Source organism: Felis catus, chromosome B1, assembly GCF_018350175.1.
Source record: "Felis catus isolate Fca126 chromosome B1, F.catus_Fca126_mat1.0, whole genome shotgun sequence".
Taxonomy (NCBI): domain Eukaryota; kingdom Metazoa; phylum Chordata; class Mammalia; order Carnivora; family Felidae; genus Felis; species Felis catus.
Genome location: NC_058371.1, coordinates 174,773,968 through 175,927,400, shown reverse-complemented (window position 1 = coordinate 175,927,400; position 1,153,433 = coordinate 174,773,968). Strand labels below are relative to the sequence as shown.

At 36.0% G+C, this 1,153,433-nt stretch overlaps 2 protein-coding genes, 2 long non-coding RNA genes and 1 pseudogene across 12 annotated transcripts; 3 read left to right on the top strand and 2 right to left on the bottom strand.

Annotated features, from left to right (window-relative positions):
• Window positions 1-452,896: 452,896 nt before the first annotated feature.
• Window positions 452,897-724,216, bottom strand: LOC123385089. The gene is made up of 4 exons (XR_006597153.1): window positions 724,105-724,216; window positions 713,885-714,013; window positions 627,949-628,043; window positions 452,897-453,027 (listed from the first exon to the last, which is right to left on the bottom strand). It is a non-coding gene; the product is annotated as an uncharacterized LOC123385089 (long non-coding RNA).
• On the top strand, window positions 713,714-905,619 carry LOC123385090. The gene is made up of 3 exons (XR_006597154.1): window positions 713,714-714,032; window positions 903,230-903,308; window positions 905,409-905,619. It is a non-coding gene; the product is annotated as an uncharacterized LOC123385090 (long non-coding RNA).
• On the top strand, window positions 717,588-718,337 carry LOC101097238 (annotated as a pseudogene).
• Window positions 760,619-972,281, bottom strand: ARAP2 (ArfGAP with RhoGAP domain, ankyrin repeat and PH domain 2). Of its 8 annotated transcripts, XM_045056485.1 has the most exons (35): window positions 972,188-972,281; window positions 965,613-965,706; window positions 950,408-950,457; window positions 935,757-936,821; window positions 926,571-926,629; window positions 925,377-925,453; window positions 924,558-924,649; window positions 922,540-922,893; window positions 906,329-906,398; window positions 899,005-899,125; window positions 890,239-890,417; window positions 878,348-878,463; window positions 875,318-875,517; window positions 871,941-872,026; window positions 871,025-871,207; window positions 865,703-865,877; window positions 865,110-865,244; window positions 852,069-852,213; window positions 849,922-850,024; window positions 849,063-849,261; window positions 848,813-848,876; window positions 829,180-829,343; window positions 824,819-825,031; window positions 821,453-821,558; window positions 815,660-815,807; window positions 814,095-814,163; window positions 811,505-811,579; window positions 808,617-808,734; window positions 799,503-799,631; window positions 785,476-785,615; window positions 777,736-777,818; window positions 776,627-776,662; window positions 774,627-774,690; window positions 769,170-769,304; window positions 760,619-762,837 (listed from the first exon to the last, which is right to left on the bottom strand). In XM_045056485.1, the coding sequence occupies exons 4-35, from the start codon at window positions 936,662-936,664 to the stop codon at window positions 762,454-762,456; spliced, it is 5,130 nt and encodes a 1,709-aa protein (XP_044912420.1). In that variant the 5' UTR covers window positions 936,665-936,821; window positions 950,408-950,457; window positions 965,613-965,706; window positions 972,188-972,281; the 3' UTR covers window positions 760,619-762,453. The 8 variants fall into 8 exon arrangements, 7 of the variants coding, with proteins under 7 accessions (XP_044912420.1, XP_044912419.1, XP_003985520.2 ...); XM_045056484.1 differs by lacking the exon at window positions 950,408-950,457; XM_003985471.6 differs by lacking the exons at window positions 950,408-950,457; window positions 965,613-965,706; window positions 972,188-972,281 and adding an exon at window positions 948,855-948,978.
• Window positions 972,282-987,045: 14,764 nt separating this feature from the next.
• Window positions 987,046-1,060,450, top strand: DTHD1 (death domain containing 1). 2 transcript variants are annotated; one of them, XM_003985470.4, is made up of 11 exons: window positions 987,046-987,438; window positions 989,908-990,523; window positions 994,240-994,567; window positions 997,332-997,511; window positions 1,000,041-1,000,285; window positions 1,011,531-1,011,695; window positions 1,013,659-1,013,948; window positions 1,020,927-1,021,171; window positions 1,048,196-1,048,253; window positions 1,051,636-1,051,994; window positions 1,059,639-1,060,450. In XM_003985470.4, exons 1-10 carry the CDS (start codon window positions 987,168-987,170, stop codon window positions 1,051,980-1,051,982), a joined length of 2,745 nt encoding a protein of 914 aa, XP_003985519.3. In that variant the 5' UTR covers window positions 987,046-987,167; the 3' UTR covers window positions 1,051,983-1,051,994; window positions 1,059,639-1,060,450. The 2 variants fall into 2 exon arrangements, with proteins under 2 accessions (XP_003985519.3, XP_019685217.1); XM_019829658.2 differs by lacking the exon at window positions 1,059,639-1,060,450 and having other exon boundaries at window positions 1,051,636-1,052,488.
• Window positions 1,060,451-1,153,433: the final 92,983 nt, after the last annotated feature.

Genomic DNA, 1,153,433 nt, shown 5'->3' with positions numbered 1-1,153,433 from the left:
GAAATGTTTTTATTTGATCAATTTATTTGCTCAATGAAACATAATTTAATAACCTCAACTAAGATTGAGGAGTGTTGGAAGATTGAGGAGAAAAAATATGAAAATAAAACTACGGAGAAAGTTAATACTATTTTGGGACAGTTTGGATGCAGGATAGGGGTAAACAGAGCCATGGAATCGAAAAAGTTTGGAGTTCTCCAGACGACCTCACTGAGAAAGAAAAAGGAAGATAAGTAAATGTTTAAGTTGGTAAGCATTTCCACTTATCAATAAAATGATCTAAGGGTGGCAAAGAAAGACATTACAGAATTGATAGATAACGTAAAAAGTCAGGATATGTACATGGTGGATAACTCAGTGAGTCAAAGGATGTTTGGAGTGGAGGTCCCAAAGCAAACAACATGGAGGGACTCAAGATGTGAGTCGAAGAGTGGATAGTTTGAACTATTGTGAAGGAAATATGGTGTGTTAATTTTTTTAATTGCATTTATTTATTTTGAGTGAGAGAGAGAGAGTGGGAGCAGTGGAGTGCAGAGGGAGAGAAAGAGATAATCCCAAGCAGGGTCCATGCAGCCCAGAGCCCAACAGGGGTCTCCATTACACAAACCGTGAGAGCATGACCTTAGCAGAAATCAAGAGTTGGGCGTTCAGCTGACTGATCCAGCCAGGTTCCCCAATGTGATTGTGATAATATAAATTCTAGTTAAATAAATAGATAATAAATAGCTATTAAATAAACAGATAATAAATTCTAGTTAAATCCGTTAACATTTTAAATACTTCATTGGCTTCCAATTAGGATTTGGATATAATCACACTCTTTATCATTGTCTACAACTTCCTATTTTAGTCTGACATATCCTAAATTTCCAATCCTGTTAAAAAGGAGAAAGAAATTGTCCTGCAGGTTTTCCCTATGAAATCCTGCATCTGTGTTACATTATAGCAGCTCTCAGCTTTAAGATTAAATGTGTCCGACATGCAGTAATTAACTAGACAGAGAGCAGGTTAGGTGTCCTGGTTCTGTGTCCTCTCTGTGCCTTATTTTCACCTCAAAATACCATAATCACATAACTTTCAAATTCTCTCTCTTCCATATATGTGTGCTTTGGTTATTGTTTCGCTCTTATAAAATAGGTTATATTTTTTCTTCAGCCAAGGGATACAGTTAAAGAGTTGGCAAGGCTACTGTTGAAGGTATTCTTTTAATGTAATAGATTTTCAACTTGCCCTTTTAGGTTTTGTGGCCTTCTCACAAATAAGATAGATATTTTAGAGACCTTTCATACAATCTAAGTAGTTTCATCACACTTTCCTAATACACAACCAAGCTAGGATTTTATTTGATCATTTGCATACATTTATTTCTATATTTTGATGGCCCTGAAAAAACTGAAAGAAAAAAGATAGACATTCAAACCACTTTTAATAGTGTGGAGAATTTTTCATGAAGAGTGTGATTGGATTTTTCCAGTCCATTCGCAACATGGACATATATAATATTGTAATCTGATTGATTTAGCATATTTAAGAAAAGTCATCCACACATTTATCAGACAGATAATAATGTACCATGTCCACATAAAGAAATTAAGCAATGCGTACTTATACTAAAAGTATGGTAAAATTTTGTCTTAATTTCAAGGAAGGTAATAGGGAAGAACCAAAAGCCATTGTTATACTATTCCATTGTTTATTACACCATGCATGGTATCTTATTTTGCTGGGAAATATTCAAGTTAATATAAAAAAATTAAAAAATAAAAAAGTACAATTTGTGAATATTACTTTTTATTTCTTTTTAATTTTTGTATTAAATGTGTTTTAATGTTTATTTAATTTTGAGAGAAAGAGACAGAGCATGAGCAGGGGAGGGGCAGAGAGAGACTCACACACAGAATCCAAACCAGATTCCAGGCTCCAGCCTGACAGCACAGAACCTGACGCAGGGCTCAAACCCCGAACCACAAGATTCTGACCTGAGCTGAAGTCCAATTCTTAGCTGTCTGAGCTGTGCAGGCACCCCTGTGAAGAATCCATTTTTACTATTGAAATTTGTTATTTATTTATTTATTTATTTATTTATTTATTAATGTATTTTTGAATGTTTATTTATTTTTGATAGCACAAACAGGAGGGGGAGAGAGAGGAGACAGAGGATCTGAAGCAGGTTCTGCACTGTGAATAGACAGACTGACATGAGGCTCGATCTCACAAACTGTGAGATCTTGACTTGAGCTGAAATCCAGAGTCAGATGCTTAACCGACTGAGCTACGTAGATGCCCCGAAATTTGTTTTTACATCACCAAAACTTATCCTAGTGAAGATGACAGATATCCTTGTATTTTAAGTATCTTTTTTATGTGATACTTAAATAAGGGTCACATATGAAAATGTGACTATAAACAATATAAAGCAATTCAATTGTGGAAAAAAATCTAAATACATAAAAATATAAGTAAGCAAAAGGGGCATCGCATGCGAGGCCACAAATTAGATGGACAAATTATGTTTCATGAGTTGAGGACTACTAGTCTCCATTTCTGCTACCATGTGTTTCTAGCCTTTTCTTTCTTTCTGTATTTAATATTTTTTGCATTTTAATCTCTTCTTCACTAAACAGTCAGATCTTCCATTTTATCTGTTTTACATTTTATTTGGTCACCATTGCATCTATAGAGACCAGTCAAGAGCATGGTACAAATATTTGTTCCATCAACTTGTACAGAAGACATCAATTCAGAGTGACAGTAGGGAAGTTAGAATAAATTTTAGAGGCACAACTGTTTAGGTATTTCAAAAAGAAGGGGTGGAAGAGCTAAAATGGCAGAGAGGTAGGGAGATCCTAGGCTTACCTCACTGACCAAGGTCCAAAGACTCCTCACTGCAGACAAGGAGAAACTCTGTAGAGGACTGACCTGAGGGAAAAAGCAGCCAAAACACAGCAGCAGAGTGAACACAGCATACATCAGAGACACTTCATGAAGCACCAGGCCCTGGAGAGCACATGACCTCTTCTTCATAACTCCATTACTTTCAGAAGCAGGAAAGCTAACAGGCTTCTGTAATACACAGAAGACAGACACCTAGACAAAATGCCAAGATGGAGGAATTCATCCCAAAAGAAAGATAAAGAAAAGGTCACGGTCAGGGATCTGATTGAAATAGATGTAAGTAATATGCATCATCCAGAATTTAAACTAACAATCATAAAGACACTAGCTGGCTTGAGAAAAGCATAGACCACACCAGGGAGTCCTTTACTGCAGAGATAAAAGACCTAAAATCTAGTCAGGCCAAAATAAAAAATGCAATAACCTAGAATAAAAACTGACTGGTGTAATGACCACAAGGGTGGAAGAAGCAGAGGAACAAGTAAGTGATATAGTAGATAAACCCATGGAAAATAATAGAGATGAAAAGAAGAGGGAAAAAGAAATATCGGATCATGAATGTAGACCTAGGGAACTCAATGATGGCATAAAGCATAACACTGGTATTATAGGAGTCCCAAAAGATGAAGAGAGGTAAAAGGGGACAGAAGGCTTATTTGAGGAAATTATAGCTGAAAAGTTCCCTAATCTGGGGAAAGAAACAAACATCCAAATCCATCAGGCAGAAAACTCCCATCAAAATCAATAAAAGAAGGTCACCACTAAGACATATCAGAGTTAAATTTACAAAATATAAATATAAAGAAAAAATCCTAAAAGCAGCAAGATAAAAGAAGTCCCTAACTTACAAGGGAATAAATTTAAGTTAGCAACAAATCTTTACACAGAAAGCTGGCAGGCCAGAAGGGAATGACATGATATATTCAATGTGCTGAATGAGAAAAATATGGAGCAGAGAATACTTTATCCAACAAGGTTGTTTTTTAGAATAAGAGAGATAAAGAGTGTCCCAGACAAGCAAAAACTAAAGGAGTTTGTGACCACTGAAACAACTCTACAAGAAATATTAAAGGGGACTCTTTGAGTGGTGAAGAAAGACCAAAAGTGGCAAAGACAATAAAGAAAAGGAGAAAATCTCCAGAAACAACAACAGAACAAGTAAAAAGGGGGCACTAAATTCATATCTAACACTAATTACTCTAAGTGTAAATGGACCAAACCTTCCAACCAAAAAACATAGTGTCAGAATGGATAAAATAATAAGACCATATATATGTTGCCCATAAGAGACTCATTTTAAACCTAAAGACACCTTAGATTGAAAGTGAGACGATGGAGAAATATCTATCATACAAATGGTACTTATGTCAGACAAACTATATTTTAACCCAAAGACTGTGAAAAGAGATGGAGAAGAGCATGACATCATAGTAAAGGGGTCCCTCCGACAGGAAGATCTAACAATTGTAAATATTTATGACCCTCAATGATGGCATCTAAATATATAAAACAATAACAAACATAGAGAACCTCACTGATAACAACACAATAATAGTAGGGGACTTTAACACCCCATTTACAGCAAGAGACAGATCATCTAAGCAGAAAATCAACAAGGAACCAGTGACTTTGGATGACACACAGAATCACATGGATTTAACAAATATATTCAAAACATTTCATCCCAAAGCAGCAGAATACATATTTTTTTCCAAGTTCACATAACATTTTCCCAGATAGATCACATACTAGGTCACAAATAAGGCCACAACAAGAACAAAATGATTGAGATCATAGCATGAATATTTTCTGAACAAAATGTTATGAAACTTGAAATAAACCACAAGAAAACATTTGGAAAGACCACAAATACATGGAGGTTAAAAAACATCCTACTAAAGAATAAATGGTTAACCAGGAAATTAAATAATAAATTAAAAATTCAGGGAAACAAATGAAAATGAAAACATGATGGTCCAAACTCTGTATGTAGTAATACAGACCAACCTCAGGAAGTAAGAAAAAAATCAAATACATAACCTAACCATACACCTAAAGGAGCTAGAAAAAAAAAAAGTGAATCCTAAAGCCAGCAGAAGAAGGGAAATAATTTTGATTAGGACAGAAGTAAATGATGTAGAAACAAACAAACAAAAAAATAAGCAAAAAACAGTACTGATCAACGAAACAAGGAGGTGGTTCTCTGAAGGAATATAATTTATAAACCCCTAATTAGACTTATCAAAAAGAAAAGAGAAAGGGCCCAAACATGAATGAGAGAGGAGAGATCACAACTAACACCACAGAAATACTAACAATTACAAGAGAATATTATGAAAAATTATAATGCAAAGAATTGGGCAATCTGGGAAAAAATGGATAAATTCCTAGAAACATATAAACTACAAAACTGAAAAAGGATGAACTAGAAAACTTGAATAGATTGTTGGCCAGCAAAGAAATTGAATCAGTAGTCAAAAATCCCCCAACAAACAAAAGTCCAGGGCCAGATGGTTTCACAGGGGAATTCTACCAAACACTTAAAGAAGGTTTAATATCTATTTTCAAGCTGTTTCAAAAAAATATATAAATGGAAGGAAAAATTTCAAACTCATTCTGTGAGGCCAGCATTACCTTGATTCCAAAACCAAAGACCCCACCGAAAAAGAGAATTAGAGGCCAATATCCCTGATGATCATGGATCCAAAATTTCTCAGCAAAATACTAGCAAATTGAGTCCAGTAGTGCATTAAAAGAATCATTCACTATAATCAAGTGGGATTTATTCCTGGGTTGCAAAGGAGTTTTAATATTTGCAAATCAATCAATGTGCTACATGATATTAATGAGAGAAAGGATAAGAATCTAATAATCCTCTCAATAGATATGGAAAAAGTATTTGACAAATACTGCCTCCATTCTTGAAAAAAGACCCCAAAACTTCAACAAAGTAGGGATAGAGGGAACATACTTCAACATCATAAAGGCCATATATTAAAGGCTCACAGATAATATAATCCTCAATGGGGAGAAACTGAGAATTTTTCCTCTATGGCCCAGAAGAAGACAGGGATGTCCACGATCACGATTGTCATATAACATAGTACTAGAGTCTTAGTCTCAACAATCAGACAAAAAAAGAAATAAAAGGCATCCAAATTGGAAAGGAAGAAGTGAAACTTTCACTATTCGTGGATGACATGATACACTATATAGAAAACCAAAACTCCACCAAAGAAATGTTAGAACTGACACATGAATTCATAAAGTTGCAGGATACAAAATCAGCGTACAGAAATCTGTTGCATATCTATACACCAATAATGAAGCAATAGAAAGAAAAATCAAGGAATCCATCTCATTTACACTTACAATGAAAACAATAAGACACTTAGTAATAAACCTAACCAATGAGGTAAAAGATCTGTATGCTAAAACTATAGAAAACTTATGAAAGTGATTGAGGATGACACAAAGAAATGGAAAAAAATTCCATGTTCATAGATTGGAAAAGGAAATATTGTTAAAATGTCTATACAACCCTAAGCAACCTACACATTTAATGCAATTCCTATCAAAATACCACCAACATTTTTCACAGAGCTGGAACAAACTATTGTAGAATTTGTATGGAACCACAAAAGACCCCAAATAGCCAAAGCAATCTTCAAAAAGAAAAGCAAAGCTGCAGTCTGGAGGCATCACAATTTCAGACTTCAAGTTACATTACAAAGATGTAGTGATTAATATATGATGATGATTGATACATGATGGTAGTGGCACAAAAACAGACACACTGATCAATAGAACAGAATAGAAAACCCAGAAGTGGTCCCACAAATATGTGGTCTTCAACAAAGTAGAAAAGAATATCCAATGGGAAAAAAGACAGCCTCTTCCACAAAGTGTGTTGGGGAACCTAGACAGCAACATGCAAAAGAATGAAACTGGACCATTTTCTTACACCTTACATGAGAATAAATTCAAAATGGGTTGAAGACATGAATGTGAGACAGGAAACCATCAAGCCCTAGAGGACAACACAAGTAATAATTTCTTTGCCATTGGCTGTCACAACTTCTCACTAGGTAAGTTTCCTGAGGCAAGGGAAACAAAAGCAAAAATGGAATATTAGTACTTCACCAAGATAAAAAGCTTAGGCACAGGGAAGGAAAGAAATCAACAAAATTAAAAGGCAACCTTCAGAATGGGAGAAGATATTTGCAAATGAATTACCTGAAAAACAGTTAGTATCCAAAATCCAAAAGAATGTGCCAAACTCAAAAACCCAAAAAATCAACCCAATTAAAAACTTGTCAGAAAACATGAATAGACATGTTTCCAAAGAAGACATACCGATGGCTAGCAGGCACTTAAAAAAGATGCTCAACATCACTCATCATCAGGAAAATACGAATCAAAACCAAAATGAGATACCACCTCGCACAGGTCAGAGTGGCTAAAATTAACAAGACAGTAAACTACAGATTTTGGCAAGGATGCTGAGAAAGTGGAGCCCTCTTACACTGTTGGCGGGAATACAAACTAATGCAGCCACTCCAGAAAACATTATGGAGGTTCCTAAAATATTTCAAAATAGAGCTACCCTATGATCCAGCAATTGCACTACTAGGTATATACCCAAAGGGTACAAAAATACTGATTTGAAGGGATATATGCACCTTGATATTTATAGGAACATTATTGACAATAGTCAAATTATGGAAAGAACCCGAATCTCCATCAACTGATGAATGGATAAAGAAGAGTTGGGGTGTGTGTGTGTGTGTGTGTGTGTGTGTATGTGTGTGTGTGTATAAATGGGTGATGGATATTAAAGATGGCTCTGGTTGTGATGAGCACTGAGTGTTGCATATAAGTGATGAATCACTAAATTCACTAAATGAATTACCTGAAACTAATACTACATTGCATGTTAACTAACTGGAATTTAAATAAGAACTCGAAACTAGAAACAAACAAAAAACCCCAGAAAACAGAAGAAGGGATACAGAGCACAATAGAGGCCCATTGAAGTATGTATGTGGAGATTGCGATGACATGTGGGTAAAATGGCATATAGATTAGATGGATTAAATGTTGAGATTCACATGTGGATGACCAGGAGATAAACCAGAAATGACCTGCTAAACCAACATGCATCACTGAGAATACATGCTTTGGGATTTGGATTAGACACAGAAATAATAAATACATGATTAGGGAAAAATGTATCTGATACAATAAATACACTATTTCCTATATAAAATGTCCTATTAAAGATACCTTCTCAATAAAAGTATTTAAATTTGAGTTATATTCTAAGTAAACTTAGAGTTTTGAGAGTGTGCTGCTTTCTTATGACTGAGTTTATGACTGAGCTAGTTTTTGTTTACTTCTTCTTCTTCTTTTTTTTTTTTTTTAAATCTAACGTCCTGGCTAAGCATCCTATTTAGATTTGCTGAGACAGCTAACTACCACTGTGCATAACTTCCAGAATGGGAAATTAGCCTGGCTAATTTAACCACCAGGATTCTAGTCTAATCCTGTTGATGTATTCCTGATAATTAACAATCTGTGAGCAGCTGCATTGTCCGGTATCCAATATACAGCATAAGGAAAATGATCATTTGTATATTGTGGCTTTGGTGGACTAAATGAAAGAGCACTTTTTTTATTAATAGCTGCACTTTTCATAAATTTTATGAGTTAATAAGGTTCAATTAATGTTGCCAAGTGGCGTGCTTCATACATATGTCTCTGGGGGTTTTGTGAAGTTGGGAAGAATGTATAATGAATGGTTGAGCAGTTCTATTGGTACCCTAGTAATTAGAGAACGAGTAATTAATGTGCATCTGTGTTAGGCTCCTGGGTACAGTCAACGACCCTGTAGTGTGCAAAAAAGAGAAATTATGAGCTTGGCAGGGGAATACAGCTTTTCTCTTTTTCTTAAATTTTAGATCTACATCTGTGTTTAATTAGAAGAAGAAATGAATTCCCATTAACACCATTAGGCAACATGCTATGATTGGTTAAAGCCTACATGGACTGTGAAACTGATCTAGAAGACTCAGGAGATTACAACAGGGTTTTTTAATCTCAGAAGGAATTTATATTTTTAATAAAATTAGAATACTGAGTAGTACACACACGGCTGTCTGCAGAATACCTTCTCCTTTCCACTTCTGGCCACTTTCTAAAACTATGTGTAATCCAAACAAAGATCTACTAAGCGAAAAATGACTTCCCACACACACAATGGGGTCAGACGCAGCCATCAGGGGTGAGATGTAATACCATCACCTGTGAGAGCCTCAGTATGCAAAAATGTCACAGATATTAATGACAGTATCACATAGTTTGCTGAAAGATAATAGTCACGGATGTTACGGATGACTAGCTATGCCGATGCTTTAGTTTCCAGAGAGATTCAAATTAAATTGCTTTTATCGCCTGAAGGAGAGTAACATTTCATATTCTACATGATAATGAAATGTATCCTTAGGGCAAGTAGTATGTCTGTACTTTTAAAATGAAACAGGCATGATTTAATTAGTATGCAAGAACATAGGCCTAGATTTTAAGAGAAAGATCACTCTCCTGAGTGTTCTTGTTCAGTGGCCCTCTAAAATTCTGCTTTTTGAGAGAGCTACTGAATAGCTGTATTTGTAATTAAACATTGCCTTTACTTAAAGTTTTGGTAGTATTCTGCCAAATATTCCATTGAGATATTACTTTGAAATGACAATATTCATTCATTCATATACAATTATGCTAGGAGCTTGCTATGCACTATTGGATATAAAGTTGGAATTTGGAGAAACAAATTCTGTATTGGACAGCAACAAATTATATAAGCAAATTAATAATGGTGGATAATTTCACCCACAGGAACGTTCAGTATTTGCATTTAGATGTGAGCTTTAAAGCAAAACACAAAATTGTTTGTTACTTCCTATTTAAAGATACAATGTTTCAGGAATATCTACCATAAGTTTTAAACACTTCCCCCACATTTGATGATTCACTTAAGATTTGAAAAGAGTTTCTTTTTAAAAAGTTGAAATATTGAAATGACAGTTGCATTTTAGTTTTCTATATTATGCAAGTACTGTACTTTAGAAACTCTGGAGCCAATAGGTCCAAGATGAAATTGCCTCTGGCTTACTAGGTAATATGACCTCGATTAAATTGCGTAGGTTATGTAATTTTCCTTTCTTATCTTGAAAAAGTAAAAATAACAATGTTTTTATCACAGGGGTCACCACAATGTAAAATGAGAATGAACATGCCTGATGAGGGTGACGATGATAATGAAGAAAATGATGGTGGCTAGTGTTGGTAAAAAGTATTATGTGGTACATTTCTCACAAGTAGGGCACCTGGGTGGCTCAGTTGGGTAAGCATCTAACTTCGACTCAGGTCGTGGTCTCACAGTCTGTGAGTTGGAGCCCCGCATCAGGCTCTGTGCTGACAGCTGGGAGCCTAGAGCCAGCTTCGGATTCTGTGTCTCCCTGTCTCTCTGCCCCTCCCCCGCTCACACTCTGTCTCTCTCTTTTCCTTTTTTTTTTTTTAATTTTTTTTAACCTTTATTTATTTTTGAGACAGAGAAAGACAAAGCATGAATGGGGGAGGGTCAGAGAGAGGGAGATACAGAATCTGAAACAGGCTCCAGGCTCCGAGCTGTCAGCACAGAGCCCGACGTGGGGCTCGAACTCACAAACCGTGAGATCATGACCTGAGCCGAAGTCGGACGCTTAACCGACTGAGCCACCCAGGCGCCTCTGTCTCTCTCTTTTTCAAAAATAAATCAAGATTAAAAAAAAGACAAAACAGATTTCCCACAAGTGAGATAGATTGGAGATGTTGGAGATGGCCTTACATTCTTTGCTACTTTCCTTTTGCCAAGCAGGATTTAATTCACTACTGCTTATGTATATTCTAGCCCTTGTAACTTCCCTGACCAATGAAATATAGCAAAAAAAAAAAAAAAAAAAAAGAGAGAGAGAGAGAGAGAGAGAGTTCTAGGACTACTGAGGTGGTACTGTAAGAAGCTTACAATTTTCATCCGGCCTCCTGGAAGGGCACTCACTCTGAAGATATTCCCTCCTGAAGTCTATCTGTCCTTTCTATGCCGCATGGAAAACCCATACATAGTCACTGTGTTCGGAAGTCCCAAATATGTGTCAGATGACAGCGACCAGCAACCGTCCACCCTGTGTATGGCCATTTTCAAGTTCAGCCCAACGGAGCCTTTAGATGACTACAGCCCCATTTAACTCACATTTAACTATTTCTGCATGAGTGACTCAACATGGTAACCAGCCGATTGAACCTACTCAATATATATAAAAGCAAGAGATAGTAATGAATTGTCATTTTAAGATTTACACAGCAAGAGCTAACTGGAACAACAAAAAATATCGTTAAGTGAACATTTTATTATGCCATTTACTTATTATGAAATCTGGGGTTCATAAAGTCCAGTAACTTGCCTCAGGTTACACAGTAAAGAGAACATAACAGCAATAGCAATGACAACAATAATAATTTTCAACGTTTAGTATACATCAGATGCTGTTCAATGCAGGTTGCATATGTCTTATTAGAGTAATGTTGCCACACAATGTGACATTGGTTTACCTGAAACCAATATATACCTGTACAACAGTGATTTGACCAGTCTCTACGTTACGGCGACGTTCATCACAAGTATAGCTACCATCTGTCACCATACGACCCTAATTACAATATCATTGACTATATTCCTTATGCCGTACCTTTCATCTCTGTGACTTATTCATTCCATAATTGAAACCCTGTACCTCCCACTGTGCTTCACCCTTAACATTTTACATATATTAACTCATTGGATCACCATATGATTAGTTTTCCTGGTATCATCTGCTTTGTTTTCTAAGTAAGGAAATTGAGATGCAGAAAGATTAACTTGACCAGCACACAATAGAACTGGGATATTAGATTAGTGTGAAAAGCTCCCTATCACCATAGTATGATATCTTTTTTTTTCATAGTATTTTGTCTTAAGCAGTTGATCTTGGACTTAAATCCATATGTGCTTGATTTTAAACTCCAGTAAATGTTATGTTTATATGTTGGTTTCCCTATCTCTCATACACCTTGTAGGAATATAGTCCAAGTCAGCTCATCTGGCTGAACCATTTATAAGTCTGACACTTCAACTTGAACCAATGACTGGGTTTTGTTCATTTTATCTTTCCTCTATCAGGTTATAAGATCCACAAGCACAAAAACTATCTCTCACTTGCTCACCTTTAAATCTCCAATGCCTAACAAACTTCCTGGCACAGACAGGGTTTTGTTTTCAAGAAGAATTTTTGGAATGGATGACCACAGGGAGATCTTGGCTACCTTGAGATAAGTTGAAAATATGAATATTGAGCTATCCTTTGAAGGGTTGACCCTGGAGCCAGATCAGCTTTCCTAGTCCCTACCCTGGCTTCCTTCTATTCCTCTTTCTCTCCTCCCCTCTCCCCCAATGGTTCTAAACATGGAAGCCCACAGAGAGAGAAAGCATTACTCTATTATCTAAAAAAAAAGTCAATTCTCATAACACTAATATATGAAAGTTTTAACTTGAAGATGACAATGATGTACAGCTATCTGAGGTAGTTTGAATTATTTTTTTGTGTGCTCATATAATAAATAACAAAACTTAATTGCCAAACAGATGTTTTGAAGACACAAGTCTTCATCAATTCAGTTAAAAGCATTATTGCTGGGGTACCTGGGTGGCTCAGTCGGTTAAGCGTCCAACTTTGGCTCAGGTCATGATCTCACGGTCCATGAGTTCGAGCCCCGCATAGGGCTCTGTGCTGACAGCTCAGAGCCTGGAGCCTGCTTAAGATTCTGTGTCTCTGACCCTCCCCCGTTTGTGCTCTGTCTCTCTCTGTCTCAAAAATAAGTAAAACATTAAAAAAAAATTAAAAAAAATAAAAGCATTATTGACACTGTCTTTCTAAAAAGAGATTTTGGATATATGCATGTTGTATTGAAAACAGGAAGGGGGGTTGCATTACTGTCCAATATCAATCCCCCTCATTATCATAATATCATAATTATCATCATCATAACTTCCTTCATTCTTTTCTATCTAAGATATTTAAAGTTAAATAAATGGAAAGAAGAGCTACTCCCTCCAAACAAACCACAGGTAAAATGTTCTAAGCAAACATGAAAATGTAGGCTGTTTTTGAGCTGTTAAACTCAGAGCCATCACAGCCAAGGATTGCCAATTCAATGTTTTTCTCTTGAGTGTCTTTGGAAACCATACTTTTCTCTTGTTCTGTATTGTTTCACTTTAAAATTATGACATGAAAATTTTAAAGTCCCAAACAAATTATAATCAAATAATTCTGTGTACTTGCTTTGTATCATGGAATGTATACGAATAAAATTACTATTTCTACTTAAGATCATAATAACTGCATTATTCTGAAATTTCGTATAATGAAAGTCAGCATGTTAATGAAATTGCAATTGTTTTCAGACAATAATTTTGGAGGAGAAAAGTTATTTATTACAAGCTCTGAATCTGCTTTTGCTATTGCTAGAGAAAGATTTCTGATTTCCACAGGAATCAATTTTGTGTGCGTGTGATAAATCAAGAGTGTAAAACATACTGAACCATTCTAAAAGAACTTAATTTGTCATAAGATTAAGTTTTATTTTCAATGAGTTTTAAAATGTCTTGCCAGAATGATACAGGAATAAAAAGTAATTTCACGAGGTATACCTTCACAGAAAACTCCATAAGAATTCCAAAAATAGGGGCGCCTGGGTGGCGCAGTCGGTTAAGCGTCCGACTTCAGCCAGGTCACAATCTCGCGGTCCGGGAGTTCGAGCCCCGCGTCAGGCTCCGGGCTGATGGCTCGGAGCCTGGAGCCTGTTTCGGATTCTGTGTCTCCCTCTCTCTCTGCCCCTCCCCCGTTCATGCTCTGTCTCTCTCTGTCCCAAAAATAAAATAAACGTTGAAAAAAAAAAAAAAAAGAATTCCAAAGATATATGTTTTTGTTAATATATTATTGCTTTATTATTTTAAAACAATTTTGCTACCATATTTTACATATTCATTTAGAAATAGCCACTTCCTTCAGGAATATGTTTTAATTTATTTTTATTCACAAGGAGGTTTTCTGTATTATTTCAAATAATATTAAAGACCTCAACTGGATTTTACATTTATTAAAGGGAGCACAGGGGCGCCTGGGTGGCACAGTCGGTTAAGCGTCCGACTTCAGCCAGGTCACGATCTCGCAGTCAGTGAGTTCGAGCCCTGCGTCAGGCTCTGGGCTGATGGCTCGGAGCCTGGAGCCTGTTTCCGATTCTGTGTCTCCCTCTCTCTCTGCCCCTCCCCCATTCATGCTCTGCCTCTCTCTGTCCCAAAAATAAATAAACGTTGAAAAAAAATTAAAAAAAAAAAAAAAGGGAGCACAGGTTTTAAAAGTCTGAGGTAGACCAATTAAAAAAAAAAAAAAAAAACTACAAGGGAAATTTCATGTCAGCTATCACATTTTGATTTAGTACTTGACTATGTGGCTAGAAATAATATAGTCAAAGAAAAATGTCTGATGAAGGCAATAGGAAATCAAAGAAGGCTATCCATTGAATTAGTTCATATTTTCTGAGCAGTGTCTGCCAGTGACTTAGTTAAGAAAGATAATTTCAAATGTATCAGAAGTCTTGAGATCTTGATTTTCACATAGCTTACTACAACCACCTGTGTCCAAAATTCTTTGTCATATATTCTACTTCAAACAATTTCGGATTACTCCTTCTCTTCCACGTGTTCTACTCCATTTACCCCTAAATTAGAGTTTCCCTATAACACCATTATTCTTAAAATAGAGAAGGGAGTTTTTAAAATCATTTCTTGCATGATTTACTTATCTTCTTATCGCACTGTCAAAGCTTTGAGGTATTTAGTCTCAGATCATTACATACCTAGTGCAAAGAAGCACTGTTCAAACACTAAAGAGAAATTCTCAATAAAATGTAAGTTCACTTACATTGAAAGCAAACAAAACAAAACAAAACAAAACAAAACAAAACAAAACAACAGAAGAAAAGCAGCTCCTAACAACCGTCTTAAAATCTCTTCTCCTCTCCCATTTACTTTTCCTGACCCCACAAGTGTCTTAAAGCCTTTCTTTCCAACTGCTCAATTCCCAAAGTCCCACACTATTCAAAGTACTTGCCTTTTTTTTTTAACCTCCCCCCTTTCTTCTTTAGTGTCTACTTGAGTAGTTTTTTCTACCTCCTATGGTTTCACCAAGGTACGGACAAGGAATCTGACAGAGTGTGAGAAGGAAATGAAGAAATTAAAGAAACAAATCTGAGTCTATTTACTTGAAAGGAGAGGTAAGGACACATGCCCTCACAAATTGTGATGGTGCTTGTATTTATCTCCTAGAATCAAGTGCAATGAGTCCCCTCAAATTCTTGCTGAAGTACATTTATGTAGGTAACTTAAAATCTGAAACTTTTCATAAGACTAAGGAATTGTAATACATTCAATTATTATAAGAAATAAAAACACACCAAAAACGTGGTGAGGCTACTGATCTCTTCCCCCAAATCATCTTCTCCCTAATAAAAATGAAAATCTTGAATGCTTATAGACATTTCTCTTATGTAACCTGATTAACTCCACCTATTAATCTATTACATATGTTTCTTTATATTTACTTTTTGTGATTTTAAAGAATAATATTTAAAAAATATTATTAGTTGTAAGGTAAAAACCATCAACATTTTATCACAACATACTTTTGGTAACTTTGGTTCTGGGGTTGATATTTTCCCCATGAATTCAGTCAGATATGTGAGTTGCAAATTTCATTAGCTTGTCAATCTAATTTTTCCCTCAAGGAAATGAACATGTTTATAATTTTTGTAATTATTAGTAACTAAAGACAAAAGTCACTGAATCAGCACATTCATGTTATTTTTGTTTAAATGATAAAAACCCACCTGATTAAAATTTTAACTGCCAATTAAGAAAACATGCACTAAACATCTCCCTCTCCTGACCTTTACAGAATGTTAGAAACAAATAAAATCTCACTTCTCATTATGTTAAAATGAATAAAATTGCTAAGATAAAATTGTATTGGATGTTAAGTAAGAAGAAATATGATTTATGTACCCCCTACTATGTTTTTAACATTGTTAGGTGTTTTTTTGAGCACGGTGTTTTATGAAAATTCAAACATAAGAGTTAGGAATGGCATTTTTATTTTATTAAAATTTTTAAATTTTTTTAAATTTAATTTTGAGACAGAGCGAGACAGAGCATGAGCAGGGAGGGGCAGAGAGAGAGGGAGACACAGAATCTGAAGCAGGCTCCAGGTTCCGAGCTGTCAGCACAGAGCCTGACGTGGGGCTCGAACTCACAGACTGTGAGATCATGACCTGAGCTGAAGTCACACGCTTAACAGACTGAGCCACCCAGGCACCCCTGCATTTTTATTTTAAACAGGAAAGTAGTAAAATTCAGAAAGGTTAAATTAAATTTCCACAATCACACAACTCTTAGGTTACAAGATGAGATAAAGATTTAATTTCAACTTAAAAAAAAATAACACATTTTCCAATGATTTAATGTATATATATATGTGTGTGTATGTTGCAAAATCACTGCCACAATAAGAATAGTTAACACATATATCAGTTCTCTTTCTTAGGAGTGTAAACAATTAAGATTTCTCTTAACAACTTTCAAGTACATAATACAGTAACCATAGACACCATATTGTACATTAGATCCCTAAAACTTCACCTTATAACTAGAATTGTGTACACTTTGATGAGCTCTCCCCATTTCCCCCACCCCAGCCTCTGACAATCACCATTCTACTCTCTGTTTCTATGAATTCAGCATTTTTAGATTTCATATATAAGCAAAATCATACAATATTTGTCTCTCTGTATCTAACTCCTTTCATTTAGCACAATTTCTTCAAGGTCCACCCATTTTTTCACAAATGGTAGGGTATTCTTCTTTCTCATGGCTGAATAATACACTGTTGTATGGATATATATATATATATATATATATATATATAGACACATATATAGATAGATATATAGATATAGATATAGATATAGACTCTCTCTCCCTCTCTCTCTCTCTCTCTCTATATATATATATATATAGAGAGAGAGAGAGACACTCAGATATATATATATATATATAGAGAGAGAGAGAGAGAGAGAGAGAGAGAGAGACACTTAAGTTCCATATCCTAGCTGCTGTGAATAATGCTGCAATGGACATGGGGGTGCAGAAATCTATTCAAGGTAGTGATTTTATTTACTTTGGGTATATCCCCGAAAGTTAGATTGCTGGGTCCATATGATAGTTCTATTTGTAATTTTTGATGAAACTTCCATACTGTTTTCTCTGGCGACTGCACCAATTTGCATTCCTATCAACAATGCAAAAGGGTTCCCATTTAAACATATTCTCACCAATACTTATTACCTCTTGTGTTTTTATAATGGCCATTCTAATAACCCACTGTATGAACTGAGATTTCATTGTGGTTTTGATTTTTATTTCCCTTGTGGTGAGCATTGTTGAGAACATTTTTATGTACCTGATGGTCATTTGTATGCATTCCTTGAAAAAAAAAATATTTGAAGAGACTGAGTCAGTAATCAAAAACTTCCCAACAAATAAAATCATGTGGTTTCACTGGTGATTTCTACCAAACTTTTAAAGAATAGTTAATGTCAATCCTACTCAAACTCTTCTAAAAAGTAAGGAGGATAAACCACCCTTAAACTTATTTTATGCAACCAGCATTACTCTGATACCAAAGCTACATAAGGACATTACAAGAAAAATACAGGCCAATATTCCTGATGAATACAGATGCAAAAAATTCTAAAGAAAATATTAGCAAACAAAATGCAACCGCACATTAAAAGAATTATACCCCATATTTAAGAGGGTTTTATCACTAGGATGCCAGGATGTTTCAATGTAAGAAAATCAATAAATGTGATACGCCACATTAACAAAATGAAGGATAAAAATGATATAATCACCTCAAAAGATGAAGAAAACGTATTTGAAAAAATTAAACATTTTTTTCATATTTAAAAAAATCTCAAAAATTATCTCAAGTAGTTGGGCATAGAAGAAACATTCTCAACATAATAAAAGGCATATATGACAAGCCTACATCATATTTAATGGTGAAAGCTGAAAGCTTTAACTCTATGATCAGAAATAAGATAAAGGTGTCCACTCTCACCACTCAGATTCAACACAGAGCTGAAGTCCTAGACAGAACAATCAGGTAAAAGAAAATAAATTTAAAAAAATTAAATTGGAAAAGAAGGAAAAAAGAAAAATTATCTCTACTTGCAGATGATATGTTCTTATATTTAGAAAATCCTAAAGACTCCATCAGAAAACTGTTAGAGCTAATTAACAAATTCAGTAAAGTTGCAGGATCCAAAATAAATATACCAAAATTGGTTGTTTTTCTATATACTAACAACAAACTACCTGAAAAAGTAATAAAGAAAATAATTGCATTTACAATAGCATCAAAAAAATAAAATAATCAGTATTAAATTCAATCCAAGAGGTGAAAGATCTGTATACTGAAAACTATAAGCCCTTGATGAAGGAAATTGAAGAAGACACAAATAAAGATACTCCATGTTCATGGATCAGAAGAATTAATATTATAAAAATGTCCATACTATACCCAAAGCCATCTAAAGATTCAATGTAATCCCTATCAAAATCCCAATGGCATTTTTCACAAAAAAGAAAAAGCAATCCCCAAATTCATGTGGAACAAAAGAAGACTCCAGAAAGGAAAGTGATCCTGAGAAAGAGGAACTAAGTCAGAAACATCACAGTTCTGATTTCAGACTATTATAAAGCTGTAGTAATCAAAGCAGTATGTTGCTAGCATTAAAAGACACGTAGACCCATGGAACAGAGTCAAGAGCCAAGAAGTTAAACCATCACATAAACAGTCAATTAACAGTTGACAAGGCAGTCATGACTGCTCAGTAAAGAAAGTAAAGTGTCTTCAATAAATGATGTTAAAAAAAAACTGGATGTTAATATGCAAAAGACTGAAATTGGATTTCTATCCAGTATTACTCATAAAGATTAACTTGAAATTGATTAAAGACTTCCACGTTAGACCTGAAACTATAAAACTCCTAGCAGAAACTGGGGAAAAAGCTCTTTGACCCTGGTCTTAGGGCGGTCACTTTTTGGATAAGACACCAAAAACATAAGCAACAAAAACAAAATAAACAAGTGGGATGAGCTTAAACTAAACAGCTTCTTCACAGCAAAAGAAACATCAACAAAATGAAAAGACAATCTATAGAATAAGACAAAATACTTGCAAACCATACATCTGATAGGGAGTTAATATTCAAAATATATAAGGAGCTCAATCTAAATCTACATCTCAATCTAAACAACAACAACAACAACAAGAAAAAAATAATGCAATTAAAAAACGAAGAGAATACCTGAAGAGAGTGCTTTCTGATGAGGTAATATTTGAGTAGTGACCTTGAGAAGGGCAAGTAATCAGCCAAGAAGCTATCCAGAGGAAGAATGGACCAGGCAGATAGAGAAACAAATGCAAAAGCCCTGAGGAAAGGGCATGACTTTCTGCTGTTTTTGAGGTCAGGAAGCATACCATTTTGGTTTGAGAGGAGTGGGCAAGGGCATACTGTAACAGTTTAAAGTTAGAACCATAGCTCGGAGATTGTTGGTAGGGCCTGGTAAAATATGGTAAGGGATTTGTATTTTATTCTAAGTGAAATGGGAGTTATCGGTAGATTTTAATATGAGCAATAACATGATCACAACTACATTTTAAAGGATCAGTTCAGCTGCTCTTTTGGAAAATGCCTGGGAGAGGTAAAGAGAAAAACAACTAGAAGATAAGGAAGATCACACAGGCAAAAGTGAGAATGGGAGGCAGTGAGGAAAGAGAAGAACTAAATTAGAGAGAAATCTAGTGGTTATTGATTTGAGGAGAAGGAGGAAGAGAGGCAGGAAGAGGGGGGGAGAAGAGGACAACGAGGAAGCGCAAAAGAGAAATCAAATGTTTCTAATAGGTTAAAAAGATAAAAATTGAAAAACAAGCATTGCATTAGCAAAGTAGAAAGTGGAAGTTATTGGTACTGATTTCTGTAGATTTTCTCAGTGAAATATGGAGCTAAATTCTCAGCAGAAAACGTGGAAGGAGAAAGTTGGTGTGTATGGTTTGAGGAGAGGCAACAGTGAAATGATCCTTTAGAAATCAGAGTGTGAATTGACTAAGTCAAGGTAGCATAACTGAAGGGCAGTTTCCCTCAATGCTCCAGCAGCAGGACTGAACGCTTCCTTTGGAGGAACGTTGCTCAGGCTTCCATGAACATACTTACCACTTTTACTAAGACTATTCTCCTCTCTGTCTCCTCTGCTAGACTATAAACTTCAAAGAATCACCATTTCCTACATTTTTAAAGAGCATATTTTTCAGAGAAACCACATTAAACGATGGAAAACAAGTGGAAACAGGAGGCCTAGAGTTAAGTGGCAGCATACAGTAGACAAGAACAAAGCAGAACCATGAATTTTAGCATCCCAAATCAGGCATACATTGAGAAACACCATCAAACTTTGCAGAATTTGTGCGTAGATGTTAGGCAGCACAAAGCCAGAGATCGTAGTGCAACTGGGGCAACAAAACAGGAATTCATAATAATCTATGGAGGAGAACAAGAGGTCTAAAGGGTTGTAAATCAATCTTAAGAGATAAGCCACATGAAATGCATTTTATACTGAGTTCACTACCCTGTATAGGATTTTCATATCATTTTTGCCTAACCTGAGAATTTTTCCAAGAGTGTGAATTGTCTTAGAGTGGAGGAAAATAAGGTCATCTGGTTAAGGTGACTCCAGTATTTGTTGCCACATGAAGCTGAAGACTCTTGAATAATATTTTCACTGTTCTCTAAACCAAAGTGACCTAACATATTGAAAAAAAGACTTGACAGAATTAATATAGATAACTAAATATAAACTTGTTCAAAATAATTAAATGTGTGTAGTCAGCCCAGGCTTAAGGATGGAGAATTATGAGAATTACCATTCTCATAATGATAATGGAAATTTTTAGTTAATGAAATGCACTGGATCCTCTTTGGATACTTTTCCGGATTTATTTGGCAGGGATTTCTACTCAGTGCTACTGATAATCTACCAGGGTGATTGCCTGGACATGAAGAATTTTTTTTCAGACTACAGATGGAACTTTCTGAGCTTCATCACTAATACGTGACAGTGGTCTTATAATTGTGTCTCTGTCTGATGGTCCTCTACAGCATCTGACACTTTTCCTGCAAATCACTTATGGAAACAACTGGCTGTGCCTTGGAGTGTACTTCCTGTTCTTGTCGTCACTGAAGGTAGAGACCCTGGAGTGTTCACTCACTGGACATTTTAGAAAACTCATTGCACATCCACCTCCCCCGGTGTGGCCTGCAAAACTAAAAGGCAAAGGAAGGGTGTGAGTGTTGCTGGCACAAGCCTCAGAGACTGCCACTGCTGTCTTGAGATGTGGTTTCCTTGGCAACTACCCAAAAACGCAGAATGCCTGGAAGTGCCTAGATTGGCACCCTGTGGGGTAAACTTTGACCGATGGGAGAGGAAAGCAAATAGAAAATTATGCTTTCTTTCTACTCTGAACACAGTATTCCACAAAAGAGTAGGGTCTATGAAAAGACATCCTGTAAAACAGAATAATCAGCCACACTTGTTATGATTTGAGAGCAGTGATGTACCTTATATTTGCTTCTCTTTCTTTGTCTCACCAAGACTGCACTCCACAATGAAGGATATATCCATCAATTCTACTTAGATTCTATTTTCCCTGGAACCTAGCATAAGATCTGATTTCTTTACACATGCATTCAAATATTTCCTAGGACATTTGTTAATGTCTAGCCTGGCTGTATAGGGAATAAAGGCAAATCTTGTTGCAGTTTCTCTTTATCTAATTAAAAAAAATCTCTTTTAAAAATGAGGGCTCTTCTTAAAAGTTAAGGTTAGGGTACACTTTATGAGACACGTAAGTCCCAGAGGAGTAAGAAAAAAGAATAACTTGGTCTCTTGATAATTCCTTGACTTTCCCATGAAATCAGAGGACCAGAACACTTCAATTTAACTCAGAGTTGAATCACATTACCCCAAAACGATTCATTCACTCATTCATTCATTTATTCATTCATGTATTCATTCAGTGCGCATTTCTTTGAATAACTACTATGTGTCAAGTACTATATCAGGTGCTTGCCAAACATTAGTGATTAAAAAAAGAAAAGTATTGGGGCGCCTGGGTGGCTCAGTCGGTTGAGCGTCCGACTTCGGCTCAGGTCATGATCTTGCGGTCCGTGGGTTCGAGCCCCGCATCGGGCTCTGTGCTGACAGCTCAGAGCCTGGAGCCTGTTTCAGATTCTGTGTGTCTCCCTCTTTCTCTGACCCTCCCCTGTTCATGCTCTTTCTCTGTCTCAAAAATAAATAAGTGTTAAATAAATAAATAAATAAATAAAAAGAAAAGTATGTGCTCTCTTGGGACTAACATTCTCCTGAATGGTCTTATGCAATAGAACATAATTAATAAACAAATTAGGTACTATATTACAAGGTTGTAAATTCTACTGGGGAAAAGGTAAGGGAGAGGAAGGTGGCTCATGTATATGAGCAGTGGTTAGAAGCAGATTGAAGTATTAAACAGACTGACAGGAATAGTCCTTGCTGAGTAATTGAGATTTGAAAAGACTTTTGAAAATGAGCCAAGTAAATATTGGGAGACAAATATTCTAAATGGAGGCATCGGCCCATGAAAAGACACTAGAGTTTGTCTAGAAATAACTAGAAGGCTCAGTATGACCAGATCTTACAGAATAAGAAGAAATAGTATATTATTCTTCTCTACAGAATAAGAAGAAATTAGTATATATCAGGCCAGTGAGGCAAGAGGCAAGATGTAAGATCTCTGGGCACTATAAGGATGTTGACTTTCACTCTGAGTGGAACAGGCATCCATCACAGTGCTTGAAAGGCAATATGATCTGCTTTATCTATTAAAAGTATATTCTGTAGGCTGTGTTGATAACAGGTTATCAATACGAGAGAAGAAACAGTTATGAAGCTAGTGAAGTAATCTAGATCAAAGACGCTGCTAGCATAAGCTAGGAAGACTGCAGTAGAGATGTTGGAAATGTTCACATTTCGAAAGTGAGGCCAATAGAATTTTCTTTTTTCTTTAAGTTTATTTATTTATTTTAGCAATCTCTACACCCAGTGAGGGGCTTGAACTCAGAACCCTGAGATCACGTATCACATGCTCATCCCACTGAACCAGCCAGGCATCCCAGGGCCAATCGGATTTTCTAGATGATTGGATATGGGGTGTGAGAGAAAGGAACAGTCCTAGCACCCTAAGAACAACTACAAAAAATATACTTGCTGTTCAGTCAAATGGGAAAGCTGACTGAACCTTTGAAATACATAGGGTGAAGAGATCAGGACTAGAGTCTCAGACACAGTGAGTTTAAAATCTCTATTAGGTATGCAAATGAAGATGCTATGTAAATGGTTGAACATACAAGCTTGCTTTTCAGAAGAGCAATTGGACTGGAAAGATTATAAAGGAGACCTGAGCACATACTTGACATTTTATATTATAACCCAAGACGACAAGAAGAGATGACTAGGTCTAAGTAACAAAGTAAAGATTTTGCTATAGATGAAAGATGTAAAGTTGGAGGACAAAAAACATCAAGGAGACTGGAAAGAAGTGTTCAGTGAGGGAGGAGAAAAGCCAAGAGTATATGGAATCCTGGAATCTTAAGCCCATTTTTAAAAAAATTGTTTCAGGGATGCTAATAATCTACCATATCAAATACTGCTGTTAAATCAATAAAGTGAAGAATTAAAATTTACCACTGAATTTAGCAGTGTGGAGGTTAATAGGTGACTTTGACAGAGGCAATTCCACTTAAGTATTGAGTGTAATCATAATTTGAATGGGTTTCGAAGAAAATGAGGGGGAGACATTAGACACAGTGAATAAGTATAAATTTCAAGAAGTTTTATTATAAAAAGGAGGAAATAAATGGCTTGATAGCTGGTAAAGGAAATACATAAAGAACATTTTAGAAAGATGAGTATAGATTCTAGCAGGTGGGTAGAGGTGTTGTCTGTGATTGGTAACAAATAAACTCTCATAGCCCACAAATATACCTGCTGTCTGGGATCTATGGCCCTGTGAAATCCTCCTCGATAAAATTAAGCACAACTTGTAATTTGCTTTTAATCAATAGCATGCAGGAAAGATAACAGGGTGTCACTTCCATGATTGTATTCTGTGAGATTATGAACTTCTGTCTTGCTAGTGAACTATTGATTCTCTCCCTTGCTGGCTTTGATGTCACAAGCCATCAGATAGTGAGTCCCAGACGGAAAAATTGAAGGTGGCTTCAGGCTGACAGCTAGCAAGAAGCTGAGGACCTCAAGTTGAGAACCCTCGAGAAACTGAATCCTATGAACAACTGTATGAGCTTGGAAGTGGATCTCTCCCCAGTAAAGCTTTATGATACCCCAGCCCTGGCTAACACTGAGGGCATAGCCTTATGAGAGACCCCGAAGCAGATTACACAGCTAAGCCATGCACAGATTCCTGACCCACAGGACCTATGAGACAATATATATTTGCTGCTGTAAGGCATTAAGTTTGTGGCAATTTACGACACAGCAAGAAAAAACTAATACTTGGTCTTTGAAGATTCTCCTCTGATTTCTTCAATTGTTTTCATCACTAAAAAAGCATGACCAGATAGAAGTGAGTATGGGGGAAAGGTATTTAGGGTTTGAGGTGTAGAAGAGGTGCAAAATAGTCTTCTAGGAGTTTGGAGAGGTGATGGTTTAAGACTGCCTAGAAGCATGAAGAATCCACTTGAAGTTCTTGGCCATTGCATTTAATCCTAGAATATTCAGTTTGGTTATATATTTTTCTCCAGTAATACCAAGTTTAGGTTTAGAGTGGGGCCATACAAAGGCAATGAACTAGAGAGATAACAGGTAGTGGCCTGAGAGCAGAATGCATGAAGCTGAGATTACAGAAATAACAAGGTCCAGATCATAATCATGGCAGCAAGAACGTAAAATACATAGAGGACAAAATTAATGGAAAAGAGTCATTCAAGGGGCTGAGAGATCTTAATTTCGAGGGAAATCATTCATATAAACATGGAAATAGTCAAAAATGAAGACAGAAATATTGTAGATAGTGACAGTGACCCAAGCAATAAAAATTTTGTAAGGAGAGTAAGATTGATTCAGGGTTTGGCAGATAGTGGTAACGATAAGTATGGTGGATAAGATAATCATGTGTCTGGAGGAGAATAGCGGAGGTAGGAAGAAGACTTGTCTGTAAGTAACAATATGGAGGTAGGGGATATCTTTTCAACTCTAGGCTCAATGACATGAGTATGGAGGAAGAACATCTACTCAACATTTGACGGAGCTTCAGAGGAAGTGATACACTCAAGGGAGATTATGACTTTACGATGTTCTACTCAGCTACTACATGGAAGGATGGCTCAGAGAAGATACTGAGGATATAGGAAATATTGCTTCTCATGGACAATGAAGCTGAGAGGACTCTGACGATACTCTTTGGCCAAAGACCACAAGCAACACGGGTATTTCAATACAGTTGGGTTTACTGACTCTTCAAAGCTTGTTGCACTAAAATGTTACATTAATTGTTACAATGAGAGCATGTTAGAAAGGATTTATTCTATTGAACGTGTGTTAGATTATTTGTGGAGAGTGTAAGAAAAGGGAGACTTGGTTCTGGATTGAGTGCTGTAAAGAAATGTAGTAATTATTCAATTGAGTATTTTAATAATTCCTATCCTACAAATCAGAAAACTAAATCTGATCAGTAAACACCAGTCACTTCTATTAGCTAGTATAAAATAAGATTTAGGCATTTTGGTGTTTTGGACAATATTTTTGCCTTTATTCGTGTTGAGACAGAGTGTTCAGTCACAGAGTGTCGTTTGTCTGATGTTGTTTTGCGCAAATTTTTATAGATAATGGGAGAATACATTGACCTGGTTGTGAGCTCAAGGCCATCCCCTCCTTATCAGGGGAGGCATTTCTCTTTCCCAGCTAGGGGGGTGGTCTACAGCCTTACAGGAATTAGAGTGTAAGAGATGGTAGTTAACATAAGAGTCTGAGGCTTCTTGTGATGACTGATGTAAATAGGGTCGACTAAGGGGCATGATTAAGAATAGTATATTATGTCAACTCATTCAGAGGACTATTTTATAACTCAATTATGATAACTATAAACATAAGAATGTTTTTAGTAGGTATAATTTCTTTAGTGCTTATTTTCATCAGATATTTTACCAAGTACATTAAGTACAGTTTAATAATTTACCCCAAGGTAAATATTTTTATTTTTATTTTTCAATGAGAAGGTCAAAACCCAGAAGTTTTAAGCCTCAAGATGACATCTTTAGTCCTGAATTCAAAACTATTAATTACTGTTATACTGTCAACCCTACTCATGATATAATGTTCAGTAAAAATGCAGACTAGAGAAATGCAGTTATGCTGAGGTTTTGGCAATATATAATTAATATGTTATATATATAAAGAAACTAAAAGAAAACTTTGAAAAAAGTGTTTGATTGATTAAGCAATGGAACCAGGGGATATTTATTTCTATTTTTCTTCTAATGTTGTTATAATATATTTTGTGTAATTAATAATAATGATAATATGTTTACCTATCATTGACGGAATGAAGATCATTTTAAATAAAGATTTTTCTATTGAATTTCTTAATAATTGCTTTAACTGATTTTACTTTCATGTTATGAATATAATTACATTAGAAGCTATAAGGTTTTTTTCCAAATTTTAATGGCTACTGTGAATAATTTCAGGTTAAATCAGGGAGATTATTTTACAAAAGATTTATTTAAATATCTATTTATAATTAGACAGTAGAGAGTATAATGTATTTCTTTGCTTATGAGAGAATTTAATTTGAAAATGAACAAATGTACATATATTTAAATTACTGCAATATATTACTCAATAAAGAATTAAAATCCAGTTGTTATGTATTCAGTATTCCTTTTTTTCCAAGTATGGCTTTCTTTCTTTCTTCCTCCCTTTCTTTCTTTCTTTCTTTTTTTTTTCTTTCTTTCTTTCTCTCTTGTTCTCTCTCTTTCTCTCTCTCCTTCTTTCTTTTTCTTTTTTTAAATTTTCTTTTCTTTCTTTTCTTTCTTTCTAAGTAACTGGTAGCCACAGATCTACAGAAAAATAATCAAGGACAAAGTAAAATCATTTCTTTTTCTCTTTTTTTAAATTTTTAAAATGTTTATTTATTTATTTTGAAGGAGAGAGAGAGAATGTGTGTGTGTGTGTGGGCGGGGGGGGGGGGGTCAGAGAGAGAGAGACACACAGAATCCGAAGCAGGCTCCAGGCTCTGAGTCGTCAGCACAGAGCCAGACGTGGGGCTTGAACCCAGAACCGTGAGATCATGACCTGAGCCGAAGTTGTACGTTTAACCGACTGAGCTACCCAGGCACTCCCCAAAGTAAAATTATTTCAATTAGAGAATCCATTTTGGATATTGTATCCCAATTCAAATGTATTTTAAATAAAATACATAAAATCACATATACATATTAAGTACAAATTAAGTATAATATCTAATTATAGATGTCATAAAAACTATATGCCTTGCTATATCAAAATCAAATATTGATCAATTGCAATGTATAAAAACTTAAGGGACAAGAGGTCTGGTCATGGTAACACTTTATGAGAAATAATCTAGTTTCTTCATCAAATAAATTACAAGAAAAAGAAAAACATGAGGGGGGGAAACTATGTATTACGAGAGCCTAAAAAGACTTATCAACCAACAGAAATTTTAGCTTTCATTTTGACCCTGATACAAATTAAAACATCATTAATTTCAAAAACAGGAAAATATTTTAAGTATATATTTACATGTATATTTGAGCACAAGATAATTATGATATAAAAGTTTGTTGTTACTTTTTAATTATGACAATGCTATTTTTTAATATTTTTTAAGATTCTTAACTTGTAAGGATACCTACGGAAATACTTATAAGTGAAACAATATGATATTGGAGGATTAGTGGATTGGGTACATATAAAACTATATTAATCATGAGTTGGTGATTATTAAAGCTTAGTAATAGAAACATGAAAATTTATTATATTTATTATTATGTATTATATTTGTCATATCTACATCTTATATTCTTAGGTCTTCTATCTACAAGTCATATTTGTTGAAATTTTTCATCTTCAAAATGCAGAAAAATAAAACTATGATATCACATGTATAAATAAACAATAACAGAAACAGACTACGCAGAAATCAGAGAGGGATATTTTTTCAAAATAACTTTATATATATTTATGTGTCTTCTTCACAAAAATTATACAATTTTTTAATATAGATCATATATTATTATCAAATTTATTATACATTTATTGTATATTTTTGTATTTTCATTTTTGGCCCCAAATTCCTGAATGTCTAATTAGTTAACAAATGCATACCAACTCTAATCACATAATTACTCAGCAGCACGACTGACAAATATTTCAATGTCAATATCAAAACATTCCAAAAACAGCAATGATATGAGAAATCACTTATTAAGCAGCTGCTTTACCTAAAAAAAAAAAAAAATTGTTGTGGACCATATATCTCGTGCTCCCTTTAATTAGCATATTTATTCCATTAACCTGGATTTTTATAGAAGGTCAGTCAATGCATGTAGATGGTTGGCTATTAGGATGAACGCATAGTGTGATAGATGGATAGATTAGTTGATAAATGAAAGAATGAATAAATAAGTGTAGTCTAAGAAACTCTAAATTGATATTTAGGTTTATAAAAATCACTTTATATGAGTAATATTTTTGAATTATGTGTTTACTCCAGAAAACCAAAAACTAAGTACAGACACTTTATTTACCTGCAAATATGGGAGGCTTTCTGCATTAGAACTGAAAGTAAACACGTATTTTTTTGCCTTAGGTAGCAGATGGAAGCTGCCTCTATGAGATTTATAGGACCATAGATGCTTCAACATAAGGAGAAATTAAATATTTGGAGATGTCTAGCAATAAATATGCTGCTTCTTAAACTAGTATGCTACACTAAATTATTGAAAAAAATGACTGCTGTCAAAGGTGCTATACAGATAATTTATGTGCCCCTGCTGTGAAGCCTGATGAAAAGGATCTAGTTTCAGTTCAACTCTATGCTCCTAAATTTTAAATTACTACAAAGGAAATTATGAAGTATAAATATGTATTTACTCATTCAGGAAATAACTTAATATTGCTAAATCTTGGATTTGAGTACTATTTATTATATAGGTTGTTCTGGGAAATCAGTGACCAAAAAAATCATAGTATGAATGAGAGCACATTTAAAAAACCATTGTCTTGTAAATGTTAATAAGGAATATTATGTTTGGAACAAAAGTTTCAACTGAAGTGTAACTGAAAAGCCCCTGATTCCAAGCATGAAGTATTGTTACTCCGCACATCTCCTAAGTTATTTCACAGAGTCCAGTTTGCCAATATTCATATCAGATTGTCATGAAGCAGACCAAACAACTTACGTCACATGCACTTCAACATTTGTGGTTGTTGAGTTTGTTTGTTTGTTTGCTTGTTTATTTTTAAGTGATCTCTACACCCAACGTGGGGTTTGAACTCATGACCCTGAGATCAAGAGTCACTTGCCCTTCCAAGTGAGCCAGCCATGCACCTTGCAGTTAACCTTTTATTTTTATTTTCAATGTGTTTATTTTATAACAAATACTAACATATGATCCATAGATCATAAAATTCATCCATTTAAAGCACACATTCACAGAGTTGTGTCCGATCACTACAATTTTAGAACGTTTAATCATGTAGAAACTCTGTGCCCAATAGCAGTGACTCCACCAATCTGCCCCCTGTCCCCCACCCCTGCAGCCAGTAAGCCCTAGGCAACCACTAGTATGCTTTCTATCTCTATAGGTTTACTATACTGGATATTCCAGATAAGTGGAATCCCAGGTATGCGATCCAATCATAATTGGATTGTTTAATTTAGAATAAAGTTTTTAGCGTTCATTCCTATTGTAGCATGTGCTGTATTAATATGCTACATTGTAGTTCTCTATTGATCCACTGGAGGACATTTTTGGCTGTTTCCATTTTTGCCTATTATGAATAATGATGCTATGAACATTAATGCACAAGTTTTCATGCACACATATTTTCATTTCTCTCAGGTATTTGCCTAGGAGTACAATTGCTGGGACACATTGTAATTTCTTGTTCACTGTTTTGAGAATCTGCCAAACCGTTTTCCATTTTTCCTTCCCACCACAAAATACAAGAGTTCCACTTCTCCACATTAATCCAATTAACCATAATTAAATCATTCTTATTATCCATTTTGTCAAGCTCTGCTTTTTTCCCCAATTGTCTAAATAGCTAATATTTTGCTAAATACTTACTAGAATAGCCAAAATTCACAATACTGATAACAGCAAAAGCTGCACACAGATGTTTATAGAAGCTTTATTCATAATTGCCAAAACTTGGAACCAATCAAGGTGTTCTTCAGTAGGTGAATGGATAAGTGGATTGTGGCATACCCGGATGATGGAATATTATTCAACACTAAAAAGAAATGAGCAATGAAATCATAAAAAAAAATGGAAAAACCTTAAATGTATATTGCTAAGTGATAGAAGCCAATCTGAAAAGGCTAGATACATACTGTGTGATTCCAACCATATGACATTCTGGAAAAGACAAACCTAGGGAGACAATAAAAAGATCAGCAGTTGCCAGGAGTTTTAGGCAAGTAGGATGAACAGGCAGAGCAGAGAGGATTTTTAGCACAGTGGAGCTCTATATGATACTATAATGATGAATACATGCCATTGTACATATGTCCAAACCCATAAAATATATCACACCAAGAGTTAACACTAATGTAAATTATATAACTTGAGTGAGTATTACGTATTAATGTAGGTTCATCAGTAGTAACAAATGTACCACCTTGAAAAGGTTTGTCTCATCAATAGAAATAGAAAATAGGCTCTATAGAAAAGGGGGATTGTGTGGGGACAATGGTGCACTTGGAATCTCTTCATCTTCTCAACTTTACTATGAACCTATAACTGCTCTAAAAATTTAAAGTTTTCCATAACTAATATTCAATGTAGTTATCAATAGGGTTAGATTTAGGTTTACCATTTTATTACTACTTTTCACCTCCTCTGTTTTTTTTTTTTTTTCATTTGTTTCTCATATCCTGATTTTTTAAAGTATTTTAGTATGGTCAGTATTTTATTTTATCTATTGATTTTTGTTGCTATTTCTTTGTATTCTTTTTAGTAATTGCTTTAGCTTTATGGCATATGTAGATAACTTTTCATGGTCTACTTAGGATCAATATTTTACTGCTTCATGTGAGGTATAGAAATGTTGCAATTAAGTCTTCCCTTCTCACTGCCCCCACTGATATCTTGTAATAGTTTCCAAACCTGTAGTGTTTAAATGTACTGACAGCCCCATCAGATGATGTTATAATTTTAATGAATAATCATGTATATTTTATAGTACTTAAGAGAAAAAAATAACTTTTAGAATTTATTCAGTTATTTACCATTTCTCGTGCTCTTTTTTTCATTTCTGAAGATTCAAATTCTCCTTTTTTATGATTTGTTTTAAATCAGAAAAACATCCCTTTTCACTGACATGTGCTGGTAACAATTTCTGTTAGTTCTCTTTAGTCTTGTTTAAATCACCTTCACTCTTGAGGAATATTTTTACTGAATATAGAACTCTAGGTTTTTGTTGTTTCTGTTTCTTTCATTATCTTCAAAGTGTTTTTCATTGTTTTCTGGTCTCCATGGATTTCCATGAGAAATCTGAAGTCCACCAAGTTGTTGACCTGTATGTGTTGCATTTAGTTTTTCTAGACACTTCCAAGATTTTTCTCCTTATGTGTGGTTTGTGGAAGTCTGAGTGCAATGTCACTATGCATGGTTTCCTGTGGGTTTAACTTATTTAAAGTTTACTGAACTTCTTGAATCTATAAGCTTAAGTCTGTCATAATTTAGTATGCCCTTAGCCATTATTTAATTAAAAATTTCCTCCCTATCTTCCTTCTTTCCCAGACAAATTTTATAGATGTTAGCTATTTTGGTGTTGTCAATAGCCCCTTGGACTTTGCTAATTTTTCCTTTATCTCCTTTTGTCCTCAACTTTACTGACTACTGTATCTGTTGTATCCATTCAGTTATCTGGTCAATCAAGTGAGTCTTTTTTTTTTTTTTGATATCACACTTTTAAATTCTTAGATTTCGATATTAATTAAAAAATAGTTTTGGTTTCTTTTATGAAAATTCTTCTTTTGGGGTGCCTGGGTGGCTCAGTTGGTTAAGCATCCGACTTCGGCTCAGGTCATGATCTCACGGGTCGTGGGTATGAGCCCCGCAACTGGGTCTGTGCTGGAAGTATTGGATATGTTTAGTATCTTGATTGTGGTGATAGTATTATGCTGATTTATATATGCTCGAACTCAGCAAATTGTACACATTAAATATGTACACTTCTTTGTATACTAATTATACCCCAATGACTCTATCTTTAAGGAAAAAAAAAAAGGATCATCAAAGAGCTGAGCCCAGGATACATTTAAAAAAGAAGAAGAAGAAGAAGAAGAAGAAGAAGAAGAAGAAGAAGGAAAACTTCCCTTTGAGAATTAGCTCTCCAAGTTAATATTCCTCCAAAATCCGCCAGCTTTGGTTTACATTTAAGTCTTATTTCTTTCATTTTGCCCTAAGTTTTAAGTTTTAACTAATTGTAAGAATGGCTCTTTTTGAGCTATATTACCATACTAAAACAAGAAGAAAGTCTGTTCCTTGCCTATGAATTTATTTTCCATTAAAGTTTCAGGTTTGTTCAGGTTTGTTTGCTTTTGTTGTGTTTTTGTTAATAGTATGTACTTGGAGAACATCAGAGGCTTGACCTTTAAGACACCTCTTTCTGCTTGTTGCTCATACTCTGCTACCTTCGGAAAGCTTTTGTCCTATGTTGTGGTCACACAGCACAAGAATGTTGAGACGTGAATGACATGGAAACTCTCAGACTTGCCTTTACCTGTAATTATTGACTCCATATCCTAGGTGACTGGGATTTTGAGTCACTCAGATGTAACCTGCAATATGTCTCTGGAAGCATTAATCTTCTCTTCTGCAGTGGCTAGCGTACAATAATTTGCTCAAGGGAATGCGTCTATGTCTGAGAAAAAAACAAAAACCTCAAATTTCTGCTTATTTGCCCCTCAAACCAGGAGACTGGCTCTCCTCAGATCTGTTGTTTCCTTTTCTCATCAGGTCTAATGGCCTTCTCTTTACTCAGATATTTCTCACCAGTGTTACTATCATTCTTTATAATCTTTATATTTTCCTCCAACCTCTAGAACATCTCCATAATTAGAATATGATCTTGTGCTCATTTTCCAGCTTGTCAGCAATAAACATATAAACACTTCCTTTTCAATATGTGATAAATATATTGCAATAAATGTGGTAAAGTGGTAACTGTAAAGCAAAATTAGTTTGTTGGAAAAATACTCAGGTGATCATTATATTTTAGCTCTAATGAGGCACTTTATTCTTTGAGACCTGATTGTTTTTATGGTTAGAAAACATCGCAACACAATACTTTCACTTAATTACAAAGAATTTAATTTTAGAGATGAATATACAAAAAACAGAGTCTATAATTATTGTAATAAACTCTCAAGAGATTTTAAGCAGGATATATTTTCTAACCAAACTATTTCTCTGTAAATTAAAGTTTAAAAATCAGTCTTTGATTCTACAAGGAATGTCTGACTAGGCTTTTATGTAAATCCTTTAAAAATATTCTTGATAGAACAAAGTTAACTATGGGCTGTTAGATCTCTATGCCATTAAGCAACAAAAGGTGTAGTTAAATTCTGGCAACTCCTAAAATAACTAGTCATAATTATGAAGGCTAAAAACATCAGAAAGAAAGAAACAAAGTAAATAATAATATATTTATTTTATAGTGTAATGCTCTTGGAGATAAATACTTCTTATAAACACAATTATAAAAAGAAAATGCCTGAAATTATATTCAAATTTTATCTTGTGAAATTAACTATGACCTTCAAAATCTCCTTTATCAAAGTTCATATTTTGTATTTTCATTCAAAAGATGGTGGCATGTATTAAAAGTATATAAAATACAACTCCCCGAATATCAATTATAGAAAAACATTCTAGCATGTCTATATACATGTATATAAGATTTTGTGTGATTAGATAACATATCACTCCAGGAACAGAATTGTTGGAGAATCTTCCCATCAGTGTTACATGCAAATAAATTTTAAATCTTCTTTAAAAGTAGTGTATTTAAAAAAAATATATCTCACACTAGCAATGTTGTTTTCTTTATGGTAAGCTTTTCCTTATTTTTTAAATTTATATTGCTAGGTTGCATTAAGTGTTAGGTTTACACTATTGGAAGCTGTGTACACATATATTAGACACATTTTATATCTTAAATTTTATATTTTATTAGGTGATAAATGCAAAGCTCCCATACAGATGCATATATGTATGCGTATATCTAAGTATTTGTGTGTATATATACATACATATATATATATATATATATATATATATATATATATATAGCATATGCAAACAATGAAAAAACTTCCCTTAACTCCATGTTAAGCTTCCACACTAATCTTTTTTTTCTAACTTTCATCTCTAGCTATATATTAGACTTTCGGAATATCTACATAGATCACTGTATTATTTTAAATGTCCTCCCAAAAAAATCAGAACATTTTGTTTCAGAGATTTTTTATTCGGTATTAGGTAAGCGATCTGAACCATTCGACCACAACAAATATACTTGTGCTAAAATATATCTGGATAAGCATAAGTGTAATGTGTAATTTATAGGATCTCAGTTACTAGCTAAGATATCTTGAATTATAGCAGAATAGGTAAATTGCCCTGGGTCTTATTAACAATGTCCCTTAAATGTCACTCTCCAGAAAATGAATGAGATAGCATTATCACTGCAATATCATAAAATAAAAAGATACAATAAGTACTAAATCATATAAATTTTACTTTTATCACTATTAAGAAAAGTCATTTAGGGATGCCTAGATGGCTCAGCCATTTGAGTGTGTGACTCTTGGTTTGGGCTCAGGTCTTGACCCCAGTTTTGAGGAACTGATTCTCCTGTTGGACACCATGCTGAGAGTAGAGCCTATTTAAGATCTCTCTCTCTCTCTCTCTCTCTCTCTATCTCTCTCTCTCGCTCTGCCACTCTCCCCTGCTGTCTCTCTCTCTCTTAAAAAAAGAAAAAAATATATAAAATATGACATAAGAAAAAGGTTAAACAGCATGTATTTTCAATGTCATACTGGGGAACTGTTTAACAAGCCCTAAGAATTAGCTTATTCTGTAGAATACCATACTTTTGTTCAATTTGCTATTTGCTATTTAACTAGAACCAACACACTATAAAGTTTATATGTTAGGATGTGCATCTTATTTAGTAGAGTTGCAGGAATTACTCTCCCATAGAAAATATAATATCAAAGGATATGCATTTTTGTTGCATTTTGTTTTTTGTTTGTTTTTAATTACCTTGTATAATTGCAAATATTACAAAGGTTTGAATAATTGCAAGGGATCTTGAGACTCTCCAGAACATATTCAAGGCTTGTAATAAAAGGAAACAATATAAGATAGCAAAGGAAAGTAAGTTCAGGCAACCTTTGGAGGGGGTCCAAGAGATATCAAGGCTTCCACTCCCTGAGGTCCTTTTTTATTTGCACAGAGATGTACATCATCTTTGGGTTGAACTTTAAAGATTTCTGCAATGAATCTTGGTTTCAGAGAGCTCCAGAAAAATGTTCCCAGGAGCGTATTTTACGTCCCTCTGGTCACTGAGGCAAGCCAAGTCATCTAACTTCTTATGTGAGGTGAAACCCATCCATAAACAAACTCTCCTTGCTAACAGAAGAGTTTCAGCATTTAAACATACATCACAAATTATCATTTGGTAAGGTGGGCCTTATACTGGCCAAAAGTGGAGCCATATATCCAAGCATCTCTAGATATAAGTACAGAGCTGCCCCCATCTAAGTATAAAATAACTCTACTTTGAATGAGAGAGAGAGAGCTAACAGAGGAGGGGCAGAGAGAAAGGGAGAGAGAGAGAGAGAGAATCCCAGGCAGTCTACATACTGTCAGCACTGAGCCTGAGGTGGGGCTCAAACTCAACAACCTCGAGATCATGACCTGAGCTGAAATCAAGTCAGCCGCTTAACAGACTGAGCCACCCAAGCGCCCTGGACATTAAACAGTTTATATCCAACACAGCATTTTTATTTTAACAATTTCTTAATGCCTTTAAATACTGAGAAACTCCAAATGTTCTTTGTAACAGCTTTTTGCAATTATATAATTTCTTCATTAATATGTTGATAATCATTGATATGATCTAAATATTCATACACCATTTATTTATTTTTAAAATTACATATGAAATTATATGTTACTTCATTCCAAAGTATTTTTCCTTTTACTACCACTTCTTTTCCCTCTATGGCTGTTTTTGGTTTGCTCTTTCATAGTTTCACTTTGTGTCCTTTCACCAGGAGAATGAGGTTCCCCAACTGTAATGTGATTCAGGGTCATAAATCCTATATGAATGAATTTCCAAATTATTGTTTTAACATCATGCAATTATAAGAGAGAACTCGGGTTATTGAGATGATTTTCTGGTCCTTGTCTAATTATGCTTCCACGATATTGAGAATATTTTACTCTATACTCTATCAAGAACCAAAATTTCGTAAAGATTACAAAAAAAAAACACTGACAAACTCTCTTGTGGTATTTCTATTTATAGTTGTTGCCTTCACATTCTCTCATCTGCTGTGTTAACCCATATGCTATTCCAAATGAATGACTTCAAAACTGAGGCAACCAGAATCCTTTCTTTTCACTTTAGCTTACTGCAAACAGGGAGATGCTTGCAAAGAGAACCTCTTTCTTTCAGCAAAATCTCTGGGATGTTTACTTTTTTATTTTGTGTTATTTTCCTACTAATAGATAGATGGAATATGGAAGTTAGCCCCAATCCTTTAAAATGATGCAAAATATAGTTATTTATTTTTTAATAGAATGGATTTGGTTTTAGACAATTGAAATATTATTTAATTTTGATGGTATTTTTAAAATATGTTGAATAATACAAAGTACATAAGTATACTATGACCTTGAGATAATAAATTTAAACAATGAAACCATTTTTGAAGTGGTTCCTACATGTAAGTCATTTTTTTAAGAGACTCTAGATGTAATATTGGGGAAAAAATATAAAACTTTTGCTCTCATAAAGCTTACAGTTACATGGTAGGAAACAGAAATGGAAAAATAAATATTTATTTATTCAAATGAGATTCATGAGAGAGAAATATGCTGGAGTAAAGAGGATAGAATATGTGGGTAGTGAGGGAAGGTGCTATTTTTTTATAGGCTTATGAATGAAGATCTTGCCTAATATAATGTGACATTTGAGCAGAAAGCTGAAGAAAGGGACAGAAGTTGTCTTAGAGTTTAATCCCATAGGAGAGTATTCCAAGAAGAGGGTAGTGCAGAAACCCTAATGCCAGAGTATGTTTAACATAAAGTAAGGTGGGGCAGGCAAGCCAAAGACTGGTAGGGAATTAGATCAGAAAGACAGCAAAGAACCAAACATGTAGTGCCTCATAGGTCAATTTGAGATACGGAAAGCCATTGGAGAATGTAAAATCTGGGTAACCTTATCTGATTTTAATTTTAAAATAATTCCTTTGGCTAACATAGAGAGAATGAACTTAAAAGGACAAGGAGAAGACAAATGGTAACTTGAACAAGAATGGTGTTGGTGTATTGGGGGCAAAGTTGTTGTAATCAGAAATACTGGGAAGACAAAGCCAAGATTTGCTGATGGTTTCAGTGTGGGGTATGAGATAAAAAGACCAGTCTAGCAAGATGAATTTAGAATTTTAGTTTTGAGTAATTTGAAAAATTAAGCTGTCATTTACTGAGATTGATGGAGAAAGTTTGGGCTGGGGATCTCAGAGGTACAGTTTTAGATAAGTTTTAATTAGATTAATTTCTCAGTAGAATATATTTTAATTTTTATTTTAATTTCCTTTTCTTCCAGAGACAGTGAGAGAGAAAGGGAGATTGAGGAAAGGCAGAAGAATGAGAGGGAAGGAAAAGATGAGAGACATAGAGAGTGAAAGAGGGAAAACTAAAGAAAAGTGTCATTGCTGAAAATAAGGATTCATAAGATAAATAACTAAAATTAGAAAGATGATTCATGGCCCATCAAAGTTGTTTTCCCAAGTCAATATTTATGGATAACCAGAGTTCCATATTCATGGGAAATTAGTTGATTTATTTGATTCATAAAGAGGCCTTATTTTTGTAGAACTGAATATCTTTTGATGATGTTTGAAGAGGCAATATCTTTAGGATCCATTTGACTGCCCTAATTTAATAACACATGGAATGGGTAAAAATAAATTCAGAAAAATTCATTTGACACTTACAGCGGTAACCTAGCTTCACCTCAGGTTTTATTTTGTAAGCTCATCTGTGTGTTGGGTAAAACTCATTTTCAGGAGAGAGGTGGTGGTAAAGAGAAAATAAGACATAAATATTTCCCATAACATCTAAGGACGTCTTTAGTATTATTGATGAAAACAGAGCTCTGATATTTGAGGTTATGAGTTTCTGAATTTGTACACCAGGAAACCAATCTCTAATGAACTGCATTTTTACTAACATCCTTGCAAAAAGCTCACACACAGTCACATAAAGGATTCCAGCTGCTTTGCTGAATTTTCACACATCAGCTAAAGTCAAGCACCCCACTAGTCACAGGTGACAAATAATGCTGGAACATCTGCTTGCTAACAATATAATCTGGCTCATTTACTATCATCAGTTTCCTGGTATTGTGCCCACAGGATATGTTCAATAAATACTGAATGAAATGCTTCTACCTGTTGAGAAGAATAAATAAACCTATGGGGTGGGGGAGTAATGACACCACAGCCTTTCTTTCTCTTTTAGAAGCAGTAGTTGCAGGCCATGTGAAACTTCCAAAATGCACTGGACATCACTGTGTTTGGAGAGCATGGTCTGAGTTTAGAATGAAGTCTAGTGCAGTTTAGCCAGGAAACCTAAAATAGGTCATGAGACTGTTTCTTGGTTTTAGGAGGATGATCATTTCAATTTCTGCTCAGTTTGTTTCCAGAGCAAGCAGTGATCCAAATGATTAAACTTGTACCGCTGGGGATAGTTAGGATTCAGAGTTTCAGCTAGCTATGAATGAGTCAACAAATGTAAGTGGCTTGGCGTGTTGCCCTTAAGAGCAGTTAGTTTTAAATGTTCTTAGATAAGGCACTGAAAATTCAATAAAATCAGGCATATTCTTGTTTTAAAGATATACAAAAGAAATTTTACATTGAAATGTACAATCTTAGAGTGTTACAAGTTATGTTCTATTCCAAAATTGTATTTAACATTCTCTAATATAAATGTTTAAGATCTATCAAAGTAAGATATTTTAATCATTTATAATTTAATTTAAAATTGTAGATATTAATGATGGTAACGTAGTATGCCCTTTCTTTTCCAACCTTCGTCCAGTGTATCTTACATATATATTAACTTCTCTCAGGCAGCTATTTCATAGCTTTCCTTGCTCTAAATCACTTGCTCTCTTTTCTTCTCTCTCTGATGATTATCTTGCTCCTTATTTCACTGAGAAAATAGAACTTCGCAGAAGTGAACTTTCATATTCTTGCATTACATTATCTAACGACTGCCTACATCGGTACCCATAATTTTTGCTTTCCCTCCTTTCAATGTCTTACTGCTTCTTAGTGCAATGGCCAATGATCATCGCATCAATAACATTGATTTGGCAATGATCCACTCTTTCATGCATCGCAAACAGCTCTCAATAAGAATAAGAGAAGGTTAGGGGAGACTGGGTGGCTCAGTCAGTTAAGCACCCGTCTCTTGATATAGGTTCAGGTCATGATCTCAGGTCATGAGATTGAGCCCCATGTCAGGCTCTGTGCTGAACATGGAGTCTGCTTGGGATTCTCTCTATCCCTTTCTCTATGCCACTACCCTGCTGGCTCTTTCTTTCTCTCTCTCTCTCTCTCTCTCTCTCTCTCTCTCTCTCTCTCTCTCACACACACACACACACACACACACACTAATAAAATAAACATTTAAGAATAAGAGCAGATTATAATATCTTCTGTCTTGAAAAATCCTCCTTAGATCCCTCCCACCACCCATTCCAACTCTATCATCTATTCTTTAGAGTAAAACTCCCCTAAATATCTGCCTATATACATGCCTGCCTTCTTGAGTCATTCCTGTAAGATTCTGCGTTCATATGTCCTTTGAAATTTTTATCTTATTGGGATCAGCAATGGCCTATGATAGGACATCCAAGAGTCAGCTTGGATGACATCCAAGAGTCAGTCTTTATTTTACTGAAATTTTTACCAGAATTTGATATAGTTGACCTTTACTTTCATCTATAAATATTTTACACACTGGGGTTTTGGGATACAGAAATTTCCTCATTTTCCTTTTTCTTCACTTTTCTATTTTGACCTGCACCTAGATATTGAAATAGATTTTGGACAAACCCCTTATACAGGTGAAAACTTAAGATTTAGAAAGATGATATTGTTCAGTGATTCTGAGTACGTGAAAAAAGGGCTCTGGAAGTATGTTTGGTAATAAAATGTAACTTAAGCAATTGAATATATGGACTGAATGTTCGTGTTGAATTTTTAAAAAATAATATTTTATTTTGAGGTGCCTGAGTAGCTCTTTGGGTTAAGAGCCTGACTTCAGCTCAGGTCATGATCTCATGGTTCATGGGTTTGAGCCCCATATCAGGCTTTTTGCTGATGGCTCAGAGCCTGGAACCTGCTTCACATTCTCTCTCACCCTCTCTCTCTCTGCCCCTTCCCTACTTGCACTCTGTCTCCCCCTCTCAGAAATAAATATATATGAAAAATTTTTTTAAAAATAAAAATAAATATATTTATTTATTTTGACAGAGAGAGAGAGAGGGGGGGATGGGGAGAGAGAGAGGGAGAGAGAGAATCCCAAGCAGGCTCCATGCTGTCGATGCAAAGCCCAATGTAGGGCTCAATCCCATGAACCATGAGATGATTACTTGTATAGATACCAAGAGTCAGTCACTCAACCAACTGAGCCACACAGATCCCCTTACATGGAAATTTAAATTTTGAATCTTAATTGATAACTTGGGGAACTGTGTTAGAGAAGATTGGTGGATATAGAATTTAGGGTGCTGAGGAGCAGAGGTCAGTAAGTAATCTTCCTGGTAGTTTCAAACTTTAGTGTGCATGTGAATTGCCATAGGACATAGTTAAATAAAGACTTTGACATATAAAATGACCATCATAGTATTCCCCTTGTAAAATAAAGATTTTGATTTTGTCTGGATGGGCCTGGACAATGTACATGTCCAGGAAGCACTCAGGTAAAATGATGTTATGTGTATGAGCCATGCTATGAATAGCAAAAATCTAGGTCTCTTTTAGTAAGTTTTGCCATCAAAATCAAATAGATGGGAGGCCAGAAGGGTCTTAGAGACATATAGTCATGTATAATTTGTTTTAAAGAGAATAAGGTAAAACTTTTTCATAAGCAATTTAGGATGACTTTTTTGAAAATCAGAAGGTAAAGATACATGAAAAGATAGGACAGAAGATGAAGGTTTGATGAAAAACAAGTAGGAGGTTTTATATATAAATATATATATATATATATATATACATAGACATATAATATACATAGATATTTACATACACATATAATATGCATACATATATAATATACATACATACATTATACATATAGTAGGAGATACATATCTATATATTGTGGTATATGTTACCATAAATTGGCTGACATAATTGTGGGGACTAGTTAGGCAGTCTGAAATCCATGGATCTATATCTTTAATCAGAACATCATTCTCAAATACACTACTATAATCCTAATAATGACTTTAACAAGTATCTTCAAATAATTCCATTTTTATAGTTGTTATTTTTATTTATGAGGTTGTAGTGATACCTCAGAGTGATTACACTTATTAATTTCTATAGAGTCAATAACATCTAACAAACAGATGAACAGTCAATGGGTAAATTCAATATTTTTGAAGAATTCTTGAAGCTATTTAGTAAATAGGAGAGGATAAAAAGGCAGGACTGTTCAGTGAATTACAGTTACCACTTGAAAATAATTTCTAAAATGGGTTCAGAATTTTAACCATAATAAGCCTCCATACCTCTCTTCTTGCCCAACCCTCATCCTAGCTCCCGTATGCTACTAGTTTTCTATTGCTGACTAACAAACTACATCTGAAGCCACACCTATTTATTATCTCATGGTTTCTGTCAGAGAAGTTCAGCTGACCTGAGGTCTTTGCATTAGGAGGAAAAAAATTGAAGTCAAGGTGTTGGTTGGCTGGTTCTTTCTGGAGTGCAGCATCTTTTTCAAGCTCCTGTGGTTGTTAGCAGAATTGAGCTTCATGCTGTTGTAGAATTAGGTGCTCTTTCCTTTTCGACTGTCATCCAAAGATCGCTCTCAACCCTTTATGGTGTTCCCCAGGGTTCCTTGCCACATGGCCCTCTCCACAGACCCTCTCACACTTCCATTCTCTGACTTCTCTAGAACTTCTTTAAAAAGGCACATCTGATTAGGTCAGGTATCCTCAGATAATCTTCCTTTAATTCAAAATTGATTAGAGCCTAGTCAAGTGAGAGATAAGCCATCATATTTATTATACCAGGGGGCTGGAATTCTGAGAGTCATCTTAGATGTTGTCTACCACAGTGGAAGCATCTTTGCTATTTTTTGTATTTTTACTTCCATCATTGGCACATTTGTTCCATGATACACTACAGGGAATATTAACTTTGGCAACAATTGGGTATGGGGTAAGGAGCTAAAATAGTTGTATTAAAATCATTAACGTTGTGATCAACGCATTAAATTATTTGTTTTGAAGTGTTGATTTGTATAATATCTCGCAAAAAAAAAACATCATAAGATGGGGTAGCTAGGTGGCTCAGTCAGTTTAGCGTCCAACTTTGTCTCAGGTCATGGTCTCATGGCTCCTGAGTTCAAGCCCGTCTGACTCTGTGCTGGCAGTGTGGAGTCTGCTTTGGTTCCTCTGTCTCCCTCCCAATCTGCCCCTCTCCCATGTGCCTTCACTCTCTCTCAAAAATAAACAGTAAAATAAAAAAATAAATTAAAAAATAAGAAGATGAATGTGTTTAAAGCAGAGCCACTACCTATGTTTCCTTGAAGTGTCCAGTGTTAATTTTTGTCACAAGTGATTGCTTTAAAAACCACCGTTGTAATCATATGATTATAAGAATCAAGTTAACAACAAAGAATGTTCTTAACCTTTGCAACACTGAGTGCTAATATTTTAGTTTATAATATATTTATATTCTTTTCTTTTTTAATTTTGTTAATGTTCGTTTATTTTTTTGAGAGAGAGAGAGAGAGAGAGAGAGAGAGAGAGAGAATGTGAGTGGGGGAGGGGCAGAGAGAGAAAGAGAGAGAGAGAGAGAGAGAGAGAGAGAGAGAGAATCCAAAGCAGGCTCCAGGCTCCAGGCTCCAAGCTATCAGCACAGATCCTGACTCGGGCCTAGAACTCATGAACTGCGAGATCATGATCTGAGCTGAAGACAGATGCTTAACCAACTGAGCCACCCAGGCTCCCCTATATTCTTTTCTTAAAGGGATTTTAAGACAAATTAAGTTGATATTCTTTTATGAATTCATAATATGGTGAAAAACCAATTAGTCTCTTTTTAAGGATATTCATTTTTTTTAAATCAGACGACCCTTAAAAATACCTTAAAAGGTTATGAAAAATAAGAATCAAATTCCTTCATTAAATCCCTCTCAGGGTTTGTAGAGAATTTTATATGTCAAAACAGATGGCATTTGGCTAGCGAATGCCTGAAACTTAGATGTGTTCACCAGAAGATCTTTAGAAGTATTTCCGAGTGCAGAAAGAAAATCCCTTGTTTACCACACACTTTCCGCCTTAAGATCACGTTAGTCAGCAAATCATAACATGAAAGAGTACTAACCAGGTTACTAAGAGCGTCTGTAAGCTCCCCACTGAGGAATGGGCTTAGAGGGGTAAGAAAGGCACAATGTATGTGGACTTTCAAAAGAGCTGAAAGAAAGTTAGTTGCTGTGTTTTGAATTGTAAGCAATTATTTTAAAGCAATCCTATTTGTTTCTACTTCTGCTTTTGCTCAAAAACCATATATATACCTGTTTGCTTTTACACTCAAGAATTGTTATTTCCCCTCCAGAATTGTGCAAAATTTGCATTAGCCTAAAGCGACATTTAATGAAAATGAAAACACTCCTAAGAATGTTCTGTTGGCCCATGTCTGTGTCAGTCAATACATTCCTATTCTCAAATACAAAATATGTTTATGAGAAAAACAATTTCAAATGCTATCTTCTTCGAAGACTGTATTTATTCTGACATATGGTACTTACACAAAATTGTTATGAAAAAACTAGAAAGTCATGATGATTTTAATATGTTTGCAGTTCTTAATTTACATAGAATACTCCCAAGCATATTTTAAATAATCTCACAGAATCCTCTAGGTCCATTCCAAATTCAGAGATAAAAACAATGGATATTAAAATACAACTTATAATGTGAATTATCCATGACATTTAGACATGTTTTTTGTTTTTTATCTCCAAACAAAAATTCATCTGATTTAAAAAAAACATTCTTAGACCAAAAGGATACTCATTCATAATAGTAATATTGAAAAATACAAGTCAAATGTAGAAATAATTAATACTTCCATTTTAGTCAATTAATAAACAAATCTCAATCAAATCAAAAGGGTTTATTTCCCTTTTCTTTAAAAAGGATTCTAGGAGCACCTGAGTGGCTCAGTCAATTAAGTGCCCGACTTCGGCTCAGGTCATGATCTCAAGGTTTGTGAGTTTGACCCCACATCAGGCTCTGTGCTGACAGCTCAGCCTGGAGCCTTCTTCAGATTCTGTGTCTACCACTCTTTCGCTGCTCCTCCCCTACTCATGCTCTGTCTCTCTCTCCCTCTCTCAAAATAAATAAACATTAAAAAACATTTTTTAAAAATAATAAAATGATTCTAAAAATAATATAAGTTAAAAGGCTGATGTATCAAGAATAACAAATCACTTTCTATGTATTTTTATCATATCTATATCTATATAATTAATTATATGTCAATGTAGATATAAGATACTTTTATACAGAATTTCGTGGCAATTCAAGTGAAAATAGTATTTGAGAATCTTACCAATCTTTTGCAAAAATTATCTATAATGTTATATAACATAAATATTCTTTTTACGATTTCGTGCATGAGGCACAAGATATCTATAGTAAAGCTCATAGAGTTTACTATTATTTTTTGAGATACCGTTTTTGTTCCAATTCTCAACTAATCATATGCATTCGATACTGTGAGGTTTCTACATGGCAGGCCAAGAGAGACGGCTAAACAAATCCAGTCCTTATCATGCTCTGAACACATAACATCTGACTCAGCCTTCCATGGACCGAACACTTCCTGAATGTAAATGGCTTCCGAATGTAGGAAAGTACTAGTTTTTTCCTAGATGAACAACAGCCTTCCATTTCCAGACTTTGGCTAACTGGCCTTCTGTTATCAAATACTTTTGCAAACACAGTATAAAATCATAATTTAAATTTCTATCAAAACCTGGAGATTCTTAGATTCAAAGTTGAGGACATAAATATTGACTGAACAAGGTCCATTGTATGGGAAATGTAAGTAAATATTAGAATAAGCTTATTGTAAGTAGATAGTCTATAGAAAATGCCATTGTCATTAATACCAAATATCCTTTATGCCATGTTTATTCTCTGCCAGTCTCTAAAAGAAGTACCTAAAACAGACTGACTCATGTATTCTTTAAAAGTCTATGAGGTAAATACTATTATAACCCCATTTTGCAGATGACGGAATTGATACACAAAGAGATGAAGTACTTCAGAAAGTTAAAGGCAAAGCTAGGTTTGTACTCAAACTTCATAGGCTCTCTACTTTGTCTAGCCAGCTCTTAGATATATTATAAGAATTTTTGTTTATTATTATTATTGTTATTATTTTACTGCCTTAAGAAAGCAAGAGAGATCTAAAGCTTCTAATAAGAGGGATTTTTTTTTAAAATCCAGGTTGCTTATAGGCAAACATCAGAGATCAAGGAGATGTTTGTAAATCTGTGGTTTTATATGCAGCTATCAGAGCAGGATCAAGCCTTGGCAGTGTAATTTATTGTGTTGTATATTTTTAAAAGTCCACCAGGGTAATAAATATAAGCACATATACATTTTTCCTTTTGGAAATTGAGCAGCTGTTTATATAACATTTGCTTGAGGAACACTCAGGTCCCTTAGGATGGGTAGCAGCTACTTCATACATTGGCTCCAGCCATATCTCACAGGATCATATGTATTGATCTCCAGGTCTACTCTTTGAAACCTTCTAAAGGAGAATCATACTCTTTGTTCTTCATTTATGTAAGATTTTACCTGTTCTTGGGAAGGCTCTTCCACATTTCTGTGTCTTAGAGTTTTCTAAAACATATGAGATCATAGAGGTGTCCTTCTGTCTCTAACTTAGTGGTGGCATTTATCATATTGCATTACCATTAATTCAACTGATATTTGCTGTCATTAATCTAGCTGGGGTGATGGAAGTAAAGATAAATAATTCCACTCCTTTAAAAGCTTAACATTTAATAGGGTGAATAAGGGTAAGCAGACCATTCGGGTTAAATGAGTACTCTAGTTAACTTGACATTTCTAGGATTCATGTGGAAATGGACCCATTAAGCTGTCAAACACTGATTAGTAATGCAATAAGATCACCCAACTAACTTCTTTTACTCAGACTACTACTCTGGTGATCTAATATGATTTTCTTTGATTTGCATCAATCAATCCCCTAATTAAAACTGACTTTTAATTTAGCCTTTAATGCAAGAAGCTAATGTACCAACCTAATAACTGAGGTAGGCCAGCAGGCATGGGCCAAGTACAGCGTTAAATCAAATCCTTTAACTTGGTATTTGTCAAAAATGATACTTTGTTCCCGATATGCCCTTTCTGTGTGTCATTCTTCAATGTATTCAGAACTGGAAAAGGAAGAGAGATTATATTTATTAAGGGTTCTAAATAATCCCAACACTAAAGCAATAAAAGTAAAAATGAGGTGATTATTTTCACAGGGGATTAAACTGATGAATTTGTAAAATAATAAAAAATTAAAAAGTAAAAAAAAAAGGCTTTAAGTGAGGTTGGATATTTGACCTGGAACTTGGATTTTTGCGGAGGATGGTGCATTTTCACCTTGGTACTATGTACAGACCAGGTTGATGAGGTTTTTACAAGTGAATTGAAGTGTAGAAAAGATATTTTAAATTTTGGGTTACCAAGTCTGTTGACTTTGGCTTTACCCACAGCTCAGTGGCTATTGCAATAGAGCAGTGGTGCCCTAGAGCAGTAGCGTCAGTATCAGCTGGACATTTCTCAATTTTGGCTTCACATTAGCAATACCTGGAGGCTTTCCAAACCACTTATATCAGAATTGTTCACGAAGGGACAGGCGTCAATAGTGTCCTAAAGCTCACCAGGTGATTCCAATGTTCCGATAAGATTGGGAGTCAATGCTGCAGGGGTATATGTTGAACTTTAAGCAAAGATGAGGACCTCAGGCCACTTGCAGGTATAGGTAGCCTCAGCAAAGGCAAAGATGACTGTGGAGGGAGCAATTGCAAGAAGCATAAATGAAGGCCAGAAGAGTGTCAGTTTCAGGTTTGGGGCGGAAGGTCTAAGTGTGATGGACTGCATGTTTGGATCCTTCCAAAGTTCATATTTTACCTATGTAGTAGTACTTGAAGGTGGGCCTTTCAGAGATGATTAGGTCAGGAGGGTGGATCCCTCATGAACGGGATTATAAAAAGGGCCCCGGGGAGCTCTCTTGTTCATTTTCCATCTCGTGTGGATACACAGAGATGTCTGTATGAGTGGGTTCAGGACATTTAATCTCTCTTTAAAAAACAAAATGAAATAAAACAAAACAAAAAAACAACAACCAATCAACCAAAAACAAGCCTGGAAGAGGACTCTCACGAGCCCCTGACCACACTGACATCCTCCTCTCAGACTGCCGGCCTCCATACCTAAAAGGAATACATTTCTACTATTTATAGGCCACCCAGTCTATGGTACTTTGTTGTAGTGGCCTGAACGGACTCATCAGTTAATGGAAACTGCTGGGACACATACTCAATACAGGCAGCATGGCCAGAGGCACTTAGCTACCTGAAGCTCCAAAACACAGGCTATGGCGGTTCAATATTCAGGTACCGTATTTATTAAATAATAGATGTGGCTTAGGCAATAGTTCAATTATAAAGACGTTCTGTGTCTCTGTAGATTTTGCTGCTTATTTTAAACTAAACTGCAAGCCAGCTCCATCCACCTTGTATTACTTCATAACTGGGTAGAGTTGCCAGGTTTAGCAAATAAGTGTGTAGCATGCTATTTAAATTTGAATATTTGGTAAAAATAAATGCTATTTTAGAATAGGTAAACAGGTGTATGTCCCAAATATTGCATGGGATAAACTTATACTAGAAAAAAGGTATTTGTTATTTTTCTGAATTTCAAATTTAACCAGGCCTCTTGTATTTTAATCCTAAAACCTTATATTAGTATGATTCAACATTTAAATTGGCACTATTAGACCTATGTGATAGAATTAGGTCAGCTGTTCCAAATTCTCTTCTCTGTCAAGAACCAAGATGGAAATTGAAGGGAATGTTTTAACACATGTAGCTTCTCCGTGAAATCAGGTGTTCCAAGTACTCAAAGAATTGCTTAGAGAACTCCAGGCCGGCTTGCAAGTATTGCTTGCTTCTTAAGAAAATATGTTTAAGAAATTTGTGGGATTTAAAAAAAAAGGAACATTTTGCCTAGCACATGATTGAGACTTTAATTCAAGAATCTGAGAGTAATTTTCCAGGTGAAGTGAAAATGGAAGGGGAAACCATGTTTTCAAAGTGCAGAATCATGACATTTCCTACAAATATAAACTGAACCTATGGCAATGAATCAACACATTAAAAAGTTAGCCATTAAGATGTGACAACTGATTCAAAGAGAATGCGAATAACACACTCACACACACACACACACACACACACACACACAAGGTACACTGAAATGAATTTGCTAATAGATACAAAGCTGGTTAATATCAGGAACATAAGGTAATAAAATGTACTATTTGGGGTTATATTTTCTACATGGTAAACATTTTGTTTCAATGAAATATATTTATTCGCATTTTTATTTACATTACCAGTTTTCCACCATTTAACATCCACACCGAAGAGATGTAGTAGAAAGAAACAGGAGTACAAAACCCCATACAGTCAGATTATCCTAGGAGGACACACTAACTGACACCCAACAGTCACCAAAAAGACTACCAGTAACATCTTTGGTCAGATTCTAAGTCTTCAAAATTTTTTCTCACAATAATAAGGCCAAAAGTTTCCTTATTAACAAGGCATATTTTTCTGGCCCTGGGACTTCAAAAATGCCTTTCACATAGATATCACTTTTCACATATCACTAGGTAGAGTCCGCATTCAATCCTAATTAACTCCAATTTTATGTTGAAATGATTCTATCTCTTAGTGTTACTGTAATCATTGCTAATTCTCTGCTTCTGGTGTCTTTGCTTTCTTCTAGCATTCTGATCCTTTGTTTTTGTTGCTGTAGTTACTTCACCACATATGGGCTACAATATTTTCAAGCTTTTCTCTCAGGTTTGCAATAGATATAAGTGTCTTTAGTTTTCAAAATTTTAGTCTCATCTTTATCTTGTGTAACCATTTTGCATAGTGGTAGAAACAATCTATAAAATTTTTTAAAATTTCAGCTTTCTGAGATTGTAAAATTACATTTATACTATATTTTCTTGGGGTGCCTGGGGTGCCTCAGTTGAGCATTGAATTGTTGATTACTGCTCAGACCATGATCCCAGGGTCATGGGATCAAGCCTGCATCAGGCTCCACACTGAGTGTGAAATCTCCTTGGCTTTCTCTCTCTCTCTCTCTCTCTCTCTCTCCTCTCTCTCCTCTCTCTCTCTCTCTCTCTCTCTCCTCTTCTACCCTGCCTGTGCACTCTCTCTCTCTCTCTCTAAAACGTAAAATGAAAAATAAATGTTTGTACTGTATTTTCATTCTTCTATCGATCAGTACTTTATCTCTCTGGTTTGTAACCCTGACATCTAAATTATAAGAATTTTTCGAAGAATGGTTTTGAGGGGGAGTGTTTGGGTGGCTCAGTCAGTTGAGTGCCCAACTTCAGCTCAGGTCATGCTCTCCCAGTTCATCAGTTTTAGCCCTGTGTCAGGCTCTGTGCTGACAGCTCAGAACCTGGAGCCTGCTTTGGATTCTGTGTCTCCCTCTCTCTCTTCCCATCCCCTGCTTTCTCTCTCTCTCTCTCTCTCTCTCTCTCTCTCTCTCTCTCTCTCTCTCTTTCAAAAATAAATAAACATTAAAAAATGAACAAAAAATAGTTTTGTGGCAAGACATCTGTGCTTCTTCAGTGTACGTTTTCATTGAGACATACTTTAAACCCCATTGAACATGGCCATGGCTCCACACTAGCATTTCTAAGGCATAATGGTTCCTACTCATGCAATCTATGATTCATTTACCGGTGGTGGTATCATTTTGTTAAAGATTCAAGCCCTGACTATGTTAGTCTGGTCTCAGTATCGTATTTATGCCATGTTTAGGCACATAAGTAGAGTTTGGTGTTCCAACATCCTTTGGGGAGGAACTCTATGAGGCTGCCTCTAGCCCACCAACTTAGGTATATAAAGTATCAAAGTATATTATTTTTCCCATGGAAACAGAGTTTTCAGGAACTTCTGCCTCCCATGAATGTAGAAGAGAAGCAGCACATAGCTTCTCTATGTTCTAGAAGCCCAACCTGTCAACAGGATCTATCTCCAATCCATTCCGCTGCCCCGTGGTCAGCTAGAGAGACAGACGTACAATACTTATCCAGAGCAGCACTTTAGCCTCTGATTTGTTGATTTCCCTTTTGATCTTTCCTCTCATCCCAAGCCAATGGGATCTTCCTTGGGTCTGGGCAGGTGGGAAAAACCTGTCTTATTACCGTGACATAAACTGGAGACTTTCAGGGTATTTCTGTTGAGGAAAAAAAAAATCCCAGATCATGCGAAGCAAAGAGAGCCTTTGTCTCTCAGGACTATTTCTCCAATGTCAATTTGAAAATGAAAGCTGAAAATTACTCTTTGTTCTCCCCTCTATATTTCTGCAATCACCATTCTACTCCATTTCAAATAGTAAGCCTGAGTTTCCCCCCCTCCCATGTTTCCTAGGGAGAAACAGAGAGATGCAAATATGCATGTGTAAGGAGGTGGGGTAGTGGAGTAGCCAGTTCTGTTTTCTGAGCAGGTAATCAAGTCTAATAACCAATGCAGTGAATTCTGGGGATGTATGCCCCTGCCCGGATTCCAGATTCAGGACCAAGACACTCCTTCCCCAGCTGCCTGGGCTGTTGCTGACCAAAGGCTTTCTCTCAGCTTAAAGAGCTGCCTTTAAGGGCACCTGCCCAGAAGCAGCCTGCATCAAGTAGAGATGGGAGAATAAAGGCCTAGACCTTGCCTCAATAAGATATTTCCAAAGGACAATTCCAGCTCCAAAGCTTCCAGAGCAATCTGCTAGGGCCTTTGTTATGAGTGCATTGCGCTTCAACATTTCTCTCTGCCCCGTGTTGCTTCCTTCACTTCTTGAAAGTACTATTCCAAAGAGTACTTCTCAATACAGTGTGCAAATCTCTATTCTAGGAAAACTGCCTTAGGAAATACTCTCTAGATATATTGTATCTATAAAAATGACTGGCTAACCAATACTTAGATATTTGTCACAAAAGGATGGATCAAGAACCAAAAGTTATCATTCTTAAAAAAAAAAATCCCTCAACCTCTCCCTGATTTCTCCCTCCTCACTTCATTCCTTCTGTCTTAACACTTACATGTTTCTCTGTATATGCCAAGAAAGTCTGATTTGCCTCAGTGAATAGAGTTTTGGAAGTTCTCTAGAGTCCCACTTTATTGATTCCCTAATTTTACTCTCCAAGGCCGATTTTAGAGAACTCCAAGGAATCCCAAGGTTCTGGAAAACATACTTTACAACATCTCACCTACTCCTTTAGGAAACAAAGATTTTATCAGCTTATTGGTAATGATCAGGACCAGTGCAATGGATCAGACGTTAAACTGCTATATCCACATATGCACATTGCCCAAGCATAGTTTTTAGCATGTTTTCATTCTAATGCTTATTAACTAAGTGAATTTATAATCTAATATTTTCCAATAATTTTAATTTTATTTAAGTACTTCCCTAATCCTACTAATAGTTATGAGATCAAAATCGTTAAAGAGCATTGCTGTTAAAGCTAAGACATAATCCTGTGCATTTGGTAAAATAATCTGTAAATATTTTAATCATTGGCCTTTGAGAAAAGAAAAACTGGGTTGATGATGGAATAAATTCTTATTATTTATTGGCCAGCTTTCTGCAGTGGAATAAATACATATATGTATATGTATGTATTTGTACATATATGTATATGTAATATATATATATATATATATATATATATATTTAAAATCCCTGGGCACCCAGCAGCCTTACTTATGTAAGGATAAGTATGCTGTGCCATATGTTTTTCTCCTTCATTATTGTACAAAAAGAATCCTGGAGTCTGTATTCCAGAAGTCAAAAGTGTTGATTAATTTTCTAGGAGGAGGGTCATTGCTATAATAAAAATTATGAAGAAATTGATAAAGATGTGCATTATCACATTACGAAGACACTCATATTTGCCACAGTCTGTGTCTTTCAGATACAATTGTTTGCTACTTAATAGCCACACCCATATCTCTCTTGCCAACAGAAACCCAATCTGTTTACCATCACACAAGTGAAACCTTCCTCAGAATAGGCTAAGCACCTGTCTGGCCCCATGTAGTGAATCCTGATGGATATAAACCAAACCTGGTAATCTTACACCCATTGCCAATAATTGGTTTAAGCATAAACATAGGTATGTGACACAATGCTTGCCAGATATTTTCAGAAATTGTTCCAGATGAATTATATGATATTTTTCAATTTAACACACACACACACACACACACACACACACACACACACACACACGCACACCTAGAATCCATGCTGGGCTCTGCACTGACAGCATGGGGCTTGCTTAGGATTCTCCTCTCTCTACCACTCTTCACAAATAAATAAACACTAAAAAAAATCTTGCTCTGGCTGCAAAGTGAATCATTTTTCTGTTTCTCTAATATTCTGCTTTTCTAACTTGATGTAAGCCTGGAAATCATATCACCAAAGAAATCAGATTAACATATAATTAATAGTAAATAAATGCTATGAGAAAGGCAAGGGCACTCCTCAATATTCGTAAAGCATTTAAACAGAGAATAAGTCTATACCTTTTGTATTTGAGACTAATATTTCACTATTGCATCCATCCTTCAGGTTTTATCCACTTTCTGGTTAGGTCAAGTTTCCTTGTGTTTTTCAGATAAATGAACTGTTACTAATCATATGAAGTTCACATGTTCATTATACTAGTATTCATTCATTCAAAAATGCTTATTTTCTAGGTACGGCTGCAGGCTCTGGGAATATTTGAGTGAATAACAATAACAAGAAAAATAAGAAAATAAAGTTCTTGCTGATATGAAGCTTTCTAATGGGAAAGTGAGGAAGTTAGATATTAAACAAACAGATATAAAATATACATAAATTAATCACAAGCAGTAGCAGTACTAAGAATAAAAACAAGGGAGGACAAGAAGGTGGGGAATTACAGGATCTTTAATTGAGATCAGGTGGCCAGGGAAGATGCTTCTGAGGAGGTGACTTTGGAAGAGATATGAATGATGTGAAAGTCAAAACCCCTCGATGACCCCACATTTCCCTCAGGATGAAATCAAAACTCCACGTTGTTGGAAAGGCCATTATTAACTATCTTGCTTCATCTTTTTCATTGCTTAACATAGTTAGGAAACTTTTAAAAAACATTTCTTACCAGGATCAGCATTTTACATCAGGAAATCCCAGAGATGACTTACTCTTGTAGTTAAAGCAGTTTAAACTTTGAAACACAGACATGTTTGCATAAGATTTTATTTAGTGTTTTCCTACTGTGAAACTTCTCCCAAATTTCAAATAGTCTATAATCACGAGCAACTTCTAAAACTACTATTTAAAACCCAACTTTCATGCAAACATAAATTCTGTTTGGTATACCATTTAAATACACACAATATAAACATATGTGTTTATTTTCAATAAAATTCATTTTAGCTATTAAATTAGAGTTAACATTTGAAATTCTATGCCTGTTTCTTTCTTTTTTAATCTCATAACATAATTATAAACCATAGTTAGTATTTTAACTTTTACAAATTCCAAAACAGATTTCTACTTCTTTAATATTCAATGATAGATGATGATACAGATAACAATGATAAAAAATGTCACATAGAGGAAATATGAAAATCCATCAACATATTCCAAAAGGAAACTGAATCTCTGTAATAGCAATTAGGTAAAATAACTTAATATGTCCACCTTGACAAGGCTCTTAAAATCAATTACATTAAAATGTTTCTGGAGAATAAAGTTAATTCTAGTCACCTCTTAGACACACATGTTTTCAATTATTTGAGACACAATTTAGCAAGGACAGAATGATTATACATAGGTCAAATGTGTACTCTGCTGACAAAGCAATACAAGGCAGGAAATATCAAGCATCTATAACAGCACCATCTTAAATTACAAAGTACATGACAGTAATGGGGCAAATTACCAGCAGAGGGATAACTTTTAACAACCACTTCAGCGTTATTCCAAGACTGAAACAAATAGGGAACCCCAAACACAGGCCAAACAAAATGTAATTAACATGAAGCCTACATAATAGTCCATTCACACAGTCACAGGTGCAGTGAGTAGCCTAAGATTGAGCTACATTACATGGGTCATGGTCGGTCAATAGTATAACAGTAATTGCAATGAGTGGTAAAATCATTTAATAATGTGCATTCTAGTAGATAGGATTTATCTAGCATACAGAACTTGTTCTGCAATTAAGTTTAGAAAATGGAGCACCGATTTTGGTGTGTATGTCTGTTGAAGGTAGGGTGAGGTTGATATAGATATTTTAATTATTTCAGATGTAAAGAGAAGTCTCTATGTTTAGAGTTTAGTAGAAGTTCTTGGATAAGGAAGGAAGCTGTTCCACAGAGCAGAGGAAGACTTATTGCATATCCCTCCCTAGCCCTACAAGCGTGCGTGCACACACACACACACACACACACACACACACACAGAAATGCCTAACCTTATCTGGTCTCACGCCGTGACTGCAGAGAACCGAAGGATATTAAAAATTGGTTGCATAGAGACTGTTCATTCCTTAGATAAGTTTGCAGTTTATTTTTGTTTTTGGAAACTATCCCTTTGTGGTAGTTGGCATGGGAAAATGGAAAGGGGGGCCATTTTGTCTCCTTGTGATAAGGTCTTGAGGAAGGTAAACTGTCCATTTAACTCATCATCAGGGTACACACCTCAGCATGTCTTGATGGTATGACACCGTGACCCTCCTCTGTTTCCCTCAGCTCCATACAAGGCCAAGGAGCCTCTCACCAGCTCCTCAACTCCCCTTGCCCTGTTGGCTCTTTCAACTTGTCCTGAACTGATTACCTTAAAGGAGCCCTTGAGTATAGGCTCAGCCTGTCGGTAATCACTGTTTAAATTTTTTTAGTACCTTCTCCCTTTTTTCTTCCTCTTTTTTTACTCTGGTTTAATAAGAGGACATCAGCTAACAGCTGCCTATGTGTGTTTAACCAACTGTTCACTGGTTGGTCTATGCAAGGAGCACAGCCATTTCTCACTCCCTTGGTGGACTCAGGCTAAGAGTCAAACTCCTGGGTACAGCAACTAGCTCAGTATATTCCTACACACCTCACTAGAGCGCTCTCCCGACTTCCTCCCCATCTGGTCTGAATGCGCTTCACCCTCACTACAAGTGTGACCTGTAGTGAGAGAAGAAAGCAAGAATGGAGAGGTAGGAGGATAAGATGGGAATAAGGAGGATAAGCCGTGAATTCACTATGCTACCAAATACTCCATCACTAATGATATTATTTCATGGTGAGATAAAGTCTTCAAAGGGATTAATATGGTTCTTTATATCATGGCACAGTGATAGCTCTATCACAGCAAAGGGTCACAACACATTTGTATAAACCGATAATGAGTAGAAATTATTAGAATCCATTGATTAATTTGCACTACAATTTAAGTTATATGTTAATTACTTTTTAAATATGCAGTTTGAATGACTTCAGCAAGAAAAGAAGATATTTTATAATTATTATTTATATGTTGATTTACATGTTTTATTACAGTACCGATTATTAAATATTCTGAATATTATTCACATACATAAAGTTAAGTTTTTAAAAAGTAGTTTCTGACCTTGATGTAGGTCCCTTAACAACTTCTAAAGGCATAGAGAAACATAAAATGTCAGGAAATCTGTCTCAATTACTGTGGGTAAATTTATCAATTCTTCCAACAATTTTGGAATAGCCAGGTTATAAGTGAATTGGTATTCTTTGACTACATAATGAGTTTCTATGTAATTAGTTTTTAGTTTAGTTTATAATAGTTTATAATAACTTATAATTTTTCTTTATCATTATGAAATGACAGTGTAAGCATCAGCATGTTTACTGATGTCAATTGAACTGAAAAAAATCTTGTCTCAGAGGGCATAATCAACAGATCTTAATTTCCTTAGATAATGGGAACAATATGCAAACAAAGAATGAAAGTGATTTTTCATAGTTTTTGCTTTGTTTACTCTTTTGTTTTTATATTGTATCTTTTTGTTCTCTTATTTCTAGTTTATATAATAACTTCAAAACTGAAAGAGACAGGAAAATAAATAGATATAGCTATAACCAGGTATGGAAGGTCTATTATCTAGAGAGTTTTAGAACAGGATGTTACTTGCATTTATCTCTCCATTTTTTATTTAACTTCAAAGTTTCATATTGGTGTGGACTCAAGGGAGAGGTCAAGTCTTGATTGAATACCTTTCTGAAATGGGTTGGTCTAAGGTCATCCATTGTTCAAGGATCCCTAGAGAATTTATTCTTTTCTCATACGAAATCTTGCTCTCTTTCTTTATGGTCGTAGTCACAATAACACATTTTATCCATACAAGCATAGGCTGGTTTTCCTGGACTAATTTTTCACCCCATAGATGTTGCACCTTGCCACCTTTATCCCAAGACCAGGACAGGTTATTCAGGCAATACTCACATATGACCTTGCTCCCTTTTTCTAGAGCACTTAAATTGTTTAGCATCATTATTTGTTTATAGTCTGAGCCTCCTACCAAAATGAAGTCAGTGTTTGCTACGTGAAATTCTCTGTACTAAGCATTTCATATGGATCAACTCACTTAATCCCATAGAATGATAGTTTTAACAGATAAGAAAACCAAAGAAAGGAGAGGTTAAGTCATTAGCCCAAGGTCATGGAACTGAGTGATGGGCTTGGGCTAGCTTTCCCAGAGCCAACAATGTTAGTCAACATGTTACAATGGCTCTGGTCCTGAACAGTCAGCTTCAAGGGGTAGAGCTTATCTATTCTTGGTTTTACTATATCCCCAGTATATAGCATACCCTGTACATTGAACACACAGTCAATAGACAGTCACTGCATGAGTTAATGAATAGTATTTTTACATTTTTCTAGGATAAATACACGATTGTTTATTAAATATTTTTGAACTCCTTAGGGAAAATCATGAGGTGCAGCCTAGAAAAGCAGTTAACAGTAAAAGATTCAGAGGTAAACTGACAGGGGTTGCATCTCCCTTCTACCAGTCACTTGTCAAGTGATCTTGTGCAATTTGTCTGTTTAAATATCTCAAATGTAACATGGACATGAGGATATAAATAGAACCTATGTCATAGGGCTGTAGAGAATAATAATGCTACAGTCTGATAGAGAGTTTATTCCCAATTGATGTGAAACATTAGTTATTAATATTTATACATTTTTCATAATTTGTTGCAGTAAAATGCTTCAATGAAGTACTTAGTGAAGTCTTAAAACTGTTCTAAGTTTTAAAGAAAGACAGAACTCTCTTTTGGTACCATAGCAAAGTAGAAGTTCCTACCAAAAGAATTTATTTGTAGGCATTTAGTGCAACTCTTTGACCATTTAATCTATAATATTTATCAACCAGTTATTATAGTTATGGGCATTTCTATTGTTACTGAGATACCAGAGAGAGAAAAACATCCCTCAGAGTCTAATGAGAAGAAATGTGAAGATCATTACAAAATTAGAGATATAGTACAGAGTAAGTACAGGACATTATAGTAAATGATCTCTATATATTTAAAGATATTATTGGCTTGAAAATAAAGATCTTATTGCCTTTATTCAATGATTCGTGAACAGGGCAGCATGCCATCTACCAGGTAGAAAGGAGCTCTAGTAAGTGTTATTTTAGATGAATAAAAATATATATGAAAAGTCACCAAGACCATAGAGTACTTATATTCATTCCCAAGTAGGAAAGAGAAGAATGACAATTTCAAAACAATTTCATCTTACAAGAAGCAGGGCCTGATCACTGGGCTCTTGTAACTCATGTAAGCAGTATTTACATTTGTTTCAAATGCTCTGGGGCACTAATAAAAGATGCCAAATCAGGGAGGAAACTGGGACCCACTCAATGCATATTTGCCCTGGAATCCATCTTAATATTAGTTAGTCCAATTAACAGAGCAAGAGACAAACAAGCCACATTGTTACAAATTGAAAATAAAGTACAATCATATGACTTGTTCATTGTCAACCTTTGAATGGTATCATTTGAATAAAATGCACACTTTCAAAAACTGTATGAATGTGTCTACATAACCATTCTCTTTATCTACCCATTCCAATTCTGTTATGGTGTCACATATGCCAATAAATGGACCTCAGGCATTTCTGTTTTCCAAGTGCTCAGCATATCAGTCCCCAATGGCCCAGGTGTCATTGCCAACCCAAATACTCATAGCTGCGTTATGGATCAAGTTTTCCTGTTTTTTGACCCCTTCTGAATTCAATAGCCAGTGTTTCTCTCCAGTGGCCATATACTTCCTCTTGAACTCTCCCACTGCAAACTTACTTGTTTCCTGGATTTATTACTCAGACCGATTCCACTCTTCTCCAAAATCTCCTGAAAAACTTACATATTGACAGCCACCACTACACTTGGCAAAGGAGGAACCCTCTCATTCCCAGTGCTGATTCCTTATAAATTAGTAAAGTTATAAATCGTAATTATTATACACTCTCATATTTGCACACACAGATTCACACAAAACACAGACCTGATTTTATTGTTTATTCAGTCGAAATGACTGTGTTGTATGTAAGTATATAGTAAAAGATTATCTATTGTCTTGTTATTAGAATAGCCTTTATTTTGTCATACTAATTATATGGGACTTTACATTTATATTGTCTTTATATTTTATTTTATTTCGTTTATTTTATTTTATTTTATTTTAATTTTATTTTTTAATGTTCATTTATTTTTGAGGGGGGGGCAGAGACAGAGGGACACAGAGAATCCCAAGCAGGCCCCACACCATCAGCGCAGAGCCCAGTGTGGGACTCGAACTCAAGAACCCATGAACCGTGAGATCATGACTTGAGCCGAAATCAAGAGTGAGTTGGTTAACCGACTGAACCACACACGCGCCCCTATATATTGGCTTTATATTTTAGTTTGAATGGTGGAAGTTTTTTTTTTTTGTAAGTTCTTAGAACATCTTAACATACATAAATATTTGTGAGAAGGGATTTGTTTAAGCTACTATATCAAGAGTACTCAAATGTAGCTACAGGGATTGCACAGACAGTTAGATAGATATTGCTCTGGAATAGCCCTTGGCTACAATCGACTAATTAGTCTGGCTAATGGATTACACTCTTCTAAATAGTTTGTTTTGTATCTATTTTATGGATTACAGAGTGTTAACACATTTGAAATAAAATTTGTTTTTCTTCAGTTCCAAGAAGTGTTTCATTGCATTAACCACCTCAGAGTATAAAAAAAAAAAAAAAAAAAAAAAAAAAAAAAAAAAAAAAAAAAGTAGGTTTTATCTAGGGAGTGATGAAAAAGAATACATAGAATTAACTATAAAGCAGATGCCCCATTAATCCAAACAGCTATCATTCCCAATACCCAGAGACACAGAGACAATTATTTTATAAACATCAAATTTTGAAATTTCCTCAATATATAGTAATGGCAAAAATGAGCTACTCATTTCCCAGAGGAAGCCCAAAGCTCAGGTAAAGTATAATCATGAACATTTTTATTTTTGTCACTAAATGTAATATAGAGAGTTTCCAAAACAGTGGTAAATGATTCTGACAGATCTTTCCCTTTGGAAAATAATATGCTCATATCATTCCTATCATTAAACACACAAAAAAACAGAAACCTTTAGTATGCCTTTTGCCCTCAGCTAATGCCACACACATCTCTCTTTTCCTTGTCCTTCTAATGGTGTTTTCTTCCTTTCTCGGTCTTCCCATTCACCCTTAGTTCATTACTACAGACATCTTCTTAAAAAAAATGTTTATTTTGAGAGAGAGAGAATGTGCAAAGCATGAAGAGGGGCAGAAAGAGAGGGAGAGAGAGAATCCCAAGAAGGCTCCTCACTGCCTGCACGGAGCCTGATGTGGGACTCTATCTCAGGAACCAGGAACCGTGAGATCGTGACCTGAGCTGAAACGAGGAGTGGAACAAAACTGACTAAGCTACCCAGGTACCCCCAGAAATCTTCTTTCTAAGAATTTCACTGACCATCTTATTGCTAATTTCAATAGATAATTTGGTTCTTTATGTTTTCATCGATCTGAGAATTAAAAATTAATTTACTTCTTTCTCCTTGAAACTCTCTTCCTTTTGTGGTAAAACTGTCTTTTGGCCATTCTCTTCTTTCTCTAGCTTCTCTTTTCATTATATTCCAGGGGCTTTATTTAAAATTATTTTTGCATAACATTTACATAGTTTTATGTAGATCAGTCCGTGGCTAATTGTTCTCATTCTACAATCTCCCAAAGTAAATGCCTCAATTGCCATGCATATGGATCCCCAGATTCTTTCTCTGCTGGGATATAGAACTTCATCCCCAGTTGCAACAGCATCCATATCCTTTTGACAACTTTAGCCATTTCTCAAAGTAACTTACCACCTTTGGTTCAATGCAGTCCATCCACCATTAAGCTGTAAGAATCATTTTGCAAAATTCAAGTCGCTTGATCAAAATTTTGTAGAATTTCATGCTCTTCAGACAAATTTTCACACCCTTTACCCTTATTCAAAGTTGAGCCCCTTTCTATCAGTTCTGCATAATGCTGTTTACCCATAATAAACTGTTTAATTAAATCACATGAAAGGTTTTTTCTAATTATATTACACTGCTATCTTCAGTCTTAAATTCAGTCTTAAATCTGCCAACCACCTTCTCTAAGCACTGGGCCTACAAAGAGGGATAAAATATAAGTTCTTCTTTCTGGGAACTCTCAGTCTGCCAGAAGAGGGGCACCTGGGTGGCTTAGTCGGCTGAGTGTCTGACTCTTGATTTCGGCTCAGGTCATGATCCCAGGGTGGAAGGATCGAGCCCCACATCAGACTTCTCAAACTCTGAGCTGGGCATGGAGCCTGCTTAGGTTTCTCTCTCTCCCCCTTTGCCCCTCTACCACTCACACACATGCTCTATCTTTCTAAAAAAATCAAATAAATCCTAAAAAAAGATAATCACAATAAAAAGTGATGTTATAATAATAGGTAGCTGTGCATATAGTATATATAAGAGGAGAACTTAATTCAGGCTACTCTGGGAATGTAGAGCTCCCAAAGGAGTGAAAATATATGTCTTGAGTCTTAAGGAATTCAAGATTTAGTCAAAAAACAAGGTAAGAAGGAGATATTTAAAGACATGGATCATTAAAAAAAACATTTTCTATCTAACTACTATCTAACTATATATGTTGCTCTCAAATTTTTATCCCCATCCTAAAATTTTCCCTGAATTACAGCTTTTGCTTTAGCTACATTCTTAATATCCCCACGCAGATCTTTAATACCCATCTAATATTCACCTTATTGCCTAATATTTAGTAACAATCTCTAAAAACAATGGTCCACAGATGTTCCTATGTCCTCCTTATACCATCCTTCTCATTGCTTAGGTCAGAAACTTCCATTGTCAGATTATATGTCTTTTAAAAGGCAGTCCTACTGAGAATCTGAAAAGTTAATTGAATTGTGGAAAAGCATCTTCCTATTATTCTAAAATGACTAAATAAATCAGACTTAAACCCTCCATTGATAGGACGTCTTTGGATCTTGTATTGCTTTCACTGGAATAAAAGGTATACTGTCTTTATCATCCCATATTAGTACTTTAAAAAAAAATTTAAGCAGGCACTATGTTAAACATTTTATACATCTTGTCACATTTAATTCTTGCAACCAGCCTGTGAGATAAGGTGGATCATTTCACTCAATTAAGGTTTAGAAAGCTTAAAAAATGTGGATAAATTGGCAGACAGAGAGATTTGAATCTGGGCACTCTAGCTCTGGAGTACATGTTTAATCTACTCTTCCTTGCAGAGTCTGGATGTAAAAGAATGGTTGTAATTAAGAGAAATTTATTTACCCCCTCAGATTAAAACATAATGTATTCTTCTAAAATCCAAATTCTGTAGAAAATAGGTTTTATAACCATACATCTTTTTTTTTAAACATAAGTACATTTGTTCTGGTATCTGGGAAAATAAAGAACAATTCTCTATTTTATATATGTATTTGTGTATATTAGATAAAAACATTTTCACATTTCTTTTGTTTTTTTTTGGACAATATTGTATAAGGATTTGCTATTTTTTAACTATTAAAAAACACATAATTGTCTAATGTAAGTACCCTCAGCCCTTCATTCAATTTTCCTCAGTAGTTTATACCAGTTCTTTGCTACCACATCTGTTATTAATTTAAAATGCCTCTAGTCATGTTCAACCTCTACTTTTTAGTTAAAAAAGAAGTTTTAATAGATTGAATTTAAACATTACTTTATAAAAATATTCAACATCTCTTTTTCTCTTTGTCTTTGTAATTCACCTTCAAAAAACACTTTGATAATCTCTGATGGTAAAGGTCTATTTATTTCTAACTTTGTTTCAAAGACCTGAACTGGTAGTCTCCTCTGGCCCAGACTTAATTAAATACAGGTATAATTTCTAATTTTCCATCAAACTGGTTTAGCAACGTTATATTCCCCTCTGGGGTATTCGGCTTCTCTCTCTGCCTTTTTTTTTTTGACAACTTGTGTCAAAAATTGATTCTGATTCCAAACAGATGGAATTTTTTCCTTTATTCCATGCCCTTAACTACCCAAAGACCTACAATAGACAAGATGCAGCTTACTCTCTCTTGTGATGATTCTTGTCTTAGACATTTCAAACAACAAAATTCCCTCCTGAGAAAATTATGTTCAGTCATATAACCTTTAAGTGAAAGGATTTGGCTTCAAATGTGTTGGTATTTTTTTTCTTCTTTGTGAACAGCAGATTATTCTCCTTTGTACTAAATTAATGTCTGAGGGAAATGAATGTCAGAAATTTGGCCCACACAATGCTCTATTTCCTTGTCAGTGTCTACCAGGTCTTTTTGGCAGAAACAAAAAGGAATAGCAAGCCACTTTGAATAAAATGTGCTGTATTAATCAAAGGGAAACACAACACATTAATTTTGCTTCTAAACTGTTAAATTATAGCCATGACAAAATATGGACTTAAAACACTGCTTTATAACAATGTCGTCAATAGGGCTAGTGCTTTACCGAAATGGTGCACACCTCATGCTTGTAATTAAGCTGACACACTTGTATTGAGTTACTCCAAATTATTTTTCATTTACAAGTAATACAAACTTTTGAATTACTCTTATTGAGTTTTCGCATAAGAAAAAAAAAAAAAAACACTAAAATATGTGGACACAGATGGCCAAGAATATTTTCGAGGCCAGACTAAAATAGTCCTAAGTCTCCCAAATGATCTACTCTTGTTAGCACTGTGTTTTTGTAGAGTATGTACTATGTGGGAGAGTGAGTTTATTCCCTTGTGGGCTGACTCCATTTTTCCTATTCAAGGACAAGTACTGGGATGGGGGTGGGGAGGGATGGTGTCTTTTCACTTCACTGGCTTTCACTGTCGTTCAGTATAAGGTATCATTTGGAGGTTCTAATCCATTGAAAAAAGGGTTGCCTTTTCAGGGTAGTTCAGAAGGATTGAGCAACCTTGAGGCAACCAAGGTGGACAGCAATTCACAAAAAAGTCCTCATCTCATGTATTTAACATAGTTAATGAATGATTACTCACTTGAATGGAGATGAACAGACTGGCTAAATTGGCTCATCTTCTATTAACAATTTGTCATTTGGGTTTTGAGACATAAAACCACTACAGAACTTAGTAATTTAAAACAATAAATATTTATTGAGTGGAAACCCTCTCCTTAATCTCACTGGCCCATCCCAGCCTCAGGCCAACTTCAAAGTTAAAAGAGGGTGGGATGATGATGTTGTTTTCAAGAACTGTGCAAAATGTGTAGATGATCAGAAGAAAGACAAAAGATTTGTAAATGATACACTGCGATCTGAATTTCACAAAAAGTTCATGGAGAAATATATTAAATAGTACAGTTTTATGTGCTTAATTAAAGACTGTAAAATGTAAACGATCATTCTGACTTTGTGCTGTTTTCTCTTTCCCCATCTACATTATGCATAGGCTTCCCTAATTTTAAGTTCCAAAATATACTCTCCTTTATGGATCCATTATTTGATAAGGACTTGGGAATTGGTTTAACCTAGTTTCCATTCTTGGAATATTTCCAGTCATATGTTTTCCTTTTAATATGGGAAAGGGAGCCTTCTTATACTAAATATTTTGAAAAATCTATATAACCAAATCTGTGTCCCCAACTTTTTTGTTGAAATGTATGCAGCTTTTAAAACATTGCATATTTTGTTTTGTGAATTGTAAAAAAATAAAAATAAATTAAAAAAAATAAATATTTATTTAGAACACAATTCCTGGAGTCAGCAATTTGGGTTGGGCTCATCCGGATGGTGCTTCCAGTTTCAGTTGAGTTTGCTCATTTGTGTGCAGCCCATCACCAACTAAGTCGGTGGGGGGGGCGGCTAATCCAGAAAGACCTGCATGCTCCCCTGGATTGGCATCTGACTGACTAGCTTGCTTACCTAGCAATGGATCTTCCAACAAAAAGAGAGTAAGCTCCAAGGCACAGACTCTCTCCAAACCCTGGATTGTCACGTTTATCAATGTTCCCTTGACCAAAGTAAGTCACACGGCCAAATCATAAGAGGAAAAGAAGCATCTGGACATTTTTAGAATCAATCCATTATTCCCTGGCTATGTCAATGTAACTGTAATCTGCTAGACTATCTAACTATAAATTCTAACCTTGCTGTCTTTCACAAGTAAAGTTCATCAGTTCATTCAAAGATAATCCTATGATTTACTCTAATCCTCCAAATCCTAGAAATATTCTTTTCTAATACCCTTTTGACATGCTCCATGGTTATCCTGAGGTCCATTTCCTCTTGCTATACTAAGCTGACAAATTTTAGTTTGTTTGACTAATGGTGTGTTCCTGGTGGGCACAGTGTCACTTTTAATAGTGGGCTTTATTAGTGTATGTTGATCCTCTATGAGGTGTTAGAATTTGTACTGGATTATAGGATTCAAACATACATAAGGAATGGTCTCTATCCTTGATAGTTTGACTGTCTACTTGGCAAGACTCTCCTAAAATTTAAATTCTGGATACTACACCACGGAGAAGATGTTTGTATGATACACAAATTAACATCTTTGGAGGAGTTGTTATTTAACTCATAACCAGAGGATTTAGGACAAATCCACAAAGGGAGTTGTCCAATTTTATGGGATCCTATTCCAAAAGCATTACTATATTCACATAATACAGTTTAAAGTCCTCAAAGCAGAGCCACCTGGGGGGCTCAGATCATGATGTCATCATGGTTTGTGAGTTTGAGTCCTGCAACCAGCTCTGTGCTGACAGCATGGAGCCTGCTTGGAATTCATTTTTTTTTTTGACCTCTCTCTCTATCCCTCCCCACCTCTCAAAAGAAATAGATAAACTTAAAAAAAAAGAAAAGAAAAAAATGACTCTCTTTAAGAGATAAAGGCTCAGAGATGCCCATTTATTTGCTCCCAATCCTCAGAAATCACACACTTTTCTTCATTCTTCCCTATTTTCTTTGTTGAGACAAGGAAAAAAACAGGGATTGTGGGTGGTGGTAAGAATTAGAATTAGTTCATCCCAGTCTCCATAAAGAGGGGTATCTTGTGCTTTCTTCTCAAATAATTCCAATAGCATTCACATGAATGTGGCTGATTTAATATGACATACCACTCATTTTATTCTTATCCTATGAAACTCTAAATAATTTCTTGTGGGTTTCCCTTAACTTATTATCTTTTATTGAGGAAATGTTCATACTTCACATCACTTTATTTTTTCAGGGCACAGAATAGAATATTAAACCTTGCAAGGTGCTCAATATCTCTGATGGTTACTGATTATGACAATGGTCAATAATCTGAACATCCTGATATGTAGAAAGTTACTTACAGCACAGTATGGAGAGATAAACATGGGGATGGGAAGACGGGCTTTGGTAAAAGTTTTAATCCTTGCTTCAGCATTTTTACTATATCTTTTTAACTTTGTTCTACAGGGAGACAAAATGGCAAATATACTTTAGTTCATTTCTTCCATTTCTCCATTCCTCTCTAAGTAACTGAGCTACTTGTGCTCCAGAAACATGACACCTCTTTCAAATTCTTGCAGAAGTAAATCAGAGACACAAAGGAGGGAAAGATGAAAAATCTGAGAAAGTACTCCTTTTTCTTGAGCTTCCCAAACAGCCAATGAGGGCTAACTCTTCCTATTAATTGTTTTCAGCTTTGGATAGCCAAAGCTAATATGGTTTGAATAGAAATGGTTCTCTTTACTGGAAGAATCAAGTTATGCCAAAAAAATAATCAAGGTCATATTCTAAATTAGATATTTTAATATCTTTGTTTCCATACACTATGACATGTTCCTGAGTCCTTGGGAAGATGAGGGTGATGATTTAGTTTCTATTTCAAAGCAGGCAAAAACAAAATCATAAGGGAGAAATTCTATGATTTGCTTTGATTCGTTGTTAAAATCAAAATAAGTGTACAAGAAGACAGATAAATTCCTACAAAGAATTTAAACTAATAAACAATGACAATAATAATAATATTATATATGCAGAGGTAACTCCTGATACTGTTTCTTGTTTAAAAAGACTTGTTTCAGAAAAAAAAAAATAAAAAGATTTGCTTCACATCATTAAAACACTTTACATCCAGATAATATTTGAACTTAATTATATATCTCAATCAGGAAAGAAATTACACAGTAAATCCATATTAATTCGTAAATGTTGAAAATAAATGCTGTAATATGTGCTCAAGTAATAGGTGTATTCAAAAAATACAGCCCATTCAGCGTAAAATGTGAATCTATGCATGTGTGGCAGAATTGCCAATGGGTAAATCTGACCTGTTACTAGAAATAGCTGGTTTGAAAGCTAATACTAGAGCTTGGTAATGCTCTTTCCTCAAAGCATAATGCAGATTTATCATGCTTTTCCTTTGGGGTAGATGAAGTGCTGACATAACAATTCATTGCAAGAATCAGTATGTTCAAATCCAAAAGGACAAACTTACTTCAGAAACACTTTGCCTCTTTAAAGACAATTTTCAGAGCTGTTGTTACCCGGGAACTTTGTCCAAACTATTTCCTACTTTAAGAAAGTGCTATAAATAAATCTATCCTGTGACCTTCAATTCTCATCCCCTCTAGCATTTATAGCTTGTTATTAAAGGAGAAAAAAATCTCCTTTCTTACTTAAAATTGTGTACATGTATACCATATCTACCTCATTATAATTTCTAATCAGCTGTCTAAAGTTGCTTTGCATATGACCTCTTTTTTGGAAAACACACAAAAAATCCATTTGTCTCCGTGTCCCTTGGAGAAAATGAGATTATTTCAAAAGCTTACATGTGCACACACACACACACACACACAAACACAGTTCTTTAAAATTATTCCCTCTGACATTATCCCAAGGCTAGGCCAGCATTTTATTTCCTTAAACTAAAGTATGTGGTTTATTTATTTTCTTGTCTTCACCAGTTGTTTAATCACTATCTTGAGTTCTCTAAACATGTTATATATTCTCATCAAAATCTTATCCAATAGAGTTGTTTTTGTACAAAGATATCACAAGGTGATGTTCTTGTTTACAAATTTTTGCTAATATAGCTATAGTTTCCTATTCTTTAAGTTGGCATTCAAAAGCCTCTATTTTTGGGGCGCCTGGGTGGCGCAGTCGGTTAAGCATCCGACTTCAGCCAGGTCACAATCTCGCGGTCTGGGAGTTCGAGCCCCGCGTCAGGCTCTGGGCTGATGGCTCAGAGCCTGGAGCCTGTTTCTGATTCTGTGTCTCCCTCTCTCTCTGCCCCTCCCCCGTTCATGCTCTGTCTCTCTCTGTCCCAAAAATAAATAAACGTTGAAAAAAAAAAAATTAAGTATTAAAAAAAAAAAAACCAAAAGCCTCTATTTTTGTTTTCCATACGTATCTCCTGAAAGGTAGTACTGTCTGGTTTTGGGGAGCTCAAGTTCTGGAACCTGGCTCACTGCACTAAGGCACATCTCTGATGCGTACCTATCTGTGAGAATTTGGACAGGTTATTCTACAGCCCTGGGCCTTGGTTTCTTCATCTCCAAAACAGGGATGCCATTGCATTTTTCTTGTAGAGCTGTTATAGTAATTACATGAACTAATATAGGTAAAACACTTAAATTGTGCTTAGAACATGGAAAGTGCTATTTCTGTCTATAATCTTCTTTTTATACACTACATATTCAGATCACACTGGTCTATTTGTTCCAGTTCTATTATACTCTCTCCTCTCTCTCTCTGTCTCTCTCTCTGTCTCTGTCTCTCTCTCTCTCTCTCTCTCTCTCTCTCTCTATATATATATATATATATAAACATGCAAAATATTTTATAGATATAAAGGGAATATAGGAGGTTGCAATGTCAGATATATATATATATATATATATATATATGTAATTTATTGTTAAGTTAGCTAACATATACTATATACAGTGTGTGCTCTTGGCTTTGGGAGTACATTCCCGTGACTCATTGCTTACATACCACACCCAGTGCTCATACCAACAAGTGCCCTCCTCAATGCCCACCACCTATTTTTCCCACTCCCCACCCTCATAAACCTTCAGTTTGTTCTCTGTAAGAATTTCTTATGGCTTGCCTCCCTTTATGTTTGTAACAATTTTTTTCTTTCTCTTTCCCCATGGTCTTCTGTTAGGTTTCTCAACTTCCACATATGAGTGAAAATATATGATATCCGTCTTTCTCTGACTGACTTATTTCACTTAGCATAATACCCTCCAGTTGCACAGTGTTGCAAATGGCAAGATTACATTCTTTTTAATTGCGAAGTAGTATTCCATTGTGTGTGTGTGTGTGTATATATATATATATATATATATATATATATAAAACCTCTTTATTCATTCATCAGTTGATGAACATTTGGGCTCTTGCCATAATTTGGTTATTGTTGATAGTCCTGCTATAAAGATTGGGGTACATGTGCCCCTATGAATAAGCAGTCTTGTATCATTTGGATAAATTCTGCATAGTTCTGTTGCTGGGTTGTAGGGTAGTTCTATTTTTAATTTTTTGAGGAACTTCCACACTGTTTTCCAGAGTGGCTGCACCAGTCTGCATTCCCATCCAACAATGCAAGAGGGTTCTCCTTTCTCTGTATCCTCGCCAATATCTGTTGTTTCCTGAGTTGTTAATTATAGCCACTCTGACCAGTGTGAGGTGGTATCTCAATGTGACTTTGATTTGTACTTCCCTGATGATGAGTGATGTTGAGCATCTTTTCATGTGTCTGTTAGCCATCTGGATGTTTTCTTTGGAAAAGTGTCTATCCATGTCTTCTGCCCCTTTCTTCACTGGATTATTTGTTTTTCGGGTGTTGAGTTTGATAAATTCTTTATGGATTTTGAATACTAATCCTTTGTCTGTCATTTGCAAATATCTTCTCCCATTCTGTTGGTTGACTTTTAGTTTTTTTGATTGTTTCCTGTGCTGTGCAGAAGCTTTTTATCTTGATGAGGTCCCAATAGTTCATTTTTGCTTTTATTTCCCTCGCTTTCAGAGATGTGTCAAGTAAGAAGTTGCTGCTGCCAAGGTCAAAGGGGTTGTTGCCTGTTTTCTCTTCCAGGATTTTGATGGTTTCCTGTCTCACATTTAGGTCTTCAATCCATTTTGAGTTTATTTTTGTGTATGGTGTAAGTAAGTGGTCCAGTTTATTCTTCTGCATGTTGCTGTCCAGTTCTCCCAGCACCATTTGCTAAAGATACCATCTTTTTTCCATTGGATACTCTTTCCCTCTTTGTCAAAGATGAGTTGGCTGTATATTGGTGGGTACAATTCTGGGTTCCCTATTCTATTCCATTGGTTTATGTGTCTGTTTTTGTGCCAATACCATACTGTCTTGATGATTACAGTTTTGTAGTACAGGCTAAAATCCGGGATTTTGATGCCTCCAGCTTTTCTTTTCTTTTTCAACATTACATTGACTATTTAGGGTCTTTTGTGGTCCCATATAAATTTTAGGATTGTTTGTTCTATCTCTGAGAAGAATGCTATTTTTGCATGTATCTTAATATGTTCTGCACCACACACAGCCAAGTATGGTTTCAACGTAAGTTCTCCAAATAATGAAAACTAGATAAACTTGAAAGAAATATCGTGAAAACTGTACCTGTTGATTATCCAATGGTGGTGAAAATAGATGATAAAAGAATAGTAACTGCTTATGATTATTGCACTTGGAACTCCATTTACTTGTTTGAAAAATTCTTTGAAATTTTAAGTGTCAATAAATTTTGCAAAAAAGAAAAAAAATATTTTTAGAAACTATAAAAAAATCATTAGGAAAGGAAGATGAAATAATATAACACCCCCCAAAGGTACTGAAAAACTACAAAGAACCAAAAAGAAATTACAGCAAATGAGAAGAGAGTCCTGTCTAGTCATGTAAAATGTAACAATTTGCAAGATATAATCAACTTTCAAAATGCAACTGAAAAATGCAACTTCAGAAATATTTATTATACTTTTGAATATTGTAAAGCAATGTCATTAAGAATAAAAGACAAGGAACCAATTCAATTATACTTCATTGGTCAATAATAGGCAGTGACATGCTAGCGACCTACCATTATTTATACATTTTTTCCCCTGGAATGCAGAATGACACATCATTTAAAAATATGAGGGGCGCCTGGGTGGCTCAGTCGACTGAGCATCTAACTTCGGCTCAGGTCATGATCTCACGGTTCTTGGGTTCGAGCCTCACGTCGGGCTCTGTGCTGACAGCTCAGAGCCTGGAGCCTGCTTCCGATTCTGGGTCTCCCTCTCTTTCTCTCTCTCTCTACCCTCTACTGCTCATGCTGTCTTTCTCTGTCTCTCAAAAATAAACATTAAGAAAAATTTTTAAAAAATATATGATTGTGTGTTTTGATTAGGCTGTGAGTTCCTTGAATATAGCATTTAACAATTTGTTGTTAATAAATACACTTAATGAAAACTTGTTCAATTAAATTGAATTTTAGTTTTTTGCTTACAATATATAAACTATCACTAAAAGCGCTGTACATAAAGTCAAAGGAGCTTGGTAGCATTGTACTTAAAGAGATCCACCCTCATAAAAGTTACCCATGAAGCTGAACTGCTACACTGCTCAACAGCAAATTGGCTAAGCAAAATCTGGAAGGATGTAAGGATATGAGTAAGTGATGTTGCCTTTTACAAATGATTCGTATAGTTTCTAATACTATCCTTTAAAGAGCGAGTCAGCTTTATTTTTAAGGTTTCCATTAATTTTAATTACTTGATAGTTGGGGAGTGATTTTGTGATTCTTTCTATGCTTAGCTTTTTCATTCATCTTTGTATTTTGTGCTATAACAAAATTAGAAAATGGATATATTAAAGAAAAGCGAAAGCCTTTTTCTCTCTCCCTGTGCGTGTGTGTGTGTGTGTGTGTGTGTGTGTCTGCGTGTAGGGGGAATTCTGCACGTAAAACTAGCACCTGTTTAAAAAAATTCTTGAAAGGCCCGCTAACATTTAATTGTCTGTATAACTTTCCATATACTAAAGTATCTGGGAACTACTGGCCTTTGATATTAATGTAACCTACGTAGCCAAATTGTTTTTTAAATAGCATTACAGTTTTCTAGCAATTAGACAAAATCTAGTTTTCTTAAGACTTTGCATAATGGTCTATATATTAACAAACTTAATAGAACTTGACTCTACTAAAGTAAAATTTTTAATCATCTTTGAGGAGCAAGAGACCAAATATCCCTGGATTAAGGTAATATACTTTTGTTGTTGGGGGAAAAATATATTTTTAATGAAATGTTTGATTATATAATTTCCATTCCTCTTTGAAAGCAATTCTTGTGTATCAACTCAAAATGTCTCTACTCTGTCCATAGTACTACATATTGTGTGGCATTTAGATCAAGTTTTCTGGGAGTCCTACCTTGATTGAACACATTTCTTCCAAATACAATGCTTTGAAGCCTGAGGAGTGTTATACTCATATGCCTTATATCATATATATGTTTGTGTGCATGTGTGTGTACACACACACACACACACACACACACACACATATATATATATATATATATATATATTTAACATTTTGACAATGATGATTTTTGGACAAATTTTAACATGAAATGATCTATGTCTTTGACAAATTCTTGTTATCTGTGTTTAAATAACATCTATACGTAAGGATCCTTATATAACCAATATTGCTTTCTTTTGATTATTGGAACACATATTCCTGTTATTACTTAAGTCACAATTTTGTTTTCTTACTTCCAGAGTCTAAGGAAAGCAAATTCTCCTTGGAAGTGGATCTTTTCTAATCTTTAGTCTATTTTTCCCATTTGTTTAGGCAGTTCTCCAACATCAAACCCCAATGGATATGTGTAAAACTGTAATTTTTGATGGATGTTCCAATGGGTGCAAAGAACTTTGTCATTGTGTTAAATACACACATTTTCTTTTCCATCCTTTCTTCTTTGAAATTCAAAAAACATTTCAGATATTATGATGCTTCCAAACTGTCTTCAGGGATCACTATTCTTATTGACAATTGTTTTTGAAAAGAGAAAAGGAAATTCAATGTGGAAAAGCTTTGCTAGATGAGTGCTTTTATTTTGTCTTCTATGTAGCAGAACATTAAATCTACCATTTAAGACTGTTCTGAGAATCTTATAATTGCAGCACTTAGATTTAAGAGACATAATTTATCATTATTCTGTTTGCAATTGCTGTAGTATTTCAGTCAAATTCAAAAGTACTTTTCTAATTTCATTTCTGAAGGTTATGTTGACCTTTCCTTTATGTTGAATAAATAATCTAAGTTCCTCTTTCAGTTGGGAAATTTAGTCTACATTACAAAGAAATGTGTTGGCATTTTTATTTCTTTTGTGTAGATTAATATACACATGTTATTGTTGATAACATATATTTTATTTATTACCCCTTTCAGCATGATGCACAACCATGAAAAGAACAACCACTTTCTGTGATCCTCGTTTTTATAGTGTATCTTGGTAACCCTTCTCTTAGAATACTTTAGATTATAACAGAGCTATATTTTATTAAACTTATGTTATTTTGTAACTATTGAAGTAGATGTTGTGTTACTCACATGGACTGTCTTACATGGCTTTGCACAAGCTGCCTTCTGATATAGAGATTCACAAACAAAGCTATTTATGCTTCCACATGTAGTTAACATCACATTGCCATTGCCGCATTACATTATAGATTCAGATTTCTTTACAATTGCTGACGGACTAGTTTCAAGTAGAGAGAGTGACATGTGTAAATCCTATTGTATATTTCTTTTGTTTGTATGTTCATCCATCAGACCTGTGTTTAGTAATGTTGCATCTTACCAAATTTTAATAAAATTTGCCCACTATGGATGAAAACTGACATCTACACCAACTAGTTGCTACCAAAACCATTTGGTTATCTACTTGTATTGCTATTCAAATTTTCTTACATTTCCATTCCATGTTTCAGCATCCTTGTTCATACCCTTCTTAGTTTTCATTCCTACAGGGTATTTCCCTTTTCTTTCACTCCAGTAGATCTTATAAATTTATCTATTAAAGAACTCTTACAATGAACTCTGATTGGAGCACCTGCCTGACTCTGTTGGTAGAGCATGTGACTCTTGATCTTAGGGTAGTGAGTTTGAGTGCCACATTGAGGGTAGAGTTTGCTTTAACAAAAAGACTCACAAGAAATAACACATGATTGTTACCAAAAGAAAAAAAAAGTCAGGGCATATGAATAATATTCATCAATGCCTGCCATTTAAGGGATTTCATATTCTGGTAACATCCAACTTTACAAAATTATAATTCATTTGTTTTCTATGTGTTCTCTAAACATCAGTCCTAGTCAAAAATGATGGTATCAATGTATTTGTTAAGCTTCCTTTACATTTTCATAGCAAGAGTTTCATTATAAAGGCACACTTTCTTGATTGATTTACATGCTGGAATAAACCCCTTATATCTTCAAGATGGTTACAAACAATTCTTGGACCAGTACTATGTCACAGAAGACACTTTCAGTTATTCTGCTTGTATTCTGGATTTGCTCATGGCTGCTTGTGGCTTTTCTTATTTCCCTAGGAAAATTCTACCTGTTATTTTGTGTATGCTGCTTTCTTAGACAAGGAGGATATAGTCTTTGGTCAAAATTTATGGTTGATCTAAAATGCCATTAAGAATATTTTATTCCTGGGTACCTGGATGGCTCAGTTGGTTAAGCATCTGACTGTGGCTCAGGTCATGATCTCACAGTTTGTGAGTTGGAGCGCCTCATTGGGCCCTGTACTGACCACTCAGAGCGTGGAGCGTGCTTTGGATTCTGTGTCTCCCTTTCTCCCTGCCCCTCCCCTGCTCACAGTCTGTCTCTCTTTGTTTCTCAAAAATGAATAAAGGTAAAGGAATTAAAAAAAGGAATATTTTATTCCTTCATTGAGTAATTTACTCATTCTATAATTTAATTGTTTTTCTAATGTTTCCAGAAACACTGCCAAATTTATGAGATAGAGAAACAATTCCTATATTTCTCTGGCTAAATAATGCTATTTTTATATCCTTTATATCATTTTATATCCTACAATTACTATTAGCCAGAAGAGAAGTAGTTTAATTTCACATGTGTACAAATATGTAGTCATTATTCTTTAGGGCATGATGGACAATTGTAATATTTTACATAATCAATGGTCCATCTAAGGGTTACTTGGGAAAGGAATAGAAGTGTTTAATATTTTCTGAAAAACTTCTGTCGTTAATTTATGATAATACCAAAAAAGTGCTAGGATGAATCTCTGGGGCTTGGAGAAAGTCCCAAGGGTATGCATGGAACACTATTTAAGAAACATTGTATGAACCACAATCTTTATTTTAAAGAAAAAAATATTGTTTGATACAGCATGGGCATAAATGATGTTGACTTGAAAAGTGATTAAAAGTAGATCTCTGAATGTAAAGACATTTCAGGGATATCATAACTTTATCTCACATATCTTCAGATACATACACAATTGGATAAACATGAACTGGATGCCAGAAACTTAAAGTGATGTTTGAAATCTAACTAATTTAATCAATAATGCTACAGGCCCCTGCAAATTTTACAGATAGGGATGGTAAAAAACACATATGGACTAATAAGCATGATGCTCCTGAAACAATGCCTGGCCCACATCAAGTGCTATATTATTATAATTATTTCCAATTTAGAGGTGAGGAATATGAAACAAATGAAGTTAATTAACCCTCTCAACCACAGCACATAGAAAATCTGAGATTAAAGTCCAAGAATTCTACTTTTTAATTGCCATTCTGTACTGCCTTTTAGACTGTTGAGTCACACAAATAGTCACTGCCTTTCTGTGTTGGCGATAGATAACTCAACAAACCTGTATACTGAAATAGATGAAGCACAGTGTGCTCTAACAGTTGTCATAGAGGTATACAGAACCTGTGTTACAACTCCTAGAAACCATCTTTACCAGACCTTGGTAAATATCAAAGAAAGCTTCCTGTTTGAGAGACTGCCTCTTGCAAATTTTGAAACAGGAATAAATTTAGATAAAAGCTTGATGGAATATGGGGAAAGGTTCTCTCAACAGTACTTTCCCACTTGCTCACCTCATTTTAACTGCTGTTAAGAGCCTTTTAAGCAGAGAGAACATCAAATGCAAATGTCTTGCAGTGGGAGCTTGCTTGGCATATTTGCGGTAGAGTATATATCATTATACTATATATTCTCCTTACTTAGTTTTATTGTTAGCCTCTTCCACTAAAATTTAAAAGAATAAGTGATGAAATTTTTGTCTGTTTCACTGCAGTATTTCCAGTACATGATGGAACTGCACGCAGTTCCATATTGCTTGATAATAGGATGTTTATCAGAGTCAGGGTGTGTGTGTGTGTGTCTGTGTGTTGTATTGGGAGTAGGTGGGAATGATTTTGGTCAGATAGGCAGAGAATATGGTAAACTATTTTTTACCAAATAATTTGGACTTCATTATTTTGGTAATGGAAAGAAATGTCATCACCAATTATTGCAGTGACATTGTATTTTTTTTATTAGAAATATGTCTATGAAGCCATTGGAGAATAAATTAGAGGAGCATAAGGAGAAATCTTGGACAGCATTTAGGTCACTCTTGCTATAATCCAGGCCATTAAATTGTAATAGTTAATGAGAACTATTGAACTGAGGTCCTAGATATCACTTATGATCCCAGTTGAATCTGGTTACTGATATTACACAAGAGAGGATTTTATGAGAGGAGTGGATGTAAGTCCTGTACCTTTATTTAACACCTTAGTCCAACAAGATTGCTCAGCTTGTGTTTAAGTGACTTAAAGAACTGAGTATACAAATTTTTTTTGATTATTTCAAGAGTGCAAAATAGATTATCACAATATTTAACTTTTGATTATAAAGATAACTATCCTATTAAAACTGTCACATATATAGTAGTCACATGCTTAATTTTCCAATTGATATTCTCTCTTTCATCCAAGCTTCTTCACAACATACTTTTCTTTTACCACGTTTTCTCCTATTTCTAGAACCACGTATTTTATCAGATAGAATAAAGAATTTTTTTTCTCCTAAAGAAGCAAATAACCTGCTTTGACCCATTTGTACTTGTAGTTCTGAACTTCCCAGATTTGTTTTGCTTAATGTAATTTGTATATAAATGCAATTATCTCAAAGCATCTTTTGATGCTTTCTTCACACACGACATTAACTCATAAGTTTTTTCTAGGCAATGACTTATGACCTAAAATATAGTGGAGTAAAGGACAATTTTGTTTTAGAGAATACTGTGTTATATATTTGTTTTAGAGAATAATATGTTATATACTTGAGATAAGCCATTAAATGCTATGAAAAGCTTGCAAGTGTCCTCATGTTTTCCCTAATGAATTTTAATTTTTATAATAATGTTTTGCTTGCACACTGCATATATACATAAAACTTATATAATTTAAGAAGTTTTTGAAGAACATTATTGTTTAGTTTTCTTTCATATGCTATGGATAATTAAATTATCAACAACTGCAGTCTGTGGCATTGGCACCGGGTTAGGCCAGTGAACCAACAGAATATGATAGAAAGCAAAGAAACACCTCTCTACCTATATGGGAACTTGGTATATGACAGAGGGGCAGGGCAAAATGAATATATTTTATTTTGAATGGGCTATTTGATAAATGGTTATGGAAGAATTAACAATTGATATGAAACAAATTGCTTTCTTTCCTGCTTGCTTATTTTTTAAGTTATGTTACTGCATATGTATGCAATATAGATAGTATATGGTATTTTATAATTTGCATTGATAGTATCTTACTTATTGATAAGGAGGCATTTCTCTGAGATTGATCCCTCATTAGCTGGAATCCCAGGAATGGAATTGACCTCTGGCAAAGAAAGAAGCTATAGCACAGTGTTCAACCATCCACTCTGGTTGGCTACAAAGTTTGGACCACAGTCATATCCTAGCCCAGTCCCTGTCATGAGGGGAGTGGTAAGGAACAGATTTCCCAACCATAAGCAGAGATGTAGCAAACCATGGCCCATCAAACAGTTGGGCCAGATATTAATCCCCAGACTTTGGATTATGCCACAGGTGGGGTTGATGTTGGGACCTTGGATTATGCCACAGGTGGGGTTGATGTTGGGTTGGGGAAAAAATAGGACTAGACCCAATGTTCTCTATGTTTTATTATTTTATTATCACTGATGCCTGACGACACCAGAGGTAGGGTCAGTTTTCCCTGTTTATACAGCTTCAAAGCCCACAGTCAAAATTTGGAGTCCCTTTATAAAGTCTCTTAAGTTTGATTTTTGGCCTTGCCAAATAGCTGTACAATGTTTCAAAGAGTGATATTCAATGGGTGCTGTATACACCTGCTATTGATACTGCCTATGAGGTTTCCCCAATCCATACCACTCTGGCAGGCCTGGTCCTAGGACTTCTAGGCCACTTGCCCCTGCTGGCTTGACACATGTTATATATACATAGCTGATAAAGTGTTCATCATTTACCTCTGGATGTCATATTGGAACAACATGATAATTGCAAGAAAATTTTGGTCGAAGTCATAATAATGAAGAAGGTGGTTTTATGAAAAAAGATGAGAGAGAGGAGCTTTACACAAAGGAAGTTTACACATACAGGAGTTTTTTTTTAAGTGAAAATAAATTTTCAGGAAATATTTCTTTAGCTACCGTGTAAATATACCTTGAACTGATATGACATAAGGACATATTTTAGATCTATAAATTGATGGAATTGTTTTCAGTTAAAGCATAACTTTTGGGAAACTGATTTAGTCTTATATTCATTCATGACACTAACATTTAATCAGGGAGCTGATGTTTAACCTCCAAATACATAAAAGAAAAAATGGATGAGTGAGAAAAAATGATGGAATCAGAGAGATGGATCAGCCTGGCCCTCTTTATGCTAGTGTTCAACAGCAATCTAGAAAAGATGTCATTTTCTGCCAATAAATTTAGTTTAGCACTGAAACCTTTTTCTTGGGAAATTTCCCATCTCTCCATAGATCTATTTAGGAGAACCATGTAAAAATAGAATGTCATTATTTAAAATATTTTTCCTCTCAAATCCCACAAAATCTGTTATTTTCCACCCAAATCTCTCATATCTGTTTGCCAGGCAGTTACTATCAAGATCCAGTTGTGGATCAGTAGTCATTAACATTTGGTGAGTAGTACAAAGCTAGTGTGAAATGAAAAATGCCATCTTTACAAATGTATTTTCACTCAGAAAATTCACATGCTTTGTGTGCCCTGTCCCAAGAGCGCTCATATTAATCCCATAATGCAAAAATGTCTAATTAGAGCCAATTTGATAAGCAGCCAGTTATCTGCATTAAACATATGTGTTACTATTCATTGTACAAGTAAACCTATTATTTCCAAGAGAAATCAGAGTCATTAGATCAGAAAGGCTTACTGAAATAGAACTCTGCTAAGCAAAATTAAGGATTTCTATTTTAGAAGAAAACATACATATCATTTCAAAGTAAATGACACATTAATAGACATAATTAGCACTATAAAGTGTTCAAGAGTCTTGAGAAAATTAATATGAATATTGAGTTTGAATGTGGTAGATTGCTTCAGAGGCCATCTACATATTCTATTATGAGTAGGTTTTAAGCATATTAATGCTTTAAACAGGCTTATGAAGTAACAGATATTCTTTGAAGCAAGAAACTGGAAAATGAATATAAGGAGAGAATTGAATTCCCCAAATTATCAGAGATTCTTTACTAACTAAGCTTTCTCGTTTTTGATCTTAGTGAAAAATTACTGACTCATCACACCAGAAAAGAATTCTTATCCCAAGTTGGGTTTGGTAATAATACCTTTCCGATCCTCAATTTCATGGATGTACCATGCTTTTAGTATTATTCAAGGATTATATACTCGATTAGTAAGATTTCAATGGAATGATAAAATTTTAATAATAACCGGAATTCTTGTGCCATTATTCACACTTCCACTGATGGTTAATGAGTACTATTTTAGTAACTTAATTGCCTCATGAAATAACTATTTTAAGCAATTTATTATCCTTATAAGGTTTAAAATAATATTTCATTTTCAGACAATGCAACTGCTGTCCATGTAGCTTCCAGGAAAAAGTTCAAACTAATTAGACAAGCTAACGCCTAAAATATTCCAGGATCACTGTCTTCTGCAATAATTTCTTGCCTTCACACACTCAAGTCTCATTCATTTCGGTTGTGCTGAAATTCTTACAGATTAAGCCATGGGGTTTGCTATCTCTTGAGTCTTGACCTTTGATGTTTACTTAATTTACTCTCACACATCCTAAAGGGTTCAACTCAGCCAAATTTTCTGGTATCTTTTCATCAAAATATAGAATTCATTAGATGCTATTTCTTTGTTTCCATTTTATGCTCTGCTTACCCTGTTATGCACTGATCACACCAGTGTAATTTCTGATTTATGTATTTGACTCCATCTCTAGATTCCAAAATCTTCCAAGATAAGAGCTCATTTAACTTTGTGCTTTCAGTATCTTTAAGTATGTAACATGGTTTTTGGTTCAGTGTTGCTGTGCTAAATGTTTCTACGTGAAACAACATCAATATTATTAGATCAATTATGCAAAAATGATACATGATATCAGAAAAGAGGATCAAGCCAAGAGTACTGATCTTAACTCTCACCTTCTAGTTTGAAATAACAAAGTGATGCAGATTATATCAATGCCTGGCTTATTGCCTGATTTATTTGTTATTCATTCATTTAACAAATATTTACTGAGGGCCTTAGGTATCTGACACTTTGTATGAGACATTATAAAAATAGAACCAACCTTAAAGAAACAACCAGATCCTGGTTTAGTCTAGTCATGTAAATCATGATAAAAAACTAAATCAGGTAAATAAAAATGTTGGAACAGAAGAAATTTCCTATGACTGGACTATACACTATCAATATAGACTATAGTGTGCCAATAGTGTATTAGTAGGGTGCGATCACTAGGGAAAAGTGATGGACCTGGTCTTGTATCTTTACCAGGAGTTGCCGTTGAGTCAATTGTTTTGCATATTGTTTTAGCCTTGCCTTCCTCTGTTAGAATGTCTAAGAATTCTTTTAGCAAGATATTCTTAAATTTGCACCAGGTAGTTTTATTCATTTGTTTTATTCTTCCTCAGGACCCAATTTCTCATACAGCCTGGCAGAAATTCTACATCCTTTTGTTAAAGGAGCTGATACTTCCTCAAGCACCTGTCTGAATGCTTCACATTACATATGTTAAAAGAATAATCAGCTTACTAAGATGGCGGAAACACTGAATGGAAAGATATCACATGATCCTGGGCAGGTCAATTAATGTAAAATAGAGGAAAGCATATCTACTTCATTAGACCTTGAGTGGATCAAATGAGTTAATACATACAACATTCTTACAATTCCTAGCACATAGTAAATGCTTTATGAGAGTAACTATATCACACACACACACACACACACACACACACACCACTCACATATATATCTGTTGGAATGGGTAAAGAACTAAGTGGAGATTATAGAGAAAACAGAGATCTAGAAATATATTTTTTAGAATTATGATAAAATATCCTGGTAATAGCTACATGTTGACCCTTCTGTTCACTTCAAAAGGATCATGATATAAAGACAGAATATTCACTGAATTTAATCTTCTAAATTTAGTAGTAATTGCATTTCTCTAGGGATTCAAGTTTTAAACAAATAGAAAAATGAATGACTATTAAATTCTCAAATAAGATTTTCAACAATTATAATAAAATTTTATACTGATAAATATTGGAAAATAAGAATCCATTTTCAATTTGTTACATTTGATCCAGAAATTAATGTCCCAAACAGAAACATAATTTTTCAGGACATAAATTTTCAAAAGTTAAAAAATATATTAAGGCAGTCATAGGGTGGGGGAGGGGCAATGACTGACACAAAACATAAATCTTAGAATGGAGGCAGTTAAATCAGGTTACATGCACAGATGGAAAAATCAGAAAAATCGGAAAATTATTCAGGTAAATCATGAAGTATTTCCCTTTAAAATTAATAAATGAAGAAAAACACATACAAAAGAAATATACATACAAACACATACAAATCCTGTCCTATTTCCCAGAAATTGAAACTCTATGTCATTATCAAAACCCCTCAAGAAAGAGAAAGAATGAAACATTCTTATGGAAAATGTCAGAATCGTTTGCCGATTTGGAAATAAAGAGATGGAAATATTTTTTATTAGTCCACTTAATAAACCCAGATCTGTAACACAGTATCATTAATCTTTTTTCCTCATTTTCCCCCATGTTTTAGCAAAAGTATCTTATTTGTTTAAATACAAAACTAAATTGTGTGTTGGGGCACCTGGGTGGCTCAGTTAAGCGTCTGACTTCAACTCAGGTCATGATCTCATGGTTTGTGAGCTCAAGCCCCGCAGTGGGCTCTGTGATGACAGCTCGGAGCCTGGAGCCTTCTTCGGATTCTGTGTCTCCCTCTCTCTGCCCCTCCACCGCTCACACTCTCTCTATCTCTCTCTCTCAAAAATAAATATTAAAAAAAGTTAAAAAGTAAATTGTGTGTTAATCTCACTCCCATACAAATTAAGCTTTACTCCCTCATCCTACCATTGAAATTATTCTAGTACTCTTCTTAAACTTTCAACATAAACCAAATCTGAATGACTTCTGTGTCTTCTAATGCAACTAGACTTGATTATGTTCTGCTAAATAGCACATCAACAGCAAAATTATTATTCCAAATTTTCACTGTGAAATGTGACATTTCAAAAACAATTATAACAACGAATAATTTGAGATTCTTTGCCATTCTCTGTTACTAATTGTCATGCTAAAATATCAGTAAGCATTTTAACTATCAAAATTTAAATTAAAAAATGGAAATACACCACACAATACTCAAACCTGAATTTGGGTATTGGTACATGCAAAATAAGTAAAGGTTACTCTTTCAGAAGAAAATCTATTATCTCCTAATTAATTCCTAAAAGAACATTCTACAAGAATGGATGCAAAAATTAACATTGAAAAGGTTATCAAGGGTAGAAATGACAGCATAAAAAAGATCAGTCTGGTTAGGCATTGTATTTATATGTCCCCACTTGATACTCATTTTTTTTAAATAATAGACTTTATTTTTTAAAGCTATTTTAGATTCACTAAAAAATGATTTTCTATTCATTTTCAAATTATAGATATGCATAATGCTATTAATTTCATTACGGTTGAGAAAGAAAAATGCTGAGGTTACAAAACCTTGTCAATGATGAATATATTAAAACATCAAATAAGTTTATGGGTAACAAATGGCCATGTTTCTAAGTTGAGAAATGAAAGAGGTTACATATAAAGTGATTTATGAAAACATTTCTAAGTAAACTCTTTAATTTTACATATATAGTCCATTTTAATGAGAGTATTTTTCATCCTTTCCTAAAACTTACTGATTTTCTTATAGAAAGTTTCTGCATTATATTAAGAAAAAGAGGCAGTGTTAACTTATTTGCTTCCAATGCATGGAAAAAATACCAAGTAACAGCTAAAATTAATAAATTCTTCATCAACATTTTACAGTTCATTATGGAACATAGAGAATCCAAAGAAACACGTGTGTGTGTGTGTGTGTGTGTGTGTAATTAAAATGCTTCCTTGAATATCAGAAAAATCTTTTAGCAAATACCACTAGCATTTTCAAGTGACATTTACAATAAAAATCACCTAATATTTATCTTCCTATACTATTTATCTAAAAAGCTGAAAATTATAACCTAGATACTCTCTATTTCTCTATTTAAAAAAAGGGGTGCCTAGGTGGCTCAGTGAGTTAGACATCCGACCTCAGCTCAGGTCATGATCTTGCAGTTTCTGAGTTCGAGCCCCGCGTGGGGCTCTGGGCTGACAGCTCAGAGCCTGGAGCCTGCTTCAGATTCTATGTTTCCCTCTCCCTCTCCCTCTGCCCCTCCCCTGCTCATGCTCTGACTCTCTCTGACTTTCAATAATAAATAAATGTTAAAAAAATTTTTAAATGTTAAAGAGAAATGACGTCCACTTTATTAAATTTAATTCAATTCTCAGATGTTTTACTGAAAAACACACAAAACAAATATATAACTTACTACAATAAACAGCTACCTTTTTGGCATTGTGTTTTCTTTTTCCTTGGGTATACCTAGAAGTAGCATTGTTGGATCATATGGTAGTTCTATTTTTAATTTTTAATTTCTTCAGGAGCCTCCATTTTGTTTTCCATAACGGCTATACCAGTTTATATTCCCACCAACAGTATACAAGGGACCCCTTTTCTACATATCCTCCATAACATATATTATTTCTTGTATTTTTGGTATAGATATCCTAACACGTGTGAAATGGTATTTCATTGTGGTTTTGATTTGCATTACCCTGATGATTGATTATGTTGAATATCTTTTTATGTACCTGTTGGTCATTTATATGCTTGTTTAGAAAAATACATATTCCAGTCTTTGGCCCATTTTTTAATAGGAGTTACTGTGTTGTTGTTATTGAATTGTTGCATAGTTTCTTATTGTATGAGTTTCTTGTATACTTTGTATATTAATTCTTTATCAGATATACATTTTGTAAATATATTCTTCCATTACATAGGTTACCTTTGCATTTTCTTGATGGTTTCCTTTGCTGTGCAGATACTTTTTAGACTGATGTAGCCCCACTTGTGTGCTTTACTTTTGTTTGTTTTATTAGTGTTGCCTTTGCTTCAGGTATCAATACAAAGAGTCATTGCCAAGGTCAGTGTCAAGGAGTTTATGCCCAATGTTTTCTTCTGGGAGTTTTATGATTTCAGGTCTTGTGTTCAAGTATTTAATCCATTTCGAGTTGCTTTTTGTATATGGTGTAAGACAGAGGTCTAATTTCATGGTTTTTTAAAATTTAATTTATTTTATTTTTTATAATGTTTATTTATTTTTGAGAAAGAGCACAAGCAGGGGAGGGGCAGAGAGAGAAAGAGACAGAGACACAGAATCTGAAGCAGGCTCCAGGCTCTGAGCTATCTGCAGAGAGCCCAACACAGGGATTGAACCCACGAGCTGTGAGATGGTGACCTGAACCGAAGTCGGACGCGTATCAGACTGAGCCACCCAGGAGCTGCATAATTTCATGGTTTTGTTTTTATATGTGGATATTCAGTTTTCCCAGTATCATTTATTGAAGAGACTATGTTTCCCCACTGTGTATTCTTGGTGCCTTTGTTGAAAATTAATAGACTATATCCATGGGTTTCTTCCTTGGGTCTCTATTGTATTCCACTGATCTATGTGTCTGTTTTCATGTCAGTCAATACCATACTGTTTTTATTACTATAGCTTTGTAATATAGCTTGAAATCAAAAGGTATGTTCTATATCAGAATTGTTTTGGCTATTTAGGGTCTCTTATGGTTTCATACAAATTTCAAGATTAGTTGCTCTATTTCTATGAATAACGTCATTGGAATTTTGATAAGGATGCATTGAATCAGTAGATTTTTTGGTAGTATGACTCTTATAAAAATACTAATTATTTTAACTCATGAACGAAAAATGTCCTTCCATCTATTTGTATCTTCTTCAATTTCTTTCATCATTGTTTTATAGTTTTCAGACAATTCACCTTCTTGGCTAGATTTATTCCAAAGTATTTTATTCTCTTTGATACATCATAAAACATTTTCATTTCTCTTTACAATATTTTGTTGTTAGTATTCAGAAATAAAACTGATTTTTGGATGTTAAATTTTTATCCTGTAATGTTATGGGATTTATTGATTAGTTCTAATAGTTTTCAGTACTTTAGCATATTCTATATACAACATCATGTAATCTTCAAATAGAGGTAAATTTTTTTTTCTTTTTTACTTAGATGCCTTTTATTTATTTTTGTTGCTTAATTTCTCTGGCTAGAACTTCTACTATTATTTTAAATAACAAAGTAGTGAATGTGGGTATCCTTGCTTTGTTTCTGATCTTAGGGAGAAAAAAAAGCCTTAAGCTTTTCACTGTTGAGTATGATATTAGCTGTTTTCTTACCATATACATCCTTGATTATGTTGTAGTACATTCAATCTATCCCTATTTGTTTAGAGTCTTGATCATGATAAGATGTTGAATTTATTAACTGAATTTTCTGCATCTATTAAGATAATCATATGATTTTTATACTTCATTTTGCTATTGTGGTCTATCACATTTATTGATTTGCTGATGTTGAACCATCCTGGCATCATAGGAATACTTGATCATGTTCTATGATTCTTTTAGTGTATTATTGAATTCCATTTACTAATATTGTGTTGAGAATTTTTTCATTATATTCATCACAGATATTGACTTGTAATTTCCTTTTCTTATAACATCCTTGTCTAACTTGGTTATCAAGATCATGCAGAGCCTCTGTAAATGAGTTTGCAAGTATTCCCTTCTATTTTGGGCAGAAGAATTTGAGAAGGATTGGTATTAATTATTTAAATGTTTAGTAAAATTCACCATTGAAGCCATCTGGTCCTGGACTTTTCTTTTTTGGGGAGGTTTTTGACTATTGATTTAGTCTCCTTACTAGTAATTGGTCTGTCCACATTTTCTATTTCTTCATGATTCAATCCTGGTGGGTTGCGTATCCCTATGAACTTATCTAATTTCTTTATGTGACTACTAGGTTATCTAATTTGATGATGCGTAATTGTTCATGGTAGTTTGATATGTTCCTTTGTATTTCTGTGTTATCATTGGTAATGTCTCTTTCATTTCTGATTTTTTGAGTCTTTCTTCTCCTTTTTTGTAGTATACTAAAAACTTGTTCACTTTGTCTTTTTTTAACAAACCTGTCTTTATTAATCTTTGATTTTTTTCCCCTATTGCTTTTTAAGTCTTTATTTCATTTATTTCTCCTCTGTTCTTTATTTCCTTCTTTCTACTAACTTTGGGCTTAGTTTGTTCTTTTTCTAGTTCCTAGATGTGTAAAGTTAGGTCATTACCTTAGATATTTCTTTTTTCTTAATGTAGGCATTTGTCACTATAAACTTCCCTCTTAGAATTGCTTTTGCTGCATCCTGTAAGTTTTGGTATATTGTGTGGCAATTTTAAGTTGTCTCAAGATATTTTTTGATTATCCTTTTGATTTTTGTTCTTGAACCTTTAGTTGTTCAGGAGAATATTGTTTTATCTCCACATACTTCTGAATTGTCCAGGTTTCCTCTTGTTATTGATTTCTAATGTCATACTACTGCAGTCAGAAAAGATGTTTGGTGTGATTTCAGACTTCTTAAATTTGTTAAGACTTGTTTGTAGCCTAAAAATTGATATATCCTGGAAAATGTTCCATGTGCCCTTGAGAAGAATGTGTATTATGCTGTTATTGAATGAAAGGTTCTGTATATGTTTGTTTTTTGGGTCCATCTAGTCCAATATGTAGGTTAAGTCTAGTGTTTCTTGATTTTCTTTCGGGATGATCTGTCCATTGTTGAAAGTGGGGTACTGAAGTCACCTACTATTATGGTATATTATTGCTTTACATATACTTATGCATACACAAGCCTGTTGGGTAAATAAGTATTTTAATTGTTATGTCCTTTGGATATATTGTCCTAAATCATTATATAATGACCTTCGTTGTCTCCTGTTACAATTATTGGTTTAACACTTATTTTGTCTGATAAAAGTATACTTATCTGTGATTTCTTTTGGTTTCCATTTGCATGGAATATTTTTTCCCGTTTCTTCGTTTACAGTCTACACATCCTTAAAGCTTAAGCAGGTCTCCTCCAGGCAGCATAGAGCTATTGACAGGGATGGAATTACCACTGTTATTTTGTTGTTTTCTGGCCGTTTCATGGTATGTTTGCTCCTTTCTTCCTCTTTTGCTCTCCTCGTTTCTGATTTTCCATACTGATGATCCTTGAATCCTTTTTCCTTATCTTTGGTATTTCTACTATAGGTTCTTGTTTTGTAGTTACCATGAATCTTATACAAAACATCTCATAGTTACAAAAGTCTATTTTAATCTGATGACAACTTAAGTCCAATGCAAACAAAATCTCTATATTTTCACTCTTCCCCTCAAATTTTATGATTTTGATGCAACAATATATATCTTTTTTTATATTGTGTCCATTAACGAATTATTATAATTATAGTAATTTTTAATACCTTTGTTATTTAACCGTTATACTGGAGTTGTAATTGATGTAGCTACCACCATTCCAATATAAGAGTATTCTAAATTTAACTACATATTTACCTTTGTCTGTGAGCTCTATCTATAGTTTCCTATGGTTCTTGTTACTAATTAGTGTCCTTTCATTTCAGCTTGAAAGACTTCCCTGAACATTTCTTGTAATGCCAACCTAGTGGAGATGAACTCTTTCAAGCTTTGTTTGTCGGGAAAACTCTTTACCTCTCTTTCAACTCTGATGGAAATTTTTGCTGGGTAGAGTCTTCTTGTTTGGCAGGTGTTTTTTTTTTGTTGTTGTTTTTTTTTGTTTTTTTCTTCAGTGCTTTGATTACATTACCCCACTCCTTTCTGGCCTACAAGGTGTCCGTTGGAAAAAAAAATATTCTGGTATTTCTAGCAATTTTTCTCTTGTTACTTTTAAGAATCTCTCCTTGTCTTCAAGTTTTCCCAATTTAATTAGAGTGTCTCAGTGTAGATCTCTGAGAAGCTGAAGATTTGGTTTTATTGTTGGAGGAAGCAGAGAGACAGTGCAAGGGAAGCATTGCCCAGTGACTCCTTGGGCTCCTGGGAGGATTCTATTCAGCACTTCAGTTCAGGCTGATTAGATGCAGGGACTCAGGCAGCAGCTGGGAAGTATGCAGTTAAGCCTTTTCTGGGGAGAACCTGAGCCTGGGTGTACAGCCATGGGAAGTGCTCTTGTGGCTGTTTACAAACCATTTTATTGTTGGAGTGCCTGGGTGGCTCAGTCGGTTAAGCATCTGACTTAAGCTCAGGTCATGATGTCCTGGTCCCTGAGTTCAGGCTCTCTGCAGACAGCTCAGACCCTGGAGCCTGCTCTGGATCCTGTATCTCCCTCCCTCTCTGCCCCTTCCCCACTCAAACTCTGTCTCTCTCTGTGTGTCTCTCAAAAATAAGTAAACACTTTTAAAAATAAAAAAAAACATTTTGTTGTTGTTGTGGCTGTATTCATGTGGGACTCATTATGCAAAGCCCTAGTGGCTGGGGCACCTGGGTGGCTCAGCTGGTTAAGTGTCTGACTCTTGATTTCAGCTCAGGTCATGATCTCACAGTCCTGAGATCAAGCCCAGCCTTGGGCTCTGCACTGACAGTGCACACACATGTATGCTCTCTCTCAAAAATAAATAAGCATTAAAGCATAAGCCCCAGTGGCTATCAGACCCAGATGATTTGAGGACCAATCCCTCAGGTGACAGCCTTAAAAGTTAGGGCACCATATGTGTGTTCCAAACCCTTCACTCCTCAGGGAGAAGCTGGGAATTGGGTTTTCCTTCCCAATTGCAAGGCTCTTTGCCTAGAGTGGGGTTTACAGGAAGACGGTATCTCATTCTTTCCCACTGATTTCAGTGTGGATATTTTCACAGTTGCCCTTTATGTAAAAGTCACTCAACTACTTACTGAATTTCTCCCAGAGGGAATTGATCCATATATATGTAGCAATATATTTGGTGTGTTTGGGGGAGAAGGAAGATTTAGGGGCCTCCTATATCACTATTTTGATCCTTTTAAGTTTCGTAGAAGCTTTCTTATTTGTTTGGGGGAATTGAATGGGTGTTCTATAAAGAACACTGCCATGGGGCACCTGGGTGGCTCAGTTGGTTAAGCATCCAACTTTGGCTCAGGTCATGATCTCGCTGTTCTGAGTTCCAGCCCTACTTCTGTGCTGACATCTCAGAGCCTGGAGCCTGCCTTAGATTCTGTGTCTCCCTCTCTCTCTCTGTCCCTCCCCCACTCATCTCTCTTTCTCTCTCTCTCTCTCTCTTTCTCTCTCTCTCTCTCTAAAAATAAATAAACATTGAAAAACACTGCCATAAATATTTTAGAGAAACTTTGTTTCGTGTGTGTGTACGCGCGTGTATGAGTGAATAACTGTATTCTTAGATGCCTTCAACATTTAGTAACATAAAACACACATTTATTCCTCATCATTTCTGAGAACTTAACATGGTTTTTACAATCACACACTCAGTTTTGCCTTGGATTACCTGGCTGTGCCCTAAATTTGGAATTTTCCCAGAAACTATTTCTTAATTTTAACATCATTTGACATCTGTCGAGAACAAGAATTTTTTTAAATCAAGTCCTGATTCTTTAATGTTTATGTTCCCTACTTTAGTGTAAATCTCTCCTTTCACACTTTATTATAACAAGAGAAGAAATCAGAGGGCATCTTCAACATCCTGGCTGAAAACTTCCTTAGCAAAATCCTCCAGTTCTTAAGGTGCATTTTCTGCTTTCCATATAACTGTTTGTGAATATGTTGCTGAAATGTTGCCACCACATAACAAAGATCCTTCTTCCTTCAGTTTCAAAGTAAACGTTCCTTGTTTCTCACTTCCCTTTAATTACTCACTGGTAGCCACCTCAAAGTTCAGATTTCTTTCTTTTTTTCTTTCTTTCTTTCTTCTTTCTTTCTTTCTTTTATTTATTTTTTTTTTTTGATGAGTATTTGATTTTACTAAGAAAGAGAGAGAGAAAGAGAGAGAGAGTGTGTTCAAACGTGAGCAGGGGAGGGGCAAAGAGAGAGGGAGAGAGTATCCCTGAGCCCAAATGTAGGGCTCAATCCCAGGAACCTTGAGATCATGACCTAATCTGAAACTAAATTGGACACCTAACTGGCTGAGCCACTGAAGGGCCCTTCAAAATTCAGATTTCTAATAACAGTCTTTTCAAGGCAATTTACTCTTTTTCTAATGTGCTTCCTAAATTACTTTTAGCCCTTACCACTGCCTGGTTCCAAAGCCTTTCCCACAATTTCAGTCTTAGTTACACCAGCACTCCACTTCCAGGGGCCCTTTTTTAGTTTTTGATTGCTGCATTGAGAATTGCCCTTAAAATACTCCAATAGAAATTAATTAACTAATTAATGGTATTATTAAAAAATAATTACCCTCAATGTTTAGTGTCATGAAACAACCAAAATATTTCTTTATTATTTCTTTGAGTCAGAAATGCAAGTGTGACTTATCTGGTAATGCTGGCTCAGGTCTTTTTTTTTTTTAATTTTTTAACGTTTACTTATTTTTGAGACAGAGAGAGACAGAGCATGAATGGGGGAAGGTCAGAGAGAAGGAGACACAGAATCTGAAACACGCTTCAGGCTCCGAGCTGTCAGCACAGAGCCTATTGCGGGGCTCAAGCTCATGGAGCGAGATCATGACCTGAGCTGAATTTGGCCACTTAACCGACTGAGCCACCCAGATGCCCCTGGCTCAGGTCTTTCATGAGAATACAGTAGAGATATTGGCTAGGTCTTTAATCTTCTGAAAGTGTGATGGGGGTAGGAGAATCCATTCACAAGATGGCTTGCTCACATGGCTTTTGGCAAGAGTCTTCAGGTCTTGAAGCAGTGGGTATATTGTTTTTCATGAGTTAAGATTGGAAATGACATAACAATCATTTATGTCATATGCTACTGGTCACACAGGCCAACTAAAGTACAATGTGAAAGTCTGTATATTCATGCCCTTGGCATGAACACAATGAGGAAGGGATCATTAGAGACTGGTTACCATACTAAGTAATTTCATCTTTAATTATACTTGTATGATAAATACACTCAAACTTATATCTCTCATATGGTTTCTCCCCTGACAGTAGAAATTTATATCCCATCATCGACTCAATAACTGTGAATCGAATTGAATTTAAACAGACAATGTAACATGTCCAAAACTGATCTCATTGATATCTCTTCTCCCTCAAAGACCTCTTTCCAGTCTTCCAATCTTTGGTCAAAAGCTTTAGAGTTAAATTTAATACACCTATTCTATACTTCACACCTAATCCAATAGCAAACATGCTTTAAAATGATATTTCTGAGGGGTGCCTGGGTGGCTCAGTCAGTTAAGTGTCCAACTGCAGCTCAGGCCATGATCTCACGGTTCGTGAATTCAAGCCCCACGTTGGGCTGTCTGTTGTCAGCCTGCTTCAGATCCTCCGTCTCCCTCCTCCACTCTCTGCGAAATGTAAACAAACATTAAAAAAAACAAAACAAAACTAACCATGCCACTTCTGATTGCAATATATGATTACTCCTCACTATCTTCAAAGCTCCCACCCTTGTCCAAACCTCCCAATGTTTTTCTCCTGAACTATAGACATAGCTTTTTACTTAGTTTTCATGTTTGCATCTCTGTCACATCTGAAGCCTGGTGGCTACACAATGGCTGGAATGATTCTTTCTAAATAACTCATATCTTATCCCTCTTCTCCTCCAAACCTCGTGACAGCTTTTTATTTCACTTGAAGTAAACTCGGGACTCATTAATGTGATTTAAAAGCCTCATGTGATGAATCTGGCGACATCTGGACACCCTGCCTTCTTTATTCTCCATTGCTCTCATCCTTACTCATTTCACTCCAAACACAATGGCCTTGTTCCTGTTCCTCAAACACTCCAGGTCTGGTCTCATCTCATGGTCTTCACGCCTCCAATTTCCTGAAGCTAGAAGCTTTATTTCCCCATCAAACACATGATCCGTTTTGTTAATCCTTGACTCATATGCTACCTTATAAGAGTAGTCTATTATGGCATCACTATCCAAAATATAACCCATGCTGTCTTCACTTTCAGACAGAATTTTTAGCTTTATTCAGCTTCATAGCAATTACTCCTACCTTAAATGTATGAAATAATATTTTAGGAATATAAGTTTACTGAAGACAATACTTTTTTTTAATTCCTCACCACTTTATTCTTGTGTTCAGATACTACAAACAGCAAATCCTCAAAGAATAATTCTTTTTTTATTTTTAAATTTTACTAAAATTCTAGTTAACATATAGTGTAACAATGATCTCAGGAGTAGAATTTAGTGATTCATCACTTACATATAACATTCAGTGCCATCCCAACAAGTGCCCTCCTTAATGCCCAACCTGCAACCCAACACCCCTCCAGCTTTTCTTGACTTATTAAACGTTGAATATGAAGCTCTTAAATCCTGCCAAATGAGATCATAGAATTAATTTGAGGAACCTATCAAATTTATTCATCTTAATAAAAAGGTACTTTGTAGATATAGTTATAAGATAATATATAAATATTTGATAATAATATGAAATGTGTATCAATTTATTTTTTATAGATAGGTTTTTATTTTTTTTAATTGCATTTATTTATTTACTTTGAAAGAGAGAGAGAGAGAGCACAAGTGGGAGAAGAGCAGACAGAGAGAAAGAGAGATAGAATCCCAAGCAGGTTCCACGCTCAGCTCAGAGTCTGACACCGGGCTTGATCATGAGATCATGACCTGACCCAAAATCAAGAGTTGGATGCCTAATCGACTGAGCCACCCAAGCTCCCCTCTATCAATTTCTTTAGAACTCTGGTTGTCAGTATTCCTGGAGAACACTTCAGGATTCATATTTCCTTTAGGCAGGATTGTTCCAAAAGTAGAGAGCCCAAAATTAGCTCAATCACACAACTAAAGGTTATTGTTTTGTTTCCTTTTGTTGTTTTTGTTCTTTTTTATTGGGGGCTAATATCATCACAAAGAGGTAGGGAGAAAGGTTGGGAATATTATTCTTTCAGAAGTGTCTTCACCTGGACATATTAGGCCAGAGAAAGGGAAGTGTGTCCTAAAATTCTTCAGCTCTCCTTCATGACCACCCCCACCCCCTTCATCTTAGCATTGGGCTTAAGCAACAAGCCTCTGCTTGCTAGATGTGTATCTTGTCCTTGCAGGGGAAAACAAGAGCGTATCAGGATGTCCAGTTACTTCCCTTGCTTTTATGAGGTAGCTGCCAAAAACAGCATCCTCTGCACTTTGTGTGTCCTTTTAAGCTGCTGATGTGCAGTTTCACTTGAACCACAGAAAGTCCTGCAATGACTTTGATGTCAATATTTCCACTCCAAGGTCTTGTAATACTCCATGATAGTAATTTACTATTATTCTATTTCCCATACTGCATTGCCAAAAATAGCAATTTAAAAGTTATACAATGAGGTAAAATCATATCATGGCTACATTCCAATAATAGTGTGGCAGTAATCTACAAATGCCCCAAGTTTAATAGTAATAATCCTTTAAAGTATGAAATAACCAGTGATATATCAAAGCCAAACATTCTATTTACTTGGGAATGTATGTTAACATTCCAATACTCAAGCATCTAAGTTGATGTCATAAGGAATTAAAAGCCATAATCCACCTACACAATTGCTTATAATATAATGCTTCCAATGGCTATTAACCATGGGTTCCAGCAATAGGCCAAATATATGGGACCTGTGGTTTCAGTGGGAGAACTGCAGTTGTGAAATGCTGTCTGTGAATGAATGTGTGTATTTCATTTTTAGATTATTGTGGCCATTCATATATTTCATGCACACGATTCAGCACTTATTTTTAGAGAGGGTGCACGTGGGGGAGAGGGACAGAGGCAGAGAAAGAGAGAGAGAGACAGAGAGGGACAGAGAAATCTTAAGCATTCCCAATGCCCCACTCAGCATGGAGCCTGATGTAGGACTGGATCCCACGCCCCCGGGATCATGACCTGAGCCATAATCAAGAGTCAGAGGCTCAATGAACTGAGCAAACCAGACCTCCCACCCCTGCCAATTCAGCTTTTATCAGAAATGAAATGTTTTGTTCCACATCTAACTTACATTTATTCTTTCTCAATTTGTTTTCAACATATATAATTCCAATGTGTGTGTGTGTGTGTGTGTGTGTGTGTGTGTGTCTGTCACACTTTTTATATATAATTGTGATGATAACCATAAGGACTGTGGGAATCAAATCATTAAATTCCGGTTTTGTCATTTTGCTTTTTCTAGTCCAGGAGAGTCCAGTCTTCTACTGGTGCCCACACCAAAATGTAGTAGATATTCCCTTATAGGTAACCACGATGTCAAGGAATTAGAGACCAGCAAATAAACTTCTTCCTTCATATCACCCTTTTTGGATCTGGAAAATGTTTTAGATTTAATCAAAGAGGCAAGTCAAATTTCAAGAATTCAAAATCGGATCATATTTATCACATTTAAAACAATTTATGCGTGTCAAATGAAATTTCTGTGGCTAAGCCCACCTCTAAAGTCACGGTACCTACTTGTACAATCTGCTTGTCTCATCTACAAAAAAAGACTAGACAGAATAATAATGCATCCATTTCAGAAAACAAGGATAGTCCTATATGTATGGCTTCCATCAAAGTGAAACATTAACCTCATTCAGAAATAGATTAATTCATCCAAGGAGCATTTGATAATTTTTATGAATAATTTACTCAGGCAGCTTTTAAAGTCATTCATGACATAAGTTTGCCTCTTTTGTAATTTACCAGATGAGTATGTCTTAGGATTTTGAGCCAATATAACTTATTTTTATTACTCAGAGATGGCATCAAGCCATGCCATCCACTTACTTATATGCAGACTAATGAGTTTTATGCATTGAATAAGTAATCAATACTGTATATTCAATTTGGCTCAGGGTTTTGGTGAAAATCAAGCAGTGCTGTTCAAATTATTTAGTTATTTTCCTTTCAAAAAGTCATTTTCTATAATAGAAAAGCTGTCCAAGAGTGTGATTTTCACTGCTGCTTATGGGATTATCATCAGGGATGATGTGGTAAAAGATTTAGATTGAGCTATAACTCAGAGATAATGTTTTTCTTTCATTTTACAATTGATAGATTGTATCTTGATTTCTTTTGAGGAGTAGTTAATGACCAGTGTTTTGGTACTGTAAACATTTTATTATTATGCCCTTCACTTTTTTAATCTATGACATTAATCTATTACTACTCATTTACATTTCAGCAAGGTAATCAATACTCGTTAATGCAATGTCAAAATTGACATTAACGACATTAATCCCTTTTTCAGAGACAGACCCTTTCTATCCCAATTTAGAATTAAAATTGGAATGTAATTCTTATTACTACGCATGTTGATATTTGCCTCTGTATCGGTGGAATATTTATTTTACTTTTCTCCCCAATCGACTCAGTAAGCAATGTCTACAGAAACCGGTGCCCCCAAAGCCACATGTGTTAAAATTATGAGCTGTTTAAAAAAAAGCCCGGCTGGTCATGCAGACTAATTATATATGGAAGGTAAAGCACATTGCGAATACACCTGCCAGAACTTGCCCAGCACTTGTTCACAGTACACTTGTTATTCATGTGCATTTTTCTATGCGATTTCAAACAACTTCCCTGCTCACATTACTTCCGTATGTCAAAATTGATTGTAGGTGCAGCAGATAGCCCCATTGTGGAAGTTAGAAATAGAAAAAAAATATATAGAGTTCTGGAGACAGGTGTTGTTTTTTTTTTTTTTCCTGACACTGTCAGAATAGCCAATTTTGTGCTTTTCATTCACTTCCAAGAGAGATTTTCCTCATGAAGCGAAGAACTATTGGTGCAGGGAAGCTTAAGTCTTCATTTAAAGACGCACAGATGCATTGAATCAAGATCATTAAAGTGCCTGGTCTGGTTGATATGAAGTGGTCCGTCTTCCTAGCATTTATCGGAATCATGGTCTCAGAGAAAACACTAAAAAAATACTGGTTAAGCAAAATTTAGTTCTACAATAGTCAAAACAGAAGAGGAAAGCAGTATGCGTATATTTCTGAAAAATGTTTGGATTGAGAACATAAGTCTTCAAGTGTTGAAGGGATTAATAGAGTAGAAGTCAGAGGATGTCTTCATAGATAAAGGAGGTGTAACTAGGACTAATGAAAGGAAGCTACAGACAGACAAATCTTAGACCGATACTAACAAGAATTCTTTGCTTCATTTTCTATGAGCTAGATTCGCTGTTATGTTTCCTAATAATCAGAAATTAAAAAAAAAAACATAAATGGCAACATAGCCATCAGTTACAAATTTTATCAGTGTGGTTCCTGAATTGGTGGAGGTTGGGAGAGATTACGAATCAGATCCAATTTATTTTCCAGACTCTATGATTACGCACTGTCCATAAGGCAAAATTAGCATATCCTAGGCTTTAAAGCAAGATGCATCAGAAAATCCTTGTCACTAGAGTGAGACACAGTGATGTCAACAAGAACGACTTAGTTTCTGGAGCTTTACTGTCTGGATTCCAAAATGAGCTCTACCACTTATTTAGATTCATGTTGGGCAAATAATTTAATGGTTGTAGGTCTCCACTTCCCCACAAAAATTAACTAGGATGTCCACACGAATTTTTTGAGTATCAAGTGAGGTGTTCTTCCTAAAATATTTAGCATCTGCTAAATAGAACATCAATGTTAATAATTATTAACATTAAATTCTAAATAATATTCACTTGTCTCATGTAATCTTCAAATATCAGTCTTGGAGTTACAATTTTCTTTTTTTTTTAAAGTTTATTTATTTTAAGAGAAAGAGAGAGAGTCGAAGAGAAATCAGGCAAAAACCTCTTTGATCTTGGCCACAGCAACTTCTTACTCAACATGTCTCTGGAGGCAAGGGAAACAAAAGCAAAAATGAACTACTGGGACCTCATCAAAATAAAAAGCTTCTGCACAGTGAAGGAAACAATCAACAAAACTAAAAGGCAACCAACCGAATAGGAGAAGATATTTGCAAATGACGTATCAGATAAAGGGTTAGTATCCAAAATCTATAAAGAACTTACCAACTCAACACCCCCAAAACAAATAATCCAGTGAAGAAATGGGCAAAAGACATGAATAGACACTTCTCCAAAGAATACATCCAGATGGACAACTGACACGTGAAAAATGCTCAACTTCACTCATCATCAGGGAAATACAAATCAAAACCACAATGAGGTACCACCTTACACCTGTCAGAATGGCTAACATTAACAACTCAGGCAACAACAGATGTTGGCGAGGATGTGGAGAAAGAGGATCTCTTTTGCACTGTTGGTGGGAATGTAAGCTGGTGCAGCCACTCTGGAAAACAGTATAGAGGTTCCTCAAAACACTAAAAATAGAACTACCCTATGACCCAGCAATTGCACTACTAGGCATTTATCCACAAGATACAGGTGTGCTGTTTCAAAGGGACACATGCACCCCCATGTTTATAGTAGCACTATCAACAATAGCCAGAGTATGGAAAGAGCCCAAATGTCCATCGATGTATGAGTTGATAAAGAAGATGTAGTGTATGCACACACACACACACACACACACACACACACAAACACACAATGGAGTGTTACTCGACAATCGAAAAGAATGAAATCTTGCCATTTGCAACTACGTGGATGGAACTAGAGGGTATTATGCTAAGTGAAATTAGTCAGAGAAAGACAAAAGTCATGATTTCACTCATATGAGGACTTTAAGAGACAAAACATATGAACATAAGGGAAGGGAAACAAAAATAATATAAACACAGTGAGGGGACAAAACAGAAGAGACTCATAAATATGGAGAACTGAGGGTTGCTGGAGGGGTTGTGGGAGGGGGGATGGGCTAAATGGGTAAGGGGCATTGAGGAATCTACTCCTGAAATCATTGTTGCACTATATGCTAACTAAATTGGATGTAAATTTAAAAAAATAAAAAAATAAAACAAGTCATTAAAAAGAGAAAACACTGAAGGAGCAGAGAAAGAGGGAGAGACAGAGTCACAAGCCAGCTCAGCACCATCAATGCAGAGACTGATGCAGGGCTCGATCCATGAGATCATGACCTGGGCAAAAATCAAGAGTCATAGGCTTAACTGACTAAGCCACCTAGGTGCCCCTGGAGTTACAATTTTCAATTGAGCTCACTCCGTCAAATACTCTACTAAACGTATAGGCTCTTAGTTCTCTTCATTGAGAAACCTCTTCAAAGACTGATTTGTGGTCTCTGTCTGTATTTCCTCACCTCTTTTTTTCCTAATATTTAAACTTTCAAAATTTCATTGAAGCCTAACTCTATGCCCAAATTTTAAAATATTGAATTTTCATTTCTATTCAGTTCCACTGCATTTCTAATTTTGTTTATGATTTATTCCTTTCCTGTGAATTTCTTAGAAGCATGTAGTTAAATTGCGAAGTATTTGGGTGGGTTTTTGGTTTCCTGTTTTTACTGACTTCTATTTTCAAACGATTGTGGTCTGAAAAACATACTCTACACCCTTTATTCCCATGTAAATTTATCAAAATTTTGCTTTATGGCTCGATATATGATCTAAATTAATAAAAGTATCACAAAGCCTCAAAAAAGAAAGAATGTGCATATTGTAGTCGGCAGTAATGTAGTATATTAATTATCAATATATTCAGGAGGGCTGATAGTTGGCTCAGATCTCTTATGAGTAGTTTTTAATCTAATTGTCCTATCAATTGCTTATAGAAGGATTTTATTCACTATTTATGTGAAATTGTAATTAGTCCACATATATTGGACATTAATTTTTTTATGTTTGTTTTGTGTTCCTGATGAATCACCCATTTACTATAATGAAAAATACAACCCAGGAATATCCAAAAGGAAGAGTTGCATAGAATAAAGTATGTGGGAAGGGACATGGACCTTTGATGCCTCTCTGGGCATGTTACCATCCTAGCACCTTGAGTGTTCACCCACCCGGAAGCTTTCCCACCCCCTTCAGTTAGGGTTTTTTATGGGGGCTTCATTATGTAAGTATGAGTGATAAATCATTGGCCATTAGCGATTAACTGTATTTTCAGCCCATCTCTTACCCCCAGAGTTCAGGGAGAGGGGCTGAAAATTCCACCCCTTTATCCACAGGGTTGGTTCTTCTAGCAACCAGCTGTCCTAAGTCTACCCAGCCATCCCAGCCAACAGTCCTCTCGTTTTCATACAAAACAACACTTATCACTTCAGACTTTCCAGTGGTTTTAGAAGCTGTGTGCCAGGAAAACAGAAGAGACTCAAATATACACAGTAAAACCTTGGATTGCAAGTAAGTTGTTCTGAGAGCGTTCCACAAGATGAGAAATCATTTCTAATAAATTTTAACTTGATAAATGGGCGATGTCTTGCAATATGAGTAGTACGTGATGGCAAACATCACAGGATCCCAACTGAGCCAATGGTTCCTGAAATTCGCTTTGATATACGAGTGCTTTGGATTCCAAGCATGTTTCCAGAATGAATTATGCTTGCGAAGCAAGGTTTTCCTGTATTTGTTGTATCACAAAGGGCTTTTGAAGACTCACATATGATGCCAGATGGGTGGTAATACTGTGCGGATCTGTGGCAAGTTCCTCCAAGTGCTGCGTCTATGAGTCCAGATCTACAGGTTCAGAAAGCAGGGGGTGGAAGTAAGAGGAACACCACTCACAATCACCTCTAGTGATCCACTGCCAAAAATCGTGCTTTCTTCTGTGGATCTAAAGATCTGAGTTCTAAAAAGAAGAACACTTCCACCAGGAGACACAACAGTTCCATTGACCTGGAAGTTTAGACTGCTACCCAGCCCCTTAACAGTCCTTGTGCCTCTGACCCAAAAGACAAAGAAGGGAGTTACTGCAGTGGCCAGTATGACTGATCCTGACTCCCAGGGAAATGGGGCCACTACTCCACAATAGAGGTAAGGAAGAGTATGTCTAGAATACAGGAGATTTAAGGTATCTCTTAGCATTATCAATCTCTGTAATTGAAGTCAATAGAAAACTGCAACAATTCAAACCAGGCTGGACTACTAACGGGCCAGAGCCTTCAGGAATGAAGGTTTGGGTCACCCCACCAGGTAAAGAACCATGACCAGCTGAGGTGCTTTCTTAACACAAGGGTAATATGGGGATGCCTGGGTAGCTCAGTTTGTTAAGTGACCGACTTCGGCTCAGGTCACGATCTCACCAGTTTGTGAGTTGGAGCCCTGCATCAGGCTCTTTGCTGCTCTCTCGGAGCCTGGAGCCTGCTTCTGATTCTGTGTCTCCCTCTCCCTCTCTGCCCCTCCCCCACTCACACTCTGTCTCTCTCAAAAATTAAAATTAAAAAAACAAAACAAAAACAAGGGGAATATGGAATTGGTAGTGAAAAAAAGAGAGTTATGAATACCAGCTATACCTATGTGACCTGTTACAGAAACAAAGATTGTAATTGTCATGACTTATTTCCTCCTTAATTTGTTATAAATATAACAAATTATGTTATATTATGTGTGTGTGTGTGAGAGAGAGAGAGAGAGAGATATTTATTATTTACCGTCCCTTTTTTATGTAACATAAAATGTATTGACTTTATATCATAGTATTTATAGGATATCAAGAAAAGTAAACATCATCCAGGACTTTGCCTCTTCTTATAGGAAATGTTAGTGCATTTTCAGTTCTATGCAGGATAGTTGTATCACATCAGATAAAAGAAAAGCCTTGTTATTGTCTTTTATTTGGAGAGTTGTGCGGTTTAAGAAAGTGCCTATGGCTGTCAAGTTGACACGGGGTGGACTTGTGATGGTTAATTTTTTGTGTCAATTTGGCTGGCCCACAGAGTTCTCAGATATTTGGTCAGACATTCTAGATGTTTCTGTGAGAGTATTCTCTGATGAGATTAACTTAAAAAATTAAAATATATATTAAAGAAAGTAAAAATAAACAGGTGACAATTCAGGATACAATTAAGCTCTACAGTAAGGTCTTTAAATATTTAGACAGTGAAACAGCAATTTTGGAAAGACTGCTCCTAACAAATGCAGCTCTTAGATCAATGTAATGAGTTTGAATTGCATTGTTTATTGGATTCCTCAGCAAAATGCCTGGCACTGAATAGACTTTAAGAAATATGGGCCAGTGTTGTCTCTTTAAGGAAAAGACAAAACAATGCTTCAATTACCTTGGCAGCAGCTTTTAATCTCCAAAGAAATTAGGATAATCTGAATTATCCCCCAAAGCCTTCTCAACATTTAAATCAGTGGACTTTGAGTAAATCAAGTGCTGTCTATAATATGGGTGGGCCTCATCCAATCAGGTGAAGACTTATGTAGAACAAAAAGATCAGCCTCACCAGAGCAACAGAAAATTCTCCAGCAGATTGCTTTCATCTTTTTTTTTTCTGACTGTACAGCAAACTATTTAGTAAGGCTACAATATCTGCACTCAAGTGTTTGTATGTAATATTGATATTATCTGGAACTGGGATGCTTATTTTTATATATGTCATATATAAGTATCTGGCTTATCTGAATGCTATATGTTAATATTGTTAAGGTGACCGGTGACACAGGTGGCAAATAACTGCACCAAGATTAGAGAAACAAGTGGGACAGAGTTTATTCACTTGCCAAGGAAGGAGAGAGGCCAGACATCAACAGAGATGTCAGCCAGTCATGAGCTTGTGTCACACCGGGCCTTTTAAGATTTTTTTGTTTGTTTCTTTTGTTTTATTTTAAGGTGGTGAGAGGGTTTCAGTTGTGCCCATGGTGGGAGTGGAATGGGGGTTGTTTCTTGGCCAGATAGAATAGGAGGTGGCAGGTTTCTCAAGGGGTTCTGTCTGGGACTCATCTGGGATGTGGGTTGTCTGGGATGTAGGGTTGTGGTCAGGCTAGTGAAGAGTATGTTTTGTAGTTGTGGTCAATTTCTCAAGAAGGTAAGGCCCCGTGACCTAGAAAAACAAAGTTAGGGCCAAGTGTAGACACCTGTGAGTTTTTTCTGTAAGCTTGGCTAGGGTAGGGAGAGGGCTTTAAATAGATTCCTTCCAAATATTATTTCTTATCAAAGTAACTAATTTGCTATAAAAACAGAGAGGGAGGCAAATCATAAGAGACTCTAAAATACAGAGAACAAACTGAGGGTTGCTGGGGGTGGGGAGATGGGGGGTGGGCTAAATGGGTGATGGGCATTAAGGAGGGCACTTGTTGGGATGAGCACTGGGTGTTATATGTAAGTGATGAATCCCTAGAATGTACTCCTGAAGCCAAGACTACACTGTATGTTAACTAACTTGAGAATTAAAAAAAAAAAAAGGAAAAATTCCAAAATAAATAATTTAATTAATTAAAAGTAACAAACTTGCCACAAACATCCTGCTTATCTCAATACAACAAGTTTATATTTTCTCACTAAAATGAACCATGTATTTCATTCTTAGGAAGCAAATATAAATATCTTTGCTAACTAATCATTTACTTAAAAATACAATCAATTCTCAGTGAGGAAAATAATGAATTTAATTCTTTGAGCAAGTTTTACTAATGAAATCACGCTACCCTTCTTATTAAAATCCTATACTTATTTTACATTTTCAGTTACCTTTTTGTAAAAATTCTTGATGGAATTTTAACTGTTATCCAATTTAAGACAATTTTCTTCTTATAGTAAAGTTTTCCACTTATGGTCTCTTCATGTGTCCTTTTCCAAGTATGTTTTGTAGATATTAACTTTTGAAATTTTTATAGGTAATCAGTTACATGCTAATTATGTAAGCAATTATAATAAAAGGTCGGCCAATCTCTTCTAATGCAGTAAAATAATATATGGCTGGGAGTCAAGTCTATTTCAGGGTGGGTAATTCATTAGGTAGGTCTGTTAATATGTATTCATAGTGACCTCTGAACCAACATGGTATGCTCTCAAATCAAATGTTGAAGTGGATTTTGAATTAGTTGAAATAAGGGCTAAAATAACTGTGCATAAGATATCATAAAAATTATACTAAAGGGGAGCAAACCTTTCAAGAAAACTTACAATTATGGACTAAAAATTTGTGTCTGAGTTTTATTTGCCTAATTCTTATAGGCAGCTCTGACCTTGTAATTTTTTTTCATGCACTAGGCTTCTTTAAGCAATACTGAGGAAGATATGGCAAAATAGAAAAGGTTGCATAAGCACTCTATACGTTTTATGCACTTGGAAAAACCACTGAAAGTATTTGAACCTCAGTTCCTTTATATCCAATATGAAAATAATTATGCCTATACAACAGATTGTTCTAAGGATTAGTGGAAATTCATTTGCATATCTGCACCATGCCTGTAAAGTTGATTTATATATAGCATGCGATTTCACACCATGTAGTATAACTCTACAAGATAGTTAACTTTCTCTAAAGAGAGTTGAGTAGAACTAGAAACAATCAAACAACAAACTACTCCATGTTTCTCCAATATACATCTGACTACTCTGGTTCCTTAATGACTAAAGGGAAAATGTAAAATTGACCATTTAAACTTATTTGTATTTGAGTACTTTGCCTATCAAAGGAGTCGTATGTTGTCTAAGATTCTAGAATACTGTTTAAATTATTTCTTATAAGTAGCCTTTCTCCAATACGGAATAGTAAGATTAAAAAGAATGGTGTTATCAGTAACTTTAATTTTTTTGACACATTGAGGTAAGCAAACTTCAGTGAGTAAAACTAAGACCCACAAGCAAAGAGAAGAAAAAAGAGTATAGAATTTCAAGAGCATCTGACATGATGGTTTTGGTTTTATCTGAGACCAAACTATATCCCTGGGATGTATTTACTTATTCATGTATTTATTTTAATCTTCTTTGCATGTTAGGAATAATAAAGGATTTTCTCCCAAACTATGAATGCTGAAAGTAAGCAAAAGCAGAACGAAGAAGGAAGATGTATAATCAGGTATAATTGCTCTGCTGAATGCATCAGAAATGTACACATCCACATCCACACACACATGCATTTATTTCCCTCTGTTGAAAGCATAGGCATTCAGAAACATCACATAGACTTCTCATTTGGAAGTACACATGGAAAAGTAGATGTTGGATTATTCCCTGCTAAGTACAGTTGGTACATTCTGTAGTGTTTTTGTCTTTATTTTTGCTTCTCAATCATTTGCCATGTACAATTAAAAAAAAAAAAAAGCAAAACAAATGAACAAAGAAATAGACCCATGAATACAAAGAATAAATTGATGACTGCAGGAGAGGAGTTGTGTGGGAAGGATGGGCAAAATGGGTGAAGGGGAGTGGGAGATACAGGCTTCCAGTTATGGAATGGATAAGTCACAGGGATAAAAGGAACAGCAATAGGGAATACAGTTAATGGTGTGGTAATAGTGTTGTGTGGTGACAGATGGTAGCTACACTTGTGATGAGCATAGTGTCATATATAGAGTTATCAAATCACTATGTTATACACCTGAAACTAACTTAATATTGTGGCTCAACTATATTCAATTAAAAAAAAAGAAATTTCACATACCCTAAAATTCAAACCACTCCAAGATGGGGGACAATTTTGCTTCTCGATGATAACTTCAGGACACAACACAATGCCTGGCACCTAATAATATTTCAACATATATTTACTGTATACATAGTTAAATCCATCATATCAAGTAAGGAAGGAAAGGTGCCCATGCATCAATAAATAGGTAGTGTTTGAGAGGTTGTATGGGGTCTAGAACTAGATTATATGGTCTTTGCTTGTCCTTGCTATTCCCAGAGTATTTGAATAAATGTGTTGGAATTGATGTTTTTCTCCAATAACCTCAACGGTAATAAATTTATGGTTGTCTCAGATCCTTCTGCATTAGTGGTTATGTAGGTATTAGCAACCATTCTTTACTCTGAAATGAACAATCCTCAACATATCAACCATGTTGGTAATCTCCCTTCCTTCATGACCAAGTAACCTGACACAGAACATCCATTCTGGGAATGGCAGTCAGAGAACATCAGAGGAAAGCATGAAGCTCCAGTTAGAAGGATGGCTAGATATTTTAGTAAGCCACGGCTCACTAGTGATTAATTCATGCTGAATGATGTTGTGCAAGCATTCCTTGGGGTTCATGCCATGTGGAACTAATGCATGCTAACTTATTTTCTTATCTTAAATTCTAAAACTGTGTCTAAAACTGTGTCATCTTATATGACTGTTAGTACTGCATACCTGTCACAGAAATGTGTAAGATTCCTCAGCATACCAACATAGTTCATTAATTACGTAAAGCCATGCCGCATAAGTAAATCTTTAATATGGAGTTCACTCTCACTTAATTTGTCTTATGCCAAATACCCAATTAAGTGGAGAATATGCAAAATTTCTATTACATGGTCCCACCTTTTATTTATTAGTACATTGTTCACTTGAGGCCTTCTTTTTTTTAAATTTTTTTTTATTTATTTTTGAGACAGAGAGAGACAGAGCATGAGCAGGGGAGGGGCAGAGAGAGGGGGAGACACAGAATCTGAAGTGGGCTCCAGGCTTTGAGCTGTCAGCACAGAGCCTGACGCGGGGCTGGAACTCACGGAGCATGAGATCATGACCTGAGCTGAAGTTGGATGCTCAACCGACTAAGCCACCCAGGTGCCCCAGGCCTTCTTTTTTTTAAGTACATATTTTTAATGTTCATTTATTTTTGAGAAAGAGATAAAGACAGAGCACGAACAGGGGAGGGGCAGAGAGAGAGGGAGACGCAGAATCTGAAGCAGGCTCCAGGCTCTGAGCTGTCAGCACAGAGCCCAAGTTGGGGCTCCAACTCATAGTCCAGGAGATCATGACCTAAGTGGAGGTCAGTCTCTTAACTGACTGAGCCACCCAGGTGCCAAGGCATTCTTAAATTCTGGGCTAATTTTGAGACCTTGATCAAATTCCTGAAATGTCCCCTTATTGATGAGGTTCAAACTGAACCAACTCTTATTTTCACACCTATGTCTTTATTTTTATTTTTCTTAGTTCTTGCCTCCCAATGTTACAAAATGTGCGTGCTTTTATTAAATATCTTCATTAATCCAGTAAGATAGATCATCTGTTTTTTTTTAGATATAACTTTGTAAATCAATGAACTGAAAGACTCTGCCTCTGAAATAAATGTCTCAGTTCTTAAATCAATTTTGGAATACGGTGGTACGCATTAAATTTACAAATTCTGACCAATTGAACTTTGTTAAAAAATATTGAAAATCATCCTAATGTAATGAGTGAGATTTAGGCTTTTCTTCTATGGCCTCATGCCAAAAATATTAAGGTAGAGGAAGCCATGTTAATCACAAATAATGTCTTATGAAAGATTTTGATCTTCCTGATATATATTCTCTCTATAAAATTTTATTCAATTCTCTAAAGAGATGTAGATAATAAGTCTTAACATTTATATTTATTCTGCCACAATACCTGAGGATTCTTTAGATGAGTAGTCTTATTTTGACAGGCTCTTAAAACTTATCTTTTATGCACCCATTGGCCATCATCAAATTTCATGAAATTTGAATGTCAGAGTTGGCTGTGGATTTGTTTAGAGTAAGAATAAAGAAAAGTAATGTGAACCTAAAGAATGTATCAGCATGTGCTGTGTCTGAAGGAAAAGGTATGAATTGAAGAAAAAAGTTCACCTGGCCAAATGCATCTCTGAGCTCAACTGATTCTTACTGAAAGGTTCAGGGTACTTTGAATCGCATTGTGGTATATGCTTCACTCAGGTAGAGAGGTCCAATCTTTGCTTTGTTATGTAGGATACTTTTTCTATGAAACTGTTCATCTTCTCCCAGAAACCTGAATGCCTTTAGTCTATAGTGGAGCCTCGATAATAAGTAGAATTCCTTTCAGAAACAGCCATTTAATTAACCTCCCAGCTGATGTTCATTACTTTAAGCAGCTGAGTCTGGAAAAAAATAATTGTTTGTTTATTTAAAATTTGTTTTTTAATGTGTATTTATTTTTGAGAGACAGAGTGTGAGCCAGGGAGGGGCGGAGAGAGGAGACACAGAATCTGAAGCAGACTCCAGGCTCTGAGCTGTCAGCATAATGCCCAATGTGGGGCTCGAACCCACAAACTGCCATATCATGACCTGAGCCGAAGTCAGACACCTAACTGACTAAGCCACCTGGGTGCCCCTGGAAAAAATAATTTTTAAGAAAAGATGGCAGTGGAAACTTTGGGAAATTTTCCCCACCAAAAACAGAAGCATCAGTACAATTATATTAGAAGCCCACTGGAATGCTTCCTGAAATAGGTACCATGTTCCTCATGGATTAAATGCTGTTCTCACAACTCTTCGTACTAACCCCAAGAGACCCTCTGATTATTGTTACAATAGAGCTAAAGAGGAAATGTGTTTCAGGGAAGAGAAGAGAGCTTTAAGGATGCCAAGAGTGCCTCTGAGTATCACTTACATTAATAAGATTTGTTTAGAAATCAATAAATGATTTGCTTAGAAAAGTCCCAGTTTCATTGCCTGTAATCAAATATAAATCTCAAAACAGTTTTACCTAAATTGGTATATTTGCATATTATTGCTAAGAATTTTGGGTGCTTGAGGTTGATGTAACTCTCTGAGATGCCATGAGGCTTATGGACTTAATACCTGAGCCGTTCGCTTTAATCCAAGTCAGCTGGGCAGAACCTGCAGACGAGCAGGTGCAGAGTAAACTCTACACCCACAAAATGGATGTGTCGAGAGACCTGGGGCGTCATCTTTTCTGTTGCCCTTGGGCCAGTGGCAGCCAAGTTGCCATCAAGAACCTATAGAGTTTTCTCTTGACTGTTCAAGTGGCTTAGGTGATGAGGATGAATTGAAAAGAAAAAAAAAAGAATTTTGCTACATCTGACAATAGTTCATATTATTCCAATCTCTATTTTTTAATCAATGTACATTTTTATTTGTATAAACTATTTTTATATAAACTATGTTCAAAAGAAAATATCTAGCATTACTGTAAAGTTAAATGCAAAGTCATTATCAACTAATATAAGATGTAGAAGTTTAAGGTAATGGTACCTTTGGCAATGGGTACTCTTAAAAATTTAATATATTGGATTTGGGGTGCCTGGGTGGCTTAGTCGGTTAAGTGCCTGCTCTTGGTTTTGAGTAGGGAAAGGGTTAATACTAGGCAGGGAGAGATAAAGGACCTTCAGGGAGGCAGGATGCAGCTACAAATGGGAGGCTGAAGAAGAGGGAACAGCAGCCAGGAGAGATTGGAAAAAATGAGGATAAGATAAAAGTGTTCCAGACCTGCCTGGGCTACATGCCATGCGTGGAGTCTCACAGACTTTCTGATAAGGTCCCAATAAAAAGTTAGGGACAAAAATCTTTGGTGGCTACCCATTCGGGACCCCTCTCCCTCTTGAGAGCTTTATACTTTCTCTCAATAAACCCTGTCACTTTGCTCACTGTCTGTTGTCTGAGACATTCATTTTTCAACTCCGTGAGACAAGAACCAGCGTCTCTCCCACCCTCCTGAACAGTTTCAGCTCATGTCATGATATCATGATTCATGGGTTTGAGCCCCACATCAGGCTCTGTGCTGTTAGCTTGGGATTCTCTCTCTCCCTCTCTGCCCTTCCCAATCTCTCTCTGTCTGAAAATATTTAATGAATTTAACAAATTTAAATAATAAAAATTCAATAACATTTTATAAAAAAAAAATAACAAATTGGTAGTCTACTGGTAGAACTAGTCTACTACTCAGTTCTATGTGGCTGTAGCCATACCCAACATAGACTTTTCTACACATTACTATTTTCTTTAAAGAAACAGCTCTTGGCTTGATACTGGTAGCTGGTAAAAATTAAATCTCTGTCCATGGAAGACTACATGACTATGAAACCCTAACTGAGTAATAGCTATTCCAACAAACCATAAATGTAGAGGTACTAAGCGACCATTCATTGGCAAGGAGAAGTGGAATATGAGACAGGTTTGAGTGGGTTTGGAAAACACAAGTTCTTTCATGAGGAGGTGGCCTCTGCTCAGGACATATTGTATTTATATTGTTGCCTCTCCCTCCATCCATACTTATTAATTCACCGTGAATCTTCTTTCTAGATCCAAAGAGAAGCGAAGAAAAAGTATTGGTTTCCTGCTGCTGCATTATTGCCCCAAACAGGAGTTGCTGAGAAAGATAGGAAATCTCCCTGTGGGCAAAACTTTAAGGAGCACATCTCAGGTTTCACTTTGAATGGATGGAGGAAGGAGCAAAGGTAAAGAAAGATCTAAATATTTAATGCCTAATGGTTTAAGGGGTTATCACAACTCACCAGGAACTTTAAAAAAGTAAGACTGAAAGTGTGAAAATTAATAAAGACAAACCTCACTAAAGTGGAGTCCAAAGTCTAGAAGGGCAGCTGTATTATTCCATGCCAGTTACAGGAAGAATTGTCAATTACAGACCCTCACAGAAGAATCAACAACAGGAAAGAATGATCAATTACAGTCCCCAACAGGAAAAGATATACACTGAATCTTCTGTTAGAAATCATCTACCCCTGCAACTCAGTCAGTGAAAAACCATAATCACCTTGAACTCTTGCTTCTCTCCAACGAACTTTCATTCAAAACAATCCCTCCTAACTTCCTTTTTCTTCTGCATAAAATAATGTTTCTCTACTTTGTTCGTTGGATTTTCCTATGGTTTTGCCATAGCTTGCACGTCCCGAACTTCAGTTCTCTTCTATTCCCAGATAAACCCACTTTTGCTGGTAACATAACTAACTGCTTTTTATTTTAACAGAAGATTGCAAAGGGAAGAATCCCAGTCCCTCCTCAGGCAGCTGGATACCAACAGCAGATGATTTTGCAGATCAGGGTCTCTGGTCGTTCAGTAATATCTGTGTGCCTCCAGTTTAATTGTTGTATTACCCAGTTTAATTGTTGTATTACATTTCTTTTGTTTCATTCCCCCACCCCCTTTTTGTTTTCCTGATGAAATGCTGACAAGCATGAAGAAATAAAAATATTTCAACAGAAATATTTCAACAGAAATATTTCAACAGAAATATTTTAACAGAAATTTTATTCTGTTGAATAAAAATTCCAAGAGAATTTTGTTTCTAGCTCCTTTCTCACCTCCCTGAATTAGCCGTCCTAAGCATGGCTTCTGAGTCGAGGGTCCTTGCAGATTAGATCTCCTGGTTCTGTCGTCCTGTGGTGTCATCCAGCCAGGGAGTACAGATGTTTCACCTATTAAGACCAGAAGTAGCAGAAGTTCTTTCTCACATTCTAGTATTATTTACATGGGAAATATAGAGCTGTACATAGGTATATAACTTGTTTAGAACTCTTACCACAGGCATACACAGCTCAAATAGTACACAACATGTATTCCCCCTGATCATATATAACGAACACTTTGAAATAAAATTTTATAACTCACAGAGATGCAGCACGAACTTGAATATTAAAACAATCATAGTGAAAACAAATTTGTGTGAACTTGACTTTCTTGAAAGACTGAAAATAGAATTTTTATAATAATGATAGGAAAATAACAGAGGCATTACCTTCATCCTATCCTTAAAACAAATCAGGGCAAATAATTAGTAAGAAGGCAGGATTTGATGGAATTTTAGGTCAGACATTTAAGCTATATGTCACAGATTATACATGTCCTATCCATTCAACAGGTTTCTGATAAGCATAACATGAAATAAAGTGTTTTAAAAGGTTGACATTTTAGTTTAGGAAAATTAAGAAGTATCAATGAATATTTCTGGATCTCAAATAGAGTTCATAAGCATGAGCCTTAAAATACTAAGTTTTATATTATATTTATTGTCTATACTCTGTTCTCCATTGTCCTTCACATGAATCTTACCACTTCTTCCTGCCCCCCATCTCCCACACACATATTAATTTGGCTTCCTTAGTATCTCTTAGGTTGAATTTATGATTTAGGCACTGGCATTTAAATTACACTTATGTATTTATTTTGGAACTTTATAGGAATTATTGCCACATAAATTCTCTGAATTGATAAAGGATTCTGTGTTTATAGAGACTCAGCTCAATACAGTCATGCTTGGCTTTTTCAGAAATCAGAGGCACACCCCCACCCCATTTCCCTCCATCACTAAACCAGCCGCAGTCTCTCTTCCTCATCACCTACATGACTTCAGAGTTGATTTTTTTTTAAGTGGCATCTGTATCTGACTCCTGTGATGATGAAGAAGAACTGTTTTCTGGATCATTGGATAAAAGGAAATTAAGCATATTTAACAGTAAGTTTCTGTTGTAACTAGGTAGGTTGAAAGTCTCTTTGGAAGCAGAAAAACTGTTCTGTTTTAAGACAAAAGGAAACAACAAATTTACCTTTACTTTTTTTTCTTTCTTTTTTTTTTTTAAACCAAGGAAGAAAAATAATTCTTCTCAAGGTGGAAACTAATTGCTTTCACACTTGTATGGCTGTGTCCAAATGAGAGCAGAGATTTCAAGCTCACTGTTCACAGATGAAGGACAAATTTGTTGCCTTCAGAAAAATAAAGCAAAATTGGAAGGTTATGAAACTAGTGAATTCAAGCAACTGAAATTGGCAGTCATAATTATTGAGAAAATCTCATTATAATAAACATTGAAATCTTGGCTACAAGAGTTTTGTTACCACGAATTTTGTTTTCATGCTTTTAATATTCTTGAAATTAGGAGAACATCAACTTTCAGTTGTGAGTTATTTTTTTTTATATAGCAAATGGTATGGCCATAAAACTCGGTGTACTTCAGAATTCCATTATATCTGCAACTTCTCATATGTCAAGTCACACTGTAAAATTAAAGAAAATAAATTTGAAGAGTTCATTATAGTATCTGAAAATTCATTGAATTCTAGTAAAATGCTTATTGTATAATCAGGTTAAAACTTCTCAGTTATTTTGAAAATGTGTTTCAATCATTCTGAATAACTTAACCTCTAAATGTAAGAGAGGCCAGTGAAACTTTGAAGAAACAATGGTGCTGCTTAGTGAAGATACTAGCTCTTTGGAGTAAGGTAAACCATTGATCAGCAAACAGAAAGGGCAGAGGTTAATTAAACCTTCAGTTTAGAAAAAAGAAAATAAAAATTATTTACAGTGTTAATTTACTCACTCACCTAGGTTCTCTCTTTAGGGATTGGTAGTAAATCCTCAGTCAGCTACTCAAAGGAGTCAGTATTATTGTGTCAGGGACACCATTTATTTATTTACTAAAGTAGAGCTTAAATAAAATACCCTCTTGCCATAGGATTCTGTTTTGTAGCTTATAATCAAAAACTCTTACCAAGGGTAGAATGACCACCCCATCCCATTCGACTCTTTCCTATTTGCAAAAAAAAAAAAAAAAAAGTGATGATGAACGAAAATGGAGTAAGAAACTAGTGTCTGCTATTGGTATTTACTGGAGTAATATCAGAAAGTAGGAGCTAAAGATGAAGATTTTTCCTTATAAAATAAATTGAGGTTGATGATGCTTCTATATAGACTAGAATAAGCAGATTGGGACAGAACCCACAAACTGATTAAAAGCCTTAAGTTTAGGATCTGCCTTATCTTTATATTAAAATCAATGAAAACTAATGGGATAATTGAATTAAGGCCATCTAGCCCAAACACCAACTTTGACAAGCGTGAGGTGATTTTCAATTTCTTCCAGTAGCTGCTGCCATGGGGGTTCTTGTATCAGCTTTGACACCTATAAGCAAGGACATGGTCTATGCATTGCTCTTCTGTTGACAAGTTCTACATAAGGCTTATTTTTTTTTAAGTTTTTTCTGCTTATATTTACATCTAAATTCTTCCTTGAACACAGAATAAAACTAACTTTACGACTTGACAACAATAATTATGCTCTAATATTAAACTTAGAGCAGTGATTTCCAAACACATCACATGCTTGAAATAGTAAGAGTGTTTTTTCAGTTACCGATGATCTGAGTCCCTCCTTTATGGCATTACATAGGCTATGTCTTTCTGACCTAACCTAGCCTATTTTTCAATTTTAGAAACATTCTATAGCAAAATGCAAATGCAGAGCACTACTTCGGCAAGGAGAAAGTAAAACATTTTTCTAAACTACGCAGGATTTCATGATGCTAGTGAAAGTGATGTTGGAGAATTGCAAAGCCAATTGCAATGAAGCAGTGATATTTACAAGCATGATGATGTGATTGGTATTTCAAAGGCAAATGATTTGAATATCAAGAGTGAATGAAACTGGGGGAATGGTTTGAGAGTTTACAAAATATAAATATATGTTTATGCCATAAAATTCAAACATAAATTAATTTAAATGACACTATGATATGACTTAGTAGGGAAAATTGTGCAAAATATTCAACATAATTTATTTCTGTAATATTTTTAAGATTTTACTTAATAGTTAAATAATAGCTAAGATTTTGTTCTTTTAGTTTTGTTTTCTAGATTAAGTTCTGGAAATACTATTTTTGAAATCAAACATTATAAGGACCCTCAGAAATAATTATTATTTTATGTAGACATACACATTTTGAGGTTTTATGCAGATATATATATACGTATAAAACATTTTTAAAAATTTTTTATAGCTGGAACTCATTTCTTCAGCTAAGATTTTATATGAAATACTAACAGAACACTTAAAAAAAGTCTCTTTTTAAAAATTATGTGGCCATACATGAATCACATAATCTTATACCTGGTAAGTTCATGGCACACAGTTTGAAAATAAATTAACAATATTTATTTATTTTGACATAGGTATAGTTTGCCTAGTAACACATTTATTTTGAGTATTATATATATAGATATACACACACATTTATTTATTTATTTATTTATTAACATTTATTTAGTTTTTGAGAGGCAGAGAGAGACAGAGTGTGAGCAGGGGAGAGGCAGAGAGAGAAGGAGACACAGAATCTGAAGCAGGATCCAGGCTCCGAGCTGTCAGCACAGAGCCTAATGAAGGGCTCCAACTCATGGACCCCAAGATCATGACCTGAGCCAAAGTTGGAGGCTTAACCAACGGAGCCATCCAAGCACCCCATTATTATATATTTTTAAATATTTATACCATCTGCAAGGATGCAATGAACTCCCTTCTCATCCAATAGGTGCACATATCTCTCATTATAGCCTATGTATAAAATATAAAAATAGAAAATATTCTAATAATATGAGAGGTTTTTTGGCTTTTGACATATATTAAATGACATATATGCAATACATATACACATAAAATTAAATATGTCTTACCACCTGTGTTTTATTAAATGATTGCTATTTTACTGCTCCTTAGGTTGTCCATTACTTTTCATCCCTAATTACAATACTTTAAGTTGAAAATTTTTTTCCTTCCATCCTTCCTTTCTTCCTTCCCTCCCTTCTTTCTTTCTTTCTTTCTTTCTTTCTTTCTTTCTTTCTTTCTTTCGTTTCTTCCTTTCCTCTCCCTCTTTCCCTCTCTTTTTCTTTCTACTTTGAGGGGAAGATAACTATTTTGTTTTTCTTCCATTCTTCTTAAAGCTATTTGTCCACATAATGACGATATATACATTACACAATGGCACTTATTATTATACCAACATTAGAATGTAAGCTTGATGAGAGCAGGGAACTGGGTTATCTTGTTTAGCTCTTTACCTGTCAGAAATACAGATGCACCTCACCTTGCACATAGTTGGTGATTAAGAAATGTTTAAATAATAAAAGAAGAAAACTAAAGTTTGAATGAGCAATGAAGCCTTTGCTTAAAAAAGAAGTTGACAAGCACTTTAAGGAATCTAAGAGTAATACAAATGTGGTCTTAATTTGCTTAGTAATATTCTTGTAATTAGAAATATTCCTTAATCCAGTGATCTAGCCAACAATCATCTGATTTGTTAAATTACTGACATAAAAAAATGACAAGCCTATGTCCTAGAAAGACATAAACATTACTACTTTGAATCGTACTAATATGCAATTGAGATAACCCCAGAGAACAGAAACTAAGGCAGAATTGTTACCAATGCTTAAAACATTCCATTGGGTGCTTAAAGCAGGGATCAATTTGACTTAATTATAAGTAGTATTTAACAATATAGTTTTCTTCCTACTTGAACCAAAAATATTTGTTGAAAAATATAAAATTCAGATTCCAGACTACAGATCATACATGTAGGATAATATTTTGGACCATTGTGCTAGAATTATGCCCTCACCCTGAAAAAGCAACTTATATTCAATACATTAGAATCCCTAACAAAAATGCCTTCTTGTCAATAGAAAATATGCATCAAAATTTCATAGATAAACAAACAAAATAAAATGCTTTAGGTAACAATGACATTGAATTTATTATTCTGTTTGTGTCTTTTAAGATGTCAGTGGATTGCTGATATTTTTAAAACTGCACACACTATGCTGATATTTATTATTATTATTATTATCTTTATTGTTGAACACAACAAACTCTTAAACATATGTATGCAGAAAAAATTCTGTGAAGTATTTTTTTCAACTATAAACTGTAAGTCACATATTATGGTTCCACTAAAAAACAGGTAACAATGCCAGTAAAAGTTTAATTTTAGCATTGCAATTTTTGTCTTTGACCTGATTTTAGAAGATGAAACTTTACAACAAATTTCTATAATGACTTTTTAAAAATCTGTTGTAATGCAAATCCATGGATCAGTATTTCTATAAAGAATTACCTAGAATAGATACCAGCTTTAAATATTTTAAACATTGTCTGCCACAGGTTTATCTTATTGTATTTTTTTACATATTTTACATATTAGTAACTGTAATTTTTTTTACATATTTTACATATTAGTAATAAGGAATCAATAAATATTTTTATACCCTCTATTTTAATATAATCTCTCAAATATAATGGATTTGAACTTTAAATTAAAAGGAAAAGAGGGGCGCTTGGGTGGCTCAGTCGGTTGAGTGTCTGACTTCGGCTCAGGTCATGATCTCACAGTTCGTGGGTTCGAGCCCCACATCAGGCTCTGTGCTGACCGCTTGCTCAGAGCCTGGAGCCTGCTTCAGATTCTGTGTCTCCTTCCCTCTCTGCCCCTCCCCCGCTCAAGCTTTGTCTCACTCTGTTTTTCAAAAATAAATAAATAAATAAATAATGAAAAGAAAAAAATCTGAAGACAATGATGAACAATGAGGACTGTGATTTGTGTAGAAGCATCCTATTGAGTCTTGTCTATGTGGTCTATGTGTTGGTTCCAACTCTGGCACTAATTTGCATTATGTGCTTGGGTATTTTATTTCTCTTATGCTCCTGGCACCTAAATATTTTCCCCTTTGAATCTTCACTTAATGCATTGTATCAGAATTGATGGCTCCTTCCTTTGTGATACCCTTAAAGAGCTTATATGCCTTCTGCTATAGTTAATACATTGCTATGCATGTATTTGCTCATTAATAAAAATAAACAGCTCAGTTCCTTGTGAGACACTGTAGGAACCAAGGGCAGGCTGCCCCAAGATGGGCCGTTTTGACATGTGGATTACTTTGAGCTAAAGGCAATTGAGATCCTGCAGCCTCAAGAGAAACTTCGCCCCTCCCCTAAATACATTGAAGAATCTAAATTGGAGTGTCTTTGCCGAGTAAATGTTATAACCAGAGATATATTTTATCTGAGTAATCCATGTATATGACAGGGCAAATATTTGTTTACCACATATTTACTCTTTTTCATCTTTCTTTGAAATGCTTTCCTTCCCTTTGAAGTCCCAGACATCAAACTCCTTCTCATTTGTTCAGAATGACATAAATACCTCATTTTGCCTGTCTTTAGAATTTCTGTGCCTGTGTGGACTCTCCATATGTACATCATTAAATTTTATTGTCTCCTGTTAATCTGTCTCATGTCAATTTGATTCTTAGTTCAGCCACAAAGACCTTTTAAGTGACAGGAATTCTTGCTCCTTGACAACATCAAAACAGATCAGCAATATCAAGGGAAATCTCTGGTTTCACATGGCATCTGATTGCCATCTCTATCATTCATTCTTCTCCAACTTCTCACCAAAGTTCCTATTGAGACAAAAAAAAAAAGCTAAACTATACTTATAATAACTTGGAAGATGCTGCTAATAAGATGAACAAAGTTGATTTGAAAAAAAAAAAAAGGACCATCTATAATTTGCTGCATGTAAAAGGCAGCCCAGTTTATCTAAAGGCAAGTAGGTAGAAAGACCTTAGTGCATTTAGTGCCTCCAAAGGGAACCATTTCCTATTATAGAGTACCATAAATAACTAGTTCTGAGAGTCTAGTAAACAGAACAGGAAAGCTTGTGGGGTTCCCACAGCTGATGGATTTCACCATATTTGCAGACCAAGATAAATGATCCAGGAAAGGGCAGAAGGAAGAACAGATCTCATCATTCTGAGTGCCGCTAATGACAGTTTTAGCAGGAACCAATATATTTCAAGTGTCCAAAACAAAAACAAAAGCAAAAACAAAAACAAAAACAAAAACAAAAACAAAAAGTGTGACTTTAGGAGTATATCCGGCTTTGGGACAAAAGAACTGTACTTGCTGAATATCCATCCGGCCAGTGGGGATAAGGTAAGGAGAATACCAGAGTCACCAGAGTGGCTTTTTAAAACACACAAACTTGCACTCCACCCATAACTCTAATTGCAGGAGACAATAATTTTCAACTTTTATTGTGCATCAGAATCATCGAGAAGAAACTATGTTAAATGTAGAATTCCAGTGTTCATACCCAGAAATTTTCTTTCAGTGAGTCTGCAGTAGGTTTTTGAGTTTTAATGGTGTGGATTAAAATACTTAAGGGGTACCTACTTGGTGCCAGGTATAGGTCTGAGTGTTCTCTGCCTTCGTGGAGCCTACATTCTAGGGGGAGGTATTTTTACTCTAAACAATAAATAAAGCAAATTACATATGGTTGAAACTTGATAAGGGCTATGGGAAAAAAAAAAAAACAGTGTAACAAGGTAAAGTGGGGCTGGAAAAGTCAGAGAGGTAAAAATTACAATAAAAATATGGTGGTTGTGGTAGATGTTATTGAAAAGGAGCATTTGAACAATTTGAACAACACACATAAGTTATGCAAATGTAAGTGGTCATGGAAGTTGGGAGAGGGGATTTTTTTTTAACCAGGAAATTTTCATAAGCCTCTTCTCCCTCTCTGTAACATTTATCTGCCTACCTACTTCAGAACTCTGAGGATGTTAGAATTTAATGAAAAAATAGACCAATTAATAATTTTACTGCAAAGGCTAGAGTAAAAACTCCTAACAGAAATGTTTTATATACAATTTCCTGAAGAAATCTTCCAGAATCTTTTCAGATCTACAGTAAAATAATCACGTATAAAAATATAACATTTATAAATTTAGAGCAATATATAAATAAGAGATTGAGAAATAATTATCATGGAAAAGATAGCTCAACATATAAATAAGCACTTGGAAAAAATAAAACTTTATTAACATCTAAAATAAAGTATTTAAAAAGCAGAATTGAAAAGTAGTGAACAAAACAAACCTGAGATACTTTTGAAAATGCTGAAAAAAAGGAAAGTGGAATTAAGGATGCAAATATATATATAATAGATATGTATATAATATACTGTATCTGACAGAATAGTGTGAGTTTTTTAAAGCAAATTTTAAAATCATTTACTACATTTAAAAGAAAACTAATATAAGTACATTTTTCAAAACCACTCAAATAATATAGAAAATAATAAACATGAGTGAGGTGACAAATCTCAAATATTAATTGCTTTGCATTTATTTTTATTGGTTGCTTAATACAAAGAAACTAAATAAGCAACTGAGAAAAACACTAATAACGCAAATACAAGAAATAATAAGATACTTGGAAAACCCAGGAAAATCAAGTGGAAAACACTGTACCTAATATAATGTATATATTTGTTAATTTAAAAATAAATGGAAGTACGATTTTCTTACATTCCACCAATAAACAGTTAAAATCATAATGATAAATAATCTTAGTAACAACCATAACAAAATATAGTAGCTAAGTATAAACTGATCAAAAATTTTGTGGTGCATATTTGTGTGTATATATATTCACATATACTTATATACACATATAGATAAATACATGGATAGATTAGATAGAATCCTATTTGTATTAAGTTTATGCTTTTTCATAAACTATATATGTATGTGTGTTTTGTTATAGATACATCTGGGCATCAATTTGCTATATTTATTACGTATGTGAATTAATAAACTGCCTATTTGTTTCATCCAGAAAATTTAAAAGAAGCCATATAATCCCAGAAAACGAGTGAAATACACCCTGAACATGAAGGACTGATCAACAGAAACAAATGACAAAAAGTACTCAAACCAGTGTTATGATATGATACACTGTACTACCAGAGTTCTGAAAAAAGCTAACTTAAAAAGGCAAACTCCAACTTGCGTATTCTGATATGCAGCCTTCTGAAAGAGAAGATCTTATTACTTCCTTCCATATTCTGTATGGAAGATTGGTAGGGTCCTAACAGAAAATAAGTGGCAAATACAAAGGGGTAACTGGGAAGAGTTTAATAAAGGCACTAGTTAAAAAGGTGTAAGAAAGTTTAAGGAAGGGGTGCCTCGGTGGCTAAGTTGGTTAAGCACTGGACTCTTGATTTTGGCTCAGGTCATGATCTCATGGTGAGTCAGGCCTGGGGTCAAGCTCTGTGCTGACAGAGTGAAGCCCACTTCAGATTCTCTCTCCCTCTCTCTCTATTCTTCCCCTCGCCCCCCTCAAAAATAAATAAATAAACATTGAAAAGAGATAAAGTTTAAGGAAAAACAATAAAGAAGAATGATAATCCAAGAACCAGTGGGAAAACTTTGTGGATAGGGTTGTCATCAAAGAATTTCATTTGTACTCTCCCTATCAGTCATCTATAAAAGCAACATAAGAATATTCATGACTAAAGGCTTAAAAAACATATCATACCTTAATAAAAATCTCCTCATATAAATTTCTCAAAACTAAGAGATTTATTAAAAATAAACCATCAAGATAGGTAATTTATGACATGGACAACACAGGTAATTTCACTCGAAACCTAGGAAATTCAAATTGAAATAGATCAAAGTCAAAATTCAATATTAATTCAGCAATAATATTTTTTAGAAGTTCTCAAATATTGGCAGTGATATACTCTGAGAAACTCATACTGGAATTACATAAAAATATTAACGTATGTTTTGTATAAAGTTTTAAAAGTGTTCCTTAATTTGTATTATAATATGCTTACATATTGCTTTTTAGTTTATTGTACAGTAGTGTTTTCCCCATCGGTATAATTATTTGTCTCACTTTTCTTTAATATTTTAATTATTCCCATGAGCACATAATTTTATTTATATTCTTGGGATTCTGGGTATTCTATTTTGTTTCGTAGGTCTTATTGTCCCTGAGATTCATGTGTGTGGAAAAATAATGACTTCATAGATAGCAAAATTTTGGCAAGGACTAACGCCAACAGATTATGTATTTAAATATTTTTCTCTGTGGAATTTGCATATTCAATATTTCCTCAATGTGGAAATATTCTTTTTAAAAAATGTCTACAAGCTCTATTGGTTATACTACTTTATTAATTATATCTATTGGTGTGTGCAAGATAGAGTGTCTATAAGAGAAAATCTATTTAATAGCTGTACAAATATATCATTCCACTTTTAAAATTCCTTCTATTCATGCTAGTGTGTGGGAGCAAGATTAAAGCTGAAACTTGTAAACTCCTATACTTCTGTATATTTTTTTAACAACTTTTCCAAGATCAGTTCAGTGAAATTCCAAAAATAAATGAAAGATTATTGTCAAGTGTTCGTAACAAGGCTCTTTAACCTCTGTTAGTAACAAACATTATTGCCCAAACTTTCCAGATAATAAACGGCTTAATTTTATTTGTTACATTAGAGAAAGAGAGAGAGAACACGAGTGGGACAGAGGGAGAAAGGGAATCTTGAGCAGGCTGCGTGCTCAGCATGGAACCCAATGCATGATTCTATTCCACGGCCCCAGTATCATGAACTGAGCTCAACCGACTGAGCCACCCAGGTGCCCAAGTGACTTTTCATCTTATGGATTTCAGTGGCATGCTCTCTCTCCCATTTTGTTTTAGTGTAACAAGACCATCCCTAGATGCCATATTTGTGAGCCGAGTGCATCTGTTTACTCTTATTTCTAAGTTCCTTTTGCTTGGAAAATTTTCATTTGTTCAACTTATACTACTTTGATGAGCTAAAAGCTGTGATTGCACCCTTAGTATACAACTGGAAAACCTTCTTATCTCTGATAGTGATATTACTAACTGCTTTATTTGATACACGATAGCATTAGAAATCCTAAGGTGTATATATTTTAAACATCTATCAATAATGTCAAAAACAATAAATAATTACAAATCGAGACCTGCAGAATGATGAGTCCTCCCTTACATGCTAGTAAGTGTATTCATTTCATTCTCATTTTTCATTTTGATCCCAAACTATGATTCCTATTTTTTAGACACTAGTAAAAACATCTCAACTTTTGAAAACTTTTGTACATCGGTGAAATGAGGTGGTGGTCTGTGGCCAGTTTCCTAGACAGTGCTCTATTTTCCACATTTGCCATCATGATTAGCGTTAATAGGTTCCATGGCTGGCAGCACTGTCAGAAAAGGAAAAGTTATGTGAGACTGATGCCCGAACTTCCATCCCTCCCAGAACTGACCGCTTTTATCCAGGACTTGGGAATGTGAGTAGGGCACTGGAAAGAGTCACTGCTGTAGGTTACACTCTGTGGGTCCTATAACTAGAGAGTCAGTTTTCTGTTAGCCTCCTCACTTGAGAGCTCCAACCTTATTGTTGGAAGTTACACAGTATTTTTGAAAGTTACGCAGGCTGCTTTCAGATATTTGCAAACATGTACCTCTCTAGTGCAATGAGAAATGGCACAAATTGGTGGTAATAAATATTGATGGATGTGTTATTTCATTATATAAAAGTTCAGGAATATTACAGTATATATCATTGAAGAAACACATGCATTTAGCCCATACAGAAGTCACAATTAGAGATAACAATTGTGCCCCACGTGTCAGCAATACAAGCATCATTTATCATTATAAACTGGTTCTTTTCAAGTAAACAGAATACTGACTCTTGCAGTCATAAATGCAGGTGGGTTGCTGTCTTGATCAGTGCCTTGCTCTGTGTCCTTCCAGCAAATCATGTCTCTGGATCCAGAGATTTTCTTCATCTAAATTAATTTATGAAAGGTTAGAATAATGAAAAATTAGAACTGGAAGAAAGGCTGTTAATGATCTACATGATACTGTAATCCATCTTACACGTATTGACCATGACACTTGACCAGAAAATGGAAGAACCCATAATGTACAGTAGGAGAGGAAGTATAGAAATGCAGTGATGTCAGTGGACTGGAATCCCAAGGAGATCAAAGTATGACAGAAAGACCTGGAATGATAGGAGGTGCTGATCAGAGAGTGAACTACAAAAGATGAAATTTTAGCAAGGACACAGAATAATGATGTGTTCAGGAAACTGAGAAGAGCTAAAATCTTCAGAAATAACAATGTCACAATGTCCAAATCCATAATGGATGTACAGATTCACCTGAGATATTGTCAAGTCAAGAGGAATAAGAATCAATAAATCATTATTGAAGGTTGAAGTGAGAAAATAATAATGCTATAAGGTGATAATCCCCCATTCAATGCATTTAATTGTTTCATATAAGATTTTTTATCTGTTATAGTTTAGATGTGAAAAAATTGGTTTCTTATTCCCAAGAGAGTGGATAACTTCTTATTTGTCAATATCAAATCCTAAATTTCTGCTTCAGAGTTCTTGCTCATACCATTCTCTTTTTCTTGCATAATTTTCTATCTCCTCTGTAGTTTCATATCTTTAAACTTCATGATAAAACAGCCCAACATTCTAGGAGATTTTTCCTAATAAACTTTACTGTACTCTGAATTTTTACTTTCTCCTCAGCATTTTGCCATTTGCACATGATTTTTTATTGCTTAAAATGTGCACATGTTAAGTTCTCTCAATGTTGATTCGATGCACATCTGAACCGTCAATCTGTTTATCAGCAAGAATGGTGTCCTTCCCCACAATGATCATTTATTATATAAGGTGAATATTTAACAAACAATCATTCCCCAGGTCTCCATGACTTCCAGGAAAATTGGGACTTTTTTGAACAAAATCATGTAAAAATAATATAATCACGTGATTAGACTGAAATTCATTAGACTGAAATTTCTCAGTCAGGAACCATTTTATTGTTCGACAGAATCACAAGCTAGAAATATGGGATTTCTTTCATTTTCTATCTTCCCACTTAGGAAGGTAATAACAATGTGTATCATATTTATTTTGTATCCATAATAACTAAGGCAATGCCTGGCTAATAGAAGTTAGTTACTCAATAGGTGCTGAATAAAATAAGAAATTAGTCTATTTTTTAAAAAGACTTGTGTGTGAGTTTCTGGACAATGACAGTATTAAAGTTGTAAATTACTAATGTTCACATTTTCCCATTTTCCTATTTATTGATATGAGTAGGTAAAATATAAAATATAGATAGGTAATGGCCACAGCGTATTAAGACTAGGAGAACACATCCAATATTTTATTAAAACTTGTTTGTAATAGCTTATTTCATTTATACTTTATCATTGCAAAACAACACAAAACAACAGAATGCTGTACACCATTTATTAAGAGAGGGTATACTGTGTCATTTTTAAGAACATGAACTAGGGAGGGTGGGAGATGACTTAGGTTGAAAGAATGATGAGTTAACACCTATAAAATGATTAGACAAGTACTTAGCACACATAGTGACCCTTTCATAAGTATTAGCAATTTGGTGATCCTTATTCATATTATAAAATACCTACTGAATATAAAAACAGTAAACTGAAAATGAGTAAATACAGCTAAAAGTCAAATAAGTGAGGCTCTATGCCTGTTTGCTAATCTGTAAATTTGATATAAATAATAGCACCTATGTGATAGTGTTTCAGTAATAATTAAAGCTATAAAATGTGCAGTAAACTTTTATTTCGTCGTCATCATCATCATCATCATCACTATTTACAGCTTGGGACATAAAGGGAAACAGACCTTAAGTTAAGAGAATCCAGCACCACCTAGGTACAAATCATCGCAATGATCCTGGATAATAAAAGTATCTAACACTATATTTATAAATAAAATTCTATGTGTCAAGTTTTATTTTTCAGGTTATTTTCCTCACATCTTTCTCAAAGAGCTTGTGGAAAACTGGGAGTCAGGTAGGTGAATAAATAAACGTCAAGATTGTGTGATGAGTAAAATAATAAAAGTATGTTTGTGGGAAAAGGCAACACAGAGAAAAGAGTTATTGGCTGTTTTGTAGTACAGGAAGGGTTTTGGAATATAGTGGCTGGTGGGCTAAGTTTTGAGAAATCAACCTTATCTGTATTCTGACATGCAGCCAATGTTTGAGTATACCTTGAAATATTATAGACCGACAAAACATTTGGTCTCATGGGCTGTATCAAGTTAATGCTCCTTAGTCAATTTTATAAGTTCAGGTAATAAAGATATATTATATTTGCATACTATTTTACAAACGAAATGGTTTAACTAACACTGCATATATTCAATATCCATAGGTGGAGAGCAATTTCCTTTTTTGCCAAAGAGAATAAAAACACAGAAGCAAAATAATATTTATGGGGAGAAAGTTAAAGGGAAAATCAAATGAACCCAACAGTTTTTGATTTAATAACTATATGTCTGTTCGAGATTTACTCCCACCTTGATGTGCATTAAGAAGCCTTAGGAGTGGATATACCACTTTGTGCGATACAGTAAATGATAGGAAGCTCTCATGATGCCAGAAGTCCAGGAAGGACTGCCATGGATCTTGGGGTTTCCATGTATTTTCCTCTCAGGGAAAATGTTTATAAATGAGAAGAATGACTTGTTTAAGAGCTATTTTTATTGAGGTGTATTTGACATTATAGTTATTTCAGCTTGCAATACGATTCACTATTTGTAAACATTGCAAAATAATCACCATAGTAAATCTAATTAGTACCTATCACTGTACATAGTTACATCTTTTTCTTGTGATAAGGACTTTTAAGATCGACTCTCTTGGCAAATTTCAAATATACAATACAGTATTATTAACTACAGTCATCATGTTGTATATTACATCCCATGACTTATCTATTTTATAACTGAAAGTTTGTACCTTTTGACCCTTGTTAACAAGGAGACTGCGGGTCCAAAATGGAGTCACTTATGCTAAACTCCACCAAGACCCAATACTTAACCTAACTGCAGCTTCAGTTTCTCCCAGAAATGTTGCCTTTTAACCAGCTAGACATACAATTTCCTGGTCAGCACAAGGAGGTAATCGGCTGATATACCCCTTCTATTTCCCTTAGAAAGGTGACCTTGCCTAAACAGTGCGTTCTTTGTTAATAATTTCCTTTTCTTTCCTCCCTCTTTGACTTTGAATACCTTTCCCTTTCTATAGCCCTTTGGAGCTCCTTTCTATGTGCTAGATGGGATGCTGGCCAAGTCATAAAATAAAGCCAGTTTGATCTTTAGCTTTACTCATATAAATTTTGTTTTTTAACAGCTACATTAAAAAAAAATGCCCTTCCCTATATGACTTAGATTGGGCTAATGGATGTTCCTGAGTTTTCCTAGAACAAAGCCAGACACAGACTCTCTGAATTCCCATTTTTTGCTTCCTGGTTGATTCGCTGAATTGCTTATCCTTGCTGATCAATTGAAACAAAAGTGCTTGCAAATTAAACTTTGGTTAAGATTCTCTCCTTCCCCAGACCCCGAACTGTGACCCAGCCTCAGCCTGAGGAAGCACACAACTCCTCTGTAATGATTCCTCTGCCAAATAGACTGACCTCGGGGTAAAACATTCACCTACTGTTCAATTATGCCTCCCTTGCTCATCCTACTTCCCCATGACCATATATCTAGCCTTGATTACACTCTCTCTCTCTCTCTCTCTCTCTCTCTCTCTCTATATATATATATATATATGTATCCCTGTTGACCTAACCTTTAAGATGCTTGCAGATTCCTCCTAATGTGACAGCCCCTTCTCAGCTTCTCTCAATTGTCATAGTCTTTTCTTCCCTCCTGCAATAATGTTTTCGAAAAATGTCTCTCCTTACCTAAGTCCAGAGTTGTTTTTTATTTGAGGAGAGAAAAAAGAAAACGAAACTACAGAAGCCACATGGGGACGCAAAGCAATTACTGACAATATTAAGGTACATTTCATGATTGCTTTGCTTATAGAAACATAAACAGAGAACCGGAAAACCTGAAGTTATTTCCTAGCTCTGCCTCTTAACATTTGATGTAATCTTGGGCAAGTCATAAAATTTCTGAGACCTGAATTTTTTCCCTGGTAAAGCAGGAATCACAATGCCTACCTCCAGGGATACTGCAAGGATTGTACGAGATAATGTATATAAAAGAGATTAGCAACTTGCAAAGTCCCTTCATATTGTGTTTATTACCTATATATGGCTCTCCTCCACTTACTGTAGATCACCCAAAACTGCTCCAGTCTTGTAAGGATGGTTTACAATGTTTGCAAGATTATCAACTGTGATCATTCCTGCAGAACAGAATAAAAGGTACATAGAGAAAAATAAAATTTAACCAGAAATAACTCCACTTAAGCCCCGTTCATTCCTTACCTTGGCCATAAGTGTTTTCCTAAAAGAACTTCAAGTAACACAGTGAGAATTCACACTAGACTAGAGAACACAGTATAATGAAAATGAAATATTCCAAGGGTTAAAAGAAATTCATTTTAAAAACGCAAAAATTTATGATTATAAAATATCACATAGAATTATTTTGTAAATAAAGAATTTGAGAAAAGTTTTTAAAAAGAAAGAAGCTTACTGTCATATAATCAACATGAAGCTAGACTGTTTTGCCTGAAGTTTAGGAAAGTGATACTTTCTTGAGGCTATAGAATCAGTCTTGCCATAAGATGTTTTTTAGTTATTAATCTTTAAAACTGACAACATTTTAATTTATTTTCTCTGGTGCAGAGAGGTAGCAGTTTGAATCGTTATTTCTTTTTTACCCAAAAAGAGATATCTTTTTTTTTTTTAATTTTTTTCCAACTTTTTTATTTTTATTTTTGGGACAGAGAGAGACAGAGCATGAACAGGGGAGGGTCAGAGAGAGAGGGAGACACAGAATCTGAAACAGGCTCCAGGCTCCGAGCCATCAGCCCAGAGCCTGACGCGGGGCTCGAACTCACGGACCGCGAGATCGTGACCTGGCTGAAGTCGGACGCTTAACCGACTGCGCCACCCAGGCGCCCCAAAAAGAGATATCTTTTTAAACTTTATTTCTTTAAATGTTTTTCTTTCTCATATTCAGTTACTTCTCCCTACCTGAATATTTCTCTTGCTCATTTCTTTAAATCAGAAGTTTTTTCCTTCATATTATTTTCCTATTTCATATATAGTAAAAAATACAAAACTAATTATTTTGGAACCAACCCCACTTATCCTGATTCATTTTGGCCAAGTACTTTTAATGCTTTTAAGTTTATTTATTTATTTTGAGAGAAAGAGAGAAAGAGAGAGAGAGAGAGAGACTAAGCAGGGGAGGGGCAGAGAGAGGGGGGAGAGAGAGTATCCCAATCAGGCTCTGCAATGTCAGCATCGAGCCCAATGCAGGGCTCAAACCTCACAAACCGTGAAATCATGATGTGAGTTGAAGCCAAGAGCTGATCGCTTAACCCACTGAGCCACCCGGTCGCCCCTAGTCAAGTACTTTAAAAGTTTTACACACTTTTTTCTGTAAGACAATATATACTATTTACATTTTGAATATTATGTTTTAGTAGCTTATTCAGGAACTGAACACATTAATTACTATATTTAATATATGCTGAGTGATGTCAAGGACTTATGTTTTTTAGCAATTTTTAAAAGTTTATTTATTTATTTTGAGAGAGAGAGATCCTGCACTGGGAGGCGGTGGAGGGGCAGAAAGGGAAAGAAAGAGAGAGAGAGAGAGAGAGAGAGAATCCCAAGCAGGCTGGCACGTCAGTGCGGAGCCTGAGCCTCGAACTCACAAACTGTGAGATCATGACAAGCCAAAATCAAGAGCTGGATGCTTAACCGAATGAGCCACCCAACCACCCTTGTCAAGGACTTTTTATGAATTTAATTTTATACCATAGATATGTTTTCAGTCTTGAGTGGGAAGAAATCTCATTTAAGTTATAAACCCTCATTAAACTTTAGAATGTGCTCATTGTTCATAACTCAGCCATTGATAGACTTACCTTTCATTTCAATTCTGGCCATTAGAAATATTAGCCCAAAGGTATCGTTTTGTTTTGTTTTGTATATTCTTTCTGCAAATTGTCACTTTGCAGAATAAACATTAACAGGAAGATATTTTTAAACAACAAAGCAGCAATATTACTGTTTTCAAATATTTTTCAACACTGAGAGACCACTGAACATCATCGAGCAAGGTGGAGTTGAAACTTTAAAACACCAGCAACCCTGGACTTAAATCTTGGTTCTATAATTTTGTAACAGACATCCCTGTTTTTTCTGATTCTTCCTTTATAAAATGAAGTGTGTAAAGCGGATATTCCATATAACCCCTCATAAAGCTCTTTTCCTAACACCCAGTTAAATTCATTTAGAGTGTTATAAAGTACAAGCTTTCTCTACTGAATCCTTTTTTTCACTAAATAAACTTAGTTTCTCAAATGTGAGACACCCAGCATGTATTATTTCTCACGTAAATAAGAGTAAAAAAAAAAAAAAAAAACCTATGATCTGCCCAGCACAATTTGCAGCGTATTGCACTGAATTTTGTAAACAAACAAACACCACCTTCACTTCTATTTCCTTCCTTCCCTCTTACTCCCTCATTCTACCATCACACTTGTTACCCAAATATTGTAATATGTTTTCTTGAGTTTTTTCAGCATTAGTGAAGGTGATACGCAGTGTTGTGACCCATAATTGTCCCCTGAAGACAACAAAATGTGCTTCATTACCTGTGTGGTTGTGGTTGTGCTGACCACCAGATCCAACTTATTGCAAACACATTTTGTTTGGTTTCGTTTTACAATCATAAACGTATACTTGACCCTTGAACAATGCAGTTTGAACCACACAGGTCCACTTATATGCATTTTTTTTTCTGATAATTACAGTACTGTGAATGTATTTTCTCTCCTTATGATTTTCTTGGTAACATTTCTCTTCTCTAGCTTACTCTAAGAATGCAGTATATAATGCATATATAAAAATACATGTTAATATACTGTTTCCATTATCATAACATAAGGTAAGGCTTTGAGTCAACTGTAGGCTATTAGTAGTTACATTTGGGGGGGGCTTCAAAAGCTATTCATAGATTTTTTTTTTTTTACTATGCTGGGGTTGGGACACCTAATCCCCATGTTGTTGAAGGCACAACAGTACTTATTCCAAAAAAAGATACTCCATTCAAAGGCATGTCTTGGGTGCCCAACTTTTCAAACTGAGCCTTTCATATTACAGAGACTGAACTGTGGGAGAGCCCAAATCCTAAAGTTTCCTTTCCTTTGACACCAACAGTGATTTACTCTTCAGTAAACCAGTTTACTTTTTGAGTCTCTCCTTGCTTTGCATGAGTTAGGGGATTATTCTCAGGATCAAAGGAACGACTACCTACGAAAATGCATTGTGAACTATAAAATATAAGATATTTTATTCAAACCGAAATGTCACTTTTTGGGGTGCCCTTTCTTAAACAGGTATTGTGAAAATGAGTAAGGGAAATCTCATTAAAATGGAGTGGGGAAGCCCAGGAGATCTCACACAGGAACCACTCTGCAGCCACATAACCAGCAGGAAGAAGGAAGAGAGTTATTTTGACAAGGAAGGAATTATTTCATATGAATTTTATCTCCTGGTTTTAGGGTAAAAAGAAGATCCCTCTGTTCCTCAGCAGCATAGCACTAACCACTGCTTGGAGCCCATGAAACACTATTGCGACCTCAAACGTGTTCTTCTCCAATGAACTTTCATTCAACAACCCTTCCCTGTGTTCTCCTCAAACCTAATAAAAGCTAACCCTCTCTTTGTCTCTTTGGAATTGACAATGGTTTGCTAAAGTTCGGCTTGTCTGTATTGCAATTCTTCTGCTATTACAAAAAAAAAAAAAAAAACCTTTTTGCTGGTAAAATAACTGGCCATTTTATTGTTAAGATTGGCACTATCATCTTCACTATACAAGCTATGGATACTTATAATTTGTATTTTAAAAGATGAGAATGGAACCATGTAAGTTTTCCATTTCAAAAGCTTACTGTTCAGAAATCATGTTTACATGTTCCTGCCTCTTCTGTTTTGATATTTTTTCTCATACAAAACTGCAGATAGCAGAAATGTTAGAAAGTTTGATTACAAATATTTTGTGAACATCCACTGTAGAGTGACTTAGGTACTGGAGGGAAACTTTCAATATTTGAAAATATTTAATACTTGGCATTAAAAACCATCCCCCAAGGTCCCTGGAAGCTTTCTCTTCTCAGGTAGACCAAATAAGCCCAAACCTTTTTGCCCATCTTAGAGTCACATGAGCTTGCCTTCCCAAACACTGATGATTAATACAAATACCGGTATTAACTCTAAATTCAAATAATCAGTTATAAAATTTGGTTAAGAAAAACTCTTAGAGTACGGGACAGCTGGATGTCTCAGTTGGATAAGTGTCTGACTCTTGATTTTGGCTCAGGTCATGATCCCAGAGTCTTGGGTTAGGGCTGTGTTGGGCTCTGCACTGAGCGTGAGCCTGCTTAAGATTTTCTCTCACTCCCTCCTTCCCTCCCCATCTCTCTCACGCTTTCTTTCTCTCAAAATAAAATAAAATAAAATAAAATAAAATAAAATAAAATAAAACTCTCAGAGTGAAAATTACCTTAGCTTGATGCTTATTTAGCTAATAAGTTATAGGTTTTCATTTGGGTGAAAGAACCAAAAATAAATAGGGTTTTTAAAGATGTGAAATCATTCAGTATTGCTAAATGCTAATGTGCTAGAACCAACAAGAGTTTCATAGAGTTCAAATCCTCTCACTCCAGACTATACATTTTCATTAACTGGAATGGTCAATTGAATTGCCCATACAATTTAAATGTGTTCCTCTTTGGCTTTTTGCTTTTTAACCAGTTCCACCTCAGCAAAACTCCACACTTGTCCCATCTCTGACATTTAGAACTGGTTTTTCCTCTTAAATGAGCCATGCTCTCAATTAAAAAATACGTCTGTCCCCTACTCTTTTCTTCTATTCCTTTTTTTTTAACTACCCGGATCATGATAACTCTGGCAGTGACCTCAGAGCAATAGAGATACAATGTACATCTTGGAAGCTGAAAGATGGTGTCCTCCCCACTCAAAAGAACTTTTTTTTTTTTTCAACGTTTATTTATTTTTGGGACAGAGAGAGACAGAGCATGAACGGGGGAGGGGCAGAGAGAGAGGGAGACACAGAATCTGAAACAGGCTCCAGGCTCTGAGCCATCAGCGCAGAGCCCGACGCGGGGCTCGAACTCACGGACCGCGAGATCGTGACCTGGCTGAAGTCAGACGCTTAACCAACTGCGCCACCCAGGGGCCCCACAAAAGAACTTTTCTGCAGGGTAGTTTCTTGTCTTACCCTTTATAAATTTCTGTTAAACTTTATCACCTGGAGTAACAAATATCCCCTTGTGACAAAATGTTCACCTTTTACCAAGTGGGAGTTTTGTCTATTTCATCTCTAGTACATACAGCGTGTTTATTTTTTTCAGTAGTTTCATATTATTTTTATATGTAATTTATTGTCAAATTGGTTTCCATACAACACCCAGTGCTCATCCCAACAGATGCCCTCCTCAATGTCCATCACCCATTTTCCCCTCTTCCCCACCCCCCATCAACCCTCAGTTTGTTCTCAGTATTTAAGTGTCTCTTACGGTTTGCCTCCTTCCCTGTCTGTAATTTTTTCCCCTTCCCCTCCCCGCTAGTCTTCTGTTAAGTTTCTCAGGATCCACATATGAGTGAAAATATACGGTATCTGTCTTTCTCTGCCTGACTTATTTCACTTAGCATAACACTCTCCAGTTCCATCCACATTGCTACAGATGGCCAGATTTCATTCTTTCTCATTGCCAAGTAGTATTCCACTGACATACGGTGCGTTTAAAGGCATTATCCTATTCCATGATGTTTATGATTGTGCTAACTACACTGCATCCAACATGGACTAGAGAATTTCCTTCAGATATGGAAAAGGATGTATTATTTGTTGGTTGCTGGCTACCTCTGGCATTTCTTGGCATTTAGAAATATTGCCCTGATCTTTGATTCATCTTCGTGTGATGTTCTCTTTGTGTGTATGTGTCTCCAAATTTCCCCTTTTTGAAAGGACACCAGTCACATTGGACTAGAGGTGTGCCTTACTTTGGTGTGGCCTCAACTTAACTATATCTGCAACAATTCTATTTCTAAATTAGGTCACATTCTGAGATACTGGGGTCAGGATTTCACCATAGGTATGGGTGGGTAGGGAGGACAATTCAACTCCTAACCTTGGTATTTAAAATATTTTGTTTTAAATGAACTACTGGGACCTTATGAAGATAAAAAGCTTCTGCACAGCAAAGGAAACAACCAACAAAACTAAAAGGCAACCAACGGAATGGGAAAAGATATTTGCAAATGACATTTCGGACAAAGGGCTAGTATCCAAAATCTGTAAACAGCTCACCAAACTCCACACCCGAAAAACAAATAACCCAGTGAATAAATGGGCAGAAAACATGAACAGACACTTCTCTAAAGAAGACATCCGGATGGCCAACAGGCACATGAAAAGATGCTCAACGTCGCTCCTCATCAGGGAAATACAAATTAAAACCACACTCAGATATCACCTCATGCCAGTCAGAGTGGCCAAAATGAACAAATCAGGAGACTATAGATACTGGAGAGGATGTGGAGAAACGGGAACCCTCTTGCACTGTTGGTGGGAATGCAAATTGGTGCAGGTACTCTGGAAAACAGTGTGGAGGTTCCTCAGAAAATTAAAAATAGACCTACCCGATGACCCAGCAATAGCACTGCTAGGAATTTATCCAAGGGCTACAGGAGTACTGATGCATAGGGGCACTTGTAACCCAATGTTTATAGCAGCACTCTCAACAATAGTCAAATGATGAAAAGAGCCTAAATGTCCACCAACTGATGAATGGATAAAGAACTGTGGTTTATATACACAATGGAGTACTACGTGGCAATGAGAAAGAATGAAATATGGTCCTTTGTAGCAACGTGGATGGAACTGGAGAGTGTTATGCTAAGTGAAATAAGCCATACAGAGAAAGACAGATACCATATGGTTTCACCCTTATGTGGATCCTGAGAAACTTGACAGAAACCCATGGGGGAGGGGAAGGAAAAAAAAAGAGGTTAGAGTGGAAGAGAGCCAAAGCATAAGAGACTGTTAAAAACTGAGAACAAACTGAGGGTTGATGGGGGGTGGGAGGGAGGGGAGGGTGGGTGATGGGTATTGAGGAGGGCACCTTTTGGGATGAGCACTGGGTGTTGTATGGAAACCAATTTGACAATAAACTTCATATATTAAAATAAAATAAAATAAAATAAAATAAAATAAAATAAAATAAAATAAAATAAAATAAAATATTTTGCTTTGCTTTCCTATAGGCAAGTACATTTGTTAGATTCTCGTTTGCAAGATTGAAAAATAACTGGCTAATACTGGGAGAGAGAGAGAATTCATTGAAAAGATAATGGGTACTTCAAGGATTGTCAGGAAGTTTCAGGAAAGCATGCACAGAGAAAGAAGACATAAGGAACTCTAGAAAACCAGAATCAGAGACAAAATCAGGCATCTTAATAGTTAAGTAAGAAGTACAGCTGTGACTGACACTGAATGCTGCCACCCTGTGCCTACGAGCACGGTGTAGGCACTCAACTTTGGAAGCTTACACTGCCTACCTTTTGGGCTGACTGCTCCTGATGATGCATCTTTAAATGCCTAGCTACAGATTCTAATTTTTGTTTCACCAAATTGAGCGCGAAGTCTAGACACTGTGTCTATACCCCCTGAATGGCTAGGTAAACCATTTCATCTTGTATAGTGGGTGGGAAGTTCTTTTCCCAATAAGCCCCACATACTGGAAAATTCTGGAAATATATTAATGGGGTTTATATGTTGGACAGTCTAGGACTGAAAAACGCCCTCAATAACTTGCTGTTATTTGTTTCCTCATGGTTTTGAGAATGTACTTAATATAAATAATAGCATATTAAAATTATCTGCAGAGAGAGGATGTAGAGAGGGTATGGTGTCGCTGTGGCAAACAATAGGAAAAGAATACTGTAAACATTCAAAGGTAAGAAACTTTCCATGAGCCCGAAACAGACACAGAATTGAGGGCTGGAACTTAAATTAGCTGAGAAAGAGGCGGAACTTCTACTAAAAGATGAGACACTGAGGGAAGAGGAAATAGGACATCTTTGGAATAAATATAATTTATAAATTTAGCTGGAGTGAAACATATTTTTAAGTGAATGATGAATTGATATAACGATCTCTGGACAGGTCATTTATGGCCTTGCATGTCACAATAAAGGGTCTGAATGTGATTCTAAAAATAATGACGTGTGTTTAGGAGAAGGGACAGGTGTATTTAGGAAGAGTATTCTAACATATGATGAATTCTAACAGAGTGGAGTTTTGCAGGGACAAAACCTGATAGAAGAAAATGCAGTAGTTGTGAAAAATGACTACAATCAATGTAGCATTTCGGAAATACAGCAAAATAGTCAAACTTGTGAAATTTTACAGAGGGAAAGTAATAGAACTTGGAAGAGAAATAAAGTACTGGAAGACAAATACATCTCTGAGGTTTTAAGCCTACATGACTACAAGAAATGCAGTTTCTTTGGCATATACGGGAGATAAGCAGGAAAACAATCCTGTTGTTAAATATTTTATACCCTTTAAATGTTCTGTTTAAAATGGTAGCAGAATATTCAATAAGAAACATGTCTGTACTGAGAAGAAACATGTCCACTCAGAAGAAAGGACAAAGCTGAAGACATGAACTTGGGAGACATTTCTAGAGACAAACAAGCCAAACTACTTGCCTCAGAAGATGAAAGATGCAGAGAAATAAACAGGCTTAAAACCATTAAACGCCATGCATCTAAAGTCAAGATGTGTTAGTTTGATGCTACTCATGAAAATTCTCATAACCTGAATTTTAAAAAATGGATCATTGCCCAGAATAATAATGGAGTATTACTTATCATTTATTTTAATTCTATGAAAGTTATTTTTATGCATTATATATAATGCACATCTATTAAATAATACATCTAATTCCCAAAATAATTCAGTATAATATTATTTAACTACATTATCTATGTGTATGTTCATATAACTTTAATTATGAACTATAACTAAAATTAAGGAGTTATGATGGTGCAGATATTCAATATCAACAGCTGTGATATAAATTATGTTAATTTTTTTCACTACCCATCTTCAGCGCAATTCATAGTTTGGTGGTGTGTGAAATATGCAGTAATTCTCTGGTTTTTTTTTTTGCCATTGTAAGTATCAGTGTGTTTAATTATGCAGCATAACCACCAAACTCACATTAAAAAAGGATAAATACATGAAATAGAAAAACATGAATTCAGAATATATTTGCATCTCAATTTCAATTTTTCTTTGATGAAGACTGTGAAAGCTACACTTGTTTATTAGTGCTTATTTTTCTGAATCAAAATAGGAAGCCAGGCCAAACTAGTCTGGCCAAATACAAGTCTCAAACAGTCTGTTACTATTTCTTTGTAGTAATAGTGGTGAACTGAAGACAAATCTTGACGGATATAAATGATAAATCAACCTTATACACCAGAAATTGAGTTGCTTATTTTCTGTTTTGCTTTTCAAAAGGAACTTTACACAACTAACCCCACTTCTCTGACTCCTATTTGCCCCCTTGGTAAAATGTAAATAATGATACTAAATTTACCTGGCTCATGGAATTATTGTAAGTATGAAACAAGATAATAGAAAAATGGCCTCTAAATTACAAAGTAGATGCGAGAGTTCACCAAAACAAAAATGTCTTAAAATACAGTTTTTTAAAAACAGAAACAAAAACTGTCCATTGACTTCATCAGAGGTCACAGAGATAAACTTCTATTAAAAATTACCGATATTCGGTTTCCTCACTTCTCACCTCCTTGTTGTAGTTCCGTCTACCCAATCCTGGCTAGTGTCCCCAACTTAACACTGAAACTGGTCTAGAGTCTAGGCAACATACCCAATGCCATTCTTGTTGCTAGATATCAACACACCGTTATTTCTTTAGAATTATAAGCAGAACTGAAGAAGAGTGGTCACATCATGGGAGAACTTGGGGAGATTTTAGCCCTGTCATTTTCTCTATCACTTCTCCTCAAGCCATAGTGAATGAATATGTGTGATTAAGTAAAACTATTTGCCTATCTGCCTGTCGCATGATTCCAACTCTGTTCTTAGAGCTCTCCTATGTAACAAGTGTAGAGGCGATACCAATAAACATCTTCTTCATGAAGTGCGTGTTCTTGCTTTTGGCAATACCACCATCTTCTCATCTTTCTAGGACAGGTCTGGCTGCTACTTTACAGGCACTTTTGCTACGCACACCTCTGTTTGGCATCCCAAGACTGGAACTCTTTGAAACTTAAATTTAACTCTTCTTCTTCCCTCTCATTTCTATTCTTTCTCTAGATGATCACATCCATTCCTTGATTGTCTGCGGGCTATATGCTGATTAGCCTCCAATGTATGTAGATAGAATTCCACCATTAATTTCTACTTCTTATTTGTTCTTTTTTATTGAAGTTCAAGTTATTTAACATATAGTGTATTCTTGGCTCCAGGTGTAGAATTTAGTGATTCATCACTTACATATAACACCCAGGGCTCATCCCAACCAGTGCCCTCCTTAATGACGTTACCCATTTAGCTCATCCCCCACTCACCTCCCCTCCAGCAATCCTGTTTGTTCTACATAGTCAAGAGTCTCTTATGGTTTGCTCCCTCTCTGTTTTTATTTTATTTTATTTCATTCTTCCTTCCCTTCCTTATGTTCACCTGTTTTGTTTCTTAAATTCCACATATATAAAATCATAAGATATTTGTCTTTCTCTAACTTATTTCACTTAGCATAGTACACTTTAGTTCCATCCACATTGTTGCAAATTGTAAGATTTCATTGTTTGAAATCTCACATGCATTTTAGTTTTTCATTTCCTAAATTTAACAGTTTTCTCGCAACACTTATTTCCTGCCCAGCTTTCTCATGCCAGTAAATGTCACTTCTACCAAAGTCAAACTACTGAGAATCTTCCATGACTTTTCTTGCTCACTTACGTTCAAAACCTATTCATCGGCAACTTAATTTGTTTGCACCGCCTAAAAAACAATCTCTAGTTCAACCATCTCTCACCCTTACTATTATTGCCAGCCACTCAGTCTCTACTTCTACTCTGACTTCTTTAATCAATTCCCCACAGAACAACCAGATGGTATATTGAAAATACCCTCTGCTTCTAATACGCTGAAGGCTTCCAATTGTCTGCACATGTTTTCAAAAGCCTGGGTGATTACCCCCTGCTTATCTCCCTTGTTTTATCTAGTACCATTGTTTTGATTCAGCTACAGAGGCTTTTAGTCTTCTAAGGGTATTAATGTCGTTCTTGCTCCAAGACTTTTGAACATGCTGCTGCTATTTCTGTTATAACAGCCAGCTATCCACATAGGTACCACCTTGCTAACATTCCCTTTTACCCTTCCCTTCACGTTTCCTTCATTTAATTCAGGGACCATCTTGTTACCTCCTATGAAAGACCTTCCCCCACTGTTTCAAATGTATATACCTTATACTGTGTCCTAAATTTGTGTATTTCTTGTGATACATGCTACAAATTGTCGGTCTACTTGTTCTCTTAATAGCTTAGTAACTGTTTTCACTACTTTAATTGTACACGGGAAGAGAACAGGAACCACTAGCCGCTGAACAGTTACTTCAGTGATGCATAGAATGTTCACCTGTCCAGTTTACATAGCAAAGAAAGTAATCAAGGATTTTTTTTTAAGTTTGTTTGCTGGTTTGTTTGTTTATTTATTTATTTAGAGAAAGCATGAGTGGGGCAGGAGCAGAGAGAGAAGGACAGAGAGAATCCTAAGTAGGCTCCAGCCTGTCAGTGCATAGCCTCATGTGGTGCTTGATTCCAAAACAGTGAGATCATGACCTGAGCCGAAACCAAGAATCAGACGCTTAGCCGACAAAACCACCCAGGTGCCCATTAATTGAGGATTTTAAATGATGCAGTTTAACTAATAATAGTTTATATTATAGGAAATATACAGGAAATATAGGAAATATATTGACACCTTAAGTTAAAGAAATCTTGGCCATTCATATATTCTCACACACAGTTTTATTTTACTTTTTTTGTACATTATCTTAAACACAGTAGTTACTAATTTATAAATATCTTTTTATTATTTATAGCAACCTGTTATGTATGTGTATATATATACATATATATATATATATATATATATATAATTACATTTAATTTGTAGATGACAAATCTAAAATTTACAATAGATGAATTTTTTTTTTTTTTAGATAATAAAATTAAAGAAGAGTCGAACAAGAAATCCTGCTCAATTCTTTGGATTCCATAAGCAGGTTGAAAACAAAAAAATCACCTCACGGGGTGCCTGGGTGGCTCAGTCTGTTGGTGTCCAACTTGGGCTCTGGTCATGATCTTGTGGTTGGTGAGTTCAAGCCCTGTGTCAGGCTCTGTGCTGACAGCTCAGAACCTGGAGCCTGCTTCGGATTCTGTATCTCCCTATCTGCTCCTCCTCCGCTCATGCTCTCTCTCCCTCTCTTTCCTCTCTTCCTCAATAATAAATAAACATTGGGCACCTGTGTGGCTCAGTCAATTAAGCATCTGACTTCGGCTTAGGTCATGATCTGTGAGTTTGAGCCCCGTGTCGGGCTCTGTGCTGACAACTCAGAGCCTGGAGGCTGCTTCAGACTCTGTCTCCCTCTCTCTCTGTCCCTCCCCGACTCGTGCTCTGTCTCTATCTCTCTCTCAAAAATAAAAATATTTAAAATAATTTTAAAAACTAATAAATAAACATTTAGAAAATAATAAAAAATCACCTCATATGAATACATTTCACAGAGATGACTCTACTCATCTGTTCATCATAACCAATTCTATCATTTCTTCATTAAGCACCCCTTAACTTCAAAATCTGACTTTTCTGCAAAATGGTCAAATCTTTCACTCCCTTCATTTGTACTGTCACCACAGGTCTGAGTGTAATATTATGTGCCTTGAAGGCTCAGACTGGAAGAGCACAGGGCTCAGGCACAAAGAAAAAAATGATCTTTTTTTTTAACGTTTATTTATTTTTGAGAGAGAGAGACAGAGAGAGAAAAAGAGAGGGGCAGAGAGAGAGGGAGACACTGAATCTGAAACAGGCTCCAGGCTTTGAGCTGTCAGCGCAGAGCCCCATTCGGGGCTCAAACTCACGAACCGTGAGATCATGACATGAGCTGAAGTCAGACGCTTAACCGACTGAGCCACCCAGGTATCCCAAGAAAAAATGATTTCTTAGGAGTTCTTTTATAAAAGTGATGTCACTGAGGTATTAATAAAATTTGGAGATTAGTAATAATGTCCTCATTAATTTGAAAAGCATATGTGCAGTTTAGCTGCAATAATTTTAAAAACCATTTATGATAAAAATAAAACTTCTAAACTCCCTTATAGAAAGAAGAAAACATTTCAGTCAAAGACACAGCAAAGGTATAATTCCTTGGATGTATGAATTGCTACTTGTGAGCACGGTCACATGTAACATACACCTATGGGCATGACATTCCACGTTCCGCATCCTTTGGAACTGAATTGGTGTGCAGCATCTACATGACAAAAATAAAAGCAATGCATTAATGTTAATTAATCTGAATAATGATCTCATGTTTAAGATGGGTCATAAACATCATTTATGATTTAATTTTATATAAATCAAGATGAATATCATGCATAAATGTTAGTTAAATGATGAAGAATAATATTGTCATGACTGCAATGAGTTTATTGTTGAGCAGATGAGGAGGAGAAAAATGGGAGTAGTTAGTTCCTGTAGCTCAATAAAACATATGGAAATGAGTGCTTTCATTAATTATTGGAGAAAATAACGACAAAAAATGTTCTCCTTCCCCTTGGAAAAGAGTATATCAAATACTTGTCTTTGACAAGGCCAAAAATTATTGAAGGGCTTTACCTCTGTAATATGCTCTGATTGTAAAGGATAGTTCATCTAAATCAAAGTACCTATCTCCATGTTTCCCTATTTTGTATATTACATATTTTATTTGCACTGACCTTGGAAAAACTCAGATAAAAAGTCAAGTTAAGGGGTGCCTGAGTGGCTCAATTGGTTAGGCTTCTGACTCTTGGTTTTGGCTCGGATCATGACCTCAAGGTTTGTGAATTTGAGCCCCACATCAAGCTCTCTACCTCTCTCTCTGCCCTCCCTTGCTTGTGTTTGCTTGCTCTCTCTCTCTCTCAAAATAAATAAACTTAAAAAAAAGTCAACTTAAGATAAAATGCGTGCCTTTTTGCCCTTTCAATGACCAATAATTTTCCACTTGACTTGTATCTCTTTCCATCCCCAAATCATTTACTAGAGATTGGATATCTTAAGACTGCTTACTCTCTTAAATTCACCTTTAAGAGTAAATTCTCTTTACTTTTTTTCCTATCCCCATAAACAATCAATTGAGTTAGTAATTAGTTTTAGAAAATATCCTTTGATTTAATTCAGTTCAAAAATTAACTGAAGGATACATGTTTCCAGCACAATATTTTCTGTAAGGACCTAAAGAAACAGGGCTTTCCTTCGAAGAATTGAGTGTGTAGTGAATCTACTGGAAGAATAAATGGAAGTGCTAGAATAGAAGCAAGGAGGGTTAGCAAGACTTTAGGAATGGTCCACAGAAGTGACCTGTGGGGTGTGTCTGGAAGGGTAAATTGTTTTTCTCCTTCTTTTTTTAAAGTCTATTTATTTATTTTTGAGAGAGATAGAGAGAGAGAGAGTCCCAAGCAGGCTCCACACTGTCAGCACAGAGCCCAACAGAGGCTCCAACTCATGACCTGGGAGATCATGACCTGAGCCGAAGTGAAGAGTTGCATGCTTAATCGACTGAGCCACCCAGGTGCCCCAAATTATTTTTCTATTCAGGAAAGGAAACGGTTACAATGGATGAAAGGGAACATATATAAACTTTAGAATAGTCTGAGTAAATACAGAAATTATAGAGAAATATGAAATGAAGGTTATTAGGGTGTGACTGTAAAAGATAAAACCGGAGATAAAATAGCTTCAGATTTAACATACACTTTTTTCCCCTGAATGCATTGGTATGGTCAATTAAATATATTTATATTTACACACACACATATATATTTATATATATAAATAATATTTATATAAATATATATATATTTATATTTATATAAATTTATATAAATATATATATTTATATTTATATAAATATATATAAATTTATATAAATATATATATAAATATATATATAAACATATATATATTTACACACACATATATATTTTAAGGAGCTAATTCTGCTAAAAATGTAAGAATATACTAGATTCAAAAAGAGTAAACACAGGCAAGAAGCATATTAAAAAAAAAAAAAAGGAAAAGAAAACTCCAAAAGGAGGCAGTGCCCAACAGCTTTACCTTTTCCTATTGTATGTATTGTCATAAAATAACTTTAACTGATATCTCTGCATTTCCCACCTTCTGCTTGCACATTCACGGCTTATCATAAAACTGTCTTATTTGGCCTTCTCACATTTTCCCTCTGCCATCACATAGTACATTGTTTACCTATATTAAAGAAATCACCATTATTTTACTAAATTGCTTCCCAATTTCTATTCCCATAACACATAACCTAAATTAGGAAGAGTAGGTAACCACTAAAAAACAAGTTCATTCTCATTTATTCTATACAGACATTTGGAATAGACTCACCAACAAGCTTTACAGACAAGTTTAGTTAAACATTACATATCGTGTATAATTTAGTCCTACAGATGGAACATATTTTTTTGATAACATACTTATTTCAAGTACCATAAGCATTGTGTGAACTAAGTCACATTGAAGATTAAAAGTCTCCTTACCTAAAAGATGTCATTGGATGGTTTCTCCCAATGAAACGATCTCAACTCACTTTGTAGCTTTTGTTTTCTTATCTTCTGGCATATCTATCTTTGTTTTGTTTTGTTCAAGGATCAATCTATCTGGAAAAACATGGTGTGCATTCTTTATACATATATAGTTTCACTTTCAGCATAATTTGGGTTTAAAGGTGTTAATTTAAGGGACCGAAATAAATTGAAAATCTGTCTCCCTTGCCTTTCTTTTCTCTGAAGAAATTGTCAAGAGAGGAAGGCATTCTATTTTCAGCTTTATTCCTTAACTGACTTTGATAGTCTGTTCCCACATGCAAAACACAATTATAGTACTTAGAAACTACATTAGCACTAATCTCACTAATATTATTAGAATTATTTTTTATGCTTTTTGTTTAAATTGTAAATGCAGACTTCTTCAAAATATCATCTTCCTTGGGAAATAGCAAAAGCATGACTTATCTTGTAGCTATACTTAAAATCACGAGGGTCATTTCAAGGGATGGCCCGGTAATTAAGTAGGTAAGAATAACAGAGTGCTTTATGTTTATTTTGTAATAATCTAAGAATATAATCTTTCCTATAGTTCCTTGGGCACAATTTTTATTACTATTTTCATTTGATAAATTATTTCAGACTACAAGTAAGATCACTTATTTTTGAATACAAAATGGAATATGCTATTGACATTCTTATTTTTTATTGTATTTTAGTTTGGGGGAAAAAACAGCCTTTCCTCATAAATACACTTACTACTCTTTCTATGGCTTTGAGAGCAGACATAAATCAAGAGCACATAGAATGTAAGCTATTTTTATGGGTATAAAATCACTATTCACTATACAATTTTATTGGGTCACAATATGTAAATATAATTCATGATACACAAAAGATTGCATAATTCTAACTGTGTTTCTACTCTTATTTCCAACCTGAAAATAACTATAAGTTAAGTAAAATGTCTTTCCTGTGTCTTTCCATTTCATGAAAGAAGTCATGAATTTGCTAATTATGTAAGCTGTTTACCAAAACAGATTTATCAATTGCTAACTATGCTTAGAGTACAAATAACATCATATTTTATTGTTTTAAATTAAATTTAGGTTGGCCTTCCCCATAACAACCCTTGCCAGCGATCCTGTTTCAGTAAATTTCCAGGTCTATCTTTCCTTCTTCCTAACGAAGAAAACTATTTCCATGAAAAAAATGCAGGACATGTGCCTGGCCATCTGTCTGCAAATTTTGGAAATCTGGATAGACCACTTGAAAGCATGTGGCTAGGTACGGCTTCCACTTCTTCCTATCTGTGAGATGTTCATCCAGACTCCCAATTGCTGTGGCTCCTAGTGGGCTGCCATCACCCACATCCCCCAAGCCACTGACAGGAAACCATTGGACATGTTCACTTTTCTGCACATGCTGAAGGGCATGGAAATTCGAACAACTTACTCAGTCTCTTGGAATCCAACATCCTTTGGTCAGACCTGCTGCCTCATTTCCCACCTTTTTATTTTTTTAAGTCTGTTTATTATTTATTTATTCATTTATTTATTTTTATGTTTATTTACTTTTGAGAAAGAGAGAGACAGAGCATGGGGGAAGCGGGGGGGTGGGGAAGGTCAGAGGGGGAGACACAGATCTGAATCAGGTTCCAGGCTCCGAGCTGTCAGCAGAGAGCTGGATGTGGGGCTCAAACTCAGGAACTGTGAGATCATGACCTGAGCCAAAGTCGGTTGTTTAACCGAATGAGGCACCTAGACATCCCAAGTTTATTTATTTTGAGAGAGAGAGAGAAAGAGAGAGAAAGCAAATGGAGGAGGGCAGAGAAAGAGGGAGAGAGAGGAAGGAGGCTTTGAGCTGTCAGCGCAGAGCCTGATATGGGACTATATCTCAAAAACTGTGCGATCATGACCTGAGCTGAAATCAAGAATCTGAAGCTCAACCACTGAGCCACCCAGGAACCACCTCCACCCCCTTGTGTTTCAAACTTTAGAATTTAAATCCTCCTTCTTCTGTTTAGACAGTTCAAAATAATGTTTTCTTTGGCTTCTTTCAAAGTACTAAGCAATGTCTAGAGTTTGTATTTGGGATGTTCCTACTTTCCTCTTTTATTCTGACATACACACAAAGTTAATCTACAGGGGTAAACTGAGGCTGAACCATAGAAGACAGTACTTGAGTACATCCTGGAGTGGGGTTGTAAATGGCATTTGATTTATCTTTCATTCATGCTCATGAGTCTGTATATTGAAAAGTGCCATATAATTTCTCAGTAGGTTTTCGAGCTACACTGAACTTGCAAAACTACAATCTTATTATATTATATTCTAAAATTGTATGTTTTTATGGACTTGGAGTAATATAAGTCCTGAATTTAAAAGAAATACCTGTTTACATAGTCGCTCACAATCCAAATGTGAATATAGGTATATATAAATATATATGTGCATGTATGTAAGCATACATACATATTTCTATATGTATGAGTGTGTATGCATATACGTAACGTCTACATTTGTACTGAATTAAGAAATAGTCTGTTATAACTTTTTTTTGCTGGTAGGAGAACTGGAGATGAGGACAACCTGGAATATTACAATAGATTAGATCATTTTTTGCTTTTTAGTCTCCTTTTTCCTTAAATCCTACCTACTTTTACAAAATTGACTCTCCTAAAAATACCACTCTATAGCTTCTGCACCTGGTACACATACCTCTATTGGCTTTCCTTTGCTCAATACAGAAGTCTTCAGCATTGTTTTAATTTTGTATGAAAATAACGGTGACAACAAATGTTTATTCCAATAAAATATGTCTATGACATTAAAGTTAAGATTTATCTGGATGGGTGTATAATTCAGGGCAATAGTGTACAATCACCCGTTTTTATTTTTTTCCTCTACGGAAGTATATCAGTATGCTAGTGAAGGACTATGGCTTGCAAAGGGGCTAAATTGAAACTCATTCTAATTTACATTTTTAAAATTTCAAATTAGGTGTCTACGTTAGTAATTAATTAAGGGCGCCTGTGTGGCTCAGTCAGTTAAGCATCTGACTTCGTTTCAGGTCATGATCTCATGGTCTGTGCGTTGGAGTCCTGCATCGGGCTCTGTGCTGACATCTCAGAGCCTGGAGCCTGCTTCAGATTCTTCTCCCACTCTCTCTCCCCTCCCCTGTTTATGCTATGTCTCTCTCTCTCTCTCTTTCTCTCAAAAATAAACCATTAAAATTAAAACTATTTTAGTTTTAAAATTAAAACCATTAAAAATTTAAAAAAAGAAATTGGTAACAAACCCTTTTCTGAACACTCTAATGTGTTACAACATCACAAAAAAGAATTACGACTTAAAAAATAAATTTCACACTCAAATTCTTGGTAAACGTCCCGGATAATGCAATCCCTACTTACTTCTTTACCCTAATTTTCCAATATCCCTATTCTATAAACATCTTTGAAACATATTTCTATTCATTTTATCTGGGAAACTTTGTTTATAATGTTTCCCCCCTTCTTCTTTTATTTATCCAAGTCCTATCTCCTTTTAATCATCCCTTATAGCAAATAGTTATCATGCATCAGGGTTAATAACAATTTGGTCACGTCTATGAAATTAAGTAGGACTTACACTTCTGGTAATACATTTTATTGGTTAATTTTATATGCTACCACAAATCCTAAATACATACATGTATGTGTGTTTGCGTGTGTATATTATAGATGATGTGTACAATATATAGTACATTATATTATATATACTGCACACATTCATATATGGGCACATACACATGTAGCATGTATCTTTTCTGAACTCATAAAATATGTATGTGCCTCAGCTGACGTCATCTTGTCCTTTAAGAGACATGAAATCACCTCAGCCTTTCTATAGAAAAATGTCAAACTAATATATCAATTCACAGGAACACACAATCTTGTGATTTTACGCTGTTCCTTATTGCTTCCAAATTTCACACACATATTGCCTCTTACTGCCACCACATGCTGTTACTTTCTTCCCACTGTGGCATAACTGTGTGCCACTTTGCACACAATTCAGTCGCTGTTCTCCATTTCAGAGAGAGAGAGGGAAATAGACTATTTTAACTGACCATTCTGTGTATGCCAAACTTCAATAAATTTTGGAGAAAATGATGGACAGGACTGAATGTAAAGCAAAAATACATTAAACTTTAGTAATATGCAAAGTGCCTTTTGACGTTCTTCAGCCACCCTACCATCAGAAATGTCATGTTGATGTTTCCTCTTACAGGGTCCAACCACTTACAGTATTGCCTATCCCTTTAACTCCTGTCTCTCTCCTCTCTTCTTTCGTTTATTTCTAAATTTCTCTATATTCTGTAGAGTTTCTTTGCTGTCTCTTTATTTGTCTTTATAAGACTTGCTATGGACTGACTTGTGTCCCCTGCCCCCCAAATTCATATGTTAAAGAGGCTTTTAGGAGATTATCAGGATTAAGTGAAGTCATAAGAGTCTGGTTCCAATCTGAGAGGATTGGTAGCCTTATAAGAAAAAGAGAGAGAGTTATATCTCCCTCCATTTGCACACACTGAGGAATGGCCATGTGAGGACACAGTGAGAAGTGGACATCTGCAAGCCAGAAAGAGAGAGCCCACCAGGAACTGAATTGGCCAGAACTTGGATCTTGGAATTTCCATCCTCCAGAACTGTGAGAAATAAATTTCTGACGTTGAAGCCACCCAGTCTAGGGTACTGTGTAATGGCAGCCTAACTGCACTATGATAACACCTGTTTTGAAATCCCTAAAATTCTATCTCCATAAAACTTTTCATGTTATTTCTTAAACATGGATCATTTACCCTAAAGAATAGATCTCACAGCAAGCAGATAGTAGGAAAAAATGTTGTTTCTGCACCTTGCTTCAATTAAATTCAGTCCATATGATAAAATTTGGCATTTTTGTTTTTCTTTGATGCCTATTAGAATGCCCTAAGCATGCTGGGAATGGATAAGATTGACAATAGATTGATAATAGCCATGACTAGCTTATGTACAGCCTGTGGACTACTGTCAAAATTATAAAATTAGGTAGATTAGAATTGATGAAACTAGTTAATTCTTTGTCCACTCTGTATTAACTGCTTTCATGTGTAATTTTTCTAAATCCATATATTTAACCTTATCATCAAGTAAAAGTCTTTTCTAGAAAATCCATTTAAAGCACAGTGTTTCCAGTCGACATGGCCTTTTAAGATTGTTGGTTTTCTTTAATTTTTTTTTCAACGTTTATTTATTTTTGGGACAGAGAGAGACAGAGCATGAATGGGGGAGGGGCAGAGAGAGAGGGAGACACAGAATCGGAAACAGGCTCCAGGCTCTGAGCCATCAGCCCAGAGCCTGACGCGGGGTTCGAACTCACGGACCGCGAGATCCTGACCTGGCTGAAGTCGGACGCTTAACTGACTGCGCCACCCAGGCGCCCCAAGATTGTTGGTTTTAAGATAGCTCTAGGTAAGTATGGACTAGGAATTTTTTCTTCTTTTACTGTAGTTTAATTTGTTGGCCAAGAAGAAAACTCATTCATTCCTGTTAGGCTGTAAGTCATCAGTCTTGATAATTTGGGGAATATTTTTCTACCTTTTGTAGACAATCTAAACTAAGACGAGGTTTATTTAAAAAGAGTAAGTTGGGGCGCCTTGGTGGCTCAGTCAGTTAAGCCATCAGGGCAGAGGGCTTTCTTGGGATTCTCTGACTCCCTCTCTCTCTGTCCCTCCCCTGTATGCAGGTGCATGCAGTCTCTCTCTCTCTCTCTCTCTCTCTCTCTCTCTCTCTCTCTCTCACAAAAATAAATAAACATTTAAAAAATTAAAAAAAGGGTAAGTTACATGTGTCTTCCTAAATACATCTGATAATATAGCTTAGTGATACCAATGTTGCTTTGAAACATTGTGTCCCTCAGTAAAATGCCAACTTTGATTTCAGTCTGGACAATCAACAGCATTAGCTCTGATGAGTTGAAAACATTCACCTTTCCTTTCATGGTGAAATTATTAAACATATTCTCACTGATGGAAAATTGTGAAATTTAAAAACTTAAGCTCTTTTATTTCATGAAAAAAAATATGAATGGTGTAACAGTTGTCTGGCTTTTAGCTTGAATGAAAACAAACCTATGGCACCAACAGCTTTTGATTTTCTTTTTTTCTTTTCATAATCCTCTAAAAATTATTGTTATTGAATCAGTTCAGTAAAGTAAATTAATGATCAGAAACAACATATACTTCAAGTAGTAATATAATGAAAATTACTGTTCAAATCTATGAATCTGTAAACTGAATCTGAACACTGAATCTGTAAACATTCTAGATTTTTCTCATGGCTGAATGATATTCCATTGTGTGGATACACACACACACACACACACACACACACATGCATATATTTCACATTGCCTTTATTCCTTCATCTACCATTTGCAATAACGTGGACGGACTTTGAGCATGTTATGCTAAGTGAGGTAGACAAGTACAATATGGTATCACTTATACGTGGAATCTAAAACACCCAAACTAGTAAAAACAGAGGATAAAACAGTGGCTACCAGGAAATGAGGAGTGGGGAATAGGACAGATGTTATTTAAGTATAGAAATTTGCATTGAGTAGTAGATAAACCCTAGAGATCTAATGCACAGTTCAGTGATTATACACAACAATATTGTATTACAATCATCAAACTTGCTAAGAAACTAGCAATTAATTATTCCAACCACTAAAATGAAATGATAATTAGGTACCATGATAAAAGTGCTAATTATCATTACCAATGCAATCATATTAAAATATATAAGTGTATCAAATTCATGTTGTACACCTTAAATTTAAATCAGTAAAATAACATAAATTTTTGTATTTAAGATTTAGAATATTACTGGCCATAAAGAAAATGTAATGCCTTCAAATTCAGTTAGTTATGGGTTTAATTTTTGCACAGCTTTCTTTATAATTCTGGCAACGTGGATAAGCTAGTTAACCTTCCTGAGTCTATTAAATAGTGATAACTATACCTAATGTGTGGAATTCTTTTGAGAATTAAATTTAAAAAATTATTAAATTGGATATTTCTTTCCATAATGTTTCTTATTTTTTAGGTATTCAAGACATACCATTATTATGATTTTTATAATCATTTCTATAAATGTAAATAAAAATAGTAAAAATTTAAAATACTGAATACAAGAAGTATAATCCCAATACTGCCTTTATGTTTAACCTGTGTCACTTCTTGGTAGAGTAAAAGATGAAGAGTAAGAACATTCCTTGGCACACAATGCAAGACATTTCACTTTCTGGCCACATTCTACCTTTGAAACTAGCAAGCCCTTGACAATTTTGACCTACTTCAAATCACCTTACATTCTCATACAATAGAGGTCTCAAGAGTCCCTGGACTATCACAGTCATAAAATTTCCTTTTGTCTGTACATCCTTCTCTTCTTCTCAAAAATGTTACTTAATGTCTAAGCATTCTTGATACATCTCTCTGCATTTCCCAGTTTGTGTAGTATTTCTTTGCCAATTCACAGAAAGCATTGCACTGATAATTTTATAACAGCAAACAGCTTGAAGAATCATCAGCTCTCTATTTATATATCTGCATCAAGACAGTGAGTTTCTTGAAGATCATTATCATTTACTAATTATCTTTATACCTCCAATGACTAGCAACAGGTTAAATTAATAACATGCATTCACAGATCACTCTCTTGACTTTTATGAAATGAAAGATGGAAGTATATTATGAAATAATCATCTAGCTCATCATTGATAATTAAAAGTAAGCTGTTGATAAAACACCAGTGATTAGCTTAGTCATATTATGTATTTAGGGAGTATATTGGGTCCTGGAGGCAGTGAGAGGTGGGTGGGTTGTGGGTGGTGAGAGATTATGGGATTTTCCTAGAGAGTCTCATAGGGAAGTACTTTCAGTGTAAGTAACCAATTCTTATTTTAACCACTAAGAAATAAAATAACATTCAAGGGTACAGTTCAGTTTTATAGATAATTTCATAATATGTAGTCAATATAAATTTAAAAGGTTCCAGATCGGACTAGTCTCAAAAAAAAAAAAAAAAAAAAAAAAAAGCATGGCCTTTTCAGTATTTTACAGTAAAGTTTTATTATATATTAAACTTCATAAAGATAGAGCCAATAAGTACAAATAACCCCCATATTTTCTAATGTGAAAGAAATATACATTTAGGATTGTGTTTTTTTTACCACTGCACTTGAAAAGAAAAGTTATACTTTGTATTTCAATAAGAAAAATAAATAAGGAACAACATAAGTTTAAGTTTCATAAAATTGTTGTCTGTAGGCCAAACACAAATGTCTGGATGACCAAAGTCTATTGTCTTTCATTCTTGTGGTTAACGTTCATGGCAACTTCACAATCTTGTGGAAGCTATCTTGATTTTGTTTCTGTTCTGTTTTTATTAAAAATCAGTGTAAAAATGCATCATGTTGGTTTGTAACTACTTGAGAAAGAGTACACACAGACACATCTCTACCTGTAGTAGAAATGCATTAAAGAAAAATTACACCATCTAAGTTATGAAATACACGATATAACTATTTTCCATTGGATCATCCTTTCTCCACTCTTCTCCCATCCTGCCCTGTGTCCCTAGAGGCTTAGTTTTGTGGGCTGTGGCAAGGGCTATCCTTGCCTTCTGACTGCTATTGGATTTGGCCAATGGGAAGCAGTATCATGAGCTCATGATATTTCTTTCTCTAATTTCATCAATGATATGTTTTTTTCTAAATAGGTTGATTTATATGACTATTTGCTCATGATTGTCCTGCTCTATAGTTTCACTCATTTTTTTAATATTAGCTAACTCAAAAGTATCAAAAGGAATTGGTTTCTCAGACATATATGAACAAAATCTATAAACTCATTAAAACTTTCTTCTTTTAACACCTTTAATAAAGACATATTTTTATAATCAAATGATATGTCTTCATTCTGAAAATTTAGAAAATATACATGTGTAAATATTAGAACATAATTTTGTCTTTTTACATATTGCAGCAAAGATGTTAATAAGTTAGTTAGCATTTGTACTATCATGATATATCAAGGATATAAAAAGTTCATTCTGTGAACACCCCAGTTAACAACTAAGCATTAGCTTGTGCTTATATATTTAGGGAAATGCATAATAGACAAAATGAGTATAACCAACTTTTCCCTTCAAACTCATAATTAACCAAGTGTTTATATTATTGTATTATTCTTTAAAGCAATGTCGTAAAAACTGATCCTTCTCCATTTTTTAACACTGTTCCTTTAAAATACCCCTGGCGCCTGGTGGCTCAGTCAGCTCAGCACCTGACTCGGTTTCAGCTCAGGTCATGATCTCAGGACTCATGAGTTTTGAGTCCCTTGTCTGGGAGCTGACCCTGTTGAGCCTGCTTAAGATTCTGTTTCCCTTTCTCTCTGCCTTTCCCTCACTTATGCTCTCTGGCTCTCTTGCTCAAAAATAAATAAACATTTAAAAAAAGAGAGAATGAGAAAAAAATTACTCAGTTTGGTGAGTCTGAATGTCACTGTCTGTAACAAATAAAAAAAAATATATTGCCAAATTTAGTTATTAAAAATGTTCCTTCATATGATGTTGTTATTGATATTTATAATTATCACTGTTTCTTTCTTTTTTTTACTTTTCTCAATTTGACTCCTCTTGAACTCTATAAAATTATATTTTGAACATACATTTTGTCACATATAATCCAGAGTCATACAGCTTTATGACATTCTAGTCTCTTTCAAGTTCAATTTGCATAAAGTCTCCTGATACACATGGCTCTCCATTACCTGCCTGGCCTCCAAGTTTACTTCTCCTTTCCCCTGTTATTTTATGCCCACTTCCCTGTTTTATAAGAATACTGTATCGATAATTACTGCCATTCCCTTGCGTGTTGTTCCGCACTTCCAAAATTAATCTTATTTCCCTACCAAATTTCAAGTCCTACCACTTATCTTCTTGTTCCCTGAATTATTGTGGCACCTTCAATATATATATATATATATATATATATATATATATATATATACATATATATATATATATATATAAAACTTAAGTTTTACTTAAATTCCATTGGTGAACATACATATTAGTTTCATGTACAATACAGCAATAGAGTGTATTGACACTTCCATATTTTTCCAAAGAGTCTGAGACAATTTTTAAAACAATAATACACCTCACATTCACATTCACATTGGATAAATATAAAAATTCTACAGGAGTTTTTAAAATCCCCACAAGAGAAAAAGAGAGAGCATTTTATTAGCCCCTAGAATAGAGGTGATTACAATGGTACATGTAATTTATATTTACATGTAATTGTATAATGATATTTAATGTCTATTAACGTACAATATGAGATGATTTAGTCTTTTGACTGCATTGTTAGCTCACAAAGTGCAGGGAGATTTAACACTTTCTGTATTTCTCACTGATATGATGCAGACTCTATAATATATGGTCATTTGTTATTAACTGACTAATTTATAGGGCCTTTAAATCTGCTTCATAGTGTGTGCTTACAGCCTTTATCACTGCTAATTTTATCACTGCAATTGTTCATCGTTTTGACCCTTAATTTTCCCTTAGATCAAAATCAGTCAGCCCATGTCTTTTGGCATGCCATGCCCAGGATGATCTTTAAACTGGTGCATCTGCTCTATGTAATATTTTAAGTTGTGTGAATCAATTTACTGTTTTAACCAAGACCAAAACTTTATCTCCCATGGTTGTGAAATGATTCTAAACGAACACATATACAAAGGCTATGAGCCAATGGAAATTCAAACACAGAATAAGAGAAACGATTAAAGAAAGAAGTTTTCCTTATATTTCATTGGACAAGAAGCATTCAATGTGATTTTTATTTATTTCTCCTATGTCTGTAACATCAGAATACTTTAGCACAACAGGCACTTCTATCTGTCCATTTTTAGGCTAGTGAAAAGAGACGAGCAATCTGTGTCAATGCACCATAAAATTCACATTCTAAATATTAAAACAGAGTTACACTGTGATCTTTATCCCATGTATGGCTCCTAAATTTGTTCTTGCTTGTTACAGAATGGCCTCTGGGGCTCCAGGCTGTGGAAAACTGACTTCAGCAGACTGGCAAGCCTTCTCTGGTTTTGAATTCCAAGGTTTTTGTCTATTAAGTAAATATTTTTGTTAGTTATAACAACAGCAAATGCTCAAGAAAAGCTATTTTGAAATTCAGGAAAAAAATAGAGCAAATTCTGGCAAAATCCAACATTAGGGTCTTCAAATAAAAAGTTTAGATTATATTTTGCTTAACATGAACACAAGACTTTTGTGTTTTCTAGTGCCCGATGCCCTTTTGTTTCTATTCTAAATTTTTAATTTTTTTTTACTTATGAATTCCTGTCCTATAATTTCAAGAAAGGAATTTTTCATAACAGCTTCTAATTTCCAATTTTGTTTAATCGCCCTCCTGTCCAGTTCCACTTTTGTTGTTGTGGCTGTTGTTTTGTTGATGATGTTAACAATGATGTTGTTAATTACTATATATTACTTTCATGTTTTTGTTTTTATAGTTTGCTAGAGAAAATATTTGAGTGTTTTAATGATGTGTTTTAAGTACGGTACATGCATACGCCTACAAATACTTCATTGCTCTCAAACGTGAGTGTTAGAATAACTGGATACCAAAATCTAATGGCAATCGAGTTTTCACTAAAAACACGGTAATTCATTCTTTTACACATGTGCCTTTTGATTCTTGGTTACATGCTTAATTATAATATCATTGTCTTTCTACCTTCTCTCTTCTAATCCCCATATGCAGAACACTAGATTTACGTAAATCTCGGTCAAAGAAATCTTTTTCAACATTAATTCTTTTGATCTCTTTCTTTCTAATAGCTTTGTTTTCTTTTTGAGAAATCCTTTTAGATATTGGATTTCCTGGATATTTATTATCTCTCAGTTTCTAATGTGAGTTGAAATTCACTAATTCGATTTTCACTACTTCGTACTCTGTGGGACATAGAAGAGACACAAATATTAAGAATCAGACAGAGAAGTGAGACACATTGCTTCTGCTCACATCTTTGGCAGACAGAAAAAGAACCTAGGAATGTAGTCTTTAGTTGGAGGTCATATGTCCTGCTAAAAGGATAGTTGAATAGATAGCTTTGATATCCAGCAATCCTCAATATCTCATACTTCTTGAAGATTCATTCTTCCTGATATATTTTTTAATTAAAAAAATTTCTTAACGTCTATTTATTTTAGAGAGAGATGACAGAGGTGAGCAGGGGGTGTGGCAGAGAGAGAGGGACACACAGAATCTGAAGCAGGATCCAGGTTCTGAGCTATCAGCACATAGCCTGATGTGAGGCTCGAACCCACGAAATGTGAGATCATGACCTGAGCTGAAGTAACATACTCAACCAACTGAGCCACCCAGAAGTACTTGATATTTGTGAATTGAAATGTTGGCTGAAACCTTCCTTTGCTTCAGAGGATAGCTTAATGTAATGGACTTGGGAGTCTAGGTTATCTGTGTTTCAGTCCTAACTCTATCCATTAATACCTGTCTCAAACAAAGGCAATTTATTTTCTATCTCTGTTTCATCATCTGTAGAAAAGGAAATAATATCATAGATACTGTAATAGATCTGGTAGCTTAATAATATATTTATTATGATAAATAAATGGTTAAGACACATAAAGGTCTTAAAACTCTTCCAAGAATATATGTTGCCTTTTATATACAACATATTTATGGTTGTTTATATGTATGTGAATGTACATATACCCACATACATGATTGGATTGAAACTTACTACCACCCCTGAGAAAGTCTTTGACTTTTCAGAGACATTTTTTCCCCAATGTTGCTTGTTATTAGAGATCTGATACTGTACCTAGAAATTTTAGGACAATGCATTTAATCTGCATTAAAGTTGACAAAAAAATGTGATTTTTCAGGGCATTATCCTTTAATCCCTTCCTGTTTTAATATAACAAGTATTTTCACCTTTGGTGATAGTTACTGTCGATACAGTGATGTAACAAGACAGAGAAGGTCTTTGCCTTCATGATTTACATTACAGTTGATAAGAAAATAAATATCAAATGAACAAATACACAAATTAGTTAAGTGTGGGTTGTGATAGTGCTTTTGATAAAAATAACAAGGTGCTGTAATAAAGAATAAAGGAAGATGATTACCTAGAGATTGAAGAAGTGAAGTTAAACTGATATTTCAATTTTGAGAAGTCAGCCATGAGAAAAGCCTAGTGAATAATTGTTCCAATAGAACTAACTCAAAACTCAAAAACAGTTATTACTAGTTTTTAAGTTGACTCTCACACCAAGGTTCCCTTTGGGACTCAGACTTGAGTGGCAGATTCTTAAAGCTGGGGGGTGTTCCAGGGGATGCCTGGGTGGCTCAGTCGGTTAAGCGTCCAACTTTTGCTCAGGTCATGATCTCACAGTTTGTGAGTTCAAGCCCCACATCGGGCTCTGTGCTGACAGCTCAGAGCCTGGAGCCTGCCTTGGATTCTCTCTCTCTCTCTCTCTCTCTCTCTGCCCCTTCCTGGCTCACACTGTCTCTCTCTCAAAAATAAATAAACATTAATTTTTTTTAAAAGATGGAGGGTGTTAGACAACCAGAGCAAATTAAAATTTAATATACTATTCTCCATTTAAAGTCCTTTTTTCTCCCTCACCATAATTTTTGATATTTTCCTCTCTTTTCTTCTGATCTCTCTTTCCTCTTCTCCCTTTAATTTCTGATTCTTGATTGTACAACTTAAAATTTGCAGAGTCTTATCCTTGCAGTGAGGATGATTTCCTCATCTCACGTTACTTGTATTGGCTCAGGTCATCTTTCGTAAATTCATGCTGAAATTAACAGTTACAAATTTCAACACAATATTTTTTCTCCGTAAACCATCTTTTCCAACCTACAGTTTTTGATATTACAATAAAAACACTACTTTGAAAAATATATTTTCCCAACTTCATGGGTGTCTTTTAATAAAAACATCTCATGTTATCTCTAAAGGTGGAATGATAATAAAATCAAGAGGTTTTCAGAGGCATCTTTAACAGCTACAGTATCTCAAACCCCAGAGTAGTTTATTTATTTTCATGACAGAGTGCAGTTCCAAAATGTCTCTCTAGTCTTGGTTTTTAATGCAGCATGTGTTGTGAAGAATCAACTAAGGCTCGGTTATTTTCCAAAAAAAAAAAAAAAAAAAAAATTTAAGATTCCAAATGAGTGAAATTAACAAAAATTTCTATAGGCAAACAAAATAGCAGAACATCATAAGCACGTAAATTTCACAAGACAATATCTATAAATCTGGATTCAATTTCAAATAAATCCAAATGCAATCTCAGTTCTAGAAGTATCTCATCAGATGCATGTTGTCATTAAATGTCAATGTTTTAAGAAGGAAAGACAAACAAAGTAAAACAGTTTTTTGAGCTGCTGTTTTATGTGAGGCACCATGATAGGTATTTGAGTGAATATATTCCTCAGAAGAATGCTCTGAGATAGCTACTACTCATGTATCATAAATAAAACCGAAGCTCAGAAGCATAGCATTAATTCATTCATTTAAAAATATGTAACAAGAACCTTTGGTGGGCTAGGTATTTTGGCAGGCACTTGGTTTTAAGTGGTAAATCAGGGCAGAAGGAACCCGGGTTCTCAGGGAGCTTACTGTATGGAGGGAGTAAAAAACAATGGTACTTTTAATTATAAACAGTATTATGTAGTATAAAATAAGTGTGAATAGTGCTATATGAGCCTGGCATTGTATGGGGGGTTAAGAAAGCTCTTTTAAGGAATAGGAAATGGAATTGAGAGATAAAGACTTATAGAATCCATCAATGTAAAGAAGGATGGCTGAGTATATTCCAGTCACAGTAACATGTGGAAAATGGCCACAATGGAAGGTAAACATGGTTTACTTACAGTTCTGAAAGAGATAATGTTATATCAGAGTCCAGAGAATGAGCAGAAAAAAGTTGAAGATTGCACAGGTAAAACATGCAGGCTCCCTATGCAATTTTTAATAGGATTTTCATCTTTTTCTTAAGAGATGGGAAATTAATTAGAGGACTTTGGGCATGAAAATGTCAGATTAACATGGAAAATCTTGTGTCTGCAATTTGGAGAATGGTTTGGAGGAGAATAAAATTGGAATACCAATTTTTAAGACAATCTAGGAAAAGTTGATGGTATCTTGGACTATGAAAGCAGCAAGGAAAGTAAATATCCAAGACACATCAGGAAAAAAAAATGTAGAGTTTGGGAACTAAAAGGTGAAAAAATCTGAGAAGCCATTTATCAGATATGACATTCATGGGTCAAGAACGTTGGATTATGGCATATTAGGCATCAAAGTCTTCAAAGGATGAGGTGTTTAGAAGTGGATGCAATGTACTAATGAATAAATAGAGAAGAAGAATTAGATAATGTAAATTTCAAATGACTAGAGATTTTAAGAGTGCCAGGGCTTTTAAAGGTTTACAGACCTAGTGCCCAATGCACCATGTCCTAGAGGCCTCTTATTCTCCACTCAGGCCAGATTCTGGCCTATTCTAAGTGATTGCCTCTTCTTTCTCAATGAGCCACAGTCTGCATATTCATTTGTATGCCCCTTTTATGACGGTACACAGTAAACACAGTACATACCAAAAATGATGTGAATCACTGTAATACAAGACTACAGACAAAGGTGCATCCTCGTTACCTTCAAAGATCTCATAATTAATTGTAGTATTTCTGAAAATTAAACGTGCCTGAGAATTCCCTTGGGAACTTATTTAAAATGCAGAATTCTGAGTCCTTTGTTAGCTGATTAAATGTTGCCAGCCATTGGCAGAAAAAAATCTGCATTGCAAAAAGTGCTTGAGTTGATTTCAAAGCTAGTGGCTCAGAGAAAATCCCAAATTAATGCATGATTCTCTCTAATGTAAAACAAACACGCAAAACATTTTTTAAAGCACAAAATGAATATTCTTCCTTCTATTTTGACCACAGTCTATGCATGTATTTTCTTCTCTTTCTGGATATAAGTCTAAGGTGTTTTAAGAATTTTGTTAAGATTTTGTGAATTGTTTCTACATCACCCACTCAGGGCCTCCCAAATTTTGTAACAGCCAGCTGAGCAAAAATTATTTCTCATACACAGTTGCTGGGAGTGATTTAAAAACTCAGTGGGTTTGGTTCAGTGGTACGAAAGTGATCCAGGTAGGACCAATAAGAGAGAATTGAGAACTAACTTTCTTCTTTCTTTCTTTCTTTCTTTCTTTCTTTCTTTCTTTTCTTTTTCTTTCTTTCTTTCTTTCCTCTCTCCCCTGGATGGAGTATTGTGCATTTCTGAATCCTGGAATATATGGACATTTACCATCCATGGATAAGTTTAAAATTTGTAGAGGGAGAGAGGCAAAACCAAGAGAATTTTATCTGATGTCTTTAACCCTGTCTTCAGTTAACCCTCCTATAAATCCCCTACAGTTGTTTTGTTTTGTTTTGTTTTGTTTTGTTTTGTTTTGTTTTTTTCCCAGGCAACTGTTAACTAAACTTGACAGGAAACAACAGTAACTTAGTTTTGGACTCTGATGGATTTTTATTATCTTGTGATTCTTCCGAAAATGAGAATTAGAAATGTTTACTCATAGGATACACCAAAGAACTGCTTAAATTATTTTTAGCTTTTTCTCATCCTTCCTTTCAGTCTTACTAACTAACTTCTCTTTTATAATTATAACCTACATTAAAATGCTAATAAAAATTAACTAGTCTTTTTGATCAAACAACAAAATGCTCCTTAATAGAATACTGTGATTTTTAAAATAATGAATATACATCTATTGTCCTATAGAAGAAAATTTTATTATGCTTATAAAACATAAATAATTAATCTGTGAGTGAAATAGGCATCCTGAATATAGATTTTATTTCTCCATAAATAGCTGTCTCATATTTTTATTTTTTGGATTAAACGTTATTTCCTTTTTTTTAAAAAATATATGAAATTTATTGTCAAATTGGTTTCCATACAACACCCAGTGCTCATCCCAAAAGGTGCCCTCCTCAATACCCATCACCCACCCTCCCACCCCCCATCAACCCTCAGTTTGTTCCCAGTTTTTAAGAGTCTCTTATGCTTTGGCTCTCTCCCACTCTAACCTCTTTATTTTTTTTCCTTCCCCTCCCCCATGGGTTTCTGTTAAGTTTCTCAGAACCCACCTAAGAGTGAAAACATATGGTATCTTGTCATTCTCTGTATGACTTATTTCACTTAGCATCAAACTCTCCAGTTCCATCCATGTTGCTACAAAGGGCCATATTTCATTCTTTCTCATTGCCACGTAGTACTCCATTGTGTATATAAACCACAATTATTTTATCCATTCATTAGTTGATGGACATTTAGGCTCTTTCCATAATTTGGCTATTGTTGAGAGTGCTGCTATAAACATTGGGGTACAAGTGTCCCTATGCATCAGCACTCCTGTATCTCTTGGGTAAATTCCTAGCAGTGCTATTGCTGGGTCATCGGGTAGGTCTATTTTTAATTTTTTGAGGAACCTCCACACTGTTCTCCAGAGTGGCTGCACAATTTGCATTCCCACCAACAGTGCAAGAGGGTTCCCGTTTCTCCACATCCTCTCCAGTATCTATAGTCTCCTGATTTGTTCATTTTGGCCACTCTGACTGGCGTGAGGTGATATCTGAGTGTGGTGTTGATTTGTATTTCCCTGATAAGGAGTGACATTGAGCATCTTTTCATGTGCCTGTTGGCCATCCGGATGTCTTCTTTAGAGAAGTGTCTATTCATGTTTTCTGCCCATTTCTTCACAGGGTTATTTGTTTTTTGGGTGTAGAGTTTGGTGAGCTCTTTATAGATTTTGGATACTAGCCCTTTGTCTGATATGTCATTTGCAAATATCTTTTCCCATTCCGTTGGTTGCCTTTTAGTTTTGTTAGTTGTTTCCTTTGCTGTGCAGAAGCTTTTTATCTTCATAAGGTCCCAGTAGTTCATTTTTGCTTTTAATTCCCTTGCCTTTGGGGATGTGTCGAGCAAGAGATTGCTACGGCTGAGGTCAGAGAGGTCTTTTCCTGCTTTCTCCTCTAAGGTTTTGATGGTTTCCTGTCTCACATTCAGGTCCTTTATCCATTTTGAGTTAGTTTATTTTTGTTAATGGTATGAGAATGTGGTCTAGTTTCAATCTTCTGCATGTTGCTGTCCAGTTCTCCCAGCACCATTTGTTAAAGAGAATGTCCTTTTTCCATTGGATATTCTTTCCTGCTTTGTCAAAGATTAGTTGGTCATACGTTTGTGGGTCTAGTTCTGGGGTTTCTATTCTATTCCATTGGTCTATGTGTCTGTTTTTGTGCCAATACCATGCTGTCTTGATGATTACAGCTTTGTAGTAGAGGCTAAAGTCTAGGATTGTGATGCTTCCTGCTTTGTTCTTCTTCTTCAAAATTACTTTGGCTATTCAGGGCCTTTTGTGGTTCCATATGAATTTTAGGATTTCTTGTTCTAGCTTTGAGAAGAATGCTGGTGCAATTTTGATTGGGATTGCATTGAATGTGTAGACAGCTTTGGGTAGTATTGACATTTTGACAATATTTATTCTTCCAATCCATGACCATGGAATGTTTTTCCATTTCTTTATATCTTCTTCAATTTCCTTCAAAAGCTTTCTATAGTTATCAGCATACAGATCTTTTACATCTTTGGTTAGATTTGTCCCTAGGTATTTTATGCTTCTTGGTGCAATTGTGAATCGGATCAGTTTCTTTATTTGTCTTCCTGTTCCTTCATTATTAGTGTATAAGAATGCAACTGATTTCTGTACATTGATTTTGTATCCTGCAACTTTGCTGAATTCCTGTATCACTTCTAGCAGACTTTTGGTGGAGTCTATTGGATTTTCCATGTATAATATCATGTCATCTGCAAAAAGCGAAAGCTTGACTTCATCTTTGCCAATTTTGATGCCTTTGATTTCCTTTTGTTGTCTGTTTGCTGAGGCTAGGACTTCCAACACTATGTTACACAACAGCGGTGAGTGTGGACATCCCTGTCGTGTTCCTGATCTCAGGGAAAAAGCTCTCAGTTTTTCCCCATTGAGGATGATGTTAGCTGTGGGCTTTTCATAAATGGCTTTCATGATGTTTAAGTATGTTCCTTCTATCCTGACTTTCTCAAGGGTTTTTATTAAGAAAGGGTGCTGGATTTTGTCCAATGCCTTTTCTGCATCAATTGACAGGATCATATGGTTCTTCTCTTTTTTTTTTATTAATGTGTTGTATCACGTTGATTGATTTGCGAATGTTGAACCAGCCCTTTATCCCAGGAATGAATCCCACTTGATCATGGTGAATAATTCTTTTTATATGCCTTTGAATTCGATTTGCTAGTATCTTATTGAGAATTTTTGCATCCATATTTATCAGGGATGTTGGCCTGTAGTTCTCTTTTTTTAATGGGTCTCTGTCTGGTTTAGGAATAATACTGGCTTCATAGAATGAGTCTGGAAGTTTTCCTTCCCTTTCTATTTCTTGGAATAGCTTGAGAAGGATAGGTATTATCTCTGCTTTAAATGTCTGGTAGAACTCCCCTGGGAAGCCATCTGGTCCTGGACTCTTATTTGTTGGGAAATTTTTGATAACTGATTAAATTTCTTTGCTGGTTATGGGTCGGTTCAAGCTTTCTATTTCTTCCTGATTGAGTTTTGGAAGCGTGTGGGTGTTTAGGAATTTGTCCATTTCTTCCAGGTTGTCTAGTTTGTTGGCATATAATTTTTCATAGTATTCCCTGATAATAGCTTGTATCTCTGAGGGATTGGTTGTAATAATTCCATTTTCATTCATGATTTTATCTATTTGGGTCATCTCCCTTTTCTTTTTGAGAGGCCTGGCTAGAGGTTTATCAATGTTGTTTATTTTTTCAAAAAACCAACTCTTGGTTTCATTGATCTGCTCTACAGTTTTTTTAGATTCTGTATTGTTTATTTCTGCTCTGATCTTTATTATTTCTCTTCTCCTGCTGGATTTAGGCTGTCTTTGCTGTTCTGCTTCTAGTTCCTTTAGGTGTGCTGTTAGGTTTTGTATTTGGGATTTTTCTTCTTTCTTGAGATAGGCCTGGATTGCAATGTATTTTCCTCTCAGGACTGCCTTTGCTGCATCCCAAAGCATTTGGATTGTTGTATCCTCATTTTCGTTTGTTTCCATGTATTTTTTAATTTCTTATCTAATTGACTGGTTGACCCACTCATTCTTTAGTAGGGTGTTCTTTAACCTCCATGCTTTTGGAGGTTTTCCAGACTTTTTCCTGTGGTTGATTTCAAGCTTCATAGCATTGTGGTCTGAAAGTATGCATGGTATGATTTCAATTCTTGTATACCTATGAAGGGCTGTTTTGTGACCCAGTATGTGATCTATCTTGGAGAATGTTCCATGTGCACTCGAGAAGAAAGTATATTCTGTTGCTTTGGGATGCAGAGTTCTAAATATATCTGTCAAGTCCATCCGATCCAATGTCTCATTCAGGGCCCTTGTTTCTTTATTGACCGTGTGTCTAGATGATCTATCCATTTCTGTAAGTGGAGTGTTAAAGTCCCCTGCCATTACCACATTCTTATCAATAGGTTGCTCATGTTTATGAGTAATTGTTTTATATATTTGGGGGCTCCCGTATTTGGCGCATAGATGTTTATAATTGTTAGCTCTTCCTGATGGATAGACCCTGTAATTATTATATAATGCCCTTCTTCATCTCTTGTTACAGCCTTTAATTTAAAGTCTAGTTTGTCTGATATAAGTATGGCTACTCCAGCTTTCTTTTGGCTTCCAGTAGCATGATAAATAGTTCTCCATCCCTTCACTCTCAATCTGAAGGTGTCCTCAGATCTAAAATGAGTCTCTTGTAGACAGCAAATAGATGGGTCTTGTTTTTTTTTATCCATTCTCATACCCTATGTCTTTTGGTTGGCACATTTAGTCCATTTATATTCAGTGTTATTATAGAAATATATGGGTTTAGAGTCATTGTGATGTCTGTATGTTTTATGCTTGTAGCGATGTCTCTGGTACTTTGTCTCACAGGATCCCCCTTAGGATCTCTTGTAGGGCTGGTTTAGTGGTGACAAATTCCTTCAGTTTTTGTTTGTTTGGGAAGACCTTTATCTCTCCTTCTGTTCTAAATGACAGACTTGCTGGATAAAGGATTCTTGGCTCCATATTTTTTCTGTTCATCACATTGAAGATCTCCTGCCATTCCTTTTTGGCCTGCCAAGTTTCAGAAGAGAGATCAGTCACGAGTCTTATAGGTCTCCCTTTATATGTTAGGGCACGTTTATCTCTCGATGCTTTCAGAATGTTCTCTTTATCCTTATATTTTGCCAGTTTCACTATGATATGTCGTGGAGAAGATCGATTGAAGTTACGTCTGAAGGGAGTTCTCTGTGCCTCTTGGATTTCAATGCCTTTTTCCTTCCCCAGTTCAGGGAAGTTCTCAGCTATGATTTCTTCAAGTACACCTTCAGCACCTTTCCCTCTCTCTTCCTCCTCTGGAATAACAATTATGCGTATATTATTTCTCTTTAGTGCATCACTTAGTTCTCTAATTTTCCCCTCATACTTCTGGATTTTTTTACCTCTCTTTTTCTCAGCTTCCTCTTTTCCCATAATTTTATCTTCTAGTTCACCTATTCTCTCCTCTGCCTCTTCAGTCCTAGCCGTGGTCGTTTCCATTTTATTTTGCAGCTTGTTTATAGAATTTTTTAGCTCCCCCTGACTATTCCTTATTCCCTTGATCTCTGTAGCAATAGATTCTCTGCTGTCCTCTTTACTGTTTTCAAGCCTAGAGATTAATTTTATGACTATTATTCTAAATTCGCTTTCTGTTATGTTGTTTAAAACCTTTATGATCAGTTCGTTAGCTGTTGTTATTTCTTGGAGATTCTTTTGAGGGGAATTCTTCCGTTTGGTCATTTTGGATAGTCCCTGGAGTTGTGTGGAACTGCTGGGCACTTCCCCTGTGCTGTCTTGAATAACTTGCATTGGTGGGCGGGGCCACAGTCAGACCTGATGTCTGCCCCCAGCCCACTGCTGGGGCCACCGTCAGACTGGTGTGTACCTTCTCTTCCCCTCTCCTAGGGGCGGGATTCACTGTGGGGTGGAGTGGCCCCTCTGAGCTACTTGCACACTGCCAGGCTTGTGGTGCTGGGGATCTGGCGTATTAGCTGGAGTGGATCGGCTAGGTGCACAGGGGCGGGAGGGGCAGGGTCAGCTTGCTTTTCCTTCGGAGATCCACTTTGGGAGGGGCCCTGCAGCACGAGAGGGAGTCAGACCCGCTGGAGGGATGGATCTGCAGAAGCACAGCGTTGGGTGTTTGTGAGGTGCAAGCAAGTTCCCTGGCAGGAACCGGTTCCCTTTGGCATTTTAGCTGGGGGATGGGCAAGGGAGATGGTGCTGGCAAGGACCTTTGTTCCCCGCCAAGCTGAGCTCTGCCGTCTGGGGCTCAACAACTCTCCCTCCCGTTGTCCTCCAGCCCTCCCCGTTCTCCGAGCAGAGCTGTTAGCTTTTAACCTTCCAGATGTCAAGTCCCGCTTGCTGTCCGAACACACTCCGCCTGGCCCCTCCGCTTTTGCCAGCCAGACGTGGGGGCTCTGCTTGGCCAGCGGGCTGCCCCTCCACCCCAGCTCCCTCCTGCCAGTCCGTGCAGCTCACACCGCCTCTCCGCCCTTCCTACCCTCTTCCGTGGGCCTCTTGTCTGCGCTTGGCTCTGGATACTCCGTTCTGTTAGTCTTCCGGCAGTTTTCTGGATTTAGGCAGGTGTAGGTGGAATCTAAGTGATCAGCAGGACACGGTAAGCCAAGCGTCCTCCTACACAGCCATCTTCCCACCAACACTCCCCCATTAGTGTTTTAGACTCAGCTTCTCATCTTGCCCAGAATAGCACCATGCTTCTTCCATAGGACAATTTAGATCTGTACCTTTCAGTCTTTAATGTGCATCAGGCTGGGAGTCAGTGGGCTGCAGAATGATGGGGCATAGCTCCTGGGGGACCCCCAGCAGAGGGGGCTTGGTCTCCAGGTACCTGGTGCTCACAGGTTAGTACCTACAAGATGACGGGTTTTCCATTCAGTTGGGCACCAGCCCAAAGGAAGAAAGGTTATTTTCAAATATGGTATGACTGCTAAAAATTAATTTTCAATAAATGTTCAGAGTTTTCTCATTTATTGATTGTATTAACGTTCTTGGCTTGCAAAAATGGCATCATTAAATATGAGAAGACAAAATATTTTGATATAAAAGAGCACTATCTTTCAAAAAGTGTAAATTAACTATTTTTTAAAATGTCAACAGTAGTAGTTATGAATATGGTTATTAAAATATTGATGAAGAAATTTTTTTCACCTTTGGCATTACTACCACTGAGAAGATAATTTTAACAGTTTTAAAATAAGAAAATATATATATATATATTTCCAAACAACACCGAGATCATAAACAGTTTAATTCTTAAACTTCCATTTTTTATGTCCACATTTGTAGAATCATTCTTATCTTTATTCTTTCATTTTCCCATAATTTTATTATCATTTTATCTGTGTGATATCTCAAAACATGGAGTTAATAAGAATTCTATCATTTTTCTATGAGAAATATCCAAATAATTTGAACCTGTCATTCTCAAATGAATCATCTAGGTAAACAACAAGAATTTCTCTTAATCAAAAATATGAATATGATTTTATATTTGATAAATGATAGAAAATCTTCAGTAATTAGACACCTTTGTGACTCTGGTATATATGTCCTTAAGCTATATATCTCAGCAATATTGAAGTGGTGAGTAGTTAAAAAAATAACTCACCACTATGGTTCTTCTCTCTTGGTTTTATGTACACTATCTTCTCTGCCATCCCTGAACTTATCTCCAAAACACAATGTTTGCGTGATTAAAGCCTACACATGAATTAAAATCAAATTCATTTACCAATTCTTTCAGAAAGAATTATTTAACTGTCTCCCAACTTTCAGAAAGAATTCTTTTTTTTTTTTTTTAGTTTTTTTTTCCAACATTTATTTATTTTTAGGACAGAGAGAGACAGAGCATGAACGGGGGAGGGGCAGAGAGAGAGGGAGACACAGAATCGGAAACAGGCTCTAGGCTCTGAGCCATCAGCCCAGAGCCCGACGCGGGGCTCGAACTCACGGACCGCGAGATTGTGACCTGGCTGAAGTCGGACGCTTAACCGACTGCGCCACCCAGGGGCCCCAGAAAGAATTCTTTAATTGTCTCCCAACCAAAAGGAAAAAAATAATGACTTAGACCTTCTTTATCTTTAAAATTCTGTAAGGAAAACTATAGTATTCCACTTCTATTAAATGTTGACCGGCACATCAAATTATATCTCTATTAAGTAAGTTAAAAATAGAGTAGTTATTGGAACCTAGGCTCAATTTTCCATCTTGTGTAGACAGCAGATGTTCATAGACTAAGAAAAAAGAAGATGTGGTTTGGAATTCAGGCTGGGTTCACAGCAGCTTGAGTACCCTTTTTCTGTTAGGATATCCACTGCAAGCTGATCTCAGCTCAAGTGGGTCTCTACCCTCATGACCAAGAAGGCAGTTGAGAATCTCTCTGTATGTAGGCTTGCCTTTCTCAACTTAAAAACTTAGGAAGCTATCACTCTCAAATCTCTACTCTGCATTTTGTGTGGCATTTAGTATACGGTAAAACTGATTCTGGACAGAGAATTGTTTTATTACACAATTTGGGGTAAAGGTGTTGGGAAGAAACTAAATACAAATTGCTTTCTTTTTCATGAACAAAGACATGGTGAGAAAACACATATAACAGGATCATACTTTTAAAAGTATCAACCAATATGAGTTTTTCATGTATTTGTTTTAGAAAAGAAGAAATTCAATTTACAGAGATTCATTTAGCTAAGCATTGCTTTCATAGCCTTAGGCAAGACATGAGGCAAGAAAAATGCAGAAGGTAAACAAGGTCAGTAATGATACAAACACAGTCAATGAATGGACCATAGTTTTAGGAGATCATCTAATGATTAAACTGTATACTCCTAGACTAAACAGAAATTTCCAAGATTGGTTGAGGGGAAGCACTGAGAGCTTCTTACGAAATTTTTCCCTAGGTTCTAAGAATGTCTGTTGATTAGCGTATTATAAAATCTTTCCTAAACCCTTCCATATGCATTATTTATTATTCTCAGTTTTAGCTCTTTAATGTTAAGCAGAATGTTGAAGAAACTTTCTATATCAACCTAAAGAAGAATCACTTAAGTGTTACGCTTTTTCTTGTCTTTTTCAGTTATCTAGAACCTTGATAGTCAAAGTGTGATTCATCACTATCACCTGGGATCTTATTAGAAAAATAAAATCTCAGATATTTTCCCAATACTCCTGAGTTAGAATCTACATGTTAACATAACCCCCTGAGTGATTTGTATGCACATTAAATTTTGAGAAGCCTTATGCTAAAGGTCTTTCCCAAATTTTATTCCTTAGATTCTCTAATTCAAAGGTGTGAAGCATTGTTTTTGGAAGTAAAATTAAAAATTACCTTTAAGGGGTTCCTGGGTGGCTCAGTTGGTTAAGCATCTGAATTTCAGTTTTCAGCTCATAATTTTGTGGTTTCATGAGTTCGAGCCCCTCGTTGGGCTCTGCACTGGCAATGTGCAGCCAGCTTGGGATTCTTTCTCTCTCTCTCTCTCTCTCTCTCTCTCTTTTTCTCTCTCTCTCTCTCTCCCTGTCTCTCTGCCCTTCCCCTAATCATGCTGTCTCTGTCTCTCTCAAAATAAATAAATAAAGAAACTTTAAAAAATTTAAAAACATAAAAAAATAAAATTCCTTTAAAACATTTCTCTATGAGAACTGCACAATATATGAATATTCTTTTATTATACTACAACATGTATATATTCCTAGTAACCCAAAATAATTCCAGTGTCTTACTTTGGAGCTTAATAGCCTACAAGATAGTGACTTAAATATAAATTGTACTTCTCAATTTTCACCTCCCTCCAAAAACAGTTTTTATAGTTATAATTAACAAGTTGAAGAAAACTAGTAAAGCCTTGAAGAAGATCGCCAACATTGGAAGCTGAACATCTGGCTACCCCCTGATAAACAGGTTCTGCCCTACAATAGATGAGCTGAGCCAGATTACCATTCAGAAGCAGAAGCCTATAGGTGTTAACACTTTTGTTTCACTTTGCTTGTCAACCACAGTTTTGGTTTTGTTTTTTGTTTTTTATTTCTTACCCAACTCAGTATCAGTCTTACATAACATGTTCCAAGATTATTATTGACTGCACCATTACTAATTAAAATTTACTACTTTGATTTGCACAAATTATATGTCATTAGTTTAGACAGGCAGCTTTGAACATTGGTCCCAAGTAGGTTTACTCTGAGGAATTTCTAATTTTGTAATTATTTACATGGGTATCATACCCTGAGAATACCAAATAACCACAAGGGCTCAAACACAGTCCCATACCCAAATACACACACACACACACACGTTAGAATTCAGTATAAAACCAAATTATATGTGTAACTGATGCATATTTTAAGGCACCAATATATTACGTAAGCATGTTCTAAAAAAATGGTATTAATTTCTGGGCACTTCCATATTTAACCAATAAAGCATTCCCATTTTAAATGTACAAAGAAAATATAAAAGAAAAAAAACTTAGAACTATTTTTGATTTTCAGTATCTTTTGTCAATTAAAAGATTAACAATAAAAATCAATTTGTTGACTACTATAACTTTAATTTTGAGCAGAAATTTAAAACCTTTCTATATTGGCTTTAGGATATAATGCTTTTAATTTCATGATTTTTTTTCTAATCTAATAGTTGCCTACCATCCTGATACCAAAAGCATGATAAAACTTTTACATTCATTATCTAAGTTAATATACACAAGAATTCTAATAGGCCATAGCATGGCTATCTTCAAAATACATTTTGTTTCTTTTTTTTAATTTAAATTGCAATTAGTTAACATTCAGTGTAATATTAGTTTCAGGTGTGCAATTTAGTGATCCAACACTTCCATACATCACTTCCGTATATCACCATATACTCATCACAATGAGTGCACTCCTTAATCCTCATCACCTATTTCACTCATACCTCTACCCAGGTTGTCTCTGGTAACCATCAGTTTGTTCTCTATAGTTAAGAGTCTGTTTCTCAGTTTACCTCTCTCTCTCTCTCTTTTTAATTTCTTATATATATTTTTTAATGTTTATTTATTATTGAGAGAGAGAGAGGGAGACAGAGTGCAAGTGGGGGAGGAGCTGAGAGAGAGGGAGACACAGAATCTGAAACAGGCTCCACGCTCTGGGCTGTCAGCACAAAGCCCGACCTGGGGCTCGAACTCACGAGCTGTGAGATCATGACCTGAGCCAAAGTCAACGCTTCACCAACTGAGCCACCCAGGCACCCCTTACCTCTCTCTCTTACTTTCCCTATGCTTCTTTGTTTTGTTTCTTAAATTCCATATGTGACAGAAATCATATGGTATCTTTTTTCTGACCTATTTCACTGAGCATAATACTTTCTAGCTCCATCCACATCGTTGCAAATGGCAAAATATATTCTGAATTCAATCATTTTTCTATACCTCCTGTCATGACCCCATTCCAAGCAGTTGTAACCGATCACCTAGACCACCTGCATAACCCTGTACCTGTCTCCTGCTGAAACCAGTTCAACTCTCCAGTCCTAATCTCCTCAGTGCCTGAAGCTGCTCTCCTTGTATTTTTTTTTGCTTGTTTGTTTTGTTGTTGGTGTTGTTGTTGTTTCTTTTCTAATTGAATCAGACCAAAATTATGCTCAAAAGATTTTAAAAGCTTTCCAACACCCTTAGAATAAAATTCAAATTATTCACCATGGTTTGGGATTATAAAATTTAATAAAGATTATGCTACAATTTGCACCATTTTCTTGTTTGCTAGATCCCAATCAACCATCTTTCTATTCCTTACATCTTCCAAGTTTTGTCCAAATTTTGAGCATTTCCACTTGCTGCTTTTTCTGGCTCAGATTTACTTATAAGGTTCTCTCCTACATTTTGTTCTAGTTTCTAGTCAAATGTCATTTTTTTTCAGAAAAGCCTTATCCAGCTACTCTAAAATGCCTCCCCCCATCAGTCTTAATCCCTTTGCTTTATTTTTCTTGAGACCATAACTAAAGTGCTAACTGAAATTATATTATATATTTATTGCAATATGTTGCAATTCTCTCTTTCTCTAAAAGGTGTCTATGAGGGCAAGGATTTGCCTCCTGTGTTCATTGCTATATCTTTCAGTTGCTAAAAGCATTACTATATATATTATATACATTGCCTTCAATTCACTAATATATATATATATATACACATACATATGTATATATATGAGTGTGTGTGTATATGTATATATATGGGTGTATATATGTATATATATGAGTGTGTGCCCAGGGACAGACCATCAGTCCCAGGTGCCACTGGCAGGTGTGGGACTAGGGACAGATTGTCAGTCCCAGACACCGCTCTTAAAAAAGAGCCTACTTTTAAGTAGGCTCCACATGGGGCGCCTGGGTAGCTCAGTCAGTTAAGCATCTGACTTTAGCTCTGATCATAATCTCACAGTCCGTGAGTTTGAGCTCTGCGTCAAAGGGATTATTTTCATAATCTGCAGCCTCTAAATTGGAGCCCGCTTTGGATTCTGTCTCCCTCTCTCTGCCCCTCCCCCTCTCGCACTCTGTCTCTCTCAAAAACAAACACTTTTTTAAAAATTGTAGGCTCCACTTTGGCTAACAGGGGGCTTGAACTTGTGACACTCAGATCAAAACTGGAACTGAGATCAAAAGCCAGAAGCTTAACTGATTGAGACACCCAGGCATCCACACACATGCACATTTTAACACTTAAGAGACCCCATGATAGCAGCTATCAGTTCTGAAACATACAAATTGTATGATTCTGGATTTATTGAATGCTCAAAAGAGCGACTTTATGAGCCATTCAACTGAATTTGTTTATCCCCCAAAGGGAATTAAAGTGTCCTCTTCCTAAACTCAATTAAGAGAATTAAATGTGAGGGATTACAGTATCTTCCTGCTAAACTTGATTATAAGGATTAGATTAGATAAAATAGTTCTTTTCCTATTTCCTAGAAAATAGTTGGGGCTCAATTAATGTCTTCTTCCTTCCTAGTTGACTAGAAACCTCACAATCAGAGGTCACATTCTTCCCCCCCCGCCTTTTTTTTTCTCCCACAACACTTATCCTGGACACAGAATTGATATCTAATGATGTTGAGTTACTGGAAAGAGTTTCAAACTTTACTGGGATGAAAACACAGAGTAAACAGCATTGCTGCTAATTACAAGTCATAAATTAGCACTTTGAAAGTCTGTTTTCTTATCTCAAGGCACATGTTTTGATGCTTCTTTCCAAGTGACTGCCTCTTAGGTTTTCAATGAAAAGGACCTGAAATTAGTGCAGATTCCCTTGAAACCAAATCAGCAGGATATATTTATCAAAGAATTCACTTTGCACGTAGTTCAGGTTTATTCACATGTATAGCTCAATCATTTGGTTAGCCTGAAACTTTAATGGGATCCTAAAGTAATTATAGCACAAAATCAAGTCTCAGATAACAAACAAGGTGTCAAGTTTACTCTAGGGCTATGACTATTTCATTTTCCAATTAAAAAGTCTGTAACAGCTCCATTAATGATCACATTGTATCTCTGACTCATGGTCTGAAACCTTGCGTTTTAATTTAAAAGGTATATCCTATGACAATTTTGTATTATGTATACAAAGAGATTATTATTTACACATTTGAATGTAATCTTAATAATAAATCCTATCACTGAAATTTATATTAATACTTATCAATATTCTCCATATTATTACATCTTTGTAAGGTGATCAAAACTTTTCAAACAAATCAATATTATGTAATTTTTAACTTGTAGCAACCCACTGAGCAGGAAGAGATTATTTTTATTTTGTAAGGAGAAGCGAAGTCAAAACCAGACTCAAATGTCACATTGAGAACTGTAAAGCCAAGACTGGAACACTGAGTCAACGTCCCTCATTCGGTACCTTTTTTTCTTGGTACACACTGTATTCTACAGACTGTGTGACAGAGGTAAGAGTGATATTTTTTGAAACACAATGGAGCTAATAGTTCCAGGATGAATCTGGATTAAAAAAAAAAAAAAACGATATAAAATAGGGGGGAAAGCTTGATGAGGTTACCAGAGAGAACCACAGCAAATCTGGGTAGCTGTGAGTATTTTATAGGGGCTAGAGTGGGACCGATCTTCCCAGGAGCAAGAATATTGCAGGAGCATACCCTCGGTTCCTAGGAATGGAGGTACAAGTCTTGGGGATGGAGTGGCCTTACCTGGGTCTTCCTTTTCTCATGAGGAAACTACAGTATGCTTTCCAGCAGTCAAGATAAATCCATAAAGTTCACATTCAATATTTTAAAGAAGATTACTCTTGAATCAATGAAGAGGTAGACATCAGTATCTCCTTGCTCACTAGACTGTGAGCTATTTGAAGAGTTCTATCAATACTACATAGTAGGCATTCAACAAATACTGGTTGAACAAGTGAATGCAGTGGCAAATACAAATAAATGGTGGATGATGACAGAAAGAAGAGACTGAAGACAGAACAGAGAAACCTCTTACTTCCTTCCCCCTCTAGATGATTATAAAAGGAGAGTCATTAGTTGTTAGAGCCTGTAATCACTCCATTTTCTTCTGCAAGATATATTTAAAATTAAAGAGATTCTCAGAGTCACGCACAAAAACACAATGGGTTAATTAATTGATAGTCCCATTGAATAGAATTCTTTCACATTTTTCGTATTTCTGAATCACGACTTCCTTTCAACGTTGTGAAGAACTTATCATATCCCACTGGTTACCCACAGCATGGAGCATTCTATTTGGCAGACTCACAATCAGGCTTTATCCCCGCAGAGGGACAAATACAATTTTTAAAGTGTGTGAGAACCAAACAATTCTACAGTGTTGCTCCAATTAAACCTCTATTTTAATGTAGCTCTCTGTAACAGAAAAGGTTCCAATTAAATTTCATTTATGATCAAGTCACTTCATTTAAACAAAAGTAGTTTCTTGTCCTTATTTTGAAGGTTCAGCAAAATGCATTCCCAATAAAATGGCGACTCTAGAATGAAAAAATGCCTTCACCAATTGTTTCTAATGTAGCATGCTATTATATTTCACATTCTCTTCCCTTCACACATGGCATGAATAGTATAATAAAAGGCCAATAAAATTTAAAAAATGGAAAGAAACAACATAGAAAAATATTGAAAGTCTACTTGGAATGAAAATGTAACAAAGCATTATACCATTTATGTGCAATTTAAAAGTATGCCACATATTCTTTATGGTCACTTGCATAACTAGTAAAATTATATATACTTGGGTGGAGGAAGTGCTCAAACACATTAGGATATTTGCTACTTCTATGAAGTGAAGGAGGGACTAAGATGGCTGTATTTGGAGAGACTTGTAGATCTTCAATACAATCTATAATGCTTTATTTTCCCCCAAATTAATCATAGTCATGGAAGCAAATAACTTACATTTACTAGATGTAGCACAAATGGGTTTCCTTGAGCTTGTTAAATACTCTATTTTCTGCTCTTTGACATTACTCATAATTATTAAAATAACCAAATCAGGGCACCTGGGTGGTTCAGTCAGTTAAGTGTCTGGCTTCAGTTCAGGTCATGATTTCATGGTTCTGGGTTCAAGCCCGCATTGGGCTCTGTGCTGACAGGTCAGAGCCTGGAGTCTGCTTCAGATTCTCTCTCTCTCTCTCTCTCTCTCTCTCTCTCTCTCTCTCTCTCTTTCTCCTTCTCTATCTCTGCCTCTCCCCCACTCACACTCTCTTCCTCTCTCAAAAATAAATAAACATTAAAAGATTTAAGAAAAAGATATTGACAAGATGGCATTACAAATGTAGACAGCTCCCTGCCCTATTATATTGGTCGGGGTTCTCCAATGGAAAAGAACCAATGGAATATCTGTAACTATATAGAAAGAGATTCATTATGAGGGACTGGCTCATGGGATTATGGATGCTGAGAAGTCTCATCATCTTCCATCTGCAACCTGGAGAACCAGGAAACCCAAAGGCCTGAGAATCAGGAGCACTGATGTCTGAGGGCAGGAGAAGATGGATGTCCCAGCTCAAATGGAAAACAAATTTATCCTTCCTCCACCCTTATGTTCTATTCAGGCCCTCAGTGGATAAAATGATTTCCTCCTGCTTTGGTGAAGGCAATCTTCTTTACTTTGTCTATCAATTCAAATGCTAGTTTCTTCCAGAAACACCCTCACAGACACACCCAGAAATAATGTTTCACTAGCTCTCCGGGCATCCCTTCGCCCAGTCAAGTTGACACATAAAATGAACTATCATATCTATTAACTAACATTCTTGTAGATAGGAACAAAATATACAAATAATAATAAAACACTGTCTTGACAATGTAAACAAGATGTACAAATCATTCATACAAAACATTGGATATCTGGGAGAAATTCTGCTAAACAAGTGACAGAGCATTTTAGTAGAAAGTAATAAAACATTCAGAGGGTTGGTGGGCTTTTGAAGAATATTTAAGAGAAAAGATTTTTCATATTAAAAATGGAAGAACACTAATTTTATAAATGTTCAAGCAGTTAGCTACCTCAGAAATAAATTTACTTCTGGCAAGTTTAAAAATGAAATATAGGTGACTCTTTGTTTTCTCAATAATATTTAGAAGAACATTTCACTCATGAAAATACAGGAGGCCTTCTAAAAAAAGATAAAAGTTTGAGACAAATGTCTCAGGTAAATGAAAAGCATGTTTGTATAATTTAAAATCATGGTGGAAGGGCTGTAGGTTTTAAAGAATTCATATTGGATTTATTTAAATGATGATATTTCAAGTGACTTTTTAAGATATTATTCCTGGCTACTGTATTTAAAGGATATTTTATAATAAAATGTATTTCTACAATCAGGCAAAATATTTTTTCTGTTGAAAGTAAATACCCTCCTTACCTATTTTTTTCTGAATATTGAATGAAATCAGGTTCATAAAAACTACTAGACTGATAAGAGATACCTGTTAAAAACAATAGTGAATAGCAGTAAAAAAATGGGGGGCTCTGTGGTTACAGAGAATTGAGTGTAAATGCAAACTCTACATCTTTCTAAATGCATTAACTTGGGCTAGTGACTGAATCTCTCTCATCTGCATTGGAAAATGAGTAAAACAACAGAATCCATCTGATACGGTTTGGTGAAGATTAAATAACTAATTTTCTTAGTATAGCGCTTGACCCAACTGAAATGCTTAATGCACAGTAACATTAGTTTCTTTCAAATGATACAAAGAGCTATAAACCCCCTAACAAACTATAGAATTCACCTCAAAAAAAGAAAAGACATTGTAAATTATTTTGTGACATGAAAGGTACCATCAGTCACATGAAATCACTAAACCCTGTGATAGATGAAATGGAATGCTTTAAGCCCACTTCAATTTAAGTTTCTATCAACTTTACATCATTTCCAGTGTAATGTTCCTTTCACTACTAGTCATTAGATGTGTTCATTTACACAAGCAATATTTCTCTCAAAGATCTCATGAATGAACACAAACCTTCTGAAGGCAAAGGCTTGTAACATTTGATAATTCTGCAGTCATATAAAAGGAAATTGCCTAAGTGGAAAACTTAAGTTATATATACAGCAAACTGGTTTTTTGCTTACACAAAGCACTAGGAATCCACTTGTATTAACTAATATTCATTCATATAGATATTTTCCACATGTATGCACACATGCACATATTTATAAGTCAAGAAATGTGTAGCAGTGTATATTGGATCTGTTGCTAATGAACTGCAAGCCACATTTTGTAATGAGGGAACTAGTTGGGGAACTAGAATCTTCCTGAAGCAGGGTAGCACTTTTTGTTGCTATTTCTGTTTGATTTTTTTCCCTTGCAACATCATGACCCAAGGAAGATATCAACTATATATATATATATATATATATATATATATATATATAGTTGTTATATATATAACAAATTTATAAGAAATAACCCAACATGAAATACATGAATTCCATTATTTATTTACCTGATATTATTCTAATTTTCAAAAATGTAGTCTGCAACCCACTAGACTGACTTCCTAAACCTGTAATATATCATGTCACATGAGGTCTGGATGTGTCATTGTGTTTAACAGGCTCCCAACTAAGAGGTGTGTCTTCTCCCTGGAATCCCTCTTGGCATCAGTGGATGTTCACTTATTTGCTCATTCAACAGACATTTACCGATCACTACTATGTGCTTGGGTCTAGAAGTCATGGATATAAGACCAAAAAAAAAATGTAGTATTTTCTTTAAAGATGTTTCCTATGTGTAGCAATTATATCTCTCATTTCTTCATCAAAAACACAGTATCAGAGTTAAAATATGTCAATTATATCCCAAAAAATCTGTGAAAAAAAGTAAAAAAAAAAAAAAAGTAAGTAAAAGCAGAAGCAAAATAAAACAACAAAAACAAAAACAAAAACAAAAAAACCCACCCAATGTCAGACTAAGATAGCCCTGATCTTAGAAAATAATGAAAAGTTTGGGGTGTCTGGGTGGCTCAGTTGGTTAAGCGTCTGACTTCAGCTCAGGTCATGATCTCACAGTCCCTGAGGTCGAGCCCCGCGTCGGGTTCCGTGCTGACAGCTCAGAGCCTGGAATCTGCTTCAGATTCTGTGTCTCCCTCTCTCTGACCCTCCCCCTTTCATGCTCTGTCTCTCTCTGTCTCAAAAATAAATAAACATTAAAAAAATTAAAAAAATAATGAAAAGTATGAAACTATTTATAACATATCCTACAGTGGAAAAATAAAAATGAGAGCTTGAATTTTTTCTTCTGGAAACAAACAAACGAACAAACAGACATACAAAAATTAGCTAGAATATAGCCCCTTAAGGGAAAGAAGGAATTATCGGCACCTAATTTTTCTGAAGTCATGGAATCAGAATTTTAATAGGGACTTCAGGCAGAAGAAGGATCCACTGACTTACCTCTTTTTTTTCCTCAGCTCAACCCTGAGATGCTTGGCTTAATGTTGATCAGTTCATTTACCTAAAATTGTCAGTTTGCTTAATTAGCATTCAGCACAAGAGCATGCATATAGTAAGAATATCAGGTGGCATTAGAATTACATTTGAGGGGCACCTGGGTGGCTCAGTTAAGTGTCCGACTCTTGATCGAAGCTCAGGTCATGATCTCATGGTTCATGAGTTCAAGCCCCATGTCAGGCTCTGCGATGACAGCGCAGAGCCTGCTTGGGATTCTCTCTCTCCCTCTCTCTCTCTCTCTGTCACTCCCCTGCTCACACACACACACTCTCTCTCTCTCTCAAAATAAATAAATAAACTTCAAAAATCTATGAAAAAAAGAATATATTTGACTATAAACTGTGACTCTGAAAACAGTTCTTAATCTAATATTCATACCATGTAATCATTTCTTTGACAACTTTAACAATTTGGAGGTAACAGTTGTAAGCACCATGCTGTGTGCTCTAATGTGTGACCTCATTAGCTATAGTAAAGCTTTTTATAGAAAAATGTTGGCAAGAGCCCAAAGTACTCCCACTATTACCACTCCTATCACTCCTGCTACTATTACTATTACTTCTATAATTTATCGAGTTCTCACGATATGAAAGCAATTGAAATGTACAATTTGTATAAAGTATAATCTCATTTTTAGACAAAAGTATAAATAGTAGCAAGTAACTTGTAGAATAACTAACATATAGGTGAAATGACAATAATACAGAATGGAGAAAACTTTTCAAACGTATGAAATATTACATTTAAGAATAAGAATTTAGTTTGGTTAAAAAAGATCACCCTATACAACAGATTGCACCATTTGAATTTATATAATTCCATCAGATAATTCAATTATGAAAATTCATATTTGAGTATCACTTTGGCTGAATCAGTGTAGCAGCCAAAAAATACTAACATTAAACAGTGAATGTTCTTTGCTAATAATGTAAAAAAAAAAATTATAGTTCATTTATTTTCCTTTAGTATGGACAAATAAACCTGTCATTAGTTTAATATTCTACTGTAAAACAGGAGAAATAGCCTAGTTTCCTTATTAAAGATATCAGAAAACCATTATACAATTTTGCAGCATTACTCAGTTTTACCTTGTTCATGTTTAATGTTCTTTTTATACAATTTTATCTGTTGTAAGAATGGAATTGTTTTATACATTGTATAGTTTGAGATAAAATTAGAAGTAATGCGTTTATTTTTTCATTTCAAAATATGCATATTGCTATCTTTTAATAAGAAACAATTTAGTAAAAATTATGTTCCTTGCCAGCTACTGATTATATTCTAAAAAGAAAATAGAAAAGAGGGGGGAATGCAAAAAATTCACTTTAGCTATTATTTCTCCCACCATGTCAACTGCTAACTTCAATTATCAAGGGAAACAAATACATATAATGAATATATTCATATATTCATATAATAATGGCACATGGTTTCCTCCCACAATTGATTACTATAAAAATTATTAAAATACAAGAAAATATAGATTGGCCTAAATATGCTTGTTACTAGTGGTTATAAATATATACTGTCTGTATATTGTTCTAAATGAAGACTCAGAATATTTACCCATTGTGGGTTTTTTACATATTTATTTATTTATTTTTGAGAGACAGAAAGAAAGAGAGCATGTATGCACAAGAGGGGGATGCGCAGCGAGGGGGGTGGACACAGATTCTGAAGCAGGCTCCAGGGTCTGAACTGACAAACCATGAGATCATGACCTGAGCCGAAATCAGATGCTCAACCAACTTACCCACTGAACCACCTGGGCACTCCTTACCCATTTTATACATTGATTGGTATTTCTTTTAAACACATGTAGCTTTATATTCCCCATTGTTTCAATATTCAATGTCTTTCTTCCTTTGGCATTCCTAGAGAAAGAGATACTCTCATTCTCTGTTGTCAAGAGTTCTTTAGCACGAGAGCAAACTTGCCATAGAGGCAAAGCAGGATGGCATGGATAACTTTTAAAAATTCCTACAACATTCTTCAGTGTTGATCCAAGCACTAGAATCAGTACCATAATAAGCATGCTGACATCTTTTATTTTATATATCCATCTAAAGTAAACTCAATGTGTTTTTTTTTCTAAAAGAATATGCACATCTTAGAAAACTAGAGTATTTCTTTAAAATACGGAATGCACACTTTGGAATAAGTAATAGCAACTGCACAATGCATATGAGCCGAATGAACACTTGAAAGAAATATAACCATGCGTTTCATAATGCTGTTGTAACAAGGCACCGGAAACTTTTAAAACAAACAAACAAAAATTGGTTATCTTACTTTTCCGAAGGTCTGAAATGAATCATGCTGGGCTAAAATCAAGATATCTGTATATCTACATTCTTACTAGAGTTTCTGTGGAAGAATCTGTTTCCTTGTCTTTTCCAGCATTCAGAGGCTGCTTCTGTTCCTTGGTTCATGGTACCATTTCTCCAACTTCAAGAGTGGCATTGCCAGTCGTTTTCATACTGCTATTTCTTTGTTTTGGTTTGTTTGTTTGTTTGTTTTTAGTTTTGTTTTTTCAATTCCTTTTTCCACTTTTAAGGACCCTTGTGATTACAATAGGACCATCTAGATAAATCCAGGATAATTTATTTTAAAGTCACTTGATTGGCAACCTTAATTCCATCTGCATCTTTAATTCCCTCCTGTGCCATGTAACCTAACTTTCACAAGTTTTTGGAATCAGGACATAGACACCTTGGGGGGAGTTATTCGGCCTACCATACCATAATACCACGTAATTAATGTAAAATGGCAGACTCTGTAAAGAAAGGTATCGTGAATTTTGATAAGAATTTTAGATTGTATCTCAAATGGAAACCAATTAAATAATTTAAGCAGGAGAAGCATCAATAATTCAACTTATCTATTTAAAAGATCATTTATGTGCAGTGTACAGAATTAATAGAAGGAATTAAGAGTTGGATGAAAGTTGTGAGATGAATTGAATGAAAGGTGTAAGAAAAAAGAAAAATTAGCAAAGCACAGATCCTAAACAATTTAAATCAAATTTTGGGTTCCCACTTAGTAAGCTGTATGGCCTTGTAAGTTTCTGTCGCAGTTCTCTCATGGGTAAATTGAGGATAATACTGGTTCCAAACTCTCAGTTTTTGTTTTTGTTTTGTTTTCTAATGAAACTAAGATAATGGATGAAAAAATATAAAGTGTTAGTACTTGAATACTTTACTAAATGTTAAGCTAATAATTATATTGGAGGTAGAATTTACTAAATGACTGAATGTGGGTTTAAGGCAAATATTCACAATGACTTCCAAGTTTCTGAAAATCGAGGCTTTTCAAATAATAAAGACTGGAGTTGGGGCATCTATGGCTAAAGTACCCACAAACTTTTGCTTATTTATATGGCGAACACAAGATGCTTGAAAAAAATCCAAGTACAAAGGTTGAGAAAAAGTTGCATATAACTTCAATTGCTTGACACAGGTTCAGAATTGAGAGGGGAATCAATATATGTCAATTCCAATTCTGTCTTTTTTTCACATAGAAGATACTATAGAACATGGGTGCATCACTATTTTTTGTATCACTCATAAAGAAAAAATTAACATTGCCAATAGAAATATGACATGCAATTAGATTACAGATGAATTACTGTTTTACGTTAAGATATTAAAAAATGTACAGAGTCAATAGGATAAAGTTTATTATTTTTGGCAACTTGTGAGGAGATTAAATCATCTAAGTCAGTAGTGTGGAGTGAAGAGTGAAGGCCTTGGGAAGATTTGATACAATAGTAGCAACTAAGAAATAGGAGATGAAGAAATGGAAATTATGGGTATAGTCAATACCTCTTTGAGGTCACTGTTATTTATTTTTGAGAGAGAGAGAGAGACACACACACACAGAGCAAACAGGGGAAGGGCAGAGAAGGAGACACAGAATCCAGAGCTGTCAGCATACAGCCTGAAGGGAGCTTGAACCCATGCGCTGTGAGATCATGACCTGAGCCGAAGTTGGACACTTAACCGACTGAGCTGTGCAGGCACCCCAAGACATGGTGTCTAAAAATACTCTTTTCCTTTCTTTTTCTGAAGATGGGAGCAATCAACACATGTTTGAGTATTGAAGAGGGATTACAAGGACCAACAGGGAGGAAGAAGATAATTATCTAAAAGAGAAATGTATCCACAACTACAAGAGGCCTTTGGTTGGAAGCCATTCATCCATCTCTTCACTGAGTATAGGAACCAGACAAATTTGTCCGCAGACCATGTTGACAAAGTGAACCTGTGGGTGACAATGTTCCCCCACCAAGTGCAGAAGAATCTGTCTCTGTTCGAGGCCTGGGCCTGGCCTTTCCAGAAGGAAGTGCCTACCAGCCTGGCCTATCTACCTGGATGGAAGGAAAACATTATGAAATTATACCCCTCACACAGATGCCACACTGAAATTGAAGTCAAGAAATGCAAAAGTAATTGAAGTGAAGAAATGGGCACATCTCAGCAAAGAAAGATTTGATTATAACTGAAGAAGATCTCAACACGTTTGTAGAAGAGAGAAAGTGGATGAAGCATGACAGTGAATGAAAGAGTGAAGGTATCTTTCAGACAGAATAGAAGCTGATCTCAACAACCTAATCCCAAAGAAACATGAGCATCTGAAAAATATGTAAAAACGTTATACCTGTTGTAAATTTGAACCCCATCCTATTGTATGCCAACAGTGTGCAGAACACAGACAGTATACAATCGATATCCATTAAAAATCTGTTTTAATTGTAAAAAAATAAATAAACACAAATAATAAAATAAAAGAAGATAATAAAATAAAATAATGGGAAATAGGAAACTGAACAATATCCTGTAGAAAGTCAATTGTATGTAAAGAAGAGGCTGTGGTCCAGAAAACCTATCGCATAAATTTTCCCTGATTGGCAGAAAGACAATCCTGTCACTGTAACAAGAGAAAAGGAGGGGGTACCTACAGAATTGCTACAGAGATTGTGGCAGGACCACGAGAGAGTTCCATTGGAGGGCTTTAATTCAGTCAGTGAAAACTGAGATGAGGTCATCCACTGAGTAATGGGACAGAGATTAGATTCAGGAATTCTGTTAGAGAAAATGGTATGCAAATCATTGTAGTGAAGAGTGAATAAGGGAACTCAATATAGAAATGCACCAATATGAAAAGGTGAAATTGAAACTTCCATTGAATGTGATAAAAAAATTCGCCCGAAGGATATTGGGCAGATTAACTGTTTGCCTTGGCATAAAGTAAATGAAGCTATTATTATTATCATGTAACAAATTCCAGATTATAAAATATTATTCAGTGACCTTAAGCTACATTAACACAAAAGAATAGCTGAATTTATTTAGGATTGAGATTTAGCAAATAGGAAAAATATCAATGGTTTTAGGAAATTTACCTAAGAGTGAAGACAAATCCAGATCATAGAATTCAAGCTAGACAAAGAGAAAAGTAAGAGTGTGTGTATCACTTTGTCCACGATGATGAACATGAATATACTTAAGATAATAACAGGAATCTGTTTAAACAGGTAAACTGTAAGTCATATGCTAAAATCAGAATAAACTATGGACTATGCCCAGAAGGACAATAAGTGGCAATACCGAAGTTACATGTTTGGTTAAATGGCAGGAACTTCAAAACAGTAGTATAATAAGAAGTTTTAAGAGTAATAGCCACTGGGCAGAAGTATGGATACTGTGACAGTTTAGCAACATTTAATATTTCATTTGATTGCAGTACCCAGGAGAATGAGGGAAAGGGATTCAACATGGCACTTTATGTCTAACCATGTATAGCTTCATATCATGTGTTTATCCTTCAGGCAACAGACATATTTAAACAATATGCTGGTCAATGAACTAGTCCTAGGAATGTTGTGAAGGACAGAAATGGCAAGTCTCTATCCTCCTCGGTCATCTGCCATGCTAGGAAGAAAAACAGGCTGGAAAAATGGCCATATCAGCCATGAGGAGACAGAACACACAAGATTTTTATGAGGCCACATAATGGTAGATCTTGAGTCCTTTTCAGATCTAAGGGTGCAGTAGATGTCAGTCAAGCATAAACCTCAAGAACAATGTCTTAGGGAGAGGGAACACTATACATAATGGCCATGAACAGAACAGAATGCTATATGTAAAATTAAAAGACATTTCTATCAGAGTGCTGAAAGGAAGAGAAATGAGTGTTCACAGATGAAGTTGGTGACGTAACCACAGCTCAAATGGCAAAGTATCACAAGTTTGCTCAAAACTTTGGCTTTTAAACCAAAACCAGGGGCACCTGGGTGGCTCAGTGGGTTAAGCGTCTGACTTCAGCTCAGGTCATGATCTCACGGCCCGTGAGTTTGACCCCCACGTCAGGCTCTGTACTGACAGCTCAGAGCCTGGAGCCTGTGTCAGATTCTGTGTCTCCCTCTCTCTCTGACCCTCCCCCATTCATGCTCTGTCTCTCTCTGTCTCAAAAATAAATAAACGTTAAAAATTTTTATAAATAAATAAATACTAAAACCAGTAGGAATTGTATTATCTTACACATGGAAGATATATGATGATGTTTCCAGTAAAAAAAAAAAAAAATGTATGGCACACTGGCTACACTCTGAAGAGAACCTAAGGGAAGTTGACTGTGGAAATACACTTTGGAAGTGTGGTCAGAGATAATAGAGATCAAGAAAAGAGGATGAAGCACATTGACGTGTTTGTGTCTGTGGTATGAATATACATGCAAAGATACACATGAGAAATCTCTCTCTCTCTCTCTCACACACACACACACACACACACACACACTCACACTCATACATGTATGAAGTTTAAGCAACAAGATGGTGCTTAATTGGAAGCACGAGAATAGATTATAACTGAAACAAATTAGACATGGGAGGCATTACCTGGTGCTTTAACCACAAAAATATTTACCTATGAAAATATTTATCTATGGTAAGTAGAACTAAATTAAAAGTAATACTCAATTAAAGATGTTTAAGCAGCTTTGAAAATATAAAGGACAGTGGTACACAGTTTGAGGTTAAAATCTGAGAAAAATTCCATGGCAAATACGTGAAAAATTGAGCACTTTATATGAAGGTGGTGAAAATGAAGAAACTATCTGGTATGCTGTAAAGAGACACTCTTCTGTCTTCATTGAAAAAAATAAACAATTTAATTTACTCAAAAGTAGCCTTTGAAAACAATGACTTTGCCAAAACAGTTGTGTCGCCGTGTCTTTCTTTACAGTACATTTTTAATACATTCCTCTACACCATTTAACTTACTGAAACATTTATTGACTAAAATACCCATAGAGATAACTTTTTCCATCTCACTTCAACTCATCCCACATCATGAGGCACTTTACTTCCAAAACGTGTTATGATACAAGAATCATATCCACTCATCCACACGTCTCATGCTTGGACAGAATCTGTTCTCCATCTCCCGTGGAACCCCGCCTCCTTCAATCTCATCAGGTGTGGCTATCAAGAAATTACTTTCAGCCTCATCTCATTTGGCACACCAGATTTTATCCTGAATTCTATCATCTAAATACATAAAAATAGCTTTCACTAGTTTGATAGACCCACGTGATTAAAACTATTCTTAAGAGTATCCAAACCACACATTTCATTGGTTTTGTCTTCCCTTCAGACTATGAACTAATGTTGAGAATCAAAACTTTACTGGATACAAATATATTCATAAAGTGTCAATACTATGAACCTCAATCCCTCAGCTACTTCTGTGATTTTCTATGTATTTTTCTTAATTCAATTAAAATTATTTTATTTTGATTAAAATTTGACATTGTATTAATCACATTTTATCATTCCTGCCACATTTCTTGCCAATGTTTCAAAATATTTCATGCAGGGGAAAGATTATCTTCATAGACTGAGTAGAAGAGTCAATAAGGCCCATCTTTTAAACTACATCACATTTATGATTCCTGAAAGACAGACAGGAATGGAGTGGCAGATTACAATGTTATCAATAATGCCAGTTGAGAACTGGTATAAAGCAAAGCACATAGTCAGTGAGAAATCTTGTGTGCTCCCAAGAAGGGGTTTTAAAAGTTTAGAAATGATCTTTGTGGTGCATGTTAATGAGTCTGATCATTCTGACATTACAATAGGGGTTCCTGAAAATGAAATGTACAGGATCTATCTATGTATGAAAGACCTAATCCATTTATGGACTGCAACAGTCCATTTACATTTTATCTAAAAGGTATGAGGGGCCAATTGAAACTAGTTACATCTGACAAGAGAATGGATTTATGTAGTAATTCAGATAGCTGCAGGAACAGGTTTTTATCATGGTTGACCTAGTGTGAACCAATACTTTCCTTTTAGAAATACTCTGATTTGAATTCTCATTAAGCCATGTAAAACATCACACTTTCAACATAGTATGTATTCTAGAAATAAAGGCTATTAAGTTTTCAGCAGCCATAGAAAGCCTATAATTTATATCTTAGATGATGAGTCTTCAGATGGCTTTAAAACTGATTACATTTACATTTTTTGATTTAATCTTTTCTGTTCCCATTACAGAATGATAGCACATTGTTATATGCAAGCAAAGCTAATCTTTCTGACTTAGGGGAAAAAAAAAAAATATATATATATATACTGGAAAGTTTCCCTGGGTTTATGCTCCCTTCTGTGATACTGCCAATACCAGACAGTTTATGCTCTCCATTTTGAAACTAGCATAATGTCTTTAGTCTTAATTTCAGTGCAATGACCATGAGCTTCAGAGCTCAGCACTACTCTTGTTATAAAATGATACTTTGATTTAGTACTCAAAACTCCATGGAACTGAAGACTGCAAAAGTAATTCATCACTTTGCAACTATGGTAACTCAAATAAGGGGTGCTAATTATGAGATATTGATTGTGTGGCACCAAAATAACATAAAGATTCACTAAATTGGTATTAAAAGTATAGATGGTATACATATTTTATCGATTTCCTAGAAAAGATAATGCTACATATAAACTTTTCATTGTTTTTTTTTCAGATGAGGGCATATATGATGATTTTCAAATTGAGAATGCATAACCAAGACGGCACAAACAAGAGCTATGGTGATTTTTTTTAAATGTGCATAGTTGTGATAAATGTTTCAGTCATACCCAGAAAATTGGCGTGCTTACGTTAATAGAATAATTATGTGCATTTACATATAAAATAAAACTGTGGGTGAGTCAATACAACAACATGAGTTTTCTCTCAACTCATGACGTTTTGAATAATAAATTTGATTCATCCTCATCTTCTTTCGAAATGAGATGAGATGTACCTTTTTTTATGTGTTATCAACCAACACACTTGATCGTTGCTCTGCCAGAATCACTTCATTATGCTGGACCCTTTGTAGCCAATGCACAAGAGATGAAGGGGATCAAATTTTATGTAAACTAGGTTGATAATTATTGTTTAAAATATTCCATCGGCTTCCTGTCATAATTAGAAAAAAAAAACTCATATTCTTTACCATCGCCTTTAAGGCATAAGAGCTTCTCCCAAGCAGATGTAAGTTGCTTACCATAACCACATGGCTAATAAGTGGTGTAGTAGAATTTTCATTCTTTTATTAGCTAAACCCAACACATTTCCTATTCATAACTCTCCCTCTCCATGTCAACTGGAGATGAAAATTTATCTGATTATAGGCATATACAATCCCTTACAATGAATTATAGATTTACCTATCACCAGTAGAAATATATCCATTCCCAACTGAGTGTACTCAGTTGAAGAAACACAGAGTAGCAGGAGGTCCTAGTCAGTGCCCCTGTCTCTGTTGAAGAGCACATTTGGACTAGAAGTGAAATGCTTCCTAAGCCAAACTAACCATATCATGGATTTCACCTGGGCAAACTTTTTTTTTTAATGTTTATTTATTTTTGAGACAGAGAGAGACAGAGCATGAACAGGGGAGGGTCAGAGAGAGAGGGAGACACAGAATCTGAAGCAGGCTCCAGGCTCCGAGCTGTCAGCAAAGAGCCCGATGCGGGGCTCGAACTCACAGACCATGAGATCATGACCTGAGCGAAGTCGGACGCTCAACCGACTGAGCCACCCAGGCGCCCCCAAACTTTTTAATAAACATAATATATTGTGTTTATTGGCATATTAATATTTATTATAAATCAAAATGGCTCAAGGGCAATGTTAGTTTCTGCAGAATCTATTTTTTAAAGTAACCAGAAACTTTTTCTTTCTTATCTTCATCTTGCTAATTTGCAAGCGTAATAGAGGTAGTAACCTCATGTTGTAAAAAATGCAAAACTATAATTTTGTACTCTCTGCTAAACATAAATATAGTAAACCGAGTGCCATATGGCTCATCATTATAAAAGTTAGTATTTCCACTTGCTTTGTAAATCTCTTCAATTTTATGGAGCATAGAAAGAAACTAATTCCTAAATGAGGTCATAGCATTCTCTCTGTGAAGCACTAAACATTCATAAGCTTAGTATAAATTTTTTCAGTAGAAAAGTAAATTATATTTGTAAATGGAGGCTATTATGATGTAATTACTATTTATTTCCCCAGCTTTTTGTGAGATGTATGTTTACTGGGCAGCTATCAAACAAATTTCATTACTGTCCTTTTTAGCCAAATAAGATGGATTTATTAAAAATATAATAATGAGACTTTTTAGTAATCCACTGTAAATTAGTTTTCATATAAATGAAGACTTTCACAGGACCAGAGCTAAACTCTTTATAAAATGAATAGAAAATGATTTAGTTAGGCAAGCATTATATTTTGTTTTAACTTTTTCTTAAATCAGCAATTAATTTTAATCTTAAAAATACATTTCTTTTGTAAGATTATTTTTCTGTTTGCCAATTTTATCAGTATGCACAGATGTACTGCATAATGAAGGAAATAATATCACATGCAGTGTTTGATGTAAAGCAGTAGAAACTGTTTCCATTGCTTACCATCATTAATGTGATTCTGCCTGAGTGTGGTCACAACAAACATCACATCAAAATTTTAGGAAAGTTTCAACATAACTTTTAAATACCAGGCAAATAGACTACTCGTAACTTCACACTTTCGTGGTGGTAGTGGTCTGTGTGTGGATGTGTGATGAACAACACTGGCAATGTACTCTTGCTTCGTCTGTAATTTAATGAGTGACTGTGTTTCAAGGATTTAGTATTGATTGCATGTCTTTTTAGCAAGAACTAATTTTCTAATATGACACACAAGACTGGATTAAAACTCCCTATTTTAACAGGGAATTATATACGTATTGCCCCAAAAGTATCTCTCGAATGGTAAGAATTCCTGCATCATCACTACAGAGCAATGAAGAAAACATATGGGTGGAAGGAATATAGCTGTGTTTGTTTATATCATTTATAACCAATCGCATTGTGTCACTTTAAACTCATACCTTGAACTCTAAAAGGCACCAAAAAAAATGTTTTGTGACTTTTAAAAATTGTTTTCTAGTGCAATTCTTAAATCTAATGCAACAAAATTAGAGTAAGATTTATCGAGAACAAAATAAATAAATAAATAAATAAATTATTTACACTCTAGAGCTACGTCCCATAGAACCTTGAAACCACCCTAAGGTGATCCTTCATAGGATCCTGAAACAATGCATTTCCCCCAAATTAAGACTTCAACTGGTTCATCACTTTTACCTACATTATATGTTTGAGTACTTCTCTCTGAAAGGTTTATCAGTTGCTCATAACAATTTTAAAAATAACTCTTATATTTGGTATATTATTATTATTGTGCTTTTGTGATAAAAGCTAGAATTGAATAAATGTTTATAATTGAATAATCATGTGGGATATTTTGACTTTCTTTTAAAACATGGAATGGAGGCATTCCTCAGTGTTTGTCATTTAAGCGTCCAATTCTTGGTTTCAGCTCAGGTCATGATCTCAGGGTTTGTGAGATCGAGTCTCACATGGGGCACTGTGCTGAGAGCACGGAGTCTGCCTGGGATTCTCTCTCTCCATCTGTCTCTGTCCATCCCAAATGGCAGATAAATAAATAAACTTAAAAAAATGACAATATGTGTTAAGACCTAAAAATTAGAAAACATTTAAAGATACTAAGTCAGATCTTAATATTGCCTTACATAGTTCCTATTCATACAGCCAGGAATTGTGTATTCTATTGAATAATGAATAACTGAAAATATAAATGTTAAGGGTCAGATGAATGTTATATATACTGTATTTTCAAAGTAAGATTAATCTCTCATCTCTAAGCAAAGAGAATTTCAGAGATTATTCTTTCTTCTATATAAGAAATGTTTACACAAATGTCTTTAGACGTAGGTGTTTTTGCATGGTAACCCACTAAAAAAAAGTGATATAGGGGAAATGTAGCCACTTTGTTCCCAAAAAGAAAAGAAAAAGTCATTAATTTCTTATCATTCAGCATTTATCATTCAACAAATATGCTGAAATTTGTATGGATTTGTCAAGCACTATTCTAGGCACTAAGTAAAATTATAGCACACAAGTTCTCTCTATATTGTCATAAAAAGACATAACTTGAATAATAAACTGATAGCTAGATAACATAATTTAAATTACTGATGAGTGCAGCAAGAAAATAAAGAATTTAACATATAAGAGAGTAAATACCTGAGATCTGAGACCTTAGATTCTGTAGCGTGGTCTGAGAAGACTTTATTTGTTTTTTTTTAAAAGCAGTCTATGACAATAAATAATAAATGAGGGAGAGACAGTTGTATGAACATCTGAAACCAGAGCAGAGGAAAGACCTTGAAGAAGGCAAGAGGCTGGAGAGAGTTGTATGAACAGAGCCATGAGCAAGGAAACCTGGGTTTATAGAAGCCAATGAGCCAGACTATGCAGGCTTCTGGGGCCTTAATAAAGAATTAGATTTATATTTTACATACGATAGGAAGATAATGGGAGCTGTTGAGATACAAGATAACATGATTTGCTGGGGCACCTGGGTGGCTCAGTCGGTGAAGTGGCTGACTTCACTCAGGTCATGATCTCACTGCTCATGGGTTGGAGCCCCACGGCGGGCTCTGTGCTGACAGCTCAGGGCCTGGAACCTACTTGGAGTTCTGTGGCTCCCTGTCTTTCTGCCCCTCCCCAACGTGTGCTCTGTCTCTCTCTCAAAAATGAATAAACATTTAAAAAATGTAAAAAGTAAACAAAACAAAAACATGATTTGCTTTATTATGTTTAATGAGGCTTAAATAGGTGATATATTAAAAAGGTTAGAATAGATGTAAGAAGATTTTTTTAGAATGGTCTTCAATATATTAGGTAAGAGATGACGGTTTTCACTAAGATGTTATTTGAGAAGATGAAGAGAAGCGTTTGACCTCAATGTGTTATGGCAATATAGACAATAAGACATGCTGAAGGTCTGGATGTCAAGAAAAAAAGCATGGGTTCAAGGATGGTTCTGAGGGTTTACCTTGGATACCTAAGAAGTAGAGGTGTGGGAATTACTGAGGGGGGGGTGGGGTGGGGAAGGAAGAGGTTTCTTCGGGGATGAGTTGTGAGAAAATATCAAGAATTCTGTTTCTTCCATTTAAGTTTATTTTTATCTATTAGATATTTAAGTCCACTTACATCAATTCTTTGTATTTATGGAAATGAAAAAGCACAACTAAAGAAACAGAAATATCAAACTCTAATTAACAGCAATGACTATTTGATTATTGCAGCTCTAATTCCCAATAATTAGTCAAAATGGACTGAACAAAATTTTGTCTATTTAACATTTCACGTTGTGATATTTGTAATCTAAATAATAATTTGAATTACAGTTTTAATTCCTTTTTAATTCCTACTCATTGGTTTTGATTTTCACATAGAAAAAATATTTCAAATATAGTGTTCTATTTTAATAGAATATGCAAGTGGCCACAAATTATTAGGTTTTATGTATTAATAATCTTGCAATGCGGTTTATAGTGCCTTTTATCAAAATGTGGAGACTTTTCCAGCCCTTGAATGTGGTAAGGCTTTGTCATTTACTTCGATTGGTAGGAAAGTAGCCACTTAGACACAAACAAAAGTGTTTAGTTTGAGGACTTTGAGGACTACCCTCTTACCGCTCTTTGAATCCACCTGCCATGAGGACAGCCATAGCTTCTATTATCCCAGCCCAAATCCGGCAAATTCAAAACGTGAATTAGGCCATCCTGCACACGTCAATCTCCAGCTAACCCGCCAACTGTAAAAAAGCCCATGAGTGAGCCCAGCTGAAATTAACTAAACTTGACCAAGAAGAGAAAAACTAGGCAGATCATTCACAAATGAAAATAGCATGCAAGCCAATACATTTGGGGTCTTTTCTCATACAGCAAAACTTACCTGGCACTGTTAGGTTGTCAGATATCTTAATAGAAACAAGCCAATTTATAGGTAATTCTACAATAATATGTAAGAGTCTGTTGCTGCCTTGCTCTGGAAAGCACAGAAGTGTTCTAGTTTGCTTTAATGCATCTTTACCTGTCTTATTATAGACAAAGAAATGTGGAGCACAGTACACTGAATCAACATACATATATTCTCAAATCATCTTGCTTGAAGGTGCAACTAAAACCACAAATTTTACTCTGATAATTAAACAATGACTTATAGTATTCACAAGATTTTTGGTATAAAATAGAGACTAAAGTTACCCTCTTCTATCAGTTTAGGAAATGAGAGGGGAAAGTGTAGTTTCTACACGAAGTAGTTATAATACACTGTCAAGTGAAGGGAAGAATGAGAAGGGAGATAGGAAGGAGTTGTTTACCTCGCACAAAGAGGAAATGATTCTTTATACAGAGCTATCCATATTTCAAAGCCTCATCATTTTAACACTAGTTAACCTAGTTCTTTTATTTACCTTTAATTTTCCTAACATTCGCTGTTCTATGTGAAATACAGAGAAATTAAAGCAGAGGTGACCAGTTGAAAAGAAATCTATAATCAGCAAGAAATTATTTTGTTTTTGCAAGATTGCATTTTCAAGTGTATTCTAATGTGCCTGAGACCTAGCGTCTACAAGACAGATTGAAGTTAGCTTGTGCTTTAAATTAGCGTAAGGTTATCTGGGACATTCTTTGAAGGCAATCTAATAGGACACCAAGTGTTTTGTTAGATCTGCAATAAGCAGTTTTATTTTACATCAAACAGACGTAAGTTTAATAGTTTGACCTAATTTCTTATGAACAGAGTTCTTTGTGTAAAACACTTGAGAAGATTTTGTTCTAGTATACTCAAGGACATTAAGAAAATAACTCTCTGTTATGGTTTTTCTTGCAGGTTCAGGAGTTGAACTAGCCTAAATGACCTGTTCTTCATAAAATGCCCTTTTAATTTGCTGATTTTGCTCCCAAGACATACAAGTCTGCTGATGTACTGATCACTAAGTTCTGTTGGGATAATTATTTCAGAATAATTTCCCTGAATTGCAAGACAGGTCAAGGGAAAAAAAAATTACAAAGTTTAACGCCTAAAGGAAGGGCACTGGTAAATGTTTTCAAATAAATGGTGTAGGCAGAACTTAAAAGGCAAGCTAACCCCAAATAGTAACTACATTAAAATCATCGCTTACTTCTAAATAAATACTTTATTCTGAGCCCCTGAAGGAAATGATCTCAAAAGCATTTAAATAAAATGTTTTATAAACCAACTTATGTGTAAAACTCAGTGGCAGAGAAATGTACTTCATCAACATGACAAGTCAGAGCTTGGAATGGACATGTTCAGTCTTAACATATTTTGTTAATGTCTTCCCTTCTTAGTCAAATGGAATGTGGTTTATAGACATGAGCATTTAATTAAAATAGTGAGTGAGATCTACCCGAGGCTGAATATCACCATTCTGTCTATAGTTTGCCTGCATATACATCGAGGAATTTGGTTATTAAAGCCCATTGTGCTTAGAATCTACGTATGTCTCTGAAAAAAGACAAGTGACAGAAGTAACTATCTAATCTACCTCATTTTAATGGAATATGCAAGCTTTAAATGGTTTCTGAAAAGAAATGAACCCCCCATTTGGATTCACTTATTATAAGATTTTATGCAAATAATGCAGCACTTTTCAGTCCTACTGAATTAAAATTAAAAAAAAAAAAAGAATTTAGCTACCTTTTTCCTCTCTATAATACCTGGAAGATAAGAATGTAGCCCAGGGGGCACCTGTGTGACTCACTTGGTTAAACATCCGACTTTGGCTCAGATCATGATGTCTCCGTTTGTGAGCTCGAGCCCCTCATCGAGCTCTCTACTGGCTGTGCAAAGCCTGGTTCAGATCTTGTGTCCCTCTCTTTCTGCCCTTCCCTCGCACTCTTTGTTCCTCTCTCTCAAAAATAAATAAACATTAAAAAAAAACTTTACTAAAAAAAAAGAATGTGGGGGCACCTGGGTGGCTCAGTCAGTTGAGCCTCCGACTTTGATTCAGGTCATGATCTCACAGTTCCTGGGTTCAAGCCCTGCATCAGGCTTTTTGCTGACCACTTGCTCAGAGCCTGGAGCAAGTGACACATTCTGTGTCTCCCTCTCTCTCTGCCCCTCCCCCGCTCACGCTTTGTCTCACTCTGTTTCTCAAAAATAAATAAATGTAAAAGAAAAATTAAAAAAAAAGAATGTGGCCCAGATTCATAAAAATTAACTAAATACTAGAGTATGTACAAATAACCCATATTCAGTGAATGCTAGTTTTCAAGTTCCTCTCTAGCCTTCTCAAAGGTCACATATGCTAATAGTCTTATTCAGATTAAATGATTCATTTAGTGATTTGAAGTATTTTTAAAAACTTCATATAAATATGATGACCCAAACTGTTCATATAAATAGGGATCATTAATTTGCTTTTTCGGTAAATGGTCAAATGGTTAACATATTCTGTTATATGAGGCACACAGTTTCCATAGCAACTGTGTTAGAGCACAAAAACAGCCACAGAAAATAGTGCACTAAAAAAAAAAAATCTGTAACTATGTTCTAATAAAACTTTACTTACAAAAATAACCTTAGCGCTTGGGTGGCTCAGTTCATTAAGCGTCTCAGTCAAGCTCAGGTCATATTCTGGTAGTTCATGGGTTCCAGCCCCAACCTGGGCTCTGCATGGACAGCTCAGAGCCTGAAGCTTCCTTCAGATTCTGTGTCTCTCCCTCTCTCTGCCCCCTCCTCCACTCACACTCTGTTTCTCTCTCTCTCTCTCTCTCTCTAAAAAATAAACATTACAATAAATAAAAAATAAAATCTTTAAAAATAAATAAATAAAAATTAAATTAAATTAAAAAAATGAAAATAAACTTTGCCCAGTTTTGCCAATCTCTGTTAATGAACAATGTCCTGAGAGATTTTAGTTGGTTAATGAAATACTTATGTTTTCAAATATGTTCAGATAATTAGCAAACTACAGCCGTTCTTTGAGTTCTATCACACAGTAGCATATCAAAAATTCTAAGATTAGTTTTAAGAAGTTTCTTTAACATAGAATTTATTCAAATTACCAATTATTTTACCTTTTCAAAAGAGAGTTTTCAGCTATTACTGAAATATACAAATGATATAAGTTATTCATGTTATCAAGTTAGCAATTATCATTTATACAATTTTAATAGTAATTAAATACATATACATATATAAAGTAGAATTACAGTAGAAATCCATGTCAGAATACCTTCAGCAAAGGAAAAGAGAAATTTCTTATACTGTCCAAGTAAAAAGTCTTCTCCTGAATGTATGTTTGTAGCAAAGCGAATGAAGAGCTCTGATTTGCAGAATCTGAGACACACATCTTTGGCTGATGTGGATCACAGAAGGTGACATCACAGGGATTCCAAGGATTGGGTTTCCTTACTGGAAAAACATATTTCTCCAAGAGTAGGGAGGTTGACTAAAGTTATAGTTACTCTGTTCCATTTCTAAACTCATTTTATATCCAGGGATTTTTCAATTATAATTAATACTCATCATGAGCTTCAATAACCACCGTTACGCTTCTTTCTAAGTGAGCTACATGAAAATCAATATGGATTTTATAGAAATCACTGAGTTATTCAGCCTTTTCCACATATATCTGGTTGAATTCTCCCACAGGTTTGTGCTAAGACCTCAGTTTGTGTTAAGAGAACAAATTCTACAGTAAAATATCATAGTAATACTGCATATACATACCCTCTAATCGAAGATTTTAAGGAACATGAGGTCAATGGAATGGAAGTTTTCTACAAAGAATTTGATTTCTGGGAGCCCAGAAAGTAATGGTGTTTCATTAGTTTCCAGTCATGATTGACAGCAACAAATTTTGACTGAGTGTATTGTATCATGACTTGCAGTCACTGTTGCTAGTAGGATCATATCGAAGCCCTACAGAAATAGATCAGGACCAACTTTCATGAAAAATTTGAATAAAACTTCTCCTCATCTCCCTTTTACCTTCAATCTTTTTTCCCTATGGTATCAAAATGGGAAAATTAAAGGAAAAATTGCATGATACGAGCCTGTGATATCTAAAAAAATAAATGTGTTGCTTCAATAGAGCACATTCCAGTTTTTCCTTTGAGTTCCAGAATCACCAGTCTATACTTTGGATAAATCTTAAATATACAATTGCTTCATTGTTCTTTAAGGTAGCTATTATGATGATTAAAAATTTTCACTCATTGAAAAATTAATTAAACGTATTGTTTCTTATAAAACATATTTTAATTATAAAATATATTATATATGGGGTGCCTGGGTGGCTCAGCCGGTTAAGCCTACAGAAGGAACAGCCCTGCCAACACCTTGATGTTAGCCTAGTAAAACCTGTGTTGGATTTATAACCTAAAGAAATTTGAGTGGGGTGCCTGACTGGCTCTGTGGGTTAAACATCCGACTTCAGCTCAGGTCATGATCTCACAGTTCGTTAGTTCAAGCCCCGCGTCGGGCTCTGTGCTGACAGCTCGGAGCCTGGAGACTGCTTTGGATTCTGTGTCTCCCTCTTTCTCTGCCCCTCCCCTGCTTGTTCTCTCTCTCTCTCTCTCAAAAATGAATAAATGTTAAAAAAAAAATTTAAATAAATAAATAAATAAATAAATAAAATATACAAAAGATTATATATTATATATAATTAAATATATAAATATATATTTAAGATATAACTATATATTATTAAAATATAAATATATATTTAAAATATAACTGTATATTATTAAATATATAAATATATATTTAAAATATAACTATATAGTATTAAATATATAAATATATATTTAAAATGTAACTATATATTATTAAATATATAAATATATATTTAAATATAACTGTATATTATTAAATATATAAATATATATTTAAAATATAATTATATATTATTAAATATATGTATAGATTATATAAAATATAATAGCATATATTACTTCTTATAATAAAATAAAGCACATTCATTTGTAGAAATCTTTTTTTTTTCTAAATTTACAATAGGACTAATTCTACGGTTTATTTTGAACAGGTAGTAGGCTTTCTCTTGCTTGGTCAGAAAATTGTTCTTAGTGTGTTACAAGATTCCTTTCTTCTAGCTTTGTCCTGTCAGGAAGTCTGGAACATGAAAATGGCTGAATCAATGTGTTTTGTCTTTCTTAAATACCTACTAACATATTTCAATAAGCTAGATTCTGTTGTTTTTTTTTTTTTTTGTGGTGACTCTGTACATATTTTATGCTACTGTGTTCCTGAAGATATACCATAAATAAGTTGAATTTAAAAATCCCACATATAGGGTTATTCTTTCCTTCTTATATCTTGCTCTAGTCTTTTTTTTTTAATTTTTTAAAGTCTATTTATTTTTGAGAGAGAGAGAGACACAGAGTGCGAGTGGGGGAGGGGCAGAGAGAGAGAGGAAGACATGGAACCTGAAGTAGGCTCCTGACTCTAAGCTGTCAGTACAGAGCCTGATGTAGGGTTTGAACCCATGGACCATGAGATCATAACCTGAGCTGAAGGTGGACACTTACCCACTGAGCCACCCAGGTGCCCCTATCTTGTTCTAGTTTGAAAACCATATCAAGACTATAAAAATGATCCACATGTAATCTATTTTCTCTATAGAACACTATTGAAGACTCTTAACCTTTATAATGATGTTTTCTCCAGTAAGAGGCAAAAGTTAATTACTAATCTCAACTCTTGGCAATGCTGTCAAATATTCATGGGAGATATTCGATTGAATATATGTTTTCAACTCAATATTACATAATCTAAATATCCAAAGACATTTTCTTTAAATAAATAGATAAGATTATATATTTGACAAACTAGTCATCTTCCTTTCTATGTATATGTTTTAGTAAAAAAATCTAGTTATTCATAATTGCTTTCTAAAAAGATTGCCAAGTTTTATGGGGCGCCTGGGTGGCTCAGTCGGTTGAGCGTCCAACTTCAGCTCGGGTCAAGGTCTTGCAGTTCATGAGTTCGAGCTCCGCATAGGGCTCTGTGCTAACAAACAGCTCGAAGCCTGCTTCAGATTCTGTGTGTGTCTCTCTCTCCCCCTCCCCTGTTTATGCTCTGCCTCTCTTTGTCTCTGAAAAGTAAATAAATATTAAAAAAAAATTTAAAAGATTGCCAAGCTTTGAACTATTGCAGAATTACTTTATTTTTTTCAACAGTGAGAAAACTACACAAAAGATATGAAATAATGGTTGTCATTGCACAACAAAGTATAGGACTATGGCCCAAGAGAGAGTGAAACAAATGTTATAATCTCTGTGCTATTCTGTTCCTCTGCCTGGAGGCACATTATGGATTTCTGAACAGAGCTGAAAATCCCAAGCACAGCACAGCAGTTGCATTGGGTGCAAGAGACAAAACTGATTTCAGACTTGATAGGCTAAAAGCCTGAGAAATACAAAAGTTGCAAGCCAGAAACCCAGAGAGGAAGGAACTATGCAATCAATCAATCAATATCAATCAATGAAATAATAATAATAACTCTAGAAATTTGCTTAAGGCTGCCTTTGAACCTTTGTAGAGTATAATGATGTGTGTACATATAAATAAAAATTACTAAGACTGAGAAAAACATAAGTGGGGAGCCGTGAGCTAACCGAGCCCAAGAATTCACAAATAGTTGATAATTTTGCAAGTTACCATAAGCTAGAGTGTGCACCAGGGTATTCATTAGAGACAAAATAAGTGTCAAATACTAATATAGGAGCTCAACTATCTAGAGTAAAAACTACTCTAGAACTTCCCCAGTAATGCTTTTTAAGACAAGACTTAAATCTAGCAAACTTAACCGGAAGCTAATTTTATTGCTTATCAGGTAAAAGACAGATACTGTTTAAAGAAAGATGTCAAAATCAAAATACTTAACAGTGTCAAGCAATGCCTATCATCAAGTAAAAAGGTAATAAGTGTGCAAAGAAGCAGGAAAATGTGATCTGTAACAAGAATAAAAATAAGTCAATAAAACCGGACCTAGGTGCACCTGGCTGGTTCAGTCAGTAGAGCATGTGACTCTTGATCTCAGGGTTGTAAATTTGAGCCCCATAGTGGGTTTAGAGATGATTTTCAAAAAATAAAATATTAAAAAAAATAGAACTAGACTTAGGCATTATATAGTTAATGGAATTAGAAGACACAAAAATTAAAACTGTTATTATTACTATGAACAATTCTTTATAGGAAGACATGAACAGTGATAAGAGAAATGCAAACTATAGAAGAGAACCAAAAGGAATTTCTGGTAATGAAAACTGTAATATCTGAAATCAAAACAATAACAACCACCATGTAGATTAGGCATTCTGGAGTAAAAGATTACTAAACATGGCACTAGATAGTAAAATTATGAACAGAAGGAAAACAGACACATAGAAAGAAAACATAGCTTCAGTGATCCATTGGAAAATGAAAGTAATCTCTGTAGCATGAATCTAAAATCTGTTACAATTTCAAATCATGTTGTGTTAACAGACACTTTGTTCCTTCCTTTAATAGGAAACCTTAATTTTTCATCATAACAATAAAATAAATATACTGTATAGACTGAGTCATAATAAAAGTATTGGTTAACTAATGGCTGGGGAATAAATATTTTCAAAGAGAGGTGAGAATTAATTTTATCAAATGACTTTCAGATATTATTATATGATTTGGTTTATTGTCCATTGGTAATTGAAAACATCCTTAATAATTTCATTATTTCCTCCCTAAGATAGTTAATCTGGTTTTGGTTAATTATCTTTTATTTTATTTTTGCTGTTGTTGTTTTCATTTAATTTGAGAGAGAGAGAGAACATGAGCAGTAGAGGAATAGAAAGGGGGACAGAGGATCTGAAGGGGACTCTGTGCTGACAGCAGAGAGCCTGATGGAGGACTCAGAGTCAAGAACTGGGAGATCATGACTTAAGCCGAAGTCAGATACTTAACCGAATGACTCACCCGGGTATCCCAGTAAATTATTTTTTAAACTAAAAGTTTAAGAATGCATCAAAGGGATATTTGGTAGAGAATTGTAGAAGAGATGGGCACAAGCAAATACCTCCTAACAATTAGCACATATAATAAAAAAATGTAGAGTGGGAGTTATTAAATAAATAAGAAAATGCTAATAAACAATTGGTAATAATCTAAGATCAATCTAAAAAAACAGAACATACTACTTTTAACTAATTTTGGTGTACTTACTTTTAAAGTTTGACCATGCAATCCAGCCCGTGTTTTTATGGTTTCTTCCATAAATTTTTAGAATGACAGCTAAGCCAAAATAACTTTCAATTTACTGCTGGTTTTTAACAGACTAAAAGTTAAAAGTACTTGTTATGCGGAGAAATAATTAAAACCTATGATTTACTTAAATGGACTAAAAGAGACTTCTCAGAGCAAAATGATGTTATACATAATTACGTAAACTAAATTAAATAACACATAACCCCTGAATTTGCAGCAAACTCAAATTACCACAAAGAGAACTATGAATTTCAATTTATGCTATCTTTAAAATCTCCTAGGTAAAGTTTACAGGCTAAATAAGCAGCTAATGTGATTAAATGTACCAGAATGTTTGGTAATGAGGCCAGAGATCAAAACTAATCATACGAATTATGAACAGGAAAGAAAGTGGAGAGCAATGATGACATTGAATATATAAAGAATTAAAACTAAAATTACATGAACTGTGGTTTCAAGAACAATAAGATAAGAAGAAGAAATACCTATGTAGTCTAACCCCAGCCACTGACACACTTAATTTGTACTTACTTATATTCATTCAGCTAACACTTATGTTATTGTACACTTACTGTGTGTGCTTAAAATAATCAGAACACTTAATGAGCTGGATCCTATAGACAGAAGCTTGAACCTGAACTCCAAAAAACTCAGGTGAATGGTTTTGTAACTCAGCTCATTTTTTCCTAAGAACAGATCTGTAAAAATTGTGTTAGGTTTCCCACTATATGTTCCCCAAGCTAAGGCTTTTGTGAATTACTCCAAGGCTGTCTCAAGTCTTCAAGCATCTTGTAAGCAAATGTCACATTCTCCCTCATTAGTCAGGGTATTTTTCCTATGTTTCCTTCTGCTTTTTCATCTTACCTGAGTTTCTTGGTAACTTTTATATCAATAGCTTGCAACTAATTTATTTTTTAATGATTCATTAAAATTGTATCATTATTGAAGAAGTAATGGTATTTGCTTGCACTCCATGAATGTTGTATACAGTATGATCACATTTTATAAACAACAAGGCTGTCTATAATTTTCATCTGAGGACATCATTGGAAAGAGGAACTTACTGAATAGACAAAGTTTATTTGCCAATCCAACACATTTGATTTAATATGGGATGTTGTTGCCAAATAATATTAGGGAAAGGAATGTCTGCCACTGGAAAGATGGTAATACTAATATTTACTCTGAAAATATACTGTCCTATTTTCCACACACATAATTACAAATTTTTAAGTCTATTTATTTTGAGAGAGAAAGAGAACATGAGGGGGGGCAGGGGTAGAGAGAGAGGGAGACTGAGAATCCCAAGCAGGCTCCACACTGTCTGCACAAAGCCTGATGTGGGGCTCAAGCTCATGAAATGTGAGATCGGGACCTGAGCGGAGATCAAGAGTCCAACACTTAACTGACTGAGCCACCCAGGTGACCCACACATAACAGAACGATGTATGAACTTCCCTTCCTTGATTTTTGATTCAGATATGACAAAATCTATCTTGGTTTTACCAAGAATTATAACTGTTGAGTAGTAGGAAATGTGACTTCTCAACTTAAAAACATAGTGCTAGCGGGGCGCCTGAGTGGCTCAGTCAGTTCAGCATCTGATTTCCACTCAGGTCATGATCTCATGGTTCATGAGCTCCAGCCCTGCTAAGTGCTCTGTGCTGACAGCTCAGAGCCTGGAGCCTGCTTCGGATTCTATGTTTCCCTATCATTCTTCCCCTCCCCTGCTTGCGCTGTCTTTCTCCCTCTCTCAAAAATAAGTAAACATTAAAAATAAAAATAAAAAAAAAAACATAGTGCTAGTTCATTTCCTGAGCATTCTATACTCTCTTCCCACCCCTCCAAGATGAATTAACCCTACTGATCCATATCTTTTCTGACGTTTGGCATTGTCAATTTCTAATTGCCTCTAATAGAAGGTGTATAAAATTAAAAAAAAAAGAAAAAAACTTTGATGTGCATGTCTTTTATTACTAATGAGGTTTAGCCTGTTTTTAAATTTTTTTTTAATGTTTATTTTATTATTGAGAGACGGAGAGCGAGCAGGGGAGGGTCAGAGAGAGAGGGAGACATAGAATCCGAAGCAGGCTCCAGGCTCCGAGCTGTCAGCACAGAGCCCGATGCGGGCCTCAAACCCACCAACTGCGAGATCATGACCCCAGCCAAAGTCAGAAGCTTAATGGACTGAGCCACCCAGGCGCCCCGATTTAGCCTTTTTCAAATCCTTTTTGGCAACTGGTGTTTCTTTTTCTGTTAGCTAACTGTTCACCACTTTTGTCTGGTTTTCATTTGTATTATCTATCTTTTGTATTATTGATTGTTAGGATTTTATAATTTATGTTATCAATTACTGGCATATCCTATCAGTTTAAATGCATAAAATATAAACATCAAATAAAAAATAAAGTATGAGAGGCACATGTAATTTGTGTACATATACGTGTGTGTGTAATAGTGTGGAGGTTCGATAGGCCGTTCTGTTGGCATCACTGTGCAAAGTCTTTCTATGCTACCATTAGTGCTGATCTTAAACATCTAAAATTCTTTAGGTAAATATGAATGTTCTCATACTTACAATTGCTATTTTTAATTTTTATTTTAAGTTTACTAATTTTGGGAGAAAGAGAGAGCATGAGTGGAGGAGGGGAGATAGAATCCCAAGTAGGCTCAGGCTCTACCCCATGCTCGGCTGGAGCTCCGGACCCTGAGATCATGACCTAAGCCGAGATCAAGAGTCGGATGCCTAACTGACTGAGCCATCCAGGCACCCCATAATGAGTCTTAATTTAAATTTTCCCTCTATTTAAAGTTCTTTGCTGCTAGTAGTAAAATATTTGCTAACTATTGTTGTGATTGACATAATGCTTCAGAATTAAAGAGACTTTAATATTACAGTAGACCACCACTTTCTTATGTTTTTATCAACTTCCATTTGTAAACAGTGTTGCTTTCATTTCTGTAAGAGATCAAATAGGTTTGCTGGATAATGTCCTAGCATACATAACACACACCAACTTCGCATGGGTTGGCAAAGAACATTTTCCTACACTTCAGAAAAGGTGGCTCCGGCATATTCATATTTTTTTTTCTTATCTGGCTAATATAATGTGAATTGTTCACCTTTCAAGATGTTTTATGAGTCTATAAGCCTTTGACCTTTTTATTACATTTTTATTATTACACCATCCCACACAATTATATTTCCATTGTCCTCCTGTCGATGATCTTCTTCACTCTGGTCATAAATCTTGCCCTGTTGAATTCTTTCCGTTACTGCTCACCTAGCACTGGAACTGATTCACAGATATTCATTTTCTTCTGAACGCTTATCAATACTTTCAGATTCTGAGTCCTTTAATGAATTAAGATTTCCTTAGAATTCGATTTCTTTTGGTGTCAAAATGATGATCAATTTTCTGGTTCATTTTCCTCTACAATTTCTGAACTTAAAGATTGTAATATTTCTCTTTCTGATATGTTAATCAAAGGCTGAAATGATTTCATTTTAGAGTAATCTATATCGGATGTTGAAAAAGTGTAACGTACAATTTTCTGTGAAGAAAGATTATTTTTGCATTTGAACAATTCCGTCTCTTGCTTTACTTCACACACTTAATACTTTTTTACCTTGTTGTAATCACTAGTCAGTTTTTTCTTCCCTCGATATACATTGCCTACAGAAATGCTGGAATTTTGTTTTGCTTTGTTTTTCTTTCTTAGTTCCTTAGTTTTGCTATAATTCCTATTGTTGCATTAGGGAAAAACATTTTGGAATATTCAATTTAGATTTTGCAAGCTGTATTGTCTTTATTTTTGTGGAAACGGTTTATATACTATCCAGAGAAAAAAAAAGAAACGTCAATTTCTCTAGCCGCCATAGTCTTCAATTTCCAGGGGTCATCTTACATATTCGTGGTTTCATAATTCTAGTTAAAAATCAGTATAAAACTATTTAATGACTCTATGTTTCAGAATCTTTGAAAGTCTGGACCGAACCCACCTCTCCAAAGTTAGCACACCAAATGTTTTCTTACACACTAGCCTCTTCTCCGAAAATCAACTCATATCATTGTCTCAACCTGAAATTGAACTCCCTCCAACTTTTGGCCTCAGGAATTTTGCTAACAGATTTGATTTTTATATACATTTACTAAAGGAGATAGTTCCTTAACACCCTAGAATTGTTGATTTGTGCTCTGAGATTCCATCACGGTTGTTTTATCTTGCAATAAAGACTGTAGTAAGATCAATAAATTTCACTGTAACTGACAATTTACCTGACTACCGTCCCACAAGATTTCAAGTTATCTGCAAATGTAGACTCTCTGTTAATTGTCTGTTTTTCATAGGATACCTTACCTCTAGTTAGACCTTAATAGTGAGTATTCTTTAGAAGCCGAAGCAAATCGGTATACATTTATAATTCCCGAGTAAACTCAACACTTGGGGCAAACAGAAAATTCCTGATAAACTCTGAAATGACCTAGTTTATGATCAAACACTTTAATTTGGAAATGATACCAACTTGCTTATAATATTTGAACTAGAATGTTTTACTTGTCAGATTTAGTTCTGCAGTCCTATATTTATTTGAGCTGTTCTTAAGAGCAATAGGTATTTGCCATTCAGTTAAATGAATACATTTTGATTATTAACTCAGTGCCCCTGCTGAATCTTTTCTTCCTGCTTAAAGATCTTGCCAGTTATCTCATATAGTCCTGCACTTTTTTCTGTTCTCTTTCTGATGGTGTAGAGTCATAAGTGTGAAATGCACGTATATACCATGCACTAATCCTAATGTAATTCTTTCTTTACTTGATTAAAAGGAAGGAAACCTTCTAGTTCTACCAGGCAAGGAGCAAACATTGTTATCTCCACTGTTAATTCTTTTCTTAATATTTTTAGGACTACGTGAGTTGACAGTTGAGTGGAAAAGGGCTGACTGATTATTAAATATAGAATGTAAACCTGTTATTCAGTTCTCTGGTTGTATTTCCCCATGACATACAAGACAATTGAGAAATATATTTGACTTAGAAGGGCATTTTCAAAGAAGTATGAGGAAGATTTAGCAAGGTAAAATTTGGTGAAGGTCAAATTCTACACAATGTTCTGCAAATGTATCCCAATTTGTTTTGATGAATTGCACTTGACAATTAATTAGGACCTTATGAATAAACATTGAAAGGTAGATTTCATTAAAGAAAACATGGCTCAGCCCTAAAAGCTCTATGCTTTTAGAATAATAACGCAGATTGCAACAGTTTCCAGACACTTAACTCACAAAACATTTCACATTCTATTTAAATTTCCCTAAGATAGCGGATATGTCAAGTTTTAACTGAAGGATATATTCCTTCAATGCAGCTTCTCAGTGTTCTTTGTTTATCTACCTCCCATAGTATTTTCCTTTATTCTCCCTCCACATATCTACTCCCATACTTGTCTTCAATTCACTATCACCCGTAACTTATACCATCTCTCAAGTTTTAACTTTAAGAACCACACCAGTAGGTGACTACCTCCTATACACTTGTATTCTAGGATTCCTCAATCCAATATATTTTAAATCTTTTCAAGACTCCCAATTCATTAACCATACTACTTTTATAAAACCAAATAACAACAACAAAAGCCACGATGACTTCTCTCACTTAAAATCTGTACCTGTACAAATTGCAAACTAGTACTGAGGAGCAAGGAGTTAAGAGTTGGCCTGTGATTGTTTTGCTTCCTTGGGAAGGGAGGGAAACTCCTTTGAGCAACAAAAGAAAAGAGAGCATGGATCTAGGCTAGTGTCCTTGTCAACTGCAGTTTTGGGTAAATACACTAATGATATTTATTAGAAGGAAGACCATAATTATAGGATGATCCCTGCCTAGAGGGTATCTTTTACTAAAAATGTTTGAAATTTCTAAGACATGGCTCATTGGATAAAGTCATGTAAGCTATGCAATTTCCTGCGATATAAAATATATTTCATAATCTAAGTATGTTTCATAAACTAAAATTCTGCCTGTTGTGTGAGGCGATCTGCAGACATAATTGGAGACTTCATTTATTATTCTGAGCTAGATAGTACGTGTCTAATATGAGAAGACAGGATCTAGGGAGCTGTTTTCAACATCCCAGATCTCTCTCTAATTCTTCTGATCGTTTTAAATGAATAACTACTTGACATTATTAGCAAATCCTTATCTCTGTTTCATGTGATTCTGGTTATGTGAATTCTTTGATTTAGCTACACACTCAATGTTTAGCAGGAATCTTCCTTCACTTTAATTGGTATGTTTACACTCTTAATTTCCAATACAACTATTCTGTACCTTCTCTTTCATCTTTCAACTTCTAACTCAAGAAGGAAAGCTGAAGGTTTTAGCTCACACTTGATGAAGAATAGGGATATGGTCAAGTGGGAGTTCCATAACCCTCCATATTCAAATTTACCAAACTAAATGCAACCGAAATTACATCCTCTCCTTTCCTCCTCTTAAAACGAATAATGCATTTCTGAACTTGTCTAAGGCTAACTCCTCTATGTGTTCCAGATTCAATATATTCTAGTCACTTAAAAATTTTGATCCAGGAGCACATGGGTGGTTGTTGGTTGAGCGTCTGGCTCCTGATGTTGGCTCAGGTCATGATCTCACAGTTTGTGAGTTTGAACCCTGGGTCAGGCTCTGTGCTGACAGCATGGAGTCTGCTTGGGATTCTCTCTCGCTCCCCCTCTGCCCATCCCCACTCACGTGCACCCTCTCTCTCTTTCTCTAAAAAAAAAAAGAACTTAAAGAACAATAATTTTGATCCAACAATTACTGCCTCTCAACTACATTATCAAATTAATTCTCTGCATGGTCATTTTCAACAGTTAACAATATAATCTCTTTTTTTCCCAATGTGTTCTTACATTTACCGGTGATTTCTCTTTAGCTACTCCTAACTCAGGTCTCTGCTCCTGTTCCAGACTACTCACTGAAAGAGTAGTCCCAACCAACTTCCTCTAATCCCCCACCTCCATGTCTCCCCTTAATCCTGAACAATCCAACCTCTTACCACACTGCTCCACATTCATCACTGAAATCCAGGTGGCAAACTCTCCTCTGTTCCTATCGTGCTTGACCATTTAATAGCTTCTCATACAGGTGATCTTTCAATGACTCTTGGAAAAACTTGTTTCCTTTTGTTTTTATGACAATACAATGCATCTTCTTCTGTCCCTTCTCTGTTTCTTCTACTGAAAAATTATTCAGCCTGATCTTAAAATTTGGAGTACCCCAACGCTTCTGCTTGTGCCCTCTTCTTTTCTACATTTCTTTTTCAGGTCCTTTCATTTCGTGTAGTCAATAAAATTAACATCATACACATAAGATGATTTTATACCTAAGCTCTACACTTGTATTTGTACACCTGTCCAATATCAAATTATTGTAGTTGACTTCCACTGAGTTCCTTTTTCCTTCCCATTAATCCTTACTAGAATTCACTCAATTGCTCAAACTGACATCATGAATTCCTTACTTTCTTTCACCAAGGCCTTCACTCTTCTAGTTCTCTCTTCTTTGAAAGCTCCCCACCCCAACCCCTGACTTAGATTGGCTAGAGATGCCTGCTCATTTTTCTTTTCTCAGTTCATGTGTTAACTCTGTTGAGCGCTGTTTACTGATAACCTCTATCTACCCTAAGCCTCCTTTCTTGTTATAATTTCTTAAATTACTTATTTTGCTTTCTTAAGAGAATTATCATTGTTAAAATTATATTGTGTCTATTAACATGTTTATTTCTGTCTCCTTACTAGAACATGAGAAGCATCAGAGAAGGTATCTTGTCTGTTTTGTTCAGGGATATTAACTAGCATATATCCATCATATAAATATCATTTTGAAATGAATTGATACATTGTCAGAAAATCTAAGTCTGATTCACAGCTCCACCAATCAGTAGGTTTGTGACTTTCTACATGTTACTGAACCATTGTGAACTTGCTTCCTGATATGTCAAAATAGAGATATTAATACATACAACTTTGTAGCATATTTCAGAACACAGAATATAATGCCAAGCACAATGTCTTGTATTTATGAAAAATGTACATATTTTCATTTCCTTCCCATTCCCCTTAGGCAAAATGTGCATAATATAAAATAGCTAGTTGAAATATGGATATAGCTAATCTATACTATTAGCTTACCATTAGAGATCATACAATATGTAAGACACTGTTCCAAGTGCTTTCCACACATTAACACATATATTCTTCATAGTAATGCTATAATATGCATCCTATTATTATCCTCATTTTACAAATTAGAGGAATTTGTGAGGTTTGGCTATTATTGAAATTAATTGTGATACTAAGTGATGAGAGTGGGTTTCCATGTGAGCAGTCTGTCTCAACAGAAAGTGCTCTTACCTATCAGGATAGATTACTTCTCTCTAGAAACAGAAAGATATTTATGCATCTCCATGCTCAATGTGTGTGTGTGTGTGTATGTGTGTGTATGTGTATGCTTGTAAGAAAAAAAAAAGAAAAAAGAAAAAGTGAAATTGAGAGAAATAAGCAAGATAAAATGAATAAGACTGAAAATCATCGGATACGTAACACAGTTTAGATTTTTCTTTCTCTCCTCTAACTTTGCTTAAGAAATGGTCATTGTTTGAGGGCCACTCTTATTCGAAAAGGACAGAAGACAAGTAGTAAAAACAATAAAATTTCCAGTACTGTGATCAGGAGTCACCTAACCAGGCCTTCATGTTAGATGTTGTATTCTCATTTAAATATTCATGTCATAAAACTATACTTCTTCATTTTATTACATGAGGTGAAATTAAGTGGTGCCAAAACTTAGTCACAACATCCAATTATGTGAAGCATGCTTTTTTTTTTTAAGTTTTATTAAACTGCTTTAGATTGTGCTTTTTGGTGCCAACTAAAGGCTTTTGAAAACACCAAATTATTTTTTTCCTTATTGAAACAAAATAATACCTAAATTGCCTAAGCAGTTTTATAGACATAACTAAATGTGCAAAGGCCTTCCTGGGGTTGTAACTGTGGGATTCCCATTATAGTCAGCGGGGATCATTGACTTTAACAGGAATCGTGTGGTGAGAGCCTCATGCAACACTTCACAAAATTTGAATTAGGGCTTTTTGATTAAAAAAAAGTAAAAGAAGAGTCATATTGTACTTTCAAAAATATACTGGGATTCTTTGTACTTTTTATGCATTGATTTTCTAGATGTATACCATTTTTAGACCATTTTTAGATGATGTAAAATATAAAGCAATTGATTTTGCTCTTTTTTTTCATAAATGTATGTCTTTATATGCAATGAGTATAACATTGTAGTAAAATCAATTCCTATTGAAGCTGATTAGATATCTTGTCAAAACCAAACATGACAAAATACAATAACATACCTTCCTCCGTGAAAGTCATTCAATAACATAAAATAAAGAAAAAATGTAATATAACTGTTTAATGAAACTGTGAAGCACTTACAATATATAAATGATGAGATTATGGCAAATCAGAACATATATATAGATTACTCTAAAACACACACACACACACACACACACACACACACACACACACACATCTCACCAGCATTGTAAAATGCTTCAGAACTAATTGACTTATCACTGAGTGATCCACCTGATATAGTAGCAAACATTTATATAACTGTCTTAACTCCCAAAGCAATTTTGTGAGTAATTTTGTGCATCCCTGTTGCAGTGGAAGAAATGGAAAAAGTTCCATAACTAGTTTAATGCGACACAGTGTGTTCACTTGTGTTCCCCAGAAACAGTCTAAGATGAAGACTCCTATGCCAGGGTTTATAAGAAAACAGTTAAAGGGAGAATCAGAATCTGTACAGAAGAAACAGAACAAGAGAGGGAAAATGCCCAGTGCAGGTGAGATTTTATGCAAAGTCCCTCAAAGGAAAGTTTCAGCCTGATTCCTCTCTTCCTTCTAGTCATTCCTTTGGGGAACGTGGGGATATGAATACCCAGAATTCCGGGGTCTTTTTGGATATGAGAGAACAAAGGCTCACGTTGCTTAAGAGTTGCAATCTCCCCTTTAAAACCAGAAAGCCTACTGAAGTTTGTGCTGCAGGGAGAGAAAAAGACAGATAATGGTAATAAGGAATCGAAGCAGATACAACCAGAATACTAACAATGTCAGCTAAGAAGAGCCAATAAGCAGCAAAACCAAGTTTTTAACCCAGGCATTCCATTCCCAGAGCCCAAATTCTAACAAGAAGAAGAAAAGAGAAGAAGAGTAAGAAGAAGAAGAAGAAGAAGAAGAAGAAGAAGAAGAAGAAGAAGAAGAAAGAAAGAAGAAAAGAGAAAAAGGAAAGGAAAGGAAAGGAAAGGAAAGGAAAGGAAAGGAAAGAAAAGAAAAGAAAAGAAAAGAAAAGAAAAGAAAAGAAAAGAAAAGAAAAGAAAAGAAAAGAAAAAAACGACTTAACTACCCTTACTTTAATAACAGACAGGGTTTGTGTGGAGGCAATAGAAAATTCTGTGTCATTTCTTCCACAATTCAAAATGGCTAGGGAGACTGTCATGATTAGCAAACATGCCAGTGTTTCACCTTTGCAACAATCCACAGTATTTTATACAAATGTATTTCTGGATACTGGTGGAGGGATACAAACTTCTTTATGATGTTGCCTTTGGTTTTTCATGTGCTAATAATACATTTTAAAATTACTAAATTCCCCACAAATAAGTCTTTATATCCAGTAGAGCTTCTTACTCCCCTTTGTTCTCAAAAACATTAGCTATTCTAGTTTTTTGGGAATTGTATATAAAATTTACTTTTAAAGTTTATTTATTTATTTTGAGAGAAAGAGAGTGTGTGAGAGAGCAGCATGAGCAAGGGAGGGGCAGAGAGAGAGAGAGAGAGAGAGAGAGAGAGAGAGAAAGAGAATCTCAAAGCTTATAGCACAGAGCCTAATGTGGGGCTCAATCTCATAAACCAGGATATCACGACCTGAACCAAAGTCAAGAATTGGACACTTAACCAACTGAGCCATCTTGATGTCCCATGAATTGTATATAAAATTTAGAGTCCACTTCTTTCCAAGTCTATACATATACCCATAAAAGTATACATAAATATGTTATTGGAATAACTTTGATTCTAGGAATCTGTTTTGTAATAATGAAAATAATAATTATACTTAATCACCCAAATGGAAGCATATTGTATTGCTACATTTATTTAGTTCATTTTCCTGTATATTTTCTCTGGACTATATTCTCAATAATTATTATTTTTTTGTATCTGTATCTCTTTTGCTATTACAGCCATCCTTTGAATTCTAATCTAATCACTATATTTTACAAAATTAGACATCCATTTTCTCTGCAAAATTTCTCTATCTTGCTTTTAACTCTTTGAGCATAGTGAAAAGTTATACTGAAGCTTGTTTGAAGAATTCCAATAACTGGACCCCAGTTCTTCTGTTTTTGTGGTCTGTTTCTTTCCTTGTGTTTTATTCATGCTATTTTATCTTCTTATATGCCTGGAAATTTTTACAGTATGCCAGATAATGGGATTGTGCAATTCTTTGTAATAAATAATTTCATGTCTAGGATAAATTTCTCTTCTATCAGGAAGAAGTCTACGTGTGTTTATGTATTTACCTTACCCCTAGGCTGAAGCACTTCCGAGTCCCAACCAAAAGTACTAGGTTTCACTGAGTTTCTCTGTAAATGCCTATCTCTCTGGGCCTTTGTCCCTGGAAACTTGGCCAGCATCCTTCAATATAGTCTTATTTCTTGCATGCCTTCAAAGGAAATATTGGTACTTATCCATTTTATGTAGTAACATTTAGTGGAAAAATTTGAATAAAATGAAACCAGACGATGCAGTATTTTGAATTTTTGAGAAAAATAGTGGTGTTAGACCAATTAGCTATCTATTGACAAAGAAAACATAATAATAAAAATATGTTATCTCACTCTTGTCTTCAACATATATTTCGAGTGAAGCATAGATTTAAATTAAATTCTAAAAATTAACCTAAATGTTTTAGAAAAATACAAGAGTAATACAAAGATGAGATTAAAAAAAAATCAAGTATTTGTAAATATCACTAGATATAAATTAGAATCTTTCCTATGATTAAAATATCACAAACCAATTTAAGTTAAAAAGTACTGGAGAAAATATTTGCAAGACATATTAAGAAATACATTAGCAACACCCAAGAGGTCTCCCATTTTGCTCTATTCAATCACTACTCATTCCTTTGTCTCCAAAGGAACTGTGATTCCAACTTATATTACCATAGATTACTTTTGCATGCTTTTGATATTTACATACATAGACTCACACAATATATGTTCTTTTTTTATCTAGCTTCTTTGGTTCAACATGTGAAGTTCATTCAGGTTGTATATACCTGCCATTTAATGATTATTATCATTTCTACCTGGAGGGATATTTGGTTGAATACTCTAATGAAACTTGTGGTATTTAGCTGATAAATATAAAATAGCTGATATCATAATGAAGTCAACCATTATAAAAATCCCCGAGTTTAGAGTTTTTGGAGTAGAAAAAACATGTGAAATGTTTTCTTCCTTGCAAAGCATATTTTTAACAAATTAGTTTTCAAACATAATATTGAGAATTCCACCTCTCTCTATGATAGAATAAACTGGAAAAGAATTATCATTTCACCTTAAAGAAGTGACAAGCTAGACAAAACATAAAAAAGCAACAGTTTTCAGAAACTGGACAATCAGTAATACAGGACATTAAATCCGAAGAGAAGGGAAACAAATGAGATGAGCCATGTAATTGGCTAAGCTAACTGCCTGCCGTTTCCAGGCTGTAGTGCAGGGAGAAGGTACACTAAAAATGACGAGAGGTTCTGCGGAGTTGACAAGATTCAGAACTCACGTAAACCCAGATGTCTAGAGATGGCACAGAGCATCAGAGAGAAGAGAATTGCAGAGAAGGCCCTGGAAGTCCACAGTGTTCCTCTCAACTCTTTGCTGAATACTGAATAGTACTGACACGTGAACAGCATAAATATAAATGAGGTCAGGGAACGTACCCCTGAATAAGAACAGGTAGAAAAATCCTCAGTGCTCACGGAAGGCTGCAAATACATCAGGTATATAACAGTCAGACTGGAAAGACCTCCAAACACAAAATGCAAGTGAAGTCCTCAGTTGGGTGTTGCCTCCAGGACAGCTGCAGATTTTGTCTGATCAGTAAACAAAGCTTACAAGCAAGCTTCTTAAGGATCAAAGCCTTTTCAGTAACATAGCTGAATTCCAGAACAGAGTTTAATAATATTTAAAAGAATACAAAGTATTCAGTATTCTATAATGTAGAATGCACTGTATCTGGTTTTCAATTAAAAAAAAATATATCACAGAAGCAAAGTAGTAAGAATATTCAACCCATAATAAGGAAATCAACCAGTCAACAGAAACAGATTTTGGAAAGATAAAGATTTTCAAGGTAGAGGCCAAAGGCATTAAAAGAGCTATTAAAAATACACTACATATGTTCAGGAAGGTGGAGGAAAACATCAGCTTGATAATGAGAGAAATAAAAGACCTAAAAATATACTAATTAATTTCTGGAACTAAAATGTATTTTCTGAAATAAAGAAAAAAAAAGCATACTTCAGTAAACATGAAAAGATCCCACATCATGTGTTAGCAGGAAAATGCAAATTAAAGCAATGAAATACTACTACAAATCTTTAACAATGGCCAAAATCCAAATGCTCCAGAAACAGGAATACTCCCTCATTGCTGGTGGGGACAAAAAATGATACAGCCACTTTCAAAGCCAGTTTGGTAGTTTGTAACAAAACTACACATACTCAGCAATCGCACTCTTTGGTATTTACCCAAGGGAGTTGGAAACTTAGGACCAACACACGAAACCTGGCCACAGATGTTTGTAGCAACTTAATGCATTATTTCCCAAAATTGGAAGCATTCAAAATGTCCTTCATTTGTAAAGGAATAAACTGTGATGCATTCAAACAATGGGATATTATTCAGCCCTAAAAAGAAACCAAAGACTCTTTAATTGCTCTCCTGATATAATTTTGAATTATCTCTCATTACTTATGTGATTATAGTTTTTGTCCAAATGGGAACTTTGTAGAATTATAATACTTATTTTTAACTACAGTTGATATAAACACTTTAAAATGAAAATTAGTATTATGCTATGGTTCTAAATGATGCAGCTCATTATGATCTAGTCACATTTGAGATTTTTTTCAGTTCTTTTTATTTAACAAATTATTGCTCCTATCAAAGCTCCCCACATTCTCTTTTCTCTTACATGGGTAACTCTGGCTCTCTCTTCAGACAACAATTCAAACATCAATTACAAATAGAATCTTTGTATAACTTTCCACCTCTGTTTAAATTGTTTTCTTTTTGCTCTCTAACAGGGTCTATTTTTTTTAATTTTTCTAAAAATGTTTATTCATTTTTGAGAGAAATAAAGAGGCAGAACGTGAGCAGAGGAGGGGCAGAGAAAAAGAGGGCGATACAGAAACCAAAGCAGGCTCCAGGCTCTGAGCTGTCAGCACAGAGCCCAACGAAGGGCTGAAACTCACAAACTGAGAGATCATGACTGAGCCAAAATCAGGAGCTGGACACTTAAGTGACTGAGCTACCCAACTTACTTTTAATACGAGATATAGATTTGCCTCCTCTGCCTCCATAGCTTTCTTCTTTCTTTTAACTTTTCTACCTATGGAGAAGTAATTTATTTCATTCTCGTATCGCAGGACAAAGAACAGTCTTCTCAGGTGTATACAAAAGACTATAAGGCTATTATATTTTCCATAGGTAGAGTGTTGAGCCTGAGATACTATGCTTTAAGCCATTTGTCTCTACTCTTGTGTCCATAATTAAATGGATCCCCAAAATGATGTCTGAGGTCAAGGTAGCCATCTGTAGGCTTGTCAAAGACATAGGAAGTAACTGATAGGAGTACGCTGCCCAGTTGTGGTCATACCGAATAATGAATAACAACTTTAAATTTATTTTCTTATTTTGGGAAGGTTGAAAGTGAACAAAGCATTTATTGTTTTTTCCAAATAAGGCAGATATAGAGATAATACTTGGTATTTCTTCACGCTCATGAGCACAGAATTCATTAAACTTTTTCTTTAAAATAAAATGGGAACTTTATAGAATTCTAAATAAAAATGTAAATTCTAGAGGTGCCTGGGTGGCTCAGTCAGTTAAGTCTCTGACTTCGGCTCAGGTCATGATCTCACAGTTCGTGGGTTCGAACCTCGCATCGGGCTCTGTGCTGACAGCTCAGAGCCTGGAGCCTGCTTTGGATTCTGTGTCTCCCTCTCTCTGCCCCTCCCTGCTCAGGCTCTGTCTCTCTCTCTCTCTCTCTCTCAAATAAATAAATAAACATTATTTTTTTAATATATATTCTAGATGCATTTAATAAGTGATTCTGATTCAGTTGGTCTTGGGTTCTAGAAGTCTGCGTATTTGGGAAGCATCCCTGGGGATAAAGATGTTTGTGTCAGACATGTGAGAAACATTTCTATGACATAAATAGTAAGTTTTCTATTAAACTCTGCAGTGAACTTTGGAAACAGGCAAGTCAGAGTTGGTTCCAGCAGTGGTAGCACAATTAGAGCCACAGCCCATGAAGCTTGCACACTGGGAGTGGGAACAGTGATCAGGATTGTGGTAATAGCAACATCAGGAAGAGGGATAAGGATGAGGAAGCAATGGATGCCATGTTGGGGAAGCAGTTCCAGTATCATGTCAAGAGGATGACTTCTTCATCTCTTTTATGAGGCTCACTGTGAGCACAGTCACAGGCCATCATTAGGCCCTGTGGCCAGAATGACAAGAAAATCCAGTGAAAGAATACCAGAAACGTATATGCAAAATCTCTGTGCTTTCATCAGCCAACTAGCTCTACAGTAAAATAAATAAATAAATAAATAAATAAATAATATATGAAAATAAAAATCTAAAAAAAAGTTCTGCTTACAGGGAGTTGTTGACTTCACTTCTGGTACACAAAACTCGCAAATGGGCCACAGATATCAAGGATACATAATCTTATGAAATATTAAGTTTGAGCCTAAAACAGCTTTGCAGAAATTTTAAAACATTACCATTTGTTGGTACTAAAATAACACACCAAGAAAAGGATGCGATAAAGTGGCATTCATGAGGACAGCAAAAGCTTTTACTACTTTAACTGTTGAAGAGTTCTGGAAAGCATAACAAGAATTTGACTATATAGAAGTGCCTCAAGCCATATGCTTTGGAAATGCTTTAACAGTTTGGAGAGTCAATCAAAAAAAATAAATTTTAGTTTTACTCAATATAGGTTAAAATTGATGATTACCCTTTCAGTTTTTGTGTTCTTGGTTTTATCAATTTGTTAGAGAGGAGATCAGATCCTAATACACATCATATAGATTTATACATTATTTATGAAAATGTAAAAAAAACTGTCTCATTATAAATTTAGCTGAATTTGAGCTTCAATATAATAAAAGTTCTGACTTTGAGTCTCAGTATAATAACAATCCACAAGTAGACCAACTGATAATATCCCTGTACTAAAGCAAAGAAGAGATGATTAACTTTCCTAATGAAGTTCCATTTAGTTATACAAGCAGCTTGAAGCCCAGAATTCTACTCCTGTCTCATATGGCTGCGATGAGTTTTCCTTAGGTGCTTGAAAAACATCAACAATTTGTGGTTTATTATTTTAAGAAATAATATTGTGTGCATTATTCTAAGAAAGGAATTACATAATTACCAAAAAAAATAAAAATGGCCCAGAGCTGGGAAAAAAGGGAATCTCTTGTTTCAAATTTGACATTCCTAGAAACATCATGAAGTTTTCTCGGGAAGCTTCATGGCCTTCACCAATTCATGTCTTCACTTGTGGAGCTCTCGCTTGTTGAGAATGATTTAGGCAGATTCCAATAATAACTTAGGATATTAAATTATTCAAGATTTAGTGTGTTTTGAAGCATTGGAACCTCACAATTTACTGGTCTTCTTTGAAGATGAGAACTATGAATAGGTATGACTCTACTTGAGAAATATTCTTATGTGACTATGAACAGATGCTGAATAAAGAAGGTATTATCACAGTAGATCCCTAGGCATGTGGTTGGTTAAACATTTTAAGGCAGGCAATAACAGAAGTTTAAGATGAATCAACCCATCTGTACTACAGAAAAGCAGCTAGAACAAAATAGGCAAGTTAATATGAAAAAGAAAAGAACAAAAAAGAGGTTGGTCACAGAATCTTAAGGATACAGGAAAACTACTAAATCAAAAATAAAGTACCCATGCTGTTGTTCCTGTAAAACAGGACCTGCAGAATCAGGCAGGATGGGGTTATCGAGACTGCAGCTGCAGGAAACAAAGATGAAGTTAAGCAAAGAAGCTGATTTTGAAGAAGAGAGATTCCCCAAAAGAAAATGATGACGGTAATATCAGATGATATAGAACAAGACGAAAACAAATCAAAGACGAGCAACAAAGTGGCAAGAAGGGCATCAAAGTATATGAGGGAAGGAGAGTGTTTTATTGAAAATCAAATCAAAGATAACACCCTGTTTACTGTCTGCACTCTACTAAGAAAAAACAAAAATGGCGGTAGCTATAAATCACAGTTACAAAGGAGCAGATTAATATCCAGGCTGTTGAAAGTGTATATAGAGTATAGAAAGTGGAGATAAAACTGGAGTTTTGTTCAGGAAAATATGGAAATTGTCAATAGAGAAAATCACAATGATGGGATATAAAAGTAGGGAGACAAGGGTGAGAATGACCACTTTGAAGATAGCTTTCAGAAGGAAGAATTGTAGGTACACGTACGCATTTCAAAATGTTGCTGGTTGGGAAGTGTATGATAATCCAGAGACAAAACAAAATGGGATGTGCAGGAAGGTATTCGTTTCTTTATCAGAAATGTTTACAACAAATAAATTAGGCAGCAGAGGTGTCCTAGTGAAATCTGAAGAATGCTTAAGGCTTGTAAAAGCTTTTCAAGTGTGGTATGGTATATTTTTTTGATCGTCCCATGATGAAAAATCCTTTTTTCATAAATGTCCAGAAGTGTGGCCTGTGTGTTGTCTAATTTCACTAAAGTTTTCAGTAAAGGAAGTACATAAGAAGCAATCTACAAATGAGCAACTATTTGCATTCTGCTTTGTTTTAGCAAAAATTAAGATAAGATAAATACCTCAAGTATGTTTTCACTAACATCTGCTCAAATTTTAATTTCTTCACAAGCTCTGTTATTTATTTGATTTGTATATTGCAGAATCTTTTTAACAAGAATATGTATTACAGCCCCATTCATAGTTTTACATTTTTTTTAACCTATCATAGCCATAAATTAGAGATCTCTCTTATTTTACACAATTTGGAGAGCTACATTTTGGAACTTGCCTTTTTTATAATTACCCAGAATTATACAAATCATGAAAATAACTCTTAATAAAGTCAAAAAGCTTCTATTTCAGCAAATCAAAACAAGATCTAATTCTTTTTATAAGCTAAATGAATAAGCAACTATGGGAAATAATCTGATGTTGGTGGCTTATAAGTTATTTCACCTTTTTATTAAAAGTACATTCTAGGGGCGCCTGGGTGGCGCAGTCGGTTAAGCGTCCGACTTCAGCCAGGTCACGATCTCGCGGTCCGTGAGTTCGAGCCCCGCGTCGGGCTCTGGGCTGATGGCTCAGAACCTGGAGCCTGTTTCCGATTCTGTGTCTCCCTCTCTCTCTGCCCCTCCCCCGTTCATGCTCTGTCTCTCTCTGTCCCAAAAATAAATAAAAAACGTTGAAAAATAAATAAATAAATAAATAAATAAAAAAGTACATTCTAAAAGCTGAAGTGTACCATTAGCTTTTAGTACATGCCACTTTCAGAAACCCTTTTAAGGAAAAAATACAGCATATAAAAGAAGCATTTTGAAGTTTGGCTTTCATTTGAATTGCTATCAAAAATAGATGTTTGTCTTGATTTATATATATACTGGAATCTTTTGCTTAAAAAGAAAGAATAAAAAAAGAAAAATCAACTATACTGTTTTCCAAATTGAAACATTTATAACATTGTATTAAGGAAGGGTTCTCCAGAGCAACAGAGCCAACTGGATGTGGACATATATGTAAAGAAATTGTTTATAAGGATCTGACACCTGTGACCTCGGAGGCTGTTAAGTCCCAATACCTGCAGGGTGAACTGGCAAGCTGGAGATCCATGAAAAACAATGGCTTAGTTCCCGTCCAGGTCCAAAGGCCTGAAAACAAGGAGGACTGATGTTGCTGCTCTAGTCCAAGGCCCAGCAGACTCAGAAAGAGATGATGTTTCAGTTCAAGTCAAAGGCAAAGGGGGAAAAAAATGTCCCAGTCCAATGTCCATAGGGCAAGAATTCTGTTACCTGGGGAAGGGTCAGAGTTTTTGTTCCACCCAAGCCTTCAACTGACTAGATGAAGCCCACCCACATTATGAAGGGCAATCTACTTAGTCAGTCTACACATTTAAATGTTGATTTCATCCACAAATGCCCTCACAGAAATACTCAGACTAATGCTTGACCAAAAATCAATCATGATGACACATAAAATTTACCTTAGCAAACTGTGCTAGTGTTTCTATATATTATAGAAAACACATGTGCAGGACAGAGTGTAACAGTGCAGTCTGTAAGTACACTGGTTATAGCAAATACTTATGCAAATGTGTCACTGATATAAGACTAATGTTAATTAATTATTGTTTAATCTTGAGAAGTCATAAATCTACAATAGTATAGAATTGATTGGGACATGTTGATCCATAGGAATATTATTATTTTGTCCTAAAACCACCCAGGCCGAAGTATTATAATAGAATATAAGTTTGTAACCTTGTTTACTTAAACAGTGGGCATTTTACATTCAAATTTGCCACTGAATTTTGTTGCTGAAGCTGAAAATATAATTTAAAAATGGAAAAAAAATGGAGGGAGTTCTGTGAAATCTATTTAAAATTAAAAAAAGAAAGAAGAGTACCTTAGTGGCTCAGTCGGTTGAGTGTCTGACTCTTGATTTCAGCTCAGGTCATGTCTCATGGTTTGCGGGCTCAAGGCTCTGAGCTCACAGCATAGAACCTGCTTGGGATTTTCTCTCTCTCCTTCTCCCCGCCCGTCCCCGCCCACTCCCTCTCTCAAAATAAAATAAACTTAAAAAAATAAAAAAAATAAATTCTCTTAATTTAGAAAAAAAGAATATAATGAATTGCAATTTGAAGAAAAAACTGAAAAATATTTCAAATCACATAATCCAGGTAATATTTTTATTTATTAACCACTCAGCATATCTATGTATCTATCTATCTAATTTTTTTACTTCATATTCTGATGGTATCTTTACATAATTAATATTTGGTAATGTTTGTATAGAGATAATAGAAAGATAGCTTATATTTTTCTTTGGCATGGCTGATCAAATCTGTTCTTTTATTTGTTCTAATTCTGTGGTACGGTATTATCATGTATATATTTAGTATTGTCATATCTAGGAGGCTTTCTATAACTTTCTCTCAAAGTGCTGCCTTTCAAATTTAGGAAAAATAATTTAAAAGAATTTGCATACAGAAATATCTTACTCTAAAAACAAAAGCTCACCTCTGATTGGCATTTGTTCTGCACCAAATGCTAAGGATACAATAATAATTTAGAAAATATCGTGCTGGACATAATATTCATTACCCAGTGGAAATACATAATTTTTGTCCCACAGTTACTTTATTTTATGGTAACTAGGGGTGGCGTATAACAAAGTAAAGTATTTTAATATAGTGGGTTACTTAGGGCTTTGTAAGATAAACAGCTAGAATTCAAAACAAAGCAACTAAAACTATGTTATAAGAGGTGAAAAAAATTCATAAGCTTTTGTTCAAGAAGTCTCAATTGGTTTGGCATAAACAGAAAATTGAATTTCTAAATTGGTTTTGGTTTCATACTTTTTTGTCCTTTGAACTCTCTCAGGACCTAAAATATAATGCAGTGATTGAAATATTCTGGACCTAATATAATAGACCACTGTTGTATATACGAACAGGTTTTCAGCTTTTGGAAATAAGTAGATAAGTTGCCTGGAGAAATGCTCTAAGATAATAACACTGTATTTTCTAACTTGTGGCATAAAATATATGTTAAAAGTTATTTTCAAAATATTGTTGATTCAGAAGGAAAGCAAGAGAATCAAGAATGCATATAAGTAAGCTTGCATCAGAGTGAGGATTGGACTTGAACTAGAACCTGTAGAATATGTCTATCTACTGCAAGTTAGAGTGTTAGCTTTTTTGAATTGTATTTTCAGAAAACAGGAGACACCTCTGAGCTTTACCCAGAGTAATATAGATTCCCTTCGGGGAGTATCCTAGAAAAATCCTGTCCTTCAGAATGGACAGAGAATACTTCAGTGTCTTAATCTTGACTTCAAGCAGAAGGACGGAAGTATAAATTCAACAAAAAGAGAACAAAACTTCCCTCTTGCTATTCCTAAATAGAAGCACACATTTCCATGGGTTTAAGTCTATATTTAATTATATATTTATGATTAAAATAATAACTATAATAAAAAATGGTAACAATCAAGCAACCTAAGATTTTGACCTAAACTTTAATGTAGTACCTTAGTACTTGGTACAAGCACACATCAAATCATTTCTGGAGAAAGCTAGTTTAAAATCAGTCTTATAAAAATGCCACAGGTAATATCAAAAAGAATATGAATAGGGGATTTTCAAATATCACTGAACACATGCAGAAACAACCATGGTTTAAAATTATTTGTAATAAAATATCCACAGTAGATCTACCTATTGAAATTAGTAGATAAGAAATATTAAATATATTTGGTGTGTTCAAAGAGATAGAAGAAGATGAATCAAATACAACAAAGGTAAAAGAGACAAACAAATAACAAGGTGATTTTGGAAAAGAAACGATTAGAAGTTAGAATAAGACACATAGTGATAAAGAATAAAATGTCAGTGTATAGTGAGGACAGATTTCCTAACTTGATAGATAGAGCTGAAGTTATTATTCTGAAGTCAGAAAAGCATATTAAAGATCCAGAAACTGTGAAATCTGGATTAGTATAAATGGGGAAGAGTATAAAATCCGGCATTTATCTAATTGGAGTTTCAGGAAAAACAGTTTAAAGAAGAATGAATAAAATGTAATAATCCACAAAAGAGTAGCAAAGATATTTCTAGAATTAATCAGTGAGAGCTGTTAAAAGATTCAGACAGTCCAAATGTCCCTAATAGGAAAATGCAACACGCATTCACACTCACACCCAGACTTCCACTCATAACGTTCATCCAGTTTACAAAGAGATTGGAAGGTATCTATGCCAGGTTCAATTCAAACAGTGTTTCATAGGAATATCTTCTCTAAACCTCCATGCCAGGCCAGTTCTCCCTGCTGAATTTCATACCATCATAAGCGCTGTTGTAGCACTTGCTGTAATTGCTTATGCATCTTTCTATTATTATTTCTCAGTCGACTATTTCTTCTTCTAAACTATAAAGTAGAGGAGAACAGCCATTGAGTCTATTTTCCTTATCATTTCATTCCCAGAGCCTAGCACAGAGCCTGACACATAGCAAGTATTCAAAATTATATGCATTAAGTTAATGACAAAAATTTGATAAGGAAGGTTTTTTGGAAAAAAATGAATATTTAATATGAGGTATTTTTATGCTTTTATTACTTCTGCATTTGACACAGGTTATGCCTCTACTATGCCATGATCACATGCTCCTTTCATTTAATGTTCTTGAATTCAGTATTATTATCTACATGACATGTATGAGGAATAGTGAAGTTTAAGAAACTTTCTGAAGGGTAAATAGTCAATACTCAAAGAAAGATAGTGTTTAAAACCTGAATCTATTATTTCCATCCACTATCTATTGCCATGATGTACAAACAACCAGAAAACTCATGGACATACATCAATAAGCATTTATCCAGTTCTCCTTGCCATGGATTGGCTGAAAGTTAGTTGATCTAGTTTGGGGACATCTGTGGATTCTGTTGAGTACAGCCAAACTCACTTATGCTTTAGTCGCAGAGTAGGGGTGGGCTAATCCAGATGGATTCTTCCAGGGAGCTGGTAAACACTCTGTTCTGCCTATTATCCTTCTTTGGAGAATATCTGACTATGTCTTTTTATAATGGTGGCAGAGAGTCACATAACAGCTAAAGGATGATAGAACATGTTACCCCAAAATATGTATCTTTGACATAAAGATTATTTTGAGAAACTGCATAAGAGAAATTCTGAAAACAAATTAAATTTAAACCTTTGTAAGAAACATTTGTGTTTATAAGGGAAATCACCGTTTGCGTGTGTCTCCATCTCTACACCAGTGAGGAGGATGTCCAAATCATAACAAATATACCTTTTTTTTTTTTTTAGTGTGTTTTCCCTGGTAACTTCCAATAACTGACCTCCCACTGCTCCTGTCCCCCCTAACACCTTTCTTTTATCTTTAACAGAAGGTGGTATTTAAGGTGGTGACTTGGGCCACTTTGGGGAGTATAATTCCGTTTCCCTAGGTATCTCCCATATATATAGGAAGCATATATGTTATATAACTTCTGCTTGTTTTTCTCCCATTTATTTTTTAGTGAAGGGTAGAGGGAAAATTCATTCTTCCTTCATAATTGTTTTCCAAAGACATTTAAATTTACCTGTTTTGTCTTTTAAACTAAATAGGTTTTCAATACTATATATACAATATAGACTAAATTAATGATACTGAAATTATAAATCACTTAATTTAAGCAAAAAGTACTATATCTTAGTGTAAAATTTTTCATGTACAATATCATTAGGCATAGTTATTTCTCTTACATTTTGAAAAATATTTTACTTTACATTTTACAGTATCATCAGATATATTTATTTCTATTTTATTTTAAAAGTTCTAAAACTTTAAAACAAATTTAGACAAAATTGTTTCTGGTGCTTTTCTTTCTTTTCTGCTAATTCAAATAACATCTGGCATCATTTCAACAGTTTTATCTTAATTTCTTGTATGTAGGTGTGCTAGAAAACTCTTCCTCACTGTTGTTTTGTCAAGAAATATGTTTATTTATTCTTCATTTTTAAAGAATAAACTGGATAAAAACTTGTGGTTGACAGATTTTTTCTTACAAGATTTGAATGTGTCATTTCAATGTTTTCTGGCTTCTATTATTTCTGATAAGAACTCACTCATTATTTGATTAATTCTTTTATACATGTGATGTGTCTTTTTTTCTCTTGTATTGAATATTTTCTCTTTAGTTATGGCTCAAAGTAATGTCATTATGATGCATTTTCATGGGATTTTCTTTGATTTGATTTTATTTAGAGTTCAGTGGACTTGGATATGTATGCTAATGTTTTTCCCCCAAATTTGAGAAATTTATAGCCATTATTTATGAATATATTTTCTACATGAAATTTTTGCTCAGTGTTCTCATCTATCATCCCTTCTTATCCTTATAATCTATCCAAATTGTGAAATCAGCTACATTTTCCTTTTAAAACAAACTTTTAAACTATGAAAACCTTTAAATGACATTCCTTAAGTGAGAAAATAATTTCAAGACTACTTTCACTATTGTGACAAACTTTTTTCTTCACTTTTTTAAGGGAAATAAAATTTAAGCTAAACTTTCATTAAAGAGAGAGAGAGAAAGAGAGAGAGAGACATTGGATTCCAAGATATAGTTCATAATATTTAGCCCAGGATTCAAATGGTTAGGCTGACAATCTCTTTCCATCCTTTCTGTTCTAAACATAAAAAAAGACATATTCTGCCTTGAGCAAAAATGAAAGTGAAACTTTTGCTGTAGAATGACAATTATTGCCAGTAATGGTCTAGTATGTGTCATTCAGTTTAAATAGCAAATTCATTCTTTGGCTGTGGGCATAAATAAACAAGATAATCACAGACTATTAAAAAGCAGTCATTTTTTTTTCCTGTGTTAAAGTTGAAGGGAAGTTTATTGATAAGTAGATGAGAAGGTAAATAGAATTAAGATTATATTGTGGAAAAATCCGAGCTTTCCACAATAAAAGCACCAGTGTAATTATAATGTTTGATATAGATTAATAAATATGGCTCGAATTTAAATACAAATGCTGTGCTTATATTTGCTAAGAGCCCTGATATCATTAGGATGTATAACATTCTCTCATTGGATTGCTACTTTTCTGAGTAATTTACTAAAAAGCTAGTTAGTTCTCTGTGTACTTCTTTTCAGGTAAACAAATGAATTGTGAAGATTCCAGTTTCAAAAAAGAGAACACTTTTATAGACAACATCTTTTAGAGTTGTAAGCATTTTACATATTTATTTATTTAATGTCCATAAAAAATCTACTTAGTAGGTATTATTCTCTCTTCATGATACAAAAATTGAACCTAGGAAAGATTTAGTGACATAAAGAGAAAGTATAAGTGATGGCAATTAAGGAGTGACCTTGTCTTGATGAGCACTGGTGATATACGGAGTTGTTGAATCACTACATTTTTTTAAATTAAAATTTAAAAAATAAGTAACTTATTCACCAATAATATTGAATTATTTGACATAGTTGAAAATTCTCTATGTTTTAAAATTGTGAAATGGGAAGGAGAAGTTCAGGAATCATGAATGAAAGCTCACTAATCACCATCAAATTATTTAGAAATTATTCATTTATAAATGTACTGATTGAGCTAGTCACTAGAGGCATAGTAGTAATAAGGATTAAAAAATTCTGTCTTTGTGGGATTTAAATTTTGATTGCAACATAAGAAAATAACATGAAAACAACATAAAAAAAAACAAAAAAAGAAGAAAATTAAGATTGTAGTAAATTATTTTCAGGATGGTTAAAGGGTGAAGAGATAAAACACACACGGTGAGGATGCTAATTTCCACAGGGTGATTTGTCTGTCAAAGCCCTGCAAACAAGAAGAGACCCTGTCCACATTAAATGCTGCAGGAAGTATACAGACACATTCCAGTTAGAAGAAACAGCAAATGAAAGCTGAGCAAATAGTTTGCTATGGTCAAAAACTGGAAAACGAGAATGTCTGCAAGATAGTGCTATATGGAAACAATGATACAAGGGGAGATTGCGGAGTCAGAATAGGAGTCACGAATATGTGTTAAAAGAGTGCAATATGTAGTTGCTGGAAAAGCCTCCCCCATTCACAATAATAGCTTCCTCTCATCTCCCAGATTTTGGACCTGGTCTCCCAGTTACAGTTGATTGCTTTAGGTTGGGCATTCATATTTACCTTCCTGGGAATTTAGAATTGAAAATGTGACACACAATGTCTGAGAGTAATAGAGAACTAAGCTACATTATATTTTTAAGTTTATTTATTTATTTTGAGAGAGAGGGAGAGTGCATGTGTGCAAATGGAATAGGGGCAGAGAGAGAGAGTGAGAGAGAGTGTGAATCCCAAAGAGGCTCCATGCTGTCAGCGTGGGCTCAAAATCAGGAATCCTGAGATCATGACCTGAGGAGAAATCAAGAGTCCTACACTCACCTGACTGAGCCACTCAGGCACCTGGAAGACTAAGCTACATTATTAATAACATGCCATCCATGAATATTTTCATCTGTGAATCCGGGAGCAGGTGGAAGTACAATTTTAGAATTTTAGGCATTAAAAGGAAGGTGGAAGAAATAGCATGATAAGTAATATCCCTCCCAAAGATCTCTAAACTGAAGATGTCAAGATAGCCTCCAGTTATGTTTTTAAAGAGACCATCAAATCCACAAGGCCTCTGAGTGCATTCTTCCTCTTACTATTCTTATTTTGTATTTTCCAGACAGATAGATGTCTTCTAGATATATTTATATACATTAATAAGCATTGATTTTACTCATAATTTAACTACAATTTTTAGATTGTATGTTATTTGGATATTTAGTATTTTGTAATACAAGTTATATTTGTCACCACATTTTATCTATTGTTGCCTTATAACCCCTTTCTGTTATTTAATTCTTGTATTTCAAATATCACCTTTGAAACTTATTTACTGGGGTCCCTGGGTGGCTCAGTTGGTGAAGCCTCTGACTCTGGCTCAGGTCATGAGCTCACAGTTCATGAGTTCAAGCCCCACATAAGGCTCTCTGCTGTCAGTGCAAGGCCCGCTTCAAATCCTCTGTCCCTCTCTCTCTCTCTCTCTCTGCCCCTTCAGTCACCCTCTCTCACTCTCCCTCTCTCAAAAATAAACAAACATTTATAAATTAATTAATTAATTACCAAACCCATTAATCTTATTTCACAGAGTAGGAAGACATTTACTTTTCTACTTCAAATTGATAACTTGCAAAGAACACTTTATTTCTAAATACAAAGAGGTAGAGCAAAGTCAAGTTGGAGGTAGACAGTTAAGTCAACAGGCAAATCCTCAGGTTTTATACAATGTTTTATGTATGAAAATTTCAATATGAAGAAGTAAGACTGCTTGATTTGGGATAAATCCATTGCCTTAAGGTTTGCATGTCCAGGATATATATTATATTTGTTAATTACTCCAGTCTTAAAGATTAGCATAAATGAAGAGTCCTGGATAAGGATGATTGCTTTTATGTTTAGCATCCTAATTATTGTCTCCTTGCCTAGGCATTCAAATGCAATTAAAGTATGCTCTTTAAAAATATAACTGGAGCCCTGTACATGAAATTATTTACACCAATCTTAAAATAAGAATATCCAGGACATCAAATGGGCAGTGACTTTATATGTGTGGAAAAACTACCATAAAAGTTAATGGTGCCTCATGAAATAATAATTGTACTTATTAAACTATAAGCAAAGAATTACACACACACACACACACACATATATATGTACAGTCATTTAAAGCTCTGCTTATATCAGCATTTTATTATGGCTGAAAAGAAAGTTAAATGCTTTTTTTTTCTTTTTTTAAACAAAGGCAAGTTTTACCTTTCATATTATAAGTACACAAATTATTTGACTACATCAAGAGTACAGAAACTATAAGGCAAAGTAGCATTTATAGTTAGAACTTTAGTCAAGACATATTTATTGGACTAGATATTATGTTAGGCATTTGATAATATAAAGAAAAATATAAAAAATAAGCAATCATCCTTTCCTCTCAAGGAGCTCATTATACAGTAGGAAAGTATGTATGTGTGGTGTGTGTGTATATAAAATATCATATATAAAGCATATATATGATGATATAATTTGATTTAACTTTGCCTAATTTTAACCAATATTGTTTTCTTTTTTTTAATGTTTTAATGTTTATATTTATTTTTGAGACACAGAGAGACAGAGCATGAGCACGGGAGGGGCAGAGAGAGAGGGAGACACAGAATCTGAAGCAGGCTCCAGGCTCTGGGCTGTCAGCACAGAGCCTGACACAGGGCTCGAATTCATGAGCTGTGAGGTCATGACATGAGCCAAAGTCGGATGCTGAACTGACTGAGCCACCCAGGTGCCCCAACCAATATTGTTTTCTTTCTTTCTTTCTTTCTTTCTTTCTTTCTTTCTTTCTTTCTTTCTTTCTTTCTTTCTTTATTTTTGGGACAGAGAGAGACAGAGCATGAACGGGGGAGGGGCAGAGAGAGAGAGACACACAGAATCGGAAACAGGCTCCAGGCTCCGAGCCATCAGCCCAGAGCCTGACGCAGGGCTCGAACTCACGGACTGCGAGATCGTGACCTGGCTTTAGTCGGACGCTTAACCGACTGCGCCACCCAGGCGCCCCAATATTGTTTTCTTAAATAGAAATATATGTGTGGGTGTATTCACACATTTATGTACGCAAAAATTGACGTGACCATTTATTCTCTAAATGAAATAATTTATATAAATTTCTTCGTAGAAAAATTATAAAAAGGAAAAAGCAAAATTATCTTTCAGCTGAAAGTAGAGATTGCTACTAATTTTATTTAGTATATTTTATAAAATTTCTTCTAGACATGATATATACTGAATAGAGGATGCAGGGTGCAGGGTTAGCTAGTGTCGTTTAGGTGGGACTCACACAATGAAATATTTCTATCTATTGTAGGGTCCTTATCTATACCCATAGATAAGAAGAAGAAATAATGGGCAAATAATCCCCAAATGTCAATAATTTAAGAAAGCAAAAGTTCATGAATTTAAAAACATATATAACCATCTTATGCTACAGATTCAATTATTGTTTTGAACATATGACATAAGCACCCAGGTTCCCAAAGTGATATAATACCTATCTCTACATTCTATTTCTTGTTTACTAGTCAGAGAGTAGGAAAGATGGTCAATTATTATCTGTGACATGCATAAATACCGTCCAAAGCAACCCTCTTAGCCATATCCAATTTGAGGGAGTAAGGGACTGTAATTCTACATCTGTCCAGAAGTAAACCTTAAATATTTAACGAAAACTGTGATGTGTGTAGAGACAAATATAAATACAGGAAGGAAGGAATAAAAATGATCATTATTCATCATTAAAATAATTTGAATTTACTAAGCATAAATTTAGTGAAATAAAAACCAGTGGAAATTTTTGAGATTTCACTAATGGGGTCAGATGCACCAAGAAAGGTGAAAAAAAAGAAATATTTCTCTTAAAGTTTAACAGCACTTAGTAAGTATAATTTAAAAAATTTCTATCATAAAATACAGAAATATGAGCTTCTTTTGAAATATGTAGGACTTACACAAAAGAATTTATAAGTCTATTTGGAGATCCAGGGGGAGAATGATCTATGTGTGGGAACCATGTTGTTGACTGGAAATTTGCAATTTTGTAAAGACATTGTCTCTAAATTTATCTGTATATTTAATGTAATCACAATACCAAACTCTGTAACAGTGCTACTTAGAAATCAGAAAAAAGGGAGTAATGGGTCTAGCCAGGAAACCTTAGCTGGAGAAAAATTGAGTAACTATAAAGATTTGGTCTTATATGTTACACACAATGTGTCTTAGGCATTAGCATTTGGAGTAGACAGTCACAAAACCATAAAATTGGAACAGACTTGTGACTATTTCCTACAATGCTGGTCTATACCCAAAAGTATTTACCAACCAGTGTAGAAGTATTCAAATTCAATATTTTAACAAGTGGTTTAGATATACAAGATAATAGCTAAATACCATCTCAGAATGTGGTAATGATGCCAGGTTAAAAATGTAAGGAGGAATTTACTAAAAAGTATGGAAACTTACTAATTAATTTAAAATCGGGAAAGAATATAAACACATGGAGGTTAAAAAACATTCTATTAAACGATGAATGGATCAACTAAGAAATCAAAGAGGAAATCAACAAATATATGGAGACGAATGAAAATGAAGACACAATGGTTCAAAATCTTTGGGATGTCACAAAAGCTGTTCTAAGAGGGAAGTTTATAGCAATAGAGGCCCACCTTGATAAAGAATAAAAACCTCAAATAAACAATCTAATCTTACACCTAAAAGAGCAAGAAAAATAATAAAGCCCAAAGCAGAAAAAGAAAATAATAAAGATTAGAGCAGAAAGAAATAAAATAGAGACTAAAAAACAATAAAACAGATCAATGAAACCAGGAGCCAGTTCTTTGAAAAGATGAACCCAATTAATAAACCTTTACCTAGACTCATCCAAAGAAGAAGAAGAAGAAGAAGAAGAAGAAGAAGAAGAAGAAGAAGACTCAAATAAATAAATACAATTAGAAATGAAGGAGGAGCTGGGGCGCCTGGGTGGCTCAGTTGGTTGAGCGTCTGACTTCGGCTCAGGTCATGATTTCATAGTCTGTGGGTTCTAGCCCAGTGTCAGGGTCTTTGCTGACAGCAAACACCCTGGAGCCTGCTTCTGATCCTGTGTCTCCCTCTCTCTCTGCCCCTCCCCCACTCTCACTTTATCTCACTTTGTCTTTCAAAAATAAATAAATATATATAAAAAAAAAAGAAATGAAGGAGGAGAAATAACAACTGACACCACAGAAATACAAAGAATTTTAACAGAATATTATGAAAAATTATATGTCGACAAATCAGACAAGCTAGAAGAAAGATAAATTCCTAGAAAGAAAGAAAGAAAGAAAGAAAGAAAGAAATACAGGCCAATATCTGTGATGAACATAGATACAAAAATCTTCAACAAAATATTAGCAAACTGAACCTAACAACACATTACCAAAAAAAAAGAAAATCATTCACTATGATCACTAGGAATTTATTCCAGGGATACAAGTGTGGTTCAATATTCACAAATCAATCAATAATATATATCTCATTAAGAAGCAAAACGGTAAAAAACATATGACCATATCTATAGATACAGAAAACACATGTGACAAAGTACAGCATTCACTCATGATAAAAACTCTTAATGAAATAGGTTTCGAGGCAACGTACCTCAACATAATAAAGGCCATATATGAAAAACCCACAGCTAATATCATACTCAGTGGTGAAAACCTGAGAGCTTTTCCTCTAATATCAGGAACAAGAAAACAATTCCTACTCTCACCACTTCTACTCAACATAATACTGGAAGTCCCAGCCACAGTGATCAGACATAGCATTGTTTCCAGAAGGAAATGTGACCTATTCTCTGTGTTATGTCTTAGGTTTATAATAAATATAATAATGAAAAATTATAAAATAAGATCGTAACTATGAACTTATTCATCAGTAATGTACCTAGGCACAAAAAGTATCATCAGAAAATGAAATATTTGGGATTTCAGGTTATTATGTGAATTGTATGTATTGTCAATATAATGAGTACTGGACAGCAGACTACTAAGCATTGCTATTTTATAATGAATATGAGTAAATACAGTACCCACATTTTGACATATATACTCCAATTCAAGTTCAGAAATATGTAAACAATTATAAGAAAGAATAATTTCAGATGATTTGTTTTGGACTGACTCAGATAACCATTATAAATTCTGGACAAAAACATAACAGAATGATTGTTGAAATGGAAGTGACCCAAATCACAAAGAACGTAGAAAAGAGGTCAGTCCTTGAAAGCAATGAACTTCGGAGAGTGAAGTCCACATTTATGTGTATTGGCCCCTAACACCACTGTCCAGTTGATTCGTAAGGGATGGTAAGAACTCATGGGGAAATCTTCACTGTCACTGGCTAAAGGTGTCACAGGTGGTCAGGGCTGTCACTGAGAGAAGAAACCTGAAAACGAGGGTGTCTTAGAATGTGAATACAAAGACTCTGAGTATAAACCCCCTCAAATTCACGGCTGATGAGTGAGCTGTACATGTACACAGGAGACCCCAACAAGCCCAGTGTAAAACTGCTGCAATTTGGTCAGGAAACTAGGACAGTAAACTAGGCAGTAAACTAGGACAAGCATAGGGATCCCCTTGCTTATTCTTCCCTCTCTCAGTGATCACTGTCCTGTGGTGTCTGTCATCCTGTGTCTGAAAAAAAATTTTTTTTCAGACATTTTTCCTAGATTTTTCATTATTTCAGTCAGCAACTATTACTTCATCATGGCTGGAAGTGGAAGTCCTCTACGTTGTCTTAAAATGGCATAGGAAGGGGCTCCTTGGTGGCTCAGTTGGTTCAGCATCTGACTTTGGCTCATGTCGTGATCTTGTGGTTCGTGAGTTTGAGCTCCACATTGGGCTCTCTGCTGTCAGGGTGCTTCAGATTCTCTGTCCCCACCACTCTCTCTGCCCCTCCCCTTCTCATGCTCTGTCTCTCTCTCTCTCAAAATTGAATGAACATTAAAAAATAGGTTTTAGGGTAAATTTCGTAACATTTTCCATCTATGTTATATGTTACTTTAAAACTACACTCAGTGTATTATACACACACCAGGGGATTTTTTATCACATAAGCAAAGAAAATGCATAATTTTACAAGATTGAAACTAAAGTGGTTCTTGTTATTCCTCTATTTCAAAGTTTCACTGAAATAAAAACTTTTCACTTTTTATAAACTAAAGTAGATAAAGTTGGTGTGCAAGTATTTCCTAAGTAACATTTTTTTAAATGCTTTTTATTTATTCTTGAGAAAGAGAGACAGAGCATGAACAACACGCGGGGGCAGAGCGAGAGAGGGACACAGAATCCGAAGCCGACTCAAGGCTCTGAGCTGTCAGCACACAGTCCAATGCGGGGCAAGAGCTCACAAGCCTTGAGATCATGACCCAAGCCTAAGTCGGCACTCAACCGACTGAGCCACCCAGACACCCCCTAAGTAACAATTTTTTATGTATTCTTCTCACTGGAGCCAAACAAAACAAAACAAAACAAAACAAAACAAAACAAAACAATAGATGGGCTTTGTGTACTATGGAGACTTAGCTCTAATTCCTTTGCACATGGTACTGCTAAGGTTGGGAAGAATTTACATAAAACACAAGCTATATGAGAATGTGACCATTAAAAGAGAAAGATAATAGTTGACTACCAGGCAAAATTCTAAAAATATGTATACCACAACTAGTCAAAAATGAAGTTGTTGATGTTCGTGATGACTGGCAAGGTGATCCAAATTTTAACAGATTTTTTTCAGCCTTCAAAGCAGAATAGATTAAAAGGAGAAAAGTCAGGGTAAAGATTCAAACATACACATTTTGGGGCGCCTGGGTGGCTCAGTCAGTTGAGCATCTGACTTCGGCTCAGGTCATGATCCCACGGCTCGTGGGTTCGAGCCCTACATAAGGCTCTGTGCTGATAGCTCAGAGCCTGGAGCCTGCTTCGGGTTCTGTGTCTCCCCCTCTCTCTGCTCCTCTCCTGCCTGTGCTCTCTCTCTCTCTCTCTCTCCCTCTCTAAATAAAAAAAATTAATATATACATATTAATATATATTTATAATATATATAATATATTATATATTATAATATAATAATTTATATAATATAAATATATATATATTAATATTTATTTACACATCTAGCGATAGATTGGAAAGTGCCAGGCTAGCCTGGAAGGTTTCTCTTTTACCTTTGATTCTGAGCTGTTTTGCAGGCCCTGACTCTAAAGACACACCTATTTTATCCAACCAGGCATGGCCTTTATTCTTCTAAAGCCTTGAAGTGGATTGTCTGGAAGACATTCTTAATGTCTTCGGATTATTACAAAATTTAACCCTATCCAGAGACACTGGAGATGGGTTTAAGTTGCAGATGATTAAGTTCCCTAAGAGTCAGCAATTCCACTTGCTCTAAGTGAAGAGCGAATCAAAGAAGCATTTAGGGGTGCCTGGGTGGCCCAGTTGGTTAAGTGTCCAACTTCCGCTCAGGTCATGATCTCATGGTTCATGAGTTCAAGCCCCGCATTGGGCTCTGTGCTGACAGCTCAGAGCCTGGAGCCTGCTTCAGATTCTGTGTCTCCCTCTCTCTCTGCCCCTCCCCTGCTTGCACTCTGTCTCTGTCTCTCTCAAAAACAAAAACAAACAAACACAACATTCAAAAACATTTTTTCAAAGAAGCTTTTAATTATCAGCTTTCAAGAATCAGCATTTCACATATCTTACGCCTTGTATCTCTCTGACACATGCAAAAAGAGTTGAAAAATTAGCAGAAATGTGTTGGCTTGTTAATTTCCTGAGTTCACTCTTCTGAAAAATAACATTTACCAGCTTTCTAGGCCATTTCCAGTTTTCATATGTTTTCTTTCCTGGGAGAATTTTTGGCATGTCTATCTTCCAGTATTTCTACTAAATTTTAGTTTCTGCTCTCATACTTTAAGCCTCCATATTTTGGTGAGAAATTAGTTATTATAGCAATCTTTTCTGTTACTACAGATACTCAAAAGGCTAAAAACGTGAATGATGATATTTTAAGTTTCACTAGCCCAGTTTTACCCGTTTCTTTCAATTTGTATTTATTCCTTGGTTTTCTTTTGCTTCTGCTTTTAATTTTAGACGTCTCCTTAACATATTTTCTTTAGACTTTTTTTTTCTTAAATAGGTGGTGATCTGTAGCTCTCACTTTGTTCTTAGTGATTGAAAATTAAGAAACTGATTGAATTCAAGTATTGATTACATACTTCTTCCATGTGTTAAACAAAACACTGATAACCAGGTGGCTTATAATCCACTGGGGTATTAGAATAGTCTTCTTTCCCTGAAATATGATAAACCCAAAAGAACATCCATACAAATACTCTTCATAGAGTGCATGAGTGTTGAGTGATGGAGAGTGGTCTTTTTCAACATGCAGTCTCTGTGGTACCTGAGTTCTCCATTGTGCCTGATGTCCAGAAACCTCTCTCATATTTTGGAGATATTAAATATCCAAGCTTCTTCCAGAAGGCAGAGGAACATTGAGGGCTGTAGAATAGATCCACTAGTCTTTTTCTTCAAAAAGACTGTCACAGAATCCTCTCATTTTTCTTACTCCATCATACTTCCCCACCCATATCATCTTCAGTGTTTGGCACATTTATAGTATAATCACTTTATTTCTTCCTTTCTTTCTTCCCTTCCCTTCCCTTCCCTTCCCTTTCCTCCCCTCCCCTCCCCTCCTCCCCTCTCCTCTCCTCTCCTCTCCTCTCCTCGTCGTTTCCCTTCCCTACCTTTCCCTTCCCCTCTCCTCTTCTTCCCTGCCTTTTCCTTTCTCTCTGTTTTTTTTTTCTCTCTCTCTCTTTCTTTCTGTCATTCTTTCTTAACTTAGACTCAGAGCTTTTGGTTCAAATAAACCAGTTCCTATTCATCTATCTTCCTACCAGATCTCATCATATATATTGCTGTTGTTTTTTATGTTTTGTCCTTGTGGGAAATACCTTTACAAATTCCATTATAGTTGGGGATCCTGGGTGGCTCAGTTGGTTAAGCACGTGACTCTTGGTTTTGGCTGAGGTCATGATCTCATGGTTAATGGTTTCAAGCCCCATGTGTGGAGCCTACTTGGGATTATCTATCTCCCTTTCTCTTTGCCCCTCCCCTGATCCTGCTCTAAATAAATAAATAAATAAACAAATGAACTTAAAAAATTCCATTATTGTCATTTTAGCAGACATAGGAGAACTTTGTGCTTAATCAGAAGTTTCATTTTTCTTAAGTACTTCTGATATTAATGTTTCACTTGGTAAAATAATTAAAAATTGATTTAAAAACTACACTTTATGACTACCAGCAAAGCTACTATACATCTGATATAAATAAGTATGTTATAACACCGACTCTCAAATACCTTATATGCTTATCAAGCTATAGAAGTCTGCTAAGTGGAAGGTTAAACATAAAATTTCTTCCCTGCTATTCCTTTCATTTAATATTTTTAGCATAGTCAATTTGTAGTAGTATCCAACCAGCATACATACATACAAACACATATATACATACGGACAATGTACTGAACTAGAAATTAATGGAAGTTCCCTACTTTCCAACAATATATATTAGAAAATTTATTTTAAACAATTTATTATATTTTCATTGTTATTCTTCAGAAGCAATCATTACAAAGAGCAAAGGGATACATATTACCTTTCTAGAAGACACATTTTCTTAATAAAGAATTGCATAATTTCATGTTCACCATTTATTAGACATAAGCACTATATTCTGACTCTACAACAGAGAACTAATTTATTATTTATAGAGCTTTATACAAACATGTATTCATGACATCAGTTTGCCCTCGTTTACTGTACCTCTGGGCACCGTGTGAATCATTTATGAGGTGTCTATATGTCTCACAATTGGAAAGATTGCAAATTTACAAAGCACACCACAGCATACACACACCTTCCTCTCTCTCTCTCTCTCTCTCTCTCTCTCTCTCTCACACGCACACACACACACACACACTTTATATGAGTTTCTTTTCATGAGAAGCAGTTCCTCACTTGGCAGAATACTATATGTTGAAAACATTAAATCCATTAATTTAGAAAGGTTTTCCCAGATAAATAGGTTTTAACCTAATAGCTGGGAGATAATTGTATTGAGACATCATGATTGGTTATAGATTACATCAGTGGTAAAATACTATAAGAGTCTTAATTAAACAAACACATACACACACACACATACACACACATACACACACATACAAACTTTGAAAAATGTGTTAACAAAATATCAGGTTACCAGACTGGACTACCATAGGTCATGGATATAACAGAAAAAAACCTGAAAGGGTTGAACAGATAGATGAACCATTCTTACCAAATTTCCATATTTATCAACATAACAACACTAAAATACATCACTGACAGCTATATAAGCACACCACACAAAATATATTACCGCTGATATGAAAACGCACCCTGTGAGGTAACAGACACAGGTTAATTGTCATAACAGTTGGCTAAATATTAAGAACATATTTTATTTTAGAATTCTTTTTATTTTTAATTTATATTCATGAACTACAGACATTATGTATACCAAGCAAGGCATGTAGCAGAATAGTTCATACTAGTACATGTCAGTTATAAAACTCTTACTTAGCCATGTCATTGACATCATATACTGTTCATTAATGTAATCTTCTGGCAAAATACAATCATGGCTGTAGTAGATAACTATAATGTAACGCCTGCCCATTTTTGTCTGCTCTAAATGTGAGATATATTTGGAATATAGAAAACAAAATGAGAGTTGTCTAGATAATGATTAAATATATAATTATATATAATATATAAAACATATAATATTCAACAGTTATATAAAATGTATAATATAAATATATATAATTAACTCACAATCTGAGTATCCTATCTCCCTCACCAACTATATCTTTTCAAAATGTATTTTACTGGGGCGCCTGGGTGGCTCAGTCAGTTGAGTTTGGTTCGGTTTTGGCTCAGATCATGATCCCATGCTTTGTGAGATTGAGACTGAGGCTGACAACAGGGAGTCTGCTTGGGATTCTCTCCTTCTTTCTCTGCCCCTCCCCCATACACTCCTGTGCACGCAAGCACACACTTGCATGCTCCCTCTCCCTCTCTTAAAATAAATAAACTTTAAAATGCAATTTATTATTTCCTATTAAAACAAATTTTGTCTATTAGATGTTTGCTGTCTTGAAAGAAATTTACAATACCAATTTTGCAAGGAAAATAATTTTAATGGCATCATATTAAAATATTTCATGAAAAATGAGAGCACATTGAAAACATTAAGCCACTTTAATAATTCTTAAAATGACAAACAGTGGCCGAACTATCTTCCAATTGATCTACTGTGAGGAACTCTTTTGATGTCTAAATATTTTCAGACTACCAAAAGATACTCTTTATGCTTACTATTCATCAATGGAAAATGTGCTTAACTGAATAACAAAAATATAAATTTACTTTGAAACTATGATTAATCACAGCTATCTCTACATATGAATAACAGCAAAACAGACATCTAAGATTATTCTGAATACAGAGGAAAATTTTAACTATACAGATTAAAAGGGATTATAGTCATTCTTGGTCCCCTAGGAGTCCATTGCTCATAAGTGATGGACAATCTTCGCCTTAGCCAATAAGAATATTCAAACTTTTTAGAAAGATTAATTGTCAACTCAAGTTTACGGGGATATTAAAATATTCATTCAATATCATTAGAGAATGTAACTAAGCCTTTAATTAATACTTTCATATTTATTTGAAATATAATTCAATAAAAGAAAAATTCATAGCAAATAAAACTACATGGATGAACATATGGCAATGCATTTAAAGGAACTGCAAGAGAATTTTTCATCAATTTTAGGTAACAAAGATTTGTTTGATTTCTTTTTTTTTTTAATTTTTTTTTCAATGTTTTTTATTTATTTTTGGGACAGAGAGAGACAGAGCATGAACAGGGGAGGGGCAGAGAGAGAGGGAGACACAGAATCGGAAACAGGCTCCAGGCTCCGAGCCATCAGCCCAGAGCCTGACGCGGGGCTCGAACTCGCGGACCGCGAGATCGTGACCTGGCTGAAGTCGGAGGCTTAACCGACTGCGCCACCCAGGCGCCCCAGACTTGTTTGATTTCTAAATAGCATTCTGTTCAGTCCTTTTTTTTAAATTTAAATATCTAAAATACGTATTAGGGCTTCATTGCTAAGGCTGATTAAAAAATCTGAACAGGTCGATGATGTAGCAATGGCATTTAAATGTAAGTAATTTAACTGCAATTCCTTAAGTTCTTAGAGCATCTGAGTGAAATATAAAAAGAACCCATCACTGTGGTGTCAAAATGAGTGATTGTGACTTTTTAGTGTCAAGAACAAATGATTACAATTGTTTTAAGTATGACCTTAACTTTCTGAATCATACACACATATATCACATTTATGCAATTTTGTCAAATAGGATGAGTCAGGTTTCTAGTTATTGTGAAATAAAAAAAAATAAAGTTTGAGATTTTATACTTTGAAAACTTTATCACATAACCCCTTATAGAAATATAAATGTTGTATTTATTTTGATGATAAATGAGTGTAACTACCTACATACATTATTTCATTCAAACCTTTGTAAGGAGGTCATTTTGATGGCATAACATGGAGTACCTAAGAAACAAAGGCACATTACTCTGATAATCAGCAGGAAAGTATTTATTTAATAGGCCTGCCAACCTCTTTAGCTGTCATGCTGTTACTCACATATCTCTCCTCCTCAAACCCTGTCATCTGGCAGAATAAAAATTTCTTTGGTCTTTTCCAAGCAGATATTCGGCATTAGTCAGAAAAAGTAATTTTCTATGCTTATATACAGTGGAAAGAAAAAATTCCATATAACTAAGAATTCTAGCACTTTTCTAAATACTGTTTGATTATTAAATAGCACTCTGCTTAGGTTAATATACGTGCAAGCCTAGATGAAAACCATGAATGAATCAATGAATGAAAAATTCTCAAAGCTTAAATATTTTTCAGATTTTTATTTGAGAATAAAGTAAGGCTCCTGCCACCTTTTGTGTTTCTAGAAATGTAAAGCAGAGTTCAACTGAATAATGCATTATGTATTTTAAATGTAAGTTGCAGTTTTGCTTGCTTTATTTCACATTTGCAGTGGTTAAGAAGAATAGTTAATTCTAGGGGTGCCTGGTTGGTTCAGACTGTTAAGCGTTCCACTTCAGCTCAGGTCATGATTTTGCAGTCTGTGAGTTTGGGCCCATGTCAAGCTCTGTGCTGACAGTTCAGAGCCTAGAGCCTGCTTTGGATTCAGTGTTTCCTTCTCTCTCCGTCCCTCCCCCACTAGTGCTCTCTCTCTCTCTCTCTCTCTCTCTCTCTCTCTCTGTCTCTTTCTCAAAGTAAATAAACATTAAACAAAAAAACAGTTAATTCTATGCCAATGGGGAGACACAAATAATCTCACAAAAAATCAAGTCAAAGTGTTTAACTCCAAATTTTTTTACAATTTATGGTAAAAATTGAAATGGGTTGCAATGTTATTTAATGAGAATATACTATTACAAAACAGGTCAAAAAGCCTGATTGATTGTTCCCACGTTTTAATTTTGTTTCTAAGATAAAAATCAGAGACTAATATTATAGACACAACTGGGCACAATACTCGAAACTATTATGCATGAATATTTTTCCTACTTCCATTGCCCAACAGACATCTCCAGAAAAAAATGGTGTCTCTTGGTCCATAGACATATTTCTATATATTGAATATATGCATAGCCACAAACTTTAGGATGGTACTCTTTATAAAATAAGTTCATGATTCACTTAAGTTGTGTCCTATGATCCTGTCTCATAGCAATTAACTTTTCATCGAACATGATGTTTTGAAAATGCATCCATGTTAATACATGTACATCAAGGCAACATATTTTTTGCTCTGTATGATTATGAATATTCTTTCTTAGATTATTGGATATTCTGATTTATTTTCTCGTAAATTACTTGTTCATAATTTTGTACTGATTAATTTTATTCCCATGTTTATACTCCTTTGTCTTTTGCTTAGTAAACATTCAGAATGTCTTTTCTTTTACAAAGTATTTATTTTAAATATGGCAAAATTTCTCAGTTCTTTAAGATTCTTGCTTTCTGTTTTTTAAGATATATTTCCATATATCAAGGTAAAAAGATTTTCTCTAAACAAACCTTTGTATCATTCTGTCATTGCTATTATTCTGTATAAAACTACCAACTTTTCTTTAGTATATTTTTATAATATGTCTTGATTTCTGGTAAAAAAAAATTGCCCTCCTTCATTTTTCTTAGATTAATCTTTGCTTTGAAGACCATTTGTCGGGGCGCCTGGGTGGCACAGTCGGTTAAGCGTCCGACTTCAGCCAGGTCACCATCTCGTGGTCTGTGAGTTCGAGCCCCGCGTCGGGCTCTGGGCTGATGGCTCAGAGCCTGGAGCCTGTTTCCGATTCTGTGTCTCCCTCTCTCTCTGCCCCTCCCCCGTTCATGCTCTGTCTTTCTCTGTCCCAAAAATAAATAAACGTTGAAAAAAAAAATTTGAAGACCATTTGTCATATTGCTATTGTTTTGTTTCAAATGAAAATCTATTGTTTTTCGACCATGTCTTCATTTTTCTTTTAATTATGTTTTGTGTAATATTTGTTAGAATCATTCATATATATATATGTATGTATATATATTTATATATACATATATATGTGCATATATATGTATGTATATATGTTTATATATACATATATGTGCATATATATGTGTATATATATATATATAGTCTCAAAGAGAGAGGGAGAGAGTGCGAGTGGGGCAGAAGGGCAGAGGGAGAGAGAGAGAAATTTTTTTTTTAATTTTTTTTTAATGTTTATTTATCCTTGAGACAGAGACAGAGTGTGAACAGGGGAGGGGCAGAGAGAGAAGGAGACACAGAATCCGAAACAGGCTCTAAGCTCTGAGCTGTCAGCACAGAGCCTAATGTGGGGCTCGAACCCATGAGCTGTGAGATCATGACCTGAGCCAAAGTCGGACGCCCAACTGACTGAGCCACCCAGGCACCCTGAGAGAGAGAATGTTAAACAGGCTCCACACTCAGTGCAGATCCTGACACAGGGCTCCATCCAATGACCCTAGATCACGACCTGAGCTGAAATCAAGACTCAGATGCTCAATCAACTGAACCACCAAGGTGCCCCTAGAATTTGTTGCCATTTTTAATGGTGCCTCTATAGTCTTATTTTATTTTCTAATTAGTTATTATTGGTTCTTAACATATTGCTTCCTGATGTCTTCCTTCTCTTCCTTATTGCTACCCCTACCTCTCTCCTTATTTTTTCTCTCTTCCCATCTTTCTCATCTAATTGCTTCTGAGATTCACTAGCAGTATCAAAAGTAAGCATTTAACTGTCTTGGCAGAAGTATTCTCATGATTGGGATCTCTCTTTTTCTGCCTGACTCATGTTGCTTGATTCCAGAAAGAGAATACACTTTGGTTTAAGGACTCATGTTAGTATATTGAACTCATCCTGATAATTCATGATCATCTCCCTATTTTAAAGTCCTTAACCTTAATCGCACTTGCAAAGTTTCTATTGCCATGTAGGATAACATATTCATAGCTTTCAGCAATTAGGGCATTAATGACTCTGGGTACAAGTGTGCCCACCACACACAGCATAAGAGAGGAAATTATAGCCCTTGACTTACAATATAAGGTACAGAAGTTTATACTTGAATGTTCTGTAAGATAGTGATAAGGGTCTGATAAAATAATATTACCACACACAAATAGCAATTATGTTACAAATTCTGTAATAAACATTTCATAATTAATCCTCATAACAATTGTACACAGGAATTATGATGTGATTAATTAACACATACCATGTTAAAAAGAAAGAGAGAGAGAAAGAGAAAGGAACAAGGGAAGGAAGAATGGAAAAAAAAAAGTTAGTTTTGATTTTATTAAGGGAGATGAGAAAACATTGTTCCATAAACTGGATGGTCCAGCTCTTTAGTGTTTGTCTATCTTCAAGAGACAATATGTCTTAAATTGACATAATTTCTCTAGCAAGGTTACATTTATAGTTAATCTCTAACACTACTCATTTTCATCTACACTAGGTTGCAGACAATTCTCTTTTACCAATGATGGTTATCAATAATACAGGCAGATATGGAAGAAATTGCTGTCTTAAATTGGAGGAAACTGTCATGAAGGATTATTTTTCATATGTATGAGTCCTCAGAAGACTGTGCAAGATCATTCTGAGTGACAGGAGATCTCCCATCAGTACAAAATATCACAAAAGACATGATAAAAACTTTGTGCTACAGCAGACTACTGCACTTGAATTAGATACACACTGTACTGGAAAAGGAAAAATATCATATGGATATTATATAGCTTCTTCCCCAGTGAGCTCATTTTTAAAGGATGAAATAATTATAGAAAGTGGGAAATCAGCACAGGAATTTCTAAAGTAATATCATTTAAGAATGTAAAACTATTCTTGATCTGTATTTTAAGAGGAATATCTCAAAGATTCACAGTTTAATTTATTCCTCCTTTGCAAAGGAATAAACATTAGATAGGAAAATTCTCATTGTATTCATTTAATATAGTGTCTAATTTTTCCTTTAATAGTTTGGATCAAAAACAAGTATTAACCTTCTGGATGCTCACAGTTTGCTCAGAAAGCCTTTCTCTCTGTGTCTTCGCTGACCTCACTACCAGGAAAATGATATTATGTTTACGTTCATTATATATCTTTCTTCCCATCAACACAGTAAGTTCTTTGGGAACAGGCGATGTGCTATTATTTGCAAAATGCTAACACACAGGAGACATTTAATATGTGTTTCTGACTGAATAAATCAATGGAAATGTATTGCCTTCTCTGTAATGAAGGGAGAGAAAGAATGAGCAGTTGGTTGGAACAATATTTGGATAAGAAAGAAATATATGCCATAAAGGACGTGGGGTCAGTATTGCCAAATGCTCCACAAAGCTGGGGATAATAAATACCAAGAGGATATAGAAGCAAGATTGTAATGAGAAAGAATGTGGAAGCAAGGTGAAGAAAAAGCATCGTAGGTGTGTAAAAAATAAGTTAATGTATCTTTCAGGAAATAGAAGTAAAAAACTGGTTATAGACACTCAGTATACAGCAAGGGCAAATAAGTTTATTTGAAAGGGAAGGACTTCGTTGTATGCAAAAGAAAGGAAATAGTACATTATGCAATAGTAGTGGAAACAGATTGAACTTGTTAAATTTATTTTTATGGCAATTGGCTGAAGCATTCTTGTACTTTTCTTGTATTCTCTCTGAAGTGGCATTCTAATTGAGTCAATAATTTGATACAAATTGGCATTGCATATGGTTAAACAGCAAGGAAAATAATTTATACATTAAATTTAGTGATCGTTTTTGTTGTTTATTTATATTCTACCTCATTGCAGAAAGCAATTGAGATGGTTGGCCACAGCTAATACTTGCACATCACATCTCTGTTCAGAAAGTGTTTTATATAAATTATTATCTTGATTCAGCGAAATCTTACTAATGTAAGAAGAGGAAAAATTATTTTGAAAGGTAATGTTGAAAGTTTATTCAAGGCAGAAAATACATATGGAATATATACTTTATTGGTTGTATATTCCATTTTAGGTAATAAATATACTATAGAGTTGCCTAATAATTCCTGTCCTGAAGAGGCATACTCTTTAATGAAAGAGACAAACATATAAGTGGACTGAATCCAATATAGGCATTGAAATAAAGGCACGTACAGTGTGACCTAACAGCCGCAAAAGGGAAGGGCATTTCAGAGATGTTTTCTAGAGGTGCTGATAATTGACTGGAAGTCTGAGAAGGTGAAGAATTATAAGATAGATTCCAGGTTACAGATTTCTGTACCCAGGATACATATTTGCCACTAAGTTACATTTTGCCACTTAGTTGCCACAAAGTTTTATATATATATATATATATATATATATATATATATATATATACACACACACACACACACACACACATACATATATATACATATATACATATATATACATATATACGTATATATATATACATATATATACGTATATATGTATATATATATGTATTAGACTTATGACAATAAATATTCAATTCTATTTTGAAAATTACAAGCCTAAGATGACTTTGAGACATACAGACCTGACTTACAAGCACTAAATAGATGAGATAGAAATGCAGGGTGAGGTCAGAGCTAAAGAGAGGCCTTGGGAATCATTAGCATATTGATGGAATTTTTAATCAGGAGAGTAAATTAAATAAACCAAGGAGAAGGTACAGAAAAAGAACAATGGACCAGTTTACAAGTCCTTGGTAGAGCCAATGTTTAAAAATCAAGGTCCATACATGTGAATACAAAGGACTGGGAAGGAAAGATCAGACAAAATAATATCATGTAACCTAGAAGAAACACAGTTTAAAAACTGACAGCATTAGTGAATCTCAGTAAGATAAATACTGAAGAATCTATTTTAGAAAACCAGCTTTAATGGACAAAAGAAATAGAAGCTGTGTTAATATATTTATTTGAGAATGGAAGATGAAGACAAAGGCTATGAATGACTCAATAAGTTTTATAATACTTTGCTGAGAGAGAAGTCAAAAAAGCCAGGAACCTCCTCCCCCCCCCAAAAAAAAAAATGTGTAGAGCCAGAAAAAGATAATTTAGGCAAAACACTCAGATGATTCATTGAATGGGTTGACTTAATGGGGCACAAACAAGAAAGAGATTTATTATTAGTCAACTCCTATGCTCAGGCGCTACTGTTTCATAATCTCTGTACATCTCAGAGAGTTCCCTTTAGTTTTATTTTTGTGGTTAGTCTTACTCTGTGATGGCTATTAATCTTCAGATATTCTAAAGTCCTGTCCATACTATATCAAACTTGAGTCTTACCGCAAGTAAAATTATCTTATTCTGGGCTCCCACCAGAACCATGGCTTAGCATCCTTCACAAGGAAACAAATGGGAGCATGATCTATTCTACTTCTCTGTACTCTTCTTCCTTTCTCTCCTCCACAGCTCCTGTTTCCTGTAAGTCGTAGAATGGGTAGAGTGAGCAGAAAGAGTTTCATTATGTGGTAAAGGTGGTAGTTCCTTAGTGGATATCAATGCTTTTTGTACCATACATTTTGAGGGCGAATTTAGATACACCTCCAGGGTTCAGTGAGCAGTATGGGCATGTCAAACTTCACCCAGGAACTCTCTTGCAGACCCTTCACAAGGCATGAGGTGCCAGTAGCAGGAGCCAAGGGAGACAGGATCACAAGATGTCAGCTTTCATGAAAATACATTTTCCACACCAGGGATTTGTCTTTCTATGACTTCACGAGGCCTCCAAGAACGTAAATTTAAAAAGGGGGAGACATGGGGCGCTTGGGTGGCTCAGTGGGTTAAGTGGCCGACTTCGGCTCAGGTCATGATCTCACGGTCCGTGAGTTCGAGCCCCGAGTCGGGCTCTGTGCTGACAGCTCAGAGCCTGGAGCCTGTTTTGGATTCTGTGTCTCCCTCTCTCTGACCCTCCCCGTTCATGCTCTGTCTCTCTCTGTCTCAAAAATAAATAAATGTTAAAAAAAATAAAAAAAAAATAAAAAATAAAAAGGGGGAGACTTGGGGTGCCTGGCGGCTCAGTTGGTTGAGGGTCCTACTAAGGCTCAGGTCATGATCTCACGTTCGGGAGTTTGAGCCCCCCATGGGGCTCTGGGCTGACAGCTCAGAGCTCAGAGCCTGGAGGCTGCTTCGAATTCTGTGTCTCCTTCTCTCTGCCCCTTCCCCTCTCATTCTCTCTCTCTCGAAAATAAACAAACATTAAAAAAGTAAATAAATAATAAAAAAACGGGAGCCTAGAAAAGAGAGCATTTGACTACCTGCAGTAGAGTTGTCATTTACGTTTGAATTCATGGCGTGGCAGTCATCTAAGAATTTTGTCTTTACACTAATCACTTGTCCTCTCACCCCAATGATGGAAGAGTTATCAGTGCAGGAATGGATGGAGGCAGTGAGCGAGGAGGGTAAGGAAAGAGCAAGCAGTGTCTGTCTTCCCTACTGTAGGTCCTTGAGCCCAGGTTCAGATCTCACTCTGAATTTGGAGGCTTTGGGCTGCATGTGAGATGGATGTCTGAAATGGAACAACACTGAAAATCTTAATGCCTGAAAATGCTCTCCGTTATCAAATGAAACTGATTTAACAACAGAAAGTGACCAATGACCTAAACACAGGATCAGACTGTCCAATCAACTAAACTTAGAAACCTCGCTGAATGACATGCCTTTCTTTTTTTTTTAATTTTTAATTTTTTTTTTACGTTTATTTATTTTTGATAGACAGACAGAGACAGAGTGCAAGTGGGGGAGGGCGGAGAGAGAAGGAGACACAGAATCTAAAACAGGCTTCAGGCTCTGAGCTATCAGCACACAGCCTGATGCGGGCCTGAACCCACAAACCACGAGATCATGACCTGAGCCAATGTCGGAACCTCAACCGACTGAGCCACCCAGGCGCCCCAAAATGACACGCCTTCCTAAATAATTTCGAGCATATAGGTAGCAAGAGGCTCAGTGAAGCAAATGGAGATCTGGGAAACTGAGGCAGCTCCCAGGCCCCCACCTCTCTAAGTTGGATATGTATCCCTGGCACAGGTCCCTGATGAGGTTTGTAGGGTGAGTCACACAGTGCCAAGCATTTCAATTATGACACATCTCCATTTTTTATTGGAGATTGAATAGACATCAGAATTCTTAAGGGGGTCTGTTTATCGCAGGTTATTCTTAGACAGAGACACCCTATTAAAGGAATTTAAATGAGAAGTTACCTTCCTCTCAACAGGTATCATTTTTGCTATTTACCTGAGAGTGCAGGTGACAGGAAATTAGACTGAATCACCTGTTCCCCGCCGCCCCCTCCGCCCCGAAATACTCCCTTTGTTTAACAAAGTGGATAGTATTCCGATAAGTGACTTGAACTCTAGCATTTCAACTGGAAAGTTCTGAAATCTTCCTATGATGGCATTAAAATTAAACAAATATCCAATAGAGTCTCTTTGAGGATGGAACTCACTGTGACATAAAAGTATCAAGAGATGATAGCATCTAGTATGCAAGGAAATACTATTTAAACTGAGATGCCACTTCACACCCAGAATGGCAAAAATAAGAAAGTTATATAAAACAAAGTATTGCGTAGGATGTGGAAAAATGGGAAACACTTATGTACTGCTGTGAGTAAAATATGACCTAGAAATCCCACTTTGGAATATACATTTCAGAGAACACCTTGAAGGTCAGAAAAGCAAACTGCTTTACATGTATATTTAAACATGCATGATACACAAATAACTCCATACTACATATTTTATAAGGGCATTATTTTTCAGATAAATACCTACCTACATACATAAGTTTTTGCATAAATATCAGTGGAAAATATCCATTTTTATATGGATATGAAAGAAATACAATTAATAGTAAACATTAAAATAAGAGTGGCATTCTAGTGATGGTGATAATGTGCTTAACGTTAATGAAAATAATCAACCTCAGTGACTTAATGTTTTTTACCTGTGGTCTAAAACTAAATGAAGGAAGGAAGATAGGAACTAGCAAGGGGGTAGTTTATACCAGTGAAGATGGCGAAGCTGATGAAGGTTTTATTTTTGTGAAGTGTAGATATAATTGTTGCTGTTTTGTTTTGCTTTCCTAAAGAAGGGACATATAATTACATGTTTAGAATGAAGGAAATGGACTTTAGAGGAAGCATTCAAAACATAATTAAAAAAATGTTTCTCAGAGAATTAAAGTAACTTTTTCTAAGTTAAAAAGCTTCTGAGTGGACAGGCCAAGATGGGAAATAAAAAATTCTAACTCTAAATCCAGGTATTTTTCTAGCATTTAAAAAAAATGTGTATATATAAATGTAAAAATTATTCAGTCATTTAGATACATAGAATCATCTCATTTCAATTCTGATCTGTTTATAAAGTATCAGAGTCTGTGTTTATTCTGACTAATACAAATGGCAATGTTCACTCAAATATGCTTTAATATGTACATGAGGCTACACTATGAAAATTCTGGAAGACAATCAGTAGAGTTTCCTCAAAAAATTAAAAATAGACCTACCCTATGACCCAGCAATAGCACTGCTAAGAATTTACCCAAGGGATTCAGGAGTGCTGATGCATAGGGGCACTTGTACCCCAATGTTTATAGCAGCACTTTCAACAACAGCCAAATTATGGAAAGAGCCTAAATGTCCATCAACTGATGAATGGATAAAGAAATTTTGGTTTATATACACAATGGAATACTACATGGCAATGAGAAAGAATGAAATATGGCCCTTTGTAGCAATGTGGATGGAACTGGAGAGTGTTATGTTAAGTGAAATAAGTCATACAGAGAAAGACAGATACCATATGTTTTCACTCTTATGTGGATCCTGAGAAACTTACCAGAAGTCTATGGGGGAGGGGAAGAAAAAAAAAGTTGGGGAGGGAGCCAAACCATAAGAGACTCTTAAAAACTGAGAACAAACTGAGGGTTGATGGGGGGTGGGAGGGAGGGGAGGGTAGGTGATGGGTATTGAGGAGGGCACCTTTTGGGATGAGCACTGGGCGTTGTATGGAAACCAATTTGACAATAAATTTCATATTAAAATCAATCAATCAATCAATCAATCAATCAATAAAATTATATCAGATTTAAGACTAGAAATCTTTGCAGAAGTTTATATTTGAGTCACAATGTTTCAAATTATTATTTGTGACATACTGATTTTTACTCAATTGTGACATAAGTATTGTTTATTTTTATAGTCCACTCACTGTGCTCACTAGAAATTTTAGAAACAGTTTAACAGAATTATAGGATGAGTATTAATGACTTGGTGTGCTTTCATTTCTTTTGCATTACTTGGTCACTTATAAGCAGTAGATCTTCTTAATTCAATAAAGGTTTATTCTTAGTAGCATTTACTATTTTAAAATAAACTGCATAGTTTCATATTCTATAATATAAGTAAGTCTATCTTCAGTGTCTGAACTCTAAATTAAATGTTGCCTTTTAAATGAAGAGTATCAGGACTCCTGGGTGACTCAGTCGGTTGAGCGGCCAACTTCAGCTCGGGTCATGCTCTCACAGCTCGTGAGTTCAAGCCCTGAGTCGGGCTCTGTGCTGACAGCTCGGACCCTGGATCCTGCTTCAGATTTGTGTCTCCGTCTCTGTCTGCCCCTAACCTACTCGCATTCTGTCTCTGTCTCTCTCAAAAGTAAATAACAATTTTAAAAGAAGACCATCATTTGAAATGTTCATAATTTTTCCAAAACTGCGCTATATTAAACCCTAAAATTTCACATTCTAGCTGTAGTAATTCTTCAAATATATACAAGAATAGTAATAGATAATTCAGCTAAAAATACCAAATATCCATATTGGCATAAATATAAATTCTAAATCCCTTCTTATAATAAAAATTGGGTGAATAACCTTCTTCATGCAGTCATAGTTCAACTTTTATGAATATATAGGTAAGACTATCATTCCCAGAAAAACTTACAAGCAAGTTATGGGTAACATCCTAACGTGTTTTAAGAAATTTTCCTTTCTCATATGACAAACATGGAATGAAATTAATGGGTTCACTGAAATGGAACTCTCCTTCCTTTTTTCCCTCTTCCCCGGTTTTAGTTTTTATTTTTATTTTTTCTTCCATCATTAAAACTGCTTAAAGAATAATCAGAAGCAATGACACAGGAAATGAAGAAAGTAATATTGGTCAGAGGAGACAATTATTTAAAGAAAAATAGCATCATGTAAAGTTACTTTATCACTGACTGGAGAAGGAAGCTAACTTGTACTAAAAAAAAAAAAAGAAAGAAAGAAAAAGAAAAAAAAAAAACAGTGGGGAAAGCAAAAGAGGTTTGATAAATGGATGTAATCAACTATAGATAAATGACCACAATGATCTGAACTTCTGAGAAACATTTAATCTTGCTGAAGTCTGCTGAGTTTTTCTTTGCTTTTGGTCAAGTCTTCATATAATGTATTTTCCCCCCAAATACAGCTAATAAAAGTGAACAAGACTACAAATTGATCATTTAATAAAGAGTTTCCAGAAACGCACATGCACATGCACACAGACACACACACACACACACACACACACACACACACACACACACACACATTACACACAGGTAATCACTTCCCCTTCCCTCGCTTCAGTTTAGGTATGGCATCATTGTATTCTTTTCCATGTTTTGTGGTATTCCTCCTATTTTGACCATTTCCACACACTATTTTAGTATATGGAATAGCCCAAAAGCTGTAAAATGAAAAGAACTGAGTTTTATTTATCTTAGTTATTATGACATCGAGTAAATCTCTTCCTCTATGAACTGCAATCTTTAAATGGAGGACTAATTAAAAATGATATTTGTGAAAGCAGTTCGGAAGCAAAATACTAGAGTGTTAAGAGTCTGAGAGACCTGGTTTTGAATCTTCCCACATGTCAGGTGCCTTAGGTAATTCATCTTTTGGTGTGAGCCTGACTGCCTGTGTATAGTGATTATAAGGCTTAATGCTACTTGCTGTGCAAAGTAAATGTTGCATGCGTGGAATAGTGCCTGGCATAAAATGTGGTAATAAATATAACTTTTCTTTCATCGACTCATTAAAACGAAATATATATTTGTCATCACAATTTACCAGTTTTGATTCCTTATATGAAAACAATACTGTTTAATGGTTACAGTTATATATATATATATATATATATATATATGCAGTTATATATATATATATATATATATATATATATATATATATATGCTGCTAGGTTTCAGCATTAAACCATAGGACTTAAAATAATATATAAGCACAAAAGATTTTTAAAAAGCCAGTCCTGGGGGTGCCTGGGTGGCTCAGTCGGTTAAGCATCCGACTTAAGCTCAGGTCATGATTTCACGGTTCATGAGTTTGAGCCCCAGATCAGGGTCTGTGCTGACAGCTCAGAGCCTCAAGCCTGCTTCAGAATTTGTCTCCCTCTCCTCTCTCTGCCACTCCCATGCTTGTTCTCTCTCTCTTTCTCTCTCAAAAGTAAATAAACATTAAAAAAATATGTAGTCATGAGCTTTATATCTTACTATATTTCTTTTAATATACAAAAAATTTAAATTATCTTAACTTATGAAAAGAAAAATGTATTCCATGTAAAATATTCTTTACTGAATTATATATTCAATTAACATTTATTGAGAAATTTTATATTCTAGTCTTTCTCCAAGGTCAATGGATTACAAAGAAAAATAAGAGTAGTTGCAACACTCCATTGACAAACAGGCTGTTTGGGGACACAATTTAAAATGTAGACAGTATATATAGAAAGAAAGTACTTCACATATTTTTGTTTGAAGTTAAAATTTCATCTTTGTTCAACGATCTCCTTTTAAAATATCAAGTATCAACATAATTTTCACTACAGTATTAATTTTGGAAAGGAATTTAAGAATAATCTTATTTCCATTATCTTATTTGTTAAAAAATATTATTTTTATATATTAATAGCATTCTGCTGATGTATTATTTTCCTTTTCTGTTTTTATTGTCTTATGCATAAGAGAGAAATAATCTGATATTTAAGACTAAATATTTTGTACCTATTTTCTGCCTACATTAATCATTACTTATTAATTCCCAAAGTATCCAGTAAGGACTTTCTGCACACCAGGCATTGTGGTAAATGCCACAATATTTCATAAACTCCTCACAAGCCTTTTAACAACCCACCATAAATTAAAATTATTTTAGTTTCTGGGATTTCTTATTTGTGTTAGAATTAAATTTGCTAGGGGGCCCAGGTAACTAAACGTCCAACTCTTGAGTTTGGCTAGGGTCATAATCTCATGGTTTGTGGGTTCAAGCCCCACACTGGGCTCTGCATTGACAGTGCAGAGCCTGCTTGGGATTCTCTCTTCCTCTCTCTGTCCCTCATTCACTCATGTGTACTCACTCTTGCTCACTTGCTCTCTATTTCTAAATAAATAAACAAGTAAATAAATAAATAAATAAATAAATAAACAATAAATAAATAAACAAACAAACTCTAAAAAGAAATGTAGATTCTGTTTCACAGAGTCTGGGATTCTGCATTTTTCTCAAATTTCCCAATGATGCCTATCCTTCTGGTCTATGGACCACTGACACATTGAATAGCTAGGTTAGACTGCAGCCTTAAAATGGTAATACTTGAACTAAGTTTCTCTTACTACCAACACATTGTTAGATATACGGGAATGTATCATTCGATGAGATAAAGAATGGAACCGGATTGTTCAGAGGGAAAAAATCATTCTCTTTTAGAATTGTTATTATAGAATTTTTTTGATTTCTCCTTAGACAATGAAAAGTATTACCTTACCTGTCAAAAACATATTTCCCTGATGTCTTTTGACCAACAGAAAACCTTTTCTATCAAAAAATACATGGGATTATGTTAGACACAAATGAGTTTTAATACTGCTAGCATTTAAAGTTTATTTTCTAAGTTTACAACTGAAAGAAAATGTAATCACTTTTGTGTGTGTGCCACTGAAGTAATTTTGTAGATTCTTAATGTTCCATACAAACACATTAAGATTTAAAACATGCTCTTTATAACCTCAGTGTGTAAAACAGGTAAAAACCATTAGCACTCGCGTATTGTTTCACTAGCTTGTTAATTTGTGTAATGTTTCCATGTATTCCCCACCCCTCCCAGAACAGTATCTAATTGACCATTTAATTTTCTTTTTTTTAATGTTTATTTATTTTGGGGAGAGAGAGAGAGAGCATAGGGGAGGGTCGGAGAAAGAGGGGGACAGAAGATCTGAAGCCAGAGATAGCAGAGAGCCAGTGAGGGGCTGGAAATCATGAACCGTGAAGTCATGACCTAAGGCAAAGTCAGATGCTTAACCAACTGGGCCACCTAGGTACCCCTAATTGACCATTTCGTTTTCTAACATTGATATCATGGCCATGAGAATATAACTGGTATTTGAGGGAAAATATTCATTCAATTGGTACATATTATTGGAGTAACCATTCATCCTTGGAAATGTCCATTGCACTTGGCCCTCAAACAATTTACATATTTTTACATATGGAAATAAGGCTAGAAAATAAATCAGCAACTGACTTTCGAATAAGTTCCTAACTCTACAGTTTTCCATAAGTAAAGCATTAGACCACCCAAATAGTAACATACATAACCCAATTTGGATATACGCAGATGCCCCTACGTAACTGACCGCTAAGAGGTACAACTACCAGAAAACATACGAGAATTCTTTGTTTTGTTTCACCTCACCAAAAAAATAAATCAATTCAAAAATTTATAGTTTTAAGAAGCAATGGCTTTCATCGTGCTAATCAATGTAGGCAGAAACATGCAGTCTGTTGAAAGTAAGCAGCAGTACATGATTGGCTCAATGCTTGTCTGCTGTCCAAAATTTAAATGATCATTCTACATATTTTATCAGTTAGCTTTTTATACTAAATGGTGTACAGTGGATGACTGACTTGAATTATTTATGGTAACATCATCTTACATCCTGATTGAAATGCATACTTTATAAGCAACATATTAAAGTAAGAGAACCAAAGGTTACCTCTGAGAATGCTGTTTTCAAATACAAATGTATCTTCAAGTTTTCTGTAGTGATCCCCCTCCTTTTAGGACATACTTTTTCTGTTTATTTTCCCTCACTAGTCAGATGCAGATCTTTATTTGGTAGAGTCTTCAGTATTAGATTAACTGGAGGTGGTAGATTAAAAAACAAAACAAAACAAAACAAAACAAAACAAAGACAAAAACATTGGGATCAGGCAGGTAATGAAAAATAAATGAAAAAACTCCATAGTAGGAAAAACAAAAACAAAAACAAAAAACAAAACAAAACAAAAAACACAGTGGTTTGGAGCATGTGAAAACAACAAAAATGCAACCTAACTGAATGCACAACTGTTCCTCACACCCAGCCCCCTGATATTCCCAAGAGATGTGGATTTTTTTTAGATATCATTTTTTTTAGTTCAGTCTCTTAAATGCTGAAACAATATGCTTTCAAAACTTTTGTGATGACAATAAATCTATCGTGAAGTAGGTATTTATTTTATTTATAACCTTTGGGTTTTTAAGTCCCTTACTTTTAAAACTTATTGATTTAAAGAAATTGAACTATTCTTTCAAGTTTATATTTTAATGGTTTATCTTGAATCTTATTAAAAATAGTTAACATTAAGTGAATTCTTATGGAGTGACCATTACCATGCTAAACTTTATAGAAGTTACCTCATTTTATCCATATAATAACATTATAGGTAAGTGCCACAGACACCTCCTTTTACGTTTGGGGAGACTGAAGCATGGAGTGCTTAATGTTTTCTCCCCTATATGTTAAATTTAGAAATTTGACCAAGAAGTCAGCCATTAGAAATAGTACAATTACTCCTTATGATGCAAGTGGCCTCAAATACTGTCCATAGTAGATAGATGTACCTGTATATACAAATACAGATGTAGCTAAGTTTATCATCTGTCTATCTATCTATCTATCTATCTATCATCTATCATCAGTAAAATTATGTTATGTCTATCTACTTTTAATCACGTTCCTTCTCTTACACTGCAGATAGATATTTTTAAATCACTTTATCAAATTATTAATTACTATTTCATGTACATTGGTTCATCTATCATTTTCCTTATAATTCATTCTTCCTGAATTGTTGAAGTTTCATCATTTGAAAAGACTTTCCCTAAATTTTCTCCTCTTCACCTTGTGTTCATTATGTTATTCAGCCTTCCTGAAAACCTTCCCGATTAAATCTACCTCGCTATCATGGTCGTTATTTTCTTTCTGTTTAGAATATATGACCCATTTAATTTATTACTTAGAATTATACTACTTTATTTTTATTTTAGATGTCCTAATGTTTACCAAATATGCTTATGTTTTTTAAATATAAGTTTTAGAATTTTTGAAATCAAAGATCAACATTTCTGCTTGTCTCTTTTCATTTTCTTTCCCCTTCCCTAATGCCTAGTCAACACCAGAAACACATTAGAGTTGGTTAATAGTTGCTTGTTGAATGAAGTAAAGAATGAAAATTTGAAGTGTAGAGGGTCCTTATGGCTTCAAACCATTGCACTAGTATTCCATGTATTCTGGAGTCACAAATATATGTAATATCAACAAAAATTTCTTTCATATAAGTAGTTTTGCTTTCTGAGCAAAATCCTGATGTACTTTGAGATCCACACAGATTGATATCATCACGAGTATATGATAAGCAGAGAGCTAAGTTCATGGAATTGAACACCACCCAAAGGATCTAAACGCCTATCATCCATTCCCATGTCAAACCATCATTGTTTATATTTGAGTTAATTTCCTTAATTTTGTCATCCTTTTCCATGAAATTGAGGATTTGAGTAGACAACTAAAAGGCTTCTTCCAGTTCTAACCTATCACTAACCACAATTTGTTGATTCAGTGAGCTCAGATGTTTGTCTAGTAGGGATATTTCAGCTTTTCACATTGAACAGAAGTTAGTTAGATATAAAGAAAAAGTAGATAGAGCGTTAATGAAAAGCAAGTTGAGAAGAAGAGAAGGTAAAGTCAATTAAAACTCCCAGACTAACCAAATGGGAGTTCATCTCTGTTCAATTTACTTTCTGTGGTATTTTGCTGGGAGATATGCCAGTTAATGAAACATAAAGGCCAAGGTTTATTTTAATAAGTTTTCCTCTCTCTCTCTCTCCCTCTCTCTCTCTCTCTCTCTCTTATACTATACAAGCTCAATCTAACAGTGTACCCTCTTTTCTTACCTTCATTAAAAAGAAGCAAGATACATTGACGGAAGAAAACATTAAAATGTTGCTAAGTAGAATTGTCAAAAAACCATAATTACCTGGCTATTTTTTAAAAGATTAAATTGGTTGTCACTATTGACAGTATGATTAATGTATTTGTCCAGTGCGTAAGTCCTGTTTAGATATCCTGGCTCTTGGCAAGTGAAAGAGGTACTTATTCCTCAGGGAGCCATGCCAGTGTCCAAGGATGTCAAGTTTCTTCCCTGACAAATATTTTTCAACAATGTTGTATTCTTTCCCTAACATTCATATACTCATTCCATTTTTTGTTTTGTTTTTGTACATATACTTCCAAAAATATGAGAACTGAATGACTTAACAGAAGCAAATGATTTCCATTATATCTTTCTATCAATCAAAGTCCAGTCAGGAGGCAAAAAATATACCAGTAATTTAAACAAGGAACATTTTCTAAAAGAATCATTAACTTATAAAAAGCATTCACCTACCATAAGAGGTAAGGAGGACTCCAAGGAGGCCAGAATTGGCATATGCAAATAAATGCACTATACCACTAGTTTGGAACATATCAGACAGTGAAAGAAATTGAGGGCTTAGGAGAGATTTCTTCATTCAATGCTGAGATTTCAAAGAACGCTGAGATTTAAAGAACACATGACTATATGGGGACAAGCAGTCTGCCTGTGGCAAAGAAGATTTCCAGAGGATGTGGGTCACGCCGATTCACAGAAATAGTCTGCCATTGCCAACGGAAGGGGGCAGGTGGGAACTTGTCTATAGAAGTAAGCTGCCCACTGGGGAGACAGTTGCTTGAGGTCAGAGCTGGACCTTTTCCGCAAGCAACCACATACTAGTCAAGGCCTAACGACAGTTGAAGTTCACCTGTAAAAGTAGCCAGCCAAGTAGAGACAGCACAGCTTACAAGTAAGAGCACAGCTACTGTGAACGTGAGTCTAGACCTGGTCTGTGAGGGCTCATGAAGCTGAGGCAAACTTCAGCTGAGGCAAAGGACCGTATGGAAGCAGCACCCCAATCCGAAGGAAAGTGCTGCCTTGCCACTCTCACCTCGCATTATCACCTCTAGCACTTGTTATTGGAAATAACGCCTAACAAAGCACACAGGCAGAAATGTGTGCAGGGTTCACAAAACAGGGAAAGAAGGTTGGATTTGGAGCCGAGAGACTACAAACTCATATCTGTTCCAATCTGTTATCACTGAACACCTTTCCTTAAAATTGAACTTATTATCTCTATGGTTTACCAAATAGGGAATCTGTATCAGTGCTTTATTCTACCATTTATCACTTATGTCGTCATTCGTGTAATCTGGAGGCATGCTGACATCATTCTAATACCAAAAGGTATGATGATATCGTCTATTCAGTTGAAAATAAAAAACCTGTTTCATTTATTTTGACTAAATATTTTGAAATGTTTATTTTGACAGGTTTGCATACTTCATTAACCACAAAAAAAATCTATGTATGCTACGGCTTTTTAAGTTTCTTCCCAGTATATGTGTTTATAGTAGTGGGGACATAGGATTAGAAATAAGAAAAAAAAAATAATAGCAAACAAAAGAAATAGAAAAAAAACACGTATATGTTATACGTGGAAGTGATTTTTCATTGTATATATGAAATAGAAAAAACATACATAAAAACATATATGTGTGTAAATATATCATATATACTTCAAAATTTAATTTTGACCAATATTTTGGCCCAGTTCTCATGAGATTAAAATTAAAGATATTATTGGGGCGCCTGGGTGGCGCAGTCGGTTAAGCGTCCGACTTCAGCCAGGTCACGATCTCGCGGCCCGTGAGTTCAAGCCCCGCGTCGGGCTCTGGGCTGATGGCTCAGAGCCTGGAGCCTGTTTCAGATTCTGTGTCTCCCTCTCTCTCTGCCCCTCCTCCATTCATGCTCTGTCTCTCTCTGTCCCAAAAATAAATAAACATTGACAAAAAAAAAAATTAAAAAAAAATTAAAGATATTATTGATAACAGGGTTTCAGATAGTGTCCATTGCAATATGTTCAGTGAAAAGAAGATTTATCAGGGGCACGTGGGTGGCTTAGTTGGTCAAGTGTCTGACTTTGGCTCAGGTCATGATGTCATGTTTCATGGGTTCGAGTCCCACATCGGTCTCTGTGCTGACAGCTCAGAACCTGCAGCCTGCTTCAGATTCTGGCTCTGGCTCTCTCTGCCCCTCCCCCGCTTGTGCTCTGTCTCTTTGTCTCTAAAATAAATTAATTTTAAACATTAATTTTTTTTTCAAGAAGATTTATCAGATGTCCAGAGACCCTACTTCCCTGATCTATGATTTCATAATGAGATGTTGGCAGACTGGCATAGCACTGAAATCTCACGGTTGGAATCCCTGTTCCCCTTTCATATCGTCTGCATTACAAACAGCTAGTAAGAAGTACTCTGCTTACCACACCCTACATTCACAATCAAATGCTGCTTCTTAGTTGCATGGATTCAGTGATAAGCAAAAGATATTTAAACCTCCGTGTTATGTTCATTTTACTTCACATAAAAGCTCATTTCAATCTAAGTATATATGAAAACTTTATCTTAGAACTCTTTAAAAGTTAGAAGAGAATGTAATTTGATATGGGAACATTTAACATACTAAAAAATCTATTACAGAACACCTATAATATGCCAGGCCAATCTTCTAAAATTAAAAGCCGCCACATTTTTAGTTTTTTTTTTTTACTTTGTTTGCTAAATATAGGTCATTTGATCTTATTTTTACATTTCCTTGTAAATTTTAGAGAAAATAATTGCTTTCCTTCTTTAGTCGATGCAGAAACAGCAGAAGAAAATTAAAACTGAGAGCATAATACATCAGAGGCTCAAGAAATTACCTGAGATGTCTCTGCACGACCACGGACAAATGCCACTAACCTCCCCTGCCTCCTCTGATTTTTTTTTTGTTTGATATAAATGATAATAGTAGACACTATCTGAGGACAGACTATCACCAGAGGTCAACTGCATCAATGTAGCAGACATCTATTCCTAAGTTATAAAATTTGCCTCTCCTGAAAAAAAAAAAAAATCACCATACTCTGGAGTACTTTAATCTGTCAGATTTCAGGGTCAGACAACTTTCTTAAAGGGGATAGGAAAACTTTATTGAGACTAAGCCAGTGTACTGGACTTTAAGGTAGAGTTACCTTATCATGTCTTACAAAGTTTCAAAGTTATATTCAGATAAGAAACTGAGGGTCAATAGAGAGTATAGGAAACACATTTCAAGCAATCTTTCTCCCAGAAAATATGTTATGCTTTCTTTCAAAAATAAGCATACTGAAATATGATTCAAATACATAAACCAACTTCAGAGAAGTATTGTAAGATCGTTTTCCTTTCTCTCCTACAGCAACACTTCCAGGTACTTTAAGGGATTTCAAGATCATATACAACATCAATGATCACTCTCTGGTTAATGTGTATTGGAGACTTTCAAGCTAAAGAAACTAAATAGGCTATATAAATGTAGTATATTTGAGTATGATATTGCACAGAATTTAAAGAAGAATAAAGCCTGCTATTTTTTTCGGCCATCGTTTGCTTATCTCCCATTTATCATATACGTGTTGTATAAGCATCATATGCCAGGTATTGTGCCAATACCACAGACATTTAGATAGAACCGTGCTCGTGAATTTATATAATTACCTATAAAAGGATCTTTAAGAAATGCTAGCTAGGGTGTCTGGGTGGCTAGATCAGTTAAACATCCAACTCTTGATTTTGGCTCAGGTCATGATCTCACAGTTTGTGAGCTCGAGTCCTGCATCCTGGTCTGCACTGACAGAACTGAACCTGCTTGGGATTCTCTCTCTCTCTCTCTCTCTCTCTCTCTCTCTCTCCCTCTCTCCACTCTGTCTGCTTCTCTCTCTCTCTCCCTCTCAAAATAAATAAACAAACATTAAAAAAAAGAGAAATGCTAGCTATAAGTAAAACATCATTTTCCCCCTTCTAATCCAAACCAAGTATTAAAACCTTCATAGCTGAAGCAAAGACCCTTATCTTGATGCAGGCTCATCAGAGAAATCATTACTAGCAAAGGTGTCAGCATAGCATCTTATTCAAGAGCTATTTGTTGATCACTCACAGTGTAACCTTAAACACTTCAACAGAAAGTTAAAGAAAGCAAGCCAGTAAGTTTGATTCATTTAAATGCAGAATGCATTTAATCAAGCCCTGTGATTATAAATGAATTCTATCTATTATCCGGTTTTTCAAGTGGATAAAAAATAAGACAACTTTCACCAAACAAAAGGTACAATAAAAAAATGGCAGTGAAATATATGAGCTTTCTGACAACAGTATTAGTCACGACTTACACACTGACCTTTCTAGTGGCAGGGACATTCAGTAAGCTGTTACAAGGAGTTGGCATTTTCAGAAGTAATAAACCTCTTTAATGTCAGTCATGTGCTAAGCAGGACTACCGTGTCTTGACTGATTACTTTCCAGTGATGTAAAAATCCACCCAAGTGCCTTACTGATTTTGCCACTATTCAGAAGACACAATGGCTTATTTCAAAGAGTTAATAATATTAGCAGCCCCTAGACATTTAATTATCTATAAGAAAGCAATAGAAAGAAGTGATGATTGGCTACGTAATACTCTTTGGAAATATGTGCCAATGGAGCATGGCTATCATACAGAAATGCTTCCATATTCATAAAGTTCCACTCTCAGTGGGCTCCAAAAGTTTAGAGGCTAGCCTGTTTAAGTTAGACTCTCTCTAGTTCAATATTAGTTCCTAATCCTGTTTTTGATTGAAAGGTGTATGGCTTTCAGTTTTTATCTTTATTCTGATTTACCTTAAATGCTCAAATTCTTAAATTTAATGAAATGTATTAATGGTGGACAACTAGGCTCCCCCTTCCTCTTCTGGCTTATCTGAGCAACTATCCATAATTTTCATGAAAACTTTTCTAGTTTGGAAATCAGGTTGCTGTATCTGACCATATTATCTGACATACTTTAATACCACTTGCCCTTCAACAGTAAAATTTGCTAACAGCTTCTTTTGTATGAATTCTTTAGCAGAGTATGGAATTAATGAAACCACAATGTGATTTATCATTTCTCTTTCCACAGTAATTTGCTGTAGCACATATCCACTGCATGAGAGATTGTAAGGGGATTTATTTTTAAAATTCTTTACAGTCGCCCCTGGAAATCCAAAGAGTAGGCACGTTTGCACGTGTATTTGTAGATGATTATAGTCAGAAGTGAAATTTGAAAGAAAATGGTACATGCTCATTACATACCCCCCAAAATGATTGTCATATCAGGACATGGTTTTTAATATATTATAAATATATCCCTATGTGAAGCACTCAAGCTTTGTTACCTTCTCCTAGCAGTAAATAATAATAATAATAATAATAATAATAATGGTAATAATAAAATATATTTTAAGATGATATTCTAGAAAGGATAATTAAAATGTAAAATATCATTCTTTCATGATAATAACAATCCATGGGTCTTCATACACATTATGATAACTTTTCATGTTATTTTGACCATTCAAGTTTCATGTTACTTTAATTTATTGTCAAATTAATAAGGTAACATTTTGTTTTTATTTTTTATTATTTTTAAATGTTTATTTTAGAGACAGCAGAGGAAGAACAAAGACAGAGAGAGAGAGAGAGTAGATGTGAAACAGGCTCTGTTCTGAAAGCAAGGATCCTGATGTGGGCCTCGAGCTCATGAACCATGAGATCATGACCTGGTCTGAAGCCAGATGCTTAACTGACTGAGCCACCCAGGTGCCCCACAAATTGACAGTTTAGAGGTTGATGAGACCTTAAGGATTATCCTGGGGCTAAGTGAGAACTCTGTGGTTGATAGAGGGTACACAGTTTGGTCACAACAAAACAAAAGGAGTACATGCAAATCAAAGACAAGAATCTAGACCTTCAAACTTTCTGGTATTTCCTTTCCCCTGCCTTACATCTTTCTGCGTGGAATGGTACAGAAGAGATATCATATGCTATTCTTTGGTCATTATGCTATAGACTGAATGTTTGTGTCCCCCAAAATCCGTATGCTGAAACCTAATACCCAGTGTGATGGTATTTAGGGATATGGCCTAGGGAGGTGTTTAGGTCATGAGGGTGGATCCCTCATGCATAAGATCAGTGCCCTTATGAGAGACTACAGAGTTCCCCTTCCCCTTTCACCATGGGAGGACACAATGCAAGGACAATACATACTAAATAAATGCTCTTAAGTGTTCCTCTCCTATTACTGATAAATTTGTTGACTGTGGATGGCATAGTGTAAGTCGTAGGCATAATTTATATATCAAGTAGTAACATCACCCTGGTCAACTTAATTTTGAATCACAAAAACTTAACAAGAGATATACTAAGAAAATACATTTGGTCACTATTGAAAGATATATTTTTTAGACTTTAAAATAGTAAGTATCTTTAAAAAGATACCTTATTTTAAACATATGGAAGACAGTTAAAAATAAAGATACTTAAAAGGAAAAAAAAATCATAGAGCACTCCTGTTGGACTACTTTACTTTATATTTTGAAAAAGGAGATGTGGAGCCAGAATCAGTTGAAGACTCAGAGAAAGCTCAGATTTTCAGCAGAATATATAGTTTATGTACTCTAACCTCTTCAATTGAATTATAAAAATGAGGATATGATCCTGACAGCAGTAAACTGCTTATGGTCACAATGATAGACTCTGATTTAAAAGCCAATTTTCAACCTTTAGTCTAAAATACTATTACATTTACCTGGAGAAAATTATATACAGATTTCTTTCATAGGTTAATATATTTGTTAAATTAGTGCTCACATTTACCAGATATAAACCTTTATAACATATTTAAATTTGCACTGTAATGCCCATTCATTTTTATTTTCAAGATTTTGTAATAGAATTTAGATAGTGTCTATTTCTCCAGTTTTAATTTTATAGCACCAGTTTATTTCATGAAATAAAATGTATAAAATATACTTATATAAATATAATATATAATTTATATAAATATAGAATATTTATATTTATGAAACACATTAATATAAAAGATCAGTCAACAAAATCAATAAAACTTCTCTAAATGTTAAAAGTGCTCAAAAATAATATATTTAGAGTGATATCAGTACACTTATTTTGAATTTCACTTAGATAAAATCATATTAAGTTCAAAAACCCATTTTTATTTAGCTAACTTATACAAAGACATCAAGAATGGTTAGTTTGTAAAAAGAAAGAATACGCATTCTTCTTTTGTTTTTAAATCTGAAATATGTGGTGAATAGGATATTAGTAAATCTGACATTTTAATGGGTTTCTATCTTGTAAATTTGTCCACTTTCAATAGCATTTTGCCACCTCCATCCATAAAATGAACATAAAATAGCAAGATTTATAACATCTTCCCATGAGACCCTCAATCCCACACAGGCTACCAAAACAACTAAAACACCTCCTAAGGAAATAGGCAAAAATAAAAGCACTCCACACCAGATTTGAAGGGCTAAGTTGAATCCACTGGAAGGCCTATACTAAAAACTGAATATTAAGCGAAATTTGGCTTCATTTGATTCTGAATTACCATTTTAAGTTTATCTCTCTTTTTCTAAATTGAGTATTTTTGATTCCACCATTACAACCCATTCAATGAATATACCTAAAACCAGCTAGTTATGGTATACACATTGAAGATGTTAAATAAGAAAAACAAATTTGATTGACGGTGGCATGTAATGACTGCCCCCCCCAAAACAAAACAAAGCAAAACAAAACAAAACAAAACAAAACACTAGAGCGTAATGTCTATTTTCAATACAGCCAGTGTGGCCAAAAGAGGTTGGGCCAGTTTTCCAACCTAAAACCAGCACGATAAAAGGAGAGGAATATGAGTGTTTGTGTGTGTGTTACAAATCTTGTAACTTAAAATTGAACTTAAGCAACTTTAAACATATTGAGAATTTTATCTGCTGTGATCCAAGTCTTTTACACACCTATAGACATCCAGAGATCAATATTGGCAGCACATGGGTTTGGAACACAAAAGCTGACAGGCAAAAAGAAGAAACAATACAAACACTAATATCAGCTCAAATAGTCCCCAGTAACCTCTAACTAGGAGAAGAAAAAAAGAGATTGATAATCAATCTCTCCCCCACAAAAAAAAATTATAGTTATGATGGCTACTTATGTTGCTATTTGGTTTAATACAAGCCTTAATTTAGCAATATGAATCCGTAAAGGAAATTTTAAACTGTGTTAATTCAGATGCCTTTTAATTTATTTTGGCATACATTTCCATGAAATAAATATTTATAATAATGCAAATATTTAATTTTGCATTTATCAAATGGATATATAAATAATATTTATTTATATGATTTATGTTTACCTTCCCTACTAAAAAGTAATAATCTTGAGGGAAGAGACTCTCATATTATTTTAACTTAAGAAAATCTCTGACAGGGGCGCCTGGGTGGCGCAGTCGGTTAAGCGTCCGACTTCAGCCAGGTCACGATCTCGCGGTCCGTGAGTTCGAGCCCCGCGTCGGGCTCTGGGCTGATGGCTCAGAGCCTGGAGCCTGTTTCAGATTCTGTGTCTCCCTCTCTCTCTGCCCCTCCCCCGTTCATGCTCTGTCTCTCTCTGTCCCAAAAATAAATAAATGTTGAAAAAAAAAATTAAAAAAAAAAGAAAATCTCTGACACATGTAAGTATCGAGTAAGTGGGTCTCAAATACTAATGGAATCCATTATATAATACAAGATAATATAAAATAGTCATATCCATTTTATATAAAGCATTTCATAAGGTGGAATCAATTGTTTTTAAAGGATCAACATGTTCGTAAATAAGGAGTAAGCAACATCCTTTTCCAGGTTGTTGCCTGTATATTTTCTACCCATTTAAAGAATTGATTCATTAAAGCAGCCCATCCTCTGCTCTCTTGTTGTGCTCCATATTTTAATATCCACACAACATCTAGCAAACCAATTATGAATATCCTTTAATGTGCTATATTAAGAGTTGCTACATATACTTTCAAATATCTTGACACTTTAATAGTACTTTAAAAACAACCTCAACTTAGCAAACTTCCTAGCAAAACCAAATGCAACTATTTCTAAAAAGAAGTTAAAATCAGCACTCAGTACTCAAAAAAAAAAAAAACACATTACCTCAAAAATGTGTATGTTACAGAATAAAGAAATAAATTATATTTTTGAAGGAAGCACCTAGAAAAATCTTTCCGTCCAATTTCAACATATATGTGCCCTAATTAGATATTGTCAGATACTTAAAATGTTTAAATTTCTCCTTCAAATCTTTCTGCTACATTTCAAATTTTGATCACGCACTAAATTAAAAGCTCTATAATAGCATCTTTACTTCTAGCATCAACAGTTCTGTAAAATAATTTAGTGCTCTTGTCCATATGGTTATTAAATCAGGGTCAGAATGAATGCTGATTTAGCCCCACGAAATACTCGAGTATACTGGATCCATGTGGCCCCATGGAATTTTTGATTGATAAGAAAAAAATTCAGCCTCAAGTATTAGTTTCAGCATTATTTAATATATTTACTTATCACATTGTCATTAGCTGTTTGTTGGGGGCATATACAGTTTGATACAAAATATTATTGCATTAAATATCAAGTAACAAATGATTTAAGATAGTTTTTTGATAATCATTGGTTATAGCCTGCCTTTCTTAAAATAATTTATACTCCCTGAAAAATTGTTGAAATCAAAAATATGTGCTAGCTATGATACAGTGCGTGATTAATTCTTTACATTTATCTATGTCGAAAAGTTAATAAAATGAAACTCTAGAGAAATAATAAGATTGCTTTAATTAAAGGTAGAGAATTCCAGCCATTTCCACTGAAGCCAATAATCTGTCACACTGCAAGTAAGAGGAGCACAATTAGCAGCAGAGGAATCCTACAGTCTTTATGCAGAGTGTACTCTATTCAATGACAAAAAGGAAAAATACAGCTTCTCCTGGACAGACGCTCCATATTCATTCCTACAGGCCATGCCATTTGCGAAAAACATTTCTGACCTTTTCCACTCTGAATTCTGCCCTTCCATTTCTGGAACCTATTTTACCCAGGGTATATATCATATATAAATTATAAATATACTAAGCACATAGCCATTCACTAGTGCCTTTTTTTTCCCTTCTTAACCATTTTTGTCAGGGCCTGGGTCTATAAGAAAATTTAGTTGACAACTAAAGTTCAACTATTTAAGTAACATTTCTTAAATTTAAACATTCTTAGGGAAACGTTTTTGTTAGTAAACCCTGGCTTCTTAAACAGTGTTGTGAAATTTAATTTAGTCTTTTGTGATTATTCCACTTAAAAAAGATGTTTATTTTTGAGAGAGCATCTGAGAGGTATAGGGGCAGAAAGACGGGGAGAGAGAGAGAGAGAGAGAGAGAGAGAGAGAGAATCCCAAGCAGGTTCCATGCTGTCAGAAGAGCCCTACCCAGGGCTCAGTCTCACTTTCAGGAAACATGAGAACATGAGCCAATATAAAGAGTCAGACACTTAATCAACTGAGCCACTCAGGAACCCCATGATTATTCCACTTTTATTCTAGAATATTACTACAGATTTAATAAAGCTTTTGTGATATACCAGGGACATACTATGAACCTCAGATTCTCAAAAAGTCTCCTAACAACAATTTGTTCATCTGTCTTTCTTGCTTATAATTCACGAAGGTGAATGTGACTTCCTGGCCAAGAAAACATAAAACTCCTGCCCAATTCATTATTAAATCAAATATCATATCGATTTCTTATACTCTAGAAACCATCTTAACTATTTATATTATTTTTTAAACTTGAGCAGTCATTTTAAAAATTATGTTTTTTTCATAAAGAATTTAATGAAATCCAATTAATCCAAGAATTTAATGAAATCCAATTTAATGAAATCCACTTTTACTTACTTTAACTAGAATTGTTCCAAGATTTTTTATTGTTGCTGTTATCATATCAAAAACTTCCGGGCCTAAATTTAACTGAAAGCCAAACTGTGAAAGCTTTAGAGTTAATGGTATCAGAGACCCAATTTGATATCCCAATATCCTGATTATTGCACTATTTTTATTTTCTTGACTTCTATTTCCTTGATTAAAAAAGGTCAGATTATGGTGAGGTCTAAAATACAACTCAGTCACTGTGGATTAAGAAGACAAGGAAGCCCTACCTTAGATTTCACCCTATAATGACCAGGAAGCAAGCAGGAGCGGTCTATAGTTACTAGTATGTCTTCTGAGAGCAAAAAAAAAAAAAAAAAAAAGGTAGTGGACTAAAATCATGGTGTTTGTAATCAGACCAAAGGTTTACCTTGATCTCAGAAATTTCCTTTAAAATATCTAGAATGCTGGGATTCAACTGGCAACTCTATATAGTTTCATAGGATTGGAACGCAAATTCTGAATAGTACACGAAACACAGGAGGCCAGGTAAAGGGCTGCTTTCCTTTTTTCCTTTTGGAATTACTTAAAGGAAATCATAAACTCCTTTGCTTTTCCCGATAAATGAGTGTGTGGAAGACAGATGTCCTTTTGTTTTTTGGGTGTTTACAATGTATTTTTATATATTATTTTTTGATGTCCATTTGGAAAGTGATAATAAACTGAAGGTACAGTTGTCCAAAATTATCGGAATCTGGCCTCAAACAAATGATTATCTATTAGAGTTGTAAAGTGGGAAAAAACAAGAAATTCATCTTTTTCAAACATCATCAGGGAGAAAATGGTACCCTAACTGGAATAAATGCAGTTTTTTTGCATACAGTCTTCATTTTATAAAAGTCTATGTAAATGGTCTTTGGGTTCATGGATCCAGTAAGAAGAAACGTCTGCCCTGTGCATACTGGAGAGATTATTCATAATTTAGTATATTATATGTCAGATTCAGATATACCCAAATCCTTAGGGCATAATACAATCATAAAAAAACAAAAACACAATTTTATACCTAATCAAAAGGTTATCACAAAGCTCAAATTATGTAGTATTCAAAAAATGTTTTTAGTATATATATTGCTTCTTTATAACATTAAATTACCTAAACATCCACACATGCCTTCAAAGACATGTCCCCATGAACACATTTCATCTGAAAAACATACTGCTATCTTACCTTCCACAGAATGTTCTTTCTAGCATCGGGCAATGATAACTTTAGAGGTTTTGCACATTAAAGAGTTATTTATTTTTTTATCACCTAACCCAAAAGTACAAAGAGTTAACCTGTCTCCTATTCTTTCACCACTAGGTATTTCTTAGCTTTTTATCTGCTTCTCCACTCACGTCAGCCAATTACCTTAAACCCAGTCCTTAACTTCAGTATTTTTATTCATGGCTCTCTGTTTTGTATTCCACACTCCTCTTATTTCCACCATTCTTTCTTATCTTTCTTTTCTCTCTTCCTATTTTTTTCTCTTAATTTCTAATCTTTCATAGGAAAAGGCTTTATTTTTATGCTCATTTTCAAACAATTATAATTGTTATGTACTTCTGATTGTTGAACTGGCCAATGATTTTGATAATTTTCTTCAGAGATCCATTGGTCCTTCTCAATTACTTTGAAGTTGTTAGGTACCAACTTTCAAAATTTCTTTGTCAACTATGATTTCAGAAATGCATAGAAGAGGTCATGTACAGACACATATATAATGCTATAATATATATTGCACAAAAAATGTAAAATATATATTATAATGTATGGACTACTAATATTAGGTCATATTCATTGCATTAAAAAAAATAACCATATAGGGACACCTGGGTGGTTCAGTTGGTTAAGTGTCTGACTCTTGATTTCAGCTCAGGTCACAATCTCAAGATATTATGAGTTCAAGCTCAGCATCGGACTCTGCGTTGACAGTGTAGAGCCTCCTTGGGATACTCTCTCCCTGTCTCTGCTCCTCTCCCACTCATGTGTGCACACGTGTGCATGCATACATGCTCTCTCTTTCTCTCTCTCTCTGTCTCTCATGAAATTAATAAATTAAAAATATTTTTAAAATAAAATAAAATAAATAAAACTAGAAATAACATATATTTTAATTTTAAGTTAAATGAGATTGTTATAGGATACTACTTTTTCATTTTATATAAAACTCTGTAACAAAAATGTGTGCTTAAAAATACTTTGAAATATTTGGAGTAATATGGAATGTTATTTCCTCTAATGACTTACATGAAAGTATAAAATCTAAAACTCTAAAGTTATAAATTGATGAAAAATGCATGAAAATTGCCTTTATAAAGGCAATAGAAAACTTACTCTGATACATATGTAAATGCTATAATCCAATGTGTAACCAAAGTATAAGTTCAAGGTTTTTTTTTTCTAACCTCTACTCCCAGAGTTGCAAACGACCAGCTTAAAACATCCTTTTTTTTTCATGACTAAACTCAAACCTACACAATAATAACTGTAAGAAATATTAAATTAATATTGGTTATTAAATATACACACAAAGATTAAGGTTTGCTAAAGAGTAGTCAAACTTGATTTCTATCTTTGAAAATGGAAGTATTTATATGTATATATTTGCATATTCATGAAAAACACCAATTGATCTGTTAATAGTAGATATCGGTAGTAGACATGTCAATGAGAACTTCATTCTTCTTCAGAACTTTTCATTAAAACTTTTAATTATGGAAGTTAATTCATTTCAAATCAGAAAAACAGAAAATATTGTTTAAAAATTACAATGCATTTTTTTTCTTTTTTTTTTTAACATTCATTTATTTTTGAGAGACTGAGAGAGACAGAGCATGAGTGGGGGAGGGGCAGAGAAAGAGAGAATGAGACAGGAATCTGAAGCAGGTTCCAGGTTTTGAGCTGTCAGCACAGAGCCCAATGCGGGGCTAGAACCCATGACCATGAGATCATAACCTGAGTCAAAGTCAGTAGCTCAACCGACTGAGTCACCCAGGTGCCCCTACAATGCATTTCTAACAGCGACAGGAGAGATGTCCAAACTTGAAAAAAATTTTAAAAAAGAAAAGCAACACAAAGTTGAGAGAAATCAGGTTACATTTTTGACATGTTATTTCTAAAATATTAAGTCAATTTTTGCTTACGAGCTCAACTTAGACCATCTATTACCATCTCAGAAATAGATAAATCGTAAAATATAAGGTATATATAGATAAACATCTGAGGTTCTGGAGAATTAATAAACGTTGTGAAATTGTTATGTGTAGTTCTGGTAGAAGTAGTTCACTTTTGTTTCTGTTTGCTTTATTTTCTTTTTTCCTCTTCTTTTAAACAAACCGTGCAAATCCCCCTCTTTGCTTAACTTAGCAACACTGCAACAACTTCTTCCACAACTACCTTATTGGTGCCATTCTTGACATTGATTCCAAGACGGCAAATCTTTTCACATTTTAATAGTTCTTAGTATCCCTGCCACATTCCTTAATAGTTCTTCTTACAATAGCTGGAGTCGGGAGATGTAGTGACTATCACTGCCCATGAGTAGACTTTGCAAGGTAGTGTATTCAACAGTAAATTATTACCCATCATTGATTGAAAACCTTAATCTGATTTCCACCTTAATTACTGCCTTTGTCATTTATTCTTATATACAAGCTGAATTAGTAATGGCCTAAAGTCCAACATTTTTTTTAATAATTGCACTGAAACTAAAAAAATAAGTAAACGTTAAAAATTTTAATAAATTAATAATTACACTGGAAGATGCATGTCATGTATGCATACGTGGTCTTGGATCAAATTTTATTTCAAAAAGTGTCCTAATTTTTGCATATAAATAGATGTTTTAACATTTTATTTTCCAGTTATTTTACATTCACATAAAATTAAAATCCACTGGTATTTGTAACAATGTGTAAGTTCATTTTTTCAGACATTACTGTTTGAAAAAAAATCTCAATAATGAAAAATATATAAGTATAGACTGAGCTAGTAGCTCTGAGTGCCTTGCATTATCCACAGAGCAAATGATCATCAAGATGTTACAGAAGCTGGTCTGGATCGCCCGGTAGAAGAAGCAAGAGGCACTCAGAGATCTTGGAAGGAAGGAGGTTTATTTTACACCGGTGGGCTCAGAGGAGATCATTCTCCAGAGATCTGAGCCCCGAATGCAGGTGGGCAGGGTAATTAATAGCGTCATCTTCCACCTTCCAGGCAGCTTTCATGCGCACTTCACAAACAGGGCAGGAAGAACCCTGAAGAGGAGTTTCTAAGGTAGAAACTAGAGCTTGTTTTAGTCCCTTAGGCCATTTTATGGTGCAGAACTTTACTTATTTTCCCAACAGTAGTAATTTGGTGACTGAGGCAAGAAGGGTGGGAACAAGAATCTGGAAGGGAAATCTTCAGGCAGGGACTGAAATTCCCTTATCAGTCCTGTTGGCCATCATATAACAGATTTTTCCCTAACACAGAGAAAAGGGTATTTCTATGTGAGTTGATAGTATATGAGTTCAAAGGTATTTTATGAAATAAGTTTTCCAAGATTTAGGATTCCAAATTCTAACTCTGTTGATTAGTCTGTATTATTGCTAAGAATCCTAAAGAAGACTGGCTAAAGTGAGTTATTCCCTTAAGACTTTTATCCTAGTAAAATAGTTTTAGTTACTATTGCAAGTTAACTTTGCAAAATGAAATTATGCAGAAGAATCTCTACAACTTGCAGCAGATATAAGTGAAGGATATTTGATTTCAGTAATCATCCATTCCAATACATCAAAACCACACACAAATTCAACAATCAGTATTATTTCATCTACCAACCTAGTTTTTATTTATTTTAATACATGTTTGTGTACAAGGAAATGTGCTAGATAATAGAAGACTTAAAATACATAAGTTACGATGTTTGTAATGATGAATAGGGATAATATTCAATACTATTTAATGAGTATGTACAATGTACCAAATGCAATGGTAAAAAATTGTTTGAATTGACTCATGTAATTTTCAAAATACTTCTATAATCCCTATTTTGTGGAGGTTAGGTAACTTGCCCAAGTTTAAGGACCGACCATGTCCTTGGTGGAATCAGGTGTGCACTAAGGACTACCTGCTGCAGAGACCGGCCAGCCTCTATTTAGGAAAATGCAAGAGGAATTTGACAATGTCTTACAGATCCTAAATGGCTTTCATGTATCAACAAATGTTATATGATATGCAAGGCATCCATTTTTATGCCCACCCTTAAAAATTAGAGAATAGACAAAAGAGATGAGACACTGATTTCATTTTACTTATTTAAAGTAAACAGCTACCATTTTGAAAGAACCACACCTATAACCTGAATTTTCTGAAATCAGATCCAAAATTCTCTGTACTACGTTATACTGTGTCTATTCAAAGAAAATTTTCCTTCCTATAACAGTATGATAAAAATCATTTTTCATTTTCTAGCCCCTGAATCAACATTTTTGAGGGTTATATTTGACACTGAATGAGTGTATTGGGACTTCCTCATCAAACCACCAGGGACCAGTCACAAACTTTTATTTGAAGACTGCAAGCAAGAATGTGAATTCATTACTTATATGTCTATGCTTACATTATCCATCTACTATTATTTAACATTGATGCAGTCATCATTAGCAAGCCCTTTGCGTGGTGGACATTCTACAATCAAACCTTTGTTGAAATAATTAATAAATTATTATGTATTTCAGTTGTGCCTGCAACAGAAGCTCAGTTTTACATAAATTAAAAAAAAAGGGAAAATGAACCTTTATTGCTTTTCAATTTGTTAATTCTAGGCACTCTAACCCTATGTGTAACACAGCCATCATAAGTTACCCATTCATTACAAAAAGTTCAAGTAATTAGGACTTGCAAATTGTCTTTTTGTTTTGCTTAGAAAATGTAGGTATCTTTTTCACAAAATTATTTCTGTGTTTATAATAACTGTGATGGCATTCCTGTTTCTTTTCTAAAGTCACATAATTTGTAAAAATTATCTCTAATTTCAACCAGAACATTCAACCAGAATATATTAATTGCAATTGATTGAAGCACTGCTTTTAATATGTAATATTCCTCTAATGGGCAATAATTTGCCTCTTACTCTAGACAATATATTTTTATAAATCAGTTTTATTGAGGTAAAACTTTAACAGAATAAAATACACCCATTTTCAATACACATTTGAATTAGTTCTGACTCATGTGTTAACACCCATGTGATCAAAACATTTCATTATCCTAAAATATTCCTTTGTGCCCCATCTATGTGTATCTGCCCTATCCACTGACTGAACAATCATTTGGAATGCTTTCTATTTTTCACTACAGATTAGATTTACCTTTTCTTAAAATTTTGGGTAATATGAATAAGGGTATTACGAATATATTTGTACAGGACCCCATGTTGACAAGGGTTTTTAATTCTTGTGGTCAATTACCTAGGAAATGAATAACTGGGGTATACAAATCACTTATTTTTTTTTTCATATTATTACCTAAAAATAAGAGTCAAATTGTTTTCTAAAGTGTTTATACAATTTTATATTCCCACTAACAGTCCATAGAATACTGTGCTCCACACCATTGACAAGGTATAGTCAACTTTTTAACTTTAACTATTGACTGTGAAATGCTATTTCATTGTGGTTATAAGCTATATTTCCCCAATGACTTCTACTATTGAATATATTATCTTTTTCTTTTATTACAATCCATATATCTTTTCTCTTGAAGTGTGTGCTCAAATCTCTTTTTTTCTTCTTTCTTTTTGAGTTGGGTTGTTTGTCTTCTTATTATGGAGTTGTCAGTTAATTATACATTCAGGATAAAAATCCTTTGTCAGATACTTATTTGCAAATATTTTTACCAGCCTGAGGTTTGACATTTTATTTTTTAACAAAATGTTTTCTTTGTAGCACATATTTGTAAAATATCTGTTCAAAGCTGTTCCCATTTTTACATGGTTGTTTGCTTTCTTACTATGGATCTATAAAAGTTTTCCTTTATGGGTATCAATCACTGATTGGATATATTGAAAATATTTTATCTTACTCTGTAACTTTCATTTTTATTTTCTAAACAGTGTCTTTCAAATAGCAATCTTTGTTAATTTGATAAATTCTAATACTGTTTTTTTTCTTTGGCGGTCATGTTCTTTGCATCTTAGGTAAAGAATCATTTCCCCCTGTGGGTTTATGAAGATTTGTTCCCATGTTTTCTTGCAGAATTTAGGATTTTTAAGTTTAAGGCTATGATCCATTCTCAGATAATTATTGTATATACTGTGAAAGAAGGTGTGATGGTTGATTTCACATGTCAACTTGACTGGGCCATGGAGTATCTGGATTAAAGATCATTTTTGGGTGTGACTGTAAGATTAGCATTTGAATCAATGAATTTAGTAAATTATTCTCCCCAGAATGGGAACCATTAATCCATTGAAGGTCTAAATAAAACAAAAAAAGGGAGGAAGGGAGGATTCACCCTTCTTGCTTGCCTGCTTGAGCTGGTACATCAGCCATTCCTGACCTTGAACTAAGATTTATACCATTGGCTTCCTTGGTTCTCAGGACTTCAGACTTTTGACTGGAATTACAAAAAATGCTTTCCTGGGTCTCCAGCTTGCAGACAGCAGATTATGGGACCTGTTAGCCTCATTAATTGCATGAGCATTCAGTCTTTTATTAGTTAAATATGATATTAACTTTATATTTTTCATGGATATTCTTTATCACATAAATGAAATTTCCTTTTCTAATTTCTGAAAGTGTTTTTGTTTGTTTTTATCAGCAACACGTGTTGAATTTGGGGAAATTATGTTTGTGCACGTATTGAGATGATCATATGATTCTCCCCTTACTCTATGAATTTGGGAATGCACACTAATTGATTTTAACATGTTAAACTAACTTTGATTTCCTGAAATAAACATCAGTTAATGATTATGAACTTTTTTTTAGATAGATTTTACTTGCTAGCATTTTGTTAAGGATTTCTCTTTAAGAAAACAGGCTTAATTACTTTATGTAAGATAGTGCTCAGAAAGATACATATATCATTTTAAACAGTTAAATGAGTTCCAATTGAAAAAAGCAATATATATTTCTGTATGCAAAAATAATAGTAAACTCTACTAAAAAAACATATCAATTTTCAATATGTAGTGGGTGATGAGGGAGTGTGGGGCAAGCTGAGGGCAAAATACAGCTGAAATACCACTTCCCCCCCCCCAGGTGGAATATGTATGATATTCCTTGGACACCCATGGCTACCCAAAGAACAAGGGAAGGGGATTTAAGTACTTGCCATGGTGATGTGGGAAACTAATGCAAATGAGAAATTAAATTCCCTTACTGCCTATAGTCCTTTGACAAGCCCTTGAAACCAGCAGGGTGACCTCCTACTAGGAGTTCAGCTGTCTCAGATGAGGACACTTTTGCTAGGGGCAAAAGAGAACCCTAGTTTAACATTATCCAAACCTCAAGGATCCTGTAAGTCTACTTCTTTTATCTCAACTTCCCCAAGATATATGCTGGCAATCATACTCCAAGCTTATGCCCCCCCCCCCCAACATACATTTAAAGGGTCTCATGGCTGAGGTTTTACTAAATGGTAATGAATGGCATTTCCCTAGCAACAGCTAGTATCTTCAAGGTTCTGGAAACCTTGCTTCCAAAATTCCTTTGAGAGTTAGTCTATCTCTGACCCCCTCCCAACCTGAGGGTGTATAATGAGTTACCTGTCACAACCCCATTGCAGCTCTTCCTGCCCATGGGTCCTGTCCCTGTGCTTTAGTAAAATCACCTTTTTGCACCAAAGACATCTTCAAGAATTCTTTCTTGGCCATCGGCTCCAGACCACCCCACCATCACCCCAAAACTTCATCAGTGGGAAGTACTTTTATCTATTAAATAATAATATAAACTTTTGGGTATCCTAGTAATCATCTGCTTTGTCAAGTCAGGTGCTATGTATGCTATTCAATTTATTACTTTTTTTTTTATTTTAAGTTCTATGTTATTGTATTAAGGTATCATGGCCCAACTATGTCTGTAGGAGTAAAACTACAAACCTATGAATAGAAGATAACCTATTCATAGCATAGCCTTTATCTTCCTAAAGAATGCCTTCATCCCTGACAGTAATCTTAGAAAAACTGTTTTGTCTTTTAAAATAAATAAGGAGCTTGAGAGTAAGAATGTAGGCACTAGTTCAATTGGAAAATAAAAATCTATCTCTTGCTTCAACCATGGAAATTCTGAAATTTTTAGAGTCAGCTCTGGGATTCTGGGTTTGACAATGAAGCATACATCTTGAAGAGGCTGATATAAATCAAGGGACATGAAAAATTGAATTTAACCACTGGGCCAGTGTATAAATATAACAAAAGTACAAATATACTAAGATACAAAACGACACAGCCAATTAAAGCCAACTATTATGATACTCAAGCTTATATTCTTTCAGCTGTTTTATTTCTTTTAATATCCACATGTAATTATATGTAATTATAATTTTTCTCCTTTAATATTTAATGACATATTCTGAAAAGTTCCAGCTTTTTTGAAGCCAATAATAGCTCATCTTTATGCAGTTTAGGATACATACCATGCTCAGAAATGCTATATATATTACCTAATTTTAATCTCATATACAATTTACAAAGTAGGTTTTTTTTTTTCATAGATAAAAAGACTGAAAGACTAGCTCACACCAGTAAGGAAGTGAGGAGTCTCACACCAGGCCCAAATCCTGCATGCTAGTTCAGGCCTAACCATAGGTAATTACCAACATTTTGCTTGGGAGGTGTCAGTGGGGAAGCTGGCCCCCACTCTATCCCACCCACCAGTTTACTACACAGCAGGTGCATTGTAGTCTCTCAGAGGATTGCAGTCAAGGACTCAGCCTCACCTCCAGAGCTCTCCTCATCTGCATATTTGCATTTGCAAATTAAGTGCCTCTTTTCAGAGGTCTTTTTATTGGGGGTTTGACTAAGATAATTTTCTCCACTCTCATTCAGTATATTTCCACTTCCACCCCAGACCCTATTTCTTCTTCTGACTTCTGCGTCCATAAAATGGGAGGAGCCTCTTGTTCAGGCTCCAGCAGCAATGTGATGATTTCTGCATCTTTGCTGATCCTGTATTTGCTTTCAAATTACCTCTAACATAGGAACACACAGAACTTTACTTCCTTCGTGTATCACGTCAATACTCTTTAAATTCAATTCATTTCTCTGCCCTTGTGATCACCCAGTGTCAGATTTTTACCAGCTACTACAACTTTTACCAGCTGCTACTACCAACAATAGCCACCTCGTTCTCTTGAGTGTGCTTGTGTCCATAACTGTCTTCACAAATAGGAAATATATAAGACTAGATGATATTTCATTGAGTATGAGATCATAATTAATGAATAGAGAAAGCAATAATATATATTCACACGTAGTATATATACATGAATAATATCTGTCATAAATACAACACATATTCTATTATATAATTAATATAATCATTGATATTGGCAAATGAACTATCTAATAATTAGATCCTGAAGTCAATTAAAAAAAGTAGACAAATTGAAGGTTTTTGGCGGGGGGTGGGGGGCGGAGGGTGGGTGGTAAGACAAAGGAAGCTGGTTGTTTTGGAGTGAGATTAACCACAGACATTTTTGACGTATAATACAAATATAAAAATAAACGGTTTACCTAAACATAAGTAAGAAATATGTAATTACCAGATTATATATATATTGTTTAAAAACATTTAAAATTAAAAACAACTCTCTTAATAAGCTATTCCATTTTATTTAAAGTGAAAGCTATAATGGGCCATATTGTTAATCATTTTATACTCAGGAGGTATGACAGTTTGGCCAAAGGTTAATGTAGACTAAAGTAATAACCTATCCTAAATTTACCGAAAAGGAGAACTTTAAAAAAGCCCTTTGACTGTAATTGACATTTTTGACAGTGTAAGTGAAGAGGTCAAGAATTAAATTGGCCATAAAATAACCCAAGCATTCTTGTTTCTAGCAAATTTCACTAAATTTGGGGGAGGTGTTATTGAAGAACAGAGTTCATTGGAGAATCATAGAAGAATAATACTGTACTGATAAAGTTTTCTTAAATGTATATGATTAGGTTAAATAAGTATAAATAAGTAAAGATTTTATACTACTCCATATTAATAAAAAGATGAGAATGAAGATAAATAAAAATTCACTTTATCAAACAGCCCTCACAATGTGAGATTTTTCCTACCAAGAAAGCAAATCATATCACTATCCAAGAATACACTGTGACAAGTTCATCAAAACTACTAATTTCTTTTCTCAATAATGAGCAGATCAGGGCTACGCAGGCATTCGAAACTCAAGTTAGTGTCTCTATAAAGCTCAAATCCACGGACAAGGAGTAGGGAGTCAATGCCTAACAACTGTCAGAACTATCATTGCAATCAGGAAATTATATAACTATATAATTCTCTCCCAGAGGAAAGTTTTCTTTACATGAAGAACTAAGGGGATTTCTTACATAACATTAGGAAGTTTGAGCCTTGTGCAGGATGTATGGTCTCAGAGAATGATGGAGAGGAATAATTTCAGTTCTTGAACATACAAGCAGGGGTGAAATTGGTAGGGGTAGGGGCCAAAAGTAGAGTATAGATCTTGTCCAAGCTTCTTTGAACCCAGTTGGACATATGGATTCAGTTCTACATACCACTTATTAGGAGATATTAGTAAAGTGGCATACACCAAACTGAGAATATCCAGCAATGCAAAGCCCAGAACATTTTTATTACATTTACTCTGTATAATATTTGTAGGTAAAACTTGATAAAAATCCTCACATTCTGTTTTTCCTTCTGGAGTCCTTAATCTACAAAGTATATACTATGTTACCACTTCTCTTAAGCCTCTACACTTTGCCGTATTCTAGGAGAAAAACCTCATTCTCCTCCTGCCTTTGATGAGATTTTAAATTGTAGAAAGCCAAAAGGGGACCTGAGGCATGTCATTTGTATTAAAGGAATTACTTTAGTTGGAGGGAAGGCAGCTAATATGTCAGGAGAGGAAGATGTTTAGATGTGTGCAGAGACAGGAATCCCTCATCTCTTTGGTTCCATAAACTAGGTTTTTGCAAATTAAGGGTGTTTTTTTTTGTAATTTTGGAGTTTCGAGAGGTTTGAGTATCTATTGGGATGAGGAAGGAAAAGGGGGTGGAAATTGAGTAAAGTGTGAGATAGATGTTACAAAAAATAGGAGATCAAAGTAAATGACAAATATAGTAGGATCACCAAACACTTTTGATAGTTTGTTGAAGCTGGTAATCACTAATTTAGAGTAGAAGCAATTTGCCTCATGTGTTACTTTCTCTAGGTGTTTTCTCATCTTCTTAGGTAAATTCCCCAGATGACATAACAACTGAGTATTAAAGTATTGGTTCAAATTGACTTTTTAAGTTCCTAGTTCATGTGTTTAACCACTCTGTACTAAAATATATGTGTCTAAACATATACTTAGAAGCTACCGCCTTTATAATGAAGAGTATTACAAAAGTATATTAGTTGTGGGACACCTGGGTGGCTTAGTCAGTTGAGCGTCCGACTTCAGCTCAGGTCATGATCTCGCAGTCCATGAGTTTGAGCCCCACATCTGGCTATGTGCTGACAGCCCAGGGCCTGAAGCCTGCTTTGGATTCTGTGTCTCCCTCTCTCTGCCCCTCCCCTGATCATGCTCTCTCTCTTTCTCTCAAAAATAAACATTAAAAAATTAAAGAAATAAATAAAAGTATATTAGTCATATATAAATAAAATAATTCTAGATACATTTAAAATCCTCATTACCTTCTTTTATACATTTTAAATACTGAAAGTGCTAAAACTATTTTATAATCCTTACCTTTATGGTTTAAGGTTTTTTTTGTGGAGTTACAGGAAAATTATGGAGACACCTGAAGCCTCTGCACCAAAGACAATGCCTGCAAAAGCTCACTATTGAAATGGAGTGATAAGTTGCAAGGAAAGGAAAGGAAAGAAAGGAAAGGAAAGGAAAGGCAGAGAGAGAGAGAGAGAGAGAGAGAGAGAGAGAGAGAGAGAGAGAGAAAGAAAGAAAGAAAGAGAGGGAGGGAGGGAGGAAGGAAGAAAGCAATGAAGAAAAAAATAAATTGAAGATCAATTAGCATCTCTTTGTCTCTACCTTCTTGCAGAAGACATGTTGGAGATAGAGTTTGAGAATTACCTACCTTTTTTTTCTTAACATGTTTTGTATAGCAAGTAAGAAAAAGAATGACCTGGATGCCATTGTGAACCATTTTTTTTCTTTCTTTAATACAAAGCTAACTGAGACAAACTATGATTTATATAAAAATGCTAAGAACTTGTGAATCACAAATTATACAAAAATTCCAGGTAAATTCGGAGCTTTTTAAGTATGAAACTTATGGAGGGTGAAAAAAATTTCTAAGTAAGTTTTAGAGAACTGTTGAGTAGAGGAGGGATTCATAAAAATGGAAACACCAAGGCCAGTTTCCAAAAGCCAATAGAGCCTCAAGTTAACAAAACTATCTACTAATTATAACTCTACAAGAAGTAAACTGTTTTTCAATATCCCAGCTAAATAAAACATGCATTCAGGAGCCAGAAAAACTGGCTGGAAGCTTTAAAGTAGATAACTGCTTTAGATGGAAGATTGGAATAGAAAATTAGCACTAATACTCCATGTCATTCTAAGCTGATTTTTTCAGTAATGAGTACTGATTATGAAGTATCAATATCTGTGTAGGGTATAGAAAAACTTCAAGAGAAAAAGACTCATAGCAGGGAAACCAACAAAAAATGCTATTTGTTACTAAAGTTAATTATTAAGCCATTAAAACTAATCATTTCCTCTGATTTTGAATTCTGAATTGTGATGACAGCTTTGTGAAAATCAATTATAATAGTTTATTATTGATGGTTTGAACTCCCAACTATAAAAGGCTCAGAAGACAGCTAATGGCTCAGATCATATGAATTTGTAGAGAAAATTAAATATAATACTTAATGAAGCATGAAAGCTATTAGTGCTATTACCTATAAACACTTGCAGAAAATAAAAAGGAGGATTAGGTGTGTTTCTCCAAACCCTCAAGTGACATATAGCAAGGTCAACTGCAAAAGATGAAAAAATATTAGAATGTTATGAACAGATGGCAACAGCCTTGAATTTTAAAAAGAAACAATCCCTAAAAAGAAAGAAATATACCTCTATTTTAGGGTGTTCTTTTCACAGAGAGTATATACTCAAAGATTACTATAAAAATTGCCATAATTTCAGATGCTAAGAATAAGCACAGTATTATGACTGTAATTTTACCTTGGGTCACTTTAAACTTTTTAATAATTAAAGAAGTTAAAATGGATAATATATTAATATTCTCCTAGGAAACAAAACCAATAGGAGATATACATATAACTCCTATTTATAAATAAATAAACATAAGAATTGGCTCACATGATTATGGAGACAGAAGTCATTCTATCTGCCATCTGTGAGCTGAAGAATCAAGAAAGCCAGTGGTATAATTCAGTCTAAGTCCAAAGGCTTTGAGCCAAGGGTGCCAATGTCTAAAGGTAGGAGAAGGTCTCCATTCAGAGCACAAATTTGCCCTTCTACTGCCTTTTTGTTCTATGCAAGCCCTCAATGGCTTATATCATGCCCACCCACAATGGTGAGGGCCACCTTCTTTACTCAGTCTACTAATTCAAATGTGAATCTCTTCCAGAAACTCCATCACAGACATACCTAGAAATAATGCTTTACCAGCTATCTGGGACCCCCTATATCCCAGTAAAGTTGACACATAAAATTGACAATCACAGGTAGCATAAGTCAGAGTACAGACTTTTAATTTGGATTAATTTATATTGAATTCATGTCCTGGTACTTACTACCTGGGTGACACTGAGCAATTAAGTACATCTCAAGAGATCATTTTTATACAATGATGATAAATTTTATAAAATAAGTATAATGTATTTGGAAGAGACCACAAAGAGACTATATAATTCATCTTATCAATAAATAAGAGGTAAGTTTCATCTTTATTGGAAACTCTAAATAGTTGATAATGATAGCCCAGAAAATTATATGAAAATTTTGAGTCACTATTATGATCTACCAGTGAAAAATGTATTATCAATTAACAGTGACTGCTCTGGATACAGAATGGGGAGATTCAAGTCACATGGATTTACTAACTCCAATCTTTTATAAAAGCCCCCCCCTTTCAAACTTCTTTTCTATCTTTCAAAATAAAAAACTGAAACCTAAAGATATCAAATGTCTGATAAAAATATAGAACCACCTGCTAGTCTTTTTATTATTATTGTATTTTATTCCTTTTCTTTTGCTACTTGGATTCTTAAAGTAATAAATGTATTTTTGTATATATTCCTCTATATAATTTTAAACTGAAAGAGCAGGTTTTATTTTTTATTATGCTAAAGTAAAAAGAGAAAAAAATATAATCATTGGGGGTTGAATATTTAAGTTTAAATCTTATATATTTAATAATAATGGCAGTGAACTACTGTAATTATAGAAAACACTATAAAAATTGAATGGAAGGAGATAAGACATAGTCAAGAGACTTGAACTTGTCCTGGTTTATTTTTTAAAACCTTTGATATTTATAACTGAAGAAGAAACAATTTCAAGTACGGCAAAATCAGATTATTTCAGTTTACTTTGCATGTCATTTGAATAACTCCTTTGTGTTAAGTTTCCATTCTGACAAATCTAAAGTCACTATACCGTGCTCTGCAGATATGGTATAAGTAAAAATATATTGGTTATTTCACCTGTTCCTAGAATCAGGCCATGGGTGCCTTCTCCTCTGGCCTTATTGGCCAGTACACTATCTCTTAAAATCCAATAGAAACCATTCTTCCCTAATGGCTGATTTTTGAAGAGCTAAGTGGCAATGTCTTCCAGAATTTTCCTGAATGGCAACCTCAGTTTTCCTTTTCTAATTCCACAATATTTCCTCACTTCTTAAACACACATTATTTTTTTAATTTTGTTATCTCAGTCTTTCCTCTGAATCTCCTACCACATGCATTGTGTATGCAAAAGAAATCTTCCCTAGGGGAATTTTGGGGAATATTAATTTCTAATTTTCATTTTATTTTTATATAATTTTAGTAATCATATAACTTTATATTAAAAGAGAGTATTTAGTTTTAGAAAAAATGAAGTATTTTTATAAAGGGTATTGTTGCACTTTAAATTTCTCCATAATTTTTCCTGGCTATTTAGTCATTATTATTGAAACATCATCACAATGAATGACATACAATGTTATTAATGGGATTCCAATGAGAAGCATTGTAAATTAGTTACTTATTTTTTATTAAGAAGATGCTAAATAACTTATATTCTAAGCTCAACATAATTTTGGTATTCCATTTTCATATTTCTATTAGTTTCTTAGCTTTATATTTTGGCAATTTCTTTTAGATTTTGCCCTGAAGAATCATAATATTCATCTTTAATTTATCAGAACCATTAATGTTAATACTGTATTATTTCATGTAAAATGTAAGAAATTTGCAAAAGCTGTTTTATCATGCTCTTTTCATAGTCATTTAACTGTTATATATATTATATCCACAAACATTGCAAACCGCATAATGCAATATTATAATTGTTTCTAAAAGCAGCACTATATTTTTAAATAGAGAAAATCTACATCATGAACATCTCTGTATATTTACCATTTTGGTGTCCTTTATTTCTTCTTATGGATCTGAGATTCCATCTGGTCATTTTCTTTTAGCCTAAATCACTTCATTTTACATTTTTTGCGGGCAGATTTCCTGGCAAGGAATTATCTCACTGTTTCTTTAGAATAAAAATGCTTTTATTTTGCCTTCCTTTCCAAAGGATATGTTTGCGGGATATAGAATTTTTTCTATGGCAGGATTTTCTCCCCTTTCAACACATTAAAGTTGCCATATTACTGTTTCTGTTATTCATGTTTTCTTGTAGGAATTCAGCCACTATCGTTGTATTCTTATAAATCCTATGTGAGCGTCTTTTTCTCTGGTTGCTTTTAAGATTTTTATCTTTTAATCTCCGGTCTTATGCCACATGACTATGATATGGGGTTTTAATTGGTTTTATTCTAGCAATGGTCTTGAAAATCTTGGATCATGGATTGTGGCTTTTGAATAATTTTTATGTAATTAACTTTTCCCTTAGCTTTTGGGGGTCCCTTGTCTTCAACATATGCAAGACAAAATAAATAGTCTTATTTTACACCATTATTCACACCACATCCTCTAAGATAAACAGATTAATTATCTGGTCAATATGATTTTAACTTTTATTTACGTTCATAAATACAGACATGTTGGTTTTAAAATATTAATATTACACTAATTACTCATACTTGACACTCATCATTTAATTAAATATTATAACTATCTCTCCAGATAAATAGTCAATATCTAAGAAATATCTAAATCACTTTGTTAAATAGTGACATTAAATCCAAACGAGGTATATAGCATAATTAATTCAACCATTCCTTTATGAATATTCAAGTGGTTTCCAGTTTATTCCTACTTTTTAAAATTATAAGTAAAAATATGGTTATATTTGTATTTTATTTTTTTAATATAATTTTTTGTCAAATTGGCTTACATACAACACCTAGTAGTCATCCCAACAAGTGCCCTCCTCATGCCTGTCATTCATTTTCCCCACCCACCAACCCCCACAACCCTCAGTTTGTTTTCTGTATTTAAGAGTCTCTTATGACGTCCAAATGGCCAACAAACACATGAAACGATGCTCAACCTCACTCATCATCATCAGGGAAATATATTTATATTTCAGAAAGACCACCATGCTCCATACCCTGAAGACAGGAAATCTCTAAACTTGAAGGAAAAGTCAGCTGCATAGAATGTATTTACAGAGTGGATTTAAAGTTTTGAGAAATATCATTTGGAAGGAAATAATATCTGGATAAAGACTTGATAGGTGAGTAGGAATTATCTAGGAATAATGGCTGGAGGAAACATCTAGAAAGGTACTGCTGTATGAGGACTACAAATGGCTCATTTTTGAAAATTTGAAATGGGAGACATAAACGACACATGATAGCATCTGACTGATACCCAGAGGTCAGACCATAAAAATACCACACATGAACTTGTCCTCAAGACAATACTTTTAGCTGGTTTTTCTTCTATTTTAAATATATCAAAATAATAGTTACTTGTGTTTTCATTCTTTCTTCTTAGCCTGTGAAAAAAGGAACATAATTCAACTCAGTTTTATTTTCCCTCAGATTACTAAGGGTAGTCTGATTTATAAAGCAGAAAGAAAATGAATGGGATTAAATACCTATTTAACGTGAAATACAACTATCAATTACAAAAATTCATTAATTAAATTAAATATTTGCCAACAGTTCGATACCCTGCATTATTTTCAAGATTTCCTATCAAAACAGTCTCATTAAATTTTCTATGTTAATCAGAATGTTTACCATTCAATTTTGCCTAACATTACTTTGCATTTAGGTTTTGGATTCTTTTTTCATTATAATTTTGAAGCAATTAACTCACAAGGGAAAAAAGCAATTTGCAGGTTTGTATAATTGCACAGATGTTAGTCTGCTCCACTAGAAAGAAAAGAATAGCAGGATTCTAAGATTTTCCTTCAAAGGAAAAATAAAGAGACAAGAACATGCACACACTGAATTCTTCTTTGCTTAGAATTCCTATAAATCTATTTTTAAAAGTGCATACAGTACATTGAGCTTAAAAGTGTGGTATAGAAAGTTGTTTCTGAGCTCCTGAGATTAGCCTAAGCCAGTTAGAAAACTAATTAGTATATGGGAATAAACGTAATTATAAAAGACATAATAAACCTTTGTAGATGATTTACCTTTTTCTATCCCTTACTCTTACATAAAGACAGAAAAATCAAAGATAAAGAAATATTTTCCATTCAGCTGTACCAAAGTCTAAGAACTTAAATTTGAGACAGCTTTATCAGTTGACTTTTCTTTGTTGTAAGGATTTTAGAAGTGCAGCTGTGAACACTCTTAGAAAGGTGAATATAAACTTCAATTCTTATATGGGTTTTTAATTATTCCTAACATAAATATCTCTCAAACTTGCTCTGAAACAGTGTTGTCCACAGAATATTGTATGTTACATATGTGTGTTTTACTTCAGAGAGACACTCTGTTGGATGTCTCAATTTAACATTCATTGAAATTATGTGTATGCAAAAATTAAGTAATTCTTTATTATGCATATTATTTTATTTATTCTACATATAGCATCTGCTCTTAGAAAGTCTTATTGAGGGGTGCCTGGGTGGCTCATTGGGTGAGCCTCCCACTTCGGCTCAGGTCATGATCTCGCGGTCCGTGAGTTCAAGCCCCGCGTCGGGCTCTGTGCTGACAGCTCAGGGCCTGGAGCCTGTTTCGGATTCTGTGTATCCCTCCCCCATTCATGCTCTGTCTCTCTCTGTCTCAAAAATAAATAAACGTTAAAAAAATTTAAAAAAAAAGGAAGTCCTATTGACTGCATTAGTCTGTAGACATAAAAATATCAATTCTGTTGACAAGTTTAACTAATCAGGATCACTATTACTTTATTTAAGGTATAGTTTTGAAATGCATTAGCTGAATTGCACAATCTTACATTATGTAGTCGTTGTTAAGACATGTTCATACTTCTTTCCATCAGTGAATTCTTAATGAACTTTCCTGTTGGTCCACCCCTATTTCATTAATGAAGTGGCTAATACATGACTTTATTCATCCTTGACAATGGCAAACCAGGATTTCCACTGGGATGCTACAATTGGGATCTTCAAAAGTAAGGTAGGATTACTAGTGATGAAACTTTAGAAGTTTCAGAATTCAAGTTCACCCTGGATAAGCTTGGATGCTTACCTGAAGCCTATTCAAACCTTCTGAATTGTTAAAAATGAGCTGTAAATGTCAAAAAGCAGACTTTCTCATAAGATTTAATATAGTTTAACTTCTGTTCCAAATCAGGAATATCAAGAGGACAATTTCTGTTGCAACCTCCTTGTGGCTCTTTTTAGAGTCTTAAATCAAAAGGTGAGAACAGAAATGCAAGGGCAAAAACAGAGAGAATCCAAATTTATTCAAATATTTGGTTTTATTTGGGTTTAAAAAAGAGATGGCAAAATTGGAAGAAAAAACATTCTATTCTTACTGAACTTTTCAAACCTAAAATGTGCCTGAGTTTAGTGTTCTCATTTAGTGAGCATATGAAATTAATGAAATTTATGTCATTAATATGTTTTCAAGATTGATTAAAAAAATCAGTCTATAAAATTGTTCTTCTACTCTCTGAGAAGCCATCCTGCCAACATGGACATTGAGCAAGCCTAGAAGCACTTACCAAAGGACTACATTCAAGCCTTATACTGAGAAACAATGACAGACATTCAAGACCAATGTTACATCTCTATAGTTTTAGTTATAAATCTGTATAAATAGACTTTACATTTTTATATATTTTTATTGCAAATGCTATTAATTAAATGGAACGCTTGGCATAGTGACTGACAATAGTAGCATAACAATTAAGGATGTAAACTTGCAGACACTTCCTTCACTTGATTCTCAAGGTTGCCATTTATTTGCTGTCTGATCTTACCACCTGACCTTATCTGAGGCCCCTGGTTCCCAATCTGTAAATACTAATAATGATAACACTTCATTCATTAGTGTCGGTGACTTTAAGAGATGTGTTAATCTCTTGGCACAATGTTAAGCATAAAATGAGGATTGCTGTTTTATTATTATTATTATTATTATTATTATTGTTATTATTATTTCTGTCATATGCTTCCTGAACTGTAGAAGTGGAGTTGATAAGTTTTTAGCTCCCTAACTTCAGAATACTCTATCTCATGCTTTGCGAAATACCTTTCTTTGAGAGTCATGCCATCTGTCTAGTACACTCTTCTACTTTTCTGTCATATGCTAAATTTCCAATTAGCCCCTACTCACTCATTCATCCAGGACATAAAATTTGCTCCTTTTTATTTTTTTATTATTTTTTTAACATTGCATTAGGTTTTAATTTCACATGGTTCAGTTTTCTTAATATCAATAATAGAAATTTCAATTATAAAATTAGTGTCTGAGTGGGCAGGAAACACATCTCTTTGCAAGAAAGTGTTGATGCAATAATTGTTAACATAAAGGGGAGTTTCAAGCTCTTCTGTGTAACTAAAATTTCCCTTCCCTTCAGTGACATAAATGCAAAGCTGATCTCCTTCTTCTTTAATGAGAGAAATTGAAGCCCTGATTAAAATAGTGAAACTAAACTTGGGCTTGTGTCATGGTTGAGACACTGGGCGTGTATGAGGGCTTCATGGGTGGGGAATTTTGCTCCTTTTTATACATACATTCCTCTGGATAGATGGCAAAATGTATCAACAACAGAAACCTTCCCAATTTTGAAATCACTAATATCTGAACCCAGCCTCCCATATTCTTAGGTTTCTTACTGCCTCACTCATTCTTTGGCATCTTATTTCCAAACCCTTAATTTCAGACCATCAAACTCATTAACCTACTGCAGCACTTCCCCGATACCTGAAATAATTCACGATCACAGAAAGATCACCCAAATATGTGAAATATACCAGAACCATCTATGCACTTAATGACATCTATCAATTCCACCAGCCCTTTTTTCACAATGACCACCGTTATTAATTCAATAAATTTTTGATAACTATCTACTCTAGGGCCAAGACTTCCATAGGGAAGTCTCATAGGGATGGATGAGTGCTTTCACTCTTAGAAGTGAGTGCCTGTAGTGGGAGACCTGGTTTTGACGAACCATCACACAATTAACTTACTTACACAATGTCTGAGTGTTATGAGCTAAAGTCATTGGAAGTGGGAGATAATAAAATAAAACACCTATTTTTAAAGAATGTAGGCATCTTTGAGGATTTGATGCTTAAACTGAGACTTGAGGATGAGAAAATTACATAAGATAAATAAGAATCGAGGGTGGGCAGAATGAGACACGTCACATGGTAGAAACAGCAGGCAGCAAGACCCTGAGATAAAAGTGTTTGTTAAAATCGGCGCCTGGGTGGCTCAGTCAGTTAAGTGTCTGACTCACGGTTTCAGCTCAGGTCATGATCTCATGGTTCATGGGTTTGAGCCTCAAACTGAGCTTTGTGTTGACAGTGTGGAGCCTGCTTGGGATTCACTTTCTCCCTCTCTCTGCTCCTCCCCCACTCACACCATCTCTGTTTCTCTCAAAAAAAAAAAAAAACTTTAAAAAAATAACAAGGGGGCTCCTGGGTGGCTAAGGGTGTTGAGCATCCGACATGGTTTTGGCTCAGGTCATGAACTCACGGTTTCATGGGTTCAAGCTCCACATCAGGCTCTGTGCTGGCAGCGTGGAGCCTGCTTGGAACTCTGTTTCTCCTTCTCTTTCTCTGCCCCTTCCTGACTCGTGCTGTCACTGTCTCTCTCAGAATAAATAAGTATACTTTAATTTTTTTTAATTAAAATAAAAAATTAAAAAAACACAAGAGTTTGTTATTAAATGAGGGGGATAGCTGGAAGGAAAGCCAGGGCCATGTCATATAAGGCACTTGCTTAAGTGAAAAAAATAATCTCTACTGGATTAGAAGTCTGTAATTAAAAAAAAACAAAAAAATAAAAACAAAAAACCACTAATGAGTGATAAGATAAAAATACTTCCTAAGAAGATCATTCTGTCTACACTGTGTATGGATTGACAAAGGCTGGAGTGAAATCAAGATGACAAATCAGAAACCGATGGCCATACCTCAGCAGACAAGAAACAAAGTATTTGGAATGAGATATATTTTGCAGATGGAACTGAACTGGATGTGAGACTGAAGGAGTAGGTGGAATCAAGGATTATTTCCAGGTTTGTTACATGAGCAACTCAATTAAGTACTGTCAGCATTTATTATTTATAAAGATGGGAAAGTCAAAGGAGAAGCTCATTGTGCTTGGGGAATATCATGTTTCTCACATGCATGTCAGTTTCAGACCTCCACCTAGAATCTAAAAGCCCATGACTTCAACGTCTTGGGTATTCACATAGCTGCACTTCCATTTCAAATCTCCGGTGTATACTTGCTACCTCATTTTGTTATTCTGCTAGTCCTGCATGATCAACATGTTCAAACTTGACCCTTTGGGTCCTATTCTTACACTCACACACTTGTGTACATATATATTTATGTGTGTCTATATACATATATTTATTTAACTATAGATTACATATTTATATATATATAAGTATGTGTATATATATTTGTGTGTATGTATATTTGTATATATATATATATGTGTCTATATATATGTGTCTATATATATGTGTGTCTATGTATATATTTGTGTATATGTGTGTGTATATGTGTGTGTGTGTGTGTGTGTGTGTGTGCGTATAAAGCATATAAAAGGAAATAGTAGAATCTGTTCCAAAACCCATAATCCACAACATGGAGATCATGACCTGAGCTGAAATCAAGAATTGGTCATTGAACCAACTGAGCCACCTGGTGCTCCACCTATCCATTTCTTATAGAAAAATAAAATTACTGTAGTTTCCTCCCTTTTGAGTCATATCAAGACTTATAACTGAGTACATAATTATTATATTTATATTCCATAGTTTTGGTTAATTAAAAAAGCTTCCTCTGAAGCTTTTTAAATTATATAAATTTAAATTGAATAATGTGATGTATTTTTCAAGATATTTTTGAGATCATGATCATATCTCTCTCTATGAAATGGCTACTAGATATTAGAGGTGTAAATGCTAAGTTGCATACACATGCCAAATGAAGTTCAGAATAAACCAATGATTCATTTATTCAGCACACAAAACCCAGATCAAGTCAGATCTAGTATCAAGGACTTGTTATTCTGATGACAAATTTAGCAAATATACATAATGTAAATTTGTCCTTCTTATGTTATAGTTCTAGTTCTATGCTGGCCTTTAATTAATTTGTTATTCAACAAAAATACAGTGAATGGTTATATCCAGCAGGTACTGCAAAAAATGCTGGAGATTTATAACTGGAAAAACACATGCTATGAACTCAAAGAGTCTGTTAGTTTTATCTCATGAGCCATGACAAGTTATTTAACATTTCTGAATCAGTGTCTTAAATTTTAAAATAGAGATAGAAAATAATACTTGTTTTATATATTGAGTATATGCAAGTGTGTGTGTGTGTGTATGTGTGTGTGTGTGTGTAAGAGAGAGAGGGGTAGGAAGATAAAGAGAAGGATAGAGAAAGTGAGGGAGAGAGAGGGAAAGATTTTTGTTATGAAGGTGGGAGATTTAGGTATAGTAATGCTATGATCTCTGCATTTAGACTGCACGTGCTTTTTTTTATTTCTGCTCCACAAGTGTAATCTTTGACAACAGATATCATAATAGCAAACATTTAGATTGTGCTTACTGGGTGCCAGACAGTGTTCTAAGTTGTACATTTATATTAACTCAGTAATCTTCATAACATCCTTGGTTGTTATGCATTATTGTACCCTCATTCTATGGCTGAGAAAATTAAGTATGGGAGGTTTAAGTAATGTCCACATTTAAGAAACTGACACAAAACAGAGCCGGCTTTCTAGTTCAGGCAGTTTGACTTTAGATTTATAACCACCTTTTTTTTCATGTTTCATGTTTTTTTATCATAAAAAATATAGGTATTATGCCATATTTTTTATTTTTTATTTTAAATATTGGTCTTGACTTGAAAGTGTTTGGAAAATACTATCTAAATACTTCTGTACAATTTCTTAATGAACTGGATCTTAAAAGATATTTGAGTTATGAATTATTTCAGGAATAATGGTTAACTAAACCATTAATTATATTTTCCATGATTATATACATATATATATATATATATATATATATATATATATATAATTGAATATATGAGAAAACAGATCTAAGTCTCCAAAACCCTTATCAAGATTTAGAAACTTAAAAAGCACAAAAGAAGAATAAAAGATACATATAACATAATGGGCCAGTCTGATATGAGCAAAACCTAAGGGTTTCAATGTTTTTGTTTGTTTGTGTCAAGTTTTTATTTAAATTCCAGTTAGTATTACTTACAATCTTTACATAAGTTTTTCTTACCTGTAGAAATATTGGATATATTATAGTGTCTATTTCATAAGTTTGTTGTTAAGATTAAATAAGTAAAAACATATCAAGCACTTAAGATCAAACCAAGTCATGACACATTCTCAATAGATATTAATTATTACATATTTTGTACATTTGAAAATGCCTATATAATAACTTTTATTAACATTTAATTTTTCCAATCACCTATAATTATGTATGTCGCCACATTTTTATTTATTTCTCTTATCCTTTCTTACTTCCATTACACTTTAATCATAACATCCACACCATCTAAAACTGTCAGCTTCTCCTCTAATGACTATTCCCAAATGCAAACAGAACCAGAGGTGGCTGTGGGATGCTGACAGGCAGAGGTGTGACAGGGGATCATAAGAGGAGGATCAGGCAGAATTTGGACACCAAGGTATAAGAAAAATTTCAGGCACTTTTTCCTTGTTTAGGGATGGTACTATGGAGAATTTATTGAAAATAAATGTCTGCGTAGGAAAATATATGGTCAACAAACTAAAGTCGTAATTAAAAAATAAGAAAGTATAAAGTCATAATTTTGCTAAGTAGAGGCATGCAGGGAGGTTCCATTTTTCCTTTGCAACTTAGGATTCCTCCAGTACTCCACTTCACAATGTCTCTCCTTATCCACAAAGCCTCTTTACCTGTCTCAACAGGTAGATTTAACCTGAGAAATTGACCAGATCTCTAAAAGAAAGAAATGGCTATTCGCTCAAATTCCTTTGGGTCTTGATTCTCTAGTTCTTAAGCCCAAAGTGATTGGTATTTTTTATTGAGATGTAAACCAAGTCTAAAGCCTAGGTAATAGCTGTAATAGAAAATTCAGGATTTTCACAAAGATGTCAAATTTATATTATACACGATATGTTAGAATTTTTTATTTTGATCATTTCTACTGAGATTTGTCCCTTCTCATTATCCCAAAGACATCCATCTGACATTTTTATTTGTATCTCATCTATCAGTAATAAACAAAGAAATGAGGTAGAAAACATTAATAAAACAATAGCTCAAGGTGGATGATACATTGACAAAATGTCAACAGGCAGCTTCCACCTTTGGAATCTATGTGACAGATTTAGTACAATGAAACATGGTCAGAAAACAGGGAAAGACAACCACAAAAAAACAAACAGGGATTAAGTGATTTAGAAAGGCACCAAAAGGATTCTCCTTTTCTTTCCTTTAAAGAAGGACATGAAGTTTAATCAAAGTTGTAAATATAACTGTAAGCAAAGAAGAATTTATGAACAGTGTTCTTTTTTTGTTTTAAGTAAAGTTTATTTATTTATTTTGAGGAGGGGAAGGGCAGAGAGAGCCGGAGAGAAAGAATCCCAAGTAGTCTCCCTGCTATTAGAGTTGAGCCTGTCTAGGGGCTAGAACTCATAAAATGGCAGATCATGACCTGAGCTGAAATCAAGAATTAGTCGCTTAACTGGCTGAGTCACCTTGGTGCCCACCTACCTACTTCTTATAGAAAAATAAAATTATTGTAGTTTCTTCCCTTTTGAGTTATATCAAGACTTATAATTGAGTATATAATTATTATATGTATATTCCATAATTCTACTTAATTAAAAAAAACTCCCTCTGAACCTTTTTAAATTATATCCTATAAACGTGTAACTTTAATACACTTATATTCGCTTGTGTGTGTGTACACACACACATATATATATATATATATATATATATATATATATATTGTTTAGCCATGCATATTATACTGTTCAAAGAGATCATAAAATACATAGTATATAGGGATCAAGGGACCCTTATTAAGTCAAATGAAGCTCCAAAATCTGTGTCCCTGTATTTTGAAAGCAAGCAGCACATTAGAGTAAATGAGAATTTGAATTATACTAAAGCTGTCTATGACTTCAGTTATGACCAACCAACAGGTCTGTGGCCATATTGATACAAATGAATATTCTTTAAAAACAAAAAAACAACTAAAAGCACAATTTAGGTGATACAAACAAACTTTAACACTTTATGAAGTATACAGTCTCCTCTGGGAGAGCTGCAGAATGGGGCAGAAGGCAAAAAAACTTCTATAGAATAAAGAATAAAAAAAAAAAAAAAACAAGAGAAACAAATGGAAAATATGTGATTGGCTGGGGTCGTATAGTCAACTTTGTCATGAGAAAGCCCTGACTTGGTTTGACATTTGAGGACTCGTTGTCTGAATGCACGGTGTTTAGGAGAACTATCTGAATTTAAGTTTGCCGACATGCCACCCTGGGCAAGAATCTTGGGCCCAGGAAGTTATTTCACCAACGTAATTCAACATTTAAGTGGCTCCCAAAACAAAATCTTCAAAATTATATTGTACATGTGCTAAGAAAAATAAAACTTTGAAATTAGATCATACACATACTCTAATTTTTTTTAAAATCTTATTTGATTTCATAGTAAAGTCAATTAGAGTTTTGGAATGCAAGATGTTTCTCTCTATACGCTAGTGATGTCAAATATTCTTCATCAATCCCTTTCAAAAGCAGAAAAATTCAGTGGAAAATAACTATGATTTCCACACACAGAAAAGTACAGTGAAACAAGAGTATGGAGTGAAGACATTGCATTCTTTTTCCAAGCAAATTTAAGTTGTAGGGTCTATGTTAGTAAAAGTCTTTTTGGGGGCACCTGGGTGGCTCAGTTGGTTAAGCGTCCGACTTCAGCTCAGGTCATGATCTCACAGTTCATGGGTTCGAGCCCTGCATCGGGCTCTGTGCTGGCAGCTCAGAGCCTGGAGCCTGTTTCAGATTCTGTGTCTCCCTCTCTCTCTGCCCCTCCCCAGTTCACACTCTGTCTCTGTCTCAAAAATAAATAAGCATTAAAAAAAATAAAATAAAAAGTCTTTTTGAATCTTAATGTTTATCAGCAGAAATTTTAAAAATTATGGTTATGTATAATATGGAAAATTAAAGAGTCATGAAGCATCTATACATCTGTAAACATTTCTCTTATGTACTAGTAAATGAAAAAGCCAGGTTTCAAGACAGAATTTACTGTAAGACAAGTTGATGTTAGAGATAACTGAATAGATAAGATAGGTAGACAGAAAGTTATAAAATAATTAATATTGGTTATAACCTACAGAAGTATTGACTAACATTTTCAATGTTGTATATATTTCTAGTATCTTTAGAAAACTTGAATAGAATGTATTTACTTTTGTAAAAAGATTAAAGCTATGTTCATTAAAAATGTACATTTTCTTTGCTTCACGGTCTTTTTTTGGTAAGCAATCACCAAATTATTTATAAGATAAATTCCTGTAAAAAGTGCTAACTTTCAATGATTATTAATTCCTTCTTCATTTAGGTATAGATAGACTTGGATTAAAGATAATCCAAGAATGGGCTTAACTAGTTTATTTCTGTCTGTTACAAAATGAAACATCAGCCTCATTTGTGGAAAAAAAAAATGAGGAAATTTTATATAATTTTCCAGGGGTAATATTACTAAATCTTACTATTATACCTTATTGACGATTTTATAAATAATCCAAAAATCTCTGTAGACAACATGCCACCTTCCAGGGAGAACTGGAGTATAGTAGATTCATATATGATCAGAAAATGCCTACCTAAGAACTTTGAAATTCATAGCATGTGAAATAATCATCATTTCATGATATAGGACATCTATCTCTATGACAGAAGGGCATAGAAGTTTCTATATTATATTTGAGTACTTCTTGACCCAGAACAACCCAATTGTGCATATGAGGGCACAATGATTTACTCTTGCTGTAATCACTAGGATGAGTCACGAAAAATTGGACTCAAAAGGCCAGAAAGAATAAGAAGGCTCTTTTTAGTAAAGGGCTTATTTTAGTACTGTTTGCTTCTTGCTACACTTTTAGAAATCTTGCTCCTCTTATAAATCTTCTTAGTCTCCTCTCAATCCTCTTTTAATATGTTGGTACTTTTAAGAAGATAAAATTGATGCCAATGTTCCCTGGCTTTATTGCCTTAAGGGAAGAGAGAGAGAGAGAGAGAGAGAGAGAGAGAGAGAGAGAGAGAGAGAAAGAGAGAGAGAGAGAGAGAGAGAGAGAAAGAGAGAGAGAGGACATTCAAGCTTTAAGAAAACATAAGCTAATACAGAGAATTCAATTAATTAACAGCAAACTGTATACATACAAAATGAAGTAACACAAAAATACTAAAACTTCTAAACAGTCAGTTTATTTAGGAACTTTACGTCCCCAATTTCTTTTTTTTAATGTAGTCTTTTTTTTCTATCATTGTTAAAGTATAGATAATATCCCAAATACTTTTAAATAATATTTAATAATTAAGTAAATAGAGTAATCAAATGCACAACTTCTACTTTTTAAATGTTTATTTATTATTATTTATAATAATGTTTATTATTCTGAAAGAGAGAGAGCATGAGCAGGGGGAGGGGCAGAGAGAGAGAGGGAGAGAGAGAATCCCAAGCAGGCTCCATGCTATCAGTGCAGAGCCCAACTCAGGGCTTAGTCTCACAACCAGGAGATCTTGACCTGAGCTGAAATCAAGAGTTGGACGAGTAACCAACTGAGCCACCCAGGAACCCCATTCCACTTTTTAGTAGTTGAGCAATTTTTTTTTTTTTTTTGCTAATTTGAGGTTACCTGAGGGTGAGTTGAGAGGAAATAGGATAAGAAAATCAAAAATAGCATACTTGACTCTCAGCACCTTGACTTGACTCAATCTGAGGGCCCAACACTGTTCCATTACCCCACACTGGGCTCCACATTGTGAGTTCTCAAATTCTTGATTACCACACAACTGTATTCCTCCAGTTCTTTCAACTGGTTTAACTTCTTTTTTCAACCCACTAAATCTTCCATTGCCTTGGTCTCTCCTTTTTCTCTGAATCTCCTCTTCATAGCTCCAGCTACTGTTTGTTCTCAACTTGTTCTGAATAAGCCACCTTATTTTGTCATCAGTTTAGTTCTCTCACTAATAACCTAGGTTTCCTCTGGATCCACTCTATTGGGTGACCTCATTTCATCAGAATTCAGTGAATCCCATTTTTTTTCTTTCTTTCTTGAAAGAAAAAAAAATACAGTGTATTTGTTTCTTCTGCCTGCTATAACACATCAACACAAACTTCGTGGCTTAAAATAACACACTTCTCTTAAAAACAATCACACTTTGGGGGTGCCTGGGTGGCTTAGTCGGTTGAGCGTCCGACTTCGGCTCAGGTCATGATCTCACAGTTTGTGGGTTCAAGCCCCACATCAGGCTCTATGCTGACTGCTTGCTGAGAGCCTGGAGCCTGCTTCAGATTCTGTCTCCTTCTCTCTCTGCCCCTCCCCCGCTCACACTTTGTCTCACTCTGTTTCTCAAAAATAAATAAAATGTAAAAACAAAAAAAATTTTTTAAAACAATCACACTTTGTAGGCTCACCCAAAATCAGTTTCCCTGGACGAAAAGCAAGGTGTTGGCATGGCCGTGTTCCCTCCAGAGCTTCTATGGGAAGATCCACATCCCTGCCTTTTCCAGTTGTTAAAGCTACATTCCTTGTATTCGTTGGCTCACAGCCCCTCTCTCTCCATCTTCAAAGTCAGCAACATAATATCTTGCTTCAGTTCCTACACTGCCTCCTGTCTCTGTAGTCAGAACCCCCCTGCTTCTCTCTTATAAAGATACTTTTGATTACATTTACAGCCTAACCAGGTAATCCAAAATAATCTCACCCTCTCAGGATCCTTAACTTTGTCACATCTACAAAATTCCTTTTGCTACAAGGTTGCAGTGATTAGGACCTGGATACTTTTGAGGGCCACTAGTCATCCTACCAAATTCAATTATGATATTGATGAGTGCTATTACAAATCCTTGGTCTTTGCTGTTAGCTAAATCTCCAACATGGCCATCATTCTGCTTAATGGTACATTAAGAGTTACAGGGCCCACTGCACCATTTATTGTCTCACTTGCAGCAAATGATTTACCTATAGGGTTATTTTAGTAGAATCTCTGCACCCAGTGCCTCATATTGCACTCTAATTCTTAGATTAGGATTAATTATTCAAGCACAAAAACAGTACTTTGGGCCTCTCTAACCTCTTGTATTCTCTTTACACACTGTTCTGAAAGATATCAATGTCCTATATTTCAGAAAAAAAATGTACTATCTCTAACATATTATGCTCTGTCATGCCTTTTCATATGTGGTTTCTTCTCTCGGAAACTTCTCTTTGCATCCCACTTAAATAATTCTGTCATCCTGTTTACTTGGTTAGTTTTGTCAAACTACTGTTATTTCCACTTCAGTGAATGTCTGTTAAACAATTACAGGTTAATAATTAACACAGAATATTACCCAACAGAACATGATACCTCAACCTTTAACAGCAACATCACCAACAGTATTAAATCAGTCAAGTTCTTCATCATGCTTGAACAGAGTATTCTAAATCATTACTACCATACTTCAGGCCACATATATGAATAAGAAAAATATGCAATATGCCATCATATTTTAAAAAGGTAATACAGGGGCACCTGGGTGGCTCAGTTGGTTAAGCATCCAACTTCAGCTCTGGTCATGATTTCACGGTTCGTGCATTTGAGTCCTGTGTCAGGCTCTGGGCCGACAGCTCAGAGCCTGGAGCATGCTTCAGCTGCTGGGTCTTCCCCTCTCTCTCTCTGCCCCTCCCCATTCACACTCTCTCTGTCTCTCAGAAATGAATAAACATTAAAAACATTTTTTAAAGAGGTAATACATTTAACTAATTAGAAAGAGTAAAAAGGTATTTATAGTTTTGGAGAATGACTAAAATAATCCTTGCATAGAGGAAGCAAAGATTTGCTTTGCCAAAAAACCAAAATTTGTATCTAAGAATAATGGGAAATAATGTTAAGACTGCTGAGTAGAGAGCCTTCACACTTCACAGAGAATCTGAAGCAGAAGATGGTAAGCTTCAACTGAGAGCATGGGGAAACGTGCATATTCATATCGCTTGGAGGAAAAAAATCGACTGACTAAAAGAAGGTACATGTGTTGGTTTAAGTGCTGTGCGTAACACATACGTTTAAATGGTTTTGAAACTATAATTTCTGTGAGATTTTTGTCAAGCAAAGGGAGAGGAACAAACATATCTGTGAAAGAAAAACTACTGGCCAGACACATGACAATGAGAAAATGGACCTGAAGTATTTGTCTGGAAGTAGAAATAAGCAAATAACTTGGCAAATTAACATATTTAATGGGTAAACTTGACTTTAGAATCTTGTATAAGATTCATCAGTAAAGTATGATATCAATCCATATAACAAGGAACCTCTCTTCAATATTTGGCTTCATGAAGAATGCAGGTAGATATCAGGGATCTGTTTTGGTTTGTTTTTTGTTTTACTATATATTTTTTTAGCTCTTTACGATGGCTCTGGTATACAGACAAATTTGAAGGCATTTAAAAGTTTAGCTTTATAAGGCTTAAAGGTATAAAAAGGAGCTAGAGGGAAAGATAATTTTAGTAATAAAAACAGTTACCAGTAATTTGGGCACTTCTGTTTTGAATGCACTGTTCCAAAATCTTTATATACAGTATTACATTTATTTGCTTTATTTATATGTTATTTATGTATTTTTGGGAGAGAGAGAGACAAGTAGAGAAGAAGAGAGACAGAGAATCCCATGCAGGCTCTACTCTGTCAGAACAGATCCCAACATGGGGATCGAACCCACAAACCGTGTGAGATCGTGACCTGAGCTGAAATCAAGAGTCAGAAGCTCAACCAGTTGATCCATCCAGGCTCCCCAGTGTCCCATTTATTTGTAACCATGCGCACACTACACTCTGTTATTACCTCCATTTTATTGATATGTAAGCAGAGCATCCAAGGGTGAAAGTCAATTGTCCTGAGTGACAAGGTTGGAACAGCACTCAAATGTGGACATTAACACCAGAGCCATCGCTCTTAATGAATGTAGAACAAAGTTTGGCTCTGTCTGACCTCAGATAACCAGCTCCAATGGCCGTTTCCAAAGGAAGTAATGCAGGAGACATGTAGAGGAAGGCTAATGCATATTCTTTCTCAAGAACACATTTTTCCTGTGATTACATGCATTTCACATGCTATGATAGTATTTGAGCAACAAATGTTTCTCATTTCCACACTATTTTTCAGGGAAGTAAATAAATATTTTTGTATGAATTCATATGGATTCAAAATCCAGATTTGCTGAAACACTCCCCAGAATTATGGAGTTTCTTTGTTGAGCTGAAGAAATACTTCTCAAATACCCACAAGTATCCACCTGACCTATGCCATCATCCCACGTTTACATCCTACCACCTGGGCGAAGCAGCACACAACAGATAAAGCCCAAAAACGACATGAATAAAATACCTAACTATGGCTTCACATTTAAAATGCATTTTATCAGTCTGTCCAGTCTGTACTCTTACTCGACAGCTTCAGAAGAAATGCCCTCTAGTACTCACTTTTGATATGGGATTAAAACTACAGGTTTAGCAGTTGAGACTACTGATAGATTGGAGTAAAGAAAATTCACTTATACAATCTCAGATTTTACAAATATATGTGTGTATATCTCTCTCTCTCTCGGTTCTGATGAGCACCGAAATCCAGAGGCAGGAAATATGGTAAAAGTTTACAGGATCCAATGGGACCCCACACATAAAAGCATTCATTTTGGAATCCCTGTGGCTATTCGTTGGCTCTCATAGATGTTTTTGAAGCTTTAAGAGATTATGATTAAATAGGATTTTACCAAGAGAAATCTCAGCTCTTAGCTTCAAAAGTCATCATGAAAATATTCTCTGAGCTGCCAAATTCAGTTGGCACGAGTGAACAATGCTTTCACTTTCAAGATTCCAATTGCACTGTTAAGAAAAACAGATGAAACAAAAGTTCTATATTAGAGTCAAGCAAAAGAGTGCCTACAACAGTCTTTCCCAAACTGTATGCCAAGGAACATTGTTGCACAGGAATTTAATCCCGAAAATAGATTATTTTGGTCAAATACATTTTAGGAAATTCCGGGTAAGCAAATTAAATTGCTTTTCTGTATTACTTAGCAGAACCATATGAATAGATTTTGCTAATCTTTAAAGAGGGGTGTAAGTAAAATATGCAGTTTTTTTCTAAATATATTTTATACAGATTTCTTCTTATTCCACAATATCTAATAAGAGGATTCCTTCAGAAACTATGTGTAAATGTAGGTCCATCTTGCAGGAAAGCAGTGAAGACTATTTCCTATTATTTCAATCAATACACACTATCAGATAGAATTTTTTTTAATTTTTTATTGTATTTGATTTCAAAATTTAAAAACTATTACAGAGATTTTTCTCTCAATTGTGAATAAAATATGATAACCGTTCTTACAGAATACATATCAGTAGCCATTATTAGACATTTCAATAGGCTTCTACTGTTCCTATCTGCCCTTTTGTCCTACACTGCTTTTATCTACTCTCTTTCAGGAAACTGCTTATTCCCCTACCAAAATTCTATGTCATTATTGGAGATTTTAAGTGCAGTTCTTTTTTTTAAGTACCAACGAGTGGACAAATAACCTACTGATGACTTATCATAACTACCATATTTAGACATTCACACTGATAGTTGCATATGCACTGGGCATTGAAGTGGTACAATGAGAACATACCAGTTCCATTGCCTAGGGTTGGATTCATTCCATCATTAATTTGCTGGGGGAAATTACTTCTCTTCATCAGATTCATGTGGTACAGTTAAGGCTGACCCAGCTCACTGACCACTCCAACCCATTACCTACAGTCTTAACACCTGATTATGTAACAAAAGTAAGGTTGAAGTCCAGGGAGAGCGATAAAGAGAAACCTGGCTTGAAACTCACCTGAATTAGGTATTCAATGCCATAGAACATGAAGTTTCAATGGTAAACAGAGTTAATTAATTGGGCATTTAGCTGTCAGGGTCAAGAAACAGTTTATAATCTAGTCATTGGTAATTTCTTCTAACTCTGTAGTTAACTAGTAGAACACACATGCAATAGTCATTTCATCGTATCATGGATGACAACAGAAGTATGCATCTTCTGTGTTAATCAGTAAACTAATATCCACAGTAGCTCTTTGTATTTTTCACCCCAAACATATTTGCCAAGACTAGTTTTACAAACTTTTGAAACATCCCATATTGTACTTCAGTGATGATGCTATGGTTTAACAATTTATAGCAAAGTTGATCAAGTTCATATTGGAAAGGAATATTTTATATGCATTCTGGATAAACTCTGACTTCCTTAAAAGGGCACTCTAAGCTTTATCTGAAAAATGACTCCACATTTTGATGGCTATTAGAGAAAATTTCATAACACAAGAGATGATGGCTGAATGGAATAATTTTTTTTAAATACGTATTTTCATCTTCTCAACATTTTTCTTCTTAATGTCCTTTTCATTGTTAGTTGCCAACATGATTTCTTTTCACTAGCATATCCAAATTCATATTCTATAGTTACAACTTTCTTTTCAGGGATGGCTCACTTACTCTTTTTCATTCACTGAACAATTTTTACCCTGAAACTCATTTGATTTGCTTCTCCATTTCTTTATCCTTGTCCTTAAATATTACCTTTCCATAGAGATCTCCCAATTACCATAGTTATTGTTTGTTTGTTTGTCTGTTTGTTTGTTTTGAGAGAGAAAGAGAGAGAGAGAGAGAGAGAGAGAGGAGGGGCCCAGGGAGAGAGAGAATCCCAAGCAGGCTCTGTGCTGTCAGAGCAGAGCCCCAAGCAGGGCTGGATCTCACAAACCATAAAAAAAAAAAAAAAAAAAAAAAAGTGAGATCGTGATTTGAGCTGAATCAAGAGTTTGGCACTTAACTAAGTCACCTAGGTGCCACAAAAAACACATTAAAAAGAATCCACCTCTATTGCTGACTATCCTTTCTCCTTGCTTTATATTTCTCTCTAGTAATTACTATGTAAAACATTATGTATTCACTTATTTAACTACTTATTGTGTTTCTTCCAACTAAAATAAAAGGTTCAATAATTTGGAAACTTTATTTTGTTCACTGTTGGATATTCACCCTTGGGTACACAGTAAGTTCTCCATTAATTTTATTTTCTTAAACTTCTAAATTGCAGTATTTAGAATACTATTTATAAGTATTTAGAAGACTGAATAACTGTGAAATGAATACATGTGTTTTTACATTTAATTGAACAACTTTGGAGTGATTTAAATATTTTGTGAATTGAGAACCTAGAGCAACACAATAGCACACATGAGCAATGGTAATTTTAAAAAAAATATAGTATATTTTTTTTGCATACTATAGTATGCAAATGCTATGAAAATACATTGGTTGAGATGAACTGTATCTTGTTGATGAAATGTCAACTGATACATTCAATTTTTGTAGTATATGTTCCACCTTTAAAAGCATAAACATGCTTGAGATAAATCTAACATATCAAGTTTATAAAACAATTGTCTTTACTTATCTTTCCTCTTAAGCCAAGCTGCCTGTGAGCCACTTTAGAGGCCTAAAGAGACTAGCTGTTTCTCATGGCCCACATTTTGGAAAGCATTTTGTAAAGACCCAAAAGTGGTTCTTTCCCATCTTTGATTCCTCAGTGTCTGTAATGGTTTTCAGCACATAATAAGTATATTTAATGTTTCTCTTTTTTTTAATGTTTATTATTTATTTATTTGAGAGAGAGAGAACACAAGCGGGGGGCGGGGCATAGAGAGAAGGAGAGAGAGAGAGAATACCAAGCAGGCTTCGTGCTGTCAGCGCAGAGCTTGATGTGGGGCTTGAACTCATGAATCCTGAGATCATGACCTGAGCCAAAATCAAGAGTCAGCCACTTAACCAACTGAGCCACCCAGGCACCCCTAATGTTTCTTCTGATTACATTAATTAAAAAGTAAATGACTGAATATATAAATACACATATAGAGTGGTGAGGGAAATAGATTGATCTTAGAATAGATTCATGTTTTTAAACCCTACTGACATTTCCACCATATGGTTCCCTTCCTTGATTACTGCCCGGTTTGCAGCAGTGCAGGGGGCTGAAGGTGGGAGTATCATGGCAGAGAATAAACTCTCCATTTTCAATGAATGGTTCTGCTGGTGGGAAATGATCTCCAAGGTCCAAATCTGTGATTAAAGGAACTCCTTTATATCATCATCTTAAATAATATCTACTTGAAGTATTTTAATGATAATCATTTGTCTTATGTCAGTTTTCTGATTCCTAAATAATGGTGAAGCTCTTATAGTTTCTATTACATTGCCTTCAGAATTTATTTTGGGAAGAGCAAACCCAAGTAGAAAAGACTAAATTGCTTTAATGTTTTGACAGAAATGTAGTTGTTCTCGCTGTAATATTTGAAGGTGACACCTTATAGTAGGTGTATTTGCTCTATATAATGTCAGAAGTTAGTGCTTTCCTCCTACTTTTTCTTAACTTTTTTCTTTTTTTATGGTTCCCTGAACTCGTTCCTCTATCTGCCAGTATATCAAGAAAAGTTCTGAAATTATGTATTTACTCCTCATAGGAAGGAATCTATATCAATTTGATAGTTTTCCTAAAAGAAATGTTATTATTGAATGCACTTATAATTTAATGAGTAGAAAAGGCTTACCTTGTGAATATATGCATATATATACATGTATAAGTATAAGTATATATACTTAATATAAAATTTACTCAGGGTTCTTTCTCCTACTAGCTATAACTGAACCAAGAATTAACAGGAAAACTTTGTCCTTTTGGTTTCTATTAAGAAAAATAGAAAACAGAGGGAAATAATATAAATATTTTACAATAAAAGCACAGTTTTAAGAAGACTGTTGGTTCATATACATATCATAATTTCACATTGATTCAGTTTAATAGAGTAGTATGTGTAAAATACTGATATAGTCGCAGTTTGTTCAATAAACAGAGCACGTAATCCGCTATCAGATGAAAGCATACTCAATTTTACTTTTATTTAGAATGAGCTTCCCGCCTAATTCATTTCTTTGTTTTTTAATCAGCTATAGGTTTATGCTGGCATCTATGTTATTCACTTATTTCCATTGTTAAACTTTATTTGAATTGCAAAATGCAGTCATGCGGCAATTAGCTTTGAACCAAGTGAACCATTCCTTACAGCCTCTTAATCTATACTCTTTCCCTCATAGCCAAGTAAACCTTCAGAAATTGAGACTTTTCATTTAATAAGGAAAGGATAATAAAAAAGTTGATAAGAGAAGAAGAAGATTAAGACCAACACATTCAGGTTTCAATCTTAGAGTTTACCCGCTTACATAGGAAATAAAGGGAAGAAATTCACTTCCCACAAAGACAGTATTATCTGCCATTAGATGGACTGGCTTAACTTTATCAAGAGAATCAGTGACCAGCTTAACCAGGTTGGCAGGTGCTTGGGCATGAGGGACTAAATGTGGGAGAAAGATGGAACTGGGGAGTTGGGGGAGTAGGAAGACACTTGGGATTCTTGGCAGCTTCCAGTGAAAAACTGATTATAATTCAGAATCCTCAAGAGGTCCCTGGGAAGTATCGTGTGCTTCATGATATGCTGTCCCTGATACATCCTTGTGGGTATTTTTAGCCGAATAGAGTAGTCCCTGTGGTTACATTTATTTGCAAACATTTTCATTTATACATAACACACAACAAAGTGTTATCAATGTTACACAGCAAACAATTAAGAATTTAATGATTATAATTAGTCATTTTAAATTAAGTTTTATTACAAGACTCTCCAAATTTTCATGCAGATATTCACAACAAAAATAATTACAGTGAATTTGCCTAAGAAGGTAAAGAAGTCATTAATTTAGTGTTCCTTTCATTATCTTAGAACTTCCTAAGAAATAATTCTCCTCAATAGCTTTTTCCTTTCAGAAAGTGACTTCATATTTTAGAAATCTAAGTAATAAATGTGCACTGATCACTTAGTATATGAAACATACATGCTAACAATAATTATAGCCAACATAATAAGAATAAAGCACAGTTTATGACCTCAGAGTGGCTACAAACTGGTACAAAACACATACACATGAATGGAATTCTACATAAAGAATGATAGGTATCATAAGTTATTATATGAAAACTTCACAAAAAAGGAATCACTGCTGTGGGATAAGGAGATGATTTCATTGTTTCAAAGGCCTTTGAAAAAGAGTATATTTCAACTGATAAAATGGGAGGAGATCTAATATGAGCAAATAAACAAGAATTTTATGCAGAAAATTATTTCAATCATGCTTCTATTTGTTTTCAAAGTGATTTATATTCCCTGAATTTCAGTGTACTTATTGCTTAGTTATAATTAAAATGTCTTTTTAACTTATAAGCTGCTGTGTGGATTAATGTGTATATGTAGGTAAGATATGCCTGGAAAATGTAGGTTCTCAGTAAATATTAAATGATGTTGAACTTTAATAAAAATTATAATTATTGAATCTGACTATATTCTAGATCTGTGTTATTTTACATGAGTTATCTCAATCCTCTACAAAAATTATAGGGGGATATAAATTCATTTTGAAAAAGAATATAAATAGTAAAAAGACCAAACAATTAAATGGAAAAATTATATTATGAATCAAAAATTAATTCTAAATTGTCCTATTAAATAGAGATAATGTATTATATTTCCTAAGTCATTTAAGCATAGCGTGCCTTTAATTACATTTTGCAGCAAACAACAAAATACTGGTCACTGCAGAAATGGGAAAGCAATCAAATGAATAAAACTTACATAGAATTTATTAATTATCATTTATCAATATTGTAACAATAACATTATAATTATCTTAGTTATTCTCTAAATTTTAAGGAAAAGCTATAGCATTTGCTTAAATACATTTTAATTATGTCCTATTCTATCCTTCAATATGAATTTCACAGAAAGTGTGTGTTGTTTATAAACCCAAAACTTCTTTTAATGTTTATTTATTTATTTTTGAAAGAGAGGGAGAGAGAGAGAGAAAGAGAGAGAGAATCCCAAGCAGGCTCCACACTGTCAGTGTAGAGCCCAACACGTGGCTTAAACTTACGAATTGTGAGATCATGACTGGAGCCAAAATCAAGAGTTGGATGCTTAACTGACTGAGCCACCCAGGCACCCAACCCAAAACTCTTTTCATTAGAAAAAGATATACAAAAGAATACTATTGTGTCACCTGGGTGGCTCAGTCTGTTAAGCTACCGACATCGGCTCAGGTCATGATCTCACAGCTTGTGGGTTTGAGCCCTGCATTGGGCTCTGTGCTGATGGTTCAGACCCTGGAGTCTGCTTCAGATTTTGTGTCTCCTTCTCTCTTCACCCCTCCTTTGCTCGTGCTGTCTCTTTCTCTCTCAAAAATAAAACATTAAAAAAATGAGTAAAAATAATAATACAAATAAAAGAATAGGTCTTGGAAGGAAGAAAAATGTGTGTGCATGTACGTGTGTCTAATTAGAAAAGTCTAACTGCTATAACAAACACAGTAAAAATGTGCATACATGCTATCTTGTAAAAGTAACTTAAGTCTTCCTTATGTTATAGGAATGAAGGAGTGAGCAACTCCTCTTGCACATAGTTTTCTTCAAGGATTGAAGCAAGAATTTTCAAACTTCTACTTATGACTTCCAGTGTCCTCCTGGACAATATGCAGAAGACCCAAAGGAAGAGGAAAAAGGAGAAGTGTGGAAGTTTATAACAATATCCCCAAATTATTGGGGATATTATCAAAATGTGAGGTTTGTGCTCCCCACCCCCCTAAATCTACATGGCATTTAGTCAATCCAGTGGGGTGCAGGTGATGCTCTGTGACCTCTGAGGCCAGTTCAAAAAAGGAAATCCTTACTTTTGCCTGGTATTCTTGAGATGTTTTCAGTAGAGGAAGGCAGATGTCATTTGAAAACTCCAGCCACCCTGAGTCTACCTCACTGGGGAAGCCCATACACACGTTCCAGGCACTATTCTCAAATGAGCTTCTAGTTGACAGCCAGCATCAACAACTAGCCATGTGAATGATCTAAGACAGATCAAATGATTGCAATTTCAGGAAACACTCTATTCAAGAACAGCCAAATCAATCTCTTCTCAAATTCCTAAGCATCCACCAAATTTGAGAAAAATAAGTGATTATTTTTAGCTGGTAAGTATTGCAGTAATAGTATCTATTAGAGAAACACATCTGAAAGAGGCACACTGTACTTCACTTCCATTAACATATCATCTTTGTTTGGGCTCTGTAACAGAATAACAGACTGGATGGCTTACAAATAAACATTTATTTCTCACAATTCTAAACTCCAGGAAGTCCAAGACTATGGCACCTGCAGATTCAGTGTCTAGTGGGGGTCTACTTCCTGGTTCGCAGATGGCCATCTTTTTGCTGTATTCTCATGTGATGGAACAAGTTGTAGGAACTCTTTGGGATCTCTTTTATGAGGACACTAATCATATTCATAAAGGCTCTACCCTCATGGCCTACTTCCTTCCAATGTCTCTGACCTCCAGATACCATCACATTGTGGATTAGGTTTCAAATACAAATTTTGGGGGATACAACATTCATTCCATACCACATATCATTGGTTAGAATTCAGTATCACAAGCACACATAACAGCAAGGGGAGACTGGAAAACGTAATCTGTATGCCTAAAAACTTTTAAGGAGAATGTGAATTTGGCATGCATCTTCAATTAGACATGTGATAATATTTGTGTTGAGGGTGAGAGAGAAGGAATAAGCAAAAGAGAGATTATGCATTTCCTGTCATTTGTTGGTTCCAATTCTTCTTCCTCGATCCACTGAAGAAGGGAATAAGGCATAAAAATACTAGTAAAAATGTACTATTTTCCAGAAAAATTTTTTTTTATAATCTCAAATATCTTTCTATGGTCTAGTTTGCAATGTCCTAGAATTTAACTTTATACTTTAAAAAGGCTATATGGGGGGGGGGGCACCTGGGTGGCTCAGTTGGTTAAGCTTCTGATGGTTGGTTTCGGCACAAGTCATGATCTCATGGTCATGGGATCAATCCCTGCATGGGGTTTTGCATTGAGCATGGAGCCTGCTTGGTATTCTCTCTCTCTCTGTCTCTCTCTTTCTCTCTCCTTCTCTCTTTGTCACTCCCCTGCTAACACATGTGCCCTCTCTCTCTCAAAATAAATAAATAAATATTTTTTATAAATTAAATTTTTTTTTAACGTTTATTTATTTTTTGGGACAGAGAGAGACAGAGCATGAACGGGGGAGGGGCAGAGAGAGAGGGAGACACAGAATCGGAAACAGGCTCCAGGCTCTGAGCCATCAGCCCAGAGCCTGACGCGGGGCTCGAACTCCCAGACTGCGAAATCGTGACCTGGCTGAAGTCGGACGCTTAACCGACTGCGCCACCCAGGCGCCCCAATAAATATTTTTTAAAAGGCTATATGGGAGATTTCTGTTCTTGGTAGAAATTCCAGACTGCCACAACTAGTTTTTTTTTTTTTTTTCCTGTCACTTACTTTTCTAAAAATTTACTTTTAATCTGTCAGTCTACTCAGTAGTCTTTGGGCTACTTTTCTTATGCTAACATAGGACCAAATACATAGCAGTTAATAAATTGTTGCCAACTGAGAGTGGGAAGAGAGGAGAAAAAAATAAGTTATTGAACACATAATAATAGTTATATGAACTAAATGCCATGTATACTGTCAGCTATTGTACTTGTTTTTTTTCCTTTAAATATAAGACAATCTCTTATGATTTATTGTTTATTATTATACATTATTTCACAGATAAATAAACTGAACCACTGGACTACACTAAGCAACTTTACCATTGTTATCCATCCCTGTATAAAGTCAATTTTTTAAAAAATTTATGTCAACAATGTGATGAAGATTAAGATAAATTATATATTTTAAGTGTTCCATTCTTATTTTATTTTTTGAGCAGCATTAGAGAAGGGACCAAATAGATATTTCAAAGCCACTTCCTGTCTGCAAACCTTTTTTTACATTGCAGCATTTTCATATACCATGCCAAAGATAATGCTAAAAATTATGCATTAGACTAAATTAGGCTAAAAATTATGCATTAGGCTAAAATTAGGCTAAAAATTCTGTTTTGACTCATCAAAGATAAAAAAAAAAACAACACTGAAGTTTTGAATTGAATACAGAAGGTATAGGAAGAAATGGAACATGTGTCCAGTCAATAAAAATTATCCAGATCAAAACTATATATATATATATATATATATATGTATATATATACGTATATATATATATATATATATATTTTAACTCCATTCTTATCAAATTGATTATAAACTCTACAAGAGCAGAGACTTTCAAATCCCATTCCTTTATCTCAAATGCTTAGCGTGTTGACTAGACTATACTATCTGTCTAATGAACAAATAGACCAAATTGTAAGGCTGGACCAGACATCTAATTCAGCTTTACTATCCAGAACAGAGTATATTTCATCTAATGAAATTAGTCTCTAGTTACTAAAACTCACTCCTGATATGTTTTGACCCTCCATACATTTAAACACTTTAAATATTCTAAAGATCTAATAAATGGAGGGACTGTGAATGAAACCCAGTTATATCTGACACCAAATTCGATTTCCTTTCCACTATATATTAGGGGCACAATGAAATTTACTTGAAAATCTACTACATACATGAATTACATGTTTTGATTTACTCAATGGACTCTACTCAGAATTCTGTGTACTTTTACTTGATGTACTAAGTAGGAGAAAGTTATCCTTGGGCACCAATGCCATGATTTAATAAACTGATTTTAGGTTTTATTTTATATATATGTTACATAACTTAATATAACAATATATTAACTAATGTATTTAATATAATTTAAATATATTATTATATGTAAAATATAACTTAAAATCAATATATTATGTAAATAGAATATATTATATAGAATATTATAATAGAATTATATATAATATATATTCTATATTATATATATATATATATAAAACTTCTTATGGAAAGATCGCCTTTTTAATGTCATATATGTTTTGAAATTTTAAGTGTCATCTATTAACACATTTTACTGATGTTAGAGGAAAACAATGCAAAAAAAATCTATTTTGAATAGATGACCCTCTTTATATCTTAAGTAACTACTATTGGAACAAGTGGAAAACACCCATTGTATTATACAGTCCTGACTAGCCAACAATTTTGGAAATGTGGGAGATTTAACACATTCCTATGGCTACCCTCTCCCATTTTACACCAAAATATTAATTACTCTGCTGGAGCCACCAGAACAAATGTGCAGCTTTAAGACTGTGAGCAAGGCCTAGCACTAAAATGAACAGAAAATTTCTGTTTCTGAGATTTGGTGAACCAGTCTTGGAGAATATCCAGCAGTACGGATTTGGGAAGAGTGTGGCCTATGGATAAACATGAATAATCCAAGACATATTACTCCATGAAACAAAAATTACCAGTTTTCTTGAAGGGAAAGTCTCCCAAACCAAAAAACCTCAAGTGTAGATGGCTTTTTAATAATCCACCTTTCTTGTGGATACACAGATTAACAAGTAAATCATATCACATATCAATTTCTTGAGAATATTCAGAAAAGGGGATACATACAGGTAATTACAGTCCTGATTAAAGACACAATACCTCAGAATCCATCATAAATTTTAGTGAACTAGACAATAATAGAAACTTTTGGAGAAGCACCAGGAATTAATAGGGTTGATTAATGTCATGTGGATGATCTAGTTTTTCTGTTTTGTGGGAAGATGAGTAATAATCCATTTTTCTATTCATAAAGTTAAAAAAAAAGCATTTAACCAAAGCCATGTTTAGCTTCCGAGTAAAAGTTTCATCGGATGTGATGTTCAGAACTTTTAAGTGAGTTAAATCCCACAGAAAGTATGTGGATTTCACTTATTCATGACTGTGGATAAAATACACACTTGATTTAAACTGACCATAGAAAACATTTATACTAATGACATTAAAATGGGCTAGTTTGGGGGTGCCTCGGTGGTTCAGTCGGTTAAGCAGCCAACTTCAGCTCAGGTCATGATCTCACGGTTCGTGAGTTTGAGCCCTGTGTTGGGCTCTGTGCTGACAGTTCAGAGCCTGGAGGCTGCTTCAGATTCTGTGTTTTCCTCTCTCTCTGCTCCTCCTCCACTCACACTCTGTCTCTCTCTGTCTCTCAAAAGTAAATAAAACATTAAAATTTAAAAATAAATAAATAAATAAAATGGATTGGTTTCAGCGTAAAATTACCTACTATAGTTTATTGTGTTTTGCACGTAATGCCTCTTAGAGAAAAAGCTGATAATCATTGTCATATTTAAATGTCATTATAAAGAACTTAAAGATACTAGCAGAAAATATAGAAGCTGTTTTATTGTGCATTAAGTTAAACTCTATCCCTTTTGATCTACAAACTTTATTGTCACTGTTACTTTATAAGTCCTATTTATACAGAGTCCTTTGGGTATTAAACTGTTGTTTTTTCTGCAAGTCTAGTTGCTTCTTATAAAACCTTTTTCTCTTGGTTCATTGACAGCTCATCAACCAACATATCTCAGTAGTGACAAACTCTAATGATTGAAGCACATATCTTGATTTCTCTCAGAATCTCAGTATATTTCTGATTCAATACTGACTTTACTGTTATTAGTTCATCCCCTCCTTTACTGTCTCCTCTCATCCATCAAGGATAAACTACATGCCAGGACTATAATCATTTGAACCGAGAGAAGAAAAAGGAATAAAAAGGCATTAGTTCACTGTAATCCTGCTATCTCTGGACTTAGCTTGCTGTAAAGTTTCTTTCCCAATGGTTACATCCAATAATAAATTATGCTATTTCAAGTTTCTAATAAGTTACTGAATATTAAAATTAGTTATCATTTGATAACAGCCAAAGATTTGTTCAATTTTTCTCTGGGATGCTTCAGACTGCCAAATGGGGAAGCAATCTCTATAATAAAATGTCATGTTATAAATATCATCTGGTGATGATATCAACTTAGCATATCAGGCTAAACTTGTGTTTTGAAGTATTGTAATGCTTCAATTGACAGAATAGTGCATACTGTGTCCCATGAGTCTTGTCTGTTAAGGAAAATTTGAATTTCATTACAATATGATTCCTTTTATTTAGTATCTAACAGTTTATGCCTAGCATTTCAGAACAACAATTTCTATAGTCTAAATAAATTTAATGCTGAATTTAGGTTCTAGGAATATATACTTCTCTCAAGTTAAAATAAAACAAGATTATAAAACAGTTTGTAGATCACAATAAAATTACTTTACAAGTTTATAAGTAGATATATATAAAATCTCCTTTTCTATGTATCCTACATTTACATATATTATAGATATATAAATACATAAATATGTATGCATAACACAAGTTTTATAAATATTTATATATGACATATATAAATGTACGATAAAAGTATCTAGTTAACAGGCGAGCCACATGTTGGAACAGAACATAAGAGCTAAGAATTTCACAGATGGGATTTTTATCCTGCTGTAAAACAAACCTAGTAAGGAAAGTAATTGTAGACTACCTCAAAATAAAAAGCAGACCAGCCTTGGAAATCCCCTGAGCAGACAAAACCAGTTTAGTCATCCAAACCAAGCTTAATTTAGCTTGTTTTGCAAGGCTAACCTCACCTGAATCATTTCTTGCTTCTGCCTCTGGAAATCATAAGCAAAACCTGAACTGTTTCCCAAGGTTGATCTGAGGTAACCACTGACCAATTCCCTATCATTTAAGGAAATTCTAATATTATAAGCAAACACTGTGAAGAATAAACAGTCACTGCTTTTTCATAAGCTGCCTTATAACAATACACTACTGAGCCTCATTCCGTGCTGTGGGGTGACTTTTCCAGGTCTATATACTGCCTTTTTGGTACGTGAAAGGTAAACCTTTACTAATTACTGCTTTGGTGACTCATCGATTTTCGTCCTAATACTTGTGAACTTTTGACAAGTAAATATTTCCCACTTTATACACGAATGTGGGTGTTAATAGTAAGCAGAATAATGAAACTCCTCCCCGCCAAAGAAAGATATCTACACCCTAATCTCTGCAACCTGTGAAGAGATTACTTCAGGTGCCAATAAGGAGTTAAGGTGGTTGATAGAATTAAGGTTGCTAGTTATCTGACTTTAAGGAGAGAAGCCTAGATTTTTCAGGTGACTCCAGTGTAGTCACAAGGATCCCAAAAGTGAATAAGGGAGTCAAAAGATTCAGTGAGTGTGAAACAGTATGAGAAGGACTCAACTGCTCGTTTGTTTTTAAGACGATGGAACAGGACCGTGAGTCAAAGAACAAGTGGCCTCTTGAAGCTGGACAAAGCAAGGAACCAGATTCTGCCACAGAGCCGACAGAAGGAACAGCCCTGCCAACACCTTGATGTTAGCCTAGTAAAACCTGTGTTGGATTTATAATCTAAAGAAATGTGAGAGGGGTGCCTGGCTGGCTCTGTGGGTTATACATCCTACTTCAGCTCAGGTCATGATCTCATGGTTCTTGTATTCCAGCCCCGCATTGTCAGCTGTGCTGACAGCTCAGAGCCTGGAGCCTGCTTCGGATTCTGTGTGTGTGTGTGTGTGTGTGTGTGTGTGTGTGTGTCTCTCTACCCCCCCACCCCCTCCCACTCATCTCTCTCTTTCAAAAATAAACATTAAAAAAAAAGGTGAGATAATCAATGTGTGTTGTTTCAAGCCACTAGGTTTATGATACTTTATTACTTGTAGTGGTAGGAAACTAGCATTGTTATGCAATAGAAAATTAGTATGTTTACATTTTAAAATATTTTTCTTTTAATCACATCAATAACTTATCCAATTCGTGTAATTCAGGAATATACTGTTTATTTATTTTGCCTTAAAATGAAACCTTTTTGCCTTTCTATAGTTAATAGATTTTTCAGGTATCATTTACTAAAAAAAGTCTTACTACCAAAATATCACTTATAAAACAGAATAGTTTTTCCTAATTATAAAAGCATATGGTGTCTGTGTGTGTGTATTTAAAGGGGAAGTAAAACTAGGTGCCTGTAAAGGATTTTTTTTATTCTGCTAAGGTTTGCATACATACCACAAAACAGTGTCAGACATGCAGACATACACACATTTAGTGGAAGGCATAGATCTTCTGTATCATTCAGAGTTTCAAAAGATGTATAAATCTAGGTAACCAGTACCCTAATAAAGGTATAGAAAATCCCCATCCTTCCAGAATGTTTCCTTGTGCGTTTTTCTAGTAAATCAGAATCAACCATCACAACCTACCCTCCCAATATAGGTTCACCTATTGTCCTGTTGATGAACAGTTGACCTGTTTCTTGTTGAGTCTGTTGTAATCAACCTGCTAGAAACACTTGAGTACAAGTCTTTTTGAGTACATATTCTCGGTTAACTGGAAGAGGAATGGCTGGGTTATAAGGTGGTCGTGTGTTTAATTTTATAATAACTTGCCAAATAGAAGTCCAAAGTGTCTATTTCATTTCACACTCTCACCAGGAAATGTAGGAGGGTTTATAGTTAACTTTGTGATCGGTATACATCCTCTGAATCTGTTTTGTTTTTTATTTCAATTGGCTATTCTATGTCCTTATTACTACTCTTAATGAAGCAACTCGTCAATTTTTAAAATCAAATCAGCATAGTTATAATTGGAGTTAAATCGGATCTATAGTTTAAATGACAGAGAAAATTAGCATTTTACCTATCTTAAATGTACATATATGTAGTATATTTTGTCTTAATTTCTATTATTTTTTTTTCATCTTTAGTGCAGAGATACTCAATATCTTTTGTTAAATGTATTCCCAAGTATCATATATTTTGGTGGTATACCAGATAGAATTATTTATTTTCATTTTATTGTCCAATAGCTTGTTACTATTATATATAAATTAACTGAGTTTTATGTTGTCCTTTTATCTTTTCTGACTTTATATTTGCTAAATTTAATTACCAGTTCCTTTTCATTTTTATGGTTTCCTTAGGATTTTCTATGTTATCAATTATGATGTCTATACATAAAGGCAGTTTCATGTCTATATTTTCAAAGTTTATGAATTTTTTTGTGTGTGTATTGAACTGATTAGGATATCCAGTGGAAAGTTGAATTATTGGGATGTGACTTCCTTTGTTACTTTCTGATATTTTGGAGAAAGCATTTAATATTTCACCAACACATATGGCATTAACAATAGGTTTTACATACATGTTCGTTATCAGATGAAAATTTCCTTCTTTCTCAACTCAGTTGAGAATTTTGACATTGACATTTCACATTTAATTTTGTTCAGTGCTTTTCTGCATCTATTAATATGATCACGTGACTTTTTCAGACAATTTGATGATTAGCTTTCTAAGCATACATTCCACTAATAAAAACAAACTGTTCACATAGGAAAATGCCATAGGATTATTCTGACCTTTTTTTTTTTCTTTTTTTTTTTGTTCTAGGCCCTTTTTCAAGGTCTTTTGTTTTTGTTTTTGTTTTTTAAATATATTAAATTTATTGTCAAATTGGTTTCCATACAACATCCAGTGCTCATCCCAAAAGGTGCCCTCCTCAATACCCATCACCCACCCTCTCCTCCCTCCAACCCCCCATCAACCCTCAGTTTGTTCTCGGTTTTTAAGAGCCTCTTATGATTTGGCTCTCTCCCACTCTAACCTCTTTTTTTTTTTCCTTCCCCTCCCCCGTGGGCTCCTGTTAAGTTTCTCAGGATCCACATGAGAGTGAACACATATGGTATCTGTCTTTCTCTGTATGGCTTATTTCACTTAGCACAACACTCTCCAGTTCCATCCACGTTGCTACAAAGGGCCATATTTCATTCTTTCTCATTGCCACGTAGTACTCCATTGTGTATATAAACCACAATTTCTTTATCCATTCATCAGTTGATGGACATTTAGGCTCTTTCCATAATTTGGCTATTGTTGAAAGTGCTCTTATAAACATTGGAGTATAAGTGCCCCTATGCATCAGCGCTCCTGCATCCCTTGGGTACATTTTTAGTAGTGCTATTGCTGGGTCATAGGCTAGATCTATTTTTAATTATTTGAGGAGCCTCCACACTGTTTTCCAGAGCGGTTGCACCAGTTTGTATTCCCACCAACAGTAAAGAGGGTTCCCATTTCCCCACATCCTCTCCAGCATCCATAGTCTCCTACTTTGTTCATTTTGGCCACTGACTGGTGTGAGGTGATATCTGAGTGTGGTTTTGATTTGTATTTCCCTGATGAGGAGTGACATTGAGCATCTTTTCATGTGCCTGTTGGCCATCCAGATGTCTTCTTTAGAGAAGTGTCTATTCATGTTTTCTGCCCATTTCTTCACTGGGTTATTTGTTTTTCGGGTGTGGAGTTTGGTGAGCTCTTTATAGATTTTGGATACTAACCCTTTGTCTGATACGTCATTTGCAAATATCTTTTCCCATTCCATTGGTTGCCTTTTAGTTTTGTTGGTTGTTTCCTTTGCTGTGCAGAAGCTTTTTATCTTCATGAGGTCCCAGTAGTTCATTTTTGCTTTTAATTCCCTTGCCTTTGGGGATGTGTCAATTAAGAAATTGCTGCGGCTGAGGTCAGAGAGGTCTTTTCCTATTTTCTCCTCTAGGGTTTTGATGGTTTCCTGTATCACATTCAGGTCTTTATCCATTTTGAGTTTATTTTTGTGAATGGTGTGAGAAAGTGGTCTAGTTACAACATTCTGCATGTTGGTGTCCAGTTCTCCCAGCACCATTTGTTAAAGAGGCTGTCTTTTTTCCATTGGGTATTCTTTCCTGCTTTGTCAAAGATGAGTTGGCCATACTTTTGTGGGTCTAGTTCTGGGGTTTCTATTCTATTCCATTGGTCTATGTGTCTGTTTTTGTGCCAATACCATGCTGTCTTGATGATGACAGCTTTGTAGTAGAGGCTAAAGTCTGGGATTGTGATGCCTCCTTCTTTGGTCTTCTTCTTCAGAATTACTTTGGCTATTCGGGGCCTTTTGTGTTTCCATATGAATTTTAGAATTGCTTGTTCTTAGCTTCGAGAAGAATGCTGGTGCAATTTTGATTGGGATTGCATTGAATGTGTAGATAGCTTTGGGAAGTATTGACATTTTGACAATATTTATTCTTCCAACCCATGAGCACAGAATGTTTTTCCATTTCTTTATTTCTTCTTCAATTCCTTCAAAAGCTTTCTATAGTTTTCAGCATACAGATCTTTTACATCTTTGGTTAGGTTTATTCCTAGGTATTTTATGCTTCTTGGTGCAATTGTGAATGGGATCAGTTTTTTTATTTGTCTTTCTGTTGCTTCATTATTAGTGTATAAGAATGCAACTGATTTCTGTACATTGATTTTATATCCTGCAACTTTGCTGAATTCATGTATCAGTTCTAGCAGACTTTTGGTGGAGTCTATTGGATTTTCCATGTATAATATCATGTCATCTGCAAAAAGTGAAAGCTTGACTTCATCTTTGCGAATTTTTATGCCTTTAATTTCCTTTTGTTGTCTGATTGCCTATGCGAGCACTTCCAACACTAGGTTAAACAACAGCAGTGAGAGTGGAAATCCCTGTCATGTTCATGATCTCAGGGAAAAAGCTCTCAGTTTTTCCCCATTGAAGATGATGTTAGCTGTGGGCTTTTCATAAATGGCTTTTATGATGTGTAATCATATTCCTTCTATCCCGACATTCTCGATGTTTTTTATTAAGAAAGGTGCTGAATTTTGTCAAATGCCTTTTCTGCATCGATTGACAGGATCATATGGTTCTTCTCTTTTCTTTTATTAATGTGTTGTATCATGTTTATTGATTTCCGAATGTTGAACCAGCCCTGCATCCCAGGAATGAATCCCATTTGATCATGGTGAATAATTCTTTTTATATGCTGTTGAATTCCATTTGCTAGGATCTTCTTGAGAATTTTTGCATCCATATTCATCAGGGATATTGGCCTGTAGTTCTCTTTTTTTTACTGGGTCTCTGTCTGGTTTAGGAATCAAAGTAATACTGGCCTCATAGAATGAGTCTGGAAGTTTTCCTTCCCCTTCTATTGTTTGGAATAGCTTGAGAAGGATAGGTATTATCTCTGCTTTAAACGTCTGGTAGAACTCCCCTGGGAAGCCATCTGGTCCTGGACTCTTATTTGTTGGGAGATTTTTGATAACCGATTCAATTTCTTCGCTGATTATGGGTCTGTTCAAGCTTTCTATTTCCTCCTGATTGAGTTCTAGAAGAGTGTGGGTGTTTAGGAATTTGTCCATTTCTTCCAGGTTGTCCAATTTGTTGGCATATAATTTTTCATAGTATTCCCTGATAATTGTTTGTATCTCTGAGGGATTGGTTGTAATAATTCCATTTTCATTCATGATTTTATCTATTTTGGTCATCTCCCTTTTCTTTTTGAGAAGCCTGGCTAGAGGTTTGTCAATTTTGTTTATTTTTTCAAAAAACCAACTCTTGGTTTCGTTGATCTGCTCTACCATTTTTTTAGATTCTATATTGTTTATTTCTGCTCTGATTTTTATTATTCCTCTTCTTCTTCTGGGTTTGGGGTGTCTTTGCTGCTCTGCTTCTAGTTCCTTTAGGTGTGCTGTTAGATTTTGTATTTGGGATTTTTCTTGTTCCTTGAGATAGGCGTGGATTGCAATGTATTTCCCTCTTAGGACTGCCTTCACTCATCCGAAAGCGTTTGGATTGTTGTATTTTCATTTTTGTTTGTTTCCATATATTTTTAAATTTCTTCTCTAATTGCCTGGTTGACCCATTCATTCTTTAGTAGGGGGTTCTTTAACCTCCATGCTTTTGGAGGTTTTCCAGACTTTTTCCTGTGGTTGATTTCAAGCTTCATAGCATTGTGGTCTGAAAGTATGCATGGTATGATCTCAATTCTTGTATACTTATGAAGGGCTGTTTTGTGACCCAGTATGTGATCTATCTTGGAGAATGTTCCATGTGCACTCGAGAAGAAAGTATATTCTGTTGCTTTGGGATGCAGAGTTCTAAATATATCTGTCAAGTCCATCTGATCCAATGTGTCATTCAGGGCCCTTGTTTCTTTATTGACCGTGTGTCTAGATAATCTATTCATTGTTGTAATTGCGTTGTTAAAGTCCTCTGCAATTACCACATTCTTGTCAATAAGGTTGCTTATGTTTGTAATTGTTTTATATATTTGGGGGCTTTCGTATTCGGTGCATAGACATTTATAATTGTTAGCTCTTCCTGATGGATAGACCCTGTAATTATTATATAATGCCCTTCTTCATCTCTTGTTACAGCCTTTAATTTAAAGTCTAGTTTGTCTGATATAACTATGGCTACTCCAGCTCTTTTTTGACTTCCACTAGAATGATAGATAATTCTCCATGCCCTCACTTTCAATCTGAAGGTGTCCTCAGGTCTAAAATGAGTCTCTTGTAGACAGCAAATAGATGGGTCTTGTTTTTTTTTTTTTTCAACGTTTATTTATTTTTGGGACAGAGAGAGACAGAGCATGAACGGGGGAGGGGCAGAGAGAGAGGGAGACACAGAATTGGAAACAGGCTCCAGGCTCTGAGCCATCAGCCCAGAGCCTGACGCGGGGCTCGAACTCACGGACCGCGAGATCGTGACCTGGCTGAAGTCGGACGCTTAACCGACTGCGCCACCCAGGCGCCCCAAGGGTCTTGTTTTTTTATCCATTCTGATACCCTATGTCTTTTGGTTGGCGCATTTAGTCCATTTACATTCAGTGTTATTATAGAAAGATATGAGTTTAGAGTCATTGTGATGTCTGTAGGTTTCATGCTTGTAGCGATGTCTCTGGTACTTTGTCTCACAGGATTCCCCTTAGGATCTCTTGTAGGGCTGGTTAGTGGTGATTAATTCCTTCAGTTTTTGTTTGTTTGGGAAGACCTTTATCTCTCCTTCTATTCTAAATGACAGATTTGCTGGATAAAGGTTTCTCAGCTGCCTATTTTTTCTGTTCATCACATTGAAGATTTCCTGCCATTCCTTTCTAGCCTGCCAAGTTTCAGTAGAGATCCGTCATGAGTCTTATTGGTCTCCTTCTATATGTTAGAGCACGTTTATCCCTAGCTGCTTTCAGAATTTTCTCTTTATCCTTGTATCTTGCCAGTTTCACTATGATATGTCGTGCAGAAGATCAATTCAAGGTACATCTGAAGGGAGTTCTCTGTGCCTCTTGGATTTCAATGCCTTTTTCCCTCCCCAAATCAGGGAAGTTCTCAGCTATGATTTCTTCAAGTACACCTTCAGCAGCTTTCCCTCTCTGTTCTTCCTCTGGAATACCAATTATGTGTAGATTATTTCTCTTTAGTGCATCACTTAGTTTTCTAATTTTCCCCTCATACTTCTGGATTTTTTTATCTCTCTTTTTCTCAGCTTCCTCTTTTTCCATAATTTTATCTTCAAGTTCACCTATTCTCTCCTCTGCCTCTTCAATCTGAGCTGTGGTCGTCTCCATTTTATTTTGCAGCTCATTGATAGCATTTTTTAGCTCCTCCTGGCTGTTCCTTGGTCCCTTGATCTCTGTAGCAATAGTTTCTCTGCTGTCCTGTATACTTTTTTCAAGCCCAGCAATTAATTTTGTGATTATTATTCTAAATTCGCTTTCTGTTATATTGTTTAAATCGTTTTTGATCAGTTCGTTAGCTGTCGTTGTTTCTTGGAGATTTTTTTGAGGGGAATTCTTCCGTTTGGTCATTTTGGATAGTCCCTGGAGTGGTGCGGGCCTGTGGGGCACTTCCCCTGTGCTGTCTTGAATAACTTGCGTTGGTGGGAGGGGCCACAGTCAGACCTGATGTCTGCCCCCAGCCCACCACTGGGGCCACCGTCAGACTGGTGTGTACCTTCTCTTCCCCTCTCCTAGGGGCGGGATTCACTGTGGGACTGCGTGGCCCATCTGGGCTACTTGCACACTGCCAGGCTTATGGTGCTGGGGATCTGGCGTATTAGCTGGGGTACATAGGCAAGATGCACAGGGGCGGGAGGAGCAGGCTCAGCTTGCTTTTCCTTCAGAGGTCCGCTTCTGGAGGGTTCCTGTGGCACTGGGAGGGAGTCAGACCTGCTGGAGGGATGGATCCGCAGAAGCAGAGCGTTGGGTGTTTGTGAGGTGCAAGCAAGTTCCCTGACAGGAACTGGTTCCCTTTGGGATTTTGGCTGAGGGATGGGTGAGGGAGATGGAGCTGGGGAGCGCCTTTGTTCCCCGCCAAGCTAAGCTCTGTGGTCCGGGGCTCAACAACTCTCCCTCCCATTGTCCCCCAGCCCTCCTGCTCTCCGAGCAGAGCCTTTAGCTTATATCCTTCCAGATGTTAAGTCCCGCTTGCTGTCAGAACACACTCCATCCAGCCTCTCTGCTTTTGCCGCCAGACTCGGGGGCTCTGCTTTGCCGGCGGGCTGCCCCTCTGCCCCGGCTCCCTCCCACCAGTCTGTAGTGCGCACCGCTTTCCCACCCTTCCTACCCTCTTCTGTGGGTCTCTCCTCTATGCTTGGCTCTGGAGAATCTGTTCTGCTAGTCTTCTGGTGGTTTTCTGGGTGATTTAGGCAGGTGTGGGTGGAATCTAAGTTATCAGCGGACGCGGTGAGCCCAGTGTCCTCCTACGCCGCCATCTTCTTCTATTCTGACCTCTTAAACAAGACTGGGAGTATTCATACTTCCTCTTTTATTTGGAAGTGTTGTAGATCCTTGAGGAAAGAGCTTTAATAAAACAGACATATATATTTCTTTTTTAGTCCTTACCAAAGAGATGTATGGCCCAAGAGGACTAACTCTGTACTGGGGAAATACCCAGATCTAGGAATACCCAGATCTTTGGGAGGTTTGGATAGAGGGTCTGATTTGATACTAAACAATATACATCAAGTGACTGAGCAATCAATCTTATCAGAAGCTTAATTTTGCCAGTGCCACTAAGTCAAAGAATTGGGCAGCCTCAGAAGATTATTTCACTGGATATGATATATTCAGAATTGACCCAGGAAGACCAGGGGACAAAAGTAAGCTGCATAAATGGTGGTTTCAATTCTCATATGATCTAATGCTACTGCACCAATGTCTCTCTCTCTCAGCTCATACCTAGGGCCTCGTGGGCGGTTCCTATGAAGAGCTATGAGAAAAAATTCCTGGGCCTCGCTCACAGATTGTTGACACAGTATGTTGGAGCAAGTCAAAGATAGAATGCTGATATCCTAGAGACCCATCCAAAGCTATCCTGGGAGATAAAGTGTAGAGAAACTGACCAGTGGGCAGGGCTTTTGGCAGTGGATCTGGTCAGTCATTTTGCAGACAGAGAGAAGCAGTCTGAAGGGAGGGTATAACTGGACCCCTAGGCAGTGGCGAATGAACTGATTTTCATCAAGGTTTGGAAGGAAGATGGTCCCAGGTAAAATGAATGCTGACAGAACTGTGGAAGTAGGCATAAAATGTAAGAATTGATGTGTTAGACAGTAATGTTTATCAGTGAGCATCCACTGCTGTCATGTGTGTGATCCGTTTAAGAATTTGTAAAAGAGGGGCGCCTGGGTGGCGCAGTCGGTTGAGCGTCCGACTTCAGCCAGGTCACGATCTCGCGGTCTGTGAGTTCGAGCCCCGCGTCGGGCTCTGGGCTGATGGCTCAGAGCCTGGAGCCTGTTTCCGATTCTGTGTCTCCCTCTCTCTCTGCCCCTCGCCCGTTCATGCTCTGTCTCTCTCTGTCCCAAAAATAAATAAACGTTGAAAAAAAAAAATTTAAAAAAAAAAAAAAGAATTTGTAAAAGATGATGTTTCACCTGCGCCTGAAGTGAATTTGTTTTGACAGAATTTGACAGTATTTTCACCTCTCCTTTTTTAAACTATAAAAATCTTGTCATTAAGAAATTTTATAAGTGTATCTATTTAAAACTTATTTTGAGAAAATAAATTATTTATTTTTATTATTTTATTATTTTTATTATTTATGAAAGAAATAATCACAGCTCAGTCCCTGTTAGAAGGCCTGAGAACCCAGGGAGTCAATGATGTAAATCCCAGTCAAAAGGCAGAAGACCCATGTTCCAGCTCACATAGGCAAGCACGAAGAAACAGGAGGCAATTCTTCCTTCCTCCACCTTTCTGTTCAGGCCCTCAACGGATTGGGGAAGGCAGCCTATTTTACTGAGTTCACCAATTCAAATGTAATCTCATCCAGAATCTTTTCAGACTCAGCCAGAAACAATGTTTAATCTAGGCACTGCATGGTGCATCAAGTAGACACATATAATTAACCACCACAGACTGCTATAACAACATACCATAGACTCAGTGGTAAAAACAACGGACAATTATTTCTCTCAGTTCTGGAGACTGCGAAGTCTAAGATGAAGCTGTTGGCAGATTCTGTTTATGGAGAGGGCCTGCTTCCTGGCTTGTAGACAGCTGACTTCTCACTTTGCGTTTACATGGCCATTTCTCAGTGACTGTCCTTGGGAAGGGGTGGGGGGACACTCTTGTGTCTCTTTCTCTTCTCATAAGGACACTAATCCTATCATGAGGCCACTATTCTCATCACCTCATTTAACCTCATCAATTACGAATTACCTCACCTCCAAATATCATCTTATTGGGTGTTAGGACTTCAACATATGAATTATGGGGGAAACACATTCAGCCTGTAACACAAAGGAATATAAACCAGATTTTGTGTTTGAGACAAAGCCTGTAGTAGCACTAATAGAGATGTCTGCTAATACTCCAAGCTGTGTAACCTCCAATCCCCCAGGAAAGAATTTGGCACAAAAGCTCAACCACGCAAACTACGAATAAACATTGAGCATATGAGCATCAGTCACCTTAAGTTTCATGGATTATGCTGAATTTAGTTTCTGTAGACTGGGATGCACATACTAAAAGGAAACTTTAATCTCCTTAAGCAGAACAAGGATAAAAATAAAGTTCTAGCAGAGGTCACTGACATTCCAGCAGGGGAGTCCAAGCAGCTGAGGTAGTGATAGGCTTTAACACCAATTTTAACATAACAATGTCCTTCTTGCCCATCTCACTCTCATTAGCTCACTGGTTGCTTAGCTAGTGGAAGGAAATACATGTAAATGTTTCATAGTATGTGTGTCATTAGTAATTTCTACCAGTATGGTCTATCCTTTGACATCTTGAACTGAAGATGGTTACCTTTAACCTCACCTAGTACCAATGATAAAACAACTGCAAAAGAAACAACAAACAGCCAGGTGGAAAACATAACTAATTCATAGACATGAACAAATCTCTGACATTGACAACTGATGTGATTGCCCAATAGCCCATGAAAGTAGCAGTCATGGAAGCTTTTCCTGGTCCCAACAGCATGTGCTCCCTCTTGCCAAAATGTTTCTAGTTACTGGTTCTTCTGAATGTCTGAACAATGAGGAGAAAAGGAAAACACTGAGCTGTCAAACATGGTACCATGATTCAAAAGAGAAGGTGTCACTATTCTGTTGCTGCATAAGAAATTACCACAAATTCAGTGGCTTAAAAACAAAAACAAACAAAAATATGCATTTATTAGCTCACCATTCTGCAAGTCAGAAGTGTGAGATCCTATATAGGGTCTCACAAGGTCAAGATTAAGGTATCAGCCAGGCTCAGCTCTCATCTGGATGCTCTAGGGAAGATCCACAACTAAACTCATGCAAATTGTTAGCAGAACTCAATATTTAATTGCAGAAGCATAGTCTTTTCTTGAATGGCTGTCGGTCAAGAGTGGCTATCAACAAGTAGAGGGGCCTCTCAGAGCCTCGAACACTGCCTTTTCCATCTAGAAAGCCAGCTAAAAACTGTGTTGAGTCCCCCTATTTCAAGTTTCTCTGACCACCATCCCCCTTGCTGCAACCTGCCAGAGAAAACTCTCTGCTTTTAAAGGGCTTATATGATTCAGTTAGGTCTACCTACATAAGTTCTTTTATGATTAACTCAAAGCCAACTGATTGAGGCAGGTAACTGACATCCATGTATGTTAACTACAGATAGATACTTAAGAGGTAGCAACTTAACTACCTCTGCAAAATGCCGTTTCCCATCCAATGTCATATCATCACAGGCTTGATATCTCATCATTGTGAACAACTCTAGGGATTAAGGGGAGATATTTGGGGGCATCTTAGAATTCTTGTTATCACAGAAAATAGACAACTGCTTGTGAAAAATAGTTTAGATAATACTTTTTCACTCTGTAAAAGGTAACAATTCTTTCTGACCACAACTGACAGATATTCTGGGTATGGCTCACTTTTCCTGTCTACAGCACTTCAGTCAGCATCATTATCCATGGGCTCATAGAGTGTGTGTGACTTATCGACATGGGATCCCAAATAATACCACCATGGACTAATTTCATGGCAATTTTATGGCCAAGGAAGTGTGGCAATGGGAACATGATTATGGATCCACTGTTCTTAGCATATACCACATTGCCAAGAAGATGGCAGCCTGATGAAGCATTGGAATAGCCTCTTGAAGGTGTAGCTAAGGAGCTAGAGTAAGTCATCTATAGGAGTTACTATGAAGTTAAAGTCCTAGGATCTGGTATGTAGCTCAGCCATCTGACATTATATGCTTCGCTGTCACCAATAATTAGATCACATGCACCTGGTGTGAAAGTTAGTGTCTCTGCTCCCCATTACTCCCAGAGACACCTGAAGAATTTATACCTCCGTCCTCACAATTGTAAAACTTGTGGGTCTAGACATCCTGCTTTCCAGAGGAGTAGATATAGTAAGATTCCCACTAAACATGAACTCTCATTTGTCCCCTGATCACTTTGGACTCCTTATGTAGACAAATCATGAGGCGAAGAACGAAGTTATCATACTTGCAGGGTTATCACCTTGTTTTAGTATATGTATACATTTGTTCTATATATACATATACACACACACATACACTTATATTACTTTTCTAAAGACACATGTTTTCTGAAATGAGGCCCATATTTTGCATCAACATCATGTTACTAATGTTATGTCTAAATTATAAACTCCAGTAAGTCTCTTTGGTTCATGGACACTCACAATAATCATCTAAAATCATCAATAATTTATTCTGTGCAATGATCCAGGAAACACATTGAGAATTTCCCAGAAATATTAGAGTCAAGATATAATATAATAAATTATTGGCATAAAATAGGCTAGTGAAGGTAAAAAGAAACGTTCAGCAGGTCTAAAATGAAGAAAGAGATATTTTAGATTATAGTAAAATGAAAGATGGGGACAAACTTTATACCTCTGATATATATCTGCAAAAGAAAATGTAATATATAAGTAAAGCCATAACTCTGTAAGAAATACCTTACCGAGTAATACTTCAGTAAAGTCATCGCTTCCTGAGAAATCACTGAGATATTTACATCACTGAGTACACTGAGATACTACATCACATGTAGTAGCCCACACATTTGTGGTACAAAATATTGCTAATAAATTTTGGGTAAAAGCAACTCAGTGGAAAGCAAGTTAGACCCTACAGTTTGAAAAAAAATCATTTATATGAAAATTAACCTACTCTATTGTTTCTGTTTTATATTATTTTGATAAAACATGGGTCCAATTTTCAGGCTTTCAAACATTTTAAATAATTTTTTATTGTGTTTTGTAATTGAGGGAACAGAATTTTCTCCTTTTGTATGCTCAATATCTACTACTGCAGCAATAGAAAATGAATAAAACCAATGTACTCAGGTATACCAAATGTTGATTTGTGACGTAATATCAGCCAATAATGTTAAGTTTTTTCATTGATTTTCATGGAAATATTTCACTGTTTATTCTGTTATACCTTTTCTATGTTCTGGTACTCAGCATGCTTGAATCAAATGGTTTTCATGGTGTTGGATTTTATGCCACACCAATCTTGCAATAACTGTGGACAAAGTATGAATAATGTATGTTGAGTGAGCATTTGTGTAAGTGCAAATATTTTCATTCATTGCATCTAGCTTTCATGTAGAAATCTGTCCTTCTACTTTCTGTTTTTGGTCTTCATTGACAAGATTTTTTTCTCAGAAGTACCATCTGGACACATTACAGGGCAGAATTGAAGAGAACAGACCTTTGGAGTCAGGCCAACTCTAAAGCAGGGGCTTGAATCCCAACTCAAGACACCAATTTGCTGAGATCTCTTAGGCAAGCTGTTCAAATATTTCAAGTCTTCATTTTTCTCATCTATAAAATGTGAAAAATAAAAAGTCTACTTTCAAAACATGCTTTGACAAGTGCCTGATGCATGGTAAGTATTCCATAGATGTTACTTATCATTGTCCTTATTATTGTTATTAAATGAAGAATTAATGAACTATAGATAAGATCAATTGGAGAAACATCAAAAGATGATGTCTCCTAACTACCAATTTCTTGGGCCATTGGTTTTGAAAATAAAGATTAAATCAGCCATACTCAACCCCAAACAAAAGTTATGTTTTTCTTGTTATGGCACAAATTCCAATACCTGGATTTTCTACTTCATAATTTAAAATGACTTTTAAAAATGGTATATGTTCCATGATATTACAAATAAGAAAATTCTTATATGTTTATGCTTTTACTTATTAGTTTTGGAGCTATGAGAATAACTCCATGATTTCAAATTTGGATGTTTATGTATCCTCCAAGAATTCAAATGAAATTAATCTTTGAAAGCATTCAGTAATTAATTTATTTTTTATTATTTTTTAATTATTTTTATTATTTTTAATTTTATTTTTTAAAAATTTACATGCAAATTAGCATATAGTGCAACAATGATTTCAGGAGTAAATTCTTTAGTGCCCCTTACCCATTTAGCGCATCCCCCCTCCCACACCCCCTCCAGTAACCCTCTGTTTGTTCTCCATATTTATGAGTCTCTTATGTTTTGTTCCCCTCTCTATTTTTATATTATTTTTGTTTCCCTTCCCTTATGTTCATCTGTTTTGCCTCTTAAAGTCCTCATATGAGTGAAGTCATATGATTTTTGTCTTTCTCTGACTGACTAATTTCACTTAGCATAATACCCTCCAGTTCCATCCACATAGTTGCAAATGGCAAGATTTCATTCTTTTTGATTGCCGAGTAATACTCCATTGTGTATAGATAGATAGATACATACATAGATAGATAGATACCACATCTTCTTTATCCATCGATGGACATTTGGGCTCTTTATGTTCTTTGGCTATTTTTGATAGTGCCGCTATAAACATGGGGGTTCATGTGTCCCTTCGAAACAGCACACCTATATCCCTTGGATAAATACCTAGTAGTGCAGTTGCTGGGTCATAGGGTAGTTCTATTTTTAGCTTTTTGAGGAACCTCCATACTGTTTTCCAGAGTTTCAGCAATTAATTTCTATTGAAAGTTTACTATTCATTTGAACAGTAACACCAGTTTTTGTTCATTTTTAAATTTTCAACGTTTAAAATATAGTTGACCCTTGAACAACACAAGGGTATGGGCCCAGTCAAAAATCCAAATAGACCTTTTTGACTCTCCTAAACCTTAACTACTAAAAGCCCACTGTTGACTCAAAGCCTTACAGATAACATAATGAACACATACTTTATAAAGTTAGAGAAAAGAAGGTGTCATTCAAAACCTCATAAGGAAAATACCTTTACAGTACTGTAGTTATCCTAAGAAATTCATGTGTTAGTAAATCCATGAAGTTCACACCCATGTCATTGAAGGGTCAACTGTATTTGAGAACAAAAATGGTTTATGTAAATACATTAATTTCATTTCATTGTATTGTCCTGTGATATTCATAGGAAAAAGCATTTCAAATATTTCATTTAAATGAAATCAAATGCAAATAAAGTTGGCTTCTTCCGATGTATTTTGCCCAGAGGTTCTTGAAAATTTTACAGAAAGCCCTTAAGAAGATAAAAGTGGTAAGAGAAATATAGTAGTTTCTATTGTTAATACTGGAATCCCAAGAAATAAATGTCCTCCAATTCAGAAAATTCCCTACTGCTTATAAATATTCATATTACTCCTTCCTATGAATATTTATGGACACGTATTTCTAACAATGTTCATTAAAACAGCCAAGGAAACATTCAGTTGAAATTCTCCAACTTCAAATACTGTAGAAATTTATCTCAATGAGGTAACTATTCCATTCATGCATATGATGGAGGGGGGGTTGTGTGTGTGTGATTGAAATTAGATTTTATTTTATCTAAGAAAACAATAAAGAATATGTAACTGATCTTGGAGAAAATTGAAAAACATAGAAATTTCTACTCATACTTATGTTTTTCACTAAGTACCAAGCATTGTGCTGGGTTCTAGGAATACAGAAGTGAGATATATAATATACTATATGACACATACTCACACATGTATGTATATAATGTACATATACATATATGTAAGGTGTGTGTATATACATATATATATATATGCATATAAACACATTCCTTTTTAAAAGTATGTAGTTAGAAATCCATAAATGTGGTGAGGATGATAACACTAAAATTGCGTTTTACATACTGATATGCAAGCATTAAAAGAGAGAGAAAGAGTAAAGACATATCTCTGTCTACAACTATGGTTTGTCCAGAGGGGAAAATCAAATATGTGGGAAATGTGATAATTTTGATTGTTTTATTGTCTTACTGACTCTCTGAAGGTAATGATTAGCCTTGTGCTCACTGGCTTCTATTCTTCCGACTTTGGTGATATTTTCAACCATTTGTGCCAACTCTCTAGGCCAGGGCTAGTGCCAACTGAGGTGCTACCTGGGTCATCTTATATTAGGCATGAAGTGATTTAGTAAGAGATTCTGCTAATGACATTATGAGTGGGTAGAAGAACATACTATTTCCACTTTTGACAAAGGTAATTCTTACACAGCCCACAGTGTTAAAAATGGTCACCCACCTCTGGTCGCACTGAGAGTCAGGAGTGGCAGAAACAGTGTAGCCAAGATGCCAAACTTTTAGGTCAGCATGGCAGAGATATGTATGGAATTAGCAGACTAGAAAGCTGATGTTTTCACCAAAATGAAATCAGAGTCTTCCTCGAAAAGTAATGACAAAAACTTACTATTTCTTGCACTAAAATATACTAATTATATACTCTGTGACACCTATAGTTCTAGGTGCAATTATATCTCTGTACAAAACAAACTGGTATTTGCCCTGATGTTTGTATTCTAGTATACTCATGGACTTTATCTAGAAGTCACTAAGAAAAATCTAAATCTAAAACTTTACACAAAACATACATGAAATTCCTTGTTCCAAAGGTATAATGATGCATAAAATACTCTTCAATAGACCACGTGGCATAAATCCACTCTTTAAAAGGAAAACCCATTCAAGCTCAAATATTTTCTCTCCAGTAAGATGCCATATGTCATGGTAGAACAATTTTAGAAAATACTACACCCATGTCTTCTTATTGACTAAAAACATGCATTAGCAGGTTAAAGCCTCTAAGATTTGCTGCAATGTAACAACTACTGCACTAGATTGAGTCCTGCGTTTTACAAACTTGAATTTCCTATAAAAATTGCTTTTTGCTGATCATCTGTCTTACAGAATTAATATTTCATGGCACAGTGTTTGAGACACCTTGGTTTAGTTAATATATCCACATAGATTCATATAAACCTTCAGAATAAAATCATGACACTCCTTCAAAGGTAAGTATGTGTGTACTGCAGGAAAAGAAATTGGGCAGAATGGTTATATTTCTCAATTATATCTACATCCTTCTGTTTTCCCCTTAATAATTTTCCTCTCTGGCATCATGAATGATATATGGTCATCAGAAATGCAAGTCACAAAGATATCAAAGATATATTATTTGCAATGTACATTTTATTAAAATTCATGTTACGTAAAACATCATTAAAATTCTTTTCATATGAGTTTTCTTATTGTTTTACCTTAGGAAGAAAAATAGGAGTGAATGTTTGACTCCAACCATGTCTACCCATATGGCATTTGTACTGGGACAAGAAACTGTGAGAGTTTTCAGGAACCTAACACTCTCCACAAGGGAGTGTCCCTTGAAAACGGTCACCTATCCATGTTTCAATCATTGGAAGCCAAAACAGTAGAGCCATAAGCCTATTTTTAGGGCCACTACCAATCTATAAGCCTGAATTATGAGTGGGGAAAAAGCCCAGATTTAGTTATTTAATGCATCTATGTTTGTTTTTGTATTTATTTTTCATATATATATATATATATATATATATATATATGTATATATGTATATGTATATATAAAGAGAGAGAGAGAAAGAGTATGAACAGTGGAGGGGCAGACGGAGAGACAGAATCCCAAGCAGGCTCCACCCTGTCAGTGCAGAGCCTGACATGGTGCTTGACTTCATGACCCATGAGATCATAACCAGAGCCCAAATCAACAGCTGGATGCTTAACCAATTGAGCCCCCCAGGTGCCCCTAAGTTTATTTATGATGAACAAAAATTGCATTTTCAAAAAGGACGTGAGGTCTTCAGATTAAGTCTCTGAAGGTGTGGTTGTCATTGGTAACTATTACATTAGGTTTTTCATAGATTACAGAAAGTTTTAAAGTCAAGAATAATAAATATTCTTGCTGTCCACTTAGCATAGCATTCACATTTTATTTTGGAGGTCACTTGAATAACTGTCAGGAAAGAAAGCTATTAGAGCACAATTAGTTTTGATCAAGCTTAATGTTTTCTCCTAACTATTTTTCTTAATTTCAGAGAAGGTATTACTTTATATCAATTGATTAGGGTGTTCTATAACAAGGTTATCCATACTCAAAATGGATTAATTTTTGAACTGTTCCAGGCATGAGAAGTCTCAAAAATTCCAAGTCATTTTTTGTACTAGCAGAATTTTAAAAATGAGAGAGAAGCAAAGAAGGGCATGAGATATGGAGAATACCTACAATTCCTAGATCTTATAACAGTAAAATATAATTAGAACATGCAAGGAACAAACTGAGAAAATTGTTTCAACCCAAATAAAACCTCTTATTTCTTGAGTGACAAAGTACAAAACCATTAGACATACATCCTTCTCTAGTTTATACCCCAAAATATAATAATAATACTTGTTAAATATTATTACCATAGAAAATATGAGAACTCATAAATAACTACAAGATTGGATTAAATCAAATTTGATTAACACTTAGTGTTATTTTTTTAATTTTACTAAATTGAGAAAAAAGTTAATTGAATAAACATCTGCAGACATTTTAGACAAGATGTTAGAATGAACACAATAGTTATAATCCTTCACTTGCCACTCCCAGTAAAATAAATAATCGAAAAAAAAGATTGACAACTTGCATCAAAATGGAAAACAGGGTGCTTGTGTGGCTCAGCTGGTTAAGCATCCCGACTTTTGATTTGGCTCAGGTCATGATCTCATGGTTCGTGAGTTTGAGCCGCACATCGGGCTTCTGGCCTTCTCCTGCTCTCGCGCATGCTCTCTCTCTCTCTGTCAAAAATAAACCTTTAAAAGAAGTTTTTTTTAAAGGAAAACAAAAGGTAAGTGTTATTAGTGTAACAGTTTCAATGACAAGGTTTGATAGAAGCATTGAGAACCTGTCTTATACCTCTCTTGATCCATCTGACCCTGTCTTCCTCTCCCATCAAAAAAGAACAAAAATAAAGATTGAGGAGATCTTTTAAAACTGTCCCTACCCGTCCCAACTAAAAGGATGATGAATGGAGGTAAGAAGTCTAAGTTCATTTCTTCTGACTGGTTAAAGAAGAATATCAGAGTTCAAAGACTTCCTCCTAATGTTGAAAGTCATGACAGTTGAGGTCAGTCATAGCAATATACCTGAAGTTTACATTTGATATCATTAACTATAAAAAGCAAAGAAAAGCCTCAACAAAGAAAAAAGCCTCAGGATATATAACAGAAGTCAAATATCATGTTCCTGTGAGTTCACAAAGCTGTTTTTCAGTTAAAAAAAAAAGTGTCTCTAAGGCATTCCTGGCTATCTATGTATTTAGTTCTTCTTGTCCATTGTTCCCAGTGAACTAGAATTTTACCAACAAGTTTCAATATTTTTGCTTCCCTCCCTGGAGATTCTTATGGATAAATTTTGGTCAGACATGTCACTAAGTAATGAAAACTGTTATTCAACTTAGATACATGCTATATAACCAAATACAGAACAGGAGTTGTCTACCTCTGTGTATACATACATGGATGATAGTAAAACATAGATCTTTCCATTAATCAAACAACTTTATCAAGATTCAAAGAAAATGGGAAATGCCATGATCTGAAATGGATTTGCTCCTGGAGAATATGAAGTTAAACATATGACTAATTTAAACAAAATTCCATAAAAAATCATATCTATAAAATTTAAACAAGAAAAGAGATTTGTAAGTTTAGGAAATATTATATGAGTAAGTGAGATGATTATTGAATTAAAACTACAATGGTGTCTGTGAAGAGCAGGTAGATACTGATGAAAATAATATTAAAATTTAAATTTTTCTTAACTTTTCTTTATTTTTGAGAAACAGAGAGAGACAGAGAGCAGCAGGGGAGGGACAAAGAGAGCGGGAGACACAGAATCTGACCCAGGCTCCAGGCTCTGAGCGGCAAACTGTGAGATCATAACCTGAGCCAAACTTGGTTGCTCAACCAACTGAGCCACCTAGGCGCCCTGAAAATAAGATTAAATTTAAAAAAAATATATAAAGTTACCCATAAATAAAAGTGGAAATATTTTCTTAGAAGTGAGAGAAAAAATAATAGAGAAATCTTTCGATTTTTAAAGGATGGGGAAAAAATCATGAAGTTTTGAAACCAAATTTAAACTATAATTGTACCACAAGTATAGTTGGTTTTTAAAACTGTCAGTGAATAGCCAACAAATTTATTAAACAAAGTTACCTAGTACATGGGTTTTTTTAGATTACACAAAAGATCAAGAAAATCTTAGAAGGGAAGGAAGGGGAGCACTGTCCTATTATGCTACCAAAAGTTAATAGTAAGCCACGTCATCAGACAAAGTTAATTTTGAAAGAAGCACTCCCGAAGATGGATACCGTAGTATACTAGTATGCCATATTGTGTCTGACAATGGGGAGGAAACTCATTTATAGGTACACATATTTTAAAATGTTCCCTTTAACCTAGTATTTCTATTTCCAGAAAACCATTCTCAGAATAGATACAGAAGTATGAAAAAAGACTCAGATTCATCTTTGGTCATTGACGCTTAGTTGGACTTGAAGAATAAAATTAATAAGCGCTAATTATATATCTGCATGAGGGGATATTATACGCATTCAATACGTATTAAAACCATAACTATACTAAAAGGTTCTCAAACCATTGTATGACGTGTAAAAAAATCGAATACGAGCTGGATAACAGTATCGAGCAGTTTTTGTTATAGCTATAGTATAACTATACACCTAAATAAATCACAAAACACACTGATCAAATTTTCTCTTGGTCTTGAAATTATAGAGGATTTTAATTTTTTTCATTATGCTTTTCTATATTTTCATATTTTCTGCAAAATACATAAAGTGGTTTTCTGTAATCATCAAAAACTATATTATTAACATCAATAAATAGGACTCTAGATATATCATTTTGACGTTTTCATGGAAAATTTATCAAACAAAATGAAAGAATCTATAAAAATCCAGGAAGGATAATATTAAGTTACCTATAAAGGAACAAAAATCTAAGCAATATTATTTGTTCTTCTGCAACATCAAAGTATAAGAGAAAATAGAATAGCTACAAAGCTCTGAAAATAAGTTTGTGATTTCAAAGCATTGTGCACACAACCATAAGACAGCCATTCTCATATTTGTGTGATCTTAGAAAACACATCAACTGTGTATCCTTTTTAATGAACTTGTTGACTATTAATTGGCAGTATTAAAACTAGTCATTACATGTACGCTAATTATAGCTTAAGTTTGGTTACAAAACTAATTAGAGTCTGCTATGTAAAAAAAAAAATTCAAATAGCATAATTTATCACTTCATATAAAATTAACAAAGTCAAGTAGACATATGAGCCCTGAAAACACTGAAGTTATCTTTTTAAATTACTTTTTTTTGATAGGCACTTAGTTTAATAGAGATATAAGAATCTCTGAAAGGAATTCCAAATCATCAATAGAATAAAAAAAAAGTCATTTCAAGAATTTTGCAGAAGATAATAGTAAACCAAGGCCATATAACAGAATTATAACACAAAAGAAATCAGGCAAAATGTAAGCTCACAGACTAGTATCAAAATTCAAAAATGAAATAAGTTGGTAAAAAAAAAAAACATGAATGTTAACAAGTATAAAAACACTAAATTCACCTATTGAAAGTAAAAGACTCTTGTATTGGACTATAAAGAAAATTCTATTGCATCTAGGGGCGTCTGGCTGGCTCAGTCGGTTGAGCGTCAGACTTCAGCTCAGGTCATGATCTCACAGTCCCTGAGTTCCAGCCCCATGTCAGGCTCTGTGCTGACACCTCAGAGCCTGGAGCCTGCTTTGGATTCTGTGTCTCCCTCTCTCTTGGCCCCTCCCCTGCTTCCACTGTGTCTCTCTCGTCTCAAAAATAAATAAAACCATTAAAAATTTTTTTTAAAAAAGAAAATTCTATGGCATCTTTTTTTTTTTTGTTTATTTATTTATTTTGAGAGAGAGAGAGCCCACGTGTGTCAGAGCATGTGACAGGGGCAGAGAGACAAAGAGAGAGAGAGAATCCCGAGCAGGCATCAGGCTGTCAGCACAGAGGGGAACATGGGGCTCATTCTCACCAACCAGAGAAATCATGACCTGAGCAAGATCAAGAGTCCAATAATGCTTAATAGACTGAGCCACCCAGACTCCCCTATGATATCTTTCTTATTAGAGACATTCCTAAATCATCTAAACACATACACATACATACATACAATAGAGCAATGGAAAAATGATAATTATCCCACAAAGATTAGCTATTATATAGATATATAATTTATAGATATCTTATATTAAATATAAAAATTATATTTATATATAATGTAGTATGCTAGTATAGACATATGTGTATATATAATCATGATGTCATTAACATTATATATGAATATGTTAGATTTAACTTAATATATTATATATTATATTTATTTATATATAATATAGTATGCTGGTATAGATATATATGTATATATAATTATATAATGTCATTACACAATATATAATGTAATTACTATATATGTGTATATATATATATATAATGATATTATTCATAGACTATAATAGAGAAATGGCCAACAATTCAGAATGGTAACAAAAATATGAAGTATTTGTATATACTTGACAATGCCAAAGGCTGTATTAAAAACTATTAATGCAGAAAAAAAAACAATTTGAAAAATCAACATAAATGGAAAATATTATATATAGTAAAGATATGGACCCCTCCAAAGTCACTGATAAATCCAAGGTGATTAACCAAACACTACTAGAAGTTTATTTTTAAATTTGACTCAAACAGTTGAAGCGACATAGGAATTTCTAGTGCTCGCCGTCCACCCTGAAACGTCAGTTTGAACCAAGACCTGAGCATGAGAAAATCTTCACAGTAGCCAAAAATCCAGATGTGGGATTGCAGCCCATGGGGGAAGACAGAAATAAGAAAGTTGCCCTGGGGGGTGGGTAGGGAAGAGGAATTTACACTACCCCTGTCACTGCTCCCCCAGGCCAGGCAGTGGAGCTCTCACAGGACACACTACCTTTGGGTAAGGACAGTGAGCACCCAGCTTCAGGACGGATTCCAGAGCTGACCTGTCTGGGCACGAGGCTGACTACCCCAGCCTTGGGTGGCTCCTGGAGCTCCTGTGGATGCAGGACCCAGGCTCACTCAGGCTGCCAACTTGGGCACCCCAGTCGGAGTAGGATGGACTCCAACCACCCCAAGCTTGCGTCTAATTCTGGTACATGCTTGCTTCTGTGGCCCACGGTGGTTCCTGTAGCCCCAGCGGCTTCCAAAGCACCAGGCTCCCATGAATCCGGGCCACCAGCTCACCCCAGCGCCTACTGGCTCCCGGGCCCCAAGAGGCTCTTGAAGCTAGTAGGTGGCTTCCCTGGCACCAGAGGCTTCCTTGGCTCCAGGTTTCTAGAAGGCCAGCATAGACGCAGGACTCCCTGGCCATCTGTGCTGTAGCCAGCTCCAGTAGCCCCAGGCAGCCCCAGGAGTCCTAGGTGGCTCCCACAGCTCCAGGAGGCTTCCAGAAGGTGCCTGTAAAACCAGGGTCCCTATTCACCCTAGTGCCACTGGTTTCCAAGTTCTGGGCCTCTCCGGAGGGTGGGCCCCCAGCTGGCTCTTTTCTTATCAGTCCTACTAAGAAAACACTGGGTAGGGAACACCTGGGTGGCTCAGTCGGTTAAACATCTGACTTCGGCTTAGGTCATGGTCTCACAGTTCCTGAGCTGACAGCTCAGAACCTGGAGCCTGCTTCAGATTCTGTGTCTCCCTCTCTCTCTGCCCCTCCCCCCACTCATGCTCGCTCTCTCTCTCTCTCAAAAATAAATAAATATCAAAAAAATAATAAAAAGAAAGAAAACACTGGGTGGCACATATAAAAACAAACTCTAAAAGCTAGATTAAGTAGAAAGACCAGCTAAGGACCTTGAAATCCTGGGTTTTCTTTTTGCTTCATATACCTCACATATGAAACTAAAGATGCCAACAATCTGAACTATTAACAGACGTAGATAAAAACAACCCCAATGAAAACTTGCCATCTAAAGAAAAGGTCAGGTTAATTACACAGAAAATTTAGAAGACTTAGACAATAACCACTCTCTTCTAGCCAGATGTCACAGGAAAAAATATATTCATCTATCTCTATGCCCATGCATGCCAATGAAGGCCAAAAGCCTAGACTTCTCCACCCTTACTAAGCTTAAGGAGGCATCTAACATGCTCACCAATCACTGCCAGGGTGGTGGCAGAGAAAGGCTAAGAAGAGAGCTAAGTCTTTCATCCCCATCAGGCAGTAATGAGCCATCTCTCTGGTAAAGATAGTGAAGATGTCTAGACTTTCACCCCCATCCAGCAGGAATGAGTAGTATCAGACAGTAGTATCAGAGTAGTATCAGAGTACCAGGGTAGTAACAGAGAGGGAGTAGTGGGAAGTCAGTACTTTCACCAGCACCCAGCAGTTATGAGGTTGCTACTCCCATGTATCAGTGGAGGCCTCATGGAGAGCAGTAAGGAAACACTCATGCCCTTCCCAGCTAGAGAGGTTGGTGGAGGACCAGTAGAGAACCAAAATGACCATCCCTACCCAGCAATAATGTGGATTCACCAGGTGTGTTAGCAGCGTCTAAGTAGGGCACCTGGACTTCCATCTCCATCTGGCAATAAAGGAGTGGTAACCCCTTTTCCCTGACAAAGTGTTTTCAGAAGAAGCCAACTAAAACAGAAGGTTTAAATAAAAGCCAGAATCTTATAACACTCAACATGTCCAGGTTTCAGTGGAAAGTCACTTGCCATACCAAGAACCAGAAAGATATCAAACTGAATGAAATTAAAAAAGACAATAAAGACACCACTGATATGACAGACATGTTAGAATTATCTGATGAAGATTTTAAAGCAGCCATTATAAAGAAACTTCAACAAGCAACTAGTAGCATGCTTGAAACAAATGGAAAATGGTCTCCACAAAAAAGTAAACTATCAAAAAAAAAAAAAAAGAAAGAAACTATCGATAAATAGATGACACAAAGCAAAACCAAACGGAAACTTCACAACTGAAACATATATAAATTCTACAGATTAGAATGCCTACCACAACCATCACAACCATGATTATGAATCAGAACACTCAACAAACAAAAATGGCAATTCTCCCAAACAGACATATAGGTTTAATATAGATCCTACGAAAATCTAAGCATGATTTTCATAGAGGAAAGATAATTTGAAAAATTATATAGAAAGGCAAAGGACTAGAATAGCTAAAATAGAAGCTATTCTTCTTTCAAAAAGAAGGAGGAATCAATCTGTATGATCTCAAGACATATTATATATCTACAGTATTTCTGATGCCCTAGTATTGGCAGAGGGGGAGACAGATGGATCATTGGAAGAGAATAAAACACCCAGATAGAAGCTCACACAAATATGCCCAATAAGAATATAAAGATGGAAAATAAGCACAAGAGAAGATAGCAATATCACTGGACATTAGGAAGTTGCTTATTAAAACGGTCATGAGGTACAGCTCAAAGTCTGGAGCCTGTTTCAGATTCTGTTTCCCTCTTTCTCTCTGCCCCTCCCGCCACTCACACTCAGTGTCTCTGTCTCTCAAAAATGAATAAACATTAAAAAAAAACTGTAATGAAGTATCACTACATGCCTATCAGAATAACTAAAGTAAAAAATAGTAACACCAGATGTTAAGGATACAGAGATGCTATATCACTCATACAATGCTGGTAGTAATGTAAAATCATACAATCACTTGGGTAACAATTTAATGGTTTCTTAAAAACAAAACATATTATCATTCCAGTCTTCAAGGTATTTCTGGGAATTTATCTCATACAAATGAAAACTTATGCTCATGCAAAAATTGTGTGAGAATATTCAAAGCAGTTTTATTTGTAATAACCAAAACCTAGAAACAACCCAGATACCTTTCAATGCAGGTTAATACCTAAACAAATATCTATACCATGGAATACCATAAAAAGAAACTATTCATTTTTCTTTCAGTGTGTTAAAATATACAAAATGATATGTGCACAGTATAAACTCTATTATGTAGATATTCTTTGTATGTGAGGTTTCACACATACATATTTATTTGAATAGCCTGGATATAAAAATAATAGTAATTAATACTACAAAAAAGAATTGTATCTCAGTAATATAATCATTAGCTATACTTTTGTTTCTCTCTCTCTCTCTCTCTCTCTCTCTCTCTCTCTCTCTCTCTCTCTCGGTTTTTAGTTGCCTCTATGTCTTATAAAATTCTAAAGTTTACATACTTTATATTTTTCCTTTTTTATAAAAATGCTAAGGTTTTAAAATTAAACAGCAATTGCAAAGAGCTTCACTGATAAAGCACAAAAAAATCATTATTAATACATTGAGAATTTTTGCTGAATGCCTTGACTTTAGTTTTTATAATCCATAAAATGGAAGTTATAAAAATATGTCAAAATGTTTACAAGGACATAATAAAATAATTTGAAAATGCTTGGTTAATTTCAGAGGAACAATTGACAGGGAAGAAAAAAGCAGATATGTCTGCTGAGTTGAGAGGAATATACACAAAGAATGTTCCAGGTAAAAGTGTATCTGTTATCCATCAACAACATAAAATACAGAGGAAATATCAAAAGAATGGCCCTAGTAGATCTTAGACTCAATCTCCTCTTCTATAACAAATTCCCAGAGGAATTTTGGTCCAAACTATTGACAGGCTTTTTATGAAGTTTTGCTGAGCAGAAATTTTCTAAACAGAGGCCTAGGAGAAAGCTGACATCAAGTATAATACATCAATGCTTCCATTAAAAGAACTAAAGAGACCATCAGTAGCAGTGAGACATATGGTATACCTACCCAAATTCCTTATACTGAGGTTGGCTCAAACTGAAGTATCATGGGAATAAATTCACCACTACACAAAACACTTTCTGCATTTAGAATTCTTCCTTATTCATTACCTACATTTCTTAACTGGTTTATATGGTTTATGACCCAGGGGCAAATTTTTTATCATACATCTCTTAATGTGGAAAGAAAGACTCAGAGAAATCACATGCTTTGATGTTAATCCCATTGGAACCAAGATTTCAATCTGTCTTCTATCTCAAAGAGTGTTTTCACTTACCTCCCCTTAAATTTACATAAATGTGCTGATGCTTTTCTCTTTCTCTCCTGAAACTTTCTAGTAACATGTACATTGAGAAAGGATTTGCATTTGGGAATGGAGATTTAGAATAAATCTTGTGGAGGGAAAAATCCATGGCATTATTTCAATAAAGATTTTAAAAAATAACAGGATGGTAGGTTAAATATGCCCACAAATTTTTCTCCCTTAATGAAGTAGAGTCTATCTGCCCAGCCCTACAGTGTGTACTGCCCTTGTGACTTGCTAGGGCCAATAGATTGTGTCTGATGAAATATTGTATGACTACTGAGTCAAGACTTCCGAGATCTTGTAGCTTCTCTGCTTGCCCTCTCAAGGTATCAACCTCCTGGGCAAAGGCTCAAGATAGAATCCTTCAGGATGAGAGATCTATAGATAGAGAGACTCAGCTGTCATAGGCTTGCCAGCCATTGGGGTTAAAGGACCACCACATGTAAGGTGTGCAGAGACTACTTGGCCCCAGTGGACATAGCTAGTGACAACAAATGCCGAGTGAAAGAAAGTAACTACTCAAACTGAGTGGTGCCCACATTGCAATCCCACAGAATCATGAACTAATGAGTAGTTCTAGGCCACTGAGTTTGGGGGTGGTTGTCATGCAGCAATAGATAATCGTCACTGATGATGGAAGCATTTTAGGTCATCCTAATGGACCTTCATCACGGGATTTGTACTTAAAGCATTTTATGAAAAGCAGAAATAAAATCTGTTCTCATTGGAAGATAATTTGATGATTCATTAATGATGAAAATTCATTATTTCTGAATGAATGTGAGTTGTGATAAAAGCTAAACCAGGCAACGAATTATATAAGATGCTAATGCACATTTACATAAATACTATCTTATAGCCATTAAATAATATGCATGAAAATAATTTGTCATGTGTTATTCCATTATCTAAATAGAGAACACAAAAAAAGGAATTGACTTTTTACAAAGGCATATACTAAATGAAAGCCATTATTAATACTTCTAAGTCTTATGCTTTGGGTTCTTAACCATAAATATACATTTAATCAAATAACTTATATAACTGTATTTTTGTAAATTGATCGGAAGCCTTCAATCACCACCTTCCTCTTCTATTGTCTAGTTATTTCATTGTTTGTCAACATATAAATCAAATTTTCAGAGAAAACATTATAATATGAAAGCTACTTATAGATAATTATGGCTTTTGTATTATCCCAAGATGTGCACAAATTATACCTGAACCAACAACTTATTAAGAAAAATATAGTTGCTTTACTACCATGGCTTTTCTCTATATGAGGGGTTCAGGATCAGAAACCAAAATGTCATGCCTAAAACAAATACACGATCAAAAAACCTGAAGAATCAAATTGAATTTCTTTCTCTTTCCAACTATTCTGTCACTTATAATTACCATACAAAGATATTATAAGAAGAATATCAAATAACATAGGGAGAAATAGTGTAAGTTAACAAATATAAGGAAAAGAATCAAGTCTAGAAAAGAAAATAATCAGATGTAATTTATATAGCATAAAGGTCAATAAAAATCTAACGAGAGAGGAGCCTGGGAGGCTCAGTCAGTCAGTCATCTGACTTGATTTCGGCTCAGGTCATGATCTTAACCATTCCTGAGATCGAGCCTTGTGTCAGGCTCTGGGCTGACAGTGCAGAGCCTGCTTGGGATTCTTTCTCTCTGTCTCTCTCTCTTTCTCTCTGTCTCTCTCTCTCTGTCTCTGCCCCTCCCCCACTGGTATGCTCACACTCTCTCTCTCTCAAAATAAATAAACTTTTAAAAAATGTAAAAAATAAAAATTAAAAAATTAAAAAAATAATGAAGTCAGAAATGTATTATATGCAAGTGTCTATTCTGATCCCTAAATTTCACCTGGGACTTCACAGAGGGAGAGAGCACTGGAGAGAGGCAACAGGAAGAAAGCAAAAAGGAGTGAGGAAAGAAGGGTGAACAGGGCTGGGAAAGAAATTCTCTGGTTAGTGATGAGAGCCAAGGCAAGGAATAAACTAGCTTCCTGGAGGTACTGACTCTGTCGCAGTAATGGGACATATGAATGAAAAGAAAAAAGAAAGACGGAAGAAAAGACATTTAGACACAAGAAGCCACAGCAGAGTACTGCTGGCAAGCTGGGCAATTTCCAGAGATCAGAATTGCAGGGGTTGTTTAAGTTCCCATGAATCAAAGAAGAGAGACTTGATTTAATAAATAGGGCCTTTAGCAGCAACATAGGAAAAGCTATAACTTAAAACTATGGCTAGATTAGCCCTAGGGTACAGACTTCTCCAGGTCCAACCTAAAAGAGTTTAAAAATAAGCCTTAAAATATCAAATAACCTACAACTCATTTAACTATCAACCAGAAGAAAGAAGTCCAATCTCCTTATAAGGGGAGAAAAGAAAGGGCGGACACAAAACATATTTGATGTTTCAGAAAAAAAAAAAAGATGAGTCGTTGTCCCATATTTTCCACTTAGGAGCTCTGTACTTCTGAGTTTCTGGTTTTTAGCCCACAAAATAGTGATGACATCATAATCAGTTACTGTGAAGAAAAAAGTAATATGTGAAAGTTCTTTTTAATGTGTATAAAAATCAAAGTAAGGTATTAATTGCTCATGCCCTATCAGTAAATTTACTTTATTCTCTTGTTTCCCTCACTATATCAATGTTCTATTATTCCCTCTTTGTTAGTTTTTTTATGTTTTTTTTTTCTTAGTCACCAAGCTTTCTTTCTGAATCACACCAGCAAAAAAAGAGAATGTTATGGCATCGTTAAAAAAAAGCCTCAAACATTTAACTGTAAATCACTAAATAAATGTAAGGTATGAGTGATCATTTTCCTTTTAATTTATAACATTAATGGGAGTCCCCAAAGACAGAAGACTAAATGTGATTACACTAAATTCTCTTAGAGGTAATTCTTGGAAAATTTAATGACATTCTTTGTGTATGCCCTTGTACATGGGATGACTTTTGTATAACTCAAGATCCTTATCATTACCAATGGTTGTAAGTGTCATTTAATTGGGACTGAGACACAGAAGCTCTTAATTACACAGAATGTCTCACCTGCAGTGATTTTCATTGCAGCATAATCTATAATTGAGAAATTTGAAAGCTAACTAAAATATTCAAACCAAAGGAGATGGTTAAGACAGTAAATTTTTATTTCAAAACTACTTTTAAAATATAAAAAAACCCCAACTATTACATGATAGGGTAAATGTTTATATTTCAGTAGAAAAACAGAATAGAATACTGTATGCTATTGTTACAATATTAAATTAAAAATTACTTCATCCTCCCATCTCCTAAACATTTTTTTTCTTTTTCTTTTTCTTTTTTTTTTAGTGTTTATTTACTCTTGAGAGAGAGAGAGAGAGAGAGAGAGAGAGAGAGAGTGAGTGGGGGAAGGCTGGGGAGAGGGGGAGAGAGAGAATCCAAAGGAGGCTCCAGTCTCTAAGCTGTCAGGAACTCACCAACTATGAGATCATGACCTGAGCTGAAGTCAGTCGCTCAACTGACTGAGCCACCTAGGCACCCCTAAACTTTCTGTTTTTAATGTCTATTTATTTATCTTGAGAGAGACAGAGAACGCAGGAGGGGCAGAGAGAGGGGGAGAGACAGAGAATCCCAAGTGGACTCCACAGTGTCGGCATGGAACCCAGCGCAGGGCTCTATCCCCCAACACTGGGATCATGATCTGAGCTGAAATCAAGACACAGATGCTCAACCAAATGAGCCACATTGGTGCCCCCCTAAACTTTCTTGATTAATAATTTCATAGGATTTCAGGGACGCCTGGGTGGCTCAGTTGGTTGAGTGACCAACTCTTAACACCTGTTCAGGTCAGGATCCCAAGAACCCTGGGATCAAGCCCCTGGTCAGGATCTGTGCTGACAGTGTGAAGCCGGTTTGGGATTCCCTCTCTCCTTCTCTCCCTCCCTCTCTCTCTCACTCAAAATAAATAAATAAAACATTAACAAAACAACATTTAAAAAATATTAATAATTTCTTAAGATTTCTTAATTATGGATGGATTACCTCTTTCTTTTTTCCACAGTTATTCAAACATGTTCCTAGGTACCTCTATTTATGTTCAACTGTACTAAGCACCTATGAACTGTCATACATACAGAATTTTTGTTTGGGTTTCAGGTACTCATTCAATAATATTTGCAGGGAATTTTCATATGTAGTACACCTTTCTGCCACTCTCTTCCTCAGAGGATTTTTTTAAAGAGGAAGGTAGGAAGGAGCACATTTATCTATAGAGTTCCAATAATGGCAATAGGAAGTGCTTTATTACCCCAGGGCACTTCTATGTGACAACTACACCCCACCCTTTACTCTTAAATGTGAAAAATAAAAGGCATAACCCCTAAAATAAATAATTCCCAGAAATCCTTTTCTATATAAATAATTATTCTATTTCTTTTTTAAAATATTGCTATTTTTGAAAAACGGTATATTTTTGAAAATTACTTTATTAAATCTCAGGTTAGGATTAGTACACACTCAAATTCTTGCAAAAATAAAATGATACTCCAGTATATTTTTTTTCAGATCTATTAAGATATATTTGAAATATAATAATGTGTAAGTTTAAGGTGTACACCATGATGATTTAATATGCATATATATTGTGAAATATTTACCACAATAAGATTAGTTTATCACCTCACATAGTTACCTCTTGTGTGTGTGTGTGTGTGTGTGTGTGTGTGTGTGTAGTGAAAACATTTAAGGTTAACTCTCTTCAGAACTTTCAAGTAGGTACTACAGTATTGTTTCTTTTATTTTATTCCATTTTATTTTATTTTTTTAATTTATTCATTTAAATTCAAGTTAATTAACACACAGTGCAATTTTGGTTTCAGGAGTAGAACCCAGTGATTCCTCACTAATATATAACACCCAGTGCTCATCCCAACAAGTGCCCTCCTTAGTGCCCATCACCCATTTAGCCCATCTCCCCACCCACCTCCTCTCTAGCAACCCTCAGTTTGTTCTCTGTATTTAAGAGTCTTTTATGGCTTGCCTACTCTGGTTTTATCTTATTTTATTTTTCCTTCCCTTCCCCTATGTTCATGTTTTGTTTCTTAAATTCCACATATGAATGATATCATAGGATATTTGTCTTTCTCTCAGTGACTTATTTTGCTGTTAGCTCAGAGCCTAATGCTGGGCTCAGTCTCACAAACCGTGAGAACACAACCTGAGCCAAAACCAAGAATCTGACACTTAAACAAATAAACCACCCAGGTTTATTCAACCAGGTTCAATTCAACCACTCCAGAACTTATTCAACTTATAGATGGAAGTTAGTACCATGTGACCAACACCTTCCCATTTCCCCTAACCCCTAGCCTCTGGCAACCACCAACTTACTCTGTTTCTACAGGCTTGCCTTTTTTAAGACTCCATAAAGTTTAGTACAACTTTACTGATAGAAAATAGATATTCTTTGTTGGAAAAAAAAAAAAAACAACAATTCAACCAAGATTAACTCGCTTGATTGAAAACAATAACTCCCTTACTGGGAATAATTAAGACATCAGCATCAAAGCACTTCACACTTAAAAAAAATACTGTCACATTTCCCATGTTTGACCGTTCTGTTAATCTCTATACATAATTGAATGTAATTCAAAAATGCTTGCATTTCTGTTTGCACAGATGCATATGAAACATATTACAGTAGGTGTGTGATACACATTTTGACATTAAAAACGGAGTTCTGGGGCGCCTGGGTGGCGCAGTCGGTTAAGCGTCCGACTTCAGCCAGGTCACGATCTCGCGGTCCGTGAGTTCGAGCCCCGTGTCAGGCTCTGGGCTGATGGCTCGGAGCCGGGAGCCTGTTTCCGATTCTGCCTCTCCCTCTCTCTCTGCCCCTCCCCCGTTCATGCTCTGTCTCTCTCTGTCCCAAAAATAAATAAAAACGTTGAAAAAAAAAATTGGAGTTCTACGAATCTTTAATTACTGTCTCTCTCTGTCCCAAAAATAAATAAACGTTGAAAAAAAATTAAAAAAAAAAAAAAGGGGGCGCCTGGGTGGCGCAGTCGGTTAAGCGTCTGACTTCAGCCAGGTCACGATCTCGCGGTCCGTGAGGTCGAGCCCTGCGTCGGGCTCTGGGCTGATGGCTCAGAGCCTGGAGCCTGTTTCCGATTCTTGTCTCCCTCTCTCTCTGCCCCTCCCCCGTTCATGCTCTGTCTCTCTCTGTCCCAAAAATAAATAAATGTTGAAAAAAAAATTTAACAAAAAAAAAGTCACAACATCAAACAAAACATCTTCACTACAGCATTCATGTTAAACTTTCTTTGTTTCTTTTCAATAGTTTTTTTTAAACAAATATCCATATATGTAAGGTATGATAATTTTGAATAAATAATACTCATTTTAATATTCATATTTCTGTACATTCAACAATTTAGAGAAGACATGATGTTTTATGGCCATCTACTTGATGCTTATTGACAAAATATAGTATTCTTTTGTTTTTTGTGTTTTTTTTGTTTTTTTTTTATATGAAATTTATTGACAAAGTGGTTTCCATACAACACCCAGTGCTCATCCCAAAAGGTGCCCTCCTCAATACCCATCACCCACCCTCTCCTCCCTCCCACCCCCCATCAACCCTCAGTTTGTTCTCAGTTTTTAACAGTCTCTTATGCTTTGGCTCTCTCCCACTCTAACCTCTTTTTTTTTTCCTTCCCCTCCCCCATGGGTTCCTGTTAAGTTTCTCAGGATCCACATAAGAGTGAGACAATATGGTATCTGTCTTTCTCTGTATGGCTTATTTCACTTAGCATCACACTCTCCAGTTCCATCCACGTTGCTACAAAAGGCCATATTTCATTTTTTCTCATTGCCACATAATATTCCATTGTGTATATAAACCACAATTTCTTTATCCATTCATCAGTTGATGGACATTTAGGCTCTTTCCATAATTTGGCTATTGTTGAGAGTGCTGCTATAAACATTGGGATAAAAGTGGCCCTATGCATCAGTACTCCTGTATCCCTTGGACAAATTCCTAGCAGTGCTATTGCTGGGTCATAGGGTAGGTCTATTTTTAATTTTCTGAGGAACCTCCACACTGCTTTCCAGAGCGGCTGCACCAATTTGCATTCCCACCAACAGTGCAAGAGGGTTCCCGTTTCTCCACATCCTCTCCAGCATCTATAGTCTCCTGATTTGTTCATTTTGGCCACTCTGACTGGCGTGAGGTGATACCTGAGTGTGGTTTTGATTTGTATTTCCCTGATAAGGAGCGACGCTGAACATCTTTTCATGTGCCTGTTGACCATCCGGATGTCTTCTTTAGAGAAGTGTCTATTCATGTTTTCTGCCCATTTCTTCACTGGGTTATTTGTTTTTCGGGTGTGGAGTTTGGTGAACTCTTTATAGATTTTGGATACTAGCCCTTTGTCCGATATGTCATTTGCGAATATCTTTTCCCATTCCGTTGGTTGCCTTTTAGTTTTGTTGGTTGTTTCCTTTTCTGTGCAGAAGCTTTTTATCTTCATAAGGTCCCAGTAATTCACTTTTGCTTTTAATTCCCTTGCCTTTGGGGATGTGTCGAGTAAGAGATTGCTACGGCTGAGGTCAGAGAGGTCTTTTCCTGCTTTCTCCTCTAAGGTTTTGATGGTTTCCTGTCTCACATTCAGGTCCTTTATCCATTTTGAGTTTATTTTTGTGAATGGTGTGAGAAAGTGGTCTAGTTTCAACCTTCTGTATGTTGCTGTCCAGTTCTCCCAGCACCATTTGTTAAAGAGGCTGTCTTTTTTCCATTGGATGTTCTTTCCTGCTTTGTCAAAGATGAGTTGGCCATACATTTGTGGGTCTAGTTCTGGGGTTTCTATTCTATTCCATTGGTCTATGTGTCTGTTTTTGTGCCAATACAATGCTGTCTTGATGATGACAGCTTTGTAGTAGAGGCTAAAGTCTGGGATTGTGATGCCTCCTGCTTTGGCCTTCTTCTTCAAAATTCCTTTGGCTATTCGGGGCCTTTTGTGGTTCCATATGAATTTTAGGATTGCTTGTTCTAGCTTCGAGAAGAATGCTGGTGCAATTTTGATTGGGATTGCATTGAATGTGTAGATAGCTTTGGGTAGTATTGACATTTTGACAATATTTATTTTTCCAATCCATGAGCAGGGAATGTCTTTCCATTTCTTTAAATCTTCTTCAATTTCCTTCATAAGCTTTCTATAGTTTTCAGCATACAGATCGTTTACATCTTTGGTTAGATTTATTCCTAGGCATTTTATGCTTCTTGGTGCAATTGTGAATGGGATCAGTTTCTTTATTTGTCTTTCTGTTGCTTCATTGTTAGCGTATAAGAATGCAACTGATTTCTGTACATTGATTTTGTATCCTGCAACTTTGCTGAATTCCTGTATCAGTTCTAGCAGACTTTTGGTGGAGTCTATCGGATTTTCCATGTATAATATCATGTCATCTGCAAAAAGCGAAAGCTTGACTTCATCTTTGCCAATTTTGATGCCTTTGATTTCCTTTTGTTGTCTGATTGCTGATGCTAGAACTTCCAGCACTATGTTAAACAGCAGCGGTGAGAGTGGGCATCCTTGTCGTGTTCCTGATCTCAGGGAAAAAGCTCTCAGTTTTTCCCCGTTGAGGATGATGTTAGCTGTGGGCTTTTCATAAATGGCTTTTATGATCTTTAAGTATGTTCCTTCTATCCCGACTTTCTCAAGGGCTTTTATTAAGAAAGGGTGCTGGATTTTGTCAAAGGCCTTTTCTGCATCGATTGACAGGATCATATGGTTCTTCTCTTTTTTTTTTGTTAATGTGATGTATCACGTTGATTGATTTGCGAATGTTGAACCAGCCCTGCATCCCAGGAATGAATCCCACTTGATCATGGTGAATCATTCTTTTTATATGCCGTTGAATTCGATTTGCTAGTATCTTATTGAGACTTTTTGCATCCATATTCATCAGGGATATTGGCCTGTAGTTCTCTTTTTTTACTGGGTCTCTGTCTGGTTTAGGAATCAAAGTAATACTGGCTTCATAGAATGAGTCGGGAAGTTTTCCTTCCCTTTCTATTTCTTGGAATAGCTTGAGAAGGATAGGTATTATCTCTGCTTTAAACGTCTGGTAGAACTCCCCTGGGAAGCCATCTGGTCCTGGACTCTTATTTGTTGGGAGATTTTTGATAACCGATTCGATTTCTTCGCTGGTTATGGGTCTGTTCAAGCTTTCTATTTCCTCCTGATTGAGTTTTGGAAGCGTGTGGGTGTTCAGGAATTTGTCCATTTCTTCCAGGTTGTCCAATTTGTTGGCATATAATTTTTCATAGTATTCCCTGATAATTGTTTGTATCTCTGAGGGATTGGTTGTAATAATTCCATTTTCATTCATGATTTTATCTATTTGGGTCATCTCCCTTTTCTTTTTGAGAAGCCTGGCTAGAGGTTTGTCAATTTTGTTTATTTTTTCAAAAAACCAACTCTTGGTTTCGTTGATCTGCTCTACAGTTTTTTAGATTCTATATTGTTTATTTCTGCTCTGATCTTTATTATTTCTCTTCTTCTGCTGGGTTTAGGCTGCCTTTGCTGTTCTGCTTCTAGCTCCTTTAGGTGTGCTGTTAGATTTTGTATTTGGGATTTTTCTTGTTTCTTGAGATAGGCCTGGATTGCAATGTATTTCCCTCTCAGGACTGCCTTCGCTGCATCCCAAAGCGTTTGGATTGTTGTATTTTCTTTTTCATTTGTTTCCATATATTTTTTTAATTTCTTCTCTAATTGCCTGGTTGACCCACTCATTCGTTAGTAGGGTGTTCTTTAACCTCCATGCTTTTGGAGGTTTTCCAGACCTTTTTCTGTGGTTGATTTCAAGCTTCATAGCATTGTGGTCTGAAAGTAAGCATGGTATAATTTCTATTCTTGTAAACTTTGAAGGGGTGTTTTGTGACCCAGTATATGATCTATCTTGGAGAATGTTCCATGTGCACTCGAGAAGAAAGTATATTCTGTTGCTTTGGGATGCAGAGTCTAAATATATCTGTCAAGTCCATCTGATCCAATGTCTCATTCAGGTCCCTTGTTTCTTTATTGACCGTGTGTCTAGATGATCTATCCATTTCTGTAAGTGGGGTGTTAAAGTCCCCTGCAATGACCACATTCTTATCAATAAGGTTGCTTATGTTTATGAGTAATTGTTTTATATATTTGGGGGCTCCGGTATTCGGCGCATAGACATTTATAATTGTTAGCTCTTCCTGATGGATAGACCCTGTAACTATTATATAATGTCCTTCTTCATCTCTTGTTACAGCCTTTAATTTAAAGTCTAGTTTGTCTGATATAAGTATGGCTACTCCAGCTTTCTTTTGGCTTCCAGTAGCATGATAAGTAGTTCTCCATCCCCTCACTCTCAATCTAAAGGTGTCCTCAGGTCTAAAATGAGTCTCTTGTAGACAGCAAATAGATGGGTCTTGTTTTTTTATCCATTCTGATACCCTATGTCTTTTGGTTGGCGCATTTAATCCATTTACATTCAGTGTTATTATAGAAAGATACGGGTTTAGAGTCATTGTGATGTCTGTATGTTTTATGCTTGTAGTGATGTCTCTGGGACTTTGTCTCACAGGGTCCCCCTTAGGATCTCTTGTAGGGCTGGTTTAGTGGTGACAAATTCCTTCAGTTTTTGTTTGTTTGGGAAGACCTTTATCTCTCCTTCTATTCTAAATGACAGACTTGCTGGATAAAGGATTCTCGGCTGCATATTTTTTCTGTCTAGCACCCTGAAAATCTCGTGCCAATTCTTTCTGGCCTGCCAAGTTTCAAAAGAGAGATCAGTCACGAGTCTTATAGGTCTCCCTTTATATGCGAGGGCACGTTTACCCCTTGCTGCTTTCAGAATTTTCTCTTTATCCTTGTATTTTGCCAGTTTCACTATGATATGTCGTGCAGAAGATCGATTCAAGTTACGTCTGAAGGGAGTTCTCTGTGCCTCTTGGATTTCAATGCCTTTTTCCTTCCCCAGTTCAGGGAAGTTCTCAGCTATTATTTCTTCAAGTACCCCTTCAGCACCTTTCCCTCTCTCTTCCTCCTCTGGGATACCAATTATGCGTAGATTATTTCTTTTTAGTGTATCACTTAGTTCTCTAATTTTCCCCTCATACTCCTGGATTTTTTTATCTCTCTTTTTCTCAGCTTCCTCTTTTTCCATAACTTTATCTTCTAGTTCACCCCTTCTCTCCTCTGCCTCTTCAAGCCAAGCTGTGGTGGTTTCCATTTTGTTATGCATTTCGTTTAAAGTGCTTTTCAGCTCCTCGTGACTGTTCCTTAGTCCCTTGATCTCTGTAGCAAGAGATTCTCTGCTGTCCTGTATACTGTTTTCAAGCCCAGCGATTAATTTTATGACTATTATTCTAAATTCACTTTCTGTTATATTATTTAAATCCTTTTTGATCAGTTCATTAGCTGTTGTTATTTCCTGGAGATTCTTCTGAGGGGAATTCTTCCGCTTGGTCATTTTGGATAGTCCCTGGCGTGGTGAGGACCTGCAGGGCACTTCCCCTGTGCTGTGGTGTATAACTGGAGTCGGTGGGCAGGGCCACAGTCAGACCCGATGTCTGCCCCCAGCCCACTGCTGGGGCCACAGTCAGACTGGTGTGTGCCTTCTCTTCCCCTCTCCTAGGGGCGGGATTCACTGTGGGGTGGTGTGGCCCATCTGGGCTACTTGCACACTGCCAGGCTTGTGATGCTGGGGATCTGGTGTATTAGCTGGGGTGGGTAGGCAAGGTGCACAGGGGCAGGAGGGGCAGGCTTAGATCGCTTCTCCTTAGGTGATCCACTTCAGGAGGGGCCCTGTGGCAGCGGGAGGGAGTCAGATCTGCTGCCGGAGGTTTGGCTCCGCAGAAGCACAGAGTTTGGTGTTTTCGCGCAGCGAGCAAGTTCCCTGTCAGGAACTGGTTCTCTTTGGGATTTTGGCTGGGGGATGGGTGGGGGAGATGGCGCTGGTGAGCGCCTTTGTTCCCCACCAAACTGAGCTCTGTGGTCAGGGGGCTCAGCAGCTCTCCCTCCCTTTGTCCTCCAGCCTTCCTGCTTTCCGAGCAGAGCTGTTAACTTATGACCTCCCAGACGCTAAGTCGCGCTTGTTGTGGGTACACAGTCCGTCAGGCCCCTCCGCTTTTGCAAGCCAGACTCGGGGGCTCTGCTTGGCCAGCGAGCCGCCCCTCTGCCCCGGCTCCCTCCTGCCAGTCCGCGGAGCACCCACCGCCTCGCCGCCCTTCCTACCCTCTTCCGTGGGCCTCTTGTCTGCGTTTGGCTCCGGCGACTCCGTTCTGCTAATCCTCTGGCGGTTTTCTGGGTTATTTAGGCCGGTGTAGGTGGAATCTAAGTGATCAGCAGGACGTGCGGTGAGCCCAGCGTCCTCCTAAGCCGCCATCTTGCAAAACCTCAGTAGTATTCTTTTGAACAAAAACACCCAGAAAATGCTACCTTTAGCAATTTATAGCATTATTCTTAAAAAAAAAAAAGTTGAGAAAATTTCAGCTCTCTTTTAATATTCATTTTAAAAATAAAGTGTTAAATTTTTGAAATTTGACAAGACAGCTAAACTGTTATTGGTTTTAAGTGACTTGGACCCCATTTTTTCCCTTCTTATTCTAATAAACTGACGTCAAAATATGTAAAAGCAAACGTAGTCATTAATGCTGATAAGTAGCTTCCTAGAATTGATGACAAAGAAAGATTCTAATTTGTATTCAGCTACAATTTTGACCGAAAGCTGGATTTTTGTAGAGCTAATTTCAGAAGAAAGCCTGATGTACTTATTAAGGTATAGATTCTTCAGGGAAGAAATTGGCATGCTATTGCCAACTCTTTAAGTGTAAATAGTACCAAGATTATAGATGTTATTGTGCTCTTAGATACGTATCAAGTTTGTAGATCTTCTTGTGCCCTTTTAAGGAAAGTGTAGAACCTTCTAACTCAAGGTAGACTCCTGAAGAGTGGCATTCCTCATTGTTCAGAAATTTTAACCCTACTTTCTTAAATTAATTTTATTAATTATAGTTACTACAGTATTAGACCTGAGAGGAAATAAAAATGTGTATTATTTTGGGGGCGCCTGGGTGGCTCAGTCGATTAGGCGTCTGACTTCGGCTCAGGTCATGATCTCACAGTTCATGAGTTTGAGCCCCACGTCTGGCTCTGTGCTGACAGTTAAAGAGCCTAGAGCCTGATTGGGATTCTGTGTCTCCCTCTTTCTCTGGCCCTCCCTCCCTCGTTCTCTCTCTTTCGCTCTCGCTCTCTCTCTCTCAAATAAACAAAAAAAAATTTTTTTTAATGTGTATTATTTTTTTCTACACATATTCTCCACAAAAGGTTCTCCTTTATTAAAATGTCTTAATAGTTGTGAAAGGATATTGAAATTGAGTATTTTACTAGAATAAACAAGAAAAGCAGATAGATCAAATTTTGGTACTGCATTTGTTTATGCATATATTTTTTGGTTACCCTATGTTTTCAGGCACTCCTTTTCTCCCTGGTACTAGTGTCTTGGTACTGCTAAAGTTAAGTAAGGGTAGTTATATATCACTGTCCTTTATTTAAAAAGATGGTAGAATCTGTTATGAGCTCCAAAAGTGAAGTGATATAACTGGCAAGTTATTTCGGCTGAAAGAGAACAGACCACTCTCTTACTTTCACCTGAGTTGAGAACAGCTACATTAATAGAAAAATTCTGCTGGTACAAGGGAAAAAAAAAAAAAAAAAAAAAAACTCTGTAAGCCTCATACAATAGTAAGCTTGTGCTACTTTTCATTTAAGCAGAGGGGCATTGCTTTATTTCATGTTCAGAGTCATAACATCAGAAGTAGCTCTATCCCCTTTTTAAAAATAGAAGCATTGCCATTTATTCAGAGAAGTTAGGCACAATGTCCAGTTTATTCAGGAAGAGAAGGATGAGAATCCAAATCCAGACCTGCTGGTTCTTCAACTACAAGTTAGCTTAAATGTCACCAATACAAAGAAGCGAATAGCTGTGATCAGTATAGGTTGCTATAGAGGATCCAGCACGCTAGGAAGGATGGTTTAACGTCTGAAACAGCAGAATGAGGGAGTAAGAGACGCTCAGGTGAAGGGGCTTTTACAATTGAATCAGTGCCAGCTGAGCCAATGACATCCTTCATGCACTAATTTCAAGATTCAAGGTATCCTCCCTCTTCTGGCCTCATGTCCTCTTCCCCTTCCTCCTCACTAGCTTCTTCAAGTGATTCTTTTTTTTTTTTTTAATTTTTTTTTCAACATTTATTCATTTTTGGGACAGAGAGAGACAGAGCATGAACGGGGGAGGGGCAGAGAGAGAGGGAGACACAGAATCGGAAACAGGCTCCAGGCTCCAAGCCATCAGCCCAGAGCCCGACGCGGGGCTCGAACTCATGGACCGCGAGATCGTGACCTGGCTGAAGTCGGACGCTTAACCGACTGCGCCACCCAGGCGCCCCCAAGTGATTCTTTAATGTTATCATAGAAGTTCTCCATGCACATGCAGCTCTGTCCATGGAATATACTCTGATAGATATTTTTCTCTTATGTCTAAGGCCAAGGTCTGTATAGCCTCTGCTAACAGATCAAATGCACTCATACTGACCTATACTTACCTTGAAAAATATACAGCTGGGCTACAGTGATGTCATGACAGGCCATGGATTTGATCTCTCTTTCTTCAGTAGAACCTAAATTCCCTTAAATCTACTGAGCATCAGTTTCACCAGTTTTAAATATATTACAATATTACCTATTTCCCAAAACAGTTGCAAGAATTGAGGAAGATAATATTTATTAAGGAAATAGCTCATAATCTACGTTTAATAAAATGTTTCTGAAATTTTCATGTTTAATCCAATTTTTTTTTCCAATTCACCCACAATTCCTTCCAAGGATTGCCATTTTTTGGTTTTTGAGCCCTTATTCAGGACAATGTCAAAAACATTAGAAATTTTTGCTGGAAGAAAGACCTCTAGCCATGGTAACAACATTAACACCTTCTTATTATTTATAATGTGCTCATTTTCTTTATATTCTCTATCTCTGGGAAACCTACAGGCACACTAAAATCACAGAACTCGTCTTTGAGAATTGTAAAGGTTTTCATTGTCTCCTTCAATGTTATAAAACACAAATAACTCTAGTATATGTGCACAACTTTCTAACTCCTGATCTCTACCATATACAGAAAATAAGTAAGGCTCAAAAATAGCTTATGGGTATGGTCATTTTCTACAGTTCCTTTCCCAAAGCTGTGTTATTGTATAGTAATTGATTAAATTGAGATTATTTCGTTTCTTATTTGATAATGACCTTGCTCTTCCTTCCTCTCCAGCATCCAGTCTATTTGAAGAAATCTTTCATTGCCTAGTGATTTTACAGTTAAAGCTGATGGATTCGGTACAGATTGTCCAAGTCATTTTATCTTTACTTACAAAGGAAACCTACTGGGTGATGGAACGATGCTTGATAACACTAACAGTGCACTTCATTTGTAGTTATTAAACACTCAGCAGGCTCCTCACCACACTGACATTTGTTCCCCAGTCAAGGCTCCTGTTTGACATGGTCCCACTGTGTAAGGTGCCATTTACTGAAAATGAGAATTCAGCTTGGATAATTAATAAATGTCATGATGCTCTCAAACAAATGCATCACTTGATATATGAAAAATAAAATGCACAATCCAAGGACAAACAACATGAGTTCTCTTGCTTGGCATTTAAAGTTTCTAAAGGCTTAACTGGACATCTGGCCCTGTCTTTTTCTTAATACAAAATCCCAAAGAGATGGTAAGATGGTATGAGTCTAGATTAGCATACCAAAACACATAAACTCCCAGGTAACTAGACTGGCAATTTAACATCGATAAGACAGCTCTACCTCTGACTTACTGTGTGACGTTAGACATGTTACTTGACTTCCATAAGCTTCTGTTCTTACATCTGTGAAATGGGTATAAAAATGCATCTAATCCTTCCCAATGTATAGTCAGCAAACCAATGGTGAGCCATGGGTTTATTTTAAGAGACGAATTCATGAAATTTCTAAAATTTCCATAATTATTTTTATTTTCATGAGAACTAGAAAAAAAGAAATAAAATTATATCTTTCTCATCTTTTCAAGGATAACATTTGTCAAAAGGAGGCTGAAATACATAGGAATATTCAGTTTTATTGAATTTAAAAATATATCTAAGTAAATAATACACAAAAGGCCTACAAATACAAAAATACTACATTTGTACATAAAAATCTATTTAAAGTATTTGGAAAGCGTTGGCATGACAAGAGTTTTACTGTTGCTGTTTTTCTTATTATTGGTGGTGGTGGTGATGGTGGGAGAGGTAATAATAATAGCAGCAGTGAAAATGTAATGGGATATTGACTGAATGTCTGCTTCCAGTTATTGGTTTTGCTTGTTTTGCTTTAAATTCTTTCTACCCACTTCTTCCTTGCAAGAAATTAAAAATATCCTATAGTATCATAACAAAAACATTAAAAGGTTGATGACTGTCATATTCAACTCCAAGTTACTGACCCCACACAAATGTCAAGCTATCCTGTCCAAGAGGTTCAAATGGATAGTTAATTCATGACCCAATGCATTTAACAGAAGGACTAAAATACTAAATAATATGGATCATGTGGATATACTTTTTTAGTCCAAAATTTTTATTTTGTCATCTATTATTTCATTTGACATTTACCATGGTAGTAGAAGCGGACAAGTAATAATACAGCCATTTAACAAATGAGACCTGGTGAAATTAAATGCATGACCAGAATTCAACCAAGTTGTACTGGAAAAAGACTTCTCCCTCATTGTAAGAGAAAAACAATATTATTTTTTTTAAATATAATAGCCAGAAAATGTTGAAAAACAACATAGAAAGATTTTGTATTTTGAAAGCAATTTTTCCCTTTGAGTTTAATTTCTTTGCCAAGAAACAAAATTTTATTTTGAAAATACGTATGCTTTTATAATTGTAGAGAAGTTTGTAATGTGAATTCAGTTAGCCTGTTTAAAAACATTTGTTTTCTTTCAGAGGAAAAAAATGAAGCAATTAGGATACTGAATATCTTATATTTTAGAGGATTACTGGAGAAAAAGTAAACCCATACTCCAAATTAAAATGCCATTAGAAAATATTGAAAATTATTTAATCTTTATTTAATTAAAATGCATTAAATGATTTGCATCTTGAGAAAATGGCTACGTTTGCAGCTTTTCTCCTGTGCTATACAATCAGTAAGCAGCCTTTATTTACATTAATGCCTATCATTATTATGCCTCACTTTTCCCCAAAGAGGATGTAGGAATAGTTTGGTTGATTTACTTAGGAGGCCAAAAGATTAATTCAAGTATTTAAACACTCATTTTCTAGGAATACATAATGCCTCCCATTGTGCAATGGTATTGATCTGAGGGATAGTCTTTGTTTAGTCTAATTAACTCCTGTACCACAATTACATCTATTCTTTGAGAGACCTTCGAGGGAGGCTCCTTCCTATTTTTGCAGATTACCTGCTTTTGACATATTTGCTTTGTATATATATATATACATATATATATATATATATGTATATATATATATATATATGTATATATATAATATATTAAACCAATGATAAATATAAAGTATATTTTAATGAAAATATGTCAAAAATAGACTATATATAAACTAAAGAGTTGCACTACTTTATCTATCTTGCAGACATGTTCATCTCTTCTGATAGTATCTTTAGGTGACTTTCTTCAGCACATACAGCCAAGATCTCCCTTTTGAGGACAGAATCTTGAAACTGCATTCACCTTCTCTATTTTCAAAGACTTAACCTCATTAAGTATTCAAAGAAACTTAAGCAGATGTCATCTATCCAACCTCTTTTAAGCAAAAGTGGAACTAAATTATTGAATACAAACTTTTAGCTTAAAAAGGACACACATATAATAAGAACCACATTGACCTTGTGCCACAGTGTAGATACTATTCCAAGAATTTCACATGTAATAATTCAATAAAACAAACTGAAAAAATAGGAACTCGTGATTTACATTTAATAGACATGGAAACTAGTACCATGCAGTTAAATAATTTATCTAATATTGCATAAATGTTGAGTGACAAATTATAGGCAAATGAATTATCACCCAAAGATGTTTGCATCCTAATCTCTGGAAATTTAACTATGTATGTTATATAGATGGTAAGGGGGAGTTAAAATTGCATATGGATTGATGGGGCTAATCTTTCAGCTTCAAGAGATGGAGATTATGGGGCACCTGGGTGGCTCAATCAATTAAATGTCCAATTCTTGGTTTTGGCTCACGTCATGGTCTCACAACTCATGAGTTCGAGCCCTGAATGGAGCTCTGCTCTAACATTGCGGAGCCTTCTTGGTTTTCTCTCTCTCTCCCTCTCTCTCTCTGCCCCATCGCCCTTCACACCCTCTCTCTGTCTCTATAAGTAAATAAACTTTAAAATAAAGATAGAGAGAGAGAGAGAGAGAGAGAGAGAGAGATTATTGTGGATTATTCAGGTAGGCCCGATATACTCACAAAGATCTTTTTTTAAAAGAAGCAGGAAATGGAAGAAGAGTCATTGTCAGTGGTACCATGTGAGAAAATTTAGCTAGCCATTGATGGCCTAGGAGATGACAGGTGGCCATGAACCAAGGAACACAGTCAGCCTCTTAAAGCTGGAAAAGACACAGAAATGGACTTCCCCCTATAACCTCCAGAAGGAATGAAGCCTTGCCAGCACCTTGACTTTAACCCAGTAAGACCCATGTCAAACATCTGACCTCCAGACTGTATGATGATAAATTTGTTTTATGCCAACAAGAATATGGTGATTGTTTACAGCAGCAAAAGAAAACTAATGTGCAAAATAAAGAATTCATTTATTTATTCTTTTGTTCATGAAATCTTTGTTAAATTCCTGTAATATGTTAAACCTTTGTTAAATTCTGTAGTTGTTCTAGTTCCTTGGGATACATCACTGAACAAAACAAGTAAAAATGTTATTCTCATGGAGTTTACATTTTGTTGGATATAAGGCAGTGGAAACTGAAGCCAGGTAGCCAAATTCCAAATGACTCGTGTTATATTATCCAATCTCCAAAAAATATTGGAATTAATGTTACCTGATCTAAAACTTAGAAGTTGTATTTAGGAATAAAGATATTCTAGGAAATAGAAATGTGTTTATATCTTTTTAAAACATACTTAGAATCTCCTGTCATTACATATTTAGCTTCTATATTAAGCCCTGGTTTAATTTACTAACTTTTGTTTTGTTTCTGCTGAAGCAGGTACCAGGAGGATAAAGAAAGTAATTCTTAAAAATGAACTCTGGAATTGATTTTAATAAGTGTTCTGAACAAATGTAACTTATTCTAATATAATGTGGCAGGTAATGTAAAGCACTGATTTTACGGAGACATAAAATGGTGGATTTTGAAAATGTGGAACAAGTACATCTGTATTATAACAAAAAAAAAGAATGCTGAGTTCATTTCTTAAATAGTATGATAACTTGAAACCTATCTTGATGATAAATTTGATGAGACTGTTCTATATTAAGTGTTACAAAAGTGATGAAATTTCATCCTGAGGGAGTTATTTTATGGGTCGTACTTCTGAACATTCTGCAAACCTCATAAATCATGGGAATTCAATTTTAACTATACCTAATTATCTATGGATTTACCATTTTATTTTCATATAATGCCATGAAAATTGTTGTGTGTTTGAAAAACTTACACCACTCAATAAGTGAAAATGTATTTTATGGAAGGAGAAGCTCGGTTGAGAGATATATTCATGCAAAATCTCAAAATGTCACAAGTCATAAACAACTACAAGTGTTTGAGGCTTTTCTCTGAGCTCACACAAATTTAGTCATTTAAAAATAATCAATTCATTATGTTGAGTCTTCAATACTCAATTCAAAGTTTTTAGCTGTAAGAGAAAAATGAAAATGGGGGGAAAAAAAGCAATAAAAACATACCAGGATTCTCTTTTGCCTACTTTCCCTTACAGAGGTCAGTTGTTTAAAACTGAGGGAAAATATACATTTATACAATATTACTAATTAAAATTTAACTCATAAAGTGAAAAACATGGTTTGTAAATGACTTTTTAAATAGGTGTCTGACTCTTTAAGTGGATGAAGTATAAGTGTTTATAGTGATTTTCTTTTGAATTCCATGGGTTGTGGGTTTTTTTTTTTTTGAGTATATATTTAATGGGCCCTAATTATGTATCAGCTACTGTGAAAGATGCTGAAGAATAAAAAGGTGGGTCAGTCTGCGCATTTTTTATACTTTGGGTATTTAGTTTAGTGCAGTGATTTTAAACAGCGTATGTATCCATGTTGGGTGAGGAGATTCGGATTTTTCAGACATACACACACACACACACACACACACACACACACACACACTCCACCCCAGGAAAATTTGGCAATATCTGGAGCTATTCCAGGTTGTTACAACTTGGGGGTAGGAAAGGTGCTACAGCTAATAGTGAATTGATTCTGTGAATGCAGTTAAACATGCTACTGTTCACAGAACAGGCTCCTACAACAAAAAACTATACAACCTCAAATATCAATGGTGCCAAAGTTGAGAAACTGGGGCTGTATAATGACACCAGACTGAAAGTCAGAGTTAGGGCAAAGAATGGTGAATTAAGTTTCATACGATCTGTCCAAGAATATCACCAAGTAATTTTTTAAACCTAAAATGCATGTAGTTTGGACTGGGGTACTGCAGACTTAAATTAAATTAAAAAGATCATGGGCATTGGATTAAGACACCTGAGTTTAATAGTTACTTGTGCGTCATTTATTTTCCTTCTTTGTAAAATTGAGAAAACAAAATATCACAGAATTTTTCAGAGATTATAATGGAACTACAGTATACAGTATGTGGGATATGTGGAAGACATTCAATAGATTTTAATTGAATTACATTTTATTTGAGTTCTGCCCGGAGTAGAGCCTGAGGTCAGTACTGGCTGCAGAGTTGTAGGTGATATACTGGTATACTCGGGAGGTGAACCCTGAAGGCAGGAAGAGCACAGTTTAAAAAGTGAATCAAAAAAGAAGGAAATACCCTTATGAAGATAAATTACTGAGTCTGCTCAGGTCACTATTGTGTGAAAGAATGGCTATTCTGGTGGTAACTTCAAAAAGTCCTCTGGATTCTTCCCAGAGTTTTACGCCTTGAATAAAGATGGTTAGGGATATTTATATCCAGAATGCCATTCGTCCTTCTCTGAGAATTTCCCCCCAGGATTAATTCCCTAGCAATTTAGCCTTGCTTGCATAAAAGCTGAGGGCTGGAAGAGTTTCCTGATTTGGAGAAGGCCCTGGGTCAGATAGTTGTGGTGTCCATGTCAGAGATGGGATGTGGGCTTGGAGGGGTATTTCTGAGTTCCCACTGAATTACCTGCCACAGAAATCAGATGTGAGTTAAAAAAAAAAAAAAATGTGGCAAGGACAAAAGAGGCCTTTTCTCTACATCTTTATTTTTAATTAAATATGATAATGTTTTCAATAATAACTTTAGCAATGTATACAAGAGCACTATAAATACAAAATGCCAAAAGATAGCATTAACCAAGATTTGTGAGTAATTTTACATAAATTGTGAACAATCTATTAAAAATTAAAGAATCTTGTTTTTCCTGATGATTAATGGATGATTGAAACTCAATAATCAAACAGAAACATGCAAATGCAAATCCAATAAATAATAGATAGCTGATAAAGATCACTGAAAACTGAGGAAAAAAAAGAAAACTGGAACTTAATCTACCTGTTAGTATGTGGTACCATAAAAGGATTACATATTTTTTAAGCAGACAGATCAGAGTTCAAATACTATCTCTGAATGAGCAAGGGCAAAGGGTTAATTAATTTGAGCTTCTTTCTTTACCATCAGAGGTGCATGTTAATATGCTTAGACAAAATTATTATTAGGGATGAATAATTTATTAAAAACTTGGCAAGAAATAAGTATCAAGAACGATGAAGGGTATCAGACTTTATCCTACTTTTAAGCTAACAAGTTAGCCTGTCACAGTTCCATGGATGATTGTAGAAGACATGAGCCTTGTGGGTTAGAGATGAAAGACAGTTTATTACTCACAGAAATAGCAGTAGACAGAAGATCAGCATTTTCCCACCATTTCCCAGTGCCCCAGTTCCCACAGGGTGACACAAACAAGGCCAAACAACAACTGCATATCAAGTGGGCTATATTTTAGAGGGAGGAATCCTGAGCTTAGAGAACCTAAATTGGGGGCGGGGGGCAGGTGGGCAGTGAGCATGCTTGCCCTTTGCTCCAGAAGGAGACGCTGATTTTATCTTTAAACACTGTAAGCAAACCCACCCTCTGCTCCAGATGTGGGTACTATATCTTCCACTGCTGTTCACTCTATAGACATCTTAAAAATAGTCTGAGAAAAAGTGCTGTCAGCACTTTGATCACAAGATGTGTGGAAACATGAGACATCCATGGGGAATTGTCTCCCACAGCAGGCACTCAACATATTATTAATTCATTCTGTTTTTAAAGTATAATAGTGCCTCAGGATAAGAACACAGTTGAATGCGTCTTTCTATATATTCAATTTTATACCAAGGGTTATTTGAAAAAATTAGGAAAATGTTACCCAATTAATTATTAAATAACTAATATAGGTGATATGTGATGAAAATTGTTGGAAATTTTGTTATTGATGGAACCAGTAGATTTAGTGGTGGATTTCAAAATTTAAATTTTGTTAGAACTCTTTAAGATATAACACATATAAAACAGCTTAAAGTCAAGAAGTAAAATAGTGATTCTTAAATCACTGGTAAATTGTTGCATCACGGAACCCATCAGGAAACTTGAAGTATTGGAATAAAACAAAGAAATAAAAAACACTCTCCAGACTTTCTCCTTGTCTCTGAATTATGTTTCTCTGTGGGTGTCAGTTTCATAACATCACTATCCTCTGATTCAGAAGACAAAAATTCTCTGCTTTTCTGTACATATTCATGGCGCCCACCTCACACAGTTCAGCTACAGCAACCCACAGAAAAACCTAGACTTTTCTCCCATATGAAGGATCCAGACACTTAGTAAAGTAAATGATATGCCTTCTTCTGGGCTAATCAATTATGCAGGGCCCAGGGATGTGGCACATGGTGGGATGCAGTTTACATTGTTCAAAATATATTTCAAGTTGCCTTCTCTGTAATTTTGAGGCTAGGGAAAGGGTAAGAGATAAGCAGTTCTCAGAATGCAGGGTCAGCCTAACCTAATAACTCTTTCTCACATATTTCCACTGTTATTTTTAGTATATAATAGTTGCTTTTCAACTCAAATTAAAATAAAAAGCACCCTTTATCTTATTACCAATAAGGGGGGAATCAGTTATTTGCATCTCTGTAATCCTAACTCCTGGCACAAGAGTTCAACTGTCACTCAAAGTAGCAACTCAATTTCTTTTGGCTAAGACACCCTGTCAGTCATAGAGTCTGAGTTATTAACATCTAAATTGTAGGGGTGTCTGGGTGGCTCAGTTGGTTAAGTGTCCAGCTTCAGCTCAGGTCATGATCTCACAGTTTGTGAATTCGAGCCCCACATCAGACTCTGTGCTGACAGCTCAGAGCTTGGATCCTGCTTCAGATTCTGTGTCTCCCTTTCTCCCTGCTCTTCCCCTGTTCATGCTCTCTCTCTCTCCTTCAAAAATAAATAAACATTAAAAAATTTTTTAAAAAATAATAAATTGTAGAAAGCATATTTCAGTTTACGGAGATTTATTCTCATAATTGCATCTTTTTTTGTTGGTTGCCGCGTTTGTTTTAATCAGCCTGGGTGGTGAGTAATCAATTTTGAAGATTTGATAAACAGAAAAAAAATTATATGGCCATAAACACTATAAATATGATAATAGTCTGTATAGTGGGTCTTAGGGAAGAGTATCCATTTTTGAACAGTTATATTTCTAAATCTACTAAATATTTACTCCTAGAATAATTATAGTTACTTGTACCTTGTTATATCTTCACATCTATTTAATAGACACTTCGTAAAGGCTGGTAGTTGCAAGGCAACTCATATGGTAGTTATTACCAGCCATTTGCTGTTAATGAGGAAATACTTAAAACAACGTAAAAGTATTACTAGGTACAATACCTTGAACATAAAATATCTTCATCAATATTTACCTTTGTATAAAATATTAGCCATTTTTTAAAAATTTTTGCTATTAAGGAAATATACTTACATATACAAAACACTCTCATATTTCGAAAACAACAATTTTCAACTACATGAAGTGCAGAATACATGGCTCAGATTTTTGCTATTCTCAGAATTTGAAGGTTACATAATTTGTCTAATAAATGAGCCGTATCATATAGTGGAAGCTTATAAAATAAGTTTTGAGTGACATTATGATCTGTTGAATTTAAATACACATTTATTTTGGGGGGTTACTTAATGATCTCTTGGATACATAACACTTAGCATTTGACTTTTTAGAACAGTAATATGCAACAACACCCTAGAAGCCTTTGTTTAATACTATATATATACATATACATATATGTATATATATATATATATATACATATATATATATATATATATATATATATATATATATATACAATATCTACCTTCTCATCATTGCCTGCATTTAAATGCATCTCTTTACCCCTCAAGCATAAATGGGAAATGTTAGATAACATTTTTTTAGATAACATTTTAAGTTGAGTAATAACTATTCTGCAAAATATAGCCTTCACTAAAATTGTCCAGCCAGAGGCATAAAAGATGAAGTGAGATTAGATAAGTAGAGAAGAAATGGCCTCATGGCATATTTTTAATTTTATATCTCTGCTTTACTTTTTAATTTCCTCTCGTGTGATCATTGGTCCATTCAAAATCCTGATGATATTTTAATTACATTCACTTAAGAATTAAGGACCTGTCTCATGGTTTAGTGGCTTGGAAAAACCACTCTTGGTTGGAAAAAGACATAAACAAGCAAAACTAACAGCACAGCACACACACACACATACCTGTGTGTACACACATACACATTCCAATAGTTTGTTCATACATGTGTAGAAAGTAGAGTTTGCACAGAAATTGTACTGGGCAAAGGAGAGAGTCTCAATTAAAGCAAGTAAAAGAATAAAGCATCTTCAGAGGTATTGGTTCAGTAGAGCCAAATCAAATAATGTCAGGGGAAGAGGAATAAGAGAACAAGTAAGACAACTTTCAGGAAAGGCCTGTGAAGTGCCTATGAGGTGATTTTAAATTTTGTCCTAAGGGTAATGGTGTGTATCAAACCATCATGTTGTATGCCAGAAATATAAACTATGTTATATATAAATTATGCCACAATAAAGCTAGGAAAAGAGGAAAGGAGGACAAAAAGGAAAAATGAAAGAAAGAAGGAAAGAAAGAAAGAAAGAAAGAAAGAAAGAAAGAAAGAAAGAAAGAAAGAAAAGAAAAGAAAAGAAGAAAAGAAAGAAAAAAAAGAAGTGGCCCTAGGGAGCTAAACTGAATAAAATGGGCGGGGGAGAAAAAGACTGATCCTAGGTGACCAACTGGAAGACAGGACTAACGTGGTAGCAGAGGTCAGGGGAGAGATTCTAGGTGTATTTAGGCAGTATAGTCAGTAAGTAGTATCTGGTATTTGATGTAGGAGCAGTACTAAAAGGAAAGTCAAAATTTTCGCTACTTTGGAGAAAATGCTTGAGGTTAAACATAAGGGGGAAAATAATGAATGAGTTAAATCTTAGAAATATTATTTTTAAGTGCTTATAAGATACTCAGTAGAGAAGTCCTGAAGAAAATTAGATACAAATCAGAAGAGCCACAGAAATAGGTCTTTTTTAAAAAGACATTTCCACGGCTCCTGGGTGGCTCAGGCAGTTAAGCACTCAAATCTTGATTTCAGCTCCAGTCATGATCTCATGGTTTGTGGGACTGAGCCTCACATCTAGCTCCATGTTGACAGCATCAGACCTGCTTGGGATTCTCTCTCTCTCTCTCTCTCTCTCTCTGCCCCTCCCCCATTTGTGTGTGTGCTCTCTCTCTCTCAAAATAAATAAATAAACATCTATAGATAAATAAATAAATAGATAGATAGATAGATAGATAGATAAAGACATTTCCAGAATCCACATATATAGATAGTGTTTGAAGAAACAGGAGTAGATAACATTATCCAGAGACAGTATGTTGAATAAAATGAAGACCTAAGAGAGAAGCTTGACCACGTGTAGAGACAATATAAGTGTCTATCAAGAGAGAATGGATAAAGATGTTTTATAAACATATATGTTAAATGTATTTTTGATTCATATATAAATATATTTATTTACATATAATATTTAAATAGACATTAAATAAAATGTGTTTAAAATATTTTTAAATTATTTAAATAAATTCTAAATATATATGTGTGTGTGTGTATATATATATATATATATATATATATATATACACACACACACACATACAGACATATATATATATATATATATATATATATATATATAGTTTAATTTATATTACAAAGGCATTTAAAAAAGCAAATCCTGGGTCACCTGGGTGGCTCAGTTAAGTCTCCAACTTCAGCTCAGGCCATGATCTTGCAGTTTGTGAGTTCGAGGCCCACATGAGGGTCTGTGCTGACAGCTTAGAGCCTGGAGCCTGCCTTGGATTCTGTGTCTCCCTCTCTCTATGCCCCTCCTCTGCTTGCTCTCTCTCTCTCTCTCTCTCTCTCTCTCTCTCTCAAAAATAAATAAACACTAAAAAAAAAATAAAATAAAATAAATAAAAAGGAAATCCTGCCATTTGTGACAACATGGATGGACCTTAAGAGCATTATGTGAGATAAATCAGACTGAGAAAGACAAATACTGTATGATATCATTTATATGTAGAATCTAAAATAACCAAACTCATAGATACAGAGAGTAGAATGGAGGTTAACAAGGGCTTGGGGGGATTGGGCAGGGGATGGGGGATGGTGGTCAAAGCATCCAAAATTTCAATTATAAAATGAATAAATTCTGGGGATCTAAGGAACAGAATGATAATTATAGTTAATAATACTGTATCATATACTTGAAAGTTTCTAAGAGACTAGGTCTTAAATATTTTCATCACAAAAAATGGAAATGATAATTATGTGACATGATGGAAGTATTAGCTAATGCAATGGTGGTAAACATTTTTCAATATATGTGTATGAAATCAACACATTATATATCTGAAGCTGACACAATGTTATATGTCAATAATATGTCAATAAAACTAGAAAAGAATCTTGACCTATATCAACATTTACAGTCTCCTTCAGACTATTATGTAGCTGTCAAACATTTAGAAGAACAAATAAGAAAGTGTCGTATCATGAAAGCAAATAGAGGTGAATACTGAAGAGATCTGGTCAAAGATGTCAAATGCTTCAGAGACATAAGGATGGAGATCAGCCTGAGAGATGTCCAAGAAAGGCTTAAGTTACTTTAAGGAGATCAGCATGGACAATTTTAGGATCAAAGAATAGGTGAAGATTCAAAAGTAAAAAGAATCCGATCAGAAGGTTCTTTTAAAAGGAAGAGAGAAGTAGTAGCTGAAAAATTTAACAAGATTGAGTATACATTTGCTGTGGTTGTTTTGTATGTTTTAAGTTTATTCATCACTGCCATGCTGATGGAAAGATAATTAAAATGATGGAAAATTTTAAGACATAAAAAAGATAGAAGGTACTGCAGAAAATCAAGTTTCTGAGCACATGAAAAAAAAATGACTTCTAGAGCAAAGTCAGAGTGATAACCTATACATGCAGGGACGGCGTTTACATATATGATAGGAAATCAGTGGAAAGTTGTATATGCAGATATATTTAAATGTTGAGGTTTAGTGGTTAGCGATTTTTCTGGTAAAAATTATACTGCTCTTAGAACTAAAAGATGAATACATCTATTGAAAAGACAGAAGGAGTGGGCAGATTCTGTGAGTGGAAGTAGGTAAAGGCTTAAAATATCCTCTGTGGAAAGTTATGAAATATTAGTTAGAGATAGATACAGAATAATTATATAACACAGTTAAGGTAGGACACCATGAACATAGAGGATACTAGTCTGTACAACTGGTTGACTTCTTTCACTGACTCTAAGACCCATAGACACATTCATTCAAAACTGGAGTTCGATCAAATAAGAATACAAATGAACAAAGAACAAGAAAATTAAAAATATTGTAATAAAATAAGGTTAAATAAAGCAAGAACTCAATATAAACCTTTCCTAATTTGAAAGCATATTTAAGGCAACAAGATTTTTTAGTGATAATTACTGCACAGAGATGTTACAATGATTAAATGACATAAATGTGTAATATCTAGCATACTACTAGAAAGCCACAGCACTCACAAGCAATCAGAGTAATGGTCTCTTTCCTTTTTTTAGCATTGCATAGAAAATAATGATGGATCTATATTCTTGAAATGATAGAAAGTTGAAAAAAGAAACAATTACCTACAGAACAAATTTTGAACCCCAACCATTGTTCTAAAATCATATTATACAACATTCCTTTAAATGCATTACAAAATATGAACAGTTAGTGTAGAAAGGAAGATTCTCCACCACTAAAGTAAATACAGGGATGAAAAGAAAACTAGTTGTGGATCATGAGAGCCAAAAGTTTTATTAGCATTTTATAATGTAAAGTTGCTTGAGTTTTGTAATGACGCTTTGGAGAATACTAGAAGATAAAAAGTCTCTTAGGGTTTTCAGTAAAATGGAGTTTTTCTATGCTTGGGTACAAATATGAGGCTTCTACCAATGAGAAAGAGGGAGAAAAGCATCTGGGACTGAATTTTCCCCCACGGAAATAATAGAACATTTGACTCCATAATAGAATGGAATTTCAGTAACAGATCCCTGCTAGTTACTGTACTGAAACATAAACTTACAAATTTTACATAACTAGGATACAAAGCACAAACTTATAAATTTTACATAACTAGGATACTGTTTTAACATGCTTGAGCTGCTCTCCTATACTAATTTTACTGTCAATATTTTCCAGTTATCTTTGTAGTGCTACCATGTGTTAAACCAGTTTTTTCATTATACAGAGACTCAACATATGCCACCCGGTATTTTAGAAGTCTGTAAGGCCCTAAAGACACTGAAAAGCTATCTTATCTGTGGAAGTCCATGGAGAGGCTTGATACCTTTTTGGCACACAACCAGAATAAACTGTTAACTTGGCCATTTCTTCTAATGTAGCATATCCCATGATGCTACTGACATAACTACATTATTTTGATGATAGATATGACTTTAATCCATTCAGAAAAGTCAAGGTGGACTCAGTATGCTAGTGTCAGAAGTTTAAAAGCCTATTCTACTCATCAAACAAATCTGGACATTATTTCTAAAATACAAGGCAAAATCACAGCGAAATAAAATGTACCAGTATAATTTATTATCCTATTTGTGTCATTTATTGACAGTATTTCATTCAAATTGATTTTGTCTGCCTATCTACTAAATTCTGGTATTTTACCTACTCTGGTTATTAAAGGCAAACAAACATCAGACAGATATAGTTTGGCTCAATTTACATTGATTAGTAGAATTCAAGACTGCAAATCCTATTGTCTTACATCACATATATACATAAATTCCACATCCCATTTTACTAACAATTTTGATTGCAAAATAGTGGGAAAGGTGCATTAAAAATTCTAGAATGTATGCGATAGTGTGTTACAGTCCAAAAACTATTTGGAGGTTGTACCACTCATCTCAGTCTTACCGCCATTTGCTTATGATAATGTTCTCAACAAGATTACTCTGGGGAAGACTTTTATTTTTCCACCAGAGAAGAATTGTATTCAATAAGTTCCTTTTCTCTAAAGTATTGAAGAATAGGTAAAAGAAGCTATAGTTCAGGCCACATCTCTCTTTGGGTTATTTAAATCTCTTCCTTATTATTGAATCCAGGTCTTCTACTAGATGCCATATATCCACACCATAGCCAGAGAGGTCTAGCCGATTCTTCAGTGCTTTCCATTCATCTATTCAAAATGCTTCAGGGGAGTCTTAGCTCTATGATTATGTCTCTTAACTAACAGTGACAAAAGAAATCTGTTACTTGTTTTTAAACTTTCCTTCTATATCATTGGGATGCTCTTATTTTTATTCAAATAGTAACAGAATTGGAATCCGGCTGGTCGTATTTTCACCGGCCGGATTCCAATTCTGTTACTATTTGCGTAAAAACAAAGAAACTTGATTTTTTTAGGTAGCATTTTTTTTTATATTGTATCTCTCTCCCCAGTAGAATATAAGTTCCCAAATAGCACAAATTCATTTTATTGACATTTAGGGAAATCATGTAACCTAGGAAGATTCCCCAAAAGAATTAAACGTTTATGAAAATAAATAAAAAGAATAGAATACATTTTTCTTTTAAAAATAAACTTGCAGGTATACCTACAAACACTTTTGTAATTTTCAAATTTAAAGCCTCCAAAAAATAAAGATTAAATTCATTTTTAGAGTGTTTTATAGGTAGAAATTACAAATCATTCTAAGTGATATCAACATTTTTTTCATTAATAGTATGAAACAAAATGGCATGCTTGAAACTCTCAGCCTAGATCCCATAGTTAATTTTAAGAGGAACATATTCATTTCCATGAAACATTTTTTTTGCATAAAGTTTCTTGTTTTTCTAATATTTTATGTAATTCTAAAGATTAAACGAATCATATAATTATCTGATATTTGAAAAACTTCCAAACTGGTAACTTCCTCTGTAATGGTAAATGATTAAACCTGGATAACATATTGGACTATTAATCATTGTACTTTACTTTTTAACTCTTGTTTGTACATGATTCTTCTTGTTGTACTATCATTTTCAACTGTAGTTATATGTTGAACTCCCCAGGCAGCTTTTTAAAAGATACTGATTTTTAGTCTACATGCCAGAGCTATTAAAAATGATTCATGGGTTGGTACTTGGGTATCAGCAATTTTAAGTTCCAGGTGATTGTAATATATGACCAGGTCTGGGAACCACAATTTTGGTCAGAAGTATCCACATTTCTTAGGGGAAATTTAGGCTTGTTATAAAAGATCTGCAAGAACACAATGGAGAAAATAAAACCAATAACAAAACCTTTTGATTTCTAATAAGCTGGCTGGGCTAAGAGAAGAAATGTCTCAAAGTAACCAAAACAGAAGACTCTCAGGAATCAAGGGAACAGTTTAAATTACAACAATTTGGATGGCATAAGAGGAAGATGAGATTATTCATCTCTCTGGAGACTCACCCAGGCTGAAAAGTTGGAGAAGAGAGAGGAATGACTTTGAGGCAGATCTGAGAAGTCTGAGATGAGGGGATTACACCTGCCAATGGAAAAAGAGAACCAGCTTCTAAAATTTGCCCAGAATTATGCAAGCCAATAAAACCTGTAACTGTTTAAGTGCGTGCTTTCTGTTGGCAGAGCTGGAGATCCTTCTCTTGGCTGACCTCACCTACTGGTTGATCTTTGCTGAAGGTCCCTTCTAAGGCTACCTACATGTTGTATGTGGGTGAACAAGAAGCACTGATGTCATTTCACGCAATAAGACTTTGCTGTGATCCATTTGTAGTATCCCAAGTTAAACTGCTACCTTGCAAAGCTCCAGGAAATGCATAATAGCTAATAGCACTAAACAGAAAGTGGCATTCTCAATGCTAGAAACTTATTGCTTATTAGAAAGGGAACATGCAAAGCACATGAACCTAAGTGGTAAAATGACAAATCTATTAATGTCACATAACCATTCACAAATTGATCCTATTTTATCAATCATGTGATTCCACCCTACATCATATAACATAGCCCCTGTCATGGCAAGATTTCACCTATTTTTGAAAGATTTAAAGAATGAAAAAGATTAGGCAAGTGTATTTTACATATTCAATATTTAAATTAATTGATCCTTTAAGTTCTTGGGTAGAACAAAAAGAAAGAGAAAGCTACCCCTTTTTCTTTCCTCCTTCCCTCCTTCTTCCTTCCTTTCTTCTATCTATGCTTCTCTTCCTTCTTCCCACCTTTCATACCTTTCTATTTTCTTTAATGATTTTATATTATGATTTAATATTGAGTTGAGTCTAGATATCAGGTTCTAAGATATTATTCCATTAAAGGGACACTATATGAGGTTCATTGTTTCTCCACATTTTATTTAGTTATTTTTTAAAGTTTACTTATTTTGAGAGAGAGAAAAGTGTGAGTGAGGGAGGGCCAGGGAGAGAGAGAGAGAGAGAGAGAGAGAGAGAGAGAAAGAGAGAGAGAGAGAATCCCAAGCAGGCACCACACTGTCAGTTCAGAGCCCGACGTGGGGTTTGAACCCACAAACTGTGAGATCATTCTCTGAGCTGAAGCTGGATGCTTAACCAACTGAGCCACCCAGCACCCCCATCTCTCCATATTTTAAAGTCTTTAAAAGCAATGCATATTGTAAATTCTTATTTATACAGCAAAACAATTATAGTAGCCATGTTGTCTCAATGTCACAATTTTTAACACATCATATTACAAAGGATCTATAAAAATTCACAAATAGATGCTTCTAATTATAGAAAGAGGTATGCAAATATCAGAAACAAAGCTGTCTTAGTCTCCTGAGATTCACCATTTACTCAGGCATTTAATTCTCTGGAAAAAGCTTAGAATTTTATGGCCTGAAAGATCAATTTCAGATCATTCTTTCCTGATGAAAAATTTCAATTATGCAAGCCCTTTGGGGTCTATAAAAACTTTTCCCTTGAGTCTTACTTCTCTCTGGCTCTATTTCCATCCTTTTATCCCAGCAGATGACAGGTTATTGCTAAAATAGATAACTTCTATAAAGATCATAATAAGCTCTTCAATTTACAATGCAGTTACAAATTTTCCCTTCCATCTTGAGGTGGTAGAAAAGTTTCAAACAATTTATGTAGACATTTATTTACTAGCTACTTAAAAATCAAAATTATATATTCAGACTATATATATATTCAGATCCACGTACTCCATAAAAGGCCTCCAAGTTTCCAGTTCAACAGGGATAACTGTCACTTAATACGCAGTATATAATTTAGAAATCCATTCTTTACCTGTAAATAGCAAAAGGGCTCTATTTTTTAAATGACTTCTATTTACAGTTAATCCATCAAATAATATACACCATTTTTTCTTAACCTGAAACTTGTACTCATAGGTATAAGGCAATTTCCTTGGTGCCACAACTCATACAGTATAGAAATAACTTCATTGCTAGGCTGTCAATTTCTTTATTCATAGAGTGGGAGAACAAATGATATACACCTTTGTACTTGATTCTAAGATAAACGTATTTTTTTTCACATATTAAACTGCCTAAAATCAACATTTACCTTATAGTCAATATAAGAAAGAATTTTACCAGCTGTCCAGATATTACGTAGCTTCATCTGTTGCAAGTGTTCAAATTTAACTTAGAATAAGCTGATATTTCTATTCAAAGAGGCTTTTCACACTACTTGTCCTTCCTTCCCAAAGCAGAAACTAGAACTCATTCGCCTAATAATCCTTGTAGCCAGAGTGTTGGCATGTAACCCAGGTTCGCTCAGTGAGGATGTCCATGCTTTACAATTTAGAAGTTGAGCAACACGAAGAAGCACATTACATGAAGAAGCAGGTATGCACAGTATTGATCATTTAACATATGGGAGGATTAACTATCTGTCTCTTCAACAGTAGCAGGAGCAGAGTTTGTGTTCAGTCGCTGGCGTCAGTGATGTATCCGTCAGCTCCCTCAATTCACTGATGCCAGTCTGGGGGCCAAGGAAATTTCATCAGATCCATTCAGATTCTTTAGCTCTCATAACTGCCTAGCACCCAAACCTATTTGATCAATTCCCTTTCTGCCTAATAGGAAGGAACCAGGACCCTTGAATATTGGACTTCTCATTAGATTGTCAACTCAGGTAGGTTATTTTTTTGAGCCACAAGTAAGTAAACATGAATCTCTGACTGTCTTAGAAATTACTGTACCATGTAAAAAGCTACCGGACACTCAAAAGATTGCATGTCATATGGCATGCCAGGCAATAAATGGCAATAAAATTGCCAAATAGCTCAGAATACTCAAAGAATTTCCTAAAGTAGACAGGTAGCTTTTATGAACAATGTATAAGTAAAGGAATATTACTCAAATGCTGAATGTCTCTGGGTCATAATTTTCTGGCTTCTCTGCAAAAGAATTTGTTAAACAGCTAAGAAGACTTAATTTAGTGAAATACTTTAAAAATAATTTCAAGCAAATACTTTGTAACCAAAAAATATTTTAACCAAATACTATTAACCGAATTTCAAAGCATAACCTAATACTCTTTAATCTGCCTTGAATTTTCCCAAGTATAAACCATAATTACGAAGATGAAAAAGAAATCAGGATATCCTTTAAAATTTGAATATGTACAAGATATAAATAAGATTATTTATAGTTTTATGGTCTACAAATGATAGAGCTGCAAGACACAGAGTGCCCTTGATGGACATTGAAAAAGAAAAGACACAATTTACCAATATTGGAAATGAAATGACATGAAGTGAAAGAGGGATTCACTCTTGATCACATGGAGTAAAAAGATAACAGAGAACACACAGCTCTATGCCCACAAATTGGAAAGTTCCTATGGAATGCACCAATTCCTTGAAAGCCACAAACTACCAAAACTCATGGAAAGATAATCATTTGACTGTGCCATATCTAAAAAGAAACTAAATTATTAATAATACATTCCAAGATTATTTCTTTTTCTAAAATGAAAGACAGATATCAAGAAGTTTGTATATAGAATCTCAGACAACCACCTTAAGGCTTTGTGTGAAAACAAAACAAAACAAAACAAAAAGTTATTTCTATCCATCAATATGGCAGCTTATAAATATATACTTTTAATTCTTTGTGATATTTTCTCTAGGTTAGGGTTAAAGAATAGATGATTGACTATTAGCTTTTTTTAAAACTTATTTTTTAGAGAGAGGGAGAGAGAGAGTGAGAGCAAAGGAGGGGCAGAGAGAGAGGGAGACAGCAAGCAGTTTGTTGGGGCACCTGGCTGGCTCAGTCAAGGGGAGCTTGTGACTCTTGATCTCGGGGTTGTGAGTTTGAGCCCCATGTTGGGCGTAGAGATTACTTAAATAAATAAATGAAGACACTTTTAAAAATAAATAAACAAATGAATAATAAAAGCAGTTTATTGTAGTTTAACCATTTGTTTACTAATCAAAGGGAAGATTGAGTCACTATTTTATATTAAAATTTTCCAAAAAGATAAATGATGAGAATTGATAGAAAACCAGAATATTTTAAGAGTACAGATTCAAGAGTTCCGAGTGTACTAGTTTCCTATAATTAAAATAGCAAAATAACAAATTCCTGAAAACTCTTGCGAATACCTTAAAGCAACATAAATTCATTATCTTATGGTTCTACAGATCAGAAGTCCAGTACTGTCTCATTGGGCTACTATCGACATGTCAGGAGCCTGCATTCCTTTCTATAGACTCCAGAGAAAAATTCTTCTGTCCTTGTACATGGCTCTCTACTTCTGAGAACTGGCCACAGGGCATAAAATCATTCTCTTGCTGCATCTTCCTTGCCTCTTTTTCCATTATTGAATTTCTTTGATCAGCTCTTTTGCTTTCTTCCACGTTTAACTATCCATATGACTACATTGGACTCACCGGGATAATCCAGGAGACCCTCCCTATATTAAAGTCAACTGGTGAGCAACACTAATTCTGTCTGCAATCACAATTGCCATTTGTCATATAATGCTAACATATTCACAATTTTAACACCGGGATTTAAAATATCGACATCAGGAGCAGCTGGGTGGCTCAGTCGATTGAGCATCTGACTTTGGATCAGGTCATGATCTCACAGTTCCTGAGTTCAAGCCCCAGGTGGGTCTCTGTGCTGACACTCGGAGCCTGCTTCAGATTCTGTCTCCCTTTCTCTCTGCTCCTCTGCTGCTCTCTCTCTCTCTCTCTCTCTCTCTCTCTCTCTCTCTCTCACACACACACACACACACACACACAAATGAATAAATATAAAAAATAAAAAAATAGGGGTGCCTAGGTGGCTCAGTCAGTTAGATGTCTGACTTCGGTTCAGGTCATGATCTTGGAGTTCGTGAGTTTGAGCCCTGTGTCAGGTTCTGTGCTGACAGTTCAGAGCCTGCTTGGGATTCTGTGTCTCCCTCTCTCTCTGCCTTTCCCCAACTTGTGCTCGCTCTCTCTCTCTCTCTCTCTCTCTCTCTCTCAAAGATACATAAAGGTTAAGAAAAAAATTAAAAATAAATAAATAATAAAAGGTAAACATCACTGGGGAGCATCATTCTGCCTATCCACCAAGCTTTCCAATCAGATATGAGTTTTTATTTCGCCTTTCATAGAGACTGTTTTTGATTGAGGAAATTAAGACAATAAATATAAGGTGGGATAAACTCATACTGGGGAACAGACTCAAACTTACCAGCCTTTGGAATTTAATGATGCATAGACTTCTACCTTATTTAAAGTTATTACCTACTTTACTTGTTTATTGAAGAAACTGGCCTGATAGGATGCACACTAGGAAAAAAAAAAGTTCTTTCCCATCATAGCTTTTAGATGAGTTATGCTGGAACTCTTCTCCCTGTGTCTGGATGATAAATCAAACAGAACCATAGCCTTTAAAATCATAGTCAAGCATTAATAATTTCATTTGTGGAGGTTGTAGCGACTATTCCACGCAAACTTTAAATTTGCAACCTCATTCCGGCCAAAGTTTCTTTCTCTTTAGAATGCAGGGACACACCTGGGTGGCTCACTTGATTAAGTCTCTGATATTTGATCTTTGCTCAGGTCATGATTTCATAGTTTGTGATATCAAGCCCCACATCCTCGGGCTCTGCACTGACAGCACGGAGCCTGCTTGGGATTCTCTCTCTCTCTGTCTCTCTCTCTCTCTCCCTCTCTCTCTGCCCCACCCCCCCTCAAAATAAATAAATAAACTTTAGAAAGCAAATACATTTTTCCTCTATTGTAACAAATTTTGAAGTTCAGTGTTTAATTGCTATCAATGTATAAATGATATTTCATAATTGGTACTAAAACATAGAACTTATAAAAGATACATCTCATGTGTTTAGCAAGCTAAATGTCATAAGTTTATTGCACTTGGTGTATATTATACCAGGCCAATCAAGTAAGTGTCATGATTATAAGAGCACTGGAGGCCGACAATCTGGGTCATATTCGTGGTACTCTCTTCTTAGTTCAGTATTCTTGAGCAACTCTTTGAGAATTTCTATATCTTGATGCCCTCAACTGTAAAATAGGGTAATGATATAGCTCAACCCATAGAGTTATTTGGGTATTATTGAATTAATATATAAAAAGGCATAGAATGGTACCTAAGAATATATATACACTGACTATGAGGTTTTTGTGTTTTTTATTTTTAATTTTTTTTAACGTTTATTTATTTTTGAGACAGAGAGAGGCAGAGCATGAACGGGGGAGGGTCAGAGAGAGGGAGACACAGAATCTGAAACAGGCTCCAGGCTCTGAGCTGTCAGCACAGAGACCGACGCGGGGCTGGAACTCACGGACCGCGAGATCATGACCTGAGCGAAGTCGGCCGCTTAACCGACTGAGCCACCCAGGCGCCCAGTGTTTTTTAAAAATATATCATCACTTAAGTTTTTAACATGCTGAAGCAAGAATGTAGATACTTGGCATTTAAACTATGCATTGACTGACGTCTAATGCAAGCTTGAATATATGAAACCTAGCAAAGCTACAATCTTTCACATCCCTAAAATTTAAAACAAAGGAAATAGGCACATAATAGAATACATTTCGTTTTGAGTGCTTAAAAAAGAACTATTCTTGAAGTAAATGTTATGTATTTGTGATCGGTAATATTTAAAATTGCACATAACATAGTTATATTAGCAGGGCTACTTTGCATTCCAACTTTTAAAATAATTAAAAACATACTAAAGTAGGGTAAGAAGTGTTGACAGAATTCAGTAAACAGCTATTCCCTATTTTTGTCCTTATGAAGTTACTTTAAAAAAAGTCTGTCCCAAATAAGACGATTATACCAAAATGAGCTCAAAGAAGGAAACAATAATGTAAGATACTTATCATTTGTTTTATAGGTCAGCTTATTGATCTTAAGTATAAAACATTTCTGAAATTTTCTTTTTAGTACTGAAACTGTGGGAAACATATAAAATACTATAATCTGCATATTTTATAAGCTCTTTACATCCTCAATTTAAACTCTAATTAAATATTTTTTGTTGTTGTTTTTAGTGGAAAGCCCAGATATGACTAAGTAATAATAATATTACAAGTCCACTGGGCAGGGAGCCTGGGCCAATAAGTGCACAGTAAGTGCAGACTAAGCAATTTAATTTAATTTTGCAAGTAGAGAGGTGTAAAATCCCAGGCTATGATAAGTCAAAGATAAATGAGAGAATTGGTATGAACTTAAAAAAGCAGACTGTGGCTAAATCTCTCTAGAACTTCCAGAGTTTCATTTATTAAATCAGTAAATCTAGGGAAATAAAACTTTACTCAGATATTACAGAGACTAATTCTTTTTTTAAAAGTTATATATTTTTAAATTTTTTTCTTAATGTTTATTTATTCTTGAGAGAAAAAGAGACAGAGTGTGAGCACAGGAGGGCCAGAGAGTGCCGGAGACACAGAACTGGAAGCAAGCTCCAGGCTCTTAGCTGTCAGTACAGAGCCCAACGCAGGGCTTGAACTCACAAACCGTGAGATCATGACTGGAGCCAAAGTCAGACGCTCAAACCAACTGAGCCACCCAGGCACCACAGAGACTAATTCTTTTTTAAAAGTTTGCAAAAACATTAATTATAATCCTGGTATTAAAATCACACAAATATCTACGCACAATTAATGCTTCATATTAGTAATAAGATCAGGTCCTATAAGTAGGAAGAATAAGAAATTTCCAGGTATACTAGTAGTTCAGGGATAACAAAGAAAATAAGAGGTCATGTTTATTGAGTTGTCATATATATATATATATATATATATATATATATATATATATATATATATCAGTATATATCAGATATTATGAACATCATAAGCAGTTCACAAATTTAAAGTTATTTTAATTTCTTACATGAAGGCTTAGAAAGAGAATATTGCTTGCCTGAAATTATAATAATCAAGGTAAAACTCAAGCTCACTTCCTTCTGACACCATAGTTTGTATATTTTAATCAAGAGTTTAGGAAGGATGCTCCTCTAGATTTATCTTCTACTGTCTAATGAAGTCATGAAACACTATATTGTCATTTAAGATCTTAGTGGGTAATAAAATATAACAACAGCTATGTAAAAAATATAAATGATGATAGAAAGGAAGGAAGGAAGGAAGGAAGGAAGGAAGGAAGGAAGGAAAAGAAAGATAGGTGGCAGGTGATAGATTAGATAGATGGATAGATAGATGATAGATAGATATAGATGATAGATGATAGAGATGATGATGATGATAGATAGATAGATAGATAGATAGATAGATAGATAGATAGATGATAGATAGATAGAACTAGTACAACTGATATTGGGTGACATCTTAGGGAAGAGAAGGACACTGAGAAGGGAAAACCAAGAAAGATAAATCTTTAGTGAGTTCCTAATATGAGACAAATACAATGCTGGTACTTTAATGTAACTTATTTGACTTGTTCCTAAAATAATTTGTGGAAAACCTCATAATTTCCATATTACCAATGAGCAAAGTGATCTCAACTAAAAAGAAAAACATAAATTACAGATAAATCATATTAGTCTCTTTTTACATTTAAGAATGCACAGACCCAGTGTGATTCAATTCTCCACTCATTATTTATATGGCAAATACTAATGTCTCTAAGCTTATGCTCTGATGCATTTTATTTCCTAAATCACAGCTGCTCTTCTCTGAACAGACTTCTGCCCACCCCATCTTTATTTTCGAAAGGGATAGAAGTAGTTATTTAGAGTCTTTTGCTTAAGCTGGAAAAACTGAAATTGCAGCGGAATTTGGTGCCTCACACAGGGTTGAACCATGAATGGACACTGTTCTTCATGTGTATGACCATTACATATTCCTGGGGTGCCTGTGTGGTTCAGTCAGTTAAGCCTCTGACTTCAGCCAGGTCATGATCTCCCAGTTTACGGGTTTGAGCCCTGCATCAGGCTCTGTGCTGACAGCTCAGAGCCTGGAGTCTGCTTCGGATTCTGTGTCTCCCTCTCTCTCTGACCCTCCCCCGCTCACACTCTGTCTCTCCCTCAAAAAATAAATAAAAATTAAAAAAAATTTAAAAATCCCTTGCAGTGATCCCTCCTGGGTGGCTCAGTTGGTTAAGCTTCTGATGTCATGTCAGGTCATGCTCTCAAGGTCTTTGAGTTTGAGCCCCACCTCTGGCTCTGCGCAGACGGCTCAGAGCCTGAAGTCTGCTTCAGATTCTGTGTCTCCTTCTTTCTGCCCCTCCACCACTTATGCTCTGCCTCTCAAAAATGAATTAACGTTAAAAAAATTTTTTTTAATTCCCTTGGAGTAAAGCATTCAGTTGAGAAACAGTTTAATTATTTACACCCAATATTATCTGAGATGTTCATATATTTAGTGGAAAAAAAGAAAACAAATTTTTCATATTTATTTTGGGGAGGTTTTTTTTTTTACTTTTCATATAATAGGTAATTAACTTCCTAGGTGATATTTTTTTTTATTTTCCCAAGGGGGAAAAATTAGCTCTCCAATAAGTTCAACACATTAGTTTCAATTTTTAAAAGTGAAGTTGTTTTTGTTTTGTTTTGTTTTGTTTTGTTTTGTTTTGTTTTGTTTTTAAGTAGGCTTTACACCCATTGCAGAGCTCCATTCAGGACTTGAAGTCATAACCCCGAGATCAAGACCTGAGCTGAGAATGAGAGTTGGATGTTTAACTGACTGAAGCCACCCAGGTGCACCTAAAAGTGAAGAGTTTTAAGGTACACAAAGGCCTAATTTGAAATGAGATCACTATTTGATTATTCATTTAGTAAATATTTATTTCCTACTTGAGAGTCTTAGGAAACACGAGGATATATAATGTATGTGACATTGCCTAAGGAAAGTCTATAGAAGAAAGGCTCTAGGGTCAATCCTAGAGAAACTCCAACATTGGATTGGATGTAAAAAGACTGAGCATGAAAAGAGATTAGAAGTAGTAAAAAATAAATAAATAAAATTTTTGAAAAAGATTACATTGAAAAAATGAAAGATAAATAATAAAGAATCCTGAAAAATGTCTTCTGGTTTTAGAAACATAAAGACTACTCTTGGACATGTAGGGATGGTTTTGGTGATACGATGAAAAAAAATCTAGATTTGTGTGAATTGAGGAGTGGGTGATAGATCTAGGGAGAAATTAGTTGGGAGAAAAAAGAAGGGAGAGAATTGCCTGGATGTAGGTGTATGCTCTGATGAATATTTGTGTATTTAATATTTCAAGCAGAAGGTAAGATAGAAGATCTGAAAATACTGATAGGAAGGATGCATTTGTAAAGGAGATGTTAGTTACAGGAAGAGAGAGTAGAGATAATTGATCAATGTAAAATTCCAAAGAAGTTTGGGAAGTATGGAATTCAAAACATAATTTAGGAGATATCCTGGGATTAGAAAGGACCACTTCCTCTATTGGAAAAATATTTATGTGGAAGAATGGGGTAGGGTGGTGGTGCAGAGCCTGCAAGTGGTTGCAGAAATGTGTGGAGTTTCTATCCAACAGCCTCTGTTTTCTTTGGAAAGAAAGACACATGGTCATCTGTAAGAAAAGGATTGAAAACAAGAAAGTGTAAGAAATAGTAAGATATAGAAAATATGTGAAATAGTTATTCTACATGATGTTATTCTACATGATAATCTACAGGATTAACATTTCTGTTCTTAAATTAATGGAAGGCATGAATTATTATTCATAGCAAATCAGATTATAACAAAAAGAAATTTTTGACTCATTTATTTATTTTTACTTTATTGCAAAATTTATCTAATCAAATAAAAGGAAGTATATACAAATAAAGAAACTTTATATAAGCAATCGTCCAAAAGAATTAGATTGTTTCCAAAAAATAAAAAAAAATTCTCTCTCTAATGGAATTTACTGATGCAGAAGGCTCTAGAGTCAAATATCGTGTCTGAATTTTGAAAAGGACTATATAACTTTATGACCAATTAAGCTGCTTGTAGCTATCTAGACAAATGAAAGGCAATTAGTCCTCATGTTTCAGGATATAAACTGAGAACCAGCACGCCTCTACCGTAACTGATTTCATTAGTTAAACGCTCTATTACTCAAATATCACATAAAATTATCAAAAATATCAAATCTATGCAGTCCTAGGGATCAAAATGTCTACTGAGACAATTTTGCTACATTTTCAATATGTTATCTGTAAAAACTTAAATCATTTGTATGCTAAATTTCTATTTGTGTTGATTTTTACTCTCCAAACACGAAAAAGAAATGTTCCATAAAATAACTCTTAATAGCATAGAAAACCAAATTACATATTCCCCTAAAACTGTCTGTTGAGGTTAACAGAAATGGTGGTATTGTTTCAGAAGAGCATCTCTTAAAGCTTGATAAGAGCACTTGAAGTAGTGTAAGCAGTGGCTAAATCTATTTTTTTTTCAAGTAGGATTTAATTGTTCAGTTCATTTCTTCAGTAACACATACTAAGCTGTCAGAAGCTCACAACTATCCTTTCTAAACTAAAGCTATCAGAGATGGAAATAATGCAAAGAAAAAAGTCTTACAAATGCATATACATAAACACCTCTACAATATTGAAACTAGAAAGGATTTAGAAGAAAGATATAACTTTCCAAAAACTTACTTAATCCATTAAATACTATTTCTTGCATATAGATTTTAAGTTGGTAGATAATCTATTGTTTCTATGATTAAAAATAGGCAATCAGTTGTAAAAACCTGCTATTTGGGTTTTTTTGGGGTGAGAAACTGTACCAATGCTATACATGTCAGTCAATCATCTACTTTTTCAATATCTAATCATGTGTAGATGATCCATAGTTAAAGTATTATGAATTTTCATCTTATTAGATTTCTCCATAAAATAATTGTTTCTCCAAAGAAATAATAAAAAAATACAACTCTGTACATTGCAAACTATATTTTTTCCACAATAAAAAAAACTATCCTTGGCTGATCAATAATAAATTATATATAAGATAAATAAATATATAATTTAAAAATAAATATATGTTAACACACACACATGCACACACTAATATATATTCTTCAATCTTTCTCATTTCAGACATAAGTAAATTCCCTCTCTCTTATTTCCAAGCTTTGTGTATCTACTTCTTTGACAAGTATTAGGAGTATAGGAAAGCCCTATAGTAAAGAGTGATTAATTTTCCCTAACGCATGCTTTAGCAGAACAATTTCCTTTCAGTGTTTTATACACAAAAACCTTCCTACACATAAACAAATGTAAAATCTCCACTGTAATGGCCCTTTAAAAAAAAAAAGGAGAAAAGAAAAAGGTGAAGGTGAGCATGAAAGTCTTGATATTTATGCATTTCCTGGTTAATTTATTGAACAATATACTACTCTCCTTAATACATTTTAGGGCAAAAGTTTTACAATGGGGTTTCCTGAATGGCCTAATTTACTTGCCAAAGGGAGTAAAAACGGGAGGTATATTTGTCTCCTTGAAAAGGTTATGAAACTATTTTGTAAAAACTTTCCCTTGGGGGCCTTCCAAAAACAACTGGGCCAATTCTGTGTCAAAACACAATGAACAAAACATATAAGACCAGACTTTTTGAACCAGCAGCTGGACTACCTGCGGCTCTCCTTAACAAGTGGGCCAATTCCACCTGGAAACAGAATGAACACAAGATATAAAAAGATCAAAATTGCTTGAACCAGCAGCTGTTCTATCCGCAGCAGTTAATCTTTCCTGGCAATCTGTTAGAGACACACATTCCTCAGGCTAACAGGACTAAGAACCTTTTTGCTGACTGCTGTGCCTCTGGGACATGCTCAGTTAACAGCTCTTTCCACAAATGCTGGGAATGTATCAGCTACACATTTAACCAATTTGGGGAAAAAGCACCTTTAATTTCAGTTTAGATGTAAAGAAGTGAATATTATGAGTTAGCTTCTCTAAAGGAATACAAACCCATTAATTGTGTAAGTTCTAATTTCACCAGTAAGATATTTGGACTAGTTTAGGGTGCACTAGTTAACAGTCGTAAAATAAAACCTGTGTTTTAGAATAGTACAACAATACAATGCAGTCCATCGCTTAATCTAAAAATCAAAGCCTGTATATGACACAAAAGTAAGCTCATTGTGTCAGCCACAGTTCTAAGTGATGTATAGATATTAGCTCATTTAATCAAGCATTTGAAGAGATAGGAACCATAAAGTCCAGGGACCTGAAGCACTAAGAAGTTCAGTAATTTATCCGTGACTTTACAATTCACACTTGGGAGGGCTGGGATTCAAACACATGCTTTATGATACGACACCATGTTCTTGATAATGTGCAATGCTATAGGCAGATGCGCATTCATTGGAAACACCTCCTTCAATGAAATATAGACTGAAATGTGCATGTATGATGTGAATTTTAAATTATTTAATCCAGACCTTTACATATTAGCTACAGTTATGGAATTCATCTCTACGATTCTATTGTGCCAAATATAAAATACTCTGTAATATGTTTAAAATATTAATAATATGGGACAATTATTTAACCATATTAATTACTATTTTGTAGTTTCAAGCTGTCCTTACGTGTACATAATATGTAAAAGTAATCTAGTGGTAGTATAAATTGTTCATTTTGTGAAATATTATTTTTAATCAACTCATATGACCACAATATGAAGGTTATTTTTTTACCTTATGAGGACAAGCAATTTACATGTGAAACACAGATGTGAAACCCTGATTCAATTATACTTATAATCATGACTTTTTAATGAAATATTAATATTATTTTGCCAGTTAAAAAAGATATATACAGATTTCATAGAAAGAACAATTCTGACAAAAATACTTCAACTTTGGACAGATTTTATAAATATTATATTTCTGTTTTGTATAAATGAGATAGTTACGAATAATCAGTGATATCAGCACAAATCATAACACTTAGGCTACAAGAAAACATACTGTCTCCTGAGATTTTCTTCATTAGGTCACTTTCAATGAGTGATAATTTTATCTGGTTGGGATCCATCTATTTCTGTAAAAACTAAAGATCTCAGACTCTACAAATAGATAAAGACAGGTTTAAAGTCAAGCCTTGGCAGAGTCTATTTGTATAGTTTAGGACCTGGAACTATTATTCTTTAATTCTCATTTGGATTATGGAAACGTAATAAAATTCATTTCACATAATTATTATAAGTAATTAATACATAGTAAATGTAATAATACATAAGATACCTTTATGCCAGGGACAAATACATACTCAGCCCACCAAAGAGATCGACCATCTCTGTTTGGCCAAGATCACCTTAGTTTTGCCAGGGAAATCTCTCAGTCTCAAACCAGGAAAGTTGGTCACCTTACACCACTCACACAAATACACTTACATATATGTATCTTCATACATTTGAGAACACAATTAAAAAATTAAATTAAATTAAAAACTACAATTAAAAATTTTAAAACTATATAGATAGATAGACAATTTAGCAATATGCAGTGCCTCAATTTTTCAAAATTTAAGTTTCCTAGAATTTCAACAGACAATAATATCAAAGACAGGCGGGAAGCCTCTTTTTTAAGGCTCCCATAAAATGATTGTAAAAGTTAAAGACTCTCATAAAATGATTAAAATGAAAGATGTAATAATGATAGGTGGACTTCATTCATACAGTCTAAATTATGAGCTGGTAGCTGAGAAGAATTTACAAACATGAACAAACATAGTATCACTTATTGGAAGAATGAGTAGGGGAAAGATAAGGTGATTTGTCTTGCCTCAAAGCAGGACAAGAGGAAATGCAAAAATTTGACAAGATGTAGCATTGTATTGACCATTTCTTTTAGTATTATTTCACAAGGATTTTATTCACTCAACAAGTATTTATTGAGTACCCATCGTATTATAAGAATATGATATTGAACAAGAGAGAGAATGCCCTTGTTCATTCTACATGAGAAGAACCAAAAAACTAAAGAACAAAAATAATATTGAGCAGTAAAAAGTACTGTAGAAAAAATAATGTAATTCAATAAAAAAATGACTCAGAGGGCACTTAACACAGAATAGTCAGGGTTGGCCTCTCTGAAGCTGAGATCTGAATAATGAGAAGTTACCTGCCATGTAAAAAGCCTGAGGGGCCTACAAGTCCAGAGAACAGCAAGGGTAAAGGCCTTGAGGAAATAAAAGGTTTGGGCCTTGGAAGAGAAAAAAAGAAGGGACTACTGTGGTTGGAAGGCACTGATAAAGCATGATAGGAGTCTGTAGGAATAGATAGTGATGAGACCATGTAGGCCATGAGACCATAAAAAGGTTGTAGTAAGAAGTTAGTGGAGGGTTTTCAGCAGAGAAGTAGCTTGATGGGATTTACATTTGTATTATTTTCCTACTGGAACAAAATACTACAAACCAACGGCTTAAAACTACAGAAAATTATTCTCTCAGTTTTAGAGGCTAGGAGTTTGAATCAACGTGTTAGCCATGCAGGGGAAGCTTCCAAAGCCTTTAGGGGAGGACCCTTCTTTGCTTCTTTAAAGCATTTCTTTCCAGATAGCCCCAGGCATTTCTTCATTTGTGGCAGTGTAACTCTGATCTCTGCTTTGATCTTCTCTTGACATTCTCCCTGTGTGTTTTGCCTTCACAGGGCTATCAGTTCATAAGGACCCCAGTCATATATGATTAGGGCAATATGACTCATCTCAATTACATCTTCAATGGCCCTATTTCCAAATAAGGTCACATTCTGAGGTACTGTAGGTTAGGGCTTTAACATCATTTTGAGAATGACTGACCTATAACAACATGAGTAAGAGATCACTTTGTCCCTTTAAGGCAAAAGGAGTTTAAAGGGGCAAGGGTGAAAGGGAACCAGTTAGCCAGTGCAATAGCTAGGTAAAGATAACTTAGTGTCTTTTTCTAGGTTATTAACAGTGAAGCTTGAGAAAAGTTACTGTAAAGGGGAATGGACCATACTTGCTTAGGAATTAAATGGGAAAGATGAACAAAGAAAGACTTGATTATAAGTGGTGTTTTTAATCTTAACAACAGAAAAGATAAGTGGTGATATTCACTGAAATGAGAAATATTAGAAAAAATAACAAAGAACAAATCTGGGGTGTAAAAGGCAGGGTGTGTTTGTGTGTGTGTGTGTGTGTGTGTGTGTGTGTGTGTGTGAATATGTGTCTGTTAAATGTGTTAAGCTTAATACACATATCAGATCTTCAAATGGGAGTATTTGAAATACCAGTCTGAAATTCAAAAGGGAGTCATATAAATGAGTGTTTCTATCACACCTTGATGGTATTTGTAACCACAGACTGGATGGGAAACCACAAGGAAGGACAGAACTGAGCCCTAAGGCACTTCAACAATCTAAAACCCGACCTTACAGAAATTTTCTGAGGCATCTCAGGAAAAATGGAGGTTTTTAGCAATAGAGATGCTAAAAAAGATAGAGATGAAATCTAAATACAATGGAGATTTGGGGTTTCTGTAAGAATGCTATTTGATAGTGGTGGTAGTGGTGATGTGTGTGTGTGTGTGTGTGTGTGTGTGTGTGTGTGTGTGTGTGTGTTGGGAGAGTTGTCTTGAAGATTCTTTTCAGTGTAAAGTTCAGTTCTATAGACACATAAATATACACTTGGTATTAAATGCTAGGTATAAACAAAATTCTGTGCAAGTGGCTATTTGTATGTATTGGTAATTGGGGTAGCTGAAGTTAAAGATCCTCTCCTCTAATCCATTCACTGTCTTTATTGGGAGATGGGGGCTTCTGGGGAATGTCATGTGACATAGCCTAATATTGTAAATACACTCATAAATGTCCTTCCTGGTAGTAGTCTAATGATATTTACCAGGAGGAAGATGCTTATCTATGTAATACTCTTGCTTTTGGCAAATAAACTCAGAATCTATGGATTTATGCAAAATATCAGATAAACTGGTGTATAAAATGGAGAGATTTCATAAATTAAATGCTCTAGGATGTGTCAGGTAATATTTCACATGCTTCACTTAGATTCTCATCTGTTCAGGGCCAGAGACTTCATATCTAATGTAGCAAAGGAAGGATCTGGGAAGACACCCTCAATATGCCTGTCCTCCCTATATGTTCTCATCCTTCTGATAGCTTGCATATTTGAAATTATTAGTAATGTTTGTTACTGGGTAAAATTTCTCATCCATATGTATCTGAGTCAACAAATTTGTCATTTTTGTTAGGTAATCTCCTAGCTCCTACAAGATCATCCCTTGGAGTTTTTCTTCATTGAGATTAAGAAACTGGAGTAGAAATGAAACCAGGAACCTGGAACTGTCATAGGACCTCTAACCTTCACTGATAACTACTGCTGCATTGGATAAAAAAAAACAAATTAACGAGTTAAGATATTTGAGATCATGGCCCTTTATAGAAAAATTCACCTCATTTTCACACTATTCTCTATTATGTAAAAGTGCAGAAAATCTGTAATACATATTGGGAGAGTCCAAATAAAAATGATTAAAACTGTAAAACTGTAGGTGTTTAAGAAGTGAAACTTAAGCTATCAAGAAATTTTAAGCAACATATAAAATTCATTCCCTTAAGGTCCTAGGGAGATTTTATTGTGCCCGTATTGAAGACCAATGCTAAAAGAGAACACTCTTTATCAATTATATGGGCATTACTATCTAAATCACTTAATATGAAACTTGGTATTTTCCACCAAAACCCACAAATTACCTAGGAATAAGTCTAACCTCTTTGGTTACTGAAACTTCTTTGGTTTCTGTACACTGAAAACCATAGAAAGCTTATGAAAGCAATTGAAGAAGACACAAAGACATGGAAAAACATTCCATGCTCATGGATTGGAAGAACAAATACTGTTAAAATATGTATACAACCCAAAGAAATCTACACATTCAATACAATCTCTATCAAAATAATACCAGTATTATTCACAGACCTAGAACAATTTCAAAATTTGTATGGAACCAGAAAAAAACCTGAATAGTCAAAGTAATGTTGAAAAAGAAAATCAAAGCTGAAGGCATTACAATTCCAGACTTCAAAGCTGTAATCATGATTACAAAGCTGTAATCATTAAGACAGTATGGTACTGGCACAAAAACAGACACATAGACCAATGGAACAGAATAGAGAACCCAGAATTAGAGCCACAAGTGTATGGCCAACTAACCTTTGACAAAGTAGGAGAGAATATCCAATGGAAAAAAGGTAGTCTTTTCAGCAAATTGTATTAGGAAAACTTGATAGTGACACGCATAAGAACAAAACTGGACCACTTTTTTACACTAGACACAAAAATAAATTCAAAATAGGTAAAAGACCTAAATGCAATACAGGAAACCATCAAAACCCTAGAGGAGAACCTCAGCTACAGCAACATTTTAGTAGATATGTCTCCAGAAGCAAGGGAAACAAAACCAAAAACAAACTATTGGGGCATCATCAAGATAAAAACCTTCTGCACAGCAAAAGAAATAATCAATAAAACTAATAGGCAACCAACAGAATGGGAGAAGACATTCGCAAATGACATATCAGATAAAGTGCTAACATCCAAAATCCATAAAAAGCTTATCAAAGTCAATACCCCCCCCCAAAAAAATAAAGTGAATAAATGGACAAAAGACATGAACAGACACTTCTCCAAAGAAGACATCCAGATGGCTAACAGACACAGGGAAATATGCTCAACACCACTCATCATCAGGGAAACACAAAGCAGAACCACAGTGAGATACCACCTCACACCTGTCAGAATTGCTAAAATTAACAACTCAGGAAAAAAACAGATGTTGGCAAGCATGTGGAGAAAGGGGAACTCTTTTGCACTGTTGGAGGGAATGCAAACTGGAGGGAGTGCAGCGACTCTGGAGAACATTATGAAGGTTCCTCAGAAAATTAAAAATAGAGCTACCCTATGACCCAGCAATTGCACTACTAGATATTTAGCCAAAGGATATAAAAATGCTAATTTGAAAGGGCACATTCACCCTGATGTTTATAGCAGCACTATCAACAACAGGCAAATCACAGAAAGATCCCAAATGTCCATCAACTGATAAATGGATAAAGAAAAGGTGGTATGTACATATACAATCAATGGAATATTACTTGGGGATCAAAATGAATGAAATCTTGCCATCTGCAACAATGTTGACGGACCTAGAATATGTTATGCTAAATTTAATAGATCAGTCAGAAAACGACAAATATATGGTTCCACTCATATGTGGAATTTAAGAAACAAAACAGATGAACGTGGGGGTAAGGAGGAAAAAGGACAAAAACATAAGAGACTTTTAAATACAAAGAACAAACTGAGGGTTGCTGGAGGAGAGGGGAGGGGGATGGGCTAAATGGGCGATGGGCATTAAGGAAGACATTTGTTGGGATGAGCACTGAGTTTATATGTAAGTGATGAATCACTAAATTCTAGTCCTGAAACCATTAATACACTATATGCTAACTAACTTGTATTAAAAAAAATGGCATTTTCAAGTCACAAGTATTGGTTTAAACTAAGGTGTTTGTTTCAAAATTCCTTCCCCTTTTTCTTTTCTTTAACTTTTCCTACCTCTCACTTTCCATTTCAACCACCCAGAGCTGTTTGGGGAAGATGGCCTCAGCAGAACACCAGAGAACAAAAGAGTCAAATATCACTTTTGGAATATGTAGAAAAAAATATTTTTGTTTTATCAATAACTCATATTATTTTAAGCATTCAGTCCATGTAATCATAGCAAAATAAATGGTCATGCCGGTATTTTTTTTTCTTTCAAAATCACTCCAGACCTCACCCTCTGCTATTCTTTTCCCTGGGGTGAATAAGATTGGGGGTCTATGTTCCTTCACTCATTGACATCTGCCGAGGTCTGATGTATGCTAATACGGCACAATTCTCAGCTTCTTCCTTCTTTGCTCTGCTAAGTTCCACAAAGGGTAAGGTCCCATTGCAACTCTGCTAGCCAGGCCAAACTGGTTATCACCCTCATGGCCTCTTATCACTTGTGAACACGTCTGGGTGCTTGCTTCTGACCTGACAAATTGATGTACTCTTTCCAAGGCCCTGGGCAAGCTGCTGTTCCTCCAGTCCATTCAACAGAAAATGCCGTAGGGCTCCTTCTCGATGCCGCTGCAATTATGAAAGCCAACTCTCTCCCACTATTACTACAATATGTTGGCAAAGCTACTCTCTACTGGGCTTCTGTGAAAGAATTAGGACAGGAGTCATCACAACACATTCATTCTCTAAAATATACACTCTAGATCAAAGTCCCTTCTCTGAGTTTTCCAACACTGTTAAGAGTTGACTGTTTTCTCTGATACCATTTCTAGCCCAGTCATGAAATCTTTACCAAGTCTAGGATAGAAAACCTAACCCTTAAATTAGCAGATATTCTTCCAAAATCTGACGTTTATTTTTAAATAACCTTCACATTTGGAAAGCAGATCTACTTTGGGAGAGCAGAAAATCTTTTTTTTTTCAAATTATTATGATTTTAAGAAATTTTGAAACACTGTTTTAAAATTCAGAAAGTGATAATTCACTCATTTGCTCTGTGTCCTGATGAGGCCACATTTCTCATATAGCCCTAAATGGTTGAAATGGCATGTTGTGGGGGGGGGGGGGGGGAGAATTACTGGAATGACTAACTACATTGGTTTAAGTCAAGCAATTTCCCTTGCTTCAGGGTCAATTCTGGGAAAAGTACAAGGGTGGCTAATTTTTGAGTCTCTTCAAGTCCATGTATAAAAGCAAGGAAAGGAAATGGATAGCAAAAGATAAAACTCACAACTCTTAAAACCAAGTCAGGTGAAAAGTTATTTTTATGAACTCAAAACTGCAAGTCACAGTACAAAATAACTGCATGGCATCAGCGTTTCTGCAGGAAATGCTGCAAATGTTCACAACAAGAGATCTGATGGACCTGAGAAAGAAGAGCTCAAAGATAATCAGTAGGAACTCAATGAAAATCATGATGAGACAACTTTGGAACAGCAGACAAAATGGGGAGAGTTTTTGCCCAGCCTAGAAGGGTTAGTGAGAGGGGTCCATGGTAACACCTGTAAGGGATCAGCGTAGCCATTCATAAACTTTTGAAACTGAGCATCCAGAACTTCTCTCCAGGATTAAGACCCTATTTTAAGGATAAAATGTGAAGAGTAGAATTAAAATTTAGGAGGAAAGTAATATTAGAAAGTGAAAATCCACAGAAAAATGGGGAGGGGGTGGTAAAGCCAGAAAATCTTAAAAATACAGGTCACCATGTTTTTGTTCACTACAAGAAAAACAAAAGACGAAGGTTTTTAGGAAAACAAAAATCAAATAAAATTAAACGATTGAAAGGACCAAGATTGTTCTGGATTGAATTGCATCCCCTCAAATTTCATATATTGAAATTCATAATCCCCTATATCTCAGAATGTCACCTTATGTGGAGACAGGGTCTTTAGAGAAATCGCCAAGTTAAAATGACATCATTTTAAAGTTGGGCACTTTTCCGGTATGACTGGTATCCTAATAAAAAGAAAAAATTGGAGATAGAAGCACACACAGGGGGAACGCCATGTGAAGAGTTAAGAGTTATGGGACACCTGGGTGGTTCAGTCAGTTAAGTTCTGACTTCCTCTCAGGTCATGATCTCACGGTTCAAGTCCTGCGTGGGGCTCTGTGCTGACAGCTCAGAGCTCAGAGCCTGCTTCAAATTCCCTATCTCCCTCTCTCTCTCTGCCCCTCCCCTGCTCTCTCTGTCTCTCTCTCTCTCTCTGTCTCTCTCTCTCTCTCTCAAAAATAAAGAAACATTAAAAGTTAGAGTTTTGACAGCACAAGTGGTAATATTTGCAATCCGATTCTAAGACTGTTGTGTGTATAAATTTAATGACAAATTAGGAGGATATTTTAAATCTCTCATCTATTATGTGTTCTTTGTAGCAAGAATTCTCAGAGTGGAAAAAAGGAGATTTAGATTTAGTATAAAGGGTTAAATTTAGACGCCTAAGCTTCATTTTAAACAGGAAGTATCAGTAAGAACAAGCCTGGCAAGAAGTGATAAGCTTTGAAGCCATGGGCATCTCTAGAGTTAAGATCATAGTTTGAAATTTGATTATCAGTGAAATGAGGACCCCTTGAAGAACTGCTGATTCCAGGTAAAGGAAATAAAATGTATAGGATAACTCTGGAATATCTTAGACATACAAAATATTGAGGAGGCTATCAAAGTCAAGTAGGGGCTTATCAGTCAACTAGGGTTGTCAAACAAAGAAGCAACAACAAACCAAAGGTACCAACTCAAAGTATCTTCAACTGACTTGCAAATAAAAGCCTCAAACAGAATAATGACTGTCATCACTTGAAACTCATTATGTTAATTTAAATTATGCATTGAAAATTATGTCAAAGAAAGAAAAGCTTAATTAGTTAACTTTGGAGGGACCAGTTCATTATTTTGAAAATGAGTAAATATGAGGAAATTACAACCATTCAGTCTACTTTGCCTATATTAACTGTGGCACTGTATGACAAAATACTAAATTATGTAAAGTGTCTCTTATAAAAAACATTTCACCTAATTAATAAGAAAGATGTGATTGAATTAGTATCACCATTTTTGTAACCATCCGATGAAATACTCGATATACCAGGCATTGAGTATCAATAACATCTCTAACACAATTAGACATCATGCACCTTCTAATGTAAGAACATATCTCTATCTATAATCTTGACAAAAGGATCAGGCAAGATTCTGATCAAATCTCTGGATGCAGCTACTCATATGCAGTCAGCAAAACACGGATTATTGGAACATAACAGATAAATTATAAATAAATGAAAGCAGTGAAGGGGAACTCACAGATATAAAAAGAATTTAAAAATATGCCACAACTTTAAAAAAGTAGGCAAGACTATAGTGTCTAGAAATGTGTCTTAATTGATAAATCTATAAAGAAATTTGAGAAAGTTGTCACTATACAAGTCATGGTTAAGGCTGCATTGGGGGCAGGGGATGGAATTTGAAACTGGATGGCTCATATGAGGAGCTTCCAGCGTGGGTAGCAAAGTTATATTTCTTGACCTGGGTGTAAATAAATTATATAGCAATAACTATTTACTTATTAAGTAATAACTTCTAATAACTCATTAAGTAATACATTTTTTCATGGTGATTTCTCTACCTATGAGTTTTATAATAAAAAAGGTAAAAGTGTATATTACACTACATGTACTTGATATTGAATATTTGCATTGTATACTCAACTTTACAAAATGTTATCACCCTTATTGCTATAATAGTAGATGGAAATTAGAAAGAAAGAAGACAGGCTAATAAAACAACATAGCCAGTCAAATATACCAAGGCTGAATGTAAAGCTGATTCTTCACATTAGGCATTAAAAACCCACTATATGACTGACAAGTAACATTTCTCTGATAATTTATGAGGGATGGAGAAACTCTTATTTTTCCTTAGCTACTTAAAGGTATTAAAAGTTATCCAGAGATGCCTGGATGGCCAGTCGGTTAAGCATCCAACTTCAGCTCAGATCATTATCTCCTGGTTTGTGGGTTCAAGCCCCGCATAGGGCTCTGTGCTGACAGCTTAGAGCCTGGAGCCTGCTTTGGATTCTGTGTCTCCCTCTGCCCCTTCCCTGCTCACACTCTGTGTGTGTGTCTCTCTCAAAAATAAACATTATTTAAAAAAAAAAAACAGTTATCCAAAAATTCCTATTTAAAGCTATTGAGATATTATATATCTCTAGAGACAATACTACTTTGGGAGGTAGGAGTAGAAACATGGAGCTTCCAGATAGTAGTCAAACTAAATATGTACATATCTCTATGCCATCCTACATGAATGACAAACACATCAGAGTACGCTTTCTCAAATCGGATGACATCTGCCTGCCTTCCTTTCTTACTAAGGTAACTAATGTATCTAACTCTCTTACAATTCATTAGGATCTCAGGAAATTTTCTCTCTTCTCAACATCTGGATTCCTTGAATCTATAGCACACCCATTCTCTTTATACTTAGTGGTATCTGGAAAAAAAAATTGCTCTAAACTTCTGTTCTTCAAGAGAAAAGAGAAAAGGGAGGACAAGTGATGGAAACACATATACCCATAACAGAACTGCTCCAACTAATGAATAAATAAGTGGATATCTGAATAAATGAATATCATACTCAAGGAAAAGAAGCAATTTATAATTTAATCATGTAATAAGCACTTATATATTAGAACTGGTCTAATCATTTCACTTTTATTATTTTATTTAATGTACATGACACCAGATGAGATAGACTGTTTCAATTTTTCTTCATTCAACATAAGCAATCAAAGCACTGAGAAGTTAAGAAGCCTTCACAAGGTTACCAATCATGTGAGATGAAACAGCCACATTTCAAGGCCAAGTTATCTGGCTCTAGAGTTCACTTATCATTCTCCGCACATCATACATTGGCTATGGAGTCAGGTATTCTCTCTGTAACTTTGTTCTTCCCACTATCCCTGAAAGTGTGTACCCTATCTGTTGTATATTATTATTGTGTTTGCGTTTTTTTTTTAGCTTTACTATATTTCTGATTATTATAAAGGAGGAATGCTTTTCCCTACTTATATTCTTACATTCTGTATGTAACTTCAGTAAATTTCATTTCTTTTTTCTCTCTGGCCTTTATAATTGGTCAATCTGGAAAAAAAATAAGTGGGCTGTATTAAGCTTCGATGTGCCTATCCACGCAGGGCATGTGATTCCCACCACAGGCCTCCATGTCATAAATTATACAGGGCCAGATGGCTCCCTGTGTGGTGGTTCAGCCAGCTTTGATTTTGAGAGAAATATCTCTTAACATCCCCAAATGGGTTCAAGAGCAAAGAATATTTGGAGACAAAATTGACATTTTGGGGAGCAAGTTCTTCATGAAGTGGTCTGTAGAATCTTTTTATCTGGACACCCGTTAACTGTTTTGACGTGAGCAAGAAGGATTGAGCTTGGGAGTACTTAGTACTTTTACATTAGAAGCTTACCCCAGTTCGTGGCAGCTTTTCCCAAAGGTATTTTTTAAAAGAATGGACTGTAGTTGTAGGTACAAACAGACTTTGAGTTTCCCCAAGCTTAAATAAAAACATAGGCTGCAGCCAAAGGTTGAGGGCTTTGGTCTCAGCAGAGGTGGTAAAAAGATAGGTACACAAACGTGCAAGTTGACTTGCCAGGTTTCACAACCAAAATTAAAGGATGTTGGTTTAAATTTGGATTTCAGATAAGCGATGAATAATTTGTAAGTATATTAATGCACCAAATATTGGCAGCCCCAAAGTGCAGGCTACATAACTTCAGAGTCTTCAGCAAAGATAAAGGCTTTAGCAGGTGCAAGAGGACTTTAGGGCACCAGCTGCTCTATCTTGAACTTAAAATACTCACAGCAAATGTGAGCAGGTGGCAGCAGATTGGGCAGATCCAGACGTCTTAGCAAACAGGTTACCCTGAGGCAAAGATGTAATTTTAATGTATAAGAGGGTTGCTTCATTTAGAGACCTTTGAGACATTATAAGATCGAACTCTGTTTGATGAATTAAACTGTAAGGAGTTGATCCATCCGCATTAGAGAGCCATTCCAGAGGATCACTGAAGATATAGCATCTCTAAGTTGTCTATTTCAAACTCTATTTGCAAACAGAGAACAGCAGAAGAGCTGACTAAATTTGGATGCCCACATCTTGAACACATGCTAAAGAAGTACCCAGTACCAAAATGAGTAAATTTAGCTCTGGAAGGATTAATTATATATGACATAAGACCCTTTAAGAGGAGGTAGGTTTCTCAGGCCAAAACAATTCTACAACAGTGAGTAGAAACACTGCAGCATATGACCTAGGAATTAATGCTCTCTCATGGAAGAGGGAGATTTTTTGTTTTTCTTTTAATGCTTAGAGTCTATACACAATTCATTATTGATAGGGTAGAGGAAGATAGTTAGAAATAAAGCATAAAAAAGCACTTGAAAATAAGTGCAGTCACTACAAATCTCTCAACTTTGTGAGAAGTCAGCAACTTCCCAAATGTCTCCATTTTTACTCTGAGAGAGTAGATTTGTAGATTGTACCACCTGATAATGTATAAGACCGAAATAAGTTTAAATTCACAGGTCATGAATTTCAGATAATTGACATAGGCCAAGTAGTATTCTAGTAAGATAAAAATAAAGGTTTTCTCCATCTTTCCTCCTTTATTTAAGTTTATACCATGATGTGTGTGTGTGTGTGTGTGTGTGTGTGTGTGTGTGTGTTAAATTTATAAGTAGAGTTCTGGGTATATAATTGTAAATTATACCTGACATAATTAGCCTGGAGGCTTAGAATACATGTTTTTCTAATTTGTGCTCTAAATATGGGCTCAGTGCTGAGATCTTCTTATACATCTTATTAACTCATTACATTTTTTTGTAGTACTAAGCAGTAAGCGGGGAGCCACAAAAGACCCCAAATAGCCAAAACTATCTTCAAAAAGAAAAACAAACAAAAACAAACAAACAAAAAAGAAAACCAAAGCTGGAGATATCACAATTCCATATTTCAAGTTATACTACAAAGCTGTACTATAGTAATCAAAACAGTACAAAAGTAGACATATAGATCGATAGAACCAGATAGAAATCCCAGAAACAAACCCATGATTATATGGTCAATTAATCTTTGACAAAACAGGAAAGAATATGCAGGGGTAAAACTGTCTTTTCAATAAATGGTGTTGGAGAAACAGGACAGCTACAAGCAAAAAATGAAACTAGACCACTTACTTGCACCATACACAAAACTAAACTTAAAATGAATTAAAGACCTACATGTGAGATCTGAAACCGTAAAAATCCTAGAAGAGAGCATAAGCAGTAATTTCTCTGACATTGGTCATAGCAACATTTTTCTGGATATATCTCCTGAGGCAAAGGAAATAAAAGAAAAATAAACTATTGGGACTTCATCAAAATAAAAAGCTTCTGCACAGTGAAGGGAACCATCAACAAAACTAAAAGACAACCTACTGAATAAGAGAAGATATTTGCAAATGATATATCCTATAAATGGTTAGTATCCAAAATATGTAAAGAATTTATACAACTCAACACCCCAAAAGATAAACAAACCTTCCAAAAATGGGCAGAAGACATGAATAGACATTTATCAAAAAAATACAGATAACGAACATACACATGAAAAGACTGAACATCACTCATCATAAGGGAAATTCGAGTCAAAACTACAATGAGATATCACCTCACGCCTGTCAGAACGGTTAAAGTGAAAAACATAAGAAACAAGTGTTGGTGAGGATGTAGCCAAAAAGGAATTGTCATGCACTGTTGATGGGAATGCAAACTGGTATAGCCATTGCAGAAACAAGTATGGAGGTTCTTCAAAAAGTTAAAAAATAAATAAATAACTACCCTATGATTCAGTAATGACACTATTGGATATTTACCCAAAGAATACAAATATAAAACACTGATTAAAAAGGATATATGCACCCCTATGTTTATTGCAGCTTTATTTACAATAGCCAAGTTATGCAAGTGACCCAATGTCTACAGATAGATGAATGGATAAAGAAGATGTGGTGTGTGTGTGTGTGTGTGTGTGTGTGTGTGTGTGTGTGGAGAGAGAGAGAGAGAGAGAGAGAGAGAGATCTATTTCTCTATATATGGAGATATCTCTATCTCTCTATATATCTATACACACAATGGAATATTATTCAGCCATAAAAAGAACACATTTTTGCCATTTGCAACAACATAGATGGAGTTAGAGGGGATTATGCTAAGTGAAATAAGTCAGTCAGAGAAAGACAAATACCATAAGGTTTCACTCATATGTGGAATTTAAGCATTTTTTCAAAGTTTATTTTTATTTATTTTGAGAGAGAGATCAAGAGCAAATGGGGGAGTGGAGGGAGAGAGGGAGACAGGATCCTAAGCAGGCTCTGCACCATCATCGCAGAGCCCCATGTGGGGCTGGAACTCACAAACCATGAGATCATGACCTGAGCCAAAGTCAAGAGTCAGATGCTTAACCCACTGAGCTACCCAGGCACTGCCATATGTGGGATTTAAGAAACAAAATAAATAAAGGAAAAAGAGAGAGAGAGAGAGAGAGAGAGAGAGAGAGAGACAAACCAAGAAGCAGACTCTTAACTATAGAGACAAAGGTTTGCTGGGGGGGGGGGGGGAGATGGGGAGGGGGAAATGGGTGAAATAGGTGATGGCGATTAAAGAGTACATTTATCATGATAAGTACTGAGCAATGCACCAAATTATTGAATCGCTATATTGTACAGCTGAAACTAACATACCGCTGTATGTTAACTATACTGTTATTAAATAAAAATCGTATTAAAATAAAAAGAAAACAAAGTAAAGCTAAAGAAAGATTTAATGTTAAATTAACACAACTTTTGAGACCCTAAACTACCACACTCATTTCAGTGAAAGACAGCTCATACTGTAGCTTCTAAAAATCCCAACCACACGCTGGCACTGAGAACCATCTTAGTGAGTTTGTCTGAAATAAGGAAAGTGGGGAGAATGAATTTTGGAAAAAATTTAACTTAATCATAGACTTTGGACTTTGGACTCAAGGGTAATAGAATTTGACTTTGAAATTATTTCAGACTTTGTTTCTGGATTTAATTTTTCAAAAGAGTTTAAGTCTTTAAGATATTTCTCTTTACAATTTGATAATAGAAAAAAAGGTTTTATTAAAATTTGGAGTATTTCAATGTGTGTCTGACATTTTATTATTAGGATGACTAGTATTTTAATATTAGATTCCTTTATGATTTTATTTCATCTCATTACAGAATCTCTAATAGATTATATTGGACAATGTGAGCTGAACAAAATCTGTGATAGCACATAGAATGAAATTAACTTTTAGCCTTGCAAAAAAACAAACAAAAACAAAACAAAACAAACAAAAAACCCTGAAAGAAACAATTAAAAGACCAATCTGACCCATTTTATAGATTTTTGAGTGTATAAACTTAATCCACTCTGTTGACCAATGGTCTAAGGAAGAAACCCAAAGGAATAGTCATTTTTAGGTTGAGAATGGCCTTGGGAGGTTAGAGCCCTATCATTCTGATAGGTGGTAACCTTAGCTATGCGGAAAAAAAGAAAAAACAGTTGGAAATGACTCTTGCTTCACCTCTTCCCCACAGTTTCCTCTTAACCTTCCAGAGAAATGCCATGACTTGGAAATTGGGTTATAAGATGAATCAGTGCTTAGTATCCATTGTACAATTCTTCTAGTGTTTCTTCCTCTAGTGCAGAGACTGGAAGTAAAACATCACCTTCCTTAGGTACCTTTCTCTTCATTAATAATAAAGTTAACATTTTGCTCTTTCACTACTGATTCTTACTGTAATTCCCAATTGATCCACAACCTGAAAGAGATAAGTACTGTTTTCTGCACTTTCTCATAGCCCATTATATTAAAAGAAAGAAAGGAAAAAAAAAAAGACTATGTGCTGACTGTAGAAAATTGGGAAAATATAGGAAAGCAAATTGTGTTTTTATTTTGAGTTGCTTGACTTTTCCTTACAATTTGACAGATACCTTAAAATATCACAGACACTTATCATTTGACTGGCAAATATTATTAACTAGCAGTGAATTAAATTGCTAACCCTACTACTTCCATCCATCCATCCTTCACGTCATCAAAAGTGATCTGTCTGAAATTTAAATTTAATTATATTAGTCCTCTGCTTGAAATCCTCCATTTCGGGTATGATACAGTTGAAATTCCTTATTCAAATAAGGTTCTCATTTGTCTGGCCATTGCCTACTATCTCAACCTTACTCTGCCATTCCTCTTGAACTCCTTAAGCACATTCTCCACACAATGCAACAGCAATTTGCATATGATCATTTCCATGTCCTGCCAAACACTCTGTAAAATCTCCCCATCATTTAGCACGTAAAACGCAAGCTCACTAAAATAGCCCTCAAGGTCGTCCATGATCTGCCTCTGTCCCAGCTCTGCAACCCCATTTGCTGCCCTGATTGACTTCACACTTCATGCTCTAACAATGTGAAATTGGGTATAGAGTCCCCAGGGACACAATATAATTCCTAACCTCTGGGTCTTTGATCATACATGATTTTGTTTTCAAAATGTCATTCCTTTCTTTTTTAACAGGCACTTTCCCAATTTTTTAGTCTCAATTCAGATGTCCCTCCCTCCCAAACTCTAAGTAGGAGAAGTTAGAAGGCTCCTACTGAATGCTGCCATATTATCCTGTGCAGACATTTGTGGTAACACGTGCCACATCATTTATAATTATCTGAGTGTGTGAATTTCCCCCACTAGATTTAAGCTCCTTGAGGACAATGACTTAATTAAATGATTAGTTCCCTAATGCCTAAAGAGAGAAGGAACTCAGTAATTATATATTAGATTGAACAGTGAATAAATGAAATAATACTTTCTATGGTTAGTAGTCAGAGAGAATTACAGGAAAGTCCTTAAATGTTTCTTCTAATTTTATAAACTGTTAGAGTGTACCTTGATGTAGAATTTTTTTAATGTTTAATTATTTTTGTGTGTGAGAGAGAGAGACAGAATGCAAGCAAGGGAGGGTCAGAGAGGGAGACACAGAATCAGAAGCAGGCTCCAGGCTCTGAACTGTCAGCACAGAAATCATGACCTGAACCGAAGTCAGATGCTTAACCGACTGAGCCATCCAAGTGCCCTGATGGAGCACTTTTGGATGACAATATCTTTCACATTGAACACATAACATCTTTTCCCAGCAATTCAACAGTTAGAAAAATGTCCTAAAAATCTTATAATAATATGTTATCATATTATGTCATAATAATAACTATTTATGTCATACCTCCAAGATATTCTATAGATATATCATATCTAAAAAGATAATTCTTTGCAATGATTGTAATGGCAAGTAAATTGTAAACCACTATGATGGTTAACTTTATGTGTCAACTTGGTTAAGCCATGGCACAATTTTTGGTCAAATGCTAGTCTAGGTGTTGCTGTGAAGGTGGTTTTTTTAGATGTGATTAATCTTTAAATCAGTAGACTTTTTTTTTTTAATTTTTTTTTAATGTTTTTATTTATTTTTGCGACAGAGAGAGACAGAGCATGAGCAGGGGAGGGACAGAGAGAGAGGGAGACACAGAATCGGAAGCAGGCTCCAGGCTCTGAGCTGTCAGCACAGAGCCCGATGCGGGGCTTGAACCCACAGACTGTGAGATCATGACCTGAGCCGAAGTCGGATGCTTAACCGACTGAGCCACCCAGGCGCCCCTAAATCAGTAGACTTTAAGTAAGCAGGGGCGCCTGGGTGGCGCAGTCGGTTAAGCGTCCGACTTCAGCCAGGTCACGATCTCGCAGTCCGTGAGTTCGAGCCCCGCGTCAGGCTCTGGGCTGACAGCTCAGAGCCTGGAGCCTGTTTCCGATTCTGTGTCTCCCTCTCTCTCTGCCCCTCTCCCGTTCATGCTCTGTCTCTCTCTGTCCCAAAAATAAATAAAAAAACGCTGAAAAAAAAAATTTAAGTAAGCAGATTACTCTCCATAATGTGGGTGGGTCTCATCCAATCAGTTGAAGGTCTTATAAGATAATACTGAAGTGTCCTGAGAAGGAAAGAATTCTACTCCAGACTGTCTTCATCCAAGACTGCAGCATCAACTCTATCTTGAGTCTCCAGCCTACAGTCTTGCCCTACAGATTTCAGACTCAACCAGCACCCACAACCACATGAGAAAATCCCTTAAAATGAATGAAGCATTCTCTCTTTCTAGACTGAGAGAGAGATAGAGAAAGAGAGAGATGGAGATATAAACAGGTATACATATGGAAATATGTAGACATATACACACCCTATTCGTTTTGTCTCTCTGGAGAAATACAGCCATGTTTTTCAAACAAAGAAATGTTTGAGTAAATGATATACCTCCAAACCAAATCCCTCATACTAATATGCTGTCAGCAAAAAAATAATGAGGCAGGTCTTTATGCATTAAGATAGAAAGCGAGTCATGAAAAAATTTTTGACGCATAATATAATTCATATTTTAAAACTCCATTCATATGTGTGTCTTGATATATAAGTACAAAATTGATAATAATGACTGTTTTTACTTGTCAATATATCTTGAATTATTTTCAATGACTTTCTACTGTTACTGTAAAATAATAACAAAATCACTTTTTAGAAGTGTAAAATATTTCATGCTTGTTCTCACATACCTCTTCTTCTGTAATTTTCTTTTATGGGCCTAACAGGCACCCCTCCTTCCCTCTTCATTTTTATTGATAACACACAATCATATTCCAGTAATTCCGTTCATGAGTCACCTGTTCTCAGAAGCCTTATCTGATTCACCATTCCCAAGTAGAGTTGTTTAGCATTTTCTCTGAGTTGCTATTAAACCCTGATTTATATCATATCCAAAATTATACATATATATACATACATATATAATATATATTGATAATATTATATATTATTATACATTATATATTATATATTTATAATATATAATATGCTAATATATATTTATAATTAATATAATTATATTATATATTATATATAATTATTTAATATAATTTGTATAATTAATGTATATTGTATATGTATGCATATATATACATATATGATCTGTTTCTTTCTTGGGATGATTTATTAGTTCAACAAAGGCATTCTGAGTATGCATCAGGCACATCAGAGTAGTTAAAAAATCACACATTTTGTTCTAGACAGTCCAGATATAGTAGTTAACAAAAATCACAAAATCTGAGTCTCATACAGTTTATTTTCTAGTAAGAGGAGAGTGGCAATAGTAAAACAAATAAGAAAAATACATTTAATTTTGCATTTCATGTCTTTGGTCTCTACAACGTTCTCCTCCCTTTTGTTGCATTCATCTATATCCCAAGTCTCTCTTACTCATTTTTTCGTGTTTCCTGGATCATTGTCACACTCTTCCGCACTACTTAAACCATCATCATTCTTCCAGTACCCTAAAATTTGAGTTCTGAAACCTCCCTGCCTGTATCGCCCATCCTCCAAGGTCATGTCCTCTTCCTTTTTTGGCTACTCTTATTAATAACTGAAAGCCCTCCATAATCTTATTTTTGTACCTCTAAATACCTAACCACCACTTCCCATTTTTTTGGTTAATCCACTTAGTTGCCATATTCTAGCAAATCTTTGGCTCCACCAAAACCTAGGGCACACTGATTTTTATCAAATTTTATTGTCACTTAACTCTTCTTCCCTTATTTCCTTCCTTAATAGTTATAATTTTTTGCATGCACCAGCAACATCTTTGCTTCCCTCCCTCTTCTTGACATACATGCTTGATTAAAACAAAGCCTGGTTAAATTCAACAGTAAATCTACTTCAGGTCAGAAACCCCAGAATTGAATATGTCTGAGGAAAATAAACAACAACAACAGCAACAACAAAAAACCCACAAAACAGTGTTGATTATGCTCAGGTTAATGTCATTATCATTCACCTCAAGTGTTCCTTAATATCGTTTGGAATAAACAATATTTTCCTATCTTCTTCTTCCACTTGACTCCTCCACACCTTCTCCTTTCTCTGTATTTCACCACCAGTATCATTCCTTTCCCATTATCAGCTCTGACCTTAGTTCAAATTTTACAAAGAACATATTGAGTCAGAGGAGATTCCTCAAAATCTCTCACCCACGCATCCATACATATTCATGTGTCTATGACTATAGTTCATCTTCTACTCATATGGAGGGCCCATTTATGATCTTAGCTACTGCAACCACCCTACTTCTCCACCAGTTTTCATTCTCTTCTGCCGCAAGAATATTACAACAGAAATTCTCCCACATTCTGCATCTCCAATTGTCTCCTGACTGCTTGATTACTCCTGCCAGTATTCAAATGTGACATTTATCTTCTCACCCTAATAAGAAACCCTCTCTCAACCCCTACCTCAACCTCTACTACTAACCCATTGATTTCTTTATTATAGCAAATGTCTCAAAAGAGATACCTGTACTCATTTTCTCCAATTTCACTCTCCTCTCTTAAATTCATTCCAATTGGAGGTTTGCCCTCACCACTCCAACAAAACTACATTTGAAATGTGACCCATGTTATTTATGTTGCAAAATCCAAAGGTCAATTCTAATTATATTCGTCTTAGCAGTAGTGTCTGTTCCAGTTCCTCATTGTCTCTTCCTTTGTAAACTTCCTTCACTTAGTTTCTAGAAGTTCAAAGTGACCTCAATTTCTTCTTATGAGTTGGTGAATTTTCTCATTTTCCTCTACTGGCTCCTCCCTTTTTTGTTACATCTAAACATTAGTATTTAAATATAGTATTTTATTTTATTATCTAGATATATTAGTATCTAGATATACTCCTAGTTTCTAAACATATTCTCCAGATAATCCCATGTTCTAACTACTCTCTATCAAATTTATATCTCTATTGTGTCTCTCTTTACAACGTTATGGCTACATGACCAAGTGTCTATTTTACACCTCCGCATGGTTATCAAAGGGATGTCTTAATTTTCACATGTCAAGCACTAAACTGCCTATAACAAGTGACCACCCTCTGCCAATAGTTAACATGGACTGAGAAGGCGAATGGACTATATTTACAATTGGAAATTGAAGCTGTGGCTAAGGTGTATTATATGCTAAGAAAGAAAAATAAATAAATAAAATATCTACATACTCAAATTACTAGATTGGCTAGAGACTGGAATTAAGTCACCTCTATGATAATTTCAAATACAAGCACTGTGCCAACACTAGGCAAGTTCCCACTGGAGCAGCTCTTTGTAAATGCTGTTCAGTCCTTTCAGTAAGTAAGTTATAGATCCTGTGCTGTGTTTATGCAAACGTAGCAGATGGTTATGCAAATGAAGTACATGTACTAAGTCTTAGTAGTAAATTTAATTAATTATGAACTTACGAGATGGAATAATTTCAAGATGCTTTCCATTTGAAGACAGTTTGAAAGGAAATTTCAAACATTCCAGTAAAATCAAAGTGGTTGTAGGCTAATGGGCATTATGAAGACTTAGCATAGTTTCTTAAGGCATTTTATTTATTATAGCTGTAATTAAGTTTAAAATGCTGACATATTTTCCTGAATCTAAACCATATTCAAATCCCAGAAGGCTGGGCAAATACATCAAACATTTTCACAGTGCAATAAGATTATTCCATAATTGTTTATCTCTAGAACTGGTTTATGAACATAAACAAGCCTCTCTAGAACATAGCCACTGAACACTGGAACAAGACTGAACTTGGTCCAAACTCCTTAAAGCATTCATCTCTTGGAGGCATAGAAAATGAGAACAACTGATTAGCGCACTGAGATTTCCATAATGACAAAGAAAACTTTTAAATCCTTGTCTTTATTTGCATGCATTTGTTTTTCTGTTGTTTCTTTGAAGCAGAATGAAATTTCAAAGTCTACTAAATAAAGGATTCAGCACAGCTGAGTTCTGGTTTATCAATACCACTGTACTCATAGGAATCCCTTAGCCTCCTTGGATATCAGTTTTTACACCTCTAAAACAAGGAAGAAAATTAGACAACCAATAGAGTGTCATGTTTTAAAAATGTATTATTTTACATGGCTGGTATCCTTTTCAACTGTAAAATTAAATAAACTGATTTTTCTTATTACTTGCATGTTTTGATCTGCATTAACACCCAAGGAGACAATATGTCTTAACTTTCAAGAAACAGCCAAGCTATAATATTAGATTATTATCATATTAAATGAGACAAAAATTTGTGACAGTTCAAAAAAAATAACAGCTAGCAAATATTATAAGCTAGAACAAATAGGATGATATACCACTCTAAAAGTTAAACAATGAATTCTCCATATTGAGTCATCAGGGTCACAATTTCTATCTATGCACTATAAACATAAAAGTTTTATTGAAGCCCTTTGAAAATTAAATATAAGCATTTTTTTCATTTTTCAATTTAAGAAAAAGTACAAAATACATCTCTTTATGAGTATTAAATCTGCCATTTTTTTAAAGTTCAGTGATATTAAATGTTGTTGTGTACATTATTTTGCCTTTCCCTCCAGTATGTAGCAAAAAGGGAAGATGGTTATACTGCCTCGTTTGAGATTAGGAGACATGTACTGTCTTGGCATCAAATTCAAGACTACTTCCATTTAATAAAATCATTGGGTAAAATAAACAAGAAAGAGGAGATATTAAAATAGAAGATCAATGAAGTGCTGTGAGGGGCACATGGGTGGCTCAGTCAGTTAAGCAGCTAACTCTCGATTTCAGTTGAGGTCACGATCTCAGGGTTTATGATATCTAGCCCCACATCAGGCTCTGTGATGACAGCACAAGACCTGCTTGGGATTGTCTCTCTTCACCTCTCTCTCTACCCCTCCCCTGCGTGCTCCTTCTCTAAATAAATAAATAAATAAATAAATAAATAATATTTTAAAATATTAAGTGTCGTGAGCTAAAATAATAATTAGAAGAGAAGACAAAAGGAAAATGTAATAAGGAAAAGTCTGGAAATGGAGGTAATAAGCTCTAGATATAACAAGAAAGAGATCATGACAGTGGGATCAATGGAAGGAGAAAGAAGGTAGGAACAAAAGAAAGTCAGATAAACGTGGTGAAAGAGGGAAATATCTTCTGACTCGGTCAAACGTGATTTCTCTGACAGTTTATTATTTTTTCACGTATTACAGTGTTACTATATATGGCTGTCAGTTCCTAAACATTATTTTATAAACGTCTAGATGGATCTATTGGTCAATAGTTCTCCAAAACAAATAAAAAGTTCATCCTTGCAAATAATGTGTTTTTAGTTTTTAGCTTATTTTTGAGAGAAATTCTTAAGTGAATGAAATTTTTGCTCAAGGGCAGACGTTTATTACTCCTACTGGCATTAACTGGACATGCTAACAGAAATGGCAAGACTTTATATTGTAGATTAAGTTGTAATATTGCTATAGAATGATATAAATTCACGATCAGTAGAGTAAGCCAAAACATGAACCATTTAAGATCCAACAGGAAACAAAAGTCATTTGCCTTGAGGCAAAAGAATGTGAGTGCACAAGATAACTATTAACTGCTTCTAAGCTCTTTTAAGGAGAAATGATATGGCTTTCAAAACTTTAGTTTCCGTATTTTGTAACTTTAGGGCCAGTGCATGAATGGTCTTTACAGTTTAGCCTTTGTCTTCCTATGATTGCAATATTTTCTATGGAGTCTCTAGACAAAGTTATTTTAAAATTATTATTGCTCTTTTCTCACAAACAAGTCTGTGATAAGAACAATGAAAATTCTTGATGATCATGTGAGAAAGCTTGCAGTTCTAATTCAGATATTGACAGTTTCTAAAAATATTATTTAAATAAAAAATATATAGTGTATATTACATTTTGCATAAAATATGTAATTTTACATTTTATTATAATTATTTTATTTTATATTGAATGAATAAATACATGTAAGGTACTTAGAAGTATGTGAAGCAAGTAGTAAGTCCTTAACGATTTATAGCTACCGAGTATTGTACTTCCATTTCACGCTCAACACACCTAAGGGAGAATTCACGGCTTTCCCTCGTATATCTAATTGCTTATTTTGTGAAATGCACCACATTATTCCATTTATCCAAATCAGAATCCCAAATTCATTTTCCACTTCTCATCCTTCCTGTTTATATCTAGTCAGGAAATAAAACTTTATCTTTACTTTGCATTTATTCATGTTGCCTTGGTACCTTTCCCTCTAACATTTAGAACATTTCCCTTGGGCTATCATGACTCCATTTTTCTATAACTTCTTACATGTTGTACAGTACTGTTATATTATTCTTTCCAAAATATTTTCTTCCCTACTGGCTTCCTTAAGAATTAAAAATAAATTCTTATTTAAGAATTTATAATGAGTTAAATGGATTCCAATCATTTCTTCCTGACATCACCAGTCAGTCCTCCATAATTAAATATAGATACTCTTATTTTGTCCTTTTCACACTCTCCCATCTAAGATTAACCATCCAGATAGTCTGGAAATTTTGACAATACACAGTTATTCACAGGATGTCTTAGATTCACCAGTTTGGTTATTACATAGATTTGGACAAGGCAAAAGTGTGGCATGTTCTAGATTGAAGTCGCTCAAAGATGATTATCATCCTGAAATGTTTCAACATGCATGACATTATATTTTGCAAATTATACTGAAAATATCCTGTTTTTCCCAACCATAGTGTAAAAATCTAACATCTAAAAAAGCTAGGAAGTTTTCCTATTAAATTCTCTCACAATTAAAATTTAAAGTGAGAAAGAAGAACCCTCAGGAAAGGTATAGTAAAATTCTTCTTCTCCTTTATTTCTTTCTGACAGACAGAAATGTGTTATTAGGAATTAGAATAGGAGGAAAGAAATAAGACTTTTCAGAGTCTATACCAAAAATTAAAAAAATATATATATAACACTTTCAAGATGTTATAATAATATAGCTAAATTGATATTGAAATTCAGTTTTTATTTTTACTTTTGATATAACCATAAAGTAAAAAAAAAAAAAAAAAGAAGAAGAAGAAAAAACAGTAAAAAAAATGTTAAGTGAAGAGAACTGAAGTGTTTTTACACAGAGTAGGAGTTGTTTAGTCCCAGGTTGGAGCTACAATGGATCTCCAGCAAATACTGTGATTCAGTATCAATGTCAGCACCATGGAAATTCCTATCTGTGGGTATGCAAGCCCCTTCTCCTCAAAGCCTGCCTTAATGAGACCTCCTCTAAATGATCAAATTAAGGCATGATGTATTGTTTTTCTTAACTTTATTCCCAGTGAAAAAATAAAGCATTAGAATGACTCCCTGAATGATTAATATTTTAACGATAAAATGTTGCACTGAGGTGTTACGGCTTTCATATACAATTTTGATTTATATTCTGATACATATAAAGTCTCCTGAGTGCTAATAATAAAAGACCTGTGGTATGATTAGCTTTAAAATGTATATAATGCATATTATGAATACTTTGATATCTTATTTGCATTTAAAATGCATTAGTTTGTCAATTGTCGAGAAACATCTGAATGCTCTTAAAAACTAATTTTACATATGAATTTGTTTATGGAATTAATTATATAAAGGTATATCTGTGTTCTGTTAAAGATGCATTGTAAACTTAAAAAATTATGCTGGCTATAAAAGTGCAGAATATATACACTCACACACACAGACACACACACACACACACTTTTTTCAAGCAGAGTCATTCAGTTCTTGCAAGTTTTGGTGTATGTAAATTTTATAGAAACATAGTCCATTGAATTTTAAATGCCCTTATTTCTAGAAATGATGTATGCTTTGTGCTACATATTTTGGTTATATTTTTATTTTTTAAAGAAGATCTAATTCAAGACTTTAATGTTAAGACTCAATTGACATATTTCTTAGCTTAGTTAAATGTAATTTCATCTTTCCATATTCTTCATTTGAGGAGTATCTTACTTACCAACTTAAGAGTTAGATTTTACCTTTGTAGATATTTCCAATGTTTCCTTCTGTTTCTTCATACCTTCCCTAGAATAGTCTCAATTTTATTACTGTATTAGTTAGCTCACTAAAACACCACAGGTGGGAAGCCTTAAACAACAGAAATTTATTTTTTAAAGTTTATTTCTAGTAGGACCTCTCTTCCTAGCTTGGAGATGGCCCCCTTCTTGCTGTGGCCTCACATGGTCTTTCCTATGTGCACATTTGCTGAGAGAAAGATCTCAGGTGTCTCTTCGTCTCCTCAGAAACACATAGGTCCTTATAAGCCCATTCCTTATAATCTAATTTGATCTTAATTACCTTATTAAAGTCTCTGTCTCCAAATACAGTTACATTGTGGTTTGGTACTTCACCATACAAATTTCTGGGGACATAATTCAGTACATAACAATCCCCAAGACTGATTTTTTTTTTAATTTCCATTACTCTTTGTCCTAAGGTTTCATAGAGCTTCAATCTAATGTTTTTGGATAAAAAGATGTCATATCAAAATATATAAGAAATAAGAAGTAATATTGTTCTAAATTTAATAAGTATCTGGAGTATCTCTGCTTCCAGGGGTAGAAGATAAAACTTATGAAGTCACTTTATGCTTTACAACTTCCAATAAATGTTATCAAATTTGTGATATCAACCTTTTCATAAAGGATTTATATAATACCATAAATGTTATGTTTCTTCCTCATCAAATTATATCATGAAATTCGGAATGTACTCTGATACTGTATTTTCTATTTCTTAAAGATAAATACCCCCAAACAAATCTATAGCGCACATAAAATATGCTGACAAAAGAAAGAGAAGATATTTCTTCACAAATTTGTATTTAGTAGTTCTCAGGATTCAAGAACTGAAAAAACTCATATTTTAACTTGTCATAAGAAGCATTTCAAATGCTTTGGGCAAAATGTGATGTATACAACATTGTTTGCCAAATACATGTGCATATACATACACATAAAAATAAAAGTATGGCAACAAATTATATGACCTTGGAAAAGGTATTAAATTTGCTACCAAAAAATTCCTCACATTTACAAAAATTAATTTGTATCACATTTACATTTATTTAAAAAAAAAAACATTTATTTTAAAAGAGAGAGAGCACACATAGGGGTGGGCAGAGAGAGAGGAAGAGAGAGAGAATACCAAGCAGGCTCTGCACTGACAGTCCCAAGTGGGGCTTGATCTCACAAACAGTAAGATCATGACTTCAGCTGAAATCAAGAGTCAGACACTTAACTCACTGAGCCACCCAGGGGCCCCAAATTTTGTTTTGTAAGTGATTTACTTGATGTTACTTTGGTCATCTTGCCATTTTTAAGGACTTGCAAATTATACTCCTAATTAAGACTTTTCAGCTTTTATTTCTAATGCTTTTAAGGTATAGAATCTATGTCTCATCCAATTTTAATGGCTAATTCACAGTATTCCAGAGAATTCTTTAAAATATATGTATTATTCTGAGTTGAAAATGAGTAGCATCTTTCAAATATACTTCTTCCAATATGAGGAATTTAACAAGCATCACTGTCTTCAAACCCATTCACTTGTCCTCCCACAAATATCTTGATACTCCTTTAAATTTTTCATCTAAGAGATTTTGGTCTATTTATTATTGTTATTTAATCTAAACATTGATTAATTGTATTGTAAATATTAACCGCAAAACTTTTTTGACATTTAATATATGCAGACACATGTGTAAATATGTTATATCTATCTATCTACCTATCATCTATCTACATATCTATAATAGTCTTTGCAAGATTTCCACGAGTTATATGTTTTTATTATTCTCATTTTTTTGATAAGGATACAAGTTCAGAATATTTAAGTAATGTTCCCCAATGCTACCTAACTAAAAACAGTAAAACAGGCAATTAAATTATATCTGTCTGGCTCCAGAGCCACAGTGCACACTTCTTGAATCTTATCTCACATCCTTGCTGCCTACTTCTTCCCTTGAGTTGTTCTAGCAAATGCCTGTGTGTAAGAGTGGCCTGATAGCACTCAGCCACAGCTGCACAGCCATTTCTTACTTTCTGATCCAAGGAGTCTCTGCCATTGATATCAAAAAGTCTATAGGAATTCATTCACACAATCTAATGAATGCACAAAGTAAGTGACACGATTGACAACAATGCCATAAAAAAAATGGGAAGGAAGAATTGAGAAAACCGTTTTAGGGTACCTGCCCAACCTGTGAAGCATCGTCGTGTTTTTTGCAGATGGACCCGGAGTGTTGAAAATACGTATTTCAGGATGTAGGGCAAGCATTATAATTTTTTTTTAAATATATAGTTGATATGGTAAGAGAGGAGACAAAAAGAAATTATAAAAAGGATTAGTTAATACCAGGAAAGGCAGAAAGAGGGCGCTACAGAAACGAAGAATTTATGTAACATAGAAAATAGTTACAGAGAAACCTTAGAACAAGGAAAGTGATCAGAGATAATGAGAAGCATTACATAGTGATTAGAAAGGCTAGTACTCAAAGAAGACATAGCAATCCTAGCAACATTAAGCACCCAACAATAGAAAGTCCAAGTACAAGAGGAAAGCCAGGCCAAATTGAAAGGAGAAATAGATAAAGCCACGCTTTCAGAGTTCAATAGCTCTCTTTAGATAATGAACAAATAAAATGGGTAGAAAATGAATAGTATAAATGACCTGCACATGATTACAAATCGGCTTAATCTGCTTGAACTTATAGGACATGACATTCAAGAACAGCAGAATATACATTGTTCTAGTGCTCTTATCAAGATAGACTCTTCTCAGCCATAAAACATATCTTAACAAATTTACAACAGAAAATATATGAAGTATGTTCTCAAACCATAATGGAATGAAAATAGAAATTAATAACAGAGAGAAGAATTCCAAGTAATTTATGTAGATAGTATAACCTCAAAGAGATGGAGTATAATAACCCCACCCCCTTCAAAGAGTAATGTACATAAAGGAGGATTAAAGTAACTTTTTAATATGTGATCCTGAAAAACACGCCCTCAGCCAGGTGATCAAGGTTAACATCAACTATGGTAAGTCATGTTGACAGTATGTAGCCTTGATGTGATGTAATTAGAATGGCACTTTGCCTCTTACTCTCTAAAACAGAAACCACAGTCTAATCATGCGAAAAATAAGCAAACCTTAATTGAGAAACATTCTACAAAATACCTGGTCAGTAGTCCTCAAAAATGTTAAGGGTATTAAAAAAAATAAAACCTGAGAAACTAGCACAACCAAAAGGAACCTAAGAAGACATGACTACTAAATTTAATGTGATATTTTAGATGACACTCTAAAACAGGAAGAAGACCTTATGTAGGAACTGAGGAAATCTAAATAAAGTATGAATTGTAGATAATAATAACAGATCAATATCTATTTATTAATTATGAGAAATTGAGACTACTAAGACAAAATGTCAATAATAGGCAGAAATGGCTAGGGTAGTTATGGAAACTCTCTGCCCTATTGGCATCATTGTTTTGTAAATTTAAAACTCTTATAAAACAAAAAGTTTATTTTAAAACTGATTCAATAAAACTTACATAATGGTATATACCAAGTTTACCTCATTTTTTTAAAAAAAGAATCATACCAGTCACATTAAGAACTATGGTGTCACCTACCAACAGAACGTACTCTTTAGAGTGTTCTTAGTGAGTTCAGGCGTTGATGTGTCTTCAGGTTTTTCACAACCACCTATGTAATGATGTTGGATTTTATGTTTATTGTGCCAGTATATCAATAAGTCCTCTGTAAAGGACACACAGTCCATCAAGGAATTACAAACAGAAATATGTTTACTACAAGTTGTTAGGTGCTTACAGAATCATTGGAAAGGATAGAATAAGCTTCTGATATTTGAGTTTCAAGTCACATCACTGCAGCTGCACTCTGGTGCTCAGGTAAGTGCTGTTACCTTGGTTACCATCCCTTCCTCAACACAGCGGTGTCCTACCCATAGAGTTGATAACAAGGTAGTAGATTGGAGAGTTCACTGTGGATCAAACCCTCATGCCTATCAGAGCTTGCTTCTTACTCATGCCACTGCAAAAAACTGTGGTTCTCCTCACTCCTGTCTTCTAAATTAAACATAAGTAAAATCTGTTTCTTAGTCATAATTCACATATAGATCACTAGCATTAAATGTTGAGCAAAAGTTAATTTATCATCATTTTGTTTTAAATAAACTTTATCTTAGAGCAGTTCTGGGTTCACAGCAAAACTGAGTGAAAATTAAAGTTTTAATATACCCACTGCCCCCACACATGCATCATCTTTCCTGCTATAAACATACAACATCAGAGTGGCACATTAGCTGCAATTGATGAACCAACATTGACATATTATTGTTACTCCAAATCCATAGTTTACATTAGGGTTCGCTCTTGATGTTGTACATTCTATGGGTTTTGCCGAATGTATAATATATATCTACCATTATAATATCATAAAGAATAGTTTCACTGCTGTAAAAAATTCTCTGAGCTCAGACTACTCATCCCTTCCCTCTCCTGCTTTTAGATTTCTTAAATTCTTTAAAGAAATAAGAATTAACACCAATTCTTGTCAAACTCTTTGAAAAAAACTGAAGAGGAAGGAAAACTTCTGAACAAAGTTTTTTTGATGCCAGCATTACCCTACACCAAAGCCAAAAATAGACGCAACAAGAAAATTATAGGCCAATATTCACAATGAACATATATGAAAATTCCTTATTAAAATACTAGCCAATTTAATTCAGACCACATCAAAAGGATTGTACATCATGATCAGATGGGATTGGTTTCTGGGATGCAGGAATCACTTAATATACACAAATCAATCAATGTCACACACTACATTAACAGAATAAAGGAAAAAATCATATGATAAAAATTCTCAATAAATTAAGTATTGAAGGAATACACCTTAACATAATAAAGCCTATATATGAAAAGCCCATACCTCACATAATACTTAATGGTGAAAAGCTGAAAGTTTTCTTCTAAGATCAGGAAGAAAATAAAGATTTCCACTTTCACTGTTTCTATTCAACATAGTATTGGATGCCCTAGCAGTAGCATTTAAGGAAGAAAAAGACATAAAAGGTATCCAAGTGAGAAAGAAAGAAGTAAAATTATGTGTTTGCAAATGACATGATGTTATATATAAAAAATCCTAAGATTTCACTAAAACACTGCTAGAACTAATCAACAAATTCAGTAAAATTGCAGAATGCAAAATTAACATACAGAAATCAGATGTGTTTCTATACCTTAAACAAAACAAAACAAAAAAACCACTATCCAACAGAAAAATTAAGAAAGCAATCTCTATTACAACAACATTAAAAACAATAAAATACTTAGGAATATATTTAACTAAGGAATATATTTAACTAAGGAGACCTGTACAATGAAAAGTATAAGACATTGATAAAAGAGAATGAATGATACATAAATAAATGGAAAGATATCCATGTTCTTGAATGGGAAGAATTAATATCTTGAAAATGTCCATATTACCCAAAGTGATCTACAGATTCAATGCAATCCTTGTTAAAATGCTGATGGAATTTTCCTCAGATATATTAGGCGGGGGGCAGGGGGTGGGCACCAGGGTGGCTCAGTCAGTGGAGCGTCCGACTTCAGCTCTGGTCATGATTTCACAGTTTGGGAGTCTGAGCTTCACATTGGGTTCACTGCTGTCAGTGCAGAGCCCACTATGGCTCCTGTGTCCCCCTCTCTCTGCCCTTGCCCCACTTACATTCTCACTCTCTCTGTGTCTCTTACAAATAAATAAATATAAAAAAAACCTCTATTAACCTTTGTATGGAACCATAAAAGACCCCAAATGGATGAAATAACCTGAGAAAGGAGCAAAACTGGAAGCATCTTAGTTCCTGATCTCAAGCTATAGTACAAAACTATATTAATTAAAACTGTATGATTTTATTTCTGGTATAAAAACAGGCACATAGACCAGCAGGTCAAAATGGACAGCTCAGATACATATCCAAACAAATCGTGGCCAACTAAGTTTTGACAGAAGATCAAAGAACATACAATGAAGAAAGAATAGTCTATTCATTAAATGGTGCTGGGAAAACTGGATCTCCACCAAGAAATGAAATTAGACCCCTATTTTACAACCACTCACAAAAATTAAATCTGAATGGATCAAAGAGGTAAGTGTAAGACCTGAAACCATAAAACTCCTAGAAGAAAACATAGGGAGAAAGATCTTTGACATTTGTCTTGGCAATGATTCAATGGATATGACACCAAAGCACAGGCAACAAAAGCCCAAATAAACAAGTGGGACTACATCAAACTAAAAGCTTTCGCATAGCAAAGGAAACAATCAATAAATTGAAATGGCAACCTATAAAATAGGAGGAAATATTTGCAAACCATATATCTGATAAGGGGTTAGTATCCAAAATATGTAAGAACTCATACAACTTGGGGCATCTGGGTGGTTCAGTCAGTTAAGCATCCAACTCTTGATTTTGGCTTAAGTCATCATCTCATAGTTCATAAATTTGAGCCCTGTGTTGGCCTCTGCACTGACAGTGCAGAGCCTTCTTGGAATTCTCTCTTCCTCTCTCTCTGCCCTTACACTACTTGTGCTTTCTCTCTCTCTCTCAAAGTAAACAAATAAACTTTGAGAAAAAAAAAAAAAAGAACTCATACCACCCAATAACAAAAATTGAAAAGAATGCAGTTAAAATGGGTAAAGGAAATAATTATATTTTTTCAAAGACAATCAAATGGCCAATAGATATTTGAAAAGGTGCTCAACATCACTAATTATCAGGGAAGTAAAAGCACAATGCGATATTACGTCACTATTGTTAGGATGACTGCTACCAAAACAATATGGGATATGGGGCACCTGGGTGGTGCAGTCAGTTAAGTGTCCAACTCTTGCTTTCAGCTCAGGTCTTGAGCTCACAGTTCATGAAATCTAGCCGCACATTGGGCTCTGTGCAGACAGCGTGGAGCTTACTTTGGATTCTCTCTCTCTTTTTCTCTCTCTTCCCCTCCCCTGTTCATATTCATTCTCTCTCTCTCTCTCTCTCTCTCTCTCTCTCTCTCTCTCTCTCTCTCTCTCCCTCCCGCCCTCCCTCTCTCTCTCCCTCTGTCTCAAAATAAATAAATAAACTTAAAAAAAAGATATGAGATTAATGTTGGCAAGAATGTAAAGAAATGGGAACCCTTATACACTCTTTGGAAGAATGTAAATTGGTATAGCCATTTTAGAAAACAATACAGCAATTACTCAAAAATTAAAAATAGAACTATCATATGATCCAGCAACCCCGCTACTGGGTATACATCTGAAGGAAATGAAAGAAGTTATCTCAAAGAGATAATCTGAACATCTGTGTTCAACACAGCAATCTTCACAATAGCTAAGATATGGAAATAATGTAAATGTCCTTGGACACATGAATGGATAGAGAAAATGTTATTTTATAACACATTTATATATTTTATATATTTTACGTGTGTGTGTGTGTATGTGTGTGTGTGTGTGTGTGTGTGTGTGTGTGTGTGTGTGTGTGTAATAGTAGCAGTAGTTGCCCCTTATCCATGTGGAATACATTCGAAGACCCCTGGTGGGTGCCTGAAACTACACTACCAAATCTTATGTGTTTTTTCCTATACATACATACATACCTATGATGAAGTTTAATTTCCTTGTATATGTCTTTTTCCTATACATCCATCCCTATGATGAAGTTTAATTTATAAATTAAGCATAGTAAGAGATTTATAACAATAATAATAAAATTGAACAATTATAATAATATGCTCTAATAAAAATTATGTGAATGTGGTTTCTATGAGAGAGAAATATCTTATTATACTATATTCACCATTTATCTTTTTATGATGATGTGAGATCATAAAATGTCAACATAATGAGATGGCATGAGGTAAATGACAGGCAGTAGAGTGTAGTGTTATGCTACCATTGACATTCTGACAGTATGTCAAGAGGATCTTCTGCTTCTGGATCCCAATGACCTTGGATAATTGAAACTGTGGAAAGTAAAACTGTGGATAGGGTTTCCTTAGGGATTATTACCCAATGGAATATTATTCAGCCATAAAAGAAGGAAGTCTTGCCATTTGCAACAATATGGATAAAACTGTAGAATTTTTTGCTAAGCGAAATAAGTCAGACAAAGAAAGACAAATACTGCGTGGTATCACTTACATGTGGAATATTTTTTCAAAAGGCTGGTTTCATAGAAACAATAGAATGATGATTGTCAGGGTCTGGGGAGATGGGGAGGTATAGGTCAAAGGGTACAAATTTTCAGTTATAAGCATAAGTTCTGAGGATGTAATGTATAGCATGGTGATGATGGTTAATAATACTGTACTGTATACTTGAAAGCTGCTGAGAGTAGATATTAAGCATTTTTACCACACACGTGCACACACACATACACACACACACACACACACACACACACACACACACAATGACTTAACTATGTAAGATGATGGATGTGTTAATTATCTTGACCTCTTTAATCTTTCCACAATGTATATGTATATTAAATAATCATGCTGTACATTTTAAACATATGCAATTATATTTGTTAACTCCTCAATAAAGTTGGGGGAGAGAGATCATAAGCATGTAGCCATCCAAATAAAAAACTGTCCCTTAAAGAAATTTTCTTATAATTAATATGATATAGTAATAATAACTTCATATTTACTTTATATTACTGCTTAACAAATTACTATAATTTTATCATCATAAAACAACACAAATCATTATCTCATAGTTTCTTTGGATCAAGACTGAGCACGGTTTAGCTGGGTCTTCTGCTCAGTGTTTCACAAGGGTGCAATGTCTACATTCTCACCTGGAGGCTTGCTGGGAACGAATCCGCTTTGAGCTCTATCTTTACTGTTGGCAGAATTCATTCCCTTATAGTTGTGTGATTAATGATGCTGGCTTTTTGCTGGCTTTCAGCAGGAAGTTTCCTCTGGTTCTAGAAGCTGTCTACAGTTCCTATGGCTGCCCACAGTTTCTTGCCATGTGGGTTTTCCCAGCATGGATGCTTATTTCAGCAAATCTACACAGAGAGTGTAATTTGGGGTTTTATTTACATTTGCAAAAGCTCTTCATCTTTCCTATATTCTACTGTCTAGGAGCAAATCACAAGTCCTGCCACAATCAGGGGGAAATGATTATACCAGGCATGAACACCAATGGGCAGGAATCATAGAGCCCACTCTAAGGTCTGCCCACTGTATCAAATGTTAATAATCACCGTGTTTTGTGTTGTTGGGATCATGAACTTTGGGGTGAATGGACTTGGGTTCAAATCCCAGGTCTGTTGATTGTTGGTTTTGTGAAGTTGATAGACCACTTTTGTAAATACCAGTTCTCTCATAAAATGTAGACAATAATAAGACCTAATTCATAAGGATGATTGCATAAGATGATGCAATTGGGGCACTTATTATCATACTTACCACGTAGAAATGTGAACTTTCTATGCTTATTAGTACAGGTGTACTTTGAGTGATTCTTTGTCCTTTCCCAAGGAAATGCAATCTTGACTCACAAATATTTTTTAAAGTTTCTAGAATAGGTACTAGGTGTTTAAATTTATCTATTCTTACTAAAATCCTAAAGCCCAAATCTCTAAAAGGGAATTTGATTATACTAGTTCTTTATTTTTTTTTATTTTATTTTTTTATATACTAGATATTTAAATAAATGTTTTCAATGGAACCTGCACACATTTTTTGGGTACTTTTTCAGATTTCAGGTACTTTGAAATTAGCTCCTAAAGGAGATGTTTCCGGCTGTCAACCCACTTGTTTTCCTATTAAGTTCTCCAGGCACTGTTTGAGGTTTCTCTATGTTTTGTCTTTTTTTCCCAATTGCATTTCCCTATTTCCACCTGGCTTCAGATCTCAACTTCTTATAGCAGCCACTTAAATATTTATAAAGCTTAAGCTATAAACTGTCTTTCAAAGCTACTATAAAATTGAAAAGCAAAACTGAAAATGTAGCGATAACAAGGGCGAATATGTTGACTTGATGAATTCTGGACAGCACAAAGAAATTTCAGAGAACTGTGGTTTTCTGACCCTGTCACCAAAGTATACCAGGCCTATTTCTTCTCAAATCTATTTTGAAAGTGAGACAGAAAAAAATAATAATAATGGTGGCAATTTTTAAAGCCACCAACACTATCTAATTGTCAACTCCATCTGGAATTTCTGAGTAGGCATCCCTTCCCTCCAATAGTCTAGTTAAAGAGGCAAAAGAGATGAGGGAAACTGTCATTTGTTGAGAGTCAGCTCTGTATGAACCACTTTCTTTAACTCTTCTAAATGCCTTCCTTTTATGCCTTCACTTTATGAAATGTGTAAGTTGTAGGGAAAGGGAAACTTATGAAATATGATCAATTTCACATGCTTGTAATTTTATAATTTTATTAAAAAAAAAACAAACTCAGTATTTCATTACTGCCTGTCAAATCTACCCACAATTTAAAAATTATTTTATTACAGACAAGGTGGACTTTGAGACACACGCACACACGCACATACACAAATATGTGTGTACATGCACATGTGCATGTACTCATTATACCTATAAGGAAATTTGAAAGATTTTGTCAAAAAAATATATACATAAAAGAGGGGTGCCTGGGTGGCTCAGTTGGTTAAGGACTTGGGCTCAGGTCATGATCTCTCTTGGTCCATGAGTTCAAGCCACGTGTCGGGCTCTGTGCTGACAGTTCAGAGCCTGGAGCCTGCTTCAGATTCTGTGTCTCCCCCACTCTCTGACTCTCCCCCGCTAGTGCTCTGTCTCCTTCTCAAAAATGAATAAACGTTAAAAAAACTATATATATATATATATATATATATATATATATATATATATATATATATATATTTTTTAAAGAAAAGGGAGAAAAGATATTGACCATAATGTAGGAAGTCAAAGTAGAGACAAAAATCTACAATAGGTACTTTGAGCAGCTGTTGAATATAAATAAGAAGTTTGAAATAAGTTTGTTCAGTTGGCTTGGGGAATCAGGACCAGTCCATAAGCTTTGCTCTTCTTGCCAAACCACGAGACTGCAGGGCTGCTTGTATCCAAATGGTGCCATTGTAAATTGCACAGTGGCATCATCCCCTCATCAATCTGCATGTGCTTATATCCACCTTGACACTTGCAAGGTCAGTAATTAATTTGTTCAAAGATACCTTTGTCATAGTAGTGGTCTCCAATTTTTTTTTTTTAATGTTGTCTTTCTGTATAGGGTTTAAATAAGCTTCCCTTCATTCCCAAAAGACTCTTTGGTGATTATTCCATTGATAATCAGTGATTTTTGAGTTATAATTGTGTTACTCAGGATGTGAGGACCACAGAAAAACACATGAATTTTTCTTCAAGATTTTTGCAGATTGATGTTCAAAGTTGAAAGAATATGATCATAATCCAGCTTTCTCTCTTATAAATCCCAGCCTAAAAGCCCCACTCACTGTATTACCAAAGATCTCCATCTCCTGGAATATACTTCTACATTTTGCCTGTTCATAGTAATTATCAGGAATGTTCTCTGCCCATACCAAGATTGTGGACTCATCAAAACCCATGCATTATTTAAAGACTATCTCAAATTAATATACAATTTTCTATGTAACTTGTTCTAGGTTTTCTTATTCCAGATTCCCAGGAGACCCAATGTATTTTATCTGTTACAATCATCTTTTTGTGGGCTTATTTCCTGTTCTAGACTGTGAATGTCTTAGAAGTAAAAGATCAATTTTTAATTTTAAGTATTTAATTGAGTGTTAATGAATAAATGTTTATAGAATGCTTTTAAAGAAAAATATATTATTCCCACCTATGCGGTCTATATAAATAGAAAATTTCCCTAAGAATTCCTTGCCTATTATACTACTTTCTCCTCTCACAGAATTAGACTTAACAACCTAGTTAATGGACTTCAGCCATTGGTCCCAGTGACTAAAATAAATGTAGCTAATATATTACAATTCCTAAGACTTCTCCATATCTCCTGGGTAACACTTCCGAAAAGTGTTGTTTTTTTCAGAATCAAATTTTTAACTCATATTATGTTTCAAGTTCTTTGAGAAGGCAGAATGTCAATCCACTCATTTTTCTTCCATAGTAAGTGTTATATTTCAGTGAGACAGACCAAGTTGAAATGTTTACAGAAAATTAACTGTACACCACCATCAACTCTTCTGTCTGATACCCTATACAAAAGTGTGTAAGAATAGTGAATTTAGAAATCTGATTTCCTTGAATGTTCAAGCAAAAAATAATTTGATTTTAGACATTAAAATTGTTTTACTTTTTAGATTTCATAATAATATACAACTTGTGTACAGGGGATTTATTCATAGAATTTTAATTTTTATTAGCAGGAAATTCACAGGCTGTAGGACTTTGTATTCAAATTGGGCAACTTACTATTAAAATTATATTACTTAAATATATTTAGGATTTCATAAAATCTCATTCTAAAACTCTGATGGGTTGTGTTAACCCAGAAAATAACTTGAAAACTAAATTTTGATGTCAGGTAGAGTACCCTTGGTGTTATACACTTACATTTCAAAACCTTCTGGAAGTAAAATCTGCACAGTCCACAAGAAGTTCCAAGAATACCTAATAGGAGTAGTTTCAATCATAGGAAGAAGCTTAATGAAGGTGGGGGCAGAGCTGTCTTGACAAGACTGCTGATCTCCTTATTTTATCTCATTATTACTCTGACTGAGCATAGCTTTGAAGTTTAATACCAGGGGTTTAAGAAGGGCTGGGAACACTGACCACATTCTTCATAACTATATTGAGCTACTGCCAACCGCAGAACACTCTCAGCCTTTCTTATGCATCAATTGCATACAGTCTAATGATTGAAAGGACTCAGAAAACTTTTCAGAGTATATGCATTTGAGACTTGAATAACATAAAGAAATATGGTGGTGCAGGAGAAAGAAAACATACGCAAGCATCAAGGAGCCTAAGAGACTTCCAGACACAACTCCTCAGGCATCCTGCTCAGACACATGAAATGTACTTCACCTTCAAATTATAACCCATAAAGATGTGTGCAAGAAAGCTTGCTTTAAAGAAATCCAGAGAAGGTTTTTAGTGAGATTATTGTTATACTTCCCTAGTCATGTAACCAAGCTGTGTAACTGGTTTAACCAAAACACAGAAAACAATAGGACGAACATCAAAATATTAATGATTTGTTTCACCAAATGAGATTTAGATAGGTATTATTTTTTTAAGTTATTTTTTTATAGGGATTGCATTACATGTGTAGATTGCTTTGAGTAGTATAGACATTGTAACAATGTTTGTTCTTCTAATCCATGAGCATGGAATACTTTTCCAGATCTTTGTGTCCTCTCCAATTTCTTTCATAAGTGTTCTATAGTTTTCAGAGTACAGAGCTTTTATTTCTTTAGTTAGGTTTATTCCTAAATACCTTATTGTTTTTGGTGCAGTTGTAATTGGTACTGATTCCTTTATTTCTTTTCCTGCTGCTTCATTATTGGTGTATAGAAATGTAAGATTTCTACACATTGATTTTACATTTTGTTACTTTATTGAATTCATGTGTTACTTCTAGCAATTTTTTGGTGGAGTCTTGTAGGTTTTCTATATAGAGTAGCATGTCATTTGCAAATAGTGAAAGTTTGACTTCTTTCTTGGCTATTTGCATGACCTTTATTTCTTTTTGTTGTCTGATTGCTGAGGCTGAGACTTCTATACCATTTTAAATAGTATTGGTGAGAATGGATATCTTTGTCTTGTTCCTGACCATAGGGAAAGGCTTTCAGTTTTCCCCATCATGTATGATATTAACTGTGGGTCTTCTGTATATGGCCTTTATTATATTGAAGTATGTTCCATCTACCCCTACTTTGTTGAGGGTTTTTATCAAGAATGGGTGATGTATTTTGTCAAATGATTTTTCTGAATTGATTGAGAGAATCGCATTGTTCTTATCCTTTCTTTTATCAATGTGATATATCACATTGATTGATTTGTGAATATTGAATCAGCCCTGCAGCCCAGTAATAATCCCATTTGATTATGGTGAAGAATTCTTTTAAATCTTGAATTCTATTTGCTAGTATCTTGGTGAAAATATTTGCATACAGGTTCATCAGGGATATTGACTTGTAATTCTTCTTGGTGAGGTCTTTGTCTGGTTTTGGAATCAAGAAATGCTGGCTACAGAGAATGAGTTTGGAAGCTTTCCTTCCATTTTTCTACTATTTGGAAAAGTTTGAGAAAAATAGGTATTCACTGTTTTTTAAGGGTCTGTTAGAATTCTCCTGGACAGTCATCTGGCTCAGGACTCTTATTTGTTTGGAGATTTTTGATTACTGATTCCACTTCTTTGCTCATCTGTTCAAATTTTCTATTTCTGCCTGTTTCAGTTTTGGTAGTTTGTGAGTTTCTAAGAATTTGTCCATTTCTTCCAGATTGCCCAATTTGTTGGCATATAATTTTTCATGATGTTCTCTTATAATTATTTGTATTTCTGGGATGTTGGTTGTGATCTTTCCTCTTTAACTCATGATTTTATCTATTTGGGTCCTTTCTCTGTTTTGATAAGTATGGCTAGGGGTTTATCAATTTTGTGAATTCTTGCAAAGAACCAGCTCTTAGTTTCATTAATCTCTTCTGTTTTTGTTCCTGTTGTTTTTGTTTCTATATCATTTATTTCTGCTCTAATCTTTATTATTTCCTTTCTTCTGCTGGCTTTAGACTTAATTTTTTGTTCCTTTTCTAACTCCTTTAGGCAGAAACATAGGTTGTGCATTCTGCACAGTGAAGGAAACAATCAACAAAATTAAAAGGCAGCCTATGGAATGGTAGAAGATATTTACAAATGAAATATCTGAAAAAGGGTTAGTATCCAAAATCTATAAAGAACTTATCAAACTCAACACTCAAAAAAACAACAGCCCAGTTAACAAATGGGCAGAAGATATGAATTAACACTTTTCCAAAGAAGATATCCAGATGGCTAACAGACACATGGAAAGATGTTCAACATCACTCATCATCAGGAAAATACAAATCAAAATCATGGTCATATACCACCTCACACCTATCAGAATGGCTAAAATTAACAACACAATAAACAACAGGTGTTGGTAAGGATACAGAGGAAAGGGAACTCTCTTGCACACACACACACACACACACACACACACACACACACACACACACACACGAATATTACTTAACCATCCAAAAGCACGAATCTTTCCATTTGCAATGACGTGGATGGAGCTAGAATATATTGTGCTAAGTGAAATAAGTCAATCAGAGAGAAAGACAAATACCGTATGATTTTATTCATATTTGGAATTTAAGAAAATAAAACAGATGAACATATTGAAAGGGGCGAAAAAGGGAAAAGGGAAAGAAACCACAAGAAACTCTTAACAATAGAAAACATTTTGAGGGTTGATGGAGGGAGTTGGGTGGGAGATGGGCTAGGTGGGTGATGGGTATTAAGGAGGGTACTTGTTGTGATGAGCATTGGTGTTGCATGTAAGTGATGAATCACTGAATTATACTGAAACCACTATTACACTGTACATTGGCTAAATTTTAAATGAAATATAAACAAACAAAAAATAAACAAATTTCAGTTTAACAGAATGAATAAACATGTTTGAAATGATACAACTATTTTACTTCCTTCTATCACCAAAATTTGAACTATATGAAAAGTATTAATAGATTTATTAAATAGCATACTTAGTTGGTTATTAACCAAATCTAGTCCCTGCCCTGGCTAGTTTCCATTGGAAGACAGCTTATGGGAATTTTAGTCTTTAACCTATCAACATATTTGGTCATCTGTTGCAGTACTGTATTAGTTTTGTTAAAACCAATCAAAGCAATCTCACTGATTATACCATTATTAAATCAAAGGGCAGTTGAGTTATTATTTAGATTAACATCATTAAAAAATAAATCAGCTACAACTACAATATTTTAAACCAAAAATTTTCTTGGCCTTCCGAACAAAAGTGGCCTCATCCCATATACCAAATGTCATGGATTGGAATATCGATGGAAATACCTGGTTTATTTTGGATTTGATGTCTCTCAAGCATCAGCCTTGTTTCATATTGCAAGAGTGTAATGACCATCATCCCGCCCCCGGCCATATAATTCTAATAAAGTTTAATAGGTTTTAAATTTTGACTACCTGCATTGTTGAGTGCAGCTACTTTTCACTTACACATGGACCTTTGTAACTTAGACAGCAACTATGAAAATCACATTCTTTGTTTTTAAATCCCCATAAGGTATGGGCCTATAGTCTCTATACATTTATTTCTTATGCTTCTGCTGCCAAGGTCCTGGACCACTGACCTTGAGTTAGCTCTACTTCCATCTGGATCATACTTCATGGCCCTTCTTGGGTGAGGATGCATGCTCTTGCCAATCTTCATTTTTTTATTCTCTAATATTGCATCTAACTATCAGTGAAGTGTTTTTTTTTTTGTTGTGTATTGTTTTTGTGTTTTGGGTTTTTTGTGTGTGTGTTTTAATTTTTTAAAATTTAAATCCAAATTAGCATATAGTGCAACAATGATGTCAGGAGTAGATTCCTTAATGCCCCTTACGCATTTAGCCCATCCCCCCTCCCACAACCCCTCCAGTAACTGTTTGTTCTCTAAAGTTAAGAGTCTCTTATGTTTGGTCCCCCTCCTTGTTTTTATATTATTTTTGCTTCCCTTCCCTTATGTTCATCTGTTCTGTGTCTTAAAGTCCTCATATGAGTGAAGTCATATGATTTTTGTCTTTCTCTGACTGACTAATTTTGCTTAGCATAATACCCTCCAGTTCTATCCACATAGTTGCAAATAGCAAGATTTCATTCTTTTTGACTGGCGAGTAATACTCCATTGTATATATATATATATACCACATCTTCTTTAGCCATTCATCATCCATCAATGGATATTTGGGCTCTTTCCATACTTTGGCTATTGTTGATAGTGCTGCTATAAACATTGGGGTGCATGTGTCCCTTCAAAACAGCACACCTTTATCCCGTGCATAAATGCCTAGTAGTGCAACTGCTGGGTAGTAGGGTAGCTCTATTTTTAGTTTTTTGAGGAACCTCCATACTGTTTTCCAGAGTGGCTGCACCAGCTTGCATTCCCACCAACAATGCAAAAGAGATCCTCTTTCTCCGCATCCTCACCAACATCTGTTGTTGCCTGAGTTGTTAATGTTAGTCATTCTGACAGGTGTGAGGTGGTATCTCATTGTGGTTTTGATTTGTATTTCTCCAGATGATGAGTGATGTTGGATATTTTTTCATGTGTCAGTTGGCCATCTGGATGTCTTCTTTGGAGAAGTGTCTATTCATGTCTTTTGCCCATTTCTTCACTGGATTATTTGCTTTTGGGTGTTGAGTTTGAGAAGTTCTTTATAGATTTTGGATACTAACCTTTTATCTGATATGTTGTTTGCAAATATTTTCTCCCATTCTGTCTGTTGCCTTTTAGTTTTGCTGATTGTTTACTTCGTGGTGCAGAAGCTTTTTATTTTGATGAGGTCCCAATACTTCAGTTTTGGTTTTGTTTCCCTTGCCTTCAGAGACATGTCGAGTAAGAAGTTGCTGTGGCTAAGATCAAAGAGGTTTTTCCCTGTTTTCTCCTCGAGGATTTTGATGGCTTCCTGTCTTGCATTCAGGTCTTTCACCCACTTTGAGTTTATTTTTGTGTATGGTGTAAGAAAGTGGTCCAAGTTCATGTTTCTGCATGTCGCTGTCCAGTTTTCCCAGCACCACTTGCTGAAGAGACTCTCTTTATTCCACTGGATATTCTTTCCTGCTTTGTCAAAGATTAGTTGGCCATACGTTTGTGGGTCCATTTCTGGGTTCTCTATTCTGTTCCATTGATCTGAGTGTCTGTTTTGTGTTTAGTGTGTTATTTAACCTTTTCTACTGAAGTTTTCTATGTATATGGGCCATGTCACTTTCCTTCCTTCTCCTCTAAGAGGCCAACATAGGTAGATAGACTTTTTATTTTATTTTATTATGTCTCTATTGAAAGGCAAAGTTAACTTGTTCTAGGAACTCTAGACCTGTGCCAATTTAGCCTTGTTTCTTTTGGAACATTTCACTAATGGTGGTTTATGCGCTAAACATAATGAGAGCTTATTTCTTGAGTATAGTACAAGTTTCTATTTATACACACATATATGTTTATAGACCTAAAATGTTGAGTTCCCTAAGATGGTGAAAGTGTACCAATTATGCAGAGTTGAATAATTGAACAGAATCATTAGACCCCTTAGCCCGTACTCACTTAAGGGTGTCACAAATGCAAAGTGCATGCCACAGTTACAGAAAGAAGTCACAGGTAAACATTGGGAGCCAAAAAAGCCCTCATTATGCAGCTTCTCAGTATGCATTCTCAATTGTAAAGATGAATTTCATCTTTTGATTATGGACTATGAAAAACATATTATAAATCTCAGTTCATGGGGTTCTGAGAAAAAGTCTTTAGTCACATATTTTAATAGCACTGGTCATTACAGTCAAGTTAGGCTGTGTAACTAGTTAAGTAAGATGAACTATTAATCTATACATCTTTAAGCAATAGAAAAAAAAATATTGTCCTAGTTGGCTCCAATGAAGTTTTGAACTTTATATAGAACATCATAAATCACTAGCTAACTTGTCTTATCTAAATCTTGGCTAAGGACAGGTACCACATGTCCAGGCAAAAAACCATCAAGCTTTAAGATAACTGTCTCAAACGCCTGTCTCTTTACTCTCTCCTCCATATGAAGGTGAATTCTTACTCAGGAACCAGTACTGCTCATCTCTACCAGGCAAATTTTCCTTATTAAGTGCTAGTTGCCAGCAGGAAGCCTGTGTTTTGTTCTGAATCTCAATACTCTAAAATGGAAGAGCTCAGGTTCCAACATGGGAAGACAACATGGGTAGGTCTAACACTGAAATTCAGTGTTAAAACATTATTGGAATACATCTAATTTATATTTTCTAGTATCAGCTTAATTTCTAATGAAGATTTTATTTTGATTTTTATCTGCCATACTGTTTTTTTTTTCCTTAGCGGATTTTGAACCTAAGTGCAAAAAACAGAAATACTACCCCATGAGTTTCTCAAGCCCTATAAGAATGAGGAGGTTTTTTTTATATTAATTAAAGTTACTTCTAATCAGCTGCCTCTGAAAAATTACTTTTTTTTTGCCTTTTATAGGCTTACCTGTATGCTTCTAATTGTTTTAACACTACAGTTTCCTTGTGTGCAGTGATTATTGCTCTCTTATTCTTGTTGTGCCTTCCCCTTGGAAGAAAAAAAAAAATAAACCTATTAAGTTGAAAGACTACTCTGCCTTCTTAAAGAAATATTATGGATTTTGAATATTTTTTATGGTCAGCAAACCTATTGGCATTCACAATATTTGACAGTTAAACAGACCACCGGCACAAACTTTAAAAATTACGTTATTATAAAAATGTTGCTCAGATTTTTTTGTAATTGTTGGTTTGAATAAAAGCTACAGCCAATGGGCAAAGAATTAAAGCCAGCTTAAACACGTATTTATACATAACACCTTAACATTTGCAGAACAGAATATAATTTCACAGGCTTTCCAGTACATTTCCAAGCTCTAGCCTCATCAACTTGAAGATACTTGCGTATATAATTCAAAACTAGGCATATTTTTTGCCAATCTTCAGAATCCAATAGCATTATTTGCTTCAATATTTGACCTAGCTAGGTTGTATTTATTATCTACATCTTCTATAATTCTTTCACAGGGAAAAACTCATTAATAATAGGTTAACAAAATAAATATATGGCTAAAACTTGATTTTTGCTGTGTAGTAACCCAATTTAATTATTGGAATGAACCCATCAAGTGTATCGTGAAAATGAATAGCTCCTTTGACTATAATGTAAATGGAGTAGCATGCCATTTCCAGCTCTTATGAACTAATGAGGCATCTCATGGAACTCTTCTAGTCACAAAAGACCTGTGAAGACGGTCAAGATCTGTGTGATCATTGTTTGACAAGGCAGAAGCTTAAGGGGTTTGTTCTTTCTTATCAACTACACTTTAAACTTTACACCTGCTTAGTTTTTCTACTCTCAGCTGTGTGTTCTCTCTTCTCCAAAGCTCCGTATGCCTTTCCTTGGGAAGTAAATACATGAGACCTAAGGGGAGATTCTCAGCACTTGTATCTACATGACCCTACTTTCCCTGGGCTTACTCTCAATTCTTGATCTCACAGAGTCCAAGCATCTTATTTTTTCCAACAGATGTACCCAACACCAAGACTTTTGCTTACGAGACAAACTGCAAATTGCTGTAAGCCTGTATTTTAAGAAATTAAGGACAAATTTTAAAGTCTGAAATTAACTGTTATTTTCAAGTGTCACTAATTTTATGTTAAAAGCTGAGGGAAATTATTTATAAAATAAATGACAAAGTATGTGTGGAACTTTTCAAATGCATGTTGTCCTTTAATGCTTGCATTCCAATAATGTGTAACATTCAAATAGCTTTACAAAATACAACTTTCAGAAAGGGAAATCAGTGAACAGAGTTTTTCCCCTTAATCTCTGCTTCCTTTCCTACCATGAAAATCTAGGAAATTACAAAGAGTCTCAAAGGTCCTTTCTTCCTGCCTTTGATTTGGACTTGCTCTAAGATAAAGCAGTGGAGTTGAACTAAAGTAGCAGAGTTTCTGCTCTCTCTCCCCCCCTGCCATAGGATACCCTCTGGATCCCTCTTGGATTTTCAGAGTCAGAATTTCTTCTCTATAAAAAGATGGCATAACTGGATGTCATATATGAAAAGATCTCACTTAGAAGGATGTTTTTGAAATTCATTTCAATTTGTTCTCAATAATGTTTTAGAGGCAGCTGGGTGGCTCAGTCAGGTTAAGCGTCAGATTCTTGATTTTGGCTCAAGTCATGATCTTATGGTTTTGTAGGCTCAGGCCCCGTGACAGGTTCTGCACTGGCAGCATGGAGTCTGCTTGGGATGCTCCCTCCCTCTCTTGTTTGCCTCTTCCCCACTCGTACTGTCTCTGTCTCTCTCAAATAAATAAATGAAACTTAAAAAAATACACTTTAGCATCTTAGAGGCTCTGAGAACTCGTGTAGCAAAGAAAGCTGCCTAGTTAAAAAACAATAATAATGTTTCATTTACCACATGCTCCGTTCTTCAGAAAGCATCCCAATGCCCTGTCCCCTTTATAGCAAAACATCCTAAAACTATGTTCTATGGTTGCTGTTTCTCATTTCTCACATCATTTTCCCTATGCACATATTGCAGTTAATCTGTACCCCTGTCTCATGCAGCTGAAACTGTTCTTGTCGAGAACAACTACAACATCCACACTGCAACCCAATGTCATTTTTATGTATCACTTAGGGTTGCAACAGGAAACAGATGACATAGTAAAATTAATACAATTCAAGGAAGGCTGAACATGGGGTTTATGTGTAAACTATAGGAAAACCCTAGAGAAACCACAGACATAAAATAGCTCGCAAGGTCAATTAGCAATGGAGCTGTTATTGACCGTAATCCCAGAATGAGGAAGGGAGGATGCATTTACTAATCATGAAGGAAAGAATTATGGAGACGTGTGTACCTAGAGAAAAGTTGTATCTCCCAGTTGAGGAACAGAGCCAGCCTACGACAAGTCTTCAAGAAATGAGGTAGGGAGTGAACACCTTGACTTTACTCACCGCTGTCCATTAGATCTCATACTGGAGATCCCAGTTAGCAGAGTTGACAAAAGTCAGAGCTCAAAGAAGCTCCTGATTAGTCCACACATCTTAGCCTCCTGGGATAGAATACAGGCAAGAGAAGGATAGAGTAGATCTGGAGGGTTAAACAGAAAATATCCTTTATACATCCTCTCATCTTACTGTACCACTCAGGAACATTTTGCACAATTGGCCCCTCCCCACTTACTGAAATGCTGTCTTCACCTGTCCTCCATGCTAACACATCCTCCTAGGTTTCTTCTTTGGTCACTAACCACTCTTCTTCTCCATTTCCTTCTCTGCTCAAACTAAATGTTGTAGTATTACAGAGATAGATCTTAAGCCTTCCCTTTCCATATGACCTTGTTATATGATAGCTATAATTGTTAATATTACTGGTGACTATCAATGTATGGCCTCAACTTAGAACTCTTCATTAAGATTCAAATATGCTAACCCAGCTTCTTGGCATCTTTACTGGATGGATGTCTAAGAAGGAACCTCAAATTTAACATAAAAAATAGAATAAGTCTCCCTCTTCTCCATCCCCTGCCCAAATTGTGTTCATTTTCCCCCTAATCTTATTCATCTCTGTAAACAGAGTCACCATCTATCTACTTGTTCACACTAACACTGTAGAATTCTCATATAGCTTTGAGGATTTTATCCAAAGACATTATTTTGAGTATGGATTACTAACTAACAAACTACCTTAAAATTTAGTGGCCCAAAACTATACTTTTCATTCTTTTTATCTTTCCCAGTTGTGTGGAGTCACTGGGATGTACTGGGAAGTTGCTCCACTAGTTTCACTCAGAGTATCTCAGGCAGTTACCATCAAAGGGGAGCTGCTGCTGGAGTATCTCAGTCTCCACTGTGAGACAGGATTACTGAATCTCTGCCTATCTTCATGTAATCTTGAGTTCTCTCCTCTCCAAGTGGTTTCTCCATGATTTCTCTATAAAATCTCTCAGCAGAGTAGTTATGCCTCTTTCCCATTATCTGAACCCTCTGAGAGTGAGCATTCCAGGAGGGAGGAGGCAGAATCTGCTTGCCCTCCTGAGGTCTGTACATATAACTGGTGGGGTGGCCCCTTCACAGGCTGTTGGTCAACATCTCAGGCCAGCCCATATCCAGTACAGGAGAGGACTCTATAAGGGCTAAATATTGCCATGCATGACTTATCACATGTTTTCTTTGAAAACTATCTACCAGTCATATTTGATAATTTATATTCTATTCGCATTCTGTACATCTTCAACCACATTTGCAACTTCAGCCATTGACAATGGAACATATTATCATTTATCCAAAATATAGCTTGCCCATTTCTGTGTCTGCTGATTTCACATACCCAAGGAGTCATCTCCAGGGGCCAAATCTCCAGAGGTTATATGCTTTGGCATTACATTTTCTTTCTGAGCTGGCAATTGGTGGGCATCATCAATGCCTTAATTCATCCTCAGAATTCCCGCAAAGATTTCTATAATTGTATTCTCCAAATAAGGGTGTTCTTAAGTGTCTAATTATCCAGGGCCAATTTCCAGACTACACAACAAGGTTGATGGCCAAACCAAAACCTTAACCTGGGAATGAGAGACTAATTATTCCTTCAGTACCATATATACAGTCCTCATCTCTGCACCTTCTGCAGATGTGTCTCTTCTCATTCAAATAGAAGCAGACTTCCAAATGCATTACATTTTTTATTTTGCTTGCTTTATCTTAGCGTGGAGAATATTTAAGTCAGTTACTCTCAATGGTACACTGAGACCACTTTTCTGGGGATTTTATTGCCTGTCCCAAAGCAGAATTGTGACCTATCCATGGTTACAGTATACAGGGGGCATATTCCTGTAACACATTTTCATATTTTCAATGAGCTTTGCTGAACTGATCCATTCTTATTGCAGTGTCTCTCTAATATACCAATGACAGAAAGATATTTTGGTTTTCATATTATTTGATGTCCCTCAGTGGAGATGTTTCACCAAAGCCCATTAGCAGGTTGTCAGATGTCTCTATATCTATAGACATACAGCTATATCTATCCACTGCATCAGGTAACTCATGAACCCAAAATTACAATAATGCTCTTGTGTTAGAGTATTAGATTTCTACAATAGACTCCATTCTTTATTTGTCTGCATAGCAGTTACTTCCAAAATTATTTGTGCAATAGCATCATGTGATCTTAATGTTGAATTCAACCTCCTGCATGTCTGAATGTGCTCTGGACCACATTTCAATGTGTGATTTTATGTATCACGATTAATAGGAGACTCAAGAGGAGAAAATATCAAGATTTTTGATAGGTCCAACTAAATCCAAGTAGGTGTGATAATAAATTATGCATTTGTTTATGAGTAGGATTGCAATTGACTGCAGCTTATTTTATAATTTCTGTGTAATGTCATGGGATGTCCTAGATGGTCCCAGACCATGTTATTCAGTAATTTCACTGATTGGGATGGGCTCTATCTTTTAACCTCATCTGGCATAGACAATATCACAATTCTTAAATTTTTTGTGACTTCTTCCTCTAAAAAGGAAACTGTCATGTAATCAATTAATGTAATAAATCAACTTACTTTTGACATTTACCAAATCTGTATGTTATCTCAGTAGGTTGTGACTTATTCTTGAAGTACCCTAATAAAGCAATGATAAGTGCGTGCTTGGCTTCCTTCTAGATTGACGTGGAAAGAAGGGTTTGACTGAGTCTCTCAAAATATGCCAGTAGGTCTGACTTTATCTTGCTAATTTCCTGAAGACTACACTGTAATAACTCACACAGGCTATTTTATTCGAATTAAATAGCTTTGTACTTTTAGTTAGTTTATCAACATTACAATAAGAGGGGAGGGAAAATCTTTGAAAGAAAGGCTGGCACCATAACATAAAACACTACAGGTTAAAGGAGCACCTACATGACTCAGTCAAGTGTGAAGCCTGCTTGTGATTCTCTGTTTCCCTCTCTCTTTGTCCCTCCCCACTCGTTATCTCTCTCAAAAAAATAAATAAACTTAAAAAATAAACACTACAGGTTAAAGAGTACTGGATTATTTATTCTTCTGTTCTCTTCAAAATTATGTTCCCTGAAATTACATGTAACTATTCTAATTGTCAGTCTAACTTTCAGTATCTTGTACTTTCTCTTCAAATGTTTTTCATTAATTTCATATTTACTCTGAAAACATAAATTATTCTTATATGTACTTGTTCATTTTTATCTAAATATATTATTTGTCTTTACTTTGTATTATTAAAAGTCTCAGTCTTGTTTTTTAATCAATTTTATCATTTCCTGAAGGATTATATAAATAGTTCTCAATACACGTATGCCTATAAAGCAAAGAACTTATATACACACGTATACAAGCTTAAAGTTATTGTAAAAAAGGAATTGATCAGAAGGAAGTCTAAAATCAGCACTGTTTTTGTTTTGTTTGTTTTTTATTCTTACCTCAGAGGCTACAAATATGTGAGATGAGTTTTAAGAGCTGAGTAATGATTTGGAACTAAAATTTTAATTTTCTCTATTATTTTGAAAAATCATTATACAGTGTTAAAGTATATACTATGAAAATGTGTATAAAATCTTTGCATTATTCAAAAAATGATGAAATTGTAAGTCAAGTTGTAGATCAAATGAGTAACGACCGTATATTTCCTATGGAAATAACTAGTTAGGGACATATCATTTACTCCTAGTCACATATAAACCCAGAAGGAAGGAAGGAAGGAAGGAAGGAAGGAAGGAAGGAAGGAAACCTCCCATGGGATAACTTTCTTTATCATCTAATTTAGAATACCAATGGATCGAATTATATATATATATATATATATATATATATATATATATATATATTATATAATAAATTTATATTTGAACATATATATATATATATATTGAACATATATATATATATATATATATATATATATATATATATATATGGTACCCTCTTTGTTATAGACTGAATGTCTGCATCTCCAAACTTCATGTGTTACAGCCTTCACCCTTAATGTGATGATATGGTCAAGTGGAGCCATGAAGGGATAAATAGGGTTAGACGATGTCACAATTGTGGTGTCACTGTTGATATTTGTGCCCCTATAACCAGAAGAGACCAGAGTTTTCTTTCTCTGCTCACACACAGAGATCATGTGCGATAAAGACTGCCTAAAAGCCAAGAAAAGAGACCTCAGGATGAAACCTGCCTGCTTTCATCTTTATCTTGAAGTTCTTAGACTCAAGAACTGGGAGAAATAAACTTCCACTGCTTAAGCCACCTAGCCTACGGTATATACTGTTAGGCTTACATACACATGTGTACTGTCCCCCTCCCAGAGATGTCTGTGTTCTCAGCTGTAAAAATTGCAGGCTGTATGAACCTGAGGAGGGTTTTATCTCTCTTAAATTTGAGGCCGTTTCCCCTGTGAGAAAGTAGATGGAAGATGAGGAGATAATAGTAATGTTTTCTATATACAATTTTTATTATATATAATAACATAATAAATAACAAAATATGTTAAGAGTCTGGAACATCATAGACACTTCCTTTTCTTCCCACTAAACTTTCTTCTTGAAAATGTTAAAGCTAATTCTCCCACTGGTTTTTTTTTCCCCCTGAAATAAATTTTTCTTCATCTCCGTGCATATCCATACAGTCACCCTGCAAATTGCTATAATAAATATTTTCATCTCAGGTCAGAATAGAAAAGAAGTTTATTAGAGGTATTAATTTTTTAAAAATCTGAATTGCATTCTCAAGAATTTAGGCAAAAAATCTCTCCCTGGTATCTGTAAACATATTGGCATTTATCAGTCAAATAGGCAGAAGGGAGCCAGAAAATGTGAGACCAGCTCGAAAGGTGAAGTGTGAGAGAAATTGAGGACCTGAAAATCAGGGTCACTGGAGTTTGATTTCTTGGTTTGCAGCTTTCTTGAATGTGAATGAATATTTCTGCCCCTAATTGGGGCAGAATTGCTTGAATGACCAAAAATTGCTCTGGTGACCACTTCTATTTATCTTAAGCCCTGAAAATGGCATCCCAAACAGAAATGCATTTTTTAATATCTTCTCTAGCATTTTTCTTGTGTTTTATGTTGTGTTTTGTTATTTCCCGTACCTCTGATGTGCTGGATCTTATTATTAAGAATTACTTCATTTTTACTATTATTATATTGTAACATTATTTGTCTTACCCAAATATTGCAATATCTAGGCACATTTTATTATTTAGAAAGATTATTACCATCATGCAAACAATAAGTTGCATCCCAACACTAAAATTCAGCCTTATTCTGTGAAGGCAAACTTTCTTTTTCTTCTAAAGGTGACAATATGTCATGAATAATGAAGCATAAATCCCATTTGGGTCGTAGTTTCAGATGTAAAGAGATGTAAAGAAACAAAAAGTGAAACTAACAACAGGAAGTCCTTGTGTATCTTTTCATCTTCCAGCCTGTCAAAAACATGGAAGTTTGTACTGAACACAATGTCTATAATTACAGTGCTGGTTGCCAAGAAGAGTTACTGTGTCTGTTAAAAAGATAATTACAGCTACTTTACAATTCAAATCTGTGTTCAGTTACCTTGTGAAATCCAAATGAATGCTAATCTGACCTTATGTTTCCAAAAGGCACTATACTTTTTAACACTTTTTAAAAAAAAATTGTATTACTGAGGGTGACAAATACTTTCACATCTTCAAAACGATTACACATAAAACAAGCACTTCAACTACCACCCTGAACACACTAAAGAATCTCAAGAACCATAAAATTCATCTCTCTGAGGCACTTAACATTTTCACATGTTTCAGATGTGGCTGCTTACTCTACAATTAAAACTTGGGTACATGTATCAGTGAGGATCTAGACAAAAAACAGATGGCACGCTAAAACTGAGTAATAAAGGTGGTCTTCACAAGGGAAGCTAGCAGCTGAACTGGGAAAATTGACGAGGGATTCTGAAGTTCCCCGGGCTGGCAAGAGCTGGAGCCTTGTTACCTCTAGGTCTAAGTGGGCCAGGAGAGGAAGCAGTGACCAAACTGAGATCAGTGAGAGCCACCAAACAGAGATGTGGCTTTCAATAAAGAGATAACGCTCAATTCCCTGTGACCTGGTGGAGAGAATTAGGGTCATACATATTTGTACTCCCCTCGCTTATGATTTCTAATCTCCAACTGATTCTCTGCTTAAGTCAAACTCACTGGGAAGCCATAGGGCAAAGGTGCGGAGGGATACAGTCCATAGATGTCAGCTTTCTGGCGCACAGAGCTGAATTAGGAAGGTTAAAGAACAGAACTGCAGAAGGAAAGGGAAAACATGCATGGTGATGCACAGTTCATTTGGAAACAGCTTTTCCAATAATGCGTTGTAGTACATGATTTCTTAAAGTATCATAATCGCAACTATTTTAAAGAATCAGCTTCAAAACTGCCTTGAATCATTTATGCAAGGGAATTCCTCTATACTCTTTTAAAACATAATTTACAAATATCACTTCATCTAATACCACAAACACGTGAAAGGTAGAAGACTTTTTAGCACACAGCAGCTTAGAGAATTGAAACATGTTGCTCTAGGCCACAGAACCAAGCAAGGAATGAAACATAAATGAAATCACGAATACTATAAAATGAATGTTGGTCATTTTGCTCTTACTATATGCCAGACATTGTCTTAAGTAGGTTAGATGTATGATGAACTCAGTCAATCCAGGCAGCATCATATGAATTACACATTATTATTATCTTTATTTCACAGATTAGTAAACCCAATTAGAGAGCAAGCCCCCTGTCCAAGGTCATACTATTGGGTCAGGAGTCACCATCCAGCCATTTGGTGTCAAAGTCTGTGTATTAGATCAAAATTTTCATCAGGATTATGTTTGCATGACTTGAGCAAGAAGTAAACATCAGAGAAATAAATATTGTGTTTGGATGCAAATGTAGGCTGTAAAATAAATAGAAAATAGATATATGTCAGTATGATGTGAATGAAATCTTTCTAAATTGAATGTATATTAAATTTTATATATCCTATCAAGGGATCATTTAGAGATAATGTCAATAAAATGGAATTTTGTCACAAGATAATGATCTCCTGCTGTTACATAACCATGAACGTGAAACCAAGTTGTTTATTTTCAAAGCAGGGAAAATCAATCCCAGAATTATGTTCTATAACAGTGATTTTAGTTCTATTATACCAAAATGATGCATGTTGATTTAATAATTTTGCCTGATGGATGTTTGAGAGGGAAAATGACAGATGTTCCTTGCACCATTGTGAGCCAGAGGCATTCTGTCGGGCGTAGAAAATATACCTATTGTATGTTTTGCCTAATCAGAAACAGTCATCCATAAAAGTGATGAGGCTGTGCCCCTGTTGTAATCTGCACCTTTATGAATGAGATGATTTATGACCTGTTAAGGGTGCTGTGGTTTTAAACTTTAATCAGGGAATAGTGGTCAACTGTGCAGCCATAAGGTCTAAGAGAGCAGGATACATAAAGTCCTTAAAAATTTGAACTGACAGCAAAACAACTACAGAAAGGTCTATTGCACTTGGTAATGATCCTGACTCAACTTTCATTTTAACTCCAGCTGGAATTGTAGGAATTGTTTACTTGGGCCCCAAATAACAAAATATTTCAAAGTTTCACTTAGTCTGGAGTGTACCCAAAGACAGCTAACTCCCAGAAGACGTAATACATATTTGTGAAAACATATTGAATAACACCTCGTATTTTAATATTTGTGATGGCTTCCAAAGTGTTTCCTGTATATTATTCATTACTCATTTCATGTTCACAACCACCTGGAGAGTTAGACTGTCCTATGCTGATTAGCTGAGTAAATTGAGGGATGAGAAGAAAGGGGTGAAAAGAAAAAATCAATAAAAGGGTTAGGCGTTCTGATTCCTAATCCATATGCTTGCATCCAATTCCACCATAAAGCCTTTCTTTCTTGCAAGATTATCTGCTTTATAATGTTATATGGCTTGCCAGAGTTTACTATTTTTTGAAAAACAAAGACCTCTCTAATCAGAAAGTGTGATTTCAAATGCATTTCAAAGCTAAGGTACAAAACATTTGTTTAGTCCCTGCAGACAATTTTAAAATATATGAATATCAATATTTTATGAAACTAAATACATTATTAATTAGTTAAGAATTAACAATCAGCTTATAAAGCTTATGCTTATAAAGTGAATTTTAGGGGCGCCTGGGTGGCGCAGTCGGTTAAGCGTCCGACTTCAGCCAGGTCACGATCTTGCGGTCCGTGAGTTCGAGCCCCGCGTCAGGCTCTGGGCTGATGGCTCGGAGCCTGGAGCCTGTTTCCGATTCTGTGTCTCCCTCTCTCTCTGCCCCTCCCCCGTTCATGCTCTGTCTCTCTCTGTCCCAAAAATAAATAAACGTTAAAAAAAATTAAAAAAAAAAAATAAAATAAAGTGAATTTTAAAACATTATTATCTGAATTGAGGTTAATAGTATCAGTCTTTAAATAGTGCTCAGTACATGGTAAGCCTCTTCACCACCCAACTTCTAAATGACTGAGGAATTCAGTAAGACAGCTGATTAGTGGGAACCAAATATTACCAACAGAGCTAATGTTGTAGAATATGGTTTATACATTTGAGAAAGTGGTCCTCCTGACACCCAATCTCAGATTTAGACAGATATACTTACCCACTTATAGCAAATTAAAAAAAGACAGGCCATGGCTGGCTCAGTTGGTACAGCATGTGGCTCTTGATCTTGGGGTTGTTAGTTCGAGACCCACATTGGGTGTAGAGATTACTTAAAAATAAAATCTTTAAGCAAACAAAAAAAGGCAGGTCATGCCAGGTGGGAATTATCCCTTTTTATCCCTTTTAAGTCTCAAGAGATGGGTGAGCAGAGGAGAACAGGTACAAAAAAGGAAAGAAAGAAAGAAAGAAAGAAAGAAAGAAAGAAAGAAAGAAAGAAAGAAAGAAAGAAAGAAAGAAAGAAAGAAAGAAAGAAAGAAAGAAAGATGGGGAGAGGGAGGAAGGAAGGAAGGAAGGCAGGGAGGAAAAAAAATGAAGGAAGGAAAGAAAGAAGGAAAGAAGGAAGGAAGGAAAGTTCTTTGTTTTTCCTTCCAAAGCCACTCAAGATTTAATTCATTTAATATCCTTTAGGCAGAATAAGTAAGGAAGACATAAAAAGTCAAGATTATTATTCTACTGAAGTTCCCTTTCAAAGAAGAAAACATAATTTTCCATTATCCATCACTACTCCAGCCATCTAACTTCTGTTAATATTCTCTCTGCCAGAAAAAAGTTATTCATAATTCTTCGACTTCAGCACAGGAAATGTGATTTGCTGCATAACAAATCATTCCAAACCTTAGTGGCTTAAATCAACAATGATTTACCATTTCTCATCATTCCCTATGTTGACTAGGCAGATGTCTCCCTGTAGACCTACACGAGGTCACTCAAGCTGGACAGGCTTGGCTGGAAGGTTAAAGGAAACCTCTTTCACAACTTCAGAGCCTTTAGAGCCAGCTAATGGCTGAATAGAGGGCCTCTATCTTCCCCCACTTGGTCTCTCTCCATCAACATAATGCCTCAGACTCCAGGGCCTTTCCACATGGCCTCTCTCTACAAACAAACAAACAAACAAACAAACAAACAAAAGGCCTGGACTTCTTTGCAACATGACAGCTTGGTTGTAAGAGAGCAAAAGTAGGAACTTAGAGTCTCTGAAGGGCTGAACCCATGTTCTAGTAATAAAGGCAAGTCACAGATCCAAAAGGCAGGGAAATGGACTCCACCCACTAATGTAAAGAGACACAGAGAGAGCAGAGAGTGACAGCAGTCAAATTTGCAGAGAAATGAGTGCAAACTTCAAAGGAACTTTCCCCATGATTCCATTTTATGCCCAATCCTCTTCCCATCCTGGCCAGAGGATATCCGTCCCCACAAACAATACACTGCCTCTGGTCCTTCTGTATCCAGGCTTCCCTTCCCTAACTCCTTTGCTGTATCCAGTATTCTAAATTCACTCCGTTGACCTGTGGAGCCAGAAGTTTGACGGAGCATCATGGTGTGTTCAGGACCACTCTCTGGGAGCAATTCTTTGGTCCCTTTTCCTCACAGGGCACTCCATCCCAAATTTTTCCATATTATTCATCTTCAGCTGGAGCTCACCTACGACTCTCAATAGATTCTTTTATAGACACAAAAATTGTTTAAATCTATTATATACTGTTTGTAGATGATAATTTGTAGATGTAAATTATATATTATGTTACATGTAATATGTACTACTTACAAGGAATAGGTTTTGCCGGGTTTTTTGAATGAATTTTTTAATGTTCTATTTCTATTTGAGAGAGAGAGACTGTGTGTGAACAGGGGAGGGGCAGAGAGAGACAGACAGAGACAGAATCTGAAGCAGGCTCCAGGTCCTGAGCTGTCAGCAAAGAGCCTGACGGGAGCTCAAATCCACAAGCTCTGAGATCATGACCTGGATCGAAGGAGGATGCTTAACTGACTGAGCCACCCAGGCACCCTGGTTTTTGCAGTTTTTAGGAAAAAAATAATTGGGAGCTAGTATGAAACTCTACAATTTTAATACTTTCAACCCTTAAGATGATGCTACACTGTTACATCTTTAAGACATACAGTTACTCTGAATTAGTTCAATAATGGATTCAAGTTGTCAGTTAATAAATTAATATAATTCTGGGTGCTTAGAATTAAACTCAAAGCTAACTTAAAAACAATGCCAATGCATGCCACATAGGACAGGCTTCAGGGAAAGATTGACATCTATATCGATTGCATATGATGAGTATTTTTTTTTCAATATGTCTCCATAGCTGTGACATTCACAACAATTTTTTTTTTTAAGAAAATTAGGAGCAAATTGGCACACACACACCACACACACACACACACACACACACAAACACACACACACACAAAGCCCCTGAAATCAAAATAACAAAAACGGTGACAACTACCACAAACAAATATTGAAGGCTCCTATAGTCACATTTTCTTTGAATATGGAATTAACAATCAAATAGTCTGTGTGGCTAAACCTGACTCACAGGTTGACAGTAATGCTGCTGCTGCTGCTGCTGCTGCTGCTGCTGCTGCTGCTGCTGTCAGTAAAGCAACAATTCCAGCACATTCTAACTGGAAGAAAATGCTGAAGTGAACAGTTTCGTGTTCTGCTGCCTGGTCCTCTGATACCTGCCCCAGATTCTTGGTGCTAAATCACTTCTTCTCTATCTTTAAGGATTTCAAAGGAACACCTCTAATCTCAAACTTTGAATTTGATATCACTGTTCTCATTGCTCACAAGACAGTGACCTATACAGAACAAAAAATTCCTGGGACTGTCATAACAAAGTCCCACAAAGAGACTTAAACAACAGAAATTTATTGTCTCACTGTTCTGGAAGCTGTAAGTCTGAAATCAAGATGTCATCAGGTTTGGTTCCATCTGAAAGCTGTAAGGGAGTATCAGTTCTGTGACTATCTCCTAACTTTTGGTAGCTTCAGATGTTCCTTAACTTGCAGATGACATCGTTTCTCCCTGTGTCTTCACATTGTCTTCTCTCTATGTATGTAGATCTCTGTGTCTGAATGTTCCCTTTTTATAAGTATACCCAGTCATATTGAGTTGGGGCCCACCACAATGACCTCATCTTAACTTGACCATCTCCAAAACTCCTGTGTTTAAATAAGGTTATACACACAGGTGCTGAGGGTTAAGATCTCCACATCTTTGGTAAGAGACATAATTCAATCCATAACCATCATGAGTTTGGAGAAAGTCCAAACTCCTAGGGATAGCATAGGAGGGCTGTTATGATTTATATAATGTTACGATTCTCTGCTTTTCTCTTTAGGCTTATCTTTAGCATACTTCACATCTCAGTCTCTACTCCAGACTATTGAGCAGGTACCAATATCATTTCTCTGGTTACACATTACACATTTTTGCTAATATCTCCTTCTTTTGGGTTGTGTATAGGCCAATTAAAAAAAAAAAAAAGATTCCCCTGTGCCTCCCTAATTATTATGTCTCCAAGTCTCTATATTGAAATCACCCATTTAATTTTTGAACCGGACACAGTATTCATTTAAGCAGACTTTCCACTTGACCGGAAACTCACCCCATTTGTCACACCAATACCCATTTGCTCTTATTTTGTTTTATATATTTCTTCTTGGTGAGGTCATTTTGTACATGTCCCTGAGCCTCTGGCCCATAATGAGTAAGAATTTTTAGTCAGGAATTTTATTGTTGATCTAAGTTGTAAGATATAAGGCTCATGAACTAGCAGCTGCCATTTTTTTTGCTATATAGAGCATGAGTTGGCAGACTATGAGCCATAAACTTGTTTTCATATGGCCCTTGAACTATGATAGTTTGTACACGTTTAAACTGTTGACAATTTAAGAAAATTATTGAGACTCAGAAGAATAAAAATACATCATTTCAGTAAAAAATATGTGAAATCCGAATTTCAGTGTTCATAAATAAACTTTCATCGGAACTCACTCATTGATATATTTTCCATAGTTCTTTTTTTTATGCTACAGCAGTGGTGAGTAGCTGAAACAGAACTTATATGGTCCACAAAGCCCCAAATATTCACTACATAGTCCTTTACAAAAATTTGTTTATAATAAGATAAACTAGATAGAGTAAGAGAGAATGATGTGCAAGACTGAGACCCAGAGTGACAAAGAAGGAGGAAGACAAATAAAACATATACGCAGAAAAGAGTCTAGAGACATTGAATTCTAATAATGTCTAATTCTTATTGTTCCTAAGGTTCAGCAACATTTGTAACTTTGACCCACAAAAGACACCACATGAATAATAAAAATCATTTTTTTATTGCAATTAAAATTGCACCTGCAAATAAACTTGTCTTTGTTCTATAGTTGACTCTAAGCTCCTTAGGACAAGAACTAACTCATTTAGTCTATTATCTCAAATATTTCATTTCAGTAACTAAATGAATACTTGTTGGATGAATAAATACAGACACAAATATGTTGTTTCAAACTAAAAGTGGGAGTAGGGTTAAGGGAGCTAAACTGGATGGGTCCCCCTGTTCCCAAAGGGGCACTCTTTCTAAAATGTGCTTGTGAAAACATTCTAGAAGATCACACATATGGCTCTCTAAATCAACTACAGCCCCTCAACAAACAAACAAAAACAAACATCACAGACAGTTATTATCATTGTTCACAGAGTACAATGAATTCCCAGCAGTCGCATAGAAACTGTAATGAGTCCTGGTGAGAGTCTGAGTCTCGCTGTACTTTACATGAAATCCCTAGCTCATGCAACATTGTATATGAAATTTACTCAGCCAGTTCATCCTATATTACACTCTGTGACCTTGCAACCTGTCACAAATATCCTGAATGAGAGAACTTACAGCACTGCCACCATCATTGCAAGTTTGTGAACTTTGAACATGAGGTTGCTATTACCAGTAATCCCTGTTTTGGTAAAGAACTGTTATCTGACCAAGGCTCAGATTATCCCCACTGGCCACAAGAGATTTAGGTGCTTGGGGAGCTTTGCAAACTAATTTACCAAGCTAGGGTTCATATACAAACCTTCCACTCGGTTGTTAAGTGTGATGTTGCTATGTGTGCTAAAACCCTGAATAATACTGCCAAAATATTTGAGGGTAGCATAAATAAATCAGGCATTGTCTAAGGCACAAGGATTATTACAATCCTGGCCCAGCATAATTAAAATCAGTATCAGGACCCACTAAGATTAGTGGCTGCACTTCGCACCATTATCTCACTCTCCTACAGCTTTGCATAGACATCTCAGGCATGGGTTTTGAAACCAAAAAGATCAGCGTTTGAAACCTGATTGATGCTCTAGCCATTTGGGGAAGTTAAATAATTCCAGTTAGGCTTACTTTTCTCATCCCTAAAATGGGGATGATAGTAAAATTAAAATCATAGATATGATTGTAAAACAGCATAGTTCTTGGCACATAGTAATTAAAATTTAACAAATACACCAGAATACAGAAAGGCATAGCCCCTCAAATCTTCATCACAAACATTGTAAATGTCATTGATACACTGCATTATTTTAATCAAAATGTGACTACGAAAGCCATGATGAGATTAGTATGGTTTTATTTGTGCATAGTTTCTTTTGTCCTGCTAGATTTAGCATTCAAAAAGAGTAATTCAATGAGGAAGTAAAAATGTGATATAAAATAAGAAATGGATAGAGTACCTTATGCCATGAAGAATAGCTTGTGAAACCCAAAATACATGGCCTATTGGAGAGAAGTGGGTTATGATAGCTCATTTTAAATAATATAAATGTCTCTGTGTGGCCTTGAGTGGTAAAACAAGTAGGGGGAGGCAACAGAGGAAAAATCTGAGGTCAATACGTAATATTCAGTGTCATCAGTGGATTGAATATGTTTCCTCAATAGGTAATGATACCCCTGACAATGTGGATATTGATCAGTGCTTGACCAAGCCATGAGGAAAGGAATTCAATCCAATACCAAAGAGCTGATTGGACTATCTCTACAATAATTTACATCATTATTAGGCTGTTCCAAACTGGCCATTTAATAGATAGTTAGAGACAGAGACAAACATAGACATAGACCTTCCGTTCACCCCTTACTATTTATGGTTCTGTTTGGTAACCAAATAACAACAGTCAGAGACTATATCAAATGACCATACAAAATCCAGTATTTCAATTAAATTCTCCAGAAAATTCTGGGAATCATGAGGAATTCATGAGGGAATCTGGGAATCTGGGAATTCGTGAGGCATTCTGACATGTTCCACAATTCAAACCTACTGACCTGTTGTTGACTTACTTATTTTCACAGCAAGACGTTGCTGCCCGAGAAGATCCGGGAGCATTTTGACATCTCACACCAGTGTCCTCTCCATGCTCCTCTTACAGTGTTGTATTCAAATCTGTGCTGGACCTCCACAGCCTAAACAAGATAATGATAATAATCAACAGTTCATTTCCCAAATCTGCCTTATTCATATTCTGAGTTTCCACGCAAATGGACTTAGAACTGCCTACTCTGTTTCTCTCTAGATGCCACAGCAGCATCACAGAAAGCCCTGCCCGTTAAGCTCTCCAGCCAGGTTTTGCTCCAATTTCCTCTACTCGGGCTTGAGATGTAAATACAAACACACACTCACATACACACATAAAAACCCCAATCACGCACAGGGGGAGTTATTATCTAATTATGCAAAGACAGAGGCAGTCCCAGTAATGATGCACGTGGTTTACATTGATAATAAAACACTTGGCACCTTGATCTGGAACCTCTTTATATTTTTCCAAAAACATGTGGAATTTTATCCTAGCCTAGGGATTTCCCAAAATAAAGAAATGCTGCTACAAACATCTTTACTTCCAGAGACAGAAAAAAAATTTTAGCAACTTTTAAATGGCTCTTCTCCAGCCACCAAAAAAATAACGAAAACCCACCAGATGCAGCTATAAATCCTTTTTATCGTTGTTTTTTTTTTTTTTTGCATTATGGCCAAAAATATCATGAAAACATCATGAAAAAATTGTGTCTTTGTAATGCGTAAATGAAAATGCAGTTGTTAATGTGTAAATACACATTCAGAACACATGCTGTCTGAACACGCATGACATATTCAGCGCCAATGCAACAAGGCCGATGGCTGCACTTTTCTCCTTACACTGAGAGTTAAGTAGAAGTTCATGCCACACCACATAAACTGTCCAGCATTTCTTTTTTTCACAACCATTTACTTTCTTCCAGTGGTGCTGTCCGTTGTGCTCTTTTCTCCCCATGTACCATCTGTCTCCTCTGCTTCACCTCAACTTCTTTCTTTCAACATTTTAAGCTACTGTGACAAGAGTTAAAGATCATGGTAGCCATAAAATCTGGCTTGAAACCTTAGCTAATGTTATATTCTTTGAAGGTCCTCATAGGTAAAAGCCTTATAAACCCTTGGTGAAGAAACCATTGAAAGACAACTTCCCTGGTTCTTTTACAACCCAGAAAAGCAAAGAATAAACTTTTCTATGAAACAGCTGAAAATTAAAGTTTAAGCCCAGAAAATTTTGCATTCATCAGAGATTATCACTGCGACTGTTTGGAAGCTGCTTGTCCTCACAAAAGAAAGTAATATATTTTAAGTATGAGCATGTTATTATAAATGCTTTATTATTGTGTTTGTGATACAACGTCATGTCCTTACATCTCGAACAACAACATAATCTGATTAGGCATAAGAAAAGTTAGTCTTGTCTGAAATGCTACCTTTTCTTCATAGTTTCACTAGTATATGCCACATCGTAGATTTTAATTTTATATTTAAAAATGTGGTCTAAGTCAGGGAATTCATAGAAAATGGGCTGCTTTTGATACTATGTTTCTGCAATATAAGAATAAAAGAAAATCAAAGTTAGTAAAATAATTTATTATTCTGCCTGAGAGAAAGTGAGCAGTTTGATAAAACTTTAGTAAAACAAATTTAAATATAATATATACACAGAATATGCTTTTATGCTACTTTATATGTTTCAGCCATTAAAATATATCTCTACCCAAATATTACTAGCTTACCAAAGGTGATACTTTCTACTCTTTATGATCCTTGCTTCTTGTCTTCCCTAATTCAGCTAATGGATTGAACCATTTTTGAAGACTTAAGTTCGATATCAAAATTACCTTTTAATATTCCTGTTTCTCTTTCTTATGCAATAAACCAACCAACATTTACTGAGTGTCAAACAACCATGTTGGAGAAATCAATACGACAGATAAGGATATTCTTGCTATGAAATTCTTTTAGGTCTAATATGGAAGACAATATTGTCTAAATAACACAATGTGATAATTTTTTTTAAAAAACAGCATGCTATATGAGCAACATATGTGCTGTGTGAAAAGTCAGGTCTTCCTAAGGATATGTCATTTAAGCTGAGACCTAAAACACTGAAATGAGTGAGCTATGTGAACACATTGAGGACAAGATTCCAATTAGATAGGACAACCAACACAAAGGCATTAGAGAGAGGGTGATGATCTCAAAAGGAAAAAAAAAAAAAATATCTGCCTAGAGTGTGGGGAGCAAGACAAGAAGTAGATGAGTCTAAAGAGAAATTCAGGAACAGGGTTACAAAGGCCTTGAAGACTGTGTGTGGTGGTCTGTTGTCATTACAAAACCACCCTAACTTCTTTCACCCAGGTAGAACTCCAGTTTTGCTGAAATGTACACCCCTATATGAGTCCAAGAAAGTTAATGACCTTCCCAGTATTAGAGGTAAATTTTGTTTGGCATAAACTAACCATAGAGTTCCCTTTTCTCTTGCCAGTAATCAGCATTAGGCATATTACTAAACCCTAGCCAATTGGACATGAAAGAAAATCTACTGGGGATTGTTATGGTCTGAATCTCCTCCGTTCAAAATGTTTATGTTGAAGAATTAACCCTCAGTGGGACTGTATTTGGAGATGGGGCCATTGAAGAGTTGATTAAAGTTAAATAAATTCATAAGGGTGGTGTTCTAACCCAATAGAACTGATGTCCTCATAAGACAGAGAAGACGTCCTTTAAATATAGGGTTCAAAAGTAAAAAATATAAAAGGGGCATCTGGGTGGTGCAGTCAGTTAAGCGTCCAACTTCAGCTCAGGTCATGATCTACTGATCCGTGGGTTTGAGCCCCATGTCAGACTCTGTGCTGTCAGTTCAGGGTCTGGAGTCTGCTTCAGATTCTGTGTCTCCCTCTCTGTCTGCTCCTCCCCTGCTTGTGCTCTGTCGCTCTCAAAAATAAAATAAACATTAAAAAATAATAATAATAAAAATGTACCACGCATACACCAAGCATCAGTAAACTCCTATGGCTGTATTAATTGCAAGCAAAGTAAAATCAAGGAGTATTACTAAAAATGAAAAAGGATATTTCATAATTAAAAAGGATTAACTGATCAAGAAGACATAAAAATCCTAAATTTGTATGTACATAGTAATTTAGTTTCAGCCATTTTCCCATAAAATTGAGGAAAAGACCAAGACATGCAATTTTACACTTTTGTTTGACTCTCGTTCTCTCTGTTACCGTTCGGATCCCTTCCATGTCATTTCATTCAACCTCACGAGAGCAAATAGAGTCCTGACCGTGTTGTCACTTCCACATAAAAAATACAAAGTTCTAAATTTATTATCTTTGCTAAGCACTTGAAATGTTGCAAGAACGCATGGTGATTAGAGTTGATTTATGTGGTTCTGCAAGTACTTGGAACTTCCTACTTCAAACTGCGTATTATTTACTGGATCAGCCATAAACACAGTGACAAAATGAGAGTCAGCAAAAGTGACTTACGTTTTCCTGAAATCATATTACTTCCTGGAGACATGAGGCTTTAGGAAAAAGGGAAGAGGCACAGACTAAGGTCTTACGAGTGTGGTGTTAGTCCAAGAACAGTTACTGACTTTCTAAGCTGCTGTTTTCTCATTCGGTAAGTGGCATGGATTAGAAGTGTTTTAATAGGGAACAAAATAAGATGCTATGTAAGAAAGAAAATTTTAAACTATTTAGTGATTTTTCTCAAATAAGGTACTAGAAATAGAGTCTTTTATCTCAATAAAACAAGGGAAGGAAATTAATATTTATTAAAGACTTCAATGTGTCAGACAGACATTTGTGGTCTTTCTTAAAACTGAAAAACAACCCTAAGAGGCTATTTTTATTTTTCAAATGAAAAAAAATGGAGGCTTACAATAATTAATAAGTCATCTGAATAATATGACAATAATAATACTACATTATTTATGTTGCCATGGACAAGAATGCTTAAGAATTTAAACTCTCATGTGAGCATTTACTAGTCAGCTTACTTAATAGCTGAGTCCATTGGAGACTCAGTTTTGCCAATGGTAACACCAGAATACTATGTATTAGATTCAATTACATAGGTATTACATGAGAAAAAAATTCCAATGAAGTGATTAGCATAATGTCTACAACGTAATAAAATACTCAAAAGGCATGAACTCTGCTATAGTTAACATAATAGTATTAACAATAAAGATTTCCTTATTATTTTTAATTTTTATTTTTTAACTTTATCTATTTTTTAGAGAGAGGGAGGCAGAGAGAGCACAAGTGGGGAAGGATGAGAGAGACAGGAGACAAGAGAATCTCAAGCAAGCTCCCTGCTGTCAGTTCAGAGTCTGATGTGGGGCTCAACCTCATGAACCCAGAGTTTGAGCACCCCTACTATTTTTTTAAATGCTTATTTATTTATTTTGAGAGGGAGAGAGAGACAGACAGACAGAGAGAGACAGAGAGAAAGCGTGACCAGGGGAGGGGCAGAGAGAGAGAGAGAGAGAGAGAGAGAGAGAGAGAGAGAGAGAGAAAGCATGACCAGGGGAGGGGCAGAGAGAGAGAGAGAGAGAGAGAGAGAAAGAGAGAGAGAATCCCAAGAAGCAGGCTCCATGCTGTCGAGTCAGACAGAGGCTCAATCTCACAAACATGAGATCATGACCTGAGCTGAAATCAACAGACACTTAACCAACTGAGCCAAACAGGCGCCACAAGATTTCTTTAAACAAAGGCATTGAAGAGCTTGAGATGAAGGAAGCGTGGAAAGTTCCATCTTCTGTCTTCTATTTTAGGAAATGGCTATATGACTACAGATTCTATGGAATCTATTTCTGCCCCATTGGAATTGCCATACTCTTTCCTACACACCATGCACAGGAATCAAAACCTTTTGGAAATCATTCCTAAGAAAGGGCACTTTACATACACCTGTTAAGTGCACTGATAGCTTCTTTCTTTCTTTCTCTCTCTCTTTCTTTCTTTCTTTCTTTCTTTCTTTCTTTCTTTCTTTCTTTCTTTCTTTCTCTTTTTCTTTTTTTCATCTTCACAGAAAAGTAACTTGCAAGGGCACAGGAAGGACAAGTTGAAAACATGATCTTTGGAAAAGTGACACTGAAGGATTTCTTTGGAAATAGAAGTGAAAATATTTATCAAAATTCCATGAATATTAACAAATGGGAAAATAACAGGCTACTATTAGGAGATGAAACCAAACACTCAATCCCACTCTTTTTTGTGCTCCACTCCACAGGACTTGCTTTCCCACAAATTTCTACAGGGACTGCCTTGTCCTCAGATCAAACACGACAAACAAGCATGCATTAAAGGAGATGCTTTGTGTTCAGAATCTAAATAAAATGAGATACAACACTAGCAATATAAACCTCATCAGAGATAACATTTCAACTTTTAATCATTAACATTAATAACAAAAATATTTTCCCTGTACTTAATCTATGTGGAACAAAATTGTATTCTTTAAATATTTGAAAAGGATAGGAATTCAAGATTGAAAAAAAAAGCCACTTTTACCCTGGAGATGTGACATCCCAAGTGTCAAGAGAAATCACATTTTTACAGCTTACTTAGGAGCTCCTGGAAATCAAGATTTGGAAGAAATCCTCATAGATCCTTCAGAGTTTTGTAAGGGTAGTTGATAGTGCCATAATAAAAGTTTAAATTAAGAACCCACATTTTGGCATGTATCAGGCAAAAACCTGCTAACAATGCCTAGGCTGGTTTCCAAAAGAAATCAAGGAGTTCTGGCAGGCCAGCTGCATGTATAAGGTAGTAAATTAAAAAATAATAAAACATTCATTTGTCAGCATAAGTCTGGTTGCAAAGTATATGGCCATTATTTTGCAATTAGTGTCACTTACTACAATAGTGCTTTCGCAGCAATTCAGGATTTAGCCACAGTTTTCCAGAGCATTTCCTTCCACCACTTCTGAAAATTATTGCTGAGATAGTCACTCAATATTAAATCACTCTGTCAATTAGTGATTGTGGGAGACCACTCCCTCTTCTGTTCGACACATATAAGCACTCAGACAGTATGAGTGTAACTTTTTTTACAAAGTCATGATGTTTTGCATTAGCCAAAGCTTATAGGAAGATAGAACTTTCAAATATGTGCTTCCATCTTATCTCATCCATCAGAAGCAAATCCCAGAGCCAGCCACTGTATTATTTAATCTTGGCTTTGCCCATCCTCAACATTATTAAGTTCAGTTTTACTACTATACTTTTGAGTTTTAAACTTTGCTTGTCCTTTTCTTCCTTGCCAACTTCTTATGGAACTGATAATTTTATTATTACATAAAGGTATATTAAAAAGTTATTTTCATGTTTACCCCTCTCAAATGGTATTTGCACTTCAAAAGATGATTCAGGCTGCCGTGGTTCCTTGGGGAGTTAAGACAGGGAACTGATATATAAGATTTTGCAGGATGTGCCCCGCTTAGGACATAAAAGTAGTCTGAAATCCTTTCCAGCTTCACGTACGAAGCTGAATACTCTGACTCAGAGCAGAGACATCCAAAAAGGAAAGGTCCCTTATTCTTATTCAAGCAAGCAGTCTTGGGAAAGGGAGCTTTTACTACATTGTTTGATAGTATGTACCAAAGTGAATTGACATCGCGCAGGTAGCTAGTCATGTTTTGTGTTCCAATAAAAAGGGTTTAAAATCTCCTTCCCAGTAAAACAGCAAATGGAAGAATACCAATGCTACAGAGATAAAGCAACCACAGAGTGCTTCGTTTAAAGAGACAGACAGCCTGTATATACCACAAGCACAGCTATGAGCAGCAAAATATACAGGAGAGAGTAAGAGCCTCGCATTGAGGCATGGGTCAATAAAGACTCAAGCTTAAAAACCATAGTGGGCTTCAGGGCTCCTGAAGAATAATAGCAGCTGCCTAAATATGAATATCTTTATACATTTGCCCATAGTCATAGAGATGGAAAAGTAGAGCAAATAAAACTATTCTCAAGCATAACTGGGGGATGGAGAATAGTATACGGTTAAGTATATATGCACGTTAAGAAGTAAATATCTAAATCTTACAAAGCTGCCTCCAGACTCAATACCTAAGCAGAGTCAGGTAGAGATTGCATGTAAAAGAAAGCCCAGAGATGGCAGAAAGCACATAAAGACACCCCCCCAAAAAAGAGAGTAGCCTCTGACCCAGTGAGTCAGAGCAGTGCTAAGAAGAAATTGAACAGAAGGACTTGAATAACAGAAGAGTCTCTTGGAAGACACTACTATGATGGTGGGAATGAAGAGGGCATGTTTATTGGAAGACTTGCTGAAGGAAAGAAGAAAGTGTATGGTGAAAATCAGGGCATTACAAGGAAAAGAAAAAGGGATTATCACAAAAGCAGAATAATGTCTCTTAAAAATGTAAGGTCTCAATCTATTAACATCCAATGACACTGGCTCCCCAAAAAGGGTATTTATGAACTAAATTTTGTGAACCATGCAAAATTTCTCCCCATAAACATATAGGAATGCTGTTATTGCTGGATGAGAATGTGAAACATTTTTAAATAAACAACAACAACAAAAAAGGCAGATAAGATTCACACAAAGCTGTTATAAAGAGAAAACAGAAATTAGGAATCAGAACGTTTAAGTATATAAAAACACTAGGACAGAACGCAAAGCAGAGAAAAATTTTAGTGCAGTACCTACACTTGAAAAAAAATTCTTAAGCAAGCACTTGCCAAAATGAAAGAATAATTCAGCAACGTGGGAAAGAAATAGACAAAAACAGTAATGTTGAAATATCAGTTGAGTTTAAATCGGAAATATTAAAACCGACATAATATCACACGATTAAAGACTAAATGGCAAGATAATTAATACTATATATTTATCTGAAAATATGACAAGGGACATTTAGAAAGAGTAAAAATGCCCAAAAGAAATGAAATAAAGATGGAATCTAAAAAGATAGAAAAGAATATATGAATGAAAGGCCAAAAAAAAAAAAAAAAAAGAGGCACTAAACACATAACTGAAGAACCTGGAAAAGAATAATGAAACAATGAAACAGAGCTAATAATAAAGCTAGAACCTAAGAAAACTCTAGATGGTTTGATTTTTTTATACATTCTTTTTGGTGATTAACCAATGCTTACTTTCATTTAGTTAGTTCATCATTAATTAGTTTTCTTTTATTTTTTTAATGTGTATTTATTTTTAGAGAAGGGGGGAGAGAGAGAGAGAGATCAGGGGAGGGGCAGGAAGAGGGAGAGAGAGAAAGAATCCCAACCAGGCTCTCCACTGCCAGCGCTGAGCCCAATGTGGGGCTCAAACCCACGAACTACATGAGATCATGACCTGAGCCAAAACAAACAAGAGTCAGACACTTAACCAACTATGCCACCCAAGCACCTCTTAATTAGTTGTTTTTAATGATGCAATGCACAAGCTTGACCCTTCACCTAAAAGAAAAACTAAGAACTAGACAAACCAACTCCTGTCCCTCCCCAAATCAATAAAAAAAATCATCCTGAATTCCACATGCATCACTAATCTCATATTGTATTTATATGCATTACTAAAAAGTATGTGAATATAATATATAATACATATATAGAGACTATATATGTGTAACTAGTCATATGTATAGACATATACATATTTTAAACGCTTTTCATTTTATAAAAATGTACTTTTGTTCTACATGATCTTTTGAATTTACTTTTTCACTTAATGTTTTATTACTAAGATTCATCCATATTATTGTATGTCATTTTGGTACATTCATTTTAACAGTTATATTTATTATGTCATCACATGTTTTAGCTACTCTCCAAGGACATTTGTGCTGTTTTTTTTTTCTAACATGTTCATTATATTACATGTTGCTACAGTGAACCTAGTCAAAGGGTGGAAATTTGTGAATACTGAGTTAAAATTCTAAAGAGCAAAAAAGTCAAAACATAATTCCTTTAGAATCAACCCAGATGTTGTAGAGAACAGTCAATATATTTCTAAAAGTATCATGGTGGGCAAGGGTAGATTGAATTCTAAAACATTGGCAATTAATTGAAACTGACCATACACTGAAAGCCAAGCAGAAGAGAATATACTTTAATTGAATCATACAATGTATAAACACTTCCAGTTTTTCATAGTGTATGTCTCAATTCTCAGAAACATTTTGGGAAGAAAGTGCTCTGTCCTTCGTTGCCTCCAGCATTTATCTAAAACATAGTAAATAAATGTCAAAATAAAGGATAATTAATGAGTGAGCAAATGGATAAATCAACTAATGTGTCTTTCCAAACAAAGACACTTTTTAGAAACACTGTTAGAGCTTTGTTCACTAGTAGTTAACAAGTTTAAAATCAAGATTAAAATATAAAACATTCATTTGAAACTGATCTTTACTTTATTGCCAGGCAGCTCTGTACAATTAACTTCATGGTCTACTGTTAAAAAAAGTCTTTCTTTGTTATAATTATTTTCATGCTTATTTACATACATAAACACCCACACAATCACACATATACTCACTCCTTCCCCCTTCTAGAAATCTGAAACACATTCATATATTCTAATCTTTTTCTGTAAAATAAAGATGCTATCATAGTACTCTCAAACTGAAAGTAAGACTCCTTCCAGAACATTTTATGCATGCACAAATCACTTTATATAACTCTTATAAAAAATAATTTATTTACTCTCATAAAAATCTTACAACCTAAGTCATATTCAATGTTTTCAAATTTAAAAAAGTATATAAAAAACAAAGACAAAAATGCTTATATAAATTATCCATATCTTTACTTGTGTAGAATTAAAAAAAAACACTTTGCAAAATAAAATAAATTTGGGAAAACCAATGTTTATTTTTTAAGTCAGTGTTGTTTTTGATCTACAGTAAGTATAATAGAACAATTAAAAATTTGAAATATAATCACCTAAAATGTAAAAGGAATGAAAATGAAAGGTAAGATACATACAGATTATATGAGAAGAAAATACAAATATCCAGTAGAATTTTAAAAATCTATAATAATTTCTTATAATGAAATATATCTATTAAATGGCAATTAATGTTTTGGTCTTAGTACATCTAATATACAGATGTAATGCAGTTAAAAGTTCTCAAATAATGTTTTTGAATATTCAAAACAAAGTTAAAAATGTTTAGCTTATTAAATAATCTATATGCATGTTGACTTAAAACAAAACAAAACAAAACACTAAATTGATGATGACAGACCTAAGGCAGGGCATGTTCAAGGAGACTGAGTAAATCTCATTTAAACCAGTGGCGAAACTGATAGCATGAATCATTCATAGCTAATTTGTCATTTTATCTTTTGCTCTTGCCCCCACGATATTCTATTTAATCACTTTTCCTCAAGTCCTGCTCTGGACTGAGCACTGTGGCTGGTTGGGTTAAAGCAAGAATGGTGCATTCTAATCCTATTCAGGCAAGACCGATGTTACCATGTCTGTAATTTTTTTTAACATTTTTATTGATTTTTGAAACAGAGAGAGACAGAACATGAACAGGGGAGGGTCAGAGAGAAAGGAAGACACAGAATCTGAAGCAGGCTCCAGGCTCTGAGCTGTCAGCACAGAGCAGGACACGGGGCTTGAACTCACAGACCGTGAGATCATGACCTGAGCCGAAGTTGGAGGTTTAACCGACTGAGCCACCCAGGCGCCCCTGTACTTTTTTTTTTTAATGCCTTCTATATAGAAGGTGTGATATTATGTAGGTGTTGAGTGGTTTAAGCTGTACTCCAGGGACATTCAGTGTTTCATCAGTAAGTCACACTCTGAGGGTGGTCCACTATCATTCCGTCAGAAAAGCCACTCTAGAGTCAGCTTCCACAACTTCAAGTCTTCTTATCTAGCACAGATATGTCATTAGCAAAAAAAAAAAAAAAAACATTAAAAATGGATTTTCTTGGGTGAAATTAGTAGTTTGTGAGCAGAATGGATATTTAAAAAGATTTTCCTTGATGAAATATATATATATATATGTTATTTCTTTCTATATAAAGTTATTCCTTTCTTTTATTTTGGAGAGAAAGAGAGAAAGAAAGCATGGGGAAGAGGGACAGAGGGGGAGAGAGAAAGAGAAAGAGAATTTTAAGCAGACTCCACATTCAGTGCAGAGCCTGATGTGGGGCTAGCTCCTATGACCCTGGGATCATGACCTGAGCCAAAATCAGAGTCAGATGCTTAACTGGCTGAGCCACCCAGGTACCCCAAAATATATCTTTTTTTTAGTGAATGGCTTAAATATGTTAGATATTTCTACTAACTGAATATAAAACTTGTATCAGATTCTTCATACTATACCTATAATAGCAGACCTATATACCTATATACATACCACAGCACATGCTTTGTTCTATCAATGGTTCTGGGGATTCTTGATTGATTTAGAATCAATCTAATTCTTTAGGTGATTAGACAAAATGCTGTGTTACAATGTTATTGTACTTGTTTAAGAGGAACCTTACACATAGGGTGAATTTCTAGCACCTAAGAAGAGTAAAAGATGAACATTCTTCGAGCTCACAGAACAAGCAGTGGTACAGTTTAATGCCTGCTTGTTAAGTGTCTATGTAGACACATTTGTTTAGGACTTTTGTTACAACCTGGTGGTGAGCTTGTGGAAGAGTAGCCAACCCTCGCCTAACATTAATTATAGACTGCCAATGTTGCAAACTGTCACACAACAAAACCAAAACAACTTAATAAAGAGTCTGATGTCCTTTATTCAAGAGAAAACAGTCTATTGATTGGGGGAGTGCAGTGCCTCACAAGCAGGGAAGCGATCTCAAGGGATTTTGGCAAAAGGGAGTTTTGTAGAGCCTTAGAGAAAACAACATGGAAACAGGACATGATTGGCCATCAGGTATGGGATTTCTTTACATGGCTAGCAGGTCCTACTCTCTGGGTAAGGTAAGCTAGTTAAAGTGGAGTTGAAGGACTGTGGTTGGTGTACATTAAGTCTCCTTGATAGGTGTTTCCTGTAAGTGTAGACTGACTTACATTTAGATTCGATGTGGGCATGGCCACTGGGACACTATTTTGTGGGTCACAATATACCAATTAACTGAATCATTACCAAACAAACAAATGAAAAACAAAATTTAGGCGTTGTGCTTTAACTAATGGGTTTCAACTAGCTCCCAACAATAAACAGTGTAGAAACGTAAAGCTGTGTCAAGGCTGCTCTCAGTTTTTCAACATTAAAGACATGATGATATCACAGAAGCAAATGGACATTTAGTCATTATCTAAAATACAGTGTCTGTTTAGTGCTGCAATCTCATAAATTCTCTGTTATTATTTAACTCAAAGCTAAGAGGCAAATGGACACAATGATGGTGTTATTTAATGGCAATTAATTCTTCATTCATTCATTTCATTATAAACTCTGAGCATTTTCCACCAGGATTTCATTTGCCAAAAAAGAAAGGAATTTATATAAAGGATTTCTTTTTTCCTTAATCTTTACATGCATGATAAGAAACAGAAGAGACCAACTATTGTAATTATCGGAGGATTTTCAACCTAAGAATCTGTTGATTTATTTCAGAATATGGGAGAAAACTATAGTTATTCTAATCTCTGTGTTAGTAAGAGTTTATGGTCTGTATTTCTCAATTTTCAAGGAATAACTAGATTTGTGTGCCAAATTCATTGATTCTAGCAGAGTGGGTAGAAAGTAAGGTTGTTCAAGATAGGAAATTTCCTGGGCTGAGATGCAAATACTTCTTTTCTTGTGAATTTGCTTGTTTTGCAACTGTGCCTCTTCAGAAGGAGCATTTGAGTTTTGAAGATGAAGAATAACTCATTTTTTTAAAAAGTATGTAGTTGGGTAATCCATTTAAGGATAACACAGTAAAGGGGTCAATTAAAATCCAGTGTTTGGTGAGTGAGCAATGATCCACCAAGGGCACCAAATGCATACTAAATACAAGATGGACAAAATCAACAATATATGTACAAATGAAATAAGGCAGTATTGATTTATAAAAAAACAAATGAGAAAAAACTACTTAAAACAGTAATTTTTCCTCCATATGACAACAGTAACCTCCAGAAAAATAAATAAAGTAAAAAGGTATTGCTTTAAGATAATACAAAGATACAGAAAGACAAATACCATATGATTTCACTCACATCTGTAATTTTAAAAAGGAAACAAATGAGCAAAGAAAAATAGAGACAAAAAAAACAAACTCTCACATATAGAGAATGAACTGGTGGTTGCCAAAGGGATCTGGTTGCCAGGTTAGTGTAATAGAAAAAGATTAGGGGTACATTTATCTTGATGAGCACTGAGCAATGCATAGAATTGTTGAATCATTATATTGTACAGCTGGAACCAATATAACACTATATAAAAATAATAATAAAATAAAATACTAGAAATAAAAAAACAATGTTTAACACAGATTTTTACATTTTTAAGTTGAAACTTTGAGATTTAATTCCACCAGTTAGTGAAAGAATTCTCCGAAGTTCTAAAGCTTTAACAAAAATAAAATAATACTCAGAAGAATTAAACACAGGCATGTCAACTGAACTCCATGGCAGTTATCAAATAGATTTAAGTTAATTGTCTTGTAGACTCATTAAACACTTGTAATTATTTTGACAAATTCTGGGAGTGTTAGACTGATACCCAAAGACAGCGGGAAGTGGAGAAATCGTTAAAAATAGAAATGATTGATAAATTAAAATTAATGAAACAAAAATTGAAATGATATGCATATATATAAGTGAGAAAATGAAGAAATGTCAGATCATTTAAACGGTAAAAATAGTGCTTAAAAAAACGCATATCACGATCAAAAATGTATGAGAAACAGAAACATTGTCATAACAATGAGTACATTACTAGTTTCATGCTTGAACATCTCTCAGTTACCTCATGTAATTCTCACATCAACACATGAAATTGCTCATTCTTATCTTCATTTTATTAAAAAAAAAAAAAGCCAACTTCTGAGACACCTGGACAGCATATATGGTGATCTGAAGTCAATGCCATAGAATCTGTACTTTGTTTAATGTCTTTTGAATTCTGATTGATTATTGCTTTGGAGTGTCTGTGAATACCCTGCCTTTGGAGGCACCATTACAGCTTCTGTGGTTTCAACAGGAAAACTATGATGCATATATGCAACACTGATGTGTGGACGCACCAAATAGCTTTGCTTCAAATGGGAAAAACTCCAAGAAGACCCTCTTTAGACATGAAAGAGAAGTTCTTGGAGAAAAGTGAGAGTGTGTGATAACTCCATGGTTCACTCTATCATGTCAGATATTCATTCTGCCTAGACAGATGGTCATTTCTTCAACCTCATGCGGCCCACAAGGAAATCACAGACAGATTTGCTTCAACAGTGGGGTCCAGTTAGCAAGTGTTCCTTGAGAGTTTATTTATGTAGGAGAAAGGAAGTTGTGATAGTTTTTTACTGAATTCATTATTACTTAAGCATGTCCACTGCATGTTTAAAGTCCCCAAGGAAATGTCTTTGAGAGATCTATGTTCTAAGGCAGGGGGCATGCAAATATAGATAACAGAGCCTAAACCTGATGCAAACACAAGGTCTCTTGTTTTCTCTGAAGACTGTATAGCAATAAATTCACTGAGTTAAAGCAAAAGAAAGTTGTAAATGAGATTTTTTTCAAAGCTAATGATTTGACCCCTCAGGAGTCACATTTAGAAACTAGAAATAATTGTGACTTCCTATTAAGGATCAAAAGAAATTCCTTTTTTTTTTTTTTTAATATTTATTTATTTTTGAGAGAGAGAGAGTGAGCTGGGGAGGAGCAGAGAGAGATGGAGACACAGAATCTGAAGCAAGCTCCAGGCTCTGAGCTGTCAGCACATAGCCCGACGCAGGGCTCAAACTAATGAACTGTGAGATCATGACCTGATCCGAAGTCAGACACTTAACAGACTGAGCCACCCACGTGCCCCCAAAAGAAATTCTTTATCAGAAACCTTTGACAAACCAACCATAGAAATAATTCCACTGCATATGTGTGTTTGTGTAAATATACGCCTCTGTGTGTCTATATAAACTAGTTCAGGACTGGATATATTTAGAGAAATAAACAAAATTCAACGTGACCAAAACACATGTTCCTTAGGAAAAGATGTAGTAAACATATTTTCACTGGATGTCCAAAAATATTAGTTTTTAATCACTTTGTTTGAGATTGTATATTTAAAATTTCTGTATCTAGTTTCAACATGTTTTTTTTCCCAATAATTTAAGAGATTTGGAAAGCATCCAGAGCAGAGAAATTTAAATGATTAAAGAAGTCAACACAAAGTCTTAAGTGAAAAAAAAAAAAAAAACTGGAAGAGCTAAATTTGTATAACTTATCAGAAGAAAAACATTTACAAATATTTGAAGGGTGTGAAGAGGAAGAAGTAATAGCAATTATTCAGCATAACACACAGGAATATGATATAATAAAACAAAATAATATCAACAAGCAAAAATTTCTTTGGTACCTTGAAAACATCATAACTTTGTTTAAAAGGACAGCAAATAAAAAATAATTTCCACCCTATCAGATAATTAATTTTCTATTAATATAATTAATAAAATATGACTTTGGACTGTAAGATAATATACACTTTGCAAAAGACTTGAAGACTAATGCCAATTATAGTAACAACAATAACAATAGTATCATCTGGCAATCACAGTTCTGACTCATTTTATTTTTACAATTAGTCTGTAATTGTAACTATTACTATTCCCATTTTACGTATGAGGAAACTGAGGGAAAGAAAGGTAAAAGAAAATGATAATGCCTAATCATTTGTATTTCTGTATTATACAATATATTATTAGATAAAAATAATGTAGCATAATAATCTAATAATTCACATTAAGTATACACTTTTAGTTATGCAATAAGTGATAGTTGTTTGGCTAGTATTAATAATGTAACAAGGTAATTAAGATGAACAACTATTTCAAAATAAATATTTTTATTCAATAGATTTGTTTGTAATTAGAGCATGTTTGTATGTTCATACATAATTGGTTTTATAACACAAACGAGAACACATGATAATGTTAAGGACTCCATTATTTATTCTTTTTGTTTTTAATGTTTATTTTGAGAGAGAGATAGAGACAGAGTGTGAGTGGGTGAGGGGCAGAGACAGAGGGAGACATAGAATTCGAAGCAGGTTCCAGGCTCTGAGCTATCAGCACAGAGCCCGATGTGGGGCTCAAACTCATGAACCATGAGATCATGACCTGAGCCGAAATCGGACACTTAACCGACTGAGTCACATAGGCGCCCCTATTGTTTATTCTTTAAGTATCCTTATAATGTGCGTCTATAGACCAAACCATTAATTATAAAATTCAGCAAATAATTTATTACTACACATATTTGGACCATTCTAGGCCCTGGTGATATAGCCAAGAACAAGACAATTAAGACCACTATTCTCATGGAACATACCTCTAATGGGGAAGGAAAAGATAATAAAGAAACTCTATTAATGAGAGTTCTCCACAGAAACAAAACTAATAGGATAGATGATAAGTTATAAAGACAGATGATAGACAATGATAGGTAGATATATAGATGATGATGGATAGATTGATAGATAAATAGAATTACTGTAAGGAACTGGCTCATGCAATTATGGAGGCTGATAAGTCCAAAATATGCAGAGTGGGCTGGCAGCTGGGAGACCCAAGCATAGCCAATGCTACATTTCCAGGTGAAAGGCCAGCAAGCCTTCAGTTTAAGTCTGAAAGCCATTCACTGGAGAATTCTTCTTGCTGCAATAGGGAAAGATCAAACTTTTGTTTTATTCAGACCTTCAACTGATAGGACAAGTCACACCCACCTTATGAAAAGTAATCTGCTTTCCTCAAAGTCCACTGATTTAAATGTTAATCTCATTCAAAAACACCCTCACAAAAATACTTGGAATAATGTTTAACCAAATAGCTAGTCACGCCAAGGCCCAACCAAGCTGTTACATCAAATTAACCATTACATGGTGAAGTAACATCATGGAGGTCTGTGGGATTTGAGTGGTCAGGAAGTCCTCTCTTAGGAGGAAATGTTGAAGATAAGATGTGGATGACAAGCAGTGAAGTGAACACGCATGGGACAGTCTGTGGGAAGGAAAACAGCTCTGTGAAAGCAATGTAATGGTGAGTCAAGTCAAGGAGCACAACAAAGACCTTTGTGACTGGAGTGCTGAGGAGAGTGAGGACAAGTAAAGATACCAGATAGGACTAGAGAAAGGTCGTGCAGCTATGGTCTGCAATTCAAGTTTAACGTGGAGCAGGATGGAAAGCTGCATTGTTCCAAGTGGTGGATGGCCCATAAATCCACGAAATCCGCACTGATCCCAGCGGAATTCTCCTCCTTCAGCATTTGTAGGGTTTGAAATAATGTTCTTCTACATATGATCAGTAACTAGCAGCCCACAAACATTTATTGAGCACCTAATATGTATACCAATGACTATCTAATCATTGGGGAATGAAAGAATAATGAGACATCATCCCTACTTTCAGTACATTTCGATCCCAGCCATAGAGAATAATGCAAAAACATAATTTTACCTCATGTTTATTCCCTAAACAGAAATTCTGTTGTGGTACAATAGCTGATGGGTGATGCATAAGGTTACTAATCCTGGAAAACTGTCGGTAAATTTACATATGCAGACAAAACCAAAGATTGAATTATTAACAGCTTAAACATTGTTTTTTTTTTTTTTTTTGCATTTGTTGTCAAGAATTTGAGCGTATTGTGTAAGACAATGAATTTTACTTTCAGACTACCTAGGAATATCTGAATAGAACAGTAGAACATTTTCTCTGCCAGCATAATTTCAATTAAATCACCTTATAATGAACTAAGCTAAAACACAAATACAACCTGAAACCTTAAGCAGCAAATTCTGGCTTTAAAATCAAACCTAAGTTTGCTTTCAATTAAAAAAAAGTCTCAGTTTAATAAATGTTATGTTAATAAGGAGAGACTCAAGTGGTTTAAAACCCTTTTTTACAGACATTGTCCTCTATAAAAATAATCTACCTAGACATCTACCCAGAAAAATAAATAGGTAAAGTTATAGATATAAGCATTTTTACTGACCTCAATACAGTGTAAATACTTCTTTTTTATTTGTGATTGCCAGATCAGCACTACCCTATGTCTGTGTATTACATATCTAAATTCCAAATCTTCACAGGGGCAGAGTTTTAGCTTCACATTCATAACATCTCCTGAATATTCATACAAATTGCCTCTGAAAATACTCTCATTAAAAAAGACCTGAGTAATAGCCCTTGTAAAGCACTTTAAAAATATGAACCTTTGTGTAAATGCTAAGTAGCATTTTTATTAGTGTTAAACATTAAACAATAGCAGAGGGAGTAATAAATTTAGATTTATGGCATGGCCAAGGAAGAAAAATATTTTCACAAGGAGCATCAAAGGACAGTAAAAGGAGATTTAAGGAGGGAAGCTACACTATGCCGCAGCACAGAAAAAAGAGCATCAAAAATTGGTCCGGCCAATACCGTAAGAAACAAGTCTGGTATAAAACTTCAATGCAAATAATAATAATTAGAGTCATGGAGGTCAGGAGGAGAGGCATTTAAGCTATTTGAAAATGGAGGCCGAATGAAGGGTAACCCCCAATGGACCCTTAGTCACCCAGTTTTGATAAGGATAGTGCTGTATTTGAGGTTTCCACCAGGAGACAAGGATACCTGCAACAATTTGCCTCCCTTCACCACAAGGTGAAACAACCTTCTTGGAAGCTTCTAATCAAAAGGGTTGTTTCCTCTTCTGACATCCCTAGGTCACCTCTTCTCTGTTGATCCCAAGCAGTTAATGTGTTTGGATGGTCGCTGCTATTGATAGTGAGTAGTGGCAGCTCTCACTTGGTGCCTAGACCACAAGAGCTGCTGATGGCCAACTCTCTTACAAATTCCAATCTGAGAAACATCCTCCATTTGCCATTGCTCTGGTGCTGAAAGAGAACACTGGAGTCAGGACCTCTGGCTGCTGCTGTACTTCTGGCTTTAATTAGACCTAATGCAACATATCCTGCTTAGGTCACTCAAAGAGTGAGGAAGGATCGCCCAGCCCTCATTGCCATGCAAGCCCATCATCTGTGCTCTCCAAATTATTGCCCTCTAAAAATCAAGTATATGGCCTTATCATTAGAATCCAAGTCCATCCTAGGGAAACTCACTCAGGTCAAGTTAAGGGATGCCGCAGCTCAAGGGGTTTAGAGCCACCATTATCCTTTGACAGTACAGCTCTGCGCAAGACCAGGCACAGTGATAACCATCATCTATGTTGGCCTTCGGAAAACCAGCAGCTTCATTGACCCTCCCTTTCACCGAGCCTTTGTCAGCACTAACAAAGTTTGTGTTGACAGGGTTATTTAGTTTTCAGAAGGAGGAATTAAAGTCCTGTTTCTTTCTCTAGTGTAAAGTCTCAAAGCTCCAGAAACAAATCTGCCCTTTCTTGTCCCAGAAGCTTTCAGGGATCCTATAACAATATCATTTTCTTACACATTTACAAAAAATGGTTTTAAATTTTGGCTTGCACAATCCCCCTTACGTGTTTTATTATATTCCATTATAATGTTATCAAACATAAGAAATTATATCTAGTAGATCATTGTTTTATATGTTATAATACATATAAGTGGTGATATAAATTCTCAATGAACTTTCAGCAGCATCTCTTTTGGGGTTATACAGATAATTGTCAAGTGTGTACAATATTTTATTTGAAGTCATTAATTTTTAAATAATTCCTGGTATGATTTGTGTGTGTAAAGGTAATTCTGATCAACACATTAGAGTTGTGTGATTAGCATATATAACGCCTTCAGCTACTTGTTTAGACATTCTTTGATTAGAATTTTGCATCACCTAAAACACAATGCTTTTGGTTAGGAGACATGTAAGAGAACTTCCCTCCCTTGCATGTAAGCCAGCAACCCCACTTTTCTATGCCGGCCAGTCAAAGCCTGCATCTGTCCACTCTCTTCCTCCTAATCTGGTTATAGGTCTGACATATACTGCCGCAGGAATTCCAAGGCACCTTCAAAGTAACTCATTCAAAAAGCTGATCAGCAGGTGCCTGGGTGGCTCAGTTGGTTAAGCGTTTGACTGGATTTCAGCTCAGGTCATGATCTCATGGGTTGTGAGCTCAAGCCCCACGTGAGACACAGTGCTGACAGTACAGAGCCTGCTTGGGATTCTCTCCCTCTTCCTCTCTCTGTGCACAACCCCCTTCAGAATAAATGGATAAACAAACAAACAAACAAACAAAAATGCTGATCAGTGTTCCTGCACCTAGAAAGAGATCTACTCTCAGATATGGATAGGTTTCAGGACTGTCTCTGCCTGCATTTACAAATATGTCTTCATTTTGTGGACTTGAATATGAGGCTTTGTTTCATTTTAACTTGGTGCCTAATACTAGACTTGGTTAGAGGGGTAGAAGATGAAGTTCTAAAGCCTTTAACCAACCTCAACCAACAAACTACTAATATTCACCAAAATGAACTTGTCCAATCTAAGACCAATTTGTTTTATGACAGTTATCTATACAAATCTCAATGACAAAAGGGAACCCAGAATATGGTAGCTAATGTTGTTAGATTAAGACAACTTTTTCAGAAAACCTGAGTTGAATCTGATTAGCAAAAATGTTTGAAATAAATAGGTGAATTGAATATATCTATTCATGTTGAATTGTTAACTGCTCCATACATCATCTAAATGATATAGAGTATGAAGAATTAAAGTCAAATAAGTATGTTTAAATTAATTAAAGAAATAAAAGGAATAATTGAAGCCATAACAAAAAGCAAGATTCTACAAAAACACAGCAGGAAGATTTGGAGAAAAAAAAAACAAAAAGGTAAATTTCATAAAGGAAAACACAGTTAATGGGATGAAACACTAACTTTACAGATTCGAGAGCACACTGGACATAATAAAGAAAGAATTAGTGAGTTAGAATATATATATGAAGAGTCACCCAGGAGGAGGCATAGCCAAGCAGAAAAGATATTAGGAAAATATTTGCTGCATGAAGGGTAAAATGAGAAGTTCTAACATATCAGAGAAGTTCACAAAGGGAGAATACAAGCAACACTTGAAAAGATGAATGTTAAAAAAAAAAAAAAAAAAAAAAAAAAAAAAAAAAAGCCCAGAGTTGATAGAAGACTTGAATTCTCAAAAATTTTCCCCCAGGACCAAACATGTTTGGTCCCCAGGAACCAAAAACTAAATAAAAATTTGCAGTTTTCTTAACTGCAGAACACCAAAGACCATCAAAAAATGAACTTAAAGGGGACCCTGGATGCTTTAGTTGGTTAAGTGTCTGACTTTTGATTTTGACTCAGTTCATGATCTTATGGTGGTGAGATGCAGCCCCTTGTCAGACTCTGCACAGGGCGTGGAGCCAGCTTAGGCTTCTCCCTCTCTCTCCCTCTTTCTCTCTCTCTCTTTCTCTCCCTCCACTACTCTCTCTCTCTTTCTCTCTCTCTCTCTCAAAATAAATACATAAACTTAAGGAAAAAAAATCCCTAAAAAAAGTAAACTTAAAAAAATTTTTTTAACTTTTTAAAATTTATTTTTGAGACAGAAACAGAGCATGAGAGCTGGAGGAGCAGAGAGAGAAGGAGACAGAATTTGAAGCAGGCTCCAGGCTCTGAGCTGTCAGCACAGAGTCCGATGCAGGGCTCGAACTCACGGACCGCGAGATCATGACCACAGCTGAAGTCCGACATCTAACCGACTGAGCCACCCAGTCACCCCCCAAAAAAGTGAATTTAAAGTAACCAGAGAGGGCGCCTGGGTGGCGCAGTCGGTTAAGCGTCCGACTTCAGCCAGGTCACGATCTCGCGGTCCAGGAGTTCGAGCCCCGCGTCAGGCTCTGGGCTGATGGCTCGGAGCCTGGAGCCTGTTTCCGATTCTGTGTCTCCCTCTCTCTCTCTGCCCCTCCCCTGTTCATGCTCTGTCTCTCTCTGTCCCCAAAATAAATAAAAAATGTTGAAAAAAAATTAAAAAAATAAAATAAAATAAAATAAAGTAACCAGAGAGATAATAAAAATTACTTGCAAAGAAGAATAAAATAAATAATAAGCAAACTAGAAATCTATACCTTGCTAAAGAATGATCATAAATATATTTTTAGACAAAGATAGCATTTTAGACAAACAAGGATATACTTTAAAAACTAGTAAAGAGTGAACTTAAAAATGAAATGGAATGCAAAAGGCAAATGAATACTAAATTTGTAATTTAATTAAATTTTCTAGCAGAGGGGTTATAAAAACAAGGTTTTTATAACTGCTTACAAAGAGGATAAAAACATTAATAAGCTTTAGATTTCATTAGGTCAAATGTAAAGTTAAAATTTAAAGGCTAACCACACACACACACACACACACACACACACACACACACACAAAACAAATGTATGGAAATGCAGTAGAAGTTGGATGCATCACTTACAAATCAGGAGATTAAAAAAAATTGAATTAAAAATATTTCAACAATCCAATGAAATTAAGATAGAGCAATAAATCCAAATATATTATTGATAATAACTAATAAAAATAATAGATGTGAAAGGGTTAAATCAATCAGATTTGATAAAGAAGCAAATATAAATGTGTGAAAAGGATTACAAGATTAACAAATTGAATAGAAACCAAAATTCAATTTAACACTGTTTATAAAAGACAGTAAAGAGTATAAGGAATTACAACTGGAAGCAAAAGAAAGGTAAAAGTTGCAAATACTAAATATAAGAAAGCTGGCAGAGTTATAGGCCTGTTGATAAAATGAACCAAAGAGAAAAAATACATATATATTTATATATGTAAATACATATAAATTCCTAATTTAGATAGATAGATAGACAGACGGATATAGATATGTGGTATATATTAGGTATATAAAGAATGAAATGAGAAAGTTTATAAACAGAAAGCTTTCACTGGGAAAATAGAACAACTCAAATCAAATGAACTCCTAAGAATGAAGTATACAACTTACAAAGCCAAAATGGAACTATTATAAGAAAAAAATAACAAATCTATGATCACAGAGGGTAAATTTAACTTGCTTTTCTCAATAATTGGTTTATTAAGTAAAAAGAGAGAAAAATGGAGAGAGAGGAAAAGGAGACAAAGAGAACACATATTTAGATAAGAAAGACACAAATAACCATCTTGACATATTAAAAGTATATAAATTATGGAAACTTGGGTTCTTGATTAAACTATTAAACTGGTGGAAAATTCTGGAACTGCCCACTGCAAAATCTTTCTCTATGGAGATAATCAGTATTACTATGATCTAACTCATTGATAATTGGATCTTCTCACTACTAAAATGATATAGCACCAAAGTTGAGAATTGAAAAATGACCCACTGAGTAAATCCAAAACCAGAGAGAAAACAGATGATTAAAACAAAGAGAAGACAATTATGTAAGAGAAAATGAAATAATAAGAGCAATAAAATATAAACTAGTTAACTAAAAAATTAATGTAATAGACAATGTAATGTATATAGAGAGATATGTATGTATATATATATATATATTCTAATTATATACATGTATGTATGTATATGTATGTGTATATATATATATTCTAATTAGAATAACAAATGTGTTCAGCAATTTACCTGAACAAGATTAACCTACAAAAATCAACTGCACATCTACACATCAGTCAGAAATAGTCAGTAAAATTTTCTTAGATAAAATGTCAAAAAATAATATGAAGTACTAAGGAATAAAACTAGCAAAACACGGATAAAGACCTTTCATGGAGAATAATGCAAAATGTAATTGAAAGCTATAAAAGTAAACAGAAATGTAGTGATACATTACTTTTATATACGACAAGTTTCAGTATCATAAGTATGTCAATTCTCTATATATTCAAAGTTGTCTCATCAGAATCACAAAAACATTATCTTTATAATCTGAAATGCTGATTGTTATCTATATCGCAAAGATCTAAAATGCTTACTCTCTTAATTGTAATCAGAGATATGACTTCTAAAATGTATATTTTTTGGTAATCACTGAAATTTCTTTGTAAACTCACATATAAGCTATTTTTGGTGAAAAATCACCAGGTATTTTAAAAGAATATGTTTTCTCTCTTCAGCATAAACTGATTATTTGGCATTTAAATAGAATAACAGCTTACTTTGTCACAAAAAGCTGTGAGGATAGAGTCCATTTCCACATTCCCTGGGCCCAGAGGAAGATGCTCAATGTAGTTGCTATGTAACGAAACTACTAGAGAAAAATTATTCTAAAATCTATTTGTGGAGATCATTTCAGGCAAGACAATTCTGAAGAAAAATAAGTGAGAAAATTTGCCTGACAAAATATCAAGATTCAGTCTACAGTTAAATAAATGGGAAATAGTTTCAGAACAGTTATGTACATAATGGCTAGTGGAATTGAACAGAAATTCTAGAAACACATATAAACATAGATGTTTTATATATATCAAAGAAGGTATTGCAAAACAGAATAAAAGATGGAATCATCAGTAAAGGGCACTCAGAAAATTAGTGCCCCGGGGCGCCTGGGTGGTTCTGTAGATTAAGCGTCAGACTCGATTTTGGCTCAGTTTATGATCTCACATTTGTGGGATCTAACCCTGCGTTGGGCTCTGGGCAGACAGTGCAGAGCCTGCTTGGGATTCTCTTTCTCCCTCTCTTTCTGCCCCTCGCCCACTTATGTGTGCATGCGCTCTCTCTCTCTCTCTCTCAAATAAATAAATAAACATTAAAAACAAATTGTGCTTCATATCCAAAAGAAAAAAAAAGTTATTTCCTCACACCAGATTTAAAATCCATTATACAGCAGTAATGGCTCAAATGTTTAAAAAAAAAAAAAGTCTATATAGAACAAAACATTGAAGTGTCTCTTTCTAATATCACATAAGGTAAAATATCCTAATTGAGACACAGAAAGCCAAAAAGCACAAGACAAAGGGCAGATACATTTATTTCTGCTATTCATCCCCTCCCCATCCAAGCTTTCCTTTTAGTTCTTCAAGTTCACACCTACATCCGGACCTCTGATCTCATTGCCCAGAATGTCCATCTAAACCCTGTTCCCGTCGTTAACCTCAATTAACTGCAATTCATCCTTCAGATCTTTGTTTAAATGTTCAATTTCCTCAAGAAAGCCTTTCATGAGGGGCGCCTGGGTGCCTCAGTCTGTTAAGCATCTGATTTTGGCTCAAGTCATGAGTTCGTGGTTCAGGAGTTCTAGCCCCAGCCCCGCATCAGACTCTGCTGTCAGCTCAGAGCCTGGAGCCTCCTTCGGATTCTGTGTCTCCTCTCTCTCTCTCTGCCCCACCCCCACTCACGCTCAGCCTGTCTCTCTCTCAAAACTAGATAAAAACATTTTTAAAAAGTTAAAAAGAAAGAAGAAAGAAAGAAGAAAGAAAGAAAGAAAGAAAGAAAGAAAGAAAGAAAGAAAAGAACGCTTTTCATGATATCCCAACCTAAGTGTAATTTAAGTCTCCCCATTGGGTTGTAAACTCCCAGGATCTTCCTTAATATTCATCACTGTCCGTCATGGCATGTTTGTGTGGTTCTTCTATTAACAGCTAGCTCCATGCACTACACTACAGCCCCATGCTCATCAGTATGTCTCCAGCACCTAAAACAATGCCTGGGACAAAGAAGGTATTCCATACATATTGTAGAATAAACAATGTAAGAGACTGGTTTCAGTGGAAAGGTGAGGAAGGAGTGGAAAAAGCTTAATACGACTTTTGTATAAAGGTGATCTGTGTGCTGGAGCTTTGTAAATAGGCAGGGTTTGGACATCTGAGAAGTGTAGACTGCATTTCCAGAAAGTCAGAAAATCCTAGCGCTTTTCCTCCTAACCCCACTGGTTGTAATCAATCTTTCCTTTAATCCCGCCTTTAAACCATTATCCCTGTTCATTTGTGATTCACTGTAGGGCAGATTCCACATCCCATTTATCTCTGTGTTGCTCATTTCTTCATTGATTTACTTGAGTCTGGCAGACCAGACTACTTCTTTCATGGAGACTTCATTCTTATTGTGGGGCATGAAGGGCAGAAAAATAAAAATTTAATAAAAATATGTCAAATTGCAGTTAATGATTGGAATGTTCTTGAATACCTAAAAATAAAACACAAGCTAATGTCCTTGAGAGAGACTGGATTATAATGGGTAGCCAAATGTGACTTCACTAAGGAGGTGACATTTAAGCTAATATTTTAATATGTACCTCTAAGCTCCTGACACATTGTAGTGGCTTATAATGTTAGTAGCTGCTTGATTATTGTGTGTTAGATTTAATTGAATATTTATGCAATCACTTAAAATCCTGATAGCTCCTTGTAGCTTTCTGTCACTAAACTAGGTCAGGAGAAGAAGTTATCTCTATATCAGTTAAATAACTTTTACTAGTCATTAAAACTGTAATCAAAGGGAGAAGAATGCCAACCCTGACCTACCTTTGGGTGTCCATCTTATGAAATAGAACTAATGGCTCTCATTTGTACTCCCAGCCCCTTTGCTGAGTTTTCTTTTACTGGTATTGTCTATACTCTACAAAGCATACCCTTACCAATATTAATTTATCCTATTTACCTTCTCAAACAAGAGCCTGAGGCACCTTGTGTGGCTCAGTCAGCTAAGCATCTGACTCTTGATTTTGGCTCGAGTCATCATCTCACAGTTCATGAGAGTGAGCCCAGCATCCAGCTGTCAGTGGAGAGCCCACTTGGGATTCTTTCTTTCTTCCCCTCTCTCTGCCCTTCCCCTTCTTGTGCCCTCTGTCTCTCCCTCTCTCTCTCTCAAAATAAATAAACCTAAGCTAAATAAATAAATAAACATTTTAAAAAATTGTTAAGAAATATTCTTTAGTTCATCATAGAGAAGTGCTCCGTTTATTAGTTTTCAATGTTGCATAAAAATTTAATGACTTAAAATGACACCCATTGACTCTCTCAGTTTCTGTGGATAGAAAGTCTGAGCATGGCTTGCCTCGTTCCCCACAATATGGCAAGCAAGGTGATGGCCAGGACAGGTGCTTATCTGAAGGCTCAACGGGCGATGGATCCAACTCTGTACTCATTCGGGTTTATTGACAGTGTTCATTTCCTTGAGTCAGGAGAGATCATGGTAATTCACTTCTTTAAGCCAGCATTGGAGACAGAGTCCCTAGAGAGTCTATAAATTAACAAGTCTTGTTAAACATAACATAATCCCAGAAGTGACATCCTAACACCTTTATTATATTCTACTGATTAGAAGCAAGCCATAGGTCCCTCCCACGTTTCATGAAGAGGATGTAGGAAGGTATGGATATTAGGAGATGAGAAACATGGGGGAAATCTACAAATCTGTCCACTGCAGTATTTTTTTTAAGTTCCCTGCTTTAAAATTTCTTAATGTTTTCATTTTATTTCTTTGAGAGACAAAGTGAAAGCGGGGTCGGTGGAGCGGCAGGGAGAAGGGGAGACACAGAATCCGAAGCAGGCTCCAGGCCCTGAGCTGTCAGCACAGAGCCTGATGCGGGGCTCAAACTCACAGACCACAAGATCATGGCCTGAGTCGAAGTCGGACGCTTAACAGACTGAACCACCCAGGCGGCCCTTAAGTTCCCTGCTTTTAGATGAACCTTTCATACACCATAAATTTTGTGCTACAACTCTTCATCACATATGTTATTATCAATAGTTATAACAATCATAAGATACCGGTATTCAGGTAGCCCTACGGTCGTACTTCACCTAACATATCTTTTGAACAACAGTCAGGTAAGCGACAGCAACAGTGCCTGAGGAAATAAAAGCCTAGAGAAGTTATCTACACTCAAATAACCTATAAATAGCAGAGCTGGAATCTGAACACTGGTTTCCTAATAATAATAATAATAATTCCTAATAATAATTCCAGTGCTCCAATTTACCACTTTGTTTCATTGGGAAATGCAATCGCAAAGATTGGCTTCCTCCAACTCAGCAAAATAGATGTAGCTCCAGGAGACACAGAAAGCCAGTTACTGCCTCCAAAATCTAGTGCATCTGTTTACCACTTAATGAACGGAGGAAATTAATAACACTTTATTCCAACCATACATAGGAAAGAGAGTGCAATTATCTTCTTTGCATTTCTGTGCTATGAGCTGCTTCTATTTCCCCCCTTTGTGGCCAGTCTTAGCCAACTGTTGTATCTCACTCCCACAAGGAGTTGAATGAATGCTTTTCCTCAAAAAATGCTACAAAGCAGTCTCTGTGTCTATAGCTGACTCATAGCTTAATTAATGATTCACCTCTCTTCTTTCCTTTATATAATCATTTTTAAAATGGGTAGGTGTCTTTCTTTTGAAGATTTAAATGTACTAAACAAAACAAACATGTTTTAAGCTGGCTTAGACAGGCTTCTTCATACAACAACAAAAAACTCACAAAGAATGATCTTTGCACAAATAAATTAAATTTTACCCAAGGTGGGAGAATGTCTGAATTTCTTATTTGATATTAAGGGTCAGTGGCTTGGCTTTAATTTCCATAAGGTATTGCCTTTGTAGTCATTGGAAATTTCTGGTGTTTATCCATGTTTGTTTAACATGACCTGGTTGGAATGTTTGTCCAATTACCTTGTGTCATCTTCACGAGATTTACTAGGGCAATGCATAGGACAAAGATTTGTTTTGGAGAGCATGGAGGAATTGAGCTTATGGGAAAAGAAGCTGATTTCAGGAAAGCAAGTAGTGTTTGAGAATACTAACTGAGCTGATAGAGACAGGTGAGCAGTGTCAATAGGAGAAAAGGGAAGAAGGCATGAAATACATGACTTCACTAAAATTTCACTGTGTCCATTTCAAAAATTTGTTCTGGATAAGTAAAAAGAAACATATTGAGATGATACGGTTCTGAAAACTCTTCAAGAATTTGATACAATTTAAGAATTCAAAGAATGTCCAAAGGGATTTAGAGTAGAGGGCTATTTTTGATGTTATTTGCTTTGTTCAAACTAATCATAATTCACCCACATTTAACATACACAAGTTATATTTATTTCTTACTTGGGCAAGGAAGAATTGCCAACATATGTGGTTTTCTTGCTAACCAAAGAAAGAAGCAGGGCCGTTACAGGATTTGGGAGAAGTGTGGATTTTGCATTAAATGTAAAGAGAGAACCATTTTGATGAGTTATAAACAAAGGAGAATGATTCTGAGCACATGGTTAACATCAAGTCAACCTTCAAAAGCCTACTTCCTTGGAAGTTATACCATTAAGATAAATGTGCAAATCTGAGTCTGCTGTGTTTTCTGTGAAAGCTCTAAGCCCCAGAAGTAAATCTGAACTTGAGATACAGAAAGCTTGCAGGCAGTACTTGACTTACATAACAAGAACAAAATTAAAGATAGGTGAGAAGACAACGTGACCCACAAGGCTCAGATTCCTTAGGTTGGAATAGAATGAATGTCCCATTCTTAGATTTGAACAGATCAATACTCTGAAACTGAAAATTTACAGAAAAAAAAATCACCTTGCCTCTGGTTAAAATTTTATATCACAGACTAAATGGGATCACAGAGATTCAAGCAGATTAAGGCAGGGGGAGAGCATTAAAGGAAAAAACAATATCTAAAATCTACCAGAAAGGAAAAAAGTGTCTTGTCTTTGTGTGTGTGTGTGTGTGCGTGTGTGTTTATTTTGTTAATAAAGAAATGACATCACAAATCCTAAGAGCCACCCACTCCTAGACAAAAAAATCAACTGTAGTTTGATGATATATCCAAGAATTGATAATATTAATGTTGTCGAAATTGAAAAACTCATGGCTGAAATGGGCGAATTTCATAGGTGATAATAAAAAAGATTTTAGCGTTTTGATTTCCAAAACAGATATGAATTTTTCAAATAGTCTATGACTAAATGATATAAAAGTCTAAATTAATTTAAAAAAAAATTTTTATGTCAAATATTCTTTATTACTAAAAATTATAAAATACAAATTAAAAATAGAAAGACCTCATGTGTTCTTGAATAAAAAGACAAATAATAACTTTCTCAAAATTAATATAATTTTATTATTTTTTTTTAATTTTTTTTCTCAACGTTTATTTATTTTTGGGACAGAGAGAGACAGAGCATGAACAGGGAAGGGGCAGAGAGAGAGGGAGACACAGAATTGGAAACAGGCTCCAGGCTCCGAGCCATCAGCCCAGAGCCTGACGCGGGGCTCGAACTCACGGACCGCGAGATGGTGACCTGGCTGAAGTCGGACGCTCAACCGACTGCGCCACCCAGGCGCCCCAATATAATTTTAATAGAATTAAATTTGATCCTCAATATTTATAATGGAGAGGGAGAGGAGGAACTGAATGAAATCAACATAGTTAATGTAGGGAAAACACATGCTTAAATATAGGTAAGAACACTGTAAAAATAAAATAATAATCATAAGTACTTTGCCTTAGCAACTGTTAATATATAGCATAAAGTTACCATAATCAAAACAGTTGAGGATTGTTATAGAAATAATCTACTGAATCAGTAGATCAGAGTAGAGATTCCAGACATGAAAGCAAATATATATGCGAATTAATTTTATTAAAAAGTTTCCATTTCAGTTCAGAGAGGAAAATAACTATTAATTTAATAAATAGTGTCAATAAAGCTGACTATCTAGAATAAAAGCATGTTACATCTCACTACTTCACACTGTATTAAAAAAAGAAATGAAATGAATTATAATCTCAAATAATAAATGAATAAAACAAGTAAATAAAATGTTTATAGCCAACTAGGATAAAATAAGCTAAGGATAAGCATATCAGCTCTAAATAAGGAAGTTAAGAAATTATAAAGAAACATATTTGACTATGATATAAATTATGTTATAATATTTTATAAAGAAAATCAGATGCATCTGAGAGACTGGGAAAAGGGCAATGCAAATAAAGAAAATTATCTATAATATAAAATATGGTAGCTATAAATTGATAACTAAAGATCAAAAAAAAAAACAATGAGAGTGTGTAAAAAATTGCATAAACATATAAGAAAGAGCCACGCCAATGGCCAGTGAATTTGTGAAAATAGACTCAAACTCAGTAGTCATTAGGAAAATGGATAAACAAAATAGTCTAGTGCTCATTTTATCTTATACCTCAGTCTCCACCTTTGAGACCAAATGCCCATGGAGGAGAGAAAAATTCTATTTTTCATGAATTATTAATTACCTTTTCAGAAAAGTCTCTTCTGTTGCAAAGTGATTTGCACTCACACAGACACATAGTTTCCTTTTTCTTTTGTTATATGTTCAGAATTCAAGTCCTTGAAGGCAAAACTTAGAATCTTGTCCTAGTCCTAATCTAGCAATTATAAAAAATAAAGGAGATGATGCAAAAAATAACCCAAATCCTGACACATTCATTGCCTGCACTATTTTCTTTTGTCTCACGGGGATATTAATATTTTATAAGAAATGAGCAACTGACATACATAAATATGCAGTTAGTACAAAAGAAAATATTTTGCCTTATTGTAAAAACTAAATTCTCTCTAATCTGGGCATTGAATTGAGGCCAAAGTAGCATTTTAGTATTTTCGTTTTGATGTGATTAATCGAGTATTTTCAGGTTAGATGTTTGTTTTCTTTAGGTATATGAGAGTTTGTTACTCTTGACAAGCCGGACCCCAGAAAATAACAACAGCAACTTTTAATTTATTTTAAACTGAGTATTATTATCCAGATTTACTATCAAAGTAATTGATGATGACTACTGGGCATAATATTCCACTAATAAATGTTATGCCTTATAAGCCACAGAGGAGTAAAAATCTAACATGCTCCAAGGTTAAAGGAGGCAGAGGAATGAAGATCAATCTAGGCAAATTTACAACTGCATTTGTATGAAGTGTCATGGTTATGAATCCTGTTTCCCATCCTGTATCTCAAGTACAAAGTAATTGCTGGTGGTTTGATTTTTTTTTTTATTCTATAAACTTCCTTGTATAGAAAATGTAAATATAATCAAGAAGGAGAAACATATGTGTCACAAATGGTTTAGATTGCTTATTGATGATCTCATTTCTATATTTAAAAGCATATAAATTACAGACTTTTTCAACCCTGTTGATTATTTTAAAACAGAGTCATATATTGAAACAACATCTTAGATTCCTGTTGCATAAGCCTGAAGTATAGTTGCAAAAATCAAACTTCAGTTTGATTCAAACTTTATAAGTTTTAAGCCCATTTTAAAATATAATTGAGACTTCTTTTGTATAAATATCACTAGAGTGGTTATATCTATAACACACAAACATCCACACATACATACATTTGTGCAAACTGTTCTCTTCTACAACCCTATAGTTTAGAGCAAACTCAAGCCCAAATATTTGAGTCCATTAAAACCCTATCAATGTTGGAACAGTCCTATCTGAATCATGATGCCCTACGGTTCCTAAAGCCCCAATAAATACTCAGTTTACTTCAACATTCCTAGAATATCCTTAGCCATATATCCTCCAAACCAGAAAAAATTGCTGCTTCCTTTTCACTCTATTCCATATGAGTTCACACATACCACCTTATTATTTGTGCTAAAAACGTTTGTTTACATTGAGTTCATCCTTTGATAAAAGGATTTCCATATTAATTACATATCCCCAGTAACTCAATCCAACAGCACCTTTCACACAGGAGCCAGTCAATAAACATTTGCTGCAAATAGTTGAAGTTTAATGTCTGAATTTGCAGGGGGGGGGGGGGGACAATAGCAAAGGCTTTCAGTCCATCTTTCTTTCACTAATAACATTCCCAAATACAGAGAATGTGTACTTTCCCATATTTCTTCCAAATGGTATCTGAGTGCTCTTTCCTCTGTCTTAGTGATTTGTCTATTAACATATGGAATAATTTAGATGAACTTTAAGTATTTGCCTTGTTGAGCATCATTTACCAAGTGTAGCTTTAAGCAAACTGAACGTTTTTTCCAGAGGAACTGCTTTGAAAATTCTGTAGACTAAGTTAAGAGTCCCTTAGTCCTTTATCTGACAGAATGACAGATTCACTGAACAGATCAGTATTTTTAGCGGGGAATTATTTCAGTTTCCCAATCATCCAGGACCTAAAGTCAAAGATATGTGCATTGAGATTAATTTTTAAAAATGCCAAGAGACTTTCCTTGTGATTTTTAATGCAATAGTTAAAACTGCCTGCATGCACACTTTGAATAAATAACCTAAGAGGTCTGAAAGTGTAACGTCTTCTCTGGAATCTCTGTTAAGACTATTTTTCCTCTTACTCTATTCCCCCTCCAAAAAGCTTTTTAAAAGAACAATCTGCCTTTAAGAGTGGACACCATGAACTAAGTATTGATTCACTATTGATTCAGAACTGATTCAACCAGAGACTGCTTCATGAGAATCTATTACGCACCAGGTACCATATTGTACAGCAAGGCAGATTAGATTGGTACAGGACCTTATCTGCACCCAGATGGACCTTAGGCACAAGGAAGAGATAGGCCATAAAGGTACATGAGGTTGTGTAATATAACTTTAAATAATGATCAGTGTTTCAAAGCACTGACAGAAAGGGACAGTGAGCGGCCGGTGGGGAGTAACATTTTCAATAAGTTGCAAAGCAAATTGGGAATGGAGTACTTCAGCAGAGAATGGAATTCAACATTCAGTGACAGGAGAAGAAACTAAGATATGGATAGATATTCATGATAAAGAAAGAAAATTAAAAACAAAAACCAAAAAAACAAAGGTTACCTGATGAAAGTATGTCAAGTTTTTTTTTTTAATTTTTAATGATCATTTAGTGTTCTAATCTTAAACATTAACAAATAGCCAATGATCATCGGATATTTAATAAATTTTCTTATTAAGAGGGAAGCACTAAACTAAGTAGAATAAGTAAGAAAATAGAGCACCGATTCCATGAGTAGAAGTCCTTAGAATATACTCAGTTGATATACTCAGAGAATTCAAAGAAAATATTATATCCAAAAGATATATACAAACATGTTAGTACTATTCAGTTTTTAAACTATGGGTATGTATATCAGTAACAAGAATGATAATGTAAGAAATTCCTTTGTATAATATACTATTAAGTAGGTTATCTTTGTTAAAAAAAAAGAAAGTATATATTTTTATGGTAAATTGTGGCAGAAAGAGGAGAAAACAATAATAAATGAAACAAGATGGTTCTGAATCTTCAGAGAGACATTATGTTGGTCTTTTTGATATAGGACTTTCTCTTATTGATCAGCTAAAGTACTATGATTCCAAGTAACAGAAAAAGCAATGCACACTGACATAAAAATGATGAAATCTAGAGTTAATTTGGGTTTCCTGAGGGTCAACTTAATCAACGGTTCTGGTTTCTTTGCACTACTGTTGCCTTGAATGTGCCTTCCTCTCTGTGTTTCCTTCTGGCTGTTTTCTTCACATGAAAAATGATTAAAGCATTTCCTGTGCTGATATTTATTCTTTGCAAGATTCAGAGGAAAAGAGTTCTAGAAATTCAATAACTTTCCCGAAAGATCCAACAAACCTTTAATAATGACTCAAATGCTCAAATGCTCAAATGCTCAAATGCTCAGTGTATGAGGAGGCTGTTACTGTTACTCTTGGAAGGGGAATGGAATCACTTAGATCATTCACCACCTGGAGCTGAGAGTACAGTCAGGTTTCCCTGAGTCATAGGGCTATATGCAGAGCGGTCGTCCTAGAAATAAGGGAAGTGGGGCAGGACACTGAAAAGTCAACCAGGACTGTCCATCACAGCATATCCATTACACTGGAACATTAAATTATTTAACACACAAAGGTATTTCGAGCATCTGCTACAACCATACTAACAAAGTGATCACTTGCAAAATACCAGTTCAATAACCAAATGGATGAGTGGCAGGCATAATAGGAAGACTATATATATAAGAAGTGGTGAAATAATAATAGAAGAAAACCTCATTCTAAAAATTTGTGAGTATGAATTTACTCTGAAGGGCCAACGTGTTCCCCCATGTGGAGACATTATTGCATTCCGCAAGATAGTATCCCTGGTTGTTGAAGCCTGCTGGTAGCCTATACAGCATGGCAGGAGAGACCATGGAAGAGGAGAATTTCTGGTGGTATCATTTCAGTGGAATTATTTGATAAATATTTTAGTATTTCAAGTTAGCATAAGGTTTCATAAAGCTAGGAAACACCCTCTAAAATGCCTCTCTAAACTCTTAGAAATGGCAATTGAAAATCAAAGGTCTCTCCTTTCTGTCTTTCTTTCCCTGAGTTAAGTTTTCTACATTACAAGACAGGATTAACAACAAGTCAACTCTCATTCAGAAGGCGAGTTGTGCAAAATCCCTTTGTGCTTTATTTCTAGTGTTTATATGACATTTAAAGCACCTTTGCTTTGTTGATAGATATTGAACACCAGTAATTGTACTACCTGAGTTAATTAGGCAACTAGAACATGTTTACCATGCCTATCAATTTTCTGTCTGGCAGAATATCTCAAAACCAGTTAACAAGCAAGGACAGTGTGAAATGCTTGCTTAATTGTGTATACAGTATTCTCTGAAGCTAACCAATGACCTCAATTAACAAATCGAGGTTAGCGTTGTTCATTTCATTGCCATTTTGCAGCCTTCTGCAACTGCTTTCCCCAAATCAAGGCTCTATCTTGCAGAAAAGCTCTACTGGGTTTGCATCAAGCAGAGGGAGAATTGTCAAACCATGAAGGAAATTATGCAGACTTTGGTTTAACCTAAACCTGAGTAGAGCCACAAAGAACAAAACAATTTTAGCATGTTATTTTTTCTTTTCAGAGTGCTTTAAGAAAGAATGATTAGGAAAAACAGAATTTTATGTCTTCATATCATGAACATCTTTAGGAGATATACCAGAATGTTAATAAAATGCTGGGTCTTGTACATATAATTTTCCAGTGACAGGAATGTACTCTCTTTGCAGCATTAAATAAGCTGTGTCGTTATCTTGCACATTAGCTCATAACTTAAAATAAACCTTGAACATAGCTCAGATATTTCCAGTGGTTGGAAACTATCATTAAAGAGGAAACAGATGGGACTGATACTCTTTAATCTGAGTAGACTTTTGTTTGTAGAAAGTTAAAAGGATAATATACTCAGTTTATTTTTTTACTCTTTATGTAAAACTTAACTTTTAAGACTAACCATAGACAGAGGGCAGCCTTAAAGAAAGAGAAAAAAATAGCTGAAACTTACTAAAATCAGACTACATCAACTAAATTTTTTTAATTTTTTTTAAAACATTGAATGCAGAAGTAGTCCTTCATAGTCACAGCTAAGCATGTCATATTATCTTCACATTATATTTTATAAACTCGCATAGTGCATTCAATTTCCATTATAAGTTCCTTCCAACTCTGGTTATAATGAGGAGAAATTGTAGTGTCGAATGCACTCTAGGAAAGATATTAAAATATTCTACAATCATCACTGTACTATCTGAACAAACCCAGTTTCATTTTTATTACTTCTTTCTATATGCCAGGAAAAGTTTTTAAAAAGCATAATTAAATGATGGGGAGATCCTTTCATGTATTTACAGAGAAACAAAATATTCTGTAGAAAGTTTTAAGTAGGAGAACAGATGTAAAAACAAAAAGGAGAATATTATATTCCTATTCATCTCTTATAAGAAAAGAAGGGGAAGATTTTTAAAAAGATTTGTCTCCATTGTTTTAAACATTTTTTGGAAATTTGGAAGAGGAAGTTGAAAATGGAAACTTTTGTGTTAATCTAGAATATCTAATTTTGTATGATTCTGCTAGTATTCATTAAAATTCTGTTTTCCTTGTTTTTATTCTCTCCCTCAAATAACCCTTGCATATTGTACTTAATATCTCTATAAACCAGTTGGCTGAGAAGTGACAATGTAAAAAATAATTTTGCTCACCATTTGCAATAACCCCTCCCCACATGCTTTCTAATAAGGGAAAGCATGATTTTGAAATGTGGGTTCTGGAGTGAAACAGATATGAACATGAATTCAATTTCTTCTTATTATTAGCTATATAGTTTTATGTGGGTTACTTTTCTGAGCTTGGATTTCCTCATATTCTAAGTCAAAATAATAACAAAAAAAGTTTTGCCTCAGAGTTTTGATTTTTGAGATACTCCTCCTTAGAAGTGTTTCTTTGACTTAAATATTAGCTATTATTTTTTATTGCTATCACCATTATTATTATGAATTCAAATGATTACCAGTTATCCTCCCTTTCCTGGCAGAATCGATGAGGATTATAGATTTGAGATGTGTAGCTGTATAGATATGTTACTTAATCCTATGGACAGTAAGAAAAATATAAAATAAACAGATATTGGGGTGCCTAGGTAGCTCAGTCAGTCAAGTGCCTGACTTCGGCTCAGGTAATGATCTCATGATTCGTGGGTTTGAGCCCCATATCAGGCTCTGTGCTGACATCTCAGATCCTGGAGCCTGCTTCAGATTCTGTGTCTCTCTCTGCCCCTGCCCTGCTCATACTCTGTGTCTCTCTTTTTCAAAAATAAACATTAATTTTTTAATAGGTAAATTAAATTAAATTAAATTAAATTAAATTAAATTAAATTAACAGATATTTGTAAGGTAGAAAAGTCTCATTGTTTTGATCTTGGAGTCCAGTATAAAAATCACACATATGTAAAAAAAAAAAAAAAAAAAGTCCAAAATCCACAAGTTTGTTCTATTTCCTTCCCCTATGATAAAATAGACTTCAGTTGCCTTAACTAGTCTTATTTAGCTCTTTTTAAGTTTTATATTATTACTAAGTGTATAGAATAGCAGGTCATTTTTATGGATTAGCTCGAAGAAATCTACACACACATTGAATTGAATGTAGATTTTACGGGGCATCTGGGTTGAGCATCCCATTTTTGGTTTTGGTTCAGGTCATGATCTCACAGTTTGTGAGATTGAACCCTGAGTCCAGCTCCACACTGACAACACGGAGAGTTCTTGGGATTCTCTCTCTCCCTCTCTCTCTCTCTGCCCCCCCCCATTCTTTCTCTCCCTCTCTCTCTATCTCCCTCAAAATCAATAAAGAAATTTAAAAAAATAAAAAATAAATGAATGCAAATATTAATAAGTATAGTTTTCTAAATTGTCCCCCCCAAGCCACACTTGTCCTCATCTTGGTTTTTCTTCGGATTTTTCACTAGAGCCAGAACATTTTTATTTTCTTAATAAAAATACAATACCACTTAGTACATCTAGTTGAGTAAGATAAATATCAAAATCCTTAACTTGTGCTGAATGATTCTGTACAGTTTGTATTTTATCTACTGAAATTATCTCATTTGTTTCCTTTCACTTTCCTAAAATATATCTACTCCCTCCCACTCCATCCCCACAAAGCCTTAATACCTGCTTCTCTTTTTGCCAAGATGCTGGCTCCTCTCTCCCTCAATAGACCCTACTTCATCCTTTAGATCTCAGTTAAAATGAAGGTCTTTTCCTAAGCTCTTTGAAAGGCACAGAAATGCCAACATACCCTTTCATAGTACCATGTAACCCCCCATATAAATTTTTAACAGTTCAATTTTAAATTTATTCACATATTAATCTCATTAATTTTTGCCTCCTACATCATACTACAAGTTCCTTTCCAGAAAGTATTTGGTCTGCATCTATTCATCTTTGAATTACCATCATTTAGCACAATGCCTGGCAAAATAGATACATACTAAATGAGTTCATAATTTTTTAAAAAAATGACAAAGTTAAAAACCCTTCCTATTTCCTATGTTTATCACATTATATTAACACCTTGAAAGTAGGAGACTTCCCTTATTAATCTTTGAGGTCTTAGTTGTTGCATGTAATGCCTAATCCATAAAATTAGTCAAAAAATCTTTGTTGAATATGGAGGAAGGTCAGTAATGTATCCTCTAGACTGAGAAGACACTGTAATATGGAAAAATGAAGCAAACCACTCTGTACCATTTACCCAGGATTTTATTCATGGTAACTTCCTGACAGGGGCAATCAGGCTGGTGGAGGGACAAAAGAGCCACAGCACTATGAATTTCCATCCCTATCCTCTGCCTCAATCTGGACCTTAATCTTCAACTTTTATGGAGCAAGAGGCATGGACGTGAGGTCACAGAGTAGTTGTCTAAAGTGGTGCCTCTTTGTGCCAGAGGGGAGAACAAGATGGAGGACCAAAGATGAAGTCAGTGTTATCAGCTCTCGCACATGGAATAAAGAGAGAAATAATGTCTAGTTCAGTACTGACAACAGAGTAGTCTCTTAAAAGCGATAACTAGTAGGGACGCCTGGGTGGTTCAGTTTGTTGAGCATCCGACTTCAGCTCAGGTCATGATCTCCTGGTTTGGGAGTTCGAGCCCCGCATCAGGCTCTGTGCTGACAGCTCAGGGCCCGGAGCCTGCTTCAAATTCTGGGTCTCCCTCTCTCTCTCTGCCCCTCCCATGCTCATGCTCTGTCTCTTAATAATAAATAAACGTTTCAAAAAATGATAACTAGTACTTAATTACTCTCATAATTGTTTTCATGATTATTTATGACCTTGAAATAAACTATTACTCACATTTTTCAATATATATGAACATGTGCAAGCATTTTGGAAAGCCATAGCTTATTCTTTACTTTAAAAAAGAATTCTAAAGATTTTGTTGAGACTTTTAAAATTTGAGATTAAATTGAAATCATAATCTTAGCATTTGATATTCTACTCACTTTTAAATCAAGCCTAATATATTTATTAACTTAACTAACTTCATCCAAATATAATCATATTAATATTTATTTGCCTGGTTTGAAAAAGATGAAGAAATAACTATTCAAAAAGGCATTCAATGGCATCTCTTTCTTGGAAATTAAGACAAATGTCTTTTTCAGTATTTCATATTGAAAATATATATTACAGTTCATCTTAGGTATAAACTTCCAACATAATGTTAAGTTATCCCCAAGGAATAAATACTATCAAAGAGTAATTCAGAAAACTCACAGAACTCTATAACTTCATAATACTTTTAAAAAACATATGGTAGAAAATAAAGTTGTGGATTCAAAGGAAAAATCTAGTACATCATTTTGAGAGCCAGATAAAACATATAGACCTACCCAATTTATCCCAAAGAGTTAGGGTTAGAAGCAAGAGTCTAAACAGGGCATAAGTAACTTTGGTGTTATGCAATGATTCACATGAAAATTTGACTTAGAGTACTTGAGGGTAAAGTAGCACTTTAGCAATTGATGCAATTAAAATCTACGTATTTTACAAAATCTTATTTCTTCTTGTTTCGCTTGATCACCTTTCTGCTTACCTTTTCCCCTTAAGAAACAAAAAGCTCAGTTTTGACTTGATGCCCAATTGAACAATTTAACACCAACATTAATAAAGTAAAATAAATAATTTCTTCTAAATGTTATTTCACCCTTGAGTGAATTTCTGTGTTGAGTAATTTCTATAGCTTTTGTCAGAGCGCCAATAGTTTAGCTCATGCCTATCCCAGTCTCATGCTCTTTTCAGATTTTTACAGGGATAATCAGAAGACCAGATTCTTTCACCTCTTTCTTCCTATGGGTAATTGTTGATTGGTGTTTGAGAAAATGATAAAAGCATAAGACTGAAATTAGACTATCACAAAATTAAATTTTAGTCACGTAAAAAAGGAAAGAAATACAAAAGTGATGTATTGCTTTGACATATATTTTGTATTTTATGTTCTACTATCCTGAACTCAGGCAAAACTTTCCAGTGAATGCCAAGAAACAAAATTAAATACCAATCTTTAATAAAACAGCAAATAAGAATTAAATGGCTTCAAGACAGAACTATCCACTTACTGAGTTTTCTGTGTTCTGAAGCTGAGACACTAGACAATATTTTGCAGCTTTTGTCAAACTAAGCTTTAAAAATTGTAAATATATTGACTGCGTAATCCACTTTCTTTTTTAAAAAGATTATTTTAAGCTTATTTATTTATTTTGAGAGAGAGAGAGAGAGAAGAAGAAGAAGAACAGAGAGAATCTCAAGCAAGCTCCACACAATCAGCACATAACCCCACTCGGGGCTTGATCCCACAAACCTTGAGATCATGCCCTGAGCTGAAACCAAGAATCAGACACTTAACTAACTGAGTCACTCAGGTACCCCGTTAGCTTTCAATTCTATGGGAGCAAAAGCAAATTCTTCATAAAATTCCACCTTTATCCTGCAACTTAATGTACATAGGGCTAATGAAAAAGTGTGTTCAAATATGTTGACCTCTAGGGTATCTGAGTACTAACATCTGTTGTCCCAGTTATTGTTATGACACTCAGCACAAACTCTGGTTTGTGATGCTGGGGCTGGGACTTGCCCATCCTATTTCTGTTTTGTTATGCTGGCTTCTGTGAGTCTCTGCTGATAGAAGATACTCGAAAAGCACTGGAAGACTTAGGGAAAAAAAGAGGCTCACTCCTTCCTGTGTGTTTCCTGTTCCTGTGTTCTCTTCTTGCTGCACTCAGTCACCACAGCCATAATTTTTCACCCTGTCAGTGATATTTCATTTCAGTAGCAGTGGCTGGTTTCTTTTCCAACACCTTCTGAACCAACCTCATCACACCTTCTCAGACATGTCAGCTTCACAGAGTGAGCAGTGACTCCTCCTTAGACTTCTGATTTTCAGACACCTGAGTTTCAGCTCTGCAGAGTCCCTCATCTATCTCTGAAGTATTAATAATTTGAAAATTTAATTGTCCCAGCCTTGGGATGGACTTATTTTTCAGTAGCTACTCTCTCTAATGCCTTACTGTTTCCTTTCTGCTTTTCAGTCCTCCAAAACTGGAAGCAAAGCTTTTTATTAAATCTTCCGATCAAAAACAAAAACAAACAACAACAAAAACTGTTGTAACTTCTATATCCTGACTGGACCTTGGATGATACATGGGTCATGGTCACGGATTAACAAATGAGGGCTTAAATCCTTTTGCCCACATATCTTTGTTTACTGACATATGAAATCATTGTATGAGTTCTTATGCAATTTTCAGGTAAACTTCAATTCCTAGAGGCCTTTCATAAAGAGACCAGAGTTGCATGTAAACACTTTACTTCTTTAAGTAAAAAGTGAATTACTCTTGACATTACTAACTCAGTGAAAACTGGTTCCCAACAACTTTTCAGTTATCACCAACAGATTTGCAGAAAGGATTGTCCTCTCTTAGACATTTAAGTAGTCTGAACGAGTAGCAGCTCTAATTCTTTACTCAACTGCATGCACTTGTGTCTCTTCCAATTAAATACGCTTTTGTGTGCATGATAGATGCAATGTCAAGAAAACCCAGGATTTCAAACTTAGCAATGTGAGTTTATCTAAAAATTCCTCTTTTATTTTTTTCCAACCTAACACTAAGTTGAGTAGCTCTTTTCAGTGCTTCTTTACCATCAAACATAAACACTTATCATACGTATTTCCTTATTTTCCTGCCTTCTGAACTACACTATCAACTTCTTGAGATAGAAAATATTCTTAGTATCATTCCTACCAATCATGATTCAGTTCAATGCCAACCTTTCTGCATGCTGTCAATAAATATCAGATGAATGAATGAATTAATGAATGAATGAATGAATGGTTTTAATTAATTCATGACTACTCCTCTTGTGTTATATAACAAACACTTGCCATGTCCATACATTTCTATGATCTGGACCTTAGTGTTGTTCACTCCCCACCCAAAATAATCTAATCAAAACCTATTTTTTTCCCCTGTATATGTTGTATTTGTGCCACATTCTAAACTGCTGCCATAAAGTATTTCTCCCAAACTCTACAGTCATTAAAATGATTAAATTGCATTGATTTAATTTAGTGTTAAGTACATTCTATTGTTTTCTAATTCTTTGGAAAATTGGTAATCCCCTATATAGTGTATGTGATAATTCCTTATTAATTAAAAAATCTGTTTAACAAGGACAGCAATTCCCTTTCTACAATAGATAACACAGAGTTTATTCAATAATTAGCTCCCTGTCAAAGTTCTCAAACTAATTTCATCTTAGGTTACTTTCCGAGATGCTTCGGCTCTATCTATGATTCTAGAAACCATCTGGTACAAATCTCCCTTGATTTTTCTATTTATGATGTAATTTTCCTACATAAAACTATACTTAACTATATTTTACTATAAATTCATTTTACTGTATTATTCAACTTACCTCTTCTGTTGGTAGCCTCCTGGGTAAAATCTGAAATGGGCTTCTGAACATGAAGGGCAGGGAAAGACCAGATTGGTAGGTAGGCAGGGTTAATAAGCAAGTGAACTTACATAGGAGGCTTGTCCCCGGGATCGCAAAATGAGCCGCTTACACCCACATGCCAAAATCTTAAAAGTTTATACAGAGGGCCTAAATTGGGCAAGTCACATATACCATTCACATGGTCCCAACAACATGTTACTAACTCAAGGCCCTGCCCTTAGGCAGAGGACCTTGGCTCAGGCGGAAGGCAAGCAGAGTGTACATTCCTAAGACAGAGGAGGGAGTAGGGAGCTGCCAATCCCCCCAGATCCAGCTCATAGGTCAACCTGTGGTCACATCCTCTCCATGTCCCCCTCCAACACTTGCATAGGTTTTATTTATTTATTTATTTATTTGCTCACTTTCATATTTTAAATGGTTATTGTTTTTACTAGTCCTCTTCCTACAATATGTATCTTCTTTTAAGAGTGGCAAGTTAAGTGTTCTAATCTCTGCTGTGACATTAGCATATTATGTGAAAGTAAAAATTGTTAGGTTAAGTCAAGCTTCTTGGGAGAAAATTTCTTGCCTCAGTGTGAGAGTATAATACCTTTCACTTACTAACAATATTGTTGAGAATATAAAACAAGATGACACACGTATGTTTGCTTAGAAAAGTAACCATTTAAATTTAAGGCACATTAAGGGGCATCTGGGTGGCTCAGTCAGTTAAGCGTCTGACTTCAGCTCAGGTCATGATCTCACAGTTCATGGGTTCGAGCCCCTTGTCGGGCTCTGTGCTGACAGCTCAGAGCCTGGAGCCTGCTTCAGATTCTGTGTCTCTCTTTCTCTCTGCTCCTCCCCCACTCATGTTCTGTCTCTCAAAAATAAATAAACATTGAAAGAAAAACATTAAATTTAAGGCACATCTGGGGCACCTGGGTGGCTCAGTCAGTTAAGTCTCATGATCATGAAATTGACCCCCGAGTTGGGCTCTGCACTGTCAGCTTGGGATTCTCTCTCTCTCCCTCTCCCTCTGCCCCTTCCCTGTGAGTGTTTTCTCAAAACATAAGAATAATAATAAAATAAAACAAATTGAAGGCACAAAATACCTTCTTAATTTTTAGATTCAAGCTTTCCAGAAGTAAAGATATTCAGTCTCTATTGCTTTTCAGGGCCATATCCTGACTTCTCTACAGTGACTGTTTTCTTTATTCTGTCCAGCTAACACTGATCATGATAAAATTGTTATCTGAATAACTTTCTAAATGATATTAGTTTTCCTATGGAATGCTCTTTTTTCTATGTATAAGCATAAATGCAAACTCTTCCTATGCCCATTCAAATCACATGATACCATTTTCCCCATTTTTCCATGAAGTCTTGATCCCACAGCACTGGTCCCTTTTAATTTTTTATTTAAATTCCAGTTAGTTAACACACAGTGTAATATTTGTTTCAGGTGTACAATTTAGTGACCCAGCACTCATCACAAGTGCCCTCCTTAATCCCCATCACATGTTTGACCCATCCCCCCCACCCACCTCCCCTCTGATAACCATCAGTTTGTTCTCTGTAATCAAGAGTCTGTTTTCTTGATTTGCTTCTGTCTCTCTTTTTTCCCCTTTGGTCATTTGTTTTCTTTCTTAAATTCCACATATGGGTGAAATCATATGGTATTTGTCTTTCTCTGACTGACTTATTTCAATTAGCATAATACTAGTCCCTTTTAATAATACCATACCTCAACACCTTAGGACTTTTCATGCTTACTAGATCTTATGACTCTCTTCTCATTTTCTTTTGAACTAACTTTGTTCAGACTTTCACCCCACTTTTCCACTGAAACTGCTTTTGTCGAAATTACCAACAATTTCTACATTGCTAAATCTCATGGCCAATTTTCACTGGTCATTTGTTCATCTTTGAAAGAATTTCTTCACTGGGTTCTCAGAACAATCTTTTAATTTACTATCTGCAGCCCACTGTGCCAGATTCTACTTATATCTTCAACCTGTAAGGATTTTGTCAGCCTATGTAACCAACGACCTAGTGTACATTTCCACTCAGATTAATAATAGAATTTCAAACTTACGATGCCCAATATAGAACACGTTGGACATACGATATTGCCCTTTCTACTCTTAGAAAATGGCAACTGTATTTTTCCAGTTTTCAAGGACAAAAGTCTTGGACTCATTCGTGACCCTTCTATTTCTCAGCTGTTTAGATATCACCATCCTTATTAGTTCTAGCCTCAAACTAAAACAAGCATCAAGTCATTTAGCAACTTTGCAGTTAGCACCCTTGTCCAAGCCAACATTATCTCAATAGCATATAATTCATTTTTATACTTGCAGAATCGCCTTCCTGTAGCCTATTCTCAAACACAGCCAGGAGGGGAATTTTTCAAAAATGTAAGCCATATATGTCACTGGTCTGAACAAAATACTTAAATGACTTTATATTCAAAGCGAAAGGCAGTATCTTAATAATGTTACACAAAGCCCTATGTGATCTTGCCCCCATTACCTCACTAAGAGCTCATTTCTTACCATTTGGCAATGGTTCACTCTGCTCCAGTCACACTAGCCTCCTTGCGATTTCTCCAACACACTAAGTTTACTTATGCCTCAGGACACTCACACTTGCTATAAAGCTGTGCTTAGAATCCTCTTCTCTTAGGCATAACAATCCCAGACTTTAGCCTCTAGTACAAAGCTATAATCATCAGGACAGTATGGTATTGGCACAAAAACAGATAGACCAATGGAATAGAATAGAGAACCCAGAATTGGATCCACAAATGTAAACCCAACTAATCTTTGACAAAGGAGGAAAGAGTATCCAGTGGAAAAAAAAGACAGTCTCTTTAACAAATGATGCCGGGAAAACTGGACAACAAACTGCAGAAGAAAGAAACTAGACCATTTTCTTACACTATACACAAAAATGATTTCAAAATGGATGAAAGACCTGAATGTGAGACAGGAAACCATAAAAACCCTAGAGGAGAAAGCAGGCAACAACCTCAGTGCAACGATTTCAGCAACCTGCAGCCACAGCAATTTCTTACCCAACACATCTCTAAAGGCAAGGGAATTAAAAGCAAAAAGGAATTATTGGAATCTCATCAAGATAAAACACTTCTGCACTGCAAAGGAAACAATCAACAAAACTGAAAGGCAGCTGACGGAATGAGAGAAGATATTTGCAAATGACATATTGGATAAAAGGCTAGTATCCAAAATCTATAAAGAGCTCACCAAACTCCACACCAGAAAAACAGATAATCCAGTGAAGAAATGGCCAGAAGACATGAATAGACACTTTTCCAAAGAAGACACCCAGATGGCCAACAGACACATGAAATGATGCTCCACGTCTCTCCTCATCAGGGAAATACAAATCAAAGCCATACTGAGATAGCACCTCATACCAATTAGAGTGGCTAAAATGAACAAATCAGGAGAATATAGGTGCTGAGAGGATGTGGAGAAACGGGAACACTCTTACATTGTTGGTGGGAATGCAAACTGGTGCAGTCGCTCTGGAAAACAGTGTGGAGATTACTCAAAAATTAAAAATAGAACTACCCTTTGACCCAGCAATAGCACTGCCAGGAATTTATCCAAGGAATACAGGAGTGCTGATGCACAGGGGCACAAGTACCCCAATGTTTATAGCAGCACTTTCAACAATAGCCAAATTGTGGAAAGAGCCTTAATGTCCATCAACTGAGGAATGGATAAAGATGTGGTTTATATATACAATGGAATACTACTTGGCAATGAGAAAGAATGAAATCTGACCATTTGCAACAACGTGGATGGAACTGGAGGCTATTATGCTAAGCGAAATAAGTCAGGCAGAGAAAGATAGATATCATATGTTTTCACTCATATGTGGATCTTGAGAAGGGGGAAAAATGTTACAGAGAGGGAAGGAGGCAAACCATAAGAGACTGTTAAATACAGAGAACAAACTGAGGTTTGATGGGGGTGGGGGAGAAGGGCAAGTGGGTGATGGGCATTGAGGAGGGCACTTGTTGGGATGAGCACTGGGTGTTGTATGGAAGCCAGTTGGACAATAAATTATATTGAACAAAATAGAATCCTCTTCTAGATTTCCTTAAAGATTGCTGCTTCATTTTTCATAATTCTTTTCCAAAATGTCACCCTAGGAGTGAAACTTTCTCTGTTCATGTATTAAAAATGGTAACCTGACCAAGTCTCTTCTCTATCAGTACTCCTATTTTCTTCTTATAATACTTATTACTTACCCTAGATTTTACTTATTTGACTACTCTCTGTCTTCGTCTACTGAAGTAAAAGATCTATGTGGATGAAGCTATATTCTCTTTCGCTGACTGATATATTCTCTGCTACCAGAAGACACTGTATACATTTTTATAGATCATAATAGGAACTCAATAAATATTTGTTGAATAATTAAATAAAGTCAAGTAAATAAAAACTTAAAAACATGTCTGAAATACTGGAATTAGACTATTTACCATGACCTAACTAGTTATCCCCTGTAAATAGAAACATAGTCTGCTATATAAATAATCTTGATCCTATAGGTATAGGTTAAAATATTAAAAGGCTTGACTATCTGAAAGAGAGAACATAAAACAAAATATTGAGGATGACTTTCCTTGGAGGTTGTATTGGCTAGTTGCTTTCTATCATGCAAGACATTTTTAGAAAACTCAACAATAAATACTTTAGGGAATATGAAGTAGGTGAAATAAATACTAGATACACAGCTTAAATATTTTTCCCAAAGTCTGAGGATTCATTTAGAAGTATTCACACTTGAAAAATGGGCTTTCAAATTAAGAAGGACTCTTGGTTAGGAGGTATGCATGTAAGATGAGAGAAAACTTGTTTTCCATAGTACCTGCTGGCATGTGTACACTAAATATTTACTATGCTCATTATTCATTTAATTATAGTGGTAAAATTCTATAACAAGATCCCAGTAGGTAATAATAGTAAATTGAAGAACATTGATTTTTAAAGCAGAAACTACAGATGACATAAAACTGGCTCTATTTACTTTGCCAGAAGAATGTTTTCTGAAATTACAATCCTGTATTACTGAGTTCATTGCACCCATATTTTCAAAGTACCTAAAATCATGTACGTGGTGAGGTGTGAGTAAAGACGTCATGAGGCAGCAATTTGAATATAAAAAAACATGAGCTGAATCTATAGTTCTTCAAAACCCAGAAAGCAGTTCAACTTTAAAACTCACAATTCTACAATGGGTATATAAATCAATATAATTATCTTATTATCTTTATCATAACCAATCCTTATTTAAAATTACCTAGAATCCAAAAGTGGCTTAAAACATTACCAATTAAATCTCATGAAACTCCTAAAAGAGATTATATAATAAGAATGCCAGTTGACTGATGAGAACCATAAAACTTTTAGCACAAAGGACACCATCCAACCTCCCATGCTAAGAGAATTGGCCAAACTCTAGCATACCTTCTATTGACCCAAGACCATGTTCCTAGGATAATCACAGCCACCACCTCCACCCTCTTAAAATGTCTACTTGAGAAAGCCCAACAATGTTGTAATGGTTAATTTCGTAAGTCAACGTGACTGGGCCACGGTATACCAATGGTGTTGGTGGAGCATTACTGTCGGTGAGGTTGTTTTAGAATGAAATTAACTTTTGATTGAGTAGAGAAAATTGTTCTTTCAGTGTTGGACTTCAGCTCCGGTCATGATCTCACACTTTGTGCGTTCAAGCCCCACATTAGGCTCTGTGCTGACAGCTCAGAGTCTGGAGCCTGCTTCAGATTCTCCATCTCCCTCTCTCTCTACCCCTCCCTCGCTCATGCTTTGTCTCTCTCTCTCTCTCTCTCTCTCAAAACAAAACAAAACAAAGAAAGTAAACTTAAAAAAAAAAAAAAAGAAAATTGTTCTTCCTAATGTGAAGGTGTCCTCATCTAATCAACTAAAGGCATGAATAGAAAAAAAGCTCACCCTCCCAGGAATAAGAGGAAATTCCTCCTGACTGACTGCCTTGACCTGGAACATTGATCTCTTCCTGACTTTCAAACTCAAACTGAAATGTTTTGGCTCTTTTCAGGTCTTGAGTCTGTTGGCTGTAGGCTAGAACTTAAACCATTGATTCTCTTGGTTCTCAGGTCTTTAGATACGGACTGGAACTACATTATGGCTCTCCTACATCCACCTTGCAGTCTGCAGATCTTGGGACTTCTCAGCCTTTATAACCATGTGAGCTGATTGTTTATAATAAATCACATATAATTGAGTGTGTGTTTACATGTATGTGTGTATCTCATTTGGTTCTGTTTCTCTGGAAAAATCTAATACAGCTGACAAAGGAATTTATTCTTTATTCCAACCAGACCTAGGCCCCTGACCTCTATTTTTTCTTAAAGGAGTTACTTATAAATTATTTCACTGTCCCTTTGAGGTGTAAGTCTTCTACCACTCAAAATTGTCTCCTTGAATAACTGGGGGCCATTGCTTGAAAATGCAAATATCCAGGGGCCCTCAGTCAGTTAAGCATCTGACGCTGTTTTCAACTCAGGTCATAATCTCACAGTTTCATGGGTTCAAGCCCTGCTTCAGGCTCTGTGCTGGCAGGGCACAGCCTGCTTGGAATTGTCTCTCTCTCTCCCTCTCTCTGCCCCTACCCCACTCGTGCTATCTCTGTCTCTCTCAAAATAAATAAATAAATAAATAAATAAATAAATAAATAAATAAATAAATAAAATGCAAACATCCAGGGAGATGGCTGTCCTATTTCCCAGTTCCCTTGGGACAGTAAGCCTAACTTTGGTGGGCACCTTCTCTAATTTGCAAAACTATCTCCTGTTCTAAAGATATAAAAAGTTCGTTTCTCCCCCAGGCAACTGCCAATTAACAAACTACGATGGCCTAGTCACATTGGCCAAGCCCCTTTAATGCAATTCAGTACTTTTCCTAAATTTAGTGCATTCTTGCATTCTAAAAACCTCCTATATTACATTTTGGTGGAGTTGAACCCAGATTATACTGAAATATCTCTCTCCTACTGCAGTAGTCTGAATAAAATCTGTCTTGCAACTTTTATTATTTTTAAATTATTTTTTAATGTTTATTTTTGAGACAGAGAGAAAGCATGAGTAGAAGGTCAGATAGAGAGGGATACACAGAATCCAAAGCAAGCTCCAGGCTCTGAGCTGTCAGCACAGAGCCCAAACACAGAGCTGAACCAGCTGAACCAACAAGGCACTAGGTTGCAACCTGACCCGAAGTCATATGCTTAATGGACTGACCTACCCAGGTGCCCCTTTCTTCCAACTTCTAAAGTTTTTCTTTTTTTTAATGTTTATTTATTTATTTTGAGAGAGATAGAAAGTGCATGCACACACACACAAGTGGGAGAGGCTCAGAGACAGAGCAAGGGAGAGAGAAAATCCCAAGTAGATTCTGATGTTAGGCTGTCAGCACAAAGACTGGTGCCAGGATTGATCTCATAATCTGTGAGATCATGACCTGAGTCAAAATCAAGAGTTAGATTATTAACTGATTGAGCCACCCAGGTACCCCTGTCTTGCAACTTTTAACCAGTGTCTGCTGAATTTCTCTTTGACCCTAACTTGGTCACTCTCTAGAACAGACACTGACCTTGGAAATTGTGGTTAGAATCAGAAAAAGTAATACAACCTGATTTAAACATTTTTTTCCTGCTTGTTGAACAATAGACCTCACACTTTCATTTTTCAATGGGCTCCACAAATTATGTAGGTGACATTGATTGTAGTAGTAATAGGAACAGTAGTCATGACAGCAGCAAAAGCGGGCATGTATTAAGTGATTCCTTTGTACCAGACTTTGGCTTAACTGTTCTTTGTGTATCAAGTTATTTAATCTCATAACAGTGGTAAAATATACTATGCTAATACAAATCCCTTTCGATAGTTAAAAAACTGAAGCAACAGAGAAATTCATTGCTTTTTTTTGGTAAAAGACAGCACCCAGTGCTCATCCCAACAAATGCCCTCCTCAATGCCCATACCCACTTTCCCCTCCCTCCCACCCCCATCAACCCTCAGTTTATTCTCAGTTTTTAAGAGTCTCTTATGGTTTGCCTCCCTCCCTCTCTAACTTTTTTTTGTCTCCTTCCCCTCCCCCATGGTCTTCTGTTAAGTTACTCAGAATCCACATAAGAGTGAAAACATATGGTATCTGTCTTTCTCTGCCTGACTTATTTCGCTTAACATAACACTCTCCAGTTCCATCCACGTTGCTACAAAAGGCTATATTTCATTCTTTCTCATTGCCAAGCAGTATTCCATTGTGTATATAAACCACAATTTCTTTATCCATTCCTCAGTTGATGGACATTTAGGCTCTTTCCATAATTTTGCTATTGTTGACAGTGTTGCTATAAACACTGGGGTACAAGTGCCCCTATGCATGAGCAGTCCTGTATCCCTTGGGTAAATTCCTAGCAGTGCTATTGCTGGGTCATAGGGTAGATATATTTTTAATTTTTTGAGGAACCTCCACACTGTTTTCCAGAGCGGCTGCACCAGTTTGCATTCCCACCAACAGTGCAAGAGGGTTCCTGTTTCTCCACATCCTCTCAGCATCTATATTCTCCTGGTTTGCTCATTTTAGCCACTCTGACTGGCATGAGTTGATATCTCAGTGTGGTTTTGATTTGTATTTTCCTGATGAGGAATGACATTGAGCATCTATTCATGTGCCTGTTGGCCATCTGGATGTCTTCTTTAGAGAAAGGTCCATTCATGTTTTCTGCCCATTTCTTCACTGGATTATTTGTTTTTCAGGTGTGGAGTTTGATGAGTTCTTTATAGATTTTGGATACTAGACCTTTGTCTGATATGTCATTTGTAAATATCTTCTCTCATTCCATCAGCTGCCTTTTAGTTTTGTTGGTAGTTTTCTTTGCAGTGCAGAAGATTTCATCTTCATGAGGTTACAATAATTCATTTTTGTTTTTAATTCCCTTGCCTTTGGAGATGTGTCAAGTAAGAAGTTGCTGCGGCTGAGGTCAGAGAGACTTTTTCCTGCTTTCTCCTCTAGGGTTTTGATGGTTTCCTGTATCACATTCAGGTCTTTTATCCATTTTGAGTTTATTTTTGTGAATGGTATAAGAAAGTGGTCTAGTTTCAACCTTCTGCATGTTGCTGTCCAGTTCTCCCAGCACCATTTGTTAAAGAGGCTGTCTTTTTTCCATTGGGTATTCTTTCCTGCTTTGTCAAAGATGAGTTGGCCATACTTTTGCAGGACCAATTCTGGAGTCTCTATTCTATTCAATTGGTCTATGTGTCTGTTTTTGTGCCAATGTCATAAAGTTTTGATGATTACAGCTTTATAATAGAGGCTAAAGTCTGGGATTGTGATGCCTCTCACTTTGGTCTTCTCCTTCAATATTACTTTGGCTCCTTGGGGGTCTTTTGTGGTTCCAATTTAGGATTGCTTGTTCTAGCTTTGAGAAGAATGCTGGTGTAATTTTGATTGGGATTGCATTGAATGTGTAGATTGCTTTGGGTGGTATTGACATTTTAACAATATTTATTCTTCCAATCCATGAGCATGGAATGTTTTTCCATTTCTTTGTATCTTCTTCAATTTCCTTCATAAGCTTTCTATAGTTTTCAGCATACAGATCTTTTACATCTTTTGATAGTCCCCTCTCATCGCTATTGTTTAACATAGTGTTGGAAGTTCTAGCATCAGCAATCAGACAAAAAAAGGAAATCAAAGGCATCAAAACTGGCAAAGATGAAGTCAAGCTTTCACTTTTTGTAGATGACATGATATTATACATGGAAAACCTGATAGACTCCACCAAAAGTCTGCTAGAACTGATACATGAATTCAGCAAAGTCACAGGATACAAAATTAATGTACAGAAATCAGTTGCATTCTTATACACTAATAATGAAGCAACAGAAAGACAAATAAAGAAACTGATCCCATTCACAACTGCACCAAGAAGCATAAAATACCTAGGAATAAACCTAACCAAAGAAGTTCATTAGTTCTAAGTATTAGAACTGAGATAGGGAAGAAATAGTGAAAATGGTATGAAAAAAAAAAAAACAGATGAGAGGATAGAAAGAGAATCAAAAAGAAATAATGCAATCTTGGAATGAAGTACTTATTTGTGTCAACAACATTCTTGTTTTTGTTTAATTTTTGCTTCGTTTTGGTTTTGATCTAGGGGTGGTGCATAGTGCCACAATAATTGAGATGGTCTTAAAGAATGAGATAAGTCCAGCTTTAGTTAAACTGAGTTTATATGAAAATGTCTAACAGGTAATTGGAAATATGGGTCTGTCACTCAAAAGCAAAGTAAAGTTGAGGAAGGAAATTGAGAATAACCCAGCAAGGTAATATTTGAGCTCATAGGAATACATGATATTGACAAACCAGAAAGACATCCAAAGAAAGAAACTTAAACAAGGCTTTTTTAAAGACCTGGAAGAGGGGGAGGCAGAAGTAGGGTCTGAGAAATGCTCTTTATTCCAGGTGCCTGCAGTTGTCATTGAACTCAAGAGAGGGGAGAGAGTTTAAGTCAGCAAATGTTCAAGAGTTCTAAATGCTGCAGAGAGCTCAAGGATGGATGAGGAATTGCAGAGAACCAAATATTGGAGTTAAGGATAAACTTTGGTGAATAACAAGAGAGCAATTTCTCCATAGTGAGAATAAGGAGCCAGATTGCAAATGTTTACAAAGGGAATTGTTGGTGAGAAAGTGATGGTTGTTTCTTCCTTTCAGGTGTTGGAATTGAAGAGAAAGAAAGAATAGAATGGTGGGGGAAAATAGAGTCAAGGAAAACAGTTTTGGGATCAGAGAGGTTTGTCTTATTTAAAAGATGAAGGACAGAAAGAATTGAGAGGGAGAGACACAGAAGGTGTTAATCATTGGAACTGCATCTTTCACCTCTCCTTATTGGAATCTTTCAATCCCTTTTTCATTTTATTTATGTATTGGGTATATGGGTTTTGCCACTTTCAAGCAGATAATCTCTATCAATAGACTTTGGCTCACTGTATCTCATTTTCCATTTAAAAAATTAAAGTTGTCTGAGTTTACTCACTCAGGGGGGCAAAGTGGAAATGTTTGCAAAACAGACTATAAAATGCATAAGTGAAAATTAAACACAAAAATATAATTATACAGAAAGTTTTAAAATTTTTGTTTTATTATTACCACATGTTTCCTGTTCCTTGGAATTCTTCCAAGGAGAACCATGAGAGTTCATTTTGTTACTCCCTTACAAGGAAGGACCTGCCTGAAAGTCAACCTCAACCTCTTCTAGCTGTAGATCAAGTTTGCTGTTTTTCCATTCAACTGTGCCAACATTCTAAAACTATAAGGGCAGAAAATAAGCAAAAATACCAGTGAAATAACTGTAGGTCAGGTCTAATAAAAATGACATATTCACCATTGTTCATTTAGGTATGTGAACTGACATATTCACATCTTCATATTCATTACTCGGGAATCCATTCTGATTCTTAAAGTTAGTGTATTATGGTTATCATATGATTATCTGTGGCATCAATTTTCCTTCCTGCTACATTCTGTTTTTACAAGCTGTAAGCATCATAAACTTGGAAGATTTTATTGGAAAGTCAAGGTGGCAGAGTTATGGAAATGACTCAGAAATGATGCTTCCCTGCTGCAACAATGTTGATTTACTTGTAATGCTAAACACACTCCACTAAGTCATACACAGCGCTTGGGAGAGGGATGACTAATTAGCTCAGTGACTTATCCGCCCACATGCTCTGCTGATTCTGATACATTAAAACATTTTATTAGCCTGCAAGGTCAGGAAATCTTACTGCTTGGGTAGTATTTCTAAAAATTTAATAGCAATAGCCTGATGTTAGTTCCTTTGCATCTGTAGATTGAAAATAAATCCTCAAAGATGAATAAACTCATACACTTATTTCTTAGAACTTCTTTTCATGTAGAGATCTCAACAAAGATTGAAACATTTAAAATGGAATAATCATTGGCAAAGTCAGACAATTATTCATATGGTGACAAATAAATTCAGTTCTCTAAAAACTTAGAATCCTCAATATAGTCTACTCATTGTGCATTTCAATATGAGATAAAGATTTGAAGTTCATACTTGTGTGTAAAATGCCCTCTTTTAGCATATCTGATCAGTGGATCATCTTCAGCAAGCATTTCTAAAGACTGACATGTTTCAGGATGTTCAATGTGCAGCTGTCAATGGTAGAGCTGTAAACAGAACCAGAGTAACTAAATATTCAAATAGGGATTCTGTAATCATAAGTGACATTAGCCCACATTCAATCTTTAGTAGATAGAACACACACAAATTGAAAATTTATTTTCCAACATCATCACCATAATCATTAGTTGGGCACAGAAATATTACATTAAATTAGACAACTATGGGCCATGTTAAGTTGGGAGAATTATGCTAATCTCTTAGTTTTCTGCCATTGACTAAATCCCACAGTTGGTGCACTGTCTTCTTTGCATACAAAAGATGGTGGCATTTATTTCTAGGCAGTTAATTGCTTTTCCAATGTTAATCACTTGAAATACCCTATACATTTGATTAGTATCTCTTAGAGCAAAAAGTACTGAAGCAAAAGTGTTGTGGGGAAAGGAAAAAAGGTAGAAATCAAAATAAAGCCAGAGGGCAAAGAATGAGCTGGGTAGTTTATTTTTGAATGCAGAAATAATACACTGATTTACCTGAAGCAGGAAATATTTAAGATTCATATATGTTGCAACTTTTCAGTAAGTACCATATTGTCCCATGTTATTAAAAACATGCAATGCCATTTTTTTTTCTTTCCACTTTGGACTCAGTCATTTTCTTTCTTTCTTTTTTTTTTTTTTCCAACGTTTATTTATTTTTGGGACAGAGAGAGACAGAGCATGAACGGGGGAGGGGCAGAGAGAGAGGGAGACGCAGAATCGGAAACAGGCTCCAGGCTCCGAGCCATCAGCCCAGAGCCTGACGCGGGGCTCGAACTCACGGACCGCGAGATCGTGACCTGGCTGAAGTCGGACGCTTAACCGACTGCGCCACCCAGGCGCCCCTGAACTCAGTCATTTTCTATTCAACTGCTACATTCTGAAAACTAAGAAAGCACAAAAATATTTGAAGTTGAGGCAATATAAAAACAGACTTAATGAATTATTAATTGCTTTTAAATTTTATGTGTAGAAGTTTGATAATCCTGCAAACCAAAGTGGTTCCCCAAATCCTTGAGCACAAAGCACACTTTTTCTACTTTTTCTGTTTCCTCATTCTGACACTTTTCATTCATAAAACAATGATTCAATTTTTATGTATGTATTTTTTTTCTCAAACTTTACAGTTCTGACAACGAATCATGAGTTTCAACTGTGCCCACATCTTAAACTATCCAACTCTGCCCATATCCTAAAACTATACGGATAGTAGTAAAAATTCCAGGAGAGTAGCTTTGAGTAAATTCTAATAAAAATTACTTACTCAGCATTATTCACTTATGTATATGAACTGACATATTTGCTTCACTTTGGGTAGAACACAGCACAAGAAAGAGTATGGGTGATTGAGATGTCACAGATCTGAGTTCAAATTTAAGTTTTGCTATGAACCTCGCTGTTACCTTGAAGATATATCATATTCCATCTCAGCATCAATGTTTTTGAGCTGTAAAATGATGAGATTGAGTCAAATGACCATGCTTTGTGCCCAATAACATGCACCCCAATTCTCAGTACATATACAAATAAAATGTGGATGAATTGAAGGCTTCCACATATGCAGGGGGAAAAAAGTACTTTTAAACACAGTTGGCATCTGAGTTAGAATGAGAAAATCAATAAACATTTAATTCAAGACAGAAAAATGTGTTAAAGCTTTCTTACCATAGTTAAGGGAAGGCATCTTATGACTTTGAACTTTACTTCCTAGTTACAAACAAGTCACCTTTCTTCTTTAAAGAAGGCAGAAGTATTTTACCTACCAAATCATCTAGTCATTAAAAAGCAGTACACTGATGTAAGAATTTCCACTGGAAATCAGGAGCTCTGTTCCACTTAGATAGTGTAATATCTATATTATATCTCTATTAAGCCCCAGAGTCTTATTAACCTCAATCCTTTTCATGTGCATTTTACTTATTGAGCTAAAGTTGTGTAGCACATAGACTGTTAATATCCATTTATACCTCCTTAAGCCTAGCTGAATTTCTTGAACCCACAATAAAGAGTTATTTTTTAGAACATATGAAAGGGAAAAAATCTTCTGTTGAGCTAGATTTATGAAGACTGAAAAAGTCACCTAATCACACAATCATCATGTAAGTAAATACAACCTTAAGTAACAAAATGAACATGTACGTATTGGGATATTTTTTCATTAATATTCTAGTTAAATTACAAAGAGATTGTCAAAAGTTATATGGGCAGAAAACAGGCCATTTTTCACATGAGTAATTTATGAATGCATTCTCAGATGAAATACAGGCACCCATACTTGGTGTCAGCTATCCCCCCACAGAAAACTCACCTCATGGTTGAATGCCCTTAAGGCAGGCTCTCCAGCCATCCATTTTCAGAATGGGCCATGATATTTTTACCAAAAGGAAAAAGGGACTCAGGATCTGCATGCTTTGTCCAAAAGCAAATGGTTAGCAGAGAGATAGATACCTGTAAAGATTTCACCTCTGGCCTAAGACCCTAACTCTCCCCAGGAACTCACCTAAAATATTGTACACAGAGATTTTTATTTTTTTTTTATTTTTTTTTTTAAATTTTTTTTCAACGTTTATTTATTTTTGGGACAGAGAGAGACAGAGCATGAACGGGGGAGGGGCAGAGAGAGAGGGAGACACAGAATCAGAAACAGGCTCCAGGCTCTGAGCCATCAGCCCAGAGCCTGACGCGGGGCTCAAACTCACAGACCGCGAGATCGTGACCTGGCTGAAGTCGGACGCTTAACCGACTGCGCCACCCAGGCGCCCCTACACAGAGATTTTTAAAACCTGTGTCTTTTTCTATATCACTAAAATATCCTTTTTAAAACGTGTGATATATGAAGGGGAGATTAACACTGAAGTAACCATTTCAGAGCAGTCATTTTAAACAGCATATACAAATATATAAGAGGAGAGTGTTGGAGAGTAAGTGTGACAATGTCCCTGAGATCTTCTGAAATTGGTTAGGAACAAATTAGAGTTTCTGGATTTCTTTTGATTTGTAATTATGCAGAGAGACAGAGACAGTTTCTTATTATCAATAATGTGAGCTTCATGTCCAGGCTTGTTTGAACTGGGGAAACTTATGGCATATTTGGTAGGAAAAAAATAATAAAACAGATATGATATAACTCATAAATCTAAGTTTTCCTATTGTTCTCTAGGAAAGATGCCAAAAAATAAGGTATGAAATGAATTTATATCGCTTATTCAAGCAGCAATCATTAAGTCCTGAGCTATTTTCCCGTTTGAATAATGATGGGATTGCTCTCATGGAATATGGAATGTTTTCACATAGGAATACACATTTTTATATACATGTATATTCCTTTGAAGGTGTTATGCTTTCTGGTCTCTATGCAGAATATATAGCTTAACTGATTCAGTTTCTTGAGCCACAAAATGAGACATGCAGAGATCAAACACTTAATATTAATTTGGCTTTTATGCTATAGCCTGTATAAGTTCAGGTTCACAAGTCTGTGAAGGGGAATGTGTCATAAACAAGAAATAGTGATGAGTCACATGAATTTGCAAGTCTTTGGCCCTATTCAATCTTTAGTTCTGAATTTAAATCACCTTTGAAAATAGGAACATAAATGAATTTAGACCACAAGAATAAGTACTGCATTAAATACATAGTCAAAAAGTAAATAAAATTCCTGCAGGAAGGTAAAATGTACAAATACAGTACTAAAAACTAACCAAGAATCTACATTTCCAAAGTCTGCAACCGTTTTCTGGTAGTGACCCACACCTTGCCATAACCTCAACAAATTAATAGATACGCGCTGAAGAAAATTACTACATTTCTTATTTCTTTCCAGGTTGGCTATGTAATGTATACTGTAATATCTATTTTTAAATACTTTTCCTCCCCCCTAGAGGATTTGAAGACTTAGGCTTTCTTAGAAATGACAAGAAAACATAATATGTCTTTTTGAAGGCAGAACTGCAGGTAGTTTGAAGAATGGTCTAATCCAAAAAATTCTCATGCTTGTTATTCATTAATTCATTCATTCAATCACTCAAAAATTATTTGTGAGTTCCATGACATGTCCAGCACAGTACCATGGATACGAATATATAAAAACTCCTGACTCATGCCCTCAAGGGGCACAGAGTCTAGTAAACCAAAGAAGTGAAACAACATGTATGAGGGAAGGAGTAGCACAAAAGAGGACAACGTTTTTCTGAGGTAGAAAGAGAAGAGGGAAGTGAGCAGAATCCCTATGGCAAATCAAATATGCTTTGTGCAGCCACCTGTTATAACTGCAATAGTTTCCACCTAGTAGTTAAGAAGAAACGTGTTCAGTTCAATGTCAGCTTACAGCTAAGAGCTTTTGCTCACTTCTCAAGCTCCTCTGTGGAACTCTGGTGAGGTTTTGAACCACAGAGAGCAGCAGACATAACTTCTGCCCCCACCAGGCAGGCCTGTGGGAGGTAGACTATATATTCACCACTCCGTGATGAGAAAATAATCAAAAGAGCAGCAACATAACTCCCTTTGCTATTTTCAAACCTCACTTGAATGCATATAATTGATTGATTCAAATTTGCATTCAGAATCCTAGCTGTTAATGCAGATAATTTTAATTTTCCAGCTTCTGCAGCAAAAGGAGAATGGAATGGACACTTAGATAGTCATTACCAGCAACCATCATCACAACAACAAAATCCTAAAAGGAAATGCTACAGAAAACTGAGAACTTTTAGCCTCTTCCATCTTCATACATAAAGTCACATGGTCACATTCTGTTCTTGTCTTTGATAGTTCCCTTAGTAGCCTTCCTCTAAATAAGTATTGCATATTGGGGAAAAGGTTTAGGATAATAATAGAAAAAGAGAGGGAGAAGGAAAAAGAAAAGACTTCATCTCACACTGGTAGTATATTTCTGTCTTTCCCTTAAACCTTTGAAATTGTCTTTTAAAGTTTCAAAGACTTAAAAATCTCATTACTTATGTTCTAATGTTATTGTTTAATATGTTTAGTATGCTCTCTGGGGGCAAGGAATTGTCACCAATCCATTTACATAGAAAATATCTTTTGGAATTTTCAGATGGCCCTGGTGCCATTCTTCTATTCAAAGTGATTGCTTTCTCCCATTCTGTAGGCTGCCTTTTAGTTTGTGATTGTTTCCTTCACCATGCAGAAACTTGTTTTTTTAATGTGTATTTATTAAACAGTGAGTGAGTGAGTGGGGGAAGGGTAGAGAGAGAGGAAGACAGAGGATCTCAAGTGGCTCCATGCTGACAGCAGAGAGCTGGATGCAGGCTCGAACCCATGAACCACGAGATCATGACCCAAGCCCAAGTCAGACACTTAACCAACTGAGCCACTCAGGTGCCCCAAGAAGCTTTTTATCTTAATGAAGTCCCAATAGCTCATTTTTGCTTTTGTTTTCCTTGCCTCCAGCAATAGCCTAGTAAGAAGTGGCTCCGACCAAGATCAAGGAGGTAGCTGCCTGTGTTCTCCTCCAGAATTTTGATAGTTTCTGATCTTACATTTAGGTTTTTCATCCATTTTGAATTTATTTTTGTATATGGTGCAAGAAAGTTATCCAGTTTTATTTTTCTGCATGTTGCTATACAGTTTTCCCAACATTATTTGTTGAAGAGACTGTCATTTTGGCATTCAATATTCTTTCCTGCTTTGTCGAAGGGGAGTTGACCATACAGTTGTGGGTCCATTTATGGGATTCCTATTTTGTTGCACTGATCAATGTTTCTGTTTTTGTGACAAAACAATACTGTCTTGATGACTACAACTTTTTAACATACCTTGAAGTCCAGAATCGGTAATGCCTCCAATTTTGCTTTTCTTTTTCAGGATTCTTTGGCTATTCAGGGTCTTTTGTGGTTCTATACAAATTTTAGGATTGTTTGTTCTTCCTTTGTGAAAAGTGCTGATGGTATTTTGATAGGGATTACAATAAATGTGTAGAATGCTTTGGATTGTATCGACATTTTAATAATGTTTGTTCTCTAATCTATGAGCATGAGCTTTTTTCCCATTTCTTTGTGTCCTCTTCAATTTTTTCATAAGTGTTCTATAGTTTTCAGAGTTGGAGAAGATATTTACAAATGGTATAGCTGATAAAGGGTTAGTATCCAAAATCTATAAAGAATTTATAAAACTCAATACCTACAAAACAAATAATCCAGTTAAGAAATGTGCAGAGACATGAATAAACATTTTTCCAAGGAAGACATTAAGATGGCCAACAGATGCATGAAAAGATGTTCAACATCACCGATCATCATGGAAATATAAATCAAAACTATGATGAGACACCACCTCACATCTGTTAAGAATGACTAAAATTAACAACACAATATACAACAGGTGTTGACAAGGATATGGAGAAAGAGGAACCCTCTTACAGTGTCAGTGGTAATGCAAACTGATACAGCCACTCTGGAAAACAGTATGGAGGTTCCTCAAAAAAGATAAAAAAGAGAACTACCCTACAATTCAGCAATTGCACTACTAAGTATTTGCCCAATAAATACAAAAATAAAAATTCAAAGGAGTACATGCACCCCAGTGTTTATAGCAGCATTATCAACAATAGCTAAACTATGGAAAGAGCCCAAATGTCCATCATATATATAGATATGATGGAATTTTACTCAGCCTTCATTACTTCATCCAATATTACTTCAAAAAGAATGAAATCTTGCCATTTGCAATGATGTGGATGGAGCTACAGTGTATTATGCTAAGAAAAATAAGTCAGAGAAAGACAAATACCATATGATTTTATCTACATGAGGAATCTAAGAAACAAAACACATGAACATATGGGAGAAAGAAAGGGAGGCAAACCACAAGAGACTCTTAAAGAGAACAAATTGAGGGATGATGGAGGGAGGGAGGTGGTGGGTGGGCTAAATGGGTTATGGGTATTAAGGAGAGCACTTGTTATGATGAGCACTGAATGTTATATGTAAGCGATAAATCACTAAATTCTATTCTTGAAACCAATATTACACTATATGTTAACTAGAATTTAAATAAAAATTTGGGGGAAAAAAAGTGATTGTTTCCCCAATATCCATTCATGATAAAAACTCATTCTCAGTAAACTAGGAATAGTGGGGAACTTCCTTCACTTGATATAGAATACCTAAAAAAAATCCACAGATAATATCATATTTAATACTGAGAAACTCGAAGTGTTTCCATGAAGACCAGGTAAATGTCACAAATGTACTCCCTCATCACTCTTTTCAACATTGTACTGGAAGTCCTTGCTAATGCAGGAAGGAAAGAAAAGGAAATTTAAAAAGGCAGGGCACCTGGGTGGCTCAGTCAGTTGAGAGTCCAACTTTGGCTCAGGTCATCATCTCACAGTTTGTGGGTTCAAGCCCCGTATCAGGCTCTGTGCTGACAGCTCAGGGCCTGGAGCCTGTTTCAGGTTCTGTGTCTCCCTCTCTCTCTGCCCCTCCCCTGTTCACGTTCTTTCTCTGTCTCAAGAATAAATAAACATTAAAAAAAATTTTAAAGGCATATATCTTTGGGAGGAAGATATAAAAATTTCTTTGTTCACATATGACATGATCATCTACATAGAAAATATGAAATAACAAAAAAAATCTCTTGGCACTAATATGCAATTATAACAAGACTGCAAGGTACAACGTTAGTATGCAAAAGTCCATTGCTTTCCTATAAACCAAAATAAACAAGTAGAATTTGAAATTTAAAACACAATATCATTCCATAAAAAATGAAATACTTAGGTATTAACCTAACAAACTAGAAAAAAACTAATAAAAGAAATCAAAGAACTAAATAAAAGGAAGATAGTCCATATTCATGGATAGGAAGTCTCAATACTGTAATGATCTCAGTTGTTTCCAGCTTGACCTAGAGATTCAATGCTGTGTCAATCAATATCCCTGCAAGTTATTTTATGGATATTAAGAAAAAAAAACTGATTCTAAAGTTTATATGGAGTCCAAGACACAAAATAGCCTAGAAAATATTTAGAGAGAAGAACAAAGTAGGATGATAGATAGTACCTGACATCAAGACTTACTACAGAGGCTACAGTAATTAAGATGTGTGGTATTAACAAAGTAATAGAAAGATTAATGGAACAGATTAGAGAGTATAGAAATAGACCAACACAAATATAGTCAACATATCTATGACAAAGAAGCAAAGTCAATAGAGTGAAGTACAGATAGTGTCTTCAATGAATGGTGCTGGAAACAGTAGACATCTACATGCAAAAAAAAAAAAAAAAAAAGTGAATTTAGACCCAGACCTACACTCTTCACAAAAATTAACTCAAAAGATATTGAATCCAAATGTTAAAACATAAAATTATAAACCTCCTAGAAGATAATATAGGAGAAGCATATGTGATTTTGGATATGTTTATGCCTTTTTAGACATAACATCAAAGACATGATCCATGAAAGAAAAAAATTGATAAGTTGGACTTCATTAATACTAAAAACTTATGCTCTGTGAAAAAAACAATGTCAAGAGAATTAGAAGATAAACCACAGATTGGGAGAAAATATTTCAAAAGAAATCTCTTATAAAGGACCGTTATCCAGAATAAACAACTTTTTTTTATTTTTTTTAAATGTTTATTTATCTTTGAGATAGACAGAGGGAGACAGAGACAGAGTGCAATCAGGGTAGGGGCAGAGAGAGGGAGACAGAATCCGAAGCAGGTTCCAGGTTCTCAGCTGTCAGCACAGAGCCCGACGTGGGGCTCAAACTCATGAACCACGACATCAACTTGAGCTAAAGTCGGATGCTTAACAGACTGAGCCACCCAAGAGTCCCTAAACAAAGAATTCTTAAAACTCAACTATAAAAAACAGAAAGTCCATTTAAAAAAATAGGCCACAGAACTTAACAGACACCTCACTAAAGAAGATATATAGATGGGGAAAAAAAGCATATATCAAAAAGTGCCCATATCTTTGTCATTAAAACAACAATGAGATACCAGTAGGTACCGAATCAGAATGGCCAGAACCTGGAACACTGACAACACCCAATCCTGGTGAGGGTATGGAGCAATAGGAACTCTCATTCATTGCTGGTGGGAACACAAAATGATTCAGCCACTTTGGGAAATAGTTTGGCAGTTTTCTGTAAAACTAAACATATCCTTATCATGGTACCCAGTAAGAATGCTTCTTGGTATTTACTCAAAGGAGTTGAAAATCTATGTCTACACAAAAACTTGCACATGAATATTTACAGCAGCTTTATTTATGATTGTCAAAACTTGGAAGCAACCAAGTTGTCCCTCAGTAGGTGAATGGATAAGTAAACTTTGGTGTTTTCAGAGGATAGAATATTATTTATCAACACTAAAAAGTGAGTTATCAAGCCACGAAAAAAAACTTGGAAGAAACTAAAATACCTATTACTCAGTGCCAGAAGCCAAACCAAAAATAATGTGTACTATAGGATTCCAACTATATGACATTCTAGAAAAGGCAAAACTTTGGTGATAATGAAAAGATTTGCTAGGAGTGAAGGGATGAGGGAGGGATGAATAGGCAGAGCACATAAGAGTTTTAAGGGAGTGAAAATATCCTGTATGATATCATAACGATGAATATATGTCATTATGCATTTGTCTAAACCCAAGAGTGAACCCTAAGGTAAACTATGGACTTTGGGTACCTCTGATATATCAGTGTAGATTCATCCTTGGTAACAAACGTACTACACTGGTGGTGAAGGAGAATGCACATGTGAGGACAGGGAGTATGTGGGATATCTCCACACCTTCTCAATTTTGCTGGAATTTACAACGGCTCTAAAAACATTAAATATTGTTTTACAAAGTTATTGTTCTCAAGGTACATGATAACATCTACAAAGGGAGTCCAGTCTGCTTAGATCAAGGAAGCTGGAGAATGTTGACTGGGAGTGGGCTTATGGAGAAGTCAGGCACTTCAAGTAAAAGGTATTTAATAACCATTAGTCAAATGAAGGGGTACTAAATCTGAGTTTGTGCTATACTGTGAGGGGGTAAGTGTCTATATTTCTTCTAGAACTTAGTATATGTACCCTTGTCTAGTTATTTCTCAGCTCCTAATGTGGTGCCTAGTATATGATTAGTATTTAATTAAAATGAGCTAACTAAAATAATGTCTATGGAAATGGCCATTGACATCGGGAGCCTATTTATTGTACTAGTTGTGGGAACAGAAATGAGATCCTGCATTGGAATTTAAGGATGGAATAATAAACCCTTCACAGAGTGTTATGACCAATTCTCTATTTCAGTGTCCTAGTGCCTGCCACCCTGAAGTTAGTGCACAGTGATCACTAACTCAGGAAAATTATTGCATAAATAAATAAATAAATAAATAAATAAATAAATAAATAAATAAATAAATAAATAACAGAACAAAGCAACTGACAAAAAAGCCCAACAACTAAAACTTAACTATTCATGGAGATGTGAAAAATGACCAAGAATTGGAAGTTGTTATTTTAAATTATGAATTTAATACAATTTACGATATCATATAAAAATGAATTAACCTGGCTTCTTTTTAAAATCTTTTTAAATGCTTATTTATTTTTGAGAGAGAGAGAGAGAGAGAGCACAAGGGAGGGGCAGAGAGAGAGGGAAACACAGAATATGAAGCAGGCTCCAGGCTCTGAGCTGTCAGCACAGAGCCTGACACAGGGCTTGAACCCAAGAACTGTGAGATCATGACCAGAGCTGAAGTCCTATGCTCAACTGAGCCACCCAGGCACCCCAACCTGGCTTTTAAGATCAAAATGTAATATATTAATTTATACCTCATAATCTGTAACAATGGAGGGGTGATACAAATTAAAAGGTAAAAATTAAAGGAATATATCCCTCTAGAAAATTGAAAAATATCAGTTACTTTGATCCTCTGCAATCAGAACGGACAAAACATTGGAAAACACATTGCAAAAAAAACTCTCCGCCTGACTTACATCAGTCTCTTTTATCTTCCCTCTAGCTGACTCAGTAATTAATAGATACTATCTCTGTCTATATTGGGCATTGTTGACATCATTTTTTTTCAGCTAAGTTTTTTTTCTTTTAATGAGCATTAACAAATAATCTATTCTAATATCATTTTCCAAATTCATTGGAAATAATCATAAAATTATGGGCACCTGGGTGGCTCAGTCGGTTAGGCATCAGACTTCAGCTCAGGTCATGATCTGGAGGTTTGTGAGTTCGAGCCCCGCATCAGGCCCTATGCTGGAAGCTCAGAGCCTGGACCCTGTTTCAGATTCTGTGTCTCCCTCTCTCTCTGCCCCTCCCATGCTGATGCCCTGTATCTCTTTGTCTCCTAATAATACATAAATGTAAAAAATTAAGAAAAAAAAGAAGTCATAAAATTAAAAGCAGAATTCATATTTACTAATAAAAAATGTGACGGAGGAAACATCAGTATATTGCATGAAAGATTTTATAAATAAGTCGAGCATGAAATGAAAACAACGATGGAGCTGACAATGTCATTTTAGACAAAGTAGCAGATGACCTATCTGGCTCTGAAACACCAACACAAAATGCATTTTTATTTATCTTATAATACTTCAGGGTTTCCCTATAAAAGATAAAATTGAAGTGAATGGAATTTTTAAAAATCTAAATTCATTATGTCCTTGAGTTTTCTTCCTCTTTTTAAAATTATTTATTTGCTTTGAGAGAGAGAGAGAGAGAGAGCACGCACATGCTTGCACAGGCACGCAAGTTGGGCAGGGGCAGAGAGAGACTCCCAAGCAGGTTCCACCCCTTCAGCACAGAGTCTTTTGCAGGGCTTCTCGATCATATGTACCTATTTTAAGAGAGGAGATAGGACTTTCACTGATTATTAAATATGTCTGCATTAGGATCTTCCAAAGAAACAGATCCAATAGGTTATTTATTATATGTTATTTTGAAATATATTTATTACACATTATTTTATTTATATTTATAAAGTGATGTATTATGAGGAACTGATTTATGTGATTATGGAGGCTGTGAAGTCTGACAGCCTCCCATCTGCAAGCTGGAGACTCAGGAAAGCCAATGATATACATCAGTTCATGTCCAGAGGCCTGAGAAGTAGAAGGCAATGGTTTCAGTTCAAAGGCAGGAGGAAACTGATGTCCAACTCAAATTGGTAGCAAGAAAGAATTCGGTCTTCCTCTGCCTTTTTGTTCTGTTCAGGCCTTAAATGGATGGGATGATGTCCATTCACACTGAGGAGAATCCACTAATTCAAAGGCTAATCTCTTCCAGAAACACTCCCACAGACCCACTCAAAAATAATGCTTAACCAGTCAAGTTGACACACAAAATTAACCATGACAATATCTATGACCAACAAAACACTAAAGACCATTGAAAACTCATTCAACTGTACTTATTTTGCTAAAGACTCGCTAAAGACTGAGTCATTTGATCTATCTTCTTTTAATGAGCAAAAATCTTACAGTAAATCTAATTTCTCTCTGATTCAATGTCATTTTCATTTGCAGCCTAAATTTCAGTTTTTGTCTTCAGTCACTGGCTCTTTGCCTCTTTTTTCCCCCTCTGAGAGAAAGCAAGAGAACAAGGGGGGAGGGGCAGAAGAAGACAGAGAGAAAAAAAAATCTTAAGTGGGCTCTAAGCTCAGCTCAGAGCCTGACACAGGGCTCAGTCCATGGCCTGAGCTGAAATCAAGAGATCGTGATCTGAGCAGAAATCAAGAGTTGGATGCTTAATCTATCGATCGACCCAGGCACCCCGAGTCATTGCCTCTTCTGTTTATGCGTGTTCTTTCTTACAATTTCATCTTCTTTTGGCTTTAGTTACCGTTTGTGTACTGTTGAATGTTTTCTCTTTATCTCAATCTCTGATCCTCCTCCCGTGCTATAACAACCAAAGTGTAGCTTTGGTATATCTTTATTGCATGTTTCACGTTTCTTTAGTGTGTGTTTCTAAATGAACTGATTAACATTCACCCACTCAAAATCTATTGTGAAATTTTCATTTCCTATAACAATCAATGTCATCATCCATCCAGTTTTTCAAGGTCTTCATTAAATCACACCTATTGTAGCTTCTCCTTCTTTTAGGGTACAAAATTTCTTTAATTTTGTTGAATAAATGTCTCTTGGATCTTCTCTTCTTTCACACCATTATATCTAAATTTAAGCTCTTGTCAAGACTTAATGAGTAATGGCAACTTCCTCCTGAATCCTCTTTCTCCTAAATCCATTCAATTTCTCTTCTAATGTCACCAAAATAAATTACTCAAAAAAACAATATTTTTGGTTAAACATGCTTTCTTGTGTTTTCAACTCCTAGCACTTACTTTAGAGGCCACTTCTGGGCAATAAACTTGAAAAATGGAAACCTGAGTAAGGTGGAAGTGCCCACAGTGACCCCAAACCCCTGGCTGAATACAAACAGGCTCATGAAGTGACTCACCTTGAAATAACCATAGGCCCTACGTAAACAATGTGCTACCAATTTTTTTAATTATTAATTAATTAATTAATTAATTATGTTGAGAGAGAGAGAGAGAAAGCATGAGTGGGGAAAGGACAGAGAGAGAGGAGAGAGAGAATCCCAAGCAGGCCCCACACTGCCAGCACAGAGGCCAATGTGGGGTTCAATCCCATGAAATCATGAGACCATGACCTGAGCTGAAATCAAGAGTTGACACTCAACCAACTGAGCCATCCAGGCACTGCCCAATGGGCTACTTAAAACCAGCCACAGTTACCAAAAAAGGGAAAAGTCCATAAGTCCCCCTACTTCCTCACCTTTCCAATTTAAATATACCCTCCCAAATAAATAAATAAATAAATAAATAAATAAATAAATAATAAATCCATCCCCACCCACTGGTTTGTGGCAGACGGTTCTCTCCTTTGATGTCCTGCCCACTGCTCCCTTGTGGTGTATTCAATAAACTTCTTTCTCCTTTGTTCTGCCTTGGGTGAATGTTTTCACCAGTTGTGCCACCAGCTTCCACAGATTCAGGTCACCTCACATTTTGGAACTCCCGTGTGATCAAAGAGACCCTCCCTTCCCACACAGCACTACATTTTTTTTTTTTTTTGCATTCTTGCTTCCCTCATTACATAGTAATGCTGGATGTCTCACCCACCTTTCCAGTGACTCCCCTAATCCAGAGCATGTAAGGAACAAATAAAACTATAGCCAAGATGGCTGGCTATCTGTCTACAAAACGTGTGCTTCCCCTTCCATAGTGTTGAGTTTGGGGACACATCGGCACAGTTGTGGACTACATTTCCAAACTCCCTTATAGTGCGTGTGACTAATTCCCAACAGTGAAATTTAGGAGAAGTGATATATTGCTTCTAGACCATGACTTTTAACAATTTGGTAGATGTTACTCTCATTTTTATCTTTCACTAGATGAATTCAGAAAATTCCAAGGCCTTGTAGAAAAAAACAAAAAAAAGCCAAAGATTGAAAAACTCTAAGCACCTGAAAACATACATTAGAGGGGAGGTTTTGCCCTGCCAGAAGGACATTCACTGGGGAACATGAGTGAGAATACATTTCTATTATATTAAGACATATTTGTTTAAAGTGTTATGGCTGCTAATTTTTCCAATATAACTAGATTCCAGTATAACTAATTATTCCAATATAACTTAGTATTCCAATACTTAAGTATTTTGAAATAAATGTTTATAATATACCTACAGGTTATACATTTGCACAAATGGGTGAAGGCAGCAAAAGAGAAAAGCATTCCTCCTTGCATTTCCTAAAATGTGATTACAGTATAACGATCTGCCATTCAAAATATACCTCTTCCTTCCAATATAGAGGGGGAAAAAAAAAACAGTAGAATATTATTCAGAACATATCACAAAATTTGCGTCTTTATAAAATTTCTCCATTTTAATAGGATTTTACTTTTAACACACAATTGAAAAGGACCATTTTGTTCAAGAAATTTAAGAAAAAGAACAATACAAATAATTAAAGAAAATCCAGACCACACTGACAACTAATTAGGGCAATGAAAGCATTTGGATAAGAGCCCAGTTAAAACTATCCAAGAAAAATAGATTAAGCTATTTGAATAACCACATTATACACATTGTTTCTTCATATAAACTGTGTGAGTATCTTGAAATTGCTTATTTTGCCCAGTTTGTATGTAATGGTTTTTCCCATATTTGCATTGTCAGTCATTTTGGTAGAATTGAATTAAGTGGGAAAAGAAAATTTAATCAAGAACTTTCCCCTTCAGCACCCTATCCTTCCTGTTTTACATTAGAATTTTGTGAAATGATATATATATATATATATATATATATATATATATATATACACACACACACATATATACACACATATATACACATATATATATACATATATACACACACATACACACACACATATATATGTACACATATATACATATATATGTATATGTATGTGAGTTGATGAATGCATAATATAGAGACCTATTTAGACTTGAATTTTATGTAGATATATGCATCAGGTCTTTTTGAGTATAATACAATACATGTTCAGAGTACAATAATTACTAATTTTTATTGATCTTACTATCTGCAAAAGTCTGAAGTCCACTTGGTTCTTGCTACTCAAAGTTTGAGCCATGGACCAATTAAACCAACATCACCCAGAGCTTGTTGGAAATGCAGAACTTCAAGTCTCACCTTAGCTGATTTAGTTGATTTGTATATATGTTAAAATTTGACAATCACTTCTCTAGGTAAAAAAGAGGAAATAAATAATGTGTTAATGACAGCCTTAAAGGGATGCACTACTCTGACAATTTTTTTATTCCAGTTTAAATAACATATTTCCTGAAATTAGGACTTTTGTGAGTAACATTATCTAGACTAAATCAGTTGCCTCTTTAGCCTTTGAGTACTAGCATTAAGCTTTAGAGAAAGAGGCAAGATCTTCTTATACAGGTTTTGTTATCAGTTAAGATGCTTCCAGCTAAAAATAATGAAAAAAAAATTCATCTCCACTATTCTTAGGTAGGAAGAAATCCTTGGGATCACAGGTTAGGGAGGCCCTCAAAAATGACTGAGTCCAACAGCTCTGGTTTCTTTTGTTGGTATTTCCCTTGGCTTTACCTTCTTTTCTATGGATCTTCATTTGGAAGCTACCAAAAGACAGCAGAAAAAGTGACAGGTCTTATATATGGCAAAGTGATTCCAGATGAATAGACACTATATTTCCTTGTGACTAACACTTAAGAAAAAGAATTTTTTTTCAGGTTTCCCACAAATATCTCTTTGCTTTTCATTGTTTCATTAGGACATCATGCCCTTGCAAAATCAGTCCTTGTAATCTCCCGGAATGTGATTCATTCATTGACTTTGACCAGAATTCTTGAAATAATGATTGTCAAGGGCTTGAAAGTACCTTCATTGACCTACTGTCTTGGATCAATTCCTTCAACTGTTTCTCAAGTACCTATTCAATAAGGGGGAGGGGTGAAAGTTGAAAAGCGAATCACAGTGTTTACCAAATTCTACATTTCTTTTATGAGACTCTCATAATTGTGCCTCTCTCTTCTCATTACCATCTCTCTGATCATATTGTCACATGACCTTCTGACACTTGAATAAAACTAGTTGCTTAAACATGACACTTGTTCTACTGTACAGTTTTCATTATGTCCAAAGCTTTCCCCTGGCTCTTTGAGGGATTAATCTTTTTTTTTTTTCTTTTTTTTAATGTAATTGTTTTGTTTTGTTTTTCCTACCATAATTCCCACTTCAAGGATTCACTAAGGCCACCCAACCAAGCATAACCTCCATGCCCAGGAATTTCTTTCATCTGTATTTCCCATTGCAGAAGCATGCTCTAATAGAGTGGAGCCAGCTCTTCAGGAAGCTGAGACCAATGTTTACTGTGCATGACTAAGTGAGAGGAAATCCTGTTGCCTTTTGGATGACCAGCTTGAATGTGTTCCCCTTAGTTACTGAAAGATACTAAACAACATAAAACCATATCAACTCTTTCAGGTATGATTCTATGGCACACAAAAGTACAGGTCCAGAGAGATACAGGACAGGATTTGTCTGTATCTCAAACACATTTGAAATGTCAAACACATTCCAGTCTCAAGAAAAGTTCAAGTTAGTGTACCAGGGCTGCAGTGGCAATTTTTACTCTTCCTCTCTGTTAGCAAACCAGGCTCTTTTTGCTTGCTTAAGTCTCTGACATATATATATATATATTTTTTTTCCAAATATATTCCAAATATATTTGTTGAATAAAGGAACTCTAATCTTTTTTTTTAAAGATAAATGAATAATTTTATTTTTTTATGGGTAAATACATCATTTACACTAGGTCTTTATTTCTTTTTTATACATGAAATTTATTGACAAATTGGTTTCCATACAACACCCAGTGCTCATCCCAAAAGGTGCCCTCCTCAATACCCATCACCCACGCTCTCCTCCCTCCCACCCCCATCAACCCTCAGTTTGTTCTCAGTTTTTAACAGTCTCTTATGCTTTGGCTTTTTCCCACTCTAACCTCTTTTTTTTTTTCCTTCCCCTCCCCCATGGGTTCCTGTTAAGTTTCTCAGTATCCACATAAGAGTGAAACCATATGGTATCTGTCTTTCTCTGTATGGCTTATTTCACTCAGCATCACACTCTCCAGTTCCATCCACGTTGCTACAAAAGGCCATATTTCATTTTTTCTCATTGCCACGTAGTATTCCATTGTGTATATAAACCACAATTTCTTTATCCATTCATCACTTGATGGACATTTAGGCTCTTTCCATAGTTTGGCTATTGTTGAGAGTGCTGCTATGAACATTGGGGTACAAGTGGCCCTATGCATCAGTACTCCTGTATCCCTTGGATAAATTCCTAGCAGTGCTATTGCTGGGTCCTAGGGTAGATCTATTTTTAATTTTCTGAGGAACCTCCACACTGCTTTCCAGAGCAGCTGCACCAATTTGCATTCCCACCAACAGTGCAAGAGGGTTCCCGTTTCTCCACATCCTCTCCAGCATCTATAGTCTCCTGATTTGTTCATTTTGGCCACTCTGACTGGCGTGAGGTGATACCTGAGTGTGGTTTTGATTTGTATTTCCCTGATAAGGAGCGAAACTGAACATCTTTTCATGTGCCTGTTGGCCATCCGGATGTCTTCTTTAGAAAAGTGTCTATTCATGTTTTCTGCCCATTTCTTCACTGGGTTATTTGTTTTTCGGGTGTGGAGTTTGGTGAGCTCTTTATAGATTTTGGATACTAGCCCTTTGTCCGATATGTCATTTGCGAATATCTTTTCCCATTCCGTTGGTTGCCTTTTAGTTTTGTTGGTTGTTTCCTTTGCTGTGCAGAAGCTTTTTATCTTCATAAGGTCCCAGTAATTCACTTTTGCTTTTAATTCCCTTGCCTTTGGGGATGTGTCGAGTAAGAGATTGCTACGGCTGAGGTCAGAGAGGTCTTTTCCTGCTTTCTCCTCTAAGGTTTTGATGGTTTCCTGTCTCACATTCAGGTCCTTTATCCATTTTGAGTTTATTTTTGTGAATGGTGTGAGAAAGTGGTCTAGTTTCAACCTTCTGCATGTTGCTGTCCAGTTCTCCCAGCACCATTTGTTAAAGAGACTGTCTTTTTTCCATTGGATGTTCTTTCCTGCTTTGTCAAAGATGAGTTGGCCATACGTTTGTGGGTCTAGTTCTGGGGTTTCTATTCTATTCCATTGGTCTATGTGTCTGTTTTTGTGCCAATACCATGCTGTCTTGATGATGACAGCTTTGTAGTAGAGGCTAAAGTCTGGGATTGTGATGCCTCCTGCTTTGGTCTTCTTCTTCAAAATTCCTTTGGCTATTCGGGGCCTTTTGTGGTTCCATATGAATTTTAGGATTGCTTGTTCTAGTTTCGAGAAGAATGCTGGTGCAATTTTGATTGGGATTGCATTGAATGTGTAGATAGCTTTGGGTAGTATTGACATTTTGACAATATTTGTTTTTCCAATCCATGAGCAGGGAATGTCTTTCCATTTCTTTAAATCTTCTTCAATTTCCTTCATAAGCTTTCTATAGTTTTCAGCATACAGATCCTTTACATCTTTGGTTAGATTTATTCCTAGGTATTTTATGCTTCTTGGTGCAATTGTGAATGGGATAAGTTTCTTTATTTGTCTTTCTGTTGCTTCATTGTTAGTGTATAAGAATGCAACTGATTTCTGTACATTGATTTTGTATCCTGCAACTTTGCTGAATTCCTGTATCAGTTCTAGCAGACTTTTGGTGGAGTCTGTCGGATTTTCCATGTATAATATCATGTCATCTGCAAAAAGCGAAAGCTTGACTTCATCTTTGCCAATTTTGATGCCTTTGATTTCCTTTTGTTGTCTGATTGCTGATGCTAGAACTTCCAGCACTATGTTAAACAGCAGCGGTGAGAGTGGGCATCCTTGTCGTGTTCCTGATCTCAGGGAAAAAGCTCTCAGTTTTTCCCCGTTGAGGTGATGTTAGCTGTGGGCTTTTCATAAATGGCTTTTATGATCTTTACGTATGTTCCTTCTATCCCGACTTTCTCAAGGGTTTTTATTAAGAAAGGGTGCTGGATTTTGTCAAAGGCCTTTTCTGCATCGATTGACAGGATCATATGGTTCTTCTCTTTTTTTTTGTTAATGTGATGTATCACGTTGATTGATTTGCGAATGTTGAACCAGCCCTGCATCCCAGGAATGAATCCCACTTGATCATGGTGAGTAATTCTTTTTATATGCCGTTGAATTCGATTTGCTAGTATCTTATTGAGAATTTTTGCATCCATATTCATCAGGGATATTGGCCTGTAGTTCTCTTTTTTTACTGGGTCTCTGTCTGGTTTAGGAATCAAAGTAATACTGGCTTCATAGAATGAGTCTGGAAGTTTTCCTTCCCTTTCTATTTCTTGGAATAGCTTGAGAAGGATAGGTATTATCTCTGCTTTAAACGTCTGGTAGAACTCCCCTGGGAAGCCATCTGGTCCTGGACTCTTATTTGTTGGGAGATTTTTGATAACCGATTCAATTTCTTCGCTGGTTATGGGTCTGTTCAAGCTTTCTATTTCCTCCTGATTGAGTTTTGGAAGTGTGTGGGTGTTCAGGAATTTGTCCATTTCTTCCAGGTTGTCCAATTTGTTGGCATATAATTTTTCATAGTATTCCCTGATAATTGTTTGTATCTCTGAGGGATTGGTTGTAATAATTCCATTTTCATTCATGGTTTTATCTATTTGGGTCATCTCCCTTTTCTTTTTGAGAAGCCTGGCTAGAGGTTTGTCAATTTTGTTTATTTTTTCAAAAAACCAACTCTTGGTTTTGTTGATCTGCTCTACAGTTTTTTTAGATTCTATATTGTTTATTTCTGCTCTGATCATTATTATTTCTCTTCTTCTGCTGGGTTTAGGCTGCCTTTGCTGTTCTGCTTCTAGTTCCTTTACGTGTGCTGTTAGATTTTGTATTTGAGATTTTTCTTGTTTCTTGAGATAGGCCTGGATTGCAATGTATTTTCCTCTCAGGACTGCCTTCGCTGCGTCCCAAAGCGTTTGGATTGTTGTATTTTCATTTTCGTTTGTTTCCATATATTTTTAATTTCTTCTCTAATTGCCTGGTTGACCCACTCATTCGTTAGTAGGGTGTTCTTTAACCTCCATGCTTTTGGAGGTTTTCCAGACTTTTTTCTGTGGTTGATTTCAAGCTTCATAGCATTGTGGTCTGAAAGTATGCATGGTATAATTTCAATTCTTGTAAACTTATGAAGGGCTGTTTTGTGACCCAGGATATGATCTATCTTGGAGAATGTTCCATGTGCACTCGAGAAGAAAGTATATTCTGCTGCTTTGGGATGTAGAGTTCTAAATATATCTGTCAAGTCCATCTGATCCAATGTCTCATTCAGGGCCCTTGTTTCTTTATTGACCGTGTGTCTAGATGATCTATCCATTTCTGTAAGTGGGGTGTTAAAGTCCCCTGCAATTACCACATTCTTATCAATAAGGTTGCTTATGTTTATGAGTAATTGTTTTATATATTTGGGGGCTCCGGTATTCGGCGCATAGACATTTATAATTGTTAGCTCTTCCTGATGGATAGACCCTGTAACTATTATATAATGTCCTTCTTCATCTCTTGTTACAGCCTTTAATTTAAAGTCTAGTTTGTCTGATATAAGTATGGCTACTCCAGCTTTCTTTTGGCTTCCAGTAGCATGATAAGTAGTTCTCCATCCCCTCACTCTCAATCTAAAGGTGTCCTCAGGTCTAAAATGAGTCTCTTGTAGACAGCAAATAGATGGGTCTTGTTTTTTTATCCATTCTGATACCCTATGTCTTTTGGTTGGCGCATTTAATCCATTTACATTCAGTGTTATTATAGAAAGATACGGGTTTAGAGTCATTGTGATGTCTGTATGTTTTATGCTTGTAGTGATGTCTCTGGGACTTTGTCTCACAGGGTCCCCGTTAGGATCTCTTGTAGGGCTGGTTTAGTGGTGACAAATTCCTTCAGTTTTTGTTTGTTTGGGAAGACCTTTATCTCTCCTTCTATTCTAAATGACAGACTTGCTGGATAAAGGATTCTTGGCTGCATATTTTTTCTGTCTAGCACCCTGAAAATCTCATGCCAATTCTTTCTGGCCTGCCAAGTTTCAAAAGAGAGATCAGTCACGAGTCTTATAGGTCTCCCTTTATATGTGGGGGCACGTTTACCCCTTGCTGCTTTCAGAATTTTCTCTTTCTCCTTGTATTTTGCCAGTTTCACTATGATATGTCGTGCAGAAGATCGATTCAAGTTACGTCTGAAGGGAGTTTTCTGTGCCTCTTGGATTTCAATGCCTTTTTCCTTCCCCAGTTCAGGGAACTTCTCAGCTATTATTTCTTCAAGTACCCCTTCAGCACCTTTCCCTCTCTCTTCCTCCTCTGGGATACCAATTATGTGTAGATTATTTCTTTTTAGTGTATCACTTAGTTCTCTAATTTTCCCCTCATACTCCTGGATTTTTTTATCTCTCTTTTTCTCAGCTTCCTCTTTTTCCATAATTTTATCTTCTAGTTCACCTATTCTCTCCTCTGCCTCTTCAAACCGAGCTGTGGTGGTTTCCATTCTGTTATGCATTTCGTTTAAAGCGTTTTTCAGCTCCTCGTGACTGTTCCTTAGTCCCTTGATCTCTGTAGCAAGAGATTCTCTGCTGTCCTGTATACTGTTTTCAAGCCCAGCGATTAATTTTATGACTATTATTCTAAATTCACTTTCTGTTATATTATTTAAATCCTTTTTGATCAGCTCATTAGCTGTTGTTATTTCCTGGAGATTCTTCTGAGGGGAATTCTTCTGCTTGGTCATTTTGGATAGTCCCTGGCGTGGTGAGGACCTGCAGGGCACTTCCCCTGTGCTATGGTGTATAACTTGCATTGGTGGGCGAGGCCGCAGTCAGACCTGATGTCTGCCCCCAGCCCACCGCTGGGGCCACAGTCAGACTGGTGTGTGCCTTCTCTTCCCCTCTCCTAGGGGCGGGATTCACTGTGGGGTGGCCTGGCCCGTCTGGGCTACTTGCACACTGCCAGGCTTGTGATGCTGGGGATCTGGCATATTAGCTGGGGTGGGTAGGCAAGGTGCACAGGGGCAGGAGGGGCAGGCTTAGCTCGCTTCTCCTTAGGTGATCCACTTCAGGAGGGGCCCTGTGGCAGCGGGAGGGAGTCAGATCCGCTGCCGGAGGTTTGGCTCCGCAGAAGCACAGAGTTGGGTGTTTGCGCGAAGGGAGCAAGTTCCCTGGCAGGAACTGGTTCTCTTTGGGATTTTGGCTGGGGGATGGGCAGGGGAGATGGCACTGGGAGCGCCTTTGTTCCCCACCAAACTGAGCTCTGTTGTCAGGGGGCTCAGCAGCTCTCCCTCCCTTTGTCCTCCAGCCTTCCCGCTTTCCGAGCAGAGCTGTTAACTTATGACCTCCCAGACGCTAAGTCGCGCTTGTTGTGGGAACACAGTCCGCCCGGCCCCTCCGCTTTTGCCAGCCAGACTCGGGGGCTCTGCTTGGCCGGTGGGCCGACCCTGCGCACCAGCTCCCTCCCGCCAGTCCGTGGAGCGCCCACCGCCTCGCTGCCCTTCCTACCCTCTTCCGTGGGCCTCTCGTCTGCGTTTGGCTCCGGCGTCTCCGTTCTGCTAATCCTCTGGCGGTTCTCTGGGTTATTTAGGCAGGTGTAGGTGGAATCTAAGTGATCAGCAGGACGTGCGGTGAGCCCAGCGTCCTCCTACACCGCCATCTTGCAAACCTAAGGAACTCTAATCTTGAATAAACTGGCTGATAGTTCCCTATTTTTAAAAATGGTCCATGAATTTTGCCTTATTAATTATGATCATTGCTTGATACTCCAAACAATGATTAGAAGAGAGTAGTAGCAGAATGAAAAATCTTTGTATGTGTCTCTCTACTTGGCTTTAGAATTATTTTTTCTCTTTTATTTTAAGACTTGGAATTAATCATAAGATAGATGAGCAAAGCCTAAACAATAAATGGGCATATTAAATTTTTAAATGTTCATTAATTTATTTTTGAGAGATAGAGAGTGTGAGTGGGGGAGGGACTGAGAGAGAGAGAGAGAGAGAGGGAGGGAAAGAGAATCTAAAACAGGCTCCGCACTGTCAGGGCAGAGCCTGACATGGGGCTCGAAGTCACGAACTATGAGATCATGACCTAAGCCGAAGTCAGACACTTAACTGAGCCACCCAGGCAACCTAAACGAACATATTAATTTTAAAAGAGTTTAAGCAAGCCAATTTTCATTGAAATTTGCCTGACATGAGTCAATGGTAACTGCTTATAAGTGAAGAAATAATATACATCATATATGTGCCCTTCATGGTTGATATACATAAATGAATTCTCAAATTAATTAAGGATATCCACAGTATTTCGGAATATCTGGAAAAATTTTCCCCTTTAGGATCTGATCATTTCCTCCATCTCTTCAGATGCTATTCATTTTTCACTCCTCATTCCATACAGTCTTCTGGTGAGACTTCCCAACTGGACAAGTCCATAGAATTTTTTTTTTCCATTTTTTATACGTTAATAGCCCTTACAGACTAGATATTAGTCTCTAATAGTTTTGTTGTTATCAATCTTCTTTTGCCAATATAATTCGATTTCTCAAGACCACAGTAAAATCAGCATACTTATATCCTACACAGGATGGAACATAAAATAAGCCCTTGATGAAAACTAATTGACTGAAAAAAAATCACCAAAAGTCCATTTCCTTTCCTTCATATCCAAACTAAATGTGACATTTACAAAGAATATGGTAAAAATCGTTGTGGCTTAAAATTATTTGTTCCACCTTAAAACCACCTCCATATATTTCTAGCATGACTCTTCTCATTGTTGATTCAATGATGCACAGATGGTGAATCCTCTCTCCATGTCTTGTGCCTTGCTATGATTATTCTGCTTCCTCTGGTGCCCAATCCACCAGCAAATGACAACAATAATACCTTAACACTTCTAACAACTGTATTCTTTTTTCCATTGCTATCTTTTTTTTAATTTTCTTTTTTTTAACGTTTATTTATTTTTGAGACAGAGAGAGACAGAGCATGAACAGGGGAGGGGCAGAGAGAGAGGGAGAAACAGAATCTGAAACAGGCTCCAGGCTCTGAGCTGTCAGCACAAGCCCGACGCTGGGCTCGAACTCACGGACCATGAGATCATGACCTGAGCCTAAGTTGGACGCTTAACCGACCAAGCCACCCAGGCTCCCCACCAATGCTGTCTTTGTACAAACACCTCTAATATTTGCCTAGCATAGAGTGAACATATTAAGAATAAATTCAATAAAGTATATTTTAAAATATAAAAATACAGGAGCACCTGGGTGGCTCAGTTGGTTAAGCATCTAACTCTTGATTTTGACTTAGATCATGATCTCGAGATTGGTGGGATCTAGCCCTGCTTCAGTCTCTGCACTGACAAAGCAGAGCCTGCTTGGGATTCTAGCACTCCCTCTCTCTCTGCCCCTTCCTAACTCACGTGCACACTCTCTCTCACAAAATAAAGAAGCATTTTTTTTAAACTTAAAAAATATTTATATAAATACAAATAGAACCCTATTATAACAAATCTCATTACTAGATTCAGATCATATTGCAAACAACATCCCTGGAAACAGCAAAATCACGGAGAATAAAATTATTAAAGACAGGAATTTGCACTGTAAATTGCCTATTTCATAAAAGATAGTAAAGTTTTCAGAATAATGTAACACTGGGGTTACCAAAGCCTTGATCTAGAAGACATTAGTAAGAGTGTCTTGAAAATGTGATATTCACATAAGGCTGGGACATGTTGAACTTAAATCCCTCTCCCGTAAATTTATTTGGGGTTGAAGGCTCTAAAGTACATGGGAAAAGGAAACTCCTTTGAATATGTTGCAACTATAGAATAAAGTTTCAAATCTATTCAAGCACAAAGGAATATTTCTATGGAAAGCCTATTAACTAGTAGAGGTGTTTTGAGGGACATTGGGGAAATGCTGAGGTAGTTAAAATGGATTTGTACTGGAAATCAAGAAAGCTAATTTCTAGTCTTAGACAGGTAGCTCCAGGGCTTAGGGAATCACACAATTACTGAGAGGCAGACACGTGCATTCCGTTCCAATTAAAATAGATCTTTAAATGCATTTCATCCATGAATTAAAAAATATAGTACTGATATTTCTCTTTGGATTCTCTGAGTTTCAATAAGAGCAACCCCAGTTCAAATACATGTCCTAAGGCTTAAGGTTACACAATGGTGTAACCGGTCCCGGTCACACTTTTTTTTTTCCCCCCTTGTCTCTACTGGGTGTCCTACTTTTACTTCAATGGGTAGAATTCCCCTCATTGTCTCAAAATGATTTCTCCAGCTACTTGGCTGCATTCATCTGTATTTTGCAAATGTGAGAGAGTATTTTTTCCCCAAATTTTCAGCAAATTCTGAGCTTTACTCCAATTAAACTCAGCATTATATACTCCATGAACTAATCACATTGGCCAGACTTTGAAATGCACCAATAGGGTTTATTCTAGGTCATGTGCTCCTACCCCTGCAAGCAGGAAGGGGCTTAGTTTCCCTCAAGCTATAAGGATCTCTAGTGGCAAATGGGGACCTCGAAAAATACAAAATAAGACACGGGCATGCATTCAGCAATAAAAATTATCCTTTTCATTACAGAAGAATGCAGAAAGGATCAAAATTATAAATTTATAAAATGATAAAAGCTTAAAAAGAGAAGAGTAGTAAATGAAAATAAGTGATCTGAGCTGAATCTTTAAAAATACACATAATTTATGTGAATAATAGACATTGTTATCTAAGCATATCTTTTTAAAACGTAATCCTCACTTTGTTAGTGAATCAAACCATTCTTTTATAGCAAACTAATCTGTGTTTTCGGTAAGACATCCAAATGCCTACAGAAACTGGACAGTTGCTGATTTTCATCGAAAATTTAATTAGGAACACAATTTCAAAGAGTGAATGACACAAAAACCAAATGAGATGACAAGTTTTCCGCAACTTTTTCTCACACACTTAAGAAAATACACTTTTTATTATACCAATGAAATTTTAGTGCATTTACTCAGATTTTGAAAACCCATTGATTAATTGTTTATATTATATTATATTAATTATATTTATTATATCATATTATATCATATTATATATTATATTAATTGTATTATATTAGATGTACAAACTTCTGAAATGAGAAATGTTAGGTCTTAACAGTGACGGACTAAATTTTAATAAGTAGGAAATTTTTAGCTTACTTGAATTCAAAGAGCCCAAAACATGTATATATTCATTGGTACTATATCGAAAACAACAAAGAATGTTTAAGTCATACATTATGTGTTAAGACAAAACAAAAATGATAAAGAATGCTTACTGACATAATTTGTTATACTTGCATGAAGAGGTCAACATGAGATTCAGCACATTATGAACTGCTCTGGTAATACATATTTCTAAAACCCAGAAAAGACCGTGTCCTACCCCTTGGCTTATGAGCAAGGTACAAGCCTAGAGATAGTCCCATGTTGGGTTTGGTAGGTCTGGTTTAAACCCTGTATGTTTTTGTTTTTGTTTTTGTTTCTTGTTTTAAAGCACCCTAGGAAACTTCTACAAGCGCCTGCAGCTTGTAGCCATCCCTGATGGAGGTACTGGCAAGGTGGTGCCGGCAGTGGGTGAGACCCACCACCTCCCTCCCTGTGTGCGAGGCTCCCAGCACCCTGGTTCTCTAATGATACACAGTCCTTCTTCACCCCTGGGCAGTGAGCTCCTCTTTATGGAAGAAGGTGCAGCACCTACAGGTTATCTCAGCACTGCTTTCTTTGAGCACTCCTCATTCTGGGCTCCAGAGAAAGTGTCACCAGCCCAGCCCTGACAATTTTTGACAAGTAAGCCACAGTGACTCAGGAGGAAGAGTCTGACAGGGTCACTCATGAATGTCTTCAGGAGAGGGAGTGTTCTGGCAGCTGGCTCTGCTGCTTCCTTGCTAGTTCCCTGGGGGGCCAGGTGTTCCCCTCAGCCTCAGCCCCGAGGTCACCATCTGAACACAAGGGACTGAAGTGTGACCATAAACCACCTCACTTCTCCCCCTGGGTTAGATCTCACAGATGTGGCAAAAAGAAGGCCTTCAACTGGGCCTGGACCACAGGCCTGATAAGCTGTGCAGGTCTGGTCACTGGAGAGCCCTCTGCTCTCCCTCACCTGTGGCCACTTTTGTTTTCATCCTCTCCCCACCCTCCCTATCCTTGAAGAATCAGGCTTTACAAAATAGCTAAGATTATGGGGCACCTGGGTGCCTCAGTCCATTAAGCATCCGACTCTTGATTTCAGATCAGGTCATGATCTCAGGATTGGTGAGATCAAGCCCCACATTAGGCTCTGTGCTGGCAGTGCAGAGCCTGCTTGGGATTCTCTCTGTGCCTCTCTCCCTGCCCCTCCCTGACTTGCTCGCTCGCTCTCTCTCTCTCTCTCTCTTTCTCTCTCAAAATAAAGAAACTGTAAAAAGCATTAAAAAAAAAACCCCAGCTAACTCCTTCACTTCAAAGGTAAATACTCCATCTTTGACAAAGACAATGAGTGTTAGTGTCGATCTTAAGTAAAGTGCTGTGCACATTTGGCATCGGGCTCCCAACTTGCAATCAGAACAGCTTTGTGCCCCTCTTATTTGGAAATTATCAAGGAACCACTGCATCACATCTTATACCAACACAATGTATTTTTTTTAAAACTGTTGCTTGAGATTTCCTTTTGTCAATCTAGATCCAAAGAATACTGAGAAATTCTTTGTTCTAAATGATCCAGTCCTATTTCTTCTTTGATCTCTGTTCTATTCTAGTGTAAGACTCAGTCATATGCTGGTAAAGTCTTCTTCTGGACTGAAGCATCTTGGTAACACCTGTCAAACAGAGGACCTTTATATTCTGTTAACTGCAAAGGGTATGGGCTTGTTTTCGGCTTACTATATTTACAGTGATGGGGGTGAGTGTGACGTTTAACCAAACAAACAACAGCGCTGAGCACTGTGCTAAGTTTAAGTATAACGAGCTTAGAGAAGAAATGAGAATGTGATTTTTAAGGCGTGTGCACCATGAGGTGACCATGCTGCAAAGTGAAATTATGGCAAACAATATAAACAGTACAAATGTTAAACTGTGCAGTATGGGGGAGCTACAGGCTATAACAGTCATGGAAAGCTCTATACGATTAAAAAAAAAAAAAGGCCGGCTTTATTTATATCATTACACACACCTGCAACCTGATGATTTCCTTGCTATTGTCTTTTCTTGGCCCCTCTACCTCTTATTCTTATTTTGTATTGTTACATAATTTACAAAGTGACAGACACACAGAAGACCCTCAACTAATGATTATAGCATGAGTATTGAAGATGAGTATCAGGTATGTCCCTTAGAGGGTTAGATGTTTTCTTAGCAACAAAATGGTTTTGTGTTTCCTCACCTCTCCAAAAACCAATGAGCCGGAGTGACAATTCTCACATCTCATTCTGCACTCCAGGATTGTTTGTAACATATTCCATCCATCCTTCCCCAAACTTGAGTGCAATATCAGTAATAAACATTATAAGCACCAATGATTAATTATGCAGGTGGAAGAAACATTATATGCTTAGAAAAAATTCAGTTCAACTTAAGATAGAAATTCTTTCTTAATAAAATAACCTTTCTTCAGGGAAATATTTCACTATTTGGAAGATTCTGGTCAACGTTACATGCAGATCCTGCTCTACTTTGGCATGACAAAAACAATACAAAGATATTTGTTTAACAGGGAAAAAAAAGATATACATGTTTTCCTAGTTGCTACTGTGATGGAAATGTGTCTGGAATTCTTCTTTGTGTACTAACATGAACATATTTCAATGTTACCCAGATCGTGTGATCCTTCGTCATTGTGATAAGCCCATCCTATTTGCACATATGAACTATGTTTTTAAAAAATGACTAATATAAAGCGATGGAAAATGAAGTAGACAATAACACAACAGGTGAAGTAGTCATTTAAATTTCCCAGAATAGTTCTCAGTGATTTGTCCATCATTCACTGTTCTTTGCGGTTTAAGTAAAATATTACAGTAAATATCTTCCTCACCCCCAAAATCAATTTTCCTTTACAAACATATTTTACTGTAAAAAGAGCAATAGTTCATGGTGTGTGAATAATAAAAAAAAATTGCTATCATCTCCATACTGCCTTCTGTTTTTCTTGTACATATGGATATGAGAAGAGTCTGCAAGCAAATCAGAGTAGGCTAAAATTATCACATATCATAGTTTTGTGGGAGCACTATTTGGCTCTTAGATTTAGATTTCACAACAATAAGCAGATATTGTAGGTGACACAGGCATTATCTACACCTCTTTAGCACAGTTATGCTCTTATTGAACTTGGTTCTTCGTGTTATCAGGCTTTCAAAATCTTATTTCATGTTTTAATGAATACTTCAAACTCTGGGTTTATAAACATTTGCTTTATAGGAAGAAAATGGCTTTTAGTTTCTCCTTCTAAACCCAGTTGTCAAAATTGTACACATACCAAAATTATTCAGTTTGAGAATGAAATATCCAATTGAGAGCTATACTCCTGTTTTGTTCTTACATCACCTTTTGTGTTATTTCTAGGAATTGAGTTGCATTGCTTAACAGTATTAAACAAAAGTGACTATAAAAATAGGAAACAATTGTACGTTTTTCTTACATACAGAGATCGACTTCTTCCTCTTATTTGTGAGGTTTTTCCTGAATAATCTTCAGAGCTCCAACCAGTTGAACTTTCAACATTTGCTGATATCTTAGAAGCTGCTTTCTGTAGAGATTTTCCCCTAAACTACTATATATATATATATATATATATATATATATATATATATATATATATATATATATATATATAGTATTAGAAAAAACACTTTTTTAAAGTTTATTTATGAGAGGGAAATAAAGTTTATTTTGAGAGGGGGGAAATGGGTAGGGAGAGGGAGCGAGGCAGAATCCCAAGCAGGCTCCATGCTATCAGTGCAGAGCCTGATGCAGGGGTCCATCATCGAGATAGATCATGCATGACCTTAGCCAAAATCAAGAGCTGAATGTTTAACCAACTGAGCCACCCAGGTGCCCCAAAAGAACACTTTGTTTTACAGATTTGGCTGAGGTGTTCCATTGGGTAGTTAAAAGTTTAGACAGAAGTTAGTCATCAGTGACCAAGTTTCTTGCAGATTTTGATTCTACTATGTCTACCTTTATGCAGAAAGTTTTGTAAATTTTAACCCCAGCTATTAAAATAGAAATCTAGAAACTTCCTAGGACAAACATAAAGTCTGCAAGTAATTTCATATTCTATATTTTATATGGAAACTCAATTACCACCAGAAATATGGTGGCAAAAATGTTGTTACTATCCCCATTTCACATGTAAGAACACTGAAACTCAGAGAAAAACCAGACCAATCCACAACACTATTAGCTTGGAGGTCTGGGAAACAATCTGAAGGTTTTTTTGTTTTTTTTTTATTTCAAGTTTTCAACCATTTTCCCTCCAACAATAGGCCTTTGCAGAAGCCAATTTACTTGTGTAATATGCTTTTCTTACAACACGTTAAATCTCAATTTAATATTGAACTCAATTGGTTCATCACTTTATTTAACACAATGTTAGTGTCTATGAATATGTGCTACATTATATCCACATTCTACAAAACACATGCACAGGGAATAATTAATTAATGAAGGAAACTTTTAAATATAAGTATAAATACAACTGCAAAAACACTTTTAAGTGTTGGAGTCTTGCTTACAGGCCATGAGGGTCTTTAGTCATTAAGATATTGAGTGTCATACTAATACTTTTATATGAAAACATCCTTAGACATAACCCAATAAAAATCAGGCAGGCTTTCTCTGATCTCTTCAGTCTTTAATGATGCATTTCTGCTCTGAGTTTGAGGTTAAGGCATAATTCAACAGCTAATTAGATGTGGTCTTTGATCTCTCACTTGTGTTTCATAACTGTCTCATCTCCCTGACTAGATTTTAAGTTCTTTGGGAGAAGATATCCCCACAATCTCTTCTTTTGAATCCTGGAGATTACTTAACATCCAACCTTGTACACATCAGGAGATGAGTACAAATATTTATTTTTTATCAGATCATAATAAAAACGTTTCTTTAGTGATCTTTTTAAGTTACCAGAAACAGATGATAAAGTATGAGCTTTTAAAATCATGTTCCTTGGTTTCTACTCTTCTGTCATTCAATCTGCAGCTTACTATATGATGTAAACATACATGGTCTGTCTATGATAAACATTTTATACAAAAAGTCTTATCAGCCTGGGCCTATAACTTAATATAAATTAGTTTTTCCTACTTGCATGAGAAATCAGGCTTATAATGAGAATGCATATCCAGTGTACCTGCAAAGAAAATTCTTTGATATGCTGTAGAGCAAATAGGAACTGCAATTTCATTTAGAAGTTTGCAAGTGGCTTATGTTCAAAGAGAATAAGCCAGGAAAAGTGAGCCTGATTTTCCTTCACTGCTGACTGCTAAACTGAATCAAGTAAGATCCTTTCCATTTCAAGTTATGGAACACACAACTCAAACTGCTTTAATACACTGGTTTATCCACATTGCTGAAAAGTCCAGAAGTAGAGTCAGTTTCAAGTATTTGATTAGGACTCCTCCTCTTCCTTTCCCCTGCAATTCTCTCGGCTCTGTCCTATTCTAATACAGAATTTATTCTCAAGCAGGCTTCTATCACTATAGCAAAATTACCGTGGACTTTTAGGCATGATATATGCATCACCACAATGTTTTCTCCATCAAATATAATAAAGTTAAACTGATTACATTATGTTTCAGTTAATACCTGGGCATGAGAAAATACCACGGGAGTATTTCATCGGTGATGGAATTATCTGTGATTAATTTTTACATATTAAAAATCAATCCTAAACTGATGCCCACTTCAATTCCTACCACGAGTCATAAGAACAATGCTGGGGAGAAAAATCACAATGAATTCTGTAAGAAACAGAATTGATTGTTTCCTTATAAAGGTCCTACTTTTAGTTTCATATAGGTTATTATTAACCTCACCCATAATTATATTTTGAATACCAAAGAATAACTCAGAGGCATGAGCACACTGGACGTCAGGCTTCAATTGTGAAGTGTTCATGATAACGTCGGCACGATCTCCCTAATAACTGTGACCTCATCAATAATAGGAACATTTTGAGAATTCAATTAGTGTAGTGGTGCTTGGGTGGTGCAGCCAATTGAGCCTCTGACTCTTGATCTGGGCTCAGGTCATGATCTCACAGTTTGTGAGTTCAAGCCCCACATCGGGCTCTGTGCTGATGGTGTGGAGCCTGCTTGGGATTCTCTCTCTCCTCTCAGTCTCTCCCCTACTTGTGTTCTCTCTCTCTCTCTCTCTCTCTCTCTCTCTCTCTCTCTCTCTCTTCTCAAAATAAATAAACTCAAAACAATAAAACAAAAAAAGAATTCAATTACATGTAAATATACCTAGAAAAAAATCCTTAAGTGAATATTTATTTTTGAATTAACTAATACATCTTTGCATTAATGTTATGAATCAAGAAATGTTATCCCCACTGTACACGTGAAGAATCCGTGGTCGAGTGTTGACTGAGTGATTTGTTGAAGTTTGTACAGCTAAACGTGAGAACAGAAGAGCACAAAAAGCACCTAAGTCTCTTGCTAATCTATTATATTGGACATAGGAGCCTGCATAAAAAAGCAGGATCTAAACTACACACTCTAAAATATTTAAGGTTATGAAGATAGAGCAAGAATATAAAAATAATAAATACATAATGAATCACTTGTATAGCACTGTTCTTAGATCATATATTAAACTTCATTATGTAGTTTTCCACTTAGGAGCAAGGAAATAAAGAAAGATAAATATCAGCCCCTCGATTTAATAGAAGCCTGAGGAGTGAGGAAGGGGGGAAAAAGGGCAAAAGAAGATCCCTGTCTCTATTTGTGATCAGGATTTTTCATGGTGGAGATCTCTTCAGTTGCTCTGTCTGGCTACAGATGTATGTACAAAAGGAAAAAGATATAAATCAAAGCAAGGAAAGTAGCCTTCTGACAAAATTCTTTCACGTTTAGGAAACCCACATATCTCAGTTCGTGGAAAATGTTGCAGTTTCTCTATACTTCCTGAAGCACAGATTCCTGCTTCCACAGACTCCATTCTACCCAACTCTCACCGCCTCTTTCAATTTCTCCCTCTTCAATGAATTAATTCCAGAAGCAAACATGCTTTTCTTCTTCACATTGAAAACTAAATTATGGTTCTCTCCCCATTACCCCCCAGCTACTGACTCCTTTCTTTGTTCCATCCAATGCTTGTCTGTGGTCACTGATTTTTAATTTTATTGCACCTGTTTGAACCCTTGCATACAAAACCACTGTCCTCCAGTGTTCCACTGACACTATAAAAACCAAGGTCAGCAATTTTTCTAAGTTGCTGATTCCAACGTTCCATTTTCAGTTATCCTAGTTAACCTAGAAGCAGCATTTGACAAATTTCATCATTCATCCTTGAAACGCATCCTTGGCTTCTTGGACATTGTTCCCTTTTGATTTTTCCTTTCTCATGCTCTTCCTTCACTTCTCAGAAAATTAGGTATTTTCTAATTGCCCCAACCCCTGTATGTTGATGTGAACTTGGGCCCACTTCACAAATACTTCCATTTTTTTTCCTATACTTATTCTCTAGGTGATCTCATCTAGCCCCTTAACTTTAAATATCATCTATATGCTAATGACTTCAACATTTATATCTAGAGCCAGAGCCTTATTCCTGAATTTCAAGCACATAAATTCAGCTGCTAACATCAATCCTTAGATGTCTAAATTTCTGATCTCCTCACCTCCCTACACCTGCCCTTCCCATAGTCCATCCCTAAGTCAATAAATGGGAACTTCATTCTTTGGCAGTCCCATCCAGCAGCAAACCCTGGCAGTCCCATAGTCTAAATTGAGCCAGTAACGGTTTTGAATGTCATTACAAATATATATAGAGAGATACATGTATATAGAGATACATACATATATATATATATATACACATATATGTACATATATGTATATTTATATGTATCTATCTCTCTCTATATATATGTATAAATATATGAATAATGTGGTCCTTTAGCTCCATAAAGTTTGTGCTTAAATGTCACGTTTGAATGAAGCTTTCTTTCCTTTACATATGACAAATATTACATCTGAAAACTGAAAGATTTTTCTTTTTTTTCCGTTTAGTATCGACTTCTCTTGACTAGAATGTAAATTCAATGAGGAATTTTTTTTTCCTATTTTACCCCTTCTCTCTCCTAGTGCCACAATAATGTCTGGCATATGGTAGTTTGTCAATAAGTATTTTTGAATCAATATATGATTATTTATCTTCAATGTCATTTGATACTTAATCAAATACTCCTTTAGAAGCTTTTTAAATTTTTTTTTGGAAATTTGTTGTGAGAAGCTCCTTGTAAATTGCTGACTCTGTAATTCTGCAGCTCAGAATACAAAACAACGAACAGAATAGATGCTCTATTAATGTATGAAGAAGGTAGAAGAGAAATGGAATTGAGGAGGAAAGTAAGGATAGGAAGAAATTATTCTGAAATAGGAAATAGGTCATTTCTTATTGCTTAAAGCCACTACAATATTAGTTATTTGTTGTCACAGAATAACCCAAATTATTCTGACTGATACATCACTTTAAAATTTTCATAGCCCTTTTATGTAAATGGTCAATGTGATCATGATTAGTACATTGAGGGTAATATGACTATACTATTTATTATCTAAACTGGGATACTTTGGGGTCCTCAGAGTACTAAAGTAATTACAGTTACATATTTTTTTGAAATATTTATTTTTTGACTGAAAATGTGTTATGTTGGTAGGCTTATGTAATAGTTCTGCTTAAAAATTATCTTCAGAAATAGTTATTTCCAAAAAATAAAATATCAGCAAATATAAAGACAAAAACATCAAAATAAATGGTATATTAACATCTCATCATATAACATTAAAATTTAAAAACAACAGAATAATTACACTTGGCACATAATCATGAAGTTTAATTATTTTCTTAGCTTTGTTTCTTTAATACTATATTTTTAAATGATTTTTTTTCAATATGGTCTTAATATATTTTCATTTTCATAAAATTATCTTAAATCTACTTCAAAATTGAAACTTAGGTTTAAAGATTTTGAAATTGTCATCAAATTTCAGTTGGCTTCTGTGTTAGTTCAGTTCCTTCTAGAAGATCCCAATATGGATTTATATTATACCTGAAAAATTATGGAGGATAAAGGAAAGAAAGACCAAGACTTGGTAGGAAAAGTCTCAAGACCCCAAGCTGGTCTGACATCTGTGATATCAGGAAGATACTAGAGAAAGAGCTGAGGGCTGGGAAAATGTAGGCTAGGCTGCTATGGCGTCTATAAGCAAAAATTACTCTTTGTATAGAAGGACCCAGCTCCAGCGCCTCTACCATGCTGGGTTATTGGCTGATGTCTTATTCTGCTCAGACTTCCTTATTTTTTAATGTTTTTATTTATTTTTTGATTGAGAGAGAGAGAGAGAGAGAGAGAGAGAGAGAGAGAGAGACAGTCAGTGAGCTAACAGGGGAGGGGCAAAGAGAGCAGGACAGAGAGAATCCCAAGTAGGTTCCACACAGTTCTCAACACAGAGACCAATTTGGGGCTGGAACCCACAAACCATCGGATCATGACCTGAGCTGAAATGGAGTTGGACACTTAACTGACTGAGCCACCCAGGCACCCCATTCTGCTCAGACTTCTATAACCGCGCACCACATCCTGGTCAGCTTAAACAATACAAATTTATTTCTCATAGTTCTGGCGGCTGAGAAGTCCAAGATCAATATGCTGGCCAATTTGATTCCTGGTAAGAGCTCTCTTTTCCGCTTGCACATGGCCACCATCTTGCTGTGTTCTCAAATGGCAGAAGGAGAGAGAGAAAGCAAGTTCCCTGGTGTCTCTTCTAAGGACACTACTTCTTTTTTTTTTTATTATTTTTAATGTTTATTTTTGAGATGGAGAGAGAGACACACAAACAGAGTGCAAGTCGTTGGGGGTGGGGTGCAGAGAGAGAGGGAGACACAGAATCCAAAGCAGGCTCCAGGATGTCAGCACAGAGACTGATGTGGGGCTCAAACTCACAAACCACTAGATCATGGCCTAAGCCGAAGTCAGACTCTCAACCAACTGAGCCACCCAGGCGCCCTTAAGGACACTACTTCTAAGGACACCATCCTTTTGACCTCATTTAACTCCTCCTTAGAGCTCCTATCTTGAAATACAGTCACATTGGAGATTAGTGCTTCAATATATGAATTTGGGGATACAATTCAGTCCGTTGCAGCTGGGCTGATCTCAGAAGAAATATACTTCATCATGAATGCCACAGCAGATCTTCAGGTGGCAGCTGGAAGATATAAGACAACTACTCTCCTTGCAGCAATTTCTCTGAAAAAAAAAAAATATGAGCAGCCACAACTCCTCTTTTGGTAAATCTTTCCATGGAAAGCCAATATACTCAATGGAAAATACTCTAAATTCAATTTTTATATTAAAACAAATAAATATTTTACCCCTAAAATACCCACAGTTAATATTACTTGTCTCCATTAAAAATAACTTTCTTTGGAGCATTTGAGTGGCTCAGTCGGTTAAGAGTCTGTCTCTTGATTCCAGCTCAAGTTATGATCTCATGGTTCATGGGTCCGAGTCCTGTGTTGGGCTCTACACTGACAGTGCAGAGCCTGCTTGAGATTTTCTCTCCCTCTCTCTCTCAAAAGAAATAAGTAAGTAAACTTAAAAAATATAAGTACCTTTCTTTGACTAATATAAAAGATAAAAAATAATTTATTTGATGAGTTTATCAAAATTAGATATGCAAAATCATAGGCATTTCCAATTTTATTCCATAATGATGAAGAAAGAAATGTATGCAATTAAAAATAAGACTTCCATCAAAGATATTGTCCATAGGTTAAGATATCCAAAGTGCATTTATGAAATTACAAAAATAAATCTCATACATAATTTCAGTTACCAATTAATTTTTGGTTTCTACCTTGATATTTTAACAATATTCTTCAATGTCTTTTTATTTGCAAGTTTTGTTTTAACAATTGCACAGTGCCTGACTCATTGAATGATTAAAGACCTTCAACTGATTTTAACCAAAATGCAAATCAAGTTTAAAAAACATATTAAAATGTTCAGTATCATTGCGGGACACTGAAGGTATAAAATTTTCTAAGTTCCACATAAAAGTTCCTCTAATAGTCAAACATCTTTAAAATCTAATTGGTGATAAGCAGCAAAGAAAGCACATGCTTTCATGCAGATATATTATTTTGTTTCAACATCATCCATGTTTCAAAAAATGTGCATTTCTGTTACTCTGTATGTGTAGTACTCCAATATTTGTCAGTTTTGACAACCACACCATCTATTTTGATTGGTAGTATATCACAGCTTGTTTGGAGACAATTATATGTACAGCTCAATCAATTCAAAGTACACTTATGCTCCATAGAATTCTTAATTCATTAAAGACACTGATCTTTGTCATAACTTCTTCAAGCAAAAAAAAAAAGGGGGGGGAGGATTTTTACTATCACTGTTAAAGCAAAAAAAAAAAAAAAGTAACAGAACTTACAATAGTATTTGAAATAGTAATGGAGGCTTCATCTTCAATAGAATGAAATCTGAATATCTTTTATTTGATTGGATAGAAAATTAAAACATTGTGTTTAATTAACTGATATTTTGTTCCAAGCATGTAATGACACTGATATAAAATGGATAGTATTTAGTTTTTTGAGAAACTAAATTCTTCTAGTAATGTAGCAAATATATTCATACATATCAACCCAACTTGTTATATGTGTATAAGAAACTTGGGAATTACCAAATTTAACTTAGAAGAACAGTTTCTGATCAAAATAGAAGGCCATGTTTTCCATACTGATGTAAAAACAATTTATGGGATTAAATCTTCTTTGGCCACTGTCTTCTTTAACTTTTGAACTCAGAAATATTGCTTCCTCATTATATTTGTTTCTTTTGAATTGCACGTGGTCAGGAACATCCCTATGATCCCCATGGTATAGATGGTAAAGAGCAACATATTTTATGCAAGTTCCATGTTTAACATTCCTTGTGTTGTGTAAGTTGCACGCTGCTATATTCACTGCCTTTATATTTCATCAAAAATATTTTTATTTCTATTTAACTCATTACTGCTGAAAAGATTATTGCAAAATTTGAAAAGAAATTGTTACCAAGAATACAATAAATAGTTGTTGATCTACACCACACAATATGTAGCAAAAATAACTTTAGCAAGAGAGTTCGGACTATTCTCCATGGCAAAACAGCTTGGTCCCTATTTCTTGCACATATGTCATGAGTACTGAAGCTATGATTTTCCACGTTTACCACTGTGCCCATTAATTGGCAGCATTCCTGTATCAGTCAAGCCAAGCATGGACCACAGCACAATTGGCTGGTGCAGTGGCAAAAAGGCAGGAACACCAGATCAAATACTTCCCCTACTACCACCCAGACAAGGAGTTAGCTGACTATCTGTTTGTGTCTGAATTCATTTCATTCAGAAGTATATTACATGCAGTCCTGAACAGGAGGTATTGGTTATATTACATCTGGAAAGAAGTCAGGAAAAGAGAGGGAGGTATCTCAGTTTTGTTTTCTTTGGTTTTTCACATGTAACCACACATTGAAATGAGTTCTCTCATCAAAACACATGCATTCCACACAAGCACTGGACGACACCACAGCAGAAGCTGGAAGGACAAACTGGAAGGTGCCCAAATTTGCCCTGTTTAATACTTTACAGCAAATAGTAATAATCCTTCTTTAAAATATGAAGGAGTTAGAATAAGGGCCAGGTATGAGGCCTAAACCAAACGATGTAGGCCTTTTACCTTAGATTACTGTGGTAGTAATTGTTTTAGGCTACCCTTTATTTTCACCTTTTTTATTCATCTTCTGATAACAAATCCAACCCATCTCTTGAATCACATGTGTAAGCGTGGGACCCAGGCCTACCCAATCACAATACCCAGGAATGATGATGTGATCCAGGCTGAGGCAACCAGTCAAGTGTGAAACTCCCAACTATTGTTATTGCCAAAAACTGTCCCTCTCCCCAGTGTCATGAGGCTGATGACCCTCTTCCTCACCACATGAAAGGAACAAAGCTGAGTGGTGGAGGGAGAGACAGAGACAAAAAAGGGATTGAGCAAATCGACATACTGAGCCCTGGGTTCACTCTTGACTGACCCCAGCTCTATGGCAATTCTCAGGGAAGAGAAAGAGTCATATACAATTTCCTTTTTTTTTTTAATTTTTTTTTTTACTTAAAAGTAACACATAAATACAAATGGATATCTATCATTCCTGATTCTCAAGTAAAGATACTAAAAAGTGGAAATGTTAAGTGACACATGCCATCTGGTTAAGGGGAGAAAAAAAAGATTCTAGCATACATCCTTTGTAACCTGAATTTATATAAAGGGATCACTGCTTTCTACTTCATACAATTTATAAAACTACATGCATAAAACTAAAAGAAATAGGTCAGTTCTTATAATAAAAAGATAAATTCTGGGGTGCCTGGGTGGCTCAGTCGGTTGAGGGTCTGACTTTGGCTCAGGTCATGATCTCATGGTCCATGAGTTTGAGCCCCACGTCAGGCTCCGGGCTGACAGCTCAGAGCCTGGAACCTGTTTCAGATTCTGTGTCCCCTCTGCCCCTCCCCCCTCATGCTATGTCTCTTTCTCTCTGTCAAAAATAAACATTAAATTTTTTTTTTAAATAAATAAGTAAATTCACCAAACTTTAAAATTACTTTAAAATAAGCTAATAGCTTTACGATAAAACACTAATATTTTAAATCTTATTAATCCTTGAATGTCTTTCTATAACCTTCTTAAAATAAATGCGCTTCAAATATATTACCTATTACATTACACCTCTTCCAGTCTAGCACATTGTTGCTATTAGAGAAGTAACAAAGTCAAATCTTTAGCTAAATAACTTGCTTATGACTAGTCATACTACTTTGAAATTCTAGCCTATCCTAGGTCTTTCTTTTACACTAGTTGATCTTTTCTCATCTCCCAGATTCAGTGCTATAACAAAGAGTAGTGAGCCCCAGTAGTTATGAATTATGAGTGAATAAGTAAAACTCTCTTATTAACAATTGTTCAACTGCTCCTATCATTTTAACTAGGCTGTATTAGATTATAATTAATGTCAACGGAATTTTTTTTGTTGTTTAAGTTTATTTATTTTGAGAGAGAGAGAAAGTGAGCAGAGAAGGGGCAGAGAGAGAAGGAGAGAGAATCCCAAGGAGGCTCCATGCTGTCAGCGCAGAGCTCAACGTGGGGCTCCATCTCATGAACAATGAGATCATGACCTGAGCCGATATTAGGAGTCAGATGCTTAAACAACTGAGGCACCCAGGTGCCCCAGGAATTCTTGACAGAGAAAACAAATCACTGAGGTCATCTGGAAGAGACTGTTCACATATGAATAAGGTCTGTTCCTTTACTGTGACAATGGTGGGAATCTCTGGGGGTTCACTGTACGGCTAAAACTTTGGAAACTTTTAACACATTTTTTTTAATTTTTTTTTCAACGTTTATTTATTTTTGGGACAGAGAGAGACAGAGCATGAACGGGGGAGGGGCAGAGAGAGAGGGAGACACAGAACTGGAAACAGGCTCCAGGCTCTGAGCCATCAGCCCAGAGCCTGACGCGGGGCTCGAACTCACGGACCGCGAGATCGTGACCTGGCTGAAGTCGGACGCTTAACCGACTGCGCCACCCAGGCGCCCCTTTAACACATTTTTAAACCAGTATTTCCCCATTTTCCATCCTCCCAATCAGTATTATAGTCTTTGAGTTACCGCGCACCACCAGTAATGGGAAAACTTCCCAAAAAGTGAAGCATGGTTAAGGATGCATCCCTGGTTCATCATACATAGATCCTGTGCTGCCTGATTGTTTCATCTCACAGAGCAGCTTAGCTCACTCAATGGTGATGGCACCAGTATGCCATCGTGACAAGGATCATGAGGCCATATCTAATCTCAAAAGGAAGTGTGCCATGAGTGAATGGAAATGTTACTCTGGAAAAAGGAGGAAGGGAATAATAAAATGACTGCTATGTACTCTCCCTGTGGGACTCACTTTTTCTGCCATGTTTCCACATGTGTAATTATGATCTAGGGTGTTTCAGCATACTGAGATAGGGGGAGACACTCATAAAGCCAAGGCTTAATTAACCTATTGATTCCTCAGAATTGAAAGCCTAACACTTGCTGGAAATGTGTACTTGTCAAATGTTGGATTAGTACCAGACATCATTCCATTGGGTGTTTTCTGAAAATGAGATGTAGGAATGGATTTCGGACTGGCTGAATCCTGGATTGGTTAAGGGATATTTTTAGTACTTTTTTTAGATATTTCTTTTTTTTTTTTAATTTTTTTTCAACGTTTTTATTTATTTTTGGGGGGACAGAGAGAGACAGAGCATGAATGGGGGAGGGGCAGAGAGACAGGGAGACACAGAATCGGAAACAGGCTCCAGGCTCCGAGCCATCAGCCCAGAGCCTGACGCGGGGCTCGAACTCACGGACCGCGAGATCGTGACCTGGCTGAAGTCGGACGCTTAACCGACTGCGCCATCCATGCGCCCCTAGATATTTCAAAGTACCTAAATCACTTCATTTAATTCGCATACTTTTATGTCATTGGTAAATGGCAAATTGGATTTGAACCCAATTCTATCAGGCTCCAAATCTGCTTGACTCTTTTCTCTATACTGGGTTCAAATTCAATGATGTAAGAGTCCCAAAACCATATAATGTTAGAGGAAGGAAGATAATGTAAATATGCAATGTTGGCCTCATAGACGATAGAGACAGGACTACAAAAAATATTTAATTTTCCTTCTCACTCAACAATAAGGAAAACAATAGCATTAGTGCTCTGCTAAATAGCAAATGACGTTTAGCCTCAGTATTAGGACGCAATAGGAAATGGTGGATACTGTGGTAAACTGCAGCCAGTAATCAGGATGTTTAAAAAAGATTCACTGGTATAAAATTTTATTTTTTTCAAGAAAAGTCAATTATTCAAATATGAAATAAAATCTCCCAGTTCTAATTAAGAATAAAATATAAATACTGTGTAGGCCAACACTGTCTGAGTCAAACAAAATACATCTGCGGACCATCTGGGACCCTCCAACTGCCAGTTTGCAACCTCTGAAAGGAAAACACACTCAGTACAGCACTTAGATTTGTGAAGTGCTATACACAGAACGAGAAGCCAAGAGAAGCTGGGATGGGAGAAGCCAGTGAAATGTTTCCAAATAAATTTATTTCTCTTCTTCCTCTTCCAGTTATTCAACAGATATAAAGCATTTATGTCAACGTCTTTTATTTATTTATTTATTTATTTATTTATTTATTTATTTATTATTTATTAAGAATGTGAGTGAGGGAGGGGCAGAGAGAGAGGGAGAGAGAGAATCTCAAGCAGGCTCTGTGCAGTCAGCAAACAGCCCAAATGGGGGGAGGGGGCATCTCGATCTCATGAATCGGGAGCTCATCACCTGAGCTGAAATCAGGAATCAGACACTTAGCTGACTGAGCCCCTCAGATGCCTCTGACACTAACATCTTTTAAAGGGGAGCCCTGAAGTCCTGTTCAAGATATTTTGTTGAATAAATTAGGAATATATGTGCTCCATTTATACATATTTTTTAAATGTGTACTCCATGCTAAAAAGTAAAGCTAAAGACACGGTGTAGGAGCAAGATTATTCAACACTATAAAATTTTTAGCAGTGTTATGTTAATTTTTTTTAATTTCTATTTATTTTTGTGAGAGAGAGGGGCAGACTGCAAGTGGTGGAGGGAAACAGAATCTGAAGCAGGCTCCAGGCTCTGAGCTGCTAGCACAGAGCCCGATGCAGGGCTCAAATCCACGAACTGTGAGATTATGACCTGAGCCAAACTCAGATGGCTTAATCGACTGAGCCACCCAGGCGCTTCAGCAGTGTTATTTTAAATATAGCAAATTTGTAGAAATGATCTATACAACTTAATATTTCCAAGTGGACTTTAAAAGACCTGAGTGTCTTTCTTAGACTGATTGTACTAGATAGATTTATGTACATAGAGGTAAAGTAACTAAATTTAAACACATGCACACACATGTGCACAGAGATACACACATACACTTACACACACATGGTAAGGTTTCCCTCCAGTGAATTCTAAAGCATTCATTTCTTCTCACTTTCATATGGCACCACAAATATGCTACTTTTGACATTATTACATTCTGTTGATGCCTGACTATTGCCACAACTAACTTGAGTCTCTATGATAACAATAATTCAATCCAAGTCTGACTGATTCCAATAGTTATTTAACTCCATGACATTGCCTCATTTACTTTTGCATCTCTTGATATAAATCTACGCATGACACAGAGTAGACACTCAGTAACTATCAAAAGACTGAATAAACACATAATTACATAAATGTATGCCTCAGTGTGGAGCAAACGGGAAGATTGTATCAGTGTGAGAGGCACTATAATACAGTTGAGTGAATATAAACTTGGAGATAGATTTCTAAAATTTTAAAGTTATGAATACCAGTCTGCTTACCTATGAACTAAATGAACTCAGACAATTTACCTATCTTTTGTGAGTATCTTCATAAGACTATGGTGAGGAGACCATGGAAAATGCCACATTTCAGGATGTTCTTTCTCTTTGCCTCTCCTTCTCTGTTAGTCTTTTTCTTCTAGACAATGTTATTTGTTATTAACCAATGCCTGTAATTTTATTCATGAGCTGACATTGTGAATTACTGCTAAGCCTGGTAAAGTAGTCATCTCTGTTGACTGTGAACTAGAAACATGTGGTATTAACTGGGCTAAAATGGAATGTGCAAAATCTAAACACCAAACCCCTCCATTCCCACAATCTTGCCCCTTATAATGTTCTCCCTTTAATCAAATTTCTAATGTAATCTGAAAGTCTTTAGATTCAAAATTCCAAGCAGCATCTATAGAATTCAGGTCGTATATACAGCCCTAAGTCCAGAGAATAGAAAAGGCTAAGAGACATTTACCTCTCTAGAAGGGAATTGTTCATATATATCCATCATGGAAATGGGTAGGGAACAAAAATGAGATTTCTAAACTTTGAAAAATTTATATAGTCCCAGGTCTCTGATCTCTGAAGCCCTAGGGCCTCTGGAATGGGTCAAGGATCATCCTGCAAGCATTATTATAGATCAATGGACTTGTGTTCCATGGAGCTGGAACATGATGTGGTTCATTGTGGTTCACGATAAACGTGTTAGATGAAAAGAGAGAGGGAAGCGAAGAGGGAGTCAAGGAAGGATAAAGAGAGTAACTGAAGGAAGAAGGAGGGGGTAAAATAAGAAAGAAAGAAAATGTACTTATATTAATTGGTTGGATTAACCAGTACATAATATACCTTTTATAAATATTGTGTTATAATGTGTCTGAGAAGAAACTTTATTTAATATACAAAATATGATACTATCTTCTAAAGCACTTAATATCAAGATACAAATGTAAATAGGATCATGGCATAACAAAAATAACATCACAAAAATGATTTTCCCTATTGTCCACAGTCTGTGTTTTAAGCACAAGGTAGTAGGCCCTGTGCTGTTACCAGTCTTTGAATTTATATGCTGCCAATAATATTCATTGTAATTCTGGGCTCCAAATAATAGGTAAATGTGGGTCACAGAGTTTCATTTTTTTGAGAAAACATTTACTTTATGGTTGAAAAGTCTCCTAGGTTTAGTAAGAAATGAAGCAAACCCATATCTTGGCTCTGAATTATTTGAAAAAAATGTGCTTGCAATCTCAAAATGGCAGAACTCTGTGACAGTGTGGAAATAAGTCAAAGAGTGCATTTCTTTTTCCTGTGAAGACAGCAAATATGTAAGGTTCACTGGTTTCGAGTTCGCTTTTATGAAAATAATATCTCAGTGCTGCTTCAGGGTTATAGTATTTAAAAGATATACTGTATGTGCAAACTGAGAGCCTGTGAGGCTTTTCAAAACATGTGTCTAAAACAGAGCTGTTTAGTTTGACAGAGCTTCAAATGCCAAGAGACTGTGTTGAATGCAAAATCAAGTTCTGAAAGTGAAGAGCAGAAAGGTAATTGGACGAGCTTGAATCCTGACAAAGTTCAGTACTGCCTTGTCTCAAGATGGCAATCAACTCATCTCAGACTCCTCTCAAGATTTTTTAAGTGGTGTTCTGGGACTTTCCCCAAAGAACTCTTTGGTGCAATACTTAAATCTGAATGGTAGATCCTTGTGTACTTTTTTTTTAATTATATGTCATCGTGTAACATATGACATCAATGAAATAATTGAATTCTCAAATTCTAGGAGACAGAAAACATGTTGACTTCCATTAAATACATTGATTTGTATATTTTGATAATACTCATCTATATGCTTATTGGTTAAAGCCAAATAGAAAACGTAAAAATACAGCAATCATACTCTAACCACATTTTGAATGGAGTTCAGAAAACAGAGACCTTTACTGTATTCTTCTCTCCTCTAATTCCAGCGCCTACCCCTGAGTTGGGAAAAGGTTATATTTTAATTTATATTTAGTTTATGGAAAATGAATCAACATTTTAAAGAATCATAATTAAGTAATATCACAAACATATAAAAATCCAGGAAAAGTGGATTAACATTCACAGGCATATAGGTAGTATGTAAAAAATGTGTTAAGTCTCGGGTGCCTGGGTTGTAGAGTCAGCTATGCTTCTGACTCTTGATTTAAGCTCAGGTCAGAGCCTGCTTCAATTCTCTCTCCCTCTCTCTCTCTGCCCCTCCTTCTGCTTGTGCTTGCTCTTTCAAAATAAATAAACTTTTTTTTTCCCACGTTTTTATTTATTTTTGGGACAGAGAGAGACAGAGCATGAATGGGGGAGGGGCAGAGAGAGAGGGAGACACAGAATCGGAAACAGGCTCCAGGCGCTGAGCCACCAGCCCAGAGCCTGACGCGGGGCTCGAACTCACGGACCGCGAGATCGTGACCTGGCTGAAGTCGGACGCTTAACCGACTGCGCCACCCAGGCGCCCTAAACTTTTTTTTTTTTAATGTGTTAAAACTGACTCTGAAATGTGACGCAAAGGACCACCCAGCAACCACATTTCCACATTCAATCTCTGCATTTCCAGTCTGACTTCTGAACACAGAACTACCTGACCAAGAAGTATAAAGATGTTAATGTCACTTTATATTTAAGCCTTAAATTTCTCTGTTAGCCAAAATCAGGGTAATAAAATTTCCATATGAAAAAAAGGACAGGCCATGTTGCTCTATTTAGAGGTGCCTGTACTGGGAGCCATTCTCAAACTTTTCTTTTCTCCCATCAGGTTCACACTCTCTCACTGGGCTGTGAGGATACGATTCCCTAGCTCACTTATCATATAGTCCCAGGTCTCTGCTCTCTAATGCCTGTTATCTCCTGAGTCACCCCTAAGAAATATAGATCATGAACCCATATCCCGTTAAACTGAAACATGATCTGGTTCATTGTAGTACATAATAAGTGTATTGGAAGGAAAATAGAAGGAAGGGAAAGGAGAAAGAGAGAAGGAATGAAATATACTTATGTAAATTGGTTCATGCAATTACTAGAAAGCACGCTTCCTGTAATGTTGTGTTTTAAAATATCTGGTAAGGAATTTAACTTTATACATAAGTAATGTACTATCCTATAAGAGTTTAAGATTAAAACTAAGAGAGATAGATAAATAGATAAATTGATGATATAGCTATAGATATAGATACAGATGATATATATAGATATAAATACAGGTATAGATAGAGATGATATATAGATAGATATAGATATAGATATAGATATAGGTATAGATATAGATATAGATAGATACAGATATATAGATGATATAGATATAGATGATATGTTATAAATAGATATAGATGATACAGATATAGATAGATAAAATAGGTATATACACTTTCCCATCTCTTCTGTTTACTACCCATGAGACCTTGGACAGCTTAATGTCTCTGAATGTTAGCATCCTCATAAAGCTAATAAATGTAAGAATACACATCACAAATCATTGTTGAGGGAATTAAGGAAATTCAACTACGTGAAAGAGATTCACTGGCACATCATGGACACTCATCTTCCTGAATCTCCATAATACCGAGAATCCAACACTTTGTTTTATTCTACATCCCTAAATTTTCTCTTTATGACTTTATATAGAGACCAATTTTAATCTCAAGTCTCTGAAGCCCAATTACAAGAGGATAAAAGAAGAGGATTTTGGCTTGAAATGTAATCAAAGCTTTTAAATTACATTATAAATGGTAAAACAGTAGCAAAACCCACTCTGGCCATAGGTATCTAATCATCCTTAGAGATAACTAGATTTACCCGAGAAGTTTATCTGGTTCAATAAGGCAATTTTTCTCTGACTAAATGTAAGGAATTACATCCATTAGTAAATAATATGGGAAAAGAAAAACAATTTAGGTTGAACTGCCTGATTGCTGGAGCTATGCTCATCTTTCAGTTCTCCAATTTGGTCCACTTTACAGTGCATCCCCCTTTTCTGTGGCTTATTTCCCAGCAAATGAAAGGGAAGCAGATTCTTCCCAATGTTTTCTTTTTTGGAGGCACTGCCAAAGATCAAATATCCTAATTACTTTTTTTTTAAGTTTATTTATTTACTTTAAGAGAGTGAGAGAAAGAGCAAGCTGGAGAGGGGCAGAGAGAGAGAGAGAGAGAGAGAGAGAGAGAGAGAGAGAGAGAATATCCCAAGCAGGCTCCACACTGCCAGCACTGAGCCTGATGCAGGGCTTGAACTCACTAACTGTAAGATCATGACCTGAGCCAAAACCTAGAGCCAGATGCTTAATCCACTGACCCACCCAGGGGCCCCTCAAACTTGCTAATTCCTTTTGCAAGCTGCAATTACTATCAGCTTCTCTTCAGTTTCCCATTCCTATGTAGTCTGCTTCTATAGAAGTTTAGAATTTCTTACTTGGTCAGCTGTGAGTGGTTTTGAAGAATATTTTCTTCATATTCATCGTATAAAATGTTTTTTTAAAGAAACACATTAAAATTATATTTAGGGTGTATAGGAGTATTCCTTCACCTAAATCTGTTTCAGAGTAACTCTCCTGTATATTAACTCTTGTAAAAATTTAAAGAAAATGAGCAGAGACACAGGCACTGGTGAAGTTCAGACTTAAATATTGGAAACAGGAGTTGACAGCACAAGACATCAGTCCTAGGACAGCCCAACACTTAATGAACTATTGACACTGATGTGCAAATAAGATTTCCAGTTTCACAATTCGAACAACAAACAAAATATTGGAAAGCCAAGATGACCCAACACCGTGAGCTATCACTTTCTCTTGCTGTGGTCAAATAAAAGTATAGCAGTTTGGGAGGCTCACTATGGAGTTTGAGGTCTTAGGTACTCATTACAGCTTCACCAATCTGGCTTAGTGAAGCTGAGAAACTTTGGTCAAGTGACTTGATTCAAAACCTTAAGTACTTATCTGAAAAAATTATGATGTTTATAATAGTAACTTATAAAATTGTTGTAAATATCATATTCAATAAAGGTGTAAAGTTTTTGAACAGTGCCTTAAAAACATTCAATAAATGTTTAAATTTTAAATGGGTCGATAAATTAGAATGTCTCTTGATGAATAAGGTTAAAGTTATATCACCATTTCTAAGATGATGGTATATCTACTACTCCAACTGGAGAGTTTATGTGGAGAGTTTATATCCCTGATCCAGAGTACCATCGATCATAGCAAATGTTTGACAAGTATTCTGAAATCCTTTTTTTCTGCTCCATGGCAGAACTAGCCTATACTGGTTTCTTTGTGCAAGGTGATATGGATCAAACTGTGTTCTTCTGAAATTCATTATGTTGAAAACTTAACCCCCCAGTGCGTCAGAATGTGATCTTACTTTAAAATAGGGCCATGCAGATGTAATTAATTTAGGTGAGGTCATATTGGAGCATGCTGGGTCTTTAATTCAATATGACTGGCTTCTTAATGAAGGTACAAATTTGGACACAGGCACATATCACCAGGAGAATGCCATGGAAGATGCAGGCAGAGGTCAGGATGATGTCATCCACAAGCAAAGGAATACCACAGATTGCCAGCGAAATCACCAGAAGTGAGGCAAGGCATGGAAAAGATTCTCCCACACAGTTCCTAGAAGGAATGAACCCTGCTGATACCTCCATCTTGGACTTTTAGCCTCCACAGCTGTGAGACAACAAATTAATGGTGTTTAAGCCACCCAGTGTGTGGTGTTCTGTCAGCAGTCCTACCAAATAAATACACAGGGTAAGACTTCCACCCTGATTATAAACAACTTATGTTGGTCTAGAATTATTCTGCTTTAAAAAATAAATGTCATACAGAGAAAGACAGATACCATATGTTTTCACTCTTATGTGGATCCTGAAAAACTTAACGGAAGACCATGGGGGAGGGGAAGGGAAAAAAAAAAGAGGTTAGAGTGGGAGAGAGCCAAAGCATAAGAAACTCTTAAAAACTGAGAACAAACTGAGGGTTGATGGGGAGTGGGAGGGTGGGGAGGGTGGTTGATGGGCATTGAGGAGGGCACCTGTTGGAAGGAGCACTGGGTGTTGTATGGAAATCAATTTGACAATAAATTTCATGTTAAAAAAAAAAGAAATGAAATGAAAATAAAAATAAATGTCATATCTCTGTTCAGTTTCATTTTTAAAAGACTTTAGAAAGTATATGTATCATCCAGCGTCCCAACTGGAAAAAGTTAACAGTCTCAGCTGAGAATTTTTAATGAAGAAACTATCTATTAAAGGTATGGGTGAGGCTAAAGAAACCCACGAGATGTTGAGACCACAGGAGGAAGCAATAGCAAGAAGCTGATATCATCCCCTTCTGCCTGAAAGAGAAGAAAATAGAGTCAGTAAGCCTTGTTGAGCGCTGTAGCCATAAAATAAAGGCTACCAGACAGAAGCGACCATCTTAAGGAGCACAGACAGCATGGTCAAAATTACACTGAACAGAAACCCAGAGATAGGGAAAAACACTCTGATCTATAGGAGTCTTCTGTTAGCTGATGCCAGCTAGAAACCACAGGGCAAAGAGGTTCAGGTGATGTAGTCCACAGGAGTCAGCCTTCCAGGGCACACAGCAAGACAGATAAGGGCAGAGACTGGACCCAAGGGCAAATGGAGACTAATGGGAACCAGGGTCCATTATGGCAGCTTTTAACTATAAGTAACACATTGCCTGCCTAAAGGTGGCTTATGCAAACGTAATTATTTTTCTCATTAAAAAAATGTCATTAGACATAGAAATTTCTGAACCCATTCAGCAGCTCAATAATATCAGGGCACTAGTTAAACTTCCTCAAGAGTCTCCTGATTTTCTCTCATGATCAAAGAAGACTATTGTATTTCCAAACATTACACGTGTAAGTTTAAAGCCAAGATGAAAAGGGTCAGATAGCTTTATCTTTATATTTCTCTTTTACTACATATGGTAATTTTTCCCAGAAAATTTGCCCTTATATCTTGTTGGCTAGAAGTGGGTCACACAGCCACCACTAATCCAATCACTAGCAGAGAGAAATGGAACCATCATCATTGTCTTTAATTATGCATGTGTTGGGTCAGGTGCCTCTTTTTTTTTTTTTTTTAAGGGATAGGACACCTATATAATAACAGCAAAACTGAGTTGAGCAAAACAGAAGGTGGCTCCTCAGAAAAGGCAACCATCATGCTCCCTAATTTGAAAATCCTTGGGGCCAAAGCCTCACTGAACCCACTCAGGAATGACATACTTCCCAATTCTACACTTTCTTTCCCATAGTGCTGACACCGTTTAGGCTCAGTTTTAACTGAGCCTTTACCATGGTAGCAAGGTCAACAAAACCCACTCTAGTCCTGTCTTTGTGACCAATGACCTTAGGGATCATGGAGCTTTTCCCTGCCTCTCTCTACCTGAGCTTGCTCATTACTGAGTTGAGACACAGTAGGACTTCAAGATATCATTGGCACTTTTGACATTATCATTGTTATACATAGACAAGTTGGAAAGTATGGAGTTGAGACAGCTTTTCACAATAAGAGTAGAGACTTAGCTCAAGAATTAATGTTTTTTTTTAAAATCAGTATTAGTGATAATAAGAAAATAGTTCTGAAATAAGTCAGAAAGCCTGTGTAGTATTACTTGGGAATCAAAAATAATGAAATTTTGCCATTCATTACTACATGGATGGAACTGGAGGGTATTATGCTAAGCGAAATTAGTCAGTCAGAGAAAGACAAATATCATATAACTTCACTCATATGAGGACTTTAAGATACAAAACAGATGAACATAAGGGAAGGGAAGCAAAAATAATATAAAAATAGGGAGGGAGACCAAAACATAAGACACTCTTAAATATGGAGAACAAACAGAGGGTTACTGGAGGGGTTGTGGGAGAGGGGATGGGCTAAATGGGTAAGGGGCATTAAGGAATCTACTCCTGAAATCACTGTTGCACTATATGCTAACTAACTTAGATGTAAATTTAAAAAATAAATTAAACCTTTCAAAAAAAAGAAAAGAAAAGAAATCCTGGTTCTAATCTCTTGTTCCACTGACCAGCAATATGAACTTCATTCAGGTAAATTCCTAAGCTCTCTGGGCTTGTTTTCTCATCTACTAGACATATTAAGTTATTGCTAACCTTACAACTACCCCACAGAATATGTATGAGCAGTTTATGATATTGGCAACATTCTAGAAATTAAGATCTATGAATAACAGTAACTAATGTTCATTAACTTCTTGTCAATTGGCTAAATACTTTTCAAAAGGAAGGGACGGGCAGAATTACTGATTGCATTTGTTAATGCCTTCAGTGTCTGAACCTAACCCATTGCTTTGAGGTAGTCCCCTATTCTGCTTGATGAATATCACTACGCTAATATTCCATGTCCCAGTTTCATAAAGTTCTAGTTTCATATAACAAGCCAATCCCCTGATACCAGTAGTGGCCAGCTTGTGCAGACAGAGATGATGGTGCATACTGAAAGAGAAAGAGAAACTGCTTACTATCTTTAGAAGACCTTAGAGTCATAATTACTATCATGCAGTCACATTTCCCCCAAACCTGACAAATTCACAGTGGTCAATTTAAATCTTTAGTTTAACTGACAATGCCACCTTAACATTCTCCTATTGGATGAGAGCTAGCCATAGAACATTTTAAATAATTGACTTATATAGGTACATTTTGAATTCTAAAAAGCTTAAACAAGTTCAAAATGTTCTCCATTAAATGTCCCTAAGGTCTCCAGGGTAAATATACCTCCATTTCTGAAAAGCATATAATACTTTTAAGCTGTTAAGTTACCAGAATCCCAAAATGGTTTAAGAAGAGATATATCCTTAAAATGATCAAACAACACTAATCTCCCTGCTGAAATGACAATTGATCCCTTATTTTTACATGAAACATGCTAAGTTTAAAGAAACAGGTGGGTCATTATAATATTTTCTCATGAGAAGTCTACCTTAAAAATAAGGATAAAGATAACTCTAAATATAATTTGGTATTTACCGTAGACACCTGAGGCTCCATCATTTTCCACAATAAGCCCAGGAATATATATACTGCATTAATGGAACATGCAGTAAATATAGTTGTACAAAGACAGGGTATCAATTTATTACATGTGCTTGTGAAACTTTGGAAATATACGTTAAGCGGTGTAAACAGTATAACTCATGTAATATTCAACTGACAAAAAATTTTATTCTATTTTTTTTAATGTTTTTTTTTTTTGAGAGAGAAAGAGAGAGCATGAGCTGGGGAGGGGCAGAGAGTTAGGGAGACACAGAATCTGAAGCAGGCTCCAGGATCTGAGCTGTCAGTACAGAGCCCAACGCAGGGCTCGAACTCACAGACCACGAGATCATGACCTTAGGTGAAGTCAGATGCTTAACTGACTTGAGCCAACCAGAAGCCACAATTTTAAAATAATAAAACGTGTAATATTTTATAACTGAATTTGGACACATTTAAAAGGCTCTATGTATTCAACCTCTGCCGTAACAAATTTACTTGTACATCCATGATTAGAATGTGTGCTTCAGAAATATTTCTCAAATCCAACCTACATAAAATCTCTTCTCATCATTAAAGTTATTTAGGACAAGGACTATATACATATAATTATTTGGACTCAATTTACTCACTGTAATTGTTCTTTTCAGCAATTTTTTAGAACGAAATAGAGAGATGGTTATATGAAAAATTCTAGGTTCCCTGGAAAAGCAATCAGACAGGCTTGTGTCATGGCCTGAGCCTGGGGGTCAAGCTATGGAATTTTCTGTAGTTTCAATCATCTCCCTGGTCACTAGTGCCATTGTTGGATGATATAAACAAGAAAGATTAGAATTCAGTCTCTCGACTCTCACTTCAGAACCCTTTTCACATTATTATTAACATAGAGCTATTTTGCCCTCATCTGGAATCTCTTGACTCCTCTCCTTTATCTGCAAAATGAGTGAGTATACCAGTTCAAGAGGGCAATAGCTTCTTGTCAGTTATAGTAGAATCAGAACTCTCACAGTTTGTGAGATCCAGCCCTGCATCGGGCTCTGTCCTCTGCCAGCACAGAGTCTGCTCGGGATTCTCTCTCTCTTTCTCTCTTGGCCCCTCTCCCATTCATACTGCTCGTTCTCTCGCTCTCGCTCTCTCTCCCTCTGTCTCTCTCTCTCTCAAAATAAGTAAATAAATAAACTTAAAAAATAAATAAATAAAAGCTTGCCTAAATTGAAACATGACAAAAGCAATCGTAATGAATTCTGTAACCCAATTCTTTCTTGGCCCACACAATGTGTCACTTCGTATTCAAAAGTTATAGAGAGAGTAGGATTTGAATAACTTTTCATGTTATTTCTTATATAGAATGTCTCATGGGTCACCTGGGTGGTTCAGTCAGTTAAGTGTCCAGCTCTTAATTTTGGCCCAGGTCATGATCTCACGGTTTGTGAGACTGAGCCCCAGGTTGGTCTCTGAGCCAACTTAAGATTCTATCTCTCCCTTTCTCTCTCTGCCCCTCCCCTATTCTCTCTCTCTCTCTCTCTCTCTCTCTCTCTCTCTCTGTCTCTCCTTCCCAAAATAAATAAATAAACATAAAAAAGAATGTTCCACAAAAAAAAGATGTTTCATGACACGCAATCCATAAAAATTATGTTACCAGAAATTGCTTGTGCCCAAGAGGAAGAGACTATCACTTTTCCACTTATCTCAATTATTGCCAGAAAATGCTTTGAGGAGGATTTAAGCAACTCTATTCAAGTATAGAGGGACAGGCGGTGTTGCGGGGGAGAATCAGAGTATGCACCCCTGGTCTACGAGCCACACTTCAAAAAGCCTCCTTGCTTGGGCAACTGGAATAGAGAAGAAGGGTAGGGGATGGTCCCCATGCCCTCAGAGAATGTTTTACTTGAACCTCCCAAATTCTTTATCTCTATCATTCCTCCCCTTACTATCCACCATCTTTAAACTCTTTAAACATCTCTGCTGTGGGCATTCCCAAAGAAAATGCAAATGTCAGTGTTTGTTCTTTCGAATGACTCACAAATTTTACAGACCCATTGCTTACTCTTGGTGGTTTTCCTCTAGCCAGCATTGTTTGGAACTGCCTAAAATTGGAAAGTCTGTTCTCGTGATGATTGGCTCATCCTGAATCAGCTAAAGTGATCTTGTTCTCTAGCTTTCTGTGAAAAATGGGTGTGAATAAAACAATAAAGGGATGATGAGGGGTTTTGCTGTTGGCTGTACTTTGTTCTCCCATAAGTTCTTGATGTTAAAGTCATTTCTCCATCAATAGGATTGTTTGGGTTTTTTTTTTTTTGGTTTGTTTTCAAGATTCATATGGGCCAACACAATTTTTAAACTCCGCTTATCTGAAAAGATTTTATTCCTTGCCAACCGTAAACTCCTTTAATGATCCTAAGAGAACATGTGTATACTCCCTGACCTAGTCAACCTCAAATCTTATTCTTCTTTAGCACCCTCACTAATTTCCATGGATTTTAGTTAACAAATAGCTCTTAAACCCATCTATTTCCTTCCAGTTATTTGAAAACTACATGTTTCCCAAGACTATAGGAATCTAGGTTTCCTCGTGTCACCCAGAGTTAGCCAAGCCACAAGGTTAAGTCATCCAGACTGTCAAGTCTGCCCAAAACTTCCGATGCCTCCTCAAGATGTTAGGGTCCAACTACAAAATTAGAGGGTAGAGTGCACACAGATTATGCTCACTTCTGTTGCCAACTGCAAGTTTAGAAAGTATATGAGTGAGAATTTTCTAGAGAAACAGGACCAATAGGATGTGTATGTGTGTGTGTGTGTGTGTGCGCGCGTGTGTGTGTGTGTGTGTGTGTGTGGAGAGAGAGAGAGAGAGAGAGAGAGAGAGAGAGAGAGAGAAATGAGAGGAAGATATTTGTTTTAAGGAATTGATTCATGCAACTGTGGAGGAATGGTAAGTCCTAAATCTTAGGATAGGCCAGTAGGCTGGGTAGCTAGGGGAGAGTTGCAGCTGGAGTCCCAGGGAAATCTGTTGAAAGAACTCCTTATAACTCAGGGGAGGTCAGTCTTGGTTCTATTAAGACCTTCAAGTGATTGGATAAAGCTCACCCACATAATGGAGGGTATCGTCTTTACTCAAAATCCTCTGGTTTCAATGTTAATCTTCTCCAAGAAACATCTTCACAGAAACATCTAGGATAATGTTTGACTAAATATCTGTGCGCCCTGACCCAACCACATTAACACGTACAACCAACCATCAGAATTTCTCAAAATCATCCTCAGGTTTGATAATTCACTAGGAAAATTCACAGAACTCAAGCAACCTATTGTACTCATAGTTACGTTTCTGTCAAGGAAAAGGATATGGAAAATCAGCCAAAGGAAGAGACACACAGGGGACAGACATTCATTGCCCACAGAATGTGTTACCCTCTCAGTATCAATGTGTGACAATCTGCAGAGTATTAACAATCCAGGAAGCTTCTTATCAGGCATGATTCATTGATTGTCCATGCAGTTGACACTCCTCACTCCTCTCTGGAGGTCAGGCTGATATTATGTGGCCCAAGGAGCCCATCATAAGGTCCTTACATCATTAGCATAAGCTATCAGATATCACCCATGGAGCTCACTATGAATAACAAGAGAGTTCTATTGCACAGCAAATTGTAAGGGATTAGAGGTTACCTGCCAGGAGCCAGGGACAAAGGCCCAGACCTCTCTTTGGGTAAGGCCAATTTACTTACTACACACTTGTTCATCTTCACCTACACTGACTCCTTTGAATCAGTTCTGTTCTTTACACCCTCCAGACACAGAGCTGTTTCCTTCATTGTTCCCCATTTCTGTCATGACAAAATATTGTACGTAGTTGGGTTCCTAATTCTTCCGCCAGACTCATTTAGAGCTAGAATCCTCCTTCAAGCTGTGCACTGTAGTCATGCAATCTCTCTCCAGTTCCCCCACATAAACTGCTCTTCCCTCTCCTGTGCTGTTAGCTAGTACAACTACCTCTCATTTCTTACACAAAGATGTAGTTTTTTATTATATAGTTAACATTTTCTTCCCCACAAGATCCCCAGCTGCACCAGGCACACATCTTGTTGATGTTTGCTCCTCATTATATCCCAGCACTTAGCACAGTTTATCATGTAATAAGTGTGAACGAATAAATGTTTACTTTAATTCACCATGAAGGGAATTATGTTCACATTGATTCAACCCCATCCCAGGAGTGTGATTCGGTGAATACATGTATTCTCCCCATCACACAATCAGCACTTATAGGTGGAGCACCTAAGTCCAGGGCTTTGTGTGACTCAAGCCTGTGATATGCAAAACAGAGCCAATGGGGGAAGAATATCTGGAGACCTTATGCTGCACAGCTAGAATGAACAAAGAAGTGGGTTCTGCTATGAATGGGATTGATATCAATCTTCACTATTTCAAGAAACTGGAACTAGAAATACCCTGAGAAGTTTCCATCAAGTACCTAGAAATAAACTAATATCGTTATCTCTAACTCTGATTGAAGTTTATTTTCTGTTCAAGACCACAGAGCTAGTGAGGCACAAATTGACAATGAAACTGCCACGAGGAACCCCCATGAGACTTGGGTAATGACTCGTGCTGATCGCAATGTCCTCTCATTATTTGTTCGCACACACCCTGCTGTGTCATCTTGGAACACACGTGCAGAGATGGAGAGACCCGGGCCTGCTTGCGCATTTGCTTTTTTCTCTCCAACACAGATGTTTGGCAGCGCTCAGGGGACAGGGCATCGCGCTAATACTGTGCCACGTTTATGTCTATGTTTATCTTCAAACATATCTAACTGGTTTGAAGGCATGAATTTTTTAGCCATAATTACGATTGCAGCTCTGGGCGACATTGTGGATGACTCGCTGTGATCCTAAAAAGGTAGGAAAATTCGCTTCTGAGAATTAGTGAGTGAACATAATGGTTCTAGAAGTAACAATATGCATCATAAAGAATCCAAATCAATATTTTTTATGGCAGAAGTTGATGTGTTTGTTGCTGCTCTCTTCCAAGTAAACAGGAAAAGATCAGAATTGAAATAAACAGCTAACGTTTGCATGAGAGCCAGAAATTTTAGATGCACAGGTTCTTCCTAAAGATAAAAAAAAAAAAAAATAGAGAATTTGAGAAACTATACAGTGAATTCATCAGCTGGTAGAAAATAGATTGGATTGTTAAGATGTCAAGACACCCTGAAACACAACTGCTACCTGAATTTCCTATTATCGTGGAGTTTCAGAATGCCTAATGTTTGAAACTCTTCTCAAGGAGGAAAGGGCACAGAAATAAACTGGGGATAGGCAAAAAATAATAAAAATAAAAATTAGGTATACAAGATCTTTGGGGTTAGACTGGGTCTAAGTAGGTACATTTCAGAATGGCTGAAATTTTTATCTTTGATAGTAAATGACACTAATCTATGCCACATGCCTATTACGTGCCAAGCACTGACTAGGTGTGTAAGAATTTCCTCTTATTTCCTTATTTTGTGAAAGAAAAATCTAAGCATGAAAATACTGAGTAACCTATTCAAATATTCAAAACTTGTAATAAATAAAAATGTAAAATAGCAAAAATATTTATTCTAATCATTCAAAATATAAGTCTACCTAAATTATAACCTGTGAATTGCCCTACCCCTATATAACAAAATATTTGTAACCTCAGTACTCAGAGTTATGCCTAGTATATTTATTATACGCACACAATATTTGCTGAATCAACTAATACATAAAATTAAGAACAGGAAAGAATAATAGAAAACAATATGTGAAGGAGGGGCTTAAGCTTTTGTTGGTAACATAGAATCATCATTAAAATATCCTTGAAATCAGAATCCCTGTTATGCTTTTCCCTTCAAATTTCTACATATAATTGGTATCAGCTTGGAAAATTTTAACCAAACTTCATAGGCCTATCTAGAGTTGAGTGAAAAATAAGAGAGTGTTTGTGGATGAATGCATATCAGTCAGCATGAATCTCTGTATCATTGTTTAGACATCTCATTGCCTTATTTTTCTTCTTCTTCTTCTTCTTTTTTTTTTAACTTCCTGACTTTGAATTATATTAGGGGAACTGCTAGATGTCTGTTTCTGGGTTTTTCCAGTTTTTGTTTTTATAGGTTTTCTTACATTAAACAATGTCTGTCCTTTATTTCCCTTCTAAAAAGTAAGTCATCCCGAGGAGGACAAGTATATATCTGTAGGTGAATGCAAACACAATTTTATTTTTTATTATTTATATATTTTTTTCTTATGGCTAGAATCGTGTTCAGCTGTAGAAATGGATCTTTATGCTTCTCATTCTATTCCCCTCTCTCTTCCTCTCTCTCCCTTCCCATTTCCCCCCACACACAGTGTCAGCTCTGTAATCTAAAATTAGAGATAGCACAATATCTGAACAGAAAAAAGATGGCAATCTCTGGACCTCTGTGTCATAGTTCACCATCCTACTCTTTCTCCCAATAAAATTTCCTTACCAGTGCCCTGTTCAGAAGGGTTTTCCCCACTGACTCATGTGTCAACTCTCACTAAGTTATAAATTAATGATATCATTTGTAATTTAAATTAGTCCATGGATGTCTTAACCTTTGCCACTTAATTTAGTTCATAGCTATCTTAACCCGAAGAAGTGGCTAATGTGACATTCCCAAGAAGATTAAAGTCTAAAGGAAAAGTCAGAGGATTAAACAATGGATCAGAAAGAAGATGAGTTAGATGAACCCAACTCTATCCGAAGAAATACCTTTCCAAGTAAGCAAAGATGTCTCAGAAAATGGCATCTGTCAAAACATCTGAGGCTGGCACTTGTGTTTTCTGATAACCCTAGTTCTTTTGTTTTTCCTCTAAAGTTTTAAAATGTTTTTTTTTTCTTTCCATTTCTGGAGTCCGTTATGAATCATTTTGTAGATCAAATAATAAAGGGAAAAGCTGTCAGCAATTTGTCAAATATATTAGAAAGTATAGAAATTCACAAGATATGCATCAGTCTAAGGAGTCTAGAAAATTACCTCTCAAAAGTAACTGCTTATAAGTGAAAATTTGCCTTCCTAAATCACCAAGAACCAACTTTATTGAATCATTTGAAGCAGCTCTTCATTTTATTTCCTGTTGATCAGAATTTCATTAAGCTCTTCTTTTAATGCTCCATGACTTTGTTTGCTCCGGATTTATATTACTCAACCATATCCCTTAAGCTTAATTAAGTTTGTTTGTTCATGCTTTGAGCATTTTTCTCTGTTCTGCAGCAAAAGTAGGTAAAAATCAAGGGACACTCATTCATCTGTGAAGCTGTCAGTCCATCATAACTTGAATATTGATTTGGGGTGAGGTTGTGACATTCCCTAGGTAAGCATGTCAAGTCTGTTGCCAGAGAGCTCTCTGGTTAATTGAATATGATGTCTGTATGGGAAGTGATGAAGTATGTCAGTGATGTGTAAGTGTTCTCTCGCACTGTGAATCCAGTAGAGGGTAAGGATATTCCATCGTGTACTGACCAAACTCCATGCTCCTTGTCTTATTACTTTAGTATTTTTTCTGTTAAGGACCTGAGAGCAATGCAGTTATTCATCCAAGAGATGATTATGCATTAAAAAACTTGAAGCATGAAATATCAGATGGGGATAGTCATAAATGATTTGCCACATGAGTAATAATTTTAATTTGGTCTAAATTTGCAGTGTAGTTTTACTCATCTGTAATATGGGAGTAATGATCACCCTTCCTGTCATTAATGACTTCTCAGCAGTGTTGTAAAGATTAATTTATGTTCTTCAATGGCTTTTCAAATGAAAAGTGCTGTGTAAATGTTAGTTTCTAAAGCATAGCCCTTCCTGGCCAGAGCTAGCTTAGTCTCTGATTAATGTCTAAAATATTGCATGAGAAATAAAATTTTGCTTGGACAATCACAAAGAAATATTTTTTTAGTTAGTTTAAGAAGAGAAAGAACAACTTACAATTAAGCAATGTTACATGCTAATTGTATCTCAATTAAAAAAAAAAGAGAGGTACAGTTTTCAATACTCTAACAAAAATAAAACACAAAGGTTAGTTACATCATTTTAAAAAATGTATTATCTAGATTCACCACTCTGTCATTTATAGGTTTCTGATAGAGAAAAAAAAAAAAAACCACTGGCTTTCCACGTAATAAATTGCATTGTATTACACTGGTAAGTCATACAAATTAGCCTAAAACCATTTCTTTCCATAATACATGCAAAAATATTCTAAGGTAACATTTTGTAGAGTCTGGATTTCTCAAGGTTTCATTTGGCCCAAATATACATTTAAATGATTGGTCACTAAGGCCTCTGGCTATTTCATATCTGGCAAAATTATAAGGTACAGATTCTCATAAATATGAATAAAAACAGGAGAAGCAATTTCTCCATGTGTTAGAACCTCTGATTAAGCATTAATGCTGGTATGCAGCTAAGTAACAGACTGGGTATTAAGAGGCTGCAACATCCACAGTCTACTCTCCAGCTCCTTCCATGAAGGAAAGAATGTCGGCTAAGTTTTCTGCTCCCTTGTCAGTTTTGCTTCTGTGAAAATATCTTCTTCTGATTTTCATCCTATTTCTCTAGCTACACATTGCTTTTCAGGGGTTTGTTTTTGTTTTTGTTTTTGTTTTTGTTTTTTTCCTAGATCTTGCTCCAAATGAATGAATTTTAAAAACTTTTTCTTGGCATGTAATGTTCAACCTCCATAATACCCACAAACTGCCTCAACATCTCCACCGGCATGACCCATACACATTGTAAACTCAACACCAAAAATAGTGAACCCAAGTGCTTTCTTCCAGCTGTCTGTGCCCTACCCCAGTGAGTGACAACATTATCTAAGTAGGGGGTACACTAAGTTCTTACCAGGAACACACCAAGACGTCCTAGAGTAATATTTTGACTAAATTTTTACTGAACATGCTCTGTCTACCAAGCAGTGTGTGAGGTAATGAGCAGAATGAAACCAGCCTCTCTTCTCAGGTAGCTTACAGTCTAATGGGAGAGATAGATTTTAATGAAATAAGGATAATGGCTAGTCAAGACAAGGACATCAATGGGATTCTGTGACAGCATGTAAAACTATGCCATCTGGGAATGACTTCATAAGGAAGTAATGACTGAGCTTATATCTGAAGACAAAAAATAGCATGAAGGAGAACAGTGGGAAAGGTTGGATGAGGAGGGCATTTTGGAAAGAGGAAGGAGGGTATTCCCTCTTCCCCATGAAATCAGACCCAAATCATGGACCTCCAGGCCAACTCTTTCTCTTAAATATCACTCTCTGCCTGCCATTCTCAATTTCCACTGCTACATTTTTCACTTTCTACTATCATTACATCACTACTTTTTATTGTCTTCCTTTGTTGTTTTTTTTGAGAGAGAGAGAGAGAGAGAGCATGTGCCCATGAGCGGGAAGGGGTAGAAGGAGACAGAAAGAGGCAATCTTAAGCAGATTCCATGCCCAGCATGAAGCCCAGCATGGGATTCAATCTCACAACAGCAAGATCATGACCTATGCCAAAATCAAGAGTCTGATGCTTAAGTGACTGAGCCACCCAGGCACCCCATATCACTACTTCAGTATGTAGGCACTATGGACGGAATGTGTCCTCCTCAAATTCATCTGTTGAAACCCTGTCCCCAGTACAATATTATAAGGAGGTGGGGCTTTGGGGAGGTAATTAGGATTAGATAAGGTTGTGAAGGTGGAGCCCTCATGAATGGGATTAGTACCTTTATAAGAATCACAAGAGAGCTTGCATCCCATCTCTGCCCATTTGGGGGGAACAATGAGAAGTAGGCAGTCTGAAACTCAAAGGCTCTCAGCAGAATTCAACCATGTGACATCCTGATCTCATACTTCCAGCTTCAGAACAGTGATAAATAAATTTCTATATTAGCCACCTGGTCTATAGTACTTTGTTATATTAGTCCAGACCAAGACAGCCAGCCACCATCATTTATATATTCTCAAAATCTCTCACATCTTTTAAAACTCCTCAAAAGTCTCTTTTCAAAACCCAGTCAAGTCCTCATAAACTCTCAAATGTCTTTCTCCCTTCATTTGTCTTCTGAAATTTTTGTTATCTTGTGCCATAAATTCTCTCTTCTGTAGTGAAAGTCCTGATAGCCTCTCAATCTTTCAAACTTCTCTAGGTGTCTTTGTTTTTCAGTTTTGCTTGTTTTTTTTTTTTTTTTTAATTATCAGAGTGTACAAAATTCCTCATGGAGCTAATGGAGAATAAGGAAAGTGAAAGGGAAATTTCAAATATTTTTCATTTATTTTCTTTCTTCTTCTCGGTGGAGAAGACACAATTACATTATTGGTAGTTTTATCTCTTATTGTGGCCCTAATTTAGATTTGTATCTTCTCCACTATATATCATGACTTGGAAAATATTCATTTTCATTTACAACAAGCTTACCAGTCTTATTTTATGACAAATAGGAAAAGACATTTTATTATAACACATATTTTAACCTTCACTCGAATATATCGTTGGTATGGTAGACCTGAGGAGAAAATACAGAATTCAAGAATGAATTACTCTTTCTAAGAAAGTGGGACATAGGGGCACCTGGGTGGCTCAGTCAGTTGAGCGTCTGACTTCGGCTCAGGTCATGATCTCGCGGTGTGTGAGTTCAAGCCCCACATCGGGCTCTGTGCTGACAGCTCGAAGCCTGGAGCCTGCCTTGGATTCTGTGTCTCCCTCTCTCTCTGCCCCTCCCCTGCTCATTCTCTGTCTCTCTCTGTCTCAAAAATAAATAAAAACATTTAAAAAATTTTTTAAAAAGTGGGATATAATTCTTCACTGTAACATTATACAACAGCATAATTTTATCTTACCCCAACCTATACTCCCCATTTGCTATGTTAATATTCTGACATATTTTTTGAAAAGCAATTTTGTGTTCTTTCAGGAAGGATACCTGACAAATCAGAAGCAACTCTGATTATACCCTCCTGCTTCTAAGTATTCCAAATTCATGGGAGTCAGCAGTATTCTGAAATTCAGCTAGAAAGAGAGCACAAATTTGATAATTCTTATCATCTATACTCTCTCACTTAATTTTCTAATAACCCAGTAGGATGTTTTAGTATTTTTATTTTATAAGACAAAATTAAAATACATAGAAAATAAGAAATTTGTTCTAGAATACATTTTCAGTGGAAGAATTCAATATCTGAATTAGATATTAGAGTTCATTTCTGTTCCGATGTTGAGTTATTCTAAGTTTGCTCAACACCCACTTTGAGAGTCATCCAAATTGGTAGCCAGCTGGTCAATTTTCTTTATCCTTTCAAGTATCCTACTTATGGACCACCCCCTTCTATCTTTCTGGGTCAATATCTCTACTAAGTAGTTCAAGTTCAACAATTCTTCCACCAGCATCAGGTCCTCCAATCCATGTAGTGTTGTTCAATAACCTTTCACATTCCACTTCTTTCCATGTCTGGTTAAATTCCATACCCATCATTATACCCAATATGGCAGAGACAACTAGAGGTCAACCAAAAGTTAATTCTACTCTTCTAGATAAATAGATAGCTAAAAAGACAGTATCCAGCCAGTAATTACAATACCCAGGCATGCTGGAAGCAGGTATAGTCATAAGATTAATTTTTCCCAATAGAATGTGAGTGGATGTGATGTGTGCTACTGCCAGTATGCTTTCTAAAAATTGGACTTCTTTTCTAGGCCTTCTAGAAAAGCTTTTAAGTTAAAGCTTTAGGGCATAATGGGGCACCTGAGTGGCTCAACTGGTCAAGTATCAGACTATGGCTCAGATCATGATCTTCTGGTTTGTGAGATTGAGCCCCACACTGGGATCTGTGCTAACAGTTCAGAGCTTGGAGCTTGCTTCCGTTTCTGTGTCTCTCCATCTCTCTGCCCCTCCCATGCTCATGCTGTGTCTCTCTCTGGCTCTCAATAATAAATAAACGTTAAAAAAATTAAAAATCTATAGGGCATAGCAAAGCCACAAAAAGGCAATGTGAGTTCCTAAATCACCTAAGGAAAAGATACCCACCAACCTGATATGTGTGTAAGAAATACATCTATTTTATGTTGAACCATTACAATTTGAATCCATTTTTATGATAATTTAGACTGTCCCAAATAATAATACCTATGAATTCCTGGCCTAACACCCTTAGACATACTGGTTTGGCTGGTTCGGTCTACCTCTCTGCTTACTCACTGCTGGAACTGAACAATGAACCACAGCTCAAAGGAAAACTAAACTTAAAAAATTTGTAAACATGGAGAAGCCAAGATGGCAGAACAACATGGAAGTTTTTTGTGTGTCTTGCATCCATGAAATACAGCCAGACCAGCACTAAACCATCCTGCACACCTAGAAACTGATCTGAGGATTAACACAACAATCTGCACAACCTGAACCACAGAATTCAGCAGGTACGCAGCATGGAGAGGTGAACTGGGGGAGAGAGAATCCCGCGGATGGCAGGGAGCTATTTTTGCATGCAGAGAGAAGATGGAGATGGGAATTAGGAAGAGAGAATATGGCAAAAGCACCCCTCCCCCAAAGCAGCTAGAGAAAAAGTGGAAAAGTGGAAACAGCCGCAAGGACTGAACTAAAAAGGGAGAAAGGAGAAAGGAGGGGGTTTAAATTCCATTAAGAGTATAAACAGGGGAAGCTGAAACTCTGCAGCTCAATACCTGGCGGTGCTCTGGTGGGAAGGGCAAATCCCCAGGAGCAGAGTGGAGTCTGGGTTCTTCAGGCAGGGAGAGGCGGTTCCCCTGCTGGAAGAACGTCTGGAAGGGGCTGTGTGGGTCCCCCAAAGGCAAGGCCTCAGTGGACCCAGGAGAACAACCACATTTGCTGGTGCTGGAACAAGGTCGCTGGGGGTGAAGCCTGGTGCCAGATGTGTGTTGTGATTTGCCATAATCCCTGAAAAGCTGCTGCTACACAATTGCGTGAACTTTTTGGGGGGGAGGGAGTGGGATGGCACCCAGCTGCAATCTCTGGGTGTCAGCAGCAGCACAGTCCCATGAATATTCCTGGGTGGTCTGGCACCCGACCAGTGCTCTGCAACACCCTCCTGCAGAGGGGCAGAACAGGTCAAAGCTGCATCCCTCAGAAATAAGGGGTCAGGAAAAACAGCAGATTCTGAGATAAAACTCAGAGGGATGTTATGCCCGGGGCCTGGTCACAGACAGCTAAAAGCAGGGAGTGGACAGAAGCAGAAGACAAAGGACGGGTGCGCGATTGCTGATCGGGGAGAACAGAGTTCTGATACGAGAGAATGGGTAGCTGAGTGACACCATTTTCACTGCTCCCGCGCATGCATATAAGCACCTACAAGCACCACAACATTCCACCCCAGTAAGCTAAGCAGAACCATCAAGTGGAGAATGGAGCCATTACACCAGGCTGTGCCCAACGAGGCCAACCTCGCTCTTCAGGAACACCAGTCTCTCTGCCTTCTTAGTTTATGGACTATAAAGTGCTTCATAGTTTGACTTCTAGGGGAAAATGAATTAATTTCAGCCTGTTCACCTGTCCATCTATTCAATTTTCTTTTTTTTTTCTTTTTTCCTTTTTTCTATTTTTCATTTCTTTCATTTTTCTTTAATACAAAAATAGAAAAAACTCATTTTTATTTTCAATTTTTATTTAAAATATTTTTCTTTAATTTTTTCTGTTATATTTTTTATTTTGTGTAAATTTTTTCAAATTCTATTTTACTTCAATCATTTCATTACAGTCTACTTCAGTGTGTTCATTTCTTCAAATTTTTCAAATGATTTCCTTTTTTTTCCTTTCCCCTTTTTTTTCTAATCTATCAAGCCCCTTTCAACACCCAGAACAAAACACAACTAGGATATAGCATCATTTATTAGATTTTGTGTGTGTGTGTATTTAATTTTTTATTTTTAATATTTTTTTAATTTTAATTTTTTACCTCATTAATTCCTTTTCTCCCTTCAAAATGACAAAATGAAGGAATTCACCACAAAAGAAAGAGCAGGAATAAACAATAGCCAGGGACTTAACCAACACTGATACAAGCAAGATGTCTGGACCAGAATTTAGAATCACGATAATAAGAATAATAGCTGGAGTCAAAAATAGATTAGAATCCATTTCTGCGGAGATAAAAGAAATAAAAGCTAGTCAGGATGAAATAAAAAATGCTATAAATTAGCTGCAATCTCGAATGGAAGCCACAGAGGCAATGATGGATGAGGCAGAAAAGAGAATCAGCAATATAGAGGACAAACTTATGGAGAATGATGAAGCAGAAAAAGAGGGAGATTAAGGCAAAAGAGCACGATTTAAGAATTAGAGAAAACAGTGACTCATTAAAAAGGAACATCAGAATCATAGGGGTCCCAGAAGAGGAAGAAAGAGAAATAGGGATAAAAAGGTTATGTGAGCAAATGATAGCAGAAAAATACCTGAATTTGGGAAAGACACAGACATCAAAATCCAGGAAGCACACAGGACTCCAATTAGAGGAAACAAAAACCAACCATCAACAAGGGATATCATAGTCAAATTCACAAAATACTCAGGAAAGGAGAGAATCTGAAAGCAGCAAGGGAAAAAAATCCTTAACCTACAAAGGAAGATAGATCAGGTTTGCAGCAGACCTATCCACAGAAATTTGGCAGGCCATAAAGGAGTGGCTGAATATATTCAATGTGCTGAATCAGAAAAATATGCAGCCAAGAATTCTTTATCCAGCAAAGCTGTCATTCAAAAGAGAAGGAGAGATAAAAAGTTTCCCAGACAAGCAAAAATTAAAGCAGTTTGTGACCACTAAACCAGACTGCAAGAAATTTTTTTTTAATTTTTTTTTTCAACGTTTATTTATTTTTGGGACAGAGAGAGACAGAGCATGAACGGGCGAGGAGCAGAGACAGAGGGAGACACAGAATCGGAAACAGGCTCCAGGCTCTGAGCCATCAGCCCAGAGCCCGACACGGGGCTCGAACTCACAGACCGCGAGATCGTGACCTGGCTGAAGTCGGACGCTTAACCAACTGTGGCGCCCCAAGACTGCAAGAAATTTTAAGGATGCTCCAAACTGGAAGAAAAGATGAAAAAAAAAAAACAAATAAAGACCAAAAAAACAAAAACAAAGACTAGAAAGGACCAGAGAACACCACCAGAAACTCCAACTCTACAAGCATCATAATGGCAATAAATTCATATCTTTCAGTATTCACTCTAAATGTCAATGGACTCAATGCTCCAATCAAAAGACATAGAGTAACAGAATGAATAAGAAAACATGATCCATCTATATGCTGTTTACAAGGGACCCACTTTAAACCTAAAGACAACTTCAGTTTGAATGAAGGGGATGGAGAACTATCTATCATGCTAATGGTAAACAAAAGAAAGCTGGAATAGCCATACTTATATCAGACAATCTAGATTTCAAAATAAAGACTGTAACAAGAGATGAAGAAGGCCATTATATCATAATTAAGGCGTCTATCCACCAAGAAGACCTAACAATTGTAAACATTTATGTGCCAAATGTGGAGGAACTCAAATATATAAATCAGTTAATCACAAACATAAAGAAACTCATGGATAGTAATACCATAATAGTAGGAGACTTCAACACCCCACTCACAGCAAAAGACAGATCGTCTAAGCAAAATATCAGCAAGGAAACAGTGGCTTTGAATGACAGACTGGACCAGATGGACTTAAAAGATATATTCAGAACATTTCAACCTAAAGCAGTGAAATATACATTCTTCTCCAGTACACATGGAACATTCTCCAGAATAGACCACATGCTGGGACACAAATCAGCCCTCAACAAGTACGAAAGGATTGAGATCATACCATGCATATTTTCAGACCACAAGCCTATGAAACTCGAAATCAACCACAAGAAAAAATTTGTAAAGGTAACAAATACTTGGAGACTAAAGAACATCCTACTAAAGACTGCATGGGCTAACCAAGAAGATAAAGAGGAAATTAACAAGTTCATGAAGCCAATGAAAATGATAACACCACAATCCAAAACCTCTGGGACGCAGCAAAGGCAGTTATAAGAGGAAAGTATATAGCAATCCAGGCCTTCCTAAAGAAGGCAGAAAGATCTCAGATACACAACCTATCTTTATACCTTAAAGAGCTGGAAAAAGAAGAGTAAATAAAACCCAAAACCAGCATAAGACAGGAAACAATAAAGATTAGAGCAGAAATTAATGCTATCAAAACTAAAAAAAAAAAAAAAAAAAAAAAACAAAAAACAGTAGAACACATCAATGAAACCAGAAGCTGGTTCTTTGAAAGAATTAACAAAATTGATAAATCACTAGCCAGTTTGATCAAAAATAAAAAGGAAAGGACCAAATAAATAAAATCAAGAATGAAAGAGGAGAGATCACAACCAACATAACAGAAATAAAAACAATAATAAGAGAATATTATGAGCAATTATATACCAATAAAATGGGCAATCTGGAAGAATGGACAAATTCCTAGAAACATATACACTACCAAAACTGAAGCAGGAAGAAATAGAAAATTTGAACAGACCCATAAACAGTAAGGAAATCAAATTAGTAACAAAAAATCTCCCAAACAACCAGATTCCAGGGCCAGATGGCTTTCCAGGGGAAATCTACCAAACCTTTAGGAAGAATTAACACCTATTCTCTTGAAACTGTTCTAAAAAATAGAAATGGAAGGAAAACTTCCAAACTCTTTCTACAAAGTCAGCATTACCTTGATTCCAAAACCAGACAGAGACCCCACTAAAAAGGAGAACTATAGACCAATTTCCCTGATGAACATGGATGCAAAAATCCTCAACAAGATATTAGCCAACCGGATCCAACACTACATTAAAAAAATTATTCACCACGACCAAGTGGGATTTATACCTGGGATGCAGGGCTGGTTGAATATCCCCAAAACAATCAATGTGATTCATCGTATCAATAAAAGAAAGGACAAGAACCACATGATCTTCTCAAAAGATGCAGAGAAAGCATTTGACAAAATACAGCATTCTTTCTTGATAAAAACCCTCAAGAAAGTAGGGATAGAAGGATCATATCTGAAGATCATGAAAGCCATATATGAAAGACCCAACATTAGTATCATCCTTAATGGGGAAAAACTGAGAACTTTCCCCCTAATGTCAGGAACAAGACAGGGATGTCCACTCTCGACACTGTTATTCAACATAGTATTGGAAGTCTTAGCCTCTGCGATCAGACAACACAAAGAAATAAAAGGCATCCAAATAGTCAAGAAGGAGATCAAACTTTTACTCTTCACAGATGACATGATTCTCTATATGGAAAACCCTGAAGATTCCACCAAAAAACTTTTAGAACTGATTCCTGAATTCAACAAACTTGCAGGATATAAAATCAATGCACAGAAATCAGTTGCATTCTTATACACCAGCAATGAAGCAACAGAAAGAGAAATCAAGGAATCAATCCCATTTACAATTACACCTAAAACCATAAAATACCTAAGAATAAATCTAACCAAAGAGGTGAAAAATCTATATGCTGAAAACTGTAGAAAGCTTATGAAAGAAATTGAAGAAGACACAAAAAATGGAAAAAGATTCTACGCTCCTGGATAGGAAGACTAAATATTAAAATGTAGATACTACCCAAAGCAATCTACATATTCAATGCAATCCCTATCAAAATAACACCAGCATTCTTCACAGAGCTACAACAAATAATCCTAAAATTTGTATGGAACCAGAAAAGACCCCAAATAGCCAAAGCAACCTTGAAAAAGAAAAAGCAGGAGGCATCACAATCCCAACTTCAAGCTTTACTACAAAGCTGTAATCATCAAGACAGTATGGTCCTGGCACAAAAACAGACACTCAGATCAATGGAACAGAATAGAAAACCCAGAAATGGACCTACAAACATATGGCCAACTAATCTTTGACAAAGCAGGAAAGAATATCCAATCGAATAAAGAGTCTCTTCAGCAAGTGGTGCTGGGAAAACTGGACAGCGACATGCAGAATAATGAACCTGTAATAAAGTGGACCACTTTCTTACACCATACACAAAAATAAACTCAAAGTGTGTGAAAGACCTGAATGCAAGACAGGAAGCCATCAAAATCCTTGAAGAGAAAACAGGCAAAAACCTCTTTGATTTTAGCCACAGCAACTTCTTACTCAACACATCTCCTGAGGCATGGGAAACAAAAGCAAAAATGAACTACTGGGGCATCATCAAAATAAAAAGCTTCTGCACAGTGAAGGAAACCATCAGCAAAACTAAAAGGCAACCGAAGGAATGGGAGAAGATATTTGCAAATGACTTATCAGATAAAGGGTTAGTATCCAAAATCTGTAATGAACTTATCAAGCTCAACACCCAAAAAAACAAATAATCCAGTGAAGAAATGGGCAAGAGAAATGAATTGACATTTCTCCAAAGAAGACATCCAGATGGCCAACCGACACATGAAAAAATGCCCAACATCACTCATCATCAGGGAAATACAAATCAAAACCACAATGAGATACCACCTTACACCTGTCAGAATGGCTAACATTAACAACTCAGGCAACAGCAGATGTTGGTGAGGATGCGAAGAGGATCTCTTTTGCATTTTTGGTGGCAATGCAAGCTAGTGCAGCCAGTCTGGAAAACAGTATGGAGGTTCCTCAAAAACTTAAAAATAGAACTAACCTATGACCCAGCAATTGCACTACTAGGTATTTATCCAAGGGATACAGGTATGCTGTTTCGAAGGGACACATGCACCCCCATGTTTATAGCAGCACTATCAATGATAGCCAAAGTATGGAAAGAGCCCAAATGTCCATTGATGGATGAATGGATCAAGAAGATGTGGTATATAAATACAATGGAGTATTACTCGGCAATCAAAAATAATGAAATCATGCCATTTGCAACTACGTGTATGGAACTGGAGAGTATTAAGCTAAGCGAAATTAGTCAGAAAAAGACAAATATCATATGGCTTCACTCATATGAGGACTTTAAGACACAGAACAGATGAACATAAGGCAAGGGAAGCAAAAATAATATAAAAACAGGGAGGGGACCAAACATAAGAGACTCTTAAACATAGAGAACAAACTGAGGGTTTCTGGAGGGGTTGTGGGAGGTGGGATGGGCTAAATGGGTAAGGGGCATTGAGGAATCTACTCCTGAAATCATTGTTGCACTATATGCTAACTAATTTGGATGTAAATTTAAAAAATAAAATTAAAAAAGATAAAAAAATTTAAATAGTTTTTTAAACATCATGTTACATTATATTTTCTTATATTTGTGAAATCAAATTTTACATTGTGAAATAGCAAATGAATGCTAAGTCTCAGTGCTAGCCCAAATACTATGCATTTCTCTGGTCATTACATTCTCCTACCTATTGTGGTGACTCTCTGATACTCTCTCTATTCTCTACATCCAAAGCCATTTCCTTCTCTCTAAATTTCACCTGATGATCTTTTTCTTATTTTACGAACAAATGAAACTATTGATCGGGAGTTGCCACATCTTCCCACCACCAAACCCACCAGCCTGTTTACATCTGTGCCCAGACTTACTCTTCCTTCCCTCTTTGTTGGAACTTTCATTCTCCTACCTAACCAACTCACCAAATCATCCATATTCCTGCCCTATTCAATGTCACTCATGGATCATGAATCATACTTTTCCCCTTCCACCTGAGGAACTCATTAAAAATGTATATGTATATATACACATATATATATATATGTATATATACACACACACACACATACACACACTTATTATAAATTATACACATATTATAAATACACATACCATTAAATGTAAATATATATACATAAGTATAAAAATGCATATATTATAAATTATATTTCATATATATCATAATATGTTAATTAAATATGCATATACAAATTACTTCACACCTAAAAAATTAATTTCCTTTATCCTTCATTCTCCTTCACCTACTTCAATCTTCTGTTCCCTTTCATAGTACAACTCATCCAGTTCCATTCTTCTCATTTTTTTTCTTGAAACCACACCAATTAAGATATTTATCTCCACCTCCTAGAATTGCTGTTATCAAGGTCACCCATGACATCTCTGTTGGTTAAATTCAGTGTTCGGTTTTTAATCCACTTCTCCCTTAATTTAGCATCTATATTTAATCACCCCAATATTTTACATTGCCTTTTTCTCTATTGATTTCTGGGATACCATTCTCCTTCAACATTTTTTTATTCACTTCACTGGCTGCTGCTTCTTATTTTCCTTTCTTTTGCCCTCATCCTTGTTCTGATTTCTATGTATTAGATCAGGAATTAGACATTAGACATTTTCTTTATCTATACTAGATTCTCAGGTTATCTTAGTTTATTTAGTCCCTTGCATTTAACTACCAATTCAATGCTTTGAAATATTCAAATTTGTATCTTCAGTCAAGGTCTGTCTCCTGAAGTCTACTCCCTTCTTTTCTTCTCCTTAACATAGAATATGCATAATTGTTAATTTTTAAATTTATTTTGTGCACAAAACAATTCAACCTTTGCTACAATCTGCTCAGTCTTCGCTATCCCAGTAAATGGCAACTTCATGTATCTACTTGTCTCGGTAAAATTCTTCTCTCTTTACCACATCTAATCTCCATTATATCGGTAAATTCTGTTCACTTTACTTTAAATAGTTGCTGAGGAGTGCCTGGGTGGCTCAATCCATTGACCTTCTGACTTTGGCTCAGGTCATGATCTCACGGTTTGTGAGTTCAAGACCCGTGTGGGGTCCTGTGCTGACAACTCAGAGCCTGGAGCCTGCTTTGGATTCTATGTCTTCCTCACTCTCTGTCTCTGTCTCTCAGAAATAAATAAATGTTAAAAAAAAAAAGTTAAAATAGTTGCTGTTAAGGACACCTCTCACCACTTTCAGTGCTACCACCCTGGCCCAGGACAACATCAACCCTTCCCTACTTTGTCACATGTACCTTCCTAACTAGTCTCCTTGATTCCATCCTTGCCTCCTTTAGGCCACAAATATTGTCAAAATTTAAATCAGATCATATTCTTCCCTTGCTTGAAACTTTCCAGGGCTTACAATCTCACTCATGAAAAAGCCAAAAAATGTTAAAAGTCCTACATGGACTAGTACCCTTTATTACCATGAATTCATTGTCTACGTCTCTCCTTCCCCACAATTTAACTCCAGTGTCTCTGGTTCAGGTTATTGCCATGCCGTCAGTATACTTGGACATGTTGCAATGTCTGGGATTTTACACTTACTATTTTTTCCTCCCAGAATGCCTTCCCAGGATATTTATGTGGCTTGGGCCCCAATTTCCTACAAGTATCAATAAAATATAAACTCTCAGATACTTTTCCTGACCACCCTATAAAGAGAACACTCTACCATTTGCTTTTACTTTGTCCTTCTCCATATATATATATATATATATATATATATATATATATATATATATGACTCTATATATGTATACAAAACACTATAACAGTGTTATATATAAGATAGCATGACACTATATATGTATATAAAACACTATAACAGTGTTGAATACAATATATCATAACATAGTATATAACACTAAACACCATTGTCCCTTAACAGTTCTTTTCTCCACACTGTTTTCTCCACACTACTTTGTAAGACTTATGGCAGCAAGGACTTTGTATACTCTCATCATTCTTATATTTTCAACCCTTAGAATAGTGTCTTACATGGAGGAGGTTCAAAATAAATATTTATGGAATGAATTAGCAATCATCCCAAATGCATTATGGATACATTAGAAATAGTATTAATAGGGGCACCTGGGTGGCTCAGTCGGCTGGGTGTCCGACTTCAGCTCAGGTCATGATCTCACAGCTCGTGAGTTCGAGCCCCACATCAGGCTCTGTGCTGACAGCTCAGAGCCTGGAACCTGCTTCAGATTCTGTGTCTCCCTCTCTTTCTACCCCACCCCTGCTCACACTCTGTCTCTCTCTCTCTCTTTCTCTCTCTCTCTCTCTCAAAAATAAACATTAAGAAATAGTACTAATAACCATGGACCATGAACTAAGTAAAGGGAGTTTGCAAGACTTTTACAAACTGCTGTCTCTCTCCAACTACACTTAAATATTACCTCAGATCCTTTGGCTGGGGGAAAATTCTGACAAAGGTCTCTTGATTCTGATTTAAAAATCTCTCCCCCAGATTTTTGAAATTCTTTGGTTTCTAGCAGCTCCCAATGGCATAATTGCTTTCACAGAGCTTCGCAGCCACCCAAGACATATTTTTGACAATTAGTAACACAAGATGAGTTACAAGACTGCGGTTAGTGTGACAGTTCAGAGTGAATGCTTGATGCAGTAAAACTCTCCTGGGAAGATGTAGGTGGATGATGGATAGACTCCAATTGCGAAGAAACTACTCTACAGTAAACTACTGAAAACAGAACGATCAGAACTGACCCTAAGCATCCCTGAAGCTCCAGTATAAACCAAGAAGTAAAGTTTGAGAAGGTGGATCTATGTAAGTGTACTTACTGTAACACTTACAATTCTCTGTATAAAACACAGGTGGACAATAAGTATAATTTTGTATTTATCTCTGAATGTAACTCCTAACACAAAGCCCTACTTTACCATTTAGCTGAAATTAATCTCATTATTTTGGGGGATCTTCATCTTCCTTAAAGCTTTTTCCAAAATCTGGAGCCTTTCTGTAATGGCAAGGTATGAGATGGAGATGATTGAATTGATCAATCAAATTTATTATATTTATTCAATGTAATCTGCCAATAAGTTAAATCTTCCTCTGTGGCGACCTGTCCATTTTCTCACAGTTGTACCTTTTTAGGTTGTATACCTTTTTAATCAATCTGATAAATAGGCAACTTTTTTCTGTTTTGGTAAAAAATTTAAAGTGTTGGATATAGTCCTTTCCATTTCCCGCTTCCCTGATGTTCTTAAACAAATGGAGTTTATTTGCTGTATACAAAATATCTTACTCAGTTGTCTACCCATATACACTATGTTCTACAACATTCTTGTCATTCTTGTGTGCTTGAGACTCATTTTGCTGCTTCTGTACTTTTCTGGGAATTCTGTGAAGGTGTCTAAAATCCTGTCTTCCTAAGTTTATCACAAAATCATAGACTCTCGGGGATTCTACTCTGTTCTTCCATCCAAAAATCCTATAGGACTTGCCAAGTTCTTGTTTCACCTCCAACTCTTTTGCAACTCCCAAACCAGAAACCTTTACAAATCTCAGGGACAGGAAGTTCTGCTCTAAAGTCATCTTTAGATGTATTTTTCCCAAAATGCATTATCTTTGCCTAGAATTCTTTGTTTCCCACTCTTTCCACTCCCACCCTTAAAAAAAAATCCATGCTTTCATTCCTTGAGACAGTAAGTATTATCCTAAAGTGGCCAAAGGATGGATGGTGGAAAGTGGCAAAGGGTAAAAGAAAATATGAGGAAGAAAAACAAGGAATAGAAATAATATTTTAAAACTTAGGTTAGTCAAAATTATAAATGCAGCAAGTAGAATGGTGGTTGCCTGAAGCTGAGCAGGGAAGGGAGGATGGGGTTTTCTTTAATGGGGACAGAGTTTCAGTTTTACAAGATGAAGATTCCTGGAGATGAGTGGTGGTGACGGCTGCACCGTATTCTGAATGTATTTAAGATCACTGAACTGTGTACTTAAAAATGGTTAATGTTTGGGGCGCCTGAGTGGCTCAGTCGGTTAAGTGACTGACTTCGGCTCAGGTCATGATCTCACAGTTTGTGGGTTCAAGCCCCGCGACAGGCTCTGTGATGACAGCTCAGAACCTGAAGCCTGCTTCGGATTCTGTGTCTCCCTCTCTCTCTTTGCCCTTACCCCACTCATATTCTCTCTCTCTCTCAAAAATAAACTTTAAAATAAATAAACTAATTAAAAATGGTTAATGTTTGAGTATTTACTTTTGAAAAAACATATTGGCCAAAGGTAGATCTGACAAAGACAGGGATGTTGAAAGCTCATTTGCAAGAGCAAATTGACCTTAAAACAGTATAATACAAAATGCTTTACTGTGATCCCCACATTAACACTTTTTGTCTCTTCTACTGTAATCTTGGAGCATTATCATCATACCCCCTCAAGGACCCCCCACTCCATAAAGCACTGCCTCTGAATGTTGTCACACTTAGGGTGTCATTGATATGGAAACTTAAGAAGTTATTCTTCCCTGAAGGTTGGCATAGCTAAAGACAGGGTCCTAAAGTAAAGGCAGGAACTTGAAACCATGGGCATGTCGGTGGACAAAACAAGCTTAAGGACTAGAGGATGCCCTCTTTCCCTATGTATCAATTATACTGCACTGTTTAAGCCTGCTTGTTTTATTAGCCATGGGGAGACACTAAGATAGAAGGGCAAAATGGAAAAAAAAATTAAAATGGTATGTTTGATGTTAGGTGTATCTTACCATAATAAAAAAAAATGGGAAAAAGCATCATGTTGTTACATAGAGGACTAGAGAACATATACCAGTGATACCTGACTTCTTAATAACCTAATATCTCCTTAAATGTTGCCTTCACATACAGTCACTTTTCTTGCAACTCCATCCCTGGCACATGCACACACACACACACACACACACACACACACACACACACACTCAGTTAACAATCTCTACAGTAAATCAATGAATTCTTTTAAAAATGCTATATTAATGTGGAAATGGATATCAATAGTCTACATATCCTCAGAAGGGATATAAATCATTGATATAATAAGAGGGTCATATGGGAAGGATTTAAAGATGAGATATTACAGAAGAGTAGTGGGTAGGCCAGTTGAGATACTTTGATATAGACAGGCTGTACAGATTATAGTATGCAGGCTTGAAACATCAAACAGAATCTAAGTGTGAAAGGAATTAGCTAAAAATGAAAAATTCTGAAAATTCTGAAAAATTCTAGTTTTCAATTCTAAACCTTCTAAACCCCAAACTTGACAGGAAGGCTGTATCTTCAATTACTGGTTCAATGCATTTTCATGTGAGAGGGTTTCCCCTGGTTTATGAACTCTCCCCACATGCCCTACCAACACCCTCACCACACCCACGACCCTGCCACGTACACTTGGGCACCAAAAGACAATGGAAGACATAAGCTGAGTTTGGTGGGAAGTTGAAAAGGCAGGTGGAATTTTGGAAAGGAAGCAGAGAGGAAATGGGAGATACGGGTGATCTCTAGTACTAGTGGACATCAAGAAAATGTTTAAGCAAATAAAAAGAAAAAAACAAATCAGGGAGCATGGAATTTTTCAAGAAACTTTTTGAAATTGGAAGAAAAATAGCAAGGAGTTAAAAGAAAAAAAAAAAAAAAACCAAGTGGTGATTGTTCTGATTTTCATGCTAGGATTTAAATTTAGCTTTTAAAATTTTCCTGCTCTAACAGTTTCGACATTTAAAAAAACTAAAGAACTTTTACAAAGTTAGATATTTGCCGTTGCATTTAAGGCACTCTGTGTGTTCAGTAAATGGCATAATGCCATTAAGTTCCCTTCACAGACATGCAATTTTATCCTTTTACTGCAGGATCTTAATACAGTGAGTGCTTCAGGGAGGACAAGTCAGAGCTGAGAGCCCAGTAAAGAGCTCTCAAATCCTTACAGTTGAGCCTGAATTTTAATATTGTGTCATTAAGAAAATGATGCTCAATTAGGATGACATTTACCCTCTCTTATTTTGTTTTTACAAGACCCATCTCTCAAAAGTTTCCACCCATAAAATATATTCTTTTAGTTAGAAAAGTGTTTAAAAATTAATACCTGAAAACTGGCATTTTATCATATTACTTTCATTATATGACATAACCAGCGCTGTTGCTAGGCAACTAACTATGGCTTTTGGAAAACTGCATACTTTATAACAGATTACTTTAGAGGCCCGTTTTCAAAACAAATAGAATAGTGTTATCTAAAAGCATCTTGTGAAATTCTTGTGAAATGGCCTTTTTAAAAAGTCAGCATCTCCAAAAGTGAGGAGGAGATGCCCTTATCTTATAGGTACTATAGTTTTCACTTAACAAGACGGGAAATTGAGAGAGGGAGAGAAAGAGAAAGAGACAGAGACCTCAGATTCATTTACAAGTACCCAAACTGCTAATGAAAATGTTAAATATTTAATTTTCACTCAAGTATTTCTATGGTGAGGCAAAAATATAATTATTTATAAAAAATGAACCATATATACATATATGCATATATATATATATATATATATATAGAGAGAGAGAGAGAGAGAGAGAGAGAGAGAGAGAGAGACTTGAAATACTTAAAAATAAAGTGAATTGCTAGAGCCCTGGTTATGTCTACTGGTTTCCTAACAGCTCTCTCTCTTATATACAGAAATGATTATCAAACTTGAAAGAAACCATTTTTGGTGACTAGCACTAGTCAGCAATGATTTAATTTAGTATGGAAAGGATTATTACATTGAGTAGAAGTTCAGAACACAGAACATCTAAAGTCTTTTTAAACTATTTTCTATGACTCCATAAAATGTTATATTTTATTCTTGAACAGAATTTTTTAAAGAATAAGAAGATGTATGTTAGCTCTAGAGATTCTGGGTAATATAGAAATGCATAAAAGAAAAAATTATTTGCTCATATTAAAAACAAAAAAAAATAAATACTGGTATTAATATTTTAGCATATCTTATTAGGCATTTTTTTCCAATGTGTATTGTTTTAATTCAGATTTTTGTTTTTACTTTTCTATGGACCAAACTGATAGTCTGTATATGTGTGTGTATATATATAGTTAGTGATAAATATAAATATATATATATATATATATATATATATTTATTTATAGTTTACCTTTTCCAGCTAATGTTATACTGTGAGCATTTTTCCATATTTAACTTCTTTGAAATATATTATTAAATAAGTGAGTGACAGCCTACCATATGGCTGTAACATGATTCATTTAAGTTCTTTCTACTATAGTGGAATATGCCACCAAGATTTCATTATTATAAATAATGTTGCATTGAATGTCCTTATTCATAAGTCATGATCCACAACTCTCTTGATTTCCTTAGGGTAGGAGGCTAGAAGTGAATTTACTGAGTCAAAGGGTACACATGATTTTATGACTGCAAATACACATTTTTCATTATTTCTAAGCAAAAAAAAAAAAAAAAGGCTACGTTCTTTTTAAAAAATCTGCCAACAATGAATAAGAATGGATAATACAACTTAATTGACATTGGATAATACTAACTTGAACATTATATCATTTGTGAAAGAAAATTCAATTGTATTTTGTGCTTTTGGTGAAATTGAATAATTGTTTATTTCCATTTTTATTTCTTCTTTTGTCTAATTGGGTTCTTTATTTTTCAGTTAAAGAATTCATTCTTTTATTTTTCTTATCAATTTCATAAATTTTTAGTCTACATCTATTGGGGTGACTAATTTCAGAGAACTAGGATCAACTTGGACTCTTTTTGGTGTAGTAAAATAGAAGTTACAGGATATTGAAAAATGGACAGTCTAAGCTTTTTATCCTATGTCAGAGACTGCTATCTATTGGAGGCTATCTAGCCAAGAATTATATTTCAGGAAATATGTTTTAAGAAATTCTGCATGCTTAGTTCTAACCGCTTCCTTAGTTCTTCTAATGGAGACATCCCCATTTTTCCATCCTGCCAGTTGCATGTTCTAGATGAAGCCCTATGGGATGGCAGAGCCAGCCATAAGATAGAAAGAATTCTGGTGTTTGTATCACCAAATGGAGTTGCCCACCAAAAAAGAGCAACCTTCTTGGGTTGTCATTTGTGTGAGAAATAAGCTTCTAGAGCTTTGAGCCTTTCGGGACTTTTTGGTTCTATTTGTTACAGCAACTCCATATATTTCAATAATGCACTGACGATTTGTTCCCGGAAAAACATTTATTTCCTGTCGTCAACTCTTTGCAAAGGTAAACCCCAGTGTTCACTTGATCATGGGCCAAACCTAGAATTCTTTTTACCCATAACTCATAAAAAATCCCTGAGATTACAACCAGAGGACAATCTCCAAAGGAGAAGATGTCCTGATCCCTTGTATTATTTCTCCTGGGGCAGAAAAGGTTGATCATTGTGACCACAAATCACAAATTTCTTACTGCATTTTATTCACCATCATGAGATCAATGGTGATGTCCATTCCCAGGTTGTTTGCTGACCTAATTTAAGGCCTTAAAAGGCCGTCTCTCCTCTCAGTGAGATTTTAAAAGGAAACAGAAAGCAATTAGACAATTTTCATAGAATTTTTGAAGACACTGTACTTGCCCACGTTTTGTTATCTTCTGTTTTTTGGGGGTTTTTGTTTTTTGGTTTTTGTTTTTTTTCCTTGAGAGTGAGAAAGAGCACAAATGGGGGAGGGGAAGGGGAGAGAGAGAGAGAGAGAGAGAGAGAGAGAGAGAGAGAATGAAAGAGAATCTTAAACAGACTTCATGCTCATTAGGGAGCCCCAGGTAGGGCTCCATCCCAGGACCCTGGGATCATGACCTGAGCCCATATCAAGAGTCTGACTCTCAACCAACTGAGCCACCTAGCTGCCCCTCTTCTGGAAACTTTTAAATGCAATAGACAATCACAGATTTGGGTTTTTTGTTTGTTTTATTTTTGTTTTTTCCCCTACCCTTATCAATTGCCCAAAGAAGAAAAGGTAAGGATAAAAACTGGTTCCGGAGTAGAGTACAGATCCTTAGTTCCTTAAGGGATATTTGATTGGCTACCTCCCAGAACAACTGGGAGCTGTGCTAAACTAATATATATATGTGTATATATATATATACATATATATATATGTATATATATATATACACATATATATATATATACATACACACACACACTTTTACATGCCAGTTGAACAAAAATTACTGTGGCAAGCTTTCTAAATAGTTTGATTCCCAGGCCCCACACCTAAATTCTGTTTCTGAAGGTCTGAGATGAGTTTTGGAGATATATATGCTTAACAACTTGTGCAGATGAGGCTAATTGCATTTAGTCTTGGAAACACATGCTTCATTATTTTGAAAAATCAGTATCAAATAATTAATTATAAATTACTAACTTCTATTATAAATTGAAAATTTCCACACCCTTACTGCTTCTTTTGTATTTTTATTGAAATTACTTATTTTGTTACAAATAAATAGTGTTTTTCTTCAAATTTCCTCTTTTAGAGATCTCTTTATAAAATTCTCATTGTTTTTTTATATTAACAATCATTATTTCTATGTTACTATTTTCTGGTTTCAGATCACAATTTTTTATACTTGCACTTCCCTTCTTGAAAAATTTATTTTGATGCATGTTTCCACTAGCTGGATATATCTTCAAGTAATTTTTTCAGGAAGACTACTTAGGTGGTATAATTTTTATGCCCTTGCATGTCAGAGAGTATCTTTCTCCTGCCCTTGCAAATAAATGATGGCTTCACTGGGTATAGAATTCTTAGGCCTTAATCTTTTTTACCTTCAAAGCTGCTGATGTTGCTCTATTGATTTCTGACCCTTAGTGATCAGAAGAAAAAAATCTAACATGAACCTCATTATATCCTTTGAAAGCAACTCATCTTTTCTGCTGGTTATGCAGGGTGTCTATTTTCACTAAATTAGCCTGGTACTCTCTGACCTCTTTTGATTTGAGGCTTCAAGTCTCTCCTCAGATTAGGAAACTTTTTAAAGTGTTTATTTGATGATTATCTCTCCATCACCTTTTTCTGGTCTCTTTTATTCAAATTCCAGATAGCAGTATATTGGTTCTTCTGAATCCTTATCCAATATCTTACAAATATTATTCTCCAAATAGATAGGGTTTTTTCTACAAAATCTAATTAAAAGATAATTAACTGTTTTAAACTTTTTTTCATAATACTTTTTACATAAATACATTATTTTCTTACCTTAGATTTCCCCTTTTCAAATTTCGATATACTATATATCATTGTGATTACAAATTAGATGTTTTATTTAGCTCCACCTTTTTTTTTTAAGTGAGTCCTCTCCAAAGCTCCTTAGGTTCAAAATAGTTGAATCCAGTTTTTGTGCTATTCAATTTTTCTAAGTTCATATTATATATATATATATTTTTTTCAAGTCTAATCTCTATCCCTTGTTTGTTTTTGAGCTATGCACTTAACAAATGTGCTGTCTCTTTTATAATTTATATAATTTTCCTTAATAAAAGCCAGATGGATACATGCCCTGGTTATTGTGCGTGCCAAACTTAAGGAAAGAAATTCTGGAAACTATCACTCTATTTTCATTTTAAAAAAGCATGTAAGTGCCCTGTTATATGCTTATATTCATTATTTTGGTAAACTTCCCAATAAATATATAACATTTAATAATAATAATTAATGTCTTTGATTTTTTTATAGTAAAAGGCCAAGGCACTTTGGGTGAAATCTGATAGACTGAGATAAACATCTAACCACTATAGAATGCTTTAATGGTCAGTTACCTAGTACCTAATTCAAATCATTTTTAAAAATCTAGTATACTGTAATTCCTACCTCTTCAAAATAATGATTTTTTAAATATCATGAAGGATGTTTCTGGTATAAGATAATTCATTTATATTTATAACTGCATAATAATTATTTTGCAAGTAATATTTTACTCTAAATATCTATTATTATTTATTTCCTTTTTTAACCAAAGATCCAAATCAATTCCTGATGAAAGTCCCCAGATGGAGTCGGTAGTGTGTGGAATATGACTTGCTGCCTATTATTACCAAGGACATTAATTATGCATGTCAAGAACTGTGTGTGTATTAGTCAGGACTCCCCAGACAAACAGAAACATAGGATGTGTATTTACATAGAAAGATTTATTATAATGAATTGGCTAACATAACTCTCAAGACCAACAAATTACAAATCTGCAGTGTGGACCAGCAGCCTGGACACCCACAGAAGCCAATGGTGCAGATAGAGCTCGAAGGCCTGAAGGTAATCTATTGAAATTTTTCCCCTTGTTTGAGGAGGTCAGTCTTTACATTCTAGTTAGGCTGTCCTTCAGCTGATTAGGTGAGGCCCACCCCTATTGTGGAGAGCAATCTACTTTACTCAAAGTTTGTCGATGTCAATGTTAATTGATCTCATCCAAAAACACACTCCAACTTAATACATAAAACTAACCATCACAGTGTCATCAAGGAAAATCATCATAAAGAGCCCAAACATCTTAGTCAATTTATTTAACCAATTTGAGTCTCCATATAGTTCTTTGTAAAAGGAAAATAAGAGCACACACTAAATGGTTATAAGAATGAAATAACATAACACTTTGAAGCACAGAGTGCAAGTCAGAACTGGCAAATAACCAGAGTCAGGAATTTGTCCTGAAATACAAAAAGGAAGAGAAGATATAACAGGTGGGTCTCCGGAGGATATGGAGGAAGAATTAGGAAGGGAAATATAATATCAGCTAATGCTCCATAGGTTTCCAATATAATCTCTCACCTAATTAACTTTACATTATGAGCTAGGCATTTTTTTCCCTAAATGTATTTATTTTTATTTTTAAGAGAGTGAGAGAGAGAAAGAGAGAGAGAGACAGCACATGCACACACAAATTGGGTAGGGGCCAAAGAAGAGGGAGGGAGAGAATCTTAAGCAGGCTCCATGTTTGGTACAGAGCCTAAGTGAGATCATGAACTGAGGCAAAGTCAAGTCCATTGCTTAACTGACTGAGCCACTCAGGTGCCCCTGGAGCTAGGCAGTTTCTAAAAGAGGCAGTTAGCATACTGGTTAAGAACAGCAGCATTTATGCAGAAGAACTGGGTTAGCATTCACACCCCAGTACTTACTGGTGCCCAGCCTTATGTAAGCCACCTAACCTTTCTAAGTCTCTATTTCCTCATCTATAAAAGTAGAAATAATAAGGGCTTACCTTGTATGGGGTTATTGTGAAGGTTTATAAGATAATGCATGTAAGCTCTTGACAAGTGCCCAATTTTAATTATTATAATAAATATTAATAGTAGACTCCCCTTGTTACATTAGCTTAAGAAATAATATAAACAATTAATAGAAATATATTGAGGATACAAGTATCTATAAAAATACTAAACATTGAAAAATTCTAATAGAGTTCCTCTGATATTTTTACTTTCCAAAAACTTACTTTCCAATAGGGTTATTTTGTATCAACTCTAAAATTTGATAAAAAACAAATATGGAATGATCACTGTTATCAAGTTTCAGTGCCTCATGGGAAATTTCATTTAAATTTGCACAATCTCTTGACGATTAACCTCTATTGAATTTAAAGAAAACTTTCCACCTTTGTTTCTGAGGTTTATAAATAACTAGAGAAATAGAACCTAAATAAAAAATATGATATTCTCAGGGGCAAGATTCCAAAAAGTCATAAAATCAAGTTAAACTGTATTTTGTTTCAGTTCCCATTGACAGTGAAATTTTGTATTTAACTTATTTTAAATTGCCAATATGTGGTGTTAATATACATATGTGTTTGTAGGAGAGGAAGATTAATTTTACATTAGGTTAATGAGTTATTGGATGTCAAATCTGATCACATTAAATTACCAAAGTAACAAAACAGGAACTGAAATTTCAGCATGTAAAATTGAGTCTAAATCCACAATTAAAAGGGGGAAATGATTAACAAATGTATCATAAGTAATGTTCATAAACCTTTTCAAAAAGTTTGGCTATGCAGAGAACAAACATCGTGGAAATAGGCCTCTTATCTCTAGAAAACACATTTGTTAGGCTTAGAAACAAGATATAAATTATGTATACCATTGCTGCAATGAAAAAATACAATTGTTGCTTGAAAAATTCATTAAATTGTAAATAAATTATAGTTAACCCATGAGTTGATTATTTATCTCAGGAATTTGTTTTAGGGGGATTTGAATGCCTGTAAGGTGAATAGAATGAAGGTAGACAGTGTTTTGACATTTTATCCAATTTGAAGGTGGAAATCACACACACAAAGAGGGAGCGAAAGGTGAGAGAGAGAGAAGGAAAGGGAGAGAAAGGGAGAGGGAAAGAGAGGGGAAGAAGACAGAGCTAGTTAAAAGTAGACCCCTAAGCCAGAAGTACACAAAAAGAATCAAGTAGAAATTGGAGTACTGATTTCCATGCATTTAACCTAACCAACCAAGCCACAAAGTGCCAAATAATCTGGTGTGAGAGCTTTAGAGAGTAAACCTAAAAATCTATCAATTTGAAAATTACTTTAAAAGACCTGAAATTGCATCAAAAATGAAAAGAAGAGGTAGCAATTGTCTGAAATCTTGGGTGCTGATTCCAGTTCATGGCAAGCTTCACATTGTGTGAAATTGAAAGAGATTATATGTTTTGTTTTCTTTTGTTTTTCTTACTTTTCTTCTTCTTTGTTATATAACAACTTTTTTAAAAACGAAAATCAATATACTGATTTCAATAACTAAAATCGGTACACTGATGATCTGCTCATAGTCTGAAAAAATAACCTTATGACACTATTAATATCCTTCTACCTCTAAAACGGAAAGAAATCCAATTGCCTAAAAGTGCCAGAATTTTTGTGATGAAAATGCTGTAAAGAATCTTATATCTGTATCAGAGAGGCTAGACACTGTAAGGACAAGTACAAATTAAAAATAAAAGGTTAACTCTCCCTTCTGAAACTAAGGGAAAAGATCTCATCCCCTTTCCATTTCTTAAAGTGTTTGCCTTACAAAACTGGTATGTAATTACTCCTCTCCTTAAAATGTACATAAATCTTTCTGAAGACAAATAGATTGCCATTTGTGAGATTTTACTTTTAAGTTTATTCATTTTTGAGAGAGAGAGGGAAAGAGAGGGTGCACACAAGTAGGGGAGGGACAGAAAGAGAGGAAGACACAGAATCCAAAGTAGGCTCCAGTCTCTGAGCTGTCAGCACAGAGCCCCAAGTGGCTGGAACCCACAAACCCCGTGAGATCATGACCTGAGCCTTAGTTGGAACTTTTAACCACCTAAGCCACCCAGGCACCCCCATTTTGTGAGCTTTCTGACCAGTCTTTCTCAAGGACCTTGGAATTATCTTTTTGAAATGTAAAAATTAAATGAGATATATACCCATGTCCCAGTGTCCTTGGAGGGTAGGAATGTAACTTCTGTGGGTCCTTGCTCCAAGTTGTAAAATTACCTCCTGCCATAAAGATACAAGAGTGTATTTTTTTTCTCCAGATAAAGACAATTAGTGAATAGAGATGATTATCTCACTTACCAGGTAAACTTCAGATGCATTATGTGTGACAAATGGTGATGTAAAATTCTCTTATGTGAGAACCAGTTACTGTTTATCTTGAAAACATGTACGTAATGGACTCTATCTGCTTGACTCTGTAAAGAATGAGATTTATTTTTGTCTTTGCAATCACTTAGTGGATTACCTCTGATGTGCATTACATTTTGGTTGAATGCTTTTCAATAATAAAATGGTTTTCTTTCTCTACTATGTGCAAAAGTTTTCTGAGTTGGGAGAATATTTTTGTTTTTAATTACACTTCTTCAACAAGAAGTGTAACAAGATCAATAGATCAAGGGTGCCTGGGTGGCTCATTCGGTTGAGCATCCGACTTCAGCTCTGGTCATGATCTCACGGTTTGTGAGTTTGAGCCCCAATTCGGGCTCTGTGCTGACAGCTCAGAGCCTGGAGCCTGCTTCAGAATCTGTGTCTCCCTCTCCCTCTGACCCTCCCATGCTCACACTCTGTCTCTGTCTTAAAAGTAAATAAAACATTTAAAAAAAAAAGATCATCTCATGATTTTTATTAGAGGATGAGGCAAGTGTCTAACTGGCCTACATAGATATTTTTTGAGAAAAATGAATAATGTTTTATTAATATACACTTTCAGACTTCTTTTTTAAAAATTTTTATTGTTTATTTATTTTTGAGAGAAAGAGAGAGAGAGAGACAGAGGGTGAGTGGGGGAAGGGCATAGAGAGAGAGACATAGAACCTGAAGCAGGCTCCAAGCTCTGAGCTGTCAGCATGGAGCCCGACACGGGCTCAAACCCATTGACCACAAGATCATGACCTGAGCTGAAGTGGGACGCTTAACTAACTGAGCCACCCAGGTGCCCCACACACTTGCGGATTTCTTAAGATACTTTCACTGACATGAATATCGAATTAACCCAGAACAGAGAATTGTCTGTTTTCTATTGTCTATTGTCTATTTTCTTCATCAAGATAAAATATCCACCATTTTTTTGTTATTTCATTGAAATATTTTTTCAATTATTTATTTGAAATATTGCCTTTTTCAGGACACCTAGGTGGCTCCATCGGTTAAATGTCTGACTCTTGATTTCGACTCAGATCATGATCTCACAGTTTGTGAGTTCAAGCCCTGTATCCAGCTCTGCACTGACAGGACCAAGCCTGCTTGGGACTCTCTCTCTTCCGCTCTTTCTGGCCCTCCCTTGCTAGTGATCTCTCTCTATCTCAAAATAAACATTAAAAAAGAGAGAGAGAGAGAGAGAGAGATAACAATCAATCTCATTTATTCTTAAGGAAAATTGAATTCCTGACATTTTATATTCTTTAAAAAACACTTATTTCTATAAAATATAAGCATAAGTTGTTGACCAGCTTCATGATGGAATCCATGATTTTTAACAATAAATATTACCATAACCGTCTAGTCACAAATCAGCAATTTGTTATTAAACTGGAGTAGGGTGCTGATTCCTGGGGAGGAATCATCAGACCAGAGTAAGGTAAGATACCAGAAAACAAGACTCCTAAAACAGGGCAGAGATAAGAAGCAAAAGATAAAACTTAAAAAAAAAAAACAATAGTTATCTTCCCATAGTACTGAATTTTGAAACTTGGAAAATAATATTACTCCCTTATTAATTTTTCATTGGCTAAAGTCTGGAATTGGGATTGTTACTCAGTATGTGACTGTAGAGATCCATGAACTTTAGAGTAAAGAACAGAAGCAAAGTAGAAAGAATTATATTAACGTTCCATTAGAAAATACTGTCTTTGGGACATTATTTCTGTGGGGAAATATCCACTTAATTTTATATTTAAAATTGTGTCATTTAGAAGCTGACATTCAGATTTTCTTGATAAAGGTGAATTGTGTTTCATTTTGACAGTTGTAGCATTAATTTTTCAACAAATGTTTTTCAACTATTGATCAGGTCTCAGTGCAAGTGAAGGCTGGTTTCCTCTCTCTCTCTCTCTCTCTCTCTCTCTCTCTCTCTCTCTATATATATATATATATATATATATGTGTGTGTGTGTGTGTGTGTGTGTGTGTATACACATATATATGTATATACTTTTATAGACATTATACTTTCTATTTTGTATTTTCAGTTGTTTGTAGCAATTTATTTTGAAATCTTTGAAGACCTAACAGATTTTTTCCTTTTAAAGTTTTTCTACTTCTTGTCACATCAGACATGCTAGAAAATTTTAATAAAAGATGAGTATTTTATTTTCAGTCTTCTGTTTCACTGTAAAGAGATAATGCATACTTTAAAGCAAAGTATCAACTAGCACAGTTTTTTGGGGTGTCCTGAAAAAAAGTCAAGATTGAGGATTTCACTGTGGGGAAAAGAAAAACAAGTAGCCCAACATCAGGAAACCATGGTTCCCCACCTGACGTATGATATTGGGCAAGATCTTTAACTATTTTACATTTATTCCCTCTTTGATGAAAAAAAAAAAAAAAACATACCAATCCTGGTTGGCCTAATCACAGAGTTGTGATAAAATGCATAATGAGATAATATTAGCAAATGTATTTGTTTGAAAACTAACACAAAGTTATTGCTGTTATAAAAAATCCACTCACCCTAATACTGAGTAATCCAAGAGAAGCTTCCTGAAGAGACTAGCTTTTAGCAAAATATATAATTAGAATTATAGTTCTTGTTGACTCTAAAGGACCCATGGTCATGTTCCAATGTATCACTAAGGCCTCAGTACTGAAGCTGTGGTCAATTCAACCCAAAATTATCACTTGTCTTTGCCTCTTTTCTACATATCTGTGTTTGCCTTGAAGTCTTTCTCACCTATGGAAAAAAAATACCAACAATAGCAAATTCCTCCTTTTGTACTCATGGAAGATATCAATAACTGACCCTAGAATTCATTCCCTTTGAGTTCAGTGTCAGACTTCAAATCAAAACACAGTGCTTAGCTACTACCAAAACATAGGAATTTACACACAAAATAAAGATGATTTGCCACTTAATGCTTCACTTATTTCTATTCTCCCAGTCATGATGCATGCATCTGAGAGTAGCTAGCTTTTTGGAGGCAGTGCCCTTGTTCCAGAGGCCACTCTCTTAATGAAAATGGGGATTTCAACTGGTTGCATAGATTGTTTATAGCTAGTTGTAGAGAATAAGGAGCAAAGTAAGATTAGGAACAGTTAGCACCTGCACAACGCAGAGACTCTTCTTATTCTGTTCATCTGTAGAGGGACCTTACAGGCTTAACTTTTCAGTAAAAGGGAGCCACAGAGATTGACAATAAAAGTTAGGTTTGCGGGTTCTGATGATATCTTTTACTTTGAGAAAAGATGGGAAAGGGAGTAGGGAGGGATGCCCTGGGTACATAGACTGATAAATGGCAAGGGAACCCATTTTATAGAAGTGAGATTTAAAGCTCCAAGTCAATGAATGAGTAAAGAAGGAAGATTACATAATGGCATGAGCATACTTGCAAACATTATGTTCATCTCTTAGGGAAAATTTTTCTCCCTTTTTAGATTTTATGAGCACCTTATGTAGAAATATCTGAAAGAGTCCCATAGCCCAGTAAGAGATCAGGTAAGGGAATGGGGTGTTGCCATTGTCTAGGGCTGCACTACAACCCACTCCAAAATGCAGTGACTGAAACGAGAACCATTTTATTACATTTATACATTTATAAATTTATACATTTATAAATTTATACATTTATAAATCAGGAGTTGGTGAGGCTTGTCTGAGTGATTCTACAGTGCCATTTGGCATCCACTGGGTCACTAAATTACCTGGGTAAGTCTGCAAAGTCAGTGCTTCTGGGATGGCTGGAAAGCCGGACTCATCAGGTCTCTTTCCTTTTCTCTGTTATCTCAAGGCTTCTGCCCATGGTCTTTCCAGCAAGGTGGTTGGGCAACGAACAGGACGGCTTCCAGTTTTTTAAGGCTTGGGCCCAGAAAATGACCCAACATTATTTCCATTATTTCCTAAAGGTCAAGCAATCACAGAGTGCACCCCAATTCCAAAGAAAGGAAAATAGACTTCATCACTCAGTAGGAGAAATCTGAAAGAATTTGTGGCCATGTTCAGCTGTCATGTAGGGTGGATCCTTGATAGCAGCTCATCTTTTCTCATCATTGGGAAATCACAGGCTGCAGAAAAATTACTGTTTTGTTATTGCTTTGATTCTTTTGAAGCCGTCAGTAGGAAGAATTCCTTATTTAAAATCAGCTTTTAAATGGACAATTTGAGCTATCTCTCTTTCCCTGTTTCAGTCAATCTCTATTTCCTTCCATATTATTATCCCATAATCTCCCAAACCAGAGTAGTCTGTTTTAAAAACACCAGTGATCCAGCCTGTTATTTTTGATAAAGGTCCATTTTATATAAGAAGTGATTTATGAAAGACTTCCCTGGATGAAGGGCAGTAAGATATAGTTTCTAATTTTAGCGATATTACAAGTTAGAATCAACCTTTTAACCTCTTTGATTTTTGTTTGGATAATAAGTTCTCTCCTATCTAAAACTTAGAATTGTGGCTAATTAACAAGGTAATGTATATTAAAGTCTTTTGACTTTTATGTATGAAGAAGTATTATGATTAGACTCATTAAAATTCCCATTTCAAACATTGTAAATTAACATATGCAACTTCAAAAGATATGTTAAAATGTCCAAGTGGGAAAATACATGGGAAAAAAATGTTAACTATGATGTACTCTTGATGATTTTGTCTTATTGTTTCCAGTTCAGAAATATTTTTTATTCATGAAGCTCCTTTAGACTGTCTCATCCTTCTGGTTTCCCAGAATCTCACCTTTTCCAAGGTTATGCCAAGAGACTTTATACACACACACCCACACACACACATACACACACACACACACCTCATTTTTAGTTTAATAATTAAATCTTAATTATTTTCTCACATTGGAGATCACAATTAGTGATCTTTCATAGTTCTCTTTATGTACATGAAAGAATTTTATTTAACAAGAACATTTTCTTTAATTAAATGTGACTGCAATGGAAATGTCAGAAACTGATAGTCTAAGGCATAATACCGCTTTCAATTCATGATAGACACATCCAGCAAAAAATTATTATTTGGGAAGTATTCTAAAATGTTCCTTAAATATTAGAAAAGTATTTTTATATAATATTATATAATTATTTTTCTTTTTAGACAGAATAGGATTTCTTTATGTTCTAAACCAAGAATACCAATCTCTTTATAGCCAAAATTTCTCAACTTAGTGCTTCAGATCTCCAAGAGATTATAAATATCTCTAATGCAATATCTCACTTATACCTAGATGCAAGGGTAGAGAAATGTTATCATTATTGTTTAATTGGACATACAGTAGTTGGTTGGATACGTGGCAATGGAATATGTCTAGAACACTCTTCCTCTGATATTAGCATGGCTGATCCCCTCACCCATTTTAAGTTTTATGCAATTGTCAATAAGACTGCCTTGACCATTCTTCAAAATTGCAATTCACCATACACATGAACATATTCCTGGTCCCTCTTATTCTTCTCTGCTTTTTCTCTTTTTTCATTACCTAGCAATTTATAGTGCTCTATGTATCTTACTTGTTCATTAGAGTTTATTGTGTTTATTTAGAGTTTATTGCCTTCCCTTCCTACAATGAAGTGCCATGACTACAAAAGTCTTATTTCGTTCACAGATATACCTTCAGGCACCTATAATACTGCCTGGAACAGAATACTCAATAAATATTGAATTATTGAAGAAATACTAACTTCTCAACACCCATCAATAGATTATGTTTTATAAATACGTATATATTCAAATTACTTGGAAGATTATCATAAAGCCTGATATAAATCTGTCAAATAAACATTTGTTAAACGAAACACAGGATGCCAGATAGTGAGCCACAAATCAACAATAGGCCACAAAAGAAATTGAAATAGGGAAGTTTATTACTCACCAGTCTTACAGGAAGCACATGTACACTCTCAGGGGCCACACAGCGAGAATAAGGCAGAATGCAGAGACAGAAAGGCAGGACCTGGGGCTTTTATTAGTCTATGAGCAGAAAGCCTTGGAGTGGTGTTGGTAAGCCCCATGGAGATCTTATCTTAGGGGCACTAAGACATACAGATTCGAGGAGGCAAGGGAAACTGTTGATCACAAGGGCTGTTAGAAAATCAAACCAGGAACTCATATATGCCTGTGAACTCATATATGCCTTACCTTTGAGAGAGAGAGAGAGAGAGAGAGAGAGAGAGAGAGAGAGAGAGAGAATGAGTGGGGGAAGGGCAGAGAGAGAAAGAGAATCCCAAGCAGGCTCCATGCTGCTGGTGCAGATTGTGATGCTGGGCTCAACCTCATGAACTGTGAGATCATGACCTGCGTTGAAATCAAGAGTCCGAACCTTAATAGACTAAGACACCCAGGCACCCCTGTTTTGCTTTTTAATGATTATTTCTAAGACTCCTTGGAAAAATTGCTCATTCTATGTTTGGCAAGGAAAATGTACAAGATGAGCTTAGGATATCTTTTACCAGAAAGGAAAGAATCAATAAAATACAAATTGGCTTATATCTAAATGATAAACAATTCAATTTTCTGGGTCTCTCATGATTCTGGGATGGAATAATTTGAGGATTCAACAAGAATACTGAATTTGACTTCCAGTTTGGTCTCTGACACACAAAGAACTTGGAAGTCATCACTTCCATTCTTACAACAAGAAAAAATTGTACAAAGTGAAAATCAATGACTTTCTTGGACCTATCAGAGAACTGAGGTTTCAGAGCAAGCCTCAACCCTGAAATCCATAGAAACAGATTAATCCAGACAGTCACAGCCAAGCTCTTCTTACCTATACAAAAACCTCAGGAGTGTGAACTGGTAGGAAGACTTAAATGGTAGTTTTGACAAATTGCTGGAAACTGAGTGTGGACTAGTATGAGCATGAGAAGTTCTTGCATGCCACAGTCTTAGGAAGGACATTAAATGGACATGACCTTTGGGAAATACCCCAGGTTCTTAGGGTGAAGACCTAAGTAAAGTCCCTTCTTGGTTCTGGATGGAGAGGGGAAGAGTAAACATTATGAAATATGCCCCAAGCCTTCTCCATAATAAAGACCTACTTTCTATGGGAAAAAACTTTACCAGAACTTCATCCCACCTGGGAAGGGCATTCCTCCCACTTCACTCCCTTCTAGCCTTCCTGTCTATGTAAACAGGAAAAAAAAAAAACAATAAACAGGGGTCAAGTATCCAAGAAAATTGATTGGGAATAAGAGTGAGCTAAGGAAGAGAAGAAAGGAACAGAAGGGAAAACAAGAAGGAAACAAGGGAAAACAGAAGGAAAAATAAGCTACCAGAGAAACACTTATGAAGATCACAGCACAAAGACACGTGTTCAGGGAAAGACATGTGTCTAAATAAGATTACAGAATTCTTCCTCTTCCTATCATCCTACCAGCACACAAACAGCACTCCGGTGAAATAGTAGTGGATTACATCTGGAAGAGCTGAGCAACACAAACTCCCTCTCAGGAGGAATAAATAGGGAAGTTCAAGGTTATGAGGAACTGCATATACTATGATACTAGAGGAAATTGAAACCTCGTATACTTTAGCCACGGAAAATATTAAACATAACCCAGTTCCTAACCAGGTTAACATTAATCCTCACACTAAAGACCTATCAGTTCCTATCACCTGATACAACATGTCCAGCTTTCAACAAAAATTATAAGGCACAATAAATGGCAAATAAATATACTATATGAATAGACAAAGTAAGCATCAGAACCAATATGCCACAGATGTTGGAATTATCAGACAGGGAATTTAATATAACTATGATGCACACGTTATGGATTAATGGTAAAAATAGACAACATGCAAGAATACAGAAGTAATCTAAACATAGAGACAATAAATCTAAAAATGAATCATAAGGAAATACTATAAATTAAAATTCTTTGAGATCCTGGGTGTCTCAGTTGGTTAAGCATCTGACTCCTGATTTCACCTCAGGTCATGATCTCACAGGTCATGAGTTCAAGCCCTGCTTTGGGCTCTCTGGTGACAGTGTAGAGCCTGCTTGGGATTCTCTCTCTCTCTCCTTCTCTCTCTGCTCCTACCCTGCTCATGCTCTCTCAAAATAAATAAACTTATTATTTTTTTAATTCTTGCAACAAAAATTAAGAATTTTTTTTAAATTTTTTAAATATTTATTTCTGAAAGAGAGACAGATAGAGCACGAACAGGAGAGGGGAAGAGAGAGAGAAGGAGACACAGAATCAGAAGCAGACTCTAGGCTCCAAGCTGTTAGCACAGAGTCCAAAGTGGGGCTCCAACCCATGAACCATGAGATCATTACCTGAGGTGAAGTTGGACACTTAACTGACTGAGCCACTCAGTGCCCCAAGAATGCTTTTGATAGGCTCATCAGTACCCTGGAAATGGCCAAGGAAAAATTTAGTGAGCTTGAAGATATGTCACTAGAAACCCCCCAAACAGAGATGCAAAAAAAAAAAAAAGAGGAAAATTCTTAAAAAAAACTGCAGATCATCCAAGAATTATGGGGAATTTTATAAGGTAACAAATACTCATAATTGGAATCTCAGAGGAGGATAAAGAAAAGAATATTAAAATACATTTCAAGTGTTAACAGTCAAGAACTTTCCAAAAATTAATGACATACACCAAATCCCAGATCCAGGAAGTCAGAAAACAGCAAGCAGAATAAGTATTAACAAAACTACACCTAAGTATATCATATTTAGCCTGCAAACAAAAAGAGAAAATTATCTGAAAAATTATCTGCAAAAGTGAAGGAGAAATAAAGGGTTTTTTTCAGGCAAAAACTAAGAGAATTCATTGCCAGCAGAACTGCCCTGCAGAAAATGTTGAAATAGTACTGAATCTTTTTAATGAAATGCATCAAACATATTATTCATGAATTCAAAATACTACTCTCCCCTAAATACACATAAATACACAACAGGTGGGTCTCCAATGAAAGTTACCAGAACATGAACTCATTATTTTGAAAACTCAATAATAAAGTGAACAAATCAATCATTTATACTTTTTTCTGTGCAAATTGTATTTAAAGATAAAGAAAACAGTTGTGTAAAAATTCTCTTTTGAAAAAGCATTCTACCTAATAAATACAAAAAGTATGATAGAATTATAAAATTACCATCTTATACCACCTAATGAAATAATAGAGCTCGACAATGGTCTACTACAAACACTGAATAAAATTTGATGAGAAATTTTATGGAAGAAGGATCACATTGGTATTATCTCAACCCACTAATCAGCAGAAGCATCACTAAATGTGAGACAGCCACAGATCATGTGGCTTCTGATTTGATGTTCTATGAAACATTCTTGACCTCCTCACAAAATGAATCTAAATCTAATTAAACTTCCAGATCTAACTACCAGTATGCAGAATATGTGGGTGATAGTAGGGTAAGATAAATGACATCATTGGAAGCAACAATCCAAATTTAGGACAAGATATAAGGACCAACAACTTGATTTCTCCAATGAATCAGTGACATAAAAAAAAAAAAAATTAAAAAGCTCAAAATATCTGGACTTCATTTGAATACTGAAATTAGCAAATGAACTCTAATAACAGATCATCATTGAGATAATTAGGCTCATATAAGTGAGGATGGTTATTAAAGAATTTTAAAGATTAGTTTTAACTTTGGATAATAATGAAATGTCTGTGTGTGCATGCATGTGTGTGTGTGTGTGTGTGTGTGTGTGTGTGTGTGTGTGTTTTAAAGCTCTTAGTTAGATTCACATGCTGATGACCTTACAGGAGAAATGACATGATATGTGTGATTTTTTTGTAAAATACTTGAGCTTGGGGCACCTGGGTGGCTCAGTCAGTTTAGTGTCCAACTTCAGCTCAGGTTGAGATTTCCTGGTTCATGAGTTCAAGCCCCACATCAGGCTCTGCCCTGGTAGTGCAAAGCCTGCCTGGGATTCTCTCTCTCTCCTTCCCCTGCCCCTCCCCCACTCCCTCACATATTCTCTCTCTCTTTCTCTCTTAAAATAAATAATAAAATAAAAAGAATACTTGAGGTTAAGAAAATGAAAAACTGGGAGGAGTGGTCAATGAAACATGACTATCAAAATGCTGATAATAGTTGAAGCTGGAAGATGGGTATATAGAAAGATTTAACTTACTTCTCTATTAATAGATACATTGAAAATTTTCCAAAATAAAATTTTTTGAAAAGATTCTTCTCAGTAGAAGAAACTAGAGGTAAGAGCTTACAGGTATATAACTAACATATGTGGGCAAAAGGCTCTCTTATAGCACTGAGAAGACTTACAACAAAGTGAGCAGATTCCACACTTCTATAATCCAATAAAAGGAAATCAAACTTACTTTATAGCAGCATTATCAACAAAATTCAAATTATGGAAAGAGCCCAAATTTCCATGTTCTGATAAATGGATAAAGAAAATGTGGTGTACACACACACACATACACACACACACACAATGAAATATTATTCAGCCATCAAAAAGAATGGAATCTTGCCATTTACAACAACATAGATGGAGCTATAATGTATTATGCCAAGTGAAATAAGTCAGAGAAACATAAAACAATTTTTTTCATTTGAGTATGGTTGCCACACAATGTTACATTAGTTTCAGGTGTGCGTGATTCAACGTCTCTATAGGTTATGCTATGCTCACAAGTGTAACTACCATCTGTCACCACACAACATTATCACAATATCATTGACTATATTCTTCATGCTGTGCCTTTTATCTCCATGATTTATTCATTCCATAACTGGAGGCCTTTATCTCCCACTCTCCTTCACCCATTTTGTGCAGCCCCCAACTCCCTTCCCTTTGGCAACCATCAGTTTGTTCTCTGTATTTAGAGTAAAAATACTTATGAAAAGGGGTCTGAACAGCCAAAACTTCTCGCCCATCAAGACAGTTTTGTTCAAAATTATATGTGAAACCAAAAGAAAAATTATTCACACTCCATTAGTGCCTTTCTTGAAGAAACAATCTAACTTAATGAGAAATTACTAACTGAAGGATAGGAAACCTCCGACCTTCACTCAAAGTGTTAAGGACTACCTAGAGAATAACTGAGGACAAATATCTTAGGGGCCTCTAACACCAAAGGGAAGGCAAGAGAAGGTCTATACCAGTTGATTCAGAGGTAACTAGAATCATAAACTGTAAAAGAAATTTCTTTTTTATTTAAAATTTTATTAAGATAACATTGTACTTCTATAATATTTGTCATGAGAAACTCATTTTAGTGAATTGGAGTAAAAGGAATAAAAAAAATTTTTTTTTTGAAAGCCACTATGGACTCCTCTCCCCAGAAAGTGAAGAATCCCAAGACACATCCAGTTACTGGGATTCCAGTCCATCCAAAGTGCTCCGAGAATGCAGCTGGAAATTCCTGTGATGATTTCCAGAGCGCGTGAAGAAGGTATAATCCAGAGGAAAGAGAAATGAGGAAAGTTTTGGAACTCCTCCTCTAAAACTCCTCCTCTAAACATAGAACTGCGTAATGTTCAAGGTCAGGTGAAAGTGAAAGAAATTGCCTTTTTATGTGAATAAGGCAGAGACTTCAATACATTTAAAATCTAAGATTATAAAGTAAAGGGCTAGATGTAGTTGTAGACATAGATATATAGATAGATCAATAGATTCATAGATATAGCTAATTCCTTGGGCAAAAGAAAAAAAATTGTTTTCTAAAATAAATAACATAATTACTGAATAATTTAATATCTTAATTGCTTTTTCCTATGATGTTGATTGTTAGGTGAAACAGGGTCCAATACAGACATTCCTTTTAGATTATTGTGAAAAGTCTCAACATGTTTATTTGTTTAAGAGTGGGTGGAATAATCAATCTATTTCTCAGTGCCTACTTGTGTAGCTTAAAATCCTCATTCAGCAAAAGTATAAACAACTGTTCCAATAAAATTTAAGTAACATTTTAATTGGGCCCATAAAGGAGAGGCAAAAAAATAGAAAGGAATTATTAATATTTCCTGTGGTGTATCTCATACGTTCACCCTGGCCCTCCCTTATTATGAGCAGATAATCATAAAGGTTTCATCTTGATGAAATCTTCTTATAATTCTTAGGGTCAGGAGGAAAATGGAATCACAGAACAGAAAATTTCACCTCCAGGATGAGAAACAGAACAGAAAGATTTTTTTTCTTATGCCCATAATACTTTAATTCCAGGCTATAAACATTAGATGTTATTTATTTAATAATTCATATTTTGCTTCATTCCACAAACCATTTGAGACTATGCATTAGATAGCTCCTCTTTGAAAAACTGCCACGAAAAAAATAAAAACTCCATTTTGAAAAGCAAAGAACTAAAACACAGATGGAACTTTCACAAGGTCAAAAACAAAATCAGAGATGAGTGAAGTAATAGAGATTTTCAGTATGTTTGTTCCTTGTTTCTAATTCTGAATTTTTCATTGGAATGGCCAAAAGTGATTCATTGTTTCTTTCATCCTCTTTGAAAATATTTTGTGAGCTAGAATTTGAGCCCTAAGTGATTTCTTATAAAGATTGAGTGTTTCATATTTTGAAGTGCCTGAAACAATTAAATATATATTAATTAAATAAGTTATAAATCATGTTCTTCAAATCTCATTTTTTATATTGAAAAAACTGAATGATAGTTTGAAGATCTTATTAATTGAAAACTAAATTTCCAGCTGAAAATAAAAGGATAATTTACAGTATAAGTACTCAAAAAGTACTTTAAACACTATATTTTTCTAATATAGATAAGTATATATACAAATGTGCTTTCATTTATTCCCCCTTCATTTATTCTTTTTTTTTTTTAATTTTCTTCTATCAGACATGTATCTTAGTCAACATATATTTTAAATGTATTGAACAGTATTGGACAGAAATACTCAGTAACAAAACAAAACAAACAAACAAACAAAAAACAGCAGTATAGGGGCGCCTGGGTGGCGCAGTCGGTTAAGCGTCCGACTTCAGCCAGGTCACGATCTCGCGGTCCGTGAGTTCGAGCCCCGCGTCGGGCTCTGGGCTGATGGCTCAGAGCCTGGAGCCTGTTTCCGATTCTGTGTCTCCCTCTCTCTCTGCCCCTCCCCCGTTCATGCTCTGTCTCTCTCTGTCCCAAAAATAAATAAACGTTGAAAAAAAAAATTTTTTTTAATAAAAATAAATAAATAATCATCTGAAGAAGTTGCCTTTCATGCTGGAAAATTAGATGGGGGGACAAGCTGTAGGTAACTGTTGAAAGGTTGGGCATTTTCTACAGATTAGTCTCTCTTTTCTATCCTTTCCTAGTATATAGCTGGGATCGTGTTCCTCTCTGCTACTGGTTAAAGATGACAGTGGATAAGAGCAGAAAGGTAAGAGACACGGAAATCACCTGACGCTTTGTTGGCGTTCCATGGGGAAAACATGAAGCCAGTTAGTTTGAGAGTGAAAACCTCTTTTTTGTAAATTAATTGCTTATGTTTCTAATTATCTCAGTATTTAATGTCTTCATATTATCCTGTGATATTTAAAGTTGTTTAGAAGTGCTAGCCTCTTTTGCTTTCCTGGAAGAAAGAAAGAAAGAAAGAAAGAAAGAAAGAAAGAAAGAAAGAAAGAAAGAAAGAAAGGAAGGAAGGAAGGAAGGAAGGAAGGAAGGAAGGAAGGAAGGAAGGAAGGAAGGAAGGAAGGAAGGAAGGAAGGAAGGAAGGAAGGAAGGAAGGAAGGAAGGAAGGAAGGAAGGAAGGAAGGAAAGAAAATCATGCTTTTTAAGGTAAAACAATTCTAGAAAAATCCAAAAACAGGCTGATGCCCCCTGGTCAGCTATCTGGACCTATCCAGCATCCCTGCAAGTAGTTGCCTATGAGACTCTAGATTTCACAATACAAAAGGAAGCGGCATCTTCTTACATCTCCCTATAACATTTCCCATAATTTGTCTGGAGTTTTTCCTCATTTCTTAAGGGTTTCACCCCCTGCCCCCTTAATCATCCACTTTACTGGAAAGAATTTGGGAATGTGGTTTAAACACAATTACTTTATTTTTTAACCATAGAACTTCAAAATTTCTCTGTATTCCCCAGATCATTTCCCTTTGCCCCAGATATTGAGGCAGAGTTTTCCACTCCTACTTCTTTCAGCTATCTTCTGCCACAACTGCTGTATTCGTGATGTCATGCTGCTATCAAGGTTTAAATCAACAGTTCCTATCTCATTGCAATAGGCATTCTACTCATGCAGGTCCTGAGCAATGTGTAGGTTAGGAGGCAAGGCCTCATCCTCTTTAGCCCATTGGTAATTATAAGGTTCTACTTCTCATAGACTAGGTATGAGAAAGCTACATGTGATAGTCACATGAGATTAAATAGGCACAAAGGGGGCTCCCATCACATGTCACTAGAACTTGGAAATAAGCTAAAATTATTAAATTGGTAGCAGCTAGCATGTAACACATGGGAACCACTGTCTACAAATACCATTTTTAAAACAACAACAGCAACAACAACAACAAAAACAAAAACAAAACAAAAACAGAATGTCTCTAAGACCCAATATAGGAAGACAGGATCTGGAAATCTAGTCAAGACTTCCTGACTCCTAGTCAAACTCTAACATGTCCTGTATCCAAGAAATAAATTATTAGGATTAAAAGGATGGTCTGCCCAAAGTCCAAAGAAAAGGAGCCATAAAAAGATGATTGTCAGTGTGTTTCCAATCTGCTCACATGAAAGGTACTCTCCTAACCATGTTCATGTGGTTGGTAAGAATGCCCCAGGTGGAGCTGGATGTGTCATCAACCTCCAATCTTCTCCCTTGCTCTAGTCCAGGCTCACTTACCCATTTCCGGAGTATAACCCGATTTCTGGTGTAGACTTTCCAATAGGTGGATCTGGATTATACCCTGAAAAGCTAGTGTAAGTACTAGCATTTCTTGTCAGCTAGTTGTCATGAGATATGGGGGTTACACCTCTGTATCTTGTGAGTTTTGTTTTAATGAGTCATCTATAGTTTCTGACTCACTCTGACTATAAGTGACTCTAGACCTCCATGCCACAAGTTGAGGCATGGTAACTGCCAGGGCATAGCTACATAAAAATGCCTGCCTGGGAGGCTCACCATCTCCATCTCTGGTATCTTATTTCACTTTGACCTTCACAGTCAAACTCATAGTCACATTTATATACATGAATATTCATATTGCAACAATAATTCTTCATAGTTAAGTATTGAGAATATAATAAGTGACATAAATTACCACCTACTACGAAAAAAAGGTCACAATTATAACTTGAAGAATTGAATATATAACAGAAGTAGGAGGGAGAGGCAGAGAAGGAAATCTTCAATGGAATGACATTTCTGAGGAAATAAGTGGAGGCATAACCCGAACATGTGTCAACAATTTCAAATATTAAAAATATATATATAAGAAGTCAAATGTATTAGTGCTACTTGACAATTCTATGCTGAAATGAGGTTTCTTGCTACATGGAAATATTATCACTTCTATTATGCGCACTCCTTCATAGAGCTCAGAGATGTGATTCAAAGGATAGGCAGTATTCATCAGCAATGTTTTGACAGTAGGAGATAACAGATATTAGGTGAATATTTCCCTGAAATGAAATATAAGAATGTGTCTAGACATTATTTTCTCAGAGTAGCTCCTAATTTCATGTGCAATCAAGTTGCCCTTGGCAACTCAGGGGAAGTTAGCTTATCTCCCTGAGTTCAGCATAAAGAATCTAGTCAAATCTTCCAGTGAAATGTGTATTGTCTTGCTGAAGAGCAGATATTCACATCCTGTTCTAATGCATCAGATCCAGTTGCCAAAGCTAATACACCATAGTGACAGAAAAGGTAGCTGAATAGTCTTTTTTAAGTTCTGAGTATTTTAAAGATGCGAATTATTATGAGACTAATTTTGCCTTTTGACATAACCATTTTACATTCCTTTCAAAGTAGGTGTGACAACGGATGGTGACAGGAGAGCGGGGCACCCCAGGAGTGGATGAGTATTATAATCAGCAAAGTGAATTTCATTCACAGTAATTTCACTGTCACTATGATTTTCCCTGCCTGTAAAGCTGAAGACTCCTGTTGCCAATGGTCCCACTAAGCTGTGAGGAAACCACTGTGCTCAGTATCCTCTTGTAAGAAAATTTGTGTAACACAAAGCAAATGAAGAATTCCTAGAGAAAGGTAAATTGTAAACTATTGAAACTCAAAGATAATCAACATTAATGAGAAATGACTTCATTACAAGGGATGTGGAAGAAATAAATGAGAAGCTTCATAAGGTCAACTGCAAAATAGCCAGAACATGAAGAAGAAGATAATGGTTTGGGAGAGTACATCTTATAATGCTTGGCCCTTATTATAATTATCTTCTAATACTATTTACATCCATTTAAACTCAGACAAAAATTTTCCGTGAGATTTGAAACTGGAATCAGAAAGGTGAACTTCTACTCTCAAAAACACCTAGTTAAGGCCTTTAAGGTCTCTTTGAAATTCTGGGTTAATTTTAGCATCATCATTTGTAAATAAATGTTTGCTATAAGAAGTATATATTTTTACATTTTATGCAAATTTTCTGTAAATAAGGTATCCTTGAGTTCCAGTTGTATAAATGAATAAATTCTTCATCAAAGAGTGTTGTTTCAAAGTAAGAGTGTACATCACAATCCCCTGAATAAACTTTTAAAACTACAGCTTTTGGGTCTCATCCCAGACTTACTGAATAACAATGACCTACAGCGAACAGCCCAGAATTTGTAGTTTTCAAATGTTCCCAAGGCGAATCTAGTGTAGTTAGCCCTAGTCTTCAGACTTGTGTTTAAGACCCAGTATTTGAGCCATACTATAAAGAAAGAAGAGAAACTATTATTTACTGAGCATTTACTACTATGCGTTAACTAGTTGCTTCCAAAGGTTATCATAATGAGTTTTCTTAATGTCAGGACACCCTAGTGAGTTCAATAGTGTCTCTTCAATATTCGTGTCTCCCCAGAAACTCACAATGTAACCACTTTTGGAGATAGAGTCTTTGCAGTTGTAATTAAATTAAGATGAGGTCATACTGAATTAGGGTGGGCATTAAATCTGATCACCGAATTTGTAGAAGAGGAGAAGACACACAGAGGAACAGAGAACACCATGTGAAAATGGAAGTAGAGATTGGAGTGGTGCAGTTACCAGCCAAAGAATGCCAAGGATGGCCCCAACCCACCAGAAACTGGAAGAAGCAAGGGAGGATTTCTCCAGAGAGTCTTCAGAGGGATCATGGCCCTGCAAAGACTTTGACTGCAGACTTGCAGTCTCAAGAACAATGAGAGAATAAGTTTCTGTTGTTTAAAATCACTCGGTTTGTAATAATTTGTTCTAGTGGCCCTAGGAAATTAATACAGACACAGAAGCTCAAAGAGGTTCAGCGGTCTGTCTGCGTCATTCAGTTGGAAAAGAACCAAACAAAGTTCTAAATTCTAGCCTATTGAGTCCAGAACTCATGGACATCTGGGACAACACTGACAGATTTACATAGACCAAGACTATATAGCAACATGTGGTCAAAGGGAGATGCCAGATGTCTTACATTAGAATCACCTGTGGGTCTCAGGGTGTCTGGGTGGCTCAGTTGATTAAGCATCTGACTTCAGCTCAGGTCATGATTTCATGTCTTGTGGGTTCGAGCCCTGCATCAGGCTCTGTGCTGACAACTCAGAAACTAGGGCCTGCTTCACATTCTGTGCCTCTCTCTCTCTCTGCCCCTCCTCCACTCATGCTCTATCTCTCTCTCTCTCTCTCTCTTTCTCTCTCAAAAATAAATAAACATTTATTTTTTTTAAATGAATCACCTGATGGTGATTAAAAATGCATTTTTAAAATTCTCTTTCCTTGGGGCTCCTGGGTGGCTCAGTCGGTTAAGCGGCCGACTTCGGCTCAGGTCATGATCTCGTGGTCCGTGAATTCGAGCCCCGTGTCAAGTTCTGTGCTGACAGCTCGGAGCCTGGAGCCTGTTTCAGATTCTGTGTCTCCCTCTCTCTCTGACCCTCCCCTGTTCATGCTCTGTCTCTCTGTCTCAAAAATAAATGTTAATTTTTTTTTTAAATAAATAAATAAATAAATAAATAAATAAATAAAATGTACTTTCCTTGACTCCATCTGGAATTCTTAAATTGAAAATCTTTGCACGTTGGATTTGAGAAACCACTTTTAATGAAGACTTCAGTAAATTGTTCATCTTAAAGTTTGATACTAGTGACCTAGAGATTTAGGGATCTCTAACAAGACATCACTTTGCATTTTTACTCAAATACATTTTGAATGCATGAGACAAATAAAGAAAGTGACTATGATATCATTGTAGAAACTAACTTGATGAAGTCAGTATGTGCTTTGTTTTAAGCCTTTTTGTCCATGAAGCTAAGATTCTAAAGTGTTGTACATGATTAACATTTATACCATTCTCCCTTATATGCAGCACTTTCATATTCTCTGTATCAGTTGAGTCTAACCAAAAACTTAAGGAATACTGAACAGGTATCACTATTATTCCTATTTTATAGGGGAGGTGGTAGAGATTAAAAACTAACAGAAGTTCACAAGTCACTCTCCTATGGTTCACAACTAGAACATGGTATTTTTTTCTGCCCTGACATTGCCAAAAAGTTAGTGGGGATTTATGATGAAAAAGAATATGGTTGGAAAAGTGCGACTTCTCTCTGCTTCCCATTAAAATAATGGAATCAAGCAATAAAAGGATACATTATTTTTAAAGCCATGGAAAGATCAATGTAAAATAGGTGTGAAAGAAGCCACAGAAAAGAACTCTATGTTGAAGAGAACCTTGGAGAGCCCTGGACAGCACATTAACTCAGCTAAGAGATGTGAAAATTGTTCATCAGTGTATAGTCCGGGTGACTCATCAGTTTCTAAACCTTCACATTATTTTTGGACCTTGATTATCTTGGAGATTCTAAATATCTATTAACAACCTTACCTGGATTGTGAAGGATAATTGAACTAGAGAACACTTATTCCCCAACTAGATAATGGGGGGTAAAAGTGGGTTAAATGACTTATTTCATTATTTTTTTCTGAACGACCTACCTATATTTAAAATTTTTCTCTTACAAAAGTACCATTTCCATTTACTGACCTTGCAGATACAGTTTAAAATATTTCCAGTGTGGTCAAAACGCTTCTTTAGTGGTGTGTGTATATATATGTGCATGTGTTTGGTTTCCCCAATGCTTTCAGAAAGTGGAAACTAGAAGAAAACATTCAATGAAAAAAATGTTACCAGAAAGCACCTTAAGAATGAAAAATAGGAAAAGGAAGCAGGTGAGAAAGAAAAAAAAGGCATATGATGAAATGTCCTAAAGCATAAATAGCTTGGCAAGGATCTGTTTTAATTTGAACTGAAAATATATTTAGGTTATTTATTCTTTATGATCCAATAACAGCACATTTTAAATCAAAGGCAAATTAGAGATGAGGAATGACAAATGTGAGATTTTGTTCATCATAAATTGAAAAATTGGAAGCTTTGGTGATTACAAAATACTTAGGAATCGATATTGAAGGTAAGTTAAGTACAAAACAATTACAGATTACGGAACTCAATGTAACTTGTTAGTATATTTCATTCAAAATTAAGATGCTCAGTCACAAAGAACATAATCATACATCAGGTTATCATATGTCAGATCTTATATCAGTTTCCATGGTTAATTCTTACCCTCATTGTACATAACCCTTAGCAGCATTTGGTTGGGTTGAGCATTCAGCTGGGTTTCTGGTATTCCTTAGTGATACTGGCCACATCTTCCTTTATAGGCTCTATCTTCTTGTTCTCTTTTACTGGTTCTCCATCTTGAACAATTGTAATACCAAGTAGTACAGGACTTAATCACATACACTTTTGTCTTCTCTAGTTACACTCTCTCCCTGGGGAAACTCATATGTTTCCGCTATTTCCAATACCATTAATACCCTCATAGCCCTGAAATGGATGTCTCCAGACCAGATGTCTCCTCTGAGCTCTCTACTGGTATATCCAGCTGTCACTACAACATTGCTACTTGGCTTTATTCAAGATCAGTCTGTATTTTCCTCTCTGAATCCACTGCCAGAAGATTTCTCTGAGAAATGGTACCCCATTGTCTACAATTACGCAGAACAAAACCTGCAGCTTCCTCGAGTCTTCCCTTTCCATCTCATCTCTTACCTTGCCACGTGTAAGTTTGGTCAGCTTTTCCTCCATATGTAACCCTAATCTCCTCACTGTTCCAATTCCTAAACCCCCAATCATCTTCTCCATCCTCCTGAGATACTACAGTTAACTTGCAACTGGTCCAACACCCCTCATTAACTACCACTCACCACTTCCCAAACTACAACCTTCACATAGAAATCAGAGTGAACCAAATCACATTACACCTAAACTTCAAAAAAAAAATTTGCTTTAAAACAATTATTTATTAGGTCTAAAAGGTATTAATAACTTAACTCTCTCTTCAGCATCATCTGTCTCTGCTCTACCATTGTTTATAATCACTCAATTTGTATTTAAAAGTTGTATTTCCTTAAACACTTCAAGATTATTTCTATTTCCTAGTGTTTATATTTGTGATTACATTTTCTTAAAACCTTTCCTTTCTGTGAACTCTAGAATTCTTCTCCCTTTTTATCATATCCCAAGTCAAATATCACTTCCATAGAAAGACCAGATCAAGCAAGTCCCCTTCAATTACTCTCTTCCGTAATAGACTATTTTATCATCTACATAGTATTGATCAATACCTGATATTACCTAATTTTTTGCTCACTTGTTACCTTTTGTCTTCCTCTGCTAAATATGAGTTCTTTGAGAATAAGAGCCTTGCCTTCTTGTAGCTACTTCCCAGTATCTAGTGCAATGCTTGGCAATAACAGGCTCTCAATATCTGTTGATGGAATGATTCCAGAAAAGTGTTGCCATATTTCACAATGTGGAGCTAACACAGATACACAAACACAGGTACTGTGTTTTTATTGGCATTGCAATAAGTGTATAAATTTGTTTAGGGGAAAAAAATGACACTTTTAGCCTTTACTTCATTCTTCCTGTGCAGGAATCAGAATTGCTCTCATATTTATTCAAGTGTTTTTAGGTTTCTTTTCCATCTTTGTTGGGCTTCTGTGTGTGGAAGTCTGGCACATTCTATTGTCTAGTGACTTTACTGTTGTAAATGGAGATTGGTTTTTACTGCACTATTAATCTATCTATCTGGCTAATAGGAATATCATTGCTTCTCAAACAATCACATCAAACTCTATTATTTCTCATAAAAGAGAAGAAGAATAGAGCTTACCTTGTAAAGAGTATTGATTAGTTCTTTTGTTTTCATTTGTTTTGAGAATCAAATGAGATGATGTGGGTAAAGCTGTTTTATAAACTGTGAAGTGTTATACAAATGATAGTTTTCCATCTGTGAGCGGTGATATTTTTGCCTTTTCTTTTAATATTTTTGACAGTATACATTTCCTATATTATGCTAATAATAGCAGTAAAAAAGAAAAAAAAAATCCTACTCGGGACCTATATTCAGTTAGGTCTCTGGAAATCTTTTCCCCTCTATCAGGACTTCTAAAATGGCAGCTCCTCTGTGAAGGCTTACCCAGTTGGGTTTACCTTTTTTTGGACATGTACATACGACCCTTCACATTGTTTCTTGCACACTTAGAAGTATGTGGAGGTATGTGAGATATTATTTGTTTCTATGGCAACTTATGATTAGGTAGTCAAGACTTACACAGTACCCACTCGATGGGTGCACATGTCTGCACATTTTACATGACTTATATTAATTGCTTTAATCTTCTCAAAACCCCATGAGGGAGATGTCGTCTATTTGCCATTTTCCAAATGAGGAGATTGAAGCAGTGAATGATAACTTGCTCAATGTCACACATCTAGTAAGTAGCAGAGGCAAGATATGAGTTTTCTTTTTTACTTTCCACCTCCTTGATATAACTCAATAAAGTAATAAATTTCATAAAATACAAATCCCAGGACACAAAACTAGAAGCCAGACTCTGCACTGTTAGCGCAGAGCCTGCTTAGGATTCTTTCTCTCTTTCTCTCTCTCTCTCTCTCTCTCTCTCTCTCTCTCTCTCTCTCTCTCTCCCCTCTATCTGCTCCCCCCATTCATTCTCTCTCTCTCTCTCTCTCTCTCTCTCTCTCTCTATCAAAATAAATAAATGACCTTAAAAAAAACTGGAAGCCAGAATGGTGGCAGTGATGACTGCCCAACCTACACAAGTCATTTATTCATTAATTCTTTCAAGAAATATTAATGAACATATCAAGAACGCACCAAGTGTTAGGTATTAGGCTTCACACCCATGATTCAAAGATGAATTAGATAAGTCATCTACTTACTTCCTTTGGTTGGGAGAAAAAAGGATAAAGAGAGATGCTTGGGGTCAAGTAGAATAGGATCATATCTATAATGTGTACTTTTGCTACTTTTGAGGACTTTGTCTTAAAGAAAAATTGACACATTTTTACACAACAAATGGAGAACAACCACAATAATAAGAGAATTCAGAACCAACACATACCAAAAACAGTCAAAATAACAGGAATCAGCCAGGACAAGAGAAACAATTGAAGTATTCTCACATAGAAAGGGACCACAAATATCTGAATAGCTTTCAAAGACAGAACTAGTTCTATTGGGAGAAAGAGGCACAGAGTAAAAGATTTAGGCTCAGAACAAAGAGTAACTTTCTAATAGAGCTATTCTAAATGGAAATAAGCTACTTCACGCATAGTAAATCCTTGCCATTGAAGAGTTAAAACAAAGAACAGGAAATTTACTACTAAGAGAAGTTGCAGAAAGTCTTCATATATTAGATTAGAAAGCTGGACTCCACCAGATGAGTTGTTAGTCATGTGAATCAGATTTAATTCAGATCTGAATCAGATTTGATTCTGAATCAAAATCTATTGTGCTCTAAGGAAGATGGAGAACAACAGGATGTGCTGTCAGAAACTGTAGGATCTGGGATTTACTGTTTCGTGGGTGCTGGCAGGAAAAAAAAAATGAGACTCCTGGATCAGAGACAAAAGACTTTAATACTCATGGCAAAAGCAGTAGCCAGAGCTTCATGTTTGTTTGCATTAATCCCATATGTCCTCCAGATCCCATGGGGGGAATGCCAAGGAGCTGTGATGAATGCCTGCATTACAGAAGAGGAACACTGAGCTTCGGAGAATCATCACTTTTATAGTAAATGAAAGCAAGCCTCCTCTTTTCCAGAGGGAGATATGACCACACCCCTCAAGGTTGCTGCCTGCAAACACAACCCTGAGAGATGGCCCAGTTAGTCAAGGCCTTACATTCTTGGACTACCCAGAAAAAGATGTGCAGACACACTTGGGGTCCATGGTAAATTACGTCTCACAACATGGATTGCAGAGCCATTGAATGTCTGGATTGCTTGGGCATGCCAGAGTCTCTGATTACCAAAGAAAGCAGATAAGAAGGAGAAAGATGTGTCAGTGACATACGTCCTATTTAAGACAATCCTTGAATAGTGAGAGATAGATGAGATAAAAACAATTTGCTTCTAAACCTATTGAATCCAGATGGAAGTTACATATGTCATCAACCTTCTTGTTTGTATGCCAAAAGAACTAACCTATTTGGTAGAGGCTTATTTATAAGGTTTTTAATGGCGAGAAGCACCCATTTTTCAAGTACAGAATTGCCCAAATCAGCTTTTTCCTATGCAGGAATTTTCATTAGATTAAAAAAAAAAACAAAAAAAAAAAAACCCTCACCTACTCTTACTGCTTTCAGGAAGATAAAAATTTGTGTCCCAAACACACAAGTAGATAAATCAACAGTGCCACCTAGTGGAATCATTTATTTATATGCTATAAAAATTATATTTTCTACAACCCTATCCACTTTTTCCTTGTGTTTTTTGGCAAAGATGAGCTCTTTGAAAGCCTAGTTTAACCAACATATTTTAAATAATTACACTATCTGTTATACCTTCTTAAAAATTTATTTTTATGCAGAAATCGTGTGGTATACAACGGAAACAGCTTCTAAGATCAATTTTAAGGGCTGCTGGTTATATAAGGATAAAATTAAGAAATGCACAACACTTCCTAGAAAGTTTTGTGAGGGAAAAAAAAGTTAGTGAGTATAATCTAGAATAAAAATTATTTCATTGTTAAAAATCTAGATCACTTTGAAAGTGACAAATCACAGTGTCACTGTAAGTTACTGTAATTATGAGTCATAAATTTTCAAGGTCTTTCTGACTTTTAAAGTCATGTATATTGTAGTATGCAAGCATAGAAGCTGATCATAAGGAAACACATTGGAAAAATAACTATCTTACAAACTTTCACACGCAAAAAATTGCTCATAATTGCAGCATTTTACCACAAAAGGAAAAATATGTTATACTCCAGTCAATAGGCATCTTGTGTAAAATGACTGCAGAGATCACAAGAATAAAGACCAATTTTAGAGTTAGATTTTCCAGGAATTTCCAACACTTTGCCAGCATCTAGGTCAAATTTCTCAAGAGAATAGGAAGAGATAAACATAGAAGAATCAGAAAAATTAAAATAAATTTGACATTTTTTCCAATGATTCTGAAATACCATGCTCTTTTCCTTCATGTGAGGTTGTATAACGTAGTGATTAATATCAGGGACTTTGAATTCATATTTATAAGGTGGAAACATATGAAACAGTGTTTTTTTCCCATAAATTGAAAGAGGTCAAATATTGACACTCTCATATGGCTCAGCCCCATCCATTAATATCCTAATTCCATGTGTACCTAAATGACTTTCATTGGACAAGTTGCTTCACTTCAATAAGCCTCAGTGTCCTCATCTTTTCAATGGTGATAATACATATCACAATGGATAGTTGGATAAATCAGTGGAGAAAAGTATCACATAGTGTTAATAACTACCAACCCATAGTTATCATACAAAGAATGATTTCTGTAATTATAAGTGGTTTTACAAATTATAATTTTGGGCAATATGAAAGGGAAGAACTTACTAGTTAATTGTCAACTTTTAAAATACCTGACTGACAAATTAGAAAGCCACTTTCTCTGTTTGCCTCATTCTCATTTGCTTCTGTTTCTTAGAGTTTCTTCCCAGGTCTTCCTTATATACACATCTTTATCATTTAAATTCGGTTCTTTAAAAAAATATATATTTTTCCAGCTAATGAGATTAGACACAATCCAGTTCTTTCACAAGAGCCTCCAAAGGATATGCTGCCATTTTGTGGTTGCTTCTGGTGATCCAGACTTCTTTGACTTACACTTGGACAAGATTATTAAAACTCACTTCCCCTTCAACACTCCATACCATGATGTGCTTTTCGCCTATCCTAGCAGCTTACACTCCAGTGTGTGTCTGTAAGCCTCAGATAAAGTAACAGGAATGGAATTGCTACTGAGTCCTACTGGGCTTATACACCTGCCTCTGGTATAACATAGTTTCACAGGATCTCTCTAAAGACAATGGTACGCTTTAGTGATTAAAGTGTGGTCACTAAAGCCAGACGGCCAAAGATAAAAACTAGTTTTGGACAAGTCTTAGCTATGTGATCAAAGGCAAGTTGCTTAACACCTCTACTTTCCTTGTCTGTCAAACGGTAATAATGATAGCACTTGCTTAACAGGGTTGTGTTCAGAAATAAATGACATAATGCATCTGCCTGGACCAGAGTGAGAGCTCAAGAAACGTTAGCTAATTTTTTTAATGTTTATTTATATTTGAGAGACAAAGAAAGACAGAGCATGAGCTGGGGAGAGGCAGAGAGAGAAGGAGACACAGAATGTGAAGCAGATTCCAGGCTCTGAGCGGTCAGCACAGCACGGCTAGAACCCCTGAACCGTGGCATCATGACTTGAGCCGAAGTCGGACACTTAGCCAACTGAGCCACCCAGGCACCAGAACATTAGCTATTATTAATTAAAGAGGGTTGTTCTGAGTCTCAGACATTGAGAAGTTCAGGGAGAAAGTAATTCTAAGCATTCTTTCATTCATTCTAAAAATAATAACTGAGCTCCACTAACCACCAGACTGGTGACAAGGGTAAAGGTTGATACAGTTTCTCTCTTCATGGAATTTGTAATTAGGTGACACCTTGGCAGCAGAGCTGAAAACTGGGGCTATCTCTGACCCTTGTTTGCGTCCCCACAAATAAATGGCCACCAGGAAAGGAGAGGGTATCTGTGTAGGGATGTCCCCACAAGCCTGGGGAGCATCTTCATAGTGAGATGTAGAGGTTCTCAGGAGACATCCCAGACCTATTCAGTGCCTGGACAAGGGAACTCTCCTCCCACACAGCCCCAGAAAGAGCGTTCACCATGTGCCAGCCTGCTTGCGTTCTAATTTCAATTTTCAAGAGTAATTCTGAAGGCTGGTACATTTGTAAGGAAATTAGAGTTCAGAAAGATTGAATGATGTGATGAAGATCACACAACCAGTATATTTCAAGGTTCAGATTTGGACTCAGATTTGCCTGGCTCCTAAGTACATGTGCCTGACTTTTTCTTCTTGAGAGGAGTTAGTGGGGACAGGGGATGCAGTTAGCTGGAGGTTAATCTTCCCGATGCTGAAATCTTGTAATCACTGGAGTAGAAAGCAAAGATGGCCTTGTAGAAAAAGTGAAAAGAACAAAGGTAAATAGAAAAAAAAGAAGTCTTTAGCACTGATAAAAACAAGAAGAGCCCCCAGGAAAACTCACGGGTCTGTGGGGAGCCCAAATGGTCTGAGTGCAAAGAATTCACGTCAAGCTTGGTCTCCACTTCCCATGCTTTTGCATGTTTTTGAGCCTTCATGCCAGTTTTCCTTGCCTCCAATGTTCTTGACCTTCTCCTAAAGTGCAGGTGAATGAGGTATGAGCACGCTTTGCAAGAACGCTCAAAGGCCAGCAGGCAGACCCTGCAGTCAGACATGCTAGCTTTGGATTTCGGTTCTGCCATGGAACATCCTCAGGAGGTAACTCAGCTTACTCATTTCTAAAAAGATGTGCTAATATTTACCTTCCCAAATCCTTGAGAAAATTAAGCGAGGTAGCATGTGTGAAACGCCTAGCCAAAGGGTGGATATGTAACAGATGTTCAATACATGTTAGTTCAGTGTATCTCAAACTGCAAGTTGTGAAATCAGTGTTATTGCTCACCATCAGGCCATTGGAATGGAATGGAATAAATCAGAGTGTATTGTACTTAACAAGGGTGAAATGTGTATGAAACGTCTTTGTGTTCTTTGTGTTCTAAATAAAATGCATTTATTACCATGAGTCACAATTAAAATTTTTGAAAGCCCCTACATAGCTCCTTTCTTCTTAATGCATTTCCAACTAATATAACCCATATTAAGAGACTGACTAAGCCAAATTCATTCTATTTGAGAACTTTACAGGATGGTTCTTATGTTTTCCATTATTATTTCATGTATAACTTCTGTTCCTTTCAAAGTATGTTGTAATTGCCTTTTACACAGCCATTATCTCCCACAAATATCATTACTTGTTTACATGCCTATCTTGGCTCTAACTTTTTAGGGACAAGGACAGTACTTCATGATTTCTTTTCTTTCTTCAATGTTAGCAAGAGGCCAATGAATTTTTTGTGTGTTAATATGAAAAATATAAGTTGAGGGGCGGCTGGGTGGCTCAGTGGGTTAAGCGTCCAACTTCGGCTCAAGTCATGCTCTCACGGTTCGTGAGTTCAAGCCCCACATAGGGCTCTGTGCTGACAGCTTAGAGCCTGAATCCTGCTTCAAATTCTATGTCTCCCTCTCTCTCTCTGCCCCTCCCCTGATTGTGCTCTCTTTCTCTCTCTCTCTCAAAAACAAATGAACATTAAAATTTTTTTTAATAAAAACATAAGTCAAAGTCTATAATTTGCCTGAAGTGGTAGGGTTTAGATGATTTTAGTAGAACTTTATTTAAACTATCCTTCATATTTGAAAATTACAACAGTATTTAGCAAACATGGGAGGAAAAATAATGCACCTGAACTTAAGAATGGCTTCCAGACATGAATTTGTCATTTGTAACCTTGTAAAAGTAAGTTTATCTCTCGAGCCTGAGTTACTACCTCTTTAATGAGGTTGGAAATCTATAGGATTTCTTAAGTCTCTTTCAGGTTTAATGTTTTTGATTTTGTTGATAATACTATATGGCAGAAGAGAACATTAAATATGAATGATAGTAACTCCGGATTATATTGCCTATTTGTTAATTCCCCCCAAATATGTTACAGTATAACATAAATTATAAATTTGGGAAGAAAAAAACTAAAAGTATTTCAAACAATTCTGCTTTGATGAATCAGGAAGAAATTCTTAATTCCTGTTTTAATAAACTAGGAAACCAGAGAAGAGGAATGAATTCAGCTTGTTTTCTAGATTTCAGTTCCATTAAAGGCCTGAAGAAAATTATTCGTGTAATTATAAATCATTGCTATTTTTATAGTAATGCACTGGAATCACTGTCGTTTATATATGTTAAGAAAATTTTTCCCAAGTAAATGGGAGACATATAAAGCATTGTTCAGAAAATAAAATAATTCATAGATTTTTTATTTCATTTCACTTCACTTAGTGAAAACATCTTTTATCTTCAGTGCCCAGAAAATGGTAGTTGGATTCAGCAACCACGTAGTAAAACCTATTAACTTATAGACATTGGGCACTTTTTGTACATTTTTCTGTTTTATCCTCAAACAACTCCATGGGGGTATGAAAGACTGATTCCCATCATAAAGACGAGGAAATTGAGGATCATGTATAAATAACAAGAACCTGTATCTTCTACAGAATTAAAAATACTATGAACTATATGTGGAACAAAGAAAACACACCAATAATGAATAAATGTCAGACAAATGGAGTATAAGCTCCAAAATCAGAAATGGATTAGGGCCTAGGGTAAATCCTAAGATTACACATTTCTGTTGAAATTTCACAAATAGCTTAGTTCATTTTTTTTGTTTTGTTTTAGACTTGTTTATTTACACAGGTATCAGGTGTCCAGGGTACTAAGGAGGAAAGAGTTATCACATCTATAGTATAACCACAGAGGATTCTTAGTAAGGAGTTGACATATAAATGAAATATGAAACAACCAGGAATTATAAAAAAAAAAATCCCTGGGTTTCATATACCCTCTTTCTACGAGCAGCACTCAATTTCTTTTAGTATATTTGTTGAAATCCTTCTTCTTTCCAGATTTCTTAGATAAAACTACTTCCGGAATGAAAAGTGGTACTAGCAGTATTGGCCTCACGAGTGATCTGACAGACCAGGCGTGCACCCATGCTGTGTGTCCCCACGTCAAGATGTTCATGGGCTCATTGGTTTCTTGCTAAGACAAGCTAAGTCTAAATCACCACAGACTGGCTGTAGGCAGTACAGTCACTTGGAAAACAAACAGAGCCGCCTCATTTCATTCAAAAGTATCTCTGACACTGCCTTGACCATTTGAAATTATATAATTGGAGAACATTATTGACCACAATATCAAGAAATTTTTTTTTAAAGAGTGAATTCTCATTTATTGCTTTGACCACCTCACTAAATAAAGAGTGGCTTCAGTTCATTGTCCTATCAATGGATTTTACATTTAACCTCCCAGTTTAGGATCTCTACAAACCATTACATTGCAAAACATCAATAGTATATTGATTTCAAATTGAGAGTCATATAAATTACTGGTCCTTACAACCAGATGAGGGTTGCAATTATTTCCGTGCTATTTCACACTAAATGAGTGATTGACAACAAGAATCTATTAAGACCTAATAGTCTACAAAATTTCTTGCTCTAAATCACAAGGTTAAAAGAAAAATCTATTGCAGACTTAAAATCCTTTAAACTAAAGTATGAGTCTATTTACTATGATCAATGTGGTCATGGAATTATTTATGTCAGAGGGGAATATTTTGTCTTGATTTATAAATGTTTAGGGAAATGGAGATTATGTCATAAAATGGGAAGCATTTTGTATGCTTTTAAAAAACTGCCCAGACTTTTGAATATTTAGATGCTGGTTCTGACAAAACTACAGGTTTTCATTTACCAACATGAAAATAAGACTCATGGAAGGGAGGCAAAGGATCACAGACCAGGGACAAGGTGAGATGGTCTTTGAAATAGAGTGAAAAATAGAAGAAAAAGAAAGATATACTTCAATCGCATAAACTATCTCAGCCCAATTTCACAGGTATACTATGTATCAGCCACTGTACCAGAAAATAGAGATTAATAACAATGATAAGGCAAAACAAAATCTTGGATAGCAAAATTAAACAGCAATGTGAAGGGTCACTGCATCTTGGAGAGGAGACACAGCAAAAGAGGTGGCCAAATTTGTAATCATTTTCTAATATATAATTGCCTGGGTTGAATTGTGTCCCACCTCCTAGAGAGTATATATTCTAGTCCTAAACCCCAGTATCTCAGAATGTGACCTTGTATGGAAATAGGATCTTTGCACAGATGTAATTAGTTGAGTTAGGATGAGGTCAGAGTGGAGTAGGATGGATCATGGACATGAGTGAAGTCCTTATAGGAAGGCAAAATTTGGACCCAGACAGGCAGAGTGGGACTGTCATGTGAAGATGAAGACATAGATAGGGATGATGCAGCAGAAGCCAAAGAAAGCCAAAGATTATCAGCAGACCACCGGGAGCTAGGCAAGAAGCACAAAACAGATTCTCATTCAGAGTCCTCAGAAGGAACCAATCCTGTGGACACCTGATCTTGGGCTTTTAGTCACCAGAACTATAAGATAATAGATTTCTGTTGTTGAAATCATGCTGTTTGTGGTACTTTGTTACAGCCACTCTAAGAAATGAATACAAAAGACATGCCAATTTTTCTTTTTCAGTATTAGATTTCTATTTGGGATGAATCTTTATGCCAGGCTGTCTTCGTTAGTTTCAAGGAATTCATGGAAGAGGAAGGTAGAGAAAGTGTGGTGAGAATGGCAGCAATACCACGAAATAGGAACAGAGAGTGAAGCTCTAATGTCAGTGATTCTGATTCAAAGTCACCCAGGCTCATTTATTAATCATTTACACTATTTTCACTTTCTTTTTTTTATGTGTCCTCCTTGCCCTTTTTGGCTGGGCCACATTTCTCACGTCAGTAGCACTTAAGACTTCCATTATTGGACCAATGGGCAGATGATAAAGCAAGTCCACACTATTTATAATGTTTTTTTCCTGATTGAACAGCCCAACATGAAAAATATGGCTTCATAAGAAACCAAAATGAGCCTTTGATGCAATTTTTTGAAATAAGCCCAAGTTTTGTCACCATCACCACTGACTTGATGTGCGTAATTACCTCCCCCTAATGGCAGGAAAGTGCTCAGAACTGATATAAATATCACTTAATATTCTCAGGCAGTGAACCTTTTTAAACATATTAGCCTTGCAGAATATAATAGATGGAAAGGACAAAATCGCCTCACAATTGTAGGATTAAATAAAAAGTGTCTTTTTAGGACCAATTGCTCTACTTTTAATTTGTGGGTTGCAATATTTGCAATATTTGTCTTTTATATTTGTTATTATTTATTGTTATCATTATTATTATTAATCATTATTATTATTGGTAGTGTATGCATATGGCAGAATTTGTGGTAAACTTACTGAATTGAAGAAATCAGGCAGCCCAGATGACGATCCTTCATTGGGAAAATCACTCCTCCAGTGTTACTCCATGATCAATTTCTCAACAAGAGAATCTGAGGAAAAGGACACGCACAATTGCTTTTACAAAGTTCTTCCTTGAAACATATTACATCAGAGCCTATGTTCCTGGCCAAACTTCCTTGGGTTATAGATGAGGAATTTTAGAAGAGACCTTTGGTGTTATTAAATGCCTTCCTCTGGTTCACCCAGCTAGCAAAAAACAAGTAAGAACACCACTTTTCTTATTCCAAGTCTAATGCCTGATCATCAGAGCAGTGTATGCCATCAACAATGAGTAAACAGCCCTCCTATCCTGTTCCCTCTAAAGTCATCAGCATGAAATGTTGAAGGCATTAAGCAAGGGTGAGTGTAATAAGACTTTTTTCTGATGGTATCCTAAAAGGAGGCACACCATTTCCCAAGTTCCAGCATTATACAAAATTTCGTCATGTGGGCCACAGATTCACTGTTATCCAAAATCACCTATAGCCTGTGCCTTGAAATCAATATGAAACCTTACCTATAGCCTGTGCCTTGAAATCAATATGATGGCCCTCATTTCGATAATAAATAATCCCACTGTCATAAATATCGTCAACTTTCTGTAGAGGTAGATTTCAAGTTAGCATAAGCTTCCATTTCCTGTAAAGTGATTTACATTTGTAAATACTCTTTCTATGTCTTAGTCTAATGCCTCTTTGACAGTAGGAGACTGAAGAAGATAACCATAGCAATAGCAATAGTAAAGTGCGATGCCTCAGCCCCAACAAGCTTGACATTCTGCTAGTAATAGAAAGAGCCTGTCCTTTAACTCTTTTGGTCTTGCATGTGTCGAATAATACTAATTTCTGTCCAGTTTATTTTAAGCGCTTGAACCACAGAGAGGGTTTGTTGTTGTTCTCATGTCATTCACATTTAACTGCAACATGTAACACAACTCAGCAGAAATGAGACATTACTCAGAGATTTCTGGTGACCCTATTTCGTGTATTGTAAGCACTAGAGAATTCATCTCATTTCAGATATCTAATTTCAGCCCATTCTTTATCTAGAGATTTGGGGGAGATAACATAAAAGATTGGCACACCGCAGAACTATTTACCACAAACTATAGATATTGAGCAGTATGCAGAACTCAAGGGAGATCAAGAATTATGGACTGACTTGTGATCTTTTCATCAAAGGAGTAACAAGGGGCAAGAGTAAGAGGCAATTCAAGTTTGATTCAATTAGTGTTCGCATTAGAGCTAAAGAAAGAGCTGGTGTTAAGTGTCAGTGTTGAGTTGGACTCCTAGGTCAGATCCGTCCTGCTTCAGATGCCGGAGGTTGGGAAACACCACACCCAAGTCAGGAGCACCCAGCCTCTAGTCAAAACAGTGCAGGTTGAATCAAAATGCTATCCACGTTTCTCTGTTCTCCATTCAGATTTTAAGCATCGGTGAATTTCTGCCCGACAAGCATGCCTGCTGCTAACTACTTGTCACTATGAGAAAAGTTTGCCTCACTGAGGGCTCTGTCTTGGACACCATGTGGACCTCTCCTTATGAGCTCTTTCCACTCTAACCACACTGGTCTGCCATCTTGATTTTAAGCCTTTTGGCATCATTTGATCACTGTTGTCTCACTGCTAGGAAAAAGGAGAATAAATGCACCTGGGGTGGAGAGGTACTTTGAATATTCTCTGCAGAGAAAGTGATTCACCAATCAGAATCCAAGCTGAAAATATCTTTTCCACTGAGAGTACTTCCTATGAGGCACCATTAAAAATCCAGTTCCAGCCATCTCACCTCTGTGTTTACTTTTTAAAATTCCACTGGGTTTGGGGGAGGGGGGGAATTTATTCATCACAATAGAAAACAATAAAAATAAAACCAAGTATTAGATAGTATTCCCACCAGATCTGTTATCTGGGGAAGGGCTCATCACTTTTGTTATTTTTCGGCCAGGAATGTATAACCTGAATCAAATCATGAGGAAACATCAGACGAACCCAAACGGATAAACATTCTCTAAAATAACTGGCCTGGATTCTTCAGAACTGCCGATGTCATGAAAGGCAAATAGAGACTCAGGAACTTTTCCGTATTGAAGGAGACTAAAGAGACATGACAGCTAAATACGTGATCCTAAACCCCTTCCTCGAATTAAAAACAAACAAACAAACAAAAACAGTCCCATAAAAGACAGTACTGGAATAAAATCAGAATATGATTCATAGGACAAAGTATCAATGTTCAATGATTTGCACTGGATAACTGTACAGTGGTTACATAAGAGAATATCCTTGTTCCTAGGAAATTCACATTAAAATGTTAGAGACAAAGGGCCATGATTCTGCAAACTATTCTCAATGTGTCTTCATTAAAGAGTTCCATTGTTTTGAAACTCTTGAATTCAGGATGATTTAATAAAAAATATAAGAATTAAGGCTTCTGTTTGGCACATATCTGAAATACGTTGTTTAAAATAAAAAGTTAAATACAATTTTAAGTTTTCAGAAACATCACAAGAATACAGAAATCTACTGTATACCCTTTGCACAGATACATTAATTGTTAGCATTTGCTACATCTTTTGTCATCTTCTCTATCAATTGTGTGTGTGTGTGTGTGTGTGTGTATCTATATAATGTATATGCATATATACCTACCTGGGAGAACAACTTTTTTAAAGACAATGATCAACTCCCTTCTTTTGGGCCTGTTGAAAACATTTAACAAAAACGTAAAATAGGGGCACCTGGGTGGCTCAGTTGGTTAAGCGTCTGACTCTTGGTTTCAGCTCAGTTCATGATCTCACAGTTCATGAGGTCAAGCCCCGCATAGGGCTTTACACTGACAGCACACAACCTGCTTGGGATTTTCCCTTCCTCTCCCTCTCTCTCTCTCTCTCTCCTTCTCTTAAAACAAATAAAGATTTTTAAAAAACACAAAATAAATCATAAATGGTGTTTTGCTCACTGAGAAAATGAAAGATACCAACAAATATCTATCTTTTTGCTGTATGACCTCATCAACATTAAAATTAAAAGACAAAACTGAGTGTACTGATAACTGCATTTGTGTGGTCAATTAGACTTGCTCTACTAACGTATCACTGAACTTGTTAGGGAAAAAACAAAACCAAACAAAACCAGAGCTATAATGACAAAGCTGTTCACAACTCCTTCCAGATGGGTAAAATATTCACAGTTAGACAGGTGCCCCAGGTGCCCTTTCTTTGGGAAATAAAGAACAAAACTGATCAAAGGATTGTTCATACTCAGCAGTATCCAAATGTTCATGATCATGTCATTTCTAACTAAATCTTCTTTTTTTTTTTTCTGTTTTTCATCTCCTGCTTTGAATCACTCCATTGGAACCCAGCTGAGCTCAGTCAGGCTTGCAAGGTTGAATGTGCCTGCCAGGCAAGCTTAACTATTTCTTACATGTCTTGGTGGATACCAAAAAGGTTACTGTATTAAAATTGTTGATGTATATGAATTAAGAGCATCCTTCCTCAGGTGTAAGCCAGCATGTGGTATTTCTGAAGATGACACAATCCAGCAATAATAATTAATACTGAAGCCGTGGTTCATCTAAGTTAGATTTCAAGCACATTGACAGAATGAATTACTTAATGAATTTTACTGATGAGTACCTTAAACAACATTCAACTTAAATAGCTATGTGTTTTCTAGTTAAGAAAACCATATAAAACAAAAAAACCCATGTTTTAGCTACTCAAATCCAAGATAAATTTTACTAATATTTAAAGCATACATCTCAACTGAAATAGGAATTAAATCAAATACTTCTCTGTGGCCACGCCTATGCTTGCTGAATGACAGTATCCTTACTCCTAAGGGTAACAATTATCTTGTTGGAGAACTGAAACATTTGGAGGAATAGATCATTTGTCTGGATTTTGCAAGGGGAAGATACTAAAACCAATAATTTTAAAAGATAAAAATCAGGAAATTTTAGAGAGTGATGTAAAATGTGTATAATTTTCAAAGCAATATAGAATCTATGATGATGATGATCATGATGGTGGTGGTGGCAGCGATGATTGTAATGATGGCAGCTCTTTCACTATAGAGTTGGTTGGTCCCAAACAACAAAACCAATTCCAGCAAATTTCAGCAGAAGAACGAACTTCTAGAATAAGGCATAGCAACTCATAGAATTGAAGGAGGAGAGGAAATGGTGGTGAGCCCTAAACAGGAGAGAAATTGGAGAACCAGAATTCTGAATAGTAGAGACCAAATGTCTTTTCAGTATTCTTTTATCGGAACGACTGAAGGTTTACTAGGTGACTTCCAAGATCCTTTCCAACTTAAAATTCTGTGATTTCCTCTGGATGGTAAAATAATCTTCTGTCTCTAAAAATATTTTGTCCAGGAAATTATGTCCAAAGCCTCTTCAGAATGTAGCCTCTTCAGAAACAGTTATAGAGATTGATTTTTCTTATTTCAAAAGATATTAGCCTAGCATTCAAAAAATTTCTATTAACTTTCAAAGCCCCAAAGAAATATAAAATTTATTCATTTAAACCCTAAAGGAGGACATATTGCTTTAGCATGTTGTTTTTTTTCCCCCCTCTAACTCCTTTGTCAATACTAATTTCCAACTGCACAATATCTGGGTATAAAGATCTGAGCTTGGATTATGTTTAAAACACATAATCATATGTCATCACAATAAATCTCTGATAAAATGTATATTTTCAAATTAAATTAGCTTTGCATATAGCCAGATAAGTTTTCAGATACAGTTTTAATTTGGATCTATCCTTCTTCTGAAAAAGCATTTATAATTCCACACTTCAGTAAAGTGTTATTCAGTACAAATTGTGCTAAAGATTGACAAAGAATATATATTTGAAAAATGTTTTGGAGGTATGCACTTCCAGTGAAAAAAAGCATCTTAACTTGTCTCTGGCAAAATACATATAAGCATTTCATAATTGTAAGCTCATTAGCTTATATTTACCAAAAGAGAAGCTCAACTATGTGTGCCTTACACCACACACACACACACACACACACACACACACACACACACCCTCACACACAGTGATATATGGAGTGGTTATATTTGAGTTTTCACTAAATATCAAATAGAAATAAAAATTAAATCATACCATACAGTTAATGAACACTGGCTCCAAAACCTCAAAGTTGCTAGAGAATTGGTAGATAGAAAACAAACAAGCTAATTGCCAAAATAGAAGGCAATGTTGAACTTAATATTCTTATTTTAAAGGGAAAATGGAGGCAGATTGGTAGAAATGATAAAAGGACAAAAGAGTGTAAAATTCATTAGAAATTTTCTCAAAGGAGATTTCAAGATCTCTTTGAAAAAACAAACTTCTAACAGAGTATGGGAGATTTTCTTTATTTTTAGTTCAAAATCTGTTACGAAGAAAGAGTTCCAGGGAAAAGAAATATAAATGGCAGCACCAGACCTCCCAAACACTGCAGACTTCTAACACCTCCAGGGACTGCAGTTGTCTCCCCGCCTACAAATTTCAATCATCCCTGCAGCCCCAGTCTTCAACCATCTGAGGACAACCCATCAATATAACTGATAACACACCCAATCTGTGTACAGGAAGGAAAGTATTCAAAATACCATTTATCCCAGAAGACACACTGACATCCTGGAATTAAGAAATATGGTTTCTTCTCACATTCTATCCATTGTGAATAATTGTTGACTACTTTGGAGTTTAGTTTTTTGATTGCAGTTTGAGTGATGAATTAATAAACTATGGGAAGCCATGTAGATGTTGCACAGGTGAACAAAGCATGGCAATGTGTTACTCAAATCGAACCCTGTTCCTGTTGCTAAGCAGATCCTTTGATTCCCGTGTGTTCTCTCTCAACAAATAATAGCACATACAATTATATGTATAATATAATTAATATAATATTAGAGTGCTAATACATCTATTAATTGAACTGAATATTAGTATGTTGATGCCTTATTCTGATATTATTTCATAGCTTTGAGAAACTGAAACTAAAACAGTCTATACAAAACTATTTTGGAAAGGAAGCAAAGCGATCTTCTGTCATTCTGTCTTAAAATACTTCGCTATGGAAAACATTAATGGATGGGAAACATAAAATGTTATATTTATTTTGTGTTGTTGCTCATATAGATAATAATAAAATCATGCAGTGACCCCAGCATGGTGAGCCACATAGAGAAGAGGTTAAGAACATGGATTCTAGAGCTAACTAGATTTAAATGCTGGATTTAACTACAGTGGAATTATTTCTTTCTAAGTAATGTTAAGGAAGTTACTTACTTCAGATGTCTAATCTATAAAAATGGAATGGTAATGGTAGTGATATTGCTAGGATTACTGTAAAAATAAGTAAATCTATGCAATGCACTAAAAAACCCACAAAGCATGTCATAATGGCTGGATAAATGTCTGCTTTTAAATTGCATATGCACTGACACAAGCATGCTCTTTCTCAAACCTACATACACATATATTACATAAAAATACTGTGGGAGTTATTTAGAAAGAGGGTTACTAGGAAGAGAGCACTGCTTCTGGAAGCAGAAGACAGGGATTCATTCACCAACATTCGCAGCAAATGTGCTGCCATTTACCTGTGTGTGTGTGTGTGTGTGTGTGTGTGTGTGTGTGTGTGTAATACTCTCTGCAACTAATTTCTTTATGTCCAGAAATAAATTATTTATAAGCTTCATGGATTAAAAATAAATCTTTTTTATTTACTCTGGATCTGTATAGTACTCTTGACCAGAGCACTTTTTTTTAAGTGTGTCTGTGTCTATTTTAAATGCTATAGCAGTAACACAAAGCTTTAAGAATTTATTATTTAATGCAATTGTGAAAATTGTATTTACATTTTTTTACATTTATTTATTTTTGAGAGACAGAGTAAGACAGAGCACGAGCGGAGGAGGGGCAGAAAGAGAAGGAGACATAAAATCTGAAGCAGGCTCCAGGCTCCAAGCAAGCATTCAGCACAGAGCCTGATGCAGGGTTCAAACCCATGAACGGTGAGATCATAAACTGAGACAAAGCTGGACACTTAACCAACTGAGCCACCCAGACGCCCTGTGAAAATTTCATTTGAGAAGTCCATACAGGAAATAATGAGGGGAGAACATCGATATTTAGACATTTTAATCTATATATCAAACTGAAATTGGAGCTTGAATTCCCAGAATAGATAAGGGATGCAGTCATTAGAAGTCTCTGTGTACTGAAATATATATCTAGAGAACATTCTGGAGGTCTTCCCTTTCACTTTAAAATGTAGATTAAAGATGCTTGTTTAATGGGAGGGGGAACTACCAGAGACTCCTGCTAAATGTAACTTAAATGTATTTCCCAATGTTCTTCCCATTCTCCTTGCTTCTCCTCCCATCTACAAGCATTTTCAAGTGTGTATTCACACACTCACACAAAGCCACTGGTGCTGTTCATATAACATTGCAAAAATATCAAATCTGTTGAACTTAAAGATACAGCTCAGGGGAATTTAGGTTTTCTTTAGGAAGACATGCAGTATTGAACCCAGAGAGTTACAATACCCCTGTATCGTACTCTCTGGGTATTCCCCCCAGGACGCTGGGGGAAGGGTATTCTTCTCACTAGAATCCTATCTAACCTTTCTGTCTTAATTACTGGGGAGGTGGGGGACAGAGAAGATTATAGAATGTTCCCCCTTCTCCATAATTTACAGTCACAACAATACAGCTTTAGTATAATAACAGTGAAAGAACTATTTATAGCTGAAAGAACTAGAAGGCACAGGATCTCTCTGATGAGTATTTGGAGAAGCTCAAAATCAAGAGAGTAGGCACAAACAAGGCCACTAGAGAAATCTGAAACCTCTAGGACTTTCAGCCACAGCAAACATTAAACACAACTCAACTCTCAACCTTATTAACATAAAACCTCAAGCTGAAGCCTGTTTATCCCAGTTCCTCTTACCCAATAACATGTCCTACTCTCAACAGAAAAGATACATATTTATATATTTAAAGATATATGTAAATGTATTTTACACCTATCTAAAGATATAGATTATCAATGGATAGAGGATGGATGGATAGAAGATAGATAGATAGATAGATAGATAGATAGATAGATAGATATGGCAGTCTGAAAGGCAAGTTAAAACACAGTATGGACTAAGAAAGTATCAGGACCAGACTCAGATAGGACACACAAATTTTAGAATTATCAGACTGGGAATTTACTCTAAACATTATCTGGTAATGTTCCTTACCACCCCCACAAGGGTATGTGTTTACAACTGAAAACACTATACATATACACTGAATTGAACAATTAAGTAAATGGATGGTGGATGGTGGGATCCAAGTTGCTCAGCATTGAAGTAAAAGTTTACAGAAAAGCAAGGATAGACTAGAATAATGGTAATGGTAATGGAATATAATTGGAAACATCAATGTGAATTCATGTTTAGTTTAAATATAGTCATAATTGGTTATATATAGAAATACACATGGGGATGTGTAACTCAGGCTAATATACATGCATATATTTCCTTTTTCTGTCCCCTGAAAGAAAACACACCCCCAGTAGCAATGAGTATACCTAGTGCGCAGAGCTTGGTTTGTTTTTTTATTTGTTTGTTTTTGGTTTTGTTTTTATTTTTCCCAATCTTGGTTGTATAAGCATTATCCAATAATGCTGCTCCTTGGAGAAATGACTGATTCCAAGACTGAGGCAGAAAGTGTACAAGATAAACCTAGTGTATCTATAGTACCAGAAAGAAGTAAAATAAATAAGGTAAATAAAAAGTAAATAAATAAAGACCACAATGCTGAGGGCATTTCAAAGGGACACAGGAGAAAATTGAAGGAGTTCCTAATATCCCAGAGTGTAATAATTTGAACACCAAAGTAAATAACATTGTGCTGAATGTTAAATTCTTTTTCAAGTTGATTTTTAGAGAGAGAGATTGACAGAGTGTGAGCAGGGGAGGGGCAGAGAGAGAGAAAAAGACACAGAATCTGAAGCAGGCTCCAGGCTCTGAGCTGTCAGCACAGAGCCCGACATGGGACTCGAACCCATGAACCATAAGATCATGACCTGAGCCGAAGTCAGACACTCAACCAACTGAGCCACCCAGGCATCCCAACATGGTGCTGAATTTTAATCTGAAGTTAAAGTAAATATACAAATATTCATACTGATTGGAATAAACGCTTGTATAAATAAACGATGGAGAATTGACATATCCCATTCAAAATTTTCCAAATAACTAATGTAGATGCTCCTTCTTCCAAAGAGTATAGCATGAAAGGGAAGAACAAAAGAAGAGTAACTTTATAGTGGAGAAACCAGACAAAAATTATACCAATTCAAGTGAGCAAGGTTAACACCCACAGTGATAACTTATATTGGAAGTATGTCCTCTTGATGCAAAATGATAAGAAAGGCAATGTGCTTCAGTGGTATTTCTCCCCAAAACACATTGCCCCAATCTAACCATGAGAAAAACATCACACAAATACTACTTGCAGTACATCCTACAAAGTACCTCACAAATAATCTTCAAGACCATCAAGTTCATTACAAACAAGAGAAACTCTCACAGCTAAGGGGAACCTAAGGAGGCATGACAATTAAGTGTAATGTGTCCTAGATGGAATCCTGGAAAAGAAAACAAGCATTAGGTAAAAACCAAAGAAACTGAATAAAGTATGGATTTTAGTAATAATGTATCAATATTGGTTCATTAATTGTAACAAACCTACAATGCTAACGTAAGATATAAGTAATAGGCGAAATCAGACATGGGATATAGGGGAGTACTATTCTCTCTTTGCAATAATTCTGTAAATTTAAAACTGTTCTAAAATAAGAAGTTAATTTTTAAATGATATATAGACATATATGCCCATATGTGTATATATATGTATGTATGCATGCATATGAAGATCCCATGCATCTTTCCAACCTCATGTCAGGCCAATTTCTCTAGGTGCAAGCCATATTTCAAAAACACCAAACTTCTAACAGTTTTTCCAATACCACATGTTTCCTTTACCTCTGTGCTATCTCTGCTAAACCTTTCCTCCCACATTCTTCCCTTATGACTAGTTCATACTTATCTTTGGAAATATTACACATTTCCAAGAAATCTGCTCTACATCTAAATTAAGAGCCCCTCCTTATATCCTCACAGCACCCTACACTTCTCTTGTCAAATAATTAATTTAACATTTACATCCCCAGTAAAATGGGCTCCAGATAAGGGGAAAAAAACAAAACAAAACAAGACAGATGGAACCTACAACTTTTTGCTAGAAACACACTTCCATCTCACCAAGCATATCTCCTTGCCACCATTTAATTTTTGCAGTTAGGATAAACTAGAAAGTAAATGTACATGCACACACTTTTCCACCTTGTTTATTGTTTAACCTTCAGTCCAAGGGTCCACATACTCAAAATTCCCATAAATTCAAGAAAATCTTGAAGTAATTCTTTAGTATCCTATATCCTTGAATAAAGCTATTGAAAGTGTCATTCATTTTTATAGCCCTATAATTAAAACTAAGGTCTGACACATAATATACTATCAAGAGATACTTAGTGAACTGACCCAAACTGAACTGTCTAGCAATTTTTCTCTGGAAAAAGCATACTTAAGATTGGAGGTTCTCTTTTTTCCAAAGGGAAATGAATGAATCCAATTGGAGACTAAAAGAGTCAAATTAATTCAAAATAGCAGCAACAAATGCCCCCAACAATCTGACTTTATTATTAAAAAGACTTACTATCTACAACTAAGTGTTCTTACTATTGCTTTTTAATAGCCAAGTGTTACTATTCGAAAACTAAAAATGAAAGAGAAAATTTCAATATGGAATACCTTTGAGGTAACTCAGAAATAATTCTAATATTTTCCTCCCTTTCAAAATCTTAACATTTCTAAAGCAAAAATTATAATCATGTGTGAAAATAATATAAATGCCAATTTCTAAGACATTGAGTCTATTTTGACTATGGAAATGTAAGAATATTATGTATCTTTTTAAATTATTGTTTTCCATTGGATCCAAATATTGTAGAATGTCCTAATCTATTCATCCTTAACACACTTTTTTTCGTTGGTGTTTCCAGAGAATAAAAACAAGTACCCTGTTTTAACAAGCTAAATAAAAGTTTAAGACCCTACTAACTTCAGGCTTATGTAATGTTAATGCATTTCTATTTTATTTTCCAATATATTTTGGATTAAATATTAATTTTGAGGAAAAGTTACCAATGTAACATAAAATATAGCTTTTTAAAAATAAAAGCATCAACAATGACTAAAGAAAGCTGGATATTGTGCCAAAAAAGAGATTTTAATAACAGTGTCATGGTCACAGAAGCCTACTGTTTAAAAATTAATTTTTAATTTGAGAACATTACTGGCAGCACCAAGAGTGAACAAAACATATTCTCTCATTACCAGAGCCACTCCTTGGAGCAGAAATGCCAGATGCTCTAAGGTAAGGACACAGAATACTTTGAACCCTAGAAGAAATATGACAAATAACTGGAAGTATGCACAATTGTTTCCAACCAGCATTTTCCTAAGCAAAAATGTTCATGAAAATAAAAATGAACTGAATATTTACTTATCCTATAAATAAGCATGATATATTTTGAGGTCTTTTTTAATACTTACATTTGAGTAAAGTTTTTCTGCGGGAGAAGAAATAAATGATTTTTCTTTATGTTAACAAAGGGACCTTAGAATAATTGTCTCAAACCATTGATGCCTTCATTTGACATCAAGCACACGACATGAACCCAGGATCAGGCTAGGTGATGCATACAAAGAATAGTCATTGGCCTCCAAGGACCCTCACTTCAATAGGGGACATTAACAAGAGGACAATTAGAACTCAGTCATACTGACAAAGCAACGTGGAGCCAGTTCAGATGATCCTCAACAGAGGTAGCGATTTACTGTAAAGCTTTGACTAATGGTGTATATGTAGGATATAAAGCATTTAGTATTCCCACCAAATATATGAAGTGGTGCCTAAAAGGATCTGAGATACACTTTCCTAAGGAAAAACTGTAAAAGACTAAAATTTAGTGGTTGCCTGGCTAGCTCATTCATCTGGATTATCTTCATCTTTGTTTCTCTTCAAACTTGGCTATTTTACTGCTCTATACAGACACATGTTAATTTATAATAAACTGATATTGATATAAATAATTCTCATCCATATATATGCAAGTTATATCTGGTAGAATGCAATTGATTATGGCTCTATGGGTATTCAAAGGTTTGCCAGTTTGTAACTATTTGTAAATTTCTTATAGTATTTCTTATCTGACTATAAATGTAGGAATCTGAATTCTTTTGAACCACTGATTTCCTCATTTATCAATGAGTCAGATAAATTCTTTGACATGTGTACATTTTATATCAATAGGAGTTGTGCTTTTTCTAATTTTTTAAATATTTTTAATGTTTATTTATTTTTGAGAGAGACAGAATGTAAGCAGAGGAGGGGCAGAGAGAGAGGGAGACACAGAATCCGAAGCAGGATCCAGGCTGTGAGCTGTCAGCACAGAGCCTGACGCAGGGCCTGAACCCACAAATGGCTCATGTCCTGAGCAGAAGTGAGACGCCCAACTGACCGAGCCACCCAGGTGCCCCCCAGCTGTGCTTTTTAAAAATTATCCTTTAATAAGTGAATAAGGAAACTTTAAATCAGGTAGAGTGTTTCTGTCTACTGGTGTTACTTATATTTCAAGAGAGTGATTCAGAACAAACACAAGCTTCAGATGCTGATATGGATGGTTCTCTTCAGCATTTGCTCCTTCAGAAACCAAGAATAATGAGCTGAAGCCATAGATTCCAAGGAGAAGAATGCCCCAGCAAGAAGAAAATGTAAAAAAAACTATCACATGGTAAATATTTAGAAAGACGGTCCATGATTTCTAGAAACATTTATTCTGACCAAAGTGATCAAGAAGTGTATACACTCTAAAGGATGGGATGCATCCTTTTATAACCACTCTACAATACTGTGCCACGTGTTTATAATTCATGGAGCCATTTAAGGTATCTCCATTTGTTTTCAGAGCAATAACACTTTCTCAAGTAAATTAAAAGTCTGGCTGTTTAAATTAGATCGCTCTATCTTAAAAATACAAGCAATTCTAAAATGGAAGGAAATTCAGGCTTTACATATTTCTTCGTTAAATGAAATGCACTAATTTACCAGCTTGTTCTGCAATATGGTTCAAAATAGTTATAGATATGTGAAGATATAGATAGGGATAGATGTAACAGGAACTTAAAATGGAAGTTCCAGATTACACAATGACCAGCAAATTCCAAAGTGGTCTAGAAGTAACAAAGAACATGGCCAAGAAAGGATTAGAGGTCTCATGCCGCATCAAGAATTTAACAGTCAGATCAAAAGGCAAAAGAAAGCAATGTTGGGGAAGATTCTGTGGAGATAACTTTGTTGGGAGGTATATGCCCCAAGGAGCATGTGCCCTATTTCCTAACAGTTGTGCCACCTCCCAACACCAAGAAAAGGGAGAGAGAGAGAGAGAGAGAGAAGCCGTAGAGATGTGACTCAGGGGCTTAATATGCGTTCCCTTTGGAAAATATACGGACTTGTGTCTGCCACCCAACTGGAAGATTATAAGGAAGATAAGAGATTACTGGCTACTCTGATGGCTAAGCAGAATAGAGCTTTCAAAATCTGTGACTATTCACACTTCTAAAATTTCTCCTAAAGTTTTGTGGAAAAAAGGATGTCATCCCCCTTCAGGAGGAGGGAAGTGAATCCACATGAACTCATTGTGGGTCCTGCCCAGAAGGGTCATCTGAAAGGCACCACAAGTTTCATAATAAAGAGGTCAAAATCTAGGCATTTTCAAACAATGATAGAGGTGATCATGAAAAACTTGTAAAAATAACCTGAGTTTATGGGATTACAATATTTTAGGTAGATCACTCAAAACCTAGGCAACTTTATAACTTTATTATTAAAAAAAAAAAAAACTAAAAATACACACACACACACACACACACACACACACACACACCAGATTCCAAAAGAGTTAGATATTCTAACATGCCAAAAGAAGTTTTAAATCTGAATAAATAGAAACTATAATAAGTGAAGGATTTTTGTCTTAAAAATAAATACAGCTCAATGGAAGGTCATGTAAGAATGGTTGAGCCAACTAAGTTATACAGCAAAGGACAAAATGAACACAGAATAGAGATAATAATGCAATAAGCACCTTGAAGGCAGAGCATATGGACAAGCTGGACCAAGGGGGAGAATGTGAGATGAGGGGCATCATGTCCAGGACTGCATATTTATGTAGCTTGCTGGATTAAATTTGTTAGTATATTTTACATTCAACTGCAGATACTGGATATTAACATACCAGAAAACAAAGTCACATAAGATCCCCTGAAACTTCTGCATTACAATGATAACATTCTGCTATTTATCAATCACGTATTACCCAATATATGTTACAGAAACAGAAACACTCTTTTTAGCAGAACAGACCGTATCAGCAGATAACTAGGGACTGTGGAAGGAATAAGAAACCAGTGGTGACAGACTTTTGGCATTGCCAATGCAACTACAGAGCAGAAATGTTCAGCAGTGGTGGTGCTATTGGCGGTATTGGCGAGGGTCCAAAAAACCCACAACAGCTCACAAGAGAGTATTTAAATTCCCAGGCCCAGAGAACTTACCATCAGCTCAGTAAGGAGCAGTGACATAAGAACTCTCTTGATCCCTTTTATTCCTTCTTCCTACTCCTACCTTATCCTGGAGGAGGGGGCAAGTGCTGTTCAGAATGCTTAGTTTGAAAGATGGGAGTGGGAAGAAGAGTTAAATATCAAGGTGGAGAAAAAGAAAAGAAGCCATTCATGTGTCCTTCGTTGACTTTGATGCTTCCTTGTCCATACCAAGCAAGCATGACAGGGAATGATGTTTTGATTATTACATAGGTCTGGACATTTTAATTACTGACTGGATGGCTTTGTATGATGGCCAAATAAGCATAATCCTCATGGGGCTGCCCAATCCAGGGAAAATGGAAGGTTTATTGCTTCAAATTAATTTAAAAAGATAACAGAGGACAAAACTTGAGATGCTTTATGTTGCAGTCAACAGGCCCTGACATATATATGTAAAGATTATTTATTGATGTCCAACTCTCAAGTTTTCTGTGCCATGTTTTGATAACATAGTCTGAAAAAGGGAGACCCTTCATTTCTTAAATTTATCTTTTAGGAAACTACCCTATATTATCCTATCTCCTCCTTCAGATATATGAGCAAAAACTAATTTACAAAATGATTATATTGTTTATTGCAAATAGAAAAAAAAAAGTTAAATTCCACATAATATGTATCTAAATGCATTAGTGAAAACAACATCTTTTGTAAGACATGAAAACTGAACTCAAGAAAGGCAGTAACAGAGGATTACATGAACTTGTATAAGTTGGAAGTTCAAACCCATACTGGCTTTAGGCATTTACTGAAACAGAGAATCAGAGGTTATCCTTAAAAATCTTCCTGACTTTGGGGCACCTGGGTGCCTCAGCCAGTTAAGCATCCAACTTCGTCTAGGGTCATGATCTCATGGTTTGTGGGTTCAAGCCCCGTGACAGGCTCTGTGCTGACTGCTCAGAGCCTGAAGCCTGCATCAGATTCTTTGTCTCCCTCTCTCTCTGCCCCTCCCCACTCGTGCTCTGTCTCTATCTCTCAAAAGTAAAAATAAATAAATAAAATAAAAAACAAATATGTTCCTAACTTTATACTGTCTCTCAGCTCTGCTGTTTCCTGTGTGGACTGTATTCTCTGACAATGGTGGTATTAGCAAATTGGCCTATATCAAACTTATGGCACTAATTCCAATGAAATTATTGTAGCTTTCTTTCAGTGTATCCATCAAAAGCCTAGAGAAATATTCATCCCCGTTGTCTTGGTTCATTTTCTTTTCCCTACACTACTGTGGCCAGAAATGTAGCGTTCTGATTGGCCATGGTTTGGTCATATGCTCAGACTTATCGTATGAACTACTTGGAATGGACTCCTCATAAGAAAGTCTATATTAGCAAAAGGAGGGAAAAGGAAGTTAAAAGATGCCGACAGACAAAAATTCTAGCCATCCCAATGCACTACAATGGCTATTAAAATAAGGTTTTCAAAGATGTCTGAGATTGGGAAATTGAGATATGTTTAAATGAATAAATAAGATACTGTACCAAACATATCTACATATACCATATTTATTTGTACTGATTAAAAAATAAATGAATATTATATATATACATGGTTGTATAGAGTATGATCTTGACTTTATAAAGAACTGTAGAAGCAGACCATAAAGATGAAATTCTCCAAAATATTAGTTATATCTAATGATAAAATTATGAATAATTTATTTTTTTCCTTTGCTCCCTTTTTTCTCCATATTTAAAATAATGAACGTACAACAAAAAGAAGTTCTTAAAATAAGTAAAACAAAGCAATAAATAAATCAGTGAAAATAATTTCCTATGTCATGATGGTTGCTATCTCAGCAAAAATGGAGTCTGTTCCAGAGAAATCTAACAATAGGCAAGGTTTGTTTATCAGGGTGCCAGAATGCTTACAGTAATAACTACTCTCCCTCCCTGCACTTTCATTATTCTGCCTCCCTGTCTCATAAATTCATAGGAAGTTAGAGCTGAAAAGGGCCTTGGAGGGGATTTAGTTCCAGAACTTTATTTTATAAATGAGGAAGGTCTAGCCCAGAGAAATGCAGGGACTTGTCATCAGTCAACAGGCACTGAGTGGCAGAGCAAGGACTGGGACCCAACTCTGTCTCCTCTGAACCATGTAACCCATTCAGCAAGTCTTTTGCTTTTTCATTATTTGGAAATACATTAATTGAGTGTTAATGTTTACAAGAAACTGCTAATATCTGTGGAATATATAAGGGCAAATGTCTTATGCAGAAACATTGATGAACAGGTTCACAAAGAAATATAATATCATGTAAAAAAATGCTAAGGGTCACAAAGGAAGATTCTCTGAGAAGAGAAAAAACTCAAAGAAGGAGAAAGGCACAGAGAAATAGACCTGTTGGAAAACCGTTTGTGATACTATAAAAACTGAAAATATGGTGGACTCCATAAAGTACACCTCTGAATATAAAAGTACAGACTACATTTCTCTAAACATGCAGTATACAGTATGATCCTTAATATGTATATAACATATATGTTGTAAAAATATATAATATGTCTATGTGTATGAAAATATAAATATATATTATCCACTTCTAAGGTGAACCTCAAGTAGGAATCCAAGAATCAATCTCCCAGTCAAGGTTTCTAGGACACCAACTACTTGACCATGTGGGAGGCTACGTCCTCTTTTGTAATTAGAAGACGCTTTTTAAGCCACTCAACTCCATCTCCAAAGAAATTAAACTAAGAGGGCTGAAATACCACAAAGATGAATGTGGATCCATTACAAACCCCAACTATGTCATATCAGTGTCTATATTGTGAAACCTGAAAATAAGATTTTGGTAACAAGAATATATATTAGAGCTACAAAAAGCTGTATATACAAGTAATAAGAAACATTCTTCCAAAATATACATATAAACCAAAACACAAAAATACTCGTGTAGCTGCAAATTAATCCTGAGTTGCAGTAAACAGTTACATAATTTTACTTCATGTGATGAGAAATTCCTCAGAAAATGTCATTGCATAAAAAATATCTCACAATTTCATTAACATAAGAATGGTTGTTGAATAAACAATGAAGAAATATTTCTCATAATGCTTAGATGCTTAGATACTTAGATGCAAGAGTCCAGACTGAAGAGCAGGGTTCTTGGTTCCTAAAATTTTGTGATGGGTTACATTTTAATTCTTAAATCGACCGATTTTAAATCTAGGAATACATTAACTTCTTCATAGCCTCTGTGTTTAAATAATATTTATAATACTTAAGTAGCTACTATTTTCAACAATAATTATTCACTTAGTATTGTACCCACCCTAATTTTAAAGCATTTATTTCTAGGAATAGATATTCCTTATTTTAAGAGTGTTGTCACACTCTTTCTCTTAACTTCAACCCTACAATCTTTATGCTTATTTGGTTTATATTCAAATTTGACTCTCTGGCATTTACAAAAACATCTCTCCTGCTGGCTCCAAAAATGTAATATTTTCAATGTGCAGTGTTTGTCTACCATCCACTAGTTGATCATTTTGTGCTTATATGATTTTCTTGTAGCTAATGATGCCTTCCCTTTCTCCTTACTTTAGCAAAATAAAAGAAAAACCATTTCAGGTACATCATTCAATGAAACCACTGTGTACAGCAGCCCTTTTTGTAAACTGAATCAATGATGATTAATAGCTGTCTAACTCTTTCCTTGGTTGTACAATTAATTGTCAGATTTTAACAATCAAAATCTTGATGTTTCAAATTAAAAAAAAAAATAAGTTCTTTGGGGCCATTAAAAACCTGAAGCAAATAAGAGAGGAGCAGAAAGACTAAGAGTGGAGGGAGAAGCAAATGAGGGAAGAATGAGAAACAGGAGGAAAAGAAGGGGAAGAGAACTGGTACTTCTAGAACTAAAAAGTCTTTAGAAAGTAAAGACCGAGGGAATTGTTTGTAATAACTCGTGTCCCATTGTGCCTTGGGGGAAACCAAGCTGACAAAACTTAGTTGTTCACAGTTTGCCAGACATTTGGCCTCATTCCTACATGTAAGTGACTTTTATTATAAATGTTATAATCACATGCACTGAATACTAGCTGCATCATTTCAGCAAAAGAGTATCCCTAAGTATCAATACTCAAGACTCCCAAGCGAGATCTTTAGCAAGTATTCTAATAGGAAACCAATTATGTTTGGTCATGATGAGGGAAGACCCTTCCTAAAACCAAAAAACGAATTTGTAACACTGATCACTAATATCTGTGATTTTAAGCAAATTTCTTAATCTCTTGGTGCCTCAGTATCTATAAAATGACAATATTTAGTAGTATCTACCTGATAGGCTTGTAAAACTTAAATGGCCTAGGTTTTGCATAATATTAAATGCTTGTGAATAAATGCTAGCTATTATTACCTACTATTGCATACAGTCTTTTGTATGGCTTACTTTAAAACTTTGAGGAAGATGTCTTAGTTCAGGTTCCCCTAGAAGCAAGCCCCAAAACTAGAATTATAGTGCAAGGAGTCTATTTGGAAAGTAATTCCAAGAAGCACAGTTAGGCTGTGAAGAATTGAGACAGGAAAGGAATGAAGTCAAATGGAGTCTGTTAATGAGGTTTGCGAATATGGACACCTGGAAGTCAATGAAACCAGGGATCCCTAAGCGACACTAGATTTCTTCAGAGCTGTCCCACCTGTTGGGGTATTTTTCAAACAACTCCCATCTGCCATTGCTCTAGAAGATCTTAAGCCTCTAGTATTCTAGGGTTGCTTTGCACGGGGCCATGCCTGTGGCAGGGGAAAGCCCTGAGACAGAGAGCTTCAGGAATTTGCAACAGAAGACAAAGGTGTGCTCAGGATGGATAAGAGCCAAGAGAATGCAGACAGATGGCTCAAGAGGTTGATTACACATGTGCAACTTGTTCAGAATCCTTCAGTAAGTGTACTTCCCAAAAATATTTAGTAAGCAGACGCTTCTTAAATCCTTCAACAAACAGGAATTAAAAGATGAATCTGGTACGGCTTTTCCATTCAATTAGTTAACAGATTACCTAAAGAGGTACAAGGGAGAAAATGTTGCTTTAACTCTCAGAATTCTCTTTTCTCCTTCCTCTCCACAATTCCCATTCTCCAAATGTCAGCAACAAAAAATAAAAATTAGCCTTACTCTTAAAGAATAGAGTGATGTGTTAGTCCTTCTTCCCAGAGAAGCTGAAAACTCTTCCCAGAAAACCCTCTAGTTTTCCTTTGAGGGTAGCGGTGTAGCCTAGTGACAGGTATTGCACTTATATAAGCCCCAATTTTATTTATTCACAAAATGGAGATAAGAATATTTAACTTAAAATGTGTCTGTGAAGGAGGAACCAAGATGGCAGAACAGCATGGAAGGTTTTTTTTGTGTCTTGCATCCATGAAATACAGCAGACGGACGCTAAACCACCCTGAACACCTAGAAAACTGATCTGAGGATTAGCACAACAATCTGCACAACCTGATTCAGTAGGTACGTGCGGGGAGGTGAACTGGGGGACAGAAAAGCCACGGAGGGCAGGGAGCAGGTTTTGCGTGTAGACAGGGGATGGTGATGGGGGGGGGGGGGGGGGGGGGGGAGAATACAGGAAAAGCACCCCCCAAAAGCAGCTGGAGAGAAAGTGGAAAAGGGGAAACAGCCTCAGTGACTGAACAAAAGGGGAGAACTAAGAAAGGAGAAGGTTAAAATTCCATTAAGACTCTATAAATGGGGGAACACAAAGTCTGAAAATCTACAGCTCAATACCTGGCGGTGCTCTGGTAGGAAGGGCGAATCCCCAGGAGCAGAGAGAAGTCCGGAGGTCTAGTGCCAGTTCCCCTGCTGGGAGGACACCTGGTAGAGGCTCTGTGGGTCCCCCAAACACAAAGGCCTCAGTGGACCTGGGAGAACAACCACATTCACTGGTGCTGGAACAAGGTTGCTGGGGGTGAAGCCTGGTGCTAGATGCATGTTGTGATTTGCCATAATCCCTAAAATGCTGCTGCTGCACAATCGCTTGACCTTCTGGGGGGAGGTCTGTCACCCAGCCTCAGTCTCTGGGCGTCAGAAGCATCATGGTCCCATGAACATTCCTGGATTTGGCAGGTGCCTGACCAGTGCTCAGTGTCCATCCCACAGAGGGGCAGAATGGGTCAAAGCTACATTCCTCAGAAATAAGGGGTCAGGGAAAAACAGCCGATTCTGAAATAAAACTCAGCAGGGAGATTCTGCCAGGGGCTTGGTTACAGACAGGCTAAAAGCAAGGAGTGGATGGAAGCCGAAGACAAAGGACTGGTGCGCGGTTGCTGATCGAAAAAAAGGACTTCTGATACGAGACACTGGGTAGCTGGGTGACACCATTTTCACTGCTCCCGCGCATGCACATACACAACAACAAGCGCCACGACGATCCTCCCCAGTAAGCTAAGTAGCGTCATCTAGCGGAGAATGGAGCCGTTACACCAGGCTCCACCCAACTAAGCCAACCTCACTCTTCAGGAACATAAGTCTCTCTACCTTCTTAGTTTATGGGCTATAAAGTGCTTCATAGTTTGACTTCTAAGGGAAAACGAATTAATTTCAGTCTGTTCACCTGTCCTTCTATTCACTATTCTTTCTTTTTTTTCTTTTTTCTTTTTTATTTCTTCCTTTTGTCTTTTTTCTTTCTTTTCTTTTTCTTGAATATAGAAAGAGAAAAAATTCATTTTTATTTTCAATTTTTATTTAAAATATTTTTCTTTAATTTTTTTCTATTATATTCTTTACTTTTGTGTAAATTTTTTCAAATTCTATTTTACTTCCATCATTCCATATCGGTCTACTTCAGTGTATTGACTTCTTCAAATTTTTCAAATGATTTCCTTTTTTTTTCTCTTTCCCCTTTTTTCTCTAATCTATGAAGCCCCTTTCAACACCCAGAACAAAACACACCTAGGATCTAGCATCATTTATTCGATTGTGTGTGTGTGTGTGTGTGTATGTGTGTGTGTGTGTTTAATTTTTTATTTTTAATATTTTTTTAATTTTAATTTTTTTGATTTTAATTTTTTGCCTCACTAATTCCTTTTCTCCCTTAAAAATGACAAAATAAAGGAATTCACCACAAAAGAAAGAGCAGAAAGAAACAATAGCCAGGGACTTAACCAAAACTGATACAAGCAAGATGTCTGGACCAGAATTTAAAATCACATTAATAAGAATACTAGCTGGAGTCGAAAATAGATTAGAATCCATTTCTGAGGAGATAAAATAAGTAAAAGCGTCAGGATGAAATAAAAAAATGTGATAAATGAGCTGCAATCTCGAATGGAAGCCACGGAGGCAACAATGGATGAGGCAGAAAAGAGAATTAGCAATAGAGAAGACAAACTTATGGAGAATGATGAAGCAGAAGAAAAAGAGGGAGATGAAGGCTAAAGAGCACGATTTAAGAATTAGAGAAAACAGTAACTCATTAAAAAGGAACATCAGAATCATAAGGGTCCCAAAAGAGGAAGAGAGAGAAATAGCCGTAGAAGGGTTATGTGAGCAAATCATAGCAGAAGACTTTCCTAACCTGGGGAAAGACACAGACATCAAAATCCAGGAAGCACACAGGACTCCCATTAGCTGCAACAAAAACCGACCATCAACAAGGCATATCATAGCCAAATTCACAAAATACTCGGGCAAGGAGAGAATCATGAAAGCAGCAAGTGAAAAAAAAGTTCTTAACCTACAAAGGAAGATAGATCAGGTTTGCAGCAGACCTATCCACAGAAATTTGGCAGGCCATAAAGGAGTGGCAGGATATATTCAATGTGCTGAATCAGAAAAATATGCAGCCAAGAATTCTTTAACCGACAAGGCTGTCATTCAAAACAGAAGGAGAGATAAAATGTTTCCCAAACAACAACAACAAAAAATTTAAAGCAGTTTGTGACCACTAAACCATCACTGTAAGAAATTTTAAGGGGGACTTTCTCATGGGAGAAAAGATGAAAGAAAAAAAAACCAAATAAATAAAGACCAAAAAAAAAAAAAAAAACCACACACACACAAAGAGTAGAAAGGACCAGAGGACACCACCAGAAACTCCAACTCTACAAGCATCATAATGGCAATAAATTCATATATTTCAGTACTCACTTTAAACATCAATGGACTCAATGCTCCAATCAAAAGACATAGGGTAACAGAATGGATAAGAAAACAAGATCCATCTATATGCTGTTTACAAGAGACCCACTTTAGGCCTAAAGACACCTTTATTTTTTAATTTTTTTTTTCAATGTTTATTTATTTTTGGGACAGAGAGAGACAGAGCATGAACGGGGGTGGGGCAGAGAGAGAGGGAGACACAGAATCGGAAACAGGCTCCAGGCTCTGAGCCATCAGCCCAGAGCCTGACGTGGGGCTCGAACTCATGGACCGTGAGATCGTGACCTGGCTGAAGTCGGACGCTTAACTGACTGCGCCACCCAGGCGCCCCAAAAGACACCTTTAGATTGAAAGGGGATGGAGAACAATGTATCATGCTAATGGTCAACAAAAGAAAGCCAGAGTAGCCATACTTATATCAGACAATTTAGACTTTAAAATAAAGACTGTAGAAAGAGATGAATGGGGCACCTAAGTGGCTCATTCAGTGGAGTGTCTGACTTTGGCTAAGGTGATGATCTCATGGCTTGTGAGTTCAAGCCCCACTCCGGGCTCTGTTCTGATAGCTCAGAGCCTGGAGCCTGTTTCAGATTCTGTGTCTCCCTCTCTCTGCACCTCCCCTGTTCACACTCTGTCTCTGTCTCTCTCAAAAATAAACATTAAAAAAAATTGAAAAATAAAAATAAAGAGATGAAGAAGGGCATTATATCATAATTAAGGGGTCTATCCACCAAGAAGGCCTAACAATTGTAAATATGATGCGCCAAATGTGACAGCACCAAAATATATATATCAGTTAATGACAAACATAAAGATATTCATTGATAATAATACCATAATAGTAGGGGCCTTCAACACCCCACTCACAGCAATGGACAGATCATCTAATCAAAAAATCAACAAGAAAACAATGGCTTTGAATGACACACTGGACCAGATGGAATTAACAGATATATTCAGACCATTTCATCTTAAAGCAGTGCAATATACATTCTTCTCCACGTGTACACATGTAACATTCTCCAGAATAGACCACATGCTGGGACACAAATCAGCCCTCAACAAGTACAAAAGGATTGAGATCATACCATGCATATTTTCAGACCACAATGCCATGAAACTCAAAATCAACCACAAGAAAAATTTTGTAAAGGTAACAAATACTTGGAGACTAAAGAACATCCTACTAAAGACTGAATGGGTTAACCAAGAAGTTAAAGAGGAAATTAAAAAATTCAGGGAAGCAAATGAAAATGATAACACCACAACCCAAAACCTCTGGGACACAGCAAAGGCGGTCATAAGAGGAAAGTATATAGCAATCCAGCCCTTCCTAAAGAAGGAAGAAAGATCTCAGATGCACAACCTAACCTTATGCCTTAAGGAGCTGGAAAAAGAACAGCAAATAAAACCTAAAACCAGCAGAAGACGGGAAATAATAAAGATTAGAGCAGAAATTAATGCTATAAAAAAACAAAACAAAACAAAACAAAACATGGAACAGATCAATGAAACCAGATGCTCGTTCTTTGAAAGAATTAACAAAATTGATAAACCCCTAGCCAGTTTGATCAAAAATAAAAAGGAAAGGACCCAAATAAATAAAATCAATAATGAAAGAGGAGACATCACAACCAACACAGCAGAAATAAAAACAATAGTAAGAGAATATTATGAGCAATTATACTCCAATAAAATGGGCAATCTGGAAGAATGGACAAATTCCTAGAAACATATACACTACCAAAACTGAAACAGGAATAAATAGAAAATTAAACAGACCAATATAATGGAAGGAGAACTTCCAAACTTGTTCTATGAAGACAGCATTACCTTGATTCCAAAACCAGACAGACCCCACTAAATAGGAGAACTACAGACCAATTTACCTGACGAACATGGATGCAAAAATCCTCAACAAGATATTACCCAACCGGATCCAACAATATATTAAAAAAATTATTCACAACAACCAAGTGGGATTTATACCTGTGATTTAGGGCTGGTTCAATATCTCCAAAACAATCAATGTGATTCATCATATCAATAAAAGAAAGGACAAGAACCATATGATCCTCTCAATAGATGCAGAGAAAGCATTTGACAAAATACAACATCCTTTCTTGATAAAAACCCTCAAGAAAGTAGGGATATAAGGATCATACATCAAGATCATAAAAGCCATATACGAAAGCCCCAACGTTAATATCATCCTCACTGGGGAAAAACTGAGAGCTTTACCTCTGAGGTCAGGAAGAAGACAGGGACATCCATTCTCGCCACTGTTATTTAACATAGTATTGGAAGTCTCAGCCTCTGTAATCAGACAACACAAGGAAATAAAAGGCATCCAGATCGGCCAGGAGGAGGTCAAACTTCCACTCGTCACAGATGACATGATACTCTATATGGAGAACCCAAAAGATTCCACCAAATAACTGCTATAACTGATTCATGAATTCAGAAAATTTGCAGAATATAAAATCAACACACAGAAATCGGTTGCATTCTTATACACCAACAATGAAGCAACAGAAAAAGAAATCAAGGAATCTATCCCATTTACAGTTGCACAAAAAAAACCATAAAATACCTAGGAATAAATCTAACCAAAGAGGTGAAAACTATAGAAAGCTTATGACAAAAGTTGAAGAAGACACACATAAAAAAAGGGAAAAAGATTCCATGCACCTGGATAGGAAGAACAAATATTGTTAAAATGTCAATACTACCCAAAGCAATGTATATATTCAATGAAATCCCTATCAAAATAACACCAGCATTCTTCACAGAGCTACAACAAATAATCCTAAAATTTGTATGGAACCAGGAAAAAACCCAAATAGCCAAAGCAACATTGAAAAAGAAAACCAAAGCAGGAGGCATCACAATCCCAACTTCAAGCTTTACTACAAAGCTGTAATCATCAAGACAGTATGGTCCTGGCACAAAAACAGACACTCAGATCAATGGAACAGAATAGAGAACCCAGAAATGGACCCATAAACGTATGGCCAGCTAATCTTTGACAAAGCAGGAAAGAATATCCAGTGGAATAAGGAGAGTCTCTTCAGCAAGTGGTGCTGGGAAAACTGGACAGCGACATGCAGAAGAATGAACCTGAACCACTTTCTTACACCATACACAAAAATAAACTCAAAGTGGATGAAAGACATAAATGTAAGACAGGAAGCCATCAAAATCCTCAAGGAGAAAGCAGGTAAAAACCTCTTTGATCTTGCCCACAGAAACTTACTCAACACATCTCTGGAGCCAAAGGACACAAAACCAAAAATGAACTATTGGGACCTCATCAAAATAAAAAGCTTCTGTACAGTGAAGGAAACAATCAGCTAAACTAAAAAGCAACTGACAGAATGGGAGAAGATATTTGCAAATGACATATCAGATAAAAGGTTAGTATCCAAAATCTATAAAGAAATTATCAAACTCAACACCCAAAAAACAAATAATCCATGAAGAAATGGGCCGAAGACATGAACAGACACTTCTCCAAAGAAGACATCCAGATGGCCAACCAACACATGAAAAAATGCCCAACATCACTCATCATCAGGGAAATACAAATCAAAACCACAATGAGATACCACCTTATACCTGTCAGAATGGCTAACATTAACAACTCAGGCAACAACAGATGTTGGCAAGGATGAAGAGAAAGGATCTCTTTTGCATTGTTGATGGGAATGCCAGCTGGTGCAGCCACTCTGGAAAACAGTATGGAGCTTCCTCAAAAACTTAAAAATAGAACTAACCTACGACCCAGCAATTGCACTACTAGGTATTTATCCAAGGGATACAGGTATGCTGTTTCGAAGGGACACATGCACCCCCATGTTTATAGCAGCACTATCAATGATAGCCAAAGTATGGAAAGAGCCCAAGTGTCCATCGATGGATGAATGGATCAAGAAGATGTGGTATATAAATACAATTGAGTATTACTCTGCAATCAAAAAGAATGAAACCATGCCATTTGCAACTACGTGGATGGAACTGGAGGGTATTATGCTAAGTGAAGTTAGTCAGAGAAAGACACATATCATATGACTTCACTCATATGAGGAATTTAAGATACAAAACAGATGAACATAAGTGAAGGGAAGCAAAAATAATATAAAAACAGGGAGGGGGACAAAACATAAGAGATTCTTAAATATTGAAAACAAACAGAGGGTTACTGGAGGGGTTGTGCGAGGGGGGATGGGCTAAATGGGTAAGGGGCATTAGGGAATCTACTCCTGAAATCATTGTTGCACTATATGCTAATTTGGATGTAAATTTTAAAAAATGAAATTAATTTTAAAAATGTGTCTGGGGCGCCTGGGTGGCGCAGTCTGTTAAGCGTCCGACTTCAGGTCACGATCTCGCGGTCCATGAGTTCGAGCCCCGCGTCGGGCTCTGGGCTGATGGCTCAGAGCCTGGAGCCTGTTTCCGATTCTGTGTCTCCCTCTCTCTCTGCCCCACCCCCGTTCATGCTCTGTCTCTCTCTGTCCCAAAAATAAATAAACGTTGAAAAAAAAAAATAAATAAAATAGAAATGTGTCTGTGAAGATTAATTATATCTGTAATGTGCTTGACACTGTATGCAGCATAGAATAAGGGTTCAACAAGTGTCAATTTCTTAGCAAGTCAATTGCAAAAGCCCCACACTCCATTGCCATGAAATATTAGGAGTTATAAGGGGATAAGCAACAGTTCCTGGAGCCATCTACCTCATTTTCTAGAGTAAAGGAGAGATTGCTGACTGAAGAGACAGACCTTGTGTCTGTCTATCTTCTCTACTCTTCTGGTTATACCACTTATTTTAAGAGCTTCAACTTCTTTTTTTTTTTTAATATATGAAATTTATTGTCAAATTGGTTTCCATACAACACCCAGTGCTAAGAGCTTCAACTTCTGATACTCACTTATCTCATTTGTAAAACCAAGAGAGCAATAGATGCTTAACCAATCCCGGAGGAAAATGTGAAACTAGCTTAAGATAGAAATCAGTGTTGGACACCTGGGTGGCTCAGTCAGTTAAGCATCCAACTTCAGCCTGACTTTGACTCAAGTCATGATCTCATGGTTCATAAATTCAAGCCTGGCATCAGGCAATCTGCTGCCAGCACAGAGCCCGCTTCGGATCCTCTGCCCCCATCTCTCTCTGCCCCTCTCCACCCCCTCAAAAATAAATAAACATTTAAAAAATAAACAAATAAATGAGAACCATTTGAAATGGCATAGTCTATATCCATAGGAAGATGGGGAATGCTGTTATTAGATGATTTACAGGGGGAAAAAAAGTCTTCTTGTAGATGTCATATTTCAGTGGAAACAAATCTAGACAAAAGCAATGTAATTTTACCAATATCTTGTGAGTGTCATCAGACCAAGGGTAGATCCTGATCTAGATAAGCCATTAAATGTATCAATGAGTTCATACCAGTATGAAGACATATATAATTTCAGTCTTTGCTGAGTTTATCCAGTTTTCTTACCTTAGAAGTGACTTTAGATTTAGAACTGAATTATCAAATAATTTGATGGAGTGGAAGAAACTTTTTAGGGTTTGAACATGTGAAATCTGTTCTCTGAATGCCATCACCTAGTGCTCACAATAATATGGCCCTTTGTGTTTGAGCCTTAATGACAGTAAACACCCCAGCATGTAGCTCCCAGTTGCTGTCACTTTCCATTTCATTCTTGTCATTTCATTAAGATTAGAGCAGTTACTCCAGCAGAAGGACAGTCAAGAGGTCATATTTGTTGACCACTATGGAGAACAGTAAGCCTCTTTGTACTGGGAAACTCATGCTTCCCACTTGTGCCTTCTTACAACTCTCCTCAGCTCAACATATCCTACCAAAATTAACTATTATTGACAGTTGCTCAGTATCATTGGTCTGGAGGTTAGCAAGTGGTTGACTGTGTACATACAAGTGATGCTACTCAACTACAGTTTCCTGCAAGACAGTGTAATATAAAGAAGAAAATCTGTACTAGAGGTCAGGAAGGTTCTAAACTTGCTCATCTGCTATTAACTTGTCAGTTTTGTACCTGTTCAATAGCAATACAAATACCTGCACTGACTACCTTACTGTGAAGTCAACAGAACCAAAGAGCTCTATCGCCCAAGGAGACACCATTTCTTCTTTTTTATTCATTTTTTGTTACGCCTCACATTTGACTTGATATACACAGTCAGCCCCTCATAAGCATATGTTGACAATGCTTTTAATACTGCACCACAATATACAAAGATAAGACATGACCTAATCACCTGCATCTGATCCTTTAACTGCCTTCTCCATTTTCTCTTTCTTTACCCTTTTCTATTCTCACTTATCCCCTAAATTCATCCCATTGCTATTTCATGAAAAGATGTCAGTTAAGCTGCTTAAAAATTACCTGAGAACTTTCAAAAAGTACAAATTACAATGAAATATCCACCTGTTGGGGGATGAATAAACAAATCTCCAGTATATGGAGATGCCAATACCTATCCAATGCCTGGCCCCTGGTAGATGAGGGGAGCTTATATAGTAATGAAAAGGTAAGTTGCTCTCCTGAAGCTTCAACTCTGCACTAAAACAGATATTTTTAATGAGCTATAATTGACATATATTAGTTTCAGGTATACAACATAATGATTTGATATTTGTCTATATTGCTAAAGGATCACAGTGAGTCTAACACCCAACACCACATAAGAGTAGTTTTTTTCTTGTGATGACAATGTTTAAGATCTACTGTCTTATCAACTCTCAAATACATGATACACAATATACGATAATTTTTTTTTTAATTTGAGAGAGAGCATGAGTGAAGGAGAGGGACAGAGAGAGAGAGAGAGAGAGAGAGAGAGAGAGAGAATCCCAAGCAGGCTCCTCTCTCAGAGTGGAGTCTGATATGGGGCTCAATCCCATAACCCAGATCTCATGACCTGAGCCAAAATCAAGAGTTGGATGCTTAATGGACTGAGCCACCCAGGCGCCCCTACAATACACTATTATTAAATATAGTCACTATGTTGTACACTAGATTCCCAGGACTTATTTTAAAACTGTAATTTTGTGCCTTTTGACCTTCTTCACTGGTTTTGCCCACCATCCTCCAGCTCCTACTCTGGTAACTACCAGTGAGTTCCTTTTTTTTTTTCCTTAGATTCCACATATAAATAAGATCGTATGGTATTCATCTTTCTCTGATTTATTTCACTTGGCAAAATGCCCTTGAAGTCCTTCCATGTTGTTATAAGTGGCAAAATTTCATTATTTTTTATGGCTGTATAATATCCCATTGTATATATCTCTTCTTTACCTGTTCATCAATTGCTGGACACTTAAGTTGTGTCTATATCTTAGCTATTATAAGTAATACTACAATGACTACAGGAGTGAAGATATCTTTCAAATTAGTGCTTTAATTTTCTTTTGATAAATCCCCAGAAGTGGAATTGCTGTATCATATGGTAGCTCTATTTTTAATTTTTTGAGGAACCTCCATACTATTCTCCACAGTGGCTGTGCCAGTTTACATTCCCACCAACAACATATGAAGGTTCCTTTTTCCCCACATCCTCACCAATACTTATAAAGCAGACATTTTTAACTCAATAATTAAATTTGAAAACATCAGTTTAATTGCTAGAAAAAGAAAGCATAAATTATTACATGGGAGTAAATAATTAAGGAATAAGTCAATTCTATTTCACTTTGTTCAAGTTTCTGCTAAATTGTCACTTCAGAGGTTTGTACTTACCAGTTCCCAGTCCTCATTTTTTTTCACTGGGCTTCATTACACTTCTTGCTCATTACTTATAGAAAATATCTTTGTTTCCTTCCAATACAATTATCTCTTTTATATACACTAATCTCAGTTTTTGTTTGGGGAACCGAATGCTCCCTAAGTAAACAAGGAAGATAAACTTTGCAAATGCATATAAATATTGTATTTGATTCAAATAATAACCCTCATTTCTATATAGCATGTATTTCTTTAGTTACCATCTGAATTTATTCTTATTTTAAAATGAGACTGTGGAATGCCATTTCAAGCTTGAACAATTCGCGTGAAAACAATCCAAAATGGCATTCCAGCACATTTCTCCACGAAAATACAATTGTTCAGCAGATTGTGATTTCTGAAGCTCTTTCACATGCTCTAGAGCAAAATGGAAAATTGCACCATATTGTAGAAAATAGAAGTATCTTTCTCATGTATCGAGCTCAAGGGTATAAACACAGTCACAACTCATACATTTTCCAATTAATGCCTCTAGTGCTCACCTGGCCAATCAGAAGTCTTAAATTTTCAGCTGTATTATAAAGCTCCAAATTTCATGTACTACTTTGACTCTTTGAGTCTCACTGGACCCCAAAGACCTAATTACAAGTTTTCCTGCTCTGGCCAGATATGTTGCCCCACGAGTGGGAAAGGCCAGTTCCTTTATGAGATGGCTCAGCTGTAACCCTACCTGGTTCTCAACCCAGCAGGTTTTGCTTTCCTATCAGTACAAGAAATAGCTCACACAAGGTAATCGTATGCTCCAGCACAGACCAGGGGGAACCTCATCCTCCTGTTACTACAAAGTCTCCCTCCCACAACTGTTTTTGGTTTGTTGTTTTTCCCAGTGTAACTGCTACACAACCCTGCATAGGGTACTGTATCCTCCTCCCCTTTGGCTGAGAGTGTATGTGACTTATAAACTGTCTGGTCACCTCCCCTGTGCCAGGCATTGTTTGTTCAACCATCTTATGCTTTTCAGGGTGTGAGATCCTTCTTTCATCAAGATCAGAACACCTGCTGAGACCTCCCCCTGAAAAAATAAACAGAAGCCTCAGGGCCTGCGTCCAAAAGTGGAAGAGAGAACACTTAAATCTGAGGCGGTCGCTACTGCCCTTGCTTCTCCCTGCCGCACACTCACACAGCTTCTGAGGAACCAGGGCAGAATGACTGCTTGGTATCTCGAGTGATGCCTTTCTTCTCCACCTCCCTGCCAGTACTGCAGTGGTCCCCACATTGAGAAGCAAAACCCCAGCTTAGGGTTCCTCACATTTACTTTCTCATCTGTTGTCTCCCAGGGTGTTTCAAAGTTGGCTACCTCTTAAAGGCATCTTTAGCTTCAGCAAGACCCTATGCCCCAAACAGTTATCTTACACAAGATCTTATTTCTTCTCAGAGTCTAGTCTTCCCAGTTCCTCAGGGTCACTCGACTTCAAGCCCTTATGCCTCTCCCTACTTGAGGCCATGATTTTCTCTTACCCCACTCTCATGAACTCTCTAAATTGGACTCTTGAACTATGGAAGCTGAAATATTGGTCCCTTCTTCCCAAAATGCCCGAAGTCCCTTATACAAGTTTATTACCTCTTTACCTAACAGCTAACTCTTTATCTCAATCAAGCATCTTTTTCTAAACCAATCCATTTTTTAAATTTTTAAACATTTATTCATTTTTAATATATATATATAGAGAGAGAGAGACAGAGTGGGGGCAGGGGTGGGGCAATGAGAGAAGGAGACACAGGATCTGAAGCAGGCTCCAGGCCCTGAGCTATCAGCACAGAGCCCAACGTGGGGCTTGAACTCACAGACCATGAAATCATTACCTGAGCTGAGGTCAGACACTCAACTGACTGAGCTACCCGGGTGCCCCTAAATCATTCCATTTTTAAACAAGCTGTAGCTCAGAGAGGGCCCAGTTGTCTTACATTTGCATGGCTAAAAGTGTGAAACTATCTCCCTTTTACCAAGAGTATCTGGAAGTTCATTCACTGAACTAAACAACAGAAACATAAATCTATCTTGTTACACACAGATACAAGGAGGGAGTATTGCTCGGTGATAAAGACATCGGTTTCTAGATCAGCCCTGTCCAAAAGAAATACAATGCAAGCCACAGAGGTCATTTTAAACTTTTAAATTAAAGTAGCCCCATTTTACAAAAGAAAAAGGAAGTAGTATAATTAATAGTAATAATGTATTTTATTTAATCCAATTTACACAATACAGGGCAGTTCTAATATATAACCAATATATAAGTATTTTTTTATGTTAAGTCTTCAAAACTGAGTGTTTATTTTACACTTTTATAGTTCATAGCTCATTGTAGTTTGGGCTTGCTCCATTTCAAGTACTCAGTAGGTACATGGGGCTACTGTACATCATACTACACAGTGCAGTTCTGTAGATAAAATGCCAAATTATCATCCCAGTTTCATCACTGATGGGGAGTGTAACTGTGACCAAGTTGCCAGACATCTCTGCTATTAGTTTCCTTACATGCAAAATAATCTCCAATGGAGTTGAGTGCGTTAGTATTTAAGAAGAGAACAGTGCCAGGAATATTAAAGCAGTAGTAATTAGTGAATGCTATTAACTAGTAAGTGCAAAACCAAGGCCAGAACATCAGTATCTTTTTGTCTTCCTAATCCAGTTGTCTTTCCTTAGCGGGTGCTTGCCCAAACTACTTGAGTTGCATTTAACATTGGAAAAGTTGTAGACCATGGGGCCAGTTTCCTTTAGATGGATTTAACTTTTCCAGCTAATCAGATTTTAATTAAACAGCTGACTAGGTCACTTGGGCTTGTTTCTTTCTAGTTCCTCATTACCTCTTTGACTTCAGGTGATGCTTCTCTTATCTAACATCTTTTGTTTTCCTCTTCACTTGTTCTCTATCACTTAAATGTGTGACCTTGGTCAAACTACTCGATCTCACTGAAACTCAATTCCCTCTGTAAAGGGGGAATTAGAAAATATTCCTCTTGGGGTTTCTATGATATTCAGTGATACAAAACAATGAAGTGTCAATAAAGTCTTTAGTGTAGGGAATTTAAAGTTAATATACATCTCCTTCAACAAAGGAGGAAAGAATATCCAAAGGAAAAAAAGACAAACTCTTCAACAAATGGTGTTGGGAAAACTGGACAGCAACATGTGGAAGAATGAAATTGAACCAATTTCTTATACCATATACAAAAATAAATTCAAAATGGATGAAAGAGATAAATATGAGACAGGAAACCATCAAAAGGAGAACATAAAGGAGAACACAGGCAGCAACCTTTGACCTCAGCTGCAGCATCTTATTACTAGACACATTGCTTGAGGCAGGGGAAACAAAAGCAAACATGAAATATTGGGACTTCAGCAAGACAAAAAGCTTCTGCACAGGAAAGGAAACAATCAACACAATTAAAAGGCAGCCTGTGGAATGGAAGAAGATATTTGCAAATGACATATGAGATGAGGGTTAATATCCAAAATCTATAAAGAACTTATCAAACTCAACACCCAAAGAACAAATAATCCTGTAAAGAAATGGGCAGAAGACATGAATAGACAATTTTCCAAAGAAGATATCCAGATGGCTAACAGACATATGAAAAGATACTCAATATCACTGATCATTAGGGAAATACAAATCAAAACCACAATGAAATACCACTTCCCACCCAGCAGAATGACTAAATTAACAACACAGCAAACAACTGGTATTGGTGAGGATGTAGAGAAAGGAGAAACCTTTTAAACTGTTGGTGGGAATGCAAACTAATGCAGCCACTCTGGAAAACAGTATGAGGTTCCTCAAAAATTTATAAATATAACTACTCTACAATCCAGCAATTACACTACTAGGTATTTACCCAAAGGATATAAAAATACAGATTCAAAGGAGTACATGCACCCCAATGTTTATAGCAGCATTATTATCAACAATAGCCAAACTATGGAAAGAGTCCAAGTGTCCATCAACTGATGAATGGATAAAGAAGAGGTAGTATGTGTGTGTGTGTGTGTGTATGTATATATATATATATATATATATATATATATATACACAAAGAAATATTACTCAGCCAGCAAAAAGAATATCTTGCCATTTGCAGTGACATGGATAGAGCTAAAGTGTATTAATCTAAGTGAAATAAGTCAGAGAAAGACAAATACCATATGATTTCACTCATATGTGGAATTTAAGAAACCAAACATGAACATATGGGAAAGGGGGAAAAAAGAGAGAGGGAAACAAACCATAAGACATCCTTAACTACAGAGAACAAACTGAGAATTGATAGAGGGAGTTGGGTATGGAATGAGTTAAATAGGTGATAAGTATTAAGGATGGCACTTGTGATGAGCACTGGGTATTATACGTGAGTGATAAATCACTAAATTCTACTCCTGAAACCAATATTGTACTCTATGTTAACTAACTATAATTTAAATAAAAATTTGAATGAATGAATAAATAAATAAATAAATAAATAAATAAATAAATAAATAAATAAGTAAATAAATAAATTTACATCTAAATATCCACAGGTGGTTAGTAGTTACCATATTGGATAGCACTGCTCTAGAAACTATGATGGGAAGCAAAAGCTTTCCTTTAATGAAAAATATTTGGGAGAGTCTTAAATAAAGCAGTATTTTTTTAAGGATAAAACAAATAAAGTAAAAATACATCTCTGACCCCAGCAGTATAGTCTTTCTCTTTCCTTCAAGACTCTTATTATATGTTTGTAATAACTGCTAAATAGATATAAGGATAATAGGAACAATTTCAAGTAAAGTTGCTTTTTACTATATTCTGTGATTTTATTGTGTTTGTTTACATATATAAATGTAGACACACAAACATATATGCTGCGATACATATATATGCATGCAGAGACAGACATGCATGAACACTCACAACTGAGTAGTTTGTTGAGGCACCTTTTATTTGAGACAAAAAGGGACTATACGGATTATCAAATCAAGACCTCTCCCTTATTTGGCAGATGAGTTAAGAGAATCTAAGAAGGTTGGTAATTTCCAAGGTCACATGGCTATTACGGATATGATTAAAAGCAGAAAATCATCTTATGATAGTCCATTTTTCATGCTATTCACCACCTGTTACATGGCCTCAGGGAAGAGAACTGTGAGATTCTTTCTCTTGGTTTTGTACCAGTTATATGAGATTAATTAGGGAGTTAGCTCTTATAAACATTTATTTTGGAATTTTTTAAATATCTGATGTTATCATAGACTGAATAAGAAAGAAGTATAAAAGAGAACAAATATGAAAAGTTAAAAGTGTTCCAGCTTAAGAAGTTCATTTGACATGTACTAAGAATGCCTTTGAAAAAAATCTTAATTACAGATATTTATATTTTCAATATCTGAGAATGTCAATAAAACAATTAAATACATGGTAGTTGTTATTTTTTACAGTATACTATAAAGGACCAACCGCTAACATTTCCTTATATATCAATGAATATTTTATATATTTCAGCAGAAACGATGAACAATTTAGAGGATATTATTAGAAATTAGAGTATAAACTGCAACTTTGAAGAAATAGAAATTTCCTCTTTTTTTAATTTTATTTTTTTATTTTTTAAAGTTTACATCCAAACTAGTTGGCATACAGTGAAACAATGATTTCAGGAGTAGTTTCCTTAATGCCCCTTACACATTTAGCCCATCCCCCCTCCCACAACCCCTCCAGCAACCCTCAGTCTGTTATCAGGGAAATACAAATCAAAACCACTATGAGATACCACCTTATACCTGTCAGAATGGCTAACATTAACAACTCAGGCAACAACAGATGTTGGTGAGAATGCGGAGAAAGAGGATCTCTTTTGCATTTTTGGTGGCAATGCAAGCTGGTGCAGCCACTCTGGAAAACAGTATGGAGCTTCCTCAAAAAACTAAAAATAGAACTACCCCACGACCCAGCAACTGCACTATTAGGCATTTATTCACGGGATACAGGTGTGCTGTTTCGAAGGGACACATGCATCCCCATGTTTATAGCAGCACTACTAACGATAGCCAAAGTATGGAAAGAGTCCAAATGTCCATTGATGGATGAATGGATCAAGAAGATGTGGTATATATATGCAATGGAGTATTACTTGGCAATCAAAAAAATGAAATCTTGCCATTTGCAACTACGTGGATGGAACTGGAGGGTATTATGCTATGCAAAATTAGTCAGAGAAAGACAAAAATCATATGACCTAACTCATATGAGGACTTTAAGAGACAAAACAGATGAACATAAGGGAAGGGAGACAAAACTAATATAAAAACACGGACAGGGACAAAACAGAAGAGAAATTTCCTCTTTTTAAGCCAATATTTTAAACCACTAGATTCCTAGTCTATATATAATAATGTCCTCCCTTGAAATTTCTGCACAGGTTTTGTAAGCACAGAAAGCAATGCATTAAAAGAATTTGGCATAAAATAACTATGTTGTTTCTAAGACATAAAAAATGTATTATTACATAGGATAATTCTATAATAATAGCTATGCATTATGATTGCTTATGTAATTTTGTTATCCTAATTCTATTTATGATGACATGAAGTTTTTCTTCAAACCTTCTGCTTCAGAATTTTAATTAAAATGGGAATGTTTGCCCTTAATTACAACAAAGAAATATTGCAGAAGACCTACAATTTAACTGAATGTTAACAAATTAGAAAGAAATATGTGTATGTCACAAGCCATTTACAATAATGTAAAAAAAATTAAGTCTAGGGGCGCCTGGGTGGCGCAGTCGGTTAAGCGTCCGACTTCAGCCAGGTCACGATCTCCCGGTCTGTGAGTTCGAGCCCCGCGTCAGGCTCTGGGCTGATGGCTCGGAGCCTGGAGCTTGTTTCCGATTCTGCGTCTCCCTCTTTCTCTGCCCCTCCCCCATTCATGCTCTGTCTCTCTCTGTCCCAAAAATAAATAAAAACGTTGAAAAAAAAATTTTTAAAAAATTAAGTCTATTAAAGTTTTTTTTTAATTTTTTAAAATTTTTTTCATTCTTTTTTTAAATTTTTTTAATGTTTATTTTTCGAGAGAGATAAAGAGACAGAGTGTGAGTGAGGGAGCGGCAGAGAGAGAGGGAGACACAGAATCCAAAGCAGGCTCCAGGCTCTAAGCTGTCAGCACAGAGACTGATGTGGGGCTCAAGCCCACAAACCGTGAGATCATGACCTGACCCGAAGTCGTACCCTCAACCAACTGAGCTACCCAGGTGCCCCAAGGGCAAGTCATTCTTAATTACTCTATCAAATTTAGCAAATGCTATAGCCAACTATTAAAACAGCCAGATATTTGTCACACACAGAGACATACACACAAATGCAATAAGGTAATGAATAGAAATACCTCATTTCATTATTTCAAATATTTTTTAATTCCAGTAGTTAACATAAAATGTTATATTAATTTCAGAAGTATATATACAAATATAGTGATTCAACAATTCCATATATTACTCAGTGCTCATCAAGATTAGGTTTACTCTTGGGGAGCCTGGGTGGCTCAGTTGGTTAAGCAACTGACTTTGACTCAGGTTATGATCCTTTGGATTCTATGCCTCTCTCTCTCTCTCTCTCTCTCTCTCTCTCTGTCTCTCTCTCTGCCTTCCCCGACTCACACTCTATCTCTGTCTCAAAATAAATAACCATAAAAAAAAAGATTAGGTGTACTCTTAATTCTCTTTACCTATTTCATGCACTCTCCTACCCCCTACCCCTCTGGTAACCATCTGTTTGTTCTCTATAGTTAAGAGTCTGTTTCTTTGGCTTGTCTCTTTTTTTTCTACCTCTGTTCATTTGTTTTGTTTATTAAGTTCCACCAGTGATTGAAATCATATGGTATTTGTCTTTCTCTGACTGATATATTTCACTTAGCATTATAATCTCTAGATCCACTGATGATGTTGCAAATGGCAAGATTTCATTCTTTTTTTAAGGCTGAATAATATTGAATGTATATATATATCACATCTTTCTATATTCAACTATTGGCAGACACTTGGGTGGCTCCCATAATTTGTCTATTTATTAAAAACATATTCTATATATATGATCATATAAATTAAAATGTCATTTTTTATAAAATATGAATAATTTTCTGAATGGAAATAAATATATAATGTCAAGTTTTCAGTTGGTTAATATCCACTTATGTAGAAATTCTTGAATGGAAAGTACAATAAACAAAATAAAATATTTATTAGAGGAACCCAACAGTAGATTTTAGGTGTCTAAGAAAGAATCTGCAAACATGAAGACTGATAATAGAGATGATGGATTTGAAGTGCAGTGAGTAAAAATAATAAAGAAAAATGAGCAGAATCTCAGAAAAATGTAGTATACCATTTAGTGCACCACCATAAATGTAATGAGATTATCAGAGGCGAAGGAGAAAGAGCGAAAAATATTTGAAGAAATAATGATTGTAAACTTCCTGAAGTTGATTAAAAACACTAATCTACATATCCAAGAAACCCAATGAACTATAAGTATGATAAATACAAGGAGATTTACACCCAGACTTATCAAAGCCAAAATGCTGAAAGCCAAAGAGAAAATCTTAAATCAGTAAGAAAAATGTTTCATCACTATAAGAGATACTCTTCATTAAGATTAACTGTTGATTTTTCTAAAAACAATGGACACAATCCAGTGGGAGGACATGCTTTAAATGCTGAAAGTAAAAACAAAAACAAAAAATACCATTAACCAAGAATTTTACATATAGCCAACTCTTTCGAAAATGAAAGTGAAATAATTCCCACATAAACAAAAGCTGAAAGATTATGTTGTTACCAGACCTGCCTTCTAAGAAATACTAATGGAAATTCTGGCTGAAAGCAAATGATACCAGGCAGTAATTAAGATCCACACTGGGGGAAAAAAAAAAAGGTGTCAGTAAAGATAATTACACACATAATTATAAAAGACAATATAATTGCATATTTTTTCTCTTCTCTTAACTGATTTTAAACATAATTGCATAAAACAATATGAATATAATTGTATTGTTGGACTTAAAAGTACAAAACTGAGATATAGACAATAAATGCAGCAGGAGGTAAGGTGGAAACAAAGCTGTAATAGAATAAGGAAATGAAACAAGACGGTAACTGGAATCCACAGGAAGAAATAAAGAGACCCAAAAGTGTGAAATTAAAATGTTAATATAACAAATTCTGTAAATATGCACTTGTTCTCTTTTCTTCTCTCAGCTTCTTTAGAAGACAAAAGCTTACATAAAGCAATAATAATTTATTGTTCAATTTTACTGTACATAGCACACTATAGCAACAATAGCAACCAAAAAAAAGACAGGAAAAATGGAGATATAGAGGAAAAAGTTTCTATCTTTCATTAGAATAGCATTTTAAATATGAAGTCGAGTTTTATAAATTGTTATGTATGCTGTAAGCCCTAAAACAACCACAAAGAAAATGGTTCAAAAATATGTAAATTCTTAAAGAAATTAAAACATTATTCTAGCAAGTATTCACTTAATAAAGAAGGCAATAGAGGAAAATCAAAACAAGAAAGACATCAGACATATAGAATATTAAAAAAAAACAGGCAGATATAAATACTACCATATCAATAATATCATAAAATGTAAATGAGTTAAATCCGATCAAAAGTCAGAGATTATCAGATTGGATAAATAAACTTACTCCAATTCCAACAATATGATGTTAACAGAAGACCACTTTGGACTCAAAGAAATGAAAAGTTTGAAAGTAAAAGGATAGGAAAAGATATATCATGGAAACAGCAACAATAACCAAACAGGAACAGCTATACATAAAAATTAGACTAAAAAAAAAACCGATATGGAATGGTATTCCATAATGAATAGAGGGTCAGTTCATCAGGAATATATAACAATTCTAAACATATATGCATCTAACAAAGGGCACCAAAATACATAAAGAAAAAACTAACAGAATGGAAGAAATAAGTAATTCTGAAACATATAAAAGTTTCAATACCCCTCTTTAAATAATAAAGCAATTAGGCAGAAGATGAATAAGAAATAAAAGACCTGGGCAACACTGCGAACTACCTATACTCAGCAGATATCTGTACAACACATCATCTAAGAACAGCAAAATAACCATCTTTCTCAATTGCCCATGAAACATTCTCAGGAAATTACCCACTGCATTTTTGTAGAAATTAACAAGGCAATACCAAAATTCATATGGAAATGCAAAGGATCTAGAATAGCAAAATATCAACAAAAAGTCTTTAAAAAGGAGAAAGCTGAAGAACTCACACTTTAAGATTTCAAAATTTGCTACTTAATTATAGTAATTCAGTATGGTACTTAGAATTGAGACTCTAGAAATAAAACCATGCACTGATGGGCAATAGATTTTCCATGAGAGTGCCAAGACAATGCAAGGAAGAGAAAAATGTTTTTAATAAATGCTGCTGAAACAAGTGAATATCCACATGCAAGGAAGTTGAACCCCAATTTCACACCATAAGAAATACTAAATATTAACTCAAAAATGAATCCTAAACTTAATTGTGCAAGCTAAATGTATCAAACTCTTAGATAAAAACATCTGAGTGAATTTTCATGGTGCTAAGTTAAGCAATGATGTCTTAAATGTGTCATCAAAAGCACAAGAAATAAAAAGAAAAAATAAAGTTGAGTACATTGAAACTAAAAAATATTATGCTACAATACCATCAAAAAGTCAAAAGACAGCCTTCAGAATGAGAAAAAAATTTACAAATCACATATGTAATATGGGACCTGTATGGAGACTATATAAAGAACTGTTACAAATCAATAATAAAAAGATGAAATAACCCAAAATAACCCAAAATATCAGAATAGAAATTTCTCTAAAGAAGATATACAAATGACCAATAAGCACATTAGGGAACTGTAATTTAAAACCACTATATTAAAAAATGAAGTATTACTTCATAGCCAGTAGGATGTCCATGGTCATGGAGGCATCTGAGGGATGTGTTGGGGAGGAGGTAGATAGATTGGAACCTTTATACATTGCTTATGGGAATGTAAAATGGTATAGCCAAAACAGTTTGGCAGTTCCTACAAAGCTTAAAAAGAGTTACTTTATGATCCAACAATTATACTTTTAGGTACATATACAAGAGAAATAAAAAACATTTCCACCCAAAAACTTGTACACACATGTTCATAGCAGTGTTATTCATGGCCAAAAAGTAGAAACAACTCAAATGTCTATCAAGTGGTGAATGAATAAACACAACGTTATCTGCAATAAGAAGGAATGAAATAATGATATATGCTACAACATTGATGAAACTTGGAAGCACTATGCTAAATGAAACAAGCCAGTCATGTAGTACGTTTGCATTTATATTAAAAGTCCATAATAGGCAAGTCTGTAGGGAAAGAATATAGATTAGTGGTTGCTTATGACTGGGGTCAGGGGAGAGTGACAATATAAAGTGACAGCTTATGAGTAAGGGGTTTCCTTTTTAGGTGATGAAAAGGTTTCAGACTTAGATTGTGTTGGTGATTGCACAACTGTGAATATACTAAAATCCACTGAGTTGTATACTTTGGCAAATTTTATGGTATGTAAATTATACCTCAATAAAGATGCTTTAAAAGTGGAATAAGGTATAATATTATCAAGAGAAAAAGGCTTAGGGTAAACAAGATTTTTACTTTCAGAGGTGAAGTCCATTTACACAAATGACAAAAACAAATAAGCAAAAACAAAACAACCAGAAACAAACATTTTTGACCAAAGAAATAATTTATTGGCCTGATGCCTTAAAAGAAAGGTTATTGTGCTAGCAAAAGTGAGTTCCATTTTGATAAAAATCCCCATAGATTCTTTTAAGGCTAACAGCAACTTTGAGAGGTCAATCTCATGAAAGGGTAAATATTCTGAAGAGATTGGATTTTAGAGCATAAAATTGAATCCCAAAAATCCTAAGCCTTTTTGAAGCATTTGGTCTGCGGAGACTTACCCCAAAGCATAGCAGTCTTCTCAATATACTATGTGCAGGCATTAGAAGAGATGTATTTTAATAACCAAAAATGCCTTGCAATATTCAATGTGATTTTTTATCATGTGATAAGCCACCTTAATTGCATATTATAATTATTTCTATGATGTTTCAATGCCTAATCATTCATATAGTGTATTACTTAGTTACACACAGTCAGAAATCAGCCTTGTTAAAACAGAATTCTTTAAGGAGCCTTCAAATCTATCTACATATTTGCATTACTGTGCAAGACCATAGTTTCAGCAGAAGTGGCACAAGTCACTTAAAAATTCTGACCAATGTTTCCTCAGCAAAATAACAAAAACCCAGAAATTAGACTTATATTAAATTAAGAACCCTAACAGCCTGTTCTTAATTTTTTCTTTATCTAGATAGCAAACCACAACTTTTTCATTTACCCATTGTATTTTGGTGACAAATTCTGATGCTTCTACAGATTTTTTGCAGTACTGGAATTATTGGTGTCATAACAGATCTCTGATATCTGTGTACTATCTTTATGTGCAACCTGAACCAAGTGTACATTGGAAAGACATATCCATGTAATTCTACAATGTCACTTGGCTTTATCACTAGAAATCATGCGGAAAACTTTTTATTCTTCTTCTAAATGTTGTTTAGTTATCAACTGTTTCCTACTTTCAACTACAAAAACACAAACGTGGCTAACTCTGATGTCTGGTATATAAGGATGTGTCTATCTCATTTTAGATAAGTACCTTGCATTCCTCAATTTAACATTTGTGCCTAGAGTAAGTTAATAGTTCATCTTTCTATAGCCACATTCTTGATATATCTCAATTCTCAATCATGTAATTGACATATAATCAAAGCCTTAAATTTTGAAATAATACAGAAAAAAATTTAATGACATAATCATTCACCTAGTAACTCGAAAAAGAATCAGGTGATTCATTTCAAAACCTAACTCTCTCATCCTCTGTATTCAATCTTTCATAATGTACTACACTTGAGTTCACTTTCACTCCTTCCATTTATGCCTTCAAAACTTCTCATCCAGACCATTTAACATTCCCAGCTGCTTACCCATCAGGTCATCTCATCTTCCATAAATATTTATCTTTGCTGCCTGTGTAATCTTTTAAGAAATATAAATATAGGGGTGCCTGGCTGGCTGACTCAGTAGAGCATGCAACTCTCGATCTCAGGGGTCATGAGTTCAAGCCCCACCAAGGCTGTAGAATTTACTTAAACAAATAAAATCTAGGGGCTCCTGGGTGGTTCAGTCGGTTAAACATCCGACTTCGGCTCAGGTCATGATCGCGGTTCGTGAGTTCGAGCCTCACATTGGCCTCTGTGCTGACAGCTCAGAGCCTGGAGCCCGCTTCAGATTCTATGTTTTCCTCTCTCTCTCTGTCCGTCCCCTGCTCACCCTCCATCCTTCTCTCTCTCTCAAAAATAAATAAACATTATTTTTTAATTAAAATCTAATATTTTTAAAAGGAAATATAAAAAATAATGATCTCAGCAATTTCTATAGGTATTCTATACTCCATAGATTCTATAGAATTGTTACAATCCAAAATAGTGCAAATGAATTGGAGCTGCAACATAGAAATAAGACTGGCAATATCTGCTGTTGAATAAATGGAGGTTTTCAAAATACCTGTTTTGTGTTGCTAAGGGTATAGGCCCAGTTTAGGAAATAAGTAGATTTTAGTTATAAAGGGTAAGGCAAGAACTAGTCTAACTGAGAAGAGATTAATGCTTAGCATAATAAAAATTATGCTTAGCATGTTAGAGCAACAGGAATTTGGGGGTTAGTGCTGGCTGCCCGTAAACTATGGGTGGGTGACATTAACAAAAGGAAAAGAAAAAAGGTTCCTAACACAGGACAGCAGATCTGGTTTTAAGGATAGATCCCCAACCAGCAACAGACTTCCTATGGTGAAGACTGGCACACATTTTTTGAAATTATAACTCCTAACATTCATCATACTTAAAAAAATACAAACTCAATATTTAGGATAAGTCCGTTACGCACAACAGCCTTAGATGTGCGCTGCTTTGAGGAAGGAAGGTATAAAGGTGTCTGTGTCGAGCAACGTAGGGCATAAGGAGATCAGCAGCCAAAGAGCCGAAGCTAAGCGAGAATCAGAATGGAATCAGTATCAGGAATGTAGAGCTAGAGGTAATAGTAAAATATTCCTTACATATTACAGAATCCCAGAAAATATTTGGAAATATTTGCTCAACTTTCTATTATACGTGAGAGAGAGATTGGGGGTCATTTTATTTGGATATTTCATGAATCGCTCTAGAAGGCTGGAGAATTTGGAGACAATTGGGCAGATTTCATATCAAATCATTAATGTTGTTTTGTCTAAGAAGAGGGAATTGTCAGGTGGAGTGAGGCTTGGAATGACGGACAAGAGGTAATATTTTTTCTAAATTGATATATTTGTGTGTGCTGTAAATTTTTACAACAATCTTCATCAGTTTTGAATGCATCCCCTCTGTAAAGTGTTCCCAGATTCTTTTATCACAGATAGAGTCAGTTATTTTCTTCATGATGTTCTCAAAAGTAGGGACCACGCCCAGCATTAACACCTGACAACTCTCAGTCGCTAAACACATGTTCGCATGCGGTCATTTCATTTAACACCATTAGCTCGAAGATGAGACAGGTGAGGAACAAGAAATCAAATGGTTGATCCAAGACAGAATTTCTCAGTCTGTCACTTCTGGACTAGCTGCAGCATCAGCATCTCCTGAGAACTTGTTAGAAATTCAAAGTTTTGCATCCTGTCCCAGACCTAGAGATTCAGAAACTCTGCAGGTGGATCTTAAAGATCCATGTTTTAACGAGACCTCCTGATGATTCTGATACACACTTAAGTTTGAGAGCCACTACTTAACCATTAATATGGTTCATATGAAATAAGCAAAACTAGACCTTTGTAATCTGAATAATAGCTAAATAAGTTTATATGAATCAGAATAGATCTAACGCTAGAATAAACTTTTCTAACTTTCCACTGTGGAACAAAACAAATCCATTTTCATATTTGTCTCATTTAAGGTTACCTCTCTGGGTACATAAACCATGTCCTTATTGCAACAACAAAATATAAAACGAAATGATCAACCCAGAAATACTGAGTTTACTCATTGACAAATAAGGCACCGTATTTTCATAAGCAAATCACCATAAGTTACAAAATTATAATGTTATTGAATCCAGTTATATTTTAATTTTATTAGTGTGAAAATAGATGTTGTAATAATTCTATGGAAACCTTAAGTTTATTTTCTATGCTTTAAGTATTTTTGGCTAGGATTGAAAATGTTGAGTTCTGGGGAGAGTCCATATCTACAATGATGATGCCCACTGTAGAGTGAATATTAAAGTCATAGTTTCTATGGGGTCCTGTCAAACATAGTTACTTCACTATTTACAAACAGAAATGCTTGTTTACATGGTTTCAAATTTTTTTCTTACACTCAAGGAAGAAGTCACTCTAATAAGAAAAACTAAAATGGCATCAGTAGTAGAAGTCATAGGTGACAGTGATATGTGAAGAAAGAATCGGAGAAATCATATCACCATGCGTTATGGCCATCAATACTCCTAAGAGAAGCATGTGAGTCCCTAGCAGCTACCTCCCTGAAACAAGGCAAACCTTGTGCTCTCAACTACAACTTTAGGGCACAGAGTATGTGACTAGGGCTCAGCCGTGCTACCACACTCTTTACCCTTTGACTCATAATGTGAAAGGGCATATTTACTTCTTATATTATGTTGAATTCAATTATTTCTTATGAAGTAAGTACATAGGAAACAGTTACCAGGAGAAAGGAAGTAAAAGATTAGTATTAAAATATCCCAAATTCTGGGGCACCTGGATGGTTCAGTTGGTTAAGCCTCCAACTTCAGCTCAGGTCATGTTTGAGCCTTGCATCCGGCTCTGTGCTGACCGCTCAGAGCCTGGAGCCTGCTTCAGAATCTGTGTCTCCCTCTCTCTCTGCCCCTCCCCAACTCACATGCTGTCTCTCTCTCTCAAAAATAAACATTAAAAAAAATTTTTTAATACCCCTAATTCTAATGCTTTCCATATCTAAAACAAAACTGAGATTTGATTACAAATTCACTTGCAGTAGACACCCCACAAACTTCTTCCCCAAATAAAGGCGCAAATCTCAGTTTCCAAGGTGTGAACTCAGACATTCACTGAGGGAGAGTACAGACTTCAAGTGCAATATATCACCTTGTTTCTCCGTACTTGTCATTCTAAGAATCCTACTTCCGCCTTATCAAAGCAAATTTCACATTACTTCAAACTTTCCCTTTAGCGGTACTAAAAGATTACTAAGAAATGGATGATCCTTATCTTACAAATGAAGAAAGCAAGCTACATAAATGTAATCACACATCTAGCATCGCAACTATTTGAAGTCCAAAAATAAATGTTGCTTTCTTTTTTTTTTCTTTGTTATTTGGTAGGATTTTATTTTTGCTTTGTTTTAGCTTTTTCCCCTCATTCTAATTCTATTCCAGTGAACAAGTTTGCCTTTGTTGTCTTTTGATAGAAAACTAAAATTTTCTTCTTAGCTAAAGCCTAATAATATTTTATTCAATATTGTTCCATCCCCTTGAATTTTAACCCTAGAAAGCATGTACATTAATATACTTTTTTTAATGTTTATTGATTTTTGAGAGAGAGAGTACAACACACATAAGTGGGGGAGGGCAAGAAAGAGGGGGAGATAGAGGATACTCAGCAGACTCTGTGCTGATAGCAGAGACCCTGGTGTGGGGCTCGAACTCACGAACCATGAGATCATGACCTGAGCTGAAGCTGGACATTTAACAGACTGAGCCACCCAGACACCACATACCTTTTAATTCATATCAAGGATTTTTAAAAATTTTGGAGTACTATTCTCACGTTGGCATAGTGTATACAGAAATTTAAGATATATATTTGTGCCTAAATTATAAGAAATAAATGAGTGAAATTTTGGGAAGAGCTTTGACATTGAAATCAAAACACCTGCATTTGATTATCTCGGACCGAGATTTCACGTCTTCATTTGTAAAGTGGGAACAACATTAACTAGTGTGCAGAACTGAAACCTGTGGATTTTGCCTAGGCCAATAGCCACCATGAAGGAGAAACTCGGAAAAGAGTAACAGAACCTGAGATATGCAGGCCATACTACCTGTACTCAGGTTTTAATTAGGAAACAGTAAACTGTCATTCTATTCTATCACTTAAAGTAGATAATGTTTAGTATGGGATTATACAAAGACTCAAAAACATTTTCATCCATATACCTGAGAAGTTTCAATGATTTCATCCATAAACTAAACTTATTAAAAAGAGACACAATGAGCTTCTAGCATGCAAACAATGTATTATCAGGATAGGTGACTCTTTAATGAATAAATACAATTCCCAAATTGTCAAACATGTATTTGGTGAACACAATACACTGGTCAATGAATGATATAGATGAGGGCTCTGCCTTGTGCACTCAAAAACAAAAACCCAGTAATGTCATGGAAAGGAATCAAAGGTTCACTTTAGATTGTATAATCAAGGAAGGTTTGCTGAAGAGGTAAAATTTAAACTGAACCCTAAATATTAAGAGGAGTGAGCCAGATAAAGAATCTCAAGGCAGGACAAGCCAGGCAGGGAGAACAGCTAGCACAAAGCCCAAAGGCAAGAATTGAGCATATCAGGAAGAGCCAGTGCGTCTTGAACAGTGAGTATTAAGGGAGAGGGTTTTACAGTGAGGACAGAGTGAAACACTACCAGAAGGCAGGGAGGTGGCAGGAGAGAAAGCCTTATGAGGAACACTGATTTTGTTTGAAGTGTCATTGGATGCTATTCCAGGACATTATATAAGGAATGACATGACCTAATTGCAATCAATTTTATCTGATTTGACAGTACAAGGTGTTTGAATCATGCATCTCCTCTTTTTTCCCCCTGAGGTACTACTATTGGATCAGCTATCAAGTATCCAAGAAGTCCCCCACATTTCCTCAGAATATTATTTTAGGACACTGAAGTACTGAATTAAGTAGCTCTTATCAGGATTGAGAAATATCCTAGCTGTTTGAAAGGGGCACTTTCTTTCCATGCTTGTTTATTCTAGAATACTTAAGTCTAGACTACTTAAATATTTTTATTGGGATGAGTGCTCACACTAAGTTGATTTTTATTGCTACTGTTGTAATTGGCAAAACACTAGTGAAATCCCCATATAGCATTAGCATTAAACAGAATTAGTTTTGCGATTTGGTGCTACTATCTATACTGAATATAAAGGCTATGGATCAAAAGAAATTAAGATTTTGATTGAGAGAAGAGTATGCACTTAAAAGATTGTAAGCAGGCAAAATAAACTGCATATTCCTTGAATCGAGATTAAAATACATACTGGTAAGCAAAATATAACCAATCAGAAGAAAAATGAAGCAAAGCAAATAACTTTAGTAAGCTGGATTTTACTATTGCTACAAAAGATTTGATAACTAATTTTAAGAAGTGAAATCCTTCCAGAAGAAGCTTAGTGGACAGGCAAGATCAGGGAATACTTGTTATATACTCATAACTAAGCTGGCGAATAAGTAAAGTCAAGGTGGAGAAATCTTGTTAGATTGGTATAGTGCACAACCACTTTGCTTCTGGTAAAGGGAGAAAGCAATGTCATACATCTTGCATAATACTCCCTCTCTGGTAAGATTAGTTGATAACACAAGAGAATTTTCCCTGGCTTTACCTGACAGAAACTTGATTCATCTTCCAGCAAGAGCAATTTTTCTACCATATTCAGCAATAGGAGCTTCTGAAGGGGTTTCTTATCTCATTTCTTATTCATCAATCTCCAAAAGACATGTTAGAAACAGCAAAATGTAAATCTCTTTATAACTAAATTAATCCAATTCTTTTCATTTGTCTTTCACAGGAGACAGCCTCATTGTCAGCTGAGCGTATGTAACAAATGCTTGTCACTCCTGAGTGCTCAAAGAGCAAGATCTAAAAGAGAGATCATTTCTTTTGACAAATGTATGTTAACACAAGAAACTACCTTTTTCTCTAATGATTTACTTGTCATGTATTTTTTTAAATTTCTATCCATAATTTATGGAGGAAGACTAGGATAACCACTTCAAATAATTATAGTTCTGATGAGACACATCCTCTGGGTTTCTTAATGTAGCATTTCGTCAAAATGGATAAGAAAAAACATAACTCTATACTTGCCGATTTTTATAAAATAGTCTTATTAAAATGCAAATGTTAACCTTTCACCTGTATTAATATAAATCCTCCACCACAAAATTTAATTGAAAGTAAAAGAAAAGCAATTCTTCATTTAAGAAAAGTATTCTTCATGAAAGAAAAGACATTTCTCCAATAGATTGTTTTACCCAACATATCATTACCATTTGGAAAGTAGAATTTTTTTTCTCTAAGTAAACTTCTCTTGAAAATTTTCAGATGTATGGTCACAGTTTCTATGCTATAAAGAAATAAAATGTTATAAAGGAAACCCCAAACAAAATATGTATGTGGATTTTTCTTTCATTTCAAAAGAAGTTTAAAATGTTTTGCATGAACAATTTTTAACATCTAATGGATATTAATACTAACATTTGATAAACAAAAAATTTGGCATCTTTCACTGTTTTTATAATAGATACTTTAAGTCTGCATCATTCTCCAACATACCTTAAACTTCCTCTGTTTATCATTTAAATATTTCTATTTTTTGTCAAGTTTTTTAATCACTGACATACGATTGTTTGAAAGCTATAAAGTTATGGAAATAACTTAAAATTTCTTCTATAAATGACATCATTATTATGAATCCACTTTGCCACTTTGCTTCAGAAACAACTTCAGGTGGTTTTAAAAGAAATATTAAATACAGTTAAATGAATAAATTTAATAAAGTGAGAATAATTGGGCAAATACAAGACAAAGCAAAACATAAAACTCAACCCAAAAATGAGACTAAATCAAGACTGTATACCATGGGCTTTATCATGGGCTAACCACAATTTTGCTTTTAAGCTATTCATCAGATAGCTTAGGAAGGAAAATGTAGTAAATTATATATTTCAAACTATCCTTAAGAGAAATACACCAAACCAAATGAACAGGAAAATCACAATGATTCCTAATGACAATATCAGAAAAGAAGGTCTCTTAATGTTCCCCAAATGAAAAGTCTAATAATAATGGAGTGAATATCTTCATAGCTGCAGGGTCCCCCCCCCTTTCCTTTTTACCCCCATAGATTCTCTCAGTGGGCCCATGGCATTAAATAAATAAGAGCAATTCCTACAAAAATTCCTTAAAAGGAACCATTTGATGTAGCAAGCTTCCAGGCAACACTTCCTTCAATTGTTTCTCTTTGATAATCTTTTGAGAAATAGGATATGGCAGGGAGTTTGAGTCTGTATTCACTAGTGACTTTTTAAATGTTTTGTTCTTCTAGGTTAGCAGTTCAGAACAAAGCCTTAACTGATGGATGAGAATAAAGAAGGGTTTGGGGAACGAGGAGCCTAACGTGGATGTGTTATAAATGGACGACTAACCCAACTCCTCCAAGAGGGAAGTCAGGTAAATACCACGTATAGGGCCAGGGGTCCCTTACAAATTAATTTTGAACCCACTCTGCCAGAAAACTAGACCATTAAGGAGGAAATTTGTCCTCTCTTGACTTGAGGAAAGTATATTTGATAATTATTATAACATAAATGTCATAATTATACTTTAAATATGACTTTAAATGTTGTTATTATTATAATCATAATGAGTATTTAGTGAGTGCTTATTGAATGTAACCAGTGTAACATTCAAGGGCACTGATTCATAGATTGATAGAATTATTATGCAATTTTATAGATAAGAAATGAGGTTAAGAAGTTAGCCCAAGGTCATGTAGTTATTGTATAGCAGAACCAACAACTGAAGCCAGGAGTTCTGGCTCTGAAGTCTAGACTCCACTGCTACTATGAATCACAGGGGATTAGAAGGGAGTATTTTTCTAACAATTTGAATATTTTATAGCTTTTATTTAACTTTAAAAAATACTTTAGGGGCGCCTGGGTGGCGCAGTCGGTTAAGCGTCCGACTTCAGCCAGGTCACGATCTCGCGGTCCGGGAGTTCGAGCCCCGCGTCAGGCTCTGGGCTGATGGCTCGGAGCCTGGAGCCTGTTTCCGATTCTGTGTCTCCCTCTCTCTCTGCCCCTCCCCCGTTCATGCTCTGTCTCTATCTCAAAATAAATAAAAAACGTTGAAAAAAATTAAAAAAAAAATACTTTAAAAACTGTTTTCCTTTGGGGGGCACCTGGGCAGTTCAGTCAGTGAAGCATCCAACTCTTGATCATGGCTCAGGTCATGATCTCATAGTTGGTGAGATCGAAACCCTGAGTCAGGCTCTGCACTGACCCCATGGAGCCTATTCTGGATTTTCTCTCTTCCTCTGTCTCTACGCATCGCCCCCCTCAAAATAAATAAGAAAACTTTGAAAAAAGTGTTTTCCTTTGGAAACACTTTATAATTTATAATAATTTATATAATTAAATTTATATAATTTAAAATAATTGTATATGTGTGAGAAAAGCTGATCTACAGGAAAATACACTATATTTTTTAATATATCAAATATTGTTGGTAATCATGCTAAGCAAACAGAACTCTGCAAACTCAGGAGAAAGTGATTGTCTATTATTTATTTATGAAACATATTTTTAAAATGATTGCTTACATACATGTATAAAAGTTATCATTAAAATTCAAAGAAAATAATATCAGATAGAATTTTTCAGAGACAGAATGCCCTCTCAATGCTCCCTCATCAGAGTCAGGAGAGATCTAAGGATTTTAATGAACTGAATGACATAATAGTTACTCTTATCTTTCAAACAAACTCAACTCCTTGCATAGACTAGTGCCCTTGCCCCTCAGCCTATGAGAATAATCATTAATTCTGCTCCCTAAATATTTCCCACATTGCATTTCCCAGCCCTCTTGTTTTGGGATGGAGCCATTTGACAGATTCTACCAGGTGAATAGTTAGCAGAAGTGTCTTGACCAGCAATCTCCAAAAGAGAGTGGCCTAAAGTGAAGACTGCCCAGAACAGAGCCCCTAGCAAACCTATGATGGACCTATATTATGAATGAGAAATAAATCTTTGTTCTGTTATGGCCATGAGATTTCAAGTTTAGTTCCTGCCTTGGAAGATGCCTTGCTCATCCTTATCCACCTAAAGGCTCAGTTTCCAGTAAAGGTGTATCCATTTTTTTTTTTAATGTCTGCATTTGTCTGATTTTTAGTTCATTAAATTATATAAAAATTTGGTGAATTACCTAGATCAATATTTTGTAAAATATACTCTGTAGTAAGTTTGCAGAAAACTAAAATTGCATAGAGATTCCAATGTTCATTAGCACATTAGGGTTCTGAATTCCCACAGCAAATATACTCCCTTATGATGTAGCTTCAGCATTAGGATGTTAGTACTACTTTACCACTTAGAAACGCCCACAGAGCACAGTGAGTGGCAATATATCAGTGCTATTATTAGTCACCTCTGACAGGGAGGGAAGGGAATGACCTCTGGGATATCACATACAGAATCTTCAAATGCACCAGCATCCTGTTTCTTAGGTTGGGAATTGTGTGCAAAGGTGTTTCTACTGTCATTTTTTAAAGTGCACATATAATTACATATACCCTTTTGAGTGTGTGGTATGTTTCACAATTTTAAAAAGTTTTAAGTAGGAACCCATGGGTGGCTCAGTCAGTTGAGCATCTGACTCTTGATTTCGGCTCATGTCATGATCACAGGGTCATGGAATAGAGCCCCGTGTCAGGCTTCACACTAAGTGTGGAGCCTGCTTAGGACTCTCTCTCTTCCTCTGCTCTCCCCCTCCCCCAACCCGTGCATGCTCTCTCTCTCTCTCTCTCTCTCTCTCTCTCTCTCTCTTTCTCTCTCTAAAACAAAATAATAACTGGGGCACCTGGGTGGCTCAGTCGGTTGAGCATCTGACTTCTGCTTAGGTCATGATCTCACGGTTCATGGGTTGGAGCCCCACATCAGGCTCTGTGCTGGAGAGCTCACAGCCTGGAGCCTGCTTGAGGTTCTGTGTTTCCCTCTCTCTCTGCTCCACCCTTCCTTGCACTCTGTCTCTCTCAAAAATAAATAAACATTAAAAAGTTTTTTAAATAAACATTAAAAAATAAAATAAAATAATAAAAAATAAAATAATAAGTTTTAAGTAAACACATTAATGGAAGAAGGGAAATTTTAGACACACTTGAAAAATTTGAAGACTACATTTCTTTCTTCACAGGGAAAAAGACATAATGGCAGGTTTAGCATATTTTCTACAAAAAAAAAACTAATGAGACTATAAATATATTTAAAATTATCAATGATACTAATGCATTATTATTTTACAATTTAAAGCACAGATGTGTTAGATGTATCAATAATTCCAAATTATCTAAAGCATGGTAGAATGATAATAAATGAAGTGGTGTCCAAGTAAAATTTTGAAGTTATTTACCCGTATTAAATAATTTTACGGAGGATGCTTAATTTGTAACTTTTAGAATGTGTGAATTAATTTCTATGATTCTTCAGAAAATGTCAACAGTGATATGTAACCTTTTTAGAAAAGGCTGTGGTTTTCAGCTGGAAGCTATTTCTGTAGTTGTAAAATTTTGCTGAGGCAAAAAGTGTTAGTTCCATGACCTCAGGCATTTCATTTTCGTCAGGGTCCACCTTGGGCCTTAGGTCACTAAAATACACTTACCTTAAGAGAAAACATGCCATTTCTTCATTGCTCAACATGTTTAAATACTCCAGCCAGCCAGCTGCCTTTATGGATATCTTCATAACCATGACTTCTTTCACTTTTATTTGGTTTTGAGAGTGTCTCTGCGTTATCAACATGTATGTAAGGGGGCCTATTTTAAAGGAAACATGATGGGCATTTTCTGATTTGTACTGCATATATTCATCCCAGGCTGTACGATTTCATAAAACTGACAGAAGCACATAGAATCCACATTGAATTTCTCACCCACCCACATTTTTCAAAATGCACAGCTCCAAAGAGATCAGAACTATCTCAGAGGGTCATGCAGTCCTTAAGTGTATACATCGACATTTCCAAAGGGCGTGCTTCTTCATGCTGCATACCCAGTTCCCCTCCAAGTGGTAAGGAGATTCCAGGGTTGTGAAACAGTACACACCAGGTAACTCGTGTGACTGCTGGTCAGAACTCCCTCGGGAGTATGTTCCTCATTCCAACCTTAGCTTTCTCCTGTGGAGGGCATGGAGTTTTCTCAAAACCTCATGACTACGTAGCTTAGTAAAATCATGAAGCATTGGCATTGTCTTGCCCACTTTACCAAACTTTATGCTAATAACATACGCTAAAGTGAATAAAAATAAAACAGAATCACAGTCCAACATTTTATGAACGTATTGAGGAATGTAAGACCTTTTAAAGGAACAAAAATGTAAGTTTGTGCTTGTGAAACCTTTGGAAGTGTTAACAGGCATGTGGTATATTACATAGTGATGTATCTGTAACTTAATGAAGTTTTTATTCTTCACAAATGATATTTTTGTTCAATTGCTAACATTAGGTTTTAATGGATAGGAAAGCATTTTTTAGCAAATATATTTCTGCAGAGTCCTCTTTTGCTAATATTAAACTACTTTGAACACAAGACTTTTGTAATATAAAATCTGTTCAAGACGTTATCACTATAGAAGAAATTGAAATGCTGGAGAATGGAGTTCTCATTTGCAAATCTTTCAATGATTGCTCTGGCAAGTTTGTTGCAAACTTTATATCCATCACAATTTAAAAGGGAAACAAATTTATATAATTCTCAAACAAGTCATTTTGGACAAATAATCTACTCAAAACCACTGTGCATTTGAAAAATGTGTAGATGAGAAATTCAATATGGATTATAAATTCTACTGTTGGCAAAGAATTTTGGTGACAATAAAGTTAAGATCTCCCCCCCTATAATCAGAAGTAAGGCAAGGATGCCCTTTTTCCACTGCTATTTAACATTATGTCAGAGTAATTAGTCAAATGGAAGTAGACAAGAAAATCAAGGCTTAAGAACAGGCCAAAAAAAAAAAATAAATAAATAAATAAAATAAAAATAAAAAAATAAAATTATTTCTACCAGCTGATAATTTTACATTAAATCTTATAAGAATCAATAACTCAAAAAATTAATAAAGTAGCAGAATACAAAATTAGCATTCAAAAATCAAAAGCCTATGTGTTTCTAAGCAACAAAGTAGAAGACATATTGGAAGAGAAAAAAAGCTATATATAATAGCATAATAAAAATAAAATATCTAAAAATAAACAATAAGAACTACTTAAATACATATGAGGAAATTTCTTTAAACTCCTGAAAGACTCCTGAAAATAGATTTGAACAAATGGAAAACATCTCTTTTCCTTGGATAGAATAACTTAAGTTTATAAATACGTTAAGTCTTTCCTAGGTAATAACTTAGATTTAATGTAAACCGAAACAAATGCACATTTTTGAACTACAAAAATCACTATGAAAAAAATATGTAGGAACATTCTAAGGAAAAAAAATCAGTGAGGGACTAATTCTGCCAGATTTGCAACATAAAGCTATATAGCTATAAAGATACTATATTAAAAGTAAGGTACTCATCCATTACAGCTGAAAGAGTAGAAAGACAGGGAAAAGACACCAAAATTCATGGAAATTTAGAATTTTATAAAGGTGTTTTTTATATCCCTTGAGGAATAATTACCTTTAACTAAATGGTTGGGGACCATTTATGGAGTGTGCCCAAGGAAGAAGAGGATAAGAAATCTCTCCCTGAGGATTTTTACTGAATAGGGTTGTAAAGAGTGAAGAATTTTTTGAATGTTGATGTGGTTTCAAGACTTTTTTAGCATGCTTGAATGCTGATTAAAATAGAAGAAACTCATGAGCAAGGAAAGAGAATGGAGAATTACAGGAACAGGGTATTTTTGCAGATGAAAAGCATGCAAATCTAGATTTTGGATGCTATATTATAAGAGGAAGAGTAATACATATGAATTTAGATGAAGGCAGGCTTGTATATATTTGGCTGGAGCAAGTGAAATTCAAAAAAAAAAAAAAAAAGGCTATCTCTAATCATATCAGGAAATGATCCAAAGTGAGGGAGAGCTAGACATTAAAAAAAAAAAAAAAAAAAAAGAATTAGCTTACTATGATATTTAATACAATCATCTTAAGACAATAACTAGTGAACATCACCAATTCTCATAACAAAGAATTATAGGGAAAAACATACACCAAAGAATCCACACCTATTAAAACAGTAAATCATCTTATGCTGATAAGCGGAGAGAAAAAGCAAATATGAGAGCAGTTACTTCAAGATCATTAAATAAGGTAGATCAGATTTCTCATCAGTAGGCAACAGGAAATCAAACTCTTAAGTAAAACTTGGGGCACCTGGGTGGCTCAGTCAGTTGAGTGTCCAACACTTGATTTCAGTTCTAGTCATGATCTCACAGTTCGCGAGATCAAGCCCCGCATTGGACTCCATGGTGACAGCTGGAAGCCTGCTTGGGATTCTCTCTCTGCTCCTCTCCTGCTCATGCTCTTGTTCGCAAATAATAAATAAATAAACTAAAACAAGTAAGTATTATCAACCACTGAAAAGAAGGAGAAGGAGGAAGAGGAGGAGGAGAAAAGGGGAAAAGGAGGAGGAGGGGGAAGAGGAGGAGGAGGGGGAAGAGGAGGAGGAGGGGGAAGAGGAGGAGGAGGGGGAAGAGGAGGAGGAGAAAAAGGAAGAGGAAGAGAAAGGGGAAAAAGGAGGAGGAGGAGAAAGAAAAGAAGGAGGAGAACTAGTAGTGGCAGTAGTCAGTGATAATAAAAAAAGAGCTGTCCTTTCTCATAGTTTATATTATTACCTAATAAACAAAAATCCATGAAGTTCTATATTAGAGCAAACAAATTCAACAAGATTGCTATTACACCACCAAAACAGAAGCACAGTTTTATTTCTGTACAGCAGCAAAACCAACTAAGAAGTGTTATTTAAACAATATATACCATTCACTATTACAGAAAAAAAAAATTATCTCGGAAAAATGTTCACATAGACATGTGAAAATTTTATGAATAAAATTATAATCACAATATACGCTGGACATCATGCCTTGTTTGACTAAAAGTGATTCTACTCTTCTTATTGACAATTTTTTTTTCATATTTTTCTTAATCGGAAGGAACGTAAACTGTTCCCTGGTTTAGAGGCATTATTTTGATCAACAGAATACAGGGGGAAATCTGCTAGGCTTCTTTGGAAGATTTTCCTATTAGGAAGGCCATAGTATATTTTAAAAAATACTCTGTCCTGTGACATTCCAGGAATCCTGCATTTTAAAGCATGCAGATGTGCTGTGTGAAGCTGAAGAACTTCTGGCCACAAGGAAAGTCAGAAGTTAGAGACATGACATTGTCATTGTCTCATACACCAATGTTAGCAACTGCTCACCCCAGATTTTTTATTATGCAAGAAAAATTATTTACTTTTGTTTAAGATACTAGAATTGATACATTTGATTGACTGATACCAGAAATCATTTTTCTGATGTAAGGATGCTTAATGATAAATATCCTGTTCATACATAGAAAGATCCCAGTTTGGAAAAGTTAAATGTTTGATGATAGCAAGGGTATTGAATAATTATTTGCTGTATAACAAACCATCCCTAGAAGTCAGTGGCTTAAAACAAGAACCATTATTTGCCCATAATACTGAGAATGAACACTTTGGGCTAGGCTCTTCTGGACACTTCTTTTGGATCTTCCTTAGGATCACTCACACAGTTTTAATCTTCTTCTGGCTCAAACGGGCTAGATGACCCAAGGAGGCTTCAGTCAGGGGTCTGGCTGTTGGCTCTGGCATCTCTTTTCTTTTTTCCATATTCTATCTTTCTCCAGCAAGATAAATGAGGCTTCTTTATATGATATTCTATATGCTCTGAAGAAGGAAAGGCAGAATCTGCAAGACCTCTTGAGACCTAGGCTTTGGAATTCACATAATATAATGTCTACCAAATTCTATTTGTCAAAGCCTATCACAGGACAAGCCCAAATTCAGTGAGGAGGAAATCCACTCTACCTCTTGAAAGGAGTAGCTACCAAATGTTGTGGCCATGTCTTCAATTTCTATCAAAGTTAGGGCAAGAATATATGTAAATGTTTAGGGATTGTTGATGGTGGTATAAAAATCTTGATAAGTTTCAAGAAGAGTTAGGCAATACTCATTAGAATTAGATACATGCATGTCTTCCAAACTAGCAATTCCACTTCTATGGATAAACTTTAAAGACAATTTTATATATGTGTACAGGAAAGGAAGTATAAGAATACAAATCAGGGGCACCTGGATGACTCAGTCTATTAAGTGTACATCTCTTGATTTTGGCTCAGGTCATGATCTCCCAGTTCATGAGTACAAGCCCTGCATCGGGCTCTGTGTTGACAGTGTGGAGCCTGCTTGAGATTCTTACCCTCCCTCTCTCTCTCTGCTCCTCCTTCAAAATAAATAAACTTTAGAAAAAGGCATACAAATGACAAAGTTGTATATAAATGGAAATAATTGGAAACCATTTAATTTCCACCAGCTGGATATATAGAGTCCATTTATAAACAGACTGTATGGTACTAGTTAAAATGAGTGATCTAAGAGCTATATGTATCAATATGTATTAATTCTGAAATTATAATCGCAAATGAAAAATCAAGCTACAAAAGGAAATGTATAGTATGATACAGCTTATATAAATTTAAGTAATATGATACATATTCGATCTATAACAATATATATAGTAAGTAACAGTATGAAAAAAAATACTAGGAAAGATAGGAACCAGCCTAGTGTTTATCTCTGACCCTGGGAGGATAAGAATGTAGTAGAATTGAAACATTGTTTCTTAATATACATCTGAAGCAATTTGGACAAATATTCATAAAACCGTTCTGGGGTATAGACTGGTGTCTGTTCTATTACCCTCTATAGTCCTTGCCTGCTTGAAATCTTGCAGAGTTAAGAAATATTTAAAGGAAATATAGTCATATTGTGTTTGCATAAAATATCTTTAGGAATTTATAAAACTAATTAGTACCAGCGGGTGTCTTTGAGGAAGGGAATCAGAGAACTGAGGGATATGTAAAGAAGACCTTGCACTTTCTACCTTTTGATACTCTTTGAATTTTTATAATATTATGTTACCTTTTAAAATATAGTATTTCTCCATAATGATTATGCCTTGCCTGAAAATGTGAGATAAATCACACAACCTCTTGCCCATTCTTCAGTTTGAATGACTTAGATGATCCTCATTATATATTCTTTGAGAGACCTCTGTCTGTCACCCTCATTTGATGCAAACCTTTCAGTTGGTTCCCCATTCCATTTATGGAACACTTTTTTGACATTCTCTGGGGCTACTGGAAATTTTCTATTCTCATAAAATTCTGACAAGGCCACATTCCTTCTGCCCTTTTGCTCTCATTGTCATTTACAGGTCAGGTTATGTCAAACCAATGCTCATTTGTTTTACCATATGCTATTTGAAATCACACAAGCCTGAAAAGCCTGAAGCCCAGAACATGAAGCAACAGTTAAAGAAAAATATTATAGATTATACATTTGAAAATGAGTTTCATGAAAGTTTTCAGTTCTGTTTCAAATGAAAAATGAAAAATTGATATCCATTTCATATCATTTATTTTGGTGCTTGTTAAATGAGGTAGTCTTTTTCATTTATACCTTCAGCAAATAATATAGGGAGCCTCTTGTATACCCAGTACTGTTTTTAGAACAAAACTAAGTCTTTTCCCTCATGCATCTTACCTTACTGGGGATAGACAGACAACTACTAAACCATTGTATGTGGCTGATTGTGATAAGCAATATGGAGTGAAATGAACCAGGCGAGGAGAATGAAAAGAGTGGAATCATGGGAGATGCTACTCCTTCACAGGGAGTGGTTGTCAGAAAATGTATAATTTATAAACTGTTACTTAATCAGAGATGTCGGAAAATGAATGTGTTTTCTTTGGAGTGTTCCAGGCAGAGGGAACAGCAGGAGCAATGGTCTTAAGGGGAAATGTGCATAGTGTGGCCAAGAAACAGCTGATCACATAACTGCTGTGGAGAGGAAAGAAATACATAGGGAAAAGATCAGAGAGGGTAGTAAAAGTTCACACTGGGACCTGGTAAGACATTTTTTAAAAGCCATTGAAACTACTTTGGCTAGCTCAGTGAGGGTTTCTAAGCAGAGGAATAGTGTGTAGAGGAGAAAGGGTGGGAGCTGGAAGACCACAAGGAGGCAAGATATGACCGTGGCTTGGATCATCAAGATATTTGGGGATGGAGGAAACAAATAACAAAAATCATCATGTGTGATTACTTTTCTTTTTCTTTTTTTTTAAGTATGATTTAGTTATTTTGAGAAAGAGCATGAGCAGGGGAGGGGTAGAGAAAGAGGGAGAGAGAAAATCCCAAGCAGACTCTCTGCTTCACACAGAGCCTCCTCACGTGGGTCTCAAACTCATGAAACATGAGATCATGACCTGAGCCGAAACCAAGAGTTGGAAGCTTAACTGACTGAGCCACCCAAGTGCCCCTATTTTTATTTTTCTATTTGTATGTTTGTTTTAGAAAAGTACATTGTAATCACAGTAATGAAGCTGAAAATATTTACTGGACCTATATACTCTTGAAAATTATACAATTTGAAATTCATAATGGAATGAGTTGATTTTTCCATGTCTAACTGAAAGTACACCTAGTTTAAGCTGCTTTTAGTCTAAAATTACTATGGCCACAGAATACAGCTGTGGAGCCCTTTACTACTCATTCACCCCTTGTTAGAGCAGACCCAAAACTTACTGAGGACTCTCATGCTCAGGCCCTACATAAGTAGCTGTAATGGTCTAGAAATTGTAATGGCTTGTTCTGACTTGGGCGTTCATTAGGATTTCAGTGGTCTGTAAGAGGTTGCCAATCAGACCCACCTCTGGTACTTATTAAAGCATCTGACCCCGCACTCGACCAGCAACAGTCTAGAATTTTTGCACCCAGGATAATTTACAGAGCATGAAATAAAACTCACTCAATACCTCTCAAAAGCTCCACTAAAAAGCAAAACACATTAGAATTGTATAAAAATTGTGAAGTTATCCTATAACCTCAGACCTATGTTCTAAATTGGGCATGATAAAACAATGATCTATCTGATCTACAATATTTAGCAAATAAATTATATTTAAACAAATGTGAATGAGGTTATTTTCTCCCAATATTGACTCTTCCCAACTTCCGTCTAAATAAGTTTGGGTGTATTCCTTCCTAAAATGAAGATTGCATTTACCAGCCTCCCTTGCAGCCAGGAGTGGCTAGGTGACTAAGTTCTGTTCAGTCAGATATGATCAGAAGTAAATACGCAACTGTATTATTTAGGGTTCTCCAGAAAACCAAAAACAATAGCATGCAGACATATTCAGATGTATTTTGAAGAATTGGGGCACATGTTTAGTGAAGTCTGGCAAGTCCAAAGTCTGCAGTGTAGGTCAGCAGGCTGGAAGCCTAGGGAAGAGCCAGTGGTGTAGTTTAAGACTGAGGGACATCTGCTGGAAGAATTCCTTCTCACTCAGAGGGAGGTCAGTCTTTGTTCTCTTATGGCCTTCTGTTTATTGGATGAGAGCTATTCCACACTATGGAGGGCAGTCAAAGTCTACTGATTTAAGTGTTAGTCTCACCCCCTCAAAAAACCTCACACAAAAAGCCAGAATTCCAGGCCTAGCCAATTTGACACATAAATTAAGCATCACAGCAACCTCTAGTACATGCTTCTAGTACATGCTTTTAAAAAGAATAGGTATTATTTCTTTTTCTCTCTTTCTATCTTGCTGCTAGCTAGAAGGTGGATATGGTACTGAACTTTCATAAACAATATGAATGAGGTCAACACCTTAAGGATAGTCAAGCAAAAGAAAGAACTGACCTGGACAGAAGATATCAGCTAAAAAATTTCGTGTAAGAGAAAAAAAAAAAAACATTGTGTTATAGGTAACTATTACTTTGTAATTTCTGATAATAGCTGTTGAATTTATATCTTAACTAGCATACAAATTTTGAGATACTTTCACTTAAAAACCCATGATAAAAGAAAGTTACCTCTACAGTAATAGAACTTTCTCATTGCCTTTTTCTTTAGATATGCTTTCTTCAAAAGTAGAAGGCTGGACATAATGGCCCAATTGATATTGCTCCTGATGAGAGGCATTGTATCATTAACAATTATTAGTTGGATGATTACACATAATTATTTAATTGAAAAAATGAACATTTTAATTTAGTAATGCTTATTTTTAAAACATGTTTTAACATTTATTTATTTTTGAGAGACAGCTCATGAGCAGGATAGGGGCAGAGGAGGGGACACAGAATCCAAAGCAGGCTCCAGGCTCTGAGCTGTCAGTCAGCACAGAGCTCCAGGCAAGTCTCAAACCCACCAACCACGAGATTATGACCTGAGCCAAAGTCAGACACTTAACCGACTGAGTCCCCCAGGCGCCCCTGGTAATGCTTATTTTTGTCAAAGTACTGGGAACTAAAGATTCCAGGATGAAGAAAGCACACATAATTCAAATCTCAGAGATTCAGACCTAACAGGAGAGAAAACAATTCAAAAGCAATTTGAAAAAAACAAAAAAAAAACCAAAAAAACAAAAACATTGTGATACCTGCTATCATGGAAGAACGACTGGGAAGGCATAAAATATGATAGCTCTGGTCTTATATATACCTTTTTTGTATATTTGTGCGCACACACCTAAGGTTGGACCAAAGGGAGGTCATCCTGTAGGAAGAGATAATTAAGCCACGAGAAAAATAATGTGAAGTTGTTAGCTATGTGAAGAGAATAATGATAATCATAGTAGATTAAATAGCAAGTGCAAAAGGTTTAGGATGAGACAGTATTGAAATAACTGAGTATGAAAGTAGAGTGTGAGAGGTAGCTAATAGTGAGGCCCCAGAAGATGTTGTGAACTATTGGAAGAGATTAAGAGTTTTCATGAAGTACAATGGAAAAAGAAATTGCAGGATATTAGACCGGAGACCGGTGTGGTGTAATAGTATTTTTGAAGGTTCACTCTTGGTTGCGATGTGGATATATGATTGGATGGAAACGATATCTAAAACATGGAGACCAATAAGTGTTTGTGAAGGTCAAGTTAGATATAGCATCCTAGACCTCAGCAGTGCTAATAAAGTTTGAGACAGATGATTCAAGAACTATTCACAAGATAGAATCCAGAGGACTTAGTTACTGATTGGATGTATGATGTAAAGGAAAGAGAATTCCAGCTGTTAGAGAAACTGGGTTGGTGTCATTTAATGAGATTAGGAAAACGAGAGAAGAAATGGAGGAACAAGCAGGGAAGAAAGATGATACATTTCCTTAGAAGGGTTGGATTACAGGTGCTTGTGACCCATACTTGTACAGCTATTCAGAAGAAAGTTCAATGTTCATGAGTCTACACCGGCACCAAAATTTTCATCACTTTTTTCAACATCACTCAGAATCCAGGTGTAGTAGGCAGTCAGATAGTCACCCATGTTTTTTTTTTGTTTTTCAGGCAAGTGAAACAGATGGTTAATGGGGCAAGGGTGCTGGAGGTACTGAAAAACAACACGTAAAGATGAAAAATAAAATATATAATATTGAAAAGGAAACAAAGACCGGTGATTGCAAGTAGAAAGGGAGAAACAACAGACCTGTGGATGAACATGTCAATGACGTTTATGGGTTGATGTTGGAAATACTCGAGAGAAAGACTAGAAAGGAGACTAAACTATTGTCTGCTACTAGGCTTACAATTCCAGCTAAATTCATGTTTAAGGATTACAGTCATACATGCAGGTGGCTGTTGTAAAGTGGAAGAAAAGATCACCTAACATAAAGATGAAGGAATGAGAGACAAGGGTGTTGGCTAAATCTTATCAGGGAAAATGGCAGAACTTGGCAAGAAAAAGGGAGAGACTATAAACCAGATACTTATGCTTTCAGTGAGTAGGGAGGTGAGCAGCTAATCAATAGATGGCAGCTTGGAGAGGGATTAAGGCTGATGCAGAAAAGCAAATATGTGTACTTTTGAGTGAAGAAGTAGTCATTTAGTTACAGTGGAGAGTTACAAGAACACCAACTACATCTCAAGATGGCTTCTAGAAGAATAGTCTTTTCTCAAGAAAATTTCAGGAAACATTATCTTCAAAGAGTCTAGTTCCAAGGGCATGATGGAAAGATAATGTTAAAGAGGAACAATGGAAGTTTAAGAAAAAAAATGTTATTTTCAGACAAAAGGGGACAGGGGAAATAGCAGATAGCCCAAGAGATCACATTTTGATTGTTGAACAAGGATAACAGATTGGACATGTTGGATTAAACTTACTTCAAGTTTGTAAGAGAAAAAAACTTGAAACATGGGAATTTCTTGTAGTGTTGGTGTCTTTAGGCAGCATTAGAGAATACATAAAGGAGAAAAACCAAGAAACTATACAAAAATCTGGGATAGTACTCCTTTCTATGTGATTTTTTTTAAATTTGTATTGATCTTAAACCCCCGTGCAGAGTACCTCTGGTCTCTCTCGTTCTCTAATCCATTCAGGACACAGTGGCCAGACAATCCTCCATTATTTTTTATACTCTGCTCTTAAACAACTCAAAAATTGTCACTGTCATGCCATGAAGTGGAATAGTAAAGATTTCAAATATTCCAGCTAGGCTGTTCATGATTAGACCAGAGTTTTCCAGCTGCCATGAATTGGGGAAAACCAAGGGCAGGAAAAGTAAAATGTCACTTGGGTATCTTTTGAGTATGATGGAACGGATGAGCCGAATCATTTAGTTGTGAGGCAGCAGTAATTACAGACATTTGTAACAGTGTATAACAATGAGGTTTTCCATCATGTCATATCAACAGTTAGGTCTTGAAAAGGAAGCAAATTATTGCTGATCATCTGCATCTTGTTGATATGCAGCGGGGGGTTAATGCTCAGACTCCCCTTCATATGTTGAGAACATCTGTAGAAAAGGCAGCTGGCAGTATGGCAGACCACAGAGAAGTGCAATAAAGTTTTAGTTTCAACCCAAGCGAAATTAGAGATGTCAACCAAATGTTTGCTATTAATCTATATAGCCTGATTTGCATCTTACTGTACCACATGTTAGTGTTTCTCCCAATTGGCATAGCCTGATGGTGATAATTTGAAATTTACTGAACATCAGCAGTGAACTCAGCAACATGCAGAACATAATGATGGAGAAATTGCATGAGCAGAGACTTTAGACAGTGCTGAAAAGTAAGCATAAAAGTAGGGACAAAAGTTGATACAAAACATTCAACTGGGAACGATTCCTTTTATTATCCTGCAATGAACTTGAAGAAGTAATATTAAAACAAGGAAAAGTGGCTTCAAGAAGACTTTAAAGGTTAAAAAAAAATAGGATAAAAAGCTTCTCATTCTGTCAAGACAGAAGGCACATCGTCCTGGAGCAGCCACTATGGACCACAGTGTTGGGCATGACTATAATTATTTTTAGTGAGTGCAGGCACATTGAGACATATATACGTTTAAAGAATTAACTTGGTACTTAAATGATAACTCTTATTCATATGAGTTAGAAACTTCAGAAGAATGGAAAATTAATATCATATTAAAATTTCCACTTAAACCAGTCTCATTTTCTCTAGCAACCATGGGGTGAATAGCGTAAAAATCAGATGATCTTTTTGTTTCAAAAAGTGTCTCAAAGATGGGTGAATAAATGATATATTTATTCAAAATTACATTGGATACATATGTAAATCATTCCTCATCGGCACCATGTCATTAGAGCATGAGGTGGACACAATAACTTATTTTTCCACATAACTGAAATGCATTACATGTATGTTGAAAGAAGTACAAGAAAAGCATTTGAATGGGTAATGCATTCCAGAAACAATGATAAGTATTTCATAGAGCTTACGATAATCTGACTGGTTGGATTTTAACGAAGAAAAAATGGAGCCAAAAATGAGTTGGGACACATTAGGTTGGTAAAACGAAGAGCCAGCTTTTGAATCAAGTTCTGCGAGGACTAACATTCACACACTTTCTATTACACCACCACCTCCCAACTCAAATAATAAAAACCCAAAGCAAATATTTTGGTAAATAGTTGGTTTAAGGAATGCAGCTTCGTCCATATGGGAGGTAAGAACATTGTCCTACGTGCATAATCAACTGTAGGGTTTCATGGCATGTTCCGTGTACATGTAGACTGTTCATCTCTAAATAAAATGTTTACAAAACTCTATCTCTGAGTGGAACTGTAATTACAAAACCATGGCAAAGTTGGGTCTCCTGTAATTCCAGACAATATTAACTTCATGTTAATCATTAAATGGAATCTGCAAAGACCACTTTCCTGTCATCTGTAAGGTACTGACATTTTCACCAGTGTCATTGTATTTATAAGAGTTCACCACAGGGAACTTACAAACCCCTTCAACAATGAGGGCTTTGTAAGATTTACTTATCAGTTAGCTACTCAATCCATGAGGATTGGGGATATCAGAGATAATTTCATGGACAGAAAGAATTATTAAATGGCAAGCAGCTATTTTTTTTGGCTACTCCATTCTGGGAGTTATTGGGGATTTTCTGTTTACATGAGTTTCACTTTTTAAAAAGTGGCATAGGAGTATTTTTAAATTTATTAGTGATAAAGAAGGAAAACAGCTATTGACAAGTGGGGATAAGCACTCACCATATGGATTCTAACATTTTAATTATTTTGTTCTTTTTCTTTTTAAAGCAACTCTTAGTGGTAATAATTTTTCCACTAATTAAAGACCAGCTGCTACTTAGCAAGCTAGACACCCAATTAGGAATCGAAAACCCGCTGAACAACCTTTGCTGCCAGCCAGCTAGCTGAATCACCTCCTGTCACTGGCATGGAATTGATTATTTTTTGTTTTGTTAAATGCATGTTGTTGTCACACAAAATGGATCTCCAGAATGTTTTTCTCACAGAAGAGTTGACCAATCTGACACTCCATTCAATCTCATTTTTGAACAAGCTTGAGATCTATAACAAGGTCCTTCATCTATCTTTGTAAATATAATTATGGAATAGCTATGGGGAATTATATTTTGCAGAAAAAAAAAGGAATATTGAAATACAGAAGGTAGCACTCACCACAGCTCAATATTCCTTAGTGACAATGACATAATGGTATTATATAAAATCGTTTTTATATATTCAGGAAAAAAAAATTACCCCCCAAAAAAGATAGTTATATTTCTACGTATAATGAAGAAGCTTGGTTTTAAATATCAATGACTTTTTTTTTGCCTAAGAACGTATTAAATAATGGAATTAATGATGCCATCATTGATTCATAATGGATGAATGATGGTTATATTATAGACAAACTTTCAAAATGTAATTTTACTGTATACATCATGTTTTTCCTGAGGGTTCAAACAGTTTATATTGCAAAACGAAGTCTCCCAAATTGCTGAAAGAAATAATGATATTATTCAAAGTTTTAAAATAAAATATAACACTCAAAAAATTTTTTCTCACTGTTTTAGTTTCTGGTAAAAACTATGAGTATATAAATCAAATTGAAATTCAGATAACTGATCATGCATGACAAGTTAACATTCTTTGATTCATAAAGAGAGTTCTGAACACATTCTCAGGCTTGTCCAATGCCTAGTGAACCCCCAGCTGTTAGACATCTTAAAATTGGCAGAAGGTAAGTTTATGAGTCACAGGTTGAGTTGTGTTAAATAATTCTTAACGCCTAGAAAAGCTAATGCTATTGACAGGGGTGTCAGACACTACACAAGAGGTGCTACCATCTCCCACTGTTTCTTTGCTGTGGCAGCTTTTTGTAGCCCTATTCCTGTGCTCTAAACACAGTGGGTGCTCAATAAACATTGTTTACTGGCTGCCATTACATCTGCTGTGAATGAAGCATCCAAGGATCCTCTGGCAGCAATAGCAAATGGTGAGGACATCAACCGGGCATCATGGGACTGGAAGTGTTAAAGCTCTCAGCAGGTTCTAGTTCTGACTCCACAAGCCTGGAGTTGATTTGGTAGAGATATCATGAAGAGTGGAAACCTAGAGCATATTCTGACTCTTTCTTGGGTGTAGGGTGTAAGTGGTGTTTAGGATATGAATTATAGTTGAGCCTTCAGCAGGGTGCCTCCCGGGACAGATGCTGTGGCCAGAAGGCACTTTCTTGAGCTAAGAATTTATCTGCTCAATGTTGACTATTGCTTACACTAGAAATTGAAATTGTCTTTGTCAGATTAGCCAGGAGGGAGAGCAATGGTAACTGGAAGTCAACTTTTATTCCACAATTCTTCAGATCTCTATAAAGCTGTTATAGCAATTTTCCAGAAGGCAGGTCAGATCATGTCACAATTGTGCTTAAACACTTTAATTACCTTCCATTACCTTCAAGATCACATTAAGGGTCTTTAGCATGGCAGACTAACCCTCTGAACTGGCCCTTGCCTACTTCTTTGAAATTTCTTGTCTGACCCAGATTTCCTTGGATAATAATATATTACCTATTAAAACATGTACAATTTGCTAGATGTTCAGCTATGTACTTTGCATACATAAACTCACTAATTCTTAAAATAACCCTACAAATACTATAGTATAATTAGAACTTTTTGAAGATAAAGAAACTAAGACAAAGAGGTGAGGTGATTTGCCCAAGGTCATGAAGCTGGTGGAGGTGAGATTCTTATCCAAATCCATGCTCCTGGACACCATGCTCCCATAAATGCCCAATGATTGCAAACCTCCTTACCTTTTTCATTTGCTATTCACTCCATCTTGTTCATGACTGACTGGGCTCAGCCTTAGCCTTCAAGAATCAGCTAAATAATTCCTTTCCTTATAAAGTATCTCTGATACTTCAAATCAAAGTTGCCTACTCTCTCATTTTTACTGATACTAGACCCTGGTAAGAATGAATGAATAAATGAATGAATGAATGAATGAATGAATAAATAAATAAATAAATAAATAAATAAAAATAGCCAAAAAGAATAACTACCACCACCACCAAAACAAGAGGAGCAATAGTTACCAGGCATCTATCTCTTACTATGGCACTTACTACGCACTTACCATTTTCCTATACCACCTTCAATTCCTACCATAGCACAGGACGATAGCACGGTATAGACAGGCTAAGTGACTTGCCCAAAGATAAGTAGATAATGGGTGACAGAGAACCAGGATCCAAATCCAGATATGCCTATGCCAAATATGGGACCCCTAGTGAAGAAGTTAATTTCAATATGGCCACAGCAGAGCCTGAAACCAAGCATGAGTACCTGTGTGAATGCACTGGAGGTCTACCCAATTAAGTCATCCCTGGCAGGAACCACTGGAAACACCACTAAGAAGTTACACATCAAATTACTGCATGTTACTGACGTTGTGACTGAAGTATACAAATGACTATGCTAATATTGAACTATTCTTGTATTTCCAAAATAAATTTCACTGGTTTATAATGTAATTATTATTTTTAAGATGGTACTGGATTTTACTTGTTAATGTCTCATTTGTAATTTTAAATCTACATACCTACATGCTATTATTATAAATATGGATATTAAATTTATATGCTTCATTAAAAGCATTTAAAAAAAATTTCCCCCTCTGTAAAAAACATAAGTAGCCTTATGATTATGATTATCTAGTTTCCACAAAGTAAGAATCCCTCCATGAAAGGATCTAGATGCGATGGTATGTTGAGTATTCTTTAATAAATGTTCTTTCTTTCATGGTAATAGCTTGACTTAACCATTTTATCTCCATTCTAGCAAAATTTAGTAAATTTTATTTTCAGTGTATATTTTCCCTTTAGGTTTTCAAGTATATTTGTATGGGTCCATACAGTAATCTCTCATAATTTTTCTAGAATTATCTGTTTCAATTGTTATTTTCCTTTATCATTTATCAGTTTATAAATTTGTACTTTCTCCTTTTCTATTTTTATTAGGTTACCTAGTGTTTTTGTTTATTTTATTTTTTCTTTCCCGTAATTAGTCTATTGACTTACTTACTAATGCAAATTTTTTCCTGTTTTATCTGTCACTAACCCTGTACTTATTTTTTTTCCTTACATCTTTGCATTTACTTTTAATTTATTTTTCTCACACTAGCTTTTAAGTTTGGGTGTATTTAGTGCTTTATTTTATCTCCTTGATTTTTTCGTTTTATAAATTTTACAATTTTGATTTCTGGTTTATCTTTACCCCAGATGGAAGGACTATTGTTTTCTTATTAACTCTAGTTTCATTATATTATGATCAAAGGATATTATTTGCATTATTTCTACTTTAAGGAAGTTGATAAGGCATTCTTTATCACTTAATATATAATCAATTTTTGTGAAAATTAAATGAGTGCTTTAATAAGATATCACTATTTCATTAAGATATAAATAAGATATATTTTACATTATAAACATGTAAAGTGTCTCCTTTTTTGTTTTTTTTAAGTCTTTATTTTAATTCCAGTCAGTGAACATAATGTCATACTAGATTCAAGTGTACCACATAGTGAGTCAACAATCCCATACATCACCCGGAGTTCATCGCAAGTGCTCTCTTTAATCCCTATCACCTATTTCCCCCATTGCCATCCCCACTGCCTCTCTGGTAACCATCAGTTTGTTCTCTATAATTAAGACACTGTCTCTTGATTTATCTCTCTCTCTTTCCCTTTGTTTTGTTCCATAACTTCCCATATGTGTGAAATCATATGGCATTTGTCTTTCTCTGACTTATTTCTCTCAGATTTATGCTCTTTGGTTCTATATATGTCACTGCAAATGGCGAGATTTTATTTTTTTATGGCTGAATAATATTCCATTGTATGGATCTTCTTTATCCAGCCATCAATCGATGGGCACCTGGGCTGCTTCCATTTCTTGGCTGTTTAAATAATGCTCTTATATACATTTTTTTAATGTTTACTTATTTTTGAGAGAGAGAGAGAGAGCGAGAGCATGTGCGCACCAGTGGGGGAAGGGCAGAGACAGAGAGGGAGACACAGAATCTGAAACAGGCTTCAGGCTCTGGAGCTGTCAGCACAGAGCCCGACAAGGGGCTTGAGCTCACAAACCGCGATATCATGACCTGAGTCAAAGGCACTTAACCAACCAAGCCACCCAGGTGCCCCTTACATTATTTTAACAGTTATTTATTTGTGAGAGACATAGAGATAGAGCATAATGGGGGAGGGGCAGAGAGAGAGGGAAACACAGAATCCGAAGCAGGCTCTAGGCTCTGAGCTGTCAGCACAGAGCCTGACATGGAGCTTGAACCCATGAACTTGAGATTATGCCCTGAACCAAAGTCAGATGGTTAACTGACTGAGCCACCCAGGTACCCCTAAATAACGCTGCCATAAACATAGGGAGTGAATGTATCCCTTTGAGTCAGTGTTTTTGTATTCTTTGGGTAAATACCCAGTAGCATACTTGCTGGATCATTGGATGGTTCTATTTTTAACTTTTTGAGGAGTCTCAATACTGTTTTCCAGAGTGGCTGCAGCAGCAGTTTGCATTCCCACAAATAGTGCACAACTGTTTGTTTTACCTCACATCCTCACCAACACCTATTGTTCCTTGTGTTGTTGATTTTAACCATTTTGATAGGTGTGAGGAGATACTAAGCATGAAAAGATTCAGATACAAACACATACTATACTATTGGTCTACTACATCCTTACTTATTTTTGTTTGCTTGGCCTTTTTTGAGCTAAACATAGTGTTAAAGGTTAAAGTCTTTTATGTGATTCTGTTTATCTCTCCTTGTACCACTTACACCTTCTGCTTTATGTAACTACTATGTTATTTGCTACATAGATATTCATAATTTATATCAACATACATTTTGTTCTGTAATATTTCGAGATGTTCATTGGCTTTTTTACTTTTTTAATACTTATTTATTTTGTGAGAGAGAGAGAGTATGAGCAGGGGAGGACAGAGAGAAAAGGAGAGAGAATCCCAAGCAGGCTTCCCTCTGTCAGCATGGAGCCCCACATGGGGCTCAAACTCATGAACCATGAGATCATGACCTCAGCCGAAATTGAATCGGATGCCCAACTGGCTGGCCACCCAGGCGCCCTCCCATCATTGACATTTTTAGTGCTTTTTGGCCTGAATTCCACCTCATCTTGTATGAGGATTAAAACCCCTGGTTTCTAGTTAGCTTCACTCTGTTGTGTACATTTGTCCCATATATACTTACCAATCCCTCTATTTTTAGTTTTATTGAATAACTTTATCTTAGTGTGTTGATTTTTGGTTAACAAGACAATTTAAAATGCTGTGTCTTTTAATAGATGAATTGAGTACATTTGATTGATATAGTTGAGATTTTTGTTCTTAACTGGGTATAGTATTTATGTATACTTTTGCTTTCTGAATGTCTTTTCTCTTTTTCAGTTTATTCTGTTATTTATGAATAACAGATATTCTTCCAGATATTACCTTTTAAATAACATCTTGAATAATACCCTTAGTCCTCTACCCCTTACTTAGGTCTCTAGTTCTTGATTTACCAGCTTATAACTATAGCCACTGACTCCGCCTATTATTGAAGTGACCACTGCTGAGTTCATTCTAATTCCTTTTGTATCTTCTCGTTCTCCTTTTCATAGCATTATTACTTTTTAATGTCAAGACAAACAACAACTCTATCCCTTCACCTCTTTCTTTCTTAGATATACAATTAGATCTATCCAATGGTACCTCTAATTATTATTATTATTTTTTTATTTTTTGGCCAAAAATTTCATAATCCACTCCTGGCCATATGACACCCATTTTCTTTTTTTGTATATCACTCAGAAAGGGCTTTTGGATATATATTCCCTGAGTTTTGGTGTATTTAAATCTGTGTTTCTATACCGCTAATACTTGAAAAACAGCTTAGCTAGAGTTACAATACTTGGATCACCTATTTCTTTCCCCGAAGTTTTTTTTTTTGTTTAAGTTATTATGGTGCTATCTTCCTTTGTATATTATTGCCAACAATTCTGAGGTCAAAATGATTTTTCTATGTCAGTGACTCTTGTTTTGTATTTTATTGATGTTCTAGGGAAATTTGTTATCTTTGAAATCAATACTTTTAGTATAATGTGTCTTTGAGACGACAAATCTGAATCAACTTTCCCAGGTACCTCAGGTAGTCTTTTATATGTCATTGTGAGTCTTTTATTTACATAGAGTTTCTTGGAGAATAGTTTTAAATATTAATTCTATTGCATTGTGTTTTCTTCTGTGCAGAATTCAAGTGTGTCTATGTTGGATGTTTCCTTTCTTCATTAAAAATCACTATTCTGATTCTTTTTAGCTATTTAAGATTTTGTTTTCTTCTTTTTTATTGTCATTGGTATATTCATACCTTGCCTAAATTCCTTTATTATACTATTATATACAGTTGAATCCATACTACTCTGACTTCTAATTTAGTCTTAATTGCTAAGATTACTTTGTCTCTTCCTTAAATTTTTTCTTGAGGGAGGAGCCAAGATGGCAGAACAGCATGGAAGCTTTCTGTGTCTCACGTCCATGAAATACGGCCAGACCAACACTAAACCATCCTACACCCCTAGAAAACTGACTGGAGGATTAACACAACAATCTGCACAGCCTGAAACACAGAATTTAGCAGGTACGCGACACGAAGAGCTGAACTTGGGGAGTTAGAAGCCGTGAAAAGTAGGGAACCGCTTTTGCAGGTGGAGCGAGGGCGGAGACGGAGGAGGGGGGAGCATACAGGAAAAGCACCCTTCCCCAAAAGCAGCTGGAGAGAAAGTGGAAAATTGGAAACAGCCGCATGAACTAAACTAAAAAGGGAGACGGGAGAAAGGAGAGGGTTTAAATTCCATTAAGACTGTAAACAAGGGGAGCACAAAGGCTGCAACTTCGCAGCTCGATACCTGGCGGTGCTCTGGTGGGAAGGGCGAATCCCCAGGAGCAGAGTGGGGTCTGGAAGGTTCTCGGGCCACACAAGGTAAAGCAGTTCCACTGCTGGAAGGACATTTAGTAGAGACTGTTGAAGACACCTGGTCCCAGCAGATCCCAGAAAAACGGCCACATTCGCTGGTGCTGGGGCAAGGTCGTTGAGGGTGAAGCCTGGTGCCAGAGGTGTGTGATTTTTCCATAAACGCTGCTGCTACACTGTCCTGTGAACTTTTTCTGGGGCGGGCTGGCACCTGGCCGCAGTCTCGGGGCACCAGCAACAGCAGGGTCCAGCAAGCGTTCCTGGGTGCAGCTGACTTTCGGCCATTGTTTGGTGAGACCCTCCCCCAGAGGGGTAGAACAGGTCAAAGCCGCAGTCCTTCGGAAGTAAGGGGCCGGGAAAACAGCCGCATCTGAAACAAAACTTGGGAGAGAGGTACTTCCTGGGGCCTGGTCACGGAGAGTGAAGAAGCGGAGAGTGGAGGAAAGCTGAAGACAGAGGATGGGTGCGCAATTGCTAATCCGGGAGAACAGACTGGGTGGCTGGGTGACGCCTTTTTTCATTGCTCACACGCATGCGGATAGGCACATACGAGCCCGGCAACAATCCACCCCAGTAGGCTAGCAGCGCCATCTATTGGACAGCGGAGCTGTTACACTGAGCCCCACCCAACTGGGCCAACTTCCCTCTTCAAGAACACAAGCCTCACCACCAGCTTGATTTATGGACTATAAAGAACTACATAGACTGACTTCTAGGGGAAAACGAAGCAATTTCAGTCCTACTTCAATCTGTTAGTAGGTTCATCTATTCAAGTTTTTTTTTTCTTTTTTTTCCTTTTTCCTTTTTCTCATTTCCATTTCTTTTTCTTGAATACAGAAGGAGAAAAAAATTCATTTGTGTTTTCAATTTTGTTAAAAATATTTTTATTTAATTTTTATTACTATATTTTTTACTTTTGTGTAATTTTTTTCAAATTCTACTTTACTTCCATCATTTCATTTTAGTCTATTTCAGTGTACTCATTCAAATTTTCAAAAAATTTCCTTTTTTTCTTTCTTTTTCTTTTTTCTCTTTTTCATTTCTTTTCTTTTTGAAGGTAGAAAGAGAAAAACTTCTTTTTACCTTCAGTTTCTTTTTAAAATATTTTTATTTAATTTTTATTACTATATTTTTTGCTTTTACATAAATCTTTTCAAATTCTATCTTACTCCCATTATTTTATTTTAGTCTACTACAGTGTATTCTTTTTTCTTTTCTTTTTTCTTTTTTTCTTTTTTTCTCTTTTTCATTTCTTTTTTCTTAAATACAGAAAACGAAAAAATTCATACCTATTTTTAATTTTTCTTAAAAGCATTTTTCTTTAATTTTTTTCTACTATATTCTTTACTTTTGTGTATATTTTTTTCAAATTCTATTTTACCCCGATTATTTCATTTTAGTCTACTTCAGTGTATTCATCTTCTCAAATTCTGAAACAATTTCCTTTTATTTTTCTACCCCCCCCCCTTTTTTTTCCTCTTATCTGTCACACTACTTTCAACACCCAGACCAAAACACACCTAGGATCTAGCATCATCCATTCTATTTGTGTGTGTATGTGTGTGTGTGTGTGTGTGTGTGTGTGTGTGTTTAATTTCCTTTTCTCCCTTCAAAATGAAAAAATGAAGGAAAGCACACCAGAAGAAAGAGCATGAAGAAATGACAGCCTGGGATTTAACTAACACAGATACAAGCAAGATGTCTGAACCAGAATTTAGAATCACAATAATAAGAATACTAGCTGGAGTCAAAAATAGATTACAATCCCTTTCTGCAGAGATAAAAGAGTAAAAAAATAGCCAGAATGAAATTTAAAATGCTATAACTGAGCTGCAATCATGGATGGATGCAGCGGCGGCAAGGATGGACAAGGCAGAACAGAGAATCAGCAATAGAGAGGACAAACTTAAGAGAATAACAAAGCAGGAAAAAAGAGGGAGATTAAGGCAAAAGAGCACGATTTAAGAATTAGAGAAATAAGTGACTCATTAAAAAGAAACAACATCAGAATCATAGGGGTCCCAGAAAAGAAAGAGAGAGAAATAGCCGTAGAAGGGTTAAGTGAGCGAATCATAGCAGAAAACTTTCATAACCTGGGGAAAGACACAGACATCAAAATCCAGGAAGTACAGAGGACCCCCATTAGATTCAACAAAAACTGACCATCAAAAAGGCATATCATAGTCAAATTCACAAAATACTCAGGCAAGGAGAGAATCATGAAAGCAGCAAGGGGAAAAAAGTCCCTAACCTTTAAGGGAATACAGATCAGGTTTGCAGCAGACCTATCCACAGAAACTTGGCAGGCCAGAAAGGGGTGGCAGGATATATTCAGTGTGCTGAATCAGAAAAATATGCAGCCAAGAATTCTTTAACCGACAAGGCTGTCATTCAAAATAGAAGGAGAGATAAAATGTTTCCCAAAAAAAAAAAAAAAAATTTAAAGCAGCTTGTGACCACTAAACCATCACTGTAAGAAATTTGAAGGGGGACTTTCTCATGGGAGAAAAGATGAAAGAAAAAAAAACCCAAATAAATAAAGACCAAAAAAAATAAATAAATAAAAAGAGTAGAAAGGACCAGAGGACACCACCAGAAACTTCAACTCTACAAGCATCATAATGGCAATAAATTCATATATTTCAGTACTCACTTTAAACATCAATGGACTCAATGCTCCAATCAAAAGACATAGGGTAACAGAATGGATAAGAAAACAAGATCCATCTATATGCTGTTTACAAGAGACCCACTTTAGACCTAAAGACACCTTTAGATTGAAAGTAAGAGGATGGAGAACAATATATCATGCTAATGGTCAACAAAAGAAAGCCAGAGTAGCCATACTTATATCAGACAATCTAGACTTCAAAATAGACTGTATCAAGAGATGCAGAAAGGCATTATATCATAACCAAGGGGTCTATAGACCAAGAAGACCTAACAATTGTAAACATTTATGCTCCAACTGTGAAAGCACCCAAATACACAAATCAATTAATCACAAACATAAAGAAACTCATGGATAGTAATACCATAATAGTAGGAGACTTCAACACCCCACTCACAGCAATGGACAGATAATGTAATAAAAAAATCAACAAGGAAACAATGGCTTTGAATGACACATTGGACCAGATGGCCTTAACAGATATATTCAGAACATTTCATCCTAAAGCAGTGGAATATACATTCTTCTCCAGTGCACATGAAACATTCTCCAGAATAGACCTATATTGGGACACAAATCAGCCCTAAGTACAAAAAGATCGAGATCATACCATGCATATTTTCAGACCACAACACTATGAAACTCAAAATCAACCACAAGAAAAGATTTGGAAAGGTAACAAATACTTGGAGACTGAAGAACATCCTACCAAATAATGAATGGGCTAACCAAATAGTTAAAGAGGAAATTAAAAACTATATGGAGGTCAATGAAAATGATAACATCACAACCCGAAACCTCTGGGACACAGCAACAGCTGTCATAAGAGGAAAGTATATAGCAATCCAGGCCTTCCTAAAGAAGGAAGAAAGATCTCAGATACACAACCTAACCTTACACCTTAAGGAGTTGGAAAAAGAACAGCAAATAAAACCCCATAACAGCAGAAGATAGGAAATAAGAAAGATTAGAGCAGAAATTAATGCTTTCCAAACAAACAAACAAACAAACAAACCCGGTAGAATAGATCAATAAAACCAGAAGCTGGTTCTTTGAAAGAATTAACAAAATTGATAAACCACTAGTTTGATCAAAAAGAAAAAGGAAAGGACCCAAATAAATAAAATCAAGGATGAAAGAGGAGAGATCACAACCAACACAACAGAAATAAAAGAACAATAAGAGAATATTATGAGCAATTATATGCCAATAAAATGGGCAATCTGGAAGAATGGACAAATTCCTAGAAACATATGCACTATCAAAACTGAAACAGGAAGAAATAGAAAATTTGAACAGACCCATAACCAGTAAGGAATCGAATTAGTAGTCAAAAATCTGCCAAAAAACCAGAGTCCAGGGCCAGATGGCTTTCCAGGGGAATTTTACCAAACATTTAAGGAAGAGTTAACACCTATTCTCTTGAAATTGTTCCAAAAAATAGAAATGTATGGAACTTCCAAACTCTATGAAGACAGCATTACCTTGATTCCAAAACCGGACAGAGACCCCACTAAAAAGGAGAACTATAGACCAATTTTCCTGATGAATATGGATGCAAAAATCTTCAACAAGATATTAGCCAACCGGATCCAACACTACATTAAAAAAATTATTCACCACGACCAAGTGGGATTTATACCTGCGATGCAGGGCTGGTTCAGTATCTCCAAAACAATTAATATGATTCATCATATCAATAAAAGAAAGGACAAGAACCATATCCTCTCAATAGATGCAGAGAAAGCATTTGACAAAATACAGCATCCTTTCTTGATAAAAACCCACAAGAAAGTAGGGATAGAAGGAGCATACCTCGAGATCATAAAAGCCATATACGAGTGACCCAACGCTAATAACATCCTCAATGGGGAAAGACTGAGAGCTTCCCCCTAAGGTCAGGAACAAGACAGGGATGTCCACTGTCACCACTGTTATTCAACATGGTATTGGAAATCTTAGCCTCTGCAATCAGACAACACAAAGAAATAAAAGGCATCCAAATCAGCCCAGGAGGAGGTCAAACTTCCACTCTTCACAGATGACATGATACTCTATATGGAAAACCCTAAAGATTCCACAAAAAAACCTGCTAGAACTGATTCATGAATTCCGCAAAGTTGCAGGATATAAAATCAACACACAGAAATCGGTTGCATTCTTATACACCAACAATGAAGCAAAAGAAAGAGAAATCAAGGAATCGATCCCATTTACAGTTGCACAAAAAACCATAAAATACCTAGGAATAAATCTAACCAGAGGTGAAAATTCTATAGACTGAAAACTATAGAAAGCTTATAACAGAAATTGAAGAAGACACACACAAAAAAATGGAAAAAGATTCCATGCACCTGGATAGGAAGAACAAATATTGTTAAAATGTCAATACTACCCAAAGCAATGTACATATTCAATGCAATCCCTATCAAAATAACACCAGCATTCTTCACAGAGCTAGAACAAATAATCCTAAAATTTTTATGGAACCAGAAAAAACTCCAAATAGCCAAAGTAATCTTGAAAAAGAATACCAAAGCAGGAGGCATCACAATCCCAGACTTCAAACTCTACTACAAAGCTGTAATCATCAAGACAGTATGGTACTGGCACAAGAACAGACACTCAAATCAATGAAACAGAATAGAGAGCCCAGAAATGGACCCACAAACATATGGCCAACTAACTTTGACAAAGCAGGGAAGAATATCCAATGGAATAAAGACAGTCTCTTCAGCAAGTGGTGCTGGGAAAACTCGACAGCAACATGCAAAAGAATGAACCTGGACCACTTTATTACACCATACACAAAACTAAACTCAAAATGGATGAAAGACCTCAATGTAAGACAGGAAGCCATCAAAATCCTCAAGGAGAAAGCAGGCAAAAACCTCTTTTTTCTTGCCCACAGCAACGTCTTACTCAACGCGTCTCCGGAAGCAAGGGAAACAAAAGCAAAAATGAACTACTGGGACCTCATCAAAATAAAAAGCTTCTGCACAGCAAAGGAAACAATCAGCAAAACTAAAAGGCAACTGACAGAATGGGAGAAGATATTTGCAAATGACATATCAGATAAAGGGTTAGTATCCAAAATCGATAAAGAATTTATCAAACTCAACACCCAAAAACAAATAATCCAGTGAAGAAATGGGCAAAAGACATGACACTTCTCCAAGGAAGACATCCAGGTGGCCAAGCGACACATGAAAAAATGTTCAACACCATTCATCATCAGGGAAATACAAATTAAAACCACAATGAGATACCACCTTACACCTGTCAGAATGGCTAACATTAACAACTCAGGCAACAACAGATGTTGGCGAGGATGCGTAGAGAGAGGATCTCTTTTGCATTGTTTGTGGCAATGCAAGCTGGTGCAGCCACTCTGGAAAACATTATGAAGTGTCCTCAAAAAACTAAAAATAGAACTACCCTATGACCCAGCAATTGCACTACTAGGCATTTATGCACGGGATACAGGTGTGCTGTTTCGAAGGGACACATGCACCCCCATGTTTATAGCCGCACTATCAACAATAGCCAAAGTGTGGAAAGAGCCCAAATGTCCATCAATGGATGAATGGCTAAAGAAGATGTGGCATATATATATATATATATATATATATATATATATATACACACATATATATACACAATGAAGCATTACTCACCAATCAAAAAGAATGAAATCTTACCATTTGCAACTATGTGGATGGAACTGGAGGGTATTATGCTAAGTGAAATTAGTCAGAGAAAGACAAAAATCATATGACCTAACTCATATGAGGACTTTAAGAGACAAAACAGATGAACATAAGGGATGAGAAACAAAAATAATATAAAAACAGGGAGGGCGGGGTGCCTGGGTGGTGCAGTCGGTTGAGCGTCCGACTTCAACCAGGTCACGATCTCGCAGTCCATGAGTTCGAGCCCCGAGTCAGGCTCTGGGCTGATGATGGCTCAGAGTCTGGAGCCTGTTTCTGATTCTGTGTCTCCCTCTCTCTCTGCCCCTCCCCCGTTCATGCTCTGTCTCTCTCTGTCCCAAAAATAAATAAACGTTGAAAAAAAAAAAAAAACAGGGAGGGGGACAAAACAGAAGAGACTCATACATATGGAGAACAAACTGAGGGTGGCCGGAGGGGTTGTGGGAGGAGGGATGGGCCAAATGGGTAAGGAGCATTAAGGAATCTACTCCTAAAATCATTGTTTCACTATATGCTAACTAATTTGGATGTAAATTTTAAAAAATAAAAGATAAAATTAAAAAAATTTTTCTTACGTCCATTATACTCTTATTTGTCATTTCCCACTTTACCATTCCCCAGGTTTTTGTTTTGGTTTGGTTTGCTTCTTTACTTATTTCTATTCTCCACCCCCCTCACCCTACATGCTCTGGATGAGAGCCCGGCACCTTGAACCCTGACTTTCTCTCTGTAGACTCCATCCCCAGTTGCAGTCACCCACCCTGTCTCTGATCCAGATCCTAAACTGAAAATTTCAACCTGGATCCCAGTTCCACTTGGGAGACAAGGGATTTCATGAGTCCTTCTCTTCACAATACCAATGGAATGAACAAAACGTGGAATTGAACTTGAGGACTCCCTGGTTCTGCTATTGGCCAGGGCTTGGATAGGACCCAAACATATAGAGAGAGGCCAACAGACAGGAAGGGAGCTCAGCTTCCTGATGACCTAGGATCTGTCACCCTTCTCATACCCTTTCCCCAAAATTATTGTCTGGAGGGCTATTAACCATACGGTAAACTTGTGGATAAAAGAATCAGTAGAGTGAAATCCTGCTGTCAGTATTCTTGGGCTGTGTGAGCAGAGCCCCATTATTTAATGTTCCTGGGCCTTGGTTCACTTCTTGTGAGATTGCAGCTGATGCTTCTTAACCTCAGCAACCATTTGTTGGGTGATGTGAATATATAACATATAAGGTAAACAATTTAGATATATTGTGTCTCTTATACCTGTTTATCTACATTTCTTAAGTTTATAAAAAGGTATTTTACTTCTGTTTTGTGAAGATCCCAATTTCACAAATCTTTCTCATGAAAAACTTTTATCAGCTGCATACACATGTACAACCTTATTTTCACTTTTCTAACAATGACTGAAATAACTAGTATTGCAGGCTCTTGTGTAATATTGCTTACCCATGGAGAATAGAAGCTTTGTGAGAACTTAGGTGGCTGGTGGGTCACTAAAGGGCCCCCATTATCTTTGCTGGGATAGAAATAAATATTTGCAGCTGGGGACAGGGTTGGTTCAGAACTACCACTTGTGTGTTAAACCCCAGACAGAGGGTCACAGCTAGGACTCACAGGCATGGGACATCTAACCAACCTTTATCGATGGCCAGGACTAGAGCACCACCACCCAGGCTCAGAGTCCCTCCATCTATCCCTGGAGCAATGTCCTCTGTCCAGTAAACCCCTATAAAGAGCTTTAGTCTGAACACCAAAAACAATATATTTGGGGTTGCCCCTGAGGATGCTATTGCTATTGTCCATGGCAAAGACCCTTAATGAAAAAATGGTTTTGATACCAGAGTGAAGAAAACTCAGCTAATTCCACTGTTTTATAGAGACTGGGGTTTCAGCACTTCCTGTTTAACTGGAAGCTCTTAGAAGCTTCCAGTTAAATGCAAAGAAAACTCAGAAGTCAAGAATGTGCATTTGCACAAATGAGACAATCTTTTATTTAGTTGAGAGTATGGGGCCAAGAATGCTTTGAATTCCTGCACTTCTAGTTGAAATCAAACACACCCTCTCCCAGTTATCCACTCAAACATTAGTTTAGGAATAGCTGAAGGGATTTGGCATATCCAATCAAAGTCCCAATCCTTGAATTAATCTAAAGGGCTGTTGTCCAGAATTAGTTGGTTTACCCATCCCCCACCCCCTCCCACTTTTCAGTGGAAGATACCGAGATTCAAATAAAAGATAGGATGTGTGTCCAGGATCACAGATCAAGTGAGGATGCTGGGACATAGTACTTATATTAAAAACCAGAGCCTTGATGTCCAGCATCCACTCTGGGTGGTGGCCAGTTCCTAGGCATTAGGGCCAGTTTCTGCTCCTGGAGCCTCCAATTCCCTCTACCGATATACTCACTGCCAAGAAATGTGTCAATCACTCCTCTGTTCTCCACTCTCCTATCTTACCCTCTCCATCAGTATTTCCTCTCAGTTTGGCTAAGAGTGTCATAAACTGTCCCAATATGCCATTTTCTCTCTACTCCAAACTCATGTTTCCTGAAGCCTTGATGTTCTCCCTAAAATATTGCTACTAAAAAGCCTGTAGTGATTCCCTATTATCTATGGACACAGCACTACTAGTTCTAGGGTTTAGCAGAAATTCCCCCTTGGATCCCATTCATACCCATGATTTTGGACTTTTCCTCAAACCTCTTTTTTGTTGATGGCTATTCCCACCCAGGAACACTGATGTCATTACATACACACAGAAACCTTAATCACTCTTACCCACATTCCTCCATTCCTTCTAGATTCCCTTTCATCCCAAAAATATTGCCTGCGCACATTTTCCTAAGTTTTATTGCATGTTGGTAACAAAAAAAAAAAAAAAAAAAAAAGCTTTAAAACTGGTGATTTTCTATCGCTTACAAGTTTCCTTTCACATCTTCAAAAATGCAAGCAGCTCTAAATCATGGTGAAATGCACTTCCCTTTACAAGACTAATATTTTATACCCTTGAGGAGGAAAGTCATAGACAAGGGTGAACAGCTTTGCTCATTTTTAATGGAAAGGCCTCTCTTGAAATCTGATCAGTTAAACACTCTCTTCCTCTCCCCCCCCCCCCCCCCCGCCCCCCTGGGAGCATGCACACTGCTTGTCTTCAGCCTGGGAAGGTGGCTCCTCTTACAGTCAGAATCACTGTGTGTGTTTGTCTTTACAGCTATGTCTCCCCTGGCTTCTCTGCTTTTCATGATACTTTTTGGTAGAAACTTCCATAGTTTCTCTCCAACATTTCTCCTTGCTCAGTCTCTCTTATTTCATAACACTTAATTGTCTTTATTTTTTCTTTTGTCACTCAGAAAGCTGGAAAGACTCCATTTTCACCTTGGAAAATAAAATACTTCTTAGTCACTTCCTTGGCACATCAGAAATTACCACCAACCCTTGCAGTCACCCATATTTTTGACCTGTGAATTTCCTTCACACAAGAACATCCAGTATCACTTTACACTTCCATCAACTTCAAAAACTTTTCCTCCCAAGATTCTACCCTATTTCCCTTCTCATTTCAAAATTTATCCAACAGATTTTATAGATTGTTTGACAAAGAAACATTGAACGTTTCCCCTAAATTAGAAGATTTCCCCTAAGATTTAAAACTTAATACTCAATTTCCTCATCTTTAGAAAGACAAACAGCCCTAAAATTGTGTGAAATTACTTTCTTTAAATCCGCATGCCCCTCTTGAATAGAACCCAAATCTCAGGAAGGCTTTCTTAGATCAGGCCCCAGTCGCTTATCCTAGGCCCCAAGAGATTCTTGAGAACTACTATCCTTTTGTCAGGAAGCAAAAGAAAGTCTCCTGCCCATGAGATGTTTTTTAAGAGGAGCGTCTCCACTTTGGTCACGTATTAGAAACATTCAGTACTCCTGATGATTGGTTCCCAAACTACACCCTCAAGTGAAAATTTCTGGAAAACTGCAGGTACCAGGATAGTCAAAACAGTCTTCAGGCAGTTCTAATCTGTAGCCTGGGTGTGGCTCACAGTGACAACAGTCTCCACCTGCCTGGAGCATAGTGAGGTGGCGATGGACAGGGGAGGCCCCTGCAGTCAGGTAGAGCTCATGGCAAAGTACACACTGTTCCTCTAAGGCAGCAGATCTAAACCCAGGCTGCATGTTGGAATCATGGAAGGAGTTTTTCAAAACACAAATGCCTGGGACCCAACCCAAAATAATTAAATCTGAATCACTGGGGTTGGCCTTTGAAATGCCTTCCAGCTGATTCCTTTGTAGAATCAGAGCTGGGAAGCTGTTTTACAGCTGAATTCACTTGTAGGCAAGCTCCATGATTTTGCTGAGTTTATAAACTAGTGGGGGAGCTACACTTTACTAAGTTATATTGACCTGTAGAAAGTGTTAGTGAAGGTTGAAGACAGAATAACAGGGAGGCACCTCTTTGAGATGTTGCTGTTTGGGAAGGTCTCTATGAATCGGGTGACTCCCAGAGACTGGGTGAGGAATATGAGCCAGCTTGATGAGAGTGCTAGTGGGGGATAGCGCAGGACAATCACATCCATTACCTTTAAGAGTGGCCGCACCTCCCATCAGCTTCAAAGACTGCTAGAAGCACAGAAGTGTGAGCAAATTTCAACACTCCGGGACCTCCTGACTCTTCTGAACTCCTGCAGGCCCTTTGGCTACAGAGAAAACTCAAGAATAAAAATGGAGGTGAGTTGAGAGGGAGCCTGCTTTCTGGGTGTTCATGGGAGGAAAGCTAGGTTATTTGTCTTCATTTTATTTCATAAACATTTTTATAGCCATTAAAGTTTGTGCCCTGCAAAGTCCTCTGTTCTTGACAAATAAGAACTATTTTCACCCTCATAGCAAGCCTGATGGAAAGTGTTATTACTATACTCATTTTACAGAGAAGGAAACTGAGGCATGGCATGTTAATTACCTTGAACAGGGATCCACAAGTGTCATTTTAGAGCTGGTAATAGAAACTCGGCACTGTGGCTCCTGAGTTGATGACTTTAACAGCTATCCTATGTCACTTCTCAACAAATTCCTGATTTTAAGGGAATTATATATCTGCTTTGATATTTAAGTGTGTCTTCCTATTATCTCCTTATGCTACTTCCTTTTATGTTTGACCATAGCGAGTCTGCTTCTCTGGCCTGTTTTTAAGTCCTATACCAATTCTACCCTCATCTAGGGGGCGGGGCTGGGAGATGTCTATTGGTTGATTTCCCTGCTAGTGGTGAATTGCATTTCTGTTCCATTGCGTACCTGGTAACTAACTCTAGGTAGGAGACCAGCACTGTGTATTTTAAATTGTCAACTGCTGAGCATTTTGTGTTCCTTTAAATAAAGTTGGGCTTTGTTCTTTGATGTCATTACTTGGGATATTCATGCTTAGGAAGGTTGTTTTGAATATGTGCTAATTGGGACTGGAACAGGCTTCAGTCTGTATAGAATTTGGCCCCATTGCTGAGGCAATACCCTGTGAGGGCTCTATCTCAATCCCTTTGCACATGGGGTCTTTGTAGTCTAACTTCCTGGGACACAGATTCTTTCTGGCCTTGAGTGACCCCAAGGAACTCTTTATATTCTAAGTATTTGAATATCTGCATCAAGGTTTTTTTTGTCTGCATGATGGTTGATTTTGAGGACAAATTTTCACCTGAAATAATTTCTCATCTTACAAATTCTTGTATCCTTTGTATAGATGTTGTCTGCCATTTTCTGTTCATTTAAAAATATCCTATATTCAGGGCACCTGTGTGGCTCAGTCAGTTAAGCATCTGACTCCTGACCTAAGCTCAGGTCATGATCTTGCGGTTTGTGGGTTCAACCCCTGCATCAGGCTCTGTGCTGGCAGTGCGGAGCCTGCTTGGGACTCTGTCTCCCTCTCTTTGTCCCTCTCCTGCTTGCTCTCTTTCTCTTTCTCAAATGAAAACAAACTTAAAAACAAAAAACAAAAATATCCTATTTTCCTTGTGTACAACCCTTCCAACAATAAATTATTACCACAGATAAACGAAATTGCACTTTACTTATACCAGTAGAAGGCTTTCTTGTACTAAAAAGTCCAGTAATCAAACCCCTCACTCCTCCTATAATTTGAGGAAAGAGGATATTTCTTTTCTTTTCTTTTCTTTTTCTTTCAAGGGAAATTCTCAAAGTTTTGAAAATTTGCCCAAGGTCACATAGTTAACATAGCCAGTACCTAAACCAAGTTTCTTAACCAATATGCTAAATGAGCTCTCACATTTAGTAAATAGAAAGGAATGTGATACATTAAAGATAACTGTTTCTTAACCTGTCTTCAGAGAGATGTAAAACCAAGATTTTGTATGGCTTATTATTATTGTTTTCTTAAAAGTTAAAAACTATTCTGACATTTGTTAACAGTACAGGAGATTTTATTCAAGACTGTTGCAGTAGGAGTAGAAAGACTGAACTCCAAATAAAAGTAAAAGCAGGGGGTGAGGATATCAAGAGTAGGGGATAATGAACTTGACTGTATATTAAGGGTAGGTAATTCTTACTAAACTGATTCAGCAGGATTCTTGGTAAAGGCAAGCCAAAATCAAGGCTCCCTTGAGAAAAGAGCTCAAAGGAACCTAACTAAAGTTTGGTTAAGTAGACAAACAAGTAAAAAGATATGGATTCTAAGAATTAATATTGTTCAAATGTCCATATTATACAAAGCCATTTATGGATTCAGTGCACTCTCTATCAAAATTCCAATGACATTTTTTATATAAGTAGGAAAACAATCCTAAATTTTTCATGGAACCACAAAAGACCCCAAATAGCCAAAACAATCTAGAGAGAAGATCAAAGCTAGAGGTGTAACACTTCTTGATTTCAAACTATACTACAAGGCTGTGGTAATCAAAACAGTATGGTATCATCATAAAAATAGACACATAGACCAATGGAATAGAATTGAGAGGCTAGAAATAAACCCTTGCATATGTGATCAAATAATCTTTGAAAAGGGAGCCAAGAATACTTAATGAGGAGAAGATAGTCTTTTCAATAAATGATGTTGAGAAAATTGGATAACCACATGCAGAAGAATAAAATGGGCCATTATCTTATATCACTCACAAAAATTCACTCAAGATGGATTGAAGACCTAAAAATGAAAACTGAAACTAAATCTTCTAGAGGACCTAATGAAAAAGGTTCTTGACCTTGGTCTTGGTAATGATTTATTATGATCCCAAAAGCAAAATAAGTAAGTGGGATTATATCAATTGAAAAAGCTTCTGCACAACAAATGAAAGTATCTACAAAATGAACCTACAAAGTTCTAAATCATATATCTGATAAGGGGCTAATATACCAAATAAATAAAGAAGTCCTATAATTCAACAACAAAGAAAATACCATTAAAAAAAATAGAGAAATTCAATACACGTTTTTCCAAAGACCTGCAAATGGGCAACAGGTACACGAAAAGGTACAACATTACTAGTCATCAGAAAAATGCAAATAAAAATCACACTGAGATATCACATCTGTTAAAATTGTATTATCAAAAAGACGAGAGAACAAGTGTTGGCAAGAATGTGAAGAAAAGAGAACCCTTGTGCACTATTTATGGGAATATAAATTGATGCAGAAACTATAGACAACAGTATGGAGTTTTCTCAAAAAATTAGAACTAGAAATACTATATGATTTAGCAATCCTACTTCTCAACACTTACCCAAAGTAAGTGAAAACAGGTTCTTGAAGAGATATCTGCTTTCCCATGGTCATTGCAGTATTATTCACAATAGCCAAGATATGGAAATAACCTGAGTGTCCATCAATAGACGAATGGATGGAGATGTGGGGAATGGGTGTGTATATATAACATTCCATTGTACATATGTGGACTCACAGGCATGGGCAGATCTAACCCACTTCACCCATGGCCAGGACTGGAGCACCATCACCCAGGCTCAGGGTCCCTCCATCTATCCCCAGAGCAATGTCCTCTGTCCAGTAAACCCCTATAAAGAGCTTTAATCTGAACACCAAAAACAATATATGTGGGGTTGTGGGGTTAAGACACAAGTGGTAATTCTGAACAAACCATGCCCCCATGGGATCAATGGAATGTTATTCAGCCATGAGAAAAAAGGAAATCCTGTCATTTGTAACAACATGGTGAAACTTGAGGGCATGATGTTAAGTGAAATGTCAGAGAAAGACAAATATAGTGTGATGTCACTTACACATGAAATCTAAAAAAGCAAACCTCTCTTGTGCAATGCCACCAAAATGATGTTCAAGTGTTTTATAGAGGTTGACCAGGTGGCCTACATTTCCTTTGGCCTTCATGCCGGGAGGATGGTCCAGATTATAGATGCTATTGACCAGAAGGGGGCTTTGGTTGATGGACCTTGCATTCAGGTAAGGAGATATATTATGCCTTTCAAATGCATGGAGCTCACTGACTTCATCCTCAAGTTCCCACACAGTGCCCGTCCAAAGTACGTCGGACAAGCCTGGCAGAAGGCAGACACCAGTAGGAAATGGGCGGCCATGGGATGGGTCAAGAAGATTAAAGCCAGAGAAAGAAAAGCCAAGATGACAGATTTTGATCACTATAAAGTCATGAAGGCAAAGAAAAGGAGGAAAAGAATAATCAAACTTGAAGTTAGAAAGCTACCAAAAGCAGCTGTCCTGGAATCTTCTCCTAGAAATGTACCCACTGCTAAGGTTGCAGCTGGAGAAGTTGCTGCAAAGTTTCCAGCAAAAAAAAATTTGCTGCTACAGGCAAGAAGGCTGCAGTCCAGAAGATTTCTGCCCCATAAGCTGCAGGCCAGAAGGCAGCGCCTCCAAAAGCTGGGAAGGGTCAGAAATCTCAAGCCCAGAAAGCTCCTGTTCCAAGGCATCTGGCAAGAAAGCAGAAAAGCAGAAGAGGCGATTATAAATAACTAATAAAGGTTCTGACACATGCACACACAAAGACACACACAAGCCAAACTCCTAAAATGGTATAAACTTCTGGTTATAAAAAGAAATAAGCTTGGGGGAATCTAATGTACAGTATGATGATTATAGTTAACAGTACTGTATTATATACTTGAAAGTTGCTGAGGGAATAGATTATAAATGGCTGACAGCAAAAAGAAATAGTAGTTACTTGACATGATGGAGGTGTTAGCTAATGCTATGATGGTAATCATTTTGTAATATATGTGCATGAAATCAACATGTACACTTTAAAAATTTTTTTAACATTCATTTTTGAGAGACAGTAACAGAGCATGAATGGGGGAGGGCAGAGAGAGAGGGAGACACAGAATCAGAAGCAGGATCCAGGCTCTGAGCTGTCAGCACAGAGCCCGACGTGGGACTTGAACCCACGAACCATGAAGTCATGACCTGAGCTGAAGTCAGACGCTTAACCAACTGAGCCACCCAGGCGGCCCTCAACAAGTACACTTTAAATTTATACAATATTATATGTCAATTATATCTCAAAGCTGAAAAATAAATGTTTGATGGAGGTAGTCTATCAAATCCATCAAAAAACTTAATTTCTATTCCTAATGACAATGTCACTTTTCATTGATGGTAGACAAACAAATTGCAGAGAAAAGATGCTGTAGGTAAATGAGATCTTAATGAATGCATATTTAAAGTAAAAATAGAGGGGTGTCTGGGTGGCTCAGTCAGTTGAGCGTCCGACTTCGGCTCAGGTCATGATCTCACAGTTTGTGGGTTCGAGCCCTGCATCAGGCTCTGTGCTGACTGCTTGCTCAGAGCCTGGAGCCTGCTTCAGATTCTGTCTCCCTCTCTCTCTGCCCCTCCCCCGCTCACACTCTGTTTCTCTGTGTCTCTCAAAAATAAATAAACGTTAAAGAAAACTAAAATAAATAAATAAAAGTTACGTATTTACTCAGAAAGAGAACACAGATGTAAAGTATTTTATATGACTTAAAAAGTGCTTTACTATGCTATCTTTCCCCATAAATTTATACATTTAATTGAATTTGACTAAAATGTTGGCAAATAGTTGTTAGCAGTATTTCCTTGTGTTTTAAATTCATTTTTATTATTTATCATTTAAAAATTATTATATATCTTTTATTTTCCTAGGTATACCACTAAAAGTGTGCCTTTTTGATATTGTTTCATAAAATAAGTTTGTAGATTTTTTTATTCCTCCATACGGGACATTTATTTTGTCTTTTGTTTACACTCCGAATTTTACTATATATTTCTTTTAATCTCTTTGGATTTATTTTGTTTTTCAAACTTCAGATGGATCCTATGCATTAGTTTTCAACCTTGTCTCTTTCTCTAAATATTTGTTATAAAATAATTTTCTCTAAATACAACTTTTTCTGAAAATATGTAGGGCTGAAAATTTCCATGGAAGCACCATTTCAGTTGAAACCCATAGGTTGTTCATTACCCTTTAGTTCTAAGTGCTTTTAAACTTCTATTATGATTTTTTAAACTGTGAATTATATAGCAATGTATTTTTGAATTTTTAATACTTATAGGTTTTTTTCTTGGCTGTTTTTTTTTTTAAAATAACTGTATTTCTTAATTGTACTGTCAAAAAACCATGATGACTGATACCTTCACTTTCTAATATGTTGAGGCTAACTTTCAGCCTAATGCAGGATACATTTTTAAATGATCGTGTGTGCATAAGAAGAATATGTATTTCTTAACTTTGACACGTGGAATTTAATATACTGCACTAAGTAAAACCTCTTCAGATCTTACATGTTCTTATACAGAGGTGGAAATCAAGTGCATGTCTATACCCCAACAAACATAGTCAATGTAAATGTAATTTAAAACATAGTATTTAAAAAAGTGTTAGAAAATAGTAGGTACCTACAATTTTTGTGTAAATGTATTTTTCTTTTTTTATAGTTTTGAACTATTGGATTATAATAAACACATAGAAATGTGCACCTATCATAAGTGAACAGTTCAAATATTGAACATTCCTTAGCACACAGATTGAGAAAACCAAAGCAGTTATCTTGATTTCTCTTGAACCCCTTCCACTCACCAACCTCCATGAAGTATAATCAGTCACCTGAATTTTAATAGCATATACAAGTGTGATCTATTTTTTTCATTGTTTGAATGATATCCTACAGTACATATTTTGTCAAGCTGTTGTCACTCCACATTATTTGCAAGATGCACCCATATTGATGCTTATAATTACGGAATGTCCTTTCTCATTAATGTATGTCAATGTAAGAATACATTCATCAGTTCTATTGTTGATGGATAATAGTATATTTTCAGTTTTTAGCTATTACAAACAGTAATGCTATAAATGTTCTAGTACATGTCCTTGCATTTTTGTTGAATATATACATAGGAGTAAAATTGTTGGGTCAGTTTTCCAAGGTGCTTGTGGATGTTTACACTCCCGCCAGAATCTTGAGAGTTCTTACTTCTTCATAGCCTTACCAGCACTCGGTATTGTTTACCCCAGGATGCTAATGTTATTCTGTCTCGTCCTACTGTTTTTCCTTTCCTGTTCTTACTGGAGTCTACTGTGTGTGTGTGTGTGTGTGTGTGTGTGTGTGTGTGTGTGTGTGTGTGTGTGTTGGCAAGGTGGGTGTCTGGTATGAGGCAGGTGTCAAGATTTTTTCCCATATGGATCTCCAATTGAAACAATTATTGAAAAGCCAATTCTTGGGGCACCTGCGTGGATCAGTCCGTTAAGTGTCAGATTTCCACTCAGATCATGGTCTTGGGATTTGTGGGTTCGAGCCCTGTATTGGGCTCAGTGCTGACAGCTCAGAGCCTGGAGTCTGCTTCAGATTCTATGTCTCCCTCTCTCTCTCTGCCCCTCCTCTGCTCATGCTCTGTCTCTCTCAAAAAATAAATAAAAATTTAAGAAAAAATAAAGAAAAGTCAATTCTTTCCAAACTATTATGCAATATCACCCTTGTCACAGAGTGAAAGGTCTGTATGAGACTATTTCTACAATGTCCATTTCTATTTCTGACTATTATTCTTGTTACAAAACTACACTGTATTAATTACTATAGTTTTAGAATAGTTTTGCTACATTTTAAAGTAAAATTTCACCTTTTACTTATCTCTAAAATTGTGGCTTTTTCTTTGTATGTTTCCATTAAAAATTGTAGAATCAGTTTGTCAACACACATACACATACACATGCTCACACACAATACACACCTTAGAAATACTGAAATTTATATTGTGATTGGAATGATTCTACAGATTATTTTAAGGAGAACTGCCACATTTACTAGTTTGAATATTCCAATCCATGAACATGGCATATTCCTCCATGTATTCAGATAGTCATTAACTTGCCTCCGTAACATTTATAGCTGTCACTGTAGAGGTTTTTTTGCATGATTTTCTATAAATTTATTCCTACATATTTGTTGGTTTTTGATGTTGCAATGATGGTTTGCTTGTACTTATTATTCAAAATAAAACAAATATTTTGGGGGGCATCTGGGTGGCTCAGTCAGTTAAGCATCCGACTTAGGCTTAGGTCATGTTCTCACGGTTCATGAGTTTGAGCCCCGTGTCAGGCTCTGTGCTGGTAGCTCTGTGTTGGCACCTAAGAGCCTGGGACCTGCTTTGGATTTGGATTCTCTTTCTGTCTCTCTCGCTCTCTCTCTCTCTCTCTCCCTCCCTCCCTCCCTCCCTCTCTCCCTCCCCCCTCCCCCTCCCTCTCCCCCCCCCTCTCTCTCTCTGTCCCCCCACTCATATTCTGTCTCTATCTCAAAAATAAATAGACATTAGGGACGCCTGGGTGGCGCAGTCGGTTAAGCGTCCGACTTCAGCCAGGTCACGATCTCGCGGTCCATGAGTTCGAGCCCCGCATCAGGCTCTGGGCTGATGGCTCAGAGCCTGGAGCCTGTTTCCGATTCCATGTCTCCCTCTCTCTGCCCCTCCCCCATTCATGCTCTGTCTCTCGCTGTCCCAAAAATAAATAAACGTTGAAAAAAAATTAAAAAAAAATAGACATTAAAAATTTTTTAAAAAGAAATATTTTAGTCACTATGTCATGAAGGAAAGATAATGATTAATATAAATCCGTGAAAATAGGTTTAAAAATATTACCTTATAAATAAAATGAATTCTCCCATATACCACACTACAAATATATTTCAATAGTTTACATTCAGACCTTCAATTATATCTCTAAGTGTGAAAATTTTTAGAAAATGAGGTTTTAAAGTGACTAGAAAAAAGTATCATTTCCCAAGTGTCTCTTCTTCAATTTCCCTCTCAAGTTACTATTGTACAGCTTTTGCTAGAATAGCTACAAAATCAGAAAATTCATTTTCTCTTGAGATAACTCCTTCAAATATTAAAGACTCCTTGAAAATCATCCAAAAATATCTCTCCATATAATTTGCACTCTTTGGTTCATATTTTATCCAGTGTCAATATAGAGCTCTACCTTTTTCCATATGATAACTCTTGAGATCATAAGGGCAGTGTCTGTGTCCTTACTCTCCTCCCCTTCCTTTCTGCGGGCTCAGTGTTTTCCCCAATTCATAAAACATGGTTTCCAACCTTTCCACTACTTTGCTGGTCACTCTTCTCTGAATGCATCCACGATTTTTATGCACTCTTCATACTTTTCAGTGTGTTGCCCATTATTTCAGGTGTGGCCTCAAAAACAAGGATACCTTTTCACTTTGAGTTAAGTTCCCTACTTCTCTCAGTGCACTGAAGTCGTGGTGTCATCAGAGAAGTGGCCTGGCTTGGCATTTAGAAGCCTTCCAAATTGACACTTACATTGATTTCATCATTTTCATACCATAGTTTTGCCTGCCTGGGGACTTTGGTAGAAGTAAGGACTTCTAAGTCAGGGATGTAATCACACTAAGCTTGAAAGGGAAGATTATCCATCCACGAATTCTAGCTGGCCTTCTGTCCCTGAAAGAAAACCACCTCTTGCAAAACAAAATTACAATCATAAAATTGATTTGTGACCATAAGAATTAGGGCAAGGCGTTTTAGTTCAGCCGTGCAATATTTATGTCAGCGTTCTGATAGTTAGATCCCTCATCAGAATAGAGAGATGCCTCCCACCAGAACCACGCAGGGTGAATCTTTTATCAATGTGCTTTCTCCCCACAGCAAGGCTGGAGGGAGGGAATACTGTCATTGATTGCTGAATGGTCTTGCTTTTCTATATTTTATGCTAATTATTCCCCATTTCTCATAAATACATCTTTTTAGATTCCTTAACATCTTTTGTCTTGCTCTATTCAGGAAGCCAACTTGTCTTTTCAAGGTGACTTTGATTTTCTCTTATCATTTTAGGTGGTTTTTATAACTTAATTCTTAGAGATGATTCTTATTTCTATTTACCAAATTCCAAGAAAGGTCCTTACTATTACCCACATGAGTTTACATGACTAAGTAGTCGTAAAAACTATGGCCAGGAAGCCACATACAAAGATAAGACCTTTGTTCTTTTCCTGCCTCCTCCCCCTGTGGCATCTACAGGGAAGAGGAGTGTATCTTGGGCAGTTTGACTATGGCAGTTACTGATTAACATTAGCCCTTTGGATATCAATCGTCCTGGCATATCTCAGAGGGCCATTGATATCTCTGATTAGACACCCCCTTGAGTGCACAGCTTTACAATGAAGGTAAGAGATCTGATCTGCCCAACTTCCCACTTGTTTTCTATTTTTTTCTAAGGCATATCCAATTACAGTTAAAAGCACGTGGCTTCCTCCAAAGACTATGAAGAATCAGGGAATAGTTAAGGTCAGAAAAGCAGCTTTAAAATCCTCATATTTACCATAAGTATCCAAAGAGAAATTCCTTTGAATATCTTCACGTCTGTGTAAGGTAGTATGTCTATTTCTGGAGTGCCTTCAGATTCTTAGAAGACCTGAACAATACACCTTGACCTCACACCAAAGATGTAACTTTCGTGTCCCAGGCAACAGTTATCAGTATTCTAACGTCTTTACAGAGTTTCTCAACACAGCTACATAAGTAAATGTGGAAGGGGTAATCTTTTTTATACAGCCACTTTGAAGATATGAATACAAATTGAGGAGGAAGGTGAAGATGAGAAGCAATGCCATAAGGAAAATGTGTATCTTTGTAAAAGTTAATTGTAATGATAATTACTTTCTGCTTTGGAAGCACATAGATGATGTTGGCTCTTACAATGGAATTTGTTCAAAGAAATAAAATAGATTGGGCTATTCAACAGTGACTGAATTGTTCATTATGTTAAGAATGGAAAGCAATCTTGTAAAATGTCATCTTTTGCATTTATTTTCATTTTCTGAGGACATTTATGCCAACTAAATGTAAAATTTCCCCAATATCACTCCTACCTCATTAAAGGAGGAAAATAATATGGCTAAATGCCTTTGACAAATAGTTCTATTATTTAAATAATTATCACTGTCTTTGTCACCAAAGATACAGACAAGGAAAAAGCAGGTGAAGGCACAAAAGGGAGATTCAAGATATTTCTCAATAATAGGAAGAGGAGGAAGTAGTTCAGTGAGAAATTCACCTGCTGCTGCAAACAGCAGTCCCTGCAGAGATCTAGCTGTCCTAGAAGCATTGCACACCTTATACCCTTTAGTCACATGCATACTCCCTCTCACACACACTCAGAAAAGTGACTAAAACAATGGCAAAGAATAAACCATTTTCTGTTTTGGAGGTACCAGCTCACAATTCCGCAAATCGGTATTTCTGGTCATCCATTTTAAGTTCAGCTTGAATGCTAGGTAGTGCCTGTGTTATTGGATGGTTTCTGCTTATGCCTCCCTTCCCATCGTGGGCCTCTGGAGATTAACCTCTCTGTGTCTGGGCAACATCGGCCTATACAACCTTCACCGACCTGTGTTTGTGTACCCTGATTGGTTTGCACTTGCAGAAGGAATCCCTGGCCTGAATGTTGAGCCTGAAAATCCTTCTTGTATTTCCAGGCTGGCCTCATACCCATACTCCTTTTTTTTTCTCTCTCTCATTGAAGCATAACTGACATTACACTATATTAGTTATAGAGTGCATAATGTCCTGATTGGATATTTGTATATATTGCAAAATGAGGACCTCAATAAGTCCAATTAACATCCGTCACCATACGTCGTTATAATTTTTTCTTGTGATGAGAATTTTCAAGATCTACTCTCCTAGCTACTTTAACATGCAATACATGCGTGCAATATGTTATTAACAGTAGTCACCATGCTATGCACTATATCCCCATGACTTCCTATGTAACTGGAAATATGTATCTTTTGAGCCCCTTCACCCATTTTGCCTAATCCCCACCTCCAGCAACCACCAGTCTGTTCTCTGTATCCAGGACCTCCAGTTTTTTGTTTTGTTTTTGTTTTGAAGTAGAGTTGAGACATAAGGTTACGTTAGTTTTAAGCGGACAACATGGTTATTCTACAAGTCTACACATTGTTGCTATGCTCGCCAGAAGTGTAGCTCCCATCTAACAGCATACAATGCTATCACAATACTCTTAACTATACGCCCTATGCTGTACCTTTTTTTTTTTTCATGACTTATTTATTCCATAATTGGAAACCTGTATCTCCCACTCCCCTTTACCAATTTTGCACACTCCCCCATACCCTTCCTCTCTGGCAACCATCATTTGTTCTCTGTGAGTCTGTTTCTGCTTTGTTTTTTCATCTGTTTCATTTTTTTATTCCACATATAAATGAAATCCTGTGGTATTTCCCTTTGTCTCACTGGCATAATACCCTCCAGGTTCATCCATGCTGTTGCAAATGGCAAGATCTCATTCTTTTTAGTGGCTGATTAGTCGCTGTTGTATTTACAGACAACCCAACTTCTTTATCCACTCATCCATCAATGGACACTTGGGTTGCTTACATGTCTTGCCTATTGAGCATAATGCTGCTAGAAGCATGGTGGTGCATTTGTCTTTTCCAATTAGTATTGTTATTTACTGGGGAAATGCACAGTAGCAGAATTACTGAACCGTATTATAGTTCTATTTTTATTTTGGGGAGCAACTCATACTATTTTGGGTAGAAAACATACTGCTTCCACAGTAGCCGCACCAATTGACATTCTCACCAATAGTGCAGGAGGGTTTCTTTTTCTCCACATTTCCACCAACACTTGATATTTCTTATCTTTTTTATTTTAGCCATTCTGACAGGTATAAGGTGATACCTAGTGGTTTTGATTTGCATTTCCCTCATAATGAATGATGTCGAGTATCTTTTCATGTGTCTGTTGGAAATCTGTATGGCTCCTTTGGAAAAAATATTCAGGTCCTCAGCCCATTTTTTAATTGGATTATTTATTAGTACAGAGTTATATATGATCTTTATATATTTTAGATATTAATCTCTTGTTGGATATATCATTTGTAGACATCTTCTCCCATTCAGTGGACCACCTTTTTGTTTTATTGATGGTTTTCTTTGCTATGAAAAAGCTTTTTATTTTGGGGTAGTCCCAATAGTTTATTTTGTTTTTGTTTCCCTTGCCTAAGCAGGCATATCTATAAAAATGCTAGGGCTGATCTCAAAATGATTACTGTCAGTTTTCTTCTAGGGGTTTTATGTGGTTTCAGGTCTCACATGTAGGTCTTTAATCCATTTTGAGTTTATTTTTGTGTATGGTGTTAGAAAGTTGTCCAGTTTCATTCTTCACATAGCTGCCCAGTTTTCCCAGCACCATTTGTTGAGGAGACTGTCTTTTCACCATTGTATATTCTTGATTCCTTTGTTGTACATTCATTGACCAAATAAGCAGAGTTTTATTCATGAGCTTTGTTCTGTTCCATTGATCTATATGTCTATTTTTGTGCCAGCACTAGCTGTTTTGATTATTATAGCTTTGGAGTGTATCTTGAAAATCTCAGATTATGATATCTCCAGCTTTGTTCTTTCTCAAGGTTGCACTTGTTATTCAAGCTCTTGTGAGGTTCCATACACATTTTAGGAATGTTTGTTCTACTTCTGTGGAAAATGCTAATATTTTTTTTAAATGCTATTGTTATTTTGATAAGAATTGCATTGAATCTGTAGATTGCTTTGGGTAGTATGGACATTTGGACAATATTCTAATTCATAAGCATGGAAAATCTTTCCATTTCTTTGTGTTGTTTTCAGTTTATTTTATCAGTGTTTTATAGTGTTTAGAGTATAGGTCTTTCACCTCCAAGTTAAATTTTTTCTTGGTATTTTATCCTTTTTTGTGCAATTGTAAATGTAATTGTTTTCTTAATTTTTCTTTTTTGCTACTTCATTATTAGTGTATTGAAATGCAGCTGATTTCTGGTATTAATTTTGTATCCTGCAACTTTACTAAGTCTGTTTATTATAAGAGTTTTTTAGTGAAGTTCTTAGGGTTTTCTATGTATAAAACGATGTCTTCAGCAAATAGTGAAACTTTGCTTTCTTACCAATTTGGATGCCTTTTATTTTTTGTCTGATAGCTGTGGTTAGGACTTTCGGTACTATTTTGAATAAAGTGGGAAGAGTGGACATCTTTGTTTTATTCCTGACCTTAGAGGAAAGGCTCTGCTTTTCACCATTGAGTATGATATTAGCTGTGGGCTTCTCATGTACAGTCTTTATTTTGTTGAGGTTTGTTCCCTCTAAGTCAACCTTGTGGAGATTTTTTTATCATGAAGAGATACTCTATTTTGTCAAATGATGGTTCTGTATTTATTGAGATAATCGTATGATGTTTATCCTTTTTGTTGTTGATATCATATATAGTGTTGATTGATTTGTAAAAATATGATGGGGAAAGATAGGGTAAAAAAGGCAGGGAGGGAAATGTTAGGACCTGAGGAAAAAACACATTTTGGAACAATGCTGGGAGCATCTGACCACAGCAAACCCCCTCAGGCGTAAGATTCCTCTTAATAATATAACAGATACCACCTACTACCCATCACTTTCCCGTCAGGAATTTGAAAAAAGACCTAACTAAAATAAGTAGTAGACCATAAAATGTATGACCCACAAAGGAATGGTATGGCTATAGGCCACCCCTCATACAATGGGATCAAGCCAATCAGTAGTGGACAACCCAATACCTAGAGTTATCAAGCCAATAAAGGTAGGACCTGAGAAGGAACCAGGGGTAAGGGAAGTCAGGGCTGACCAGAACCTTATAAAACAAGAGCCCTTGCCTGTAGTTGTGGGTATTCACCTTCGAATGCTCCCTCTCTGTAAAGAGAGCTTTTATACTTTTCTTATTTTTCTTAACTCATACTCCAATAGACTTTGGGCTGCTGCACATTTTGTGTCCACCTCTTTAGTCTTCAAAGCGGTGAGACAACAAATCCCAGGTATTGAGGTAAAAAATCCTGCAACAAAAATCGAACCATCCTTGCATTCCCAGAATAAATCCCACTTGACTGTGGTGAATGCTCCTTTTAATGTATCGTTGAATGTGGTTTGCTAATATTTTCCTGAGGAATTTTACATCTTGTTCATCAAGAATGTTGTCTGTAGTTTTCTCTTTTTTTTTTATGTAGTGTTTTTGTCTGGTTTTGGTATCAGGGTAATGCTGGATGGTCTAATGTATCAATCAAAGACATTGTTTCCTCATTGATTTTCTGCCTAGATGATTTATCCATTGATGTAAGTGGGGTGTTGGCATTCTCTAGTATTATTGTATTGGTCAATTTCTCCTTTTATGTCTGTTAATATTTGCTTTATATATTTAGGTATGTCAGTGTTGGGTGCAAATATACTTATAATTGTTATATCCTCTTGTTGGATTGAGCCTTTTATCACTGTGTAAAGTCCTTCTTTGTCTCTTGTTACAGTCTTTGTTCATTCTAATGGATGTAAGTAATGCTATTTTCTTTTTTTCTCTCTTTTTTTTTCCTTCTATTTGCATGGAATGTCTTTTTCCATGTTTTCACTTTCAGTCTGTATGTGTCTTTAGGTCTGAAGTATGTCTCTTGTAGGGATCATATGAATAGTCTTATTCTTTAATATATCTCATCACCCTATGTCTTTTGACTGGAGCATTTAGACCATGTACATTTAAAGTAATTATTGATGGGTATATACACAGATCTATTCACCATCCCTCAGTACTATCCCTCTCAACTTCAGTTCACAGCAATGGAGGTGTGGATTCCCTTTTACTATGTTTCCGTCTCTCTTGCTGTTTTCTCTGTGGCCTATTCTTTGCTGTGCAAAAGCTGTCCAGACAGCTTTTAGTTCAGCAGGAATTGCTCTATATATACAGGTGTAGATTTGGTATGTCTATGGAAGAAGTGAGTTCAGGGTCTATCTATGTTGGCATCTTAGGCCAGAACCTTGCTGGGTTTTTTTGTTGTTTGTTTTTTGTCGTTGCTGTTGTTGTTTTGTTTTGTTTTTTAGATTTCATATATAAAATCATGTGGTATTTCTTTTTCTCTGACTTATTTCACTGAGTATAATGCCTTCAATGTCCATCCATGTTGTTGCATATGGCAAGAATTAAATTTTTATTACTAAATATCGTATAATATACACCATATCTTTCTGCATTCACTCATTCATAGGCACTTAGGTTGTTTCCATAACTTGGTTTTTGTAAAAAATGCTGCAATGAACATAGGGGTGAATATATATTTTCAAATTAGTGTTTTTGTTTTTATTGAGTAAATACCCAGAAGTAAAAATGCCAGTTCTAGTTTTAATTTTTTAAGGAACTTCCATAATGTTTCCATAATGGCTACACCATTCTGATCAATTATGCACAGCATTCTCTTTTCTTCACATTATATTTTTGATAATAGAGATTCTAACAGATGTGAGATTATACCTTTTTATGGTTTTGATTTGCATTTCCCTGATGATTAATAGAAAATCAGTAAGGAAACATTGGACTAAAATTATATCCTAGACCAGATGAACTTAAGAGATATACACAGAACATTCCATTCAAAGTCAACAGAATACAGTGGACAATATGGTGGTTAAGGCCACTGATCTCCATACTCCAAGCAGTCAAAATTTTATGTAAAACTATTTACTCTCCAAAAATTTAACTATAAATACCTACTGTTGACTGAAGCTTCACTGATAACAGTCTATTAACACTCCTTTTGTGTGTCATGTATTATATAGTGTATTATTAGAAGAAAGTAAGCTAGAGAAAAGAAAATATCAAGAATATCATGAGGAAGATAAAATGTGTTTTTAGCATCGTACGGTGTTTATCAGGCAAAAGATAATCACATATCTGTGTACCTGTATAGTTGAAAGCCATGTTCAAGAGTCAATTATATATTTACTGTTCTTTTGCTGGGTGCATAAATATTTACAAATGTTATATCTTCTTGTTGGATTGACCCTCTTATCATTATCTAATGCCCTTTTCATCTCCTACTGTCTTTGTATTAAAGACTATTTTGTATGATATAAGTATGGCTACTCGAACTTTCTTTTGGTTTTCCTTTGGAAGGGTTTTTTACCCTTTCACTTTTAGTCTATATGTGTCTTTAGTTCTGAAGTGAGCCTCTTGTAGGCAGCATGGTTTTTAACTTTTTTTTTAAGGTTTATTTTTGAGAGAGAGAGAGACAGAGTGAGTGGGGGAGGGCACAGAGAGAGGGAGATGCAGAATCCAAAGCAGGCTCCAGGTTCTGAGCCATCAGCACAGAGCCTGACACAGAGCTCAAACTCACACCATGAGATCATGATCTGAGCCAAAGTCAGACGCTCAACCGCTCAACCGACTGAACCACCCCGGTGCCCAGGTTCTTAACTTTTTTTTTTTTAAATCCATTCAGCCACTTTGTCCTTCGGGTAGATAATTTATTCCATTTATATTTAAAGTAATTGCTGATAGGTATGTACTTATTACCATTTTGAAAATTGTTTTCTGACTGTTTTTAAGTTACTCCCTATTCCTTTCTCTTGTTAACTTTTGTGGTTTGATAACTTTCATTACTGATATGCCTAGATTTCTTTATCTTCTGTGTATCTACTATAGGTTTTTGCTTTGTGGTTACCATGAGGCTTATTTATGTACAACAACTTGTTTTTATAGCAGTCTATTTTAGTTGATAACAACTTAAGTTTGAATATTCTAAGGCTCTATATTTTACTTCCCACCTCTAACATTTTATTTTTTATGTCCCATTTTACATATTTGTATATTCTGTATCACTTAATTATTGTAATTGTATTTATTTTTCCTATTTTTGTATCTGACCTTTTATACTAGGTTTATAAATGATTAGCCCACTACCTTTATACATTTATCTTTACCAGTAAGATTTATACTTCCAAATGTTTTCTTGCTACTAATTAGTGTTTTGTTCCTTTATTTTTTGTGTAACTCTTGTTGTTGTTTTGTTTTGTTTTGTTTTTAGCTTAACAAAGTCCCTTTTAACATTTCTTCTGAGGCTGGTTTGGTGATAACTTCTTTTAACTTTAGCTTATATGGAAAACTCATTACCTCTCTCTCAATTCTGAAATATAATTTTGTTGATAAAATATTTTTGGTTGAAAGTTGTTTTGTTTCAGCACTTTAAATATATATTGTGGCACTCCCTTGTAGCCTGCAAAATTTCTGCTGAAAACATGCTGATGGTGTCAGAGGGGTTCCCTGTACATAATAAGTTTATCTATTGCTGCTTTTAAGATTCTTTCATTGTCTTCAACTCTTAACATTTTAATTGTAACGTGTGTTAATGTGGGTCTTTTTGAGTTAATCTTATTTGGAACTCTCTGTGCTCCTTATCTGGATGTCTGCATCTTTCCCTAAGTTAGAAAGGTTTTCAGCCATTGTTCCTTTAAATAAGTTTTCTGTCCCTTTCTTTTTCTTTTCTCCTTTGGGATTTCTGTAATGTGAGTCTATGTTCAATTTATATTGTCCTATGTATCCTTTAAGCTGTCTTCACTTTTTTTTTTCTTTTTTTTCTTTTTGCTGCTGTTATTTGGGTGAGTTCCATTTCCATCTCACATTACCTGATCCTTTTATTCTGTTTCATCTAGTCAGCTTTTGAAACCCTGTTGTGTATTTTTTTAGCTTAGTTTTTGTATTCCTCAGCTCAGGGACTTACTACGTTGGGTGCTATCTTATATTTTCTATCCCGTTTTTGAAGTTCTCACTGTGTTTATCCCCATTCTTCTGAATCCTGTGAGCATCTTTATTACCATTACTCTAAACTCTTTGTCAAATAAATTATTTATCTCCATTTCATTAAGGTTTGTTTGTTTGTTTGCCTCCTTGTTTGTTTTCCTGATGTTTTCTCTTGTACTTTTGTTTGGAACATATTGCTCTGTTCCTTCATTTTGCTTGATTCTTGTGTTGGTTGCTTTTTTATTTAGTTGAGTGTAGTTGACATTCAATGTTACGTTAGTTTCAGGTGTACAACAAATCACATTAGTGATTTGACAAACTTATACATTATGCTATGATCACTACCAGTATCGTTACCATCTGTCCCATTGCAATACTATTAAAATATCATTGACTCTCATGCTGTGCCTTTTAATTTTGTGACTTATGTATTCCATAACTGGAAGCCTGTATCTCCATCTCCCCTTCACTCATTTTGCCCATCCCTCAATCCTCCTTCCCTCTGGAAACTATCAGTTTGTTCTCTGTACCTGTGAGTCTGATTCTGTTTTTCGCTTGTTCATTCATTTTTTATTTTCCTCTTATGAATCGAATTATGGTATCTGCCTTTCTCAGTTCTGACTTTTTTCACTCGGCGTGATAACATCTAGGTCTAGCTTAATGTTGCAAATGGCAATATCTCATCTTTATGGTGGCATAATATTCCATTTTGTGTGTGTGTGTGTGTGTGTGTGTGTGTGTGCGCGCACGTACTACATTTTCCTTATCCATTTGCCTATTAAGGGATACTTATGTTTACTCCATTTTTTGCATATTGTAAATAATGCTGCAATAAACATAAGGGTGTATATATATATCCTTTTGAATTACTGTTTTCATTGCATTTGGGTAAATACCCAATAATGAAATTACTGGATCATATGGTATTTCTGTTTTTGATTTTTTGAGGAATGTCCACACTGTTTTGCACAGTGGCTGTACCAATTTACATTCCCACCAACAGAGGAATGTGCACAGGGTTTTCTTTTCTCCACAGCCTCACCAATACTTGTTATTTCCTATATTTTGGATACTAGCAATTTGGACTGGTGTAAGGTGCTGTCTCATTGTGGTTTTGATGGTCATTTCCCTGATAATTTTTGATGCTGAGCATCTTTTCATGTGTCTGTTGGACATCTGTATGTCTTCTTTGGAAAAATATTCAGGTCCTCTGGCCATTTTTTAATCATTACTTTGGTCTTGAGTAATAGAAGTTTGTGAGGAATAAGTTTAGGAATTCCCTGAGATTGCACCAGTGGGTTAAGGGTTTAGGACTAAAGCGTCCAAGATTAGGTAAACAGGGTGAAAGTGCCCCCAGCATAGAACAAAAGCATAGGAATGGGAAGCCATGGGGCAAAAGCACCGTCAGCATAGGACCAAAGTAGAAAGCTGTTTTCACAGGACTGAAGCACCCAGAATAGGTAAACAGGTAAACAGGGTGATAGAGTGGGAAAGCAGGGTGAATTTACCTGGAGTGGAGCTAATTAGCAAAATAAAGGTGTCTTGTTGACCCTGAGGTAGCATGCTCTATCTGTCTTATCCCCTAGGCAAGTGAAGATAGACAGGGCACCTGGTGACTGCCATAAACAGCCATCTGCTCAGGTGCTACGATTTTGTTTTGTATTGACCCAAACCCACATATCTTCGAAACCCCCTTTCTCTCACATAAATGAATTAATGTTCACTGTTTCATTGTCTCTTTCTGCATGTCCATCGTGTTTGTAAGCCTTCTGATCCTAATAAATATGGAGCAAGGATCCTTACTCAGGGCTCTTGTCTCCTCCTGGTCATAAGCCTCTCTCACATTTAATTCTGCATCTGCTCTCTTGCTGAACAAAAGAGGACTCCAGACATATGTATGGAACCACAGAGTACCCTGGATAACCAAAGCATTCTTGAGAAAGGAGAACAAAACTGGAGGTAACACAGATTTCAAAATATACTCCAAATTTGTAGTAATCAAAACATTATAGTGCCTGCACAAAAATAGACACAGAGATCGATGGAATAAGAGAGACCAGAAATAAACCTGCAATTATATGGTTAATTAATCTATGGCAAAAGATGCAAGAATATACAATGGGGAAAAGACAGTATTTGTTTTAGTTCTTTAAGAATTTCTGTTTGTGTTGTGATAGGGACTGCATTAAATCTGTACATTGCTTTGGGTAGTATGGACAATTTAATATTCTTCCAATCTATGAGCATGACATGACTTTACATGTGTTTGTGTCCTCTTCAATTTCTTTCATTAGTGTTTTATAGTTTTTAGAGTACAGGTCTTTTACCTCCTTGGTTAAGTTTATTCCTAGGTATTTTATTATTTCTTGGTGCAATGGTATATATTTTTTTTAATTTCTCTTTCTTCCACTTCATTATTAGTGTATAGAAACACTAGTGATTTCCAAGTATTAATTTTTTGTGTCCTGCCAGTTTACTGAACTTGATTATTACTTCTAGTAGTTTTTTGGTGGAGTCTTTAGGATTTTCTATGTATAGTATAATGTCATACATAAATAGTGACAGTTTAACTTCTTCTTTACCAATACAAATGCCTCTTATTTCCTTTTTTTCCAATTGCTGTGGCTAGGATTTCCAGTACTATGTTGAATAAAAGTGGTGAGAGTGGACACCCTTATCTTTTTCCTGAATTTAGAGGGAAATCTCTGTTTTTCACCATTGCATATTATATTAGCTGTAGGTTTTTCACATATGGCCTTTATTATGTTGAGTTATGTTTCCTTTAACCCCAATTTGTTGATTTTTTATCATGAATAGATGTTGAATCTTGTTAAATGCTTTTCTATATCTATTGAGATCATATAACTTTTATCCTTCATTGTGTTGATATGGTGTATGACGTTGACTGATTTGTAAATATTGAACCATCCTTGCATCCCCAGAATAAATCCAATCTGGTCATGGTGAATGGCCTTTTAAATGTATTATTGGATTCAGTTTGTGAATATTTCGTTGAGGATTTTTACATCTATGTTCATCAGGGATATTGATCTGTTCTTTTCTTCTTTTGTCTTATCCATATCTGATTTTAGTATTGGAGTAATGCTAGACTTGTATGATGTATTTGGAAGCTTTCATTTACCTTCTATTTTTTGGAATAGTTTGAGAAGAATAGGTATTAACTTTCTTAAATGTCTAGTAGGATGTGCCTGTGGATTCATCTGGTCCTAGACTTGTATTTTTGGTAGTTTTTTAATTACTAATTTTGTCATTACTTGCAATCCATGTATTCAGATTTTCTCTTTCTTCCTTGTTCAGTTTTAAAAGACTGTATGTTTCTAGGAATTTATTCTAGGTTGTACAGTTTGTTGGCATATAATTTTTCATAGTATTCTCTTATAATCCTTGGTGTTTCTGTCATGTCTGTTGCTACTTCTCTCTTCTTTCTAATTTTTTCTCTCTTTTTCTTGATGAGTCTGGCTAAGTGTTTGCCAATTATGTAAAATATTTTCAAAGAATCTGCTCTTGGTTTCATTTATTTTTCTCTATTATTTTTTTTAGTCTCTATGTCATTTATTTCTGTTCTCATCCTTGTTATTTCCTTTCTTCTACTCATTTTGATCTGTTTTCCTTTTTTAGTTCCTTTAAGTGTAAAGTTATTTTTTTTTAATTTTAGCCTTTTCTTGTTTTCTGAGGTAGGCTTGTAGTACTATGTACTTCCCTCTTAGAACTGCTTTTGCTATGTCCCAAAGACGTTGGACCATTGTGTTTACATTTTTATTTGTTTACATTTTTTTTAATTTTTCCTTTGCTTCTTTGTTGAACCATTGGTTGTTTAGTATCATGTTGTTTAGTGTTTACATGTTTGTGTTTTTTCCAGTTTTTTGTGTGAGTTATTTCTAGTTTTATACTATTGTGATTGGAAAATATGTGTGGTATGATTTCAATCCTCTCAAATTTATTGAGGCTTGTTTCTATGGACTAATATGTGATCTATTCTGGAGAATGTTCCATGTGCACTTGGAAAGAATGTGTATTATGTTTTGGATGGATGGAATGTTCTGTATATTTTGGTTATGTCAACCTGGTCCAATGTGTCACTCAAAGACTGTGTTTCCTCATTGATTTTTCTGTCTGGATAATCTGCTGATATAAAGGTGTTAAAGCCCCCTGTTATTGTATTGCCATCAATTTCTCTCTTTATGTCTGTTAATATCAGCTTTATGTGTTTAAGCATTCCAGTGTTAGGTGCATAAATCTTTACAATTATTATATGTTCTGTTGAATGGACAGCTTTATCATAATGTAATGCCCATTTTTGTCTCTTCTTACAGCCTTTGTTTTAAAGTCTATTTTGTCTAATATAAGTATTGCTCCTCTGGCTTTTTTTTTTTTTTTTTTTACTTCCATTAGCATGGTGAACATTTTTCCACCTCTTCACTACCAGACTGTACGTGTTTTCAGGTCTGAGGTGAATCTCTTACAGGCAGCATATATATGGGTTATTGAGGTTTTTTTTTTGTTTTTTAATCCATTCTGCCATGCCATGTCTTTCAATTGGAGCATTTAGACCATTTATGTTTAAAGGGATTACTAATAAGTATACGCTAATTGCCATTGAAAAAATATATATTTTCTGGGCTTTTTTGTTGTTATTCTTTGTTCCTTTTTTACTCTCTTGCTCTGTTTCTTTGTGAGTGATGAGTTTCTATAGTGTTATATTTAGCTTTCTATTTTTTTCTGTATCTATAATAGGTTTTGGGTTGTGGTTAGGAGGTTCATATATAACATCCTAAGAAAGTAGTAGTCTGTATTAATTTGATCATTTAAGTTCAAACACATTCTTAAAAAAAAAAAAGAAAGAAAAAGTTATTCCCTCTTTACTTCCTTCTCCATGTTTTATGTATATGTTATCATATTTTTCATCTTTTTATTCATAATTTTGTTATATCTAATTATGGCCATGTTTTTTCCCTTCAACATTTCTTTTATTTAGTGGTAATAAATTCCCTTAATTTTTATTTGTCCAGGAATATCTTTATCTCTCTTTCAAATCTGAATAACCTTGCCAGTTAGTGTATTCTTGGTTGTAGTTTTGCTTGCTTGTTTGTTTGCTTGCTTGTTTGTTTAATATATCATGCCACTCCCTCTGACCTGCAACGTTTCTGCTGAAAACTCAGCTCATAATTTATAGGCTTTCTTCATATGTAACTTTTTGTTTCTCTCTTGTTGCTTTTAAGATTCCCCTTTTAGAGGCGCCTGGGTGGCGCAGTCGGTTAAGCGTCTGACTTCAGCCAGGTCACGATCTCGCGGTCCGTGAGTTCGAGCCCCCCGTTGGGCTCTGGGCTGATGGCTCAGAGCCTGGAGCCTGTTTCCGATTCTGTGTCTCCCTCTCTCTCTGCCCCTCCCCCGTTCATGCTCTGTCTCTCTCTGTCCCAAAAATAAATAAATGTTGAAAAAAAATTTTTTTAAAAAGATTCCCCTTTTATCTTTAACCTTTGGTATTTTGATATGATATGCCTTGCTGTGGACCTCCTTAGGGTTCATCTCATTTGCAACTCTCTGTGATTCTTGGACTGAGATGTCTATTTCCTTCCCTAGGTTAGGGAAGTTTCAGTAATTATTTCTTCAAATAAATTTTCTACACCTTTCTCTCTTCTTTTTCTCTGGGACCTCTGTGATGTGAATGTTTATTCACTTGGTGTCCAAGATATCTCTTAAAATACCTCATTTTAAAAATTCTTTTCTCTTTTTGCTGTTCAGCTAGTGTGCCTTCCATTTCCTGTCTTCCAGATCACCTGTACATTGTTCCGCATCCTTTGAACTACTGTTGATTCCTTTCATTGTGTTTATTTCAGTTATTTTAGTCTTCAACTCTCATTTGGTTCTTTTTAGTATTTTATATCTTTTTATTGAAGGTCTCCCTGAAATCTTCTTCTCTTTCCCCCAGCCCAGTGAGTATCTTTATGATCATTATTTAATTTTTTTTTAAATCAGGCATATTGCTTATTTATGTTTCATTTAGTTTTTTTCTGACTTTTTCTCTTGTTCCTTCTTTTGGAGCATATTCATCTGTCTCCTCATTTTGCTTTATTTTTTTGTGTTTGTTTCTATGGATTAGGCAGAAAGCCCACTTTTCCTAAACTTGAAGAAGCAGTCTTTGGTATGGTGTCCCTTATGTAGACTATGTGTGCTTGGTGACTTTTGCTGGCTTCCTGGAACTGTGGCTGTACATGCTAGGTATTCTTTTAAATCATAGATTTTTACAAAAAAAGAAGAAAATAATAAATAAAAGAAAAAGAAAAAATAGAATTAAAAAAGAATAAAGATACAAAGGAAAAAGAATTTTAAAAAGAACAAAAATTAAGAAAAGACAAAGTAGAAAAACAAAAAATAAATAAAAATGAAATTTAAAAATTACCCGCCGACCTAAGAAAATATTTAAAAAATCCTATGTCTTATAATCCGTGCTCCACCACCACAGAGGCTGGTGTGGGTTTGCGAGCCCTGGGCTCACGGAGGTCACAAACTCTCTGTGACGACCCGACCTACCTATTATGGTATCCAGACCTGCCCTGGTCTGGGCTTTTAAGATGGAGCAGAAAAGAACATTCCCGCAACTCCCTCCTTCTTTCCCTAATTTTTTAAAGTTTATTGAAGTAACTTACACACCCAATGTGGGGCTCAAACTCATGATCCGAAGATCAAGAACCACTAGCTCTTCCATCTAGGCCAGTCAGGTGCCCCTCTGCTTGGCTCATTTAAACCTCAGCCTTTTTTTTCTGTGTCCCAGCATGACCAGGGCCAGTATAGGCTTCTGGACCTTGGCCTCACTGAGGTTGAAAGCTTGCTGTGATGATGAGACTTGACCATTATGGTATCAAGACCCTGCTCTCATCTAGGCTTTCTAGATGTGGTGGGAATGTAAACTGTGTTGTTTTCCAGTTTCTCTGCCTGGAGAATGTTCCCATTCCCAGTTCCACCGCCACGTGGTTAAGTTCCAGTGTTACCTCTTTTATATATTAGTTGCTGTTTTAAACTGTGGCCTTTTTTCTGTGCTCAAGGAAAGATGGATCTATTCCCAGTTCCTTGATGCTATCCCTCCCCATTGCCATTTGCAGTGTGGAGTCTGGGCGTTTTCTTTGTGGCGATGTCTCCATCTCTCTTGTTCTCTTATCATTATACCTCGGTTGTTCAGGTTGTTCATAAGCCCCTAGTTCTTCTTCAGGAAGAATTGTTCTGTTAATAGGTACAATTTGGTGTGTTCTGTGGAGGAGGTGAACTCAGTCTTTCAACATTGCCATCTTAGACTGGAATATTCTCTGCTGGTTTCTTTGCGTTAGATAAAACAACCATCTTTTCCCGTCTCGAATGAGGGGCCTCATGTAGGAAATGAGCCTTATTTTTCAACCTTGCTCTAGTCATTCATTGTTATTCTCCCAAAGCTTTGTGATTGTCCAAGCAGCCTGTTTTGTTTTTAATGGCTCCCTGTAGTTGAGGACATGCCAGAACCTACCAATGTCCCAAAGGGAAGGATTTCCATCAGCACCTAGGCCCAACCTGATTGGAATCCAGATCCTCAGGCAGAAGCTTTTAAAGAATGCAAATGTGTACAGTCTTATAGGGCCACAAGAATAAGCCCTTCTGGCCACCAGTGGCAGGTATTCTGGAGGTGTCCCCTGGATAGCAGTCACACAACTTGAGGCACTAGGCAAGAGTGTAAGCTCATCTCTGGGAGATACCCACGAGCAGAGTAGATTGTGTCTGCTGGCTTCTGTTCCCTGAGAGTACTTCCTGAGGGCCTCTAGTTAAATGTGAAACCAGAAGACTGGCCCTAAAGTAAAAGCTCATGGGCAAATAAGCCTCTTTCAGAGAAAGTATGTTTCAGTCTGCTGTAGTTGCAGAGCCCTGGGGGTAGTAGCCTGACAAGAACTCTCTCTCCAATTGTTGTTACACTATCATGGGACCCAGGAACACAAGCCCCCCTGGCTACCAGATCCAATTGATCAAGAGGCACACCTGGGTGATAAGCACAAAAACTGGGACAGCAGAAAAAAAAAAAAAACAAAACTGGTGCACCAGGTGTGTGTAAAACTTCCCCTCCAGGTAACACTGGTGCTCTGGAGCATGGCCAGCAAAGAGCCTGAAGATAATACCTGCCCTCCAAGGTCTCTTGAAAGAATTAAAATCAGCCTTCTGATGTGTGTATAAGTAGAAGCTGCCCCTCAGGCTTTCAGCTATGATGATAAGCTACTAGTCCACTTTCAGAGAAAGACTGAGCTCCTGGGTCTGTTGCCTCTTGCTGTGACGAAGAGGTCAAAGAGTATATCCCCTGGGCAGCAGGGTCAAACATGTGTAAAAGCTCCCCTCTGGGAAATGCTGGTGCTCTGGAGCTGGCAGAGGGAGAGCACAAAGATGGTACCCACTAACTGGAACAAGCCAGAGAGAGAACACATGGATGGAACCATAGAAACGAGATAGATGGATAGATGGATAAGAAGCCTACTGGCTAGACTGAGTCAGAGGGAGAACAGAAAGGGGCCAGCAGGCCCCTAGATGTGTGTGAAATTAGATGCCTGACCCTCAGGCCAATGCTTTAAATTACTAAATCTTTATTCACAAAGTCTGGCACTTCTCAATCAGTTGTTTCTTTGCTGGTCCCTAGGGCAAGTGAGTCCAAAAGTGTGAGGCCTTTAAGAGCCATTTCTCAGACCACTTTAGCCTGTGGGTCTCATGGATGTGAGCCCCATTGGTTTTCAGAGCTAGATGTGGTTCATTTTTCAGGTGGAAGTCTTGAAAGTTGGAGTGTCCAGTGTGGGGTTCAAACCTTTCTCTCCTCACTAAGCCTGGGATGGTGTTTATGGCAAGCTTGTCCTTCCTATTTTGATGTGAACTTTTACTTGTTTGCTGACTGTTGATGAGTTGCTGAGCAATTTTTAGATTTCTGTTTGTTGTTGTTGTTTTCAGAGAAAGGTACTCTATAAGTAGTTGCAGATTCAGTGTGTCTGTGGGAGGTGGTGAGCCCAGGAGCCTCCTATGTTGCCATTCTAAGCCAGAACCCTCTCCCCCATACTCTTAACCTTTATTTCCACACTTTGTGACCACTCTTTGCCCTCTTGCCCTTCAAACAAGTACCTTTTACAGCATGAGTTCCATGTCTGAGGCCTTTGGAATTAAATTATTCTGAGTCTTCCCAAAAGCTCTTGACTCAGCAAGTGTCTGTTAAAAAGGATCAGCACACCTTGAGAGAGGTGCCTTAGGGAATGGCATGAAGAACGTGTAGGTGATAAGGATGAAACTGTTGTGAGGACAAGCTTTATACCCTAAAACTAGTAACTCAGGAGAAGTTTGTGTGGGAGGCAAACTAGGCTACCAACAGATGAACACCAAGGAAGAAAACTGTGAGTTGTGAAGGAGGTAATAGACTTTCTCAGTTTAGGGAAAGTTGTGTAAGAAAATGCTATTTTAGCAGAAGTTGTAAACTTGTAAGAGAAAGATTTGTTAAGAAAAAGCAGATAAGGCAAAATGTACAAATGTACTTCTATGATTACCCTCAAAGAAAGTTTTTAGCTAATATTGGTGAGTAATTTTAGCATTTGTAAGTTGAATAATATAATATAATATAATATAATATAATATAATATAATATATAACTATATATATATAACTATATATATAACTATATATATAACTATATATATAACTAATATATATAATAGCTTATATATATTAGTGACATGGAAAGAGGTGTCCATCAGAGTAGGGGAGATGAGAGAATGAACAGAAGAACATATTGTGTCTGCATTGATACAATACCCATACCCTGCCAATATCTGTGCAACGATGCTGACCAAGATCTTGGGAGATTCCAAAGTAAGAACGTAGTACTAGGTATTTTATATTTTTCCAACATGTAGCATATGAAAGTAAAACATTTGCAAGGCTCTTTTACATGTACATTAATTATATAAAATAGCAGCTCTAAGAGGGGGCCATTAAGTGTTGGTTAGACAATGACATTATGAGTTCTGGCAACATCAGTAATAGGGAACTAAGTTTACTTCCAAAGGGAGGAGAGATCATTAAAATTTTAATTTCTTTCTCAACAGTTCAATTATAACATGCCTAATGTGCCAGACATGAACCTTAAGGGACTTAACACAATTATGGGACTGCTCCAATGCACCTTGCTCTCTTGCATTTATTTTCTCAAAAGATTAGGTATTTGTGTTTTAGATCATTCTTGCCTCTCATATACTCCATAATGTCTCTCTTCTACTTCCTACACTCTATTTCTTAGATGCTTGGGTAGATTACTTCAAATACAATGAGAATTGGTTATCTTGCTAGGGACAGGGAGGGAAAAGCAATTTAAGTATGCCTTTTAAATATAGTTTAGTAGATGTCTCCTTTGTGGATATCATGCTAATGGTTCCCTGTGATCAACAGTCCATTGACCGTTCACTTATTCAATAATAAATACATTGTCTTCAGTGCATCCTTTTTTCTAAAATATTTTTATGGACTGCCATGTGCTGACATCATCCCTTCCTGATGTTGCAGTCTTGTCATACTCATAACTGAAACCCACTGAAGGACAGAGGAGCCCTGTCACACCTTTAAGTTTTAGGTCTCTGCATTCAATAAAATCATGAATTTTAACAAATAATTCTTGCTCGTATGAAAAAAAAACTACAGGAAACTTTGAGAATTCCATAAGTTTTAACCAGAGTCTTTTGCTGAAAAGTTCAGTATATAGGAACTTTATTTTGGATATCAGGGCTAACATTCCCAGAAGGCTAATTAGGCAACTGTATTTGGACTTTGGAGTGCAAGTAACAAAAACCATTTTAGAAATTTATAATGAGAACACATATACACATCCCAGAACCTAAAGGCATGTAATTCAAAGAGGAAAAGAAATTGTCTGAGATACAAATTTGTAATAATTGGTGAATGCATGGTATTTAAGGCCATGATACTAGATAAAATAACTCAGGAAATGAGTACCAATATAAAAGAGAAGAGGTAAAAGGACTAAGTTAGCACTTTGAGTTTTCTATGTTTGCTCATTTACCATGTGGTATCCCATTTATGGAGTGAGGAAGGCTTTGAAAAGGGAATGATGAACTGTGTCAAAAGCCACTGATTAAGTGAGTTATCTACAGTGTAAGAAACAAGTTACTTGGCAAATGTATAGGTCATCCATCATCTTGACTAGTAGTAGGTTTGGAGTTTTGTTTTTTGTCAGAAAGTAGTAGGGAGTGTTGGTGGGGAGAAGAGCCTGATTAGAGAGATTCCAAGAGAGAATGGTAGTAAACAGATCACCTGTAAAGAGGATCTTTTAAGATGGCTATCTATCAGGATATTTGGAGATAGCAGAAAAAGACAAAGACAAAACATTTATTTTTCCTATTAAAAAGTTAAAATGGAAGCTCTTATAAGATATGTGTATGCTGGTGGCAATAGCAGTGCGGAGACAGAAAACTCAGGAAGCAGGAAAGAGCAATTCACAAGTGAGGAAATTGACACATGAAGCATTGAGAAGTTTGCCCAGGTTCTACTGTTAGCAAGTTGGAGACCTGGAACAACATCTCTGATGTCTCACTCCAGAGATTGTATTCTTCAATTCTATTCTGTGCTCCTTCTGAGTAGAGGAGGGGAATAATTAATCAGCTCACCGTGAACTGGGTGTGTGCCCCCAAATATATTCATTCTAGCAGCCTAAAGGTAAGAGAATTTCTATAATTCCCTGCTCCAGGTTAACCCTGGTGAGTACAGAATTCCTGTGTGGGTGTTAGAAAACATTCTCATGCAACCCACAGAAAGAATCTCTTTTGAAGATTTGTGGAAAAGTATAGGTCATGATTTGCCAAAGACGGACCGCAGACCAGGCCCGCAGGCATAAGAAAAAACACTCATTAACCACAGTAATACACAAAAAGAAAATTGAGAAGTTTGTTTCTCTCTTCTTTATAGGCCAAAGCAAAACTAATCCACCAAGATCGGTAAAAATCTACAAACAGTGATACCACGACATGTAGTTAACAATCTCGTTAGGTCAAGAAGATGATTTCGTGAGACAGAAATATTTGAACATCTGTTCTGACTTTATTAACCTGAATAACTCTACTCAATACAATTTTTCACTCGTACCTGAATAGCCGAGAAGAAGATCATTTAGGAGGCCCCTTCTCTGGGGATCCTGTCCAAGCTGGCAGCACTTTGAGTCCCAGATGACTTCAGAGACGAGTGCTGGGGATCTCATGCCTTATAGTAAAGTGCATCTATAGGATTTGAGTTGCCTTGTGCTAAGTCTTCATCTCTACACCAGGTTTCCTTCCACCAGAGTGTCTGCCCACTAGACCAGGTAGAGAGCAAGTCTTTAGCTCTTTTCCTGCAAGGTGTGCAAAGCGCCCCAGGGTCTAGACAACCAATGCAGGGTTCCACCAGGAGGCAAGATGTCTGCCACCCAAGAGAATCTGAGGCTTCTGAGAAGATGCAGTCTCTTCTGCCATAGCTTCCACTTTATAAACCTCAACTCATTCTAGGGGCCAAACTAAAGCCAATAAAGCTGAGAAGTTTTCCATCCTCCTAGCTTTTGGTCATCTAGTGTCCTCAGTACAAACATCCTTCTGGGTGCCAGTGTGAGGTTTATCTTTTCTACTCTTGTCCATGTGCTTATTGAATTTTCCACTGTTCTGTCAGACACTTCAGTTCTATGATTAACTCTTTTCCTTAATGTACATTGACTCTTTCTTTCCCCATTGGCACGACTAAAATCCATCTCATTCTTAAGGATACTACTTTCTCTCCATCCTCCTCAGGTGAACACTGCTCATTTTCTCATTAAAGTGTATCTTAAAATCCAAATAATAACAACAAAAATTAATGCTTTTTAAACAAATTTAATATTCACGTTTAAAATTTTTTAATAAATGTAAACATTTATTTTTGAGAGGGAGGGAGAGAGAGACAGAGACAGACAGACAGACAGAAAGGGAGACATAGAATCCAAAGCAGGCTCCAGGCTCTGAGCTGTCAGCACAGAGCCCAATGCGGGGCTTGAACCCACAAACTGTGAGATCATGACCTGAGTCAAAGTCACACGCTTAACTGGCTGAGCCACCCAGATGCCCCAAAAATTGATGTTTAATGAATACTTAAGATTATGACCTTTATGTATATTTCTTCATGTGATTGTTATTATTACATAGCATTTTTCAGGTGAGATCATGGAAGCACTGAGATCAAGTAAATTCATGAAATCCACACATTTAGTCAGATATAGCACCAAAGTCTCAAAGAGCCCAACCAAGTTCAATCATGGTGTGCAGTCACAATCTTCTTCTTGTCAACATGACCTTCCCTTAATAGACAGACAATGTTGGGATATGCACTGCAGAAGAGATGGCACTGAGAATCCTCAGTGCAAAGAGAATCAAATGTTGGGTTCTTCTGGACAGTGCTGCGTCTCTTTGATACACATAACATATATGACAGCAGATTGTAATCAATGGTTACTAGGTGAAAATGAATTAAGGACAAGGCTTATGTATCTATTAAAAGCTTAAAAATATTGGGGTGTCTGGGTGGTTCAGTTGGTTAGGTGACTGACTTCGGATCAGGTCATGATCTCCCAGTTTGTGAGTTCGAGCTCTGTCACGTCAGGCTCTGTGCTGACAGCTCAGAGCCTGGAGCCTGCTTCAGATTCTGTGTCTCCCCCTCTCTCTACCCCTCCCCTGCTCATGCTCTGTGTCTCTGTGTCTCTCTGTTTCTCAATAATAAATAAATGTTAAAAAAAAATTAAGCTTAAAAATATCATACTAGTAAAGCATCCATTTTTCAAAATAGGAGTTAGGTTCTTGAGCCAGGTACTGCCTCTCCTCTTTTCTCTACTTCTATGACAGGCTAATCCCTACTTGGACTCACACATTATTTGTTAGACATATGATACAGTTTTCTCGTATCACAAAGCCAGCCAAATCTACTTCTAAAATATATCTCTAATCGCATTAATTTTTCCGGCTCCACGGCTATCAGTCTAATCCAAGTCTGCATCATGTCTTTCCTGATTCCCACGTTCCTTTTACTTTGCTCTTGTCTCTATCCCATCCTGTCTGCATCTAGTAGCTTTGGTACGTTCAGAAATGGGGTCCTCTAAATCCTTCATTGTTGTCTGTTTGAAAAAGAGAAAAAAAGTCAAGAGCTTTAATTCTGTATATCAGGACCCTGCATTATCTAGACACTGTCTGCTTGACCCTCAACTTTTACCCCATCATTATTGTTTACCATTCATCAGACACCTTGATCTTTTAGGTTCTCTAATGAAATAATTTTTATTTCAGGATGCATTAATCTTTGGGATGTGCCAGCTAATATATTGTATGTGAAAAGAAAACATTAGAATCATAGTTTTATGTCCTCCTTGATTGCTATTTTTGTTGAAATGTAATCCTATGTTTCATAATATAGATAATACGTATATAGGAAACAAACATAATAGTTGGTTAGATTTTGGCACAGCATGTTCAAAGTTTTTACTAATAAAGTCTAAAATAAAAAGAAAATTTTCTTGAAAGGCATTATCCTAATGCTGCAAACTATTTCCTACTGTGAGATTTCAAATATGTTACTCTATGCCTGAAACATTTTTGCCCAAATTTTCATCAGGTCACCTAATTGCTCATGATTTATGTAGTGTCATTCACAGAAAATGGAAGTGACTCCCCAATAAGGTTTGGTTCCCTTGTTACATGCTTTTTGTACCTTTTCTTGAAAGTATTAGAGAATGCAAATCAATATATTTATTAGGCAGTAGTATTTAATATGATTCTTACTAAGCAGTACATTTCTTGAGAATTAAAATAATCTATTTTGCTTGCCTCTGAATTGCAACCACCTAAATAGAACCTTGTTTCATCAGTTATTTGACCCAAGTGCTGTGAATGATTCTGTCCCTTTAAGATTCATTTATCTTTTCTCTGATTATGTATTAATTTCATAATTTAACTCTTGAAAGTTCTATCTCAATCCTACCCAGGTTCCCATGAGCTATCTCATTGACTCTCCAAACATTGAAAAAGTTGCAGAATAAACTATCTACACTATAAGATTATAGTGCTTTATAGTTTTCAGAGTATAGGTATTTTATGTCCTTAAGTTTATTCCTAAGTATTTTATTATTTTTGGTGCAATTGTAAATGGGGTTGCTTTCTTAATTTCTCTTTCTGTTGCTTCATTATTAGTATATACAAATGCAACAGATTGCTGTGTATTAACTTTTTATCCTGTGACTTTACTGAATTTATTTATGAGTTTTAGAAGTTTTTTGGTGGAGTCTTTAGAGTTTTCTATATGTAATATTATGTTACCTGCAAATAGTGAAAGTTTGACTTCTTCCTTACCAATCTGGATGTCTTTTATTTCTTTTTATTGTCTGATTGCTGTGGCTACGACTTCCAGTACTATGTTGCATAAAAGTGGTGAGAGTAGACATCCTTGTCTTGTTCTTGATCTTAGAGGAAAAGCTTTCGGTCTTTCACAGTTGAGTATCATGGTAGCTATGGGTTTTTCATAAACAGTCTTTATATTGAGGTATGTTCCCTCTAAACCCACTTTGTTGAGGGTTTTTATCATGAGTGGATGTTGTGCTTCATGAAATGCTTTCTCTATATATTGAGATGGTCATATGGTTATTATCCTTTCTCTTATGAATGTAATGGATCATATTGATTTGCAAATATTGAACCACCCTTGCATCCCTGGAAAAAATCCCACTTGATCATTTTTGCATTGAAATTCATCAGAAATATTCGCCTTTTTTTTTTTTTTTTTTTTGTAGTGTCTTTGGTGTTTTGGTATCCGTTAATGCTAGCCTTTGGTATCCGTTAATGCTAGAATGAATTTGGAAATTTTCCTTCCCCTTCTATTTTTGGAAAGTTTGAGAAGAATAGGTATTAGCTCTTTAAATTCATCTGTGAAATTATATGGCCTTGGAATTTGGTTTGTTGGGAATTATTTTTATGACTGATTCAATTTTATTGCTCATAATTCCTCTGTTCAAATTTTCTATTTCTTCCTGCTTCAAATTTGAATGGTTATATGTTTTAGGAATTTGTCCTTTTCTCTTGGATGTCTCATTTGTTGGCATTTAATTTTTCATAATATTCTTTTCATATCCTTTGCATTTCTGTGGTGTCAGTGTTATTTCTTTTTCCGATTTTGAGTTCTCTTTTCTTGATGTATCTCACTAAAGTTTTAGCAATTTTGTTTATTTTTTCATAAAATAGCTACTGATTTCATTAATGTTTTTCTTCTATTCTTTTATTTAATTCTGCTCGTATTATTTCTTTCCTTCTTCTGGCTTTTGGCTGTTTTCTTTTTTCTTCTCCTTTAGGTATAAGGTTATAAGCAGTTATATTTAAGTAGGTATTTTAAGAAAATATTCATTTTATTGAAGATATTATTGAAAATCTTTTTTTTTTCCTCCTATACATTTCTTTAGAGGATCATCAAAAAGTAGTTCTTTATGTATTTCATTACTGATGTGAAATCTAGAAAGTATCATAAGTTTGGATATACTTGAGATATGGATATTTTCATCCAGTTGAATTCCATACCTTCCACAATGCACTTGTTTATATCTTCTGGCAATTTAGGGTTTTTGTTTTTAATTAAATGCAGTATGTTTGTTTTTCACATGATACTCCATGTGATATGACAGGAAGAACAATTCTTTGTTACATTCTTTTTGGCTATTATGTCTTCCACTCAAAAAGACTTCTAAACATTTGTTTATGTTAATAAAATTTTGTACAGTTGAATATTGAGCATCAAATTACTTTACCCACCCCAAAAATTTGCAGAGACTTGTTTAGAAAAATCCTCCTTGTTTAGAAAAATCTCACTCATGAAGCCTTCATGCCATCATTATTAGTTAACATTTTAAGAAATGAACATTTCTAGGTTCATAAATTGCTTTCTTAATTTCTCTTTCTGTTGCTTCATTATCAGTGTATGGAAATGCAACAATTTCTTTAGTGGGTATAATTTTCAAATATTTTTGATAACTATAATTTTAGGTGACTTTTGGTCATATTACCTTAGAGCATCCATGTTTGCTTCAAGAGGATGCTGTGAAGTGCTTCGGTTATTTATGTGATCAAGAAGGTAAGAGAAAAGGACAAAACCAACTTAAGTTCACATCAATATGACTTCCATTCCACAGTTTGTTTTCTCCTTCTTTGCCTACCCTTCTAGAAATCTTTTAAACAAAGTGTCCTTTTCTAAGGAACTTGGAAACTTTCTTAGAAACTTTTCTAAGTTTATTTAGTGAAAATAAGTAAATATTTATAAATCCACTTAAATAGTCATGTATGAACTATAATATAATGCAATGAGCTTAACTGTTAACTCTCCCCTACTGCAAAACTCACTCTTTCTTCAGGAAATTCAGATACTGCTTGTGATATGTGACAGAGGGAAACCAAGTGAACATGTCCTTGGTCAATCTATATATTCAATATTAATAAAGTTTTTAACAAAAATAAATTCAGATAGCTTTCTGCACTCTTTTTATACCTTCAGTGAATCTAGCCATTTTCTGGACCCCTACCCTAGTGCTTTCTAAAAATTCATACTGAAAAATAGGGCATGTTATATTTATAAATTCTGAAATTTTCTTTGAGTTAAATGTTGAACATCCAAATAGAGCCATTAAACTCTTAAATAGAAATAACAAACAATAAAATCTGACATTTATTAGGAAAAATATACATTTCAGTGAATGCAATTTGAATGTGAATATAAAAATAAAATCGCCAGGAAACAGAATCATTAATAGCTTTTAATTGGTACACATTGGAAAGGAAGTTGGAATGAAAGCAGCAAGTTATTGAACTTATTCATAAGGAGCAAACACTAATTTATTCTAGTTGTTAGTGTTAATATAGTCTGCAGCAGTGGACAAATCAATGTTAATTGAGTTCTAAAAGGAACACATGCAGGAAATAGCTTTCACTATTATGAACAGTGGGTACATATGAAAAGACAGCATTGATATTAAATACAGTTTAATTAAGTTCTGAATACTTTTATTAACATCAGAAATGCTAGACAGAGTGAATAAATTATATACACACTTAAGGTTGTATTCTTTTTTCCCCAACACTTTATTATGCAAACATTTGAACATGCAGCAAAACTGGAAAAACTTTTTAGTGAATAACCTAAACTCCATCACCTAGATTCTACCATTAACATTTTACCATAGTTCTCATTCATACTATCTATCTTTCTGACTATTCATCCATGAATTCATCTTATTTTTTATTCATTTAAATTGCAAACATCTCACCAACTTCCTCAAATACTTTAGCATGCAGTTCTTTACTAAAATTTATGTAAAATAAAGCACATATATTTTTAGTGTACATTCTCTGAGTTTTGATGAATGCATACATCTGTATAGCCCAAACCTCTATCAAGATACAGAACATAATTCTCCACTCTAGAGTTACCTCCTTATCATTCCAGTCAGCCCCCATTTCCAACCAAGACCATTATTGTAATATTGTGACTTATAAAATATATATAAATATAAATATAAATATAAATATAAATATAAATATAAATATAAATATAAATATAAATAAATATAGTCTTTATCCCTATATCTGGCAAAGAGCTCCTAAAACCCTTGGCATTTCCTCTAATGGCAGTGATAAGGCTTGCCTTTTCTTATGTGAATGAGGTGGCTTTTGGACACCACCTAAGAATGGTGTCTGGTCATCAGTATAGCCAACCAGGTGATGAGACAGTTGGAACTTTCAGTCTTCCCTCCTGACATCCAGGGCAGGGAGAGGGGCCAAAGAATTGATTTCAGTCACAAATGTCCAATGATTTAATCAAACATACCTATGTGGGACACATGGGTAGCTCAGTCAGTTAAGCATCCAACTCGGTTTCGGCACAGGTCGTGATCTTATGGTTCATGGTTTTGAGCTCTGCATTGGACCTCTCCCACTTGCTCTCCTCTCTCTCAAAATAAATGATTAAGCTTAAATAAAAGCATACCTATGTAATAAAGCTTCCATGAAAACATGAAAGGAGAGCTTCCAGGTTGGTGATCATGTGGAGATTTGAGGAGAGTGGAAGTTCCTGCATCTCTTCTTTGTGTCTCTTCCTGAGTGTCATCCTTTTGTAATAAACCATAATCTAGTAAGTAAAATGTTTCTGAGTTCTGAGCCACTCTAGCAAATTAGTTGAACTCAGGGAAGGGGGTTGTTGGGACCTCCAATTGTCATCCGATAGGCCAGAAGCACATGAAACAACCTGGAGCTTTGGTATCTGAAAGAGGGAGAGCAGCCCAGAAGTACTGAGACTTTAACTTGTGCAATCTGAGGTCTTGAGGTAGATAATGTTGTAATTAGGTTGAATTACAGGATACCCAGCTGGTGTTGGAACATTGCTTGGTGGTGTGGGAAAACTCCCCCGCCGCCCAACACATACACTGAAAATTGGTGCTTAGGTTCAACTCGTTGAACTACTATGATTTTCCACTACAATGCTGCATATTTCTAAAAGTGATCAACTAAAGAAAAGAAATTACCACCTATTCAACTGCTGGGCTTTGATTTTCCAAAGACATTGGTAATACTTTCTCTCATTAAAAGAAAAATATTTCAAAGTGTACTTGTGAAATACTTCTGCATCTTTCCAACAGTTGAGTAAAGACTGGAGTTGTTAAAGTAAATATTTATTTAAAGGGATGTTATGTTTACTTGAAGATAGGAGCATTAGGCCACCTCCATCAAATCTCAGCTAGTTATCTTCATTATGGATGAACCACGGTCATCTACTTGATTATCTCACAAATTTAGATTCTGTTTTGAAATTTCTGGCTAACTCAATACCAACCATACAGTAGGTACACAATAAATATCTGTTAAATGGAATAAAAGAGTGACTAAAACAACAGAAAGAATGAGGAGGGAACTAACATTTACTAAGGGTTTAGAAATGTGACTAGCATTATGCTACATGTTTTTAAAATATCATCTTGCTTTTCTTTAAAGAAAAATCCTGCAAGTTAGGTACACTTTGTGAATGCTTTGTACATGATAAATGCTCAATATATCACAATAACCTAACTAAATGAATCACTATAACTGCTGAACTGTGCAGGCTGTAATTTACTCAAAGGTTTTAACCCCCAAGAACATCAGAGAAGCAATTGGATTACTCATGTGCAATAGGCTTAACACTAAACCTTTTTATATCCGCAAATTTTGACTGGACTAGAAAAGAGTAGTTCTAGAGACTTTTTAAAAACATATAAACCATCGGCATTTGATGATATTGCTCTCTCCTAAAAAACATAAAAAATAGCAACTTTATTTCAGGGTCAGAATTTTTCCTACTATAATTGGTAAGTTAAAAGAGCTACACAATTTCCGATGAGCATACATTTCCAGTATTCCATACCAAAAGCAATTCAATTTTAATATAACTATTTCAGAACTGCAATGGGAATTTATAAGGACATGCATTTTCAAGACCAAGCTGGAAAATTAATTTTAATCAGAATTGAGGGAGACCAGAACTGGACATCCACGATAAAATGATGTTTTTATACAACAAGTGAAAGAATCTCAATTTTCTATTTAAATGCTATTAACAAAGAGGGAAAAAAGCAAATTAAAAGGGCAAAATGAACAAATGAGTATACAAGATAACACTAAACAAAAAAAATACTACACCATTACCACAAACTGCCAGATAAATATTTATCAAAATCTGGAAATAATTTTCACTGAGTGTAAGGCTGATGTCTGCTCATATTCATGCAGTCATCCAGAAATATTTATTAAGCACCTTGTCCTGTGGCATAATAGGAAATTCCTTAAAGGCCTTTTGGTTACTTATAATACATTTTATAATGATTGTTGATTACAAATGAGGCCAGGAATTTGTTTTGCAGTAATAATTTAAAATGTGTATTGCCAGAAATTTATTGTTCAAGCTTAATGACTGATTGGCAAATTATATCTTTAAAAATATGTAACAACTCCTGGTGTTGATTTTGTCAGTTGAATAGTCAACTGTTAGAAATGATTTAAATGTTTCTAGTGTTTGAGTTGTACTGGTTGTTTAAGAGCACGTTTACAATATTTAAAAAGTGATTGAATCCATTTACAGATGTGAGTACATCTGTCACTAAATTAAGTTTGTTATTCTACTAAAATTCTATAAAGAAGCCTCAATTATAGTAATTTTATAAGATGATTAAAAGTCTTAGACAAAGTTTGATTTATCTGGAATGAGTGTAAGGTATTCTTTGCCTATTTGCACACACTATTCTTCATGAGATGTTTCCCACAGTGGCTGCACCATTTTGCATTCGCACCAACAATGCACAAGACTTCCCTTTTCTCCAAGTCCTCGCCAACACTTGTTGTCATTTGGATACCAGCCATTCTGACAGGTATAAGGTATTATCTCATTGTAGTTTTGATTTGCAATTTTCTGATGATTAGAGATGTTCAGCATCTTTTCATGTGTCTTTCTGATATCTGCAGGACTTCGTTGGAAAAAGTGTCTATTCAGGTCTCTGCCCATTTTGTAATTGTGATCATTTGTTTCTTTGATGTTGAGTTGTAGAAGTTCTTTATATATTTTGGATATTAACTCCTTATTGGATATGTAATTTGTGAATATCTTCTCCCATTCAGTAGGTTGCCTTTTCATTTTATTAATTTCTTTAATTGTGCAGAACTTTTACTTTGGTATAGTCCCACTAGTTTAATTTTACTTTTGTTTCCCTTCCCTTGGGAGACAAATCTAGAAAAATACTAAGGCTGATCTCAAAGAGATTACTATCTATATTTTCTCCTAGGAGTTTCATGGTTTCAGTTCTCACATTTAGGTCTTTAATTCATTTTGAGTTTATGTTTGTGTATGGTATAAGAAAGTCATCCAGTTTCATTGTTTTGCATGTAGATGTCCAGTGCTCCCAGCAACACTTATTGAGTAGATTTTTCCCCCACTGTATATTCTTGCCTCCTGTGTCATAGATTAATTGACCATATAAGCATGTTTATAAATTATTTTTATATTATACGTTTTGTAGTATATCTTTAAATCCGGAATTGTGATACTATCAGTTTTTGTTCTTTCTCAAGATCGTTGTGGTTCTTCAAGCTCTTTGGTGGCTCCAGACAAATTTTGGTATTATTTGTTCTAGTTCTATAAAAAATGCTATTGGTATTTTGATAGGAATTGTACTGAATATCTTTTATGTAGTATGGATATTTTAACGATATTAGTCTTATATAAGCATGCTATAATTTTCCACTTGTGTCATCATCATTTTTTTTTATCAATGTCTTATGGCTTTCAGAGTACTTGGTTAAATTTATTCCTAGGTATTTTATCACTTTGGTATAATTGGAAATGGGGTTGTTTCCTTGGTTTTCTTTCTGCTACTTTATTATTTCTGTATAGAATTGCAACAGATTTCTATACGTTAGTTTCATATCTTTCTAACATTACTGAATTAATTTATCAGGTGTAATAGTTTTTTTGGTGGTATTTAGGATTTTCTGCAGTATAGAATTTCAGGTCTCTAGTCAAAATTTTACCTTTCTCACCAATTTGTAAGCCTTTTATTTCTTGTCTGATTGCTGTGGCTAGGACTTCTAGTACTATGTTGAGTAAAAGTGCTAAGAGTGGACATCCTTGTCTTGTTCCTGATTTTAAAGGAAAAGCTCTCAGTTTTTCACCATTGAGCATCATGGTAGGTGTGGGTTTCTTATATATGGTTTTGTTATGTTGAGATATGTTCTCCTTAAACCTTTGTTGAAAGCTTTTATTATGAATGGATTTGTATTTTGTCAGATGTATTTTCTGCATCTATTGAGAGGGTCATGTGGTTTTATTCTTTCTTTTATGAATGTGATGTACCACATTGATTGATTTAGATATCTCGAACCACCCTGGCATTTCTCCAATAAATACCCCTTGATCATGATGAATGATTTTTTAAATGTATTGTTAAATTTGGTTTGCAGTGTATTTCTGTACATTATTTTTGTATCCTGCAACTTAATTCATTTCTCAACTGCCAAATTTTTTTTTGGTAGAGTCTTGAGGTTTTTTATATACAGTATCATGTCATCTGCAAATAGTAAAAGTTTTACTTCTTTGTTACCAATTTGAATGACTTTTATTCTTTTTTCTTGTCTGATTCCTTTGGCTAGGACAGTAAAAGTGCTGAATGGACATTCTTGTCTTGTTCCTGATCTTAGGAGAAAGTTCTCAGTTTTTTACAAGTGCATATAATGTCAGCTGTGGGTTTTTCTTATATTGCTTTTGTTATGTTGAGTATGTTCCCTCTAAACCTATTTTGTTGAGGGTTTTTAGCATGAATGGATATTTTACTTTGTTAAATGCTTTTTTTTCATCTGTTGAAATGATCATATGGTTTTGATCCTTTGTCTTATTGATGTGACGTATCATGTTGATGATTTGTGAATATAGAACCATCCTTACTTCCTAGAAATAAATCCCACTTAATCATAGTGAATGATTCTTTAATGTATTGTTGGATTCAGTTTGCTATTTTGTTGAGGGTTTCTTCATCTGTGTTCATCAGGGATATTGGCCTGTAGTTTGTGGGTTTTTTTGTTTTTTGTTTTTTGTTTTTGGAGTGTCTTTATCTGGTTTTAGTATCAGAAGGGTGGATGCCTTTTATTTTATGCCAGATAGTGAAAAGATTTTTTGAAGCTCTACATAATATTATATTTCTTCAGAGAGCATTTATGTTTTCCTCTTTTAGTAGAGGAAGATGGTAATCTTGACCCAATCAGGGTCTAAACTGAATTGAGTTCATGAGGCAGTTTTGACCATGTTCTGTTAAGATTCCAATTCATACCTGCTCTGACCATATGGATCTCTCAGGATTCCAACTGGAGCTTGTATGTTCACAAGAGAACCTCTCCACGATAGTAAATAAACTTGAATCTTTGATTTCTTAGTACTAGAAGCCTACAAAAAACTCAACTCTGCTATAGAAGACTTCCCACTGAGCTTATTAGCCTACTGCCATAGGCATCATTATTTCAGTAAGTTGTCTTAAAAGCGGAAACCAGCTATAGTCAGTTTTTATTTTTCCCTTCCTGGGATTTTTGTCCCTTGAGTCTCCAAATTTGTCTCCTTAGCTATATAAGAGTCCAAAATCTTTGCTGATTTCTCTCTCTGTGAAAAGCATCTCTCAACTTGATCAAAGACCAGATTATTTTCAACTTATTTCCTTATGCATAGATTCTGTGAATAGCCCCAGAAAAAGAGAAGCTGTACAATATCAGCTCACATCTTGAATGTTCCTGCTTCCTCAGAATATTGGCACATTTATTCCTACTGCTTTCAGCAACAGACTTTATAAATTTTTTTTTAATCCATTGTTCCTAGCTCTTGGTGGGATGACTTTTCTTCTTCAAACTATTTCCTTATGCCATGACTTCATTTGTTTACTGTATATTTCACTAGTGACTATAGACTATGGTACAGGCACTGTTCTGGGTGCTGGGAATATATTGATGACCTAAGATTCTACACTGACAGATTCTAGTGTAAATAATAAGACACTTAAAATATATACTAATAAATATGTACATTGTTAGATGGTGATGAATTCCTATGTTAAGAAGATACAGGGATAGAAAGTGATGATGCCATTTTATATGGGATGTTTAGAGAAGGTCTGTCTGGTAAGGAGCTATTTGATGACATAAATGAAGGTAAGACGTGTATGTCTGGACTGTGTGCTACTGACAGGGAATAGTTCCTGCAAAGCTAAAGCATTTTCATGTTTGGTGATTTTGAGGAACAAGTATGCTTGTAGCAAAGTGAGGGAGGTGAGGATTGGTGAGATGACAGAAGTAGCAGTTGGCACATTGAAACCAATTATTCCAGGGCTTCCATTTATAGATTACATTCCATTTAACAGAAATAGAAACCTATTCAGGGGTTGGTACGAGAGACTATTTTATATTTAAGAAGATTAATTTGGATTTTCTTATATTTAAAAAGGTTAGTCTGTGATTTGTTCCACATAGTACAAGTGAAAAAAGTTGAATCTTTTGTAATCTTTCAGGTGAGATAGGTCAGTGGCCTGAACAATCTAATGCAGAGTGGAGAAGTGTGGACTTTTGAGCTAGACTGCCTGCATTCAAATGCCAACTTTGCTTATCATTACCTGAATAATCTGCTTAATCTGTCTGTACCTGAGTCCTGGGAAGGGTAGAAGAGGGTAGAATGGAAAGGATAAAGAGATTTAGATATAGTGTATTTGAGATGACAGCTGGACACTCAGTGGAAATGTAAATTACAGTCAGAAACTCAGTGGGTAGGTCCAGGCTGGAACTAAATGTATGGGATAGACACGAATATGTACTATATTTGAAACTATGAGATTAGATGGGTTCCTCTAGGAATTCATTTATATAGAGATGAGTATCCATTAGGGGATCCAAGACTGACTAGTGAAGAAGAAAACCACATGACAGAAATATCATGGGGACCAATGCTAGAATATATTTCACAAAGGTGGGATGACCAACTGTGTCAAACGCTACAGATGGTGAAAGGTCAGGTACAATGACTGAAATGACTGAAAAGTGACCATTTGAATTAGCAATGAGGTTGTTTTGACCTTACCGGGAGCAGTTATGGTAAATGGCAGGGAACAGAAGGCTGAATGAAGAGGGTTCAGAGAGAAAATGGGAGGGGATGAAAAAGGTGGTAAGTGAGACAGTTTGCTGGAAGGGAAGATGAGATCCCCTCTAATGATATATACATGTCACTTTGATTTGATGAAGGTTAATTTTGATCCAGTCTCAGGCAGGATTATGGTTTGGCTTATCTGTGTTGATTGACATGACTTTATGTCTCTACCTAGTCTAGTGAATACTCCCGTTATTGAACTCAAGATCTGAGTTGTTCGTTGAAAGGATTCACAGTATTCTCTTTCAAGTATGTGAAGGGTTGGCATCTTCTCTGCAGGAAGAGTGTTCTTGATGTCATAGAATTTGAATCTTTACAAGCAGGCCCAAGCTATAATTTTGCTGGGCAAAATTTCAATGGTTTATGCTGTATTACTTCAGCATTTAAGTTACCTTGCTAGCTGACTTCTAAGCAGTTACATCTCCACATGGTCTCTCATCCTCCATTAATCATTTATGATAGCTAGAATATTACATTGTATTGATTACACTGATGTCATGTTACCAAGATATTCTGAGATGTGGGGGAACAAGAGTGTAAGAACCAATACTTGTAAGTATTCTGTTTATCTGACATCTTTATTTAACATTATTAAAGTGTGCTAGGGCTTTCACTAACAAAATATGACAGACTGGGTAGCTTAAACAATAGGACTTTTTCTTACAGTGCTAGAGGCTAGAAGTCTAAGACCAAGATGTTAAAGAGTTTGGTTTTGTCTGAGGCCTCTCTCCTTGGCTTGCGGAAAGCCGGCCTCTTGCCGTGTCTTCACCCAGTCTTTCTTCTGTGCACATACATCCCCTGGTGTTTCTTCATGTGTCCAAATTTCCTTATTTAAGGACACCAGTCAGATTTGATCAGGGCCCATACTAATAATCGACTCTTTAAAGGCCTCATCTCTAAATATTCCATATTCTGGGGTACTGGGGATTAGGGATTCAATATATGGAGTTTGGAGGAACACAATTCAGCCCACGACCTATGGTAATCTGTTGTATTAGTGCATATTTTAAAAGAGAAGGGAAAAAAAAAACATTGATAGAGGCAATTTGAAACCAGTAGGAAGCCTCAGAACTTGAACCAAATGACAGCTAGAAAAACTAATACGTTAATAAGTAATATTTATTAAACCTCTATGCAATAGATGTGTGTATGTCTATACACACATACACATATAAATGTGTGTGTGTGTGTGTATATATATATATATATATATATATATATATATATATTTATAAAATTAGTCATCACAAAATGCCTACCAGATAGGTATTATTCCCAGTTCTCAGATAAGGACATTTAGATTCTGAACACGAATCCTATAATTCATAAAAGGTCTTAAATCTATAGAGTTATCTGAATTATTAAGTTTACATTCAACATATGATACCATAGCAGAGAGGATAGGAATATACAATACTAGCTTAGAACATTTTCAATAAAAATAACTGAGATATAAAACAGATAAACTTTCGTTACCTGTAATATTCATTTCTGTGCTTTGCATTTCCAAATGATTAGAGATAAACGTACACATGACAGAAAACTGTTCGCGTTATAAACTTAATTCTTCTTGTTTTAATGTTTGTGAGAGAGAGAGAGAGAAAGAGGGGGGGGGGGCAGAGTGAGGTGGAGACATAGAATCTGAAGCAGGCTCTAGGCTCTGAGCTGTCAACACAGAACCCGACACAGGGCTTGAACTCATGGAACACAAGATCATGACCTGAGCTGAAGTCAGATGCTTAACTGACTTAGCCACCCAGGTGCCCCTAGTTCTATCTTTTGACGAGTGAATGATAATTATCAAAGCTTTGGTGCAGATAGTTTTAAGATAGTAAAGTTTTTTTTTTTTAATGTAATCTCTATACACAATGTGGGGCTCACACTTCACAACCCCGAGATCAAGAGTAGTATGCTCTACCAGGGTGTCCCATAAGATGGTAAAAGTTTAATCATCTTTTCTCCAGAGGAATTATCAAAAGTTTGAGCAAACATGAAAATATCTGAACAGTACAATCTCTTCAAATAAATTTGATGCATTTTCAAAAATATTTCCTTTTGCAATATACAGTTATGTGTATTTTAGAATTATAAATTGTCCTCTAAACAACACAAACTGGCAGCTATTAATGTACACAAGTCATATTTTGCTTCAATTACTTGTGCTTAGTTCTGAATTCTCAATGCCATTTGGATAAATCGTCAGGTACTGATTTGTTTAGAGGTCAAATATTTAAAATCCATGCCTCGTAATTAATCTTAGGGCTATAGAAATGAAAGAGGACCATCAATATGTTTGTGTCACATCTGTGTATATTAATCATTTAAAATAATAGAATATTCATAATGATTGGAAAAAATGAAAGCTTGTTTGAAGTATATATAATTCAAATTATTAAAAAGAAAAGGTAAGATGATCAAATTTATTTCTAAATAACCTTTAACTTCAGAAAATAATCACATTCAAGTGAACTTGTAAAACAACTGAATTTTTATTCAAAATATGAGATGTCATCGTTAGCCCTTATCTTACTCTTGAAAAATGGAGACAAACATACAGGAAAGGAAGGGAAACAGAGCTATTTGATTCTAAGCTCAAGTTTCAAAAGTCTTCAGAGAAGGCAGGTAAAAAACTCCAGATACTTTCCCATGGTCAAATATAGTCCATATGCCTCATCCCATAAATATTATAATTTATTAGGGATAATAGTTTTAGGTTTTTTTCCTAAGTACCATGATTTCTTGCTTTGCATGAATGAAGGCTCCCCAGCGCTGCCACCTATTTCATAAACTGACCTGCAGTTTCTTTAGAATTTTTTTTTTTTTTAATCAGTACAGATTTAAAGAATAAATATCACACCTCCATGGTAAACTATTTTATCACCACCAAATAGAAGTGGTCAGTATTTTACAAGGAAGAAATTCAGAGTATTTAAGAGTACATTCCTATACAACGACCGGACTCACAAAAGTATGGGCTTTTGTATAACAGATTCTGAAGAAGACCCTGAAAAGGGGGGTAAAATAAGTCGCTGAAATAAGACCTAGCTATATAAGAAAATTTTAATCAAACCTCATCAGACCTAACAAAATTCATAGGAAATGGATGAAAAGCGCTGTCCCTAAAGTGAACTATACTTAGTATCGTCTGTTGGAGGAAAACCAACAACTCAGTAGCTGACCCTAATGTGGAGGCAAAAAACAGAGGGCTTTATCATTTATTAGGCAAAGGAAGAGACTTTTTTTTTTTTTTTAAAAAAAGAGACCTGATTAAATGTGAACTGGTAGCTGCCAAAAGTGGGGTAAACTATCCCCCACTCTAAAATGGCCATATGTTGTATATTTCCAGTTAATTATGACGTTGTGGAGAAAGAGATCACAACCTTACTTAAAATAAGAAATGAAATACAAGGTAAAGCAATGACAAAAAAATTAAAACACAGTAACAAAACCCTGTGATAATGAATTTGTACAAAATCCATAGTAAGGAATTTTAAAAAAATGTACACAGCAACAGTCAGTGCAAATGGCAACCATGCCAGGTCTTCAATGCAGTGTTAAGTTTCTTCTTAGCAGCCACCTGCGAAGAACTGGAGAGTAGTGAATGCACACCATGGATGGTTCCCTAACACCATAAGTAAGTGTGGCCAGTGCCATGATTCATGTTTGTTGGCTGAACATTACCTTGGGAAGCAGTCACTAGACTTTTTTTCTTAACAGGCAGTTCCTCATTAATAAGTTCTGGTCCATAGTGAACTAGAATGAATCTTAATGGACCTCCTTGGTTTTTGTTAACTCTTGCTTCATTTGAAAACTCCAATGTTTGACAGGCAGCCACTAAAATAAATCCTCCCTCTTTACAACTTCCCTTTCTTTTCCATATGGTGGACCCTATGTAAACCTAAAAACATATGGTAACTTAATATACAAGGTTTCTCAAAGTGCAAAATGTGATACATATAATTTCATAGGCTTCAGTTAAAACATTTTATACAATACAGTACAGTTTGAGATTTCTGCTCATAAATTACACCATTCAACAGACAACTACTGTAAAAGCCTGGCTGACTCACAGTAACCCAATGCCTTCTTACACAAGGTTAATACACTTAAACGGTACAAATTTTGTTCAGGCCAAAAAAACCATAATCTTACACTTATCACATATGTACATATACATTTTAAAATGCTATTTAAATGCTTACGTATAGCTAGACAAATCTCACAAACCATGAATTACTGTTTGGTTTCTGGTTTGCACGCAAACACTGTATACAATATTACAAAAAAATAATCTGCAAAACTATTTTATCTCTTTCTGCAAGACCGGCTCATCCTGTAAGTCTTTTGGAAGGGCTCTTGTCCGTTGCAGAACCAGGCTAAGTTCTTCAATAACCTTTGATGGTAACTTACTATCAGAGTCTAAAACAGCTTTGCCATTGCTGTCCTCGGGTTTCCTCCATGTCTTGAGGGCTTTCTGGCTTTTCTGTTGCCCGTGAAGGACCTCAGTCTCCGTGTCCTCCAGACAGTTGAAACTCCGATGTTTTCTGGTTCTAGTTCGAAGTTTCTCGTCCTTGTGCTCCAGGCACTGGGCCACCATGGAGGCTCTCTCCTTTAAGCTGCCATCCCCAAGCTCTTGGTCACGCTTTTCACTGAGCCTCAGCCGTTCCAGCTCTGCTCTCGCACTCTGAAAATAAAATACAACATCTCAGGAGAAAGCAGGATTCGGTACAATTTACATTGAAAACACATTCCACAGAAATGTGCATGCTTCTTATTTTGAGCTTATTTCTGTGACTTAGGTTCTAGCTTTACTTTGACACAAGTGCAATGTCAGAATTCACTGACCAAGAGATCAATACAGTCATCTTACAGGTATAAAATCAAATGAAAGGTAGACCATGGAAATTCATTTTAACATACACTTAAATTACAGCTTCAGAGAGGTCTCTCAGGTTATTCAGATGGACTCTCATCGCCTTTTTAAAAAAATTTATTTAAATCCAAGTTAGTTAAATAGTGTAATAATGGTTTCAGAAATAGCAGTTAGTGATTCATCACTTACATAAAACACCCGGTGCTCATCCCAACAAGTGCCCTCCTTAATGCCAACTGCCTATTTAACCCATCCCCCGACCCAACACCCCTCCAGCAACTCTGTTTGGCCTCTGTATTTAAGTCTCTTATGGTTTGCCTCCCTAGTTTCATCTTATTTTTCCTTCCCTCCCCCTATGTTCATCAGTCTTGTTTCTTAAATTCCATATATGAGTGAAATCATATAATATTTATCTTTCTCTGACATTTTGCTTAGTATAATACATTCTAGTTCCATCCACATTGTTGTAAATGGCAAGATTTCATTCTTTTTGTTGGCCAATATTCCATTGTATGTATGTATGGGTATATACCACCTTTTCGTTATTCGTCAATGGACATTTGGGCTCTTTCCATAATTTTTCTATTGTCAATAGTGCCGCTATAAACATTGGGGTGCATGTGCCCCTCTGAGCATTTTTGTATCCTTTGGATAAATACCTAGTAGAGCAATTACTGGGTTGCAGGGTAGTTCTATTTTTAATTTGTTAAGAAACCTCCATACCGTTCTCCAGAGTGGCTGTACCAGTTTGCATTCCCACCAGCAGTGCAAAAGAGAATTCTTTCTCCACATCCTTGCCAACATTTGTTGTTTCCTGATTTGTTAATGTTAGCCATTCTGACAGGTGTGAGGTGGTATCTCATTATGGTTTTGATTTGTATTTCCTGATGATGAGTGATGCTGAGCATCTGTTCCTGTGTCTGTTAGCCATCTGGATGTCTTCTTTGGAAAAGTGTCCATATCTTTTGCCCATTTCTTCACTAGACTGTTTTTTGGGTGCTGAGTTTAAGTTCTTTATAAATTTTGGATAGGAACCCTTTTTCTGATATGTCATTTGCAAGTATCTTCTCCCATTCTGTCAGTTGCCTTTTAGTTTTGTTGTTTCCTTCGTTGTGCAGAACCCTTTTATTTTCATGAGGTCCCAATAGTTCATTTTTGGTTTTGTTTCCCTGGCCTCTGGAGACAAGTCTAGTAAGAAGTTGCTGTGGCCGAGGTATTGACTTTCATTTCAAACTTGCCTCTTACAATTCATTTCTGCTTAAATGTGCCATATGTTGGTATATGTGTAATTCCTACAGTGTCATGTACGTGGCTACAGGATTTGGGGATACACCCTATACTTGTACTACAGCCCCCTCTTTGAGACTGACAGTACATATTAGTATATTAAAGATGTTGAGCAGGTCTATCGCAGAGAAATATGTTTGACTTCTTTTTCTGCTCTTTTCCTCCTCCTCTAATACCCGACCAGTGAAATCCTTCCTCCCACACAATGTCTTTTAGAATCCTGCAGATCCAGTATTTCTGAAAATACTGAAATAACTGAAAATATTGAAATTAATGTGTATTAATATATAACTTAAATATATTCCTATTAAATATAAGTATTAAATATAAATTGATAATATTAAATAAATATGTATTTATGTATTAAAACTCACTTTTGGATCCGAGAATTAGAGCACACTTTCATTTGCTGAACTATAAAGGCATGCTTTCTTAACTAGTGTTCAGGATGTCTTGTGACTGGGCAATTTCTGGCATACAGAACTCCCATCAGATCATCAAAGAGTTGGGGGATATAGCTCAGGGGCAGAGCATCTGACTGCAGATTATCAGAGCACAACAACTGAATAAAGTGTAAGACAGAGGAACAAACAACAGACAATCAAGCATATGGCAGTGTGGAGCCACTGAACAAGGAAGGATACCCAACAAACTGGATCAGAGTGTAGGTGGAGTAGAAAAAAAAGTTATTTTTCTTTTCACAAGAAGAATTGAAGAAATGTCTTTGAAAGTTTCCTGGTAAAAGGTGCAAAACCTAAAAAGCAAATATCTGAAGGAGAATTTGAGTTATGAATGTTGAAACTAGATGAAATGTTAATCTGGTTATTATGTGTGACACTGAGTGGCATAAATGGAAGACACTCTCAATATAATTATGTTTAAAAGTCAACTCCCCAACTCTCTCTCTTTTTCTCCACAGTGCTTACTCGTGTGATTATCCGAATGCCCTGCTACCAAGTTGACTCAATGCAAGCAGGGGGTTTTGATTTGTTCACTGAATGTGAACCCAGTATAGTGCCTATACTTAGGATATGATTGCTAACTTGTCGAATATTGAATAAAGGTTTAAAATTTTTCAAATATATAACACAGTTTTTTATTTTCTTAAATTCCATTCAATCCAGACATGAAATTAAAACATACAAACTCAGGCTGAATATAAATATTTTCACAAATATATTTTATAACTTGGAATTTTGTGAAAAAAAATTATGCTTATATATCTCAGGGAAATACATTTCATCTGCTCTAAAAACTGATGAAATATTTAGTACCTAGCTTAATTCCAAAGTTTCATTAGACTACATTAAAATATGGAGACAGCTGTGATGTTTGCACCATGTGAATGTAATTAATGCCACTGAACTACACTTAAATAGGATTAAAATGAACAGTTTTATGTTACGTATATTTTACCAAAACAAAATACCCCTCCCCCAAGATGAAAGATGAATGAGAATGATGGCTAACCAGCATAGGGATACGACTGGGAGTTTATAAATAAATATTAACCACGGTAAGACTTACTTGGCATCTATTACCCAGGGAAAATTAAGGAGCAATATAGACTTTTTTCTTATTGAAGTATAGTTGACACACAATGTTACATTAGTTTCAGGTGTACAACATAGTGATCTGACAAGTCTGTTATGCTGTGCTCACCCCAAGTGTAGCTACCATCTGTCATCCTACAACACTATTACACTATCACTAACTATATTATTCCCTGTGCTGTGCTTTTACTCCCATGATCTATTAATTCCATAACTGGAAGCCTGTATCTCCCTCTCCCCTTTATCCATTTTGCTCATTCCCAACCCTCCTCCTTTCTGGAAACCATCAGTTTGTTCTCTGTATTTATGGATAGGTTTCCGTGTTTTGTTTTTTAGACTCCACACAGAAGTAAAATCACATGGCATTTGTCTTTCTCTGACTTGTTTCATTTAGCACCATATCTTCTATGTCCATCCATGTTGTTGCAAATGGAAGATTTCATTTTTTTATGGCTGAATAATATTCCACTGTATACATACATAACACTTCATCTATTTATCTATGGACACTTGGGCTGCTTCCATAATTTGGCTATTATAAACAATGCTTCAATAAACACGGGGGCATTTATCTTTTTGAATTAATGTTTTCATTTTCTTTGGATAAATACACATTAGAATTACTAGATAGTATGTCTAATTTTCTGAGGAACTTCCATACTGTTTTCCGTGGTGGCTGCACCAATTTACATTCCCACCAACAGGGGAGTGTGCACCAGGGTTCTTTTGTCTCCACAGTCTCACCAACACTTGTTATTTGGGTACTAGCCATTCTGACTGGTGTAAGGGGTTATTTTATTGTGGCTCTGATTGGCCTTTCTCTGATAATTAGTGATGCTGAGCATCTTTTCATGTGTCTGTTAGCAATCTGCAAGTCTTCCCTGGAAAAATATCTATATAGAAGTGTTTAATGGGTAAGATTCTAGATCACCATTTCCTGCTTGAACTGCTCATCATTCTTCATTGCTCATTATTTGTTTTACAAATATTCTTAAAAAAATTTTTTTGAAACAATTATCCCATATTGTCTTCCAAGTTCCTTATTCTTTTGATTCAAATGTTAACTATGTAGTAGGCATTATTCTAATAAATTCTCAACTATGATATCATTGAATCCTCACAATAGCCATATGAGGTAGAGCCTTTTATTATCCCTACATGCTTGCAGATAAAGAGGCTGAGTACAATGAACTCCGGAGGTAGCCAAATCACAGGTAGGATCTAGTATGTGTATTTTTTTTTTTAATGTTTATTTCTGAGAGACAGAGAATCCAAAGCAGGCTCCAGGCTCTGGGCTGTGAACACAGAGCCATGAGATCATGACCAGAGCCGAAGTAGGATGCTCAACTGACTGAGTCACCCAGGGGCCCCTCTGGTATGTGCATTCTTAAGTACCATGTTTGCCACTCGTGTGTGATCTCCTTTGGCCCATTTCTTTCTCTGGCTTATTCAGCTAGCTCACTACTAATTCACTCAATTAATTTTGGAAGTGGATTTTTCCAGGATGACTGCCTGCCTGAGTGAGGTATTCTCCTCCAACTTTCAATAGAACCTCATGAAACCAAGACATGAAATGGGGCATTACCAAATGGCCAAAGCACCAAATTTGCCAATCTGCCAACACCTTGTTTGAAAAACAGTTCTTGAATACATCCATTGATGTGACTATGAATATACCCTATTTAGCAGTATTTTAAGCCATTTTCCATTTTTAAAACAAAGGACCAAAAGTGATTATTTTATAAATGTATTTTCTTAAATATTTACATGAATCTAATTCTGTAACAAACATTTTAATGGTTCATATGCAATTTTCAATTTCTATTAATAGTGTTTTAATGCTTTTTAAACTTCCAATGTTTCCCCAACACTAGAGCATTTAAAATCTTTCTCTGCCAAATTTGTTGAATCACCCCGTGTGCAAAATTTATAAAAAGGTTAATTTAGCTTAATTGTTCATAAATTTTCTAGCAGTTAATATTTCATGGAATTATTTTAAGAGCTTATCACAAGGTCTTTATAGTTTGGAGTTTATCAGTTTTCTGATCTTAAGCATGATAAAAAAGAAAAAAAAATTGTCTCTGAAATTCTGGATTTGAGAATAGTTAACAAAACAAATTATTATACTATATATTTAGTCATCATCCTAATCCTATACTGGATACTGGTTAATGTCTTTTGATTTGCTTTGCTCTGTAACTCATCCCAAGGCAATGTCAGAAGAAGCTGGGGTAACAGGTTTGTCTTGTTTGTTTAAACTGTTTCCTAATGTGAGTTCCTGGGAAATGGGACTCTTAGAAGTTTGAAATTCTAGATTATTTTAGGAACCCATAATTGTGCAGAATGCTTAAAAAAATTTTTTTTAATGTAAGTGCAGAAGGAAATAAACCGTTATTTCAAAGCTTTTATCTTTTAGTGAAGAGGAATACTACATTGGGATAAATGTTCAAGGAAATATATACATAGAAAAAAATTTTAAATCTGATCACTAAGTTAAAATAGCTTTAGTCTTTTAAAATTTAAGAGAGAGATTCAAACCACTCAGTCCCAAACCTAGGCTTGAAGAATATATATATATATATATATATATTTTTTTTTTTTTTTTGCTTGGAGGGGCTCAACTAAAGCACTGAAACATGCATTATTCCCAAAGCATCTAATGAGGTTTAAGTGCAAACAGCTCATGTCCTCTCCTGAAGACACTAAACTTCAAGTGAAGATTGATGCTACTTATGTTCTCCCCGCCCCTGCCCCTCAAGGTGAGAAGGAGAACAAAGCCGCTGTCCTGAAAGATGCCACATCATTTTTACTGATGCTCAGGGGTCATCTTGCAGTTCCTTAAATTAACTGCGACACCGCATCAGTTCCCAAACCACTGGCATTTGACTGTGTTACTAGAAAGTATAGTTACTATGGATCCAGACATAATTGGCCCTGGGCTCATCCTAAACGTGTTAGAAGTGAACTGGTATGACTAATTTGAGACTGTAATTTTACCATGTGGACCTCTGAATACATATTTAAAGTTGCCTATGTTACAGATAGTAAGTGGTACTATGCATATTTAATTGCCCTGCCAATGACACTATTAAAACTCTTTAAGAAAACTTAAGATATGAAACTTAAAGAGGAGCATAGGGTTATTCATACATAATGTTTTCTTGCAGGATATGGTTTGTATACCATGCTTTCCAAAGATTACTGTTGAGTTTTTGAAGCCAAAGAAATAATGTACTTAATCATTTTACGACATAAGAAAACCAAAGCTATAATTAATATAAAACAAATAAAATCTGAACCTACCTCAATATTTTTCCTGGCTTGGGTTGCACTTCTCTCATGCTGGATTGGAATTAGAGGCAAACCTCCGATTTTGGGATTTTTGGTTATAGAACGTTTTCGTTCCTTTCCAGCTGGTGGCAATATGTCATTTTCATGCTGTGGAAACACAATTTCTCGCTGTTGGTGTGTTATTTTATTATGTAGTAGGTCATGTTACAGTTACTTGGCTCCTTTTCCATATTCTCAAATCAAATGATCTGCTTTCCATGAGAATGCCATTTGTAACTATGATGTTGACTCTGGTAGCAGCATCGCTTGAGGATGTAAAACTCTTAAGTGAACAGAACTTTGAGGTCTCCATTCAAAGTTTCAAATACATGGCTTATGTACTACTTATCAAATCAAAAGGAGGAAAATATTTGATGAAATTGGCAAATCTCTTTGTGGGAGAAAAATAACACACTTGTCTATTTTTCTAGGCCCTGTAATCAAAGTAACTATGCACATATTTTCTCCCTCTACTAAAGACAATTTTAGTGTAAAAACAATTTGACCTTATAGACCTCAAATCAACCTAAGGCTGATTTGAAACAGCCATCAGAAACATCAGCCTCATTTTATGACCTTTTGAAAAATGTTACTTTTTCATCTGATTGAATTCCAAAGAAATTACCTTGCACACAAACATTTATACTGAAAATCATTGTACAACCGAGTATGGCACATTTGTTCTCAAATTATTGACTACATATTCTGGCCAACTGAGCAATTATAGATATGACTGGAGAAAAATTAATTTTGCATTGGGGAGAAATATCCACAGGTAAAAATATAAGCTCTTGAGTGATAAATCCATCAGATATGCATATAAAAGAAAAATATTTAAAGAATTTTTCTACTCCTCAGGGTAGATTAACTTTCCAGAAGTTGGCAAAAGGAAATTGATTTTCAGACAACAATCTATGAAAGAACTACAGAATACCAATTATAAAATGATAAGCTTTATGGATGTTCTGTTGAAATGAAAGCCTTTTGGTAAACTGTCTAGCTAAAACCTATTCTTTTTTTCTCTCTCTATTAAGATTCAGCACATTCCTGCCTTTTATTTCAATTAGTATTTTAATGTATTTTATAGCAAAGGATTCAACAAGTATTTGCTGTGTACCCATATATAATGGCAAGATTACATTGAGGGATATACACCAGACTTTGTGATTATCAGTGTATATAATCTCACAACATATATACTACATATAAATAAAATCTCATTTAATCTTCAATGATCCTACAGTGCAGATCTTTATTATGAGACTGAGTGTATATGCATCAGATCTACCCTTGAGTTTTAGTGAAGTGTTTATTTTGGCTCAGCAAATCTATAATGGTAGATTATAAAATATTTCAGAAAGAAAGTTACAAGCTTCATAATGCTATTTTTATGTCAAAGCCCTAAACTTGGTAAAAATAATTTTGATATTATATAATTGGGATGTTCCCAACATGTAAAGCTAAAAGAAAACTGGCTGGAAAGGAATTCACTAACCCTATGGATTATGCTTACACTTTATATAGTACATGTGTTAAATGATAGAGAAATCAAAGAGCAAACACAGTCTTGCTTTTTCTGACGTGATATACACAGTGTTCTGTGTACTGGCTAACTAGTTCTTATCAGATGGATCCAAGAGGTATTTTCCCCAACAGTACAAAACACTGTATCTGAGTAATATGTTATGACATTCATAGTTTTCTATAAATGCTCTTAAAGGTCCTACACTTCATGGATCACACGGCTGAGGATCATACTTTCATTATTATAACCAGTGATCACACCCCAAAATCTTCAGTTCTGTCTCCCGCTATTTTTTCCCCATCCTTCCAGCCTTGAGGTATAACTGACAAAACTGTGAGATACTGAAAATGTACAATGTGACAATTTGATATATGTATACATTGTGAAAGAATTCCCCCCAATTAAGTTAATTAATACATCTATCACCTCACTTTTTTTTGGTGAAAACATTCAAGTTCTATTCTTAGCAAATTTCAATTATACAATACAGTATTAACTGTATCAACAGTGACCATTTTTTATATTTGATCTTCAAACCTTATTCATCTTATAGCTGAAAGTGTGTAAACCTTCACCTATTCTCCCTACCCACCCAGCAACCACTTTGTTGTGGCTATGAGTTAAACTTTCATTTTTAAATTCCACACGTAAGTGATACTTGCAGTCTCTGTCTGGCTTATTTCACTCAGCATAATGTCCTCCAAATTCATCCATGTTGTCAAAAATGACAAGACTTCTTTCTTGTTTGAGGGTGAATAATATCTGAATGTGTGTGGGGGAGCATATACATACACACACGGATCTTTTCTTTATCCATTCGTCCTTAGACACGTAGGTCATTTACATACCTTGGCAACTGTGAGTAATGCTGAAATGAACATGAGGTGAGCCTGCCTCTCTCTCTTCCTGACCCTGACCTCTTACAACTTAATCCAGCTTCATTCACCCCTTTAGACTCCTTAAGACATCCAAATCCATTCTCTTACTTCTCTACTGTCTCTACCATCATTCTACTTTCCACATTACCCTCCACTTCCTTCAGAGTCCGTCTTAGATTTCACAGTCTATAAGGATACTCACCTCCTTATAAATATCTCCACATCCTGTGCTGCTTCCTTTCATCATCCCTGCCTGGCAAGGCCCCCAAACTGGTTAAACCCAATTCTACTTGCTTTATGAGAGAGCCTACCAACCAATGAAGAAAGAGAGAAAGATGCTCCCTCTTATAGATTCATCTCACTTCAGATTTAACCTTAAATTTCAAGTAAGCACTCAGCATTAAGTTGAAGTTCTACTTTGGGCAATTGGCTTCCTCACTCTCTGAAGATTATTTCTCACCTTTCCTCTATATTGACCATACAGTATGGCACACTGAGTACTTATGACTAGAGAAAAGTTCTTAGTAATCAGAAGAAATAGTTGGAAGAGAAGGGAGCCTCACTTATGTGGCTGTAAGATGCAGGGAAGGTGGTAGATTTCCTAGTAGAAAAATGAAATTCTTTAATGATTACTAGTAATTTTTAAAATCAGTGAACTGATCATCAGTGAGTTAGGGAGGGGATATTGGAAGTGTAGTGGTAGAGGAAATTCATAAACTGGGACTATATGATCTGCTTATTACCTTCCTCATCTTTCATATCTTTCTTCACACAGCCCTTCATGATGTTCATGGAACAAAGATTATGACCACATCTCAGGACCTTGCACCGGCTGGCCCCTATACTAGAACACTCTCCCCACTCCTGCATACCTGCATTACCTGCACCCTAATTTCAGACAGGTGTCAGCATACCTGTCACCTGTTTAGAAAGGCATTTTCCTGAGAACATTTCCTAGTTAGTGCCCTTCCTTAACCCAGTCACATCCTCTCCTTTCTGTTGCTTATTTTATTATTGTATCACACTAATATCTATTTGAAATTTTGTCAAATTATGTTCTCTCCCTGTCTTATTTTAGAAATACTACCTAAGCATGTATTTTGTAAATGGGATTGGGTTCTATGGTGCAAGTATACATCTAGGTCTAATAAGAATGACAGAGCCTTTCTTGTCATCAAGTGTACATTTTAGTCAGAGAGGCAGACATGAAAAATCTAATTACACAGTACTTTCTAATTAATGCTACAACTGAGGTAAAGAATGCTAAGGGTTCCTCTAGCCTGAGATCTGACTGGTCTGAAGATCAGGGAGAGTTTCTCTGAGAATGACACATCAGGTGAAATCTAAAGGACTTTTGAAGCAGGAGTGAAAATGGGGATTGGTATTATAAAAGTATTCTGCACACCAGTAAGAACTCATTGTAAGAAGCACTTAATTGTTGGTGTGTGTGTTAACATATATGTGTACACACACACGCACACACACACGTATAAAACAACATTTGATCGTTTTCTGCCTCCCTGTGGAGGTGAGCCATTAAATCCTTAAATCCAAGAAGGCCTTTTTGTTTACCTTAATCCTAAACAGTGGAAAGAACAGAGGAAAAGTAATTGGGCTGAATCCCTAAGGCCAGGAAAAGGAAGGATAGCTGAGGCAGGGGGGAATAAGCTGTCCGTGAGAGCAACCTCTGCTTTCTGGCTATTTACACCTTGATTTTCAACCACAGAGTCTAGTGACTTCAATCATAAAAACAAATCAGAGTAGTTGTACCACAGACACTGTAATACTTTTGACTCTATGGTTCCAATTTTACTAAAACACTTCAAATCTAGTTTACATTTTTTTTAAGGATTTAATATCTGAATTTCTAAAAAGGCACAAAAAAGAGGAAAAATCTCTAAAAAGTTAAGTCTTTTCCTGCCTATGTGTTTTCAGGTAGTAACCTCAGCGTCAGACTGAGAAGAGCAGTGTTTATTAACCACTGGAAAGGTTAATAAATTAAATGAACACAGAAAATGGTTTTCAAAACAAGTAAGGGCCAGATTTGGGGGTGAATTAACTTCCCACTTACAAGAGAAACAGGGAAGTGCGTCCTCAGTAATAAAGAGTGGCAACTTAATCGTTACCAGTGAATTTCAATGCTCTTATGGGAAGCACTGCTGGGAATTCAGCCAGACAAGGTAGCGGGGAGAAAACCAATCCTATTAATGAGACTATTAACCCTTCTCACAAAGACGGAGTCCTCCTCTAGAGAGGAGACTAAATGGGGAACTGAGTATAGGTATTAGCTTCTGGCACCCCTGGGTTTGAACTACTAAACTGTATGGTGCTAAGCAAATATCTATAAGCAACGTCATGCATGGTTTGTTACAAAGAATACAAGAGTTAGCTTTTCTGAAGTATCCAGCACAGAGTAAGTATTAAAGAAATGTGGGCTCCTGTCCTTGTTTCTGGAAAGGCTAGAGTGGGGGGAGTAGGTGGGCCATGGGGAGAACAAGAAGAAAGAGGCACGCTTTTCTAAATGAAGATGAATGTGGGACTCTGGTAAACAGGTCTCTCTTTCTTACACCACCATCTTGAAGCAATACACCTCTCCAAAGGTAAGGAGTTGCTGGAGCGCCAAAAAAGAAGCCTCTAGAAAGAGAGTAACTCTCTTTCAAAGGGTAATGGATCAATTTGGATTCTCATATGTTTGAAAACTCATATGAAGGCCGCCCGGGTGGTTCGCTTGGTTATGCATCTGACTGCGGCTCAGGTCACGATCTCATGGCTTCTTAAGTTCAAACACCACATCAGGCTCTGTGCTGACAGCTCAGAGCCTGGAGCCTGCTTCAGATTCTGTGTCTCCCTCTCTGTCTCTGCCCCTCCCCTTCAAAATAAGCATTAAAAAAATTTTTAAAAAAACATATGAATGAGAAAATAAAAGTATACACATAAGACTCTTATTAAAAATGCTTTGGAAATCCCACTAACATTTCCTACAAGCAGTCGTTCTACTTGGCTGGAGAGCTGAGACAGATTTCGTACCTGGGCGATAAAGACACTGGCCATCCACTCCGTCTGAGTTTGTAAGTTATCACAACAAATGTGCCTGTAAAACAAGGTTTATAAAATACATAATTCATAAAGCCAGAAGACTGTTCTCCAGTGTGTTTGTTTGGTTATTAAATGATCAGAAGCCTCTGTGGGTTTCTCCTGATTCATGACTTAATACAATCAAAATGGGAGTATTTCAGTATAAGTTGCTTCAGGCTTCTGTTAAATGTGCAATATCAAAATAATAGTATAAATATGCTAGTTTAAACAAAATACAGCTACAGGCTTTGGTAACTGCTGAAGAATGATCGGCAATATTTCTGGAAAGGCAGAAAGGTCACTGTCATTTACTTTTTTCATGTACATGATGTTAAACACATCTTTTCCCCCAGAAACTCTGAGTGTAAGACGAAAAATATGTGCACATTTTCTTAAAAGCATACTTTGTAAAAAGGCTTAGACTGTCTCCATCATTAGGATTATAAACATTTAATACCCGCAAGACTCGTGAAAAATGAACCAAATGAAAAACTACTACTGCATGTCCAATAACACTGACTCAGTAACCTTTTATTGAAAACCTGTATAAAACAGAGATCTTGCCCTCAAGGTTCACACATTCTATTAGAGGAGCTAGGCACGTAAACAAATAAATTACAGCAGAGTGAGAAAAAGAGAAAGTATTGTTGACACAAATACAGAAAGAGCACACCTGGGGATGAGATAAAGTTTTCTTAGAAAATTTTCTTTTTATAAGTGTTGTTAAAATGACCTGGATATTTCAATGTAATTACATACTCTTTATATTCCTGTATGAAAAACAATTTGGGAAAAAAAGTCAACATGAAATTTGTAAAAATTTCATGCTTCCTTCATTAGATTCTCATAAAGACATTGTCCCTTTCCATTACCATGTCCAAAAAAAACAGTCCTCTCTATAATTCTGCACCCATGTGTGCAAAATACTATCGATGCCAAGAAGAAATAAGTAATGATTAGAGGGGAGAGTTATCAGACTTTTGGGGCATCTGAGCTGTAATCTGAAAGAATGACGGTTGTGTCTACCACATTAGCAGGAAGGGGATGGGAGTGGGAGGTATGGGAGCAGCATATAGTGTGAAGAAGGCTCAGTAAGGGGGTTATCTACACTGAACATGTAGAGATGAAGGACAAAGGGATGCATGGTGAATCACAGATTACTGCTTTATCAGTAAGTAAAAAAGGGAAAGCCTTGGGAGATGAAGCTCATGGAACGCTGTGCCAACAATCCTGCATGTTACCCTTTAGCTATAGGATTCATTGAAGAGCTTTAATGCAGGAAAGAAACACAACACATTTAGAAAGCCTCTTTGGTGGTTGGGTAGAGAATATTCTAGAAAACAAAAATAAAATTAGAGGTATGAAGAACACTTAGGATGACTAGAATAAAACCATGCAGATGAATGAAGGTGTGGCCTGATAAGGGAGATAATTAAGAGGCAGATCCAGTTTGGCTTAGTGATTGATCAGACACAGCTAGGGCTGAAGAAAGAGACATCCAGTACAGTCTCTAGGGAGACTGGCTAGATCCTATGAGATCAATGGAAAAATGTACATATATGGAAAGAAATGGTTTGAGGCCAAGATTTTTTTTTTTATACTCAGTTTTGGCTAGTTCTTTTCCTTCATATGAAACTGAATTCCGCCAGCTTATCCCATAAAAGCTGGGATTCCACACTCATAAAAGAACTAGGAAGAAATCAGATATATTTTCTCTTAAGAGGCACTGGCAGGTAGGACACAGAGGATTGAAATGGGCCTAAAGCTTGAAGCAAATCTATTTTCTTCTTCTCAGACTAAAAATACTTAAAAACAAAACAAACGAAACAAAAAAAAAACAACCTAATTTCACTTAGGTGAAACATTTCCTATCTGTAGATCTACCTGCCAATAGCATTGTTTAGTAAAATTATCAATATCTCAAATCCAAAAACTGCCAGCAGTTAACTTACCAGTGATGTTTTTCGGAATATGCTGTCAATCCCCAACTAAATCACATGGGAAAAAACACATAAACATACATATTAAAAAAGATCAACTGTACAAAACTAAAAGAAGGATTAGATGTTAAGGAGGTGATATTTAATGGTGGCAATGTGTAATATAGAACAGATACCCACGAGGGATGATTCAGTAGGTATGACTGACGTAGAGGTGAATGATCAATGAAGGGTTCAGCTACAAATTTAAATACGCTGAAGGGAGACAGAGGGAAGGAGTCTTATATGATGTTATGGGAAGGTAGGGAAATCTCTCAGAAGACACTCTTGGCTGAGGAAGGACAGATGTCTAGGAAAATGGCCAAAATAAGAGGATCTATACATTGTCTTATTGATATTGCGAGAAATTAAGAAAATGTCAACTGCAATACAGGTGTATGTTCTGGGTTTAGAATTAAGCATGTAGGCAAAAGTGAGAAAATTTTCAGAAACAGAATCCCAAACTAAGCACATAACAGTTCATTAAAATGTTTCATAAGAAAAGTATTCTTGCAAATGTAATTAGCAATTCAAATTAAACTGTGATAGGAAGTACTGGAATAAACCAAATGCTGGCATGATTCAAATGTTGAAGAGGGGGACACTGTGTAAGTGGGGTCCACTCGCTCTCGGCTACCTATGTGCTGTGGGTTTACTACCAAATTTGGCAAAATGAAAAGGGCAAACTACATAGCTAGGCATCAAGAGGCTGTTTTCCTGAGTGTAGAATTTCCTAGAACATTCCTTATGTCCCCAGGTTGGGAGACTGATCAAGAAACAGAATGTGGAGAAAAACTGATGTGTTTTTCAGTAGACAGGACCTTCTGGGGATTTCCTGCTTTATGTAGCAGAGATGCAATCACCAAGGGGTTTGACTGCAGTGGAAACAGGCTTTTTTATCTGCCCACATAATTTCCCTTGATCTGCAACAGGCCCCCTGCCATGTCTGTGACAGCTCAAAGATTTTGTCTAAAGCTTAATTTATAAAAAGCTTGATTAACGCCTCTGATCTCCAAATCCTTAAATAGACAAATAGTCCTATAGCTTTTACTCTTCAAAAACCTTTCCCTTTCAAATTTTACCTTGTTGGAGGCTTCATTTTCTTTTTCACTCCAAGATAAAACTTCATTGAACTGAGGGAAAACATTTTCTCATATTTACTACTCTGTAAGGAAAACAAAGTAAGTTGTAATTAAATGGATTTTCAAAATACCTTTATATTTTCCTGGAGTATTAATGACTGGATTTAGAACTGTTTAGTTTCTCCAATGTTTTATGGATGTAATACCAAGTTTTTACTGAATGAAGATTGTTCTGATTACAATGTTATAGATTTAAATAGAAAACTTTGGGGGCGCCTGGGTGGCGCAGTCGGTTAAGCGTCCGACTTCGGCCAGGTCACGATCTCGCGGTCTGTGAGTTCGAGCCCCACGTCGGGCTCTGGGCTGATGGCTCAGAGCCTGGAGCCTGTTTCCGATTCTGTGTCTCCCTCTCTCTCTGCCCTTCCCCCGTTCATGCTCTGTCTCTCTCTGTCCCAAAAATAAATAAACGTTGAAAACTTTGGACATACATGTACATTTACAGAAGTGTATATATGCATACACAAAAACAATTTTTGATTCAAAATATCTGGGACCAGATATATATCAGAATTGGTTACTTTTCAATTTTTTTTTTTTAATTTTAAAACCACAACATGCATTATATGGTATAATTCCATCAGTGTTACCTGGGGCAGTGTCCTGTATTCATATAACTAAGGCAACTACTTTCATGTTACGTTTTGCCGCCAAATGCATTATGACCTTCTGTACTTTTTGGATTTAAGAATGAAGGAAAACATACTGTGAACCCTGATGGGTACATATTGAACTATCTCAAGTATCCATATTAATAGAATTTTTCACAATTCATGAAAGCAGACTATTAAAATAATTTACATCCACCCAATCAATTATTCTCCATATACATCCTAACATACTTATTATCTGTAACCACTATTTTTCAAAAATCCTGAACACAGACCATCATAACTGCTACCAAACCACACCCACTTTAATACTCATCCTTGGATAACCTGAAATAGCTTTCATAAAGGTAACAGCCACAGGAATAATTGTTAACACACGCTTTCCCCATATCCTAAAAATTCTGAAGGCAATCTCTTATTTTAAACTGTTAGGCATATAGCATTTATAGCTAAGAGCAAGGGGTTTGAGATCATAGAAACCTGGGTGCAAATCTGGCTTGCTACTTAGTTTGTGACCTCACATTACTTTTCTCTACTCTTCTTGTTCGTAAAGAGGGACAATAAAAATAGTGAGTATTTCATAGGGTTATTATTGACTAAGGAAAGGGTTACTGTGAAGGATAATTCTACAGATTAAATAAGACAAATGCCTATCAACTGTTCAGTCCAGTAATCATCATTTAAAAAAGTGTGCAATAAATTATAGCTGCTGTTATTATGGACTTAGAACATATTGCTTCAGAGACACAGCAATACAGACAAACTGTAAGAATTCTAAGACAGTACACGAAAGCCCATTTCACAAATATTGGCTGAAATTTAGTACAAAGTACATTTAGCTGAAATTAGTACTAGGTTCTACACAAGTTAACATATTACTATGAAGTCTTCATGAAAGCAGTCGAATCTGAAAAGTAAAGGATGGAAAATATGTTTATAAAATTATAAACCACCTTCCATAGAGACAACAGGTCAGGAGAATACAGAAAAAGCATAAAGGAAAAACAAGCAAGAAGATTATCAGGAAGAATGCTTGGGTGACTAGTGGTCTGGTAGTGATAAGGCCATGATGAATTTACTCCTAGTCACTATGATCAATGTTTGCTATTATCATCATGGTAGATAATTTAAAAACTATATATTTGTGGATATATATTTTTTTTATGGCGAGGTTTCTAAAAATGAAATCACTGGGTCAAAGGCTAAGAACAGGAGTAAGATTCTGGTCAAACTGATAGGGTACATTTACTTCAAATTAAACACACACTCGTATGTACATTCATTAGCAATTTTTACTTTTGATTTGGTCAACAATTTATCTATCTTTACATATTTGTTTGAATTACTTCTCTATATGTGAAAGAAAAAAACTGCCTTATCTTTTTAAATGGAATATTCTACACAAATTGTTTTCAATAATTTTGCTTGCTGTTTACGGTTATTATTATGAGTCAAGTATACGGTTTTTTCCTTTTGAACTTTCTTAACTATATCTCAACTTGAAAGCTGACAAATACTAACTTGCATGGCCATGTAATGAGAAGCATTGCTATTTTTAAAGTTAATTCTTTTGTTAATCTAGAATATATATTTTATATACAGTATAGACAAGAATTTAAATTAAAAAAAATTTAACAATTATGCCAGCCCTACTTATTTAAAGAAACCAATCTGTAGATATGCATTTATGATGGTGTATTTAAAAAAAAATATTTAATTTTTTTTTAAGGTTTAGTTATTTGAGAGAGAGAGAGAGAGAGAGAGAGACAGAGAGAGAGAGAGAGAGAGGTGAGAGGGAAGGGACGGAGAGAGGGAGACACAGAATCCGAGGCAGGCTCCAGGATCTGAGCTGTCAGCACAGAGCCCAACGTGGGGCTAGAACTTACGAACCGCAAGATCATGACCTGAGTTGCAGTTGGACACTTAACCAACTGAGCCATCCAGGCGCCCCCCAAAACTAATTCTTAATTACCTGACTTTATGATACTACTGCTATCTCTGTTCATTTTTATGCCAGGATATATTATCTAAGTTATTTTAGTTTTATTGTAGACCATGACAGTTGGATGCAAAATACTACACTATTTTGTTTTTCATCAACAAAATGTTTACAAATATTCTTATCTGTTTACACTTTGAGGTGATTATTGTATCATTTTTGTCAAGTTCTAAAAATAGTTCCTTTGAGATTTTGAAAACAAGTACATTAAACCTATAGATAAATATCAGACTATACATACATTTTATTTCTATCAGTGAAGTTCTGTGGTTTCCTTCATAAAAACCTGACTTCTTGTTGAGGTCATTTTCTAGTAGTTTATGTATTTTGTCTTTTAATTCTGACTGAGGACTGGTTTTGGGGTACTTTTTTGTAGTGTGCTACTTTACTGAACGCTAAGGTGTAACACTGAAGTCTAATAAAGAGCAGTGAGGTAGCTTTCTAAAGCAGTAACTGTTTCATGTTGGAAAGAGTCAAAGCAAAGAGAATTTAGGAATTATATATAGTAGTGGAGCTTCCTGGCCACCTCTGTCAGAGACTACATTAGATTGCAACTGAGCTGAATGTCCCTCCTCATAGTTGAGAGACTCCTGTTCCCTTGGACTCTGTCTCAACGGAAGCAGCCAGGTAGGGTGAGAGGCAGTAATTCCAGGAGTATGGGGAAAATGGGAGTTGCACAGTTGAGATCAATGTTCGCTATTATCATCTGATGAAGCAGGTAGTCTTAGTTTATACAGGACATCAGTAGGGCCAGGACTGCCTACATTTTGAAGTATTTTTGGCAATAGAGAGTCTGAAGTCATACAACTGATTCTCAAGTCACTCCTGACATGCAAGCTCATTACTTTATGCCACTAATGACAGACTTTGTGTGGAAGTCAGCAATGGTGGAAAGAAGCTTTTTTAGTTTCAGTCTTTAAACTAAATATACGTAAAGTGGAACTGCAAGGATACTAACGGAAAGTCCTATAAAAAGAAATCTCATTTGGCAATGTAACTTTACTGTTGGTTTATAACAATTCTCTTTTTTGGTATGTGGATTTTCTGGAGAATTTCTTCAAAAAGCTCAATATACTAGGCTGCAAGGAAGTCTCTAATGTGTTACTCAGGCACTATAATTCAAAACAAAGTTTTTAACTAAGCCAATTAAATTAGTGTGTTTAAGAAATTATTCTTGCACTAAAAGGAGTTTGCTTATTAGTGCATGAAACTTTTAATGGCCCCCTCCCCCACTTGTTTTTTTTTTTTCACACCATTAACAGTATAATGGTAATATTCTTTGAAACTTATCACCTTTTATGTAAATCAAGTCTGAAAACATTTTAATTAACATTTTCTGTGCAGAGTAAACTCTCAAAACAAAATATATCTTCCCCTGTGTATTACCCTAATTTGTTGTTAATGAGCATTCATAAATTATCTCTAATTAACACATAGTCTTTTTAAATACACTTTTCAATTTGTAACTTCTACCTCCTTCTCAGTAAATCATTTTCTAAGTATATACAAGCATACACATATTAATGGTAAAACTGTCAAAACCAGAGCCAAATGTTTATTCAAATAAGTTAGGAGATTTGCACTATTGCTTATTTACTGTAAAATAATTTGTTAACATTGCCAATGACTCAACCATCAATATTAAAAGGGACAGACCAGCAACATGAAAAAATAACCAGCCACACAAAATCATGTATTGAAAACAATGATAGTTTAAGGAAAACTGTAAGTCGGGTCCCCTCTGCTTGCCTGAATGTGCAAATATTAATTTATTCCAACAGATGTACAAACACATCTTTTAAGCACAGTATTATAATTCCATAACCCGAGGTCACTGTTATAAAAACAAAATGTGTTCAGTGTCCTTAAAGTTCAGTGCCTTTCTGACAAATAGTGTGTCTCACTATAGGTAGAATCTAAAAAAGTCAAAATCGTAGCATAAAGTAGAATGGTTGTTTCCAGGGGCTGGGGGAAATGCAGAGACAGTGGTCAAAGGGTATAAAGTTTCAGTTATGCAGAATGAATGTTCTGGAGATCTAATATATAGTGTGGTGACCATAGTTAATACTCCTGTACCACATACTTGAAATTTGATAAAAGAGTACATCTTAAAATGTTCTCAACACACACATACACACACACACACACACACACACACACACACACACGGCCAGCAGATAACTATGTGAGGTAATGGATATGTTAATTAGCTTGATTACAGTAATCACTGTATCAAAACATCACCTGTACAAGATAAATATACACAATTTTTGTCAATTTATAAAAGCTTGAAAAATGAGAAATATCTCAAAATTATGTCAACCCCCCCTCCCTCTTTTAGACAAACTTGATACTGTCACTCTCTACCAATTTATATGAATTATCTTAGACTGAGAAGGTTGATCCTTTCAAAAAGATATAAATTCTTAAAACGCATTCTGTTAAACAATATGAGATTATCTCACAAAACCAATGTCTGGAAAAAAAAAATCACTTGTCCACGAACAAGCTTCCTGTGGCAGGTTTTTAAATTGATATCAGCTTGGGGGAAAACGCTATAAAAAGCCAAATTGTATTGATTGTCATACTTAGGAATATTTGGTAGTGTAAAATGAAAGAGACTTATCCTCTTTAAATAAAAGTCTGTCAGCAAAACCACCGAGCTAAAATAACGGAAAATTTGTATTTGTTTGGTAAGTCCCCTTACACGGAGGCTTTGGCGTCAGACAGTTGGGAATGCATTCTGAGTCTGTTGCTTACTGGTTATGTGATGTTGGGCAAGTTATGTAATACCTTAGTAGGATCCATTTCTTTATCTGTAAAGTGGGAATAATTACAGTACTAATTTCACAGGGTTATTATAAAGATAAAATTAGATAATGAAAGTGAAATGTACAGAACTCTGCTTTTTATAAAGTAACCACCTGAATGTTAGTCACTGCCATTATGATTGCACTGCTGTTACTATTAACAACTACTAGCTGTTTCTAGCAATGTCCCATTGCTACACAATGGAACTGTTGGTTCCTTAATGGGACTAAAACGTTCAGGTTCATTTTTAAATACCCTAAGCAGGACACTTAAGAGTGACACTTAACCAACATATGTACATAGAAGGGCAAAGATTAAGAAAGTCAGTCTAATGAAGATCAAAGTGGGTGACCCACTGAAGAAAACCAAAGAAAATTTAATCAGAATCAGTTCTAGACAGCTAGAATAATCAGCTGTGAAGTCCTGAATTTACTTTCACAAACACAAATCTAAAGTTCATGAACCTTGAAATCTGATGTCTTCAGTTCACATAACCCCAAATTCTTCTGTGCCTTACTTCTGCAGACTCCACTCTTCCTCTACTAGAAAAACTGAAGGATGATAATAGGTAATAACCATTTGATACCCACACAGACTCCCTGCTGGGTCTATGCGATGGCATAATAAGGTGGGAGAGTTCAAGTACAGTATGTATTACAGCTCTCTGAATAGAGAGGGGTGAGGGAAGCCCCCCCGAGGGAAGCGAAGCCCCCCCCCCCCCCCCCCGCCTGGACAACCCACTGTCCTAATCAAAGGAGGAATGCTACTCAGATTTATTTTGCCCACATGGAGCCCTCCCTGCTGGAGGAACATGCAGGGAAAGCGGTCAAAGCATGTGGGGAGCTCAACAGAAGCCATAATAAAATGAGACCACAGAGGTTTGGAAAGCTGCCTAAGAATTCTTTCTTTGTAACTATTAACAGATGTTATTCGTCTGGTCTGTCTTTATACATCTCTACAACACATCACAGGGAATCACCACACTCCTAAAGCATGCAAGCGATATGAACCCAAGGGAATTTGATAATTCAACATAAAAAAGTGCCTTTAGATCCTGCTGTCATTCTACATTTAAAAGAATTGCATAGGTGTGTTACCTGAATCTCAAGGAAGTAGAGATGTTACTATATACACTCTTATAACCGCCCAAACTGGATAGAGAATATTTATTTATATCACCCTAGAAAGATCCCTCCTGTCTCCATCATCTTGCTTCTGCAACAACCTTTCTCCACACCTCAGGTAGACACTTTCTGACTTCTATCATCATGAATGATTTTGCCTGTTCTTAGACTTCTTGTGTACAGACTCATATGGTACGATTTTGTATCAAGCTGCTTTTGCTAAACAAGGATTTAAAGATTCATCTGTGTTGTTACATTCATTACTTTTCATTAATTTTTACTGCCAAATAATATTCTATTGTATGAATGTATCATTCTTTTATTGATGAAACATTTGGAATGTTTCCAGGTTTTGGTTTTATGAGTAAAGCTGCTTATGAACATTCTTGAACAAATGCTTTTGTGAACATAATGCCTAGGAATAGAGTGGCTGGATCGTGGGTAGCTGTATGAATATTTTTAAAAAATTCCAAACAGTTTTATATAGTAACTGTGTGATCTTACCCTTCCACTAGCAATTTATGAGGAATTTAATTAATCAACATCTTCAGCCATACCAACCGGTGAAAACAATGTTGCACGGTTTTAATTTGCATGCCCCTGGTGACTATTATGTTGAGCACTTTCATTACAATGGTTTATTGACCATTCCTACATGTTCTTTCACATAGTATCTATTCACCACTTCACTCCAATTTTTATTGGGTAGTCTTTTTATTGTTGATTTGGAGTTCTTCATATTCAGAAAATGAGTTCTTTCTCAGACGTATGTACTATGAATATATTTTTCTCTATCTGGGACTTGCCTATTAATATTCTTAGTGAAGTCTTTGATGAGCATGCTGCTATATATATATAATATTACATATGATATATATTATATATAATATATATATTCAGGACTTCTCTGCACTAAAATACTGAGAAGTGCTCAGAAAGGTCATGTGAAGTTCTTCACAGTGTTACTACTCAGTGTATTAATACCATATCCCAGAGGCTGCAAGAAATCATCAGCTTACTATGTGTTCTGTCTCCCACAGGGCTTGACTGCCAAGAGAGGACTGAGAGAGACATAAAATGAGAATGTTAATACCCACACAAAAACACACATGGGTTCAAATACTAAATATACAACTACCTTTGAATCCTTGTAGAGAAAGAGATACCCATCTCGTAAAACAAAATACCGGTCTTGAAACTTATTTCCAGACAGTATTTTAGATGGTTCTTCTTTAATTTTCAAGACTCCTTCTTTGATACTTTCCAGGGCCCTCCTCTCTGTAAAGTACAACATTACTTTTGTAAGTTACGTACATTTTCATTTATTTGGAGTATAATACAAAACAATCTGTATTTTCAGTTTTGGTAATACAAACTAACAATTTGTTTCTGACCATTAAGAAACCTACAGTTAATTTCTGGGAACACGATGTTTCAGGGTATTTACATCTATTTATAATATACAGGTCTGCCTATGCTGTTCAATTGGCTACTGGCTAATAAGCACTTGAAATGTGGTTAATCTCAACTGAAATGTGCTATAAGTATAAAACATAGGCCATATTTTAAAGTTTTAGTACCAAAAAAAGGTAAAAATATCATAATTTTATAATACTGATGACATGATAAAATATTTTAGATAATGAGTTTAAATAAACTGTATTAGTAAAAATTAATTTCACCTGTTTTTTATTTTTTTAATTATTTATTTATTTATTAACATTTATTCATTTTTGAGAGTGAGAGAGACAGAGCATGCGCAGGGGAGGAGCAGAGAAAGAGAGAGGGAGACACAGAATCCGAAGCAGGCTCCGGGCTCTGAGCTGTCAGTGCAGAGCCCAACGCGGGGCTTGAACTCACGAACTGTGAGATCATGACCTGAGCTGAAGTCAGACGCTTAACTGACTGAGCCACCAAGGCGCCCCACACCTGTTTTTTTATATCTTTTAATGTGGCTACTAGATAATTTAAAATTACACAATTGGCTTGCATTGTATTTTTTCTGAACAGCTCTCGAAAAACCATGCAATACATAGGTTAAAATGGAAGCCTCTCCCAGGATTCTGATTCAGCAACCCAAGAATTCTCAGGGCACTAATGAAAATTCTGTACTTATGAACCAAGTAAGTGGGGGAAAAAAGCGCTAAGGCAGAACATTTATCAACAACTATGTTTCATGTGCAATGCTGCCAGAGTCCCACATTTGAAAATCATTTCAACTAATTCTATAAAATTTTTTTTCTGGTAAGAATACCAAATTTGTATTTGGATAAATTTATCATGTATACATGTATCAATACATCTCCAGTCTAAGACTTTCTCCTTGAATTCTAGACAGTATTCAACTGCCTACTTGAGAACGAAAGAGCAGTGGGTAAAAAAAAAAAAAGGAACCTTAAGCCAAACACCATATGGTCGTTATGGTGTCAACTTCGGCTTTTCCTGGAAAATAAGAGTAATAACACATATCCTGCAGATTACTGTGGGCCTTGTATTAGATAAAGAACCACAAAAAAATGTAGGGTCGGACACTGTATCAGACTAGGACCTTTAGCAATTTTCTGCTAGTCAGGTGATACAATTTTTAAATAATCATGCATGGTTCCTAAAACGTACAAAATAAACTGAATGGTTTTAGGAAAAAGAACTCTTGGTCTTAAATCGAACAATTCCTTGGTTTAAAGAAAACGTGTACTTACAGAGCAAATAATACACAGTGGCTCACAACTATAATTGGCATAAGAAAACAGAAGTAAAAAAACCAGAAATAGGTCCTTGTAATTATACTCAAACATGAGTATGACATGAATATCTGGAAGTAGAAATCCCCAAGACTAATCACATCACTGATGCTGCAAACAAATGTAATTAACAAACCCCAACAGTTTTCATGACACATTTACTGGCCACATAGAACATTCTTTGAATCATACTATCATACTAAAACAGGTTCTTTTTTGGTAGTTTGAGACTTTAAGGTAATTTCTGTACAACACTGCTAAATTTTGTCTTTTCACACAATCAATATTCACTTCCATAAAAATATTTCAAATGATAGAACTTTTCTAATTAAAAGACTTGAAAGAACATCTATTATAATACAACTGGAAGGTCAAGAAAAAAGTAAACATATAAAATAAATATTCAATGAAATTCATATTACATCAAAGCATTCATTTCTTCATGAAGTATTAAGGGTTTAGTATGCACTTGGTCCTAGTAATATACAACCTTGGAAACAAATGAATTAAGTATGGGCTAGCAATGGGGCGCCTGGGTGGCGCAGTCGGTTAAGCGTCCGACTTCAACCAGGTCACGATCTCGCGGTCCGTGAGTTCGAGCCCCACGTCAGGCTCTGGGCTGATGGCTCAGAGCCTGGAGCCTGTTTATGATTCTGTGTCTCCCTCTCTCTCTGCACCTCCCCCGTTCATGCTCTGTCTCTCTCTGTCCCAAAAATAAATAAACGTTGAAAAAAAAATAAAAAAAAAATAAAAAAAAAAGTATGGGCTAGCAAATAATGCTGTGTCTACCAACAGAAGTGAGCAATTCAAAAAACATTCAGTAGGCTTAGTGATTCAGCTCATTTAGAACAGGAAAGTTGAGAATGGTATTCATAATACTGTTAGTTTAGAAATAGGTAAATCTTTTTAAAAGTTTAAATTATAATCAAGTTGTGAGATATAGATGTTATATATTGCTTAAGCCAAACAAATTCCATTTATACTTTTTTTTTTTTTTTTTTTTTTTCTCCATGGAGAGAGAGAAAATCTTAAGCAGACTCCACACTCAGTGGGAAGCCCGACCCAGGGCTCGATCCCATGACCCTGGGATCATGACCGGAGCCAAAATCAAGAGTCATACATTCGACTGAGCCACCCAGTGCCCCTCCATTTACACCTTCTAATTGTACTTTTTCATTTAGATTTTTGTCCAAATGAATAAGCCTTTCAAGTTTTACCAGTAACCATATGTCCAGTGCCTAAGTAAACCATTTGCAGGTCAAAGAGAAAACAAGCTTAGGGAAAAAATATTGTTGCTATGTTTGGGCTCATACTTGTTAAAATTTATTTTAATAATAATTACATAATTGAGTATATTAGTTATATCTTGCAGCATACTTTAAGGGACTCAGGAGGAGGGCTTTGAGAGAAATAAATGTGAAAGATGAGGAAAGAATGAAAGACTCTGAAATAAAGAAGTTCAGTAACTATCAAGGACTTTAAAGAATTTTTAAAGGCTCTCACAACGAAATTCTGGATGCGCTCAAAATGTTAAAACGGAGAAAAATTACCCACTATGTAAATGGCAAAATGAAACTACAGACTTTGGGGGCCATCATGTGTGACTCAGCACATAATAAAACTAAGGTTATGAATTAAATGGCTTCCAATCCTTCACTTTTCCAAACCTTTCCAGTACTGCTTGGTCCCTCAACAGTGGGGTACTTCACTCTCAGTTTTTCACTGCCCCCCCTCTTCACCCCAGGCAGAAAGCTTACTAGGGTCTTCTGCTTCAGAGGAGTCTCATTCAGTACAAAGTTCATGCCAGCTGTATCCACTGTACCTGCTTCCCAGACCCCATCCAGGTTTGAATTCACCTCCAGTTTGTCAGAAATGTAAGTTTTATGTTCTGCATGTCTCTCCTGAGCTAGAGTTCAAACTTCTGCTATTCAGATCTTTGCAGTGGGCTTTCTGCTTCATAATTCTTGAGATTCTGGCCAGTACTCCTGTCTCCCTGCTATGGTTTGCCTTCATAACTCTGTGAGATCTTGCTATTTCCATCGTCCCTCACAGCACAGTGATTTTTCTAGATGTCATTTTTTTTTAGCTTCAAACTTCAGAGCACTAGTATTTCTAAAGCCACATAGGCAGTCTTTCTGGCTATACCCCCTCCTATACTTATTCAATATACACTGAGTCCCTCTGATCCAATCAAAACAATGATTTCACACGTCATATGGTCCACAGTATCAATCTTAGCCATGCTGTAAGTTAATAAGCACAGAATATTTCTATGTAATACGAATTTAAAAAAGAAAATAGGAAAGAAAAACATAGGACACACCATGTAAATCTGCTTTCAATGGAAAAAGAAACCAGCTAAAGCAAATGAATCATGCACTAAAAGATTTGGGAAAATCATCTAATGTATTTGCAAATATAACACATGTGAAGATTTAATGCACTCCTCTAAGCACCTAATTCCTTCAGAGAAACATTATGGGATGTACCCTAATGGGTACAATTTCCTTTACTACCTTTGTCTTTCATTCCAACAGAATACCGGCATTCTGTTATATCTAGAGAATCATAAATGCCTTTCCCCTTCTTGTTGATTACTAGGACATGGAAGGAACAAGTGAAGTTAAACAATGGGTCTTTCGAGTTAACACTGGAGATAAGGAAAATAAGAGCCAGTATTCTTGATTGCGCTATAATTTTGTTATTAGTTAGAAAGGCCCTTAAAAGTCTCATGTATGAAACAAAACAGAATAGCCAAATTTATTTAAATAGACTATCATATTACTGGGACGATGAAACTGATAACAATAAAAAAAGTTTTTCCAAACCATTTGAAAACCACAAGTTCTTACACAAATGGACAATCCCTAACTAGTGGTCCCTAATCCCCAAAAAAGAACAGACTGTAGAGGAGGTGGAAGGATCCTGGGAAGGAGAGGTAGAGACAGAGAGAGGGGGAGGGAAAAACATAAATCCAGGAATGGTACTTCCAAATTATATACTCCTCCTTTTTCCTTCATGTCCAGTCAGCTAGCAAGTCAGCCATTGTTCTTTGAGAATTTCTCTTTGGGGTTCAATTCTATTTTATTCCCAATGCCATTACTCTAACCCCTGCCTTTTCTACCTACTACCTGGGGATTCCAGGATTTTATAACTCCATGCCCTTTGTTCTAATGGCTCCAGCAAATAATTCCAGATTTGTGTTATGCAAATGCTATTTTAACATGTTAATCCCCCCATCCCACCCCATCTAAAGCCTTGTTTTTCTATTTAATGCTTTACTTTTTTATCATTAAAAAAAAAAGTCTAAACTCCTTTTCCTGACATTTAAAGGGCTAAATTAACAAATTTCTCCTACCCATCTCTATAAAATATTAAATAAAAATATATTTATAGTTCACTTGATCATAATATACTGTTTGGAAAACTAATCATCTCTACACCATGTCTCAAGTTGATTACCTGAATAAACTTGAGAGAAATTCCATTCTTCTTGCTTCTATACAAATTCTATCCCACATCTGTACCTACTTCTGTACTTACCCGCAGAGATTTTTCTAAGAATTCTAGTTCATATTTATTATTTATATCCCTACACTCTAAGATATAATCTAGTTCCTGGGTGTATAAATCCTATTTGCTTAATAATTTACCTCTTAGGTACATGATAATTTCATATTTGCTTTTTAAAACAATGTGTGCTTTGGACTTTCCTCCCCAACCTACGAGAGCTGACATAGCAACAGTGACTAAGGGCACACTCTGATGCTGGGTTTAAATGACAGCCACATCTACAGGGGCACCTGGGTGGCTCAGTTGGTTCAGCGTCAGACTTTGGCTCAGGTCATGATCTCACTGTTCTGGAGTTCAAGCCGTGTTGAGCCCTGGGTCAGGTTCTGTGCTGACATCTCAGGGCCTGGAGCCTGCTTCAGATTCTGTGTCTTCCTCTCTCTCTGTCCCTCCTCCCCCCCTAGCAAAAGTAAATAAACATAAGAAAAAATGACAACCACATCCTCCACTCACTCTCAGGTAGTCATCTCTGAATCTCAGTTTCTTCACCTGAAAAATGGGGATACATATGATACTCACCCCATGCATTTGGTGGGTGAAGTGCTTAGAACAGTACTTGGCACAGAGCAAGCAGGGTGTACTTTTCTCTGTACTACAAAGAAAAGAAAAAAGAGAAAGAACTACACTTCCAAGGGCCTGATGATTTATAGATTGAGTTTATAAGAATTAAAAAACTACTGATTTATCCTTGGTATCAGTCTAGTTGGTAGGTTAGGACAGACTATATGGACTGGATTTGGAGACATCTTTATTCAAATGCTTGCTCTGCACTTACAAGCAAGTGGCCCTGATGGAGTTATGTATTGTCTCCATGCCCTCATTTCTCCATGTGTAGAGGCCTGGTTAAGACTAACTAGGAAGAAGAAATGAGACGGTGAATGGAAAAGCATTCAACCCAGCATGTGGCACAGAGTAAAATGCACAGTAACTAAAATGGACTGTTATTTTTTATATTTCTTATATATGTTCTGAGCTAGACAAGAGAATATGAAAAAAAAAAGCTCATTTTTTTCATGGTCTCTATGTGTCTCCCTTCTTTGGATGGCAAAGATTATTTCTTCAGGGCTGTCCATTATTCTTCAGGGCTGAAAAATTCCTTGTTATTCCACCTCTGCCGTGAACTTTGTAAAAGAGACAAATGGGCAGTTTCCAGGAGAGATACCCTCTTTAAAATATGCCATGACCAAGTAATAGTTGGCAGTATTCGCTGCCTAACGATTTCTTACAAATTAAAAATTAGGCAAGTTTTCCTTTGATGCTGATTATATAGCATCATGTATATTCCCTGGTTTGTTTTTTAGTATGGTTGACACACAATGTTACATTAGTTTCAGGCATACAACTTAGTGATTTGACAAGTTTATGCTATGTTCACCACAAGTATAGCTACCATCTGCCCCATTATACTATTACAGTATCACTGACTATATTCCCTATGCTGTGTCTTTTATTCCCATGTCTGTTCTTTCTGTAACTAGAAGCCTGTATCTCTATCTCCCCTCCCCCCATTTTGCTCAATCCCCCATCCTCTTCCCTCCCCTCAGGCAAACACCAGTTCTCTGTATTTATAGGTCTGATTCTGTCTATTTATTCATCTTTTTTTTTAATTTTTGAAGGACCTTGAGGGTATTATGCTAAGTGAAATAAGTCAGACTGAGAAAGACAACCAGAGAAACGTGTGTATTCTTTTCAACTGGAAGGAAGCAGAATTTCTGATATATTGCAATCATTGTATGACATTCCCTCAAAATTCATTTTAGTAAAATTTAGTTCTACAACTGAGTAGAAACCAAACTGGATAATAGCTACTTAAAAGTAATCTAATGGGTTTTTTTTTGTTTTTTTTTTTTAATGTGTCAGGCACAGGCCTATCATTCTTTTTTTTTTTTTTTTTGTAAATTTTTATTTACTTTTGAGAGAGAGAGAGAGAGAGAGAGAGAGAGAATGTATGTGTGTGTGTGTGTGTGTGTGTGTGTGTGTGTGTGTGTGTGTGTAGGGGAGAGGCAGAGAGAGAGAGGGAGATACAGAATCTCAAGTAGGTTCCAGGCTCTCAGTTGTTAGCACAGAGCCTGATGTGGGGCTCAACCTCACAAACCGGTAAGAGCATGACCTGGGCTGAAGTCAGACACTTAACCGACTGAACCACCCAGTCTCCCCAAATGGTACATTGAAAGTAATCTATTTTTTAGGAAAACCCAAATATGTCCCCTGACTCATTCCTAGTCTATTTTCCTCTGTGTTACTTGTACTGAAGAAGTAATGCTTAATAGAACTAGTAGCATGTTGACATCTTCCTACAATTAGAGTCCCCATAAATAAGAAAACTGTAGATATAATTACCATTGAAGGACTAGAAAAGTGCCAGAAATTCCATGCCATTTTACTGACAATGCAGCAAATTACAGATAGTAGAAAACACTTTTCTATTCTATTTTTATCCTGAATTATAATAAAATTTTAGAAATAAAATTTAGCATCATAGTGTTGTATTTAGGATACTCTTAACACATAGATAGTATTTTAGACTTTCCAAAGTGTTCATGTATTTTATCTTATTGCTCCTCATGCAATTTTTAAAAAAAATACTTTATTTATTTATTTTTTAATAATTTCTACACACAATGTGGGGTTTGAAGTTAGAATCCCAAGATCAAGAGTCACATGTTCTACCGACTGGGCCAGCCAGGTGCCCCTCATGCAACTTTCTATTCTAAAGTAGGAAGTACAGGTATTATGATCTCATCTTGTAAGGGAGAAAACTATGGTTCACAAAGGTTTTGTTACAGAACTAGGGAGCAAATGTCCTAGAATTACAATTCAGGTCTCTTAACATCTAACAAAGAATTCTTTTTATACTGAGATGCTTGTAAGTAATGGTCATTGTTCATCATGATCACTACAATACTAATAAATGTTTGGGGGCCTTTCTTGACCTTGCGTACCATACTGCATTGTTAAACACACTGTTCCCTAAAGGGCAATCCTTTGATGATTCCACACATTGCTCTTTGTTTTCTGACAGCCTTTCCGATTGTTCCTTCACAAGCAGGGCTCCCTTAATAGACCTGGGCCTCACGTGCTGGTAATTCTACGCTCAGTTCTTTAATGTTCTTATTTTAACATTACAACTGCATGATCTTGCACTCTCCAAAGGCTAAAATCATGCCCCACATAACGTGCTCCCTCGTGATGAGTACTCAGATCCCTTCCAGACATACACCATTGGACACCTGACAGAAAACTAAAAAAAACTACAGACATCCAAAGCCGAATTCAGTGACCCCCAACCCTATTTCATCCCGAATAGTGGCCTCTTCTATTCTCCCCATCTTAATGTCTCACAAAGTATTCAAATCAAGAAACTGAGGACCATATGCCATTTTCTCAACACTAATACAATGCTAATTTCCTAGGGAAAGCATTCCCTCACTATCTAGATAAAAGCTTAAGAATTTGCACTGCTATGAAATTCTGCCAGTACCTGCTCAGTTACAAAGTGTTACTCATTTATATTTTAAAAAGTTTACTTAACATGTACTTTTATTGAGTAAAATAATAAGATAGTCTTGTTAGGACAACAGATGTAAGAAAAACTAAACAAGCAATGATATTTTGTTGAATGAGATACATTCAGTGTTAGAAGAGATGTCAGTGATCAACTAACTGAACGATTTTTCTGTGCTTGAAAGCTCTCCATAAACTTCCTGGCTAATAGCAGTCATGTACTGCATGCTGTATTTGTAGCCTTATAATTTAAATAGATGTAATACATTTAAATTTTCTCTTCCTTGTGGGTAAAGATATCTTACCTTGTGGGTAAGATAGTAGATTCCTAATAGAAACTTACCAGTTGGTTTTCTCACTATAGAATTTTAACATTAAAAGAAGCCGGGACATTCATGCTTCATGCTGAATATCAAAGACTATCATCAGTTTTCAAGAAGATACTTATATTTGAAGTGGACGAGGCATACCTTCAACTGTTACACACATTTGGATTTAAAAAGATTTGATGGGGAGTGGAAAGTAAATTCTTGCAGTGAGACTATGATTTATGGCCTCATACTATTTTTGCTGGAATTTTCTTGTATTTTCTTAAGTTAGTTGATAGTGGATGGTTCAGCTTTCCAGGTCTGTATTTGCCAGAAGCAGTTGCATTTTTAACTATTCTATTCTAATGCAAATTTAATTCCAAAGCATCTGTCATATGTAGCAATCTAAATTTAGAAACCCACAGGGATCTGCATTTGAGTTACATCTTATATCTTAAAAGTATTTCTTCCCCATTTAGATCATTAAAACTTGATGCCAATGTATCACATTCGATTGGGGGGTAACTTTAAAGATCTTTAACGCTTAAAATAAGACTTCAGCAACATAAAATTATTTACTCTGGAACCTTACAGAAGGTATACATTTATGGTTTACTTGTGATAGAGATGCTGAAGCTTAACTCAATACAAGAGATAATGATAAAAGACAGTCTAATGAGATTAGCTATGACAAAGTCTAAAATGGCAATTTAAATGAAGTTTTATTCCTCCTATCATAATGTCTCAGTCATAATCTATGGGGTAGAAAAGAAATTTGAGGACTATTATCTTTCTTTTCAAGTTAGTTAACTCCTCATTACAATAATGGCAATGACACAAAATGTTTCCAAGAAATAAAATGCTGCTTTTGAAGAACACAGAATTGATTTCTAAGTAGAGGCAACAAAATTTATTTACTGTCATAGACTTCTATAAAAGTAAAGTATGCTACCTCATTACCTTAAATGAATGAGCACAAATTAAGTGTCGGATGATTCTAAATCTATTCCTGCTTGTGTTGTCGACATTTTAAGTTGTTCAGGTAAAGTGAGAAAATTAAGGAAATGAAAACCCCTAAACTACCCTAAACGCTTAAACCTGTTATTTGATAAAATTCTTGATTTAGCAAGTAGGTGTTGAAAACCTAATGTCAAGCAAAAGTATATGCTTATAATTTGTTACATAAATCAGAAAAATTATCACACAATTTATGAAATGGAAGTCATGTAATAGACAAACACACACATATACATGTATATTTGTACGTGTAGATACAGAAATAGAAACAGTGATAGGCAGGGAGATGGTAAAATCTGTGGCCAGGAGGCATGGAGTATGGAAGAACAGAGTGCAAAGGATGAGGCAATGCTACTTTATATGTTAACAAAATATTAAATTAGCTATTTGTTAGTGAGAAAAAATGTGGTTGCTGCCAACTACCCTTGTTTCAAATTCTGCTAATTTCCACATGGCTCCCAGGGTAGAATAAGAAAATCTCGAGAAAGGAAAAGAAATCCTTCACAATGTTCCCTTTCTACCATAAAGAGCAATGTCTTTCTGAGATGATTCCAGTTTTTCTGCTAACAAATTGACAGGGAAATCACATTTGATTTAGTTTCGTTACTTTCCTTTTAGATCCCAATTTTAAGTAGTAGATGTAATGAACAATAATTCTGGAGTAGGTGGTCACTGTGATTGATTTAAGAGACATTTTCCAAGACAGAGACAAGGTAGATTGAATGTCTAACCAACCTAAAATCTATCACAAAATATATCCCCCTAAGAAGTATTTATAAGCTCTAGGTTGCTACAAGACACAATTATAGGAAAAAATCATGACTTAAGAAATTGATTTAAAAAATGAACAACAGGCCAGAGTTGTTTTAAAATGACAATCCTAAATTCACACAGATGTAGAACTAACCATAATGAAAGAGATTATTTTGCTTTGACAATCTTAATATAAATCAAGCTCTAATTAAAAACATTTATAAAAATTTTATTGGATAGAAAACAACACAAAACAAACTTTTTAAAATATTTACTGCATAGATACTATTTATGACCAAAAATACATAACTACTAATATGAAACGGTCCAATTAATGTATTTGCTAATGCTGTTACTCTAAAACCTTTTTTTTTTTTTTTCTTTTTTTTTCCCATGCAGAGAGAAATCATTTCCTGGTAGAAGGAACTATAGATATTATAACAACAAGCTGTATACTGGTTTGGAAACCAGAGGTAGGGATAGTGCAGGGGACAGGCATGTGTTTTATGGCTCCCACTCCATTACAGGCATGAAGGAGATGTGAGAGTCACAAAAACATTTGCTGACATTTTACCCTAAAGAATGTTTCATGCTTGGGTTCTCCAGTTCTTATGCAGGTGTTTTGTCTAGACCTTATAGAAGCTTGATGCTTTCACACCACAAGGACACACTCACAACACCATACAGAGCACACACAGGAGTGTATGAAGCATCGTTATAACACAGAATCTCCTGGCCCAGTTGTGGATACAGCCAATGCACAGTATGCTACTCTATCATTTCTTTGTGTCCTTAAACAACTTTAAAGATTTCTACTCAGATGTCATTGCTCTCAACCAGCTCAATATGATGCTGTTTTCTTTTTTTCTTTAAACATCAACAGCACTTAAGGGTATACTTGTGTTGGTTATCCCTCACCTCCACCTGCACAAAACTTTCTTTTTTATCACAGCCTTTAAGACCGTATTCTTGTCTGTTCTTATTCACCTAACCAATCCACTAGCATTCAAACAAGACTGAAGGTATCATGTCTAGGTACGGATTTCAAGTTTTTGTTTTGTTTTGTTTGTTTGTTTGTTTGACAATACAGTGAACTAGAGACATTTTGGAGGGATACTGGAAAAAGGAAAAGGAAATTCTCACCAGAAAAAAAAAAAAATTGCCTGAAAAGATGATTTTCTAAAAGGAAAGAAGCCATGAGGACTTATTATATATATATTTCATAATGCTGACAGGACTTGGTTTATAAGCTCAATGTTTTTTCTTTATCTCAGTGTCAAAATGAAAGAATAACAGAATTTAAGAGCCAGAACAGATTTTACAGATTATCTAAATCAGATATTCTCAACACAGGCACCACTGACATTTTGAGCCAAATACTTCCTTGTGAAGAGCTGTCCTGTGTTTTATAGGAAGATTACTAGCATCTCCCATCTCTACTCACTAAATACCAGAAACACCACCCCATCTAGTTGAGTCAGAAGTGCCTGCAGACATTGCCAATGTCCCCTGGGGAACAAAACTGCATCCACCTGAGAACCACTGCCCTACAACATCATAGAGTCATGTTTGTATGAGAAAATTTCTGTTGCAATCCTTAAGAGGTGTAGGTATGTAGTCAAAAACATATGCAGTTATGATAAAGGGATTTAAAATAAGATAAAGGTTTCTAAAAGGTTAAATGTCTACAGCAAGAAGAATAACACCTGTTTGGTTTTTTGAGATGCCCGTAAGATGAGAATAACATAGAAGTAAAGTGGTTCAACTGTTTGCCTTTTGGAAAAATGCTTTCATGTAAATATAACACACAAAGGACAGACACATAAGACGTAAAAGACATGTTATGGTCAATGTCTGTGCCCCCCGAAATTCAAACCCTACCTCCTGATGTGATGGTACTAGGAGGTAGGGTCTTTGGGCAGTAATTAGGATTCGAAGAATTCAGAGGGTGAGCCCTTGTGATAGAACGTGTCCTAATAAATCACAACAGAGCTTGCTTCCTCTCTTACTCTCCACTCTGTGAAGACATGAGAAGAACAAAGTCTGCAACCTGGAAGGAAGTTCTCACCAGAACTGGACCATGCTGCAACCTTCATCTCAGACTTCCAGTCTCCAGACTGTGAAAAATAAATTTCTGCTGTTTATAAGCCACCAGTCTATCATAGTTACAGCTGCCACAATAGACTAGGACATTATCATGAAATCAGAAATTTATCAGATTAGCTGTGGTACAATTAAGCACTTACAGATCTATGGCCATTAGCTGGAAATCCTGAAATCCTTCTAAGAAGGTTTCCAGCATGTAAGAGCTGTACATATATATAAAATTAGACCACAGACCAATCTGTTCTCAAATCCAATATTTAGTAACTGTCTGATCTGGGGCAAATTACTTCATTTTTCTGTACTTCTGTTTCCCCATTTGGAAAATTCAAATCACAATTTGGGAAGTTTAAAGAAATTTAAATGAGCTTTAGTAGGTACAGAGCTTGATTAATAATATGTGATTAATAAATAGTAACAGCTACTATTAATATCAATCATAAAAGTTGTAGTAAAGTTTATCTTCTAAAACTTAAATGATTTCAGGGTTGGTTTATGTACAGTGCTGGCAGTAAATCTTTTTCTAATTTGTCAGCTGATGACAATATAACAGATGAATCAGTTTCAAAATAAAAGTTTTCTGATACCTCACAAAGGTTCAGAGACTGTCCTGCGTGTTTGCCTTGTGCTAACTTTTTCTACCTCACGTGTGTACGTGTCTTCTCCCAGATGGATGGCAAGTATCCTTATTGGGAGGGTATCATTTTGTACTTCCTTTTCTTTCCCCCAGTACCACCCCCAAAATAAGTGAGAATTACAAATACTCAGTCTCAGAGTTTGTATAACTTGCACTTGAATGCCCAGAGAACTTTCCAATGGGAGCATAATTCAGGAAGAAGAGTCACCATCTATTTAAAAATTAGAAAGACACAAAAGTGTTGCAAAAAAAAAAAAGTCCTTTTAAAAAAATATAAACCACTCCTTCCCAAAACCTTAACCTGGGACATCAAATTAGCCAGTATTAGCAGTGTGCTACTTTCCAGGAAAATTTGACTTGGGCATGTGGTACTCTGTCTCTATATTCTTCTTCCTATTCTACAATACTGTGTCAAGTAGATTTTGTATGCAGCTTCTCATTTTTTACATTATCAAATAATCCTTGAGCCATAATAACTATCCTTTAGCCACTTGAATTTTCTATTGTAGTTGCAAGGTGAAATAACACCTACCATTATAGTGATTGACTGTGTCAATGGTTAAGAATCTCTTCACCACAAGATAAGCAGAACCAGGTTCAGCTAGTGAACTCCACCGAAGCACCTGTTCCAACACATTTTCTGTGTAGTGAAGTGGGCGTTCTGCAAAAAAAAATAATACTGAATCAAACTGAAAAAAATAGTAAGTTATCAGCTTTTATACATTAAAAAAAATCCTTTAAGAAAGATGTATATATAACAAAAAAATATGACCATATCTTATGTTACACAATAATAATGCTAGGGCTACATACAAGAGACCCTAACACCTAGAACACCATTAAACATATGATGAAATTTACTGTATAAATGAATCTATGCGGGGACATTTGTTACCCAGCTATTAAAAAAAAAATTCAGAGGTGCTATCCTCTAGATAAAATCTCAGAAATAATGCTATCCTTTTCTAAGAGAAATCAGTTTCTTCCTCTGTTTTTAATTCAGATAATATTCTGGCTTGCTTTTGGAAAGCTATACGAATATGCATGTAATTAATTGTAAAAGGACTAGCAAAGTTAATTTTGCTCAGTAGTAATAACCTTTGTTTATCCTGACATTAGCCTGTTATAATATCGGATCAATACCAGTCAACAATTTATAGCTGATACTATCATAGTCAATTAATATGAAATTATAAAATGTGCCTAAGAGGCACCTGGATGGCTCAGTCAGTTAGGCGTCTGACTTTGGCTCAAGTCATGATCTCACGGTTCATGGGTTCGAGCCATGCATCTGGCTCTCTGCTGTCAGCACAGAGCCCACTGGGGAATCCTCTGTCTCCCTCTCTCTCTGCCCCTCCCCTGCTCTTGCTCTATCAAAAGTAAATAAACATTTTTAAAAAAAATATGCCTTCAACAGAGAACAGATGAAAATAATCAAAATACTACTACATCATTTATATCTATCAATGAGATACTATGTGGCAATATTATGTATTAACTGTTGATACAATAGGCCGAAAGCAAGAAGTTAATGACATCTTAAACATTTCTCCTTGATAAATACTCATTCATATGTTTTGTTTTAGGCAATCATACTTTTAAATGTGTTACAAATTCTTAGCACAGAGTTAAAAACAACAACAACAACAACAACAACAACAAACTGGTCTTAGAATCACAATCAAAGCTTTATAGTAAATTTTTTTTCCGGATCAAAATATGATAATCAGTTAATAAAATGTTAGAACCGAACATAGGCTGGAATAAAAGAAATTCAAACCTTTTCACAGTACCCTGAAAATGGCACAATTGAAATAGCAAGAGCATCAGCTCTAGCGTAAACATGCTGATGCAGCTTTCTCAGGGTCACAGTCGAATATAAGTCAATTCAACCCTTTCATCCCCTCCTAAATACAAAGAGCACAGCATTCTGGCTTTTCACCTTCAATTAAAGTAAAAACACTAATGACAAACAAAGAGCATGTCAAGAGCATCATACTCACATAGGAACCATGATATTTTAATTGGTGATACAATCATAAGTAAAAAGAATATATCACATCTCCTTAATACTCCTCTCCCCCTGCTGTGACCTCAGCATTCCAGAATGTATCAATAATCCCCAGTCCACAGAAGAAAAAAAAAACAAATTTTTCTGCTGCCATTGTAAAGAACCAGATTTTTGCTTTACTATTCAGTATTTATTAGAGCAAGCCTACTCATTATGACAATGGCAATTAAAAAAAAAAAAAAAGCAACTAGGCCCTACATTTTAAAGACAAATCTACCTCTTGTGTACATATATATACCCCTTAGTACACAGCAGACTGCTAAGTACTTACCAGACAGTTCTTTTTTTTTTTAATGTTTGTTTATTTTTGAGAGAGAGAGAGAGAGAGAGAGAGAGAGAGAGACAGAGACAGACAGCGTATGAGTGGGGGGCGGGCAGTGAGAGGTAAGACACAGGATCCACAGCAGGCTCCAGGCTCAGCTGTCAGAACAGAGCCCGACACGGGACTTGGACGCACCAACCGTGAGATCATGACCTGAGCTGAAGTCGGACGCTAAACTGAACCACCCAGGCGCCCCCTTACTAGACGTTTCTATGGTGGACTATAATTAACAGAAAATATTTGGTAATGAATCAGCAGACAAAATTCTGCCAAATTTCAAAGTCAGCCAAAATCTTCTATGCTCTGTCAGTCCCATTTTTCTTCAAGTAATTTTCTAAAAGTTTTGACAAAGGTCATAACTTCCTATAAATTGTCAAAGTTATAAATTCAATTGTTGATTAATCCATTAATTAATCCTTCTATTAATAGAGGTTATAATTAGAATTAACTATATTTCTTAAAAAAACTAATTATAGAATAAGTACTCTCTTTACATTTGGCATAATGTATGTAATTCTTGGTTCCACTGCTTGCAATCTCTGGGATGGTACTGATACCATTAACAGTTGTCATTTCTGGAATAACCATGTATCAGAATTGTCTGTACCAGATACACAGGTTGTCACTTTTAATCCTCACAGCACTCTTCATTAGGTATCATTCATATTTTACATATAAAGGAAAACAAGGATTAGAGGGATGACTTGCCTAAGGCCAAAGAGCTGGTTCGAGAGAAGAACAAAGATGTGAACCTCATATCCACCTGACTTTAAAACCCAGTATTTTTAAACACCAACTTAAGTTTTATTTTGGGCAAGTATGTGAACTCTCACATAATTATTTTCTTACATGTAATTTGGAGAAAAAAGTATCAACTCACCAAGATTTTTCTGAGGACCAAACATAAGTAAAAAAACAATGTCAATTCATACTTCCCTCTTCACTTTCCTATCCTTGGTGACAAGATGGTAAGGAAATAATACCAAGAGACTTTCAACATCCTGCACTTAAGGAAACTGATGAGCCCACAGTCGGCTTAGAGGTAAGAATTATATTCCCAACTGGAAAACAGTATCTGGATTAAAATAAAATCTCACTCTTCTTTATTATCAAATTAAATTGGTAATGAAACTTCCAAGTATTAGAACATTTGCATTAAAGAGGGTCCCTATTGTAAGTAGATAGATACTACAGTGGTAGCTCTAAACCGTTCTTAGTGATATTACAATCACAGTATAACTGACACCACAGATACAGAAATACAGATTTGCAAAAAAATTTGCTAAGTATGTTTTTCACATCAGTATCATATTATGACATGCTTTAGGACAGTGAAAATCCTGAATATCCAAGTTCCTGCATAAAAACAGAGCTGAAACATGGGATGAAAAGGTTACATATTTATTAGACTACCAATGCTATGTTTATAAAATGGCATTAAAATCCACCTTAAGAGATAATAGGCAGGGGAAATTGAGACATCAAACGTTGCTAGAATATAAATTCCTACCAATAAACAAGTTTTTATTTACAGTTCCATTTGCAGCCATCTGTCATGATAGATTATATGGTATGTACATCAACTGGCATTAGGGCATTACTAGAAATAAATAACTCAGTTGCTTACTATCTATAGCATAAAAATTGCTGAGAATTCAGTATAGTTATTTGAGAAGAAAAGGTTATGGAGGAGGTTATTTAGTTACATAAATCACATTATCATTATCTTTTTTTAATTTTTTTTTTTTTTTGAGAAAGAGAAAGAGTTGAGAGCACGAGTGGGGGGAGGAACAGAGAGAGTTGGAGACAGAGAGAATCTCAAGCAGGCTCCACACTGTCAGCACAATGCCCCAGTGTGGGGCTCGAACTAACAAATTGTGAAATATTGACCTGAGCCAACATCAAGAGTCAGATGCTTAACCGACCGAACACCTCATAACCAGGCACCCCTCATTTTCCATATCTTAAAATCATGTCCACAGAATAAACCTGGCTTGCCTTGTTAAAAAGAGAGAGACCTATCCAATTTCCACTGTAGTTAACAGGTGTTGTCCTTAAATTTTTGGCAGTAATGACACAGGATTTCCTCAAACAATCATGATTACCCCAATAGTTAAATTCTTAGCGCCAAACTAAGAGTTATGCAAGTTTTCTCAGTCCTGTCCACACAATCAGAGGGTGAAAGCATTTCTGTGTCATCAGAAGAAGGGCTGGAAAGAATCCTGATGAAAAAATGAACAGCTCTTCCATATCACAGTGACTATGAGGAAGAAACAAGAAAATGTTCTGATACTCCTTCAGAGAAAGCAACTGCTTCAAAAAACTTGAACCGCTCAGTGAAGAAGCCCACTTAAATGAGGCCCTTTGGGTGTTTTTCTTTTCTTTTTTTTTTTTTTTCTTCTTCCTCCTCTTCCAGCATGTGAAGGCCTTTCCGTTTGAAGTTGAAGCATTAAGATAAGAGCACAGTTCAGAAGATTAGCTCTGGATGAAGGTGGTACCCTCTCCCAGGGTAGGTTTCAGCTTGTCTTAATGACTGGCAGCAGTGGGTGAAGGTTACTTAGCATCTTTCAATGAATAAGACAAGAATGACTGTTTCTCTACCCAGTACAAATTTCAAATGTCCCACCAGACCTTAACTTAGAGGGGAAACCAACTCAGAAATTAGCTGAGCCTAGAATTTAACTCAGCTTTACATACACATTCTCAAAGTATTTATATGGTTTTAATAGGTCTTATTTTTCCATCAATCTACCATATAAGCAAAATAAAAGTTGCCCACCATTTGCTATGGTCTGAACGTTTGTCCTCCTCAAATTCATATGGTGATACCTAATCCCCAATGTGATGGTATTAGGGGGTAGGGCCTTTCAGAGAGGTCTTGAATGCAGAGCACTCATGCATGTGATTAGTGCCCTTGTAAAAGAGACCCCAAAGAGCTCCCTTCCATCATGTGGGAACACAGGGAAAAGACAGCCCTCTATGAAGCTGAAAACAGGCCATCACCAGACATTGACTCTGCTGGCACCCTGATCTTGTGAAACTTCCCAGCCTCCAGAACTGTGGAAAATAATTTCTACTATTTATAAGCTCCCATCTATGGAATTCCACTATGGCAGCCTGAATGGACTAGGACACAATTTCACCAATGACAGCAGTGATGCTAATGATATATGAGTCACAAATTGACATGCTTCTATCAGTCTGCTTTGGTACTTGTCATACCCATGGCAATTCCATTTATAGGTTTAAGAATCTATTTTCATTATCCTCAACCATATAGGGGTTTCTGGGCATTTATATAACATATTTTCCTCTTATTTTTATATAACTAGGGTATTATTTTTTTAAAAAAACTAAATATAATAGAGTATCTCAGAAGAGTAAAGGAAACGTTACAAAATACTTATTATGAAAAGGGCATTGGATATGATAGGGTAGAAAATTTAGTGACACCTAAAACAAAATCCAGCACTTCTGGTTCACTTACTTACCCCTCTACCTCTCTATCTCTCAGACTATTTTTGGTTACTTGGGGGATTTATAATTGCATTTGAAAAAGCAGCAATTCTCTACTGACATTCTTCCTATCAACTACAATCTTGTGACTACCAACGCCTTCACTTTTAGCTTCTTTTTATATTTTACTTTATCTTCCCTGCATGCTACTAGAAATAAAGCTTTTAACATTTCAGCAGGTCAGGTGGAACACACAGGTTCCATCTGCTTCAGTAAAGCACAATCACTGGCCCCTCTGCTGCTCTCCTAGCACTGCTCCCTTAGAGGCAGTAAAAATGATCTTAGCTTTCTCTTCTGGAGAATTCTACTTAAAGGGTTGACCAGATATTAAAACCATGCCAAATGTGAATTCTTAACTCCATCAAATGTATTCTTTCTTGGTGTACACGGGGTGTTCCTTTGATTATCTCATAAGTGTTTTTATATTTTCATCAAGATAGCTTCTTTATTATTAATTTTTTTAATGTTTATTTATTTTTGAGAGAGACAGAATGCAAGTGGGTTAGGGGCAGAGAGAGAGGGAGACACAGAATCCGAAGCAGGCTCCAGGCTCTGAGCTGTCAGCACAGAGCCTGACGCAGGGCTCGAACTCATGAGCTGTGAGATCATGACCTGAGCCGAAGTCGGACACTCATCAGACTGAGCCACCCAGGCACCTCTTTTTATTATTAAAGTTTATTTATTTGAAAGAGACAGAGACAGCATGAGTGGGGGAGGAGCAGAGAAAGAGGAAGAGAAAAAATCCTAAGCAGACTCTGCACTGTCAGGACAGAGCCAGATGTGGGGCTTAAACTCACGAAACCATGAGATTGTGACCTGAACTGAAACCTAGGGTTGGACGTTTAACCGAGTCACCCAGGAACCCCAAGATAACTTTTTTGTTTTTGAGTTAGAAAGAAACCAAAAGACAACAACAACAAAACAAAAACAAAACAAAAAAACCAACTCACTCTAATCTTACAATTTGTGAAGTACTAATTGTCATATGCAAGTTAATAACCAGCCATTTTCAGAGTAAGCAGCCTTTCATTTTCCAAGATGAAATCTAGTAACAATGTTGCCAGATATACTGCAACCTCTCTTCTAGCTATAAATAATTACTTCCTGTCTTCACTCATTCCTCTTGTTCTTCTCAGTCAGGAGGACCAATGCCCAAAGGCATAGAGCTCCAATGATGTGACACTGGGATATGCTTTAAATCAGTCCTTGAGAGAATAAGGGCAGTGGGAGAGGATGTCTATCCCCAAATCCATGATTCATTATTTTGCTGTGGATGTCCTCATAAATTCAACAGAAATAGAAGCACATGGGAAACAATCAGCTGTCTAAGAGCTAAGCAGGGCCTTGAAATCTCCTAGTGATTCCTAATCTGTAAACAGGAATTACTTTTCATGTACCTTCTACTTGGATATATCTAATCCAAAGAGCAACAGTCCGAGTCACTCAAGTTCCGAATGCATGTATTTTTTATTCCACTTCAGTTAGTAAGATATTTTTAGGGTCTATTCTATATCACTGCACTACACTAGAGGTAGTGACAGATATAAAGGTCTAAAAAATAATGGCAAATGTCCTGAAAAACTAATATTCTGGGGCAGAGGCAGATACATGATACTATTCTACAAGTCAGATAATATGCAGTATTATGGATCTATAATCAAATAATCAGAAAAGCTCAGTGGGAACTATGTTTGTCTAAACATCATCATGGAAGAAGGACCATCTAAACTGGATCTTGAAGGACAGGCAATAAGCACCTAACGAAAGGGTTTTAAACAGTGGAACAATATGATCCTATTTGTGATTTAGAAAGATAACTTTGGCAGTAATACTGAGAGTTATCCTTTACTTACAATTACAATGAAGCTAGTAACCTAACCCTTTCCTTAAAATTAAACAACAAAAAAATCAAAAGACTGTACCACCTATATACCATATAGTAATGAAAAACTGTGCTTTACTTATTTAGATTTTAACTGTATGGCAACTATGTGTAAGGCATTATGCCAGACACTAGAGACAGAAAAAAGAAAGTTCCTCCTTCCTTCCAAGGAGCTCTCCTTAAGAGACACAAAGTTCAATGGAACCCTCAGTATGGGTTTTAAAGCAGGTAAACTGGTGGGCCAGATGCGGGAGAGTAAAGATGCATTTGGGAAATACCAGCCTACCCTGGTTAGGCAAAGACCAAGAATGGAAGGGATTATCTATCAAGAACATATATGATGAAAAAAGATGGCAAAGGAGATTGGGTCAGCAAAAAGCTACCACTTAGTGGATAGACAAAGGAAAAATTGACAAATGAAATAAAAGGAGTAGAGAGCAAGAAGGACAATCCAGGTAGTATCAAATACAGAGTGAAAGACCTTCAAAAGGAATGGGAATAGTCCTTAGTAATAAACCCTATGGAGAGGACAGGTAAAGCCTGAAGCAAATTAACTGGGCTTAGAAGCTGGGGGTCACAGTGGTCATCTGCTAAACCACTTTCTGTAAATGGGAGAGACCAAATATGGGGAGACACAGCGTGAACCAACACCAAAGCATGGGAGTCACCGAATCTTGACAATTAATATCTAAAAATTACTTTTTTGTTACCTTTTCAGGAGTTAGATTTTTAAAGAATTATGCATGATAAAAACAACGATATGAAAATATGTAGACTAATGAGAGACAAAATAGTTGACATCCCATTTTATTCGAACATTGATTACAACACTCCTACTAATACACGATAGGGTATTTCAATGTTGAATTTTAATTTTTATCTTGAGCTTGCAGGTGGCAAGATTCTACTTTTGGCAGTTTGACAGCTAGACTTGAAAGGGTCCCAACACCTTAGTAGGTAGCAGCTACACAGATGGTCAAGGGACAAAGACATTCTGCATCTTTTTTTTTTTTTTTTTCCTAGAGGTCTTTAAAACCAAATGGTGTCATTAGAATGTAAAGCTTATTCAGCATCTGACTACTGGGATAGTCAAGGTGTTTTAAAATCTCTACCCTTCCATGTCTGAGATAAAAGATGATAAAATATCTGATCTACTCCACTAAGATGAAAAGAAGAAACAAAAAACAAAAAATAAGCTGCTACTAGCTTAAAAAAGTTTTTTTCTTTAATAATAAGTAATCTTTTAAATCAACATTGTTTTTGTTAAAAGAGCAGCATATAGGAAATGAGATGGATAGTGATAGTGCCATTCAGAATAGTTATAAATTAGGGGTGCCTGGGTGGCTCAGGCGATTAAGCGCTGGACTTCGGCTCAGGTCATGATCTCACAGTTCATGGGTTCAAGCCTTGTGCCGGGCTCTGTGCTGGCAGCTCAGAGCCTGGAGCCTGCTTCCCTTTCTGTGTCTCCCTCTCTCTTTGCCCTCCTCTGCTTGCCCTCTCTCTCTCTCTCAAAACTTATTTATTTTATTTATGTTTATTTAACATTAAAAAAATTAGAAGTTACAAATAAAATTGCTTGTCTTTATAAACAAAGGCCTATTTCTTAAAGTAGCAACATGGATGTCTAATGCTTTGCATTATATTTCCATAGTCAATAAAATAATCATTTAGATGAGTAAAATCATCGGAGGGCAAACTCAAGTGGCAATGACATAGAACACATGCACGGAGGTAGAAGGGAATGAAAAAAGAGAAGTTAATCTTTAAAAAACACAAAATGTTCATAATTGCTTGGCACAAAAATAGTACTTCATACTATAAGGAATTTAAGAATCCTATCATGAAAATCACTTACCTAGCTCTTCATTTTCAATGACTTCAAATGTGGCCCAGATATCACCTTTCACAGGAATTATATTTTTTATTGCTAATATATCATTAGTTAATTCCTCTGCTTCCATCACAGGAGAGATCTGTAAGAGAAGCAAAATTTCTTCAGAATGTACATCGGACACAGAAATAGCTATATGACAGAGCCAATAGTGGTCACCCCATCCACCAACTTATGACACTCTTAAGTTTCTCCCTTAGTCTGTTTACTTAGCTTCTCTAAGCACACAGAAGAAAACAAACAAGCAAGCAAACAAAAACAGCAAATTCAGATCTTCTCCATAAAATAGAATACATTTTAATGTAAGCACATGAACATCTTACAATATAGACATAATCTGGGAAAATAGGTTTTTTCTCAGTGAGCAATTAGGGAAAAAGAAAATGTACCTAATCATACACAGAAGATCTTTCACTAGACAGTGAATCCAACAGCATTCTAGGAGTAAAAAATTTCACTCATCAGTTTTATATTCATGAGTTCAAAGTGGTTTGGTTGATTCAGTCTGGGCCCCGAATCATACACAATCGACTGCTGTCTACCATGCCAAAAAGCCCCAGGGTCTTAGTAGTTTGTGGTGGGCCCCACCATGCCAAGTGACAGATGGTGGGGTCCCAAAGCACGCTAGAGCCAGGACTGCAGGGCAGAGGCCAGCTCTACGAGAGTCCCAAAGCCTGAGGCCATGGCATAAGCATGCTGTCTTCTTCAGGGACTTTTGGGATTTTTGATTTGTTTCTTTGTGTTTTTGTTTTTGCCAATCTTAAATGCACACTGGACAAAAGCAAGCTGGCTTTCTTCAATTTGAATTTAGTTGTAACCGTAAACAAAGAGAAGATGTTTTAAACATTAGGATACTGCAACTGCAACCTCGTTCACATTTTCAGTCGAAGTATGCACCTATTTTAAAAGTTCTTCCAACAGGAAAGTGCTCGTTACCATTTCTCCTGTCCATGACCCATCATGAGCATATCACACATATGTAAGTAGCACAGAACACCTTCCATTACAGGTAACTCATACAGTCTATTTTCTGAGCTTTGTGGAATTTAGTACTTTCTTTGGAATGTATTAATGATACAATGAAGTCCACTATCTTTTATTTTAAACAGCCCAATGAAATATAATCTTGAAAGAAAAAAAAAATCTCACTATCTGGGCAAAGTGGAAAACTGTAGTAGAAACATCAGATGAATCATTTCAATAATGCTGCTCATCTGAATGGCTCTGACATTTTTTTAAGAAGCAAAACCCTCTCTTAAAATAATAAATTACTGAGAAACTAAACCGTAAGAGAGGCAGGGAGTGCCTCAGGTAGACATGGGAGTGGAAAACTGAACTCCATTCCTTGTCTCAGAGGGCTCCCAAGGACAGGGAGCTCCTAGAACTGCACACGGTACACTTTGCAAATTATTACTCTAAGGAACATAGAAATCAGTATGATGAGCATCAGGTTAGGAATCTGATGACCAAGGTATGTATTCTGGCCTTAACACTTTTAACTTCCAGTTTGCATTCATGTAAACTTGAGACATTTCCTGTTTCACCTGCTTCCTGGGACTTAGGTAACAACCAACTGAAATAAATATAACTGAATAGTCTTCTAAAGTCTTAAGCATGAAACATATGTTAATGATTATTTTTACATAGTTTTTGCTATGTTTTTAAAGAGAATTTGGAGTTCTTATAGGTGAAACTATATAGTCCTTTACGTGCATTTACTTAAAATAAGAATTTTGCTCAATTATAATAACTTGTGTTAAAATGAGCTACTAAAGAGTGCGTGTGTAAGTGGAGCTAAGTCATGTGCTCTGAACACCTCCTTTAGCATGAGTGATGGACTCGTGCTGATTCTCTGTATTTCTTCCTCGTGTCCCCTATGATCAACATGCCACGATCAACATAGGAAATCTGATGTGGCCAAGGAGTGGCCTGCCTCTTTGGAACAAAACTTATTACTGTAGCAGTTCACTCCATGTTCTAAGTGAGTCAACCAGTGCCACAGAGACACAATATGTAATCATTAAAAAATATAAATTAATAATTACAATGCATCTAACAAAACTGAAGCCCAGAAATACATAACATTGTGTTTAAATATTGGACTTTAGATGGCAAAATGTCTTCTTCAAACATAGAATGTAGTCTTACTAAGTAGGAATCTGAATTATCACTGTTACCCTCCCCCTAAGGCAGACTAAGTACTGAATTATGGCAGCACGAGAGGGATACTTTTAATTCAGGAAAAAAAAAAAAAGAAAGAAAAAAATGATTCATATTCTCATAAAAGAGTTATCCAATATTCAAGTAAATTGGAGACAGAAAGTCTAGGATACAAGAGTAGAAGACTATTAATAAATAATAAAATAATATAGAACTAGTAGTAATTATTAAGTGCCAATAGTAGTATTATTTGTGCCAGGCAATTCACCAAGTGTTTTACACCCAGTATCTTACTGAGGACTCACATCAATGATACTATGTAAATACTCTAATTTTTCCTCATTTTATACGTGAGATGATTGGGGCTCAGAGAGAGTAAGTTAATTTGCCTGATGTTAAGAAGCTAGGAAAGGGAGGGGCAGCTATTTGAGCTCAAGTTATTTTTTAGAACCTATAGAATATCGTAACCATAACCTAAAGTGCATTAAGATGTTCTCTTTCCAAATAACTTAAGTTATGGAATTCCTGGAGAATATTGGAATAAAAAGTCAATCCTGTCAATCAATCATGGTTTGAACTGGACAGGCAAAATAAAATACAAGAGACGATGGAAAATTCAAGGTACATAAATTAATGTGTATTAATACTTGCGATTTCCAGAAGTATCCTTTAAATCCACCTTTAGGACTCACCCGAATTATAATGCTGCAGTCGGGTTCTTTCTTTTCCACATACACTTCAATTAACAAATCTCCAGCCTGGGAAACCTAGGAAAGGGCAGATGTGAAGAGAGTAAATATAGGTATGTTCTGAGAACATACTTATGACACTTAAGACAGAAAGTCCTAGTCCTTTTTCTAAATATTTCATAATAATGAAATGAGCCTGTTAATAGTACAATAATTCTCATCTTCCAGATGTGGTTGACTAAGAAAAAGGAATCTACACAAAGGATGTAATCACAGGGCAATTTCTTCATCTCTTAATTAAGAATTTAGTGTCCTAAAATACTCTTATATTCTTACTAAAATAACAAACCTGTCTGTAAGGGGACTATGTGGACTTTCAACAACATAAGCTATAAGAGCCATCACCATGTATGTTAATAGGAGAAACAAAATGAGGAATGAAAAGGATCCATATGTAATTGTGCTCTAATCTACAGGGTGGGTAAATACCCATAATTAAACGAGAAAATAGGCATTGCTAGATTTTCAAAGCAATAATGCACAAAAATTGAAATTTTAGGATAAATTAGGTTGGAGCTATATTACAACTACAAAAAGAGTAAGTATAGTTAGCAAAGAAAAAAATTTGAAGTGAAAGAATAAGATAGATGATAAGGAGCCAAGCATTAAGTGTTACATTATTTGGGTCACTATTATAGACCAGGAGACATATTAAGTGAAGAAGAGACACTCCTTAACAAAATAAAAACCATAAGATACCACCATGTAGATCATCAGTATAATGAGGAAAAGTATAATTAACACAGAATTTAAACCAATCTATGAAAAATATTTTGAATAGCTTTTTTCAGAAATTGCCTTAAGTTATATAACCACTTAGAAATAATATCTCACAATTTAAAAAAAATGGTCATAACGGAGAAACTATCATTTTGAAGTTAAATTTGCCGAAGAATAAAATCTGATGAAAAAAATAGTAAAGAAAACATCTAAAAAATGTACTTTGAAGAAGTGTTTTTAATTACTCTGGCATTACAGACTTAGAAAAGCTTATTTCCAATTTTTCTTACTCATTTTTGATGATACACAAAAATTCTAGGAAAGAAAAGATACAGTTGACATTTCTACTTTTCACTGTGTTTGCATAAACAACTCTCCAGGAAGGACACATTTTAAAAATTAAAAACGCAAACACAAAGAACTCATAGAGTGAAGCTAAAACAAGAATAGCTAAGAAATTCAAACAGGGATAAGACAGGATAGAGCCTGTCAGAAAAACACACCAGAGCAGAGTTTTGAATGGATTAGAGAAAAACACAAGCAAAAGAACAGGTTTTTCCAAAGTATTCTACTTTTCCTGTCCAATTACTACTATTTTATAGACAATTCTTTTCTTCTACTTACGTATACTTAATTAAAAAGCAGCCAAGACTCATTTCATTATTGCAATATGAATATAAAAGATAAAAATGCAGAAGGACACTCATATTTTATCTTACCACAACATAGGTAATGCTGCCAAAGATTATACCTTGGGCTCACATAACCCTTTATTTCATGACTGAGACTATCCCTCTTGCCACCCCCCCCCCCAAAAAAAAACAGTCATTCAGGAGAACCAACTGATAATGAGCCAGATTTCTTAGTTTTACAGGCTACGTTAATTACTTAGGGTCAAAATGGAGGCGATGCTTTCGTAGGTCAGTACTGTCATAGTGCTAGCACTCAGGGATCTCGGGCACTGGGATGGCAGCCCTTTCTCCTCTCCTTCTTATGGAATAGTAGCTCCTAATAAGCTCCTAATAGTAGTTCCTAGTAAGGAAGCATTTGCTCCATTCTCTGAGTATATCTATAAACAGAAGATACTCGACCCATTTATATTATTTACATTTGTATCCAGAATCCACTACAACTCCTAGTGATTAGAAGAAGATTAAATACCAATTTTAAGAAAGTTCAGTGAATGCTCATCAAACAAGGAAAGGTACCCTGGAAAACGGCAGTGCACCCTGAACACACAAATCCAATATAATGCAACTGAGGAAAGCAAAAGAAGATTTAGAAAATAGTCAATTTCAGACATAAATCAGCGTATGTTACAAAGATGACATTAGAAAAATTCCCACTAATATAATCATCTGAGAGCATGCAGAGCAAAAGCATAGAAGAGATAATTTATATTTTCAAAATCATAATGGAAAAAAGAATCATTACGGAGCTGAATTTTCAATTTAGTCTTGTATTTCTTTGGCTTTAAATGCTTCCTTTGAAATCCACTCGTATTTTTAATAGTGCATTTGTAACTAGAAATTGATTTTATAAAGGGCATTTGATAAGATTAATAATGATTTTTCCTTCTGTATTTTGAAAAATTTGCATTAACATACTTTGGCATTTCACATATGAACGTCATGCTGCAGAATTAGGCAACTATTTTATCTAGGTTCTTTTTTCCCCATTACTTTTACTTTGCTTCAAATAGGAACTTGAAAATAAATACAACAAACAGCTTTACTTACAACAGAAGTTTTTAGTTTTTGTTATTTTTGAAATTATTTTTTTATTCTTTGGAGATCTAACTATTACTACTCACTTGAGTGTCTTTCCACTTGGTAATAAAGCTATTTTCTATGTCCATTTGTTTGACTTGGTCTTCTTTAACCTGTTTAAAATATAATTTGGGACATTCTAATAAAATACAAGGAGTGATGGTACTCATCCTCACATAACTCTTCAGGAATTTAAAGACCAACAATTTAAAAATAAATGAGAATGACCATCTTAATCAGCATGGGCCCACACAGCCAGGGCAGAAATAAAGCCAACATGATAGAGCCTCATAAAGTTCAGAGAATTTTATGATGACATCACTTCAAGCTGCAGACTCCATCAATGGAAGCTGTACTGCTAATTGACTTAATAAGCAAAGGGGCTAATGAGTGATTTGTTAGAGTTGATGTAGATTACAAGATAAGACTAATTTCTCAAACTGAAATGCTTGTTAAATGCTTACAAAATTCCTATGATTTAAAGCTGGGGTTAGCAAAACTACGAAAATAATCATTTATTTTTTTGTTAATGTAACAGTACAAACATAGAAAATAAAGAGAGCATGTAAAGCCACACATTATTTTTTTTTCCTAATTCTTTCATTTCTCAGCATCAGAATTACTGCAAAGAAGCTGCTGTTGATCAAAAACAGTGGACACATATAGAAAGAAAGAGATCAAAGAGCAAAGAGAATCCAACAATCTTGGTGTCCATTCCTATATAAATGAAGATACAAATGGTGTGTTTTTATTTTATTAAAGTAGAGCTTCTTTCCCTTGGCTAAGGAATCCTGCAATCACTTACTATAAGAATGTAAGAACACTACATAGAATAACCTATTACATTAACTCATTTAATTTCAACTGACATACCCATAATCCTGGAAAACAAGAAGTCTTATACAACACCACTTAATAGAGTACCCCAAGAGGTTAAATGCAACCATGCTAGTGGTAATCAAGAGGTCAGTGTTCATGAAGCAATGGAGTTGGACCTTTGACCCAAATACCCTATATACCCCCCATGTTCAAACCCTGGGCTTATTTCCTCGATTTTTACTTCTTTCAACTAAGAAATTATCCTTATTCCAACAGTTTTCTGATGAAACATGAATATATTAACTTCATAAAATAGCAAATTGAAAGTCAAATAATTAGAACAGACTTAGTAAAAACCACAGAACATTATTTCGGGATTTTCTTCATTTCCAATTCAGACACAATTAAAATAAAACACTAAAATGCATTCAATTGCAGACTTTATCAGCCTGGTATTTATTACCAAATTTGTAAAATTCACAATTTCACACCTCTAAGTAGACACACTTAATGCATACACACACTGACAAGGAAAAAAAAAAGCCACAGAAACACTATAAATAGGAATATTCTGTCCAACAGACACCAGATGGCTTCAAAGCAGTCAAATTTAAATGAATGGCTACAGCTAAAAAGGCTACTTGTATCTAAAATATTAAAGATCATGTAACTATTCTTTATTTTTAGATATTCATAAAGACGTGATTATAAAAATCCTAAAATATAAATTTTTATTTGCCAACAGTAACATCGAAACTATTTTAACAAGGGCAGGATATAAAATATTTACCTCAAATATCTCAACATAATTATTAATTAAGTCCTCGATTACATTCACTTCTTCACTAGTTTGTCCTTTAGTTTGAAACAAACAGGATGAAAAGACCAAGGCCAAATTATGGGCATTCATGTGATTGATTTCTGAGCATTTCTGAACCCTGTTAGAGAAAAGCATAGCTCATTACGACACACTTCATAGAACTTTAGTCATAATACCCATTTGTCATTATTTAACACACACACGCACACACACATCAAAAGTCTCTGATAGAAGATGTACGGTGGTGATTTAAAGAACAATGCAGTTTGTTCTTCTGAGTACTTACAGTCAAGAATATAAGAAAACACTACTGTTAAAGAAGATACGACTACAAGTTACAAAGCAGTCCTTGCCTGTGGACTGGATGAGATGCACCGAGACAATGGTACAACCTGAGGCTAAGGCATAAAGATGGGCTTAAACAATGGTGTAAAATGACCAGCGGGGCTGAAGCATAAATGAAACGGGAAAGGAGGCAGTAGGTAAGTAGGAAAAATAGCAAGGAAGGTGAATTGAGAGGCATACAGTAGACAGTTCCAAATTCAAGGTTCAAGGCTGAGCTGAATTTTCCAGGAAGTGCAAATCAGGTGAGAAAATACTTGGCAGCATGTGTTTGTACGGTTAGCCAAAATAGGATATTCTCTCTCAAAAAGCAAACAATGAAAAAATATAATTATTGGATATGACTTGGATATAACTATGAAGGTCTTTTTACAGTGAAAAGACATGAAAAGAGGAGTCAACTCTCCCTATGATTAGGCTACAAAATTTGGGCCTTACAAAGAGCATTTAAAGTACAGTTCACCCTTGAACAACAGAATTTGAACTGTGTGGGTCCACAACATGTGGATTTTTTTGATAAATACAATACAGTTATATATTTTCTTTTATGATTTTCTTAATATTTTCTTTTCTCTAGCTTAATTGTAAGAATACAGTACATAATACATATACCATACACAATAGGTGTTAATTGACTGTATATGTTACTAGTAAGGATTCCAGTCAACAGTAGGCTATCAGTAGTTAAGTATTGGGGGAAGTCAAAGTATATGTGGATTTTGATGTGCAGGGGAGCACTGCCCCTAAATCCTGAATTTCAAGGGTCAACTGTATTCACAAATGTTAAATGCAAAGTGATTTTAAAAAACCTACAGGCATCACCCCAATAAAAGGAAATATACATCAATAAAAATGCACAGGTAAGAACTATAAGTGATATACATGTGGGTATCTGTTAATGCTGTTTGCCACTGACTATATATAATAACACCCTGCTCAACTGCCTAATTACATTTTTAAATTTTAAAATACATACTAAAAAGGAGAGACTAACTGCATCAAAGGAATAAAACAAGATGAAGCTAGGTACACCTGTCTTTAAAAGGAGATTCTAGTAGTTACCAAAGAGAGTAAAGATGACAGGAATATAATATATATATACATATATATATATATATATATATATATATATATATACACACTCACATATACATGTGTGTGTATATATATATATATATATATATATATATATATATACTCGCAAAATGCCACATTGCATGGCAGAGACTGAGCAAGTGCAATCATTGTATGTGATTTATAAGATGCAAAGGGAATCGCAAGTTAATAGAGGAGGGTGTTATAATTGTGGACATCCCTCTCAAAACTATGTCTGTACTCTTATCACACTAAATTATAAACATCAGGAAAATTTATCTGCAGGTCTGCCTGTGTTACCAGAATCAGAGCATCTCCCAGTCAGGAACTGTTGCTTTAATCACACTGGAGTGCATAATAAATATCTGGTGAATGGAATTAAGTAAATGTTAGTCACGGAAGAAGTGATCCGTTATCTGGGGCAGGGATGGAATTAAATACTAAATCAACCTGACCTAACCAAATGGACCTCTCAAACTTCTGAGGACTCTATTAAACATTCTCACCTTCTTGAGACTTCCTTTTGCAATAGTATCCTCCTTGCTACTCTTCACCTCTCTTCTCTTCCATTTCTGCAGCTGCCTTAATTTATGACATAACGTCCAAGGAATACAGTATTTTCCTTTCCTTCCTTTATTTCTCTGCCCCACAAGCTATCATTCCCAAGTGTTTCTATTAAACCCACGGAGCCTCTTCTCACTCAGGCCTTCTCATTAGAAGCCCAAGAAAACGGTTTCCTGGTTAGTTTCTCTGTGTCTATTCTAATCTCTTTTCAATCAATCCCATCCATGGGTTATTGTCCTAAAACAGACTTGATCAGTCACTCTTTATTGTGTGAAAATCTGAATGTTTTCACATGACCACTTGAGCCTTTCGCAACCTCCTGCCAGCCAACTACACACCAGCTCATCTCCCAGCACATCTGTTTCCTAGAAATATCCACCACTCATTTCTTGTTACTTATCTTTCCTTCACATACCCCTTTCAATGTGAAGCATTCCCTGGATGTCAACACACAACAAATGATTCAATCTTTCCTCCCATGTTAAAATTCTCTATATTAAAATCTGTTCCAGTGATGCTGTGTTTCCCCTAAAAATTATAAAATGCCCTGCAGCAGTCCTGTGCATTCACTCTGACATCCAAAGATCCCTGATGCAAAGGTCGGGAACTGTGGACTTAAGACGTTTTGTCATTCATGTATTATTATCTTCAAATGTTTCTGTTCACATGGAATCTTAATAGGCGCTGTTTAGTATACAGTAGGAACTAAAATATATGCCAGATGAAGAAACGGAGGGAGAGGGGAAGGATGGGAAGGAACTTGTGATCTCAAACTCAAAGTTGAATAAAAAATCTTAAAACAATTATGTGTAACTCAATGTTCAAAATATTAACTTAATAAACTGTAGCAGCCCGGTCATATATTAAATTTTTCTGAAGTTTATTTATTTATTTTGAGAGAGAAAGAGAGAGAGCGTACGCACATGAACATGAGTGGGACAGGGGCAAAGAGAGAGGGAGGGAGAGAATCCTAAGCAGGCTCCAAGCCGTCAGCACAGAGCCTGATGCAGGGCTAGATCTTACGCACCATGCGATCATGACCTGAGCCGAAACCAAGAGTTGGACACTTAACCGACTGAGCCACCCAGGCGCCCCTAAAATTTCTGAAGAATCTGTCCCAATGTCTCATAAGAATTTCTTAGACTGCAAATAAGATAGTTTCAGTAGAATTCAGCTACACAAAAATTCGGTGTACTGAGTCTATGCAGGAAGCGACAATGATATGCTCCCTAAGCCATATTTACACTTATTAAAGTTTTTGTAGTAGTTCTAACAGCAAAACCAACCAACCAACACACCTTTCATTTTAACTGAAAGGGTTATTTTCAAACATTCCTCCTCCTTCAGAGATCTTATTTCTCAAGCTACTACTATATTCTTCCTATCCTCCCAAATGAAGGAAACTACATACCCTGATGTAGAAAATATTTTAGACTTCTAAAATTTTCTCATATGTTCAACAGTATGATGCTAAAATATTAGAATTAGGTTAGACACAAATTGATAAAGGAGAAATAAAAGTTTATGAAGAGTTCATCATGAGAAAATACTGTGCTCACAGACAGACTCCTGCTAGAGAATTCTGGTCTTTGTACTTTCTTCTCTTCTCTAGCTTTCCTCTTAAATGAGTTTTAAAGTTTGTGTTTATATACTGGATTCACTTGGGGATGCTGTACATGATTATTTCTAATTCATTTAAGAAATTTTCCAGTATGCTATTTATCTGAAATGGGTCTTAATTACAGAAAGAAACACTCAAGTGATAGTTTGCTGGGGATTTTATTTTAAAACCATTTTCTTCCCCCCTTCCACTCATCACCCACCTCCTTTCTGGCAACCCCTAGTTCTTCTCTGTATTTAAGAATCTGCTTTTTTGTCTCCTTTTTTCCTTCTTTATTCATGTTTTTCTTAAATTTCATATATAAATAAAATCATATGGTATTTGTCTTTCTCAGTCTGACTTACTACACTTGGTATAATATCCTCTAGGTCTATCCATGTTGTTAAAAATGACAAAAACCTCATTCTTTTTTATGGCTGAGTAATAGTCCTGTGTGTGTGTGTGTGTGTGTGTGTGTGTGTGTGTGTGTGTATACACACTACTACTTCTTTATCCATCCATCTGTTGATGGACACTTAATGTTGCTTCTATAACTAGGCTATTGTAAATAATGCTGCAATAAACACAGGGGTGCATATATCTTTTAGAATTATTGCTTTTATTTTCCTTGGGTAAATACCTAGTAGTGGAATTACTAAATTATATGGTAGTTCTATTTTTAATGTTCTGAGGAACATCCATACTCCTTCCACAGCGGCTATACTAGTTTATATTCCCATGAATAGAGCAGGAGGGTTCCCTTTTCTCCACATCCTTGCCAACACTTGTTATTTTCTGTCTTTTGGACACTAGCCATTCTGGCTGGCAGAAGGTGATATCTCATTATAGTTTTGACTTATATTTTCCTGATGATGAGTGATATTGAACATCTTTTTATGTGTCTGTTGGCCATATGTGTGTCTTTGGAGAAAAGTCTATTCAGGTTCTCCGCCCATTTTTAATCAGATTATTTGTTTCTCTATTGTTGACGTCTATAAGTTCTTTATATACTTTGAATATAAACCCCTTATCAGATATATCATTTGCAAATATCTTCCCCCATTCAGCAAACTGCCTTGTTTTATTGATGGTTTCCTCTGCTCTGCAAAATCATTTTATTTTGGTGCAGCCCCAATAGTTTATTTTTGCTTTTGTTTCCTCTGCCTGAGGAGACATATCCAGAAAGAGGTTTCTAAGGCCAATGTCAAAGAAATTACTGTCTATGTCTTCTTCTGGGATTTTTACTGTTTCAGGTCTCACACTTAGGTATTTAATCCCTTCTTCAGTTTTTTGGTTTTCTTTGTTTTTGTTTTTGTATCTGGTGCTGGAAAGTGGTCTAGTTCCACTCTTTCGCATGTGGCTCTCAAGTTTTTCCAGTCCCACTTAAAGAGACGGCTTTCTTTTCCCCATTGTATTCTTTCCTCCTTTATTGTAGATTAAGTAACCATGTAAGTGTGAGTTTATTTCTGAAGTCTATGTTCTCTCCCATTGATTGATCTCTGTGTCTGATTTTGTGCCAGGACCACAAGGTTTCTATCACTACAGATCTGTGGTATATCTTAAGATCTGGGACTGGGGTACCTCCAGCTTTGTTGCTCTTTCTCAAGACTGCTTTGGCTATTTGGGATCTTCTGTAGGTCCACACTCATTTTAGGATTGTTTGTTCTAATTCTTTAAAAACTTATGTTGGTATTTTGATATGGATTGTGTTAAAATTGTAGACTGCTAACAATTTAATTTTTCCAATCTTTGTGCATGGTATACCTTTCCATTTATTTGTGTCATCTTTAGTTTCTTTCATCAGCATTTTATAGTTTTTTGAGTACAAGTCTTCCACTTCACTGGTTAAGTTTATTCCTAAGTATTTTGTTATTTTTAATGCAGTTGTAAAGGAGACTGTTTTCTTAATTTCTTTCTGCTACTTCATTATTAGTCTATAAAAATGCAACAGATTTCTGTATGTTAATTTTGGATCCTGCTATCTTACTGAATTCATGTTATTGGTTCTAGCAGTTTTTCAGTGGATTGAAGCCATTTTTAAGGTATGATGGATAATTCACAGTCACATATAGAAAGTTAGCCATAGTACTTTAAATTTAAGAAATAATGACTTATAGAGTGCCAAGTTTGAAATGTCTGGAAAAGCTCATGAAACCACCCACCTGTAAAGATGTTCGATTACAGCTGCCAACGTTGCTCGGTTGACCCCTGGAAGAGAACGTATAAATGCCCCATACTTTTTAATTCTTTCCTTGTCATCTTGAGTATCTAGAGGTTAAAAACAAACAATTTTAGGCCAAAACTAATAGTATGTAACACAAATTTGCCTTTTAACAGTATTTTAAACCAATATTCATTACTGTAGCTCACTAAGTGATCTAATCAAGTTTTAACAGAATAAATATTCAGGCTTCTATAACTCTGGAAAGGCATTTACACAGACATTCCATGGTAGGAAGATAGAGTTCTTATGCTTTCTAATTAAAAACGAAGCACTCTCAAAACCCAAGGTTGCACTTTATCCTCTACTTTATGAACTACTGAACTTCATCTAATAGGAATATATTCAATTGATAACTCAAATTCGAGTACAAATTGAGAGATAAACTGAAAGTCTTTTAACTTTGGCTATGGGAAGATTTCAGTCTGTTATTTGCAAATGACATTTCTGATTTTTTCCCCTTGTGAAATCATAAAAATCTTACCAAAACTAATGAACCATCTTGGAGCCATGAACTGTGTTACCCTGCAGATCCATGTATAGGGGCCTTTGACCAGCCCTAGCATCTCCAAGTCATTGTAAAAGGTAAGGGGGCAATGGAGGAAGTCATGTGCAGGCCCTGATAACTATGACACAGACTTAGAGAAGGATGGTCCCTCTGTCACTGTCATTGACAGAACTTGGTTAGTTACACACAGGAGGATGAGAGGCAATTATGTTCCACTCTCCTAACCCCAGAAGTCAAATACTTAGAGAAACTAGATTCAGGAACCCCCAAAGTTCTAGACTCTAGAAGACATGCAGCAGTGGTTTGCTCTAACCTGCTAGCTTACAGGGGAAATAAAAGGCCATTCTTCAAATAAATAACTTGTGGTGACTTTGTAACTCAAGGGGATTGCACGTATATATTCCCTCACAATTCCCAACTACCTGTGGAAACAAGACTTTTTCATTTTCTGTTCAGCCCAACCTATTCTATTCACAGAAAGCCAGCAGCACATTAATGATTTTTCAAGAGTACACGGTCACTTGCAAAGGGCATTAGAATCCCTGGGGAGGTAAGAAACTCTGTAGCACATTTTTGAAGTACACTCCTAATCAAAACTGTAACCATAGCTCCTTTGTACTGCTGTAGCCTACGTATAAGACCTGTAGAGGTAAACATGATCATATTGACTTAACTCTGCTAATAGATGACTAAAAGCGAGAGGGGAAAACACCAAAATTATATTCAAAGACTACACTGGAAGTGAATGAAGAATTATCTATCATCTCTAGTACAATCCAAACACCCTCTTGTCATCCAGTTTCTAACTATAATGGTATTAATTTAATAAGATGTTATTAATATTACTACCTTTATAACAAGAAGTCATGCTAGTACAGCATATCTTCACAAATTTTATAAGGATAAAATAGATGAAATTTTCAAAATAAAGCTTAAGCAATTTGAAAGTAAAACTTAAGATAGATTTCAGGTCATATAGAAAATACAATGAACTAGTCAGCTAGCCGCAGACTTCAGACAACTTAATGTGTTCTTAGAAGAATAGATCATCGATCATATAAATAGGTGGTATGACACTGTAAGGCATTCTTTGCCTCAGTGCACAGGACCCAAGAGAGCTCTTCTATGAGGTCATCCAGAGAGTTGCGGTTTATCCTTGTCAGATCCAACACAGAGCACCTCTGACAAGTTAGGGTGAGCTATGTTAGATCTGAAAGCAAACGACTTTAAGGCTATTTGACCTAGCATCTAAAACCTTCTCCAAGTAAATTCTCAAAGAATTCTCATCCAAGTAAAAGGTGAACACATTGCTCTTTGACACTTGCTACTATTTACCAACTACCTACTCCTGGTAGACTGACAACAGTAAAGACATCTTTGTCTTAGAACTTGACAATTGAGCAAAAGTATACTTGCCTCAAATTTTTGATAACCGATTTTACAATAAAGACAAATTGTTAGTCCTTATAAAATAGAGATGCTATAAATAACTTCATAGTTATAAAATTATAATAAATCATGAAATAAAAATGAGAGTGGCAAAGTAATTGGGCTTAAAGTGATACATTATCTAATTCCATATTTTATATCCTAGATAATTATGCAATCAATTCTCTTTGTGATTAGAGTTGAACCTATTGATTTGAGAAATACCAGGAGGCAAATAAAAGTCTTCTGAATTGGCAGTTAAATTAGGAAAAGCTTTATTTTAGCAACAGTACAACTCCCTTCTTGCTGACACTAATAAGGGTCATTCTTGGGAGAATTTTTCAAACTGTGGATGTTTTATGACATCACTTCAACATTAATCCCTTAATATATCATATTTATGTGTGAGATTAAACAAATACTTTCACTGACAAAGTATATTTCTCAACAGAGGCATATCATATAGTCAAATTCAAAGGTCACTTTCCCAAAAAATCTTGAAACGCATTAAATGTACAGTAGAAATATATTAGTAAATTATGGTCAAAATTTCAATGATAATTTTTAAACTTTTTTAATTGAAAAAAATGATCGAAAATCATTTTGAAAGTATTGTAGATATACATGAAATGTTTGTGGTTTAATATAAAGGATTATATATAAATTATAGGTATGGGGGACAAAGACTACAAAATAAGATATAAAAATGAAAATAGTTCTATTAGAAAGATGGGATGAAAGGTAATGTTTACATTTAAAAGCCTTCATTGTTGTAATGTTTTTGTAAAATGAGTTATTTTGAATTAATAGATGTAAATGTAGGTTTTACTGAATCAATTTGACCCAACAAGTGATTTAATAAACTACTTTTTTAGAGTCATTTCTTAAATAGGTTCTTACAGTATAGCAAAGGCTTTTCTTCTTCTTTTTTTCTATTTTATTGAAGGGGAAATGAAGAGTTTAAAAGCTATTGTTATGTACCCTACAGAGGTAGAATGAATGATAAAGGGAAGCCAAAGAGCCATATGGGGAAATCATATAAAACCAATCTTATATTAAACCGTTCATTTTAATCTTAATGAGAAATTAACAGCATACACGGACTTAACCGTAACACTTTCAAAGTTAAAGCAAAGCAAACACTAAGAAATCTGCAAACTAAGAATTACTTTAACATACTACTTAGCAATTATTACTATAAATTTCTTTTGAGGTAGATATAAACAACTATGGATATCTACACAATATCTGTTCTAAGCCCTTAGGTACACTGTTCCTTTCAATTAAATTTGCAGATTAGCAAAGATTTCAAAAATATAATTATCAGTTTAGAAGGCAAGCATTTATTATGTTCCATATTATATGTATTACCTAAAGCAGAGATCCAATATGGATACAGCTCCTTAGTAAGAAGTGCATCATCAATGTTGGAGAGAAAATTTTTCAACACGCCTGTCACATCTTCAAGCTGATGTTTTCCAGCCCTCAATTTAAAGCTCCTTGCATCCTTTTTGAAACTCTCCAGGAGTTCGCTTATATGCAAAGGATCACCATTCTTTTGATAGATATATTTGCATCCTAAACCTTTGGTTAAAAAAAAAAAAAGTTACATATATGAAGTCTAAAATCAAAATCTACTTTTATGGCTTAGAAATACAGACTTTTGTGTTGGGACATTGAGCCAGACAAAGTCATTATCCAAGAGTTGATATAAACATGCATGAGGGGAAAAAGGTCCCCCACCCCCTAATTTTAGTACTTAAAATGATGAACAAACTTCTCAGCTTTTAGCAAGCTTTTAACAAGCCCCTGTCCAGCCCTTCCCCCTTCATGGTATCTTCAAATGTTCTTTTACCACAGGTGTCCGATCTTTACCTCCCAGAATTCAAGCCTGTCCCCAGTTTCACTGATAAAAGTGAGGCGCTCTAGTATAAATTTTCTTAGCCCTTTGCACTCATATTTGTATATTAATTTCTGTCTGTTCCCACTTTCACCTTCTTGTGGATGAGGAGTTGAATCATCTCCTTTTCAAAGTTACTGATTCACCAGGTGTCCCATATAAAATAAGAGGATGAGAAGCGGAGAGGAGTGAGGATAATGATGATGATACAAACAAAATTTTAAAGTGCTCCCTTGCCCCTCCCAGGTCTCTGGATCTCTCTTCCTTCTAAACCCCAGCTGACTTTCCTATATTTATTCTTCCTACCATCTCATGCCCCTGTTCATCCTTCAACCATCATCTTGCTTCTGTGCATCTGTTGGGACCACCTTCATCAAGAATATCAACGACATCCTATTTTTAGGTGCTTTTCTGTTTTTATCTAATAAGAATCCCCTGCAGTGTATGACACTCCAAATGAATCCCTGCTAAAATTCTTTTAATGTCATAGCTTTCATGACATTATAATCTCCTAGCTCTCCCCCCATTCCTCTATGACTACTCGTCCAGTCCTCTATTTATTCTACCATCTAGTATTTACTAAGGATTCCATAAATCCAGCCTCAATTCTCTTCTCTTTTCTACTCCCCTATAAAATTCTGTGGGTGAACCCACCCAACTTCATCAGTTTAACTACCACATACACATTTTCACCCAGGTTTTCATTTCTAGGATTTCAAACACACACACATACACTTTATATACAGATACTTTATAAATATACCTGCAACACACACCATTTTCATGAATAAGTCAAAATAATCTGAGGAATTAAGTCTCCTGCCCCATTCACTACTTCACCTGTTAATCTCACTATGGTCTTTATCTTGTCTCTGGCATCTCAATACATGGCACTTCCTTCTCCTCAGTCCTTTATAAGTCAGGATTTTTCTTTTTCGCTTACAATATTAAAAAGTCACATATATTTTTCATCATAGCCTTGCTCTCAAACTGTCCCCTTCTTTCTATCCCATGTCCTGTTATTTTTTTGCACTCAGTTCCTCACTACATTGTCACAACTCCCTGCCCCTATTCTTGTGTAGCCCTCCAGTCCATCTCAACACTGATAATAGCTTGATCTGAGATACAGGTCTGTTGGTGTCACCAACATGCTTAAAAATCTAGATACTGCCCTCTCACTGCCTAGAGGACAAGTTTGAGGATTTATTATAATATTTAAGACTCTACATGAATAGGCTTAACCCTCCTGCCTCTCATCTACTGTTCTTCTCCTGCTAAGCTCTGGTCACAATACAAAGTTCCCTCAATAGACAACTTCTCTCATGACTCCATACATGAGCATACACTGATCCTCCTCATAGAATCCCGATTCCCTTCTTGTCCTAACTAGCTCCTATTTTCTGTTAAGACTTATGGTAAGCACATCTCACCCATGAAGCTCTCCTTGTACCAACTCCTGAAGCTCTCTACCACAGAATTTTGTATACTTGAGATATAACTGCCTAGTTGTTAAACGTCTTTGATTCACAAATCTGTAAAAAGCTAGAGGGTAAGTTTCATGTCTTACTCTCTGTGTACAGTATCTCTACCATGACTGGAACTTAGGAAGCATTCAATAAATGATCATTTAATGTAAGAATAAGCAACATCTACAAAAACAAAAACCTGTGACTAAGTTTTTGACCTTAAGTTATATCCCTCGTTGAATGAATTTCTAAAAGCTAGTACTGAAATATATTAACTGCACGCATAATTTTGTTTACATAAATTAAAATAATTCCCAAGAACTACTATAACTCATTAAAAAAATTAAACTCTAAAAATTTGACTGTGAACCGGTTCTGTTCAAAATCTTGACACCATGAACACAAAAAAACTGGCCTTCAGATTTTAATACAAAGGTCAGGAAGTTCAAAATAATTGTGACTTGTAAAGTCTTTGAGTCAACCATCTTCATTCTATTAATCACTGGGCATTTTCTAAGTGTGTATCATATCTTCCCTACTATGCATGCTGGTAACATCAGGGTTTCCCCCATATTCTGCTCATTAAAAACAAAACAAAACACAGTCTTTCATCGGCTTTATTACTTTAATATGCAAGTTAATGTACCTTGTGCCAGAGTTACAAAGTAGTTTTAATGTATAAAATTGAGTTGAAAACAATCTAATGCTTAATGATTTTAAATTCAAAGAAACACCACAAAGAAACTTCTGATTTCCCAAGAGAAACCTTAAATTGGATACACTGGAGCTAGAATTATTTTAATCATTTCACAGCTTAAGAAAGACCTTATGCCATTATGAAACTAACATGATGTGAAAATTCCCAATGAGGTTTTGCTCTTGCTAAAAACATAGTACGTGTGCAATTCATTTATACGAATGACATTCAAGTGTGCTAATACTGAATGACTAACGAATGAAGATGATAACCTTCTTCCTCCCCCATTTTCAAATAAACAGATGACTACCACTGATAAGGAAAATACGGACACAGTATCACAGGAAGGGATTTCATAGAGTAACAGCCACATAATGTGACTGCATACATATTTACAGTAGGTATATAATTCAAAGATATGGAATTCAAACACAGTGAATCTGATTAATGATACTTGAATTATATATGAAATAAGCAAAATACTTAAAATGGTACTCTCTCCAGAAGAAGATAGATTAATATGCACATGTTATAAATTTAATTTCTAAAAATTATTTTCTTCATAGCCTTGGTTATTTCTAACGTTTTACTCATAGCAGTTTGTTGTCAGTTCTCATTACTGAAACCTATGATTCATGGCTTTGTCTTTAACTTTTTACTCCCACTGCTGTACTTCCAGTACCAAGATCAATGGCTGGCACACAACAGACAATAAATAAGTAACAAACTAATAACACAATGTTTTACTGCAGCTCTGTCACTGATTACACCTTCTTTTCAAATTAAAAACACCCAAGGACACTTCTAATATTAAGAGAACAAAAAAAAAAAAGTTAATTACCTTCCCAAATACAAGATCAATCATTTTACTCTTTTCCAAACTTGTAATCTAAATCAATGGCACTTACCTACAGATTAAAAGGTAGAAAACATTTTTATATTTAAAATATAGTTCACAATCTTCTACCTTTTAGAGTATTGATGAAATATGTAACAAAGAAGGAATCTGAGGAATTCATATTTGAAAATAAACATGAAGAATCAAGGAATACTTTACTATCATAGCATATTATTTTAAAATGAAGTTAGCCCATGTGTATGTCAACCAATTGTTTTTACTTGCAAACTATTCATAAAACTCTGTTAAGATCAAGTCAAAACTATTAGAATAACCATGATTCTTAATATAAACATGTGACTAATAGCACGTTGAATGAAATAAATACATACACATACTTTGAATGCTTGTCAACAGCAACAAAAAATTCTTTCACGTATTTTCCCACAGTTTACCACGTTTACCACTTCCAAAAACATGTTTAGGCGACCCGCTGCATTCCCTTAGACTTTACAGTAACCCTTGTAACCTCTGAAAAATAAAGTCTTCAATCTATTTTTAATATACATTTTATAATATAGATTCTTTCAGTATGGCATTTAAATTTTTTACGCATGTAAAAGAAGAAAATGGTAAAAGTACATTGTGTAATTTAAATTTTACTGGGAGAAGGAATGGCATTTGGCTGAATGGTGATGATGTTTTTATTTTTCACTGATGTACTTTCAAATATAAAGAGCTCTAATGCAGTCCAGTGGCGGAACCACTTAAAAAACTCTAAGAATGATACCATGAGTTCTGGGGGTTGAATAAAAACTTTGCAATACTTACCATACTGTGTAACAAATGCTATACAGCTGTTCACAATAATGGGAACGTCATTTTTGCTGAGCTGCTGATCTTGTAATGCATTACCATCTGTACCTGCTGCTTTTTCAATTGCAGTATGCCAGACTGTGAAATCCAACTTGCTATGCCCATGGATGTATAATGTTCTGTAAAGTTTAAAAGCATTTCAAATTATATTTTTTTTCTAAGATTTTGACTTCTAGACAGAGTATCTTTAAATCCATATAAATGTGATCTTGCCTCATCCATGAGAAGAAAACTCTCCATCTACCATTAGCTTCCATTTGATCTCTTTTATCTGTACAGTGACATCTCTCCATGAAGTGCAGGAAAGTTCTCTCAATTCATGGTCTCACCTCCCTTCATTTTCTGACCCGCTTTATTTTGTTTCTGAATAAGTGGATTGAAACTACTCTGGCAAGCATCATGGGTGACTAGATTTTATGGCTACTTTTTTTAAGATTTTAGAACTGTTGATGATTTCACTTCTTAAAAAAGAAAAAAAAATACATTTTGTTTTTTATAATATAATTCTTTCCAGATTTTCCTCCTATCTTTCTGGTCACTCAATTTCTACACAAGCTCATTTCCTCTTTTGAACCTCAGTGCACTCACAAGAACTCTAAGGACTCTGCAGAGACTCATCATTCAGGCCAATGGTTTCACCCCTCGCTTAGAGACAGTAACTCCCAAATCCCTATCAACAGATTATAACTTTATCTCACAGATCATATCTCCATGTGACTGAAAAGAGCGAAGCAGTCAAGAGAGTAGAAAATGTAATCACTACCCAACCTCAAATTTTCACTCTGCACTTATTTCCTTTGTGACCTTGGACAAGTTATCAACCTTCTTTGGGCCTCAGTTTCATTAGTGACAAAATGAGGATAATAATAGTACCTACCTCAAGACTCAGCGAATGTAATATTAATAACTAAGTAAACAATAATACTAATTAATATTAATTTTTGGACACCCTCATCTTACTATGTCACAATTATCTTGAACCTTTTTCTTTCCTCATATCAGACTAGAACTGTAATCTTCCACTTACCCCACTAGAAATATGGGATTAATTAATTTTAGATTGGTTCTGCCTCCACCCAAACCACATTACTGCCACATGAATTCTGTTGATTTCCATTCCTGGATATATTTACTCTGCCTTCTCTTCATTCTGACATTGTCTGATTTCAAGTTTTTACAATGCTTCTTAAGGTCACTAAAATGCTTCCTAATAAGTTTCCTTTCCTACTTCTCCATGTCTCTAATACTCACTCCTCAGGGCTTCCAGGACAATCTAATATGCAAAACTAATCTCCCTCAAGACTGGGAGGTGTAACTGATCCACCTAATACACAGACACAGGAAGTTAGGCAAAATAAGGAGACAAAGGAATATGTTCCTAACAAAAGAACAAAGCAAAATCTCAGAAAAAGAACTAAATGAAAGAGAGATAAGCAGTCCACCAGATAAAGAGTTCAAAGTAGTGGTCACATCACTAACCCAGCTTTTTGCACGCCATATTAAAAGGGGCTCTTTGAGTGGAAAGCAAAGACCAAAAGTGACAAAGACAGGAAAGGATCTGGGAAAATCTCCAGAAACCACAACAAAACAGGTAATACAATGGAAATAAATACATATCCATCAATAATCACCCTCAGTGTAAATGGACTAAACCCTCCAATCCAAAGACATAGAGTATCAGAACAGATAAAAAAAAAAAAAATACCCCATCATTATACTGCCTACAAGAGACTCACTTTGGACTTAAAGACACCAGCATATGGAAAGTAAGGGGATGGAGAAACATTTATCACACAAACAGACGTCAAAAGAAAGCTGGAGTAGCAATAGTTACTTACACTGGACAAACTAGACTTTAAAACAAAGACTGTAACAAGAGATAAAGAGGGGCACTACATCCTAATAAAGGGGACAATCCAACAAGAAGACCTAACAATTGTAAATATTTGTGTCCCCAATGTGGAAGTACCCAAATATATAAAACAATAACTAACATAAAGGAAGTGACAGTAATATAACAATAATAGGGACTTTAATACCTCACTTACAACAACTGACAGATAATCTAAACAGAAAATAAACAAGGAAACAATGGCTTTGAATTACACTGGACCTAGAGGACTCAAAGTGATGCTCATAAAGATGTTCACTAAAAATCAAAGGAAGACTGAATGAACACAGAACTTCAATGAAGAGATGGAAAATATAAAAAAAAAAATTGATCAGAGCTGAATAATAAGTGAAATAAAAAGTACTAGAAGGAATCAACACACTAAATGATGCAGAAGAATGGATCAATGCAGGAGAGTGGAAGACCAGGGAATGAAAAGCATGCAATCAGAACAGCAAAAGAAAAAGTAATTTGAAAATGAGCAGAGATTAAGGGACCACTGGGACAACATCAAGTACACGATCACTTGAATCAAAGGGGTCCCAGAGGAAGGGGGAAAAAAAAAAAAAAGAGCCAAAGGGACAGGAAACCTATTTGAAGAAATAATGCCTGAAAACTTTCCCAATCTGGTAAAGGAAAAAGACATCCAAGGCCAGGAACAGAAATTCCAAAATAACATGAACTCAAAGAGACCCATGGCAAGATACATTATAAGTAGTGTCAAGAATTAAAGAGAAGATCTTAAAAGCAACAAGAGAAAAACAACTATTTACATGCCATGGGAATCTCCCTCAAGAGTATCAGCTGATTTTATTTATTTTTTTTAATTTATGTTTTTATTTGAGAGAGAGCAAGCATGAGCTGGGGAGCAGAGGGGGATGAGGAGAGAAAGAGGGAGGGAGGAGGAGGGGGGAGGAGGGGGGAGGAGGGGGACAGAGGGAAGAGAGGGGGGACAGAGGGAAGAGAGGGGGGAGAGGGGAAGAGAGGGGGGAGAGGGGGAGAGGGAAGGGAAGTTATAAGTTATAAGAGGGTAGTTTCTAGCAATATAGGCCTACCTCAAGAAATAAGAAAAAATCTCAAGTAAGCAATCTATCTTTACACCTAAAGGAACTAGAAACATGAGAATAAACAAAGCCCAATATTAGTAGAAGGAAGGAAATTATAAAGATCAGAATGTAAATAAATGATATTAAAAACTAAAAAGACAAAAAAGTCAATAAAACTAAGAGTCAGTTCTTTGAAAAGATAAACATTAATAAACCTTTAGCCAGACTCATCAAGAAAAAAAAAGCAGGAGGACTCAAATAAATACAATCAGAAATGAAAGAGAAGTTACAACAGATAACATAGAAATACAAAGGCTTATAAGAGACTACTACGCAAAATGATATGCCAACAAATTGGAAAACCTAGAAAAATGGATGAATTCCCAGAAATGTACAATCTCCAAGACTAAAGAAGAAACAGAAAATTTGAACAGACCCATTAGTAGTAACAAAACTTAACCTCAGTAATCAAAAAAACTCCCAACAAACAAAAGTCCAAGACCAAATGGCTTCACAGGTGAATTCTACCAAACATTTATTTATTTATTTTAATTTTTTTTTTCAACATTTATTTATTTTTGGGACAGAAAGAGACAGAGCATGAACTGGGGAGGGGCAGAGACAGGGAGACACAGAATCGGAAACAGGCTCCAGGCTCTGAGCCATCAGCCCAGAGCCTGACGCGGGGCTCGAACTCACGGACCGCGAGATTGTGACCTGGCTGAAGTCGGACGCTTACCGACTGCACCACCCAGGCGCCCCCCAAACATTTAAAAAAAAAGAGTTTATACATATCCTTTGCAATTCCTTTCCAAAAAAGAAAAAAAAAAAATTAAGAGGAATACTTCCAATTCATTCTACAAGGCCAGAATATCGTTATCAACTTTGATGATGAACACTGATGCAAAAATCCTCAACAAAATATTATAAAACTGAATTTAAATATAATGAAAAGGATCATTCACCTATTTGAAAAGGATCAAATAGGATTTATTCCAGGTATGCAAGGACAGTTTGATATCTGCAAATCAATCAATGTGAGACACATTAACAAATGGAAGAATACAAAAAATAACAATCATCTCTATAAATGCAGAAAAAAGCAACTGACAAAATTCAACATGCATTAAAGATAAAAACTCTGAACAAAGTCAGTTTAGAGGAAACATACCTCAATATAAAGGCTATATTTAACAAACCCAAGCTAGCATCATACTCAATGGTGAAAAGATAAAACCTTTTCCTCTAATATAAGGAACAAGAATTCTGTCACCACTTTTATTCAAAATAGTATTAGAAGCCATTGCCATAGCAATCAGATGAGAAAAAGAAATAAAAAGCATCTAAATCAAAGGAAGAAGTAAAACTGTCACCATTTATAGATGACATGATACTATGGACAGAAAACCCTAAAGACTCCACCAAAAAAAAAAAAAAATAGAATAAATTAGTAAAATTGAGAGATCTGGAATTTATATACAGAACTCTGTGCATTTCTATACACTAATAATGAACCATGAGAAAAAGAAATGAAGAAAACAATACCATTTACAATTGCATCAAAAATAATAAAATACCTAAGAATAAATTTAAGCAAGTAAGTGAAAGACCTGTATTTTTAAAACTCTAAGACACTGATGAAAGAAACCAAATATGCAATGAATAAATGGAAATAGATACCATGCTCAAAGATTGAAAGAATACTATTAAAATGTTCATACTATACAAAGCCATCTACAGATGTAATACAATCCTTATCAAAATACCAACAAGCATTTTTCACAGACTTAGAAAAAATAACCCTAAAATTTATATGGGCCCCCAAAGACCTTGAATAGCAAAAGCAATCTTGAGAAGAACAAAACTAGAAGTATCACACTCCTTACATTCTAACTATTCTAAAGCTACAGTAATCAAAACAGTAAGATACAGGCATTAAAAATACACACGGATCAATGAAACAGAATAGAGAGTCCAGAAATAAACCCATGTTTATATAATTAATTAATCTTCAATAAAGAAGGCAAAAACATGCAACAGAGCTCTTTGATAAATGGTATTGGGAAAACTATATGCAGAAGAATGACACTGGATCACTTTCTTACACTATAAACAAAACACAAAAAAAGCTCAAAATAGATTAAAGGATTAAATCTAAGACCAGAAAGCAGAAAACTAATACCAAAAAGAAAAAAAGGAAGCTTTTGGATTATGGTCATAGTAGTATTTCTTTGGATCTGTCTCCTCAGGCAAGATGCAACAAAAGCAAAAATAAACAGGAATACTTCAAACTAAAAATTTTTGTACAGCAAAGGAAACCATCAAGAAAATGAAGATAGGGGCGCCTGGGTGGCGCAGTCGGTTAAGCGTCTGACTTCAGCCAGGTCATGATCTCGTGGTCCGTGAGTTTGAGCCCCGCGTCAGGCTCTGGGCTGATGGCTCAGAGCCTGGAGCCTGTTTCCGATTCTGCGTCTCCCTCTCTCTCTGCCCCTCCCCCGTTCATGCTCTGTCTCTCTCTGTCCCAAAAATAAATAAACGTTGGAAAAAAAAAAAAAGAAAATGAAGATAACCTGCAAATTATATAATCAACAGGGGTTAATATCCACACAACTCAAGCGGAGGAAAAAAAAATGCAAACAATCCAATTAAAAACCTGGCAGAGGACCTGAATAGACATTTCTTTAAAACAACAACAAAAAAAAATTAACGTTTATTATTGAGACACAGAGAGAGACAAAGCATGAGCATGGGAGGAGCAGAGAGAGAAGGAGACACAGAATCTGAAGCAGGCTCCAGGCTCTGAGCTGTCAGCACAGAGCCCGACGTGGGGCTCGAACCCACAAAGCACGAGATCACGACCTGAGCCGAAGTCGGACACTCAACCGACTAAGCCACACAGGCGCCCCATGAGTAGACATTTCTACAAAGAAATTAGTCAGATGGCCAACAGACACATGAAAAGATGTTCAACATCACTCATCATCAGGGAAATGCAAATCAAAACCACAATGAGATACCACCTCACATGTGTCAGAATGGAAAGTATCAAAAAAGAGAAGAAATAGCAAGTGCTGATGAGGATACAAAAAAAAGGAACCCTCATGTACATCTGATAGGAATGTAAAACAGTGTAGCCACTATGGAAAACAGTATGGAGATTCCTCAACAAATAAAAAACAGAAATGCCACATAATCCAGCAATTTCACTTCTGGGCATTTATCTGAAAGACAAAAAAAAAAAAAAAAAGAAAACACTAATTCAAAAAGACATATGCATCTCTATGTTCACTGCAGCATTGTTTAGAAGAGCCAAGTTATGGAAGCAACCCAAGTGTCCATCAACAGATGAATGGATAAAGAAGCGGTGTATATATATGCAATGAAACATTACTCAGCCATAAGAAAGAATTCGTGACAACATGAGAGGATCTAGATGGTATTGTGCTAAATGAAACATGTCAGAGAAAGACAAATATCATATGATTTCACTTATATGGGGGATCTAAGAAACAAAACAAAACAGAAACTGACTCCTAGATATAATGATACAATGCATAATCTGGTGGTTGCCAGAGAGGAGAAGGGTGAAGGGGTGGGCAAAACAGTGGAAGGGTACAAACTAAGTACAAGTAAGAGGTATGAACTTTCAGTTAAAGTAAATGAGACATGGGGATACCATGTACAGCACAGGGACTATACTGATATGTAATAATCTTAGAAGGTGACAAATGGTAGACTGAAGGTGGTGATCACTTCACAATATATAAAAATTTGAATTACTATGTGTATACCTGAAACTAACATTACCTATCATTTACACCTCGATTAAAAACATCTAAAATAAATTGACAAATGCAAAGCCAATGGCATCATTTCCTCATCATTTCCCTTCTACAGCTCTGGAATTTTCATGACTAAGGGGTCTTCATATCTGGCCCATATTTTCCCCTCCAACTCTTCCATTCTCCCACACTAAAGGCACACTTTAAAAATTCATATCTGATTACAATAAATATTTCCTGCTCTTGGCTGGCTATTCCCATCCTCCCTGAACTGTACTCCAGGAAACCCTCCCTGACACTCTATGCTTAATGTCCCAATACTTAGTACATGTGTCCCTTCCTAATTCTGAATAGCTGACTTGCCCTCTATTATACTATCTGTTCTGTGTGTAAATGTTTTTGCTGTTAGAATCCAAACTTTGCACAGGCAAGCAAGGAAGAAAGCATTTTGGATTTCTGGTCATTAGCATAGTGCATAGCATTTAGTGGTACATAATAGTTTTAAAATCCTATTGCTAGATATAAAATTTGAATTGAAACACAAGTTAAAAGTAATCACTGATGTATTTAAAAGTATATTTATACCAGAGCAGAACTATTTAATCTTGATTTCAAACTCTGATGGGGCTCCTTTGGACTCAACCTAAACAGAAAGAAATGAGGTGCATAAACACTAGGTTATTCTTTTCTTTTATTGGGGGTGGGAGGTCATCTTTTACATTCCTGATAATTCACTGGCCCTAATTTAAAAAGCAAATAAAAGTCCTTTCTTTCCTCCAGTTTCTTTTCTATAAATGTTTCTCTAAGAAGATAAAGTTACCAGTACCTTATACACACTTCTCACATCTTCTGAACTTGCTATAACTACTATTTCTTCCCTGACATCTGTGTCTATTGTTTCTATGTTCCACAGCACCACAGCAGCCACGACCTACTATTTCTATAATTTTCTTTTTGAAGAAACCAGACACTTGCTGTTATATTGCTGACATGCTTTATTTAGCCTTTTCGTTTACCTTACATCATCTTTAGCTCAATAGCATTCTATTGCTGGGTGTATTTGTCTAACTGAAACTATATAAATTGGGTAAATTCCCTGAGAAATATCAAGCCAATACATTACGTAGACAATTGAAATTATGATTTGCTAACTTCAAGAGTTTAGGTCAGGGCAACTGGGTAGCTCATTTGGTTGAGCGTCCAACTTTGGCTCAGGTCATGATCTCGAGGTCCGTGAGTTTGAGCCCTGTGTCGGGCCCTGTGCTGACAGCTCAGAGCCTGGAGCCTGCTTTGGATTCTGTGTCTCCCTCTCTCTCTGCCCCTCCCCCGCTCATGCTCTGTCCCTCTCACTTTCAAAAATGAATAAATGTTAAAAAAAAAAATTAAAAAGAGTTTAGGTAAAGAGAGAACTTTAAACTTTCGTTGATTCATATTTAACTTTTTCTTTTACTGATAATCAAACTCAAAATATTTACAAAATATTTGGTACTGTTTGCTTATAAACAAACAAGTGCTGTGGGTGAGTTATTGCAGCAATCAAGGAAAGAAATCCAAAATGCAACAACCCTCCTTCAATACCAGTGTAATTCTGCCATCAACTGTGCACATTTCAAACTTTAAATTTTCTTTCTAGTCAGAAGAAATCCCATGATGACAAGTTTAGCTGTCTCCTTGTGAACTAGTGAGGGGTAGAACAAGTAATGACAAGTTAGCTCCCAAGTCAACTTGTCAAAGACTGAATCCTAAAATACAGCATCTCGTGAAGTAGATGTGTGACATTTAATAGCATCAGTTCAACAACTTTCCTCTGTGATGCTTAGCTAAACTCTGTGTACATGGAATGAAGCATCAAAAGACATTTTCAACACAAATCCCGGCTGACTCTGTAATCCCAACTAATATCAAACAATGTTTTTACATTTCTAGGATCCCAGAGGAATATTTCATTTACATCTTGAAAATCTGAAAAGTTACTTTGAAGAACTCTATAATAGAGTTCTAATTGTCCATTCCTCAAACATAAATTTTAAAGGGCATTTCAAGGTCATATAAAGAAACATTCTTATATCGTATAATGAATCAAGACAGTTCAGTAAGACCTATAAACCAAGCCCCAGGACTTACAAAAACAATTTTCTCAAAACCGCAATACAAAAGCCACAAAGTGTAGACTATCACATATGAGCCTGGTCTACTGCTAAAAACCAGACTGTCTTCACAAATAAAATCAATAAACTTAACTGTATAAAAAATAAATTCATTTACATAAATAATTTTAAACACAACTAAAAGGCAAACGTGCCACACAGATATGACTGAACAATAGGGTATCTTACACATATACACTCTAATAAAAATAGTTAAGTCTTGTAGAATACATCAGCATTTTGTTTGGTCAAAACTAGTTTATTTTAGGGCGCCCAGGTGGCTAAGCATCCAACTCTCCATTTCAGCTCAGGTCATGATCTCACAATCCTGGGATCCAGCCCCATGTTGGGTTCCATGCTGGGCATTGAACCTGCTTAGTATTCTCTCTCTCCCTCTCCCCCTTCCCTTACTCACATTCTCTCTCTTTAAAAACAAAACAAACAACAACAAAAAACTATATAGTTGTCATTTCTGAAAGATATTTTTTTGCTAAATTTAGTATTTAGGTTAACAGCTGCTGGTTTGCTAATTTTGTCAGGTTTTTTTAAATGCTGTTTTGTTTTTCCCCAAACACTTGAAAATATTTCGATATGTTGTCTTCTGGCTTGCACTGTTTCTGACGAGACACCCTCATTTTTGTCACCTATACTTTCTTTTGAAGCCTCTCGACCTCTCAGCACTTGATTTTTTTTCCTGACAATGGTTTTCAGAAATTTAATTATGTTGTATCTCTTGATGTGGTTGGATCGTCTCTATCATGCTTGAGGTATGCTGGTCGTAGGACATACATGGCTCATAGTTTTTATCAAATTCATATATTTTCCCATAATTCTACAAAGATTTTTTAACTTCTTTCCCTTCTCTAGTTTTGGGATTCTAAGTACATTTACATGAGACTGCTTGATATTGCCCCACTGGTCATGGAGATTCTGTTGATTTTATTTAGTCTTTTTCCTCTCTGTGCTTAAGTGTTGATAGTTTCTACTGTCATGCTTTCAAGGTCATCAATCTTTTTTTTATGTAGAACCTACTCGTGCATTAAGCTGATCCAGTGAAATTTTCTTTTCAGATAGCGTATCCTTCAGCTTTAGAAGGATAATCCATTTGCTTCTTTTTTAATTACCCATTTTTCTTCATTATGTTTGTTTTCCTTTGCATCTCTGAATATATTTATAATATTTAATAATCACTATCTACAGTCTGCTAATTCCATTATCTTTCTCACTTCTGGGTCTGTTCCTATCAATTGATTTGCAGCTTTTTGGCAACACAAGCAATTTTAATCATACACTAGACATTATGAGTGCTGAGTATCAGGACTGTAGTCTTTTACAGAATGTTGATGTTTATTTTGGTATCATTTGCCTGTTTGACCCCTGGCGACTAAATTACTTGTGGAGAACCTGATGCTTTGCAGATCTTTTTTTTTTTTTTAATTTTTTTTCAACGTTTATTTATTTTTGGGACAGAGAGAGACAGAGCATGAACGGGGTAGAGGCAGAGGGAGAGGGAGACACAGAATCGGGAACAGGCTCCAGGCTCTGAGCCATCAGCCCAGAGCCTGACGCGGGGCTTGAACTCCCGACCCCGAGATCGTGACCTGGCTGAAGTTGGACGCTTAACCGACTGCGCCACCCAGGCGCCCCTTTGCAGATCTATTTTTAATCTTAGTAATAAGGTAAAAAATAAATCTAACTTTAACCTATTAACCTTAATTCTATGGTGTTACCTTTTTGAGGTCTTTGCCAATGCCATGTGTGTTAATGAGGTCTAACCTAGCTGGACAGAATGTGAACATACTCCACTGTGGTCTAAGTTCTGGGAGTTGTTCAATTCATAGTACCATAGGAGCGGTTTCTGCCTAGCCTCTGGGAACCTCACCATACAAATACCCAGATTAGTACTGAGCCAAAGGTGGAAGGAAACTTCTATGAGGATTTCCAAAACTTTTTTTTTTTTTTCATATGTTCCTCTGTTCTGATACTACCTCTGGAAAATTTTAGCTACTACAGATTTCCTAAACTCCCCTCCCTCTCTACCTTTCTAATGTAGCAAAAACACCACATTCTGTTTTGGTCTGCCCATTCCTGGGCAGAGTGAATAGACTGAAAAGTGCCTACAGGTTAAAAAAAAAAAAAAAAAAAAAAAAAAAAAAAAAAAAAAGGACAAGGTGACCTTAAATCTTACTTTGTTTGTTTCCCTTCTCTCCATAATCACAATCCCAGAATGCTTATTGTCCCAACATTTGAAAATAGTTTCATATATGTCACCCAGTTTTCTGGTTGTTTGAAATGGGAGGGCATGTTCCATTCCATATTTCCTCGTAGACAGAAAGGGGAGTCTGGCAATTTTATTTAGTCATTGCGTCTATAAATCTCTCTCATTTTAATTTGTGGAGATACAGTATTTTTCCCCCAACCTTCAAATAGGAGTTTGCTGCATTAAGGACAGAAGTTTAGTGAGAAGCAAGCAAACAATTGCTAAGAAAATCTGCAGATAAAGAGACTGTCACAAAAATAATGCAGGAAGAAACATTATTCTAAATTATCTTGTTTCTTTTGAAGCCAACAGTTCAGTAAAATGTGTCAAAGCATCTAATTCCCCAGGAAAAGCAAAACCTCCAGTTTTTCAATCTCATCTCTGTACACTATAAGGCATCACCTAAAGGGATGGGAGAAACAGCCTTGTTTCAAGTCTGCTTAAAACTTTTAATGGTGTTCCACTGGCGGCAGAATAAATCAAAATTCACACTTTTAACAATAGTATTTTTTTAAGTTTTAAAGTATCTTAAAAAAAAAATACATCTTCTGTATCCTTGTAAAGAACATGCAATCCTTTCCAGAACAAGCCAAGTTATTAATCACATTTAGCTGATAATACTAAGATGGTATCAATCTATCTTTCTGAGTTTATTGGTTCACACTTCCTCCTCAGGAACTCAAGGTCAAGGTCAAGGCCAACTTGCACTGAAATTCTTCCCTAGCCATATTCCTCTGAACTTACTGTTTCCACCACTTAGAATACCTTAGTGTCTTAGCCCCCTCATTTTTTCCTACTGAAGTCCTATGTAGTCTAAATCTAGTTAAATATACTTCTCTTAAAAAAAAAAAAAATTGTTACCATGCCCACATTTCTTGAGCAGCAATCTTCTCATTCTTTGGTACCTTTTCAGATATTACCACATTTACTTGTTCATTAACCTTATCTAGTATATGGAAGGTGCTTTAAACTGAGTAAAAGAAACTTTTGAAGCAAATAATATATGCTTTAAAATCTAGCTTGTGTTAAATAGTCATGCATTCCCTTTATTGTAATTCTATTTAAAAAAATAACTTCATAATACAAATTTGAATAGTTTCTTTCTTTTTGCAAAACCTGTGGGGGCGGTGAGGGAATAGAATCTCTTGTTTGTCTTGGCAACATTCAGATTAAACTATCTGTAGGAATTAAATCCTCAGTAAGTTACAAAAGCAGTCAAGCTGATATTGTGGGCAATTGGCTACTATTTAATTTGCAATTACATGCACAATTTAGAAACCACTTTAAGATAATTCACCCTCCAGAGTATTGCTAACATATCAGCTGCTGCAAAATACAATTCAAGGAGGGAAAAAAACATCATATGTAATAAATTGATATGAAATAAGAATCTAAAACTCAGAGTGTTAATCTCTGAAAATGAGAAAAGTAATCTGTTCCATAATTGTGGAATGTATTGATGAAGTGTTTATTCTCCAGGGTTACCTTCTTTACGTCAGGAATTTACATTAAAAACTGAATGCAGTCAGGCTTGGGAGCAATCAAGTGCATTATGCTTTACTATAGGTCAACCAAGAAATCTAAACAAACTAAACCAAACCAAAAACAAAGAAACATGTCAGCCTTTGGTTTCTGATAACATATCTGAGTTATTCATAAGGTATTCATTATAACCAACAACCTTTCAGTAAAAGCTTAATAATAGGTGTCTTTGACAAATGGGCATGTAGCTATATAAAGTGAAAATCGTCAACAGAATGGCTTATTCATCAGAAAAACATACGCAAAAGTGCAGGCTAATGTGCAGAAACAGTTTTCACATTTTAAGAAAAGGATGTTTTGAACATTCCAGTTAAAGTGGATATATAACCTACTGTCCAGGAAAATGCCTTCTGACCTCATGGTCCAGAACACTAACAATAGACATTCAAAAACATAATTTTTTTTCACAAAAAAGAAATTCTGACTAAGGCATAAAAGAAAAGCAGAGTCTAAGTCCCCATAATATCACCAAATAGCAGGCCAGAAACCCTTAAGTGTAATCAAGAAAGCTTTATTTTCCAAAATAACAATTTTTAAAGTATACAAAGAATACACATTAAAGTGACACCATCTGGAACACCTTCTGTTTAGAGATTTTTAGAGCAAAAATGCTGTGTGTGTGCAAATTATTATTGCAATATTTTTCTGTATAAAGACACTCATGCTATGTACATAAAATCACCGTGAAGATTAAAATAATATCTAAATATTGATTATTTCAGTAGATGATTATCAATTTATGAACTTTTCCAATTCAGGGGGTTCTTTCTCCTCCTCTAAGAAATATTAATATATTTTGGCACTTTAATCAAAGGTAGACAAGGATAGGGGAAAGATGTGAAATTTATTTATTCAATTTATTTACGACTTGCAAGATATTACTAGCAAAACAAAACAAAAAGTTAAACTTAGAGTTGGTTTCTCTTTCAATTATTCACCCTATCTCTATGTGCCATCAATATGAATAATTGAGAGTTGTTTTACTTCCTAAAGCCACAATTTTATCTGTCATTGACGAGTTTAACAATCTACTTTAGCTTACAGTCATTATTTCCCAACAGACTAATAGATCAAAAAAGAGATGAAAAAGAGGGCAGTGCAATGAAATCCCCTTCTTTTGACATGGTATTAAAACAGCTCTTAAGCAATCACATCTATAATTAACTAGCCTTGTTTGAATACTGGGAGAGGAGCACATATTCTCCATCTTGGTAAATGATACAACCATTTCTAAAGTCACCCAGGCCAAAAGCTCAGCAGTCATCCTTATCTACCAGGTCAAAAAGCAATGAAAACCATCAGATGGATACCTTTCTCAACATTCTACCCAAAAGATCTAGAAAGTTACTGGCATCCAAAACCATCCATCAGTTTCTCTTTTCTTCCTGTGACAATCAAGGGACCTTGCTTTCTTCTTGTCCTTTCTCTTATATCTTCAATATCTCCCTTTTTGCATCTCTTTCCCATCAGAATTTAAACTTGCACAAGTTCAAACCATCTAAAAAACAAACTGCACACATATTCCCTTTCTGGGACAAATCCCTTCTACCTCGATAATCCTATTAACCTCCAGACATCCTCACCAAACTCCTCACCAGCTGTTCCAAGTTACTCAATTCCCAAAGTTAACCTAATCCAGTTTCTGCTTTATCACTTTTGCTCTCTTCAAAGTCACCAGATGGACTCCACATCAATTATCCAGTGAAGTATCTGCCCTCCTCAGGCAACACCTAACAGTTTTGACTATTTCTGCCCTTTTGAAATACTGTCTCTTCCTGGGTTTATGACACCTCTCTTGGTTTCTTGCCTCACCCTCTGGATAAACTAGATTAAAATCCCAAGGCAGCTACTCCACCCTGACAATCAACCAGCCACTAAAATCATGTGCATTCATCATGGCTCTACCACACTACTTCTCTAAAGACTCACTCTATAGACTCTAACTAAGTGACTTCCTCTTCTTCCTTCTATATATAGGTAACTTCAAAAATCTATTTTCTCCATTAACCTGTATATGAATATCAGATCCATAAATACAACTTCCTCCTAGCACTTTGTCCTTAGAATGTTTATAGGCAACTCATGTTCAACACGTCTAAAATCAAACTCATTATTTCCCAAGCTCCCTCTCAAACCTGCTCTTTTGCCATTATTCCCTACTTGCAGTCAATTTTATTTACATAACATATACAAAGGTAAATACGCACACATATATACATACACATATGTGTACATGTACATATAAATAAACAGATATATAAATATGACAGCCTACTTTGCCCACACAAGGTGCACGGCCTGGTGCATCTGCATTCTCCATGTTCTGTCAGAGTTCTTAATCTAGTGCACTCACAATCTCCCAGGCTGATTCTTTTCTTTTTTTTAAGTTTGATTTTTTTTTTTTTTTTTTTTGAGAGAGAAAGAGAGAGAGAGCGTGTGCACATGCAAATGTGCATGGGAGAAGGACAGAAAGGGGGAAAGGGAGAATCCCAAGCAGGCTCTAAGCTATCAACACAGAGCCCAACATGGGGCTCAATCCCACGAACCATAAGATCATGATGTGAGACATCAAGAGTCAGATGCTTAACCCACTGATCCACCCAGGTACTCTACCCAGGTTGATTCTTCATGACTCAAACTTTTGACCTCCCTTCTTGCAGCTCTCTAATTAGGGAAGAATTACATGGAGCTATATATATACACACATACACACACACACACACACACATACCTACACACAAATATTTTCCTAACAAAATATTTTTTTTAATGTTTTATTTATTTTTGACTGAGAGAGACAGAGCATGAGTGGGGGAGGGGCAGAGAGAGAGGGAGACAGAATGCGAAGCAGGCTCCAGGCTCTAGGCTGTCAGCGCAGAGCCTGATGCGGGGCTCAAACTCACAGACCGCAAGATCATGACCTGAGCCGAAGTCAGACACACAACAGACTGAGGCCACCCAGGCGCCCCTTAACAAAATATTTTCTAACAAAGTAATTTAATTTTTCTAATGAAATGTTAAAATTTTAAATTCTGGTAACTTATATTGTTTATCCAGGCTCTTGTTACATTTGTTGACTTAATTCTTGAGAACAATTTGGTGTGGTAAATTAAACAATACTTGTTTTAAAAACAAAACAAAACAAAACAAAAAATCTTTAGGTTGTTAAGCTACAAACTGACCTCAACTCGATTTCAAAATGGATTTGTGAAAATAAAAGAAAACCCTGTTTAGAATGGAGTCAGGAAGGAAAAAAGGAGAACTCTCATTTACAGACACTAATCAGTCAATTAATTGCAGACCCAACAGGAAAGGAATCTTGCGAGTCCATTCTACTTCAATCTTTACTACTCCAGCAGGAGGAAGAAAGGTTTTCTCCTCCACAGCAACTGCCCAGCCAACGAGAGACCGTCAAACCTCAGCCAATGAAAAGTCACTATAAACTACCAGTTTAGTCTAAAGGGCTTTTTGTTTATAAAAGCCCCCCAAGTCCCCATTTGCCTCTATAAAAGATTACTCCTTTTCTTTTTTTCTCTGGACTTCCCAATGCTTTCATTGTAGCTCACTTGTCCCTACTTGCAATTCTTCATTCCTAAATAAATCCATTTTTGCTGGTGAAATAACTGGCAGCTTTATTTTTGAACTCAGAGATTATTCTCCTCAATATCATATAGGCACTGTAAGGCTGTTACAAGTGCTTAAAATAGTGCCTGTTACACAGTGAGCTCTATACATTCTCATCATTGTGTTCTGGTTCTTGTCAGAATATTATTGATTTAGAGAAAACAGGAAAAGCAAGAAAAAGCAGGATGTAAGCATGCGATAAATATAGTTGTTTCCAAATAGTACATTTTGTATGGCAGTTGTTCAAAGAGACTTAAGGAAAATAAGTTGGTTACAGATTTGTCCCTGTATTTCTCCTACTCTTGTCATACTCTTTGTTCTCCACTTTAGTAAAAATGCTTGCAATGTACTTTGTTAATAACTCACGTAGATAAAAATTTTGAAATCATTATCAGAAACACAATTAAGCAGCTTTGACCATTATTTTGCAATTCCATTAGTTTTCAACTATTCTATGAACTCAGAGTGTATCTGAGTTCGCCTCCTGATTCATGGAGTCCAGTGGAAAGGTCAAGATGTTACAAAATAACAAAATGTTCAGTCTTCTGGCTCCCCTATTTTGTATTCATAAGGGAATGCACTGCATATAATAAGCACTAAATAAAAATTCATCAAATTGAACAAGTCTAAAACCTTTTTGCTACATTTAATCCATGTTTGCAACATTTAATTAAAACCTCTGTGTCTGGTCAAATCCCCCTTAGCCTGAAAATGGTAAAAAAAAAATAAAAATAAAAATAAAATAAAGAACCTTGGCTATAGTATCCTAATGATGTAAATGATAAATACAATAAATTCAACTATAAGTTGCTGTTTATTTGTTTAAAAACATAAGTTCTGGGAGTTCAGACTCCAAATCTGTATTGCTGACCACTTTTTTCCTTTGCCACAAAGGTAAGAGGCAGTTGGCATTCCATAAATATGAATAGATGATTGTAAAAACTGCATTATGCCAGTGCTTCAATGATATCATACCACATATACATAATACTACCTCATTATTATTGGTGAATATATAGTTAACAGTACTCTGTTAATATAGCAAAACCATCATCTGGTACCAAAAATCAGAATCGTAAGTATCATGAACACTTATAATCCCAGAAAGAAACAAGTAAAAACACAAAATACTAATTATGCCTATAAACTGAAAAGACACCTTCTGACATTAATATCTAATCAGCAATATGCTTGTTGTCTAAAGCTGTTAATGTCCTCACATGAAACTGAAGACAGGTTCAGACAACTGTTGAAAGTCATTATTCATGTCACCAACAAAGAAAATAACCAGAGGGAAGGCTAATTCAGCTATATTTTTACATTATGGATGTTTCTGCAAATTATCTTGTACTCTGGTAGAGCTAAAAACACCGCATCAGTGTAATTAGGGATTTTATTTTTTTAAATATTTATTCATTTCTGAGAGAGAGAGAGACAGAGAGAGACAGAGAGAGACAGAGAGACAGAGATGGAACACAAGTGGGGGAGGAGAGGAGCAAAGAGAGAGAGAGGGAGACACAGAATGTAAAGCAGGCTCCAGGCTCTGAGCTGTCAGCACACAGCCTGACGTGGGGCTCGAACTCACAAACCGTGAGATCGTGACCTGAGCAGAAGTCAGAAGCTTACCCGACTGAGTCACCCAGATGCCCCAGTATAACTAAGGGATTTTAGAGCAAATGGTTAGAAAAAAAAAAAAAGTTTGTTCAAGAGACTATACCTAATTGTGATATGACCCTACCTGTTCCTTCCTAGGCTCTTTTTCTGGATCATCCTCCTCTTCCTACCCTCTAATTATTGGAGTCCCTGGGGCTTCATCCTCAAATCTCTCCTCTGTCTCTACTCTTTGTCTAGGTGAATCCATCCAGTTCCTTGGCCAGTGACTCTCAAACTTCTACCGCCAGCTGCAACCTCTACGCTTAATTCCAGACTTATATATCCACATGCCCACTCACCAGCCCCACTTTGCTATTAAAGTCAATGTCACCATTTTCAAAACCAAATTCTCAACCTACTACCCTAAACTGACATTAATATCCTAACTTTAATCTCCTATATCTGTTATCTGAAAAAAACATCATCATCATTCAGGTACTTGCTCAGGCCAAAAACTTGGGGTCATCCTTGACCCCACTCACCTGATCCATGAACAAACCCTCTGGCCTCTGCCTTCCCAATGGCTCCAACCACTCCTCAACACTGTCTTATTATGTCAGTCATCTCTTGTCTGGCCTCTGTAGCAGCACCTAAGTGGATAATCACTTCTACTTTTGTCCCCCAAAAACTTGTTCCCCCGGAGTCAGAGAAGACCTTTAAACATCTGTATCAGATCATTCTACATCCCGGCTCTCCAAATGAGCAGCTTGCCATCATGCTCAGAACGAAATTCAAATTTTTACACATATTATGACCTGTGAGCCCCTCTATGATCCAGCCCAGGGAGATCTCTTAAGTAACTCTTTTTCTCTTTTGAAATAATTTCTTTCTACCATCTCATTCATTCAAATCTCCCAGCCAACAGCAGCTTGCTTGCAGACCATGAACATGTTAAGACATGTAGGCTCTTCAAAACATCCCGGGAACACTCTCTTCTGGCTGCTGAATGGTCTGCTTCTTTGCTTCATGCACATCTCTCACCACCTTATCTAAAACAGAATACTGTCCTGTCAGGCTCTCTCCTTACCTTATTTTTCTTCAAGCGTTTAAAATTGATGCACGTGATACTATGTGATTATTTTTTTGTCTGCTCACATTCTGTTTCTACCACTAGTATACATGCTCCGTGAGGGCATAAAAATCATTTTACTCAGCACTGTAACCCCAGTACTTAGAACAGTACCTGATACACAGTAGGCGCTTAGTATTTGTTGTTGAAGTGAATACATTCAAGAAATCGAGTTTTATGTGTGCATGACTCACATGCATAGATAATTCAGGGTATTATACATATTCATCATATACCTATACTGAAAACATATTTACAACTTCCAAGATGCTTCCCAATATTTAAATGTGAATGTCCCAAAAGAATCTAAGTCTATAAAAAACTAAAATGATTGATCATACCGATTTTGTCATCATACAAAAATATGCAAACTTTATTAGTATATTCTTTCTACTCAAGAGTGCGTGTATGAGCACACATGCGCGCGCGCACACACACACACACACACACACAGACATACACATACTTCAGACAACTTCCAAAAGGCTATAAAATAATGGGTTCTCCTTCAAAGAAGATAACCAAAACATCCTGAAAAACTGTAATAAAGAGTAGAAAGCAAAAATGCACTTACCTCCCTTTTTCTACCAAGAGCAAGACATCTATTTTTTCCCCATTTTGAACCACTGTGCTGATTGCTGTAGGGAGAGAGAAAAGCATGAATATATGATTTAGAACAAGACGCTAAGTACCCATAAAGACACAATTATTAATAGTACTTAGTTATGTCTGGAAGTAAGGCATAATTTTATGATGCTACTATTATCATGTGCAATAAAGAATTGCATCCAAAATATAAGATGAGAGAGGAAAAAAAATCTTACTTAGCTCTTGTAGTCTTCTTAAGTGCATTCTATATTCCTGAACTTCTTGCATTGGAAGGCAAAAACGCAAACTAGATTTGTCCATAGAAAACCAGCCTTTTCTCCACTGATCCAGGGTATGGCAGTCTTTGTAGTAGAGTTGACCAATCAAATCATAGTCAGCTTCTGTTAAGTTTTCAGCAACAAAGGGAACAAAATGCTGTTAAAACAAATACAGAAAAGTAATAAAGACAGTGAAAATAGGAAATCCCTTCCCTACCGACAGATTTGAGGGAAGGTAGGAAAACAAAAATAGTTTTTCTACCCTAAAAATTTAGAAGTAATCCAAATTTCAAAACAATTATTTAAACTTTCTATCAGTCTTACAACTGAACAGCTATAATGCATTTTCAAATGGCAGCATCTTAAACCACTTTTTTTTGATATATACAGAACTGAAATAGGAAGACATTCTCTATACTGATTTGTGGCATTTTTCAAAACGTCAACTTTCAACAATGTTTGTCTCCATTTGTATCTTTGGCTGAATCTGTTCCTTTCCCCTTTGTGTATACCATGAATAACATATTTACCTATAAAGAGACATACACAGAAATGACTTTATAATAGTGAAAAGGTCTTAATCATCACAATATGGCCTTAATTCAAAGAATGATTTCTCCAAGGTCCTACATTATTTTTTTCTCTGCTTAAGGCTCTAGGAAGGAAGCTCTTAATCTCTTTTGACTATAACCTTTGAAAAATTAATGAAATATGGTCATTTTTCCCAGAATCTTGTATAAAATTTTACTGGACCTCTGAAGCTCAACCAGAAACTCCAAATTAAGAATCTTCCTGACTTAGGATAAATATGCAATACCTTGGCTATTGCCTCTGTCCATTTTCTTTGAGCTTGAGATGTTTCTGCTCCAAATAAAAACGCACGTTCTGAGGGTAAATAGATCTCAAAGGTAAAGATGGGCCTATAGCACACACGAATAAAAAGATATCACTGTTTACTTTTGGTTCTTATGGAAACAACACAAAAGTCAAGGTTTTAATTAAATTCCCTTTGAAAATCGGATAATGCTTTGAAATATATCATCTTTTCCCAATGATTTACACTTTAATTCATTCAAATAAATGGAATACACTGGATCAGACAAAAGGAATAGTCTTCCAATTAATCACCCTACTGCATGGCTTTGTTAATGCCCTATATATACACTTATCAGTTTTGACCCATGTGGCAAAGGGCTCTGGCTCTCTTTGGTTTCCTCTTCCCTCTCAGACCAGGCCATCTTGGGTTACTCTATTTAAAGCAAACATTGTCCAAACAGTTCTCTAATTAGTCCTCTTCTTGTCTTAACAAATTTTCCTCCCATCATCTCATCTTATCACAAAACTGTATCTCCCTACTGTAGCTAAAATTACAGTAACATCCCAGGTCCTGAATTCTCCCTGGGATCCGTCGATAACTCCAACTATTTCCTGGAACATGTTAGGTACATCGTTGCTGTTACCTAAGAAAACTTCAAAATTCCCTATATCAAAGTTCTCTTCCTTCTTCCTCTTTTTCTACCCCAAAACGGTTGTGTTTTCCTCATGTTTCAATTTCGAGGCCATCTATTTTATCAACAAATTCAAAATCTTGGGGTTTAATTTCTTCCTAACAGCAGCTCTTCACCAAGAGAGACAGTGAATCTCATTAGTTCTATCATAAGATTCTCTCAAACCCGTTTTCTTTTTTCTTTTTAATGCTCTCTTTCTCTATGTAAAGTCTCAGTAATTGTGATCTACCTCCCATCTCTCCCTTACCATTTCAGCCAGCTTTCTTCCTCAAGTGCAAAATTATGTAGCTCCTCCCCATCTAAATTAGAGTTCAAACTCTAGAAAATGCTGTTCAAGGACACTCAGAACATGACTGCAATGATTATTTTTTAACCTTATCTCATTGTAGATAGTTTCTCCTGCATGTCTGCTTGTACCAAGAACATTCTATCAAGCCTGTTTTCATTTTGAATATGATTATATGCTGACATAAAGTAATAATATTTTAAATTATGTTTTATTTACTACTTAGGTATCTGAATACTAGAATGCATTTAATATTTCATAGTAAGCCACACTAAGTTAATTATTCATTTAGAAAGAAGCAATGTCAAGGTTAAAACAGAATCAACTAATAATCAGTTTTCTTTACAAAAATCAAATTAGATTTACTAGAAAACAACAGTCACCTCAACTAGTATATACTGGTCATCATATGATGATACTATCTTATGTGTAATTTTATGTAAATAACAAAGCTTTACAAATCTCTTCCCATTCTCATAAAATTTATATTAAAATACTATGTTTCTATATAACTAGCTTAGCCAGATTTTAGTATTTAGTTTTTCACTAATTACATCAAAAAATGTAAATTTCACACTAAGTATCTTAGATAGCTTGTTTTTAAAAGTCCTTACAAAAAAATCTATTAAACCATTCATTGAGTCAAATATATTAAATAAATAATGCTTACTGTTTTAATTGCTATGTTTTTGAAACCATTAAACGCTAAAGTAAATCTTCAAGAAACCTGGCATTTCAATATGATCTTAAATAAATTTAGTTTTTTATTTTAATGTGAATAAGTCATCACTATTTTCGTTTGTCACCTATTTGAATGATAATACACTAAATGAATGCATAAATTATGCCATTAGTCCTTGATTTTAAAAAATGAGTAAATGATAAACATTTAGGACTACATGTTCTAGAATGGAATGCCATAAATTTATTTAAGGTTAGATGCAAATACATTAGCCTTTCATAGTACCTAGTATAATATTTTAATTTTTCTACTTTTTAGCAAATTCCCTAAGGAACTTTTGGAAGCTGTAAAATGATTAAGCTTCAAGAAACCATTAAACCCTTTTACAAGAAGCAAATGAAGAATTCAAATAACAAAACTCTTATTATCTGGTATGATAACTATCAGAAACTACTCTTCATCTCCTACCTGTTTAATAGTAAACCTACCCGGTATTTAAATAGAAGTCCTCTTTGTGGACAGACAGGCAGATAACTTCACTGATGTTAATGGTGCCATTAGGTGTGGTAGACTTATCATTTTCATAGTAACTCAAGAAGCCTCCTTCCAAAACACACCACTTTTTATTTGTCTCTAGGAATTTAAATGATAAATTGAGTTATGCCATAATCCTAGTTTTTATAAAACACATGGTTTAAATAACAATTGGATTCAAATACATTTACTGATTTCCTATTTTGTGTAAAGAGTATGCTAGTGCTGCATGGGATATACAGTTGTCACTTTCTCTGCTCTCAGAAAATTTACAATCTAGTAACAAGGAATGTACAAGACAAAAATAACTGTGACATTGATGACCAGAAAAGCAGACAGATCCATAAAGAGATTGCTGCAAACAACTCGGAAACAGCAAGGACTGATGTCTACACAGAGTATTCAGAGGAAAAAATGCAGTGTAAAAAGTAAGACTGTGGTTGATGTTAGGTAGGTATGCAAAAGAATAAAGGAGCCATAACCTGCAGTACCTTGGTTAGGGAATTTAAAAATCAAATTGTAAGGGGTCTTCACATTATGGCCTGCAGGCCAAATCCACACCATCACATGTTTTTAATAAATAAAGTTTTATTAAAATACAGCCACATCGACTCACTTATAGATTGTCTGTGGCTGTTTTCCCACTACAAGGGCAGAGCTGAGATGCAGCAAAGATCATCTGGCTTGCAAAGCTTAAATAATTTACTATCTGATTCTTTTCAGAGAAGTTTGCTGAGCTTTGATTGTGTAGCTCATGGTGTGCCACTGAAATGGTTTCAGCACAGGAATGTGATCAGAGATAAATGTTACACACTCTGCTTACTGCGGAATACAGATTTATGAAGGTGAGGCCAGAGGCAGGGGACCAGTTAGGACACTGTCAACAGAAGTCTAGGTGAGAAATGAAGACAGCCAAACGTAGGGCAGTCGTAGTAGGGATGGGGGGAAAGGGTTGAAAGGAGGGAGATGGAGAAGAGAAAAGGGAGAGAGAAAAGTATGCACGTCTCTATGTGGTTTAAGGAGATAAAACATATAATGTTAAATTCGGGGAATAAGGAAGAGCTCATAAATGGTCATACCATTATTTTTAGCTTTGATTACAAGGTTGGCCATAAGGTCCACTTTTATTTAAAAGAAAATAAAGTACAAACTGTTTTAGTGAGTGCAGTGAGTTTTCTTTTAGACTGACTGGGAGATATCTGTTGGAAATCAAAGTCAAGACACCTATGAGACAGATCACTCTATAGATTTGAATCTTGGAGCAAGGAAAGGGCTCAACGACTTGAAAGTCTTTAGAGTACAAGCAGCAGTTGTAAATTTAAACCAACCAAGGATAAACTCTCAGGAAACTAAATTATAAGCAGCAGGAGGGGACAAAAAGCAATGAAGCAAATGAGAAGAGACAGTGTAAAAAACAGAAAGGCTCAAAGCTTTCCAAAAAGGAATGATTACCACTATTAAATATAGCAAAGAAATCTAATAAAAGATGGGCTGAAAACGGTATCTGTTGGTATTCCTTGTAAGAAGAAAACTGCCTAGTTTACTTAGTGTCTTATGAAAGAAGCCAAGTTGGGAAGAAATGAAACCAGTCAGGATAGATCAACAGCCTATGCCATTAATAAAAAAGGATATCATAAACTCAAATGAAGGCATGAGATATGGTAAGGCAAATGGCAGACCATCCAAAAATGTTTCCCAAGCTGAATGGAAGATGAATGCTTTCTTTCTCAAAAAGGTAAGAGAATAAAGAGAAGAACTGGAAAGACAGATCTTGAGCTAAGAAGATTATTTAACTAAAATGGTACTCCACCCAGCTAGCCCAATTTCTCCAAGACTGGGCTTAGGCACAATCTCTCTTGGGACTTGTCTCCAAACTTTTATTGTCATCAGGCTGAATTAAGTATCCTTCTGTGGCATCCTTAGCACCATGCAGCCCCTGAGAAGGTGGAACTGGAAGTCAAAGACTCTGGATTCTAACAAAGCCTTCATCACTAACTGGGTACTCCTGAAATACAACTTCGCCATTCTCTCAGGTTCCTAATCTTCAAAATGAGGATAAGAAAACCATCGAACTCATAGGATTGCTGTGGTGATCAAAGGATGCAATACATGTGAAGCATGTAGAAGTGACTTTATAGGTGGCTGTTTAAACATATGCTGACAATTTAAAATAATATTTTTAAATATAACTGCAATTTGAACAATGTAGCAAATTAAATGTGTTTATACAGAAATGCTATAAGCTATTTGATAACGAGGAATGTTTTTTTTCTATTCTCAAGAATCACCACACTGTAGGGGCGCCTGGGTGGCTTAGTCAGTTAAGCATCTGACTCTTGATTTCAGCTCAGGTCATGATCTCCCAGTTGATGAGATCGAGCCCCGCATGGGGCTCTGCACTAACAGCATGGAACCTGCTTGGGATTCTCTCTCTCTCTCTCTCTCTCTCTCTCTCTCTAGCCCTCCCCTGTTCATGCTCACTCTCTCTCTCTCAAAATAAATAAACAAAACAAAATTTAAAAAAAGAATCATCACACTGCATAGCCTAGAGAAAGTTTGTTAAAATTATTATTTTCATAAACTGGAAAGTAAAGTTATTAGTTATGGAGATGATTCAGATGAGGTTGCTAACTATTAAAATAAATACAAAAATAAGCAATGTGTTAAAGAGCCAACAGGAAAATCATAAATGGAATTACTTTTAAGCATAGCTGGATGGGTCCATGTATGTATCTCCATTCCCACCCAATACCACAACAGAATGACAGTGAAGAGACAGTACAAACTCAAAAGGACAAAGAACCAAAGAGATTCACAGTACATAGCAAATGACTGACTTGTCTCAGAGGCAAAAGCTGGTACCTTCAGACATGCAGAGGAAGTTAACAGGCAGCAAGTAATGTTCCACAAAGTTCCATAAATTACGGGAGAGGCTAATACCTAAAGAAGTGTAGGGTGAGAAGTAGATCTGAAACAAGTTTATTATATAAAGGGAGTAAAGTCCATTCGTTTTCTCCCCTGTGCTAAAGCAGCTAAGCAACAAGGCCTCCTCACTCATGTGGAAGTTGGGTCCTTTACTCTGGAGAAACTGGACCAGACAGATTCTAACCTGGGGGCCTCTAGGCATTGTCTTGAGGCAGAGATAAGGTACCATCTGGAAAAAAAAAGTGGTTACGTGTCATTCTACAGACTCCTAGTTATCTGCCCACATTTTCATACAAAATGTTGAAGCCAGTGATAACCAATACCCCAATCCCAACATTCCCAGCAAGAGACTCATGGAGTCTTCTCACACCTGATCCCAAACATTTAAAAGAAACCTTCCAACATAAAAGACAGAGACCAAAATCAAAATATTAAATTTTTAAAACTATAAATATCAGACTGTCAAGGAAAGATAGTGTAGCTTTAAAACAAGTACAGCATGTTCTAAAAAGAAAAAATAAGAACACAAAAAGTTTTGATAATTAAAAATAGAATCACGAATTTTAATTTTTTTAAATAAAAAAAGAGAGAAAGCTTAGAAAGAAACTTTCCCAAAACAAGAGGGAGAAAAAACATAGTACAAGATGATGGAGCTGGAAGATCCTAATATTACTTCCAAAAAAAGAGAAAAAGATCAGAGGAAAAGAATTTATCAACGACAAAGAATAACGTCCAAGAATGAAAAAACAAGGAACAAATATCTGTTTTCCATTGAAACCATTTTATCTTTCCTTTGGTACAATAAAAGTTAGAAAAAAAAAAAGTTGCTTATAAAGATCACCAATTAGCATGCTGCAACCAGATTAGGTTAAAACCAAACTAAAAAAACAGACCCGCATGAATTTGTGGCCAACTGAAAAGGCATGGTTCCCTAACTGGCAATTCTCAGCAATCTCAACGGTCTGAAAGCAGAAGCAAGAAAAATAGATGGAAAACACTGGCCAAGCTATTCTCTAATAAGAGAAACAAGCAATTCTAGAGGGTAGCAAGAATGAGTCTGAAATCACACAGGGATCCAAATAAAGGTGGAAGAGAGTTGATGAACCAGAACTGGAAACGGTTCAGGGCTGACGAACAAGAATAACGGAGAGGGTCAAAGAACTACATACAGAAGACCTGACTACAAAAATGTCACCATGGAACACACTTTAAAGGTACAGAATGAGCCAAATTCTGCTAATGCATCAACTATGAGAATTTCATTTGTGAAAGTAAATTGTACAGGTTAACAGAATATCTGAGACAATGCAGCCATGAATATAAATAATGGTCCATAAACATGAAGCAATATTGGTATAAACAAAACTTAAGCTAAGGATGATTGTTATTGACCACTAAAATGGTAAAGTGGGGAGGAGAAGTTTTTAAGTGCTACAACCAAATTGAGTAACATAATAATGGAAGTCAGAAACTACTTCCTAAAGACTGTATATGCTTTATCTCTTTTAGTTCTGAAAGTAAAATTTTGGGTCCTTTTAAAAAAAAAAGGGGGGGGCAAGGCTTATTGGCTAGAGTGGAGTCTAATGGAAGATAGTGGGGCTGGAAAGAAAGTGTCATTTTGGAAATGGGTCTATCCAGGCTCATTCTACTGCTACTGAATTCTAAAAATTATGTGCAAATATAAAGTATTTATTATTTCACTCTTCTAGTGGGTTTTACATTATTCTACATTCTAAAGTACCCATGTCACTCCTTGTTTACTTCTCAACTGAAACTTAAACAATGAAAATATAAATAAATCCAAGAGTTCAAATGAAAGGGATGAACACCAACCAAATATAGTGATTTTATATAATCTGTCTTTGCATTACCAAAATTGGTTATTAAGCTTCATCACTCCCTTTTAACTCCCACTTTAAAGAACTTAAACAATGAGCTTTGCTCATTGAGCAAAAAACCCATTAGTCATCCTATATATCTCCTAGTGAAAGACACTAGCATGAAAATTAAATGCTGAAAGATGTTATTTTCTATAGGTTTTAGTGATGTAATTCAAAGTCTGTAGTTTGCCAAATGACTCTCTGAATAAGTGAGGTAAAATATTAAATTTGAACGTTTTTAAAAAAGAAATGCTAGCAGGGTATCTGGGTGGCTCTGTCGATTAAGTGTCTGACTCTGGATTTCGGCTCAGGTCATGATCTAATGGTTTGTGAGTTCAAGCACCATGGCTGGCTCTGTACTGACAGTGTGTAGCCTGCTTGACATTCTCTCTCTCTCTCTGCCCCTCCCGTTTATGCTCTCTCTCTCTCAAAATAAATAAATTAAAAAAAAACAATTCTAGGAAGAAAAAATATTTGAAATTTTCAGTCTCTGGGAGTTAAAACTAATTGTATTTTAATTATCATCTCACTACCCCATTTCTGGACTCTAGAGATTGTACAAACTCTTAAACTACAGTTATTGCCAAGAATCAAATTATATAAGCAACCCCTAATGTTGCATTTCAAATATACATTAGATCTACAGACATTAAAGCTACTAAATAAGGTTTATACACATAGCTGTAATGAATAAAATCTGTAGATCAGATAATTTCCAGATTTTGATCACTATAGCATGGTTATTTCAGGGCATGTCTTTCTTTTTAAGAAATAACATTGAGATACTTAGGGATACAAGGGCATAATGTCTGCAACCTACTTTTAAGTAACTCTAAACATATGCATACACACACATACACATGTATGTACATATATACATGCATACACAGAAAGAAAAATGACAAAGTAAGACATTAATATTTGGGAAGTCTGGGCAAAGGGTATATGAGAATTCTTTGTACCATGCTTGTAACTTTTCTAAGTTGGAAATTATGTTAACATAATTAAAAATAAAAAGTTAAAAGAAAATAGTTATCATCCTCCTCTTTAAATTTCCCTTTATCATATGTAGAGTGGGGAGAGAAGTAGAAGAAAGAAGATAATGTGTTTAGTCTCAAAAACCATCACAAGGAGAAACACTTAAAAGGTGGAAATCCTGAGAGCTTGAGATCACTGTATTCTGAGATACTGCCAAATGAAAAGTTGAATCATGACTGGAAGAAGAAAACAGCATAAAGAATTTCTTCACGGGCACCAGAAAGGAATGCTCACAGACACCAATCGAAGCCTCTTGGAAGGTGATATACTACTGACTTTCCGGGAGCCTCGGATCCTGAGTCACAGTGTGTACTCTGCAGAGTTGTATGAAATTCATGATAGGCCATAATTGTTAAATGAATATTGATGGCAGATTTCTAAAATACACGACAAGGAAAAGTCAAAGTACTAATCAACTGGAGTTATAACTTCAAAACAATGCACTCCGATGATGAGAATAATCTTCATGAAAAATAATGCAAAACCATGCACATTTACTGAGCACGCAGATAATTACTGGCACAGATTAGGAATCTCGCCCCCTGTCCTCATACAGTTTGCAATCCAATCTAAGGGGAAATGTGGTTAGAATAAGAACTATGGTTGGGGGGGGGGGGGTCCCTTTAGGGATTAGAAGCATTCATGGAGGAAGCCACCCTCAGACTAGAATGATAAAAAATTTCACAAAAACACAGCTTTTGAAATTGTTATTCATGACTAAAAAGACAGGTTTCTAAAGTAGTCAAAAGTACATTTGGAGGTACAATGAATCACTCCATAACTCTGGGAAAGAACACTATGAGAAAAGTCAAGGAAAGGGGAAACTTCCAAAAATCTATTTGGCCAGAGAACCGGATTACACGTGAAGTTAGCAAATAGGAAAGACGAAGACAGACACAGCAGAGACAGCAGAGGCCAGGCCCCAGCAGTCTCACAGTACAGGTGTTCAGGACTTTGTTCCTTTCTCAGCAGACAAGTGGGAGTCATTGGAAGGTCTTAAACAAGAAGTGCCAAATGCACGATGCATAAAATAAATGTAAATGCAGAGTCTAATTATGTAAATTCTAATGGGAAAGAAACGACAGATCCTTTAAAAAGGTGAGTGTGAACTCATTTTAAGTTAGAAATATGGACTTGAGGGGATTTCTATAGGATTATCATCACTATAACTCTCGATTTGTCTTTTTCTTTTTAAGTGGAAATGGGCCAGAGGTCAGACAAGGCAGGCACAGATGTTACCTTTGAGGATTTATAATAACAAAGCTGTGATAGGAAATCTTTGTATTCTTACTCATTTGGGAAGCAATGAAAAGCTCACGTTGGGTTGCACCTGTCTGCTTAGCCCAATTCAGATATGCTCTCCTAACTCTGACTTTGAGAATACCTTCTCTGCTACAGAAGAAGTCTTACCGTTAACCAGTTAACCAGATGATGTCCACGAGAAATAAAATTGGGGCCACAGAGAGGGTGACTCTCAAGATACAAGCTGTTTGACAAAAGCTGGTGTGTATGGTAGCTGGACTGGCTAGAGAGGTTGCTCATTCCGTTCAATGTTCATATTCAGAACAGGGAAGAAAAACATGATTGGAATTTACTCAAACACACATAAAGGGGCTCCAGAGGTGACCTACTGAAACACTACTGTGAAGCGATGTGACTACTGTGGTTGGGTACACTGGCTGTCGGCTACCACCTGCAGAATATGTATAAACTCCGATGCTACCTGGAAATCAGAAGCAGCTGTGTATACAGACAGCCCCCCGTTGCTGCTTCTGCTGTTCCTCATCCTATCATCATATGTGCCATGCACTCTGCTGCACATTTTATTTCCATTAACTCGCTGAACCCTCAGAAAACCCCTATTAGGTTAGTTCTATTACACATCCCTTCCTGTCCACAGGCACAAAACGGTTACCTGACTTCGCCAAGATCACACAAGTACTTAGCATCAGAGCTGAGAGCAGAACTCAGGCAGCCAGGCTCTGGGAACCTACTTTACATACTGCTTCTCCGTGCCTGTTATACATGTGAAGCATGTAAGCCCATTTTTAAAACATACTGGAGAGAGGAGAGGTCATGGCTTGGAATACATATATGCAGAGTAATTCTAAGATAGCTAAAACAAAACTATTATTTTTTGAAACCATGAAGCTGGTTCCTGATGAAGAATTTCATAAAATGATGGTACTCAGCATTCACTGAAAATAGGAATACACACTACAAATTCTTTTCATTTAAAATAAATGCGTTTTAGCCTTGAAGAAACATTGTTAGACTATACAAGCCAGGCATTATAGAACAAAAGATCCTCAAAATTCCTCAATGCTAATCTATGAAATTAAATATAAACAGATGATATAGAGTTGCTAGTAAACCATATCAACCACTCGCTTTTTAAAAAATCAAACACTGTGTCAACAAATGACAGTAATACACCAAGGGGGAAAAATACAGTTGAGAGGAGAAAACACAAAACAAAACCAGGATGCTACTGTTCAGCTCTATACTTAGGTTTAATATGAGCTATCAATCTTTCTTTTCATGAACACTAAATTGAGAAGAGAAAAAAAAAAAAGAAAAAGAAAACTACAGATCAGTCTTCATAAACTGAGACTAGAAGAACTTCGAATCCTGAAAACCTGAACTGACAATTTGAAGTCTCTCGTAACTCTCTGAAGGACTGCATGCATTTTATCCTGTTTTCTTCCTGTTAAATCATGCTGCTCTATGGCTGTCCTGACAAGCACTGGCAGAGGGGGGTGCAGTCCAGATGCTCGCCAGCCAAGGCCAAAGGTGACAAACACACTTTCATCTACAAATCTTTCCAAATAATTCATTTTTCCCCATAAAGATGGTTCCTGATAGGAGTAACACCGCTGCAGCATCTTGAGAGAGCAAAGAAAGAAAAAAAAAAAAACACAAAACAAATGGAACTCTGTTTCTTGATAGTTCCATATTTTCTTCATTTTTAAAAATTTTTTCCAACATTTATTTGTTTTTGAGACAGAGAGAGACAGAGCCTGAATGGGGGAGGGTCAGAGAGAGAGAGGGAGACACAGAATCCGAAGGAGGCTCCAGGCTCTGAGCTGTCAGCACAGAGCCCGACGCAGGGCTCGAACCCACGGACCATGAGATCATGACCTGAGCCGAAGTCGGAAGCTTAACCAACTGAGCCACCCAGGCGCCCCTTTCTTCATTTTTAAGTAGACACTTATTGAAAAAAATGTTTTGTGTCAGTAATTATATATATAAAATATATGGAGTCTGGTTGACATACAACGTTATATGAGTTGCAGTTGTACAACATACCTCTCAGGTACACAACAGTGATTTGACAATTCTATACGTTATGCATGCTTACTGTGATAAGCACGTTGCCATCTGTCACTATTTGTCAACATTATTATATCACTATGTTCCCAATGCCGTACCTTTCATCCCCATGACTTAATTATTTCATAACTGGAAATCTGTACCTCTTAATCCCCTTCACCATTTTGCCCCTCCTCTCCAACCCCCTCCCCTCTGGTAACCACTAATTTGTTCTCTGTATTTATGATTGTGTTTCTGGGGTTTTTTCTTCGTTTATTTGTTCATTTGTTTTGCTTTTTATTTTTTTTTTTAATTTTTTTTCAACGTTTTTTATTTATTTTGGGGACAGAGAGAGACAGAGCATGAACGGGGGAGGGGCAGAGAGAGAGAGAGGGAGACACAGAATTGGAAACAGGCTCCAGGCTCCGAGCCCTCAGCCCAGAGCCTGACGCGGGGCTCGAACTCACGGACCGCGAGATCGTGACCTGGCTGAAGTCGGACGCTTAACCGACTGCGCCACCCAGGCGCCCCTGTTTTGCTTTTTAGATTACACATGTAAGTGAATTTATATATAGTATTTGATTTGACTCATTTCACTTAGCACAATAACCTCCAGGTCCATCCATATTGTCCCAAATGCCAAGATACCATTCTCTTTTATAGCTGAGTAATAATCCATTGTGTGTATGTATGTATGTATGTATATGTATGTATATGTATGTATATATACGTGTGTGTGTGTGTGTGTGTGTGTGTGTGTGTGTATATATATATATACCACATCACCTTTATCTATTCTTCTATGGATAGACATTTATGTTGCTTCCGTAATTTGGCTATTGTAAATAATGCTGCATACATCTTTTTGAATTACTGTTTTCGCTACCAGGTCATATGGTACTTCTATTTTTAATTTTTTGAGGAATCGCCATCCTGTGTTTCACAGTGGCTTCACTGATTTATATCCCTACCGGCAGCACATGAGGGTTGTCCATATCCTTGCCAACATCTATGTCTTGTCTTTTAGATCCTAACCACACTGACAGATGTAAGATGGTTTGGAGATGCACTTCCCTAATGATTAGTGATGTTCAGCATCTTTTCGTATGTCTGTTGACCAGCAATTATATATTTTAGGCACAAGTCAAAGACAAAATATTAACAAGTCTCTTGCACTTTTACACTGGTAATAACTTGATTAGAGAAATGGACATTTATTCAATATGTATTTACACGTGACTACTATGTGTTGACACTATTTCAGGCACCAAAGTTTTGATAAGCTTGAATAAGCCAGCAAATGCCAATGCCCCAATGAGTTCTCACTCCAGAGAGTGGGAGAAACAAATCCATAAAGGAGGGATCATCTTCATGCCATAGATGCTATGATGGAAGCAAGCAGTACCCTATGAAAGGAAAGAGCTGCCAGCGACAGAATTCTTTAGTAGCACTAAACTGTTGCCTGAAAAATGAGAAAAAGCCAGACTGGGGGAAGTGACCTCCTTGAAAATGAACAGCAACTACAAAAGTCCAGAAGGTCAGAAAAGAACATTACGTGTTGTAGAAACAGAGGACAACCGTGTGGCCAGGCATGTGAGTGTAGGGAGGAGCGATATGAGATGAAGCAGGGAAGGGACAGGAAGGTCTTTTAGGTCATAATAAGGAATAGGGCTATATTCTGGAATGGGAAGCTGCTAAATATATTCAAACAATGAAAATATAAGACCTGTGAATTGACAAATCATAAAAATTATCATTAAATCTGCTTTTGTAGAATAATTTGGAAGGAAACTAGGGTAGTTATTGGGAGACAAGTAAGGGAGGCATTGCAACCCAGAGTACATGATGGGCCAACTGATTCAAGATCTATTTTGAGTTTGAAATGATAGAACTTGCTGACAAACTGGATGGAAAAAATGAAGATCATCGAAGAGTGCATTACCAGGAGATTATTCTCCAATAAAATAGTATCTGTTGTGCTACACAGCCAAAGTACAAAAGCTTAATTTCATAGTTCTTAAAACAGGATGTTCCAAAGTGAGAAAACATCCCTAATTAAATTACATATACAAAGAATGCACCAGATTCTAAATCCATAGTCAATTTAAAAGATAAAAGGAAAGAATGATTTAGTCACAAATTTAAAGTATTAATTTATTCCTCAAGTGATTAAGAAAAGCAATCTATTTCACGGAAATATTAAAACAAACCATTAAGTCTATAAATATTATAAGCTCAATGGTTTTTATTTTGTATTTTATTTTTGCCAAAAAAATAAATGAAAGCTTATTTTTAACTGCTGAGTGCTTATGATACACTGAAGTTTTAGAAAGAAAATCTCATGTTTCAATTTCCCTATTTCATCTTTTTATAAGTGATTGAAGGGTGGATATAAGGTATCCCACTATTCAGAAGAAATAGTCTAGAATATCTGTAAATTTATTTACAAGTACATTAACTGCCTACTATCTGATTATTTTAATAATTACTACAGTCAATTCATAGATTATTCAGGTACTCCCCTCCCCATTTCTGACCAACTTCTGACTACGTAAGGGTAAATACTAAAGAGCACTAGAAAATGAAAAAATCTCTATAAAATCTTCATTTATTATTGGTTATATTGAGTAAGCAGAGATATTTAAAAATCAATTGCTGAAGGAACCAAAAACATCTAAATTCAAAATGTCACCAGCCATCACACTTGGACCAGGTCAAAGCATTACAATAACAATTATAACACAAATCAGATGTAAAATTCTGTTTCATGCTGAGCATCTCCATTTTTCATTATGAAGATTATAGTCAATGTACATAAAGTCCCTAAAGGAATGCTTTACACATAGTACCTGCTCACTAAAGGATAGCTACTGTTTTCTGGAAAATCTAATAAAAAAATATAATTCTACTTAGGGATATCATTTCTTTGGACATAAAGCATTTATACTGAAATAATCACTTTAAATGCACAAGAATCAGGATTAACACCCTAAAGTGAGTTTTTTATCCTATTGTTCCTTTGATAGAGTAGTACAGCTGGATTATACCACCTAGGGAATTAATACTAGGCTCCTGAGCCTCTAAACACCCAACACCAATTGGCCTGTACAGCTTAATCTCTCTTAAATTCTCTTTGTTCCAGTAAGACAGATCTCATTACATTTTTCTGCCTACATTTCTCAAATTAGTTCATATGTATTCAACAACGAGCATGAGACCTGTGTCTTTTTCATTTTTGTAATTCCTAATGCTTAGCACATGCTTGACACAGGAGCTGGATGCAGAGATGGATAAATGCCCACATGACTGCTCTGATAATTCCCCAAACCTACAATAGGTTGTTAAATTAAATTACTTCCAATCATTTTTTGAAACCATGCTTAAGCTTGATTCTACTTATACATGCATACACTTATAATCAGAACTGAACTACTTCATATCACTTAGTATGCCGATAGAATAGGTACTGAAGGCTTGTCAGTTCTGCCTATGTGTTGAGATTTATCTACCTAATCTCACCAGTTAGGGTGTCTGTCCCCAAGGAAAAGGGCTGAGTTTCACATTTCTTTGGAATAACCCTTAAATCCTGAAACAGAGTTAGCTGGCCCTCAAGTAGACATCAGTGAATTCTGTTGAGAATTCACACAGCATTCCAACCCAGTGGTAAATCCCTGCTGCTGAGCATGAAATACTATCTGTGCCTTGAAGCATTTAGAAACCCCTATTGCAAGATCAAATATAACATCTTAAGGGGAAAAAAATCATAATTTAAACATAATTGTTTTGATAATGAAATAAAGTTTTACAGATAACAAAATCTAAAAGCAGCAGAAAAGATACCTTCAAGCAGTTTTTTCTCTGTAGAAAGTTTAGAAGCAGCGGCAGAAGCCTGATACAAAAAGTCACAGAGGAACATGGATTGGGAAGGCTCTTGACCTAATCCACCTTCAGAGTGAATGTCATGTTGAGGGAAATCTGGAAAAATTACAGAAATTATACATGTGAAATCTAAAATGTACATAATTTATTTCCCTTTGCTTATGAATATATAGGTGAGTCTTGAGCTAGAAGAAAAGTTACTTCAAATTCACTACAGAATAAATATACAGAGATATTTTACTTTGCACAGAATTTGCAAATAAGCAGTTACATTTATTATTCACATATGGAAATTAAATTTGGTGACAACAATTACATGGCATTAACTATTTTAATTTTTAATTTGTAAGATTAAAGAAATATATGAGATTTACTTCCTAAACATTTTCCTTGAAATGAAACAAATATGGTCCTCAACATCCCCCATCTTTCTAACAATCACACTTGTCTTCATTCTGATGGTTCTTCTTATTTGAGAAATAAACAGATTTGTGCTTCGGTCATTTCAGGGATACATGAGAAGAGACCAGGCTAATGCAGGGACAGGGACTAACCTGAGAATTTGTTATGGTAGAGAAACTCCATCTGCAGGCTCTGTCCCGCCTTCTTGGCCAGCAGATAGGGGGTGCTATGCACAGGGTCTCCAGTTGCACACATGACATCGGCTCCACTGAAGAGCAAAGCCATTGTTTCCAAAACATCTGGTTTCACTACAGCAGCACACAGAGCCTGGTCATTAAAAGAAAAAAAGACCTATTAAAGGAAGAAAACACAATTCTAGCTACTAAAATGAGTGTAAGCCTACCAAGCCATTTATAAGATGAACTTCGTATTCCTTTTTTAACCAGGAAAACTAACAATAAGTATGCCCTGAATTAAGCAATAGGCTCAAAAGGCCTTTGTATGAATGTAAATTACAACCTAAGACCTCCAAGTTTTAACTCATTGTTCTGTTGCTGGGATGTTCCAAACCTTCCAATCCATTGTAGTTGCTCAGGAAGACATTTTTTATGCTTACGTACTATAATAATGGCTAGTGCTCAGAAACTGCAAAACATTTAAAATGTAATAATCAAGTACCTGTTAAATCTTTTGTCATATGAATGCTGAATGTATGTATTTTTCAGCCTAATCAAGATCTATATAATTTTTTAAACCATTGTTGTGATTTGGGATTCTGAAAGATGAGTGCAAAGCAAACACAGAATCTTTTCTTTTGTGTGGAGTTATGTGTAGGGAGGAGGAAAAGCAAGCAGGAGGTAATAATTAACAACATGAAATACTTACGTTATACATTATTGTATAAATGGCTAGGAACTGCTGGAACCTAACTGTGTTGTTGTTTTTGTTGTTACCTTGAGTAATCTGCCTTCACTTACCCTTCACTTATGCCTTTACTTATCCTTCACTTCTTCTCATCCCTTCTTTCTGCTTCCTTACTTTTCTGGCTTCCAAACCCTGTGATTTCAGCACCTGATTCCATCTAACTCTTTAGCCCAGGACTCACCATTTCACCTCCTTCTTGACAGGGTGCACCTGGACAGATCACTGGTTAATTTACCCTCTATAATGCAACTTCCAAATAATTGCTCATTTAGCATCCCCATTTGCAGCTCTGGGGTATACAGCCAAGAGGTCTCAGGATGCATTCACAGTTCCAGCCCTGGATGGTCAACTACTAAAAAATGTACTTAACCTTTCCTACCATAGTCTCACCAACCAACATAATTTCCTTTGCATCAGAATCAAACAGCCTGACTTGTATCTGACTTTGTACTTATTCGCTAGGTGATCTTAGGCAATCCCTTCTCCTCCCTGGGTCTTAGCTGACCTCATCTGCAAAATGAAGGTGTTAGAAAAAATACCAGCTAACATCCCATCTTCTGCAATAGCCTTTGTCCTCTCATTTAAATCATGCGTATTTTTACTCTTATTCTTTCATCCCCCCGCTGTTTTCCTTCACAAAAGACTGTATTTGCTATGGTGTATTTACTGAACTCTGGCTGTTCATGGACAGTCTCTTTTACCTGACTACCACTCTCATGAATAAAAGAAACACATTTACATTTTACCACAATTGTATTCCCAGAACCTAAAAAAGAACTCAGAACTTGTTAAGCGTGCAATAAATATCCACCACAAACACTCAATGGGAAAAAGATGGTCTCTTCAACAAATAGTACTGGAAACTGGATAACCACATACAGAAAAAAATGAAACTGGAGCCCTACCTTATACCATTCACAAAAATGCACTCAAAAAAGATTAAAGACTTAAACGTAAGACCTGATACCTTAAAACTCCTACATGAAAACACAAGAAAAATCTCCTTGAAATTGGTCTTGACAGTGACTTTTTGGAGACGACACCAAAAGTACAAGCAACAAAAGAAAAAATCAACAAGTGGGACTACATCAAACTAAGAAGCTGCTTTACATCAGAAAAAAAAAAAATCAACACAATGAAAAGGCAACCTACAGAATGGGAAGGAGTATTTGCAAACCATACCTCAGATAAGGAGTACGTATCAAAAATATATAAAGAACACACAAGCTCAACAACAAAAACACATAATTGAAAAATTGGCAGAGAAACTGAATACACGTTTTTCCAAAGAAGACATCCAAATGGTCAACAGTTACATGCAAATATGTTCAACATTATTAATCATCAGGGCAATGCAAATCAAAACCACAATGAGATGTATCTCACACCTATTAGAATGGCTGTCATCAAGAGAACGAGAGATAAATGTTGAGGACGTAGAAGAAAAAAGAACCATTATACACTATTGGTGGAACTGTAAATTGGTGCAGGCACTAAAGAAAGCAGTATAGAGGTTCTTTAAAAAATTTTAAATACAAACACCATATAATCCAGCAACCTTACTTCTGGTGTGTGTGTGTATATATATATATATATATATATATATATATATATATATATATATATATATCTCCAAAGGAAATAAAAACAGAATATTAAAAAGATATCTGCAATCTGTTATTAAAGAATTATTCACAATAGCCAATATATATGGAAACAACCTAAGTATCCATCAACAGATGAATGAATAAAGACAATATAGTATACGCATACTGCGCGCGCACACACACACACACACACACACACATGCACACACACACAATGGAATATTATTCAGCCACGAGGAAGAAGGAAATCCTGCCATTTGGGACATAGATGGAAGCTGAAGGCATTATGCTTAGTGAGATTAGCCAGATGGAGAAAGATATGTATTATTTATCATTTAAATGTAGAATCTAAAAAAGCCACCTCATAGGAACACAGATTAGATTGTGGCTACCAAGGGGCATCTGGGTTGCTCAATCAGTTAAGCATCCGACTCTTGATTCTGGCTCATCATGATCTTGTGGTTTGTGAGTTCAAGCCCCGAGTCAGACTCCACGCGGTCAGCATGGAGCCTGCTTGGGATTCTCTCTCCCTTTCTCTGCCTCTCCTCAGCTCACACGCACATGCAGCTTGCTCTCCCTGTCTCAAAATAAACTTAAAAAAAAAAGAGAGACTGTGGTTACCAAAGGGTGTGGGGGTGTGGGGGTGGGGGAAAGAGGTGTTGGGGAGATGTTGTTTAAGGTATAAACTTGCAACTAGAAAATAAGTTCTGGATATATAATGCACAATGCAGTGACTATAATCAATAATGTTGTATTATTTACCTCAAGATCATTAAAAGATCTTAAATGGTCTCAAAAAAAGAAGAAATGATAATTATGTGATGTAAGAGAGGTGTTAGCTACAACTACAATGGCAATCATATTGCAACTGTATAAATGTATCAAATCAATAGGTTGAATAAACTTACACAATGTTGTAGGTAAATTATATCCCAATTAAAAATATATATATTCAATAAATTTTTGTACAAATTATTTACTGATATGAAGAGTACCATTTTTAAGAACCCCATTGTAGAAATAAATCCCAATGGGTATACTTCTCTATAATATTCTTAGGAAGAAGGCAATTGCTAGTAATTAATGTAAGATTTATCTAACGTCTGAACTCATGGAACTGTGTGGTGTAGCAGAGAAGACTTTATTTGGGGACATCAGTATACCCACTAAAAAGACACCAATTACCATCAGAAAGCAAGAAACCATTGGATGAAGATACGCCCTGGTTCTGTAACTTTATCACAATTACTTCCTCATATCCACAATTTACTATTTATATGCTTATTTATTACGGACCTCTAGTGCACAAAATTAATCGTAATCCTTCGTTAATGATACCCTGTTAGTATTCCACACATGTCTGGTCAATTATTTTGATAATATAATTAACACCAATGAAACTACCACCCAAAATAAAATTGTGTCTTAGTAATAACCTATATAAATAATAGTTCCCAAGCCCCTCCCTCTTGCCATCTCCCTCACTCTCCTCTACCTCAGGTGCCCATTCAATCCTTCATTTTTCGTGTGCCATTCACTGCCTTAAAATCAATTGATAGCCTCACTCTGTTATTACCAAAGATGTACAAAGACTAAAAACTTACTTTAGGGGAACTAATCTGATATGTAAATCAATTTTATAATCTTATAATTTCTAGAGAAGTATGAAAAAGGCCTTTATGTGTTTATTTTCCAAGATGTTTAGCATAATGCTACTTATTTGACCATTTTTATCCATAAACACTGCCACTAAAAGCATACCAGAAAACTGATAACCATGAAAGAATGTATTCTCTAAGAATAAAACAACAGGCATATAAAAAGCACATGTATTAAATATCTACATAGACAAGCCTCCTAACACACAAAAAGTCAAAGCAGCAATTTAAAAAAGGGAAGGAGGCAGGATGCTTAACAACTTCTTTGCCAAAAGGGTAAAGAACAAGTGGGCAACATAAAACAGTCACAAGTAGATCTGGAATCACTCAGCCAAAGGCAAATAACACTTCAGGTCAACAGCACAAAGCAAACCATTGCTTCTAACAATACACTGAGTAAATGATGTAGATTTTGGTGACACAATGTCAGCAGTATATGAGCTGAAGTTCTGTTTAGTGTCCTGTCCCTAAAATAAGGGAAGTTGTCACAGTTTTAAGAATAATGGACTAGGTTTGATGATGCCAGGGTGGCTCAGTCAGTTAAGCATCTGATTCTTGATTTTGGCTCAGGTCATGACCTCATGGTTCCAGGGATCAAGCCCTGCATCAGATTCTGCGTGGTCAGTGTAAGAGCCTGCTTGAGATTCTCTCTCTCTCTCTCTCTCTCTCTCTCTCTCTCTCTCTCTCTCTCTCTCTCTCTCTCTCTCTCTCTCCCTGTATCTCTACCCCGCCCCTGCTTGTTTGTGTGCATTCATACATGAGTTCTCCCTCTCAAAAATAAATAAATAAATATGGGGATAAAAAGAATAATGGACCTAAGTTAGCTAGAAACTCAAGTGATGAACAAAGAATTTATCTACTATTCATAATGAATTCTTAAGTAAAATAATGGTAAAATCAATAAATAGTACAATCTCACAAATGGAAATAAAATTACATTAAGCAATACTTTTATCAGACAGTAAAGGACGTTTTAAAACTCTTCAAAATCCTTGACACATATTTTTAAATTTTTTTTAATGTTTATTTCTGAGAGAGAGAGCGAGCGAGCAAGGGAGCGAGCACAAGTCGTGGAGGGGCAGAGAGAGGGAGACACAGATTCTGAAGCAGGCTCCAGGGTCTGAGCTGTGAGCACAGAGGCCAACACAGGTCTCGAACTCATAAGCCGTGAGATCATGACCTGAGCCAAAGTTGGACGCTTAACCGACCGAGCCACCCAAGTGCCCCTTTGACACGTTTTTTAAAGACATCAAGATCTACATCTATTGTTAAATATTGTTGATACCTTATTTAATTCTTCTTTGGTGAGAGACGCTAGTAGAGTCTTCCTGAATCTTCCTTCTTTGTACTTCTGAGTGATAAAGGTTTTTCTCTTTTCTACGGGTGAGTCCATGTGTAATTCTTCATCTTTTTGAAGATTACCAGCCCAGAAGTCATTTGCTCTTTTGTTTCCAATGACAATAAAGAGCTGAATTGTTAAAAAGTTATAAAACAGTATCAGTTCATAAAATGTATTTGAATCTGTAAAAACCTGACTCACAAATTAAAATACAACTTAGTATAAAATGTGCAAAAACACATGAAAAACCCAAATCTTTCAGGAAGATGGAATGTGAAAGCAGATATTATTTCTATTTTAAATACAGCCTCATTGCTTTTAATAACAGTACAAGATTAGCTAGGAAAGAAACTGCAAGCAACCAAATTGCAGCAAAAGCATTATTATTTTTTGAAGCTCACATAGAGACAGATTCATTTAAAATGGCTGAGTAGGTGGGTTAATGTGGTCGAGAGTGGTACTAAAATCCAAGAAGAAAATGGAAATGGGAGACAGAAAGTCAGATGAGCGCAGTTAATGACAGAGCATGGCCAAGAGAAAGAAAAGAAAATTCTGCCAAACGTTTTCATTCACTTTTCTAATTTTTTATCCATGCTGGGTTAAAAAGAAAGAAAGAAAATTTTGGCTTAGAAATAAAAAAGCTGTCAAGCCTTTAAAAGTAGGTGTTACTATTAGATTCCTTGTACTTTTTATTTTTAAAGTAACTATCTCATTTAAGAAGCATTCTAAAAGTTGGAGTCGAAAGCTACCACTATCAGACTATGAGCCATTTTTACAGTGTGGTGAGAACATTCTCGCAGAGCTCCTAAAGTAACTCATGCCACTCCACTGCTAACTACCACCACAGTTAAGTCAGACTTACCTCAATGAGTTCATTGCTCCAAATGCTGGCATCCATTTTCAGACTTCTAACCTTGGAATCTTTTGGTCCTAAAGATCTATGTTGTCCTGAAGTCAAAACACAATTGTACTTCTATTTTAATTTGTATGTAAATGTATTTTATTTTTTTCAAAATGTCTATGTGTACACCTATGTGTATATGTATATATCCTTTCAACTGAAAACACACCAATATCTACTTTCTTTCATGCCAACAGCATTAAGAGTAGTGGTGATAATTATACAGAAATCCCAACCACGATAAGGATAAAAGTAATCATCTTTATCACTACCTTGTGGTGGTATAAAACTACAGTTTTAAAACTATGTATATATCTGTATGCCTATATATGTGTGCATGTTTATGACGTGGCAATTCACCATCAATTACAGGTTACCAAAACCTTTTATGACAGGTGTGTTTAAATCACTTGTATGTGAACACAGATATCCTAAAAACAACAACAACAACAACAACAACAACAACAACAACAACAACAACAACTAGGTGTGTGGTCATAAAGGTCTTGGAGAAAACATCCTAAACTTTAGTTTCCAGCTCTACCAGGTACTGTGCTGGTCCTCGGAATTCAAAAGATGTATAAGAGTTGATATGTTCTCCACAGACTATAAATAGTAATTACAGTAGAGAGTAAGGGCAAGACCAGAGTTGAGTACAGGTTTCACTGAGAGAATATGGAGGAAGAGCACTACCTTAGCTCAAGCAAAGACTGAGACAGTTGCTGCAAGCCCTTAGTACTTTTTGTATATTACATATTACAACTCTAATAAACGTATGTCTAAAAATCTTCAATGGATTCTTTATTCTCTTCTTATGCCTGACAGAGAATAAGAACTCATCATTCTACTCTCATTGACTCAATTATCCTGTATAAATCATCATTACTGGGCACCTAGGAATGTGTAGATGCTTTATAGGCTGAGAAGGAACAAAGGTATTCAAGACACTGTCTTTATCTTAAGGATTGTTTGCCTCTGAGCATGAAAGCTCACACCTCTCTCTACATTAGGGAAGAGGTTCCTTTCCTCCTTTTGTTAAAATGGAAACTACTCATAGCACAAGCTTCTAAAATCCAAAGGGTAGAAAGATGCATAGGTTTGCATTTATGAAGATGATCTAAAGGTAACACAGAAAAAAGTCAAGCTCAGAAAACATGCAGAAGAACTGGCAGGAACCCCTGGAGTAGTGAAGGCAAGAAATGACACAAACTGAGTTGAGGCAGCAGGAGGAGAAACAAAAGGGAGCACACATGTAGAGATCCTTAGATGATAAAAACGGATGGAACTTGGTGGGCTTTAAGGAAAGGGGAAGGGTCAGGAGGCTCTCACAGGCTTTAGGCTTGACTGCAGGGTAGACAGTATTGCCTCTGACCAAGATGTGGAATATATGAGCATGCTCAGTATTATGTAATGAGTTGGGCAGCAATGACAGCTCCATTTTTTTAAATGTTTATTTATTTATTTTTGAGAGAGAGCGAGCATGAGGGAGGGAGGGGCAGAGCCAGAGGGAGACAGAGGATCCAAAGCAGGCTCCGCACTGAGAGTGAGATCATGACTGGGCCATCCACGTGCCCTAAGAGATCCATTTTTAATGTGCTGTTTTTGAGCTATCCTGAGCAAATCCAAGAAGAGACTCCAGTAGGTAGACCTAAGGGTATGGTGTTCAACAGAGTGAGAATCGCCCACTTACGAGTGAGTGCTGAATTTAAATGATAAATAACATCTTCAGGAACATCAGAGTGAAAGACAATTGAAGATGTAACTGAAAGGAACACCTTTATCTTCGGAGCAGGCCAAGGAAAAGTAACGTGAAAAAAGGATAACCAGAGAATTAAGAACACACTAAGAGAAGATGGTATTTTGGAAGTTAAGGGAGGAGGGAAAGTCAGAGAGACAGTGGTCAAATACTGCAGTGTCTAACACTGCCAAGGTGACAATAAATAGAGGAACTGACCACACACAAACTGAGAGAGAAAATGCATTAATAAACATGGTGAGAATATTTTTACTGGACTACAGAGAAAAGAAAACTGATTACAGGATGAATAAAAAGCAGGAAGTGAAAGAAATGAAGAAAATCTGTGCAGAATTCTACTCTTGAAAGTTACCCTGTCTATGAAGGGGAAATGAGACAGAAAATGACACAAATGAATGGAATGTTTTCCGGAAGCCAGCGTCAACAGGACAGACTTGCCTAACTCTATATGCCGAAACAAAAGAAACCATGGTTGCATCATTACAGAGAGGGAATAAGTGATGAGGTGAGGATCCTAAGGAGAGAAGCAGCGGACATAAGTAGAAAGAATATCCTTGAACAAGACAGAAGCTCTCTTCCAATGAGCCTAGAGAACAAAAAAGGTTGGGGAAAAAATACAAAGTAGAGGGGGGATAGCTGATGCTTCTTCTTATTGCTATTGATGTTAATTACATCCTGACAAAATCTTAGCGTGCTAAGAAATGTGGAAGCACAGAGCTCTCAAAAAGTACTAAGGGCTTGCAGCAACTGTCCCAGTCTTTGCTTGAGCTAAGGTAGCACTCTTCCTACATTTTCTTTCACTGAAACCTGTACTCAACTCTGATCGTGCCCTTATCATACTCTACTGAAATTACTATTTATAGATCTGTGGAGAACATAACAACTCTTACACATCTTTTGAATTCCCAGGACCAGCACAGTACCTGGTAGAGCTGGAAAGTAAAGTTTAGGATGTGGCTGACTTTTCCAAGACCTATATGACCACACACCTAAGCTGTGTGTTAGGTGTTCACAACTGTGAACCCCCAAATACACTGAGCTCTCAGACTGTCTGTAAGTTATAATGTCACAATAGGATAACCAGTCATAGTCCCGTTTCCTCTCATAAACCTCAATACTCTTTGGAAATGCTTCTATATAAAAACTCTCATTAAAAGAGACACCAGATGTGGTATACCAAGTTTAGAGCTCAGAATGACCTTGATGTGAAATATACATCCTAAAAAATATAACTGAGGATAAGATGGGCAAATCACACAAAGATGCACGTGTCTTCAGGGTACATTCTGAAACACACTCACCTTAAAATCTAAAAATGTCAACACTGTCTTTATACATTCCACACATGGTCCAGTAGGCACACAAAATGATTACATGCTTAAAAATCAATTTCTACATCTAAGTCATGCATAAGAGAAGTTTGGAATGAGAAGATATTTCTAAATTTAATTTAAATGTAATAAGCTTTCTCTGTTTTTCTTTTTCCACAACTGTTAGCTGAAACACATTACGTAGGACAATAAAGAGCATTCGGTGCCAATCTGCCACCCAACAGTGATGAGCATAACTTATCACTAATTACCTGCACACTTCTTACAGATGACAACACAGAGATTGATGGATGCCCAGTCAGGATCCGGGGCTTTGCAATCTGCACAGCTCCTGTTGGACTCATTGAACCAAATCTTCTCAGCTACTTCATAATCAGAGAGAGTTTCTGCTATCGATTGCTGCACAGCTTCAATCCACTCTTGTTTCTCTTTTTCAGACTCGGCTGTAAAGCTGCAACAATTAATGTTTCTGCATTATCGATCTCCCTTGTAAAGGCCAATTAAGCAGTATGTTCAGTTTGCATATTCATTTCACTCACAAATTAAACAGCAGCTGAAAAATATGCCTTCCAGGCAGCTGAATAGTCTTTTCTGTTAAAAATCATCTAATTTAAAAATCTACTTTTTTTTTCCTTTAACATCCCACATTGCTTATGAATCTGTTTACATATCTCAAACCAAAATGAACATGCACATTTTTCTGACCAGGATGTAAAAATTACCTTGTTAGGTCAAGAGCTTAACTTAAGAGGCCATGTTTCCTAAGCAGTGGTTATATAATAATCAATGAGAAACTGGCAGAGTTTCAGTGTTTCAGGACTATTGGATTATTTTGCCAGGAAACTGTTCCATGATAGTCTGAAACTAAATTATCAAAAACACCCACCAGAAATTTTGATTTTTTTCAGTCTTAAAAATAGATTTTCTTTTTTAATTAGAAGAACATCCAGATGGCTTTAAGAAACTGAGAAATCAAAAAAGTTTTAAGTGATTACTATTCTAACAGAATTCTAACTCATTTTTAGTCATGTTCTGATTTATCCTAATTCTTAGTGTTTATTGGATACCTGAGTAAAAGGACAAAACAGTAAACACAGGCTCACTTTAAGAAATATTTGCTGAGTACCTACGACGTGCCACAAAACGTGCTACAGGGCTCCAAACTCAGTCAATGACCTGCAAAATGTTCCACATTAAAATTTTCTGTTCTGAGGATGAAAACGTTTTGAAATATAATGAAAACAACAGACTACTAACACAGTGCAAATAATCCATAAGGAAACTCAGTAAACTACATGGATATTTTTTGAAGCACTTTCTGTTTCTATCATCAGTGTAATATTCATAAACTTCTTAGGTGGTTTCTACTTTATTACATAGAGGTTGGTCACAGCCAATAGTTGCTGGTACAGGATTCTAAAATCCTTGGAATGTCCTGAGTAATAAGTGCCTTTTGTAGGCTTATGAGATCATTTGTCGTTGGAGGCGTAAATAGCTTCAGGATGGGAGCTGGTCAGGAGAAAGACCAAGGCAAGACCAAGAAGTGAGTAGGGACTTGGACCTTTCAGCCCAAACCAACTGAGAGAGGTGCTCGCAATTAAGTTAATCACCAAAGACGAAGGATTCAATCAATCATTCCTACAGAATGAAACCCCAATAATAACCCCTGAACAACAGAGTTCAGATGGGCTGGTGAACACAGTGAAGTGCTGAGAGGGTGGTGTGCCCAGGAAGGATGGAAGCTCTGCCATACTAACCCCCTATACCCTGCCCTGTGCAGCTCTCCCATTTGGAAGTCCCTGAGGTGCACTGTTTATAAGCAGCTAGTAATAATAATTACACTGCCTCTTGAGTTCTGTGAGCCATCCTAGCAAATTACTGAATCTGGCACAGCAGGGGTCATGGGAGTCCAGATTATGGCCAAGATGGAAAGAAGTGTGGCTTAGTGGAGGGGCCCATCTCTTGTGACGAGTGTGAAGTGAGGGCAGCTCTGTGGGATTGAGCCCTCAACGCGTGGGGTCTAATGTTCAATCCTAGTAGCTGCTGTGAGAACAGTACTGAATTGTAGGACAACCACTTAGTATTTGGAGAAGTGGTTGGTGTGAGGAAAAACCCCACCACATATTTTGTGTCTTCTAGAAGTACTATGAGTAAAAACACTTCACGCAATGTCTACATTTTCAGTTGAGGCTTGAATCTGCATATGTGAAAATGAAGTTTGTTATTCTTTAGGTGATTATTTTTTCCTCAAAATTTGAGCCAGTAGACAAATTCTGACAGATAAAATGAGTACCCGACATGGGAGTATTTTTGAAGTTGCTAAGTAATCGCTAGTCTTTCAAAGGCCTCTGACAATTGCTTCTGACCTGCAAACTACCCTGTGATATGCTGATTATTTGTGACAAATGAATTAATGTGGCTGAGCTCACAGACACTGACTTATGCCTTTTCTGTGTACTAAAGCTATGGAATCATTATAGATTATTAAAACATATTAGGAACTTTTTATTCTTATCTTATGAAGCAATTACAGGAATACCATAAAACAAATATATAATGAAATGTTAAAATATCTGATCAATAAGGGGTGCCTCGGTGGCTCAGTTAAGCATCTGACTCTTGATTTCGGCTCAGGTAATGGTCTAAGTGTTTGTGGGACTGAGCCCCATTTTGGGTTCTGCACTGAGTGTGGAGCCTGTTTGGGAGTCTCTCCCTCCCTCCTTCTGCTTTTCCCTGATGCACGCTCGCTCGTGCACTCTCTCTCAAAATAAACATTATGTATATATATTTGATCAATAAGTGCTATGAGATCCACCACCATCATTTTAAGCAAGAGTTCCTTTTAGGAAATCATTATGGAGCAAATTGTAATCAGAGATTGATTTTAAAAGAGGATTGCATTTGTGTAGGCTAAAAGAAGGTAAATAAAAATACAGCTTAAAAGCAATGTAATATTCTTTCTTTATTCCTTCAAAATGTGAAGGAATTTTTCATATATTGTTGATAAAAATTAATATACTTATCAAGCCTACTAAGAAAAAAGGTATTCAGAAAAGACTCAAATCTCATGAAATTAGTATCTTTGTAGGTTGTGTGATAATTCAGGTCACTTTTACAAGGTGTTTTTATATACTGGCTAACAAATTAGACAATAATGGAAAAGAACCAACATGATTTTATTAAGTGATCTATAAGGAATAAAACCACCACTAGCCATGTAAAAATAGATCACCCAAGCTTTCTTGGGATAATACAAACAAAAACGTTTAAGTATAACTTACCTAAAACTCCTGTAGGGAGTGATTATTTCAAAAGACTGTTTTACAGTTCGGACCACTTGCTTTACATTTGCAACATTCATAGGAATTATGGTAATACCAAGTCCACTCCTAAAATCCTAGTTGGGAGAAAAACATTAACACATTATAAAGGAACAAAATTATGGATTTGGAAAGTACCACTATATTCCTTAAAATCCAATAAATCCTACTAAATTTTACTACACATATATATGTGGAATTAAATAAATCATTAAAGATGGAATGACAGTGGTTTTAAGCAGGCACTCTAAATACATGATAACCCAGTGCCATTCTAAGCTGGATAGTTGGGCTACGGATCAAAGATGGGCTTCTTTCACATAAAACGTTAAGCTGACCAGGACACAGATCTTGAACTACACATGCTTGCTTTCACAAGTTAGCCACTTTTTCATCTTTATCCTTTCAGAAAAGGAAACTAAGAGTTAACTAGTCCTTACCACATGCCTAGCAATTTTCTACGGGGGGAGTCAAATGGCACTCTGAGGTTGTTATAATTACTATTTATAAAAAAGAAGGGGAAGCCAAGGCCCAAAGAGATTAATGTCACATGTAGGGTGCAGCTAGCTGGACATGGTAGAAAGGGACTGAAACTCAAGCTGCCTGATTGGTCTTTCTTTGCTTTACTATGCAATGTTACCTGTGCTCTGTCACATTTTCTCCTCTACTCTCACAAAAAAACATTACTTATTTTATAATTTTATCTCATTTCCAATATTTTATTATTTTCCTCCTCCTTCAATTAAATTCTTGAGCTCCTTTAATACTACTTTGGTATGAAAACTCTCATCTGTTCAATACCTACAGCTACTGTGTTCACTTTGTCTCACCAAAACTAGAAACTGTGCAAAAGGTTACAAAGTCTTCCTTCTAAAAGCATTAAAGTTTGAAATATTATCAAATCATAGGGTTTTGGAATTTGACTTATCACATTATCTCAACACTTTAAAAATATAATTATTCTCTACCTCAAAAGATTAGTTATCTATGTGAACAGGTTCAGATTAAATGTGCTCTGAATTCCTAAATTAAACCTGACTAGAAAAAGTAGCCATACTAAAGAAAAACTAAAATATATATATATGTATATATATATATATATATTTATTTATGTGTGTATATATATATAAATATATATCTTATATATAAAATATATACATCTAATATATATATATATCTAATATATATAATATCCAATATTAGATATATACATCTGTATATATAACCTATACAGAGAAGGCCTGTGATGTATTTTTTTTCTATTATTTTGCAACAGTGTGTCTGTGCATCTGTGAGATATATATATATATGATGTATATATGTATGAGATATATAGATATAGATATATAGATATAGATACATCTCACAGGCCTTCTCTGTATAGGTTAAAGTAAAAATACTATTTTCCCATCTTCCTTGCAAGCTAGGAGGGTAATATGTCTTAGTTTGGGTCAATAAAATATAAACAATTCCTGAGGTGGGGCTGGGGGGACAAATCTTGGAAGAAGAAACACTTTTACCCCACACCATTCCATCTTTCGTTGAAAATACATCTAGAAGCACAGAAGCCATTTTAGAACATTAGAATCCTTGAGAGGAAAAGCCTGAGGACAAATTCCTGTACCTGAGGATGCCAGGGTGAGAAAAAAGTAGGAAGACCTTGTTCCTTGGGGGCATCAGCTCTCTGCTGCCTATACCAAGAGATTTGTTAAAACAAACAAATCCCTATCTTGGCAATCCTTGGGGTTTTTGCCATTTGATACTAATGCAATCCTGACTGATAAAATAAGGGAAATAAAATAATGTTATAACAAATTGCCCCCACTTGTAAAAGTATCCAGAGTTTTCATTCATCAATTGCAGAAAAGCCTCTCTACATTTTTTTTTAAATGTGCAAGTGTTTAGTTAGAATAAGGAAATGACTCATTCATAAAACATACCATCAACTTGATTTTTTTTTTTTCTGATTAAAGTACAAACAGCTTATTCTATTAGGAAAAAACAAGTCAGAAATTGAATCAGTGATATAAAAGAAGATGCACAGACACGCTAAGTGTTGCAAAATAATTACAAAAAAATACTTCCACTTCGTAAACTCATTTAAAAATCAGTACCTAATGTGATCTATATGGACAAGGGGAATCCAACTTTTCCAATCTGCTCTATTTTAAGAAGTTTCAGCATATAGGTTCAAGGTTATACTTATAATTAAAAAAAAAAAATTCTCAATTGTCCATACCAATTCTCCGGCTAGATAATGTAACTGTTGAAGACACTCCCAAGGCAAGCGGTTGAAAATTCAAATTCTCTTTTATAAATGAAGAAATAAAGTAGGGGTAACAAGGTAAGATTTTTTTCATTACTGAAGTATAGTGGACGTACAACGTTACATTAGTTCCAGGCACTCACACACAGTGATTCCACCTCTCTGTAAGTTGTGTTCTGCTCACCACAAGCATAGCTACCATCTTTCAGGCAAGGTAGGATATTTTTAAAACAGCTTTCTGGTGGCCCAACTTGATATAGGAGTTGATATATAGACTCTAGAACAGACTGCATGTCCTTCAAACAATTCTCCATAATGAAGAACTGACAAGAGCTGGATATGCCAAGTTATATTCTCTGATGAGGGCCTGGCTTGCAGGTACTGTGTGTTACTAAGGGCAGAGATACATACTCAAACCTTCCGACTAGCAGATGGCAAAACTGACCATGTTTTATGGAAAATGATGAGCCTCATCTAGGCTCCAGCTTGGATTGGTGGCCCCTCATTTCTACAAGCAAGGTGTGAAATGTCTATATCCATAAAACTGCAATTTCTGTTAAAATAAGAGAGGGTCAGCTCTAGACCCCAAATTTCTCCCAAGCAAGGCAAAGATGAGTTTTTAGGCTGGATAAAAATTGTAACCCATTTATCAGCTGCTGGCCATGGCCATATGGTTTTGAGTAATTAGAGTGTCCACTGAACTCACCGACACAAATGGACTGTAAAATGTACAGCAGAGTAACAAAATAAATGTCAGTGCTCTTGAGAGCTATTAAATATGAAACAACTGTTTTTCTTATTAAAAATATTTGTAAACTATAAGCCCCTTTTTCAGTCTATATTTAGAACATATCTAATCCCTCAACATTCATCAAAACTACCCATGTTGATCTCTCCCTATGACCCTGAGATTCTGATCCACTGAATTAGAAAGCAGAGCTTAAGAATCTTCAGTTAAAAAGCAAAACTACAGCCCTATGATTCTCATATGCAGCCAATGTTGAGAAAACTGAATTAGACAGCAGAACCAGCTGTAGAATCTAGACAGGATAAGTCTGCAATATGTAAATATCAGGATATCAACAGTTCCCTCTGCCTTCCGTAGAGAAGAGGAAAAAAAAAATGCAATGATTATACAAAAATCATTTGAAATCATTATGACTACTGGTTAAAAATACCAGAACACAGTGACACATTGGTTTTTCAAGATCCTAGGTGTCCTGGGTAACCACCCCTGTGCTAATGTCTAGAGGATTCAGATTAATGTCTGAAGAATCAGACTTCATTAAGCATATACAGTACACTCCATAATTGGTTTAACATCTATTTGTGTAGTGCTCTGAAGCTTACTGAAAGCCATGAACCCTCATTTGATCTTGTAAATTATTCTGTGAAAAAGGCAGAGCAGATATAGCCATTTTTTAAATGGGAAAATTCGTCCTGGCAAAACAGCATTTAGGAAGTACTCAGTGAATGCCAGAAATCATGCTAAGTCCTGAGTCTGCACAAGAGCATAAGACAGGGTACCTACCTTTTGGAAGCTTATAGTCTAAGGAGGAAATGAGAAAGAACTGTAACGAGTGCATGACTATAAACACTGAATCCAGCCAATCTCTGAAAAGAGAGTTATGTTCATATGAGACTTTCCAAAGGAGGTGAACCTTGATGAAATAAATGACAAAACCTAGACCAGCTTGATCATGTATACCTCTCCTGCTTCAGTTCACTCATTTGCAAAATGTAGCAGTACTACACTTCATCATTATGGTGAGGATAAAATCAATATGCTGAAAATGCTTAAAAGAACCCCAGGCACGGAGTAAGTGCTACATAGTCTGGTAAGCTACTGTTACATTATATTTCTACCTCTTGAATTTGAAACCAACTGACCATATTACCTATGAAAAAGTTAATTACAGGAAAATACACAAATTACTAGCAAACATATATAAATTTTTAAAAATGGGGTAGTGGCTGAGTGGCTCAGTCGATTAAGCATCTAACTTCGGCTCAGGTCACGGTCTCACAGTTCATGAGTTCAAGCCCCCCATTGGGCTCTGTACTGAAGCTCAGAGCCTGGAGCCTGCTTCAGATTCTGTCTCCTTCTCACTCTCTGACCCTCCCCAGCTTGTGTTCTGTCTCTGTCTCTGTCTGTCTCTCTCTCTCAAAAATAAATAAACATTAAAAAAAAACGCTAAGGGTTGGGTGGAAGGCAGATGTTAAAAAATAAATTACCTATTAGCTACAATTGTCAGCCATATTCTCATGTTGAAAATTAGGCACAAGTCAGGGATAAGTCACACTTTTAACACTTAAAATGCTATAAACTGGATGGAAAAAAACAGGAGCATGAAAATTCAGAAGGAAATATTACTACAGAAAGCATAAAGCTAAAAACAGATTCTGGAGTAAACAATATCTTACGTTTAATTTGTGGTCATAGAATGTGGGATCTCAAAAAGCATGAATCCCACCACCAGTACTACCATAATGATGGCCATGTTTGGCAAAACAGATATGGATACCTGAAAAGGTGGTCATGACCATGTAGGAGCCATGTGGGTCATGACCACTGGGAGTCAGACCTGGAGGAGAATCCTGGATAAGCCATTTACGGGCCATATGACTACTACCGAGTTATTTACCTACACTCCAATTTTCTTATTTATAAGGACACAGTAATATCTACCTTATACAGCATTATAATAAAAACTGAGTGAAATATAAATTTAGGGTCTAATACATCCAGACAATTTGTGAGTTCTAAATACAGAATTTGTCTTCAATTAAAGTATTTATTTACAGTGACTGAAAGTATTCACACTAATGATTCTATCCTATATACTCAGATTAGAATTAATGATAAATAAGTTACCAAAATACTGAACTGGGTTATATGTGTGAATCTGTAGCACAAATGTGGTTAAAACTACACTTTAAAACTACACAGTGAAAGAGCAAACTACCAGTTTGATTCCTAAACAGAAAAATTAAAGAAGGGTTTGTTAACCCCAAACTCGCTGAAACCTCAAACCTATATTTGGAGATACTGGATGCCAGGTTTCCATGCCAGAAATTTAAGAACTTGGTGCTTAAACATTTGTTGAAAACAGATGTGGCATTGTATGACACTGGCACCAAATTTCCGGGGAAACACCAGATGCAGAGTTTGGCCAGATACAAAACCCAGAGAATTTGAGGCCACCACCTACACCCTGCGCTTCTTTCTGTGCCACTCAACCCACAGCCCTGTGAGGTCGATTTAAATTCTATTAGAGTTTCATTCCCGTGCCAGACACCGGGAACATTATGTAGGGGGACGAGGGGGAATGAGTCTCTTGTTATACCCTGATTTGAGAATGTTTAATCAAGTGAATTTATATAGTTAGAACTTCAATGCCACAATTATCATTAAATGGATACACAAACCCACCAAGCAAGACATCTGGTTGTAATGAACTCACTAATACTGACATGATGCTCAAAAAAACTCATCACACACACACACACAAAACATATATATATATATATATATATATATATATATATATATATATATATGTATTTATATGGAACTGGCTGTCAGGACAACCTGACAAATGGAAACCAAAACCAACTATCTTAAATTTGCCTTACATCCGTTTGCGGAAATTTCATTCAAACAGCAATACCGTGTATATAACTCTACATATGCTTCAGTGTATGTTCATATTTTATTATCTCATTTAAAATTTTAAATACTGGCCTACATACTATGTCCACATCATTTCAAGATAAATTCACAAAATATTTTCCAGAATACAGAAATCTCTATCAGCTTTGAAATAAAAACCAGTTTAATTATATAAACAAAATTCCTACACAATAAAAAAGAATGTAAGGTAAGCCATAGCTCAGAAAAGTGGTTACAGAAAATGACATGATGATTAATGTATTTTTCATACGAAGAGCTTAAATAAATTATCAGAAAAGACAAAAAAAAATCCCAATTAAAAAATGGAGAAAGAAAATCAAGAGACAATTCACAGAAAATAACTTAAAAACAAAATTTAAGAAGAATGATAAGCTCTGGAGTCAAGAAAACAGCTGTAAAGAACCACGAATTCAACAAGCTTATTCTGCAAAATGTTTACTGGGTATCAGCTACTGGCCTGAAACTCCTGAAGACACAGCAGTGAATAAACAATCACATAATTAATTTGAGAATATAAAAATTATAACATGTTTAAGGTTAAAATGAAACTGTTACCTAATTCATGCAGCTAATAGCATTTTAAATGCGAACAATTCTTTAGAAAAAGGTCATAAAAAAGAAAAGGCTACATACAGAAAGCTACCAGAAATCTCATTTATTTTTTTACCACTCTGTGTGTGCTACCCACACTGGAAGGTCAGATCCTAAACAGTAAGCATCCTCTGGTTTCCTACTGTACCCCTAGAGCCTAGAGCGGCACCCAGAAATGAGGTGTCCAGTAAAAACCCATTTTGTAAAATGGATGAATATAGAAACACAGGGAAGTGTGGTATAACCTACACAATCTGAAACACCCAACTCATTTTATACAAAGTTGAAGTAACACTGCAAAAAAATTATCATAATTATAATACATTGCAGGCATGTAAAACATAAGCAGAGACAAGGAAGAGAATATTTGTAAAAATTAAACACTGCGTTTGTGAGATGATGTTAAATAAAGAAATGACATGTAATTTATGTGATAACAGCGCCACAGTGTTTTGCAACTGAGTAATTAGGTAGAGAATTTGTGTCTGGTTCTACTTTGCCAAACTCCTCTCTAACAAATGTTTTTACATATCTCTTCATAGTTCTTTTCTACTTTTTACAACCTGGGGGGGGAAGGGGGTGGGGGGTTGTCTCAGAAATAAGATCCTCTAAGGCATTTCTCCTACTCAGTCCAGAGCTACTGCAAGTTCCAGCTCCTACAATCTGCTGATGAATGAAAGGGAGAGACAGACGTAACAGAAAATAATGAACCTCTGAAGGGAGCAACCGGGAAAATGAAAAGTCCATGTTAATTCCATGGAGTTGAGACATGCCAGTGAAGGGTCCATGAGGGGATGGACCCTTGCCACCATCACACCACGTCTCTTAAAAAAGGCAATAATTATGATAGCCTGTCCTAATAGCTATTTTAACTTAGAAAATTTAAGGTACTGATTCCACAGATTAAGAAAAAGCAAAAGAATTACTGAAAATTATTTGTAGGGATGTTTGACATGGACTCTTAAGGATACGCTTTGGAAGTAGAGAGAAAGCTCTGGAAAGGGTTTAAAATAATCCACAAAATGAGAATACATTTCCAGACAGAGTTCAAGGAACTTATGGGAAATAACAATTTCAAACTGTTTTCCAAACACTGTCCCTTTATGCTGACTTTGCAAATGGAGTTTACTCCACTAGATCATACTCTGGCAATAAAAGTCTACGTTAAGAAAAAGCAATTAAATGATATTGTAGGATTCATAAGATAAAAATTGTAATTTCATTTAAAATTTAGATTTTAGCAAAAATAAATACTAGTGCCTACAGTTCAAAACTATGCACAATTAATAACAGTTTTTCAAATTTTCAAAATTCATTACCACTAATACTGATTATCTTAACATTCCACTTAAATGTTGGCACATTTCAAAATGTTCAATGAGAGGGGCGCCTGGGTGGCTCAGTCGGTTGAGCGTCCGACGTCAGCTCAGGTCACGACCTCGCAGTCCGTGAGTTCGAGCCCCGCGTCAGGCTCTGGGCTGATGGCTCAGAGCCTGGAGCCTGTTTCTGATTCTGTGTCTCCCTCTCTCTCTGCCCCTCCCCCGTTCATGCTCTGTCTCTCTCTGTCTCAAAAATAAACAAACGTCAAAAAAATTTAAAAACAAAACAAACAAAACAAAAAAATGTTCAATGAGAAAAGAGATATACTTCCAAATTAAAGTTAGTAACAAAAAGAAGTATAACAATACCAAGTTGAAGGATGATGAAGTACCCAATGTTGGTTGCAAGCTGTTTTTACACATTTTCCAATTCTAAAAATATCTTGTTCTCTTTACCTAGATGCTTATAACTTTTTAAAGGAAAAAAAAAAAAAACCTCAGAAAAGTGTTTCACTGTGTGTAGTTTTTGGATCACATGTCACTGAAACACATGGGATGCCTTATAATGTGGATTCCAACATTCCATCCCCAGAAATTCTAACTCTACAGTCTGAAATGAGACCAGATAGCTGGAATTTTAACACTCAACTTAAATAATGGCCTTAGAGACAGCAAGCCATCTCTCTTCTTTACATGACACCATTTAAACATAAAGACATTAACTTAATTATCTGAACCAATTAGTAGCAGAGAAAGAATGAAAACCCAGAACTGCTACTCTGTCTATCTCCTTTGCTCTAAATGAACGTTTCAGCTTCCTTTTAAATAATTCTTCAACATATTCTACCTTTCCACCTCTATCCACTGTTTACTCTCTCTGGAATGGCCTCCTGAGTAAATTATGATAACTATGTATAAATAGAGGCAAGAAAAATAAAAATAGTTCATATGTTAGGGTAGTGTAGGCCAATTTTCCTTTTTTTTTTATTCTATTCATACTGTAAGTTATGTGGGCAATAAATTCACTATTTTAAAAGTTTAAAAATGAAAATAATTTAGCTTTGATGCATATAATCAAATTAGATCCAATGCAAATTTAGATACATAAGTTCAAAGCTAACACGTCTTACTTTTTATTTTTTTTTATTTTTTTATTTTTTTTATTTTTTTTAATGTTTATTTTTGAGACAGAGAGAGACAGAGCATGAATGGGGGAGGGTCAGAGAGAGAGGGAGACACAGAATCCGAAGCAGGCTCCAGGCTCTGAGCACAGGCTCTGAGCCTCGGCTCAGAGCCTGACGCGGGCCTCGAACCCACAGACCGTGAGATCATGACCTGAGCCGAAGTCGGACACTCAACCAACTGAGCCACCCAGGCACCCCTATTTTTTTATTTTTAATATAGAATTAAAATTGACATATATTAGGTTCAGGTGTAACACTTGTACATTTTTATAAGTAGATTTTTTTTCCATATTAAAAAAAAAACAAGATTACTTAATGTGTTGTATACTTAAAACTTTCAGAAGGTGCGTTGAAACAATTAACTTTTAGTACTTTTCCTAAATGCAAGCTTTAGTAAAGCCCTCTGCATTCAGGAGAAAGCCTTCCCATTTAGCACATCACCCAAGTTCTTCACACAATCTATTCAACCATGTGAAAAAACCAATGGGCAACTTTCTCCAAGAAAGAAAAGGATACAACAGGATGTAAACGCAGATAAAATTGGAATGGTAAGTGAGGGCCTAAACATAGAAGGCCTTCCTTGATTTGTCCATCCAGTCTTGAGCCACTTAGTTCTTTAAGACTTGACTCTCAAGATCAGGTCCCTTAATACCCAGCTCTATACATCATGATGCAACTTTTTAAAAATAACATATACACAAGCAACAGTATGCACTTTTTAAAGGTACATATAAAGACACGTTAATGCATAGAAAAGGAACTGAAATATACATAACTGAAAATAGGTGTGTGTCTCAAAAGATGAGGAGGGGGTCCAGCATTAATGCTTTCATTTTTAAGAATATACTCATTACTTGCGTACGTGGAAGTGTTTCTAATCTTGAGACTTCATTAGATGCCTTTTTTGCACTTCTCTGTAACTTCTGCATGAGACTAATAAAGCACCGGGCTCCCTATCCATCAAAAACGCCAGTACTGTCTAACTTTTCCTCCTGGAAGACAGGACATGTGTCCTCAGTAAGTGCACGCCTTGCAGACTACCTCACCTGGTAGAATGTGTACTGAATGCACACTCTGAACCTTCTAAGCAACTAAGTTTTTCAAAGAAAAAAGCTTAGTCTATTTCTAAAAGGTCATAGGCCAGAAATGGTCTTTTCTACATACACTTTAAAAAAGTTTGGTATAATGGCTAAGACGCTAGACTTAGAGTCATACAGTTCTGGTTTTGTTATGCATGAAGATCTGCAATCCTTATTCAATCCTCATTTTCCTCATCTATAAAACACGGAAGAGAATATCTTCCTCCTATATTTGTAGGCAAGATTAAAAGGAAATGTTTATAAATTAATTAGCACAATCACTGGTACTCACCAGAGGGCAGTCATTATTGTGTTTTTTATGCTCAATTGCTAATATTAAAGCAATAATTTCATACAACTTCTAATAAAGAAAGTTAATAAAACTTTTAAAAAACATCTACTTTAGGAGAATAACATATACCCACACAATCTAGCTAATGGAAGTGATGAAACTAATATCTGAAGTCCATCAACTCTGTGCAAGTAAAAAATGAATACCTCAATTAATCTGGCAGAGGAACTTCCATACCAATAAATGCAAATTATGCATTTTTAAACTCAATTCCAATGAGAAAAGTTTTAATCATCTTACTTCACAGACAGAAAATGTTCATATTAAGTTCATACACATTATAAGCTGTACATCACTATTCTTGAAGAAGATGCTAACTATCCAAGTTATTAATATGCCAACAGTGCTCCATGATGCCTTCCACAGTTAGCTGGCTAAGAAATCTTATCCAAAACATATAATGAACAAGACCGTGCTGAAGTCCAGAAGATGCCTTAAAGATCTATAGTTAATTTCTTAAAACTACCATTTGTTTTGAGTTTCTATCTCTATTTTTTATGAAAACAACATTTATATCCCAGCTTTCATAACCCATTATGATGTATCACAAAATGAGTTCGTCTTAGATCAGATATACAAAGCACACTGTGTAATTCCACAAATTACTAAGCTAATATATTTTGGGCTAAAAGATTAAGAATTCATTCCACAAAAGGAGTATTTTCCTATACATATTGAACACCAGATATGTCAGAGAAAGGGAAGTCTACCGAATCAAAGTTAACCGAATTTGTTAGAACTATAACATCAGTCTCCTCAAAACAGTTAACTTCTCTATTAAGTCCTTCTATATTACCTAAACTCAGTAAGTCAACGACTCAAGCCTATTTTATATGTGGCATGTGTGTGTATGTATGTGCATATATGAACCATTTGCCTACAGTAAATTATCTCCTCTGCAAGCAACATATCCGCTCAAAAAAATAAATAAAAATGCTGGAAACTCAAGAAAATATATCACCTGTGCCTACTCTTAAAATTTTCTATCATAAAAGAAACAACAGGTGCAGAACTGAGCCTATTTCATCAACAGCTGAATGGTTAATTGGTTCTTAATTTAATTATTATCTCACGCAGTTTTATAACATTACTTCAGGTAAGGAATACTCTTCAAAAATTATTTTCAATGATTTTGTCAGTCTCTTAAAAACATGATGCCTAGCCTCAAATTTGATGTAGATTACGTTCCTGCCACTAGAGGAACTGAGTAAATTCAACAAAATAACACTGTCTTTGTTACATTTAGTGCAGTACTCAAGGCAAAAGCAAGACGCTATAAAGTAAAAACTCTAATAAGTCTAATGAAGCATAGTTGTTAATGTAATCAAGGAACAGCAAATTACAATAGTTGTAACATAGCTCCTCACCTGTTCATTTTTGCAAAGCCACACGCTGTTTCCACTTAACACAGTAAAAATTTTGGCTTTATACCCTCTCAATTCAAGATATCCACATTTCTCAGGTGCAGCAGCTGCTTGAGACTGCAAGGCAGGAGACTGTGATTTCAGTGCATTTAACAGTATGCTGATCCAGTCATTTCTCTCCTCTGAAAATGAAGACAGGAGAAAATACATCCGTACTCATATAAATTATACAGACACAGAAACATGGCAAAGGATCTATTCTCTCTGTAACACATCATTTACAGATTCTTTCCCACAACCGCAATCTAAATGCCCCTGCAGTCTGAGCCAATGGCCCTATTTCCTAAGAGAAAAGAAGTAACACTAGCCAGGTGTTCTGTAACTAATACTGATGGCCTCACCTGGGAGCTTATTAGAATGCAACATCTCAGGGCCATTCAGGACCTGATGAATCAGAATCTTCAGTTTAAGAAGATTCCCAGGTGATCTGAATCTATGTTAATATTTAAGAAGCACTCGTATAGATCATTCATGAGACTGGATTTTTTCTTTTATCAGAAGTAATACTGAGACCAGTTAACACATTTTACCTGGCAACTAAGTTACTCAAATACCCAGAAAATCTTACTTCTGTTACTTAGAGCCTACTCTACTTAAGAGTACGCAAACTTGATAGTCACTCATCCAATCTATTCTCACCAAACAATAACATCTCATTTTGTAAATTAAAATTTAGTCTTCTCCCTCCATAAAAGCCTCCCTCCCTTCAACTATGCATAACACACTGCGTTATGGGCACAGAAATTTGATCCAGTCCCCAAAGAGCAATCAAAGTTGTAAGTCAAGTTAGATATGAACATATAACAGAACACAGAATACTAGAAGTGTCATACAAATGATATCAAATAATACACGAGTCAATTCAATGGAGGTACATGATTTGCTAAAGGTCATACAGCAAGTGTAACATTACCAGAATCAAATGTTTTAACTCTCAATTGTTCACAGCACTAAGGGGGTTGAAAAAGGACTGTGTTAGGTCTTGGAATGAGGAGCATTTGAAAAGACAAAACTGGGGTCCGGTGAGGGAAGAGCAGAACTTTATAACTCTAAACAAAGAAGAACACAAGAACAAAGGCAGGAAGAACCAACATCTGTTCAGGGACTGATAGAGAAGCATATTGATAATTTTGTACTCACAAAGAAATAATAGGAAATACGGCTACAGCTTCTGCAGTATCTGTAAGGAATTTTGCCTCCAAACTTTATTACAGAGGCAAAAAATAAAAAGTCAAGATTCTTAGCAAGGAAGTGACATGATTAGCAAGATGATAGGCAGACCAAACTGAAACTTGGAGATCAGGAATAAGGCAAGAGAGGCTTGAAGTACAATGAAAATGGAAACAAAAGAACACTTGAAAAGTCAAGACATTAAGGGATAGAAAAAATATCTGAAGTTTTAAATAGGTTAGAAGGTATTCACAAAAATTTAAATTAACCGATAGCTTAGTACCCTGACTTGACCAAAGAATGTAAAAGGTTTCATTTTGTTAAGATAACCACCCCAGGTTTTTAGTGCCCTGGCAGCACCTAGGTGGACTGATAATAATGTGTGAATGAAGGTGGCCTACACAAAAGGCGATCCATGGAAGTGGATAAATGTTTAAGGTAAAAGGAGAAGAAATGGACAAATCTTGAGGTATGACTATATCTATGAGGCTGGAAAATGGGCTAGCAAAAAACAGAGAGGTGGTTATCAAGGCAAAAGGAAAAAAACAAAACAAAACAAAAAACACACAACAGAATTCTACGTAGGAAAAATGATCAAGAAGGAAGAGGAAGGAAAGAATAAGCTGGCCCAAGCTTGGAAAATTGGATAGTATCTCAGATCTAAGACCTGTCTGGAAAGAATAACTCCACTGTGGATTGATGTAAGTCTCCATATTAGACTTGCTTACATTCCAAATGAACCCTAAGTTATGTTATAACAAGACTTAATTTTTAAATTATCTTTATTCCTGATCACCTTCAACACTACTAAAAACAGTTGTGCCTTAAATGATGAAGGCCAAAGTATGTATTAAATCTCATTCAACAATGCTTTACTTCAGGTATTTCACAATCCCCAGGTAATAGTGCCCACGTATCGGGAGGAAATAATTTATCCAAATTCCTCAGCATCATTAGAAACTAAAGCACATGAAAATATTCAAGTAACGAAGTCAATGTGAATACGCAGCACTGACTCTACAAGTTTAAGTTTATTTATTTGACAAAGAGAGAGAGAGAAAGAGAGAGAGAGAGAGAGAGAGAGCAAGCGAGAGTGAGCAAGCAAGAGCGAGCGAGCGAGCAGGGAAGGTGCATTGAGAGACGAAGAGAATCCCTGACATGGGCTTGACCCCACAAACCGTGAGATCATGACCTGAGCCAAAATCAAGAGTCAGATGCTCAAATGACTGAGTCACCTGGACACCCCTAGTCTACATTTTAGACCTACATGAACAGACCCAGACTGCACTATGATAATTTTTTACATTTTCAGTAACAACAACAAACCTTCCATTGGTTATTACTTGTGATTAGTTTCACACAAAATATTCTTGCCAAGTAAACAGCACAGAATGTTTTTTATTTGTATTAATCTGCATAAATCATTTAGTTTGAAATGTAGATTTTTTTTATTGAAAAGAAACCTACCTTAGGTTTTTATTTTCTTTTAATTTTTATTGAAATATAAACATACAATGGCCTATTAGTTTCAGGTGTACAACAGGATTCAACCATTCTATCCATTACTCAGTGCTCATCAAGATAAGTGCACTCTTAACCCCCTTTATCTATCTCATGCATTCCGACTGCACCTTGCCTCTAGGCAACCTCCAGTTAGTTCTCCATATGTAAGAGCCTGTTTTTCTCTTTTTTTTCTTTATTTTGTTTTAAATTCTTAAAATTTAAATTTAAGATTCTAAATTCCACATGAGTGAAATCATATGGTATTTGTCTTTCTCTAACTTATTTCATTTTGTAGGTCATCACTTTATGAACTAGGCCAAACTGTTTATGGTTTCTATTGCTATTACGTATCTCAGTTTCTCAGGAAAATAATTTGAAACTGGCATTTGTGGCTGTTAGACTTAAACATATTATGGTTACATCTCAACAAATGGTTCTTTTATAGCCTAGAACTATTACCTAGCTCCGGAGCGCCTCATTTACTAATAGGAAGTTAACAGTCATGAATAAATACAAGAATTAATAGTAACATTCAGTTTATTCTTAATTACCCATGCCAATGGAGATAAACAGTGATACAGATAATTCTAACATAATAAAACAGATTACAAGCATCATTGGTATTTGGCTGTGTAATGTGTGTATCCTTAGACATGGGGAATATGCTTTGGCAAGTCATAATATTCCAAGTCAAATATTGATTTTCCCTTGGGCTAAATGTCTTGGGCAAAGCAAGATACTATGCTAGCTTCTGCCTACTCTTCACACCAAGGTTCTTTTATTCTTTCTAATAACAAATATTTACTGAGTGTCTAACTTGATCTTAGCACTGTGCTAATAAGCACTATTCCTTAGAGAATATGCTCTGACCTAAACATGGCTTTGCTCAAAGCAGAGCACTCCGGGTTGGAAAAAGGGAAAACAAACAAAATCACCACTTTCTTATAATTATTCTAGAATGTAAATAAAAGACAATGATCCCCTCAAACTAGTTTTTGAGGTTTTCAGGAATGAATGCCAACTACTGTAAGAAACAAAAAGTAAAGGGGCACCTGGGTAGCTCAGTCAGTTAAGTGTCCTACTCTTGATTTTGGCTCAGGTCATGATCTCATGGGTTCATGGGATCATGCCCCACATTGGGCTCTGCACTGACAGCACTAAGCCTGTCCAGGATTCTGTCTCCCCACCTCTCTCTGCCCCTCCTCCGCTTGTTCATGTTCACTCTCTCAAATAAGTAAACATTAAAAAAAAAAAAAAAAGTTAAGAAACAACAACAAAAACCAACAGGAGAGACAATATTTTCTGACCACTGCATTTAGGAGTAGGCATATTCATTAGCAGCATAAAGGATTGATTATACTAGGGATAATTATACTTGGGCAACATGAGGGCTGTGTATAAGATTAGTGACAGAAGCTAATGCTTCAGATGGACCTTTACTTTTGATATGCTAATATAACTGAACCAAAAAGTCCTCAATGTAACCCATGATCAATTTTAGGGAAGAAAGTATCTGCACACACCATGGCTGTTCATAAAATCAATAACCATTCATTCACACAAATATTTCCTGAGTGCCTACTAGGTTCCAAGAACTATTCTGAATACCAGGAATGGAAGCGTGAACAAAACAGACCACAGCCTTACTCTCCTGGAGTTTGCCCTCTGGTCAAAGGAGGAAGGCAATAAAACACAGGTATGTAATCTATTACACATTGACAAGTGCAAGGGGACAAAGAAAAAGCAAGGGATGGAGCACATAAGAAATATAAACTTCTTAAGCTGGGTACTAGAAAAAGCCTCAGAAAGAAGGCAACGGTTAGGCCAAAGCCTAAAGAAAGAGGAAGTGATGGAACAAGTCAGGAGGATGGCTGGTGGAAGAGCATTCCAGGTTAAAGAAAGCAGCAGTCAGTGTCAATGCCCTGGAGCAACAGAAGAATTGTTGAAATGCAGTGAGTGAGGGAAAGCCCAGAAGGAGATAAGGACAAACAGACCAGAACCAGAGCACGTAGGGGCTCTTGGACAGAAGTACTTTACTCTCAGTGAGATGGAGAGACAACACAGCATCTGAAGTGGATGGATGTGATCTGACTTCTTTGATGAATGATCCCTGACAGCTGTGTAGAAAAATAGGCCTGCAGTCGATCAAAGGAGGTTATTACAAAACCCAGATAGAGGCAGTGGCTTGCATTAGAGTCGTAATGACAGAGGTTTTGAGAATTAAGAATGCAGGCATATTTCCAAAGTCGAAATGATCAGATGTGCTGATGGACTGGATGCGAGATATGAAAGGAAAAGATTCAAGAAAGACTCCACAGTTTGCGACCCAGTATGATAATCCACCAACGTATACAATGGAGAACTTTTTTTTTAAGTTTATTTTTTTATTTTGAAAGAGAAAGAGAGAGCAGGGGAGGGACAGAGAGGCAGAGATAGAGAATCCCAAACAGGCTTCATAGTGTCAGAGCAGAGCCCGATGTGGGGCTAGATCCCATGAAGTGTCAGACTATGACTTGAGTCAAAATCAAGAGTAGGACACTTAACCGACTGAGCCATTCCAGCTGCCCCGACAGTGAAGAACTTATAATTCCCCTGGCTCTTACTCCAGCCAGTTAATGCTCCATGACTCACTTCTAAAAACATTGACTATTTCAAGGCAGGTAAGTCTACTTGTCCAAAATAACTGAGGGAAATATATGTTTCTTACCCAAATGTTTGTTAAAAAAAATAAATAAAAATTTAAAAAACAAATAATAAATAAATAAGCTTTGCAGTATCATTGCTGCCACTGGAGGGCTGTAAAATGCTGTCTGGAAACAGAGTCAAAAGGAAAAACAGCTGCCTGCCTCCCAGGGGTTTAGAATTAGCTTAGGTGGACAGGAACATGAGCCTATGGCTGATCGCTAGTACTGAAAATGGCCCAGGAACACAAATGACGACCACTCAGAATTCTTAGGCCCTTTTCTAAGGACGCAAACTGCCAACTCAAAACATCACCTTCTTTTTGAAATACCGCATCTATATGTGTGGCCACAGGTGCCAGGGAATACAGACTGGAAAGATCATCAGCGGTTATGACCCTGTGGCCAATTCCAATGGTTCTGCTCCAGGACAAAGGAATCCGACTAAATTTTTTATTTTAGGAAGAGTATTTACAAAATGCTATTACCTCAATATAATTCACTTTCAACGAAGAGCATAACAATACCGCACTAAGAAACATGGGGGAATTGAAGCCTTTGAAACTTTGTGGGAAAAAGTTGCCAAACTGTAACCTATCTAAGCAATGTCAGTGGGCAATGCAGCAGTTTAGAAATAGGGACACTGGTTACAGGGGAGACAGAGAGTAGCTGTTGTACATAGGATTTTCAGAACCTTCTCATCAAAAATGGAGAATTCATTTCTGCTATGATGTCGAACCATTTTCCCTTTGTGTTCTCAACTTTCATCTTGCTTCTTCATTAGACTGAAGTAAAGTTTCATCTGGCTTAAAGTTCATAAAGTCAAATATTTCATAAGCCACTAAGGTTGATTTCTCAATTCCCAGAAAGTAAAAAATAATCAACCATTTGTATTCAGGAAAGGAGAAAAAAAAACAAGAAAACATACTTAGCTTCTTGTTGAAGGTTCCATACTAAATACATAGACACACATACACCATTTACACATGTATACATACACACACACACACACATCTACGTATATCTAGCTTTAAAAATGTTAGTTACTATGTAAAAAGGACTTTCAAAGAAAATAACTTGCTCAGTAATTCCATTTGGATAGTCTCAGTTTTTACTGAAGCAGTATTTTCATGCTTTTAAAACTTAGAGACCTAAAACTTATTTAACAAATAATAATTTATACCAAAGTTTTACTGCAATTATACTATTTATGTATCAATTATGTGATATATGAACTACACATGAACTACATATCACAGAAGGACATTGGTCGATTGTAAACATGTAACTTTGAAACGTGTGGGTTGATATATTCTACTTAAATGTGTCTGTTTAACTTTTAACTACAGTAAGTAAATATGGCTAAACAGATTTCCACACAGGTTGGAAGCTTTATTTAGTATGGTCTGTCTTAACACGCAAGTTATGTGGCATATGTGAAATTCGTTTTGAGAAGCCAAGGAGAAAGTGATAAGCACCTCAAAGAAACAGACAGTCACCTTCTGGGCAGAGGAAACCAAAGCATAAGGAAAGATCCTCAGGATATCCAGTCGAGAAGAGAGTATCTTAGGCTTTCCTGGCCATACACTCTGCAACTACTCAGTGCTGTCTGAGGCACAAGGGCAGCCACAGACAATATGTAAATGAACGACAATGGCTCTGATCTAAAAGGTTTTATTTACAAAAACAAGCAGAGGTCAGATTTAGGTTATAAGCCATGTTTTGCCAACCCCTTCCCTAGACTATAGCTCTCAATGCCTTTTTAAATAGCAAGTCAAGTAAGAAACACTCTTTCCATTACGTATGTACAACAGATACCTAGGTAGCTCTCACAATACAATGCTAACTACAAGCGAGGCACTTTGATAGTTCTTATTCTATTCCATGTTCGTTTTTCTGTTTTGGGGGATTTTTTATTTATTTTTTATTTATTTTTTTTCAACGTTTATTTATTTTTTGGGACAGAGAGAGACAAAGCATGAACGCGGGAGGGGCAGAGAGAGAGGGAGACACAGAATTGGAAACAGGCTCCAGGCTCTGAGCCATCAACCCAGAGCCCGACGCGGGGCTCGAACTCACGGACCGCGAGATCGTGACCTGGCTGAAGTCGAACGCTTAACCGACTGCGCCACCCAGGCGCCCCTTGGGGGGATTTTTTAAAATACCATCGGAAACCACTGAGTTGATCTCACAAATGGCTAGTGATTCACAGTGAAAAAAAGCTGCTTCAGTGTGAACAGCAGCTGGAATTTATGAGTTACTGATTATCCCAAGGAATAATGAAAGCTTTCTAGGAATATATAAGATTCATTGAATGTTTTCATTCATTCATTGAATGAATGATTCACTCATTCATTTGCCATGCACTGGTATATGTTCTAGGAATCTAGCAGTATAAAAAGACAAATACTGTCCCCAATATAGCTAATATAGTTTATAAAGACGTAAATTGTGATATGTGTAAAATTGAGTAATTGTAAAACCTACATCTCTCACAAGATCATTGTGAAAAATGAAGCACAAGTATTTAGTAAGTTCTCCATATCATCATTATTCAATTAAGTACCAAGAAGTATTTTCAAAATCAAGCTGAGCTATAATCTATACTAAAATAAAACCTTTACAATAAATTAAAATTATAATTCTTTAATTAATGAAGATGGCTTTACCTATATTATTTAAAAGCAGTGAGTATGTTACAATATATAGTAATGATATATTGACAGTCAAAGTATACAACAGAGAACTCTTAGCTCTCCCGGCTCTCCCTCCTTCCCACCTCCAAAAGTCAGAAAAGATCTAAGGATTTAAAATGACTCCATCCACAGCCCAACTACATGCCATCTAATTTTCACCATCAACTGACCTATAGCAGATGATGAAGGTAAAAAGAATTTAAAAAAATATAAAAGATGTTCTAAAATCTGTTTCAGTATGACATGTGTTCAGTTAAACCTGCCTAAGGAAACTTCCATAAAACCAACTTTTAATAGTTAGAAAAATGTTTTTGCATATCAAATAACTACTCTGCATTATCAAAACAACAGCTAAAACATGGACTCTAGGAGCAGAGATTTTTGCCTACTTTTTTTTTTCCACTGCCATATATCCAGAATTTAGAGGAATTCTTGTCACTTAGTAGATCCTAAGTATTTGCTGCATGCAAGAATAGTAAAAAACAAATGACTTGTCAACTTGTTTATTAGGGCATTCAAAAGAACATAAAATGTAAATTATTTAAAAGTAACATATTTAAAGATTTCTTGACATTTGCAGCTTAATTGGTTTATCAGTCTTCTGATTGGTCAGAAATTAATGTCTGAGTGTTTTTACAAAGATAAAAAAATAATCTTACCTTCTTTTTCTACTCTAAAAACAAAAGTTCTTTGTGTTGTAACAACTTCAAATTTGTTGTCTCCTTGAACTCGTACCGTAGATATAGCAGAAAGAGGAATTATTCCTTTTGAATACTTCTCCTGTGTTCGTTAGAGAAAAAAATAAATAAGACAAATTAAAATGCAATTCTCATGACCTTATCAGAAATAGAATGGTAGCATATTTACAGGTGCTTCTCTTTCATAATTCTAAGCTAAATTTTTTAGATGACATACAAATAGTATATATATCCTCATTCACACCTAACACCTCAGAAAGGAAAATATTAAATGGCCCTTTCAAGTAAGATATCTTTTCAATTTTCTCATCTGGAATTAAAAATAAAAGGCAAAGAATCAAACACAATTGTAGTAGACCAGCAATATACAGTTCCAAAAACCAACACTATGTTTTTTAAAACAATCTGATCAAAATGATCTTATGGTGTTTGCAGGCATCTGCTGGCCATAATGGGTACTGTAACTAAACTATTTCAAAACTACTATTACACATTGTGAACAAAATGTATCTCAAACCCCAGATTGCTGGATCATATTAAATATATTACTCAATGGTTCTAATCATGATCTTAATATCACAACTGCATCAGTTTACCTGTAATTCCCCAATAAAAAAGACGAAAGAGTTAAAAAGATGGATAGGACTGTTTGCAACTGGCACATACGTACAACTGGGGCTGTATGCAACTGGCATTTACATTTTATCATCTTGCTCAAGAAGATCTTCCTGAAGACTCTTGTTAGCTTTCTCTGTCTTCATTTTTCTGGATCCACCAACACCATTCATCACAATGACCACCCTGCCATTTCAGCTAATTAGCTATTAAGTGTGTAATATTTACTGGGCCTCGTGTTGGAAAGAAAATTCCAGGGGCAGCTGGGCATCTCAGTCAGTCAAGCAGCTGACTTTGGCTCAGGTCATGATCTCATGGTTCGTGAGGTCGAGCCCTGCACTGGGCTCTGTGCTGACAGTCGGAGCCTGGAGCCTGCTCTGGATTCTGTGTCTCCCTCTCTCTCTGCCCCTCCCCTGCTGGCGCTCATGCGTGCGCACGAGGATGTGTGTCTCAAAAATAAATAAATGTTAAAAAAATTAAAAAAAAAAAAAGAAAATTCCAAATAGTATTTATACATTCAAGGAGTCTCAAACTGAAAGCCCAGCTAATGTAATGAAAGAAAAGTTTAAAACTGAGCACAAACCACGGAATATACAGGTCCAAAGACGGGAACTCTCAGCTCTGCTTAAAAGAGATCAGATGTGTTTTCACAGACATAATGATATTAGAGCCTGACTTGAAGAAACCTTAAGTTTACCAGATAACCGGTTAGACAGCATTAATAATAGAGGTGTAAGGAGAGAAATAAGAGGATCCACAGTGTAAAGTCAAAAGAGGTGAATCTGGGGCGCCTGGGTGGTGCAGTCGGTTAAGCGTCCGACTTCAGCCAGGTCACGATCTCGCGGTCTGTGAGTTCGAGCCCCGCGTCGGGCTCTGGGCTGATGGCTCCGAGCCTGGAGCCTGTTTCCGATTCTGTGTCTCCCTCTCTCTCTGCCCCTCCCCCGTTCATGCTCTGTGTCTCTCTGTCCCAAAAATAAATAAAAACGTGGAAAAAAAAATTAAAAAAAAAAAAGAGGTGAATCTGGAAACATACATCAAAGGACACATTTCGAAAGATCTTAAATATCAAAAGAATTTGAACACATCTTTATGGGGCTTCTTCTACTATTTACACCATTATTCATGGAACCCTCATTTTTGAGCAGACCCCAAAGTATCTGAAGCAACTTGTTAGGAAAAAAAAAAAAATCATTAAACCATTCCATGCAGATTTCGCCTCGGGTCATGATCTTGTGGCTCATGAGTTCCAGCTCCGTGTCAGACTCTTGCACTGACAGCTCAGAGCCTGGAACCTACTTCAGATTCTGTGTCTCCCTCTCTCTCTGCCCCTCTCCTGCTCATGCTGTATCTCTCTTTCTCTCTCAAAAATAAATAAACATTAAAAAATTTTTTTAAAGGGGCACCTTGGTGGCTCAGTTGGTTAAGCGTCCAACTTTGGCTCAGGTCATGATCCAGCTCCAGTTCATGAGTTCAAGCACCACGTGAGGCTCTTGTACTGACAGCTCAGAGCCTGGAGTCTGCTTAGGATTCTGTGTGTGTCTCTCTCTGCTGCCCCTCCCTTGCTTGGGCTCTGTCTCTCTCTCTCTCTCACAAAATTAAACTTTTTTTTTTTTTTTTTAATTTAAACCATTCCAGGCAGAGAACAAGTGCCAAGGTCATATTCCTCTCAGTGGCAAACTTCTGCCATGCATACCAGAGAGGTAAGGAACAGTCACCGTCAGCAACATGGTGTTCTACTGGGAGGTTATCCTCTGCCAGTTGACAAGATACACTATACTATCCTATTTCCCTCTACTCCTTTGTTGGCTTCTTCTCTTCCAATGCCTCTGCTCCAATCTGCCATCCCTGACTACTATATGTACACATCAAAACTCTATGCATTCAACACCATTTAAAATGCCAATGCCACAAAAGCTTTCCCACATCCCCTCACACAGCCAAAACTGGTAAGATATCTGAACTGTAATTGAAGATGTTGAGTGGGCAACCTCACAGAAAAAGAAGGATGTCAAGAAGTAAGTACAAGGCAGCTTTTCTTCTCCTGGTTTTCCTTTTTGCTTGTTTGGGGGTTTTTTTGTGTATATTTTTTTGTTTTTATTTTTTATATTTTCTAAAAAAATCCCTTCTTACCAACTTTCAGCTACCAACTTTCTGAGGAAAATTCTCAAATCTGTTCGGTCAACTCCAGCCCCATATTTCAAGTCGTCAATTGTATATATAACTATCCCATAAGCACCTCACACTTTAAATCATCTCCTGAAAACATACCCTTCCCCTCTGTAACCTGTTCATTAAATCTCGCTCTTCTAGTCAGTCTTAAATAGTCTTTGATTCGTGTCAATCCTTTGCACCCGCATAATTCAGGACTCTCTCTGTAGCGACATACCAACTTCCTCCCTTCTACTCTCGGACTCTCTCCAGTCACGTGAGCCTTCTTTGAGGTTCTAACACACCATGTTTCTGCCCAACACAGTGCCTTTTCTTACTCTGTTCTTCAAGGAATGTTGTCCAAATCCAGCTTCACATAGTTACTCCCTCTACATCCTTCACATTTCAGCATAAATAGATGCTCCAGAAGAAATGTTTTCTGACCAGCCTCTTTTCACCTGGTCAGATAACCTTAATTTAAGCTAAGAGCAACTTGCATTTGTCCTTAATAGAAATTACTAACTACAATTCAAATGGTGATTTTTATATTTACTGTGTGATCATTTGATTAATAGTCTCCCCAAAGACACTGTGGGTCGAAGTATTTTCTCAATGAATGAATTCTATGGCCAATCAATCACAATCATATCAAACTCTGACAGCTCATTTTTCATATTTTTCTAAATTCATTTTTAACACTTCCACTGGCCTACACAGCCTACACCCAGATAAATTAATGTCTGATTTACTGCATACTCCCCTGATTTGCCTCCCTACTTTCAGCTTCTTTTACTTCTAATCTTCCTTGCATGTTATTGTGCAAATGTCATAGTTGGAATAAATTTTAAAAGGCTTCATTGAGGGGGATAAAAAATGGATCTTGAAGTTTACACAGGATTCTGAGGGATGGCAACGGTTCAGAACGTTCAGATGAAAGCACAAAAACATGCAGGTGAAAATACAGGAAGAAAGATATGCTCACGTTCCCCACAGTGTGTACCCAAACACCACTGAACAAAGTCATGCAAAGAAATACGTGACTGGCTGGCTTAAAGGAACCCCAATGAATGCAGGTGGGTTATGATGGCAATACTAGGCAAGACTAGACCACTTGGTGCTACAGGAATAAGAAAAGTGGGAAAGTGTCTCCCCAGTGTCAGGAACCTCAGATGTGGGAAAGAGCATAGTACCTCTGGGGAACAGCTCAAGGACCTCTCTGGCTATACATCTATAGTGGCAGAGAGCAGACTGAGAAATCTACAAAGTCCAAAAACATTTACACTTCATCTCTAAGGTGATCCATCCTCAAATCTGACTTTGCTTAAAAATTACAGGAGCTTATAAAAACATATCTCCAGTGAGATGATTAAGCATTTGTTGAGTTAAAATGTTATCATTAACAAGGAAATTTTCCTTCCTCTAGATCTGCTTAACAAGATTAAAAAACAGTTCCTTCAAAAAGTAACCTGCCCACATGCTCATAATAGTAGCATATTTAACAGGTAAGTACGCTGTAAGAGAAACAGAAAAATAAATTCCCCTGGAGTGATAAAAATGTACTTAACAAGCTAATTATCATGTCTCTTTAACCTCAGGAAGTTATAGTTTCTCTAATGGCTCATTTATCATCTGAGATCCCAAGAAATCTCATAATTGTTGATACTACATAAGTTGATTTTACATTCACTTCTAACAACACATGATAAAGACAATGTAGAGGAGAAAACAGACAACAGGCTCAGAATGATTGTGTTTTTCAGAGTGCAAAATTTTCCTTAAGGACAGAAATTGTAAAGCATCCCTTGAGCCCATAACAGACAGATATCAAGGTCAAGTCTGTCACTTATCTCCTACCACTTCCAGACAATGAAACGACCACAGGGCAATTCTGCCCACAGCTGAGTGAGAATAGGGGTGAGTTAGATTTCTTGGCAGGTGACAAGATATCAGGGCTGTTGGGATAATGCCATTTTCAGCAATACAATGAAAACGTTCTTGCAGAGATGTGACTGAGCAGCATTGACAAAAGGGAAAGAAAACCAGGGAAAATGAACAGGTGTGCCCAACCACACACTCCTCGGTTGCACCTTTAAAACACTGAAAAGCCTAACTACTGGGTGCACGTGCCCAGTAAAACTACACACTCATCTGAGACAGCAGCAATTGCCACACCTGCGCCTTCTGGACACTGGCCTTAAAACGCCCTCTTCCCAGTCCTCCAACCCAATCCACTCATCTGCGAGAGGGTCACAACGGAAACTGTATCTCCTTTTAGGCAACATTCCAATGTTTTTATTTTTTGCCAAGATGAAACCAATCATCTGGATAGTAAAGGAATGAAATGCCACAGAAAATGATTCAAATTTTTAAAAAATTGTTAAGTTAGAGAATTTATACACGTTATTTTTAACATGAACTTTTTATCACAATTTCAAACCAAGGCTGCATTATTTCATTGTATCAATATATAAAAATGTGACAGGAACTCATCTCACTGCAGCTGAAATGAGCTTAAAATTTTTTTTTAATGTTTATTTTTTGAGAGAGAGCGCATGCAAGCAGGGGAGGGGCAGAGAGAGAGACACACACAGAATCCAAAGCAGGGTCCAGGCTCCGAGATGTCAGCACAGAGCCCAACATGCAGCTCAAACCCAACGAACTGTGAGATCACAGCCTGACCAAAGTCTGGCGCTTAACCAACTGACCCACACAGGAACCCTGAGATGAGCTTTTAAAGGACAAACAGAAATGAGTCCAGTTGGACACAGATATCAGAAATTCTCCTTCCCAAATGGAGATAATGAGACCACTGCCAATAGAGCCTCATGGCATGGAAGCCTGTCTCCTCCTGAATAGACTTCCCCTCATTTCGATCAAACCAGAGAATGGCACGGCTGCTGAAAAAAACTAGAGGTCAGATTCAGCCACAGAGACCACATCATACCCACCAGTGGCACAGAAACTCTCAACGTTCAAATGTACAAGCAAACTAAAAACAATAGCTGAGGAAAAAAAACAGCTTTCAAAAAATATTTATCCCACCATCCTGCAAACCTCCAAGAGGTGTGTTTAGTTCAGTCGGCTCGTGAGATCGAGCCCCACGTCGGGCTCTACATTAGCATCACGGAACCTGCTTGGAATTCTCTCTCCCTCTCTCTGCCCGTACCCTGCTTGTGCATACATACTCTCTTACTCTCAAAATAAATAAACATTTTTTTAAAAATGTGTTCAAATTTATTTGATGCTTTATTTGGATCTCTGCAAATTGAAACCAAATAATTAAATACTTCTCTAAGCTTTCTATTGTTCTTAATATTGTAGCATGTAAGTGTATGCTACTTTCTATCTAAAAGCAAATTCTCTTCTGCCTTGTAGCACTGAAGAATAAATATATACAAGGGAGTTTAAGTTTCTATTCAAGCCATAAATATCACAATAGGAAGTGAAAATCTCCTTATGAGAAAATAATGTTAAGTTATAAGCTATAAATAAGAAAATGTGCTTCTGTGTTAAGTGAGTATGTTAAGGGAATGTACGTAGTTAAGACTATAAAACTACCTGATTTTAATTAACCAAAAATATGATATATTTATATGTTCCAGCTTTTCATTAAGGAAACCGTCAAACACAGAGAAGTTGAAAGATTTCTACAATGGACATCCATATATCCTCCACCCAGATTTGACAACTGTTAACGTCTTCAGTTTCTGTCTTACCTAACTATATGTGTGTGTGCAAATATATGTATTTGTAAACATAAATATGTAGATAAGTAACCTGTGGCAAACACGTGCAGATATAACATGTCAAATATTTCAGCCCACATCTAAAAATACAGACTGTCTCATACCTAATGAAGACATGATCAAAACAGTATCATGTGGGTAAGACTCACTTGCCTAAAAACTAAACTGGGACCACTTTCACATCAAGATATTCAATGAGCTCTAACCCCAAAGAACCTTCTCAGCCTCATCTCCCGCAATTCTCCTTCATATACTCTATTTTCTAATCAGAAAATTGATTTCCCACCTGGACATGTTATTGTTCTCTAAATAGGCATGTTCTGTTCTCTCTAGTCTCAATGTACAAACGTTCCTCTTTTGTCAAGACTCATAGCAAAAGAAATCTCATGCAAGAAGCCTTCTTTGTTTATTCTATACCCTTCCAGAGTACAAAGTAACCTCTCTTTGTTGCCATTTCCTAGTTGTAGTATCCTCTGGTAAACATTCTTTAGTGTTCTCTAGGAGAAAGACCATTTCTTATCCATCCTTAGGTCATTCACAATTCCTATAGTTTGTAGCAGTTACTCCATAAATAATTGCTGCATGTATAATTTTTTTAATCAAAATTGTATATGTCAAGGAAAATTTAAACTATGAAAAGAATGTTTCACCCTGCATAAACTCTTTTCATGTTGATAATCCAACTCCTGTTCTTAAAAATCGAATTGCTTGCTTAGTATACTGAAATACATCTTATATGTGTAAGACAATCTTTGAGAACTACAAAATGTACTTACCTTCTCATTATTGTAATAAGAAATGCTAAGGCCATCAAATTTCACCCATCTCTTCTGAAACATGCGTTTTCTGCAAGACATATGAAATTGTTATTGGACATTCAAGTATCATGAACTTGGCTTTTAAACACATTTGTAATGTAACTGTGTTGAGTACATTCCTATTTGTTGTTAATCAGTGTAGAAAACACTAGGCTATGACAATGTACAGTTTTGGTAATGGTATATAGCTAATAATACATAAATGACACTTCCTAATCAGTTAAAATAGGTATTTAAAACAATGATACTGTTGATACTGGCACAAAAATAGACATAGATCAAAGGAACAGAATAGAGGTCCCAGAAATAAACCCACATTTATACGGTCAATTAACCTACCACAAAGAAGGCAAGAATATACAATGGGATAAAGACAGTCTCTTCAATAAATGGTGCTGGGAAAAATGGACAGCTATATGCAAAGGGATGAAAGTGGACCACTTTCTAGCACCATACGTAAATATAAGCTCAAAATGGATTAAATACCTAAATATGAGACCTGAAACCATCAAAATCCTAGAAGAGGACATAGGTAGTATTTTCTCTAACATCAGCTATAGGAACGTTTTTCTAGATACGTCTCCTAAGGCAAGGGAAACAATTGCAAAAATAAACTACTGGGACTACATCAAAATAAAAAGCTTTTGCACAGTGAAGGAAACTATCAACAAAACAGACAATCTACTGAATGAGAGAAGATATCTGAAATTCACACATCTAATAAAGGCTGAATATTCAAAATATATAAACAACTTACACAACTCAACACGAAAAAAGCAAAGAATTCAATTAAAAAATGGGAAGAGGACCTGAATAGACATTTGTCCAAACAAGATATTCAGATGGTCAACAGACACAAGAAAAAACATTCAACATCACTAATCAGGAAAATGTGAATCAAAACTGCAAAGAGATACTGCCTTAAAGCAGAATGGCTACAATCAAAATGACAAGAAATAACAAGTGTTGAAGATGTGGAGAAAAAGGGACCCTCGCGCACTGTTGGTGTAAATGTAAATTGGTACAACCACTGTGTAAAACAGCATGGGGTTTCTTCAAAAAATTAAAGATACCCTATGATTGAGTAATTCCACTACAGAGTATTTACCAACAACCAAAAAAAACCCAAAAAACAACAACAAAAAACCCCCACAGGATTCTGGGAAAATATATGCACCCCATGTTTACTGCAGCATTATTTACAACAGCCGAGATATGGAAGCAACCCAAGTGCCCATTCATAGATGAATGGATAAAGATGTGGTGTGTGCACATGTGTATACATATACATGTATACATATACATATATATACAGCAGATATAATGCAGCCATAAAAAAGGAGATCTTGCCATTTGTGACAACATGGACAGACCTAGAGAACATTACGCTAAGTGAAGTAAGTCAAACTGAGAAAGACAAATACCTTATGATTTTACTCATATGTGGAATCTAAAAAAACAAAACAAATGAACAAAAAGCAGAATCAAACATAAACAGACAACTGATGGTTGCCACAGGGGAGAGGTGTAGGAGGATGGGTAAAATGGGTGAAGGAGAGTGAAAGATACAGGCTTCCAGTTATGGAATGAATACGTTATGGGAATAAAATATACAGCAGAGGGAATACAGTCAATGATACTGTAATAGTACTGTGTGGTGACAGATGGTAGCTACACTTGTGGTGAGCACAGCATGACTTACAGAGACGTTGAATCACTATATTGTACATCTAGAACCAATGTAACATTGTAGATCAAATACAAAATTTAAATAAAGCCATGATACTGTTAACAGTATTAGTATCCTCATTCATAAGGCTGAGTGCAAAACAAAGTGTAGTCAGAAACACTATCATTGCACCCATTTCCCTGACGGAAATAACCCTTTAATAAGGACAATACAGGGGCACCCGGCTGGCTCAGTTGGTAGAGCATGTGACTCTTATTCTCATGCTGGGGGTAGAGTTTACTTAAAAATTAATTAATATTTAAAAAAAGAGAATATAAACTTTCATCCTTCATTAAGCTTATAGCATTTATTTTATTTTACCTTAACTTTTGCTTTGGAGCATTTAGCAATATTTTGCTAAAATAACAAAGCTTTGTCAACTGAATAAAAATTATTTAATTTTCATCAAATGAGCTGAAAAAAGCCCTGTATACAAAATCCTTTACAATCATCCAAAATTCGCTAAAATATTAACATTTTTCAAAAAGAATCAGATGAAAGGCAAATACAGTTTAAAATGACTATTAAAAATAAGAAACAAAGCAAAAAATGTAATCACATGTTTCCTATTTAGGTTGGAAAGAAAAAAACTTTTTCTGACTATTTAAGAGAAAAATGAAGAACCAATTTCCACTTGGGCTTCGTTTTGTTTTGTTTTGTTTTGTTTGTTTTCAGAACCCTTCCCTGAAGTGAGATAATCCTATTCTCTAAGTGACTTTTCTCTACTTGACACAATATAGATACTTTTAGCTTTTAACACAGATCATCTATAAGAGCTAACTTCCTGTTTAAATAAAGTCATTTGTAAACGAACATGTAAATAACAACCATTTTGTAGTTTTCTAACACACTTCAAATAAGGGATTGGTATAATATTCTGTGGTTTTTATAAGATTTAAAGATAGAAAAAGAACTTCTAGAAGTATGGAGACCTTGTCTTCCCAGCTGTTTTCTGAGCTGCAGAAAGGGAGCTCAAGCTTGTATTTCACTCAAGTGAAATACAGTGAGCCTCCCACACTGATCTATTCTGCTTCACATAAAATTAGAGCAAACCTGATCAAATTGAGAGAAAAGTTTCAAAGTTGATCAGTGCAGACATTTCCAATAGAAGCATTCGAATTACTTATGAAGTAAAATAAAGACTTTGAAATCATAAGCAAAACTAACCAGTCAGCTCTTTTTTCATCATCTTTCTGCTTCTTTTTAACTTCTCTTGGTCTGTGTTTTCTTACAGAAACACCCAATGTTTCTGTAAGAAGGTATTATGCTAAGTGAAATAAGTCAGTCAGAGAAGGACAGATAGCATATGTTTTTTACTCATATATGGAACTTGAGAAACTTAACAGGAAACCATGGGGGAAGGGAAGGGGGAAAAATAGTTATAAAAAGAGAGGGAGGGAGGCAAACCATAAGAGACTCTTAAATACAGAGAACAAACTGAGGGTTGATGGGGGTGGGGTGGGGGAGAGGGGAAAATGGGTGATGGGCATTGAGGAGGACACTTGTTGGGATGAGCACTGGGTGTTGTATGTAAGCGATGAACCATGGGAATCTACCCCCAAAACCAAGAGCACACTGTATACACTGTATGTTAGCCAATTTGACAATAAATTATATTGAAAAAAGCAGTAACATGTAAGTATTTTAATAATCTTACATTAATGTAAGATGTAAATAATATGAGAAAATGTGTACAGTGGGGTATGTATAAGGGGCTATTTGGAAACTGTACTTTCTGCTTAATTTTCCTGTAAACCAATGCTGCTCTAAAAAAAAAGTCTATTATTAAAAAAAATTAATTCCCAGCATTAAACATTAAACATAATGAATATTACTTATAAACATAAGAAATATTAAGCACACAATAATAATACATTGAACAAATTAATCACTTTGTACTCATGTCATGTTGATCTCTGTCATACTTGAAGTCAGGTAAATACAGATCTTCCCACACAATGTCAGCAATAATTCTGTAAATCAAGATTTTGTTGTGGATTCTACGTACCTTACATTATGAATGGTGGTAAGATGAGCTCAACAGTATATATAACCTTCCACTTCAGAATAAAAATAATCACCATCTGTAGGGAGATCTTAGAACCTTCCATTACCCCTCTATTCCTTTTGCTAACTACTTCTCTTTCAGAGATCCCCCATACTACCTACACAATTATTCCTTCCCTGATGAGCTAATTCAAAGCAGATGACAAAGTTATCCTCTCTCAAAGCACTCTCTCCTTTTCCTCCTAACAAAGAGCACAATCTCTAACTGTACGTACATACAGTTGCCCAAATTCTGCCTCCCACACCGTATCTTATGCTTTCCAAGGACAAAGTCCAAGAGTGTTTCATCCCTTACTACATGATGAGGAACTGACACAGAGACAAGTATGGCACCAAAAAAAAAAAAAAAAAAAAAATCTGTCGAATGAATGAGTGACATGATCAAGCATAGTTCCTTTAGCAAGATGACAAACCTCAGTGACTAGAACTCAAGTAATCGGTACCTTAAAAAAAAAAAAAAAAAAGGTTGGCACAAGACAGGAAAACTTCTGAAAACTCAAAATTAAATTCCAAGTTTCAAAACCTGCCAAAGCATAGAGTGAAGAAAGTTTAGAGCCTACTTTAATATGTTTTACTTAAGATTGTTAACTGTAGCCATTTGGACTCCCAAAGCTTTCTTAGAATTCCATCACCAACCTGATACACAGTTTGGGGTCTGAGGCATCATCCAGGAGTGTAACACTTGTATCCACAGAAAAATGAGAAGAGAAAGAGACAGGGCAGAGAGTTTAGGGGTCAAAGATACCACCATCTGACCACATCTCTCGGGCACTAAAGACCAAAGACACACTATATTCTTGGCTCTCTGAGCAAGGCCTCAACCAAAACCTCAGCTGATAGGAGACTTATTAGTCTCTGAGGTATTTTCCCAACCACTGAATTTTCACAACTACCTGGTAACTTCTAGATGTGTTCAGCCATTTTAGCTCAATATTTTTAAATATTATTAAATCCTTCTAATAATCCTATGGAGGGACAGGTAAACAGGACAAGTCCCAGCCCACAGGGGAATGGAATGAAAAGCCACAGGGTGTAGCAACTGAAGAAACAACCATTCTGTAGTTCGAGAGAGCCACTGGGCAATCCTACTAATGGTCCTTTCCTTCTGCTGCCATTCATTCATGCAGGCAGCCAGCAAGTCCGTTGGTACCTACCCAGTGGACACAATCCTACAGCCATATTGCTTCCTATCTCTACACTGGTTCTTGCTCGCGCCTTCTCAGAAGCTATTTTCTCCACTTAGAATGCTTCCGGCCTATTCTTGACATGGTTAGCTCCTTATCCTCGAAACATCAGCTTGAAAGTATCCCCTCCAAGTAGCCACCTGACTGCCACCTAAATCCTACAGAGCTCCTTGGTCTCTTGACCCATTTCTTCACTTAATGACACCTAGCAGATTTTGGAATTCCATATTTGCTTTGCTTCACCCATCTCCCATGCTAGAAATTGAGATACCTGAGTGCAGAAAGTATTTGTTTATCAATATAAAACCAGCAACTGCCACAGTTTCTAGCAATAAAATGTGCTTAATAAATATTTAATGAACACAGGAATATATTTTTCACTGAAAAATGCTTACTCAAATCTGCATTATTTATATATTCAGAAGACAAACACCACTAAAATATTTTACCCTTAATTTCATGTTTTGCTTTTTTCAAATACTAAAGATCAGAGTGTTTTTTTAAATATGACAAAATAAAAGCTTTGTAAAATATTTTGTTATTAAAGAAAAATTAGAGCCTACAGAAAGCTTGGAAAATTCATCATTAAGCTTGGAAAATTCATCACTAATATCCATGTAATTTAAAAATACATTTTTTAAGTTAAACACTTAAAATATACTTTGTAAAAAAGTATGCATTTGACATGTTATTAAAAATACAAATCAATACAAAATGTTTCCAAACTAAATTTATATAAATATTGTTTAATCTATTTTTCTCATAAAACATATCAACATTCAATTAACTGTTTTCTGCATGTAAGTTCAATACTGGATTATAATAACTGGTAATTAAATATAAGAACTTCCATTTATATCCTTTCTCACATTATTCTCCTTTCTAGCAAATGAAAATTCAGATTTAATGTTGGTAAACCCTACATATTAATTAAAATTTCAATGAAATAACAGGGAGAACTTAAGGTGTTTCAGATTTTAAAATAAATATCAATGAATACTAAATTTTTAAGAACTATCTTTTCTGTGCAACGGTTATATAGTTCCCTCACATTTTTAAAAAAGACTATTAGATATCAGTCAGCTAATTCCACTGGAATTATGTAAAATCAATCTACTACACACAATTAGAGGATACAAGAGTAAACATTTACTCTGATGTAACTTATGCTTTTCCCTAAAATTTTGCTTTACAGCTTAATTTGCTTAGTAAATGTTAAAAAAATAAGACTGGGTATAAAATACAGTGTCATCCAATACTGTGTTTCTACTGTCACAGGACACAAATTAGATATGAAATAACAATGAATTACTACACAGGAAAGAGATTTTTAACGCATCAATTAAGAATTTATTTGCCATAATAATCCTCATAATAAAAACAGCAAACGGTTTGTTGTGCTTTGTTCTAGGCCCTGCTGCAAGGCAAAAACAAATACTAATTCATTTAATCCTCCAAGCAACCACATGAGGTAATATTACTATTCCCATTTCACAGACGAAGGCACACAGGCACTGGTTAAGTTGAAAAACCTTGTCACACAACCAGTAAAGAACGTATCTGTGAGTCAGATCCATGCAATCGGATCCCAAAGTCCATGCTCTCAACTGCTACACAAAATAGATTCTAGTACGTTTTATAGCAAGGCATCCTGGACATCCCTTTCGGCAGTGGTAACATTTGACCTCTACCCATTTTATATGTGAGTTCAATTTTGCAAAGTGCTTCAGAATTCCTTCAGGAAAAAAGGTGGAGCAGACACGACACATATTAGCCTAGGTTTTATCCTTTTTTGTTTTTAGGGTTCTGAAGGGAAATGTTTCTTTAAGAAGCTTTTTTAGAATAATTTATAAGTCTTGTGCCCACGTTACTGAACGAATTTCTATAAACTCTTCCCTTGAGCTCTAGTAGGGCAGCTGGTGTGAAGTTTCAACTGCGATCATAAATACAGCCTTACCACCTGGTGTCAGTTTTTGTTGTCTCAAAACTGTGTTATCTTAAAAATTCTTTTTTTTAACAACAGTGCATATACAAACAAATCTGGATTTATCAAGTACTCACACAGAGGTATTCCTGTTTTAATTTCATTCTTAAGTGCCAACAGGGTTGTGGAGATTTTTGTTTGCTTTTAAAAAGATGTAATATTTTAGCTTAAAAAAAATCCCCAAATCAAATAGGTATGGTAACCAATATTAATGTAAGGTGGCAAAGGCTACCAAATTGTCATTAAATATGACACAAATGAAATGAGCCTCAAAGGCACTAAGTCAAATTTATGGCTTTTATTAATCATGGAATTTAAATCATCACAAACATACTTCTCAGTTATTCTAAGCAGTATCTAATGAAAAGGACAGCAACATGGTGTTCCAGATTTGTCTGCCTTGTTTACATAATCCTGAAGAATTACATGCAAATTTTATCTTATTTGCTACTCTAACCCTAACTAGCCTCAATGTTTTAGAACTACTACAATTTCCAAAAGTGTAGATTTCTGTTTATCTAATTATTCATGTTTTGATTTAGCTAAGTTTTTATTTTATCTACTCTTTTAAGTATGAGGCTTTTAAATGATTCCATATTAGTTATGAAGTATTTTATAAATACAGATGCAAGAAATTATTATATTTCTATAAAATGCCAGCACTATCACTTCTTGCCCTTTTGGCTAAGATCAAGTGTAAAATGCTATCACTCTTCTATTCTAAAACACAATTCCTCACTTTTAAGCAAACCAAAATGATAGTTACCAAGGTTATGTGAACCAAAAGGAATTGGGGCCAAAATATCAAAAACAAAGCAAAATTCTCTGACATCCCAGCTTCTATCTCTGCTATACCTAATTCTTTCAATGAGAAAAAATGAATGTTATTTTAATGTAGAATTCTAGGTGCTAAAAAAGCTTTCGGAAATCAATAATAGAGCATTAATTTTAATATGTCACTACCAATTTTTAAATATTCACAAAGAGCTAAGTGCTTATTTGACATGGTATATGAAGAGCTATATTAAATGATTCACAACTATTTCATGGAGTCATATTCTGTAAACACACACACACACACACACACACACACACAAACCGGAAACCAAATTCTAGTTAAGATGATCAGTTAAAAGCTTGCATTTACCTCTACTTCTCCCAAAGTTGTTTCAAAGGGTTAAAAAAAACATAAACAAATACCTATAAACCAACAATGATCAGAGAAGTAGACAAAGGAACAATATTCAAAAACCTTAAAAAGGAGAAGGGCTGACTTAGGAAGTTTCAGAGAGCTGATGGCTAAGCCTGCAACAGATCAATCTGGGAGGAAAACCAATGTACCCACAAAATCTCAGGAAGTCTCAGGCAATGGAAGACATTAAGTAACTCTGGAAGTGACTATGAAGGTGAGGTGGGGGGAGGGGTGCCAAAAACAAGATTTGTTGAAGAGCAATTTAAGAGATAAACTTGTACCCCTCATCACTCCATCCCAGAATCCTCCCTCTCTTCACACCGCTGGAAAAAACGCCCCTCCTCTTGCTCAACAGAAACCAGAGTTTCATTCACTGCATATCACACACATGGGAGAGGGTCTCTGGACTGGGACACTCACACATGACTGACGGTAGGGGGCGGTATTCAAAACAAGAATCAAACAAAAGTCTGTGTCATAGATATTTACACTCAAAGTCCACTTTCCCTAAGCTCCCAAAAAGCTGTTTACCAGGATTCATTTAAAAGATAATGGCATGAGGCGTCACCAGGGAAACATATTAAGAGAAGTCCAGCAAGATCATCTCATCTTACAAGAAATGAGTAACAGGACTCATCAGAACCTGTTCTAAGCAGCTTTGCAAGATCTCACTTTAAAAATGAAACATTTGAGGGGCACCTGGGTGGCTCAGGTCATGATCTCGCAGTTCATGTGTTCAAGCTCCATGTTGGGCTCTGTGCTGACAGCTCAGGGCCTGGAGCCTGCTTTGGATTCTGTGTCTCCCTCTGTCTCTGCCCCTCCCCCGCTCATTCATTTTCTCTAATAAATAAACATTAATTTGTTTTTTAAATGAAACTTTTGAGGGAAACATCTCTAAGGTAAAATATGGGGAATAACCCCCCCCAAAAAAAATAGAAATAAAATTAAAAGAAACAGACCGAACAGGAAAAGAGAGCCTCAAAAAACATGAACATCTTCAGAAAGGTATTCTGTCCGTGAAGAGTAACAATAAGCTATAAAAGAACAAAGAAAGTGCTTTTTATATTAAATATAGGATAACAAAAAACAAAAGTAGGTTAGAAAATACAATTGAATAAACTTCACAGAAATGAAACATGGAAAAGATACATTGTTTTCAACATTTTGGTGTGGGAGGTCCAACGCCAAATTACCAAAAAGTTTAGAAAGAAAAAACAGACTAATTAACAAAGAAAACAGGAAAATTTCCCAGAACTAAAAAAGAGTCTACATATAAAGCGTCAAGAATCAGATTTCTCAATACCAATTCTATAATACCAATGATCTAAAAGACTATGGATTGCTAATCTGAAGGGAGTATTCTTTCTCATCAAGACTTCTGAGCCATGATAAATTATCAGTAAGCATGTTTAGGAAAAAAAGCAACACTTTGAAAAATGCAAAGTCTCAAAAACTGTCTCCCCTACCCATTGTTTCTGAGGAAGCTCCAAGGAGCATGGGTGGGTATGCTGCTGGTGAGACCATGACAATTGGATATTGAGGAAAGACAAAAACACAGGCGCATAGAGAATCCCTAGGACAATAATCAAAAGGACCACAGAATGCTAACCAGCTAATTGTGTAGCAGGACTGGAGAACCACCAGCCCAAACTAAACAGGATTCCTTAGGAGGCTGTGAGATGATGAAATTGATATGTATTTTGGTTACTTCACAGATTTATAGTTCTTAGGGAGAAATCTGAGATGAATGAGATTAAAAAAAAAAAAAAAAACCCAAGTTAAAAAATCAAAAGTTTTAAATTCCAAGGAAAACTAAAGATCACAAATGAAAGAAAAATTAACCCTATGTTACAGAGCCTCCCATATGAGCATTTATAGTCACAAGAGTATAAAACTAAATACAGACATAATCTAAATATTTTATACAATTGCATTAAATGGATGATAGACAAGAACTGTGTCTTTGCCAGAAGAAGGGGTGGGGGACAGAGATAAAAATGGATAAACATTAAGGGCGCCTGGATGGCTCAGTCAGTTAAGCATCTGACCTCAGCTCAGGTCATGATCTTGCAATTTGTGAGTTCAAGCCCCACATCAGTCTCTGTGCCCCCGCTTTGCTCCTCCCCTCACCACACATAAGTGTGTATACGTGTGCTCACTCTCTCTCCCCCCCTTCTCTCTCAAAAATAAACATTAAAAAATATTGAATAAACATTGTACTCTATGGTAGTACCTCAAGAGATAATCCCTAACACTGAAAAGTGAGGGGGGAAAAATAGCATAAAAATATTATTAAGATAGGGGCACTTGGCTGGCTCAGTCTGTAGAGCATGCAACTCTTGATCTCAGGGTTGTGAGTTCAAGGCCCACACTGGGCATGGAGACTACTCAAAAAAATTTTTGTAAAAAAAAAAATTTCTTTTTAAACATTATTAATAAATACAAAGTAAATACCAAAAGAAACTACAAAAAGAGTTCAAAGTGGCAGTGTCTTGTGATGATGTGGGAGGGGAGGAAAATTGCTATGTGTTTTTTAACAAGCCACATAGAACTTTCTGACACTTTAAACCACATGCTTTTATAATCACCAGAAACCTTTTTTTAAAAGTTTAATGTGGGGGTGCCTGGGTGGCTCAATTGGTTAAGGGTCCAACTTCTTTCAGCTCAGGTCATGATCTTGTGGTTCGTGGGTTCGAGCCCCGCCATCCGGGTCTGTGCTGACAGCTCAGAGCCTGGAGACTGCTTCAGATTCTGTGTCTCCCTCTCTCTCTGCCCCTCCCAAGGCTCACACTCTGTTTCTCTCTCTCTCAAAAATAAATAAATATTAAGAAAAAAAGTTAATGTTTTGTAAGTTTAATGTGAACACATGGTTTCCTTACATCCTATTTTCCAAGGTAAGAACTGACTAGAACTCACTTTCACTAACATTATCAGAGGTCTGAAATAAAGTGATACTCTTCTAAAGAGAAAGGAAACTGTGGTTTATTGAGCCCCAGTTGTCAGGCCCAATGTTACCTACTTTTCCAACTGAGCCCACAGCGGGAGTCTTGACCTTACACTTTTATGTGGGAAATGGAGGTCCTGAGACATTGAGTCACATAGCAAATGAACAACAGATAGCTTACAACTCTAATCTCTTTCTGATTCCAACACCCTCACTCATTTGTCTGCCACTAGATGGATTAGAAGAAATTAGTCACGTTATTTAATAAATACTAAAACTCAGAAATTGTTTCCTTAAACTACAAATAAAACATTGAGGCTTTTTATTTGCTTGGGACAGTCTTTACAAAGTATGATTTGAGAAATGGCCAACTAGATACTTTTTATCAAAGATCTAAGATTCAACTTTAAGTTCAACACAGTGATTGGTACATAACATCTTGGTCAGATAGAGACTTGTCAACTTTGCACTACATTTGCTTTCACTGAAACGCCAGAGGTCAGCATTCCCAGGAAATGTGAGGCACACCCACACTTGTGTACCAGGGTGAGGAATCACTCCACTAAAGTAGCCTTGGACACGCTGGGCACACACTGCGACATCAGTCACTGACAAAGGCACCAAGAGTAGTAAGCTCTCATGTCCCACCAAGTCCTGGATTACTGGCTCCTGGGTGGTCTGACTCCCAACTACTGTCTGGGGTTTGATCTTTTCTTGGTATTTGACCATTGGCTTTTTCATTTTCCTCAGTTCTCTATTCAACCTGAACATGCAATCCACTGGCAGTTTCCACCTCCTTGTTCTAGAGGCTTACTCACATCTTCCATAAAATAACCCAGCTAAACACAGCTATCCATCCCACAGACTTCAGTACCCCGGGTATCATCTATGTTGGTGCCTTTTCACTCCCTCTATCCAGAAAAGTATTTCTTCTAAAAACGCTAGTTAAAATCTCATCTATTTTCCAAAGGCCAACTGAACTGCCACTTCTCATTCCTAGATCTTTGAAGAAATGTTTTCTCAACCCCCCTGTAACCTCATAATTCTGTACTCTGAGGACCTTTCTGGACCAACTATACTCGGCATTTAGGTTTTATTTTTATTTACTTCCTTTTTTTCTGCCCTAATGAAAGACATAAAGAAGGCAAGGAACACATACATCATGGGCGTTTTTGTATTCCTCCACAAATTATCTTTTTTAGTTTATTAATTAATTTAGTTATTTATTGAGAGGGAGAGGGAGAGGGAGAAAACCCGAGTGGGGGGAGAGTCAAAAAGAGAATCTCAAGCAGACTCCACACTGTCAATGCAGAGCCCGACGTGGCTCAACCCCACAAACCATGAGAGATCATGACTTGAGCTGAAACCAAGAGTCGGGCACTCAATCGGCTGAGCCACCCAGGTACCCCTGTATTCCTCCACAAATTCTTAAGCACATTATAGGTTCGATTTGCTGAGTTAGCCTCACATGTTCTGCTTCTGCTGTCCTAGGCTCAGATTCCCACACCATGCCTCTCAAAGGTTAAAAAGCTAACAATTTTTTTAAAGAGGAATTTAGCTGAGTAAGAAAGAAAGTCATAAAACATATTTCCTAGTAAAATATGAATTCAAGATCCATTGCAATTTTTATAAAAATGTTGGTGCATTATACTGAACATACAAATGTCTTTAGAAAACAGCAAGTTAAAAATGTCAGAAAGGTTTCGTTGTTGCAGATAATGCTTAGATCTTTCACTATGTGTACCTCCTAGCAAGGGTACAGCACAATCACCATGTTGTCTTTTCCTTAAAGCAACTGGCAGGATTCTTCCTCTGAGTCACATACTTGGGAAATGCTGCAATAAACTGTATCCAGTCTTCCATATTTACATCAACTCAGACTGAGGGAAGAGCTTGAGCTTATCATGGGTGCCTGGGTGGCTCAGTCAGTTAAGCATGACTTTGGTTCAGATCATGATCTCACAGGTCATGATCTCGTAGCTCGGGAGTTCAAGCCCCACATCCAGCTCTGTGCAGACACCTCAGAGCCTGGAGCCTGCTTGGGATTCTATGTCTCCCTCTCTCTCTGCCCCTCCCCCACTCACACTCTGCCTCACTCTCTGAAAAATAAACATTAAAAAAATTTTTTTTGATTTAAAAAACTTAAAAAAAAAAAGAGCTTGAGCTTATTAGTTACAGTTAAGAAAGGGGAGTGAGACTTTTTTATCCTCAAAACCCAGTGAGTTTTTTTAAAAACAAGTACCATTTAAATTTTTCATCTGCTTGACTTGTTTGAAACACAAATAATACACCCACATTCTACATTTTATTAAGTTTTTTTCCATATAATTTTTGAAATTGATACTATCAGTCTATAGTATAATTAGATCATTGAAAGAGTTAGTGAATGTTCATATTTTAAGCTCAACTGTGAATGTTTTACTATTTCTTTAGTTGCATGATGGTACACACTTACTTTCTTCCTAAGTACTAGGCAGCTTTCACATACCGTGCACTGATGCAGAACTGGCATTTCCATTGCAAAAACAGATACTCAATCATGTGAAATAAATCCAGATTACAAATTTGATAATTTTGTTTAACGTCCCTCATGACTGAGAACAGTTTCAAACACTGTTTGGAGAAGGACAACTGAGTGTGGCTATTTGATTTTAATAAAGTAACGAAGGGAGTGATGATGGGGTGTTGGGGAAGAGGGCCTCAATGCAAAGGAGACATTACAGCAAGAACTTGAGGAAGGGTACACAAGTCACGATGCTCTGTGGAAAAGGACATTCCAGTCATAAAGAACAGTAAGTGTCAAGGTCGCCAAAGTGAGTTCTTGCTTCTTATGACTTCTATATTGATTAAAATAAAAGAAAGTATCAGGTTATAATTTTCTACTTGGGGCCTAGGAGAGACAGAAGAAGCTGGTATAAGATTTTAGCCAAATATCTAATCTGCTTTATGCTTCTATGGCCCACAGGCCAAATCTGTGTTTGTAAATAAAGTCTTTATTGAAACACAGCCTCGATCACTGGTCTGCACATTCTCTGTGCCTGCTGTCATGCTACAACTGTTGAGTTGCCGATTCTTCTCGGAGACCCCACAGAGGCTATAAAGATTAAAATATTTCTTATTTGACCGTTTACAGAAAAAGTCTGCTGATCCCTCCTCTCTGGAATTCAGAATGCCATCTACAGCAGTGCTAACTGCTCCAAAGAGACATGTGGCCACGAGTTAAATAAAGCTCATAACCTTTATTTAATAAATAAGGAGTGGGTAGGCATCACTTTGTCTAATTAATGAGCATTTTAAACACTCTCACAACAGAATACAGAATCCAATTATGAAAAGGAGAAATTAAGAGATTCTACTTCTGATCTAATAAATAATACATGCTTCTAAGCCAGTAACATATACTTCTTTTCAAGTCATAACAATAAAATCATATAAAAGAGTTTAATCTCTTGGTGATATAGCAAGTTCTTTGTTTAATTTCCCATCTCTATTCATCCTGGTATCCAGGAGAAAAACTGTTAAGCCAGAAAACTCAATTATTTCCCCTAAAATGGAAAAACATAAATCTAGACAACTTACAGCATCTGACCTTAGGCGGATTCAGAATAGAAAGGATGGAAAGCCAGAGTTCTGATAGAGTGAGAGGAAAAATGTTCTAACTGTCCCAGGGGTGGACAATAATGGGGAAGCTTTCTCAGGGTGCCCGGAGCATAAACATAACAACCCTGCAGAGAGCAAGGTACCACCAGAGAGTAGGCAGGAAAAGGAAACCACAGCTGCTGGGGGCTCTGTACCCAGAGTCCGCTAACTCTTCTGGTGGTATTTGTTTGGAGAGAGCACTAGAATCTCCCTAAACACCTTAATTTAACAGAAACAAAAGATTCGAGAATATTCAAACTCACTGTTTCATTCCACCAATGTGTACTTTTGAATGCTTACTCCTACCTTTGCTATTAGACTATCAATAGTACTGATGACTGATGAAAAGTAGGCACAGTTGACTACTTTGTTACCTTAAATAACCAGAAAGGAGACAGGATAACTGATACTAGGAAGTACTCTAATTTGCTAAATTAGGTTATTCAACATCTAATTTGCTAAAAGGATGCAATGATAGAAAGCATTAAATATATAATTACCATAAAAGTGTTTTTTTTTTCACTTTCTTAAGAAATTAAAACCTGCTCCCGCTAATCAACTAATGTTTCTCCTAGTAACTTTTTGCTAAAAAAATTTATTTTAGGTACAAGGCTTTCTAGAAATGATGCTCATTTTGGGGGGAATAGTAAAGAAAACCAGCATATTGCAAGGACTCACCACATTCACTACTTAAACATGAGAGATTTAATCCCAAAATAATTTAATAATTCATGAGGAACATTTCAAGTAAATATTTCAAAAGGACATTAAAAAATCAGGATGCCAGAAAACAATTCTAATTAAACGCAATCCCTCCCCAAATATTTCTGAGTACTGTACAACCCTTAAGGGACAGAAGTCTCTTTGTAAACATCTAAAATGATAAATCTGTTTTAAAAGTATAATATTCAAGGGACTCTGACCTTCTGTGCAACATACAAAAATCAAAACAATGTATCTATACCAGTGAAGCCTGAAATCTAACAATGACATACTTTCTCTAACTACAATTAAGACTTGTATTCCCAAACAGAACACTGTTATAATATGAGCAAAAGCCAAACAGTGTGGGCCTAGTAATACCAACTCAATCTGTATTGTTTTTCTTTGTGATAAATTGGGACACAGTGCATTTTAGTGTAAAGTTAGAAACTAACATTAAGGATCTAGATGTGAAATTGCAACTTTCGATTTCAATCTGTTATTCAGAATCTTAACCCAGCATTCCACATAATACACTGCACATGTTCCTCCTTATGTCTAAAGAACAGCATTTGCAAAAGTGTACTGAAAACCCCTAAAAACTGTATCTGTGTGCGTCGGGGTAGGGGAGGGGTGGAGAGTAGCAACAACCTAGCAGGTTTAGAAATGGATAAACTTGAACTGCTGAAAATATGCTGCTTATGGAAAAAAAATGAAAAACTACATACCCTTGAGGGGAGAGTTTGTCTAGCCATCCGGATTTAACCTTCCTTGCAGAGGACCCATAAAAACAGGCATAGGGAGATATTGCATTTGAGGAAACGATTGAGGACTCAGCATTTCCACTTGTTGAGCTTAACGGATAACTGTGCCTATTAACAGGGTCCAAATTCAATGCTTTTTGAGTCCTAGATTTAGATGCCTTCGAATTTTTTCTTCTTAAACTCTGAAAGCATTCTTCTACTGTTGAATATTCTGATTCTGAAGCAGAGTCTACTGGAAAATTAACTTTGTCCTCTCGAGGTATCCAAATATCTTCTGCTTTGTCTTCGCTTATATTCTCCTTCCTGTTATCATATATGCTAAATGGAAACAAACTGTGTTAACATTTCAAAATACCATATGTATTTGAGCCACTGATTACTTTTGAAATTTATAAACAACAAACTGCACAGAAATTTAAAGTCAGAAAGCTCTTAAGAGCTCCATTAACCCACCTGATAAGTTCTAAAACTCTTCCAGAAAAACAGAAATCTCTTATTACCCTAAGATATATTTGAACACTGCTCAAAGTAGTACAATTTTTCTTGTGTCATTAATCTGATCTGTTTATTTGGGTGGGGGTGGGGGTGGGTGCAGACTGGTACTAAGGGTGAAGACTGACCACATTCCCTGCCTCGTAATTTAACGTCATCACCAACAGCATTAAATAGCCATTCCAACTTATAGTCCCTGAGTAACATTCATGAACCACTAACTTATCTATCTGGAGATCTCACTTCGAAACTTGTTGCTCCTCTCTGGCTCTCCACAATTCAATCCAAGAGCTTTAGTATTATTTTGTAACACTAATAAGGGAAAACTTCACCACACTGTTAGCTAGGAAATGAGAAAGAGTCAGGATACAATCAGAAGGTAAAAGCTGTGTAACCTATAATATTCACCAGAACACATTCATAATAGCTAAGCATATTTCTACAGATTTAAGGAATGACAAAATAAGTTCACTCAGCCATTAATGTATAATAAAACTCATTACAAAGAAGTTTTTGCTAATCAATGAAATAGATATGTGTAGGAGTCAAATTACATCCTTTTGGACACAGTGTCCTAAAAACTCACTTCCTTAAAGAATGATTTAACCTGGCCCCTTCCACATTTTGCATTATAATACATACATATCAAATGCTAACTGAAGATCCTCAATTATTTAGTTTCAACTTAAGAAAATCCACAACATTATCAGACTTGGAAAGGATAAGATTGAAGATATAAAATGAACATCAGGTAATGATGCAGGACACTAAGTCCTAATAAAGTTGAGAAAACTAAAATTTAAGTTGGTGCCTCACAAACTGCTTAATTTCATGAGTGATCCAAATAACTAGGTAAACTGTCAAGCCACTTGTCAATGATGAACTTCCAGTAAAAAAGGATGTATTACATTTGTAAAAATTCTGCACCTTAGATAGTAATTTTTTTTTTGCGCTTCCTCTTTCTCCATATTAACATAATTTCCCATCTTTAACACACAATTGTGGGCACCACATATTTTCCACTTTAGGATGGGAAGAGTGATTTCAATTAGGAAAAGACTAACATAATCTGCTGCAAAATATCACTATACACCAGATTTACAGACTCTAAGTTCAATTATTAAAATAAGTGCCATTATTCAGGGTTCCTGGGTGGTGTAGTCAGTTAAGTGTCCGACTCTTGATCTCAGCTCAGATCATGATCTCACGTTCGTGAGTTCGAGCCCCATGCTGGGCTCTGCGTGATGGCACAGAACCTGCTTGGGATTCTGTCTCTCCTTCTCTCTGCCCCTGCCCCGCTTGTGCTCTAAACAAACTATAAAAAAAATTTTTTTTAATAAAGTAAGTGCCATTACTGAAACATCTAGAATGAGAAAGATTTGAACTTACTAATGTAAACTATTTTCTTAGAAACATAATATGAGCAAGAAGTCAACACTGCATAACATTATATTCAAAAGAATTAATCATCATCAATCGTGACCTCATACCTTGATTTCACAAGAAAAGAGTTTTTTTCAGTAGTTGTTTCCCCTTTGAGTGTTTCTTCATGGGTCCAAAATTCATTCTTTATAGATCTCTTCTATTAAAAAAAATATACACATATATTATATACATACATTTTTTAGGACAGCAATATTTTCCAAATATCCACAATGTGAGCTTAGTTTTATTACATAAATATCTAACTGCTTAGATCAATTTTCAGTAAAAACTTAGAGAGACTATACTAAAAATAGCCTCTCGATGCCTTTTTCAAGATATTTAAATAATTAATAATGCATCATTTCATCCAGGAAAAACAGAAGATGCCAACCAAGAACAAAATTTATTTACTTTTAATTTCCCACTTTTTGTCTTCCAACTTCTGTTTTATCCTGACGAAGAAATAAAATAACCAAAAGAGCACAAGTACTTGAGAAGAAAGAAAGACTAAGTGATAAATTAAATAATGAAGATATGAAGATATGTTAGAAGTAGATATTTGGGTATAAGGCAAAAAGCAAAATATAGGGGGGTTCTGTTTGCCTGCTTTTGCTTTCTTTGGGGGTTTGTCTTTAAAGTAACTTATTTTTTGGAAAATTCAGAAATCCCTCCTCCTGTATTCCTGAAATTGAATGTATTTTTGTGATATATATTTAAAGATACACATTCAACATGATTTTACTTAAAAGAATTTTACTGACTACCAATGTCCTGCTTCAATATAACTCATTCTCCAAACACTTTAAAGGAAACGAAGAGGGAAATATAGACAGAAGAGCAAAGACTTGAAAATGGAAAAAAAAATAAAAATGTATGGGACTAACCTTGGAATTTTCTAGTCTCTGGAAGAGAAAGGTCTCTCCATAAGGAAAAATGGAAGATGAATTTTCCTCCTTTGAATCTTTTGGGGAAATTATAGGATGAGAATGAAAAGATATAAATAATGTGAAACATTTTTTAAAAAGGTATGCACTTAATAATTTTATAGTAATATCACAACTTAAGCTTTATTCTCTGGGAGTCCAAAATTATGCTTATAATATTCACCCCCAAAGCAACTCGTCCCATGGCTTCTTGGTGTAGCACTCACTGTATATGCCTCTCACTTTCCAACCAAGGCATATTACTCACTGTTTCTGAAAGTGTGATGTGTCATATATGGCCTTGCTACCCTCTAAGATCCACATTAATATAACTAAGCACATTTCCCACATATGATGCCATTTATAATGTTAATTCCTAAATAAGAATACAGTATTAATGGCATAAAGTTAGTGTTAGATCTATTGTAATTCCCAATGAATAATTAAAAGTTCACTAGCATAACAACTAGACGCTGTATCACTCAAAACACCAGAATCTACTTAATATAATCTAACACCACAGCCACTAATACACTTGTAAATAAGTTATTTCAAGAGATTTTCCACTGTCCTTGTGTTACACCCATCCACAAGAAAGAATTCCTAACACTTTCATTCTCTGTTATGGCAAAAAAAACTTTTAAAGGGTCAGTAACCAAGTGTTTTCCACCTTATTATTAAGAAGAATGTTCCTGAACATATATAAGCAGAATTTTCAAAAAGAAAGAAAAGCCTCTGTCAATGATCAATTTACCAAAGTAATGTCAGCCCTTTCCCGTTACCATAGCAAAATTACTTTCCATAAATCCAGGTCCTATAGCTCAGAATGTCACAAACCACTTAATTTAGTTAAATGCCTTCGACTGTGGCTACTGATAAATGAAGCCCGGTGCAAAAAAAAAAAAAAAAAAAAAAAAAAAAAAAAAAAAATTTTTTTTTACATTAGTATCTGAAGATTTCCAAGAGTCTGAGTACATATGACTGTCTTTTATTCACTCATCTTTAAATGCATCTGAAGTATTATGAACCCTAGCAGATAGTTATTCCCATTATTCTCTATTACACAGGGGGCCTACTTTCTTGATCACGATTTTCACACATTTAAGACTGTCATATGAGTGCTAATTTACAAAGACTTTACATGCTGAGACTCACTTTCCTGTGTCACAGACTTTCCAGTTGAGGTAGCAATGTTTCTTCTCTCACGGAAATAGCTTAAAGCAAAGGGGAAAAATAGATAAATTAAAACAGATAAACAAAAATTGGTAAACTATGAGACTGAGTAAAGGATACAGACATACATTCCATTCTTCTGGGTAGAAAAACCAATATTCAAAAATAAATTTGATTCTAATTAAACAGAATGGCTAAATTCCACAGATGTGTTTTTCCAAATAGTCTTAAGGAGATTTTACTAGATTTTACAAGCATTTGCTTCTCACATTTATACTTTACAAAAGTAAATGAATATATTTGCCCAATGCTAGTATGTACGTTGGATTTTCAAAACTGCTAGACATACCCCTGTGAGACACTAATTTTCTAATTAGAATTCATTATTTATTAGGGGTTTTTTGTCATTAAACTTTACAATTACAAAATTGAGTCAAAAATTTGTCGGCTCTATAAGCATAGTATGAAAATATATAAGACCTTTCCTTAAAAATATTAGCTGCCTTGGGAGAGAAAGATTACAGGTAATTAATTAGAATACAGCCTAATAGCAATGAGAGAAGAAAACACTGTGTAAACAGATGTAATGAATACCCATTACTATATAAATGAGTTCTATTTTTCCATCTAAGTGTAAGAATCAGGACAGTGTCTTTAGGGTCTCTGAAATTTGTATCTGACCAAATAACTACAAACAAGGATAAAAAAAAAAAAAAAAAAGAATAGAAATTAATGAAATAAAATATGGATAAAGTTTAAAATCATTTTAACTAAAGCTGGTTATTCAAAATGATCAATCAAATTGATAAACCTCAGGGAAGGAAAATAAAAGACAAAAGAGACAAACTACCGATATCAGCATGAAAGAGAAGACACCACTACAATTCCTACAAACATTAAAGGGATAATTATAGATTATTGAGAAAAACTTTATTTCAATAAATCCAACAACTTAGATGAAATGGAAATATTTTTTGAGACATAAATTACCAAATATGATACAGAATAGAAAAATCTTAATATCTATCCCTATATCTATTAGAGAAATTGAATTTAGTAGTCACCTACCTGCAAAACACTCTAGGCCAAGCCATTTCACTGATGAATTACACCAAACATCAGAATGAAATAATACCAATTCTACATGAACTTTTTCAGAAAACAGGGAAGGAGAGACTATTTCCCAATTCATTCTATAAGGTCAGTATAACAGACACAAAGCCAGTCAAAAACAAAACTACAGATAACTATTAAATAAATTGTCCTCATGAATTTAGATGCAAAACTAATTAGCAATATATTAGCAAATCAAATCCAACAACCCATTAAAAAAAAAAAAAAATATATATATATATATATATATATATATATATATATATATATATATATATATAAAGAGAGAGAGAGAGAGAGCCAGATGAGATTTATTCCAGGAGAGCAAAGTTGGTTTAACATGAGAAAAATCAATGTAATTCACCAAATTAAGAAAATAAAAGAGAAAAATCACAGTCTCATGACAACAGATCCAGGAAAACCAAGACAAAATCCAACATCTATTAATGACAAAGATTCTCAGTAAACTAGGAACAGAAGAAAACTTCCTCAACCTAATGAAAGGCATTTATGAAAAACCTACATCCTAAATAATGTTGAAGGCTGACTGATTTTAAGATTGAGAGTAAGACAGGGAGGTTTGCTCTCACTACTTATAATCACATTATTTCAGAGGTCCCATCCAGGACAATATGATATATAAAAGAAATAAAGGGCATGCAGATTGGAAAATAAGAACTTTTACAAGCAGAAGGTATCCATTAAGTAGAAAATCCTAAGGAATCTGCCAGAAAGATTCTCAAACTAGTAAGTCTAGCAAGGTCCCAGGATAAGGGGAAGATATTAACAAATTCAATAGTATTTTTAAATGCTAGCATTGAGCAACTGGAAAAATAGTTTGAAATATAAATTTTATAATAATATCAATAACATGAAATAGTAAGGGGTAAATTTACCAAACATGGGCATGATCTGCACACTGAAAACCATGTAACATTGAAAAATTTAAAAAGACCAAAATAGATAGATATACCATGTTATTGGATTGGAAAACTCAATGTTGTTAAGATGTTAATTCTCCACATGTTGATATACAGGGTCAACATAATACCAAACAAAATTACAATGAGCTTTTATGTAGAAATTGACAAGATGACTCTAAAATGTACATGCACATACAAATAACCTACTATGGTCAAATATTTAAAAGAAGAACAAGTTGGAAGATTTACACTGTACAGTTTCAATATTTAGTCTTAAATCTATAGCAATCAAATCAGTGTATAATTGGTGAAAGGATAAACAAATAAATTAATGGAACAAAATAACAATTCCACCTAACTCCCACACGTCTACGGTCCACTGATTTCTGAAAAAATGTGAAAGCAATTGAATGGGGAAAGGATAGTCTTTTCAACAAGTGTTGCTGGAACAACTGGATATCTTAATGAAAAAAGGAATGAACACCAACCATTATTTCATACCATATACAAAAGTGAACTTGAAATGGAGTTTAGACCTACATGTTAATGCTGATGTTCTAAAACTTCTGGAAATACATGCAAGAAAATTTTTGCAACCTTGGAGTATACAAACATTTCTTAAATTAAAAAAAAATCAAAACCAAAAAAGAAAATTATGTATGTATTTAATATACAAGTATTTAACAAAATTAGTAAATATTAACATACATTATAAATATACTGAAAACATGTTTAAAGACGAATTAGAAGAATTTTAAATATATTAGTGGTGCTTTAAAGGATATTTTGCTGGTTTTACTATTAGTCATATGAAATGTAAAGAAAAATGTTTGTGGTTTTAATTATACTCAGTATCCAACTGCAAGAAATTACTGAATCTATCAACCAACTTCATTTGATCTAGTGTTGATGAAAATTAGCTCAACACAGGAAAAAAAGTTATTTTGAAAACCAGCCATCAGTAATTTATATTCTCATTTACCTATGAATAAGTTATCACAAGCTATTTTATATTCTAATATCTATTATGCCCAAAACATTATGTTAGGAATTTATATATATCTGCATCTCATATTTCAACCTCATAACAGCTCTATGACATAAAACCAGTTGTCTTAAAGGAGGCTCTCCCAGCCCAAGTCCACAGCTAGCAAGAGGCAAAGCCCCCATTCTTTCCTTTCTGCCTCTTTCTGCCCTATTATCTTCCCACCAGTTATCCTAAAAACTGTAGGTTGCTTTTTAAATTTAACATATAAAAGCATGGTCGATTTATAAAAATTAAAAAACCATTAAGAAAAGCAGTAGTTATCACCTTCTCATTAATTATGCTTTCGTGACCTTGGTCAAGTTACCTAACAGTCCTGAGCCTGGTTTCCTCATTTACTGAAGGAGATTAATTCCCAGGCCTGCTTCCCGGGAATATTATGAGGATTAATGAAAAAATTCTTTTAAGGAGCATAAGGTGTGCCCTTCACAATATAAACAGCAAGAATGAACCAATTATCATTTTTATTAGAGGAGAAAATGGTCCTTCTGGTAAACTTTATGTGCATATTTGTTTCTTAAAGTCCTTAAAAGTATTCACACTCTTCTTTGTGATAGAGAAAACATGTCATCAACCTAGTAGAGGAATAACCGTGTGTTGTTTTTGTTTTTTTTTAGTAAAATACTACACAGCAATTATTACATAAAGTATGTGCATCAATGTGGATAAATCTCAAATATAATATTAAAACACCAAGTTGCAAAAAAAAAAAAAAAAAAAGGCTCTGGTTACCAAAGTGAATCTTTAGCATAATACAGATACTATTTTTTAATATATTTTAAACCACTAAAATAACCAAGAAAAGCAGTGCTATGAAGGTTAATTAATGTTAAAGATCTCCCTTTATGATCCACACTTACCTGTTACTTAGACAAGGCAACCACACCAAAAAATAATTACACCATAAATGGACCATCATTTCACAGAATGTTTTTAAAAAATGCAATTCTTGCAATTCATAACAAACTAACTACAACGGACTAACTACGGATCATTACAGAATTGAATTCAAAAGAAAATCACGATCACTAGGCAGCAGTTTAAAACTGCCTTGAGGTTACATATATCTAACTAAACACACAAATCTGATTTCAGAAAACATGAGTCTATTAACTACAGCACAGACTAAGAATGTGAAATTTATAATGCACAGATATTTAAGTCTCAATCTAAGACGTTCCCAAAAAGATGTCCTCAGGAAAAGAATAAATGATAATTACAGATGGATTACAACACAAAAGTCTACATTATTATCCTCAAATAGTTCTTTAAACTAGCAAAAATTACAGCTCAAAATGTATTTTTTTATGGGCAGAAGTCATGAATAGACATATTTCCAAAGAAGATATCTAGATGGCCAAGAGACACATGAAAAGATGCTCAACATCACTGATCATCAGGGAAATACAAATCAAAACTACAAAGAGATATCACCTCACACAAGTCAGAATAGCTAAAATCAGCTACATAAGAGACAATAGATATTGGTAAGGATGTAGAGAAAGGGGAACCCTCTTGCACTGTTGGTGGGAATGTGAACTTGTACAGCAACTCTGGAAAACAGTAGGGAGGTTCCTCAGAATGTTAAAAATAGAATTACCCTCTGATCCATCAATTGCACTACTAGGTATTTATCCAAAGATACAAAAACACAAAATCAAAAGGATAAATGTACCCTGATGTTTACTGCAGCATTATCTATAATAGCCAAATTATGGAAAACAGCCCAAGTCTCCAGGGCCTGATGAATGGATAAAGAAGATGTGGAACTTATATACAAAATGGAATATTATTCAGCCATCAAAAAGAATCAAATCTTGTTATTTGCAATGATATGGAGGAACTAGACAGTATGATACTAAATGAAATAAGTCAGAGAAAGACAAATACCCTATTATTTCAGTCATATAACAAATTTAAGAAAACAAAACAAACAAGCAGGGAAGGGTAAAAGAAAGAGGGAGTTAAACCAAGAAACAGACTCTTAACTACAGAGAACAAAGTGATGGATATCAGAAAGGAGGTGGGTGGAGGGATGGTTAAAATAGGTGATGGAGATTAAGGAGTGCACTTGTTGTGATGACCACCGGGTGTCATGTGGAATTATTGAATCACTATACTCTACACCTGAAACTAATACTACACTGTATGTCAAATAACTGGAATTTAAGAACACATATTTTTCAAAGTGGTGCTTTTTATATTATGAAATAAAAAGTATAAACCTAATGTCTTTTTACTTATAAAAAATCTGAAGCAGACAGATACCATTATCCTCTAAGAATAAATCAAACTATTAACTACTTAAATTTTGATTTGTCAAAATTTAGGTGAAGTCCAAATTTTGAAAATATTAAAATAATCAGCCTATTTTTTCACAGAATTTAAAAAGAAGACATTTTAAAGGCATATAAAGAATTTTGGATTGCTAAGCATTTTTCTGCTATAACATGAAATGTGAAGTTTTTCTTGAACATGGAAAAGATGGGATGAGTTTCTGTATTTTTCTTATTCAATGCACCCAACCACTGCTTAAGACTTTTCTGTACATTTTCTGCTTAAATATCTTTCAACATGAAAGTCTAAAATAGGGTTATCCATTTCTAATGTCTGTATCATGTCTACGTATATCTAGAGAAAAATATCGAAGATTGTTATTTTTAATAAAAAGTTCAAAGAAGCCTGGAGACTTCAGGTTTAGATTTCAAACTTTTAAAGACCCTTCAGTCAATACGGTACACCAGTCTTAACAATAAATTATAACAGATGTCCTCCAATCAATGTGCAGCCCCGCCTTTCATCTTCCTGCACCCCATCTCTGCTTCCTTATTTCCCCTTCCCTAAAAACATTTAGAGGCACAATACCTAAAAGAGAAGGACTTTGTGACTTGTGCCAAGGATAAAACAGTTGCATGCGAGACGTATGAAAATCTTTAAACTGGGAAGGAGGGTAAGAAAGGTACCTCTTTAGTAGCTGAAAGATCTTGTTCTTTCCTGTCTTGAGCACAGAAGAGGAGGCTCCCGGAAGGATCACAGGACACACCCAGGACTCCCAGGGAAATGGTAAGATGCTGGATCTCACTTCCTGCTTGGAGGCCTCCATGGGAAACCTCCAGGTGAAAGTGATAAGGGAAGAGCCAACTCTTCAAGCCTAGTTCTGCCCTGGCCCTCAAGAAAGGTTAAAAAGAGATCCTGAGGTTCATTGCTCAATAGCCCCACCTAGCCCAGCCTTTCCAAGAAAAGAAGCAGGCAGGAATTCAGGAAAAACTGAAGGCAAGGACAAAGATAATCCATTTGACCAGAGTGTCCATTTTGTCAGATAAATAAGGAGGGAAGAGGCAGCTGGGGAGGAACTGATGTCCAGGGAGACAAAAACAGAAGGCTTCACACAAGGAACGCATCCAACATCATATATACCTTTTAACAGATACATGAAATGTTTAGTAAAGAAATTATGTTAAAAGCATTGGCCACAAAGAAATATTTTTATTTGGTATATCCAGAAATGTACTAAAATATCGTTTAGATGTAATCTGATTACAGAGAATCTCAGGTTATATAATCCACAGTTTTATTTTAAAACTCATATTATGACATTTTAAAATCTTGCAAAATTCCTATTTGCAATTCAGGCCAGGACCGCAAGGAAAAATACAAGTGAAGTCTGAAAATAATTTAGTTTCTCATTGTATGATTTGAGTACCACAGATGCAGGGTTACCATTTACCGCCATAATCAAAGAAGAAAGGTTATGAGGGGTAACCTGGCAGGGCTATGATGCAACTAGGACTAACTTATTTACTAATTTTAACATTATTTCAATTCTCATTTTCAAAGACTCATACTCACAAACAATGTGAATTACAAGTATTTCATACGATATAAAGCTTACGCTTACAAATGAAGAAACATCAAGTTTCTCAAGAACTTATGAAAAAATAGCACCTTTTAAAACTTAAGCCAAATGTTTCTTGTGTGAAGTTATCCTTACAACTCCCCCAAAGGATTCTGTTCTGGCAAAGACACAATTTTAATGTGTATACTCATGGCAAACCGCCCTCAGTTACTTTGTTTAAAATTAGCAAAATATTTTAAAACTACAGTGTCATACAAAAATTGGTAACCTTCTACATTCCTAAGTAATACTTTCTCATATATGCAGTGAATATTTTTAAGAATATTTCCTAAATGAGTGGTTAAGAAAGTGTGTGGGTTCTAGAGTCTAATGTACTGGAATGAAACTCCAGTTTACCACTTATGTGATCCTGTCAAAATCAGCCTAGGGCTCAATTACCTAAGAAAATGTAGGAATAGGGGCGCCTGGGTGGCGCAGTCGGTTAAGCGTCCGACTTCAGCCAGGTCACGATCTCGCGGTCCGTGAGTTCGAGCCCCGCGTCGGGCTCTGGGCTGATGGCTCAGAGCCTGGAGCCTGTTTCCGATTCTGTGTCTCCCTCTCTCTCTGCCCCTCCCCCGTTCATGCTGTCTCTCTCTGTCCCAAAAATAAATAAACGTTGAAAAAAAAAAATTTTAATAAAAAAAATTAAAAAAAATAAAAAAAAAAAGAAAATGTAGGAATAATACCTCCAGTGCCACTGAGAGATTTAGATAACCCACAGGGAATTATCAAACAAACTGGCTCCTAGGATGTTTAATAAAGGACACTATTACTACTGATTCCCAAGGAAAGACTAGACTTTGCTGTTGGCACAAGGGATGCCAAGAGACAAAGACAAAGTACACAGGATCTCTTCCCTCAAAGAGTTTATGCTCTAATGAGAGGTTCTTAAATCAACAGTCCTGTAAATTGCCACATTTTCTTTGGCAAATACTAAACTTCTGCATTTTCTCCTGCAAATACAACCAGGATTTTGCACTGTAATTACCAAAGATGCCCACAGGCAACAGTACCAGCAGTAGGGGTAGAGTGGAAACAAGCAGGGAAGGAGGGTATTGCAGAAATGCCAGCCTAGAGCCTGTGCAGGAAATCCATAATTACATCGAGTACCACAGCAGTTAACAGTCGAACAACCTCATGACTCCCAGCAAAGAGACAAGTGTTAGCTTTTAATGAAGAAAAAAAAAAAAAAGAAAAACATCCCACCACAACCCTGGAGAAAACCACAACTATTTTAGGTGTAACCCTGAGAAAGGGACGAAAGTTCTCTCTGCTGTTAAGTCAGCACTTAGCCTCCGCAGTTACCTCAAAGTACTAACAACCCAACATGCAATGCTGGTGGGGCCCTCTTTAGAATTCCGGTTCCAGTGAACCGGATTTCACACTGTACTGTTACCATCTGTCTCCTACGCTACATTTCAAGCACCTTCGTCCCTCTCTACCTCCCCACCGAGCACAGTGACCAGAACCAAGCTGGTGCTCCCTACATGTATCTTGAATTACTAATTCATGCCAATGCATTGTGTCAAGCAGTAGAGATACAAACGTTAGAAACATGGCCCCTGGGGCGACTGAGTGGCTCAGTCAGTTAAGCATCTGATTTCAGCTCATGTCATGATCTCACGGTTCGTGGGTTCCAGCCCCAAGGTGGGCTCTGTGCTGACAGCTCAGAACCTAGAGCCTGCTTTGGATTCTGTGTCTTCCCTCCCTCTCTCTGCCCCTCCCTCCCCCCACACACACACACACTCTCTCTCTCTCTCTCTCAAAAAAATGAATAAATGTTAAAAAAAACAAAAAAACAAAAAAAAAAGAAACATGGCCGCCGCTGAAGGACAAATAATCCAGTCAGGAGACAGAGTCAACAATTCAAATATAAGAATTGCCCTCATGGAAAAATTTAAAACCAGGTGTGAAGGCAGGCATGGGAAGGAACTGCCAGGTAAAATTAGAGGAAGGGACTTTCCCCCATTTAAATGGAAGAAAACTAAAGAGTCCCAGGCAGTTATAAGTTAGAAATAGACTCTGGGAAACAGTGTACAAAAGAAATGACACGTTCTCATTTTAGAAGAAAAAAAAGGTTCATTGAATAGGCAAATTAATAGACGTCAAATTTACCAATCCTAAAAATATGCATTACAAGCAACTAAATTCACTCAAATTGAATACTTAGGGCTCATCATAAAAATTCTTACCTCCCTGAAATTCCTTTTGTAGACCCTGGAATCTCTGGTACAGGACGATGTCTTAGCAGAAAAGATCTAGATGGTCTTGAAACCAGCTTGCTACGGCTTCTCATGGGTGCTAGGATTGGTGACGACGGAACATACAAATCATTTACAACCATCTCTCCTTGAAATTGAAAGAATGGGGATGGCAGTGATCTTTCTAATAAACCATTAGTTCCACTTCCAGAATTTGCCTCTGATACTGACGGGCGGAGGGAAGAAAGGCATTCAGAGTCTACATCAGGAAGCTGGCTCACATTTTCTGAGATCAAATCAGCTCTGTTTGTTTGCTGCTCTTCGATTGCGCAATCCATAGTTATCTCTGTAATCAAAGATTCTCCTTTAATATTTTCACTACCAAATAAAGTATGCTGAAAAGAATTCAAACTTGGGTGTGGTTCTTCTTCTGGAAGGGGAAAGTTGTGTTTAGGAAGAGACAGCTTATCATCTGATTTAAGAGACTGGCTATTTTCTACACTAACATCATTTTGATCAAGAGTTTTGGTAACAGTCTCCCACTGCGTTGGGCTAGGTGCCTGAATACCACCTGCATCTGAAAGATCTACGGAGTTACTCCCATCAGAGAATGGAACATGGGGAACCTTTGAAGTCTCATCGTCCTTCTTTGTTTTATGAACATTTGCATATATTGGGATATCTTGCATTTTTGACAAGATTATCTGCAACTGTTTCAGTATCCTCCTCCGGTGTCCTGTAGGTGATATTCCAATTTTGTGCAGCACGCTGTCATTGACTGCTGCACAGTCCTTCACAGTATCAAAACCAAACTCGCGGAAGCGTAGGAGATACTGCTCCAAATTAATGCTCATTAGGAAATCTCTGATATCAACATTTACTTCACTGACTGAGGACATAATGGTGGCTTCATTACTAAGCTGAGTTATCAAAAGCAGTACAAGGAGACACACACAGGAAAGTCCACTTCTGTATTGGTTTTTCCTCTATCACTCGCAACAGAGAAATGTCTCAAAATGTTATTTTCTTCACAGTGAATGTTTTATGTGCTTAAGCCTGAAAAAGAAAAGAATATTAATGGATTAGGATATTTTAGTTATGAAAACCTAGTCTGACATGATAAACTTTCTCTGGAGAAACACAATAGAAACGAGGATAATTACTTTCGCTCACTCAGAGTTTAGAATCTTTGCCATTACTCTGCATGCCCCAGAGAGTCAATTCCTAGGTAAAGTGTGAGGATACAAGGCAGAAATGCCACGGTGGGATCAAATGATGATTTTCAAAAAGGTAAAAAAAACTTTCCCACAAATATAAAATGAACATGTGTCAAATAATTTATTCCACCCATTAATGAAGGAACCAGTAAGATGGTAAGACTGTTTCCAGGAACATTTGTGCAATAGGTTTAGACAGAAAAGACTTTTTTTTTTTTTCTTCATGTTACGACTAAGATTAGTAGGTTAGATTTAAAAAACTGGTTAATGTCCTACAGGGCAATAAAACCATAACCTTTGGGGTTATCTATCAGACAAAAATCTATAAGCTAACAAATAACTTCCCAGTTCAGGGCTCTAATCAAACAGCACATAGAAAGTAGAGCACAAAATTAGAAATAAATACCCCTAGGGTGGGCCTGTTAAACAATACCCCCACACAATGCATTGAAAGAACATGCTATACATGTCCTTTTTGATTTCCAGATTTTAGAAAATTTTTCTTAACAGTAACTAGATATGAACAACCCTACCCTTTAATACATTTCTGCAAAGACACTCTTAAAAAGCACAGTTAGAATACATTTCTCAGGTTAATAATTTTCATTCGAAAAATGCAGTAGCATTGTATGCACAATATTGATATACAAGATAAAACTGCCTGAATAATATGTAAATACATTAGGTAACAGGAAATAATATGAAAGGGGGGAAAAAAAGTCTAAAGGTCACATTTTCCTTTCTACATAGCAGATGTACATAGGTTCATTTTACTCCCAAACAACATCATTAAATTTTTTTAAGTCCATTTATCTAGGTGCTGTTTCTGTGACTGTGTTCAGTTTGTGAAAACGTAGGATATGTGCACACTCCTGTATATTATGCTTCCACAAAAAGAAAAAAAAGTAGAGAACATGCATAACATATGCTGAAATAGTAAAATGAGACTCACCCAATCTAGGTCAATTTATCTGAACAAGTGTTAATGCACTGTCTCTGAAACTCACATTTCAAAATAACTCTCCAAGAGACACCACTCAGACACTGCATGTCTTATCTGCCAAAAGGCCAAAAGCTATTGTCTCCACTATTTAAAAATATCGGCAAACACTGACACACACGTACACACAAAAAAGGGAAAGCACGTATTATTCTCAGACAGCACTGTGGATGCAGAGAAAGAAAAATACAAACAAGACATACGAGGCAGGAAATGACTTTGACAATAAGGTATCCCTCTGCCACATTCAAAATGACAAAATGTCAGGGGAAAAAAAAGTAGAAAGCTAAACTTCAACACTTTATACAAAACTAATTCTCAGATACACTACTCTTGTTCTACACAATTATTTTGTAAATAAATACATTATCTTTTTTTCTTTTTTTTTTTTTTTTTTTTTTTTTTTTTTTTGCACATCACAAATGGAAATGATTATTGCCACACCGGGTAACACCTTGATCTTGGACTTCCCCGACTCCTGAGCTGCGAAAATATAAACGTCTGTTTCTGTTAAGCCAAACAGTCTGTGGTATTTTGTTGCAGCAGCCCAAACTGACTAATACTCTCCTCTGTCCTCACTGCCCTTACCATGGTTCACACACTCATATCTCTTGCCTGGATTATGACAGTCTCTAAACAAATCCCTCAGCCCAGTCTTCATGTATCAGTGATCTACTGAAAACTCCAAATTTAGCATGTCCCTCCACATCCTCAACAGGATGAAGTCTAAGCTTATTCCCGTGTCCTACCACAGTCTGGTCTCAGTCTAATAATAACAATAATAGCAGCTACTATTGATGTAAACATCAATTATGTGCCAGATACCATGCCTCCTATTATTTACTGCAAGGTAGGTGTTCCTATGTACTAGCTCCAGCAATTTCAACCATGCCAAACATTCTACCAGCATCCCTTGCTCACTTTAGCTCATTATTGTTAATTATCATTCTTAAGGCAACAAACTGTTTAATAGCCCCATACCTTTGGCATATGCACCATCTGCTTGCAAATCTGAACATTTTGCACAATCCTATGCATGATTTAAAAGAATTTGAATAGGCAGGCAGGTATTATCTTCTCTGTGAAGGCTTCCTATCAACCTCTTAACCTCTTAAATGAATCCCTCCTTCCTTTATATACATCTATAACTAGGATCCTAGAACTTTGCAAAGTGCTTGGAACTTGTTTAAGTGATAGGAAAAGATAGTAGGCATAGAAGAAGTACTCGAGAGGCCCATTTTGTTAGTTTCATGGTATGTTTGCATGTACGTTTTCTACACAAAGCCCTTGCCTTTCCTTGGAGTATACACAAACAGTTCCTGGGTGGCTGAATCGAGGATGAATACACCAAAAGTTCTACTCAAAACTACCTCCTTGCCATCATTCAACATGCTGAACATGAACTCAATTCCTTTTCAAGATGTGAAAGAGGCTCCCTCCCACAGGCCCTACCATCCTTTCTACACTTTGACAGCTCCATCCCTCAGTCACCAGGCTTTTTAACTGTCTGACTACTCAAGGGTGTTCCAGATCCTTCTTTCTTCTAGCCCATACACTCATCGGATGCAAAGAGATGGATGTGCACACCCTTAAACTGAGATCAAAGCCCTCTGCACTTTAACCTCCCCTTGGGCACACTGGCATGCATGCTGTGTTCTGGGTCAGTGGCTCTCCAAGGAACTGGTCTGTGGATCTTCTGTGCAGCAACGATGGCTGATAACAGGCTCAGAAATTTGTACTTGGGATGAGAGGGATGTGCAACAAAATTTTACAGTTTTAAATTCTTCACATTCCCCAAATACACTTTACACCACCACACCTGAGCCTAAGCTCATCACTTTCCTCCCCTAAGGACAGATTACCCCTCCCAACCCCTTGCCCATCCATCTGGTGTCAAACTCAAACCCAACCTCCTCCACTTCCTAGCAGTGTAAATACGGCGCATGTCTGTGTGTTTGTTTCTTTACCCGGAAAATGGAAACACTCAAAGCTATGTCAGTGCTGGTCAAGATTAAGTGGTCAAACAGTGCTTAGTACAAGTTAAGTGCTTAGTAGACATATACTCCCATCACTATATTTATTTCCATAACTGTCATCACTATCTCCCCACAGCTAAAACCTTTCCCATTATTTAAAGTCTAACTCAAATGTTGTCACAAGGTCTCTACTGAACAAGAAATAAACTCTCTTCTCGGTATTCCTACAGCATTTACTTCTTAGAGCATTAAATCATATTCCACTTACTCCATAGTAACCTACAGAAGTGGGATAGTTTAGCAGTACAAAACGAAGATTTGGGAGCTGAACAGCCTTGGTCAAATCCCAATTCTTTCACTTACTAGTTCTATAAGCTTGGACAAGCATTTAACCTTTCTGGGCCTCAGTTCACCCTCATCAGGAAAACAGGAGTAACAAGACCTTATTTCACAGGGCTGTTGTGAAGCACTTAGAATACTAACTGCACACAAGGAATGTTAAGTGTTTGCCATTATAATTATTTATTATCCCATAATAAACTAATAACTTTGCCAAAATGATGACCAGTCCATATAAGTTGCCCAATAAATGCCAGTCAAATTATTTATTTAGAAACAGTGCATGATGTATATGTACTACATGTCTAGAGAATGCAAAATTGCTGGCACTACACATGTGCCTGTACATTTTCCCATCCTATCCTGACCAATTTTCAAGAAGTAAAAGAGAAATAACATTTACAAGTACCCGTCCCATGCCTGGCTTGGAGATCACTTAATAATGCATTATGTTATTATCTTATTGAGCTCAACCTTAAAACTCTGTCCTGCATAAACTACTTCTCACCGCCTCTGCTCACAGCCTAGTCCAGGCCACTATCTTGTCCATCTCAGACCACTACAATCGCTTCCTGATTCATAGCCCTGATTCTGTCCTGCCCCCCCCCACCTCCCGTACACACACAGTATAGTCTCATACAGCGTCAGAAAGATTCATTTTATAACAAAAGTCATAACACATCACTCCCTGTGAGACTCTCCAACTTCATACCCCCTGGCTGTCCATTCCATCATTCATTTGCCACCAAGTTGGCCTCAGTTTTATCCCCACGTCATGAGCTCACTTCTCACCCTTGTATCTCTTTTAAATCTGCTTCCCCAACTCATGGCTCCCTCCATCACTTTGGTTGGTCTCTGCTCAAATGTGGCCACTTCAAAGAAGCCTTCCCTACTCTCCCTCTGCTACTCCCTACTCTTACTCTATTTGATGGCTTCGTTACTACCTGGTATCTGTGGACAGAGAAGGCAGAGATCTTGTGTACTGTTCACTGCTCTAGCCTTTGAACACCATCAGGCACATAGCGTGTATTCAATAAAAAGACTTTTTCACAGCTTTGAGAGTATTTAATATGGAAAGCATAGGGGTGCCTGGGTGGCTCAGGCAGTTAAGCTTCCTACTTTGGCTCAAGTCATGATCTCATGGTTCGTGAGTTCAAGCCCCACATCGGGCTCTCTGATGTCAGCACAGAGCCTACTTTGGATCCTCTATTCCCCCTCTCTCTCTGCCTCTCCTCTGCTCATTGTTTTGCCTTCTCTCTCTCTCAAAAACAAATAAATTAAATTAAAAAATAAATAAAATGGAAAGTGTAAAATACATACAGTTTTAACGTTTGTCTATACAGGTCACCAAACTTGTCAGAAACAGAGACAAGATTCAAATACAGAATCCTCCAATCCATAGGAATGGTGTGTGTGGGGGGGGGGGGGGGTAGAAAGTTAGCTGGAAGCATTCTAAACCACCTGTGGGATAGCTTTCCCTCTCCTAATGCCTCAAGTAAGGTAAACCCCCCAGTGAGCTCTTCCCCATCACCCACCACCAGGGGAGCTTTGTCTTACCCCTCCCCCCAACTGAGCAAAGAAAGAAAAAAATTGAAAACCATGGGTCACTTCATGAATCCATGAAGTCATTAAAGTATTCAGTGCTGGTACTTGCCTGACTCTAATATCTTATGGGAGAAAAAAAGCACCATACAAATGAATGTTGTCATAACTTTAAAGTTCATCTTTTTAAAATCAGAAACATAACATTAGAATGTTTAGAAAGTGCAACTGTGTCAAAACAGGCTTAATAATCACAGAATCACAAGACTGAAAATATCTACCAAATAAAGAGAAACTAGGTTACCACACGAATAATGAAACTTTTCAAAGTTATCAATACGAATCTTACTGATTTGAAGAACAATGAGAGTTTACTGTATTCCAGAACAGTGGTTCCCAATGGAGTGAAACTATCCCACAGGGGGAAACCCAGAAATGTGTGAAAAAATATTCTTTTGCCTGTCATGATGTTTGAGTGGCACCAGTTGATAGTAAAGTTGATTTATGACACCCTGAAATGATACCCAAGGTAGAAACCTCCTGTACACTTTTTGCTCTTCTAAATCTCTACCACTAATCAGTTACCCCCATAGGATGCCTGGCACTACAGATGATAAGAGAACTGTCCCTGACTTCAAGTTGAGAATAAACATATTGCGGAGAAACAGCTAATCCCTTAAGGGAGTTCCACATGGGTATCATGCTGACCAAGTTAGTGTGGGACACAGGTCTTAACTGAATTCTACCTGTGCCTCAGTACACACTACAATCACAAGAAATATGTACCATGGTGTTTGCATATCAAGCAAACTCTTGTTTAATACTGAGATATTCACTCCAAGGATTCATAAAGATGATATATTCCACTTTGGTCCCCACAACCATGCAGAAGAGGAAGTACTTTAGAGAAAATCTGCTTGTTGTCACATTACTCCATCCCATGGTACAGAAGAGACTGCAAAGGGTCAGGAGTCAAGAATCCTAACTTGTTTTTCCAGCCTGAGTGCTTTGCTGCCAAAATACTATCAAATCGGTCATTCAGCACCCCACTCCCCTACCACCCGTTCACATATCTTAGCTTGTGGCAACACTACCCCCATTAAATCCCACACAGGAAGCCTAGCTCCGTCAACCTGGCCATCTCTCTGGATTGTGGTCACCCGCAGGCCCTGACCTTCACTGACACGTTCTCTGCCTTGAAGGCTACTACTCCCCACACATCAAACACAGACATTGTCTTTCATTCTCCCTCAGGCTTATACTGCTAATAATAATGGCCAATATTTGCGGATGTTTACACACCATCTACTTAGGATCTACAACTAACCCTCACAACTGCCTTGGGAGGAAAGCCCCACACCCAAAGCCACAGCACGGATAAAGAGTGAATAAACTCCAGAATTCTCAGGGTCTGACTCTACAACCTGTGCTCTTAACCATGATGCCCCCTAAGAGCTAGAAAATGGATTTAACAAAAGAGTGGTATCAAGCACTTCAGATTTTTTCCCCTCCTTTGACTCTCCTATGCATAAGCACCTATGGTCACTACGGAAATTGTTTCAAAACACCATGTCTTGCAAGCTCAAGTCTTATATACCTTTTCAGTTTGATTGTGGGTATATGTGTCCATGAAAGTAGCTAAAAAAGAAAGCCCACATTCATTCACTTCTACTTGTGTGGGATTTAAGACAAAGTGACAAATTAGGGGAAAAGATCTTTGAAATTACTATGTGAAGCAAAAGTAACATAAAATTGCTTATTAAAACTTATTTTGCATCTATCATTGCAGAAAGACAGCCACTGTGGCGCTATATAATAAAACAGTAGGAAGCCAAAATCAGATAATCAAATATAGCCGAAGTAAGTAGTCACCACCCACGAGAACAGTCAATGGTGGACAAAAACAAAAATGCAGCTTGACTAGAATAGAAAGTACTGAAGTACTGTCCCAGAAGTTTTAAAGGTTTAACTTTAAATGTGATGCCAAAGGAGGTAAGGAGTGGAAGCAACCCAAATGTTCCCTGATGGATAACCACATGTAGAGTACACATACAACTGAATACTATGAAGCCTTCAAAAGGAAGGAAATTCTGCAACGTGCTATAATATGGACAAACCTTGAGGACTTTTTGCTGAGTGAAATAAGGCAGTCACAAAAAAACAGATACTGCATGATTCCACCTCTATGAGGTATCTAAAGTACTCCAATTCGTAGAAAGGGCCGGCAGAGGGGGGGCGGGTGTCTCGTGGGTGTGCAGTTTCAGTTCTACAAGATGAAAAAGTTCTGGAAGTCTACTTCACAACACCGTAGATCTACTTACTACCCAACTATACCCTGTGAAATAGTAAAGATGGCAAATTTTATGCTGCATGTTTTATTTGTTTTTACCACAATAAGGAGCTAGGGAGACAGACTAGAAGGTTTGGGCCAGCTTCCTTTTATTCAAACTGAATTCCCTGTACACATTTAGAGCTCTTTTCTTTCCTTTAGAGGCCAGTTCAGGTCTTACACTATCTACCACCACATCTGTGAGCTTTCCCTACATATTCCATCCCCTCTTCCACCAGGCTGTGGTACAGGGAGTACAGTGAACAGAGGACACAGCACAGGGATTACCGGTGATCCCAGCTCCGCCATGCGCTAGCTGCAAGACCGTAGGGAAGTTCCTTTATTTTTCTGAGCCTCACCACCGTCAGGACAATAGTGCCTACCTCACAGAGCTGTTTTGAGGATGAAATGAGTAACTATGCATAAAGATCTTGTAACAGTCCCTGGCAAGCAATAAACATTTAATTAGTGTCTGCTGGATGGAAAGTAACTGAAGTTTGAGCTGAAAATAGCCAGAGCTTGGGCAAAAGCATTACGCAGCTTGGATCAAAGAGAAAGTATTGTGTAAGTTGCATTTTGATTATTTTATTTACTGTGCAATCTCAAAAGTACAACTCTTTCAAAATCTAGAACTTAGGATCCATTTCCACATTCAGTGAAGGCTAGAAGTGATAGTTCACTTCCTTATCACAAGAAGTTACCAATAGGTTCCATAATACCTAGTTTAGGTGTTTTCAGTAATAATCTCAATAGTTATGTACTTGAGAATGTTCTTGGCTTCAGTCTTTCTCTTTCAAGCTATCCACCTAGATTTTAACTGGCTAATGTCTGAAACTTGTTATCAGTTCTAATTCACAGATCTTTAAAGGAGAGCCATAATTCTTCAACAACCAGAAAGGTTTCATCGTGCTGAGTTCGTACAAGAGCAGAAGTGGGGACAGTGAAAAGCAGTAAGCCAAAGCCTGCATCATGGTGGAGGAGCCCTACCTGTGTGCCCCTAGCTGGGCACCTGCTTCTGCCCAGTGCCAGCTCCCTGCTACCCCTCTACAACCAGCGACATTTAGCTGAAAGAAGAATGAGACTACTTCCATCTCTTGATAAGAACATGGGCACATATTCTTCAGGATTCTGTTCCATTTCATGCTGCCCTGAGCATTGTTTTAATTTAGTCAGGTCAAAACTAGTAGGATATTACAGATCAATAGAAAGATTTTTAAAAATTTACGCTTATGCTATGTGTACTTTATCATACATATGTTAATTCTAAATTTTTAGTATAAACTTAAACCCCACCATTGCTCTGAATTTGAGTTGCATTGTTAAACTAACAACCAGATGTTTCAAAATAGCCTACTGTGAACGTCTCTTCTCTCTGCATTTATAAATAGTCCCCTGACCTCTTTTCCAGCTGAATTTGGGAGCTCACTCCTATTGGTTCCCTTACTGTCAAAGTCTCTTTTTCTTAAGAAGAGAGATATCTCAGCAAATGTCTTCCAACTTACTGACTCATTTATTTACATTTATTCATTCAATAAATATTTGAGGAAAACTAACTACTCTCTCCAAGAGTAATAACAGTGGGAAATATTTGCAGTTCAAGATTACGGCAACCATTCTCCCATTTGCGAGCATTAAGTGCCTTAAAGAAAGTGAAGATGCAATGTCTTCTCTCAAAGAGTTTAAAAGTCTTATGATTAGACAGAACTAAACAAAATAAAATAGCACACATACAATCATTACTTTACCACTCTGGTAAGTGCCAGTAAAGAAGAAATATCAAAAATGGAATGCTGAGGTACCCCCCAAAAAGTACATAAATAATAATAATAAAATCTAATTTTGTGACTTTGACTTTCACATGGTTTACATGTTAAATATTGCTTTACTATTAATTACATAGAGAAGTAGAACCATCATCTTTCATGAGTGCTAGGGAACTCTAAAAATCTCAAATTCCAGGAAGTGAAATATGCAGCCATTCACAGCTCTGAGGAAGGAGTGATCAGTGAAGGGGCTAAGAGGGGAATCTCAAGTAGGAAGAAATGGGGATGGAGACAGCACTATCTGAAGCAGAAGATATGCCATAAAGGGGGCACGGAGGGAGAGGTCTTCAGGTTATAACAGCAAGGAGATGAGAACAGCTGGACCTAAGGTTCAAGAAGTAATAAAAGGTGATGCCAGAAAAGGAAGCTGGAGTTGGCTATGACCTTGAATAGCAGGCTAAGCATTCTGAACTTTATCAAGATACTAGGAAAGAGACTCGGCAATGACTGTTACCATCCCCGCCCCCCAGGAGCCCAAGACCCTTTATAATCAGCATGCAGATCCCACTTCTCTTCTGCTCTTCCCTGATCATCTCTCCAACTTCAAATTGATTAACGATGTTTCCGTTTCCTAAAGCTATGTAATATAACCTGTATAGTCCTTTTATGCGTCCCATTTTTGTAAGAACCATGAGGGCATATTCACCATCTTATTAGTCCTTCCCTGAGTATCCCCTCACCTACCCATCTACTCTGCATACAAATGGAGTAAGATAGGAAAATAATTCTTCCCACCTCTTCACTGGTAGTTTTTACCTCTGAAACGGCTCAAAATGACTACTCCAACCCAGATCAGGATTCCTTTGTTTCCTCATAGTATGGGTAAAGATATATGCTTATTCTTATACTAGGAATGACCTTATAAATAGAATACAATTGACTTCAACAAAGTGAGTAAAATGGCTTAGCCACCACCATTGGCTTAATCTGGCCAATTAAAAAAAAAAAAAAAACAAAAAACCTAAAATAACAAACTGGAGGGATCCAAGACTTCACAGAAAGGATTAAAAGGACATCTCATAGCCTCTAATCTCTCATCAATTCACGTTTGGTCAAAGCTAAGAAATATTTCCAACATTAATAAAAAGTTCCCTACATAATTAATATTTTACAGAGAATTCCAAAAAGCCCTCAACTTAGCAAATGCCAACACTGGATGCAATAAATGAGTCTATAAATAAATGAGAAAAAAAAATATTAAAAGAAAGCTATGAAAGCAACGACCATCATAATACTTGGCAATTTCATAACATCTTTCAGCAAACTTTCTCAAAGTTACAGGAAGGTGGGGTATTAAAAAAAAAAAAAAAGTCTTGGATATCACGAAATCTATAACCCTGAGTCCTAGGGTTTTTAAAACTTCATAGTTTCATAGTATTAATGTAAACATTTCCAAGAAAATTGCAATTCATTGTAATCTGATTCCTGTACTTAGAATAACTATAGTTGAGTTGAAAAGGATTAATTGAATATTTGGGTCTTAAACTGCTAGAAACGTGTAGTAATATCAGATGATTAAGAATTTATCTTTAAATACACCAACAGCAAAATACATATTTTACACACACACTATCAGGTTTCCTTTCTTGGCAACCACTATAAAATCTGACAGGTTTATAGAAGACAGAAAAAATACAAACACATACACGCCCATGTAAATAAGTTTTAACAAGTCAACTGACTTACCCCCTAGGTGCATTTTAATTTAAATAAATCTTTGAGTACTAACAAACCAAATCTATATAAAATACTCTTGGTGTTAAGACCCACTTTGAATGTGTATCTGTTAAAAAATGCGTTTACAAAGGGGCCAGGGAAACAAACACTTCCACTCTAGGTTCCAGCTTAGTTCCATGACCCATTTTACTTTTCTTTCTTTTTTAAACATTGTTAAACAGTGTAATGTCATGAGAATTTTCCCTCAACATTTCTCTTGTAAGTGCGTGAAAGTCATAACTACAAGTTTACAGGATTCTTTTTCCCTTAAAAAAGTTAGCTTCCTTTTTTAAAACAGCCCCAACTTCATCTTCCAATTACTTATGGGCAAAGTTCCACAAACTCATGTGGGTGTAGAGTGCTTAAGTGCGGGGGAAATCAATACTGAGCTTGCAAGTACAATACTATTATTGGTAATCACAGTGACATCCGATTAAATGTACTTTTAAAAATAGTTTCCTTCTCGATACGTTTTTTTTTTTTCTTTTTTTTTTTTTTTAACCAGAAGGCTATATTCCACTGAGCGGCCTATTTCAAGGGCAACCTTAAAAAAAAAAAAAAAAATGTTCCTATCACTACACAAACCCGCAAAAGCCAAAAAATGTCATGATTCTACACAAACTTGCTTCTATTTTTCCTCTAATTATCAAAGGATAAAGTTCACAACATCATTTCACAAAGCATTCCCTCAAATCAAAAGAGCTCCAGATCGCCAAAAGGAGGTGAGGAAAGTGTTTAAGAAAACAAGCCCGGCGAACTTACTTTTTACGAAATGAGATGGCTCACCCATTCTCCCAGGAGACTTGTCTCCAAACTAAAATGAAAGATCAATCTAGTAAACTGACTGCCGACAGGTCCCGGTGTACGGTGTTGGGTTCAGGCAGGTGGAGGCCAAATGACTGTGATTAAAGTTAATTAACAAGCCGGTCGTCTCAAAGTGTATCACCAGCAGGGTGCGGGGGAAGCGCAGAGATCCGCGCAAACTCATTATCTCTACCGAGTAAATAACTTGGTGCCTGAAACTCGCTAAAGGACAGCTTCTTTTTATCTCGGGGTGCGGGGTGCCGAAGGAGGAGTCTAGTTGTCGGTGCAGATTCTCACCCGCCCGGACCAAATCACGTTAGCAAGGAGTTTTTGTATCACTTACCCGCTTCTGGTTTCCTTTTAGACGCCCACACGCGGGAGCGAAATCCAAGGGGCAGAAAGCAGAGCCGAACACTTTGCGCTCTGGGAATTTACCCGGAAAGCGCCGAAAAGCCGCAGCCCAGCCTGAGACGGTCGCCCCCTGCCCCCCGCCCCGCCCAGCCCACCCGCGGCCCCCGGTACTCGCCTCGCGCGCGGGCAGCCCAGCTGGGAAAGCGAGGCGGACGGTGAAGCCTCGGCGCCGGCGTCTCTGCCCGCCCGGTTCGCTCGGTCCTCAGCCGTCGGTCCCAGGAGCGGGGCCTCCTCCGCCTCCCCGGGCCCCGCCGGCTGCCCGCACCGCGTCTGCTGCCGGGCGGCGGCCGCGCGGGCGGCGCTGTCACACGGGCTGGCGCGCCGCGGCCGCCGCACCTGGAGGCGGGGAGCGCGGGGAACGCGAGCCCGCGCGCAGCTCCGGAAGCGCTGCGGCCGCCGCCCGGCGCCCGCCCAGGTGCTCTCGCGCGCCGCGCCTCTGCCGCTTCCTCTCGGCCCGCGGGGGCGGGGAGCCGGCGCCCCGCGCGGGGGCAGCCGGCGCTCAGCGGCGGGGGCGGTCGAGCCGGCAGCCCTGGTTCCGCAGCATAGCTGGGCGGCTGACTCAGTCCGCCGAGGCCAGGCCGCGCCTGGCACCCTCGCCACCTGGCGCACCTTGGCCGCGAGGCTCCCGGGCCGGCGGGGCTGGGAAAGCTGCGAGGGCGCGTCCGGGAGCGAAGATCGGCGAGGGCAGTACCCTCCCCGGGGGCTGGGGGGGGAGACGCGGGTGACCCTTCCCGGCCCCTGCTGGCCAGTGGGTTTCTCCGCGCGCTGATAGAGGGGTTCCCGTCAAATGGGCGGAACCTCTCCACCACTGATTGTTAGTCTTACTCTAAGTACTTTGCGTGTCACCTCAGCGTTTCCCAAACTGAAGACTCATCTAGGGCGCTGGTTTTCCCGGGCTGCTGCTTGGCTAAGTTGCATTCAGTGGGCCCGGGAATCTGTCTACCGAGCTCCGTTGCAGATTCGGCTGAGCCCATTCTATAGGCTTCTCCTTCAAATGGTGTCTGTGAGGAAGGGATTGGTGTCTTCGTTTAATAGTTGAGGAGTCGGAGAGGCAGAGCACCTTGGCCAAGACGACACAACTTTAAGGGGTGGAGGTGATTTTCAATTTAGACCTGAACTCTTAACCCTGAGGAATACAGCCTATTCCCTGATTTTCCAATTTCTCCCTTTCTTGTCTTTTTTCACTTGGGAAGGAGGGATGATCATGCCCCAGTCCTTCTGGTACCTGAGCTTGTTAGATCCTGGAAAGACACTGCCCCTTCGACTTGGGCCTTGGCACTCTCTTCTCGGAACTGACAATGTGGAGTCAGCAAAAGAAAAGGGGCTCTTCTGAAAAGAAATTTAAAAAATACCGCCCAGTGTGCCTGTGCGTCCCCTAATACCGCAGAGTCAGTAAAATCCACTTGTTTGCCAGGGAGTTCAAAGGCCAAATCCTTTTTTTTTTTTTTTTTTTTTTTTTAATAAACATCTCTTCGCAGACTGTACCTGAAATGTTCTCCCTTGAAAGATGAAATGTTCTTATCTTTCCACTGTACCTGTTGATAGAAGTCAAGCAATTAGGGAAAGTGGTGAGCTTATTATCCAAACGACATAATTGGTGAGGGCCAGCATGTAGGTGGCTTCCCAGGAGCTGGGGCTGGTGGCAGGCGTCATCCTCGCCAAAATACCTCTCGCCCAAAAGCACCTTCCTGCCTGGGAAGACTCTGTAACAGGCTCCAGAGACGCCAAATCTCCATGTCTTTTGAACTAAATACTTCATAGCAAGGCCTGTTTCCACCAGGAAAGTTTTCCCATTTTCTAAACCTCAAGCATGGTCTTTCTTTTGGATTCCTGTAGAATTATATACTATGTGGTTTTCCTGGATTCATTTTAGGTCCTTAATCTGTTGAGGTGTTTTGTTGTTGTTGTTTGTTTTTTTTCACTTTTTGCTTTTTACCTAAGAATTCTCACATACTTGTCATGTATTTTTATCTGTGTAAGCCACCTTGAGTCCTTTTCTGAACAAGGTGGCTTATAAACAAAGTTTCCCACCTTAGTAGGGACATGTGTCAGAACGCCAAACATTGTTTTGGCCTCAAGTTACTTCTCTTGGTAGGTTTTATAAACCTAATTGGGACTTTGTGTCTCTTTGCAACAATGTCATAGTCCCTTGATTATTTATTCAGTAATTTATTGTTTAAGAAATTTATTGAACACTTACTTTTTGATAACTTGAGAATACATTCGTAGCAAATACAATACAACCTCTGGATTTACAGCCTTCTCTGAGGAGAAATAAAGTTAAAAGCTGTAAGGAACACCAATGATTTAATAATAGCTCTGGGAAGTGAAAGAAAAACAATGTTCCCCCATTGAATATATACATTAGTTTTAAGATGTATTCTGGTTTTAAGAACCTTCATATATGGAGGGAAATAAAAGGTATCTGAGGAAATATGTCAAAAGTACTCTTTTATTAACTGTTTACTAATAACTCAGATTTCAGCCAAACATCTATGTTGTAGATATAAAACAACTCTACAAGTTAGAACTCTTTTTCTAATTTTATAAATACAGGCTTAATTGAGACTTAGGTTAAGTAGTCAATAGTGTATAAATTAAACACATCTAGGCTGGATTCATATACTATGAATTACTTAGCCCTCACAGTGAGGCATTCAGGAAGCAAAGTATACAAGAAAACTAACTTCATAAAAAGTGAGGTCTGATATCTGTTTATTGCCAGGACCGTTGGACTCTATATTCCCAGGAATTTCCATCTAGGTTGGATTTATTCCAAAATGACCTAGTCCCGTCCTTATTTCCTCAATATTTAGAGAGCAGGTGTAGCTATGTACTTTGCCAGACTTTGTGTCTTTGCTCCGCCTATCCCTCTTACCCAGAATGCACTTTGCTTCCCAAAGAGGTAATGTGACCGAGTGGTAATCTTCCTCCTCTCCTCCCCTTCTCCCTCCTGTCCCTCCTCCCCCTTTTCCTTGCATCTTCCAGGGTAACACCTATAGAGCATTTAGGTGTCAGTTGCTATTCCCAGCACTTTGCTTGCAAAAGCTCCCTGAATTGTCTCAACACCTTCTTGAAGAGACTGTGTTATTAGCCCCATGATAAGAAAGCTTAAGAAAGAGAGGTCAAGTAATTTGCACCAGTTAAGAAATAAAGAAAAGAATTCCAAGCCACTCTTCAGCATCCGCCCTCTGCACTGGATTGGCTTTCAGGGAAATCACGGTGCTGGAATTGAAAAAGCCTGTGCTGAAAATGAAGGCTGATCATGTAGTTTGTGGCATTTTGAAAAGATGCATTAAATTTTCTGAGTCTCAATTTCCCCATCTGTAAACTGGGAATAATAATACCTATGAGAATTTAATGTGATTACTTATCTAAGGTCCCTAGAAAATAGTAGTCCCTTAATACATTTAGTTCTATTCTCTTTACTCCAATTATTCTTCAAAACAATGTTCAAACCTCATCTTCCTCTTAAGCAGATCTCTGCTACCCAGAATTGTATACACAACAGAATTTAAAGCAATCATTTTTTCTCTAAAGGAAAATCCCATATTGTTTTTGCCAAATAGAAAACTTTAGGGATGTAGGGGCGCCTGGGTGGCGCAGTCGGTTAAGTGTCCGACTTCAGCCAGGTCACGATCTCGCGGTCCGGGAGTTCGAGCCCCACGTCGGGCTCTGGGCTGATGGCTCGGAGCCTGGAGCCTGTTTCCGATTCTGTGTCTCCCTCTCTCTCTGCCCCTCCCCCGTTCATGCTCTGTCTCTCTCTGTCCCAAAAATAAATAAAAACATTGAAAAAAAATTAAAAAAAAAAGAAAACTTTAGGGATGTAGATAAAATAGGCATGTGTCTAGTTAACAGTATTTAATTCAATTCCTTTTAGATAAGCAAACATTTATAAAAATAAAATTATATATTAATGTATAGACACTGCCTATTCCATTTATGTTTTATAAACTAATTTTATTCACATTTTCGCATGTAACTTTAATATCAGTAACTGCATCAGGAGAGCCACATTTTGAATCATCAGTGTTTTGTTTTGGGTTTTTTGTATTTTGTTTTTTGTTTTGTTTTTGGGTTTTTTTTTTTTAGAGCATATGAGTTTCACTTCTGTCTAAATTTTTGAAGACACTTAACTTTCTGAATTCTTTTATGATTCTGTCACCGGGAATGTTTACAAACCACAAGTTCCCACCAGCGTTATATTAAGAAGTTGTATTTTCTCATTCATCCTAGATATGTACATTTGTAATCTCCACCAGTTTTTTTAATGCTTTTGAAAAGGATGCTTGCACTAACATAGAGCATGTACAACTAACTGTGAGTTCATACTTCCATAAGTAATTACTTCATCTGTTTTAAGTATCTTCTTCTTGATTTTTAAGACAATTCCATCAGATGACCTCTGTATGTATCCTGAACCAAGACTGAAGATATTCAGGCCACATGCCTTACACCCAACTCCAGTAGTTCAAGTACTTTGCAGTTTGGATTAATGTACAATAATTCTGGAAGGGTAGTGATCCTCAAATAGATAGATTCCAGGTACCAGGCACTATTACACATTTTTAACACTTCTAATCCTCTCAGCAGGTTTGGAAGGTAGGTACTACCATTAGCTCCTTTCTTAACCAGTGAAGAAATGGGGACACAGAGTTTATTTCACCTAAGAACAGTAAGGGAGAAAGGATTTGAACCCAGATAATGTGGATTCAAATCCCATATATGTCTTAAGCACTGTGCCTCAGAGAAAACTTTTAAAGTTTTGGCTGGAAAGATATCTTTTCTAAGGCCGATTTTGGGGGGGAAATGATGTGCCTAATTTTCAGGCTCTCTCTTGGATTTCCCCAATGACATTTGTTTTCGCCACTATTGGAGTAGCTATGCTAGGGGATTTTGCATTACAGATACTAAGAAACTTTTCTTATTACTTTTGTTATTCCCTGAAGTTCCACTACCTCTCTGGAGGTATGAATTCCCTGAAGAGCCCATTATAGGGCCTTGGATACAATTTTGTTTCATTAAATTAAAGTACTCATATTCATTAGGTTAAACACTTGTACTTTGTTAAAAGTTTTAAGAGTTGCTTTGAAAGTTTTACTTTCTCACTACAAGTGAGCAGCCTGGTGGATGCCTACTGTAAGGCAGAGAAATGAGGAGTGTCAAATACGCAGTCAGTTAAATTTTACCAAAAGGTTATAAGATTGTGGAAATAATTTATTTTGAAATATAAGTTTTCCAGGAGCGCATGTGTGGCTCAATCGGTTAATTGTCTGACTTAGCTCAGGTCATGATCTTGCAGTTCATGACTTCATCAGGCTCTGTGCTGACAGCTCAGAGCCTGGAGCCTGCTTCATATTCTGTATCTCCCTCTCTCTCTGCCTCTCCCCTGCTCGTGCTCTGTCTCTCTCTCTTAAAAATAAATAAACATAAAAAAAAAAAAAAAGATGAGTCCTATAGGGGACACCTCGGTGGGTCAGTCAGCTAAATGACCTTGATTCAGGTCCTGATCTCACAGTTCGTGAGTTTGAGCCACTTATGCTGACGGCTCAGAGCCTGGAGCCTGCTTCAGATTCTGAGTCTCCCTCTCTCTCTGCCCCTCCCCTTCTCACACTCTGGCTCTCTCTCAAAAATAAATAAACATTTATATATATTTTTTTTTCAGAACTTATTAAATATTTTAAAACATGGTATGAATTGTCAAGAGGATAGAATTAGGCTGGTGGCAGCAGGGGAAAAAAAAAGATGAATGAAAGAAGCAAATTTTGGGGCCAGTTTTAAAATCAGTGGGCCCCATGAACCTCGAAATTCTGATCTCAAAGCCTTCATCATCTCTTGTGGTCTAAAAGAGTACATAATCTCTAGGGGTTTGCATCTCCCAGGAGAGAACACAGATACCCAAATCTAACTAAAGATATCAATTGTGTGAAAAAAAAAACTTCACTCATACAACTTGAGAATGTACCATTCGATGAGAATTTTGTCTCTCCTGCTGCCCTGTACATCACTTATTTTTTAGACTGGAAAATTTCAAAGATATAAAAGATGAGATGTAAAAAAAAAAAAAAAATAGAAAGTTTTTCTATAAAACTAGTATTTCAGAAACTTATTTAGGTACTAGAGACTAGAGTATTTCTTTGACGCTGATACATATTTTACACTTTACTACTTCTGAAATGGGGATTTATCTTAAGATGGATTGCTGCTGGCCAGACAGTAGTCATAGTATAATTTGTCATTGCCTGTATATTCGTGAACCTGACCACACATGTTTATATCATCGTCATTTCAGTTACTTGCACTGGCAATCCAATAGTCCAACACATGTTGAGTTGTCATTTACAATGTCTTTAGAAAGATTACACTAGGTTTCTGCAAAAAGTCAAGGAAACAGAACAATGTGCTATTAGATGAAAATCTACATCTAATTCTCAAAGAGAATTTTTTATACATATATAATAAAAATTCTAAGTGATTTGTGTTATGTCATAGTTTGGGTCACAGTGATTTTTTTTCTCATGGTTTAAAAAATATTCGTGTATTCTAAAATACATTGCATTTTTTGGGTTCTTGACATCCAGTAGTTTCACCGCTGCTAACATAAATATCTAATTTTATTTTTCTATAGAAAAAAGTTCATTAAGGAAAAACGATTATTAAAAGAAGTTCCAGAGAACCTAATTATTGTCAAATGGATTTGCAGATGAAATACATTCACAGGGTGTAAAATTATTACTTCCACTTTGTTGTGTCAATTGTTCTCACATATATTTCCAAAATTGAGTTTACTAAACACACCAAAAATTATATGTGTACTACAGTTTGAAAATGCTCTATACCTCCATTTTTTTCCCTTTTTGCTAAAAATGCTACCCTTGTAGTAGATAATTAACCTCAACAGCTCTTCTGACATCAAGAAACAAAAGTGGGGAGGGATTTAAAGAAGCAAAAGATAGAAAGGTTAGAAATACAAAAACAACAGCTAGAACTAGATCCCCTATAAAGCATTGAAATTAAACTATTAAAAAACTAATTTGAAAGGCATAGAATAATACCCATGTACAAGATGAAAACAAGGAGCGCCTGGATGGCTCAGTCAGTTGAGCAACAGACTCTTGGTTTTGGCTCGAGTCATGATCTCAAGGTTCCTTTTAAGCCCCACACTGACAGTACAGAGTCTTCTTGGGATTCTCTCTCTCCTTTCTCTCTTCCCCTCCTCCACTCAGGCATTTCTCTCTCTCTCTCTCTCTCTCTCTCTGTCTGTCTCAAAAATAAATAAAATTTTAAAAAATTTTTAAAAAGATACATGAAAAACAAGGAAAGGATTGATAAAACCTCCTACCACAAGACAACTGTCATAAAAGCAGAGGTCACAAACTAGCTGTGGGCAGCATGAAGTCCAAGTATCTTTCAGGAGCACATAGAGCTTAGCAATTTTTAATTAGTTTCCCAGATATAGAAGATTTTATATTAAAATACGGATTTTCAGCTTCTCTTCAAAAATCAGAATGTCTGATAACACTGAACTCTTATTCCCACAAAGCAAGTCTGAACCAACTGGAAGAATGGCTGCCCTTTCTGGATAAGACATATGTTCTCTAATCTGCTATAGTCCTACTCACCCTGTTTCTCCTTAAGGTTATAACTTCGGAGCTGTGTCCCATAGGTTGCAACTATGGGACATGGCCCGAAATTATGAGCCGTGGAAGACAGACTGTATGAGTGACAAACTTATGGATTTCTGAAATGGAAGTCTTAGAAATATACAGCCAAGGTCAAAAGTTAGTACCCAATATATTAAGAATGTTTCATCAGCAGAAGCAGCAGCAGTGTGATCGTCAAAATAGCTAGTATCTATTGAGTTCTTAAAGTAAGCCAAATAACATGTTAAATGCGCTGTAGCTATTATTCATTCAACTAATTTTTGTAGATGCTGTAAGATATGATGAGTCACAGATGCCGAGACAAACATAGACATACTTCACTATCTTTTGGGAACTCTCAGTATGATAGCAGAGGCAGATACTACACAAATTATTACACAAATATTTATGTATGTATATGGCACATGTAAATGCTATTACACACACATAGATATATATAACACATAGTATACATATGGTACATATACTACTTAGTATATCTATGCATGCATACATACACATTTACATGTTTACATGTATATATAACATATACATGTATGATTATGTGTGAACCATATGAATCTGCTGATATTTGTCTATATTTAACCTCAGAAATGGTCACTGCATGGGGTTTATATTAATACATTTAAATTGAAACTGGAAGAAATGTTTTTCTCCTATTTCCAATCTTTCCTTCATGCAGAGGGAATTTCTAACCCTCCCAGCCTCTCTTAGCTCCCATTTTCACATCTCCACACGCTGCCCTATGATAGTGGAGTACCCTATTTATTGGGTGTCTTTGGAAGAAGGGCCTGGCCACATGAGCCCTGCTTCTTTATCCCCTTTCTTGTAGCATGGGCTGTCGTCAGGGAGCCAGAATTCTGTGTTGCTCTTTCAAGCTGTAAGACCTATAGGAGGTTTAAATATATTCAGAGCTTCCAGAAACTGACATGTTGTCTCAAAGTAATATTTGACTCCTTGTCTGCCTGATTCCTGTATATCTTCCCATTTATTTCAAACAAAGCACCCCGACATTTGTGGTATTAGGAATGAACAAGGTTATATGCAAGCATGCAAGCAAATAAAAAGGAGAAGGAATAATTTTTGATCAGTTTATCAGAAGAATCCTCTTTAAACAAGTGACGTTTACACTGAAAAGCAAAGGCTGGGTGGGAGTGAGCTATGTGTGCTCAGCTTGTGTGTGGGAGAGTACAGAGATAGGCTCCAGGCAGAGAAGAGCATTTGTAAAACCTCAGATGCACCAAAAGCAGGAACTTTGGAGGAACTGAAATAAGTTCTTTCAGCTAGATAGTGAACAAATTAGGCAGGATGAAGTTGGAGGGACAGGCACACGCATTGTATATGGCCTTTCACGCCATGTCTAAGTTTGGGGATCTTATCAGAAGTCATTGGGATGGCCATCTATCGGCTGAATACAATGAGATGCAGAAAGGTTAAACTGCAAGAAACTGCAGAAAGTTAAACTGCAGAAAGGTTATACTGTTTGACAGCACACACGTATGATTCCAGGGACCACTCTTTTAATTGCCCTTCTGTTCCTTCTGTCCAAAAGAAGTACACAGTCTAATCGGCAGAAATTTCAGGGTGTATGTGCATTTGTAGACTTTAACTTACCTATAACAGATATGACTGATGAATTCACCAGCCTGTTGAGGGATTTATAAAGAATGTTTGGTATTTATAATTTCATACCTCTAAGTTTGGGGAAACAAAATGGACAAATGAGTCGATTCATCCTTCCAGTTTCTACAGAATTCTAACGTTAGGGAAGATTTAATCTTTTTAACTGCAAGGCGCCCCTTTTGTGTTACATAAGCAAGTTCAATCATTTCCCCCCAAAAGAGGTAATTCAACATAGACTGGAGGAAGGGGAACAGAGGATAAGAATGTCTGAGCACTTCATGAAGGAGTGTTGGTTGGTAGATTGGACAATGAAGACACTGAGTTACTCTCTCTACATCTAAGAGTGTCACAAATGGACATGCGATTTAAAGCTTCATTCATCACTGACCTCATGTACAGTTTGTACACTGGTTACTAGCAACTTCTATGCTATCAGTGTCTGCTGTTCTTACTCTACAAAAAAAACACACAAAAATCCGTATATCCTGTTTCTCTGTCTGAAAAGGTAGTATTCTCAGTTTCTTTAAAACACATTTTTTAGAAAAGATATCTATCTGCCATTTGATCATTTTCTCTGTGTGAAATATGACATACCATCTCAGTTATACCAAACAGCAGGTGCGCAGACCTTCAAAGACCTAACTCTCAACTTTGCATTTCCTTCACTCCACATGGCTTCTGCAGCATCCTGTGTAATGGTTTTGTATTTTTTCCTGTGGAAACTCTCCAACCCGCACTACTTCAGCTTCAATCTGGTTTAGCGATCAGAATACAGGGTGTCTGCTCAGTACATTTTGCAAGCATATTAAGGAGACCATGGCAGTCATGCTTGGTTGAACTTCTCTTCTTTCACTTGCAAAGGAACTACTACTCATGCATTCATTCAGCCATGAATGCTTGGCTTTTTTATTATAGTTACTAGGACACTGAAAAAGGAGTTTTTTGTTTTTATTTTTCATTCATCTCTGAAAGAAAGAAAGAAGAAGAAAGAAAGAAAGAAAGAAAGAAAGAAAGAAAGAAAGAAAGAAAAGAAAGAAAGAAAAAATAACACAGTACTGGATGGAATCAGTCACTTGTCTTTATGCCCCAACTAGGGACGATTTCTACTAAACCTATGATTTTTAAAAAGACACCAATTTAATGCATTAGAATATCTTCATAAAGTGCCAAGTGCATTTTCAAATAAAAAGCACGTTTGTACAACTATCAAATGGGTAAATATTTTTATTGAATCGGCTGAATTCAATAGGCAATAATTAAACATAAAGAACTTTAGTTTCTCTTTCATTGTCCCTTCCAAACTGTGCTTTCAGATTTACTCTACTCATGAATGAAATACAGGGTGGATTCCTTAGATTTTCTGATCTGTGTCATTGAAAAGAATAGTCTAATTTATGTGCTCTAGCACGACAGACTAACTCCAATCTATTTCATTCAATATAAAACATACTGTTCTCCATTACCACCCTCTTTCCCACAAGCCTGCTTCAGTTCTATCATGCTTCCTTGGGGTGGTGGGGAGGGAAGGATTAGAGGACTAGACGTATTTCTCTCAGTTGCTCACCTTTTCCCTCATCTGCTAACTGCTGCATCAGACCCCTCAAGGATCAGGTCGATAGGGAAAGGAGATTGAGAGGAAAGGTTGTCTCTTAAGTGGTGGGTGCAGCTGTAATTTTCTGGCTTTTCCTCTCCTAGTTTTTCCTTTCTCCCACTCCGCCACCACCCCCACCCCATAACCACTGCTGGAGTCAGGATTCTAATGGATGCTCCAGAGATGCTGGAAATATTTTCTCTCAGCCAGCAGCTTTTGACACCTCTCGTCAGGCCCTTCCTGGTACATTAAGTTTCTTCCACTAGACTGAGTGCCTACTTCAGACCTTTCATACAGTCCACAGTCTTCAGCAAATTTTAAGATACACAGATGACATTTACTACAGATATGTGAACTCTTGTCCTTTTTTCAAAGCTGAAGCTCAAACTGCTGCCCATACTATATTAAACATGGCTAAGAATAGTAGGGAAGAGTCAGTGGACAAGTGTATCATTTGAGAGAGACAAGTTGTAAGAACACGTCACTACATCCACAAGGCTGGAGTCTTTCATTTTTTTACAGGAGCCCAGGCATCTGTGCATGTGTGGGTGGTCATACTTATTAAATACTACCCATATTTATTAGTGCTGGGGTCATCTTTATTAACTATCCACATGCAAGTTCAGTGCATAAACTGTCTCTCATAATCCTCATACCAGCTCTATGAATTGGATTCTATTATTAGCCTCATTTGATGGATGAGGGTACTTAAAGGTTTAAGAGTTTAACTTGCCCAAGGTCACATACCTTATAAATTGTAGAGCTGGAACTCAGCTTAGTACCATTGTCAGATGCATAGGTCTTGCTCACCACAATTACCACATCAGGCCACCTACCCTTGGGACCAGAGCTGGGATATTTAAATGGATTCTTGTAGCTATTGCCAAAGGTTTGCCCAGATAACAGACTTTGACAGCAGTTGTCATCTCTGTGTTATGGATAGAAATCTTTCAATGAGTGAGGTGTTTCCTGGGTACAGGCCTATACATGACTGTAATCTTCCAATTAAGCAATGCAAAACAATAACAAGACCCAAGACTTCAAAGTCATCCATCTACCCCTTCACACAACTTCTTGCATATAGCATCAATAATCTACTCAACAGTGTTCTGATTAAAATTTCTTCTCATAGTTAATGAAATTTATAGTTTACTTAGTTATGATTTCTAGGAATCTAGCTATGCATTTTAAATTCCAGTTTATAGGTTCTTTGTGGCATCTCTGAACACTGGAAATAATCATATTATTCACAGTAGCTTGTGAGAAAAAATGGGTTCAGGTCATAACATTATTAGGCAGGTCATCCACAAGAACATGAATATCATGGTGAGTTCAGAGCACATAGATTTGCTTCATAGGCAGGAGAGCATACCAAGACTTTGAAAACATTAAGGTTCTTGGCTATTAGGCCTACAGGGGTCTCAGAGGCAAGATTCAATGGAAAAAGAGAAAACCAGAATTTGGCCTGAGGACAGACCCAGGGAATGGTCATTATTAACATATAATGTCTAAAAGGGTGAAAGGAGTAAAGATAGATCCCAGAAAGCATTTGACTATTGACTTAATCTGATGGGATGGTTATGCCAGCAGAGAACCCATGCAGTTCTCCAAAGGCCCTGCTTAAGTCAGTCATAAAATTAGCAAATCCAAACTAAGGTTTTGTATTAGGTCTATATAATGCTTTATGAAAACTAGAGTATTTGTTCAAGTTTGAAAAATGGTTTCATCAATACTCTCTCCTAGAGATTTATGACATACATTATCATAGTAAAGTCTTTATGGGAATCCTGCAACACACACACACACACACACACACACACACACACACACACACTAGACCAAACCTGTTTAATCTTGCCTAATTTATCATTTCCCAGGTCTGTCAGATCAAGAGACCATCTTTTTTGTATAACGCCTTTAGTTTGCTGAACCACACTTTCAGTAAAGCTGGTACAGTTAATTAAGGGAACCCCACATCTTATAGGTAAAGCTCGAAGAACATTATTGACTGTTGCTTATTACAGCAAAACTATTGAGAATTTTTTGGTCAAAATGAGTTAAAGGAAATGATCTTTAAAATATTTCCAGTGTACAGCTATTCTAGATGTCTGTTCAAGATCTGAGGACCTCAAGCTGGAAACAAGGGCGACAAACTCAAATGAAAATCATAGGGCCTCCAGGATATGGGCCTCAGTTGAAGGTCTGTCTACCTCTTCATGGAAATGAAATAAGATATCCTTATGACTAAAAATCAATTCTGGAATCCAATTCTACTCACAGCTGAGGGTAAAGATCACAAAGTTTATACCACAGAAAAATGTAACCTAGAAAATTTGTGAGTGGATGGTAGCAAATGCTGATATAAGCCCTAAAAGAGCTAGTAAAGTACCTTATGACCTATAACTAATTTAACTAGGTTAATTAGTGACATAACTTATAGAGAAATTCTTGAAATAGTTATTTGCCAAAAATAACCAATATAATTGAATGGGTTGACATACAGGTCTAACAACAATAAGACTAGATAATATTTTTGAAGGCTTAATTTGAGTCAATTCCAGAGGTGAGCACTTCCATGGATTAAGTATGTTGATCCTCATAGAAGCCCACATTTTATAGAAGGGAAGGGAACCTGAGGATAAGAGACATGAAGGAATTTGCTCAAATTCATAGTGGCGATAAGTAGTTGAGTCAGAATTACGCACTCTATTCAAAAGCCCAGTATAGGATTTTTACGTGTTTGGGTTTTATGCTTCTTTGGATGTAACAACAAGAGACAAAATAACAGTTCCCTAAATAATACAGAAGCTTCTTCCTCTCTTAGTTCACATAAAAGTATTTCAGAACTGGATCAAGCTCTTGATCAACATTTGGAATTTATCTCATAGCCAATTATGGCTGTTCTAGTTCTCATCATCACATCCACATCCCAGCTGGTGAGAAGGGGAGAAGAAAATGCACAGTGTCCTTTTTTATAGGCCAGACCTAGAAACTGTACATTATTTCTACCCATAACCTATGGCCTAAAACTTAATGAAATAGTCATGTCTAGCTTATGGGAGGCAAAGAAATGAAATCCTTATGCTGGGTATCCATGTGCTCAATTAAAATTGCATCATTCTTTTTACTAAATGAATAAGGGGAGAATGACTATTTGGGGAAAACTAGCACTTTTTGTCACAGTCATTAGCTACAAGCTATTTAATTATGGATCCCTACCCAAAACTGTATTTTAGGTTTAGAATAGTTTATGTTAGGCAATCTTTTCTGCTAGAAATTGAATAGCAGAGCCAGTTGGCTGGAATGGTGTGAAGTCTGAGTCAACAAAAATTCTTTCTTCATATGGATGGGAGAGGGTGGATCTTTCTGGAATGATGGAAGATACATCAAACATCTTCAAAAGTATTATAAAGTTGTTAGAAATTATTGTTGGATCCACCTAGAGATAAAAAATACTTGCAATGTCTGTATAGTGTTATTAAGATACAGATTGTGTTAAAGCATAAAAGATCAACATTAAGCTCATGCAGATGAGTCCATGAATGATACATGTTTATAAGGGTCAAGGAATAGTCATTTAAACTACTGACAGTCTCATTTATTCCTACTGGATTAAATGCATCATAAAGAAGAAAATGAAATACAAGTGATACTAAATACTAAATACTAAATAGAGGTGACATCATAGGCAATAAAGAATACTTATTCTAGCTAAATACACATATGAAAACCATCAGGCTTTATATGAGATTACCTATGGACAATGTGTGAGAGATAAATCTATATTACAGCAATCCATTCTAAAATCTGTGAGGATAGAACGCATCAAAAAAATCTCACAGAGAGGTGCCTTCCTGGCTCAGTTGGTGGAGCATGTGACTCTGGATCTCAGGGTTGTAACTTCGAGCCCCACATTGGGTGTAGAGATTACTTAAAAATAAAATCTTTAAAAAAAACTCATAGAAATTTCTATAAATGATCATTTTCCTTTGGAAAAAAAGTATTTAAAAAAAATCTCTGGAACCACACAGAAATTATTGCAACTATCACAAGTAAATGGCTCAATGTTTAAATACCAAAATTTTCCCACATTTTGCTTATTAGAACTAATAAACACTAATGCATAGTGAATTTACCACTTTGAACAAATTAAGTCAATTTTTAAAATCTTGTCTTTATATAGCTCTCACCTATACAGAGTTTTCATATTTTAAAAGAAATTCTGTATTTTCATTTACCTTTCTTTTCTTTTTTTATCTTTTCAAATATTTTCCCAGGCATTCACTTTTATTGAGAAGAGCACTGCAAATAGCTACGTGTCATTTTTTGTTAGAAATTCACAGATTTCAAGTTCCTTTCATATGCAATTTTCATTTACTCTTTGGAACTAATGCATATTAATGCAAAGTACAATATCTTATTAGAGATATCTGAAGCTCAATACATTTCTTAATTTTCTCTTATTTAACTAGTGAAATCCAGAGGTTCTGATTTATGATCATTTTAATTGTATGGAAGTTCTTCATGTATTCTGGAGCCTCCAAAGCATTAAATGTCACTCCACACCTTTTCTAAGTTCTTTGGTGCCATAAATATCATTTCAAGGAAAGTAGGTTTTGTGTTTCCTGGGAGACCAGGTACCCACAGCAATATTCTTCAACAAATAAAGGGCACATTTATTCTTCTTTCAATATTATAAAACTTGGGAGAAATTTTTGTATTAAATCCTAAGAATCATAGACCATGTAAATATATACATTTTTTACATTTATAGTGGTGGCCTCTGCTTGGAACCTAGGTATTTTTATCTTTGTATTTGGATAAGTTTGGGTGCCTCTGGAGGTTCTATGCCAGTTTTGAAAATCTTTTTGTAGCAGAAGACTCCTTTGTCCAAATGAAATCTTCAGAGGAAATGAAAATGAAACAAATAAAATTGATGACAATCTGGTTGAAGGAGGGAAGGCATGGGGGTGGGACCTCCTCCCCTCCGTGGAAGCGTGGGTAATTCTAAGTACTTCACTCTTCCAGTGACAGAGATTGCCCTTCAGCTCAGCCCATGACTCAGACCTCTGCCATACGGTAGGACTTGTCATAAAATAGACGCTAAAGGTGAAAGCTGTGCTGTACAATCTAAAAGATACTGAGAACCCAACACAAAAATGACATGTAAAGTACATTAAAGAAAGCAGCCCTGGAGAGTGAAGGTTGTATTATGCCGGAAATTTCTGGAGTAAAGAATGGCCACAGTCTACTGAGCAGCAAAATAAGTAGGATGGATCACCATTTGGACCTTCGAGGAAGACCTCACCTTTGACGCTTATCAGCAGGACCAAAGTTTCATCACAGCTTTCAAGGCTTGGGCAATAGACATCACAAAAAACCTGAGAAGTAGAGGAAACTGCAGGTGCCCCATAGTAGCTGACAGGGTGTTTCTTGAGGACATGTAAGGCAACCCTTTAAAACACTCTTAAATAGGGGAGGGGAAGAAGGAGGTAAGGAAGGCCATCTAAACCCCTTTTATTTGCTAGAAGCTGTATAAAAATGAAGGTATCAGACAGGGTCCAGTCAGGAAAACAGAATTCACATTCAGGGCTTCAATAAGGAAGATTGAATAATAAGGAACAGTGACACAGTATTGGAGCTTTCAGAGCAAGAGGGAGACACGAGGGTAAACTCAGAGCTAAAAAGAACTAGCAGGTATTGCCCCAAGAGCTATGGGAACAAAAGGCAAAAGATGGAAGTTACCAGAGCAGCAGCTTAGAGGAGGAACCTCATAGAGCTCAGACTCAGACCTCTGATCAGGGGCACCCACCTGGCTGGTGCTGGTTTCTCTAAGGCAAATGATGAATCTTGTCCTAGAAGTGCCAAACGGAGTGAGAATAAACAGTCACTTTTGCTGGGCAGTGCTGAAAGATAAAATAAGAAAGAGGAAGGTTCTTTCTGCCCTTCCCCTCCCCCTCCCTTGTTTCTAAACTCCCTCTAGTGACTCCTTTTGGCAGAATGTAATAGGACATTAGCTAGCAAAGCTGTACCAACCTCAGGCTTGCAGAAAGACACATGTGGGGCAGACACAATAGATAAATACAGGGAGCACAGAAAAGAACTGTGTGCAACTCTTACTACAGCCCCATATTTTTTTCTCCCAGGTTGGTGTGATAGTACCTTTGGTGATATATGTATTGTTAAAATTTTGATTCTGTATTGTTCAAACATTAGAGTGGAAAAGCATAAAAGAGATAAATGTACTGTAAAATTACTCTCAGAAAAAAAATAGTTTGATAGAAATTATGGCAAAGACCTTATTTTTGCAAGATATTTTTCAACACTCAATTTTATATATTGACATAGTATTATTAAATTAACTGCATACAGTGTCTTGGGGATATATTTTGCAGACAATTGTAGACATGTTAGACATTTTTAATATTAGAGGCTTGACTGATAATGCCTGCTCTTAAAAATTTTATTTTTTGTATTTTTAAAAATTTGTTTAATGTTTTACTTATTTTTGAGAGAGAGAGAAAGAGTACGAGCAGGGGAGGGGCAGAGAGAGAGGGAGACACAGAATGCATGAAGGAGGCTCCAGGCTCTGAGCTGTTACCACAGGGCCCACCACAGGGCTTGAACCTATGAATCACGAGATCATGACCTAAACCGAAGTCAGAGGCTTAACCAACTGAGCCACCCAGGCACCCCTAAAATTTTCTTGGCTAGAACGTTATCCTCTGCTTTTTAGGACACAAAAGTCTAGAGTCTCAGGTAGGTACATTTATAGGTTTTCGTACTTATTTGATTTGAGAGGGGCAAAAATTTGGCCCTACAGATCACACGTTGTGAGATTATAGGATGAACTTCTATATGGGACACTGCCAGTGACAGACTTCGACTTCAGTAATTTATGGTCACACTTTCTTCTTGCATATTTGGTATTTTAAACAAATGAATTGTTCTTACTTTAATCTAAAACAAAGGATGCTGGACTCTGAAGACTGACTACATACGTCTTAATCCCTGGGCTAGGCCGAAATTGCCCATTCATTCAACAGATGTTTGCACGGTTACTCTATCAGTCAGGGTTCTGGCAGGGGAGGAGAGTAACTCTGTGTTCTGGGAAAAAGGATTTATTATAGGAATTAGACTTTACAATTGAGGGAGGAGCTGGAGAAGTGAAAGTCTAGAAGGCAGAGTTTAGATCAGAGCAGTTAGCAAGCAGCCAATCTGAGAAGCCAAGTACAGCCGGTTGCTAAATTGGAACCATAAAAGGGGTTCCCATGGAGAGCTTTATGGAGAGTTGCTCTTTCTGTGGAGACCAACTCTATGGGTCCACAGTCAAGTGCTTTGAGGCATACCTGAGGTCACTGTTGATCATCAGGGCTAGTTGGCTGTAAGAAAACCTACTGGCAAAGCAGAGGAGGAAGAAAAGCACTCGAAACCTACTGATCACAGCCTCCTCTGTCCATCATTTCATCTGGCTGCAAAACAACCTTCAGAGAATAATGTTTGCTGCATCACTTCCAATTTTCAAATCTCTTGCAAGTTCTTCTTTTGTCAAACTATCAGCAGGGGGACCATATAGATGAGGGGTTTCTGGGAAATAGTTCTCCACTTAATGAAGATGACATAATAGTTCATCACAGCCTGTCCGTGCAAGAAACTTATTAAGTAATCTTCTGTAAAATGGGAATAATAACAGGGTGGTTGTGAGGATGAAATGACATAATGCACATAAAAGTTTTAACAGTGTCTGCCACATGGTGAACGCTCAGAAAGTGATTATCATTGTATATTAAATAAACAAAAATGGAAAGTAGTATAAACAACTCTGCTTAAAGTAAACTAGGGCTGCTATGGCAGCCCTGGGAGTGTGTCTCTTGGATCTCTGCTGCGAGTAAAAGCAATGCTGGCCCTGGCCAAGTGCTGGCCACGCCTCCCTGCTGGCCTGCAGCCAATGACTGGGTGTGGCGGTGATCCTAAGGCAGGTCTGTTCCTGGGAGACTGGGGATTCCTCTGGCCATAGAACCTTTAGCTCAAGACCTCCCAGACTGCCATGCTCGACTTTCTTTAGAACTGCAAGTCCCATCTAGAATCCTTCCTTCCTTCCTTCCTTCCTTCCTTCCTTCCTTCCTTCTCTCTTTCCTTCACCCAAGTTCAGGATGAGGCCTCTTCCAGCTCCCTACCCTTGTCTCTCACTGGCAATTCCCCTAATAAATTTCTAGCATGTTTAATCTGGTACTGGTGTTTGCTTCTTGGAGGACATAGACTAACATGAGTGCAAAAGAAAAATAACATCACCCTAAGAAAGTAAGGTCTAGCAGCAAAAAGGGGAAATTAAAAAAGTGATGATTAATTTAGAAAAACCGACCTTCATGGTTGGATTATATCACCAATAAAAACTGCCTGGATATTGATTCTAGAGTGCCCACCTTTCTTTTCTCTCCTTTTCTTTCTTTCTTTCTTTCTTTCTTTCCTTCTTTCTTTCTTTCTTTCTTTCTTTCTTTCTTTCTTTCTTCTTCTCTTCAACACATATATGTATTTTTTTAATGTAGGATTTATGTGGTTTACATAACCTGCCCTCCCTGACAACAGCCACACTATGACTAGAGAGTCCTATAGTTAGAAGGAGAAAATCCTGTTTTCTTGAGACCACACTGATGAAAACCCATGGGAGCCACTCCCTTTTCATGTCTCCATACCAGGACTTTGGCTGGAATGAAGCCAACATTGGAAGAATATCCTGGGAAGAGTTTCAAGTTTCCCTACACAGTCCCAGGTAATCCAAGCAGGTGGATATATATTTCCTTCTTCTGTTTACAATGCAACATTGATCGAGCTGGCATCTATTCTACCCAAAACATAGTTGATATCATATTTGAATGAGACTGTAAGGGATGTTAAGCGATAAACGGAGGCCCATATTAACCATTTTTAAGGACTGGGGTGCCTGGGTGGCTCAGTAGGTTAAGCGTCCGACTTCGACTCAGGTCATGGCTTCACAGTTTGTGGGTTGGAGCCCTGCGTCCAACTCTGTGCTGACAGCTCAGAGCCTGGAGCCTACTTTGAATTGTGTGTCTCCTTCTCTCTCTGCCCCTCCCCCACTCACGCTCTGTCTCTGTCTCTCTCTCTCTCAAAAATAAAATAAACATCAAAAAAATTTTAATAAAAACAATTTAAGGATTTCTTTGAGCAAAAAAACAAAACAAAACAAAACATTCAAACCAGGCAGCACCTAAACCACAGTGGTCCAGAACACAACCCAGTCAGGAGCTGGGGAAGAATCTTATATGAAGTGCAGAAACAAAGAAAGGAGATTATTTGATTAGCTAGAGCTTGAAGCTTAGTTGGCTATTTGTGATTGGTTGTCCATAGCATTTCCATTTCATAATCTTGAGGCATTTACAAGCTTAGATTTTGGTTTGTTTATATAGGCCACTATAGCATTACAGTCACATGGATCTAATGGCCTCCTTGTTTAAGTAATTGAATGGGGTAAGCTAATCATTTCTTCAATTGCTTTAAACTCCATTCCTGCTTCAGTTGAGGTTATCAGCAATACACATATCTAAGTTAAAACTCTTTTGTGCTAAAGAAAATTCTTTCCCAGTAATGCAATTTAATGCTCAAATGCCTTCACTGAACTCAATGCAAGAACCACGAAGAAAGTTCGATGATTTTGCAAAGCTTCTTGCAGAGGCCTCGTTCATTATTTTAGCGTTCTCTACATAAAGATATGTATGCTAAAATGACCTAGAATTCAGTACCAGAAATGTTTCCTACCTCTCTTCATCTAAAAATAAGACCAAAAAGGGGCACCTGGGTGGCTGAGTCGGTTAATAAGCCTCCCATTCTTAATTTCAGCTCAGGTCATGATCTCGCTAGTTCATGAGATCAAGACCCACGTTAGGGATTTGTGTTGCACATGGAGCCTGCTTGGGATTCTGTCTTTCCCTGTCTCTCTGTTCCCCCCCCCCCCAAAGAAATACATAAACTTAAAAAAAAGAGTCAATTTGTCTCTTTTCTAGTAATCCCCCCCCTTTTTCTTTGTATGATTTCTGATATGTTTTTATTAGTAACAATCATAATCTTTTCTAATAATTTTCCCCCTTTCTCTTTGTATGATTTCTGATCTTTCTGGTTTTATTGGTAACAATAATAATGTTTATGAGTTTATTTTAAGAACCATAAAATATTTATATTTGTTTTGGATGGGAGAGGAATAAAAAAGCTATAACATTTTAAATTATATATAATATATATATTATATATAAATGCTTACTCTATTCAAACCATGATTACAAATTACTGACCAAATTTTAGAAATAAATGATACTTAAAATTTTTTGTCATGTTTGTTTATTTTTGGGAGAGAGTGGGAGATGGAGCGCGATCAGGGGAGGGGCAGAGAGAGAGGGAGACACAGAATCCAAAGCAGGCTCCAGGCTCTGAGCTGTCAGTGCAGAGACCCACATGGGACTTGAACTCGCAAGCTGTGAGATCATGACCTGAGCCAAGAAATAAATGACACTTAAAGGAGTTATGAATAATTTAATAATTCTAATTCAAGGAAGTGCGTGAAGTTTATAATTCATGTTTGTTTGTTCAAAGGACAAATCTTTTTCACCTGAGCCAGGTACCAGAACTGGAAAGTGGAGCTAACTGGCAGCAGACAAGCTCTGTAGCAAAACTTCACGCACTGCAGATAGTTGTTTCCTGAGTGTCCTCATCATAAAAGAAGAAGGTAGAACCAGGGGAACCTAAGAGATTACTTCCAGCTCGGAAACTGTAGAATTCCTTTCAAGTTGAAGCTCTATGGATTTCAACATTCAAATGTCTAATTATCCTAAGAGAACACGTACAGGAATGACAAGAAGAGGTGGCGTTAGCAAGAGGAAGTGTCCAAACGTGCATCTACTTACAAGACACACTCAGGAAGTGGACTCTAGTGAAGTGTTTCCTTTCATATTAGATTTGAATGTTATATTGCATAATGAGCCTTTTGAAGTTCAAGAACTCAAAATTCCGTTCAGTGATCTGACATCGTGAAAATGGACATTTCACCAGTCAAAAGAATAAGTTCATGATGGGGAAAACAATGATACTAAATATATTTACAATTTCTTAGTCATTATAGTAGTTTTGTGAAACGATAACCAGGATAAAAACACACTTTTTGGTACATATCATGTAAATCAGAGACTATGCTTGACAACAAAGGAGAACACTCTATAGTTATTTTGAAATAGTGATTTGTTTCAAGCACAACTGTGCACAATTACTTTATTCTAGCATTCAAGATAAACAAAACAGTCAGATCTGAAAGAATTTGGTATTAACTTTATCGTGAAGTAATCAGATAATTTTTACAGGCTGCAACAGGTTGAGAACTGTCCTTTTACCTGTAGCACTAAGATAAACTCTAAACAAAAATACATAAGAGAGGCAGAATACACAGCATTAGCAATTGTTTCTTTAAGTCTACCTTAAATAGTCAGCTAGTTAGCCTCTCCTGGTAGGCGAACTACACAACAGGATGCAAGTCTTTCTAGGTTCCTTTCAGTTCCATAAGGAATGGGACTTGTATCCCCAGCACCTAACAGAATATTTGACACATAGTAGATGCTTAGTAAACATTTGTAGTGAGTGAACATATCTGTAGGTTATCTTGCTCATGGGTTATCTTGCTTGAGGGTTTAAAACTGAAGTTATTGATATTCAGCAAAATGGCTGGATTTTATTTCTCCATAGCACATGGAACACATTTTAGAATGTGTGTGTAAATATATATGTATATTTAGATGCTAGTTGTATTTCTGGCATCGTATACAGTTGTTTGAAGGTGGGTGCTGTTTTCTTGTAAAAAATTGAAAAGGAACTCCCTATTTGTAGGAAATCCCTTGAATCTGAGCTTACAAAGTGCTATAAGCTCTATTTTATCTTGGTATTGAGGCTCCCCAAAGGATGTATCATTCAAAACCTCAAAGGAAACTATTTTATGCAACAGATGCAATCAGCCACAGCACAAAAACAGCACTTTTTGGAAGGCTTATGAGAGATCCAAATGCTGTGAATCTCAAGATTCAACTCAAAGGGGCTGGAATGAATTACCTTATATTATATACTTCCATAGGTTTACCAGTTTTGTATCTAGAAAATCATTTGAGAGTAAACATAGGGGGAAAAGTCATGTTGGCAATTACCATAGAGGAGTAGTAGAAATCCCAGGATCCTCTGGAGAAGGTGTGAGTAAAATTGTTTCTTCCAGTGCCTTACCTATTATAGGTCAACAAACAAACAAACAAAACCAAAAAAACCACAAAAAACAAAAACAAACAAACCCCAAACAAAACAAAAAACAAAAAACAAAACAAAACAAAACAAAAACCCACATACCAATGCTTACGTTTTCATTCAAACTCACATCCACAGAGTTTTCTCTGGACCAACCAAATTCATTCATCCACCAGCCTGAGAGACTTGAGGACTGAGCAGAAGACTGTCATCACTGAAAAACGTTGGTATGTAAGTTAGAAGAAGTTGTTTTCACGTTCAGGATGCTAGCTGTGTCACACTTCTTGTCCCCACGGAAACAGGATGTGCTTGGTCTATCTAGGTGATGAGTGGGGCAACAGTGTGGTTGCTGGGCTGCATCCCTGGGGACGGTTTCACCATGAAGTTCTCCTGATTGCTGCACTCTTGGTTCATTTGTGGGTCCACTGTTCAGTCTAAAGTCATTTGTATGTAGCATCCTCTACTTCACTGGCCTGCCCGTGCTGTTTGTCATTTCTTCCCCTTCCTCTCCTGGGTCTAGTCTATAGCATTCATTCTTCTTAAACCCCTGTTTAACACATGGCTTATTTGTTCTTTTGATGTAAATTTTTGGTTTTCTTTGATTCTTGTTAAATGCAATGTTTGGCCATTTTTGCTAGACTTTTAAAAAAATGTTGATTTATTTTTGAAAGAGACAGAGTGCAAACGGGGGAAGGGCAGGCAGAGAGGGAGACACATAATCTGAAGCAGGCTCCAGGCTCTGAGCTGTCAGCACAGAGCCCAACACAGGGCTCGAACCCACGGACTGCAAGATCAGGACTTGAGCCGAAGTCAGATGCTTAACCAACTGAGCCACCCAGGCGCCCCATTTTTGCTAGATGTTTAAGATCCACAAGGACAAGAACTATTTTTTTTTAAACCACATACAGGATGAGGAGAATGCTCGGCACACAGTATACCCACAATATATTTTGACTGATGGGCAAATATCTCACTGCCAGGCTCCTAGTCTCTGTAATATGTAGATGTACAGGTTATTCGTCCTTATTTTTACCAGCAGAGGTTTGTTGATAAACACCTAGCTTCTCTCAAGTGGATTATTGCTGATTAGCTTGTCTTGCTCTTTGTGCAAGTCATGACTCGAGGGTGATGATTAAAGTCGTCCCCAAATAGGTTGCAATGTCTATGACTGGCCCGAATCTCACAACTAAGCTGTAAGGAGGAGATCAACATTCTCACATTGAAACAGTCCACACTGTATAGAAGCTGAAGCTGTATGCACATGGTCGACTTGCTCAAGAATTCACTTGCCTTATTATATTCTGCTTCTTTGTTTATTTTGTATCATACAAAAGGGCATTGCCACAGCTGCTGGATTAAGTAATGGCTCAAAATATCAGTCTACAAGGTCACGCAAACACACTGCTATTTCTTCCTTTGAACAAGGATTTCAACTGCTGCAAAAATCCTCAAAATACACTTACATACTCACATGAATAGTCCTCCCATGGATCATCTCTTCCTCTCAAAAGGCATATTGAAAGTATTTCCTTGTTCTTTGTGTTTTTTTGTTTTTTTTTTTCTAATTCCTAACATGTTCTGTGCTATCTTTCCTTGAAGTGCTCTACTTTCTGGGTTCTTAAGAATGTTGAGATTGTTTTTCAGGTATTAAGCTTTGAGCTTGTTGCTGAGGTGAGAACAAATAAAGTACAATAAAATATTTGGGAGTCTGGTGCTTTTTAAAAACATAGAATTTCTTAATGAGCATACTTTGAATATATTGAAAATGTATATTTAAAATCTTATAACTTATCCCACAGGGTAAAGCTGAAGGTTCCTTGCATTTCCAGTAATTGAATTAGTAATTGTCAGTTCTTTAGAAATTGCTCCTTTTTACTATTCTATCGTTAAACTTTTGAAGATTTAATTAATAAAATTGTGGTTTTCAAAAGTACCCAAACAGAGGAGTCTGCTCTTCCCGTGGATGAATATATTATTTCTCTTGTACTTCTGAAATAAGAAACGTCCTCTAGTGTTGAACATACTGATATATTTCTCCTGGTATCATCAGTCCCTCTTAGGACATAAATGAGGCACAGAGGGGTTAACTCTTTCAGAACATAAGGAAGCTTCCCATTCAGAGGCATTGACTTACTATGCCCTCCTGTAAAATCAAATGAATTCATATGGCACCTTTACTAAAATGCAGTTAAATAATTAATGCCTAACCACCTAGTTTATTTTTTTTTTTCCAGGAATGATCTTAGACTTTAGAAAATTACAAACCATCTTAAGATTAAAGAGGATGGGGACGCCTGGGTGGCTCAGTCAGTTAAGCCTCTGACTTCGGCTCAGGTCATGATCTCACGGTCAGGGAGTTGGAGCCTCACGTCCAGCTCAGTGCTGACAGCTCAGAGCCTGGAGCCTGCTTTGGATTCTGTGTCTCCCTCCCTCTCTCTCTTGGCCCCCTCACCCCGCCCCCTGCCGACTCATACTCTGTCTCAAAAATAAAATAAAACATTAAAAAAATTTGTTTTAAGATTAAGGTGGGATTACAACAATGTATTTGCAGCAAAAGGAGTATGAAGACAAATTGAACTGTACTATTTAAACTACAATTTTCTCACTCCCACCCCCACCCGACAAGGATGGCTTATAGCAATCACTATCTATTGCGTTTAAAACAACACTAATATTGCTTAAGCAATAATAGCATATTTTAAAAAGCGTAGGCCTGATTTTCAGACCTGATTTTCAAATAATGCTCTTAGTTTCTTTGTAAGTAGCAGCCAGAGTTAAAAACGCCCCTCATCTTGGTGTTAGATAATACCACAGAGAGTACTTCTAACTTCAGCCTTAGCTTCTGTCTACTGGCTAGACCTATTTAAATTTCCTTAACCTGTTTAATGAGGTCCAAAAATAAATGTATATTATAGAGAAAACTGAAGCACACTCACTATTTACAGAGAAATGACACAGAGAGGGCGTTTATGCAGTATGTGACCTAAATAACCCAAAGCAGATTTAATTCAATATGGGAACCTGGGATTACAGTGGAGCTGTTATCTGGGTCTATCAATAATTGTAAAAGCATCTTTACAAGGTGGCACGATCTTGGATCGCCGGTGTCCTGTCCTAACAAAAAATGAGTCCTCAGGAGAACAGAAATTAATTTACTCCTTTTTAAAAAACGTTTGTTTGTTTGTTTGTTTATTCACTTATTTATTTATTTATTTTGAGAGAGAGCGAGCGCATGAGCGGGCGAGGGGCAGAAAGAGATGGAGAGAGAAAATCCCAAGTAGGTTCTGTGCTGACAGCAGAGGCTCAGAGGGGTGCCACAAACCGTGAGACCACGACCTGAGCTAAAATCAAGAGTCAGACATTTAACTGACTTAGCCACCCAGGTATCCCAGAAATTAATTTACTCTGGTTCTTAGCATGTTAAATTTTTTTAAAGCTTATTTTGAGGGAGACAAAGACAGTGCGAGTGGGGGAGGAGAAGAGAGGGAGAGGGAGACAGAGAATCCCAAGCAGGCTCCACGCTGCTAGCACAGGGCCCGGCGTGCGTCTTGAACACACAAAACTGCAAGATCATGACCTGAGCCGAAATCCAGTCGGCGCTTAACCTACTGAGCCACCCAGGCACTCCCTTAGTATATGACAGTTAAATAAAGTTCCCTTCAAATTGTATAGCTTAATTCTGAATTAAGAAATAAAACAGTAGAAAAATCATGCATTGCTAACAGTGCTCAAAATGACAGAAAAAAAAAAAAAGTTCTTGATGTGCAGACCTAACGCAGAGGCTGAGAGGTACTATTGCAGAGCCATTAAAAAAAAAAAAAAATTAGGTAACTGGTGAGGAAACTCACAGACCTGCCAAGACTCTAGCGCAAATGGGTTTATCCAAGTGATTTTTGGCAGTTGATTCAAGGCAGCAAGAGAGAAAGAACAGGGAAGATATGCTGAAAGGGAGAGGTAGGTGGGACGCCATTCCAGAAAGGAGATGCCCGTGATAATGTCATAATGCAAATGCTTGCCGAGGGCCGGTTATGGCTGTCTTCCTCCCACCTATTGCCATTCACTGAGATCTTAGGGTGACCCAGAACCTGGAGATCAGAACAACAAGGAGGAAAGTGACACAAAAGGAAAAGATTGATGACATTTTCTTTTCTGGTATTGGACACGGTTAGTATCTGTAGTGGATGGACATAAACTGAAGACAGCAGCTGAATGCATCCGATCAATGCGTCAAGATAACAATGGTCAAAGAAGGGAGAAAGTTGTGGTGCTGAGGAGCTTAAAACTTTCTATTTATATAGTGGATTTTATTTCTGAGCAGCAAAGATACTTGAGGATTGAACGTGCGTAATATTGTTCTCCTGGTAATGACAGTACTGTGGTGTCCTGAGGTGGTCTTAGCCCATCCACATCCAACTGGAAGAGTCGTAGTATTTCTGAAAAGCAGCACATCACACATCCCTCAGTATCCTGTCCTCACTTTAAAAACGAGTTTCCATGATACTGAGGGTGTGGCTCATGCCGAAGAATTTGTTTCTTGCAAATTTATTTTTTCAGTGTGAGGAACAGGTGTCAATTCCACTTTCAAAGACATGAGTCCTTGTATGACATGACTAGGAATAGGTCTCTCAGAGATATCATAGAGTATAGGTGAAAGGTCACTTTGTGGAGCTGAGATCTAGGACACCACAGTCATTTTCCATTGGCACATTATGTTACGACTGTCCACAGGAAAGGAGGGAAACTGGAAGCAAACTTGGAGAAATATGTAGTTTATATCAGACTCTTCCTTTTTCTCCTTTCTAGACTTTTCCTTCGTTATTTCTTCTTTCTCTTTGCCAGAACTACCTTCCAAACTTTAATCACACCCTGGAAGAAGTCAAGTCATGAGGAAGCTATAGAAACACGTTCTAAATACTAGGATACCATGAAGTACACAGTAGCAATGCATCTGGCACACCCTCATTTGAAACTGTCTCCTAAAACTTTGGCAGAGAGGAAACCATCCAGTTTTTATTTCACAAAATTTTGCTTCATTGGTTTCATGTCATAGGCCCATGACTGTATAGTCATAATCTTGACAAACACATCAGTGACTCAACAGCGAAGTGTTGCAAAGCTGTAGTCCAAACACTGGTATTAATTTCGGAGGCCATTAATGCTATTAAAAAAGGAACTTTCGCTAACCAAATAATGGAATGCCCTTAATTACTTTTCAGTTCGAATACAGTCCCTGACACCCTGAACAGACCATTTTCTTTCTTTATGTAAAGTGACCATAGAACTTGGCAACAAAGACTTTAAGTATTAAACTCCCAGGTGTGACAAGACATCTCAAATTCAGTTATTACTGCAATTGAATGGTAAAGATAGAGAATTTACTTATAAAGGAATGTAACTATCTGTTACATGTCTGCTGTAGCTCTGTAGCTTTACAAGTCTGGTGACTTAGTTTAAATCAACTCTTTTAGGGCTCCTGGGTGGCTCAGTTGTTTAAGCGTCTGGCTTTGGATCAGGTCATGGCCTCACGGTTAGTGAGTTCGAGCCCCATGTGGGGCTCTGTGCTGACAGCTCAGGTCCTGGAGCCTCCTTTGGATTCTGTGTTTCCCTCTCTCTCTGCCCCTCCCCTGCTCATACTTTGTCTCCCCCTCAAAAATAAATAAACATTAAAAAATTAAATCAACTCTTCTACTTCTCATCAACACATAAAAACGGCATAAATGAAAGATAAGTTTCAAATCTATAATTAAATTGCTCTGTCACCATTTTTATTGGCATACTTTTTAATGAGTTTTTCAGTTGTTTAAATTCATATGAAAATCAATAACAAAGAGTTAGTTGTCTATGTGGCTTTATTTGGAGCCTAATTTTTTTTTTCAACGTTTATTTATTTTTTTGGGGACAGAGAGAGACAGAGCATGAACGGGGGCGGGGCAGAGAGAGAGGGAGACACAGAATCGGAAACAGGCTCCAGGCTCTGAGCCACCAGCCCAGAGCCTGACGCGGGGCTCGAACTCACGGACCGGGAGATCGTGACCTGGCTGAAGTCGGATGCTTAACCGACTGCGCCACCCAGGCGCCCCAATTTGGAGCCTAATTTTTAAAACTTGTGTGAAAAATAAGGTGTTTGTGATTTTGATGAGTTAATTGGGAAAGTGAACCCTAAGCAAGTATTTGACATTATTATGGAATTTTTAAAGAAGAATAGTATGATTTTTTAAAAAAAGAAGAACGCGTGGACGGTTTATTACATTTCATCATCGTCTTAATCATTGAACATTTGTTTATCATCTGCTATATCTAGAGCTCTGTGCTCCAGATAAAGTAGTTGATATTGGGTCATTACCAGGTGGTAATTATTCCACCTCTGTTTGAAGATCATGCCAAGCTCAACTGACTACTTTTAATTCAAGTTCATTCTTGAACACCTGCCACTGTATTCCAAGCATATTTGAATGTCAAAATATACTCTTTATAAAGTCAATTAGAATATGTGTTTGTTGTTTTGCAGTAACTCACTTGATGTGAATATGTTATGCAACTTTAATATCATCACCAAAGGACCTCGTAGTGAATGCAACATTTGGCCTTAGTTCTTTTTTAATATATATATTTCATTTATATCAAAGTAATACATGTATATAGTTCTTTATTTTAAGTTTATTTATTTATTTTGAGGGGGGGAGCAAGAGAGAGCATGTGTGTGTGTCTGCTAGCACGTGAGCGGGGGAGGGGCAGAGAGCGAGGAAGAGAGAGAATCCCAAGCAGACTCCCAACGCTGGGCTCAATTTTAGGAACTATGAGATCATGACCTGAACTGAAATGAAGAGTCAGACACTTAACCAATTGAGCCACCCAAGCGCCCTGATATGTATATAGTTCTTAAGAATCGATAACATGACAACAACTTTAAAGAAAAGCAACAGCACTTGCTCCTTTCCCACCTCCCACCTGAAATACCCAAGTATCTGTCAATGATCTACAGTCAAAGGCCACCAGAACACACCTATCATCGAATAGATAGAGCTTATTACTCATTTCAGCAACGGAGAACTCACATCTCAGGGAGCCGTGGGGTATCTAAGTTAAAGAGAATTATAGGATTGGGTTTGGGGGGAATTTCTTGCTCTGCATAAGAATTTGTTTAGACATGGGAACAATGTAGGGCACCTGGGTGGCTCAGTCCGTTAAGCATCTGATCTCAGTTCCGGTCATGATCTCACAGTTTATGGGTTTGAGTCCCTCATAAGACTCTGCACTGAAAGCTTAGAGCCTGGAGCCTGCTTCCGATTCTGTGTCTCCCTCTCTCTCTGCCCCACCCCCGCTTGTACACACTTTCTCTGTTTCAAATATAAATAAATAAATAAATAAATAAACAAACAAATAAATAATGGGAAAAAAAAGAAATGGGAACAATTCTATGATTGGATATTCCACTAAATCTTCTCTATAGGGATGGAAGACCAGAGAAATACTAAAGCTTAGTTGGTAAGAAGAAGCCTCAGCCACATGAGCTGAAATAGGAACATGTTGGGTATTTTGTGGCTAGGTCAGTGCTCATATCTTGTCTGTGTTTAGACATGATTATAAAGTGGTCTTCATTGTGTCTTGATTCATTATAGTCACAGAGTGTCCTTGTATGATATTGATGTTCTGTGAAATGTTTTATGTTCAACAGGAGAACACCAGAGCCTAGCAGTGAATGTCAGGCGGGTCCCTAGCAACACTACGGCCCAGCAGATAGCCCTGGACTAGCCCCTGTGGGTCAGGAGTGGCTTTCCTCTCTTCCACATCACATTCAATTTTTTAGCAGTTTCTTCTGGAACTTACCTCTAGATTCTTAAGTACTAGTTTCCTCTTATTCTTAAAGTTTTGATTTATTTTTAAATATTTGACTTCCTGCTATAGAAATAAGCTTTTTAGGGGGCACCTAGGTGGCTCAGTCAGTTGGGCCTCTGACTTCTGTTCAGGGCATGATCTCACAGTCCATGAGTTCGAGCCCCGCATCATGCTCTGTGCTGACAGCTCAGAGCCTGGAGCCTGCTTCTGATTCCCTCTCTCCCTGCCCCTCCCCCGCTTGTGCTCTGTCTCTCAAAAAATAAAATAAACGTTAAAAAAATTTTAAAAAAATAAAAGAAAGAAGCCTTTTGGTCTCTTATCTATCCCATCTATACTCATTCTCTACATACATGCCTCCTGTCGCCATCCTGGTATGTGCTGATATCACCAGTGTTACTTAAAAGTAATTATAGTTATTTTTGTTTTTATGGCTATGAAAATATTATCCAGAGCAGTACTGTACAGAATACTATGATTATATATCCTTTCCTTTAGAATTTAATTTTATTAATTGTCTTATTTGATTTGATTTGCTCAGTTACCAATAATTCTTCCCCTAAATTTTCCAGTAGAATTGCAAAACTTTTCTTTGAATGGTTAAAACATCAGATAGTTCTTTGGTTCCATTTTCCTCTTGTAGACAGCCCTCCTGAACGCTCAGATGGCTGAAGGACCCTGGAGCTATTTTTTTTTAATTAATCTCTACACTCAACATGGGGCCGGAACTTATAACCCCAAGATTGAGAGTTGTATGCTACACCAACAGATCCAGCCAGGTGCCCTTGGACTAGGAGCTCTTGAAGCCTATCACATTGCTGTAACATTGCGACTTCCTTTTAAGCATTTAATTTGTTCCTCTCTTTGCTGGCTTTTCTATTTCCCAAGCCGTTTTCTGTCTGTTCACTCTGCTGTTTTTGATGGACACAACCCCTAGTAACTTCCCAAGAAAGTGTATACAGGAAGCAAATTTTTTGGTATGTGCATACCTGAAAATGCCCACCCTGCCCCCCTGAACACTTTAAAAAATATTTTCTTATTTTTTTCCAGTTTTATTAAAATATAATTGATAGGAGGCTTCATTATGTAGGCATAATTAATGAAATCATTGGCCAGTAGTGAATGATTTAAACTCCAGCCCTTCTAGCCTCTCTGATGGTAGGATTATGAGGGTGGGACTGAAACTTGCAACCCTCCAGTCCCCTGGTTCAACCCCTGACAACCAGCCCTCCTCCAAAGGGCTATCCTATAGCCACTTCATTAATATAACAATGGCCACCCTATTGCTCTCACTGCTTAGGAAATTCCAAAAGTTTTAGTAGCTCCTGTCAAGAAATGGGGTCTAAATCCTAACATACATTTCTTATTATAAATCGCAATATCACAATATGGCTACATGATTTTCACCATAGCGTTAGCCAATCCTTCCATCCCATCACATTAATTACCATTTCTTTTTTGTGTCACTGAACACTTGCATGATAGTTTGGGGGAAACAGAATTCTCAATTACAAAGAGGTTTTCCTCTGAATAGTAAAGTCACAAATCTGTTATGTTCTAGGTCTTCATGTTGCTGTTGAGAAATTCAGTGCCTTTTGATTTAAACGTGAGCCTTTTTCCTTCTTCGGAGGCTATTAGGATCTTTGTCCTTGGTGTTTTGAATATTCATTATGACATGACTAGCTATGCCCGGTTTGTTTTTGCATGTATTTTGCATGTATTGGTTTTTTTTTTTTTTTTTTTGCATGTATTGCCCTTTCAATCCAGAATATGAAGTTCTTCAGTTCTGGGAAACTGTCTTGTATTATTTCTTTGATAATTTATTTCCTTCAGTCTTTTCTCTCCAGGGAAAAGACTTATTATTTGGACCACCTGGATGAATGACCTTAACCTCCTTTTTTCCCTCTTGTCTCTTTGTCTTTTTGTTTGACCTTCTGGGCAATTTCCTCAACTATTTATTTCTACCCGTATACCAGTTTGAAAAATTTCTGTTTGTTATCCTATTTTAATTTCGGTGAGTTCTTTCCCCTTGTCCAAATGTTCCTTTTTATTTAGAAAATCTTTTTGTTTTGTTTTGTAGATGCATTATGTTCTCTAATCCTAGACTCTAAGGATGCTAATTACAGATTTATTTGATATTTTCTCCTCTTCCCTATGTAAGCTCTATTTTCTCAAATTTTTTATTCATGTTTGCTTCAGTGTCTAATGTCATAACAGAGGCTTTTTCAAACGACTGACTCACTTGTCTATTACTCCATTCTTTTTTTTTTTTTTTAATTTACATCCAAATTAGCATATAGTGCAATAATGATTTCAGGAGTAGATTCCTTAGTACCCCTTACCCATTTAGCCCATCCCCCTTCCCACAACCCCTCCAGTAACCCTTAGTTTGTTTTCCATATTTATGAGTCTCTTCTGTTTTGTCCCTCTCCCTGTTTTTATATTATTTTTGTTTCCCTTCCCTTGTGTTCATCTGTTTTGTCTCTTAAAGTCCTCATATGAGTGAAGTCATATGATTTATGTCTTTCTCTGACTAATTTCACTTAGCATAGTACCCTCCAGTTCCATCCACGTAGTTGCAGATGGAAAGATTTCATTCTTTTTGATTGCCGAGTAATACTCCATTGTGTGTGTGTGTGTGTGTGTGTGTGTGTGTGTGTGTGTGTGTATACCACATCTCATTTATCCATTCATCCATTGATGGACACTTGGGCTCTTTCCATACTTTGGCTATTGTTGATAGTGCTGCTATAAACATTGGGGTGCCTGTGTCCCTTCGAAACAGCACTCTTACTCCATTCTTAAAAGTGAGGCATTAGGAGAAACTTTCAGTAACTTCTTATGCCTTAGATGGGGTTTATGACAGACTGGGTCCTTCACTGTTGATGGGGCATGGGGTCAGGGATGGGGGGTGGGGAGGAGCACCAAAAGTTTCACTATTAATAGATTTTTCTCTTTGGATGTTCAGTTACTCTAGAGAGGAAACTTCTAATCTTCTGCCTGAGAGGTTATGCCTGCAGGCCCCTGTTCTTGGAACTGAGAAGAACGGTCATGGTCACGTGGGACCTCACTATTTAACATTGTCAGATTTCTCTTAACCCATGCCATCATAGCACTTGCTTCCAGTTCTTGGCGAGGTCCAGGACTCCTACCTTCCTGCTGCAGTTTCTTCATAGAGAAAGTCTCTAGCTTCTGCTGTGTGGGAGAGAGACTTATCTGGCTATTTGGAACAGAGGAAAGGATTTAGGAATCTACCTGCTCCCCAAACTGAGTTCCAGTAAAAACTGGCTTATGCTCCCCCCTTCACTCTCACTGTCAGAGGTACTAGATGTCTCTAATTCTTGGTACCTTCTGAGATTACATGGCATGAACTGGCCTATTTTCGCCCCTATACATGCTCTCTTTGCCTGTTAAGTCCTTTACTTAGTCCAGCTGCTTTTGATGTTCCCAAAGTTTGTTGACATATTTTGTCTGTCACAGTATCACCCATTCTCTCTGTCCTTTAGGGATTATACATTCTCTTACCCTCTTCAGTGGCATTTTGGGAGAAGCAGAGATAGAATATATATCTAGCCTACATTGTTTAACCAGGAGCCTAAGCTTCGAATTTTACTACTTATTCTCTAAATACTCTTAAAAATTGATAAGCACACTGGGAATTCTGTAACAAAGGATCGGGGGAAACAAAAACAAAACAACTACTTTTCCTTTTTCCTTCCACACGTCATTCAGTTGTATGAGCTTGTCCTAATCAGATAAAAGATGAACAAAAATTCAACAAGAGTTTTCAAATGGGGCAAATTTAGTCTGTGCTCACTGTACCCAAATCTCTGATGGAGCCAGCTACAGGCACTCAAAGAAAATAACAAAATCAGATAACAGGACTTGTAACAGTGACTCATAGTACCTTATGCCTATGTAACCCCTTTGCTTACATCTGACTTATCAACCCTGGCTCACTCTAATTTCCATGGAAAGTAGCATACTTTATCACACTTCAAACTATGTTGTCCTCACCTCCTGACTAGTATCAACAGGTTGTTCAGTCCATTGCAGAAGTTTCTTTCTCCTGTAGTACACAAGTGACCATCCACTTCACTTGAATTTCATCTCTACTCACTGTAATGCTTTTCATGTTAAGGAGAACTGTTGTTTTTCAACCATACAATGTTGCATAGGAATTGAAGGCTGCCTGCTAGTTGCTTTAATGTCAGTGGAAGCAAAGATTCTCAGCAAAGAAAGTAAAAGATAGTTTTAGTAGTGATAAGAGCTAGTAGCCACAGTGAAGATGCTAATCAAATGTTCAACCCACCAAGATAAATGTTAGGAGCTAGTGTCTGTGGATGTCACAAATCTTGATTGCAAATGTCAGTTCTTTCCATGGTTAGTGACTTCAATTAACTGGAAACAAGATGCAGGAACATGCAGATGCTTGTTTTAACAAGTAAATGTAGCAATGGCCAGTGGTAGGTCTGACTTTGCAAATATTACATGTACTTGGGAAGTCAGACAGAGAACAAGTTTGGACTTGAGGATAGCAAATGTCAATGAGGCTGAAGAGAAATGTTTTTGGGTGATGTTTTTAATCCCCCCTGCCCCGAGAAAGAAATTTACCACATATCTAGAAGGAAAAAAAAGTGTATTGGTGTATTGGTCCAATATTCAGCATTTCACTATCAGTTTTATTCAACAATTAAAACGTGCATAGTATAAATCTCCATTGATCTCTTCTACTTCCAGGGACTCATCCATCACCTATTTGCTGATGACATTCAAATATGCCAATATTATTCTTTGTTTTTAATTTATAGTACATTTCAAATAACTGTCCTAAGCTATCTCAAACTCAGCAAATCCAAAATTAATCAAATTATCTACTCATCCAGTCTAACGTTCTTCCTAAATTCCTTGGTTCATTGAATTGTTCTGTCATTCATTTACTCATCTCAACTAAAACGTTTTAGTCTCATGCTCTCTCCAAGCACAGTGATTCCACCAATGGCCAATAAATATTTCTTAAATCAATGAATGGATTTTCAATGCTTTTGATTCCTCTCCCTCTAATGACTTAGTGAGTTCTAGTCACTTGACTTCAACCCCCTTCTCAAGACATCTCCTTCCCTGCCTGTACGGTTGCTGCTCTAATATGGGCCCTCAAGCCTTCTGCCTCCTGGGTCTCTACCATCTAAACTGCAGCACAACTTTGGTCATATTTTTAACTTAGTTTAAAAATACTTAATTTCTCTCTTTTGCCTGCCAAACAAAATTCCAACTTCTTCTCCCGACTCTCCTCAGTTATTAGATCCTTCTTACATCACTTCCTCCGACTTGTTTTTGAATCTTCCTGTAAAGCCAGGCTTTCCCATGTTTGATTGCACTGGGTCATTTCGTGCCTCCATGCCTTTGATCATGTGATTATTTCCTACCCTAGAATGTTCCTTTTCTCTATCTTCTAGCCTGCTCAAATCCAGACCATCCTATAGCTCCTAATCCAAAACCTCCCAGGCCTCTAGATGGACTTACTTTTTTACTCCTCAAAGCTTGCATGACCTTTTTATGTACATGTCTGCTCTATCTCTCACAAAGTCCGAGTTGCATTTTCATAATCTGCTAGGTGTCAACCTCTCTCCCAAGTCCAAAAAGGCCCTCTTGCCTAGCCCTTAAGCCCAGCCCACAGAAAATGCTATAGAAAGTTTTCAGAATTGGCATTGACTGAAAGCCATTATACACACTATTACTGAGGATTACAAACATATTTCAGGAGTTAAAGGGAAAAAAAGTAAAGAAAAGAAAATTGAAGCAGAAAGTGTTTAGTATTGAGAAGATGGTGAAAAATATTAAAACAAAGTGGCCCATGATGTATGAACTAATATCTCAAAAAGAAATCACCTGTTCAGTGAACCGAGGTTCACAGAGGCCCTCCTCTCACGGCCACCCTGCCACCATGCTTCATGCCGTTCCCTTTCTTTTCCTGAAGACCCCTCAAACCACAGGCAGCGTGGGCATTAATGAGGCCTGTGGTTCATTCTTTATTCTTTATTCACTGGGTTTTCTTTCCCTATCTTGTCATCCAGGCATCATGAGTGTGGCTCTAAGAATCGCAGTGTCAAATGAGAAAATGTGATGGCTTGGGGAGAAGCAGTCTGGTCCTCCCTTTGGAAAGCTTTCACTTCATCCCAGTATCTCTGAAAGAATATGAATCTGGAATTCACTGCCCTCTCCAGGTGCTATGTTCTCTCTAATCAGGGGAGGGGGATTGGAGAGGAGGAAGCGGGGGGAGGGGGGATTCCTTGGCACCCCCCCCAAGGTTCTCTTGTATCAAGTCCTGTATTGCAATGGCCTCATATATAATGTGCTACCTGAAACATCAGTAGTGGTGAGAAACTGTTGTATGTGAATTTTAATTATACATGGTGAAGAGCCCTTGCTAGTTCAGAGAGAGCCACTCTTCACGTTTGCTTTATTTTAGTGAAGGGGCATTTTATCTAATTAGAGAGAAATTATCACAGAGGAAAGTGGCCAGGCACCTGTCTCAATCCCACTGCAGGCTTGCTGTATAAAAAGGTACTAATTTGACTTACCTAACCAATGGTAATAGATGTACTCTAGCAGAGGATTCTGTTTTTAAAGCTCTTTATTATAAAAGAATTATAAATATATGCTAATTAGAGAAAATCGTACAGACCCTCCCTGTAACCACATCCAGCTTCAACAATTAAGTAGCAGCCCATCTTAACTCATCTCAACACCACTCCGACACTTCCTGATTGTTTTGCAACAATTCAAACATCATATTATTTCATTCATAAATATTTTTAATTATCACATAGGAATCTTATTGACAATACTGTTAAACAGTTAACCTTTGATTAATAAAGTTCTCATCCCACCATAGAATCTATATTTTGTTGCCTCAAAACTTGAAAGGCACATAGGGCTTCTCATATACATATTGAATGTGTAAAACTTCCATGGAGAGTGGGATTGTGTGAGCTAGCTCTATCCCTGTGATTAATCTACTCTGTACACAATGGCACCCAGGGTGTGGGAACGCCCCTCCTTTGGTCACCTAGTAACTTTTCACTGGTCAACAAGAAGCTGAATAAACTATTATGTTGCGAGAAAGTGCTTGGCTAGCTGACTTGGATCATCTCCTAGATTTTATGAGAAGTTCCATTGCCAAGTTTGAATTCGCTAAACCTTCAAGGCTTTGCTGGCAGAAAAGAAGCGTTCCACTCTTGGAGCATAAATGGATTCAGAAGACATGGGCTCAGGTAAACTAGGCCAAATATTGAAGCAGATTTGGAGACAAAATCTGATGCTAAAACAGGCCCTCCTGGGAGATAGCCATTGTGAAGGGGCTGGCGGGGCCACTTGGATAGCCACAGTGGTCTTTCTGGGGCAAGAGCTCAGTGGGGCCCTTCACCAACTCTTGGAGCACACTGCAGGGACTCTGCGCTCTACCTGCCAGCAGCTGTATGTATTGCTTGACAAGGAGAATCAGTGTATCTGGAAACAAGGCAAGTATTTCTTTTTATTCTTTCTCTAAGAAACGTTGATTGAGTAGTCACTTTAAGAGGCACGAAGGAGCATGCGAAGAAGGCTAAGATAGAGTCTTGTCCATAAGGGACTATTCAGGGAAATAAGGTAAGACAAATGCACAATAGTGCAAGAGATATCAAAACTAGTTCCATTCGAGAAATAGAAAGAAAGTACATTAAGAGTTCAGAAGCAAGAATGATTCCATTTTTAGAATGGGAAATTGGGAATTTTGCTAGATCAAATGTTGTATTTTAAGCTGAAGCTTAAGTGGGGTGCCTGGGTGGCTCAGTCGGTTGAGCGACTGACTTCGGCTCAGGTCATGATATCACAGTTTGTGAGTTCGAGCCCCGCGTCGGGCTCTGTGCTGGCAGCTCAGAGCCTGAAGCCTGATTCAGATTCTGTGTCTCCTTCTCTCTCTGTCCCTCCCCCACTCATGCTCTGTCTCTCTCTGTCTCAGAAATAAACATTAAAAACATCTTTTTTAAAAAATAAATAAGCTGAATCTTAAGGAATGAATTGGATTCATGCAGCTGGAAATTAGGAATCTTGAAAAAGCATCCCAGGCAAGGGTATTATTAGCAGGATCCACAATTAAGAGTAGGAAAATTGGCGTACCTGGGTAGCTCAGTTGGTTAAGCAACCAACTTCGGCTCAGGTCATGATCTCATGGTCTGAAGGTTGAGCCCCATGTCGGGCTCTGTGCTGACAGCTCAGAGTGTGGAGCCTATTTTGGATTCTGTGTCTCCCTCTCTCTCTGTCCCTCCCCCACTCATGTGCGCGCTCTCTCTCTCTCTCTCTCTCTCTCTCAAAAATAAACAGTAAGAAAAAATAATTTTAAGCAGAAAAATATTCCTGTTTTGAGACAGAACAAGCAGTTTTTCTATATTGGAATATGATGAAGTTCTATTTGTAGAATTATTTGAGCATGAATCCATTAATTATAAAAACAGTAGAAAGACTGGGGTGGGCTGGGCTATAGAATTGGACACTCCCTTACACACACACTGAGAGGGGAGCAGGTTCTTGGGAATAGTCCCAATTATGGGTGCTGAGAAGTATGACAGGAAGAATATTGTATCTGATGAATATGATCTCAGACAACAGTTACTCTAGATAAGAACATGGGTGGTATCATGAAATCGAACTCTAAATAATATAGTGTCAAGGTAAGTGGGCAGGTCTCATCAATCAGGCATCCAGGGAAGATAATGTTAAGAAATTATCTAGAAGGCAGATGGTAGGCATTGGGGAAATCTGCCCAGAGGCAGCATGATCCAGACAATGGCAGCTGGAGCTCATACCTAGGACTCTAGTCTCTGGAGCGAGTTGAATATGGTCTTAGGCAACATATCAAGACAAAAGCTTATTCATGGAAAATGATAAGTTCACAGCTACCAGAATAGGAGATCAAAATAAAGGTGGTCTTGGGTACAAGACAAAAACACAAGTTGTGAGAATTGGAGCCCAAAGATAAACCTAGACTTGTAAAAGGATGATTTAATGATGATTCTTAAAATACTGGCCTATGTACGGGGCCCTAAATTACACATTCCTTAGTTCAGAATTGAATTCTAAAGATTGGAGAATTGCTAAGCCTGCAAGAAGTGATCAAATGACCTGAGCTATGAGCTATGACCTCAGAGGAGGGATGAACAAAGAAGAGAATGGTAGGACATGGGGATGGAGTAAAAGGTTATTTCAAATAAGATCACGAGGATCTTCACTAGCGTGAAGAGGTTTGACTTGGTTTAGTAGTCCTTGAGTAGCTAATGCAGGTTCTAATCAGAGAATCAGAAGCTGTACAATTAAAGCTATTCTTTGGAAGGCTGATTAGAAAACTGTAAATGATCACAAGCTCAGCAGGAAGAATAGTATAAACTTAATTTAATTCTCATAGCAGCCAGAAAAGTACCTAAAAAAGTATAGTTTCTACACCAGTAAAAATAATGTAGCTATGGTATGCCTGCTACTCAAGTCTCCTCTGAAGTGTTTTGCTGAATTTCAGGGAAATACTTTAAGTGGATCACTGATAAACAATATAGTACCTTAAAAGGAGAAGGAACAAGTCTCAAAGTCATACTAAATCATCAAGGAATGATTGAGGGAAACGTTGAGTTCAGTTGAATAGTTTTGTGGCTGTGTAGGGGAGATCATGGTATCCGCCTGCAAATATTCAAAGTATTTTCATGTGCAGAAGGTATTAGACTTACTCTCTGCCTCTACAGTAAAAAACAATTTGTCCCCAATTCCTAGACATGTTAAAAGAATGACAGTTGTACAAATGACTTCTCCTTCAGGAGGGAGATGGGCTTAAATGACTGGTAAGGGTCTTGGTAGGCTTGTAAGGTTATCTTGCCATACCTCAGTGGAGAAATATAATTTGTTTCAGCTTTGTATTTTATTCTTTTTATGTATCTGTGTGTGTGTGTGTGTGTGTGTGTGTGTAGAAATGACTACTTTCATAGACTGCCTCATGAAAATAAATGAATATTTGGGGAGCACTGCTACACTTCTAAAGAAAGAAGAAAAGGAGATGTGTAATTTATGTGGCATGCATGATGAATGTACCCCACTGCAGACAATGTCCACCATTCACGATATCAAAGAAACAGACATTGCTGCAAGAGGGGAACAGAATGTCATAGAAACAGCTACTGTTTCTTCCACAAATGGAGAGCAAAGTCATTATACGAACCAGGTCCAGTTAAAAAGAAATAAAGCACATATGAATTCAGACTTAGTGGAAAAAGAAGACAATACATCATTGAATGAAGATATAACAGAGCAAGAGGAAACAGAGAACAAAATGTTCCCAGATAATGTAGAAAATGAAGATGATAAACAAACAGAACACATGACTGTTGAGAACGTAAATGGCAACAGGGAAGAGACGCATGACATAATCCAGGCAACAGAAAGAGAAATACAAGAGACCTCAGAGAACCAAAGAGAAGAGATTACCACATCCTCAATAACATGTGATATCTCCAGCAGATATCTGAATAGTCTCCTTTCCAATGATTCAGAGAGTCTAAAGCAAAAGAATAACATAATGGAAAAGGAGTAAGTAAATGTAATGTGAGTGGTGCTTATACAATGCCTACTGATATGTGTGTTTCTATAGTGATTATACGTAGTATTTATACATGACTAGAATTTTACATTTCCCTTTCAGATCATCCCCCAAAAATATTACAAATCAATAATTCAGCTTAAATTACTCTTAGCAAAATTTATATGGCAGCTATTACTAATTTTTTTTTATAGTTTTAGGCAACAAACACTCAATGTTTCTCTAGAGGGAGAGGAACTGACTATATATGGAAGCAGTTTAAATGAGCAATTGTCCAGAACCTGAATGGTATTCTAAATCACTTCTCTTTCCATTATAATAAAAAGAAACTAGGAGATTACAGAGTTCATATACCAGAAACGCATTTTCTAGCCTCAGATTTGTTTTAGTTATATCCTCAAATAAATCCTCACATTTATTTTATTTATGAATTATCATAAATTCTTAACCTGTATCTGTAGTCTCTAGGGGACATGGGTAAGCTTTAAGCAGTTTTTAAAACTAAATGTGTATTTTCATACCTATTTTATCTTTGAAGATGGTTCAAAACTTTTACCAGATTCCCAAAGAGCCCATGACATGTGAAAGAATAAAAGTGGAAATTGACTGATATACTTCAGGAATTATCTCCCCTATACAAGGGAATAATAATCCCTATTTGTCCAAATAAAAAAATATTCACAAGCCATAGTTTTCTAGCAAATATCACATCCTTGGAAGGCAATGGAGAAGAATGAAAACAATCATTGCTTTGGGAATCAGAAAGACTTAACATTTTATATCCTGTTTTATTACATAATAGTTCTGTGACCCTGGGCAGCTTGCTTCATCTCTTAGCCCTATTTTCTGCTTTGTAGAAATTGTATATACTTGCTGGGATTATTTGGTAAGGTCAAATGGGAAAATCACGTAAAGGGCCTAGCACCGCATCGCTTTGTAGCTTCTCACGCTGGCCTTCATGTTAGTATATGATTGATTTCACTCTCAACAACCCCCACTTTCTCTACCTCCCACATACTTCCAAACTTCATTTAACCTCTCTCTGCCATGACGTGTGGTGTTGTTTTCAGGTGTACGATACCGTTTCCAGGACAGCACCACAACTGAGTCAACGACCTCAAGAAACTCATTTTGCTACTTTGACCTTACCCATCTCATCAGTAAAATGAACAGGTTGAGTTAGGTTAGCAGTGAGGTCCCTACATGGCTGAGAATCTAATGAATTTTGTAAATGTCATAGGAGTGCATTCAATGCATGAAAGACCCCCATAGTTTCAAAGAACTACTGCCCCTGCAAAACAACTATTAAGTTAGTTAATATGTAGTTACCCACTTTACTGGAGAAAAATATTAACACTTCATATTCTTATATTCAGAAATGACTCAAAGCATCAACTAATGAGTCACTGCTGAACCACTCCCTCTACCACCTCCCTAGGTGTTCCCTGGTTAGTGATTTCCTCTTCATAGCATCCAAACCAGTTGTGCTTGGCTTGCATATTTATAAAGATGATGACTCCTTTAAATCCCTCAGGCTAGAACACCATCAGATCACTTAAAATATGCATGTCATGAACAAAATCTTGCTGGGAATCTGTTGTGATTCCTTGCTGGATAGTTTTCTGTAAGAAACCTCTCTCTTCTACTGTTGTCCTAGTATGTATAGACTCAAAGGGAAACAAGACTAAAATAAACCAATCTGATTATTTTAGCTGCTGGACTAGATCTATTTGATTAAGCTTAGAGGAAATGGAAGCATTTATAGGTCTCTTCACTCATTTCATCTGTCTTTTAGAAGAGTGTATGCAGATCATTTCCAGGGCACAGAAGAGAATCATTTTTGAAGTTATACAAGGCTGAGTCACTGTATTCTCTATTACACAATTCCAAAATTGTCTCTCATTTTCTGAAGTACCATTATTACTGTCATCAGAGAATATAAAAACAGACCAATGTACTGGGTAATTTTCTTTCTAAATTTACAGGTTCCGAAGTATCAATATAAATGACCCTCCCTACAATTTCAACATGTTTTGTTTTGTTTTGTTTTTTGTTTTTGATATCTATGTTAAAGGGCACTATTAAATCCAATCTACTAATAATTGAAAAATGGTTAAAACCTTATTATTCTAGAGCTGGGTATGAATGCTACATTTTATACTGATCGTCTTATATATTTTCGCATTGCCAACATTTCAGTCATTTCACTGATGAGAAATGTGAAGTAACCAGAAGAGGAGAAACTACAGCTGGTAATTTTAATGTAGAGATCTAACATTTACCGAGCACATATTTTATGCTAACCCCTTATTATGAGAAGTTTAAATATTTTATCTCATTCCATGTTCACACCATTGTGAATTAGGCATTAGTTTCAGTTTGTAATGGACAAAGAAGCCAGTGCTTTGGAGTGATTTGAGAATATTACGTTAGAACATGCGGGCATTTGTACTAAAGACAGATGGATTCTTGTATGGATTCCTTACCTGTGAAAGGTGATGACAGTAGTACCTGCCTGACACCCTAGTGTAAGGATTAAATGAAACAACGTGGGGACCCCTGGCTGGCTCAGCAGGTAAAACATGCAACTCTTGATCTCAGGGCTGTGAGTTCAAGCCCCATGTTGAGTGTAAATATTATTGAAAAATAATAAAATCTTGAAATAAAAAAAAAGAAACAATATGTAGCCTAAAATCTGGTCCATAGAGAGAGCTGACATATTAGCTATTTTAATAATTATTATTGGTATTTGGGGCACCTGAGTGGCTCAGTTGGTTAAGCATCAGACTCTTGGTTTTGACTCAGCCCTCATCTCAGTTTCTGGGTTCAAGCACCATAGCCATATCTGTGCTGTCAATGCAGAACCCACTTGGGATTCTTTCTCTGTCTCTCCCTCTGGCCCTCAAAATAAATAAACGTTTAAAAAAATAATTATTGATATTTAAGGTCAAGCAAATAGTAAGGGACTGACCGATCTCAAATCTGAATTTAAATGTTTAAGACTCTAAAATCTTTGGCAAAAGTGATAGTTATAATAAGCAAGAGTATAACAAACGGTCAGAATAAGTGTTTGTATTGATTCTTTGAGGATTATAAATATTCTGCTTCTAATTACCTTGATTAATCATAAATTCACAGTATTTTTGTACCTTTCTCAGTGTTTTGCAAAAACATAATAAACATCATCATTTGATGTAATGTGTTTGGATAATTCCAATACCAGATATGTATTATATATATATATATATATTTGTCTCCTTCCCTTAAATTTAGTAAATGATTCAGGTATAAGCTCTTGGTTTATCAAAAAGCATTAGCAGTCTTCAGATTCATTTTGTAAAGTGAACAAAACTGAAAAATCAACCACCTAAATAATAGTGGTAGTGTCAATAGTAACAATAGCTAATATATATAATATACAATACCAACTATGTCAGGCATAGCTTTCTAGTTACTTAACATACGCTAGTTTATTTAATTCTCACAGCCTTCTTATGAGACAGTCTGTGAGAATAAACTGAGTTGACTTGTCTTACAGTTGAATAAACTGAGGCACAGAGAGGTGGAGTATCTTGCCAAAGGTTACAGAGTTACTAAGTGGAAGAATTGGGATCCACACCAAAACAACGTGGCTCTCGAGCTTGTGCTCTTATGCATTTAGCTACACAGTACACAAACTAAATAATTGCCTTTTTTTTCCCTGCAGGTATTTTGATATACTGAGTGATACCAGCCCCCAAGTGTCTTGTTATATTACAGCACCATCAAATGTTCTCCAGCATCTAGAATGTCGGATTATTAATAGCATGAGTTCTTTAGTAGTGAGTGATAATGAAGAGTTGGTCAGTAATGTCATCACTGTTGAGTGCTCAGATATGGAAAAGGAAATTCCATTTCCAATATGCATTGCAATTCCATTTACTGCACGTTACAGGGGAAATTACAGAGACATCATGGTGAAAGTGTCTGATGTAAACCTTGGATCAAGTTACCTAACTCCAAATTCACTGGAAGGAATGAGAAGAAGTTACAAGGTTGGTAAACCATTGGCTATATCTACGTTTGCTGTTTGACTCCTCTACTAAATATTAGTCAGGCTACCAGATTGTGTATAGATATAGATAGATTGTGTAATAAGTCTGATTAGGTTAACACCAGTGAATTCACAATTTTTATTTATTTTTTGCTATCTATAAAGATCAAAGAGCAGAAGTTATTGACCAAACTTAGGAATGAAGAACTTGTGTCTAGGACCCAGCAAATGTATTTTCACCTGGAAAACAAAACCAAAATCATGGCTTACTCAGCTTCCTGCCCTAGACTAGCATTAGACTAACATTTCTAATGTGACGGACCTCTGTCTAAATTTAAGAAGATTGGTATCCCCAGATAATACTAGTTTTATTTTTATCATTCAAGAGTTGGGAAAATATGTTTAAAAAAAATGAACAATTGTGTGTGTGTGCGCGCGCGTGCCTGGCGATAGTTATTAAGTCTATAAATTGTGTTTTGTTTATACACAGAAGACAGTATATGTGGTAGTTAGGATGTGGGTTGTGGAGGAAGACTGGATGGGTTTGCAGAAGGGGTCCTATACTTTCTTGCTGTGTTAGCGTGGGTAAATTATGTAACCTTGCCAAGACTCTATTTCTTTATCTGAAAATGAACACAATAATAGTGTCTACCTGATAGGGTCATAGGGGTCAAATGAGTAAATGCACTTAAGATAAAAGTAGCCTATAAACATGTGTTAGGAGTTAATAAATTAGACTTTATTGTAATAACTCTGAACTTCTCTACTGTCACAAATTCTTGTTTTGAAGACAGAATATAACAATTGTTAAATTAGCGTAAAGTTGACGGGAACTAAGGTTAAAGATTTTTCTGTGGGCCACCGAATTTACCATTAAAAAAAATATTTTTCTTCTTAGCTTTAAGTAAGTCATCATTATTTGAAGATGAGGGCAAGGAATCAACGTTTAAAATTCCACAAAACAAGAAATTCTTTATAATACATCTCTTCTTTTTCTGATTTGGGACTTTTCTGAGTTACAAACAAGGTTATACAGTAGAATATTAAAGCTAAGCTTGTTCTAATTATTTATTCCAATTCATGTCCCTGATACATTTTATATTTAGTCTAGGAAGACTGCATGTATAATAGTCTGATCAGCATTGCCCTTGATTGTGGCTTTTTCATCTTGACCAGTCTACGTGACTGACATAAAAGCAAAAACTGTTGATAGTACATGTGACTTTCACAAAATGGGCAGGCAAGATGTTTAGTAAATGGATAATCAAAGCAAAAAGGAAAACAAAATAAGAGGTCCGTCCTCTCCTAAAAATACAAAAGCATATGCTTTTTATAATTTTCCAAGGGTAGTTATCCTCATTCTTAGCTCAAAAATTTTAAACTCTGGAGTCCTTCCAAAATTTTATGTGGTTCATCCAACATTTAAGAATGCTAATTCTAGAGTCAGATAAACAAACCATCATCAGACTTCTGTTCGTGGCAACTCCCATGCTTAAAAACACTTCTGGTTCCCAGCATCTGCCAAATGTGCAGAAAATGCACAGCCACCACCACCAGCTCTGGGAAGACTTTTCTTTCTTACTTCTCACCATTTTCCCTTCAGCCAATGAAGACCATTCATCTCGCCCTGAAGTTTCCCGATGACGGTTTCGTGACGTGATATTGTGAAATGTCTTCCTCAGTTTTTAAACGATAGATTATTTTCCGTTGTGAGTGTCCCTGAAATGTTTGCTTATGTGTGTGTGTCTGCATATTATCCACTCCTGCTGGGGTGGAGCCGGACTGGGGGGACACATGAATAGACCAAATTACCAATAGACCAATAGAGCCTTCCTCCACATTTTAAGCTTTGGTGGTTACACGAATAGATCATTTTGCTTTCCTTCATGTGCTCAGTTCCCTTTTGTATGATAAAAAAAGCTTCAATATGTGACTGCATATATGCATTACAAATGTAAATGTCAGTATATAAAAAATAAACACAAATGTCTCTTTCCAGTTTTTTTTTTTTTGTTCCCACTGCATGAAGGGGAAGAATAGAAAAAATGACTTTGCTAAGAGATTGTGAGCTGTCAGAAAGAAGAATTTGCTGACGGTACAGGTGCTTTAGTGTTTGCATAAACTACCCAAATAATGAAATTTGGAATTTCCTAAAACAGTGTTGAATTTTCTGGATAAAGGCCAATATCTATTAATTTTTTTAAGTCTATTTCTTTATTTTGAGAGAGAGAGAGAGAGAGAGAGAGAGAATACCAAGCAGGCTCTGGGCTGTCAGCACAGAGCCCAGTGGGGGGCTCAAACTCACGAACCATGAAATAACGTGAGTTGAAACCAAGAGTTGGATGCTTAACCAAATGAGCCAACCAGGTGCCCCTAAAGGCCAATATTTAAAGTTTATTCTGGTAAAGGAACATAGGATTCCAAAAATAGTTAATATTTATGAAAACACTAAATGGGACTGTTCATTCACTATACATCTTGGGAGGGATTTAATTTAAATTTAAAAATATATTTATTTCTCTCTTTTCTATCACGTAGTCCAAATTTGAGAAACTAATATCGACTTCCACCTCATCTCATGAAATGACCAACCCTTTGGTGTTAATGAAATCTTTCTCAATTGTGAGAGATTACAGGGACAGCAGATAGACTCTTTTTCTTTTTTCTTCCCCCTTTTTTTTTTTTCCCCCGCAGCAGAGTATGTACAGCAGATACTCCCTGAACAGTGCCGCATTAATGTCCTTTCATGTCCTCAATCCATACAGGGGACCTGTGCTGAAGTCAAAGTGTACAAGTTGGGTATCTTTTCTGTTGTGTCTTGTTTAAAGAAAGAGTCCTTCACAGTAACAAAGAAAGGCCATACTCTTAAGCCAAGCATGGATTCCCGAGTGTCCTTAAATTACCCTCCAGGAGTTTTTGGCTCATCAGTACTGGTACAATTAAAGGTAAATGCTAAAAGCTGGTAAGTTTCTTCTCATAGATTTTATGGGTCATCAAACATAGTCCCAAAAGGATAAAGAAGATACCACTATTTAATATAACAGTAAATGAATTCTTCTCTTATACTTTTCTTTTTTATCCTTTTTGTCTTTTATTTAAATTTTATTTATTAATTTATTTCAATAATAGAATTTAGTGATTCATCACTTAAATATAACACCCAGGGCTCATCCTAACAAATGCCCTCCTTAATGCCCATTACCCATTTATCCCATTGTCCTACTCAATACCCCTCCAGCAACCTTCAATTTGTTCTCTATATTTAAGAGTCTCTTATGGTTTTCCTCCCTCTTTTTATCTTACTTTTTCTTCCCTTCCCCTATGCTCATCTGTTTTGTTTATTAAATTCCACATGGTGAAATCATATATTTATCTTTCTCTGACTGACTTATGTTGCTTAGCATAATACACTCTAGTTCCATTCATGCTGTTGTAAATGGCAATATTTCATTCTTTTTGTTTGCCAAGTAATATTCACATATATATATACATATATACACATATACACATATACATATATATATATATATATATATATATATATATATATGAATGTGCCCCTTCAAATCAGCATTTTTGTATCCTTTGGATAAATACCTACTAGTTTAAGTGCTGGGTTATAGGGTAGTTCTATTTTCAATTTTTGGGGGAAACTCTATACTGTTTTCCAGAGTGGCTGCACCAGTTTGCATTCCCACCATCAGTGCAAAAGTTTTCCCCTTTCTCCACATCCTAGTCAACATCTGTTGTTGCCTGAGTTGTTAATTTTAGCCATTCTGACAGGTGTGAGGTGGCATCGCATTGTGGTTTTGGTTTGTATTTCCCTGATATTGAGTGATGTTGAGCATCTTTTCATGTGTTTATTAGTCATTTGTATGTCTTCTTTCAAAAATTGTCTGTTCATGTTTTTGCCCATTTCTTCACTGGATTATTTATTTTTTGGGGTGTTGAGTTTGATAAGTTCTCTATAGATTTTGGATAGTAACCCTTTATCTGATATGTCATTTGCAAATATCTTCTCCCATTCTGTCAGTTGCCTTTTAGTTTTGTAGATTGTTTTCTTTGCTGTGCAGAAGCTTTTTATTTTGATGAGGCCCCAATAGTTTATTTTTGCTTCTAGTTTCCCTTGCCTCTGGAGACATGTCTACTAAGAAGTTGCTGTGGCTGAGGTTGTTGCCTGTTTTCTCCTGCAGGATTTTGATGGCTTCCTGTGTTACATTTAGCTCTTTCATCCATTTTGAGTTTATTTTTGTGTATGGTGTAAGAAAGTAGTCCAGGTTTTTTTTTTTTTTTAATGTTTGTTTGTTTGTTTATTGAGAGAGAAAGAGCGTGAAAGGGATAGGGCAGAGAGAGAGGGAGATACAGAATCTCATGCAGGCTTCATGTTCAGCACAGAGCCCAATGTAGGGCTTCAACTCACGAACTGTGAGATCATGACCTGAGCCAAAAGGAAGAGCTGGACGCTTAACCGACTGAGCCACCCAGGTGCTCTTCTTATATTTTTAATGACCTAACATACAGTGTTATCAGTGGTAAAGTGAGGATTTGGAGCATAATGAATCTCATTCCAAAGTACATCCCTGCTTTATTTGAAAGCTTTCTTAGCTGTGTGTGTGTGTGTGTGTGTGTGTGTGTGTGTGTCTTGATATTTATTAACAAAAACATATGTTGAGTATCTATGATAGAATTGATGCCAGAATTTGGGACATTCATATGATTCAAAATTTGCATCTGAGAGGATGGCAAAAAAAGAGGCTAACCAAGTTAAATATTTATGATTATGAATATTTGGTTATATTTAATTATAAAACATCCCTTTTCAGGAATGAGGATTTAATATATACAAACACCATTTGCAAAGTATACACAAGATATGATAGAGCATCAGTGCACATTTTAGAAGACACACTTTCTCAATATTTTCTGTCCTTCCAGTCTAAACTCTCCCCTCATGTTCTCCTGTTTCTCTCAGTTATTGTAAGTGGTTCACAAAGAAGAAAAATTAGGGGAAAAACCCATATTATGAACTATGTATTCATAAGTATTTTCCATAAACTTTGAAATTTTAGAATTATGCTAGCTATTTTTATTAGCCACTCTTGTGTGAGAGGAAACAAATATAGTCTTCTTTTTCTAGTTTCTAGTTTCTTGTTGATCTAACAACAGTTCTAATTAGAAATTACGTAAAATGTCTATTTTGTTTTCTAGGTCATTTTGTTGCCTACAATGAGTATTTCTCAGTTATTTATAACATTGGACAAGGAATCTAAATTCAGAAAGACTTTGTAAAAGGCGGGCCAAATGCTGTGTTTTTTAATAAATTAATTCAGTGTTGCTTCTAGTCAACAACACATAGAGAAATATATAAAACTAGATTCTGTCAAATTTTCAGAAAATTGGCTTAGAAATGTGCTGATACTTTGCATCTTTTGCTATCAAAATATAGGAATATATGCATTTTTTTCCTTATTTAGGTCCAACCAGTTGACCCATCTTTGGTGGCATATTTAAAAACACAGCAAGATACTTCCTACCCGGTGGTATCAACAAGCCCGCTGATCCACATGAAGCATCCTTTGGTACATCCTTTCCAGAAGCCAGTCACTGTATTCCTACCTTGTTCTCCACACCCTGATAAAAAAAATCTTGCATCTGAGATAGATCATAAAAGAATGGCTAGTGCCACTACAAGAAGGATCATACCACTGTACCTCAACCGGTGAGCTAAATCCTTGTATCTCTGAGTTGATGATAAACAAAGAAATGTAAATAATTTAAAAATGTAATTTGATGTCATATATTTAAAAATCATTATTGAAATATCATGCAACATTTTACTATAGATATAAAATATTGTAGACCCATGAAAGGTAATGATTTTAGACCCACAAAAGGCCCAAATGTATGCTATGTGGTAGGGTAGACACAGAAGAGGTAAAATTAATCTTTGCTTTCAAAGAAATTATAACATGGTTAATTATAAAGAAGTGGTACAGTGATTTTAACTTCTGTATTTAATAGTGTGCTCTTAATGTAGGAAAAAGATTAACCTGAACTTTTCTAAAACAAAATTAAATTTGAGTTTGTATTCACCATATCGGTGGAATACAGGTGGATAATCCCTTAATTTTTGTGATTACACAAAATCCCCACCAATGAGACAAATATACATACTGAGTTACTTGTCAGAAATGACACTGGAAATGAAATGCTAACCTATTTCAGAAATGACATTGGAGATGAAATGCTAACAACAAATAGGTTACACAGAATAATCCCGATCTTAATTCCTGTTCTTTCATTTAATGCTTATTTTTTCTTTTCTAATGAAAAATGTAGAAGGGAATGTTTCTGTTCTTCACTTCTGAAGGAAATATTTTTTTCTTTGAAAAACAAAGAGGGAGAAACAACTTCAGAGACTTAATTGAAATACTATCTACTATTAATTGAGAATCTACTGTGTACCAGGTTTCCTGTGTATATGGTCTTATCCAGTTTCCCCCACCCCACTTTATCTCCATTTTATTGGTGAGAAGACTGAGACTCAGTGATATTAATAACGTGTATAATTCACTATACCTACCAAGTGACACAATCTTGGACACCCTTGCATATCTCTAGATTTATTTATGACTCTATGTAGCCATCCTTTATTAAGTTTGAAACTGCAAGGCTGGAAATTGAGATGTGGATTATTTGTCTTTTCCTACAATGTTTGCAATTTAGGGCAATAGTAGAATATTAGGTTGAGGCTGGGAGAGGAAATTAAACTTTCCCTTGTGTTAGATTAAGTGAGAGAACATAAAAATACAGACATGATCCAGTTATATATACTTTTGCTACTTGGGATGGAGATCTATTTATCTATCTATCTGTCTGTCTGTCTGTCTATCTATCCAACCATCCATCCATCCATCCATCCATTCATTTATATCTATATAGATATAGATATATAATCTTCCAAATGGCAGTTTAGTTAATCCATGTTCCTGTGTACCAAGTAAAGTAAGATTTAAAACCAGAAATATCCTGAAGCTTCAAATTTAAAATGTACCAGTCTAATAGATTAAAGACATGCTATTTTAAATATCCCCTGAGATACATATATATTTTTTATTTGTTTTTATTAATTTTTTAAACATTTATTCATTTTTGAGAGACAGAGACAGAGCGTGAGTGGGGGAGGGGGCAGAGAGAGAGGGAGACACAGAATCCAAATCAGGCTCCAGACTCTAAGCTGTCGGCACAGAGTCCAATGTGGGGCTCGAACTGATTTACCATGAGGTTATGAAGTGAGCTGAAGTTGGATGCTTAACCGACTGAGCCACCCAGGTGCCCCCATATATAGTTTTAAAGATAAGAACTTAATCCTAAGAATGGATTCTTACCAGTAACCTGTTGCTGGAACCTAGTATTTCTACTATATATAGAGGGTGGATGGCAAAGGATTAATAAAAATAATTTGTGACTGATATGTATTTTCCATCATAAAACAAAGCAGCTCCATTTGCAATAAATATGATAGAAAAATAATTAGCTTGTCCCTGATGGTCCAATCCCCTAGTCTGAGAAATAGAAATTTATCCCTGTAACACACAGATACCATTTTTGGATCTGATTAGATCAGTGTTCCTTTGCCCCTCTTTTGCTATATTTGCACATGCCTCAGAAATGACAGAGCAGAATGCAAAGAGAAATTGGAAGCAGCATACTGCATTGTCAAAAATGAAATTCCCACAGGTATAGAGATAAGAGCAGAGGCGAGAGGAGCCCCAGTAGAAATCATGCTGAGGGTGGCACATTTTCATACACTTAATTGATTCGAAACATTTGAAATCCAGTTTTTTTCAGGTAGAAGATTACATAGTGGTACTCCAGATAAATTATACTCCGGAAAAACGATTAGACACTGAAAATTGATTTATAAATTATACACATGGATCTGCTTTCCAGATCTGAGAAAGAGATTCAAGTGGCTACCAAAGCGAGTGGACAAATATTCATTCAAGATTAAGGGAAAAAATACAAAATCCTACATGATTTCCTAAGGAAAAAATTGTAATATTAATCAAAAAGATTTGAAAAGCGGAATAAAAACACCAAAGAACATACTATGGAAATAAAGAAAGAGAGCATCATTCTGACATTTCACAGTAACTTGAATAATGAGAATCACAGTTACCTGCAGAGTATTTTAGAAATCTGTTTTGTAAGTGTAGTATGATCCAGTAAGCAAAATTTCTGAGAAACAGAAAGCCATCAGGATATACTAGAAAAAGACAAGAGGACAACAGGATAAGATACAAAGATAACAAGCAGAGATGAAAAGGGACCAGTGTTTGATAAGGAGTCATTTGAAGTGATGTCACCTAATAATTACAGGTATCATCAAAGGAGCAACCAAAACAACCATAAAAGAAGCAATAATCAAAGGCATAGTTGAATTTGATTTTCTGACGTTGATTAAAGCCTTGACTTAGAAAGTGCTGATTGATTACTAGACACAATTTATGAAAAACAAAAAACAAAAAACAAAACCCATACTTAGGCATAACATGGAAGATTTGAAATGCACATTAAAATAAAACATAATTCTTTAACAATCTGTTTAGCAGAAGCAGACTAAGTAAAAAGGAATAAAATCAGGCTTGCCTCAATCTCATTCATAAAAGTACAAAGCAAAAAGTAAAAAGGAAAAGTTTATATGGCAAAAGGATAACAGAAGGAAAACAAGAAGACAGCATGGTGATATTAAAGAGAAAAGATGAGGGGCGCCTGGGTTAAGCGTCGGTTAAGCGTCCGACTTCAGCCAGGTCACGATCTCGCGGTCCGGGAGTTCGAGCCCCGCATCAGGCTCTGGGCTGATGGCTCAGAGCCTGGAGCCTGTTTCCGATTCTGTGTCTCCCTCTCTCTCTGCCCCTCCCCCGTTCATGCTCTGTCTCTCTCTGTCCCAAAAATAAATAAAAACGTTGGAAAAAAAAATTAAAAAAAAAAAAGAGAAAAGATGATATAAATAAAATCATCAGTTATATTAAACAAATACAAATGGAGTAAACATAATTTATACTGTTGTTCATCTTACACAAACCTTTATTATTTTTTAAAAGCTTCTATGCTGTATTTGAGATGATTTCCTCATATATTTTACCTTTTTTATATTTTGCTATTATTTATTTATTTATTTATTTATTTATTAAAGTAAATTAGGTTTTCTTTTTTATTTTTTTCAGAGAGAGAGAGAGCAAGTGGGAGAGAGGAGTAGAGAGAGAAAGGGGGGGAGAGAGGGGCAATGGGAGAGAGAGAGAGAGAGAGAGAGAGAGAATCTTAAGAGAGAAAGAGAGATCCTGGGATCATGACCTGAGCCAAACTCAAGAGTCAGATACTCAACTGACTGAGCCAACCAGGCACCCTTACATTTTTACTGTTTTTTTTTTTTTTTAAATCAGCAGTTTCAACTGTTCATTTCAATCATTGTAACTCTCATTTCTAAAAAAAGAAAAAAAAAGATATCGATATATTTTAAAAATCTTTTGTTCTAAGATGCTGTTTTTTCACTATGCTTTCTATTTCTTTCGTTAGCCCCTTAATCGTTGTAAACATACTCATTTTACAGTTTTATTGAGATTATTCTATCACCTACCTATTAGCATGATGTTTAAGATTATCTATTAGCCTGGTGTAATCTAGTACCTTGTCTATATGCTAATTCTGTCCTTAGAAATTCATTTCCAAGTATTGATTATGATTTTTAGATCAACTTTTCTTTTCCCCCTCCCTCCTGCCAGAGCAGCTTTGTGTGTTTGTTGCTTTCTTGAGCCAATATTCAAAGAGATTTGGGTTGTTTTTATTGTTTCTCATTTTATGGCCAGTGCTGCCCTTTTGGGATTCCAGTTTTATGACTGAGTTAGTTCCAGCTAATAGCTAGAGGCTGTATCTGATGTATCCGATAATATATTAAGCTCCAGCCCCCACACACCTGGTGTGTATGCAGTTAATGGGGCAGGGTGTGCGTGTGGAGGAGACTGATGAGGGTAGGAGCTTCCATAGAACCAGTTGGTCATGTTGTTCTGTGGGGAGAGAAGAGAATTCCAACTTTTTTTTTCAACGTTTTTTTTTTTAATTTTATTTTTGGGACAGAGAGAGACAGAGCATGAACGGGGGAGGGGCAGAGAGAGAGGAAGACACAGAATCGGAAACAGGCTCCAGGCTCCGAGCCATGAGCCCAGAGCCTGACGCGGGGCTCGAACTCACGGACCGCGAGATCGTGACCTGGCTGAAGTCGGACGCTTAACCGACTGCGCTACCCAGGCGCCCCGAGAATTCCAACTTTTTGAAGTGTGTTTGTTTGTTTGTTTCCAGATCTAAGGGATTTTTTTTTCCAGCTTTTGAGTTCCTCTACTTTCCTGTGTGTGTGTGTGTGTGTGTGTGTGTGTGTGTGAGAGAGAGAGAGAGAGAAAGAGAGAAAGACAGAAACAGAGACAGAGAGAGAGACAGAGATTTTGTCCAGCATTCCTGTGTAGTGGGAAGATGACCATTTGTCATCAATTCAGTTGGCCAAAGTACTAATTTCTTTTTTTTTCTCCATCTCTTTGCTCTAGTGTATGGTCTTTCTGCTAGAAAATTCTTTTTCTGTCATGTTTAGGTGAAGAACTCTGGTTTATTCTGTAAGTAGTAGCTTAACTGTGTCTGTATCTTGTCAAGACATTCTAAGATCTCTAGGAGGGATTGATTTTTCCTCTCTTTGCGTCAGCCACATTCTTTGCGCACATCCTATGTCATACTATAGTATCATTCTCCTTTCCATTTATCATCACTCAGCATAAGTATAACATTGTAGGTGTTAAAAAAAAAGTTGTGTGAGTTAAATAAATTAATGAATAAATTTATGGAAATGTAAATAGTATTAGTAATCCTATGCTTTGTAACAACACTGGATTAGTATTTTATACTATGCTGTTGCTATTAGTGCTAGATATGGTGGATGCCTTTCTCTATCCAGTGGAGCATTAAACAATAAAATGAGAACCTGTGTCAACTATTTACTTAACATTCTTTCATGTGCTTGCTTTGGCAGCACATATACTAACATTCTCACATCAAAGGGTGAAAACAGTTGAACATTTTCTATGGAAATAGGAACACAGTGACGCACTCCATGCTTCATAAAATAAAAAAATGGTAAAAACTAGGTGAGGCCAAAACATGGTCTAAATCTGAAGAATTAGCGGTCTTTATTACATTACATTCCTCTATGTCTGAATGGTTTCTGGGGAAAAGATGAGAGTCATTTAATTATGAACCAGAAAAGATTTCTTAACAGTAGTGAAAGGTGAAATTAATTTGTTAAATAAAAACTTATTCCATATTATATAAGAAATACTTTAGAGAGTCAGATGGGTAAATATTTTTGCTCATGAAAAATACTCTTTCTACATATTGTCATTGGTTTTAAGATTATTATTTTCAAATGTAATATGTGAGTCTTATATGACAATATCTGTAAAATATATGCATCATATGGCATGATAATAAAATAAACACGCTGGTAAAACTACCACATAACTTAAGAAATCAAAAAGAAACCATCACAGAAGAACAGAATTGGAAGACTGACACTATGTGACTTCAAGACTTACTACAGAACCACAGTATCAATAGTGTAGTATTGGTGAAAGAATAGGCAAATAGACCAGTGGAACAGAATAGAGAGCCCAGAAATAGATCTACATAAATATAGTCAACGGATTTTTGACAAAGAAGAAAAGGCAATGCAATGCAATAAAGACAGTCTTTTCAACAAATAGTGCTGGAACAAGTAGAGATCCACGTTAAAAAAAAAATGTAGACAACACTTATGCCTTTCACAAATTAACCCAAATTGGATTATAGGCATAAATGTAAAATAAAAAGCTACAAAACTCCTAGAAGGTGTTTTCACCTAATTGCACCTAATAGGTGAAAATCTAGATGACCTCGTGTATGGCAATGACTTCTAGATACAACACTAAAGGCACAATCCACGTTAGAAATAATTGATATGCTGGACTTCATAAAATTAAAAGCTTCTGCTCTGGGAAAGAGAATATTAAGAGAATAAGAAGATGAGCCCCAGAGTAGGAGAACATATTTACAAAAGGTACATCTGATAAAGAAATGTTATCCAAAATACACAAATAACTCTTAATACTTAACAACAAGAAACAAAAAACTTGATTAAAAAATGGGCCAAAGACCTTAACAGACACCTTAGCAAAGAAGGTGTATGATTGGCAAATAAGAATCTGAAAAGATGCTCCACAGCATATGTCATCACTGAGATGCAAATTAAAACAAAAAATCATACAAATACACATCTATTAGGATGGCCAAAATCCAGAACACTTACAACCTTAAATGCTGGTGAGGATTGGAAGAAGCAGGAATTCTTATTCATTGTTTGTGGGAATGCAAAATGGTACAGCTATTTTGGGAAAGTTGTGGTTTCTTACAAAACTAAACATACTCTTATCATACTATCCAGCAATAGCACTTCTTGATATTTATTGAAAGGGGTTGAAAACATGTCCACACAAACACCTGCATATGGATGTCATATAAGATTTATTCTCAACTGTCAAAACTTGGAAGCAATCAAGATGTCAAGAATGAATAAATAACATCCGTACAATAGAAAATTACTCAGTGCCAAAAAGAAATGAGCTATCAAACCAAAAATACATGGAGGAATCTTAAATGCATATTGCTAAGTGAAAGAAAACAATCTGAAAAGGCTACCTACTGTATGATATATACTGTATAACATTCTGGAAAAGGCAAAACTATGGAGACAGTAAAAACATCAGTGGTTGCCAGACATTGGAGTGAAGGAGGGACAAATAGGCAGAATATAGGGGGTTTTTATAGTGGTGAAAAATACTTTGATACTATTATGATGGCTACATGTCATTCTACATTTGTTCAAACCTACATAATATACAACACAGAGTTAACTCTAATATAAACTATGGTCTTTGGGTGATCATGATGTATCAATGTAGGTCCACCAATTGTGACAAAGGTACCACTTTGATGGGGGATATTGATAATGGAGGAGGCTATGCATATATGGAAACAGGAGGTAAATGGGAAACCTGTGCATCTTCCTCTCAATTTTGCTGTGAACCTAAAACTGCTATAGAAAGAAAGAAGAAAGAAAGAGAAAGAAAGAAGGAAGAGAAAGAAAGAAAGAAGAGAGAGAGAAAGAAAGAGAGAAAGAGAGAAAGAGAGAAGAAAGAAAGAAAGAAAGAAAGAAAGAAAGAAAGAAAGAAAAAAGAAAGAAAAAGAAAGAAAGAAAGAAACTATCCTTGAAAAGTTTCCAGTAATGCCTATTTCTACTTGTAGAACCTTGGGATATAACTTCTTTTCTTTAAAGTTTATTTATTTATTTTGAAAGAGAGAGAGAGCACAAGCAGGGGAGGGGCAGAGAGAGAGAAGAAAGAGAGAGAATCCTAAGCTGACAGTGCAGAGCCCCACACAGGGCTTAAACTCACGAACCTTGAGATCATGACCTGAGCCGAAGTCAAGAGTCCAACGCTTAACTGACTGAGCCACCTGGGTGCCCCCTAGACAGATAGATCTTTTTTATCTTGGAAAAAATCTTCTGAGTGTCTTTCAGTGGTGTGTCATTAAGGCATTTATCTCAGAACAACATACCAGGGCACTGTTAGACCTGAGAAAGACAGCTTGGAGTGGACACCTGTTGCTTTGTCTACCTAGCCACTTTAATTTTTGGAAATTGTACCACAAATTCTGGAAAGTGTTCTTTCCATCCATGTGGATCTAATGGGAGTTTCCATGTCTTTTAATGTCCTTGTTAATTATAATTGAGCACTTGACCCAAAATGGGCCAATTATAATTGCCCCAATGCCTGAAATTTTGGGTATGGAAAAAGTTTCACTTCAAGAAAAAAGCAAAATCAGTAATTCTTGAATAAACAAATTTATTTAATGAAGATTATATTTTATGGAACTCTTAGTACATCAGAATTTTCTGTGGACTGTGATCAAATGCTAGCCATTGCTAGACAATAGGAGATGTGAAAGTTTGCTAATAGCATATATAAAAGGAAGAGTTTATTTGCAGAGTTGTCAAGAACAGCTGGGATAGATAAGAATGCCTGCAAATCATTTAATTTCAAGAGGAGGTATAATCTATTATCATATTAAAGTCTAAATGTGAGATTATGGATGCGTTAACTATACGGGAATAATCATTTTGTAACATATCCATGTATTAAACCATTACATTTTACACCTTAAGCTTACACAATGTTATATGTCATGAAATCTAAATTTGATCTTTATATCATTGAGGACTCTTTTGATTTTGAGTGTCAGAAAAGCAAGCCCAAAGTTTTAAGGAAAAAGGAATTCTTTGGTTCATGTAAACAAAAAGTCTGGGGATATAATTATCTTTATATTCTTCTTCAACCAGAAAGAACCTAGTCTCTCTCTTCTCTTTCTGCCCTCCTCTGTGCCAATTCCATTCTTTGACATGCTTGTCCCTCATGCTGGCAAGACAGTTCCATCTTGCTATTCCAAGTTCAGTAGAAGGTGAAGCTCCCCATGGATATGCATAAAGGCCCTGAGAGTTATTCTCACCCTAAATCAGTTACAAACCCATCACTGAACAGATCACTAGGACTGGGAGGAAGATGCACTCTACAGGGTAGGCTAGGCTAACAAAAACTTGAATTCACCCAGGGCTGATGACAACAATCCATATCTCACACATGCTGTGTTGTCCTCAAGGCAGGCTGTCTCTTGGTTATCCTCACTCCAGTACCCAGGCTGAAAGGCAACCACTTTCTGGCTGTTGTCATGGGTAGCAGAAGAAAATGCTTTGAGTAGATGCACATGAGCAATTAAATGCTTGGTCTCCAAGTGACATTCACTGTTTATTAACTAGAACTAGTCATATGGCCCCCACTCAATCACTGGGGAAAGGAAGTGCGATCCTATCACGTGCTCAGAAATCAGAAAAAATGGGATTTTTTTTTTAAGCAAACTTTGTTAATGAATGCCAAATGCACTATATGCCTCAGGTTTTAGACCCACCTGGACCTGAGAGTAGGGTTCAGTTCCGCTACTGCTGAGAACCTGTAGGTCCCCAGAAATGTTTAGACCATTGGGAGAAAAAAGTTAGGAGTTGTCATCAGAAAAAAAAAAAAAAATCAATCATGCATTTAATTAAGTAATTTTCTAGTAAATGACCAGAGTTTTAGATTCAGTTTCAGTGTATTTTCCTATGCTAACAAATTATTAACTTCCGGCGTGCCTGGGTGGCTCAGTTGGTTGGTTAGGCTTCCTATTGTTGCTTTCTCATGGTTCCTGAGATCAGCTCTCCCCTCCCCCCATCGGGCTCTGTGCTGATAGAGCAGAGCCTGCTTGGGATTCTGTCTCTCTCCTTCTCTCTGACCCTAACCCACTTGTGCTGTCTCTGTCTCTCTCAAAATAAAATAAATTTTTAAAAACTCCATAAAAAATAATTAACTTCCAAGTGTTACAAAATTTACTCTATTTGTGGTTTTAAACCAAAAGCCAAAAACTAAATGTTATTTCTTCCCCTATTCTCCATATTTTAAACTGGCTGATTCCCTGAAGGAATCAATAGAATCTAAAAATTTCAGAGTAGACATTTTAAATCAAGTTTAGTTCCTAATTTATGGCTTATTGGACAACTCAACCTGTAAAAATTAAGGTGGTTTTAAAGCCATAACTAATCGTATTCACAAATAAGGATGTGGGATTCACACTTGGGTCTTCATTCTTAGTAACTAGCTATCATGGTTTTTACCCCTTGTGACTTGTACTATCATTAGACCTTTCCCACCCCCCACCCCCCACTATGTTCAGTATCAAGGACTTTTCTTCCTTTCTGAGGAACAGGTATCCATTTAAATGAATTCAAGAAAAGAGTTCATTGTAAGGCTATTCCATCTCTAGGACTACATGGATTCTTTCATTTTGATTTCTCTCCTTTTCTCTCTTAGCATCTCCTCTATTTTTTTCCTTTATTAATACTCTCTGTGCTAATTATTTTTATAGCCCAGGGTGCCATAGCTAAATGACAGCAGTGACAAGTTATAATCTCTGGTCCTCTTAGTCAAGTTCCGAAGAAAAAAGATAAAATTTGCTGAGTGTTGAAACTTGGTCTACTGTGAGTAAATTCAGCTCTGGTTGGTGGAAGGTATCACATGGTACATTCAAATGCAGGTTGAAAAGGAAGGGGGACTGTGCAAGAAAGCTAATTGGCTCTGTCTGCTGTAGGAATTAGGATAAAAATATTAATTCAATTGATGTAGATACTATTTAACTCTATGATGTAGATACTATTGTTACTCTCATACTATAAATAAGGAAACTGAAACAAAAAGATCAAATAACTTGCCCATTGGTCATATAGTTAATAAGGTTCAGATCCACCCAGGATTTGAAAGTAGAAAGTCTTGCTCCAGAATCTGTGGTCTTACCTGTTAGGTGCCCCCACTACTCTTGGCTCCCCTGAAGCATCTGGGTTTTCACCAGTGACTTTATTAATGTTTTGGGGGTGTTCCCTTAACTCTCTTGCCAGTAATAAAACGCTTCTCATTTTCCAAAGTTCACGTCAAATATTAACATTTTCACTTTGCAAGCTTCCCTGAGCACCTTCCTTCTGTTTCCTAAACCACCTTGCGCATTCCCTTAATTATCACACCGATCACCTTGCCCCATATTTGGGTAATATTATAATACTGTACTCTTCAGTAGAGCAAGGGCTATATGTTTCTTATCTTTGTGTTCCCAGTGCATAGAGGAATTATTGGCACATAGAATACATTTAATGTACTGTTATTGGATTATTTGCTTACTGAAAGAATTAATGCATTAAATAAGATTCATGCTACACAAATTTTACCAGTTTCTCCTCTCCTACCATTGTACAGGACAAAAAGCACTTCCATAAGGAAACCTGGGAACAATGCCTGTGAATCTTTGAGATTACTGGGATTCAGAAGTGGAGACAGTGGTTGGTTTGGGCTTGATAATGTTGTAGTGAGAACCATGCAGAGTGGCTTGATATCATTTGAATTGCGCGAACATTTAGAGAGGTAATACAATACCTGTAAACAATACAAGTTGACGGTATTATATCCTGATGAATTATAAGTGATGCTTACTGAAATGAAATTATAGGATTAGGTTTTTATGCCTCATATAGGAATATAAATAGTTCTTCGGGGTGTGCTGAAAACACAAACCAGAATTGGTATGAATATGCTATCTATAATTTCATTCATGATAGTTTAATAAGTGCTTTTGGAAATCACTCATAACTTAGATTTATTTTTAGAGATTTCCTTTAACTCCAAAATAGTTTGAAAACAGCACATTTATGAAATTCCATGAAGACAGTAATTAACTGTTCATACTATGCTAATCTCATAAGCATGTATATGTAAACTGAATTTGTTATTTCCGTGCCCTTATTTTGCCTTCCTCATTTCCATGTTTTCTAGACAGCTAATTATGAGAAGAGTTTTAGACAGTTTTAAGGCTCATGAGGAGCAGACACTCATAAAGAGAAGGCAATCATATGTCTAAAGATAGCTTTTATTTCAAAATGGAAGATCTTACATCTACAGTTGTCTCGGGTCAGAAGCAGAGTTTAATATGAGAATTTATTGATTTATTGAGGGAGAACTCTTAGGTGAATCCTGTAAGGGAATGAAAGAAATGAGTAAGGCAAGGGAATAAGCTGAGAAAACCTATGGTTTCAGCAGAAGTTTTACCTCAGCCTGGTACCTCCGGGAAGCTCAGGAGTCTGAGTACCAAGGAGGCTGGTATACACCCCTGCATCAGTCAATCCTTGTCTGTGGGTGCAGGGATTCTCTGGCTGAGGGCGATCATGGAAAGCAATTTTGTGGAGAAGAGTTGGGGGATGTGTGTGAGGGGTTAAGGATCCAGCCCAGAGAGGGATGTCTGTATTAGTCTGCCAGGCTGCCATAATAAAGTCCCACAAACTAGGTGGCTTAAACAACAGAAATGTATTGTCTCATAGCTCTGGAGGCTCAAAGTCCAAGGTCAAGATGTCAGCATGATTCATTCCTTCTGAGGACTGTGAGGGAAGGATCTGTCCCAGGCTTCTCTTCTTGGCTTGAAAGTGTCCATTTCTATGTTCACGTGACATTCTCCATGTATGCACATTTCTGTATCCAAAGTTCCCCTTTTTATGACACCAGTCATATTGGATTAGTGTATCTCTAATGCCCTCACATTAACTTGATTACACCTGTCAAGACCCCATGTTGAAATAAGGTCACATTCTGAGGTACTGGGGATTAGGCCTCCAACATTTAAATTTGGGTAGAGTGGACAAGACTCATCTCACAACAGGTCTATTCATAATGATTCTGACACCACAGTGACAGAGAAAATATTTTAATCTCTACTTAATTATGATATCTATTCTTTATCCTGTTGGTAGTAAATGAATTATCTTGATTATCTTTCTCTTCTATAGTTGGAAATTATAACCCTTGGTGATGCTAGTTAAAATACAATTTAAAATATGCTGCCATATTTAGAGCTGATCTGACCCTGGGGGATTTCTTTGTGAACATCTGTTTAGAACTTGGTTTGGTTTGAATCGTTTCCTGACTGCCAGGAGGTTCATTAAAGTCATTCAGGAACCTAACTAGTTGGTTATTAGAACGCTTGATTTTATTTTTTTTAAATTTTTAATTCTTCTAATGTTTACTTATTTTTGAGAGAGAGAGAGAGTGAGACAGAGCGCAAGCAGGGGAGGGGCAGAGAGAGATAGAGACAGATTCTGAAGCGGGCTCCAGGCTCTGAGCTGTCAGCACAGAGCCTGATGCAGGACTCGAACCCACAAACTGCGAGATCATGACCTGAGCCGAAGTCAGACACTTAACCGATTGAGTTACCCAGGGGCCCCATGATGTTTTTTTGTTTTTTAACGAAAGCTTGGATGATAATGGGTGTTATTTGTTATCAGTGATATTTTTGAGACTGTATGTTTCCCTCACGTCATGCCTCTTTGCTCCCGTGCAGGTTTATTGTGCTACACCTTTCTTCTGTTGTGGAAAATAGCCTTTTGGTTTCTTTTGTGAAAGCTCTAGAAGAAGCTATGCTCAGCACCACTGCCTGTGTTGTGCTCTGTCACCAGAAAGACAATCCACATAAAGTAGTCATTCTAGTGGTTCCTTCTAAAGATTTAAACCAGGTGCTTCGGAACTTGCGCTTGGAATCGTTCAGTGGCCCTCCAGAGTCTTCACGCTGCTTCCAAGTCAAAGAAGGAGAGCAAATTCTTTTAAGATTTACTGGAAATATATTTGCTTCAAGTAAGTACAAAGACACCTTTTTGTATGCTCTATGGGCTAGCAGCCACAAGCTTCTGAAGGCCTTCGTTAAACTTGTATCACCAAGGAAAACTTCAGAGAATTGAGGGGAGGCTTATGAAAAGTAGGGAAAGAAAAAACCTTATTTGCTTTTTGCTTCAATCTCTTTCTTCCCTTATTAGGGATGCATCTTCCCTTACAGGCTGGCTCTAGAAGGTGACACTCTTCTAGAAACAGTCTTCTCCGTGAATACTCCTGAATCCAAGCGAGGATCATCTCTTTCATACACCCTTGCAATTGCCTCCTAAATGCTCCTCTGTCTCCACTAAGAGCCATGTGAAGTCTATTTCTACACAGGAACAATAGTGATCCTTTAAAAATATAAATCATGCCTTATTGCCCTCCCTCCACATTAAGCACTTGACAATTATCTCTTATTCTACTTAACATAATATCCAAACTCTTTCTTATGTCCTACAAAGAATCTAATCTGGAATCAGCGGACTGATCATGACTCCCAAGATATGTGTATCTAGAACTATATTCCAGTATGATTGTCTTATTTATACTTCCACACATTTTATGTATTTAAAAGTCCACTCTGAGAAACAATTAATAGGTTTCACCAAACTCCAAAAGGGTTCATGGCACAACAGTGGCTAAGAACCTCTGAGGTAGATGACGTGCCTTGCTTACCTCTCATCCTCATATTTTTCTAGGGCTTTTTTTTTTTTTTTTTTTGCTTCCATTATAAATCATACAACAATGTGAAATTATTTTATTTATTTGTTTACTTACTCTTTGCTCATACACTTATGTTCTTCCCCGGAATGTAAATTCAGGAAGGTACTGGCTATGTCTTTCTTTCCTGCTGTGGGTCCCTGAGCTTAGAAGAATGCCTGGCCCAGGAAAAGCTTTCAATAGGAATGTAGTGAATGAGTGAACCTATGGAAATACTAAGACCAACAAACAGGGTGAATGAATACGGGAGGTTGCAGGATAAGGTAGGAGAAATGAGGGAAGAGATCAGAAAAGGAGATAAAAGAAAGAGAAGAGGAAGAAAAAAGGAGAACACAGAGAGAAAACAGCTGTGTGAGAGAAGAAAGAAAAAGATTTTTGGAGAAGTTGCCATCCTCCCCCCCATTTTTTTTTTTTTAATTCAACTGCTTCTCTGTAACTTATTTCCTTGGGATGGAATAGAATCTAACAGGTATGTATGTAAAGGTGAAGTGTAGGGGAGAATTCAGGCTTGGGGTTTATGGGGATTTCTGCCCCAGGAATCTTGCAGTAGAGTTGACTTGAAGTAATATTCTCTGCTCACTTATAAATCGACACAGATCTCATTGATTTTTAATGGTGCCTATTTTCTCTCTGATTCTGGAAATTAACCCAAGCTCTGTTGGCTCTTTGTTGTCACAAAAATGATGCAGCTTGAAGCTGAGGCTGCCCTTTTTCTGTATCTCAGAAACGAGACCCAAAGTGTCCCAACGTGAACTGTCTCTTCCACTTGCGCATGCGGAGTCCCAGCCGTCTGAGTCAGCTGGCAGGACTTACTGAGTAACGAGGGTATCAGAAAAAGGGAAAGAGAAGGGTAAAGAGATGAAGGAAGGAAAGTACTGGGCTTCTGAAGCAGAAACCACAGTGTCCACCCTGGAACAATCTCTCTAGGAGACAGTAAAAAACTGGAAGTGTCCCACGCAAACTAAAGATGCCAATGATTTTCCTGTAATATTTAGGACAGCAGCTGTGTTTACCTAGTGCCATAAACAGGAGTGAGTTGCTATGCTTCTCACAGGCAGGGGTACCGAGGGTAAGAGTTCTTGAGGTTAGCCAGCCTGGGTGCAAATTCCTCCATGTAAGGAATGGGGAAGAACTCATCTTCACTCAAGGGAAATGAATCAGGCACAATGCCAGGTTTGTTTCTGCTTTGCCTTTCCTAGAGACCTATGCTCGGATCTGTGGCCTCACTGGATTTTTCTCCATCTAAGGGGAGCAAGATTCTCAGGAAAAAATTGACACCTCATCCTTTCATTAGAGCCTGGTGTGAATCTCAAAAAGGCATACAATCAGATAAGCCTGCCTGGAGGGTTCTCCACCCCACCCATCTACCTCGCCCACCTCCAGTTACCTCCTACTGTACTTTCATATCTCACCTTGATGATCATGTTTAGAAAAGTGTTCCCCATCTTTTCTGATTATGTCAGTTCTTATCTTACTCTTTTGTGGACACGGCCATAGATACAGTCTTTATTCATTTAATTGTTTGATGGATGTCAGTTTCTCTGACTACTGTCCCGTGAGAATAGGTCTTGTCCTGTTAGTGGGCACCATTCAATTCCCAGCACCTAGTGTGGTACCTGACAGCTAGAAGTATTTGTTGGAAGAATGAAGACAAAAAATTGGGAAAGATTAAAATTATTTAAAATTTTAAAAGTATTAAAAATATTTAAAATTTTAATTAATGGATCCAGACATCTGCCCTTTGAGAAATGTTAAAAATTTTATATTTATTTATATAGAATACATATAATTCTTTTGAGTGAGGTCATGCACCATTTACCTCTACGAAAAACTAAGATAGGTGATCCCCTTGCTTTTTACATCAGCCTTTGGCATTCTTCTGAACATAAGCTAGAGTATGCCTTCATTCTCCAGATTAGAGCTGTTGATTCAGACTTAAACTTTCCACTACACATCACCTAAACCCAGAATCCAGAGAATGCTGGGAAATAAACAGAAAATTTTATATAATGACACTCTAGCATGACCTGTAACATCTACTAATGCCTTAAAGAGGTTTGTGTGTGTCAAAGTGGCCCTGAATGCCCTTTAGCCCAGAGAAGTGACTTTCCCAGAAATGGGTAGGATGTTGGGATAACCACCCTTTTATTCATTCAATGAAAATCCCTTACCCTTGTGTGCATTATATTCTACTAGGGAGAGACAGAGAAGCAAATAAGGAAAGAAAATGTGCAGTGTGGTGGGAGGAAAAGTGCCTTATAGAAGAATAAAGGAAGGAAAGGATATCAAGAGTCTCACAGAGAGTGGCAGAATTGCAATTTTCAATAGACTCATGAAGGAAGCCATCTTTGAGAAAGTGACGTTTGGACAGAGACTTGAAGAAGGTGAGAAAGGAAGCCATAATCCTATAGCAGGGGAGTCTGTCCCAGGCAGAGGGAGTACAAGTGCTACTTAGCAGCGGCAGACGTGTACCTGACATGTGTGAGGAACAGCAAGAAGGCTGAAATGGGTGGTAGACAGGGTGTAAGAGCACAGTTATAGGAGAGGAGATGAGTACTGATCATTCCTTGAAGGCAATGAGTTTGCCTTTTATTCTAAGTGAAATGGGCAGCCATCTTGTTAACAGAAGAGTCACATGATCTGAGTTAGATCATAGAATAGATTTTCAAACAGTTATAATCTCAGAGGCAAAGGAAGGATTGGGGAGACAAGTTAATGAGCCATTAAGCAAGGAATGATGGTGGCTTAGGGGTAGAGGTGGTAGAGACGTGTTAGAATACAGAAATGCCCTGAACCAATGGTTCTTTTAGATTCATTTGGTTCCCCATTTTGCTACCTTTCACTTATCACTTACTCATCTGATGTTTCTAAGCAAAAGCATATATCTCTACATTTTTACTTTCTATGTCATCTTTGAAAAATATTCCAATTCCCCTCATTGAGAAGAAAAGATATCTCTATGAGGTATGCCTAGTAGCTCGTAAAATATAAATAAGTTTTGTATTTCTTCATATGACAAATATTTATTGAACAGCTACTGTTCCAAGTTCTTCTAGGAACTGTATACATAATATGCTGAGGAGAAAGAGGTTCTCAAAAGGTCAGCTAATGGTTGATTTCATAATTTTGGAATGCAGTAAATGGATTTTGTTTTTACTTCTCCTCTAAATATGCCAATGTGGGAGGAAAAAAAAAATAGAATAGTGCAATTTCGGGGTGCCTGGGTGGCTCAGTCAGTGAAGTGTCCAACCCTTGATCTCTGCTCACATCATGATCTCATGTTTTGTGAATTTGAGCCCCGTGTTGGGCTTCTCCACTGACAGCATGGATCCTGCTTGGGTTTCTGTCTATTTCTCTCTGCCCCTCACCTGCTATGCGCTCTCTGTCTCTGTCTCTCTCTCTCTCTCAAAATAAATAAAGTAAAAAAAAAAAGAATAGTGCAATTTCTTTGTGCTGCTTGTCCCCCCCCCCACCCCCCGCCCACTGTGACAGGGGTATTCAAAATATAGTGCTATGTCTTGGCAACAATGAAATTACAACTTAAAAAAATGTAAGGTTTCTATTTATAACACTAAAATCATGCTATTTATTACTGTAAATCCTCAACACTTTCATCTTCATTTCATATTTACATTACAGATCTTTAGTTTAAAAAATTAACTGGCAGTGAGAGGCAGATAAATTTAAGATGTAAATTGAATCAATGTAGCTCTGCTTCACCTTCAGTCTTTATATCCTGCATATAAATATTCTTCATGAATAATTGTGTACACGGCAGGGACTATCTTTCAAAGGACAGAAGGAGAGATTTATTAAGTTGTATTCTATTGGGACCAAAGTAGCAACTCCAGTAGCACGGAGAAGTTTGCCAGGTGTTACTCTAGTGATCTAAAAATTCTAATTTATCTAATTTACTAGATGACATTTTGGTGACTTCAAAAATTTATCTTTTTTTTTTTTTTTTTTTTTTTTTTTACCAGCAGGAAACATTCAAGAAGGCAAGCCATGGCTTGTCATTCCTTTCCTAGGACATCCTAGGGATCATTCTATTCAAGTAGCCAGGTTGTCTCTTAAATACAAACTTTTGCAGAGACATACTCTAGCACCTTTCCTAACCTGGAGTTATTCGAATTCTAGATCTAACTGTGTGCTTTAGAGATTCACCAAAATGACCTCTAGCAGTCCAACATGGAGAAAAATATTGGTGTCATCTACATCCCTTATTGAACTCTGATTTCATGGGGAAGGTTTTCACGAGAAAGAGCTCTGGGTCGTCAATGTTCAGGCTTCTAGGTGTAGGAGGAAGCTGCAACTTAGATATAAAAGCTTCACATTGATGTATTCGAAAAAAATGTGTTTTTTGTTTTTTTGTTTTTACCATACAAATTCAAAAACAGTTGAAGGGTCCTGCTTCTTTCTTATCATTTGCTATTATTACTATAATTTGCTGAGCACTTATTATGTGCTACGCCTTGTGCCAGTCATTTCATCCATGTTATTTCTTTTTGTTCTCAGAACAATCCCAGAAGGTAAGTTTTATTTCTCTTGGTTTAAAGATAAGAAAGTTAAGCCTCCAATAAGTTCAGAGATGGGAAAGAACCAGATAAATATTACAGATCCCCCAGCTGGATCTGGATCTCAATATTTGAAACACTCTTATCTTGACTGCTACAATGTAGCTTACATTTAAATTTTGCTAAGGGTAATGCGGCATGTCTTAGGGAAAATGGCATCGCTATTGGAATGGCAAGGTAAAACTGTCATGGTAAAACCCGATGAGTGAAAGGTTATCTTCACTAGAGCTCTTGTATTTTCAGTGAGAAGTTGAGAAGATATACCCTTATTTTGGGGAATTAATCAGGTTTCAATAAAAATTTCAGTAACATGAATCTAGTAGCTATTTCATTTTGAAGTTTAGCTAGAACACCTCTATTTTTCTTTCCATTTATTTATTTTTAGAGAGAGGGAGTGAGCGCAAGTGGTGGAGGGGCAGAGAGAGAGAGAGAGAGAGAGAGAGAGAGGAAGAGAGAGAACCCCAAGCAGGATCCTCACTGTCAGTGTGGACCCAACGCAGGGCTCGATCTCATGAACTTAAACCATGAAATCATGACCTGAGCCGAAATCAAGACTTGGACTCTAAAGCCACTGAACCACTCAGGTGCCCCTAGAACATCTCTATTTCTGTGATCCTGGACATGTTTTGTATCTGCACTGTCCATAAGGTGCATATGTTGCTATGAAATAGACATATGTTGCTATGAAATATTTGAAATGTGGCTAGAGTGACTGAGGAGTAAATTTCCAATTTATTTAATTTTAATTAATTTCACCATTAATTTTAAAAGCCACATGCTGCTAGTGGCTACCACATATCTAGAATGCCTATTGTGAGGTCATGATAGGGTACAATATGCTATGAATAGTTAGGGGAGAGACAAAAGACAATTATTGAAAGATAAATGTAATTTTCTAACCACAGAAAGAACGGAATATTTTCAATACTTTTTTGTTAGAGTAAAATGGAATGGAAAGAGAAAATTAAAGATTATTAGGTCTAGAAGCAGCCAGAGAACACCTGGTCCAATTACAGATAAGAAATCTTTGGGGTACCTGGGTGGCTCAGTCAGTTAAACATCCGACTTTTGACTTTGGCTCAGGTCATATCTCATAGGTTCTTGAGTTTCAGCCCCGTGTCGAGCTCTGCTGACAGCATCAAAACATCAAACGGAGCCTGCTTGGGATTCTCTGTCTCCCTCTCTCTCTCTGCCCCTTCCCCACTCAGGCTCTCTCTCAAAAATAAATAAACACAGGGGCACCCCGGTGGCTCAGTCAGTTAAGCGTCCGACTTCAGCTCAGGTCATGATCTTGTAGCCAGCGAGTTTGAGCCCCACGTCGGGCTCTGTGCTGACCGCTCAGAGCCTGGAGCCTGTTTCAGATTCTGTGTCTCCCTCTCTCTCTGACCCTCCCCCATTCATGCTCTGTTTCTCTCTGTCTCAAAAATAAATAAACATTAAAAAAAAATTTAAAAATAAATAAATAAATAAATAAACACATTAAAAAAAGAAATCTTTTTAGTAATCTACAGTTTCAGTCTATTGCTGCTAATATTTTGGCAAGAGGCAGGGATACCAAAAAAGCTTAAATTGTATAAAAAATGGAATAAGAGTTTGGATTTTAAAAATTTAAATAGGGCAAAGTGGTATATCTTAGTAGCAACAAATGCATTTCACTTCTTTTTAGGCAATGGAAAGGATTATGGAAAAGATTACAAGCTTATTTTTCATTTACAAAGAAAACCCAGGCTGGAACTCCAAATCAAAGAGGTGGATGAATTTGGAAACTATAGCTGCCCTCATTATAAGGGCACCATTGTAGTTTATAAAGTACCTAAAGAAAAGATAGTCCACAACTTGGATCAATCTCCTATACTGGATGAAAACCTTTGTCAGTTGCCAATTTGCAAATTGCCATTGAAGTTGCCAAAGGTAAGTTATTTTACTTCTCTAATTACCATATTTTGTTAACTCTTCGTGATTCTCCACCACAATCTATACTTCAGGCACATGGATATGCAAGGTGAAAAGGAAAGGCAGGAATAAAGTTGATAAGGAAGGAGTGGGTATATAATTTTAGAGTGGTGGAATACAGATCAGGATTTTCACTTCCTTTCATATTAACTCTCTTAAAAAATTTTTTTTGAACGTTTATTTATTTTTTGAGAGACAGAGAGAGACAGAGTACCAGCAGGGGAGGGGCAGAGAGAGAGGGAGACCCAGAATTCGAAGCAGGCTCCAGGCTCTGAGCTGTCAGTACAGAGCCTGATGTGGGGCTGGACCCATGAACTGTGAGATCATGACCTGAGCCAAAGTCAGATGCTTAACTGACTGAGCCACCCAGGCGCTCCAGGATCTACCCAGGTGCACCTCAACTTTCTAATAGCAACAATTCAAGTTGATCCGGTCTTGACAACATGTTCTTAATGATTATAGAAATAATGTCATTCATTTTCCGTAACTGCATAAGAATAACTGGGAAAGAACTTATGAAAACACAGACTACATTTAACAACACAACACTTTTAGGAAATGTCATGTGGGGAATGGGAAAACAACATCAAAATATTTTCACCCAGGCTTATAAAATCCTGTACACTTGTTTTAAGAGTGAATTACTCTTACCTAAAATTCTTATTCTTTTCAGGAAAGTAGGATTGAATTGTTTCTCCTAATAGGTCAAACAAATAATCTTATTGCTGTATATACTATTTTCTTCTATGATCCAGGATTCAGCCCTTCCAAACTATATTCTTAATGAGAAATATAATTGAAAAATTCATTTTATCACTTCAAAGAGTAAACGTATTCTTTAAAGATGCTAAAATTATGTTTTCGTGTTTTTACTTTTTACATTATGAATAGTAGAAATGTTTGTCATGCCATTAGATATGGTACTGATTTTAAGTTAATCAGTAATTAATGAATTTGACAGATATTAATTGAACTTCTGAAATAAGGAATGTATTCTGCTAGGCATTATGAAAAATACAGAGATATAGAGGATAATACATGCCCTAAAACTGTGTTGTCCTAAACGATAGCCACTAACCATATGTGTCATGTGTGGGGCACTTGAAATATGGCTAGTCCAAATTGAGAAGTACTGTAAGTATAAAGTACAGACCAGATTTCAAAGACTCAGTACCAAAAATATAAAATAACTCATTAATCATTTGTTTATGTTGATTTTATAGAAATTATAATATTTGGTTATGGAGTGAAACAAAATATATAATAATAAAATATAGATATAAATAATATAATAAAACATATTATTACTTACTCCATAAAGTTAATTTCACCCATTTAAAAAAAATTTTTTTATGTGGCTAACTAGAACATTTCAAATTACTTATCTGTGTGAAACCATATTTTTATGGCACAGTATTGCTCTAAGTGATTTACAATCCAGCAAAGTATGTAAAATCTGTACAGTTGACCCTTGAACAACTTCAAGGTTAAGGGCACCAACCCCTGCATAATCAAAAATCTGAGTATAACTTTGACTCTCCCAAAACTTAACTATTATTCGCCAATAGTTGATTAAAAGCCTTACTGATGACATAAACAGTTGACCCATATTGTATATTACAGGTTTAATATACTGTATTCTTACAATAAATGAGAAAAGAACATTATTAAGAAAATCATAACGGATATATCCAAATACTATATTTTAGTAGGTGGGAAATCATAGCTCCCTCTTTTATACAAATCAGCAGAAGTAGGTGCAGTTTAATATTTTACCCTATTATCAACTTTTAAAATAAAACTGAGACAGAAGGGAGACTGTTTAAGATTATCCAGATTGGAACGAATTTTGTGACTTGAATATACTAGAAAACGGGAGTTAGACCCTCTAATGAGAGTTGTAAAGCGTAGTTGTGGGCCATGTCCCAGACTATTCAAATAATTTACTTTTCTGTTTAGAGTCATATCAGTGATTGAGACCAAAGTCTGGGAGGCGGGTGGGGCACGACGTGGGGGTGTGGGATTAAATAGCCAAGGTGCTATTTCAAGCCTGACAACTTCATTCTGTTGTACATTTCCAGTTGTGTTAATCCTAAAGCTGCTGTAAGAATCTATTTTCCATTTCATAGTAATTTTCACTCTTTCTAGATGTTATTTTCTCAGCATTTTTCAGAAATCTGCTCCTTGGTAGAAAATTATCTTTCTGTAGATATAACTCGATTTTAACTTAATTTCACTAATATTCATGTTTGGAAGAAAAGTAAAATTGCTGTAAAGGACAAGTCAACTAGTATTTGTGGTTTAGACCTTTGTAGCTTTATTATATCTTATTTTTTTCCCTTTGGCAAAAAAAGAAAATCGTAAGGAAAATGCATTTGCAGTAATGTGATGTATTTATAAATAAAAATCAGTGTATAAGTTGACCCAAGCATTTCAAACCTGTGTTCTTCAAGGGTCAGCTGTATATAAAATCACCTTGTAAGATAGTAAATGATTAAACTAATGGGAAAAACGGTGTACTAATAGTTGTTCAGAGGAGGAAAATAGCTTTTCTGGAAGCTGGTACCAATAGAAAATTCATGGTGGTTATGGCATGTTATCTGAGCTTTGTAAGTTGGTAGAAATTTAGCCGATGGAAACGAAGAAAAAATATGTTATGATGATGGAATGGAATGAGTTGGACTTCGGGTGGTAGGCGTAGCTTAGCACGAATTCATAATTCATGTAATAACCATTATAATAATTCATAATGTCCCAAAAGTCTTTCAAGTGCTTTACATGCCCTATATTACTAAATTCACAAATGAGGCTTTACCACTGTTCTCATTTTATAGGAAACTGAGGCACAGAAATTTTAGTCAACTTGCCCCTGGTCCCGTAGCTAAGGAAGTGTCTGAGCTAGGATTCAAACCCACAACATCTGCTTCCCACATGTGCAACCACTGTCTGCTCTTGTCTCTTGAGCAGATAAGACTAGGATTTAGATAACCTCCAGGATATAAGATGGATTTTAGGACTTCCATGTTCACCCCTGAAGTTGTACAATAATTTTATGTGTATTATGCCTTAGTGTAAAGGTGATATTAAAATTAAAAACTGATATGGCATGAATTCTGGTCAGTCACATTGAAAGTAGCCATGTCAACAGAGTTGCTGGGTTATAGAGACATTAACTCTTTACTTGTTGGTTTGGGGGAGATTCTGGGGTTCCTGGGAGGCATTTGCAGGGTAGCAGAGTCTACTAAACCATTTATACTTAAAATTATATTTAAGAACAGTGTATCTATATAGGTGTGTACCCACCATCAGTTTTTCCTCTGTGCATTTTCACTTCCATCTTAGGGCCTTTGTATTTGTTCACTATGCTTAGGGCTCTCTTCCCTCAGTCGAGTAGCTGGTTCTTTATCATTCAGGTTCAGCTCATAAATCACCTCCTATAATTATCCCCCCCCCATCTCCTTATCTAAAGCCACTCTTTAACCCATTAGCCCTTTAAAATTTACTTCATAACACTTACTATTAATTGAAAGTAATAGAGTCATGTATTTGTTCGTGAACTTTCCATTTGCCTTTGCTCCTTGAGAGAGCAAGCTCCGTGAGTGAAAGACCTTGTCTCCTTGTTCTGGCTATACCGTCGGTGACTAGAACAGTGCCTGGCACATCATAGGAACTTTAAATATTTGTGACTGGATCAAAGAGGAAAGGTCTGTACCATTTGTTAGGTTCTAAAAATTAGAATTAAAATTAGATTTTAAGAACTACGGACTTAATACTCCAATTCTCTTGTCCAGTGGTTCACAGCCTCATTTATAAACACTTAGCTGGTGGGCCAAGGAGTTGATTTGGATCAACACGAAGATTTGGGAGCAGAAGAAGAGAGGAAGGGGACACTGGAGGCCTTCTCCAGGTAGCTCCACTTAACACATTACCTCCTAAGGTCACTATGTTGTTCAGCTGCTATAGGGAGATCGGTGGGAGACAAATAAGGAGGCTTAGAATTTTCTGGCAGGAGGTGGTGAAGGCCTCACTGTGATAGTGGCAAACAATGGAAAGAAAGCCCCTTATGTAAGAGAGGACAGACTTGAAGTCCAAAATGTGATACAAATTCAGCTCTCAGTTTTTGGTATTTTCTCTGATTTCATGAATCAACTGGCCAAATTAGCCAAGCCATACAATTTAGGGTTTTATATGGATTTTGCTCAGTAAAAGTCTGTGTGAGTGATTGTCCAGGTCTTTTGCACAAGTTCTTCCTCTGCCTTGATTCTGCTTACCTGAACAAATCCTAGTGGTCATCCTTTACAGCTCTGTTGAGGTGTGACTTCTCCCAGGAAGCCTTCCTTGATTTCCCCTTTAATATCGACTTTGATGTGCTTGGTTTCCACAACACCTGTACTTCCCCTACTGCTGCAGTTACCGTATTGTATTATCATCACTTGTTTCTCAGTAGATATATATTTCTCGGTCTTTTTGTTTGTTTTTGCCCTCCTAAAGGGTCTCTCTAGACATCTTTTCCTCTAATCAACCCTCCCCACTAAATTTTAATATCACAGATACAGAGTATGTATATTTGTATTTTATAAACTAAAAGTGTAAAACGTTTTCATCTTGCCCAAGAGCTAATTTTCTTTCAATTTGCATTGCCAGTGTCAGGCATACAGTACATGCTTGATAAATATTTGTGAATAACTAGAGGGATGAGACAATTTCTTCAAATCTTAAGGCTGCCCAGTTTTGACACTGTGGATCTTGAAACTATATGGACATTTAAAAAAGATGTTTATTTATTTATTTTGAGAGAGGGAAAGAGAGCAGGGGAGGGGCAGAGGGAGAGGTAGAGAGAGAGAATCCCAAGTAGGCTCCATGCTCAGTGAGAGCCTGTTGCTGGGCTTGATTGCATAACCTCAAGATCACGACCTGAGTCGAAATCAAGAGTCTGGCCCTCAACAGACTGAGCCACCCAGGCGTCCCTGGCTTGCTTAAACATAGTACATTTTACTCCACTGATCTTCATATATGAATCTACTGCTCATAGCCTTTGGTCCTTCCTTTTTCTTCCAGATGGGTTTGTATAGGGCTATCCAGATTCACCCTTTTGGTCCTTTTACATGCTTAAATCTTTACTAGAAGTTTCTTGGGTTCAGAAAAAAATCTGTGGCTATACAAGCTTTTCTCTCTTTTCAAAGTAATATACCCAAATGGGAATTGAAACCAGACCTTTAGTCTGTGAGGACAGATTTCTTCCAAAAAGTTCATAATTAAAAAAAAAAAATTGACCTCAGCTTCACAGTAGTAGAATATCCTCTTTTTCAGGAAATGAAAATATCCCTATTATATGGAGCTTGGCATTAATGAACACTACATTATGCACACATTTATACATGTAGCATAAATTACATGAAGGCATTTGTCAAAATTAAAAGTGCTTTTCACACAGAAGATAAGCAGTAACTATTTAGATGTATGTATATAAACATACACATTCACATACACATAATTATAATCTGTGATCTTAATGTACTGCCTGATTCCCAAAGATGTGAAAACATAGGACCCATTACTTCATGCTTGTGAAGGACTCTGTCTCATCCTTTAGCCTCCAAATTCCATTCATGCATATATTAATTCATTCAACAAACACTTTTGTATCCCATGGACCAGACATACAACAGTGTTCCTTTAGGTACGGTCTCTTCCTCTTACCTCTCCACAGATTATTGTCAACCCAGAGGGCAGAATGAGCCTCTAAACCATCAGTCAGATCATTTTCTGACTTTGCTCCAAACCTTGCAAAGGCTCCTGGTTTCACTCAGAGTAAAAGACTGTGTCTGAACTTGACTCCCATTGATGCTAAGACCTTCTCTCCCCCACTCTTCACTTGTTCAACTCTTGCCACAACACCCTCTTGATGTTCTTGGAACTTGCCACACATGCTTCTGCCTCAGGTCCTTATGTTAGTGGTTCCCTGGCCTGGAATGTCCTTCCATCCATCAGATACCTACGTGGCCAACACCCTCACCTCCTTCAGTTCTTCGATCAAATTTCACCTTCTCTCTGAGGCTTACTCTGATTCTATTTCTTATTGCAATGTACTCCTACCCACACAAACCAACAATCCTGGTCCTCTTTAACTTGCTCTGTAGTTTTGCTTTCCTCTAAAGCATCAATACCTCCTAACATTTATTTCCTTGTTGATTATGTTTATCATAGGAACACTATTACTTCACCACTAGAATGTGAGCTTCTTGAGGGCAAGGACCTTTATCTGTTGTCCATTGCCGCACCACAGGGCCCTAGAATAGTGCCTGGCATAGGTTAGGTGCTCAGATACATTGGTTGAATTAACTTTCAAATAGAGCTTGTATTTTCAATACCCAAAGTGCGAAGAGCAAAGTGAGAAGTGCCGAGAAGGAAAATGAATTAGCATCAGAGGGTTGGCAGAATTTGTAATGTATGCTTACAGATGTGATAGCCAGCACAGGCTTCACTGTGGACCCCTTCTGGGCCGAAGAGTAACAGTGACAGGAAGCTCATCTGCCTGCGTGGCCAAGAGAGCACCATGGTGAGGGAAACAACATGTTCCCAGACTGCCATGGGCATGAGATTTTAACCAAGGACTCTGTGGCAAATGCTCATGGGAGGAGCAGAGAGAGGTGATTAGGTTTGAGAGATAAAGACGATCTTCATGATAATTCCATTTCAATCTAATCTTCTGAAAATGGTCACATAATCAATACATGTGAAAATGTATGAAGGAAAAGAGTAAGGATTGGTCTCTACGTCTTTCCTAAGTTGTGCTTCAAACTTTCTTCTTTTACAAAATATTCAAGGAAACTCAGTTCACACCACGTCTATGTGTGCTTTGGCAGAAACAGGGCAATTTCAAAAAACTGTCAAAGATTCTTTTTTAGGTGGAAGGAAGTGGTGTGTGCGTATGTACTTCTGAAATCACGTCACAAAGGTAACTGTGCCATTTGGTTATTTGTGCTAGGTTGAGTTGTGACTGCCTTTCATTCTTGTTTGTCTGCTGGGAGGCTTTGCTTTGAAGGAGAGGGGGGGCTCTGGGTCTGGTGGCTGTTTTCTGTGGGAGGCTGTCAGGGCCGTAGTTTCCTAGTCATATCTACCCTACATATTTACGTAAGCCATCTGTTGACCCAAGTTTTGCCTAGTCTGAACTTCCTCTTTAAAAAAAAAAAAAAACTGAACTCATGACATGTGATTTCTAGTAAATAATGATACTGCTTCAACACTTGATTTCTCACCACATGAAGTAACTTGCGTTGTCAAAGAGAGGAAGCAGGCAGAGGCAGGTGCACCATTTACCTCATTAGAAGTGATATACTTCACCTTCTCACCACTTCGGATTGCCATCTCCCTGTCCTTTCAGGAATGACATGTTTTTCAGTGATTTTTTTCTAGGCATATGAGACACTAAGAGACGATCTCAACTACAAAACTGTGAACACCCCAAGCTATTGAACATCTTTACACTCACAGCCTCTTCATTTCTACTTAGGCTTTTAGTTGTAATAATTTACAAAGTTGGATTAAGGATCAAGAATGGAATGGGACTTAATAGTCCATTGCCAGCTATGAATAAAGCAGATTTTTTTTAAAGTTTGTTTATTTTGAGAGAGAGAGAGCAGTATGAGTGGGGAAAAGAAGAGAGAGAGGGAGAGAGAGAATTCCAAGCAGGCTCTGCACTGTCAGCACAGAGCCCGAGGTGGGACTCAAATTCATGAACCATGAAATCATAACATGAGCAGAAATCAAGAGTCAGACACTTAACTGACTGAGCCACCCAGGAGCCCTGAAGAAAGCAGATTTTAAAAGGTGTCTGCTTTTAAAATAAAACTGTACAAGAGGAATCAGAGTTTGTTGGCTTTTGCATGTGAGTGTTTGGGGGGGTGTAGTGGAGCGGAGACATTGTAAACCTAATGGTGATTTTGGAATTTTCTGCAACTTAGTTTCATGCTTTCTATATTATAGTTAATTATAATAACATTTATGCTGCTTTATGCACCACCCCTGTCAATTATGGAAAGAAGTCATTAAAATCTTGGTAAGGAGAGATATCACATCAATTTTCTTTCTTAACCTGTGAAACGTTTACAAAGCCCTCTCTTTCCCGTGTTGTAATTCTGGCTCTCCTTGGCTCTTTGCTGACATGCCCTCTGTGACTGCAGTCTTACCTTCCTCTGAGCCATCAGAATGGCCTTCAAAGACAGTCTTGACTATGTCACTGAAAAATCTAGTTTATATTGTACATGAGATGTTTGAGGGTGAAAATGATCAAAACTGGTTTAGTTAGAAACAGGATCCTTTTCTGGAAGCAGCTTTGCCCACCAACTTAATCAGAAGAGCACCTTTCCCTTCTCTTGCCCTTCCCCCTCCTATTCATCTACCCCTTCCCTTTTCTTTGTCCTCTTCCCTCTCCTCCTCTTCTCCCTTACTCTTCTCTATCTTCCCCTTTCTCTTTATCTGTCCATCTTGACCCTTCCTCCTCATTCTTCCTCCCTCATGGTCTGTTCATACAAGGAAAGGTCTTCTGTGCTCAGCAGGAAGTATAATTAAACCAGGAATTGTGCCCTACAATTCTTGTGCCCAAGAATTGTTTTATAAAGCAAACTCATATATTCTTGTCTCTCTGGGAAAATTTAACAAAAAAAGTAATTGATGTGTTTGCACTTATTCTCCTAAAATAATGTTTACTAAGTAAAAGATGATGTTCATTAATGCAAACAATTTCTAGCTCATGAACTCCAACCATAATGTTTTTGTGTAGAAATATCAGTCAACATGTCAAATACTAATTAAATACCAACTATATATGAGATACTATGTAGGGCCTAAAAGATAATAGTAATATTGGTCAAAGTCCTAGCATTAGGAAATTACAGTCCAGTTCAGGAAATAAAACACAAACACTTTAAACATTATAAAACAATGCAAGAGATAGATAATAATAGAATACAACAATCTAGTAATATCACAGGACAGAAACTGGTGATTAACTGCAAATGAATGGTGGAGATGTTAAGTGCCAGGACATTTCAGAGAAGGGAGTGATTTCTGTGGCCGAGGTAACCTGGGACACTTCACAGAGCAAGACAGATGTAGAGAATGTTTAGGTCCCGGAAAGGACAGAGAAAAAAGCAGCAAGTTCCACACAAGAAGGATTGCTTGAGCTGAAACTTTGAAGTGGCAAAGCAGATGATGTGTTTTATGAAAGGACAATGTGTAGATCTGTGTGGTTTGAGTAGAAGATTTGGAAAAATCACATTGGAAATAAATTGGGGAAAGATTATGGAGGGCTTTGAATGCCTTGATAAGTCAATCAAATGTCTCTGTGAAATTTTTACACAATTTGTCAAAATTTGTCAAAAGAATGTGATTGGTTTCATGATACAAAGGACATGTGTGAAGCAGAGATTCAAACCAGAAATCCTTAGCGTATAAGCAAACAAAAATATCCCTTGGCCACTGAGGATGGAGAGGTAGGTATCTTATTAATTGATAACTAAGCTAATCTTTTATTCTATAAATAATTGGAAAATGTTAACCAGGAGGGTGACATGATCAAATTTCATTAGCGTATCATTGTGACAGGGTATAAGAACAACTATGAAAGAGATGAGTTTAGCAACAGTAAAATAAAGGGCTAACGAAATAGTCCATGGGAGAGATGGCCTGATATTAAGACCATGGTGGTTAAGGATGGCAGGCAGAGAACAGAGTCAGAGAGCAATTTAGGATTTGGGACCAACTGGACTTGGTGGTAGAGTGAATTTGTGTGGGGATTGGGAGGTAGCAGGACATTAGGAGCCAGAGAAAGTTGTGGGGGGGGGTGCTTCCTAGGGTGCCTCCTAGGACACCAGTTTGAGTGATGGTCCTGTGATACAACATAGAGTTTCACTGACTTTAGTTTGGAATTGCGTTCAAACTTGCATTTCATTTCCGTTCCCCCTAATATTGCCCTAAACAATAGATGGTTGTTACTTCCTTTTTGAAGGCTTACCACCAGCTCCCTTTACTGCCCTACATCACACCCTGGCAGGGTGGTTTTCTCAAAGACAAATGTGGTTTTATCAGTCTTATACATAGCATATAAAGCCCTTCACAAATCACCACAACTTACCCTTCAACCCCTTCATATTACATTTACTCAAGTGACATTTTTTGCTCCAATGCCACTTAAAGTCTCATTTCTTTTACACATTATGGTCTTAACTACCTCAGAGGCTCTTCCCACAGCTGCCCTTGGGACAGCACTGACTCCACACTTAGCTCTACGATCATCTCTTTAGAAGAGCACAATTAGGTAGTGGGCCTCCTCGGGGCTGGAGGCATAACTTGCTTAATTTTGTAAACCCATCTGGTATGCATTCAATAATGTTTTGTCGAACTATTTAACGAATAAGTGAACGCATTTATTAAATAAATGAATGCTGGGGAAATTGATAAGACAAATGAAGGAGCCTTAACAGCTGACAAAAGCTTTACCTGTTTCCTTTCCCAGCTAACAGTTAACATTTAGCAAAAGCCTGTCATGCCCTCAAAGGAATGACTAATATGGGGATTTTACAGCTGTGGTCAGACCTGGAAGATGTTTGTGGCTATCCAGGCCTTTCCCAGTAACATTCGTATCACTCTTTCTGGTAGAAAGTCTACTCCTATCTATAAGACCAAAAAAAAAAAAAAAAAAAAAAAGAAAGAAAGAAAGAAAGAAAAGAAAAAGAAAGAAAAGAAAAAGCAAAACAAAAAATCATCAGGAAGTTAGAAAACAAATTGGAAATTGGTTATTAGAATCTAATTCTAGAATCTTGAAATCAGAACACACTAGAGAAAAATAATGCTCAGAGTTAAACAGGCACTTTGACAGGTCTTGAGGATTGACCAAAACTCTCTGGGATTGTAATTTAAAAGTGGAATAATAGAGAGAGGAGGTAGAACTTCATAAAAGTGTTAACAGTGCTGTGTATCTTTGACTTGTTCGGCTGCTTTTAAAATGAATAGTGTCTCCCACGTAGCTGCATTTATAGATCAAAGGCGTCTGCTTTTGCCAGAATTGCTTGGAATAGTGGGCAAAGTTTTAAGCATATTAAGAGTAGTTACCATTTACCCAGTATTTGCTATGTTCCAGGCATATTTGAAGTGCTCTGTATATTTTGTGTCACTGAAACCTCACTGTAGTTAGGGTACAGGTACCGCTTTGCCTATTGGTAGATACAAAAAATGAACACGGAAACATTAATTTCTAAATTATATTTATCCATTCCAGAACTGATTTTGACAACTTTTCTTTATTGACTCAATGTATATACTACATATATCTTCTGAATTATCCAGAACCTTTCTCAGCCTATCTGTAGCCATCTCTGAAAGCCTCTTCCTTCTATCTGTCCAAGATCCTTAAATCAGTTGGGGTTTCCTGAATTGGTCTTTCTGGTGATCAGGGTCCTGAAGCTGTCTCCTTTTGTGACTGACTCCTTCGAAGGCTGAGAGATATTTAATCTCTTCCTCTTGACAAAGCCACAATCAAATTAAAGCCTTAAAAAGAGCCGTTTTCCAAGGAGCAATTGAAAAAAAAAAATAATGAAAATAAAACATAAGCTTGGCCGCAAGCAAAATATGCACGGTTTTAAGACTAAGGAAGATCTGAGCTTAAACAAAGTACGGATTCGGGTTTCTTCTGGGATTGGTAGTGGTCTGATTTCATTTTGAAGAAACTTAATTTCTAGATTTATCTCTAAGTTAGACCACTCTTGGTCAGCTCTTCTTGTTCTGATTTCGGTTCTTTCTCTTTCTCTTTCACTTTAATCTTACTTCTCTGTGGGTTTATGCTGGTCTTCAGATTTCTCTACATAAAGGCACTTCCTTTCATTGTGTGGGCCAAGCACTCTGCCTAAGCTTTCAGGAAGTTCTACACTGACTGTGCTGTTACAACCGTATCAAGATGAAAACAGCAAGAGGATATGTATTGGCTGATATTGGTGTCTTTTAATTTATTTATTTTAAAAGCCTGTGTAGAGAATATTTTGAGGGTATCTGAGTTATAAGTCATCATCAAAAAGCAAGGGGCGGGGATTTTCAAAAGCACACAAAAATAGAGAAAATAATAATGAATTTACATCGACCCATCATCTTCTGCCATTCTTGTTTCCTCTAATATCCCTGGGTTTTTTTGTTTTTTGTTTTTTTGTGTTTTTTTTTTTTGTTTGGATATTTTAAAGCAAATCACAGATACTATGTCACTTTACTTGTAAATAACTCTCTCTGTTTCCTAAGAGGTAAGGACTTAAAAAAAGACCACAATACCATTGCTACCCCCAACAATATTAGCAATTCTTACTTGATTTTCTCTTTTTATAATTTTCTCTTTTTATAGTTAATTTGTTCAAAAACAAGGTTCAAGAAATGTCCACACATTGCATTTGTCTGTGTCTCTGCCACAATTGGTTGCATTTTCAGCGTAGCTCGTGTGCTTGATTTCAAGCTACCTTCCCAGCATACTTTGCGGGTAGGAACCATCGTCTCTGTCTCAGAGAGTGTAGTAAGCGAATTTCAATGACTTGCCTCAACTTGCACGACCTCACAGGGCCAGAGGCTGTGTCAGGACCCACTTCAAAGTCATTCCTGTTTCATGTAGTCCCATGTCCCTTTTTCCCTGAGCAAGCCAGATCCTTGCTTACATTACATCTGCCACTTTTATTACGATGTCATGCTGCCTCTCATACCCTCTGCCCCTTCAGGGTGTTTGGCAATTCCAGACTTTTCAAAGAGCCAGACTGGCTGTACCTTTTGTTGAAACTAAGTTTTGGAATAGAGCAGCCATAGACTACGATGGTAGTTTCCTTTGCTATTTGGAATTTTTCAGAAGCAGATTTTCTCTATCAACTTGGTGTGAAATGCGCAGTCACTTCTGAACAGCTCAAAAAGGTCTTCTGTTTAACTCACATGGTGACAAGGTTCACAGAACCTCCTTTCCAGAGCAGAGATCATCACTGTCCTTTTAATATGATGAAGGCTCCAGCTTTCTCTGGCTTAGGTCATGAGTTCACATTCCTTGCTTTTTGTTGATGATTTATAACTCAGATACCCTCCAAATATCCTCTGCAGTTTTAAAAGAACAAAAATACGTTACATATATGTTTATAGCAAAAGATGGTTCCTAGCAAATAAAAGGGAGTGTTCAGTTATACTGCTTTTTTCTAAATTTTGGAATTGCAAGAACTTTTCTTTTTGAAGGACGATAACATACCAGCTTTAAATAAAATGGATTCACATGGTGAGGGAGTTATTCTCTTTCTAATCCTTTCCCTGATCTTCTGAGTAGATCTCAGGTTAGTGTTAGCATATTTTCACATCTCTCTAACACAAAATCTCCCCTGTTAACAAGCAGAGAATAATTCTTAGGCTCAGAAATCTTGGCTGGCAACAGAATTCAACAATATTGTTTAATTGTATTTATTTTTAAGATTTTCATGTGGTTATTTAAGTGAAATGTTTTTTCCACTTATTCAAATATGGGTTCCTTTTAAAACTGTATTTTGTAGGTTGGGTGCTTCGGTGGCTCAGTTAGTTAAGTGTCCAACTTCAGCTCAGGTCATGATCTCGCAGTTTGTGGGTTCAAGCCCCACAATGGGCTCTGTGATGACAGCTCAGAGCCTGGAGCCTGCTTTGGATTCTGTGTCTCCCTCTCTCTCTGCCCCTTCTCTGCTTATACTTGCTCTCTCTCTCTCTCTCAAAAATAAGTAAATAAACATTTTTTAAAAACTGTATTTTGTAGGTTAAAAGCAGTACTTCTAAAGAAAAAAAATTAAGTAATGACAGCTATTATTTTGAGCACTTATTATATACAATGTCCTGCTTTAAGTTACCTGATAGAACCCAGTGTTTTCAGGGTGCCTGCCTGGCTCAGTCAGTAGAGTGTATGATTCTTCATCTTGGGGTTGTGAGTTTCAGCCCCATGGTGACTGTAGAGATTACTTAAAATAAATAAAATAAAATAAAATAAAATAAAATAAAATAAAATAAAATAAAATAAAATAAAATAAAATAAAAAAGAATTCAATGTTTCTGTTAATGACACTACGAAGCAGGTCCTATTATCATGTTGTAAGTGAGGAAAGCGAGGCACGAAGGAATACTTTCAGATCACAAGTTTAATAAGTAGTAGGGTTAGGAGCTGAGCAGAGCTCTTTCCCTTCACCTAATACTGGCTCCCAGTCCAGAGCAGTAAAGTGGATATATGTAAATGGTGAGTGTAACACAAGAAGTACTAGAATTGTTCAGAGAACATCTTGCCTTACAACCTTCACGTTCCATACATGTTTTAACTTACAGGTTAAAAATAAATGACCTGTATTCTTACAAATGTTATTTTATGTAAGATATCCATCTCTTAGTGTGTACATTTTTGGTCAAACTATTTTACCTCTCTACACCTCAGTTTTCTCATTGTAAAGTACCTCATTGTAGTTGTACCTAACAACTACCTCACAAGGTTATGGATATAGTAGACTATACCAAGGTCATATGATATACTTTAAATGGCTGCGGTAATTACCGGTACATAATAAATAGCACAAAATAGTAGCTGATATCATTATCTGGAGGCAATATTATTTACTGTTTGGGTTAGGGCTTTATACAGACCCAGGTTTTAAGGCCATGTTACCTCAGAGAAGTGACATCTGTGAAATGGGGATGACAGTTATTCAAACTCTTGTCATGCGTTTGGAATGAAATGATAATAGTTACCTGTTTAGCCCAATTCCTCCTACATTGCTTTGGATCTCTAGCATTCCTTTTCGGTTCTTTCTCAGAAATTCCATCTCTCTGCTTGTATTCCCCATCTGTTCTTACATGCTGTTCACTTTTTCCATTAGAGCCCTTAGCACATTACTCCAAGTTTTCTAAACTTTTTGGCTTGATAATTCTAATATCCTTGACGTATCTGGGTCTGGCTCTGACACTTTTGTTTCCTCAATTTGTGGTTTTGCCTTTTAGTAGATCTTATCATTTTTTCTTGATAAGTGATCCTGATGTACTGGGTAAAAGAAACTACTTTAAATAGGTCTTAAGTAATGTGATAGTAAGTGTGGGGGAAGGGAGCTGTTCAATAGTCTTATGATGAGGTCTCAGTGTTCAATGAGCCTGTACCTCTGTCTATGAACTTCACATGTGCCTCTTAGCCCACTTCCTAACTTCCCCAGCCTGTGGAACAGGATGGCTACGGGGGGTTGGAGTTGAGTAGTTCCCTTCCCCCATGGAAAGTGTTAGAGGGACCAGGGAGGCAAACCATAAGAGACTCCAAAATACAGAGAACAAACTGAGGGGTGCTGGAGAGGTGTTGGGTGGAGGGATGGGCTAAATGCGTGATGGGCATTAAGGAGGGTACTTGTTGGGATGGGCGCTGGATGTTATATGTAATGATGAATCACTAAATTCTACTCCTGAAATGAAACTAAATAAAGAAATTAAAATTAAAACAATAAACAGTTAAAAAAAAAGTTAGAGGGACCTAGATTTGGGTATTTTCCTTCTCTAGGGTCAGTTAGTCTCTAATAAAACCCCAGCAGATCAGGCTCTGGTTATACAGTTTCTACTAAGGATAGACATTGTTAAGAAGAACAGAACTCTCTGGTATGTTTCAAAGCGGTTCATTTCCCCCTATCCCTGCTGGAAGTAAGGGGGATTTTTCTTAGCTTTCACTATGAGAACCTGGCTGAGCTCCTGGAGGTAAAATTCACAAAAGTGTGTCAGTCTCCCTTGACTGGGTCCCTGTGAAGTTTTTAACTCTTAAATTTGTTCACATTAAGCCTCCAGCAATTTGTCAAGTATAGTTCAGGCTTCCTTACCTGGCACTGATCTAGAGGCAGTTTCTACTGATGGTTTTTTCTCTGGTAAGTTGTAACATTCTGTACTCAGCTGTCAGTCTCCTCAGGTATGGGGACAGAGGTTCGTCCTGTGACCTCACTTGTCTGATGGATCTAAAAAGAGTTGTTGACTTTTTAGTTTGTTCAGCGGTTTTTATGTGTTAGGACAGAGTGGCAACTTCCAGCTTCTTACATGACTGATTGGAAACTGGAAGTTTAGCCCAGTTCTTTACACGAGTACATCCTTGCTCAACCCTGGTTAGCTCCGATTTGATTTGTAATAGTGTTGGACCCATAACTGCGGCACAAAGTTTTTTGCTAACGTCAATCTTTTGTACCAGATTACTTCTTTGATCAATATTCTATCTAAGTTATTTACAAAGCAAAGCCATTAAGAACTTTATAGAAGTTGTACCTTATAAAGGTTGAGAATATACAGTTTACTATTATGATGCAATAAAGGAACTCAAGTTAAGCAAATGGCAGTAATTACTTAGTTGCAGAGACCTCTATGCAAGATAAATACAGAGTAAGAGTAGGCAGTGAAAACCAGTACTTAGTTATATTATCCTAAAGGCTTCTGATAAAATCTGTGCTAAAGATACACACAAACATTCTAATTATATATACTTCCTTGATCTATTAGTATTCACATACTTTCACTTGCATATCTTCTAACTACAAAATAAATGACCAATTTACCAGAAACGTCTGCAATATGTGTATGGGGGTGGGAAGGGTGTGGAGGTTAAGGCTGGATGGAGGAGTTGTTGCCACAAGATGTCATGATAATTAACCAGTGAAAGTCTCTTTATGCAAAAGTGTCTTATAGTAAATAAAAAAATAATATCAGCATGGCATTTTTGTTTGTTTGCCATATTTCACTGACTCACATTGATCTGCGGTGCTCGGTGGCATCCACATGAGATGGAGCTTCAAATGTCAGAAAGTTTTCACATTACTTTACATAAGAACTCGTTGTACCATAGGGACCCTCCCCCCACCCTCCAAACTAGCAGACAGGTAGAAATTAAAGAGAAAATCTCTACCTCTTATTATTTCTATATCTTCCCAATAGCAATGGTATTATTGTGGGTGCCCTATCATTGGCACCCCAATTTAAATAGGATACAATTTAAAATAGGGTATTGCTATAGGATTCAAAGATACCGTCATATTATGTCACAGTTTCCACCTAGCACTTCAAAATATGTGTGAAATAGTGGGAAGGATCCATAGTTGTTCTGACTACCCCCCTTTTTCAAATTTCACATTAGGTTTTGTGGATTACTGTGGTGATCCCTGTAGGAATTTCCCCCCAGTGTCCTTACTGAATGAACTTCCTAATTTGATGCAAGTTTGTCCTAGGCTGGGAAGTGGGTGCACAGTGGTGACTTAAGTTATCAAACAAATCAGTCCTAAAGCCAATCCAACATGGCAGTTGTTTGCTCTGCATTGTCTGTCACTCTGCTTTTCATGCACACGTTTCTAGAGTGAGGTTAACTTAGTGAACACGACCACCATCCTAAGCATCCTGAAAGCACAATATAAGGAGGGTGAATCCTGGCCAAGATGGAAACATTATGCTTCTTTCTAAGTCCTGTCAAAGACTTGATGGTCAGCAGTGGCTGAGCCCAGATTGGCTGTGAGACCACAGGGAAAGGGATGGTCTCCAGTGTTTTTATGTCATGGTAACACTCAGATCAAGGCTTGCTATACAAAAAGCTATAACACTCAGATCAAGTGTTACAAGTATAGATCAAGTATATACAAAAAAAAGCTATACTTACAGGATTAGTTTTAGAAATGGATTTTGGGGCAATCATCTCTGTATTGGAATTTTGGAGGTATATAAAGCCTCTCTGCATCCAAAATGGGTCTCTAGTTCTGCCAAGAGAGGTCTGACAAAAACAAGTAACTTTTGTGTCCCACTATGTTCAAGGAACCCAGCCAAGCTATTCCATTTTATTTCAACTAAAGTTTATTATTTTATTTCACTTAAAATTCATTACAAACCTAAGAAATAGATAAGATAATGACAATAAATTTAAAGTTTAGGAAACTAAGGCATGGATTAACTCTCAGGAGCCAACAATTACAGAGGTTGTCCAGTCTTACCTGAGAGCTCGTGTGCTGGAGCAGCCTCGTATTAGGGAAAGAAAGCACCAGCTTTAGAGTTAATCACAGCTGGGTTCAGCCCTCCACTCACTCTCTCTGAGGTCTCAGCCGTGAGACCTCAACCACTCTGGAGTCTTTGCTATCCTCACAGATCACAGAGGAAACCAGTAAGAGCTCCTTCATTTTCCTCACAGTGCTTTTGGAAAAGATAGATCAGATAATCAAGAAGAAAAGAATTTGTAAATAACTTTGAAGCAGACTCAATTCTGAGAGTTTCAGCCTTGCCTGATAAATGGGTACTGAGGGCTTACCAGCCCAGAAGATTGTTTATGTGAGTGTTGAGGTAATTTCTGGGTAAGAAATTGACCTTGTTCATTGGGTCTGAAGTAACGAAGTAAATGAGATATGACTTGATAGAATTCTATTTGCAGGGGTCAGGGTAAATTTGCCTAAAAACACACATACATCTTCATATAAGGTTGGCCCTTGAACAATATGGGAATTAGGGGTGCTGCCCCCTGCACAGTTGAGAATCCATGTGAAACTTTTTTTTTAAATGTTTGTGTATTTATTTTGAGTGAGAGAGAGAGAGAGAGAGAGAGAGAGAGAGCCCATGCAAGCAGGGGAGGGGCAGAGAGAGAGGGAGAGAGAGAGAGAGAGAGAGAGAGCCGAGCAGGTTCTATGCTATCAGCACAGAGCCCAACATGGAGCTTGATCCCACAGAACTTTGAGATCATGACTTGAGCCAAAATCAAGAATCAGATGCTTAACCAACTGTGCCACCTAGGTGCCCCAAACTTAACTACTAATAGCCCACTGTTGATCAGAAGCCTTACTGATAATATAAACAGTAGATTAACACATATTTTGTATGCAATATATATTACATACTGTATTCTTACAATAAAGAGAGCTAGGGAAAGGCAAATGTTATTAAGAAAATACATTTTCTGAAGAGAAAATACATTTTCTGAAGAGAAAATACATTTACTATGCTGTGCTATATTTATCGAAAAAGTCCATGTACAAATGGACCCATGCAATTCAAACCTGCATTGTTCAAGGGTCAACTGTATATTAATTATACAAATATATTTTATTAAATACATATAAATATATGTTAGATACTGTATGCTAAATACATAGCATATTGATATATATTTAAAGCATCAGATGTTATCAGAATAGAGTGCTGTAGCTATTAGTGAAATCTCTTTCTCAGTTCAGCCCCTTGGATTCAAGAGTGTGTCCTAAAGGGAAAGGTTTTAATTTAAAAACAGAAGACCTATTTCACTGACCTCTGTGACACATCAGGGCACAATCAACATCACTCTACTGTCATGTAACACGATGGGTAGGGAACCACTTTCTTCATCCTATCACATTTTACCACACAACGTACGTACCAGGAGGGGTCAGGGTGGCCACTAGTGGAGAATTGCTTTGCTTAGGAGAAAACTAGGGAAAACCATGAGCTGCATATGGAGCAAGTTGGGATCCGGCAGAACAATGGCAGGATAGCAGTAGAAAAAACCCGTGGTCGCCACTGATGTCCAACAATGTGTCCATATGATACCTCTGGAGCACAAGTGCAATATGGGTAGAAGCCATCATGGCACACTACATGGTAGGCCCAGGAAGGGAAACAGTTATGCCTATAAGAGGAACATGCATGGGCTACATTGCCTGACATTGTGGGGTTACTAGGACCAAGAGAGTAGCTACCAAGAGAGTAAAGCCTATGGGACTGCCAGAAATACTTAGAGTGGCCTGTGTCAGAAGCTAGAGTTTCTGGATGAGGAGATGGGCACCAGAGCTAAGTCATCTGTGTGAGACCTGCAAGGTAATTTATGAATTAGAAATTATTATTATTGCTGTCTTCTTATAGTGTTCTGTAGGTAAGAAACAATCAGAATTTCACTTTGGTCCTGATACGATATGAGAAATCTTCATCACTTTTTGGATAAAGGTAGTTCTTTCATTCTTCTGGGAATCCATTAGGATATATTTGGGGGACAAGTTGATAAGTGATGTAGGTCCTACTTGATAGTGTTTTTCTAAGTGCAGCCACCATACTTTAGTGTCAGAAACACCCAGTTCACTTGTTACAAATATGGCCTTATCTGAGACAAACTGAATCAAGCTGTATACTTACTTCTTTTTGCCTTTTTCTTCAGAGTAATTTTCATGAACACTAAGGTTTGAGAACTATTGCTTTATTTTCTCAGTGAGAAGATAAATCTCCTAGCTGAGAGAGTGGAAATTAGGGGAGAAGTAGAGGTCTTGCAAAGACTGGTAAAAGTTTGAAGTATCCTCTGTAGGGAACACGGGATAAATCTTCAGGGATACATAAAAACGTGGCGGAGCAGCCCTGGTCCCAGCTGAAACTGCAGACCTTACGTTTAGGATGATAATAATCCTCATGGATTGTCCGCAAAGCGTCTTCATGGTTATCATGTATTTATTGAGGGCATAGTGTGGCAACCATTTGGTAAATATGAGAATTGATATAAAAGAGGATACAGAAAAGTATATAATAGTTTCTATGAGCAGGGCGTCCATGAAGAGGTGTTAAAAATGATTGAAGAAGACAATTGAGGTGATATAAACCTTATTTAGTACTTCATGAAGTAGACAGTCTCAGAGAACTACAAAATGGGGTGGAAGGCAAGAAGCTTTTATAGGATGAATAAAAAAACAAGGAGAAACAAATGGAAAATATCTGATTGGCTGGAGCCATGGGGTCAATCTTGTTTAAGGTAAGAGGCCCAGAGTTGGCTTGATCTTTGGGGATTGGCTAGCTGGATATAGTGCATTTCCAGTCAAGCAGAACATTTATAGGGACACAAAAATTATCTCAGTTTTGGTTTTCTGACATAGTAGTTTCTGACCCTGGGAAGAAGCACCTCCATCAAGGGTCTAAAAATGTATTTAAACAGAGGCACAAGTCATGTATTGAAAGAGGCCCCAACATGCAGAGCTTGGATTGACAGCAAAGTCTCCATTTTGTTGACGCTTCTCTACTCACATTGATACTATAGTTCTTGAGTAGCAAGAAAAATGCAACCATTGGTCATCATCAAACTCTCAGAACCAGAGAGAGTGGATGTGCTGGAGTCTAAGGAAGATGCCAAGCAATTTCTGCTTCCAGTCATCAGCGAGATGCAAGAGCGTATTACATCTTGCACTAGAGTGCAGTGGAGAGCTTATGTGCAGAGTTAGTTGTGGAAAATGGGCAGTCTACTCATCCGAATAAAAACCCAACTGAAGGCCTCAGAGGAAAGCACTCTAAATCATCTTTAGAATCCAAATGATGGAGTTGAGGATTGAGTGACTAAACGATGCAAAGGCCAAAAATAAGGCTGAGGAGATTCTAAAGATGGCAGTGAGGTATTGATCAACCTAGTTTGTGTTGAGGTGCTTTGCTCTTTCTCGTATGACTGAATAGCTTCCTGGAATTTTGGGTCTGTGTGTAACACATGATACTTAGAACTGGATTTCTCCAGCTCTGGAGGTGCTGAAGGAGCTACATTATTTCTAGAAGCCAACTCCATTAAACGACTGCTAAAAAAGCTGAACAAGGGACCAGACTTCAGCTGGGGGGTGTGAATGGGGCTGATATGGCTAGGATGGATGGCTCAGACGAAGGAGCAGAAGATAGTATTATCGATATATTGAGACTTAAAATTCTGTGTGAGGCCAAAGAAGGAGAGACGTGTTTTGTCCAAAATTTTAGTTTCATGTGACTCACTAACCGAGGTAACTGTTTGGTCAGTTTGTTTGGATAGCCTGACTCAGCTTTCTTTGAGATAGAGACTGGAATAGAACATAAGGTCTTGGTATTCTCTACAAGTTGATGGAATACCCTGGTGCATTTTTGGGGATTCTGGGCATCAAATGAAAGAAGTATTTATAAAGGCCCTTGAAGGGTTGGGGGAAAAAATGAGGACTGTCTACATTGGACCCTACAATGGAGAGGGAATAGGTATCTTCAAGGTTCCATAAGTAGTCCAGCCATAAGTTAATTTATGGAGCAGATGACAGCTTTTTGGGGTCGAAACCCTACCATGAGGGGAAAAAACTGTTGCCCTGTTAATAAAACTATTCATTTGCTTGAAAAAGAAAAAGGATACAATAAAGTATTGAAAGCCTCATTGGGGGAGGGAAAACAGGCATTTATGAATGGCATTAACAACACCACAGGATAATATTAAGTTAAAAGATAAATAGAGTAATTTATCAATTATCAACTTAATTTAATATTAAGTTAAAAGATAAATTGAGTAAAGTAATAGTGTATAAATTCTCCAATAAGAGACCAGGCACTAGAGTAGCTGATAAAATAGGTGGCATTTGGTGCCTTAAAAATATGGTAGGATTTGTAGGAGATCATTCAAGTCAAGAGAAGATATCATCACATAAACAGTTTATACTACCCCATGCATGCAATACCATTTACAGCACTGTGAAGAATTAATATAGGAACAAGATACCTGATTGGTTCCCAAAGACATTACAATCTAACAAATAGAGCCCAGACTGATCACGGCAAGTTCTTGGAGTGGTGAAAAGCACAATGAAGGGAAACTTTTGAAGGTGCTATGGGAAATAATGTGGGGTAAAATAATAAACAAACAAATACATAAATGGTATGCTTAGTTTCAAGAGTTAGTACCAGGGTTATATTTAGGCAACATGGAAAGAATAGCCAGCAACTGAGTCTTAACAACAGTGGCCTATAAAACTAGACCTAACACCCATTTCAGGTGTGAATACTTTTCTTTGGTTCCAAAAAATTTTTAACCACTTTTAATTTCATGAGGCCTGTGCTTCACCTAGCAGTATAAATAAGACACATCTGTATATATTTGAGTTACTAATAATTTTACATTGATGGCTTTGAGAGGTTCATAGGGAAGGGAAAACTGCTACCCACACCCGACTACACCCTTTTACAAGGTAGATGTGTACTAGGGAGAGCTTGGGAGACAGGTTTAGATTGTGCCAACCATCTTCCTGAGCAGTGACAAGTTGAAGATGGCATTTAAGAAATTGCATTCAGCAAAATAAAATACACAATATTAACATATATAGCAACCCTTCCTTTAGCAAATAGTAAAACCTGAGAAAATGCAACAGAATGACACCTGTGGATTGGAACAGGGAAGAGAGAAAAGTAGGAAAAAAATTAGAGTCACTGCCACCAAGGAAGGCATCCAGGGATCCACACGTAGATACTGGGGATCTGTGGGAGGGAACACTACGTGGGACAAGCAGAGACTCCCCTTTCAGCCGGGACTTGACCTTGAGCACCAGTGAGATTTGAAAGATGGCGAGCAAGGCAAAAATAGTGCAGAGACAAAAATCATGCAAACAAAAGAAAAAAAAAAAGGAAGGGAAATGGAGGGAAAGAGAAGGGAACACTAAAAATCCCTGATGAAGGGGCCAAGTGGGAGACCCAGCACAGTGCCTTCAAGTGTCCAAGAGCCCGAGATTTCCATGCTGCTACAATCCACTCTTTCTAAGGTTGAGCCCCAAAAGAAGGATTTGGCTTGAATTTTCACGTATGGGAAAATACATATATTTAAACACTAGAATCACTCTCAGTGCATCAAGATGCTGTGAAACATTTCTGAAGAAAGAAGGACAGGGGTAGGAGGTCATTATTTATACAAAGAAAAAACAGTATCTCTTTTCCCAGACTCAATGCAGGCCATATGCCTTTTGATGGGAAAGATAGAATCTGTTTCACTATTTAAGTTGCTATTTCTCATTTTTTTTGAGAGGTTTAAGCATATAGTTGATGTTTCACAAGTTATGTCTGCTTATTTTGCAATTCTGTAGTATTAATATACTTGAACTTTTGCTGTTCTTATGTTATTTCCTAATTTCCTCCCATTAAAACTTAAATTTTTTTTAATGTTTATTTTTTTTGGGGGGGAGGGTGCAAGCAGGGAGGTCAGAGACAGAGACACCAAACATGAAACAGGCTCCAGGCCCCGAGCTGTCAGCACAGAGTCCGACATGGGGCTCCAACACATGAACCATGACCTGAGCCAAAGTTGGACCCTTAACTGACTGAACCACTCAGGCACCCCTCCCATTAAAACTTCTTAAAGGAGGGGCGCCTGGGTGGCTTGGTCGGTTGAGCGTCTGACTTCGGCTCAGGTCATGATCTCACGGCCGTGAGTTCGAGCCCCGCGTCGGGCTCTGTGCTGACCACTCAGAGGCTGCAGCCTGTTTCGGATTCTGTGTCTCCCTCTCTCTCTGCCCCTCCCCTGTTCATGCTCTGTCTCTCTCTGTCTCAAAAATAAATAAACGTTGAAAAAAAAATTAAAAAAAAACTTCTTAAAGGAAAATTCATATACATGTTTATATGATGTATATGACAAGAATACTCACAAAATGTGACATTCACATTTAATCCACTTGTACTGAAATCTTCCTGTGAACCAGTGTGCTATGTGTTAGCATAACACACTTAGATTACCCTTGTATCATTGCTGTGAAGTAAGCGCTTTAAAAAAAGTTTTTATTTTGAAGATATATGAGGATTGCCTTTGACCAGGCACTTGGCAATTCAGTAGTTTAGAGAGGAAAATATTCAAATGTGAGAAAAATTTCAACTCTTACATTAAATGGTAGAGGCCATTTGCCTTGAGCGCGTTCTTACAGGAGTGAGGCATTTATAGCTAATGACATTTTCACAATAAAAATTGGTGGCATTAAATATTGTATGAATACATCATCATTAAAAATTAACTTTGGGGGCGCCTGGGTGGCGCAGTCGGTTAAGCGTCCGACTTCAGCCAGGTCACGATCTCGCGGTCCGTGAGTTCGAGCCCCGCGTCAGGCTCTGGGCTGATGGCTCAGAGCCTGGAGCCTGTTTCCCATTCTGTGTCTCCCTCTCTCTCTGCCCCTCCCCCATTCATGCTCTGTCTCTCTCTGTCCCAAAAATAAATAAACGTTGAAAAAAAATTAAAAAAAAATTAACTTTGATTACAGGTCTTAATTTTCTGAAATTCTTTAACCTATTAGTGTGTATGCTTTTATACGTGTGTTATTTGGACGGCATCAATGAGAAATACCAGCTTATCAACAACTTCATTGTTCATACCAGTACCTTAGGTAGGATCACTGAAATATTCTTTTTAAAAAAATTTTTTTTTTACATTTATTTATTTTTGAGAAACAGAGAGAGAGCATGAGCAGGGGAGGGGCAGAGAGAGAGGGAGACACAGAGTCTGAGGCAGGCTCCAGGCTCCAAGCTGTCAGCACAGAGCCTGACATGGGGCTCGAACTCACGGATAGTGAGATCATGACCTGAGCTGAAGTCGGACACTTAACCAACTAAGCCACCCAGGCGCCCCTGAAATATTCTTTACAGTGAACGCATGCAAAACTTGGTTCCATTGTAAATCACTACGGTAGCAGTTTCTGTCACGAATGCTTGTGCCTGTATGTAAATCTATGTCAGGTTTTACAGACCGCCTTCTAAAAACCTACATGAAACTTGGAAAACTATTTGTAGAAGGTATTTTTTCCTTCAGTATTATCTGTATGTTCCAAATAATTAAAAGGTAGTTAAACTTGCTCCTTGGAAAAAAGGTTTTTATTGCAAAAATTATGGATCCATAGGAAGTTGGAGAATACAGTACAGAGAAGTCTGGTTTTCCTCGGTGGTTACATTTTACATAACTATAGCACAATGTCAAAACCCAGAAGTTCACATTGATCCAGTGTGTGTGTACAGTTCTAGACACTGTTCTAGACACATTTTATCACATGTGTAGGTTGTGTAACCACTGCATTCAAGACACGGAACTATTTTCTCACCACAAAGATCTCTTTTGTGCAACCCCCTTTATGGTTGTCTTCCACCATCTGTAACTCCTGGCAATTGCTAATCTATCCTACATTTCTGTAATTCTGTAATTTCAAAAATTTCATACAGATGGAATCATAGAATATGTGACCTTTTAAGACTGGAGTTTTTCACTCAGCATAATTCCCTGTGGTCCGTGAAAGCTGTTGCCTGTATCAATGCTCTGTCCCTTTTATTATGGAATAGCATCCCGTAGTGTGGATGGGCCTTAGTCCGTTTGACCGTTCACTACTGCAGAAACTTTTAGGTGTTTCCAGTTCGGGACTGACACAAATAAAGCTGCTCTGAACATTTGTAGACAGGTATTTGAGATTTTTTTTTTTTTTAATAAATCACCTTTCAGAGCTGAGATAGGAGAGGCAAATAAATTGTCCAGAGCACTGAGAAATTTTCCAAACCCAGGCGTTGTTACTTTATCTCCTGTGCTATTTCCATGATCTCCTGTTAACGGAGAACAAACCGTTCTGCAGACAGTGGAGAAAAGTAATGATTATATATTTGAATATTCTTGAAAAAAATATTGGTTTTAGAATAATATCTGCTCAAAAACATGATTATTTTTAGCATCATGTATGCACATTGATTCACTCATTCATTTACAAAAATTACTGTTTGAGTACTCGGGCCCTGTGCTGAGTGCTGGGGCAAGGTGCCTTCCCCATAAGGGCTTTTACAAAATACTGCATTTGTTGCACAGAGGTAGCTTGCTTTATGTTTGCTGCTTTTAAGAGTTTCGAATTTTATTTCATTATATCATATTATATTATATTATATTATATTATATTATATTATATTATAATTTTGTTTTTTAACAGCTTCAAATTTGAAACTGGAAAATATTTATTCAGAGTTAATGTGACTGCTATAATAATATTTAAATACGTAGTTTTAAATTTGCTGAAAGATCTGGGTTAATATATTTTGCTTTATCATTGGAAAGCAATTCTGAGCATGCATGCCTAAATACAGAACCTATTTTTGCAAAGTGTGCAGTTCAGTACTCCTTTCAAATAGAGGTGAGAGTCAGATGGATTTTTACTTGTAGCTTGTTCACAAATTAATGGTTTCTTCTGCTTATTCTGTGTTCCTTTCCTCCAATAGCATAAAAAATTAATCAGCCGTCCACAGAGTACCAAAAGAATTTCTACAGATCCTGTAGGTAAGAAATATTTGCTTTGTCCTCATTACAGTGGTGCTATTTTTCCTCTTATATTTTATATGTATATGAATCATTGTATACAAAAGGATAGAAGGAGTGACTTTGCACAAACAATCATAAACAACAAATAAATGAGTTTTCCTTTGGAAGTCATGTGCACATAAACCATGTGCACAAAACATTCTCAAATGTGAATGTAATTAAAATGGTTAAAATCTACAAGAAATATGAACCTGCTAAGTATTATTTTACAAAGATACCTAGTAATTGCTTAGTTTGGTAAATAACTACAGTTTGTTCTGAAATGTTTTCTATTAAATTGTGAGTTAAGATGTGGTCACTTCAATGCTACATTTGAGGCCAGTAGATTTTAATTTTTTTTTACATTTATTTATTTTTGAGAGACATAGAGAGACAGAGCACAAGTTGGGGAGGGGCATAGAGAGGAGACACAATCCGAAGCAGGCTCCAGGCCCCGAGCTGTCAGCACAGAGCCCGACATGGGGCTCGGACTCACCAACCGTGAGATCATGACCTGAGCTGAAGTTGGACACTTAACCAACTGAGCCACCCAGGAGCCCCAAGGCCAGTAGATTTTAAAGAGAGGTATATTGGTATGAAACCACAAAAGGGAAAGAAACATCTAGTAGTTGATCATGGTTATGCATCATTCGGTTACATAACAGTGATAAAGGCTTCAGGGTAGAATTTAACATTTTTATTCTGCTTTAGGCTTTGAAACAATTCATTTTATAATGTTAATGGTCACTAAGGCAATACTTTATTGGCCTTCAAAACTTGAGTATCTTTCAACTACTGTGTGTCAGGCCCACGGCTGATGGCATAGCATTCCATTCAGGGGTCACCTTTGTGAATTTGTACAGAAAATGTGCAGGCCTTGCTGAATTACTTTAAAAGTGAGGATGGGCATACACCTTAGTGTTATGCACCATCTCAGAGGCAATAAAAACCGTTTTCAAAGAAAGAGCAGATGATGTGGCAAAAACAAAAGTAAACGTACCAAAGCCAAAACCAAGAAAACCCAACAACAAATCTGAAAAAGCAACAGTGGTAGATGAAAGCCTGGCAAGTTTAGTAGTGTTGTTAATGTTTGAAGAGTTTGATGCCCACAGAAAAGCGTTTCCTCTACTATTGTCAACAACCGCCAGAGACCACAAGGCTATTATCTTTCCTATGTGTACTAGGAAGTCCTAGATTGTGACAGTGCGCCATCTCTCAAAACCAAGCTGCTGCGGGAAGGATGGTGGTAGATGAGGTTATAGCAGGCTAAAACTAGAAGTTTTAAATGCCAAGTTAGGAAGTTCAAGCAATAGGAGGAAGCTACGTGACACGTATTAACAAGAAATGGGTAAAATCAGATTAGACTTTGCAACCGTCTAGGAGTTGATGGAGGACTAAGGTGGGTCAGCACTGGTAGCAGGGATTTAGACTCCTGGTGCCTGCAATACTCCAGAAAAAGAGAGGTGGGACATGACCGAGATTGTCAGTAAGGCTGGTCAGGAGGGGAAATATCTGAGCTATATTTAGAGTTAGGACATGGGTGTGGGGGGTTAAGAAATAGGCATTGAGAAATTTGAATAACGTTACATGTTTCAGCTTACTCAGCTGAGTGGTCATATTCACTAACAAGTGCACAGAGTGAAGAAGGATCAGGTGCAGACAGAAAAAGCCCAAAGCTGATTGTGACTTTAGAAATACGGAGCTTGGGTTGGCTGTGATATATACTGGTAAAGATAATTAGGAGATGAATCGTCCCAGGGTTTAGGGAAACAAAGCCAAGGGTGAAGATATACCAGGGCTGGGATATTTCACATTAGAGGAAATGGTTATGAAAGTGAATGTTGATGAATTCATTCAGGGGAGAGGACAGAAAAAGAAAAGGCCAGATAGAGGAAGTAGTAATTCAGCAGAATCAGGAGGAAGAGAGTCAACGAAAGGGAAAGAGAGGTGCGGAGAACGAGGGCAGGCCACGGAACCCGGGGGAAGGAGTGAAATGCTTTCTGGAAATCAGAGAAGGTGCAGACTGAGAATCATTTGCTGTGAGATGTAATTAGGAGAACACTAGGAAGACCAGAAAGAAAGGATTCCGCAGAGTTTTAGCAGACGGGGAGAGGAAGGCCTACCCATGTAGCCTGAGTATATTGCATGAGGGAAGCAGAATGTTGGTTCGAAAGTGACAATGGAGAGCGAGGATGTGTTGGCTCTGTTTCCTGAGTAGTTTTCACACCAAAGTGGCATGATTCATAGTGTGTTAAGTGCAGTGTATGTGAGTAGGTATCTACTCACAAAGGAATCGTTGAGTGAAAGGTACACATGCAGAATGCTTACTGACATCAGACCAGACAAGAGTTGGGATAGTGGTACGGGCTTGGGCTGGGGCACAGAGGCAGGAAGATAGGAGGACTTAGGGGTTTCACTGGGAGTGATAACTGGGAGTAACACAATGGAAAAAAAAAAGATAACAACCAAACAATAGAAAAATGGAATCATGAGTTTAGGTGGTAGACCTAACCATCTTCCAGGATGTATTCAGAGGAGATGTTTGTGGTTCCAAATAGTTCAAAGGTCAGGGGAAATGTTGGCATAAAGGACCTTCCACAGAACTGCTTTTTGGGTTGAATCTTGGGGAGTTTGTGTGTGTGTATAGTTGGGTGGTGATGAGAGGACTGTGTAGCGGGTATAATTTTTTTTTAAGTTTGTTTGCTTATTTATTTAGAGTGTGAGTAGAGGAGGGGCAGAGAAAGAGAGGGGGAGAGAGAATCCCAAGCAGGCTTTGTCAGAGCAGAGCCCAATACCCGGCTCGATCTCCCAAACTGTGAGATCATGACCTGAGCCCAAATCAAGAGTCAGACACTTAACTGTCTGAACCTCCCAAGCGCTCCTCTGCTGGTATAAGTTATGTATCAGATTGGTACTAATTAAGAAAAATAGTTTTGAACCTAGAAGTATCCTTTACCATGGTGCTACTTACTCAAAGTATGGTTGGGGACCCCAGTGCCAGCATCACCTGGGAACTTGTTAAAAATGCCAAATTTTACCCCTACCCTAGTTTTACTTCATAAGAGTCTCTGGGGCAGTGCCTAAAATCCATCTCAACAAGCCCTCCTGGATCTCAGGGGAGTTAAAACCTGAGGAGCATTTCTAGTCCCCCTGCAATAGGTGATTCCCTCGGGGAGAAGACCCCCGAAATGGCAGGGATCCAAAGGCTTTCAACAGTGGGCCGGGGAGTTTCCAAATCTTTCCACTGTTCAGAGGCCAAAGCAGAGAGCCCTTAGACTTCCCATGCACAGGTGTGGACAGTTAGATAAGCGCCTGGCCCGAGAAAGTGTCCTAACCCTGCGTGTCCCTGTGTGTCTGACAGAAGCCCTATGGGATAACTTGCTGTACTGGCTGGCAGAGGAACTCTCTGAAGAAAATGCTACCCGCCTCTCCTCCTCCCTCCCTCTTCGCCACAGCACAGTCCAGCTCATCAAACTGAAGACCCCTGGTGACCTCACAGAACAGATCCATGAACTTCTTTGCTTCTGGAAAAAATCACTCCCAAATTCCACCGATAAACTTCGCCTGCTGGCTCGTCATCTCCGCAAGATCGGCAGGAATGATCTTTCCGAAGAGCTCAGATTCAAGTGGGATAACAGGTGTTCCCTGAGCCACAGCACTGGTTTGATACAACCTAGTAAAGCCGGGTCACTCTTTCTTTTGCCCTAGAGAGGGGTCATGGTAGGTTTTAAGGCTTTTTCTGCCAACATTTTACTGGCGGTTTCCAAGTAAAGTTGTTTGAAGGGCGTCTTTTTGATAGATGTGCTATTTGAGACAGGTGGAAAAGCATGAAGCAGATCATAAAAGGCGTTCTTGGGTTTGAGGGCTCCTCTGTGGTTCAGAGATATACATTCTGCAAGAATTATTGTCTTGAGTTCAGCCAAATTTAATAGCATTTGTGATAGAGTTTGCTCTGTTTACATGTTAACAGTTGAGGTCGTTTTCTAAGTGGAAAGGAAAGATAGGCTATACAGAACCCCCCTTTTTATCGTTATCTACATAAAAGTAAACTAGTTGTGCCAGACTCCAAGCAACAAATTCACATTATGCACATGCTGTAGAGCCTGCAGCTAACAATACAAAATAAACTGGGTTGCAGCGACCTGATGCTGATGATAGCAAATCAGTAAGAAAACAGAGAAGCTTGGAATAAATTAAAAATAGAATAACATCCACCATCCGCTGCCACCAACTTTTCTTTTCTTAAAAAGGTATCTTGAAATAGGGAAAATCTCGTGTTTTATTAGTAGTGAAATGAGGCAGTGCACAGAACATGAAGTATCACTGGAAGAATTCAGGGCCTTTTTACTTTTGGAAAACAATCTACTCTTAAATCAGTTTTCATGGAAATCTTTTTTTTTAATTTTTTAATGTTTATTTTTTTTGTGAGAGAGAGACAGAGAGAGCACGAGCGGGGGAAGGAGCAGAGAGAGAGGGAGACACAGAATCAGAAACAAGCTCCAGGCTCTGAACTGTCGGCACAGAGCCCGTCGCGGGGCTCGAACTCACAAACTGTGAGATCATGACCTGAGCCGAAGCTGGACGCTCAACTGACTGAGCCACCCAGGCGCCCCAGTTTTCATGGAAATCTTATTAAGTAAGCCCTTAAGTAAGACTCATCATTTAAAAAAAGGCTGTAAAAAACCACAAAAGTAAAAGAAAAAAAAATAACAATTACCAAAGCCCCTCCATCATTGATGAACCCTGTTGATGTCTAGTGCATAAGCTTTGAGACTTTGGGAAACCTGAGGCTTTAGCTTTAGCTAAAACAATGTGATATGAATGGGGTATGACATGAGTATTACCATTTCATTCATACAAAAGCATCACGGCCTGGGCTTGTCAGCATCAGTAGTGATTAGCTTTGATTATTAAATACCAGAAGATTTAATGAAATCACACGAAAAGTTAAACACTTATAGGGCTCTGAATTTCAAAGACCAGATTTCCTTCTCCAAATTAACCAAGGAGTTAGATTCCCATTGAAAAAGAGGATTCCAATTTTCAAATATATTCCTGTTAAGAAACACTTAGTCAATGTTGTACTATTTTTACATGTTTCCGGAAAGGTACAATATTTTCCAGGTGTCCTTGGAATGAAGAAAACAGATTGGAATATCCAGTTTTTCGAACTACAGAGTAAGAGAAAAGTGAAGTTTATTCGCCTGTAATGCTTTATGCTTAGTCCTTTACAAGCACTGACTTGTTTAGTCCTCCCAACTGCTCTGTGAGGTAGGTACGCTCCCCGCAATTTACAAGAAAGGAAAGGAGATTCAGAAGATTGAGTTCCTTGCCTCAGTCGTAAGTGAGTGACATAGCCAGGATTCTTGTTCCAACACTAGAGAATACTATTCTGAACATTTTGGAGTATTTTCTCCCAGTTTTTCTTTTGCTCCTGGAAGGAAATATTTCTATTTCTCCGTGTATAGATATCTATAAACACACTCACCTATGTGCTCACAGGCACCCACACACTATCTATAAATCCCCACACATGCTGCACACTCACCCATCTCCTTACTTACACACATCTTCTCACCCCACCGTGTCCTCGTACCCTGCCCCCCAGGCACCCCCACGCATACGCACACCCTCCCACGCACATCTCGCAAATCCCCACACAGTTTTACCTCCGCGTGTACATCCTCACATGCATGCATACACCATCACGCACACACTTTCTTCTCACGCATGAATTCATTCACATGCTTCATGTACCTACCCTCACAGGCACCCATCCCTTCACCCCCACACACTCTCTGACCTTTCCAGAATTAAAAAAAAAAAAAAATAGCATACATTATTGCAATAGTCAAATAATATAAAAGTATATATAGAAAAAATGGGTCACGTCTTGGGTGTGGCCTCTCACCTAGGTTATCAAAGGAATCAGTCTGGGTGTAGCACGTGCCTCGTGTGCTCTCTCTCTCTCTCTCTCTCGCAAAATAAACACATAAACTTTAAAAATTTAAATAAAAAAAGAGATTACTTACTGAAAGCATTTTTAAGGCTCTTGATACACATTGCCAAATTGCCATCTTATAATCACTAGGTCATGAAGATTCTTAGGAAAATGGTACTTTTAAGAATACATAAAAATGAATTAACTTGAGGCACATAACATGAAACTCTACATCCTGGGTAAGCCTGGACTGTCTTCAATTGCTCTATTGAAAAAAAAAAAAAGACATTGGCTTAAATCTTTACAGTAATTCCTTTACTAATTAAGAGACATATACCATTGACATTGCTCTTTTAAAAAGCATCAGAAAGAGAAATAATACAGCAGACATCTGGACAGATTCCAAAATGTCAGTTTCTAGTGTCAAACTATAGCCAAATTCCTATGAAAATAATGTTAAATTCAATAGGTATATATTGAACACGAACTCTGGGTCTAGCAGTCTGTTAAATGGTACAAGCACAAAAGAGAGTAGGAGCCAGTTCTCTAGGGTTATGTTTTCTGCATACAAAAAGGGAAAATAAATGAGATCAACATCTACTTTATCGCCTAGAATGAACCAGGCTTTTTATGCTTAGCCCTTTATAAGCACTGAATTATTGAATCCTCTCACTGCTCTGTGGGGTAGGCACATTGTCCTCAATTTATGAGAGGAAACTGGAGTTTTGAAAGAGTGAGTACCTTGCTTAATGTCACAAATGAGTGACATAGCCAGGATTCAAATGTAGAATGTTGGCTTGGCTCCCACCATACCATGTTGCTACCAACCTACAGAGAAGAAAGGAAGGGAATGGACGTATCTATTTCTCCATTGTCTTATTTCTTATTTTGCGAAACAAAATTTCTAATTCATATCTAACACAAATAGACATGAGTTTTTAAATTTTTTTTTTAACGTTTATTTATTTTTGGGACAGAGAGAGACAGAGCATGAATGGGGGAGGGGCAGAGAGAGGGAGACACAGAATCGGAAACAGGCTCCAGGCTCTGAGCCATCAGCCCAGAGCCTGACGCGGGGCTCGAACTCACCGACCGCGAGATCGTGACCTGGCTGAAGTCAGATGCTTAACCGACTGCGCCACCCAGGCACCCCAAAATAGACATGAATTTTAAGAACAGGGATGGGGAAAAGAGCAGGAGGTGGGAGGGAAGTGTGATGTTGACTTCATTGATATTTGTCACAGCTCAATTAGTTAAATGTTCTCTTATTCTTGTTTAAGAGACTGACAGTTTAGGATAATACTGCAAATTGATCAAACACAAATTGGTGATGCATAAATATTGAGTTATAATTAGAGCTACTTTGCCACAATTTAGCTACCCAAGAACATCAGGAATCCTTCAGAGTAGTGGCTGCAAAACAGGACCATTTATTTAGCAATTAATAATAAATAATTATTAATGTTAATAATAATTATTAATTATTATTAACATTCTTACCCCTCTGTGGTATAAAATTATTTTCATAATTTTATAAAATTATAAAATTTTATAATTCAGACCAATCTTAACTTATCTTGAATAACATCAATTTCATTAAGGAAAGCCCATTATATCCATCAATTTGCTAACTATTAAGCACTAAATATTTCAAATAAAAAATTCTAACATTTATTATTCTATTTAACAAAACGTACAATGTTAACCATAGTTATCTTAATCAAATGCTTATTCATTCATGATTATAGCAATTGATTATTTCTAAAAAAAAATGTAGCTTAAATGAACACATAGGCAATATCACATTGTATATTCTAAAGTATTTTATTTAAATTTATTTATTTTTATTTTTATTTTTTAGAGAGAGGGAGAGTGAGAATGGTGTAGAGGGGCAGAGGGAGAGAAAGAGAGAATCCTAAGAAGGTCCCACGCTCAGTGCAGAGCCTGTCACAGGGCTCAATCCCATGACCCTGGCATCACAACCCGAACTGAAATCAAGAGTTGGATGCTCAACCAACTCAGCCACCCAGGTGCCCCTAATTTGAAGGTAAAATAGAAACATCATAACAACTAAGTTAAGTAGACTTTGAGGGTATCATAATCCAATTTTCGAAATATCTAAATTTTGTGGATAAAGTTCTATTTTCCTAACCCAGTGTTTGTTAAGGAGGTGTTATTGACATTTTGAATGGAATATATATTTTTTTAAGTGACTTGAACTGGCTCATGTCCATTTGGCATCCCTGACCTCTGTCCACCAAATGCACAGAGCACTCCCTCACCTTAGTAAATGTGAGAAGTAAAATTCCTTCCACACAGTTTGAGTCATGGGGCGGGTATTGGGAGGGTACAGAAATGCCATTACTGAACTCAAGAATAGAGTGCTATAGACCTTAAGGGAGCATGTTGAGAACCACTGTTTCAGTCAAATTTTGGCTTGAAGCAGAGAATCAAAGAAAGGGGGCAGAATAAGCCAAGGGCAATTTAGAGCATTATAAGCAAAAAAAAAAAAAAAAAAAAAAAAAAAAAAAAGGCCCAACTTGAAATCCTCCAACTGGTACCAGTGTTTACGAGAATTGTCAACTGTTGTCTGGTAGCTTGCCCAGAAATATTCTCAGAGAGGAATCTCCTCTGAGTTGTACCCCAGGGTTATGCTATAAAATGAGAGTTTTGCTAAGGTACAAATTCAGGCTCCCTAAAGTTAGAATAGTGATAGTTCACAAGAAAAGGGAAATACTGGGGTGAGGTCAAAGTCGTGGCTAAGTGATGTGCAGGTGTAGGGTTTCCCCTTTCACCGAGGCAAACATAACTTGTGTGATTTAATATCATGAGAATGTCCCTGTGTAATGTCTAGGCATTTGGATGGACGTCATATCATTGAATCTTCAACCTGCCTCTTCTCCTAGGTTTTCTCTACTGGTATGTCCAACTTCCTTCACTCTGCATTTATGACCTAACATACCAAATAATTTACATCTCAATGATGGTTATTATTTATTTTTGGTAACCCTGCACCTTAGTGCATGCTCTGTAAGGGGCAGAGAGCTTGTCTCTTGTTCGTTGATGGAATCCTATTACTTAGAACTCTGTCTGGCACTCAGTGAACGTTCCTCTGTTTTGTTACCCTTACTTCCCAGATGAGAAGCTGCAACTAAGAGCTAGAGTGATACCCAGTCAGTGGATTAGAGGCCAGATAATTCTGTTTTCAAAGTCTTGTTCCATCTACTACCACTTTCTGGTCCTGGTTCCACCCCTCCAGCCCCACCCCCATAATCATCCATCTTCTATAATCTCAGGTAACATTTTTTTTCCAGTTCCCTAAATACCCAAGACTGGGTTAATTGTTCATGGATATTCTAAAGTCTAGTTACAGCTCTTCCATACTCTGTTGCAATTGCTTATATGTGTTTTTCTCCAACCAGCAGGTAAGTATCTCAAGGGCAAGTACTGAGTATTGTTCATTGTTAAGTTTCCCGATGCTGCCAAGGTCCCAACACAAAGTAGGCACTCAATAAGTCTTGCTGAATTAACGCATGGGTGACATCTACATGCTGACATGCTATGACCCTCTTTTCCTGTTCCATTTTCCTTCTGGAAGCAACCCCGTGGAGCAGATGCCATTTCTAAAAAACTAAAAATTAGCTTGGAACGTAAACACTGCCCTGCCATTTATGAGGCTAGAATAATAAAGAGGAAGCCGGCTACAAAATTAACAGGATTCAATATTTCTCCCAAGGACATACTGCATCTGTAAAGTGTCTCTTCCCTCTCTTTGAGTGACAGCTGCTTTTTTACACACTGAACAAACTTTGTTCTTCAAAATCACGGTCTATCACAAACTTTGCCGTTTGGAATCCTATCAGTGAGAAAGAGATATTCCTCTCTTGCCTGGAGGATCTAACACACTTTGACACAGAAAAGCAGTCCTCACTGACAGTCAGGGTGCAGAGCTTCAGAGGAAGGGTGTCTGGATACAGCACTGCACATCTATCTTGACATTATTGTCTTCAAGGGAGCAGGACTTGGGGTCCACTTTGCAGCGCAGGCCCATGTTGGTTCCTTTACACACGCTCTGCTTTGCTTTGAGCCCATTCAGACACTCAACCCGGCCCTACTTCTGTGTCTTAAAATAACTCAATTTGCGTTTGTTCTGTGGGACACCACTGTTCCTTTGGCATGCCATCCCCCTCACTGCAATGAGTCCGTAAACCTGACTGTGTGGAACTTCAGGTGCGTCTCTGGTAGTTTGAGGCAGATTGAAGTCTGACATCCATCCTTCTGTGCTGTGGCCCAGTAGTTCTCAAATTGGCTGCACATTAGAGTCAGTGGGGGGAGGGGTGCCTGGACCCATCCTGAGAAATTCTGATTGAAGTGGTCTGGGGTGGGTCCTGGGCATGAGAATTTCAAAGCTCTCCAGTGGATTCTGCAGCCGGGGCAAAGAATCATTTTGTCTAGCTAACTGGCCCCAGAAAAACTTGGAAGGGATGTTAAAATCCAGTTTCACAGAACCACAAGTCAGCCCCGTAAATCAGTGTCTTTGGCTGCAGAACGGAGGAATCTGTATTCTTAGTGGACATGGAAGTTTAAGGACAACGCCTACTATTTATTTCCTGTCCAAAGCACTATCCATTTCTATTTTTATTTTTCAGGATTAGCACAGAATCAAGAGTAACATAGGGGGGGAGAGGGAAAGGGAAAGGAACAGAGAAGGCTCTGTTCTGTGTTGAATATACAAGACTTTTTCTCTCCGTTTATGGTTGCATTTTGAGACAATTTATCTGTTCACAAGACTAAGCAGGGTGGGGTTGGGAGCTGAGGCAAGGAATTGGAATTGGGATAGTTAGGAGGGAGGAGCACTTGACCCAGGCTTCATAAGAACAGAGCAACATAAATATGGGAGCTTTATTTATTTTAAGTTTATTTATTTATTTTTACAGTGAGAGAAAGAAAAGAGAGAGAGAGAGAGGTAAAGAGAGAGGGAGAGAGAGAAACCCAAGCAGGCTCTGCAGTATGGAATCTGACACAGGGTTCAAACCCGGCTCAAACCCACGAACCATGAGACCATGACCTGAGCTAAAACCACAAGTTGGACACTTAACCAACTGAGCCACCCAGACGCCCCCAAATATAGAAGTTTTAAAAATCTCAATGAAAAGAGCTGTGCCGCAATCACAAAGATGGACTGATTTCTCTGGAAGCTGATTCTCATACACCTTTAAATTTGATCCTATTAACAGACTGCACACCAATCATACACTGTGAATTAATAGTTTTTAATCTCCTCTCTCATTTTAAAGAGTGAAACTATATTCCATTGTATTTTTGTTTGTGTGTGCTAAAGAATTTAAAATGCACTGTATTATATTATATCATATCATATATTATATATTTTTAGATTTCTTTTTTTTGGTAATTTTTTACAGACACTGAGGACCTCAGAAATTCAACCTGCCCCAGGCTATGCTCCACCTGAATGGCCCTGTGCTTCCTGCAAAGTCAAACTGTTCTTTAGAAATTGTTAGTGCAAATGCCTAGAGATGGCCACAAGAGGGCCTCTGTGTTTCAGATAAAATTAAGGAATCATTTAAAACTTTATGGAGAAAAATCCTTTATGTTGCCAAACAAGTGTTTTGCATGATTTAAAAAACTAAAGTTATTTTAGGGTAGAGGGTGTAATTTGATCTACGTCAATATATTGTTAACGTAATAATACATCATTTTGTGGCTAACTTCTCTAATATTCAGAAACATCTGATTCTTTTTTTTTTTTTTAAGTTTATTTATTTTGAGAGAGAGGGAGAGAGAGAGAAAGTAGGCGAGGGGCAGAGAGAGAGGGAGAGGAAGAATCCCAAGCAGGCTCCGCATCATCAGCATAGAGACCTACGTGTGGCTCAAACTCACTGACCATGAGATCAAGACCTGAGCTGAAGTCTGACGCTTAACTGACTGAGCCACCCAGGCACCCCCATCTGATTCCCTTTTGATATGAAGAAAGGAAGTGTATAGAAATTTCTGCATTTATCCAGGTCTCTATGTTATATCATACCTTCTGTTTCTTCAATCAATGCAATAGAAATAACAATGCAATCTATTATTGATCATTGGAACTGATGTGTGTAATATTGTTGAAATTATCAGGAAATAGAAATTGAGAGTATAAACTATTGATAGTACCATGGAACAAATGTACTTTTGACTCACTTTACAATCCAATATATGTTATTGACGAATGTGATTTCTGAAGAATTGCCTTCTCATTTTTGAAAGGTTTTGAATGGAATGTTACTTTGGTTTGTCAGTAAACAAAAGTGGCTAGCATGCTTTAAAAATAAATCTCTAAATTGATTATTTAAAAATAATCAAGTGATATTTTTCAGAATATTTGTGTTAGCTGTGATTTTATTAAAAAAATATATATTTCCTGAGGTAAATTCTAAAATAAGCTCAATATTACTACTTCCACAAAGCATCACAAACACACATGCACCAATGATATTGTGATGGCAACAGAACAGCCCCTGAATATATAGCAAAAATGAACAGCACAACTGAAAATAGTCAAATACACAAAAATGACACTGAAATGTGATGAGTATGTTAAACGTTTGCTTCTCCTCATTGTGGAAGGACTACATATTCCTATCCCATTGACGTTACCCTTGATGGTGTGATTTAGAGTCCCCAAGGAAATCTGAGTGCCATGTTTGAGCAGAAGCTTAAGAGCCATTGAGTTGTTGTACCATGTTCCTCCTTTCTCTACCTTGAGATCAGCATAGTCCCAGTGAAATCTCTTCCATCAGCCTGGATCCTGATTCATGGACGAGACCCACAGCCTACTTGCAACACATTGCATGAAAACTAGATATGAAAAATATATATTTTTGCTGTAACTTCCCATCATCTGATTGATATAATTAATTTCCCAAGCATAAAGAAGAAAACAATATGATTGGCTGTTAATGCTATGAGACTTTAATAAAAGTCATTGAACCATAGGGTCTATAAACAAAGCAAAAGAAGAAAAAGTGATTAGAAGGTCAGCAAAAATTCAAAACTTGGCATCCCTATTGATCTTAACAGCAGACTGCCACAGCAAATGGGGGAAATTAGAAGTCATTACAGAAATGGTAAGCCCAGATATTATGCCGCTGTAGAAAGATTAAGAATAGATACTGATTTATTGAGTGCCAGCTATGTACCAAGAGCTTTTTATGTATAATTTCATTTCATTTTTGTAAGTGTTCTTCAATTAGATGCCATTATTTTCCTTTCCTAGAGGGCGAAACAGGTTTTGAAAAGTTAAGTTCATTTATTTGCACATTTCCTTGTTTATTTGTGCATTTATTCACATAGTCATAATTCAATCAACAAGCATTTATTAAACACCTATTACGTACCAGATCATGAAGTTAGGTTTTTCAAACCCTTTCCTATCTGACTTCAAAGTCTATGTTCTTACTGTTCCCTACAACTCTGTGGTAGGCAGAATTCTAAGATGACCCTCAAGATTTCCCACTCTCCTGGGGCATCTGAGTGGCTCAGTTGGGTGTCCAACTTCGGCTCAGGTCATGATCTCACAGTTCGTGGGTTCAAGCCCCACGTCGGGCTCTGTGCTGACAGCTCAGAGCCTGGGGCCTGCTTCGGATTCTGTGTCTCCCTCTCTTTCTGGCCCTCCCCGACTCACACTCTGTCTCTCTCTGTCTCTCAAAAATAAATAAAAATGTAAAAAAAAGAAAATTAAAAAAAAAGATTTCCCACTCTCCTGTCATAAACACTCTATGAATGTGATGAATATAGTGGATTTAATTCTCAGGAATAGGCTATGCTATAAGACACAGTTGGCTTTAAAATAAGATTATTCAAGTGGGTTTGACCTAATCTCCTGAGCTGGTTTTGGAGGGAAGTTAGAAAGAATTAAAGCATGAAAGAGATTTGAGATGCAAACCGTTCTCAATCCCTGAAATAGAGGGGACCACATGGCAACGACCCAAGTGTAGTCTCCGGAGAAGAAAGCAGTCTGTGAAGACAGCCAGCAAGACATTGGGGACATCAGTCCTATAATCACAAGAAAGTGAATTCTACCAGCAGCTAGTTAGTTGACAGAATATTCCTAATCATAGCTCCAGATGAGAATACAGTCAGCCAACACTTTGAATTCAGCCTTCTAAAACCAAATTTGCACCAAGGACTAACTAAAATGTGATAACTCCTGACCCATGGAAACTATAAGCATATAAATCAGTGCTTTACAGGTCACTAAGTATGTGATAATTTGTTACACAGCAATAGACAACCAATGCACTCATCTTTAGGTTGACAAGTTTGAGTCATTAATAAAAATACAATTTATGTTCAGATTTATCTAGTTTAGAAGGTAGGCAGGTATGATGGTAGAGTTTAGAAATACCCTTAGACAATAGAAAGCAAGGCAAAAAAAGAAAAAAAGAAAAAAAGTGATAAGAAATTATTATAATACAGGATCACTAAGCTCCCTTCTAAATCCAGAGGTTATGATTATATTTTCTATGATTTCATGACTACTCAAGTCCTTTCTTTTCAAAGTTATGTGATGGGTTTGACTAATTTTGCCAGAGATTCTAATTGAGTTATTTGTTGACTCTAGGGGAAGGTTTGTGGCAGTTGTGGTCCATTCAAAATATAATGACTATGAACTTGAGATATTTTTCAGGGTCATGATTCATTTAATTTAGACTTTTCCATTTAAAAAAATTGTTATGACTGCAGTTGGATGAAACTTCTTCATTCTTTCTTTTATATGAGATTCAAAAATCTATTCAAAAGCCTTTCTCATGAGAATAATATGAACAAATGTAAGGGCACTTTCATTGTTATAGTCTTTTATTTCAATGCACATATTTCCTACACTAACCTTAACCTTACCTCTCCCCACTGTACTTTTCCTCTGTTCTTATTTATGTAGCAAAGGTTAAATATTCTTTGACCATTTGAGATATTTTTGACAAGTCCCCTTAATTCTCGTGCAGGATCCTTTTTAATTTAACCTTAGTATTCTTCTGTGGCAAAGTCTTCATGAATAATTTTAATTTTCTCTACTCATAATATGTATCTGTAAGAAAATATCATTTAAATAAAATCTATGGAAATCAATGACCTTTAAAACAATTCTTTCCCTATTTGAAGACCTATGTTAAATGTTACTTGGTATTACTAGAGGGGTTTGAACAATATGCTATCTTAAAGGGTTTAAATAACATGATCTTACAAGTTTACCAAGTTTGGGGCACCTGGGTGGCTCAGTCGGTTGAGCATCCAACTTCGGCTCAGGTCATGATCTCCTGGTTCCTGCGTTTGAGCTCTGCATGGGGCTCTGTGCTGACAGCTCAGACCCTGGAGCCTGTTTCAGATGCTGTGTCTCTGCCCCTCCCCCACTTGTGCTCTGTCTCTCTCTGTCTTAAAAATAAATAAACATTTAAAAATTAAAAAAAAAAAGTTTACCAAGTTCACAAATAAGATACAAAACCTGCAGATGGGTCATCTGACCTACAATTTTATGAAATAAAATCTTGCCATCAGAAAATATTCTGTTTCCTAAGTAATGGATCTTCTAGTGTCTTGCCTGAAGAGCACTCCATTATTCATTAGTATTTACTGCCCTCCCTCCAGGTTCACTTTCCTTTCTTCCATTTTAACTTGTCCCATTGAGTTATGTGTCTTAGTTCAAGAAAACAATCTCCTTCTTGCTTCTTCTTCTATGTTTGAGAATGTAATTATCTTTGGATTCAGTAACATTGTTTCAATTAATGTCCCATGATGTCTTTCTAGAAGAGAATTGTTCATGTCTTGTCTGTTTGGGGTTTTCTCTCTTTAGACTAGCATATGAAGAATTTCAATTGCCAGTCCTAAGTCAGTGAATAGAATACCGCAAGCAGCTCTAAAGTTATTCACCGAGTGTATAAAATCTTGCTGCTGGAGGAGGTCATTGAGAGGATGTGACAGCAAGTAGATCTGTGATCTGGACCCAACATCTGGAGGCTCCTCACCCCTTCCCTGGTTTTTAGAACTTATGTTCTGTTTACCTTCTTCCTGCTTGAAGCTGCCCAAGGATGCAGCCTTGAGATAGAAATGTGTGGTTGAGGCCATCTGGATGGTATACATGACTGCACCCAGTTAAGGCCTCTGTGTAAACTTTTCAGACTCGGTGGGCATGTGCAGAGATCTACTCCCATTGCACCTCCCAAGACAAGCCTCCTATGTAAGTTCCCTCGCTTTTTAAACCTGCCACCTACCAATATGGAGTGGCCTGCCTCTTTCTGCAGTCTCTCCTTGCCCTATGTCCACAGGGGGGAATTCTGGTTTCAGATTTTACCTGGCAAGCTCCAGAGATTGCAAACTGACATTTGCTAATTACTCTGGATTAGAGTATATAAAAGTTGCCTAGTACAGGCTGTGAAGCTACTAACCTCTGACATATGAGAACATTCATATTAGACAACAGATCAGATGTCCTGAGTCCCTATTCAGGCTCTGAGATGAATTCGCCGTTGACTTTTGGCAAGTCCCTTAATATCTGTGTCATATTTTTTTTTTCACTTTAAAGATGAAAAGATTGGATATATTAGGGATAACATATATATTACTTGAGGGTTGTTATTTTTCTCCCATCCCTATGTATATCCATAACAGATAGTTGATGGTAACATGGTTCATTCATTCATTTGTTCAAAATTCAACCAAAATCCTCATGTTCAAACTCAGCAGTTTTCAAAGTACTTATTAACCCAGCGAAATTACCATTTAGCATGAGACAATATACCACTCCTGGAATGGATGCTCTCAGTCCTCTTCTATTTTTCTAGTGTTCCATGAGTCTTGCATGCATTTTTCTGTGCAAGGAATTTTACTTGACCTTAACAAAGGTTCTATTTTTCTCCAGGTCTTGACTATGTACCTTGCTTGCCTCTACTTTCCTTGATATACTTTGCTCCTGAGGAAAACAAACTGCTAGGACATTAGTGTGCATCAGTATCTGTTGAAACACAGATTACTGGACCTCACCCCCAGTTCTGATTCAGTAGGTCTGAGGTAGGACCCAAGAATTTTGCATTTCTAACAAGGTTCCAGGTGACCGTGATGCTTCTGGTCTTAGCATCACGTTTTGAGAAACATTGTTCTCTAGAAGAACATTCCTTAACCTAGTGTTCATAGACGCAATGGCATCTATAGATAGAATTCAGAGTTTATTAAAGATGGGTTAAAAAGGGCACCTTAGTGGCTCAGTCGGTTAAGTCTCAGACTCTTGGTTTCAGCTCAAGTCATGATCTTGTGGTTCAGGAGATGGAACCCTAGCCCTGGCTCTGTGCTGACAGAGCGGGGCCTGCTTGGGATTCTCTCTCTTTCCCTCTCTCTGCCCCTACCCTACTAGCACACGTACTCTCTTTCTCAAAATAAATAAACTTAAAAAAATAAATTAAAAATTTATAAAATATGGATTAAAGAACAGCATTCACATTTTTACTAAGCCACTCTGAATGAAGCCAGCAAACCACAAAAACAGTAGTAGCACCAGACTTTGTCCCAGTAGAAATCAGAGATATTTTCATACCACCTTACCATCGTTTCAGATCTCTTGAAATATGGTTTGTGCACATGATGACTTTGACGTGATATTGTTATTTTCCTCTCCTTAGATTTTGTTACTTTATGGGCTACTAAAGGACTATTATATCCCAACGTAAAATATATTGATGCCTATATTTCAATATATTTTCTCCTTTGTAATTTTATGTATTTTATTTTAAATATGGAAAACATCACCTTGAATGGAATTTATAGACTTTATCTGCCTGAAGCGTCCTTGGCAGAAGACATGAACTCCCTTCCTAAAGGATGGATATAATAAAGACTTTAAGAGGATCAAGTCATAGTCCACCTACCAGAACCTTCTGGTGGTGCAAACACCATTTAAGGATCTGGTAGCAACAGAACTGGAGGTGCTGGGTGAAGTCTGTCTGTAATCATCTTTGCACCTGAGCAGAAAAATGTCAAGCTACATCACTGAGCAAATGACACCACACATTAAATTTTACCTTTTCCGTGCCATTCTTGCTATTGTAGATGGCTCTACAGTGAAATGCCACTGATATTTCTTTCTGTTTAATTATCACTTAGAATAATGGTTCTCAAAATGTGGTAGTGGGGGTGGGGTCCCTGAAACTCTCTCAGGGGATCTGAGAAGAAGAAGTAAAAATTCATTACAATGTAACTAATATTTTATTTGTCTTTTCTCTAATTAGTATGCAGTGGAGTTTTCCAGAGGGTACATGATGTGTGATGATTGAATGCAAAAGTACATAGGAGACCCCAGCTATATTTTTTCAAATCATACCAGATATTTAAAAGATTTGCTATAATTTAAACAATGCCAGCTTTCTATATTTGGGGAGGGGAGATAGTTATTTTTAATGAAAATGTTATTTAGGTTAACATAGAATGGATTTATAATTGCTTTTTGAGATAAATTAATCAGTAAATGTATCAAAAATTTGTTTTAATTTATAATATGGTCAATACAGCTAGATAAAACCAACATTGAAAAAAGCACTTTGAGGTCATTCATTCTTAAGAGTGGAAGGGGTCGGAGCACCTGGGTGACCCACTCGGTTAAGCATCTGGCTCTTGATTTCAGCTCAGGTCGTGATCTCACGGTTGTGAGTTTGAGCCCTGCATCAGGTTCTGAAGAGCCTGCTTGGGATTCTCTGTCTCTCCCTCTCTCTCTGTTCCTCTCCTGCTTGTGCTCACTTGCTCTCTCAAAATAAATAAATAAACTTTAAAAAAAAATTTAAAAAAAGACTGGAAAGAGGTCTTGAACCAAAACATTTTTCCTTAGACAATTTGGAGCCCAAAGAAAATAATTATTAAAATATCAAAGAGCCTTTTAGTGACTGTGTTTCCAGGTCCTTTGGAATGTACTAAGACCATCTACACTGACAAGAACTAATATGAAAAACAAAGAAAAAGATCAAACAGTGAACATTAATGATTGAAAGAAGTTTTAGAAAACTTGTAGGAGATATGAGGGTTAAATGGAAGCAGGGTTGGAACATACAGGGTGAGTTTGTGGCCACACCTGGGGTGTGAGCCAGCATGCCAGGATGCTTTCCTGCCCTGCGAGTCTCTTTTACCTGCTTGCTATTATTATTGGAGATGAAATAAGACAGAGTATAAACATTCCAGACATGAAATACATTGAAAAAATTTCTCACTAACGTATGAATAATTGTCATTAAGTCATTATCTTTGGGCAGTGGAAAGCCACACACCTGAAGAGCCAGCAGGGAATATGGAAGGGCAAGTCCTCGTGGTGATGGACCATACGGGAGTGTGAGCAGATTGGACCTCGTTCAGATGCTGCCCAAGCACAAAGGGTCCTGGCTACAGTCTTCCCAGGCAGCAACGCATCTTAACGATCCTTCCTCTTGAGGAAGTTCTGATAGAATTGAGTAGAAGACGATGTAATTCCCATTAGGGGAAAGCCAGCCAGTGGGAAAGAGCAGAGTCCAACACAACCTGTATCTGCTTCAAAATGTTTTCTGCAAACACTGGCATATCTAAAATCATGACGAAGAGTTAAAATAATGTCTGTCCTTTTATAATATACGAGGAAATCTTCTGTAGGAAGTTGAAATACGTAAAACTCTTTATCCTCAAAGTTCCTCCTGGAAGCAGAGGTATTTGAACTGTGTTACAATAATCTATTATTTGGGAAAAGGAGCACATTGCCTAAAAAGTACATTAAAATGGATTAATTAATACGATTGGTTCATTAGACTCCCATAAATCATTATTGAATGAATTATCCTATTAATCCAATGACTAAACTTATTAGCCAGGTACAAACACTATAGCAGCTTCACCCTCAGAGAAGCAACTAGATAATTATTTCCTGTTATTAATAACTTGTGGTATAGCTGTGGACAACTGGTTACCAAAACCCAGAGAGTTCTCTCTTTTTGTTCATTCATATTTCCCAAGTGCTGAAAGCAGTACATAACTGATAACTGTTCAATATTTAATGAATGAATAATTGATTAAGTCAGTTTAGATTGCAAATAACACAAAATTTAACTCAAGCAAGATTAGACAGTAGAGTGAATTTATTAGTTCTCATACTGATAAGTGCATAGATTGGGAGAGATTTAGAGCATCCTCTCCTATACAGGAGAGCTTTAGAGTTCTTATACTGATTCTCGGTGATTCTCTCAAACCTACTTTTATTAATGAGTTATCTTTGTCCACAGGCTGTCTTTACCCATGGTTGTAGTATACTAGCTTCTTTCACATGTATCTGAAGGGAAGGAATCTCACTCCAAAGCAATGATAAAAAAACCTTCATCTCACAGTATTCGAACCATCCTGAACATATTCTCATGACCAGGAGAGTGCCAGGTTCTGCGGCACTTCGTGACAAGGAACAAAGCAATCAACACATCACCCACTCTAATGCTGACCATCACCTCTTCTCCCTTAGAGTTCTGGTAACATCCAGCCCAGCCTTGGGTAAGAGATTCACCTTTCTCCTCCACTTAAGCATTATGAAAGGAATTTCCCTCCACACTGTTATAGTTATGTTACCAGAAGAAAAGAATAGGTTAAACACAGTCCTTTCCAGTTGGTTAAATTCTGGCTGCCAAACCCAGCCAATCATCAGAGTCATTGTTGAGTTTTCTAAAAATCCAGATTCCTAGGCCCAGAGCTGGCGATTATGATTTAGGTGGTTCCTCAGTTAATTCTGACAATCAGGTAGGTTTTAGAATCATTGCTTAAAAAGCACAGCAAAAAAAAAAAAAAAAAAAAAAAAAAAGTATGGTAAAATATTTGAAACCACAGAGCATGTTTGTATCGGGTCAGATAGCCATCCTTACAATACTGGGTACATGCTTCTCTTTGCTTTTCCTAAAATTGTTAGCATGTCAAAAGCAAAAGCTGTTTCACTTCTGTTTGTGTGTGCCTCACGTATCATCATGCTTGACATTTTGTGAATAGTGTGCACTCAACAAATTTGATTGAGTTTGACATAACACCACAAAGGGGGTTAAGACCAGCACATCTGGAAGATTCATCTGCTTTCAGCAACAAAGTGATCTTGCTTCACATTTTACCTAGAACCCACTCTGTAGATTAATCAGGATCACTGCTCTTTCAGATAATTAAGGAATGCTCACTATGACAAGACAGCGATATGGCCAGTTAAAAACCTGTATTTTACCTGCATAAATGAAAATATTTTCTCACATATATTATATGGCATTCACATAAATTCTATGTTAGCATTTATCAAATAAAGTTAGAGAATAAGAAGAGACTCAATGTAGATTTAAAATGTGATATTACTTCTATAGATAACCAGTGAAACAGCAAGCTAAGGAAAAAATATGCTAGCACATACTTTCTACTATGATAAATTATATTAAATCTTGTGTTTTCCTATTTTAGGAGAGCTTCAACAAATCATTTTTACTTATGCTTGAAATCAAGACTTAAATTGAAATCTTGAAGATTAATATTAACACTTAACTAAGTGTAGTATTTATTTGAATACTCCCTTTAGTATGAAAAATGGTAATAAAGGGAACACATAAATACGTATATTTCATGAAAGTATTCAGATTCTGGATAATTTGATCTTTCATGTGAAATATAAACTCACCTTCCTCTTGGAAATCTGAGGTACAATTCTATGGATAATGTCCAGGGAAAACTTACTTTTTACTAAATTTTTCATTTGTGGAATTACTGTTGCCTACATTTTGCCAAAAATATAGTCAATTGTTGAAATTAATGTACTCCTCAGCCAGTAAAGCACAGGCACTTTTTATGGTCTGCTTAATATCTTTACTTCTTAAAGTAACACTTAGGATTCAGTGCAATTTATCAAGTACCTAACTTGCTTCCAGGAGTAGTTTGCTTATAGGAAAGATTTGTCTTTCTGAGGTCTAACTTTAACTCCCTATTCAGTAAACAATGTACGTTCAATTATAAGCAAATAAAAATACATGTTTTGCTACCAAAAATATGAAATACAACAGAAGTTGGAACTGGAAAGAATCTTAGAGATCAATGTAATATGATATATTTATTTTGCATATGAGATTACTACAGTTCCAAGTATTTAAATAACTTTTCACAACCTGTACAACCTAATTATTGACCAGGCAGGGGTAGAACCCAGGTTTCTTGATATCCAGTTCATTTATCTGACAGTATAGTAGCCTTTTTCAAAGTCTGATTCTTATAATGCTGGTGGCAAAGTAGATGATTCCAGGTGGATATGGATAAACATTAAAAAATTGCTATGCATTCACTTTCAAATGATTAGGGACTTCTGGGTTCTGCTTAGGATATAAAAATCTGGGAAAGGCATTGCTTATAACCCCAAAATCAGAAAATGCACAATAATCTACAAAATCATAAATATTCTTACATCCATAAGAGAGATGAGTTTACAGGTACATCAACTAGGCTGAAGTTAAAGGAACAACAGGTAGCTTCAAAGAGATATATGTCATATGCACTGACCCAAGTGAAATATCATGGGTGGAAGATGGGACTTCCATGCAAGTTTTCAGGAAGAATTCAGCCACAAATAAAATAAATTTTAATGAAAAGTTGCTAAAGATGGAGTGTGGGCAAGTGTGAGAGTATAGAACCCCTAGAAACAAAGATGCAAGGGGAATTTGCACCCGCTCAGATGTTCTTCTCCACAGCTCTCCACTGGGCACTCACAAGAAAGATGAAAAGATTAAGGGCAATTGGGAAAAGAGAAAAATCATTCCTCATGGTCCAGTATGGAAAAATGGAGGAGTGACAACCATAAGAAAGGCAGAAACTCCACCTAGATGCTATTCCCTGTGTGTGTGTGTGTGTGGGGGGGGGGGATATCCCTATGTTATTGAGGGAGGGCAGTAAATCCTATCACACAGGCCAAGGCTCTTCACGGCTTAGAAAGCAGAAAAGAAAAACACTCTCTATATCTTGGCAGGGGCAGGAAATCTCATAGGCCGAGACCATAAGAAATCTCTTCCCCCCCCGAGGGAGGGAAAGGATCATTGAGAAAGACCTGAGATGCAGTGATACATAGTCTGTCTCAGACTGAGGCTGAATCAAGTGAAGAGTGGACTCTGCTTCCCTTGCCCATTAGACTAGCAAGCACTTAGTAACATGCTATTGCAATATTCTGTTGGAGGAAGGACAAAGTTTGGAGAGAGAGCCTCTCTGAAATATAGGTGTATAGGGAAGACCCAAAGTTGAAGGTGGAACAGGAGAATTGTGTGAACCCCTCCAGCAAGCTAATCCACACTATAAGCACAAGGTGACAGGAGAGGAAATTGAAGCCAGCCGTGTACTGAAAGTGTACCACTGCAATAATAAAATCCTTTTCCTGGTTCTACTCACTAAAAGACTAGCAGAAGAAGAGGTGTGCCCTTCTTATTATAGTATTATTCCAGGAATAAATACTATCTACTTCAGTTTCTACTGTCCTATAACAATGTTAAATTTTCAACCAAAATTACAAGACACACAAAGATGTAAACAACATATAACACATTGTTAATGGACAAGGCAATAAATAAAATCATATTCACATATAACCCTGAACTTGGAACTATCAGACAGCAATTTTAAATAATATATCAAAAAATAATGTTAAATAATATATCAAAGGTTCTAGTGGAAAGGTCAGGCAATATGGATGAATAAATGGAGAATTTCAGCAGAGAGATGAAAAGTAGAGGAAAAAGTCAAATGGAAATGCTAGAAATAAAATTACAGTAGCAGGGACAAGAATGCCTTCTATGGGCTCATCGATAGAGCTGACACAGCTGAGGAAAAAAATCCATAAACTTGAGAATACGTCAACAGAAATTGCCCAAATTGAAACACCAAAAATAGAGTGAAAAATGGATTAGAAAAAAAAAACAGCTAGCTAAATGTGTTATCTTAATTCTACTAGTTAGATAAGGTTGCAGTGAAAAGTAAGTAAGTTAATATTAACAGAGACGTCATATTGAAATTATATAATCTTAATATGATTATATTAAGTGATGAGAATGGGCACTTTGCCTCGGTGGTTTTCCTCACAAAAGCCTATAACCTCACAAAAGCCTATAATAATCCTATTTCCTCACAAAAGCCTATAATCATAAGAAAAACATCAGACAAATTGACACTCTACAAAATACCTGGATCATTCTTTCCCAAAATGTCAATGTCCTCAAAAATAAGGAATTCTGAGAAATCGTAGTAGCCAAGAGGAGCAGCCTGGGGGGATATATGATTAAACATAAGGTGGGGTTGTGGATGGGGCACTGCAGCATAAAAACAATGTTAAATAAAAACTAATAACTTTAAAATAAACTATGGTCTTTAGTTAATAATATATGAGTAACAGTTCATGAATTGTATCATACTAAAGAAAGATGTTAATAAGAGGGACATTGAGTATGAGGTATATGGGAACTCTGTACTATCTTCACAATTTTCTTCTAAATCTAAAACTATTCTAAAATGAAATACCTTAAACAATTTTGTTTTAAACCTCAAATAATATGTAATATATGCATAAATGATAAAAACATTGTGAAGGGAGTATGAGAATAACTCAGGTTTGGGAAACACTTCATTAAAACAATTAAGTGTTCATACCATGCCATGCTATTTGCCAATTTATATGAGAAAAAAATTGAATTTCTCTGAGTCTATATTAGTACAGAGTTCCTTAGTGGTGCTTTATGGTCCTGTAGCTCAATAGCAGAACTTTCTCTATGATTCGAAGCTTCATTAGGGCAGAGCCTATGCCTGTCTTCAATTCCCTTGGGATTTTGTATGACAATGTTCAAAATGGAAACGAAACATTTATTCACAAAATTGATTCATATGAAGATAAATGCTTCTTTGTGCTTTTCTTTATTTTTACACTACTGATTTCTCTCAAGTGTTAAGAAACTCGTATTACAGCTTATTTTTTTAGAGCGACTTTAAGATTTTGAACATTAACAATCACAAAATTGTCATTGAATTATTTCAAGACCAAAGCAGGTCAATCTCTTGATCTCTGTCAGCTCTTACTAAATCTGCTTAGAGCCTGGAGAACAAATAGGTATCATTTTGCAGACCAATCCCAGTTCTTTCATGATGGCTGCCCAGGAATCTGTCCTGAGGAGTCTGAGGCCATGTGAGCTGTGATGGGCTTAAGGGTGAAGGAGAAAGAATGATAATGCCATGATGGCTCATGTGTCACATACCTGTCAAATTCATTTTGAAGACTGATACTAACAAATGTTACCACTCTCAAAAGGAGCCTCTGAAAGCTTGAAAAACTTAATAATATTAAAATATATAGATTTCTATGGGCAAATTCAGACACTTTGGCAGGTGGCAGATGGTAGGGCTACCCGTTTTGGTGGTTTTTCATGTATTTTCACCAAAATCTTTTATGATACATATATAAAACTCAATTAGATAAAAATTATGAGTGAAAACATATTACCATTATCATTACTGATGGAAAAAGACAAAAAATTTAGATGAACAAAGAGAAAAAATTTCTATTATATAGTACAGTACATTTTTTATTGGAAAAGAGAGACCAAATGTGAATCATTCAAATTAAAACAAACAAACAAACAAACAAAAACAACATTTTCTGGTTAGCCTGGCAATGATCCCAGGCCTGATTTCTGGGAAAGCTCTGAATCACCTGTGACTTAGCATGCATGACAATTTAAGTATGGTTCATCTTAACCGAGGCCAACAGCAGTCAATTACTTCCTTATCTCACTTCACCTACCACCCTGCTTATTCCTGACTGAGAAGGATTTTGCTGTGATCACCAACCAGGTGCAACTCTCCAAAAGACTTTTAGAATTTCCATTTATAGGAAGTATTTGCAGAAGGTGAATGAGTGAGCAAACTCTCCATTGTGTCACTTATCAGCTAGATTGTGAGTTCTTTGAGAATTGGAGAGATGTTTTATTTATCTCTACATCTCTGGGACCTAAGGCAAATAAATGAGATTTATTCTCACACTGTCTCCATACGGAGGGCTCCTTAGCTCTGGTCTTTGCAGGTTCCCTCTCATCTGTCCATCTGTCCATCTCCCTATCCATCACACTAATCAATCATTTATTGAGCATCTATTATTTTCAGGCACAGAGATGAATACATCAGTTTTTGTCTTCAAGAAGATCACATTCTAGTATGGGAGAATTATAATACCTCTACTTTAGCTTTTTGCAGATAGGGGAGTGCAATTCGTGTCTGCCCAGGGATCAGGGAAAGATGTCTAGATGTCAATGCTTTTATAAGAATCATCACTTCTGGGCAGGATCTGCCTAGAAATTGGGAGTCAAAGTACAGAGAACTTATGGCTAACTATGAAGGGTGTTCCAACTGAATGATGATTCCTATCCAGTAGGAAGCACCTAGATCAATGTTGAGGCCAAGTAGATAGGAATAGGAGCGTGCCTTGCCCTGAACTCTAGCAGAAGCATGACATGGATGGACATAGTCCTTGCTTTGGAGAAGGACACCCACTCTATCATTTTTTTCTTTCTTAGAAGACATAGCTGCTCCATTCATTAATCTAACAATTGAACACCAGAGACATGCTTGAAAACATATCCATCTCTCCCTGGAATCTGCAAACATACTTTCCTTGGCTGCTGAAGTCAATGAGTGTACCTGTGATGACACTGGCCCCATGAGCAATAGTAACAGATGCAGAGTCAATCTTGCCATGGGAAGTTTGCGAGCGTCAATGGGAAGTACTCCATTCATCAGTTTGCAGCCTGGGACTTCTGTAGCACTCTGGCCACCAGGCAAATGGGAATGTATTTCTTTGGATATATTAGGATGGTAGGGCCCACAAATATATTAAAATTTTTGGATATTTTTTTCTATTAGACAAAATATCTGAAGAAAATAGAGGTAGTATCCATGACTTTTGAACAGCTGTGCATTTTTTCAATGGAGATAATTTTATTCATTCGTCAATGACTGATTATTTTTTCATTAAATTAATCATCAAATGCCAACCAGCTCAGAGTCAGATGCAGTGCTAGATGTTGTGACTTCAACATTTTGAAAAAGTTCCTTTTCTCAAGAAGCTTTCATCATTAATTGTTTCATTCAGCATATATTATTTGAATGTCTACTACAAGTAACCAATGCTAGGTTCTGAGGATAGGACAGTAAACAAAGCCAGAGGTGACTAGACCTCTCCCCCATTATTTTGGAGTTTTCTTTTAATATTTCACCAAGAATAGTAATAAAATCTATCAAGTTCTCTGCCTGTGGCTTGCAGGTGGGGAAGGAGACTAGATGCTGCCAGCAAGGTAACTCACTCTTTTAGAACTAAAGAATCAGGGAGAGAAAGACAGTCTCTTCAGTAAATGGTGCTGGGAAAAATTGGAGAGCTACATGTTAAAGAATGAAATTCGATCATTTTTTTAAATATATCATACACAAAATAAACTCAAAATAGATTAAGGACCTAAATGTGAGACCTTAAACCATTAAAATCCCAGATGAGAGAACAGGCAGTAATTACTCTGACATTGGCTGTAGCAAAATTTTTCTAGATATGTCTCCTAAGGCAAGGAAAGCAAAAGTAGAAATAAACTACTGGGACTAAATCAAAGTAAAAAAAAAACTTTTGCAAAACAAGGGAAACTATCAATAACAACAACAAACGACAACCTACTGAATGGGAGAAGATTTTTGCAAATGGGATCAATATCCAAAGCAAGCAAACAAACAAACAAACAAACAAATAAAAAAAACACCAAAAACCAAAAACCAAAAAAAAACTTCTTACAACTTAACACCAAAAGAATCCCAAACAATCTTATTAAAAAATGTGCAGGGATACCTGGGTGGTTCAGTCGGTTGGTTAAGCATCTGACTCTTGATACCGGTTCAGGTCATGATCTTGTGGTTCCTGAGATCAAGCCCCATGTTGGGTTCCGTGCTGACAGCACTGAGCCTGTTTGGGATTCTCTCTCATTCTTTCTCTCTGCCCATCCCATCCTCACACACTCTCTCTCTTTCTTAAAATAAATAAATATTTTTAAAAATAGGTAGGGGACTGAAACAGACCTTTCTCCAAAGAAGACATAGAGATGGCCAATAGACATAGGAAAAGATATTCAATCCCACTCATCATCAGGGAAATGTAAATCAAAACCACAAATATCACCTCACACCTGTCAGAATGTTCAAAATCAAAAAGACAAGAAATAACAAGTGTTGGCAAGAATGTTGAGAAAAAGAAACCCTCATACACTGTTGGTTAGAATGTATATGGGTAGAGCCACTGTGGAAAAGAGTATGGTGTTTCCTCAAAAAATTAAAAATATCAATACTGTGTGATCTAGTTATTTCATTACTGGGTATTTACCCAAATAAAATCATTAATTTGAAAAGATATATGCATCTCTATGTTTACTGCAGCATTATTTACAATAGCAAAGAAATGGAAGCAACCCAAGTGTCCATCAATAGACAAATGGATAAAGATATGGAACACACACACACACACACACACACACACACACACACACACACAGGAATATTATGCAGCCATAAAAAAAGGATGAGATGTTGCCATTTGAGACAACATGGATGGACCTAGCGGGTATTACACTAAGTGAAATAAGTCAGACTGAGAAAAACAAATAGCATATGATTTCACTTATATGTGGAACCTTAAAAAAATGAATAAAAAAATAAAAAGCAGGATCAGACCTACAAATACAGAGAAAAAACTGATGGTTACCAGAGGGGTGGGGAAGGATGGAAAAAATGGGTGGAAAAAAGGGATCCTGGGAGGTACAGGATCCTAGGTTATGGAATGAAATGTCATGAGGTATAAAAGGCACAGCATTGGGGCACCTGGGTGGCTCAGTCAGTTAAGCGGTTAAGCGTTCAACTCTTGATTTTAGCTCAGGTCATGATCTCCCTGATTTCGAGCCCTGCATCAGGTTCTGCAATGACAGTATGGAGCCTGCTTGATGTCCTCTGTCTCCCCTTCTTTCTCTGCCCTTCCCCTGTTCTCATGCACTCTCTGTCTCAAACTAAATAAATAAACTTTAAAAGAATGGCACAGCATGAGGAATACAGCCAATGGTACTGTAATAATGTTGTATGGTGACAGATGGTAGCTATGCTTGTGGTGAGCAGAGCATAACCTATAAATTTGTCCATTCACCATATTGTACACTTGAAACATAAGGTAACACTGTGTGTCAACTATACTCAAATAACAACAATAAAAACAACAAAGAATCAGGGAGAGAAGGAAGGAAGGACCTCTTTACTACCTGGGAGAAGAATCACAATCTTTGCCTTGGAAATTAAGGTTGTTGGGTAAACTGATTAATCTGATATATATTTACCATTATCAGTTATGTTATGCTGAGACATATATTAGGTTCAATGCAGAATGAGTTCTGGAAAGTATAATTATAGATATAAAACTGATGGAAAAACTTAGAGACACAGTAATAAATACTTTAAGCCCTCTTTATTTAAATATTTTTAATATAAAACTTATTGTCAAATTGGTTTCCATACAACACCCAGTGCTCATCCCAACAGGTGCCCACCTCAGTACTCCTCACCCATCCTCCCCTCCCTCCCACCCCCCATCAACCCTCAGTTTCTTCTTAGTTTTTAAGAGTCTCATATGTTTTGGCTCCCTCCCTCTCTAATCTTTTTTTTTTCCTTCCCCTTCCCCATGGTCTTCTGTTAAGTTTCTCAGGATCTGCATAGGAGTGAAAACATATGATATCTGTCTTTCTCTGTATGACTTATTTCACTTAGCATAACACTCTCCAGTTCCATCCACGTTGCTACAAAAGGCCATATTTCATTCTTTCTCATTGCCACGTAGTATTCCATTGTGTATATATAAACCACAATTTCTTTATCCATTCATCAGTTGATGGACATTTAGGCTCTTTCCATAATTTGGCTATTGTTGAAAGTGCTACTATAAACATTGAGATACAAGTGCCCCTATGCATCAGCACTCCTGTATCCCTTGGGTAAATTCCTAGCAGAGCATTTGACAAAATTCAGCATCCTTTCTTAATAAAAACCCTTGAGAAAGTCAGGATAGAAGGAACATATAAAAATCATAAAAGGCACTTATGAAAAGCCCACAGCTAATATCATCCTCAATGGGGAAAAACTGAGAGCTTTCCCCCTGAGATCAGGAATATGACAGGGAAGTGCTGGAAGTGCTGTTGGAAGTGTTGGAACTTCCAACACTTGGAACTTCCAAGTGTTGGAAGTGCTAGCATCAGCAATCAGACAACAAAAGGAAATCAAAGGCATCAAAATTGGCAAAGATGAAGTCAAGCTTTCACTTTTTGCAGATGACATGATATTATACATGGAAAACCTGATAGACTCCACCAAAATTCTGCTAGAACTGATACATAAATTTAGCAAAGTCACAGGATACAAATCAATGTACAGAAATCAGTTGCATTCTTATACACTAATAATGAAGCAACAGAAAGACAAATAAAGAAACTGATCCCATTCACAATTGCACCAAGAAGCATAAAATACCTAGGAATAAACCTAACCAAAGATGTAAAAGATCTGTATGCGGAAAACTATAGAAAGCTTATGAAGGAAATTGAAGAAGATATAAAGAAATGGAAAAATATTCCATGCTCATGGATTGGAAGAATAAATATTGTTAAAATGTCAATACTACCCAAAGCAATCTACACATTCAATGCAATCTCAATCAAAATTGCACCAGCATTCTTCTTGAAGTTAGAACAAGCAAGCAATCCTAAAATTTGTATGGAACTACAAAAGACCCCGAATAGCTAAAGTAATTTTGAAGAAGACCAAAGCGGGAGGCATCACAATCCCAGACTTTAGCCTCTACTACAAAGCTGTAATCATCAAGACAGCATGGTATTAGCACAAAAACAGACACACAGACCAATGGAATAGAATAGAAACCCCAGAATTAGACCCACAAAAGTATGGCCAACTAATCTTTGACAAAGCAGGAAAGAATATCCAATGGAAAACAGTCTCTTTAATAAATATTGTTTTTAAGATACTTGTTTTTTACACTGAAATGGCATTAAACAGGACAACGGGACTAAAAGGAAATAGAACAGTGATACAGCTAGGTTTTTTATATGGAAACCTCCCGCCAGCAGACTGGATTGTTCTGTGACATTTGGCATTCCTAAAAATCTGAGCAGGAAGTTAGAATTAGTGTTTCTTTATCTTACACTGTTCATAGAAGATAGAAATTTAAAAATAAAAATAACATATTTTAGTAGAGGCCATATCAAGAAAGTGACATGAGGGGCGCCTGGGTGGCGCAGTCAGTTAAGCGTCCGACTTCAGCCAGGTCACGATCTCGCGGTCCGTGAGTTCGAGCCCCGCGTTGGGCTCTGGGCTGATGGCTCAGAGCCTGGAGCCTGTTTCCGATTCTGTGTCTCCCTCTCTCTCTGCCCCTCCCCCGTTCATGCTCTGTCTCTCTCTGTCCCAAAAATAAAATAAAAAACGTTGAAAAAAAAAAAAGAAAGTGACATGAGAAAAATAAAAACTATGGCTGTTTTTTTATAACTATTTCTGATTTTTTTTTCCAGAAGAAAAGTTGGAAAGTATGGTTGAGACAATTGAAATGAAAATCTATTAAACTGGGTTGAAAGGGGAAAATTCTTAATAAAAGGAGAGGTCTTCCAATTGTTCTCCTCACTGTCCTGCAAACATGTCACATACAGCATTGGTCTGTTGCACATGCTAATCATCTCTACCTAAAATAAACTCTTCCCTTCCGACCTATTTTTCAAATCTTCCCTCCTTTTATGGCTTTTCCAACCACAGTGATCTCCTCTGAACTCATACTTGTTTCTATCACCCGTTTCTCCATTTAATCCTACACCACTTTGTGACTTTTTGGACCACTTCTTTGTTATTACTCTTAGTGTCCAGACTGGACTCAAGATAGAGTCACTCATGCTAAGCCCTACATCACAGACCAGATAAAATTAGTTAAATTTCTATGTTCTGCTCTCCCCAAAAAAGGAAGGCCTAGGCTTGCCTGCTCAGCACAGGTTACCTGACCTGCTCCAAGACCTCCATGTGAGTGCCATATGAGGAAAGTGACCTTCTTTTAACCAATCAGCAAGTGACCACTATAACTTCCTGGTTCCTTCTCACATTGCACTATAACATTCTCTCACTTTATACAACCCTCGGAAGCTCTTTTTTTTTTTTTTTTTTTGGGACAGAGAGAGACAGAGCATGAACGGGAGAGGGGCAGAGAGAGAGGGAGACACAGAATCTGAAACAGGCTCCAGGCTCTGAGCCATCAGCCCAGAGCCGGATGCGGGGCTCGAACTCACGGACCGCGAGATCGTGACCTGGCTGAAGTCGGACGCTTAACCGACTGCGCCACCCAGGCGCCCCAACGGAAGCTCTTTTTAATTTTCTAGACTGGATGCTTCTCAATTCATGAATCACTGAATGAAGTTTACCAGATCTTTCTAATTTTATGATTGTTGGACTTTTCCTTTAACATGACTTAGATCTCCCAAGAGTACATTTTTCATACGTTTCCCACGTCAATCATAAACTTTAAGGCATCAGGGATGACTCTCCCACGTATTTATTTATTTATTTTTTATGTTTATTTATTTTTGGGAGAGAGAGACAGAGCACAAGTAGTGGATGGGGAGAGAGAGAGTGAGACACAGAATCCCAAGCAGGCTCCAGGCTCTGAGCTATCAGCACAGAGGCCCGATGCGGGGCTCAAACTCATGGACTGCAAGATCATGACCTGAGGTAAAGTCAGATGCTCAACTGTCTGAATCACCCAGGCGCCCCCCCCCCTTTTTTAATGTTTATTTATTATTGACAGAGAGAGAGAGAGAGAGAGAGAGAGAGAGAGAGACAGAGACAGAGCATGAGTGGGGGAGGGGTAGAGAGAGAGGGAGCTCTTCCACATATTTCTATATCTGTCACATGGAATGAACAGAGAATAATTGCCGCTCCATGACCTTGGGTAACTGAGAAACCACTCTCCACATTTAGGTCAAATAGATTTAGGATCCAGCTGGAATATAAGCACACTTGCATATTCCATCTGAGCCTCATACATCCCTTGTCCTATTCTGGCTTTTTTAATGAATAATTTCTGCATCTTCATAATATGTACTTGTTAAACAATTAAATAAATGAATTTTACCCCATCTGGAAGTCTTGTGATGGCTCCAAAGACACAAAATATTTTGGATATTTGAGGAAAATCCTTAAGGAACCTTTATTTGGTCAGAAGTCTTGCAAGAAACAGAGGGTGATTTCCCTCACCTCTTGTCAAATATGCAAAATGTTGTAATTTAGCTTTTGCTCAAGATAATGTTTTGTCAGAATTTTGTAGAACCTGGAAGAGTATTCTTCCCTGCCTCCTTCAGCCTCTCCCTCCTATTTCACCATGTCTAAACTGAGAGGAATAAACTCTAGTATATTGAACTAGTTCTTTCTTCCAAGGAAGAAACTAGCTAAACTACCATTTTACTCTAATTTTACTGTCTACTTTAAGGTCCTTTTTTCTTCTTGAGTCTTTATAGTGTAGTTACTAGAAAATTTTAATAACAGTGTATCCAAGAACTTGTCTAGCATAAAGTGGAAGGAACTCAACACTGCCAAATTGATTGCATCTTTCTTTGAAATTTCAGAAGGTCCGTGAACCTCTTGATAAATTTTAGAATAATTATTATGGACATAAATTACATGTTCTTTGGGAAGAAAACAAGTGCTTTGAGTCTCCAATTTTTTTGATCACTATATATATGGGGCTTTACTATTTTAGTATACTGCAATAAGGAATATTTATTCTCTTAATCTCAATGATGAAGTGAAAAAAAATTATACAAATATAACAATAGTTAACATATATCAAGTACTGTACTTAAATTTTCTAATTACATACTTTACATGTATTATCTTTGTTGTTATAAATTCTCACAAATATGCAATGAAATGCTATCTTTTTATTGTAATTATGCAGATAGGGATTGAGATATGTAGAAGTAACTTGCTCAGTTACATAGTTGGTATACTGCAGGATCAAGATTCAAATCCAGGCATTTGACTCTAGAGCTCATGCTCTGATAATAAAGTTCTGATAGCAAAAACTAGTTCTTTTTGGTTTACAAGCTCATTGTTAGATTACCAAGAATTTTGTGAGCCAATTGGTGACTTGAATCTGGCTATGATGGGTGTTTTAGACAGAATAGTGGTCTCCCAAAGTTGTCCATATCCTAATCCCTGAAATTTGTAAATGCATTACTTTACATGGCAAAGTGGAATTTGTAGATGTCATTAAAGTTAAGGACACTGGGGAGATTATCCTAGTTTATCCAGGCAAATTATCTAATTGTGTGAATCTTTAAAAGTGAAGAATCTTAACCACCTGTAGTCAAAGAAAGAGAACTAAAAACAAAAGTAGGGCCAATGAGATGCAGTATGGGAAAGAAATTGCTATGGCAGCAATGTAAAAGTAAGAGGTTAGTGGCAGTATTCACACTACAGAAATCAGTAAATGGAATAAATTGGCTTTCATGTTTTGCTCTTGAAGAGACTGTGTTAAACACTGTGTTAAACACATCACTGTGCATAACCATTATATTCTGCTGTATGCTGTTAAATACATGAATAGAAACATAGAGAAGTAACTTAACCAAAAGACAGGAGATTCAATTATCTTCATAAAACTTTCCATTGTAATTAATAAATAAGCAGCATGTTTTTAATCTTTGCAGTAACCAGGAAGTTTAATTTATTGCTTTATTGCTGTATAATGTATTTACTAGGTTAAATGTATTTATGTAGAACCCTTGCTTATTACAGCTCATTTCTTCAGAGTCCCCTGTTTTTCTTCAGCACGACCTTAGCGTATACCACTGTGTCCTCAAGAAGTAGGATAGTATCCAAGGATATGCAGGCCATTTGAAGAAAATAGAGAGTCAGTCAGTGATTATTCATCCATCCATCCATTTATTAATTTATGCATTCAAAAAATAATAGTTACTTCTTCAATTTAATAAATACATACTGATGAGCTACTATGAGCTCAGCTCTAGACAGTTGGTTATTAGCGGACAAAACAATCAAAAAGCAACAACAAAAAAACCCTAAAACTACCAGGCTCTCATAGAGCTTAAGTGCTAATAGAGCAATACAGAAAAATTATTCCAGGCACAAAACATTAATTTGAAGGGTAGAGACTTTCACATAACCAAATGTCGCCATTTTGGGAAAGCCCACGGCCAAATAAAATCAGTATTGTGTCCACCTTTGTAGCCTCTTGACCTTTTATTGCCCTTCTTCCTTCTTATATTCCTCTTATCGTTCTTATGCTTCTTCCCCTTTATGTAAAGTGGGTCTCTTTTAAAAAGAGATTATTCAAGGTCCAGGCAAATAAAGATAGGGTTTAAATAAACAGCCGTTACTGAAGCCACTACTTAAAGAGGCATGATTAAAGCTACGGGCATAACCAAGGATGGTGGGGAATTCAGAACTAACAATGACAAGTTCCTGAATCCTAAAGGAAGAGGCTTTGCATAAGGAACTATGCTCATGGAGAGACACAGCTCCTGCCAAAGACCCAGAACCCAAGCAGGGAGGCAGTAAGGAAAAAGACCATGATAATCTACCTCCTCCTGTCACCTGTTCTCATGCTGGTGGCTCCCATTGGCCAGACTAAGAAGCCAGCCAGCAAGGGAGCCTGACTGATACAGACTGCTGTGATCAATACCTGGGACTGCAGAGTTCAGGGACTGGATCTGAGGCAAATGGAGAGTTACCAGCATAAAATAATTCAAATTATGTTGCAAATGTATCCATTATATTATTTACATATTAATAGAGGGAAGATATAATCTTCTAGTAGTAAAATGAAAGGTAATGTTAAACACATCGGGCTGATGAGGGCTACAGATCACTGTTGATCTCTTACAAGTTGTCAACCCTCCCACATTCCTCTGTTACTAGAACTCACTGCCTGCATTCAGTCATTCACTAACGTTTTTTATTTAAAATTTTTTTAATGTTTATTTATTTTTAAGATACAGAGAGACAGAGTGCGAGCGGGGAAGGGGCGGGGGGGGGGGTGCAGATACAGAATCTGGAGCAGCCTCCAGGCTCTAAGCTGTCAGCACAGAGCCTGATGTGGGGCTCGAATCCACCAGCCATGAAATCATGACCTGAGCCAAAATCAGACAGTTGACCAACTGAGCCACCCAGGTACCCAGATAATTCACTAACTTTTAAGCCAGCTTCATTTGCCAGTTAGATAGGTTAATATTTCAGAAGAAATGCCATAGTGTTCAGAAAATAATGAGATAAGAAGTGCCATTAGGATGTCCCAATCAAACTCTCTTTCCTTATTTATTAATATTTATTTGTGTAAAATGAAACTGTGGTATAAAGACTGGATCTAGGTGGGGGTGCCTAGGTGGCTTAGTCAGTTAAGCGTTCAACTCTTGATTTCAGCTCAGGTCATGATCTCACAGTTCTTGAGATTGAGCCTCTTTGGGCTCTGCCAGTACAGACCTTCTTGGGATTTCTCTCTCTCTCTCTCTCTCTCTCTCTCTCTCTCTCTCTCTCTGTTCCCTCCCTGCTTGTGCTCTCTCCCTCTAAAAAAAAAAAAAAAAAAAAGAAACTTAAAAAAAATAAAGAATGTGTCTATGGGACACTTTGGGTGAAAGGGAGCCTCCCAGTCCTGTGAGAATTGTCCTTACATGGGTAGCCTTGGGGAAGTTATCCACTGATGTATTTGGAAAAAAAAAAAATGAACATTTGTATCATGTACACTCTTAACCAGCAGATGTCATGCAAAGTCCTGTGCATGTGTTTTTCTGCTTATTGTTGTCAGTAGAATAACAATAGTGTATGAAACTCAAAGAAAAATTCCCAAAGGCTTATAACACTAAGAAGCATCTCCATTTTTTTAAAGAAATAACAAGTTTAATAAAAATAGTTAATATTTTAATATACTCAAGGGAAAGAGAAGGGATCAGATATATAATACCTTTAGGAGAAGAGAAGCAATCAGAAAGAGAAGTAAACAGATATTCCTAGATTTGTATCTTAACCTTAAAATATACTTGTTCTAATTATTCTCCATTGGTATGCTAGCCTTTATAGTTTAGTAAGTATGCTATGTATGGAGGACAGGATAAATTTAGGATGGCTTTCATTGGCATCGATTTTGTTTCTTTGATTAATGGTCTGGGTATTTAAAAAAATAAATCATATAGATTTATGACATGTGGTTTATACAGAAGAAATGCTATTATTCCCCAATAAAACTTCAGAAAGAGAAGCTTTTCCACAGACACATGGAAAAGGACAGTCACTTCCTGGTCTAAGGTTGCTCATATCTTACTGGATTTTTTTTCTTCATTTAATACTACATTCATATGGGACTTTTTTTCATATTGAATCCTACATTGTTTGTTCTGAATAAATTCCCACCCCACCTCCCTGAAGATTACGTTTAATCCATTTTTCCCCTTTGCTGTCAGCTACATTATTTATAAGCTTTACATCATTCCCATAGTTTAGCAGTTTACTATTACCTTTCTCTTCAAGATCCTTAGCAACTTGATAGACATCATTGGGTTAAGAACTAGGTTTTGTGTTACCTTATTGGCCATCTCCTAAATATTTGGGGAAAAAATGCATCACTATGATCTAATATATGTGATTATGTTTTCTTTCAAGCTAATGTGAAACACAGAGTTTATATTCAGTGAGTCAATAAACCAATAATGGAAGACCAAATGCTCCATGCTAAGCAAGCAGTGACTGTTGATGGCAAATTTTTAGGATAGTATTCTTATTAGGTCTTCGTACATATATTATATATTTAATATATATTAATAATAATATTTAATATTGTTAGCACTAATATCTAATAAATATTTATTATTAATTAATATTTACTTATTATTAATTAATAATTAATATATTATATATATTGCATTTAGTCAGAATGTCAGAGTTACAGACCATTTATTAGTCAGGATTTTCCAGAGAGACAGAACTAATAGGATGTATATACAGAGAGATGTACTACGAGAATCAGATCATACATGTATGGAGACTGACATGTTCCAATATCTGCATTTAGCTAGCTGGAGCTGCAAGAGAGCTCATGGTATAGTTCTAGTCCAAGTATAAAGAACCAACAACTAGGAGAGCCAATGGTATAGATTTAGTCCCAAACCCTTCAGGCTTGAGACTCAGGAAGAGCTGTTGTTTCAGTTATGGTTTAAAGGCAGGAAAAAGCCAATGTTCCTGCTCAAAGGCACTCAGGAAGGAGGATTTTCCTCTTTGAGGAGAGGTCAGCCTTTCTGTTATATCTGGGCCTGAATAGAACAACTGATTGGACATGGCACGTCCACATTGCTGAGGCCCGTCTGCTTCACTCAGGCTACCAATTTCAATATTAAACTCATCCCAAATCATCCTCACAGAAACATCCAGAAATATCTGGGAACCCCATAGCCCGGTGAGACTGACACATAAAATAAACATCACAGACCATAAGACCCGTTTCTCTTGCTCAGTTTCCTCATTACAAAACGAAATATTTGTTCCCGATCGGTGTTTTCCAAATCTAGCTGAACTTTAATTGTATTCCTTAAAAACATAGATTTTTGGTGTTTATTTGAGGTCCACTGAATCAGACATTCCACAGAGTCCAGAAATAAGAAATAGAGTCCAGAATCAGAAATAAGTGATTCTGATTCTATATGCTGCATATGATGTTTGGGACTCTGCAAGCTATATTTTTTTCCATTGTCAGCTGGTTTCTTACCATTTCTTCCAGTAGAGTTCACTAGGAAGAGACTGAAATGTGGCAGTAGGAAAGGGGGATTTCTTTTTTTCCTAGTTGCTTTCTGTTCCTGTCAGCATCACTCTAGAAATGGCCCTTTCACCCTGGAAGAAATAGTTGATTCCAGTCCTTAACTTTTATTGGCACTTTTAGAATCAGTCTCATTCTGATTCCTGAGAGTTCCCATCTCAGAGAACCAGGTCTCAGTTCTCCAGGTACTTCATTGGATCGATCCTCTGAGGCATCAATGCAGACAGGCAACAGTTCTTCCTCTGAGATATGAGACCAAGCCTTATAGGACTCCTCTGAACTCCCAAGGTCCCCAAGCCAACTGATCTGTGTCCCCTCTTCAGATGTCTGAGCCTTGACTCCATGTCCACTCCCCTGAGCTATTAGATTCTGAGAACTCTGCACCCTTGCATTTGTTTCTTCTAGTTGTAGAGGTATTAGCTGCCTCCTGCCTTTACATCTAGTGTTAACCTTACTGTTGCCTTTGGCTATTCCTGTCCTTCAACACCTGCTTCACCAATTCTACATTGAATATTCTCTGTTAAAAGGCTTAACGTCTTTCATCAAGACATTTCATCTAATATTCTTAATGTTTTCTGACTGATAACTGTCTGTATCAAGCTAGTGAACTATCCATACGAATGTCTATGTGAAGAACTGTCCGTTCAGTGCAAAGAGTGGGTACAAAGCCCTTAAAGTATAAACATTGCCTGGAATATTTGAAAAACTGCAAGGGACTCATAATGGTTGGAGAAAAGTAAATGAGGAACAAGTATTTAGAGATTTCCAAAAAGGTCAGATCATGCATGGCATTCTAACTTACAGGAAAACAAAGAACTTTGGCTTTTTAGTGCTAAGAGAAGCCACTGAAGCCACTAAAGTCATGAGAGGATTGATATGACATGAATTTTGTTTAAAAAGTACCACTGTGGCTGCTGTATTTGGAATATATTTAGGAGGACACAAACAAAACTAGAGATATCTGTTAGGAGCTAGTTGTAAGCAGGCAAGAAAGAGATGATGGTGATTTTTTTAGGGTAGTAGCAGTGTAGGTAATAACTAGTGAAACCGTGAATATATTTTGCCAATAAATTGGATGAAGAAAGAGAAAAGGTATCAAAAATGACCTCGAGTTTTTTGGCTCACACAACTGAAATAATGAGGCTACCACTGATGGAAATGGAGCTGTTTCTTTTGAGGTGGATGGACAGTAGGAGCAATGTTTGTAACATATTAAGTTTCAGATGCCTATTAGACATCACAGTTGTGAAGTAGACAGTTATATATGAGGGTCTGAAGTTCAGGGTTAGAGGTCCAAGATGGAGATATAAATGTGAGAGACCTCAGAATACAGATGATATTTAAAAACCATGAGAATGGATCAAATAATGAAATGAGTGTTGAATAGAAAAGGTAGAATATATAGAACAGAATAGAGAATATATTCTCTATATAGAATACAGAAACGGTACTGGAGATGCCAACATTTAGAGCATGAGAAGGGACCATCAAAAGTGGCTGAAGATCCAGAAAAGTGGGAGGGATACCAGGAGAGTGTGGTATCCTGGGAGCCAATGATGAAGAGGTTTCTAGAAGGAGATGGCATAAACAATGGCAAAGGATGCTAATAGGTCAACTGAGACAAAGCCTGAGAACAGACAAAGTAGCTTCAGTGATGTCATTGACGACCATGACAAAGAGCAGAGTGGTGCAGTTGAAAATCTACTCAGATTGAGATTGAGAGAAGGTGAGTGAAGGGGACTAAGAGGTATAAACTATCAGTTATAAAATAAGTCACAGGAATGGAAAGTACAGCATAAAGAATATAGTCAATAATATTGCAATAATGTTGTATGGTGACTATACTTAACATAGTGAGCACTGAGTAATGTATAGAATTGTTGTGTCATTATTTTTTTAAGCTTATTTATTTTGAGAGAGAAAGAATAGGGGAGGGGCAGAGAGAGAGGAAGAGAGAGAGAATCCAAGCGGGCTCTATACTGACAGAGCACAGAGCCCGATGGGGCAAAATCTCCGGAACCATGAGATCATGACCTAAACTGAAATCAAAGGTCAAATGCTTAACTTACTGAACCACCCAGGCACTCCTAGAATTGTTGGATCATTATGTTATACACCTGAAACCAATATAACATTGTGTGTCAGTGATGCATGATTCAGTTAAAAAAGAGAGAGAGAATGGAAGTAGCTAAACTGCAGAGAGTACAGACAACTTTCAAGTCATTTTCTTTTTAATTTTAATTCTAGTATAGTTATCATGTTAACATACAGTGTTACATTAGTTTCATGCATACAATATACTGATTCAGCAATTCATTACTCATGAATTGGTGCTTATCATGAAAAGGGCAATCTTAATTCTCATCACTTATTTCATCCCCACCCACCTTCCCTCTGGTAGCCATCAGTTTGTTCTCTATAATTAAGAGTGTTTTTTGGTTTGTCTCTTCTTTCTTTGTTTTGTTTCTTAAATTCTACATATAAGTGAAACCATATGGTGTTTTTCTTTCTCTTATTTCATTTAGCATTATATCCTCTAGATCCATCAACGATATTACAAATGGCAAGATTTCATTCTTTTTTATGGCTGAGTAATATTCCATTGTGTGTGTGTGTGTGTGTGTGTGTGTGTGTGTGTGTGTACACACACATACATATGTATATATACCACATCTTCTTTATCATTGATCTGTCAATGGACCCTTGGGCTGCTTCCATAATTTGGCTATTGTAAATAATGCTGCTATAAACATAGGGGTGCATGTATCTTCTCAAATTAGTATTTTCATATTCTTTGGCTAAATATCCAGTAGTGGAATTATTAGATCATATGGTATTTATATTTTTAACTTTATGAGGAACCTCCCTAATATTTTCCACAGTGGCTGCACCAGTTTGCATTCCCACCAACAATGACAGATTGTTCCTTTTTCTCCACATCATCACCAACATGTATTTCTTGTATTTTTTTTATTTTAGCCATTTGACTGTTGTGAGGTGATATATCTCATTATAGTTTGCATTTGTGTTTCCCTAATGATAAGTGATGTTGAACATCTTTTCATGTGTCTGTTGGCCATCTCTGTCTTTGGAGAAATGTCTGTTCATGTCTTCTGCCCATAATTTAGTGGGATTTTGTTTTTCTTGGTGTTGAGTTACATAAGTTTTTTAAAATATATTTTGGATACTAACCCTTTAGCAGATATATTATTTGCAAACATATTCTCCCATTCAGTCATTTTCCTTCTTTATAATGTAAAGTAAATGAGGGAAATAAGATGATAACTGAAGGAGGAAGAAGGGTTGATAGTTTTTGTTTGTTTTTTAAAGATGGAAGGGGAAAATCAGTGTATCTGTGTGTTGCTTGGAAAAATCCACTAGAGAGGAAAACTTGACATCTTGATCGAAGGCAAAGGTGGAGAGATTTGCTTTAGAAATATGTAAAATTCATCTACAGTATTTTTACATCATAAAGCCTATTATTTCATTTCCCCACTTAAAACCTATGAATGATTTCTCTTTATTTTAGAACACAATCCACAATCCTTACCCTTATATTCCAGGTTGAATCTGACTTGGATTCTGTCTTTCTTGGCTGCATCATCTCCTACCACCCTTCCTGCTACACCGAACTCCAACCAGACTGGCTTCCTTTCTGTATCCTGAAATCGAGCTTTTCTTGTGCTTCAGGAACTTGCACTGCTATTCCTTCTGCCTGGTTAACTATTTTCTTGGCTTTTTATTGACTTTCTCTTTTACATATTTTACATTTCAGCTAAAGTCTTTTTTTTTTCCTTCCAGAAAATCTTTTCCTGATAGGGGCACCTGGTGGCCTAGTCGGTTAAGCATCTGACTTTGGCTCAGGTCATGATCTCATGGTTCCTGAGTTTGAGCCCTGCATTGGGCTCTCTGCTGTCAAAGTGGAGCCTACTTTGGATCCTCTGTCCCCCTCTGTCTGCCCCTCCCCCTCTCAAAAATGAACAAAAGTTTTAAAAAAAAGGAAAATCCTTTCCTGATAACCTTAATATGTACTCAGAAATTACTCTCTATCATTATGCACTTTCACTGACCTTATCATGATTTGTAAATATCTTGTATACATCTGTTTATTTGCTCATTATGTTTCTCCCCAACAAATCTAAGTTCTAGCTGTATGTGCAACACTTACTAAAGTGTCAGGCTCACACAGGTGGTCAATAAATAATGTTTGTGACATAGATAAATCTTAATTAAAATAATAAAACCTTAGTGTCCCAAGTTCTCTAGGCCTCTAGTGTATTTGTTACTTTAAATATACATACAACAATATGTGAACTCCCATACTGAATATAGGAGTCTAATTCTAGAAAGTCTAATTCTCTTCCCAAGTTTTTTTGAGATCACTCCTTATGTGTCCTCAAAAGCCACCCTGTCTTGCTTGTCACTGCTTTTTCTCCTTTACAGAATACCTCCAGCTGTCTCTCACTACTTTCTTATTCCTGAGCATGCTTCACCCCAAAACATGGACGAAGGTGCCTAAACACAGCTAGAGCAATGCTCTCATGTTTAAGAATTTATTAGCTCTTGGGGATAATCACATTGCTGGTAATAATAACAACCTCATAGCCAGCACTTGCTAGGACAAGACACTAGTGTGTGTGTGTGTGTGTGTGTGTGTGTGTGTAGTCACTTAATTATCCCACCAATCCTATGACATAGCCGTTATTATCCCCATTTTCTAGATAAAACACTGAAGCATTGAGAGGATATATGAACTCCCCAAAGACATGTAATTAATAAGTGATTAATTCAGGCTTTAGTAACAGGCAGTTTGACCAGGGAGTTTGTCTTAAATGGAAGGAAACTGTAATGTAGAAAAGAAAAGGTTAAAAATTGGCTTTCTGATAATGTTCTTTCTCTAATGTATTGGCTGTTCTCTTTGATTCAAATTCTTCTATGAGTCACATCTTTCTCAGGTGCTGGCTTATTTCCATATTACTTGGAACAACTTGGGGCTTGACTCTCTCTTTGGGGTGAATTCATTTTTCTCTCAGCTTTTAATTTCACCCTCACTACTTGTCCTTACCAGAGAGAATCCATGTATCTTAAAAGCAGAAAAATGTCTGCAAAGACTAACTCAATTCAAACTAAGCAGAGCCTTTTGCGTGATTACATACACAGCAACAGCTCTATCAGAATCATGTGCATTTTCAGTTCGCCACTCCCTATAAGGGCAAAGGGAGGATGTTGACATTCACCCCAGACTGTAGAAATGGCTGTAGCCTTTAGAATGGCACACTCTGTCCCCACTTTATATGCAAGATATTGCAAGGGTAACATGAAACAACGATGGCATTTGCTATTCCTAGGAGCTAACAGGAAAAAAAAGAAGGCAGCATGACACATGACTGCAAGTGTTATAAAATAGCTTCTGAGAGCTGGGAAATAACAGCATTTTGTTCAGCAAAGAGATGCTACAGTGCCCGAGGTCAGAAGTAAAAATCTAAAGTGACCACCACAAGCCTTTAAGAGAGCATTCATGTGAAGGGTTTTTGGTGGGGAGTGCTCTTGAGGAATAAGAATGCTAAAAGAAAGACTGACTCCACTCAGAATGTAGAGACCCCATTATATCGAAAATCCAACAGCAAATCTATCTCCTGTAAACTCCTTTAAACACCTAGGTGGGTTGAAGATTTAAAAAAATGTGATATCTGTCCTTAGGAATATTGTCCACCTCATCACCTCACATTCACAACAAATACAAAACAGCAATACAAGCAGATGCCATTCATTAATTAATTATCTTAAAGGCTGACTAAGTGCCTGATGCTGAGGATTCACTAACGAACAAAGCAGATAAAAATTCCTGCCTGCACTGAGCTTATGTTTATGGAGGACTTACTCCGTGCTGGACATCGTGTGCTGGGTTTTTACAAACATTTATTATCCTTCTTAATAACAACTTTTGAGATAGTTTCTCTTTTGGCAAGTTTTATACAATTCTAGAATGGAAAAAGTAAGGCTTAGCAGGACTGATCAGGGTCCAGTAACCAGGAAGCAAAGGAGCTAAGCTGCAGTCACAGCCTATCTGAAGTCTATGATGATCAACATAGTCATAGCATTTACACACTGTTGATGTTGTCTCCGACGATACCAGTTTGTGTTCTGGGACTTCCTTGGCCCTCCACTGCTAACTGCAGGCTACTAATTTGCCTTCGTGTCCTCTGATCTATCCGTAGACATTTCCACTACATAATAGTATTTTGTCCACAGGTATATCTGCTGATTTCACTCAGACATTCACATGGTCATAGCAGTTCCAGTAGTGTTTCTTATTTTCTTTCTTACCTTTTTGATGAGAACATTCATGAAACGGCAGTATTGTGAGATCTCAACGTGTATGATCCTCACTAAACATAACATTGTCTAGGTCCATTCAGTTGTCTAAAAGAGGATGTTTTCTGGTACTTAAAAGGCCAAAGATGTCTGTTTATGTGTTCTGCCCATTTTAAAATTGGATTATTTGTTTTTTAAGTGTTGATATTTTTATATATTTATATACTGCATGTTTTGTGTATATATTTTGCATATATTTTGGATGTATATTTAATCAGATATGTCATTTTCAAATATCTTCTCCCATTCCATAGTTTGCCTTTTAGTTTTGTTGATTGTTTCCTTCACTTTACAGAAGCTTTTTATTTATTTATTTATTTTTTAATTTACTAGCTTTATTTATTTATTTAAATTTAAATCCAAGTTAGTTAACATATACTGTAGTAATGGTTTCAGGAATAGAATTTAGTGATTCATCACTTACGTATAAAACCCAGTGCTCATTCCAATAAGAAGCTTTTTATTTTGATGTAGTCCTAATAATTTATTTTTTTATTTTGTCTTCCTTGCCCCAGGAGACGTACCTAGAAAGAAGTTGGCTATAGCCAATGTCAGGAAAATTACTACCTGTGTTCTTTTCTAAGATTTTTATTGCCTCACATTTAGGCCTTTAGTCCATTTTGAGCTTATTTTTGTGTATGGTGTAAGAAAATGGTCTAGTTTCATTCTTCTGCATGTTGCTGTCTGGTTTTCCCAACACCATTTGTTGAAGGGACTCTCTTTTTTCCACAGGATATTCTTTCCTGCTTTGTCAAAAACTAATTGACCATATAATTATAGGTTTATTTCTGGATTTTCTATTCTATTTCATTGATCTATGTGTCTATTTTTTTGCCAGAACCATATTGTTTTGATTACTATAGCTTTGTAATATGACTTGAAGTCCAGAATATGATGCTTTGCATTTCTTTTTCAAGTTTTCTTTGGCAATTTGGGGTCTTCTGTAGTTCCAAACAAATTTTAGGATTGTTTGTTCTACTTCTGTGAAAAATGCTATTGGTGTTTGATAGAGATTGCATTAAATGTGTAGATTGCTTCAGGTAATATAGACATTTTAACTATATTTGTCCTTCCAATCCATGAGCATGGAACATCTGATTTCTTTGTGCCATCTTTGTCCAAAGAAGATACCTGGATGGCCAGGGGAAGATGCTCATCATCACTTATCATCAGGAAAATGCAAATCGAAACTACAATGATATATTACCTCGCACCTGTCAGAATGGCTAAAATCAACAACACAAGAAACAAGAGGTACTGACAAAGATGTGGAGAAAGGGGAAACCTCTTACACTGTTGGTGGGAACGCAAATTGGTGCAGCCACTCCGGAAAACAGTAGGGAGATTCCTCAAAAAATTGAAAATAGAACTACCTTATGATCCAACAATCAATCACACTACTGAGTGTTTACCCAGAGAATACAAGAACACTAATTAAAAGGGATACATGCACCTTTATGTTTATAGCAGCATTATTTCCAATGTCCAAGATATGGAAATAGCTCAAGTATCCATTGATAGATGAATGGATAAGAAGTTTTATATATTTATATATATAATGGAATATTATTAAGCCATAAAAAGAATAAAATCTTGCTATTTGAAACAACATGGATGGAGCTAAAGAATACAATACTCAGCAAAATAAGTCAGTCAGAGTAAGACAAATACCATATGATTCCACTCCTATATGGAATTTAAGAAACAAAACAAATAAGCAAAAGGAAAAAAATAAGAGACAAAAAAAACCAGATGCTTAATTATAAAGAACAAACTGATGGTTACCACAGGGAAAGGGGGTGGGGGGAAGAGTTAAATAGATGATGAAGATTAAGGACTGCACTTGTCATAATGAGCACAGGGTAATGTATGGAATTGTTGAATTACTATATGGTACACCTGAAACTAATATAACACTGTATGTTAACTAACTAGAATCCAAAACCTTTTAAAAAATCCAAAGATGTGTTCTAATATCCTGAACATACATAAACTAAGATTTTAAGCACAGACACACTTCATAGCTTTATCTAATTTTTTACAAGGACAGAGTATACATATGACATTTACTGTAGTGAACTTCATTAGGCTAGGAGCTATATTTCCTTATATTCTTTCAAATTAGAGTTCATCAAAATGACATATGTGCACTTGGAATGCAGAAATAAAGCAGCATCTATTATTCTCTGAAAGTCTGTTCCCAATCATATATGGTGACAGGCATTCACTTAGGTGCTTGCTCTTTATCCAATGAGGTCTCCAGACTCCTGGCCAGGGCCAACAGTGACCTTGGCTCTCCCCAGGCACTTGGCTGTGGACTCATTGATCCAATAGCTATTTAGAAGCAATGGCTTCTCATAGGCTTCTCCACAAGCTCACTTATTATGGTTCTAATCTATCACTGGTAGTACCTAGTTTCTCTGATTTACTGGTTGGTGACTCAACCTCTGATCCAACCCCTTTTCTGGATCTATATTTTCCAACAATTGTCTAAGGTCTACTTCCTATAATAACTCTCTTATTCCAAAACATTCAAATTGACACATTTTCCACTGGTTTAACTTGGGTTGATTCATCAACAAGAAATGATTGCTGGGGCGCCTGGGTGGCCATGATCTCAGCGTTTGTGAGATCCAGCCCCACTTTGGGTTCTGTGCTGTCAGCACGGATTCAATCTCTCCTCTCTCTCTCTGCCCCTAGCCTGCTCACACTGCTCTCTCTCTCTCAAAATAAATAAACTTAAAAAAAAAAGAACGCTGATTATGAATAAAGTGGGAAGAAGACAACAAATATTTATTCCCACAGAATTTTCAGTAAAAGTATTTATAATCTCTTTTTAAGAATTATTGTCCCTATCTTGAAGAGATATCTGTACCGCCCCCATTCACTACAGCCTTGTTCACAATAGCCAAGACATGAAAGCAACCTGAATGGATAAAGAAAATGTAGTGTATATGTGTATTTTGTATGTGTGTTCATTTGTGTGTAATGGAATACGATTCAGCATTAAAAAAGAAGGAAATCCTGCCATTTGTGACAACACAGATGGGTCTTGAGGGCATCATGCTAAGTGAAATGAGGCAGACAGCAAAAGACAAATATTACATCATCTTACTTATATAGGTTTCCCCTGCCATCTGAATATAGAATATTCTTATGATACATGCATAAACTAAAGCAGCATAAAGTGAAGAAGTGATTATCATTAATTCATATGGAAAAATTTTGAGCATTCCCAGACCTAAAAACTAATCTCTCTTAGGCTTTCCTGATACCTTCAGATAAATCCTGCAAATAGATGCACAAAATAAACTGAGATAAAGCACAGATGCTCACAGTTCAAAGCTATGGTGGCTTGATGCTGAGATGTTGAGTGAGGTTCCCAGGAAGGAGCTTGGTGGATCCCTCTCACTGCTCAGCCAAGCCCCCAATGTGGCTCCCTGCAAAACAAATACTGAACCCAGGTTTTGCTTTTCACTTTTTTTGGTAAAAACAAAAATCTTCTTCATATTTCTTGCAGTTAGTGAAAACAGGTACTAATGTAGGTCTTTTGTAAATCTGAAGTGACATAACATGAACTTACAAAAAGCAGGGGATAAAAGCTGAACTTAGAAATGGAGAGTTGAATGGTGGTTGCCAAGGATTGGCAGTGGAGGAAATGGAGAGAATGTGGGTGAGAGGATATGAACTTTCATTTATAAGATAAATAAGATTTGGGGATGTAATGTACAACATAGTGATTATATTATATACTTGAAAGTTGCTAAGAGAGAGTAGATCTTTTTTTTTTTTAATGTTTATTTATTTTGAGAGAAAGCACAAGCGGGGGGAGGGACAAAGAGAGAAGGAGGGAGAAAACCCCAAGCAGACTCCACACCATCAGAGTGCAGCCTGATGCAGGGCTTGATCTCATGAACCATGAGATCACGACCTGAGTTGAAATCAATAGTTGGAGATGCTTAACCGACTGAGCCATCCAAGTGCCCCAAGAGTAGATCTTAATGTCTCCACACATAGAGGAGAAGCTAAAAATGAAAGAAAAAAAGTGCTGTTCTATTGGGAAAATTAATATGCCACACACGACTCAGTATTTCATTGCCTCAGATGTTTTTCCAAATGGTCTACTTGACTTCTGTTCATTTTAAGAAGTGATAACTTGAAATTGACAAGGAAAGGAATGACAGAGCAAGTCTGCCCCAAATCCCTAGACACGTTTGATTTTGCTTATAATACAAAAGATAAAAAGATTACTGATAAATCTTGACTCTGCTCCTTTAAGTCATTACTGCAGAACATAAAAAAAAATTGTTCAACTGAAATGAACCACAAGTTGTTTATGTGACTGTCTGAGAATAATACATCAAAGAATATTATGATTCCTCATAAACTGACAGGGAAAACAATTTATTAGGTATAGTTTTGAAAGGATTAAAAAACTGTTGGAGATTGTGCTTGAAATATACATTCTGCATCACTGAACTGAACAATTTATGTCAATAATTTATGATCACACTATTTTTTATTTAATGTGCATTTTAGCTTTTATAACCATGTTGGGAATTATTGCGAACTGAATTTCATGTAAAATATACCTGTATTTCACATTACTTTGTTTTATGCATTTTAAGGATGTTACCAGATGTGAGACTGATCCATTTCTTTCATTTATTTTTTAAATAAACATTTTATTTTTGAACAGTTTTAGATTTATATAAAAGTTGAGAATACAGAGATTTCTTATATAACCCATACCCAGTTTTTCCCTATTATCAACATCTTATATGATAGACTTGTTATAATTCATATTGATATATTATTAACTAAAGTGCATAAGTTATTCAAACTTCCTTACTTTCAACCTGATGCCCTTTTTTTGTTTTTGGATTCCATTCAGAACACCACATTATATTTAGTCATCATGTCTGCCTCAGGCTCCTCTTGGCTTTGACAGTCCCTCCAACTTTCCCTGATTTTGATGACTTTGATAATCTGGGAAAATACTGGTTAGGTTTTTTTTTTTTCTTTAATGTTTATTTGCTTTTGAGAGAGAGAGAGAGAGAGAGAGAGAGACAGAATGTGAGCAGGGGAGGGCAGAGAGAGGGACACAGAATCTGAAGAAGGCTCCAGGCTCTGAGCTCAGCACAGAGCCCGATGCAAGGCTCGAATTCAGGAGCTGTGAGATCATAACCTGAGCCGAAGTTGGTCGCCAATAGACTCAGCCATCCAGGCGCCCGTAGGTATTTTGTAGAATGTCCCTAATTGGGACTTGTCTGACATTTTTCTTAGGAGTAGAGTGGGGTTATAGGATTTTGTGAGGATGACTAAGTGCACTTTTCATCACATCATATTAAGGGTAAATATGATCAGTGTGACTTAAAACCGTTGATGGCAACCTTCATCACCTGGCTGAGACAGTGTTTGTCAGGGTTCTCCACTGTAAAGTTACTCTTTTTTCTCTTTCCATACTCTTACGCTTTGAATGGAAGTCACTGTATTAGGTTGCTAGGGCTGTTATAACAAACTACCACTAACTAGTTGGCTTAAATATCAGAAATATAATGTTTCAAAGTTCTGGAGGCAAGAAAGTCCAAGATTAAGGAGTCAGCAAGGTGTCCTCCTTTGAGGGTAATGAAGGAAAATTTGCTCTATGGTTATTGTCCACATGTCTTCCTTCATGTTCACTTTGTTTTCTCACTGTGTTTGTATCTTGTCCAATTTTCCTGATTTTGAAAGGACACTAGTCATGTTAGATTAGAAGCCCACCCTACTCCAGTAGAATCTCATCTTAATTACATTTACAATGACTCTACTCCCAAATAAAGTCAAATTCTGAGGTATTGGGAGCTAGCACCTTACCATACGAAGTTTTGGGGACACAATTCAACCCATAACACTTAAAAGTGTGGAACTATAGTCTTATTTATTTATATTAGTATGGAACTCATGGATACCTACTTTGTACTTAGGGTTATAATCGAATACGACTGTGTTTTGTTGCTCAGCTTTTGCCATTTGAAGCTTTTTCATTTGACTCCTATGTCCCTTTAACATACTCCCATCAAAAGTTTTGCTTTTTATTAAAAAAAATTAGCATTTCCTTGGGTGCCTGGGTGGCTAGGTCGGTTAAGCATCTGACTCTTGATTTCAGCTCAGATTATGATCTCACAGTTCCCAGGTTCAAGCCCTGCATTGGGCTCCACACTGGCAGCATGGAGCCTGCTTGGGATTTTCTTTCTCTCTCTCTCTGCCCCTCCCCCACTCATGCTCTCTCCCTCTCTCTTTCTCTCTCTCAAAATAAAAAAATAAACATTAAAAAAACTTTAAAGAAATTAGCATTTCCTTATACTCTCTGACACCACAAAATGCTCCAGTCTCATCTTGTATAATTCCTGCCCCAGTGTGATTATTAACCCTTTCTCCAAGAACTCCAGGAGCCCTGGATCCTTTCCTTGAGAATGCTTTTAGCAACCAGGATAGGTCACCAATTGTGTTCAGTGCTAGTGAGTTGCTTCTAGCTGAGGGAGAAAGGACACAACGTGTGTATATACTGTCCTATGTATATACACACATCTATACATATTTCTATATGTAACCATTTGAATCTATGTTCAGCTAAATAGGTTCATTCTACTGTGTCCAACTCTAATACAGTACTACATGGATCATTCTAGCCCTTTCTCCTTGCTTATCTGTTACCTTCTACTACAACAGCAAGAAACCTGGCACCTACCACCCACCATCCGTTCACTTAATTGTCAATCCTAGTATCCATTTATAGTAGGTTTTCGTTTGCTTTTAATCCACAGAATTATTGTAGTATAAATATTTATAAACCAATCATAAATATTTAAATATGCAAAAAATCCCACACAGCAATAGCTTACATTTCCTAGGAATAACTGCAGAACTAATTGATGAAATGTAATTTCTTCTCTGGATCATTGTTAATGAGGACAGTTCCATTATTTAAGTGCAACTGGTTTTCTATTTAATGTAATACATTAAGATATGCATTAGGCCAATTAGAATAAATGATACAAACATCAACTTCATGCTTTATCGGAGTAGTAAGGAATAAAGTTTATGCAATCTCCTTCCCTGTGGATATGTTATTTGTATCCATAAGTTTTATACTCATATCCTCATATACACATATAATAAAAACTTCAATAATATTTCACAAGTAGTAAAATGATTCAGTTTCTAAAATAGAAATATAAAGGTAAAAGCTGAAAGGTATTTTCAGTATATTAAATATCCTTGATTATAAGAGGGGAAGGAAGCTCCTGATGCCAGAAGTTCGTGTGGGGAGAATTCCAAATATCTCAAATATATCAAAATGTAAAATTTTCTCTTTGTTTACCATATACAACACTGAATTTTGCCTGCCCTTTACATACTATATACAGTATAGTATTTATCAGTAGTGTTTTTCTTTCCTTTCCTTTCTTGGTGTTATACGTCTAGTTTTAGTTGCAGAGCCCTGCTTGCCTCAAGGACAAACAAAAAATTGAGCAAGTTTGTGCAAAGGTACAAAAAAATAAATTAAAAACAGATGGAGTTAATATACAAAATGCGTGGCATATTTCTCCGCACTGGTTACCTACGAATTTGGATCTGAATTTTCCATCAGTCACTGTGTATCAGACATCTCTTCTGCATTGCTTCAGAGTCTCTCAGCCTCACTTATTTCTTGTTCCAGCTGCCACTGTAGTGACCAGCTCTGCAAGGACCTGGACTGACTTCACACAGATGCAACATGACAGCCCTGCGCCCTGGACCGAAGCCACACCACCCCCCTGTCTCCTATCCTGTGGGCTGCTCTGTTGACATTGCTTTGGGACATTAACTCTGAAATCTCATCACTGTCATCAATAAAAAAGCATGGCAATCTGTTCCTTTTCAAAATTTAATCCCTGATGCCTTTTTTTCCCCTTCTACTGTTCTTTTCTTAACAAACTTATGCATCTGTATGTTTACTGTGATAATAGACACAGCATCAGAAATCAAATGAGAGCCTGTAACACAAGAGCCTCTAGGTCTCTTATGGAGAGAATATGGTAGTTCATTAAAACATTAATAGAACTGGGAATAGCATTTTTTTTTTTACCTTCTTTATTTGTCTTAAGGTTGAATATGAAGCTGTGAAGAGCTGCATGTATGTCAGGAGAAAAGGCTAGTTACTTTTGGCTGGTCAAGAAACAAGGGATTTAAATTTTAGTTTAGGCTCCCTGAGATCTCTCAGAAAAAAAAAAAAAAAAAACCATATGCACACTGCATTTCTATGCAAACCCAAGCCCAGTGTTACCTGGGCCAGTGTCCTTGAGCGAACTGCTTTTACAAAGGTATTCACTTTCTATCCCATCACTTGGAACTCATTTACTTAGCCTCCTTTGTCACTAACTGACTGCTTTTAAAATAAAACTTATGTCCTGCTAGTTCTTCTTACAATACCCTGAGACAGCAGGGGGCATTCTTAATGCAAACTGGAGAACAAAATAAAAAAAAAAAAAAGAGAGAGAGATTGAGAGAGAGAGAGAGAGAGAGAGAGAGAGAAGAACATTGACTTCCTCCCAAACCAAAGTAAAATTCAGGCTGTGAAACAATGATGCTTTCCCTCCAGTGGGGACTTTATAACCTTTTATTCATGGGAAATTCAATTAAAATGTGCATCTCTCCTGTTTCCTGAAAAATTTAATTTGCATTTTAACTTGCTACTGCTGTGCCCATGATTTTCAAATCAAATATTAAAAATGAACTTGTCAACTCCAGCAGCTTTATGCTGTGAGCTAAACACTTCATAAATTCTCTTTCATTTTGTAGTCTATTAAGATACACTTATAAGTGAATGTGTAGTGTCTTAAATTGTTAATAAGTAAATTTTACAATCAGTTTTAAATTAGATTCTCTTTCCTTACTCACTAATCCACCTCATTTCCTGTGTGTATTTTTGTCTTCCTGCCCAATTCATGATCTCAGAATCCAACACAAGCCATTATGTTGTTTGAATCATCTCCGAAGTCTTGTAATCTAATATCTCATAAACTTGCTTTTCTCTTCCATGTTTCTGAGCTATTTTACATCTAAGATAATCAAGAAGGCAAAAATAATCAACATTTGCTAGACAAGTCTGCTTTTGCATGAAGAAATTATGACCTTATTATTCCTTTATAAATATTCAAGATTGTAATTCAAGATGATTTTTCTTTTTCTAATGTATAAAATGTGTATCTCTAATGTATATACCAATTGTAACACTTTTTTACATCCTCTGTATAATTCAGAATTATCTTTACTTGCAAGTGGGAGGGGTGGCTAGATCCTGGGTCTCCTTCAGATTCTATATCTTTTGTTATCTCTTCTGTTCTGGTGGTTTGTAAACTGGCTACCAGAAAGCCTGCATTCATATCTTTCAAACTTACTAACCACAGTGGAGGGATAATCTTTCCAAATACTCCTTAAAGAAAAGTCCACAAAAGGCATATTTGTTTGACTTAGATCACATGATATTTAGAACAAACTACTCTGGTCCAGGCTCCACAGAGCCAGAACTAGGTCATAGGAATGTCCCTATGGCTCCACAGAATCACATGTAATAGTTTTTCCCAGAAAAAAGGGCAGGAGCTGGGGAGGGGGAGGGGTTGTCACCAGAAAAAGGAGGGAGAAGAAATACTGAAAAAATAAAAACAATGGCAGCTATCAAACTGCTTATTATTCTGTTTTAGTCTTTTCTCACACTTGACTTTAGATTGTGTTCTCCTAGATGATAGAATTTACCATGTTGCATTGCAATTATTTTTATATTTCTTGCCCCAATCAAACCCAGGACATCCTAAACATAAGATGCCAATATTATTACTTTACAAAGTATATATTTTCATTATTTCATTTTTGGAGTCTAATCCAATGTTTGGTACTTCATAGCTCTTCAATAGATGGTTACTAATTACAGTAAACAATTACATGTATTACTATTCTATTTTCCCTGTCTCTGTTTTGGCATTCTTTTATCTTCTTAGTGAGCCCTCATAAGTCCTTTTTTGTTGTATTTTCTTTAATTTTTTCTTTTCATTTCATCTAGTTCTCAAATCATTTTCCTAGGAAGTCAGGTGAAAATATATACATAAGTTTAATAATATATTTTATTTATAATAAACACATTCATGTTTGAGAGGGGGTGATTTCTCAGGGCAATAAAAAGAAGTAAAAATATAGCAAATTTAATTGTTTTGTTCATGAAGCACTCTCAAATATACCTAACGTCTCTGATCTCTCATTTTCTGAAGTTCATGAGAATACCTTGGTTTCCTGTTGGCTTTCCCCCCTAATCTCCAGTACTCTGAGATTACAAATTGTCATTCTTACTTAAAGTGGAAGTAATTTTGATTTTGTAGTGTTATGATGCATCTTTTGTTCTGGAATTTTAGCATATTTTCTAATTTATTGGCAGTTTATGAGTCACATGTATTGTTATTTACTTATTACAGGCCCTAAGCTAGTCTCACTCTAATTAAACCCAGTGATGTTTATTATGTTTTAGCAAGCGACATTTCAAGTCTTATCCCAAAGTTTTATGGCTCTAGCCTGGTCCTGGGGCTGTTGTAAGTTTGAGGTTACTTTGGATCAGGTATCAGGTTAGCAGATACATTCCAGAACACCACAAAGAAAGGAAAATTAGTATAGCTTCTTACGCAGTCACTTTCCTATACCAGTTCATCTTTGTGATTACACAGTTTTTCATTCCTATATCATGCCATCTTCAAGTGAGTTTTTGTTTGTTTCTTTGTTTTGCTTTTTTTCCCCCAGTTACTTTTCTCTAGAATGTCTTCTAGAGATTTTTTCCCCAAGTGATGTCTATTCATCCTTACATTCTCCTTCCTCAGAAAACTTTTTCCTAGACTCTAAAAAATAATTTTTACCCTACTGTGTACTGTGACATCACTTTGTATTTTATTCACCATTTTATCACTGATCATAATCAGACATTTAAAAATTATATTTTTTTGTTCCCTACTATAGTGCAAATTTAATGAAACATAAGACCACCTTCTCACCTTGTCTTGGCTACTACTGACTCCCCAACCCATATATGGCACACAGTAGACTTCTTACTCCCCAGGACTTAATTATTTCTGTTTAATTTTATTTTCTTGTGGTAAGAACATTTAACAAGAGATTTGCCCATTTAATAAATTTTAAGTGGACAATATGTGATTATTGACAATATGTGATTATGTTGTATAGCAGATCTCTGAGCTAATTCATCTTGGTTGTCCGAAACTTATGCCTGTAGTATAGTAATTTCCCATTTCTCCCTCCTTCAAACCTCTGGCAACAAACATTTCACTTTTTGATTCTTTGAATTTGACTACTTTAGATACTTCATATATGTGGAATCATGCAGTATTTGTGTTTCTGTGACTGGCTTAATTCACTTAGCATACTGTCCTCAAGGTATACCCATGCTGTTACATATATATATATATATATATATATATATATATATATATATATGTATATGTATATATGTATATATGTATACATATATACATATACATGTTACATATATACCCATGCTGTTCCATTATATGTATATGCCACATTTTCTTTACCCATTACTCAATCTAATGATGGACATTTAGGTTGTTTCTACATCTTGGCTATGAACAGAGCTGCAATGAACATAGGAGTGCTAATATCTACTTGAGATTCTGATTTCAGTTGCTTTGGATATATACCCAGAAGTGAGATTGCTGGATCAATCACATGGTACTTCTGTTTTTAAGGTTTTTTTTTTTAATTGTTTTTAACGTTTATTCATTTTTGAGAGACAGAGAGTTGAGCAGGGGAGGGGCAGAGAGAGAGAGAGGGAGACACTGAATCCGAAGCAGGCTCCAGGTTCCAGGCTGTCAGCACAGAGCCTGACATGGGGGTTGAACCCACGAACCGTGAGATCATGACCTGAGCCAAAGTTATACACTTGACCTACTGAGCCACCCAGGTGCCCCGCTGCCTGTGTTTTTAGGGTCACATCAGTGAAATCACTGTCAAGACCAACACCATGAAGATTCCCCTTATGTTTTCTTCTGGGAATTTTAAATTTTCAGGTCTTATGTTTAAGTCTTTAATCCATCTTGAGTTTATTTTTGTGTATGGTGTACAATACAGGTCCAATTTTATTCTTTTGACTTTGGATATTCTGTTTTCCTGGCAGTATTTCTTGAGGATACTATTTTTTTTCCATTGTGTATTCTTGACGTCACCTTTGAAGAGCAGTTGTGGACTTGTTCTTCTTTCCCAAGATTGATTTACCTGTCCTGGTCCCTTGTGGTTCTATATGAACTTCAGAATTATTTTTTCTATTTCTAAAACATGTCATCAGAATTTTGATAGGGATCGCATGAAATCAATCCATGGCTTTGGGTAGTATGGACATTTTAACAATATTAAGTTTTCTAATCCATGAACATGGGATTTCTTTCCATTTGTGTCTTAAATCTAACCAGATTTAGGCTGTTTCAACTCATCGTTTTTGAGTGACATCTAAACAAGATCAGTGGTAGAGACCTTATTTCTCTTATTCATTATGGTATCCCCTAGAGCCTAGAAATTTGCTCTGTCCATAGTAAGTGCTCAGTGAAAGTTTTTTGAATAAGTGAAGGAATTTTAACGTATCAAATAATAAAATGTCTTAACATCAAAGAACTAGTTGCTGAGCGAGTGGTGCCCTCTGGTGACCAAAAATCATCATTATAGCCTTTTTCTTAAACCAAGTGACTGGCTTTTGGGTTTCTCTTTTGTGTCTAGCCCTTCATAACATAATATACCTGGGGGTTGTCACAAAGTGATTCCCTTAAGAGCCCTAGTGCAATCGTAGATGTATAAGAGTAATATAAATTTGTTTCATTTTACAGTTTTCTAAAGTCTTGGGACACATATGGATGTGTTAGTGTTCTCCTGAAAAACATTACCAATTATATACATTCAAATGCCATTGGTATATTCAAGGAAGAGTAAGTAAGCTAGTGGGGCTAAAAACCGAGTGATGAAGAAAGAGATTTTCAAGATTGGATATAGTCAGGGGACTTGAACTTTATTTATCTCTAATCAACATTAGAGGATATTTAGTTAGCTTAACAGTTGTTTCAAAAATGACTTCACTAATAAAGTGAGTACGGGCCGAGGCTTGTGAATTAGAAACACTACAGAAGGACTGGCTGTCACATGGATAGCAAGTCAGCAGTCTGTGTGGCTCCAATGGCTCCTGATTTTTTATTCCCAAAGAGTCTGGTATTCAGTCAGTAATTTAAAAGATTCTTGTTGTCTGTTGCTTACAAGCAGAGAAACAGACCCCTGTTTCTAGCATATTGGTACATTTTCTTCCAGAGGAGCTCTCATGCTAAGCATTTAAAAGGACAGACAGCTGGGATTTTATTGAGCTTAAGGGAACAGGTTGTATAACTGTCTTAGTTCCCATTTGCTAATAAACATTTGTACGTGTACAAAATTCATTCTAATGATTGCGTTGATACCTGGCGTGTGTCTGGAAGAAGGCGCTTAGCTCCCACCTACAATAATTAGATGCTATGATACCAAAATGCAGCTGGAAGTTATGAGGGCCCGTACTGGCTTAGATCAATTTACAACTTAGACCAGTTTGCTGGCTTCCTTGGAATTCCCTTCCAAAGTGATGATTGTGAATCTACCGTCTTCTGCCTTGTGTGTACCGTAGAACTGTGTATGAATGACACTATTATAAGATATGGGTTATTTAATGGGAAGAGCACTGTTATGAAAATAAGAAGACAGAGCTTTATTCCCAAATCTACCAGCACTTGATTGTTTACATCAATGGGTTAATTATCTCTTTGGACCTCCCTTTATTTTTCTATAAAATAAATTTCTATAAAATGAAACACATAGATTCTTATCTCTCTGGAAGGATTCCGTTAGGGACTGAATCGGGCTCCTTCCCACAGTTCATATGTTGAAATCCTACCCCCTCCCCGCCCCCCTGCCTCCAGTGTGACTATTTTTGGAGACTGGGCCTAGAGGGAGGCAATACAGGTTAAGTGAGATAATATGAATATGGCCTTAATCCTAAAGGACTGGTGCTTTTATAAGAAGAAACTCATTTTCTCTCTGCAAGTGCTCAGAGAATAAGGCTGTGTGAACACACACAGTGAGAAGTTGGCCTATTACTAGTCAGGAGGAGAGGTATCACCAGAAACTAACCATGATGACTTCTTGATCTTGGACTTTTAGCCTCCAGAACTGTGTAAGAAGTAAATTTCTGATATTTAAGCCTTCCAATGTATAGTATTTTGTTATGGCAACCCTATCACCTAACACAGAAGCACTGCACATGATACAGCATCAGGGAGTTTAAGGCCATTTTAATAGAAAAACATATAAGACTCAGAGTCGGAAATGTAGCTAAATGCTGTGTGAAGTTGGGCAAGGGACTCAATTATTCATTCAATGTTTCAAATTCTTCTTTTTAAAAATAGAGGTAATAAAACCTAATTTATTGGATTATTGTGAGGCTTCAATGAATAAAATAATTTAAGGAAATGGTTTGTAAACTGTAAAAAATTATATAAATATACTGGTTTACTCCACCCAGCCTGGGATTCTTCTGTTTCAGAGAGACAAGAAAAATATCTCCTTACAGACACTAGCTCAGATCTCTTCAGACCATTCATAGGCAGGAAGCTCCACCCAAGTGCTTCAGACTAAGAGGACAAATACTCCAACTGCATATAAACAATTCCCTTCCATAATTACTTTGAAGTCAAGTGTATGCAAGATTTTGTTTTTAATCCAATAATTCTAAGGAAGTAATTCTATATAGAACAACTTTCTCATTCAGTTTTTTTAACTTTATTGAGCAGTAATTGACAAATATAATTGGACATATGTAAAGTCTATACCGTGTTGATTCTATATACGTACGTATTATAGAATGATTACGAAGATCAAGATAATTAACATACCCAACACTTCACATAGTTAATTTGTTTCTTTTGTGGTGAGAGTTCTTAAGATCTACCATCAGTAGATTTCAAGTATATTACACCATATTATTAAGTATGAGTTAATAATAATTAATAAGTACTAATTATTTAATAATAATTAATATGTTATTAACTATAGATCCTCAGAACTTATTCTCAGTTTTTGATGAAGATGATAAAAGAAAAAACATAGGAATTACCTAAAAAGCTAGTTATCAGGTTAAGGAAAAAAAAAAGATCTGTTATCTATTTAATAAATCACTAATAAATAAGTTGGTCCTCTCTGTTAATTCCTATGCAATGTCTTCCCCATATTTTAAAATTATGTATTCTTTTAAGTGTGATTTGGTTCTCATTATGCTTTTATCAGATTTCTGTCCAGTGTGATTCAATTATGAGACTGGCATTTATTTTTTCAAAAAAAATTAATTGAGATAAATGTTTTCAGGACACAGATGACTTTCTCTAGGGTCTTTATTAAAAAGAAGCCACCCTGGTTTGTTGCCAAGGACACTAAAATTGCTAGTTGACTGGTTTGTCAATTCTTTTCTAATGAAAAGAGACAGCCTAGAGATTTCCTGGAAAATGAAACAATGTGAAGGGGAATAGTGGTTTAAAGTCTTTCTCCTGAACTATTTAGAACATGACAGAGACAAAACAAGATTACTGAGCAAAACTGATATAAAATGTGTTAAAAGGACCTCACATTATGCCTTTAACATAACTGGATCTGTCATGGGAATAACCCATGCCAACGAAGGGACTGAATACCAAACTGTGTAGAATTGGGCTATCCCTGTGCTGTTACAGAAACTAGGGCAAGGTGTCCCCCCTTTATTTTTACAGTTAATGTGTCATTTAGTCCATTAACCAATATACATTATGAACTTCCTTTTCACTTAAAGTTCAGGAATCAAAATACATTAAGGAATGACTAGTGGCTTTGATGTAACAGAAGATCATGGCATTCCTGGGACATAAAAGTAAAATTCCCTCAGGGTGTAACCTATCATTCTAGGGGAAGAAAATTCTTTGAAATCTGTATCAATTCAGAAAGCCCATCCAAGAACTGCTATGTGTGCTTCATCACCAGTGTTTGATAGTTCAAATGTAGGGACAATGGGTCAAATAGGTCAATGAGAGAAGGAAAAGGGATCCAATTATGTTACTGCCTAAGTAAGTAAAAAGAAGAAAACAGCCTTCAGTCTAAATATATCTACTGTCATTTAAGTAGAAAATACTTCAGTCATATACTTATTATTTTAGTTAGAAAAGTAGTACCTGCTCCATATTTTTAAAAAAATAAAGAAGCGAATGATGGTCTTTTGATGTGTCAACTTGGCTAGGCTATAGTCCCCAGTTGTCAAACACTAATGTAGGTATTGGTCTGAAGGTATTTTGTAGATATGATTAAAGTTGATATTGGTTGACTCTAAGAAAGGGAAGTTATTCTAGATAAAATGACGGGGGTGGATTCAATCTGTTGAAAAAGCAAAAGCTTTTAAAAGCTGTAAAAGCAAAGCTGAGGTTTCCCTGAAGAAGAAATTCCACCTATGGACTGTGACTTCAGCATGTGCCAAAGACTTCCAGGTTGTCCTTCCGGACAGAGTGACCAACAGATTTTTGACTTGCTTTATCAGCCTTGACAACTGCCTAAATCAACCCCTATAATAAATCTAATATTATGTACCTCTTAATGGTTCTCTTTCTTTGGTTGAATCCTGACTGATACAAATGTTGTTGGGTTTAGGGGAAAAGAAACTGAAGGATGAGTTTTCTGAATTGGTCTGGGTTTTCTGAAAATGGTTCTCTAGGTGACAGATTTGAAGGCACTAATGACTCTATTTCCAGTAGCAAAGAGAGCAGTGACAGTCCAGGACTCGATGTGGTAACAGAGATATGTAAAATATTGCCAGTGAATACTTCCAATCAGACGTCAGTGGAAAACAAGGTTCTGGGTGATGACGTATTTGCTACCTTAGGACATTTTAGTCAAACTAAGAAGTATCATGGGATTGACTGGTTGCCCCTAACTGTGCTGGAAACAGTAGAAAAAGAAAAGGATGAGCTCAGGGCTTCAAATTCTCAGCACAAGATCTGCATAAGCCACTTGAAAGCATTTGCATCTCCCCTGAAAGAAACTCTTGTCTACTGCAGTTGCACAGCTGAGATTTCTGAAAATCAAGCTCAAAATTTCATCCTGTAGCTGAATGAATTACAATGCAAATTGAATTCCCAAACACACAGGGCATCTTCTGCTAAAGTGAGGGCATTGGTTAGGAAGGATAAGATCCTAAAAATTGGAATGGGGTCATATAAAGTAGTTCCTTATAGCGCTGGGTACATCAAACCTCAAAATCTGCCAAATCTTCTCTTCCCGGAAGAGCAGTTCTTTTATCTTTGCCAAAAAAGAAAAATAAAAAATAATGGCCTCCTGAGGCAGTTACCTGACAAGGCACTACTGATTCTCCTCAGTATGTACCACCTACTGCCCCTCTTTGATTATAAATCTGTCATTAAACTCAATTCACAGATGCCTCCCAAAGGCTGAGATAGAGATTTTGACCCAAGAGAAGGTTCAGTATACACCAAAAGAACTGTAGGATTTTTTCCCCCAATTTATACAAACAGAAATCTTGAGAATGTGTGTTAGAATTGACTGCATGGCTCTGAGATCATGAGGGAAGAATATATAGTTGAATCAGGCTAAATTTACTGACACAGAGCCAATTACAAGAGATTCTGGATTACAAATTTTAGTGTGAGGGATTGGAAAAGGCTCTAACAATTTGGCTGGTTCACTGAAACATGGACACAAGAGTGGCTTGCACACGAGGAGACTGAAATGCCAGATGGTCTTGTCTAGTTTAGAGTGAGGTATCCAAAGGCTTAAAGATATTGGAATGTTAGAGTGTTTTTATTGTCTAAGTCTCTAATCTGGCACCATTCCCTAGCATTCTAAGTGCTAGCGCTCTCTTTTCTTTCCTTGTATAAATTACATTATTATTATAAGTCAATTAAGTACAGAAACAAAACCATTTTTATAATCAAATTACAGACAGAGTATCAGTCTTTGCATGTGAGCACGGGTATGCCTCTTTGCAAGTCTTAAAAGCATATTATTATTAAATGTGTATACATTGGTAACACATATATCTATTGGAGGAGGTCACAGAGAAAATAGGACCAGCAGTTGACCTGTAAGCTAGACCCAGGCAATCAGAGGGTCCTCTCCCCAAACCCCTGACTTGGGATGTACATTCTGATGACCATTCCCACAGTGGGAACCATTTCAAGAACACAGACTTAAGAGGGGCACCTGGGTGGCTCAGTTGGTTAAGCGTCTGCCTTCGGCTCAGGTCATGATCTCACGGTTTGTGAGTTCAATCCCTGCATCGGGCTCCATGCTGACAGCTCAGAGCCTGGAACCTGCTTGGGATTCTGTGTCTCCCCCTCTCTCTGCCCCTCCCCTGCTCATGCTCTGTCTCACTTTGTCTCTCAATAATAAATTAAAAAAAAAAAAAGAGCACAGACTGAAGAGAGCAATGTGTCGTTGAGACCATCTGAACTAAATACGTGACTGAACCCATTAAGACTTCTATATAAACATTTTTTTAATGTTTATGTTTTTATTTTGAGAGAGAGTGAGTGAGGGAGGGGCAGAGAGAAGGGAAATGAGGATCCCAAGCAGGCTTCAAGGTCAGTGCAGAGCCTGACGTGGGGCTCGATCTCATGACTGTGAGATCATGACCTGAGCCAAAATCAAGAGTGGGATGCTTACTGACTGAACCACCCAAATGCCCCATGATATCTATATAAACTTTTAAAATTCTGGCAGATGGGGCAGAGATCTACTCATCTTATGACCACCCAAGACAATCTTCTTATGTAAATTCCCTTGCCAATTAAACCTGACACCTACCAATCTGGAGTGGTCTGCCTCTTTCTTTGGTCTCTCTCTCTCTCTCTTTTAATGTTTATTATTTACTTCTGAGAGAGAGATAGAGACAGAGTGAGAACAAGAAGGGGGCAGAGAGAGGGAGACACAGAATCCGAAGCAGGCTCCAGACCCTGAGCTGTCAACACAGAGCCTCACGTGGGGCTTGAACTCATGGACTGAGAGATCATGACCTGAGCCACCCAGGTGCCCCTTTCTTTAGTCTCTCTTTGCCCTGTGTGTATGGGGGCCAGTTTTTAAACCAACCCTATATTAAGTCAGGAAAGCTGATGTCTTGTTTGATTAAAGTACTTTTTTTTGAAATCCTGTATTTGGTAACCAACAGAGATTCCAAATTGTTTTGAGTTAACAAATCAGTAATCAATAAAATCTGAAGAATGTCTCACTTAGGAACTCCTTTTTTCTACCTCTTAGGAACTAATCTAATTAAAAAGATCTCATAACACTTTCATTTTTTTCTGAATCTAGGGTCAGAACTAGGAAAGGCATTATTCAAAAGCATTGCCAGAACATTTTGGTCAAAAACATAAACAATCTTTGATGTGTTGGCTCCTCCATTAGTCATAACAACATATATTTAAGATAAATCTGCAAAGTTTAACATAATATACATTGAAAATTCTAATTATTCTTAGAGTGAAGAATTCTTATTACTCTATTTTAAAACAAACTAGGAGCAAATAAAAGACAGCATGAAAACACAAAATTAGACTCATGAGAATTGAAAGACACCATAAGTCAGGAAAAAATAAGCTTTGATTTTCTGGGACAAGTGATTAGATGCTCAACAATAATTCTCTTCCCAATTTGAAAAGGTGACTGTATATTTTAAGGTCACAGTTTTCATTAACCTATCAGTTCTCTTCTTATTATTTTTAAGACTTTTTTCTTTTGCTTTTTAATACATATAATACATTTTCACACAGTATATAGCTACATTGCACAATGTTAAGTGACAATATTATTTCAAGTTTTAATTTTTTGCCTTAATTTATGATTCAACTTATTTATATATAAGATAGTGTATATATAGAATTGATTTTATCATTTTGATTTAATCTTTATACAAATGTATGTATATATATATATGCACAAATATTATACATATGTAAATATAAGTAAAAACTTCATGACATCTCTGTATATTTGTTCTGTTTTAGGGAACATGAGAATTGTTTTTTTGTAATAGAAAAATGTTCAGTAATGATTTCAAATACTAAAAGTCAGCTGGAAGTTTTAGAGAATATTTTAGAGTCATTCTTTAAAAACCAATAGTCACTGTTGATATTAAAAAGTTCCTCAAAAATAAAGTACTTATTAGAATTCATGTAATGATTTGAGTAGGATATCTCTCTAGATTCACATAATTTGTAGCACTATTTAAAGTTGTAACAATCAAGCTATTTTGTAAAAACTTTGGTTATTATAAATCAGTCTGGTTAAAGCTATTTTTATTTTCAACCTAAATCTTTTTATAAAAGTGTGACCTGACTGACCTTTTACTATCTGTTCAGTCTCAGAGTAGAGTTTTGTTCTATCTTGTCTATATCCAAACTGAACCACTGATTTTTCCCTCTTACCTACTCCTTTACCATATAAATCCCTTCTTTATATTGTTTAGGTAGAAAACTTAGAATTATTCTCATTTTTCTCTGTCTCTCACAGCAAACATTTTAATCCATTAGGGAAACTCTTGACTCTTTATGGTATTCATCTGAACATTTTTTTTTCCAATTCCACTGATATCTTAGTCTAAGTCTTGATCATATTACATGTAGATTGTCACAATGGGCTACTGAATGGGATCTCAGTTTTCACCCCCACTCTCTCTCTATGCTGAGCATTGAATATAGAGTACAGATAATTTGGCCTAAAATTATAAGTAAATTTATGAAACTCCTTTGTTCCAAACTGTCTAGTGACTTTCTACTTTGTTTAGAGTAAAAACCTTAAAGGTAAAAATCCTTAAATCCTTACATGATTTGGTCCTAACTACCTCTCTGGTCTCACTTGCTGCTAATTGTTGCCATCTTTGCTCCCTGCAGTCATCCCGCCTCCTTGTTGTTCAATCCTGGGCTCTCTAAGCTTGCTCCTGCTCCACATCACGGTGCATGACCCTCCTTTCGTATTTTCTCACCCTCACCCCCCCAGTTCTCAAAGGGCTCATTAAAAAATAATCACCATCTCTCTCTCTCTCTCTCTCTCTCTCTCTCTCTCTCTCTCTCTCTCTCTCGCCATCTCTCTCTCTCTGTCCCTCCACCTCCCTCTTTCCAACTAACTTAATTAAAAAAATAATCACCAAGTAGACTTAAATACTCAACACAAATTACTTCACTTCAAAAAAGAAGTGAGATAATGGCTTTTTCAGAAAAATGAAAACTCTTGTATTCACCACCTGCAGAACCTGACCAAAGCAGAGCCTCAGAGTGAAATGTTCCAAGGTTGAAGCTCAGAGATGCCACAGTGAATAAAAGGTAGAGGAAAGGGTAAATGTGTATGGAAATCTGCATAACCACCAAGTGTAGTTTAAAATGTCTTTTGAGGTTTAACGTACACAGAAAATTAAAATACCCTTCATGTATGTAATATTAGTTAAAAGAGGCTTAAGGTAGTTTAAATATTCAAAGTTTCTTATAATCCAGACAGTGATAAAAGAAAAAAAAATATATATATATATAAGAAAATAGAAAAAAGAATGGAGATTAACCCAAGGAAATTATAAATAAAGAAGCAAAAGAGGAAAAGAAAAATGAGGGAAAGTGCAAGTCACCAAAATCAGAGTCTACAAAAGATCCTACAGAATTTGAAGAGCCATTACATTTAAAAATTCAGACAAAAAAAAAAAAACATTGCTACTAAAAAAAACCTTACAAAACTGACAGAAGAAATATAAAACCTGAAAATCCCAATAATATGAAGGGAAAATATCATAGAATAACCTCAGTAGATAAAGAATAGGTATTTGATTAAAGATACTATCTATTCATAACAAAAAACTTCAGTAAATTGGGAACCAAAGGGAATTTCATTAATCTAAGATTTATATTCAGAATTTCTGGGTTTTTTTTTTATCCTTTTTGTTATCTTGTTTTGGTATGGTTATAGTATCTATCTTCCAATTCTCAGCCACAATCTCATTTATAACTCATATTTAAACATAATTAAAAAAATAAATATAAGTACTTTTAAGTTAATGCTTGATAACCATGGCTCTTTTGACCCCCTTTTTTTTCCTTCTGGATTATTACCCCATGACCTATTACTTGTATGAAAATAGTTAGAGATAAGTTTGGGGACCTGTATGATATTTTATTCTAGAAAATATTTAGGTTGGCTTCCTGCAGGTGCCCAGGTGAGAGACACTATTCTGATCCAGAGTTTGAGGCTGAGAACTGGATTCTGTCCTTGTGAGGACTAGCATATTCTGGTTTACATTTGCACTGTGGTCCAAACAAAAAGTCTGCATTTTTGCTAGTCTTCCTCTTTATCGAGTCCTGAAATTCATTATTTCTTTTTTTCCTCTTTTGATGTGCAACTATTTAGAAAGCTCTGCTGGGCCCTAATCATCTCAGAACAAGTATTTGTAGAAAAATAAGTGGCTCTAAGTGTGAGAATCAACTCTCTAGTTTCCCATATTCTTTCAGATCTTGCCTTTAAAATCTTCCATGCCTTGGTAGATCTCCAAAGCATTGGAACAAGCTTTTAAAAATATCTTGTTTAGCTTTTCCTGTTGTTCTCAGTGGGAGGATTTGTCCTAATTACCTACTGTGCCATTAGCTAAAGCTAAACTCCCATTATATTTATTTTTAAGTGTAATTTGCGTATTTGGACATAATGCTAAATTTTCTATTTATAGTAATGATGCAAAGTTTCCATTAAGATCAATTTAGTGAGTAAAATGGGAGTCGATTTAAATAGAAACATCAAGTAAACAGTGTGTATAGAGGTTGGGTAAACATGGTAAAGGCATTAAAGAATGCCAGTGACTGAAGTCTGGGAAACAAAATGAAATGATCAATGTTAAATGAATACTACAGTGCTTTCCAAGGTTTTGATACTTAAGGTTATCTACCTCTCTTAACGTGAAGTCATTCTCCCTCATAGGATCTCTGTTCATAGACTCATTTCCAAAAAACCAAGTTCCTGCTTGGTTCCTATGCCCAAGCCCCTGTGAGAGAATCTAAACAAAGCCAGGGTGGGAGTATTATTAGAAAAGAGCTCAAATAAATGCACAAAGGTATGAAGCAACGTGGTTTGGTTAGGTAACTGGAATGAGTCAATTATTGATATAATACTTGAGAGAAGGGAAGAGCCAGGTTATTTGGTTAGGGAGAAAAAAAAAAAGCAGGAGTGAGGTCACAAGGGAATACAAAGGGCTCTGATTATTCTCCATAATCAATAGAGTATCCCTGATGGGGTTATTGGCATCACACGTTTGTACTTATCCAAGATCACGGCGATGAACAAGAAAACATGATTTAGGCGTCAGAGTGAGAATTACAATCTACACAATAGGATCATCACAAAGTATGTCACGAAGTTAATTATAAGACTTGTTTTTCACTGAAGTCGTATCTTTTTTTTTTAATTTTTTTTTCAACGTTTATTTATTTTTGGGACAGAGAGAGACAGAGCATGAACGGGGGAGGGGCAGAGAGAGAGGGAGACACAGAATCGGAAACAGGCTCCAGGCTCTGAGCCATCAGCCCAGAGCCTGATGCAGGGCTCGAACTCCCGGACCGCGAGATCGTGACCTGGCTGAAGTCGGACGCTTAACCGACTGCGCCACCCAGGCGCCCCTGAAGTCGTATCTTTGATTGGAGTTGCAACAATAAACAATTCTTTGAGACTTCAACATATATGGTTCTTTTTCATATCAATATTTTGAGGTATATATTACTGGACAAGAAATTATATTTTTGTATTGATGGCTACAATTAGTAGCCATCACAGATATGCGGAAAATAACCAACATGCTTCTGAACAACCAATGAGTCAATGACGTTATTAAAAGAGAAATGGAAAAGTACCTTGAGACTTATGGGATCTACACTTTAAACATATGTGTTAAACTTAGGGCACCTGGGTGGCTCAGTCAGTTAAGAGTTTAACTCTTGATTTCTGCTCAGACCATGATCCCAGGGTTGTGAGATTGGGCCCCAAATAGGGCTCCGAGCTGGGCATGGAGCCTGCTTGGGATGCTCTCCCTCTGCCTGCCTCCCCACTCCCATCAAAATAAAAATAAATTAAATAAACATACGTGTTAAACCTTTGCTCAGAGTGAAAAAGTCTTAACTTTTTAAATCAGAGAACACAAAACAACTCAATTTACTGGATGGCAACTATTCCTATACTCAAAATGTAGAAAGCACATTCAGAGTCAGACCCGTTTTTAAGTATCTACTGGAGTTGGGAGGGGGCTATGTGTTAGCAGCTCGCTGTCACTGCACAACAGTCATGTCTGTGACACGGTGGTCTCAAAGTAAAACATGAACTCTTCAAACTCACTCTTGTTAAAATGTGTTTAATAACAGCATAGATGCTGACCCCAATTTGCCAGGTAGTATTTTGTATAATATTATGCATTCACTGGGAACAGGGAGCAGAAAAGAGGCAAGTAAAATAAGAATTAATTTTTTTGTATCATTGTCATGGAAAAACCTTCCTTCTTTATTCACTTCTCAATTCTCACCATATACATTTAAAACCATTTATAATTTTGTTAAAAGAAGAAGTTTAAAAACAGAATCTTTCATAGGATATTTACCATGAATTTTCCCTGTTAAATACCTATGTGGCCTTCTTTACTTCATGAATAAAATCTGAATGCATTAAATCAGTACTGATAGAATTTTAGCTTGGAATTTTTCTTGTAGTTATTTGTCAATGGATTGCAAAACACTATGCCTTAATTTTTATTTTTAGGAATAATATTAATTTATCAACAAAGAATTTAAAATTTGTAAAGTATTCTTAAAAACCTGGGTTTGATGGGGCGCCTGGGTGGCGCAGTCGGTTGAGCGTCCGACTTCAGCCAGGTCACGATCTCGCAGTCGGTGAGTTCGAGCCCCGCGTCGGGCTCTGGGCTGATGGCTCAGAGCCTGGAGCCTATTTCCAATTCTGTGTCTCCCTCTCTCTCTGCCCCTGCCCCGTTCATGCTCTGTCTCTCTCTGTCCCAAAAAATAAATAAATGTTGAAAAAAAAAACCTGGGTTTGAGATTTTTTTTCTTTTTAGGTTCATGTGTCTTTTTTTTTTTTTTTTTTTTTTTTTTTTTTTTTTTTTTTTTTTTTAGTATACTTGGCACAATGTTACATTAGTTTCAGGTGTACATTATACTGTTTCCACATCTCTATAATTATGCTATGCTCACCACAAATGTAGCTACCGCCTCTCACCATGCAGTGTTATCCCAATACAATTGACTATATTCCCTGTGCTGTACCTTTTATTCCTATGACTTAGTCATTCCTTACTGGAAGCCACTATCTCCCATTCTCCTTCACCCATTTTGCCTGCCCCCCACCTCCCTCCTGTCTGGCAACAATCGGTTCTCTGTATTTATATATCTGATTCTTTGTGTTTATTCATCTGTTTTGTTTTAAATTCTACATGTAAGTGAAATCATATGGTATTTGTCTTTCTCAATTTCACTTAGTATAATACCCTCTAGGTCCATCCATGTTGTCACAAATGGCAAGATTCCTTTTTTTCATCTATCTATCTATCTATCTATCTAGTACATTTTCTTTATCCACTCATTTGTTAATGGACACAAGTTGCTTTCATATCTTGGCTATTGTAAATAATGTACAGTAAACATAAAGGTGGATATATCTTTTTAATTAGTGTTTTTTGTTTTCTTTGGGCAAATACCCAGTACTGGAATTGCTGGATTGTATGGTATTTCTATTTTTAATATTCTGAGAAACCTCCATACTTTTTTAAAATTAATTAATTTTTTGGAGAGAGACAGTGAGAGTGTGAGTATGGGCGAGTGGGGGAGGGACAGAGGAGGAGGAAGAAGGAGAGGGAGAGGGAGAATCTTGAGCAGAATCAATGCCCAGTGCCCAGCCAGATGCAGGGCTGGATCTCACTGTGAGATCATGACCTGAACTGAAATCAGGAGTTGGAACTGAAGCAAATGAGCCACCAGGTGCCCTACCTCCACACTGTTTTGCGCAGTGGTTGCACCAGTTTATATTCTCACCAACAGTACGTGAGGGTTTCTTTTTCTTCACATTGTTGTTAACACTTGTTATTTCTTTTTTTATTTTAGTGAACATTTCTTAAAGCATAACTTTATTATTTTTTAAATTTAAGTCAGACACTTAACCAACTGAGCCACTCAGGTGCCCCATTAAAATGTATCTATTGATAAGGTTTTAAAAATTTTGAGTAGGAGTCCCCAAATTTAATACAATCATGCGCTATTTTTTTTTTATTATTTTAAATTCCAGTATAGTTAACACACAGTGTTATATTAGTTTCAGGTGTACAATACCTGATACAATACAGTGATACTCATGGTGCTATTCTTTTATTTTAAATAATGCTCACCGGGACACCTGGGTGGCTTGGTCAGTTGAGTATCCAGCTTCAGCTCAGGTCATGATCTTAAGGTTCCTGATTTTGAGCCCCGTATCGGGCTCTGTGCTGACAGCTCACAGCCTGGAGCCTGCTTCTGATTTGGTCTCTCTCTCTCTCTCTCTCTCTCTCTCTCTCTGCCCCTCCCCCACTCACACTCTGTCTCTCTCAAAAAATAAAAATATTAAAAAAAATAATGCTCACCAAAATGAATACCTAGAACGTTAAATACTGACAGCTACTGAGAAGGTATTATTTAAGCTGATGACCATTCATTGATTTCTAGAGCTCTTAAATGTTTGTTTTTAAATATTTTATCTAGTTTTACAGTTTTTTTCTGGGGAGAGGATGTGGTAACATCTTCACTCTGCTGTACTGAAAGTCCATCTCTTTGTGTATATATACATACACAAATATATATATATGTATACATATACATATATGTGTATATATATACATATATATATATACACACACATATATACTTAATTCAATCCAGACCTACTCCATTTTGCTGCCCAGGTTTAAGCCCACATAATCCCATCTCTGGTCATTGGCAATGGCCCCAAATAGTCCAGTCTGACCCATCCTTAACTGCTAGCAGAGGAGTATTCAAAGAGAAACTAACTGTCCTCTTGGCCTTAAATATAGATATATATATTATATATATGTTATATATATAATATACACAAATATTATATATATATAACATACACAAATATAATATATTAATTATATATATTATATATATATAATATACACAAATATATATGTATACATATACATATATGTATACATATATATATACATATATATGTATATGTATATATGTATACATATACATGCATATATGTATATATGTATACATATATGTGTATGTATACATATATATTTGTGTATGTTATATATAATATATATAATATATATATAATACATATATTATATTTGTGTATATTCTATATAGAATATATATATAGAATATATATATCTATATTTAAGGCCAAGAGGACAGTTAGTTTCTCTTTGAATATTCCTCTAGCAGTTAAGGATGGGTCAGACTGGACTATTGGGGGCCATTGCCAATGACCAGAGATGGGATTATGTGGGCTTAAACCTGGGCAGCAAAATGGAGTAGGTCTGGATTGAATCAAGTTTCAGAAGTACAATTAATGGCACTAGGTTACTGGATACTGGGTATGAAGAAGAGAAGAATGAATGTTGTCTTTAGATTTCTAGCTTAGGTGACTGTGTAATCATTGTGGTAGTTGAAAAAAAAAAAAAAATCTATCTTCTGCTTTGTGCCAGGCACTATGCTAAACATTAAGGATGCGGTGATTGAAAGTAAAATGATTGCATGTATCAGTGGTGCCATCACATAAAACCAGGTGGCTGATAAATCATAATTATTTTGTTGATGTGATTCACTGGCTAGCTTTCATCAGAAACCTTCATAAATCTTAAGGTACCAGGTATCAAGTAAGCGAATGAAACAAAATAATGAGAGATAGCAATGACTGCTGATTTCCACAAGGGGGCACTTTGAAACTCAGAAACTCAGTTCTCCACTTGTCCAAACCTCAAGGTTGTTACTTGGGAACAGAATGATTGTGGATCTTTGCCTCGATCCCCAGCATTTGTAAATGTCTTCTTTTTTAAAAAAAAAATTTCATGTTTGTTTCTATATTTTGAGAGAGAAAGAATGCACATGGGAGGAGCAGAGAGAGGGAGAGAGAGAATCCCAAGCAGGTCTTCACTGTCAGTGCAGAGCCCACAACAGAGCTCAATGTCACAAACCGTGAGATCATGACCTGACCTGAAATTGAGAGTCGGATACTTAACTGACTGAACCACCCAGGTGCCCCTGTAAATGTCTTCGTTTTGAGAAAAACAAATAATAAGCATCTTTTCCTCAAAGTCATTGGCAGATATGCTGTCTTTTGAAAATACATGGTCTCCCCTTCCCTTATTTTTCTTATTATTTTAGAAGTATGGTATGAAGAAAAAATTTGGTATGAGTTCAGCCTTTGCCCTTTCCATTTGCTCTTCAATTGTTTAAAAACCTAGAAGGGTAACTGAGAGCTGTCATTCATGTAAGAGCTTCTATTTCCTTTATGGTCTAAAATGTTTATAGTTAGCAGACAACTTTTGAGGAAAAATGTGCAAAATTTGAGTGCTTTCTTGGCAAATGCAAAAAATTCTCTAAACTTGAATTCTAACTTGGATAAAAGGAACACTATTCTTAGACTTTGGCAAAATTGTGAGCTGTCTTTCTAGAAAGAAATTCCTTAATTAAATAGTAGCTTTTCATTAAATGTGTTTATGTATTCATTTCTGGCCATAATGTGGAACCAAAAAAAAAAAAATTCTCACCTATTCACTGATACACTGATACAAAAAACTTCATCATCATTTTATCCACTCTAGAGGGAGAGTGTGTCTTAATTATTATTTTGTAATATCCCTGATTGGTAAATATCGGTGTGATGAAATTCTTTTATATTGGGTGATTGATGTGTATTTATTTGCAGAACACCTTCTGTGGTTTCTACAACTTAGTAACCTCTTCTGTCCTATAGCTAATCTTTTAAGTGTAATAGGTATGTATATATTTTTAATTTTCTGAGTTTTTGTTATACTCCCATTCCCCTGCTGTCTCCTGAATTTGAAGGAGGAAAATAATTGGAGAATTTTTGTCTCTGGTGAGGCTCCTACAGGTGCCGTTTTCAGAGTTTTGAGTGAATTGTGGAAGTTATGGAAAGTGATTATATCAAGTTCACCTTCAACAAAATGAGGAAATTAATATACTAAATATTGACTCTAAAATTCTGTGCTTCCATTATTTTTATATGATTTAGTATAAAATAGTGAGAAGATTTCTTAAACAAACATGCCTGTCCTAATGCATCTAAATGTTTTTTCCTCATATGAACAGTCTCCTCTACAATATTCATACAATTCAAAGCATGCTTGGCACTCTTTTGGGATATCTTCAAAGACCAAAGAAAATTCTTTGGAAAATCTCCAGTCACAGAAAATCTTGGAGAGTTAATGGAATTTCTGAAAGGCATCACAGTTTTTCAGAGTCAAATATGGCAAACAGGATATAAGAGTTCTTGTTTAACTTATTATTGTTCTGTTTTTCCTATCCCCATGCTACTTTGATTTAATTATTTGTTTTTATTATTTCTTTTAACATGGTTTTACCTGATACTATACATTGCCTTTAGTCTTTAATACAGATTCTCTCCTTTTCTACTAGATACTAAACACTTTGAAGTCAAGCACTATTATGCTGATTTATTAGAAATTCCCTATAGTTGCTGAAATATTTTTAATACATTCAAAAGCATCAGATCCTCTTCAGATTTTATGTATTTAGAAAACCCTCTCAGAGACTATTTATTGACGTGTTTATCTGGATTGATAGCTCTCCATGCATAAAGTACAAGTGTCCACATGGGATCTCTCATTCATCACCATCAACCCCCAAATTCCCTTCACTTTTCTGATGTATCTCCTTCTTTCCGTATCCGTCTCCTACTTACTCAATTTCCTCCTTTGTTTTCTTGGGGCTTTTCTCAAGGAGTTTATCAAAAAGGACACATGGAAGGTAAATTTTTCTAGAATCTACCTGCTTTGATAATGTCTGTACTTTGTCCAACGGGTGTTTAATGCTTCTCTTTAGCTTCCATTTGTTTTGCTTTGCATCTAGACTCTTTCTTCCTATAAAGCATATAGATCCATCTCTTGATGTTGTTGTTGTTGTTGTTGTTGTTGTTGTTTCTTCTTCTTCTTCTCCTTCCCCTTCCCCTTCCCCTTCTCCTTCTCCTTCTCCTTCTCCTTCTTCTTCTTTTACATGTTACTAGTGCCTTGAATTAGGTCTATTTTTTCTCCACGTCTGTGGTCATTTTATGTGCTCTTTCAAACTGAATGTTTATATTCTTTGCAGTTTTTAAAAGTATCCCTGAGACATTTTTGACAATTTCATGCTGTTTTTTCCTCTGCTCTTTATTTCTGATACCCTAATAAAAGATTTTCTGGGTTTGTTCTTTAATTACCTTCTCTCCCTCTCTTTTTAAAAAATCTTTTCATCTTTTGTTCTACTTTCTGGTGGTTTTCCCTGACTTTGTCCTTCAACTTCCTATTGAGTCTTCTTTTTCTATCATTATGTTTTAATGTTTAAGGGTTTTTTGTTCTCTGAATATATCCTTTTAATTATATTCTGTTATTTTTAATGGATGCAGTACCTTTTCTTATTTCTCTCAGGATATTAAGGGTAGCTTTGTTGTTTTTTTCCCCATTTTTCAAATTATCTTCTTCCAGGTTAGTATCATCTGTTCCTTCTAATAGCTTTTTCTGGTTGTTTGTTCTGTTCCTATCTGTCATATTAAAATTTTTCATTGGATATTCAAGGACTCTTACTGGTTTGTTTACCTTTAAACAAAGGGCACCAAAATCTTGTTGGAAATTTTGAACATGTAGGGAGCTTATTGTTTAGTTTAGTTTAGTTTTTTGCTTTACTTGAAAGTGATCTGCCTGCATCAGGATTAATGTCAACAGTTCCACACATTGTCAAGAGTCTAGAAAAGCTATTCCAAGGTATTGCTGCCCTGGCATCCCTTTTGTTTGACCACGCAACCTACAGGGATCTTAAACTGAGCCCCTTCATGCAAACACATATCCTACATAGTGGCCTATAGAGTCACAAGTGATATAAATTCCTGATGTGACTTCCCCAACAGCCCTGTCACCAATAGTCTCTTCTGCCTCTCAATACCTTCCCTTTATGTGCCCCTTAGATAGGACCTCTATGGGATTTACCAAAACCTCGCTTTTTTGGTTTTAATGGATAGATCCAGCTTTAGCCTGGGAATACCAAAGCACTCCACTCAACAGATCCTAATAAAGGCATGTGGCCCAGATCCTGCCTCTCTTTTTGTCTGTACTCTGCCTTTAACTTCCCATGTGGCTGCTCCCCGAATATCAGGTACTTCCTCTAGGACCTGTGAGTAATAAACTTCCGAATTTCAGTTTCTCTTGTGGTCTATTGTTGAGCCATGACTCACCACCTGATACCTTGTATTCTACGTAACAAATGTTATTTTAACAAAGTTGTAGCACACACACACATATATTCATTCACCCCATATATACCATATATGGTGTTACTTAAGACTTGGAATCATATGGTTCTAGGTCTTGTAATTACAGTAACATTATCTTATGAAAATTTTATAACATTATTCATATATTATTTGGAAATATGATAGATAATGACTCCAGTATTTTATTGTATGAATTGAATATGTGGTTTTATAGGTGAATCAGGTAAAGAGATAAGGACACAACCACCTGTAGCATCCTTCTGAGCATTCATTTCTCTGAGCACATTTGCCATATTCTAACAAGACTTTCTCCAGACAGGGCCTAAGTGGTGTCGCCAACACCCTACAGCATTTCTACCCAATTACATCAATCAAATCTAAGTATCAAGTAGGACATAAACAAACAACAAAAACAAATTATGAGACTGGAAATTGGGGAAATAAAAAGTAGTTATGGAATATACTTTGAAATTTATTAAGGTGAGATATGAAAATAAAAAGAGGGAACAATTGAGGGGTTTAAAAGCACCTCCTTTTCATTTATTTATTTTTTTTTTAAGGATTGATTGAAGTTTTTATTTAAATTTTAGTTAGCTAACCTACAGTGTAACGTTAGTTTCAGCGCACAAGATAGTGATTCAACACTTCCGTACTGCTCATCATAGCAAGTGTACTCCTTAATCCCCATCACCTATTTTACCTATCCCCCAGCCAACTCCCCTCTGGTAACCATCAGCTTGTTCTCAGGGAAGAATCTGTTTCTTGGCTTACCTCCTTCTTCTTTTTTTTCCCCAATAAGTTTTAAAATTATCTAAGGCATTTTAGGGGCATTAAGAATGCAAACTTGGAGCCAGACAGATTGGGTTCAAACCTCATTCTATCACTTAGTTACCTGATGTTGAACAATTTAACCTCTAAGACCCTGTTTCTTCAAATATTAAGTGAAAAATTAAGAAGTGATTAATTTATAAGATTACTGTAAAAATTTAAAAATATGATGAATTTAACATAAACATGTCTCTTCAAAATTGGCCTTAGCAATATATGTATGGAAATGTCTCCTCAAGCAGTGGAAACAAAAGCAAAATTAAACTGTTAGGACTACACCAAAATAGAAAGGTTTTGCACAGTAAATGAACCATCAACAAAACAAAGAGGCAACTTACTGAGTGGGAGAAAAACTTTGCAAATAATATATCAGATAAGGGGTATTATTTGAAATATGTAAGGAATTCATACAACACAACACCAAAACCCCACAAATAATACAATTATAAAATGGGAAGAGGACTGAATAGATATTTTTCTGAAGAAGATATACAGACAGCCAACAGACACTCGAAAACATCCCTAATCATCAGGGAAATTCAAATCAAAACCACAATAGGATATCACTTCACACCAGTCAGAATGGCTATTATCAACAAGACAAGAAATAACAAATGTTGGCATGGATGTGGAGAAATGGAAACCCTGTGCAATGTTGGTGGTAATATAAATTGGTGCAACTCCTGCAGAAAACAGTATGGAGGTCCTCGAATGATTAAAAATATAAATACCACATGATCCAATAATGCCATTACTGGGTATTTACCAAAGAAAATGAAAACACCTATACACCCCTATTTTATTGCACCATTATTTACAATAGTTGAGATATGGAAACAACTTAAATGTCCATTGATACGTGAATGGATACAGATGTGTATGTATACACACACACACACACACACACACACACACACACACACACACACACACTGGAATGTTACTTAGCCACAAAAAAAATGAAATCTTGCCATTTGTGACAACATGGATGGACCTAGAGGGTATTATGCTAAGTTAAGTAAGTCCATTAAAGAAAGACAAATGCCATATGATTTCACTTATATGTGGAATCTAAAAAACAAATGAATTAACAAACAAAATACAGAAACAGACTCATAAATACAAAGAATAAACTAGTGCCTGCGGAAAAGAAGGGGGAGTGGAAGAATTGACAAAATAGGTGAAGGGAAGTAAGAGGTACAAACTTTAAATAACAATAACTATAATATTAATAAAATTTAAGTTGCTTAGCACAGTGTCCCACAGACATATTTACTCAATAAATGTTTATTTTTATTACAGATGAGTATATGTATATGCTTATAAAATAAAATCAGAAGAATACAGGGAAATTTAAAAAAGAGAATCCCTATACAATCCAAAGATTACTATGCCTCACAAATATTCACACATGAATAATTAACATTTTCCCTTTGGTTGATCAGAATCTTCAGAGAAAGATCTTCCAGGTCTTGGGAGAAATGTGCTGGCAGAGAACTAGTAACCTAGTTGGGCAAGACAATTGAGAGCGTCAATATTCAATATGCAATTGTTTATTTCCAACTCTTTTCTTTCAGTATGGGAATTTTGCTTGCATTTGTGACTTGTGTCCTTCAGTTCACAGCATCTTTGTTTTACCTTCTCTATGAAATTAAATTCCAGTCTTCTAGAAGTGGATCAACAGTTGCCAAGGTGAAGAGAATAGATTTCTTAGAGGGATACAATTGGTTTTTATGCAGATTTATTGAGAGAAGAGTCTCAGAAACAATGGGAAAGAGCTCAAAAAGAGATACTTAGTGTTGGATATTGTATCAATTCTTTTTTCCCAACATCATATGTGTATCTGCTCTTTTCTACACCCCTCACTTCAGGCCTCCACCAGATTGCCCAAGCACTCAAATTTACCAAGTCACCTGTATTTTCCAATTCTGGGAAGGTTCTCATGAAATTGTTTCTCTTGAAAACAAGCAAACACATGATTTCTCTTATTTCAAGATCCTCTTCTTAGCTAGATAATTAGTGAATTTAATAAGACACTTCATTTACCCATTATTCTTATTGATTAGATATTTTTCATAACATGAGGGGATTTAGGGATAAATTTATTAATATTTGTCAATAGAGACTTAACAGGGCAAAAGTTGTAGAAAAGAGGGTCAATACTCTTGCTTCATCTGAATGAGTATTTCAGTAAATAGGGGATGAGACAAAAGTCAAGCAAAATTCAGGTTATCACTCGATGGAGTGAGATTGGTGCGTGAAAATGTACAGCAGAGTGTGGGCATCAAACTCGTCCAAAAGGCATGGCTCGGGGGCAATCGCAGATGGCAGATGGTGATATACTAGGTCAGACAGATGTCATCACTGTGGATCCAGGTGCTTTATCTATTTCACAGCCAGGGAATGAAGTGCAGCAGTAATGGGATCAAAGAAGTCATTAACTCTTAGGCTGACTGTCAGAGCTTCTTCAACACAGGTGCAGAGCAGAACAAGCCTCCAATTTTATCAGGCATGGATTGAAAGCATAGGAAATATGGCAACTTAGAGACTCTATGCTATCCAGAGGGCATCTCTGGCCCTACAGAGGAATTAGCTAAAAGACTATTTCTAAATGCCACAGAAAGTTTCTCAAAATGTAGTCCACAGGTACTCTGGATTAAATTATATGATGAATGTGTTGTGAACATAGATTCTTTGCTCTTTCTGTTTGGCTAAAGAGCTCGTGAATTGCTTCTCTCACAAAGGACAATGCAGGTATGCCAATCAGTAGTAGAAAATTTGGGCTTATATGCTATATGAGGAAGGAGGTGTCATTTGTACAGCCTTCCATTTGAAATAAATAAATTGGCTAAAATGACTTACAACATGGCATTTAAATCTGTGAAACTAGGCAGGAATACCTCAAAACTTCTGATAAATGCAACCTCATGTTAAGGATCCAACTTTTTTTCAGAGAAATTATTTTTATAATTAGGGAAAAATGGGTTGAAAAAAAACTGAGTCACAAGTAACTTAAACTCAACTAAGTTGCTGTAATTTGTGGATTCCTACTGAATCTCAGCATAATCTAGCGTACTTTTTTTTTCCAAAAAGTGATTTAGATAATGAGGTACTTTCTTGACTAATCACAGGGCAATAGCTTGCAAAACCGTTGATTATGAAACTTGTTTTCTTTTTCATTATAAACATAAAGCATCAATGTTAGTGCACCAGAAAATTACTTAATTTGTTTCAGTCTAAGTGGTTTCTTCATTTTACAATTTAATGTGATGAGTTAGCAGGAATTTCTTTCAGCCTAAGATTTATGCCCAGAATTTTACACTTAAAAAAAAAAAGTTTTATTAACAATTTCAAGTCAGTAAGGTAAAAATAAATGTAGAAATTACAAGTCTAGAAATAAAATTGATTTTTCTGAGTTTTTCTATTAAAACATATACAAGTAATAAAATAAGGTTACTATGTGGACCCTGAGAAACTTAGCAGAAGACCACAGGGGAGGGGAAGGAAAAAAAAAAGGTTAGAGAAGGAGGCAGCCAAAACATAAGAGACTCTTAAAAACAGAACAAACTGAGGGTTGATGGGGGTGGGAGGGAGGGGAGGGTGGGTGATGGGTATTGAGGAGGGCACCTGTTGGGATGAGCACTGGGTGTTGTATGGAAACCAATTTGACAATAAATTTCATATTTAAAAAATAAGATTAAAAAATAGTAATATTCAACATGTTCCCAACTGTAACACATTGAAAACAAAATTTTTCATTGTTTTAGCTAGTCCTAAAAATAAATGTAGAAATTACATTAGTCTAGAAATAAAATTGATTTTTGGGGTTTTCATATTAAAACATATACAAATAATAAAATAAGGTTAAAGAATAATAACATGCAGCACATTACCAATTACAACACTTTGAAAATCAAATATTTAGTTGTTTTATTTCCCTTTATGTAGTTAACTAGAATCGATGCAAATGATACTTGTGACCAGAAAAACGTATTTTCTAGAGGATTTGGGGGAAAAAAATTAAGAAAAGCTACCCCTATATAATAAAATACCATATAACAGAAAGAATAATGTATAAATGTGTGTTTACGAAAGGATGCCCATATTTTTGAATAAAGAAATACAAAAACATAAAGAGCACAATATTTGGGAAAATGCATATATTTCTATATTTCTACATGTGTATGTTTGTCTGAAAGAACAGTCACTGAAATGTTAATTATGGATACTTTGGGTGATGAGTTTTTAGGGAATTTAAATTTTCTTTTTATTATTTTATTTGGTGAGAAATCTTTTAAGTCTCCTAAAATAAGGTTTACCTTAAAAATCAAGGTTTAAAAAGACAAAAAAGTCAAACAAACCTCAATTCATTATCATTAAAAAAAATGCAATGAGGATTTCTGCATCAATATTCATCAGGAATACTGACCTGTAATTTTTGGTGTTGCTTGTTTGGTTTTGGTATCAGGGTAACACTGGCCCCACAAAATTGATCTGGAAGAGTTTTCTCCTCTTCTATTTTTTAGATGTATTTGAGAAAAATTGGTATTTGTTGAATGTTTGGGAAAATTCACCAATGAAGCCGTCAGGTCTTGGACTTTTGTTTGTTGGGAGGTTTTTGACTATTAATTCAACCTCCTTACCCATGCTCAGATTTTCTATTTCTTCATGATTCAGTCTTGGGTGGTTGTATGTTCCTAGGAATTTATCTATTTCTTGTAGGTTGTCCAAGTTGTTGGCATGTAATTGTTAATGGTAGTTTCTTATGATCCTTTGTATTGCTGTAGTATTAGTTGTAATATTTTCTTTTTCATTTCTGATTTTAATTATTTGAATCATCTTTTTTGTTTGTTATCTGTATTTAATTTTTCCTGCTCTAATTTTTGCTATTTCTTTCCTTCTACTAACCTTGGGCTACATTTGTTCTTTTTTTTTTAAAGCTCCTTAAAATGTAAAGTTAAGTCCTCAATAAAATATTAGAAAACCTAATTCAATAATACATTAAAAGAATCATACAAAATGATCAAGTGGGATTTATTCCAGGGATGCAAAAATGGTTCAACATCCATAAATCATTCAATGTGATATACCACATTAACAAAATAAAGGATAAAAATTATATGATAATCCCAATAGATGCAGAAAAAGCATTTGATAAAAGTCAACATTGATTTATGATAAAATTATAGGTTTCTGAACAAAGTGGGATAAAGAGAAGGTACTTCAACATAACAAAAAGCACATATAACAAGCTAATATCATAGTCAATAGTGAAAAGTTTAAAGTATTTCCTTAAGATGGAGAATAAGATAAGGATGCTCAATCTTCCCAATTTAATTCATCATAGTTTTGGAAGCCTGAGCAATTAGGCAAGAAAAAATAAAAAGTAGCCAAACTGGAAAGGAAGAAATGGAACTGTCATTATTTGTAGATGACAATTAATAATATAGTAATATATAGAAAACCCTAAAGACTCCATCAAAAAACTGCTCAAACTAATAAATGAATTTAGTAATGTTGCAGGATACCAAATCAATACACAGAAATCTGATATATTTCTACATGCTGTTAACAAACTATTAGAAACAGAAATTTAAAAGAACCCCAATTATGATTGTATCAAAAAGAATAAAATACCTAGGAATAAATTAAACTAAGGAAGTAAAAGACCTGTCTACTGAACACTACAAGATATTAAGGAATAAAATTGAAGACACAAATAAACAGAAAGATATTTCACGCTTATAGAATTAATATTGTTAAAATATCCATATTACCCAGAGCAATCTACAGATTCAACACAATTCCTATCAAAATTCCAATGGTAGTTTTCAACAAAATAGAACAATCCTAACATTTGTATGGAACCACAAAAGACACTGCATACCCAAAGTAATATTGAGAAATAAGAGTAAAGCTGGAGATATCATGCTCCCTGATTTGAAACTCTATTATAAGGCGATAGTAAATAAAATAGTATGTTATTGTCATAAAAACACAGATCAATGGACAAGGATAAAGAGCTCTGATAAAACTCATGCATATATGGTGACTTAATTTAGGACAAAGGGGCCAAGAATATACAGTGAGGTAAGGACAGTCTCTTCAATAAAGGGTGCTGGGAAAATTGGACAGTACAATGTGAAATAATGAAACTATCTTAGATCTTACTTAAAAATTAACTAAATTTGGTTGAAAGACTTGAATATGAGAACTGCAGCTATGAACCTCCCAGAAAAAAAACACAGGCAGTAAGCTCCTTAACATTGGACTTCGTAATGATTTTAAAAAAAAAAAAAAATTAACGTTTTTTTTGAGAGAGAGAGACAGAGTGTGAGTGGGCGGGGGGCAGAGAGAGGGAGACACAGAATCCAAAGCAGGCATCAGGCTCTGAGCTGTGAGCACAGAGCCCAACGCAGGGCATGAACTCACAAAGCCCTAGATCATGACCCAAGCTGAAGTCAGATGCTTAACCGACTGAGCCACCCAGGTGCCCCAGTAAGGAGCACCAAGAACAAAGGCAACAAAAACAAAAACAAACAAACAAAAAATAGGTGGGATTATATCAAACTAAAAAGCTTCCACACAGCAAAAAAAAAAAAAAAAAAAAAAAGATAAAATATATTGCAAATTAATATATCTGTTTTGAGATATATATTGAGAATATATTGATATATATGAGAATATATTACAAATTATATATCTGATTAGAGATAAATATTCAAAATATATAAAGACCACATACAATTCAAAACCAAAAAACTAAACTATCCAATTCAACCGGGCAGAGACAGTTGTTTTTTTTTTTCCAAAGAGAAAATACAAATGGCCAGCAGGTACATGAAAAGATGCTCACCATCACTAATCATTAGGGAAATGCAAATCAAAACCATAATTAGATATCACTTCACAGCTGTCAGAATGGCTATTACCAAGAAAACAAGATATAATAAGTGTTGGTGAGAATGTGGAGAAAAGGGAACCCTTGTGCACTGTTAGTGGGACTGTTAATTGGTGCAGTCACTACAGGAAACAGTATTGATTTCTTTAAAGAATTAAAAATGTAACTACCTTGTTTTTTAGCAATTCCATTTCTGGATATTTATCTGAAGAAAATAAAAACATTAACTCAACGAGTTATAGGCATCTTATGTTCATAGCAGCACTATATCCAATAGCCAAGATATTGAAACAATCTAAATGTCTATCAATGGATAAATGGATAAAGAAGAAGTGGTAAAAGTGATCTATATGCACACACACACACACACACACACACACACACACATATGCACACACTGGAATATTGTACAACCATAAAAAAGAATGAAATTCTGCCATTTACAACAACATCAATGAACCACAAGGGTCTTATGCTTAGTGATATAAGTCAGGGATAGAAAGACAAATAACATATGATATTTCTTGTATAATATATAGAACTCAAAACCCAAAGCAAACAAAACAAAAAACTACCAAAAAAAAAGAAGAAGAAAACAACAAACTCATAAATAGAACACACTTGTGGTTGACAGAGGTAGGGGGTGGGGTATGGAGAAATGGGTGAAAAGGGTCAAAAATAAGAAAATTAAAAATTAATAATAATAATAATAATAATAATAATAAAAAGAACCTGGGTAGAAAGCTCATCCCTGAGTGCAGTATATAAGTGGCATTCTCTGTCATTTTCTGTCCCCTTGACCTTGCTCTGTGCTTCTTCAAAGCATTTATCACCACCTGAAATTGAGCATCTGTTCCCCTATTGGAATGTGGCCTCCATGAAAGCAGCTCATGTATATCTCCAACCTCCAAGACAGTAACTAACACATACTTCTCAATGAATATATGTTGGGTGAATAAGAGAGGGTGGATCAATGGATGTATGAATGGATTGATGGATCAATAAGTATATGTGGTCAAGGCTATACCCCAATCACCCTTTCAGAACTAAGGCACTCATTTCCCCAGCTACCAGAAAAAACAAAACAAAACAAAAACATTTATTTTAATTCTTAGAAGAGAAGACAAAATTGCAAGGAGGTCACCACATTTTTAGCAGGGCCTCCTCTGCAGGGGCAGTGGCATCTTCTCAACCACAAACCTCAAGTGGGGAAATACACTCTTGCTGTTTCTACACTTCTCACTTAAGGATAAAAGTGACCCTGGAGGGGTGCCTGGGTAGCCCAGTTGGTGAAGCATCCCACTCTTGATTTCCACTCAGGTCATAATCTCATGATTGTGAGATCAAGCCCCAGATCAGGCTCTGCGTGTTCATTCTCTCTCTCTCTCTCTCTCTCTCTCTCTCTCTCTCTCTCTCTCTCTCTTAAAAAAAAGTGATCTTGAAATATTAAACTATGTACAGGTTTTGAGGGAGCTTCTGTAGAAAATCACTTAGGAAGCAACTGGAATTATGTATTAATAGGATATTCACAATCCTCCAATCTGCCAAGCATTAGTTTGGCCCCTAATGTAAATGAAATCAGCATAATGAATATTTAGAATACAAACATTTCTTTCCTTGAAGTTAGTTGGAAAGGCCTAGAAGTTCCCACTAATACTTAATCTATTACTTCTTCAGAGTAATCCATTACCACAGTGCCTAACCATGCTGATCTCTGATAATTTAAAGGGTGTGAATAGAAGAAATAATTTCTAACATTTTATTTTTCTCTCACTAAATTATTTTGTTTAGGCCTGCAAATTATATTCATAGGGGCCGGAGCAAAAGGGCAAATGAAGAGGCACATACCTTATACCGTATACCTAAATAATAAAAAAGTTATCAGTCACACTAAGAAACTCTTAATAGAATATGCTCTAGCATCCTTCTGGGACATATTTCTCTGCAGGACAACCTGAAAGTCCATGTTTGAACTGCATAGTTTGGGACTCCTGGGCTGGTGGCCTGCCTCATTTTCTTCCCATCCCAGTTCAGCACCGTGAGTGTAGAACATAAGCATGTAGCAATGTTAGGCTGCATGTGTGAGCTCTGTCCACACCTGTGGGCAGCTGCACATTGACCACACATTGATGGCACTGTCGGCTCTGAGGAAGGGGCCCAAACAGGCCCTGTATGTAGGTTTGAGAACTGTTTGAGCAAGAAATTCCAGTGTCCTGAGTATTCAGAGTGTAGTCTAAGAAGGGGATGGTTGAAGGCTTTACGTGTCCTTCTCCTCTTGAGCCCACAGGTATTAACGTGTGAGACAGGGCAGAGACAGGGGGCCTGTCCCATGTGTGGGGCCTGAGGATGTATCAGGCAGATCTCCCATCAAGGAAAGACTTGCAACATTTCTGGGATAGCCTCACCTATGGACGGACAGCTAGCCCAAGGTCATGTCCTTCCCCAAGCAGCTCATTTAATGCTGATATAAAGTCTTCCCATTTCGTCCCCATGTGGGACAACACTGATTTAAACTCCAGAGCTCCCCTTGTGGTCAGCCAAGGCTGCCACACCCGTTGAACTCTAACTTGGCCTTCCCTCTACCCAATCTTGCTTTCTTTCCCTGCCTTCCACGGTTGTTAATCACAAGGGCTTGCTCTCCCTCCTAAACCTCCTGAAGGAAGCTAAGTCTCAAAGATTGTTTCTCAAAGAGCCCAGCCTGCTTTACCTGCAGGAGGAGGCTGCTTGAAGTGCAAAGCCTGGGCTGGACCTTGCCTGACTGGGCCTAAGGCTGCTAGAAGCCATTTACCTAATGTTAGATACCACTCTTAGAGATCTGATATGTAGATTTGGAATGCAGCTGATAAATCTGAATTTTCAGCAAATATCCCAGATGATTTTTACACAGGTGGTTAATCAGATTCCACGAGTGACTTTTCACTACGGTAAACACACTGTTTCTGAAGTCAGTGTTGCGAGGATATAATAGGAATCAAGGTGTGTTTCCTGTCTTGCTCCTCAAATCAGGGAGGCACACACAGCTTATTTCTTAATATATAGCAGAAGGTGATGTCACATGAAACGGGGAGAAAAAACCCAGTGCAGTAATTAGCAATATAAAAAATCTTGCTTTGTCTGCTTCAGCAAGATTAGGGCATTTCCCTCACTTCTCTGTTAACATTTGCAACCGCTGTCACCATGGCCCTATCAATCACTTTTCTCTATTTTTTTTGTCTATAGTATTCATCAAACTCTGCTATACTGGGTATTTTACTTATCTAATTGTTATTGTCTTTTGTCATTACTAGAAGTTGGGCTTCATGACATCATACATGGCAGTCAATTTATTTGCCTCTGGAGTGGGTAGAAAAACAAGGATTTCTCTCTGATTTCATGCTATAATTTTAGAATCTGATGCAGCATCTGACATAGAGTGCTTGATAAATATCTGCCGAATGAATGATGTAGTTAAATTCATAATGGATCACAGAAAGGAAGCAATAGGGATGCACTCAACAATGTTCTCACACTTCCAAAACACAAGAAGTCTTAAAATAACCCTGACCACAGTGAAGAAGACATTTCAGAGCCAAGCATTCCCACGGAGGACCCAGCACTGAATTGTAGATCTGTGCTTCTGGCATTCACACAGATTATACAAGCAGCAGACAGGTGAAGAGATAGCTAGACACAAAGGATGAAAATCTGCACTTTAATGACTGAGCTTTTCAAACAAGAAATTCCAAGAGGCTGACACAGGGACAATCACCAGCCCTGAAGAAGAGCCAAGAAGAGCACAGACACAAGTGACAGGCGATAAAGAGAAAGCGTGCATAGACCCAGAACAGAAACAATTGCTTAACCACACACGGTATGGGTTTTACCAATTCCTTAGGGAAGAAAGACTGCAAATGTCCTCTAATTCAATTTGTATATTATTTTGTAGTCTGCTTAAAATTCATGCTAAAGTTAATGATTTTCTAAATTGAGTGTGGTTTATTTGATAGTGTGACTTCAGTAATCTTCAACTAATCATCTTCCTGTTAGGGATAATATTGAATCGGGCAGTCAGTTTGTGTCTGGAGTGGGCTGAATGACAAGTGGAATCAGTTCCAGAGTAAATGCTTGAATATCGTCTTCTGTTTTGGTTGAGGCATCCGTTAGGGAGAAAAAAAGTAAAAAAAAAAAATAAAAAATAAAAAAAAGTAAAAGGATAATGTTTGCAGTGTAATATTGTTGATATTTAATGCTTTTAAAAAGTGCTAAGTAATGAATGCTGTAAGCTAGTCAGTCTATAGAGGGCAGGAAAACAGGTTGCCAATATTAGGGAAAATGCTACCACCTTGCATAAGCTAACAGCAAGACCTACTTTTATGTAAACATTGGAATTATATATAGTATATACATTCATTAATATGTTAATTTATAACATATTTCTGAGTGATCTGCAATCTAGACCCTTTTTAAAATGATTCCCCCCACTTCCTCTTAGAATTATGCCACTTAGAGAATCGTATTCTTACACCTTGTTTGACTTTTACTAATTTCTAAATAAACAGTAGTCATTGTACATCAAGAAACACAATAATCTAGTCAAATTCTTAAAATGTCTATTTCTTATATTGAGCTACAGAAATTCCAACTTTATATGATACCAGAACTGACATAAGTAGAGAGAAAATTTTGTAGGAAATGAGTTAATAAAAATAAAAACTTGATTAATGCTTTTTTGTGAGTATTTTTCAGAAAAACATTTAAAAAACTTAAGTATCTCTTCATCAGATTCATTTTCTCTGGGTTAAAAAATATTCTTTTGAAATTATTTATTTGAAGATGTATGAAATTTTAAATTGTAGCTCCTTTCAAAGATATTTCCCATGTGCAAATAATTTAAACTTTGTTTCCCAGGTGATAATAATTTTCAATAAAGAACTCATGTTGAAACCTTATTATAGAACCAGGAAGATGATACTTGGTAGAGATATAGATTTATTACTTTAGGAGAAAAATAGGGTGCCTGATTTTCAAACAGGCTCTAGTTCCCTTCTGAGATTTAGGGACACACTTGGGCTTTAATATGTTGTTTCAATTGGAAGATCTTTTCTATTTGAAACATCTAGGTAGGTGGCTTTGGCATATTTGAAATCATGATGTCTGTCTCTACAAGCAGACACATTTTGTCAAAAATATTTAAATTCTCTAGGAAAAGCATGGTGTGAAACGATAGGGACCTCAGGAGGATGAATAACAATCACTTGCAGTAATAATCACTTGGTAGAGCCTATACTCCATCAGAGGACACCTGTGTAAAAGGCAATACACAGTACATCACGGGCTATATGCCTATTGTGGTATACAGGAAGATGGTTAATAAATGCTGCAAGGAAGAGATGACTTCCTTGTGGCATTGTGGCATCAGAAAAGGCTTTGGAAACTTTCTCCTTCTCTGGACTTCGAAGTGCAGGCGTCAATTCATCAGACATTCCTGTGCAGTTACTGGCAATTCAAATTGCGAGTGAAATGAAACCAAGACTAAGGGAGTTCTTTCTCCATGCAGGCACTGTCCTTTGTGCTTAAAACAAGTATGTTTATTGAGAACAAAGAGGTGGACCTTATCATCTCCAAACTGCAGGTGAAGAAATGTGAGGGTTGGAAGAGCTGAAGAAACATGCCCAAGGATAAGTAGCAGCTAAAGAATCAGAGGTGGGAGTCAAGTTCAGGGGTGTCTTTTACCAGAGTCTTGCTCTTCACAGGGCCCCACCATCTCCGCTCTTGAAGATGCAGACAGAATGGTCCTAGCAATTAAAAAAGGGCGTGACCAATGCAATATGCAGTTAATGCTGACTGCTGGCTGAAATTTGAGATGTAAAGAGAAACAAATTGTAGGAAGACTTGGTGATGTTTGATTTTTTTCAGGTGATGTTGTATTAAATTTAACCATTCTTCAAGCAAGTGCATCTTTAAAAGTGTTTTTTTAATGTTTGTTTTTTTGTTTTTGTTTTGTTTTTTTTTTTTTTGAGAGAGAAAGAGAAACAAAGTGGAGCAGGGGCAGAGAAAGAGGGAGACACAGAATCTGAAGCAGGCTCCAGGCTCCGAGCTGTTAGCACAGAGCCTGACGCCGGGCTCGAACCCATGAATCACAAGATCATGACCTGAGCTGAAGTTCGCCACTTAACCAACTGAGCCACCCAGGTGCTCCAGTAAGTGCTTCTTTAAATGAAACTCCTCCTCCATTTGTCTTTTATTGTGGTAAAAACATAACATGAGATCTACCCTCCCAACAATTTTGAAATACACAGTTCAACATTGTTAACTATAGAATGCACACTTGCAAAGTTGATCTCCTTTCTTCATTTTCACTCATGATTCTGAAAATCCCTAGAAGTTCAAAATGTTTTACAAACCATAGTGTTTAAAATATTAATTTAATTTGCCTTTTTCATCTGAGGCATTTCAATTTAATGCTATTAGTCTATTATTAATTAATAGCTATTAGTCTAATAGATGCTGCTGATAATATTTTTAAAGACATTTTCTGGCTGTAAAGCATTTACATAATTCTTTTCCCATAGTGATGCATCATCTGTAGATTCTGTGGGTACATTTGATTCTATTCAGAATGTTTTTGGCTGAAAACAAGAGTACACCTAATTTTCTTAAGAAGTTCAGAAATCCTGTCCAAATTTGTTAAAACCTATCAGTGATTTCAGGACTGATGCACAGTGGTTTGTAAGGTTTAATTAACTGACCATAATTGTTTTTAAATATTGAATATGTCATCCCTTGATATCATCAAGGAACTGAGTCCTTTCTCTTTATATTGTCCATTTCTTTTTGGCTTAAGATGATTATGGAAACTCCAGACATCAGAATTATGTTCAAAGAAGGAAAAAAGAAAGGATGGTCCATTTTCAACAGAACAATAAAATTCTTCCACAGACTTCCCTTTATAACTCACTGGACTAGACTGTGTTTCATGGCTTCTTCTTGCTGTGAGATGAGGAAAGGCTAGGAAACATTTATGTAAATTTCTATCCTCTAGAATAGAGGAAGGCATGGAAAAAGGAGTTGAACATGAATATTGAGTGAACTAACTGTAACATTAATTGCAGAACTAGAGACAAGCATTTAAAAGTTTTCAAATGAGTTGTTGAAGTGATAAACTTATGTTCTTTCTCAAGTCCTTTGAGTTGGAGAATAGGATGAGACAAGAAGAGAGATACACAGTGAGCAATACCATAAAGTCTAAATGAAAATAACTGTCCTTACAGTTTGATGGAGCCACTTGTGATCACATCATACAACTTAATTTTGATTAAATTGTTTTTATTTACTTGGGATTTGAATTCCATAATTACAATTGAGTGTACTTAAGTAATCCTCCCAAAGCATCTTTTTAATTAGTTCTCTTGTGAGGTGCTGTGAGAGAATTTAATTTTACTTACTCATCATGAGATACATAAAGAACTGTGAAAGCACTCTTGTGAGAAAAGGGGAAAAAAACAAAAGAGAGAAGAAAAACTAGTATTTTCTGATTGCCTAGGATGCAATAGTCCATGTTACATAAGTCATTTCACTTAATCCTCACAAAAGCCTATCAGGAACAGATTAATACTGTCCTCATTTTGCAGGTCAGGAAACCAATGCTTAGAAACATTAAGTAAATTACCCAAGATCTCACTGATAATAAGGGACAGAGGAAAGGCCTGATCTCCTCTTTGCTCTTATTTAAGATGGAAACCTTGAATTTACCTTCACATTCGTCATGCCCAGAATTGTTGCCTCCCAGAAACACTTAAATGTTTATCCAGTAAATGAATTTAAGTTCTGTCTGACTCAAAAGCCCATGCTGTTTATATTGTGACCTGTTCCACTTCCCAAGAATAGTTTTCACTAATGATATTCTCCAGTTTTCCAGCACATTCTGAAAGTTCAACGTTTTAGGTATTTGAGGTAACCTAATAAAATCAGAATCAGATTTCAATCATTTATCATCATTTACTATCAACTAGTTTTGACCAAGTTACTTAAAAGTCTCTGGCCACCTATTAATTTTTAAAATAATAACTAATATACTTAGTGCTTTCCAGATGCCAGGAATTCTTCTAAGGCTTTATATGAAACAACCCATTTAACTTTCACAATATGACCATGAGGTGTGTGTGGTTATCTCTGTTTCACAAATGTGGAAATAACTGTTGCCACAAAAAAGCATTGCATTAAAAATACCCCCCAAATTCTATTGCTAAAATTTATAATAATATAATTTTCTTAATTATGTCAGTCATCTGAGGGGTAGCTGATCTTGGCTGGATTAGGCTGGGAGGCTCTGCTGTTGGTTGACTGAAGGTCTGCTCGGGTAGGTTTGGCCAGAACAACTAACCTCTACTCTGTAAGTTTCTCTTCATTTTCCAGGGTCCAGTCGGTTAGCCTGGGAATACTTTTCTTTTGGAAATGGCACAATTGCAAGATATAAACAATTCTTAGGTGTTTCTCAAGCTTCTGCTTGTGCCAACTCTGCTAATATCGTGTTGGCCAAAGCGAGATACTTGGTCAGGCCTACAGGCAAGTGATGGCAAAATTTCATTCTTTTCAGTGCGAGGTGGAGGGAACTTAATATTTCTTAATGATAACCTGTAACATTAAGAAAGTTGGCCAAACTCAAATTACTAGTAAGACTAAACCTGGGATATAAATACAGGTCATTTGTATCTTAATCTGTTCTTAGCACTATAGTATATTTTACTTCAACTGAAGTTTAAAAAAAAGTTGTTCACAAAGTGTTATTTGGTATGTGTTGACATCAGGTCATATAATGCCATGCGGACCACTTAGCACAGCACCTGGCCTATAATAAATGGAAAAAAAAAAACAAAACAAAAAACTCTGAGATTTAGTTATTCCTCACATGACTAGATATGAATATTTTAAATACTCTTATAAATATATTGAAATTAAGAAATATTACCTAAATTGTATTACATTCATTGTGAATCACTCATGAATTGGGGAAGAACAGATATTGACAGACTTTAATTTGTTTGCCATTGAGGAAAGAATACAATGTCCCCATAGAGAAGCTTTATGCTATTAAAGCCATACTACTGGCTTTGGGAGAGAGTTCAAATTAGTTTAGACTTGTAATCTTTTCCTCTTCATTCCACTCATATATTGTGTATTTACTCTGCTCCATGGACTTACTTCTGTGCATGCGATAGTGAAGAAGACAAAATCTTTGGCTGCAAGTTTAAGTCTTCAACAAATTTTTCTCATTTGGAGGAAGACACAAATAAGTAGAATCATACATCATGTTCATTGATTGGAAGACTTAATATTGTTAAAATGTTGTTATCACCCAAAGTAACTTACAGATTTAATGAAATCTTTACAAAAATCCCAATGATGCTATTTGAAGAAACAGAAAAAGCCATCCTAAAATTCACACAAAATCTCAAAGGACTTCAAATAGCCAAAACAATCATGAAAAAGAAGAGCAAATTAGAGGATTTACACTTCCTGATTTCCACTGTAATTAAAACAGTGCAACATTGGTGTGGTATTGACATAAAGACAGATATAAAGGCATATGGAATAGGATACAGAGCCCAGAAAGAAACTCTCACATATAATGAAATGATTTCTGAGAAGGATGCCAAGACCATTTAATGGGAAAGGGACAGTCTTTTCAACAAATGGTGCCGGGAAAACTGGATATCCACATGCAAAAGAATGAAGTTGGACACTCACCCAATGCCATGTATAAAAATTAACTGAAAATGGATCAAGAATCCAAATGTAAAATGATAAAACTCTCAAAACAAAACATAGGATGAAAGCTTCACAGCACTGAATTTCAATTGGCCATGATTTTTTTAAATATGACTCCAAAGGTATAGGTTAAAAAAGAAAAAAAGTAGATAAACTGGATTTTATAAAAATTTAAACTTTTTGTACATCAAAAGACCCTATCCACAGAATAAAAAGGCAACCTACAAAATGGGAGAAAATATTTACAAATTATATATCTGATAAAGGATTAATACCCAGAATATACAGAGAACTCCTAAAACTTAACAACAAAAATATAAACAATCCAGTCCAAAAAAGGGCAGAGAACTTGAACAGATATTTCCCCAGATATACAAATGGCCAATAAGTAGATGAAAAGATACTCAACAACACTAATCATTACAGAAATGTAAATCAAAATACAATGAAATACTATTTCACACCTGTTAGGAAGGTTACTAGCAAAACAATAGAATATATAACAAATTTTGGCAAGGATTTGGAGAAATTGGAACCCTTGTTGGTGGGAAATTCAAATGGTACAGGTGCTGTGAAAACAGTATGATAGTTCCTCAAGAACTTAAAAATAGAATTACCATGTGTCAATTATATTTTAATTAAAAAAAGTAAATGAAAGACTAGCTAATAGTAATGAAACTAGTAATTATGTGACTATATCTTGATGACAACTAACTGTATAAAATAAATTTAAAAAATAGAATTACCTTATGGTTCAGCAATTCCACTTCAGTGCATATATCCAAAAGATTTGAAGGGAGGTTCTTAAAGAGATATTTAAACACCTGTGTTTTTAGAAGCATCATTCATAACAGCTAAAGCATGGAAACAATCCAGGTACCCAGCAATTGATGAAAATGGAAAAGCAAAATGTGGTATATACATGCAATGGAATATTATTCTGCCTCAAAAAGAAAGGAAATTGTGTAATATGCTACAATATGGATGAAACTTGAGGATCTTAAGCTATGTGGAAATACCCAGCAATAAAAAGAAAACTGCTGTATGATTCCACTCATATGAGGTACTTAGAGTAACCTAAATCATAGAAACAGAAAGTATAATGGTGGTTGCCAGGATGGGGTAGGTAGGGATGGGAGAACGGGGAGTTAGTGTTTAAAAGGTATAGAGTTCCAATTATACAAGATGAAAAGAGTTATGGGGATAGATGGTAGTGATGATTGCACAAGACTGAATGTATTTAATACCACTGAACTGCACACTTAAAAATGGTTAAGATGGTAAATTTTATGTTTATTTTACCATAATATAAATAAGAAAGAAAAACATATACATATATATGTATATGTGTAAATATGTGTGTGTATATATATGTATATATGTATGCATATATATACATATGTATATATGTATGTGTATATATATGTGTGTGTGTGTGTGTGTATATATATATATATATATATATATATATAATACTTTCTAATTTTGTGTGTGTGTCATTAAATCTTTGGCTTGTGGAGTGTAAAGCTCCATCATGATCATTACCATGTGTATGACTGGGTAAGCACAGGGTCATAGAATAGCCACATAACCTGTATAGGACTTGGGGAAGGCTTTCTGGATGCAATGATACCTAAGTACAATCCAATGGACAAAAAGTTAGAGAAGAATGTAAACATCGGGAAGAAGAAGTAGTTTAATATGAGTAGGTCATGGAGTTGCACAGTCCCATACAGTAGGTGCAGGCCCACAGGTGGCTGTTCAGCACTTATAATTTGGCTACACATTGGATTTCAAAGACAGTACAAAAGAAATATCTCAAGTGGGTTTTAAAATTAATTGCATATTGAAATAAAATATTTTAAATATATTAAGTTAAAATATTATTGAAATTAATTTTATCTTTTTATTTTTTAATGTGACTACTTAATAACTTTAAATTATGGGGGCGCCTGGGTGGCTCAGTTAGGTAAGTGACTAGCTTTGGCTCAGGTCACGATCTCACAGTTCAGTTAGTGAGTTTGAGCTCTATGTGGGACTCTCTTGTCAGCATGGAGCCCACTTCCATCCCCCTTCCTCTCTCCCCTTCCTCTGCTCACATGCTCCCTCTCAAAATAAACATTGAAAATAATCTTTTAATTATGTATGTGACTGCATTTGTATTTGTGTTGTATTTCTACTGGGCAGTACTGGTGGAGAGCATAAGTGAGGAGAGATGTTGGGGAGATAATGGGGGGTGGGGAAAATGTTATATTTAATTTGCCTATATAATTGCTGCTTTTGAAGACCACATTCTCCTGTTTGGAGGACTTAAACTTTTTTTAGTGTTTATTTACTTTTGAGAGAGAGAGAGAGAGAGAGAGACAGAGCATGAGTCAGGGAGGGGCAGAGAAAGAGGGAGACACAGAATCGGAACCAGGCTCCAGGCTTTGAGCTGTCAGCACAGAGCCTGATGTGGGGCTCGAATTCGATCTCTCAAGAGATCATGATTTGAGCCGAAGTCGGATGCTTAACCGACTGAGTCACCCAGGTGCCCCTGGGGGACTTAAACTTCTAACCATATAGTATTCAGCATTTAGACACTAAACTGATTTCTTCCTTACTTCTAGGAGTTCACAATGGTTGTCTCTAATGTTTTCACAAACCATTCTATCAGCTAGGGTCATCATGAATGGGCTACAGAGTTTCTTTTCTCCTTCTCTAGCCTCCCTTTACCCATATGTTGCTTGGGGAAACCTCCTAGTTGTCACCAGAACCTACATAACAGAAGAACACCAAAACCTACATAAAAGTAGCTAAAATGGAAACTTTTTGGTTTTGTCAACAGCATCTGGTTCTCCCTTTCTTCATATCCTACCCTAACTACACTTTAGCAAATCCATCCTATCCCCATTTTCATTGAGAAGGCTTCAAAAAGGATTTGCCCTTTACCTTCAAGCTTCAAGTATAGACCCTAGTTGACTCTTGTTTTAATGATATCTGTGTGTCCCAATCCTTGCTCATGGGGACTGGTTCAGAGATCGGCATGTAATTCATTCAGAGGCAGTGAGACACTGGGTAATGCTTCCTGTGGCCTCTGGGAAAGAAAAGCCTCTTTCTTCTTCTGTGGAAAGCATTGAAAGAGATTTTCTGTGATGCTGGTTATGCAACAAGAACTTGTCCTCAGCGTCCAGCCATCTTACAGTGACAGGGAAAGATCCTGCCAAAGTGAGGCCAATACTAAAGAAACAGGACTGAGAAACAGTATGAAACAGAGTCTATCTGCCCTGGCTTAAGTCATTCCACAAGCAATCAGTTTCCTATATTGTTTTAGCCATGTTGAGATGAATATCTTGTCTTAGCTATTCCAAAATACTCCCAAAGCAAAGAAGCCCTGTGGATCAGAATAGCGGTAAGTTGTGAGCAGAAGAGAGGAGTGTGCCACACTTTGTCATCATATTCTCTGGCGTACTTGTGCTTGGGCTTTACCCAATCGCTGAACATTAGTCCTGAGGGAGAAGACAGAACTCTGGCTCTGCTCTTTAACTCTGCTTCTTCATCTTTATCTCAGAATAAAGCCTATCCCTAAAAGTGGCTTCCCTTTCCTCAGTTATGCAGTAACACATCCATGAATGAAACAGAGGAACGCGGGAACCATGTTGCTACCTGAGCAACAGCCAAAAATGTTCCGATCCACATAAATCTGTTCACATAATGAAATGCCTGTGTACACATTTGTGTATCTTCTCGTTTGTTGGAGGTTGTGCCAGACTTTTTAGGTTGTCAAATATGATTTCCTCATTTCAGGGGTGGAAAGCCAAGTAACAAAAGATTTAACTTTTGACATTTCCATTGAAGCCATGATCTAATCTAATAGCTATTCTCACACTTTAACCCAGGCCTTCTAATTAAGGAATAAGTAAACATCTAATTTTAGGTGTCCAAAAAAGTAGTATTTTGTCTGCATAGTATGCAATTATGAAAGAATCTTTTCATCAGAATTATGCCTTGTGTGAGCTGGAGTTCTGTACTGTACCCAACGTTAGTCCTGTGCTGAGTCCAATCCACATACACCTCTGCCATCCCCTCCCCTTTCCAGCGTTTGGTCTAGATATTGAAATCCTGTTTTGCATGCTGAGGCTTTCCAGAAAAATGACCCTATATGATTATTTCATATTGTTTGATTTTTAGAGGAGTTCATGTAAAATAATTTAAAAACATACCATTTGTTAATTTTATGCTTGGTAATTATAATTGTGAACCAAAACACTTTCTATAAGCAGTTTATGCAGTAACACAAGAATACTAATGACCATAATGCTTATTAGCATAAAATTCTTCAAAAATAATAAAACATACTGCACACTTTTCAATGTCACTGGTACACTGATTTGGGAGAAAATCTACAAAAAGTCTTCTTGGAGCTGTGCACAGAGATTTAGATGAGTCACATATACTACTGCTTACATGAAACTGTCCATTTTTTGCTACTTTTACAGTCATATGTGTACTTATCAAACTAGATGAATGTCTAAGAGTGAGTGATTCAATATTCTCTTGTATTTAGAAACAGCTCTCTTCCCCCAACATTTTGTTAATATTGCAACAAATATTATTGGTTTATGATTGATAAGACAGTTAAAATGTATTTTTACCTTAAACTTGATGTTTTGTTACAATTTTTTATGATGCACCAAGATTCTGCCTTAGTTATGATGTCAAGTCAAAATCCAGAGAAAACTATCATTAAGGACACTAGGAGTTCACGTTAGCATCCTAACAATTTTGAGTAGGAGAATTATGACAACTTGTTTCTCATATCCTCAGTTAGCTTTCATACCCTGCCAACACTGGGCCTGAAGAGGTTTATTTTTTATTTTTTAGAGCTCAATTCTGTTGTCAGAAATGTTGGGAAATTGTCTTGGATGGGCAAAAATATTGCTGGCTGGCCTACTTTAAATTCTTCAACTCAGTCACACTTACCATCTAGAAATGGCAGAATAGATTTGATAAATGAGCCTTTTAAAAGCATTTCCTCCAGATACAGCTAGCTCAGTGGTTCTAAAGTAGTAGGAAAAGGAGCTATTTGAGGAGAGAAGGGAGCCTTTCAGAGCAAGACAGAAGAAGAAAAAAGCAAGCTGATGGAGCTAATGGGTCAAAGCACCAAGAAAGAACTAAAGGTGAAAAGAGAATTCCTCATGAAGCAAACATGTGAAAATACAGTGACTGTATTCTGACATTTGAAGGAAGAGAAAAATAAAGAGGATGTGTTTCAACAAAAGAAAATGATAAATTTATCTTATTTCAAAATTTTCTCTTGTTGACTCTCAACGTAAAGTTATCAGCAATGAGTCCATGTGCATGGTTAGAAGAAAATTATTGCAAGCAGTTCTTTGTTTACTAGTTATTGGTATAGGTCTCAAAGACCATGGATGCTTCTTTCATTTTCCTTTACCCATTCTGCTCAGCTGACGATTTGCTGTAGAGCCTTCAATACATTTAATTCGATGAATGAGTAAATAGATAGAATCATTGTGCCCTGGTGCAGAGAATGGCAATAATAGTTCAGCCCTAAGGAGGCCCTGTGCTTGAACTCCAGCTGGAATTTTTCTTTTCAAATCAGAACTGCATTTGCTTGGAAGGAACAATACCCAGCAGCCTACACTCTCCCTGGTGAGGGAGAACATGACATTCGCCACAAGTGAGGAGTAACCTTTTCTTTCCGTGGAACTAGCACAAGCTTAACAGCTGACGGCAGAATTGTTGCCATGCTCTTTAGGAAGACTAGTTTCTGGTGTATTTCTGCCTTTAGCTTGTCTATTGACTTTTGAGGGAGCAAAAGAAAGCTGGCTCAAGTTTTAATGTCAGACGATAACATTTGTCAGACTAGATATTACTCAGGCATTATCCGGTCAATGATCTGACAAAAAGTCTCAGTTAACAAGGATTCACTGAACACCTACTTTGCACCATTAAAAACAACAACGTGAAAACTGACTTAATGAATTTATATTATTCAGAGACAAACATATATCCTAAACAAAAATTATATTTCTTTGGGATATAGACCATAATGCAACTATGAAGAGACTTCTATAAAAAGCAAAAAAAAAAAAAAAAAAAAGATTCAAATTCAAAATCGAATCAAATCATTGCAACTAGTTTGTCATAAGACATCTCCCCCCTGCCCTCTCAAACTGTCTACGGTATTTAAAGACAAAACAAATAAAACACATTTTTAAACTGCATTAGCCACATGAGTCATTGAATTCTGGAAATTCAGAATTACAGAATAATCACTACTGGCGATATGATTTTTCAAATTACGTGTTTTGTCTTTCATTTACTCATTCAGCAAATATTTGAATGTCAGTCATAAGCTTTAACATGACTATTACAGAGTCATTGATGTCAAGATGTTCAAAATAAACATATAATTATAGTGACTACACTAAGTTTGATAACCAAAGAGGGGTAGGGTATTAAGAGATACATACAAAGAAGAGATTGAATTATCCAAGTAAACTTCCTGGAAGAGAAAATTGGCGAGCTAAGTGTACGGTGGAGAGTATGGGGTCTGAAGGAGATAGCATATTTTAAAGGACTAGAGATATGACACTTCAAGATAATCAAGATCTCTAGAACACAAAGTATGGGGCAGGATGTGGAGAAAACATCAGCAGCCAAGGTCAAACCTTAGCCAAAGGTGTCAAGTTCCCATGAAACCCCCGAAATCATGTGAAGATGTTTTTCAATTATATGTGTACTTTTTTTTCTAGGATGCCCATGGTTTTCCCCCAAATCTCAAAATGATAGCCAAGTAGTCCATACACATATAAAAATGTGTTCAAAAACATTAGCACTCAAAGAAATGCAAATTAAAACTACATATCAAAGTATGTAATATTTTTAAAAAACTAAAAATATGAAATGTTTGTACAGATGTGGAGGAACTGGTGAGTATAAAATGGTACAACCACTTGGGAAAATTACTGATTTCTATTAATATAGTCATCCCACTATTTTATGACCCAGAAATTTAATTCTTATTCCACCCTCCACAAATAAGTGAAAATTTTCTATCAAACGCACTGTGAAAAAAATGTTCACAGCAATGTTATTCACAGTTACTCCAAACTTGGAATAGCCTTTTATGTCCATCAACAGAAAAATGGGTAAACTATTTGTATTAATATTTTGATGTTGCTACAACAAATTACCATAAACTTTGTGGCTTAAAACAACACTTATTTATTCTCTTACAATTCTAGAGGTCAGGAGTTTGAAACAAGTCCTTTGAGGCTAAAATCAAGGTTCTTTCTTTTCTTGTCTCTTCCAGTTTCTAGAGGCTATGGCATTCGTTAGGTCATAACTATGTCACTTCAATCTTTGCTTCTGTTGTCACATCAACTTTTCCCTTGTTTTCACCTCCTACTTCCTTATTATAAAGACTTCTGAGGTTACATTGGATCTACCAGGATAATCCAGAATAATCCCCATCTCAAGATCTTTAATTTAATCATATCTGCAAAGTCCCTTTCGAATGTATGGCAACATAATGATAGGTTCCCAGTATTAGGACACAGAGATCATGGGGATGCCATTATTAAGCCTCATATACAATTGTTTATCATTTATTCTTACAATGGATTAGCACTTAGCAATAAAGAGAAATAAGTTATCCATATACAGAAAAATGCAGATAAAATTCATAACGTTGAACAAAAAAAGGTGGTCATAGATGAGTATATAGAATATGATTTATTTATATGAAATTCGAGGCTAAACTAATCTGTGTATACAGAAGTCAGAATAGTGGCTACCAGTGGTGTTGAAAGTAACTACTAGAGAGTAGCCTTGGGAAAGTTTCTAGAATGGAAATGTTCTTCTTCTACTTTAATAATTTGAAATTACTGTGTTTGACTCTGAACAATTTACCCTGGTTTTCAGAAATTCACATTTGTTATTTCTCCTATGATTCCTATTTTATTCAGTGGTGCCCACTTCTCTTGGTTTCTCAGGAGGAATGATTTGGAACTCTCTGTCATCCTCTGGTTCAGGGTCCCCAAGATGGGCTCAATTATTCACTGCAAGGACATAGAGGACTCAGAAAAGTTATTATCTTCATGGTTATGGTTTATTACAATAAAATAATATAAAATCAGTAAAGGGAAAACGTAATTGGGTAAAATCCAGGAGAAATCAAGTGCAAATTTCCAATTCTCCTCCCCCAGTGAAGGAGCACAAGACACACTTAATTCTCCCCCCAAAGGAGAAGAATATTCTGCAAAGTGTTGTTAATCAATAAAGTTCATCAAAGCCATGGTGTCCAGCATTACTATTGGGGGTCAGTCATATAGTTACTCAGATTCTAGCATCATCCTCCATGTCCAACCTCACAAAAAACATAAGGCTTCAGGAATAAAACAAAACAAAATAAAAAAGAACACACTATTTTCAGGCAGAATATTTCGATGGTACAGAGGTTATCTCCAAGAGCTAGCCAAAGGCCAGTTCTGAACACATGCCTTCCTTTGGAATGTGCAGGGTTTGAGCAATCCAGGCCCGATATGTAACCCTTTACTGCCCACTCTTATTTTGAACCAATTAGGTTCAAGAAGAGTAAAGTTTGCCTATGATATATCTCTTAGATCCAGTGTCTTGCCTCTATTTTCCTGGTCCCGATAGTACTCCCAGACCTTATCTACCATATTCTCAGAGGAACCAAAGGGACCCTTCTACCACCATTTCTCACTCACCCAAACATTTTCCACATTCTTGTTAGAGTCGTTGCTTTAAAAATCAAATTTGATAACATCACTGTTCTTAAAAGACAGTGTTGACAATAATCTTAATACTCATCATTTGTGGAGTATTATGTATCCTTTAAAAAACAATGTGCAATTCTCATCAAACTGAAGAGTATATTCAATACATTTGGAAGTAGAAATGCAAGAGACAAAACATGTATTATATTCTTGTGTGTGTGTGTGTGTGTGTGTATCTTTGCGCGTGCATACGTGCAGGCATGTGCACACTTCTATGGAAAAGCCTGGAGAAATTTCCCCCAAATATTACCAGTGGTCATCTCTGGGTGGTTTAGAAAACTGCTGGTTTCACTTTCTTAGGTGTATCCTATGAATGTTCTGATTTTTTTTTTTTTTAATGAGCATGTGATAATTTAAAACAAAACACAATAAAGTCATTAATCGTATCTGCGGTTCTCCAGTGGCTCAAACATTACACCTGAACTAGTTTGTATGGATTAAAAGTCCACACTTACAAAGCGGTCCCACGTGACTTTTACATCTTCTTTTTCTGAAACGTCAAACCATGAATTCTGCTCTCTAATCATTATGAACTTACTGCAACTCCCTGGGTACTTTGGCTTGGACAGTCCTTGATGCTTTTACATTTTTTGCCTTTATGCCAGGACTGTCTGTCTCTTCTTCGTCTGGAAACCACTTTTCTTTCAGAAGCCAGATTAAATGTTACCTCCTCTGGGAATATTTTCCCAATGTCCCAGGCAGAATTAAGACTCTTTCCTGTTGTCTCCACGGCTTTTTGTCAACATATGTTTTATAAATTTAGTATATAAAACTTAACAGTTTTTGGTCTATTTTTTTCCACACTAGATCTTGAGTCTTCAAGTTCAAGAACACTCATATATGCTTGTATTTATTTCAAGAGCTTTCCGTGGCATCAGGCACAATTGTGCTTTCGATACTTTTTTTTTTAATTGAAATGTACTTGAAATAAATATTATTTTAGTTTCATATGTAGAACATAATGATTCAACCTCTGATCACCACAATAAAACTAGCTACTTAAATAACAATCTTTTTCTGTGGAGACAAGGCAAAGAGCAGTAATTTACAGACATGTAAATATCAATGGTTATATTTTCCACTATTACAGTTTGTGAAGTTTCATTTTTTCTTATGGCAAAAAAATGTTTTTCTTTCTGTTGAGAGAACAAAATTTTGTAGGTTATGCAGATTTGATTTGCACCTTTAGATGGTGCCATTACTTACAATATTTGATCAAATGCCCATTTTCTGTGGCATTTATGTCTAGGTCTCCTATATTCAAAAGCCTCTTAAAATCCAATATTGCTAAATTTTGCCATCCAGTTTCTGCACAGTAATTGATGGACAAGGATAAATAAAATTCCAGTAAGAAGGAATTCCATATTGTATTTTTCCGTGGTTTATGTTGTTGGATAAAAGTATCTGGAGTTGCTCATTTCTCTCTCTCTCTCTCTCTCTCTCTCTCTCTCTCTCTCTCTCTCTTCACTATTCAAATAAAACTATTTATCCAGAATTTCTAGGAAATTCCATTCACATAAGTATTCTAATTAGCATCTTAAATCCAAAATTAAGGCTTTAGTTATATCAAAAGATATCTGATGGATGGCATTCATTTCCATGATAAATGGTCATGGCTAGGAATGAAATTAATTAGAAATAGGGGAGGCTGAATGAAGAGGCTTTAAGAAGCATATTTCAGACTTTAAAGATTCAGCACAAGATGGGAGAAACAGACTGGTATCAAAAGTTGAAGCCTAACTGTGAGTTTTAATATCTATCTATTCATCTACACATAATTTACAAATGCGTGATGGTTAATTTTATGTGTTATTTTCACTGAGCCATAGAATGCGCAGATATTTAATCAAATATTATGAGTGTTACTGTAGGGGTGTTCTAGGGTGAGATGAACATTTACATCTATAGATACAAGTAAAGCAGATTACTCTTTCTT

Bases quoted from the DNA above. Each gene is read 5' to 3' on its own strand.
- DTHD1 (XM_003985470.4), top strand. From the start codon at position 987,168: ATGGATTCAGAAGACATGGGCTCAGGTAAACTAGGCCAAATATTGAAG. The intron at 994,568-997,331 runs GTTGGTAAACCA...CAATCCATACAG, and splicing joins GAATGAGAAGAAGTTACAAG to GGGACCTGTGCTGAAGTCAA. The intron at 1,000,286-1,011,530 runs GTGAGCTAAATC...ACCATTGTACAG, and splicing joins ATACCACTGTACCTCAACCG to GACAAAAAGCACTTCCATAA.
- ARAP2 (XM_045056485.1), bottom strand. From the start codon at position 936,664: ATGTCCTCAGTCAGTGAAGTAAATGTTGATATCAGAGATTTCCTAATG. The intron at 811,580-814,094 runs GTGAGTAGTAAT...GCCCTTTCCTAG, and splicing joins CCAAGTGGAAAGACACTCAA to GTTTCCCAGGCTGGAGATTT. The intron at 799,632-808,616 runs GTAAGTGATTTT...TTTTTTTTGCAG, and splicing joins CATTGAAAATGAAGAGCTAG to AACGCCCACTTCACTACACA.